The 1,140,576-nt window shown below is 44.9% G+C and overlaps 1 protein-coding gene across 2 annotated transcripts; it reads left to right on the top strand.

Annotated features, from left to right (window-relative positions):
* Nucleotides 1-171,072: 171,072 nt before the first annotated feature.
* OLFM3 (olfactomedin 3) lies at nucleotides 171,073-816,568 on the top strand. 2 transcript variants are annotated; one of them, XM_069232188.1, is made up of 6 exons: nucleotides 171,073-172,263; nucleotides 571,426-571,572; nucleotides 679,287-679,442; nucleotides 776,350-776,569; nucleotides 793,669-793,775; nucleotides 815,145-816,568. In XM_069232188.1, exons 1-6 carry the CDS (start codon nucleotides 172,201-172,203, stop codon nucleotides 815,820-815,822), a joined length of 1,371 nt encoding a protein of 456 aa, XP_069088289.1. In that variant the 5' UTR covers nucleotides 171,073-172,200; the 3' UTR covers nucleotides 815,823-816,568. The 2 variants fall into 2 exon arrangements, with proteins under 2 accessions (XP_069088289.1, XP_069088288.1); XM_069232187.1 differs by lacking the exon at nucleotides 171,073-172,263 and adding an exon at nucleotides 479,210-479,406.
* Nucleotides 816,569-1,140,576: the final 324,008 nt, after the last annotated feature.

Below are 1,140,576 nucleotides of genomic sequence, written 5' to 3'. Positions count from 1 at the left end.
CACATTACGGCATTTATCCAAGATTTGTTGTCATGAAGGTGAGAAGGGGATGGGACAGAGGTATTCTATCCCTGTCCTAGCTTTCCACAGACTTTCAACGTGAACTTTTATATTGGGAGCAGCAGGTGCATGGCACAGACCGTGGATATGGATTGCATACTGTATAACACGCTTGGAACTGTGATGCCTTTTACGCTATTTGAACAATATAAAGATTAAGTACTGTCCAGCGAAATAACTAACATTAAGGTGCATTATGGGATTTGTATTTCAGATTACGGAACCATGTGCTGATGATTGAAAAACACTGTGAGAAAGTACATCTGTTTCATATTACCTGTGATCAAGGCATTAGCCGAAACGCGTCAGGATTGAGAACTCACAATTTCTGCTGCACTGAAGTGGAAATAAAACGCTTGATTTTACTGTGGATTGGTGCTTCGGCTTTCTGTTTCAATTAATACTGGGATGCTTCGCCCTTTACCGCGGCCGCCCTGGAGGGTCTGTGGCCCCGTACGGAGCAAGTTTGGATAAGGATTGTTTAGTGAGGGGCCCGACCCGCCCTACTTCGTGCACATTACGGCATTTATCCAAGATTTGTTGTCATGAAGGTGAGAAGGGGATGGGACAGAGGTATTCTATCCCTGTCCTAGCTTTCCACAGACTTTCAACATGAACTTTTATATTGGGAGCAGCAGGTGCATGGCACAGCCCGTGGATATGGATTGCATACTGCATAACACGCTTGGAACTGTGATGCCTTTTACGCTATTTGAGCAATATAAAGATTAAGTACTGTCCAGCGAAATAACTAACATTAAGGTGCATTATGGGATTTGTATTTCAGATTACGGAACCACGTGCTGATGATTGAAAAACACTGTGAGAAAGTACATCTGTTTCATATTACCTGTGATCAAGGCATTAGCTGAAACGCGTCAGGATTGAGAACTCACAATTTCTGCTGCACTGAAGTGGAAATAAAACGCTTGATTTTACTGTGGATTGGTGCTTCGGCTTTCTGTTTCAATTAATACTGGGATGCTTCGCCCCTTACCGCGGCTGTCCTGGAGGGTCTGTGGCCCCGTACGGAGCAATTTTGGATAAGGATATATATATATATATTTATATATATATATATATATATATATATGTATATCAACACTCGGTTTGGCATTTTCCTCTCTGCTCCTGAACGCTAACGGTGCTGGAATAGGACACGCACCACCGCGTCTTACATGAAACACAATACCTTAAAAAATCATTAAGGCAACCAGCACTCCACGATTGTTAAATCAAAGGTTTATTTACACAAAAACAGGAATGCGTTTCGGCGTGACCGCCTTCATCAACCTGCAGGTCGCCATTTTGGCCCCCTTTATATATCCCATGTGTTTAACTATCCATGGTTCACTTAAAGCAACAAAATACATTTGAATATAAAATGTAACTTGAAAATACAAATGAATCACACATGAACGAATACACAACTCCCTGAATCACGGAAAAACATTGCATAACTATCATTATAAAAATAAAAATGAAAATAAATATAAAAATAAACAGTGTCTAAATGAAATATTGATCATCTACAAAACCTGGGTGATAACAACCATATAATAATCTATAACCTTGCAAATTATACAATGCAAATTATATCAAGAAAAAATATTTTTTTGATTATTTTGTGATTTTATGTGAATATTCAAATTATACAAATTGTATGGCTCCTACTATTGGACAAAGTATGCTGATTCATGAAGCAAAAGTGAGAGGGAGCTGAGGCACAACAAAGGTGAAAACAGGTGAAAGGTGGAACTGAGGCATACAGGGGTGAACAAGGATCAGAGCTGGAAAATGGATGAGAAAGGATAGCAAGGAATCAGGTGAATACGAGAGGGCGACATCTGCAATCCAAATAGGTGGAACACTGCAGCTAAGCCTGGGAAAAATTGTACAAAAGCAAACTGGACAACATAATCTATTTTTATGTGTTTTCCCTCCAGTGAAATTGAGATAAAAATGACCAATGGAAAATCTGAAAAAAGCTAGAATTCCACTGCCAAATACCTAGTCTGCCCTGCTCCAGAAATCATCTAACATCAACCAGTCTACCTATGAACAACCATTGCTGTCTAAAGAGCATCCTCTTTTTCTTATCCCCATCTCCATAATGTCCAGCTCACTTCATCTTTTCACTGTTATTCCAGATCACTATCAAAGATGAAGGCAGGTAGTATATGTGAGAAGGTGTCTTGTTAGTTGCGGTGGATTGTAGTTAACCACAAGTCATAAGACAATTCTTATTTCCAATAAAAGATTTAGAGCCTGATTTAGAGTTTCCTGGTTGGGTTACTCCGTCACAAATGTGACGGATATCCCATCTGTCGTATTACGATCTCAATAAGATAAATTAGGATTATAATATGGTGGATGAGATATCTATTCCGTTTGTGGAGGAGTACCCCCTCAGCCAAACTCTAAACCAGGCTTGTAGTAAATTAACCTGAACTCAACCCAGGTATCAATGGACCAGATTAGATAGACATGCCTAATTTAAGAAATTGTGTAAAGCATTTGGAAGTACTAAAACAGTTAAACAATATAAAAAAAAAACACAAAACATGTCACTCCAATTTATATTAATAGAGAATAATTAAACAAACAAAATTACACAAAAATGACACAAATCCAAAAGGGGGAACAGAGGTATGATATTAAAAAATAGCACTAAAAGGCACTGAGGATCAATCGCGATTATCTGGTTGCTTTTGACTGGCACCTAGGCCCAGTCAAAGGCAGACAATGATGGGGAGTGGATCAGAAACAGAAAAGTTCATCTCAGTTATAATATTTATCTTCTGACTTAGGGTTTAATTATGAGTTCGACGGATGGGAACACCATTCCACCAAACTCCTGATAGGGTGGCTGCTGGTATAGTGGCAACCACCCCACTGGACCTATTACGAGTTTCCTGTTAGGCAGACAGGCGGAAACCGAGGTTTCCACCCATCAACCTAGCGGGAAACTGGCATTAGCATTTTCTTTGGCTCAAAATCAAGCCGGCGGCAATGCTGTCACCTGCCCAGCACCTTCACAATGTTTACTGTCTGCATAGCAGACAGTGAACATTGCAAAGGTGTTGGGCAGGGGGACCCCTGCATTGTCCATGCCAAGTGCATAGACCATGCAGTGGTCCCCCTGTAACCCCCTGCACCTGTTCTTCACCAGCCTTTTCATTCTAGTAAACCGCTATAAAAAAAGTTGGCGGAGAACGAGGTGGTAATCAGCAGGGTGGCGCTGTATGCAGCACCGCCCTAGCTGATTGCAACCTCCATCCACCGTCAAATTGTTGGGATCACCAATACCAGTGGAGCCGGACCGCCAGAGTGTTAATGGGGTGGTCGGACCGCCACACCAGTGGCGGTCCTGCTGCCACCATGGAGCTGGTGGTCTCCAGACCACCAGCATCGTAATGAGGCCCATTGTTTCTAAATAGGAGGTCAAAAATCCCTAGTGGGAAGGTCAGCTGGCTGTGGGTAAGAAGGACACCACGAAACAGAATAGCCATCTGACAAGGTCCAATGTAAGCCATTAGAATTTGATAGGAAAGCTCAGAGTGGCAGACATCCAAAATTCACACCCAAGGAAGGTCCCTTGCTGGCTGGATACTTTTGGCATCTCTGCCTGGAGATGTTTTCTACACTCCTTAGTTACTTTTTCGTAAGATTGGATTCCTCCAGTGGGGCAAGAATGCAACCCGAAGCCAAACAAGGATCCACAAGACTGCAAAGCTTCTACACGTCATCCCGCTGAAACAGATTGGAGAAAAGCTCTCTGTAGAATCTTACGGCTAATTGCAACAAACATTCATTTGATTGACTTGCCAGGTTAGCCCTTTCCTCCAGAGGCTTTTGGAAGGAGTAAACTTAGGCACAACAAGTGTTCCAGGAAAGCCCTTGGGAGTCAAGATCCACTCCAGCAGAAGCCACCAGCAGAGTCCAAGGCAAGAGCAATGGTAGATGGCCAGCTGCCCTCTTCAGGAAAAGGGGTGTCTAGCAGCTTGTTGTGACCCTGTAGCTTAACAGGAGGACAGCTAACTGAACCTTTGAGTCCACTTTTTGTTTTTGGTACAACTGGGAGCAGGTCCAGCATTCTGCCTTTCATAAGTCCATCAAGTAGTATTCTGAAGAGGGTGCTCAACGATGTCACATTTGTGCCTGGCACTTGCCTATGGGTGGGAGGAACTACTGGCCCCTCTTAACCAATAATTATAAAATTCCCAAGGATCTTGCTACCTACTTTTGCAGCACTTTCTGTGTGCCTTACTGCAACCAATTCCCCAGCACCCCTCTTTACACAAATCCAAGATGGTTAAAGCCTTCTCTTCTTGTGCAGAGCCTGTGTGGCCACCCCAGATTTGTGGTCAGGGAAATGAGAAACTCTTCCACTGTTGTCACTTCAAGCCAATTCTGGGAGCAACATTTTTTCTAATGGGATAGGTGCCTACCTGACTAGGTTGACAAAAAAAGTGTCCTGCCCAAGTGTCAGCTATCATTTGCCTATGAGAGGGTAGGCCTCCTCAAAGATAATCAGGTTCATAGGCACATCCCAGATGATCACTCTGTAAGAGGTTTACACCTCATCAATGGGGCTATTGAGTTCCTGAGTGGCAGCTGGAGCTCATGTGAATGGGCTTCTTTTGGTTTTAGGCAGGGGAAAGATAACTTTCTAAAAGGACCTGTTTAAAAAATGTACTACAAATCTGATTATACCAGTGAATTGGGCTTGTAATACATATTTTAAAAAGTCTAATAAATATGTTTGTAGCTGTTACTTAGCCAGAGATAACATTATTAAGTGTAATGTTGTACCTCAGTGACTTCCTATGGGGTGGTTAACTCCGCTTCAGAGAAAATAGGATTTGAGGTCTTGTCACTGTAAAAACATGTTATGTTTAACATTAAACATTTCCATGTCCTCCTTTCAAATACCATGAACCTTGCTATGTGGCCAGTAATACCCACTTGCGGATGTCTTATTAATATTTAAAATGGTTTAGGTCTATCAAAAGGGGTTAATTTGGCTGGTTGACGTTGCAGTATTAAAACTGTATAGACAGGCTGCAGTGATAATCCTGCAGTCATGTTTGCACCGTGACAGTTGTAAGGATGCTGCAGTCAACTAGTGAAATTTAATGTACAGGTCCTGGATATAATTTGTACCATATAATAGGGACTAAAAGGTAAGTTAAATATGCCAAATATAAGTGTAGCCAATTTCAACACGTGTTTTTGGGGGAGAGCACATGCACTGGGGCCTGATTAGCTGATTCCCAAATGTAAAAAAAACGCAGCATCAATCCAAAAATGTGGGTGATCTGGTGAAAAAAGGCAATTTCTTACAGAATTTTCACCTGTCAAGGGCAATACCATGTGCAGCAGTGGCCAATCGAGTAACAGCAGAGGAGAGAGGGAAAAAGTGGCTGTGCTGTTTCATACACGTGTCAGTAGCCTTGAACAGCCCTTCAATCTTAATTAAACTAACTAACAAACACACTATTATGCGGTTATTAATCAAATAAAAAATGAATATTAAATGTTTAAGCAAGTTAGAGACAATAGAAAACTTCTAAGTGAACAACAGCAATAATGTACTCTTGAAGGACATGCAGAGAGTGGTTGCAGGTATGGGGGCCTGGATCGATGCAGTGAAATATTGGAGTTAAATGTTCTGGAACGTATAGAAGGATTGCAGTTTGTCTATGAAGACTGAGGTAAAGGTTTGAAATAGTGTATTGAGAGTCACCAGAGAGGGGCCTCCAGGAACACAGGGAGAGACTTGAAATAATCGTAGCCAGATCCTTAATAAAACCACAGAAACAGTCTTACACCTTCGAAGATGTATCTACAAGACAGTACACCGCGAACTGCATATAGGGCTCCCCCTTGTCCAAAACCATTGGTCTGCCCTCGTAGCTATCACAATGGTGCTGCCAAGGCTTGGATTCTCGATGAAGTTAATATGGATGTCAGCTGGTACTTAATCAGGAAATGTGAAAGTTTCATAATGCCCTAAGGTAACAGTGTTGGTCAAATGAACAATGTTGCCATTTTGTGATAAAAGAAAAATGATATAACTGCATGTGCCTGTACACAACTCTTCTAAGACTCAATAATATTTTGCATTGCCAGACTGAAGATTTTATGGAAATGTTTGACTGTTTGAGATATTTAAAACAATAATTTATTCATTAAAAAAATATGAACACTGCTCTATATGTTCTATTACTTGTTCGGATTACAGAAATTGCAGTAAGAAACGATCCTCTGCGTGTTAAAAACATACTCGTTTTTTGAATCCAGCACAAAATAAAATAAGTACGCATCCTATAAGCAACGTTTTAGAAACCACTGCACAGGCTTTCGAAAACACTATGGGGGTCATTACAACATTGGCGGTAAAAGCCGCTTACCGCCGTGCAGAAGACCGCCAATACACCGCGGCGGCGGCGGGAGACCTCCACAGCTATTATGACAAACATCACGGAATCCGCCGAAATTCAGACACCGCGGTATTCCATTGGCGGTACACACCGCCGCGCTCAAAATACACACACATCTACAAAACAACGCCACATTGGACAATTACAAATACACACACCTGATACACATACACACACCACTCTCACACACCCAACACCATATAAAACACACACTCACATCACCCACAAACCCCTACGACCACAAATTAGAGACAAAGGCCAGAGAGAGACAGCACAGAATAGATAACACCATCACACAGAGGCACACTACACCATCACCCACACAACATCCACTCACAAAACACCACATACCACTACACTCACCACACTCATCAACACATACACCACCCCACACATCACACACAACACCCCATGTCACGCCAAAGACACCCCCGCTTCTCCGAGGAGGAGCTCAGGGTCATGGTGGAGGAAATCATCAGGGTAGAGCCACAGCTATTTGGCTCACAGGTACAGTACGCATCCATAGCCAGGAAGATGGAGCTATGGCAAAGAATAGTCAACAGGGTCAACGCTGTGGGACAGCACCCAAGAAATAGGGAGGACATCAGGAAGAGGTGGAACGACCTACGGGGGAAGGTGCGTTCCACGGTATCCAGGCACCACATCGCGGTACAGTGGACTGGCGGCGGACCCCCACCTCCTCCCCCACAACTAACAACATGGGAGGAGCAAGTCTTGTCCATCTTGCATCCTGAGGGCCTCGCAGGAGTCGTTGGAGGAACGGACACTGGTAAGTCTAATCTTCACTATCATATCCCCCACCCTACCTGCATGCTATCACACACCCCCACCCTCACACCCCCCCATCACCCTAACTCCTCACTAATCTACCCATAACACCAACCACCCATCCCAACCCCAAGACCTGTATGACACAACTAAGCATGGACACCCATCACTAAAGCATGCCCACTGCACAGACCCACAACACCCCCCAACCCTCACCACACAAGCCCCCACACAGGAATGCCTGCACTGGGGTTCACACACACCCAACCATTGCACACCATGAAACACACACATGCAATAATCATGTACTTATACCCCCGCAGGAACTCGAAGGAACATCACCACACCAGAGGGTCCAGACAACACCACTCCACCCCCAGAAGAGGCCCACAGTGACGACAGCAGCTCTGCCCTACTGGATCTTGATGACCAGCCCAGACCATCGTGGGCCTCAGGACAGTCGGTTCCCCTTGCCCAGCCACAGCCCAACACCGAGCTTCCACCCCTGTTTACCCCAGCACAGCACCCACCCAGCGGGCCCATACCTCCCTACCCAGGACAGGTCAATCAGCGGTGTGTCCACCACTACAGGGCACCCAGGGTAACCCACCACCCCAACAACAACAGGGACCTGGGGGCAGTGGTAGTGGGCACACGGTCCAGGGGACGGAGGCACAGGAACACCGGGGAACTGGTAGGGCTACTGTGCGACAGAGGGAGGACAGGCCAAGGGAACCCACTCTCCACGAGGCCCTATCCTCCATCATGGGAGCATACCACCACTCCCAGGAGACGATGGCAACGGTCCTGGACAAGTTGCAGGAGACCCTGCGTCTGCAGGAGGAGCAGTATTTGGGGTTCAGGGAGGAGCTCAGGACCATCGGCTCCGCCCTGGGCACCATCATAGGGGTGCTGACGGACATTCAAAAGACCTTGAGGGACACCGTGGCACTCCAAGGGGCCCCTGACACTAGCCAGGATGATGAAATGCCCACCACCTCCGCCGGCACTAGCGGACAGGACGCCCCGCCACAGGACCACCACACTAGCACCCCACCCCCTGCAGACGGACAACCACCACGAAAGCGGGCCCTGAGATCCAGGAACAGGACAGAGCAAGATGGCAAGACCCCCGCCAGGAAATAAGACCACCCTGATTGTCCCCCCACTGTCCCACTTTGTTACCCTGTCCAGATTGGAACTGCCCCAGCTCCACTTCCAATGGCCAGATGTGCAATGTACCTGTGAGACTTATAGACAGGACTCTGCCATGGACAATCTTCCACCATGACCTCTCCCCATTTCACAACCCCCCTATATTTTTATGCACTTAAATAAACACCCTTGAAACCTCAATAATATTGGAGTCAGTCAATGATTGTGAATTTTGTATTGTCAATTACAGTGTTAAAAAAGGTTGGAAGGTCAACATACCAATGTCACACATCACAAGCCTTTCAAGGGTGCAAGCTGTTGACACATAGGTTACCAAATTACTGAAACTGAAATGGAAGGGGACAACTCAGTTACCAAATAGGGAGTGAAATGTAGGTAGAGGATAGAGGTAGACATGTGAAATGTAATATAATGTGAAACATGAAATTGTACTCACCTGTGTCTCATTGAAAATATTGCTGTATGACTGACTCCCTGTTATCGTTTTCATCTTCATCAGCTTCCTCCTCATCACTGTCCACAGGCTCCACAGGCTCACCCGCTGCAACAACACCGTCATCTGGATCATCCTCCTGCAGAAAAGGCACCTGGCGTCGCAATGCCAAGTTATGGAGCATGGAGCAGGCGATGATGATTTCGCACACCTTCTTCGGTGAGTAGAATAGGGACCCACCTGTCATATGGAGGCACCTGAACCTGGCCTTCAGGAGGACGAAGGTACGCTCGATCACCCTCCTAGTCCGCCCATGGGCCTCATTGTACCGTTCCTCTGCCCTGGTCCTGGGATTCCTCACTGGGGTCAGTAGGCAGAACAGGTTGGGGTAACCAGAGTCCCCCAATAGCCATACACGGTGCCTCTGGAGTTCACCCATCATATCAGGGATGCTGCTATTCCGCAGGATGTAGGCGTCATGCACTGAACCAGAGAACATTGCATTTACCTGCGAGATGTACTGGTCTGCCAAACATACCATCTGGACATTCATCGAATGATAACTCTTCCTGTTCCTGTACACCTGTTCATTCCTGCGGGGGGGACCAGAGCTACATGGGTCCCATCAATGGCACCTATGACGTTAGGGATATGTCCATGGGCATAGAAGTCACCTTTCACTGTAGGAAAATCCGCCACCTCAGGGAAAATGATGTATCTCCTTACGTGTTTCAGCAGGGCAGACAATACTCTGGACAACACGTTGGAAAACATAGGCTGGGACATCCCTGATGCCATGGCCACTGTTGTCTGAAAAGACCCACTTGCAAAGAAATGGAGCACTGACAGCACCTGCACGTCAGGGGGGATTCCAGTCGGATGGCGGATTGGTGACATCAGGTCTGGCTCCAGCTGGGTACATAGTTCCCGGATTGTGGCACGGTCAAACCGGTAGGTCACGATGACATGTCGCTCTTCCATTGTCAACAGGTCCACCAGCGGTCGGTACACCGGCGGATTCCGCCATCTTCCAATATGTCCCAACTGACGGTGCCTAAGAAGGGCAGCAGCGAAAACACTGTCAGCATTCCTCCAGGTACGTACCCACAGTCACACACAAGACTACACCAGACAATTAACCCATCCGGGAAAGGTTTTGAGTGTAGGCCTCGGTATGTGTGACGCAGTAGTAATTGAAGCCATGTGGGCCCGTGAAATGGCGGCTGCCTGACCTCTAAACTGGGACAATGGAATAGTGGGGTAACTGCGCTGGAGTTGGACACCGTCGCGGTAGGCGGTCGTAGAGCGCGGCGCAATGCTGCATTGGTTAGCATTGGACCCTATGGGTCCCAGGAGCCAATGAACAGGTGCGCTGGCGGTGATGATGCGCACCGCCGCGGACGTCACCGCCGCGGACGTCACCACCATTTTCTATCTCTTCAATCACTAGATACCTGACCTTCGATAGGAGAGGACCTACACTGCTAGTGCTGCTGTGACCTCGGTCTGGAAGCGATGATGGCTGCTGTGTCTGGGGAAAGGGCCCCTGCCTTCACTGCACAGGAGTTGGAGAAACTTGTGGATGGGGTCCTCCCCCAGTATACGCTACTCTACGGTCCTCCAGATCAACAGGTTAGTACACAGGGAGCACGTTGTATGGGCTAGGCCTGGGTGGACAGGGCTGAGTGGATGAGGGAAGGGGGCAGAGTACATAGAACAGTCATGCATGGGGATGAATGGGCCACAGGGATAGAGTTGGGAGTGGGGGTTGCCCACTGTGCCATCCTGGGGAGTGCAAAGACACATCTTCGCAAGTAGATGCAGTTCTCTACTGGTACTGGGTGGGACTGGTGCCCAGACTGGATGAGTCTCCCCGTGAAAGTACATGTCCTGTCACAGTCCCAGCTGCACATGGGAGAACGATGCCTGATGTGCCGGACTATTCATACCCACACGGTCTTTGCCCTGTTCAGCGGTGCTTTGCCATGGCAGTCTTTGCCCTGTTCAGCGGTGCTTTGCCATGGCAGTCTTGGCCTTGTTCAGCGGTGCTTTGCCATGGCTGACTATGGACTGTTCAGCAGTGCTTTGCCATGGCAGTCTTTGCCCTGTTCAGCGGTCTTCACCATGGGGGTCTTTGCCCTGTTCAGCAGTCTTCACCATGGCGGTCTTGGCCTTGTTCAGCGGTGCTTTGCCATGGCAGTCTTTGCCCTGTTCAGCGGTCTTCACCATGGCGGTCTTGGCCTTGTTCAGCGGTGCTTTGCCATGGTTGGCTATGGACTGTTCAGCAGTGCTTTGCCATGGCAGTCTTTGCCCTGTTCAGCGGTCTTCACCATGGCGGTCTTGGCCTTGTTCAGCGGTGCTTTGCCATGGCGGTTCTGGTACGGATATTGGTGTGTGGCATTACGATCTCCACAATGGACATTGGTGTGTGGCATTCCGATCTCCACAATGGACATTGGTGTGTGGCATGACGATCTCCACACTGGACATTGGTGTGTGGCATGACGATCTCCACACTTGACATTGGTGTGTGGCATGACAAACTCCAAACTGGACGTTGGTGTGTGGCTTGACGTTCCATCATTGCCCAGTGGGGCTGTGGGATTCTGGACCCTCATGGGCTGTGACTCCGGCGGTGGCGGTGGTCTCCTGACCAGTTACGATACTTGAGCCCTCCTGGGCTGTGACTCCGGTGGTGGCGATGGTCTCCTGACCAGTAACGATACTTGGGCCCTCCTGGGCTATGACTCTGGCGGTGGTCTCCTGACCAGTTACGATACTTGAGCCCTCCTGGGCTGTGACTCCGGTGGTGGTGGTGCTCTCCTGACCAGTAACGATACTTGGGCCCTCCTGGGCTGTGACTCCGGCGGTGGCGGTGGTCTCCTGACCAGTAACGATACTTGGGCCCTCCTGGGCTATGACTATGGCGGTGGTCTCCTGACCAGTAACGATACTTGGGCCCTCCTGGGCTATGACTCTGGCGGTGGTCTCCTGACCAGTTACGATACTTGAGCCCTCCTGGGCTGTGACTCTGGCGGTGGCGGTGGTCTCCTGACCAGTAACGATACTTGGGCCCTCCTGGGCTGTGACTCTGGCGGTGTTCTCCTGACCAGTAACGATACTTGGGCCCTCCTGGGCTATGACTCTGGCGGTGGTCTCTGGACCAGTGACGACGGTGCTGGCGGTTGTGTCTGGACCGCCGGAAATGATGGCGCACTTCTCCGCCGTGACACTAACAACAGGTTGTGGAGACTTCCTCGGGACCTTCCCCACCTTCTTTTGAGTTACAGATGACTCACCAATCGCCTTGGATCCCATTTCACTGTTTGTCCCACCAGGAGTCTTGACACGGTCCCGTCGTCCACTCTCCAATTTCAGAGCCTTTACAGGGGGTGGGCTGACAGTGCCTTGGCTCCGGGTCCTACTGCCTGCCCTGGTGGACGGGGCACTCCAAAAACCTGGTACACACACCACTGGTACTGGAGGCTTTTTGGCTGAGGCGCTACGACGGGACTGATGAATTGGAGAGGGGGGTGGGGGCAAAAAGGTCAATTTGACATAGGGACAGTTTCTGACGTACACTGGGATGGGTAGCTGGAGGGGCTCTGGGAGTGGAGGAAGAGGAGGTGGTTGTAGGAGGTGTCACTTTAGCTGTTTTGAGTGCAGGTGCAGGTACTGGAGGCTGTCGTGAGGTGGATGGATGTTGGGTGAGTGATTGCTGGCGTTTGTGTACTTTGGGAGGGGGCGTCACAGACACACTGGGAGAGGACACAGGGGACGTGTATATGGCAGTGGAGGTGGTGAGTGCAGGTGAGCGGCTTGTGGTGCTGGGTGTCCTGGTGCGAGACCTAGTGCCTGTAGATGTGGTGCATGCAGGTGTGTGTGTAGACAACACTGGGAGGGAGGAGGGAGAAGAGGAGGAGGGGGACACAGTGGAGACAGTGGATGTTGCTGTGTCTGTATGGGTCTGATGCTTGTGTGAGTGCCTGTGGTGTGTGTGGTGCCTATGTTTGCTTGAGCTACTTGTGTGTGTTGACTTGTGTGCCTGCTGGTCTGTAGGTGTGCTTGGGATGGGCTGGGGTACAGGGGATTGGGTCTGGGTGGAGTAAGAAGTTGAAGGGGGGAGGCTGGACACAGGGACAATGGCTGCCATCAGTGCTGAGGCCAGAGATTGCAGGGTTCGCTGAAGGACAGCCTGACCAGAATGAATGCCTTCCAGGAATGCATTACCGTGTTTCAACTCTCGTTCTACACCCGGGATGGCATTCACAATGGTAGACTGCCCAACAGTGATTGACCTGAGGAGGTCAATGGCCTCCTCACTGAGGGCAGCAGGGGTGACTGGGGCAGGGCCTGAGGTGCCTGGGGTGAAGGTGATGCCCACCCTCCTGGGTGAGCGGGCACGGGTGAACGCTGAGGGGCTGCTGGGAGGGCGGTGCTGGTAGGGGAGGTGGCGGGTGTACCTGTAGAAGTTGGGCGCACAGATGGTGCCGCCACCACAGGGGAGCTCCCATCGGTGGACGAGTCTGTGTCGCTGTTTGGTGATCCTGTGGCCGACGTGAAGCTCCCCTCGCCCTCCGTCCCACTGGTGTATTCAGAGTCTGTGGTGTGGCCCTCGTTGGCCATGTGGGATGCAGCTCCCTCGTGCTCTGGTGCCACTGTACCTCCGCCTGTTGATGCTGATGTACAGAAGGACAGGGAGAGCAGAAAAAGGGTGGAGACAGAAGAAAGAGAGTTTTAGTGCATGGCATACCGCTACTGTTGGCGGACAAGACAAACGCAGCAGCCCCCTGCATTACGCTGTGCTCCTGCCCTCTGCACATGCAATTTCTGGGATATGGCCTACATGGCAATGGTAGAAATCTGCCCACATGGATGGCAAAGGGGCAACTATACATCAATTTGCCTTTTTTTTTAGCTGGGGTAGAGTGCCACATGGCCTACATAACGGAGGGGCCTTGCCTACCTAACTCGCCCTGGCCTAGGGACAACCACAGCCCACCACCCCCACCCAGACAGCTCCAGTGCACGCAAAGTCCATAGGATGAGGTTGTACTTACCCCCTTATGTCTGCCGTGATGTCCTTAAGCGCCCATCCAACTCCGGGTAGGCCACCGCCAGGATCCGGAACATCAGGGGAGTCATGGTGCGACGGGCACCCCTCCCACGTTGGGAGGCCATCCCCAGCTGAGCCTCCGCCGTCTTCTTGCTGCAGCGGCGAATGTCCTCCCATCTCTTCCGGCAGTGGGTGCCCCCAGGGTCCGGACTTCCTTGGCGATGGCACGCCAAATGTCCCTCTTCTGGTGGGCGCTGACCTACATGACATGCACAAGGAAAGAGGAACAGTCATTACCTACAGCACCGTCGTTGTAATTGGACCATGCATTTTTGGACTGTTGGTGCACGGACATTGTTGTGTACATATCTGCACTACTTCTTGTAATGTACATTTATTTTTGACAGATTTCGTGATATATATATCCGTATATTTTTTAATGAGTAGTATATTGGCACAATACAAAGTTTGACCGCTATTCGCTTTGTCTTTGCATTCTTCCGGGGGGATTTTGGGTTGTTACTGTGATTTTTGAGAATGCATTGGTGTGCATGTTGTAATATGCAAGGGTGGGGGTGTTTGGTGGGTGTCCCCGTAACTTTTGCCTCCCCCCTCCCCCGTGTCGTAGGTGCTGTACTCACCGGTATGTTCTGCACCTACGTCGCTGTTGGTCGTAGATGAGCAGGAATGCAAGGGCAGGGAGTATTTGTAGTTCCGGATCCATGGTGTCCTCGTTCCTTGTGGGATGTGTTGAGGTGAGCGTTTTCCCATACCAAAAGCTGTTTCCGTCATGCTTTTATCCACGGTGAATCCGCCCCGGAAAAGGTGGTGGATTGGTGTGTTGTGGTAGTGTGGGCGGTACATTGTCTTCCGCCTGTCTGTTGGCGGTGACCGCCGCGCTGTTTGTCTGTACCGCCGTGGCGGGCGGTGTGTTAAAGTGGCTGTCTTAGTTGGCGGTTTCCGCCAGGGTCGTAATTCCCTTTTTTTGTCCACCGGCCTGTTTGCGGTATTACCGCAGCTTTAACACCGTCTGCCAGGGTTGTAATGACCACCTATGTCAGTAAACACAATCAAAATTGCCTTTTTTATTTCTCTCTCAAATGTTTGTTACCCTCCAAAAACCCTTGCAAGCCTCTCATGGAGCGCCCCCTCCTCTCCTAAATGTACCTTGTACAATGATTTGCTACTTCTGGGTCACTATACAGTTAATTCGGAATTAATCAATGCATCATCCAGAAAGCACTGATCTATACACTCACAAAAGATTTAAAATTGTCATGCATATGTTTATTTCAAACGAAAGCGTACCATCCTTTGTAAATATTTTACATTCTACGCACTGGCGTATCTGAGTTAAGCTTCTGCGGAATGGCCCTAAGGAAGCACAGCGCATACATTTGAATATGCAGAATGTTAAGTTTGTTTCAACATCAAAGTGCCTATGAAAATGATACAAGAGCAAATGCGAATATACAAAGGACAACGAATTGCCCTCGCATAAAAAAACATGTTCTTGCTGCCCTGTCACCTTTGAAGTTTACAGTGCTGGAGTTTCAGAACTAGTAATATTACCATATTTATTAAATGCACCAAAGCCTCCAATTTTAATAATGCTACGTCGAAATCATAATTAATTCCTTATCCATTCTGCATAGGTAATATCAAACAGAGTATTGCACAAGGTACCTTTCCTACAGTATATGTGAAGCATGAGTTATTTTTTCTCATTTGCCATCACAGCTATAGTAACTGAGTTTCTCCAATAAACAATGTGAGCAGCAACAACAGCAAGCCCAGCAAGTAAAAATGAACATAATGTCACACGACTTAGATGAAGAACGGCAACAAATGTGCATTCCACAGAGCGAACATGAAATAAATACAATAAACAACTCTCTCGAGTGCGATACCCACTAAACCTTTGTTGATTTCTTTCACTGGTACCGGGCTGTTTTACAAAAATATTGTAAATGCAGTGGCTATCTATTCATTGCTGCCTGGAGAACAATACTTCACTCAGCTATGTGATTCATGGTCTCGTTGTCCCCCACTTCTTTCTAATCAAACACCTCTGGATTTTTTCCCAATTCTTTATTCCTACGGTTGTTGCTTTACTTACATACTACGTGCAGTTCATTGTATTCCAGGTGATAGAAATGAATGTTTCAGCCTCAAACTAAAAAGAACTAATCTTCTCTATGATTGTCGTCCACTCAGTTGATTTTCCGAAACGGTTGCCCCGAGCAGGATCAACTCTCAAGTGCGCCATGTTGTTGCACTTCTCCACAACCACGATAACTTATATAGTAATGTTAATTAAAATGTGCAAGGAGAGAAACATGTTTTAAAAATGGGGAAATGGAGAATGGTATGGACACACTTTCAACAAACCTCGAATTGGACTGTTAGTCAGTCGCAATCTTTATTCGGCCAAATGAATGGCCATAAAAGCACAATAAAGAATACAAACTTCACAGTCACAACAAGGATAAAAACATAGCAACACTTAAAACTTAAAAAACACAACAGAATGAGATCTCTCAAATTATGAATGAAAACACATAATGGGTCCCCATCCTTATGGCAGCAATGATATAACTATATAAAAAATATACAATAACTAAAACTCCTGAAACACACAGTCAATTAAAGCATCACAATTTGATAGTCAAGATCGCAAAATATTTCCTTAGTTTTACAGCAGCAATACTTTAGCTAAGTACAGAAAAACTAATTTCAATTGTAGCTAAAGATTGCATATATCCCAGACCAGCTTGTGCAACAGAATTGGACGTAGAAACTGAACTCTTAGTGAGTGTTACAATTTGCCAAATAGCATAAGGTGCATTTGATTGTGAAGAGGCGGCATCGCATGGACAACGAGAGAGAAAGGCAATCCAAGAGCCGGCTAAAGGAGAGGCCACTAAATGATGAACCATATTTAATCCTAGCCTTGTCAAATAGAATCTGTGTGGGGGGATGGATTAGCCAGGAGAAATAAGATGTCATACCAGAAACATTAAAAATGTGCATGTAGTTGATAATAGTACCCTTTCTAAGGGACCTTTCAGTTTGCCCTCCTCCCTCTATGAAGCAAAGAGCCTTTTGACCCTATGTTTGTTAGGGGATCTATTGCTTCAGGATAATCAAAAAGGGTACTCAGACCTAATCTATACAAACTATTTTTAACATAAGCCAACCACGGAATGGTGGCCATATTGTCAAGATTTAAACAATCCTCCAGAACCTCCCCAAGAAAAGTCAGCCTTAGGAGTGCTCCATATCTTCAGCCATAATAGTAGGGGAGCTACCCCACCAAAATCCTCCAAAAACCCATTTCCAGTTTTAGGTGTGAAATAAAACTTGGTGTGGTTTTGGGTACCACTAAAAATCTACTGAAAAATGTATTTTCTGCTACCTTCAACTTTACTGAAACAGTGCTTCCGCGCACTCCTGCACCATATACACTAAGTGAGAAACACTTGCTTATAGAGATGGGTCATCTCCCAAATTGGTTAACTGACCCATCCTTTTGGCAAATCGGAATATCATTCCAGAGGCTGCTTCCATCTTTGCGTTCGCTGGTTGATTAGCCTCTCCCAAGACCTGTTAACATCAAGCAGAATGACTAGATAGTTAAAAAAGGGTAATTTTTCTATGGTGCCCTCCAAATGTTCAAACATTTGGACTTAGTGCATTTAGGCCTAACAAGTCATTAGAAATGATTTTTGGCGGTTCACCTTAAGATTTAGTCTTGCCATAAAATCATTGAAACTGTTTAGAAGATTCTGAAGGATGTGTGCTGTTAGTGCTAAAAGAACAGCGTTGTCTGCTTTTAAAAGTACCGGGCCTACATCGGTGCCAATTCAGGGGACATCTTTACTACATGACTTTAAAAAGGCATCTAGGGAGTTTATTTTAAATTAAAACAGAAAAGGGGCTAAAACACATCCCTGCCTAACTCCTTTGGTAACGCTTAGTGGTTTTGTACAGTCCCCAGATTGTGTATAGTGCACTTTTGTAATTGTGCCTGATGCAGGTGCCTTACCAGGTCCAACAAGGAATGATCAATAATCCCCTGACTCATTAGCTCCCACAATATCGAACTGTCCACTAAGTCAAAGCAAAAGGAGAGGTCCATAAATGCCATATGAATGGTACCTCTCCTGACCTTGACATACTTCCCCCAGATGAGGGTTAAATTAAGAGCCTGCTCTACAGTACCAACACTGGGTCTAAAACCATACTGAAATGGTGGAAAAAAAGAGGTGGACTTTGCCCAAATCTTCATTTTACTCAGAATGACCCACTCAATAACCTTTGCTGTTGAGTCCATTAATGAAATTGGGCAGTAGCATGTCAGCCAGTTCCGGTCCCCGTTTTTTATAAATTGGCACTATAGTATACTCTATCTAAGACTCAGTTAAATTACCCCTAACTGCTGCTATTAAAAAGTGAGTTAAAAGGGGAGCCAAAAGTATACATTACATATAAATAGATCTATTGGGACCCCATCAGGGCCCAGGCCTTACCACCAGCTGCACCCTGGATGACTTTGTTAACAGATATAGATCTATGAGATCTACAAATCACTCCTCATTTACTGCTAGGGAACCTGACCTAAGGCCCTTTCCACAACCATCTCCTTCACAATCTGAGTTTAAAATGAGAGTAAAATGGTTAATCCAGTCCTGTTCAGGAATATAGCACTCAATCCCGGTGAGTGGATTATCCGTGAAAAAGGCCAGTTTACTCTTTCCAGAAAAAGTCTATTGTCTTTCAAATGCGCAGCCGTTTCTAAATCCTCCCAGGCCTTACTTCTAATTTATTGCTTCCTATTCTCAAGAACTTGCTTGCAAATATTTCGAGCTCCTCTAATATTCTCTATATTGCGTTGAGTCTTATTAGCACCCTCTTTTAATGCCTAAAGTGCTGCTGTACATTCAGGTCAGAACCATGATTTAGCGGAACCCTCTCCCGATTGTTTATTTGTATATAAGTTGTGTGCCATAATTCTGCAAATTTTAGTGAAACTCTCCAGGATATTATCTGGAGCCCTATCCAATGAGCGGCAACAGATGACATCATTATTGGCCACAGTGATCAGATTGCTAAAGAAATTATTTGGTTTGACATTGCTCCAGTTCATTCAGAGCCCTTTATTTACAGAATAGCTAAAGGCAACTTTATTGTGTCTGATATTTCTGGGCATAGATGAATAGCAAGACATAAACAGATAGGGCTGTGATCATAATGCACAAGATTACGTACAAGATCGGTTGTCACAAGCACAAAGTCTATGATGCTCCCCTTGCCCTTTCCTGTAAATGTGAGGGGATTTGCCTTGGCTTGGACATTGAAATCTGATGGATAGGTCAGATTGTGTGTTAGGATTATCTGATTTAGAGCGTCTCCATAAGAGTGTATGAAGTGGCTAATAGCAGCCCCATGGACGTTAGTTAACCTGCAAATGTGATCGCCATGTGATATTAAAATTCCCTGTCCATATAACTGAAATATCATTATTCCCCTGTCTATTCACAAAATCCAAATATGTCCTCCCCAGTTCTTGAATAATTTCTACAGGCTGTGAAGAAAAAAAGTTAAAATAAAAATGTATTAAAATCACATCATACAAATTGGTTGATTGTAAGTGTAAAATTTGATCACATGGGGTAGACTCTAATATTTTATCCTTCAGGTTTCCAATGACGCATGACTAAAAGATAACAAAACCTCCCTTGTCTCTCCCACAGGTGATGGTATTGCATGGGAGCAATAAGATTTGAACCCATCTAAGGCAATAGAATCAACAGCCCAAGTTTCCTGACAGCATACAATATCCAACCTTTGGATGTGAGCCACCCAGTCTTCATTGTTGAATTTATCTCTGGGAGCCCAATGTTCCAGGAAAGAAACTGCATACCTTGCCCACAATCAACATTGGTCATAACAATATTTACTTTACATGATGACTGTGGAGATAGGGGAGAGTTAATAGAAGCCTTCGCTACGTTAGTTGGTCCAATTATACCTTCAATGAGGGGCAGTTCCAGGCGCCAATCATTTTCTGAAAGCCTTGATAAAACTTCAAATTGTTTATGATTGGCAGGTAATGATGGGGGTGACTGCCTTTGCAAAGATCTCTGTGTTCAGTTATAAAAAACATTAAAGATATAGGGCCTCATTCCGACCCTGGCGGTACAACAGGCTGGCTTTGCTTCATTGCCCATTCTGACCGCGGCGTTAAAGCCGCGGTCAGAAAAGGGAATCCCGCCGGATTTCCCCTGCTTGGGCAGAACCTCCATGGCTGCGCTGCAAGCGACCAGGATGGTGGGAACGGGTGTCGTGGGGCCCCAGGGGGCCCCTGCACTGCCCATGCCAGTGGCATTGCAGACAGTGAAAATTGCGACGGGTGCAACTGCACCCGTCGCACCCCTGCAACACCGCCGGCTCCATTCGGAGCCGGCCTCTGTGTTGCAGGGCCTTTCCCGCTGGGCCGGCGGGCGCTCTCTTAGCGGGCGCCCGCCGGCCCAGCGGGTAAGTCAGAATGGCCTCCGCGGTCTTCTGACCGCGGAGCGGCCATTTGGCGGTTCCCGCCAGGCGGGCGGCATCCGCCGCCCGCCAGGGTCAGACTGACCCTCATAATCTGGTGGAGGTGGGTGGAAATATCCTAATGGGCGTGCCTTTTAATTTGCAGAAAGTTGCACTCACAATACTTAAGCATGACAATAAAAAAGGGACACAGTCAGGATCTTTAAAATTTAGAACAACGCAATCCCCATCAATAGATTTTACTGTGTGACCAACCTAATTACTCTGCGGGCCATAATGACTTTGTCAGTAACTGCTGGATGGCAGTTTGCATTCCTCATACGCTAATGTACAGCTTTGTTTATAAGGCTTTGGCAATTCTCATATGTGCCTTAGACTAAAGGTGGAACACCCACAAGGACCATTGTGTACGGAGTACTGTCAGGAGGTAAATGCTAACTTTCAGGAGCACCTTAGGTTTGAGAAGAAAAGATGGGATGAGATTGATTGGATAAGAAATTAATCCCAAGTGGACAGTTAAGTTGCGGCTCCCGGCCTGAGTCTAGAGGGTCCATACCCCTATCTCCCTCTGCACTTTGTTTGGCAAAGGACTTGTGAATACTGATACTAGATTGATTTAGTATGAACTTGGACCCATGGAACTTGGTATGAACTCTGTAAGAGCATTAGATGAAAAGCTTATAATGCGAGCTTCATTTGTTTGTGAGCAGACAAATTCTTGATTTACCAAACCCCCATTGGGGGCTTATTTTATGCCCCTCTTTGATAGCATTAACCAAGTATACAAGCTGGTCTTCAAAATTCCCCAGGCAAATCATTATAGGTTTCAGAGCGTCTGAAATACATTTTCAATGTAGGAGTAGAGCTCCTCCGATTACGTTAAAGCCCTGCCTTCACCCACATGGTTAATCTAAATAATTTACTCCTGGATGGAACGTTTTGAGGAGCAAAGACTTGCTTTTCTGATTTTGTGGCAACCTCTACTCTTTTCCTTCCTTAGACTTTAATCTCCCTTCCTCTCCCACATTCTGAACTAAAAGTTGAGAATGACTAACAGGGTTATTCGCAGGGTTATCGAGAACAACTATATAACACTTTAGGACTGCAGATTGGGATGCCGTCCAGTCCTCCACATCTCAAGCTACTTTTTCCTGTTATGGCTTTATTTGGCAACAATGGTGAAAACAGGGACAATCTTCTCTCTGCAAGTTCAATTTATTTACTTATTGCGCCTAGTGCCATTTAAAAAACCCATCCAGGGTGATACTAGTAGTGGGTGGTGCAGGAGTTGTTTTATGTTTCCTCATAACTATCACTTTAGGAGGGTTCAACAATAAGTCACTAAGGGTTGGTGTAAACAAACAGTCACCTTTTTTTGAGCAGCTGGTGGAGCCCTCACCACAAAATTACACACTACCCTATTAAGTCCTCCAATCCTCCAGAGGATAGGGCCAAGGGGAGTGGCCTAGCACAGCCCAGCCTCATCTGGCCGTGGATGGGTGCAGATGGGCCAGCTCTTGGCCTGGTCTTTGCCTGGGTGCAAGCCCTGGCACATCTTGAGCGCATCTGGTGCTGTGGGGAATTTTTTTTTATTTAATGAGCCCCTGGGTGTGGTGGTGACAGCGGGGGCCCTTCTTGACACAGGTCAGGGTGGGGTTTGTTGGCAGAAGCCCCCGGTCTGCAACTGATACGTCCCATGCTGTGGGGAAAAGAGGGTCCTTTAAGCACCTCTGGAGATGGAGGTGATGGTGGCAGCCATTTTGCCGCAGGTCAGGCTGGGGCATGTAGGCAGAAGCCCCAGGTCTGCAACTGGTGCGTCCCTTGGGTTGGCATTTGTTCAGTGGGTGCAATTAGGAGAAGATGCACCCAGTTTGACTTCCTCTTTTTGAGCAACAGTAAGGATTAACCAGACCCCGAAGGTCTATCATGGGTAATAGGTAAAATGAAAATCTCTACAAAAGCACAGATATTGGTCCAAATTTAATAGGGCATTATGATGAACTAGTTAGGTTTGTTACAGTAAAGCATTCTCCTTGCACCAAATTATTTGATGAAATAACATTAATAACATAATTTACTATTACAAATTATTATGTAAAGAAAAACAGTATGCTGAAGGCAGTCAGGAAAAAGTACCTAAGCACTCTGAAAGGAATGCTGGGAACTGGACAGCCAATCTGATTGCTCCTTGCAAGGACTATATTATAGCCTTAGAACCCGCCGTTGTGCGCTCTACCGGCTATTAAAGGCCCGCTCCCCGCATTAAATGCCCGAGCCGAAGGCGAGGATTGTCATCCCATCACCATTCACCACTTTTCCCAAGTCAAAGGGTAGCATTTTCCCCAGCCTAATACCCGCTGAATGACTAGGCCACACACGGAGCTTTAAATCACACATTTTTATTTTGCATGTACCTGTGAACTCCAACATTCTAAAGCAAAATCTCCTACATTCTATTCTAGAGATGACGTCAAACATTCATACAGAGTGCTCGGGAAGCCATAAAGGTTCTGTTCAAATCATGCAATACACTACACAAGGGTAAATTGAGAGCACACTGGAACAAAAACTGGCTCTCATCTAAAACAAAGGAGGTAAAACATCTCACTTCTGCAGCACTCCTTCGGCACCTTCCACTCAACCGGCAGTGTCAGATACACCTGTCTGGTAGACAACAGGTATCTTATGCTGAAGTCTCATTTATCTTAGCCCCGTGCAGCATCACAACAAGCCAATTTGACTAGTACTGTTGGAGGCTTTTGTTAGAAGCCATATTAGTGTCATCATTCTCCTACATTTAATACCCATAATAATCCATTCAAATGTTACTTTCTGGTTCCCGAAGATCCATTTCACCTTTGGAGTCCCACAGAGTTCTGTACTGTCCCCCGTCATTTTCAACCTCTATGGCACAACTCACTGATGCCATCAACAAAATTCACCAATATGCCAGTACTGGAGAATTCTACTTTAAAGTCACCTCTGCTCCAGTCATCTAATGCCTCAAACATTGCCCCCACCTCATCCAGGTGTAGATGTTTGGCAGCTACACAAATCCTACCCCACCAAGATCGTTTCTGTTATCTGATAAGAACAGCAGACAAGAAATACAGACAATGACATGAACCTTGAGAGTTTAGAATTTCAACTGCCAAGTCACTTTAATTGACCATGGACACCAACTTCACATTGCCAAAAAAAAAGAAAGACAGACTGGTACCAGCTATGTTGGCTGAAATTATTCCTCTCCGGAGAGCTACTTTAGATATGCTGGTCAAGCTCTCCTTCTCTTGCAAGTGGATGATGTAAAAACTATCCTTACCTCTTACATTCTACACGGCCTGGTTTGTAGTGGGTACCTTGGGTACTTACACCTTACACCAGGTCCAGTTATCCCTTGTTAGTGAATGTAGTAGTGTTTAGGCTGATAGAGGTAGCTATAGCAGAGCAGCTTAGGCTGAACTAGGAGACATGCAAAGCTCATGCAATAGCACTTATAGTTACACAGTACTTATACACAAGTAAAGACAATACTCAGTGTTACCCTAAATAGCCCTGAGAAGGGGATTGGCTACCTTATCAGGTATGGACTTATCAAGAGGGGTCTCTGACGTCACCTGCTGGTACTGGCCACTCAGAGCCCTCCAGAGTGCCCACACACCTTGCAAAGGAAGATGGCTGAAGTCTGGGACACACTGGAGGTGCTCTAGGCACCACCCCAGGGTTGGTGATGGACAGGGGAGTGGTCACTCCCCTTTCCTTTGTCCATTTTCTCACCAGAGCAGGGGAGAAGGGGTCACTGAACCAGTGTAGACTGGTTCATGCAAGGAGGGCACCATCTGTGCCCTTCAAAGCATTTCCAGAGGCTGGGGGAGGCTACCCCTCCCCAGCATGTAACACCTATTTCAAGAGGGAGAGGGTGTAACACCCTGCTCTCAGATGAAATGCTTTGTTCTGCCTTCCCAGGCTGCTGAGACCCCAGGAGGGCAGAACCTTGTCTGTGAGGTGGCAGCAGCTGTAGCTGCAGTGCAAGTCTCAGAGAGCTGGTTTGGCAGTACTGGGGTCCATGGTGGAGCCCCCAAGATGCATGGAATTGGCTCCCCAATACCAGATTTGGAATGAGAGGTCAATTCCATGATCTCAGACATGTTACATGGCCATATTTGGAGTTACCATTGTGAAGCTATATGCTTCACAATGGTAATTCCAAATATGGCCATGTAACATGTATGCTCAGGACAGAAGAGTGGACTCCAAGGGCTAACTGGCTAGCGTCCTGTTAGGCTCCAGGAACACAGAACTGAAAGAAGTCCAAATCTCTGCTGAGACCATGTAACCAGTTCTAACTGGATTTGCCATAGATACTGGTGGTTGCCTCTGGAAGACTGAATCCAAACCGCTACGTGGTGCCCAAAAGGTCCTAGACCCTTGGCTTGTATTAAAGTGCACTCTTTTCATAGCAAAAAAGTGCAAGACTGGACATCTTGATATATTTTCGGAAACTTTTCTTTTAAAAAACTAGAGACTCCCACTGGAATGTTGTTGAGTTGCAGTCACCAACATCAACCCCTCCATGGCCTGAACCTTGAAATTCACCAACTTTGAGTTTTCCCAGTTTTGACACTGAAAGCATCAAGCTTTCCCCTGGAGCTGTGGCTCCCTCTGAAGCCCCCTTGCTTCAGCCGACCAAAGTTGACTCCCTTGTTGGATCTAGCCTGAAGCCCGACTCATCGTTGAGCAGAAGCCGTGAGCTTGGCTGCCCTGGGGGCACAGCTCATTCAAGTGAAATATAGAGCAGCTCTTTTTTAAATGCTGCTCCATGTTTCACAGTGCAGGTGGCAACATGCTTGCACTTTCAAGAGGGATTAGAGATCTCCTTGCAGGAGGATCCATTGAGTGATTGCACCCACCTGCAGGGGGAGGGCTGAGGGGGCCAGGGGAACCACTTTCACCCCACTGAAAGGCTGAACACAGGGTGTTCAGTGATAGTGCATCAATATATTGTGGCACACTTTCCATGTGCGTCCTAAGGTATTTTTTGCCCCTACGCCCACATTGGTAATGCGGTGCAAGTGCAGAGTAAAAAAAAAACCCTCTCATGATAGCCCTCTCGCTACATGTGTGCCAGTGATATCAGTATTACAGAAGGGGGGGGCATAAGCATCTGCAGCCCCTTCTGTAACACCAAAGTACACTGAGGGTGAACAAAGAGGTCACACACACACACACCTGTTGCGCCCCTGGTGCACTTTCGGTAACATGGCACAAGGAGCCTCAAAAATCCTTCATGAGAGAACTATGCATAACATCAAACACTTAGGGCCTGATATAGATCTAGGCAGTAATAGTCCCACCATTAACTTACTGACGATTTCCCATCTGTCAACTTGGCAGTCTTCCTGCCCCATTTAGATGTTGGGCCTATAGCCTAAAGACTGCCTCCAAAACCACAGTCACAGCCATGAATCACCGCCCGCGTTGACGGCGCCATAGGCAAAAATGGCTGGTTTCCTTTCCTGCCGCCATGAATCCAATCGTACAAGTTCTGCCATTGCTGCTGCTTTGGACCAATATGAAAATCAACCCTATCATCTCTGTAAAAAAAATTAAGTCGCTGTTTTACCTGTCTTCCTCAGAATTCCACCTGTACATTTGCACTGGACTCAACCATGTATAACACATACTTGCAAGCAATACTACAATGATTTGCAATGCATATGTCTGTAGTGTCATTCTTAGAAAAATGTTTTAAAATACACCTCAAGATAATAGTAACACCCACCAATCTGGAAATAATGACCTTCATGGCAATGGACACCTACACAAAAAGTCCCAGAAAACATAGATAGAAATGTGTCGTACAGGTGTGTGCAATAATTTTCCCTAAACTACCATATCATCAACATAAATGGTATACCTAATAGGAGCTACTCAAATCCATGATAAGATGGCAATTATACTACAAAATGTTACAAGTGGATGCACACAGAATGTACAAATACTCTTACCTTTAAACTGCAAACATGTCAGAGATTTATGATGGTCACATATCCCCCTGGTCTGTGCAATTAATGACAAACATTAGATGTCAGGTTCCACTTGGTTTCGTTAATCCACTCCAAGGAAATGGCTTTTTCAAGAATGATTGTCGGGTCTTGAGCCAATGGCATCTATATAGCAACATCAGATACATCTTCAATGACTTCAAATGAATAATAACTGGGGTCCATTACCAGCAAAGCTCCTCTTTTGTCTGCTGTCTGAAAAGTAACTTTCTGATTTGCTGACAAGGATCTTAATACGCCATACTCTTTCTGAGGCATGTTCCTATTCTTGCCTTCCTGAAAGTTCAAGACACAAAAGTCCTTCTTGACCAGTGCTTCAAACATGTCAAGTGTCTTATGAGATGTTGGAGCCATTAACGTACTCGTAGGCTTGAATTCCTGATATTGGGGTTCCTCTCCTATTGTCATTGGTGGTGCTATATTCTAAAAAAAAAAAATACAATTGTAGTGTTAATCTGTAGATAGCAATCTCACATGCCAACAAATTAATTTTAAGCGTTGGAACAAAAGATGTCCCCTTGTTCAAAACTGCTATTTCCTGTTAGGATAGTGTTTCTGATGAAATGTTGATCACTAAACTGCGTGACTCCTCATGTTCATGCTTCAATCCTTGTCTTTTTCCTCACTGGAAAATTTGAATTTTAGGTGACTGTTGGTGGTTGATTTACCGCTGGACTGATTGTTAAAAAAAGACTGTCCATGCTAGAAATGGGGCTAGGGTTGTTTGTGATGGCTGCTTCTTAACCATTCCAGGTCCAGTTACCCTTGGTAGACGAGATGGAAATATGTCTCTGTCAGAAACAATGCTTTCTTAAGAGGATGCATCTGCTTTCCGAACATTCCGTCTGTGCATGTACATTTCTGCCCATGTGTAGACTTCATTTATTTTATAACCAATTGTAGCACACTTACATTTCCTTAACTTTCTCTCTTGTAGTTCTTAGCCACATGCAACAAGCTTCTGTGTGAATGCTTCCAAAGTAGGTTGACAGATATCCTGTTCCATCCTTGCAGTCAGTTCTCATTGTATGATATGAATCTTCTCTTCCAGGTCTTTAAGAACTTGTGCTAATTCTTAATCAGTAAAAGTACCAAATCCAACTAGCATTTCTTCAATATAGCATACCACTTGTCCAAGAATCTTTTGTTGAATTGTAGTTTGATTAACATAGGATTAATGGCCAATCCTAAACCCCTAGGTATGTGCTTTACCTTATGATACTAGGTTAATGTAGATGCATGGGGTTTCTGACTCAATTCTTTCCTCATGAGGTATTCCAACTGTTTATGCCATTGTGTTTTAGGTCCACCTTGTTGACCCAGTACTTTTTTTTTCCTGTACTAGTGAATATATTTCTAAAGCTTGTTCTTGTGTGTAGGCTTTTGTCTCAGCTCATCATCAGTAATATTTGATCCTACAGAAATAAAATATCAGGAAAAGGGCACATAAAAAGTAGACCAATTAAAAATAGTTCTAAATATCAAGTCAAGCTTAAATAGGGTGGGCTCTGCCACCACACAATAAGCTTCACATCCTTGTATTGTCTGTGCAGCTAGCTAGGAGCCAGTGGAGGGGAGATAGGAAACTCCTGAAATTTCAAAGAACCCTTCTCAAAACTTCTCCCAAATTCTAGGAGCAGGGCACCAGAGTATAAAATAGGACTCTCAGAGCTACTCCTCAGTTCACTACTGGACTTGCGGAAGGACTCATAGACTGCCTCATGTGACCTGCTGTGTACTCTACCAGAGTGCTGCTGTATATGGAAGGGCTGCTTTGCTGCTTGGAACCTGCCTAGAACCTACAGAGGCCAGCACAGCTGTTTATCCCTGCACCCCAGACTTCAGAAGTGACTCCAAGGGTCAGTTTAGCTGGCCTCCAGTTCAGTGACACAGGTATATAACAGGCACCCACCTTCTTGAGCTCATACCTGGACCCAGCCTGAGAGAGTCTTGACCTCCAAAAGATTTCCATCCACTCGTGGACCCTTCATTGAAGCGCTAAATGTAACCAGTTGGCCGGTTTCTGAAACTGAGAACTTGCTGTTTTGAACCTTAAGCTTTAAAACTTTCTAACTCTGGGTTCTACTAAGTGGATGTTAATGGTTGTACTGTCAAATGATTTAATAAAATGCACTCTATTTTTTCTAAATTGGTTTGGGATTTTTATTGTGATGTGTTGCTGTGTGTGCTCTGCATACATACTTGTCACATTGACTATAAGTTTATCCAGACTGCTTTTTGTATCAAGCTACCCAGGGTTAAGCACAGGCTACATTAGTGACTTTTGTGGTTCAACCTGCAAGAAATTGTGACTGTTACTTGACCAAGGCTCACACTCCAGTCAACAAACCAACAAATTTGTCACATTGGTGGCAACAAAGAGATCAGGGCTTCTGTGTGTGCAGTACCATACAATGATTTATGTTACACAAAAATCAGAATTGACATCTTTTTGAATTTTTCTTTTTCTCTCAATTGTTCATTTGACTCGTGCTTCACCTTCATCAACTTGGGTCTCTTTTTTTGTTGCACCTGTGATACCTTGTCAGAATGTCCATGCATCTCAACTGCCTTGCTACATATGTTATGGGGGTTGAAGGGGTTCTGCAAGGAAATGAGCTGAATGTGGGAAGGAATGCTACCAAGGTGGACCTAAAGATAGTCCTCCAAGCCTATGAGGAAGTCAAGAGTCTGCAAGCAACTACAGACAAGGAGAATCCTGAGATGCAGGATGTCTAGGATGGGGCAGGGAAAAGTGTATCTACTAGGGGCTTCTCGCAGATATAGTTAGACATAAACAACATTGCGGGCTACAGCATGGCTGAGGAAATTGTACCGGGAGACAGGACTGAAAATCCCTAAGGTCTATTGGAATTAGCTGTATCAGATAGCCTCTAAAGCCTGGGAGGAAGTCTGCAGAATGCAAACTACACCACAGAAGTCTGAAATGGTCTGCTTTGCCACCCTATAGGACACAGAACCCTGGTTATACCTGACCTCAGAATCAGGCCCCAAGAGGGCCTTGGCTGTGAGAAGGATGAAGATGATGAAGAAAATTACTTGGCAAAGGCTCAAGAGTAGAGGGAGGAGCCTACAGAGAGGGAGTCACCTGCTTGATCCTATGGCAAAGCAGTGTCTCATCTCAAGTCCTGTCTCATGAAGAATTAAAGGACAGACAGGGTGAAAGAGACCTGAGGCTGCAGCTGGCCCAGCTGGCCCAGCTGGCTGCAGAGCAGAGAAAAGCTCAGGTGGCAAGAGCCTTGGAGGAAAAAAGACTAGCCCTGGAGGAGAAGAGGATGGTCTATGAACTCCGACTCAAGGAGCTGGATTTGAAAGCCATCAGCTGTCAGAATCCAGCAGAAATGGTGGCAGAGAATTAACAGTGTTCAATGGAGAGTTGAGAATCTATATATCTAAAGACCTGGGGCTTGACTTTGAGGTAGGGGACTGACATAGGCAGGAGGTTTGAGGTATATGTGGTCACTCTAGAAGCACACAGGATCCCTGAGAAGGATTAGCAAAATGTCCTAAGGAGGCATATACTTAGTGGTGGTAGGGAGGCCCTACCGACCCTAGAGAACGGGGACAGGCTGATGTATCCTAGCATGAAGGAGACCCTTGTCAAGAGATATGGCTTCAATCAGGTTAAGAATCAGGGGCAGTAGGAAACTATCTCACCAGTCATGGGGGGATTTTGTGGGTTACTTTTGCAAGGCACTGGATGGTTGGGTGAAGGGTAGAATAGTACACACTTTTGAGAGGCTGTACATTTTGATTGCTAGAGGGAACATGTTGAGTCAGTGTTTTCCAGAGCTACCACAACACCTGCCAGATTGTATGCTCACTGACCCCAGGGAGCTTGCAAAGGAAGCATACTTCTGGGCAAGTACTAGCATGTTTGTGGAAGCACTGGGGAGTGATACAAAGGAGGGTGTTCAGGCTCCCCCATCAGAGTGAGGGTGTGGTACTCAGTGACCCAGACAAGTCCCAGTGTAGTGTTTGGGAAAAGGGTTCCATGTACCTTTCAATGGTAGGAGAGGCGGTTCTGATGGGAATAGACCCAAGATGCCCCATTTCCAATGCCAGTGCTTGGGCTGCTCCAGATGGAGAACAAGAAAGGGGGCCTGGTCTGTACCAAGGGATCATCCACTAATGGAAGCTTCACAGTTTCAGGCGATCTGGGTGGGGTGGTACCACAGGTACCCTGCCAGTTCAGTACTACCCCACAGCAGAGGGTACAGAGATTTAGGGGGCTGGCAGGGGAGGAAGGACTCAGCCCTGGCTCTTGTCGTGCTTCAGGATACAGTCTGTAGACCCATTTCAGTATACCACCCCTGAACTCGAGGGAGTTTGGAAAAAAAAGTAGCTAATGCCTGGGGTTACTGCCCTCCGTTCTAAGGAACTCCAGAGGGGCCTGGCTCTTAGCATTGACAGCTGTCAATGGCCTATGTCGGTTGTTGTCCTTGTAGACAGAATTTTCCGTGGGTTAGGGACAGAAGTCTGATCCAAAGGGTGGAATGGGTCACAACACTTTTTTGCCATGATGGTACTGTCTGAATACTGGGACGCATACTTGACCAAATTAAGTTTAGGTGCTGGACAGATGTGGTTGACAGGTGAGGAGGAGAGTTCCCCATGGGTCCGTTCAGTGGCTCAGGAGAGGGTAGTTAGAGGGACCCAATTGAATTCAGAGAGGCAGAGAACTGACAAGAACTGCTGCAGAAGAGGGCCACTGTCCATGTTCTATCAATTAAGCAGGGAAGTTCATCAAGGTGCCCATTAGTTTACCCTGACTTTAGGCTGAGGGGGCGGTCATGTTAGAAATAACCTTCTCTACAGGGTCACCCCCAAACCTTCTGCCTTCTTCCTTCTAATTTTTGCTAGATTTTTGCTTGTTGACCTTAGGACTCTGTGCACTTTTCCACTTCTCACCAGTGCTAAAGTGCTTGTGCTCAGTCTCATAAATATAGTTTGATTGGCTTATACCTGGTCAGCATATTTAATCTACATGTATGACCCTTGTAGAGTGGTATACCATATATGCAGGGCCTGTAAATTAAAGGTTACCAGTGGACCTACATCACATATCGTGCCATCCACTTACATAGCACCTTAAAACATGTCCCTGGCCTGGCAATGGAGCCTGAAGGCAGTGTCCCACTGCCATGTCGCCTTGCCATTTAAAGCCCACTGCCAAGCCTTGAACTCCCCTTTTCACTACATATAAATCACCCCTGAGGTAGGTCCTAGTTAGCCAATAGGGCCGGGTGTTGTGTAATTAAAAGGTAGGACATGTACTTTTTAATTTTACATGTCCTAGTAGTGACAAACTCCCAAATTCATTTTTTTACTATTGTGAGGCTTACACCTCCCAAGGGATAACATTAGGGAGTCCTTATTAGATTAAATAAGTTGTAATTCCTAAACTAGTGGTGGTAAATATTGGTTAAGGTATCTATGAACGTGTACCGATAAATCCTCTTTAATGGTAAAGTCAGATTTATCATTACAAGTTTGAAAATGCCACTTTTACAAAGTTGGCATTTTCCTGCCCTTAGCCCTCTGTGCCTACGACATGCCTTAGGTGACACGACTGGGTGCAACTGACAATTGAGCCTTTGTGACTTCACCCCAGACAGTCACGCAATTACGTGATTAGCAGAGCCTGAAAGGGCCATTTACTGAATTAATGATTAGTGGACCTAAACACAGCCCCACTTGGAACTGAATGGACTCGGATCTGCTGCCACACAATAGGCTTACCAATCCTGTATTGTCAGTGCGGCCAGCTAGCTGTCAGGGCAGGGCAAGCAGCAAATTACTAAAACTTCAGAGAACCCTTCTGGAAACTTCTCACAACTTCTGGGAGCAGGGCACCAGGGTATAAATATAGAATTTTCAGACCCACTCTTCAGTTCACTACTGGACCTGCGGAAGGACTCTCAGAAGTTTGCTTGTTGCTGTGACCTGCTGTGCACTCTACCAGACTGCTGCTATACCTGGAAGGACTGCTTAGCTGCCTGGAGCATGCTTTGAACCTTCAAAGGCCAGCCCTTCTGTGAAGTTTTTCATCTTCACCTGCACCCAGGACTTCAGAAGTGACTACAAGGGCTAGTTTAGCTGGCCTCCTGTTCAAAGCCACAGGGACATAACAAGCTCACACCATCTTGAACTCGCCCACGGACCAAGCCTGAGTGAGTCCTGAACCCACAAGAGGTCTCCATCTATTCCTGAACCTTTGATTGTGGTGCCCAGGTTGACATTTTCTAAAACTGAAGACTTGCTATTTTTCATCTTAACATTTCCAGATTAATACCCCTGGCTCTACTAATTGGATTTTAATGGTTTTGGTGACAAATACTTAATTAACATTTACTCTAATATTCTAAGTTGGTTTGGGATTTTATTGTGTTGTGTTTTCGCTGCGTTGCTATTTGTGTACTGCATGAATACTTAACACATCACCTCTAAGTTTAGCCTGAGTACTTTTTGTGCCAATAGAGACTTCTTCTTGTTCACCCTGCAAGGGATTGTGGCTGTTGCTTGACAATGGCTTGCACTCCAGTCAACCAACTACTCCATTTCCACAACCACTTTATCACACTATGTTATAAAAAGGTAAGTTTACAATGACCAGTGGATTGGGAATACAGGGCCCAGGAGGAGACCCCTCAGCCTCCAATGCTCACAAAAATTGACATACCCAAGGAATTACTAGGTGCACATTTGAAGTCTATTTTGCCTGCAGTATTGGACATCATAGTGGATAAACTGTTCTCTAAGCTAGAGGGCTTGGTTCAGCATTTATCTCTGCCTGTATATGCCAGGCTGTCCAAAAACAGCCTCTTTCAATGCTGCAGAAATGACCCTTGTGCCCTCTGGCAATTTCTTACTCTATTTTCATTGTGCACCCACAGGAGCCTCCAATGACCTCTGAGCTCAGTGCTGCACAGGTTGCTTCCTCTAGGCTCACAATCGTTGTCTGGTACCAATGGCCTGCTTAAGGCCTGGGCTATAATTGGTCCATATTCAGCAATGCCTTGTCAGCAGTCTCCAGGCCTTATAGGGCCTGGTTTTTCAGGCATATCAGTGAATAGTTGAAACCTACTGGCGTCACAGTCCTCTGCAGGTGGACCACTGGGGTTCTCCAAATGTTCCATGAGCCTTCCTCCATAGGTCATTCCATTTGTTTTTGGGCCAAGGTAATGTCTTGCCACTTAAACCAGGCAGCAAAGAGAGTATTTACCAACTCAAAAATAAAGTGATCTATTGGCTTAGCTCTCCTCTAGAGGCCGGTCTCTTTCTGGTGAAAACAATCATAATGGTAAGAAGAGTGAGAGACACTGCTAATGGACTGGTTATTATAAATTTTCACCAAGTGGTTCTGGCTGTGGATTTACTGTTCAAGCTTGAAGGCCTGCAAGACTTAACTTTGGGAATGCGCGCCCTTCCATCTAGGTGTTTTTTTGTCATCGCATCTCCTTTTTGTCATCCCATCAGGGGCTGCATTTCATCACGGCCACTGAGTGATATCCCTTTTGCAACCTCTAACTGGTTTGAAGTCCTTAATTCATTAGAACGTAATGATTGGTGCTTGACTCTAGGGAATAGTTTGTTATCCCGCCATCTCACCTATTATCGAGAAGACTTTAGGTAGTCTAAACGTCCATGAAGCACCGTTTTTTCCTCCAACACACTTCTCTTACTCTGTCCCTCACATTATTGTTAACATGCACTCAATAGGCCCCGTTATTCTTTGTCACTGTCCAAGTTCCATTCTCTCAGCTCTGTTGTGGGTTATTGCTCCTGATATATCTCCAGACCCCCATACTATGTCTAAACCTTCCACTTTGACTGTTTGTTTTGTTTCCATACCCAATAGTTAATACAAACTTAGTAGTTGCCGATAGAAATTCAATGAGCACTTTGGACACCTCATGAGGAACTCCTCAGAGGTTGGGGTCAGATAGCGATTTGTTTTCTAGGCAACGCCAATGTAAGTCTTGTGGCAGAAAGAAAGAAAGCAATTTTGTTTAGAATCAGGCCTAAATTGGTTGAATTAGTAAAATGGTGAAGACATTAAGGGGCAGATTTATGGAAAGTCGTGCTGCATTTATTGCATCGCCACTTTCCCAGCACACTTTAGCACCCCCCTACCGCCACCATGTGTGTGCTGTAAAATACAGCACACCATGGCGCTGGGTAGGGGGGTAATAGCATGATATTTCTTGAGGATATTGAAATACTCTGCAGGAGTGGAGCCAAAATATTGGTAAAAATGGTTATAAGGAAATCTCAGAGATTTCCGTAAGCCATTTTTCCGACTCCCCTAATGGAGGAACGTCCCCTTTACCTACATTATGCCTGGCACAGGCATAATGTAGCGCAAAGTGTTACAGAGTGGCACAATGAATGCATAATTAAGGTGTGGGGATTTTGGCCTCGTTGGGCCACTTTAATGTAAAAAATAATGAGCTAATGTTGTGCAAGGTGGCATTAGGGCATTATACATATGCCCCTAAGGGTCTTCTTTTTGAAGAATGTATGGTAAAATCTTTAGGGAAATTTGTAGCAACATTCACAGCTTTGGATAAAGCGCAAAGCTCTATGTGTAAAACATTTCAACCAAATAATTTATATCAAAGGGCTGGAAGGAGAGGGCACCCTTCCGGCCGAGGTTATTATAAGACTCATGTTGGATTTGGGAGAACAAATTACAGAGCAAATCAAACAACATCAAATTTCTACCACAAAGGGGTAGAGGAAGCAGAGGCAGATCATCAAGAGGAAGAGGACAACTGTCTACCTCTTCAGGTGAATATGGAGATTACATCTCCTTTTTTCCATTCAAAGGTGGGAGGAAGGTTGAAATTTTTCAAGAAAGAGTGGGAAAACATAACACAAGACAGTTGGGTATTGAATACTGTTAACAGTTTCAGGGTAGACTTCGACAATATTCCTTTTTAGGACAGAGAGCCTAGGGAACTTCATTTCAAAGAGGAACAGTAAAAAAATGCAAGAGAGGAAATAAATCAAATATTGGAGAAACATGCTATAATTCAGATAAAGGAAGATGAAAGATATTTTGTAAGCATGTTATTCATAGTGAAAAAGAAGGACAAAGGTTGGAGACCAGTAATCAACCTTCATCATGTGAATCAGTATGTGACTGACTGGCAAAATGTAGGGGAGTCTCATGCTGAGAGATATTTTACAGGAGAAAGATTGGATGGTGAAACTAAATTTCAAAGATTCTTACTTCACTATCCCAATAGAAAAAGGAAGTCAAAACATTCTTTAATTCAGATGGAATGGAATTCTTTAACAGTTCAGATGTCTTCCTTTTAGTCTTTCGTCAGCCGCATGGTGTTTTACAAAAATGTAAAAAAACAAAACATTGTGGGTCTTTTGAGAGAACAAGGTATAAGAATGGTGGTTTATCTAGACGATATTCTCATCACAAATCAGGACAAGGGAATTTTAGAGAAACACTTGCAAATGTTAAGGGAGTCTTTAGCGAGACTGGGTTTCATAGTGAATCTGGAGAAATCAAATTTGGAAGCAAAGCAGCAATTGGAATTTTTGGGTTTTATTGTGGACACAGGAAAGGTGCAGCTCCGGTTACCAGACAGGATAGTAAAATTGATAGAAAGATAAATAAATCAATTGCGTATAAAACAGGAAATTTCTTTGAGGGATGTAGCTTGGGTGATAGGTCTCTTAACTTCCCCGATTCAGGCTGCATTCCCAGGGCCTTTACATTACAGGGCTCATCAGAGATTGAAGACTTCAGGTTTATGAAAAGGCTTATGGGATGGAGGCAAGGTGAAATGTCAGTAGATGCAAAGGAGGAATTTACATGGTGGTTGCAAAAACTTGGAAGCATGGAATGTGAGAGCTGTGTTTGGAACAGTCCCAGATTGTTGACCCAGTATTTTTTTCCTGTACTAGTGAATATATTTCTAAAGCTTGTTCTTGTGTGTAGGCTTTTGTCTAAGCTCGTTATAAGTAATATTTGATGCTACAGAAATAAAATACCTGGAAAAGAACACATAAAAAGTAGACCAATTAAAAATAGTTCTGAATATGAAGTCAAGCTTAAACACTAAAAATTAAAACTAAAACTCAACCTCCCCTACTAGCGCCAGGAAACAAATGTTTTAAGCACAGCTAAAACAACCTTCTTTCCCAACAGAAAAGAAGCCACCTGATCCCCATTATAACACCCCAACAGAAAACAGACACAAGAGACAGCAATTACATCAAGTACACATATGTAAGCCTGAAATAGAAAACAATTGCCATTATTGTGTTTGTACATTATTGAAATTAAAATAAATATAGAAACAAGCAAGATACATCATGTCACTGAAAGGGAAACAAGTACTCTCTCGCATGGGCTACACTTTCAGCCATGCAAGTATAAAAAGTGAAAACATTCATTGGAAATGTTCGAAATTTACAAAACATTAATCTAATTCTTCTTAAGGGAGAGCTGCTACAAAAGATAATCTTGTTCTTGAACTGTCAGAACACAACTACTCCCCCAAATGTCACTGTAATCAAAGTAGAGCATGAACTACAAGAATTAAGACAGGCAAGCTCTAGTTCCTAAAGATACAAGTAATAAAAATACTAAAAGAAGCACTCTCTAATGTACCTGAACAGATCACCTGCCGGCTACCAGCTATACCCACCTTGGAATGCTTAATAGAATGAGCTAACCACCAGTGATATTCCGCTTGCCCCTTAAAGATACTAAGATATCCAAATTCTACGCATATTGAGGTGTAGGATATGTAACAGATAGCCAATTTTCATTTGAAATAAACATACACTAGCCTATGTTCGTGTAACAGGGGTATCCAACCACTGCGACTTACTTATAGAAGGTCCATTCTACCAACAAACAAACACAAACTGAGGTCCTCATTACAAGTTTGGCGGGTTATATCTTATGGAACTTGTAATACGGCAGACGGGAAATCAGTCACATTTGTGACGGAGTAATCCCTCGCTCCAAAATTGTAATGAGGCCGTAAGTCTCAAAATGGATTACATTGAAGACACTTGGGTTGAGAGCTGCAAAGCTGTGGACACAGAAGCAAACCCAAATTCAACTTACCATAGGGGAATGTCTACGACAGCAACATGGCTCAAAAAGCCAAAACCAACAGTGCAGTAGAAGGACGGCAAAATGCCTTCCAGTCTACACTCTACAAACTTACAGAAGCCCTACAAAAAGAACAAAACTATCAACAAATAAGAATGGAGCAATCACTAACCCAAATTAAACCTAAAATTAGCAAACAAACCAACAAGATGAACAACTACAAAGTACAGTAAAACCCCTTTATTAACTACTGTGAGTACACTACTTAGAATCAATTGCAAAAATTAACTATCTGCACACTAACCAATACAATTTAACAATCAATCAATCAGGACATATAAAGCGCAGCTAATCACCTGTGAGGGTATCCAGGCGCTGGGGAACTTGCTGTGGAGGCTCATTCGAACAGCCAGTTCATGAGTCCTTTCCTGAATTCCAGCAGAGAGGGTGAGGTTTGGAGGTAAAGAGGGAGGTCATTCCATGATGTGGCTACAAGGAAGGATAAGGAATGACCTCTGCTGTAGTTTCGATGTTTGGTGGAGGTGTGAGCGAGGTGAAGGGAGGCAGATTGCAGTTGTCTGATGGGTTTGTAGAAGTTTAGGTGGTGGTTGATGTATGCTGTTCCTTGGTTGTACAGGGCCTTGTAAGTTTGGATCAGCATCTTGAAGTTACATCTCTTCTGGATGGGAAGCCAGTGGAACTTCCTAAAGTGAAGGGTGATATGGGTGCACTTGGGCTGCGGAGTTCTGTATGATATGTAGTCCTTTCAGGAGGTGCGAGGTGATTCCTGTGTAGAGTGTGTTGCCATAGTCGAGCTGGCTGGTGACTAGGGCCTGAGTAACGGTTGCCCTGGTGTTGACCACGAGACTTTTGAAGATCTTGTGGATCATGTAAGTAGTGAGGAAGCAGGTGGAGGAGACTGTGCTGATCTTGTTCTTCATAGTGAGCTTACTGTCCTGGATGACACCAAGGTTGGGGGCATGGTCTGTCAGCGTTGGTGAGGGTCCTAGTTCAGAAGACCACCAGGAGTCGTTCCAAAGGGAGGTGTTGTTCTCAAAGATAGGTACTTCCGTGTTGTCTGTATTGAGTTTTAGGCAGTTGTCTCTCATCCAGTCGGTGCTGTTCGTAATGCACCAGTGGATGCTGGCCCTTGTGATAGAGGACTCTACTGCTATCAAGAGGATAAGCTAGGTGTTATTAGCATAGGAAATTAGGTTTTAGTCCATGGGTTCTGTCGATGTTGATCAGGGGGACATAGAGGTCCTGAATACTGTGCAGCTGGGTAGTGAGCCTAGAGGAATGCCGCAGATGATTCTCTTGTGTTTGAAGATGAAGGGAGGAAGGCGGTTTCTCTGGGTTCTTCCGATCAGGAAACATGTGATCTATATGAGGGCATCTCCTCAAATTACAATGTGGTGGAGTCTCTTGATAAGGGTGTGGTGGGATACGGTGTCAAAAACTGAGAGGTCAAGTAGGATCAGGGCCACCATTTCTCCTCAGTCAAAGATGGCTCGATTGCCATTGGTGACAGTGATGATGGTGGTTTCAGTGCTGTGATTGGTGCGGAAGCCAGATTGAGAGAGGTCCAGAAGAATGCTGTTCTTCAGGTGTTCCATGAGTTGGGGCTTCATGGCTTTTTCAAAGACCTTGACATGAAAGGGGAGCAGTGAGATTGGACAGAAGTTTTTGAGTTTGCTCCGGATGGCGGATGGTTTCTTGAGAAGATGTTTGACTTCTGCATGTTTCCATTCATTGGAGAAAGTTGCCATGGAGACGGAAGTGTTAAAGATGGTGGTGAGTTTGTTACTGATAAACTTGCTCCCAGGATGAAAATGTGGTAGGTACAGGGGCCCGTAGGTTCTCCTGAGAGGACGGAGTTCATGATAGCCATGGTGCTTTGCATGTTGAGCTGGTCCCATGTGGATAGTAGGTGGTCAGGTTTGTATCTGTGGTGGCGATGAGGCTGAGGATAAAGGTGGCATTGGGTTGGACCTCAAATGTTTTGTAGATGTTGGAGATCTTGTTGTGGAAGAAGTCTGTCAGGGTGCGGCAGAGTTCCCAGGACAGAGACTGAGGGGTTTGAGATCTCTCTAAACAAAGGTGCACACCAGCATAGCTAAGATATTTTTAACTAAATATTAAACAGTCTATTTTTATACCAAACAATTTATTTTTATTCTTCAGTTAAATCAACATACAAATAAAATATAAAAAGTTATACATAAAAATAATATGTTTATTGATTAATTAAAAATTAGAAACTCATGAACAAAAAAGCTCAAAATTATAAATAAAATAGAGCAAAGTAAATGACATTAAATAAACATAAGTAATAAAATGCTTCCTGCACAGAAACCTTCCTGCCTGTTAAACAGGTACCCTTGCAAAATGGCGCACAGGTACTGCTTTGGTGTTAGGCAGCACACAGTATGCCAGAACTAAAAGGAGGTCTTCATATCTTAGTAGATGTGACACACTTCTGTTATCTCCATTTTATGACATGCAGAGCAACAACTTTGCTTGCTGCCATGCTTTTCATAAAACATTAGAAAATATCCCCCTAAGTCTCAAGATAAAACCTCTCTGCAGGCCACACCTGTCTGATGTATCATACCTGGGCTCCATCGTGGCCGGTCTCAGATTGTACCTAGCTCCCGATCTACCCCAACCAATGCCTACAATTAGTGCGTTGTGATTTTTGGTGCTTTTTTACTTAGATGTTTTGAAATTCATACATCTGGTTCCTCTTAATGCATTTTGTGCATTTTGCTCACAAATAGAGTCGGATTTTCATTGAGCTGTGTTTTTGACTTTGTAACTGTTTAGGTATACGTAAGTGCTTTACACATGTTCTCTAATTTAAGCCTGTCAACTCTGTGCCATAGGTCCTATTGATGGAGCTGATATTTAAATTACTGAAGCCTTTAACTGTACCTATCAAGCTAGTGCCTTTATTATTTGTGATGGACCTCAATCCACTCCAATTAATAAACCACTGTTGTAAATGCCCCTCTCTACAGGGTCACCACCAAACAATTTGCCTTTTTCCTCCTGTTTTTGCTGGATTTTTCGAAAGTTGGCATTTTCCTGCACTTAGCCATCTGTGCCTGCAGACTGTCTTAGGTCACATAACTGGGTGTAACTGACAATTGAAACTTTATGAATTTACCATAGAAAGTCACACAATAGTGGGAATAGCAGAGCCTGGATGGGCAATTAACAGAATTGATGAGAGGGTGGAGCTAAACACAGCCCGATTTGCACCTGAATAGGGTGGGCTCTGCCACCACACAATAAGCTTAACAACCTTGTATTGTCTGTGCACCAACAGGAGCCTCCAATGACCTCTGAGCTCAGTGCTGCACAGGTTGCTTCCTCTAGGGTCACAATCGTTGTCTGGCACCAATGGCCTGCTTAAGGCCCGGGCTATACTTGGTCCATATTCAGCAATGCCTTGTCAGCAGTCTCCAGGCCCTATAGGGCCTGGTTTTTCAGGCATATCAGTGAATAGTGGAAACCTACTTGCATCACAGACCTCTGCAGGTGGAAGTTACCCATGTGCAACTTGATCTGTTTCATTACGCAGACCACTCGGGGTCTTGAGATGTTCTATGGGCCTTCCTCCATAGGTAATTTCATTTGTTTTTGGGCCAAGGTAATGTCTTGCCACTTAAACCAGGCAGCAAAGAGAGTATTTCCGAACTCAAAAATAAATTGATCTATTGGCTCAGCTCTCCTCTAGAGGCCGGTCTCTTTCTGGTGAAAACTATCATAATGGTAAGAAGAGTGAGTTTGATAGGCACTTCACCTAAGACACTGCTAAGGGACTGGTTGTTATAAATTTTCACCAAGTGGGTCTGGCTGTGGATTTACTGTTCAAGCTTGAAGGCCTGCAGGACTTAACTTAGGGAATGCGTGCCTTTCCATTTAGGCTTTTTTTGTCATCCCATCTCCTTCTTTGTGTCATCCCATCAGGGGCTGCATTTCATCATGGTAGCAGGCCACTGCGTGCTGTCCCTTTGGCAACCTCTAACTGGTTTGAAGTCCTTAATTCATTAGAAAGTAATGATTGGTGCTTGGCTAGGGGAATATTTTTTTTATCCCGCCATCTCACCTATTATCGATAAGACATTAGGTAGTCTAAAGGTCCATGATGCACCTTTTTCTCCTCCAACACACTTCTTTTACTCTGTCCCTAACACTATTGTTACCATGCACTCAATAGGCCCTGTTATTCTTTGTCACTGCCCAAGTTCCATTCTGTCAGCTCTGTTGTGGGTTATTGCTCTTGATATATCTCCAGACCCCCGCAATACGTCTTTATCTCCCACTTTGACTGTTTGTTTTGTTTCCGTATCTAATAGTTATTATAAACGTAGTAGTTGTTGACAGAAATTCAGTGAGCACTTTGGACACCTCATGAGGAACTCCTCAGAGGTTGGGGTCAGATAGCGATTTGTTTTCTAGGAAACACCAATGTAAGCCTTGTGGCAGAAAGAAAGAAAGCAATGTTGTTTAGAATCAGCCCTAAATTGGGTGAATTAGCAAAAAATGAAAGTGGTGAAGATACTAACAATATCTTAAAGGGGCCCACCTCACATCTTGTTATGGCACTGATATTTATGCAGGGTGATATATAACTCAACATAGCAAACAAACTATGCTATGTATCAGATGGTTATAAGATAGCTGTTATACACAGAGATTTTCAAGGGGATAGGAAGTTCTTGGGGTCCTACTGAGATAGACCTGTTTGCTTCTTGCTTGACTACCCAAAAAGACGTTTATTACAGTTGGCCTCCAGATCTGGAAGCGTTGGCAGTAGATGCTTTTTCACAGGATTGGACAAACAGAAAGGGTTATGCTTTCCCACCTTTTGCTTTGATTCAGAGGGTTTTACTGTATGTGAGGAGACAGAGGGGGTCATTCTGACTCCCGCCGGGCGCGGTCACCGCGCGCCCGGCGGGAGCCGTCAAAATACCGTACCGCGGTCGGAAGACCGCGGCGGGTATTTTGAGTTTTCCCCTGGGCTGGCGGGCGGCCTTCAAAAGGCCGCCCGCCAGCCCAGGGGAAAACGACCTTCCCACCATGAAGCCGGCTCGTAATCGAGCCGGCGGAGTGGGAAGGTGCGACGGGTGCTACTGCACCCGTCGCGTATTTCACTGTCTGCTATGCAGACAGTGAAATACAAGCGGGGCCCTCTTACGGGGGCCCCTGCAGTGCCCATGCCATTGGCATGGGCACTGCAGGGGCCCCCAGGGGCCCCGCGACACCCCCTACCGCCATCCTGTTCCTGGCGGGCGAACCGCCAGGAACAGGATGGCGGTAGGGGGTGTCAGAATCCCCAAGGCGGCGCAGCATGCTGCGCCGCCTTGGAGGATTCTGACGGGCAGCGGAAAACCGGCGGGAGACCGCCGGTTTTCCTGCACTGACCGCGGCCAAAGCGCCGCGGTCAGAATGCCCTGCGGGGCACCGCTGGTCTGTCGGCGGTGCTCCCGCCGACCCTGGCCCCGGCGGTCTGAGACCGCCGGGGTCAGAATGACCCCCAGACTCATCAAATAATTCTAGTAACCCCTTTCTAGAATACTCAGATTTGGTTTCCAGCAGTTTTGGAGATGACAATGGAGATACCACTCCTAAAAAAATGTCATACAGGAATGTTGAAAGGTATATACGGAGAAGAACATTATCTTGTGGGTTCTCTCAGCCTTCTAGCTTGGAGGATATGAGGAGAACAGAAAGATTCAGAGGACTTTCAGATAAGGCTTCGGAACTCCTCAATGAGTCATGGGCTCCAGGTACAAAGAAAAAGTATAGAGGAGCACGGACAATTTGGACATGTTGGTGTTTGGAACAGAACTGGATCACATGGAGGGTTTGGCGTATAGAACTTTAAATTGTTATAGGTTAGCTATTGCAGCAGAACATTTATTGGTACGGGGTTTCTCTGTAGGCAGGAGAGCTGTGGTATGTAGAGTTATGAAGGGTATTCGGTTGAAGAGACCTCCAAAGTCTAGATTTGATATGTTATGGGATGTGAATTTGCTTCTGACTTTATTTGACAGATGGCCCTCAAACAGGTTTTTAGATCTGAGAGAATTATCATGGAAGTTGACTACTTTATTATGTTTAATTTCTTTTAGAAGAGTTTCTGATGTTCAGGCTCTAAATCTGAAGACTAGATTTTATCACCCAGAGGGAGTTTTATTTGCGATATAAAGGAGACCATAGCTCGATAGTTAAAGAATGTTATGAAAGAAGCAGGAGTGGATGTGGAAAATGTAAATCTCATTTGTTAAGAGGGGCTGTGTCCTCGAGCGTTTTTTATAAAGTGTGTAGATTAGAGAAGATTTTGAAGGCAGCAGATTGGTCTAGTTCTGAGATATTCAGAAGATTTTACTTCAGACCTCTAGCTCTGTGTTAAGGAGCTTTAAACATGCATAATGCTAGCATCCTGTTTTTCCATAAAATGTTGTTTCTGATAGTTTTAATGTATAGAGAATCATGATTTTATTAGAGACAAGGAGGCTAACATTACCCCACCCCCGTCTCTTGGAGGGAGAAAAACAAATGGAATAATTGAATGAATATTTATCACTTTGATTAAGATTACCTTGTTTATAGATATTTTAATAGTTTAATTTGATGAAAATGTTAACAGATGTTTAGGTATGTTTTACATAGTTTAATACATGTAATTTTACATTTTGCTGATGTATTTCTTATAGAAAATAAACAATACGTTTGCAGAAGTTACAGAAGATTACTTGAAGATTCAGAAGAGCACCAAAAGAGGAAGAGTGTGGAGTGTTGGGGAGATTTATGGACTGAAAGTTCTTTTAGTTTATGTTGTCATATTTGATTCTAACATGGATCTTTAAAGAGGCTGCTTAGAAGTAGTAAATAAAGGATTTATGCATAATGCCAGCCTCCTTGTATTTATAAACGCATGAATCTCTATACATTAAAACTATGAAAATCGGCATTCTACCATTAAAGGGGATTTTCAAGAATGGTTCCCTAGATATCTACTCTCAAACAAAAGTTAGCACTTATTAAATGTAATAGGGCATCCCAATGTTATTCTATAGGCGGGGTAGGCCTCACAGGTGTAAAACTTTAATTTGTAAGATTTTCACTACTAGGTCTTATATAACTTATAAATACATGTCCAACTATTTAAATACAATATACCCTGTCCTACAGGCTGTTTAGGGCTTAGCCCAGGGGTGACCTATTTGTATTAAAAAGGGAGTTTTAGGCTTGGCAAAATAATTATTTTGCCAAGTTAAATTACAAGCTGCAATAGCTGTGCCATGCTTTAAGGTACTATTTAAAATGGTGACACAGCAAGTGATGCAGCCCAACGTACAATACTTTGATTTATCAGCCCTGGGTTATTGGTATACCACTTTATTATGGATTTATAAGTAAATTAAATAGGTCAATCAGGTGCACTCCAATGTTACCATGGAAACCATGGAATATAGACTGAGCACAAGTGCTTTAGCTTGGTTAGAAGTGGCAAAGTACAGAGAGTCCTAAGGTCAGCAAAAACAGATTAAGCAAAAATAGGAGCGCAGTAGGCAATACGTTTGGGGGAAGACTACCCTCAGGCAGACAGGTCTAACAATACTCAATCACAAATGTGGATGATGTCCCATCTGCTGTATCACTGCAATATAGACTATGGCACTTGTAACATGACAGATGCAATATCCACCACAGTGTAATCTGTCCACCAAATATGATCCATAGTCTTTAAAATATTTCTAACCAATGGTCAAACATTAACTTAATGATGGTGGAATCAAATTGAGCCATCTAGAAAGCAGTAGCAAACAACTGCTTATGGCTTATATGGAACAAGACAGCACAATCTACATCACTTAAAGTAGCTGGAATTCTTCAGGTAAAATGGCAGTGAACTATTGAAGAATGTCAAGAACATTTTGACACAGTTACAGACTACTCCAAGTGAGCTGCCATTGACTGGGTACAATACCAGTAAAATCAAAACACAAGCAGCTAGCATTATAGCTATTTGTATTTGTTTTTTTTTTAAGAATATCATTAGGACAAAACATGTTCATACACTCAGGAAAATTAATAAATGTAATCATACCATTTTGTTGACATCCATATCACCCAGTTGTGATTTGTCTAAGTCATGATTTGTATTTGATCTATCTTTCTCATAGGTTTTGTCTATGTTTCATCAAAACAACTATTCTCATGAATTAGTGGCATTCCTCTGAAATGGGTTAAGGTTTATAAGTGCTGTAATGGAATTAAATGGATTTCAATTTAATGAAAGATATTTACTTTCTGTTGAAAGTCTGTGCCAAGAATAACTGATCAAAAACAAAAGGAATTCATTTTTCAAAAATAGTATCAAGTAACTTGAAAGGAATTTTACAAATTCGGAAATTGAATTTTGCAGGTGCCATTTTGAACAGCTAGGATCTTGCCGGTCAATGGTGTGTTCTAAGGCTGATCCCAGACATAGCAATTAAATAAAAATGTTTTCTCTATATGAAGCACTTTTTGTGAGATGGTCAGCTATTCATAGTCAATACAGTAATTGTGCATAACATTCTGAGTTTTAAAGTGTAAACGTTTTGACCTATGTTTTTTCTGGAAAAGATCACTCTCTACAGCTTGGAGTTCTGTTCATTAGTAAATTGTGATTTATTCAATAACATAAAGTGATACAGCAACACAGTTCTATGTGGCAAATCGAACATTCCAGCTAGTATTCTACAAATTGATTAAAATAGGGTTGTAATCGTTGATGTACTTTGAGTCTTGCTTCTGCTGAACATTGTAAGATTTATTGGGGGTTATTTCTATTGATCTAGTGTCATTCAACCAGCCTTAAACTGTTAGTTTGTTTTTTTCTTTTCAAAACCTATACCTTAAACTAGTATAATATCAATCTATTTTTCTACAATTTCACAATAAGAGCTGCATTCATTTGTATTGTTGATATTAACCTACCTTCTGCAGGTCCAAATTGGGGATAATCCTTAATCCATAAAATCTCATGAATATGGTGTGCTCTCTGCTTGATATTTTTTATGCTGAAAGAAGTTGATGATTCTGCCACTGATAACATTAAATTTGTACAGGTTCAATAGAACATAACTTCCAATGTGTGATGTCTCACTATATGAGAAGTTAGCTTTTGCTACATCAAGGAATACAGGTAATTCATCCCATGCATATTTTTCATAGCTTAATGTTTCAAATAGGCCTGGGTAAAATGTTAATTAAACCAGAACATTTACCTTATGTTTTTCATAAACTCAGATATTTTGAGTACATTTTAGATGTCTGATGCTGTTATTGTTAAATGCTTGTATTTCAGTGCCCATTCAGGAAAATCATTCAAAAAAACTATGGGTTTGATACACAAAGGTAAACTTAGGGCCTCACTTATAAGGTGTTTGCACCATCAATGCTTGATTTTTTTTCGACGCAGCAGTGGTGCCATCAGCGCTTCACACTTATCTATATTGATAAACTGAGGAATTGGTCCCAATACGTCATTTTGTAAAGGCTTGCAACACAAAATCCCTGCACAAAAAATAATGTATCCAGGGCAGGTGTACCCACATAAAAAGTCACACAGACCTGACAAAGTGAAATTTACAACTTTTCACTGTCTCATTCTGTGACTTGAATGATTCAAAATTCTTACGCCTGCTCAGACCAGGTATAAGGATTGATGCAGGGCTTTTAACATAGGGCTCTCCTCTGTGTTCTGACTCATTTCTGGAGTTGCGTCAGTTCTGCAACACAACTCCAGCAATGCATCCCTTTATTGCAAACAGCTGCATAAGAATTTCTGATGCTTCAGAGAAAACTTGCGCCATGTAGCTCTGTGTTGTAAATACAGCTCATCCATGGCATGATTAGGGCATTTGCGTCAGGGGAAAGAAATCTGAAGCATCAATTCCGATGAGTCAGGTTCTTGTGATTGAGGCCCTTAAACTTCAGTTCTAAGTTTATCTTTGTGAGTGGGCCCTTAGACTTCAAATCTAAGTTTACCTTAGTGAATCGGGCCTTTAGACTTCAGGTCTAAACATGAACTTCAGGTCTAAGTTTACCTTTGTTAGTCTGGCCCTGTGCTCCTAAAGGTGCATTCCATTGGTTTTGCTAATTATGAAAGATTTGAATTCCTACACTCCTAACATCTTTTGAATTTAATCAATGAATGCCATTGTGTTCATAAATGGTCTTTTTAATGTATTTTTTCTGGTTGTTCATGTGGTTATCTGAACTCTATACTGCCTTATTGCTGCCTTAAAGACACTGGGGCATATTTACAAGCCCATAGCGCCACATTGGTGCCATTTTTTATGCTAATGTTGAGACATTTTTGCCGCACCATATTTACAAAGTGGAGGCTAGGAGGCCCACAAAAATGGCACTGTGAAATTTACAAGATTTCAATGCGCTATTTTTGGCATAATTTTTAACACTTGCTCAAAGCAGGCATTAAAAGGACACATCCATAGTAACCTATGGGCCTCCTTGCACTTTGTTGCACTAGCTGAAACTTTTTTGATGCTAGTGCAGCAAAGCGCCACTTTAGCATGAAAAAGTCTGGCACTGTGTTGTAAATACAGCGCTACCAGGGTGTTGTTACGTGCCAGTAGAGGGAATGCAAGGAAAGTGGTGCATCATCTATGATGAACCACTTTCTTGTAAATATACCCCATTATGTGCTAGTAAAAATTTAAATGCTTTGTACATTTTGTTCACATGCACACTTTCTTGCCACTTTACTTTCTTTTTTATTGAAATTACATTAATTAGTATACCTAGCTGAGCTTCAGTATCTGTGTGATTCCCGAAGGTTGAGTATTTCCATGCAATCTTTGTATTCATTTCTTAGATGGTTTTGTGTCTCATTTTGGCTGTAACCAAACAACAATTTAAAAGGGATATAAAGAGGGGTGGAGCTAGGATGGTAGAAACGTAGGTCATGCCTGCTGTCCTTTAGGACTTACTGCAGCAATAAAGCATTGAGACGGACCCACCAATTGCAAGATGTGCCCCAAGAACAACGAGAAGCAGGTGCCAACAAAAAGGGAGTAGGACTGCCCTGGTGCTTGAAGATGTAGGGTGGCCCCTTGGAGAATCCTATCTGATGGGGAAAAGGTAGGGCCCACTGAAAAGCAATCAATGGTTGGAGGTATTGTCAGAAGCTCACTGGCAGAATGCGGACCAGGTGACTTGAAGAAAATGGTGGACTCCAGGCTGAATTTAGGCCACTCAGAAGTGGAGCTGGCCTGGCAGTTTACACTTGACTCCTCCCATTGAAACTGATTTGCATATGACTCCGTCCAAACTGAGATGGTATGGTGTGCAAAAAAACAATGGACTGGGATGCAACTGGGATTAATTAAAAGTGACTGAGAATAATTCAACCCTTACATCCATCACTTTTATGTTTGATTCAGTGCAATCCCCAAGTGGGACGGATTCCCCGGACATGGGTCCTGTGCACACTGTGCCTCTGGAATCAAGCTATACCCGGCAGGTGAGCTCTAATAAGGGCAAAACCAGGACTGGGTTACTTATGTTCCTGTTCAGGGAGGACCTAGCCTGGCAGTTCGGCCTGGATTGTTCCAACTGGACGAGGGTCAATACTGATTTGCATACATCTTTGTCTAAACTGATCTGGCATAGTGTGCAAAATAATAATGGACTGAGATTCAACCCAAATAGTTATTAGAGGCTGAGATTAATTCAAGCATTCCATAAATCACTTTATTTATGCTTCACTTACAAGAAGTTAGGAAGCAGTGGTGATGCTATTGCTGGCTTGGAGGCAAAACCAACAGAGACACAGTGGATGCCCATGCACTGTTATGCATTGAAGACCCAATGCATTAACGCTCAGCCATTGAGACCAGCTAAGGGAAGGGAGAAGAGGATCAATGTCCTCCAACCAAATAAGTGCAGGAAAGCAGGACAAGTGGCCAGACTGGTAGTTGGTGGAGCTCTCCTACTAACATTGATGAAGCTTTCAGAAAATATTAGGTGAATTGGGGAGGGACGTCTGCCACCCTCTCTGCTGGTCACCATCAGTGTTTTGACTGACGTGCCTCTGCTGAGGGACATCAAAGACATGGAAGAATGGTCTTACCACATTCCCTCAGACTTTACCCCACTGTGTGAACCATTAGAATGACAAGCGATAAATCAGTGGGTTCCTATGAAGGTGATGTTACATTTGTAGGAAGGCCTGGCGGGCCTGGTGGATGACTGCTGGGCCAAACTGACCACTTCAGGGAACCTGATCATAACAAAGGAGAGAACTTAGAACAGTGTGATTTTCAGGGCCAAGGTAGCAATAGCTGAGTCTAGAAATGAGCACTCGCTTAAGGAGATGTTTTCAAAGTCTGCTGTGTAAAAGAGTGACTCTAACCTCAGGCACAGACCCTGATGGCAACTGTCACCAACCGTAAAGATACCCCATCACAAGATATTTCTTAGAGGAGATATTCTGAAACCTGAGCGAGAACATCCCTGTCCTGAAGATTTGACCCCAAAAAGGAAGTAGAAGACCATATCCACTCTTAAGAACGTGGGGGATGCTCAGGGGGAGGAAGTGGAGGCCTTCTGGAAGGTGATATTGACAATCAAGGACCAGAACATCTACATCCAGATCCATCAAAAGTATCTAGAGAATAGTTTGTCCCACCAGAACATTCTAATAAGAGGAGTTGCTACTGGGTTGAATCTTAAACCAAAAATGTCTCATACAACAACTGTTCACCTGTATCCTAGACAACACAGAGAGACAGCTATGATCACACTGGACAGGACCAACACAGTAGGAGCTTAATCAGCTCGGTGCGCCAGCCTCCCAGATATCCTCACATGTGTTAAATGACTTTAAGCAAAAGGCGAAAATCACAGCCTAGGCCCAGAATAAAAGCATTCTTAACTCTGAAAGCAACAAAATATGGTTAATCCAAGACCTCTTGCTGATATTGCCAGAGACATTGAGGTCTTTAAGCCCAGTTGCTGTTGCTGAGGAACAAAGATATTGCCTACAGGTGGGGTCCTCTGAGTGGGAGACCCAACCCCGCCAATTAAGATCCCTAACTAAAGCCAAACACATATTAGATCTGGAAGACCCTCATCAATTACCTCATCATGACAGACCTGAAGCTGACCCTAGTCCTTGGCCCTAGACAACTGTCACAAGTACAAAAAGAGGAAACAAACACAATTTAAAAGAGATGGTACAAAGGCAGAGGGCATTGTTTCGGAGCTTGAGAGATGAACCAGATGCAAATCAGGCCTCCATGAAGAGACCAACTACTGCAGTATGCTCAAGTATACATCCCTACAGGATGAGTTCTGGGGTCCATGAGGATATTCTGACATGTAGAATTCAGGGTATTGGATGGGATACGTGGGGAGAAAAGAGAGTGAATGGTTAAGGTGAGGCACAGCTCCTAGGCCATGGTGATTGAGCATTAAAGGAAGAAAATGGTACTTCAAATAGTTGTAGGGAGGAAGGCAAAATGGTTTTATTTTACTCTAATACATGTTCATAGATGGGGGTTGCATTTAGACTTGGGATGTCAGCTTGCATATACAAAATACCTCAAATATGCGAGACAGACAGTTAACAGTGGAAATAACTGCAGAAGGGAGGAGAGGAATTCCACAGTCACACAAACAACTCAGAATTATTCCTCCTTTAAAAATAGTGAGCCTCAATGTACAAGGCCTTAACACACCAGGCAAGCAAATGTTGATACATTCCCTACTACCTGAAAAGAAGTGAGACACAGACCTGATCCAAGATACCTCTCTTTTCGGTTTAGGGAGGGACAGTTTCTGACTTCATTCGAAGTGATTCACGAGGCAATGCATTTCCTCAGGCTTTGCAGAAAAGGAGAAATATCTATTTTATTGTCCAGCTCCTTTCAGGGGAACACAGACACTTTGGGAATAACATGTAGAATTCCAGCCTTCTGTCTCTAACAAGGCTCCCTTAGATTCACCATAGACAATGTTTACATGCTGAATGATAGCCAGGAGCTTTACCTTGCCCCCATTGTCCCAAGAATTCTTCATTCCCCTGGCAAAGAGGTGGTCATAAGTGGTGATTTGAAGAACCTGGTGATGGTCAACTTCCTTGAATTACTAGCCACAACGTCTAATCAATAGGAAGCACGCTTGGGGAGAGTGATTGAACACCCTCAGATTGTATGATAAAATGAGGGCTCAGTATTGATACCTGAGAAATAACTCCTACTTCTCTGCACCTCAGACACTTAACTTCACCGTGTTTTGATTTCCTCGACAGAAGCACACAAATGTATGGGAAATAGGCACCATTGCACTCTGCGGCCATTCCCTGATTTTCATAGGCATCTCACTCCTGTAGGGTTCCCTGCCCCTAGGCACAAGGTGGTTGGGAGATTCCCTCATACACACATGACATCATGAGCTGAGCTTAGAAACACTTTGGAATGCTCTAAAGGCAGTGGACAGGTGGTCCTCTATTGCTATTGCAGCTAGGCTGAATAAAAGAAAACCAGGGGGAAAAAGGAGGAGTTATCAGCCCTACTAGAAGAATCAGTGTGAACAAGCTCCAATAAGTTGTGGCAATATTTATCAGCTCTGAGGGCACAGGTCAAAGTGTGAACAGGTCGAAATGCTTTACATCAATAGAGATTAATTTGCCCTTTGCCACCCAAAACAATTTTTTTTACCAAGGCAAATGAAACAGCCAGTCTACTGGCTTGCAAATTGAGAGCTAGTGGGAAAAGAGGGAGTGTGGCAGCCATATAAGGACCCTCACGAGTAACAAAGACAGCATGAGAATTCAGAGATTATTACGCTAGGTCATACAGAGTGGATTCCAAAGCCAGTAATGTAATATAGGACTATGTCAAACAAGCAATAGTCACCACCCTCCCCTAGTCATGCATTGAGGCCTGTGACAAACCTCTAAAGAGAGAAGAAGTCTTTCCTATTTTATCAAGCCTGAAAACAGACAATACAGCATGACTGGATGGCTTCATGCAATTATTTTACAAACGGTTCCACCAAGAGCTCACCCCAGCCCTGATCAATGTCTGCAGTAACTTTGCAATAACAGGTTCTCTAAAAGTCAATGCTAGGGGCCTACATCTCAGTTACACTGCAGAACCCATCACTCTGTGCCTTCTATGGGCCATGTTGTTGATCAACGGAGATGTAAAAATATTAACTGGGATCTTGGCATGTCATCCTATCCATCTGGTAAATTCCTACCCAGTAGGCTTTATTAATGGGTGGGATTGTAGTAACAATACAAAAAGGCTCCCCCACATACCTGACAGTGTCAATAGAGCAACCAAGAATGCCCTGCTCTGGCATCTGATTGGGTTCATTGGCCTTACCACAATAAGGTACTGATCAAATATGGATTTGGTACCAAATTCAGGGCATGGGGTAAGTATAGCTGCAAATCAAAAATAATATACACACAGTTCCAAAACACAAGAGGGTTTCTTTCAGACTAATGGTTCTGCATTGAGTGGAAATCAATATATTCGAAGCAAAAGCCCTCAATCACCTTCCGGTGACATGCTTCATCATACGGCTATGCTCCTCATCAGGCCGGCGCTGCAATGCCTGATGGTCCCCACAGGGGGGCTCTTTGCCGGAGATCTTTTGAGAATAATGCACAACCGGTCAAAAGTAATTTAAGGATTGGTATAAGGGTAGTTAAAAATGCCTAGAGGTAAAATATGCTATTTATTATGATACTAATACCTATGACATGATTAAAAACGACAAATTGGGATATGGTAAAATAATGTCTACACTCCCCAAATGGCAAAAAATTATGTAATCACTAAATCTCACAATGATACATTATTCTCAAAACCGGATGTCACCGGAAGGTGAGTGAGGGCTTTTGCTTCGAATATATTGATTTCCACTCAATGCAGAACCATTAGTCTGAAAGAAACCCTCTTGTGTTTTAGAACTGTGTGTATATTATTTTTGATTTGTTGACTATTGGGAGCCATACACACGGGACCAGGAGTCTTTCCTCCGAATCTCCCAATTATGCCCCTCCCTGGTGTTGTTGTTTGATGGTAAGTATAGCTGCACCTTCGGGACTGCAAGTGGGAGGGTAAGTCGCACATGCTTCCCCATCTTTCTATTCAGAGAGGGAGCAGGATGGAAGAGCTGTCTACTCTCTCTGCTACTCTTTGAGTTTTATGTGGAGCTGATAGTGAAGAAAGGGAGTGGAAATGAGACACACCCACACACACACACTTGCTCAACATGTACATTGATAATGTCCTGGCCACACTGATTGGCCAGTGAGTTCTCTGTCTGTACTGCTAGAGGAAAGGGTGCCTCAGGACTCAGATTGAATCCCCAATCAGTCTTACTCAGTGTTAACCTCAAAAGGGACCAACTAGATTTTTCATTCGAAGATATTACCCATTCCAATGGGCCACAGATAGATAGCATAGCTGACGTTACACATTGCACATTACTTACAATTGATAGACAAATTAAAATACGCAGACTTATTGGCCCCTATCCAAATACAAATGCAACTATATCTTAATGCAGGCATCTAAGGTTAATGCTGCACAGCAGCGATGAAGATATCCATCTTGCCCAAGATCTTATTTATATTTTCAAAATCTTTCTCTTCAGCCACCACACCTCATCTTGTATAAGCTGATAGAAGAGATAAATCAGTTTATGTGGGCTGGGAAGATACCGGGCATGGCTCAACTGTGATCTTGTAGGCATCCAGAGGAGAAAGGACTGGATAGCCCAGATATTACCAGATACTAACACAATGCACATCCCCACTAAATGATTGAGTGGCACAGGAAAGAGTCAGAGAAGCAGAAGGGCCTAATTGAACAACTGATTTGGAAAGGGCCCTCACCCTAGAAAACATCATTTCTGAAACATAAACTCCTCAACAATGGCATTATAGGACCTTGTGGCAGTGCACAATTAACAGACTTCATTCCCTGCACCCCTTGCACCCATTCAAAGCAACCCAACATTTACTCCAGCTGGAAAGGGAGAGAGCTAAGCTATGAGGTGTATAGCTGTAAATACATAGGTGATGTTTTACTGAAAATAGCATCAAGATCTTTCATCAAATCAAAGGGGAAATCGGCATCCCAAAAAGAGAAGGAATGCACTGTTACCAGATTAGATATTGCTGCGGGGAATAATTAAGCCCCTTGCTTCCAGGCAGTTGACCAGATGTGGCCTTACTAACAAGAAATCCTACCTTTCCTGCTCTGCAGGGGCACACGTTGTAGTTAGCTCATTATAGAACATTTGGTGAATTCAGTGGTTTTTCAAGTTCAAAACACAGTATTATGACCAACCTTTTCATCTAACTATGCTGTCACTTTAACCTTTGTTTTTTCAGTGAATTTCTAGAGATTTTTGAAATGTAAATGTAGATAGTATTACGATACCTAACTAAAACATCACTTTAACGTTTATATTTGTTTCAGTAAACGTCTGGGCTTTTTATGTAAAATAAAATGGTATTACCAAACCTAACAGTAACATCCTTACCTATAGTTTTTCCATGAATTTCAGAAATCTTTTAAACATACCTAAAAATATATTAACTTTAACCTTTGTTTTTTTTTAGTAGATTTCTAAGGTTTTATAATCATAGTCACCAAACCTCCTTACTGAGCATACCTTTTGACTATACACAATAGAGCATTGAATGCAGGGACTTGCCTGTGGCCTGGCCCTCCACCCAAAACTCTGTGGGTGGATAACCCCATGCCATGCATGGCCATGGGACCTCTGTGTCCCATTCTACCAAGTCAGCACAGGAAAAAAAAGCCCTTGTGACAAATCAGATCTCTCTATTTTTTTAATGTTTGGTCCCGCTGGACTCCCTGCTAGACTCCCACTGGACCAACTATGGCAAAGCTCTAGTTTTAAACCTTAATATCTTAAAAATGGCTGAACAGATTTTGTTCTGGGTAAGGATCTAGATTTCAATTTTTTCTGTATCACTATCTAAAATTCCCTATGGAAATTGAAAGTGGAAAAGTGCCCATGCTTGTCAGATCACCCCAAAACTTTCCAGTAAGGGACTGGAGTAGATGAACGTAGATGAAAGTTTTATGACGAATTGACATGGAGGTAATTTGGACCCTACAAAATTGTTGGACTATGTGCCTCGAGTGATAAAATATATCAAGAGAATCTGCATCACAAAGGAGGGAAGGTGACTTCCGAAATCTTAAGAGCTATGCTCCTTGTTTGTTTACTATATACAGTTTACCAGCATAAGGAAGTGTGACTCACCAATTGATGCTAAGTGTATCTGCTCATGTGCTCCAGTCTCTGTAGTTTCAATCCACTGGGCTGACTCTATACACCAGTTTCAATGAAAAACCCATGTGAAAGGTGCAGAGAAGACTCAGATATGAAAAAAACAAAGCATTTGTGCATAGAAGTTATGTTATAAGATTTGTAGGCCATAAATCATGAAGCCAAGAAAGTAGGCTGTATGTAGCCCCAGCCTGTCTATAATGTCCTCTTGCAAGCATGCATATTTCTTTAAAATCATACCAACATGAATTGATCCCAGTAGATGGTATATAGAATGATGATCCAAGCTGGATATGGCCCCATAGTTTCTGATTTATGTGACTAGATCTCATCACATTAAGAGTGGGAAGAGACAGCATAAGTAATCACAATGTAACCAGAGAACAGAAGGATAGCTACAAACTCACATAAAGGTGATGCCTCTATTATAATCAAGCCCATTGATTACGGTGGTAATGCTGTCATCATGGGGTTAGTTTCAAATGCCTAAGAGGTCCATGGACAACTTATGATCTCATAGCATACATAATGCTATGAGATCATAAGTTGAGACACATGCAAGGAGTCAATCTCTAAATTCCATGAATCTGTACACACATAGGTCTTATAGGTTATGAGTAATATGTTTGCAATCCTATTCACAGGACCAGAGTCAGGCGGTGGCTCATGGCACATGGGCCCTCATTGTGATCCTGATGCTCTACTGACCACCAGGGCCGCGGTGGCGGTTTACCCGCCAACAGACTGGTGGTGAATACTACCTCATTATGAGTGGGGCGGGTTGGCCTCTGCCAACCCAACACATCTTCGCTCATACTGCCAGGGCAGTCAGACTGGCTGGGCTGGACATGAGCATCTCCGACCCGGCAATCTACAGAAGACAGCTGGCGGTGTTAGGAGCCACCTTTCCACCAGGGTTTCCATAGCAGTAACACTGCCACCAAAACCCTGGTAGAAAGGCTACTGGTGACAGGAAATGACTCCCCTACTCCCCAGCAAGCACAATACCCCCTGACCCTCCTCCCCACTCCAGGTACATCACCCCACAATGCCCTCTAGGTACAGCACCCCCCTTCCACACCCGCCACCCCCCCACCGGGTATAGCGTTTCCCTCCCCACATACATGCACACGCAGACACCCACACGCACCCGCAGACACTCATTCACCAACACTGACATACATGCATTTACTCACATGCATCCGTACACGCATTCACTCAAATGCATCCATACACGCATTCACCACAACACTCATACTCGCATTCACCACAACACTCATACTTGCATTCACCACAACACTCATACTCGTATACACACATGCATAGACACACACATACACAGATGCACGTCTACATTCATACATGCATCCAACCACGCATACACACATACATGCACATACGCAGACAACACCCACTCACACAACACCACCGCCCTCCCACCCTCCTCCCCTGTCAGACGATTGACTTTCCTGGTCCGAGGAGGAGAGCGTCCGACAGGGAATGAGAACGGGCGCTTCCACCTCTGGCCATCAGGACACCGCCACGCTGTATTATTGCACATAATATGGCAGGCGGAGTCCTTTTGGTGGAGCGGGGTCAGTGGTGGAACTGCCCCAGTGCCTCCAACCACCAGCACGACTACTGCTGGATATCTGCACAAAATGTGGCAGAAATCCAGCAGTTCTTGTGATTTAGTGGGTGGGAGATCGCCAGCACTGGCGTTTTTCTGGCGCCCATGGTTTTGGCAGTGTTACAATAAGACCACCAAAGTCATAATGAGGGCCTTAGTCCAATCCTATTCAATGTGAATATGAAGCCACTAATTTCTCTAATAAAAAGTCCTAACATCTCGGTTAGAAATTACACTCAACTGATCTTGCCACTTATTCAACAAGATGAGATTTTTTTTTCTTTTCAATCCAGCATGATCAATATTGTGAAATGGGCTGATGCAAACTCTCTAAAATTAAACAGGGATAAAAAGGAATTTCGTAGTTATGACCCGAACAAGGGTCCAATTCCATTACCCCCAACTTTTTGGCCTCCACCTATGGAAATCAAGATGAGCTCCTCAGAGACTGTTCAGAATCTGGGGGTTATGTTTGACACCCATATCTCTTTGGAGAAGCATGTGTCCAAGGTCACTGGTGCCTGTTTTACCTTATTGTATGGTCTTAGAAAGTTGTTTCTGACATTACCGACACAAGCCTAGTCACTAGTCACAAGAAATGTCATACTTAGTCGGTTTGATTATTGCAATGCCATCATTCTGGGTGCACCAGACTTCCTGATTATGAGACTCCAAAGAGTCCAGTGGGCTGCTGCAAAACTGACTTTGAATAGACCCAACAGATCCTCTGCATCTAGTGCTCTTAAGGACTGCACTGGCTCCCCATAGAACAGAGGATTAATCTTAAAGCAAAGTGCATTGTGTTCAAGGCACTACAGAGGAAGGTTCCAGTACTTCTTCAATGCAAATTGCAAAGATATGTCTGATCTAGAGCTTTGCGCTCTGCTATGGCCAACTTAGTACAGCCACTCAGATATCGAAGAGCTCACTTGGGGGCCAGCCTTCCTTCTCTTTTAAAGCTGCTCAGCAGTGGAATGCACTTCCAGTCACTGTGAGTGCACATTCTGACCTGTTGAAATCTAGGAAAGCCCTGAAGACTTGGCTATTTCCCAATAAGACTTTCTCCTCGTCTTAGGGCTGCCTTATGCTCCGGTTCTTTTTCTTCCTTTCTTCATTTCCAAATAGTCATTGCAGTGTCAGGATACCAGTCATGGTCACAGGTGCACTTGACAAATATCTTAAATAAATAAATAAAAAAATATTCTTTTCTGAAAAATAACACTGCTAACATGTTGTCTAAGGTGCACAGAAATGCTTCCAAACAACCAGGCAGGTCAATGGTTTTCTCTAATGAGGGATTTCTAGGGAACATGGCTATAGACATGAACCGCTTTCTTTTCTTTCTCCATTCTCTTGTTTCAGGGACAGTACTGAATTCCTCACTAAAATATAATATGTTACATGAGATTCTACATACATCATTATAACACCAAGGTGGTCATTACAACCCTGGCGGACGGTGTTAAAGCGGCGGTAAGACCGCCAACAGCCCGGCTGTAAAAAAATGGGAATTATGACCGTGGCGGAAACCGCCAACAAAGACAGCCACTTTAACACTCCGACCGCCACGGCGGTACAGACAAACAGCGTGGCGGTCACCGCCAACAGACAAGCGGGAGACAATGTACCACCCACAGTATCACAATCTACTAATCTGCCACCTTTTCCGGGGCGGATTCACCACGGATAAAAACACGGCGGAAACAGGCATTTCAAAGGGAAAACGCTCACTTCTACACACCCCACGAGGAGGGAGGGCACCATGGAGCCGGAACTCCATATTCTTCCTGCACTAGTCTTCCTGCTCCTATACGACGATCATCAACACCGGCGGCGAAGACAACGGTGAGTACTGCACCTACGACATAGGGGATGGGGAGGCAAAAGACAGGGACACACACACGCAACACCCCCACCCCCACCCCGACCCTCACCCACTACAACACACACACCAATGCATATCCAAACATTACAGTAACAACCCCCAACCTCCCCCGGAAGAATGCAAAGACCAAAGGAAATGAGTGGAACCATTGTAATGTATCAAAATACAGTAACCAAATATATACAGATATATATATATATATATATATACACATTCAACAAAATATACATCACGATTAGTAGTGCAGGTAATGCACCATTCGTTGTCCGTGGACCACTGGGCCCAAAATGCATGGGCGAGGCCCACACCAGATGCCTGATCAAAATGGAGAGAACACTGCCGGGGCATCAGATAGAAATACAACAGGCACCTCAGGGGGAAGGGAAGGGGGGGCACCTCAGTCGGATGAATGCACCACGCCAGATCCACATGGGGGCTCCATGCCCATTGATGTATCCTGGGGAGTGCAAAGCCACAGTCTCTCAAGTCTCTACAGTGGGTGGTTTGCCCACTGTACCATCCTGGGGAGTGCAAAGCCACAGTCTCTCATGTCTCTACAGTGGGTGGTTTGCCCACTGTACCATCCTGGGGAGTGCAAAGCCACAGCCTCTCAAGTGGATAACAGTCTCCACAGGTTCTGGAGGGGGACTGGTGCCCAGAGTGCTTCATCCTGTGAAGGACAGATGGAGTGGATGCATGTCTCCACAGGTTCTGGAGGGGGACTGGTGCCCAGAGTGCTTCATCCTGTGAAGGACAGATGGAGTGGATGCATGTCTCCACTGGTTCTGAACTTGTGCCCAGAGTGCATCACTCACCCCGTGACGGTCCCAGTTGCGTCACTGCCCCTGCCGCCCATGGGCTAGCAGTGCTTGTCTTGGCGGTCTTTGCCCTATTCAGCGGTGCTTGAGTTGGCAGTTTCTGACCTGTTCAGCGGTGCTTGCCCTGTTCAGCGGTGCTTGCGTTGGCGGTCTTTGCCCTGTTCAGCGGTGCTTGCCCTGTTCAGCGGTGCTTGCCATGGCGGTCTTTGCCCAGTTCAGCGGTGCTTGAGTTGGCAGTTTCTGCCCTGTTTAGCGGTGCTTGCCCTGTTCAGCGGTGCTTGCCATGGCGGTCTTTGCCCTGTTCAGCGGTGCTTGAGTTGGCAGTTTCTGACCTGTTCAGCGGTGCTTTCCCTGTTTAGCAGTGCTTGCCATGGCGGTCTTTGTCCTGTTCAGCGGTGCTTGAGTTTGCAGTTTCTGACCTGTTCAGCGGTGCTTGCCCTGTTCAGCAGAGCTTGCCATGGCGGTCCTTCATTGCCCAGCTGGGCTGGGGCTGGCGGTCCTTCATTAGGCAGCTGGGCTGTGGCTGCCGGGGCCCTCCTGGCCAGATGGGCTGTGGCTGGCGGTGGCCTCCTGGGCACTGACTCTGGCGGTGGCCTCCTGGCCAGTGACGATCGGGCTGCCCTCCTGGGCACTGACTCTGGTGGTGGCGTCCTAGCCAGTAACGATTGGGCTGCCCTTCTGGGCACAGACTCTGGCGGTGGCCTCCTGGCCAGTGACGATCGGGCTGCCCTCCAGAGCATAGACTCTGGCAGTGGCCTCCTGGCCAGTGACGATCGGGCTGCCCTCCTGGGCACTGACTCTGGCGGTGGCCTCCTGGCCAGTGACGATTGGGCTGGCGGTGGCCTCCTGGGCAGCGGGATGATGGCGGTCTTCTCCGCCGTGCTGCTCCTCCCAGACTTTGGCAATTTATTCTGCCCCTTCCCCACCTTGGGAGGAGTCACAGCTGAGTCCACACTCCCTCTGGGACCCTTGTGAGCGGCTTTGCTGGCTGGAGTCTTCACCCTCTCCCGCCGGGCACTGTCCAACTTCTGGTGCTTCACAGGGGGGGACTGGCTGTGCTGTGGCTCTGTGTCACACTGGCTGTCCTGGTGGCCGGTGCACTCCACATACCTGTAACAACAGGCACCACTGGTTCCTGAGATTTTTTGGCTGAGGTGCTAGTACGGGACCTATGATTTGGAGGGGGGTGGGAAACAGGTCAAGCTTGGTCAGGAAATGTTTCTTAGGAACACTGGGACGGGTAGCTGCAGGGGGTTTGGGAGTGGAGGAAGAGGTAGTGGTTGTAGGAGGTGTACGTTTGGTGACTTTGGGTGAAGGTGCATGCGCTGGAGGCTGTCGTGAGGTGGATGGCTGTTGGGTGGGTATGTGCCTGCGTTTGTGTATCTTGGGAGGAGTGTCACAGACACACTGGGAGAGGACACAGGGGATGTGTAAATGGGAGTGAGGGTGGTGAGTGCACGTGAGCGTGGTGTGGGGGTGGGTGTGCTGGTGCGGGACGTAGTGGCTGTAGTGGTAGTGCATGCAGGTGAGAGTGTAGACAACACTGGGAGGGAGACGACGAGGAGGGGGACACATTGGAGGCAGTGGATGTTGCTGTGTCTGTATGTGTGTGATGCTTGCGTGAGTGCCTGTGGGTTGTGTGGTGCTTATGTTTGCCTGAGCTTCCTTTGTGTGTTGACGTGTGTGCATGCTGGTCTTATGGTGTGCTTGGGATAGGCTGGGGTACAGGGTATTGGGTCTGGGTTGAGGAAGTTGGAGGTGGGATGCTAGACACAGGGACAATGGCTGCCATCAGTGCTGAGGCCAGAGTTTGCAGTGTTCGATGAAGGGAAGCCTGACCAGAATGAATGCCCTCCAGGAATGCATTTGTGTGTTGCAATTCCCTTTCTACACCCTGGATGGCATTCAAAATGGTGACTGCCCAACAGTGAGTGACCTGAGGAGGTCAATGGCCTCCTCACTGAGGGTAGCAGAGGTGACAGGGGCAGGGGCTGAGGTGCCTGGGGCGAAGGTGATGTCCACCCTCCTGGGTGAGCGGTCACGGGGCGAAGGCTGAGCGGCTGCTGAGAGGGCGGTGCTGGTAGGGGGGTGGCGGCTGTACCTGTAGAAGTGGGGGGCACAGATTTTGCCGCCACCACAAGGGAGCTCCCATCGGAGGACGAGTCCGTGTCGCTGGTTGCTGATCCTGTGACGTGAAGCTTCCCTCGCCCTCCGTCCCACTGGTGTATTCCGAGTCCGTGGTGTGGCCCTTCATGCCATGTGGGATGCAGCTCCCTCGTGCTCCGGTGCCACTGTACCTCCGCCTGATGATGCTGATGCACACAAGAACAGGGAGACCACAAAAAGGGGGGGGGGGCGTGACAGAAGAAAGACAGGTTGAGTGCATGGCTTACCGCTACTGTTGGCGGACAATACAGACACAAAAGCCCCCTGCACTACGCCACGCTGTTGGGCTCTACAGATGCAATTCCTGGGATATATCCTACATGGCTATAGTCGACATCTGCACACATAGATGACACAGGGGCATGTATACCTGCACTTGGCACTCTACAGAGGTGGGGTGGGGTGCCACATGGCCTGCATTACAGGGGGCCTAGCCTACGGAACTCGCCCTGGCCTAGGGAAATCCACAGCCCTCCTCCCCCACCCAGACATCTTCACTGCGCGCAAAGTCCGCTGAGTGTTGTTGTACTCTCCCCCTTTTGTCTGCTGTGATGCCCTCAAGCGCCCATCCAACTCAGGGTAGGCCACCGCCAGGATCCGGAACATCAGGGGGGTCATGGTTCCACGGGCACCCCTCCCATGTTGGGAGGCCATCCCCAGCTGAGCCTCCGCCGTCTTCTTGCTCCAGTGGTGAATGTCCTCCCATCTTTTCCAGCAGTGGGTGCTCCGTCTGTGGTGGACCCCCAGGGTCCGGACGTCCTTGGCAATGGCACGCCAAATATCCTTCTTCTGGTGGGCGCTGACCTACATGAAATGTACAGGGGAAGAAGAGAAGTCATTACCAACTGCACCGTCGAAGTGAGTGGCCCACATCCCTACCCTTGCCATGTGGCACATGCATTCACAGTCCTTCATGCACGCAGAACTATGCCCCCTTCCTTCTTACAACCAGCCCTCTCCACACAGGCATAGCCCATACAACGTGCTCCTTGTGTACTTACCTGTTGGTCTGGAGGACCGTAGAGTAGCGTGTACTGGGGGAGGACCCCGTCCACGAGCTTCTCCAACTCCTCTGCAGTGAAGGCAGGGGCCCTTTCCCCAGACGCACGAGCCATTGTCTCTTCCAGACCCAGGTCACAGCAGCACTTGCAGTGTCGGTCCTCTCCTGTTGAAGATCAGGTATCGAGTGATTCAACAGCTAAAAAATGGCAGTCACGTCCGCGGCGGTCACGTCCGCGGCAGTGCATACCATCACCGCCGGCGTACATCGTCATTGCCTCCTGGGACCCATAGGGTCCAATGTTAACCAATGCAGCATTGCGCTGCGGTCTCCGACCGCCTACCGCGACGGTGTACAACGCCAGCGCAGTTACCTCACATCCCATTGTCCCACTTTAGAGGTCAGGCAGCCGCCATTTCAGGGGCCTACATGGCCTGATTCATAACTGCGTCACACAGACCTAGGCCTTGTCGCACAACACAAATACATGCCAGATTCTGTGTATGAATGGTGTTCTATGTAGACTGTGGGTACATACTTCTGAGTTGTTGTCCTTCCTAGGCACCGTCCGCTGGGACATGTGAGGAGATGGCGGAATCCTCCGGTGTGCCGACCGCTGGTGGACCTGTTGACAATGGAGGAGCGACATTTGATCATCACCTGCAGGTTTGACCGTGCCACAATCCAGGAACTGTGTACCCAGTTGGAGCCAGACCTGATGTCAGCAATCTGCCATCCCACAGGGATCCCCCTCAAGTGCAGGTGCTATCAGTGCTCCATTTCCTTGCAAGTGGGTCATTTCAAACAACAGTGGCCATGGAATCAGGGATGTCCCAGCCTATGTTTTCCAACGTGTTGACCAGAGTGTTGTCTGCCCTTCTGAAACACATGCGGAGCTACATCGTTTTCCCTCAGGTGGAGGATTTGGCTACAGTTAAAGGTGACTTCTATGCCCTTGGAGATATCCCCAACATCATAGGTGCCATTGATGGGACCCATGTAGCTCTGGTCCCCCCCACAGGAGTGAACAGGTGTACAGGAACCGGAAAAGTTATCATTCCATGAATTTACAGATGGTATGCTTGGCAGAACACTACAACTCCCAGGTAAATGCTTTGTTCCCTGGCTCTGTGCATGACGCCTACATCCTGCGGAATAGCAGCATCCCTTATGTGATGGATCAACTCCAGAGGCACCGGGTGTGGCTATTAGGGGACTCTGGTTACCCCAACCTGTCATGGCTACTGACCCCAGTGAGGAATCCCAGGACCAGGGCAGAGGAACGCTACAATGAGGCCCATTGGAGGACTAGGAGGGTGATCGAACGCACCTTCGGCTTTCTGAAGGCCAGGTTCAGGTGCCTCTATATGACAGGTGGTTCCCTATTCTACTCACCAAGGAAGGTGTGCCAGATCATCGTAGCCTGCTGTATGCTTCACAATCTGGCTTTTCTATGCCAGGTGCCTTTTCTGCAGGAGGATGGTCCAGATGACGGTGTTGTGGCAGCTGTGGAGCCTGTGGACAGTGATGAGGAGGAAGCAGAGGAAGAAGACATTGACAACAGGGACTCAGTTATCCAGCAATATTTCCAGTGACACACAGGTGAGAACACATTCCTGCCTACTACAAGTACTTTCACACTTCTACCTCTATCCTGTCTGTCGATTTCAACCAGTATATGGTAACTGAGCTGTACATTTCCATTACGGTTTCACAGGTGTAGTTATCAGCGTGTGTCATCTGCTTACGTTCCTCATGGACTTGAGATGTGTGACATAGGTAGGTTGACATTACATTTAAGAATGGATTTTGTCACTGTCATTGCTAATACACATTTTCAAAATCACAGACTGACTCCAGATTGTTTTGTGCTTCAAGGGTGTTTATTGAAGTGCTAAATATTGGAGGGGGGTGGTAAACAGGTGAGGGGTGATGGTGGAGGAATGTCCATGGCAGAGTCCAGTCTATTAGTCTCACAGGTGCACTGCCCATATGGGCATAGGAAGTGGAGCTGGGTCAGTTCCAATATGGACAGGGTTACAAAGTGGGACAGTGGGACGACAATCAGGGTCATCTTATTTCTTGGCGGGGTTCTTGGCATCGTGCTCTGTCCTGTTCCTGGATCTCAGGGACCGTTTGCGGGGTGGTTCTCCGTCTGCAGGGGGTGGGGTGCTGGTGTGGTGGTCCTGTGGCGTTGCCTCCTGTCCACTAGCGCCAGCGGAGGTGTTGGGCAGTTCTTCGTCCATGCTAGTGTCAGGGGCCCCTTGGAGTGCCACAGTGTCCCTCCTGGTGTTAAGTATCTCCTTCAGCACCCCTACGATGGCGCCCAGGGCTGTGCTGATGGTTCTGAGTTTCTCCCTGAACCCCAAATACCGTTCCTCCTGCAAGCGCTGGGTCTCCTGAAACTTGGCCAGGACTGTTGCCATTGTCTCCTGGGAGTGGTGGTATGTTTCCATGATGGAGGAGAGGGCCTTGTGGAGAGTGGGTTCCCTAGGCCTGTCTGCCCCCTGTCGCACAGCAGCCCTCCCAGTTCCCCTGTGTTCCTTGGCCTCCGTCCCCACTGCCCCCAGGTCCCTGTGGTTGTTGGGGTGGTGGGTTATCCTGGGTTCCCTGTAGTGGTGGACACACAGCTGATTGACGTGTCCTGGGTACGGAGGTATGGGCCCGCTGGGTGGGTGCTGTGCTGATGTTACCAGAGGGTGGAAGGTCTGTGGTGGCCTGTGACTTGGTGTGGGGAACCGACTGTCCCGAGGCCCACGATGGTCCGGGCTGGTCATCTGGATCCAGCTGGACAGAGCTGCTGTCATCACTGTGGGCCTCTTCTGTGGGTGGGGTAGAGATGCCTGGACCCTCCTGTCTGGTGACATTGGGTAGTGGTCCTGCAGGGGTGGAAAAGCATGATTTTTGCATCTGTGTGTGTCATGTTGTGCAATGGGTGGGTGACCGTGTACCCCAGTGCTAGCATTCCTGTGTGGGGGCTTGTGTGATGATGGTTGAGGGGGGTGTTATGGGTATGTGCAGTGGGCATGCTTTAGTGATAGGTGTCCATGCTTTGTTGTGTCATGCAGGGCTTGGTGTTGGGATGGGTGGTTTGTGTTAGTAGTACATATGTGAGGAGTTGAAGTGATAGGGGAGGGGGTGAGGGTGGGGGTCTGTGACAGCATGCAGGTAGGGTGGGGGATATGATAGTTAAGATTTGGCTTACCAGAGTCCATTCCTCCACCGACTCCTGCAAGGCCCTCAGGATGCATAATAGTCAAGACCTGCTCCTCCCATGTTGTTAGTTGTGGGGGAGGAGGTGGGGGTCCGCCGCCAGTCCGCTGTACTGCGATGTTGTGTCTTGAGACCATGGAACGCACCTTCCCCCGTAGGTCGTTCCACCTCTTCCTGATCTCGTCCTGATTTCTTGGGTGCTGTCCCACTGCATTGACCCTGTCGACTATTCTTCGCCATAGCTCCATCTTCCTAGCTATGGAGGTGTGCTGCACCTGTGATCCAAATAGCTGTGGCTCTACCCATACGATTTCCTCCACCATGACACTGAGCTCCTCCTCCGAGAACCTGGGGTGTCTTTTCCGTGCCATGGGGTGGTGTAGGTGATGTGTGGGGTGGTGTATGTGGTGATAAGTGTGGTGATATGTAGTGGTGTGTGGTGTTTTGTGCGTGGAAGTAGTGTGGGTGATGGTGTTGTGTGCCTGTGGATGCTGTTGATCTTGCTGGTGCTGTCTCTCTCTGGCCTTCTTTCAGATTTTTTGGTCGTAGGGGTTTGTGGGTGATGTGGGTGTGTGTTTTATATAGTATTGATTGTGTGGGAGTGGTGTGTGTATGTGTATCAGGTGTGTGTATTTCGAATTGTCCAATGTGGTGGTGTTTTGGAGATGTGTGTGTATTTTGAGCGCGGCGGTGTGTACCGCCAATGGAATACCGCGGTTGAAAGACCGCCGCGTGGATTCGTGGGTCGTGATAGCATGGATGTATTTCTGTTGGCGTGACGGTGGAGGTTTTGTTTTCGCCAGTTTATCACTGACCTTTGGTGTGGCGGACTTGTGTGGGTGTCTGAATTTCGTCGGATTTCGGGATGTGTGTCATAATAGCTGTGGTGGATTTCCATGGCCATGGCGGTGTGTTGGCAGTATTCTGCATGGCGGTAAGCGGCTTTTACCGCCAATGTTGTAATGACCCCCCTAAATGTTGCTTCCTTGTACACCATCATCAATAACAGTCAAGATATCTAGGCATGTGAGTACTATTTGAAAAATAGACCCATTCATTTCTATGACCATATCATAATATTCTTAAAAATAATCAAATACTGTCTCAGGAGAATATATTTCTATTTGATGTGATTCATTACAGACAACTCACTGGCCTGTGAGGGGAAACTGCTTAACCTGCCGATTTTTGTGGGCTGGTGGGAGGAGCAGATGGTTTGATCTAAAGATAATGACAACTTCATCAGGCACATAATCTGCTGGATAAGATGCATTAGTGACCTTTTGCTAATTTATACACACCACAAGTGAAAACTGATGAACGTATTCCCTTTCTCCACAACGTGTACAATTTTCAATTTAAATACAACATGAGTTACACTAATACTGCAGATTTGTATTTGAGTCTGAGCAGATTACAAAATCCCTACCAGCCTGTTAAGAATAGAAACAGTAGGTATTAGTGCATTACACTTGAGGAACGTTCATCCAAGTAATTTGATAGATAATATTCCCAATGGGGAAATGCTCAAAGCAAAATGTATCTGCAATATTGACTCAGCATTCCAGAAAAAAAGACAATATAATAAGGAGATTCAGAAGCAGAGGGTACGGCAACAAGGCACTATGGGCCTCATTATGAGTTTGGAGGTCAGACTGCCAGACCTCCATAGTGGTGGCCACCAGCCTGTCAACCAACCACAGAACCTATTATAAGTCATTATAGGTCAAACGTCACAATGACAGTTCAGCCATGGCGGTCTTCCAATGGCACACCAAATGGCAATTAGCGGTCACAACAGTAATACACAACACCACATTAGATGGTTTTGAAAACAACACAGCTAACACACATTCCCACACCCAACACACCTAGAAAGCATACCATAAAACTCACCCCTTCACACACCACATCCCTTTGCATTTTCACAGCAAGACCCTGCAAGACAGCGCAAAGTTCCTGAAACTTAAAATCCACTAGAATAGGCACTCCTCCAATTTAAATCAACCACATAACCGACATCCTCAACACACCCCTATCACATCCATCTGAACCTCCCTACTCCATCTACTCCCTATCACCTGTTCATTTTCCCAGCACCCATCCATCTATTTTAAACACCACCATGTCACAAAAGAAAAATCCCTGTTTCACTGAAGATGAGTTAAGAGTCATGGTGGATGAATTCATTAGAGTAGAGCCACATATATTTGAAGCCAAAGTCCAGCAAGCTACTATCACATGGAAAATGAAATGAGGCAAAGGATCGTCCACAGAGTGAATGCTGTAGGCCCCACCCCATGCACAAGGGACAACATCAGGAAGAGGTGGAATGACCTCAGGTGGAAGGTCCATTCCATGGCATCGAGTCACTAACTGCAGCTCCAGAAGACTGGATATGGTCCCTCACCTCCTTTCTTACTACTCACATCATGGGAGGAAAAGGTCTTGACCATCCTGAGGGCTTGAGAGGAATACCTGGGAGAGTGGAGTCTGGTGAATCACAACACAAAAATATTGCACCTAAATGTATTGGCATGCATGCTCACTGCTCACCTTTGGACACCTTCACCAGCACCCCAGTCACCAGCCCAGTCTCCATCTGTTAATGTCACCAGCTTGAGCCTTATCACATACCAGACCAGGTCTGCCAACTCTAAATACACCAGGGAACAGACACAGGGCAGAACAACATTTCCTGATCCTAGGTCTAACCTATTACAATGACCAAGCATCTGGTGGTATGATGCTAACCTGTGTCACACATTGACAGCCACATAAATGTCATACAGGATCACTGTACATACAAAGTGAATTGAGAATGCATGGATTGCACTGGGTGACATGTAGCAAGGCCACGTGGTCACCCACATGAAACAATTGGCCCATCACACCACAACTCTCAAGTTTATTGTGCACTTCAGATCTCCCCCCTACTGCCCAGGCTCCTTTAACAGAGGACCCATACACCCCAAATTTGTGACCAACATTACCTCCATCAATCCATGTCCACTTCACAGTCCGAACAGCTGCAGCAATGTCACAACTCTGAAATGGCCACATGAGGATGGCATAATGAAGATACATGGGTGAAAAATTAGAATGCAGGGAGTTAAGGCATGAAACATGAAACATCATACATATGACCCACACCACATGACAACATACTGTAGATCCACTCACACTGCAATGAGACTAACACAAACAAGGCAGATGATCTAAGTAGTTACATGTCCTAGTCTGACTTAGGCAGCAAAGCTTGGCTGTTTACTGCATAGCATGAGATGCCCTGTCTTTAATGGGAAATTACCACACTCAACACATCCTGACCCCTACATTTCACCCGACAGTCATAGAAATCACATCACATGACATACTTACATTCATGTGAAGTAGTGATTGATGAGACCTGCCCACAAGTCTCCACGTTCTTCTTCATCACTGTCATCCTCACTCGGCATATCGGGGGGCTTGCCAGTTGCACTGCTAGCTCCCCCTGATCTGGAATATATGGAATACTCCTCCGCAGGACAATGTTGTTGAGCATGCAGCAGGCCACAATGATCTTGCAAACTTTTGGGGTGAGTAGTGGAGGGCTCCACCTGTCTTGTCCAGACACCAAAATCTGGCTTTCAGGAGCCAAAAAGCCTACTCCACGCACACACAATGTTCTTCCAAGGACATCGTCGAATTTGACTTCCCGTGGCATAGTTGGGTTCCTAACTGGTGTTTGAGTATGCTGGTCCCCTGTAAGAGAATGCAACATATCTGCAACTATGAGTTCCTCTCATTATTTTCATTACAACAGACATTGCTTTAGAAAGATACATGACATATGTTACCAACCAGCCAGGCCCTCTCTGGGTACAGTCGTGACATCAGCTGTGGAATTGCGCTGTTCCACATGATAAATGAATTATGAACTGAACCCAGATAATGGGCACAGACCTGTGAAATGTAGAGGTCCACCAAACAACCTGGACATTGATGGAATGGAAATTCTTCCTGTTTCAGTAGTCTTGTTTATTGCCATGCGGGGGAACCATGGCTACATGTGTACCATCAATGGCTCCCACCACATGTGGGATGTGTGCCAAATCATAGAGGTGAGTCTTCACATGGGCAAAATCTTCAGGTTGAGGAAATTGGATTTAGCTGTCCAGGTGTTTCAACATTGCTGAGAGTACGTCCTTCAATACTACACTGAACATATGTTGGGAGATCCCACCAGATAGTGCCACTTTATTCTTGGAGGAACCTGTGACCCGGATGTGCAACACTGCCATGACTTGTGTGATGGGTGGTATGATATTTGGATTACGAGTGACAGGCATCAGATCTAGCTCCAACTGGCAACAGAGATCCATGATTGTTTGCCTATTCAGATGGTAGATCTGAATGATGTGTATGTCTTCCATGGCCTGCAGGTCTGCCAGTGGACAATACACAGGAGGATGGTTGATCCTTCCACTACTGGGTACCTATGTGGGACAAAAAAATGAGTATAGGCCCCATCAATGTGTCCCTTCCAACTTACATATATGCATGTCATTCGCAAACTGTAACAATGCATGTTAGAGGTTGAGGACATGATACACAGTACTCATCACTGTCAATCACCCAGAAGTAACATATTTTCCCATTGAATTCACACAACTGTGTACACATCATCTACCTGGACAGCAACTATTTGTGCATGAGACTTGCCACTCGGATAGTGAGTTGATGTCACATAACATGATGTGTGTAGGGGGCTGTTTCCTACTGCAAGTAGCCATATGTGCATATCCTATGCCCAAAAGGAAGTAAAACTCAAAGGACCTACATGCCAGGAAAAGGCCAGCACTCACCACTAACATTAACAACATTTTTGTACTTGTGACGCATTTTGTTTGACCACAAACCACATGTTATGCCCCTTAAATGGCAGCTGCCTGACCTACTCCACTGGACACTGTGAACCACCCTTGACCTCCAGCAGAAGTCGTCATGCTGGTAGGTGGAGGCTACTGTGGCAGACAGTGCCCTAGGCTAACGCTGTTGACAGTGGTGGTTTTGGGCCAATGGCTTAGTCCGCCTGCTGGGCCAGCCTTGTAAGTGATGGACAAGAGGGCCATGTTCTGCAAAATCCCTTACTTGACTCCTGACACTATTGCCAACATGACTTCCATGACCTGAGCTGCTGTGTACCACTTCTGGGAGCAATCTTGCCATGTCCAGCAGGTGATAGGGCCCAGCCTTCTCCCCAGAGGAGCTTGAGAAGCTAGTAGAGGAGGTCCTTCCCTTGTATGGACAGCTTTATGGTGCACCAGAGAAGCAAGTAAGTGCTTCATATACACTAATTTACTCTGTACTTCACCAAATTTCTACTCCTCACAGGCTAGATTGAGGTCATGGTGTAAAGCGTCATGGACATTGGGGTGCTGTTGGTTTAGCGTCAATGGGAGACTTATTGAGCATGTAACTTGGAACAGTGCCAGATGTTGAGGCATCTGATTTTTGTGTGTGTTTTGAGTGCACCATGTTGTTCCTTATGTGGGATGCACTAAACTAGGTGAGGGGACTCCTCAGCCATGCCCATACAACACTTGACATATGACTGTTGACCATGTGAGAGCACATGTACATCCATGACAGCCTGGACAGCATGGGCATGTTGTATGTGTGAGTTTTGTGTAAACTGAGACATGTGTATGTTGCCACTGAGCTTTAGACTGTTGAAGTTGGACTCTTGCTCCTAGGCACACAAGCAGTACCTCACCAAAACTCAGAAAGCAAAGGTGAATTGTAGCAGCCTTATGCATGGACTCTAGATAAGATAAGGGAAGTTGTGGTGGAACTGAAGTTACCATTTTCTCTCATTAGCGACAAGTCTCAGTCACACAGAGAGGCAATGAAGGAGATGTAGGAGAGTTTTCAATATATTTATTTAAAAGACCGCAATCTACGATAAAATGCATGAGCTGCAATAACTAGGATAGTGAACAGTAAAAGAAGCAGAATTGTGAAGGTGAGAGTTGTGAATATAAAACCCCCACCATCTGACAATAAACATGGAATGTACAATTTCTACAATAGAAAGCCTAAACTTTACACTAGTGAGAACCAGGTATGATTAACCTAATCTGCCAGTACCATGTCCATGAGAGCGCCCCCCCAAACCTTTTTACCTTGGAATGAGGTCTCTAGGTCAGACATTGTGATGACACAAGGGATGAGTTCTGCAGCAAGGTGACATGCAGTATAGCTGGCATCTGGAAGTAATCCCTCTAATGACTTTCCCTGTGTGAAATGTATTTATACAGATCATGTAGGACCCTTGACGCAGGTATGTTCCCAAACAAATGATAAGAAGGTAGTCTTGTGGCAGCAATTATATAAACAATCCCCAACAAGTGTACATTATGGCCCATGGTGGCCATCACATCATCCCTGCTGGGCCGACGGACGGAAACTGAGTTTCCACCCTCCGGCCCAGCGGGGATGTCGGCTGCAACATGGGAGCTGGCTCCAAATGGAGCCGGCGGTGTTGCGGCGGTGCGACAGGTGCCGTTGCACCCGTCGCGCTTTTCACTGTCTGCTATGCAGACAGTGAAAAGCTCCATGGGGCCGTGGCAGGGGGCCCCGCGACTCCCCTTTCCGCCAGCCTTTTCATGGCAGTTCCTACCGCCATGAAAAGGCTGGCGGGAGGGGGACTCGTAATCCCCTGGGCAATGCTGCAAGCAGCGCTGCCCTGGAGGATTACAACCGCCAGGACCAACGTGGCGGTAAACCGCCGGTCCTGGCAGTGCGACCGCAGCGCTTCTGCCGCAGTCGTATTACACAGGATTGCACCACCAGCCTGTTGGCGGTGCAATCCGACGAAACAGCCCTGGTGGTCTTTGACCGCCAGGGTTGTAATGAGGGCCTATATTCCTACCACACGTAAGTGAGAAAGGGATATGATAACAATACCTATGTACATCACTGATCATGACTTTAATCGTGATGCCTTCTGAGAGGGGCACTGATAATGCAAATCAAAACATAATTATAAAATATAAACAATTGCAGCCATCTTAAAAGAAATAAGAAAATAAATTGACTAAAACAGAGGAAGCTAATTAGGTTAAAAGCCACTAGGCGATGGGGCACAGGCCTGCAAGACAGAAGGCTAAGCTAAACTCCTGACTCCCAATAAGAACTAAAATGGATTTACCACAAGACCACATCTGGCTATGCTAATCTGTGATTTTTGAGGCATATGAGGACTCACTCTGCCCTTCAGGTTGCCACATACACAACACATGGTAAATTGCTGTTGGCTACGTGTTGGTTTGTTATGCATAGAATGTATGGTAATCGATTTCCATGCAGGTTCTGTCTGCTTAGTCTGCAGAGACCAGTGTCTGTCAACTGTATATCACTGTAAGGGTCGAAGTCTAGGCTTCAGTTGAATAATTTTGACTATGCAACTGGTACACTTTGTCCACTACCTGTCTCTCAGGACATCCTGTTGTGTGGACCACTCAAGTCTCTGTGCTAAGATGCAACTTTCTGGGGTTCTTTCATTGAGCAGTATGTAGATGGTATTGGATGAAGAGTGAAAGCTCTGTGATCAATGTGCACTACGCATCCCTGTCAATGTGTGTCTGACCCCTGACAGGTCCCTTACTCCCACAGCCCAGTTGTCATCATCACACAGGTCAAATATGCCCTCCGCAGGCTTATAGCATACTTGTCAGTCTCACCGTACAGACAGTATTATTAATCCGGTGAACCCATGATAAATAGCCCAATTGTTGTGTTAAATGGCCGACAATGGACAAAACATGCCTTTGTTTTTTGGATGCCATCACTGTAGTATGGACACTTATTTCCAGAAGCATTTTCTATGTCACAGGTAGATGATACATTATCCCACCCCCTGAGGTGGAATGAGTATACATCTGTGAGTCCACATATCCATACGTGGACAGGTTAGGAACCTCCTGTACCCACCATGCCAGTCCCTTCATTGTTACCTATGTGTGGGGTTAGGTCTTATGCCCTGGCACTAGGCTGGAGTAAATGTTGGGGGATAACCATCCTCACAGAGTGTGAGTGAATTGAAACCTTTGTGCCTATGGAATCCACTTCTCAGAAGCCACAGACTTGTCATGTGCCCCATAACACTTCTGAGCTCACTCTGATTGCTTAGGCATGTCCCACAAGATGTCAGTTGGTCTACCTGGTCAGTGGGGGGCCTGAGCAGGGTGGTGGGCTCATCTGCTGATTCGGAAGTGTTTTTGTCATGACCCTCTACTCAGTGTCTAGTGTTTGCCGCACCCCAGGCCCGTCTGGGCAATACATGAAGTGCTTAGCTTAGTGTACAGACGTGGATGTGACTCTGCCATTTTGGATGGGATATTTGTGACATGAGTTCCTGTCTTCTCTTTTGCATCCATACAGGTCAACGCCAATCAGAAGAAGGGGATTTGGAGAGCCATCACCAAGAAGGTGCAGACCATGGGGGTCCACTGCCAACGGAGCGCCCACTGTCGCAAGAGAGGGAGGACCTGAGATGCTGGGCCTGGAAGATCACTGTGGCCCGCTGGGGCTGTCCTCCCAATGTGTGTGGGTCTCCTGTCGGACCATGACCCCCGAATGGCTTGCATTCTTGAGGTGGTCTACATGGAGCTCGATGGGCATTTGAGGGCAGCATGGCAGCCACAAGGGGGTGAGTACACAGCAAATTCCTGCCTGTTCCATTGCCAGGTGAAAAAGTGGGGTACTGACTGCTCCCCCTGACAAGGAGGGCTGAGCCATGTGTCACACAGATGATGGGAGATTGTTTGTTTTGACCTCTGATGTGTATAAAAATAGGGTACTGTGCCTTCTGAAACTGGAACCTAACACAAACCTGTTGTGAATCCCCAAGGCACTTCCTCTGCAGGGACCACAAATGGCTGTGTGCAGTGAACAATCTTTTACTATTTGTAGTTGGGATGTGTGTGATTTCAACCCACAGATCACTTTCCCTGAATGTCACAGACAATAGGTAAGTGGGTGAGGGATCACTATCCTTTGCTATGTATATGGGCATATGTGTATGCAGATATCTGCCACCCAGAAGAAAGTTATGATGTGTGCTGGTGCCTCACTGCAGTTTGTGATGTCTTTGTGCCCAGCATAGATGTGATGTGGCTTACATGGCTAAAGGCCTGCAGATGTAGCAAACTACTTTCCATTGTTAAGTGGGGAATGTCCATTGAGAAGAATTATGTCCCATGACTGTAGCCAACATACCATTGTGCCTACATGTCAGCCTGTGTCCTTTTCTCTTAGGGATGCATTCCTTTCTGCAATGTCATGCATGTTCTACCCACGTTGATGGGATAATTTGCATAGTCACATATATATGTGCATGGAAAACAAGTAATTGATCGTCACAATTACAAAAGTGGTCCATTTCATGTTGTGCCACAGACAGGAGTGTGCCGCCTTTGGTTATCGGCTGACTGATGCATTCTTGCATCACAGTATGTCATTTGGCATATAGGACTGCAGTTACACTGAGGGACATGGCAGGTAGACCAAGATTGTGGAACAACTCTGTAGTTCCCATTCCCTTGATATGGTACCATGTTGATTAGTGCACTGCAGCTGTGTAGTGATTGGGGATTGTGCCCTGACTGTAGGCATGCATCATGGAGTGACTTGCTGTGATGTTGACATCCAGTGTGTTTGGGTTCAGGCATTTATCCACAGACAGATGCCAGTCTTGCTATTTTGGAGATGTGGGTAGTGATGTGGCTTCACATTGGACAATGGGTCGAGGTCCTTCTATTGCCCATTGTAGGTTCTGTGACTCTCTAACAAGCAAGGAATGGATGTTTGCTACAGGCACACTCTGATGATGTGATTGTGATTGGGGTCAGACATTAGTGGTGGCTATCCTGTGGCTTGCTGAATCATTGTTGTGTGTTTTCTCGAAACAGCCCTCCCTGACATACTAGACCTGATGTCAATGTTGGTCCTTTTCATGTCACATGTGAGGCTTATCTGGGTGACCTTGCTGCTACCTCCTTGACTCAGTTGGGACAGGTGTAACTTGTTGAGCTGTATATTGTTGGAATTATGTCCATTGTGAGATAGGTATTTCCATGTAACCTACTCCAGGATATTGCAGCTAGGAATCCGAGTTAGCTGGTTTTCATTGGCATCATCTCGAATTATTAGTACATCATGAAAGTGCAAGATAGATGTGTGCATTTGTTTGTGTGTGAAATATGTCAGAGTAGTTTACAGTGTGATATCACTGTTGGCTACAAGATGATTGGGGTTTGCTGCATGTGGCATATCTTGGAGGATGGAGAGGTCTCCTACTTGTAGTTTTGTTTTTGTAGTTGCTAGACCTAACCTATTCAGTTTTGTCTGAGATCCTGATTTTCTGGTGGGTAACTTTGGTAAGTCCAGCTGGCATGCATGTATATGTGATGGCACATGAATGTACCACTTAGGTAAAGGTTTTGCTGGGGGATAGTTAACATGATGGTATTGTCTGTCACTCAGAGTTGTGGTTGAAGGGTAGGCATTGGCTTGTTATGACCCTATTTCTCTTTGTATTTGCAGCATCAGCACAGGCAGGCGAAGGTGATGGGGCCAAGCTGAGTGGGGAACCATCAGTCCAAGAGACATCAGGTGAATATACAACCGTTAAAGAGGGGCCCAGTAGCCTGGAGGGTGAGAGGAATGCAACTGGGGAGACTGGGACATGTCATCATCTTTGGTTCCTCCTCCAGCGGGCACTCCCTAGTGGTGGTAGACCCATTGGGGACCCCCCTATACCAGCTTTGTCCACCTCCCCCGTTCTATCACTGCCCTTCCTGTTGCTTTCCACCCAGTTGGCCACGCCTGTTCATCCAAGAGGGTGGGGGTCTCCTTTGCTGCAGGCATCTCCGCCCCAGCCATCATGAATGCCATCCAGGGACTGGCGACACAACCCCAACAGACAAATGCGTTCCTGGAGGGCATTCATGGTGCAATTTCTGACATACAGAGATATTTTTAGGCTCTAGCCTCCACACTGATGGTAGCCAGTCAATCCCATCTGCTGTCTCCCCTCCACCTTCCTTTTCTCAGTGCTAACCCCCCTTTCCCAGCCCTACCCAAATCACACAAAAAGACCCTCAAGCATCCACCTCAACAGACAAAGGTAGCACACACAAACACAAGCACCACAAGACACACCGGCATGTACACAGACAATATCCACGCACAGACACAGCAACAGTCACACCTTCCCCTGACACCCCCACTACCTCCTAGCTTCACACACACACCCTCAAGCATACCTACAGGCACCACAACAACAGTTACAGATAGAGCCACTACACCCATCCTACCAACAGACCCCACCCCAGCAAACCCTCAGACATCCTTCTGATTCACCACACCTGCAGACACCACAACTACAGACACACCTACATCTAGTATATTTACTATAGCTGCAGTCACCATACTATCAGACAGCCGCCCACCCACCAAGGTGTCCCCCAGCATCTCCAGTCCCCATGTCCAAGACACATAAACACCCTCACTCACCCACACAACAAACACCTATCACACACAAGCATTCCTCCCAAAAGAATGCACCACCACATCCACACCCACACATAATGTGAGAACACCCTTAACTTCCAACTCCCTTCCCCCTTCTGATGACCACCTCGTGTGTCCAAGATGTTTTTCCTGTGGTACCTTGACATTACCCCTGCCCCTCCCTGCCACACGCAAATGGTCCTCTGTTTTGTCCAAGGCTGTCCCTTCCACCTCTAAGGCCTCCTCTGCTCCCCTGTAAGCACCCATACCCTTCCCTCCCACCAAAGAAGAAGCCCATCTCTTCCAAGAAGAAGCCCCCACTCCCAAGTCCTAGCCCAAAGTCCACCCTCCCAAATCCAATTCCCCCACCCCTGGATAATCCCTGAGGTGCCTACCTGCTCCCTTGATGGCCCTTCTTGTGGAGGTTACATGACAGTCAGGAATTAAGTATTTTAATTGTAATAGTATTTATATAGCGCTTACTACCCCTGACGAGTCGTCAAAGCACTTTTCAGCGAGTAGCACGCTACTCCGGAAACCAAAAAGAATTAGTGGTGGATTAGTATAGGGAAATATGAGTGCAGTTTTAGTATTATTATGAGTTAATTTGAGCAGCAGATATGAGAGTTTGTTAGTTCGATTGGCTGGAGTAATGGAGGAAGGAAGAATCCAGAAATGTTAATTGGGAGTTTATGGTAATAGGATTTAGGCTTGGGATGAATAAAGGGAGGATGGAGGAGGAAAGAGTCTGTGGAAGGGGTTAGGGAGATCATAGTAGCAGGGTGAGATAAATGACGGAGAATATAGTAGGGTTGTTTGGGAGATCATGGTAGTGAAGTGAGGTTTGGGTGAGTTAGATATGGAAGCGGAGGGTAGAGCTTAGGCAGAGTTATTTAAGAGATGAAAGTAGTAAAATGGATTTGGGATGAGTCAGAGTGGGAACGGAGGATAGATTGATAGAGACATGACATATGGTGATGGGTAGATAAGTGTGATATAAGATGAGAGCAGGGATTCATAAGTATGTAGTATAACAACTTATCTAGGAGTTATGCAATGACGTATGAACATGTTAAGCATAGAATAACATACACACATGTATTTACACACACACATGAATCCACACATATATGTACCTACATACACATATTTAAACCATGAGTAAATATACTCAGTTTTAAAGAGAGTGTGTGTAGTTTATTGTTATGACATAGTAGTGATACATATTTTATTAAGAACTATATATAACTAGAATATACACATAATCAGAAAACATATTTATCAACAAAGGCATATGCAGTCCATAGTTGTTTGAATATGGTGGTTATGAAGGAAAGAGCCAACTCTTGAGTAGTTTTCTGAAGACAAGATAGTTATCTGTGGCTCTTATATTTGGGGTTTATGAATTCCATAGTTTGGCTGCTTGATCGGAGAAGGATGTACCACCTATAGTCTTTTTCTTGTATGGTGGTGTTCTAAGGCAGGGTGCCAATCTTGAGCGGAGGTTTCTTTGTTGAATGTATTTGGTTATTTTGTTTCTGATAAAAAGCGTCCTGTTCCATGTATAGCTTTGTGGGTGATACAAAGCAGCTTGAAAGTGCATCTCTGGCAACGGGTAACCAGTGTAGTGCTCTTAAGGCTGGGGAGATGTGGGCTTGTGGCTTTATATGTAATAGTAGCCTGGCTGCGGAGTTCTGAATACGTTGTAGTTTTTTCATAATAGATAGAGATGATCCATGGTAGAGGCCTTTGGCACAATCCAGTTTGGATAGTACAAGCGAGATAGTAGCTTGCACCTTGTGTGGAAATCCAAGGTGGGGGAAGATGCGTCGTAGAGTCTTCAAGGTGACAAAGCTTGTTCATGCTAATTTGTCCACCTGGGCATTCATAGTTAAATTGGAGTCCATGGTGACTCCAAGGTTTTTAACTTCCTTGGATAATTGAGAAGGTGGTCCGAGATCGTCAGGCCAGGCGCACAGTGGGTCATAACTTTTTCAGTCACCACATATGAGTATTTCTGTTTTGGAGGCATTTAGTTTGACGTGGCTCCAGGTCATCCACTGATCAGCGGCTCTGAGGCAAGTGAAGATTTTTGAGTTTTCAATGTTTTTGGGGCATTCTAATTTAAGTAGTATCTGTGTGTCATCTGCATAGTTGTAGCATGTGAGAAGAAAATCATTGATCAGTTCTGGTAATGATATCATGTAGATTTTGAAAAGCAAAGGTGAGATGGTTGATCCTTGGGGGACCCCTGCTTTTGTGAGGTAGGGTTTGGATGAGATGGGGAGAATAGATGATATTAGATCTTTTTTGAAGGTAGGATGTAATCCAGTCGAGAGCAGTCCCTTCTATGCCAGCTTCGTGGAGTCTTTGAATTAGAGTGTCATGGTCAACCGTATCAAAGGCAGCCGAGAGGTCCAAGAGAAGTAGTGCAGCAACTCCATTGTGGTCTATTGTGTTTTTAAGATCACCCCAGATTGCTATGAGTGCCGATTCAGTGCCTCTTCCTGGGCGGAATCCAGTTTGGAAGTCTGAAAGTATAGAATTGTCTTCAATGAATTGTGACATCTGGGCGAATGCTGCTCTTTCTATCAGTTTGCCCAGGAAAGGTCCATTTGTGATTGGTGTATAGTTGTTGGGGATTTGTGGGTCTAGGTTTGTTTTCTTTAATAACGGTCATATGTATGCCTTTTTCAGGTCTTCAGGAAATGTTCCGGTAGTTAAAGAGTTTATGATGATTCTTCTTACAGGTGTGGCAGAAGAAGCAGATAAAAGAATGTTCTTGAAGATGTGTTGTGGACAAGGGTCAGAAGGGCCAACCGGAAGGTATGCTTGCTTTGAACAAATCCATAAATTCACCTTGGGATATTTGTTTGAAGGACTGTAGAAGGTGGGTTGGTTTATTCTTAGAGAGTATTTTAGGAAATGGTGCTGATGGTTTTCCTCTGTTTTAAATAAGAGTCCAATGAGTCTGCCTTGGTTGTGTAATGAGTTGCCAGTTTGTTTGTGAAATCTTGAGTAGTGGGATGACTTCCTTCCATGCATGTAGGTTTTCGAAATTCATTGAGAATTTTATAAAATTCTTTGGTTGTAGATTTAACATTTTGAATTCTGTCGGAGTAGTACCTTTTTTTTTTAGCTTTTTTGATTGATGATTTTTATATTCTGTTAAGTTTGTGTAGCAGCAGTATGTCTTGACTGTTGTTTGTTTTGAGCCAGGTCCTCTGCAACTTTCTGATTTGTTGCTTTCTCTTTTTAAATTCTGTGTTTCTCCAAGGTGTTGGTTTTCTTTTGTCGTGTTTAGTTTTTCTGAGTGGTATTAGGATATCAAAAGCTTCCTGTAGCCACTCATAAAGTTTTGGAACAGAATTAATTGTATCTAGATCTGTGTTGGCTGTTAGTTGTGTTTCGAAGTCATCAAAATTGAGTTTGCTCCAAGGTCGATAGGTGCATGTATGTAAGTAGTTGTGGGGTGTGTTGATTTGTGGAGTTTTATGTCAGAAAGTTATCAAATGGTGGGCTGACCATGTGATTGGCGTGATGCTATGAACTGTAACTAGTTCAGGCTTAGCAAAAATGACATCTAGGATGTGTCAAGTGATGTGTGTGGGATTGTGTACAATCTGATGTAGGTTCAATGCTACTAGGCTAGTGGTGATTGCTTTTGGATGGGGCATATTGGGTTTGTCAAACCAAATGTTTAGGTCCCCAAGAATGCATAGGTTTGAGTATAATGTATTAAGGTTTGAGACTGTGGGGGTCATTCCGACCCTGGCGGGCGGCTACCGCCGGCCGCCAGGCGGAGACCGCCATGCGGCCGCCAATGCAGCCATAGTCCCGCGCCCCCATTCCGACATTCCAGCTGGGCCGGCGGGCGCAAACCAAGTTTAAGCCCGCCGGCCCAGCGGGAATGAGGCCGCAACACAGGAGCCGGCTCCTAATGGAGCCGGCGGTGTTGCGGCCGTGTGACGGGTGCAGTTGCACCCGTCGCGCTTTTCACTGTCTGCTATGCAGACAGTGAAAAGCTGGCCGGGGCCCTGTTAGGGGGCCCCTGGACACCCCTTACCGCCAGCCTCTTCCTGGTGGTGAAAACCACCAGAAACAGGCTGGCGGTAAGGGGGTCATAATCCCCAGGGCAGCGCTGCTTGCAGAGCTGCCCTGGCGGATTATCACCGCTGGGGCATAAACGGCGGTAAACCGCCAGCCCCGGCGGTGCGACCGCGGCTATACCGCCGCGGTCAGAATACAGAAAAAAGGACCGCCAGGGTCAGAATGACCCCCTGTATCTAGAAAAGCATCTGGGAATGTTGAGTTGTTAGGTGATGGTCTATAAAGGAGGAGAAAGTTACAGGAGGAAGTTGGAGTAGAGTGGCATCTGGTGAGGAGGACTTCACAACCTTGTATGGAAATGTTGTCTGTGTTACGTAGATTTATTGCCTGTTTGAATATATTAGCTAGTCCACCTCATCTCTTGCCTATACGGTTTTGTGTGATGGTTTGACAATCTGGAGGAAGGGCTTTGTGCAACACTGGGGCCATGTCATCTCCCGACCATGATTCTGTTATGAATAGTAAGTCAGGGTGTATGTCTGTGAGAAGGTTGTAGATGTGGTGCTTGTTTTTTTAGAGTGACCGAACATTTATGTGCTGGCAGTTTAGAAAAAGTGTTTAGTGGCAGTGTTGTTTGAATAAATTGAGCATGAAGCAAGTGTGTCGTTAGCTGTGATAACCGTGTGAGGGTCACAATAGTCTTGTTTTTCAATATACTGTTCCTCTTCCAGCAGGTCTAGGAGGCATTTTGTTGGGTCTGTGTGTGTGGGTTGTGGACCCAGTGGCCGAGAGAGACATGAAGAGTGTACAGTTTTTTTGTAGGGTAGCCTTATTATGTAATAGACAAGGAGATACGAAGTTGTTAATAGTGGCATGTTGTTTATTTTGTTTGAGTCTGTTTAGTGTGGATGGAGTATGTGTTAGGAGTGGTGGAGGAGCATGTGGATCATGATGTAAGGCTCTAAATTGTGCAATGGAGGAGAGGCGAGTGAATGAAAGTTACTGAGTTGGGGTGCTTGTGGTAGGTGTTTGTGGAGAGTGAGAATGTAGGGGTAAAGATTGTTTTTTTTAAATCTCTTTATTTCTTTGATAAGGACACTCAGGGCAAAGCACGCCTGAGATAGCAATCCAGATACTCAGCCACAGAGACATGATTTATATCAGTCAAACAGAAATATAACTGAAACAACAACAGTTCACTGTGCCACATAACGAGAATTAGCAATACAATAAATTATGCAGGGGTGGAACGCTAGTCTCTGAACCCGAGGTGGGAGGTCATTCCAGAGTGCCAGAGCACGCTATATCGGCCTATCATGTTTGTCGAGTGGCGCTGAACATTAATATAATAAGAGCAGTTTAAACTACGCCGTGAGTGGCTGGGTCGGGAGGGGCACCCAGCACCAACACACAGCCCTCTGGTGTACGCTGTAGCTGCAGAGCGAGTCGCCCCGGTGGAACCGAGAAAATTACGTCCACAGGGCTCGAAGGTCCCAGAAGCAGTAGGAACATGTGCCCAACTAGGGTAGTGATGCTTGCAGGCGGTTTAGGGTGGGTGGGTGTCGTCCTTAGCCTCTATGTGTACAATCAAGGCATCCCAGATTTCAAAGCCTCCCTGTGGTAACCCACTGGACTGTAAGTGGCTTAGAGTCTGGGCCTCCACATGGTACCACTGCAGCAAATCGGGCAAACAAATGGTATAGCTGGGGGTATGTGGTGCCTTCCAGTGGGTTACTATTAAACATTTAAAAACTATGAAGGCCAAATCTGTGAATCTATGTAGTTGTTTGTCCCCTCTGGGGCGGCAACGCAGTCTCAGCAAGCGGGACTCCGGTGCCACCTTTAAGGCATGGTCAGTAATGTCAGATACTGTATCAGTAATACATTGCCAAGCTGTGGATAACGGAGGGCACTCCCACAAAATGTGATAGAAATCTGCTAATGGCTTTGCACAGCGGGGCACACCGGGTCCGATGCGGGAAACATGCGTTTCATGCGAGAGGGGGATAACTAGGAGTGGTGTAAATAATTAAATTGGGTGTAACGGAGTCTAGAGTTCTGAGAAACGTTCTTGACAGAGGAGAGCGCCGCTGTCCAGGCCGCCTGCGATAGAGGTGCAGGGAGTGCCACGTCCCAGCGGGATCATGCGTGCTCCTAAACCGGGTAAGCCCCGACAGTAATATGGAGTATAACCGTGATACCTCTCCTTTTGTGCCACCCATAGAGAAGATCAGCGTGAGGATCAGTGACATCGGGGGTTCATCGTCACCCGTACCCCATGTGATATGCAGTAGGTGCCGTATTGTGCAATATGACAAAAAGGCGCCAGCATGTATCCTTGTGTTCTCCATCAGTTCGCTAAATAACAGTAGTGTAGTATCTGAGTAAAAATCACCAATGTTATCGAGGCCCACTTCCCTCCATGGGGCCATATTGTGGTGTACTAGCAGGGCCTGGGCTTTGGGTAGATGTGTCAGAGGAAATAGAGGTGAGTATGGTGCGTTGGAACCCCTTCCGTGACCATATCGCAGCCAGCATGTCTTGGCAGTTTCCATTATGACGTTACCACGTGGCTTGGGGCAGGACCTATCCAATAACCAAGCCAGCATTGGCAACGGTGCAAGCGTGTCCATTAACACTGTTTTCTCTGCGTTTGCCTCACCAAGCAACTGGACATTGTAGCTGGGCGGCTGCATATTACATTTCGAAATTGGGCATACCCAAGCCCCCCTCAACCTGTGGGTATTGTGTCGTGGTCGAGGCCATTCGGCATCTGTATTTCCCCCATAAAAAATCTGTCACTATACCCTGTAGGGATTTCAAGAATGAGCGAGGTAGGACAACCGGGAGCTCTGCGAAGTAGTATAGGAGACGAGGTAAGAGCATTTTGGCGATGGCTACTATGCCCATGGGTGAAAAGGAAAGTGCCCCCCAAATGGGCAATGAGCCCCGTATGAAGCGAAGAACTCTGTCTATATTACCTTCTCTGAGGTCTTCCATTGAGTGATATACCTGTATGCCCAGGTACTTAAAGGTGGTGTGACACCACAGCAAGTGATAGTCTGGTAGTATCGATTGGAGCTCCGATGGGTCAGGAGTCAGGGGAAAAATACAGGATTTAGACCAGTTTACACGCAAGGCAGAGGTGTATGCATAGGTATCTAGTGTTTCCAGCACACTCCGCATAGACACCGCCCGGTCGTGCAAGTAAACTAAGGCATCATCTGCATACAAGGAGATAATGTGGTGTGTGTGTAGCTCCGGTATGCCCCACTGTCATGCATGTGTCCAAAGTCTGCCGGCCAATGGCTCCATATCTATGGCAAACAGTAAGGGAGACGGAGGGCACCCCTACCTGGTACGTCTGTAAATGGGGAAGGAGTCTGAGATAACTTGCCCCGTCTTGACTCTGGCTGATGGCCCAGAATATAATGTGCTAATCCATGCTATGTATCCATCGCCAAATCCCATTGCGCCAAGCGATTTAAAAAGGAAGTCCCAACTCAGCGTGTCGAACGCCTTCTCGATATCTAACGACATGGCCACACCACTGTGGTAAGGCTCTGTGTTATTGTTGTGTAGTATGCAAGCAGTCTCCTGATGTTCAGGAAAGTATTTCTGCCTGGTATAAAACCTGACTGATCCTCATGAATCAGTTGAGGAGTATATGGAAGGAGCCTATTGGCTAATATTTTCCACAGCACATTACAATCTGTGTTCAACAGTGAGAGAGGGCGGTATGAACGAACATCAAGAGGATCTGGACTAGGCTTCAGGAGCACCACTATGAGGGCCTCACACACCGATCCCGGAAGTTGCATCTGGTCATGCGCTTCATTAAACACCTGGAGCATGGGCTGCAAAAGATGAGTTGCCTGAAACGCGAAGTACACCACCGGGAGGCCATCCGAGTCTGCGTCCTTGTTTCAGGCCATTTGGGACAATGCAAATCATAACTCCTCCAGACTGATGGGGCCATCTAGTGCATCCGCCTACTCAGGTTGCTGGCGTCTCGGGGGTAAAGCCCCGGCGAAGGAGGAGGGGGCGCGTATAATTTCCGAAAGTAGGTATAAAAAGCTTTGTTAATCGCCACTTGGGTGTTTGCTATCACTCCTGAGTCTAGCTGGATCGCCCCTATGGGTGAGGTTTGAGGGTTCTCCCTCACCAACCAAGCCAACAGGTGGCCCACCCTATCCCCCTCTGCATAATGTCGTGTAATGTAATGCCTATAATCATGTTTGCCTAGTCTAGCATCAGCTTCTCTGTGGCTGGCCCGCAAGGGACTAAGGTCACCCCCTGGCATTTCGCCACTAGCCACTGCAATTTCTGCTGCACGTAGCCTAGATTCCAGTTCTGTCAGCTCCCTAACCAGGACACGTCGGACCCCAATGGAAGCAGCCATGCAATGGCCCCGTATCACTACTTTATGTGCATCTCACTCTGTCGCCCGGTGTGATGTTGTGTTGTTATTATGCAGGAAGTAAGTGGATAAGCATTGAGCAAGCTCCTCACGGAAGGGGGGATCAGCCAATGCCTTCACCTGTAAGTGCCACGTAGGTATCCATGTGTCCGGTCATCCTGGATCCAAAACCACACTCAATGGGCAGTGATCTGATGCGGTGCACACCAGATACTTAGAGGCATGGACCCTATGCACCACTGTGGGTGGAGCAAGGATCAAATCTATCCTGTGTGTAGGTCATGAACCGGGGAGTAAAAGGAGTATTCATGCTCCATTGGATGCCCCAAAATATCGCACAAGCCATTCTTCACTTTCCAGGCCTCAAACTCATGCGAGATCTGTCTGCTCGGGGAAGACGGCAGAGGGGGGAAGGACCGATCGGAATGGACATCTAGGACACAGTTAAAATCGCCCCCCCAGATGCTCTCCCCAGTAGGATCCAGGAATAGCCCGGCTGTCATTGCATGCAGAAAAAGTTTTTGATTGGAGTTGGGTGCAAAAAAAGCTACAAGAGACAATGGTGTTCCATCTAGACAGCCCTTGGACACCACATTTCGACCATCAGGGTCTATTTGTGTGTGGCCGACCAAATTGTCACACCCCGGGTGAAGGATGAGGAGGTAGTGCCAAATATTTGACCCTTCCAGCTAGAACGTGTTTTCTCTAGGGTGGCTTCAGACAAATGTGTCTCCTGCAGCATAGCGATATGTACCAGGTGGCGCCTCAGATATGCATGTATGTGCTGTCACCTTCACGGAGTAGCCATGCCCCTTACGTGCCATGTGACCACATTATAGAGTGGAATATGTGCTTGTGTCTGTGTAACAATTACTGTATAGAAATATAAGACAGTGGAGTTCAAGGACTCTGACCTACCACCTTCCAAGCAAGCCCCGCCCTCGCTCCCATGCGGGCACTGTCACATCCCAGAGCCACAAGCGCGCCCCAGGCCTCCCCCACTAGATATAATGCGTAGCAAGAACAAATCGAACCCATGGGGATATGAAAGGAGAGCCCCATGTAAGGTGAACAGTAAAACAACAACATAAGTCACTGACAGCAGAAATGAAAAAACAGAACAGAGCCTGCGAGCAGGCATGGGAGAGAACTGGTCCATACGGAATAGGCATGGGGAATGGAGATCAGGTCATGAGAGCCGCGCCACCGGCCATCTGAATAACAGCGCGGGCCCTGCTGCCACGCGCCTTAGCAGGAAGGCCCAGGAGACAGGTCCCGGACCTGGATCTGCATATTCACTAGTCCAGTGGGACACCCCATGTCCAGCCGTGAAGCGAAAGCACAGGACACTGCCACAGCATGGTTCCTATCGATGTGGAGAGTTTGGGTCATAGATCATCTGTAGAACGTGGAGTGAGCAGCATGCCCCAGGGTGAGTGTCCAGACTCAAAACAGTCTTCTTGATCCGCTTCAGTGTCAGCAAGGTCACACAATGCAGAGAAGGGGTTAGACACAAACTGTGTGGTCTCATGCAGCAGACGAGAGCGCTCCTCCCGTTTACCGTCCGTGCCAGGGTGGGTTTAGCCCCCAAGCGAGTCCGGCGCTTAAGTTTCCCCTTGGGAGATGACCATTTCTCCCTTTTGTCCTCCAGCTGCGTGGACTGGGCGAGACCTTTAGCGAGGAGCCAGGTCCATGAGTCCTCTGGGGAGGAAAAGATGTGTACTTTAGGGCCATCCTGGACACGCAGTTTCACAGGGAAGAGAAGGGCATATTTAATTTTATGTTCACAAAGGTGTTGTTTCACTGGGTAGAAGGAGCTACGCTTCTTTTGGACTTCGGCAGTGAAGTCCGGGTAGGCTGTTATTGATGCGTTCTCAAACTTCTGTGGGCCCTCCTTGCGAAACAACTGAAGCACTAGGTCTCTATCACGGTAATTGAATAGGCGGGCTATCAATGGTCAGGGATGCGCCCCCATGGGCGGGGTCTACCCGGGACCCTATGCGCTCGTTCCACTGAAAAGAATTTGGCACTCTATTCTGCAGAACAGTGTCTTTAAGCCATTTTTCTAGGAACAATTCAGCATTGGGGCCCTCAGCTCTCTCTGGAAATCCCACCAGTCGTATGTTATTCTGCCACGATCTCCCCTCTGCGTCTTCCCCCCTGCACCACAGCTCATCCACCTCTGTAAACAAATGTAGCATCTTCTCCTGGAGAGCCTTCACTTTGGGGGTTAGCACATCTACATCTCTCTCCGTATCCGTAACTCTCTCGGCCAACGCCCAGTGGTCAGTCCATAGTAAATTAACATCCAGTGTTACTGCATCAATCTTTGTCTCCAAAGTGGTTTTGGTGTCCAATATGGCCTGCGGCACCCTTTCAAATTGTGAAGTGTAGTTATGTAGGGTAACTTCCATTTGACGTAGTGCCTGGGAGGTCGTCCCCTGGCTGATGCATCCGTCCGTCCAAGGTCACCGCGGGTGTCTTGGTAGTCTTTGGTTTGCCCATCTGGCCGCATGAGCCTTGGGGAAGTCCCAGGGAGGGTCGCCAGCCCAGTCGCACGTCAACTAGGCCAGCACCAGTGGTGAGTATCCAGGGAGAGGTGGCAGGTGTCACATCGGGTGACCGCTGAACACCCGGAAGACACCACCCACGTGCAGCGCAAGCACTACTGCTTTGGGTTGTACAGTACCCATGATCGGCAGCACGATGAGGATCCGGGGTATTCTGCGTCTAGCAGACCTTGGCACAGACAAGAGATTAAATGAAATGACCCTGGCTGGAATGTCTTCACCCCAAAGTAAGTGTTGGAGAGGTGTCACCGATCAGTTCACAATTAAAGCACCATAGATTGAGGGATGCAGTCAGGGTATTCTCCCAGTATTGGCACTGTAATGGGCCCTGTATGGCAGTCCTGTGCAGGTCACCCAAGAAGGCCAGCAAGTCGCGGCGTCAGGGCACCGACACTAGGCCTCTATCTGCAGCAGGGGAGCCACAAGCATAAGAAAGATAGTCGGGTCCCCTTCGTGAGCTCCTCAGTAGTTTTACATGCAGCTGAAGCTGCGTAGGCTGCGCAGGTCTCCCGGGCACGGCTGAAAATGTGCCACCTGAGGCACCGCACCGCAGCCCCAGACCCCTCGCTCACACAAACGCGAGCCTCCACCGCTCACCCACTGCCTCCAGCGACGAGGTCCACAGCTCCCGGTCATCGGCGTCCGACATGCCCGAGTGGGACGGTGCCCACGTCCCAGCGGTGTACCAGCCTTACACACCGGGGACAGTGCCCATCTCCGCTGTAGGCCACACAGCCTCTGCACTCCATTCGCCTCGGCAGAGGTGTCACCGCAATCTTCAGTCCCCCCTGCCCATAGTGAGAGCCAGGTCTCTCCAGGGCTTCCTCGGGGCAGCAGGGTATGGGGCGATCCACCAGGGAGCCAGAGGACGCCTGGATGCAGGATGATTAATTGGCCAGGAGCGGAGCTGCGAATTATGCTGCCGCTCCCGTCGCCATCTTGGCCACGCCTCCATGTAGGGGTAAAGATAGAACGTGATTTGTATTCTTTGTGTAGTCATGAGGGTGGAGTGGGTGTAACGATAAGTATAATGAAAGTTTGTGTTGATTTGATGTTCTGATGTGTGTGGTCTGTATTGTTTTTGTGGAATAGTGAGAGGGGATATTGATGTAGTTGTTTTCGGTGAGGGATTTGTATGTGAGTGCTGGTGAGTGGAATTATAGTATTACATGGGGTGTTGATGTGTTTTGGAGATGAATGTATGAGGTGTGTAAGAGGGGATGGATGTGTGTCAGGGGAGTTTGTGTTAGTTGTGATGACTGGAAGAGGTAATATATGTGGTGGAGTGGAGTGTGAGGATTGTATGGTTGTGTGTAATTGGTGAAGAGAGGGGAAGGATGTTTTTTGATGGTGTGTTGGAGGGATGGGTTTGGGAGTTGTTAAGATGAAAGGTGGTCTTTGTGGAGCAAGCAGAGGATAGTGTTGTTGGTTTGTATGAACAGGGAGTGGGAATCTGGAAGGCTGAAAGTATTGTATGGTGTGGTTTTGTGCTATGGTGTGATGGCAGGTTGTGTTAGTGGGAGTGGACAGAGTAGTGTTTGCTGTGAGAATGCAGGGGTTTGTCTGTTGTAGTTGTGGAGGATATGAGTATATGTGTTGTATAAGGGGTATTGTGTTGGATGATGGGACATTGCAATCTGTCTGTGGTCAGTTTGTGTTGCATCATTTGGATGTCTTTGCAGATCATCTGTTTGCATGTTGATGGGTGTGTAGGGAATAAAGTCCTTTCTGGTCAATAGAGAATTGGGCAGAATATCTGGCCCTAGACCCTACCAGTCCCGAACAGGCCCAAACAGGCAACTGCCCTTGTCCTCTCCGCCCTATACCTCAACGCCCGGGTTGAGACGCCCTGAGCCCAAGACCCAACCCTATTCACCAATCATACCCCTAATCCTGACAACCAATCACAACCCCAACCCTAAAAACCAGGAACCAATCAGAATCTCAACCCTACCACCAATCACAACACCAGACCTAGAACCAGGAACCAATCAGAATCTCACCCCTACCACCAATCACAACCCCAGTCCTAGAACCAGGAATCAATCAGATTCTCAGCCCTACCATCAATCACAACCACAGCCCTAGAACCAGGAACCAATCAGATTCTCACCCCTACCACCAATCACAACCCCAGCCCTAGAGCCATGAACCAATCAGATTCACAGCCCTACCACCAATCACAACCCCAGCCCTAGAACCAGGAACCAATCAGAATCTCAACCCTACACCAATCACAACCCCAGACCTAGAACCAGGGACCAATGAGAATCTCAGCCCTACCACAAATCACAACCCCAGCCCTGGAACCAGGAACCAGTCAGATTCTCATCCCTACTACCAATCACGAGCCCAACTCTAATCCCTAAAGCAATAGAAAGGCCAGCCCTGAACAACCTATCACAACACCATATGCAACAACCAATAGGAACTTATATAAGGGGCAAGTTAACTAAAGTCCAGCCCCTGTGGGCAGGGAGGAGGCAGCTGCTGTTCTATTCAGAATCTCCATGGATACAGACAGGCTGAATCCTCACTTCCAAGCTAGTAGAGTCTACTTTCCAGGTAAGGGAGAGATTGTTTAAAAAACACTGAAATACTGCTTGTTGCGCACTCTGAAATGTGGCTTTTTTAAGGCAAAAAACAAGGGATGCAGACAGTTTCTAAACACAATTTAAATGACAGAAACAGATTAAGCAGTCTCCTTAACACACTCAGCATGATGTATGTAGCCTTTTTACTTAGAAAAGAGGGGGGGAGGCTTGTATGCAGTCTGGTGCCACAAACTAGAAGGAAAAATCACACAGTCACGGCAAAAAAAAAAAAAAACACCACTTTCAAAGGTCAAGCTGCCTAAAACACAGAGAGCCTACAGTAAACAGGCACAGATAGCAGTAAAAAACACGTTTAAATAAATATTACTATTTCCCAGAAAAGTCTGGGGCTCCTTACATAGGTCTTTTAGGAATCCTTGAACACTGGCCTGTATTAGGGCACAGGGAAAATGCTGGTCTCACAAAATGCAGGTGGCTGTCTTGGGCTTCCCTCCACAAACTTAAGAGCCCAGAGCAGGTGTGGGAGGAGGGCTCAGGTTGCCAGGGACTCAGAGAGCCAGTCATCTAAGTCCAGGCCCTGTGGGCAGGGAAGAGGCAGCTGCTGCTCTATTCAGAATCTCCTTGGATACAGACAGGTTGAATCCACACTTCCAAGTAGGGGCACAACAGTGTGCCATTTAGGTAATTCTGATAGACTGGCCTATGACTTTTGAATTTCAGAGGTTTTACATGTAATAAATACATACAGTTGGGCTTTTTTGGGTACATCTTTGCTCTGCACTTCCTTTTCTAGCTTTATGTCGGTCCTGGGTGCCTGCAGTTGTGTGTGTTTGAGCCTGTTTGCTGCTCTATATGGTGTTGTTTGCAGCATGTGAGTTTCTGTGCAGTACTGGTATTCCCCAAGAGGTGGTTATTTGTGTGTAGTTATATTTGTTTAATTGAAATGTTGGTATTGTGATTTTTGTGTAGTGTTTGTTGTGCTATGTATTTCTTATTGTGTTGAGCAATGTGAGCATGTATGGTATTGGACCTGTACCCATGATGTGGCTTCTGTACTGATGTGATGTGAATCAAATTCAATGTTGTATGTGAAGACATATAGTGGGTTCAGTTGTGCTAGCTGTCTTTGCATTTGCCTGTGCATAAGTCCATTTAGGTGTGTGTCCCTTGCAGTTGGTTGCTGTAGAGGTCTGTCCCTTGCAGGAGGAGTTGTGTTGCATTGTTGACTTGTCCTTCCACATTGTTTAGATGTGCATGGCAATTGTTTTTAGTATTGTTTGTTCCTGTGACCAATGTAGGGACATTTCCTGTGAACATGTTGATTGAGGGTCATGTTGGGAGTATGACATGTCCCATTGCAGTCTCCTTTCCTAGGTGTCTGAGTTGGCCCTATCCCAAATATATAGGTATAGTTGTGAAGTTGTTCCTGGTATTTGTCTATGTGTGTTTTGTGTATGGCATTGTGCTTCCATTGTGGTGTGATGTGTGTGTTGTGCTGTGTCCATAGTAGGGTTGTTTACTGGTGTTGTTGTTTGTGTTCTGTGCCACAGAGATCGAGATGTGTGTTGTATGTGGGGACAATCCCCCTGTCCCAATGTTAGATGTGAGTGTGTGATGTGCTTTTGTAGATGTGTTGTAGGTGTGTTTTTGTTGCTGTGTGTGCCAATGTTTTGTAGCCTTCAGTGTCTCTGTGCCTGAGCTCTATGGCTGAGTGTATTGTGTGGTGTTACTGTGCACTGCTGGTGTGCTGGGCAAAGTGTGCCTATTGTGAGTGAGCATGTTTCTGTGTTACTGTTTGTTAGTGAATGTGTATAGAATAAATCATGTAGCTGCTGCCCGTGGTGTCCCCCCATGATGTGTTTGTTGTTGCTGTCTGCAGATTTTAAGGGTTATTGACCTGTAAGTGTGTGTATTTACAATTGGTGTCACCCACGTCAACAGTAATTCCGTTGTCTCTGGGTGAGCAGGAGCAGTGGCATGACATTTGCTCCATGTGGTTCCATGGTGGCTCCGTACGTGTGAGGTTACCTGCAGGTGAATATCTGCCTTTACACTGTCTGTTTCCACCAGCGTGTACATGGTGGTTGGACCGACATGGTCACACTGGCAGTGTGCAAACTTGTAATGGATCCGGAGGAAAACACAGGCTCTCCCAGCCTGTTTGTGCTTGCTTGTAACCTTGGCGGTCGTGCTGCCTGGAGGTGGTGGCAGACCACTGGCAGTCTTCTGTGGGTACAACCGCCAAATTCATAATATGGCAGTCCACTTCGCCAGATCGTTGGCTGTCTGCCAAACTCAGCACCCATGTATAGCAAGCCACAAAGCTGATAGAGTTAAATGAAATCAGTTACTGTTCCCAACCAGAAAAGATAAAAAAGATTTTAATTTACACCAATATCAAATATAATACAAAATCTGACTGGATAAGGCTAATAATAGACAAACATTGGAAAATCCTTACAAATGACATGATTATAAGACATGATTTACTGACAAGACCATACATACCATAATCATTGTCTGACATACATACAGGTACCACTCAACGGTGGTAAAAAGTGGGTCGAATTGTTGAATTATCTCTGTGGGCTCAGGACGTGCCTGGTGTCCATGTGAAGGTGGCAGAGCTTTCTTTGCATATATACATTTCATTAAAAGAAAACAAATGTTACAGAGACGTTATAGTTAGGTTCACATTTTAAACATACAAAACCGTAAAAATTCAGTTGTTAAAGTTATTTCAAGTAACTATAACACGTGCCCTAAGGTAATTATAACTCATGCTCCTACCATGCACAATTATTCCTCAATAAATTTACTGCGAATCTTACATCGATATTATCAATGATGTTATCAAAGATGTCATGTGTGTTGTATATATGGGGTAATTAACAGTGCATGCCGTTGGCATGAGTTATAGTTACCTTAGTGCACGAGTTATAGTTACTTGGTGCAAATCTAACTATAACAGGTGCATTTCTATTGTGTTGTACTTTTAAAATGTGAACCTAATTCTAACTTTGGTTTTTTAATTCAATTTCTATATTTCTTTCAATTCTGTTTCTTAGCTATAACGTCCTTTTAACCTTTGTTTTTTTCAGTCAATTTATATTCTTTTTAACGTAAAGTAATTTTAATTGCTGTAAATTAATCCAACCATGCCATGCACTGCCTTTGGCCAAGTGCGGCGGAGGTTAGATGTAGGGCCTATCCTGCAGTCAGACCCTGTGGCCTACTCCCTTTAACCACCCTGACCTATGCCACTTACAATGACAAATGTTCTGACAAATTGAAAAAATGTGTATTTGACCAGTAAAAAGAGTGAGATCACCTTGATGTATGTGCCTTAAATATTTGAAGCTGAAAAGAATTAAAAGCTGAGAAATGAGAACTGACACACCTAGACTGAAAGCTTCAACCTTCTATGTGAGTGTCTGGGACCTTAACCACTAGGCCACACGTGACTCCTTAGTACACAGTGTCCAGATAGCTCTATGACATTCAATCCAATGATGGTGATGGGAAAAAGACATACATGTTCCATCACTAGGAATGTTTAACTTTCAAAACACAAGTAAATAAACATACCCACTGCCACCAGATACCAGGATTTGAACCTCCAACTGTTGGAAAGTGGATTATTGGTAAGGGCAGATAAGTATCTACACTTAGCAATAGGCCACCAACCCCCACTAGGTCCAGTCAGGATCTCAATAAATTAACCCCAGCTCAAACCTTAGTAGCTTGTCAAAGAGTAGTTAGGCTTAATTTAGGAGACAGGTGTGTAAAGCATATAATAATTACAAAACAGTATACATGTAAAACACAAAACACAATAAAATCCAACATCAATTTTTTAAAATAGATTATGTTTTTTTATCTTTAAAATTACACTAAAATGACAAAAATCCAGTAAAGGAATCCAGAGTTATTAATTTTTAAAGATTAAGGTGCATATATACACTCTGCTTGCACCTTTTTAGCGTCACAAATATTGACGTTAAAACAGTGCTGAGCTTTCTCCAAATTTATATTTTGATGCTAGACCCATCTAGCGTCAAAATATTGGAGTAGCAAACTACCTTGCGCTAATTAGATGCAAGGTAGGCATTTCCATCCACAATATGATGCTAACCCCCTCCCACCATATCTATACCCCAGTGCAGAAACGACACGCACAGAGTAGGAAAACCTTAATATTGGTGCTAAGCATGCTTAGCACCATTATTTAATGCCTGAGTCAGACCAGGCATTAGGGTACCTGCAGACCCATTTCCATGGCCAAACAGAGGCCCACAGAGGCCCACCACAAGCCCCAGGAACATCCCCACCCACACCAGATGGACACCATATGGCGCCCGGATGCCGCTATGGAATGGCGCTAGCAGGCACTAAGGATTTTGACGCCAGGCTCCATTAGTGCAGTTTTGCATCAAAAACCGTGAATATGCACCTAAATGTTTTTTAGTGCATTGAAACTAAACGAGCCAATCTGGACATCTGGTCGCACCGAGACACAGTCAAAATTTGAGGCTGATCACACTAGAGCCCTGCTTGGCTACAGTGAGCTGGAGGCCTCGGTTAAAGTTTTACCTTCGCACTTATTTTTTTTCTTGAACATTTTCTTGACTGGGACAAAGTCACAAGATGAATCTGATCTCCCTGGAGCCCTCTACCGATACGGGTCGCAGGAGACTTGGTCCAGGACTCTATATTCTGACTTAACTATTTTTTTGATGAAAATCTTCATCCGACACCAAGTTCAAATTGAAGCTGACCTCCCTGGAGCCTCCTCAAATCCACTGCGTGGGAAGCCTTAGTCAACTTTTTATGTTTGGACTTAGGAACTTTTTCAGAACTTTTTCTCTCCGACGTCGGACGACCCTCTAGAGCAAGCCAATTTTGATTCAACGCCATTGGATTGTGTTTCCACGAGCTCCAATGAAATCAGGAAATATGGGACTCGTGAGCTTTTCAGCAGGATGAACCTGCAAGTCAAGCCAGGTCACCGACGACGTAAGCCAGCTTGACTCACAGCGGTGGGTTGGTCCAATTATGGAGCTTTTTTCCGAGTTGCTCGAAGACTTCTCTAAACCTCTCAATCAATCAATCAATGCTTATAAAGCGCGGCTACTCACCCGTGAGGGGCTCAAGGCGATCGGGGGGACCTTAACCAAAGCCACCAGGGTTCTTGGCGCTTGGCACAGTCCAAGCGTGGATGGGCACCAACGGGTTTGCCTTTGCGGCACCTTGGGCATGGCCACGCTGCAGCCGCCATTAAGAAGAGGAAGGGGTCAGGGGGAGCATTCAGCTGAGAGGCGGGAGGGCAAGAAAGGTGCTCCGCGGGGGCAGGGCGGGCAGAGGAAGAGGGAAGAAAGGAGAAAGCACTAGGGAAAAATGAGGGGTGATAGAAGAAAAAGGCAGAAAATGCAAAAGTTAAAGAGCGGCAGAGAGAAGAAAGGAAAAGGCAAATGATAGAAGAGAAAGGCAGAAGGCAGCAGCAGCCAGAGGAGCTGGGGAGGGCAGCAGACACCAACCAGGAGGTCAGTGCAGCTGCCCTCTCACAGCACTGCGGCCACAATTAAGAAGAGGAGGGGGGGAGGGTTGCGGGGGAACTATGAGGTGGAAGGTCTTTGAAGGTCCTTTAGGAGTCCACAGCTCTCTCCAACTCCCAGAATCCATAAATGACCAGTAGCCACTTGTCAACTGGTCAATTTCTTCAAAGCTTGGTACAGGGAACTCGTGTCAGCTATTTTCTACCTGTAGAATACAGGGTGTCACGTTCTTGAAGCAGTAGAAGCCAGGCAAAGTCCTTTTAGTGGTGAAGGCCAAGTGTGCAGCTGGTGCAGTCCTTCTGAGTGCAGTGTCCAGGTACAGGCCAGGAATGCAGCAGGGCAGTGCTTCTTCTTCTTGTCTTTTTCCTGTAGGGATCTGAAGTGGGGTGCCACCCTGCCGATTTTATACTTGCTCCTGGGGTTGTAAAACAGAGGGGGATCTGTATAATCACATGCAGATCACCACCCTCTTGAGTGACCACTTCCTAGGAAGTGTGGCAAAAATGGATCCCAGGGAGAAACATTCCTCCAAAATCCAAGATGACAAAAATTCAATCTTAGATTTTAGGTCTGGCTGAGCCCACCCACTGGTGTGGCTAAGTTTCCCTTAACACACCCCTTCCTTATTTTAATCAGGGGGCACCTGGCTATCTGGGTTTGCAGGAAATGGGGGAAGTATAGTTGCTATCCCAAAGGACGTGCCTCCTTTGAAGACCAGTTTGGTTGCTCTTCCCCCATCCTGTTCTACCATCTGACGGGCTCATCTCCTCCAACCAGATGCTTCCTTTTATTAAGCCAAGGCCACTTCACTCCTCATCAAGGCAGCCAGTCTCAGGCTTTCAGAGGCTGACTAATCAGAGAATGGCACTACAGAGCTGAAGTGGGTAACTTTAGTAAGAGTTCTAAAACTGTTTCTAGGTACAGGCTATATTACATTCAACAGTGGCAAGTTACTGGATTTATTATAACTTTCAATTTGATACTACACATGCCATATTTAGCTCTTTCCTGTGTAAAATGAGACTTTGGCCCGCATTATGAACTTGGCGGTAATCAGATGACCGCCAGTGGCGGTGGACTGCACACCACCGAATAATGATGCCAAAAAGACAAACCACCAAAAATCCTGCAACCTCCACCCACCACCAGGGCCAACGACGGCAGAAAGGCAGTACACCCCACCCCACCACTGCAATGCAGTCAAATCCTCCGCCCACCAAATAATGATGCACAAATCAGCTTGGCGGACAGTGAATGCTGAATGGCCATTGGTGGTACAGACCACCACGGCCAGCAATGGGACCCACCAACAACAATTCCACAGATTGGCAATTTTGAAACACACACACCTGACACACATCCACAACACTATAAATCACTCACATACACACCCCACAATCCTTTGCAATGCCAATAGCATGACTGATATTGACAACACAACAAGCATACACTGAACTCAACATCACACACAAATACACCACCAAAACCCATGCATACCCCAAACACCATCACAAGCCACACACCCAACCACACAACAGCACCCTCACCGATACACCTACAACACACCACCCACAACTCACACCATGACACCCCCTAAGCACCCCCGCTTCACAGACAAGGAGCTAAGGACCATGGTGGACGAAATACTCAGGGTCGAGCCACAACTATTTAGTGCAGCAGACACCAGTGGCCAGGAAGATGGAGCTATGGTAGACGACAGTCAACAAGGTCAATTCAGTGGGAAACCATCCACGCACAAGGTACAACATATGGAAGAGATGGAACGACCTGTGTGGAAAGGTTCGGTCCATGGCATCCAGGCAGAAACTCGCCGTACAAAAGACCGGGTGGTGGTCCCCCACCTACTCCCCCCAAATACACCAACTGGGAGGAGAAGGTCCTGGCTATCCTGCACCCAGAGGGCCTCACTGGACTCACTGAAGAACTGGACTCGGGTAAGCCAACTACAATTTCTTCATATCCACCACACCTGTAATGCATGTACCACCCCATTCCCTTACTACCACCAGGACCCCATCCCCTACCCAGTCAACAACACCCACATCCAAGTTCCCTGCATGCCCACAAATCCACAAAAACATCTCCATCCAGCCCCCTGTGCACAGTCAACTACCTCTGCACGAATCCCAGTGGCACCACAGCACCCACAATGCACCTCCACCACCCACATGAAATGCAGGAAAATGTACACGAAGGGACCTTGCATGCCACTACAGGGGAATATAAGCATCAAATAATGCAGACCAGTTCAGTAATTGCCAAAAATGTACCTGACACCCACCTGTCTATTCCCCCACACAGAGGCACCACCACCCATGCCACCTGGACGGAGACACCAAGGAGTGCCAGCCCTCCACCTGAAGATGGATGCCCCACTCAGGAGAGAGCAGAGTGATGTCTGGGCACAGAGGAACTCCCTGACCCATCACACAGTCCTGGACTGTCACCCTCCAGAAGTCCCACCCAGGATACCACTGACTCCCCTACCACTCAGCCACCATCATCAGCTGTGGCCAAAAGACCCCACACCAGAGTCTCTCGGCCATGGACTCGCTGCCCACATGTACAGAGGCCAGAGTTTCCACCCACCAATAGGCAGGATGATGAAGGGCCAACTACAAGTGGGACTGCCAGACCTTTGCAGGGAACACAGGCACAGGGGGCTAGGGCCAGTAGGAGGACAGCAGCCCAGGAGGTGATATCTGAGGTCCTGGGAGCATATCACCATACCCAGGACTGGATGGGTCAGATCCTGGCCACCCTGGAGCAGAATCAGAAGCAACAGATAGCACACCACCAGGAGGCCATGGAGCAATGAAAACAGTTCAATGCCACCATGGCCTCCATTGCAGGGGTGCTGCAGCACCAGTACCACAGCCAGCCTGAGTCTTGCACCCACCTGCAAGCCCCTACCACTAGCCAGGACACTGCCCTGCCTTCTACATCAGTGGCAACTACTGGACTGGTGCCACTACCAGAGGACACACAGAAAACCAGTACCCCTACCCCTGCAGCCCAGCTATACCTTAGCAAACATTCCCTCAGACCTAGATATGCCACTGAAACACCAGCCAAGACAAAGCCTAGCACCAGGAAGTGACTCTGCCCTGAACTGTCTCCCTTGTGTGCCACTGAGGTACCTTGTTGACATGTCACTGCCATCTCACCATCTTCCAATGCCCACATGGACCAAACCCCAGTGCTACCAACAACTGACCATATGTACCTGAGTATGTTTTTAACCATGTGCCCACTCCTTTTCACTGTCCTAACACTTATGTATACATTGGCACTGAATAAATACACCTATGAACTCAAATCGTATGTCCTTCATCAATATGAGATATCAATTGTGATTGTGTATGCATTAGCCAGTTACTATCATAATCACACTTTTATTGCAGGAGGGGCTCCAACGCACTCTAGTGTCTGAGGTATGTCACACTGTACGTCATATTTGGTTCCCTGGCATAGGCCACTTCAGTCATCAGTTAGCACTGTCACTGACAAAAGACACTGCAGTTCTTATTACGTGAGACAGATTGTAACTATGCAGTGAAGACAGCAGCATCTTTGAAAAGTACCTTAGAGTCACTGTAAATATAGCTGGATTAGCTGGGTCCTGGAGTTGAGATCGTCCCCCTCTTCTTTCTCACCATCACTCTCATCCCCTCTCTGAGGTTGCAGGGCTGGTTGAACAGCACCCTCCTATTCCAGAAGTGGGATAGCTTTCCTCACAGCCAAGTTGTGCAGCATGCAACAGGCCACCACTATCTTACACACCTTGTCAGGGACATAGCACAGGCATCCCCGAAGGAGATGGAGACAACAAAATATTGCCTTCAGGAGTCCTATAGTGCGCTCTATCACCCTCCTAATACGTCCAGGGGCCTCATTATAATTCTTCTCTGCATCTGTCCTGGTATTCCTCACAGGTGTCAGGAGCCATTGCAAGTTGGGGTAGCCCAAATCACCTGCATAGGTGGGTAAAAGAGGACTTGAACAAATTGCCTTTGCTTGCATACAGCCTAGCTGTCAGCTATGTAACTGATCCAGTGTCATATACACTCACCTATGAGCCAACCTCTGTCCCCTTGTAGTTGTCCCATCATGTCTGGCACACTGCTGTTTCTCAGGACAAATGAATCATGGACTCACCCTGGGAACCCTGCCTTCACATGTGAAATGTACTGATCAACAGTACACACCAATTGTACATTCATGGAGTGATAGTTCTTACGATTCCTATACACCTGTTCATTCACTCTCAGGCGTATGAGAGCTATGTGGGTTCCATCAATCGCACCTATCACATGGGGGATATTAGAAAAGGCATAGAATCCAGATTTTATGGCGGCGAGTTCAGCCCTTTGGGAAAACTGTACATAAGTTTGCAAGTGTTGAACGAAGGCATCCAGGAATTTGGACAAGATGTGGCTGAACATTGGCTGTGACGCCTTGCAGCCATGCCCACTGTCACATGAAATGAGCCCGTAGCCAAGAAATGGAGCACAGATAGCACTTGCACAGTTGTAGGGATGGCATACTGATTTCGATTGGCCGGCTTCAGAACATGATCCATTAATGCACAGAGGTCATGGATTGTAGCTCTATTGGGTCGGTAGGTGATAATGATGTGATGTTCCTCCATAGTGTCCTGATCTACCAGGGATCTGTATGCAGATGGGGCCCTCCCTCGCCACATGGTCCTGTACCTATGGGGAGGAAAGAACACATTCTGAGTGTTAACATACACTTGAATCTCATGATGTCACTGTATCTTTCAAAATGCGTCACATAGGCAACGCAAACAAGCGGCCTGTTGGCGGTAATGCCGTCATCACGGCCGTGGTGGTCTTCGGAACACCAGAGTCAAAATGAGGGCCATAGCCAGCAACATACTTACCACCAGTAGGCAAATCTGCACTAAATCAGGCACTCTTTTAAAGCATGGAAGCAGTTACAGATTATTGAGCATGTTAATAGAGTAGAGTTAAAGCCGTGATACAGGAGGTGGCAACACATTGGAATTCAACCTATTATATGTTGCAACACCTGTTTAAGCAGTACTGTCAAATCAATGACTATGTCATTCAAAGAGGAGGGGATGAAATTAGGAACACTATGACCATGGATGTGAACAAATGGGGCCTAGTAAAATGCCTGACACAGATGCTGCTCCCTTTTGAGGTTTTCATGCTGGAAGTTAGCAAAGAGCACAGTGCAATGGGCCAAACTATTCCTTTGTCGCATCTGCTACAGGAGCACCTACAGAAGGTGTCTGAAAGGTTCACGCTTGGAGGTGTGAATTAAAATCCAGAAGTGCATGCCTTGGTTAAGAGCCTAAACTATCACTTGACATTTATTACAAGGCTGCAAAATTACATTATCTCATCCAAAGAGTACATCTGTGCCACACTACTTAATCCAGGCCACAAATACATTCTTCCCACTTTCATTCCTTTTTCTGATGGGATGTTTCAAAATACAAGAGGTGCATTGTTGATCAAGCTGGAGAACTGGAAGAAGAATACCTGGAACATAGATTCCCATTCCGCAGTTCTGGGCTGCCACCTTCAACTTCCAGAAAGGGCAGTCTTGTCTCACAGTATGCAAACAAAAGAAACAAGAGTAAAATCAACAACTACAACTGAAGAATTTAACCCAACCTCTGCATTGTCTTGGTTTCAAGTGACAGGTCTTAAGTCCAGTGCACAGGGGAAGGCAAAAAAGGTTGAGCAAGTGGCAGTACCAATGGCCCTTCAGAGGATGCTCCTGGATAATCTGGGTGACCCAAAAGAGGTGTATGTGGATCAAATCACATTGGTGTATTGGTATGAGAGGATACTCTAATTGCCAGAGTTCAACAGGCTGGCAATAAAGTATATTTCCTGCCCTTTAGGCAGTTTGGCTGCTGAGTGTATGTTTAGTGCAGCTGGTGCAGATGTTACAGTGAGAAGGACCAGTCTTTCACCACAAAATGTGGAGAGATTGACCATGATAAAAGTGAACCAACACTGCATACCACCTGATTACACCATTCCCAAAACACTATAGCAGGTGGAAGAGGATGATTGGTCAGAATCAAGTGTGCTAGCTTCCTAACTTCCGGGTGAACCACCTGAGTTTGAGGACAAACTCTACTTCCTTGGCTGAGTATGCCAGTGCCACCCTAGAACTTTTAATTATTTCTTGTTGAACTACGTTCTTCCTTTCTTTACAAACTTTAAAAAAAATAGCTAGTGGAATATTATGCTTGTGTCAGATTTATGCTGCCTCACCATTTCTAGTCACATATATAGCCAGATTGTCTTTTGACCCATGTGCAGTGAAAAATCCCCCACATTTCCTTCAGGACATTAGAGACAATGGCTGCCTCCCACACATGCCATTGCCTATCCTTTCTTTGCATCTCCTAGCAGGTCTGCCATAGAAGATCACTGATTAAAACACTGCCAGTGCCAATGCCAAATTCCAATGTGTTGCTACTGTCAAAGAGGAGATATACTTTTGTATCTTCCACCGTGCTTGGATTGGAAGAGGCAACTACTATTGAATCAATGAGTGATGACATATTGAGTGATTGTGAGTGATGATTGATGATGTATGTGGTGATAGACAGTGAAGGAGGTAGTTCAACATATTTGTAAACTTGCTTTCAATCATTTGCAAAGTTTGGGGGTTGATGGGTGATATTCTTTTTTCCTGAAAGTGATTGGCCTTTCAAACTTAGCAAATTATACCTGCAGGATCTACTCCTTATTTCTGGTTCTTCAGTTACCTCACCAGTCACTTTAGTTACCAAACGCAAATCTACAAAAAATACTCCAATTCTGTTTCTCTATTTGTTTTTCAACAGCAGTGCACTACACTGGTCTACCTCACTCAGTATGGGGGTGGGACGGTGTTACTCAGAATCAGGAAAAGGTGGATGGAAGGACTAAGGGTGGGACTGCCTCAACAGCTAGAAGAAGAAAGTTACCAACGTCAAAGACAAACCATGATGATGGTGAAGACTCTGAGGCCGAGTACTCACTCAGCTCTGTGGACTGGAAAAAGCTCCATTGATTTAGGAAATGCTGTTGAGAGTGTGTTTGCTGTATTGCTGGCTCAAATGTGAAACTCCTCTTTATGTTTTTGCTCTGTCTCTGAGTCTTCTTGGTACACACCTCACTCCTCTTGAAGCTTACCTTGCTTCCTTTTGTTCTTCTCCTTTACTCTATAATACAGCTACTGTTTTTCAGTATGCAGTCCTTGTTCTAGGCCTCTCCTGCATGAACACATCTTGGTGAAAGTTCAGCACTCCTATTTACCTACCAGACAGGTTCAGCCAGGCACCCGAGAGTGACAGACATTCTGGCAATACAGTATCATTGTGTGTTAACTTCTGTCCTCCATAATTTGCATGTTTCAAACCTAGAAGACAGAACATTTAGAGATACGCTATCTTGGGTCTCTCTGGGGCTAAGTGACTGTGTGTAATGCATTAAACTGAAGTGTGTCATACTCATGCCCTCGTTGTTTCGTTCTGTAACAGATTGATGATGGTGTGCTGCTCAGCACTGTGGTAAATTTTGTTGCTGTTTCTTTAGCGAAGTGTCTGTTTTTGTCACACTTTTTCCCTAATACTCTTTCCCACCCATTCATTGAGCCCCTAACTCTCTTCCCCCAGGCTGTTTGATTTATTGAGGTGTGACCTAATTTTTCACTGTAAGTGAATCACAGACTTGCTGGGGCAGATGTGGTTAAAGCAACACCAACTCATTGCAGGACCTTCTATTACCTGAGCAATATTCCACACCAGCCCATAAACATCATCATTCAGGTCTTGTGTTGTATGATGTATAAATGCTTAACCTTGTCCTACCACTCCTGACTCTGAACCTACTTCTCCTGACTCAAGGACTTCATTTCCTAAGTTTAGTGTTCATTAAATACTAGCTCGCCGTTGCTCAGAAGAGGTTGATATTGCTAATTTTTATTATTATATCAGGTCTTCTTTGTTGTGTGTCAAATACTGTATTTGTGGTAGTCTGGTCTCAGTCTTTCTAAAGTTATGATGCAATATGTAATCCACTAACTCTCTGTTTTCTTTCAATGTAGTTGACAGTGATGGATAATCCTTTGATTAATCCTTCAATTGGAGTTCGCATAGGTGGGAGTGGAACCTTGTGTCTTCCCTGTTAGCACTTCAGCCTGCTACTACTACTACCACCCACTTAAGATAAGATGTCACCTTGGGAAACCCCTGCAATAAGAAGACTGAGGTATCAGTCCTCGCTACATCTATTTAGATAAGAGAAGAACTGTGGATTTAAATGAACTTGTTTACGTGTGTATCTAGGTTTTTGTTGGCAAAATAGGCAATGGAAATACCCCTCTAGTGGTCAATCTAGTTACAGAGCATAGTAGAGCTAGGGTATAAGTAACTAACACACACTGCTTATTAGCAGAATTAAAAAACAGACTAAACTAAAAGACAACAGTGCAAACAAAAACACCAAAATAAAGATTTGAGGCATAAATGAAGTAAAATAAATTATCCTCTATTATTTTTTACAAATAGAAAACCTACCCCTTCCACCCACAACAGGCCCACCCCCTCCCCAAACAAATGCCCCCATCACCAAAAGTTCAATGAAAGTCCACAACAAAACAAAAGTCTGCAGTGAAAGTCCAAAGAAAAAGTCCAAAGTGCAAGAAAACCCAGTCCCATCTCCCTTTCCCACCCCTTCGACCCACAAGTGCCCCTCCCACCAACACAAAAATTAAAAACAGAGCCATAAGGGGGCATCCTTCATGTGGGACTGGACATCACTTGGGGTTGTTTGAATGTGTGCCACCCAGTGATCCAAGTGCGCAAAGTGTTGCAGGATGCGGCTACGGAAATTATAGTCTGAGTGTTGGGGGGAAGCAGTGATGGGATAGGAATGGGTGAATGACAGCTGGCTGCAGTGCTGACAATGCCACTGCGAGGCTGGGGGTGATGGCTGCCAGTTGGAGGAGCTAGGACCAGCGGGCATGTTGGCTGCTGTCTGGGACTCATCCTCCTCCTTCTGAAAAACCACCAACCACCTATATTCCTTGTGGATGCCCTCCAGCCTCTGCTGCCGCAGCCTAGCTGCTATCTCCTGGCAAGATACCAGGAGTAGCAATAGCAGGAGGGAGAGAGAAAAATGACAAACTATAAACAGTGCTCTGTGCAAACAATTTTTAAAAAGTTGAGTGGCACAGTAGCAGTAGATTGCTGGTCCTCTAGGGCCATTAGAATTTGATGTGGCTGATTAGACAAGCCTCATTGTAGTTGATGAATGTCAAAAGGGTAACATTTGAACTAGCATGAACCCGTTATGGAAGCCCTGAAATATTAATCACTTTTAAAGAAATGTGGTGCGTGCTAAAAGGGTTTTTCATTTCTTTTGGGTGGGTGGGACAGAACTTTGGAAAGAATAAAGAACTGAAGTACCAGGAGGTGGGAGAGTGGACATTGGGTGGGAAGGGAAACACAATCTGTTTTAAGCTTGCAATGCATTGACAACTTTGTAAATGCTGCATTCATTGAAGCAGATGCACATTGCACAGATAATGCTATTATACTGCAGAATTGAACCATGCTGCAGTTATGTCATAGTAGCATCGGCGACTAATCGGAAGGGTGGTATGATGATGGGTGGGAGGATACAAATTTGCCTTGCTTGACAACTATAGTGAGTTAACGGAGTAGACAGAAAATTGAAATTCCCCTACTTTGAACCAAAGCTTTGATAACTATGCAAACCAAACAAAGTAGGTGAACAGATGTGGCCCTCTCCACCGGAGCTCTGTTATTTCTTGATCAAAGCAAGTGTCCAATTCATCCTTTCATTTACCTATTCACCCTTTGATAGCCACCATTCAAACTTTACCCTCTCTCGTCCAGTCTTTCACCATTCCAATCCAGCCATCCATATGTTTACCCGTCCATCCAAACACTCACCCATCTAGTATCTACCTTTTTAACCACCCTTTCACCTATCTATCCATTTCCCCTGCATCATTCATTACCATTCACCCATCCCCACCCGAGCATCCTTTTACCCATCAACCCTTCACCAACTGAGGCATCCTTTCCCCTCTTTCTTCCATCCTTTCACACATGCATGCATCTCCTATCACTCACCTATGCCTCCTTTCCTTTCACCCCATATCCTTTCACTCACACACCATTTCACTCATTCTTTGTTTTAGCTGTTCATCCTTGTTTACTTTTAAATCAAGCCATCATTTGAGGTGTCCATTCATAATGAATTTTTGTCTGCTGATTTGCAGAGAGAAGAGGCCATTAAGAACTCAACCCTGCTGTAACTGCTAAACCAAGGGGTCATAAGCAATGCCCTTGCAATGAGCAAGAACAATCTGACTTATCAACACTCATCCCTGCTGCTGCCAATTTTCCCACTCTGACCGCGGCCCTGTCTGGCACACTGGTATTGATCCTGGCCCCTGTACTGGCGGTCTATGCGGCCACAAAAAAAGTAAAACATTTTAGATTTCAATGAAATACAACCCCAATAGATAACTACAGTTCTATCTTCTTATATCAGTCACTTTAGGAATGTTGTCAGTTAATTATGCTAGAAAAGCCAGGTAGAGAAATCAACTGCAACTCTTTCATAATGGAGGGGCAGAGCTAAGTCACTGAAGTGCAATTAAGGGTGGAATATTATGGTAAATCCAGAGGACCCATGGTGAGTTCTTGGTTGGCAAATGCAATGGGCATGAGCAAGGCAAAGAAAAAAACCTTTACAAACATGTATAGAAAAGCTGACTTTGGCATGCAATCTTGTTGGTAGAGTTCCTGTCCCAAACTTCTGTCCTTTTAGTATTAAAGTACCAGTCCACAAGATATATAAGAGGAGAAGGGAAAACTCAGCTTAGTAATAAAGCAAAAGAAAGATAGTACAGACAGGAGGACGTCAGGTACAATAACAAAAAGAAGATAACTGCAGGGATAACAAGAATGTAACAAGTCTTAGAATGAAAATAAATACAAAAAAGGTATACAGGCAAAACAATGTAACTGAGGAGAGGTGAAAGTTAGGGAAATGCTAATATGACAGGAAGACATATTGGGGCCAAAAGATCTACCAGCTTCTGCACTGGTGGTGGCAATGGCACCCTCGCCTCCTAATGGACCCGCCTCAGATATTGCCCTCTTCTTCCCCTTGGGTGCTGAGGCATTAAGTAAAGAAGACAAAAGAAAATTGTGGTACAGTTAATTTACTAAAACTGTTGTGACAGGCAGAGGCAAACACAGTAACATTGTACGTTTCTAAATCAGATTGCTTAGTATTGACTTAACTCGAGTTGACCTATTACTTTTACTTTCTTAATTCCTACACCTAAGCAATACTACAAATGTTCTAAACTACATTTACAACTATATACCACTAACAATAGATTCATATTGCAATTAATGATCTGCTTCTCAACCACATTTGATAAGGCAACTCAGCCTTCATTATTTTCCAATGCATAGATGCACACTATGGTGATATCATACTACACATCATCGGGAGACTGCAATTGGGGGGGACTGAATAGGCTACATAAAGGAAGGCGCAGAGAAGGGAATGCTAACTCACTAATATTACTTATTACCACTACCACAATTATATTCTTGGTGATAGGAGGAGCCTCAGTCTGCCTGGCTTCTTAAATAATCATCCCAAATGCGTGCCAATGAGTACAATTAGGAAGCACTGACTGACCAGCTGGCTAGCTCAAACTGGATCACATAATACATATTCATTGTAATGTAAACTTAACATAACTCTGAGAGTCAGCACTGCTATTAGGAAAAACGTAGCATTGTGGAACTCGCACAACAAATAAATAACTTTTACCCAACGAGCCCCGATACTTTGATGACCAGCAGGTTGATCAGGTCCTGTTCACTGACCCTTATGTCCTCCCAATGGTGTGGCAACTGCTACTGGGTGTCAGAGTGGCGATGCACCAACCGGCGCACCCTGCCCCATAGAAGTTGATGTTTCCTAAGGACATAACTGCTCAGAGGCCTGCCACTTGCGGTCAGCATAGAGGGGAGATTGTACTGCACAAAAAGACAAGTGCTGCCACCTTTGCCTCTGTGAAAATGGGGCGAGGCTGCACCCCTTGGTGGCACCAAAGTCCACAAGACAAGCATCTAGCAGCCGCACCCGTACTACCAGTCCCTCTGCCACACTCTGCCATGGCACTTGATGGAAAAAATAAATTGGAAGAACAAGAATGAAGGAAGAAAGAAAACATATAAAGAAGTAAATGGAAAAGCAAAAAAAGTATTCAAAATTCACACAAAAAAACAACAAAAAATTACAGAGATGTAAAACACACTTGCTCAAAGAAAGAAATTGATGAAATAAAGGGGAATGAGGGGTAGGTAGTTTAGAAGAAAGTGGGATTGCTTAGATTTAGGGAGGATTAAGAGTTAGGCCCCTGCTCCATGCACAGAGAAACAGAGAAAACAAAATGGCCATGCCAGTGCAAAGAGTGAGGTGCTGTTCACACCATATTTGCAACGTGAGAGCATGAATCATGCTCCTATTTGTTAAAAATGTAGCACAAACAGCAAAGCTGAGCAACTCTGCCTCGTGGCAGAATTCCACAGAGCTCATAGAGTCTTTTAACAACTTTGGGGAATTCCACGTAGTGGGACTCTGCAAACTCCACCCACCTCTATCTTTCTTAGCCAGATGAGAATGAAGTCTGACATTCTTAGTGAAGCATATACTTCAGTTGATTCCTTTGTGTTCTACTGCATCTTCCCAGAGTGTTCTAAAGAACAACTAGAGTGCTAACAGTCTTACTTATGACAAATGTGTGGCACCCCTGAAACTATCATAATTGAATCAAACTGGCAAAACGTAAGTCATTTTATTCACAAAGGAACAAAATGAAGGGGTTCATTTTGTCTCACAAATTATACTTAGTATTATAGAAAGGAAAATAAGGACATGTTTTAAGTGAGTTCTCAAATCTTTCTCTTCTATTTCATTAAATCAATCTGATATGCTGACTGAAAAGTGCACTTTCAACACCAGAAGCAGACTGCCAGTTAACTCCCTGGTGATCAACAGCTTACAGTGTTCTAATAGCACATCTGAACTCCACCTGGATGGAATTAAAATGGAAAAAGGAAAGCATTTTCCATTCAAGATGCTGTATTAAGGAAATCGGGGAGCTTCATAACAAAAGATTCTCTCAAGATGGCCACCAGAGAATAAAAGAGCCCACATGTCGCACACATCTCACCCAAATATATCCCAAATATAACCCATGGCCAGGAGCATGCAAAATGTTAAAGTTTTATGTTTTGTGCAGTTTTATATAGCACATACTTGATCTGAAGGTACCAGAGTGCTTTTGTGAGCATGAATTACATTACACAAGGACACATTCATTTTGGTACATAAAGATAGCAATAAATTTAAAAGTGCTTTTTCGTTACTGGAGAAGTCAGAAAATATATCCTCATTTTAGATTCTTAGAGCATTAACCATAATTTATATGGGAAGTAGACCCTCTCATTTTTATAGTTTCAAAAGGAAATGCTGTAGGTATTACAGTTTTGATTACATCAAGATGATGTTGGGGATGCCTCACTTTCGTAATTAATATAGAATGTTAGCAATTTAGTTGTTGATTAGAATATTGTGGGGAGATAGAGGTCAGGGGCACAGATGCAGCTAATTAGGGAGCAGGGTGCAGAGGCAACATGTTGACCACACTGGTCAGACGGGCGGGACAGTGGCAGTAGAAAGGACCATGGACGGAAGAGGAAAGGAAGGGCAGGGGGAGCAAAGCAACCATGCAGGTCAGGCAAGAGAAGCTATGGCAATATAACAGACCATTGAGGGCAAACGGCAGTACAACAACCATACATGCCAAAAGACCTGACTCATGCAGGTGACTCACAATGTTTTTAACCCCAAAAAGACATTACTTTTTCTCCTGCCTAAAATCTCCTCTTCTCAATGTAAGTCAAAAGGAAAAATCAGTCCCCCAGGTTTTTTTTCAAAATCTCCATCTTACCAAGTTCAAAATGTTGGCAAATATTGTACATTGGATCACTGAAGGCAGAAGGAAAGGGGTAGGGGGATGGACTTGAATAACAGAAGGCAGAAGGGAAAAGGACAGGTGCACCAAACCGACCTTACAAGGCAGGCGACCGGGTTGCAACAGCACAATACTAGAGGTATGAGGGGAGCTCCTCTCCGCTGGCAGAGCTAACAGAGTTTTTGGAACTCCGTGCTCCGTGTCCAGAAACTCTGCTACCCTACCAGTGGAGCAGAGCTCACCAAGTGCATGCTGCAACTCAGTATGGGCTACACGGTGTAAGCACAGACAATCTGTGCTTGCGCTGTGCAGCCCGTAACTGGGTTGCCGCATGTACTGGAGCACAGAAGGAGGCAGCAGCTGCATAGAGAGACTCGTCACCATCAGACGACAAGGAGAGGAGGACCCCTGGGAAGACCCAGGTAAGTCCTCATCTCTTTTTATCATTATTTGTGCACACTGGTGCACAAACAAGGACTGAAACTACAGCTTTCGCTGCCTATGGCCCTGGTCTGAATTCAGGGCCATAGGCAGAGAAAGAAAGCTCCCATTTCAGGCCTCTTCTGCACTGGCCTGCCCAGTGTGCACTGCACACGAGACAGGCCGGTGCACAAGAGGCCTGAAATGCCAGCTTTCACTGCCAACGCCCTCTCTTGAATGTGCCCGATCTCTGAAGCGCTCAGCAGGGTTGAGCCTGGCTGACCAGGCCCAACCCTGCTTAGCTCTTTGGAGACTGGGCGCATTCAGGACTCCACGGCTCACAGAACTTCACCTCTGAGGAATTCCACTGAGCCTTTTCTCAACTGCAAGGAATTCTGCAGAGTTGGACGCCATGAACTCTGCCCAGGCCTACACAATACACCACATAGGGCAAGCGGGATGGGAGTGCAGCACAACGAACCACGAAAGCAATAGGGAGGGAACAGGGCCATGCGCATGGACAACAGAAAGCAGGGAGAAAAGAGGCAAGGTCAGCACGTTGACCATACTGGACAAACAAGAGGGAGAGTTGCAGCATAATGGACCATGAAAGGCAGGAAGGAGGGGGCAGTGGCAGCACTTTGGAATTTTTAGGGCAGGAGGGAGGAGGCTGGTTCATGGATTCAGACAACAGAAGGTAGGAAGGTTGTGGATGTGGATGGGCAGCAAGTTAACTACTCAGGGCAAGCGTGAAGGGCAGTGGCAGAACAGCAGCCATACAGGGCAGCAATGAGCCAGCAGCGACATGGACTTGGACAATGGATGGCAAAGAGGAGGGCCAAAAGCAGCAAGCGTGGATGGGGGCAGAACAATGCAAGGCCAGGCCCTGCGTCCAACAACCCCCCCACACAGTGCATTTCGATGGGCATCTTAGTTAACACAAAAAAAAAATTGAAATTCACTGAAAATCACAAAGGTTAGAGGGGCATTATAGTTAGAATATAAAATAAAACAAACTTTCAACATTCACTAAAAAACAAAGGTTACAGGTTCAGATTTTACAAGCACAAAACCAAAGAAATGCATCTGTTATAGTTAGAGTTATTCCAAGTAATTATAACTTGTGCCCGAACGTAAATATAATGCGCACCCTTGCCACATACTGCTAATTACCCCAGTTATTACAACATTCAGGACATCGTCTTTAACATCATTGATAATATCACTATAATATTTGAAGTAAAAGTATTGATGAGAAAATTGTGCATGGAGAGGGTGCAAGTTATAGTTATCTTAGGCACAAGTTACAGTTACTTGAAATAACTTTAACAGCTGAGTTCTATGGGCTCTGGGGACTGACACCTTGTAGTGAGCTTAGTTCTGGTTGCAGTGTCCCCTCCACTTTTTGCCTGGTTTTATATGCAACTTCAATTGAAGTGCACTGTTAACCAGGTCCCAAGTGCCAGTGTTCCTTCCCTAAAACAAGACACCTGGTCACTTCATCGCCTTTTTTCAAAACTGATCTCCCCCATTGACTTGCATTGGGTGCTCAACACTGTGTTGGTACTCTGCACCCTGCCGCCCCTTTTCTGCTGAGGGTGTATGTTTGGTGTTGTCTTGTGGCCACTTTACTCACCCATGAGGAGCTCAACCCCATTCTGCATTAGTTAACATTGGGCACCGACTCCAAATTCGACGCCTGCACACGGCTGCCCCTGTGCCACTGTGGGTACATTCCTGATACTGATTTGAACCTTACCTGGTGTTGATCTAAAATCCCGAAGACTTGATTTGTAAGTGTGTACCGACCTGCAAAACTGCATTCTTGTCTTCCTCCCATAGCTTAACATTGCTGAAAAATTGCACTGTGTTGATTTTTGAAAGTGCAAAGTATTTATCTTTTATAAATTGCTTACCTTATAACAAAGTTCTTTGGTTCAAAGCATATATAACAGCAATTGTTATTTTTCTAAATTGGTCTTGGATTTATTCATTGAGTGTGTGTCTCATTTATTACCTCTGTAAGTACAACAAATGCCTAATATGACTCCTTGATAGGCCTATCTGCTTGCACACACTACTACAAATAGAGCATTCCGCACAGTGTACTTCATTTTAGTGCACTTTATAGAGAGCCGGCTTCCCACACACCTTCCTAGGACTATGAATAAAAAGTATGTTTGGGTGTGACAAGGCCCCCAACCCACGCCCCGGGGAGCACCACCTACCTGGGGCAATATTTTGAAAAATGAATGGGGGTTCCACACACCCATCTCCCTGGGCTACAAAATGAGTTTAGGAGGGGGCCCATCATGCCCCTCCCGGCCCAAGGGACCACCACCTCCCCGGGTCAGAATTGAAAAGATGGAGGGGGACCATTCATGGCCCTGGGGACTGCCACCCCCGAGGGCTGGCTCAAACTACCTCCTGAAGTTTCCACCATCTGGCAGCAGCTGTTTTCTTTTTTTTGGTGGGTGCTGACAGGTCCTGCCAATCAAAAGCAAACACTCCGCTTTCAGTAAGCAGGAGTTTAAAAATGCTTCTGCTTGCATAAAGCAAAGTTTTCATATCGTTCTCTGCCCGCCAACATACATGCAGTTCAAGAGATTAAAACAGTGCTCCCACACACAGGAGGTGGTAGCCGGTGGGACCTTGAGACTCCCCTGCGGTCCCCATCTATCACTGCTGGGTGCCCTGAGTAGGGCCAAGGCATACAGGACGACATGGCCAGGCCCCAGGGGATGGGGACTCTAGTGCCTAAATCAGCTTAGGGAGATGGGCCGTGTCCCCCCCCCCCTTTTTAATAGTGAAAATGTCCCTAAGGAGGTTCCCTGAGGCCTGGGAGGGCCATACACCCTCCTTAGTATTTTAATTTATTGCCCTATGGAGGTGATGGTCCCCGGGCCTGGGGGGATCTGTGCATCCTCCCATACATTTATTAATTGTAACCCAGGGAGATGGTAGTCCTAGGGGCCTGGGGCAGTCTGTGTGGCCTACTAAATATTTTTTGTATGTAGCCCTGGGGAAGTGGTAGTCCCCAGTACCCAGGGGACCCAGGTAGACCCCATATATTTATTAAATGTAACCTCAGGAGGTAGTGATCCCTGAGGCCCGGGGGTTCAATGTGGCTCCTTAAATATTTTTAACAGGTACCCCCCAAGGGAGGTGGTGCTTCCTGGGGCCCAGTGGGTCTCTGTGGCCCCCAACAATGTTTATTTTGCCCTGGGGATGTGGTGGTCCCTGGGAGGGTCTGTGTGGCCCTCAATATTTTGTATTAGGTAGTCCCAGGGAGGTGGTGCTCCACCTGGCCGGAAGGGCTCAGAGACCCCCCAACAATTTTTTTTAAGTAGCCCTTTGGAAGTGGTGCATGGCATGGGGTTGGCTGAACATAGGAGGTTGGCTGCAGGGCCTGGACATAGACCAGGCCCTATAGCCAGCCCCCGCCGCAAACAGTCAAAGTCCACACATGGTGCGGTTTGAGTGGTTATAGTGGTTAGCTGCAGGGCTGGGCCACCGACCAGGCTGTGCGGCCAACCCACCCTGTGCACGGCCATAGGCTGTGCATGGTGCAGGGTTGAGTGGTTATAGGGGATCAGCTGCAGGGCCTGACCGGAGGTTACAGGGAAAATATAGTTACGTTTATGTTTTACCCACATAAAACCATCGAAATTCAGCAGTTACAATTATACTTATAGTTATACTTATCTAAAGAAACTATAACTCATGCCCGGAAGCAACTTGAGGCAAAACTTCCATGCCTCCCCAGGAGAGGCATTATAAAGGGATATGTTTATTTCTCCTTGTTTTTTCCTCTTTGTATGTGTGCTGCATGATGCAGCACACATACAAAGAGTAACATACCTCAGGGAATCGTCTTTATTGTGCAAGGGTGCTTGCATTGGCCCTAGGTAGCCAAAATAGAAGCAGAGCAGAGAATACGGCCAGTGGGGTAACAAAACTTGAGGGGACCCCACTGCAAGGTTCATGGAGGGCTCCCTTCCAGACTCAGTCAGGAGCTGTTAGGCCAGGGTACTGTGCTGGTGGGGCTCCCAGTAGGTCAGGACACCTGCACCACAGGGGTTGTGGAGCCTATGTTACACCACCTAATATGGTGCATTCCTGACTTATGCCTGTCAAGCAGTGCAGCAAGGTGACTTGCTGCATTGCGCTGTGTGACTTTCTTAGAAAAATGTCCCTCAATCATTTTCTGTTGTGCTAAATTTCATTTTGAGTCTAATTGTCCCACCAGCTCCTGGGAACTGATTCCTTTGACCATACTACCCAGAGAAAATTAAGTCCTCAAAGGGAGGAGTGCAGTGTGGCCCAGGACAGCAGTGATAAACTACCTTAATTATCAGGATAAGACCAGGTAATCTTTGACAGTCCCAGAACAGGGTTCATGTAGTCCCTTTCCACTCCACTGCATATTAGACTGATTTGAATAAGATTGACCCCTTCCTGTATTGCCACAGTGAGCCAAAACAATTAAATTAAATAATATCCATATAATTACCAGTGACAGAGCTGAATTCAAGCAATCCATCCATCAATTTTGCTGTTTGTGCTCACATATATGAATGAATTGTTTCAAGAAGTCAGTGTCAGGATGTGGTTGTAATGTGTCTAAGGGCCTGATTTAGAACTTAGCGGGGGGGGAATTCTCCATCACAAACGTGACAGATATCCTGCCCACCCTATTAATATTCCATTTTATCCTATAGAGATCATAATATAGTGGACGGGATAACCATCATATTTGTCACAGACTATTCCAACCAACAAGTTCTAAATTAGGCCCCAATAATCTTGTAGGAATACTAATAATGAGAAATTTAAAGTAATTTCATACAACATAATCAATATTACCACAGGTGTAGAAGGCTGTATCCTAAGGTGTGTTTCTCTGGTGAAACTGGAAGTAAATGAGAGTGTGCAAAAAATAATTTTTCAATGTGAGTCTCTGTAAATTATGCATATCTACAGTTCTGCAGTTTCCAGCCCGAACTGTGTCACAAGCCCACGCACCCTATTGTCTTTTTTTAGTCAGTGTTTAGGGCTACACAGAATGATACTCATGTACGCATGTCATGCTTTGCATTTTATGGTAAACTCTGGCCAAAGAGAATGTTGTTAATTTACCACCCACTGGATTCAGTACAAATCTCTTCCTACATAGTTGCACATCTGGACGATTAATTGAAACCACAATCTGATTACAAGTATATTTTTTTTATCTGTACATTTCCAAATTATGTTAAAGGTCTTTATAAAGAATGTCATCCTTTTTTATTTAAATTAAACACCACTTGTAGTTCAATGGACCTCTTGAACAAACTCTATAGTATTCACCAATTAAAATCCGTACAATTTTAGAGGGTTACTGCATTATTTGAATTTATGCACCATACATACCATTACACTATACATATGTTTTAATTGCTTGAGTTCTCTCAATTCATGGCAAGCTTTCCTTGGTATGTAAGGCAATCGTGTACAGTGCAGATCTGCACTAAAATAAAATGAATTAAAGAACATCTGGTGCTCTAACCAAAAATGCCATTTAGGGGTACACAGAAAAACGGTTAAAAACTGTTAAGCTGGCACTCTGGCATTCATTACGAGTCTGGTGCTCTTAAAACGCCAGAGTCACGAGGGAAGTCAGATCGCCACGGTCATGGGGTCCAACCGATCCCAATATGACTACTGTGGAGCCGCCACGGTCCAATCGCCCAGTCCAGCAGGTTGCCACCAATTGACAGCCTGGCAGTCTCAGTGCTTGTAATCCATCAGGGTGCCACTGCATACAGCACCGAGCTGGGGATTACGACTCACCAATCTGCCAGCCTTTCCATATCGGTTGGACTGCCATTGAAAGGCAGGTGGAATGGGGGTGTCATGGGCCCCCTGGGGGCCACTGTACTGCCATTGCACTTGGCATGGGCAGTGCATGGGCCCGCATGGACAGCCCCGTCGTGCTTTCCACTGCCTGAATTACGGGCACTGGGAACTACGGTGAGTGCTGCTGCACCCTCCGCATCACCACATTGCCGCCGCCTCGATTATGAGCCGGCGTCAATGATAAGGCCCTGTTTCCCGCTGGGCTGGCAAGCAGAAACTTGTAATGAGGGCCTAAGTATTTTTTTTTAGAATTACTTTTTGTCTTGGTGTTGGTAAAAAGATTGGTTGTTAGTTGTGAGTATCCCTGTGATGGAGAGAGAAGACTCATATGTGGTTGGAATTCCTGTGACATTCCACTGTACATTACGTTGGTTCAAATACCTCAGTCTCTGTCGGTCTGTCGCACTTTCAGGGGATGTACATGTATTTCCTGTTGTCAATGAATGTTGCTGTCATTGGGGCTCATTTACAAGTCCTTAGCACTACCAGAGCGTCACTTTCAGTGACTCTCTGGTAGCGCTGTGCCCTGTTCCATATTTACAAGGTGGCACTAAGCCACTTTGCGTAAGTATGGGCCCCCCAATGTAGTTTCCTGTGGCATAAGGGCGTGCAATGGATGTTGCTGTGGATGTTTTCACGCTACACCTATTGCTTTTGACACTGCCCAGATTAACAACAAATCGTAAACCGGAGGCAGCGCCATGGGTGGCATCAGAGTGTGCAACAAAGAGAAATACTTTTATTTCTCCTTGTTTTTCAATTTCTATGGGCCTGATTCTAACTTTGGAGGACGGTGTTAAACCGTCCCAAAAGTGGCGGATATACCACCTACCGTATTACGAGTCCATTATATCCTATGGAACTCGTAATACGGTAGGTGGTATATCCGCCACTTTTATGACGGTTTAACACCGTCCTCCAAAGTTAGAATCAGGCCCTATGTGTGCTGCAGAATGCAGCACATACAGAAAGAACAAAATGCCATTAAAGATTGTTTATGTGCAGGAAGAGTCACCTTCCCGCACATAAACAATCATTAATAAAGACGATTTGATACTTCTATGTAAGGAACAAATAACCATTATTGATTGTTTATGTGCAGGAAAGGACACATTCCTACACATAAACAACCATTTGCTGCAATGCAGGCACCCTTGCACTATGTTGCAAGGGGGCCTGTCGTTGGCACTAGACAGCTGATTTTAGCTCCAGCACTAGGGAAAACACAGGGGTGCTCCATATTGTTGTAAATAAGGCACATCCATGTGTTTCTGAAATGATGCAGCATGGTGCTGCCAAATTTGGTGCTGCACTGCACCACATCTTTGTAAATTAGGCCCACTGTATCTTTAATGTTGTAGTATGCATGTTTAAATCTGTGCGCTCCATTTTTAAATTCTCAATGCCACGGTGTTCATATCTCTCACCCTTCGAATGTATCCTCTTGTACCAGTCGGAATGTTTGTGTATTCATGCCCAATGACTAACAGCTCAGGTCCCTTCTTAGTATCATTGGTTGTGTGTCTTTGACTATCTGTGTATCTTTTTCTTTTGTACTTTTGCCTTGTCTCAGTACCAACATACTTGTGTCCCTTTTCAAATGTGAGACTTTGTTTCACCAAGGCCCAGTGCAAGGTCTGCATCTTTTTGGCCAGGTGTCATAATTTACATTTTAATTGGACACTGTGGCCCTCATTCTGACCTTGGCGGGCGGCGGAGGCCGCCCGCCAAAGTCCCGCCGTCAGGTTACTGTTCCGCGGTCGAAAGACCGCGGCAGTAATTCTGACTTTCCCGCTGGGCTGGCAGGCGGTCGCCTTCAGACCGCCAGCCAGCCCAGCGGGAAAGAGGCTTCCACGATGAAGCCGGCTCGGAATCGAGCCGGCGGAGTGGAAGCTGTGCGACGGGTGCAGTTGCACCCGTCGCGTATTTCACTGTCTGCGCAGCAGACAGTGAAATACATGTAGGGGCCCTCTTACGGGGGCCCCTGCAATGCCCATGCCAGTGGCATGGGCACTGCAGGGGCCCCCAGGGGCCCCGCGACCCCCCCTACCGCCATCCGGATCTCGGCGGTCCGACCGCCGGGATCTGGATGGCGGTAGGGGGGGTCGGAATCCCCGCGGCGGTGCAGCAAGCTGCGCCGCAGCGGAGGATTCAATGGGGCCGCAGTACACTGGCGGGACCCCGCCAGTGGTGCCGGTCCGACCGCGGCTTTACCGCCGCGGTCGGAATCCCCATTGGAGCACCGCCGGCCTGTCGGCGGTGCTCCCGCTGTCCTCCGCCCTGGCGGTCAAAGACCGCCAGGGTCAGAATGACCACCTGTGTTTGTACATCTCTTCCTAGCACAACATTACCCTTGCAGACCAGTGAGCAGGCCTCCTTTTGAAGTGCAAATGTCAATGTCACGGTCTTACTGCCCAAAGGCAAGCTTCTACCTGTCCAACTGTACATGTCTCCCTATCTGAGTGCTGTGTGTGTGTTTTTATTAATTCATGTTTTGTTTTTCTTTTTTAGTGGGATACACCCCCAGCTACCTAATTTTTAAAATGTATTCCTAACCTCCCATTATCCACAACACAACCCTATGGTTACCCTGACCTCCCTTTACCACTACCCACCCCTCAACCCTAAAATTATTCTTACCTCCTTTTGCCGCTACCCACCCACAAAATCCTTAAATTACCCATACCTACTTTTATCATTCCCCACCCATAAACCCTAAAATTACCCTTACCCCCCTTTACCATTACCCACATCTAAATCCATTTTTTCGATAATGTATTAATTACATTATTTTAAAACTATTTACCTGCGTGGTAAAGGTCCATGCATATAGTTGTATGGTACTTAACTGCATAGTGAAGGCTGCGTGGTAAAGGTAGTGGGTGGCAAAGACTTTGTTGAAAAGACTGTTCATTCCCAATGTGGATACCGATTTCTCCTTCAGTAAAACATCATGCAGGAAATAGCCTACTCCAATTTAGAGTACTGTCGGATTGTGCAACTGGTAAACAACATGCACCAAGGCGTAAGGGTGTAGAAATGCAGAAGCAAAGGACAGCACTCAATGACTTTGAAGTTGTCTTGTGGGGTAATCTGAGTTCCATATAGATGGAGGAACTTCACATGGCTGTAGTGTTGAACATAGGAGGGTAGCAAGGAATTTGAATGTGAAATGGGTAAAGAAAATGGGTAAATGAAAGGGTTAGTCTTTAAGTCTGAAGGCTTGACACACTAATTAGACAAATCCCTAGAGATCAGAATTTGGATGACAATACAGCACGAAAACTAAACAAGAAAAGAAATCCAGAAAAAGAAATTACTAATGTGTCAAAAAGTGCCAAAATGTGCATTAGACTGGCCTGGTAGTGTGCACTAGAATGGATAGTTAACATGGCAGTTTTCAAGACGAATATTTGGAGGGATCAAATTACGCTTTGGAGCAGCAAGGACCAATCAAAGTCAGTCAGAATCAAAGTAATAATCACCAGAAGGGGATTTCAGGTAAGGAATTAAAATTACTAAGCAATAGGTGATTGATTCATGGATTCTTCTATCCAATTGCAAACTCTGACTCTTTGGACATCAGAAGTTATCTAATAATTACTTTGCTGTGCATCAGGATAATCTTAGCATCCTTGGATGAGAGTTGCCTTCACTTGGCAATTGTTCAAAATTTCTTTCTGCCCTTACCCAGCACTTGACTACACTCTTCTTGTCCCACCAGACCCTGTAATAAGTCTGAACACTTGGAGAGTGTATACTTCTGGTAGTTAAGGATGCTAGTTCCAGAAGTTCCAGTGATCACCTATCATGCCACATTAGACAGAGATTAGCCACATGTAAATGCGCTTTGATTCTTTTTGAATAGGAGCAGTTTAGTCTGTACTGCCAGCCCAAGTGCATTTCAGATGAGAAAAAACAAGTAATCCAGACCAATTTCGGGCTTTTTAGGTCACATCATTGTGTTATAGCTTGATTCCTGTGGCACAGTGAGCAGCCATCCCCTCTGCACATTCACTGACGCCCTTCAGTCCCTCTCCTTAGTGTAATCCCACTTGTGGATGCAATCACTGCCTTCCCACCTGAGACTGAGCTCCCACCAAGGAAGTGGGTGGGGCAGGGCAAGTTAACCCAGTCTTGCATTACTTCCTCAACAGCTGCAGCCTCACAATGCCCTATCAGCATACACAATGGTACCCGGAATTTATAACAACTTAATATATTGATTTGTGTCTGGATCAGGCTGCTGAACTGTGTCAAAGTTCAGTTACCATAAAAAAGGAGACCTTGGTCCTGAAATGTGGTCCTTAACATTGGTCTTCATTAAGAGTCTGGTGGGTGACCCCCAACCCATCCATCAGGATAGTGAGGGAAATACTTCTGCTGCCCTGACCAGAATACTGCCTACTATATTTATAGACCTTCACCAGCCCCACAGAGATCTCTGTGCTTTCAGAGAGCTGCTGCCATGGTGGATCCTCTAAAGGCACTGAAAGATTGCTGTGCAGCTGCCATGTTTCATACAACTGCTTAGCAAACTCAGATGTTTTCAAATCAAACTCCCAAATTGAAAGGTTTTTTTTTTAAACAAAAAATCAAAGACCCTGCCACCCTGGGAGTTTTCTCCCAGTGCGTGAGGTGTCACTTGTCATATTTTTCTTGACCCTGATTTGAAAAAGGTACATCTGAGCTCCTACACTGATGGCCTCAGCTTGTAGGATTTCTGCTGCAGAGCTGGTAGGAGCACTTCGGTTGCTAATATGATGGCCTGCTTGATTCAATAAAGAGCGGGGGGATTTCAGATTGGTGTACAAGGTAAGATGTTCAATTATCTTTGTTAACTATTCATACCTTGTCACAAATGGTGAAAACATAGTTTGATAATCTGTTAGACATGGCATCCTTGTTGTGGTTTCCCCCTGACTTTTTCCCTTCTGACCTCCTGTTTTACTGATTTAGCTTCTGCTGGCTTTAGGATTCTGGGCACTTTACCACTGCTGACCAGTGCTAAAGTGCATGTACTCTTTCCCTAAAACATGGTAACATTGGCTCATCCACAATTGGTATATGTAATGTACGTATAAGTCCATAGTAAACTGTGCTACTTGTGTTCAGGGCCTGTCAATTAAGTTTTTCTGGAAGGTGCAGCACTGATTGTGCCACTCACTTAAGTAGCCCTTCAACATGTCTGAGGCCTGACATTGCAGAGACTGTGTGTGCAGTTTTAAACTTCCATGCTGACCTGGCAAGTTAACCCTCTTGCCAGACCCAAACGTTCCTTTTTAACTAAGCCACCCTAAAGTAGGCCTGGACAGCCAAAGGGCAGAATGCAGTGTATTTAAAATGTACTTTTAAATTTTAAATGTCCAAGTAGTAAAAGATTCTTAAATTTGTTTTTCACTACTGCAAGGCCTATCTCTCCTATAGGCTAACATTATGGTTGCCTTATTACCTTTAATAAGTGTGATTATCAATTGGGACCAGATGGATATTTCATGTTTGGTGTCTCTGGACTCAGAATTTAAAATCACAACTTACTGTGGAGATGGATTTTAAGTTGAAGTGTAAAATGTCACTTTTAGAAAGTCACCATTTTCTTAATGTTACTATTTTGTGCCTCTGCCCGTCTCTGAAAACACATCTGAGTGGGTGGCATCTGGGCTCTTGTGCATTCCTTCCAGACAGCCACACACAAAGGGAGCTCAGGGGCGCCACTTACATGCTGATGGCCCAACGCCAGGCTGATGGGTCTTCCAAGGCTGGATGGGAGGGAGGAGCTGCACCTGAATAGGGCTGTGCCTATCTCCACACAAGGAGCTGCATAACCCCCTGCAGTTGTATGGAGCCAAGGAACAAAGGGTAGGCACCTTGTGTACTTCAAGGGCCTCTTGTAGACGTCTCCTCCACTTCAAATGCACAACTGGACCGCAAGCCCCACCAAATCACCCCAATTTCTAACCTAATTAATGTGGGTTTTGCCAGTTGGAATTCTTCCATTTGATTCTATTAATTGCTGCAGTTGGCTCTCTGCTTGTAAATGTATTTCTTTATATATATTTGACCGTAATATTTTGTTACGTTATTGGAATGCTATTCCTCTAACAATTACCATTTCGATATTTGCATTCAAAATAGGCCACAATTTCTATAGTAGTGCTGTGTAATGTTCATCCCATCTCCTTACAATGCCAGGTCTGGTTGAATAAAGTAACGGTATACTGTCTCTCTGCCCTTAAATATATTGGTATTTTCCGCTTCATTCCCAGAGCTTGTCCATGGAAATGAGAACGTGCTCTGTCGTTTTCTTTGCAATACCTCCAATATATACCTAGGCAATTTGCATGTTAAATATCCCTGCAGCAGACTGAAAATAATGCAGCATTGTTTTAAAACCTGCATTTGATGTTTTACTTTTCCTGGATCAAAGGAAGGAACGTGTTCCATGAGGTGAGCCCAGTTTTCATTCAGCTGAAGCGCATATGATGCGAACGATAGACAAATTCTTTCATCAGAATTCTTTCAACTCCAAAGAGAATAGTTTGTTTCTGCGCTTTCATGCAAGAGCCGTGCATTGAAATTAATGAGTAGCTGTATTTGAACATGTGTATAGGGAAGCAGTCAAAATATAAACAATATGTTGAAGCAGTTCAAAATGTGAACCCAAATTAGTTATTTTAAAAAATATTGAGCATAAAATGCTGAAATCCAACAAATAATGAAGCAAACGTTTTTTCTTTCTTCCAGTCGGTAAATTCCAATCTATTGCTTCCATTGTATCACATGACAATAATATCACATCCAACAACCCATCGACCTTCTCTAGATAGCGAAGAACATCTCGGTAAGCATACTACTAGCAAAGAGGAATAATTATATACTTCCCTTGACGATGTACTGGTAAGTAATGTAGTGGATGAGATCTCAGTCAGTCAAAATATCTTTACTCAATCTTTAGACAAAGATGATAAAAAAGCTAGATACAGTTCATCACAAAAGTACAACATAAAAACATATCACAAAACGTTAAACGAATGCAAGATTGATTAAAAAACATAGCTTAGAAACGGTAAGAACAGCTACAATAACGGGCGTTAACTTAGCAGTGAGCTGCCTAGCATCTGGAGAAACTTCAAGGCATCCCTACAATTCTTGATGACAAGTGGTTTAAAAATATGCTTAACACAGTGTTGAAAAAAAACAATGATAGCTTGTCAAAAAACATAAAATGCAACAAAGATTGCTCAACCAGCTCGTCACAAGGGCACGTCGGTATACTGCTATCCCAAGCCTTCGCCTCGTCGGAGAAACACAAAAGACGCCACACAGTGCCTGCCCTAAATCTAACAAAAAGGAGAGGCCTCTCCCACCGAGAGCAATCTAGAGTGAGATAAAATACAAGCTCTCCTGTTGTCATTGAAATATATTAGTTACGCACAGAGGGGCATATTTATACTCTGTTTGCATTGGATTTGCGTCATTTTATTTGACGCAAATCCGGCATAAACTTAACTCCATATTTATATTTTGACACTAGACATGTCTAGCGTCAAAATATTGGAGTTAAAGGAATTTTTTGCCTGCAGAAAACTATCTTGCATCAATGAGATGCAAGGTAGGCGTTGCCGGGCAAAAAAATTACTCATAGGCCCTAGCGCCTTATTTATCCTCCTGTGTAAAAATCACACACAGGAGGAGGGCCTTAAATAATGGCGCTAAGCCTGCTTAGCACAATTATTTAACGGCTGGATCAGGGCAGGCGTTAGGGAACCTGTGGTATTTTTTCCAGGGTCAAAGGCCATGGACACAGCCCGCAGGTGCCCTTCCCTGCCCCCAGGGACACCCCCACCCACCCGCACCCACAACTAGAGGACACCTAAGGATGAGGGGACCCATCAGGTATGTCCAGGAAAGTATTTTCTTTTTTTTTGCAAAGAGCCAATAGGTGGGCCTAACTTGTGCCTTAAGTCCCCTGGACATGGCCATTGGGCTGGGGGGCATGACTTCTGTCTTTACTTAGACATGTGCATGGGGTTTGTGCGTGGAAATAATGACCCTAATCAGGTTAGAGTCATTTTGTTCACTCTAACCTGACAAGCGTCATTCTTTCACGAACAACCTCCAGTTTCCCCTACGCTTCCCCCACCCCGTTAGCGTCAATAATTTTGACGCTAACTGGGCCTTACCGCCGGCTAACCTCATAGCTTAAATATGATGTCCGGCTGGCGTCCAGGAATGGCGCTAGCCGGCGGTATACTTTTTGACACAATCCTGCGCTAACGCAGGCTTACTTCAAAAAGTCTAAATCAGGGCCAGAGTGTGTACTAAAAACCTCCTCCATTTCTTGGGAGAAGCTGAACTCTTCATGGCAAGACTTTTATCATTTTTTTTACTTATAGTGGCTCTCACCGAGAGTGCTCCAGAGTTAGATACAATACCAGCTCTCCTGTTGCCCTTGAAATATAATAGTTACGCACTCTGCTAAAAGCCTCCTCCATTCCTTGGGAGAAGCTGAACTCTTCATGGCAAGACTTTACCAAACTGTTATCATTTTTACTTGTAGTAGCCGGAGCAGTAAACATTTTGGGGAGGCCAATGTCCGGGGGATTGAGAGACTAAGGCAGTCTAATTAATTTTCTATTGAAATTAGCTTCAGTATAAGACCACACGCTCATCCAAAGCAGTAGCAGGGGCACTTTACCTCTATATGAAACATATTTCAAGTTAAGTTCAGAATGTAGGATTTACTGCAAAGTGGCATGCTAGGTGGTTTTTTCTACTTGGGCATTATGTGGTTATTGTGACACATGACCTGTTATATGGTATATGAAAAATGAATAAAAATATATATATAAAAAAAGTTCATAATGTAGGATAAAGTGGGAGCTAGTTGGTGGAAGATTCAAAATCTGGCTGCAGGAGAAGATAAGGCCCCTTACTTCCCTCCAGACGAGCTTGAATAGGGACCAGCCACCCTATCAAGTTTCATGTGGGCTGCGTTAACCTGGGGTTACCAAGAATTGGAAAAATCAAAGGTAACACCCAGGTAACTAAAATTCTGAACAGAGCACATAGAAGTATCTTACAGATTTAAGGACAACAGATTTCACCTGCCTGGGCCACAGCCATTATGTGTAATTTCCCAAAGTCGGCTTACATATCTAAATTACCCATGAATGAGACAAAAGACTCTACCAGAATATGCAGGGTGTGGGACATCCCAGCCATTAAAGCAGCATTGCCAGCATATAATAACACTGGGACAAATGATTTGGCAGTATTTGGCACGTCACTGGTGGAACAAGACAAGTGGTTACTTAATTCAGTAATAGAGAACATAAAAAGCAGAAGAAGGCCAGGTACAGTGGGAAGTCCCAAGCAATGGTATAGTTACTCACATACAAGTTCAAGTTCAGGCACTGCTCCACTGTGCCTAATCCTGGGTGAAAGCCGTATTGACATGGAGACAAGATGTTATTGTCACTAGTCCAATTTTGCAGACAATTAAAAATCACAATTCCTAAGATCTTCACTGAGCTATCAATAAGAGATATTGGCCTGTAACATTTGGGTGACACGTGGTCCCCTTTTTTGAAAATTGGGACAACTATTGAAAGGGCCAAGGAACTTGTGACCCAATTGCACTGAGTGTTATTGAACAGATTAGTGGGTAGTGGGACCCAGACATCTAGATTACACTTAAGTAAGTCCAGGGGGATTCCATTAGGCCCTGGGGCTTTACCACTTGAGCTCTGTCTGATGGCTTCAACCACTTCCTGAAGGGAAATCTGAAAAAGGGTGGAATTATCTAAATGAGCAAGTAACCTATCATTGTACAGCTTGTCTGCAGGCAGCTGGTAAATAGAGGTAAAGTGCTTAACCCATTCTTAGCCAGAAATGTTACAGACTAGGTGTTGGATAGGAGGCACAGCCCACTGACAAAACCTGTTGAAAATGTCCCAGAATACTTTACTGTTATTCTAGGCACCAGCTAATTCCAGTTTTTCCAAATCCCTTTTGTTCAGGAAATTCTTCCTGTCCTTAACATTTTGTTTATAGTCCCTTCTAGCCTCCAGGACCTCCCCAACATCTCTAGAGTGTCCTAACAGGGCCATCCTTAAACAAAGGTTAGCGGCTGAACAGTTATCATCAAACCAGAAAGGGTGGTCTGGGATGGGATGATAGGGGTTCAGTAAGTGATTCTTAATGCAAGAGCATAGAAGTTGGTAACAGGTAGATAAAGCTTCCTTAGAATACTTTGCTAAGCACCACATAAAAAGTGGCAGATGGGATTTAAGAAGAAGACCAAGCACAGAGCTAGGATCATTCAAGCGCCAAACCAATCTAAGCACATCTCTTGAATGTTGGTTAATTTCGGGACATACTATTGGTAAATCTCATTGTAGATCAATGTCATAGACCTCAATATAGTGTCATACAACCTTCTTTCTTCCTTCTTGTGTATCCTGCTGCCCTTAACCTTTCCTCTTGTATCCTACATCCTTCATTTCCTTCCTCCTATGCCTTTCATGTCTAATGTCAAACTTTTTATTTAACCTGTTCTATTTAACTCGTTCCCTTTCATTGTTCCATTTCATCTTTCCATCCATGTTTACTTCCCTGCCTCCTCTTTCTTTCTTCTTCGGTATCACAATGTCTTTCTTATTTTCCTTCTAAACTTGTATCACAGATTCTTTCCTGGTTTTCCTCATTCCTTCTTTTCCCTTCTTTCTTACTGCCAGCCCTGTGATCCTTTTGTTCTTTCTTAAAGACATTCATTTTCCTTTCGTTCCATCCTAGCACCTTCATTTCACTTGTTCTTTCTTTAGCTGCTTATCTTCAGTTTCTCCACTCTTCCATCCAGTCCTTCATCCTTTCTTCTCTCTGTGCGATACCCATTCCTATTTTGCTTTTATAAGCTTTCCTCCTTTTTCACACCATTTTTATTGCTACTTTCAAGACTCCTCTTACTTCTATGACTTGATTGTCTCCCAGCTTTGTTGCCCATCCCCTACTTCGCTCCTCCTGTACTGTCCCTCTTAATATCTTACAATTCTAGTTTATTCTTATTTTCCCATCCCTCTCTATTCCTCATCTTCTCTTGTTCCTTCCTACTACATTGACCTCCTTAGTTTTCTTCCATAGTTCTTTCCTTGATTCAGCTCCCATGATTATGTCCTACCACATTGTCCTTCCTATCATTATCCGATCCTTCCATTGCTCTTTGCTTCTTTTCCTTCCTCCTTTCTTCCTTTCCCTTTTTCTTCCGCAATTCCTGCCCTCCTTAGCAATAGTTTTTCCTAGTGACTCCACAAAAGGGGAATACTCCAAAGTTCAATTCAGTTCTTAGCCCGTCATAAGAACATGCAAGTCAAATTATCAAATATCCAAATAACTTGTGCCCTAAGGTAATTATAACCTCCACCCTCACCATGCACTGCTGATACTTAACATATTACATCTTTCATTACATATTCTAACATATCAATGATAAAATCGGTGCAACATGTTAACATATTACATCTTTCATTACATATTCTATCATATCAATGATAAAATCGGTGCAACATTTGCAATACTATTGTTGATGAGAAAACTATGCATGGCAGAGATGCAAGTTAGGGCATGCGTTAAAATTACTTGAGATAACAATAACTGGCCAATTTCAATATTTGTTTAGATTAAAATGTTACATTGTTACTGAACATTTCACCTAACTAAGACATTGCTTTAAACTTTAGTTTTTAAGTTGAGTATATACATATATATTTAGGTTGATTCAGTGAATATCTATCTATCTATCTATCTATCTATCTATCTATCTATCTATCTATCTATCTATCTATCTATCTATCTATCTATCTATCTATATACATATATATATATATATGTATATATATATATCAATATATCTATCTACATATATATATATATATATATATATATATATATATATATAGACATATATATGTGTGTGTGTGTGTGTGTATTACCTAGTGACGGTTGCCACTAGGTAGGTACGGTTACAACCTAGTTTCTATTTTAAACAACTTTTTTACTTGCCTATATCTTTTGTGCTGCTTCACGAATCTTCACAGAACTTTCCCAAAAAATATGCCAGTTCTGTCAGCTGCTGTCAGGAAAGTTTCAGGGTGATCTGTCCTGGGGGGGGTCCAGAAAAAAGGGGGGGTCCCTAAACAAGTTTTCCCATCATTTTTCCATAGGGAGTTTGAACAGCGATAGCACAAAAACAACTGGACGGAATTAAGACAAATTTGGCAGGAAGGTAGATCCTGGTCTAGAAAGAGTGCATTTTATGTTTTGGTGTAATTCCATTCAGTAGTTTTTGAGAAATTAAGGGGGAAACAAATTTTATATCTAGGGACACGTAGGATTTGTGACCCCTAACCCCGGACTAAAAAGCATTTTTTTATTTATTTTACTAGTGGAGACGTGGTGGATCCATGAATCTGCTCGTAAAATCTTTAAAAAATGAAGCATGGTCTCCCATGCTTCTTTAGTTTAATGCCCCCAGGTACTGGGGTTTAAAAAAAAAAAAAAAAGCGGGCAGCCTCCTGCCTCCATCCAAATGCCCCGGAGACCGCCACCTCCCCGGGGCTAATTCTTTTGGATGCAGGGGTCTGTGGCCCCCCGCTGCCCTAGGGACCACCACCTCTCCAGGGTTTTATTGTAATATGCGGGGGTGCTGTCTGGCATCCCCCGGAGCACTTCCCCAGGGCAACAATTTAGTTGGAGCAGGGAGGCGCGTGGCCTCCCTGCCCAGTGGACTACCACCCCCTGGGACAAACGTTTAAAAAAATAAAGGGGGTCACATTGAGACCCTCACACTACGTTCTTGTTGAGCCCCACTTGTGGAGCCAGAGGCCAGTCCCTATTGCCAACTACCAGTGGTTCCCAAACTTTTTCGATCCCCGGCTCCTTTGACCTATTGGCCGTGTTGGCCACGGCTCCCCATTATGTTACTTTTTTTTGGCGGGTGGGGGAACGTAATCCCAGCCTGTACCTGTACCTACACTATTTACAGTTTGACTTCTTAATTCTCTCGTTCAGGTTCCTGAAAACCATTTATTTTAAACTATTTCTTTTCTTTTGTCATAGGGATATTATTAATGGTACTCTGGCGCCCTCCGCTGGTCACAATAATTAATGCAGGGGGTTTTGTTTCCAAAACCACGGTGAAAAGCTACCGATTAAAAGCACCTCCGAGTGGTTTCCAGACTGTGTGCGGCGCCCCTGGCTAATTTTGACGGCGCACCAAGGAGCCGCGGCGCACAGTTTGGGAACCACTGGCCAACTACCATTGCTATCTGTCAATGGCGTTGCGTGGGGTTGTAGGATTAACTTATAGTAATTAAAATTACTATATTTTAAAAAAACTATAGAACTTCACTGAAAAAAACCAAAAGGTTACAGGGACGCTATAGTTACAAAATGGAATTTAAAAAAAACTTAGAAATTCACTTAAAAATACAAATGTTAAAGGGAAGTTATGATTCCTGACATCCTGTGGGAGCTAGCATTGTTCTGCTTGCAGGAGCAATGTTTTCATCTGTTTCCTTGCACGCATGTTGCATGCAGGGAAACAGATGAAAATTCCTCCCTTATCTAACAAGAGTCCACGATTTGCAAACAAGTCTATCCAACTGGAGCATATTCTACTGCTTAGTAAGTGCAACCTTGTTGGGTAAATGTCCAGCCGATTTTGGCCCAGGATTCCCAGCACCAGGGGCCCACTACAATTCCATGGGGGGGGGGCATGCAAACTCCCTCCTCTGGCTGATTTCGGACCCAGAGACCCCATCCCCAGGCCCCGGCCTTATCATTTTTTTTCTTTTGGTAAGGGCTGAAGTCAAGTGCCAATGTGGCTGCCATCACTTCCTTGTTGAAGTGTTAGTAGCCAACTAGATCAAACAAGAGGGGAAAGTATGTTTCAAATTAGATTGTGGCTTAAAGACTAAGGTGGTCATTACAACCCTGGCGGATGGTGTTAAAGTGGCGGTAAAACCGCCAACATGCCGGTGGTAAAAAAATTGAAACTATGACCGTGGCGGAAACCGCCAACAAAGACAGCCACTTTAACACTCCGACCGCCACAGCGGTACAGACAAACAGCGCAGTGGTCACCGCCAACAGGCAGGCGAAGGACAATGTACCGCCCACAGTATCACAACCTACCAATCAGCCACCTTTTCCGGGGCGGATTCACCGTGATAAAAACACGGCGGAAACAGCCATTTCAAAGGGAAAACGCTCACCTCTACAGACTCCACGAGGAGGGAGGGCACCATGGAGCCGGAACTCCATTTTCTGCCAGCGCTAGTCTTCCTGCTCCTATATTAGGATCAACAACGCCGGCGGCGAAGACCACGGTGAGTACTGCGCCTACGACATAGGGGAGGGGGAGGCAAAAACACAGGGACACACACAACCAACATCCCAACCCCCACCCCCACCCTCACTCACTACAACACCCACACCAATGCATATCCAAACATTACAGTAACAACCCCCAACCCTCCCCCCCGGAAGAATGCAAAGACAAAAGGAAATGAGTTGAACCATTGTAATATATCAAAATACAGTAATCAAATATATACATATATATGCACATTAAACAAAGTATACACCACGATTAGTAGTGCAGGTATTGCACCATTCATTGTCCGTGGACCACTGGGCCCAAAATGCATGGGCGAGGCCCACACAAGATACCTGATCAAAACGGAGAGAACACTGCAGGGGCATCAGATAGAAATACAACAGGCACCTCAGGGGGAAGGGAAGGGGGGGCACCTCAGCCGGATGAGTGCACCATGCCAGATCCACGAGGGGGCTCCATGCCCACTGATGTATCCTGGGGAGTGCAAAGCCACAGTCTCTCAAGTCTCTGCAGTGGGTGGGTTGCCCACTGTACCATCCTGGGGAGTGCTAAGCCACAGTCTCTCAAGTCTCTACAGTGGCTGGGTTGCCCACTGTACCATCCTGGGGAGTGCAAAGCCACAGTCTCCCAAATCTCTAAGGTGGGTGGGTTGCCCACTGTACCATCCTGGGGAGTGCAAAGCCACAGTCTCTCAAGTCTCTGCAGTGGGTGGGTTGCCCACTGTACCATGCTGGGGAGTGCAAAGCCACAGTCTCTCAAGTCTCTGCAGTGGGTGGGTTGCCCACTGTACCATCCTGGGGAGTGCAAAGCCACAGTTTCTCAAGTCTCTGCTGTGGGTGGGTTGCCCACTGTACCATCCTGGGGAGTGCAAAGCCACAGTCTCTCAAGTCTCTGCAGTGGGTGGGTTGCCCACTGTACCATCCTGGGGAGTGCAGAGCCACACTCTCTCAAGTGGATGCAAGTCTCCACTGGTTCTGGAGGGGGACTTGTGCCCAGAGGGCAGCACACACCCCGTGACGGTCCCAGTTGCGTCACTGCCCCTGCCGCAAATGGGTTAGCGGTGCATTCCATGGCAGTCTTTGCCCTGTTCAGCGGTCCCTGGCCTGTTCAGCGGTGCTTGCGTTGCCAGTGTCAGACCTGTTCAGCGGTGCATTCCATGGCAGTCTTTGCCCTGTTCAGCGGTCCCTGGCCTGTTCATCAGTGCTTGCGTTGCCAGTGTCAGACCTGTTCAGCAATGCATTCCATGGCGGTCTTTGCCTTGTTCAGTGGTCCCTGGCCTGTTCAGCGGTGCTTTCCAAGGCGGTCCTTCATTGCCCAGCAGGGCTGTGGCTGGCGGTCCTTCATGGGTCAGCTGGGCTGTGGCTTGCGGGGCCCTCCTGGCCAGCTGGGCTGTGGCTGGCATTGGCCTCCTGGCCAGTGACGATGGGGCTGGCCTCCTGGGCAGTGACTCTGGCGGTGGCCTCCTGGCCAGTAACGATAGGGCTGGCCTCCTGGGCAGTGACTCTGGCGGAGGCCTCCTGGCCAGTGACGATGGGGCTGGCCTCCTGGGCAGTGACTCTGGCGATGGCCTCCTGGCCAGTGACAATGGGGCTGGCGGTGGCCTCCTGGGCAGCAGGGATGATGGCGGTCTTCTCTGCCGTGCTGCTCCTCCCAGACTTTGGAGATTTCTTCTGCCCCTTCCCCACCTTGGGAGGAGTCACAGCTGAGTCGACACTCCTCCCGGGACCCTTGTGAGCGGCTTTGCTGGCTGGAGTCTTCCACCTCTCCCACCGGGCACTGTCCAACTTCTGGTGCTTCACGGGGGGGACTGGCTGTGCTGTGGCTCCGTGCCACACTGGCTGTCCTGGTGGCCGGTGCACTCCACATACCTGTAACAGGCACCACTGGTCCCGGAGATTTTTTGGCTGAGGTGCTAGTACGGGACCTATGAGTTGGACGGGGGATAGTGGGAAATAGGTTAAGGGGGGCCAGGAAAAGTTTTTTGGAGACACTAGGACGGGTAGATGGAGGGGGTTTGGGAGTGGAGGAAGAGGTGGTGGTTGTAGGAGGTGTAACTTTTGTGGATTTGGGTGCAGGTGCATGGGCTGGAGGCTGTCGTGAGGTGGATGGCTGTTGGGTGGGTGTGTGCCTGCGTTTGTGTATCTTCGGAGGGGGCGTCACAGACACACTGGGAGAGGACACAGGGCACGTGTAAATGGGAGTGGGGGTGGTGAGTGCACGTGAGCGGGGTGTGGTGGTGGGTGTGCTGGTGCGGGATGTAGTGGCTATAGTGGTAGTGCATGCAGGTGTGAGTGTAGATGAGACTGGGAGGGAGGAGGGAGACTAGGAGGAGGGGGACACAGTGGAGGCAGTGGATGTTGGTGTGTCTGTATGTGTGTGATGCTTGCGTGAGTGCCTGTGGGATGTGTGGTGCTTATGTTTGCCTGAGCTTCCCTTGTGTGGTGAGGTGTGTGCAGGCTGGTCTGATGGTGTGCTTGGGATAGGTTGGGGTACAGGGGATTGGGTCTGGGTGGAGGAAGTTGGAGGGGGGAGGCTAGAGACAAGGACAATGGCTGCCATCAGTGCTGAGGCCAGAGTTTGCATGGTTCGATGAAGGGCTGCCTGACCAGAATGAATGCCCTCCAGGAATGCATTTGTGTGTTGCAATTCCCTTTCTACTCCCTGGATGGCATTCAAAATGGTAGACTGCCCAACAGTGAGGGACCTGAGGGCAGCAGAGGGCTGAGGTGCCTGGGGCGAAGGTGATGCCCACCTTCCTGGGTGAGCGGGCACGGGGCACACGCTGAGGGGCTGCTGGAAAGGCAGTGCTGGTAGGGGAGTGGCGGCTGTACCTGTAGAAGTGGGGGGCACAGATTTTGCCGCCACCACAAGGGAGCTCTCATCGGAGGACGAGTCTGTGTCGCTGGTTGCAGATCCTGCGACCGCCGTGGTGCTCCCCTCGCCCTCCTTCCCACTGGTGTATTCTGAGTCCATGGTGTGGCCCTCCATGGCCATGTGGGATGCAGCTCCCTCGTGCTCCGGTGCCACTGTAGCTCCGCCTGATGATGCTGATGCACACAAGAACAGGGAGACCACAAAAAGGGGGAGGGGCGACAGAAGAAAGACAGGTTGAGTGCATGGCTTACCGCTACCGTTGGTGGACAATACAGGCACAGCAGCCCCCTGCACTACGTCGCGCTGTTGGGCTCTACAGATGCAATTCCTGGGATATGGCCTACATGGCTATGGTCGACATCTGCACACATAGATGACACAGGGGCATGAATACCGGTACTTGCCACTCTACAGAGGTGGGGTGGGGTGCCACATGGCCTGCATTACGGAGGGGCCTAGCCTACAGAACTCGCCCTGGCCTAGGGAAACCCACAGCCCTCCTCACCCACTCAGACACCTTCACTGCGCGCAAAGTCCGCTGAATGATGTTGTACTCACCCCCTTGTGTCTGCTGTGATGCCCCCAAGCGCCCATCCAACTCAGGGTAGGCCACCGCCAGGATCTGGAACATCAGGGGGGTCATGGTTCGACGGGCACCCCTCCCACGTTGGGAGGCCATCCCCAGCTGAGCCTCCGCCGTCTTATTGCTCCAGCTGTTAATGTCCTCCCATCTTTTCTGGCAGTGGGTGCTCCGTCTGTGGTGGACCCCCAGGGTCCGGCCGTCCTTGGCGATGGCACGCCAAATATCCTTCTTCTGGTGGGCCCTGACCTACATGACATGTACAGGGGAAGAAGAGAAGTCATTACCAACTGCACCGTCTAAGTAAGTGGCCCACATCCCTACCCTTGCCATGTGGCACATGCATTCACAGTCCTTCATGCATGCAGAACTGTGCCCCCTTCATTCTTACAACCAGCCCTCTCCACACAGGCATAGCCCATACAATGTGCTCCCTGTGTACAACCTGTTGGTCTGAAGGACCGTAGAGTAGCGTGTACTGGGGGAGGACCCCGTCCACGAGCTTCTCCAACTCCTCTGCAGTGAAGGCAGGGGCCCTTTCCCCAGACCCACGAGCCATTGTCTCTTTCAGACCGAGGTCACAGCAGCACTTGCAGTGTAGGTCCTCTCCTGTCGAAGATCAGGTATCAAGCGATTGAACAGATAGAAAATGGCGGTCACGTCCGCGGCGGTCATGTCCGCGGCGGTGCGTACCATTACCGCCGGCGTACATCGTCATTGGCTCCTGGGACCCATAGGGTCCAATGTCAACCAATGCAGCATTGCGCCGTGGTCTTCGACCGCCTACCGCGACGGTGTAGAACGCCAGCGCAGTTACCTCACATCCCATTGTCCCACTTTAGAGGTCAGGCAGCCGCCATTTCAGGGGCCCACATGGCCTAATTGCCAACTGCGTCACACAGACCTAGGCCTTGTCGCACAACACAAATACAGGCCAGATTTTGTGTATGAATGGTGTTCTGTGTAGACTGTGGGTACATACCTCTGAGTTGTTTGACTCTGTGGTCGCTGTTGTCATTCCTAGGCACCGTCCGCTGGGACATGTGAGGAGATGGCGGAATCCTCCGGTGTACCAACCTCTGGTGGACCTGTCGACAATGGAGGAAAGACATTTGATCATCACCTACAGGTTTGACCGTGCCACAATCCAGGAACTGTGTGCCCAGTTGGAGCCTGACCTGATATCAGCAATCCGCCATCCCACAGGGATCCCCCCTCAAGTGCAGGTGCTATCAGTGCTCCATTTCCTTGCAAGTGGGTCATTTCAAACAACAGTGGCCTTGGCATCAGGGATGTCCCAGCCTATGTTTTCCAATGTGTTGTCCAGAGTGTTGTCTGCCCTGCTGAAACACATGCGGAGCTACATCGTTTTCCATCAGGTGGAGGATTTGCCTACAGTTAAAGGTGACTTCTATGCCCTTGGAGATATCCACAATATCATAGGTGCCATTGATGGGACCCATATAGCTCTGGTCCCCCCCCACAGGAGTGAACAGGTGTACAGGAACCGGAAGAGTTATCATTCGATGAATGTACAGATGGTATGTTTGGCAGACCAGTACATCTCCCATGTGAATGCCAAGTTCCCTGGCTCAGTGCATGACACCTACATCTTGCGGAATAGCAGCATCCCTTATGTGATGGGTCAACTACAGAGGCACCGGGTGTGGCTATTAGGGGACTCTGGTTACCCCAACCTGTCATGGCTACTGACCCCAGTGAGGAATCCCAGGACCAGGGCAGAGGAACGCTACAATGAGGCCCATGGGCGGACTAGGAGGGTGATCGAACGCACCTTCGGCCTCCTGAAGGCCAGTTCGGGTGCCTCCATATCACAGGTGGTTCCCTATTCTACTCACCAAGGAAGGTGTGCCAGATCATCGTGGCCTGCTGTATGCTTCACAACTTGGCTTTGCGATGACAGGTGCCTTTTCTGCAGGAGGATGGTCCAGATGATGGTGTTGTGGCAGCTGTGGAGCCTGTGGACAGTGATGAGGAGGAAGCAGAGGAAGAAGTCATTGACAACAGGGACTCAGTTATCCAGCAATATTTCCAGTGGCACACAGGTGAGAACACATTCCTGCCTACTACAAGTACTTTCACACTTCTACCTCTATCCTGTCTGTCGATTTCAACCAGTACATGGTAACTGAGTTGTACATTTCCCTTACGGTTTCACAGGTGTGTTTTCCAACGTGTGTCATCTGCTTAGATTCCTCATGGATTTGAGATGTGTGACATAGGTAGGTTGACATTACATTTGAAAACGCATTTTGTCACTGTCATTGCTAATACACATTTTCGAAATCACAGACTGACTCCAGATTGTTTTGTGCTTCAAGGGTGTTTATTGAAGTGCGAAATATTGGAGTTGGGTTATAAAATGGTGAGGGGTGATGGTGGAGGAATGTCCATGGCAGAGTCCAGTCTATTAGTCTCACAGGTGCATTGCCCACATGGGCATAGGAAGTGGAGCTGGCGCAGTTCCAATATAGACAGGGTTACAAAGTGGGACAGTAGGATGACAATCAGGGTGGTCTCATTTCTTGGCGGGGGTCTTGGCATTGTTCTCTGTCTTGTTCCTGGATCTCAGGGACCGTTTGCGGGGTGGTTCTCCGTCTGCAGGGGGTGGGGTGCTGGTGTGGTGGTCCTGTGGTGGGGCGTCCTGTCCACTAGCACCGGCGGAGGTGGTGGGCAGTTCATCGTCCAGGCTAGTGTCAGCGGCCCCTTGGAGTGCCACAGTGTCCCTCCTGGTGTTAAGTATTTCCTTCAGCATCCCTACGATGGTGCCCAGGGCAGAGCTGATGGTTATGAGTTCCTTCAGCACCCCTAAGATGGTACCCAGGGCGGAGCTGATGGTTCTGAGTTCCTCCCTGAACCCCAAATACTGTTCCTCCTGCATGCGCTGGGTCTCCTGAAACTTGGCCAGGACTGTTGCCATCGTCTCCTGGGAGTGGTGGTATGCTTCCATGATGGAGGAGAGGGCCTCGTGGAGAGTGGGTTCCCTAGGCTGTCTGCCCCCTGTCGCACAGCAGCCCTCCCAGTTCCCCTGTGTTCCTGGGCCTCCGTCCCCTGGACCGTGTGCCCACTACCACTGCCCCCAGGTCCCTGTTGTTGTTGGGGTGGTGGGTTATCCTGGGTTCCCTGTAGTGGTGGACACACAGCTGATTGACATGTCCTGGGGACGGAGGTATGGGCCCGCTGTGTGGGTGCTGTGCTGGTGTTACCAGAGGGTGGAAGCTCTGTGGTGGCCTGTGACTGGGTGTGGGGAACCGACTGTCCCGAGGCCCACGATGGTTGGGCTAATCATCTGGATCCAGTTGGACAGAGGTGCTGTCATCACTGTGGGCCTCTTCTGTGGGTGGGGTAGAGATGTCTGGACCCTCCTGTCTGGTGACGTTGGGTAGTGGTCCTGCAGGGGTGTAAAAGCATGATTATTGCATCTGTGTGTGTCATGGTGTGCAATGGGTGGGTGACCGTGTACCCCAGTGCTAGCATTCCTGTGTGGGGGCTTGTGTGATGATGGTTGAGGGGGGTGTTATGGGTATGTGCAGTGGGCATGCTTTAGTGATGGGTGTCCATGCTTTGTTGTGTCATGCAGGGCTTGGTGTTGGGATGGGTGGTTTGTGTTATTAGTACATTTGTGAGGAGTTGGAGTGATAGGGGAGGGGGTGAGGGTGGGGGTCTGTGATAGCATGCAGGTAGGGTGGAGGATATGGTAGTTAAGATTTGACTTACCAGAGTCCATTCCTCCACCGACTCCTGCGAGGCCTTCAGGATGCAGCATAGCCAAGACCTGCTCCTCCCATGTTGTTAGTTGTGGGGCAGAGGTGGGGGTCCGCCGCCAGTCCGCTTACCGCGATATGGTGTCTTGAGACCACGGAACGCACCTTCACCCGTAGGTCGTTCCACCTCTTCCTGATGTCGCCCCGATTTCTTGGGTGCTGTCCCACTGCATTGACCCTGTAGACTATTCTTCGGCATAGCTCCATCTTCCTAGCTATGGAGGTGTGCTGCACCTGTGCTCCGAATAGCTGTGGCTCTACCCGGATGATTTCCTCCACCATGACCCTGAGCTCCTCCTCCGAGAACCTGGGGTGTCTTTGCCGTGCCATGGGGTGGTGTAGGTGATGTGTGGGGTGGTGTATGTGGTGATAAGTGTGGTGATATGTAGTGGTGTGTGGTGTTTTGTGCGTGGAAGTAGTGTGGGTGATGGTGTTGAGTGCCTGTGGCTGCTAGTTTGTGGATGGTGGTGTCTCTCTCTGGCCTTCTTTCGGAATTTTTGGTCGTAGGGGTTTGTGGGTGATGTGGGTGTGTGTTTTATATTGTATTGGGTGTGTGGGAGTGGTGTGTGTATGTGTATCAGGTGTGTGTATTTTGAATTGTCCAATGTAGTAGTGTTTTGTAAATGTGTGTGTATTTTAAGCGCGGCGGTGTGTACCGCCAATGGAATACCGCGGTTGAAAGACCGCCGCGTGGATTCGTGGGTCATGATAGCATGGGCGTATTTCTGTTGGCGTGACGGTGGAGGTTTTGTTTTCACCAGTTTATCACTGACCTTTGGTGTGGCGGACTTGTGTGGGTGTCTGAATTTTGTCGGATTCCGAGATGTGGGTCGTAATAGCTGTGGCGGAATTCCACGGCCGCGGCGGAGTGTTGGCGGTCTTCTGCGCGGTGGTAAGCGGCTTTTACCGCCAATGTTGTAATGACTCCCAGAGTCTGTTGCAAAGAAACTGTGAAAAAGTTAAAAGATTATTTTCACAAGAGATTCTCCATCAGTGGATATCTGGCCACATGTTAAATATTTGGTATGCAGTACTGTAGACAACATGTCATGAGCTATGTAATATATGAGATCATAAACAGTGCATGATGGGGGCACTGGGTACAGTTAATTCACTGATATATTTCAGTGTTTTGGGTTGATTTTTAACATTAGCTCATGTGTCATTCCAAAACTTAACTATAGTATCGCAAAAAGTTAAAGAAGGACACTGAAATAGTTTGTTCATTTGTTGAAAGTATTGATCTAGTTAATGGTAGTTTCTGATATAGAATATAGAATATAATAGTATGAGGAATATAATATTACATTGAAGCTATGAGGCACAATACATTCTGCAAAGGTCAAAAGGGAAAAGGAAATAAAAAACACCAACCATCAGCACTTCTAAAAATCTATATATAGAACAAAGAGGATAAGTTGTGGTTTATTTTCACATTATAGGTATTTCACACCTGAAGGGAAGTTGATAAGGGGTCCATTACCAGTAGTTTGAAAAGTATCAGTTGTGTATGAACAATCAGTTTATAATCTAACTGAGAGAGGACTGTCCAACAGTGTGTCTCTTTGGAAGATAGAGCCAGCCATATTAAAGTGCAGATCCCATGGTCTTGGCATCTGGCATGAAATGCTCCACAATGTTTTGCGATGCATTTTATGTGGCACTATTCACATGTATCTATGTGATATTTGTATATTGCAAACCTAGCCAAAATGCAACAAAGTGATGTACAGGGTCAAATGTAAACAGACAGTCGATCTTAAATAGGAGAGGTAGCTAGTTTATGGATTTGTTAATGCATTGTTGTGTGGGTGTTGTTCCAGGTCTCAGGTGCATACATGGAAAAGGTCTGCTACCCTGCTCTTAATTTTTAACACTTCTTAGCTTCTATTCTGATGATGTACTGAATGAGGGTGTGCCGAAAGCAACCAGGTTTTATGAGTGTTGCTACAAGAGAAGCCGGGGTGTTGTCGTGATGGCTTTGTAAATGATGGAGCTGGTTTTGAAAATGGTGTGCACCAGCAAGGAGAGCCAATGGAGTTTACCTGAATGGGAGTGAGTAGGAAAGTACCATCTTTCTTGGCATGTTACCCCCATGTTTATCTGTACATACACTTGTATCTGTATGTTGTTTCCTGTCTCAATGGGATCCTGCTGGTCAGAACCCCAATGCTCATAGTTTATGGCCTAAGGTGTGTGTCTGAATAGTGCTATGTGTGTCACTGAGACTCTGCTAATCAGAACCTCAGTGCTTATGCTCTTTCTGCTTTTAAATTTGTCACTATAGGCTAGTGACTTCATTTACCAATTTCAATTGGCACACTGGACCCCCCCTTATAAGTTCTTTATATATGGTACCTAGGTACCCAGGGCATTGGGGTTCTAGGAGATCCTTATGGGCTGCAGCAATTCTTTTGCCACCTACAAGGAGCTCAGACAAACCCTTTCACAGGACTGCAACTGCAGCCTGCGTGAAATAACGCACATGTGATTTCACAGCCATTTTCACTGCACTTAAGTAACTTATAAGTCACCTATATGTCTAACCTTCATTTTCTGAAGGTTAGGTGCAAAGCTACTAAGTGTGAGGGCATCCTTGCACTAGCAAAGGTGCCCCCACATAGTTCAGGGCCATTTCCCGGGACTTTGTGAGTGCGGGGACGCCATTACACGTGTGCACTACATATAGGTTGATACCTATATGTAGCTTCACAATGGCAACTCCGAAAATGGACATGTAAGGTGTCTAAGATCATGAAATTGTACCCCCGTTCCAAATCTGGTATTGGGGAGCCAATTCCATGCATCCTGGGGGCTCCACTATGGACCCCCAGTACTGCAAAACCAGCTCTCTGAGGCTTGCACTGCAGCTACACAGACAGGGTTCTGCCCTCCTGGGACCTGAGCACCTCTAGGAACCTCTGTAACTGCAACAAAGTATCCACAAGGGATACTTTTCTTCTGCAACTTCAGCTCCAGCCAGCAACTGCCACAGTTTCCACGGTATGCACGCTCTGAGGACTCCCTGTCTTCACCCTGCACCAGGAGGACCGAAGAAATCTCCGGTGTGGTGACGAAGTCACTCCCCTGCTCACGCAGGCACCTTCCTTTGCAGTGGTGCACCAACCACATTTTGCACCCCTTTTGTCCCTGTGTCCTGGGACCCCCGTGGATGCTATCTGGTGCTCTGAGGGGTCTCTAAAGTGCTGAGAGCCCCCTCTTCCTCCTCACACAGAGTTGAGGCCCCCAGGCCCCTCCTGGGTCCAGATAGCACCTAGTTGATGCAAAATGCGACTTTGCCAGAACAAGGCTTGTTGGAGGAATCCAGCATCAATACTCACCTGCATCCAACTTCACAACGTGTGACATCCTTTGCATCACTCAGGAACCCACTGGCATCTTCCTAGGGTACATTTCTGCAGTCTTCATCCAACTGGGGACTCTTTTGCACCCTCTTCTGGGTTGGTAGGGGCTCCTGTACTTCCTGGAACTTCTCTCGACTTCTGGAATTGGTCTCCTTCTTTTGAAGGTCTTCAGGTCCAGAAACTCACTGTTTGTTGTTTGCAAACTTGGTTGGTTCTTGCAATAATTCCAATGACGAGGTGTAGTGTGTCCTAAGGAAAATTGCAGTACTTTACTCCTACTTTTCTGGGCTCTGGGGTGGGGTAATTTACTTACCTTTAATGTATTCTTACTCTCCTAGTGATTCTGTACACACTACACTTGTCTAGGGGGGAATTTGTGATTCACATTCCTCTTAGTATATGGTTTGTTTTGCCCCTAGACCTATTTTCTCCCATTTGCATTCTATAGCATTTCCTATTGCTTGCACTGTCCTATGACTGATTACTTGCCTTATTTTGGTGTCTAGTATATATATTGTGTATAATATTTACCTCCAGAAGGAGTATTGCCTCTAAGATATTTTTGGTACTGTGTCACCCAAATAAACTACCTTTGTTTTTGGTAACGCTGAGTATTGTCTTTACTTGCGTATAAGTAATGTGTAACTATAAGTGATATTGCATGAGCTTTGCATGTCTTCTAGTTCAGCCTAAGCTGCTCTGCTATAGCTACCTCTATCAGCCTAAGCTGCTAGAACACTACTACATTTCACTAATAAGGGATAACTGGATCTGGTATAAGGTGTAAGTACCCAAGGTACCCACTACAAACCAGGCGAGCCTCCTACATTGGTGGTGCAGTGGTGGGATAAGTACTTGCAATTGCTTTACCACTTTGTTACTGGTGCTTTTGACAAGGAAATCTTGCTCCAATACTTAGAGCATACACAGTATATACCTAGACGTAATTTTCTAACTTTCTCAAAAGTTCCTTAAACTTTGCAAAAGTTTTTACAAAATTCAGAAAAGTTTTCTTCTTTTCTCAAAAAGTTAGCTCTGTTATTTTACTAACGTTTTACTCACTTTCCGAAACTTTTTCTCTTTCAATATGTCTTCGGTAGAAGCTACCCATAGAGTTTTCAAGACTCCCTATGAGAATCTAAACTTTAAACATTTGAGGGGTCTCTGTATTGAAAGAAATTTAGGGATTGGGAAGAACCCCAATAAGGAGTTCCTCTTAAATTTTCTCCTCCAAGATGACCATGGACTCAGCACTGGTCCAGATCAGACAGGGGAAGAGGTAGAGGATGATTCCAACCAGGAAGGCTCAGAGGAGCAAACTGACAATCCTGGGGAGGGTCCTTCCACAGATTTATCTGTTAGCAAGCCCCATAGTACAGCTGGGAGTGGGAAGGTTTCACACACTAGTAGGGCTCCCTTCACCCCTAGAGGCCAGGTCACTAGGGTGGCCCCTGTTAGAGATAGATCTGCCTCTGCACCTTCCAATGTTACCTCTGTTTCAGAGGCATCCCACACATCTAACCCTGAGAACCAGTCCCTAGATAGGGAACTCCGAAAGCTGAGGTTAGAGGAGGCTAGACTGAGGCTAACACAGCAACAGTTGGCCTTAGACAGGGAATCCCTGGCTGTGGAAAAGGAAAGGCAGGGTTTGGGGTTAGTTCCCCATGGTGGCAGCAGCTGTTTCATAAATGCAAATGTTTGGGAACCTTTATTAGACTCTAGGAATCCGCATAAAGTTGTACCTCCTTACATGTATGGTGATGACATCTATAAGTGGTTTGCTGCACTTGAGAGGGCCTGTAAAGTTCAGAGGGTCCCTCATGTACAGTGGGCTGCTATCCTGTGGGTATCCTTCTTTGGTAAGGGGAGAAACAGACTCCTTATTGTCAGAGAGGATGAGGCAGATTATTACCAAATTCTTTAAAAGTGCACTCTTGGATGGTCTGGGCTTAACCACTGAGCAATACAGGATAAAGATCAGAGAGACCAGAAATGAGTCATCACAGGACTAGACAGACTTTGTAGACTGTTCTGTGAATGTCCTAGGAGGTTGGTTAAATGGCAGTAAGGTGACTGACTATGAAAGCCTATGTAACTTGATTCTGAGAGAGCATATTTTGAAAAACTGTGTGTCTGACTTGTTGCATCAGTATCTTGTGAACTCAGATCTGACCTCTCCCCAATAATAGGGAAATAAGGCAGACAAATGGGTCAGAACAAGGGTGAACAGAAAGGTTCATACAGTGGGTGACAAGGACAGCAAGAAGAAGGATGGTACGTCACATGACAAGGGTGGGGACATAGATAAAAAATCATCAGAGTCTTCATCAGGCCCACAAAACCTCTGGGGGTGGTGGGTCCAATTCCTCTTCTCACAAAGATAAGAAACCTTGGTGTTATTTGTGTACAGCCAAAGGCCATTGGGCAAGTGACCCCACTTGTCCAAAAAGAAACACCAAACCTCCCACCACCACAACCGCAACTGGATCCACTAGTGCCCCTAGTAATAGCAGTGGTGGTGGGAAGAGCACCACTAATAGCCAATCAAAGGGTGTAGCTGGGCTCACCATTGGTAATGTAGTTGGGGTTGGTCTAGTTAGGGAGATCACCGAGGCTGTTTTAGTCTCTGATGGTGGCATTGACCTAGCCACTTTAGTTGCTTGTCCCCTTTATATCGATAGGTACAAGCAGCTACCCCTGATTAATGGTTTTCAGGTTGAGGTCCACAGTGCCAGTGTCACAATGGTGATGGAAAAACTGATTGCCCCTGAACAGCACCTACTTGGTCACCAGTACCAAGTGACAGGCGCCCATAGCAACACTGTTAGCCATCCCATGGCTGTTGTGAATCTCAACTGGGGAGGGGGGTTACTGGTCCAAAGAAAGTTGTGGTAACCATTGATTTACCTGTAGAATGTTTGCTAGGCAATGATTTAGAGACTTCAGCTTGAGCTGAAGTGGAGTTGGAGGCCCATGCAGCAGTGCTGGGCATTCCATTCCAGGGCATATGTTTGCTCTCACCAGGGCTCAGGCCACGAAGCAAAGAGGACAGGGAAACGTGGATCCTGGAACAATGGACCAAGTGCTCCCAAAAACTATGGGTAGGAAAGGCAAACCCTTGTACACTATCCTTCCCTCCACGGATGATTCCCCTTTTGAGGAAGAGGAATTCTCTCCCAGTGCAGAACCTACACCAGAAGAGCTGGAAGATGATATAGTTGAGCTTTTGGGTCAGGGGGGCCTGCTAGGGAAGAGGTGAGTGAGGCACAGCAAGCCTGTCCCACATTGGACGGTCTCAGACAGCAAGCTGTCAAACAGCAGAATGGGGATATCAATGACAGTACCAGGGTTTACTAGGAGAATAATCTCCTCTATACTGAAGCAAGGGACCCTAAACCTGGTTCCACCAGGAGACTGGTCATCCCTCTACAGTACAGGGAATTCCTACTAACTCTTGCTCATGACATTCCCTTAGCTGGACATTTAGGCCAGAGTAAAACATGGGACAGACTTGTTCCACATTTTCACTGGTCCCATATGTCAGAAGACACAAAGGAGTTTTGTCGCTCCTGTGGCACCTGCCAAGCCATTGGCAAGACTGGTGGCACCCCAAAGGCACCCTTAATTCTACTGCCAGTGGTTGGGGTGCCCTTTGAAAGGGCAGGCGATTGATATTGTTGCCCCCCTTGATCCTCCAAAAGCTTCTGGGAATAGATTCATCCTTGTGGTAGTAGACCATGCCACAAGGTATCCAGAAGCTATCCCCTTAAGGACTACTACATCCTTTGCATCACTCAGGAACCCACTAGCATCTTCCTAGGGTACATTTCTGCAGTCTTCATCCAACTGGGGACTCTTTTGCACCCTCTTCTGGGTTGGTAGGGGCTCCTGCCCTTCCTGGAACTTCTTTCGACTTCTGGACTTGGACTCCTTCTTTTTCATGTCTTCAGGTCCAGGAATCCACTGTTTGTTGTTTGCAGACTTGGTTGGTTCTTGCAATAATTTCAATCACAAGGTGTAGTGTGTCCTAAGGAAACTTGCAGTACTTTACTCCTACTTTTCTGGTCTCTTGGGTGGGGTAATTTACTTACCTTTACTGTATTCATACTCTCCTAGCGATTCTGCACACACTACACTTGTCTAGAGGGAAATTTATGATTTGCATTCCACTTTCTTAGTATATGGTTTGTGTTGCCCCAAGACCTATTTTCTCCCATTGCATTCTATAGCATTTCCTATTGTTTGCACTTTCCTATGAGTAATTATTTGCCTTATTTTGGTGTCTAGTATATATATTGTGTATAATACTGACCTCCAGAAGGAGTATTGCCTCTAAGATATTTTTGGTACTGTGTCACCCAAATAAACTACCTTTATTTTTGGTAACACTGAGTATTGTCTTTACTTGTGTATAAGTACTGTGTAGCTATAAGTGGTATTGCATGAGCTTTGCATGTCTCCTAGTTCAGCCTAAGCTGCTCTGCTATTACTATGCCATGTCGTGTAGGCTCTTATTATTCTAATGCGACTACTGGATTTTGAGCAGCAAGATCGTCCACAGTGTGGGAGACTGAGTCTGGCCCACGGTGGGTGACACATGTCACTCCAAATCCGGGTTTTGCTCTGGCTAACTAGCAGTGCCTCATCTCTCCCGAAAGGTAGAGATGATTGGGCAGCTGAGCGCATGACATATCATACTTCTAAGGGAAGTCCTGGTCACTCAGGTCGCATCCGGTTCTCTCATTTCTCTTTTCTGATGAGTCCTGAAAGGAACGAGATTGGAGTGTATCAGTATATTGATATCTATCAGGCGTTTTGATATTATCTCTATTTCTGAGATTATACCTGTTCTGTGGGGTCTCCGTGCGCGGAGATTCTCCCCTTTCTTTTTTAGGCAATTGTTGCTTTTTTTCCCAGTGCTTCTTACTACCCTCAGGTTGTTTTTTGGGGTTATCTTTAGTTAATTTACCATGGAATTAAGGTTTTTGTGATCTGGCCCCTAGGCTATCTCGACTGATACTTGAATAAGTTTCTGCTATTATTTTAGGCAGCTCTCGTTCCTGATCTTGTTGCGGAACGTCATGAAGCTGCATGCGCACTGCAAGTGCAACTGCTTCCCCTTTAAGGTTACTTAAAATGATTGAGGACACTGTGGCAAAATTGTCCATCAATTGCATCCCCAAATCTAGGGCCGTGGCAGCCCCATATTCATCTTGAATTTGTTTCAGCACTTCCGGTAAATTGGCAAGTGTTGGTGTACCGTGTGCGGTAGTGTAGAGCGTAACAAATACCGTACCCCAGGTGTTACAGTTTTCTACTGTAGAGACCATCCCAAAGGGCAAGCACATCATTAATATTCTATGTTTATCCTGAGGTCCCGTATGGGGAAATACTGCCTCCAGCGTATACATTTTTTGTGCTAACCAAAAAGGGGTTTCTTCTCATTTGGCTGGTACTTTACCCATTATCGAATGTACAGTCGCAGGATTTATACCTGGCGTTACTGCATGTGGGTGTGCTGGAGCAGCACGTGCTGGGTTTGTATTTAATGTTTGCATCACGAATTGTACTAATCATCTATATATTGCTGTTAACTCAATGTATAAGCGACGAACCTCAGCTACTGATAAATTTCCAACCGCAGGATGTGGTGTATAGGTGGCCAATAAGGCCAGGTAGGACCGCCATTACTTAGTGGACCTAACCTTACTGGTAATATTGTATGGGGTAGGGTGCCATCAAGCCAATTATTATGTTCTTGATAAGATAGAGGTATCTCTAAATATGCCTACGCTGTGTATTGTCCAGGCCCGTTCGCAGGTGTATATTGGTAAAATGTATTTATGTTTCCATCAACTGCTGGAAATGTGACCCAAGAGTAAAAAAGTTCTGTTTTATAAGCTGCGTGGGCGTCCACCACAAATGTGACTGGACCCCCCTTGGCCATTAGGCCATTTGCTATTAAGTGTGCTGTGAGAGGCTGTCTCATGTTAACAGCTATTTGTACATGTTGCGGATTCGCCATTATAGTAACACTATGAGTTCAGAGAAGGCAAAATGGGGTTTCCTTTTAAAGTTCAAGCTTGAACAACTGCCAGTTGTAATAGGATTACTTACACAGCTGTGGTGGAAATCCTCAGTACCACGGACGTCTCCGCATATGGCATTGAGGTGTCATTATATATAATGAGAAAGAGATACTCCGGAGGACCCGAAAATTAGAGCCTGGCCCCACGTTGGGCGCCATGTTGCGTAGTCTCTCATTATTCTAATGAGACTACTGGATTTTGAGCAGCAAGATCGTCCACAGTGTGGGAGACTGAATCTGACCCATGGTGGGTGACACCTGTCGCTCCAAATCTGGGTTTTGCTCCAGCTAACTAGCAGTGCCTCATCTCTCCCGAAAGGTAGAGATGATTGGGCAGCCGAGCGCATGACATATCATACTTATCAGGGAAGTCGTGGTCACTCAGGTCGCATCCGGTTCTCTCATTCACAATTCGGTCTCATAAATAAATAACAATGAAAGCAGTATAAGTTTTAAAGACTGGTTTAATAAAATGAATGCATTTTAGATAGCAAAGCGTGAGCTGCAATAACCAGAACAACACAACATAACAATATTAAAATGGTGATGATGAGAGTGAAGCATAAGAATAATGCTATCATATTGCCAGTAAAGTCAATGGACTATTTTCTATCTGAATCATAATTTGAGCACAGCATGTTAAGATCTAATCCTGCCTTTCAGGTTCCCCGGGAAGACATCAACCCTCATACCTGAGCAAAGGCCTGTAGTCTTTGTTAGCATCTGCAGTGAAGCATTCAGCATACAGTTGTGGTTCCCTGGCTGGAATCTCCCTCTTAACATGTAATGGGACTAGGAGGTGTTTTTATAATAACACAGCTAATGTTCTAGGAAAATGTCCCAACGTAAGGATGTGTATTTTCTACGAATATTGGAGACTAAACTTCTACCATGTTCACCGGCAATGTACCAAACTGTAGCCTTGACTGAAGCACAAAGTGATCAAGAATGTGTTGTTTGAGAACACAGTGCTAGTCTAAGCAAAACAGATAGAAGAAATTAAAACAAGACTGTAAAACTGGTTATTGTAAAAATAACAATGTGAAGCCGAATAAAGTATATCTAGGTCAAGGTGCACAGCGGGCTAGTGTATTAAACTAACGTGCATGGAGCTATAACTAAAATGGCTACTCAACACCTCTATCAGCCTATGCTGCTAGAACACTACTACATTTCACTAATAAGGGATAACTGGACCTGGTAAAAGTTGTAAGTACCCAAGGTACCCACTACAAACCAGGCCAGCCTCCTAGATTGATGTGATCATATGCCTTCTGGTGGTAGATGAGACATAGTACAGAATGCAGGATTCTCTAAAGATGTGCCAGTATTGAGTTTGGGAAGCCACAGAGCAGGGCATTACCATCATCCATATGCAGATTAGAAGGGCTTAAGAGCACTTTTGAAGTTACTTCATGTGATAAATGGTTTTACAACTTTTGCAGGAGAGATCTGGTACTATATTGTTATTGTGTTTTGACAATATCTCCTTCAGGGTACGTCAAGGGAGCATCCAAGTGACTTTACATTCGGTAAATTTTGAGATTTCAAATCATCAAGTTTCATGTCATGTTGATCAGTTGTAGCCTATTTCTTGCTTGTTCTTCATGTCAAATAACATGAATTCTATCTTGGTTGAGTTGAGCTTCTACTAGGTGCTGAGCATGCAAGTCTAGGAATCTGCAGTTAGTGTTTGAGGTAATAGATGTCTGCAGCAGAGGAGACTTTAAAGTAGAGTTGTGAATCATTAGCATATTCATAATTTTGATGGTCTGTCTGTGAGTGGAACCCCAAGAGGCTCCATATAGAGGCTGAAGTTTGTAGGGGGAAATATGGCACCTTGGGGAATACACAGGTGATAGGGATCCTTTGTAATTGTGGGTGCCCAAGTGAACAACTGGTGTTGGTGGAAGGGTAAGAAGAAAACCAGTGAAGGACATTGCTAGTGAATCCCTTTTGAGACTCCAGGGTGTGGATGTAGTTGGAAGGTATGACGGTGTTGATGACAGCTGATAGGTCTAGTAATATCATCTTCTTCTGTGGGCACAAGGCCATTGTCTACGATGTGTAACGTGAGCAGTTTCTGTGCTGTAGCATGATATGAAGACAGACTGGTAGTTGTTCAAGTAAGGATTAACATAAATGTCATCTTGGAGTTGAGCTCAGACTGGTTTTTCCAAGATCTTGCTGATTAATGATAGGTGAGAGATGGGCTATGATTTGCGATGTCATTTGAGTCTAGTGTAAGTGTCTTTAGGTATGGGAGGATCTGGCCTGTCTTCAGACCTTCTGGGAAGATGCCTTGAGTGAGGTAGGTTTTAAAAATGGTGAGTAGGAGTGACATAAATTCCCAGGAAGGACTATTGATGAAGTACTGATGAAGGGCTAGTGTCAGAGTACCTTGATTTGATTCCCTTGGGAACAGAAGATAAATCCTCAGGCCCAACCCAGACTACTCGCAACAAAATTGAATCTACGTATTGAGCACTCTGGAAGAGGAAAGGGGAAAGGGATTCAGAGACACTGCCTCAGAGATGATGTTTCATCAAATGCTCAGTCTGCTACTTCACGTCTTGTCTGACTGGATAATGGCACCTGAAATATAACATTCACAATTACTAGGGACACAACATTATTTGTTACTATGCTTTCTTATTAATTTACAATTAATTATTTCTGACTTTCAATATTATTCTCACTTACCCTGAGCTCCCTGAGGTTTTGCTTCTCTCTGTCTATGTAAATGTTTATTATGGATATACCAATGAACTTCGTGGAATAGTTCTTTTTGTAACACAAAGAGTTGTTTGCTGCTTGACTCATATGATAAGATTTTCAGTTCTGAATACATTTTCTTAATACGTTCTTACCATTCTGTTGTGTCGCTATACATATATCTATATATATAGATATATAGTTAATTGTTATTTTATTGTTGCATTAGTCGAGGTAAAGAATTCCTCTGAACTGTCTTTAATTTAATGTTGTTGTCACAAAAGTAGCTTTCATTCTTGAAATAAACAATGCGTGTTGAACTTCCAATTGAAGTCTTCTTACGTTTGTTATTATATATCTGTGACATATATTACCGTTTGTTGTTTAAATACCTAAATGTGCTTCAAACATTTTTTGACTGTCCTTCTCAAGCAAAAATTTGTTAAAACACTCGAAGACTTTCTGAATCAGTTAATGTCTGTTCTCCATGAACTTTTAATATCTGCCGATAACTCGTTATCTGTAAAACTGCATGCGGAGTCTAGTTTTTCCTCACAAAAACGTCTACCTCAGAAGACGTGCTCTTTGCACATCTGGTTCCTGTCAAATCACAATTGAAGTGCAAAGCTCTCAAGTGGCACACATGTTTCCTAGCAACTAGCTGAATGCCACACTAGAACTACAACTTAACCGTCTGGCTTCTCATCGGCCATCTTGGATTCCTTTCTTTGGCCTTTTCTTTGTAAATAACGCAACACGACTTGGCAAACCTTCTTCCAACTAGGACATCTCTGTCTCTACTGAGGATACTTCTTTGCCTGCATTCTCAATGCTTTTCTCAGACTTTTCACTGTTACTGCGTGGCAAGTTTGAAGGGTCGAGACAGCTAGGGTAAGACATCATATTTATAAAATGTAGCTTTGAGGGAGCTCGGTACATTGCTGAGATCTGTGAGAAATAGAGCTTGAAAGGATGACGATTGTTGGATTCTATAAGAATGGATGGGTATAAGAGGAAAACCAGGATTTCTGTTGGTTATGCGCTTCTGTACTTTTTTCATTGAAGGAGAAGTTGATGGCATTGCACTTGTCTGTGGACTGTGAAATAGATGGATCAAGCAGGGAGTTGATATAGTGCTTGATGCTTGATTGTCTTGAAAAGTATTCTGCTACTGCTGGTGACTTAATTGATTGTGTCCCTATAGAACTTTGCTCTGGCTGACATGATGAACTACCTGTGTGGTTTCTAGAGGGACTTTGTCATCATGAAGTTATTGAGAGCTCTGTTTTCCTTCCATTTTCTATCCTGTTTGCAGATGGAACACTTATGGTCAATAAAGTCTTTAGAGTAAAGGTTCCTGAAGGTTTTGACTTTCTTCTTCATGTTTTATTTGGAGTATGGATATTAACATAGTTTTCCAAAAAGTGTTTTTAAAGGGTTTTATCATTGGTTATGAAGTTGGCAGTGTGAGAGATGAGTTTAAGCATTATGTTTTTGATGGGGAAGTCTTTGAAGGATCTGAATGTTTAGTCGTCTCTATTGAGTGACCTCACTTTTACACTAGGATCCTGAGCAGGGAGATGGGGATGGCAAAGTAGTCCAATCCAAGAGCATGGGTTGTTTGATTGTTAGTAAAGTTGAGAAGACAAGGTGGAGGATGTGGCATATGGAGTGTGTTGGTTGGGTAACATGCTGTATCTTGTTGAGTGTGAGCTTCTGTTATCTGAGAGGTTAAAGTTGCCCAAGAGGGTAGTGTCAGTATGAATGGTGGATGAAGTGGTGAGGAGAGCCCAGAATTAATTGTGCTACCTTGGAGGCCTGTAGATGAGATTGAAATTTGTGGCCTCAGTTACAGAGAGTAGAAAATGACAAGTCATTAGTTCCATGGTGTTCAGTGTTGCTTGCTTGCCTAGGATGCAGTGGAAGGAGGACTTATAGAAATGACATTAGCTACCTCGTTTCTTATGTGTGCAGTCCACACAATGGATGTTGTAACCTGTTGGAGGAAGGACATCTAGGATGCATGATGGTGTGGAGGTGAACCATGTTTATATTGAAGAGGGTGCAAAGCATGTGATAGGTGTTAAGGTTTGCAATGTCTGATGCATGATGTACTGCAGAGTGGAAATTAATGATTTGGAATTTTAAGTATGGCGTTTGAGGGTGTGTGAAAGTTAGTGGGCTGTGAAAAAGGTTTGGTTTTATATTGTGAGGATGATATTTGAGTGCGTTTTCTAGGTAAGGGTATGAGTGTGGGGATTGGGTAAAGTACAAGACTTTGGGCCAGATGTACGACCATTTTGTTTTACGATCTGAGCTTTTTGCGGATTGCAAACTGTGAGTTGCAAAACAAAATGTACAACAGTGTCAGCCACACTGTTTGCGAATCACAAATGGGTGGCAAGGGACCTACCTCATCAATATTCATGAGGCAGATCGCAATTTGTGACCCATTTGTGAATGGCAACAATCACAGGGATGGTGCCCTGCTGGGGTAAGCAAACGACAATGTCTGTGATTGTTTTGCCAATAAAGCAATTTTTTTTTTGCAGCCTGGTTTCCTTAAAGGAAAATGGGATGCATTTAAAAAACACCATTGAAGTTAACTTTTCATTTTTTCAGAGTAGGCAGTTGTCCGTGGGACCACCTCCTGCTCTGAAAATATGTTGCCACCCCCACTCACAAAAGGGGAAAGGGTCCCTTGGGGCTCCCTTCCAGTTTGCAAATGGGTTACCTCCAGTTTGAAATTGGTGGGAACTGCAATTATTTTGCGATCACATTCAAGGTCACAAAACAATCAGACATGGGCCTGTGAGTCTGAATTAGGAAGGGACACCCTTGGAACTCCCCTTCCAAATTGAGAGTCACAATCCCTATTTTGCAAGTCAGTAACAGGATACCGACTTTTTTGAAAATAGGGATAGTACATGCAGCAAGGCCATTTTGCGGTTACAAAAGGGGAATTTCACACTTTGTGACCATATAATAGCTTTTTACATCTGGTCCTAAATTTCTGTCTTGTAAATTTGAAGTGGAACAGGGGCTCTGGCCCTATCTGGCCTTAGCTGGCAATGCCTTGCCTGTGTCCACCTTTTATTGAGGATGCTTGGATGGTGTTAACCCTAAGCAATTTATTGAAACAGGAAGTGATAGCATTTGCTTTGGACATGAATAATGAAAAATGCAGCATTGCCTGGCTTTTTTAAAAGATGATTTTGGCAGGAAACCAGTAACATCACTTCCTGTGCAGATGGATGATGGCGAATGTGTGAAACTTAAGGTACCATGTTTTGTGTGCATGCTAATTCTGGACAATTTGCGTTATAGTCCATACTTTTTTTGAAGTAATATGTATTGCACAAAATTTGGCTGATGAAAAAGTAGCCACGGAGATATAAATAAAAATTTGTATGACAGTTGTCTGCATTCATTACAGACCATATGAGAACATATTTGCTTATATAGAAAGTTACAAAATGTAATCATGCACATGATTTAGAGTCTTTCTTTATATAGATTCATGTGACACTGTCAAACATTAGCATAAAACTCTGCTCCCATATGCTGTGGTTCGTAAATATTGGTTACTTGCATGAAGACCTGTTGTCAATCTAATGTATCAGTTCAATTCAAAGGTGCCAATGCACAATCTTTTTCTTGTATTGCTTTAGCATGTACAAGAGTACACCTGACCACATGAAAAATGTAAGTGCAAATTTGGAAGATAAATGCTTAGATTGGTTGCAAAATCATGGGATATTTGTTTACAACTATTATTAAATAACTATTTACAGACATCTCAGAATTTACAAATGTTGTACAATTGTTTTTGTAAAGAAAGGGTTAGACACTAAATAGTGTAAAACATATGAGTCATATTCAGATTACTACTATTTTGCACCTGGTTGGTACCAGAATACAGACAAATTAAATTGTGAATGTTCTGTAAAGATTGCACGTTCCATTTTAGTCATGCTCTAGAGTTATAGACAACTATTCTGATGTATTCTTGTAAGAATTTATTGGTGTAATTCTAGTAGTTATGGGTTAATATACAAACTACTTTTTGTGCAGATGTTTTTAAAAATGTATTGATCAGGATTCAAACTACAGCAGAAAAAGAGATACATTTTTTTATTAATACTATGCATAATAGTATGTCTTTGTGGTTGTGTAACTTTTCTTTTATTGCTTGATAACACAATAAATTGGAGTATGGATGTTGACATCTCTGGAGGCTGTTAGTAGTTGGTTCAGGGGTTCAGTGTATCTAAAAGGTAGGACATGTGCTGTTAAGTTTTACATGTTCTGGTAGTGAAAAACTCTTAAATTAGTTTTTCACTACTGCAAGGCCTATATCTCCCATAGGCTAACATAGGAATTGCCCTATTACATCTTCTAAGTGTAGCTTCCAAATGGGAAGAGAATATCCCTTCATGCTTGGTGTCTATAGAATCACAATGTGAAATCCTCTTTTATGGTGATGTCGGATTTTAAATTGCAATTCTGAAAATGCCACTTTTAGAAACTTGGCATTTTCTTTACTTAGCCATTTGATGTCTACAGCCTGTCTCTGCTCACGTGACTGGGCGCAGTTGGCATTTGGGCTTTGTGTATTCCTCCTAGTCAACCACACATAATGGGAGCTTAGATGTGACTTAATGTATCATCCTGGACACGATGGGAGGAGCTGGACTTAGCCTCACTTACATTTTAATAGGCTGTGTCCTGTCCATACACAAAGGGCTTAACAACCCTGTATTTTCACTTCAGCCAGCTTTGAGCCAGGACAGGGGAGAAAGGTAATTCCTTTTCACTTCAAAGTTACTGCGTAGAACCTTCCAGGGTATCAGGTTATAAATACAGAACCTCACATACCACCACTTCAGTAATCTTCTGGGCCTGTGGATATTCTGCAAGAAAGAAAGACAGCTGTGCGTCTGAAGGACTACCACTCTATTGGACCGCTACTTTGCGGAACTCCTGCATTGCTGTGCTGACCTGCTTCTTGCGGCCCTCTTGCCTGGGAGTGAGAAGGACTGGACCGGAATCTCTCCAACCCAGAACCCAAATTGAATCCAAGGACTAGTTGGCCGGCCTCGTGATCTGAAGTTGCAGGGACATAAAAGACTTCCAACCACCCTACTCCTGCACCTTAACTCTGCCATCGGTGAGTCTGCCCTGCCAAGCAGTGCCCCCCAGTCCTGGATCCTTGGAAATGGGCCAAAGGGTGTTTTCTCCAGCAGAACCAACACATCCTCTGCTTTGAGAAAAGAACTGGTGCATCACTGATTCTCTGTTTTATTGGAACCTACTCAACAGACTCCCAACACCACATCTTGGGACTATCTCATCATCTTCAGAACTGCCACCGTGAGATTCTTTCCCAAGCACATGCTCCTTGCATTCCTCATCAATGACAGCCTCGGAAATGGCACTGAACCTCCACATCGCCACTACTGTGTACACTGGTCTTCATATCACAAGCCCTGTCTACAGGATACTTGACATTCATGCATCATGGTTCCGCACCATTCCCTCGCCACACCTTGGAACCGACACCTCATTCTAGCTGTGCGACGCATGTTTGTTTTGGGCCCAAGCAACATTCTGCAACCAGAATATAAGGTACTTTCATTCAGCAGGCTCAACTGGGTCCCTTCATCTCAGTCGGCCTGGACTTTTGGCTTTGTCTTGGTCTGGTGAGTCACAGCATCCCCATTTGGTGCTTCTTGCTTCTGAGCACTATCTTGCAGTTTATTTTTTAAAAGCCCATTACTCCAGTTTTACTTATTGGATTTTTGTCATTTTTGTCTTGTTTTATTTATTAAATTAAAATAAAGTATCTATTCTAACTTGGTGTGGAGCTCTTTTTGTGTTTTTTTTCACTGTTTTACTATTTGAAGTGTTCCACAAATAGTTACTCATTGCCTCCAGGTTAAGCCTGACTGCTCTGTGCGAAGCTACAAAGGGGTTCAGCACCAGTTAATTGTTAGCTGCTTGTGCCTTACCCTGACCAGGATTGTGGTTGCTGCTTGACCTGTACTCGAGTCAATCAGTAACCCAATTTCTAAGAAGCAGCATTAGTAAATGTTGTACTATCCATAAAAAATGTAAATAGATCTTCAAAAAGGTGTAGACACTTGTCAAATAAAACTAATGCAGCCCTTCTAAGACGGGTAAAGTAGCACAGGTGTAAAGTAACTGATGCTAACCACTAAATGCATGATATTCCTCCAGAAAGGCAAGTGTTGATGGTTTTCATTAAAAGCACAGCTGCCCTTCTGAGAAAGGTGTGAACAATTCATGAAGAATTTAGCAATCTTGCAGAAAAACATGTTCTGTTCAATAAAAGTGTGTGGGATTCTTGCTAAGAAGTGTTGGAAGTGCTTCCTTCTAGCGAAAGCAGTCCTACATATGTGCTGACACTTTCTGTGAAAAGCATGATGGGGCTACTGTGAAATGTGTATTTATGTGTACATTGTTTGTTACGTTTTGCCCTTTCTGATATCAAACCATTTATTTTCATCTCCTAATAGCAGATTTATACAATGGTGTAAACCAATTTCATGAGCATTTATTAGTATAGTTTTAGTGCATAGAAGTCTAACAACTAATTTGAGTCCGTCCAAACCAGTACTGCTGCACTCTACTTGTCTTTCTACTCCCAATTCCACTCCAATGTCCCAATTGAGATCATCCAGATCTGCCTCCTCCTCCTTATCTGACATGTTCCTATACTTGGCTCATATGTATTTTCACTAATTTTTCGTCACCAGTAATATTATCATTTCACCATTCAAGCATTCCCCATCATTAACTATTCTGATTACTTCACAATTCAGTCTCTATATCAGTGTGAGTCTATATCTTCATTCTTTCGGGTCTTAAACATATCCAGATCTCTATGCTAGTATTTCTCTGGCGTTCCGGGGGTCTAGTGTCCAGGGGATCTGTCAGCAATCAGATCATGCTGGGCCAAAGCTTTAAAAGTCAGCTGGGTTATCATTTTTCCTGTTTTTTTCATGTGAACCTCCTCTGCAGTGGCCCACTCTACCATGTCTCTTACCCATATCTGTTGTTGTGGGCTGGGCTGCAATCCAATGTATTGCAATTCTCCTTATAGCTCACATTAGGCCCGGCATTATACATTTCCTGCGTACCTTCTCTTTTTTTTCTTTTCCTCTGTACAATTCATAGTAAGCACTGCCTGATTGTGAGGAGTAATATGCTGGTGCATTGCTTGGTACTTCTTTAATTTCCATACACACCCTGTGTGTGCTCCAGATGGGCATATGAAGCTCAAATGGTGAATGTTTCAAAATACTTTTGACTTTTATATCCCAGTCTCTGAAGGTCTGCTTGATAATGTACAGCATGTGTGTTGTAATCCCCTAACCCTTCACCGGTTGCCTGTCTGACGAGGTGTCCCCATGTGTTTCCCGAAACAGCCTCTTCTCATATTCATACCTGTTGGAGTTAGCCCTCTCTGCAGGGTCTTCCTCAAACTGTTTGGCTTCATCCTCCTGTTCTATGAACCTGTTTTTGTTGGCTTTTAGGACTCTGCGCACTTTACCACTGCTAACCAGTGCTAAAGTGTGTGTGCTCTCTCCCTTAACCATGGTGAAATTGGCTTACACCCAAATGGCACATTTAATGTATTTGCAAGTCTATAGTAAAGTAGTACTACATGTACCCTGGGACTGTAAATTAAATGCTACTAATGGGCCTGCAGCAGGTATTGTGGCACCCACTTAAGGAGCCCTTTTAAGCATGTCTCAGGCCTGCTATTGCAGCTTGTGTGTGCAGTTTTAAACTGCCATTTTGACCTGGCAAAATAAACCTTTTGTCACGCCTAATCCTTCCTCTTTATTATATATGTCATCCCTAGAGTAAACCCTAAACAGCCCACAGGACAAGGTGCAGTGTATTTAAAAAGTTGGACATATGCTTTCAAATTTTACATGTCCTGGTAGTGAAAAACTCCTAAATTCATTTTTCACTACTGTAAGACTTGCCTCTCACATAGAATAGCATTGGGTTGTCACATTAAATTAAAAGGTGATAACTTTCATTTGGGAGTGGGTAGGAATGCTGTGTTTGGTCGTTAAAGAATTATAATTAAAACCCTCTTTGATGGTAAAGTTGGATTTTAGGTCATATTTCTGAAAGTGAAATGTTTGAAAATCTTGTGTTTTCTTTTCCTAACCATTTGGTGCCTGTAGTCTTTATCCTGGATCACATGGGTATGGATAGCTGGTGGTTGGTAATTTTGTATGCTCCCAGACAGTGAGACAAAGTGGAAATAGGTATGGGTAGGATGGGCCATCTCTGACTTGACAGGGGTGGAGCTGTCAACTATCACACTTGCATATCACAAAGCTCTGCTTCAACACACTCACAAAGGGTTTCACACAAGTCTTTTCTGCCCCTAGACAGAGAGGCAGGAAATTCCAGACACCTCTTATACGGGGGGGGGCTCTAAAAGCTTCTTCAACTTGAGAGCAGGCACCAGGTTTAAGTAGTGGACCCTCAGACCCAACTCTTCAGATCACTTTTGGACCTGTGAACTCTACCAGGAAGGACTGCCTAGCCATGACGTCTGCCCTGCTGAACTGCTTGCTGACCAAGGACTTCTTTGCTTCCCAAGACCCTTCTGCTGCTGCACTAGGACTCTACTGCTGCTGAGAGCTGCCTGCTGGATCCATCATGCCTGTGAGGACCCAGAACTTCAAGAAATCGCCAAAGGTCAGTTAGCTGGCCCTCTGTTCAAGCCACAGAGACATAAGAGGTCGATGTAGCTCCATGCATCTCAATGCACCACGACACAGCCCGCCATTGACCCCAGCCCTGCGTGACACAGATAATCCTCAATGTCAATGGATCTCAGCACAAGTCCTAGAAAGCACAGGTGGTTTCTTTGATGCTGATTTGCCAGGTGCAATGCATCTGGTCTCCTGTGTTAATGCATCACAGCGAAAATCTCCACAAGTCCACCGGCTTCTTTGAAGATGATACAGAATTCACATGCAGCCCTTGCCCATGGGCAGTGATTCTACCACTGCACAATGTGTCTTAACACTGAACCTTGCATCAAATCTCCTCATTGATGGTTCCTAGATACCAGCCTATGCATTTCAGCACAAGGTCTTGGCATCTTGATGCCCAGGCTACAAGGTACTTTGTCAGTGGACTGAACTCAGTCCTGTATCTAGCCTATGCTCCATGGCAATCAACCTGAACTTGTGACTTGGACCCAGTATACCATCACCAGATAACAGTGGTAGGAACTGTTTGCTTCTTGGTAATTAATTTTCCCAAAACATTTAAAATTGCTTCTCTCTGGTTCTACTAATTGGATTTTTGTAATTTGGTGCCAAATCATTTATTAAATGTTTTTCTAATTTTATAAATTGGTGCAGTGTTTTTCTTCTCTTGTGTTTTTACGTCATTATTGTTTGTGTGCTGCATAAGTACTTTACTCATTGCCTCTAAGTTAAGCGGAGATTAATTTGGGATTCACTTGCATTTCACCTTGACAAAAATGGTAGTTGCTGCTTGAGAAGGGTTTCACCTCCCGCAACAAGCACCCCAAATTCCTATGGTCCCCTCCCTGTCAACCTAATTTACTGCATGCTGTAGCTGAGCCATAATACAGTATATCTCAATATCTGCTAGTTCTAGTCCACATTTTTCCCCATTCCAGTTTCAGCATGGTCCCCTTTACTCTATTTGGCTTACCCAACCATATCAGTTGTAGTAGTAATTTATTCACTATATCAAGCATTGCGCCACTTTGTAAATACGGCACTGCGTTTTTGCCCTTCCAAAGCCACATTAGCGTCCAAAAAATGATGCTAACATGGCATTGGAACAGAGCAAGGCCAGCATACATCTGCCTCTATGTATCTAAGTGGAAGGCTAAATAGTTAAGTGCATTGGACTTTATGAGTGTGTGCTACTCAAGATGGTGGTTACTTTTGTGGGGGATGCCAATGTGCATTATGCACAGTGATTAGAAAACAAATGCATCTTTTGTCTCCCTCACCACGTTCTGCTGTTTCAGATGGTGATAAGGAAGCCAACCACAACAACTGGACTTTGACATAACGCCACTGAAACCTCTACAAAACTAGGGGACACTCAGCTGGAATTGGCACTTAGCTAAACAGGCCCTCCTCCCAATATCAATAGACTCTACTGTCTCTGTTTCACACCATCCACCCCAACTATGCACAATGACCATGCATTTGGTTACCTCCTGAACACTAACCAAAAACTAAAAGACATATTTTATTTTCTTACCTTCTTTGGCCAGTGGTTCTTTAGGAACTTTTGGACATTTGTTTGGTTTAGTTCAGGTGTACAGTGCACATACTTAGAAACACTTGCATCTCTGTAACTGAACAGAAATCCCCCCAAAACTAACAGTACTGTTAATCTGGCCATTCAAGGTACTCTAGAAAATTACTATTAATGTACTATAACACTAGAATGTGTTTGAATAGACCTGAGCACAGCTGAACCTTTTCCTAAAAGATAGCATTGGCTACAGGGCTCAATGTTAAACAATTCTCCATTGTCTAGTTTAAATGAGCTAAAATAATATTTGGCTGCCAGTTTGTCACCTTAGAAGAGGCTACATGCTTCTTTTTTTGTTATGACTTTCTATGTTAAAGTAAAGAAAAATAGCTAATGTGTCATTAAAGTAGATTTATATTGTAAAGAACTGCCTAGACAGAAAATGTATTGATTATTATTGATTTAAGGTGTTTTACGTTTCTCAGTGTCTAATTTCACACCGCCGTCTGAAGTAAGCCTTGATTCTTCAACCCTCTTACTCTGAGAGAGTCAATTGGTACAAGAGAGAACTTGAGTCCAGATGTACAATGCATTTTTGTGGTCCAAATGTGACTCAGTAACTTGTTTCTGAAGTGCATGTTGCTTTTGTGATTCAGTATTTGTATGGTTTGTATTACTGTTTAAGACTGAATTACGGTTGCAAAACAGTGATACTTTACCACCAGTTTGAAACTGGTGGTAACCCATTCACAAAGAGAATGGGGCCCCAAAGGCACCCCTCCCCCTTGGAGAATGTAAATCATAATAATAGTATATTTTAAGAGCAGGCAGTGATCCCATGGACCATTGGCCAACCTTAAAAAATGAAACTGCTAAGTTTTTTTTTTCTTTCTAAATGCGTCCCTTTTTCCTTTAAGGAAAATGGGCTGCATTGAACAAAAGATTGCTTGATTTAAAAACACTCACAGACATGGTGATAAGCTGGGTCCAGCAGGCCACCATCCCTGTTGTGACTGTGATTCCTAATGGGCCTCAAATTGCTACTTACCTCATTAATATGCATAAGGTAGGTCTATTTGTGATCCACTAGGAATCACTAATGAAACTCAAAGGAGTTCCATGCATTAGGTATACTGATTTCCTAATTGTGATTTGAAGAGAATCACAATCAGGAAATTGGTATTCCTAATATAAGTATATCTAGCCCATAGTCATTCAGTGTGAGGGCAACAGTATTGAGACTCCATGAAATCAGTGACAGGGTACAATAATTGTTACAAGTATTGCCCAGTAACCTTCCACTAGTATGAGACCCCAAACCAAGGAAAAGCCTCCCAGAGTGAGGGGGAGGGGGAGAGAGAGAGAGGGGTGGAAGGGAGGGAGAGAGAGTGAGAGAGAGAGAAAGAGAAAGAGAGGAAGAAAGAGAGAGAGAGAGAGAAAGAGAGGAAGAAAGAGAAAGAGAGAGAGAGAGAGAGAGAGAGAGAGAGAGAGAGAGAGAGAGAGAGAGAGAGAGAGAGAGAGAGAGAGAGAGAGAGAGAGAGAGATTAACTCACCATTTGCTACACAGCATCACATAAACAAACCTTGCTGAAAAACTTTAGCTGATGCCTGGGTACTGAGGGCAATCTGTCCCTTCATATAAAGAATGTTGAGGACTAAGGAAAACAAACATTAGCAAAGTCAATAGGCATTAATTCTAGCCTTGGACAGTGTTCATTGTTTTGAGAACCTATTCTATATATAGAAAAAAGGCAAACATATAAGAAAATTAAAAACCTGATCTTGCACCCCAGGCACACCACTTGCACCGACAAGCACTCCTTACCCTGCAGCTGTGCACATATGATGATCTAAACGCTGCCGCTAATGGTGCACGTAAACCATTAAATGAACAATATTGATCCCATGCCCTATGCAGTATGCTGCGGCAGAGGAAGCAAAATGTGATTGACACTTAAACAGACCAGTGAATGAAAAGGGTTGAACGATAGACCCTGTAATTAGGAACATATTTATGAATTGTTATATATTGTTTTAATTTTTTTAGATTTTTGGGGAAAACATGAGGATGATTAGATAGTCAGCATTTTTTGTCATGGGTGTTGCATGGTAGCCCCTGGCATTGAAAGGAACTACTTGGTCTGTAGATGTGCTCCTTGTTAAATAAATGAATGTAATCACTCACAGTACAGTCGGTCAATAGCTAAAGTGGGATCTCCAACTGCCCCTGCAGTATGGCACATTGGGTGGAAGAAAAATGTGAATGACACTAAAACAGACCAATGGATCATTAGAACTGACTGAAAATCCGTATTAGTAAGTATATCACACATATAGGTTTAGTTTAATTAAAAGGTTTGGGATAATGCCAGACTTACAAAATTGTGCTAGTGGCAGCTGCACATGTTGTTTGGTTCTTTCGTCCTTAGAAACAGCTTGTCTAGTGCAACTTCAGTAGCACATCGTCTAGTTTTTGTATTTATTTATTCGTTATAGTGTGGAGTGCTTTCATTCTGTAGTTCACTATTACTGCTGTTAACGTGTTACCAATAGGAATAACTTTAAGTATACTCATTGATACTGTAAATATTGTATGATGTTGCTAAAAGAAAGTTTAAATAATTGAGCAATGCATCACCATAAAGTCGTAAAATAATGAAGTCAAATGCTGAACACAACATGTCAATTTTAACTATGTCTGAGTTTTCAATATTTGTGTACATATGAGATTGGCTGGGTTTTTTAACCAACAATCCAGGTAGCAGTGTAAAGTGCCCATTGGCCAGATATTCTGTTCTGCCTAGGGTGACCACCCGTCTGTAAATTTCACAGACTGCCCGTTATTTCGCCCTGCTGTCCGTTGTCCGTGATAAAAGGCTTAACGGACGGCATTTGTCCGTAGTTTTAGCCTTTCACCAAAAGGACAACAGACAGCAGGGAGAAATTACAGGCAGATTAGTTTCCCCAGCTGGATTCAAAGGCAGGGAGTCTCCTGTGATCTGAGGGAGGGACAGACAGACAGACCTTCTTGCCAGGGTGTCTCCTTCCCTAAAGAAAAGCAAATATGGGCAACTAGTAAATCTGCAAATGCAAAGGGGCTTGAAAACCTGCATTGACTTTAACCAAAGGTCACTTGAAACTTTCTGAAGGCAAAGATATTTTCTTTTAGAGAGGTACTGTAATGGTGTTCCAAGGTGAGGTGTGGAGTGTGTGGTTTTAATGGAGTGTTATAAAAAGTGTTAGTACTAGGTATAAACTGTATAGTATTCAAATCTGTATTTGAGAAGCACTTTTTTTTATTTAACCAAAATGTATTTGCGCATTTTTTAGCAGCCTATATTATGATGAAATTGTAATTATATAGCGCTTACTGTCCCAGACAAGGCTTTGAATGCATGTTTAAAATAAGGACTTACATATTCACAGTTCTTTCAGGGACCTCAGCACCTTATAGTACTAACAAACATTGGCAAAGCAAATAGGTCCTGTCTACGCAAGAGTTATTGGCTTTGCCAATATGTTTAAGCCATGTTATACACCAGAGTGGCTGCTGTTCAGCATGGCTAAAAGTTAGTGGCATAGTGGTGTGGAGTGGAGTAGAGTGGCATAGGAGCAGTGGCGTAGAGCCCAGTGGTGCAAAGTATAGTGCAGTGGGGTATAGTGCAGTTGTTTAGTGTTCATTGGCGTAGAGTGCAGTGGGTTAGAGTGCTGTGGCATGGAGTGGTGTGGGGCAGATTAGAGTGGCATAGAGTGCAGTGGAGTAGAGTGACATACAATTGAGTGGAAGGGAGTGCAGTAGTGTAGAGTGGTGCAGAGGCATAGAGTGCAGAGTAGACTCGCGTGGCAGAAAGTGCAGTGGCGTAGTGTAGAGTGGTGCAGTGCAGAATAGAGTATAGTGCTGTAGAGTGCAGTTGCATAGAGTGCAGTGGCATAGAGTGTAGTGGCGTAGAATGCAGTAGTACAGAGTATATTGGTGTACAATATAGTGGCGGAGAGTGCAATGTTCCTGAGTAGAGTGTCAGCGCAGTGATGTGGAGTACAGTGGCACAGAGGGCAGTGACATAGAGTACAGTGGTGCAGAGCAGAGGGCAGTGGCATACAGTGCAGTTGTTTAGAATGCAGTGGCATAGAGTGGCATGGGGTAGAGTAGCATAGAGTGCAGTGGAGTATAGTGGCATACAATAGAGTGGCAGAGAGTGCAGTAATGCAGAGTGATGCAGTATCATAGAGTGAAGAGTAGACTCATGTGGCATAGAATGCAGTGGCATAGAGTGGTGCAAAGTGGAGTATTGTAGAGTGGTGCAGTGCAGAGTAGAGTATAGTGCCTAGAGTGCAGTGGCTTAGAGTGCAGTGACGCACAGTGCAGTGGCATAGAATGCAGTAGTACAGAGTAGAGTGGTGTAGAGTGCAGTGTTGCAGAGTAGAGTGTCAGTGCAGTGGTGTAGAGAGGTACAGAAAACAGTGGCATAGAGTACAGTGGTGCAGAGTAAAGGGCAGTGGCATACAGTGCAGTTGTTTAGAGTGCACTGGTCTAGATTGCAGTGGCATAGAGTGGCATGGGGCAGATTAAAGTGGATAGAGTGTACTGGTGCGGAATGTAGTAGTACAGAGTAGAGTCGTGTAGAGTACAGTTGCGGCCAGTGCAGTGTTGCAAAGTAGAGTGTCAGCGTGCAGTGGTGTAGAGAGCATTGAACTAGAGTGCAGTGATCAGAGTGGCATAGAGTGCAGGGCGTAGAACAGATTGTTTCAGAGTAGCATGCAGTTGAATAGAGGGGAGAGGTGCAGGGTAGAGTGCAGTGTCATATAATGCAGTGGCACAGAGTGCAGTGGCATAAAGTAGATTGTTTCACAATAGAGTGAAGTGGCTTAGAGTAGAGAGGTGCAGGGTAGAGTGGAGTTGCATAGAGTGGCATAGAGTGTGATGGCATAGAGTAAAGTGGTGTAGAGTGCCGTGGCATATAGTGCAGAGGTGCAGAGTAGATTACAGTGACGTACAGTGTATTGAGGTAGAGTGCAGGGACATAGAGTTGAGTGTTACAGAGTAAAATGCACTATCAGAGTGTATTAACTTAGAGTGCAGTAGCATACAGTGCAGTGTTTCCGAGTGGCATAGAGTGGACTTGTGCAGACTAGAATGGTGTTGCCTAGACTGGAGTGGTATAGGGAGCAGTGCGCAGAGGTGTAGAGAGATTTAAAGTGCATTAGCATAGAGTAGAGTGGTACAGGATACAGTAGAGAGGCATAGCGTGAAGTATCATAGAGTGCATTGGCATAATGTGGAGTGGTTCAGAATGGAGAAGAGTGTAGTGCAGTGGCATGGAGTGGCGTAAAATGGAGTGGAGTAGGATGTAGGATGCAGTAGTGTGGAGTGGTGCAGAACAGAGTGGAGTGTTGTATGCATGGTGTGGTAACACACTGCCATTACAGACAGCACATTTTTTATTGAAATGGCCAGTAGATTTTCACAGATATACAGTTTTCCAAATCAAACTATACTGTGCACAGACGATGATGTGTGGAAATTGCATCACCTAATGCAATAATTTGTTTATATCATATAAAGGTATTTGTTTCCTGCACAGATCAGAATTAACAAAATGTGCTTCATTTGTACTCCTAATTCTGATATATTCTGAAGTTTATTTAAATGTTGCCATGTGATAGAAAAAAGTATTTCCTAGCCCCAGTATCCAGCAAAATTGTCTGATAAATCCTCTCACTTTGAGGTCAGAGAAAGAAAAGTTCCCGCCGAAGACAGAGCCTGAGATTTGAGTTTGTTCTTTTAATGCACAGCAAATGTGATGAGATTAGAACAAGATTTACAGGCCTGTTTACAGAAAGGGAGCACTCAGAAGGATACTGTAAATAAGGTTTTAGCAAGGGAAGGGATGAACTCAAGTTGCATAGCCTAAAACAAATAAAGCCAGCAAATTGAAAGCAACAAAATGTGAGTTACAAACCAGAAGGTCAATGGCAAGCAACAGGTGGAATACATTCACAAGGAAGCACTTTTAAAGGACTTAAAGTGACAGCCGTGGGATACTTTGTGGGGAAAGTCCAATATTTTAGTCCAGTCCATATCTTGCAGAGGTTTGGCCTCATCAATCACCCAGGTAGTATGACGAGAAGACCTGGAGCGGTTTCCATGTTGCAAGAAAGGTCTGTACACCCTTTCTATCAGTTTGCCACCAGTTCCTATGGTGTAGAGCTTCTGGCACACCTGTTGTAGGGTTAGTGCTAGATGGCAGACATGAAATAGGGCATTTAATGATTATTTGAGGTGGTTGGAAATAAGGAGTTGACGGGGTGAAGATGGTAGTCTGCCAAAGGGGTTTGGAAATTTAGTAGCTCGCCGTCCAGAAACAAATCCCCCAATTTTAAGATACCACTGATGGAGTTGCTCAGAGCACAGCCATTCTGTGCGAGTGGGAAGGCTTAGCAAAGGTAGTGCAGGAGCATAGAGTTTCTTCATGTCAGTGAGTTTACAGGTTCTAGCAAGGCAAGAGAAAGCTGTGCATGATAACCCTGGATGGTGATCCGTAGAATGGTCGGTAGGAAACAATGACCAGTGCATTAAGCCTTTCTTAAAAGTCTTTACTAGTAAACCCCATCTCATGCAGGGAGGTGGGCAGAAAGCCGGCGAGCCACCCATTGGACCTGTGCAGCTGAATAATAGCATTCTAAGTCCAGAAGACCTAATCCACCCGCAGTCATGGATAGTTTTAGAGTGGAAAGAGCTACACGATGGTGCTGCAGTGACCAAATCAGATGTGTGACATGTATGAAGAAGGAATGAAGGATGAGCAGGGGATGGTTTGCAAAATAATACTATCATTGGGGTAGCACACCATTTTCACTAGTGCCATGTGGCCCACTACAGAAAGCAGAAGAAAAGACCAAAAAACAAACTGGGCTTGGAAGGACAATGACGCTCTGCTGAGATTTTCATCCTGCAAATCAGTGGGAGAATGGGAGATGTTAATTACTAGGTATCAAAAGGTAACTGGTTCCCAGTTCAATCTGAGATCTAATTGTATATAAAGGGGAAAACAGTGCCATATGTTAATGAAACACTAATTACATTTTAAAATTCCTACATTTTGTACGTGCAATTTACATCCAAAATATTTTGAAGAGTCTATGTGTACTTGACACTTAGGGATAACCTAGATCACTAGTTTGGCTTTCGCTCAATTTCAAAACCATTTAAAGACATGGACAGAGCGGGCAATTGCCTTGCGCAACCTTGCAAGGGGTCTGGCCCCTGCTAACACTTCACAAGCACGAACAGCGGACCATTGCACCAGAAGAGTTTGCCAAAGTGGATAGGTGTGGCTTGTTCAACCACTTGACAGTGCGTCTTCTGTTTCTCTCCTGTGTACAGAGACAACTACCCAGGTACCCAATACCTTCCGTTAGTCTTGGTGGACCCATCTTGACTGATTTTAGGAATTGTCCCACCTTGTTCTTCTCTTCCTTATTTATCCAGTTCTTAGCAACAACCCTTTGAATTACTTGCCGTGGATCTCCCATTTGATCTCGATTTCATCCTCCTCTTTTATTATCTTTTATTGGTAGGCTGGGCTCCCATTTCTGAGATAAATGTAGAGTCCCAGACATACACTCTAGTACTGTGGGACTACTGACAAGCTGTGGGTACCTCACATCCTGACATTAGGTGTGAGACTGTCGCTCACACCATCTGTCCTACCTCTTTAATTTTCTTGTAGAGTGAAAGTCCATGGGCGATTGGGGTAAGCCAGATGTTTTTGTTCAATTGGTTTAAACTAGCATAAGGTTAATTACCTTAAGGTTTCCCAAACTATTTGCCAGGGGTTTTAAAATGTTCAGAAACATAATCAAAATGTTGCTGTTACTCTATCTTCAAGAAAGATTGAGTAGATTTGGGTAGGGGTGATGGACTCGTCGCAGTACTGAAGGGCATTAATTTACAACTGAACAAGGACATAATGTGATACCTGAATGTAGCATACCAGGAGGCAATCACAAAAAGACCACAATGAATAAATTGTGCTATGTTAAAAAGAGTAAATAAATGCACTGACAACATAGTGATGAATGGCCTCTCTTGTGTGTGTCTGTAGAACTGACGTTTGTTTTTGAATTTTTGTCCTGAATTTTGACCCTTTGTCCTGAATTTTTGTCCTGAATTTTGACCCTTTGTCCTGAATATTTTACAGTCCTGTCCAGAATTTGCCTCAATGCCAGGTGGTCACCCTAGTTCTGCCATGCATGTGGGTGGGTTTTAATGGTCGAGAGAATGTCGGGCAATGTGGCCCACTCGCATACGTGTTCTTGCAGGACTTCTCTATATCGTTGTGCATGCTTGCAGTTCAATGTACATTCGTGGTTTAATGCATGTCTGTTATCACGCCCATTACGAAGATTGCCCACCTATCTTTCAGTACTGCCGTGCCCACGGTTATAAGAGGGTGCAGTTGAGTTAATATCACTGACAGAATAGTTAATGTTACAATGTTCAGAAATATTGAATGCATTTGGACACAGCAGAATACACTCCTTTCTATTGTTTAATTACCTGGGGAGTGTACACTAGAAGAACGTGGTATTTATTAGAGTACGGTACCAGTATGCATGGCGGCCGACAGTTCCGGAGCTTCTGGACTGCACGGATCCTAGACGGAATTGCCTGGGTGATTTGATAGATAAATACCGATATTATACATTTTGGGCATGTTCGCGCCTATGTTTTCACTAATTACAGCTGCCGCTCTCTGCACACTTCCAAATGCGTTAAGCACGCTCGGCCTAACTATTTCACTATATGCCCCGCCCCGATACAGGTGCTCCCTTATCACGCAAAGGCTCCTTCACCCTGCTCGATGCTCCACATTCACAGCCCCTTTCCCATCAGCAGGCAAATCCTTTGTGGCACCAGCTCCTCCCCAGTAATTGTAACTGTCACTGGCTCTCTAATGCAAGGCAAGTACCAATTACGCGTGGGCACTGCGCCTCCCCCAGTCTGCGTACAGACACGAAAGGAAAACACCCTATTGACGATCATAGATGGGCAAAGAAAGCGTGTGACGCCTACCTGTTCCCTTTCTAACCAGTGGAGTAAAGCAGGCCCCTGCGGAGCATGGGGGCAGCCCTTTAGGGACCCATCAACCCTTCAGGCGGACCATTTTAGTCCAAGACTAATGGATATCTGTGAACTTCAGATGACTTAAGGAGCCCCTCTTCACACTCTGCAGGGAGACCTTTGCGTTAAGACTCTGGTTCTACAAGTATTAGTACCTCCGCCTATAGGAAAGCATCATAGTGCCAAACCACGAGGGTGCCGCGGCAGGCAACTAGGTGGTTCAAGAGGCTTAATTTGGTGCTTATTTGCAGTCACTGGAACCAGCTGTCCTTGGTTAGATCATGACGTCACGGCGTATCGAAATTATACGATCGTGGTCAAATGACGTCACGTCCCTTCGGATCTGTTCTCACATTTACTAATAGCAACAATAATTGTTTTACTCTTTGGCGTAATAACGTTTCCGTTCAGCATCCAAGTGCACAAGAGAACGCACAACATCTTCACTCTCAGATGCGTTGTCATAGAAGTGCGTGTTTATTCTAGCGGAGAAGATACATTTGGCGAAAGTTGAAAGGATATTTTTACGTGGGTAAAATACCAAGCCTTTTTTCTTGATTGAGGCGTTTCAGTCCTACATACTTACTGGGATTCCCCTCATAAACAGTTAATCGCGTTCACACTCCCACCCACGCTGTCTAGCGCTCCCAGCGCCTCGCATGGGAGACCCCACCGCCAGTCCTTGTGTGGTTAACATCCCCTGGCCCCCCGCAGCTCGCGTGTGATGTCACATCCGCTGTCCGGCCTCGGTACGTCTCCCACCACAGCCCTCCTCTCAGGTCTCTCCTCTCCGCTCCGTTTCTGGGTGAAAACTTTTCCGAGGTGAGCGTGCACGCGCGGTTCAGCACCAAGGACAACGTCCGGCCGCTCTTCCAGCCCTAGGATGCCAGCTCGGACGGGCTGCTACTGCAGTGTCCAACCTGCCCTTTCTGTCAGTAGCCCCGGAGGCAGCAGAGAGTGAAGTTCCCCGCTCCCCGCGCCGAGGGAGGAGTATGGAGTGAATGAGGATCCGCCGTAGTGTACCAGACCGGCTTCAGTATGCAGGCGACCCTCAGCGCCATCAGCCTCCTGCTGCTGCTGGCTGCCCTGGACCCTTCACAGGTAAGAACGACAGCTCCCCTGCAGTACCCTGTTTATTTATTGCCGTTACAACCCGTGCCCTTTTTTGTGTGTAACGGGGTTAATGCACTGTTTACGTTATTCTCATCGCAATGTTAAAATAAAAAATAAAATAAAAAAAACGCCTCGGCAAAGCGGATAGCTTGCCCCTGGCACCCAGCAGCCTGCGCTGCAGACACTGCGGCTCTCTATGGTCTGCTGTCAGTGTGGTCTTTTTTTATTAGATTGGCATGCAAATATGGTTACATTGCAGGGCGGACAGCGTGGCGACCGCTCTCTCCACAGCAATCAAAGGCTGGCTTTATTGCACAGACCTGTCAGACTTCGTTGATAGATACCCCGAATGCAGGTTTCCCGTGGTCAAGCTGCAGGTGAGGCTGCTGCCGGCCGCGTACGTGTGGTGTACTTAGCAAGCTACCGGAACTGAAAGGGTGGGCGAATTGTTTCCCCGTTTTAAAATCAATGAACAGCACCAACCTGTCACTGTAGGAGATCACGGCAATCAATCAGTTAAAGAAAGCGCGCCTCCCATGTAGCGCAGTTCACTGCCTAGATGAGTTGGAGAATAACTCTGAGTTGTGCCAATTGGCCACTTAAACACAAAGTAGCAAAAACACATCGCGGTGTAAATTTAAAGCCAGGCGTCTCCTAATCTCCGCCACTGGCGTTTCTGATGCCTGAGTAACATAAAACAAACAATTACAGCCTGTTGTTTGTCACTTTTATCGATGAAAAATTCAAAAACACACCCAGTTCTTTTAGGGTGTTTTATTGACGCCCTACTCTAAATTCAATACTCGGATCTGACAGTTCACGAGGAGAATAGGTGCAACGCCCATAGATGGTACGAGTGAGGAGAGATTTACAATAACCTTTTCTGCCACATTTGTTTCCATGGAGTCTTAACATTACACGTAGAGTATGTTGGATCGCATCATTCTATCATAAAAGATGTATACATTTCTTCCTGGAAAGGCTGTTAAATCTAACTGTTAAAAAACCTGTAGAGCACCATTCATTGCAAGAAACATGCTAACGTAGGCAAGAAAGATGCTAATGGAACTCTTCTCATTTGTCTTAGAGCGCGCATAATTTGGAAACACATAGGTGGTCATTCTGACCCTGGCGGTCTTTGACCGCCAGGGCGGAGGACCGCGGGAGCACCGCCGACAGGCCGGCGGTGCTCCAATGGGGATTCCGACCGCGGCGGTAAAGCCGCGGTCGGACCGGCACCACTGGCGGGGTCCCGCCAGTGTACCGCGGCCCCATTGAATCCTCCGCGGCGGCGCAGCTTGCTGCACCGCCGCGGGGATTCCGACCCCCCTACCGCCATCCAGATCCCGGCGGTCGGACCGCCGAGATCCGGATGGCGGTAGGGGGGGTCGCGGGGCCCCTGGGGGCCCCTGCAGTGCCCATGCCACTGGCATGGGCATTGCAGGGGCCCCCGTAAGAGGGCCCCTACATGTATTTCACTGTCTGCTGCGCAGACAGTGAAATACGCGACGGGTGCAACTGCACCCGTCGCACAGCTTCCACTCCGCCGGCTCGATTCCGAGCCGGCTTCATCGTGGAAGCCTCTTTCCCGCTGGGCTGGCTGGCGGTCTGAAGGCGACCGCCCGCCAGCCCAGCGGGAAAGTCAGAATTACCGCCGCGGTCTTTCGACCGCGGAACGGTAACCTGACGGCGGGACTTTGGCGGGCGGCCTCCGCCGCCCGCCAAGGTCAGAATGAGGGCCATAGTAGGGATTCAGGTAGTTTTGAGCTGCTAAAACTGAGTTGTAAAGCGCAGACACCTGTGCGCGTACTTTTTAGCATTACGTGTTCAGCTGTGTCATTTCCTGAACCATATTAATAGGTATTTTAATGCAATGCGTTAGAAATAGCCATAGGGTCATTATATCTTAAAACTCACACAGCATCTGTCAGGTATCACATGCCTTTCTTTGTGAGCCTGTTCGTGCGCACAATCACACACACGCACACACACACATGCACGCACATACACCCAACACGCGGTGTAAATGCAGGTGCACCTAGTTTATTTCAGCATTTTTATTACCATTGTTGAGGGTGGGGTGGGAATTAACCACGGGGGTAAAAGCGAGAATGGAGCATATTTACTTCCACCCTTAACAATAGTAAAATGTATCATATTCGATTCAACGTATCTGCATACATGATGTATGTTGTGTTACTTTTCAGTGTTTAGAAGTTATCAAACGTTAACGTTTTTAAACCGAACCAGGCTACGATAGGTTAAACCCAAAATTGTGATATTAACTCGTGAATTGACATTTACGCTGTGTAATAGTGCATGATAGAAAGTGCATTTGTTAGTATTCTTGCTTACTTGTTTTCATAACATTTAATTGGGCCCCATTTATTTTATTTTCAAGTATACATGTGGACACATAGACATTTAAATACATTCGGCATCTTTTTTTCTCTGAACAGTGCTCTTTCCAAGAGAATGTACATATATGATAATGCATTTCTTAGGAGGAGCCCTTTGTATATACGGTTGTTTTGGCGTAACTCTAGCTGGCACAACGTCTACCTTTTAAAATCCAAAAGCCACTGGTTTGTCTCTGACACAAGAAGGCAATAGAATCTCGGCTTTAAAAAAAATAATAGTTAAACAAAAAAAAAAAAACACTGGTCCAAGCCAAAGGAATGCTACAGACTTGCACTATCACCTGAGCGTGTGCCAATCTGCATCTGCAAAATAGTGAGGTGGAAATGAGGAGCTTGCTCTGTAGTGCATGTGGTTTTTGAAAGGACATTTGTCTGCGCAATGATAGATCAGGTGCTGTTTTAAGTCCACTTCATGGCACGTTTTTTGCTCGTAATAGAAATGCCTGGCTGCAAATAATTGGGTTTATGGTCTGTCATAATCCCCAAGTCGTTGTTCCAATAGGCAGACAACAAGTGAGTAGTTGAGTAGTGTTGTTGGAGGAGTCGCAGCTACCTACTGTCTCCAAAGAGCGCTATATTAATATCTGAAACAGTTTGTGGAGAAAGGCATTTACTCTCTCCTCTCTAGCTCAATCACTATGAACGTGATAACAGTAAAATAATAATAAAACCCAGTGCAGACTATTAAACGCCACCATTAGCTATTCCATTAGCTTCAACTCCACGGATATTGCACGAAAATTCAATCTCCACACAGTTAGGAGCAACCTTTCTGTACAATTTTTGACATTGTGTTCTTATTTCTAAATTTTAAAATGCTCTGCGTTCTTAAAATAATTGCACACCAGTTAACATTATGTGTCTTTTCACAGGAGGGAATAGTTTGTGCCTTTTGGAAGTTAAATGTAGAATATCGTCTCAGTGTAGCAAAGTCAACATAAATCCATGCACTTTCTGTGCACAAATCAGGTCTAATCGTCGCCATCCTGTGGTAAACATGATTAACAGAAAATGAGTCAGAACCTTTGTCCACTGTCAAAAATTATTCCGCTAGACTTATTATCTTCGATGTTTGTTCAGTATTCCACACTATATTGTATGCTAATAGTATAGAAAAGTAGAATCATATGATTGTGTTAATCCGTTAAATACCCTTTTCTCCACAAATTTCGAAAATGTTTAATTTATGCATTTAAAAAAAACAAAACACAAAAGCCGGTTGTTTTTGTTTAATTTTTTTTGGGCTTGTTTTTTTAACTGCATTTTATTGACACAGGCATGTCTGACCAGAAACACGTTTGCAGCTGTAGGAATATGCAGTTCTGTAAAAGATGAGGTTTAATGAACTTAACATTACAAACTCAAAATCATCTCACAAGACCGGCCATATTCCTGGATCGAGCCTCGTCTTCACAGGAGACTACTTAAACATTTGGATTTCCTTATAACCGCTGCTAGGTGGCATTACTGTGCTGTGTAACTGGTGAAACTAGGAAAGCTTTCTCATTTCCCGCCAAAAAACATAGAAGCAATGTCTACTCTAATATGTTTTTAATAAGACTGGTTTGCTCAACCTGATATATTATCGTCACACACTGCAGCCCACATTGCATCAGGCTAACAAATCAAGAGACAATTACCCTGCACAGTGAAGTTATGAGTTCAAATCATTAGAGAACATATTCCCAACATATACATGTGCAGACAAATGTACCTAGTGCATGGACGAATTCGAGTTTTACGTTGTTTTTTGCAGGGGATATGTACACATTTGAGAGATAACAGCAAACACGCCTTTTCGTGTGAAGATAAACATAAAAACAAAACCAACAACCCATATGATCACCGATTTGATCCTACCTCTATTGCCGAGTCACCTAGATACTTCTCGGTGACTCGGCATAAAGGATAAGTTGAAACCAACAGGAATCGAGTCTCTGGAGGTCAAAGAAAGGTAGACGAGCAATTAGGCCAGAGGCAAGAATTCACAGGAGTCAGCAGGCCAGTCCCTAGGAGAACTGGACATTTAGCAGGTATCTGACCTTTTTTCAGTTTTATTGTTTTCCTCGAGAAAAAAGAAGAAACCAATAAAAACACACCAACATCAGACAAGCGTTATTATCTACAGCTTCATTCAAATATATCAACTTGTCCTTGGTTCATAGCTCAGCAATGTACCATTATTGAGACATACATGATGATGCCTAATTCATTGCAACTATGTGACTAAAGAACAACAGTGCAAGGTGGGTAGAAGCGACCGAAACAATACTCAATTGAATCTAGTACGTGATATACTATAGTATCTTTTCAATTCTTAGCAATTTCTGCCTTTCTGTGGCTCTTCACCATAACCTAGCTTGAATCTTTAGGGGCAACTGTTAAGAAGTTAGGTCTGGACCCACCCACTCTACGTAGGGTACTCAAACCTACAGCACAACATTTGATGGAGATGCTAACTTCACTTATGCAGAATCAACATAGTTTAAAGTATTATGCAAGTGTTGGGCTAATGCTGCCAAATTGCTGGGAACACCTGACAATTACTATCCTGAAAATCATGATTCTTATAGGGTGGTAAAAAACCTCACCTGGCACATCCAAGCACTAATAATAGTTTAGGACACTACAGATCTAAACAGGAAAAATATAACGGTGTTAATCTTTTGCACTGTCGCAGGAAACAAAAATGTACAGTTTGTTTGCAAAACATTCACCTGTTCGATTTTCCTGTCAGTTCAAGATAGTTGTAGTAAGTGTGTCATAGAAGTTGAAATTTCATGGTGAATTCTAGATTGACAGCATGGATTATGGATGAGAATGAGGTGTTTTTTATGAATTATATTGGTTACCAAATTCATTATTAAGGCCCTCATTTGGACCTCAGCGGTCTTTTTTCAAGACCGCCGAGGTTCTGCCGGGCCGAAGACCGCCAGTGAAGGCGGTCTCCCGCCCAGCAAATTATGACTGCTGGCAGCCCTCCACCCTTTTTCGGACGGAGAGCCGCCAGCAGCCATACTGGCGGTCAGCGGTGAAGTGGAGGCTGCTCCACCTCCACCGCCACATCATCAGAACACCGCCCACCGAATCACGTCCTAGGATTCGGCGTGGCAGTGTTCGGGTGAAGGGGTGCTGGCTGCGGAGCAGCCCCCATGGATCCCGTTCCCGCCCAGAGGATCATCGGACAAGGTAAGGTGATCGTCCGTTAGGGGAGGGGGGTGGGAGGGTATTGTGTGTTGTGTACGTGCATAGGGGTGTGCGTGCGAGTGTGTAGAGGGGTTGTGTGAGTGCGTGTATGCATGCGGGGTTGTGTGTTGTGTGTATGGGAAATGGGTGTGTATATGTCTGTGTGCATGTGTGCGTGTATGTCTGCGTGTATGTGTATGAGTTGTGTGAGCGTGCATGTAGGGGGTGGTGGGTGTGTGTGAATGTTTCTGTGGGGGGTGCAGGAGTGGGGAGGAGGTCCTGCCACCCTTGGAACGAATTCCCTGGCACTGATAGTGCCTTCTGCCATGGATTTCGTGGTGGTACGAAACCCCACGAAGTCCATGGCGGTATGCGGGGTCCTGATACCGCCGGCGGTCTAGTCTCCAGCCCAGCGGTCGTTACCACCCTGGCGGTCAAAGTGTAGAAGTGGCGATTTTGCATGGTGGTAACCACCTGTTGCCTGCCTGTTGGTGGTATTACCGCCACTTCTACACCGACCGCCAGGTTTGTAACAAGGTCCTAAATGTCTTTACTGTTCTACAATTAAAGAGGAATGACCTTTAGATATGGTAGTCCAATCCAAAAGGAGTTTCCTGAGCAGAAGTACTATGTTACATCCCGTCTGCAAAAGGCTACAGACCGTTCCAGATGCCATTCTGCCTCTTCAGTGAGATTTAACTAAAATCCGTATGCACAGCAAACTAGGGCTCTAACACTAAACCATGCCCTCTCCACCTAGTGAGACACACTGCAAATAAAACAAGTAATGGCTGAGGACAGCTGACTCATTTCTTCTCGGTGTATATTGGGTGTTGATTGCATAAACTGTGCCAGACAGCTAAACGTGTCTGTAGCCAGGCATAAAGCCTGAGAAAAAGAAACCCCTGACATGTTTTAACCTTGTTAGTTGTCTTCCTCAAGATTTATCTTTTGTCTCTAGACACGTTTTAAAATATGCTTTTTATTTCTATTGCCTTGGATGGTTATTAGCGATCAGACATTCAATATATCTAGGCAAACCCTTACTTAGTATAAATTCTGTCATCTGCAGAACTTTTTTCTAATCAAATGTCAGAATCAGTGCAGAATTGGCTCAATAGCTTCTCAGAGGACATTCTATTCTAAGAGTAAAACGCTCTTTCATCATAAAATACTTATTTGTGTAGCATTTCAAAGCTTTCAATATGGTTCCAGTAACTAATTTTGAGATACTCATAAACCATTCAGTTTCGAAGAAGGGAGAAGCTTGCTTCCATTTCATGAGCGCATCATAATAGAGGCATAGCCCTGCACATGATTGCTTATATTACATTTGGGACAACAGTCATCATCTTTGTAAAGGTTCAACTCGTCCGGTTACACTGGTCTTTAGGAGTAACATTTAACTTGTAGAATATATCCTGCAACCAATGTAATGCAAATTATGAAACTCTACTTGGTTTGTTAGTAAAGATAAAAATGGCAACTGTTTATTATAAGAAAACTATGCTGTTTGCAAATGCCCCCTCAAATTTTTTCCCCCATTTGAAATAGTCAAGCTGGTTTTCAACTCTGACAGTGCACCGGAACCTGCTAACCAGGTCCCAGTGGCGGTGTTTTTCCCTAAATTGCTAAACTTGGATTTGGTAACTGCATTTGGCAACTATTTTACCCCCCTGTAAGTCCTTAGTATATGGTAACAGGGGAACCCAGGGCATAGGTGGTAAAGGGTAGGGGTAGGTGGAAAGCGTGGAGTTGTACTCCGTGGAATTACATGGGGTTAAATAAAAACTCTGCATCATTCCACTAAGTTCCTTCTACCCGCCATGTACAAGGCACCACACACACAAGCATCTAAAAAAGTGCCTTAACACTACATCACACACTTTAAAAAAACACCAGAGTTGAAGACAGTGTTAAAAGAAAGGACTCACCGTTGAGGCTGCTGGGCTGCTCCGGGGCTGCTTATGGTGCTCTGCGGCTGCAGGGCCGGCGGCGAAGACAGTGGATGTTGGGCCCAACAATCATTATCATATAGCTCAGGTGGGGGGCTAAAGACAGGCATGCGGGGGCAGAAGGGCACCAAGCAGGGTCTCCTGTTTGCTCTCTGCCACCCTCCTCTAGACTCTGCCAGCTCTCTGCCTAGTTCAGCGCTGAGTGGGAGCCAATTCTGTGGCCAATGGCGGCTGTGGCTCAAGGACTGCTGCTGGTGGGTCCTGCTCCTTTGCCACATGGGTGACATGGTGTGAGGTCCCTCATTTCCTCCATGACCCACCATGATTTCACGCATGGACGGGCCCAGGCAGTGATCAGAGTGCATGTGCACCTCTCCCTCCTTAACTTACACCCGGGTGGGTCCAGACACCCTTTCCCTAACTAGAGAGCTGTGCGCTCTTCACATTCACAACATGGCAGACATGTTTGTGGTCAATGTCCTCGAGCACATGATTGGGCAGTAATCTCTGCCATGCAGTGTGGGGGGAGTTTTTGCTGAACTCCATGCTCAAAGCGGAGCACACAGTTGCAAAATCTCCATGAACTCCACTGGTAGAACAAAGGTTACTGCCCGCCCTTAGTAAAGGGGACCCCAAGGCTATAGCACAGGTTTGTGCCACCCTACGCAACCCAAACAAACTACAGACAGCAGGCCTGCCATTGCAGACTGCAGGAGCAGTGCAAACTGCTCAAGTACAACTGTGCCCTCACCAAGAGTGACACAGACCAATGCACTGCCTTACATGCAAAGAAGACACCCCTAAGGAAGGTCTCTGCAGCCCAGGAGGCAGGTTGTATTATATTTAAGGTGTACACATGTAAGCACAAGCCTATATGTCTCTATAGTGTCTTTCTCGTTTAAGTAAACTATAAGTGCTAGCTAGTCATTAGAAACACATGGGACTTGCACCCGGGCAGACCTGGGTTTCTAGCTCCATTATGGTCATACCCAGCAATGTCGAGTTTTTGTCAAACATTGTACCTTCTCTCCACTGACATGAATCTGGTTTAGAGCGATGGCTGGCATGTACCAAGGTGGCACCTTAGACGTTACCCACCTGTTTGCCCCAACTTCTTTGTGCTCTGGCCAGTCAGCCCATGCTTTCCCACACCTGCTGCTGCCAAGACAGGGTTCTGACCTTCGGCCAGGTAGTATGGACACTCTAAGGAGTCAGAGTCAAAGGCTGAAGCAGGAAGGTCATACCTCCCACCAATGTAGTGCAAACCCCCAGCAGGCTGACCACACCTCCAGGGTGAGCAACTCGGTCTGTGCACTAAATTTTTATTTCTGCCATCTTAGGAGGGGCAGAGTAGAGAATTCTGGGTAGCTAAAGTTGACCTACCCCAATGGATGTGGTCACTTCAGGGGTGGATTAACTGCAGGAGCTAGCTGACCATTGGCCACAAACATCCACACCCTAACTCCCCTGAATTCAGGATTCAAGGTACACCCTTGATACCTGAACCTCAGATCTGATCGAATGACTTTTAAGAAGGACCAAGAGGAGCCCTGTGTCACTGACAACCAGACTTTGCCCACCTCAACAAAGAAAAAGAGGGACTCAGTCCTTGAGGCAACAGACTGGGAAATGTGTGAATGACTCTCGTCCTTGGCTCAAACTCTGCCCTCCTTAATAGTGGGACCCCTTTGTACACCAGAAGCACCCTCAGTCCCCCTTGGGCTAGGGGCAATAGATCCCTGCAAACTGCAGGTAAAAAGGCTCGCAGGATTTGAAGATTTACCGGCCATTGGTCCTGCCATGGGACATCCAAATCCAGGTGGTCCAGTGTCTTCTGGCAGTTATAGTCTCACCTGCCCCAAAGTTTGAGGCTGCGACGTCACTCTCAAGACTCAGTGAAGTTCCCAAAGCTTTTTGTCAATTTTATCGCTGCCAAGGCTTGTTGGTTGCCACCCCGTTAACTGACCCCCAAACGCAACACTGCAACAGCAGGGCACACTGTACAGCCTGCATCCGACATTGACAACCCAGCCCAAGCTGAGTTTTTGCATCTTGTTTCTTTCACTGTTGTGTAAGCAGTAAATTCAGCACCAGAGTGAGACCCACCCAGCACCATGGACAGCCAGGACAACTCTGCACCCGGACACCACAGGCCATATGAAACTGAACTGACTATCATGGCCTGGTCCTAAGAACCGCACAACCTTAACCCTGCATGGGTTCCACGTAACTCAACCTTTAATTGGTCTTTTGTCATTAGTGGCTTTTCTCCTTTGACTTTAAAAACATTTAAATGCCGTTTTTGTTGTGATTGAATTTTGCTTAAAAAATCTATAACTTTGCTTATACTTATACAATTCTGTTCATTTGGTGTATAAATTATGATAAAAATTAGCTCTATTTTTGTAAAGTGGTGTAAGATTTCCTTCGAGTTGTGTCAATTACTTATCACCCATGTTGGTACCACAAAATGCTTAATGCTAATGTTCCTCTAAATAAAACCTGGCTGCTCTTTGCCACACTACGAGGACTGAGCTAAGGATTTATTAGTGTGATTCCAAGGACCATCTTTGTGGTATTGTGTGAGTATTACATGATGAGGACTAACCTCCACACCACATAATACTCCAGTTTCTTACATTGATATATTAGGTATGTTTTTAAGAGTGCATTTTATAATAGTGTCTGTTAGAAATGGGGTCTTTGGTTGGCAGTCAGTTTACCCCCTGTCCAAGAAAGGACCGTAACTCTAGTCAGAGTTAAAAGAGAATCACCCTCAGCTAACCCCCGCTCACCCCCTTGGTAGCTTGGCACGAGCAGGCAGGTTTAAGTTCAGAATGCTAGGTGTAAAGTATTTGTACCAACACCAACATACACATAACTTAATAAAAACACTACAAAATGACACTACACAGGTTTAGAAAAATAGAAAATATTTATCTAAACAAAACAAGACCAAAACGACAAAAAAACAACATACACAAGTCAAGTTATTAATTAAAAAGCAAAAAGAGTTGAGAAAAGAATGCTAACACTGTTAGCATTGAAAAGTACCTGGGTTGCGTCAAAATGACACGCATGTGCGAGTGTGCATCGAAAAAGTTTAGTGGTATGTTGATTTCTCACCCGCAAGCGAGGCCGTGTGTCATTTCTCCTTCTCCAGTCCGATCGGCATGTGTTGTTTCTTTACCCGCAGGAGAGAGATCCGGACAAAACACCTCGGGTCCCGGCAGGCTTGCGTTGTTTTTCTGTGCCCAGCAATGTTGCGTGGGTGAAGCCTCTGTCAGCGATGCTGCGCGTCATTTTCCCACCCGCGTGCGTTTATTTTAGAGCCGTGCTGCAGGTGGAGCATTGATTTCAGCTGCAAGTCGTTTTTCAGCCACGCTCAGGAGGTTGCGTCGTAAATTTCCCTGCATGGTGGTCTGTGCGTGGATTTCCAACCTTGGTCTGCCAGCTTCACCTGTCAAGGCCCCAGGAACCAGATAGGGCACACCTGGCAGGGCAGGAATCTCATGAGAGAGTCCAGGTGCTGACAGGGGAAGTCTTTGATGGCCCTGAGACTTCAACAACAGGAGGCAAGCTCAGTTTCAAGCCCTTGGAGAATTCTTCACAAGCAGGAATGCACAACAAAGTCCAGTCTTTGTCCCCTTGCACATGCAGAAGCAGCAACTGCAGGATAGCTCCACAAAGCACAGTCACAGGCAGAGCAGCTCTTCTTCCTCAGCTCTTCAGCTCTTCTCCAGGCAAAGGTTCCTCTTGATTTCCAGAAGTGATCTAAACTCTGTGGTTTTGTGTGACCACCTTATACCCCATTTTGCCCTTTGAAGTAGGCTTACTTCAAAGAAAAGTCTCTTGTTTGTGAACTCCTACCTTGCCCAGGCCAGGCCCCAGACACACAGCAGGGGGCTGGAGACTGCATTGTGCGAGGGCAGGCACAGCCCTTTCAGGTGAGTGACCACTCCTCCCCTCTCTCCTAGCACAGATGGCTCATCAGGAAATGCAGGCTACACCCCAGCTCCCTTTGTGTTCCTGTCTAGAGAGAGGTGTAAACAGCCAAACTGTCAAACTGACCCAGACAGGGAATCTACAACCAGGCAGAGTCACAGAATGGTTTAAGCAAGAAAATGCTCACTTTCTAAAAGTGGCATTTTCAAACACACAGGCGGTCATTCTGACCGCGGCGGGCGGCGGTCGCCGCCCGCCATGCTGTTACCGCCAAATGACCGCCCCGCGGTCACAAGACCGCGGCGGCCATTCCAACTTTCCCGCTGGGCCGGTGGGCGACCGCCAAAAGGCCGCCCGCCGGCCCAGCGGGAAAGCCCCTGCAACGAGGAAGCCGGCTCCGAATGGAGCCGGCGGAGTTGCAGGGGTGCGACGGGTGCAGTGGCACCCGTCGCGATTTTCACTGTCTGCAAAGCAGACAGTGAAAATCTGTATGGGGCCCTGTTAGGGGGCCCCTGCACTGCCCATGCCAGTGGCATGGGCAGTGCAGGGGCCCCCAGGGGCCCCACGACACCCATTCCCGCCATCCTGGTTCTGGCGGTGAAAACCACCAGAAACAGGCTGGCGGGAAGGGGGTCGGAATCCCCATGGCGGCGCTGCAAGCAGCGCCGCCATGGAGGATTCCCTGGGCCAGGGGAAAACCGGCGGGAAACCGCCGGTTCCCCTTTTCTGACCGTGGCTTTACCGCCGCGGTCAGAATAGCCCAGGAAGCACCGCCAGCCTGTTGGCGGTGCTTCCGCTGCCCGCCGCCCTGGCGGTCACAGACCGCCAGGGTCGGAATGAGGCCCACAATCTTAAAATCAACTTTACTAAAAAATGTATTTTTAAATTGTGAGCTCAGAGACCCCAAACTCCATATGTCTATCCGCCCCCAAAGGGAATCCACACTGTAATCATATTTAAAGGCATCCCCCATGTTAACCTATGAGAGGGCTAGGCCTTGCAACATTAAAAACCAAATTTGGCAGTATTTCACTGTTAGGGCATATAAAACACATTAGTATATGTCCGACCTCAAACATACACTGCACCCTGCCCTTGGGGCTATCTAGGGCCTACCTTAGGGGTGTCTCACATGTAAGAAAAGGGAAGGTTTAGGCCTGGCAAGTGGATACACTTGCCAAGTCGAATTGGCATTTTAAAACTGCACACAGACACTGCAGTGGCAGGTCTGAGCCATGTTTACAGAGCTACTAATGTGTGTGGTACAACCAGTGCTGCAGGCCCACTAGTAGCATTTGATTTACAGGTACTTGGCGCCTCTAGTGCACTGTACTAGGGACTTACCAGTAAATCAAATATGCCAATCATGGATGAACCAATTACATACACTATTTGTATAGGAGCACTTGCACTTTAGCACTGGATAGCAGTGGTAAAGTGACCAGAATAGCAAGAACAGCAAAAACAGAGTCCAGCACACATCAACAACCTGGGAAACAGAGGCAAAAAGTTAGGGGAGACCACGCCAAGGATGGCAAGTCTAACAGTGTCTGATATGGTCTCCGCTGAGATAGACTCCCATCTGCAGTATATATCTTACCTTCTTCACAATAATGTTTATTATCTACAATTCCATTTCAAACTAAGTCTTTCTTCAAGTCAGGTCAATCAATCAATACATTTGTTGAGCGCGCTACTCACCTGGTAGGGTCTCAAGGTTCTGGGGTGGAGGGGTGGGTGCTACTGCTCGAAGAGCCAGGTTGGGAGGCACATTCTGAAGGACAGGAGGCCCTGGGTTTTGCGGAAGTTGGTGGGGAGGCAGTTTCAGGTTTTGGCAGCAAGGTGGGAGAAGGACCTGCCGCCGGAAGAGGTGTGGTGAATGCGAGGGACTGTTGCGAGGGTGAGGTCGGCGGAATGGAGCTGGCGTGTCGGGATGTGGAAGTTAAGTCGATCATTGAAGTAGGCTGGTCCGGTGCCGTGGAGGGCTTTGTGAGTGTGGATTAGAATTTTGAAGATGATCCTTTTGTTGACGGGTAGCCAGTGTAGGGTTTGAGGTGGATGGAGATGTGTTTGTGGTAAGGGAGGTTGAGGATGAGGTGTGCTGAGGCGTTCTGGATGCGCTGGAGGTTTCTCTAGAGCTTGATTGCTGTTTCTGCGTAGAGGGCATTGCCGTAGTCCAGTCTACGTGGGTGACCGTTCTTCTGGTTTCTATGGGAATCCACCTGAAGGTCTTGCGGAGCATACGAAGGGTGTTGAAGCATGAGGACAAGATGGTGTTGACTTGCTGGGTCATGGAGAGAGAAGAGTCTAGTATAAAGCCTAGATTGCGTGTGTGGGTGGTGGGTTTAGGGGGTGGTCCCAGGGTGGCCGGCCACCAGGAGTCATTCCATGCTGATTTGTTGGGTCCGAAGGTGAAGATCTTGGTTGTTTCTGAGTTCAGCTTGAGGTGGCTTGCTGTCATCCAATTAGCGATGGTGAGAAGTCCGGTGTGGAGGTTGTTCTTGGCGGGTGCGGAGTTTCTCGTGAGGGAGAGGATGAGCTGGGTGTCGTCAGAGTAGGAAATTATGGTGAGGCCATGGGGTCGAACGATGCTAGCGAGCGGAGCCTTGTAAATATTGAAGAGGGTGGGGCTGAGTGAGGATCCCTGGGGGACTTGGCATATGGTCTTGGTGGCCTTTGACCGGAACAGGGGGAGGCGGACTCTTTGGGTTCTTTCGGAGAGGAAGGAGGTGAGCCAGTTCAGGGCTTTGTGGCGAATTCCGGCGTCAAAGAGGCGTGTGCGAAGGGTTTGGTGGCATACGGTGTCGAAGGCTACGGAAAGGTCGAGAAGGATGAGGGCAACGGTTTCACCTTTGTCAAGCCTGGTCCTGATGTCGTCGGTGCAGGTGATGAGGGCGGTTTTGGTGCTGTGGTTTTGCAGAATCCACACTGAGAGACGTTGAGTATGCTGTTGTCCTCCAGGAAGCAGGAGAGTTGGTTATTGACTGTCTTCTCTATGACCTTCACGGGGAAGGGGAGTAGAGAGATAGGTCGGTAGTTTGTGAGGTCTTCGGGGTCGGCTTTGGGTTTTTTGAGCAAGGCGTTGACTTCGGCATGTCAGGTGTGTTTTGCACTAATAGCAACTGATGCAGTGGACTATTAAGAACTTAAAGGGCCTTATTTATGTTTTGTTAAGTGGTCTGGCATTTCTCCAGGTCTTTTGAGAGCTGCCCTCTGCTCCCCTGGTGGAGGGCTAAATGACATTTTTAGAAATTCTCTCTGACCTAGTGAGGAAGTCACTGTCATAAAGGAAGCTGCCATAAAGAGGTTAGGTATGTGGCCACCATGTTTAAAGTACTCACTTAGCCATTTTGTTTTGTTCAGGTAAAACAAACTCCCAAAGGAGGAGTTTGTTTTCTCCGAACAAAAAGTCTCAATGCACAGGGGGCCTTTCAATGGATGTGCACTATGTAACATTTTCTGTGCCCATGAAAATGAGTGAAAGTCACAGTTTAAGGTTTAAGGCAGCCCACTGGTGTAGGAAGAACTCAAACTGCTCAACAAACTTGGTAGATGAGATCATAATGTTCTGCCAAGTGGATTGGTTAGGACCTTCTCCTAAAATCACAAAAGGAGACTGTGTTGGGATCAAATTTAAAGATCCAGGCTGGTGAGGTTTCTCCTGCATCCGTTAAATTATCTACCACATAAAGGTAGCCAGATCAGTGCCCTTCCCTTGGGGATTCTTCTACCATCCAAAACCTCCTCTGGTGGCAAGTTCAACTGGCCTTCAAGCTGGTCTCCCCATCTCACTGTCCCTCCCAGCCCAGCTGTCTACTCATAATGTTTTGAACCCCTTTCAGGCTTGGCAGACAATGACTGACTGATGCCCTCCACCCCTTGCTATCAAATTATTTCTTGTGGAATGCCAGCTCCCGAGCAAACCATGGAATGACTCTTGTGAATCAGAACAAACCGAATCTCGGTGGAGGGTTTAGCCACCTTGAAATTGCTTTCAAGGAACATTGTAGGGGGGTCGTCAAATGTGTAAAATGAGGACTGGTTCCAGTATATAAAGGGTATGATGTATGTATGAGACCTGGACCCCGGACAACTTTTTTTTATTGACGGTTTTCAATTATTTGGTGTATCAGCAACCCTGTCTACTTCAGAAAGAGTGAAAGTGGGGGCTAGCAGTTTAAGTCTCTGTTAGAAATGAGGTCTCTAGTTGTCAGTGGTTTGCACCCTGTCCAATTTGGGACCCTCACTCTAGTCAGGCTAAAGGAATCACACAGCTAGGATAACCCCTGCTTCCTCCTTGGTACTTTGGCACAAGCAGTCAGGCTTATCTCAGAGGCGATGTGTAAAGTATTTGTACCCCCACATACACACACAGTAACACAGTGAAAACACTACAAATGGACACCGCACAAGTTTAGAAAACTAGCCAATATATATCTGGATAAAACAAGACCAAAACGACTAAAAATCCAGCAAAGATATCATTTTTTAAAGTTAAGAGTCTTAATCCATAGGAATCAATGGATGCATTGCTTTAGCACAAATTACCTGACATGTGTCAAGAGAGTTAATGCATCAGAAAAGTAAGCGATGCATTGATTTCTTACTCGCAAGTGAGACTGTGAGTCGATTCTTTCCTCACTGGGTAGACGATGCGTTGATTATTTCCCCAGAAGGAGATTGATGTGTCGATATCCTGACACACAAACTCAGGTCCTTGCTGTGATGTTGAAGATTTGATACCCAGGGTCGATGCATGGAAAATTCTGGCATGCTGTGCGAAGGGTCTGCGTTGAGAACCGGTGCTGCATCTAATTTTCAGTGTCTGGACAGGCGATGCATTTAATTTTCAGCCGTGGTGCAAGCCCTGTTTCAATTTTTCTGATGCGCACACAGCGGTGCATGAATTTTCCCCCGCAGGTTACCAGCTTGCACATCTAAGTGCTCAGGGACTAGATTTGACACCACTTAGCAAGTTGAAACTCTCAGCAGAAGAGCTCATGCACTGGTAGTTGAAGTCTTTGATGTCCCTTAGACTTCACAACAGGAGGCAAACTCAGTTCAATCCTTTGGACAACCTTGAAAAGCAAGATATAGATAGCAAAATCCAGCCATTTCACTCCCAGGACAGAAGTAACAGTAGCAGGCCAGCTGAGAAAAGCAACAGGCAGAGTGGCAGGTCCTCCTCAAGCATCCATCTCTTCTCCCTGGCAGAATGTCCTCAGGCCAGGAGTGTTCCCAAGTTGTGGGGTCAGCAGTCCAATATTTATACTTATTTCTCCTTTTTAAAGTATTCAAACTTCAAAGGAAAGTCTTTGTAGTGCACATGACCCTTCCTCTCCCTGTCCTGGCTCCAAAACACCAGGGGATTGGAGACTGCTTTGTGTAAGGACAGGCACAGCCATATTCAGGTGCAAGTGTCAGGTCCTTCCTCCACCCTAGCCCATCAGGATATGAAGGACCCACCACAGCTCCCTTTATGTGACTGTCTAGAGGGAATTCACAAACAGCCCAACTGTCAGTCTGACCCAGGTGTGTATTCCATAGCCAGGGAGAGGCCCAGAATGGTTTAACAAGAAAATGCTCACTTCCTAAAAGTGGTATTTCCAAACCTACAGTTTAAAAACCAACTTCAGCAAAATATGTATTTTTAAATTGTGAGGTCAGAGACCCCAACCTCCATATCTCTATCTGCTCCTAATTAGAAATTACACTTAAAGGATATTTTAAGGCAATGCTCACGTTGTCCTATGGGATAGATAGGCCTTACAATTGTGAAAAACGAATTTAGCAGTCTTTCACTATTGGGGCATGTAAAACAAACTAGTACATGTCCTACCTTTTAAATACACTGCACCCCCCCTCCATGGGGCTGCCTTAGGGTTACATTAGGGGTGACTTACATATAGTAAAAGGGAAGGTTTGGGTCTGGTAAGTGGGGGCACTTTCCAGGTCAAACTGGCAGTGTAAAACTGCACACATAGACACTGCAGTGGTAGGTCTGAGACATAGTTATAGGCCTACTCATGTGCGTGGTACAATCAGTGCTGCTATCAGGGCTCCAGGCCCACTAATAACATTTGATTTACGGGCCCCTGGCAGCTCTAGTGCACTTTACTAGGGACTTACTAGTAAATCAAATGTAGCAATCTTGGAGAAAACCAATCACAAACCCAATTTAGACAGAGAGCACGTGCACTTTATAACTGGTCAGCAGTGGTAAAGTGCCCAAAATCCTAAAGCTAGAAAAAATGAACTTCAGCACAGGATCATAACAGGAGCTCAAATGCCAAAAAGACAGGGGAAACCACGGCAAGAGCTGGAAGGTCTAGCAGTCTCCCGCAGATGTGTGGTCTTTTGTAATGAGGAACTGATGTCTACTCCTTGCAATCAGATTCTAAAATTGTCTCTGCCCAATCATGCCATTGTTTTCTTAATAATTTTTTTTCAGTGAACACCCAACTAACTGAATCCAAGAGTTAAAGTGCTATATGTCTGACTGTGCATAGATTGGGGAAGCAGGTCTTCGTTTGGTCAGGGGACTTCAACATTAGCCTGAGCCATTTCAGTGGTGAACGCCCTAAACCGAATCATCGTGTCATACAATCTCACTTTCTCCTCTGATTTATATGGAGTTGGGGTGGTCTATTCACCAACCTTTACAGGGAGGGGGCAGTGGTAGTACCATTAATTTTATGCTACTTTCTCCTGACATGGTACCTAAAATCGTAAAACGTAACATTAGTCAGACTACGAGGAGTGATCAAAATCCCATTAAAGTTGGTATTTTACTTTCCACCCCCAGGGCAACCAACTAGTGGAGCAGTTCACCCAGAGTATGGAGATTCCACTCTGGTTGCAGAGTGGAATCAAGTCTATTAATCAATTAAGTCTACATTTAGATGCCAGGTCTAAATTTAGACTTGAGGTGTAAATTTAGATCCTCAGGTATAACCTAAAGGGCATATTTACATGCACCTTTGTACTGCCAGAACGTAAAATTTAGTGACGGTCTGGTGGGTACAATGAAGGGCCATATTTACAAGACCACGTAAAGCCACCTTGCGTGGCTTTTCATGGCCTTGTAAATATGGACCTGCATTGTGCAAGTGCAAGTTGCTGCGTTGACACGCCCTGCGATAGGGAGGAGTGCCACGGGCATTACGGTGGGTGTTCTCACATAACACCGATTGCATTTGACACATTCCCACATTAACAAAATTTAGCAAACCTGGACATGTGTCAAAAGCTGACGCCTCCCCAGGGCAGGCTTAAGGGAGGCGCAGCGAGGAGCAATACCTTTATTTCTCCTCGTTTGTTCCTTTTTCTATGTGTGCGGTATCCTGCAGCACACAAAGAAAGAGGAAAATGCCTCTCATGATTGTTTTTGTACTTGAAGGTGTCCCTTCCTGCACAAAAACAATCATCCCTGCAACGCATGACATCCTTGCACCATGGTGCAAGGGTGCCGCATTGGCGAATGTCAGTCAATTAAGCACCAGCACAGGGGAAAAGGGCCGGAATGCACATATCTTATAGACACAGCACATTTCTGGACTGTTTTTTGACACAGGGCAGTACAATTAGAAGGCTTGCAGTGCTGCCCAGCATCAAAAGATTGTAAATCTGCCCCTTAGACTTCAGGTCTAAGTTTACTTTTGAGAATCAGCCCATGATATCTGGGAGCAAGACAACCCAGATATGTGATAAGTGATAAGATGGCATGCACTCATTCTAGCAGAAGCAGACTACTCCTACTTGTAACCCCTGAATGCCAAGTCTTTGGCAATTACTTTTAACACAGTCTATTAAGATTTCTCAATCGCCCATTAAATGTAATTATCCTAAGTAGGTCCAGTTTTTCTAAAAGAAGTGTACTCTTTTAAACTTCCATGTATAAAAACATAGCAATAATGAATGGTAATCTAGCTAGATCCAACAACTGACATGAAGGGGGACTGTCTGTTAGTAGGGAACTTGATTGGGGAGGTAGGAATGGCAAACCTTTGGAGAACACCCTATAAGACCGAGAAAGATTACATGTACTACTCACATGCACATAACATCTAAGCAGATCAAGATTATTTCCTTATTAACAAGAGTTTGGTCAACCTGATCACGGTCGTTCAATACGACCCATTTGGCTGTCAAACCATTCATCTTTTCTGCTCAATTACAGACTCCTCAAACCTCACAGAGAGACCACACTTGACGGTTGAATGAATTCCTTCTCCACTATACCATTACTAAAGACAGGGCAGGAAGTCCATCAAAGACTACCTAGAAGAGAGCTAGAATGGAGAGATGTACTTCCCTATGCCTTAAAAGCGGTAGTCAGAGGTATATTTATGTCCGAGGCTTCATACATTAAAAGACTCTGGCAGGTCAAAAGAGCATTCCTAGAAATGTAACTTAGTGAATTGTAAAAAGAGCACAAAAAGGCATCATCTCATGGTGCAAAATACTAGCTCTGAGAGGCCCACACTGGGCTTTTGATCTAAATAAAGCAGAACATATGCTTTTACGTACAAAGCAAAAATTCTACTCGATGAACAATAAAGCAGGTATACTATTAGCCTCTGTGGAGGGCTCCTGACAGGAGCTAGGGAGATGGATGAACAATTCTGCACTTTCTATCAGTCATTATATACCAAAGGAGAAGAGGCAACACAGCTGCTAGAGAACGATATAGAGGCTTATCTAAAGATGAATCTGTGCAGAGACTGCATTGCCAGTTTAGATGAACCTATCCATTTAGAGTAGATATCAGCAATAGCTAGATTGAAATCAAATAAAGCACCTTGACCCGAATGGCTTCGCAGCAGTCTCTTACAAAATGGTCTACCACACATTAGCCTTTATCCAGACCAAGCTATTAAACAACTTTGGATCCATAGGTCAGCTGACACCATCAGTGAAGGAGTTGACAATTGTGTCCTGTCGAAACCGAGTAAAGACACACAGCTATAAGTGTCATACAGACCCATATCCACCATGAAAATCAACCTTAAGCTTTTCACAGGCATCTTGGCCGCTCAGCTGGGGAAGATGATGCCAGATTTGGTCGAACCAAATCAATCTGGATTCATAGCAGAACGCCAGTATGGGGATAATGCATATTTTTGAACTGGCCCAAAAGAAAAGGACCATCACTTTTCTATTGCTAGACACTATCACAGCAAAGGGCCTCATATACAAGAAAGTGGTGCAGCGATGCGCCAAAGTTGACAGTGCTACGTCACTTCAGAAAAGCAGGGATGCACCCTATTTACAAATATACAGCACAACCCTGTGTTTCCCCCACTCCTGGTGTTAAAATTAGCTGGCTACCACCAACGCAGGCACCCTTGCACCACAGTGCAATAAATAATGATGATTAGTTACTGCTACGAGTGCTGAAGAATGCAGCACACATAGAAATATCAAATCGTCATTATTTCATGATTGTTTATGTGAAGGAAAGGACACCTTCCTGCACCTAAACAATCATGCATGGGATTTTTGAACTCTAAAATGAATTAAAACTTCATTAATATTCACCTTGACGGCTTGCTGGTGAATTTTATCCTAAATGTTCTCAGTAGAAAGCAATTTAGAGTGTTTTTAAAAGCTTATATTTTTGCATAACACATAATATTAAGCAATATTTTTTTTAATGTGATATGGAAATGCTGATTTATTATGATTGTAGTTGAAACATTTTTGATACAACATACAGAAATGTGTTTATTGATATGATTCCATTATGCCACGTTTTGGTGAAAACTCCATTCTGGATAAAACGGATGGTGCTTTTGTCTCTTTCATGTATTCACCATCTCATCCGGTTACCCAGCACATCTTCTCTCTGCACAGCTATGCAGGATGAAGACAAGTTGATGTAATTTTCCTGTTGTGCTCTGAATAAACTTTATAGTGTTCCTCACTTTCCAAGGCCCTTCCATTGTAATTCTGTTACGAATCCTAGTCTTGATCATCAGTGTAAAGGTTCATTTTCTGAATGCTTCATATTTTGTTTGAACATCCCTGAATGACAGTGACATGGAAAAGCACGATGTCTTCTTTGAAAAGTGATAGTGTTATCATATAATGTTGACGTGAATTATTCTGATTAGCTAAAGAACTGTTACATGGAATCATTACATACTGATCGTTGACTATTCTGCAATACCAAATTGTATCCTAACTGTTAATATTCTACATTACCTAACATCAGCTTGGTGTTCTGACATTATGTGAAATCAGTACTACAGTAGCAGGGATACCCACGGAGTCAAAGTAAATGCCACTTAAGCACTTAGGGCCTGATTCACAAAAGGCTTCTGAACATGTGGCAGGGTCCCTGCACTCGTGGCTTAGGGGCCCGCACTCATGGCAGGACATCTGCACTGCAGTTACTCATTGGCGAGGGCTGGCCATGAGGTGCAGGGCCCCTGCCACGAATGTGGGCCCCTACCATGAGTGCAGGTCTCCCCACCACGATTGCTGGCCCTTTTTAATTCTACTCCACAGTGTGCACATAGAGAGCAAAAGCTACATAGTAGCCCTCACACAAATAATGCAGTATTTTATTTTTTAGTTTTAAAGAGAACGTTTATTGACAATTAATACAATTTAAAAAAAGATATAAATACATTTGATGACAGGAATGAAATAATACAATAACAGTTCAATTTCTTGAGAAACACTTATTGAGGAACTAAGAAATATATTAATACTATAAAACAGAAGTATATCTGCATATATTTAATATATTAGGAGAGAAAGTTATAAACAATGTAAGTAAGTACAATAAAAAGGTAAAGAAAAACAATTCATGGCGGTTTTGAAACCTTCTCATTTCTAGGAGAATGATTACACGAAGAATAAGAGTTTAGGTAATTTGCAATAGGTAACCATAAAGTGTCTCTTTTAATAGCAAGGGATACAGGGAAAACAGAAGCTCTATCCAACCTATGATTATAACATACACCATACCACAAAGCTTGAAAGGATAATTGAGAAGAGTCCTTCCAAGTTTTCGTAATTTGTTGAAAAGCAACGGCCAATAGTAAATCTATGATTACGATAAAACTTTTTGGAAGACAAGACCAGTCAGCGGCAAGGCTACCTAAAAATATATATTTTCAAAGCTTAAGGTAATTTGAGTTTTAAAAATAGTATTAATTTGACTCCATACTTTAGCCCAAAATTGAAATTATATGGACATAGCATATGTTTTAAGATCTGAGACCGGCTTATTACAGGACCAACAAGAGGCCGAAAGGTTAGAATTCATTATATGTAAAGCTGAAGGTGTAATTAATATCCTAATCTATATAAAAAATAAAGTTTGAATTGTATTAGGTGCTCTGGAGGATTTTCGTATTTTAATCCACAGTTTATTCCATAAAGAAAGTGAAAGTGAAAGTGAAATATCCAAATCTTTCTCCCATTTTATTTCTATTGCTGATTTAGGTCTATCATCAGGAAGAGCAGTAATTGTTTGATAAATACAAGAGGCTGATGTCGACTGTAGTAGCAGATTCTTAATTGGGGAAGTACGAACCAAAGGTGCTTGATGAATTGGAAAAGATTGATATGAACTATTTACAACATGTATTAGAACGTCATATTTTTTTTATTAAAAGAGGTTGGAAACGAAAATAGAAGTTGTTCCTGTACAAAAGAAAGAGGGGAATCATTTTCAAATAATTGAGGCACCCATCTTAACCCCTTCAAATGGCACGATTTCCAGTAGATGGTTCTAATTTTCAACTTGTGTTTATTGTACCAAATTGACGAATTTAGAAACTGTACTCTATGTTCGTTTTATGAAGCAAAAATAGGCTGCAGAATTCGCCATGAGTTTTTCAAAATCGGGAGGGAGATAGTTGTTGGTTTATTTGACAGAGTTAATACCCCCGGAAATGTAAAATGAGCAAATAATCCAGTATGAAAAATATGGGTTACGAACAAACAGGCAAACTATAATTGAGTAATCAGTCAAAAGTTGTATCCTAGATCCTATTCAAACAAGGCTGAAAAGACACTTTTATTAAATATATCGCCTAAGCTTTTAGGCCACCCATTTCTTTAGAATAGCAAATAGTTTGAGAGTTCATCTGACATATTTTTTAAATCCTCTGGTCACCAGAGTCTACACCTATGAAATTATACTGTCATTTTAACATGGTTTCTTAACTTGAGATGCTCACTCTTTGTGAGAGAATTGTGTGCACATGGTTCGGGCAAGTTTCGTTCTACATTTTATTACCTAATGAAAATGGTTGGATCATCACTTTTTATGCTCATTTTCATTGGAAAATTGTCTATCCATATTTTTGTTGGTGTTGATTAGCCCTTTGCAACCCCTTTGTAACTTTATTGCGATGTAGAATATGAGTTGAAGCAAAAGATTGCATAGTATAAATGCACGACTTCAGTTCCTGAGACATGTCACACAGCTACCAATGAGGATTACCCACTTCAACTGTCTGTCAGAACAAGAGAAGATGTGCAATAAGCCTTTTCCACTATTTTAATTCTTGTCTTGAGACCACCCATACTCTATGGCTGTTCCCTACTACTTGTTTGGCATTGAGGAATCTGAAGAAATAACAGTTTCAGCATAGGCTGTATATAGTCATAAATGGTTTATCAAAAGAAACTCACAGTATTTTTATTTTTTATTTTCAACATTCCTTTATTTTAAGACAGCATGCACAAATAACACTGCAACACGTAGGGTCTCCCTTTGTGTGGCCCTATGTGCAAATTCCCCTCATCAGACATAGATCTTGACAATCCTCCACAGTGTGTTCACCTACCGCATATTGCCTCATACCCTTTTTAGAGTTGAGCGCGCAAGGTGCTCTGTCCCTGTTGTAATATCTCTGTGGGCTTTTAACCACACCCATCAGTTTGGTTGGTTCGTGAGCTTGCCTTTTAAAATTGATTTAATTAGTGAAAGGCATGCATACGTCATGCCTTTACCGGTGTTTAGCCCTCCTCGAGCGCACCACCCAACTACTGAAAACATATGAGGCTCCATGTTTTCCATATGGTTTCTGGACTACTTTTTCTCTTTATTTCGTAGGCAGCGTGATTTTGCTGGGCAGTAGTCGAGCGCTTTGCATCACATTGACCCTGTTACATAGATATTTGCACTTTTGCCTGTTACATGGATAATTGCACTTTTCCAGATTACATGGATGATTGCACTTTTGCCGATACATTTCACTGCGAGCGAACCTCTGTTTTCTTTTGTGTGTCTGCTATGAGCTCATGGAGGCCATTGGCTTGCGTATGTGAAACTGCTTTACTTTTCATTTTCAGTTTATATAGCAAGAAAAGTCAGAATAAGAGTTTACAACGCTAATAGCTTTAACTCAAGCAAATGAGAGACCAATTGCTTTGCAAATGCTTGTTGTATGTTGTTACTGCTATGAACAAAAAAGAACTTTACATATTTGGTCTCAGTGAATAGAAAAGTTCATTCACTGAGTGTTGGAGCCAACTGACTGAGTGACTTCCCCAAAAACCTCACAATGCAGGTGCCTACTTCTCAGTCAAACTGCATTTCACCTCTGCCATCATGCCAGACTAGTACCTCAAGAATACAGTTGAGTAGGTTCAAAAGGTGCAGCAGGTGCTGTGGCACTGGGGCACAGAGGCGTGGGGTGCCAACTGAACCCTGATTATGCTGAATCTCTTCCACCCTTTTGAAAAATCTGAGTATCCTCTTGAAAGAAATTTGGTTACTGGTTGAGGGTGTCACATAAGTTCTCATTATCCTAATGAGACTACTAGATTCAGGTGGCAGAATCACCTGGATTGCGGGTGACTGAGTCTGAACCTGCTCCAGGTGACACCTGTCAACCTGATCCGGGTTTGTTCTGGCTAACTAATAGTACCTCATCTCCACCCAGGTGCAGGGATGATTTGGGCAACCTGGCGCATGACACAAATGACTCCTCAGGGAAATCATGGTTACTCAGATCTCATCCGTTTCTCTCAGTTACATTAGTCTCACATATGCAACAATCAGAGGCAGGATAAAGTTCAATAAGTTTTTTTTTAATTAACTGCATCTTAGATAATAAGGCATGTACTGCAAGAACTAGGATGTTGAAGCACAAAAGGATTAAAAAGTTGACAAGGAGAGTGAAACACAGGAATAACGCTACCATATTGTCACTAGGATTTGTATAGATAATTTCTACCTAGGCTATGTTGGAGCACAGCATGTTAAGCTCTAATTCTGCCCTTCGGGTTGCCCCTGGGAAGACATCATCCCTCATACCTGAGCAAGAGGCCTGTAGTCTACATAAGCAGCTGCTGATCAGCATACAGTCGTGGTCATCTGGCCGGAATCTTCCTCTAATGTACATGGGTCAAAGCAATGGTTTTATAATAAAACAGCTGATGTTCCAAGAAAACAGCCCCACGAAAGAGTGTGTATGTTTCTGTGAACAGTGGAGACAAAACGTACCACTTTTAACGACAACCTATCTCACTGCAGAGTTGAGAAAGCACAAAGTGAAAGAAATGCCTCTATTTCAGAACGCGGTGCTGTCCTAGGCAAGGAGCAACTATATAGAGAAAATAAAACAAGACTGCAAATGTGGCTGTTTTCAAAATAAGATAACGAAGCTGGAATAAAACATATCTAGGCTAAAGTGCACAGCGGCAGGCATAGTCTGCTAAAATAACGTGTGTAAAGCTATGGCTAAAATGGCTACACAAGAAGGGGAGTTGAAACCCTACTCAAGCAGGGACCACAATCCTTGTCAGGTTAAAGTCACAATCAAACCCTAAATTTAACTCTGCTCAGCCCTTGGGTAGCATGGCACAGAACAGTAATGCTTAGCTCAGGGGCAATGTGAAAAGTACTTGTGCAACGCATCAAACAGTAACAAAATGAAAACACAGCACTAAAAATTATCCTAGACCAGATTAGAAAAATAGAGATTTCTTTAATAAATAAAACAAGACCACAACAACAAGAATATTCAGTAGAACCAACAATATGCAGTTGTAATGATTTAAGTGAAAATAACATGAAAACGCACAAAGTGCAGCCTGTGAATATCTGGTCATGTCAGACCGGGACAAAGTCACAAGTTCAGGCTGTGGACGATGGCGTGTGGACCAGCTACAGAGACCTAGTGAAGCCTGCTAAACAAAGGTACTTTAAATCCTGGCTGCAGGGCGTTACGAGATTTCACATTGATGTTGCGTTGTGCAGCTGATGCGGTGAGATGATTCTAAGAAGCTGTTAGGCTGCCATGCTAGATCCTGCATCATTATTGAGGAGGCATCAATGAGGGAAGCTTACAAAGCAAAGTCCTGTGTTGAAAATGTGTCACAGAGTGGCTGGTCCCAAAGAGACTGCACGGCTTGTGATGTAAATTCATGTGGTGTTGCAGAGACTGCCCATGATGAGAGCTTTGCAATGTGAGAGCCTGCATCAGGAATGTGTCACGCAGTGGTGGGTCTAATGAGGCTGTGAGTACGCACTGTCAATGCTGTGTCCTTGTGCAGGAAGGAATTCTCGCTGCAGAGGCAATGCATCAGCTCTTCTTGGGCTTGCACCGCACAGCAGAGGTGATGTGTCAGTTCCGATAGGTTCACAGATGGGCTGGCAAAGAACTTTCAGACCTTATTCCAGGGGTCCAGGACAAGACTGGGGTGGCAGCACTTGGCAGGGTAGGACTCACAGATGCAGATTCCAGGTGCTAGTTAAAAGCGAATAACCCTTGGAGTCACTCTGGTGGTCCTGGTTTAAGATTACAAGTCCAGTCTTTCTCACTGAGGTAGGAGGGCAGCAGGTCAGAACACCCAGCAGACATTCAGGGCAGCAGTTCAGCAGAGTGGCAGTCCTTTCAGCAGCACAGCAGTCCTTTTTCCAGGCAGATGCTTCCACAGGTCATGAAGAGTTGGTGTCTGAAGTAAAATATTTATACCTCCTGGCTCCTTTGATGTGAGAGAGGCTTCTAGCGGTCTCCCTTTGAAGTCCACGGGTTTCCTGCTTCCCCTGTCCAGCCTCCAGACTAACCACAGCACAGGGGGTATGCAACCCTTTGTGTGAAGGTTGGATACAGCCTATTAAGGTGTAAGTGGGGCTGTGCCTAACCCGCCCTCCCATCCGGCGAGTGATGGCCCATCCAGCCATCCCTAATCTCCTGATTGTATTTAGTTGCCTATGATGAATATACAAAGACCAACTGCCAAATACGCTCAGTTATGTGACCCAGAAACAGGCTGCAAGCACTAAATGGCTAAAGCAGCACGTCAATTTTCTAAAAGTGGCATTTTCAAAATTGTAACTAAAAATCTGAATTCACCATAAAAAGGATTTTTCATTACAGTTCCAAAGAAGCCCAAAATGAACTGTTTACCTGTGCCCATTTGGAAGTTACAGCTTATCAAGTGTTAGGGAACTCCAGTGTTATCTTATGGGAGAGGTAGGCCTTGCAATAATGAAAAACAAATGTAAGAGTTTCACTTCAAAACTTACAATTACATGTCCTGCTTTTTAAATACATTGCACCCTGTTCAGTGGGCTGTTTAGGGCCTACCTTAGAGGTGACCTCAATAAATTAAAAAGGCAGCTTTGATCCTAGAAAAAGTTTATTTTACCAGACTGAAATGGCAGTATAAAACAGCCCCACAGGCTGCAATGGCAGGCCTGAGAAAGGTTTGCAAGGCAACCTAATTTGATGGCACAACAAGTGCTGCAGGCCCACTAGTAGCAGTTAATTTAAAGGCCCTGGGTACACGTAGCACAACTTTATTAGGCGTATATGAGTAAATTAATTGTCAGTTGAGGACAAGTCAGTGTTACCATGTTTTAAGGAGTGAGCACACACACTTTAGCACTAGTTAGTAGCAGTAAAGTGCACAATGCCAACAAAAACGTAGTAACGAGTAAGGAAAAATGTTAGAGGAGGACCATTGTTAGAAAATGGGCCTCTATTTGGTAGAGTTATGCACACTGTCCAAGTAAGGGACCACAATCCTAATCAGGGTAAGTTAGATACACACTTTAAATGAACCTTTGCTCACCCTGTGGTAGCTTGGCATAGAGCAGTCATGCTTAACGTAAGAGGCAATGTGTAGACCACTTGTGTAACATACACATACACACATACACACAGAGTAACACAATGAAAACACCACAAAAAGGACTCAATATCAGTGTAGAAAAACATAGGCTATTTATCTGAGTAAACAAGACCAAAACAATAAAAATCCAATCAGGAGATGTCAAGATATAAAATTTTAAAGATTAAATGTGAAATAGTGCTTAGAAGTCATTAGTGCTCAAAAGGTTACTTGAAGTTGCGAGTGACCCATGCAAATCCAAAGTTCAGGCTGACCTCAATGGAGGCCAGGCCAGCTACAGAACCCATTCACAGACCACTGAAACAGTACATTTGATGGATCAAAGTGATGATGGCGAAGGTACGATGCATCGGTTCTGATCCACGCAATGGGGTCTGTTGAAGTGCATGGAATGTGTTGTTGTCAAGCCACAGATGCTGTGAATATGCAATCACTGAGCAGCCTCTGCATCGGCCTTAAAAGAGTGATGCGTCAACATTTCTTTTGCACTCAAGGCAATGTGTCGTTTTTTGCAGAAATCAGCTGCAGAACCTCCTTCTGAGGCCCAGGACTGGATGGGGACACGTCAGGCAAGGCTAGGACTCACATTTGGCAGAATGCATCAGCACCAGGATATTTGCATGCAGTCTTTGATGTCTCTGAGACTGCAGAAGAACTTGGAGGCAAGCCAGCAAGCCCTTGGAGATACTCTGGGTCAGCAAGATGGGTCCAGTCGTTGTCCTCAGCAGGGCAATGATCAGCAGGCAGCAGGACAGCTCAGCAATGTAGAGACACAGTTTCTTGGAAAAGTCAGTGCAGGCAGAGTGGCAATCCTAACAGCACAGCAGTCTACTCCAGCAAAGTTCTTTCCAAGTCCAGTTGTGATCTGATTTACTTGGGTGAGAGCCCCAGTACTTACACGTAGATGTACCTTTGTAGTGGGGGTGACTTCAAAGCTGCACTTGAAGTGCACAGGTCCCCCTTGCATCCCGTCCCTGGCTCCAGATTATCAGTAGGGGGTAATCTGCCCTGTGTATGGGGACATGAACTTCCCTATTGAAGTGCAAGTGTTAAATCCCCTCCAACCTCCAAGCCCAGGAAGGCCCATCAGAATGCAGATGAGCTCTTTGTCACACCCACCCTTCCTGTGTTGTGGTTGTCTGGAGGGAATGCACAAATGTAGCTATCACCCAGCCCAGTCCAGATGTGTATTGGAGACAGGCTGTCAGGCACACAGAGGAGTGAGAGCAGAGAATTGCCCACTTTCTAAAAGTGCCATTTCCATAATATTAATAAATAATCTGACTTCATCAGTAAAGAGGATTTATCATTATCATTCCAATGATATGAAACATGATACTCCTTTCTGATCAAGAATTACAGGTTAAAAAATATATTAAGGAATTCCCAATGCTGGCCTTTGGGAGGAGTAGGCCACGCAGTAATGAAAAATGACTTTGGGAGTTTTTCATTACCATGACATGTAAAACTTAAATATACATGTCCTGCATTTTGCTTTCATAGTATCCTGCCCGATGGGCTACCTAGGCCCTACCTTAGGAGTGACCTATATGTAATAAAAGGGGAGTTTAATGTTTGACAAGAGGTTTTAAATGCCAAGCCGAAAGGACAGTGAAACTGCACACACAAGGCCTGCAATGGCAGACGTGAAATATGTTTACAGGGCTACTTGAGTGAGCGGCACAATCAATGCTGCAAACCCATTAGTAGCATTTAATTTACAGGCCTTGGGTATATGGTACATCACTTTACAAAGGACTTATCAGTAAATAAAATGAAATATGCCCATTGTGGATATAGCAATGTTACCATGTTTAGTGGAGAAGTACAAGCACTTTAGTACCGGTTAGCAGTGGTAAAGTGCTTGGAGTTCTAAGGTAAAAAACAAAAAAGGTGGAGCAAAAACAGGAGTTGAAAGGAAAAACGTCTAGGTAAAACCACCCTAAGGATGTTAGGTCTAAGAACCATCCTAGGGCTGGCTGGTCTAACACTGCTTCATAAAATGTTTTCTTATAATGGTCTGATTCATGACATGATACATACCCATTAAATTTAATATCCACATGGTTGGTTCATGAGTGTAAATTAATTTGAGTATTCACAGGACAAACATACTCACAGGCCAATGGATTTATTCGCAATAATATTACAAAATGAGGGCCTGAGTGGTCAGAATGGCCGTGGTGAATGGACCTCTATATTAACCTTATAAACTACCATTGTACGTGTCTCTCATACCCTGTTAATGTCTGTGTCAACTCAATTTGCATACTGCTTATTGCTTTAAAAATCGGTACGTATTTGCATGCAGTTACTTTTAATTTGTAGTGGCATCTGGAAACCCCTCTGCCAATAGTTACCCAACATTATTTTATGATGAGTTTTGCTTTCCTCTGTGTTTACTAGTCCCTCTTCTCTTGTTTGAAGACGACTAACATTCCAGTAACTATCTTTCACTAGCAGCCTCTGTTTTGGGGAGGTGTGTCGTCTCTCTGTTGTATGTGATGTATTGGTTTGCAATGCTTATGTATTTACTTTCAGCCTACCACTACATACTAAATTGAATGGTAAATGCCTAGTTACGTTTCTTAACTCCACCTTTCCTTACCTCCTAAGGGAATATACTTACCTTACCATTTTGTAACAGGCGAATTAAAGGGTATAATTTCATAGTAGTATGATGATTTAGAAATCTGTAAACTGACTTGCACGTCACCCAAGTCACAGTACGTTCTAAGGAAAATCCCAGATATAGTTAGAGCTCTGTGGAGTGGGAACAGATGTGGCAAATTAGACTCATATCTAGAGCCAGTCTCCGACTCACTCCACTTCTCCTCAGCCTCTTTACATTAGTGGAATGATAGTGCTGCCCACAATAACCACTGTTAAGCAAACTTTCAGCCTCTGTACTTTGGTCAATTGCTGAATGTCTTTTTATTCTTGCTATAGATAGAATGGTGTATTGTGTCATGTCTCATCTTTTAGGTCATATGAGGGATTTGGTGTGGAATTATCCCTATAATGCATTTTTTATTTTTAACATTGCAATTCATTACTATTGAAGATTAACAGTTTGGGTATTTTATCATGGTGTGAATTCAGGAGTGGTGGGAGTGTGGGACTCACACCAAAGACTCTCTGATGGTGAACCGTATAGTCAGCACAGTACATGGGAGTAAACCTGGGGTGGTACCTCTAAAATATGCCCAGAATTATCTCCTAAAGAGTGGCACGGGGATTTGAGCACAGCTAACCTACTGATGTATGTGACTTCATACTAGATGGTTTAGTAAGATGTTTTTGCAATTTCTGAAATATCTCCTAACCTGTAATTTTTATTTTCGGTTTCTGTATGGATATTTCAAGTGTGCACGTAATAACCCATTGTTCCATGATATATGTTCCATGATATGTGATTGACTGAATTGTGTTCGTGCACGGGAGTTTACGTACACTATGGTGCTGTGTAGCTCAGCGAGCTCAACTTAAACGTATAATTTGTGTGAAAAAAACAATTCACTAAAGATATGTCAATGGGAAAAAAAAACTTACATTCTGTTGATTAAATATTTGTCAAGCACACGTTTTGATAAAAAAAATTAAATGCTCTCTCTGGCTTGCTCTATTGCAACTTCATGTTAATATGGCAACTCGAACTTTTTATTAAACTTTGACTAGAACAACCAAATGTTCCTTTAAGATTACTTAGAATCAGTTGTCTGCTGTAATTTCCAAGGAATATTCCGAACTGCCCATGGCTCGCGGCTTTAAAATCATAGGAGTCTGAGAACAACTACCTGAGTAATACCATTCTTCTGCGCACAATCCTGTTGCTTTTAATTTGCTGTACAGCGCTATATTTTATTTTTATGCTTCAAAATATACAATAGGATGAAACAGTTTTTTTAATGCCCTTTGTACTGCATTCTCGTGAACTTTGGTGCAGAAAAATGAATGCCTTGTCAAATCAAAGTATCGGTTCTTCAAAACGTTATGGACTCATTATATTGTTTGAAGAGGGTGTCCTAAACTCCTGGTCCCATATGCGTGGTTTGTTTGAGACTAAGGGACATTTTGGCCCTCATTCCGAGTTTGGCTGGTGGCGGTAGCCGCCAGCCTAACGGGAACCGCAACTTGGCCACTCTGCGGTCAAAAGACCGCGGAGGCCATTCTGGCTTTCCCGCTGGGCCGGCGGGCACCCGCCAAAGGAGCGCACGCCGGCCCAGCGGGAAAGGCCCTGCAACAATGAAGCCGGCTCCGAATGGAGCCGGCGGAGTTGCAGGGGTGCGACGGGTGCAGTTGCACCCGTCGCGATTTTCACTGTCTGCAATGCAGACAGTGAAAATCTTTCTGGGGCCCTGTTAGGGGGCCCCTGCACTGCCCATGCCAGTGGCATGGGCAGTGCAGGGGCCCCCAGGGGCCCCACGACACCTGTTTCCGCCATCCTGGTTCTGGTGGTGAAAACCACCAGAAACAGGCTGGCGGGAAGGGGGTTGGCAGCGCCGCCATGGAGGATTCTCCCAGCCGGGGGTAATCCGGCGGGAAACCGCCGGACCCGGCTGGGCGACCGTGGCTTCACAGCTGTGGTCGGAATACATAAGGAAGCACCGCCAGCCTGTTGGCGGTGCTTCCGTGGTCGTCGAGTGACCCCCTTTATGTTGTCCAAGCCAAAACGATGTATTCCACGGTATGCTGCTATATAGATGAATAGCGAGCCACTGTTTGAAGCCTTTAGGAAATACTCTGCACTATTAATTTGCTTGTACTGGGCCAGCGATTCATCAGAGTTTGTGTTCTTGTATTATTGATTGTCTTTTGTGTACCTCAAGTGGAAAATATGTTACTGAGTTCACAGAAAGTAGAACATAATGCAGTTCTGTATTTGTGAGAACGGATGACTGCAGTATAAATCATTCTGTTGTGAGGTGGTACTGAAGGACAAACTAGTTATGTTGTCTCTGGTACACCTGATCCTCTGTTTCAGACACACCATGTTGTCATCTGCAAATTGTCATCAATTACTTGTTGACTTATGTAGATATATCTACTAGGGGAAGGCATTTGCTGCATGTTAGTCTTCTGACATCACTGTTTTCCAGAGGAGGGTGCTGTAAAGACTTAGGGATTGTTTTAGATTTTAGCGGAGGGGTTACTCTCTCACAACGGTGATGGATATCCTGTTCGTCGAAATATAAATCCCATAGAAAATAATGCAGTTTATATTTCGGCGGATGGGATATCCGTCACTGTTGTGAAGTAACACGTCCCAAAGCAGGCCCATAGTTCTATAGATGATTTTGACATTGGGTGGTTATGAGGAGTGCAGTGATGCCAGATTCACCTTCCATTTCATACTCCTTGCCACATGAGGGTAAGTCCCCAGGTGAGTCCTCGGCTATGAAACAGGTAAAAATAATGCTCCTAACCAGCCGTGTGTAAATAAAGAATTTCCTTCCTTGAAAACCATGGGCGTGGTTCACTTTCTATCTTCCTCCTCTTGCCTCGCCTCCACGTTCTGTGACCCATGCGCTTCTGCCAGACACCACAACGTTCTGAAATCACAGCAGCCAAGGGTAGCAACATAAATGCTAGGGAATGAAACAGCAATGTTGCATGACTGTGACAAAAGAATCGCAACAGAGTAATTGAGATTAGAGGATAGTAGCTGTAGTTTTACCATCTTGTTGGGTCTTCTTCATCGCCATTAAGTTCTTACCTCTTCAGGATATCCCAAACCCAAGAGCATCTGCTGTCAGCCAATCCACAACAAGCCACAAAAGTAACATCCAACTATTCTAGTAGAAAACAAAAGCACATTTAGAATGCACAATGTCAGATTTTAGAATGTCATCACCGAAAGAACCGTGGTGATAGGACAACACATCCAGCTGTACAAATGTTACTGCAAAGTCACACATGGCTCCCTACACAATCCTAGACAGTGAAATCCCTGAATCTCTGCCCAGAAGGTTGCCACCAGCTAGTGAAATAACATAGGACATCCAAAAGAAGAACTCAACAGTCTCAGAAATGGCAAGAAAGGCATCCTGATCCAATCAGCAATAGTCATGGACGCTTTCTTGCTCTTTGTCTATCCTAAACATCACTATTTGTGGTCAAGAGATCGGGTAAATGTGAATTTGGTCAAATAGATAAAAAAAAGCCCATCCTACATTACAATGTCCACCTGGCAATCAAGGTATGCCAGTCGACCATCACAAAGAAGAACAGATCAGGAAAACACAGGAAGAACAATTTATTGCTTCAGGTTAAAACAGGAACCTAATTCAGAATGGAACCTCAGACCAAGTCATACAGTCACTTACTGTGAGAGAATCTGAGACCCCATGGCCCAAAGCTCCCCAGATTGGTGTCAGTGCAACGTGCGGTGTCACCAGGTCACGGTGCAGGCATTATCGTTGTCGTTGCTGAAGCGCTATTGTCGGTAGGCCCCCGCCAGCAGTGGGGGACAGGACGGTGCTTCGTGGACCTCACGAGCAGTGTCCACAGGCCACGGTGCAGCCAGAATGCCTGGTGATAACACTGGAGTCGATGGTGCTGGCATTGGTGGATCGGGGATGCGGTGCAGGACGGGACGGTGCTTTGTGTACCTCATGAGCGGTGTCCACGGGCCACGGTGCAGGCAACGGTGCCGTGTCAGCAGGAGCATTGTCGTCTGGGATGCCCAGGCTGCGGTGTGAGCAGGCGATGCCGGAGTGCGGGGCCCACAGGTCGCGGTGTGAGCAGCAACTCGGTGAAGTCGTCCGATGACTGCGTCAGTGAGACCAGGGTCACGGTGCAAAGTGGGGCAGTGTGGCTCTGTGCAGCATCGACAGGTTGCAGTGCAGGCCAGTGGCTTCGTTGGCAGCATCACTGTGGTTTCTCCTCTTGAACAGCACAGAACACACAGTTTCCAGTGCTGCAGGCCAAGGAAACTGAAGTCTTTGGTGTCCCTGAGACTTCCAACAGGAGGCAAGCTCTACTCCAAGCCCTTGGAGAACTCTCTTAAGCAGGACACCCAGCAAAGTTCACCCTTTGCACTCTTTTCAGGCAGAAGCAGCAACTGGAGGCCAGTCCAGCAAAGCGACACATCAAAAGGATAGAACTCCTCCTTCCGCTCTTCTCCTGGGCAGAGGTTCCTCTTGATTCCAGAAATATTGTAAAAGTCTGGGGTTTTGGGTCTTCTTCTTATATCCCTTTTTGCTTTGAAGTTGGCAAACCTCAAAGCAAAGTCTCAAGTGTTTGCAAGATCCTTCCTTGTGGAGGTCAGGCCCCAGACACACATCAGGGGGTTTGAGACTGCATTGTGTGAGGGCAGGCACAGTCCCTTCAGGTGTAAACGACAACTCCTCCCTCCACTCTAGCTCAGACGGCCCATCAGGATATGCAGGCTATGCCCCAGACCCCTTTGTGTCACTGTCTAGAGGTAATTCACAACAGCCCAAATGTCAATCTAACCCAGACGGGGAATCCACAAACAGGCAGAGTCACAGATTGGTTCAAGCAAGAAAATGCCTACTTTCTAAAAGTGGCATTTTCAAACTCACAATCTAAAAACCAACTTCACTAAAAGATGTATTTTTCAATTATGAGTTCAGCGACCCCAAACTCCATATTTTTATTTGCCCTCTAAGGGAATCTGCGCTTTACAGTTATGTGGCTTTTGATTTACACTCCCTTGGCACCTCTGGTGCACTTTACCAGGGACTTACCAGTAAATCAAATATGCAGTTATGGATAAACCATTCAACAGTACAATTTACCTAGGGAGCACTTGCACTTTAGCACTGATAAGCAGTGGTAAAGTGTGCAGAGACCATAAACTAGCAAAAACAGAGTCCAGTACACCATAAAAACAGGAGGTCAGATGGCAAAAACACAGGGGAGACACACCAAAAAGCTTCCAGGTCTAACAGTGGGGATTTATAACCCACTTTTACATCATAATGTGTCCAGTCCTGATAGAAAAGATTTAAATTGTGTTTTATATTCCATGCTTCTGCATCACAAAAGCACAGTTTGCATTATTTTCGCTAGTTTGTAGAAGCACACAGAGTGGAAATCATGATTTTCTTACTCGTTTTTTCATTTGTAGCAAACTATATGATTGCTCAGTTAGAATGTGGGCTAAAGCCAAACCCTCACTTACAAGCTTTCTCAAAATGATTACAATTTAGAATGGCGATAAGTGACTCACTGGTATTTAAATCGTTAACAGACAAGTTGCACTCTCCTTTGAATCACAACACCCTCCTTTTACGGAAGCATTTTCTATCATATTGTTCTGCCCTGCTCTTCAATTTTATTTAAAACTAAAATCTGAGTAAACCACAGGTTATGTTTTTCTTTTATCTAATTCTCTAATACACATCTCAGACCAACTAATCTACATTTTTTGACATGACCTTACCCTAGTCATCACCCTTCCCATCAATTCTATTTTCTGAGCCACTAAATATGTTTCTCAATTTTCTACTTTGTTCCAAATTCAATCCGTTTCTCTGCTGCTGAAGTGAGATTACCTAGTTTGGCTCTGAGCTATGTCACTGCATTATCTTTTTGTGAAATGGGTCATCGCCTATCATACTGAGCCTCCTCTACCCGTAACTGACTAGAGTGAAGACTAATTGCTGGTGGTCTTTATCTTCCACCGTTCCAAATAATCACGCCAGTACTTATCATCCCTGTCCCCAAAGCACCGTGTGCTGTTAGATAGCTCTGTTAGCTTCATTCCCTCTTTGCGAACAGACTGTATTAACACTTCTTTCTCTGTTTACTCTTTGATGATGAGCCATTCTTCAGCATTTATTTCCAGGGTAAATAATCTGAAAACATAAATGTACCGAGCATCTGTTTCCTTCCCTGTCTACCGCCCACCAACGTCTCTCAATTTCACACACTCATTCGCATTTGTTTTTCTGGGTGCATCCTTTGATTTTAATACCGTGATTACCAAACGAGTATAATTAAGACAGATGATTAAAGCAGTAGAGCTGGGTCATTCCCTGAGACGCCTGGTTGTTCCTAGGGCATCCATATCTACAGCTTCGGTGCCTACATCTGTAAGCAAAATCACTGTTGCTTTCTAATGTAAATGTATATAATTCATTTTTCTTAATACCAATATATATGTAGTTAGGCTGTGGTCTTGCACTGAAGCCCGCCTGGATATCCGAGTCAAGTAGAGGGCGTATTTTCTTTGTTTTTCCTATTTTGAATGCTCAAATCGACTGGGCTGAGCTACTGCCCACATTTTTGCAAAGTGCATTTACAAAATTCAGTTTAGTTATTACCGAAAAGTTTTTTTGTTTTTTTTCTTAAATGAAGCGATGCTTGAATTCTACATATTACAACAATCCATAGTCAGTCTATTACAATAATCATCACTATAAATTTTAAATACGATAATAGCTTCACAAAGTACCTCATCATTGTCATACACAGGGCATTGATATCCTAGTTGTGAGATACTTGCAGGGCTCTTGTCAAGCACTTCCACACTGACCTGCATCCTGTATTGAAATAGTCACATATTTCTTGCAATGCACCGCAGGAGTCCTCCTCTGCTGTAAGAAAATTGCTGTTGCTATATAACACATACACACATGCACACACGCACACTTTAGACTTGCGTGCCCTAGTTGGTGCATTTATATCTATTTGACAATTTATGGCCCAACTGCTCTTACATATTTTGACATTTCCTCATTTATATTATATACATTCTCTTTTCTCTGTCATGTTAACAAGTTCTGCATTTATACTTCACTGTATCAGGTAATCTAGAGCCACTGAGTAATTTTCCTTATTACTATAAAAGGTGTGTCCTTGAACAGAGTGAATCTGCTATATCTTTGTTTTTTAATGAGATCTGCCAGTGTTTCCTTTTAATATGCATGACCTGATTTTCCTGAGCACTGTAATCTTCCTATGATGTGCATGGTGTTGCTCTCTGCATTCCGTTTCTTCTTTTGAGAAATGACTAGCATCTGGATCGTGTCTTGTGTTTTGGCTCTTATGGAAGTTTTCCAGTTCCACTGTAATGGACAGCATCGGTTGATGAACTGTTATATTGTATCTTCAGCTGCCTTCCCCTGGAGTTGGCCTTTCAAACGTATCCTATGGTAAACTATGCCGTTTTTTCACGTTGTTCTCCACGTGGAGTTATATATCTACTGCGTTTTGTGATAGCTTTTCTAGGAATTCACCAGTAACCCCGACTGCCTCACTTCGATATCCTTGTCATTTAAAGAAAATGTACACATTTCATATGTGAATTGAAGGTTGAATCTTGTTCAGAATGGCAATGTTTTCTTTCAATTTTTAGAAATAGTTCATTAGTATATTTAAACCACAATATATTTATTTGTACCTGCAGCCTATTCATTAGCATGAACTACAAGGAAAAGTGATACAAACAATTCCTTAATGATTCTTAAAATATTAAAATGTTAGCAACTTATGGGTATATTTGTATGAATATGTTATTTCTACAGTGCGAACCCAGCCAAAAGGCAAGGGAACCTCACATTGTCAAAAGGGTACATCAATGACAGATTTACATGCGCACATTTTCTAGAGAAGACTGAAGCAAGTCACCCTTAGTGTCTTTTGCTCTAGTTTGCCACATATTGAAAAGTAGAATTATTTAGTTTACAGACTGTAGAGAAAGTCCTGAGAACAAGCAATTGCAGATCATACGAGGATGAAAAGAATAGGTGCAAAGCAACTTAACATTCAAGACTAGCATCTTAACCGTAAATAAAGCAAACGAAGTGCATTTTGAGTCATATGAGCACATTGTACTTAATGAGGGCACTCGTTAAACTTTAATATACATAATGCAGTGAATGTCTCATTTACTTGGAAGTAGAAAAATATGTTATTTTCGAATGCGCCTAAAAAGATCGAGTTTCCATAGAGCATTGGTCACACATATGAAATTGTATACACTTGAAAACAAGGAGGGTGGGCGTGATAAAAAGAACCATTGCAATTTCAAGAAAATCATAAATTGAGAGGTATACCTGGTTTTTATAAAAATTAGTGCCAGATGAAAAAGTGAGTGAGAGACTGGAGAAAGTAGGTTCAGACTGCGACTAGCTTTTGTTTTCTTTTTACTATTTTAATGAATGTATGTGCATTTAAATGAACTGATTTTGAATGATTGAACAAAAGTAAATAAACTGAAGTGAACTGAGAACACAAACTGAAGTGAACTGAGAACACAATCTAAATCAAAAGGTACAAAAGAAACAAAGTAGGATTGAATCATTCAAGTCTAACAGTCAAATATCTTTAAATTTCACGGCTCCACACTTGGATGAGAAGCTTGTCCTTTTATACCACTAATAGGCTAAGCTTGGGAATGCAATTTCATAAACTCACCCATATACATTATTCTCATGACTGCATTGTTGGTTAATCATTTGAAATGTTATAATTTCAAACTTGTCCTGTGAACGTATATCACATGCCAATAATCAGATAGCTCAGATCAGTCAACACATATCTGGATTTTGGGCCTGATTTAGAGTTTGGCTTACAAACTGTACTCTATAGGATAGTGGTGGACAATACCTCCACCATCCCAAGTACCTGCACCCACCAAATTTACAGTTGTTCACCAACCCTGCAAACAACTCTTTACATTGACAGGGACTGCTGTCATGGGAGTTCCTGTCAATGTAAGGAATTGATAAATTGTGCCATCAGCAATGATGGCCAGCCATCAAACTTTTCAAATGTTTAAAAAAAAATAATTAAAAAGCAGGAGTTTGTTTTTGAATATCAAAAAAATAATGGTCCCAATACTCTTGGACTCTTGGCATTTTTCACCCAATGGGCAGATGGCTTGAAGTATTTTCTTTGACAGCCTCTACTCCATCAATTAAGTATTCTGTCAATGGAGCCAAAAGGGAGATGTTGGAAAGTATATGATTGGTAAGGACAGGTAAGTACCTACACTTAGCAACAGACCACTAATCCCCACAAAGTCTAATTAGGTCTCAATAAATTAATCCCAGCTAACCCTTGGTAGCTTGGCAGTGAGCAGTTAGGCTTAACTTAAAAGACAGGCGTGTAAAGCATTTAAATGTCACAAAACAGTAAACAAGTAAACCACAAAACCCAATAAAAATCCAACCCCAATTTATAAAAATAGATTATATTTTTATCTTTAAAATGACAAAAATCGAATAAAGGGAACCGTAGAAATTAATTTTTAAAGATTAAATGTTTTTAGTGCATAGAAACTAAAAGCACCAATCTGGACATCTGGTTGCACTCCACTGGGGAAAAGTCAAAATTTGAGGCCTACCACAATGGAGCCCTGCTCGGCTACAGCAAGCGGGAAGCCTTGGTCAAAATCTTACCGTTGGACATAGTCTTTATCTTGAAGAGGTTCTTCACTGGGACAAAGTCGCAAATCGTATCCAACCTCCCTGGAGCCCTCTTCGGATAGGCTTCGCATGAGACCTCATTGAAGAATTCGACCTTTGTACTTAGACGATTTTTTGTGACAGAAGTCTTAATCTGTGCCAAACTTGAAATTGGATCCGACCTCCCTGGAGCACTCCTCAGAAGTGCTGCGTGGGAAGCCTCAGTCAACTTTTTACGTTCTGACTGAGAAACATTTTGGAGCTTTTTCTCTCCAACATCGGATGACCCTCCAAGGCAAGCTGGTTTCGACTTGATGTCACTGGATTGACTGCAGGTCAGGCCGGGTCACGGTCGACATAAGCCGGCTTGACTCACGACGTTGAGTAGGTCCACATATGGTGCTTTTTTCTTAAAGTTCTCCAATCTTCATCAAACTTCTGGATCTTCTTACCAGAAGGACTTTGAAGGTGTTTTGGGAGTCCACAACTCCAGAAGCTCTGAGTTGCTCCTTGAGGGTTACGACTCCAACTCCCAGAATGCATCTGGTTCAAATCCAAAAATGACCACTAGCCACTGGTTAGTTTCTTCAGGACTTGATGCAGGGGACTCTGATCAGCTACATTCTACCTGTAGCAAACAGTGAGTCCCTTCTTGAACCAGGTGAAGACAGGCAAAATCCTTTTTGTGATGACACCCAAGTGTGCAGCTGGTGCAGTCCTTTAGAGTGCAGTGTCCAGGTGCAGGCCAGGGGTCCAGCAGGGCAGTCCTTCTTCTTCTTGTCTTTGTTCCTGGTGGGAAGCTGAGATGGGTGTGCAGCTCTGGTAATTTTATCCTTGCTCCTGGGGTGGAAAGCGGGGGGGGGGGGCTCTTGACCAATCACGTGCAGGACACCACCCTATTGGATGACAACTTCCTGGGAGTGTGGCAAAAACCAATCCCAGGGATGCAACATTCCTCAAAAATCCAAGATGGCAGAAATTCAGTCTTAGAGGTTAGGACTGGCTGAGCCCACCCACTGGTGTGGCTAAGATCCCTTGACACACCCTTCTCCAGCCCTCTCCTAATCTAATCAGGGAGCACCTGGTTGTCTGGGAGTTCAGGAGATGGGGACAGTCCACTTGCTGGACCAATGTCCTTTCCTCCTTTGAAGCACAGTTTGGCTGCTCTCCGTCTATCCTGTTTCATCATCTGCTGAGGCAGATCACCTCTCCCTGGCACTTCCTTTGTGTTCAGCCCAGGCCACTGCACACCTCATCAAGGCAGTCTGGCCAGGCTTCCAGAGACTGGCCAGTCAGAGAAGGGCACTACAGAGCTGAAAGAGTTCTAAAACTCTTTCCCTGAGTTAGTTATATCAAATAATTCAACAATGGCAAGTTGTCACCCAGCCCAGAGGCACTTAGGGCACACCTTAGGGGTGACATATATGTACAACTAAGGTAGTTTAAGACTTTGTGGTTAACTTTAACTTAAAAGCAGCCAGCAAGGCATGCCTGCCTTTAAAATGACCCTGGGCACCACAGCAGTGCACCTATCTGTGCACTACATATGCTGGGGCCCTAAACCTACATGCCCTACCATATACTAGGGACTTATAGGTAGGTTGGCATAGCAAATTATTATTAGCCTAATTTGCATAATCATTTTAATCAGCGCACAGGCCATAGGACTGATTAGTTGTGCCCAGGTCACCATCAGAGTCAGGACAATACAAGCATAAGTGAAAAATGAGGGCAAAAATTTAGGGGGCTACTGCAAGCAGCCCACAGGAGATTTGTCATCTGAACAAGTACAGGTTAGTTCGCCTCTAAATGAGGCAAGTGGACTAAGGGTTTAGCAGACAAATGCAGGAGAGTACCCTGTCTGCCAAACTTCAGACACTGAGTTGGCATTCACAAAAGAACAACTGGGACAAGTGATGGTCATCGGTCCAAGTCCCTTTGCACCTATTGGAAATGTTTTTATAGGGTACAACACACCAAACTAATAAAACAAAAAATACTGTGACTGCAGTCACTGATTAGAGGCAATATATTGTATGGCTTAATTCAAAAGCTTTCGCCTGCAAATTTCAAAGTGTAGATGTATTTTTTCATGCAAATAAGTGTGGATATTTATTATGTATCCAAAACAGCACTATAGCACATTGTCTGATTTAGAATTATTTCAACCATGTGATTACTAATATTTCTGGTAAACGGGTTATTAGAAATGGGGTTTTTGGTTGTCAGTCAGGTTACCCCCTGTCCAAGCAAAAGCCCTCACTCTAGTCAGGGTAAGTCACACACAATCCACGATTATCCTGTGCCCACCCTCTGGTAGCTTGGCACGAGCAGTCAGGCTTAACCTAGAAGGCAATGTGTAAAGTATTTGTGCAATAAATCATACAATACTACCATATAGCACCACAAAAATACACCACACAGTGTTTAGAAAAATATATAATATTTTTCAGGATAATTGTAGGTCAAAATGAATAAAGTTGCAATGTGAATTTGTAGAGATATCACTGAAAGTGATATGAAGTGTCTTAAGTCTTTAAAAAGCAAACAAAGTCTCTTTCAAGCACAAAGTACCTGGTTTGGAGTGGAAAATCTCTTCAGAGGGCCACAGAAGAAGAGATAAGTGTAAAAATGGTGTGTGCGTCGATTTCTCCCCAGCACACACAGACTTGCGTCGTTATTTTCCACGCGGGGAAGTCGTGCGTCGTTTTCCGGCACGCGGGCAGTCTCTTTCTGTGGATCGCGGGGATTACCAGATGTCCCGGGTCTGTGCGTGGATTTTCCTGCATGTTTTCCGGCTGCGCATCGTTCTGCAGGGCTGCGCATCGAAATTTCGATCTCACGGCAGGCGTTGCGTCGATTTCTCCTCTGGAGGTCAGGCGGCGTTGTCCTTGCGAAGCCATGCGTTGAAGTTCCAGTCGTCCCGAAGGTGTCGCGTCGATCAGCGTCGGTGTGCGGCGTTTTTCTCGCTGCGGAATAAGCTGTGCGTCTAAAATTTCGGCGCACGGAGCGTCTAAGTAAAAAAGAGAAGTCTTTTTGGTCCTGAGACATCAGGGAACAGGAGGCAAGCTCTATCCAAGCCCTTGGAGAGCACTTTCACAGCCAGACAAGAGTTCAGCAAGGCAGCAGGCCAACAGCAAGGCAGCAGTCCTTTGTAGAAAGCAGACAGGTGAGTCCTTTGAGTAGCCAGGCAGTTCTTCTTGGCATGATGTAGTTTCTGGTTCAGGTTTCTTCTCCAGCAAGTGTCTGATGAGGTAGGGCAGAGGCCCTGTTTTATACCCAAATGTGCCTTTGAAGTGGGGGAGACTTCAAAGAGTGGCTAAGAAGTGCACCAGGTCCCCTTTCAGTTCAATCCTGTCTGCCAGGGTCCCAGTAGGGGGTGTGGCAGTCCTTTGTGTGAGAGCAGGCCCTCCACCCTCCCAGCCCAGGAAGACCCATTCAAAATGCAGATGTATGCAAGTGAGGCTGAGTACCCTGTGTGTGGGGTGTGTCTGAGTGAATGCACAAGGAGCTGTCAACTAAGCCCAGCCAGACGTGGATTGTAAGGCACAGAAGATTTAAGTGCAAAGAAATGCTCACTTTCTAAAAGTGACATTTCTAGAATAGTAATATTAAATCCAACTTCACCAGTCAGCAGGATTTTATATTACCATTCTGGCCATACTAAATATGACCTTCCTACTCCTTTCAGATCAGCAGCTACCACTTCAATATTGTATGAGGGCAGCCCCAATGTTAGCCTATGAAGGGAGCAGGCCTCACAGTATTGCAAAAACGAATTTAGGAGTTTTACACTACCAGGACATGTAAACTACACAGGTACATGTCCTGCCTTTCACCCACACAGCACCCTGCTCTAGGAGTTACCTAGGGCACATCTTAGAGGTGACTTATATGTGGAGAAAGGGGAGGTTTAGGCTTGGCAAGTACTTTTAAATGCCAAGTCGAGGTGACAGTGAAACTGCACACACAGGCCTTGCAGTGGCAGGCCTGAGACAAGGAAAAGGGGCTACTTAAGGGGTTGGCACAACCAGTGCTGCAGGCCCACTAGTAGCATTTAATCTACAGGCCCTAGGCACATAGAGTGCACATTACTAGGGACTTATAAGTAAATTAAATAGTCCAATCAGGTATGATTCAAGGTTACCATGTTTTAAGGGAGAGAGCATATGCACTTTAGCACTGGTTAGCAGTGGTAAAGTGTGCAGAGTCTAAAAGCCAGCAAAAACAGTGTCCAAAAAGTGGAGGGAGGCAGGCAAAAAGTTAGGGGTGACCACCCTAAGGCTGTCAGGTCTAACACGGGTGATATAGTATTTTTGTGATTTCAGGAACAACTCCATAAATGATGTGAATATAAAATTCAATGTTCCTGAAATAGATTTGTGTAGCAGTTTCCAAACCATATTTTCAAATATTTTTTAGCTTAACAGTCATCGCACATTTGGAAGCTAATTTTTCCATTCAACTTATACCAAAGATATTGCCTGTTACAATTCTGTAAAATCAAATAAATCGTTTGATATTGTTCAGCAATTTTAAAATGTTCCCTTTGGCCACTGCATTTTCTATATTTGTATTTGTATGCGGATTGTTTCTTCAAGCTTCACTGTACTTGACGTTTCTTTTCCCCAATCACAGAACACTTTGTAACACAAAAGCGTTTATATATCTCAAACATTCTCCTCCATGAAAACTGAAAGTCATCCTAATGGTTCTCTTAATCAAAGGCCTATTTGATAGGCTTGTTCTTGCACATGATTTGATTTTCTAATTGGTAAAGAGCAGTGCTGTATTATGATAGCAAAATAATAAGTTGTTATGAGAATGTAATACTATATTGTTATAGAAGAATATAGTATTTCCCCAGAGCCAAAATGATTTGTAATAATGTAAAGATCTTTCAAAGCTATATAGAGGAAATAAAAAACGTAGATAATCTTAAACACGAGGAAAGAAAGTATCCTCATTTTAAAACGAAATAAAAGGACATCAGGGAACGGTGAGCAATTCTTAGCTCAGATGAACCCTAACTAAATTTAAATATGTATTAGTCTGTAGGGAACACTAAAATGTATTATAGTCAAGAGAGAAGCCTTGTGTTCTTTTCTGGAGGGGTACGGCAGTCTGAAAGAGGGATATCATATTTACAGCCAAGCTCATTTTGAGGCCAGTTTTAGACAATGCTCAATTACTAGTTTACTTATCGAAGGAGGTGCTCAAAATGAAAAGCGAAGTGTGCGATTGATCCCTTCCGACTGACAACATTTTGTAATAAAGATCTAAAGGTCAAACAGAGCCCAGCGCAGCACAACAAAAGGATGTTGCACTTTTTCTACAAAAAAAATGAATTGGTCGGCTTCCTCTTAAACCAGGGCAGTAAAAAAAAAACTGATGGGTACCCCCTGCGAAATATATGGAGCGGGCCCCCCGCCAACCACTTGGGCCACCTGCCACAAAATGAGTAGCACTATAAAAGAAATTAAATAAATGTGAAAGGGGGTTGTGGAGAGGTGAGTGACACCATTGGAGGGTTGTTGTGAGGGACTGGGTTGAGGGGGAGGCCATGATTTTGGATTGTAGCTACTACCGAGGACGTCGTGAATCCCACACTTAAGCTCTGTGAAGGAGTGTGCCCCTGGGGATGGAGCTCTGGTGCAGGATGGATTGATGGATGCATGGATGGCAGGGATGAATCGATTGATGGCTGGAGAGATGTAAGGATGGACGGATAGAGAGACGAACGGTATTGATGGGTAAATAAGGCAAAGAATGGATAGATGTAGAGAAGGATCCATAAATGCTTAATAAATGTATTCATATAAACATACATGCATAAGCACATATGTATACACCCAAATAGATACCTATATATCCACACATGAACTACATAAACACATACACAATACATTCACACATGCATGCTCGCACTCATGCATACATATAAAGAGTTATAGCCACTCAGAGGAGAGAAAGAGAGAAGCAGATGGGAGAAGATCAAAGAAGGGAGATCCAGAGTAAGAGGGTGGCTACAAGGAGAGGAAAAGAAAGGAGAACAAGAAAAAGAGCAGCTGAGAGATCCATGCGAGAGGGAAAGGTCAAGAGACTTGGAGAGCAACAGGAACAGGGAAGACAGAAAAAGAGAGGGAGATGGGGAGCTGTAGAAATAATTGAGGCAGAGCCATGCTGACCATTTGCCTTGGTTTCAAGATGGAGGGCATGAGCAGAGGATGGAGTGACTGCTTCCCTGTGCTGTCAGGAAAGCCCGGCTTGTTTGCCTCACTCACTGCCATTCATTAGTGATATGTTCAAAAGTGGTGGTTAGATTAGTTTTCTGGCTATTGCCTTGTTAATTCTAAATCCTAAGTGCCAGATGTTACCATACAATTATTCCATTCATTGTCCCCAATTCCCATATTTCCCTGTCCCCAGTCTGTCCCTTTCCATAGTGCCCTGCATGCGGCCTATGATTAATCATCTTATCCACCATCTGGTCTTGCCATGTGTGATGTTGGCCCTATAGCCACTACAAAATGTCACTGTCGCATCTAGTCATTGTGAAATAATTAACTTCCTTCTATGAGGAAGCCAATTTGATAAACTTTCCATTTTGTGCAACGTTTTCACCCTTTTAGGTCCCTTTAAAAGAACAGTGGCAGTTTGTTCACCGAGGAAGATGTAGCCTACTGATTACACTGTCAGTTGTGGTACCAAATGACAACACTTCCAAACCCTTATTCCCTTACCTTATCAAATTGTGTGAACAGGAGCAAAGCATGTTACCTTCATGTGACTTATGTGCTAAAATTGTGAGTGTTTGAAAACAGGTTTAGTCCAGATATTAAATGGCATATATGAAAATACAAACTGAAGTGGACTGTATTAAGGTGAGTGTACCCCAAGATCTATCCCTCTGTTATTGTGACTTTTAAATGTCTGAAACAAACACAATTTTTTTTGGGGGGGGTTCAAAAGCAATAGATCTATGAGAATAACACTAACTACCTTTGCTTCTTACAAAGTAATCAAATGTAAAGTGACAAAAAAGCTACTGGGAAGTTAGCTTATTTGGTTTGAGGAAGGGTGGGGCAGAACAAAAAGCCCCATCCGGGGAGTCCACACAAGCTTGGTCAGCTCTCTCTACCTGGGAAAACGGGCCTGTCAATCCTGGCCTGCTCTCTGAAATTACCCTTAGGAGCACAAGCGTCAGGACACCTCAGTGTTGAAAATGCAATTAATTTGAGGGCCTTGATATCCCCTTTGTGTTATTGAATGATCCCAGGGCAGGAGGCCTCTTGGCGAACATTTGGCAGACCTCTACATGCTGCCTGCCCCCTAGCATGGGTCCAAGGCCTATTTATTGGGTTTGTGGTAATCCTGTGGCATTCAGTAACTGTCCAGATAAGACCATGCATGTGGAGTGCCCATTGCTGTTGATGCTTGAGGTGTACCTGGGAAGACTAGTGTCCTGCTTCAGCCTTGTCGGTAAGTACAAGTCAAGATACATTCTTCGCTTCATCTGCTTGGCCATGGCGCTTGCTGGGTGAAGCTGGTCCAGATGGGGTGCATGTGAAAGACCAGAAAGTTTGCCGTAGAAGACCCTGGGCCTGTTGTAGAAATATGCACATCCTTTCACAGCAGGCCATGAACTGGTGATGGTATAGACCAAATATGCAGATTATTTTTAATCAGATTGTATCAACGCTTACAAGTAAGCTGGCAGGGTAAAGTGCTATACAACCCTTTTCTTGCCAATCACATGTGCTTTTAATTGGCCAATCTCTTATCTAGTTATTTGGGATAAAACACTTTAATTAGGACAGTAGAGTTATTGTCCTTGAGGGCGGCCAAAACAAAATACGACATTAACAATTCACTGCCCTGCTTATAGTTCTGAGGCAAGTAATACAATTCCACTTGCAGCAGGCTGTAATTTCACTTGCAGAAGATTGTAATGTAAAAGTGCTCAATTAAAGCGAGACACCCATATTACATGTCTCCTCTGCATATCATCAAATCAACTTCTGGCGGCTGAATTCTCAGATATGATGCCTTAATTCTCAGCTCTATCATTTCCCACACTGAGTGATCCTGGGCAAATTAATTTGTCTTTTTGTGCCACAGTGATTTATATGCCCTAATATCAATTATTTTTTAGCAGTAATCTAAATGCTATTTTCTGATATACTTCTAGTGAAGATAATAAAGGTCGGTATGTAGAGCACACACTTAAAGTGAATTTCTTGATGATAAAATATTTTCTACTCACAACAAACTCAGAAGGAAGACTGGGGATTGAGTGAATAGAACTAGAGGCACGACATTTTCAAATCTACAGTCGAATTGTACAAATTTCATGATTATTCCACTGAACGAATGTTTGAACTTTTTATCCTGTTACCACTTCTGCAGAACTTTTTTTTGCTGTAAAATAGTGCAGTACACCTGAATTTCACTATTACTTCCAGTAAAGTGCAAAATCAATTCAATGGCTGTTTCCCTTGTTTTTGAGAAAAACAGAACTGCACGGCAAAATAATAATTTTCTGGGTTTCATTCCACAGAAACCCGTTACTGGGCATCACCTCCCATGACCCTTACTGCTATAGTAAGTACATAAAACATAATTGCCTGGGACTGAGAACAGTGATAGTAACTCAGTGGCTGCTATTCCCCAAAGAACATTTCTAGCAGCACTGTATGGACCCACTGAACTTCACACATGTGACCTTTAAGGTATCTGGCTGAGTCATATTACCAGCTTGCCAGAAAAGAGGAATCCTTTTAGAAACAGCAGACAGTGAGTACATCAGATTATTAGAGACCCTGATATACAGTATTTTTGGATGGTGAAACATTTAGCTGTTTTTATAAATTGCAAACCGCACATTTTCTAGTACGTGGGATGGGGCTGGACTTCAATGCACGCATTCATTTGAATATGAATAGGCATATGTCAGCACCTTTAAGTTAATCTACAATAGAAACACTTAAAGTAAATGCTTAAATAAATGTATTCATATAAACATACATGCATAAGCACATATGTATATACCCCAATAGATACCTATATATCCACACACACACACACACTAAATAAACACATACACAATACATACACACATGCATGCTCACACTCATGCATACATATAAAGAGTTATAGCAACTCAGAGGAGAGAAAGAGAGAAGCAGATGGGAGAAGAGCGAAGAAGGGAGGTCCAGAGTAACAGGGTGGCTACAAGGAGAGGAAAAGAGAAGAGAACGACAAAAAGAGCAACTGAAAGATCGAAGGGCGAGAGATAGAGCAAGAGACTTGCAGAGGAACAGGGAAGACAGCAAAAGAGAGGGAGATGGAGAGAAATTGGGAGCTGTAGAAATATTTGAGGCAGAGCCATGCTGACTATTTGCCTGGGCTTCACGACCGAGAGCATGAGCAGATGAGGGAGTGCCTGCTTCTCTGTGCTGTTAGCAAAGCTCACTGCCCCTCCTACTCAGAGACGTGTTGGGCAGTTGTGGCTTGCACTGCGCGAAAGTGGTGGGCGGCACGGGGTGCAGAGGGGGTGGTCCAGTAGGTATAAATATTAAATTATAAATAAATAAATAAACAAACACCTCCTCCGCCGCACGCCGCTCCTCTCCTCTGTCACTGCAGGCAGGCACAGGCTCCCAACCTGCCCTGCGACCAATCCTGACGCTGCTCTGAGCATCAGGATTCGCTGGGAGTGCCCAGCAGGGTGCTCCCAGGGAGACTGGGAGCCTGTGCAGGCTCTCTGCAGCCCAGCAACTGTGTTGCAAGGCTGGAGAGAGCCCTGTGCGCATGTGTGTTTGGACAGTCCGAGGTCCAAACACATGTGCTCAGAGGGGAGTGCTGAGCACTCCCCCTCACTCCTCTTCACCCCTGTGGCCCGTCCCTTTATAAGAAAACAATAATAAACATTATTATTGTTTCCTTAAAAAGGTTTGCAGCTGCCACTGCTGGCAGAGAGGCAACGCTCCTCCGCCCTAATGAAGGCGCCGCCCCTGCTGTTGGGTTGGAATAGGAGCATGCCATGGGCATCAGTGAGCATGCTCCTTAGGGAAAGTCTGGAAAGCTTGACTTTGAGAGAGCTTGACATTTGAGGGGGGAGGTCAGAAAGGTCGAAAGATAAAAGGATTAAAGATGCCACTGAGAAAACGAACAAGGCACAGAGAAGAGCGAGACTGGACAGGGACAAGACGACAAAACATGTATAAACAGAATGGGTTCGGTGCACAGCTCAGAGTTATGGTAATTTAGTGTCAGGCCTGAATGCTACTGCTGTGAGATCGATGCATACAAAGCAACGCAAAGTTTGCTTTTGGTGTGCTGTGCCGGTGTGTACCGGACCATGAACACAAAGCAGTGCACCCGAAGGCTCAGCTGCAGGATCAGTCCACCCGTGGTCCTTGCGCTCCACAGAGAAAAAGTCTCAAAACTGAGATCAACATTTGCGTTTCAGGCCACTGTGCATATGTACCATGAGCACAAGCAGACCAGCAGAAGGGTCAGCTGCGGCGTTAGTCCGGCTGGGAAAAACAGGAGTCGGGTTATGGGCAAGCCAAGCAGAGATGCTCGGCTCCACTCATGCACTGCCACTGTGCGTGAAGACAGAGCACTGCCTGTCCCCGAACCCAGAGGAGACGGTCAGGCGCAAAACATTTTTTCTATCTCAGAAACTGGGTCGAGTGCACGGCTGCGCGCGGACATGGAAGCAGCACAAAGTCACATTTAGGTGGCCTGCAAGAAGGCCCCATAGGCCAGTGCGTGGTGTGCTGCGGAGGGCCCCCCTTGAGCTTGGAGGCACGCCCGCACCTCAGTGGCTGTGGGGGCTAATGCTAAGCCACTATCTCAGACCCAAGAAACATCAGCCCCCAGCGACTAATGTGGTGAACATAGGCAATAATATTTGTATGTTATTTCAAAACAGCTAGTTTGGTTGTATTGAGGGTTTAACATTTTGTACAGCAGTAGTTAAAGAATAGTTATTCATTTGGTAAGTGAATGTGATTTTCATCAATAATTGCTTCAATAAAGCAGTAATGTGCTAGGTGAGAAAAAGTACCTTACACACCAATTAAGAAATCAATAATAATGCACCGAGGTCCCAGCAATGACGTATGTAGCAACGTAGGGTTGTGTTAAATCAGCCAATGATCGAATTAGCACTGCCATGCTAAAACGATGTGGTAGTAATTCTGCAGGCGTGATGCCGCAGATGTCATATTTACTGCTTCTACGGGACACTGGTGGATTTTACAAAGCTATAAATCTTTAAATCAAGTCCCAACAATTCAATTTACATTACGGCACTTCATGGGCATATAACATGTTAGGTAGGCTACGTTCAAACAGTAGTGTACAATATCTGGATGTAATGCGCCAGCTTGAATTGATTTGACCACCTACTTATCTACTTACGTATTTTATGATTTTGTTCTGTGTGAACCACAGCAATTTTAGTGGTTGTTATAATGTGCAAGATCATGGCATTATGTAAGATTCGTTCTTTGTTGTCTCAGAAGCTGATGATGGTGTATCCCATGTTTACACTTACATATGTAAGTAATGCAATTATTTTTCGTTTGGCAGATGCATACATCCTTAATATTCAATACATGCTACTGTGATTAACATAATGGAGGGCGCACATACTTATTGTGAGCTATCATGCCAATCATGAAATTAGCCGAATGCCAGATATAATTATATAGAATTAATTTTCATTTCAGGGTTACGAAATGTATGGAACACATTGTTACGATTTTGAACGTTATCAATCCAAAAAGCGATGGAGGTAGCTCGCATTATAACAAGTATGAAAGAAAAGCTTGTAGAAGTACTACAATTTGAATTCCGAATGAACGTATACTTTGTGACTACATTAAGTGGGATGGAATTTAATTTATACCACTGAGTGCCTCAATATGAAGCTGGGTGCAGGTCATGTGCCAAAAAATGATGGATGCCTTCCGTGCCAGCCTCGTGGTTCTGCTGTCACTTTTAAATGTGTGGGTCCACAGGGGTTCTGGCAGAGAAGCCTCAGGTGGCCTTGCTTGAAACCCTTGACCTGGGGGCCCGTGTGTCAGTGGGCTGCCGGGTCATAGTGGTGCTCGCCCCATGTTAATTAGAGCAGGTGGCTTTGCCTAAGACCCTTGACCTGAGGGCATATGTGTCCCTAGGATGCCGGGTTATTGTGGTGCTCATCCAATGTTACTTACAGCAGGAAATGTTTTATTTCTCCAACGTGCAGCAAGAAAACTCCCCCTGGGCTAGGGCCATTGATTTCCTTTTACACTTTGGGTGTTTACTTGTGTAAAACAAAAACATTTTTGAATGGTGGCTGCATGCAGTTCAGCCCTGCCTACAATGAATCTGCTGCACTGGCGATGCATTATAACACCTGAGATCCACAAAAGGCAGTTAGGGCTCTGATTATCATAAATGGAGTGAGGCCTGCATCTTTTATGACTGGTCAGGCTGGCAGGATGACCACCACCCTATAAATAACCACAAGGAATGATTGTCCTTGAAATAAAACTGTAAACGGATACAGAAATGTTATCAGTCCAACAGAAACATATCATGTCTAAAATTGATATCTAAATTCTATAAATGTACACAGATTGGTGTACGTCTATTCACTTGGATGTATTTGTGGTGTGGCTGAGACATTGTTTTCTAATCTCAAATGTGGGATGCAACTTTGTGCATTCCTGCTACTACAGGTTAAGGTCCTGCTACTGAAATATGATCAGAGTACCTCTGCCGAAGAAAGACAGAGGAGCACTCAAAAGATCCAAATTAGACTATTTTAAGCTTAGAAAATTGCACAAATATGGGCAATTCTGCTATCCTGATGTTACACTACCTAAATGTTCCACTTTCAGTTAACTCCAAATCACCTCTCAAAGCAAGGTCATTAATCAAACAAGTCAGTGATAGTGTTATTAGCATTTTCCACCTCCTCTTTTAAATTTTCAAATTCCTCCATGCTGCAGTTTACTAACTGCAACAAGATAACTACTCCAAAAACGTTTGCAGGATATACCAATGTGGATCATTATCTTCCAGAATAGTCTCAAAGATGAATGAAGAAAATACATTTCTTCCTTGATTGGATAGTGTTCATGCCGGATCTTCAAAGATTTAACTGGTGCTGTCCTGTGCTAGGACTCTCACAGTTCTTACATTATTGCTTTGTTTTTTGCTGGATTCAGTAATTCGCATTTATATATTCATTACCTATTGTGTTGTCTAATTTTCACAAGGATTAGCTTGGTATTAGGTAACAAATCAAGCTCAACCAGATTATGGTCACATGGTGGGCTTTATTCAGATGCTATGTTCCCTTGCACATGGCTTTCATATGGGAGCTGTAAGGTGACCAAATTAACAAATGTATTCTGGACCTGGAATCTAACTTATCTGAGGTAAGACAGTAACATGACAGAAAGGTTATAGTACAGCAGTGTTAGAAATGGGGTCTCTAGTTGGCAGAGGTATACACCCTTGTCCAAATAGGGACCACAATCCTAATCAGGGTAAGTCACACACAATTTAAATTATCCTGTGCCAACCATCTGGTAGCATGGCACTGAACAGTCAGGCTTAACTTAGAAGGCAATGTGTAAAGTATTTGTGCAATCAATTATACAATAACACAGTGAAAACACCACAAAAATACACCACACAGTGTGTAGAAAAATCTTAGATATTTATCTGGTTAAATTAAGGTCAAAACTATAAAGATTCAATAAGTACAAGTTGAACTATCATTTTTCCAAGATTAAAAAGAGTATTAGGTCTTAGAAATCAACAATAGTCTCTTGGATTCACAAAGCACCTGGTTTGCATAAAAAATTACATGCACAGAGACCGCAGAGGAGGAGATGCGTTGAAAAATAAGGCGTGCGTTGGATTTTCCGGCGTGACACAGGCGATGCATCGTTTCTTTCTACGCTACAAGGGGCTTGCATTGGTTTCCGCCACAAAGGCTCCGTTCCTTTCTGCGATGCGGGTTTCTCTTAAATGCCCAGGGATGATGCAGGGGAATCCTGGGCATGCGGTACAGAGTCACAGGTGTTGCATCGATCCAGTGGGCGATGCATCATATTGTCTGTCTCATGGCAGGCTGTCCTTCACTCTGGAAGTTGGGCTGCATCGTTGCGGTTCAGCTGTGCGTTGATCTGGCAGGGCTGTGCATCAAAGTTCCACCCGCAAGGCAGTCCCCTGCATTGCTTCTTCACTCAGAAGTCAGGCTGCGCCATTCTGGTTGGGCATGCAGCGATTTTCTCATCACAGGAAAGGCAGTACATCGTTTCTGGCAGGCTGTGCGTCAATTTTTAGCACACAAGGAGTTCCTTCAAGAGTTGAAGTATTTATTGGCCCTGAGACTTCAGAAAACAGGAGGCAAGTTCAAGCACTTCTCAGCAAAATCAGAGGGCAGCAGGGCAACAGCATGGCAGCAGTCCTTCACAGCAAAGCAGTCCAGATGAGTCCTTTGGGCAGCCAGGCAGTTCCTCTTGACAGGTTCAGGTTGAGGTCCAGAAGTGTCTAAGTTGGTAGGGCCAGGGACCCAGTTTATATACCCAAAAGTTCCTTTTAAGTGGGGGAGACTTCAAAGAGTGGTTTTGAAGTGCACAAGGTCCCCTTTCAGTACAATCCTGTCTGCCAGCGTCCCAGTAGGGTTTTGGCAGTCCATTGTATGAGGGCATGCCACTGTCCTTTGAAATGTAAGTGTCAGGCCCTCCACCCTTCCAGCCCAGGAAGACCCATTCAATATGCAGATGTGTGCAGGTGTGACTGAGCATCCTGTGTTTGTGGTTGTCTGGGTTAAATGCACAAGTGAGCTGTCAACCAACCCAAACCAGACGTAGATTGGAGGCAGGTTGTAAGCCACAGAAGGATTTTGAGTGTTGAGAAATGCTCACTTTCTAAAAGTGGCATTTTTAAAATAGTAATATAAAATCCAACCTCAACAGTCAGAAGGATTTTGTATTACCATTCTGGCCATACTAAATATGACCTGTCTACTCCTTTCTGATCAAAATCTACCACTCAAACAGTATACAAATGTAGCCCTAATGTTAGCCTATGAAAGAAGCAGGCCTCACACTAGTGGAAAACAAATTTAGGAGTTTTCCACTAGCGGGACAAATAAAACACACAGGTACATGTCCTGCCTTTTAACTACATAACATTGTGCCCTATGGGTAACCAAAGACCTCCCTTAGGGGTGACCTATATGTAGAAAAAGGGGAGTTGAAGGCTTGGCAAGTATTTCTAAATGCCATGTCAGAGTGGCAGTAAAACTGCACACACAGGTCTCGCAGTGGCAGGCCTGAGACATGGTTAGGGGGCTACATATGTGGGTGGCACAATCAGTGCTGCAGGCCCACTAGTAGCATTTAATTCACAGGCCCTGGTCACATGTCATGCACTGTACTAGGGACTTACAAGTAAATCAAACATGCCAATTGGGAATGAACCAATGTTACCATGTTTAAGTGAGATAGCATGTGCACTTCAGCACTGGGTAGCAGTGGTAAAGAGTGCAGAGTCCTAAAACCAGCAAAAACAGTGTCAGAAAAGTGGATGGAGGCAGGCAACAAGTTGGGGGGATGACCACCCTAACGCTACCGGTTTTAACAAGCAGTAGGAAAGAAGAAGCCAAACCTACTGAAATCCAGAAGTGGTTAAGTCAAGACCATATTCTTTCCTCTGTTCTATTCAAGAACATCATGGATGAACTTGATTTTATTTTAACAGATTTGAAAAAAAAAAGTTAATTTGTTTAGTGGGCTAGACACCAACATACTAATATCTGAAGAGGATGCTTGTCCTATAACCTGACTAATTTTAAGCTATTCAGAACTTTGAATCACGTAAACATTAATACTCAGAAATGCAAGGTAATGAAGGTAGGTAAACCACACACATAACATCTACATTCTTTGCATGTGATGGAGGTTAAAACAGTCAGCACACTTTCATTATTTAGACATACAGCTGGTTCTGGCTAAGAGTTGCGTGCTGCACATGCTTGCAGGTTCAACAAATGGACTAGATAAGATTGATCTGTTAATCTTTTGATGCTGGACTATATCAGCAGCCTTTACAATGTGTAATGTCAAGGTCTGATTATGTGCACTATAGAGCAAATAAATCATTGCATTGCATCATACATGGTATGGTATGAGTATGATGCAATGCAGTTTTCTGTGCTGACATTAGCTTTGCTCCGAGTATTTAAGGGTGCATGGTATTGATCATACTAGTGTGGCCAATTGATTACTGTAATCTAATCGGTACCAATCTTTATTGACACGTATTTTGTCATATATTACAGAGAAAGAATATGGTGGTTAATTCCTGTGAAAAATAGCTTATAATTAAATTGTCCTCACCTTTGGAGGCTCCAGAAGTCCATCATCACAAATTCTGAACAATTCCGTAAGGTTAATACATGCAAATTGGTTGCCAGCACATTATTTGAGACTTCTCAGTATGATAAATTAGTTCAAGTATACTTTCACGATAAGCAGGCTGCATTTATTGGATGCTTGCCCTGTGGCACTAATACTTCCTACTAAACAACATTCTGTTCAGTGGCTTAGGTCCATTGAAGCATATAACTTGTGCCCCTGTGATCAATGCAAAATAGAAATTAACATCCATTTATTTGTCCCACAAATTCATGTGGAGGTATTGGCTTGTTCCACCAAGAAAAAACTAATTTAGTCATTCCAAGCTGCATTTGACTGAGTGATTTCAGCAGATTCCCTTATTATGTCAGTTGCCTTATTACATTACTTAAAAACCAGCTAGGACAAAACTAAGATTTTTAATATTTAGCTTGAGTTAAAATCTTGATCTCACCTAGGTTTTTATTTTATTGTTACACAATATGGGCACGTGGTCTGTTTTAATGAACATTAATTTATAAACTAATTCAGGGGACTCAAGTGCAATCGAAATCTATGAATTACACACATTTTTTTATGAAGACATAGCTTTCCATTTATAATGTTTTGTGCTGTAAATTAACTTGTTTTAAGTTCATGTTTTTACAAGTATCATTTCTTCTATTTAGAGAAATCACTTAATTGTTTTTTGTATGGATTGTGAACTATCAGTCATTTATGGATCCTTGACAATCTGAAATAAAGTTTACTTAAGCAAATGTTTCCTTTTAAAGGCTGAGTAAAACAATCACCCCACCGAAGGGCATTATTGCCCTGCTATAATTAAAGTCAACCCGAAGCAGGAAATCACTAAACACAATTTCTTAATCCGTTACATGTTTTGAATTGTCCAGAGCACTACATTGCAGCAAAAGGTTTCAGATAAACATGACACTTATTTTAAAAAGTAATTTGTTGTATCCCATCATCCCGAATATGACTTATTTGGGATTGAACACCCAATAAAGAACTGGAGCAATAATGTTTTAAACATTACCTGAAATGTCAAGGACTAAAGTTCTCAAATACAACTGCCAGTGCTTTTTATCTCCTCATTAATATATCATTTTCTTTTTCTTTTTTTACTTCTCATTCTCTTAATCCCATGGTCCAAGGCATGTAGCAAAATAAAGCCAAGGTGGATTCCTTCTATGCTGATCAACAAATAGGACTTTCAGACCAGGGAACAGTCCATCTCTGGGCAGGTTAACCCTCTGGAACGCTAAGCATCTCGTTCCTTTGGACTCTTGAATGTGTAATCATAGGACCAATTTAACTACTTAGCAAACCAATTTATTAACAGCTTCCAGAACTCAGAACTCTTCTCACTTATTCCTCTCCCTTTTGTGTCACATACTAGGTTGTACATAAATGAGTTTATCATTCCACCATTGTTGGGGGCAACGGACTAATCCATTTCTTGCATATCTCTCTTCTAGCCAACAGTATCATATAAAATAGCAACTTGGCTCTGTCTTTTTTTATATCCTACTATCTCCCTTTATACTACCAAAAATAATCAGAGAGGGGCTTACCTTACACTTCAAGGATAGAATCTGATTAATAAATTCACCAACCTCTTTCCAAAATTGTAGGAGACGAGGGCAATCCACAAACATATGCAAGTCACCTACAGATTCAACGCCACATTTCCGGCAGCAAACCTTACTATCCGGCTTCAGTCTTGACAGTTTTTAGGGGGTCCAGAAAACCCTGTGAATTGTAAATAGATGGTTCCTTCTTAAACAAGCCGGTTTAACTGTAGAATGTCTTCCGGCTTAGAAGATTCACCGCCTATCGTATCCAGGAGTGTCCAATACCATCTCGCTAGTTCTTTTTTCCAATATTGCCCTTTTGGAGTAGTCTTTCCACCAGATTTGTCTCACCCACTCCTCCTTTGATTTCTTTCACCCAGCACCTTATTTGCCAATGCTTAAATTTAGATAGGTTTCCTGCTGTGTCCCTTAGGAAATTGCTATAGGGAATCAAGCCCTTTACAGTACACAACTGCCCCCATTGCCACAACCTGGCCTCCCTCAGAGGAACAGCCAGAACATCCTTTGTCCACTCAGGGAAACCTGGTGAGTTCCATATGGGTGCATATTTGCTATAATATGGCAAATTAGTGCCCCTTCTCATCTCATACCAAATTTTTGCTGAGTCCACCAATAATCGGAATCTCACCTTCTTGAAAATTTTGGATCCCCAAAGTTATACAAAAAGCCCTCTTCTACAACCTTCTCAGATTTCATAATTTCTTTTAAAATCAGCCCCAATTCAGAGGTTGTAGCTCCACCGCAGGCCCTCCTCATATTTTCTATAAAGGTTGCCCATGCATACAGTTGTATGTCCGATAGTGCTAGCCCACCTTTCTCTTTCCTCCGCCTCAACTTTTTCCAAGCTATTCGCACACCCTTATGACCCCATATAAAATTACTAATCTTGCCTTGAAATTTGTTCATCCATCCTTTATCAAATCTCAACTGTAGAGCATTAAAGATAAATAGCATTTTTAGCAGAAGCATCATTTTAACCAAATTGACCCTTCCTAGAATTCTAAGAGGCAGATTAGCCCACTTCTTCATCTGCTCACAAGACTCAGTCATCACTCTCCCAAAGTTTTTTCAGCTATCCCCCCCAGGATCATTTATTATTGTGATGTCCAAATATTTCAACTCTCTACTCATCTGAGCACTCCCCACGGACATATTCTGAGGCATATTCCAAGCCATGACTTCTGTTTTGCTGTTATTAACCGCATACCCCACAATTCCCCCAAATTCCATTATCAGCCCTTCCAAAACAGGCAGCGATTGCTTTAAATTACCTGTATAAACCATCAGGGAGTCTGCATATAGGGCTACTTTCCTATGCCAGTTCCCACACTCAAAATGGGAGTATCATCGGACTAGTTCTAATTTTACAAGCCAGGGGTTCTATATATAGGATTAATAATAGAGGGGATAGAGGACATCCCTGTCTTGTTCCCCTCTCAATCCTGAAGGGACGAGTTAAAGAGCCATTAACTAAAATTCTAGCCACAGGGTTATGATATATCAAACGTAATATCCTTATAAACCTACTACCCAAGTTGAGAGACTCAAAAAGTGTAGTCAAGTAAACCCAATTAACCATGTCAAAAGCCTTAGCCACATCAATCATCACCACCACTAGGGGTACCTTAAATGTACTTGCCAAATCTATAGTCCTATTAAACCATGCGTTAGCTCATGTAGATATCTACCCTTTATGAACCCCTTTTGGTCCACTTGGGTCAGTTTCCCCACCACTGTATCCAATCTTCTCGCTAGAATCTTTGCAAAATTTGTATAATTGGAGTTCAATAGGGAGATTGGTCTGTATGACTCACAGCGTGTGGGGTTTTTCCCTGGCTTTAATATAAGGATAATCACTGCCTCCCTCCAGGAGGGAGGGAGCGCTGCCCCCTCCTTATAAATACTATCACACAATCCTACAAAAACCTTAATTCTGCTATCCCATAAACTGTTATAGACTTCAAGGGGTAAGCCATCTGGACCTGGCGCCTTCCCTAATTTCCAGGAACAGATCACATCTTCCACTTCGGCCCAATTAAGTCCTTTATTCAAAATATCTCTATCCTCAACCTCATCTCCCAGGGCAATGAGATCTATACCTTGTAGCCAGGTCAGAACCGAGCCTAAATGTACCTCTAACCTCTCAGTATAAAGATTCTTAAAATAATCCCGAAACGCCTCTTCTATTTTCTTATTCCCTTTACAGGGACCCTTTGTTTTCCCCCTGAATCTCCACCACTTTATTCCTCATCTGTTATGATTTTATTTGCCAAGCTAATATTTTCCTGCAATTTTCCCTGTATTCAAAAAAGGTCATCCTATTGGCTTCACATCTTTCCTTGATTCTCTTATCTAATAGAGCTACAAGCTCATTTTGGGATTCTTGGAGTACCTTGGCTAGTTCCTTTTCTTCTTCATGGCCCTTTTTATCTATCAGCTCTTTTTCTACTGCTTGTATATGTTCTTCCAAGACACTAATCTTGTTCTCATATGTTTTCCTTTTAAAGGAGGCTACTCTCATCTGTCTACCTCTCAAAAAGGCTTTCAGAAGCATCCCAAACCACCTCTGGTGATGTTGATCTGACATTTAACTTTTCAAATCTGCCACAATATCTTCATCTAGGAGGAGAGTTCTATCTAACGTCCATCTGGTCCGTACCTTATTCCTTCTGAGCTTAAAGCTCACGCTCACTGCTGAGTGATCTGATAAGTGTGCTCCAACATGCAATATCTTTTCAACACTCTCTCTCATCCTCCTGTCAACTAATATGTAATTAATCCTAGAAGGATGTTTATACTTCTTATTATTAAAGGTATACCCCTGCCTTGTTCCCATCACCTCCCTCCAAATATCATGTAGCCCAAAATGGGACATAATCTTAATCACCTGGGATCGCATCTTCTCATTCGTTTTCACCCTACTCCCCTTCGACCTATCAAGGTCATAATCCAACACTATATTGAAATCTCCCGCCCATATTATTGGGTCTGTATGCTGTAGCAGGTGCTGATACAGCTCTCACAGGGGCTGAACATCATCCCTATTTAGACCATAATAACCCACCAAAGTAAAAGCCTGATTGAAAGCCAGCAATCTCCCTATTACCCACCTAGCAGCTTTATCCACTAGTCCTCCCTGAAAAGAGATCTCAGGATGGTTTTTAACTAATATAGCCACCCCTTTACTGCCCCCCCCCCCAGAGTAGAACATAAGATGTACTGGACTCACCCAAGTGGCTTAAACAGGTGACTGCACTCCTCACTAGAGAGGTGCATTTCTTGCAAAATGATCACCATGGCTTGGACATCCATACAATATTGGACTAACCTCGTTTGCCTACCCTTCACCATTAAACCATTAACATTCCAAGACAGAAGCCTTAATTCATTATCCTTTATTCTCTTTTCCTGCTTTCCCACACACTCTACCCACACCCCTAGAGATTGACAAAGACAACCATTTCATAACAAATACACCAAAATAAGGACAATTTTTTTTCCTTTTTTCCCCATGCTCCCCACCCTGCACACCTCCCCCTCCTCCCAACCTCTCACTCCCCTCTACGATCCCTCAACCCCATCACCATTTCCCTGAGTGAACCCATCCTGTCTCCTCACACGGCAAGATCACCGTGGGAGGCTCCTCCCAGTCCAAAATCAACTATAAGAATACTGTGCTCCTGATAATCCTTGTCAATTGTCTTAATCAGACCATCTACCTCTCTAGTATCACTAAATGTATACATTTTAATATTTGCCATTACCCTCAAGGAAGCAGGGATTTTTCAACTGGGCCGTAGCCCGTAGCCTCTTCAAAACATCAATTCTTTTCCCTAACTCCCACTGCTTGTTCAGTGTCGCAGAAGACAGATCTGATCTGATCTCAAAGCAGATACCCTCAGCTGTTAAAGTGTTTTTCTTTAGTGCAGCAACAAAAATACGCTCTTTGATGGCATAGGTATGAAAGCAGACCACAATTGTTCTAGGTTTATCCCTATTGGGGTTTTTCCTAAAAGGATCACTATGCACCAGCTGAATATCTTTTAGCAAGTCTTCTTTTTTATCTTCAACCTGAGTACCTTGTTTAATCAGGTGAACGACCAAACTCTTCAAAGCCCCAGCTTCCAATTCTTCTGGGACTTTTAAAAACCTCAAGTTATTCCTCCTCAATCTATTCTCCAACATTTCAAGTTTTACTTGTAGGTTTTCCTCCCTCAATTTCACTTGATGAATTGCCTCCCTGTTCTCTTCCGTGGCTCTCCTTAGATCAGAAACTTCGATTTCCAGGGCAGCCGTTCGTTTTGCAAGATCGTCAAATTTCTGCCCAAGAGTTTCACATAAGCCTCTTATCTCTTTCTGATTCGTATTTGAAATCTCGAAGCTTCCCCTGAACTCTACCGCTAAGTCTCGACTCATCCCTGCAATAGACTGAACAAGAGGTACATCATTTACGGCCTGCCCGTGTGGGGAAGAGACTACTTCCTGTTGTAGATCCCCTTCTCCACCATGCCTCCCCCTATCTCTGAATCCTGCCGATGAGAGATAGAAATCCCTTTAGGAACAATTGTCCCATCCTCTTGACTAGAAGTCGCACTGCTATTACTCTGGCGCAGGTTATCCACCTCTAGCAGCTGGGATCTATTAGGAGAATGCTCAATTTGTAGAACCTGGCTGTCCTCTACACTCCTTCCTGAGAAATCAGGATTCCTGTACCCTTCAACCTCCATCTCCTTTGCCTGCATACTGGGCAAAACTTTAAAATATGTTCTTAGAGAAGGGGTAATCTTCGCTTTCCTAAGAGCAGATTCTGAGTATCTTGAGTTTGGCACAGCCGCCCCGGTGTGCCTGGTGCTATCTTTATCTCTTGTTTCCTGGTCATCCACCACAGAAGACTTGCTAGTTCCCCAATTCCTTTTATGAAGGGGGGCCCAACCTGAGGGGCCGAATTCCCCTTCATACTAGGGCTCCTCTTAGCACTTCTTAATGAATACAAGGGATCTCCTTTCTTCCCGGCTCCACCTCCTCCTTTCCTCTTGCCCAGATTCAACCCCCTTGTGCTCTGCATACTAAGATTATATTTATTTCCACCATCCCAGGGGTAGAATACAAGAGGGGACTCAGAAGCAACAACCGCCCCCCCCCCCCCCGGCAGGGACCAAGTACCTCTTTTTAAGGTGCAGTTGGAGTAAGGGACTAACTTTCCCCAAGGCTTCCTCTCCAGCAAAAACAGTGTCCTCCTGTCAGCAGTGTATCTTGTGCTGTCCTGAAAATTGCAGCTGTCCCCTCCAGGGTAAGTTTTTTATTTATTTCTATGGCTCCCAATTCTGCATTTCCTTTTATTATGACAGAAAAGCCGGATCGTGACATGTACATGCAAAGCCGACCGGCACAGGAGCCCCGCCGTGGCCCGTGTTAGCCAGCTGCCATGTTCTCTCTGCGAAGATGTGTTTCTTAATGGAAGAATATCGGGCAGTTGCCCTCATTAATATATCATGTAAAAAAAAGAGAGGCTACACATGGCTGTAAGACCCACGATTAATGAAGGAGTGAAACATTCACTGAAGCTCGAGTCATGCCAGCCAAATACTGCTACTTATTTACAATACTTCACCAACTAGGAAAAAGACAAGTCATCTTTTGCAATGAATGTGAAATTAAGGTTTGTAGCTCTTGGCATGGTGGAAACATGGCTGGACCCTCAAGAAATCATTGTTTTACAATATTATAGCAAACACAGTGAAAATTCAGAGCTACAACTCTCTCAGTTCTAGCAAACATTTGTAGCTGTCCTAGCCATAAAGAACATTGAGAGATAGAGCTCTAGCAACTTGGTCAAAGAATGAGATTTCTCCACCATGGAAAAAATATTCAGCGATGTAACTTTCTCAGCCCCTGTAAAACGTTGTGTTAAACAGTTCTAATTGACTACTACTCCATCAAGATGATTTGGGCATCAGCCATAATGTGCTACATTGTACCATGAAAACACATCTTTGGCCAGTAGATGAAACCAATGAGCAGACCGATTTCTGGTTGTTTTGGTGTTTACATAATAGAACATGGAAGAAATACATTCCCTACTTTTCTCAAAATGTGAAATAAACTTCTGTTTTGAGGAAACACATTTTTGTTCCTTTCTTTATTGCATACATCACACAAAGTGGTTCAAACTTAATTACCGGGTATTTGAAGATGTAGAGGTATTTGTTAAGATACCAATGTATTAAAGTGTAAATGTGTTGCATGTAGCCACATAACTCAATTTCTCTATTTTGTTCTTGCTCAAAAGTATTTTTGTGATATGGAATAGACCAATTTTGTTTGAATCTGTTTATAAAAGCAGAAATATGCTGCACAGATCTGCTTTTTTTGCATCAATTCAACGCTTATGTGAAAAAGCCCAAAGAAAATATGCCTAGTTGATGAATATCACTTGAAACCAACAACTTGTATCATACATGTACAAAAGAAACTGATGGCATTATAATTGATTTCTAGTTACAAAATACATTTTTGGAGTTTACAGCCGGTAATCTAGTTTTTTAAAAAGGATTGGCCATGGCGGCATCACGCTGCGGGGATTCCAATCCCGCAGTTGGGAGCTCTTGTTCAGGATGAGTGGTTTGAACAAGTGGCTGTATCCTTTATATGGAATTTCGAGCAGTTTGAGTGTAAACTAATGTGATAAGGAACCAATAATTCACCCCAAAGCAAATCATACATTTTTATTTATATTTGCTTATTGGTATATAAACTTTAGAGATTAGGTGTACTTTGCCATTTAAATTAGGTTCTCATGATGTTATGGTGACTGAAAATGGACATCTGTAACACTCTTACTGTGGGTTACTTGCCAGATTTCCTGGCTATATTCTGAATATGACAGAAATATATTGCAAGAATTGATGCCTGTGACAATAATACAGAGGAGGCCATGTCTGTTTTATTTACTATGTAGGTTCTGAAATGGAGATATGCTCTCTTCTACTGAAAATAGGTATACAGTAGCTTAAGTGAGAATTTTAAGCACAGCACTGTCATACCCATTACTACATTATAAGACAATTTAAAAATGTTTTTTTTCTTTTTAGTTTGGAAATAATGCTGAGCGATGAAATAGTCATACAATCAATAAGTGCATCCTATTGTCCGAGTTAATTTTCAATTATAGCCCGTGGATCAGATTACAACTGTTAGTTGAGGCCATATACATCGTATCTCCAAAAGCATTCACTCTAGGCACGTAAGGGATGGAAGAGAAAACGAAGGAAGGTGGAATTTAGCGTTGTAAGAATGTACCTGGTCTAATAGTTGATAAATACTGGAGTAGGTTTTCAAACTCATACATTCTATGTGGAGAAGCAGCAAAGAGATGCTTTCTGTAAAGGTAGATCATAACTGAATGAAGCATGTACCATAGTCCAATTATGTAGAGTCAGAGTAACAATCACAGCAGTGGAGCTCACCATGTGGTCTGTTCGAGTCATTTACGGAACAAAGAGAGCCTTGGTCTCTATGAAGGGAAAATATTAACCAAGTGTGCCACATTGAAGATTGGACAAAGTGGAGTCTGAGAGCTTGGCAAGAATTTACAGCTTGCCTTGCAGTCTGTAGAGGCAATGACATCAAAAGTTATTAGCAGTCAATTGCAGCTTTTATTGAACCGGCATACTTAAACTAGCCACACGAAAGTAGGAGTAACCTCGTAAGAGTTGCTGAGTCCTGACAAACCCAGACAGATTCATGGGGAAGAAAGCATAGTCATGTCAAGATGCGTTCCTCATTATAGAAGCATGGTGTGTTCATGGACAGTGTCTGGGAGTGGACAGCATGAAAACAGGACAGCCATCTCTTTAAATGAGTATTCAAAATTAGTGTAAAGAAAGTCATAATCTTATTGGAAAGTCAGGAACCCATGAGTGCCTTGTCATTAAAATTGGAAATAAAAGCACATTAAGGTATAATAGAAAGTTTATTCAAAGAAAGTCATAATCATGAAAGTAAATCATGTACTCCTCATGAGCGAGGGAAGAAACATTATTAATGGTTTGGCCAGATATTGTGGCACAGAGAGTGCCCGGAACATAATTAGAAGATATGCTTATGCTTATTTTGATGTGAACCCAGCATTATGTGGAAATTATTTTCGAAGAATTATATTTGTACATCTTGATGGATTGATTTTCAGACTGAATAATATTATTTGTGCAATACAATAACATGTTTATCACTTCACTTTTCATGCTCTACTGTGCATCATGTGTGCTGTGGAACACCATTGTGAATAACAAGTCATGTTACGAATCGCCAGCAATAAAGTATATATCAAAATTGACAAAAAACGTATGTTACATTTACTCTACTCAGATTATCTCTATTATATGTTCAGTTCCAAAAAATCTCTGGACTGTGAGCCGCATGGAACGAAATAGTTGTTGCCTGTCCTGACTATGATGACTATTTGTGTAGCCAACAACAAACTTTGTGAAGAAGAATAACACAAGTGCCCCCATAATAAAGATAACCCGCTCAAAGAGAAGCTATGTTGTTGTTTATGATTTTGTGTTTTGCCCTAAATGATCAGGGTGTTAGAATTATGTATTAGAACATTGGAATGTTGGGAGTTACATTGAAAACATTGGAGAGCTCTGGGCTTCTAATGGGTAGTAGAAGCCCAGAGCTCCAACATTCCAAAGTTGGTCACAGCTGTTACTGTGAACAAAGGCCACGTGGAGGGTGAGGGGATTTTAATCTCCTCGGGCTCCGTGAGGTCTTTGTTTTATTAATTAGAACATTCTTCCCAATATTGGCAGAATGTTCTAATAACCTTATAGCCATCCTTAGCTGGGCTGCACTGGCATGAAAGTCCTGTCCCTTGTTAAAGAACACTGAAGTGAGTCTTTAATGGCCAGTATAGCCCACTACGGCATACTATAAGGCTATGATCTATGTATATACAGTACTCTTTACTGGACAGGAGGCCCTACCTGTGGTTCACAGAATGTGCACAGCACTAATAATGTATTCACGTAAGAATATGTTAGCGTGGCAAATACATCTTTAATCATAATTACCCAAGGTTATCACCTTTTCTGAATCATATGTTTGCTGGCTTAAGACTCTGTAAAGTTTACCACTTCTAAACTGCAGTAAAGTGTCTACGCTTCCCCGTTTAAACATGCTGTGCATTAACACTTCATATTTTTGCTGCTTTTCCTTCCCTGTAAATCCATTGTACATGGTACATGGTGCCTAAATTGCACCTACTGTATGGAAAGTATAGCATTTGTGGGCTGCAGTGTATATTTATGTCACTCACATTTGTGTCAAAAATATATGTCAGGAGCACTATTCTCCAGCTAAGCTGCAACTTAAATACCCTGCAGTGACACATGACAAGGAAAAACGCCTTTACTATACAGACAAAAAACTATTTTTATACATATATAAGGCACCACTAAAGTATGTCTTGTATGGCCACAGGTCCAGGTGCTAATTTATATTAATAGTGTTTTCTACTAGTGTTCACTCACAGTGAAATAAAACCCAAAGTCTATTTCACTGTCTGGCTGGACATCACCATATTAGACCTAGAAGTGGATTAAAGCCTTTATTTTCCACCTCCCTTTAGGAAGGGCTTGAAAATGCTTCAAAGTTATTTCCTGCTTAGTTTTTAAAATCTGATTTAGGAATTTTGATAACTTGAGCAGAAAATCCCCTTTGTACAAATGTACTTTAGGCTGCCTTAACTAGAATTGGCTTCAAAGTAGTTATGCCCTCATCACTGCTCCAGAGATAGAATACATATCATTGGCTGTGGAAGTAAACAACTCTGGCTCAGTGGGCATTGGTTTGGCTCTGAGGCCAAGAAAGGTCAATTGGTGTTAAATGCTGACTACTGAGCAGGGAATAACTACCAGGGAGTAGACAGAAATTGTTGGTAGAAAAAAAGGCAACTTTAGAACTACATTTTTGAATCGGAGATGCTGTTCAACCCATGAGGCCCTCCTGCACAGTCATGTTCCAGCCACATTTGAAAGGAAACCACTTTTGACGCTGTCAGGTAGGAAAGTGGCCATAAAGCTGAAGACAGGAATGCCTGATGACAGCTGGGTCCTTCCATATTAGAATAGGGGATCATGGGTAATATTAGAGTAAGACAAAGAGGGACAGCTGCAAAAAGAGGATGGCAGGAGTGCAAGAAAATTATTAGGATTGGGAGGTAGATTTTCTTCATTCAATGGCTAGTGCACAGGATACATCTGGCATGTCAAGTAGCACACATTCAGCACATTCTTAGACCTGGAAGGCCTCTGACATCCAGGGACTCAGACTGCTCTCTAGTAAAACATTTGACTCGTACAATCCAATAGGTGCTCCCAACTTCCACTCCATTGTGGTTGGCTAGAAATTGCACCTAGGTTCGGGTCCACCTCAAACTGTTATTTTTCCATAGTGCTTAACTTTTTCTAAGTGTAATACTCTAAAAAGTCATTATCTGTCTGACTTTAAACTTATTCGATTGTCTTGGTGTCTTTTTGCTCATTATTTGCTTTCTCTTTCTTTAATGGGTTGGGGAAATGTATTACTTTAAGTTCCTTAAAATTGTTGGTGTTGTTTGAAGTTAGTTTGCACCTCTACTAGGATTACTTGCTGTGTGTGCCATATCTACCTTGGATTAATCTTAGATTCTCTCAAAACTGTGTTTTAACCTAGCCATAGTGAGTTTGTCGAGTTGGTAGGTGTACTCTTCTACCAAATTAATAACCCCATTTCTGACAGAAAGGACTTACTCATTGAACTAAGAAATAGTTTTTGCATGTTGTAAGTTTACAAACATGCCTTAATTTATGGTACTATATATCAACACATTTCTATAGCATTTTGTATTTTATTTATACATGTATAATGAAGTGTTTCAAAACCCCAGCTGGTGTGGCAGAGTGATCGTCATATTGACTGAAAGAAACATGGGAAAATAACAGAAAGATATCAGCTACTAAGTAGTTAATTTATAAAAAAATGTCGATTAGGGCAAATGAAGTCTGTAAACAGCAATATATTAAAATAAATCACACAATTTAACAACAAGTTTGCTTAACGAGCTTAATAGGATATTTGACTGTAAAGCAGGGAGAAAAAAGTGGGTTCGGATTTAAAGGAGTTGAGCCACAATATAAGTGATATTAATTAGAGCTTAGTCTTATGCTTTTAGATGTCTGATTTTAACAGTTGCGGCCAGGGAGAGTATCTGATAGTATCAGAAAGAGTTCTGTATCCTGGGAGAATTACCTGAACAAGAATCTTTGATGGCCCATGCATTTGTAATTAAAACTATCTGTACGTGTCCATTATTACTAACAGATATAAATAATTAATCTCATGTTAGAGGTTTTGCAGAAGTACTTAAAGGTTACCTTAAAACAAGTGCAAAGAATTAATGCAGAGGGAATCAGTAACAACCTTAGTATTCAAGTAACAAGTATTCAAATACTTGTGTGACTGATTGCTCAGAGTTTTAGGAGTTCACAGCAGGGATTGTGGTTCATTATGGGCGAGCGCAAAGAGCTCAGTCCATTCAGTAATCTCTCTTTGGGCTTCAAACCACACCCATGTCACGTCAGTCACTTACATTGGTTTGTGGGCTTGCCTTTTAAAATCTGCTTGCTTTCATTTGTGAAAGCCATGCATACGTCATGCCTTTTCCGGTGTTTAGCCCACCTACACAGCACCAGTAAGTACCAAAAACATACGAGGCAGCATGTTTTCAGCCAACAGTCTGAACTACTTTATCTGTTTATTTTCCACGCAGCGCCATCGCGCTGCATTTTACATAGTGTGATCGTGCTGCGTTTTTTTTCTTTACACCGCTAATAGCTCTAACTCGAGCAAATGCGAGACCCGTGTATTGAAAATGCTTGTTTTTATGGGCGAGCACAAAGTGCTCCGTCCATTCTGTAATCTCTTTGGGCTTCAAACCACACCCATGCCATGTCAGTCACTTACATTGGTTCATGGGCTTGCCTTTTAAAATCCGCTTGCTTTCATTTGTGAAAGGCATCATACGTCATGCCTTTTCCGTGTTTAACCCACCTACACAGCACGGGTAAAGTACGAGGTATACGAGGCTCGATGTTTTCAGCCTGGAGTCCGGACTAGTTTATCTGTTTATTTTACACGCAGCGCGATCGGGCTGCATTCTTTTTTTTTTGCTTTACAACGCGAATAGCCCTAACTCGAACAAATTCGAGACCCGTTGCATTGAAGATGCTTGTTTGGAAGATATCTTTGAATGCAGTGGTTGAGCTAATGCAGCTACGTTGGTTTCATTCAGGTAAAATAAATATTGCAGTCTCCCGGTTACCTGTATGCCTCCTTGAAAACAGGTAGGAATCTCTCCTTAGTGACAATTTGTGGCATCCCACATTACATTACAGCACCTCTCTGCACGAATCTCTAGCTACAGCTAGATGCTGACCGCACGGTCTACCTTTTTATTATGTTAGTGATGTTGTATACTAAAGTGTGAGGCATATGTATCCCATTTTTTTCTATTATGTGGTGCATGATTTACTATCATTCATGCAGTGAAACGCTGGGTGAAAAAAGCAGCGGTGCTTTGCTCTGAGGACAGAAAACATCACAGCATCAGACTCGAATAATCCCAAGAATAAGGCTGATTTTTCTCACAATATGCAACCGATTTGTGATGTTACCTTGCAGCTGCTCCTCTAAGCATACAAGCATGGTGCACACGTGGGGGGATGGAGGAGGAATCAAAGACCGTGGATATGGCTTGGCTTGTGATCACGAGGCTGGTTCCTAGGCAAGCTCCCTCATAACCTTCTGCCCTGTGTTTGGGCTGAGCTTCGCAGCAGGAAACCATGGGAATCGTCCTACTTTTGCTGCCCAGGAAGGCTAGTGTCTTAGCTCCTTATGGTGTGGTGTGGTGTGGCGAAGGGTGACATTAAGACATCTGCACAACCATCGTTGAGTGAGGGAGCAGTTTGCCTTAGCTGAGCTCTCATACTCCCCATCCAGAACACATAGCCTGGCTGGTTTGCCTTAAGTCTTTAGACCTATAGTGTCCCTGAAGTCACTTCTTTCAGAGAATGACAGCCGGAAGCAGACTTTCAAAACTGGTCTCCTAAGCAATCGCTTTCAGTCGCCCACAGTGTCTTTTATCTGCACTTGACCATTGCACACACCAAGGGACTCCTTCATGCACTCAGTGATACAGTGAGTATGAGGCAGACCAAACACCTCAAAGGTTCCTCCTTTCTGATTCTGCACCACACAGCAGTGTAAAACACTGGCACCACGTAACTGCTTCCTATGATGACGATGTGTTACTCTTGTCTGGACCCCCTGAATCTTCATGCTTTAAACAGTCATGTTCATGATATTCTGTAGGAACTTTAAGGTGCATTTCAACTGTTGAAGTGCACACAAGAGAGTAGTTTCTGATATTTATCACATTACGTAGGCTTCAATGCTTGATTTTACTTGCAGTACAGTGTCCCTCAGAGTGTTGCACAAATGCAATGGAATGTCACATATAAGCCAAATGAAAGCATGGAAAGGACATGCATACACAACCTGAAAATCCGGAAACTATGAAAAGTGTCCCAGCAATAAATTGCACATGATATCTCAAAGTCTTGCTTTGGTTGGGTAAATGGTAGCCATACTAAACATGAAGGGGAATATTTATGACTTAAGTTGCGTTGCTCTTTCACCATGCAATGTGATTCATTCCTAACGCAAGTCAAAAAAGTGATTTATCAAGCCATGCAAGGACACCTTGCATGGCCCTGGGTGGCATGAGAAATCCAGCATATTGCAATACCGAGCAAATCACTGCGTTGCATTAATGTGCCCCACGGAGGCGTTCCTTGGGTGTTGCTTGGGTGTACCTATTCAACATCAATGGATTTTGACACATTTCCAGAATATCAAAAGTGGCAGGGAATGTGCCATAATGCTATGCCTTTCCAGGCGAGGCATAACAAGTAGAACTATCTTTATTTCTCCTCGTTCTTTCTTCATTCTATGTGTCCAAAATTTTGCAGCACACATAGAAAAAGGAAAATGTCTCAGGGGATAGTTTTATGCAGGAAGAAGCCCCCTCTGGCACACAACGAATCCTCCTTCCAATGCAGGCTCCGTTGCACCATGGTGCAACAGTGCTTGCATTGGTGCTAGGCATCAAAAACTGAGCCAGTGCCTGGGACAAAGGCAGGAATGCACCATATTCTTTTAAATACACCACATTGCTGCCCTTTCCCAGTCCCACAGTGCAGCACAGGAAGGTGAATTGCTGCAATGCCCTGCATACCTTTGACATAAATAAAGTCCAAAAAGTTTGAGGTCACATGTTGGTGCATCACTAATTACAACTATTTTTTATTGATATCCATTTCCCCTTCAGAACACTTTAGAAGCTCCTCAGGCTATCATAGACAGGGTATGGTGTAACGACTTGAGCTGCTGCCTCTGGAGCTGGGGGAACCAGGTTGAAATCTCAGTGTTCGCTCAACGTTCTGTGATTCTGGGCAAATCATGTAATCTGGCTGTAGCCACAAATCAGCGCCTTGTGGCCCTCATGGGTGGTCTGCTGTGCTTTAGGAATCCTGGATTTATTTATTTATGAAAGGGGTATATTAATTAACCTCATTAAATTGTTTTGATAGCAGATGATTTCAGCTGAAGGCTACCAAAATTGGATTGTAAGAGCAGTGAATTGGAAGAGATGGATTCATTGTTGAGTGTCAAAAATCCTTGTTTTCAAGTTGCCTTATCAATTATAGATAGGTAACATTTTTAAAGTTTGGCATATTTGTGCCAATTAAATATGGAGATTTTGATTGTTGCAGGGCTTTATAAACCCATGCTTCCAATACCGCTAATGTATTAATCAACCATATGATCACTGTTAGACCGGACAGCCTTAGGGTGGTCACCCCTAACTTTTTGCCTGCCTCCCTCCACTTTTTAGATACTGTTTTTGCTGGTTTTAAGACTCTGCACACTTTGCCTCTGCTAATCAGTGATAATGTGCATATGCTCTCTCCCTTTAAACATGGTAACATTGGATCATACTCAATTGGACTATTTAATTTACTTATAAGTCCCTAGTAGAGTGCAGGACCTGTAGATTAAATGCTACTAGTGGGCCTGCAGCACTGGTTGTGCAACCCACTTCAGTAGCTCCTTAACCTTGTCTCAGGCCTGCCATTGCAAGGCCTGCATGTGCAGTGTCACTGCCAATTCGACTTGGCATTTAAAAGTAGCAGCTGATCTGAAAGGAGTAGGAAGGTCATATTTAGGGGGTCATTCCGACCCTGGCGGTCCAAGACCGCCAGGGCCGGGGACCACGGAAGCACCGCCAACAGGCTGGCGGTGCTTCCCAGCCCATTCTGACCGCGGCGGTAAAGCCGCGGTCAGAAAAGGGGATCCGGCGGTTTCCCGCCGGATTTCCCCTGCATGGGCTGAATCTCCATGGCGGCGCCGACCCCCTTACCGCCATCCTGTTTCTGACGGTTTTTACCGCCAGGAACAGGATGGCGGGAACGGGTGTCGTGGGGCCCCTGGGGGCCCCTGCACTGCCCATGCCACTGGCATGGGCAGTGCAGGGGCCCCCTAACAGGGCCCCATAAAGATTTTCACTGTCTGCTTAGCAGACAGTGAAAATCGCGACGGGTGCAACTGCACCCGTCGCACCCTTGCAACTCCGCCGGCTCCATTCGGAGCCGGCTTCCTTGTTGCAGGGCCTTTCCCGCTGGGCTGGCGGGCGCTCTTTTGGCGGTCGCCCGCCGGCCCAGCGGGAAAGCCAGAATGGCCGCCGCGGTCTTTTGACCGCGGAGCGGCCATATGGCGTTAACCGCATGGCGGGCGGCTACCGCCGCCCGCCGCGGTCAGAATGACTGCCTTAGTATGGCCAGAATGGCGATACAAAATCCTGCTGACTGGTGAAGTTGGATTTGATATTTCTATTTTAGAAATCCCAGCGTTTCTCTCAACTTAAATCCTTCTGTGTCTTACAATCCACGTCTGGCTGGGTTTAGTTGGCAGCTCCCTTGTGCATTCACTCAGATACACCCCAAACACAGGATACTCAGCCTCACTTGCATACATCTGCATTTTGAATGGGTCTTCCTGGCCTGGGAGGGTGGAGGGCCTGACACTTACATGTCAAGGGACTGTAGCCTGGCCTCACACAAAGGACTGCCACACCCCCTACTGTGACCCTGGCAGACAGGATTGAACTGAAAGGGGACCTGGTACACTTCTAAGCCACTCTTTGAAGTCTCCCCCACTTCAAAGGCACATTTGGACATTTGGGTATTTAAACAGGGCCGCTGCCCCTACCAACTCAGACACTTCCTGGAGAAGAGAACCTGAACCAGAACCTGCATCCTGCCAAGAAGACCTGCCTGGCTTCCCTAAGGACTCACCTGTCTCCTTTCTGTGAAGGACTGCTGCCTTGCTGTTGCCCTGCTCCAAGGGATTGGATAGAGCTTGCCTCCTGTTCCCTGAAGTCTCAGGTCCAAAAGGACTTCAACTCTACAAGAAGAACTCCCTGTGCGACGAAAATCGATGCACAGCCTGCCAGAAATGACGCACAGCCTGCACCGTGGTGAAAAATTCACTGCACGCCGAACTGGAATGACGCAGCCAGACTTTGCAATGAGAAGATCGATGCAGCGCCAGCGTAGGGACCGGAAATTCGACACATGGACCTCTGGATCGACGCACAGCTGAGCCGTAACGGCTCAGCCCGACTGCCAGAGAGGAATCAACGCAGCGCATGCTGTGCAGTAGAAATTTCCATGCAACTCCCCCCGGATCGACGCAGCCCTTGTGACTTCATCCTGTCAGCACTGGAAATACACGCATCATCCCCAGGGCATCTGAAAACCCCACAACCCGAAGAGGATCCAGAACTGAGCACCGGAAATCGACGCACAGACTTTCCTGCATGAAAACTAAACAACGCATCACCGTGTGCGGCCTGAGAAACCGACGCACACACCCTTTGTTTCCACACATCACCTCTTCTGCAGTTGTTTGCAGAGATATTGCACACAAACCAGGTACTCTGAAATAGACATTTATTGTTTTTAAAAGACTAATATTGCATTTTAATCGTTTTGACCTGAATTTTACCAGATAAATATATATTTTTCTAAACACTGTGTGGTGTATTTTTGTGGTGCTATACTATGGTATTGCATGATTTAATGCTCAAATACTTTACACATTGCCTTCTAAGTTAAGCCTGACTGATCAGTGCCAAGCTACCAAAGGGTGGGCACAGGATAATGTGGATTGTGTGTGACTTACCCTGACTAGAGTGAAGGTCCTTGCTTGGACAGGGGGTAACCTGACTGCCAACCAAAGACCCCATTTCTAACAATCACCAATATTATAAGTGTTCATTATTAGAGAAAGTGGCATTATTCATTGTGTGGAATTATTATTTATCGCTTCACACTCGTAATAGAATGGATTTCAACACAGATAGCTATGATTATTAATACTATCCAAAACTTATCCCATGCCTGAATGGAAAAGGAAGGTATTTAAAATGACATCTAACTTATATTTCCTGGGTGATTTATTTTATAGAATGACAACTTCCTAATTTAGAGATAGTCCCCTCAATAATTAGCATTTTTGCAAGTCATTGTGTGACATGGCAGTGGTGTAACCACTCTGTGACATTTCGCAGAGGTAAATAGTTCCTAGTTGGCAATGTATGACCATCAACATCATGCTTTTATAGTGCTATAGTCATATGGATCCTTGAGCACAAATCCTTTTTAAGATCCCAAACCCTGCGATTTTGCAAAGTAAAAGATCTAAAAGCCTCTTATTTATGTACAAAAGTTATTTTATAAATGAAAAACATATTTCTGACTGATAAGAGGGCTTTCTCCACCATTTCAGATTTGCAGTGAAGTGGGAGAGGGGTGAACGTATCAGATTCCCATCACCGCAAATATGGCGGTATCTTATTCACAAATGGGGTAGCGTCCCTTTGAACCCCTATCCTTTGTGAATCTTCAAAAACTGTTTAGGTAGAGTTGACAGTGGTTCACTGGATCACTGCCATCTGTCAGTGAAACCTTTTTAATAAAACAAAACTTTTTTTTTTTTAAATAAATCCTTTTTCATTTATGGAAAAAGGACTGCATTCAAAAAATGTTTTCTTTATTAAAACACAATCCCAGACATGATGGTCTGCTGACCTTTACAGGCCTCAATCTCTGTGTAACCAATCAAATGGTATCACAAATTGTGACGTGCCCGATGAATATTCACTCGGCATGATGTTCTGCGGCCACCTTCAATGTGTACATAGGCCAGTTCACAAAATGAGAACTGATTCACAAAAAGTAGGTGAACAATTTGTGACCAGATTTTGTGACTCAGTTCTTAGTACATGACATCCTATGGTCAAGAGAAACAATATTTCTAGTGGATTCACTTCCAGAACGTTAGATAATATGAAGATAACAACATTAGAAAGTCTGTCTGTGTCCTCCTAGAGTCTGTTATAAACCTATCAGTACCCAAAAATCAATATAAAACAATTCTGAGAAACATAATAACACTTTCAATTCTGACTTTTGGCTGAGAACAAAATTGTATTTAAGTAAATATTTTAAAATGTTTTATAAAACAAATTATTGCTCTGAATCTGCAAATGCCCAAAAATGTGTCCAGTGACTAAAAGAACACACGTTTATACTGGCCATAAAGGTCTACTTTTATGAGTGCATAAAAAGGCAATAGAGGGCTTTTAGGGATGGCCACATTTGACTGGTATCCCCCCAGATTTTGGTCTTCTTATGTTGAACTCATTTTTGATAGGTATAAGACTCTGTGCACTTCACTAAACGTCAAGCTGATTTGATGAAGGTGGATTGCTGCTGTGCCGAAGCTCAAGGTTGCTTCTGCTACTTTTGTCTCCACAGCTGCAAATCGTATTCAGCAAGACCTCACAGAGAAGGTGTCTGGTCTGTGGAACCATCTTCGATTATAGCCTACATGCAGTATGTCCCACTGTGAGAATCTGAGCTCCAAAAATGTGACTTTGGTCCTGATTTAGAGTCTGGCAGACGGGTTACTCCATCACAAACTGACAGATATCCTGTCCGCTGTACTATGATTTCCACAGTATAAAATGGTATTGTAAATGGCGGCCGGGATATCCATCACATTTATGATCGAGTAACCCCATCAGCCAAACTTTAAATGAGGCCCAAAGTCTGAAGGGAGAAATCTTCACTGGATGAAGGCGCGAAAAGCACTGGCCAGCAAGGGACCTAATATGAGTGTAAAATTCAGATTTTTCCCTATCTAACTTTCCCAACAAAAGTCAACAGCTGTGCAGAGAACTTGTCCAGTGATGTGGAGCCTGCTTCAGCCACAACCTGCTGCCTTTCTCTGCTGAAGATTTATGACTTCCATTCCAGAGACGAAGCTCACAGGTAAAACTTTTGATGAGGATAAACCTGATCCCTGCTCCATTGTGGTCGGCCATAAAGTTTGACTTTCTCCTGGTCAAACGCAACCAGTTGATGACACTCAATGCTAAATGCTTAATGGTGCTATTTCGAACCTTAACATTTTAAAATCATAATTCCAGTTCCCCTGATTACATTTTTGCCATTTTGGTGTTTTATTTATTAAAATTGACTAAATTTTTCTAAATTGTTTTTGGATTTTTCTTGTGTTGTCACTTTATTACTGTTTACATATTGCATAAATACTTTCAGCATTGCCTTGAAGTTAGGCCTGATTGCTGGGAGCCAAGCTACCAGAGGGTTAAGCAGAGGTTTCTTTAGTGACTTTTTGTGTTTCACCCTGACAATGATTATTAATTGAGATGGGCTCTCATCCTCCTAAAATAATACTCCATTCACTTACAAGGTCTATTAAAGTGTGTTATCTGATTCTATAATAAAAAAGCACCAGACAATGAATCATTGGCAAAGCCATTATATCTTGCCTTTTGGATCTGTTTTCTTTGCCAATGCTTTTTGGTAATGTTTTACAGATTCAGCGATTGGTTGGTGAGCATGGACAAAATATTAAAAAAGCAAAAATAAGGCATGATGATGCAGCCTCAGTGACCATGTCATTTTACAATTCTTTTTTATTCACCAATCTGAGGTGGATCTTTAAAAAAATGAAAAAGAAATAGCGTAACAATGTTTTTTTTTAAGACTGAAGGATCGGCAGCACTTTTCTAATTAGTCTTCTAAAAATAAAGATGGTGGGCATGGGGAACATTAGAGGAGTGAGTGGGGGTGTGTGTGTTTGGCAGACGAAGGAACAAGCACGAGTGAAAGCAACAAGGACTGCGGCAGAGGCAAGACGTTTGGCAAGGAAGAAGTAGACAAAAAAAGTACAGAAAAGAACTTGCAACACAAGTAAGACAGCACACTGGGTGCAATTGTTATTTGGTGCATGAAGAAAGGAGCTGAAAACCATGCACTTTCATGGTAGTCAGTGGAGGAGCAAAGCAAAGGGGTGGGCATGGATGGGAGAGGAGAAAAGCAACTCATGGAGCAGAGTAGCATGGGGTGGCAGGGGAGTACCATACAAGGGAAAAAATCAACATAGCATGGCAGAGGGAAGGAATTTAGAGGGGTAGTGGCACCTGAAAGAGAGCATGCAGCATGATGGAGACCGTTACAAGGAGAGAGGGGACAGTATTTAGTGGATGACGGAGAGTGTGGCATAGAACATGCATTCTCATGTAGTACTCAAGCAAAAATTAAAAAAAAGTAGTTCCATCCAAGTAATCATTGGAAGGACTGAAGCCGCCCAGTCAGATAGACATTAAACAGGCTGTACTTAATGAGAGGGAATAACACAAGGTGGGACAAAGAGACGAGGAAAGTCAGTGGATAAGAAGCAATGAAATGAGAGTGACGATCAAGTCAACCAACGGCAGGCAATGGGAGGGCTGTAAAGCCCTCTAAGTTCTTGGTAAGGTCACAATATTTCGCTTAAAATCAGACAGTTTGCACTGACTGATAGGCTAGAACTGAAATGAGAACAAATCAGGGCCTACTTTGCTCTTAGTCTTGTGATTCAGATGCCTTCAAACATAAGTCTATACAAAATCAAAGGAATCACTAGCCCAGTTCTTTGTTGAAAATATACTTTAGTCAAGAATCCGCATAATGAAACTAGATTGATCTGATTAAATTTGTCAGAAAATAATCATTTTCAGCAGTTTTAGGTCTGGTATAAAAGACAGGAAATTCCCTCAAAGAATTAAAATAATTCTAACTTACACTCCAGAAGGAGCAAGTCAAGAGCTGGACAGCCTGTCTTGTTTATTTTATACACGGGTCAAAGGATTCACAACTACGTGGAGTTAAAAACAGCTTTAGCAGTCTTTCCAGATCGTATATAATACTCCATTGCATAAAAACAATACATAATTAGAGAAGGCCTTTGGGTCGGCCTTTTTTGCCATTGCATTGTGAAAGTGCCATTCACATTGTGGTTCTGCTACATTTAGCATTCTAAAAGTTGGACAACGGGTACATTTCCTTCAGCCACTGTTTGTTTGCTAGTGTCATTTACACTTTTGGTCTGCCCACTCGTCTATCGCCGAGTGTTTGACGTGTCATGCCTTATTAACCCCACGGGTGCCTGGGGCGAGCTGGTCTCGTCCAGGCACACGGTTCCCATGTGCCTAGGATGAGACCAGCTCACCCTGCACCGGGCCAAAGGGGGAAGCGCTAGCACTTCCCTGTGTGCCCCCCACCCACTCCCCTCCGTTAGGGATGAAAGGGGAATCGCGTGTGCCTAGGATGAGACCAGCTCGTCCTGCACCGGGCCAAAGGGGGAAGCACTAGCCCTCCCTCGTGGGCCAACCACCCACACCCCTCCATCAGGGATGAAAGGGAAATCGCTTACCCTTTCACCCTGGACCCCCACCACCCCCTAGTGACATCTGATGATGTCAGTGTGCAAATCGCACACTAACCTCATCAGAGGTCACCTCGAATCGTGCTGGAAGCTTGCTTCCAGTGCTATCCCGGAAGAGAAATGCTTTAGCATATCTCTTCTGACCGCGAGGTGGGGCGGGAGAGACAAGAAAGGAAAGGAAAAGCCTTTTGTTTCCTTTCTTGTCTCTCACAGCATTTCTGCTGTCCGATCGCAATGCGATCGGGCAGCAGAAATGCCCACTAAATACCAGGGATTATTTTTTGTGTGCATAATTTAATAAGGGGAGCGGCCCCTCGGGCAAGGGCTGCTCCCCAGGGGGGCAAATGTTTTTTAGGCCATTTTTGCCCCACCCCCGGGGGGCAGAAAAACACTAGACACCAGGGATAATTATTATTTTATTTTTTTATTTTTTTATGTTTGGGGAGCGACCCCTTAGGCAAGTGTCGCTCCTGGGGGGGCAAACTATTTTACCCACTTGACACCAGGGATTATTTATTTTATTCATGCTTGCGCATAAGGGGAGCGGCCCCTTGGGCAAGGGCCACTCCCCAGGGGGCCAAATTATTTTTAGGCCATTTCTGCCCTCCCCGGGGCCAGATCGGCCTTATATAATTAGGCCAACTGCCCCCGGGGGAGGGGGGGAGCAGAAAACCACTAGACGGCAGGGATCATTTTTTTTTGTTTACTTTTTTTTTGTGAGTGGGGATCGACCCCTAGCTCCGGGGGGGGGGCAAATTACTTTTAGGCCATTTCTGCCCCCCCCAGAGGCAAATCGGCCTAATATAATTAGGCCGATCTGCCCCCAGGAGGAACAGAATCCACCAGACACCAGTGATTTTTTTTTTTTATTCTAACGCATAAGGGGAGCGGACCCTTTGGCAAGGGCCACTCCCCAGGGGGGCAAAATATTTTTAGGCCTTTTCTGCCCCCCCCGGAGGCAGATCAGCTTAATATAATTAGTTGGATCTTCCCCCAGTGGGGTCAGAAACCTCTAGACACCAGGGAGATATGTATTATTTTATTTACTTTACGTTTTATGTATGGGGAGCGACCCCTTAGACAAGGGTTGTTCCCCTGGGAGGCAAATTGTATTTAGGCCATAGGCCTTTTTTTGTTAGGCCAATCTGCCCCCAAAGGGGGCATAAACCTCTAGACACCATGGATTGGTGTGTGTGTATGTGTGTTTTTTGTTTGGGGGGGCAGCTCATTGGGAAAGGGTTGCTCCCCATGGGGGGCACATTACTGTTGGCCATATTTGCCCCCTTTGGGGGCAGATTGGCCTATTTTTGGAAGGCCGAAAGTCCACCAGAGACCAGGGAAGAATTGTATTTCAAAATAAGAGGTTGGGGGTATGGCCATAACCCCACCCCGAATAAATGAGGCCAAAGTTGTTCTGCCCACCAGTGGGCAGATTGGGCAGTTACCCCCGATCCACACCCCAGGAGGACAGAAAGTCTACTAGATGCCAGGGAATAAAAAAAAATAAAAGAAAATAGTGGGGTGGTGGCTCCCAACCAGTATGGGCCTGGTTATGCCCGCACCCAAACTGAAGGGGCTAACAGTCTTTCAGCTCTCCCCCGCACACTAAAACATCTTATCCCATGGCAAGCAATACGACATTCGATTATTTTGGGTTTTTGTTTTACATTTGGGCCATGAGAGCTTGGTAACTCTCAAAATCGTCCCACTTGGAATGTTGAGGGATGCACCTTTTTTTTTTACTTTGGGACGCTGCCATGTAGAAAAATCCACAAGACCTAGACACATCTGAAAACGAAACATCTAGTTGATTCCAGGGTGGTGTGCTTCACATACACCCGCACCATTTTCTTACCCACAATGCCCTGCAAACCTGCAACTTTGCTGGAAAGCACACATTTTTCCACATTTTTGTGATGGAACCTTCCGGAATCTGCGGGAATCCACAAAATTCGTACCACCCAGCATTGTCTCATCTCATAAAAATTTTGCTGCACTTGTCAGCCTAAAAATGTTTTTTTTCAAACTGCCCTTGTGGACCCACTTTGGTTCCCTCTCGATTTCAACATGTTTTTGTCTCTTCCCTGTCACAAGCACTTGGCCCACCTACATAGGTGAGGGATCATTTTTACCGGGAGACTGAGGGGAACGTTTGGTGGTAGGAACTTTGTCCCGGTTCAGTGATCCCACACAGAAATGTGTGAAAAATGGGATTTGTTTTTAGCTAAATTTGAGGTTTGCTGAGGATCCTGGGTAAGAAAACATTGGGGGATCCACGTAAGTCACACCTCCCTAGACTCCCTCGGGTGTCTAGTTTTCAGAAATGTATGTGTTTGGTAGGTTTCACAGGTGGCTGCTGAGCCCAGGACTAAAAACGCAGGTGCCCCCGCAAAAACAGGTAGTTTTGTATTTGATAATTTTGATGTGTCCAGATAGTGTTTTGGGGCATTTCCTGTTGCGACCACAAGGTCTACCCACACAAGTAAGGTACCATGTTTATCGGGAGACTTCGGGGAATGCTGGGTGGAAGGAAATTTGTGGCTCCTCTCAGATTCCAGATCTTTCTATCACCGAAATGTGAGGAAAAAGTGTTTTTTAGCCACATTTTGAGGTTTGCATAGGATTCTGGGTAACAGAACCTGGTGAGAGCCCCACAAGTCACCCCGTATTGGATTCCCCTAGGTCCCTAGTTTTTAAAAATTCACAGGTTTGCTAGGTTTCCCTAGGTGCCGGCTGTGCAAGAGGCCAAAATCCACAGGTAGGCACTTTGCAATAAAACCTCTGTTTTCTTTGGAAAAAAGTGATGTGTCCACGTTATGTTTTTGGGAATTTCCTGTTGCGGGCACTAGGCCTACCCACACAAGTGAGGTATCATTTTTATCAGGAGACTTGGGGGAACGCTGGGTCGAAGGAAATTTGTGGCTTCCCTCAGATTCCAGAACTTTCTGTCACTGAAATGTGAGCAAAAAGTGTTTTTTTAGCCACATTTTTAGATTTGCAAAGGATTCTGGGTAACAGAACCTGGTGAGAACCCCACAAGTCACCCCATCTTGGATTCCCCTAGGTCTCTAGTTTTCACAAATGCACAGGTTTGGTAGGTTTCCCTAGGTGCCAGCTGAGCTAGAGGCCAAAAAAAGGTCAGCACTTTGCAAAAAACACCCCTGTTTTCTTTGGGAAAATGTGATGTGTCCACGTTGTGTTTTGGGGCATTTCCTTTCGGGGCACTAGGCCTACCCACAAAAGTGAGGTACCATTTTTATCGGGAGACTTGGGGGAACATAGAATAGCAAAACAAGTGTTATTGCCCCTTGTCTTTCTCTAAATTTTTTCCTTCCAAATATAAGACAGTGTGTAAAAAAGACGTCTATTTGAGAAATGCCCTGTAATTCACATGCTAGTATGGGCACCCCAGAATTCAGAGATGTGCAAATAACCACTGCTCCTCAACGCCTTATCTTGTGCCCATTTTGGAAATACAAATGTTTTCTTGATACCTATTTTTGCTGTATACCCGGTATAGAATGAAAACCCACTGCAAGGTGCAGCTCATTTATTGGCTCTGGGTACCTAGGGAACCTACAAGCTCTATATAGCCCGCAACCAGAAGAGTCCAGCAGACATAATGGTATATTGCTTTCAAAAATCTGACATTGCAGGAAAAAGTTACAGCGTAAAACGTAGAGAAAAATTGCTGTTTTTTTCACCTCAATTTCAATATTTTTTTATTTCAGTTGTTATTTTCTGTAGGAAACCCTTATAGGATCTACACAAATTACCCATTGCTGAATTCGGAATTTTGTCTACTTTTCAGAAATGTTTAGGTTTCTGGGATCCAGCATTGGTTTCATACCCATTTCTGTCACTGACTGGAAGGAGGCTGAAAGCACAAAAAATCATAAAAATGGGGTCTGTCCCAGTAAAATGCCAAAATTGTGTTTAGAAATTGGGCTTTCTGATTTCTCTCTTCTATTTTACGATCTTCCATTCTTCCTTGCTCCTACTTACTCTTCTATTGAAGGTCTTTTCCTTTGTGGCGGTATTTAAAAACTTATATCTGACTAGTTGGGGGGGGAGGGTGTTCAGCCCCTGAATTATTGTTTCATTTATTCCCCACAGGCACTGCGGCTTTTAAAATGTGCAGAACACAAAATGCTGCTTTTCAGTGCCTCCTGACTGTACTGCCAGGCAGTTGTCATCCTGTTACACAACTGCAGCCCTAATAGATAGGCATGGACTCATTATTGAAATTTTAGGGCAGAAAGGTTTAAACCTTGAATTTATGGCACACAGACAGCTAAATCAAAGAATAACAAAATTCAATATGTGCCGGGACCCATCATGTCAGTATTATGAATGTATTCCACAAGCAACTTCACTGTCATGTAATTGGCCCCCAGGAAGACTACTATTTGCTACACATTTGAATTCCTAGATCGTCCTAGATCAACTCGTGACAGCTGCACACAATCTTCCCAGTCCAAGGCTTTGTTTCCTGTGTGCAATACGTAAAATCAGTTCACCAGTCCTGGAATTGATGCATGAACCGTGGTGTATGCTAATCTATGGATCTAAAGAGTTAAGTGTAAGTATGCCTGGTGTAGATCTTGATGGACCCTGTTGGTCTATTTTTTTAAACATCTTAACACAAAGAGCTTTTTTTTCACCTTGACTCCAGCATTTTCAGTACTGTTGTTGTCCCTGTGCTGATGTATGATTGGCTGCTAACACTTCAACCAGGGACTGCCACCTCCCTGGGGCTAAAATAATAATATATGCAGGGGGACTGATGCCCCCTCCCGGCAGCCCCAGGAGCCACCACCTCCCCTGGACAAAGGTTTAGCTGTGTGCACCCCCTCCTGGGCTTGCTGAAGCCCCAGGTACTGTCACCTCCTCAGGGCAACTTTCAGTAATATAGGGATGGAGGTTTGGGGGGTGGCATGCACCCTGCAGCCCCAGGGACCGCCTCCTCTCCGGGGCTAAACTAATAATGCATGTGGGGGGACCTGTCTGGGACGGAGATAGTAGTAAATGCAGGAAGGGCCGTGCTGCACCTCTGCAGCCCTGGGGACCACCACACCCCAGGGCAAAGGTTTAGTTGTGTGCAGGCAGACTGTCTGGCCCCCACAACCCCATGGACTACCACCTCCCCAGAGTTGAAATAAAACAAGTAGGGTGTCCGTTTCGGACCCCTGAGACCACCATCTGCCCGGGGCAATACATATTGGAGGCGGGCCACACCTGAGGAGTCAACAATGGCCCTGGGGACCGCCATCCCCCAGGACCAGCTCCTGCTATGTCCCGGAGTGCCCACCCATGGGACATATCTGTTTGCTTTTGCTTGGTGGTAACTGACATCTCACACCAAGCAAAAGCAAACAAAGGCGGTCATTCTAATCTTGGCAGGCGGCGGGAGCCGCCCGCCAAGCGGGAACCGCCAGAAGACCGTACCGCGGTCAAAAGACCGCGGCGGTCAATCTGAGTTTCCCGCTGGGCTGGCGGGCGACCGCCAGAAGGCCGCCCGCCCGCCCAGCGGGAAACCCCCTTCCACGAGGATGCCGGCTCCGAATGGAGCCGGCGGAGTGGAAAGGGTGCGACGGGTGCAGTTGCACCCGTCGCGATTTTCAGTGTCTGCTATGCAGACACTGAAAATCTTTGTGGGGCCCAGTTAGGGGGCCCCTGCAGTGCCCATGCCATTGGCATGGGCACTGCAGGGGCCCCCAGGGGCCCCACGACACCCGTTCCCGCCAGCCAGGTTCTGGCGGTCAAAACCGCCAGAACCAGGCTGGCGGGAAGGGGGTCGGAATCCCCATGGCGGCGCTGCCTGCAGCGCTGCCATGGAGGATTCCTCAGGCCAGGGGAAAACCGGCGGGAAACCGCCGGTTTCCCTTTTCTGACCGCGGCGGTAATTGGCCTGGATGCACCGCCAGCCTGTTGGCGGTGCATCCGCGGTCCCCGGCCCTGGCGGTCTATGACCGCCAGGGTCGGAATGACCCCCAAAGTCTGTTTTCTGACAGCAGGAGCTGACAAACAGCTCCCGCTGGCAGCAAGTGTAGTTTTCATCTGTTTCCGTGCACACAAATATGTCTGCAAGAAAAGAGGTGAAAATATTGCTCCCACATGAAGGGAGATGCTATTTAAAGCAGATCCCTGCTTGCGGGAGCAATGCAGGCTCCTGCAGGATGTGGGGAGCCAGCTAGGACTGTGGGGGCTTCAGACTCCCCTGCGGTCCTGTCACTCTTTCTTTCTCTCTTCTATCCCACAATTGGATGGAAAAGAGAGAGAGAGATTGCTAATGTAATGGTATATCCATACAATGACTTCAAAGAGACAGACTAGAAAGATGTTTGGTAAGAATGTTACAGTTTAATTTTAATAGACAGCAGACTATGGTCACTTCTGGCCTAAAGGTAAAGCTCTTGGACTGTCACTCAGTAGGCTGAAGGTTCAAATTATTGTATCGCATGGCAGTGTGTCTGCTTATTTTTTCAGTGTTTTGACTATTAAAATTCCTAGTAATGTAACATTGAAGTATTTTTCCATTCAAAATCTTTGGGGTTAATGTCATAGCTAAGTCTGGACACCACATGCTGGGGAGTCACTTTTGGCGCAATGGTTAAAGGCTCAGACCTGTACACTGAAGTTTGAGGGTTCTACTCTAGGTGGGACCAGGTTTTTTTTTTCCATATTACAATTTTTTTACTTGAAATATTTAAGGTACATACTGAAAGGTAATCTCACTCTACTTATTTGACAAACGCATTTTTTTCAAATTTTCTCATTCTAAGTATATCATTCATCAAAGCCTGTAAACGCTCTCTCTCTCTCTCTTTCTCTCTCCCAATCTGAATTTTTCTCTGGGTAGGTATAGGGCTGGGCCAGGGGGTTTGGGTAGTTGTACGGGTTGGCTGCACCCCGTGGCACACAGTCTGCGGGGTTCTCGGTTGCGTTGTTGGAATAAAGTATAGTAATGAAAATTATTTTGTTAAAAACATAGAAATTCACTGAAAAAAAAGAGGTTAAAGGGATGTTTTAATTAGGAAATAGAATTGAAAAAAATATGGAAATTCACTTAAAAAATAAAGGTTACATGGAAGTTATAGTTAGGCTCACATATTAAACATACAAAACCATAGAAATTCATCTAATCTATTATAGTTAGTTATCTCAAGGAACTACAACTTGTGCCCTCGCCATGCACTGCTAGTTACCCCACAAATTACAGAACTCATGACATCCTTGATAATATCTTTGTAATTCAATTTAATTTTAATATCAATATAATTTTTGCAGCAAACTTTTTGATGGAGATACTGTGAATGACAGAAGCACTAGCAGGCATTAAATATGACAGAAAAAATGGCGCAGTGAAATCTACTAAATTTCACTGTGTGACTCTTTCAGGCCTTCTAGAGCCGGAACGCTCCCCTGGCATACATTATGCCTGGCACAGGCAAAATGTTATGCAAGGGGCACAATATTTGCATTGCGCCACTTTGTAAATATGGTGTGGGGAAATGCCACCTTAATGCCACATTTGCATTAAAATAATGACAATGTGGATCAACCTTTTTACTCATCAGTTTTAGGACGTGGTTAATTTGGACACTTCCCCAACTCCACTCCTTTATTTCTCCAGAGCCAGACTTCTGTTTTGCATCAGAGCCTGTGCCCACGTGTGCCTTTCCCTCTTATGCAAATCAACCTCTGATTTTTTTAGAGACCTGCAATAAGTCACTAGAATTGCCAGTCTGTTTCAGGTATTGCCACACCTCTGCCCTAGATGCTGCTAAGTCCTTCCAGGACGGTTTCTTCCTTATGGTTCACTGCTGTGCACCAGTCTGACAGTAGATCGGTCTGTGAATTATCCAGGAAGTTTGTATCTTTGTTCGTCCCATCTCTGCTTTCGAGCCCGCAATCTCTATAGTTTCCTTGAATGGCTGGGTAACAACTTTCTTCCCTTCCTGTGTAAAGGTTATACAAAATAAGTGACTCTTCACTGATAACAGATATTCTGTGATCACAGGAAGTCTCTGATTGTTATAAATTCCCTTCTTCAACGAAAGATGGAAGTAGACAGATCAGAGAATATATGCACTTAATGCACCTCATAAAGCCATTCTACTTTTTGCAAGCTTTGGCTTACAGTTCTTATTTTGCATAAAAATTTGAACTTCTGTGAAGCTATCTGGAGGTTACAATCCTCGCCCCCCTCTATGGCACACACTGTGAGTGACATGCAGTCATATTTGAAGTTGTGCAGTAATTCCCGTACATATCGGTGGATGTCTTTATCTTCCACTCCCCACAGTCATGCCTTATGCAGACGTTGTCCCTCCTGGACCTGTTCTTAAAAGTTTTGTGCTTCAAGAATAGTATTTCTGTCTGTTCTTGTAGGGCAAGAAAGACCGCCCCCCCTTCCCCAACATATGATTCTGTTCTACTGACCAATCAGCAACCAATTTCTCATGGTCATCCACTCTGGCTCCCATTGAGAGCATGTCATTATTCAGCACTCTAAGAGAATTGTTGAAAGTCAATATGATTTTGACAATTTTTGTTTTGATCTCTGCAAGAAACTGATATAGAAATTTTTGCGTTACACCAATTCTTTCGAGCTGTAGGATTGGTTTTCTGCCTGTGCACATGTGCCATACCAGTGGTACTTTCCACGTCATTTTTGTTGCTTTGGCTTTGAACATCCCTTTCACTGTTATGCCTGTCTTGTTCCTGCCTAATGTCCTGGCCTGTTTGGAGATCCCCTAGTAAGACCTGGCTACTTCCATTAGCACAATTATTAGATTCACTCAGTCTGTGCCATTGAGCAGAAAGATAGTCTCATTTGGTCCTAAGATTGCCACTACTCAGAGGATTCAGATACTAAAGCCTCTCGCTGGAGCCGGTAGGGTTGGTCCCCCCACTGTAGTAGATACAGTGGGTGCTCCCCATGTATATATCTTTCAGAGGACTCAGGGAACTTTCACTGCTTTTGAAGTATACTAAGTCAGTTGATGCCCCGCCTCATAGATTTCTCATCAGAGTTCAAAGACAAATAGGAGTAACCTGACAAAGGGTAATACTTTTCTGCAGTTGAACTTTGGACACTCCACACTTTGAATCCGCCCTGATGGGCCCAAGGTACTGTTGGTGGAAGCTGATGAAACAGGTTTGAGTGTAGAGTCTCGAATAGAATTCATTGTTAGCTACGCCCCCACCCAAAATTATTTACAGATTTAAAAAGAAAGCCAGACATTTTTCATTATTAATGATGATACAGCTAATATAAAAATACACTAGATGGTTCCAGAAGCTATATAAAAACCAGTAATACAAATTTTGTTTTCTTGGAGGACATTATCTTATAGTTTGATATGGGGGGTCATGGCACCTAGTGTAAATGAAAGAAGTACAGCACATCACATAGTTTTTTTAATTTAGGTCTCTAAAAAAAACCAAGAAGGTTGACTCTACTGATCTTTTGATGTCACCTCCCACTACCACTTTCCTTGACTACCTGTACTTCTCTACCTGTCTTCACCCTCTCTCTACCTCACCACGCTCTCTGCAGCCCACTGTTCTGTTACGATCTCACCTCTCATATCCCATATCTCCATTTACTTTATTGCTTACTCCTTTGCTATTCAAATCACCTTCTCCGCCTCACCTCTCTCAATCCCATCTCTCGTAGTACATGTTTACCTTTTTGCCCTTTCGCTAATGTATTAATATATGGTATAGTTGAGCAATCTTACTGTGTAATAATGACACAATTCTTTATATGGTCCATTCCAGTTCATTTGCAAAACCTTAGCTCAGTCCTGGGCAGCAGTGGCTCAGAGCAGTCACACTTTATCAAGGGAAAAAGTGCAAAGCGTTAAGAAGTACCAAAACAGTTAAATAAGAATAAAATGCATCACTGTAAGACTCCCACACTGATTTATAAAAGTAGGCTACATTTTTATTTGTAAACAGACTCCTCAATGACACAAATCCACCTGTGTGTTCCAGAGTTATGAATGTTTAAAGAACAATTAAATCATACTTTTCAGTACTTCAATAACTCACCTATTGTGACTCACAATTAAGGTTAGCCATGATAATTGCCTTGAAAATGGCTATGAAGACACTTTTGTGGATGCTAACTCCAACAAAGAGCTAGTCATAGGGACCAGTTGGGTCCTGTAGAACAGTTAATTTGCAAGGAAAGATGTCTCCAGTCCAATTCTACAAGCTATGGTAAAATCTCCATAGGAATCAATAGAGAGTTCCAGATGCAAGGGATGCTGGATGTTGAAAATGCTCAAGGATGCTAAGGATGCTGAGCAAGTGTTGACAGTCTTACTCTAGTCACCTTTTGGTCCACGAGTAGAGGGGACAATATCGGTTGATGTTCCGTGAAGACCATGTGAAGTTCACAAATCAGTTGGCAATGACCTACTGGTCTCTGGTACAGTGGTTCCTCTTAACTTGCAATAACTTCCATGGTGGGTGATCAAACTGCACTCGTACAACTCTCCCAAGTACAGCAGACTTGCTTGCAGCTTTTGAGGAATGGGACTTGGTGTCCCAGGCTGCACTTTGGCAGTCAGCCATGATCAGGTTTCCTAGCACTGGTGGGCAAAGGTTCAGACTTATTCAGCTTTTCTGGTCCTGTTGTTGTAGGGAGCCAGCCAACTGACATCTGTAGTTACCTTTTCTATCTGGAGCTCAGGAATGACTTATCCATGAGTGGAGCACCACTGGAATAATCCTTCTGTTTATCAGTCTTTGGTGCTGTCTCACTTTGCCGGATCCAGGGAATAGCAAGGCAGTCCTTCTTCAGTCTTTTCTCTAGTGCAGATGTAATCTCAGAACTGGCTGCCAGGTGTGCCACTCTTATTCCCATTTCCTACCCTCTGGGGATGTGCAAAGTGTGGCATCTGTACAGCCAGAATGCACTATTTTCCTTACTCCCAATATGTAAGAACCCTTCTGTTAGTGTGTGGAGTTCCCTAGCCAAACACAGAGATGTTTCCACCTGGGGGTGTCATTCCCCTTGAGAAAAACGGTTTGATAATGGCTCCTCCTCCTCTGCCTGAGATGACAGCCTGTCTGCCTAACAAAAGAGTACCCCTTCCTCCTCTAATTATCATTTGCTCTGCAAAGTTGGCTTCCCTTTTGAAACTTGCATTTTGAGCTCACAACCCCTCTTGGACACCTGCTAGGAGAAGGGAGGTTGCACCTCTCCCCAATGCAGATCCAAAATTTAGCTTCCTTAGATTCATCCTCATCTTCCCCCGGGAGGGTGGAAGGCTGCCTCAAGGAGATAAGCTTGTGTACAACAGTGAATGGCTACTAGAGACTTTGGGCAACAAGGTGGCAACTGTATGAAAGTTAAATTAAATTAGACTTGAGCAACCAGTTTGGTTTAATGCAAAGATGAATCTGATAATTTGAAGATCTAACTTCAGTGGTCCAATTTAGAAGTCAGCACTGTAACTGTATCCTTGCCAATCTAACAACACATGACTTTCTTTTTAATACTCAGCACCCTGCTTTAGGACTCATCTGGCCTGCCTTATGGGTGACATTTATGTTAAAAAGGAAGGTTTGGGCTTTGCCATTGGTTTGAATGGGTAAGTTGAAATAGCAAATTTAAACTGCTCTGCCAGCTTGCAATGGTGGGCTGGGAGTCATGCTTTTCTTTTTCACCCATGTGGTGGCACAAGGAGCGTTCCAGTACACAAGGAACTTAACTTACAGGTGGGATACTCCTGTTGCCATATAAATAGGGCTTACAAGTAAGTTAACATGCCAATTTTTGGTTCGGTAGTCCAGTTAAACATGTATCTTTTAAGGGTGAGAGCACATGTAGTGAGGCCTTTTTGGCAGGATGCACTACACTTTCAGAGTCCGAAAGACAGCAGCATTAGTCCAAAAGTTGGGGGGTGATCATGCAACAAAAGGCATACCTTCACAATCACTACAGCTTACTATAGCTTACTGAACTCAACCATTGGTAGCTGTAGCACAAAGCAGACAGGTTTAACACAGGAAAAATGTGTATAGCATTTATAAGTAAAAACAAACTGTTAAAATGTAAAACAAAAGCACCCTACTCCATTTCATAAAAATATAGAAATTGGTAATGACCAAATAACACCAAATACCAAACATCTGATGTAGGGAACTGGAGATATGATTTAGAAATGTGTACAATAGTGCTAGTGCTAAAATGAACAAAGCACCAGCCACTGGTATCTGGTAGCACTCAAATTGTTAAAAGTCAAAATATAAGGATTAATGTGATGGCGCACTGGTAGGATACAGGAACCAGGCTCTTCCTGGAGTAAAAAATACGTTTGTATTGAATCATTTTTCTGGAGATAAGCCCTCCTCAATGAGATCATCAGTGGGTCAGGTGCAGGCTCGGTCTGAAGAGTGGCTTGTTGATGCCTAAACCACAAGACCTCGGTGGAAGACTCAGCTTCAGCAGGACGTTCGAGGCTCTTTATGGTGAAGGCAGGAACATTTCAAGCAGGCAAAGTTGTAGTCCAGGGAAGGTATTGTCATCATTAGGATGCTGCTCTGCACTGGTCCAAGTGAAGTCCTCTACTTTAGGACTTAGACATTTTTCTGGAAGTAAGGTTCTTTTTGGTGGGATTAATCAGCAAGTTGACTCTGAACAGCAGTGTGACATTACAACTTGGTAGCAGCCCAGAGGCAGCCTCTGGTTCTTTTGGTAAAAAGTTCAGAAAAAGTTTCTGGGTGTCCAGTCGTACAGTTTTAAAGGGGGAAAAGTACATTTTACCACAAGCAAGTGGACCAGGATATTTTGGACACCATTTGATGGTTAGGTCTCAATCTCTCAGAAGCAACCAGCAGCGTCCATGGCAAATCCAGTTGGAGCTGGTCTGCTGGGCGCAGTAGAGATTTTGGCTTCTTGCAGCATTTGCATTGCTGAATCTGAACAGGAATCAAGCCAACTAGCCCTGCGGTCCACTCTACTGTCCTGGGTACAAGTGGGGAGAAGGTCCAACCTTGGAGTTTCTCTCTACCAGTTTAGCCGCAAGTGCCATCCTTTTTCTGTCTACTACAGGTCCAGAGTTGTTCTGAAGAGGGTACTTGGAGGGCCAGTTTTATGCCCAGTGCTAGTCTATGGGTTGAGAAAACTCCTAGCCACTCACTTACCAATGGAGCAAAAGTGCTTAGGGGTGCTCCTGCTCACTTATGCATCACCACCTATGTGTTTTACTGTAAACTATCCCACAGTGCCGAACTCCCTGGGCCACCCAGAGGTGTGGTTTGTATGATGAGCAAACCCTCCTTTGTGGTAAATCTAAACCTATCCTGGGGTCAACCCCTCGCCCACTGGGATTAGTGGTCAGTTGACTATTAGGATTATGAAGGGACAGACCTGGTGAGAATTAGAAATGCTACTGACATGGTAGACATGTTTTGAATTTTAATTAAGTTCCTTGGCACAGCCCAGGGGGCCATCATGTCAAAGGAAATTATCTCTCCCAAACCTATGCCTTTGTCAGACGACACTGACCACTGACTTAAAGGCACATTTGGCTCAAACTGCAAAAAGGGGAGTTTCTAAAAATGACTGTTCCAAAATAGTAAGTTAAAATCTGATGACTGTTTGATTTTATTTTAAACTACTATTAATTTGAGTCCTTGAATCATTGTTCTAGCTATTCCCAAACTGAAGTTATGCATTATAATGTGTAAATGCCATGCTACCAGACTTACGAGAATTTAGGACACAGCTAAAGGGTGACTTATAAATATTAAAAAAGAAGGTTTAGGCCTAGAAAAGGGTTGACTTTGTCAGGTTGAATTTTAAGTTTTTAAAATGAACACTCAGTATGCAGTGGCAGGCATGAAGACATGCTTTGCATTGTCACTTCTATGGCGTCACAATGGTTGCTGCAGTCCACTAGTGACATTTACATTACCGACCGTGGATACACTAAATATCATACACTGTGGACATATGAGGAAGTTAGGTTTGCTCATTAGTATTTTTGACCTAGTCCTAGTGTTTTAATCGACAAGTAAATATATTATGTTTAATTTGTTTAAATTCCCAGTCTTTCATGAGGAAAATTATGGAATTTCACTCACTCTTATTAAAAATTGTCATCATAAATTGTAATTCAGTATTGTTTTTCATTAGCTTACATAAGATGATAATTGGTGATGTATCCAAAGATTTTCCAAACAGTAATCCCTGATAAATGTTTGCTGAAAAACTCCTTATGATGGCAATACTAATATGAAACTGCAAGTGAATTCATCAAGCTCTTGAGCTGCTGGATAGGTAATATTGCTTATCAACGGGCATGATAGCCCCAGAAGTATGACCAACATAGTGAACACTAAGTCACTCATCTCTGTTGTGGTATTACATTCCTGAAGCTGTTAACTAGTCCATGTCATAGTGACAACTCTCAATCACTGCTGTATTTCAGCCACTGCTCTAAGTATGCTTAAGATTACCACACCATGGGGCTTATCTACAAGCTCCCAAGTGCCAATGGAGCATCACTTTTTTTGAACCTCTGGTGGCACACAGTGCAGACCCATATCTACAAAGCACTGCCAAGCCACCCTGCAAGTCAATGCTTTGCCTCACTGCATCAGGGAGGCGTGCCATTGGCATTGCTGTGGGTGTTCCCACTCAATATCAATGTTTTTTGACACAGCCCCAGATTTACAACATAGCATGAATCTGAGGTAGCGCCAAAAACTTACCACTCCCCAGAGAAAATATTTACATTTCTCCTCGTTTTTCCATCTTTACACGTATTCTGCATTCCGCAGCACACATAGAATGAGGAAAACACCTCTTGTGATTTTTTTTGTGCAGGAAGGTGCACCTTCCTGCACAAAAACAATCATGTCAGCAACAGAGACACACTTGCACCATGGCGCATGGGTGCCTGCATTGGCATTAGACTGCAATTTGTGCGCCAATGCTGGCTGAAAGGATATGAATGCATTATATCTTGTATATACAGTGCATTCCTGCCCTTTTGAATTGGCGTAGGGCAGAGCAGCAAAATGACACTCCCCTATTGTAAATAAGGCTTCATGTATTTGGTACACTTAGGTTTTAGAGTTTCAGTCAACAAATAAACACATCTTGGGATATGTATTTTTTTTATCAGTTTTAATGAACTAATTCAACTTCAGAACTCTGAAAACAGTGATTTGCAAAAGGAAAGGTTAGAACTAGAGAATTTGTATCCAAGTGATATTGAGTTCCCTGGGAGTCTAGGACTTGTCTTTGTCCTTAATGATTCCTTAATCATTGTGTAAGCAGAGCATGTGGTCCAAGTTTTAGCATTGCATCACAGAAAGTGAAACTTTTGTGTGTGAGATTATCTCAGTAAAATACAATAACCAGTTTAAATTGTTTAGACCAGCAGTTCTTCCTTTGTCCTCTGCAGTCCCCCAGTGCTTTGCAGAAACTACCCAAGGGATCTTCAATGGTTTAGAAAACTAAATATTAGAACGTTAATGAAGTATAAATACAAAAAAGTACAGTGCAAAATTTAACCCATTAAAACGCTCGTAAATTTGAAGTGATTTGAAATTAGAGGCTACAAAATTAGGTTGGTATCCTTAGCTTGAATCATGGGAGTAGCTCAAGTACAGCAAACAGATTCTACTATGGATGATTGGTGGCCTCTATTGGTACAATGTTTAACAGTATAAAACTATACTATAGTATTTACTCTATAATACTATACTGTAGGACTTGAGTGTAGCCAATTTCTTCAACTTTTAAATAAAAAATGAGTTGTGAAAAGCTCCAACATTTCCATTAAAATTAAAACTGATGTTTTTTTGTTTTGGTTATAAATTAAATAGTTGATAATTTATGTATTTCTTTGATATGTAGTTTTTATTTTTTATTTTTGCATATTGTTATAAACTTCAGATAATAGAAATTATTTAGGTTGTGGGTCTCTGCTTCCAATAATAATTCAGTGGGGATCTGCAGAGACAAAAGGTTAAAAACCACTGGCTTAGATGTTTTTTTCAAATTACTATTTAGTTGCTAAACCTGTTTATAAGCAATGCATTTTGCATTGCATTTTTATATTGTCATTTTTGTTGAATTACATAATAAAACATACAAAGCAGTGAAAACATGACTGTGGTACAATTCCTATTTTGTATTGTTGTGTAACACCTTAAGGTAATTTTCCTTTGATGTAGATTCCTAACTTGTGAAACAAAGCAAGTTTACAGGTTTACTATTCAGAGCATATTTTCTGATTAAGCTCAAGCATGCCATTCAGTTGCACCTACAAAGGACAGCCTTTCAGAGTTAAGCTGAACAGAGAACATAAACAATTTAAGAATTGTATTTCTTTAGCCTTAGAATCATGTTGATTAACAAAGAAGTTAAACGTATTCTTGTAGCTCTCATTTTTCCAACTTCCATGCAAAATCAAATCATCCTGTTTTTTTTTACAACAGTGTTGGTACTGACAGTGCAGTGCACATTATAGTTTGAAAATTACACCTACCCGATCGCATAGAAACAGTACTTACGCCCTGATTTATACTTTTGGGTGCAAAACTGCACTAACGCAGTTTTGCACCAAAACGTTTAGCACCAGCTTGCACCATTTCTGAGCACCAGCTGGGCACCATATTAATGAAATGGTGCAAGCCGGTGCAAAGGGTAGGCTAGCGTTAAAAAAAAAATGACATTAGCCGGGTGGAGATGGCAGAATGGAAGAATGGGGTTTTGCACCAAAAAATAACGTTAGGCAGGTTAGAGTAAAAAAAAAAGAAGACTCTAACAAGTCTAGCGTCATTTTCTGATGCAAAACCATCCATACCACATGACTCCTATCTTAGAAAAGACAGGAGTCATGCCCACCACCTCAATGGCCAGCACAGGGGACCAGTGTCCCTGGGGCATGGTCATTGCTCCCAGTGCCATGTAGTGGGGCCCACTTCAGGGCCCTCAATGGCACTTAAAAAAAATATATTTATCTGTACTTACCTATACTTACCTGGGATGGGGTCCCTCATCCTCTGTTATCCCTCTGGTGTGGGTGGGGGTGTCCCTCGGGCCTCTTCCACCATGGAAATAGGCCCACAGGTCCCCTAACGCCTGCCCTTACCCAGGCGTTAAATAATGCTGCAAAGCAAGCTTTGCACCATTATTTGACCCCCTCCTCATCCCGTGTGTGGGATAAATATGGCGCTAAATTCAAAGAGTCATTTTTTGTACGGGAACGCCTACTTTGCATCTCATTGACGCAAAGTAGGTTTCCACATCCAAACAATGACTTTAACTCCATAAATTTGGCACTAGACGGGTCTAGCGCAAAAGTATAAATATGGAGTTAGTTTTGCACCGAATTTACATTAAAAAAGAAGCAAATTTGGAGCAAAACAAGTATAAATATGCCCCTCAATTTTTAAATGCGTCTGCTGATGAGCGCCACCGGTACTTAATTGATGTGAACGGGACTCCTTTAGCATAACATTTGGGAAAAAAAAGGCAGAAGCAGTTAACAAATATGAGAGCTTGGAGTTGACGTTCTGCTGCTGACAGTTTCTATTAGAATTCATTGATCTTTGCCGCCCTCCTCTGATTATTTCAGCAAGAGCTTTTGGAAATACAAAGCAGAGGCTGAAATAAATGGGTCAGAATGATAAAGGCTACCGAAGTGTTCTATCACTGTCAGCAGCAGCGCTGTCTCTTTTAAGTGCCATCTGATCATATCACAATTCTTGCTGTGATTATCAAAAGAAGAATCCATGAAACATGTTTTCTATAATGCCAATGAATTAATTATATTCATTGTACTGATTTTTGCAGATAACCTATTCTTCCTTGAAGCACTGTCAACAACCAAGGCACACAGGACAACTATGCAAACTTTCCATAGATTTATAAAAGGTGCATCACTTACATCAGCGGTGCCAGATTCCCTAGCATACAGAATTAGTGATGTATCTGTCACTAGTGCAGCACAGACAGTAGGACCCCTACAAGGGGCATGAGTTTCCTCCTTCCCCCAACTGCGCCTGTTCTTTACGACTCTACTTTCCTAATTTAGACCATTTCTTCCAAACATTCTTCCCGAATCCCTCTTGAGGAAGGTGAGGTAGATCTCAATCATCTTTTAAGGTCATTAGCGGTACAAATAGGCAGCACCACTGGTAAAAGTGTGAAATGTCAGTGACAGACGTCGGCAGCAGCTTCATCAGTGAAAATATGTTATTTTTTTTTGTTTTTTTTTGTTTTTTTACAAATTAGGCACTGAATAGAAATAACCTGGATTAAATGACCTGCTCTCACATGTAATTTCTTATGCCACAGAAACAGAACTGGAGCTAAACTTAAACACCCTCTCAAAATAGCATAACACAGATATTGTAATGAAAAATATAGGGGGTCATTCTGACCTCGGCGGTAAAAGTCGCATACCGCCGGCCAGAAGACCGCCATAACACCGCCGCTGCCGCGGTAGACCGCCACGGTCATTCTGACCCGCAACTGGCAAACCGCCAAAAACCCGACATCCACAAAAGTCCGCCACACCAAAGGTCAGCGGGAAACTGGCGATGACCAAACCTCCACCGTCACGCCAACAGAAATACGCCCATACCATTCCGACCCACAAATCCCTGCAGCGGTCTTTCAACCGCGGTATTCCATTGGCGGTAGACACCGCCGCGGTCAAAATACACACACCTTTACAAAACACTACCACATTGGATAATTCAAAATACACACACCTGAAACACATACACACACCACTCCCACACACCCAATTAAATATAAAACACACACCCACATCACCCACAAACCCCTACGACCACAATTGCGAGTGAAGGACAGAGAGAGAGAGCACAGCATAGAGTACACCATCACACAGAGGCAAATCACAACATCACCCACACAATTTCCACACACAAAACACTATACACCACCACACCCACCACACTCTACAACACATACACCACCCCTCACCTCATCCACACCACCCCACGGCACCCCAAAGACACCCCAGGTTCTCTGACGCAGAACTCAGGGTCATGGTGGAGGAAATAGTTCGTGTAGAGCCCCAGCTCTTCGGGGCACAGGTGCAGCACACCACCATTGCCAGGAAGATGGAGCTATGGCAAAGAATAGTGGACAGGGTCAACGCTGTGGGACAGCATCCACGCAATCGGGACGACATCAGGAAGCGGTGGAACGACCTACGGGGGAAGGTGCGTTCCATGGTATCAAGGCACAACATTGCGGTGCAGAAGACTGGCGGCGGACTCCCACCTACTCCCCCAGAATTCACAGCATGGGAGGAGGAAGTCTTGCACATCCTGCATCCTGAGGGCCCCGCAGGAGTAGGCAGAGGAATGGACTCTGGTAAGTCAAATCTTCACTACTTCATTCCCCCCACCCCACCTGCATGCCAAATCATACCCCCACCCTCACCCCCACCCCATCACACCAACTCCTTGCAAATGGCTCACCATCACATCCCACCCATCCCAAAACCTAGCCCTGCGTGCGTCCCCAAAGCATGGACACCCATCCCCAAAGCATGCCCACTGCACACACCCATCACCCCCACAAACCACCGTCACAAAAGCCCCCACAAGGGAATGCCAGCACTGGGGGACACGGCCACCCACCCATTACACGAAATGCCACACACAGAAGCAATAACCAAACTCTTATACCCCTGCAGGACCCGAACGCCACCACACTGCCACGGAGGGTCCAGAGATGTCCATCCCACCCCCAGAAGAGGCCCCCAGTGATGACAGCAGCTCTGTCTCCCTGGACCCTGATGACCAGCCCGGCCCATCGGGGACCTCGGGACAGTCGGTTCCCCACAGACAGCCACAGGCTACACCAGACCTAACCCCCTCTGGGAACACCAGCACAGCTCCCACCCAGCGGGCCCATGCCTCTGTCTCCAGGACACGTCAATCAGCGGTGTGTCCACCACTACAGGGCACCCAGGTTGACCCACCACCCCAACAACAACAGGGACCTGGGGGCAGTGGTAGTGGGCACACCGTCCAGGGGACAGAGGCCCAGGGAAACAGGGCAACTGGGAGGGCTGCTGTGCGACAGGGGGGGGACAGGCCCAGGGAACCGACTCTCCAAGAGGCCCTCTCCTCCATCATGGGAGCATACCACCACTCCCAGGAGACGATGGCTACGGTACTGGCCAGGTTCCATGAGATCCAGGTCATGCAGGAGCAACAGTACATGGGGTTCAGAGAGGAACTGAGGAACATTAGTTCCACAATGGGGACCATCGTCGTGGCCCTAACCCAGATAGTCACCACATTGCGGGACCATGTGGCACCAAAAAGGGCCCCTGTCACTAGCCTGGACCAGGAACAGCCTACCACCTCCGCCGGCGCTAGTGGACAGGAGGCCCCCACACAACGACGGGCCACCAGAACCCCACCTCCTGCAGAAGAAGAACCACCCCGCAAGCGGAAGCTGAGATCTCACAAGAAGACAGAGTAGGATTGCAAGACCCCCGCCAGCAAACGATACCCCCTGATGTCATCCCACTTTCCCACATTGTCACCCTGTCCAACCTTGAACTGCCCCTGCTCCATCCTTCCACAGGCATATGGACAATGCACCTGTGCGACTGAGAACTGGACTCTGCCATGGACATTACTCCACCATCACCCATCCCCGTTTTACAATCATGTTCCTTAAATTTAGCACTTGAATTAAATCACTTCTTGCACCCAAAAAATCTGGAGTCTGCTTGTATTTTGAACAAATGTATTAGACATAACAGTGCCAAAATGTTCAGTTACATTGTGATGACAACATACCACTGTCACACAGCTGTAGTCCATGGGCAAACAAAGCAGAGGTCACGCAGTGGGGCCCACAGCTCTGAAAACGGAAGGGAAAGTCACAACTCAGTTAACAGGAACTGGGGGGGAACTCAGACAGTAGAGAGGCAGGAGACTTTAAGTAAATGTAAAATGGCGTGGTTGATTAATACCTGTGTGCTACTGAAAATACTGTTGTATCACTCTGTCCCTGTTGTCTTTGTCGTCCCCGTCGTCTTCCTCCTCTTCACTCTCCACAGGCTCCACAGCTGCTACAACACCACCATCTGGACCATCCTCCTGCAGGAAAGGCACCTGGCGTCGCAAAGCCAGGTTATGAAGCATACAGCAGGCCACGATGATATGGCACACCTTCTTTGATGAGTACATTAGGGATCCACCTGTCATATGCAGACACCTAAACCTGGCCTTCAGGAGGCTGAAGGTTCTTTCTATAACCCTCCTAGTTCACCCATGGGCCTCATTGTAGCGTTCCTCTGTCCTTGTCCTAGGATTCCTCACTGGGGTAAGTAGCCACGACAGGTTGGGGTAACCAGAGTCTCCTATTAGCCACACACGGTGTCTCTGTAGCTGTTCCATCACATAAGGGATGCTGCTATTTCGCATGATGTACGCGTCATGCACAGACCCAGGGAACTTGGCATTTACATGGGAGATGTACTGGTCAGCCAAACAGACTACCTGGACATTCATCGAATGATAACTTTGTCTGTTCCTGTACACCTGCTCACTTCCACTGGGGGGAACCAAAGCCACATGGGTCCCATCAATGGCACCAATGATGTTGGGGATATGTCCAAGGGCATAGAAATCACCCTTCACTGTAGCCAAATCGCCCACCTCAGGGAAAACAATGTAGCTCTGCATGTATTTCATCAGGGCAGACAACACTCTGGACAAAACCTTAGAAAACATAGGCTGAGACATCCCTGATGATATGGCCACTGTTGTTTGGAATGATCCACTTGCCAAAAAATTGAGTACTGACAGAACCTGCACCAGAGGGGGAATCCCTGTGGGTTGGCGAATGGGGGACATCAGGTCTGGCTCCAGCTGGGCACACAGTTCCTGTATAGTGGCTCGGTCAAGTCTGTATGTCAGTATGACATGTCGTTCTTCCATTGTCGACAGGTCCACCAGCGGTCTGTACACTGGAGGATTCCTCCATCTCCTCGCAAGTCCCAGCGGACGGTGCCTAGGAAGGACAACATGGAGCACAGAGTCAAGCAACCCACAGGTACGTAACCACAGCTTGCACAAAACACGATTCGCTATGCATTGAATGGCTTGTATGAGTGGCAATGCAAGGCCTAGGCCTGTGTGACGCAGTAGAAATTAAGCCATGTGGGCCCTTGAAATGGCGGCTGCCTGAGCTGTGAAGTGTGACAATGGGATGTGAGGTCAATGCGCTGGCGTGGCACACCGTGGCGGTAGGCGGTCGAAGACTGCGGCGCAAAGCAGCATTGGTTAACATTGAACCCTATGGGTCTCAGGAGCCAATGACGATGTGCGCCGGCGGTCGCGGTACACACCGCCGCGGTACGCACCGCCGCGGGCATGACCGCCATTTTCTAACTGCTTAATCACTCGAGACCTGATCATCCACAGGAGAGGACCTATACTGCAAGTGCTGCTGTGACCTCGGTCTGGGAGATACAATGGCTGCTGCGACTGGGGAAAGGTGCCCCTGCCTTCACATCTGAGGAATTGGAGAAACTTGTGGATGGGGTCCTCCCCCAGTATGCGCTACTCTACGGTCCTCCAGACCAACAGGTAAGTACACAGGGAGCACGTAGTATGGGCTATGCCTGTGTTGAGTGGGGTGGGTGTAAGATGGTGGGGAGGGGTGCGAATGGGGAGTGCAACGCACGACAGATGAGAGCATGTGCCACATGGCAAGGTTGGGGAGGGGGGGCCACTCACATCGACCATGCAGGAAAGTGATGATATTTCTTGTTCCATCCTGTCCATGTCACATAGGTCAGCGCCCATCAGAAGATCGACATTTGGTGTGCCATCGCCAAGGACGTCCGGGCCCTGGTGGTCCACAACAGACGGGGCACCCACTGCAGCAAGAGGTGGGAGGACATCCACCGCGGGAGCAGAAAGACCGCCGAGGCTCTGCTGGGGATGGCCTCCCAACCTAGGAGGGGTGCCACACGGCAATTGACCCCCCTGATGTCCCGGATCCTGGCGGTGGCCTACCCCGATTTGGATGGGCGCGTGAGGACATCACAGCAGACACAAGGGGGTGAGTATCAGCACATTCTGCTATATTAGCGCACAGTGGAGGTGTCTGGATGGGGGAGGAGGGCTGTGGCTATCTCTAGGCCAGGGCGGTTTCTGTAGGCTAGGCCCCTCCGTTAGGCATGGCCCTGTGCCCCCGCCCCCCACCTCTGTAGGGTGCTAAGTACAGATATCCATGGTTGGGCCGCACCTATGTGTGCATTTGTCGTCCATTGACTTGTAGGCCAAGTCACAATAATTGAGTAGTGGTCTCCCGAGTGCGCGGTGTAGTGCAGGGGGCTTCTGTGTCTGTCCTCTACGCCAACGGTGCCGCCAATGCATGCACTCAACATGTCTTTCTTTCTTCCCCCCCCTTTTTTTGGTTTTCCTTTTCATGTGTGCATTAGCATCATCAGGCGTAGGAGAAGTGGCATCGGCGCACGAGGGAGCTGCATCTCACATGGCCCCGGAGGGCCATGCAACCGACTCACAGTACACCAGTGAGACGGAGGGCGAGGGGGGCTCCACAACGGGGACCCGTGGAGACGTCAGCGACACCGACACGTCCTCGGAAGGGAGCTCCCTTGTGGTGGCGGCACCACCCATGCCCACCGCAACAACAGGTACAGCCGCCACCCAGCGCACCAGCCCCGCCCTCCCAGCAGCCCCTCAGCGTTCGCCCCGTGCCCGCTCGGCCAGGAAGCCGGCCATCTCCTTCGCCCCTGGCACCTCAGGTCCTGCCCCAGTTACCCCTGCTGCCCTCAGTGCGGAGATCATTGACCTCCTCCAGACGCTCATTGTTTGGCAGTCTACCCTTTTGAATGCCATCCAGGGGGTAGAAAGGGAGGTGCATCGGAGCAATGCATACCTGGAGGGCATTCATTCGGGTCAGGCTGCCCATCAGCGATCGTTCAACGCTCTGGTATCAGCACTGACGGCAGCAATTGTCCCTGTGTCTAGCCTCCCCCCTCCAACTTCCTCAACCCAGTCCCACTCCCCTGTTCCTCTGCCTATCCCAGACACACCTACAGACCAGCCTGCACACACCTCAACACCCAAGGGCAGCTCATCCAGACATAAGCACCACAGATCACACAAGCATTCACCCAAGCAACATCCACATGCAGACATGCCAACAGCCACTGCCTCCTCTGTGTCCCCCTCCTCCTCGTCTCCCTCCTCCCTCCCTGTGACGTCTCCACTCACACCTGCATGCACACCACCATCAGCCAGTACGTCCATCACCACCACACTTACAAGAACAGTCCGCACACGTGCAGTCACCACCCCCACTGCCATTTACACATCCCCTGTGTCCTCTCCCACTGTGTCTGTCACCCCCTCTTCCAAACCACACAAACGCAGGCAGTCACCCACCCAACAGCCATCCACCTCACGACAGCCTCCAGCACAAGCACCTGCACCCAAAGACAGCACACTTGACTCTCCTACAACCACATCCTCTCCCTCCACTCCCATACCCACTGCACCTACCCTTCCCATTGCTCCTAAAAAGTTGTTCCTCTCCAAAATTAACCTCTTTGCATCACCTGACCCACCCCCTCCATCTAGTAAGAGTCCAAACAGCACCTCAGCCACCACAAGCCCTGCACCTACTAGGACCATCGTTCAGGGCTATTGGAGTCCACCAGCTCCTAGGGCAGGAACATCGGCCAGCAGCAAGGGGACAGCCAGCCCACCCCCTGGGAAAAGAACCAAAAAAGGGAAGGGCCGGCGCGACAGGCCTGAGACGGCTGCCCCCAAGGACACCACCCTTGCACCGTCACCTGGCCCATCCACAAAGGGAGGCAAGGGCCCCAGAGATTCCGCCAAGGGGGGCAAGGGCAGCAGGGCGGACAAGTCCGGCAGCAGGCGAGCTGCCCAGGAGGGCCCCACCAGCCCCATTTGGGGTGTGACGGAGGACACCCAGGGGCCCAGGAGTCCTGCACAGGAGGGCCCCGCAAGCGATAGGTCGGATGGCGACTGAGCGGGAAGGATTGCCCAGATCTGTTTCCCTAGGAACACAAGACAAGCACCGCTGAACAGGGCCCCGCCGTGAGAAGCACCGCTGAACAGGGCCCCGCCGTGAGAAGCACTGCTGAACAGGGCCCCGCCGTGAGAAGCACCGCTGAACAGGGCCCCGCCGTGAGAAGCACCGCTGAACAGGGCCCCGCCGTCTCTGCACCGCTCCGCTGGGCCCTTCCTCTCAAGCACCGCTCCGCTGGGCCCTTCCTCTCAAGCACCGCTCCGCTGGGCCCTTCCTCTCAAGCACCGCTCCGCTGGGCCCTTCATCTCAAGCACCGCTCCGCTGGGCCCTTCATCTCAAGCACCGCTCCACTGGGCCCCGCCGTCTCTGCACCGCTCCGCTGGGCCCTTCCTCTCAAGCACCGCTCCGCTGGGCCCTGCCGTCTCTGCACCGCTCCGCTGGGCCCTTCATCTCAAGCACCGCTCCGCTGGGCCCCGCCGTCTCTGCACCGCTCCGCTGGGCCCTTCCTCTCAAGCACCGCTCCGCTGGGCCCCGCCGTCTCTGCACCGCTCTGCTGGGCCCTTCATCTCAAGCACCGCTCCGCTGGGCTCTTCATCTCAAGCACCGCTCCGCTGGGCCCCGCCGTCTCTGCACCGCTCCGCTGGGCCCTTCCTCTCAAGCACCGCTCCGCTGGGCTCCGCCGTCTCTGCACCGCTCCGCTGGGCCCTTCCTCTCAAGCACCGCTCCGCTGGGCCCCGCCGTCTCTGCACCGCTCCGCTGGGCCCTTCCTCTCAAGCACCGCTCCGCTGGGCCCTTCATCTCAAGCACTGCTCCGCTGGGCCCTTCCTCTCAAGCACCGCTCCGCTGGGCCCTTCCTCTCAAGCACCGCTCCACTGGGCCCCGCCGTCTCTGCACCGCTCCGCTGGGCCCTTCCTCTCAAGCACCGCTCCGCTGGGCCCTTCATCTCAAGCACCGCTGGCCCATTGGCAGGGCCGGATCTGTGTCGGGCAGGGCTTCACAAAGCACTCTGGGCACCATGCCTCCTCCATAACCAGTGGAGTCTGTATTCCACCAGATGGACTGTGGCTTTGCACTCCCCAGGATGGTACAGTGGGCAACCCACCCACTGTAGAGACTTGAGAGACTCTGGCTTTGCACTCCCCAGGATGGTACAGTGGGCAACCCACCCACTGTAGAGACTTGAGAGACTGTGCTTTGCACTCCCCAGGATGGTACAGTGGGCATGGAGGCCCCTCGTGGATCTGTCGTCGTGGACTCATGTGGCTGAGGTGCCCCCCCTTCCCTTCCCCCTGAGGTGCCTGTGGTTTTATTATCTGATGCCCCAGCAGTGTTCTCTCCAATGGAATCGGGTCTCGTGTGTGGGCTTTGCCCATGTGTTAATGCACATTGGCCCATGAACAATGGCATGTACCCAATATGTGCCGGACTTTTGGACTATGTATACATTGTTCATGTTGTGATTTATTTATTTTAAATATCTCATATTTCACTTCAGTTCAAATATGCTTTAATATACTTCTATTTTAATGTTAATTTTATTTTGTCTTTGAATTATTCCGGGGGGCTTGGGGGGTGTAAATCTGACTTGTTGCTCTGCTTTGGTGTGTGGGGATTTGAGGGGGGGGTGGGTGTGTCGCGTATGTGTGTGCCCGTTACCTTTTCTCCTCCCCCCTCCCCTGTGTCGTAGGTGCAGTACTCACCGTTGTCTCCTGCGGCGGCGTTCGTGCTCCTGGTAGAGGAGCAGGTAGACAAACGCTGGTAGGATGTTTAATTCGGGTTCCATGCTGTCCAGATTGCTCGTGGAGTGTATAAAGGTGAGCGTTTTCCCGTTCGTGGTCTGTTTCCGCCGTGTTTTTATCGGCAGGGCTCCCGCCCCGGAAAAGGTGGCGGATTGGTGGGTCGTGATAGGGTGGGCGGTACATTGTCTGCCGCCTGTCTGTTGGCGGTGACCGCCGCGCTGTTTGTTTGCCCCGCCGTGGCAGTCGGAGTGTTAAAGTGGCGGGCTGTGTTGGCGGTTCCCACCAGGGTCAGAATTCCATTTTTTTTACCGCCTGCCTGTTGGCGGGTTGGCCTCCGCTTTAACACCGACCGCCAGGGTCAGAATGACCCCCATAGTCACATGACATGAAATTTATGGAAATATTTGGAAGAAGTTTTCATATGCCGGTAGTAAAAAAATTAAGAGTTTTCGGGCATGATATCCTACAAAAAATGAAATAGAAAAAATATGTGATATAGTATGTTATGGTACTCACTCAAGAGTATAAATCATATAGTTCAGCTGGCAGCTGTCATGGTGAAACACAAGCAAACCGCAAGGTAACCTCTGCTTAACACTCTGGTAGCTTGGCACAAAAGCAGTCAGGCTAAACTTGGAGGCATGTATAAAGTATTTATGGATCCCCTCAAATAGTAATAAAGTGAAAACAAAATACAAGAAAAATCCCACCCTAGGGATGATTTCCATGTAATAAAAAGGGAGGTTTAGGCCTTTCAAAAGGTTTATTTTGGCAAGTCAAAATTGCACATTAAAATTGCACACATTAGTTGGAATGGGGGTCTTGCAGCATGTTTAATTAACTATTTACATGGGTGGCACAATAATTAAAGAATGGCCACTAGTCACATTTACAGGCCCTGGGTATATATGGTACAAATTTACTAGGGACATACAATTAAATTAAATGTGCCAATTGGGTGCAAGCCAATGTTACCATGTTTAAAGGACAGAGCACAATAACTTTAGCATGTTTAGCAGTGGTTAAGGGTTGCAGAGTCCTAAAGCAAGTAAAAACAAAAGGTTGGGGGAAAACCATGCCAAGGATGTTAGATCCTGCATATGTCTCACCAAGGTGGAACGCAGAGAGAGCTACCCATGGGAGTTTACATAATTAAAATGCAACAATCTGGAGAGACCATCAGCATTGGCATGGTTAGTTCTATAGTGATGCTCCATTGTCAAGTCCATTCCCTGCAGGGTGATGGACTTCAACAGTTTGAGATTCTCGCCCCTCATCTACATTAACTATATGAGGGGTCTGTGGTCTGTCTGAACCCAGAATTCAGCACCAAACAGATATGGCCTCAACTTCTTCAATGCCCAGACCACTTCAAATGCTTCCTGTTCTACTGCACTCCACCTTTGTTCATTGTGAAGTAACCTCCAGGTAATGAGGGTTACTGCTTGATCCAATCCCACTGCCATGCTCTGAGGCATCTACCTGAACAATGACGTACTGGTGTGCTCCAGGGCATCACTAAGCCAACAATCCATAGGTATGGATGGACTCACAGCTATTCTCAAAGTAGTTGAGACCCCCACCCCTTACTCAAAGGAAACCAGAAGCACTGGATAGTGACTCTCATGGGTATCAGCTAGAATAACCTGTTGGGATGCATTAGGGACTACCTGCTCTGAGGTCCCAATACGACATCCGACAGTTATCATACTGGCTCCAGTGTCTCCAAGAGCCTCCACCCCTTGGACATTGATATTGACCCACTGCCTGAACTACTGGGTATTTCGAGGCATCTCTCTGTCACCCAGGGACACTAGGGTAACCTCTGGACTACCTCTCACACTACCTGGGGCAACCTCCTGCCCAAGTGCTATCCTAGCCAACCCTGGTGTCAGTCCACAAGTGGGGGCTGTGCCCTCTTGCGACACTTGGCATTACCCTTCAAATGGCCAACCTTTTGGCACTCATGGCACCTAGGGGTGAACTTCCCTGATGATTTATTGTCAAGGAACTTACTCTTCTGTTTAGGTGAGGATTGGGAATTGTTTCCCAAGGACATTTTTTGGGGACCTTTAGAAAAGTCCTTTTCATTTTTTCATCCCTCTCTTTCCTCCATTGGAGATTCTGCACACCGTTGTGGTGATCCCCCGATACCTTCTTGTGGACTCGGGTGATGTGCCAGTGGTCCGCCTCCTTAGCAAGCTCTCTGAGGTCAGTGAGCTTGCTATCAATCAGGAGCAGGTGCAGCTCTGCAAAAACAAAGGCTGGACATGTGCTCTCTTGCTATGAAATTGTACAGCCGTTGGTAATCTTTAACTTCACTTCACTTCATCCACCCACTGAGTGAGTAGCAAAAGGAATCCAGACAGTCCACTCAGGACTGATAGGGCAGCTCCTGGCTGTCCTGAAACATTCACCTATACCCTTCTGGGATGAGGCCATTCTTCCTGACAAGGGTGTACTTCATGGTTCATCCTGTTCCTGTAATACTAGAGATTTTCATTCTCAGGGTAATATAACAAAGAACTTGGCAAAGAAGCTGAAATATGAAAAGACATCTTTATTAAACTCAAATGAGTGAGACTACGTCTCCCAGAAGCTGACCTATAGCAACTGAAAGAGGCAGTCTCCAGAAATGGTCTTAGCTCAGACCTTTTATATCATTTATTATGCCCTAGGCATGCAAGGGGGCTGTACCAGTCACATTCCTAAACAAATGAGAAAAGCTAGAGAGGCAACATGTGAGTAGCCTTTGGGGTTTTAACAGGATTACAGTTGACCATTCACATATTTTCACTACAAAGAAATAGCAGGTTTATGATGACAAGCCCATATTTCAGTTTGTCCAGCCCTCAATCAATTACCCGGCAAGGCTTAGTACTTTCATCAGATATCGACGGACCCCCAATATAAACGGGCACCTCCTCCTTGTAAAGCAAGTCATAAAGAAAGAAACAGGGACAGGTGTGTGTAAGATTAGGCATGGTTTGTGTGTGATGAAAGGTTTATGATGTGTTGTGCCTTGATACTAATCTCATTCGGCCACTGGGAAAGAAACTGGCCGAACAGGTTTGGCTTCAGGCAGTGGAGTCAGCTTGCCCAGGTCACAGAGGAGTCAGCAAAGGTGTACGTGTCCTTCAGACTTGTTTTCAGCATTAGACATTGGCCTATGTGAGGGCAATCACAAAATGGCTGTCGTTTAAATGGAACACGAGGGTTCAGGACGGAAACTCTGATATTCGGGTGATTTCGTTACCCGAATATGAATACAATGCTTGTGCATACTATTCTAATCATTCTCGGTCTGCTGATACCAAAATCGTTGTGATACGACGATGTTTATAACACGGGTCCAGAATTTTCAGTACCACAGACCCTCCTTTTGCCCTTACATAGGCAATAACCTATACTCACGCTAATCTGAGTCCAGGTCTATATTCATAAGGCCATGGAGATGTTGCTGGAGCAAAATTCTAGAACTTGGTAACTCTCTCTGGACAGGTCTCCTCGAACATGAAGTAGCACAAAAGGCCACATATGGCAGGACAAAATAAGGAATACCTCTATCTGCAGTAGGTGGCATAAGATCACACACCCAACAATTAGTGATGTTCACTACTAACTAGTGTTGATGCAGAAGCTGTACAAAAGAATTGCTTACGAATTCTGATCTTCTAACCTGCTCATGTTCAGGAAAAGGGTGAAAAGAGTGCAAAGAAACAATAGTAGGAAAAGACATAGGTTGGGAAGTGGGTGCAGAAGTCAATTGAGTAGAGAAAAACAATCCCACCCATAAATGACAACGTCATGTTTAAAAGACACTAGAAAACACGTTATTAAGAACATATAGACAACGGGAGAAAGTAGTGACCACTATTACAAATGAAATAATAATTTTTCACAACCCTAACCAAAAAGCAAATCCTAAAATTATCTAGTAACATTTTTAGGGCTCCTCTGCATTTCAGTAATTTTTGTATGTTCAGGTGGAACAGTGGTGACTCTCATCAATGCTCTAAGGTGAAAAGGGGGTACTCTTTCCACAGAAAATTGACTTTATTCTGCTTTTACTAAACAGAATAGTACTTTAAAACAATGCCAGCAAAACAATCAGTCTCCTAACACCTAGTCTATACAATCACACGGAAACCTCTTGTGAAACCAACTATGCCCAGAGTCCGTTCAAAAAGCCTCTCTGGCAGGCTTCTATTGTCCATCAAATTTTCTTTTGTTGTTTTCTTTCGCATGGGCCTCTCAATTCAGGCCTCTTCGTGAGAAAAGTACTGCTTAGTTGGATTGCCCTCCTGGCAAACACCCACAGCTCACTCGAAAGTCTCAATGACTTAAAGCAATGCACCAGTGTCTCTCCTCTGTGGCAGACACTACAAACAATGTGCTCTTCGTTGATCAAGGGCACAAATCATCTCGTGCAGACCCAAGCACCATTAATTGGGAAATAGCTCAAGCTCAGCAGCACTTTCAGACTCCAACACTCATTATTTAGTGTCAGAGGACGCTCAAGCTGCTTTTTCATGGGCACCACAATATAGTGCCTTTTTCCAAACTTGAAATCTCCGGTGCACTGCCCTTCTTCCGTTGGAGCAAAGAAAAGGGGGTGTGTGGCCAAAACTCAGGCCAAGGGGCTCAAGGGATTGCACACTGTCAGAGGTTACCAGCACATGACAGGTAGAGAAATGAAACCTCAAACCAGCTCTGCCATCAACAACAGGAATCCTTCTCTTTAGCTCTTTTACACTGAAACTTTGGTTTTGTGATGTCCAACGCCGTCTGATGGAGCAAATACGATACCATGCGCTGGCGATCGCTGTCCAGCTTTGCTACTTTCTGGGTGCTGAGACTGTAGGGCCAAAACATCCGTCTTTCATCTGTAGCTGTCACTGATGGGAATTAGGCTTAAATCAATGTCCTGCAGGTTATTATGACTTGGTACCCGCAGAATCTAGTGACGTAGGAAATGTGCCACAGTTGTTAGTTCCCTTCAATTTAGTACAAAAACAGTTCATGGTTTTTAACAAGGGGACTGCAAGCAGGTGGTCTGCAATCTTCAAAGGAGTAGCCATACACCATGGGCATAAAATACAAAGACAAAGGCAGAAGGGCAAAACAGGGTCTCTAGCATCTTTAATTGGGTTCTCTCCATTATTCTCTGCCATCTATAGCTACATGAGAATTCTATCTGAATGGATTTCCTCACACAGTGGCATTGTCTAATGGGGTAAACACATATTTTCCTCAATGATTAAGTCTAGGTGTTCCTCCTTATCTTAGAACATCTCAATAGAGAAATCACATGATACCGATTATCAGGGACATGTAGAAACCTTCCTTTAAAAACTGTGCATCAGGTGCACTATGCAATACACAGGCTAATAGTCAAATGTGCAAACAAAAAGACAAGAACTAGAGGGTCCTGACATTTGGATGATTAGGACACATCTGATCCCACCAAAAATTAAAGTAACAGGAACAGAAGGGAACCGAAAACCAAATTAAAATAGACATTGAAAATTCGTCATGTTCAAAAAGGTAAACATAAGATATCTCCTATTGAGATGGAAAACTTGTCTTACTATAATATTGAGTCAGTTAACCAGTCTATCGCTACCCTGACAGTCAGGCTGGAAAACATTGAAGCAGGCCTAAGGCAAATTCTTGAAAACCAGTCTGGTCATACCAAAGGGAATTATACATAACATGGGGGTCCCTGGTACATCACTGCAGTCTGGAAATGTGAACCTGAACAATACATCAATAATAATAAAAGGGCTGACTGGTGAAAGGAATTCGAAAAAGAGAAATGGGACTAGGACATAGCTAAAATCTCAATAACTAAGCATGATGCGACATATGGTCAGGGGAAGTAACAAAAGAAAAAATCTTTAGGAAGAACAAAAAAATTATTTGGGTGATAGTCAGGCATGTGACACAACACCGAGAGTACGGGTGATACACAAAGGCCAAAGTTACACAAATTTTAACTCTACCGTTGGCGACTACACCATATACGGTACTCCTAGCTAATGTTTCAGTTCCTTCTTCAGGAAAAAATGGAAACCTGGTTTTCTTTTAAGGAACAAAAGCCATATGCTACTTAGGAAACAGAACATCATTAACTAATGTAATATAGAAATTAGGCCACCTTGAGTCACAGATCTATAATTTCATCCTTAGGTCCAATCAAGGCTACATAAATGTAGGGCTGCCTGTTCCTTTAAGGGAAGGGGCAGTAACGTGACTAACTGCAGGTGACACACTTTGATCCTGTATATCTCTTTTTATTTTCCTTCAATACCATTATAGCCAAATAGACATGCACTGGTGAAGTGTTGTCTCTTATGTTCACAGCATGAAATATAATTATCTGTGGAATTTAGTAACCAGAACAAGTTCAACCAACTGTTGCGTAGCGATGGGCATCGTCATGACCATCCCCTCACAACACAGGGGAGCTTGTAATAGTATCAAAAGCAGCAACAAACATGCAAAAAACAAATAAAAAATAATAAAAACGCACAAAACGTCAAGCCATCAGATATACTTGCTGTGTATCAAGCACAAAAAGCATAGACAAAACAATAGCATGTGTGAATAAGCGGTGACACACAACACCATGTCATGTACTTTATGCACTGTAAACCTGCAGCCCAAAACCCAATATTTGGGCCTGTTTAATTTGTCAGGTTTAAAATCCTTACCCTCCTTTTGACAGTAGATCACCAGGCAATGGAAATCTGCTGTCAAATATAACTTTACTGTTTCTCTTCTAACATACAGGACCAGCAAGAACAATTCATGATAGGACCAAATACACGAAAATAAATTTCCATTACTTAACTGTTACCCTCTTGTCAGTTACTTCGCAACATCAAGCCACCTTAGTTTTACCTTTCTAAAAGTAAAAATTGTTACACTGACACTCCATATTAATTTGGCACCTACAATTTCCACTGTGAAAAATAAGTCTTAATTGGCAAATCGTTCTCATTAAGGCATGTAGCCTTCAAAATTTTAGAAAAGGGCTGCATCTTCTTTTCTGTCTAAGACTTAATGCAACACTTCGTTTTCTGTCAAATAAAAGCAACTAGCAGGCATCATTTTATTTTTTTAGAGCGGAGACACAAATGTATCAGTTCTGCAGAGCATTTAACATGATGTTGGGACTTTTGAAGAAACCCCTTTTTTTTATATTTTCCCTTTGGAATTAAGTTCTTTAATTGTATTGATTTTCTTCTGGAGAAACCAGAAATCCCACTTTTAGAGGCCAGTAGGGTCATTCTGCATTTCACAGAGACAAGGCCCTAATTTAAAAGGTCACAAGTGTCAACATGACAGCCTCCTCCATTGTTTATGGGAAAACTAAAGATAGCATCTCGGCAGCGTGACTTGAGCCAGCCTCTGTATCTCTCCTAGCTTCTGCCACTCTGAATCTGTCAAAGACAGTAGGCCTTCCTATTTTCCTTCTAACCTGCAATAATTCACTCTATTTAAAAAAATAATTTTTCCTTTTTAGGCGCTAAAAAAATTATCTCTATTTCCAGATTATTAAACTACATTTACTGTGAATAATTCACAAACCTTAATAACACACATACCAGTTGTTAGAATAAATGCTTGTTGCAATCCCATGCAATGGTACATATTTCATCAACCTCGAATGAATGAACGTCTCAGTAGGCCCAGCTGAAGTTAGAACCTTCAACCTTGATATTAAAACAAGCCTTTGTACTGGCACATTGACTCATTGAATCATAAGAAGGCACAACCTGCAAATATATATCAAACCTAAATGTATGCATTTACTGAAGCCTGAGACACTTTAAAAAGTACTCTGAATGAAAGAAAATGCAGTTTAAACAGTGCTTTTTCCCAAAATCGACTTTGATATTTTAGGCATTAAAAATCAATATCCTACAATTTTCTTGCATAATATGCATTACCAGAATGTCTATTACACAATCCATGAGTCAGCCATTGAAAATATTAACTTATACTTTATAGAAATGAGCTTGTTTGCTCCTGCGCCAAGGGAAAATTGCACATACAAATGTCATTTTAGCGGTGCAACATAACTTAAATTAAATTTTAATGCTAGGAGGTCATAGTATAGGTATTAAGCTTTATAAATATTAAAAAACGATTTTGAAAGGCACTTATTTTTTAAATAATTTTTCCATAATTAATAATTTTCTTTTTTTTTTTTAAAACCAATTATTCTTTTTTTTGTGATAATTCCACATATAAAAGCAAGCTGCATCCCTTGCCTATTATTTGGGATACATTAACTCACAAGCCTAAGCGCATAAGCCTAATTTGAAATGCGTCACATTTTTGCGCCACTTTCATTTAAAAGGAAGGTTATGCAAAATTCCACCCGTGTTTAACTGGGAAAGTGCTGGCTGAATTGAACATTCCTATCAAATATACTGCAGCTGAAAAGTTTGCCTGTGAACATCTAATACACTGCATCTAAGAAAAATGCTGTAAATTTATTTTTTTATTTTTTTGCAAAAATAGATAATTTCGGGTTTTTTGGGGCCCTATTTATATCTATTGAATGTGTTTTCTAATTTATTAAGCATTTAACGGCAGTTTTGTATATGTGCACAATTGCTCATTCTATAAATTAAAGAGCAACATATAGCTATGTTAGCACATCACATGGTTCATTTCTGGATTTTTTCTAAGTTTCTACTTAATATTAATTAACCAACATTTTACTTAACAAACTGAAAACATCAAGAAGACCCACAAACACACATTGAGCTCATTTCAGATATAAACAGAAAACACTCAGGACACACAATACAGCGCGCTTTAGCCATTTTTCATAAATAGCGCCGTCGCAATTTACTTACAGAACCGTTTGCAGATCCTAGTTGTAAGTCATATTTACAAGAGAAAAGAAAACTTTTCTCAATAGTGTTCCAAAAAACTGCAAAAACAGCCTCACAGACATTTATTTCCAAGAATAGCGGACCCATACTTTATTAAACGTGATGGGGCCCACGCCGTGTTTAAAATAGAACTCATAAGTTGGAGTTACGATCGGAGGTATCAGACATGAATCCTCCAATCGGGAATCCCTGTTGCCACCAAAAACCAAACCAAGTACCAAATTTGCTACAATTAGGCATCTTCGCTCACTGACCGAGCTTCAAACTTCAAGGGGCTATCTCTATCGATACACTCGCAAATGTACGAGACCCTCTGTTTTTGAAAATTGCAATCTTCAAATAAAACTAAGGACCAATACTAAGAACCAAGAACCAAAAACTAAGAACCAAAGGACCAAAGAACTAAGGACTGGGAGCGACCCACTTATACTTCAACTAAAGCAGATGGAGAAAAAGTCTCTTCATTACCTGCCTACACAAATTGCAATTCGCGTATACAAACCTATACAAACCTATCAAAGCTATACCAAACAAATAGTTGTCCAAATTCTAATTACCAAGTTCTAAATGACCTAACAGTCTTTTTTTTTTTTTTTTTTACTTACGCCAAAAAGGTTCTCAGTCAGGGGTGACATCATGTGGAGGATCAAAATCAGGAAGATCAGAAATATACTGGGCTGCATAATCAAAGAATCTCCAGAATCCATGCGCACAGAGTACCTTCTTGGTAGAATCCTGTTCTGTCCTCCTCAGTAGATTTCAGTCTCCTGACAAGATCACTCCCACAGAAAGTCACTTCTCTGATGAGCCCCGTGTTGGCTGCGCCATTTGTAATACTAGAGATTTTCATTCTCAGGGTAATATAACAAAGAACTTGCCAAAGAAGCTGAAATATGAAAAGACATCTTTATTAAACTCAAATGAGTGAGACTACGTCTCCCAGAAGCTGACCTATAGCAACTGAAAGAGGCAGTCTCCAGAAATGGTCTTAGCTCAGACCTTTTATATCATTTATTATGCCCTAGGCATGCAAGGGGGCTGTACCAGTCACATTCCTAAACAAATGAGAAAAGCTAGAGAGGCAACATGTGAGTAGCCTTTGGGGTTTTAACAGGATTACAGTTGACCATTCACATATTTTCACTACAAAGAAATAGCAGGTTTATGATGACAAGCCCATATTTCAGTTTGTCCAGCCCTCAATCAATTACCCGGCAAGGCTTAGTACTTTCATCAGATATCGACGGACCCCCAATATAAACGGGCACCTCCTCCTTGTAAAGCAGGTCATAAAGAAAGAAACAGGGACAGGTGTGTGTAAGATTAGGCATGGTTTGTGTAATGTGTTGTGCCTTGACACTAATCCCACTGGGAAAGAAACTGGCCGAACAGGTTTGGCTGCAGGCTGTGGAGTCAGCTTGCCCAGGTCACAGAGGAGTCAGCAAAGGTGTACGTGTCCTTCAGACTTGTTTTCAGCATTAGACATTGGCCTATGTGAGGGCAATCACAAAATGGCTGTCGTTTAAATGGAACACGAGGGTTCAGGACGGAAACTCTGATATTCGGGTGATTTCGTTACCCGAATATGAATACAATGCTTGTGCATACTATTCTAATCATTCTCGGTCTGCTGATACCAAAATCGTTGTGAAAAGACAATGTTTATAACACGGGTCCAGAATTTTCAGTACCACATTCCGTATTCTATGGCTAGCAGGGAGTCTCTCTCTTGTGGGTTGCATCCCTGGACCAGCACCCAGGTCCTCACCTTGCCCTACCATATCAATATCTCCTTCCGTTGCTATAGCCACTGACTGATGGACATCCATCTAGGACCTCAGTGCCTTTTGGAGCTCCTTTCTGGTGATGCTCTTGGCTGGAAATCCCCTCTCATTGCAGAACACCTTAAGCCCAGCCACAGTGTAGGCATCCATGTTGGTAAGTTCAAACTCCATCTTTGCAGGTGTGATTCCAGGCACAAATGTCAAGTTGAATGAGGGTGGATTTCGAAAAAGAAAAGGACCAATCAAGGAGAATTTTTAAGAAACTCAAAATGGTCTCATACTATTTGTCTAGGAGTTTTATGGGACACAAAATCACTTTATGGCACTACAGAAACACAAGTCCAAATCTCACAGCTGAACACCAATGTTTGAAATTGGGTTACTGGTTGAAAGGGGTGAAATCCTACTCAAGCACCAACCACAATATCTGTCAGGGTGGAACACAAGCAATCCCCAAATTAACCTGTGCTTAACATTCTGGTAGCTTGGCACGATAGTAGCTAGGCTTAACTTAGAGGCAATGTGAAAAGTATTTATGCAGCACTTCAAACGGTGATACAGTGAAAACACAACACAAGAAAAATACCTCACTAATTTTAAAAAACAGAGTACAATTTAATAAATTATTTGAGATCAAAATGACAAAAATCTAAACAGCAGAACCTAAGATGTGCAAGTTTGAAGTTTTAAGTGTAAACAGTGCTGAGAACACAAAGTGCCAAAACGCGACATTCCTAGTCAATCCCAATCAAAAGTTATCACTTATTAAATCTAATAAGTTAACTCAATGTTATCCTATGGGAGAGTCACACCTCACATTAGTGAAAAATGCATTTGACAGCTTTTGATACAACTTAAAAGTACATGTCTAACTTTTTAAGTACACTGCATCCTGTCCTGGGGCCTACCCTAGGGGTGACATATGCATTTGGGGCTTACCCCATGGGTGACCTGGCATAAAGTTTATTTTGCTGCATCAAAATGGCAGTTTAACATTGCACCCACAGGCTGCAATGACAGGCCGAGACACGTTAAATGGATGGCACAAAAAGTGAAGCAGGCCCACTAATAGTATTTAATGTTCAGATCATGGGTATGTTTAGTACCATTTTACTAGGAACTTTCAAGTAAATTAAGTGTGCCAGTTAGGTGTAAAACAATTTTACCACACCTTAGCACTGATTAGCAGTGGCAAACTATGCAGAGTTCTACAGCCAGAAAAACAAAGTCAGCAAAAACAGGATAGAAGGCAAAACGTTTGGGGAAAACCACACCAAGGATATCCAGCACTTAACTTGATAATGTAGTGGTGGGACATGTAGCCGATGTGATATCTCTGTAGGTGCATACTGTTCACCTTGATGTATATTGTCATACAGCCCTAAAGGTCTCTGTAGAGTTAGTATTGTTGCCTAAAATCAGGACTAGCTGACAGGTGTCATCAAGTCATAGAACTAGTTAACTGCTATGCATTGATGAACCAAACGCAAAGAAAAATAGTTTGATAACCTAAGAATTTTCTAGAGATTTTCCACATTAAGGGCTAGATCATATATTTTGACCGAACTGTGGTATTTTGGGTGCAACAAAGTTGAGATTTTAAGAGAATTGTGCCAGCGCTTAGCTTACAATTTTAAACAAGAAGCACCAGGGCCCAAAGTTTGGATTGGGAAGGTGCTTCCCACTTTGTGAGCCAGCGCTGCCTGTTGTTAGGGTGGGCACTGCTCACTGTCTTTGTCATTTGCACCATCACTGTTTGTAAGTCATGTTATTTTAGGAGGGTTAATGGATCATTGCTTTAATTGTTAGCATAGCCTTGAAGCACTTAAAGCAACATAAACAATTGTTTATGCAGAAATATGAAAAGGAGTCCTGCATGGGTTTGAGGCATCACCCAAAGGGCATACAGAACAAACACATTCACCATTGTGGATATCAGCCTTCTCAGAAACTGCTTGATCTTGATGCAGCGCTGGATGGTAGCATATTTTCTTGTATGAAATTAAAATAAGACTGAATGTATACCTTCCTGTCCATCATGAAGAATCAATTGAAGATTAGCCCTCTGGAGTACCTAAAACTCAAAGACTTTGCTCACACGCTCAGACCAGTCAAACATCTCTTGACTTCTCATGGATTCTTCAATGTCCTTGATTCCTCACATCAACAAAATTGTCAAAAGTGACAAATTTTTCATCCTCACCTAAAAAAAGCTAAGTCATCCTATCCAAAGATCAAGTGAAAACAGCAGATCGTGCCCTTTTAATCTTTTGTCTGGACTTTTGCAACTCTATCCTAACAGGAGTTTCGCAATCTCACATACCCCCTAAAAGTCATATTTCACTTCACAGAAGGCTAATACTATCATCGAGGAAATTTGACCAAATTTTCACTTTACAATAGGCTAGTAACATCATTGGGGAAATAATACCACATTTGGCTCATCTTACATGAATTATATTGGCTACCTTTAAGAGTTAGAATAAACATCAAACTTGGTACAATGACGTACATGCCAGAAATCCTTCTCATATTTCTGCTCTACTGTGCATGTCTGAAGGACACCAACACTTTTTTCAGTGGAAATAACCCCTGAAGTGAAATTCCTAAAGTCAAAACCTCCATTGCCCAAAACAATTATTTTGCTGGTGCTATAATATCTGCCTTGAACCCACTGCCTATGAATGTCAGATCCTGAACAACCTCCCTCGCATTCCAGAAACATCTGAAAACACATCTATTCCTCTTTTTTCATGGTAAGTCCCTTAAGAACATTTGAACTGCCACTCCCTGGAGATGAGGTTCAGACTGATTCCCCTTAACTTATCTTGCATGAGCATTCAAAATATGTGGCCATCACATTCATGATGGCTTCTACTAACCTTTTGTTCTGCATAGTCCCCCAATGCCTCGTTCTCATCTGTTTAATTACTCTAACTCAGTTGAATCATTCTATGGTAATTTAGGTCTGGTATTGTTGTGTTCCATGTTGAATGTACTGTTCCTGTTTTAATGAAAAATACCTAAATGCCCAAAGTTGCTATTGTACTAAGACTGAATACTGGATGAATAAAAAAAAAAAACAAGGTTAAGGCATCAGGAGGGGCAAGGTATGATGACAAACATAAAACATGTGAAAGAAAACATTACTCATCCACTGTTGTCCGAGCCTGTCTTCCACCGTAGTGTGGAAGTTGCTGACTTTCAGACAGTGAACAGTGAAGGAAAAAAAAGAGAATGTGATTACAAGGGTAGCTTGTTGCAGAGCTGAGGGGAGAACGTAATACAACACTTAGGCATAGTTACAGTTGTTCTATATTTTCAATTCCTAATGTTTTGGTTTTAGAGAAATACAATGCAGTATGTACATTTGTGGAGCACCATTCTTGTGGAACGCACCAAAAGAGCTATTACAGTTCAATGCCTATGGGTTCTAGTCTACCGCAACAGGGGACCCTATGTGTGGACAGAAGTTAGATGCATATTTTCAGTATGCGTGCTAGCATTGGATCTGAAAGGCATTTGAATAGCCAGAGTCATGTGTAGAAGTGCTAATCGAAAGCATAAGCTATCACTTGCTAATGTACAATCTGAACAGAGTTTAGTGCCTCTGAACACAGAAGAAGTGCTCCATGTAGCTCAATTAGAAGAAATGAAAATTATCAAATTGAGTGAATGCTATATCCCAGCAGGCGTGGGCAAGACACAATTGATTTCATAATGACTATGATAAGTTTCTCAAAATGTTCACATTTTGACTTCAAAAGGTGACATCGGTCCTTGCAAAATGCAGGTTAGTTAGAATAATGGCCTGGTGGTATCAGCCAAAGGTGACTTCATTGGCAAGACTTTTTCTTATGCTGAAGCCTAAATGATATAGGTGGCTGCAATACAGGCACAGATTTGATAACCAATCTGACGTTTACTGCATAGTTTGAAGAATAGAAAGTCTGTCAATGTTTTGATTGTCTTATTGTGTATTAAGTGTCTATGTGAATGATTTCTGTGTAGTGTTTTTTTTGTCACTTCTGGGCAGGAGATCCACTAGGTATCTGCTTTTCAGCACCTCAAAGTCTACACCGCTATTGGATCTGGCACTGTGTGCATGATAACTCCATATGTCTACCTTACACAGGTTTCCTTTTCTGAAACTGTTTTTGTAGCTTTTAGGACTCCGTGTACTTTCCCCTTGCTAATTAATGGTAAAAACTTCCTTTTTGATACCTTTAAGTCAGCCCAAGGTACCCCCTAAAGACTCCTAGGGCAGGATGCAAGGTATTTTAAAAATAGGGCATGTGTGTTTAAGTCTGTTTTCACTGTTGTAAGGCCTGTCACTCCCATAGGGAAACACTGGGTTACCTTATTTTCAATTAATACATGCTAACTTCATATTGGGAGCAATAGAGAAACAGTGTTACACCTAAATTCATTCTAATTTAGATCTGTCTGTCTTAGGGTGGTTCCCCCAAATATTTTGCATTCACATTCCTTTTTTTCTACATTGGTTTTTGCTGGCCTTAGGACTCTGTGCTATTTACCACTGCTAATCAGTGCTAAAGTGCTTGTGCTAACTCTCTAAAACATGGTAACATTAGCTTACATCTGATTGGCATCATTATTTTACTTATAAGTCCCTAGTATAGTAGTATACTGGATACTCAGGGCCTGCAAATTATATGGTGCTAGTGGGCCTGAGGCAGTTATTGTGGCATCCACTAAAGTAGCCCTTTAAAACATGTCCCAGGTCGGACATTGTAGTCTGAATACAGTTTTAAATTGCCATTTCGAACTAGTAAATTAACCACCTTGCCAATCCTTAAACTCCATTTTTTACATATGTCAACCTTGGGTAGGCCCTAGGCAATCCATGAGCAGGGTCTATTGTAATTAAACAGTTGGACATGCACTTTAATATTTTACATGTCCTGGTAGTGAAAAATCCATAAGTGTATTTTTCACTACTGTGAGGCCACAGGATAATGTTGGGTTGCCTTATTACCTTTAATAAGTGTTATCTTTTGTTTGGAGACATGTAGGGAGTTCATGTTTGGTGTCTCAGAAATTGTACTTTCAAATCCTCCTTAATGATAAAGTTGGATTTCAAGTTAGAATTTTGAAAATGAAAGTTGTCATTTTCCTGCCATAGCTATTTGGTGTCTGCAGCCTGTTCCAGGTTCACATGACTGGCTGTAGATGGCAGTTGGAGTTAATATATTCCTCCCAGACAGCTGAACAATAGAGGGATTAGATGTGCCTGGATTGGCCATCACTGGCAGAATGGGAGGTGTGGAGCTGGGCAGAGTCCCACTTAAAAGTCAATAGGTTGTGCCCTGCTTTCACACAGAGACCTTCACAATTGTCCATTGTGCCTACAGCCAGGCTGGGACCAGGGCAGGAGAGACTGGAAATTCCAAGGACTTTAAATGGAATTTCTAGAAACTTCTTCTTCAAAGAAGGCACCAGGTCATTAAAAACGCACCCTCAAACCAACTCTTCAGTTCAATTTCTGGAACTCTGGAAGGTCTCTCAGATGACTGCCTGCTGCACTGACCTGCTGTGTACTTTAGAAAACTGCTTTGCTCTGCTGCCTAAAGCCTGCTTTGAACCATCAGATGCCTGCATTGCTGCTTGAGCCCTGTTCCACTACTTCAACCCAGGACTACAAGAGTGTTTCAATGGCTAATTGACTGGCTGCCTGCTCAGAGCCTTGGGGATAGAAAAGTATCCAACCATCTTGGACCTGCACCTTGACCCAGCCTGAATGAGCCCTGATCCTCTGAGTAGTGTTTCTCTAGTCATAGCTCCTTCAAAGTGGTGCTAAAGGTGTCAAGAGAGCCACACTACAAAACTTGGGAACATGTTTAGCTAAAAAGTGCTCTGAGAGCCAAGAGGCGATCGGAAAAAACAGCTCTTCAATTGCCCGAGATTCATCACTGGTTGGTCTGAGTTAGCAGCAGCTCCTGCTACGTTTATCTCTGCAGCAGCAAATCCTGTTCAGCGGTCCTTTGCAGAAAGGATATACAGCCTTGTGGAAGCCTCATCAGCTACAGCTTTGAGCTTTATCCTTCTGGATATTTTTGACTTCCAAAAAAGAGACTAAGGGGGTCATTCTGACCCTGGCGGTAGACTACCGCCAGGCCAACGACCGCGGATGCACCGCCAACAGGCTGGCGGTGCATCCATGGGCATTCTGACCGCGGCGGTACCGCCGCGGTCAGAAACGGAAAACCGGCGGTGTCCCGCCGGTTTCCCGCTGCCCTGGGGAATCCTCCATGGCGGCGCTGCAGGCAGCGCCGCCATGGGGATTCCGACCCCCTTACCGCCAGCCTGGCTCTGGCGGTTTTGACCGCCAGAACCTGGCTGGCGGTAACGGGTGTCGCGGGGCCCCTGGGGGCCCCTGCAGTGCCCATGCCACTGGCATGGCCACTGCAGGGGCCCCCTAACAGGGCCCCACCAAGATTTTCAGTGTCTGCCAAGCAGACACTGAAAATCGCGACGGGTGCAACTGCACCCGTCGCACCCCTTCCACTCCGCCGGCTCCATTCGGAGCCGGCATCCTCATGGAAGGAGGTTTCCCGCTGGGCTGGCGGGCGGCCTTCTGGCGGTCACCCGCCAGCCCAGCGGGAAACTCAGAATTACTGCAGCGGTATTCTGACGGCGGTACTTTGGCGGGCTGCCGCGGCCGCCCACCAAAGTCAGAATGACCCCCTAAGTCTGAACATAAAAATCTTCACTGCAGCTTCATTCAGTGACTCCTCGATGATGATGCCTCCTCCTTGGACAACGCGTGCAGCCTTGCCCCTCTGAGGTTTACTTTCTCAGAAAATGTTCCCTAAAACTTCTTCTAAGTCTGAAGGTAAGCGCTGACCAGGACCAATCCACTTTTTGTATCCAACTAGTGCTCCATCCCAGTCAGACATATTCTTCGACTTTGATCTGGTCTTGCATGAATAGATGTCTGCGGGTGGCACTTAGATTTTTTAGGTGCTAGCTTTTACCTTAAACTTTGAAAATTCATAACTCTTGTTCTACTGATTTAGTTTTTGTTGTTTTAGTGTCTAATTAATTTTATAACAATTTACTCTATTTTTATAAATTGGTGTAGGATTTTTTGTGTGCTATGTTTTCACTTTGTTGTTGTTTGTGTGCTGTATAAATATTTTACACATGGCCTCTAAGTTAAACCTGACTGCTTTTGTACCAAGATACCAGAGCATTAAGCACAGATTACTTAGTGACTTTTGTGGTTCACCCTGACAGGGGTTGTGGATGTTGCTTGAACAAGTTTTCCATCCCACTCACCCAACAACCCAATTTCTCACATTCTTTAACTGTAAAGTCACATATCAAATTGCAATTTTGCAATTTTCCTGCAAAGTTTTTGAGGTCCTGCTAGATGTTTCCCGTTGCCAGGTCCTGCTAGTAGTTCCTCCATCAAGGTTGTTTATTGGGGCCAGAAAGTGAACAATGGGATCTGGGAGTAGCTGCTAGAGGGCCTTGGTGGTGGGTGGGATGACTGGGGCAGAGCCCTGATTACATTTCAAAGGACCTTGCCCACAGCACACACAAAGACATTGGACACCATACCTGACCTTCCTAGACTGTTTGGAGTCAAACCTAGGAGAAGAACTGGCCAGAACCAGTTTTTGGGCTAGGTCAGGGAACTCCTGCACATAAGAGGTGGCACCAGGTACAAAAATAAGGACTTCAGAATCACTCTTCAGAGCCCTCTTGGAATTGTGGAAGATTCGGAAGAAGGACTGATGTGCTGCAGGATGAATTGTCTTACTGCCTAAAGGACTGCCTTGTTATCTGAATAAAGCAGATTGGACTTGCTTGCCTTGATCGCAGGCTACCCAGAATGACTTTCAAGGATCAGTTGCCTGGCCTCCTGTGTGAGCTACAGCGTAACAACAAGCTTCCAGTGGCTTTGCTCCTACTGCCCAGCTGACTAGCTGCAACTGCACCTTTCCTGGATCTGCCTGAGCCCTGCTGCTGAACTCTGCTGGAGTGAGATCGGATTCCTAAGCAGTGCCTCCGAGGTCCTGGTCTATAGGATGGAATCAGTGAGAACCCCTCCTCAAGTATAAGGTGAAAATCCTGAAGTGTGGGATCTCCACATGCCAAATAGGCCTGTTAGAGTAGAAACTCTGCCTCCTGCCATGACCACCAAAGCAAAGCTCTGGTGAGACCTCCTGTTCACGCAGACAGCAGCCATTCATGATAACTGGCAACGTGAGACCAGCACTTTAAGCTACAACAAGAATAGCCCACGGAGATTGTCAACGCAAATCTCTGCCAATGACCAACTCATTTTGGTTAAGCTAAGACCATCTGCAATGCTCAATTCGATCTTCGTGCCAAACGCCTCCTTCTCCGGGCCTCCTTAAATTTGAATGGCACTCTTTTCACCACTCTTGAGTAGGCGACTCTTCAGCTAGACTAACATGGTCCCTGAATCAGACTCCAGCGCCACCATAGTCGGCCTGAACTTGCACCTTTTTCCCAGTCTAGCGTGACCAGATAACTGCAAGTGGCGTTTTCTACTCCTTAGCACTATTTTCTCTAAAAACTTAAAAATTCATTATCTCCTATTCTACTGACTGGGCTTATGGCATTCTAGTGTCATTTTACTTATTAATTTAATGTACTCTGTTTTTCTAAATGTAAGTTTTTTTTTGTGTCATGTTTCCACTTTATTACTGTTTGAGTGCTTCATAAATACATTACGTATTGCATCTAACTTAAATCTGACTAGTATTGTGCCTAGCTACCAGAGTGTTATGCACAGGTTAATTTGGGGTTCACCCGGACAGGGCTTCCACCCCTCTCAGCCACTAACCCAGAAACTCAAAAAACTCATACTGCTTTCTTCTGAGCATCTTTCTTCTTTAATCTTTCTCTTCTATTATGGAAAAATTAGGAGGAAGAGGTCACTCTTGCAAATGCTGATTTGTCTTTTCACTGTGATTTCTTACATCCCCTTGTGCTAAAACTACTTCAATCTGATTGCAGTGCGGGTTATCAAAATGTCAACTTCTCTCACCATTGACTTCTTACATGCTGCTTTCTCCCTAAATTGTAGGGACTTATTACCAGTGCCATAGGATACAATGCACTTATTATAATGAAGATGGAACATTGTCACTTTCGTGATGGAGTATCCCATCCACCAAACTCTGTCTCAGGCCCGTTTTCTCTTTCATTTAACTGTCCCTAGTCTTTATTTTCCTGGCACTTCTTCCTTGGAGAGAGCAGAGCCATTTTTATCTATGTCTCTCACAGTGAGAAAAACTAAACACGTTAGCAAATCAATTAACTAATTGCAAACTCTGCAAAATAGAACAAGCTACACATTTCTCAATTTTATTTTACTGTTTGACTGCAGAAAAACCCAGAAAAGTGATCTTGAAACAGTTATGCTGAAGAAATATTGATTTTATAGGGATTCTGTTTACATCACTCAAGAGCTGCCTAGCATTGTAGTGTTTTTACCCTTTGGGCATCTTAGATGTGATAGTGTTTTGTGATTTAGGGTGACATTTTTATGATTATATAAAAAACTATTAATGTTTAATATTCTACAGAGTGTTGCCTTTCAGCCTATAATGTCTAGAGCGGGAGCTATGAGCAATTTCCCATTAACACTGCAGAAGTGCAGAAAAAGGATTCCTTATTACACTGCAGAAGCCGACAGAAAGAGAAGAAATTTATAATTGTACATCCAAACTTCTAGTATAAACAAGTACCATGATATTATACCACTACAAATGGCAGTGCTTCTCAGATCACCAGTATTTTAATTCATACTTTTATGATGTATAATATGAATAATATTACAGGATGGAGAACCATGAGTATGCTGCAAAATTAAATAAAATACCCCATGAAGGCAGAGTGACAATGTTAACATTATTAATACTACACTTTCGTTAATGTAGGAATGCATCTACAATTAGTGTTATATCCTTGAGACTGTCAGGAAGTGTTTGATGCATTATCAATCCATGTAAAACACATCTACATTATATTGACCAACTCGCGTGGTCTCTCATATGGTAAATAATAAAAGAAACATAAATTAGGAAGTAAAAAATGCATTTCTATCTACAGAACAAATTAAGCACAGATAAGCAGTGGTAGATCTCCACCTTACAATTGCTAATCACCATGAAATAAAAGGTTTGAGTAGCTTTTTGTCTCTAATCACCAAAGGATGATGGGTAAATAGATTAACACTGAAGGCAGAACATGAACTGATAGTGTTCGAAAGGGGATTACTATTTGGAACGGGTGGTGCTAGAAATGGGGTCTCTAGTTGGCAGAGGTATACACCCTTGTCCAAGTAGGGACCACAGTCCTAGTCAGGTTAAGTCCACACAATCCAAATTATCTTGTGCCCACCCTCGGTATCTTGGCACTGAGCAGTCAGGCTTAACTTAGAAGGCACTGTGTAAAGTACTTGTGCAATAAACCATACAGTAGCATAGTAAACACAACACAAAAATACACAACACAGGTTTAGAAAAATGTAGGATATTTACCTGGTTAAATTAAGTTAAAAACTATAAAGATTCAATATGTTCAAGTTGAGATATTACTTTTGCAGGATTAGAAAGAGTCTTAAGTCTTAGAAATCAACAGTTGTCTCTTGTTTGCACAAAGTAAGTGGTTTGTGTAAAAAATAACATGCATGGAGACCGCAGAGTAGGAGATGCGTGGAAAAACAGGGTGTGCGTAGGAATTTCTGGAGCGGCAGCGGTGATGCATTGTTTGTTTCCACACTGCAAGGGGCTTTGCATCAATTTCCGGCGTGCAGTCTTGGTTCCTTACTGCGATGCAGGGATCTTTTTAATACCCAGGGACAATGCTTGGAAATCCTGGGAGAGCGGGACAAAGTCACGGGCGTTGCGTCGATCCAGTATGGCGATGCATAAACTTTTCTGTTGCCGGCAGGTGCTGTGTCAATTCTTCACTTGGCAAGTCAAGCTGCGTTGTTCTGGTTCGGCTGTGTGTTGATCCGCTAGGGCTGTGTGTCGAATTTCTGGTCGCAAGGCATGTGCTGCGCTGAATTTTCACTCGGGAATTCGGGCTGCGTCGTTCCGGTTCAGCTGTGCGGTGATTTTCTTGTCGCAGGGCAGGCTGTGCATCATTTCTGGCAAGCTGTACATCGATTTTCGGTGCACAAGGAATTCCTTGAAGAGATGAAGTCTTTTTGGCCCTGAGACTTCAGAAAATAGGAGGCAAGCTCAATCCAAACCCCATGAGAGCAATTCTCAGCAAAGTTAGAGGGCAGCTGTCCTTCTCAACAAAGCAGTCCAGATGAGTCCTTTGGGTAGCCAGGCAGTTCCTCTTGACAGGTTGCAGGTTCAGGTCCAGAAGTGTCTGATTTGGTGGGGTCAGGGACCCAGTTTATATACCCAAAAATGCCTTTGAAGTGAGAGAGACTTCAAAGAGTGGTTTTGAAGCGCACATGGTCTCCTTTCAGTACAGGCCTGTCTGTCAGGGTCCCAGTAGGGGGTTAGGCAGTCCATTGTGTGATGGCAGGCCTCTAGCCTTTGAAATGTAAGTGTCAGGCCCTCCACCCTCCTAGCCCAGGAGGACCCATTCAGTATGCAGATGAGTGCAGGTGGGACTGAATATCCTGTGTTTGGGGTTGTCTGGGTGAAATGCACAAGGGAGCTGTCAACTAGCCCAGCCCAGACGTGGCTTGAGACAGGCTGTGAGGCACAGATGGATTTTAAGTGCACAGAAATGCTAACTTTCTAATAGTGGCTTTTCTAAAATAGTACTATAAAATCCAACCTACCCAATAGGCATGATTTTCTATTACAATTCTGGCCATACTACATATGACCTGGTTACTCCTTTCTGATCAAACTCTGCCTCTCAAACTGCATATGAGAGAAGCCCTAATGCTAGCCTATGAAGGGAGCAGGACTCACAGTAGTTGAAAATGAATTTAGAAGTTTTCCACTACCAGGACATATAAAACACACAGGTACGTGTTCTGCCTTTTACCTATATAACACCCTGTCCTATGGGTAACCCAAGGCCTCCCTTAGGGGTGACTTATATGTAGAAAAAGTGGAGTTTAAGGCTTGATAATTATTTCTAAATGCCAAGTCAAAGTGGCAGTGAAACTGTACACACAGGCTTCACAGTGGCAGGCCTGAGACATGGTTAGGGGGCCACTTATGTGAGTGGCACAACCAGTGCTACAGGCCCACTAGCAGGATTTAATTTCCAGGCCCTGGGCACCTGTAGTGCACTTTACTAGGGACTTACAAGTAAATTAAATATGCCAATTGGGTATGAGCCAATGTTACCATGTTTTTAGGGAGAGAGCACATGCACTTTAGCACTGGTTAGCAGTGGTAAAGTGTCCAGAGTCCTAAAGCCAGCAAAAATTAGGTCAGAAAAAGAAGAGGAGGAAGGCAAAAAGTTTGGGGGTGACCCTGCACAGAGAGGCTGTTTCCAACGGGTGGTTACTATCCTCAAGGAAAAAACATTTGTCAGGGTGAACTTTAAAGTCATTAAAGTAACCTGAGCTCAACCTCCTTGTTAGTGGTGGCACAGAGAAGTAGGCTGAATTTAAGGCAATGTGTAAAGTATTTAAACATTACAAAACTGTTGTAAAATTAAAACACAAAACAATAAAAATCCCAGCTCAATTTAGATAAAGAAAAATGTAATAAACAAAATGTTGGGATTTGCAATTTCTGCAGGGTCATCCCCAAATACTTCGCCTTCACCGTCCTGCTTGCAGGACTTGGGCACTTTGCCCCTGCTAAGCAGTGCTAAAGTGCTTGTGCGCTCTTCTTAAAACATGGTAGAATTGCCTAACACCCAATTCACATATTTAATTTCCTTGTACGTCCCTAGTAAGATGCTAACTGTGCACAGGGCCTGGAAATTAAATGGTAATACTGTGCCTGCAGCATTGATTGTGCCACCCACTTAAGTAGAACTTTAACATGTCTCAGGACTTCAATTGCAACGTGTATGCAGTTTAAAATGCCATTTCAACCTGACAAGACAACCTTTTGCAGGGCCCAAATCCTCCTTTTAAATACATTTAAGTCGACCCTAGGGTGGGTACTGGAATACCCAGAGGGCAGGGTGCAATGCATTTAAAAAATAGGGCAAGTACCTTTATGTTTTACGTGTTTTGGTAGTAAAAAACTCTTAAATTTGATGTTCAGTACTGCAGTGCCTACCTCTCCTATACGATAACATTGGCATTACCTTATTACATTTAGTGAGCTATAATTTCCAAATGGGGGCAAGGAACAAATTCAAGTTTGGTGTCTTTGGAAGTGTTATGAAAAATCCTAACATATGGTGAAGTTAGGTTTAATTTACAATTTTGAAAATGCCACTTTTAGAAAGTTGCCATTCTCCAGCCTTGGCCATTTGGTGTCTGCAGTATGTTACTGGGTCACATGACTGTTCCTACTTGACAGTTGGACTTTGTGTATTCCACCTAGACAACTACACACAATCACAATAGGGAGCTCTGGTGTGCCTGGATGGGACATCACTGGCAGGATGAGAGGTAGAAGCGGGCCCAGCCCAACTTACACTTGAATAGGCTGTGTCCTGCCTTCACTCAAAGGGCTGCAGCCATAGCAGGGAAAGCAGGGAGTCTGTGCACTTCAAAGTCTTGCCTCGCAAAGCTCATCCCCAATTCAAAGGGACAACTGGGTATACATACTGGACCTCAGGCATCAACTCTTTAGTACACTTCAGGACTTGTGGACACTCTGGCAGGAAGAAGGCCTGTTGTGGTGCTGAACAGACTTCCACTCTGCTGAACTGCAGCTCCGAAGGACTACTGCCATGCTGTGCTGACCTCTGCCTGTTGCTCTCATGCCTGGGTGATATGGACTGGGCTTTTATCTCTTGAAACCAGAACCCCAGAATGACTTCAAGGTCTTGATGTCTGGCCTCCTGATCTGAAGCCTCTGGGACACAACAGACTTTCAACAACCTTGCACCTGCATCTGGAATCTGACATCTGTAAGTCTACCCTGCCAAGTGGTGACATCCCAGTCCTGGACTCATGAAAGTGGGTCTAAGGTGCCCTAGCACTCTCTCTGGATCCAGAGGGACCAATGAATCTCCTGTGCTGCATGGCAAAAACCTGAACAGAACCAACTCATTGCTGCTAGTGCTTGGATTGGACGGGTCACAAAAACTTGCATTGCATCATAGCACATTGGAACTGCTGCTGCGCAGACCCTCTCATCCCTTGTGGGCAGCAACCTCAACAATGGCACTGGGCTCCACAGGACAGCCGTGCAGCTTCTTGGATCCAACGCATCACCTCAACTGCGTGACACATCCTCAATGTCCAACTTTTCATAGCAAGCCCTCATTGATGAGCTACTGGATGATGAAGAAGGAACTTGCACCGAAGCCTCGTCGCATCTCAGAACCAATGCATTGCTTCGGCTGCCTCACACATCTTCAACAGGGACTCTTGCAATGATCCGCAAACCAGGATTTCAGGTACTTTGTTCAGCTGGCTTAGTTGGGTCCTGTAGTCAAACCGCTCTCCATAGTGGTCTCTCTGCAATTTTAACTTTGTCCCGGTTCATGACAACTAGATATCCATAGTTGACTTTGTGTTTTTTGGCACTATTGTCACTAAACTCTTCAAATGTGCATATCTCCTGCTCTACTGATTGGATTGTTTGTCGTTTTGGTCTTGTTTTATTAATTAAAGAATGTTCTGTTTAAATAACTTGATGTGGGTCCTTTTTGTGTGGTGTTTTATTTTTATTACTGTTTGAAGTGTCGCACAAATACTGTACACTTTGCTTCTAAGTTAAGCCTGACTGCTCTGTGCCAGGTTACCAGTGAGTTGAATGCAGGTCAAGTTTAGGGCTGGCTTGTGCCTTGCCCTGACAAGAAGTGTGGTTGATGATTGAGAAGGGCTCACACTCCAGTCAACAAGCATCTAATGTCTTACGAAAAATGACACCAACATGACAAACATCCAACAAGGAGAATTAATTTTAAAATGTTTAAGTTAAAGAAGTGCCAAAAAGCACTATGCATGAATGATAGTCACTGGAAGCAGTAGACCTGGATGGCCAACTTCAATAGAGCATAGTTAGAATGCACAAAAGCAAGTTCATCCCATATAAAGATTTTACTTTCCAATTATTCTTTTTTACGGAACTCAAATACTCTAGTGGGGCACCCCTGAAGCTATATCTGATAAGGTTACCTCAAAATCAGACACTTTTGCTATGTGTTTTCCTCAACAGCTCCACGTGCCTTGCAGGTTCAAATGTTTCTTTTCAATTTTTCAGGTTTTCTGGACAAGCTTCTGTGGGTCACATTTCAGGCTCACAGCACCTCATGGACAGCGAAAAGGGGCAAGGACTTGCTCCAATAGAAAACACCAGCAAGGTCCAGTCCATGCCCAGTTGATACTAGTCAGCCAGTCACTTCAGATTAAAGGTTTCTTACAGCTTGTTGTATCCTTGCAGCCACACAAAAGGTTAGCCAACCAGCCCCTGGAATCCACTCTTTGTCATGGGTACACAAGGGAGCAGGTCCAGCCGTCATGACTGCTCTCAGATCACAGACAGTTAACCCAGCCCTCTTCTGATGTTTCACAATTCCAGAAAGTGTTCTGAGAAGGTTGCCTTAGGATTAAACCTTTATGTTTGGCACTAGAACGTGAGTGATTGACTCCTGGGTCTTGCCTAACTAATTGAGCAACCCTATTCACATTTTGAGTAGTTGCTTTAAGATCAACTGCAAACAACCCCATATTGTCCCTCACTTCTGAAATCAATTATGGGAAACCCTTTGTCTCTAATACAGAGCTTGTGTGTCTACCCAGAGGCACTGCCAAGAAAATGAGCAGTCCTCTCTCTTGTGTGCCCTCCAAACTAGTTCTGATGGTATCTTCCCTCCCACTCGGTTAGGAGCCTCCATAGCTAGTGTGTGCCTTGGACCAAAAGCTTTTCCTTCCTCAGATCTTTTCTTACACTAACCTATGAATGGGCAGGCCTCACCTCTGTCGCTTTCAAGGTAATGATGTCCCTGGATCCAGAACAACTGTAGTCCCTGGGCTGATAGGAAAACAAATTACCCATACCCAGTCCTTCATGTAACCAGACTTAACCCATTGTTCTGCTCTGGGAGCTGTTTCAACACCTCATTAAGGTAGACACTTTCTGGGCAGCTGCTGGTAGTCTAATAAACATTAGCTTCCTGGAGCTTCTAGGAGGTAAAAAGTTAAAAAAATACTTTTACTAAATGTATATTAAACATTTAACCTCACCAATGAATTGAACTTTTAATAAAAAGGAAAAATAATCTTTGAATACGTTTATTGCCATTTCCTCTCAATGGTTAACAGTAAAGTTTATATTCTGCACTTTAATATTTTCTTGGCTCCAGCTACAGCCCTGCCAGTGGAGAACATTATTTTTGCACATGTTCCACTTTTGAATATCAGGCACCCTACTTTATTGGTAACAGGGTGTAGGTAGGGGTGACTAATATATGTTAAAAACAGGGTTCCTGCCTGTCAAAAAGGGTCATTTTGACAGACTTACCAGCAGGTTTTTAGGATTTTGCACTCAGGCTATACATTGTGGGACTAAAGCCATATTTTACAGGCTAACCTAATGGATGGCACAATAGATGGTGCAGTCCACATGTAGTAATTAACTTAAATTTCCTGGGTGCATTTTTACATTATATAATTGGGATAGATTTTTAGGCAAGTTAAATATGTAGGACAGGGATATGCCTGTTAACCCATGTTTAAAGGGGAATGATAGGCACTTTACTCCTGTTTAGCAGGGTAAAGTAGAGAAGGTTAAAATAAACTGCAAAATTCTCTACAGTAATAGTACAAAAAACCTGGGGAATGATGCAGTTAAGAATGATTTACTATGGAGGAATGAAAGGTGATGTTTTATTTAATTTAATTGGTCTAAGTGTGAATAATATATGTTTTCTGAATCTACATCACCTATAACTTGCCTAGATTACTGTAGTTCTTCTCTAAGCTGTGAAACCTTCATACACAAATGTATTTCTATACTTAAGTAAAACTCAAGGTTGTTTCCTCATTGATGACAACCCCTATTTAACAAGAATCAATGGTCATAAACATAGTCCAAGAATCAGCTGCCATTCCAATAGACCTGGGACAGCCATCATTTTGAACTGAGCTAAGAGAAATTCCTAGTACTGACTGGACACAGCCACAAACCCTTTATTAACATATTAATATTGATGAAAGTGCAAATTATGGAAAACCCTTCCAGAGCAGCATTTGCCCTTAATCCTCACCTTTCTTAACAGTAATATTTATTACTTTCTTATAATAGTCCTTATCTCTTTGAGGTGGTCCAATCGTTTGTGCTTTTATAATAAGAATTCATCTCAACACCCCCACTTCAGCTGGTCCCTTTGCCATTCAATAGGGAGGGCTCAAACCTACTTCCTCTTCTCCAAATGTGCAGGATCACAAGTTTTCTCTTCATTCTCCACAATCAAGTCAGTCCTTATTCCTTTGACAATGTACACCAGTGGCCTTCTTTTGCCCTGATCATACTGACCACAAAACATATTCCACAATAACATGTCTATTTAATACTCAATTGCTGAAAGTCAGATATTGTACCTGAAGTACTGACAAGAACAAAATGATACAAAACCTCAAAAAACCTCAGAACGTGACTGCCTACAAACATTCAGAAGAGAAGCTCCACCAACCTGTTCCAAATAAACCTCTAAAGGTCTTGTGGATATTCTTTTGGACTGTCAAATAGGACAGTCTATGCACCACCATAAAACAGAAAAATTACTGTCTTAACCCAGTTACTCAAAATGTAGAACAATCATTCCAACCTGTTCAGAGCTGCCACATAGAAGAATTACATAGATGTTGTAATTGAGTCAGTAGGCAACTGAATTATCAAAACAGGTGCCCAATGCTTTAAGGGATGGCCACAAACCAGCATGTGAGGACATTGTGTTTGACATTCGGCCAGCAATATGATCCAAAGAAGAGGAAGCATGTTACTGTAGCATTCTGATACTTTCTTTTTTACTGAAGTTGTTTCACTGAGATGTTTAATTATGATCAATAAGCAAACATTATTATTTGATTAATTTTGCTGAGCTTTTATTGCAGTTGAGATTGGTTATCTCAAAACCCCTTGAGTTAACACTAGCTTGTGGATAAAGTGGATGTTTTGCAATTATTTTGAAATATTGATTAAAAAATATATATTCACTAGAAGAGTTCAAAAGATTGGTTTGGGTCTATGGTCTGAAGATATGAATAATTTAATTTTTGCTTACCATTTCATTTAGAAGAGAATTTGACATATGTCGAGAGCAGACATTTTCTTGATGAGTTGTTACATTTTTACAGGGTGTGGACAGGTATATTGGGTGTGTACTGAGAAGTGGTTTTGAAAGGTGAATTTTGAGGATTTTTTGAGTTAGAGATGCGAGTTCACACATAACATTACTATGCACTACTTTCTCCGCTAACCTACTCCAATACCACATCTTGGGATATTTAGTTTACTTTCGTGGCATTATTTCTTTTAAACATGCACACTAACATAGTTATTTTTTGGAATAATAAAATTAAACATAAACCCAAATAGGAATGTGTCCATTTAGTTTCAAGTTTTGAAATGAGAAATCACTCTCCCTTTCTGCGAGTGCTTTCTCTTTTTGTGACCAGTGCGTTGTGAAATATATGTCAGTTTTACAGAGCAATTCAAAGCTTGTTATATTCAAAACAATTTTTATGGAAAGTATTAGGCTGGATCTCATGAAGGCCATATTTCTGTAAAACATATACTGGTGAAAAGCTGGAGCCTATTAAAACTCACTTGAAGTAAGCTCTACGATTTCAACAATAAAGGGGATAAGACACACACCTTATTAAATAGTGGAAGAAAGTACACTTGTCAATAACTTCTGTTGCAACAGTACCTTTGCTAAACTGGTGATAAAACAAGTAGTTTGCATTTTTCTCTGCTCCAACAGATGTCACAGTTCCACTAGAGTTTATTTTGTTTTGTTTTTCTCGATGTGTGCACATCCTCCTTAGAAAATACTGGATGAAGATTCATTAATTATGAGTACAGCTTCATGCAGCAAACAGGCTGCTTAGCACCCAGCATAACTTTGTGTGATGTCTAACATGCGATTTGTACCGACAACATGCCCTTCCTGCGCATTTATGTCTAAGTACATTCTAACACATTCCACTCACTGAAAGTGTGCTGTAAAGTGCAGCATGTGTGCAAAATGTGAAGTATTTGGAGAAATGTACACATTTCTTTAATTTAACATCCATGTAATTTTTTGACACAAAGCTCAGTCGCATTATAATAGATTTGGGAATTGGATTAAAGACTATGGGGCTTATTCACAAGGCCCTTCTTCCGCCACAGCATAATGTTTTTTAAACTGCAGAAGTGCAAAAACAACTCCATATCTACAAAGTGATGCTAGAGGCATCTAGTGTCACCCTTGGGCGCCAGCTACCGGCAATGATATGAAAGGTAGGTGTTCCCAGGCAAAAAGCCACGCAGAACTGGCGCAGTGAATTTACATCATTTCAATGCCTCTTTCTGTGACTTCACTGGGTCAAAAATGTAAAGCCTGCTCAGAGCATTCATTAAGCTGGCACAGGGCTGTCCCCGATGGGAGCCTTCCACGCATTGCTGGAGTAGTGTAATTCTTTAGATACTAGGCATACCAATGCTTCGGGTTAGCGCCAACAGATGCGTCAGAATTTCTGATGCATCTGTGAAAACATGTGCCATGGAGCTCTGTATTGGTAATACAGCGCATCTATGCCGTCGTTAGGGAATCGTTAGGCAGCACAAGAAATCTGACGCATTGGAGCTGATGCGTCAGTTTCTTGTAAATGAGGTTGTATGAGTGTGTGCAGTGATCTATTCATTTCACACTCATGCAATGTCTCCTTGACACAAAGTGACACACAGACATGCAAATCACTATTTACTCAGAGAAAAGGGTATCTTTCTGTGTAAAATACCTTTTATACTTGAAAGTAAATGCCCTTCCAAGACTGTGTACAGCACACATACAATGTGCAGAATGATTAATAATTTGTCTTGCCATAGGATTGTGTGCATGGATTATATGCTTCCAGTACAAATCCTTTGCACGTTCTCCATAGAGAAACCAAAATAAATCAGGTAAATAAAACACTCCTACACCACCCTCATTTTTTTTAAACATGAATCTTTGCCTCCTGTAATAGTCACGTATCATTCTCATTCTTTTGAATTTTGCATTAGAAATATTTTTATTGAAGGTGTCCATGTTTATACCTTCATGTCAGGCCGTGCTAAACTAATTATGTTTTGGTGCATTCAGTGTTTTTCAGGTTTGCAATGAATTCATATTTTTTATTGTTAACATTTAGCCTTTTCTGCACCATTTACAAGGGTGCTCTTGAATGTGGGTACTGTGAGTAATTGCTTGAACTTGTAATCTGGGAACGCAATCATGTCTCTGATACCTGATCCACAAAAAGAGTTTTCTGTGGTTAAATACAATTAGTCATGTGGCTGAAAGAATATTTTAATGTTTACTTTAAGTATCGCAGACTTTTTCAGGTGTTTGCTGTAGTGTGGATCGAGCTGTATGAGCAGAAGACCACTTTAAAGTGAATATTTTTAATAGTGGAAAAATAATTTTCCCCATGAATTGTGCTAATGTGCTGGTGGGGGAGGCTGGCGGTGACAGGAAATCGGAAAACGTAGGACCAAATTTAAGAAATGTGGTCCTGCACTGCGTGCAGTGCCAATTTTCTTGGCCCCTTAGTGCCCCCCTAATGCTGCCAGGTGTATGCCTTATCTAAGATATGGCACACCTTGGTGGTAGTTAGAGAACTAGGGTAAAAAATGTTGACGCTAGTTCAGAGCTTTACAGGATAAGCGTAAAAAATGTTGACGCTAATCCTGCGATGTCCATTGTAAACAATGGCATGCCTCCTTTTAATGCCTGCTCTGAGCAGGTGTTAAAAGTGCTGAAACAAATTATGCAAAGAAATCTCCTAGATTTCTTTGCGCCATTTGTTTTGACTCCCCCTTATTGGGGAATGCCCCCACTGAATAAGTTATGCCTGGTGCAGGCATAATGTAGCGCAAGAGGTTACAAAGTGGCGCAATGTATGCATCGTGCCAATTTGTAAAATTGGCACCGCGATTTTGGCCTCGTTTGGCCACATTAGCGTAAAAAAAAAAAAGCTAATGTGGTGCAGGTAGACGTTAGGGGCTCTTAAAGGGGGGCGCGCAAAAAAAGTATCACTGCTCTGGGCGCAGCGCCACTTTTCTTAAATCTGGCCTGAAGTATTTGAAACCAAAACTGACCCAGACGCCAGGAAATGCGCAGCAAACCTTTACTATCATGCTATTTTACCAATACTGTATGCACCAGGGCTGTTTGTCCACTGGACTGATTAAATTAAAGGTCTTGCTCTCAGCTTCAGCGTGGGAAGCAAAATTATGGCATTTGATCAATTCAATCAAGGGATTAAGATGTATATCAGATAATGAAAGGGATTACCCTGTAGGACATTACTAGAGAAAGTAAATAAAAAAGCATGAGTCTTTTGCTCCGAATCTTTTTTTTTTTAACAATAGATCTAAAGAACTGAACAGTTGTTACTGATTATCCTCTCGCTGAGGTGAGATGATGTAGTAGGGAAGTACGAAAAACGGATAAACTGATGGCAGTCGTATTAAGTATCAATTAAGAGCACACGCCAGAAATAAAATTGCTTTCTGGTGCCGTTGCAATCAATGATCTTTTACAACAATGCCACCGGAAACAAACACATAAAGTGGATTAAAAATTGTCATTCATGTTATCGGGTGGCCCGGAACTCATTTTAAATGGGTACAAATGACAGCTCTGTTGAATTAAGATCGGCACTAACGTTAAGCACTTGACTAATGTCTGAAATACGCTCCACCCACGCAACTAGGACTGGGTGGTGCAATTTGTCTTTTCTTTAGATATATTTGTTAATATTTTTTTTTCAAAATCTCCTCTTTATGTCCAAACACATTGATTGCTTGAATTGGGTTTCCAGGACAAGTTAATTACCATCCAGTTGAAGTTTCTCTCTAGCTGCTTCTTTCCAGGTTTACGTCGGACATTGCCACAACAGACTAACACTAGACACCACTAGTTTTCCATTTTTTATAGAATGAGGTAATTTATATATTGCTAGTTTCGTTTGTGGCTAGCTGCCACCCCATTCGGAAAAACAACTTCTGCTTTTATTGCAGAATATTGGCAAAGGCATACAATTTAGCAATGCGTTGACAAACTTGTCTTCAGAATTACTTTGAACGTATATAGGCCCAGGCTAATGGCATGCCATTCTACATTGTCAGTGGATGTTGTGGCCTCTGCTGAAAGTTAAAAACACGGCTTCGGTACATGGAGCTTCTCACTGTGCATCAGGACAGTCATGGTTTTCTTAGTTGTTCTCTGGCATGGAAGTCTTGTGAAGGTTGCCTGACCTATAGAGTGATGCAACCATCTCCATAACCTGGGCGTGGCAGATGGCATTGCAGACCAGCACTTTCAAATGACACAAAGATAAGCATCTGAGGGTCGGCCTGTAGAAGCTCTGCAAATCCCTGCACTTCTAAGTGAGGTAGGGAACTGCAAGTTTGGTGGGGTGTTTGAACCGTCACATTATCATAGGTCGACCACTCTTCTAAACTGTAAATGGCCACCTTCATTAATATTAAAATTATTTGTTTTTCTTGCTGATAAAACATATTGGGAATTTGACTTGTCTGTAAAATTATAATTTGGGTTCTTGGTGTAAAGTGGCCGAACTTGGGCCTGCAACAGCTCTTTAATCCAAATGTATAAATGATCTACTGATATTATTAATCAAGTGATTATACTCCATTTATCAACAGAAAAAGGATAAAAGGTTGGTCCTGCTTTGACGGATGCAACCAGTGACCTTGTATATGTAAATCACAAGTGTTCCCCTCACTGAGGTGATAATGCCAGATGTTAAACAGTGCAGTGTCAATTAAATTGCCTATAGTACATTTGATTAATTAGCTTACTTTTCATTAGCAATCATACACTTAAATTAGTTTACCTTGAGTAGTCGACGAGCCTCTATTTTAAATCGACTTTTTCAAGTGTCCTCACCACTGTGTCTCCAGTTTCACCTGTCAGGTTACTAAATAGAAAAAAAAACTATAAATATCAAAAAAGTATACTGAATTTTGGATCACAAATTCCTTTTTAAATTATACTGACTCACTGCACTTTCAAAAGTTCCACATTATGAGATTGCAGTTCACGCTTCTCAATCATTTGATTTAGACCTCCTAGTTTTTACAGCTTGTCTCCCACTTTTTCCGGATAATCCAGACAGGTCACTCACTGAACAGACCTTTTAATTAATTAATTTTATCCTGTGACGACGTTATTCATTTACTTGCAATGCAGCTCATAACCACTTTGAAGCTTTTGTTCAATCAATCAATCAATAAATACTTAATTCGCAGTACATCTGCTGCATAAAGGTGCCTAAAAACTGATCTATTACAAAGTACACAACTTACAATAAATCCTAAAAATGTTCGAAGAATTATCGCAAATAAACGGATAATAACGGCCAATATTTCCATCACAAAGGAGGAAAACCCATACACAGGTCCCACTATAGAGGGAATGCCTTTCTAATTTTTTTAATCTGCCATAAAAAGCATGCCACCACATAACCTGTCATAGAGGATTTTAGCTGCTGCAAAAACAGCAGCGCTGGCTTCCATTGCCAAAAACATCTGAGGAATGGGTGGAGCAGTGAATGCCTTGGGCTTGTATAAACAGGCAAAAAAACATAATTTGCATCAGTGATAGAGGTGATGTCCCCTCTCAGGGACAAGAACGAAGCTCAGTGCGAGAGTTGCAACCTATTGGAAAGAACACCATTTGGGGAATAAAATTAAGGTAAAATCGGGCCAGGACGAAACAGTGCTGCCGGTTCAAAACCATAATCAAATAGAGTTGTAACTCATCCTGGGAAAATATCTGTTTATACAAACACACAGAGATTTTATTATGATTGGAAGCTTCCCTCGTGGCCATACTAATCCCCAAGTATTTATTCTTCAAACTAGCTTTCGAGTAACTACTACACAGACTTGGAGAAATGAACAACTCATCTAACCCTACCTCCTCCAATATTTGTTTAACACATGCCAACCACGGAATCTCATACGCCTGAGATAGTTTCAGGCAATCTTTTATGATCAGACAATTCAATGGAGCAGACTCCCTCGCCCATAATGCCCTCCATAACAAAAGGCGTGCCCCTTATTTTTGTCTAAATATATGACATCTCAAGTTCAGCATGACACAACATGGTTGAGCATCCCCGAGGGACAATGAGGCGATTTCTAAAAAAGGCATTTTCCACTCTCTGTAACCTACTAACATCCACCATACCCCACAAACCTGCCTCTTAAGTAGCTATTGAAGCAGGCTTAGCACTATAAACTGTCAGGATTTCTTTCACAGGTTTTGCCCCCGACTTTTTACACAATGTCTCAATACCTATAATGAACTGCTCCGTAAGCGTCACTCTAATAGCTACCATTTGTTTCCATGAGGATTTCAGATCAAAAACGCACCAAGGTAAGAGAAGACCCTGGTCTCTTATACCTTAACTTCATCATTGTGGAAGGAGAGGTTTCTCTTTGGGCACTTTCTATAGCTCATAAAAAAACATTTTTCTAGGATTAACCTTCAGATCAAGCTCCTCCATTCCATGAAGGTAATATAATCTTCTATCAGGCCCTGTAAACCTTGCCCAGTTCTTGCTAGCAATTCTGAGTCATCCACTTATAGTAGGATGGGGAAGGGTCAAGAGCACACATGAGGAGTAGCTATATGCTCAAGCGTGAGGGCCGACTCTATCTTGCTAATATACAAAGAGAAAAGAAATGGGGCAAGGACGCAGTCTTGCCTCCCCCCACACTTATTATCAAATGGATCGGTGCACCCTCCCTCTCTACCATAGCATACTTACGCTTGAGCCCCAGAATAAAGCTGTCTAATAAGGGTGATTATATCTGTATCAATCCCCATCTCCAGCATAAGTGGCCACAGTTTGGAATGTGTGACGCAATCAAAGCAGCAGGAACGTAATGAACAAGGACCTCTCTTGGCCCCAGTATATTTAGAGATTAACAAAGTCAAATAAAGAGCTTGATCAATAGTTCCCATTTCCCTCTTAAACCCATATTGGGTATCAATCGAAACATTATTCCGATTAGCCCACTCTTCTAATTGTAGGAGCAGAACATGCCCATTATTTTGACCATAGAGTCTAGGGGGGATATTGGTCTGTAATTCATGGTCTGGGACCTGTCCCCCTTCTTGTAGATAGGAATAATCAGAGATGTTTTCCAAGAGGGTGGAGGACCTACCTTGGCACAAATCCTGAAACTCCAAGAATACATCTGCTGAGACGCCATCCAGACCGGTGGTTTTTCCTCCATTGCACCCCTCAGGGCCTCCACCACCTCATCTAGCTCAAACTTTAGGTCCACTGAGGGGACCAGATTAAGCAGATTACCTTTGGTAGCTACAACTGGATATTCACACAAAAACTTGTGAGAAAAATGCCTCACACCCTGGCTGTACTGCACATGAACCTCATTTGAGGGATCCGAATGCTCTGTCCAATACGAGGAATTTATTACCCCCCAAAAGGAGGCACTATCCTTTATTTCACTCACCACCCTCAAGGTCCTCCCATGCCTTGTCCATTATTTCCCTCCCTCTTGCCACTCTGCCCTGGAAGTTTTAGTCAAAACTTTAATCCTGGGTTCCCCTGCCACGGCAGCATGAAGGTTAGCTAGGGCTTTGGGTTATGCCTTATAAAACCGTTGTTGCTAGAGTTCCTGCATTCACATTATCATTTAGCATGGTCAAACTATATCTTTTACCAACAGGCGATTCAGGTCATTACCATAGTTATCATGCCTAAAATGCCCTAATCTCTCCTTGGCACTCTCTACCAGGCCACAGCCTGAATTTGCAAGCAATGAAAAATGGTGGGCATTAAAGTCCCCAACCCATAAAATTTCCAGTGGCTTCTTATGTGCCTGAATTAAACGGTTAATCTCCTCCTCTAATATATCTACCACAGTTGAGGCAGACCCATCAAATACATTATTATAAAAATGAATCAGAAGAATATCCCAGCCACAATCCAAAAGCATAATAATTCACTGAAAACATGGGGACATAACATAGCACCTTCCGCGCAAAAGCTTTAGATATAAGCATTACCAGCCCACCCTTAGCCCTGCCTGACTTTGAAGGAATGGTTGGAACTGCAACCACTTGATACCCTTCCAGCCCCCAATCATCGGTTGCCCAGGTGTCCTGAAGACAAGTAATATGATACCTTCCCAAAAGATCTAAGCACTCTGGGCTAGACATCTTTTTAGCTATCCCTGTTAAATTCCAGGGCAGAAAACATGCCCTATTTGTAGAGGGGTATTGGATGAAATCACACTAGATGGGTCTTGCTTTACACCCCTACCCACTGAAACTCTTGTGGGGAGTCAGACAGAGCACACCAATCTTCCAAGGGAGGCAAACCTATTGGTAAGGTCTGGCCCTATCCAGGCATCTCGGTTATAGGTTTCAGTTGGCATATCATGCGATTCATGAGGGGTTTCGTACAGTGATAGTGGAATGTGGGGTGGTTTATAAAAAACCTCCAAAGGATAAACCATGATGGATGAAGGACTGAACAAAAGTTCAGGCAAGTGATGTAACAACATACAACTATTCCTGGGGACCTAAAATTTACCCCAGCACAGTCCCCTGAACAGATCTTGGGAGACATGCCCACCCAATCCACAGTTCGAGCCATTAGAATTTGATCTGGCCTCACAAAGCCCCTGCCATAGACAGAGCAAAACCAATGGACCACTTTTGCGATTAGCTGGCCAGTTGTTTCAGATTGTTTGTGGCCAAGGCAAGGAATGTTAGTAGGTATTAAAACATGGGAACACAAGGCAGGAGGAAGATGTAGCCTTGAACCAGCTGCAGTGCTCCTCTGAAATAAACCTTGAGCGGGGGTGCTTCATGGTACCACAATTAATATGTGCCATGCCCCGGCCACCAAGATCTAAGACGGCTCCCTTGTTTATTGAATGGGCTAGACCAGGGGGATAGGGTATATGTTTGTTAGTACTGGTGGGTGTGGCTGTTGAAGGGTCTGGGCCTGACAACTTATTCACACTTACAGTGACTGGAGCCTTATTATCAATTAATCTGCCACACTGTACTCCTCCCCCCCATTGCTCCACTAGAGGTTGATTGTACATGATGTGATTTTGTGGGGACTAAAGTTGCATGCTCTTCCAATAAAGCAGACAGCTTAACCTCAATGCCATCCAAATGGTCCTTTTACGGTTTTAAAAGCAACCTTAATCTAGACACCACCCTCTCACAGAGTTCTTTAATAAATTAGGGGTCTACAGGGACCAGTTGGGGTGTCAATTTGTAACAGGCGCAGGACTTCTTGTTTGCCCAGTGCCTCCTGTCTTCTTTTGTTTTACCTGTGGCTCACTTGGAGCTAATGAATCAGATTGCGAGAAACCAGCCCCCAATGGACAACAATCGGAAGACCATCTATACCCCCTTCCCAGGATAACCGGCGTTCTGTCAACTCAATCTCCTTAGAAAGAACGTCCACCGCTTGGGTCAAAAAGGAGTCCTACATATTATGTTATTCCCCCGGAGTCTCCTGCAGTTTTTTTCGTTTGCCCATGATTTTGAAACCTTAAATCCAGTTCTGATCAATTGCAGGAGAAACTGATCTCAATCAAAATACTAAAATCAAAAGGGGTTGGCCCAGCCTGGCCTCGCTCAGCCACGAACCAGCACAGATGGGCCTTCTGTTGTCATGGTCTTCACCCGGGCATGCACCCACGCATGTTCCGTGCAATGGGAGAGCTCACAGGTTTAAAGTAAACAGCGCCTCCTGGTGTGCAGCTGGTCCCTGAAGTCCCTGGGCAGCTGAGAAGCCCAGTAACTGCCCCCAAACACGGTGCACAATGACCCCGTGCCATGGGAGAACTCGCAGGTTTAATCAGCGCTTCCTGGCTCACAGCTGGCAGCGGGTGTATCCACCAGGGTAGCCTGGTCCCTGAAGCTGCCGGACGGCTTAGAAGCCCAGTAACTGCCTCCAAACACCGTGCACAGTGCCCCTCCAAGCTTTAGTTACTATTTGCCGTATTAGCTACATTTGTTTGTTTCTTATTATCCATTTTTATGTTATGTTAGAATATGTTATCACCCATTTTGAGTGCACTATATGGCTGGCGGTAAAACTGAGAAAACAATCAAATTTGCATTTAGGAATGTTGGTCTCGCTATTTTTAGGAAATCAAAGTGATGCACCCAGTACATCTTCGAGGAATTTACAAGAGCCCATTAGTAAGAATGTAACTTATCTTGTTCAAAAATATAACAGACTATAAAGAAAGCAATATTATCTGTGCTATCTTTTAGTCCAAACGTCTGCCTGACATCAACAAAATCATTGTGAGCCTGGAATCTGAGGGCTTGATTACGACCTTGGCAGACAGGATTACTGCATCCCAAACGTGACGGATATTCTGCTCTCTGTATTACAAGTTCCGTTATATTCTATGTGTTTGATTTGGAGGACAGCACTTATAGCTGAATGTCTTTAGGTGTACTCATCAGTCTGTATTTTGTGTTCAGGTTTTCAATTTTTTGTTTATTTTGGCACTATTATTCGTTATTGGGTCTGAATAATTTGTTTTGTGTTGGCATATGCATTTTATGGACTTTCCACCTCCAAAATGGCATTCGGGGTGTTTGTACTTGGTTGCATGCATATAATATATGCTTCTGGTTCGTTGACATACTTTCGAGAACATTCTGCAGCTTCAGTCTTTTGACAACAGCTTGTGAGTTGTAGATTTCATTACAACTAAAGTTAGTGCATACGATTATACAGTTCATTTTTTTGTGGTAAAATGATCACATTTCTGTAAGTGGCAGTGATAATTTTTTGGGTATCTCTGTTTATTAAAGTTTTCGATACAAAGCTAGGCAGAAAAACAGTAGCCATACTTCATGCCATACCAAGCTCGGGGAGTAAGGCACACCTAATAAAATACAGTTCCATGCTTCAATCAACAATTAACAAACCTGGAAATGTGCTAAGCCTAGTAGAAGGCTAAGGCTCACAAAATCCAAAGCTGTGCTCGCCCCGACTATTCCCCTTCTCCCACAACAACAGAGAAAATTAAAAAAAGGAGACAACAAAATCCACAATGCCCCCCACACCATTCGCACCAAGAATTCAAGTACAAACAGCGTAAAATAGTTCACACACACAAACTCTATGCCAGAGGGGAATGCATTGATGAATAACTATGTTGATTTCAGCCAAAGAGCCCCAGGGATTGCCAGCGTGGCAGGAAAACAGAGGTAAGCAGGCCATCACACAGCAGCAGGTTTACCAGTTTCCATTTAGCCTCGAAACGGAGGTGTGTTCTGTATATGTTACCGAAGAGGCACAATTTGGCCATAATGGACTGGAGTTCATGGAATCCATGAGTAAGAGGAGGAGTCTCCTGCTTTCTTCCAGTTATGTGCAAGAGATCCTTTGACATGAAGTCAAGTGAAGGGAGCTCCAACCCGATAAGCAACACCTCCAGGAAAAAGGGCAGAGGAAATCCCAAAATTCCCCTCAATCTGTCTGCACCTTTTTCCCAGAATAGTCTCACCAGATGTTCAGTACATCCCAATAACCCCACTTTCTCTCCAACAGGTAGAAGTAGCTGTGGGATCATTTAGTAAAAACAAGAATAAGTGTGTGCTACACATACCAGACTTTATAGTGTATTTCTGTGCCTTGAATTGATGTATTTCTAACTGGATTTGATCTCACAGTTTAGCAGATATCGAGATTCAGCACACAGTGGCTCAGTGTAATGGCGGTACTCATTGTCAGATAGGTGAAAGTCTGCCTTGCACTGCAGAAACAATTTAGGGAAGGTGTCATTAAACATATCAAACACCATCCATAAACCACCTTTCGGCAATGCTCAAAGAGAGGACCAATCCCCTACTGGGGAGAAAGCGTTGTTGTAGTGTATGGGGTGAAGGAACTGTTACTAGTCATCTATCCACCACAAAGATTTCCCATGCCCTCAGAGTGGTGCCTACAATGTGTATTCAAATATACACTACAAGGTCTGTACCATTTTTCCAATAAAACTAGATCCCATAGTGGTCTACAGGCAGTGCATGATCCACCTTCCTCCAGTTTTTTTCTGATTCAAGCATGACCCCTTCCATCACAATCTGCAGCTGTGCAGCATCACTGTAATGGGGAATGGTAGGCATTGCCATTTCTCCAGCCTTTCTGTTAGGTTAGCAGACCACGGAGACCCTAGGTGATTCGCCTCCCAATACAAAATGCAATAGTCGTAGCTGAATTTGACGTAGATACCACACATCCAACCAAACCAGAAGCACCTGAAATAGATATACGAGACATTTAAGAATATCCATCTATTTTAATTGTTTTGATTCTACCTATCAATGACATAAAGAGATTATTTTACACTCTAAGTCCTGCTTAATAGCAGTCTTCAAGGAGCAGAGTTGGCATGAAAGAGTTCACCCAGGTTCCTGGGAATATTTGCCCAACTAAATAGAAAACTGTGGCTCAATTAAAAATTTCAATTTCACCAAGGGTCAAATTTAAGGTCATGGATTTTTCAAAGTTCATTTCATAGCACAATTCTAATTAGAACCGAAAAGAGATCTAAGATTGCAGGGCCAAATTCCATTCTTTCAAGAGCGAGTCGCAGAAAACACCAGTTCACCCAGTCAAATGATTTTTCTGCATTTAATGGGAGAAGCACAATGGGAACGTTCTTAATAGTCACTTTTTCAGCAAGGTGGAGAGCGGATCTAATTTTATCATGTGTCTCCTGACCCCCAATAAAACCACCCTGGTCAGGTGGAATCATGGTGAGAAGAACCTCATTAGGTTGAGTGGCCACGATCTTGGTGTAAAGTTTTACATCAATGTTTCGGAGATGAGTTGGTCAGTATGAGAAGCTCAAATGAGGATCCTTATCCACCCTGGGAATGACTAAACTGACGCTCTGTCTATTGAAGTTGAAATGCTTCTCCTCACCTGAACCCCTGCACATAAATTAACCAAGGACTTGAGTTTAGGCACCAGCCTTGAAATAAATGTGTTGTAAATTTTTGCCATCTAGATCCAATACCTTGTTATGTTTTGAAGATTTGATAACTAGCTTAATCTTCACAAGCTGTATTGGCTATTTCAGCTCTTCCCATTGAAAAGAATTAAGCCTAGAGAGACACACTTTATCAAAGAATGCTAGGTGACTTGTCAGTGAGCTTGTTTCCTTAGAGTAGAGGCTAACATAGAAGCGGTGCAGTTCAGCCACTTTTTATTCAGCATCCAAGGGTCGCTCACCTCTTGAGTTCAAGAGCACATGGAGCTAATATTTTTCTCAATTGTCTCAAAGTAGCTGGGCAAGCTGGATTGCCACCTTATACATGTGATATTTGAGATGAAGGAGGACAATGTAGTGAAGTCAGAACTGAACTCTAGTCACAATCAATTTGCATGTATAGGAGCAGTAGCCTATTCTTCTTTAAGTCTCATATAGCCTGGTCTAATTTTTGAATTTCTCCTTTCTGCTTATGGTGGCACTCTGCCATTATGGCAATATACCTAGACCTAATTACCATCTTGAAGGTGTCCCAAACCCTAGGAGCCAACACCTCCACTCCCTCATAAATGGATCTCCTGGATCCCAAAATAGGGATGGATGAAGATACCAACGTCTAGTGTAAAACAAGAACTCTAGAGCTAGAGTGAGGAAGACAAGTGCATGGTCAGACACTGAAATAACCCTAGTGTCGGCTGAGGGCACAAATGCCATGAGCATATTAAAAAAAAACGCAGAAGCATAGTTGGTGCAGAAATGGGTATGAAGCATATGAGAGTAAAACATCTATTCTCTGTCGGTAGGGCAAAGCTGCCTCCATGTGTTATGCAAGTCCAGTTGATAGAGAGATCTTTGTAAGTGTCTGAAAAATGCTCCTGCCTGTCCAGAGTCTCTATGAATAGTCCCAAACTGCACTAAAATCTCAGACAAGCACTATCTCACCCAGGGCATCTCTCCCCAGGTATGTGCAAAATGGAATGAGAAAGGTATCTTGTGCGGTGTTGGGCACATAGCTGTAGCAAAAGTGAGCAGGCAATCATATAGTGTGCTGACTAAAATGAGATAGCTTCTCTCCTTAATGCAGTTCTAATGGAAAAATGTCACTTGAGGACAATCACTGCTCCTGGTTGTTTAGTGGAAGCATAAGAGTGACAAATCATTGGATAGGTCCACTTTCTCATTTTTTCCTGGTCTTTACTCAAGAGATCCTTCTGCTGTAAACATACGAAGCCCGCAACGCACTTTTAAGACTCTTTCATATGACTCCCTGCCTATGTGATGAATTTAAGTCTTAGACATAAACAGTAACAAAACTAACCATCAGGAGTAACAGAGGAGAAAGTAGCCTGAGGTCCAGAGGTGAAGAGAGAATGCATGGTGACCAAAAGGGAAAACCCAACACAAATAAAAAAAGGAAAAAATAACACACAACAATTGAATGGGCAAACCCCACGAAAGAAGAGGGGCTGTTGATCCCCCCCAAAAAGTGTGAGCTGCAGGGGAGAAACTGAGAAATCCTGGTGCTGCCAAGAATGGGGCAGGGACCCTCAGTTCCGCTGGCTGTTTCCTTCCTATGTCAGCCAACCACCAGTCATGGGACTAAACCCCCATTCTGAAAATGTAGCAAGGGATTCTTCTCACCTCCTAATCAACAAATGGAAGACAACAGGCAACTCTCCTTAAAAAGTCCAACTACTAGCAGTACCAAGCAGAGGATCCTCATGAGTAGAGGATGAGACCCCTCCATGAGAGAAGTTATAGTCAATGAGTCCAGAAGGTCCTGACCAGAGCCATTCTTGATTTCCTGAACTGTGTAGTGGAAAAAGCACATCTTTTTGGGCAACTCTTAATAAAAACATCATAATCCAAAGGTCAGGGGGGCAGTCTCTAGGAGTCACTCCAAAACCATCCTCTCAAACCACAGGGAGGCACAGTTCCCTTGTGGACTTCAGCCAATGAAGTCCATCTCTGGGACTGTCCCAGGTCTGAACCAATCCACTGAAATGCCACCACGGTATTAGATGCCTAATGTCTTTTTCCCCTAAATTCAAAAGGGAGACCAAAAGGAAATGTCCTTCTGTACCACATGCTGTCTTCTTGTAATTTTTAAAAGACAGGTTGCAGCTTAGCCTGGCGCTGGGAAGTGCTTTGGTTGGCGTCCTGGTAGAACACACAGGAGCCATTTTGGGAAAAACTATCTGGTTTTCATTTGCCTTTTGGAGGACTGCCTTCTTTTCCATGTAGTAGTGAATCTTGCCCAGGATGCTGCGAGGCTGCTGCTGTGCAGCGGGTATCCTGAAGGCCATGCAGTGTGCCAAGTTGAGACCAATGTCGGTATGGTTATCCCACATCATCATAGACAAATGAACCATCACAAATGTAGTGAGTTTGGCATCTGCTATATCTCTGCTCAAACCCTAAAGTATGAGATTTTCTCATCTGGAATGATTTTATAAAATCTTCTAGTTTAACAAGGGCAGTTCTTAGTAACTGTTCCAGAATGGATTCTTCTATCTTGGCCTCTACATCCAACATAATCTGTCCAACAGAATCTATATCTGACCAACTTTTCTGAGTCTAGACCCCAGGTCGAGGCGAAGGTCCACTTTGTTCTTCCCTTGGTGAGTTTCATCTTGTAGCTTAGTCTAGAAAAATTCAGAGGCTCTTCAAAAACTCAGTTTTGGTAAGTGATACGGCCACAAGAGGAGACTGGACCACGTCGCCGATATATTCATTCATGTCTGTTGGGATGGGCCAGAGACTATCATCAAATTGACAGCGCTAAGAAAGTGGCTACAAACCAATAGTAAGTGCTATAGAAAGAAAAAGCTTACTTTGGCCACCCATTATCTTGCACTGCTATTAACCTTCTCTGCTTGCACTGCCAGTGAACTGTGCCCACCTCCACGGGTAAATTCCAACCATCAGACATCAGTATGTCTAGGTGTGCATCGGCTATCGATACTGTACTGGCAGTGGCAAGGGATCGTTGTCACTTCAAAGACTGCAGTTTACAAATGAAGAGGAGGAGAGAAGTATAGGATGCTGACCGTCCAAACCTCATGCAGAGCACTGCAAGGAGGTGACGAAAGACTGGATATCTGTAATGTTCTATCCAGGCTTGTAAGCATTGTAAAGCACAGGCGTAACTATGGAGCAATTTATGGTACCCTACTTGCAAAGTATAGAAAGTCATGATCCTGAGAACTTTGCGTGTTTTAGCGGCTGGCCTGTCAATGTACAAATAATTTTTGTCTGTATTAAACGAAAAAAGGCTGGCAGGTTTTTACTTTGCAGTGGCAGATTTGGCACTTTGTGCCAATCCTTATGTAAGAGGGGCCTATATCCAACAACAGCCACAATTCCCTACCAATAAATATATGCCTTACCTGTGGCCTTCCAATACTGCTATGCTCTCTCCTTCCCAAATATCTGTCCCATTTTGTATGTTTTTTCTGTACCTGCCTGCCTGGCTGTTCCTATGCTAATGACTTGACCAAACAAGCATTTGCAATGCAACTGGTCTCTCATTTGCTCCAGTTAGAGTGATTGGCATTGTACATTTGTGTTAGAAATGGGGTCTTTGGTTGGCAGTCAGGTTACCCCCTGTCCAAGCAAGGACCCTCACTCTAGTCAGGGTAAGTCACACACAGTCCAAATTATCCTGTGCCCACTCTCTGCTAGCTAGGCACTGAGCAGTCAGGCTTAACTTAGAAGGCAATGTGTGAAGTATTTGTGCAATAAATCACACAATAACACCATATATCACCACAAAAATACACCACACAGTGTTTAGAAAAATATATAACATTTATCTGGATAAATGCAGGTTAAAACGATCAAAGGTGCAATAAGTAAATGTAGAGACATCACTGAAAATTGATATAAAGTGTCTTAACTCTTTTAAAAGCAAACAAAGTCTCTTTCAAGCACAAAGTACCTGGTTCATGTGAAAAATCTCCGAAAGGGCCACAGAGGAGGAGAAGCGTGGAAACAAAGGGATGTGTGTTGATTTCTCGGTCCGCACACGGCGATGCGTCGTTTAGTTTCCATACAGGGATGGCGGTGCGTCGCTTTCTGGCGCTTGGTCGTGGATCCTCTTCGGGTTGTGGGGTTTTCAGATGCCCTGGGACAGTGTGTGATTTTCCTGAGCTGGCAGGATGAAGTCACAGGAGCAGCGTCGATCTGGTGGGCCTTGCATCAAATTTTCCAGTGCACGGCAGGCGCTTCTTCGATTCCTCTCTGGAAGTCGGGCTGCGTTGTTCCGGTTCAGCTATGTGTTGATCTATTGGGCCGTGCAGCAAATTTCCGGTCTCTATGCTGCCGCTGCATCGATCTTCTCGTTGCGAAGTTAGGCTGCATTGTTCCGGTTTGGCGGGTGGTGAAAATTTTCACCGCTGTGCAGGCTGTGCGTTGTTTCTTGCAGGCTGTGCGTCGAATTTCGACGCACAAGGAGTCCTTCTTGAAGAGATGAAGTCTTTTTGGTCCTGAGACTTCAGGGAACAGGAGGCAAGCTCTAGCCAAGCCCTTGAAGAGCACTTCTTCACCTCAGCCAGAGAGCAGCAAGGCAGCAGGGCAACAGCAAGGCAGCAGTCCTTCACAGAAAGCAGTCAGGTGAGTCCTTTGGACAGCCAGGCAGGATGCAGGTTCTGGTTACAATTTTCTTCTCCAGGAAATTTCTGAGTTGGTAGGGGCAGAGGCCTTGTTTATATACCCAAATGTGCCTTTGAAGTGGGGGAGACTTCAAAGAGTGGCTTAGAAGTGCACCAGGTCCCCTTTCAGTTCAATCCGGTCTGCCAGGGTCCCTGTAGGGGATGTGGCAGTCCTTTGTGTGAGAGCAGGCCCTCCACCCTCCCAGCCCAGGAAGACCCATTCAAAATCAGATGTATGCAAGAGAGGCTGAGTATCCTGTGTTTGGGGTATGTCTGAGTGAATGCACAAGTAGCTGTCAACTAATCCCAGCCAGACGTGGAATGTAAGGCACAGAAAGATTTCAGTGCAGAGAAATGCTCACTTTCTAAAAGTGACATTTCTAAAATAGTAATATTAAATCCAACTTCACCAGTCAGCAGGATTTAATATCACCATTCTGGCCATACTAAATGTGACCTTCCTACTCCTTTCAGATCAGCAGCTACCACTCAAACAATATTTAAGGGCAGCCCCAATGCTAGCCTATGAAGGGAGCAGGAGTGTAAAAACGAATTTAGGAGTTTTACACTACCAGGACATGTAAACTACTCAGGTGCATGTCCTGCCTTTTGCCTACACAACAACCTGCCCTATGAATTACCTAGGACATACCTTAGGGGTGTCTTATATGTAGAAAAAGGGGAGTTGTAGGCTTGGCAAGTACTTTTAAATGCCAAGTCGAATTGGCAGTGAAACTGCACACACAGGCCTTGCAATGGCAGGCTTGAGACAAGGTTAAGGGCCTATTTAAGTGGGTGGCACAATCAGTGCTGCAGGCCCACTAGTAGCATTTAATCTACAGTCTCTGGGTACACATAGTGCACTCTACTAGGGACTTATAAGAAAATTAAATAGTTCAATTGGGTATGATCTAATGTTACCATGTTTAAAGGGAGAGAGCATATGCACTTTAGCACTGGTTAGCAGTGGTAAAGTGTGCAGAGTCTTAAAACCAGCAAAAAAACAGTATCTAAAAAGTGGAGGGAGGCAGGCAAAAAGTTAGTGGTGACCACCCTAAGGCTATAAGGTCTAACAATTCGTAAATGGACTTTTCTTGTCACAAGGATTAAAAATGAAAAATAAAATATTAGTTGACATAAGCAAGCCGATTCAAAACGCCATGGCTGCCATGAGCATGAAGTCGAAGGAGAGAAACAAAAGAAAAAAAAAAGTTCATTTACAGTCAAATGTATTGGCAATCATGCAATTATCCATGTAACAGGATAGTCCGCAAAGCAGTAACAAAACCTCCCCAAAGAGGGACAAACTTAAAGCATTTACCAATGATAGCAAAGGATTTTAAATGGCAGGCTCACAAACGAGTGAAAGTGATGGGCGTGCAGTGGACGTGGTTAAAACCCCATGCAATGGATGAAACTCAGGTGCTTTGAAGACCTTCAGTCTGCACCTGCTGCAGCAGTCAAAACTCACCAAACTGTCTCACACAGCTACGGTAGCAGTAAATGTCAGAGCAGGAAGCAGACCGTTCGATTCTGCACACTGTGTCTTTAAAGTTTATGATAACACTGCACAAACTCGATTTCTCTGCTTTCCCTCTGCAGCCTCTACCCACCCTTTCCTACCTCATCCTGTGATGACTTGGGAAAATGCGGGTTGACATGGCAGTCCCTGGTGATGCAGAGCTTGAGCCTGACATGCCTGGGCCTTACTTTGCCTGCACATCATCAGGAGGTGGAGATTAGCCCTGGAGGCTATGCTTTGCCGGGCAGATGACATAACAGACCTCAGGCCTGGGAACTCCCCAGCACAGCAAATGATTTTGCAGATAGATATCAAGTTTGTGCATTACTAGGCTGCAGACTGGAGTAAGAAAGATGCGAGACGAATGGGGAGAGTGCAGCAGCCCCAGCCTTTGAGTAAGCACTTGTGTCTTGATTTTTAAAGGCTCACTGTTTATTTAAAATTGAGGGTGGAGCCCTGACGCACATTACTCAAAACCGCCCCCCGGCTAGGAGGGGCAAATGTTTGGGAGAAGAACGTGTAGCAAATGAAGTGAGAAAAGTAGGAGGTATAGGGGACATCCGTTGCAGGATTTAAAGAAGAACATTAAAATATAAACGGGTAGCGTCAGTAGTAGAGGAAACGGGTAGCGTCAGTAGTAGAGGAAAGAGTCCCCTGGAAAGTAGGACCATTAACAACCATGCAAAAGGAGAGCTTTCTGGTTCATCATGGCAGAAGTTTCAAATGAAAGGGGGTGCAGCAAAAAAAGAGAAAATAAAAACAGACAAACAAAAAAATATATAAAAGGAGGCACATTTAAATGTATGTAATTTTTAAACTTGATTATGGAATGAATTACTACATATGTGTATTATATATGTATATCATTGTACCTCCGAATTAAAAAAAGCAAAAAATAAAGCATGTGCAAAACGATAACATTAAATATTGTGTTTAGTTAATATAGTCAAGACAGTGTAGCATATTAAATTTGCTCTATTTTTTGTTTTCAAACTTTCACTAAAGCTCAACTGTCTGTTGCCAATTGCCTGCCTGTCCGGACTAAGCATGTCCCCACACTCAGACAAAAGTCGTGTAAATAGTTGGATAGTACAGCATTATTTCAAAATAATCAGGATCACATTTACGGGTTGGCAGAGCAGTGCTATATATCTGTTGTGCTCCCACCTCAACAGAATCGCAGTTCTCCTGCTCTGTTTTGAGTTGGGGGAAGAAATGCGTTACTCATTCTCCGTAACCGGGATCGCTATGCTATGTGTGGCAATCCTGGTTAGGGAAAATGCAACTACCGTGTGCAGTGAGAAACCTTCCTGCGTATTGGGGCCGCTCTATTGCAGAATAAACTCCCACTATGGGAGTGTGTTTCTGGAAAACAAAAAACTTTGCAGAGCGGGTACAACAAACATTACACCCACTTGTAAATCTTTAGCGCCTTTAATGAGAGCTCTACAGTGGCGACTCTGCAGACATCACTGCATTCCTTGTCTACCTTCTGGGGATCTCTAAAGCGCAGGTTGGTGGAGAAATAGTTTTTTCTTTTTTTTGTTTAACTAGTAGTAAGTGATGATGACTGTCTGCAGGGATGGGTGGCACACAAATGATAAGTATTGTGATGAAGAACAATAGGACCCAGCTTAATGAAGACTGCCAGTAGTTACTGCCTAATGAGTAGCACAAAACACCTTCTGTGTTTGCCAAGAAATGGACAATAAATGATTCTCTCCATTCTCCATCACGAGCTTGCTTTAATTTTAGTTATTGAAAAGATAGCAAAACTTCTGCTCGTATGTTTCAACCATCTCCTTGCATTAATTACCCTGCCATCACGACCTGTCTCCTTCTGATTCCCACCTTTTCTGTTAACTCATTTCTTAATCTGCTGTATTTCTCTCCGAAGTGATGCTTCATCTACCTCTTTCAGTGTCGCCATCTTATCAAGTAACATTTACCTTAGCTGGTCGGTTTCTTTGCTGTCCTTTTCTGCTCTCTCTCCGCAAAAGTGCGATATGTGCCATGCTTTCAGGGCTGGCAGTTTCACTTATTAAAATGGTTTTATGTTAAAAATAAGCCACCAGTTATGAAACAAAGAAAATGAAACCAACCCGAGAAAGAAATCTTTGAATAACAATGCTGAAGTTGACGAAAGACAATACTTTTAAACCCTTTTTGGATGTGCTTCTCTTGCTATGTTTTCATTATATCATTAATTTAACTTGATCTTTTTATGCTGCCATTTTGAATCCTTTGCTTGTTTCAGCACTGGCCATTGCCACTGAACAGGGTGGGACAGAGCGCAAAGGGACAGGGGGGTGTTAAAAAAAAAATATGTAAAAAACAAACCCTTGCCTTTGAGGGGAGACGCGTTTGTCTCCCCTACATCCTCTTCCTCTTCCCAGCTGCATAGGCTCCCAGCCAATCCTGATGCTGCTGAAAACAGTGCTGTGATTGGTCTGTGCGGCCTGCTTTGCAACTCTGAATGGGAATGGGAGCCTGTGTATGTTCTTTCCCCGGCTCTACAACGCAGCTGGGTAGAGAACATGCAAAGTGCCAATTTCTTTTTAGCCGACCGAACACAGCCCGACAAAAAGACATGCGCACTTTGTGTGCACATAGCCCTCCTCAGGCCCCCCTCCCTCCAGCCCTGCCCTACTAGGAAAAGTCAAATTAAAATAATGTAATGTACATTATTATCATTTAATTTTTCCTTTTTGGATAAACCAGTGGGGCAATGCTCCTACGCCTTAGTGGAGGAGCCACCCCTGTGTCTCAGGGGCATTCATATTGTTCTGATTGACGTGTTCTAACTTCAGAGTTATTTGCCTTGTTGTTTTACGTCCTTGCCCTACTTTTTCTTTGTTCTATAGTTTAGATCATTCTTAAAGCAGGTAAAGCATGTGGTGTACAGGAACTTACACATAACACGGGCCAGCTTCATTGAGTAGACAAGTCTTACGTTGCCTTTTTTGTTCCCTTTCTGTGCCATCTGTTTCTTTCATTAGGAATTTCCTAATCCAGTTTAAATTTCGTCACCCGTTTCCTCGTTTTCTCTTGTCTAAATTTACATTTTCTTTTTCTTTGGTGATTTTATCTCGATCCAATGTTCTTTTCTCCATTTAAAAGTTATAGGGCCTCATTTTTTTCTTGTCTTGTGTAATTTTTCTTAGACTCATATGTGTTCCATACATGTGTTTAATTTCCCTAATACAATTAATTTTCTGCCCTCTTTTCTGGACTTGCTTGCCTTGCTCTAAATAATTTTTCTGTCTGTATTTCAGTGTTCGTGACTTAGAAACGTTTGACTAGTTGATATTGTTTATTTTGAATGTCATTCTCTCAGATTAATGCTTCATTCATCTCTTTAGTTGTCCACTATATCTATAAATAAAATTCGATTTACCCAGGAAAGTCGCCCCCTCACAATTTCCTCTTTTTGGAAAATTCTACTGAAGATTTTGTGTTGCCAGGTCGGGGTGTAAAAGAAGCAGGACAACTTATTGGAATACCCACAAAAGATGTTGACGGGATAAAAAAGCCTAGAATATAAATAATGTTTTAGTTATTATCTTATTTCACTCGTCAGTGTTTGTCACCAAAGACGGGAAGCAAACGTTCACATCAAAATACAAGAGACTACCAAAGGACCTGAGCATACCAGTAGCATGAATTAGCAGTTTTAGGGGGGCAATTCGAATCTGTAATGTCCATATTAAAGTTTCGTTAATTTGCAAGACTTCAGAATAACTATCAGGACAAGAAGCAACATGACAGGCAGAAACCTAGCTGACCTCTTTCTTAAGGCACTGGAGAGAAACGACATCAACAAATTTTAGTAAGCACCAAATTTAGCAGTAAGTGTATCAATGTTGGGTGTTATTGCTCAACATACCAAAGTCATTTGTACGATGTGTGACTGTATTGTCCAGATTTTGTTTATGTGATAATCCTTAGTTGCTATATCAGGCTTAGACATCACAATGTTTATAACAGTGGCCATCCCTCCCACTTCCCTCATTGAGTGACAAAAACAACAACAATGAGTTAAACACTATCATATTTTTTTTATCTTAGAATTGTGTATAGAGCATTTGTCTGTTCTCTCAAGGTCCTCTGAACATATCTCTTGTACAACTACACGTGATGTTGTGCAGATTAAAAAAGACAGTTGGCTGATTTCAAGCCCAGATGTGTTATATCCAACTTTACCTAACAGAGAGATAAATTTGTTCTTGACAAAGTAACTAGTAACGCAGATTGAAAAAGTGCAGCTAGCCCATATAGTTCCGTCCATGGCATCTCTTCGTTAAAAATGAACCACAAATGTGTATAGAAGTCATTGTTTTTAGGTAGAGAGCAGCCATTGTAAGGAGTGAATAAATGGGCAGGAGGGATGATAAGCTTTTTTTTCAATTGCTTACACTTTTGAAATATACAGATAAAATTAGAATTAAGAAAGTCATTCTTTTAGCATGTTCCCCCCCAATGTTTTTAACTGATGCTGATGGTACTTGACCCTGGCTGTGCCCCGGGCTCTGCTAAACAGGCCCGGCCAGTGCTCTGAGTAAAAGGTATGTGGTAAAGTGGCACAATTAGAATTGGCAATGATAGACCCCTCTAAGTCCCTAGTAGATAATAGGGGATTCAAACTACCTATAAATCCGTAGCCTGTAATATGGTGGGGAAGTTTAGATGCTCAGTAGATTTCCTGCAGTGGAGTGTGCACTACTAAGTTGCCTGCTGCCATTTCCAAAGACAGCCCTACCTTGCATACTGTCTTTAAAAAGTAAAATGTGTGCAAATTCAGATTTGGAATTAAGAGTACTTCCAAAGTGATAATCTACCTTGTTTTCACATATAAGCCACTCCTATGGTTTCCCCTAGGTGCCCCAGGGGTGGTGTGACATAACTATAAACAGGGATATGCTATATGCCCTAGTAAGGGAAAAACTTTACCTTCAATTTTTCCTCATTGTAGATACTTAGCTCCATAGGCTAAGATAGGAATATTTTTTCATAAGCATAAGTATTACTAGGAAAGGGCTAAATGTGTCATGGACTGACTCAAAAGATTGGTAATGATAAATCCAACAACTTGCCACTGTTGAATTTATAATAACTAATACAGAAAATAGTTTATGAGACTTTCTTCTCTATAAGCCAAATTCCAGTGTGCCAGTAGCCTCTCCTTATTGGTCAGCCTTAAAAGGATTAGCCAGGCTGCTTTGATTAGGTGATGAAGTGGCCTGTGCTGAGCAGAGGTTATCTGATGGGGGAGGTCTACGGATGCTGAGGCCAGGCCAGGAAGGGGCTGAGTAAATCAAAGTGGGCATCAAAGGAAGCAGGACAGAAAAGAATCCCAGCCAGACCTATCCTCTCACCTTGTACCCCATGATAGTTAGCAGGCCCAGGAAAGGAATCTGCAGATGTCCAGAGGGGGAGTGTTAATGGAAATGAGCCAAACCAGTAGATTGGTTCAGCCAGGTCCTGCTCCTCTGGAGGAAAATCATCCATCTTGGAATTTTAAAGTATAGTGCTTTATGGGACAAGAAAGTGCCACACTTTGGAGGAAGCTGTCATGCTTTTGGCTGGCACCTTGCAGCTCATTGAGCAAGGCTGCCCCCCTGATTTTCCCCCAAGATGATTGAATAAAAGTGGCAGATATGCATAGCACCTCAGATCTGATGCCTGAATTCACAAGAAGAAGAAGGATTGTACTGTTGGACCTGGTCTGCAACCCCAAGGACTGCGCGCTGAAGAACTGCTCCTGTTGCACACTGGAACAACAGCCCTAAGGACTTTGCCTTGTTTCAAAAAGGACTCAGGAGTTGACTCCCTGAAAGCAACAGATTAACAAAGTTTCACTTCCACCATCTCCCTCAAGATGACCCCAGCTAGACAGCCACCAGTGACCTTTAAAGGAATTGTTCTATGCATTCTGGGAAACATAGTCCACGACCCTAGGATTAGTGTTGTGGATGCCCAAAGATCCCTGCCTGGAAACAGGATGCAGAGGAAGGACTGCCCTGCTGAACCCCTGGTCAGCACCAAGAAGGACTTCACTCACAAGGACCGCATCTGCTGCACACTCTGGTCTTCAAAAAAGAGGACTTTGCTTGGCTTTTAACGGATTCAGGGGTGGGCTCCCTGTAAGCAAAATGTATAAATGAGCTACCAAGACTCACCTGCATCAACTCCTCCAAGAAGAGCCCAGCTGGACAGTGGTGTTTGAAGGATTTAGCCAGGTGCATTGTGGGAACTGTAGTTCCAACATCCGAAGGCGAAACTCAGAGATACTGGAACCTTGGTTTGGAGTTGTGAACACCTGCATCAAAAAACACTTCTGGAATTATGTGTAAAAGTATTACATTGGGAAAGACTGGAACTCTTGACTCTTGACTGTGTCCTGGTCCAGTGCAGCATTTTTTTTAACCCTTTCAGCGCTATTTGATCTAAGCTCTAGCTTTACTTTTAAACTTTAAAAATCCATACCTCTGGTTACCTATATTGGATTTGTCCTTTTGGTGTAATTTCAAAAATGAAAAATATTTACTACCACAGGTTGAACCATGGCTAATGTTTTTACACCCTGACGGGACCTAACATTGTCGTCGGGAATTATTGCTAGTGGTAGTTGCGTATTTACCTCTACTAATGACGAGCCTCAAACACATACTATGTGCAAAAGAATCAAACACGTACCTAATCTGTTGATGACAAATTTTAAAACAACCAATTATTTAGAATTTTGTTATGAACTTTAATGCTGTAAAACACCTGTGACAAAGCAAATATATATTAGAGTACTCGAAGATCTAACATTTTGGGTTAGACCCGAGTGTTGTCCTATTACTTATTGGTAATCTTCATAAAACTTGGGAGTCGAAAATTGGCAATTATTTCAATGTGGCATTTATGGGAGTACTGCTGGTGGGTTATTCTAACGGTAACGTTTGGCACAGTAATCCATAAAAGTGATCAATAAATTGAATTCCCACTTTGCAAGATTATCCAAATACTTTTTTAGTTCCCTATGAATTTCTCTAGGTGTGAAGTATACTTACTTTTCAAAAAAGCTATAATACATCAATTAAGTTTGTTTACCAAAATGGAACAGATGTGCAAGAAAGACGTGCAAGTCTGTTCATTTTGTATCCATCACTTCTGAGCATTGTAGGCCCTTGAATTTTTATTCAAATTTGAAATGAAGGCATGCAATACAATGAGATAACTAGCCTCAAAGCAGTACAGTTAAGTGTAATCAAGCATATTGAAGCATTACCTTCCAAGATCTATTGACTCTAATTTACACCTGAAAAGATTGGAAAAAAATGATGGATTTGTAGAAAGTATTGGATGAGAAGGTGTGATACGTACATTCAAATTATTTTCAATACAAGAACAAAATATATATGTGTATGGATAACTCACACGTTATGCAGTGCACATCTTTGACTCTAGAAATATTTTAATCATCCACAAACCAATGAGGGAGTCTGCCATTAAAATTTCGCAAAGTATTAGCAATGCATCCTTCTTTGATGAACACACACTGAAATAGGACTGTCTTTCAAAAGGACAAAACTAAAAAACAGACTTTTGGTACATAATGCTGGTGATTTAGTAATGATTTAACATCATTTACAGAGGACTTGCTCCTGCAGGGTATTAAGGCGATGATATCCACCCAGCTAGAGCTTCCATGATACCTAATCCGTACTTTGCTATTAAAACAATTGTCTTTGTTTTCCTTCTCATTTCTCACTTATAGACAGTTAAGCTGTTTGTTGTTCAAAGACCTATTGTAAATAGTGCTGTATTACAATGGGCCATGGGCCAGCCAATTTGGTTATGGTTGGTTAGCTTTTTTGTCAATTTCATTTTATTTCTTCCTATTCAATGACTATCCTTCCTCTTTTTGTGTTTGTCTCACTCGTGGAGCCTAGCTACTTTACCATCCTTTTTATTGGATCATTTGTATAGTTCCACTGCTCACGTTCAGACAACTACTTTTTTCTTCTGCTTTTGACAGTTGTTTTCTTGCACACTTTCCCCCCGCATCCACATCCTTTGCTCTCCCTGCTGTCCCAAGTGAATTTCCCCAGCACCCCGCCCTATCTTGCTAAGGTTTTTCCATTTTTTTAACATCCCCCTACCTAGCTCATCCTTTTCTCCCTCCACTTTAGATCCATGATGCTTTTGTGCCTAAGTAATCTTTCATCCCTTTCCCACCCTAACCATGCATTTAATTTGTTTTGTTTTTTGTTTGTTTTTTGGAGAGATTAATAGCTGCAATTTGCTGCTATCTGTTCCTTACGTAAAACTTGGTTTATTTAATTTACTGCTTGGAAATGGGTTTCCACTATCTTGGAACAATAACAAAAAAAAAATGGAATCCATATCTTGCCATATGAATGTGCATGTGGGGAGGTGCATGCATACATGCACTTCATCACGCTGGCCTGCCACGGAATCTTGATGCATGCATGCAAATTAGTGATGATGCATACGCACATACACATCAACACCCTTTTATGCCAGTACTATTCATCATCAGTAATAACCATTTTTCTGTTTTCTGATGCTGCACATTATTGGCAAAAATGTTTGGCAAATCTAGTAGGTCTGAAATAGCCAAGTAAAAAGATGAGAACATTCCATGGTGCCAAAGCTACTTGTTCTTACTTATTTTTTTCTCAAGATCTTCTGGTTTTTCAAAGAGATAATCTTTCACAAGAAGCCAATGGCATAACTTCAAGGGAGGATTCGAGCATTAGATTTTCTTTCCCCACTATATAGTTTGGCTGGAACTATTTGGATACATTTGTGATGATAGAATTAGGGGAATATTTACAAAATCCCGATGCACCAATTTTCTTGTGTCGTCCCTGCCGCATCTAACGACACCTTAGTTGCGACGTATTTACAACACAGTGCACCGTGGCTGTTGTTAGAAAAACAGTGTAAACATTTTTTACACAGTTGTGGCGCTTTGCTGCACTATCATCAAAAATGTTGATGCTAGTGTAGCAAAGAGCACAGAGGCCCATTCATTAAAATGGGGGTTTCATTTTAACTCCTGATCTGAGCAGGCGTTAATAATGATGAAAAAAATGTCACTGTAAAATGTTGTAAATTTCATGCGCTATTTTTTCGGGCCTCCCTGTGTCAGAACGCCCCCGTGCAATCATTTGGCTCAACGGGTTTACAAAATGGTGCAACGCAAGCATTGCTCCACTTTGTAAATACATCACGGTTGAAAGACCTCCTAATGCCACCTTAGCATAAAAAAATGATGTTAGGATGGCACAAGGTGGCAGTAGGGGCTTATAAATATGCCCCTTAGAAAAGGGGGCAAGCCCTTGGAGACTCTTGGGTGCAAGGAAGTAGAGAGCAAGTCCAGTCCTTCTCACTGCAGACAAGAAACATCAGGCATCAGTACAACACAGCAAAATAAGTAGCAAAGTGGCTGTCCCTCCTTCAACAGAGCACATAGCAAGCAGTAGGCCAACAAAGCAATGAAGTTGCAGAGTGACAGTCCTTCCTGGCAGCACAGCAGTCCTTCTTCCTGGCAAAGTGTTCTTGGTTCCAGTAGAGCTCCAATTTGGTGGGGTTTAGGGTTCAGTACTTATAACCAAATTTGGCTTTGAAGTGGGGGGACTTCAAAGAGGCCTTTGAAGTTCACAAGATCTCTGCCCTTCCTTTCCTGGCTCCAGACACACTACATGGGCTTATGCAGCCCTCTGTGTGGAGAGAGGCATAGACCTATTCAGGTGTAAGTGAGGCAGAGCTAAGCTCCACAGATCCATCAAGACAGTTAATGGCCTACCAGCTTGGTGAGGCGCCATCAGAATGCAAATGTCACACCCCTGCTTCCTTTTGTTTGACTGTCTAGAAGAAATGCACAAAGCCCAGCTGTCATTAACCACAGACATGTATTCAGTGACAGGCAGAGGCACAGAATGGTTAAAGTAAGAAAATGCCAAGTTGCTAAAAGTGGCATTTTCGGACTTACCATTTAAAATCTGAAGTTGTGATTTTTAAATGTGATTCCAGAGACACCAAACTCCACATTTCTATCTTTCCCCATTTGGGAATTACACATAAAAGATGTTTAAAGGCAATTCAAATGTTTCTCTATGGGAGAGATAGGTCTTACAGTAGTGAAAAACAAATTGAACAGTTTTTTACTACCAGGACATGATAAACTTAAAGGTTAAAGAAAAAGTAAACTTAAAAGTGTATGTTCAACTTTTTAAATACTCTGCACCCTTCTGTTGGGGCAACTTATATGTTGGGGTGACTTATATGTAATTAAAGGTAAGAAGCACTTATTTTACAGGCACTGGGAACATATAGTGCACTTTACTAGGGTAAATTGAATATGCCAATTGCGCATACACAAAGGTTACCATGTTTTAAGCAGAGAGCACATGCACCTTAGAACCGGTTAGCAGTGGTAAAGTACCCAGAGTACTGAAGTCAACAAATACAAGGTCAAAAAAACAGGAGGAGGAAGGCAAAATATCTGGGAATATAACATTGAGCAAATTTATTAAGTAGTCGCACATTATGTAAAATAAAAGGTAGTGCTGTCACTCTCTCACTTAGAGCGTGCACACTTTACACTACCATGCCCCATGTACATGCACACATCTTTGCACCATAGTTGTGTGCTGGAAAGCAAATAAAAAAATACCCAGGGGCATATTTATGAGAGGCTTGCACCACCAGTGCGTCCCTTTTTCTGATGCTGCAGCTGCACAAGCCTCTCAAACATTTCTATGAGGCTACCGAAGCCACTTTGTGTAGCTTTGCATGGCCTCATAGATATGGAGTAAGACAAAGCAGTGCAAGTTGTTACATTGCCGTGCACTCTCTAGGGAGGCATTCCATGGGCACTGAAGTTTGTTTTCCCGTGCAGCACTCATGGATTTTGACGCTGTCCGAGATTTACTTAATCACGTAAACCTGGGGCAGCTCCAAATCCTTACACCCCACCAGAGCAGAAGTAACGAGGAGAAATATTTTTATTTCTTCTCATTTATTCCACTTTCCATGAGGAAGAAAGAAGAAAACATCTCTCAGAATTGATTCTGTGCAAGAAGGTGTCCCTTGCTGCACAAAAAAAATCCTGCATGCAATGAAGCACGTTTGCAAAGGTGCTTGCATTGGCGCTAGACAGCAAATTGTGCACCATTCCTTCCCTTTTCCATTAGAATAGGGCAGCGCAGCAAGAAGACTTGCGATGCTGCCCTACCGCAATTCCCTATCAATATGGGCCCCAATTTACACCAATTTGAGTGACTTTGAGTGATCTGCACCCGCACAAGGTGTAAACAAATATGGAACTTTGTCTCCAGGGCAGGGATGATGGAGGTCTGGAATCGGATGAAACAAAGGAAGTAGTGGGTGTTTATTCGCACCCCTCATATGCAATAATTCACAGTCCTTTCATTAGCCGCACTTACTCATTAGGCTATTTGTACGTTTAAGCTGAGTTTTCTACCAAAATATTTTACATGCAGCCTAGATATCCTTAGAGTCCAGTGTACGTTAACAACAGACTCACTCAAGACGAGCTTAGAAACTGGAAATGTAATAAAGAAGCCAAAATAACAGTCAAGAGATAGATCTGGTTGAAAACTACTGTTCACCTTGACTAAAATGTAACTATGGTAATGAGAGATCATAGCGGGAGTTTTGAATGGGTGTTTTCATATGTGCCAAAAAAAGGGGATGGATGCAAGCAAGCCTAGAAGGAATATTTTGACGGTCATAATGAGTTGTTTCATGAAACAGAAATACGATTGCGTAAGTATAATTGCTGTAAAATTCTGCACATCTTTCGTAAAGGAATTGCTACGGTTGCTGTGTTTATCGATATCGGACAGACGCAAATTACTGAAAGCGATTTGTGCAGCACTCGCGTGGAGCTTTTTCAGTTTTGTTCCCTGTAATATTATTGTACATTTTTGCAAAATAGACAAAACACCCATATGGTTTTTATGTAAGTAAGTTAACTAAATCTAGAAATAATCATGTTGGTTACAGTTTAAATTTGCATAGATATTGTGGCAACGTGGCATTTTTCCAGTAAAAACAGATGGTAATTTCAGTCTTCCTGTTTTGCAATATTAATGGCTGCTCTGTCTCAATACTATAAGGCGGTTGGTGAATCATTTCATTAACGAGTCTCAGTACCTTATTATTAATTTATATGTACTTTTTCACGTTTTTGTTAGTAGATTAAATCTACTCTCTTTCTCATCCTAAATGAAAAAGAGAACTCGCACCCAGGATTATGTTAATCAACTTTAGCAGGCACTGCTTACTAAAATCATGAATGGGATATAATCAGACCACGGACAAAACAAATTTCAAAATTTATCTGAAATCCGATTTTCGGCTGTCGAGCGCAGGTAAATAAGATGCTTTTATTTCTAATGATAAATGGGCTAAAATAAAAAATAAAATAAAAAATAAAAACAATATAGATTCAACGTGAAATGTTATGAAACATTCAAAATTTTCAAGACCCAGAATAGGTTCAGAAATTTCCCCAAAAATTCAGAAATGGCATTTCTCTCCAGAGGGCATATAGTTGTGGCTTGGAAATCTTCACAGGGGTTTTATATTTGACCGAGAGGTGGTGGTCCTGTGCGACCCTATCACATATATATTTCAGATTATCTTTTGTCGTTTTGTCGCTTCATCACCTCCTTATGGTTATAGTAAGAACTATTAGACTTTTTGTAGACAATGAATGCATGACATGGAATTTCTACTAAATGCCCCAGAGCGGCATTTAGATAAATATTCTGAAGTTTTTTTAAATGTTTCTTTATGATTAAATAAGAAGGGAACACTAAGTGGCCCTCACTTTCAGCTGTGAAGTCGACTGTGGGACCCTCCCTTTGTGCTAGAGCATACCTCATTCTGGTAACATAAAACCTTGTATTATATGGCATGAAAACTGATTCCTAAATAAGGGAACACATCCACCTGCTTCAAATGGGTCTTATTTGGGGTAAAAGATTTCTCACACGTCTGTGTGGTCTAAACATCATTAGTTTTTTTTTTTCTACATTGATAAATAGGCCCTTGAGTCTAAGATCTGCAAACACTTAGGTGACTTGAAAAGCAAAAGGGTGTCATGAGAAAATAATGAAGTGGCAAGGACCTATTCACAAACTGCATTTTGTTGCACTTTAATAGTTCTACAGTAGTATTACTAAAATACTACAAAATGCAATTTACAAATCAGCAAGTGTAAATCTCCACTCCTCTTGTCTTTTCTATGGGGAGATCCTCACACACTTAGGGCCTTACTATGAGGTTGGTGGAGGGATTATTCTATCACAAACGTGACAGATATCCCTTCCGCCGTAATACAAGTTCCATATGATGTAATGGAACTTGTAATACGGCGGACGGGATATCCAGCACATTTGTGATGGAGTAATCCCCTCCGCCAAACTCATAATGAGGCCCTTCGTACAAATTGTGGGAGGGTTGAGATTCCCTAATGTAAAAAAACTAAGCTTTATAACAAATTAGTAAAAATATTTGTATGTTTCATATGGATGTGAATTAATTGTAAATATACATTTTCAATGTAGAAAGAAATGCTACAGCACTAGTAACTTAATTTTGAATTAAATCTTTAGTATTTTAAATATATTAGATTAAACTAGAATTATTTTGTAAGTGAAATATATATGTGTTTATAATATGCATTAATACTTATAAGAAGCGATGCATATAAAAATTACATGTAAGTTATATTTTAATAAATAAACTAATGTGACATTCATTTGTAAATTAAAACATATTAAAATATTTTATAATTAAGAAATAAATATGTACTTCATATTTGTATTGTTATTTAATTTATGTATGTTTTTAACTATTTAAAAACATTGTAATCTAATTCAACAATATTTCCCATCGGGATTTATTTTAAGTCCCTACCTTCAGCATGTTTCAGTATCAGTGGTTAGCCATATATAGTGCGAGACTTACCACTGTTTCTTTTTTGGCAGTAGTAACTTGGACTCGTAAATTTGACTCATTCCCCTTTTGAGTAACCTTTTACACTCTGATTTTCTGAATAGACAAAAGTAGTAAAGTTACACAGAAGTATAAGAATAAATTACATGTCTAAATTACTCAAGTGTAAGTTATATTTGTGAATAGGTGACTTTGTCAATAGCTCTGGCTATCATATTTCCTTCTGAGGTAGCTGCATTTCTAGAGGAATTGCTGCCCCCCTAAACTGTCTAGTCAATGTATACTGAAAACATGATAGGGGCTAAGGAACAACCAAAATGGGCATCTTTGTTTGACATATAAGACTGTGTATGGTGAAGGCCCAGCATATTTGAAAAAAATCTCTCCTGGTATGTTCCTAGAAGAACATTGCACTTAGCAAATTCCAGGACAGTTAATGTCTTCAAAATCAGAAGAAATAGTTGGGGAGGTAGGAACGTTATCCACACTATATTTCACACATTTACCTCAGTTGGTGAGTAGGCCATCTGGGTATTTGGTATGTCTTGTGTACAACTAGATGCAATCAATCTAAGTGGCTGTTTTACTTTACTTATGACAATGTCATTGGAGCATGTTTCCTGAAACAGTGTACTCAATTTTATTATGGTAATAAGTATATTCCACTGAGCATTTCACAGTGCTTGAGGTGGACTGGAACATATAAAGAACAACAAAAAATGTGTTTATAAGATGAATGGATTCTGGCTTTCAATCAATTTAAAGGTATGTAGAATGTTGGCATTAGTGATTATAGGATTGTTACTGGTCTGGCACAAAAAAGTAAACAACGGAGAATAACATGGTGTTTAAATGATGTACACTCATGCCACAAGAAAGAGATTATTCTGTAATAGAAAAGAAAAGGCTGGTATGTGTGTGAGCTGTATGCAGGGTCATTATATATAAATGGGAATCAAAAAGTAACATTATGAACCGATGATAGAACAATCATTTACATACATGGAGGAGACAGTATAGAATTGACTAAATCTACTGGAAAGAAATGACTAAAAAGTAATTTTCAAGTTAAGCATATTGCTGGGATTTGGAACAAAGAGCTGATTTACCTAGGTTGCTGTTAGACATGTCAGCCTTAGGGTGGTCTTCTCCAAATATTTTACCTCCACCACTCATTGTTTTGCTGATCTCATTTTTGCTGGCCTTAGGACTCTGCTAGCCAGTGCTATGGTGTATGAGATCACTCCTTCAACACTGGCTAATCTCAAATATACTTGTATGTCCCCTGTTAAGTGATACTCTGTGTACCCAGGGCCTGTAAATTAAATGCTACTGGTGAACCTGCAGCGCTTTTTGTAGCACCCAAATGAGTAGCCTGTTAAACATGTCTCGAGCCTGTGTTGCAGTTTTTAAACTGGCCTTTCAATCTGTTAAAATAAACCATTTGCCATGCCTAAACCTTCCTATTTAATACATATAAGTCACCCCTATGGTAGACCCTTGACAGCCCAGAGGGCAGGGTGCTGTGTTTTAGAAACGTTAGACATCTACTCTTGGGTTTTACATGTCCTTGTAGGGAAAAACTCTTACATTCATTTTCCACTACTGCAAAGCCTAGATCACTCATAGGATAACATTAGAGTTCCCTTATTACATTTAATAAGGTGTAAATTCCAAATGGGAACAGGTAAGCAATCCATTGTTGAAACCTCCTATCTTATGCATAGATTTTACATTACAAGTTTAACAATGCCACTTTTTGAAAGATTTCTTTCCTTAGCAATGTAGTGCCTGTAGCTTGCCTCTGGGTCATATGACTGTTGCCCTCTTGTCTGGGCGAATAGGACTAGACCTGCATCAGTTGAGCCCAGGACCCCAGAGTGACTCCAAGGGCTAGTTGGCTGACCTCCTGACTAGAGCCTCAGGGACAGAAGGCTCCAGCTACTGTGAACCCATCATCTGGACTCTGCCATCCATGATTGCTGCCATGCCAAGTTGGGTCACCTCGTGTCCTGGATCCTTGAAAAGTGGGCCTGTAGTTGCTTTGTCAGCCTCTCTAAGGATCCAGTGGAACTGATGCATCTCTTTTGCTTCGTAGCACAGTCCTGAGCAGAGTCAACACTTACCTCTGCTGGGGATTGCTTTCCAAAGTCAGCACAGGATTGTGTGAGAAATATTTGTTGCACATTCGTTTTGGTGGATTATTCCTCTTACATGGAGAGAAGTACACATTTTCTGAGGATCAGTCGCTAAACTGATGATTGCATTTCTTACTCATGTATCCTCTCAAGAAGGGATGCCTAAAAGCATCATTTCAAAGCATAGTTAATTTTGCATATCAGATGGAAATGTTTTTGAATTAATTGGTATAATCTGTAAAAGGCCAAGCGTGTATCAGTATCAGGGAATGCCATGATGGAAAGAGCAGGCATATCAGTGGGAAGATAGATATTGTTGGCAGCTGCACTGGTTTGGTATTGACAGACTCTATGAGAGAGTGGTTGTGGGTGAATGTACTCTGCATACAGTGAGTGGGATTGCACCTCTAAGGCTTTGACAGGACACAAGGCCCATAACGTTGTGAAGCTGAGTTGAGTGTCCACAAAAAAATTGAGAAGAATGTCAATGAATGTTAAAAGTCAAAAGTAGAAAGAAAACTTAAATAAAAGTGTACTAGATAAAACTCAAGTTGAGATATTACAAATTGCAACCTGTTAAGGAGCAGGATGAAAAGGTTTATGATTTATTCCAAGTCAAGAGAGCAAGATATGTGAAGAAGGGGGAGTATGGCCCCAAGGAAAGAGCTGAGGAAGTTTCCTAGTCTACTGTGAAAGCAGGTTCAAGAAATTGGTGGAATAATGATAGGGGTTCGAAGGTCAAAAACCAAGGAGGTAGGTGGTGAATGGAGGTTAAACAGTTCCAAAGAAAAATATTAATCAGAATGCCAAATATTTCACATTGGGGGAATGATTTTCTGTAGACGTTAAGCCCTATTATCATTTTCCGTGTTTTATATTTTTCTCTTTGTTTTTTCTTACTTAAGAAAAAAAATTGTTGGATATTATATCATTATTGATAGTTTTCGACTGATGATTATTTTGTTTCTTTATTACATTCTAATTCAGTTGGACAGAAATTACAAGCCACTGGGTTGAAGGTGACCACTGATCCATTGCCCCTGACATGGGCTGTAATAAATGCTGCCTGTTTGCCAACCATCATACTCAACAAATTAATATTCACTTCAGTTGTTGGTGGTATTATGATTATAAGGCCAGTTCTGCTTTTCAACCTGGTAGTCACATTTGCAGTGTCTTGCAAGGTTTCTGATTGAACCCTTTTGGCTTCAAGCAGACTCTGTAGCCGTGTGATGTAATCACTAGAGTGGAATGTATTAAAAGCTTGTTTTAAAATGTTGGAGTTCATAGATACATGCAGAAGAATAAAGACGTATAATGTACAGCTCCATGTGTGGTGTAGTCATTGGTGGGTACCTAATCTGGAGACAACACTACAACTGAAGATGAGATAGGGAATAAGTAACCAGAAAAAGATTGTGCTGTCCTTGAGAGTTTAATTTGGGCCAAGCAAACTTCTTGTGCATGCTACGTGTGTTACTGCTAAAGAACAGAATTGATCCTTCATGCATGAGGAGTCAAAGCACAACTCCAGTGGATGTAAAGAATTTGAAGATAAAGAAACCTTTACTATGAAGTCTACGCAACATTGTTCTAGAAATTCAGAACAAGGTCATAGTGAAAGGTACCTCGCTGCCGCACAGAATACAATTATACATTATTCATAGTGTTAATGCTGAAGGCGGATGCAACCAGGTTTACAAAGCGCAGTTAAAGATAGTCATAACTTTGCCACTAATGCTACGAACAGAAGTGCTGCAAAGCAGAGATCAACCAGATGTGAAAAGAGAGACAGAAAACAAGATCCATCAATTACATAAAAGGGTCATCTGCTTACCTGAACCAAGTAAACAGAGTCCCCATAACGTGGCCAAGGGTGGCTCCAAAAGGGGTTTCTGAGGTTGTGTTTGCAGAACAGGCTATACCTGCAGCGGCAAATAGTTCAGTCGAAGGCTGTTCTGCCAACGGAATCTACCAAGGATGATCCTGAGGCTGGCTCATCACAGGGTCAGGGTAGAGGCATAACTGGAACAGATCATGATTTCTGGCAAGGAGAGCCAGAGGGAGCTCCAGTCGCAGCGTCAGCTAGTCCCATGAGCAGTTACAATGCTGCGCCTTCCTGAAACCACTATCACCTTTTGATACCACCAAAAAGCAAAATATTGGCAACAGATAGACTGCTTGGATAGACATTTGAAGATTTCATTGACCTCTTGAAGAGGCTGATAACAGACATATTATCAAGTATCTCAAAAATGTTGCTGGTTATGATGTGAAAGAAGTCATAAAGAAAATGCTGAGAACGGGCAAAGAAGTCACAATTTGTCAGATTAAAGAAGCATTGAAGTTCAAGTTCATTACAGTGCCAAACATTGATTACGAAAGATACAAGTTTTTGGAGAGACTTGATTCACTCATTAAACACTGTAAGTTCAAAAAAATTTACAATCAAGAAGCTATGCATATTAGAGTTATTAGTGGATGCTTATCAGATTCTTTTAAATGGCGAATGCTGAGAGAACCTCTTAGTATGGAGTGAGTTTTAGTGTCTGCCATAGCTGAAGAACTTGCTGAGAGACAATCTACTGACATGTAGGGCGGAGATTCCCAGAAAGAATCAGCCATGAGTGTGAAAAGCAAAAAAAGCAAAAGGCTGAAACACACATGATGTCTACCCATAAAAAGAAGTTATGTTTTAGATTTCGATTTCATTTCCACGCAAAGGTAAATGTCCCTCCATTGGACAGGTATGTATGGCTGTGGAGAAGAAAACCATTTTGTAATGGCGTGAAAAGCAGAGTAAAAAGTGAGTATATCAAAGTTCAAAGACAAAATGTCTGCCAGAACATTGCAGAAGCAACACTCAACGCACACCCACAAAGTTAAGTGGCAACATCAGCTGAGGCAAATTGACGCTAAACAAAGTTGATCACCATCTAAATTATCACCAAACAGTTCTTTCGCCTCAATATAAAGTGAAAGTAAAGAAAATGATTGTGCCATGTCTAGTTTTACCTCAGCGAAATGTTGGACTGGCTGCCTGTGAAGAAAAATATCAGTCAAAGAAAAGTGGATAAGCCAAAGCAACAAAATTGTACAAACACTGTCCAAAGATTACATTGGAAATAAATGGTTTTCAACGGTGGTGCATCGATAAACATAATGTCTGAAGAGAAATACAACAAAGTTTACGCCGTGTAAAACCAAAGTGTATACACGGGCTGCATCAACACCCACAAAGAGTCAAGGTTCATTCTTAGTGGCAGTGAAACATTAGAAAATCAAGGTACAAGTACCCATGCATGTGCTTCAAGGTACAGCTTCAGGTGGCTGTCTACTGAGCTTTAATTCAGCTGCTGATAAGGGACTGATTTCTGTGAATTGCACCACGAATGCTCATCATGAAATAGTAAGTACATTCCCTTTGTTGTTTCATGGTTTAAGAAAGCTTAAGACTATGAAAGTAAAACTTCATACTAATGACGGTGTTCATCTTGTTGCTCAGAGACATAGATGAATTGCTTTTCATTTACAAGAAGCTATTGAAAAAAATGTAATTATTATTTAAGCATGAAATTGATTCTTCCACTGGTCCAACACCATGGGTTTCTCCTATAGATGTAGTGCCTAAAAAGGACAGAGAGGAGCTGTACGCACCTGTTTTAACATGCGTCAGGCAAACAAGGCAATTGAAGAAGAATGACATCCTGGTCTACACATTGCTGACATGTTAATAAAATCAAATGGTGCAAAGGTCTTCTCTTGCCTTGATTAAAATAAAAGTTCCTATCAGTTGGAACTCGAAACAAATTGCAGGTACATTACAAATTTGTGTACACACATTGATATGTTTCTATACAAAAGGCTTAGTAATGGTGCGTCATTGGTTGCAGAACTTTTCTAAGACATCATTTGAATTATCATACAACCTATTGCGCATTTGTTCAATTACAGGGATGATGTATTAGTTTTTGGAGCTACACAGGTGCATGATAGAGCTCTCATATAAGTTTGTAATTTACTCAGTGATGCAGGTTTAAGTTTGAATGCAGACAAGTGTGAGCTCCACAAGACAAAACTAAAATTCTTTGGCCACATCTTTTTTGATGGAGATATGACACCTGATCCTTCAAAACTACAAGCTCTGTCAAATGCTGATCCTCCACAAGATGTTTCAATGGTACATTCATTTCTTGGCATGGTTATTTACTGTTGAAGGTGCATACAAGACTTTGCCACTGTTAGTGACCTATTATGAGAGTTGACAAATTAAAATGTTTCCTTTCAGTGGTCACAAGAATGTGAGAAAAGTTTCTACAGACTCAAACATGCCATTGAAAATGCTACTGAAATGGCATACTTCAATCGAAAACTTCCTACAGAGTTTGTCGTTGAAGCTAACTTAGTCAGGTTAGGCGCTATTCTTGCACAGCACAGTGGACACCCAAATGCTCAGAGGCATATTGTGGCCTGTGCTAGTATAAGTTTGTCCCAAACGGAATGTGCTTACTCGCAACCTGAGTGAAAAAGTTTAGCCATGGAATGGGCTTGTGAATGTTTCCTTGTATTCCTGTATGGAAAGCCTTTTATATTGATAATTGATCACCAAGATTTACTTGCCATCTTTGGCAATCCAAAAGCCAAGATGCCTCTTTGCATTGAAGGATGAGAACTGTGATTGCAAGAGTATGGTTGCATGACTGTGCATTGTCCAGGAAAAGATAACAGTCCTGCTGACTACTTTTGCAAAGTGTCTATACAAGGTCATGCTTCTCCATCCAGGATGGCTGGAGCCTACATAATTCCACCATAAAGTCAAATACACCAGCTTCTTTCTTGTTAGCCCAAATTATGACAGCCATGACAGTGACATACTGAAGTTAAATGGCAATTACACATCAGTCATGGAACTGACACACTCGACCTCTCACCAACGAGGATGATTATCAAAAATACAGAAATGTGAAAGACGACTTATCCCTAACTCAGGAAGGAGTTATACTGTGAGGGTCGAAATCCTTGATAACAGAGATTCTACCACAGAAAGTAATTGAATTGCCTCACAAAGGACATTGTGGTATTGTTGCTACAAAAAAGAGCTCTCCAAAACCAAGTTTGGTTTCCATACCTATATGAAAGAGTCGAAAAGGAACTCAAGGCCTGACATATATGCATCTGCATTTTTACCAATCTTACTCAACTTACATGTCTGAACTCTCTAAGCATGTCTGAGAGCGAAGAGCCACAAACATCTTCAGTCCGCTCGATAATTGACATCATCTAATAGTGCCTGTGGATGAATGCTCCTCTTTTTCTTCGGTTGAAGATCTGTCATCTACACATCACAAAGGAGTCATTGAAAAACTAGATGGCATCTTTGCCACACGGTGCATTCCAGCCATTGTGAAATCTGATAATAACCCCCCTTTTAACAGTCAGGAATTCAAAGAATTCCTGGAGCATCTGAACAAAAATCATCAAAAGAGTACATTTTTGTTGGTATAGGCCAATTAATTTGTTGAGAGGGTTATGAGTATGCTAAAGAAAGTAGTACAGGGTGCTACTCTTAAGAAGCTCAGTTTGAAAACTGTACTAAATTGAACTCTACGAGCTTAGATTTCAACACTCCACTCGACCCTGGGCAGTAGTCCTGGGACTTAGATGTTCCCGAGAGCACTGCCCACCAAGAGATAAAAAAACAATAACTTGATTCATGCAAGGGAGTTGGTTAACAAGCAGAAACGAAAAACTTATGCAGACATGCAAAGGTCATCACATTTAATAGTGGCGATTTGATGATAGGCCGAGAGATGCCCGAAAGAAAATCTGACTCTCCATATGATGCTTAACCTTTCCACCGATGTCTACCAATGGAAATATGGTGATTCCTCAGCACCCTGAGAAATCTGTTACTAGAGACACTTTTACATTTAGGCCTTTGATTCATTGCTCTTCAAATCGAGAAGGTGAAGGAAACATTGACCCTGAAAACTCAGGGGCATATTTACAAGAGGCTTGCACCACTGTTGGGTCATTTGTTTTGATGCAGCAGCAATGCATTCCATGCTCCATATTTAAAAAGCGACAAATCAGGCCCAATACGTCACATTCCAGTGGACTGCGTGGGAATTTTCAGCACCTGAACTGGCTGTGCCATGAAAAGTTAAACATATGCAAGGTAGGCATTCCTTTGTAAAAACTAATGCATGACTGACGTAGTTATGTTTATGAGTGTGTGGAAAAGTGACCCATCATTAGCAAGGGACACAAAGAGCCTGAAATGCATCAACATTCCTATACTTTGGCAACCCAGGATTAAGAAATGGCGCATTGGCACGGGGATATCATCAGAACATATCCAAAGTACTTTGGCAAGCTTAACTTCACCATGGGCGTACTCATTCTGCAGCTAGGAGCTGTGAGAAGTCCACCACCACCTCCACCACCACTGAGGCAGCGTAGGGGAAAAGAGAAGATATACCGCCAAAGTACTACCCTCATTGACTTCAAGAAGGAGGAGGTCATCACCTACTATAAGCAAAGAAGGGAGAACATCATCCGGCTACTAAACTTGATTGCACCAAGGATGCAGACAACATCACAGAGGTGCACCAACATCTTTCCACAGGCCAAGCTGATGGCAGTACTCCACGTGCTGCCAAAACAACCACAGTTAGAGTGGCAGGGCTCTCACAGCCATCCTTTTCGGCATTCCTGCCCTTGTCCTGGATGCCATCATCAGCCTCAACATCTAGTACATCATGTTTCCTAACACATAGCAGCAACAACTCGAAAACAAGCAAGGTTTCTATGCCATTGCTGGATTCCCACATGTTGGGGCAATGGATTGCATATGTTCAACTTGTGTCTCTTGCCGCTACATCCCACCTGTACCACAAAAGGAACCAGACATATTCCATCAATGTACAAGGAATAATGGACCATCAAGGGATGTCCATCAATGTACTGGCAAAGTACCCGGGGAGTGCTCATGATGGCTACATTTTCAGGCAGTTCGTCATCAATGAGTGCTTCCAGAATGGAAGATATCAGAATGGCCTACTGGTTGGTAAGTACAGCTGAAGTATATCAAAGACCTAATAACAGTACAAAATGTATACTAAAATAGCCAGGTCTGTGTTGGATGACTGAGACAGTGCATATGTAGGAGGGTTGTGCCTCATAAGTGCACTATACAACAAGTCACATACTGGCAGAACTGCTAAGCCACTGTGGGGGTCATTCTGACCCCGGCGGTCTCAGACCGCCGGGGCCAGGGTCGGCGGGAGCACCGCTGACAGACCGGCGGTGCCCCGCAGGGCATTCTGACCGCAGCGCTTTGGCCGCGGTCAGTGCAGGAAAACCGGCGGTCTCCCGCCGGTTTTCCGCTGCCCGTCAGAATCCTCCAAGGCGGCGCAGCATGCTGCGCCACCTTGGGGATTCTGACACCCCCTACCGCCATCCTGTTCCTGGCGGTTCGCCCGCCAGGAACAGGATGGCGGTAGGGGGTGTCGTGGGGCCCCTGGGGGCCCCTGCAGTGCCCATGCCAATGGCATGGGCACTGCAGGGGCCCCCGTAAGAGGGCCCCGCTTGTATTTCACTGTCTGCATAGCAGACAGTGAAATACGCGACGGGTGCAGTAGCACCCGTCGCACCTTCCCACTCCGCCGGCTCAATTACGAGCCGGCTTCATGGTGGTAAGGTCGTTTTCCCCTGGGCTGGCGGGCGGCCTTTTGAAGGCCGCCCGCCAGCCCAGGGGAAAACTCAAAATACCCACTGCGGTCTTCCGACCGCGGTACGGTATTTTGGCGGCTCCCGCCGGGCGCGCGGTGACCGCGCCCGGCGGGAGTCAGAATGACCCCCTGTGTGTCTTGAAATGGGGGAAAGATCCTGATCAATGCAACACTTTGAAAGTTGCTGTATAGCAACATTGTGTGGAAGGAAGGGCCTCCATGTCTGTTTTCTGTGTGCCCACATGTAACTCTCATGGTCATGAGGTGTGTCATGTATCCAATACCAGCTAATCTGAGAAATGATTCAAATAGTTGGCCCTCCCCAGGTCATGTGTAGCATGGCAAAATACATAAGTCATCATAAACAATCTTGCCATCCTATGTGTGGTGTATTTTGAGGCACACAGACCTCCTCTATTAGTCCTTCAAGGGCTCAGGCTCTGCCGCAAGGTAGCCCCTCATGCACAAAATACATTGCACCAGAAATACTGCCACATATTCACGTAGTTGCAAATGTGCCTGTCTTGGTGCTATACAGCCCATTGTGTGCCAGTGCAGCTTGATAAATAAGGACTGTGCAGTATGACCTAAAATATGTCCTACACTGTCTTACATAGTGATTCAGTGCGGTGTTGATAGTTTACTAGTTGAACTATACAGTGTAAGAGTCCCGTACATATGTCCCCTTGTATTCTGTCAACATAGTGGACACAGTACACTGCCATGTGTAGTCAATGATGTCACACATTGACATGCACTCACTAATCTATCCATGGCAGTAGCTACTGAACAACAATGACTACTACTGTCACATCAAAATCTGTGTGAATGAACGGGACCACATCATCCGCACCAAGTAACTATTGAAAATTCAGACCTGTAGTCGGTCAGAAATACTAAGAGTGGTCCCAATCCTACACAAATAAGAAGTCTGAAAGAATTGTCTCCTTAATGGCATACATACTCCATATAAGTAAAGAATCACCACGTTGATGGCATTGTTGATTGTTTTTTATTTCAAATAGTAAGTGTATCACAATGGTCTGTATACTTGTATGTATAGTGCTGTGTCAGCTATACCAAAAATGAAAGGGCATATATGCCATTGTAAGTCAGTGCAGATCCCATACTGGTAGAAGGCATGATCATTGACTGATTTTTACTTTCCTGTCTTTTCAGCTGACCAATGGTATGGTCTGCAGCCATGCTTCATGACCCCATTTGTGCATTCTGAGGTTGAGGCCCAACAGAGATACAACAATGTGCTTGGCAGGACTCGGTCCACAGTGGAGCGGACTTTTGGAGTACTTAAGTCTCCCTTCCACAGCCTCAACATATCTGGGCGAGATTGATTTTGCACACCATAAGGGGAGAATAGCATTCATGTGTGCTGTATATTGCACAGCTTACATATGGGGACAAATGTCCAATGATAAGAGACCCATGAGAATTAAGAAGGCAGAGATGAAGATGATGAGAAAGATGAGGATCAAGGCCAAAATGTACACACAATTGCCGGGACCTGGCAAAGAACACCATTGTACAGAACTTTTTTGCAGACGCATGAGTCAGATTGCTGGACACAAAATATTGTTTTTTCCCAAAGAGTGTTAAAAAATGGCAACAAATGTATGAACACTACCTTTGGGTAAACAATCTTATTTCACAGTCACTGTAAACATCAAAACACTCAAATCTCACCAAATAGTATTTGGCCCATCACAAAGGCTATGTAGCAATGTGTAGCAAACACCGCAGGAAAACATCATGTGTATCAAAATATGTGTGCATGTGTGCGTTGGGAAGACATACACCAAAGATAGCAATGTGGCACAGTGTGGACATATTGTGAGTATGTGTGCTGCTGCACTGTACTGACTGTCAGACATCCTACCACAATCCAAAGGGAGTGTAGATGTAAAGAGTGTGCAATTACTGCGTATGTGTGTTATACATCTAGGCATTTGTACAGCCTTGTACTTGTGGAGGACAATATAGTGATCTCATAGCCTGATGACTGTGAACAGAGGCACATATTATGTGCATGGGAACACAGTGAAACCCATATAGTCAAAATATACTACATCAATGTTTGCAAGCACATAGCAAAATCATTGCCTTATCCCACATGACACATATAAATGTGGATTTCTCAACTGTGCCGGTGCACGATTGGCTTCCTATGCCTAATGCTTGCACACTTGCCACACTAGGCAAGGATGCAACTGTTGCCTGCAGGGATTTATATGACCGTGTTGCTATGCCTCACTCTGATGAAAACAGTGCTGTCACTTCCACAGCTCCATCTATGTGTGTTAGTAAAAACAGGATACAAAGAGATTCCCAAAAATCTGTAGATGTGAAGGTGTGACAACCCTGCCACGGAGCATGCACTGATTTATTCCAGGTTAGAGTGACATATTGTGCCATAACATGACCAGATGAACATCTGCTATGTATTGCTACACACATTTAAAGTTCACGTAAGACCTCTTTGTTGCCAAATAAAGTGATGCATGCTAAAGATAAACTTACACTTCCTTGAAAGCCATCACAATTGATTTGGCTACACAGGCTGGTCGTGTGATAACCAAAATACAGGCTAACAATTAAGGCAAACACTATTTTGCTGTGGTAAAGTGCATGGGCCACAGATATTGTTCCTGCGACAAAGCACAAACCCCTGATGTGTGTGTTCCACAACTTCATATCGTGTTTTTGGGAATGTGTCTACGGAACATGTTGTTATGCATATATCAGCATTTGACATATAGGCCTAGCCACATACCTTATATATCTACTCAGTCAATCTATGACCAGGATGCTACATACACTATAGACTGGCTGATGCAGCCAGTGTATTTAATTCCCTGAGTGTCTATTGTGTCCACAACACATCCTATTTCAGGATTTCATACAGATATGGGAATATTCAGGAGAGGCTTGTGCCATTGAGGCCTCATTTATTTTTTGATGTTCCTACAACGCAAGCTTCTTAACCATATCTCTAAGATGATGCTAAGCCACTTCGTGTGTTTTTTCATTGCTTCATAAATATGGAGGAAGGCAAGGCAGAGCAAGTAGCTGTGTTGTCTTACTCCGCACAGGGAGGGCGTTCCATGTGCATGGCAGTGGTTTTTCTTATGCAACACCCATGGATTTGGATGCTGCTTCAGATTTACTTAATGATGTAAACCTTCTGTGGCTTCAAAAGCTTATGCCTCCCCACAGCTGCTGTAACACTGAGAAATATATATTTTTTCTCCTCTTTATTACCTCTTTGCATGTCTGCTGAATTCTGCAGCACATATAGAAAGAGGAAAACATCTCTTGGGATTATATTTTTGCAGGAAGGTTCCCCTTCCTTCACAAAAACAAACCTGAATGCAACACAGACACCCATGCACCGTGGTGCAAAGGTGATTATGTTGGCGCAAGGCAGCAAATGGTGTGCAGATGCAGGGGAAAAGTAGGAGAATCCATGCTATTTCATAAATACAGTGCATTCCTGCCCTCTCACATTGGCATAGGGCAGTTCAACTGTAAGACTTGTGGTGCAGTCAAACACATATTGCCCATGAATACTGGGCTAAAGTATGTCACACAAGTTTCTCCAGAATCACATATTTCACTGTGTATCATTCTTCATTATGTCACAGTGACTTATTGTGTGTCGCAGTGTCCGCATCATTAATGCAATGAATCAAACATATGTACACTGTTGACATACACATACAACACATTTGAAGTTGTCAAGCATGCAAGTCTGAAAGTTGGAATCAAATTACTGATTCCTATGAGTGTTTGTCTGCATTGCACAATACACTACACTGCACAAAACACTTTAGGCTATTTGTGTCAATGTAAACCAATGCATTAGCCTTATGTGTGATGCATTGCACCTGTCACATCATCAGTAAACGAAAAATCCATGCCGATGCATCAACAGTACAGCATTGTGCATTGACATGCAATGTGTGTAAATCATGCTCTGCATATTTTGTCAAGGATGCATCAGAAAAAACATGATGCATCCTGTGAGGAAATTCTGCAATGGCTGTGTCATGCTGCAAACCAGGAAGTGTGAAGTTACTTTCACTTTCCATTACAGTTTTTTTTGTCTGTGCTGGCATTTGCAGGTATTTTTTGGTTGCTGGAGACTTTGGTGCTGTTTCTTGGTCTTGTTGGTGTCTGTGCTGTCCCTGTTGTGTCCAAAACTTGCTATGTCTGTCTTGTAATTGTATTTTGTATTGTTTTGTGTAGTGTATTGTTAGTTTTTTGTTTAATTAAGGGTTTATATTTTTAGGGGTGGGGGATAGTTGTAGGTTTGGGTAGTAATGTATAATGTATTGGAGGATGAGTTTGGGGGCCTACTGTTGCTGATTGTCCACTACCTGCCCAACATGATATCCACAGAGAGTAGGATAAGCCAGGGGTACCATACCCATGAGTGGAAGGAGTGTTGGACGAAGATTCAGGTTCATCTGAACTGTTTCTTTGGTGTGGAGAGGTCCATACATCAAATAAAACACAGATGGGCAGATTTCGTCAGCCATGAGGCTGATCTAATTGATCATCTCGACATGCAAGTTGGTGAGCCTTTCAGGAAGGTACAGATATACCAAGGGCTCATAGATGCGTCTTCTTGACAAACAAATTGTCATTGATGTTACAATTTGTGTCAGATATGTTCTGGGGTTAGTATGCTATGCTGTAGACCAACTCTGATAGGTAACAACCATGCCACAGAGCAATGTTCACCTGTGGTTTAGCACTAGCCCAATCAGACTATGCAGTGCAGGAGAGGCACAAAGGTGCTTGCGGACCCATCCGGCACTGCACATGGAGTGTTGTCACCTGGCCTGCCATGTTATTACTGAGTCTGTACTGTGTGGCCCAACCTGTGTTGCATGGGAGCACACTCACATGTTATCACATCCCAAATTGGACAGGTTGTTTGTTGCACCCCTTACAGTTTTTCATACATGTTACACTGAAAATGTTTATTTTTCCCTAATCAGCCTCTACAGGGCCATGAAGGACAGTGTTTATTTACTGCACAGTGAAGCCAACAAACATATATGGCTACTGTCTGATGTGTGTAGCATAGTAAAAGACACGTATTGCTTTGAGAAAGTGCCAGCAAAATAATTAGCCTGCAGAGTGTGGTGTGTCCAATAATTCAGACCACATCGCCATCAGAGGCAGGATCCTTGCAACATGTAGCAATGTGAAATGTTTTGAAAGTTGGCATTCACTCTGTGCAGCTGAGACATCACATTCCTAGTATTACCCATAAACACTGCAGCATGGCATACCTATGTTCGACATTGAGCCATATCAACTTTGCTCTTTGCTACATGTCTAATAAGCAGATTTTAAGAGATATTTGTGATGTAAATGTATTGTGCTTCATTTGTACACAATGTACCTGTCCTAAATTCACAGAGCATTGTTCCATGTTTTGTCTGTTGTGGGTTGACCTGACTCATACACGATAGCAGAGGTGGAATCATTCTGGGATCCACTTGGATACACTTCTTAGGCCACATGTATCCTCATATGTGGGAACTGTCATCCTGCATCATGTGTACAAGAGCATCCCTCAGATTGCTGCATATCAGTGACATGTGAGAAGGGGAGGCAGAGGATGAATGTCCAACATGCCTTTGTTTTTTGATGATGTTTGATAGAACAACTATGTGAACCTGCCTACGTGCTGGTCAACTGCAATCTCCCTGTCTGTTACATGTTGCTATTCTAGTTCTAACACATGGGAATTTATAGTCATTTTCTAAGTCATGGCCACAAAGGATGTGAGGATTCCTACCTCAGTTCAGACAGATTTGATATGACTGCATAAGGCACATGTCACCAGTCCATCAAAAGTAGTGCAGTTGAAGCCCTGACTCATGTGCTACTGTGTCCAAAGATATCTAAGCAACATGTGACCATGCAATTCTAATATTTTTGGAAGTGATAGGACAATGTGTACATGAACACATGCATGTCTGCACTGTGTGGTCAGCATAAATCCCATTACATAGTCCAACTACTGGTGGTGTTGCCCATAGTGGGTCACCATGAAATATGTCAACTTTGATTAACTCTAGGAAAATACATGCAAGTTACAGCACAGGATACTCATGCATGTGAGAACTACAGCATTCATGCACACATTCGTCACATGGCTGTGGGCAGAGGTTACGTGCATCAAGTTAACAATCTAAATTGACCTGTATGTGCAGACACTAGAGAATGTATATGGCCACAGGGTTTTGCTTGTATTCCAGCATTTGGAGCCTGTTATATGGTTCCATGTATTTACATGTGTCACGATTGGAGACGTGTCCAACAGCCCAGTATGAACGGAAGGTAGGTACCACCCTCCTTCTATGTCTCAAACCTATTACATTCTGCTTGAAACATTCCAGGGAGTAGCTTGTGTTACCATGTGTGCCATTCCTTGTGTACACAATATCACATTTATAAACCTGTCTCAGTAATATTTTGTGTACAAGTATGTTTGGGCCATTTAATGTACCTACAATTTTGAAACATGAGTACCTTTGTATCATTACATTTGGATATATATTTCAGGAACCAGCAAGGCAGCCAATGTGCTCCATGGTGGGGGGGATAGATCACTTCCCGGAACCACTTCTGGCCCAACTCCAATTGCACCACAGACCTATTAGACCTGACAGCCTTTGGGTGGTCACCCCCCAACTTTTTGCCTGCCTCCCTCCACTTTTCTGACACTGTGTTTGCTGGTTTTAGGACTCTGTGCACTTTACCACTGCTAATCAGTGCTAAAGTGCATATGCTCTCTCCCTTAAACATCGTAACATTGGTTTGTACCCAATTGGCATATTTGATCTACTTGTAAGTACCTAATAAAGTGCACTATATGTGCCCTGGGCCTGTGGATTGAATGCTACTAGTGGGCATGCAGCACTGGTTGTGCCATCCACATAAGTAGCCCATTAACGATATCTCAGGCCTGCCATTGCAAGGCCTGTTTGCATAGTTTCACTGCCACTTCGACTTGGCATTGAAAAGTACTTGCCAAGCCTTAAACTCTCCTTTTTCTACAAATAAGTCACCCCTAGGGTAGGGCCTAGGTAGCCCATAGGGCAGGGTGCTGTGTAGGTAAAAGGCAGGACATATACCTGTGTGTTTTATATGTCTTGGTAGTGGAAAACTCCTAAATTCGTTTTCCACTACTGTGAGGCCTGCTCCTTTCATAAGTTAACATTAGGGCTACCCTCATATACTGTTTGAGTGGTAGATTCTGATCAGAAAGGTGTAAATAGGTCATGTTTAGTATGGCCAGAATGGTAATAGAAAATCCTGCTTATTGGTGAGGTGTGATTTTATATCACTATTTTAGGAATGCCACTTTTCGAAAGCGAGCATTTCTCTGCACTTAACATCCATCTGTGTCTTACAGTGTGTTTCCAATCGACGTCTGGGTTGGGCTGGTTGACAGTTCCCTTGTGCATTTAACCCATAAAACCACAAACACAGGATACTGCACTCCTCTGCATACTGATTGGGTCTTCCTTGGCTGGAAGGGTGGAGGGCCTGACACTTACATTTCAAAGGCTAGTGTCCTGCCCTCAAACAATGGACTGCGAAACTCTCTACTGGGACCCTGGCAGACAGGCTTGTACTGAAAGGGGACCTTGTGCACTTCAAAACCACTCTTTGAAGTCTCCCCCACATCAAAGGCATTTCTGGGTATATAAACTGGGCCCCTGACCTCACCAAATCAGACACTTCTGGACCAAATCCTGCAATCTGTCAAGAGGAGCTGCCTGGATGCCCAAATGACTCACCTGGACTGCTTTGCTGTGAAGGACTGCTGCCTTGCTGTTTCCCTGCGGCCTTGCTGGCCTCTGACTTTGCTGAGAAGTGCTCTCCAAGGGCTTGGATTGAGCTTGCCTCCTGTTCCTGAAGTCTCAGGCCCAAAAATACTTTCTCTCTTCAAGGAAATTCCTTGTGCAGTGAAAATTGACACAGCCTGCGGGAAATGACACACAGCCTGCTCAGCGATGAGAAATTTGCTGCATTGCCAAACTGGAACAACGCAGCTCAGCTCCCCAAGTGGAGATCGACACAGTGCCTGCATTGAGACCAGAACTTTGACACACAGCCATACCAGATCAATGCACAGCTGAGCTGGAATGATGCAGCCCGGCTTCCTGAGTGAAGAATCGATGCAGCGCCTACCTTGCGACAGAAACTCTGATGCATCGCCCACTGGATCGACGCATCGCCTTTGACTTCATCTCTTCAATTCTCAGTATTTCCACGCATCATCGCTGGGTGTCAAAAGACCCCGCATTGCAGTGAGGATCCAAGACTGCGCACCAGAAATCGACACAAAGCCCTCGCAGCTTGGGAAGAAACAACACATCATCTGTGCCGCGTAAGGAAATCTGACGCACATCTTCCTTTTTCCACGCATCTCCTCCTCTGCGGTCTCAAGTTTGTGTAACTTTGACGCAAACCAGCTACTTTGTGCACACAAGAGACTTGTTGATTTTTAAAAACTTAAGACTCTTCTTAATTTTGAAAATGTGATAATTCAACTTGTGTTTATCAAATCTTGATTGTTTTGACCTTAATTTCAATCAGATAAATATTTTTCTAAACCTGTGTGGTGTATTTTTGTGGTGTTTTCATGGTATTATTGCATGATTTATTGCACAAATACTTTACTCAGTGCCTTCTGAGTTAAGCCTGACTGCTCATTGCCAAGCTACCAGAGGGTGGGCACAGGATAACTTAGATTGTATGTGACTTGCCCTGAATAGGATTGCGATCCCTACTTAGAAAAGGGTGTTTCCCTTTGCCAACTAGAGACCCCATTTCTAACACCTTCTGGCCCAACCCCAATTGCACCACATGCCCAACCAACAACCAACAACCCAAGGGAGGCCATCTGTCTTTCAGCAGCAGGCTCTGAATGAACTGGCTGAATTTAAGAGATGTGTAGGGGGACTAGAGCAGCAACTAGACATTATTATGCAGAGCATAAACAGTTTGCAGCAGACGGTGAACCAGATTGGTGCACAAATGTGAGACTCTTTTTTTAATCCTGCCCGTCCTATTTTTAATGCAATTTTTAATATGTGTACAGTAGCATAGGATAGTTTAGACATTATCGTATGAATAGTTTAGTATAGTTTAATGTTATCAATTTTTAAGATTTTGTATTTTTTTATCTTGCTAGGTGGGGATATGGGTGAGTTGTTTGTTAAGGGGAACTTCCCATGTTTATTAAAGTTAGACAAAAAATAACAAAAACATATATTTAATTAGCTTTAAATGTTTAGTTAACTTGTGTATAGGTGTAGTTCATTTTGTTAATGTGTGCAAATGTGTTTTAAGTGGGTGGGCTTGATGTTTAACATGTTTATTGTCATATATGTGTAGAATAGAATATGTTAAGGTTAGGTAGATTTAGGTCGTTTTTAGATAAATTAGTGTAGGCTGGGTTAGATTAGGTGAGGTTAGGTTAGTTTAGGAATATTTAACTTGGGATAGGTAAGTTAGGTTAGACTTGCTGATGAGGTGGGTTAGGTTGTAGGTGGTTTCTCTGGCGATCCAATGACACCGTCAGTCCCCTCCCGCTCCCAGAGAAGGTGAGATAGTGTAGTTATTTTTGGATTTTCTATGTTTGAATTAGATATGAACAAAAATATGTTTTCTACTTTCACAACTGCTTTGTAATTAACTGCATAAAAGGTGACCTATATTGTTAGGTGGTGTTACACATATGGTGTGGGGTTTCCATGCAGTGTTTGTCATGTGTGACTAGGTAGAATACCTAGAGAAAAGATACTGTCAAGTTTGCAATGGATTCACATAAGGGATCCTCACACAAGATTGGACAATGTAAGTGACACTCCTCCTGTGAATTGACACATAGACCAAAACAAGTATTCCCATACTGTTAGTGCGTGTGTGTGACTAGTGCTACATGTGTTATATGGATGATAATGTCAAACAATTGTCAGCATACTGGGCTATTTTGGCTTATGCACTGATGCTAGCCACTTACACACTCACCCTTGCATCATGTTATTGTCACTACAGTGTTGTTTGCTGTCTAGTATCCATGGATGTGCTCTTCACCTGTGCTGTGACTTTATTCACCCTTACCATAGACTGAATACTGCTTGTTCCACTTTATGCTTGTTACCTTGAATAACTAACTACTTGCTAGTCTATATGAAAATAGGGTTCACCAAAACTATTCCTCATGACCTGCGTACATGTGTCCATGGCTCTATGATACACATTTCCCTTTGGGTAGTAGGTAGTTTATTTAGGGTCCCAACATCCACCATGGTCTACTTAGTCCAATCACCAACAGACATACAATGCACACGTTGAAGTCAGTGCATTTGTTTACATGTGTGAGAGGATCCTGGTTGCAGGTATTTCAGCAACAAGCCTAACATTGATTTAGGGGGTCATTCTGACCCCGGCGGGCGGCGGGAGCCGCCCGCCTGGAGGGAACCGCCGAATGACCGCACCGCGGTCAAAAGACCGCGGCGGCCATTCTGGCTTTCCCGCTGGGCCGGCGGGCGACCGCCAGAAGGCCGCCCGCCGGCCCAGCGGGAAACCCCCTTCAACAATGAAGCCGGCTCCGAATGGAGCCGGCGGAGTTGTAGGGGTGCGATGGGTGCAGTGGCACCCGTCGCGATTTTTAGTGTCTGCTTTGCAAACACTGAAAATCTTTATGGGGCCCTGTTAGGGGGCCCCTGCACTGCCCATGCCAGTGGCATGGGCAGTGCAGGGGCCCCCAGGGGCCCCACGACACCCGTTCCCGCCATCCTGTTCCTGGCGGTAAAAACCGCCAGGAACAGGGTGGCGGGAAGGGGGTCTGAATCCCCATAGTGGCGCTGCAAGCAGCGCCGCCATGGAGGATTCCTTGGGCCAGGGGTAAACCGGCGGGAAACCGCCGGTTGCCCTTTTTTGACCGCGGCTTTACCGCCGCGGTCAGAATGGCCCAGGAAGCACCGCCAGCCTGTTGCCGGTGCTTCCGCGGTCGTTGGCAATAGGATGTCCAAACATGGGACATATTGAGGAGAAGAGTATTTCAGTGAGGAGGAGGTCCAAATTGGCATTAGAGTTGGACGGCTGCATTAATAGTCCACAAATAGATAAAAGCAACAGGTGGGCAATCAAAAGCTAGACAGTGCCAGATTACAAGGGAGATGGCATTTTACTTAACACATGTCCAATAGGGAAACTGCCGAAGTGGCACAGACAAATGTTACTGGGAAGTTCTCCACCTGAAAGTTTGGAAATCCACTTCTTACTCCTCTGATGTATGGTATACCTCATCTGAGGGTGGGGGTGTTTGTGCAGGAGGCATCTGAGGCACACACACATCAGGGGCTAAAGATGCGACTCCTCTGTCCCCAGCATCATTTGCCTGTGCCAACAAGGAAGGCAGCAACGCCCTGAGAAGGGCCGGCTGGCTTTTCAGCCCAGCAAAAACATCATAGTGGAAGGCACCCATAGAAGTCCTGCTCCCACTCCATGGATTTTAGGATGTTACGTATAGCCCCACACTGGGTGGCAACCTCACTGATGTCACATTGGCAGGGTTGTTGTTGCCTCTACCTCATGACACCAGCGATGTCAGCCAGGGACTGTTCCAATCTCTGGAGCAGAAGGTAGGTGCCTCTAATTGCATCTGATGTGTCCTTATAGGGATTGAGGCACCCGTAGTTTCCCTCTAGGGTGGCTACAATGGTCTCTAGACCCACCCACACATTATACAACATCTGCTGCTGGACCCCTGCTGCTTGGCATTGAAATACAACCTGTGGGTCCTCAGAGTAAAGGGCTGGCCATGGACTTGCTGATGAGGTAGGTTGGGTTGTAGGTGGGTCCTCTGGAGACCCAATGACACTGGCAGCCCCTCCAACCCCTGGAGAAGGTGAGATAATGTAATCCAGGATATTGTGGAAGGTGTCATCATCCATGGGGGGCAGGATGGCATCATCAGGAGATTGGTCTTCCTAGATAGGCAGCTGGTCAGGAGAAGTTGTTTCTCCATCTACAATAAAATGGATATATGTCAATGTTGTTCAATGCTAAATGTTGACAGTAGTTATCTGGTTGACATACAATATTTGAATTCATTCACTTTCAAATCAGCATTGATGTGCAGTATCTATGTGACTTGTAGGTATTGAGAGGAGGTGGCAATATATTTGACTTTCAGATGGCAGGTTCTGTTCATTCTTCAGATGCTACTTTGTGACAAGGGTGTTTGTTTGTGTCATCTCACACATTACAACACAGTTACACAGCTTGCTGGCCTGACCTGCCAGTATATGTTGAGTTAAGGTACACATTCAGCTGGGTGATGGATATGTCTAACTGTTTTCATATATTCACAGCACTACTGTGCACATTGCAAAAACATTGTTCCAGATCAACAGTGTTCCTGTCATTCCCTGTGGCCACTGCTCAATCCACAGCTCCTGTAATAGTACACAATGTTTGTTGATGTATTCAATTTGATCCTGCTGTCAGCCTTACACACTCTACATTGTGGTGGTCTTCCTTGTTGTGCTGTCTGGCATGCAAGTTATGCATTCATCTTGCCAAGGAGTATAATGGTCATGCATCCAGACCACACAGCTAACAACCTGCTACACTACAGGAATGTGTAAGTGCATGTTCTTGCCTTGTGTGTGGTATCTGTCTAAATAGTCACCAGTGTGTGTGAACCCTGAGGGGATATGCACATTGAAACTAGGTAGCTAGCTAGCACTGATACTCACTCCATTCAGTTGTTTCAGAGCTGAATATCTGATAAGTATCACGCATTCCAACTCACTTGATCATGTATGTGACTCCTCTGACAATCCTCATTTGGGCTCAGTGATTCTGCTTACTGTAACAAACAGATGGGAGGCTGATCACACATGGAGTTACATACATTTACATTCACTACTACCAATTGCCAGACATTTCTGCATGTTTTTGGGAGCTATGTATCTGGTTGGACCCACACAAGCTAGTATTTTTGGTTATTCATGACAGGTACCTACCTCAGTTTGGCACACACCTTTACCCATACTTCTCAGCCTCAAAACATCTCAGGCACTGTAGCCCATCCTGTCACTTCTGGGTTCACTATTTGTCCATCCTCCTGCATCCTCCTGCTCTGACATGTATCATGGTCTGATTTTTATTCTTCCATCACGTTCCTGGTATGTGCTACATCTTCCTCCTGGTGCACCTCACATGATGGATGCAGTACACCTATGCCCTCTTTTATGCCATCCTTCCCAGCAGCAACAGATGTGTAAAAATGTCAAACACAGTAGTGCATGTGTATAGCTCAGGCTACCTTGCAGTACACAGGTCACTTCTCACCTCCTTGCAATGAAATGTGTCCCCATTAAAACACAGTAGCAGTTCAACTTCCTCATTTACACTTACATTTAGGAGCACTACAGAGGGGCATCCTGTCTCACACACCATCAATTGTTTTACAAAACACACAGGCCATTTGTTTATGCATCACTTGCTTCACCCCCCGAGATAGTTTATATCCCAGGATTGAGGGTGTTGGCTACCATGACAGGCTACACTTGTGTGCTTACACCCCTCATACTGTGGCATCTGCGTGCAATCTAATTTAATACTAGGGATAAAGGGGCATATTTACAATCTACGTGCACCGCCAGTGCAACATTTATGGTAAAATACCAGTGGCAGGAATTGCAGACACATATGTATGAGGCCACACAAAGGCTATTTGCATGCCTGTGGATGGCCTCATAGACATTGAGTAGAGCAAACCATTGTAAAATGGCTGTGTTGCCTCAGTCTGCATCAGGGAGTCATTCCATGTGTGTTGCGGTGGGTTTTCCAATGCAATTCCCATGTCTTTAGACTCATTCCCAGATTTCCTACACAGGTAAACCTGTACTTACGTAAAAACACATGGAAAAATTAACTTTCTTTCAACTCTTTTTTGCCTCTTTCCGATTGTGCTGCATTTTGCTGCACAGAAGGGAAGAGGTAAATGCCTCCATGTATTGTTACTGTGCAGGTAGGTATGCCTTCCTGCACAACGACATTCCTGCATGCAGTGCAGGCACCTTTGCAACATGTTGCATGTGTGCCAGTCTTCACACTAGGCAGCCTCTCGGGTGGCAGTGCGGGGAAGAGGAACAGGAATGTTCCATTTTATGACATACATTGCATTTGTGCGGTTTACCTGTGGTGCAGGGCAGCACAGAATGGTCCCTTGCTGTGCTGCCCTGGGCCTGTATTGTTGTACTTTTGCCCCTCTAGGCATGGCTCTCTACATGGTCCTATGCAGTGGTAGTTCACATGCCAAACACCTGACTCTCCTCTCAGGTGAGGAATTGATCCTCTGGCACCCACGTTCCTTTCCATAGCTTTGCTGTCAAGATTTTGGCTTCATGACCAGAAGGGAAGCCCACTTACCTCATGGTGCAAGGGCGCATGCATTATCCAAGTCTGGGTGGTCATGGTTCCAGTGTCCTGTTACGTTGTGGTGTTACAGTCCAGGGGTCATATTGACTAGCAATTTGCATAGAGCAGCACTGCAAGCCGTTATGCTGCGCTGCACTCCAACAATTTGAAAGGGCAGAAATGCACTATATTTACAAAATAGGGTGCATTTCTGTCCTATCCTCCTGCGCTGGTGTACAAATGGCTGCTAAGTGCCAACGCAAGCACCCTTGCACTATGGTGCAAGGGTGTCTGCGTTGTTGGCAGGATTGTTTTTGTGCAGGAAGAAACTCCATCATGCACAAAAGCAATCCAGAGAGTCATTTTCCTCCTTCAATGTGTGCTGCATTAAGATATTTCTGCTTGTTGCATCTGCCGTGTGGAGGAGTACAGTTTTGATGCATTCCCAGAATTACAGATTCTTGTGAATTTGGGGAATGAGTCAAAACCCATGGTACGCCTCCCTGACATAGTGTGAGGCAACACACTTGCACTCTGTTGCCTTACACCATATCCGCGAGGCCATGAATAGCCATGCAAAGTGGCTTTGCATGGCCTTATAGATATGAGTCTACACTATGCGCCGCTGGTGCATCACATAAAGTGATGCACTAGTGGAGTAAGCTCATTTCAAATATGCCCTCTGTTCTTTTGCTTGGTATCATGGGACTTGTAGTCCTGGACAAATAATTGATGTTCATGCTTGTCACCTCTGTTGCTGGTAATTGGTTCTCTTCCTCACTAAAATTCATCTTCCTCTTCACCTGGGAGTCTGACAGGACATCCTGGCTGGTCCTGTGGTTGATGGAGTTGTTACTCTAGCATCTGCTGCCTGCTCCTTTTTTTCCTTTGTTTGAATGTTTGTAGGGTTTTTCACGCATTCTGCACTCAAAAGTGATGCAAGGCTGATTCGCGTTACTTTTCATGCCGCAAATCAGCCCTGTGTCACTTTTGCGGCAGAAGCGTCAGATTTCCTTACAACATAATGCCCACATATGTGTTATTTTTTTGACGCAGCCTGGGACCTTATGCCACGGTGCACTGTGTTGTAAATATGTTGCATCCACGGTGCAAGATTCTGTTGTACCAAAGTTATTTTAATGCATTGCTGCCACAATGCAGCAATGTGACACTTCTTGTAAATATGCCCCTCACTTCTACACTGTCTTTAACGATCTACGTCACTGAAGATGACAGCTTCCGGCAAACCAGATTGAGTCGAATGATCAATGCATCAAGAAGACTAATAGAAGAGATATAGTTATACATCTACATATACATATAATATATATATATATATATATGTGTGTATGTGTGTATACAGACTTTTAGTAAAAGTTTTAATTTTTCATTTATCAGAGGAGGAGATACAGGGCCTAATTTCGATCTTGGCCGATGGGATACTCCGTCACAAACATGACAGATATCTCATTTGCAGTATTACAAGTTCCATTGGATATAATGAAACTTGCAATCGACAGAGGGGATAGCCCTTACGTTTGTGATGGAGTATCACATCCACCAAGATCGTAATCAGGCTCATAGGGGGTTATTACAACTTTGGAGGAGGTGTTAATCCGTCCCAAAAGTGACGGTAAAGTGACGGATATACCACCAGCCGTATTACGAGTCCATTATATCCTATGGAACTCGTAATACGGCTGGTGGTATATCCGTCACTTTACCGTCACTTTTGGGACGGATTAACACCTCCTCCAAAGTTGTAATAACCCCCATAGTGTCTTGTAAGTTTCATGATATAACCCCTTTAACTCTGAACAGACTCCGTAGCCATGTGACTAATCGCTAGAGTGGAATATAACCAAAGTTTGTTTTAGAATGTTGGTGGTCCACGCAGAAGAATAAAGATGTGTGATTGACAGCTACATGTGTGAAGTAGTCATTGGTTAGTACCTAGGCTGGGGAGGACGCTACAACATTAAGAGACTTTACATTTCCAGAACTTAAAAACTACAGTGAAAACACAAAGAGGAAACAAAGGAGTTGTGTTGCATTGTAGACACCTTATAATGACAATTCTTCAGTACGTTATCAAATGAGCTGTTAGGAGGAATGAAGAATGTGCATATGACCCGAGTCACTCCTCTTTATCATTATTTGCCTAAATAATGTCACGTGCAATTATAAAAGATCATAAAAGTGTAATTTAATCTGTGGGTATTTATGTGAAATGTTCCCAAAGACCCGCACCATACCATATTCAACTTTGCCCGTGGCATCAGATTTTAGCACTCTTTTCTAAAATGCAGTGATACTGTACAAATCATCAAATATATAGATTTGGACTAATTTTTAAACAATGTGTTCCTTTGTGATCACAAATAATGCTTCAAAATAACACCTGAAGGTTCGGTATCTCCCATGATGATAAATGCAGCGAACAATAACTATAATAATGAATTCTAAATTACGTATACATGCATTGGCTGTTCCCAATTTTCGCCATAAAATAGCCGCCTTTGGCAAGTCAATATTCTGAATTTTCCTACTGAAGATCAAAAAAGCCTCAAGGGCTGTAAATTGGGATAGCCTTATTATAGCAAATGCTATCAGTGCCAAACTGTTCTCACGAGTGTTGAGAAACGCATAAATATGTTAAGTGCATTATTTTGGCTTTACTAGGCAACCCTATGTAGGTATCAGACCGACCTACGAAGGTTTGCAATGTTTTATTTGATGGTAAATATATTTTAGGGTTTTCAAATACATAGTCTATGTACATATTAAAATGCTGGTACCTAGGCGATTAAAAGAAGACAGATAACTTTTCTGTGAACCCCATTTTGTATTTCTACACCTTTAATCACTCAGACAAGAGTAATTTTGCAAATAAAAGCACCAAATACTGGCCTACTGGTCAGTATCAGAAATGTGTTAAAGGTGGAATCCCAGTTTTTCTGAGCAAAGGGTGTTCCTGATAATGGTTTTAAGTTGAGCTGTTGTTGTGGTGGTTTTGTATGTGTTTTGATGTCCTTGGTGTGAAGAGTCAAATGTATAAAAAGACAGGTGGCGCTTGCCTTCAGTGGTGGAGATCGGCCTATCCAACCCTTAGTGCTTGGTAGTGGGTGCAAGGACCTATCACAAATTTCCCAGGTAAAAGAGTTCACTTTGTTGACGTTTCTTTCACAAGATGCTTTTTCCTCCATCTGGTATTCACAGTGTGTGATTAGCCGATGAATCTGCCAAGTGTTTCAAGCGTACAAGCTTTCATGAATGATCATTCTGTTCTTGGACTTTGATATCACTGAAGGAGCTCAGTAGAGACGGGTGTCCTGAACCTCCATTGCAGACACTTTTTTGATCATATGTTCTGTGAGTGTGACTTATCGTTCATTCTTCAAATGTCAAATAGATGCAAATATTTCATTCTTGCGAAGTGGGTTTTCAATTCATAAATCTTCCACTCCTGACCGGGGACCTAAAGATAGTCTCTGAAATAATTACTTAAGTTGTGTGCGGTTCCCCCCTCCTACATTCCGAGATGAGACTGTTGAACACTCGAGCATTGGGCATTTTCTTTTACAAAACCGAACATCAAAACTTGACATGTATCAGTAAATGGAGTGGAAGTCACTGATCCCTATCAGCAAAGATTTTGCTTGAGCTGTGAGCATGCCTTCCTTCCGTGATGAGCCTACGCAAAGAAGCTACCATTGTCTTGTGACCATTGCAGACTATATTTAATTCTTGTTTTAAGCACAAAAGATTTGTTTCTGACACTTTACCCCAGCAGTAGTGTGCTGGGACATTGAGTGAAACAAGTGCCGTGTCTTACACTTCTATCACTGAGTTTCTGGGCATTTCCAGAACAACCATACTTGCCTGACTTCAGTTGCATCCAGGACACTGAGTGAGAATTGAAAACTATATATAATTTTTGTTTCAAGTGCAAAAAGACTTTCACTTTCCATGTTACTACAGTAGTACTGTGTTCGGGTGTACAGTGGAAACGGAGCAGTGTCGTACACTTCCAGCGCTAAATGGCTTCCTATTCCCACTTCACTCCCTTCTGCCTGATTTAACCATTACGAGGATGTGGAGTGGGTGGTGAGTATTGTAGACAGTCCTTTATTCTTGTTCTAAGCACAAAAACATGCACTTAAGACTTTATGACCGCATTACTGTTAGAAGGTTCATACAAATATAGCAGGCCTGTGTACTAGACTGTAGGAAAGTACCCTCTTTCTTGGTATGGTTACCCCCTTTTCTGCCTGATGTCAGTGTGTTTGACTGTGTTCACTGGGGTCCTGCTAACCAGGACACCCGTGATTATGCTGTCTCTCCCAAAACTCTGTATTTCATCCCACAAATGGCATACTGGTGCCCCCATGTAAGCCCCTAGTATATGGTACTTATTGCTCACAATCAGGTGAAAAAGCCTTGGTGTTACATAAGTAAACAATAAGAAAGGCCATAGGCCAGGAGACAGCTCCTGTCCTAAGAAAACCACCAAGCCTCCCACCACTACACCCCCATTCCTACATCTAGTGCCCCTAGCAATAGCAACTGGTTTAGCTATGGAAACCACTGAGACTGTTTTAGTCTTTGATGGGGGCATTGACTTTGCCACCCTTGCTGCTTGTCCCTTAACATGGATAAGTACAAGCAGCATTCCTTGATCCACGGTGATCAGGCTGAGGCCTACAGGGACACATGTGCCAGTTTCACCATGGTTACCGAAAAACTGGTGTCCCCTGAGCAACAAATACTTGGTCACCAGTACCAAGTGACTGACGCCCAAAACAATACTGTGAGCCACCCATGGCAGTTGCTGATTGCAGCTGGGGGGAGGATACTGGTCCTAAAAAAGTTGTAGTGTCCACAGACCTACCTGTAGAGTTTTTACTAGGGAATGACTTGGAGACTTCACCTTGGGCTGAGGTAGAGTTGGAAGCCCATGCAGCAATGCTGGGTATTCCAGGGCACATCTTTGCTTTAACAAGGGCTCAGGCCAAAAAGCAAAGAGAACAGGGAAACTTGGATCCCGAAACTATGGACCAAGAGCTTCCTAAAAGCAAGGGTAGGAAGGGTAAGAAATGATTCTCTACCCCACCCGCCACTGAAGTTTCCCCCTTTGAGGAGGAATCTATTCCCGGGACAGAACCTTTACCTGAGGAACTCAAAGCTGATACATCAGAGCTCTTAGGTGCAGGGGGGCCTGCCAGGGAGGAATCCACAAGGTGTATTGAGAAAAAAGTCTCCTGTATTCAGAACCAAGGGAAACCAAACCTGATGCCACCAGGAGATTGGTAATACCTCTGCAATACAGAGAGTTTTTATTAAACCTAGCACATGACATTCCCCTAGCTGGTCACTTGGGGCAAAGCAAGACTTGGGACAGACTAGTCCCTCACTTCCACTGTCCCCATATGTCTCAAGACAAAGGAGTTTTGTTACTCCTGTGTCACCTCTCAAGCCAGTGGTAAGACAGGTGGCACTCCAAATGCCCCTTCGTCCCACTACCAGTGGTTGGGGTACCCTTCGAAAGGGTAGGGGTTGACGTTGTTGGCCCCCTAGACCCTTCCACAGCTTCTGGCAATAGATTTATAATGGACCATGCCACCAGGTATCCAGAAGCCATCCCTCTAAGGACCACTACAGGTCCTGCAGTGGCCAAAGCCCTCCTGGGTATTTTTTCCAGAGTGTGCTTCCCAAAAGAGGTAGTATCAGACAGAGGTAGCAACTTCATGTCTGCATACTTGAAAGCTATGTGAAAAGAGTGTGGTGTAACATATAAATTCACCACACCTTACCATCCCCAAACAAATGGGTTAGTTGAGAGGTTTAATAAAACTGTCAAAGGTATGATAATGGGACTCTCTGAAAAACTCAGGAGGAGATGGGATGTCCTATTACCATGCCTCCTTTTTGCCTATAGGTATGTCCCTCAGAAGGGAGTGGGCTACAGCCCCTTTGAGCTTCTGTTTGGGCCCCCTGTTAGGGGTCCACTTGCCTTTGTGAAGGAGGGGTGGGAGCAACCCATCAAGCCCCCTAAACATGATATTGTGGACTATGTACTTGGCCTCAGGATGCCTGAGTACATGAAAAAGGCCACTAAAACCTTCAGGCCAGCCAAGAATTGCAAAAGCAATGGCATGACCAGAAGGCTGGTCTGACTGTTTACCAGCCAGGGCAGAAAAGTGTGGGTCCTCGAGCCTGTGGCTCCAAGGGCGCCCCAGGACAAATGGAGTGGTCTCCACACTATAGTGGAAAAGAAGGGTGAGGTCACCTATTTGGTTGACCTGGGTACTCCTAGAATCCCCCTTAGGGTGCTTCATGTGAACCGCCTAAGGCCCTACTATGACAGGGCTGACTTAACCCTTCTTGTGGCCACTGACGAGGGACAGGAAAAGGAAAGTGACCCTCTCCTTGACCTCTTCTCAAATTCTGCCGTTGATGGCTCAGTTGAGGGAGTAGTCCTTGCTGACTGCCCCTCTGAGTCACAGAAGGAAGCCTGTAAAAATCTCCTAGACCACTTCTTTGATCAGATTTCCCTTACACCTGGCCAAGCCACATGGTGTGAAAACACCATTGACACAGGACAGTTTACCTGTGAGGAGTAAAATCTACAGGCAACCTGACCATGTAAGTGACTGAATCAAAGCTGAAGTGCAGAAGATGCCAGCTCTAGGAGTGATTGAGCACTCTGATAGACCCTGGGCCAGCCCAGGGGACTTAGTCCCAAAAGCACACTCTCAGAATGAGAAAAGAGAGATGCGGTTTTGTGTTGATTATATAGGGCTCAACACAGTGACCAAAACTGATGGTCATCCAATCCCTAGGGCAGATGAGCTCATAGACACACTGGCATCTGCCAAGTATCGTTGCACTTTTGATCTTACTGCTGGCTACTGGCAGATTAAGTTATCAGAAGATGCTAAACCAAAAACGGCATTTTCTACCATTGGAGGGTACTACCAATTTGCAGTAATGTGCTTTGGTTTGAAAAATGCACCTGCCACTTTTCAGAGGTTGGTGAACACAGTCCTCCAAGGTATTGGAAGCCTACAGTGCAGCATATCTAGATGATAAAGCTGTCTTTAGCTCCACCTAGATGACCATGTGGTCCACCTCTAGAATGTTTTGGAGGCTCTGCAAAAAGCAGGACTCACCCTCAAGGCTTCAAAGAGTCAGATAGGGAAGGGGAAAGTGGGACACCTGGTAGTGGGAGAACAGATTTAGCCACTACAGGGGAAAATCCAAACTATTTTGGATTGGACTCTCCCTACAACACAAACCAAGGTAAGACCCTTCTTGGGCCTCACTGGGTACTGCAGGAGATTCATTAAACACTATGGCTCCATTGTAGCCCCTCTTAATGATCTCATGTCCAAGTAAATGCCTAAAAAGGTATTATGGACTGCCAGCTGTCAAAAAGCATTTGAGGAACTCAAACAGACCATGTGCTCTGCACCTGTTCTAAAAAGCCCTAACTACTCCAAGACATTCATAGTGCAAACTGATGCTTCAGAGGTAGAGGTTGGGGCAGTTCCCTCACAACATAATACAGAGAGCCAGGATCAACCAGTAGCTTTTATAAGCAGAAAGTTGACCCCCTGAGAAAAGCGTTGGTCAGCCATAGAGATGGAGGCCGTTACTGTGGTCTGCGCCCTGAAGTAGCTAAAACCATACTTATTTGCTACTCACTTAATTGTTCACACAGACCACAAACCTCTCTTATAGCTAAAACAGATCAAAGGAGAAAACCCAAAATTGTTGCGGTGGTCCATTTCCCCACAGGGAATAGACTATACAGTGCAACATAGTCCTGGGAGTAACCACTCCAATTCAGATGAACTCTCCATATATTTCCATTTAGACATTGAAGACTTATCTGGGCAAAGTTAGCCTTCTTGTCCTTCGTTTGGGGGGGTTGAGTAGGAAAGTACACCTTTCTTGGCTTGGTTACCCCCTTTTCTGCCTGATGTCAGTGTGTTTGATTGTGTTCACTAGGATCCTGCTAAATAGGACACCAGTGATTATGCTGTCTCTCCCAGAACTCTGTAATTCATCTCACAATTGGCATACTGATGCCCCCATGTAAGCCTGTAGTATATGGTACCTGTGTACCCAGGGCACTGGGGTTCCAGGGGATCCCTATGGGCTGCAGCAGTTATTCTACCATCCATAGGGAGCCCATACAAAGGGTTCTGCAGGCCTGCCATTGCAGTCTACGTGAACCAGGTGCATGCACCTGTTTTCACTGTAGTTCACCACACCAGGTCACTATAAGTCACCCCTATGGTATGCCCTCTAGGCCCAGAGGGCAGGGTGCATGTACCTGTGTTTGAGGGCATCCCTGCACTAGCACAGGTACTCCCACAAAGTCCAGAATCAGTTAACTGGACTTTGTGAGTGTGGGGATGCCATTTTACTTGTGTACTGGACATAGGTCACTACCTATGTCCAGCTATATAATGGTAACTCCGAACCTAGGACTGTTTGGTATCAAACATGTTAGAATCATACCCCAATACTTTTTCAAATATTGGTTGTATGATTCCATGCACTCTCTGGACCCCCAGCATTGCTTCCAAAGCCTTTTGAGGTTTTCCAGGAAGCACCAGCTGCTGCCACCTCACAGACAGGTTTCTGCCCTCCTGTTGCTTGAGCAGCTCAAGCCCAGGAAGGCATAACAAAGGATTTCCTTTGGGAGAGGGTGTTACATCCTCTCCCTTTGGAAATAGGTATTATATGGCTTGGGAGGGGTAGCCTCCCCAAGCCACTGGTATGCTTTGAAGGGCACATTTGGTGCCCTCCATGCATAAACCAGACTACACAAGTTCAGGGAACTCCAGTTCGTGCTCTGGTGAGAAATTTGACAGTGGAAAGGGGGATGACCACTTCCCTGTCCATCACCACCCCAGGTGTGCTGTCTAGAGCTACTTCAAGGGGTCCTTGGGTTTTGCCATCTTGAAACCAAGGTTGGCAGGGAACTCTGGGAGCATCTGAGTGGCCAGGCTAAACAGGTGGCATCAGAGCCCCCTCCTGATAGGTGGTCACCCACCTAGGTGACCCATTCCCCTTTCGGGGCTATTTAGGGTCTCTCTTTTGGATGGTTCCTCAGATTTGGCTTGCAAGATTCCAGCAGGATTCCTCTGCATCCCTTAATTCAACTTCTAACCAAAGAAACTGCATCTGGACTCTCCAGGACCCAACAATCTGAAAACAAAGATGAAGAATTTGCCTGCAACATTGTTTCTCTGGCTCCCTCCAGCTTTTGCAACATTTCCCTGGTCGTGCATCCTCTGAGAACAGTCCATCTTCAGTCTGCACAGGATAGAAGAAGGAATCTCCCTTGGATTGAAGGAGTCACTTCCTCACATCTTAAATATTAAAATGAAGTTGGGCTTGAGAAACTAAAGAATGATTTATGGTTTGCTTCTCCAATTTAATAGTTAGGTAGACTGGTGGCCATCACACGTAATAAAGTCACTTCCCTGCCAGGTCCATTCAAAGGTTTCAATAATTTAAACCAGAACTCACCAGTGGTAACTATGATACAGAACAGGAAGGCAGGCTTAACTTTAAAATGTGTGAAGCATTTACAGAAGTTGAGAACAAAACACAATAAAAATCCCAGTAGAGAAAAATGTAATAAACAAAATGACATTAAAAGAACACAAATCTAATAGGGGAACTAGAGGTATGATTGTTTAAGATTTTAGTGAAATGAGCGCTAAAAAGTTCAAAGCACCACTGGTAGTCAAATGTGCACTAGACCGGGACCTAGGCATGATTTGAGGCTGACTGCGATGAAGCATGGGTTGGATATGCCAACCATATTGGACCTGGTAGGGCCTTGAAGTAGAGAAATTTCAAAAAGCTTTTAAGTCCCAGTCTGAAAAAGGACTTTTTTCTGTGGCATGACTATTGTCAATATGATACAAACCTAAAATTCTATCTGACACCATGAATTTGAAGTTTGGATACCCTTTGCAACCAGTCCCCTTTAAGATCTGGAGGGACAGTTCCCAAACTTTTGTTTTCCAAACAAACATGGGAGTATAGTTTCAAGGCCTCCATGACTCTAAGCAGGACACTTAAAGACTCAGAAGACGTTGGCCAAAGGGCAATAGCACAGTCCAGTCTAGGTCCAGTTGACAGTGTTCAGCTGGGATTTTTTATACAAATGTCCTCTTCTGCTTTTTTTTGTTCCTGGATCTACCCATGGGGTCATCCTTATAACTCTTGGAAGTCTTTCTGACCTTAAATTTCAAGTGGAAAGGGATTCAACCTTCTCAAGTCCATCTCACAGGTCACAGTTGCCAAGTGCAGCAGATTCAATCCAATGGGTATCTTTTTACAAGTCCAACAGTTTTCTGAAGAAGACTGGGTGAGGGGTGAGCTTTGTGGGATTCACCAGCCTTTCATGGGGGATACCCTAAGACACTTCTAGTTTCATTTTAATTTTTAATTTTCTTTGTCAGCTCGAATGATTTAAAATCATCTAAAACATACAACAAATAATAGAGCAGAATAAAACATTGTGATAATAAAAGACAACCGTACAATAAAAGGTTTGCATAAAAAGAATAACATCTCAAATTTCAAAAGTAAAATTAGCAGCAGATAAACATTTGTTGATCGCAAAGTGACCAGTGAAAAATTAGTGCATATACAAAAGAGAAGATGCAATTTCTTAAGAGATAAGCATGTAAGAGAATCAAACATTTTTTAAGAGAATAGCTAATGGAACTTTAAGAGGCAAGTAGCTACCGGTGAACATTAATCAAGCAGAAAGGTGACCAATGTAAGGTTAATACATATACAGAGGCATAGGCAAAAAGTGCCTCTTCCTAATCAATGAATAAATAATTTTCATGTCTTATACCAAGCAATTTAGTTGCATCGAACACCAGCATAGGGCTGGGGTCTGTTTGGCACTCCTAGTTTCTCGCTGACCGATAGAGTAGAGATTCCCAGGCCCTGACCACTTTTCCAGCAGTTCCTTTTTGCCACATAAAAACAAGCTTAAAATGCAAAGGGGCAGGGCAGTGCCTAGGGGGCCAAAGTCTTCAGCTACACGTAAGTTGGGCTTTGAAGGCTTGAAGAGTATGGTGGAATGGCCTATGGAGAGAACCAATGTACACCCACAGCTACAACCAAAATACAGTTTGAGGCATGCACTGTACTGACAACAAACCCAGAGACAGAGTCTAACAGGATAAAAATGAGCCCTTCAGCAACCTAAAAGGGGATATAAAGGAATTGTTCTGACATTCTATTCTCTTCTTTTCAAGTGTATCACAGTGTCACATTTTGTGAGGTTATTTTAGCATTTATGTAGGCACATTTATTTTAGCTTTGGGTTTGAGGCCTGTGTCCTCTCACCTAGTCACTTACCATTTTATTCCTCTTATTATTTTAGCAAGGCTTCCTTTAAGTTGCAATGTTTTATTATTTTTATCAGTTGCCCTCCCATGCAGAATTTGTTATTCATTTCTTGAACAACATTTCATCCTGTGCTCACTTAAAGTTAGTTTATTAGGTATTGGCGGAACAGGAAGTACAATGTCTACCTTACACAGAAAAATATGTGTTGTCACATCAGGACAGTTCTCAGAACAACAAGATGTTTTATTATAATACAACACGCTGCCCCCACCACATTAGAGTGGACATTCCAGCCAGCCTGTCATCTCATGCTGCACTTTATTGCAGATTCTGCTGAAACCCCACGCTTCCTCTTCGTTTAAGTGGAAGGATCACAGCTGACTAACAGACCTCTTTGTTACCTCTGAACACAAGTATGGTGAACACATACATTTCATCATTACACTCCATTAAATGCACCTGCACAATGTAGACCACACACATATTTAGAAATACCACTATCTTATCAAGAACACCAAAATTGGCTTAGTGGCCTACTACATGTTCCACAGCATGTTAGACTGGGTCCTTTAGGTAAAGATGGACCTACATGGCCAGAATTGACTAACTATACACTGCATACTAATATAGGTACAATGACGGTAGCAGATGTAGTCCTATACTCTAATTCAATAGAAATATGTAGACGATTAATACAAATTGTAATGCAGACTTTGAACATTGCCTCAGCAAGAGCTGCTACAGTGCAAATACATGTGGCCATAGCAGGCATTAATCCTCCTACTGTGCATTCAATTATGGGTAAACTACCCACAAACATGAAGAGAGTACGTTTTGGTTAGCATAAAACAAATTGCGTTTTGGAAGCATTGTTTCCCCATATGGGACCGCAAGATAAACATAGGATTCTGACAATGTGCTTTCCATTTGGGATGATTCCCTCAGTGGACAATTGTGACACTTGGGGTGCAGTGTTTGCTGCACTCTACACTACTGTACATAGCACACCGACACTTGCAAATCTTCTGGGAGTGTTAAAACACATTCAGGATGAAAATGGGGCTGCCCCCACGGCCCTAGATCCAGGGATACAATTAATGGGCATTTTTGACATAGTATCCTCAATAATTTTAAGTAACCCTAAAGGAGAAGCAGTAGCATTGGCAGTACTCTGGTGGCTCCGGGATGTTCCTGTACAGGATCAAGAACATGAGCTGCCAAAGGTTATCACCAAGACTTATAGCAGCATAGGTCAGGACAGTCTGGAGCCAGACCAGGTAAACCACAATTACAAGCAAATCCAATAGCACTTTAACCAAGCAAGCTGCAGAGGGTTCTAAATTATACTAGGATACAAAAAAACAAAATAAAGATAACTTAAATTAAAAAGGAGAATCTCTGCGATCTGAGTCCTCAGAGAAATATTGGAATCTTAGAAAAAGAGACACTGTTCCTGGCTGACCAAGGTCTACGTGCAATATCAGGCTGATCATGGTGGAACAGAGGTTCAATTCGCCAAACGGGTCCACCTGGTTAACAGTACTACCATCAGACTTAAAGCCTGATTTAGAGTTTGGCAGACAGGAATTTACTCCATCAGGGTGATGAATTAAAGTGCTCTGCCTCCTTATCCTCCTATTGTCATTTTTTTTAACTGCCATCACAACGGTTCTGGTGAGTGCACTGAAAGTTTGACCGACCGCTCCATCAACATGATGGCGCCATTTATCAAACTTTGAATTTTATTTATTTTCGAAAAAGTATTATTATTATTATTTTTTTTTTTAAACAATAACCTTCTTAACTATGGAAGACTTCTTCTATGGCACCAGGGTCATTTTTCAGCTTTTACTGCCAGTTACTGCCTGGTTTTGTCTTGCAGTGAAGTTCAGTGAAAACTGGCCATGTGTTTGCCCACTCTAAATAGGGTAATTGGAGGTGTTTTGAGGCGGTGGAGACAGAGTAATCTTCACCATCTACATGCGCAAGTTCTGCCCAACCCTAATCTAAATCAGACAATTAGTCATTTTTTCGGTGCTCAAAATCCTCCAACGAGGCAAGGATGAAGGCTATATCCAGCAACACCCTCTAGCAGCTGGACCGCCATTATACAGGGTCTCTATAAGGCTCTGGAAGTCATAGAAATCCCAAAATGTTACAAGAGCCAACTTTTCAGAATTTCTGGGCAGTTCTTTTAGCAGTTCTTTTAGGCCTCTACTCAAGCCCCCAGGTCCTCAAGGGCAGCTCTAAGAATCAGGACACACTGCAGCAGAGGCCGCTAATTGTCTCAGTTTCTACTGGTCACTTTCAGCTTGTTGTATCACTGTAGCCACACAGGATGTCAGCCAACAGACTCTTGGAGCCCACTTCTGAGAGCTGTGTACAAGTGGGAGCAGGTACTGCCCTTTAGGACCACACGCTGATTACAGAAATCAGATATAATCCACTTCTGTTCTTCCTCAGTTTCAGTTGTGTTCTGATGAACTGTGATTGAGGGGCCACTTTTGAAGGACTCACTAGTTACTGCATCGGGTGACACCTGGTGGCTCCCTAATCACTGAGAAAATTTTGCTCAAGGGCAAACCTTGTCACATTTGGCAGCATGCCTTGTTTTCCTTACCTCCTATTTCTCCACAGTGCACTATTCTGAGTTACATCTATGTCAGAACCTTCCTGCCTTTGGAGGTGACTGTTGTCTCGTACAAAGGTTAGACTAGGGAAATGTGCAATCAACTCTGCCTCAACCACACCAGATGAGTTCTGGGATCAGGACCTCCATTCACTAGTCTTGTACCAAGCTGGCTACAGATGGCCCTGGAATCAAATGGCTTATATTCCCCAACTCTCCCTTGACATGCAACTATGAATGGGAAAGCCTCCAATTGGGCCTTTCAAGTTAATGAAGTTCCTGAACCCTTCCCAACTGCTTTTCCTGAAATAGGAGAAGTGACATAGCCTAGACCATTATTTCTGCTATGGGAGTAGTTTTCATACATCATTAAGGGGAAAGCACCAACTGCGGCAGCTGGTGCCAGGCTAATGTTAATTGGCCAATGTGAACTCCAGGTAGAAACAGTCTAGCTTTTAAAAGTTACTTTTGCAATATGTTTATCAAAAATTATACTTCACCATTGAAATGGATTTTTAATAAATACTATGGATTTTTAATAAATACTAAAACCAGTGATATTATCACTTCTGTAGCTTATCCCAAATCAATATTAGCAAAAATAGTATTTTATTTGAACTTCATTTTTTTCATAGGATCCACCACAGCCCTTTGCAGCAAAAAGAAAGATTTTGAGGTTATTTACCACAGGAACATGCCAGCATAAGATTCTTGCATCTTCCACTTTTAAATACTTAGCACCCTTGTATATAGGGCCTCCTTAGCCGTGATTTATTTTGTATGTAAATGTAAGCTCCTTCCTGTCAAAAAGGAGCTTTTTCAGCAAGTTCTCTTGCTGTTTTAAAAGCAGCAGCAGTCATGCAACACACATAGATGTGAATCCATATTTTTACAGGCATTCTAATGGATGGCACAACATGGCTGCGTTCCACAGGTGACATTTAACTTTCCATGCCACTGGCCTATTTTCCTAAACCATATACTATGGTCTTAATGAAAAGCTAAATATGCTAACTGACCAATTGTATTATGTTTTAGGGTTAAGAGCAAATACAGAGGGAACTGAGCAGCAGTGCCCCAGTGTGCAGAGTTTAAATCTCATTAATACCACTCAGCAAAAAATTGAGGTTGATCACACACATAAAGAGGGATTTGGTCAATGTACTTTTATGGTACACATGCATTTGATGTCACCGTACAGTCATATAGATACTAATACATTTTAGAAACTGAGAGGTGTTGCATTTGGCCCAGATTATCAAAATGGGTATCAGAATGATGGACTTTACCATTGCAAGATGTACACTCAACTTTCTGATCTATTTCACATTTAAAAGATGAAAAATGTATCAATCCATCTCGTCTGTACACCAGAGCAGCTAATAATGATAAATAAGGCTGACTCCACTAAAATGACCTGTAGCGATAACTCATGATGCAACAATGGAGGAGTGTGGCATATCAGTCAATATTCTCTAATCTGTAGCCTAGAGGATCCTGACTTTTTGAAGTAGACAAATATACCAAGTCTAAAGCAGTACATTCTTCAGATTATGCAGGTTGTCCACGTGATAAATATCCCTCTGTGTAGCTGCATCTAGTCAGAGAAATACTCAGTGGTGCCCATGATAGATATTTTCTTCTTTAAACATGTTACTTTTATTTGTTACTGAACAACCACTAAAGCATACTAATACTAAAACTATTTGGAATGCTTTTTGTAGACTGTAATAAAAATTGTATATAGGAATTTATTACAGCTTACATTATTTCATTAGAAATGCTGTAATCTAATGTTGTATTAGTTAGGAAATTATTTTGTTTGTTATTGTGATCATTAATTCTTATTAATGTGGCACCAGAATGCAAATTTGCCACCAGAGTGACCACTCTATACAAAATCAGACTAATTTGCTCTGCACTAGTGTGGAGTTTTGTAAAAGACTTATACTTTAGAGACACAAGATGGAAAGATAGAAAATAGCATGTCCTCATTTAGCACTGCAATCACAAGCCATCTTATGATTATTTATGAGAAGATGGGGTGCACGTTGCATCACAGATTCCCTTTGAAATAATGACCAAACTTCGCCAGTACTGATGCATTGAAACTTATACAGCCACATATCTCAGCCAGTGACTCACTTTAGCTTGTAGAGACTTATGGTCTAATTTAGAGTTTGGGGGAGGGGTTACTCCATCACAAATGTGACGGATAGCCTGTCTGCCGTATTAACATCCCATTATAGCCTATGGAGATTGTAAAACAGTGGAAGGGATATCCTTCACATGTGTGTTGGAACAATCTGTCCACCAAACTCTAAATAAGGCCCTTAGTTCCACATGCAGTGATACCACTGACCTAGAGTAAGAGTCAAAGTTCAAAATCATAAGGCAGTAAATCAGCATTGAACACATTAACACCACATGAGCATCACTGCCCTCTACTCAGGGAGTTAACAGTGGTTAATGCTACTGGGCGATAACCACTGCTGAATGAACTCCCTAAAAATTATACGTATTAAATCTGTTGAAGGACTAATTGAAAAGCTGAAACAGCCCTACAGCCACCCACGGTCCACACATGCATACATGCTTCTCAATTCTGCGTCACCTAACAAGCCACAGAGATCTAGGACCTGTTTTACTACAATGCCCTAATCTACATTTCCTCACCTTGCTGAAGCCTGCATTGGTACAGCCCACCCTCTGGGCTACAAGATCGCCAGACAAGACAGAGTTTAGAAGCCCAGAGGTGGAGTCACCATCATGTACAAGAACGCCATCAGCTGGACCACCTCCATGAACACGTCATTCTCCAGCACTGAACACTTGTTGTTCAAGCTCTACATCACAGCCAACAACACCTTAAGTGGCACTTTCATCTACAGACCACTTGGATCGCTCACCAACTTCACCTCCCTTGACACTAGCAATTACATACCTTGACCTTTGAAGCCTGTGCCTCAACCAACAAGTAATGGGACCTACCTACATCACCAGACATCTCTTGCACCTTATTTTCACCACCTTGAACAATATTCAAGTCAATGAGCTCAAACCAGTCTCCTGGATAGACCATGCCCTGACTAATTTCAGGAACCGAATCCCATTCCAATTCACACACAGCATTGCCAGACCAGACACTAAAACTGGAACAGCATCACTGACAAAGACTGGAACACCCTTCTCAACACCCACTGACCTGAACAAAGCAACAGCCTCCCCAAAGCCATCAAGAATTTCAATAATTGAATTGCCTCCTGTGTCAATGCACTGTCTCCCTTCACACATAGCAATACAACAAGATCTGCACACAAATTCAGATGGTACATGGAGAAACATGGAGGAACTCAAACTGATGAAACACCGCTGAAAACAACTAGAGAGCAAATGGAGAATGAGTCAGGTCAGTGCAGACAGAAACACATTCAAATCTACCTGACAAGCTACTACCTAATAATGAAGACCACCAAATGTGCCACTCTGGCGGACCGTATCAATGACAGCACCAACAGAGGCAAATACATTTTAATAATTCTGAAGGATTTCATCTCACCAATGGCCTCCTCCAACTCGATCACAACCTTGCAGGACCTCTGCAATAGTTCTCTAAATTCTTCAGCAACAAAATCTCCTCACAATCTTTTCCAAAGAAACAGTGCTAGCAACATGACCCATCATCACCCCGGAACAAACTGCTGCAACCGTGGACTCTTTCCAATCTCAGGCCCTATCGGACCCCTGCCCAACCATGCCCACTCTAGAGAACCACAACCCATCAGTGCCAGGTGTACAACCTTTCTGGATACCGCCAACATCTCAGATTCTGGGAAGCAGCCAACTGTCCTCACATGGCTGAAAAACCCCTTCCAGTCCCCTCAGTGCTATACAACTAGGGACCAATCTCCCCGCTACCATTCCTGACCAAGGTCATGGAGAAAACCATCAACAGATGCCTCACAGAATACCTCAAAGACCACCAAGCCCTTGACACAAATCAATCTAGTTTCAAATCCAACCACAGCATGGAAACTGCCTGCATCACTTCCACAGAAGACATCTGCATGACTCTGGGCAAAGGAGACACTGTGGCCCTCATCCTTCTGAAGTTCTCAGCAGCATTTGACAAGGTTGTTCACCCCATCCTCATCCAATGCCTACATGACATCAGAATCCACGGACATGCACTCCAATGGATCTTCCTGTTTCTTTCTGTATGGTACGACTGATTGGTATATGGTATACTTCAGACACTTGCAACGTCTTATGCAGAGTTCCACAAGGACCCTCTTGATTGCATACATGATCCTTCTAGTCCAAATCATCTGCTCCCATGACATTAGCGTCCTCTCCTATGCTGACAACACACACCTCATGCTTTCCTTCAGGGACAAGATGCCCAGGACCCGGATCAAGCTCACTGCTGCATAACTGAAATCAACCACTGGGTGAAGACCAACTGTCTGAGCATCAACAAGACCGAATTAGTGATCTGTGGGAAGAGTACATCACTGTGGGACTCCTCATGGTGGGCAACAGTGCTAGAACCTCCACCTCCCCTCCACCAATGCAGAGAACCTCAGGATTGTTATGTACTGCAAACTCGACATGCTCACCCTAGTCAATGCTGGCCCTTCCTCATGCCACCATACATGAAGATGCTAAGGAAGATTTTGAAATAGCTCTCAATCACCACCGGGAAAACTATCATGTATGCCCTTGTCACAAACAAGCCGGACTACGGGAACACCCTCGAAGCAGGAATCAAAAACAACACTCACCAGAAGTTTGAAGACCGTTCAGAACTCTGCAGCCAGAATCACTCTCAACCTCCCATATTGCACTCACTTCACATCACACCTGAAGAAGCTCCACTGGCTCCTGAAACACAAATAAGCACATTTCAAACTCCACACCTACTCTTTCAAGGTACAACAAAACACAGGCCCAGCAAGCCTTAACAATGGTATCTGCTTCTACAATCATTCCAGTTACCTCTGCTCATCTAAACTACTTCCACACATCCCATGCATATAGGAAACCAGATCCGATAATTGAGCCTTCTCCTACATTGCTCCTAAATAATGGACTGATCTGCCACTACACATATAATACCCTCCTCCTCACTTCTTGAATTGCAGAAGAAGCTGAAGTCCTGGCCGGACTCACACCTGTCCAGCACCAGAATGCCATCCCAAGGTGAAAGAATGCTCTACAAACCTGCATAACATGACATAACATATGTGCAGCATATTTCAGAGTATTTATGATTAGTGATTGGCTGAGAGAGTTCAGAAAGATCATGTGAATAATTCATTTTGTAGGAGATATAATTGATTTGTGGCATAAAGATGAAGGTATCGAAAGAACATGTGTATGAAGTAGTACACAAAATCATTCTTTGACCACTCAGTTACTGGATAAAGGAGAATTGGCAACGTAAGGTGGATTCATATAGGCAATCTTTGAAATGTACCTAATACTGTTAGATATTCACTCATACATAACAGATTGCTGCAAATAAAATTATTCTTTCTGCCATTTTTATTGTTTCCTCCACTGCCTGATGTTTGCTAGATTAAAAATAGGCAGCAGTAGAAATATCAACATGTGTTTTGATGACTATCATCATGCCTCTGCGCAGATTAGCCTTTCTGTAGATTTGAAATAACCTTCCCCTGTAATAATAAGGCAAAATTAGACAAATTTTATTTCCATTCTAAGTTAATCTAAGAAAATGTGTTAGACGTATCAGTGAAAGTCTGCATAGTGTACCACAATTACAAAAGGAAAAGTTTGCTAATGATTCACTCACATCACCATGAACAAGTACTCCCTCCAAACAATATGAATTACAATACATCATTTTTTTATTAATTTGTGAAAGAATAAATTGGTTCATGAAGTAGAAAATATGAAATAAAGGCAATGCTTTTCTTCCTAGGAGACATAGAACTTGGCAAAGATTCAAAAACTATAATCTCAAATTATAAAAAATAAAGAATAGTGTCATGCACTCACCTGGTTCCAACCGCAGATGAGATGTTGGACCTCTTATCCCCCCAGAGAGCAGCCCACGATGAAGGAGCCCTAAACCCTTAAATCCTTCACTGCCATCGAAGGGAAGGGGGGTTGGGACAAAATGGGAAAAGACAGGTTATGCAGTACCTGTCCTGCTCTGTTGCCTTGCAACACTGCATAAGAGGTTCTACACTCCCTGGACCTTTTGAGTTGATATGGACAGTTCCCAGCAAACAAAGATTATGTAGTTAATTACAATATTGCACATTTACAGGATTCACCAAAGCACTGCATGAGAGCAGGTACAAATCAAGATTTAAGACTGGAGTTTCTGGTACTCCCAAGAATCATTTTACATTCAATTTTCTGTACAAGTTTGTCCTTTCTCATTCTTATTGCAACAATTTGTGAAGAATTACTGGTAGGCGGATTTCAGTTCTGATGGAATTCAAGTCCAGAACTCTCAGTCTGTAAAGGAGTTCAGAACACTAAAGCTGTTGAAATAAAGGTAGTGTCCTATTTCTGGAAAGTGACCTTTCTCTACTCAGAACTCAGTCTTATAGATAGGCTTAGGCTTAATCTAAGGATTAGTGTGCACTAACCTGTGAATAAATACTTAGTCTTGTCCCTCCTGGTTAAAACAGGAATGTGGAGCAAGTCTTTGTAGCAGTAGCGCATGGAGCAGAAGACAAAGAGGAATCACCACACTCGAAGCAAGGACGACGTAAGTGTTGACGTCATCAGGAGCACAGGAGCTGCAGGGAGGCTTGGGCTGAAGAAGACCAGTGCTCTGAAGGAAGATGCTTGCTCAGCACAGGAATGGGGTCAAGCACTAACTCGAGTTTCAGGTGCAGTCTAAATACTGTACAGATGTGACTGACTGCTGAAAGGCATGTGGCTCACATAGGAGACAGAAAGATAGCAATGGACCCTGGGAAAGAACACCTGTCAGCCTAATGGTTTTGCCCTTTATTTCAAGCAGGTACAATCAATTAACATTAGCAGGTGCCGTCAATATGTCATGGCAGTTGAAACAAATAAATACAAGCATGTGGAATCAACTGCAAATAGCAGGTGAAGTCAATAACTCATGGCAGTTGGAACTAATATACAGAAGAAGGTGGATTCAATTAACTTTAACAGGTGGAGTCAATAGGTCATGGCAGCTGGAACAGATTCAGAAGAAACACACGTATATTCCTTGCAAATGTGCAAACTAAAAAACGAATTGAACAACAATACCAGAATGTTCTAATGAGTTCATGTGCTTTGGGAAGAGGCTTGCCAAGGGGTTAAGTGTAGTGGGACCATGGTGCCTGAGTGATGCTTATCCTAGTGTTGCAGGATGCCATGGAGTGCCACAGGGCAAATACAACATGAGCCCTGTGTACCAAACCCACTGAACAGAGGGTGCAAGAGGGAGTTGTGACAAATAGGCAGCGTATTGGTGGGAAATGCCACCAAAAATGTCAATGAATTGCGCAAGTACCTGGCTGAATATAATTACAAGATGAACTCAATTCAAAACTTTACTGGCCACACCTCAATGGCACAGTAAATCCCACTGTAGGTGGGACAGATTTTAGAAAAATGTTGCTAAAGAGGCCGATGTTGCCCTTTTCTGGGAGATAGGGAGTGATCAAGGAAAAAATTGAGTTATTTTCTGAAGAAGAGTGAGAAATCTAAGTCAGGGTACTCCAGGGCATTCAGATGGTACTGGAATTGTGACAACTGGGGTCTACTGTTTCTAGTGCCCATACTGTGGACCCTCATACTTGGAAACAAGTACCCCTTGTAGCACTTCATTCTCAGGATAGAGAGGGAGGGCAGTTCAGAAATGACTCAGGGAGACACTGTTTGCTAACAAACTCATAATTGTGCAACACAACAAATAACATTGAATAAAGCAACTTCCAGTCCGTGTTTTTGCTTTTAAAAAATAATAGTGCATTAGTAAATGCAAAACTAAATACTACGACTAGAATTACAAATACCGACAAAATGGCAGGTAAAATAAATCAATGGAACTCATCTAAACAAGCCCACAGACTATATGGATAGCACACTGAAGGACAGTCACAATAGTCAATTAACATCGTAAATGCAGACCAAACCCCGAAGATCTGAGGCACCTTTAACAGGCTGTGCATTATAACTTGCAAATGTTAGCCTTAAAATCACATACTTCCATAAATGCTTATTAACAAATCAATATACACAACCATAAAAAGTCAAGTATGCTGGCATTGTCACAAGGTGTTCAGACTGTGATCAGTGGAAAATGGATATGTCAATATTTATGAGCACATTATGATATTACCACCACTATGCAGATGCTAGGTATTTCACTGTTGACTAGTCAGACCTAGTGCTTTTGGCCTAATTTCAATAACATACATCATGTAACAATGATGTTTTAATTGAAATCCATATTTATATTTTGAAACAAGATTGCTTGCAAACTCTCCAAACCCCAAATCCTAATGGCTTCCACACAGAGCCAAGTCACAGTCTGACTCAGCCCCAGTAACAACTGAGTCCAGGTGTAACTCCTCCTGTGGTCACTACTTTACCACTGTAGGAGAATGAAGGTAATGATCTTTTCTATTGTCCAGGGGATTGTAGGGGACTTGTAGGCATATTTATGAGACCCTAGTGCCACTGGAGTGTCATTTTACGTGACGTTCCAGTAGCGCTAACGTCTGCTCCATATTTACAAGGAGGTGTAACAATACATTTTACAAGATTTCATAAACCTGAGGCAACACCATAAACTAACGCCAACCCCAGGGGTGGCGTTAGCAAGGCACAACGAAGAGGAATACTTTTATTCCTCCTTGTTTTTTGCTTTTTCTATGCCTGATGCATTCTGCAGCATGCATAGAAAGAGCAAAATGCCAGAAATATAGTTTATGTGCAGGGAAGGTGTCCCATCCTGCACATAAACAATCATTTGAAAATTACACTTTGGCAGAAGTGCCAAAGCGCCATTAGTGATTGTTTATGTGCGGGAAAGGACACTTTCCCACACATAAGCAATCATACCCCTCAATGCAGACATCCTTGCACAATGGTGCAAGGATGCCTGTGTTGGACGTTGGCAGCTAAATTTAGCGCCAGTGCAGGGGACAACACAGGGGTGCGCCGTATTCACTGAAATACAGTGCATCCCTGCATTGTGAAAATGGCGGAGCGCAGCGCTGCCAATTTTGGAGCAGCATCAAGCTCCGTCATTTTACATAAATGTGGGCCTTAGTGAATAATTTCTGACGAATTTCTGACGCATCAGTGGAAAACGTGCACCATGGAAATCTGTATAGTAAATACCATGGTGTTGTTGGGGGGGGTGCAGGGCAGCACAAGAAATCTGACGCAGTGGAGCTGATGCGTCAGATTTTTGCAAATGAGGCCCAATGGTTTTTCCATCCTTGAAAATTTCCTGCATCAATCTTTGATACACAGTCACCACTGATGTGAAGCCAAATGGTATCCTTTTGAAGTAGAACACCTCCAATGTGAGTAATAAAAGCTTTCAAGTTCCTAGTCTTCAACTCCAAGGGTAGCTAATGGTTTGCAGATGGGAAATCAGTCAGTGAGAACCAACTATGGGTTCATACCCTTTCCTCATTGCCAGAATTTGTAGTTCTGTCTTTGAAGAGAAAGTGAGGCGAAGACAATGTGAATGGTTCCAAGGTCTTTTATTAGAACCCTGATTCCTCCCCTCATCTCATCAAGCCTTTGACAGGCCTGGGGGGGTGGCAAAGTGGAGAAGATATGGCGGCTGATTCCCCTCCTCTACTAAGAGTATGTTTAAAATAGCATGACACTCTCCTAGTCTCATAGGGTGACCTGTTGCTGTATTGCCTACCTAGAGATAAGTATTAAATCCCAGTTAGGATTTCTAGAGTGTGATTGGTGAGCCTAACCCTCAGGCATGTACTGAAGCACAGAAAAAGTCAGAGATGTATGGCGAAGTTTCCTTGTATATCTACAGCCCTCTGGGGGCACAGGAGGTAGGATTCTATGTTTGACTTCTGGTGGCATGCACACTTCACTGGAGTGGTTTTATAAGGGCCTTCTCATATACAGAAATATAAGTGGATGATTCCTTAATCCATCTTAATAGAGAAGATTTTTGACAAGCCAGAATCTACTTAACTGCGTGGCGGTAACACCAAAGATCAATGCAAAACAGTCACAAAGTGTATAACTCAATGTCCAGATGAAAGCATACTAGAACACTATTTAAAAGCAGTAAAACTAGTTTGATTACATATCACCAAACCAGTCATAACAGTTTTGACAGGGCAGGTCTATGGGGTCAAATGATAAGTGATTTCTTTGTGCATATATTGTTGTTTATTGGAAGAGAGAAATTGGAAAAAATTTAGGTGACAGTGGGAGCAATGACTCTGAGCAAACCACATGTAGGCCTTGTCACCTTGGTACAAAAATGTATGACTGTCCAGGTTGGTAAAAGTGTTATACTGACTGTAAGAACTTGGGTTATTGGTTAAGGGCTGAATACCCTTGTAAGTAATAAAGACAATCCTAAAGTAACTAAAGTAACATGACAACATAACACAATGAAAATCCCAAACCAATTTCGAAAAATAGGGGAAATTATAATAAATTCAATGACACCAAAACAAAAATATTCTAATAATAGAAACCAAGCACAAGTTTAAATTAAAGTAGATAAAAAAGCTTTAAGCCCCAACTGCGATTTGAGGCTGACCGCAATGGAACACAGACCAGATACTGCACACAGACCAGATTGAAGGTTTTACCTTGGCACATAAATGAAAGTCAAGAATATTCAGTGCAGCAAAGCAGCAGGCATTAGCCTTAGTGGGCTTCAGAAAGTTGGGTAGCCATTGTACGTGGTCCTGGTGAAGCCACTGGTATTCAAGGGGGGAGATGAGCGTGGGAGAAATTTTGGATTTTGCACCCATGAGAAGGACCCTCCCTGCATAGATACTTTTGGTACCATTGCCTGGTTAAGCTTTGTTCACTCACACTTAATCACTTTTTTAGAGCTCAGATTCTTCCAGCAGGGCAAGACTGCAGGCACAAAGGTCTCCACAAGAAGTTATACCCTCTCGGCAAGGCCCCTTTGCAGAGGATTGCCATAGTGAAAACTCAGAGTGGGAGAAACATTAATCTTCAGCCCAGTGACAACACATCTCAGGTGGAACAGCTTGACACGTTTATTGTGGTCCACTGGAGGTCTTCGAAGCTAAAAGATTTCTAATGCTCACGTTTTCAGGGATTATGTTCCTTTCCTGTCAGACAGGTATTTGTCTCTGTTCTGAGAGCATTTTCACACCACATTCAGGGCTTAAGCAGTGAGAGGACAGCAGCTGGGGGCTATTTTAAAAAGAAAAAGGTGCCCTTCTAAAAGCTATTTTTCCTTAATATTTATCAAAAATCGAAATTCACCACTAAGTTGGACTTTTTGTTAAATATTGTAATCATATATATATATATTATATATATATATATATATATATATATATATATATATATATATATTTAGCTGTTTCCTACACTGAGATGGCAGTGTTAATATTTATTATTGTTTCCCCATTTTTCTCTACGGGACAGTCAGCCTTCCTACAGCAAATATATCATTTTGGTGCTAGACACTATAAAGACCCGTTAACATTACATTTCTATTTACCTTTTTTTTTATACTATGCACCCTGCCTCACAGGCTATACAGCCCACAAAGGGGTGCCTTATTGATAGTACAACGGGAGGTGTTAACCTGTTAAAAGAGTGTATTTTGACAGGTTGAATTCCATATTTTACAGTGCTGCATCAGGCTTCAACCATAGTCTTGGTGTCAAATTTACACTGTCACTATAGTGGAAAACACAAAAGGTGTTGCAATCCACTAGTGATATTTAATGTACAGACCCTGGGTAAATTTTCTACCACCTACTATGGGCTTATAGGTAGGTTAAATATGCCAATTAGAAGTATAACAATTCTTCCATATTTAAAGGTGAAGCACAGGCAGTTTTCTACTGATTAGTAAAGGTACATGCACAGAGTTCCACAGCCAGCAATAATATGTGTGGGCAGCCTGTGAAAGATTTTCATGCCTTACCCTGACTCGAAACAGTCTTTTTAATGGATTTCACTCATGTTGGAGTTAGTCATAGACAATATGCAAAATGGGTTTATCTGCTTATGACAACCTTTAAAGTAGCTACTAATGATAATGACATGAGCTGAATAAAGAGGATCATGTGAAACAAGATACTTTTAGAGTCCAATTATAAAGCAGAAGACATGCAGTTGATTTCCCCAGGTCAGTCCCCAGGTTGGAGGCTTTCTACAGGAAAATTCACTGCAATTTGATAACATCCAACATGCTTGTCAAAATAGGAACCATGGCTCAACATTAGCTTGAGGTGTTAACAGTGAACGGACTCCAACATGAAATACCACCAAGAGGGAGCAAATGTTGATGAAAAATACCAATGTGTGACACTCAGATTAACATAGGCTTGCACAAGGAATTATTGGCCCAAACAGGATTGAAAATAGTTCACTACTAGTAAGGGTAAAACCTTGGCATTTGTTTTATATGAGTCCCTGATAAAGACTTGGCAAAAAAGAAGAGTTCCTTTAAAGTCGGTTGGATTCTGTGCAGCTGAACAGCTGATATACTTTCAAATGTGATTGTATAGATCAGAGTCAGCTCTCTGAAGCTTATGTTTTCTGCCAACTAACAAGATAGGAGTAAATTTCCAATACCCACTTTACAAATGTGCCTGATGTGGTGTGAGTACTGTTTGAGATATTCAAGTTAAGTTAAGCTTTAAGGGGAACATTGGGTGGTAGGAACTGTTTGCTGGTGCAGAGATCCCACACAGAAATGTGGAGAAGATGTCATTTTTTTAGCTAAATTTGAGGTTTGCTGAGGATTCTGGGTAAGAAAACACTAGGGGATCCACGCAAGTCACATCTCAATGGACTCCCTCAGGTTTCTAGTTTTCAGAAACGTTTGGGTTTGGTAAGTTTCCCTATATGGCTGCTGAGCCCAGGACCAAAAACGCAGGTGCCTTCCCCTCGCAAAAACAGATAGTTTTGTATTTCATCATTTTGATGTGTCCACATAGTGTTTTGGGGCATTTCCTTTCGCGGGCACTAGGCCTACCCAAACAAGTGAGGTACAATTTTTATTGGGAGACTTGGGGGAATGCTGGGTGGAAGGAAATGTGTGGCTCCTCTAAGATTACAGAACTTTCTATCACTGAAATGTGAGGAAAAGGTGTTTTTTTGCCGAATTTTGAGGTTTGCAAAGGATTGTGGGTAACAGAACCTGGTGAGAGCCCCACAAGTCATCCCAATTTGTATTTCCCTAGGTGTCTGTTTTTCAAAATTGCACAGGTTTGGGAGGTTTCCCTAGTTGTCGGCTGAGCTAGAGGCCAAAAGCCACAGCTAGGCACTTTGCAAAAAACACCTCTGTTTTCTTTGGGAAAATGTAATGTGTCCATGGTGTGTTTTGGGGCATTTCCTGTCACGGGAACTAGGTCTACCCATACAAGTGAGGTACCATTTTAATCTGGAGACCTGGGGGAACGGTGGGTGGAAGGAAATTTGTGGCTCCTCTCAGATTCTAGAACTTTCTGTCACCGAAATGTGAGGAAAAAAGTGTTTTTGGGACACATTTTGAGGTTTGCAGAGGATTCTTGGTAACAGAACCTGGTGAGAACTCCACAAGTCACCCCATCCTGGATTCCCCTAGGTGTCTAGTTTTCAAAAATACACAGGTTTGATAGATTTCCCTAGGTGCCGGCTGAGCTACAGGCCAAAATCCACAGCTCAGCACTTTGCAAAAAACACGTGAGATTTCAATGCAAAAATGTGATGTATCCATGTTGTGTTTCTTGTCGCAGGCACTAGGGCTACCCACACAAGTGGGGTACCATTTTTGTCGGGAGACTTAGGGGAACACAGAATAGAAGAACAAATGTTTTTGCCCCTTGTCTTTCTCTACAGTGTTTCCTTTCAAATGTAAGACAGTGTGTAAAAAAGACGTCTATTTGAGAAATACACTGTAATTTACATGCTAGTATGGGGGCCCCAGAATTAAGAGATGTGCAAATAATCATTGCTTCTCATCACCTTATCTTTTGCCCATTTTAGAAATTCCTAAGGTTTCATTGATACCTATTTTTCACTCTTTATATTTCAGCAAATTAATTGCTGTATACCCGGTACAGAATGAAAACCCATTGTAAGGTGCAGCTCATTTATTGGCTCTGGGTACCTAGGGTTCTTGATGTACCTACAAGCCCTATATATCTCTGCAACCAGAAGAGTCCAACAGACGTAACAGTATATGGGTGTTTTTTTCACCTCAATTTGACTTTTGTTTTTATTTTAGCTGTTATTTTCTGTAGGAAAACCTTCTAGGCTTTACACAAATGACCCCTTCTTGAATTCAGATTTTTGTCTACTTTTCAGAAATGTTTAGCTTCCCGGGATTCAGTATTGGTTTCATACCCATTTCCGCCACTAACTGGAAGGAGGCTAAAAGCACAACAAAATAGTAAAAATGCGGTATGTCCCAGTAAAATGCCAAAATTGTGTTGAAAAATTTGTTTTTCTGATTCAAGTCTGCCTGTTCCTGAAAGCTGGGAAGCCGGTGACTTTAGCACCGCAAACCCATTGTTGATGCCATTTTTGGGTGAAAAACCACAAGCCTTCTTCTACAGCCCTTTTTTCCCATTTTTGTTTTTTTAAAGCAAAATTGTTGCTGTATTTTGGCTACTTTCTTGGTCTCCTTCAGGGGAAGCCACAAACTCTGGGTACCTTTAGAATCCCTATGATGTTGGAAAAAAAAGAACGCAAATTTGGCATGGGTAGCTTATGTGGACAAAAAGTTAGGTGGGCCTAAGCGCGAACTGCCCCAAATAACTAAAAAAAGGCCTGGCAGCGTAGGGGTTATAATGTTAAAATGTATATCCCCAGCACTCTTTACAGGATTTACTAATGTTGGTGTAATTTTTCTGATTAAATGTTTCTTAGTTGTGTTATAACTTTTTGACTGTGCTGCTAAATAGTTAATACATGTTCCTAAGTTAAACCTGTCTGCTGTGTACCATAGCTACCAGAGGATATGCCCAGGTTTAAGTTATTGAAACTGTATGTTTTATCTTACAGTATTTTGGATCTTATTACTTGGGTAGGACTGACATATTTTCCAATTAATAAACCATTTTCTTACAGTCACTCAAATTCAAGCTTTACAAAATTCCCAAGGCATGGCCAAGGCACCGAGGCACAAATTCCCTACGGTATGTGTGTGGCACCCCCACCCTCTTGTTTCTCATTGGGTTGCCACCAGGGGCCCCATCTCCCTAGTGAGGAACACTGGAAGGCAGAAAAAAAGAACGAGTGCAATTGTGCTTGAGTACTCAGTTGTTTTCAGTTGGCCCTCAACTCACTGGGGGTGAAGGAGCACTTTCCTGCTCAGTGTAGGTATCTACTCCTATGGAGGAACAGAGCCCTGAGAGCATGCTAATGAGTGCCCCCCCACCACCAGTGCCCATATTTGAGGAGAAGATGAACACACTGCTGTGCAATACTGTGCACACCTTGGTGGGGATGGGAGGATAAGGGTGCCAGCACAGAACAGTGTCGGACAGGCTTGCGAGATTGATCTTCCCACAAGGGACTAGGGCATTACAGGTCCAAAATGTTCCACGGATGCTCAGGGCACCTAGGCTCATGTAAAAACAGAAATATTTTACACATGAGAGACCACTAAAAAAGTAAAAGGCCCATAGCAAAGACTCATGCATTCAGTATTTTGAAATGCGTAATTGGTATGACAAATGTAGTAGTCAATAACATGCAATAATGAATGTCTTTGTAAGATGGTATTGTTCTTAGTCATTTTAATGGTGTTGCATTCGCTTATCATGACATCCTTCCGCCTACTTTGATGACACCCTTACCTAGTCAGCAAATCTAACTTTTGATCGCTACACCCTGTTATATTGTGACTGGCATATGTGGTAGTATCATGATCTGGGGTCGCCCCAGAGACATAGGAGTTGGATTTCTAACCACCCTGAGGCAAGGACTCAGTTAAATGCACCAACAAAAATTAGAAATCCAGTTGGACAGTGGCCTATACACAACCCACTAAACAGTACTGTGCAGGTACCGTTTTCTGATCATGATTAGTCCCAATAGATGAATTCAGGGTCACAGTAGACCACCCTGCTTTCTTTAATAAATGAATAACACACTGAAAATAGCACTAAAAATGGGTGATGAACTTTAGAGTGCTTATTTCTAGAACTCAAGTCTAGTGCGTAAAATACGAACGACTACACACAATAAGAAAATAAATGTAGCAATGCATGACATGGTCAGAAATAAAATGAACATTCAGAAAATGGTTAGCAAATTCCTAGCAATTTAACACCCTATTGCTACTTGTAAGTGCTGTGCTAAATTTTTGCAGTAGCAGAAATTAGCAAGACTACATTGAATATCTTAAGATGTATAACTTAGCATACTTTCTCCGGGTGAAAATAGCTATTTAGCTGTATCACAGGTCTGGCCGAGGAATGATAAGCATGTAAGGCTGAAGGCTACTTCTCTGCACTGCTACCAGAGCAGACCCAGACGAGGCTTGTTGTCGCTGGAAACTGGAATGGCCTTGGGCTTTATAGTTCTGTCACAAAATCTTTCCAAACTATAGTGCGTTTTCTGCCTTTTTATGCAATTTGAACAATTATGTTTGTAGAACTGGAGACAATAAAGTCACAAACCAAGTATGGTAAAAATGTGTCATTTTGATTTACATGTAGATAATTTGCCCTTCCAACTAAAACAATTGAGACATCACAGCCTTGCTGGTAAGCCTCCATATTGCAAAGGGCATGATTAAAATAAAAACAACAAAAAGTGCCAGCCTAGATAGGAGGCTGACATGATAATAACACTTTTAAACATCTAAAACTTCACAATTTTTAATAGATATAGATACAAGAAACTGCAAGCAAGCACATAATAAAAGCAGGAAAGTACTCAGTGAGACTTATCACAGTGTTTATGACACCACCGATTGTTAGTTGATGTAGTAGCATTTAATATCCACGTATCTTATCATAATATAATATATAATAACTTCATAATGCTTATACATGAGCTAATGAATAAAACAGTATGAAATTGTGAATACAATGTGACTGATATAAAACATCGCATACAAGATCTGCGTAACATATTGCATATAATGACAAGACATATTGATATATGGGCGTTGACAGATCAAAAGGCAAACCAGGCAAAGCATATACTTTATACCTAATGTGGCTGGGTGCAAAGGATGAAAAAAATATTTAGGAACAAAAAACGAGTACAGACTGCACCTTGGCACATCTGTTTAATTTCTGAAAAGCTGGATCAGATTTTTCCCTTTTTTGTTGGAGAAAATCACTTGAACTTAGTTCATTTCTTTCCAATTGGTAGCAGGGGTCATGTCGTCTTCATGGTATCCAGGGATCTTTGCCACTGAAGATGAGGTGCTTGCAACAGTGTGGGTATGCTTACTACATAGCCTCATTGCCTTAGGTTTGAGAAAGTATGAGGAAGAAAAAGGGCAAACACATTGGGACAGATCCTGGAGGTCCAGAGAATCCAATGAGAAGGACATCCATTATGCATGGATTCTTGTTAGCATCATTTAAGCTCAAATGCTAGAAGAAAAGTTTGCCTATCATATTTTGCATGTTTCACAATTGGCAACTGCAGTGCCCAGCAATAGCCTTGGTGCAGTTTTATAGTAAGATCAGCTGCTTTACATTAGTTGATTCCATAGGTGGTAGTTCCAACAAAACTTCTAGAACAATTTCTTGCAAACTGTTTATGCACCAGAAGACTGTCCTCAATTGTAAAGCATCCAATTTGTGAAGATAATTGTAATACGTGTTTAGGGCCATCAGTCATTTATGCCCAAGATAGAATGCCAGGGCCTCCTGGCACTGCTTCTCTGTGGTATATCCCCATTCAAAATGCATCCTTGAGGGTGGCTTGGTTATATTTCTTAGTTAGGAGAAAGATGAGAAGTCCACAGCTGATGATCAGAAGGGTTGTTGGAAATCTGCCTAATAGACCAAAGAACAATGAATCAAAAATGAAGGAATGAATCCAAAAACATTCTTAAAACCAGCTGATAAACCAGAAATTCACTATGGCAGTTGTGTTGGGCCCATTAAAGATGGTATGCACAATATCTACAAAGTGAGTAGGATAGTAAGTTCGTGGAGTTTTAAATCTCTGACACTGATAAAGCAGTCTGTAAGTCAAATGTCATCTGCCACCAAAGTTATGCATTAATATTAGACCACTCTTGTCCCAGTTATAAAGGCACATATTTTCTATATTTATTCTGGGTCAAGGGACATTTTCAAACCGTTTTTTTGGGAGAAGTCTACAAGGTTACCTCACAGCATATTATGATATCTCATACAGTTAATAAATACAGTTGGCCCTGCACCATTCCACATCCTGTCCCATTGCTAATTATTAAATAGGAATTGGTATTCGGCATTGTGTGGTGGGCTAGGATGGATGAGACAGTTTAAGCTACCAATTTATAGCTAATCCTGGCTTCAAAGTCGCACAAACTCTGTGCAGGATGATGAAATCGCAAAGGAGTGGGTCACCTAGAGAATTTGAACATCCAACTGCATCTATGAATGCAGAATTGTCTAATCTGTAATAAAAAAAAATATTTCAAAATGTAACTTCAACATGAGATGGAGGAAATTGTTGTGCATTTTGCATACCAACCGAAGGACGTACATTTCAGGCATTCATGAAAATGAAAGGTAGCCACTGGCAGTGAAATTACTCTGTGTAGGAGCCGTGTGACATGTGACACTGCTACAGAAAATGGGACATCTTCAATTTCTCTGATACTTAAAAGGGTGTAGGTGGATTATTTTTAGTCATGATTTTTTGTGTAAAGATTAAATTATGTGGCTATTGTAGTTTTAGTCCATCACTGCCAAGACATGTGAAGATAAGTATGCAGTCATTTTCTTTAACTCCGAACACTAAGGTGTCAAAACTATAGGAAATTTCAATGAAGAAAGCTCAAACAGATCTGAGGCGCAAAGTCAGTTTCAAAGAGTGCCATGATTTCAGTGTGAGCATAACATAAAAAATAGGGAAACCCAACAAATTTTTGCAACACATGGTTTGATGCAGAGTAAATACCTAAAGGCAATTGATATATTAGGTCCCAAATGATCATGATTTGCATACGGGCCCATTTTAAATGATATATTTTGCTGTTTTGCAAGATGTTCTTTCAACGTATTTATAGTTGTGTAATATATTATTTCTTAATGTGAATTTAAATCATAATACTTGAGGTTCCCTGTTTGAGAAACAGAGCTAAATTACTGACTAATCAAAGGTGAGAGATTGAGGCCTGCAGACATAAGAGATTAAAACAGTTTATGGAGAAAATGCACTGTAATAGCTAAAGTTGTTTATTTGACTACCATACGTTATAATTCTCACAGCAGGCTCCATACTCCATAGGAAAAAATGCAGGTCTACACCATATCTAGCATTTTTAGTTTACCCAAAAACGTCCCAGGCATCAACGTTTGCACAAAGGATAATTAGGCAAAATTACAGCAACATCATGCAAGATTACACAGAATTATGATCGGGCGTCACCCAGCATTTAGTGATATTTCCTCAGTGCAAAATGCACCCTTACACGAAAATGGGTCCGAGGATGCATTTTGCACTTTAAAAAATGGGCTAAATGCAACAGAATACAAATAGCAACAGCCACACCCACTCACTAAATTTGTTGTTCCTATGCTCAGGCCAAAAGATGTTGTGCCAAATTAGTCATTCTTACATAAACGGGCTTAACTATCTAATTTTTGGTAATTTCTCAGAGAAAGAGTAACACAAAATTACCAACATTACTCTGCTGTAATTTCAATTTTGCCCAGGCCTAATGCTTTATTAATACCTGGAATTTCATAGCCCCTTTTGTGCTTGTCATTAATTTGGCACGAATACCTGTCTTACAGGCATGGCCTAATTTCTTCACCCTTCCCATCCCTCTCTAATTTTTTCCATCTCGATTCTATGAGGGTTGTGATCTATTCAGTGCCCAGCTGAGACAGTCTTAGCTTCGCTGACCTCTCCTTCCTTCCTGACTCGAAACATCATACTGCGGTTCTCTTCTGTTGGAACCTCTACCACTGGTGTAACAGTAGTCCCCGCACACCACGCAGTGTGGGAGGGGCGAGCTCCAGGGGGCCCCATCAGCACAGTACACTGTGCACAGGTGGGAGGCCTCTGGCCTGAGATCTCCTGACTTGGTGAGGGAGGGGTCTCCTCATTGTACTTTGTAATGGTGGGGCTCAAATTTCGTTAGGCCACTGTTAACCACCCTATTTTGCCTCTCCTATGGCAACTTTCTGCTATTCATGATTTACCCTTACAACAATGAAATGTACACTGTCACAATTCTAAATTGTTCTACTCATGTGCCAGCGATCCCTGCTCCAATTGATTCCACCACATCTCTTTACAAGCCTTTAGGCTGCTTGGTCACATGAGCATCAACATAGTATCATATGAACTTTTTAGTCTGTATGCCTACTGGCATTTTCCTTCGCACAGCACTTTGACACCTTATGATGTCAGGTCCCAATTCTGTAAAACTTCACAGTTTACATTTTTAGTCCCAACTTATGTTTTCAATTTAGGTCCTGCTGAGTCTCCAGCGTTCTGAAAGCTGCATGTATGTTGCATGAATGCAGATGAGAGACTTCAGATAACCATCATATGTTCCTGCTATGTGCTATCAATGTGCACCTCTATGCACACATGAATATCTGGTTTATCTGCGCGTCTCCGTGCTTAATGGTTGTCGGCGTATATTTGAACGCATTTTACAAAAGCCAACCACATTTTATTTGCTAATGCTTGTTTATTACGAAATCTACGTCCTCTCCCGTTGAGTCAGGTATTGTCTATTTCAATATAAACGCCAACCTCCCGTCTGAGTCATACAGTGGCGTTTTCTTTTCGATTAAAATACTTTTCTACAAATCTACTAATATTTTGTCATTCTTCCTAATTCCATGTTAGTTAAATTGCTGTTTTGCATATTGAAATCAAAAAAAAATGTAGGCCATAATTCAGTAATTTTACATGCATTTTACATGCAGTGCAGCAACCATGTTTGCTGCATTGTGCAAGGGGGAAGACAGTGCACGGCCATACATACGGATGCTGTCATCGCTAGGGCTGGGCCTCTAAATGGCTGCCTTACCCGACTCACAGCCTCACAGAGGTCACTGCACTGTCTAGCATAGTATTTGTACCGAAAGCATACCTTTCCAGAATGACGTCCTATGCCCAGGCAAACATAAAAGGCTCTCACACACGGGGTGTGTGCTGTGCACTTCAGCACACAAGCAATGTTGCGAAATAACATTTCCCAATTTTAGCACTTGCTTCTAGATGGCATTAGTATTTAACACAACGACCCTTCTTCCTACCTTAGCTAATCGGGCTTTACATCAAAATCTATGAGTGTTTGCGTGGATCTGCACTCAGAAAACCCCCATAACAACCCTTTGATGTGAAGCAACACAATACAATGCAAATTGCTTTTTGCACAAAGAGCACTTTTCCAGCACAAGCTCCCCTTTGCACTGTAAAGTAAACAACATGTGCCATGGTGTGTTTCCTTGGGCAGGTCCTGAGTAAATATGGGCCAAAATCTTTAGAGCTTGATCTACCATCTGTCAGCATCACCTATGATCAGAGAAAACTGAGCTCATTATATATTTAAAGACAGCTAGGGAAAGCATTGTCTGTCTAGTAAGAACTTGTACTGTCTATACCAGAGGTCTCCAAACTTTTTAATGTTGCGCCCCCCCAGTTGAAAAATAAAAATCATTGGGCCCCCCTCAGAATTTTTCACAATTATTTTATAAACATGGCAATGTTTAAATATGTCTAAACCTATTTAAACATTTCAGTTAAGTACTGTTACCTTTTTTAATCTGCAATAACATGCTTCTGCTTAAAACAAAGGCCTGTTATCAGTATAATATTTATTTTGGCCAGAGTCTGGGGCCCCCCCTGGGATCAAGGTCAGTCCAATGCTTGTAGTGTCATTCCTTAAGTGATGAGCCTACCTTCATCATTCAGCCTTTAGCTGGGTTTCAGTCCTCACATATGAAGTCTTGACACGCATATAACCTTTTCCTAAGTAGATTGCATGAATATATATATATATATATATATACATATATATATATATATATATATATATACATATATATATATATATATAGGTAGTTATATTTAGGACCTAGTTTTTAAAGAAAAAGTGTTTTTTGACTTCCCTATATCTTTGGTGCCCTTTGACAAATCTTCACAAAATGTTCCAAGAGAAATTGACAGTTACATCAACTGCTGACTGGAAAGTTTAGAGATGATCTGTCAAACGAGTGTCGAAAAAAAAGGGGGGTGGGGGGATCAAAAAAAGGTGTGTTTCCAATGTTAATTCCCATAGCGATTTTTAACAGGTCTACAGCCTGACCCAATGGGCTGAATTACACCAAATTTGGCAAAAAGGTAGCTCTTAGTCTAGAAAGTGCCATTTTTGTGATTTGCTGCAAACCTGTTCAGTAGTTTTTGAGTAATGAAAGGAAAACAAATTTGTATATATAAGGACGAGAAGGCTTCGCAAACCCTCCCAATCTCATGCTGATATCTGACAGGCTACCAACACCAAAATATGAAAAAAAGAAAAGGGGCCAGGGTAGAGGCAGCCTGACCCCTTAGCTCTGGTGGTGGGGCCCCAGAGGGACCCAGAGCAAAAAAGCAATTAAAAAAATTGTTTTAGCAGGATCTGCTGAAAATTAAACAAAAGACAAGTGTGGGCTACCATGCTTGTTTAACTGCAGCCCCTGGGTAGGCCAGGTCTTGGGGAATTACCATTATGAAATGCGGGGTGGCCACCCACATACTTTAACTCATGCCCCCGCTATGCACAGTTTTCTGATCAAAAATGTTACTGCAAATGTTATCAAAGATGTCATGAGTGGTGTAATTTGTGGAGTAATTAGCAGTGCATGACAAAGGCCTGAGTTACAGTTACCTTAGGGCACGAGTTAAGTTACTTGAGATAACTCTAAGTATAACAGGTGAATTTCTAGGGATTTGTATGTTTAAGATGTGAGCCTAAGTATAGTGTCCCTGTAACTTTTGGTTTTTACACATAGTCATTTTCATTACTATACATTAAACCAACCACTGCCGCATGCGACCTTCGGCCATGCATGGCGGTGGTTGGCCCCAGGGCCTGGCCTGAGGTCAGGCCCTGATGCCAACGCCCTATAAGCACCCAATCTTGTGCTGTGCACGCCCTTTGCCCGTGCATGGTGGAGATTGTCCGCAAGGCCTGGTCTGCAGCCAGGCCCTCTAGCCAAGCCCCCCTCAACACCCAGCACCACACTGCACACAACCATTTGGCCTGCCCAGCAAGAGTTGGCCGCAGGCTGCCTCTCTGGGTGTGAGAATAGGTGTGAGAGGGTGTATCTGGGGGTGAGAGTTGCTATTAGAGTGTCTGGGTATGAGAGTACATACATCAGTGTTGTAGTGGTGTGTCAGTGTGTGCACAGTTCTGTGAGTGGGTGCCTGAGGATTTAAGTGGGTCTGTGAGTGGGTGTGTGAGAGTCTGAGTGGGTCTGTGAGTGGGTGCACGAGGATCTGAGTGGGTCGGTGAGTGGGTGCCTTAGTGTCTGAGTGGGTATGTGAGTAGGTGGGTAAGGATCTGAGTGGGTATGTGAGTGGGTGAGTAAGGGTCTGAGTGGGTGTGTGAGTGGGAGAAAGAGATTAAAAAAGAGAAATTGAGAGAAAGAGTGTGAGAGGAAGGTAATATTATATATATGTGTATATACATGTACATATATATATATATATATATTTATATATATATAGATATAGATATATATATATGTGTGTGTGTGTGTGTATATATATATATATCTATATCTATATATATATATATATCTATATCTATCTATCTATTTATATATATATATATATATATATATATATATATATATATATATATATATATATACACATATAGCGGGAGATGAGCGTGCCACTTGTCAAGGGAGCTTGAGACAGCGGTACGGTCTCCGACACATGGATCTCTGTGTTGGGTGAGCATCTTTGCCATTGGGTGAGCCTTGACAAAGGCTGTTCCTGGCAAGCTGAGTTTTCTGTGGACTGTGGACAGTTGGTACATGATGCTCACAAACTCCACCTGCCACATCCCCACTGACTAAGTTGTAAAAGGGCCAGTTGCTGTTGCACTATCCTGATCAGGGTACAGCTTCCTGTGCACCTAGCAAATCCCAAAGCAAGCAAACTAGGCGTGGAGGAAGAGCACTGTGCTGTGAACAACTCAAAAGCAGCATCAACACCATATGCCTACCCCAGTTACTTGAAACACACATCCGGACACTTCATTCCCTCTAGAAACCTGTGCAATAAGTCATCAGTAAAGGAAAGGGTGCCTATTCCCAAAGCATAGCCTAATGTCTCCAATCTGCACGTTCGGTATTGATGGAGACTCAGGAACAAGACAAGTAGCAGCTCGAATGATGAATTAAGGACTACGAAAATATTTTTCTGTACTATTAGAAGACATTTTACCTCAGCAACTACCACAATGGCCTTTTGACTGCTAGTGTCAAACCCTACAGAAAAGACAAGTGCCACTTCCTTCTGTCAAGATGTAACAGTTCACCCTGAGTGAGTTTTATTTTCAGCCAGTAGCAGACATGTGCTACTGGGAGCTAGGCTATGTGGAGGTAAGTAAAAAAGGTGTGATTACTGTGAGGTACTGTTGTGTGTTTGTGTAACTGTGAGTGTATCCTTCTTCATGTATTTGTATTTGTGAGAGAGCGAGCGTGTGTGCGTGATGTCTAAATGCCACATAAGGTTGACGACCTAATTCGTGCCTCATTCATAACCACCTCCACACTAGATCAACGTTCAGTGTGACGGGGCACACATCTGCCTTAAGAGAGCTAATTCTTATCATATTGGTGATAATTTTGTTATGTAATACGCTAATCTTTGTCATGTTTGTCCCTATCCATATCTTATTGGTGTCAATTCTTTGCATGCTTGTCATAATGGTAAGTTCGTGTCCATCTAGTACAATAGTGGATGGGGCATAAGAGAAGTCATTATTAGTCTCGAGTTGATACCCATGAGATGAAGATGGTACACAATTCTGTATAATGCTAGCCATGGAGTAATGGTGGTAATTCTTGCATATTTTGGGAATCTATACCATAACGAGGCCCACATTTGGCAAAAGCCGGAGCTGGCTTGATGGTATCAACTCTTGGCATAATCTGGGCATGTGTTGCATGATAGTCCCCAGTGATGGATATTGCTCCCTAGAGCATAATGTTGATAATTTTGGCATGTTGTTGATATTCTTGGCATGAAAGTATTTGCCCCTGAAATGCAAACCCCAGCATCCATGGCAATATATTGCCTACCTATGAGATTATACTTGCACCGGCAGTGCTTCTGGTGTTTGTGTTTTGTATACTGTTTCAAACAAAAGTGCCTAGAACAAATTTTGATTTTGTTTTTTTATGAGACAAATGCACTCTACCTGTACATGATTTCTTTCGGCTTCAGCAATGTTATTTGCACGTGCGAGTTTTTCACCGAGATAGTGTAATATGCCACGGCCTATTCATAACGAAGGGTGGAATTCCACAACGTACATTTTCTAATTAAACAAAAAAATCGTCAGCCTTTTCTTGATTTGATTTTGTCCGCTCTGTGTTAAAGCACAATATAATTAAAGGGCTCATCTACATTCTAGTTTGACTTTAAATGTGAGCTGCGGACACGAAGCTGCGGGAGTTAATTGAAACCAAGGGCTGTATTTCACTCAGTGCAGGGCACTGCCGGCAATCTCTGATGCACCCTTTTGAATTATGTTTCCATTAGCTGCAAACTGATTTTTTCCATTATATTTGTGGTGCTTTCAAATAATTTACCTGCTTGCGTCTGTGGCATGGTAGCAATTTCCAGGCAAGATGCTGGGTAAATGTTGAGCTGCTCACATTGAGCTTCTGCTTTCATTTCTGTTTACAAAGTTGTTTTCTTAAGTGCAGACTTGTGACTGAAGCACCTTTGCAGTGCTGTCATGGGGGGGGCACCCTTCAGGATATAGTGAAGTAATTAGAATCAGCAGATTCTAAAAATTCTATCTTTAGTAACTGTCCATTTTGCCGGAAATTGTGGCAAAAATACAATTGGAGTGGGCCTTGTTAGTTTTTAGCTGAATGAAAACACCAGAGTCTACTTTAGGAACGTGTTTGAAGCTGACTGATTAAATATGTTGTTAAATGCAAAATAACGATAGCTTCGTGGGAATAAAGGTAAATACTGCCACATATAGAGTTTATCACTAGTATGGTGCGAAGCGGTGTTATACTGGCCGGTCGGGCATTCAAGCACTCTGGCACTGTCAGATGGGCGGCTTGAAAGGGCCAGTGTGGGGGGCATTTTGTATTGTCTTGTCAAGGCTCATGGCACCAAAAAAAGGCCAAATATACTGGCTGTGGCAGAGTGTGCAAAACTAGTGCAAAGCAATTTGGGCTGGTGCAAGTGCAAGCAAGGCCCAGCCGTTCAAAGGAATCCATCGACTAGCCCTGACAGAGAGCTTGCTTCAAAACAGAGGTCACACAGTAGAAGTAGGAGCTGCTTTATAAACATTTAGGTGTAGCATTTCAGAGATTATCAGATCTGACGAACTTTAAGCGTCCATTTCGTGAAATATAAAATATGAACAAGCCACAAAAAGGAAAACCCACAGCTAAATTTAATTTGCGAGTAATTGAACAACATAACATAGCTCAATAGTCGCCTTGCCAAAAGCACGGATTTTTTTATATTTTTTGTGGGGTGCACTGTTAGTTAACTAAAGATTTATATTTTGAGGGACTAATATAATATATAATGATTTCTCCTATATGATCAAACATTTCTTGGGCACCGCACTCTGCAAAAGGAACCAACTTTTACAAATATAGAGACCAAGGCACAGTGATTTGTCTAGAGTTTCACCATTTGTCTAAAAGATGAGATTTGAGTGCACTGTAGGAGCAAGACTACATGTCGTACCGCCTTCACAAACCACATACATGTACAGTTGGATTTTAGGATTTTACCTTCATAAGAAAATTAATGCAGTCTGTGCAAATTTTGCATGAATTTAAAGGTCATGTTCGTTTCCCTGAATAAAAATATTATTGAATTAGGCTTATGGGGCTCAACTATTTACTGCCTTAATGACTCCACTGAAGCCAGACAGCTATACCCAATAGGATACCTGCCAAATGCAAATACCTTTACTAATGTGTAATTGTCCATTAGAATTATGTAGTAGTAAGTCGCAGGCACGCAGTGTGGAATGGGAGAAACTAGGCATGGTGTGTCTTGTAACTAAGGGCCAGATGTATCATCACGGCCCATTGCGATTCGGTAATAGCGATTTTTAAGAAATCGCTATTACCGACTCGCAAAGGGCCATGTATCACATTTGCGAATCGGTAATAGCGATTTCTTAAAAATCGCAAATGCTATTACCGAATCGCAAATTGCGATACCGGCCCCATTCGCAGCTATGGGCCTGTTGGCCCCTAGCTGCGAATTTTTTGCATTTCCAAAATTGCGATTTCTGAACCAGAAATCGCAATTTTGGAAATGCAAAAGGCCAGGGTGCTGGGGGCCTAAGGCCCCCTCTCCTGCACCCCAATTTTTTTTTTTTCAACATGTAAGGTACACACATGCCAAAAGGGCATGTGTGCTTGACATGTTAAATTTAAAAATGCAGTTTTACTGCATTTTTACATTTTGCACCAGGTTACCACCTGGTTGCATTTCATGGTATTTTGCAAGTGCAAAATGCCATTTTTGGAAAAATCGCAATTTAGCGATTTTTCCCAGCATAGCCTTGCGACCTGGAAATTGCGAATCGCAAATTGCGACTCGCAATTTCCAGGTCGCAACACAAGAAATCGCAAATTTAGCGATTTCTTATTTGTGGTCTGCGAATGCATTTCATGCATCGCAGACCACTGTTTTGCACTCGCAAACGGACGAATTTACCGATTCGCACCGTTTGCGAGTGCAAAACTTTTTGATACATCTGGCCCCTAAGTGATCTCCCACGAACGTGTCAATTTGTGAACGTTCTCAAACTTCTGTGCTGCTCGTTTCTACTCTAGACATGTTTGCATCTTCACATCAGCAAAGGCCTAGATTAACACCGCTTTTAGGGTGGGAACGCAAATGAATAATTACCAGTCCTGCTGGGGTGCAGTGAAAGGAGTTTCTCCATGGCGAAATCTTTTTCTCCTGGAAAAAAAAAAAACATAAAACTGTGCAGTTGCACGATGAAAAAATACACATTAAGAAAATTGCAGCCTTTAAAAAAACATACATGAAATTTTAGTAGCATCCCTGGCATGGAACGTGAAGCCTCGTGTAGTTCTCAAGTACTACTTCTCCTAAATGTAGTAAATAATGAAACTCATAAATCTCTCCTGATGAATAGTACTTATACGAGTACAGAGTTACACTGCCTGCGTGCCCCATGATAGAAAACTTCTTAACGCTTCATATATTACATTCCAGAATAGCTGTACAAAACCAACGAATAGTGTCCATACTCAAAAGGCCGAGTTGTTCTGCTTTTAGCTCACTGCCCTGATTTCACTCTTGTATACTGATGATTCACTCTTGTATACTCGTTATGTTTATATATATTTGGAATAAAAACCGCACTTAAAACATAGCAACACGTAAGCTATATTGTCAGATGTGCAGGTTTTAATACATTTATCATAATTGTTAAAGGAGCGGCATCATCATGACCCATTCTTGTTTTTGCCTCTCGTGAAACATGGATCTATCTATCTATCTATCTATCTATCTATCTATCTATCTATCTATCTATCTATCTATCTATCTCTCTTTCTCTCTCTCGCTCTTTCTCTCTCTCTCTCTCTCTCTCTATATATATATATATATATATATATATATATATATATATATATATAAAACAAAGGCACAGCCTGTTGCCGGGTCCGCAACACTTTCAAAGCAATTTGTATACACCCAGTGCTGCGACTTCTTCTACGCCCGTTTTTGAGGCTGATTCTGGCAGCATAGCTGAGTACGGCATAACACTGCTCATCGGCACCGCCGGTGTTCATGAGCCCACAGGCAGTATGCTGTGAGCCTGTTCTGATATATAGAAAAAAAAAAAATATATATATATATATATATATATATATATATATATATATATATGCCCCAAGGTACCTATAACTTGTGTCCTGCTATGCGCAGCTTTCTCATCAATAAGTTTATTGCACATATTGCAGTGATATTATCAATGATGTCAGAGATGATGCCATGAGTGAAGTAATAAATGGGGTAGTTAGCAGTGGATGGTGAGGATGTGAGTTACAGTTACCTTAGGGCACAAGTTAGAGTTATTTGAGATAACTCTTACCATAACAGCTGAATTTCTATGGTTCTGTATGTTTGAAATGTGAACCAAACTATAATTTCCCTGTAACCTTTGTTTTTTTTCAGTGAATTTCTTTGTTTTTTTCAACATTAAGTCATTTTAATTACTTTACATTAATCCAACCACCACCGCACACGGCCTTCAGTCGTGCGTGGTGGGGCTGGTTGAAGGCCAGGCCCTGAGGCCAACCCCCTATAATCACCCAACCTCGTGCCACGCACGGCCTTTGGCCATGTGCAGCAGAGATTGACCATAGGGTCAGGCATACATCAGGGCCCTGTGGCCTACACCCTATAAACACCCAACCCTGATCCAGGTGACACACACCGTTTGGTCGCACATGGTGAGGTTTGGCCACAGGCCATGGGTGGTCCTTTTAGTAAGCTGTCTATAATCGTGGGAAAGTGGCGGGATGATGTTGCATACCACTAATGTATATGAGGTGGGGCCAAAAAGGGCGGGGCTTCTAGGCCATTTTACATGCTTGTAGTTTTTAAAAAGGAGAACCAGATCTCTGGTCTCAGCAGCAGATTACAAGAAGGAACCCACTGATCACACCTCCAGCAACAATTACAGATAACCTTTCAAGGTGGAAATGCAGAGAAAAAACACTTGCTTTGCCTAGAGCATGCAAAAGAAATTAGTATGATTAGTACTTTACAGAAAGAGGAGCTTCAACATGGGCACCTGCTTTGTTGATACCTGTAAGTGCTTTTTGTTGAGGTTTGATTTCTGTTAAATGAGCATTGTTAGAAATGGGGCATTTGGTTGGCAGTCAAGTTACCCCCTGTCCAAGCAAGGGCTCACACTCTAGTCAGGCTAAAGGAGATTCACCCTCAGTTAATCCCCACTCACCCCCTTAGTAGCTTGGCCTGCACAGGCAGGCTTAAGTTCAGAAGCAATGTGTAAAGTATTTGTACCAACACCCACAGTAATACAGTGAAAACACTACAAAATGACACAACTCAGGTTTAGAATAATAGGGAATATTTATCTAAACAAAACAAGATCAAAACGAAAAAAAATAACATATACAAGTCAAGATATCAATTTTTAAAAGAATAAGAGTCTTTATCCATAGATAACAGTGAGAATGCTGATGTTAAACAAAGCTGCACGGACGAGCGTGCGTTGAAAAAGGGTAGCAATGCGTTGATTCCTTACTTGCAAGTGAGGTCGTGCGTCGTTTACCTCTCCAGTCAGGTCGGCGATGAGTCGTTTTTCTCCCTCACAAGAGAGCGATGCATTGAGTTTCAAATGGGGCACCTCAGAAGTCGGGTTGATTTAGGCACCCAGGGACGATGCATGGAAAATCCGGTTGCACGGTATAAGAAAACCACAGTGCATGGGGTTTGCGTCATTATCAGCTTCCATAAGTGGGTGTTGCATGTCGTTTCTCCAGCCGCGTTGCATCGATCTCCCAGCTGCAATGCAGGTGGAGTGTCGATTTCAGCTGCGAAGCGTCATGTCGTTTATCAGCCACGTCGTGGAAGGTGCTTTGTAAATATCCCCGCACGCGTTCTGGGCATGGATTTTCAGTTCTACCTTTCAAGGGCCCTGGAACTGAATAGGGTACCACTTGGCAGGGCAGGAGTCTTAGCAGAGAGTCCAGGTGCTGGCAGGGGAAGTCATTGATTGCCCTGAGACTGCAACAACAGGAGGCAAGCTCAGTTCAAGCCCTTGGAGATTGTTCTCAAGCAGGAATGCACAACAAAGTACAGTTTTTGTCCCCTTTCACAGGCAGAAGCATCAACTTCAGGATAGCGCAACAAAGCACAGTCAGAGGCACGGGCAGCACTTCTCTTCAGCTCTTCTCCCTGGCGGAGGTTTCTCTTGATTTCTGAAGTAATCTAATTTTCAGGAGGTTTAGATCCACTACTTATACTCCTTTCTGCCTTTGAAGTAGGCAAACTTCAAAGGAAAGTCTATTGTTTGTAAGATCCTGCCTTGCCCAGGCCAGCCCCAATACACACACCAGGGTATTGGAGACCACATTGTGTGAGGGCAGGCACAGCCCTTTCAGGTGTGAGTGACCACTCCTCCCCTCTCTCCCAGCACAGATGGCTCATCAGGCTATGCAGGCTATACCCCAGCTCCCTTTGTGTCACTGTCTAGAGGAGAGGTGCAAACAGCCCAACTGTCAAACTGACCCAGACAGGGAACCCACAGCAGGCAAAGTCACATAATGGTTTAAGCAAGAAAATGCGTACTTTCTAAACGTGGCATTTTCAAACACACAATCGAAAAATAAACTTTACTAAAATATGTATTTTTTAATTGTGAGTTCAGAGACCCTAAACTACAGATTTTTATCTACTCCCAAAGGGAATCTTCACTTTAATAATGTTTAAAGGCAACCCCCATGTTAACCTATGAGAGACATAGGCCTTGCAAAGTAAGTACCGAATTTAGCAGTATTTCACTGTCAGGACATATAAAACACATTAGTATGTGTCCTACCTTAAACATACACTGCACCAAATAACAAAAAGGGTGCTTCTCTGAACCAAGAGCTACCTTTCTACCAAATTTCGTGTGATTCCATCCAGTGGTTCAGCCTGTAGTCGCATCCAAAGTTTCTATGGGAATTAACATGGGAAACACATCTTTTTGATCCCCTTATTCTTGCCCCCGCGCTTAACAGATCACCCTGAAATTTTCTGTGTATAATGAAATCCTAGAGAACACTTGTATCGAAAGTGTCTTATAGGTTTTTCAAATGGCATCAAACTAGGTCCTAACTATAACTAAGGTAGTTATTCTTAGGTCTGCTGTTCCATAGAAAGAGCATTTTTTGGTTAGCTAATAACGTTGGCCCAGTTTTGATGAATCATCACAAAACTTTCCAAATAATGGTCATCCACCTCAGCGTCTTCCTGGAATGTTTAAGGCAGATCTGCTGAGTGGTGGCTGAGAAAAATAGGGGTCCCAAAAGGCAAAATCCACATGTGTTTTCCATAGGATTGTTTAGACGAGGCAACTGCAAAAACTGCTTTACGGAATTACAGCAAATTTGGCAGAATGCTAGATCTTAGTCCGCAGATGATTTGGTGTACATCCATTCAGTAGTTTTTGAGAAATTTAGGGTTAAAAAATAATTGTATAGCTAGACAGTTGGGCTTGTGAGAGTCTTGAGGGACTATTGTGGGAACGCCAATTTAAAAACAAAGCGTTCTGATTGGAATAGGGAACTTTATTTACTTTGGTCCATCTTGCTCCAGTAGGAGTCAGATTCCTGAGAGAGTGTGGGCTCTGAATTGCTGGCAGCAACATTAGAACAATGTTGCTGACAGCCATTAAAAGACTCGGGGACTTTGTCTTCTGTCCTAAACTTAAAAAAATTAGAATAGTGGGCAGTGTAAAGATACCCTGACACACTAGGTCCCTTGGCAGTACCCAGAGGGTACCCCCAGGGCCCAAAAAGAAAAAAAACTGCAAAAAAAGCTATGATTCTGTACTACTGAAAAAACCCAAAATGGTGGCCAGACTCCATTCACTAAAAGACCCAGAGAGCCCACCCCCAGGGCTGTAGTTATGAAGGGGAAGGAAGCTGTGTGGCCCCCTCACCGAGCCTCCAGAGGCCCTGGGAAGCCCACCCCGGGACCAAAGATACTTTTTATTAGAATGGGGAGGCTGCCTCCGACTACGAGCCTCAAAAGGCAATACTTTAAGAGAAGGAGCCTCCTTCCCTGAGCCATTCCCCAGGCTGAGTCAGATGAATTGTCCTGGGGACATAGTGGTTTCCCTGCCCACAACGATGCAGGCAGGGAAACCTATATGTGCTCTCGCTTGGTTGGAGCATTTTCTGTCGCCAAGCGGCAGAAAACGTTTTGATCTGTTTCCCTGCCTGCACAGAAACAGGCAGGAAAACAGATCAAAATATTGCTCCCACTTTAGTAGGTGCTTCCTGCGGTTGGGAGCAATTCTAGCTTGTACTGGATAAGGGGGGCCTTGGGGCTCTCCCCAACAGAATGGCAAGTGCACTGGGTAGGCACCAGTACATCCACCTTTAACAATAGAGGGCTCCTGGGGCCAAAACGGGCCCAGGGAAGGGGGCTGCATGCCCCCTTACTTATTAAAATTATGCTGGACCCTAGATATGGGGTTTCTGGAGCCAAAATCAGTCTCAGGAGGGGTACACATGTGCCCTCCTCCCCTCTATTTAAAAGAGTGGCCCCAGGAGACAGGGTCCCCAGGGACTAACAAGACTCAGGAAGTGAGCCACACAGCCCTTATCCTTTAATAAAAAAACAACGCCCTGGGGTTGGTGTCCTCAGGGCCTAATAAGACTCAGGGAGGAGGGCACAGTGCCCCCTTCCTTTTTTTTTTAAAGTAGTGGCCTTGGGCGGTGAGGTCCCTATTGAAAGGTTGATAATGAGTTATGGATGCAGTGGATGATGCAGAGTAGACCAGTACCCTTGATACATATGGTGATTGGACCCCCCCATACCATATTTGCCTTTTTAGGGACCTCCTGCCCAGTTTGGGGTAGGTTTTTCAGAAATGGGAGAATTCCCACAGAATGGAGCATGATGGTAATTTAACAGGGGAATTTTCACCAGGGCACAATGTAAATTTTGGCATGCCTGTTCCAACTTTAGAGACAGCCACCCTTTGAAGAAGTCAAGGAGGGAGACCACTGACAAGTACCAGCACAGAAAGTAAGGCAGACAGGTGGGTATAGAATGCGAATGGGGATTAATATATGGGGCACAAACAGCTTGTGGTGGCTGGTGGGGCCAACAGATGTGACATGACACTCAGCTCAGGTGAGTTGGGTGGAAAGGCATCAGCAATGCTGGCTCAATAGGTCAGCAGATGGGTCCTGTAACTGGTAACATCAAAATCAATATGTGGACACTGGGCTGAAGAGAGGGAGGAGTCTAGCGTGTTCTCTCTGACCACAAAAGTGCATCAAATGTTACAAATGGATGATAGGGGATTAATTGACGGGGAAATGGTGAGTACAGGCAAGTGAAGGAGTGGTTATTTGGGTGCCTGAGAGAAATATTTGACAAGGAGTTAGATTTTGAGGAGAAAATGTCAGTAGAAAAAGGTGAGATTGTGGATGACCAAATGGAGAAGTTTGGAGGTCATGACACAGCAGGTTACACCAAGGAGGCATGGGATGGCATCTAACAAATGGCTGCGAATCAATGTTTTGCAGTTCTAAGAAAAGGAGAAGAAGGTAATGCAAGAGTTGCCGGTGATTTGGAAAGTGAGGGTTTTGCAGCAGGTCGCCACATGGACCTTTCAGCCAGCAGGGAGAGTTTCAAGGTTATCAGAAGTGGAGGACAGATGGTGAGCGAGAGGAAAATATTGGGAGTGGTTTCAGTGGATGCAGCTAACAGTCTAGACAAAGGAAAGTAATAAGCCAGTTTCACAGGTAAGGAAAGTACGGTCAAGCACTCAGATGAGCAGTTGGGAAGTTCTGCAGTGGGTAAAGAGGACAAGGAAAGAGATTAGAGATAAGGTCGGAGAGGACACAAAGGCAGAATTATGCCATAAGTAAGGATAAGGTGGGGACGAGCATAAAGAATAAGAACATGGGGATTGCAATGAATTTGGGAGTGCACTGATGCAAGTAGCAAAAGAGAACATTTTCAAGGAAGAATTTATGGATGTTTTAAAGTTCTTACACAGCAAAATGTTGGTGAAAGAAGGGTGCTGTGTCGTACTGTTCAATTATATGGATGTGGTGCTTAAGGCTCAGGCAGGCTACAGTGGTTTTGCATGGTGCTGGTATGATGAGGAGTTCGGGGCATGGTTGGTGGCAAATGCAAATAAGGAATGGGGCAAGGTTGATAATGATTTATTGATGCAGTGGATGATGCAGAGTAGATCAGTACCCTTAGAAGTACATACGGCACTTGGACTCCCAATACCATATAGGCTGTTTTCATGGACCTCCTGCAGAGTTTGGGGTAGGTTTATCAGAAATGGGACAATTTCCACAGGATGGAGCATGCTGGTAACTTAATAGAGACATTTTCACAAGGGCACAATGTACATTTTGGCATGTCTGTCCCAACTTTGTCATGCAGTGAATGGGGCAGTTGCAGTATAGATGGCAAGGGGGCCGTATAGGGGCAGAGGACAGCAGAAAGTTGTGGGTAAAGGGGCCTGCACCAGTTAAAGTGGCATTCGGTGAGTTATCGGTTGTGATTCTACCCCAATAATTCAAAAGCTAGTTCCCTTCATTAGGGCTTTAGAGTAGGTTTCAAGTTGTGTTATCAGCAGCTAGGTTGCATAGATGGACTAATGATGTGATGTCAACGGATTCACATGCAGCAGTATTGAGTGAAAAATAAATGAAATAAGTTACAGACGGTAGAATGCTTCTTCCTTTTGCTGAATAGGTTGTGGAAAATCTCACCATCTCCTCAATGGGCATGGTTCCTAAGAAACAACAAGGAGATTTCAGATTAATTATTATTCATCTTGGCCTTAGGGAGAATCCATTAATGATTTCATAGCAGGCGATAACTCTGGTGGAAAATATACTACAGTGGATAATGGCATTTTTTGGTACAAACTTATGGAAAAGAAGCAGAATTGGCCTAGTCCAATATAAACTCCACTTTCCGGCTCTTACTGCGGGATACACCAAGAAGATTTTCAACTGTTGGGGTTGCAGTTTGCAAGCAGTATTTATGTCAACAGAATGTTGTTGTTGGGCTGTTTGTTTTTCTTAAATTTATTTGAACTCCACAGTTCCTTCTTGCAGTATTTTCTTTTCTGTTAAGGAGCAGTTTTAAAAGAGTAATCCACTGTTTGGATGATATTCTGTTTGTGAGAGAGGCAACGTCTGGGGAATGTGGTGCAGTGCTAGCAGCTTTTCAAATGATTATGGCAAAAGTTGGAGTTTATTTGGCCAGAAAAAACAGTGTGACCATTGACTACAGTGAATTATCTAGGTATTGACTTTGATTCTGTGAAGATGGAGGGGTGGTTACCGTGGGAGAAAGTGCAGGAATTGTTACAGTTACTCGAGAAAGCGCTTATCAGCATTGAGCTGGCATTGAGAAGGATGAAATGTCTTTTAGGTCACTTATATTTTGCTTGTTGGGTGGTCAGCACATGGCAAGCATTTTTGCAGGAGACTAGGGGGCATATTTAAGAGCCCCTAGCGCCATTCCAATGCCACATTAGCGTCATGTTTTTACACTAATGTAGCGTTAGAAGGCGAAAAATGCTGCACGATATTTACAAAGTTGTGCAATACATACATTGCACCACTTTGCAACACTTTGTGCTACATTATGCCTACGCCGGATATAATGTATGGAAAGGGGGAGTTCCCCCATTAGGGGGGGGCAAAAAAATGATGCAAGGAAAGCTGCACTGGGTGCACCACCACTTTTCTTAAATATGCCTCTAGGTTTTTTCTTTTTCAGGTGCCATACTACCTCACTATAGAGTGTGGTTGAGGACTGGTGTGCAATAATATTTACAAGTATGAATCAGCTTTCTGAAATAATTTAATGGTGTGACCATGATGTCTTTTCAAGACAAGTGGCTATAGCAGATACAGATATGCTCTGATACAACAGGTTCCCAATATTTGAACACTTTTGGGATGGGCACTGAGATGCAGAGTCATGGTCAGAGGACTGGATGGCATAGAGAAGGAGCATTGCTTTCTTGTTTTTTTTTCCATTAGTAGTACCAATGTGCTTATGGAGGAAATTGGTACCCAACAGGAAAGTCTTGTTGAGCATAGATAATGAGACAGTTGTGGCACTGGTAAATTCTCAAAAAGCCATGGATGAGAGGGCTTTGCAGTTGTTGTAGATTTTTCTGTTAGCATGTTTGAAGTTTAAAATTTTCTTCAGGTAAGATATTTTACCATGGTGGATCATAACATTGCAGATTCATTATCTGATTCATGTGACAATGTTTACATGTCCTAGCACCAAGAGCTGAAGAAGAGAAGACCAGGATGCCTCAGGACCTCTGGGAACTGGGGAGATAAAAATCTTTAATCTGATTGAGAAGTCAGTAGCACTATCCACTAGAAAAGATTATGAACATGCCTGGCAGGAATTTCTACTGTCTGAGGCATGGAAATGGGAGAGGGATGATTACTCAATGGGGAGCAGTCAGGTTTCTTATGGTCCAAATAAAAACTGAGTTGCCTGCTATGACTATTTCAGGAAAAAGTGTTTGCATTTCATTTTACAGGAAATGTTTTTGGGGTTATGATCCTATGGTAGGGGTAGTGTGCAGGAAGTTTTTGGCAGAATGGACTAGGGACATGGAAGTGCATCAGGATAGGAGGAGACATATTTTCTTGAAGTTGCTAAGTGATATTCTGACTCATCCTGAGTGGAAGTTTACATACTCCTAAGTAAACAATCATCCCACAAAAGCACGTTTAGCAAGCCTGATTGGCTTCTTGCCTCGCTGTTTGTGTTCTGTTGCATTTAGTGATATTTCGTAGTGCAAAATACATCCCCACATCTACTTTGCATTTTGCACTTAGAAACTAATTCTAAATGTAAGGAGTAAGTGGGGGGGCATCCTAAATCTTGTGAACATTTAGTGAGTGTGACAGGCTGCTTGTACTGTGTTCTGTTATAATTATCACTAGTTCTCCGCACAAAATGCATCCTTCTATCCATTTGAGACACCAGTGGGGCTTTCTGTGAAAAGAAAGTAGTGCTAAATGCAGAAATTTACTTCTTGTATGTTGGACCTGGCCTTTTTACAGGGCCATCCCCAACCTTTTTGCCTCCTTCCTCCTATTTTTTCTGACCTGTTGTTGTTGGCTTTTGAACTCTGGGCACTTTACCACTGCTAACCAGTGCTAAAGTGCATATGCTCTCTGTGTAAATTGTACTGTTGATTGGTTTATCCATTATTGGCTATTTGATTGACTTGTAAGACCCTAGTAGAGGGCACTATATGTGCCTAGGGCCTGTAGATTAAATGCTACTAGTGGGCCTGCAGCACTGGTTGTGCCACCCACTTAAGTAGCCCCTTCACCTTGTCTCATGCCTGCCATTGCAAGGCCTGTGTGTGCAGTTTCACTGCCACTTCGACTTGCATTTAAAAGTACTTGCCAAGCCTAAAACTCCCCTTTTTCTACATATAAGTCACCCCTAATGTGTGCCCTAGGTAACCCCTAGAGCAGGGTGCTGTGTGGGTAAAAGGCAGGACATGTACCTGTGTAGTTTATATGTCCTGGTAGTGTAAAACTCCTAAATTCATTTTTACACTAATGTGAGGCCTGCTCCCTTCCTAGGCTAACATTGGGGCTGCCCTCATACATTTTTGAAGTGGTTGCTGCTGATCTGAAAGGAGTAGGAAGGTCATATTTAGTATGGCCAGAATAGTAATACAAAATCCTGCTGACTGGTGAAGTTGGATTTAATATTACTATTTTAGAAATACCACTTTTAGAAAGTGAGCATTTCTCTGCACTTAAATCTTTCTGTGCCTTACAATCCACGTCTGGCTAGGTTTAGTTGACAGCTCCTTGTGCATTCACTCAGTCACACCCCAAACACAGGGTACTCAGCCTCACATGCATACATCTGCATTTTGAATGGGTCTTCCTGGGCTGGGAGGGTGGAGGGCCTGCCCTCACACAAAGGACTGCCACACCCCCTACTGGGACCCTGGCAAACAGGATTGAACTGAAAGGGGACCTGGTGCACTTCTAGGCCCCTCTTTGAAGTCTCCCTAACTTCAAAGGCACATTTTAGTATAAAACAGGGCCTCTGCCCTACCACCTCAGACACTTGCTGGAGAAGAAACCTGAACCAGAACCTGCATCCTGCCAATAAGAACTGCCGGGCTGCTCAAAGGACTCACCTGACTGCTTTCTACAAAGGACTGCTGCCTAGCTGTTGGCCTGCTGCCTTGCTGAACTCTTGTCTTGCTGCAAAAGTGCTCTCCAAGGGCTTGTATAGAGCTTGTCTCCTGTTCCCTGAAGTCTCAGGACCAAAAAGACTTCTCTTTTTCAACTGGAATCCTTGTGTGCCATAATATTCGACACACAGCTTGCTCCGCGGTGACAAATTCACCGCACGCCAATCCGTAAAGACGCCGCTCGGCGCGATGCCTGCAGTGCGACCGTAACTTCGACGCACGGCCCGCCTGGACAACGCCGCCTGACTTCCAGAGACGAAATTGACGCGACGCCTGCCGTGAGGAAGAAAATTCCACGCACAGCCCACCGGAACGACGCGCAGCCGGATAACAAGCCTAGGATTCCACGCACAGACCCTGGGACATCTGGTAATCCCGCGACCCACAGAAGGAGACAGTCCGCGTCCCGCAAAACGACGCATGTCTTCCCCGAGTGAAACATAACGACGCAAGTCCGTGTGTGAAGGGGTGAAACCAACGCACACACCATTTTTCTTCCCGTAGAATGACACACGTCTCCCCGTGTGGAAAATAACAACGCAAGTCCGTGTGTGAAGGGGCGAAACCGATGCACACACCATTTTTCCACGCATCTCCTCCTCTGAGGCCCTCTGCGGAGATTTTCCACTCCAAATCAGGTACTTTGTGCTTGGAAGAGACTTTGGCCCTCATTCTGACCTTAGTCCCGCCGTCAGGTTACCGTTCCGCGGTCGAAAGACCGCAGCGGTAATTCTGACTTTCCCGCTGGGCTGGCGGGCGGTCGCCTTCAGACCGCCAGCCAGCCCAGCGGGAAAGAGGCTTCCACGATGAAGCCGGCTCGGAATCGAGCAGGCGGAGTGGAAGCTGTGCGACGGGTGCAGTTGCAGCAGACAGTGAAATACATGTAGGGGCCCTCTTACGGGGGCCCCTGCAATGCCCATGCCAGTGGCATGGGCACTGCAGGGGCCCCCAGGGGCCCCGCGACCCCCCCTACCGCCATCCGGATCTCGGCGGTCCGACCGCCGGGATCTGGATGGCGGTAGGGGGGGTCGGAATCCCCGCGGCGGTGCAGCAAGCTGCGCCGCCGCGGAGGATTCAATGGGGCCGCGGTACACTGGCGGGACCCCGCCAGTGGTGCCGGTCCGACCGCGGCTTTACCGCCGCGGTCGGAATCCCCATTGGAGCACCGCCGGCCTGTCGGCGGTGCTCCCGCGGTCCTCCGCCCTGGCGGTCAAAGACCGCCAGGGTCAGAATGACCACCTTTGTTTGCTTTTTAAAGACTTGAGACACTTTATATCACTTTTCAGTGATATCCCTACAATTTCATATTGCATCTTTTATCGTGTTCACCTGCAAATACCCAGATAAATATTATATATTTTTCTAAACACTGTGTGGTGTACTTTTGTGGTGCTATATTGTGTTATTGTATGATTTATTGCACAAATACTTTACACATTGCCTTCTAAGTTAAGCCTGACTGCTCAGTGCCAAGCTACCAGAGGGTGGGCACAGGATAATTTGGATTGTATGTGACTTACCCTGACTAGAGTGAGGGTTCTTGCTTGGACAGGGGGTAACCTGACTGCCAACCAAAAACCCCATTTCTAACATTGTATAACTCTGTGATTTTGCTAAATGTTTGGGCAATTCCTCGTGATTACTCTACAAAGAATTACACAAGTACGGCTCACCCCTCATTTTAAGCTGTCTGATATTTGCACATCTAATTGGGATCTCTGTTATCTAGCATAGTGAGTCTGTGCAAGAGGATAATACTCTGTTTTGGCAGGAAGGTATTCATTTATCAGTGTCAAGAAAAGAATATTACTTGTTGGAGTTGCTTTCATCTGTGGCACAGTTGTGGGATGGACACTTATGGAGTTAAAGACTTCTTTAATTCAACATAAACAGTTGCCCGAGAGACACGTTTCTGGGGGGCAGGAAAATGCCTTTGGATTTTCCTGCTTGGCAGTGTCAGTAGGACCAAAAGGTATTATGCAGAAGCTCACAAAGTGGAGGAGTAAAGCTCAATAAGGTTGGACTATCATCAGGGGAGGAAGGTGGAAGGATTCAGCAAGGGTGACAGTGGAGCGAGTGGTGACATTATTGATGCAGGAGTTGTAGGTCAGGTGTTGGTGTGTGAAGGGCGAGATGTCATAAAGAGAAACATATTGGGCATTGTATTGGGGATGTGGGTTTAATGAGCAATTACTTTTGTCAGGCTGTTTGCCTAGGGTTTGGAGTATGTTTATTATTCCAGATGTGTGCTATTAAAGCAGCTGTTTTACCCTTACATAATGATTGTTTTTTTTAGCTCCTGTTTGCTTGAGTGTAATCCTGTATGTGTAGGTTCTTAAGCACACCGGGGCAATTGACAATGAATCATCCAGATTTTTTAAGTCATTGCTTAGTGTGCTATAGCTAAAAAAATGTAAAGGTATTGCATCTGCTTAATGTTCATTTATAGAAACCCCTTTAATTGTAATGCACATGACAGTTAAATATGGTTCTTATCAGTGCAAAAGATGATGTGCAATGACCTTTGAATTACTGTAACAAGAAGACAGGATAAACACACAAGAATAACTAAACCAATAAAAAAGGATAACAACCATACGTAAAAATGCATGATAAAAGAGCATTTTTGCACGAGTCTTGCCAATAAAGTGCACTACTTTTCAAAAGTAGGTGCACATGTACGTTGTCAAAATGGAGTCCTTCACAGTGCAAGAAAGGCAAAGGTGCAAGAGGGCTGATTTATAGTCCTATGCTTTGGTGGGTAGAAACACAATGTTAATGACAGTCGATCAGCCCATTGGATGAAGAGGTCTGACATGGAGCCGCTCTTTGCAAGTATATATGTTCATAGTGTTATGTGCTGTAGAATTTTCATCCTTCTCAGGAATCACTGCTCTTCAAGGCCAATTAATCTTTGGACCCTGCGACAATGTGGTAGAACCATTAACAAAATTTCAATGTAGCCTAATTAAATTATGCACCATGGCCTATGTGACCATGGAAGAAAAATAAAGTTAAGGGTATTACAAACTCAAAGTCTTGTAGTCAGTTCGCAAAACCAAGTTATAGAGCTACATAATCACAAATGATTGGGCCAAGGTTACAAAATAAATGTAAACAATTTAACATCAGTAAAACTAACCATTCAAGAAGAACATTACATATCATCAGCAAAGATATCTGTGATACAGAAAGTAAGCATTGGCAATCATCTGTCAGTTCAATTTAGCTGAATTTAAATATAGCAGGGTGAGGGTAAAAACCCTATTGTTAACCAAATCAGGGAAATATCTGTGTGGGGTGAAACACATGTGGACAAAAGACAAAAAGAACAAAAAGGACATAAATAATTTAAATAAAGGAAATCTTGGACAAAAGAATGCCAACTTAGGTGGGCAAGAGATGGTTAAAAAGAGAAAGCGTCAGCATGTCGGAAGCTAGATTAAGAGTCCTCTGAATGGGATCAGGAAGAAACCTTTATACTTCAACTGACCATCTCAGAGGGATAAGCAGACAGGGAGAAACCTCTCCGAGAGGCTCAGCATCCATGATTCTTCATCAGCAAAGGTCTGATCACAGGACAGCTGGACATCTGCAAACATCAGGGGAATTTGAAGAGCTGCCCAAAGTCCAACTGAGCAATGGTAAATTAAAGTCCATAAAACAATCTGATTTGCTGCAAGAAGCAGTCCACATTACATTGAGGGGGCATCATCCAATAAACATTGATCACACAACTCCAGGTTGAAATATTTGCTTCCATTTGCAGGTATGGATATGGGAACATCTTCTATCTCTGTGACTACACGTAATTTTGAAACAATTGTATTCAACGACAGGCCATGTTCCACAAGGTTCTATGTTCAAGGTCAATATAATGCATTCTCTCTATGTCTAAACAATAGGGCCTATTACCAAAATCTAGCCTTCTCACAGGAACAAATTCTGAAAAAAAACTCATGTTATGAAAAAATGAATCAGCATTTCCTGCACAGTCACAAATTGCAAATTCAAGAGGCCTCACTTAAACTAACATAAGTGAATTAAAACGGTACATTTAATTAAAATATTTTTATAAACACACTTTTAATATGCAAGCTCAGGAATTCCTCATTAATAGTGCTTTAGTAATATGCATGTTACATTCATTTTAAATGGAAAAGACCTCTGTTAATACATTTCATTGAATATGATAAAGAAGTACATTTCTTTCATTTTTGCATGCAGTTTTAATTCATTAATCATTAGAAATTCAATATTGTTTTAATATAATCTGTTAGTCTCAGACCTAAATTATAACATTGCATCATTTATTTTGCAAATACTTTACTTAATGCAAATACCACCTATGTGGAATGTACAACGTAAATGAATGCACATTAATAAAACGTGTCACTGCGATTTCTACATTTAAAATCCATCAGTGCTTCGATTAACATAAGGCATAAACAGTCACATATTGATGACTTTTGTGACATGAGGGACTACACTGAAGTTGGACTACCTCATTTTCTATCAATTTTATTGAATGCATGAGACTGGGAATATGACTAAAACTGTCCCCTAGCTGGGCCTACAAAGAAATAAGCCTGGTTCTCTCACCTACTTTCAACTGCAGCACAATACATGTGGAGCGCCTTTCAGTCTTTGACATTTCTATTTAAATATTGTTTTCTGGATACATCTTCCAGAAATGTCACCTGCTCTATTCAGAACTCCTCTTTTGGTTAGGTCCTCCTACCTTTGCACACAATTTGCCCTCATACAATTCAGATAGGTTGTTCACGATGGATATAACATTTAATCCACAGCTTTTCAAATTCCTTAAAGGTCAATGCATTCGCTAAGTGCTTATTGCAAAAAAAAGCTCAGCCGCAGTGGACTCAGTGTACCATAATGTGCTTTAAGGCATCAAAATCAAGAACAGAACAGATCTGAAATACACAGAGCATATTAGGATGAAAATGTGTAAGTAAAGTAACGCTTGATTATTTCAAGGTAGGGGCTTGCCCTTTATCAGGACTTCCTTATCATTTTATTTTTAAAAAAATGAATCTGTAAACGAAACCCAAAAAATGAAGGTCGTACTGATGTTAGCCCGAGTTGACGTCAAACAGATCTGTTTTTAGAAAAATGCTTTTACAAGTTAATGTGTCTGGGTCTACATAAAAATTCAAAGTGAAAGAAAACACACATACCTAAAAGAAAAAGGTAAGCTGATAAAAGTGCCTGAAGTTCAGTGCTTAATTTGTAAATAAAAACCTACCGGTGCCCAAAACTCTCCTCTGAAACACGCAGCTGCTGCAATTAAATGTGCGAGCACGAAATACTGAGGCAGCATAATGCTGAAGACCTCTCGGGCCTCTGTAATCCATTTACAACCACTCCCTACCTCTTGCAGCTTTCAGTCGGGCTACTGCATTTTAGGATGAAACTCGATAATAAGGTTATTTAAAAATATAAAGCCAATACATTTTGAAAAATATGAAACTCTTAAAAATAAAATGAAATTCTATGCAATTCGAGTTTTTGTAATTTATTTAAAACGTTTTCATTATCTTAGATGCCCGAGAAAAGCATTTATTTTATTAATAACATTTTTCTAGCTGATAGAACTACTTGGGATTGCTCCATTATGTTCTTTGGTCACCCTTTCAGATTAGATTATAATATCTCATTGTATCTTGTATATAACTCTAGAACTTCAAGACAAGGTATGTATTTTTTCCAAGGTGTGGTACATAAAACATGAACAAAATGAAGATGCACTGGTAGTAAGATATTATACTTGAAATTCCTTGCTGTGGGTTCACTTTGTGAAGGGATTTCTTAAATTGCCCATCAACAGGGGCATGCATGTCTATCGTGATTTCCTATGCATGCTCAAATACCTGTCAACAATCAAATACAGATGTGTGCTAAGTAATTTGATCTGTGTGTTGTCCTGTCATTAAAGTCCAAATGAACATCAGAAATGCCCTCTTTACCAGAATCAGTCTGGCAAATTTCATAATATCGATTTCACCCAAACATTTTGGGTGGGGACAGTTTGTGAAAAGGATGATAGCAATATAACCTTAGTTAATTCCCTAAAATATGTATTTGATTGATAACTTTGACAAGTGTAGGATCTGGTCCCAGGTTCGACCCCAACTTATTACATTTATTAACATTCAATAACAGAGAGCCATTTGTTTATGAATAAGGCCAAGAGAAGCCCAACTGAAATATTTTGTGAGGAAAGAAGTGTTTTCAAAAGAATGATTTCACTCTGTGTAAAGAAAAAAATTGTTAATCAACAGAAATAAGGTCTTGTTGGGAAGAGGTTTTGCGCTACTGACTAAAATGATTGATAGATTAGTGGTGTCACAACCCTTGGATCTCTCTGTCGACAGCAAAATCAATCCCATCTCCTCCCCTTGTAGGTTAACCGACTTCCTGTACATAATTCAGAACAGTGGAGAGATATTATTAAAAGGGAACGTTGGGTATAAGAGAGAGATAAAAAGAAATTATGCGTCAGAGAGAGAGAGAGAGAGAGAGACCTGTCCCAGCAGTCTGCGCGTTGATAGACCTGCACTGGACTTTCGGAATTATAGCATGACAAATAGGTAAGCACAAAGGACCTAGGAAATATGGGAAAGGGAAACACAGGGGCATCAAAGGGAACAAACAAGAGATAAAACAAGGTTAAAGGATCAAAGTAAGAGTGCAAACTGCTACGAAAAGTGAAGGAGTCGAAACAACCGATATTGCCTGATAATAGCCTTTTTTGTCATGTGAACCTAAGTAGGAGCCTGCTTCATTTTACATAGAATTCAGCTACAGGCACTCTAGTGGTTGGTGCACCGTGTCTTCGACATAACCCAGGAAATCTCTGTCCTGCGTGATTGTTGTTTCTATGTGCTCGTTCTCCACCTCCTCCATCTTATGATGTTTCCTAACTCTCATCAGTGCTTAGTTTGTAAATAAATGAGTGCCAATGCGCAGAAAACTGCGGCGGGTGCAATAAAAAGCCAGTGCGCTGAATATTAAACTTTCTATTCTTCAATTCACCTCACGCCTCCTTATACCACTACCAGACACTCCCTCCCATTGTTTTCTCACCCTTGCAGGTTCCTGCTTTTTCCTTTTATCATGGCTTTTGTACTTTCTCTTTCTCTATCTTTCGCTTTGTGTTTTTCCCTCTCTTTCTACAGGTAAGTATCTAATGTGGAAAAGTGCCGGTCCCTTAAAATAAGGGTGGTGGCCACCACAGGCAACCACCGGCTCAAATTAAACACTGAGGGCCAGATGTATGAAACATTTTTTCAGTCGCAAAGGCCCATCGGGCTGTTTGTGACCAGAAAAATGCTTTTTACAATATGCCAAAGGCAAAATGAGAATGGGTGACTTGTTACCGAATCACATTTTGCTTTTGCAATTCGGTATTAGCAAGGGGTGTGTTTGGGGCACCCCTTCATAATACCAAATCCCACTGGTATGCATGAGTATTTTGTGACCGAAATGCAGTCGCAAAACATTCACATTTTACCAACTCCTTGAAGGAGGTAGTAACCCATTTGTGAATGGGGGTGCAAACATTTTTTAAGAGCAGGCAGTGATCCCATGAGCCACTGCCTACTCTTAAAAAATTAAAAGAATTTTTTTCAGTTTTAGTTTGGAAATGCATCCCATTTTCCTTTTAGGAAAATTGGCTGCATTTCAAATAGAAAAAACAGCTTTATTTAACAAGCCTTTGCAATGCAACAGGTCTCGCGATTAGTGTTGTAAACTCCTAACTGGACCTTTCTTGCCACACAAATTAAAAGAAAAAAACGCAGCGCAATTGTCCCTTGTAAAATGCAGCACCACCAGCCAGAGAACCCAACCACCTCCGCTGCATCCTCCTCAACACCCGCTCTGCTCGCAAGCACGCCATCGAACTTTGGGACCTCCTAGACTCCACCGCCCCCGACGTTGCCTTCCTGACGGAGACCTGGCTGAACGCCACCTCAGCACCAGACATCGCCATAGCCATCCCACAGGGCTACAAGATCTCCCGCAGAGACTGCACCAACGGAGTGGGAGGAGGAATCGCCATCATCCACAAAGACTCCATCAAAATCTCAACGAACACCGATGACACCCTCACCACCGCCGAGCACATGCACTTCCAGATCCACACCGACCCCAACCCCACCCTCAGAGGAACTCTCATATACAGACCTCCCGGACCCCGCCCACAGTTCAGTGACACCATCGCCGACCTCATCAGCACCCACGCCCTTGCTTCCATGGACTACTTCCTCCTCGGGGAACCGGACTTCCACCTCGAGAACAACAACGATGCCAACTCCATCGCCCTGATCGACAACCTCGGACTCAAACAGCTCGTAACGACACCCACTCACGCCGCTGGACACACGCTCGACCCCATCTTCTCCGCAAGCCCCCACGTGTCCTTCGACCACACCACCGAACCACACTGGACCGACCGCAGATGTGTCCACTTCACCTTCAGAAAACCCACCACACACCACCGCACCCAACAGCTACCACGCTGCTGCTGGGGCAAGCTCACCGAGGACCAACTGACTACCGCCCTCGCCCTGAGACCACCCAATGACCCCACCGACCCAGACACCGCCGCGACCAACCTCACACAGTGGATCAACGACTGCGCCAACACCCTCGCCCCTCTCAAGACCTTTACAACCAACCACACCAACAAGAAAGCCGCCTGGTTCACCGAGGACCTCCGGATCTCCAAGCACACCTGTCGGAAGCTGGAGAAGAAATGGCTCCATGACCGAACACCAGACAACCACACAGCCATCAAGAGCGCCATCCGCAGACATCACCAACTCATCAGGACCGCCAAGAAGACCGCCTTCAAGGACCGCCTAGACAACAACGCACACAATACCAAAGAGCTCTTCAGCATCGTGAAAGAACTCTCCAACCCCAGCTCCATCACCAATGACATCCAGCCATCTCAAGACCTGTGCGACTCCCTGGCCACCTTCTTCCACCGCAAGATCAGCGACATCCACGACAGCTTCAACCCCGACCCCCCTGCACCCACCACCGAGTCCACCACCCCTGCGACTACCACTCGCACCAGTCGCCTGACCGTCTGGTCCAGCGTCAGCGACGAAGACACCATCAAAACCATGAACTCCATCCACTCCGGATCCCCATCGGACCCCTGCCCTCACCACGTCTTCAACAAAGCCAGCGCAGCCATCGAGCCCCACCTCCGGAAAACAATCAACTGTTCCTTCGAGACAGCAACCTTCCCAGAAAGCTGGAAGCACGCCGAGATCAACGCCCTTCTGAAGAAGCCCAAGGCGGACCCCAAGGACCTCAAGAACTTCCGGCCCATCTCCCTGCTCCCTTTCCCGGCAAAAGTGACCGAGAAGATTGTCAACAAACAGCTGACCCGCTACCTTGAAGTCAACAACATCCTGGACCCTTCCCAATCCGGTTTTCGCAGTAACCACAGCACCGAGACCGCCCTCATCGCCGCCACTGACGACATCCGGACCCTGATGGACAAAGGAGAAACAGCCGCCCTCATCCTCCTGGACCTATCAGCAGCCTTTGACAGGGTCTGCCACCGCACCCTATCAGCACGCCTCCATGACGCCGGTATCCAAGAGAAGGCCCTGGCCTGGACCACATCCTTCCTCTCCGGCAGAACCCAGAGCGTCCGCCTCCCACCCTTCCGCTCCAAAACCACTGAGATCATCTGCGGCGTACCACAGGGATCCTCCCTCAGCCCGACACTGTTCAACATCTACATGGCCCCCCTCGCCCACGTCGCACGACAACACAACCTCAACATCATCTCCTACGCCGACGACACCCAGCTGATCAAATCCCTCACCGAAGATCCCCACACCGCCAAAGCTAACCTCCACCGAGGAATGAAGGCCATAGACGACTGGATGAAGGACAGCAGACTGAAGCTGAACTCAGATAAGACAGAGGTCCTCATTCTCGGACCCACCCCATCAGCCTGGGACGACTCTTGGTGGCCCACGTCACTAGGCACATCCCCGGAACCCACGGACCACGCACGCAACCTGGGGGTCATCCTCGACTCCACTCTCTCCATGACCAGGCAAGTCAACGCCGTCTCCGCATCCTGCTTCAACACCCTCTGTATGCTCCGCAGGATCTTCAAATGGATCCCCCTCGACACGAGAAAAACCGTTACCCAGGCCCTCATCACCAACAGACTCGACTACGGGAACGCCCTCTACTCAGGAACTACAAACAAGCTCCTGAGACGACTCCAACGCATCCAGAACGCCTCAGCCCGACTCATCCTCGATGTCCCCCGCCGCAGCCACATCACACTCCACCTGAGAGGCCTGCACTGGCTCCCCGTCAACAAAAGGATCACCTTCAAGCTCCTGAACCACGCACACAAAGCACTGCACAACACTGGACCCACCTACCTCAACAACCGACTCAGCTTCCACACCCCCACCCAAAGCCTCCGCTCAGCCAACCTCACCCTCGCCACAGTCCCCCACATCCGAAAAACCACAGCCGGCGGCAGATCCTTCTCCTACCTCGCCGCCAAGACCTGGAACACTCTCCCCACCATCCTACGACAGACCCAGGACCTGCTGGCCTTCAGAAGACTCCTCAAGACCTGGCTCTTCGACCAGTAGCACCCCCCCCTCCCCAGCGCCTTGAGACCCTCGCGGGTATGTAGCGCGCTTTACAAATGCAGTGATTGATTGATTGATTGACGGGTGCGCTGTGTGGAAAATAAAAAGATAAAGTAGCCCGGAAACCAGCCTGAAAACATAGAGACTCATATGTTTTCAGAAGTTTATCAGTGCTGTGTAGGTGGGCTAAACAGCAGAAAAGGCATGATGTATACATGCCTTTCACAAATGAAAGCAAGCAGATTTTAAAAGGCAAGCTAGCGAACCAATGAAAGTGACTGACGTGACATGGGTGTGGTTAGAAGCCCAAAGAGAGATTACAGCAGGGGATGGATCGCTTTGCGCTGGCCCCTAAAAAGCAGTCACAGACATGGTAGTCTGCTGTTTCCAGCACAACACTATCCCTGTGAGTGTGGCCATTCCAAATGGGGTCACAAATTGCAACCTATCTCATACATATTGATGCATTATGTAATTTGCGACCACTTTGGAGATCGCAAACTGTATACTTAACGCTGTTGTACACTCTGGTGGTCATTTTGAGTTTGGCCTGCTGCTCCGCCACACCGGCAGTGGCGGTAATACCGCCAACAGCATGGCGAAGCAAGACCGCCAAATTCTGACCACAGCGGTGAATTGGCTGCAAAGCAGCCAGTTCACCGCCTGTACCGCCAGGGCGGTGGGTCCACTGGGCCCGAAGGTGTACCACCTTCAGCCCAGCAGTCCATCTTATATCGCTGGTATTATGAGTCTCCTTTCCTCCAGGGATTTCCTGGCAGCAACCCCGCCAGAAAATCCCTGGCAGAAAGGATACTGGCGACAGGAATTTACATTCCTGTTGCCAGTATGTGACTCCCCCACCCCCCGAAACGGCTACATCCTCTTCCTGCCCCCGAACTCTGTAGACACCACCGTCCCCCGCCCCGAACCCTGTACATACACCCACCCCCATCTACGCATGCACACCACACACACAATCCACGCACACACATTCACACACATGCGTCCACGATGCCCCCACCTCCGCTGACACACATTCACACAGTTACATGCACACACACAAGCACCCTCACCTCCATTCACACACATTCACACCCCCATTTACGCACATGACACTCAACACCCACCCCGCTCCCCTCCCCTCCTCCCCTGTTGGACGATCACCTTACCTGCTTGCAATGGTCGTCCAGGAGGGAACGGGGTCCATGGGGCCTGCTCTGCCGGCTCCGCCTCGTCACCACAACACTGCTACGCCGATTACAAAGTTGGAATATGGCAGGTGGTGTTATGATGATGTGGCGGTTCTCCACCCAATTTATGGCGGAAAGCTGCCACAAGTCATAATATGGCAGTCTCAAGACCGTCATCACTGGCGGTCTCCTGGCTGGCGTGACTTCAGTAGTCAACTGTTTTGACCACCGAAGTAGTAATGAGGGCCTATCTTTTGCAACTCGCAATTTGCAACCCCCAAACGGATCGCACATTGCGAATCACAAAACAAAGGCCCATATTTATACTTTTTGACGCAAACCAGCGGCAGCGCTGGTTTGCGTCAAAATTTTTACTGCTGGCTAACGCCATTCCTACGAACCATGCAGGTGCCTTATTTAATGAATGACGTTAGCCGGCGCTGCGGACTGGTCAGAGTAAAAAAAAAATGACTCAAACCAGGCAGCGCCGGAGTAGGGGAAAATGGGGGTTGTGCGTCAAAAAATGGTGCAAGTCAGGTTTGAGGCAAAAATCGTGCCTCAAACCGGACTTGTGACATTTTTTGACGCACAACCCTCATTGAAATGACTCCTGTCCTAGCAAAGACAGGAGTCATGCCCCCTTGCCCAATGGCCATGCCCAGGGGACTCTGTCCCCTGGGCATGGCCATTGGGCACAGAGACTTGTAGGGGGGCCCGAATTAGGCCCCCCATGCCACTTAAAAAAAAACAATACTTACCTCAACTTACCTGTACTTACCTGGGTGTCCTCCAGGGGTGGGCGAGGGTGGCAGGGGGTGTCCTTGGGGGCAGGGAAGGGCACCTTTGGACTCCTTCCTTGGTCTGAGACCATGGAAGTGAGCCCACAGGTCCCTTAACACCTACCCTCACCCAGGCATAAAAAACGTCGCACATCAGGCTGTGCGCTGTTTTTTAAGGCCTGCCCCCTCCTGTGCGTCAAAATGACGCAGGAGTATAAATAAGGCGCACAGGCCTTAAAGTCATTTTTTGGGCGGGAACGCCTACCTTGCATGTCATTAACGCAAGGCAGTTTCCCGCATCCAAAAATGTATGCACACAGAGGAATTTTGACGTCCGCAGGCTCAGGCGTCAAAGTTTAAATATGGTGCACGGTTTGCTCCGAATGTGCATCAAAATTTTTGATGCACATTCGGCGCAAAAAGAGTATAAATATGCCCCAAAATGTCATACATCTGGCCCTGACTCTCTTGTGCTGTTTTTCCCAGAGAACTGACAAGTTATGCAACTCAGATTATATTGCTAGGATATTGGAAAAAAATGTTCTCAAAACGATTCAACTATGCTTCCTTCTGAACTTAGATATTAGGTTGTGCTATGAGTCTGTTTGTCAGAATTTTTATTTCATAATATCTCACTCATGGGCATTCAACAAACACCGCAAAACAAATCTTTACTTCATTGCCCTTACAAAGTTTAATTGGGGCGTATACAAACATTTTGTCTTTTGTGACTACTGACCTAGAAGCTAGAAGGGTGAGTTCGAAATTTAAAAGATGCCTCAAAAGGGTCTACCTCAAATGTTTTCAACAAAATTGCATCCATGATATGTTGACTAATGGCAGCTTAGTTAATTTCTGATTGGATACCAGTTTCACTATTTTAACTTGATTCTTCTTATTCTTGCAAATTGTACCAAACCTTCAGCACCACTTTTGAATTTTCTTTCAATGCTCATCTCCAGAATCACAAGACACTCACATTTGAAATTAAAACAATGATACTTTTAAATGAGTTGTCATAATTAATCTTAGTAAACTAAAGGCAGTACCCTGGATCTGGACACTCAAGTGAAGAGATGTGAGCATGGCACACACATACGTGAAAGAAGCTTGTGAGAAAAAGCTGTATGAAACAGATCTTCATTAGAAATATATTTGGAAAAATGTCAGATCAGGGCATTATTAGTCGAGGTGGAATGGGTTGCCCTGTGTGAAAGAGAGTAATGACATCAATTCAATAAGTTGTCCAGAAACTCTTGACCACTAATGTTCACTAGTAGACACAGATTATTCCAAGTTTAAAGACAATATTCATTTGTGGATATATAGCACTTCATTCATTAATATTTTCACAGATGTAATTTATATCTAAGACTGTAAACATAAGTGCTGAAAAATGGGTTACGCCCATTTTTAATACACCCATTTTTTTGCTTTTTGGATCACCCAGGTTTGGACTTTTTACCGTGGTGAGTCTTACTACATGCGTCTCACCCACTGTAGTCACATCGCAAATGGATTGTACGTGTTTACCACCAGTGTCTACTTATTAATATAAGGCTGCCGTACCACAGATTGGTTAAGAGGTACTTGGCTGGTTGCATATGAACATGTGTGTACACATGTCTGCACATGTATGTGGGATGCGCTGTTAGACTACTGTTGTGCTCACTCTGGTAACTGCACACAGATATTTTGGTGCAGAGAGGACTCAGAAAGGTTAAATAGTGACTTGGGATAGGCCTTATAGTCTTAGAGGGCACTCATAGGTAAAGTCAGTGTGATTTACTATTTTGTTTGTAGTGACACTTCAATATTCAATATACACATAGGGAAATCTGCCTTAGAGAGCAGGTCCGCTTCCCTTAGGTGTACAAAGTTCCCTGGGGTTTGAAACTTGAGTGGGAAAGCTGTGTCCAGTTCATATTCACAGGTCCCAAGACCATGAACATCTTATGTTTCTCTCCAGCAGAGGGAACAAAAGCTGCCCCACACAAAGGGGATATTTTACAGTGCTTTCCCCAGCTCCTGAGCAGGAAGGGGTTTGGCTGAAAATCTTCATCTTCATCTGTTAATTACCAGCCACGCTGTACCAGGCCTGGGAACAGTCAAGTCCCAAAGAGCAAAGAAGAAAACCCAGACAACTGGAGGAGGCTCCTCAATGTTCTGGTGGGAAGAGCTCTGAAAGTGATGTCAGCAAAGGCGAACCAGAGACACCATTAACTGATGTGACCCGTGACTCCTAGATGATGCCATCTTGAACTGTTGCAGCATGCTATGCAGGAAGGTTGGGACAGAGGTGGAGAGGTAATATGGCACCTTAGAACTGGGCAGGGGTGCATGACTTCTAGAACCTTACACCACCTTTAAAAACTTTTCCACAAGGAAAAGAAAGAACGTTTGTTACTGTTTGTGCTTTTAGCTGCTGGACCCTGGGACTGCAAAAGCTATGGACAACTGGAAGGACAAACCCTCTGATGACCAAAAGGACTAAATTGTGACCACAGTTGACCTCAGGACCAATTGGTCTCTTCAAGGGTGAGTGAGGCTTCTTTACACCACCTGAGGACCAGCTGAGGCAAAGATCTGGATTTCTATGCCCAGAGATTAAGACTAGGAGGAGATCTGGCTCAGGGATTCAGAGGCACCTGCACTTTGTGAATAACACTGACTTGGAGGTCTGTTAAATCTACTCCTGGTAGGTGGCTAGAGCTCGTCACCAGGAGAAAAATGAACCCAGAATTGTTCCAATTGGTCCAACGCTCATTTTAAGGTTAGTGACCGTTTATGCTCTCAGGAAGCCGAGTATGTGGTGCTCTGCTGATTTTTCTAAAATTATAGTGAGGGTGAGCTATGGGCCAGTGCAAGAGTCATACATTTAATTTTCAGGGAGGGGGCACGCATGGGACCCCCTCTCTGCATCTTTACTTGCCCCTGGGGGGGGCATCTCCCTGGGGGCTGATGCTAACAAAAGTGACTGAGTGAGGGTTAAGAAGATAATCATGGTCCTGGGGGCTGCACTCCAGTACCCCAAGACCTAGCCCTTGGTGCCCAAGTCGGGATGAGCCAGAAGAGCACTGTCGCCCCCCCAGTGGTAATGACCTCGCTCCCACTTGATATGCCCATCCTTTGGGGATGCAGGGCAGCCACCACAAACAGAGCAACCTCCCTGAGTGGAGCAGGCAGGGAAACATAACTGCCAGCTTCTGCATGGGCCTGAGAAAGAAGGCCAACCACGAGGTTTCCGGAAGGGGTTGTGGGGACTTTTCTGCTTCCCTGTGGTCCCCTCCACACCCTTCATCATCAGTGTGTTCTGGGTGGGACTGTGCACCCCCGATTGATGAAAAAAGATTGGGGGCTCCTAAACACAGCGGGAGACTTGCAGGTAAAATATGTACTGCTTCCTTGCTGGGAGCACCCCATAATGCCTCAGGAGGGGCTCATTTGAAAACATTTCCCCTACTTGTGGTGGCCCCAGGATGGTATGGACAACACCACTGTTCAAAAATTAAGTGTGGAGGGGGCTTCAAGAGTGCAGAAGTTCTCCCCACAAAGTTTTAGAAGTACAGACCCTATGTTGTTGGGGTCAAGGAATCCATGACCCCTCCACGATTTTCATGTTTTTCCAAATCAATCCCAAAGCTGGAGCTTTTTTTTTTGCTACAGATGGGCGTGCAGTGCCATCTAGAGACTGGTTCTCTGGCTGTATTTTATCTGCCCTTAAGGTCTATAAGAAAGCTATACGGAGTGACATGCCCTATAGAGGCTAAATCTATGGTTTCATTTTGTATGGTCAGAAAATGGCACCCTTTAAGGGCTGGTTTTATGACTGCATTTTATGTCTGCAGAAAATATATACAAAGCACACAGACACATGCTATGTTTTATTTAAAACATCTTTATTGGTATAAAATTGTTGACAGAAATTACTGACCACGCCTGATATGATTTATTAACTTTAATAAATGCATTTACACATAGCTATTATTGATTTTTACATTTAAGAACTAAAATGATGATTTTTTAAACATGTGGTAAACCCTTGATAAAGGCAAACGGCCTGTTTGATCTAAAGTGATCTAAAGTGACACCCCCTATATTGTGATGTGTTGTCTGGTGTAAAAGGGGGGCATTGGGAATTTGGGGTGATGACCCTTTGTCATCTAAGGTATTTTCAAACTTCTTTATGTATATATTTGTAAATTAATGTGTAGTATTTAGTACTGTGGGTGTGATAAATGAACATTTCCTTTTCTGAAAAAAACACTGACTGGACAATCTTTAACTGAGTGTTAATATTGAGTACCAGTGATTACTAACCAACACCACCTCCCCTGAGTAGGCTTTTTACTGCTCTACTTCTCTACCCTCAGGCAGTGAGGCACTACCACGGGGTGCTTGGTTCCCAGTAAGGGGAAATTGTGGACCTATTACTTGCACAGGCCTCATATCTTGCACACCTAGTGATCCATTTGACCACAGTAAGGAATTAGGGACACAAATTGCAATTACTAATTCTCAGAAATTGGGTTTGATATTTTTTCTCAGCCGAATCACAGTAAAGCTCTGACTGTTTGGTGAGATAAATAGTAACCATGTCACAAACAGAAGTTTAATATGCATGGATAGGCATCACACACCTCAAAACATTCCTTGTTTTAAAGAGGAAACCTCAGATTATGGGGTATTTACAAAGCCGATTCAATATTTTAGCTTGGCGTATCCGTATTTACCAGATTTAGATAATACCTCGCACTCCAATAGACCCCCTTGCAATCAAGTCATGAGTGTGGTGGAAAATTCACTATTACTTTTGATATATATAACATTATGGGTGCAAATAGAGGTAATAAATTTAGGATTAGAATTAGAAGTACAGGTGTTCCAGCACACTATTTTCCTGGGGAACACGAAAGGAAATAAATAAAGTAAATAAGGTTCTTCAAATTTCCATTCTACTTAGATTTTCACCAATCTCCAAAACACTCAAGATTGTCTCATACTACGGCAGTGAACTAATGACAAGTTTAAAAATGATGGTCCGCATTTACATTTGCGTGTGCATCACACTGGCCCACCTTTGTGGCAGAGACTATGACCAGATTTGAGATCTACGCCATCAGGGATCTCTGTGCCTTCAGTAGAGCTACCACAGCAAAGGCTGCACTGGGGACAGGGCTTCTTAGCCACGTTGGCAACATTTTTGTTGCACCCATTCGGAATTTTATTCAGCAACAATAAACTTCCTAAATAGAAAAGCTTCCTTTGACGAAAAAAAAAACAATGGCTTAATACGCAATGAGTTTTCTCCTTGCGTGTAGATGCTATTGTCATTTCCCTTTCCAGGGCTGCTTAGCCTCCTACTGTGTCCCGGGTAGGGAAAATGATTGAAGGTCAAAAAGCCCTAAATAGGGCGGGTGAATTCTAAAACGACCTCCACTAATGCCTAGCAGTTGCGTTGTGCATATACTGTCCGATCAAGCTTTTCCAGCAGCAGAGTAGATGGAGACACTGAAACTCACTAGTTGCTCTATCATTAAATGAGGAAGGACGTGTAACTGCAAGTTTGTCGAAAGGGCAATTTGTGGATCTGCTATGTCATGTAGGATGCATACCTCTGCTAAGTCGTAAATCTCTCCAAAGTGTGTGAACTTTGACCCATAACGATCAGAAAACTTTCTGTGTCAGATCGATTACGGCTAAAACGTACATAAACGAAACTATATTTATACAAAAACAGCATCTGATGGATTTCAGAACATGTTGATAAAGAAGAATTTAAATCGTAATTAAATTAGTCGGAAACATATTATCTAAAGTGAAATCACATCAAAAACATGAATATGTGGGCTTCATTTTGAAATCATCTAACAGTTTCAAAGTAAATTTATTAAAATGGTTGCAAGCTGAATATATTTGCCTAAGGTTCCTAGCACGATAAAGACAGTGACTGATTTCACACATCACTTGGTCGAACAACGATGATTGATACAGGCATTTATAGTTTGTGAAAATAGACCTGTCGGCCATGAAATATTTATAATGTCAGCTCTGTGTAACTTTTCTGAGAGTTGGCTAAGGTTTTCTCCCCAATGTCGTGCGTTACGAGGTCAACCTGTTTCATGAAGTCACCCAAGCACGGGGCACATTAAATTAAATTCCCGTACAAGGAGATTTTCAAATTTAATAAGGATGACTGAAATTTAAACGATATACCAAAGATTGTGTAAAACTATATCATCTCACTTCTAATTGGCTCTGCTCGCACATTGAACTATACATCAGGTTGAGTTATCAAGCAGTTGCCATTTTGGTGAAGGCAAACCTTTTAAACCTGTGAGGAACCGTAAAGAAGTCTGGTATGTTTGTAAAGTGTGCCCCGCATTAAGAATGCATAGGCTGCCCCATGCACCTTAGTAGAACTGTGCTCCACTCACATGTAGCATTGTTGGGGAACAGAGTTCAGTGTATACTGTATAAATACTGTTGAAAACTTTCTTAGCGCTGCCACTAGAATTTCATCACCAGAAAGTAGGATTAGGGCGCCAACACGGTTTGTTCATGTATTGTCCACTTTGTGCTTTACTTATTGTAAGTTATTCCACGCCCCTTTGCAGAGCTCCCCAACAATGTAGGTTAACGGAAAATAAATGTGTATTTTTTCCTATACATAGGATCGGGCTGGGACAGAAAACAGACTCAAACACCAAATTAAAAGTGGACACCATTAGTAGATTAGATAAAAGGAGGCCCATGTTTGCAAATTGGAGCACACCTACCATATGTTTTTTATTCTCCCAAAGATAACGAGGTTCAAGAAACCAGGACTACCTCCTTCTGGGCACTTTAAAACTCAAAACAAGGTTAGCTATAATTAAAGAAGTTTTTTTTTATGGCATGACTCTCATGCTGAGTAACACTCTTCCAAACACTCTAAGAACTATGTCAGAACTCGACTCTTTCGGAGAGGCACTAAAAGCTCTCTTATTTTGTATACAGTTATTCTTAAGGGGCCTGAAGGACTAATGGATTAATCCGAAATAGATAATCACTCAAATAATAGTATTTCTCACACTTCCTCATTTTATTTCATCATTTTTACCTTGATTTGTGGTGCTGCATAATTAGTCTTGTACTATTTAAATTATATTAATACCAATTGGTGACACCATAACTATAGAAAACTGCTGAAACGAATAAATTAATTCAAAGGGCTGCTGGAAATGTGTCTGATTACCATGTGCGTGTATGCTATTGTTTCTTCCCTTTCTTATCCATTTGCCTTTCACCTCCTAATTATTCTTTCTCGGAATGTAGCTATTTGGCCCACCGTTGCCCTTAAACTGGCCCTGCCTTATTGAATGAACTATTGCCAGATGTACAGCTAAAACGAGTTGCAAAGTGATCAGCTGAACTGCCCCTTCTTGCCTTTCCTGTTCCCTCTTCTTTTATATTCCTACTTTCTTTCCGTGTTAAAATAGGAGTTGTTATTTATCTTTCAGTAATGAGACTCACCTGCATGTGCAAAATCAGAATCATACATTATCAGTTTTTTTGGTTGGGCGTGGATTGGGTCAAAAGAATAGTAGGACGGGAAAAGAGTAGCTGAAAGTAGGCTGTTGCGGTTTTAAGTCATATGGTCAACAATATATGCAGTGAAACCAAGCAAATATATCCTATAAATTCAGATGTACACCTTTATCCCATTCCACGTTGACTGATTTAGGTAAAAAAGGGATCAGCTAGAGAGCCTTCTTTCAGTTCACAGATTATTTCATAACATTTAAAAAAGTGTTTTGATTCACTACTATTGACAAAGCCAGTACAGTCCCCTATGGAATTGATTATGTGTGAGAAAGTAGCCTCTTTCTAGCCTTGTTACCCCCACTTTTGGCCTGTTTGTGAGTGTATGTCAGGGTGTTTTCACTGTCTCACTGGGATCCTGCTAGCCAGGGCCCAGTGCTCATAGTGAAAACCCTATGTTTTCAGTATGTTTGTTATGTGTCACTGGGACCCTGCTAGTCAGGACCCTAGTGCTCATAAGTTTGTGACCTATAGGTATGTGTTCCCTGTGTGATGGCTAACTGTCTCACTGAGGCTCTGCTAACCAGAACCTCAGTGGTTATGCTCTCTCATTACTTCCAAATTGTCACTAACAGGCTAGTGACCAATTTTACCAATTTACATTGGCATACTGGAATACCCTTATAATTCCCTAGTATATGGTACTGAGGTACCCAGGGTATTGGGGATCCAGGAGATCCCTATGGGCTGCAGCATTTCTTTTGCCACCCATAGAGAGCTCTGACAATGCTTACACAGGCCTGCCACTGCAGCCTGAGTGAAATAACGTCCACGTTATTTCACAGCCATTTTACACTTCACTTAAGTAACTTATAAGTCACCTATATGTCTAACCTTTACCTGGTAAAGGTTGGGTGCTAAGTTACTTAGTGTGAGGGCACCCTGGCACTAGCCAAGGTGCCCCCACATTGTTCAGGGCCAATTCCCCGGACTTTGTGAGTGCGGGGACACCATTACACGCGTGCACTACATATAGGTCACTACCTATATGTAGCTTCACAATGGTAACTCCGAATATGGCCATGTAACATGTCTATGATCATGGAATTGCCCCCTCTATGCCATCCTGGCATAGTTGGCACAATCCCATGACCCCAGTGGTCTGTAGCACAGACCCTGGTACTGCCAAACTGCCTTTCCCGGGGTTTCACTGCAGCTGCTGCTGCTGCCAACCCCTCAGACAGGCTTCTGCACCCCTGGGGTCCAGCCAGGCCTGGCCCAGGATGGCAGAACAAAGGACTTCCTCTGAGAGAGGGTGTTACACCCTCTCCCTTTGGAAAATGGTGTGAAGGCAGGGGAGGAGTAGCCTCCCCCAGCCTCTGGAAATGCTTTCATGGGCACACATGGTGGCCATTTCTGCATAAGCCAGTCTACACCGGTTCAGGGACCCCTCAGTCCTGCTCTGGCGCGAAACTGGACAAAGGAAAGGGGAGTGACCACTCCCCTGACCTGCACCTCCCCTGGGAGGTGCCCAGAGCTCCTCCAGTGTGCTCCAGACCTCTGCCATCTTGGAAACAGAGGTGCTGCTGGCACACTGGACTGCTCTGAGTGGCCAGTGCCAGCAGGTGACGTCAGAGACTCCTTCTGATAGGCTCCTTCAGGTGTTGCTAGCCTATCCTCTCTCCTAGTTAGCCAAACCCTCTTTTCTGGCTATTTAGGGTCTCTGTCTTTGGGGATTCCTTAGATAACGAATGCAAGAGCTCATCCGAGTTCCTCTGCATCTCTCTCTTCACCTTCTGCCAAGGAATCGACTGCTGACCGTGCTGGAAGCCTGCAAAACTGCAAGAAAGTAGCAAAGACGACTACTGCAACTCTGTAACGCTGATCCTGCCGCCTTCTCGACTGCTTTCCTGGTGGTGCATGCTGTGGGGGTAGTCTGCCTCCTCTCTGCACTAGAAGCTCCGAAGAAATCTCCTGTGGGTCGACCGAATCGTCCCCCTGCAACCGCAGGCACCAAAGAACTGCATCACCGGTACCCTGGGTCTCCCCTCAGCACGACGAGCGAGGTCCCTTGAATCCAGAAACTCTGTCCAAGTGACTCCCACAGTCCAGTGACTCTTCAGTTCAAGTTTGGTGGAGGTAAGTCCTTGCCTCCCCACGTCAGACTGCATTGCTGGGAACCGCGACTTTTGCAGCTACTCCGGCCTCCGTGCACTTCCAGCAGAAATCCTTTGTGTACAGTCCAGCCTGGGTCCACAGCACTCTAACCTGCATTGCACGACCTCCTAAGTTGTCCTCCGGCGACGTGGGACTCCTTTGTGCGACTTCGGGTGAGCACCGTTTCTCTACTCTTTGTAGTGCCTGTTCCGGCACTTCTGTGGGTGCTGCCTGCTTCTGAGAGGGCTCCTTGTCTTGCTCGACGCCTCCTCTGTCCCCAGACGCAATTGGCGACATCCTGGTCCCTCCTGGGCCACAGCAGCATCCAAAAATCCTAACCGCACGATTTGCAGCTAGCAAGGCTTGTTGGCGGTCTTTCTTCAGGAAAACACTTCTGCACGACTCTCCACTGCGTGAGGGATCCGTCCTCCAAAGGGGAAGTTCCTAGCCCTTGTTGTTACTGCAGAATCTTCAGCTTCTACTGTCCAGTAGCAGCTTCTTTGCACCCACAGCTGGCATTTCCTGGGCATCTGCCCATCTCCGACTTGCTTGTGACTTTTGGACTTGGTCCCCTTGTTCCACAGGTACCCTCGTTTGGAAATCCACCATTGTTGCATTGCTGATTTGTGTCTATCCTGCAGAATTCCCCTATCATGACTTCTATGTCCTTTGGGGAACTTTAGTGCACTTTGCACTCACTTTTCAGGGTCTTGGGGTGGGCTATTTTTCTAACCCTTACTATTTTCTAATAGTCCCAGCGACCCTCTACAAGGTCACATAGGTTTGGGGTCCATTTGTGGTTCGCATTCCACTTTTGGAGTATATGGTTTGTGTTGCCCCTATCCCTATGTGTCCCCATTGCATCCTATTGTAACTATACATTGTTTGCACTGTTTTCTAATACTATTACTGCATATTTTGGTATTGTGTACATATATCTTGTGTATATTTGCTATCCTCATACTGAGGGTACTCACTGAGATACTTTTGGCATATTGTCATAAAAATAAAGTACCTTTATTTTTAGTATATCTGTGTATTGTGTTTTCTTATGATATTGTGCATATGACACTAGTGGTACTGTAGGAGCTTCACTCGTCTTCTAGTTCAGCCTAAGCTGCTCTGCTAAGTTACCATTATCTATCAGCCTATGCTGCTAGACACCCTATACACTAATAACGGATAACTGGGCCTGGTGCAAGGTGTAAGTACCCCTAGGTACTCACTACAAGCCAGTCCAGCCTCCTACATTATGCCATTGGATCTAAATCATATCTTGTTGCATCTTCCAGCAGTTGTGCTCTTATCTATTTAGAGATATGTGTTTGCTCCTACAGTTCATACATTGTTGTTTCTTATGAAGCCATTTATTTCCTTGACTCAGTCCTAGTAGTCGTGGCTATTTTCCAACACCCCAGTATGCATATTTTAGCCATATCTAGAAGTGTTCTAAAGTATATTGTGTACTTTTGATTCTTGAGAACTCAATCATTTTTCTAAACTATGATGCTCTTATAAACGTGTTTCCACTTATCTACTCCATCATGTACCATGCTTCTTTGCAGTTCCATATTAGTCTCTTATCGTTCCAGAGGTGGTTTAGACATGGGAGCATCTAGTTTTCCCTCATCTGCAGGGAAGATTTATTCTGTGTTTACCATGGAATTCTCCAACACAGGCCTGGTTATTTAAATGTTGGGTCAGGACTTTTTGGTTGGCCTTTCGAATGTTGTGCCATTATTCTGTTAGGAACATTTATACATTGTGAAATTGGTATTTGTTTCAATGATGCATTCGTATCTATTTTCTAAGGCCTAGAGTCACTTATGACTTCTACAAGACTTTAACTTAATTGACTTTAGAAATGAGAGCAGAATATGGGGCAGTATCACTCTGATATATGGTAGTGGCTCCTATTCCACCATAACATATTCAATAGAGGATCTTTCCTCAGTACAGAATTTTGCCTTAAATATTCATGTCCATTTTTTCCCATATGTTTCACATTAATGTCTTCACAGTTTGGGAAGTCTTAGATCTGATTGGGTTTCTGGAACATAGCTAGTTCACCTGCATCCCATCTTCCCAATTTGCTACATAAATTCTAGGTCATTAGATGCTTGTTATGAATCAGAATCCTACTCACCTTCTTCCGCTAGTCTATAAGTCATCTGGAGTACACATCTCTGAAATGTTCCAAAAAATCCCACAGCTGTTTTTATTGAAGCCGATTTCACTTTTGTTACACTGTTTCTGCATGACCTCTTGGCCTTTTACTGAAGAACTGAACATAGCACCCTGTCCTAACGCAATATTAATTTCAGAATCTTTATTTTGGTCCCATCAGCCTCTAACTTCATATGTAATATACTGTCAATGGCCAGCCACGACTATCGAGATTTTATTCAGGATATCTTGAACCTAAAGAAAGGATGATCCTTTCCAGTAACCACATTGCGACTGAGAATATTCTCCAACCAGAACATGACCAGAAGAAAAGACCACTTCTGGTGGAGGAAAGGCGATTGTTATGAAAAGCCTCCAGAAGGAATTCCAGATGGAGTGGACTCAGCAGAAAGGATCAAATAACCTAGCAGTTAAAAGCAAGGAAAAAGTAGTTAAACAATGAAAGAACCCACACTAACTAGGAGCATGCACAGATGTTGTGATGTGATTTCAGATGGTCTGCTTTCCCAATGAATACAGTAAAATGACCTGGAAGGGAAAGCTTAACCATAGGAAATGGTAACTGCAATCTTTGGAGATTACGGCCAAAACAGAATTGAGTGGGCGCCATCTAGGATTGTGAAGTATTATGGTATTCTAAGATGGGGCCCGCTACCCCAGGATACCAAGGAAGCATAAAGGACACCCCATCATGCACAATACAAGCCACAGTAACCCCACCAGCCCTGGCTCATTTGCCCACAAATGCCCCCAGAGAAGTAAGGCCTGGTTAGAATCCTTGTGCTGTTGAGAAGGGGATCAGATTGAGTCACATATGGGATGTGGCCAATCCTGCCAACTCCCACTCCGTCTAGCGTGTGGCTGTCTGGGAGGAATATACAAAGGCCAACTGCCAACTACACCGGGTCATGTGACCAAGGAACTAGTCAACAGGCACCAGATTGCTAGGACATTAAAATTCCAACTTTCTAAAACTGCGAGTTTCAGAATTGTATCTTAAGATTCAACTTTGCGATTAAAGAGGATTTTAAATTACAATTCCTTAGAAACCAAACATGACTACCTGCTTCCACACAGGCATAGGCCTCAGCTCCCTCATACCATGAACTGGTCCTACATCCAGTCTAAGGGGCCCTTTTGGACGCAGCTTGGTTTGTGCCTGTTTTGTTGCCTTGTTTTGTGCCTATTTTGTTGATTTGACTTGTTTCTGTTGACTGCTTTTTCTTCTTTTCTCCTTTCTCTCCTGCTTCTCCCCTCACTCCAGGGGCTCCCCCTGCTTCTCCACTCTCACACTTTCACACCTCCCTCCTCCCCCTCCTCTTACATGCTTCTCCAGCATCTTTGTCTTGCCGTCTCTCACCTGTGGATTCCCACCCTTCCCTAGCCCTACCCTCCTCTACCTTCTAATGCCTACTTAACTGCCTAACTGCAGCTCCTACATGACTCCATTGAGCAGGCGCCTAATCCCCAGCTCCCACTTAACTTGCGCTGGTGCTCTGACCAGTCCAGGGCCCTTTTGGACGGCCTGCTTCAAGGGCCTTCTTCAAGGCCCACCTCACTTCTCTCCTCCTCTCAGTCAGTCCATCTGCTGTCCTCTTGCTCTCACTCACTCTTCTCACACTCTCACTCTTGCATTTTCACTTGTTTGCCATTGTGTCCATTCAGTGCTTTGACCAGTTCTTTGGCTTTAGTACTTTGTCTTTTTTGCCTGTTTTGCTGCTCGGTCCATTTTTTTTGCCCGTTTTGTGCTTTTTCTGGTCTTTTGTTCCCAGCTCATCTGTTTGTACCCATGTTTTGTCCATTTTGTTGCCTTGACTCGTTTCTGTTGACAGCTTTTTCTGCTTTTCTCCTCCTTTTACCCCGCTTCTCCCCTCGCTCTAGGGACTCCCTCTGCCTCCCCCGCCTGCTCTTTAATGCTCCCTCCTCCACCCTCTCCTTACCTGTTTGTCCTGCATGTTCCTTGTGCCTTCTTCCACCTGCTGATTCGCAACCCTCCCTAGCCCTGCCCCCATGCTCCTCCTAGGCCCTGCTTAATGGTGGCCACTGTGTGACCCCATTGAGCAGATGCCTAGGCCCCAGCTGCCACATACCTATGACTAGGTCTCTGACCAATCTAGGGCCATTTTCAACCCGGTTGCCTGCCTCGCGGCCCATCTCGCTGATCTCTTCCTCTCTTCCTCTTCATCTGCTGTTTTCTTGCTCACAGTTATCCTTTTAGAGTCTTGCTATTTTGCGCTTGCTCGTTCATCATTGTGCTGATTCTGTGCTTTGACCTGCGCTTTGTCTTTTGTTCCTGTTTTTTTGCCCTTTCCAGTCTTTTGTGTTTGTTTTTGTGCTATTTCTTTCTTTTTGTGCCCATCTCGTCTCTTTGTGTCCTTATTTGTGTCCATTTTATTGCCTAGTTTTTGCCTGTTTTGTTGCCTTGGCTTGTTTCTGTTGGTTGCTTTTTCTGCTTTTCTTCCCTTTTCAGTCTCACTACTCCCCTTGCTTCAGGGACTCCCTCCACCTTCACCGTCCTGTGCGTTGCAATCTCCCGCCTCCTCTCTCTCTCCTTTCCTGTTTCTCTGTTATCTTCCTCGTGCCTTCTCTTGCCTATGGATTCCCACCCCTCCCTAGTCTTGTCCCCAGTGCCCTCCCCCTTCTGTGTGGCCCCGTTCAGCAGGTGCCTATGCCCAGCTCCCACATACCTTGGTCTGGTCCTCTTACCGTTCTAAGGCCCTTCAGACTGGGCTGTCTGCTCAAAGTCCTTCCACACTCAATTACTCCAATCTGCCCCACTGCAGTTCAAAACAATCTGCCCCACTCCAAACCAAAACAATCTGCTGTGCTCCAATCCAACATAATCCACTCCACTCCAATATGCCCGACTCAAATCCAAAGCAATCCACCCCACCCCAATCCACCTTCTCCAATCCACCAGACCAATCCAATCCAATCCACCCATTAAAATCGATTCTACCCCACTCTAATCCACTGCCACCAAATCCACCCCTCTCCAGTCCAATCCACCCACCCCATTCAATCCAATCCACCATAATCATTCCACTCCAGTCCAATCTAGTCGACCTTCATCAACCCCACTCCAAACCACCTGAATCAACCCACCCTACTCCAGTCCAATCCACTGTAATCCACCCCACTCAAAGCCAGTCTACTCAAATCCAGTCCACCCAAATCAAATCCTCCTGACTCCAACTCAATCCATTCTAATCCACCCCACCCTACCCCACTCCAATACCCCCACCCAATTCAATCTTCCTCAATCTAATCCACACCAGCCCAATCCAGTCCATCCCACCCCAATCTAATGCACCCCAATCCAATCCACTCTAATGCGATCAACTCCAATCCAACCCACTCAATCCAATCCACCTCACTTCAATCCAGTCCACCCCACTGCAACCCAATCCTCTCCAATCCACCTCACCTCATACCAATCCAGTCCACCTCACTCCATTCTACCCCACTCCAATCCACACCCTCAAGCCATTTGACCCAACTCCAATCCACCCTACTCCAGTCAAATCCACCCCACTCCAATCCCACTCCAATCCACCCTATCCCACTCCATGAGCATCTCTGGCTCTCTGGCTTATTCACCTTCCATACCATGCACCACCTTCAGAAACTTCCTCACAGACTTCAGCACTTTCAGCCATCAGATACAGCGATTATTTACTGCTCGGTGACTTCAACATTCATATCTACCACCCTCCTACAATGCTTCGAGTATAATGGACTCACACAGCTCATCCAAGGCCTAACTCACATCGCCTGGCGAACACTCAACCCAGTTTTTACACCCAGCAACAAGATTACCTTCAGCCATCACACAAAGTCAGATATCAACATCAGTTGCAGCTGGAACAACATATCAGAGGCAGACTGACCTACTCCCTCAGATCCAACCAGTCTATCCTTACAGGTGATCTACAGAATGACATAGCCACTTTCAACACTGGATCTCAAACTGCACCAACACCTGATGAAAACCTGGCAAACAAGAACTCAAACTCAAGCATGCTGGTACATAGAGGACCTAAGAGACTCCAAGTACTTTTCAAAACAACTAGAAAGAAGATGGAGATTCAGCTCAGATAACACCTCAAGAGATGCTTACAAATCCACACTTAGAAGGTGCCACACCAAGATCAAAGAAGCCAGGAAAGCTGCCCTCGCGCTAAGACTAGAATCTTGCTCCAAATTTGGCAGAGAACATTTCAACATTGTTAGAGATTTCACCAATCCAACGGCAGCCACAACACCATTACCCCCTCACAGGACCTCTGAGACTACCTTTCGGACTTCTTCCACAACAAAATACTTTGGAGCTTCAGCAACGTCACAAAACAACCCAGCGTACAAGACATCATCATGCTACCTTCCACCACCACCAGGAACATCCACTGTCTAAAGAACCGGAGCACACTCACCATAGAAGACACCTCCTGAATTACACAGACCACCCACAGATGCTCTACATCATCATCTCCAACCTGCCCTCACCACTTGTATGACCTGGAAAGAACACTGATCATCACCAACCTCACTACCATCATCAACTCCTCCATCCTTAGCAGAACCTTCTTGGATAGCTGCAAACATTCAGAAGTCACAGTTCTCCTGAAGAAATACTCACCTAACCCAAAATATCTCAGCAATTACGGACCCATCTCGCTCCTTCCTTCCCAAGTCCTGAAGAAAGAGGTCAGCAAGCAACTCACCACCCATCTAGAACAGCACCACCTCCTGGACCCGCCCCAGTCAGAGTTCTGCAGCAACCAAAGCATACAAACCACCCTCCTAGCAACAGACAACATCTGGTCCATAAGGACAGAAGTGAAACCGCTGCTGTCATCGTGCTCGACCTTTCAGTGGCCTTCAACATAATGTCCCATTGCACCATCATTACCAGACTCCGGGCCTCAGAAACTCAATGGTCCACCATGAAATGGATCACCTCCTTCCTCTCCAAAAGAACTTACTGAGTCAGACTCCCTTCATAATCCTCTGAACACAAGACACTCATCTGAGGAGTCCCTTAGGGTTCACCTTCACTCCAACTCTGTTCAATGTGTACACGGTACCCCTTGCCCGAATCATAGCAAGTCCTGAAGAAAGAGGTCAGCAAGCAACTCACCACCCATCTAGAACAGCACCACCTCCTGGACCCGCCCCAGTCAGAGTTCTGCAGCAACCAAAGCATACAAACCACCCTCCTAGCAACAGACAACATCTGGTCAATAAGGACAGAAGTGAAACCGCTGCTGTCATCGTGCTCTACCTTTCAGTGGCCTTCAACACAATGTCCCATGGCACCATCATCACCAGACTCCGGGACTCAGAAACTCAACGGTCCACCATGAAATGGATCACCTCCTTCCTCTCCAAAAGAACTTACTGAGTCAGACTCCCTTCATAATCCTCTGAACACAAGACACTCATCTGAGGAGTCCCTTAGGGTTCACCTTCACTCCAACTCTGTTCAATGTGTACACTGTACCCCTTGCCCGAATCATAGGTTGCCACAGCATCATCATTGTCTTCTACGCCACTGAGAGTCAGCTCATCCTCTCCCTCACCAATGCAATCAACACCACCAGGACTAACCTCACATTCTGCATGACCTAAATGGCCAACTGAATCAGAGAGGGCTTTCTTAAAGACAACACAGATAAAGCAGAGATCCTGATCTTTGGAAACAAGGTCTCCCCATGGGACTTCTATTAGTAGCCATCCAAACTAGGTCTCACTCCCACTCAAACACTACATGCCAGAAATCTCAGGATCATCCTAGAAGACAGACTCATGTTGAATAAACAGGTCAATGCTGTGATTGCATTCTGCTGGTTCATTCTCAGAATGCTTTGCAAGATTTTCTAATTGCTCCCCATGCACATAAGTTGCATGGCCCTGGTCCTCATAGCAAGCAGACTCGATCACAACAGCAACAGTCTCTAAGTCAGCATCTCCAACCAGCTCACGCAAAGGCTACAGCCCATCTAAAGCACTGTCACCAGACTAATCCTAGATGTCCCCAGAAATGCTCACATCACACCCTACCTCACTGAACTACAACAGCTACCCATCCGGAAACATTGCCAATTTAGGCTGCTCATCCATGCCTACAAAGCCCATCCACAACCCCGTACCAATATACCTCAAGAACATCTTCAATTCTACTAACCTTCCAGACAGCTACACTCTACCTCTCCTCACCCTCGCACGGGTCCTCCCTCATACTCAGACCTGGGTATATAGGAGCTTCACCCAGCCTTTGTTCCTGCTCCAGTGCCTGGATACCCTCAAGGATAATAAGCTGTGCTATACAAATCAGCATAGCATAACATAACACAAAGGTTATTACATTAAATATAATACTGTAACCCAATGTTAACCTTTTAAATATAAAGCACCCTTCCCTAAGGATAATTTAGGGTCTACCTTATTTGTTACTGATGTATATTACAAAAGGAGTTTTAGACCTTGCAAGGGGTTTATTTTGCCAGGTATAATTGGCAGTTTAAAACTGCACAGAGATTCAATGTCAGACCTGAGACACATTTTAAGAGGCTACTTCAGTGGGTAGCCCAAGAAGTGATGCAGACCCACCAGTAGCATTTAATTTACTGGCCTGGAAATATGTTATACCTTTTTACTAGGGACTTATAAGTAAAACAAACATGTTTTAGGGAGAGAGCACAAACAATTTAGCATTGGTTAGCAGTGATAAAATACAAAGAGTCCTAAGGCCAACAAAGATGAATTCAGGAAAACAGGAGGGGAAGAAGGCAAAAATGTTTGGGGGAAGGCCACCTTATAGATGACAATATGCTATTATTAAATGTAAATTCAGCGAATGCAAGTAATGCTACCAGTTATCTCTTGTAGTACTATAGAAACAAAAGTTGATAATGCTTAAAGGCTTGATTGTGTTTATTTGTGAGCCCATTTGTTTGAGGATTAAACCTTGAAGATAGGCCTCTAGATATTACTAGTGCAATACAAAAAGTTATCCAAAGACAGGAGAATAATTGTGGTCTTCTATCAGACACAAACCTTTCCAGGCATTCATGGAGTTGACAGTTGTCTCAGTTGAAACATAAGGTAATTTCTTTGGCATTAGGTAACTTTGGAGCCACCTTGATAAATTAATGTACCATAACCACGATGATCATTTTTTTCTTGATGGAGGTAATTCCACATTTAAATAGCTTGCCAAGGTCCAAAGTTAAGAAGCAACATCACAGATATTTGGTGAGAAGCTTTGGCTTGGCCACAGATGGGACAGTTTTTCCTATTGGCCTCTACATCACAAGCAACTTAGGTTACCAAGAACAACATTCAGGCACCAACTCCAAGATATTCTTGGTTCCTGTGTGACCACCTGATTTGAAATCATGGCAGAGCTGAATAATACCTTCTTTCATAGGCTTAGTGGGACTATACAGTGTCACTGTGGGCTTGTATAATTCTTTCTTATTATTCAAGGAGAGCCTTTTGCTCTTTCTTGATTTCAACATTTGTTGGGCACTAAAGATATCACCCAAGAAGGAGGTTAAAATAGAAACTATATGTTGATACAGTCTTAATTTATTTGACTTCCTAGGTACAAAAAATAGGGGACCTCTGGCTTGAGAGGAGAATGGATTTATGAGGCAGCTTTTCAGATTTTTATCCAGCTGTTTTCATAGGACCTTTTTTTGAGACATGGATAGGGAGTTGGTTCTACTGAATCAAATTTCAGCTTCAGGATTCAAATAGTCGGTGTTATCATAGGAGCAATAGAGTGGTAACTGGCATTTGAAGAGCTAAATATATAGATAAAGTCTTCACATTGCACTGGAACGGGGATATAGTCAACTTGTTGTCACCAAATAAGTGCTCTAGTGACTCCTCTCAAACTCCCAGATCATACTGATTGCAAAAACGGAGCTTAGTTAAATGGTTCCAGTTGTTCATTTATTGATGTACAAGTTGTGGAGGCACAATCAGGGCCATTGTCAAAACTTTATTTTCTAGACTTAGATGCAGAGTTGCAGAAAGAAAAAATATCTGATTCCCAGTTTCTGGAGGAAACCTTGGCATCAAAAGTTAAGGAAGATAACCTGCATCCAATATCTCCTTGCTCTCCAGAGTTGGACTCAAACCTTTCCTTTTGGCTTGGAAAGACTGGATGCTGAAAAGGCCCTTCTCTCCATAGTATAAACACAATCCTTTAATCTGTCATCTGTGTCTTTCACTCTCCAAAAAAGGTCCTCATATTGACCCGATTTGGATTGGCTCGTCTGCTGACTCTTTTGTTCTTCTGGCTTCAGAACAAAAAGAATCCCTGGGTGCATAATATGAGAAATTAGTCTGTTTGTCGTACTTCTCCTTCCTCTGTTCTTTTAAACTTTATCCTACTTGTAATGCTGTTTAAATGGGATTATTTAACATAACAGAAAAAGGGGCACAAACCAGTTCATCCTTAATTCCTTCTCCTAATCTGCTTTGGAAAATGGTAAGGAAAGTAATTTCAGCTAATCGTCCTAAGTGGGTTACATATGCCACTACATCTTGGGAACCCTTCTCAATGACACACAACACTTCCACTGAGCACTCTAAATTGGGCCTACATAACATCTTCTGACAAGTCTGTGAATAATTCTCCGCACAAGGATCAGACATTGACACCAAAGACATAGCCCAAGGAAGAGCGTTCCAGAAAGACAGCTAACCAGATAGCCTACCTTGGGCTTAGTTAGCGTAAATTGAGTAAGAAAGAAAGAAACTAAAATGAACAGTAATGGCATCTAGGAAGGAGTTCTCTGGTGGTATCTGATTTTCCATCAAACATCCAGCACCAGCCATCACCATGAGGAGTTCAGAAGATTTTTGAGCTAGAAGACATTCTCATAAACCAGCATTTCCATTTTCTAAGGCATCCAATTGAACATTCTATTGTTGAAGTGTCTCCTGTAAATCTTGAATTGGATCCATGACTCCAGACAAAGCTGAAACCCATTGACGTTGCAACCTGTTGATGGCCTGTTGTGACAGGTGTGTTTTTAGCAGAAGGAAATGAAATACAATCAAAACCTAATGTCTTTTTAAGCAGATTTTTGAATTGCCAAACAGCTTCAAAGCAGGTCTCTGAGTGAAGTTAGGCAGACACCTTATGCACTGGAAATTTGAATTGAGATCAGTCTCAGAATGCTGTTCTTTGGGTTTCTAGTGGTTCATCTGCAATTCCTGAAAATTATGGGACATTTGAATTAGGAAGAAATGCCTGATGGGCTACAATGAGTCTCTTTATAGTGGGTACTTAAGATGTATCAGTAATATAATTTAAAAATGTGAATCCAGATTTAAAATATTATACATCATTTTAAATACTTGAATATTATTCTGCTCCATTCAAACTCAGAATTTGGATTATGAATTGAATGCTAATCACCTACTTTGCTTATTTTGTTCTTGCAATGCAACATGCCCCTATTCAATGCTTTTCCACTTGCCTCAATGATTTGATTAAGACGCTATGTTTTATGGTTCCCTGAACATATGATTTATGCATAGCTTAAATTATTTTTACACACAGTGATTATGTTGTTGTTTATTGTGTGTTAATTGATTGTCTATAAAAGCCAATTAGGTGCTTAAAAAGACATTAGAAGTAGTGATTGATGACAAAGACTTGGGGAAATGGCCTGGATCCACTCCGTGAAGCACGGCAGCAGGGTGGTGGACAGTTTGATTAGCTATGGCAATTCTGTTAGAGCTCTGAAAGCATAATATCATACCTCTTTGATGGTTTATCATCCTACCACATTAGCAGAGCACCCTGTCCAGTATGGAGCACCACAAGCCTGTTGAATACTAGCCATGGCATACACTGCTATGCCATGATCAATACAATTTTGGGCCTTATTTAAAAGGAAATTGCACAGCGCAGTGCTGCAAGCTATATTGCTGTGTCAAGCTGCGTCATTTCCAAAATGCAGGGATGCACCATATTTACCAGAATACAGCGCATCCCCATGTTTTTTCCCCTGTGCAAGCGCTAAATCAGCTGCCTAGCTACACGCTTGAGCCATGGTGCAAGGAAGCCTGCATCATAGGGGTGATTGTTTGTATGCAGGAAGGTCCACTTTACTGCGCAAAAACAATCATTAATGGCAATTTGCTCCTTCTATGTGTGGTGCACAATACAGCACACATAGAAAGAGCAACAAATAAGGATAAAAAAGTATTTCTCCTTGTTGTGCCGTTCTACTGCCACCCGTGGGGAGGCATTACTTTTTGGCGCTACCTCAGGTTTACGTTTCATTGTAAATCTGGGGTCCTGTCAAAACGCAATGGGTGTTGCGTGGGTAATCCCACAGCAACACCCATTGCACTCCCCTTTGCTGCAGAAAACTGAGTCGGGCGGTCCATATTTACAAGACCACATTAAGCAACAAAAAGTGGCTTAACGCCACCTTGCAAATATGGAGCATGGCACAATGCCCCACGAGAGCTGCAAAAAGTGATGCTCTGGTGGCCAAGGGGCTTGTAAATGAGCCTCTTTGTATTTTAGCCTGTGTTGAAGTCAGTGTGATTGCCTGAATCAATATATATCTGTCCTGTGTTACCCTTATAAGAAATGATTCTCCCATCCTTAATGCTTACTCAATTTAAACAACAGAATAAGTGATAAACCATTTGGTCTAAATTGGGTTTTCTCTTGAGAATTCCAATTATAACTTATTTTATATGGATGTAAAGTGAATACGTTTTTAATCATATCTTCCTAAATTATGGTATGCCATAAAATATAATTCCACTGTTGTTGGCATGGCAAACAATTAGGTCTTTATTCATTACCAACATATAAAAAACATGAATAGGATAGTGCTCACATTTGTAAACTGTAAATGTGTTTTGTTTGATTCCACTGATCACACCATCTTTGTCTATTTAGTTTTGTAACTTTTAGAATTAGTTTGCATTTTCAGACACCAACACCAAGAGGCCTCAACAGTTGAATTTACATGCTTTACACTTTCAGAATAACATCATATAATATAAGATACAGTGCCCAATATCGACCAATATAGCCACATATGTAAACTGCTGAAAATGTCCATTTATTGCTGATGCACTGATATTTGATATTACAGAAGGGAATTTTTTGTAGGCACATGGTTCACTAACATGCAAATAATCGTTTTCATTTCATTTGACAATCTTTAATCGATCAACATATGATCATAAAAGAATCATAAAACCAATACAATATCTGAAAGTATTCAATATAGCATACATGTATAAAGAAAGATCATCATAATATAGCTGGTGCCCTCTGCTGTTTAGAACATTGAATATAGGTTGCAGTTAAGAAACAGATCCTTGCCATTGTCAGCTACTGCAGAAATGCTAAAGTGGCCCTAGAGTATCTAATGTTGGTCTGTTTTAAAAAAGGTAAAATGTACAACTTTTTCAATGATACATAGTATTCACAAAAAAACATAAAGTGCAACGTGCTTTGTACAGTGCAATCATCACAAAGACACTGGAGAAAATTTGCAGTGTAGGAACCCTGCCTATGATAGGCCACTGGAAAATGAACAGCATTCAATCTTTACCTCACTAGCAGGAACCTATGATGCAAATTGCTAACCCGCGTTAAGTACTGCTCAATACCATTAATAGCACTAATTTTGTCTTATGTCTGAACAGTGGGCTTACTAGCGTCCATCCACAATCTCTTGTCTATGCAATTGGCTAAAAAAATTTATCTTCAAAGTATTCAGAAAACTAGCCTTACATTTTCCTGGGGTATAAAGAGATCTTCCAAGTCTGGGCTAATACAAGTGTTGTGAATGTACCAAGTTCAGGGTATCATCAGACAAAGATCTAGCTTTAGGCAGTCAGGAAGAAACGCCCAGTTAAAAGCGGTTTGGCTCTTTGCCCAGATATTAAACCATAAAAGAAGTGGCTGCATCTTTATAAAATCACTAATAAACCATAGTCCAGTTTTGGAGTGACAAATGTAGGAGCTAGTGGATTTTGGGACAGCTAATAACTTCCTAAGAAAGCCATTCCTGTTCCTCTCCAACCCAATTTGGTTACTGAATCCACTAACACCAGCCCCACAGCTGGAGTTTGTACACCATTTTGCTATACATATAGTTGTAAAGTCTATTAAGGTTTTATTTCATAGTCTAGTAACAAAATTGAAAACTGTCTCCTCTGTTTTTGCACGAGCAGCGGCCCTCATAGACTTTAGACACAGTGTGAGTTAGCCAGGTCGCCTGTAGGCAAATGACTGCATAGCGTTCAATGAATTCGCACCAATCTAGATAGCCCAACTTGTTTGCCAAACCTGCCACATTCCAGGAGGCTATCATTGGTGATTTGATTGTACTGTTTCCCTGACCATTGCCCAGGGTAATACTTTCGTCAGAGGTAGAAGGGTTTGATGGAGCTGCTCTAGGCTTTGCAATCCCATAACCACCATATAAACAGGTTTGTCTAGAAATGGTAGCTTTGGCAAAAAGTCAATCCAGCTAGCCCAACCGCAAAATAGCCATAAATCTGTTAGTGATAGTAATAGGATGAGGCGAGTTCATCTGGACTAGTGCCATACTGCCAATTGGTGTACAAAAATATCCTAGCGGAAGTGCTTCATCTGTCGAGGGAGTAGACTTGGTGAAGTTAAGCCTAGTCAAAATATCCTTGGCCACCAGTCTATTCTTGAAATTAATAATGATACAATTGTTAATATCATACCTCAGAATATTTCTCATCCATGAAACTCTCTGGACAAGAGAATTCTAGCAATGGAATAGCCCTGAACCTCTCAGACTCCCATTAACCCAGTGTGCCACTTTATTTACCAACTGATCATAGTCCTCTCATATGTCATACCTCAAACAGGGGACACCTTTCAAGATCAAGATCAAGGGGTTTTCTTGGGGAGGGTAGTTGTAGTGTGGGGAAATTCAAGAGCAAGGGCTCTTGAATACATCCAGATCTATTGCTTATTGAGCCACAAGGCACTTTAACTTTTTCCGGAGCCCCATCTCTCCCATCGAGTCTGCCTTGTGAACTGAGACCATTCTCTGCACTTTTGCACCTGCCCCCTCTTAGTTCCTTGACCTGCCCAGTAGAAGTGCTGGTCAGATCCATTGGTACATGTGACAAGGTGGATGGGGCTGTGGTTGGAAGAAGGCCCCCGGAACTCGATGGTGGTAGCACTGCAGAGTGATATTTAGCAAATTAGCAAAAGCAAGGTTCAAGCATGTCAATGCTTCCTCACCTTTCCCAAGGTGGGCCAAATTGGACCTAACACACATGTTAAAGATGTTAACACACATTTGCAAATCTCCTCAACTAGATCAGCGGCTTTCTCCCCTGTTTTAATCATGTATTTGCTATTAAGGCCTGAACTTGGCAATAACATTGAGTGTCCAAGAAATTGTCATTTAGTCAAAACCCAGCAGCATGGAATAGACAAAATAATAAAATACCAGTACCTTTCATTGTCGGCAAAAAGGAAGCGGTCCAGCCTCTTCCAGGCAATGAATGGCCTGTGTCAGGTGAGGTGAGTGCTCTGTGTGCATTTTTGTGGCCCCTTTCTTGCAGCACCAACACCAGCAGGACCATGGGACATGAACTCCCAACTTGAAATGTGTCCAAAAGTGTCAGAGGGGTAGCCCATCCCAGCCAAACCCTGTCACCTGTGATGGCATCCAATGGGCACAAAAGCAGATGAACAGAATGCTCAAAATGTGCAATGTAGCTCCAGGGACCAATCTCCGCTTCAGCGAGTTGTAGAGCTCCTCCTCAGCCCCAATAGTATGCTGAGACAAATAGTATCCTTCATAGAGCCTAAAAATTTATTGGGGTCTATGTCCGCTGTAGTATATAGAAACAAAGAGAATTCCATGTCAAATTGTATCTGCCACTTACCTCTTCCCCTGGTCTATGATGATGGCCACCTCCTCTACCCACAAGCACAAACAAGAACAATCAAAGGAGCACTTAAAGGCATGCCAGAACACTTTAACGTCTTCCAATGTACTTGAAATCCTCAAAGCTAAATGCTCTTCTTCATGCTCCAAGTGTTTTCTTCATGAGGCGAGAAGCCTCAGAGGGCCTCACTGGCTCAGAAGACCATTGTCTAGCTCCGGTCCCCCGCAGTAGTTGAGCTCAGCCCACTAGTGCAAGACCCCTTCACACCATGCCACACACCATAACTCACTTGACTCCCCTTATGAGTAGGACACAGTGGCAGTCACAGCGACAACAGTTGGCTAATAGATAAAAAGGGGGAGCAATAACTGGAAAGTCAGGGAACCCCCCCATCATATAGAGTCAGAGGCAGACAGTCAGAAGAGCAATGGTAAATCAAAGGCAGGGGGACATAAGAGCAACAGGACCCCCGCCCCTCCAGATGCTCTTCTGTGGTCTTCTGTGGCTCCTCCGTGTGCAACACACTCTGAGATCATCTGTCCATCCTGGCCGGTGGACAGGCATGAGCACAACAACAGGAGAGGGGTGTTGGAAATGCCCCTTTTTGCAGGGTCATCCCCAGTCTTTTTGCCTCCTGCCTCCTATTTTTTCTGACCTGTTACTGTTGGCTTTTGAACTCTGAGCACTTTACCACTGCTAACCAGTGCTAAAGTGCATATGCTCTCTGTGTAAATTGTATGTAATTGGTTTATCTATGAGTGGCATATTTGATTTACTAGTAAGTCCCTAGTAAAGTGCACTAGAGTTGCCAGGGCCTGTAAATCAAATGCAGCACTGGTTGTGCCCCCCACATAAGTAGCTCTGTAATCATGTCTCAGACCTGCCATTGCAGTGTCTGTGAGTGCAGTTTTAACTGTAAATTCGACTTGGCAAGTGTACCCACTTGCCAGGCCTAAACCTTCAGTTTTCTTACATGTAAGGCACCCCTAAGGTAGGCCCTAGGTAGCCCCAAGGGCAGGGTGCAGTGTATGGTTAAGGTAGGACATATAGTAATGTGTTTTATATATCCTGACAGTGAAATATTGCTAAGTTCATTTTTCATTGTTGCAAGGCCTGTCCCTCTCATAGGTTAACATGGGGGCTACCTTTAAATCTGATTAAAGTGTAGATTCCCTTTGGGAGCGGATGGACATGTGGAGTTTGGGGTCTCTGAGCTCACAATTTAAAAATACATCTTTTAATAAAGTTGATTTTAAGATTGTGGGTTTGAAAATGCCACTTTTAGAAAGTGAGCATTTTCTTGCTTATACCACCTCACACTAGAGAGTGACACAAAAGGAGCTGGGGTGTAGTCTGCATTTCCTGATGAGCCATCTGTGCTAGGAAGGAGGGGAGGAGTGGTCACTTACACCTGAAAGGGCTGTGCCTGTCCTCACACAATGCTGTCTCCGACCCCCTGGTGAGTGTCTGGGGCCTGGCCTGGGAAGGGCAAGATTTCACATTCAAAAGAGACTTTACTTTGAAGTAGGCCTACTTCAAAGGAGAAATTGGGTATAAGAAGGGCACCCAAAACCACAGACTTTAGAACACCTCTGGAAACAATAGGAACCTCTGCCTGGAGAAGAGCTGAAGAGCTGAGGAGAAGTGCTGCCCTGTCTGTGACTGTGCTTTGTGGAGCTATCCTGCCGTTGCTGCTTCTGCCAGAGTAAGAGGGCAAAGACTGGACTTTGTGTGCCTTCCATCTTGTGAAGAAATCTCCAAGGGCTTGATTTAGAGTTTGCCTCCTGTTGTTTAAAGTCTCAGGGACAGCAAAGACTTCTTTCTGCCAGCACCTGGAGTCTCTGGAGAGACTCCTGCTCTGACATGCGGTGCCCTATCCAGTCCCTGGGGCTTTGAAAGGCAAGCTGGTGGAAATCCAAGGAAATCGACTTCGGACGACTTTGGACCGATGCCGCTGCTGAATCCGGTGACGCCGCCTGCACCCGACTCCGTGATCCCCGCTGGAAAACGACAACCTTTGCAGGCCCGATGCTGCTGCAGCCCCGATGAAGTCCGCGACTCCGTGGAAGTTGCGGCACCACGTCGTGACCGACGCCGCTCAAAGTGCACGGATTCAACATTTCGCACAGACGCCGCGATCCCCGACTTTGCGCATCGACTTGTTTTCACTCTTTACCAAAAGTATTGTACTTGGGGGTCTACTTGACTCCGTGTCCGGCGACACTGGTATCGGCTTGTTGGGAACAACTCTGTCACGCCGCTGCGTTAACACCTCATCGAAGCATTTTGGGCCTCATTACAAGTTGTGACCGCCGTGCAGCCGCCAATGTGGCCGCACTCCCCCAGTGCCCATTTTGACATCCCTGCTGGGCCGGCGGGCAGAAAAAGAGTTTCCGCCCGCCGGCCCAGCGGGGATGTGGGCCGCAACATGGGAGCCGGCTCCAAATGGAGCCGGCGGTGTTGCGGCGTGTGACGGGTGCAGTTGCACCTGTCGCGCTTTTCACTGTCTGCTTTGCAGACAGTGAAAAGCCGCATGGGGCCCTGTCAGGGCCCCACGACTCCCGCATGGGGCTCTGTCAGGGCCCCGCGACTCCCTGTCAGCCTTTTCCTGGTGGTTCAAACTCGTAATCCCCTGGGCAGCGCTGCTAGCAGCGCTGCCCTGGCGGATTACTACCGCCGGGGCCATTGTGGCGGGAAACCGCCGGCCCCGGCGGTGCGACCACTGAGCTTCCGCTGCGGTCATAATGACCCTGGAAGCAAATGTCGGATTTTTGTCGCTTTGGACTTGTTTTGTTTAGATAAATATTTCATATTTGTTGTGTCATTTTGTTGTGTTTTCATTAAGATACTGTGTGTGTTGGTACAAATAATTTAGCACTCTGAAGTTAAGTCTACTGCTCTACCAAACTACCAAGGGGGTAAGCAGGGGTTAAATGAGGGTGATTTTCTTTTACCCTGACTAGAGTGAGGGTCCTTGCTTGAACAGAGGGTAACCTGACTGTCAACCAAAGACCCCATTTCTAACAAGGGGTATCAGAGATTCCTGAGATTTAACTTTTATGCAGTACTTACTTCTACTACAGATATGCACTGTAGAAAATAAACCCGTAGAGAGGGTGAAAATATGTGCATGTAAGGGTTGCATCTCCATTGAGAGCTTTTAGTGAGTGGTCAAGAGACTTTCATGGCCTGGAACTGCGACCATGAGAGAGAAATCTGGCTCTGTTCTGTGGAAACTTTGCACTCATCTTTCAAACTCTCTCAAGGTTGGATGCATTTGGTGACTATCCCAACCACCTCACTCTTATGGCTACACACTGGCTCCCCTCTCAGGTGATAGAAGTAACATGCATACTGAGAAGCAGACCACCAATGTTTAGGACATGTACTCTATAAACACTATTTATGTGCAAATACTTTAACAAGATAACCTAATGTATTTCCCGAGAAGTAAGAGTAAAGTAACAAGCACTGATAAACAGAAATAAAATGAAATGTTATTTCCTAGATTTTCCTGAAAAGTGTCACTTTACCAGGAAAGAAAAAATCTGACAATGGGATTAAAGAGGGATTTGTCAGGTGTTGGGGTATTAAACTTAAAAGAAATGGTTAGACTAGTTAGAAGGCTAAATCCAGAGACCTACAAGATGAACGCTAAAATCCATAGAAGCATTATTGTTTACATTTTGATTGAGATGACTGCCTTAAGAAAAGTCATGATTTTTTCTATTCATGTTGGCCACAACATTGCCCCATTATAAACATCAATGGCCAGGTGAACAAAAGATGTTTTAGGTCACAAATGGTCTGATTTGAAGAATTAGGCCATTTGAGGCTGAAAAAAGGCATTTTGAAATTGTACAAAGGCCCTATTTGCGATTTGGTAACCTATTAATAGGGATTGCGATTTGCGTTAGGAAGGGGTGTCTTTAGGGTGCCCCTTCTTAATACCGACTCTCACTGGTATGTGTGAATGTTTTGTGACCTAAATGCAGTCGTAAAAAAACATTACACTTCACTGTCTACTTCAAGTAGGTGGTAACCCATTCGCAAGTGTAAAATATTTTTAAGAGCAGGCAGAAGTCCCACAGATCACTACCTACTCTTAAAAAATGAAAAGAAAACTTTAATTTTTATTTTTGAAACACATCCAGTTTGTTTTCCTTCATTGAAAAGCAATAACAGACACAGTGGTTTGCTGACTCCAGCAGGAAACCATCCCTGTGAAATTTGCCATTCCGAATGGGTCCCAAACTAAGACCTACCTCATGAATATTAATGAATTAGGCTTATTTGCGACCCACTGGTAATCACAGAAAGTGTGAAACACATTGCAATACATATGTGTTTGTGATTACCAAATCGTGTAGAAGAAAAATTCACTATTTGGTAATCACAAACACTGACTTTTGTATATCTGGCCCTCAGTGACTCACTGTCCTACAAACTGATCAAAGTTCTCATAAGTAAATGACTAAAGTTACTTCTCGGACTTGATCATTTATGCACTACAGGTAACGAAAAATCATAGTTGAATGAATTATAGTTCATAAGAAGGCATTACACAGGATATGTGGCGTTGTAATGTCACTATTGTTTTGTATTGTGAAGATGATAGAAATTAGATTAATGACATCTATCCTACCATTGGGTCATTGTTTATTCGTGGTTTGGAATGCTGCTAGTCAGTAAAGCATTCATGAGTGCAAAATCAAAATTAAAATTTCATCTAGTTTTGCATATGCCGTAAGGATCTGCTTTGAACCTCATATTTGCCCACAAAACTATGCATTTTTAGACTTTGTCTAGGTAGGAGTGAGTGTTGGTCAACCCAGCTTTAAAGAGAGAGAGAATGATTTCCTTGTAGTCTTGTTTGCTCCACCTGCTGGCCGAAAACTCTGTGTTGGTTTAGGAGCAGGTCACAAACATTTGACCTCATTCTTGTGCATGGTCAGTGGTGAAGAGGGAATTAATTCCTAACTATTCCTCCTTCTGACTTATACTGTATTCGTTTAATTAGCCTCTTTCTTGTGTATTTACTTCAATCTCCCTTTATATCATTTCCAAGCTGTTATTTACTTTCTGCTTCTGAAATATAATTTTATTTTGCATGTGCTTTTTAATTTTTTCCTGTTTCTTTCTTAGTAGCTCGGTACCTTGTTCTTTTTCTCACTCTATCAATTTTTCCTCATACTGCAAGGTATGTGTTAATGTGAATTCAATCTAATCATTATAAGTCATTTGAGATGTCATTAGTGATGTCATCAATGATGTAAGTTACAATGTCATGGATGATGTAATATGTGAGGCATGGTGGGGCACAAATTCTAGTTAGCTCAATAAATATAATTGAAACATTTATACTGTGTGCTTGTTTTTAAACATTTGTTTTATCTCATTTCAAACGTAACTATAACATTCCTTTAACCATTGTGTTTTTTAATTAATTTCTGTGTTTTTCCTTTTTTTTTAAATAGGCTAAGGTTTTATCACCATATCTAACTATAAAATCACTGTAAGGTATTGAATTATTAATTAGGGTGGGCTACAGCCCGCTTTAAGAAATATTCACAACCATTGTCAGGGTGATCAGTCTTAGTCAATAAATTACCCTGAGCTCCTCCCAGTAGCTACAGCACAGAGCAGACAGGCTTAATTTAGGGCACTATGTAAATATTTACACAGTTCCAAAACACTAATAAAGCCAAAACACCAAGTAATAAACATCCAACACTAAACAGAAAAATACAATTAAAAAAAATAAACTTTCATAAAAATGGCAAAAATCTAATAAGGAGAAACCAGATATACATTTTTTTTAATGTTTTAAACAACAATAGTACCAAAAATCACATATCTACCAATGGTAGTCAATGGTTGCAGTAGATCGAGACCATGGTGAGCTTTAAGCCAGATAGCAATGAATTCTGGCTCGGATACACCAACCAGGTTTGACTCAGTAAGAGATTTACATTGGGAATTAGACTTTTTTTCTGGAATGCAAAATCCTTCAGCGGGGCAAGGCAGTGGTCTGGTTCCTAGGAAATCTTCACAAAGTCAGACAAGCTTTGGGCAAGCTGAGACTAAAGCCACTGGTTTTGGAAGGAAAAGCTCTGAGCAGGAGAAATTCACATTTCTTGCTGGTCAGATAGTTTCAGTGCTTTTACACAGTCAAAGTTATTACCTTTGAAATTAGGATCTTTGTGGAGATCGGAATTTTTCAGCCAGGTAAGGCTACAGCTATATCTGATCAGATACCTTCTTGAAGAGGGTTTGCTGAACCAGATTTGCTACAGCGGAAGAGCTCAGAGAATACTGATGTCTTATCCCAGCAAGGATTGTTCTCGATGAAAAGGGCAGTGGCAGTTTGTTCCAGTCAACTGCAAATCTAGCAATTCCAGGTTTTCAGGGGTGGTAGGAGAAGTTCAGTTAGAATCAGCCAAGGATCCAAGGACCTCATGAACAACACTTGGGGATCGAGGCTCTCTTTGTCAGCTCAGAACCTCAGGGAAAAGCCTTGTGCAGTGCAGCATTTGTAGCCCTGGAGTCACAAAGGAGGTCAGCCATGTCTTTACCCTGACACAAGAGAGAACAAGTGTTGTTTCTAAGGGCTTCTCTCAGTTTGCAGAGAGCATGTCTAGTCCTCCTCTGATCTTACTCACTACTAAGGAGGGTGCCTTGAGATGTCACATTTTTGCCTGGCTCTAGCTAGTGGATGGTGCCAGCTCCTGACCCTTCCCTAATCGATGGGATAAAAGTGGCAAGAGGTACAACAGTTCCTGTTTGTCCTACTGCAAACACTCCCCCAGTGCCCCTCACTCCCAAAATCCAAGATGGGCAAATCATAGCCTGTGTGCTCCCCATAGGTGTGGCCAGGGCAATGGATAGTCCCTTTCTCTGTGGTCACCACAGTCCAGTTCTGGGGACAGCTTTCCCCAACTGGGCTCGGTTCCTGCCTGGCAAGGAGGCCAAAGGTTTCAGTCTTTCTAGGTGTGACCTAATGTTTAAATGAGCAAGGAGGACACCTTTGAAGAAAACAAATTTCTTGGAAACACCCCAACTGGTCTTCCTTCTGTGGAAAGGGAAAACTCCTCCCCATGCCCAAGTAATTATTTGTGCTCAAGGAGCAGTTTTCACACCTCATCAGGGTTAATCACCCACTGGGCTACTGCTGGAGAGCTAGTGCAGAGTAGCCTCCAAAAGCTTCTAACAATAGAAAAGGTAACTTTCTAAGGGTTACTTTGCCTTAACATTTATTAAAAATCTGACTTCAAAACTAAGTTGAGCTTGCAATAAATAATAAAAAGAGTGGTTTAATGATATTTCTAACTGGTCCCAATCCAGAGATAGCAGATTTAGGCCCTCATTATGACCCTGGCGTCGGTGTTAAAGCGGCGGTAATACCGCCAACAGGCAGGTGGTAAAAAAATGAGATTTTGACCCTGGCTGTAACTAACAAGACATTCAGCCAACAGGCCGGCGGTAAAAAAAAAAGGGATTTTTGACCCAGGCGGTAACCGCCAACACAGACAGCCACTTTAACACACCGACCGCCAGGGTGGTAACAGTCGCTGAGCTGGAGACTTCGGTCTCCAGCGCAGCGGGCGTCACATTCCCACCTTCGGGATTACGACCAGCCTACCGCCATGGTTTTCGTGCCAATCTTACTGCCACTAAAACCATGGCAGTAGGCACTATCAGTGCCAGGGAATCCCTTCCCTGGCAGTGATAGGGGTCTCCCCTGCCCCCCTCCCCTCCCCAGATGCCTCCCCCACCCTCCCCCTCCCTCTCCTGCCCCCCGCACATGTACACACCCACATGCGCACCCATATACACACGTGCACACACGCATACCCACGCATGCACACATACATACCCACACACTGCAACACACACCAACAATTGTCACACACACGCATTCACAACACATAACATACACTCACATTCAGTCATTCACGTACTCATTCAATGCGACTCACACCTGCATGCACACATACCAAACCATACACATACACACCCATGCAACACCCCCACACACGCACACAACACCCCCCACCCCACTATCCTGTCGGTGAACCCGACTTACTTGCTTGCAGGGGGTCCTCCGGCTGGAGACAGAATGCGGCGCTGCTGTCAGCAGCAGCGTTCACCAGCAAAACACTGCCAGCCCATATCATTGCTCATGATACGTCGGGGGTGTTTTGCTGGCGTGCCGGTGCTGCTGTCAGTAGCGCCACCTTACCGCCGTCCGCCACCATGACTGTTGGCGGTATTCCGCCAGCCTTCTGGCAGAATACCGTTGACGGTCATAATACGAGTAGACAGCTGGTAGCCACGGCGGCGGTATGTTGGAGGCCGTCACCGTGGTGGTTGGCGCCGGTTACCACCAAAGTTATAATGAGGGCCTTAATATTTTATCCTGCTTTCCATTATTCCCCTATGGACCGGCCAGAAGCTTCTTACAGTGAAAAAAGTCTTTGGTGGTAGCCACTATAAGGACATGTTAACTTTAAAATGCTATATTTCCTACTTTTAAACCCTGCCTTGTGGGCTGCAAAGCCTACACAGGCCTAAACAAGTGTTACTTATTTTGTAAAAGAAACATTGGGCCTGATTACAACTTTGGAGGAGGTGTTAATCCGTCCCAAAAGTGACGGTAAAGAGACGGATATACCACCAGCCGTATTACGAGTTCATTATATCCTATGGAACTCGTAATACAGCTGGTGGTATATCCGTCACATTTGGGACGGATTAACACCTCCTCCAAAGTTGTAATCAGGCCCATTGTCTCCTACCAAAATGTTTATTCTGACAGGCCGAGTTGCAGACTTTACACTGCAGTAGTTAAGCTACAGAAGGTAGGCCTAAAGCCTTGTTTGCCCTGCACTGTAGTTGGTGGCACAATAGGTGCTGGAGTCCACTAGTGGTACTTATTTTACAGGCCCTGGGTGCACTTCTACATCATATACTAGGAAGTTATTAGCAAGGTAAATGTGCCAATTCCTCTTAACCCAATTTCCATGTTTACATGGAGAACACAGGCACTTTACTCCTGTTAGCAGGGGTAAAGTGCACAAAGCTGTAAAGCCAGCTAAGCAGACACGGAAAACTCCTGGAAGAATATCATGCAATATTCCCTACAGTAACACACTTTTTTCCAGTAAATTACTGTAGATTTGTTTTTTTACCATATTCGAAGTAAAGTATACGCTTAACCCCTTATTTTTTATGTTATTTGGTCCCTTGGGATGGGGCCTCTGTGGCCTAATAAGGCTAAGGTCTGCATGGCCTACCTTCCCTTTTTTTGGAGATTGGCCCAGGGGATAGGGACCCTAGGGCCTAATAAGGGTTAGGGAGAGAAAGTGTGTGCCCTGCACCCAATTTCACACTGTGCATAACCAAAGGCTAGATGTGGCGTGGCGGTGGCTGGCTCTGGAGGTTGTAGGACACAGGTTCTGGCCACAGGCCAAGCACTGTGTCCAACCTCCATGGCACACAGCTGAAGGCAGTGCGCAGCATGGGGTTGGCTGCCTGCGGCCAACCCCATGTCGTCTACAAGGAAAGGCCATGCACAGCGTGGGATTGGCTGTCTCTTGGGATGGTTGGACATAGGCCTTAAAGTCAACCCTCCAATGCCCACTACGAAAAGCCAAGCATGGTGGATCATTGGCTTCACTTATCACAATTCAATATTACTTTATGTAAAAGAACCCTAAAAATGTACTCATAAAAAAACAAAGGTTAAATTGACTTTACAGTTAGGAATTGTTATTGTCTTTTACTTTACAGTAAAAAACCTTAGAAATCCCCCCCAACACAACCAAAGATTAAAGTGATGTTATTGTTAGGGAAATATGTCAGTGCCAACATAATGTTTTGAACTAAAAAAAACACAGGAATTCACCAGTTATAGTTAGAAGAGTTAACTATATTTGCACCCTCAACTAGTACAGCTTATGATCTCACATATTACATCACTTATGACATGTTCTATGATATACTTTATGACATCATTGATGACATCTCAAATGACATAATTGATGACATCAGTAGCCCCTATTAGAGTTTTTGTAAAAATCATCCTTAATCTCCTAAGGTAAGAATGGCCGCTTCTTTAGCCGCGACTAATATTGTGATTATGAGGAAAAAACATAAATCTGTTCAAGAGCTGAGATCATAAAGACCCTTACTTCTTATAAATGGTGATGCCAAACTGTATTAAAAAAATCTTGCTACAAAGCTATGCCGGGTCATCAGTAAATTAATATCGCCTAGACAATATGGATTTGTACCCAGCAGAGGTGCTACAGATCACATAAGAAAGGTTATAACTTTATTTGATGTAGCCAGTGTGACAAGAACACCCAGTCCCCTCGCAGGTTTAGACACCAAGAAGGCCTTTGATTGGGTGGCCTGGGACTATCTTTGGACACTGTTCAGATGGAACAATCTCGGGCCTGGGTTCATCAGGGCTATCCAAGCAGTCTATGTAAATGCAACAGCAAGGTTTAAAATAATGGTTTGGGAATCTACACCAGTGCAAATAAGGAGAGGCACAAGTCAAGGGAGCCCATGTTCGCCTTTATTGTCTGCCTTATCCATTGATCATTTTAGTGGAAACTTGAAGCCAATGATTTAATTAAATCAATGGAGACCCAGGGCATTCATATGAAAATACTAGCTTATGCCAATGATATTGCGGTTGTGATGCCTAATCCTAACGTGTCAATACTGGAGATAGAAAAAGAGGCCTCAAATTTTTTTAAGATCTCAGGCTATCTTTTGTCCCGGGATGCGGCCCAGATGGTTGTAAACAATTTTGGGAATGACCAGATTGTTGATCTTGCACTTTTTCTGGGAGTGGGAATCATCTCTAAGATTGATCAGATAGTAGAGCCAATCTTAGCTCCAGCAATACAAAAAAATAGTTTGAATTTTAGATGGACAATCTCCATCCTACATTAGTCTCTCGCTGTAAAGTTATTAAAATAATATTTTTTCCTAAAGTTCTTTCTTTTTTTTAGGGCCATGCCCCTCAAGATTGACAGGCACAAGGCTTTAAAGAATGAAATAAGTTACAAACAGTTTTATTTGGTATGTAAAAGTGAGGAGGGCCCTCAAGTTTATCATGCTTCCCAAGGCAAGGGGCCGGTAGGCGGTACTAATTTTAGGCTTTATCTGTGAATGTCTGCACTACAGTATGTGACCTTTTTAGTAGAGGGTCAGACAATTGATTTCCAGGTGGTGATAGTTACACCTTCTATTTATGAATGACTGCTGAAAAAGGAGGTCAAGGAACTCTTTTTGAAAATAGCAAAGCCTGGTTATTATAAAAAAGGTGAGGTTTAAGACCTTACAAGCTGCATTCAAGTTATGTGGATGGTCAGGAGGTGGATTGGTTTGGGAAGAATTAATTTTTATACCCCTATGTGAGATCCCCGTTGTTCCCTTGATATTCCATGATGCCTTTTGCTCCAAGTGGGAACTCAAATGGATTGTAAAATTAGGAGATCTCTTTGATAAAAGTCAAATGGCATCAATTGGTGAGCTACAAATGGAGTTTTATTTGGGGAAAAAAGGGACTTTTTAAAATTCCTGCAGCTTAGGTACTTTCTATTTAGGAAGTGTGGGGGCAGCACTGGGATAGATAAGATACCACTGCTTGACATACTTCATAATATTCATTGCTGTAAGATAAGATGGATCTACGATTGTCTAGAGGGGCTTTTGCCCACCAATTTGGAAAAACAGGTAGACAACTGGCGGTGAAGGGTTAGCTCCACCAATGTAACCTTTTGTGAGTCCCTACAGCATGGTCATTTTTACATTTGTCTCCTGGCTTACAGTCACAACACTTTAATTAAAACCCTCTTTAACTTATATTACACCCTGGCCAGAACAGCAAGCTGAGGGAGGGATACAAGCATCTCTTGTCCTAGGTGTCAGAGGCTGAAAGTGGACTCCGTGCACATGTTTTGCAGATGTCCTGCTTTAGATTCTTTTAAAATTGAGATATCATCTTTCTTGTGGACTTTTCTGCACACAGAAGTAGCACTATCATCTCAACTTATGCTTTTGGGGTTCATAACAAAGCAGGTGGGGAAGCTGGATATTTTTTGGTGTTTCTTGTTATGGTGCTGGCTCGCATTTCTATTGCTGCTGCCTGGCTTAGTCCAGACCCCCACGCATTCTGTCAGTGGCTGGCCACGCTCTTCTCAGTGTTCCACCTAGAGAGTAGCTTATACCTCAGAAAGGTGAAAAAAGGCCAAGAAAAGGAGGAGGAAAATTAGGGCTCCCCTTAACGAGTGGTTATGTGGGAGGATTTCCAAGCATTACAAATTGTCTGATTGTCTCCCCTTTTTCTTTTTTTATGTATATTATATGTGGCAGTTTGCAGGATATGTGAAAGGGGTATTTAAGAATTATTGGTAAAGATTTTCCTGCTCTATTACTACTAATGAGCTATGTGAAGGTAACCATCTATATATGATGAACTATTGAATCAGTAGTTTCATGCTGTGGTGTAATGATTTATGACATTTTTGTATTTTTAATCCTTGGCATAATCTGAAATGATTTTTTAATAATCTCTCTTGTGTATGAAAAACAATAAAAAAAATGTGTTTTAAATTCTGAAAAACTACGGAACCAATTTACAACAAGGCACAAAAAGCACTGTTGCCAAATTTGGTGTAATTCCCTTCAGCAGCTTTTTTGGGAACACTGCCTAAACAAGTCAGTAGAAAAAGCATTTGGAAATTTGGTTTTGGGACTCTGCTTTTTTCTCTACCCCCTTTTGAAATATCACCCCAAAGCTTTCCAGGATGGAGCTGAGGTGGTTTTTCTTTTTTAAAAAGAAAAGTTGAGTGAAAATTTGTTAAACTGCACTAATGTTATTAGTAATCCAAAAAACTCCCTGTTTGTGGAAAAGCAATCCTAACTTTACATATACATTTTTTATGTATTTTTATTTAGAAAGTTTTATATAGCACGAACATGACTCTTGTGCATACCAGAGTGCTTTACAGCTATTCAAGGAGACAAATAGGATAAATAACTTCATCATCAAGTATGGAACAAGATATGACAGAGTCACCCAAAGAGACCACCTCAAGCTCCAGAATGGACAAAAACCAAAAATAACAACATATCATGAGAGAAATAAGCATGAGTGCAGACCTTGGGACGAATTGTGTCCGGGAGTAGAGTATGTAAGTTCTGAAGAAGAAATGTGTTCATCAGTATCATTTTAATTTCTTTCTCGAATGAAACAGTGGAAGGGTTCAGTCAGATTTCAGGGGGTATAGTGTTCCAGATTCTTAACTCAGTACCTGAGAAGGCTCGGTTGTATGTTTTCTTTTTGTAGAATTTCGGTGGTTTCAGCAGTAGAATCCTAGTGCCTCTAGATGCTGTATAGCCATTTCCGTACATAACTATAAAATCACATTAACGTTTGTTTTTTTATGAATACATATATATATATTCACTAAAAAACACAATAATGTGATGTTATAGTTATGTATGGAAATAAGACAAAAACTAATGTTTACAAAAAACTCAGAAATTCACCAGTTATAGTTTAGTTTACTGACCTAACTAAAACTTGTATCCCTTGCTTGCACTGCTTATGATCTTTCATCATTGATGACATCACTGACAACATCACTGACAACACCATAATCATATACAGCACAGAGTTACTGTGTGTACACCTATGAGGACATAGCATGGGAATACTGTAAGCCCTTGTGCAAGCATAGTTGCCAGTTTTAAAAGCTATATGGTGCATCGATTACAAATCAATAAACTTTGGAATTAAAATGTTCTTTGTTATTAACAGGGTAAAAACCAGGGCTTCTGGTGTGGGTTGCTCAGGTTTGTTTGAATGTAGGTTATGGCTTAAAGCCAAAGCCTTTTCTAACAAATCAGTGAGAAAGGGCAAAGTTGCTCCTGACAATACATTAACCACCAATGGATATTTAGGCATTTGCCAATGTTAAATAGTTATAATAGAGTGGTGTACTCAAATTTTCTAAACTGCATGTTAATATCCTGAACTTTGCAGATTATTGAATACTGTATAATATAGGAGTGTCCCACTAATAGGTTTATCTCATACTACTGTTGTAAGCACAACAGTGCGGTTGAATGCCACTATGCCCATCTCAAGAATTGTGCACTACGTTTTACTAAACTTTGGAGCACTGTTCATAGAGCATAACAGGCACTGCCTTTGCAATATACACCCAGTGAAGCTTGCAAGGTGCTTTAGTATTCTTCCCACTGAAGTACTGTTGTCCCCTAGGGAAAGGCTGCGCCTAATCAGTAGAGGAGGCCGATGTTTTAAGTAATTTAGTATATGCATTTTGTACAGCTAAATGTAATACCAGTATGTAACCAAACCAAGTGGAGTTAAAGATATGTAAAATCCCTGTAGGCAGTACAGACTAGTGTATGGTTTGCGTCAGTGTTATGTTTAGGTTCAAGTTATTAAAATTATTCAACCCTTTCACTGCTAATCCCCTCCCCCCAGTGCTAATCCGTTTTCTGGCTATTTGGAGTAGTTTGCGCTTAAGCCTCCATAACGTTCTGTGCATACAAGCTATCCATGTCAAAGTTGCATCTTTTTTCCAACATCCTGGGTTTTGTAAAGGTCCCAGGGTTTGTGGATTGCCATGAAGGGGACTGAGAAAATAGCCACAATATAGCTAAAGTTTGAGGGTTTAAAAAAAAAAATTAGAAAAAAGTGCTCTGGATAAAAGTGTCTTTTTTTCATAAAAATGACGTCAACAATTGGTATGCTGTGTTAAAGTCACCAACTTCCCAGTTGTCAGTGACATGCGGAGCTGAATAAAAAAAAAAAGCACATCTTTTACCACAGTTTTGGCATTTTTCAAAGAGGCAGACCATTTTTTTTATTTTTTGTGCTCTCAACCTACTTCCAATTTGTTGTAGAAATTTTTGTGAAATCCATGGCTGATCCAGAAAAGCTATAGATATCTGAAAAGTAGACAACATTCTGCATTAATCGAGAGGTCATATCTGTAGATCCTGCAAGGTTTTCCCACAGACACTGACTGCTGAAATAAAGAAATACTACAAATCAGTAGGAAAAATGGCCACTTGTGACAACATTTTCATCTGTAACTTTGGTAACAAGGGCAGATTTTCAAAAGCAATATACCATTATGTCAGCTAGGTCTTTTTGGTTGCATTGATATACAAAGTTTGTAGGCTTTCAAAGAACCCAAGGTACCAGGGACCAGCAAGTAACCGTCACCGTATAATGGGTTTTCATTGTGTACTGAGTATAGACCAATTCATATGGTGAATATGTAGAGGGAAACCTGGGTATCAAGGAAACCTATGCATTTTTTAAATGGGGCACAAGATATGAAGTTCAGGAGCAGTGGTTATTTGTGCATTTCTAAATTTGTGAGTGTCCCTACTAGCATATGATTTAGAGAGTATTTTTTAAAAATGTCCCTTTCTTACACAGTGGCTTACTTTTGGAAGGCACAAATGCAGTGGCAATAACAACATATCTCACTTTTCTTTGCTCCCATATGTCTTCTGAAACAAAGGTGCCTCACCTAAGTGGTTAGGCCTAGTAGCATGTAGATATATGCACATATGCAGACAGATTAAATAACATATGTATTTGGAAAGCGCATGTTTACCCCCAAGAGTGTCTTGGTGCAGAATAACAGAACGTTTAATGGTACTCATTTTATCAACCTCAGAAGGATGTAATGTTGAGGGGATCTGCCAGGATTTGAACCTGTGACCATGAGGATGAACACAGAACCCTATAGTGAACACATTAGTCCACTAAGCCACCAGATGCAGGTAGAGACATAACTATCTATATAGATATATTTAGGTAGATAGATCTATATATATATATATATATATATATATATAGATATATTTAGGTAGATAGATCTATATATATATATATATATATATATATATATATATATACACACACATATATATATATGTATATAAGAGAATGGTATATGTACTGATAAATAGATAGATAGGTAGAGAGGTAGATAGAGTTTACATCTGAATTGGGCCCTTCCAGCTTGCCCCTGTGAGTTACTGCTTGTTTAAGGCCTTACCTAAATTGTGGACAGCCTGTCTGATATAATTAGTGAATGAGCAAAAACAGTAGTGTGTCACTATGGCAATCATATATTCTTGGCACAAGACATGGAAGGCTTTTCCCTTTAATGAGATTGAGTAGGAGAGGAGTCAACACTTGTGAACACCAGAATCTTTATGAGAAGGTAATATAAGCTGAAAGCAATGTTTCAGTGTTTAATAGATAGCCATCAATCTCAGAACAAACCCACAGATATGGAGAAGTGTCATGAAGCACACAAGACCAGACGGAAAGAGTCTCTCTTCTCCACATGCACAGAGGATGTGAAAGTAGCATCCAGAATTCCTCTGTAGGTGACTCTACAGAGAGGACTTATTCTGCATAGTGGTCAGCCATCCAAAACAGCTCATCTCACAAGAGCCCCTTCAGATGTATCCTGCTCCTTTCAGGGAAACAGTAGCGAAGGAAGGATGCCATGGACCCTGCTGCAAGAAAGGAAATTTGACTCTTTTATTGCAATTGAGGGGAGTAAAATAAGGCATTGTCTGGGATCATTGGCCCCTCAGGGCTCCAGGCCTCGGTGCCATTGCACTTGCTGCACCAATGGCAGCCACACCCCTGCATGGAATTTCCAGGAGGCAGTTTCCACCATAGCCCTTTTCCAACTACCTTTTATCTTTCAAACAACCCCCTCTACATCTCGATTCTCATAGTGTCCCTAAATCATTCCGTTGCAGGAGGAGACCTTTCTTGACATTGCTTTTTTTTTGCTGGAATGCTCAAAAAAGTGCATTCCCTCATACATGGTAATTAGCAAATAGACAGTAAGTCCAACACACGGCCAAATGATGAGGCACATTACATTTTACTTTTTATATTTTCCTTACAATGTCCCTTGTGAATGAAGTTGTAATCCACTAAATGGCAAGCCATATATTTTCCCAAATATTAAACAATTTTATTCAATAGGGATTGATTTCAAGAATCAAAAAATAAATCTGACTGAAATAAGGCACAATGCTTCTTTGGGTATCATGGTGCTCAGACTCCCTATTTTGGTTTATGTACTTGCACTTTATGGGGATGTCGACCGTAGCTGCTCGTCAAATGGGTGCTAGTGTTTGTACTTTACAGGCCAACATGATAGTAGGAAATTGGACTATTTTTCATGTGGCCTGCATAAGTAATAGGTCCACAAACCCCTACTGGGAACGAAGCATCCCCCTGTAGCGCTTGACTCCCTCAAGGAACAGAGGCAAAGCAGTCCAAGGCCTACTCAGGGAAGGTTGGAAGGGCTAGTAATCACCATTCATTGGGATACAATAATAACTCTCAAAAAAGGATTGTCCAGACAGTACATTTATTACACACACACTACTAAATTGTGTTCAATAATATAAGAATACGCACATTGGTATATGATAAATATCAGCATACCGCCGTAATGACAGATGTATGAAGCTGTTTGCAACCGTTAAAATGCTTTTTGCCAAGTACAAGGCAAAATGCGACTTGGTACTTGCTTCCGAATCACATTTTGTCTTTGCAATTTGCTATTAGGAAGGTGCATGTTTAGGGCGTCCCTTCCTAATACCAAATCACACTGGTATGCATGAATGTTTTGCAACTGGAATGCTGACGCAAATCATTCACTGATTACCACCACTTTCATATTCGTGGTAAGCCATTCGCAAATGGGAATGGGTCCCCAAGGGACCCCTTACTATTTGTGAATGGGAGCACCAACATATTTTCGGAGGAGTCAGTTGTCCCGCGGATCACTGCCTACTCCAAAACAATGAAAACAAAACTTTTCATTCTTTTTGTGCCTTAAGGAAAACTGGCTGTATTTAAAAAAAACACTGACTTATTTAAAAGGCAGTCACAGACATGGCGGTCTGCTGACCCCTGTAGGCCACCATCTCTGAGTGCTGCCCATTCCCAATAGGTCGCAAATTGTGATCTGCCTCATGAATATTAATGAGGCAGGCCCCTTGGGGAGGAGTGGTCACTTACACCTGAAAGGGCTGTGCCTGTCCTCACACAATGCAGTTTCCGACCCACTGGTGAGTGTCTGGGGCCTGGCCTGGGCAAGGCAGGATTTCACATTTAAAAGAGACTTTACTATGAAGTAGACCTACTTCAAAGGAGAAATTGGGTATAAGAAGGGCACCCAAAACCACAGACTTTAGATCACTTCTGGACATCAAGAGGAACCTCTGCCTGGAGAAGAGCTGAAGAGCTGAGGAGAAGTGCTGCCCTGCCTGTGACTGCACTTTGTGGAGCTATCCTGCAGTTGCTGCTTCTGCCAGAGTAAGAGGGCAAAGACTGGACTTTGTGTGCCTTCCATCTTGTGAAGAAATCTCCAAGGGCTTGATTTAGAGCTTGCCTCCCACTGTTGTAAGTCTCAGGGACAACAATGACTTCTTTCTGCCAACACCTGGAGTCTCTGGAGACAGACTCCGGCTCTGACAAGTGGTGCCCTATCCAGTCCCTGGGCCCTTGAAAGGAAAGCTGGTGGAAATCCAAGGAAATCAACTTCGGACGACTTCGGACCGACGCCGCTGCTGAGTCCGGTGACGCCACCTGCAAACGACTCCGTGATCTCCACTGGAACGTGACAACCTTCACAGGCCCGACACCGCTGCAGCCCCGCTGAAGTCCGTGACTCCGTGGAAGTCGCTGCACCACGTCATGACCAATGCCGCTCGAAGTGCGCGGATTCAACGTTTCACACAGACGCTGCGATCCCCAACTTCGCGCATTGATTTGTTTTCACTCTTCACCAAAGGTACTGTACTTGAGAGTCTACACAACTCCGTGCCCAGCGCCGCTGGTGTCGGCTTGTTGGGAACGACTCCGTCACGACGCCGTGTTAACACCTCCTCAAAGCATTTTGTGTTTATAAGCGCTATTTTTGAGTTTAATCTTTAAAAATTCATAACTTGACTTGTGTATGTCTGATTTTTGTCGTTTTGGTCTTGTTTTGTTTAGATAAATATTTCCTATTTTTCTAAACTGGTGTTGTGTCATTTTGTAGTGTTTTTACTAAGTTACTGTGTGTGTTGGTACAAATACTTTACACCTAGCACTCTGAAGTTAAGCCAACTGCTCTGCCAAGCTACCAAGGGGGTAAACAGGGTGATTCTCTTTTACCCTGACTAGAGTGAGGGTCCTTGCTTGAACGGGGGGTAACCTGACTGTAAACCAAAGACCCAATTTCTAACAGACTGTAAGCAGTAATCATTGCCATCATTATAGGGAACCATTAAAGCATTTATAATCAGTAAAACCTGTGTTTGTGTACTTGTATACATTTTCAACCATCAAACTGCAATTATAACAGCAGCCCCTAGAAAGCATCACTTTGTTATGACATTGCACAGCCACCATACACTTGGCCTCAAAGGGCACTTCCCAACATGTATTTTCTTTAACTGCCTTCTGGCTTTTCAGGCCATAACAACTGCAGCCATAATCATACCACCCAGAGGACACAGCATTCCTGGTAGTAAGGCTCACCCACAGTAAAAAGTCTAAAACCAGGTGATCCAGAAAGCCAAAAATCCAGATTGGGCAGAATCCATGTGCAGCTGTGATTGATAGGAGATTGCTGTTTTATGTGATTTTATATATTTATTGATTGTCTGTCTCAATATTGTATGGCAGAAAGGTGAAACTATAAACAATAACTGAAAATGTGTTTCAAAACCACTTTAAGTCTTGTTAAAAAATATGTCTAGTATGTACCACGTCATTGTACATCGTCAAGCAGTATAATTCTGCTATCAAGAAAGGTGACACGTTGCATTTGATTTACAGTAAGTTACCTATCCTCAGTGTACCAAGTAAGATAATAGGCTCAAATCAATTATAGCTCATACGCTTCACAAAATTGAGATAGCTGTTATTCCCAATCTTGGTGCCTGTCTTCCTGGGAACAAATCAATGCCCATTCAGTAGCTGGTAACAATCCAAGAAAATACCAGCCGCTTTACATATTTTATGTCCTGCCGGCTAATCCTATTTCTCATTTACCGAAGGTAATTAGGACATAAAGCCTTACACAGACACTCGTATTTATCCCTAACAAATTTGATTTTACATAATAGAAAACACTTGAGTGGAACTATTCAGAGAACCACGGGAATACATCACTCGGATGTCAAATTACCCTCCTGTGCAATTCCTGAAACATATAAAATTTCATTAAAAAAATGCTTACAATTACGGTACTAAAGCGGATCACTTATGCTGCGGCCAGCCTAATGTACTTTATACCAAGGAGGATGGGAGGCAGTGAGTCTGTGTATGGATGACTGAATCCGGGGAGCAGCTCTGCTCTCGTGCTGTGGACGCTTGCGTGCTGCAGTCACGCCTCCCGCCGCCAGCGCGCTAGGACGATAATCAGGCATGATAAGAAATCATTAGCTGCACAGCTATGAGTCCGCTGCTCAAGCTGGGTGCTGTCCTGAGTACCATGGCCATGATCTCCAACTGGATGTCCCAAACTCTCCCTTCACTGGTAGGACTCAACCGCACCAGGCTGTTTCCCTTCGACTCTCTTGTAAGTAAACGCTGCCATTCCTCTTCTCGCAGATTGACCCAGTTTTAGTTGTTTTTGTTAATCTGCACTGCAGGTACATCACTGCCACGCTTGCGCAAACTTTCTAATTGCACGCGCCTCTTTGTGTAAAAAATGGCCACTGTGAGGACAGATAAGTAGGCACAGGTTGTTATGGAATGTGTCGGCGACGTTTTTCTTAAGAGCCTTGTATTGTTCAGTGTCGTTTAACTTAAAGGCTGATAGAGGTGCTGCTTCTGAGAACTAGTTTTCGCTGGAATAGAGTATTCTTAATCATTGATGTGTTTTTTTTATTTCAATATTCATTAAAATTAAATGTGACGTTTGGGCGTAAAACGTAAAGTTTGAGAAAACATCAACATTTAAGTAGGCACATTAGTGGAGTATACTCAGCACGATGAACTTCTGTTTTTTTCATACAGTCGTCCACAATAGACAGGTGAAGGGTGTTTTGAATGCATGTATGAAGGCACTGGAATGAGCAAAATGCCACCTTTCTTAACTAATTCTGTTGCGGATTTCTGTCACAATTCCAGCAACTTGTAAACCTGGAGATTCATCCCATATTGTTTCTTAGAAACTGACATTGGTCGGTATAACCCTTTAATATGAACCCAAAAATATTGTTCTTTTATATTGTTCTTTAATTGGGGGCAAATTTCTAATCTTTAGTTAGCAACCATGACACACTGTTATAACTAAACAATAACTAAGCTTAGAAATGCAGACTTGATCGTGGACTTCTCGAAAAGCAATCCATGCAGCTGCGTGAGCAGAAGGTATCATCAGTCCGGTATTAATGAACAAGTGAAGCGTTTTTGGTGCTGTAGGGTAAAGAGACGAGGCGACAAGCCTCAATTTATTTGTTTTTGACAAAAAGTAGTAAAGAGGCCTGTGATTAAATTGTATCATATTCGAAGCATAAGTACAAAACACATTTGAATTGTTTGAGTATTTCTATACTTACAATAACATATGTTGCTGTATAGCTTCCATCTACTGTGAATCTGTCGTGCCTATCTATACCTACCTGCAACTCATCCATTAAGTTTTTTGGCTTTCACAGATATGAGCCTTCTCCTATTTTGCTCAGATTGTCCAATTGAATGAAACGCAACAGCATGTTTCCATAGGTGGAGTGTTTTCAGATGCCTCTTGTACACAATGAAGGTGTTGTGCATATGGTGCCATTGGCGTCTGTAGAATAGAATGTTGGTGGGGGCATACATGGAACCACAAATACAACTAATAATGGGGACTCCTACAAAAATACATCGTAAATTCTGTGTTTGTGTTTATGTATATGTGTATATATATATATATATATATATATATATATATATATATAAATATATATATATATATATGTGCTTGCTTGAAATATTTGCATCTAATTTTGTATGTATGTGTGTACATGTATTTCTAGATATACGTTTACAGAGATATGCATATATACACATATAAATACACTGTCAGATTTAAACATTTTAAGCGAAATAGCGCTGCTTTACAGTAAAATACAGTTGGACAAATGAATGTGTGTGTCAAGGTGTAGTGCCTGTTTTTTTTTCTGGATCACCTCTAGGCCTGGGTAAAATTTTATTTGCATCAGAGTAATTTAACTAATCACACATTAGATTTAGGATGCAAAAGTAACACAATTACACAATTACAACAGGTTGAGGGATTAAGAGTAATTTGGGACAAAAATCCTATGCAGAAGCATAGGAACAACAATCTAAAAAAAGAGCAAGGGGCTTATAACTACTGTTTTTAGTGTCCTGTAGGGTTTGGAGTCTAATTATCACTGCCTCATTAAATTCCGTGCAGTGCATAAACCCCTGACAAAATATATGGTATTTATCATAACATGTGGGTTTTGATAGCCTAAACACCAAAATCTGCATGTTATTCCCCATATACTCATAACAGGTATTATTTACCACTCCAGGTTCCCCGTGGTATTGTTATTTATATGGAGTGATAAATAACGCCTCGACTTGTAATCAGAACCTTAGTGCAAAATACATCCTGTGCCTATTTTGCATGCAAGGTGTCCATTTTGCATTAAGAAAATAGTGCTAAATGCTAAAATACTCTTCTCACATTATTATGCACAATAACAAGTAGTGTGCAGTAATTATGAGTAATTACGCTAGAGGCAAATACTTCAGTTGAAACAGTTATGCCCATCCACAGTCACCATCTGGCACATTCAGCAGCTATGGTTTTGGCTCCAATGGGAGAACCAAGGGCCATATGTACTAAAGCATTTTCCCATAGACACAGAATGGGTAAAACCCTTTGATACATCTGTCCCCAAGTCAATTAGAGCCGGGGCCCAATCCCCACTTTACACCCTGTACAGACACCATTCATGTTTGCTGTTTCCTCTTTCATTCGCAGTGCAAGAAAGGAATTCTGAGTTTACTAAACAGAGAAATTGTATGAACATTGCCATGTTGCCATCTTGTCTCTGAAGGCATCCACCTAAGAGTTTCTGTCAAATCAACGTGTTTCAAAAGAACCGATTTATTATTTGATCATGTTGCTTTTCATAGACTTCAGATTAAGAAATGTTTTGTAATTTATTCCTAAATAACCTGTAACATGCGGGTGCTGTAGTAAATAGCACAGCCACTTAGACGTCCTATTTGGCCACTATTTCGTTTGCGTATCATATGACTGGCACATAAAAGTATATTGAGCCAGAATTAGCCTTTTTGAAAGTTCTGTGTCCTGGAGATACTTGCACACGGCATCGACTAAAAAATAAGGGTAACCTTGCTCGCCTGCTATCACTGAGTATAGTACAGAAGAGTGAAGCCACGCTTCTATGTGTGTGTGTATGCTTGGGTAACGTTTGAGAAGCCATTTAGCAGTGTGACAACGCTGTTTTTTCTGAGAAATTTTAAAACCAGAGCATTGCGTCTAGACTGTGTTATTTTCCTTCATGATGAAGCACAGAAAGAGGTCTCGAAATAAGTAGGTTGACTGCTATGTGCCAGGTAGTAACCCGACTGCTACTCTAGAAAATTAACTATTGAATTACCTAGAGTGTTGTTTTGGTGATGAAACAACCATGATTGAGTTCTATGTGAGGCCAGTGTTAATGTATTCGATGTCGGAACCGGTAACTCCATTAAATGATAGATTACTGGCTGTGTTTCCATACTCAAAAATAGGATATTCTTATTAATTTATCCTAGTAGTCTGCCTATTAAATGCTGATTCCTTTAATTTTTAGTGCCAGGATAAGCCGTCCAAAATCAACGGAGTTTTAGCTGAATCCCATTAGTCTAGAAGAGGTACTTGCATGGGTGTCAGGCGAAATTCTTAAGTAAACGCAAGGCAAACCTACGAATTTCGGCTGCCATTCATGCAGATGACATGTGAATCCCTTTTATATGATAGTGCTAAACTGTAATATATGAGTTTCCCCTAGGGAAACAGAGATTCGCTGTAACAGTTGGAAACAGCATCTTTATAAATTTTCTCAACCGTGCTGAAGCCTCACTTCTTAGATAGGCAATAAACTGCAAGCAATGGTTGGTAGTTACTGACCTTGAACTGACAGGGAACATTAAAATCCATTTGGGTTTTCAGAAACCCAATTCACATGCACATATTTCACATTGAAATTCATTGTATGTAATTACGGCCTCAATCATATTAATTATCCGGATACTGAAAGCCTGTTTACATTTTATTATACAGTTTCTAAATTAACCAAACTCTAGTCAGTAGCATTCTAGCCCAGTGGTACCCAACCTATTAACGTCTGTGGACCCCCACTTTATCATTGTTATCACTCCCAATGAGTCATTACTGAAAGTTGAGGACCTAATCTGTTCATATTATTTAACTTTCTAAGCAGTCTGGGACCCCAGGTTGGGAACCACTGTTCTAGCCTATGATTGCGGCGAAGTGGTGGTTATTCTCGATTTAGCCCCTGAATTATAGCCGTTCTCTATATCAAACCCTTAGTTCAGAATTTGAAAAGCATGCAAGGATATTGCAAGAGTAAATCACACCAACTCACAGCAAACTTACACTGGACAGGCCTGTGTTTTTTGAGCCACAAGTGCATCTGCTGAGAGTTACTGAACAACATGTGGTTCCTACCTACAAGCTGTTTACAACTGCATTTATCAGATGGAGACTGAGCACACATCTCTGGCGAAAAGCGCTAGTGCAGCCTTTTGTTATGCAGGGAAAATATGGACAAAGTGCATTGAGAAAGTGAAGTCCGTCAAGGCTTTACATGTTCTTAAAATCAAAGGAGGTGATATTTTATGTCATCTTATTGAATTATTGGCTAATGGCCACGTTGCACAGTCTATACTATCCCTGCTGGAAAATTCCCATGAACCATAAGTAAAATTGATTTGGAAGGAAGAATGGAGAAAAAATAAGCCACCTGCTTTATATCAAAACATTTGAATTATTTCTTCATTATAAACCACATTTCTTCTTATAAAATTATCCCCAGATAGCCGTTTTCCAGTTATGGCCAGATGTGATAATTTCCTCTATAGAAACATTCAATAAGGTGGAACAGGAAAAGCTATGACTGCGTGTGGGCGAAGTATGTTCGCGAAAGAACGTCTCTTTTCATCCTGCTATGCCCTGATTACAATACGATTCACAAGAAATAGGTTCTAATAATTACAAGAGTTATCTGAATCCGAGGTTATAGATTTGACTTAGTCTACCTCATCTACTGTACCCCATGGGGAATTCTGGGTCTTCTATGAAATGTCCAATTGAAGATTGGAAGTCTCCAAAATCAGGAAGCCAGAATGTACTTGAATCTACAAACTCATAAAACTTTTAAACACCTTCAAGGAGCCCTATCAGGCCCTAGGGGATATGAGGATGAAGTTTAAAGTCCTCTGAACGTTCAATAAGACTTGCTGTAGAAAGAGACCTGGAGAGCTAGAACATGCCCAACGGAATCGTACACTTAAAAACAAACAACCTCACACAATCCATCCTTCAAGAAGCAAAATCATAAACGATGATGTTAGACCTAACAGCCTTAGGGTGGTCACCCCTAACTTTTTGCCTGCCTCCCTCCACTTTTTGGACACTGTTTTTGCTGGTTTTTAGACTCTGCGCACTTTACCACTGCTAACCAGTGCTAAAGTGCATATGCTCGCTCCCTTAAAACATGGTAACCTTGAATCATACCTGATTGGACTATTAATTTACTTATAAGTCCCTAGTAATGTGCACTCTATGTGCATAGGGCCGGTAGATTAAATGCTACTAGTGGGCCTGCAGCACTGGTTGTGCCACCCACTTAAGTAGCCCCTTTCCCTTCTCTCAGGCCAGCCATTGCAAGGCCTGTGTGTGCAGTTTCACTGTCACCTCGACTTGGCATTTAAAAGTACTTGCCAAGTCTAAACCTCCCCTTTCTCCACATATAAGTCACCTCTAATGTGTGCCCTGGGTAACCCCTAGAGCAGGGTGCTGTGTGGGTGAAAGGCAGGACATATACCTGTGTAGTTTACATGTCCTGGTAGTGTAAAAACTCCTAAATTCGTTTTTGCACTACTGTAAGGCCTGCTCCCTTCATAGGCTAACATTGGGGCTGCCCTCATACAGTATTGAAGAGGTAGCTGCTGATCTGAAAGGAGTAGGACGGTCATATTTAGTATGGCCAGAATGGTAATATAAAATCCTGCTGACTGGTGAAGTTGGATTTAATATTACTATTCTAGAAATGCCACTTTTAGAAAGTGAGCATTTCTTTGCACTTAAATCTTTCTGTGCCTTACAATCCACGTCTGGCTGGGCTTAGTCGACAGCTCCTTGTGCCTTCACTCAGACACACCCCAAACACAGGGTACTCAGCCTCACTTGCATACATCTGCATTTTGAATGGGTCTTCCTGGGCTGGGAGGGTGGAGAGCCTGCTCTCACACAAAGGACTGCCACACCCCCTACTGGGACCCTGGCAGACAGGATTGAACTGAAAGGGGACCTGGTGCACTTCTTAGCCACTCTTTGAAGTCTCCCCCACTTCAAAGGCACATTTGGGTATAAAGCAGGGCCTCTGCCCTACATCATCAGACACTTGCTGGAGAAGAAACCTGAACCAGAACCTACATCCTGCCAAGAAGAACTGCCTGGCTGCTCAAAGGACTCACCTGTCTGCTTTCTACAAAGGACTGCTGCCTTGCTGTTGGCCTGCTGCCTTGCTGAACTCTTGTCTGGCTGTGAAAGTGCTCTCCAAGGGCTTGGATAGAGCTTGCCTCCTGTTCCCTGAAGTCTCAGGACCAAAAAGACTTCTCTTTTTCACTTGGACGCTCCGTGCGACGAAAATTTCGACGCACAGCTTGTTCCGCGGCGAGGAAAACGCTGCACACCGACGCTGATCGACGCGACGCCTTCGGGACGACCGGAACTTCGACGCACGGCTTCGCAATGACAACGCCGCCCGACCTCTAGAGGAGAAATGGGCGCGACGCCTGCTGTGAGATCGTAATTTCGACGCGCAGCCCCGCAGAACGACGCGCAGCCGGAAAACAAGCAGGAAAATCCACGCACAGACCCGGGACATCTGGTAATCCCCGCGATCCACAGAAAGAGACTTTCCGCGCGCCAGAAAATGACGCACGACTTCCCCGCGTGAAAAATAACGACGCAAGTCTGTGTGTGCTGGGGAGAAATCGACGCACACACCCTTTTTCCACATATCTCTTCTTCTGTGGCCCTCTGAGGAGATTTTCCACTCCAAACCAGGTACTTTGTGCGTGAAAGAGACTTTGTTTGCTTTTTAAAGACTTAAGACACTTTGGGCCTGATTCTAACTTTGGAGGACGGTGTTAAACCGTCCCAAAAGTGGCGGATATACCACCTACCGTATTACGAGTCCATTATATCCTATGGAACTCGTAATACGGTAGGTGGTATATCCGCCACTTTTGGGACGGTTTAACACCGTCCTCCAAAGTTAGAATCAGGCCCTTTATATCACTTTCCAGTGATATCTCTACAAATCCACATTGCAACTTTATTTCATTTTGACCTACAATTATCCTGATAAATATTATATATTTTTCTAAACACTGTGTGGTGTATTTTTGTGGTGCTATATGGTGGTATTGTATGATTTATTGCACAAATACTTTACACATTGCCTTCTAAGTTAAGCCTGACTGCTCGTGCCAAGCTACCAGAGGGTGGGCACAGGATAATCTTGGATTGTGTGTGACTTACCCTGACTAGAGTGAGGGCTTTTGCTTGGACAGGGGGTAACCTGACTGCCAACCAAAAACCCCATTTCTAACAGATGACCACTGGGAATCTGGAACCCCGGCTGTAGAATGTGGTGAACCCAAGAGTGAGGGCAATACCTGATCACACGAGTTCGACAAAAGGCCTTGAAACGGTATTGATCCAGAAAACATATTCCCATGCAAGGAGGCTCACATCACTGATTGGATTTCTCATCATCACAATACTCACACCCAACTAGCATACTGAATTATTGAACAGGTGATGTACAGCACAGTATTAAAATAGAAATAATATATAAGCACATGAATAAATCCATTGTTACTATCCATTAGTGTAGCCAAGTCAAAAAGCATTACATGTGGGGACAATTGTAAGTCAGGATATGCATCCTCCGGGCTATAAGCTAGGATTTAATTGAGGGTGTACGAAAGGTGACTTGGGGTATCTCTGATCGTTATTTGTATCGTCTCCCCAGTCTTTCTTCTGGGCAGAAAAACTTGCCATAAGACTTTGGAAGTAAGGAACAGGTAAATTTAACCTTTTGAAAATAGATGACAGCATAAAAATGTTTTCCTTCATTCGGTTCTTTAGCGTTGTTAACCCACTAATTTACAAACTTAGCCCCCAAAGTCTGTCAAATTTTATCTAACTTGAATCAAGTGTGCGTTTTCATTAATCTTTGGTTTTTTGGCCCTAATAAACAAAGAAGGTACTACTGAAGAAGTCCGGGTTGGAAACTAGTTTAAGAGAGACATGTAGTGATATTGGCTGGGCCGTGAATGGAGTGGTAGTGCTGTAGTTTCAATATTAGTTGGTAGCAGAAATTCCTCTGTGTAATATTTCTTTTCATAAAGGCTGATTTGGATGAAAAATCATCTTAGAATTAGAATCAAATATTAACTTATCTAATTATAAATTCAAATCTATATCCGAATACAATCTTATTCAAACTTAATCTATGTTTCATTTGATAGAAGATGTTTTGCAACATCATGCTGATGGGAAAAGACTAGCGAAGCCGAACATCACTTAGCTATGACATTAGGGGGCATATTAAAGACAAATGGTGCTGCCAACAGTGCAGCGTTACTTTTCTTGCACCCCTAGCTCCCCCTAATACCACCAAATGTGCACCGTATTTAAAATATAGTGCACCATGGTGGTAGTTAGGGGACTAGCGTCATAATTGTTGATGCTAGCTTGGAGCTTTGCAGGATTAGCATAAAAAATGTTGATGCTAATCCTTCAACGCCCATTGAGGCCCATTATAATTAATGGTGTGCCTCCTTTTAATGCTTTCTCTGAGCAGGCGTTAAAAGTGCGGAAAAAAATGACTCAAAGAAATCTATTAGATTTCTTTGTGGCATTTTTCGACCCCCCCCTCAAACTGGAAAACACCCCCTTTGCATACAATATCCCTTGTGCAGACATAATGTAGCACAAAGGGTGACAAAGTGGCACAATGCATGCATTGCGCCACCTTGTAAATATGTCATTTGGATTTTGGCCTCTTTAGGCCACATTAGGGTAAAACAATGACACCAATGTGGCACAAGGAGGCGCTAGGGGCTCTTAAATATGCCCCTAGATGTGCTTACAGCATTTGGTTTTGCTTTTGGTGCTGGGAGTGAGAGATTTACAATGTCTTCAGCATAGTAGTGTCTGTTATTTGACAGATCTATATCCTTAGTTGATACCAATATGATTGTCTCTAAGTACAGCAAGCAAATTGCTTTGTTAAAAAGCTTCCTGGACATCTTTTCCCCTTCTTTGGTGTAGCTCAGTGGGGTTGGGAGGGGGGGATTGAGAGCTCATTCTGACCTTAGGGTCTGGGTCCTTGAACAGTAGTTACCCCTACAGAATGCATTCTACTGAGTTAGGGGATAATCACATGCACTTGAATAGAGCAGCTTGGGCCATATGTATGGAGGCTATATCCAGTGTGATGTGTTGCATATGTTGAGGGAAGAAGAAACCAGTGAAGGTGTTTTTCTGCAGCTAATTCCAGGAGTGGAGAGAGTTGTGGAAACTATGTTGCATCTGGCTACTTATTTGATGGGTCGACCAAGTTGACACTGTCAGATTATTGTAATATGGTAAGAAGTGTAAATTGTAATCCTTGAAATTCAAATAGAGATACATATTCTCATTTTCAGTTGTATTTCAAACATTTACCAATGCCCCATCAATGGAAAAGAGCTCAGAAAACAGCAATGTACATGTGTGTAGCCTAAAGAAACCAGCAGTGTTTTTTCATTGACAAGGTTGGGGCAGAACACAAGCCCTTTTTGTTCATTTGTATCAGTGTGATAGCATTGATTTAGAGATTAATGATTGCCCATCTTATTTACTTAACTTTCATGTCTCTTTATCTAATCTTTGTATGTGTCACAAGATGTTACTATTTCCTTATTCCATTCATGTAAATTTGTAGGATGGGAATTACCTCAAATGCAGGTAAAATTAGAAAATTAGTTTTGTTATGTTCAGTCTGTTTTTTTTAATGCGAGATATTGCCTTTATCGGGGAATTTGCAATTGATTTTGTAAATAAATTTTATTTTCGTGGCATTACCATTCAATGTTTTATTTAGTGTAAATGCAACATTATGGCATATGGATTGTGTTAGACTTGGCATCATTGGCATTGTCTCCCCCTCACTTTTGCCTCTACTTCCCAGGTTGTTTCTGTCACTAGTAAAGTGCACTAGAGGTGCCCAGAGCCTGTAAATCAAATGCTACTAGTGGGTCTGCAGCACTGGTTGTGTTATCCACATTAGCAGCCCTGTAAACGTGGCTCAGACCTGCCCCTGCAGTGTCTGTGTGTGCAGTTCTAGACTGCCAATTTGACTTGGAAAGTTTACCCAGTTGCCAGGCTTAAACCTTCCCTTCTTTTTATACATATAAGGCACCCCTAAGGTAGGCCCTAGGTAGCCCCATGGGTAGGGTGCAGTGTATGTTAAAGGTGGGACATGTACTTATGCGTTTTACATGTCCTGACAGTGAAATACTGCCAAATTCGATTTTCACTGTTGCAAGGCCTATCTCTCTCATAGGTTAACATGGGATCTGCCTTCTTTAAATATGATTAAAGCACAAATTCTCTTTGGGAGCAGCTAGACATGTGGAGTTTGGGATCTCTGAACTCACAATTTAAAAAACATATTTTAGTGAAGTTCATTTTTAGATGGTGTGTTTGAAAATACCACTTTTAGAAAATAGGAATTTTCTTGCTTACACCATACTATGACTCTGCTTGTTTGTGGATTCCCTGTCTGGGTCAGTTTGAAAGATGGGGTGTTTGCACCTCTACTCTAGACAGTGACACAAGGGGAGCTGGGGTTTAGCCTGCATATGCTGATGGGCCATCTGGGCTGAGGAGAGGGGAGGAGAGGTCTCTTACACCTGAAAGGGCTGTTCCTGCCCTCACACAATGCAGTCTCCACCCCCCTGGTGTGTGTCTGGGGCCTGGCCTGGGCAAGGCAGGATCTTGAAAACAACAGAGACTTCTCTTTGAAGTAGGCCTACTTCAAAGGGCAGAAAGGGGTGTAAGAAGAGCACCCAAAACCCCTGAAAATCAGATTACTTCTGGAATCAAGAGGAACCTTTGCCAAGGAGAAGAGCTGAATGAGCTGGAGGAGGAGCACTGCCCCTTTGCCTGTGACTGTGCTTTGCTGGTTGGGCCTTCAGTAGCTGCTTCTGCCTGAGAGAGGACAAAGACTGACTTTTGTGTGACTTCCCACTGGTGAAGAATCTCTAAGGGCTTGGACTGAGCTTGCCTCCTGTTGGTTAAGTCTCAGGGACAACAAAGACTTCTCTCTGCCAGCACCTGGGCTTTCTGCTGAGAGTCCTGCCTTCCAAGTGGTGCCCTAACCTGTCTTTGGGCCCTGAAAGGTGCAGCTGGTGAAAAAGGACAGAAATCCATGCAAAGACCGCCATGCGGGGAAACATTTGACACACCACCCGCCTCACAGCTGATAAACGACACGCCACCAGCATCGCAGCTAAAATTGACGCTCCACCTGCATCATAGCTGGAAGAGTGACACAGCGCGGCTGGAGAAACGATGTGCAACACCTGCAGCGGGTGCTGTTAACGACACAAGCCCCCACGCAACGTGGTTTCTTGACATTGTGTGACCGGATTTCAACACAACATCATTGGGCATGGAAAATCATCGCAAAGCCTGCCTGGACCCGAGGTGTCCCTCTGGATTAACGCATCACTCTCTTGTGGGAGAGAAGAAACGATGCATGCCGACCCGACCAAAGGAGGAACGATGCTCGTTCTCGCTTGCAGGTGAGAAATCGAGGCATCGCTGGTCTTTTTCAATGCACACTTGTCCGAGCGGCCTTATTTTGATGCTACTTAGGTACTTTTGTGAAATAACAGCATTCTCACTGTTTTCTAAGGATTAAGACTATTATTCTTTTAAAAATTCATAACTTGACTTGTGTATGTCGCATTTTTTTAATTTTGTTCTTGTTTTGTGTAGACAAATACTACCCATTATTCTAAAACTGTGTTGTGTCATTTTGTAGTGTTTTTTCTGAGTTACTGTGTGTGTTGGTACAAATATGTCACACATTGCTTCTGAAGTTAAGCCTGCCTGCTCGTGCCAAGCTACCAAGAGGGTGAGCGGGGGTTAACTGAGGGTGATTCTCCTTTACCCTGACTAGAGTGAGGGTCCTTTCTTGGACAGGGGATAACCTGACACCCAACTAAAGACCCCATTTCTAACAGATTATGGCCCTCATTACAACCCTGGCGGTCAAAGACCGCCAGGGCTGTTTTGGAGTTTGTACCGCCAACAGGCTGGCGGTACAAACTCGGTCATTACGACCGCGGCGGAAGCGCCACAGTCGCACTGCTGGGACCGGCGGTTTCCCGCCACTTTTGTCCCGGCGGTTTCCCGCCACTTTTGTCCCGGCAGTTTCCCGCCACTTTTGTCCTGGCGGTTGTAATCCCCCAGGGCAGCGCTGCTTGCAGCGCTGCCCAGGGCGCTGCCCAGGGGATTACGAGTCCCCCTCCCACCAGCCTTTTCATGGCGGTATGAACCGCCATGAAAAGGCTAGCAGAAAGGGGAGTCGCGGGGCCCCCTGCCACGGCCCCATATAGCTTTTCACTGTCTGCATAGCAGACAGTGAAAAGAGCGACGGTTGCAACTGCACCCGTCACACTGCCTCAACACCGCCGGCTCCATTTGGAGCCAGCTCCCGTGTTGTGGCTGAGATCCCTGCTGGGCCGGAGGGCAGAAACCATGTTTTTTTTGGATCTCCAAATAGACCCAGCGGGAGTGCGGCCGCCCGCCAATGTTGAAATGAGGGCCTGTATCTGTCATAACAGTCAAATTACATGTGTTGCTTTGAGATTCAGATCCCATGACTTTGACACATTGCTCAGCCTAATGCATGCCACTTGCTTACCTCTTACATGGAGATATGTGGCGGCATAACTGGGATACTAGCAGATTTGATACATGGGAGAGAGTGCATATCTTTTCTAGAGTCACTCATCTGCAGTCACTTCACATATAAGTTGCTGAATCTTTTAGCATCTAGATACCAGTTATGATGCTTTGTTCCTAATCCTTGCAGTTGCAGAAACAATGTCAAAAGTAAGATTGCAAGTATTTCCCTCTAACCAGGACACTGATTGTAGGAGGCTGGCCGGGTTTGTAGTGGGAATCTTGGGTACTTACACCTTATACCAGGTCCAGTTATCCCTTATTAGTGAAGTTGTAGTGTTCTAGCATCTAAGGCTGATAGAGGTAGCTATAGCAGAGCAGCTAATGCTGAACTAGGAGACATGCAAAGCTCATGCAATACCACTTATAGTTACACAGTGCTTATACACAAGCAAAGACAATACTCAGTGTTACCAAAAATAAAGGTATTTATTTGGGTGACACAGCACCAAAAATATCTTAGAGATGATACTCCTTCTGGAGGTAAGTTTTATACACAATATATACACTAGACACCAGAATTAGACAAGTAAATAGTCATAGAACAATGCAAACAGTAGGAAATCCTATAGAATGCAAAGGGAGAAAATAGGTCTAGGGGCAACACAAACCATAAAACAAAAGAGTGGAATGTGAATCACGAATTACCCCCTAGACAAGTGTAGTGTGTGCAGAATCACTGGGAGAGTAATAATACAGTAAAAGTAAGTAAATTACCCCACCCCTGAGCCCAGAAAAGCAGGAGTAAAGTACTGCAAGTTTCCTTAGGACACACTACACCATGTTTTTGGGATTTTTCAGCAGCCAACCAAGTCTGCAAAGAACAACTGCTGGATTATTGGATCTGAAGTCCTGCAAAGGAAGGGGACCAAGTCCAGATGTCGAAAGAATTTCCAGGAAGGACAGGAGCCCCTGCCAACCCAGAAGCAGGCGCAAAAGAAGAGTCCCTGGTTAGTCGAAGACTGCAGAAATTCACTCTAGGGAGATGTCAGTGGGTTCCTGCATGATGCAAAAGACGTTCCACGGCGTGAAGATCGTTGCAGATGAGATTTTGTGTTGGAATGCGCCAACAAGCCTTGGCTATAGCAAACGTTCATTTTTCATCAAAATGGCACTGGATGGACCCAAGAGGGACCTGGGAGCCTTAATACTGTGTGATGAGAAAGAAGGTGCTCTCAGCACTTCAAAGGAGGTGCAAAACGCAGTTAATGCAGCACAACAAAAGAAGGTCCCATGCTGCCGGAGAAGAACTCAGCAAGTTGAGCGTCGCAGGGTGGAGTGCTGGGGACCTGGGCCAGGCTGTGCACGTAGGAATTTTGCAAAGAGTGCAAAGAGGCCACAGGAGGTGAAGAAGACACAATAAACAGGGGAACCATCGTTTTCGGGGAAGACAAGGTCTTACTTCCTCTAAATTGCTTCAGCAGGACCTCAGGACAGTTTATGTCAATGATGTCCATCCTCTGTGTCCTTAGGAGCATGCTCGTTGCCGTGAAAGGAGTCCAAGGGTACCGGTCGTCGCCTTGGAAGGTGCCTCCGTCACTCCACAGGAGATTTCTTCTGGTGCAGGATGAAGACAAGGAGTCCCCAATGCATGCACACCGTGAAATCTGTTGCAGTTGCTGACTAGGAGCTGAGGTTGCTGTAGAAAAGTGTCTCTTGTTGACACTTTGTTGCAGTTACAGCATTTCTTGGAGCAGGCTGTGGTTGATCCGAGGTCAGAAGAGTCTGAAGTTGTTGCAGAGGATTCTTGAAGGAAACTTGCAAGCAGAATCTGAAGAGAACCCACAGGAGAGACCCTAAGTAGCTGTGAGAGGGGTATTGGCTACCTTATCAGGTATGAACCTATCAGGAGGGGTCTCTGACGTCACCTGCTGGCACTGGCCACTCAGAGCCCTCCAGAGTGCCCCCACACCTTGCAAAGCAAGATGGCTGAAGCCTGGGACACACCGGAGGAGCTCTGGGCACCACCCCTGGGGTGGTGATGGACAGGGGAGTGGTCACTCACCTTTCCTTTGTCCAGTTTCCTGCCAGAGCAGGGGAGATGGGTCCCCTGAACCGGTGTAGACTGGTTTATGCAAGGAAGGCACCATCTGTGCCCTTCAAAGCATTTCCAGAGGCTGAGGAGGCTACCCCTCCCCAGCCTGTAACACCTATTTCCAAAGGGAGAGGGTGTAACATCCTGCTCTGAGAGGAAATTCTTTGTTCTGCCTTCCTGGGACTGGGCTGCCCAGACCCTAGGAGGGCAGAACCCTGTCTGTGAGGTGGCAGCAGCTGTAGCTGCAGTGCAAGCCTCAGAGAGCTGGTTTGACAGTACTGGGGGTCCATGGTGGAGCCCCCAGGATGTATGGAATTGGCTCCCCAATACCAGATCTGGAATGGGGGGGAATTCCATGATCTTAGACATGTTACATGGACATATTCGAAGTTACCTTTGTGAAGCTACATATAGGTATTGACCTATATGTAGTGCACACGTGTAATGGTGTCCCCGCACTCACAAAGTCCGGGGAAATGGCCCTGAACTATGTGGGGGCACCTTTGCTAGTGCAAGTGTGCCCTCACACTTAGTAACTTTGCACCTAACCTTCAGCAAGTGACGTTTCAGACATATAGGTGACTTGTAAGTTACTTAAGTCCAGTGAAAATGGCTGTGAAATAGTGTGTGCACTATTTCACGCAGGCTGCATTGGCAGTCCTGTGTAACGGCTTGTCTGAGCTCCCTAAGGGTGGCAAAAGAAATGCTGCAGCCCATATGGATCTCCTGGAACCCCAATGGCCTGGGTACCTAAGTACCATATACTAAGGACTTATAAGGGGGTTCCAATATGCCAATTGAAATTGGTAACTGAAGTCACTGGCCTACAGTGACAAATTTAAAAGCAGAGAGAGCATAAGCAATGAGGTTCTGTTTTGCAGAGCCTCAGTGACACAGTTATGCACTACTCAGGCATACACATTAGGCCACAAACTACGAGCACTAGGGTCCTGGCTAGCAGGGTCCCAGTGAGACAGGCAAAAACATACTGACATATAGGTTTTTATCTATGGGCACTAGGGTCCTGGCTAGCAGGATCCCAGTGACACAGTAAAAGCACACTGACACACACTCACAAACAGGCCAAAAATGGGGGTAACCATGCTAGAAAGAGGCTACTTTCCTACACTGTTCACCTGGGGCCTGATTTAGATCTTGGTGGTAAACATTCAGCTATCATTTTTTTGTGTGGAAAACCAGCCTGCCTACTAGGCAGTCTGCCGGCATTATTTAGATGTTGACAGGAACATATGCTAAAGAGCACCAAGACCCGTGGCCTATGCCAAGAATCTCTAGCCATCTCAATGCCAGCATCAGGAATAGGGGCTGATGGAGGGACTCCAGCCAGCTTTACCGCCAAGCAGATTGGGATGTGTCTTATCATTAAGACCCCTGTGACATTCCAACCTCCACACCTGAGTTGACCAATTGGAGGGGGAAGGGGAACAAAACCTACCTTTTTTCACATTTCTGCTTCCATTTTGGACTGGACCTGACTGGACCTCACCTGCTGTCACTGCTGCCATTAAACCAAGGAGGACACACAACCCGCCATCGCTGTACTCGAAGGTATGGATACTGCATGTGCTGTTCACATTGTGTGGGCACTGAACATGAGCTTGGGACCTCTGCAGAAATACACATGACAAAAGTATTTTTTTTAATTCCTCTGACATGCATATGTCGAGAAAACATTTGTGTAAGTGATTAATGGGGACTCACAAGTACAAGACACATATTGCACTGATACACAATTGTTATTGTGGTGTCAGTTTTCATTGCCAAATGAATTGTGGCATCACAATAATGATGGCATCACACTTGTAACCATGTCTATGTGTGTACACTGCAGGTGAATCCGTACCTGTGATATTGTGAGTTGAGTTGTGTTTGTGAGTCTGTATGTGAATGTGTGTGTGAGATTGAATTATCTGGCTGATGTAGAGGGAGCTGCAGAGGGTGTTGTGTCTGTATGTATGCCACATGTATTATGGTCTGATATCTGTTGTGTGTCTTGGGTTTGTTTTGTGTTGCTGTGTGCAACATTCTGGTGTGTGTTGTTGTGTGGTGGGTGTTGTGATGTGTTCAATTGTGCTTTTGTGTGTTTGTGAAAATGGGTATGTCATTGTGTCAGCTGTTGTGGTCGTGTTGTATGTGTGTGTGTATGTATGTAGAATCCATGATATGTGTATGTTGTGTAATGGATGTATGACAATATGTATTTTCTATATGTGGTGTGTTGTGTGTTGTGCAGGTGGGCACATATGGCTAAGAACAGTGTCTATGTGTCACATACCTCTATGCGATAGCCACTGCCATTATACAATGCCCAAAGTCTCCCACTATGGTACCTTTTCATCAGCAATCCACCACCATTACACCGCCTGCAGTACTGTAACATGTAAATAGGGTCAGTGGGAAACCACCAGCTTGACGGCTAGGTAGAGCGCTCCGTCATGGCGTTTTGCAGCTCAGCCGCAATACATATTAATACGACAGGCGGAACACTGTTGACAGTGTTTTCAAGTCCACCTCCACAGCAGATTGGAGGTAATACCCCAAGATCTAAATCAGGCTCTTTGTTTGCGGGAGAATGCTGGCCTTCCAAGCCTCTTCATGTCTCCTGGTATCTTGGTCAAACAGTGGAGACCTAACTCAAAGAAGGTTGTGTGAAGGATGAGATTGGGTATACCAAAACCCAAATACTATGGTAAAGAGTAAATATCAATAAGATAAGATAAGATAATTTTATATGTATGTCTGTTGAACTCAACTTGAATGCAAAAAATGTGGATAAGAAATAGTAGCAAGGCATATACATCTCTTAATTGAGTGCCTGCTACATTTTAACTCTTCATATTTCTAACACACAATGGTGGTGGCAGTGTTTATATGAGTGTGCCTATTTTTACTGGGTCTTTGTCCTATCACACTCCATGAGTTGAATGTTGACTTTTAGATGTATCAATGACTTTCTAGAATTTTTTGCAGGGGATTACAGAAGTCATTGACTTGGGACATTGTTTTGTTCCTCATGTTATATTGATACCCCAGTTATTTTTCTTAGCTTCATATTTTTAAATTATTCTAGGGTGTGGTGTGAGACTGAACTCTGGCCTTTTTCGTCATTAGAGTAACAGATAAAATGTTAAGCATCCATCACAGAGCCAGATTTTTACATCAGTGTTGCATGAGCGGGTATGCAATAATAGCACCAATAAAAGAAAGAGATGAGACCTAGGTTTCCTTACATCATCTTTTGGCTGGCACAGAAATAATCATTATTAAGAATGCTCATGGAGAGTGTGCTATGCATTTGAAAAGGAATTATGTAGTTACCATACTATATCAGAATGGTAACATTCTAAACAGCTTTGATGCGTTTCTGGAACATTACGACATCAACTCCATGCTTCTGTACACATTTGATATATATGTATACATACACACATACTAAATACATACACACACACATACACACACACAGGGAGGGAGAGCAAAATAAGGAGGAGCAGGAGATCCAAACATGACTAGGGTGGTGCGTGGAGAGAGGAAATTGTGGTTAAGGGAGAGGGAATGAGAGTGGGCGGTGAAACAGAGAAAGAGAGCGAGAGGAAAGAGAAGGACATACTCTCTCATCAAGTGGTATATCACAACTCCGCAAAACAGCAAAAAGAAAAATAGTTCCCTTCTTCCATCGACAGTGGAAAGATACACTCAAAAACCAGAGTAAAACCTAAATGCTCCAGGAGCAGGACAAATACAAGAGTAGGTTGGAAAGCTTTCAAACCCAAAGTCCATTCAAAGTAAAAGTTAATATATGGTTACAGTGTTGTCTGGGAGAGATAGATGATGTTGTCTGTAGCGAGATTGGAAAATTATTTTTTCTATTTGTCTAGATTTGCAATATTTGATTCCAGTAAAATTCTACTTATTTTTTCACTGCAAAAGTGGCTCACATCATGTTCTTGGTTCTAATATATTTCTATAGTCTTATTTACAGCAAATTGGTACCTGTCAGATCTATCTCTTGTTTTAGGATGTGTTGCTAATTGGTTGGATGTCAGAATATCTTCTTCCTAAATATTGTCTGACATATTGGCGTGTCCAAAATATCATTTATAAAATGTTGCCTGACTGGGCCTAGATTTTACATTATTGACTCTATCAGTGCAATATTTTGTAGCTGACTTTTTTTTAGCTGCAATAAAAAATAACTTTGATAACTAATTAATATATGCACATTTAAAGTTTGGGTTTTTAAATTCAAGGTGAAGCCGCTGTCCTTGTTTGTAGTCACTACAATTCTGCATGTTAGTGCATAAATTATCTTTATTTTTATGCATAGTGTAGTCTCTTATCTTTGCAGATGCTAATGCCAAAATCAAACATCACAGATTAATGATTCAAGCACATGCATTGCATTGCACATCAGGAAGGTTTCAATTCGAATTTCACTGAGTAGCATAGTGTACAGTTAAATGTAATTGCAACGTTGTTCTTAATTAGACCATTACAGGAGCTGAGAAGATATTAAAACATCACAAAAGGGAAAGAGTGAATGAGTTATGAAGATGCTTTTACAAATGAAGAAGAAGGAAAATCAAAGCATGGTTGAAATTTGGTTTCTAGTTTGGACTCATAAACAGAATTGATCTAACACCTTGGAGATTTTGCTTGGTCCCCATTATTACCCTACATATAAATTGAGTCTTAGATTTGTTTTTTTGTCACGTGTTAAAGAGAATCTGCAGTCAATCATTTTTCCCAAGATATGATCAGCATGGAATGTGGAAATGACACATCACTATCCTTTCAGAAGCTAGTAATATGCAGAACAAATATCCTTTCCATCCCCTGGTATTATACTGAAGCCGTTTTGCTAGACATTGATAAATGATGTGACTGTTAGTGAGCGTTGACTAACTTCAGGTACTGAATAGCTTTTTGAAATTAGGATATTGTGACTTTAAAAAATATTGTGCTAACAAAATAAAACCTCTCCAGGGAAGACAGAGTTATAATACAGACCGGCATTCCAAATCAAGAGACCTGTAGAAAAGGGGTTATAGATGACTTGAAAGTGTGACATAGTTCCAAGGCCTCCAGTTAAATACAAAAACAACATATATGATCAAGAATGCAAAAATTATACATACATAATGTTGCACATCATGAACTATTGAGTAAATCAAAATTAAAATTTTGCAGAATATGTGTAACCCTACATTTAGCAATATGGTGAATTTCACCTGCCAAGTTTAAAATTCACTCATGACTATGTATACCATGTGGTATGTGAATATATAGGACTTTTGCTACAGATAAATGTCATAACCTTACTCTATCTGACAATTCTTAATCAGAACGTGTATTTTTTACAAGGCCATAATGTGCACATTTTGGGGCTTTTAAGTGCAATACATAGGTATAAATGAGTGTTAATTTAATGTCAATGATAGATAATCATGTTGTATTGTTGGAAAAAGCAGTGAGAGAACAATAAATATTAGTAATTCATTGTGTGCGCTAGGAAGTTATATTAAACATAATATAAAAAAGTAGTTGAAAAATAGCTTCTCTAACCAGGTTTAGCTATACGCATCCATCCAAATAATACATTATTCAATACCGTAGACAGCCCCTATCAGATCCTACCACTGCTTGATCCTGCACACTTATGAATGATCCTAGGTCTTTTTTCATTGCCTCAGACTGCCTCCTTCATCACGAGACATGAGAGGCTACCTACCTCCCTTCACCTCATATCCCAAGAACACCATCTGCGGCATACCTCAAGGTTCGTCCCTCTGCCCTACTTTGTTTAACACCCTGGGCAAATGTCATCAGAGCACATGGACTAAGCATCATATCCAATGCTGATGACACCCAGCTCATCCTCTCGCTATCAATAGACCAATTTCCGCAGGTGCATGATGAGCATTGTCAACTGGATGAAAGACAACTGTCTAAAACTCAACAGAGACATGACAGAGGTGCTGATCTGAGGGAGCAACTCCTTCCTGTGGAATGACTCCTGGTGGCCTCCTGAACTAGGACCCTCAGCCACTTCGACCGACCACTCCTGCAACCTTGGCATCATCCTGGACAGTAAGCTCACCATGAAAAGACAGATCAATGCAGTCTTATCAACCTGCTACCTCACCCTCTGCATGTTCTGCAAGATCTTCAATTTGCTCACCTCACACTTCCTCAGGAGACTGCAGACCACACATAATGCAGTGGTCAGACTCATACTAGAACTCTGAAAGCGGACCCACATCACGACCCACTTCAAGAAGATCCACTGGTTCCTCCTTCAGAAGGGATACCAGTACAAGATTTTGATCCATACCTTTAGAGTGCTACCCAACCTAAGACCAGCATACATCAAACACTGCCTGAACTTTCACTGTCCCTCCACACACGTGCACTCTGCCTCCCTCTTCCTTGCTCACACCTCCCACATTCACTGCAGCAACAATGGAGGTTGCTCCTTCTCCTACCTACACAAAGTCCTGATATGACCTCCCACTCCATCTCTGGGCCTCACACCAGGGATGCGGAATTCCTATTGCCTGACTACCGGAACATATTGTCTGGGATCAAGGGCAACAAGTTGTTATGTTTATTTTGTCCTTTGAACAAGCATGCCCAACCCCCTGCAGCACAAACCCTTTGGCTGACAGCTTACAGAGAAGAGAACTGTCTGCAGTTGTGGTAATATGTGTGTCCATAAGTTAATGCTGTTCCAACTTGTATTTATGGTTCATTAGTGAAAAGCCTTCATTATTAGGGTGAGAGCTGTAAACATAAGTTTTTAGGTCACACTGCACTACTGACAGTGGTTCAAGTAAAAAAAAAAATGCTCCAAGAATGCTCTCTGATTAGATGAAAATGTTTGCAGAAGCACGTAAGCAAGAGTGATGATTATTTGCTTTCCAAATAAAATGTTCAGAAAAGAATGTAAGTAGGAAAAAAAAGTTTTGCTACTATGACATTTTAGGTGCTATTTCTTTAAAGCGTCATTTAGTAAAATGTGTTGATGCATGCTAGTATTTCCAAAATATATTCCTAATGGACAAACAGTGTAAACATTTTCAACAAGATTATGGGAAGCATGAAAATAAACAAGCACTGTCAAAGCCACCTGATCTGACATTTTTGTGAGTATTTTGGTTTCGTCAATGTGTGTCTTGTTTTTACATGGCTTTTGTAACACTTTATAGTTGTGGGAGCTACCATGCCCTCACCATTGTAACAAACACTGGCAAAAAGAAAAAAAGTTTTGGGTCTCAAAAAAGCACACATTGCAACCAGTGGCATAACAAAGTCCTTGCAGCCCCCCCTCCAGGGTGCCCCTCAGCACAACATCTGCCCTGAGTGAGTCTTGAGATAGGGGGGCCCTCCATGTTGTTTGCAGGGGGAGGCCTCCAGTTTTGTTACTCCACTAATTGCCACAGTAGTTCTTGGTACTGAAGAAATTTACTTGGTGTGCCAATATGCTTCTTGTGGAAGAGCAAAACGCGATCACTCACAGTAAAGCCAGCCGATAGATAGAGAAACAGAAGTTTAATAAAAACAAAATGTCTTTGTTAACGCCAGACCTATTTAGGGACCCATTTCTCAAAAAAAAGTCACCAAAGTGCACCCATGGTATGTATGCAGGTGTAGATTTTCTCATGTGAAAATCTATTGAGCATTTACATGTTCACTTTCCCTCCAAACTCTGTTTTTCCCAGCCCTGGTAGAAACTCTACTTCCGCCATAGTCAGGAGTAAATTTCCAACCTTTCTCATCATGGGAAAAAAGTAAAGAGGAAGCGAAACTCCTTAAAACATGTAAGTTAGTAGGTGTGCAGACTCAAAGGCATTCCAGCCCTGTAACTACTACTCACTGCTTCCTCCAGACCCAGTATGTAGATGTGGGAAAATGGGTTATTGGTAGGGCAGGTAGGTACCTACACCTAGCAACAAGCCACTAACCTCCACATAGGTACAGTTAGGTCTCAGTAAATTAATCCCAGCTCAACCCTTGGTAGCTTGGCAACGAGCGTCAAGGCTTAACTTAGGAGACAAAGTGTAAAGCATTCAAATATCACAAAACAGTAATTAAATAAAACACAGGAAACAGTTTAAAAATCCAAAACCAATTTATAAAAATAGTTTATATTTTTATCTTTAAAATGACACAAAAACGATTAAAATCGGTTCAGGGGAACCGGAGATATGAATTTTTAAAGAATTATTACTTTTCTAGCGCTTAGAAACAAAAAGCGCCAATCGGGTCATCTGGTTGCACCTCGACCGGGGCAAAGTCAAACTTTCAGGCCGACCGCGATGGAGCCCTGCTCGGCTACAGGTCGCGGGAGGCCTCGGTTAAAAAGTTACCTTCTGACTTAGTCTTTATTTTGAAGTTTTTCTTCACCGGGACGAACCTGCCAGTTGAATCCGACCTCCTGGAGCCCTTGTCCGGATACGCGATGTGGGTTTCCTCGGTGGAGACTTTTACCTTCGGACTTAGTCGTTTTTTCGAGATGAAAATCCTTCGACCAGGGTAAACCTGGATCTTGATCCGACGTCCATGGAGCCCTTCTCGGATACGATGGCTGGGAGGTCCCGGTCAACTTTTTACGTTCGGACTTAGTCTTTTTTTTTGATGTTTTTCTTTACCGGGACGAACCACGAAGTCAGGCCGGGTCGCGGTTGAGGCAAGCCGGCTAGAATTTCCGCGGCGGGTCGGTCCCTCTCTGGAGCTTTTTTTACAAAAATTCTCAAATCTTTTCCAAACTTCTGGGGCTTCACCCAGATGTTCTTTTAAGGTTCTTTTGGGGTCCACAGCTCACCCCAAGGGTCCAGAAGTTCTGTGATGGTCCTTGGGGGGTGCGGACTTCAACTCCCAGAATGCACCTGGCTCAAACTCCTTTTTGGCCACTGGATAGTGGTCAGCTGGTCGCTTTCTTCAGGAGTTGGTGCAGGGGACTCTGGTTTAGCAATTTTTCACCTGTAGCAAACAGGGAGTCCCTCCTTGAACCAGTTGAAGCCAGGCAAAGTCATTCTTGTGGTGAAGCCCAAGTGTGCAGCTGGTGCAGTCCTTCTGAGTGCAGGGTCCAGGTGCAGGCCAGGGGTCCAGCAGGGCAGTCCTTCTTCTTCTTTAGTTCCTTTCTTGTTGAATTCTGGAGGGGATCTGAGGCGTGGGTGCAGGTCTGCCAGTTTTATCCTTGCTCCTGGGTGAAAAGCAGGGGGGCCCTGGTTCTCCAATCAGGGACAGGGTCGTCCCCCTGTGATGACCACTTCCTGGGAAGTGTGGCAAAAATCCATCCCAGAAGGCAACAGTCTCTAAAAATCCAACATGGATGAATCTGATTTTTGGAGGTTACATCTGGCTGAGCCCACCCACTGGTGTGGCTAAAAATCATAAACACACCCCTCTCCTGCCCTCTCCTAATCTAATCAAGGGGGCACCTAATTGTCTGGGGTTGCAGGATGTGGGGGTGTTGCTGGGTGCTGCAAATGTCCTTCTCTGCCTTTGAAGACCAGTTTGGCAGCCCTCCCCCTTCCTGCCTCACCAGCTGCTGAGGGGAGATTCTCTCCCCCAAGCACATTCCTTTGTGTGAAGTCAGGCCACTTCACACCTCATCAAGGTAGCCTGACAGAAGCTGCTGCAGGCTGGCCAATCAGAGCACAGCAGCAAAAACAATGCAAAGCTGAAATTGGCAACTTTTTAGGTAAAGTCTAAACTTTTTACCTGAACTAGTTATATTAAATCCAACAACTGGAAGTTGTGGGATTTATTACAACAATTAATTTGATACCAAATTCTTGGTATGTAACATTTAAGGAGACTTTAAAATTTAAAATAAAGTCTGCCCATTCTAGCCTATGAAGGCCATTTACTTCAATGAGGGAAAAACGAATTTGGCTGTTTTTACCTCACCAGGGCTTATAAATCTATTTTTATAAAGTCCCTGCTTATAGTTACATGGCACCCAGCCCTAGGGGCACATAGGGCACACCTTAGGGGTGACTTATATGTAAAAATAAGGTAGTTTAAGACTTTGGAAGTACCTTTAATTCCAAAGTCGAATTTGCATATAACTTTAATTTAAAAGCAGCCAGCAAGGCAGGCTTGCTTTTAAAATGACACTGGGCACCTCAGCAGTGCACCTAGGTGTGCACCACCTATGCTGTGGTCCCTAAACCTACATGCCCTACCATATACTAGGGACTTATAGGTAGGTTCACTTAGCCAATTATAATTAGCCTAATTTGCATATCCATTTTACACAGAGCACAGGCCCTGGGACTGGTTAGCAGTACCCAGGGCACCATCAAAGTCAGGAAAACACCAGCAAAAAGAGGAAAATGGGGGCAAAATGTTATGGGGCCTCTGCAATCAGCCCTGTTTTCTCACACAACCCCCCCCCCCAGCCCACACGCCCAGGAGACTCAGCCCAACCCTGGGAGAGTCTTCCTGGCTTGTTAGGCGAGGAAGACAGTGAAGAAAACTGGCTGTCCCTTTGCAGGGCCTACTCTGCCTTATATCCTCCTGTCAGGGTCACTCCCTATGGGTAGTGAAGCCATCCCAACAGTAAAAGGACCCAACTCAAACTGAAACTTTCCTCTAGGGGGGTCTTCCTCCTTTCTCTCTGCCAACTTGGGTAGTGAGGTGCCCACCTCCCCTACTCCAAACTTTGCTAGGGCAACACCTAGCTTACCCAAAGAGGTCACCCAACACTTGAGCAACCCCACCATGACCAATAGGGTCAGGGGGCCGACTTTGCTATTGGCCCTGGGGTCTGCCTCCCAGGCCAAGTACAGTGCTGCCAGGAAGGCTAGCACCCAGCAGAGGCTACTGACAGCTGTCAGTACCCAGAACCACACCCTAAGCTCTCCACTGACAGGTGGCTGAGCTGCTTTAGGGGCATCTTTGGGGTCCTGGCACCCCTCTTGCTGTCTAGAGTGGGGGGCTACCACCTCCTGTGGCAGACACCCTCCTTCCACTCTCCCTTCTGTCAGTGCAGGGGCAACACCTTGCATCTGGACAGCTGCCTGACTACTCAGGACTTCCTTGGGGTCAGGTGAGGCCTCACCAGTGCCAACTCTGGGCTCCCCCCCTACTGGGGCAGAAGGCCCTTGGCTCCCTGGAACTCTCTTTAAGAGTGGCCTACCCTTCCTTTTCTTCTTTCCTTTTCTTGGGGACCCCTGTCTCCTAACTGTAGGGACTGACTCCCCAGGACTTTGGGTTGGGGGGGCGCCCTGGGCGACCACCCCATCTGTGACCAGACTCACCTCTGGGAGGTCATTGCCCAGGATACAATCTAGGGGAAGGTCAGCACTGACTACCACCCTAATCCAGTCAAGGATACCCTCCCTCTCTAGGGGCACTATGGCTACAGGTTTGGAGATGACCTCCCCTGTGGCTATCCTGACTTTCTTTGTCTTTCCTGGGACATTCATGTCTGGGGTCACTAACCGGTCACTCACTATAGTGTGACTGGCACAGGTGTCTCTCAGGCCAGTGGTAGGGATCCCATTCACTTGAATGTGGTGGAAGTGCCTACTCCCACCCTCAGGGATCACCAGCTTACCATCTGGTCCTGTCTCCCAGCTCAATGCTAGGAGGACTTCATCATCTGAGGAATCCTCCTCTATGGCTACACTGGACAGCCCAGTGCTAACCACCTTCTTTGGACAGGCTGCATCTCCTCTGAAGTGACCTGTCTGCTGACAGTCAAAGCAAGCCCTACTGTCCAAGAGCTTTTTTAACCCTGGGTCTAACTGTCTCTGCTGGTCAGAGTGGGATTTACTCTCCTCCTTCTTAGGGTTCTGGGGTACAGAAGGAGTCTCTGTGGTGGGCTTACCACCTCCCTCCTTAGGTTTTTGGGGACCTGTCCCCCCCTTCTTGGAGTCTCCCCCCTGGGACTTGACAACCACCCTGGTTCTCAACCACTCATCAGCTGCCTCCCCTAGCTCTCTAGGGTTGGTCTGCTTAGAGTCCACTAGATGCTGGCGTAACCTTTCTTGGGTACAATTGGTCAAGATGTGCTCTCTCATGATCAGATTGTATAACCCCTCATAAGTATCTACTTTGTTACCAATAATCCAGCCCTCTAGTGCCTTTAGTGAAATGTCCACAAAGTCAACCCAAGACTGGGTACTGACCTTCTGGGTGTTCCTGAACTTCATTCAATATTGCTCTGGGGTCAGACCAAACTTCTTGGCTAAGCACCTCTTCATACTAGGGTATGAATCTGCCTCCTCCCCCCTTAAGGTCAGAAGCCTATCCCTCCCTGAGTTGGGGACCAACTCCCACAAAAGGGAACCCCAGTATTGAGGCCTAACCCTTCTCATTTGGAGTGCCCTCTCAAAGGCCCCCAGCCACTTATCTATGTCATCCCCCTCTACATAGGCAGGAACCACCCCTTTGGGTAATCTGGGGCAAACTCCCCCACCCATGGACACCTCAGCTTCTTTATCGCTGCTTCCATCTCTTTTCTCTTTGTATGCCCACTTTTTCTTTTCTAGGGCCAGCTTCTCTGCTTCCAAAGCTATGTATGCTAGCTGGGCTTCCAGCTCTCTTTCTCTGATGGATGGGTTCTCTCCTCCTGAAAGGACCCCCTTCCCACCACTAGCTTTGGATCTGCCACTAGTGACTGTGTTTACTGAGGACCGTTCTTCCTCATCCTCACTTGGGCTCAGATGCCTTCCCTCCCCTGAGTGGTTAGAGTTAGCATCTTCCCCTTTTTCTCCCTCCTCTGGAGCTTCTTCTGACTCTACCTCTTGGGCCTCAGCCCATGCTGTCAGGGATGTGATCAGGATTTGCTTCCTGAGATCAGTGGTTGCAGGCAACCCTCTTTCAATACACAACCCCCTAAGCTGGACTACTGTCAGTGTGGGTAGGCTAGCCAGATCAAGCTCCATGGTTCCCTAGTTTTGTGTCAAAAAACTTTTTGCAAAAATTGGAAACAAGAATTTAGAAAAATTAAAAAAATTCAATAATTGAAATTAATCCAAATTAATAATTAAAAACAATTTTTGCACTAGGACAATTTAAAGGATTTTTAATTTGTTTTACCTAAAACTGTAACGTGATATTGAACACAAGTACAGGATCCCGTCGCTGCTTCCAATTATGTTGGAAAATGGGTTATTGGTAGGGCAGGTAGGTACCTACACCTAGCAACAAGCCACTAACCTCCACATAGGTACAGTTAGGTCTCAGTAAATTAATCCCAGCTCAACCCTTGGTAGCTTGGCAACGAGCGTCAAGGCTTAACTTAGGAGACAAAGTGTAAAGCATTAAAATATCACAAAACAGTAATTAAATAAAACACAGGAAACAGTTTAAAAATCCAAAACCAATTTATTAAAATAGTTTATATTTTTATCTTTAAAATGACACAAAAACGATTAAAATCGGTTCAGGGGAACCGGAGATATGAATTTTTAAAGAATTATTACTTTTCTAGCGCTTAGAAACAAAAAGCGCCAATCGGGTCATCTGTTTGCACCTCGACCAGGGGAAAGTCAAACTTTCAGGCCGACCGCGATGGAGCCCTGCTCGGCTACAGGTCGCGGGAGGCCTCGGTTAAAAAGTTACCTTCTGACTTAGTCTTTATTTTGAAGTTTTTCTTCACCGGGACGAACCTGCCAGTTGAATCCGACCTCCTGGAGCCCTTGTCCGGATACGCGATGTGGGTTTCCTCGGTGGAGACTTTTACCTTCGGACTTAGTCGTTTTTTCGAGATGAAAATCCTTCGACCGGGGTAAACCTGGATCTTGATCCGACGTCCATGGAGCCCTTCTCGGATACGATGGCTGGGAGGTCCCGGTCAACTTTTTACGTTCGGACTTAGTCTTTTTTTTGGATGTTTTTCTTTACCGGGACGAACCACGAAGTCAGGCCGGGTCGCGGTTGAGGCAAGCCGGCTAGAATTTCCGCGGTGGGTCGGTCCCTCTCTGGAGCTTTTTTCCAAAAATTCTCAAATCGTTTCCAAACTTCTGGGGCTTCACCCAGATGTTCTTTTAAGGTTCTTTTGGGGTCCACAGCTCACCCCAAGGGTCCAGAAGTTCTGTGATGGTCCTTGGGGGGTGCAGACTTCAACTCCCAGAATGCACCTGGCGCAAACTCCTTTTTGGCCACTGGACAGTGGTCAGCTGGTCGCTTTCTTCAGGAGTTGGTGCAGGGGACTCTGGTTTAGCAATTTTTCACCTGTAGCAAACAGGGAGTCCCTCCTTGAACCAGTTGAAGCCAGGCAAAGTCATTCTTGTGGTGAAGCCCAAGTGTGCAGCTGGTGCAGTCCTTCTGAGTGCAGGGTCCAGGTGCAGGCCAGGGGTCCAGCAGGGCAGTCCTTCTTCTTCTTTAGTTCCTTTCTTGTTGAATTCTGGAGGGGATCTGAGGCGTGGGTGCAGGTCTGCCAGTTTTATCCTTGCTCCTGGGTAAAAAGCAGGGGGGCCCTGGTTCTCCAATCAGGGACAGGGTCGTCCCCCTGTGATGACCACTTCCTGGGAAGTGTGGCAAAAATCCATCCCAGAAGGCAACAGTCTCTAAAAATCCAACATGGATGAATCTGATTTTTGGAGGTTACATCTGGCTGAGCCCACCCACTGGTGTGGCTAAAAATCATAAACACACCCCTCTCCTGCCCTCTCCTAATCTAATCAAGGGGGCACCTAATTGTCTGGGGTTGCAGGATGTGGGGGTGTTGCTGGGTGCTGCAAATGTCCTTCTCTGCCTTTGAAGACCAGTTTGGCAGCCCTCCCCCTTCCTGCCTCACCATCTGCTGAGGGGAGATTCTCTCCCCCAAGCACATTCCTTTGTGTGAAGTCAGGCCACTTCACACCTCATCAAGGTAGCCTGGCAGAAGCTGCTGCAGGCTGGCCAATCAGAGCACAGCAGCAAAAACAATGCAGAGCTGAAATTGGCAACTTTTTAGGTAAAGTCTCAACTTTTTACCTGAACTAGTTATATGTTGTGGGATTTATTACAACAATTAGTTTGATACCAAATTCTTGGTATGTAACATTTAAGGAGACTTTAAAATTTAAAATAAAGTCTGCCCATTCTAGCCTATGAAGGCCATTTACTTCAATGAGGGAAAAACGAATTTGGCTGTTTTTACCTCACCAGGGCTTATAAATCTATTTTTATAAAGTCCCTGCTTATAGTTACATGGCACCCAGCCCTAGGGGCACATAGGGCACACCTTAGGGGTGACTTATATGTAAAAATAAGGTAGTTTAAGACTTTGGAAGTACCTTTAATTCCAAAGTCGAATTTGCATATAACTTTAATTTAGAAGCAGCCAGCAAGGCAGGCTTGCTTTTAAAATGACACTGGGCACCTCAGCAGTGCACCTAGGTGTGCACCACCTATGCTGTGGTCCCTAAACCTACATGCCCTACCATATACTAGGGACTTATAGGTAGGTTAACTTAGCCAATTATAATTAGCCTAATTTGCATATCTATTTTACACAGAGCACAGGCCCTGGGACTGGTTAGCAGTACCCAGGGCACCATCAAAGTCAGGAAAACACCAGCAAAAAGAGGAAAATGGGGGCAAAAAGTTATGGGGCCTCTGCAATCAGCCCTGTTTTCTCACAGTAGATCTGTGGAAAGATGGCAAAATAAGGAAATTAGGGATTGAAATTGCAAGTATTCAAGCCCTACTTTAATAGTAGCCCTGGCATGATCAGAGAGGTCAATGTCAGAGCACTTGCATATTGGGATTGCTGCCATAATTTTTACATGGCACCGAAGAGACAAGTAGTTTTTTTTTACAGGACAAGTACATTGAAGAAGCAACCTGTCCCATGGACAAGTAGATGTTTTACTAAATTCCACACCCCTCACCTTTGTTGGAATTCCGGAAGAAACTCAGGATGTAGCTGTTCAGTGGAACCCTCCTTTGCAGCAATGCTCTTAGTGCAGATTCATTTGTAGTAATAATTTATTGTACAAATAATAAAATCCAATACAAGTAAACAAGATGAAAGAAAAAAGGAAAAAGACAAACAATCAAAAACAAATACCCTCAGGAACTGAGTTCACTAAAAGCACACCGTAAATTGTGCATGCAACATGTTAAAAAACATTATGAAACAATACAATACAATACCAGACACCTAACCTGAAGCCCCAAATAAACACAAACTAGTACTCATGGGCACAGCCCTAAAGTGCATGGTGCATAAAGTAATAATTTCACTGAACATCATCAAATACCGATAGAGTTCCTCGTCCGAACCAATAACAGGCTAAATGGCAAGATTCCAACTAAGCGTGTTCATTGCTCTCAGTGGCATTAAATTTAGATCATGCAAATTTAATAAATTTAGTCAGTAACACATTTAACATTGAATTGCCTGGGTCCAGAGACTGAATAATAGCTAGTTGGCAGGAGCGGATTCCTGATTTATTCCATTTGCTCCGGAGCAAAAGTCTACGCTCCTTTAATAAAGCTGGACACAGGCAGACCACATGGTCAATGGTTTCCTACGCATTGCTACAACCTCTGCATATCACACTGTCCCCAGGGGATATCTGCAAGTGAGGCAATTCCCATATGAGCATGAGAAGAAACTGGAGGACATACCTGGTTTAAAAGAACCAATTACTGCCCAGGCATGCTTCTGATGGGCAAGAAGAGAACTGTCTGAGTGATGAGAGTACAATTGAATAATCCTTTTAATCTCTGATTTAAACAAGGAGTAGGGGGGTTGCTTTCCCAAAGATCACCGGCATCCAATCGCCGTTTACAATCAACCAAAAATTGGGAATAAGTGCACTTCGATTTTACCTCACTAATTTCTTGCCACAGGACTGCCTCCAGATGGGCAACTGAGGCCTGACGTAGTTTATAACACAACTTCAGGAAAGCACCAGCATCAACTGCCACCAAATCCGGAAGCCCAAACTCCAACCGTACCTGCACCGGTGAAGCCAGGTGCGGAACATGAAAAACTATTTTATAGATGTTAATAACCATCCTATTTGATAGGCAGTAGCCTTTGCCCAACAGAATTTCTTGACCATAGACCAACGAAGGGGCAATATTTGCTTTCATGACTTTAATTAAGGGAATGAGGGTCGGCCCCTTTAACACTTTAGCTAATTTGGAAAAGGCCACCTGCAAAGCCACAGCTTTAAGTTCAGTTGCCTTGTTATGATTAACAAAGCTGCCCCTCGAATCAAAATGTACCCCTAAATATTCGTAAGACTGGTCGGAAACAAGTTTGCGGTTCTAATAGTACCAGCTAAAGCCCAAATGTTTTTTCCTCCCAAAGGGAACCCTTTTGTTTTACACAAGTTAACTTCTAATTGATTAGCAGAAGTGTACGTTGCAAGTTGGGTAAGCAACCGTTGAAGGCCGATCTTAGTATAACTAAACCAAGGAAGATCGTCGGCATAAAGCAGGTGACTGAGCCTAAGGCCACTGATCTTAGGGGGATGAGAATTGACGGCGTCAAGAGATGTTGACATATCAGCAATAAACAAATTGAAAAGAAGAGGAGCGAGTACACAACCGTGTTTCACACCACGAGTGGTCGCAATTTTCCTAGAAAGTGAGCACCCATCACCAAGCTTAATACGGACCCAGGTGTTAGTGATGAGTTCTATAATAGCACCCAAAAGTACTGGAGGGATGCCCCAGTTTTGTAATTTGGCCCATAGAGCACTCCGGGGGATCCGATTGAATGCTGCCTTGAAGTCCACAAAACAGCAATTCAGCGTCAAGCCTGACGAAACCGCCCTATCAATCAAAATAGAAAGGGCTAATAAATTGGTTGAGGTACCTGAGCCAGCTGAAAACCCTGTTTGGACTATGGGGATTAAGGCCTTCGATTTGGCCCTAGCTCGAAGATCCTGAAACAAAAGGGTGGAATAAAACTTAGTCTCATTGTCCAGCAGGGCTATCGTCCTAAAATTGGCAGGTCTGACCTTGAACCATTTTTATATAAAGGATGGAGGATGGCTCCGCGCCAGGACTCAGGTAATGCTGAGGTTAGGAAGCCGTATTCAAACAAATGTGTGAGATGATTAGCCCAAAAGAGATGATCCTGTTTAAATAATCCCTGTGGAAGACCACTGAGAACAGGGGCTCCAAATTGCTTAGCCCTCGAGATGATGTGGGGAAGGCGTGATTAGAAGGACTTCCTTACTCCCTGCGTGGGGGTTAGAGACCCTATAGATGAAGGACATGTTTTAAACAAAGCAGGAGTAGATCTGTGAGCCCCCTCATTCAATGGTTCCCCATCCTGCTCACTATCAGAAAAATGGTTGGTCAAATAAGACACCCATGCTCCTTCTGAAATGTCAACAACGCCCATGCCCCTTTGATTACTAGTTGGGTTATTAATAAGGGACCAAAATTTTGTGGAGTTTGGATCTTTACATGTGCTTAAAAGTTTAATCCAAAACTGGCTAAAATAGGTCTAATGGTCGTCATAAACAGTCTTCCTATAATCTTTCCTTAATTGTTTATATTTAATGAATAATCCCTCAGAATCTGGACTTTTCTTGATTGCCCTTGCTAGCCTATTCCATGCTTTCTTTAAATTCTTAGTTTCCCTGGAGACAACAAAAGACCGAGGTGGAGCACAACTGCGCGCGGGTTGGTGAAACTTTAACCATAGGAGGCAAGAAATTTTAACCCATGATTCAGTAGGGAACACACAACCCAAACTCTCAGATTTAAAAAAATTGATACATTCAATCAATATTGTGCCACCAATAGAAGCATTCCATTTTATGCGCTTTAGTGATTCGAAACAATCGCCACCACCCACAGCCAGCATGACATCATGAACAGGAAATCTTGATTTAATAAATACAATTTGTGGACAATGGTCGCTCTCACTCCGAGGGGAAATCTGAAACCTTTCAATGAGAGGAAACAGTTCAATATCACAGATGGTATAATCTAAATAGGAGCGAGTTTGACCATCGGACCTTGTCCACCGTGGGGAGGCATCATCACATAAGCGACCATTCAAAACTTTAAAGCCCATACTATTAAAATGCATGACTAAGTACTCTCCCAAAGGGCAGTGCAGACAACCCTTGGGCCTTAATTGTTCTGGATTTAACTGGTGGTTAACACAGTCTGGACCCTCAAGAGCCTCCATTGTATCCTGAAACAGGTTTGTGTTAACATCACCAGTTATAAGATAACTAGCACATGGGTAAACCCCAACTAGATTGGCTACAATCTGCACCAATCGCAACAACCTACCCCTTTTTTCCTTGGTTCCAGGGGTAATGTAAACATTAATTATTATAAGGGACTGCTGCGCAATCCCATTCCTTATGACAATCCCCTGGATCAAATTATCCTTCCAAGCCAGAGGTAGTATACTCCCATCGAATTTAACGGTCGCATAAATGGCCAGGCCACCCTTGGCACGGCCATTCTTGCTCGTTCTGTCAGCAGATTTCCATATTTCTAAGTACCCTGGCAGTGGACAGCTATGCTTAGCCCAGGTTTCCTGAAGGGCAATTACATAATGACTGTTAAAAAATGTTAAAAGGTCGGCCAAGGCAAACTTATGCGAAACCCCATTAATGTTCAATGAACATAGGGACAAATGTCCAGAATTTGGAACAGAACCACCCACCCGTAGGGGTCAATGGGGGTGACCATGCAAAAGGGTGGATGGCAGCCAGTCCCAGTTAGAAGACCCCTTAAAACCAGAGCCAGTAGGGAGAATGCCATTAAAAGTAGAGGAGCCACCTAGGGCACTTTTCAAGATTGAAAATGGTTTCAAAACTGTAGGAGCTGTCAAACATTGAGATTCTGATAGTAACACTGGGTATCCAGGCTCCTTGAAGGGAGTTATTATAATACCCCATGGACAAAATAAATCTCTCCTAAGGAGAATAGACTGAGCTATTGTAGCTGAAAGTAGTGTAATCAAAGTAGAGTCACTTGGGTAAGGCCCCCTAGAGTCTAAAAATTCAATGGACACAATGTCCTTAGAACCAATGTAGTTAAGATCCAAAATGGCATTAAGAAGTCTTAAAATATTCCCCCTATTCAATTGTAATGGGGTTCCCTAGAGCGATATTCTGGAGTAAATACAAGTTTTAGAGTTTAGCGTTCCACTGGGGTCATGGAGGGGTACATGGAAACTGGAGGCTGTGGCTGTTCATCTGCATTCAATAAACCTGCAGGGACCCCCGGGACCTGATTTTCAGTGGAAGCGATCCGAGGGCTTGATGGCAGGATTGCAGGAGAAATACTTCTATTAACAGGCGGCAATTAAAAAAAGTTAGAAGAACCAAGGTCCAGAGCATCGCCATTCATATTCCCATGGCCGATTTTGGATACAGACAGTGTGGTAGCAGGGCAAGCAGAACCTCTTGTACCCCAATATGGGGCTACCGAAACCAACACACTGCCAGGATTGCCTTTCTCACGTGAAATCAAGTAATCCTTAAGGAGAGAGTCAGTCTCCTGTACAGTTGTTCCCACCAGGGGGGCATTAATAGGCACAGGCTGGAGTGAATTAGGGGGTAAAGCCTCCCTAGGTGCACCTTGAAACCGCAAAGGCAGCTGCACCTCAGGATGCGCCGACAATCGGACGTCAATCGAGGGTCTTTGAGATAGTTGTCTCTGCTTGCTGTTCCGAGTCTTTTTTTTTTCATCTTGCTCAACGGAGGATGAGCAACCGGGTCGACTCCTGAGGACATTGATTGAACTAAAGCAGGTTGTACAAAGGTGCAGGGTGGATGAGAAGAGGCAGGCACCACAAGCTCAGGTGCGGAGGATGGAGGAGACGTAGAGGCGCCCTTGGCCTTGGTGACCAGCTCCAGAGCTCCGATGACAGCTGACCGGGGAGAGTTGATCGAAGTTACACTCTTGACTGGACAAAATGTGTCTAATGTTTTCGGTTCGGTGGACCCCCGAACCAAATCAATAGGAGCGCTTAGATTCAACAGGAGTGTAGAGGGCACAGGCGGTGAAGATAGTCTTTTAATTTTACATACAACTGAACTTAAAAAGGTAGGGAGAGATAACAGACTTTTGATGATTGGGGAACAGCAACATGTTGTTTGGACACAATTGGTGCTTGTCTGTGCTCTTGAAATAAGCTGATTGAGCTTCTCAATTTTTTGATCAATTCCAGCTACATAAGAAGCCTGTGTGTTCAGCAGATCAACTTGGACGTCCAGTTTATCAGAATGGTAATTCAGAGCCAGCACAGTCGATTAAAGGGTTTGCAGAAGCTGAGGCCAGGCAGAGCTGGTTTCCGTGAGCGTAGGTAGGGCACATGATTAGACTCCTTAAAAACACCGCTCAAGGAATCAGATAAAAGACAAGAGAGGTCAAGGAGAGATTGATTGTTGAGTTCGCCTTTGATGAACTCAGTTTGGAAACTGTGGGCGGCCCCACTTGAGGATCTTAATGGTAATTCTGGATGGATACTGCCTGTTGAATTCCGGAACCATTGGGCTGCCGGGGGCTGGATAGCAGGAAGATGCCCTGGTCCTGCAGGGAATCGTGGCAGTCTGCAGTCAGCCCATCTGGCCCAGCCAACTGATGAAAAGCTGCTGGAGATGCCACTAAGAAAGACGCCCCCTTCCCTGGATTTAAGGAATGATCGCTGGAGATAATAGTTGGAGAGGGTTTGTGTTTTAGCGAAGGTGCAGCCCGCTGGTCCACAGGGGGTGGTGGATGACTCACTTCACTCTGAGGTGCTAACTGAGCGAAGACAGGTGAAGCGGGCGAAGCAGGACAGTAAACTTGTGCCACAGTTGTAGAATATCTGCGAGCAGTAGGTAAAGGATTGATGACTGCAGGCTCCATAAAAGTGCTCTGGCATAACTCTGACTTGATCTCCCCTCCATTGTCCAAGAATTCCACTTTAGGTTTTTTCTTAAAATACAACAGTAGAGAGGATTTGCGAAGATCCAGGGAGCGTGGATGAGGCGTAAGAGCAACAGAAGGATAAGTCTTGGGAATCTCAGAGCTGGATAAATCAGCAGCCGATGAAAGGGGTGCTGCTGAAGTTGCAGAGGCTGTTGCTGATGGTAAGGGTGGAGTGCCGTTGCCCGCATTGACTGAGCAATGGCATTTCTTGCACTTTTGAGGGGTTAGGTACTCCTTCCTTAGTTTACCAGACCTCATAGTACAACAGGATCCTGGCCCCTACCTTGAAGCAAGGTAAACTCCAAGGGAGGGAAATGACGCTCAGCGTAAGTGGCAAGACTTGATAAGGTGCTTGAGCTGCATTTGTTTATGATGACAACGCGACACTCAAAGATTAACAGACTAGGGCCACCGACTCTTGCAATGTTCTTGTATTGCTCCTATAATGCTCCTGTAATGCACTAAGTGCACCAATAAGGCTCCTGTGTAACTCCTACGTGACTCCACCCGGCAGACCAGGCAATCCTGAAAGTTCCAGGGAGGTCAGAATTGGCCCGGAGATCACTCAACAGCCACAAGATGAAGAACAGTGGCTAAGCCAGCAGAGCCCTGGCACAACCCCCCACTCCCCCGAGGCTCCCTAAGTAGGTGGGCCCAGGTCGGAGAGCGAGAGGCCGGCAGCAACAGCCCAAGAAGTCAAAAGCAGCCGAGTGGTAAAGGAGGAGAGGGTGGAAAAAGGCGGTCGAAACCAGCAAGGAGCCGCTGAACAGCACTACCCACTACCCAGATGGAGTGATAGAGATAAAATCTCATGCAGGTGTAAGCTCCTTACTGCCACTTGGTCCACCCGGTTAAGCTCCGACTCCAGCTCCGATTCCAGCTCCTAGTGCAGATTCATTTGATTTGCTTTAATCGGTTGCAACGCATTGTCCCATCCACATCTGGCAAAACAAAGTCTAGTGACTAAAATAGTCATAAGTGCTACTTCCCATGATTTGGATGTGACTGTTAGTTGAGGGCAACAGTCATACTGCTCTGTGAGAGTCATAATGGCATGGAAACTGTGTTGCCTACATTATCCCAGCACGCTACACTTGGCAAACATGCACTTTATCAGCATTATAAAAACCCTATTGATTCAACGTATAGTATAAACCATTAAACTTTTTATGTTTTTTTATCTTCAGTTTTGCAGTGTTAATCATTTTTTCAATATTTCTCCCTACCCCCCACTAAACTGTTCTGCCCACTTGTTTTCTGAGAGTATCATGTTTTCATGTAGGTTAGTAACAAATAAATCATGCAGATCTCTAATACTAAAAGTTTCACGTAATTGAGGTTAATAAAAATGTCAGCCTTTTGAAGATGTCATTATATTAACCATTTTTAACAAATCTCAGATCCTGCCTGGTCTATTGTTAGCATGTGAGCTGTACAGGTATTCAATAAATAAAGTGCATGTGATGAAAAAATGCATACTTCCATATTTATACCCTATATAGAGGCACGGCCAAAAGTAACAATAGGAATGGGTATATCTTCATTATATCACATGCATGACATTGAAAGAAAGTTATATTTCACCAACTACACAGTGATACCACTACATCACAAAGTATGGAAATGTAAGAATACTAGGGGTTGGGTGCTCATGGGAGATGGGTGCAAGGCCTGGTCACAGGCCAGGCCCTGCTGCTAACCTCACACTTTGCATGGACAAAGGCTATGCACATCGGGGGGATGCCTGTCATTGATGGCTTGGCACAGGGCCTAATCACAGGCCTGGCCCTGTAACCAACCCTTACTAGCACCGTCATAAGCTGCGCTCAATGAAATTGTTGTAATAATATGATTAGAAAAACATAAATTCACTGGAAAAACAGTTTGAAAAGCAGGTTGAAAATTTTGTTAAATTTAGGTATAGTGATAAGTTCTTACTTTAAAAAAAAATACACAAAATTGACTTAAAAAAACAAAGGTTGAAGTGATATTATAGTTAGGTATGTTTAAAAAAAACGAATTTTCTGGAAAAATAAACATTACAGTGACATTATACTTATGTAATTTACTAAGATTTCAGCTTACATTAAAAAAAGCCCTTCAAATGAAATGAAAATTACAAAGGTTAATATGGTGTTCTAGTTGGCCTGGTAATAATATAAACACAATTGTTTTAAAACCAAAAATAACTACTGAAACTTGCCTGTTATATGTGCGGGTGTAACATGTGAGGTCATAAGTAGTGCATTGCGGGGGTGCAACTTAAAATTAGCACAGTAAATAATTAGAGACAATTTTCAGTGTTTTTGTTTTAAACAATACATTTTATATTATTATGTGACCTAAGTATGATGCTAACTATGGTGTCACTTTAATCCATGTTTTTTCATAGAAGTTCTAGGGTTCATTTTAAAGTGTAAACTCATAACACCTTACCTAACTACCTTACCTAAATATACTGTCATGCTAACCTTTGTTTTTTCAGTAAATAAATACACAGTAAGGTTTTGGATAGGTGATGTACTGGAGGCAATATAATGGTTGATTATCATCACCATATATCCTCGCAAGGTCATCCTGTTGATATCAGTAGATATCCTTCTCTTACTGCCAGTAAACAGTATAAGAGAGATGTCCGTATCTCTATTAAGATGGAAGAAAAATTGATTGAAATAAAGTGCAAAAAACAGGTGTGACAGAGGACACCCTTTTCTGGCACCGGAGAAAACCTTAAAACAAAGCCTCATGCTAACTAATTGAGCAACCAAGTTTTTATGAGGAACACAAATAGATTAAAAAATTTTGATCAAATCACAGCTCAGCATAACTGAACCATAGACAGCATCAGGAGAGTCTGTTGACGGTACTCTTTGTGTAAATACAGTCAGCAACTACATCAAAGATACCATGTAGAGGTAGGTGACAGCATACTTAGGAAATAAGTTAAGGTATTTTCAATTACCTGATCAGCTGTAAGGCACTGTAACATATGACAATTATGCACAGTTATGCCCCTCTGTAAATTACTTAGTATTGTCATGCTCCAATAAAACACATAACGTCAAACAACTATAAGATATATGCTTTTAATACAGTGTCATCCTGTGCTTTACTTTGATTAATAAATATGATAACAGACTCACAACCTCTTGCATGATATTGTAATGAATTCCCACACATTTTCTCCTTTGTAATTTAATGCAGTAGCACCGATCTTCTTCACAACTATAAAACTGTATATTTTTTAAATAAAAGAGATATAAAGAGCTAAGTAAACAGGTGAACTCTAAATTTCAAACAGTTCCATGATTTATAAGGTGTGAGAGCTTCATAATTATTTGGTAATTTGTGACACTATAAAATGGCTGCGTCTCTCTGCCAGGTTGCCATTACAATTTCAAAGAAGAATGGTGGCTCGTTATCTTTTAGAGAAGCAGTGAGGAAAACTAATTATGGAAAGAAATTATTCATTTATATATGTGGATGTAAGAGCATAACTTAGTTTTACCTAGAGCTTGAGGCTCAGCTTTACTGTAAAGAAATTAGGAAAGTATATGTCGTAGCACTATGTAAAAGACAGAGGCCCTCATTACAACATTGGCGGTAAATCCCACTTACCGCCGTGCAGACGATCGTCAACATACCGCTGTGGCGGCGGAATTCCGCTACAGCTATTACGACCCACAGCCCGGAATCCTCCAAAATCCAGACACCCACACAAGTCTGCCACACCAGGGTCAGTGATAAACTGGTGATAACAAAACCTTCACCGTTACGCCAACAGGAATACGCCCACACTATCACGAACCACGAATCCACGCAGCAGTCTTTCAACCGCAGTATTCCATTGGCAGTATACACCGCTGCGCTCAAAATACACACACATTTACAAAACACAGCCACATTGGACAATTCAAAATACACACACCTGATACACATACACACACCACTCCCACACACCCAATCCAATATAAAACACACACCCACATCACCCACAAACCCTTACGACCAGAATTGCTAAAGGCCAGAGAGAGACACCACCATCAACAAACTAGCATCCACAGGCACACAACACCATCACTCACACGACATCCATGCACCTCACACAACACACAAAAAAACACATCCCCTCACACATCACAACACACACCACCTCACACATCACCCACACCACACCATGGCACTGCAAAGACACCCCAGGTTCTCTGAGGAGCTCAGGGTCATGGTGGAGAAAATCATCCAGGTAGGGCCACAGCTATTCGGATCATAGGTGCAGCACACCTCCATAGCTAGGAAGATGGAGCTATGGTGCAGAATCGTCGACAGGGTCAACGCAGTGGGACAGCATCCAAGAACACGGAATGACATAAGGAAGAGGTGGAGCGACCTACGGGGGAAGGTGCGTACCGTGGTCTTAAGACAACAGACTGCAGTTCAGAGGACTGGCGGTGGACCCTCACCTCCTGCCCCACAACTAACAACATGGGAGGAGCAGGTTTTGGCTATACTGCATCCTGAGGGCCTCGCAGGAGTAGCAGGAGGAATGGACTCTGGTAAGTCAACTCTATACTACTGCTACCCCCCTACCTGCATGCCATCACATACCCCCACACTCACCCTCACCTCATCTCTCCAACACCTCACATATGTCCCACTATCACAGACCACCCATCCCAACACCAAGCCCTGCATGCAACAACAAAGCATAGACACCCATCACCAAAGCATGTCCACTACAGATACCCACACAAACCCCAAAACAATTAACACTCAAGGTCCTACACAAGAATGTAAGCACTGGGGTACAGGGTCACCCACCCATTGCACATGATGGCACACACAGATGCAATAATCATGCCTTTACATCCCTGCAGGACCCCTACCCAACGTCACCGGACAGGAGGTCCCAGACATGTCCACTCCCCCCACAGAAGACGCCCACAGTGATGACAGCAGCTCTGTCCAACTGGATCTAGATGACCAGCCCGGCCCATCTGGGACCTCGGGGCAGTCGGTTCCCCACACAAGGGCACATGCCACCACAGAGCTTCCCCCCTCTGGAAACACCAGCACAGCACCCACGCAGCGGGCCCATACCTCTGTCCCCAGAACACGTCAAGCAGCAGTGTGTCCACCACTACAGGGAACCCAGGCAAACCGACAAAACCAAGAACAGCAGGGACCTGGGGGCAGTGGCAGTGGGCACACGGTTCAGGGGACAGAGGAACAGGAAAACCGGGGAACTGGGAGGACTGCTGTGCGAAAGGGGGAGGACAGGCCCATGGAACCCACTCTCCACGAGGCCCTCTCCAACATCATGGGAGCGTACCATCATTCCCAGGAGACGATGGCAACGGTACTGGCCAACTTTCAGGAGACCCAGTGGCTGCAGGAGGAACAGTATTTGGGGATCAGGGAGGAACTCAAGTCCATCAACACCACCCTGGTCACCATTGTAGGGGTGCTGAAGGACCTTGTGAACACCAGGAGGGACACTGTGGCACAACAAGGGGCCCCTGACACTAGCCTGGAAGCTGAACTGCCCACCACCTCCACCGGCGCTGGTGGACAGGAGGCACCGCCACAGGACCACGACACCAGCACCCCACCCCCTGCAGATGGAGAACCACCCCGCAAACGGCCCCTGAGATGCAGGACAAATACAGAGAACAATGCCAAGACCCCCGCCAAGAAATTAGACCTCCCTGAATGTCACCCTTCTGTCCCACTTCGTCACCCTGTCCATCCTTAAACTGCCCTAGTTCCACCTCCTATGCCCCTTTGGACAATGGACCTGTGAGACAAATAACTGGACTCTGCCATGGGCATTCCTCCACCATCACCCCTGACCATTTTCCAACCCCCTCCACGAATTTGCACTTAAATAAACACCCTTGAATCACAAAACAATCTGGAGTCAGTCTGTGCTTTCACAAATGTGTATTTGCAATAACTGAGGAAAATAGCAATGTCCATTTTATTGTCAACATACCTATGTCACACAGCTCTAGTCCATGAGGTAACATAGCAGAGGTCACACAGTGGGACCCACATCTGTGAAATGGAAATGCAAAGTGACAGGTCAGGGTCCATACACAGGGTGAAAGTGACAGACATATGATAGGTTTAACAATTGTATAAGTCAGGCACTCCTTGCTATCCTAAGATGCCACAAAAACCCCTCATTTCAGTCCAAGCCTCTTTCACAGCATGCTGGGACAAATCAAGATGGAACCGTCAATAAGTCACAGTTCACATCTCCTCTGGGGACTTCAACTTCACCCTTAGCTGACATCACTACCTTTCCCACCAAAACTTCAAAGAAGTGGCCCCTCCTATGTTGACTCTAGAGCTCTGGGGTTCATCATTTGTTCAGTTGACCTGTGCTGTCCCAACCATGGCACAGAGTGACTGCCATTTCACAGATGTTGATTATCTTCTTCCCCATCCTTCCCCATTCCTTCCTTCTCAGGAGCTGAGTGAAGCATTGTTAAAGTTTCCTTTTGTGCGGATAAGCCTTTGGTCTTTCTTCTGAGAAGCAGAGTAATTAACATGGCCCAGCATAGTGACCAAAAGCCTGGATTCCGATCCTGAGCTGAGCCAGCGAACTATGAAAATTCTGGGAGATGAATCAGAGACCTATGAACATTCTGAACAATCCATAAAGTGTACTTTCAGGATGTTGGGACCTGTGTATTCACACTTGGTACACATGATTTACCCTAGTTTCATGACTTTGTGGAACTTTCCATGCTTAAGGAAAGCAAAACTGCACTCTGAGGCAGATTTCCCCCATCTGTATAATACAGAATCACAAAACAGTAGACCATATTGACTTTACTTATGAATTCCCACTAATATTATAAGGCCTAGCCCACATCAACAACTAATCCCCCCTGCACCAGCTACCTGTGCACAGTTCCCAGGCTGTAGATGCGCAGCCCGCCCAAGTGTGCACACGTGTGTGCACATGTTTATGTGTAATCAGCCAAGTGACATTACAAAAGAGGCTCTGCTAAAAGAACTACCACAGGATGGATAGGAAAAAGGATTTTCCTGTTAGAAAAACCCTCCCCCACCCGGGTTACCCCTTGGTGGCATGCTTCATCATTGGGTTTCTTCCCGTTGAGCTACGGAGCGGGAGTGCTACGACCTACGGGATACATGGGAGCACTGATGTAGTCTTGTCAATGTGAATCACAGGAGGGATTGGAGTGGTGGGGTCTTGGGTATGTTAAAAATATCTGTCTCCTAGTAATTCCAATGATTTAATAGATCTCTTGGAGGCGGTATGATTAAAAAAGGGCTGTGGAAGTGGGGGAATGTAATGTACCTCACATACTAGTCTACATGTTTCAGAGCCTCACCCCTAGGCTCCTCTTCAGGAGCAAGGTGGAATCCCTGGTGCCACTCCTTGTTTGACTACCTCTAATGAACGCATAAGTAATACATGCTCTGTGATATGGTGTAATTCACCTTACTAATGTGGTGTCATAAGATGATACCTATCGTTCATGGTGTCCGTCATTGATACCTGTGGAAATACAAGAGAGGCATAGTTATCATAGCTCCCATTTGTAATGGGCAGCGATATAATTGTTTTTGTGGGTGTGGCGCTACCTATTTGCAAACTGCACCCTAATCGTGGGAAACGGAGCTCTTGAAAATCAGGACTGAGAGACTAAAGTACTCTCACAATCAACAGTATAAGACATACTACATTTAAAACCTTTAGACATGTAAACATGTGAAACACAGCAAACAGCACACGTGTTGCATGCGCAATCTACTCGGAAGTATTTGGATTCTCATATCATCAGCCAAGTGCTCATTAACCTAGATGTGTTTTTGGCAGCCTCATCTCAAAAGGTGGACACTAGTGGTAAACACTCAAAGTCCATTTACTGTCTGATCACTATGCATCGGTGAAGCTCAAGTAGTGAGACTCCCACACAGTAAAAAGTCCATAACTGAGTGATCAAAAAAGCAAACAATCAAGCATAATAAATGGGGGGAACCGAATTGCAACAATCAGACTTGGACATTGTATCTTAAAAGTCTTAATAGAGTCAAGTCAATTAAGAGCACATGGCCAGCTTGAAAATGGATGGTCGACCCTTTCTGTCAGATCTTATGTGTTAGAAAGTTTTCTGAAGCTCTGGATGCACTAGCTGAATAAAGTCACAACTGGTGCCTAATTACAGGTATAAGAATTCTGCTTAATTCAGTACATGACTTTGGGGAACAGTTTTGGAAGACCTTGTAAAGCTCTAAGCAGGACTAGACAATGTCACTAACTTACAATGGAAGTGTTGTCAGATAGCATTTCATGTTTTACCCTCGATTGTTCAAACTCATACATTTACTGAGCTTTTGATTTGCATAAAAAGCAAATTGTCAACAAAACAAGATTTTCAAGGGAGAACATCTCTTGTCTGTTAAGATTATTCCATGAATCATTAGCATGAGGCTCCACTCCTAATCCTTGTCTAATTAAGTTATTTTGTGAGTTCTCAACAGCAACCACATTCCCAAGAAACTTCTCAGTTATACTTTTCTGAGGATCTGGCAGCCATTAGTCAAGCTGTTGGCAACTTTATTTTGAATAGTTGCTGAGGCCAGGAAAGTGAATGCACACTAAATCTAAGAGATGTTTGAAATACCTGCAAGATTAGTGTGCAAGTAAGTCTTTGTGTAGCTTTGCAGTTTACATAAATGTTATATCCCAAGTGTACAATGTTTCTGTGAGACACTGATATACTGCTTCAATGTTTAGAAGTTTCAAATTAGGTTGCCCATATTGCAAACATCTTCCCTGCCTGCCTACCTGCCATGCCCTCCACATGTTTGCATTCTTGATCTTGTGCTCTTCAGCTGTAAAGTAGTCATGCATGAATGTGTTTCAGCCTACCACAACTTTTTAAAAAAACAAAGTGCCCACACCTATAAACATATAAAACCCCTAATTTACACCCTGAATTTCTAAACCTTATTTTTGAACTTGGTGATTGGTCAAACTGTTTGAAGTACATGTTGTGTGATTGGTTCTAGGCTTGCCAATATCTGCAATGAAAATGTGAACACGTTTCAAATGCTGATCAGGCATCTCATCAAAATACTTGTCTTGGATTTACTGATTTTGCATGTATGTTCAGAGTAGTCAAACATGCTGACATTCTTTAGTAGCCACAAGTCAGCTCAAAGATACAAAGGTCCCTGAAAATGAATCGGAGAGCCGTGTGCCACAAATGTAGACTTTTAAGTGCAGACACATGAAAGCTCCACTGCCTCCCAGGCTCTTCACTGACCTCCTCTGAATGGCATCCTACATGCCTTTTCAATGTCCTAATGAAATATGAACACATCACCCCAATACTTCACTGGTTGCCATTGCCTGTCTTCAACAACGTCTGCAATCCGACAGACAGGACATGTTCACACTGAAGACAAAGTTCAAAAAAGAAAAAACAAGGCAGCATAGAGCCTCCAGAACAGGATTTAGAATGCCCATATCAATCAGAGCTACCAAACCCTCCTCTAATTTAGGAAAAAAGCTGAAGGTAAATCGCTTTAAGGAACACTACAACATGATCCATATACAGTGCAAATTAGCTCTTAAAAGAGTATTAACTCACCAATGACAGTTGACCTTGTCTATGCCTTGGAACCTGTACAGCAAAGTGCTACCTTATAGCTAGGTTTGCACTATATAAATACCACACACAAACATCAATACCATCTCCCTGCATCTTTCCAAAAATTAAATTCAAAATTTAATTTCTGTCTATTTTTAGGAGCCTGCAACATTGATGTCTGGTTTCAGTTGATCTGTCTAAGCCGTATGACATCCATTTTGAATTCTGGGACTAAATATTATACAGTACAAGGCAGATGTAGCAGGCGGGATATCCTGAATTTCTACTGTTTCATTACAATGGAGTAGGTATTGATGTTTCAGTGCTCAAAAATATCAGCTAGAGCATCTGCAAAGTAGCCATAAGCAGCCAGATATGGCCTATACTAAAATGGGCAGCACTGGAGAATAAATGCACATCATTTAAGAAGAGGTGCCACACCTTGAGCTTAACTGGTAGACTTAGGTCCACAGAGGCCACAATTCCACAAATCTAAAAACAAAAAGAACATAAGAAATGTAGAATGCAGATGCCATATCTTACAGAAGTGGACGTGTTTCACAAATTTCTGACTTCCCATGATGAGCAGATCACCTATGCTCGCTAAAGCAGAACAATCTGGGTGTGTAAAAAAAATTACAACCATCTTTTTTTGTGCAACTTCTTCCTCTACTCTGCATGAACTTGCATGCAGTTTACTTAGTCTGAATTAAGTTTGAGGTCCTAATTATGAGTGGTTTGGTCTTTTTGGATCTGTGCTCAACATCCTTTTTGCACAAGGTTCACGATTCCAAGTTGTGTGGTATTTACCAACCCTGGTAATTAATGGATATGATAAACACCTCACACCATGTTACATTTTTTACAGGTCAAACCTCCCACAATTTAAAAGGGGGAAAATGTGAGGCCACGACCTTCTTTATCTCTGGTAATGCATGGTGCAACAGTCTTATTTGGCGCCCCCCCACGTGACCTTCTCCGTGATTCCGCTTATTACAGTGCACCTCACCTCTCAATAGCCTCTCTCTGATATACATTTTATGATCTTATAAAGCTACTCATTGTATGCTCACACTCAGTTCTGTGATCTGCATGGTACACATTCTTTGCAGGAGTCTCCTTAACTCTCCCCGCTATGTTTGAGCCAAACCTTCCACTAGTCAAAATTCTGATTTCACAGCAGTAACAACGCTACTCACCAGTGTTACCTTGACATTTGTATTGTTGCCTGGAAACTGCTGTACGCACAAAGATGTTCAGGTGCTTTTGAACCAAATGTTTTTATGTATTTTATTTTAAACACAACGTGCCCCACCAATGCGCGGTCACTACTCCCAACATCCGGTCCAGTGTGTGGTATTGTTACACTTGACATCCTTGGCGTGGTCTCCACTAACTTTTTGCCTCTGTTTCTCAGGTTGTTGATGTATGCTGGACTCTGTTTTTGCTGTTTTTGTTACTTTGGGCACTTTACCACTGCTATCCAGTGCTAAAATGCAAGTGCTCCTATATAAAAATGTTGATGTAATTTGTTTTCCATGATTGCCATATTTCATTTACTGGTAAGTCCCTAGTACAGTGCACAAGAGGTGCCCAGGGCCTGTAAATCAAATGCTACTAGTGGGTCTGCAGCACTGGTTGTGCCACTGATAACGCGTCCCTCTATGTTAATTTATGCACATTAGGACTCGTTTTAGGCCGATGAATCTTTTGACCCAGTGGTGAGACACCGTAGAACGAGATAACTGATCAATATGTCAAGCAATCTATCGATAATATTATCAATGTATAACACCACAATATACTTCACTTTAGACATTGGTTAAACTGTCGGCGCAACCATGACCTTTCAGTCATGAATAACCACACCCTTATTGAAGTTTTGTGAATTTTATTCCCTATTGATTACAATCCAGTAGCGAGAATATCAATCTCAAAACCAAGAAGCAGTAGAACATAGTCACGATATGGCAACTGTGATAAGACTTTGACAATGCGAAGATGATGAACATAAAAATACCAATATATGATATACACAAGATCAGAGTACATAGAACATCATATACGTCTCCATTCAGCATAGCACAATGTCAGTCACGTTCGTCGCGTCAGTCAAGGTGAACCCCTAATCTAACCACTAATTAGCATTAGCATGTTGGACTCCATGCAAAACAATTTAGAACGTCAATTTAGAAACATCAAACTAAGGTCTCTATCCAAAAATACAGCAGTTGGTACTTAGAAAGGAAAAGCATGTAGACAAATCACAGTAGCAATTGTCATAATTACCCTCCTCAGATTGAGTCAGCATACAGGATCAGTCTTTGTCTTCAGGACATCAGTTAGATCGCCGTCAATCTATTTCGTCTAAGGGACAGGGAACACTTCCCTCATAAGGAGGAAAGTGTAATGGGGCAGGCTATGGATGAGGATGGTTTTAAGACTCAAATCACCAAACAGAGTGACAGATGGGAATATAACTAGCATTGTTACATAAAACGAAGAAAAGAACAAGTGCTGGGTCATGGCCTTTTGCGAATCAGCACACTGGAGAAAAAGAAAAATATGCTTTAATATGCGAGTTACGCAGCTAAGTTTTCAGCTCATGCTAACTTAAGACTTATGGATTCTAATAAATGCATTCTTCGTAAATGTTAACATAGTCAATTAATCATAATGCAAGCAATTATTTTCTTAAAGTCGACATTAGTATATGTGTACAATAATAACTTCAGACTTAAAATATGTTTTAACAAATACATTCAGACGAATAATATTTAATGATTATTGTTGCGGCATTTGTTAAGTATAAGCATTTCACATCTAATGTATATAATATTTAACTACGCTCTCTCAGTCCCTCCTCTGATGACGCTCGTCATCACACAATCTTTCTTTGCTTTTATTTTTTCACCTTGCGCATAATATGCATTTCAACATCTTGCCCTTTATGAGAGCTTTCCCATATCTCATTGAACATTTTCTCTCTTTCACTTTCTTCATTTCTTCTGGCTCTTTTGGTCCAATATCTTTTTACTTTGTCATTAATTTTACATGCCCCCCATAGTCCTAATAGACAAACCAAAACGATTAGTAAACCCATGAGAATTTTTGCAAGTACCCCATTCCAAATGTTGGTAAACCAGCTTCCGACTCGGGCAATTTCCTTTCCAAATTTCTCCCAAACACCAATTTCTTTCAGATCCTTCAAATCTGTACTATCTCTAGTAAGGTTAGTAAGCATACTTCTAATTTTCTTACTGTTATCAGGTATAAATGAGCAACAATGACGCTCGTTAAGCATTTTGCAGACTCCTCCACTCTTAGCTAAAAGAATGTCTAAAGCAACCCTATTTTGAAGAGTCATAGCTCTTTCTGCAGCAAGTTCAGTATCCATCAGGAGTATGGCTCCTGTAAAATTGGTCAACATGTTATCCACTATAGTAGACAACTTTTGAATTTTCATGGAATTCAAGATAACCCCTACTGATGGGATTATTCCTCCAAATATATCACCAATGACAGCCGCCACTGATTCTCGTTTTTGTCTAGGATGTTGTAATTCAGATGTTTTAGGTATTTGCTTTAAGTCGTCAATCTGGTATATCTTTGGGAATACTATCCCCAAATAACATGTTCCATACTATCCCTTAGGGAGACGGTAATAAGCATTTAGCCCACAGATGTAAAAGATTCCAGGGATTGCTGGATCTTGTCCATTCAACATAAAGGTCCATTTACTCTGAAACAAAAACACATGCCTACACTCACTCGTGCCCACAAACAAATTGTCTTGATCAGATTTCGGCCTATATACACAGAGCCTACATACGTGTAATGCATCTATAGCTAATTTCCCTTGCATCTTGATTGCAGTATAGGCATAATCATTTGCATAGGTACGTTTCTCTAATCCTTTTTCTAACCTTTCTTTCAGTACTTTACGTCTATCATCTGTGTGATCTAAAAAGCTCTTCTCTACAGGCGACAGTAAGCAAGTCAAATTATTGCGATGTGCATAAGCAGTCCCAAATGTAAGTGTTGGCTCAAAGAATCCTCTAACTATTTTTATATCATGCTCTTTAGCTAATTTATTTAAGAATTCAATCACAGGCACAAAGGAAAACACAACATCCAAGTTCGAATAAAAGTATTGCACATGCTCTTGGTTATAAAATCTTGTTAGTAGTAGGCTGCAACTAATTCCATAAGTAAGAGGGAGACTATGATAGGTAACTCCCTCCTGCACAGATGAAGGAATTTTAGTACATACATAACAATCTTTCGCATCCATTGTTTCCACATACTCATTTAATAAGCGATAGAAGACGTTAGTAGATAGTTCTCCCTTTGCATTAGTTCCTTCATGCATATGTCTTGCATCCTGCTCAAATCTCTCCCACGGTGTTAATGCAGTAGTAGTTTCAGGTTTTGAAGTTGCGTTAATAGTTTCTTTCTCTCTCCATGGCATTCCCACAATCACTCCCAATATCATCACTGCACACACAATACCCATTATAGGACCTAACCAACCACACACCTTACTCCCTTTGCTACTATTTCTATTGTAAGCCATGTTTGTATAGAATCAGAATAGCAGATCAACAATCAACTTGAGGATAACCCCCTTTTTTTTTTTTTCTGCGTATATTACAGTGTCTTCACTCACTCCAGGACCCTTTTCGTCAATTCAGGTTAGCAGCTTGTCGTAATCAGGTTTCTTTAAAAGTCAAATTCGGTTTTCTAGTGTCTCTTCCGGTAGTTTCTAAAGTCTCACTCTTTTCAGTTTTTCAATTTTAGCCAAGCAAAATTTTCGATCTTATTCAAGTGCCGTAGTATTGGCCTGGTACTTCTCGATCAAAACAGAATGCTAGGAATTCTTGTTGCCATTCAGAGGTTGTAGCATATGCCCATTCGGGACCTGCATATCTTCTGTTTGCAATTCTTTTCCTTTTTAATCTTCGTTCACCTTGTTGCTCTCCCTCATTCAGATCGTCTGCTTGTGAAGTATCACTCTCTTCTATTATTGTGTCATTTGATACTTCTCTTATCTTAGGGTGTGGCTTGTCTGGCCAATTGTCACCTCTATGTGTCTTGGTTCGATGTTTTCCTTCAGGACGTTGGACAGCACTCTCCTCTTGTGATATGGTGTTTTCTCTTGTCGGACCTGCAACTGGTTCGGGAGACTCTGACACGTTTTGATTTGTATTTACGGTTTCTCCTTTTCTTTCTTCTTCTGGTTCTATGTTGGGTTCAGATTCTAACCTGTATTCGTCTACTTCTGGGAGAACCTCTCCTTGGCTTAGTTCTCCTGCTGCCTCTACTGAGATAGGCACTCTGTCACATCTCTCGAACTCATTGATAGTTTGAGGGACAAGGCTGTTCTCAGTGGGCTCTCCGGTAGTCTCAGTTCCTTCTTGGCTGTTCTCTGACCCTGAGACTTCTCTTCCTGAATTCGCTGTGCCGGAAACTTCAAGTTCCTCTTCAACAGGACACGTTACCCTTTTTGTATCACTGGCATGTATCCAGTTGGGAACTCCGGTACACTTCACAGCAGTAGTAGTCGTCAATATTACTTGATAAGGCCCTTTCCAATGTGGTTCTAGACACGATTTTCTCACGTGCTTCTTGACAACCACCCAATCGCCGGGTTGTAGAGAGTGGCCTGGATCGCCAATCGGTGGCAACGTGTTAGCTTCCACCTGGTGAGAAAAAGAGCGAATCACGTCAGCCAAACCTTTGCAGTAATCCAACACCATATCATCTGTAATATTCACTAGTGCATTTGTAGGTACTGCTGGTAATCTCATAGCTCTGCCCATGAGGATTTCATGGGGGGACAGTCCTGTTTTCTTGTCTGGTGTGTTTCTCATTGACATCAGCACTAGAGGTAAGGCATTTGGCCACTTCATATTAGTTGCTGCGCACATTTTTGCCATCCTTGATTTCAAAGTACCATTCATTTGCTCTACCAATCCTGATGCTTCAGGGCAATAGCTACTATGCAGCTTTTGTTCAATGTTGAGTGCGGCACACAGAAGTTTAATCACCTCATTGTCGAAGTGTCTCCCCCTATCTGATTCTATAGAAACCGGTAACCCGAATCTTGGTATCAGTTCTCTAAGTAGTAGTTTTGCAACTGTAAGACTGTCATTCCTACGTGTGGGATATGCCTCAATCCAAAGACTGAAAACACACACAATCATCAACACGTACTTCAAACCTCCACAAACAGGCATTTCAATAAAATCCATTTGCATTTTGTTGAATGGACCTCCAGCTCTCCCAATGTGGCTCAAAGTTACCACAGTTCCTTTTCTGGCATTCATCTGTTCACAGATGACGCACCTGTGGCAAGTGATTTCTGTGGCATGTCTGAATTTTGGATTGAACCAATCAATCTTAAAGGATCTGATCATGGCATCTCTTCCCAGATGTGCCTGTCCATGATAGAGCCGGGCAAATTGTGACAAAAGGCTATTTGGCAAGACCAACTTTCCCTCTTCTGAAACCCATAAATCATCAGCTCTTTGTACACATTGCATTCTTTGCCAAGAGCGTTTCTCTTCCTTGCTAGCACAACCTTGTAATGTTTTTAGTTCATCTAAGGTATCAACCACTCGTAATGCTAGATTTAAACATGTGTCATTTTTAGTTTGTGGTAACAATTCCCATTGCTCCTTAAACGATATACAGTTCAATGCACAAAATCTTGCGACTTGACCTGCATAACCGTTTCCCATAGACACAAAATCTTGTGATCTGGTGTGAGCATTGCACTTCACCACGGCAATTTCGAGAGGTAACTGAATCGCATGTAACAAATCTCTTATTTGTTCACCATTTTTCACAGGGGAACCAGAGGAAGTCATAAAACCCCTCTGTGACCAGAGTTGGCCAAAATCATGCACAATTCCAAATCCATATCTGCTGTCAGTATAGACAGTGACTTTCAAATTTACGGCTGCGTGGCATGCCTTAGTAAGGGCGATTAATTCTGCCACTTGTGCAGAAAACCCTCTCTCGAGCCAGGAGGCTTCGACAATGCCAGTAATGGTACATACCGCATAACCGGCTCTCAATGTTCCTGCAGAATCTCTTAGACAGGACCCATCGACAAACATAATACAATCATTTTCCTTTAACTGAGTATCCTGTATGTCTGGGCGAGGTTTGGTACACAGTTCAGTCACCTCAAGACAATCATGTCCAAATTCTTCCCCATCCTTGATTTCAGTACTTTCATTAGGAAGTAAAGTTGCCGGGTTCAGTACAGTGCATCTTTTAAGTGTGACATTTGGTGACCCCAGTATGATCGTCTCATACCTAGTGAGACGTGCATTTGTCATGTGTTGAGTCTTAGTTCGTGTCAACAGAATTTCAACTGAATGTGGAACCATTACTGTCAGAGGGTATCCCATGACTATGCCTTCACATTGTAAAAGGCTCTGACCAACTGCTGCAACTGCACGCAAACAGCCCGGTAAGGCTGCTGCAACAGGGTCCAAGGTAGCTGAAAAATATGCTACAGGGCGATTTGCATCTCCGTGGACCTGTGTTAAGACAGACAAAGAACAAGCATCACATTCATGACAAAACAACAGAAAAGGTTTCTCGTAGTCTGCCATTCCCAATGCTGGTGCCCTGCACATGCATTCTTTTAATTCTACAAATGATTCAAGCTCCTCTTTTGATAAAGTTATAGTATATGGCTCATCCTTTACTTCCTTTCCTGTCAATTTTATTAAAGGATGTGAGATGATTGAGAAATTGGGTATCCACTGGCGACAGTAACCCACCATTCCCAAAAACATCCTGACATCTCTTTTTGTTGTCGGGGGATTCATTTGCAAAACTGCTGTTATTCTTTCTTTTGATATTCTTCTGGATCCTTTCTCAATCAAATGTCCCAAGTATTTCACTTCCTTCTGACAATATTGTAACTTTCTGGGTGACACCTTGTGCCCATTCTTTCCCAGATGATTTAGTAATGCAATGGTATTGTATTTACAACTGTCTCTGGTTTTGGATGCAATTAGCAAATCATCGATGTACTGCACAAGAGTTGAATTAAAAGGCAGCACAAGAGGTTCCAAATCCTTTTTCAATATTTGATTGAAGATGGATGGTGACTCAGAAAACCCTTGAGGAATTCTGCACCAACTGTACACCTTATCCAGGAATTTAAAACTGAACAAAAATTGACTGTCCTCATGTAGAGGTATTGAAAAGAAGGCTTGTGATAGGTCTACTACGGTGAACCATTCAGCATCACAGGGAACTTGGAACATTATTACTGCTGGGTTAGGTACCACAGGGCAGCACTTTATCACAATTTCATTTATTTTTCGCAAATCTTGCACAATTCGAACTTTCCCACAGGGCTTCTTTAAACCCATTATGGGAGAGTTACACAGACTGCTCAAGACTTCTTTTAGGACTCCCTGTCTGAGAAAATCTGCAATTATTTGTGACTCCTCAATGAGGACGTCTTGGGTCATGTGATATTGTGACACCTGTGGGAACACTGCGTTTGGCTTTATCTGAACTTTGACTTGTTCTACTCCTTTTATCAATCCTACTTCTTTCCCGGTCAAATCCCACACCTTTTCTGTCACTGTTCCTTGCAATTCGACAGGCAGGTCAATCAAAGTATGATTTGGGAATAAAGTAATCAAAGGGTAGTCTTCATTTGTCCCTGCTTCTTCCTCTATAAATTGGCTTTCGTCTCCCTCATCATCGCTATTTGTCTGTACTTCAATTCCATCGTTGGAACAGGTAATTGAACATTTTGTCTTACAGAGTAAGTCCCTTCCCAGTAGGGATACTGGACTTGAATCACATACTACAAATCTATGTAGCCCTTGGAAGTTGCCAATTTCAACTTGTACTGGATCTGTAATCGGGTTAGTCAGGTACTGATTTGCTACTCCAACCACTCGTATGGTACGCCCTGAGAGAGGTAATCTTGGAACTTCTGCACTTCTAACTGTGGAGCGCGTAGCTCCTGTGTCAACCAAGAATGAAACCTTATAGCCCATCACCTTCCCTTCTACATATGGGCCTCTCTGACCACTTCTAAGGATGCTGCAAGCCTGCACTCCTCACTGTCTGAGCTACCATCTGACCACTCCTCATTCATGCCATTTTCACCTGATAATGGGAATTGTTGCACAGTATTGTTTTGATTTGTTACCTGACCTGTGACCTGCTGAGGAAGCATTACCTGTTGCTGTCCCATCTGAGCCATTGGTAATTGCATTTGCTGTCTAGGCACCATAGGAATCTGCTGTTGCACTGGTTGCATTGGTATTGATCGGAAACGCGCCATTTGCATCTGTTGCATGGGCTGTACCCTTTGCATTTGCACCAAATTATTCTGAAAATTCGGGCTTTGATGTCTCACCTTCGTACCTCGTGAATTCTGTAATGTACCAACATTAGTGCTCTGCTGAACTGCACCATCCTGTACCATATTCGGGCACTCCTGTTTCCAGTGCCCCACGCCCCCGCACGCGTGACATGATAACATCTTTTTTACCCCTTGAACATCATTTTGGACAACATTATTCATGTCCGAACCACGGTTCACAAACCCTCGACCTCGGCCTCTCGGTTGAGTCTGAAACACACCATTTATTTGTGGTTGAAGCTGTATCATCTGTTGAACTCCATTTCCATGTATTCCAGCCTGTGCAGCCCTTATCTGCATCACCATCACCTTTTCCTTTAACTTCTTCTGCTTCAACTCGATCTCATCACTACAGTACTTTGCATACTGCAATACCTCATCAATCGGTTTAGCTTGCCAACAAATCAAATGATTCTTAATCATTTGGCTAACCTCTGGTCTCAATCCTTCGACGAATCTAAACACAAGGTGATTCCTTCGGTTCGATAGTCTCAGTACCACTGTAATGTTTAAACGCTTTTAACAATCTCTCATAATAAGCATGTATTGACTCCTTAACCTCTTGAGAGGTCCGGTCGATTTTCTGCCAATCGGTCACCTTCGGCGACACCTTTTGTTTCAAGAACTCAATTACTTTATGATAATATTTCATCACCTCTTCTGAAGGTGCTCCAGTCACCTTATCTCTTGCCGGCTCCTTTGTCGGCCAATCTACTCCTCTCTTGCACTCGAGCCACAAATCAGGCGGAACAATGATCTCAAACAACGTATTCAAGTCTTCCCATAGACACTTTGCAAGTTTCACAAACCTGTCCGTTTGTTGATACCACTCGATCGGCTTCTCTCTTAATCTAGGATAATCATTCGTAAAAGATAAAATGTCTCCTCTAGTCCACGGCACATGTACTAAAACACCACCAGCTGTCTCTCTCATAGGCAATATTTTTACCGATTCCAAATCAGGCGAGGTCTCGGCTTGATTAGATCCTGGGCTATCACCCTTTCCCTTATCCCTTTTCTTTGCCCATCGGCCTTCCCATTTCTCTAATGCACCCCAAATCTGCGCGCTCTGTAATAATTCCCTCAGATGTGCCTTCATGCCTGCGGATCTCATATGTTCAAAATCTTTTGAGTCAAAATCTAGTCTGTAACTCCTTTTCAGATTCTTAGTGTTCCCAATATCGATATTGTATTTGTCTGCTAAATTCACTAATCTCTGATGTACTTTGCCTACTTCTTTGGTAATCTTGGGACACAAGTATCTTAGTTCTGCCTCAGTGTATGATTCCAATCTATTTACTCCCATTGTCCCTTCCACTAACTCGGCAGCTTCCGCCCCTAGTCGTACAAGATTTAGGTATTCATCTTGTTTTTCTTTCTCAGGTTCAACTGTAGCCACTGCAGTCTTTTGTGAAGTATAAGTTTTCTCTAACCATTCATTTAGTTGTTGTACTGTAAAACCCTGCAGTGAAATATTCCCTGCATGTATCATTGGAGAGTGTGAGGTATTCGTACTCATGGTTTGAGGGGTTAAAACTCCCAATCCTGCTTGACGCATCGCTTCGAAAGGTGCCCCTATCGGACTAAGGTCCATTAAGGGTCTTGGTGGTTCATTTACGTTTTATCCAGGGACCATTATCTGTGGAGTTCCCATAGACCCTCCTCTTATCGCTTCCTGTGTCATCACTCCCTGATCACACACCCCTGTTTTACCTTCTGCATACAATGGTACGGGGGGAACAACAGTAATGGGTAACGATATAGCGGCAGGTGTCTGATCTGGACCCAGACTTCTTGGAGCCTCAACACCGTAGGTCTGTTCCAATGTACCCGGAACCGGTACTAATGGTGGTCCCGCTACAGGGTTGTACCCTGGTATCAGCTGTGGTGGTGGTTGGGACACTAATTTTGGAGTTGATTCAATCTGTATTAATTTTGGCTTTGTGTATATCGGGTCTGGCGGCACTATCAAGTTTGTAGTAGTCTCAAGCACTGGAACATCAGGGTAGATTCTCTTTATCTGTGGTGGAGGCTGCAATTGCATTGGCAAGCCTGGTGCAGTGGTTACACTGACACCATTCTGTATCAAAGCTGTATCGCTAGTCTGTACTGTATCAGTAACTCCCTTTTCCTGCGTCTGGTTCCCAGGATCCAGACTAGTACTTGGAGCGCTGTCGCTCACTGCATATGGTGGTGGTCGATCATGTAACAATCTATCCATAAATTCCTCATCATCTGAATCATCTTCCTCTTCCCAGGATCTTTTATCTTCTTTAGTTTTGCCTGAATCTTTGTCGGTTTTACAGGAGGCTTTCTTTCCCTGCGTCTCTTCTCCCTGTGTTATTGCTGGGAATAACTTCAACCCGTCTACACTTCCCTGTCTCCACATTTTGCTCTCATTGTCCCATCTAGCCTCTGCATAGGATTTCTCTGACCTTCTTAGTCTTCTCTGAAACCTTTCTTGTCTATGTTTAAGAGCCATCAAGTCCCAGATCGCCAAAGCCTCATATTGTGCTGGTCTCGGAGGTGGTTTCTGCGTACTTAACATCCACCTTAGATTTTCTAGTACCTTTGGATTAAATGTCCCATGTTCTGGGAACGCTAGACACCCCTCTTTCTCTGTCAATTTGCGCCACTGTTTCATCCATAAACAAAGTGCAACACCCTTTTCTTCCATAACCGTATAAGCTGGAGTACCCTCAGGTGGTGTAGGTTCCCCATCGGTTGCAACAATATATACATCTCCCTTTAGAGCTCTCTTAAATGCTTTGACAAAATTGATTTTTGCGATTCCCTTATTTCGTATTTAATCAGAAATGGCTTAGTTCCCAGGACACTCTTCACCCGCCCTTTCTCAACCTATTGCCTCTCACGGATGGCAGCCAATCCGTGCGCGACCCCTCTCGACATCTGACCTATCTCAGCGTGGCACCACTGACATCACACACACACACTGCAGCTGACAAAGTCTTGCGGCTTGTCTGCTCCTCACTGACCCCTACAACTCACACAAACTAATGCAAATTATTGCAAGCACCTTAAAATGACAACACAAATCTGTCGGTCTACTACGGGAAAGGTAACACATTCGCTTCAGAACTTTACAGAGATTTCACTTGAAGCCTCGGCCGCTACTCTCTCCTTATCAGTTCCCGCATACGCAAGCAGAATTCGACCAGCAAATTCTACTCTCGACTTGTCAATGACTCCTTCTAGTGCACTTTAGAATTTGTCAAATCTCCATTGAAGGTTTCATACACACATTATAACTCAAACTCGACTTGTCAACCATGCCCGATTGACCTACTAAACCGCACAGATTACAACATAAACCACATTTATCTTCATACTCCGGAGTCTTAGACCTCGATAGGTCCGTACACAACAACCAACCACATGGATAATTTTGAGCAGCAAGCGCTACATTCACATGAAGTACGCCGCCTTCCCTACTCTCATACTGTGGAGTACACCCACTCCTGCTAAACAACACTTAATTTGGCCTAAATTCACACAAATTTTTACAATCACCTGCAAGATGCATAAGCTTAGGCAAGCGCAAAGACCCTAGCCACGCACACTATGGCACTGAGAACATTCCCAACTCATTTAGGCAGGCTCCGAGATCCCTGGAAAGCCATGGCGAACTTAGAAACCCATCATATCTCCGTTTTGCATTTTCACAGAAAAACACATTAAACAATTAATCTTCGTCCTAGGGCCCCCAGGGGCCAAACCGTCGCTCTGCTACCAGAACTAATAACACGTCCCTCTATGTTAATTTATACACATTAGGACTCGTTTTAGGCCGATGAATCTTTTGACCCAGTGGTGAGACACCGTAGAACGAAATAACTGATCAATATGTCAAGCAATATATCGATAATATTATCAATGTATAACACCACAATATACTTCACTTTAGACATTGGTTAAACTGTCGGCGCAATCATGACCTTTCAGTCATGAATAACCACACCCTTATTGAAGTTTTGTGAATTTTATTCCCTATTGATTACAATCCAGTAGCGGAATATCAATCTCAAAACCAAGAAGCAGAGGAACATAGTCACGATATGGCAACTGTGATAAGACTTTGACAATGCGAAGATGATGAACATAAAAACACCAATATATGATATACACAGATCAGAGTACATAGAACATCTTATACGTCTCCATTCAGCATAGCACAATGTCAGTCACGTTCGTCGCGTCAGTCAAGGTGAACCCCTAATCTAACTACTAATTAGCATTAGCATGTTGGACTCCATGCAAAACAATTTAGAACATCAATTTAGAAACATCTAACTAAGGTCTCTATCCAAAAATACAGCAGTTGGTACCTAGAAAGGAAAAACATGTAGACAAATCACAGTAGCAATTGTCATAATTACCCTCCTCAGATTGAGTCAGCATACAGGATCAGTCTTCGTCTTCAGGACATCAGTTAGATCACCGTCAATCTATTTCGTCTAAGGGACAGGGGACACTTCCCTCATAAGGAGGAAAGTGTAATGGGGCAGTCTATGGATGAGGATGGTTTTAAGTCTCAAATCACCAAACAGAGTGACAGAGTTTCTGGATGCAATCGATATCATTCCCTACCTAATTCTCTTGAGTCTTCTGTGTCATGGGTTTTTATCCCTTTTTCGCAATCCATTCCGCCAAAATTCTATTGGATAGTCACTACACCCCACTATCTTTAACCTATCAAATTATACATTAATTAATGCACTTGTCATTCCACGATAATTTATAACAGTTTGATTGGTCCTCATAATTGACGTCTTCGTAGGTGGCACATCCGGGGTTACTTCATTTTCTGGCACATTCTTCGGGTCAAAAGTTCCCTTTTCCATGGTCGAATGTCCTTGGATGTTTCAACTTGATGTTGCAAAAAAGTATAAAACTTATACTAAAGCAGCTAGCATGCGGATGGGAATATAACTAGCATTGTTACATAAAACGAAGAAAAGAACAAATGGTGGGTCATGGCCTTTTGCGAATCAGCACACTGGAGAAACAGAAAAATATGCTTTAATATGCGAGTTACGCAGCTAAGTTTTCAGCTCATGCTAACTTAAGACTTATGGATTCTAATAAATGCACTCTTCGTAAATGTTAACATATTCAATTAATCATAATGCAAGCAATTATTTTCTTAAAGTCATTAGTATATGTGTACAATAATAACTTCACACTTAAAATATGTTTTAACAAATACATTCAGACGAATAATATTTCATGATTATTGTTGCGGCATTTGTTAGGTATAAGCATTTCACATCTAATGTATATAATATTTAACTACGCTCTCTCACCACCCACAATAGTAGCCCTCTAAACATGGCTCAGACCTGCCACTGCAGTGTCTGTGTGTGCAGTTTTAAACTGCCAATTCACCCTGGCAAGTGAACCCACTTGCCAGGCCTAAACCTTCCCCTTTCTTACATGTAAGACACCTCTAACATAGGGTCTAGGTAGCCCCATGGGCAGGGTACAGTGTATGTTTAAGGTAGGACATATACTAATGTGTTTTATATGTCCTAACAGTGAAATACTGCTAATTTCGATTTTGATTGTTGCAAGGCCCACCCCTCTCATAGATTAATATGGGGGCTGCCTTTAAATATTCTTAAAGCGTATATTCCCTTTGGGAGCAGATGGACATGTAGAGTTTGGGGTCTCTGAGCTCACAATTTAAAAATACGTCTTTTAGTAAAGTTGATTTTAAGATTTTGTGTTGGAAAATGCCACTTTTAGAAAGTGAGCATTTTCTTGCTTAAACCGTTCTGTGACTCTGCCTGACTGTGGATTCCCTTTCCAGGTTAGTTTGACAGCTGGGGTGTTTGCACCTCTCACTAGACGGTGACACAAAGGGAGCTGGGGTGTAGCCTGCAAATCCTGATGAGGCACCTGTGCTAGGAGGGAGGGGATGAGTGGTCACTTACACCTGAAAGGGCTGTGCCTGCCCTCACACAATGCAGTCTCCAACCCCTTGGTGTGTGTCTGGGGCCTGGCATGGGCAAGGCATGATTTCACAAACAAGAGAGACTTTCCTTTGAAGTAAGCCTACTTCAAAGGCCTAAATGGGTATAAGAAGGGCACCCAAACCCATAGACTTTAGATCACCTCTGGACATTAAGAGGAGCCTCTACCTGGAGAAGAGCTAAAGAGCTGAGGAGAAGTGCTGCCCTGCCTGTGACTGTGCTTTGTGGAGCTATCCTGCAGTTGCTGCTTCTGCCTGTGCAAGGGGACAAAGACTGGCCTTTGTTGTGCATTCCTGCTTGTGAAGAAATCTCCAAGGACTTGTCCTGAGCTTGCCTCCTGTTGTTGAAGTCTCAGGGCTATCAAAGATTTCCCCTGCCAGCACCTGGACTCTCTGCTGAGACTCCTGCCCTGCGAAGTGGTGCCCTATCCAGTTCCTGGGGCCTTGACAGGTGAAGCTGGCAGGCCAAGATTGAAAATCCACACACAGACCGGCGTATGGGAAAATTTCCAACACAACCTCCGAGATGCGGCTCAAGAAACGATGCACCGCTGGCTCCGTGTCTGAAATCAACGCACCTCCTGCAGTGTGGCTGGAAGATCGACACACGCGGCTGGAGAAATTATGCAATGCTTCGCTAATGGAGGCTGGTAACATCACACCCCACACAGTGCGGTTTTGTTAACACCCTGTGGCAGGATTTTCGATGCAAACCTTGCTGAGCGCGGAAAAACTACACAACGCCTGCCCAGACCTGAGTGCTGCCCTAATGGACGCATCATTGTCCTGCTGAGAGAAAAAACGGCGCACGCGACCCAACCGGAGAAGGAGAAACGAAGCACGGTCTCGCTTGCGGGTGAGAAATTGACGCACCGCTTACTTTTTTCAACGCAAACTCACCTGTGTGTGTTATTTTGATGCTACCTAGGTACTTTTCAACGCTAACAGTGTTCTACCTGTTTACAGAAGGATTTAAGACTCTTTTGCTTTTATAATTAATAACTTGACTTGTGTATGTTGGATGTTTGTCATTTTGGTCTTGTTTTGTTTAGGTAAATATTTCCTATTTTTCTAAACCTGTGTTGTGTAATTTTTTAGTATTTTCACTGGGTTACTGTGTGTGATGGTACAAATACTTTACACCTAGACTCTGAAGTTAAGCCTGTCTGCCCGTGCCAAGCTACAAAGGGGGTGAGCGGGGGTTAGCTGAGGGTGATTCTCCTTTACCCTGACTAGGGTGAGGGTCCTTGCTTGGACAGGGGGTAACGTGACTGCCACCCAATGACCCCCATTTCTAATAGGTATCTACACCAACATGTGGCTTCTGATGCAGTAACACCAAAGTCCATATTATTCCCCCACTACACATAATATGCGATATTTACCCAATCAAATAAATTAAGAACACCAGGGTGTCAGACTTTTTATTAGCGGCAAAAGTGCCCTACACGGGCCACAATTAGGGCCCTATTATGAAAGCGGTGCATACCATGAGTTTGTTCAGTTTCGTTTCGTTTCGCGTTAATAGAGAAATAAAAGCGTAGCAAATTCAAAACCAATCTGTCCAGGAACCTAAAACATTTATTGAGTAATGTAAGTGCTTGTAGCCACTCCTTCTGACACATGGCAGTCATTTTTGCAGGATATGCAAGTATTTCTTTCACAAAAAATATATGATAAAATCTAGGAGGTTAAAAGGAATAGAAAGAAGATTGTGAAAAGCAGTTATCAGTGCGTAGGCTGGCATTATTGAAAACAACCTTTAGGGAAATATAACTGTTACTAGGTTCACTTTGTCATTTATTGAAACTGGGAGATATGCCAAAGTCGGATGTGCTTAATAGAATATTTATAACAGGGGAGTGAGACAAAAGTACTCAAAATGCAATTCATGACTGCTAGCGACGATCCGATTTAATGTTTTCTCAGAATCATTTTTTTTCTTTTTTCACACACGCGGTAAAAAGGGGTAAAAAGTACAGGCAACGAGTGAAGGCACTGTTAGAGTTTGGCAATGATAAGCAGGCAAAGGGATTGGGTGGAAGATCTTATAGCGCGAGGGCGGGAGAGGCCAATCAAGGGATAACATTGTAGGTACATTCATATGGAATACCATTACCGAACTCAGAACCTGTTAATGATGCTAGCCTGGATAACGCAGCCTGGTAGACCGGTAAAGTCTCTGCGAAGAGACGTTTAAGGTAGAGGGAAAGCGGGCCATTTACCGGGGCTCCTACCTTCCAAGAAACCCCCTGGGGAAGTGAACATTCTTTTTATTTAATCTCTGTTTATTCAATTTCATCCTATACCACACCCCTCTCACTGCATTCATGACCCTTTGACTCCTCTCTCCCCCCAGTGTCATGTTGAGTATTTTTCCTGTCTCGGAAAGATATATTGTAACTGTTTTTTGTCACCCTACTAAAGTTTAACATATATTTTAGTATTGTTTGGCATCATGCCGGCTTGAATTAGCAGAAACCGGTTCAGTACATTTGAATTTGTTCCATACAGGGGCCCCATACGTATGTCTGACTTGGGGCACAAAAATCATCAAATTGACACTGCTCTGATGTGTCAAAGGGGAAAGTTAGATAGACACAATGTGCCATTTGTAAAGACGTTGTAGAACTTTGTAGCTGAATCTCTGCCGTGAGAGTTTCTTTGGGTCAGTTTCATCTGCCAAATGTCTGTCCTCCGCTTTATATGCTCTGCACCACTCCCACACTGTGAGCCTGATTCAGATCTTAGAAGATGGAATACTCTGTCACAAACGTGATGAAAATCCCATCTACCGTATTACGATCTCCATAGGATATAATGGGATCGTAATATGGCGGACAGGATATCTGTCATGTTTGTGACGCAGTATTCCCTTATGGCAAGACTTAAATCAGGCCCTGAGTCTTGTTTTGTGCATGTCTGTTAATTAAAAAGTGGGAAATAATTTAGAATTGTATGTGGATATTTCCTACTTTTTGAATTATAAATGTTTGCATCATTAATTCTTTTCTTTTCAAAAACGTATTCAGGATTTTCTCTATGTCAACACGTCTTTTAATTTCCTGTTGTATGTACATTTCTGTAGATTCATTTTTGTTTTTTATGTAGTGCCCACTAAAACATACTGTTGATGGGTATTTTCCCTTAGTGCACAGATATATTACACCTCTGTCCTGGACAAGTGAACAAGATGAGTGATGATATACGGATGTATCTATGGGCAGTAATGTCCCATGGAGTTGCAGCTGGTGGAGTTTGAAAGTGGTGGGTCACCAGACTAATCCAACAATTCTGAAATCCAACAATACTGAACTACTTGCGAACTGAGTGGAATTTTGTAGGCGGTTGGGAGTGCTTCTAAACACTTTCTTTTATTTTTATCAGTTTTCTGGAAGCCATGTACACCCTCTGACCTAATTTAATAGAATCAGGATTGAAACAGTTCAGTTCTCTGCCTGCGTGTTCCCTTAATGCTCTTCCTCTCTCTTCTCTCTTCTCTTGTTCAACATCTATGTGCACCATCTTGACAGAGCTCTTAAAGCACTTCTATATACACTTATAAATGTATACAAGCAGTACCAAAACATCACTTCAAACAACCTAAATAGGTCTAATAACATCACCTCCTCTCTAGCCAAACTTCTGCTGTAAGCAGATAAGATGAATGTAACCAATACTAAGATCACTGTGTTGTCAAACTGTCTTACTAGCATTTGACAGACCCCAAAGCATTAGAAACCCTCTCATCGACACTCTTCAAGCCAGGGACATGGGAAACTAGGGAAACTAAGAATTGTTTCCCCTTGCTGCTAAATGCTTTCACCCAGCTACCACCTGGACTTATGATCAAAGTCAATGTCCTATAACCAGTCCTGAAAATCTTCTGGGAAGAAGGTCCAACATATCAGCAAATTCTAGTCACATACTGCATACTCTGTTTGTTAGATGGAAAAGTTATCTAACAGTGTCTCTGCAAATGATTGGGAAATGGGATCTATGGGAGTACAATGCCAACAATTGTAGAAAACCATAATCCCCTCTCTTTGATTAGACCCCAACCTTCATGTGCTAAAGGAAAGCCACTGAAAATGAAACTATTCTGATTTAGCTAGATTCACTTCATCCCCTGACACAGTTATCTGTGATTCCTGAACTGTAGGAATCACTGGAGTCAACGCAACAACCTTGACTAGTGAAACATATGACACACTGTGGGACTTTTTAGAGTATGCAGGGTCATCCCCAATCTTTTTGCCTCCTATTGTTTTCTGACATGTTACTTTTGGCTTTTGAACTCTGAGCACTTTACCACTGCTAACCAGTCTAAAGTGCATATGCTCTCTGTGTAAATTGTATGGTTAATTTGTTTATCCAGGATTGTCATATTTGAATTACTAGTAAGTCCCTAGTAAAGTGCACTAGAGGTGTCCTGGGCATGTAAATCAAATGCTACTAGTGGGCATGCAGCACTGGTTCTACCACCCAAATAAGTAGCCCTGCAATCATTTCTCAGACCTGCCACTGCAGTGTCTGTGTGTGCAGTTTGAACTGTAAATTCGACTTGGCAAGTGTACCCACTTGCCAGGCCTAAACCTTCCCTTTTCTTACATGTCAGACACTCCTAAGGTAGGCCCTAGGTAGACCCAAGGGCAGGGTTTAGTGTATGGTTAAGGTTGGACATATAGTAATGTGTTTTATATGTCCTGACAGTGAAATATTGTTAAATTCATTTTTCAATGTTGCAAGGCCTGTCCCTCTCATAGGTTAACATGGGGGCTACCATTAAATATGATTAAAGTGTAGATTCCATTTGGGAGCGGATAGACCTGTGGAATTTGGGGTCTCTAAGCTCACAAGTTAAAAATACATCTTTTAGCAAAGTTGGATTTAAGATTGTGTGTTTGCAAATGCCACTTTTAGAAAGTGGGCATTTTCTTGCTTAAACCATTTCTGTGACTCTGTCTGTTTGTGGATTTACTGTCTGGGTCAGTTTGACAGTTGGGCTGGTTGCACCTCTTACTAGACAGTGACACAAAGGGAGCTGGGGTGTTGTCTGCATTTCCTGAGGTGCCATCTGTGCTGGGAGGAAGGGGAGGAGTGGTCACTCACGCCTGAAAGGACTGTGCCTGCCCTCACACAATGCAGTCTCCAACCCCCTGGTGTGTGCCTGGGGCCTGGCCTGGGCAAGGCAGGATTTCACAAACAAGAGAGACTTTGCTTTGAAGTATGCCTACTTCAAAGGGCAAAATGGGCATAAAAAGGGCACCCAAAACCATAGAATTTAGAACACTTCTGGAAACCAAGAGGAACCTCTGCCTGGAGAAGAGCTGAAGAGGTGAGGAAGAAGAGGGGCCCTGCCTGTGACTGTGCTTTGTGGAGCTATCCTGCAGTTGCTGCTTCTGCCAGAGTAAGAGGGCAAAGACTGGACTTTGTGTGCCTTCCATCTTGTGAAGATCTCCAAGGGATTGATTTAGAGCTTGCCTCCTGTTGTTTGAAGTCTCAGGGACAGCAAAGACTTCTGTCTGCCAGCACCTGGAGTCTCTGCAGAGACTCCAACCCTGCCAAGTTGTGCCCATCCAATTCCTGGGACTCTGAAAGGAGAAGCTGGCAGCCTAAGAGGAAGAAATCCATGCACAGAACGCCATGCGGGTAAAAGACCGACGCAACTCTGATCTGCGGCTGGAAAATCAACGTGCCGCCAACTTCGCGGCTGAAAATCGACGCTCGTCTGCGACACGACCAGAAGATCAATGCACAGAGCTCTGGAAACGATGCGCAGCATCGCTGACGGAGGTTGGTGAGATCGCAACCCGCGCTGCGTGGTTTTTGGATCATCATGCGGCTGGATTTCCGACACAAGTACCGCTGGGCGTGTAAAAACAATACAAGGCCTGCCCGGAACTGAGAGTCCTGACCAGATCGACGCATCGCTCTACTGCAGAGAGAAGAAACAACGTGCCCAACGAAAGGAGGCACAACGCATGGTCTCACTCGTGAGTGAATCGAAGCCCTTTTTAATGCACACTTGCCCATGCAGGGTTATTTTTCAAGCTAACAGTGTTAATGTGTGATTAAAAATACATGAAGACTCTTTTTGCATTTTTATTGATAACTTGACTTGTGTATTGTGGATTTTTGTTGTTTTGGTCTTGTTTTGTTTAGATAAATATTCTCTATTTTTCTAAACCTGTGTTTTGTCATTTTGTAGTGTTTTCATTAAGTTACTGTGTGTGTTGGTACAAACACTTCACACCTAGCACTCTGAAGTTAAGCCTACTGCCCATGCCAAGCTACCAAGGGGGTAAGCAGGGATTAGCTGAGGGTGATTCTCTTTTACCGTGACTAGAGTGAGGGTCCTTGCTTGGACAGTGGGTAACCTGACTGCCAACCAAAGACCCCATTTCTAACACATACATTAGTAGTTCTGTAATTATGGGTACTCCCCTCACGTTGCAGAGACATATAATTGTGGATATGTGCTCAACAACTAATGCATAAAAAAGAGGGGCAGTTGAACACCATAGTCTTGTCTCTGAATGCAAGCGGTATAATGCTGATCAAAACACATCGCTTTTTTGTATTAGTTTCTCTATACAAGAAGCTGATCATTATGCGGATTAGGAGAAAATATTGAATGATTCTGAGGCCATGAACATAAACTTCCATCTTGCTTTGTTGAACGCCTTCACCACTTGTGGTGATGCCAATTTTGTGTAAGCCAATGTGTTCAACATCAACATGAGAGTGCAAGATATCAATTAAGTGAAAGTTTACCTCAAATCCTATTTTATCCTTATGTACCTCCATTGATATGATATGATCCAATCTGCTTACTGCATCTTGGCCAAAATATTGTCATTAAAGATTAGTCATATCAAGTTATATAACCCATGTAAGTCAATAGTTCCGTCTTGACAAACCTATTAAGGATTCATTAGCAATTCTTTAGCTTTCACTTAACAAAACATGTATGATTACCTGGCATTATTCTTCCACCAATACCAACCTCATTCAGTGCCTAGGTGGAAACAAGAAAATCATGTGATATTCTGCCTCATTTTTCGATATGCTTGAGAACTATCCCACTTCTCCTGAAGTAAGGGCCATCCTATCTGCTTTCCGTGTAAGAGGGCATAGACAACAGAATGATGGAGAGACAATTAATTTTGTGCTTGCCTGGTCATTGCAAGCTAAAGCAGTGAAAAGCAAAGCTAATTTCTATCTGTTCTTACATTGCAGCAGCGAACAACCAAGTTTCACATCCAGTATTCTGTGACATTTTTACTCACTGCAAAGTGCTTCAATACCTCCTCAGGGGTAGTTAGCGCAATATAAAAAGAAGATTATAGTTGTTCTCACTGGATGCCATAAAGATCCTTATTATGGTTGCTGTTGTAGAAATTCTTATAACTACAATATGTATTATTATTCGTTTATAGAAATAAAGACATCACTTAATTGCTCAAGGATGCCCTGACTTCCCATAAACAAAACATATTAAAGCACAATAGAGGTTATACACATATTGTTCTGTTTCTTAGTATAAACACTATTTATCCACTTATTTATCCTTTCTGTAGTGACATAAATGATTAGGATGATCAGTGATCAAGAAGCCATTGAGTGTGTTTTTATAAAACCCTTAAATGCATATTTATGACAGTAGTTCCCTTATCCTGTCAAATCTAAATCACTAGAGTGCCATTCATTAGCTTTTAAACCTTGAAAGATTATCAGCCAGTAATCATTGTACCAGAAAGAACAACGGGTTAAGACTCTAATCTACACTAATAGAAATCCAATGTTTATGAATACAAATGATATGTTTTTCCTCATTTACCATAAACTGTGCCTTTCTGCCTGCTAAAACCTGAGGTCCTATTAGACTTGTTTAATGCATGCTTCATACTTAATAAATTGTCCCAACAGGGGCTACTAATATGTAGCTTCAAAGAGATTGGTTGAGATGCTCTGTTTGAATTATATTTGACCTTACTAATGCTGTAATAATGTATTAATTATATAGGGCCAGATGTATCAAGGAGGCCTTTTGCGAGTTGGAAATAGCGATTTTTAAGAAATTGCGATTTTTGATTTGCAAAATGCAATGTATCACATTTGTGAATCGGTAATGGCGATTTCTTAAAAATCGCAAATGCAATTACCGAATCGCAAATTGCGATACCGGCCCCATTCGCACCTATGGGCCTGTAGGCCCATATCTGCGAATGTTTTGCATTTTCAAAATTGCGATTTCTAAACCAGAAATCACAGTTTTGGAAATGCAAAACCCCAGGGTGCTGTGGACCTGAGGCCCTCTCTGCTGCACCCCGCAATAATTTTTTGTAACATGTAAGGTGCACACATGCCAAAAGGGCATGTGTGCTTTACATGTTAATTTTGAAAATGCATTTTAAATGCATTTATAAAATTTGCACATGGTTACCACCAGGTTCAACCTGATGGTATATAGCGATTCCTAAATGCCCAACTCTCTAAACAAGGTTGCAATTTTAAGGAATCGCTATTTCAGCGATTCCTTAAAATTGCTTTCAGAATGCCTTTCATACATTCTGAAATGGCTTTTTGCATTCGCAAATGGGCATTCGCACCGTTTGCGAATGCAAAAAGCTTTCATACATCTGGCCCCTATTTCTTTATTGATTTTAAAAAGTCTAGGAAATAACTAATTAATTAATTTGTTAAAGACAGGGCTATTTCAGATGTCAGGGCAATCTATAGGTAGCGTGAATGTTGTTTTCGACATTATTTTATTGCATGTTATACATTAAAAATAACTACATTCATTTATTTATTTTATTGTATAGTTTCCAAATAAAAGTTCGATTTATTATGATCTTCGCAATAGAAGTAATATGCAGAGGTATATTAAAGTCATAGATTATGGAAAATAAACAACCATATTGAACTTTCATACTAAAGATCAATTTAGCTAAATGGTTTCCTAATTCTTCTATGACATAATTTGACTTAGTTGCAATGAACCTTGAAATGTTTAAATATTTGTGTCTCTGTAGTAAACAACGATGCAGAAAGTGGCTCTAATTGATGTTATAGGCTGTTTCCTATGCAGTTGCATGTTTTTTACATGCACACCGGCATGCGCAGGTCTCACTGCAGCAGCCATTCATTGGTAGCACCTCCTAGGGAATCAAAGTGGGAAGCCATAGGGTCAGTGGTGCATGTGGCATCTATTGGTGCTAATAGTTTTATTGAGGTTGAATTTCTCCACACTGATATTGGCCATACGTTTGAGCGACAGCTTCAGCATGCATGCATCCTAAGACAACTGAAGCTGCATGATGGAGAGAATTCAGAACCAGGCTTTTTCTTACGGTGATACTAGCCCATGTAGCAGGTACTAATTTACAAATAATTGCAATTCAGCCTGCATAGGTGCTTTGAGCTCAGGATTCATAACTCATATGGTGGGCAATTGCCTTACAATAGTTCCATATGTACTTATCCCTAGTGCTATAGCAGAACACTTATCCTATTACAGTTGTCTTCACTTTATCACATTATAGACAGAACACAAACATTGTCCACAATAAATTCAATCTTTTCAATTTGTTCCCCAGGTTTTTTTTTGCTTTTAGACAAGCTGTTGCTATTCCTTTGCTATAGTCCCGGGCGTACTGAATGGGCCTCATCCACTGTATGCCTTTCTAAAATCTATTCCTTTTTCAAGATGCTGTTAACATGGGACAGAACTGACTTTGTCCAAGATGGAACACCTTACCTCCCTTTACCTCTGCCCATCTACCACCCAGTGACCTTAACAAATTCCTCTCCCTTTACACTCTTTACATCTACATATCCATAGACCCTAAAATGTCCATTAACTCATCTATCTATCTATCTATCCATCTATCTATCTATCTATCTATCTATCTATCTATCTATCTATCTATCTATCTCTCTTTCTCGCTCTCTCGCCATATATATATGTATATATATATATATACATATATATATATATATATATATATATATATATATATATATATATATATATATATAAGATATACTGGTGGTCGTCAGCAGGTAGTTATAGTTAGAAAAAGCTTTTTTGCCTTGCCTATATCTGTGCACTGTTAGACAAAGCTTCATAAAATGTTCCCAAATAAGTCCCCCCATGATTCTTGTTGTGCATGGAAAGTTTTGGGGTGATCTGTTAATCAGGGCCGAGAAAAATGGTGAGTCAAAAAAGTTGCGTTTCCCATGTTAATTCCAATAGGACCTTTAGACATGACTACAGCCCGAACCACTGGACGGAATAACACAAATTGTAGCAGAAAGCCAGCTTTTGGTATGCAGAGTATGCTTTCACTTATTTGGTGTATATCTGTTCAGTGGTTTATGAGATATCAAAGGGAAAACAAATTTGTATATCTAGGAATGTGATTCTTTTGTGAGGATTTTGTAGTGATCACAGCAAATTCGCGAATTTGCGTGACAACAGGAATACTGTGATTGGCTGTCTGTAACCTGACAAGAAAGTTGCAGCTGCCATTTTAATGTCCCAGGAGACGGTGCCTGGGGCTGAGAAATAAAATTAAAAGTGGCATAAGTGGTCAGGGTGGAGGTACCCTCACCCTAGAGCTGTGAGAGTGAAATTATGCCTTACATTTTTTTTCATACTATTTGTGAATTTGTAGCGACCGTAACACTGCAACAAATTCAATAATATCGAAGAAAAAAATTGAAGAGAAAGTTTTTTCACAGACTCAATCATGCACTAAATCATTCACTCATAGAATCACTCCAATACTAATGCACCCACTCACAGACCCACTCAGAGGGTGAATACATAGCGATGCTCAGCTTGGCATGCGGCCAACCCTAGTCAACCGAATTTCTGGTCTGACCATGCTGTCAGGATGCGTCATGTTGTTTGCAGTGGTATGTTTTGTAGCTCGCAGTATGGCTTATCAAGGTGAATGTCTGCTGCTGTTAACACAGAAGTTTTGATGATATTATTAATGATTATTCATGTATCCTGAGTGTTGAAATTCATAGAAAATGTACTAACATATGGAAAAATAATGCACGCATTTGAAGGTGCGCCCACCAGTGTGGCTATCAGAATTCACGAAGTGTACTTATTAATGGCTTAATAATATGAATTGATGAGCATATGTTTGATTAATGTAGTAATATGTCATATTAAGGGTTATGCATTATGTATTAGCTTTATTAATCGTAAGGCCTTGATTTAGCGAAGTCTTGGTCTAGTAGAATGGCTTCATGTCAAGCGGCATTTCTTAATCGACTTTTAAAATGGATGCTTAGAGAATTAAATTGTGATTTTCCACTGTGCTGTCCAAATGCTCGTAGCTAAAAGTCTTTCACATGAGAACCGCTTGCTAGGAGATGATGTGTTTGCTAGTGCAACAATGATTAATGTAATATGTGTGAGACTGCCTTTCCCATGCGAGGACAATAACCATACTGACTGGAGTATAAGCTGCATTAATATTGTTACCTGATGAGCGCAAAGACAAGAACGGAAGAGATGAGAGCCAATCATCAACATGTGAACCATGTACCAGAAGAATTGTAGATTAGAGGGTTTAGTTTAATTGGATTAAATGTAAACATACTATTTTTGAACCATTAGGGACTTGGGAAGTAGTTTTAGGGAATCTAACTTAGCCAGACTGCACTGAGAGGAGGCACCCCAATCTTCCCATTCTTCCGTCTTGAGAAGAGACTACTTAACTTTATTGCTTAAAGAGACTTTTGCCTTTTCTGAACTTTGATGTGGAATCCTGATGCCTAACTGACTGAACTGATGTCCTGAGGATGAAGGCTGTCACGGCTTGCTGATCCAAAAGGAGGATAGGTATATTGACTATGATACTGTTTGTCATGTCTATTTGTTTTTGTTTCTAGGTACCTTCTGCTATTTTTATAGAGCCACAGGTAGATGTTTTTCCAAATTTGTTTTGACTAAATTGTTTTGCATGAAGCCTACACATGCTATTTTAATCTGATGTTAGTTAGGGTCCTCACTAATGAAGTTCAATACTTGAAATAACATTTGATGTATTTTCTTTGCTGAATCTAAATGTATGTAATATCGATTGCGCAGTTATTTTTACTATTAATTTGTACTGTAATTTTAGAATGTGTAGTAGCTTGAGCTTTGATTAGATTGTGATTCTTTCGCCGCTTTGGTCAGCCAGTGTTGTTTCTGTATGTTTTTCATTTGATTTTTAGAATGAGTTACGTGACATTAGCATTGCTAATACAGGGAAATAAACTTTTTAACTTTTACCTAAAAGTGTGGTTATTCATGACTGCAAGGTCATGGTGTGTGACAATTACAGACTCATATTGATTGCTAATGTTATTGATTGTTATTGATCTGCATGTGTAGGATATATGGTGGGAAAACCTCGAAGCAAGTCAAAACTTAATCGACTTATTTGCGTCACCTTGTAAGTTTACTTATAAAGGTCTGATGCGCTAACAGAGATGGTAGCAGACGGATGGTTAGTCTTGCTAAGAGCCCATCATAGAGGCCCAGTACGCGGTTTGTCTTTCAAGAGCTCATCATCATTGAGATTTGGATTTATTGTTTCAGTAATACAAATTGGAGAAAAAATATGCCCCTAAGTACTTAAAATGACTTTCCCAGAATCTTGGAGCTTGCAGATGATTGTTTGAGGATGTTCTCAGTATTCTAGTGATAGTATAAATGAAGTTAGGTTTTGCGCTTGCACAGCTTATGCAAATCGCAGGTGAATTGTGGTGTTTGTGTAGGTTTACGGAGTTTGCATACTCCAAATGAAGTTGTGGAAGGAGTGTGCGTACTCCGCAGTGTGAGAGTAGGGAAGTCGCCGAACTTCACATGTGTGGCACTTTGTGCTAAAAAATTGTCCATGTGGTTTCTGATGTATGGACCCTGCTTGGTCTAAGACTCCGTAGTATATTGAAAAGTGTATGAAACACTTGGTGTTTGTTGTAATTTGTCTGGTTTAATAGGTTGATCGGGCGTGATCAACAAGTCAGAGTGTAAGTCAAAGTGAGTGGAAGGATTTTTTTTGACTGAGATTTGGTGAGTCCAATGTGCACCAGGACAGACCCACTGATCATTTGAGAGTAAAGTTTGCGGGTTGAATTTTGCTTGCGAATCAGGGAAGCTGAGAAAGAAGGAGCAGCTGTTAGAGCGAAATGCTGTCAGTGAAAAATCCGTAAACTTTCTGAAGTGATTGTGTTACCTTACCTGTAGTAAATGGCCAAATTTGGTTTTGATTTTGGTTAGTGCTCGCAATATATTGCATTCGTTTTGTGTGAATTTGAGTTAAGGAGGACAAGCCGCAAGACTTTGTCAGCCGCAGTACATGTGAGTGTGACGTCAACGGGAGGCGTGCTGGGATAGGTTGGTTAGTGAGAAGGGTCGCGCATTGATTGGCAGCCGTCCATGAAGTGCAATTGGTTGAGAAGGTGGGTGAAGTGAATTCTGGGATTAAAAGTCACATCCTGATTTGATTTAGAATACAATACAGGACGCAAAAATGAAATTTTTCAAAGCTTTAAAGAGTGATTTAAGGGGAGTTAGGTACATTACGAGTATAGGGGATATTGCACTGCTAGAAAGTACACCATCCTACCTTGTAATCGAATAAAAGGGTGCTGTGCCATCTCTTTGGCTAAAGCAATGGTGCAAAGTGACAGAGAAAGATGGGAGTTTAGCATTTCCTATCAAAGGAACATTTAATTTAAGGGGTTAAGAGAATCTGAGGAAGGTGATGTATGATCTGAAACCCCTCTGAGACCAGCACAGTTCGAGACATTAGTGATCTGGGAGCTAGTAACCAGACAGCAACAGAAATTTGAGAGGAGAATGAGAAAGGCAGAAAAGACACTAGCGGAGGCTATATGGGACAGCGATCAGAGGTTTTGGAGAACCGAGACCTTACAGGGGATTAAGTTATTCCCAGCAATCACACAAGACAGCGACAGAGAAAGAAGGAAGGCTACCAGAAAAACAAACATGAACCCTTCTGAAAGTAGGCAGTGGAAACCAAAGGAGTCTAAGGGACCATTGACATATGAGGAAGAGTCAAATGATTATGAGTTTATATTGCAGTTGTTGAGAAATCATCCTCCACCATATGCAGCCACTCGCGGACCATGAGTCCGGTGCAGGTAAATCCTAGCCCAACACAGAGCCCAATGCAGAGCAGTCTTAATGCATCTAATGCCTCAGTAGTCAAAAATCAGGTGCCACAGTCGAATGTCCAGAGAATATACCCTGATGTGCCAATTGTGGAAACTGCCACAAACCTAATAGTGCCAACAGGACAGGCTTTCCCGAGACCGATGTTGGTTCAGACAGAGCCAACTTCTCTTTTACTGCCTCAAGCGCAGTCACAAACGACACCGAAGTACACTCCGATAACAGGGACACAGTCAGCTATGTCTTTACTGATGAACCAGAATACAGGAATTACACTCCCAACGAATCTGAATGCTAGACCAAGCCTAGGTGCTGTATCAGTACCTGTCAGCATTGGTCAGATTGTGCCTTTGTTTGCACAAGAAAAACCCAGTGCAGATGGACAGGGAGTCCTGTGTCAGAATGCAATAAGGGGAGGACTTAATGAGAATATTTGAGTAGTCTCACCAGTGCGACAGACCTTTTACGGATCGAGATCTTTGTTAGACCTTAGTCCATTCGGAGTTCCTCCAGATACTGTTATAGGATCAAATGTTAGTCAGAGACTGAAATTACTGGCACCGCAGACTCCAAATACAGTTGTGCAACATACTCCACATGCCCAGGCCAGCAACATTTTGTTGCAAGGTTTGACTGCCCAGCAGCTGACCGAACGGTTAGGCAAGCTGAATACCCTGCAGAGTGCTCCTAGGGGAGAGGAGTACTTGAACTATACGAGAATAGGTATGGAAGCGGGTGAACTCTTTGAAAGAACTATGGGCGTGAACAGGTTACAGTCCTATACAGAAGCAGAGTTGGGATACCTGTGCCCGAAAATCACAAGAGAAGTGAGCAATGTGCATCAAAAGCTAGCAGACCAGGCAGAGAAGTATGCATAGAAATAGAGAAAACAAAACATTTGAAAAGGAGTTACAGGTTTGACTTTGACAAAAAAGACGTTGAGCACATGAGATCTGCAGGGATGAAGGCACACCTTAGGGAGCTACTTCAAAGTGCCCAGACCTGGGAAGCAATAGATAGATGGGAAGGCAGATGGGTAAAGAAAAGAGATAAGAGGAAAAGGGATTCTGCAGAGCTGACTGCAAATGTGCAGCAGAATAAGGATCTGGTGAAAATACAACCAATGAGGGAGATTTCAGGAGCGAATGTTGTTCTGTCCTTTACAAATGACTATCCTAAAATGAGAGAGAAGCCAGTAGAATGGTACCAGCAGACAGACAGGTTTGTGAAACTTGCAAAATGGCTGTGGGAAGACTTGAACACTCTACTAGAAAGAGTACTTCTAGCTGATTTGTGGATGGAGTGCAAGAGGAGTATAGATTGGCCAACAAAAGAACCAGAGAAAGATCAGGTTACAGGTGCGCCATCTCCTGAGGTAATGAAATATTATTGCAAGGTGATTGAATTTTTTGAAAATGAGAATTTCACCCAAAAACCTTGACTTGCAGAGAATAGACAGGACAGCTCAGGAAGCTAAGGAGTCAATACATGTGTACTATGAGAGACTGTTGCAGGTTTCAAGCATTACAGTGATACAGAGACAATTGAGCCAAAAGACATGATTCATTTTGTGTTCAGATTTGTGAAAGGATTGAGATCTGAAATTTGCCACATGATTAAGAGTTATTTGATTTGCTGACAAGCAAAGCCAATCGATGAGATGTTGCAGTACTGTAGTGACGAGATTGAGTTGAAGCAGAGAAAGCTAAAAAAAAAAAGGCAATGGAGATGCAGATTAAAGCGGCACAGACAAGAATGCAGGGAAACTTTCCACAACAGCTACCGCAGCAGCAGGGAAATGTGGTACTTCAGAATCAAATGAGAGGTAGAGGTCACGGAGGTAATGTAAATCGTGGTTGAGACTTGGGAACTGTAGTGATTCAGAATGATGTGCAGGGAATGAAGAGATTGCTGCCTTGTCACGGTTGCGGAGCGGTCGGACAAGCAGGAATGTTAGATGTTGGTACAGGAAGGCGTCGTTCAGCAAACAAAATGGACCGAGAATGAGAGGTCATAATCCAAATTTTCAAAATAATGTGAATCAAATGCAGAATTTTCAGCCCATGTAGCTGTTACAAATACCACATTTACAAATGACACAATTGCAGCCAATGCAACAGCAGGTTCCCATGGTACCTAGACAGCAAATTCAACTATCTCAAGCCGCAATGGAACAGCATCAGGTGATACTTCCTCAACAGGTCACAGGTCAGAGGTCCAACCAAAGTACACAGTGAGATTGGAATAAACGATGATTGGGTGAGCAAGATTTTGGATGAAGAGGAATGTGTGCTCACAGCTTCTTTGGAAGTAGATCAGAAAGGTCCTTATGTGAAGAGAAAAGTTATGGGTCACAGAGTTGCATTCTTGGTTGTCACAGGAGCTACATGCTCTACAGTAAGATATGCAGAAGTTCCAAATTTGCCCCTTTCAGGAAAGACAGTCCAGATTGTAGGAGTAGCGAATCAGTATTTGATCATTCTGATTACAGAACCACTTCATGTTAAAATTGGCAACTTTCAAGGATTGCACAGATTCGTAATCTGTGATTTGAGTTCAGTATCCCTACTAGGAAGAGACTTGCTGTGTAAAACAAAGTACTCAATTTTTTGCTCAAATGATGGAATCAAGATACAGACGAATAGTGATGATGAAAATGATTCGGTACCAGAGACAGAGTGTGAAACAGTAAGCGAGGAGTACCCTCTGATTAATTTTTTTCCAGTGTTCACAGTGAAAGAGCTTCCTTCTGAATAACAGGGAACAGATAATAAAAAAGTGTGGGTTCTGACAGGAAAAGAAATAGGTCTGATAAAGGGAGTTGAGCCAGTTAAAGTTCCTGCAAAGCTGAACGTGATTTTTACTCAGATACCCCAGTACCATTTGCCACAGGCTATCCTTATAACGTTTGCCCAAATAATTGCAGAGTTTGTAAACCAAGGGGTCTTAAAAGAAGTGTTGAGCAGACAATGTAATTCACCGATAATGGGATTGAAAAAGTCCTGTGGGAAAGTTTGAATTGTTCAGGATTTTAGAAAAATATATAGGCTTGCCACAAGCCTTCTTTTCTGTGCCTCTTCACAAGGACAGACAATTTCTCTTTTGTTTCAAATTTTTGGACAGAGTTTACTGTTGGTGTAGAATTCCTCAAGTGTTTTCACAGTCACCTTCCCTATTCAATCAGATTTTGAAAAAGAATCTGGAGTTGTTGGAATTGCCTTTCCAATCAATACTGGTACAGTACATTGATGACTTGTTGATTGCATCCAAAACGAGGTACAAGTGCAAGTATGACACGATTGCCTTACTGAACCATTTGGGAAAGAATGGTCATAAAGTATCACCACTTAAATTACAATGCTGTCAGAAAGAAGTGAAATACTTGGGTTAACAGATTGAAAAGGGATGAAGGAAAATATCCAGAGACAGGGTCACGACCACATTGCAGATGAATTCCCCAGCTACACAGAGAGATGTCAGGATGTTTTAAGGGATGGTAGGGTACTGTTCCCGTTTTTTCAGTCATTTCCAAACTCTTACAAAAGCTGACTCATAAAAAAGTCATCAGTCCCATAGTGTTAGACCAGGGTGGTATGAAAGCATTTTCTGATCTGAGAAAGAGTCTGTGCAAAGCTCCTGCTTTAGGTATGCCTGACTACGTGAAGTCTTTCACATTGTTTTGTCATGAGAGAGATGCATGTTCTTTGTCTGTCTTGGCGCAGGTCCTTAGAGGTGTAAACCATCCAGTAGCATATTTTTCAGCTACTTTGGACCCAGTTGCAGCAGCTTTACCAGGCGGTCTGCGTGCAGTTGCAGCGGTTGGACAGAGCCTCACACAGTGTGAGGGCATTGTGATGGGACACCCCTTAACTATCATGGTCCCTCACTCCATTGAAATCCTACTTAAAAAAATGAAAACCCAGTATCTAACAGGTGCAAGATTGACCAAATATGAGACGAGTATTCTAGGGTCACCAAATGTGTCATTGAAAAGATGTGCATTGCTTAACCCGTCAACCTTACTCTCAAATGAAAATTATGAAAATTTAAAAATTGGAAGACATTGAGCATGATAGTCTTGAAGTAACTGGTCTGTGCACAAAACTGAGACCTGGCATTAGAGGTACCTGATTGGAAGAGAATGACCAAATTATCTTTGTTGATGGTTCTTGTCTAATAGACAATACAGGAGTACTGAGAGCAGGATATGCTGTGTGCACAATTTCTGATATACTGAAAGCATCTTGGCTTTGAGGAGTATACTCTGCGCAAATAGCGGAACTAGTAGCTCTTACTAGAGAGTGCCATGTTTCTGCTCAGCTAAAAGTTACCATCGACACAGATAGCCAGTGTGTATTTGGAATAGTCCATGATTTTGGCCAGTTGTGGTCACAGAGAGGTTTCATGACCTCTTCTGGTTCACCAGTGAGAAATAGTGAAAGAATTAAAGAATTGTTGCAAGCTATCCAAATGCCTGAAAAGATTGCCGTGGTGAAATGTAGTGCAATTCTGAAATCGCAAGATTTTGTGTAAATTTGGCAATGGATATGCGGATCAAGTATCAAGGTTTTGCGCATTGAACTGTATATCGTTCAAAGATAAGTGGGAATTGTTACCTGAAAAAGATGAAACATGTTCAAGGTTTGCATTGCATGTGATAGATACATTGGAAGAACAGAAAACACTGCAGAATAATGTTGACAGGGAGGAAAATTTTCATAGAGCAAAGTGAAATGTGACTAGCGACAAGATGAATTGTGGGTTTCAGAAGAGGGTCATTTGGTTCTGCCAAAATGTCTATTGTCTCAAATGGTTAGGTATTATTATGGTCAAGCACATGTTGGGAGGGATACAATGATTTATTTGTTCAAACGCAATTGGTTCAACCCAAGGTTTACACAGGTTGCTGAAGCAATTTGCCATTGTTGCGTCATTTGCCAGCAAATGGAAGTCGGAAAGGGGACAGTGGTGAATTTGAGCAACATTGGAAGAGCAGGAGGTCCATTCAGCAGAATGCAAATGGATTTTATTGCGATTCCTGTGGGTGGAGGTTTGAGATATGTGTTGGTGATTGTCTGCATCTTTAGTCAATGGATTGAAGCATACCCTACACGAAGAAATGACAGCCTCACAGTAGCGAAACTACTGATTAGGGAACTGATACCTTGTTTTGGGTTTCCAATCTCTTTAGAATCAGATAGGGGAAGTCACTTCAACAATGAAGTAATTAAATTACTGTGTGCAGCATTGAAGACTGAGCAGAAGTTACATTGTACTTATTGCGCTGAAGCATCAGCACTAGTGGAACAGATGAATGCTACCTTGAAATCAAGAGTGGCAAAGATGTGTGCGTCCACGAATCTGAAATGGCCTGATGCACTGCCTTTAGTTCTGATGACAATGAGAAACACACCCAACAGGAAAACCGGATTGTCACCACATGAAATCCTCATGGGTAGAGCAATGAAGTTGCCAGCGGTTCCTGCAAATGTGCTTTTAAGCATTACAGATGATATGGTGTTGGACTACTGCAAAGGTCTGGCTGATGTGGTTCGATCTTTCTCTCAGCAGGTTGAAGCCACCTCACTGCCACCGATCCATGACCCAGGGCACAACCTGACAGCCAGTGACTGGGTAGTGGTCCGGAAACACGTGAGGAAAACGTGATTGGGGCCTCAGTGGAAAGGCCCGTTCCTGGTAGTTCTGGTTGCTAACATAGCTGTGAAGTGCACTGGAGTTCTGAACTGGATCCATGCCAGCCACGTGAAAAAAGTGGCATGTCCTTTGGACACTGAAGATCAGTTGTTGAGAGTACCAACAACTACAACAAGACAAGCCTCAGAGCCGGAAGAGGTACAAAGAGGAACCGAGGCTGAATCTGAGCCAGTTGAGGATGGTTCATTCACTCCTCTGAGAGACAAAGGAGAAGACCTCCAGGAGGTTGACAGTGAGCCAATCTCAATTGAGGCAGCAAGAGAGTCTAGTCAGAGGAGGACTCTAGCAGCAGTAGATGATTTTGAGAGACAAACGGAGCGATTGCCAGTCCCCGATGGGGAAGGAGTTGAGGCAGATCAAAGCCAATGTGATCTAACACCTCCTGTACCAGTTGCAGGTCCGTCAAGAGAAAATCCTGCAGAGCAAGAAGAAGTTTCAAGTTCAATACGGAAAAGAGCATTGACCAAGGACCACTGAAAGGAGATAAGTGGCCAGGGTCACAAGGAAAGAGAAAGGAAGCAGTTAGTGTGACAACAATCGAGGAAGAAGTGGATACGATTAGGAGAGAAGATCTGAGTGAAGGAGAATTAAATGGAGATCGAAAGTTGAAAATAAAGAGAATAGCAAGTCAAAGGTATGCAGGTCCTGAATGGACATATGCAACTACAAGTGAATGGCAGAAAGAGTTTTTGTCTTTTTGTTTTGATCAAGGAATTCCAGGTCAACATTTTGGCACTTGAAAGAAACTAATGAACTGAACTATTGAGACAAATCTGAGAAAGTCCAAACAGAAAAGAGACTGTTAAAAGTAGCCAAAATAACTTTGATAACCTGATTTTGCCAAACTGCAAAACCAATTTTTGACAAGCTTACTGATTTTTGAAGCAAAGGATCCTGGAAGTGAGACTGAAAGAAGGTTTTTGTTTTTGATTTTTGCTGCATAGATTCAAATTTTTTTCCTGCTTTCTGATTCTTTACAGATCATGAGTAACATTAGCCAGCAGGGTAGGAAGAACAGGTGCTGTAAATACGTGAGTATTGGTTTGGAAATTGTGAGTGTGATATTGTTCGTGATATTGATTGTGGGTATGAGTGTTCTCGACAAGAGTAAAGCCAACCATACTTCTGCGCTTGAGGCAATTACTGCATTAACAGCGATAGAGAAGTTTAGGTTAGATGAGAAGTATTTGCACGTAGGTAATGCACAAGGGGAACTTTCTTCTAATATCTTCCATCGCTTATTAAGTGAGTATGTTGAGACGATGGATGCAAAGAAATGTTTTGTGTGTACCAGATTCCTTCATTAGTCGAAGAAGGAGTTACCTATTATTGTTTGCCTCTTACTTATGGGACAAGTTGTAGTCAGTTACAAAGAAGATTCTATAACCAGCAGTACATTCAGTATTTCTACTGCAGCCATAATGTAGTGTTTTTGTGTGTCCCCATGGTTGTATACCTGAGTAGAATAGCTAAGGATAATGACATAGTATTAATGAGGGGTTTCTTTGAACATACATTAACCTTGGGCATAGCTTATGCTCACAGGAACAACCTGACATGCTTGCTTACACCTTTAGAAAAGAGCTTTCTAGATCACACAGATTACAGGAGAAAGGCATTAATGGAGAAATTAGAAAAGGGTTTAGAGAAAAGAATGATAATGCTTATAGTGAAATAAAAATACAAGGGAAATTAGCTTTAGATGTGCAACACGTGGAGAAGCTTTGTGTGTATAGGCCTAAATCTCACACTGACACTTTATTTGTGGGAACGAGTGAATGTAGACATGTGTTTTTGTTTTAGAGTAAATGGACATTTATGTGGAATTAACAGGATCCTGCGATTTCTGGTATATATTGCATTTGTGGACCTAATGCTTATTACCGTCTTCCAAGAGGATGGTATGGGACATGCTACTTGGGGACAGTTTTCCCAAAGATTTTCCAGCTTGATTACTTAAAGAAATTTCCGAAAGTGACTTAATTACATTGCATTAGACAAAGGAGAGAGTCTCCTTCTGGTATAGTGGGAGATATGTTTGGGTCAATGATTCCTTTGGTAGGAGTTGTTCTGAATTCAATAAAGATCGGAAAGTTGTCTACTATCGTGGATAACATTCTGAAAAAAATTTCAGGAGCCATACTCCTGATAGACACTGAATAAGCTGTTGAAAGAGCTATGACTCTTTGGAACCGCCTCACGTTAGACATTCTTTTAGCAAAATGCTTAATTCTCGACATTGCTGCTTATTTATTCCTGATAATAGTAAATCAATTAGGGGCTTATTTACTAATCTGACTAATGATAGTGCTGATTTGAAGGAATTGAAAGTACCAGGTGTTTGGGAGAAAGTTGGCAAAGGATTTGCTTCAGTGGAAAATTGGCTCAGCAACATTGGGAAAGGGATAGTATTGAAAATAATACAAGGGATATTGATTGCTGTAATTTGCCTTATTGGAGCATGGGGGATATGTAAATTGTGTAAAAAGATAAAATTAAAGAAGACGAAGAATAACCAGAGGAGGGAAGAAATGAAAAGGGAAAATTTGTTTTGGGAAAATTTGTAAAGGGAATGAAAATCTGAGGGGATAGAGATGGAAGAATTTTAGCTGATGCAAAAGGTTGTGTGGGAAGGTTTCGGGTGATGACAGGAGAGATTGTTAAGGCAGAATTTTTAATGATTATTCATGTATTCTGAGTGTTGAAATTTATGGAAAATGTAATAACGTAGGGAAAAATAATGCACGCATTTGACGGTGCGTGGCATCAGTGCTCACAAAGTATACTTATTAATGGCTTATTAATTTGAATTGATGAGCATATGTTTGATTAATGTAGTAATATGTCATATTAAGGGTTATGCATTATGTATTAGCTTTGTTAATCATATGGCCTTAACTTATCGAGGTCTTGGCCTAGTAGCATGGGCTCATGTCAAGCTGCATTTCTTAATCGACTTTTAAAATGGATGCTTAGAGAATTAAATTGTGATTTTCCACTGTGCTGACTAAAAGCTTGTAGCTAAAAGTCTTTCTCGTGAGAACCGCTTATCTAGGAGATGATGTGTTTGCTAGTGCAACAATGTTTAATCTAATGTGTGTGAGACTGGCTTTCCGAGGCTAGGACAATACTGACTGGAGTATAAGCTGCAATATTGTTACCTGATATGCTCAATGACCAGAACAAAATAGATGTGACCCAATCATCGACATGTGAACCATTGTTAGAAATGGGGTCTTTGGTTCGCAGTCAGGTTACACCCAGTCCAAGAAAGGACCCTCTCTCTAGTCAGGGTATTTTACACACAATCCAAATTACCCTGTGCCCACCCTCTGTTAGCTTGGCACTGAGCAGTCAGGATTAACTTAGAAGGCAACGTGTAAAGCATTTGTGCAAGAAATCATACAATAACACCGTATAACACCACAAAAATATACCACACAGTGTTTAGAAAAATATAGAATATTTATCTAGTTAAATGCAGGTCAAAAACAATCAAGATTCAATAAGTACACGTTGAAAGATCACTTAGAAATGATATAGAAAGTCTTTAGTTCTTAAAAAGCAACAATGTCTCTTCCGCCGCACACAGACGATGCGTCTGAGTTTTCACGCTGGGCAGGCTTTGCGTCGCTTTCCTGCGCATAGACTGGGATCCTCTTCGGGTTGTGGGGTTTTTGAACCCCCTGGGGACAATGCGTTGAAATCCTGGGCATGCAGGACGAAGTCGCAGGAGCTGGGTCGATCCAGTGGCCATGCTTAGAAATTTCTGCTGCACAGCTGATTTATATCAGATTTCAAAAATTCACACTGTACTGTTATGTGCATTTTTAAGATGCACTATCACCATTGAGAACCCACTGGTGCTGAGCAGGCATGTGTGCCTAGCCCTACCTATAATAGGTAAGCTAATTGAAAAGGCAGGAATTCCACATTTGGTGAAATTCAAGAAGAGAGAAGAAGGCTCTGATATGGAGTGGGATGCCATTCAATGCTCTAGGAGTGATGTAACAGAACTCTCATTCTCCTGACCAGGTTCTGTTTATGCTTTGGATATGCACAAGTAGGAGACCTGCAGAGTGGAGGTGTCTGGGTGGATGGTGGTAAGAAATGTGTGGTAGGTAAGGCCTAAGTTATTTAGTGCCTGTCTGTGTGTTTGAGGAGTTTGGAAAGAGCACGTTTATGTATCAAGAGCCAGAGGACCTCCATGAAGTGTGGTGTGATGTGAGTTCTGTGTGGGAGGTTAAGGATGAGTATGGCTGCTGAGCTCCGAATCGTTTGTGGTCTTCTAGACAGCTGCTTGGTGATCCCGACACGAGGGTATTCTACTTGATCGGCATCAGGGCATGAGCAACAATTTGTCTTGTGTTGCATGGGTGAAATTTGAAGATCTAACTCAGCATCCTCGGGTTGTGTAAGCTGGATGCAGTGGTGGTGTTGACCTATGCAGCCATGACCAATTTGCCAATTTGCTGTACTGCGGTTCCCGACATGGGTTCTGGGTGTGGGTGTTATTCCAAGTGCAGCCGGCCACCAGTTTAAGTACTGTGGTGAGGTGTCCTTGCTGATGATCTCTACTTCTATAGTCGGTGTTGCGCTTGAGACAGCTTTCATCTAGATAGCAACTTTGGTCATGCAGGCAGTGAAACTGTTTCTTGTGTTGGAGATCTTGTCCAAGAGTATGAGTTGCATGTCTTCAGCATAGCAGATGATGTTGATATCATGTGTGCAGATGATGTTGACTAGAGGGATCGTGTATATTTTGAAGAAGCAAGGGCTGAGCGATGAACCTTGAGGCACTCCGCAGACAGGTGTGCAGGCTTCAGAAGAGTAAAATGTCAGACTGACACCCTGCATAATATCCATGAAGAAAGAACAGATTCAGTGGAGAGCAGGTTTTTGGATGCCAACTTTGTGTGGGCATCTTAGGAGAATGGGGTGTGAGACTGTGTCAAATGCTGTAAAAAGGCCCAAGAGAATAAAGGCTGCTTGTCTCCTGTCAGGGATCATGCAGCTATTGTTTGTGGCAGTGATGAGTGCTTTTTCAGTATTGTGGTTGGGTCTTAATGTAGACTGTGTGGTATCCAGGAGCTGGTGCTTTCTGCGGGGGTACATGAGGTATTGGTTGATTAGTTTCTCTAATACCTTTGCCAGGCATAGTTGGAGGAAGATGGGTCTGTAGTTGGAAGTCATGGCTGGGTCATCAGATGGTTTCTTGAGCAGGGGCATTACAGTGACATGTTTCCAGAAGTCTGGAAATATGGCTGAGTCAATGGATTGGTTGAAGCTGACTTCATTGATAGGAAGGAATCCCTTGGTTAAGGCATGGTGGGAACACAGCTCAGATGGTACTTCCGAGTGGATAACTTTGTGGTGGCAGCAAGTCTGTTCATGGTGACTGTAGGTCACACGTTCAGGGTTTGTTCTTCGGTGGTGTTTGAGCTGTCACCTTGATGGGGTCTGGTTCAGGGTCAAATGTGTGCTGCATGAAGGTGACTATTTTTAGAGTACAATTTGAGAGCTTCTTGCAAGGGTTTTGAGGGTGAGTAATATTGCTAGATGTGGCAGGTGATGTGGTGAAATCTTTGTTGATGGTGAAACTTTCCTGCTGTTAGTGCCAGCATTGGTGTGATATGCAAGAGCTGTGTGCCATATCTGCTCGTGGGAGTGCCATGGGGCTGATTTGAATATGTCTTTATTGGTGATGTCTTGGGGTGATCAGGCTCTTACCATAGGATTGCACTTGATGGGAGCAAGTGTTTTAGCCCATGCTGTGATCTATCTGTTGATGTGTTTGATGACTTTCAGCAAGTTGCTTGTGTGCTTCAACTGGTGTGTGGAGGGGGGAGCCCACTTTTCTTCTGTAATGCTTTTCCAGTTGCAGTGGGTGGTTCCAGTTGTTTTAGGTCTGTAGTGGTGTGGGATGGGTATGCTGAAACTGATGACAGCATTGTCTGTTCAGGTCATAGTTGCTGGCTTGTCAACTGTGATGTTGCTGATTGAGAACGAAATGAGGTCCAATAGGTATTCAGCAATGTAGGTGGGTTTGGTAATGTGCTAGGCAAGGCCAAGGTTTCCAAGGCTTTATGAAGAGCCATAGGGTTGGGTGGTGCGGTCTTCTAGTTAAAAGTGAAGGTCTCTGAGGAAGACAAAGGTGCTGATTATAATGAGGGTGGCAACAATGTCTGTAATGTCGCTGGCAAAAGAGATAAAGCATTCTGTTGGTCTGGATAACAGGGTTCCACCCAGGGAGACGTTGGGTGTGATGTGTATCTTGAATGTGAAGTGTTCTATGTAGCCAGTGGGGGTGTTCATGTAGGTGGTGCAGCAGATTGTATCTTTGAATATGATGGTGACTCCACCTCTGGGCTTTGCCTGGTTATCTTGCAGCCAGCAGGGCTGACTGTAGTGATTTCTATTGCAGAGGTTGGGTTTAGCCATGCTTCCATGAGGAAGAGCAGATCTGTAGCAGGGTTATGCATTCGGTCCCATCTCTCTGTGGCATATTCGGTGAGTGAGTTTGTGTTGAGGAGCTAGCACATGAGTGTGGCATATTGTATGGGTGGTGTTTAGCCTGTATGAGAGTGGGTGGCTGATTTGTGTGATTGTGGATGAATGGGGTGTTGGGTGCTGTTTGTGCAGGAGTGGTGGGTATAGAGTATAGGAGAGTGCATAAGAACTTGCAGGAGAAGCATGTAAAAGCATGTTCCATGTTGTGTGGTGTGGCAGCTGTGCAGCAAGCGGCAGCTGAGGATAAGAGCACAGAAGAGCCTGGCAGGGTAGTGGTGGGTAAAGGGAGAACCAGGGTTCCTGGCACTGGGTGCAGTCCTGGTGCAGACGGGCACAGGTGGGCTTATCTTGGGTTTGTCTTTGTTGTGCCAGTGGCATGACTGCTGTGTATCTGCATTGCAGCCACCATTGTGTAGGTACTGGGATTGGCAAGCAGCACAGGGTGCTATGGATGGGAAACCAGTGATATCTCTTCCTACGCAGATGGCTGATGCAAAAATCTGTAACAACAGGACAAATGGCTTTCACATAAATTTGACATTTAGAGAGAAGAACAGGTTCAACAAGATGAGACCTAACACTAAGAATAAACTCCATGTTTTTCTAATATTCCCAAATTTACAAGAGGTGAAAATGGAGAGCTGGAGAGAATATCTGGCATGGGAGGGCATTTTTAAGGAAGTTGATTAATTGGTTTAAGGTTCCTTTACAGATGTACTTTACAACATGGAGCTTGTCCAATTTGTGGGAAAATGTGGGGTTAATATAGTTGTAACAGCTCTCACATGAAATTGCATTGCATTTTTCCTGTTAAGGAAACACTATTTGGTTTAGCTCTCCTTTTGGCTTTGTTTTTTTATTCCCCTCAGAAAATGAGTACTAGCAAATCCAATAAATCTGGCATTGGAGAGCGTGAAGTGTGTTTTGTGAAGCACATATATTAGAAATTAAACGTTTATAAGGAAAAACGAGATAGTACATTTAAAAAATCTCAAAGAGGAATTTGGCCCACCAGTAGAAGTGAAGTGTACCACTTTTTAGGCTGCATATACAATCAAGCAAAACGTCTTTACTTGCAGTGCAAGAGAGCCCATGGCTGAAATGGGCTGACCCATTATCACAAGCTGTTGGGAGTGGCTAGAGGAAACACAATGTAAATGTCAATTTAACAGATACATGGATATGATACCTCGCCCTACACTCCATATGTAAGTATATATTTATACATTTCTAAATATTTTTTTTGCATAAGGCAGGCGAGGCAATAAAACTGCCTCTAGGCCAGACCTAAAAATGATATCCCTGTGAGCGTTTTAGTTGAAGAGTACAGAAGAAGTGGGATGATCTTCAAAACATTTATGTCAGGAATTAAAAGTAATTGGCAAATTGGACTAATACACGCAATAGAAATGTAGTGGTCTTTAAACTCTACTAGAACGAAGCGAACCAGTAGAGAGCATCGTTAGAAATAAAGGAGAAAAGAAAATATATAAAAGGACCAGCAGACTTCCCACTGCATTCCACGCATAACTAGACGTAATAAGGCTAATTAAGACCGTTTTCAGCTCGGTGACTAGTGGTTGCCAATGTTGTCCCACAACTTAACAGAAAGTAAAACGTCCCTCCATCTAGGCACCCATTCCTGTTGGATGTGCTCCAGAGTCAGGTTTACAATTTATCGAGGCCAATCAGACGATTGCCCACGGAATTAAAGGTTCAGGATGCGTTTGTGATTGTATTTCTTCTTTTTTTGGAAGTGAAAAAATAGTCGAGGAAACAGATGTAAGGTTAAACAAATTAATTGAGTAACAAGGAGATACATTTTCCACATTAGCCATTTTAAAAGAATGCTCTGGACGAAACAAACATTTTAATCAACTTGAAAGGCTCAATCATCCTGCTGCCCACTTTTTAGCACAGTGTAATTTGGAATGTCTGGATTTATATTTGAAAAGGTTTGCAGTGCTTTGTTATGCCAAGGAAAAAGTGGCTTCATTTTCTTTTATCACAACAAGTGCAAGAAGACTTTTTCCATGCAAATTCTGCGATTTGTACGGTCCTCACTATAATTGAAATTATTCAACAGTGCAAGTACTTTGTTCCTACAATAAACCTCATTAATTGGTTTTCTAAGAGCAACACCAAAAGATTTTCCTACAGGTTTTTAGCAAACTAATAACACCTGGCATTTTACTGGTTGCATGTATTTTGCTACATATTTAAAGTGCTTCATCAGATACATTCTAAAGCCTAATTAGGCACTTTCCAGTTGTTTCTAAGGAAACTGCTGCGAAGGTGTTGCAGATGGTGCTAATAAAATACGCTGTCAAAAAATCAAATATCCATACGCCCTACCACATGCCGAACATAATGAACATTTAAAACGTAGACATTTTGAGAACTTGAGCGTGATTTTTTTAATGTTATGTAACCTTGTGAGTATTAGATATAGGTTATGCACCTTCATTGTGTACTATTTGGGTCCCTAAAGTAGGGCTGTGCTTTAGGTCTGTGGACCTCCACTTTATCATTACTAGAACCTGGGGACCCCTCACTGAATCATAATTGGAATCTGGGGACCCCCGCATTGAGTCATAACTGAAAGCTGGGGACCTAATCTGTTAATATGTTTTAATTTTCTAGGCAGTCGCAGACCCCTGAGAAGGCTTCGCGGAACTCCAGGGGTCCCCGGATCACAGGTTGGGAACCACTGCTTTAGGTGCTTCTGTCTCGTTTACAAGCAGAAATTAATTTAATAAAGTTAACTGGCCCAGATAAAATTTGCCCGTCCAGCCCCCTGATAATGGGGGTCATTCCGACCCTGGCGGTTGACTACCGCCAGGGCCGGGGACCGCAGATGCACCGCCAACAGGCTGGCGGTGCATCCATGGGCATTCTGACCGCGGCGGTACAGCTGCGGTAAGAAACGGCAAACCGGCGGTGTCCCGCCGGTTTCCCGCCGGTTTCTCGCTGCCCTAGGGAATCCTCCATGGCGGCGCTGCAGGCAGCGCCGCCATGGGGATTCCGACCCCCTTACCGCCAGCCTGGTTCTGGCGGTTTTGACCGCCAGAACCTGGCTGGCGGTAATGGGTGTTGTGGGGCCCCCTAACAGGGCCCCACCAAGATTTTCAGTGTCTGCCAAGCAGACACTGAAAATCGCGACGGGTGCAACTGCACCCGTCGCACCCCTTCCACTCCGCCGGCTCCATTCGGAGCCGGCATCCTCATGGAAGGGTGTTTCCCGCTGGGCTGGCGGGCGGCCTTCTGGCGGTCGCCCGCCAGCCCAGCGGGAAACTCAGAATTACCGCAGCGGTCTTTTGACCGCGCAGAGGTATTCCGCCGCCCGCCAAAGTCAGAATGACCCCCAATATGTCTGCAGATCGACCAAAGGTAGATATGCCTTTCTGTTTATCCACTGCCTACCTGTAAATACAAAATTTGTTTTTGAATCTTTTTGGGAATGGAACGAAACTCATTTATGCCACACCAAGCACAGTCCTGACAATGATATACAGTGCTGTCCGACCATAGAGGCTTTCCTTTGGTTGGACACACCCACATTTACCATTATCATTGCGCAGACAACCGTCCCTGATACGTCCCTAAATGTACTTGGAACTTCCGTTTGGTAGTATACAGACAAGACTTCTGTAATGTGGAAGTAACATTTAAGAAGTAACAAAAATGAACAGGGATTGAATGCAGAAATGCAACACAAGGTGGAGTGCCCCTGATACCGCCGTAAATGCAATTGAAGCGTCAATCAGACATATGACTTCTGTAATGTGGGCAATAGGATTTAATAAATAACAGTAGTTATCATGGAACGAATGCAGAAAATAATACATACCATACTGGGTGTGCAGATTTAGGACATTTTTGTTTTTTCTCACACAGGCACAAGTAAGTCCAAAGGAGGGGTGGCAAGTTTACAGCTCCGCACAGGATTCGGACGGGAGATGTATTTGCACTGTTGTTGCACCAGAGCAAAATCTATGCTCTAGGGATGCCAAAAGTAAGCAGCTAAAACAACTCTTAGAGAAGGTAAGTTTGGTAATCTCGAGCTCCATTTTTGTTATATTGTGCCAACTGTATTAGTACATATACAATAGTTGTATCTTCAATCAGCCACAGTGAATTATATGTGGTTTACATTTCTATTAAGAATCCATGATACATAAGTGCCAATGTACTTGCATGAAAATGTGTCTTTTCGTAAGGGTCTGAGAAGTATTAAGGCTGGGAGAATACACCTTTTTATTCAGCGTTCTACTATTTGGGCAGTACTAAGTAAAACTCTCTCATTTAGAACCAAGTATAATATTAAATGTTTTTGTTTGATCTTTGTATATGCAGTTTAGTCATGTCTGGAGGTTTAAAATATTACATCATGCTCTTCTGCCAAGGGAACATTCTACCTTAAATGTCTTAGATAATCACCAATGGTAAAGTCAGATTTTATTGTTACAATTCTGAAAATGCTACTTTGTGAATGTTGAATTTTCCTGCTCTTCGACCTGTGTGCCTGCAGCCTGTCTCCAATATCCATCTGGGGTAGAGTGACAGTTGGCTTGTGTATTCCCTCTAGAGAGTCACACACAAAGGGAGCAAAGTTGTGAATGATGGGCTGTCAACATCCTGATGGGCATCCTTGGCAGGATGGGAAGGAGGAGTTGACCATAGCCTCATATTTACAGCTGAATAAGCTGTATCCTGACCCCACACAGAGGACTGCTGAGTCTGTAGCCAAGGCAGGCAGGGAGGACCTCTGTGGACTTCAAAGCCCTTTAATGAAGTCTTCCCCACATCAAAGGGATCACTGGGTATACAAACTAGATTTTGGATCCTACCAACTCACTCAGTACACTTCTGAACCTGCGGATGCTCTGCCAGGAAGAAGGACTGCTGTGTTACTGCAAGGACTGCTACTCTGCTGGACTGCTGTTCTGGAAGAACTGCTTTCTTGCTGTGGTGACCAGCTGCCTGCTGCCTGCTGCCCTCCTTGCCTGGGTGAGAAGGACTGGACCCACAGAACTTGAACGTAGAACCAGAGTGACTCCAAGGGCTCACTGACTTGTCTCCTGTTCTGCGGAAGTCTCAGGAACACAAAGGGCTTCCAACCCATCACCTACAACACTTGGACTCTACCATCTGTGAGTCTTGCCCTGCCAAGTGGTACCAGTCCAGTCCTGGGCTCTTGAAAGCAGGGATAAAGTGCTGTTCCAGTCCAGAATCCATTCATCAGTACGGCCGCACCTCTCAGAACCAGCGCATCTCCATTAATGATGACACATCGCCACTGATATGAGGTTCGAATGTATTGCATCGCTGTCAGTATGGTGCAGCACCTTCAGTTCCGACACATCTTTGACTGGGTGATTCAGAGCTGATGCAACACCCGTATCCCAAGGATCGATGATGATGCCTCCTTTGCTCCTCGCATCTTGTTCTTGACGTCGACGCTACCGTGAACCAAGGTACGGTTCCAGCAGGCCAAGACTAGTCCTTGTATCTGACCCACACTCCATGGCAATCAGCCTGACTTTTCAGATTTGACCCACTTCAGTGTGACCAGATAGCCTATTTGTGCTTTCCGCTTTTACGCACTACAATTCAGTTTATTTAAAAAAAAATCATATCCAAACTTCTACTTATTGGATTTTTGTAATTTTGGTCTTGTTCTGCTCCTTAAATGAAGCTCCGATTTCTAACCAGGTGTGGTATTTTTTGTGTGGTGTTTCCACGGTATTACTGTTTGAAATGTTGCACAAATACTTAGCACATTGCTTCTTGAGTTAAACTGACTGCTCTGTGCCCAGCTACCAGGGGGTAAGCACAGGTTAATTAAGCGTGTGTTGTGATTTACCATGACAAGGATTGTGCTTCCTGTTCTGATAGGGAGTGTACCTCTGTCAATTGGAAGCTGTGTTTTTAACAACCATGATCAGTGCTTTGCTCATGGAGGTACTGTTGCTAGAGCTGATGGAGCTCTAGCATCAGCTTATACTTGCAATAATTGCTGTGCTAACCCTTCAGTGTAGGTGTCATAAAATTCTACAGGGAGGCCATCTGTACTGGGAGTCCTACGCTTTGTCACTTATTTGAAGGCCAGTCCAATCTCTAGGATAGTTATTGGCGCATCCAGACCTAATTGCTGAGTTTCAGTGATGTTTGGTACTGTTATTTAGTCTATAAGGGAATGGGGACATCCTGCAGGGTCTCGTAATAAGCAAACAATACAGTATTAATTCCCTGTTGTGTGTTCACTAATGGCTCATCTGGAGCATAGATAACACTTATTGGGTTCCTTGATGTGTCCTCCATGCCAGTGATTCGTAAGGGGTTGTGATCTGACAATGTCCAGCCCATGTATTCTGCAATGTGACCTTAATTTGGGCCCTACTGAAGACTATGGCCCTCATTACAACATTGGTGGTAAATGCCGCTTACCGCCGTGCAGAAGACCACCAACACACCGCCACGGGCGTGAAAATCCGCCACAGCAATTATGACCCACAGTTTTTAATCTGCCAAAATCTAGACACCCACACAAGTCCGCCACACCAAAGGTCAGTGATAAACTGGCGAAAACAAAACCTCCACCGTCACGCCGACAGAAATACGCCCACACTATCACGACCCATGAATCCACGCGACGGTCTTTCAACCGCAGTATTCCATTGGCGGTACACACCCGCCGCGCTCAAAATACACACACATGAACAAAACAGCCACATTGGACGAATCAAAATAAACACACCTGAGACACATACACATACCACTCCCACACACCCAATACAATATAAAACACACACCCACATCACCCACAAACCCCTACGACCACAATTGAGAAAGAAGCACACAGAGAGACACCACCATCAACAATACTAGCATCCACAGGCACACAACACCATCAACCACAGAACTTCCACACACCTCACACAACACCCCACTACATATCAGCACACTTATCACCCCACACTCCACCCCACACATCACCTACACCACCCCATGGCACGGCAAAGACACCCCAGGTTCTCGGAGGAGGAGCTCAGGGTCATGGTGGAGGAAATCGTCCGGGTAGAGCCACAGCTATTCGGATCACAGGTGCAGCACACCTCAATTGCAAGGAAAATGGAGCTATGGCGAAGAATAGTGGACAGGGTCAACGCAGTGGGACAGCACCCAAGAAATCGTGAGGACATCAGGAAGAGGTGGAACGACCTACAGGGAAAGGTGCATTCCGTGGTCTCAAGACACCACCTGGCAGTTCAGCGGACTCCCACCTCCTCCCCCACAACTAACAACATGGGAGGAGCAGGTCTTGGCGATTCTGCATCCTGAGGGCCTCGCAGGAGTAGTTGGAGGAATGGACTCTGGTAAGTCAAATCTTAACTATTACATCCCCCACCCTACCTGCATGCCAGCACATACTCCCACCCTCACCCTCACCCCCAGCACTCCAACTCCTCACATATGTCCCAACATCACAAACCACCCATCCCAACACCAAGCCCTGCATGCAACAACAAAGCATGGACACCCATCACTAAAGCATTACCACTGCACATACCCATACACCCCCCTAAACCATCATCACACAAGGACCCACACAGGAATGCAAGCACTGGCGTTCACGGTCACCCACCCATTGCAGACCATGCCACACACAGATGTAATAAACATCCTTTTATACCCCTTTAGGACCCCTACCCAACGTCACCGGACAGGAGGGTCCACACATGTCCACACCACCAACAGAAGAGGCCCACAGTGATGACAGCAGCTCTGTCCAACTGGATCCTGATGACCAGCCCGGCCCATCGGGGACCTCGGGACAGTCGGTTCCCATCACACAGTCACAGGCCACTACAGAGCTTCCCCCCTCTGGAAACACCAGCACAGCTCCCACCCAGCGAGCCCATACCTCCGTCCCCAGGACACGTCAATCAGCAGTGTGTCCACCACTACAGGGAACTCAGACTACCCCACCACCACAACAACAACAGGGATCTGGGGGCAGTGGTAGTGAGCACACAGTCCAGGGGACGGAGGCCCAGGAACACAGGGGAACTGGGAGGGCTGCTGTGCGACAGGGGGTGGACAAGCCAGGGGAACCTACTCTCCACGAGGCCCTCTCCTCCATCATGGGAGCCTACCACCACTCCCAGGAGACTGGCCAAGTTTCTGGAGACCCAGCGCCTGCAGGAGGAACAGTATATGGGCTTCAGGGAGGAACTCAGAACCATCAGCTCCACCCTGGGCACCATCGTAGGGGTGCTGAAGGAAGTACTCAACACCAGGAGGGACACTGTGGCGCTACAAGGGGGCCCCTGACACTAGTATCAATGGACGACCCACCACCTCCGCCGGCGCAAGTGGACAGGACGCCCGCCACAGGACCACCACACCAGCACCCCAGCCCCTGGAGAGGGAGAACCACCCCGCAAACAGTCCTTGAGATCCAGGACAAAGACAGAGCACAATGCCAAGACCCCCGCCAAGAAATGAGACCACCCTGATTGTCATCCTACTGTCCCACTTTGTCACCCTGTCCATACTTAAACTGCCCCAGCTCCACTTCCTATGCCCATATGTGCAATGCACCTGTGAGACTAATAGACTGGACTCTGCCATGGACATTCCTCCGCCATCACCCCTCACCATTTTACTACCCCCTCCAATATTGAGCACTTAAATAAACACACTTAAAGCAGAAAACAATCTGGAGTCTGTCTGTGATTTCGAAATAGTGTATTAGCAATTAAAGTGACAAAATGTTCTTTCAATTGTAATGTCAACATACCTATGTCACACAGCTCTAGTCCATGAGGAATCTAAGCAGATGTCACACAGTGGGACCCACATCTGTGAAATCGTAAGGGAAAGTGACAACTCAGTGACCATACACTGGGTGAAAACGAGAGATAGTAGAGAGGCAGTAGTGTATAAGTACATGTAGTAGGCAGGTCTGTACTCTTACCTGTGTCTCACTGGAAATATTGCTGGATCACTGAGTCCCTGTTTTTCATGTCTTCTTCCTCTGCTTCCTCGTCTTCACTGTCCACAGGCTCCACAGCTACCACAACACCGCCATCTGGACCATCCTCCTGCAGAAAAGGCACCTGTCGTCGCAAAGCCAAGTTGTGAAGCATACAGCAGGCCACGATGATCTGGCACACCTTCTTTGGTGAGTTGAATAGGGATCCACCTGTCATATGGAGGCACCGGAACCTGGCCTTCAGGAGGCCGAAGGTCCGCTCGATCACCCTCCTAGTTCGCCCATGTGCCTCATTGTAGCATTCCTCTGCCCTTGTCCTGGGATTCCTCACTGGGGTCAGTAACTATGACAGGCTGGGGTAACCAGAGTCACCTGCAAATGGTGAGGGACAACTGTTAGACACGCACTAACCTGTAGGGATATCCCCAGACCCAGACAACCATTCCCACTGTCTTGCTTCCAGGTGCTCACCTAATAGCCACACACGGTGCCTCTGTTGCTGACCCATCACATAAGGGATGCTGCTATTCCGCAGGATGTAGGCGTCATACACTGAGCCAGGGAACATGGCATTCACATGGGAGATGTACTGGTCTGACAAACATACGATCTGTACATTCATGGAATGATAACTCTTCCAGTTTCTGTACACCTGTTCACTCCTGTGGGGGGGGTACCAAAGCCACATGGGTCCCATCAATGGCACCTATGATGTTGAGGATATGTCCCAGGGCATAGAAATCACCTTTCACTGTAGGCAAATCCTCCACCTGAGGGAAAACAATGTAGCACCGCATGTGTTTCAGAAGGGCAGACAACACTCTGGACAACACGTTGGAAAACATAGGCTGGGACATACCTGATGCTATGGCCACTGTTGTTTGAAATGACCCATTTGCAAGGAAATGGAGCACTGACAGCACCTGCACTTGAGGGGGGATTTCTGTGGGATGGCGGATTGCTGACATCAGGTCTGGCTCCAACTGGGTACACAGTTCCAGGATTGTGGCACAGTCAAGCCTGTATGTGATAATCACATGTCTTTCCTCCATTGTCGACAGGTCCACCAACGGTTGGTACACCGGAGGATGCCTCCATCTCCTCACATGTCCCAGCAGACGGTGCCTATGAAGGACAACAGCGAGCACGGAGTCAAACAACTCAGAGGTAATTACCCACAGTTTACACAGAACACCTTTAATACACAAAAAGTGGCCTGTATGTGTGTTGAGTCTAGGCCTAGGTATGTGTGGCATAGTTGTAAATGAAGCCATGTGGGCCCCTGAAATGGCGGCTGCCTGACATCTAAAGTGGGACAATGGGATGGGAGGTAACTGCGCTGGCGTTGTACACCGTTGCGGTAGGCGGTCGAAGACCGCAGCGCAATGCTGCATTGGTTAACATTGGACCCTATGGGTCCCAGGAGCCAATGACGATGTACGCCGGCAGTGACGGTATGCACCGCCGCGGACGTGACCACCATTTTCTATCTGTTGAATCACTCGATACCTGATCTTCGACAGGAGAGGACCTACACTGCAAGTGCTGCTGTGACCTCGGTCTGGAAGAGACAATGGCTCGAGTGTCTGGGGAAAGGGCCCCTGCCTTCACATCGGAGGAGTTGGAGAAACTTGCATGAAATGACGGTGAATGCATGTGCCACATGGCAAGGGTAGGGATGGGGGCCAATCACTTTGACGGTGCAGTTGGCAATAACTTACTCTTCCCCCTGTACATTTCATGTAGCACCCACCAGAAAAAAGATATTTGGCGTGCCATCGCCAAGGACGTCCGGACCCTAGGGGTCTACCACAGACGGAGCACCCACTGCCGGAAAAGATGGGAGGACATTCGCCGCTGGAGCAAGAAGACGGCGGAGGCTCAGCTGGGGATGGCCTCCCAACGTGGGAGGGGTGCCCGTCGCACCATGACCCCCCGATGTTTAAGATCCTGGTGGTGACCTACCCGGAGTTGGATGGGTGCTTGAGGGCATCACAGCAGCAACAAGGGGGTGAGTACACTCTCATTCTGCTGACTTTGCGCGCAGTGGAGGGGTCTGGGTGGGGGAGGTGGGCTGTGGGTTTCCATAGGCCAGGGCGAGTTCCGTAGGCAAGGTCCCTCCGTAAGGCAGGCCATGTGGAACCCCACCTCTGTAGAGTGCCAAGTACACCTAGTCATGCCCCTGTGTCATCTATGTGTGCAGATGTCATCTATAGCCTTGTAGGCCATTTCCCAGGAATTGAACAGTGGAGCCCAAGAGCGTGGCGTAGTGCAGGGGGCTTCTGTGTCTGTCGTGTCCGCCAGCAGTAGCGGTAATGCATGCACTGAACATGTCTTTCTTCTGTCGTCCCCCCCTTTTTGTGGTCGCCCTGTTCTTGTGTGCATTAGCATCATAAGGCGGAGGAGCAGTGTCACCGGAGCACCAGGGGGCTGCATCTCACATGGCCATGGAGGGCCACACTATGGACTCGGACTTCTCCAGTGGGACGGAGGGCGAGGGGAGCTCCGCGGCGGGGACAGGAGCTGAGACCAGTGACACAGACTCATACTCTGATGGGAGCTCCCTTGCGGTGGTGGCAACATCTGTGCCACCCCCATCTACAGGTACAGCTGCCACCACCACCCTCCCAGCAGCCCTTCAGCCTTTGCCCCGTACCCGCTCACCCGGAGGGTGGGCATCACCTTCACCCCAGGTACCTCAGGCCCTGCCCCAGTCACCCCTGCTGCCCTCAGTGAGGAGGCCATTGACCTCCTCAGGTCCCTCACTGTTGGGCAGTCTACCATTTTGAATGCCATCCAGGGTGTAGAAAGGCAGTTGCAAAAAACAAATGCATTCCTGGAGGGTGTTCATTCTGGTCAGGGGGCCCTTCAGCGAGCTTTTCAGACTCTGGCCTCAACACTGATGGCAGCCATTGTCCCTGTGTCTAGCCTCCCCCTCCAACTTCCTCCACCCGACCCAATCCCCTTTACCCCAGCCTATCCCAAGCACACCTACAGACCAGCATGCACACAAGTCAACACACAAGGGAAACTCAGGCAAACATAAGCACCACACATGCCACAGGCACTCACACAAGCATCACACACATGCAGACACACCAACATCCACTGCCTCCACTGTGTCCCCCTCCTCCTCATCTCCCTCCTCCCTCCCTGTCTCGTCTACACTCACACCTCTACAGCCACTACCTCTACAGCCACTACGTCCCTCTCCAGCACACCCACCACCACACCACCACACCCTGCTCACGTGCAGTCACCACCCCCACTACCATTCACACGTCCCCTGTGTCCTCTCCCAGTGTGTCTGTGACGCCACCTCCCAAGATGCACAAACGCAGGCACACTCCCACCCAACAACCATCCACCTCACGACAGCCTCCAGCGCATGCACCTTCATCCAAAGTCAGCAAACGAACACCTTCTACAACCACCACCTCTTCCTCCACTCCCAAACCCCCTCCAGCTACCCGTCCCAGTGTGTCAAAAAAGCTTTTCCTTTCCAACCTTGACCTCTTTCCCACACCTCCCACACCCCGTCCATCTCCTAGGTCCAGAACTAGCACCTCAGCCACAACATCTCCGGGACCAGTGGTGCCTGTAGTCACTGGAATCTGGAGTGTACCGGCCACCAGGGCAGCCAGTGTGGCACGGAGCCACAGCACAGACAGTCCCCCACCTGTGAACCATCAGAAGTTGGCCAGTGCATGGCGGGAGAGGGGGAAGACCCCAGCCACCAAAGCCGCTCCCAGTTGTCCCGGTGGGAGTGTGGAGTCAGCTGTGACGCCTTCCAAGGTGGGGAAGGGCCACAAGAAACCCGGCAAGTCTGGGAAGAGCAGCACGGCGGAGAAGACCGCCATCATTCCCGCTGCCCAGGAGGCCATCTCCAGCACCAGCCCAGCTGCCCAGGACAGGACTGCCAGAACCAGCCCACCTGCCCAGGACAGGACCGCCAGCACAAGCCCAGCTGCCCAGGACAGGACCGCCAGCACCAGCCCACCTGCCCAGGACAGGTCCGCCAGCACCAGCCCACCTGCCCAGGACAGGACCGCCAGCACCAGCCCACCTGCCCAGGACAGGCCTGCCAGCACCAGCCCAGCTGCCCAGGACAGGACCGCCAGCACCAGCCCACTTGTCCAGGACAGGACCGCCAGCACAAGCCCAGCTGCCCAGGACAGGACCGCCAGCACCAGCCCACCTGCCCAGGACAGGACCGTCAGTACAAGCCGAGCTGCCCAGGACAGGACCGCCAGCACCAGCCCACCTGCCCAGGACAGGACCGCCACACCAGCCTACCTGCCCAGGAGGCCACCGCCAGCACAAGCCCACCTGCCCAGGAGGCCACCGCCAGCACAGGCCCAGCTGCCTAGGAGGCCACCGCCAGCACAAGCCCCGCTGGGCCATGAAGGACCGCCAGAAAAAGCCCCGCTGGGCCTTGAAGGACCGCCAGCAAAAGCCCCGCTGGGCCATGAAGGACCGCCAGCAAAAGCCCTGCTGGGCCATGAAGGACAGCCAGCAAAAGCTCCGCTGGGCCATGAAGGACCGCCAGCAAAAGCCCAGCTGGGCCATGAAGGACTGCCAGCAAAAGCCCCACTGGGCTATGAAGGACCACCAGCAAAAGCCTCGCTGGGCCATGAAGGACCGCCAGCAAAAGCCCCGCTCGGCCATGAAGGACCACCAGCAGCTGAGTCCCTGCAATGGAGACCGCCACCTCAAGCACCGCTGCACAGGGCACTGCCGTCTCAAGCACCGCTGAACAGGGCACCGCCGTGTAAAGCACCGCTGAACAGGGCACCACCGTCTCAAGCACCGCTGGCCCATGAGCGACAAGGGCACTGACGTAACTGAGTGCTTCACGGGGTGAATGATGCACTCTGGGCACAAAGCCCCCTCCAGAACCAGTGGAGAAAGGCATCCACTACCGCTGTCCTTAGCAGGATGAAGCACTCGGGGCACAAAGCCCCCTCCAGAACCAGTGGAGAAAGGCATCCACTACCTCTGTCCTTGGCAGGATGAAGCACTCTGGGCACCATGCCCCCTCCAGAACCAGTGGAGTCATCCACTTGAGAGACTGTGGCTTTGCACTCCCCAGGATTGAACAGTGGGCAAACCACCCACTGTAGAGACTCGAGAGACTGTGGCTTTGCACTCCCCAGGATTGAACAGTGGGCATGTGGCCCCCCTCGTGGATTTGGCATCGTGCACTCAAGCGGCTGAGGTGCCCCCCCTTTCCCTTCCCCTGAGGTGCCTGTTTAGTTGTTCTCTGATGCCCCTGCTGTGTTCCCTCCGTCATGGTCGGGGATCTTGTGTGGGCCTCGCCCATACCGTGTGGTCCCAGTGTTCCACGGACTTTATTAGAGCACTACCTGGACTACTATGCTTGGTATATATTTTGTACATGGTGTATATATATATTTCTGCCTACTTGCTTTTAATATATTACAATGGTTACACTCATTTCTATTGTCTTTGCATTCTTCCGGTGGGTTTGGGGGTGTAACTGTGATGTATTGATAGGCATTAGTGTGTGTGTTGTAGTGGGTGACGGTGGGGGTGTTGCGTGTGTGTGTCCCTGTTCTTTCCCTCCCCCCTCCCCTGTGTCGTAGGTGCAGTATTTACCGTGGTCTTCGCCACCAGCGTTCATGCTCCTGGTAGAGGAGCAGGAAGACTATTGCAGGTAGAATTTGGAGTTCCGGATCCATGGCGTCCTCGTGGGGTGTGTGGAGTTGAGCGTTTTTCCTTCGGTATTCTTGTTTCTGCCATGTTTTTATCCACGGTGAATCCGCCCCGGAAAAGGTGGCGGAATGGCCTGTTGTGATACTATGGGCGGTACATTGTCCTCCGTCTGTCTGTTGGCGGTGACCGCCAAGCTGTTTGTTTGAACCGCCGTGGCGGTCGGAGTGTTAAAGTGGCTGTCTTTGTTGGCGGTTTCCGCCACGGTCGTAATAGCACATTTTTTCCGCCGGCCTGTTGGCGGTCTTACCACCGCCTTATCACCGTCCGCCAGGGTTGTAATGACCACCTATGTCTTTTCTACTGGGCAGCCCATTTGCACCTGAGTAGTGAGAATATACTACACAGTGCAGGTGAAATGGCGTCCATATGTCTATACACGGAGGAGCATGGCCCTTTAGGTGCATTAGCCTAGAGTTGGCAGATGCCTCCACCCCAGACAACGGCAGAATGGACCTGTTCAGTGTCAGATCAAAGACACAATTAAAATCCCCACACTAGTTGGAATCTGTGTTGTGGTGAAAAGGGCAGGTAGAGACAAGTAGAAGGGGGACTGGGAAGTGTTTATGATGTATATCACCACTAAGGTGCTTGTGATGCACGCAAGGCAGTTCTTGCAATGTTGTTGGTGGCTATTTGAAGTCCTGCACCAGGGATGAAACAAGCAGCAGTCCCGATGCAGAGTGTGGTAAGGCTATGCGTTGTGCAGCTGCTCCGAAGCAGAGTTTCTGGTCGGTGATGAATCGCTCTGCAGCTCTGATGCATTGGTTCTGCTGGGACCACAGTTGGGGCTCGTACAGCACCTGCAGGCCCACGTACAAGAGTCCAAGAGTGGTGTGGCACCAAGATGGTAGGACTCACTGCTGGCAGAGTCCAGGTGCTGGGTAGAAGATGGGAAAAGGCTCTTCTGTGTCTGAGGCTTCTGGTCAGGGGGCCACCCAATTAGCCCTTAGAATCACTCAAATTTTCCTGCGTTCAAATGCAGGTCCAGTCCTTCACTCATGCAGTAGGGTAGCAGGGAAGAACAGGATGGCAGCAGAGTGACAGTCCTCCTTGCAGCAGATCATCACAGCAGTCACTCTTTTGAGCCTTCCTCTGGTCCACATGTGAACTGAAGAGTTGGGGTCTGAGGTCCAATATTTATTCCTGGTGCTCACTAAGTAGGGTAAGCTTCTAGAAGTTTCCCACCCCCCAGAGGTCCTCTACTCTGGCCCCAATTGTTTGGGCCACAAAAGAATATTGTCAAACCCTTTTTGAGAGTGACCAGACATAGCCCTTGTGATGTGCAAGTATAGTAGGTGACAGGTCCCACCTCTCATTAGCTCAGAGTGGCTCATGCCACCAATACCGAGCTTTTCTTTGCCACTGCATATGAGCAATATACAGAATACAACTGCCAACTTCACCTAATCATGTGAAACAGGATCAGGCAGCAGACACCAAATGGTTGGAACAAGGAAATGCCAATTGCCATTTTTAGAACCGTGAGTAAAAATCAGACTTTACCCTTAAAGAGGCTTTTAATTAGGCACCAGACTTGACCTGCTCCTACTTGAAAGTTTTCACTTATGAAATGTAATAAGGTAACCCAATTTTATCCTATGAGAGAGGTAGGCCTTGCAGATGTGAAAACTAATTCAGGAGTGTTCACTAGCAAAAAGTACATGTTCAACTTTTTAAATACACTGTACCCTATTGTCTGGGCAGTGAAAGGCCTACTTTATGGGTGACTTTTTTGTATTAAAAAAAAAGGTTTAAGCCTGCAAGAGATTTATCTTCCCAAGTCAAAATGGATTTTTAAAACTGCACACGCATGTTGCAATGGCAGGCTTGGAACTGTTTAGAAGTGCTACTTAGGTGGGCCCAATAGTAGCATGTAATTTGCAGGACTTGGGTAAATGTGGTACCAGGTAGGTACAAGAAAATTAAATGTGCCTATTTTGCATAAGCCAATTCTACCATGCTCAGAGGAAAGGGCACAAGCACTTTGTGCACTTTACTACTGCTAATGAGTGCTGCTAGATACCCAAGGACAGCAAATACATAGTTAGACAAAACAGTACGAGTAAAAGCAAAAAGTTTGGGGAAGGCCACTGTTAGAAATGGGGTTCCTGGTTGGCGAGGGTAGGCACCTCAGCCAGGTAGGGCTGACCACTCTAGTCAGGACAAGAGAACTACACACCCAAGATAATGCCTGCTCACCCCTTTGGTAGCTTGGCTCGAGCAGTCAGGCTTATCCCAGAGACAATGTTTAAAGCATTTGCACAACACACACAACACATGTGACACGATAACAACACCACAAAGAAAACTCCACAATAGGTTATATAAAAATAAGCTATATTGCACAAACCACTATTAGACCAAACATAACATGTATTAGTAATTCTCTCCTACACAAGCAGTTGTCAGAACATTACAGTGGTTACTAGTATTCTGCGAAAGCAAGCAGTAGTCAGTTAAACACATAGGTTACTACTAATCTGCAATACAAGCAGTAGTCAGGTTGTCATTATCACCACAAATGCACACATTATAATAAACACATTATCCTGCATGTCAACACATCATCCTGAATGCAAATAAAGAGAGCATTTGTATCACATGTCCTCCAGAGCACACCACCTTAACGCATATAAGGCATATAAGGCAGATCCTGAAAGTACATATGTCACCCTAACGCAGCAAGCGCGACATATAGCACCATTCAAGCCGTAAAAAGGAAGGAATGCATAATACATAGTGGGGGCATGAACATATCTTGGTGATAGAAAACCAAATCATAGAGGTAACCACTCCACAGCTCCTCTTACATGAAAGTCACAGTACAGATACAGCAACCGGGACACACTGTGTCTCCTCCGGAGACCCAGCGCTTCCTATTCTCATAAATATCTTCCTGGATTTTGCAACAGTCTGTGGTACCAACTTAGGTGCAGAATGAAAATTATCTTTATTGTTGTGTTGCCTTAGGGCAGAAGGTAAGGAAGTGCTAGACAATTTGCCAGATCTTGATGTTGATGAGGCTAGGGATCTCAATGAGTTTGAAATATGCTAAACAAACTGAACATACATTTTATGCCATGAGTGAGCACAATATTAGAGCATTATTAATTTGGTAAATGAATATAGGGAGAGAATGGAAGTGTGCAGAACTATATTGCAGCACTAATTTAGCAGGGTCTTCCAAATGTGGTTGTTTAACAGATGAACGTATCAGGGATCAGTCTTTGCTAAATTGTAAGTGTACCAAGGTAAGGGAATAGCTGTGGTTCAAAGAGAGCCTCTCTTGAGAGGGGTTATGAACATTGCAAAAATGGTAGAGCATGTAAAAATGTATTGAGGTGAAATAAAGATGAATGTATAGATAAGGTCCAATGTGAATTGGGAGAAACTGTTTCAAGGCAGATGCTTCAGATGTGGGTTACTTGGTATCATGGTTAGCAACAAAATATTTACTGTCGTGAAAACAGTTTGTAACAAATGCAGGAAAATTGGTACTTTTGGAAAGTGTTGTCAAAGTAGAGGTCTGAAAACTCAGAAAAAGTCTCAGAATTGAGTGAGAAAATTGTGTTGAAGCTGACATCCAAGACAATGGTAATCCTTCTGAGATAGTGGAGAATGAGGGACACAAAATTGAGATGATATTTGCTTATTTATATAGTACCATAGTCTCTGAGGACATTTATAAGCAAGAGTTTAGGTATTTGTTAAATTTTCTGAGGTGGATATTCAGCCAGCTGTAAATGGAAGGCAACCAATTAAAATGTTTAGAGTTTTTTGAAGCTGTGTTGGGTGTGAGGTAGAGTTACAACAGGAAAAGTATATGTCTCATTTTGTGGTGATTGCATATTGGAGCGCCCACATAAAAATATATTGGGTAAATACCTTGACCCCAATGTCCACACTCGGATGCAACTACAATCAAGAGTAATGTGTGCTGAAGTAGAAGAGACTTCTAGATTTTGACAAGGAATTTCCAACTCTATTTAGTGAAAATTTGGAATGTTTTAAGACACGTGCACACAAGATAAAGCTCAAGGAAAATGCTAACCCCATTACGAGTACAGTTCAGAGGTTGTCCCTAGGTGTATTGGATGCTGTGAAGAAAGAACTGAAATGCCTGATCTGTGTGTAATAGCACCTGTTAAAGGATCAGAATAGTTGGCATGAATAGTGGCAGCAAAGGAGTCCTATGAGTGCACTTAGAAAAGTTGTGGTGGTTAACAGGTTTCCTCTTTCATCCATTGATAAATTATGGTCATCCTTGGGTAGTGTTAAATATGGTACCACGGTAGATATAGCAATGGCCTATCATCAGTTTAGATTTCATGAGCAATGTCAAGACATGACATCTTTCATCATGCTGGTAGGTAGGTGTGTTTAACTTAGTGAGAATGCCATTTGATCTACTTTATTTGGTCTCAGTGTTCAAAAGGGTAATGACATTCATTCTATGTAATCTTGAAAATGTGGATTGTTACCAGATGATGTTTTGACTTGTGGAGTTACTTGGATCTCTTGGTTAATTCCAAGTGGATTAAACTGATGAAGGAATATGTTGATGCAATATTTAAAATAGAATCAGAATGAACAAGGAGAATCATTTTTCTTTTCTAGGTATAATTACATTTTATGCTAAATTCATTAGCAACTTGTCTGATAAAACATTTGGCATGAGGCAGTTGTTAAGAAATAATGTTAAATTTGTGTGGTCTGAAGAGTATAATTCTGAGTTTTACATAGAGAGCAGTAAATTGAACACAGCTCCAAATTTATTGACTTTCACATTTTATTGGATGTTCATATTGACAACTGATGCAAATACAGAGGGTTTAGGAGTAGTGTTATCTCAAATATGTATAATGGAAGAGGTGACTGTAGCCTACATTTCAGGTGCTTTCAAAGGTGCAGAATGTAACCATTTTGTAATCAAGATAGAGACATCTGCTTTTTAATGGACAATACACTAGATCAAGACACGTTTCCAAGGTGAGCAGCTGCTGATGAGGACCGATCATAAAACCTTAAAAGAAACCTTTGATAAAAAGGGGCTTGCAAGTAATATATGCTCATATAAGTAAGTGGGTGGTAGGGCTTCAAGAGTACAAATATTAAGTCTAGGGCATTCCTAGTGTAGGGAATGCCCCACAGTGCTCCCACAGAACCCTCCACTGAATATAGTAATCTTTTGGCATCTCATTTTAATGACAAAGTCATTAAGATATACTCTGGGTTCCCTTCTCCTCCTCCCCCAGGTACAGTAGAGCACCAAATGATGGATCCCTCCCTCTCCGGAACCACATTAACTGTCTTCACACCTCTTACTGATACTGTTGCCACTAAACTTCTTCTTCAGATTAAATCGGGCTCCCCCCTGGACCCCGCTCCTCCCCCCATCCTCTCGCAAGTTTCAGATATTGTTGTACCTCCCCTCACAGAAATACTGAATCGTTTCCTATCGTTAGGTCTTCTCCCCCCTCTTTTTAAGCATGCCATTATTAAGCCTCTGTTAAAAAAACCGAAACTGGACCCATCTCTGCTGGAGAATTATAGACCCATTGCTCTTCTCCCTATTTCAACAAAAATTTTGGAGAAACACGTTAATCACCAATTAACCAGCTACTTAGAGACCCATGAACTCCTCCACCCCACCCAAATGGGTTTTAGAGCCCATCATAGCACGGAGTCAGCCCTCCTTGCAGTGACTGAGTCAGCCAGGCAGCTTTTGGACCAAGGGTCCCATGTGGCCATGATTCTGCTTGATCTCAGCGCTGCTTTTGATACAGTGGACCACAACCTTCTCTGCCGCAGGCTCTCAGAATTGGGGATAGGAGGCCTGGCATTGTCCTGGCTGTCCGCTTTTGTCAAAGACAGATCTTTTCAAGTCCTGGATCGAGCCTACTTCTCTGACATTTTTCCTTTGACTTGTGGAGTTCCTCAGGGCTCTTCTTTGAGCCCAACTCTTTTTAATGTCTATTTATCCCCGCTGGCTAAGGTGATCGCTCCCTACAATTTGTCTTTGGTCACCTACGCCGACGATACTCAACTTGTGGTGTCCCTATCCAGCTCCGGGGACTCGTCGGCAGCTAACCTCTCGTGCTGTATGAAAGACATTGGAGCTTGGATGGTCCAGTCTAAGCTCAAATTCAATGACAGAAAGTCAGAAGTCATCGTACTAGGCAATTCCCCCCCAGCTCTTTCGCTTCCGCTGTACTCTGAGGCTTTCAATAATCTTCCTCCCCCTAAGGACCAGGTAAAAAGCCTTGGTTTCTGGGTGGATTCTCGTCTGACCATGGATTATCAAGCAATAAGAGTCTCCTCTATATGCTTTGGCATCTTAAGAGTTCTTAGGAAAATCTCGATTCTTCTTCCCCCTATGGCCAGATGAATCCTCGTTCAAACTCTTATCCTCTCCCGGTTGGATTATGGGAACTCACTTTTTCTCAGCGCCCCGGCTTATGTTATAAAAAGGCTACAAACAGTCCAGAACGCAGCCGCCCGGCTTCTTGTCAATCTTCCCAGACATGTATCCGCTAAACCTGCTCTTTCCTCGCTTCATTGGCTCCCTTTCAAGCAACGTACCTATTTTAAGGCCCTATGCATTGTTCATAGAGCTCTTCAACATAAGGGCCCAATGTTCTTTAGAAAGCGGCTATGTCTTTATGTTCCTTCTCGAAGTCTGAGGTCCTCCTCCTCTCGTCTTGTGACCATCTTGAGGTCCAAGAGAGCTTGGGGGGCCAACTCCTTCCTTACCAAGGCCGCCCGTCTTTGGAATGATCTTCCTTCCGATCTACGTCAGGAACATTCAGAACTACTTTTTAGGAAAAAACTCAAGACCATTCTTTTCTGTAGGTAGTGCTCTCAACTCTCCTAGTGACAGCACCGGTCAGGTTAGGTTAGCGCTGGGATGCCTTCGGGTCACTACGCGCTTTATAAATTCTTAAACTAAACTAAACTAATGTATAAGCAGTCCCAGTTGTTTGCAGGAAAAGGTGAAGATGCTGATGTGAGTAGTGCTGAAGATGAGAAGAATTCACAAGATATCAATTGTTTTGTAACAGAGGATATTTTAAAGGATGAACAGACAAATGAGGTTGGCAATGATAACACTCTCCTGGAAGTCAAGGAGTGTATAAGAAAAAGTTGAATAGGAAAATGCAAATTAATGTCAGAGGCTAAACGTTTTTGAAATGTAAAGGTTAAACTGGCAGTTCAAAATGCATTAATTATCAGCCGTACATGACTCGTACCACCAACGTCACTATGAGGAAAAGTAATTGACTTAAGTCATCAAGGAAATGCAGGTATTGTGAAAAAAAACAAAGAAAAACTAAGAATGAATTCCTAGTGATCAGGTTTGAAGTAGACTTTGAAAGAATTGTTAGACAATGTTTGGAATATTTACAAAGAAACAAAGTTCCAAAGACATTCACTCCACCTATGGTGTGTTGTTAGTTACCAAAAATGCCCTGGAAAGATATTGCCTACATTTGGTTGGCCCACCGCAAGTTGAGACCTCCATGCCATTCATTTTGATGATAGGTGATATGTGCTCGAGATAAAGAGGTACAATGGGTAAGAGACATTTCCTCTGAAAATGTGATAACATTTCTATATGGTTTCTTTTAAAAGAAGTTATTTCAAACAAAATTGTGACTGAAAATAGTTCTCCATCTTGTTCAAGAGAGTATGGAATATTTTCTAAGGTAATTGGATAGTGCATAAGAAAGCAGCATTATATCATCCCAAATGCAACTGACTGGTGACTGGTTCAAAGATTACAGGAGAGCATTTAAGTTCCAGGAGCTGACTGTTGAGATTGGAAAGACCAAACAAAATAAAGAATAGCTGTATATAGATTAGCAACACATTAAACAACTAAAAGGCTGTCATTCGAACTTTTCAGGGAAAGAAAGGGAGTGTAATAAAAAAAATTATGACTGATTCTTCAAGTGACATCTAAAGAGAGAGGGAAATCAGTTTTCAAACAAGACATAAAGAGGACTATGATACACATAAAATTATAAAAGAGAGATAGTTCAGAGTGGGCGCTTAATAAGGATCAAAGCCCTAAAAGGCAGAAAAAGTTTTTCAAAGTTTATGTGTTTTCTTAAGGTGATTACAATTTTCACAAATCCTCTAAATACTGAAGATGACAAAACTTGGAATGCTAGTAGAGTCTCCACATGCCGGGGTAGTCCAGATTTCAATAAATACCACTTTATTGTGTAAAAGGAAGGAGAAGAAAGAGTCAGTGGTATCTCTAAATTTGTATGTCATGAAAAGGAAGTAGTAGGAAAATAGGTCTGTAAACCATTGTAATTAAAAGTCTATGTAACTTTGTTAAAAGAGACTGTTTTGCTTCTAGTTTGTGATCTCTTGCATAGTTTATCTTCAGTTTAGTCTACAGTTAGTGTTTACATTATTATTAAATAAAATTAAAGTGAATCCCTATGGGGAAATTGTTTGACTTCAGTTATTGTGAATCTCCTTCCAAGTTGTGCTAAAAATGCTGACAGAAAAGATGTGCATCACAATTGGTAGATGTAAGGAAATATATCTTGTGTACAAATTATATTTGAACATGTCTTTAATAAGATTTGTTACTAAATTAACTCAAGCCAACATGTGTTTCAAGACTTCCTAAATAAAATGTCACTTCATCAGGGCTTTACAATACAAAAGCACAAAATAAGGACATTATTATTCAAAATACAAATATGAGAATGAACTCACAGTGAATTAAATACAATACATTGTGTATGATAGTAAGACAAATATAATAAAATTTATAATGGTACAAATATGAAAATAAGTATAACTCAATTATCAATCTTTTGTTAATTCACCCACAAAATACAAAACAGAATTAATTCTGATGACATACAAAATAAGGTTTCCTTAAATTTACAAGTTACAACATACCTATTGAACCTCAAAGAGGTAATTGTAGTTTTCTTGCTATGTGAACTAAGATTTATAAAAATAAAATCTATCCGGTGTCCTAAATTAAACAAAAGCAAAAAGAAGAGCCAAAAGTAAAGGTGGGTCAAGAAGAAAAGTGGCAAGGAAAAATAGAAGGATGAAATTAGAAAATAGAAAATAGAAATATGGGCATACATCAACAAAGTTTAAAAGTGTCAAGGCAAAAGGTCAATTTTTTGCAGCATTGCTGAAAAGTACTGTGAAGACTCTTTCACACGTAAATAGATATACCTTTGTGAACGTAGGAATGATTGCATGAACATAAAAATACATTGATTGAAAACTATATGGATAAGCTTCACCCACTAGTGATCATGTGGACCCGATTTACATGTCATGAAACTAAGGTTCCAGATTATGATGCAAAATAGATATCCAGAATTAGTACTATACTTCAAGTGACAGTATAAAGGTTAACTGAAAAAAGATAGTAGTTATGATGGTAATTTTTATAAAGGTTAAATTAGTTAAATTTGAACACTGGCAATTTTGCACAATTAAAAACAATATCTGCAAAATCAAATAAAAGGAAGTTATCCAAGAGTTTTATCATGGTGTTCATGAGAATGATTCATATTAATATTATCACATTGAGTTAACATAAAGGGAAAAAATGTTTCCCTGAAGGCTTTCTAAACAAAGGCATATAGCTACTTGCTAAAGTTTAAAATACTAATTTGGTGTCTAGCAGCATGATATAAAAATGTTTGGTGGCACATGACAAAGCACAATATAAGAAATTTAAATGTCAGGATGCTCCAGGCTCACTAGAAAATTGGCTGAGTAATCAAAGGCATTTGCATTTATGAGCACAATAATATTAATATGGTGAATTATTAGCAACAGCTTAAGTTTTAGAACCACTATGTGACATTTTGGCCCTCATTACGAGTTTGGCGGTCTTTTCGGAAGACTGCTGTGGTGGCAGCTAAGAGAACGCCAGTGTTGGCAGTATCCCAACCACCATTTTATGAGTCACATACTGAAGACTGCCCAAAAACAGCAACAAATCTGACACCGCCAGTCTGGCCGAGGGTGGGAGAGAGGCGGTCCCACCACCACCACTGTCACGCTGACAACATTCCACCCTCAAACTCAAGATGATGAAGGTCCTCGTTTAGCTGGGAGCGGGCACACCATGTCAGGGGCACAGACATGGTGGCAGGGCCAGTGGGAAGGCACCTGTGGGCCAAGGGATGGGGCCCCCAAGGGAAAGCACTGCCCAGGAGGCCATCTCCCAAGTCCTGGGAGCATATCACCAATCCAGGAAAAGATGGGGCAAATACTCTCCACCTTGCAGGCGAACCAGAGACTGCAGAGGGAATACTACCAGGAGGCCATGCAGCAGTGGCAGACACACATTGTCATCATGGCCTCCATTGCAGTGGTGCTAAAGGAACTCACATCCATCCAGCGTGCATCCTCCTCCTACCAGCAGGCCCCTTCAACTAGCCACATACCATCTGTGCCATCCACGTCTGCTTCAGCTTGTGGAATGGAGGCCCTGCAAGAGGACCCACAGGTCACTAGCACCCCTTCCCCTGTAGATGAGGAACCCTCCTGCAAACAAGGTCATCCTTCCAGTCATCCTGCAGGAGCGGATGCCAAGACCAACACTACTGCCAGGAAGTGAGACTCTCCTGAACATACTACCTTGTGTGCCACTGACACACCCTGTTGACTGTCCACTGTCATCTCTCCATTTTCTACCTACAGCTGGGCCAACTGCTCTGATGATGGCATCCACCGTGACCCCACTTGCACTTGTAAATCACAACAAACACCATAGCGCACAGCTACTGCTTACGTGTCTTTATTGTAACAAGATATGAATTAACTGTTGTACAATATGTCTTACTTAAACCATTGAACAGCAAAAGCCTGTAAGATGGATAGAAGGGGAGGCATGTGCAGCAAGTTTGGTAGTAGCTCAGACTTATCCTCAAATGCTATGTCAAGGGAGCCACCAATCAAGGCAGGAACCAGAGCAGCACCACCCAAATTACCTGCAAATACACCAAGACAGGGACAATTATCACAGTAGGAGTCACTGTTGCCCAGCCAACACACATGCATTACATTGTCATCCTCCCTAGTGTGAGTATCAAACTGGCATGTGAACACAAAATACTATAGCAGATCTACATTTTCACGACATTCATTCCCAATGGTCCATCCGGCACAGCTCACAGTACCCAACTAAAGCGAAGTTCCACTTTCAATATGAGTTAGCTTCCATATCCGTCCATTGTGTACAGTGAGGATAAGTTGCTATACTGTTGACACAACCTTGGTTGCCAGTCCTTTTGCAGTTGACACTGTATTACTTGGGCCATACACCATGGCCAATCCCTTGCAGATGTGATGGCAGCCAACAACACAGTAAACATAGCACTGACATATGAACAGTAACACCTCCCCTGGTGGGCAATATGATATTGCCACAAACCCACACAGAGGGATGCCTGCACTTAACACCTCCATGGATAGCACACACTAGGATGAGCTATGTCACAAGGCAAACAGGAGTACAGTTCACATACAAAACACTTGACACTCACCTGTAGACCATTGGAAGTATTGTTGGATCAACTCTGTCCTAGAGTCAGCTACATCCTCATCTTCTGCCCCTTATCAGTGTATATGCACAATCATCAGCCACAGGTCCAGATGCCACCTCCTCAACATCCAGTAATGTCAAGTTTCAGTGTCAGATTGTGTAGCATAGCATGCAGTAGGCAACTACGATCTGGCAGACCTTCAGTGGTCTGTAGACCAGGGCACCTCCTGAGACATGTAGACACCTTTAGCAAGCCAATGGTCCTCTTGATGACACGCCTCATCCTGCCGTGGGCCTCATTGAAACTGCTTTTTTATCTGTTGTTGGATATCTCACTGGTGTCAGCAATCATGGAAGAGTAGGATAGCCAGAGTCACCTGTGTGCACAAAGGTTAGACCTATCACAATAACGGTAGAGAGACAGGGTAGAATGTGAAGAGAGGTGTCTTCACAGTTGCACACATACAATTGGATACATACCAACAAGCTAGACCCTCACTCTTTATATTTGTGCCATCATGTGTGGGACATTGCTGTTCCTCAGGATGTAGGAGTCATTCACAGATCCTGGAAACTTGGATGTGAGACTACTGGTCAGCGAGACCCACCACCTGGACATTTATGGAGCAAAATATTTTCCTGTTCCTGTTCACTTGTTCATTGACCCTGGGAGGAACCAAAGCAATGTGGGGCACATCTATGGCCCCCTATCACATGAGGGACATGTGCCATAGCATAGAAGTCAGATTTTACCATGGGCAAACCCACACTTTGGGGGAACCTGATGTAGCTGTCCATGTGTTTCAGTAAAGCACACAGTACATTGTTCAACACTATGCTGAACATAGGCTGTGACAACCCCGCTGCCAAGCTCATTGTCACCTGGAATGAGCCTAAGGCAATGGAGTGTAGTACAGATAGGACCTGTACTGTGGGAGGGATGGCATTGGGATTACGGATGGCTGGCAAGAGATCCGTTTCCAACTGGGTACACAGTTCCATGATGGTCTGAAGGTTCAGACAATAGGTCTTTCTTCCAGAGTAGCAAGGTCGACTAGGGGGAGGTACACCAGTGCATGTCTCATTCACCCCATTGCACGGTATCTAGAAATGAGAAAGAGAAAAAGCTACATGTTGATGTCGACAGTTCACATGCCACCTAACATGTAGCTTGGTAACACACACATTTGGTTAGGTTGTCTACGAGGCAGCAAGTGACTGTACATGCTGTGTGACACTTATCAGTACACTCACTTGACTATCCATGATTGTCACATGTGTGAACCTTGCTACTATGATGTGTGTATATGGTTCATCTGTACACGTCACTAACAATCATACATGACACACTTATCATTCACCTACAATACACTAGCTACTTGTAAAATGGCAGCCGTCTATCCTGCAAGTACAAGACAGATGGAAGTGACTTAATTCTGCCGGCATTAGTCATCATGGCGGTAGGCTGTCGCAAATGCAGTGCAACTCCTCAATGGATAACATTGTTGCTAATGTGAGACTGGGGCCAATGATGATCACCGCCGATGGTAGCGGTCATGTACGCGGTGGACGTGACCGACATTTTGTGTTGCATAGCTCACTTGACTTCTGACACTCATGCAGGCAAGACCTCCACTGAATGGGCTGCTGTGTTCTGTCTCTGGGAGCCATTACGCCATGTCCTGCAGGAGATAGGGCTCCTGCCCTCACCTAGGTGGCACTTGAAAAGCTCATGGATGGAGTCCTACCCTTGTATGGACACTTGCATGGGGCACTAGAGCAGCGGCTGAGTCCAATATTCCTGTCCTGTCTGATGGTGGCATGTGTGGGGTTGAAAGGCGTGGAGATGATGCACACAGAGTGGATGCATGCAGATGGCAAAGGAGTAGGTGCGGAAGTGCCATAAGGACACGTTTGTGTGATTATGAGATGTGTCTGATGTGTGAAGTCCACTGCTGTTGGTGTGATGCCACTCTACATGACCTTCTGCTTCTGTCAGTGTCACCCATGCAGGTCTGCATCCATCAGAAGAAGGGGATTTGGTGTGCCATCACCAAGTAAGTGCGGACTCTTTGGGTCAATGACCAGCAGACCACCCACTGTAGAAAGCGGTGGGAAGACCTGAAACGTTGGGCCCGGAAGACCGTGGAGGCCCAGCTGGGGATGTCCTCCCAATGAGGGGTGCCCATCGGACCCTGATCCCCTTTATTGCCTGCATTTTGGGGGTTGCCTCCCTTGAGGTGGATGGGTGCTTGAGGGCAGCACAGCAGCTGCAAGGGGTAAGTACAGGCTCACACATCCCTAACGATAGGTATGTATGGGTATGGGTAGCCTACTAGTGGGTAGATGTTGTGTAGATCATTGGTAGTTGTACATAGGCTACGGGTATGAGCCACCTGGCAGGAACTTTATCAGTTACGTGTGCCAACACCATGCAGACATTGACTCATGACGGTAGAAACTTGATTTTTGGATATTGTCTCCAGACATTTGTCATCTTGTGGGTGACCAGCTCCTTCCATCAGCATCAGTATACCTGAGGTGTGAAGGTATTGCCATCAGTAGTAGTCTGTCACTATGACAGAGGTAATTGATGGGATCTCAAATAGGCTGCATCAGACTGTAGGTGTATATGGCTGAAAGGGTCAAAATATTCCTGGCCACTTTGTTTATGGATTTATTGGCATGCTACCATGCCATGCAGGAATCAGTAGACTAAGGAGTACAGGGTAGGTCTATGTATACAACAATGGGTGTGTGCCAAGTACTGTGCTACTGTGCAATGTGTGACCCTTCATATGGTCAAAATTGCCAATGTTCCCACAGTATTTGGATTAGACTGCATAGCTTCTGTTTCCCCTCTGATTTCCCAAAGTTGAGCATTTCAATGTAAAGGCATGCAATGGCATGGCATACCAGCATATATTTTGGTTGTCAGTCTGTGTGAATGATGTGTAGGTATTGACCCATTACACGCTTTCATTCTCTTCCACCCTCCCTCCCTCTCCTCCTCTGTCTTTGTGTGCATCAGCAACATCAGGTAAAGAAGAAGGCGAGTGGGGAAGCAGCAGCCCACAAAACCCATGAGACTGATACCAGCGGAGCCGAAGGGACTAGTGGGATGGAGGGTGAGGGGAATGCTACAGGGAGGCCAGATCTACAACATCCTCTTTGGATTCCTCCTCCATTGGATGCTCCCTGGTGGTGGTGGACCCATCTGTGACAAGCTCAGCACCATCCTTGACCACCCACCTTTTACCAGCACCACCCTCCCTGTAGCTCCCCACCCAGTTGCCTGTGCTCTCTCACCCAGGAGGTTGGGCGTCTCCTTCACCGGAGGCACATCTGCCCCTGCTGCAGTCAGCCCTGCTGCCCTCAATGAGGAGGCTATTGACCTCCTGAGGTCCATCTCTGTGGCACAGTCAACCATCGTGAATGACATCCAGTGTCTGGCATCACAGATGCAGCAGACCAATGCCTTCCTGGAAAGCATTCACAGTGCCCTGACTGGCCTTCAGAGACCCTTTCAGGCTCTGGCCTCCTCGTTGATGGCAGCCAGTGTCCCTTCATCTTCCATCCCCCCTCCAGCTACCTGTGCCCAATACCACACCCACCTAGAGCACACGGTCAGACCACCTCAGCAGACACAGTTTGCAAAGACAAACACAGGCACCACAAGTCCCACCAAGGCCATGCACACAGACAACAGACACATGCAAATACAACAACATCCATTCCCTACAGACTCCCCCACGAATTCCCTCACATACACTACACCACTCGCATCTGCTTTCACCACATCAACACTCCCAGATCCATCCAAAAGTCCCCTCATGCCCACAGTCACCACAATAGCAGACCCACATACATCCACCCCATTCACTTCATGTACACACACCACTACTACCGACACCCCCAAATATAGCACATCCACCTTCCCTGCAGGCATCACCCCAACAGACAAACACATCCACCCTGTCATCTCCCTGCATCTCCTCTCCCCTCCACCCAAGACACCTAAACACCTAAATACCTGCACTCACCCACTCAACAGACACCCAGCACACACATGGCTTCCACCCGTGCACCTGCACCCAAGGCATCTGCCAAGACACACCTCTCAACCACTCCCTCTCCCTCCACTCCCACCTGTTTTTCCCATGACCAATTTTGTGTCCCTAAAAAAAGATTCCTAAGGACCCTCTTCCCAAACCCAAACCAAAGGACCCCCTCCCAAACTTATACCCCCACCTCTGCCCCCATCACCCTTGAGGGGCCTGCATGCCACCCTTGATGCCCCTGCCATGTGGAGGCTACTTTGCAGTCAGGAGTCAAGTTGGGGGCTAGAGACTCTGCCCGGTGTGCTAGTACAATTGATACTTTTGGACTGGCTAGTAGGCCTATGCTGTATATAGTCGATTTTAATGACGGAACCTTTACTTTAATATATCTACACCAGTCACCCATTGGTGGTGAGGTTTACAACCTTGTCCTGCCTTTCCTTCCACATGTATGTGTTGTATAGGTGTGATTTGGTGTGTTTCTTCTGTGTATGTGATGTGTTTGTGTAGCAGAATGAGTTGTGTGGGTGAGTTGCGCTATGGACTTGTTAAATGTTGTGTTTTTGTTGTGTGGCTTTGTGTGTCAGTGGTGTGTGTGTTGTGATGCATCTGTGATGTTCTTTGTGTGTTGGGTGGACCTGGCGTGTGATGTGAGACGTTGTTTGGTGGTGTTATTGTTTCTATTGGTTGTTTGCTGTTGTTATGTGGTGCTGGCAGTATGTGTTTTCCTGTGGAGGTGTGCATTGTGCCTCTCTGCCAATGCACTTGTGTGACTTAGTGGTATTGTGTGTGGATGAGTCGGTGGTGTGTGTGGGTGGTGTGGTGTGTGTGTGACACGTGTATGTTGGACATGCTGTGTGTTGGTTATGTGTGAGTGTGTATGTAGATGTATTTGTGTGTTGGTACGGTTGTATGTTTGTAGGTGTGTATGGGTGTGGATAGCCATGCCGGGGTTTGTGTTGTGTGTGAATGTGTACTAATGGCCTTCCCTCCAGTGTGCGCTATATGTGTGTACTTACGGGTGTTGTCTTCATCGTTGTCGCTGGTTCTGGAGTTGTATGGCCAGCAGGAGCAGTGGGAAGACTTACAGTTTGGGTTTCATGGCAGCTGAGCACGTGTCTGCGTTCCTGAAGGTGAGTGTCTACTTTCATGTTGCTCATTTCTGCCAGGCTTTTCGTGGTGGTGAGACCACCCTGGAAATGGTGGCGGTTTGCTGGGGCGTAATATGGTTGGCGAGAATATGGTCTCCACCAGCCTGGAGATGCCTACCACCGGCCGCGGTGGTCCACCCGCACTGGCGGTGTTTTGGCTGTGTGCTGTTGGGAACACCCACATGGTCATAATATGGCGGTCTTCTTCGCCGGCGGCTGTGTGACCTCCATCGCCACCATGGCGGTCCTCGGATCGTCAATCTCGTAATGAGGGTCTTTGACTTGCAAAATATTTTTTTTTTCCTTCAACTGCTTTTATGATGCCTTCAGGTACTAGAGACCGATTAGTTGCCTTAAGAAGGAAGTGCAGTATGATGCCCAGAATGAACAGAAGCACTATTAATATATTGTGGATATTTATAATGTAAACCGCTAATGCAGTTTTGCGTGAAAAAGTATACTACCGGCTAGCGCCATTCCTAGACGCCAGGCTTCATATTTAGGGAATAACGGTAGCCGGCGGTAAGGCCCAGCTAGCGTCCTCAAAAAAGACGCTAGCAGGGTGGGGGAGGTGTAGGGGGAACAGGAGGTTGTGCGTCAAAGGATGACGCTAGTATGGGCAGAGACATGAAAATGCCTCTAACTAGACTAGTGTAATTTTTTTTACGTAAAACTCCCATGGACATGACTCCTGTTTTACTAAAGACAGGAGTCATGCCCACCACTCCAGTGGCCATGGCCAGGGGCCACATGTCCCCTGGGCATGGCCATTGGGCCCAGTGCCATGTAGGGGGGTCTAAGTTAGGCCCCCCATGGCACTTAAAAAAAAAAAAAATTACCTGTACTTACCTTACTTACCTGGGACAGGTTCCCCCCATCCTCTGGCATCCCTCTAATGCCTGTAAGCTTAGTGCCATTATTTAAGGCCCCCTTCCTCTGTGCTTGATTTAAGCACGTGGGATAAATATGGCACTTAGGCCATATTATAATTTTTTACCTGTGAACGCCTACCTTGCATCTCATTGACGGCTCACATTTATAGTTGCCACTGGGACTCAGTATTAGGAAGGAACACCTTAAACATACTCCTTCCAAAGACCAAAACCTAAATCACAAATAGCAATTCAGTAACATGTTACCCAATCACAATTTGTGCTTTGTACATATGAAAATGTATTTTTGCTGTTAGTAATGGCCTGATTCTATAAAATAGGCAAATTCCGACAACAAAAATGCTTTTGCACATACGCCCCAATGTGAACTCTAGGAAAAATGGAAAGAAAATTGAAACAATCCATGACAAGTAGTCCTACAGAGAGTTTATTCCGGTCCAGGGAGGACCTGGCCAGCAGTTTGGGCTGGACTGTTCCCATGTGGAACAGGGTTAAGACTGATTTGCATATGGCTGGGTCCAAACTGGGGTGGCAGAGTGCGCAAAATAATTGATGGATTAAGCCCAGATCTGTGACTGGGGGTGAATGTTTGATTGGTTCCGCATTCCGTCCATCGTTTGTGTTTGTTTACCTCTGTCACCATAAGTGCGCCGGTATGCTCAGATGAGGGTCCCGGGCTCACTGTGCCACTGGATTCAAGCTAGCCTGGCTGATGAAGGGTGATATCCTGAAACCGGTCCCAGGATGATTGTTTCTGGTCCTGGGCCAGGATGTTTGTTTCCGGTCCAGGGAAGACCTGCCCTGGCAGTTCGGGCTGGACTGTTCCCATGGGGAACAGAGTCAAGACTGATTTGCATATGGATGGGTCCAAACTGTGGTGGCATAGTGATGGATTCAACCCAGATCTGTGACTGGGGGTGAATGTTTGATTGGTTCTCCATTCCCTCCATCATTTGTGTTTGTTTACTTTTGTCGCCATATTTATAAGGAGGCGTAATGCCACAAAAAGTGAAGCTCCAGTGGCGCTAGGGACTCCAAGGTGTCTCTGAAAGAGATTTATTGGCAGGGGATTGACAGGACAACACAGGAATCAAATGAGTTGATTCATGCCTATTATGAGGTATTGTTGCAGGGTTGCAAACATTTTGTGTTTAGATTTGTGCAAGGCTTGAAACCAGACATAAGTGAGATGATTCAGCAGCATTTGGTTTGCTGGCAGAACAAACTGATTGGTGAAAACCTGTGTTACACAATATACTGCAGTGATGAATTGGAATTGAAGCAGAAAAAAAAGTTTCAAGAAAAGGATATCTTCATGCAATTGAAAGCTGCATAGAAAGCTAGTCAGAGCCCGCAGATGATGGTGCACACTGGTGCTGTGCAAAGAGTACATTAGGGAACTAATGTCGTCCAAACTGTAGGTAGAGGACTTGGTTTTCAGGTAGATCAGACTGGTGTTGTTGATGTCTAGACTTCGAAGAGAACTAATCAGAGTTGTGTGTGGAAATTTGGGCTTTTGGCAAATGGAGTGTCCCCTTAAAAATGTGAATGACCAGGTACAGAATAATGGAGCTGCTCAAGTATAAGGTATCAATCAGGTTCAAATTCAGGGAGCTCAAAGACCCTAAGTGCAGAATATAAATGTGCCCCAAGGATGGCAGATGCAGATACCACAAGCCTGATGACTCAACAGCAAGTGGTTGTTCATAGACAAAATGTAAATCAGATTGCAGATGTGAATCAGTTAGCATCTCAGTTTTCCTTAATACATCTGAGTGATGAGGAAGTTGCCACTGTAATGGGTCACCATGTGTCATTTCTGGTTGATACTGGGGCTCCACGCTCCACTGTGAGAATAACAGAACTTCCAAATTTGCCCGTTTCAGGAAAAATAATCCAAGTTGTATGAGCTGCAAATAAACAATTCACAAACCCTTTAACTAAATCTCTCCCCATAAAAATATGTTCACTTCAAAGTGAGCACCTATTTGTGGTCTGTGATTTAAGTCCTGGTAACTTGTTTGGACACAACCTACTTTGTAAGCTATCTTGTTTTATTAGCTGTATATCTTGAGGAATTGCAATACAGAATTGCATTACAGATGATCAGGATGTGCCCTATAAAATTGTGAAGCAGTAACAGAGTGTCACATTGTACCCAATGCTGACATGTAATGATTTGCCTGAAGATTTTAAAGACACAGTGATACCCAAAGTTTGGGATTTTTCATTAAAAGAGATAGGACTCATTAAAGGAGTTGGGCCTGTAAAATTAACAGTGAAGCCAAATGCAGTGTATAAAACACTTCCTCCATATATTATGACACCAGAGACAATTGCTGGAATTACACTCCTGATAAACTGTTTAATTGAACAGGGTATCCTGAAGTAGATAATGGGAAGTCCATGTAACCCTCTTATTTTAGGACTGCAGAAGCCCAGTGGAAAGTACTGCATAATCCAAGACCTCTGAAAAGTTAATGAGATTGCTGTCCCATTTTGTCCTGGGATACCAAATCCAGCAGTGATGTTATTCCACTTCCATTTGAAGCAGAATGGTTCTCCATGATTGACCTTTGCCAAGCATTTATCTCCCTACTGTTGCATGAGGAGGTCCAGTTTCTCTTGTCTTTTCAGTTTGGTAGCCATGTTTTAGCATGGAGTTGAATTCCACAAGGGTATACCAAGAGCCCATCCATTTTTAACCAGATTTTGAAAAAGAATCTGGAATCACTTAAAATGCCCTATCATTCAATCTTAGTTCAGTATATTGATGACCTGCTTGTGTCATCAAACACATGGTAAGCATGTAGGAGAGACACAATTGCTCTTTTGAGTCATTTAGGAAAAAATGGTCATAAAGTTTCGCCGACAAAATTGCAGTATTGCATGAAAGAAATCCTGTACGTAGGTCACCACATTGAGAAAGGTATACGGAAGGTGTTGTAAGAAAGAAGCTTAGCAATTCTGAAAATGAATACCCCTACAACTCAGAAGGAAGTCCAAATTACCCTGGGAATGGTTGGCTACTGTTGTGCTGACAAATGTTACCTTTTTGCCAAGCCTTTACAGAGGCTAACACTCAGCGATATGTCTGAACAGGTACTATTGGATGACAACTGTATATGTGCTTTCACAGAGCTGAGAAAAAGCTTATGTCATGCCCCAGCTTTGGGATGCCTGATTATAACAAATGCTTTTTTATATTGCTGTGACAGGGAAGGATGTGCTCTCTCAGTTTTGACTCAGTTGCATGGAAATGCAAACAAGCCTGTGGCTTATTTCTCAGCCACACTTGATCCCATGGTGTCTACGCTGCCTGGTGGTTTGTAGATGGCTGCAGCCCTAAGCGTCAACAGTGCAAAGACATTGTTTTGAGTCACCCTCTGAATGTTTAAGTGGCCCACTCAGTGGAAATATCGATAACCGAACCAAGACACAGTATCTCACCAATGCACGTTTGACCCGTTATGAACAGGTCATCCTTGCCTCAGCATGTCAATCTCTAGAGATGTACTGTTTTGAATCCTGCTACTCTGGTACCCTTCCCCTGCTGAAATTTCAATGATTGTATGGATTAAGTTGAGCATGACTGTCTCGATGTTACCGAATTGTGCACCAAACCAAGACTTGACATGCAAGACCCTTTCTGAAAATGACTGTCATCTTTGTTGATGGCTCCTGTTTAAGAGACAGAGATGGTACACTGAGAGCAGGTTATGTAGTTTGCACAGTATAAGGCGTGATTGAAGCTTCCTATCTTTTAGAAGTCTTTTCTACCCAATTAACTGATTTGGTTGCTCTTATTAGAGCATGCTGTGTTTCTGAACAGCTGTGAGTGACATTCTTCATGGATAGTCAGTATGGTTTTAGTGTTGTTTACGACTTTGGACAGTTGTGGTTCCAGAGAGGGTTTATGACCTCCTCTAGATCACCCATCCGCAATGGCAATAACATTTACAGTTTTTTAATGAATTACAATTGCCTGCTCTCCTAAAGTTTGTTGCTCATTAAATAATTTACTTATTATGTAACTTTGAGATGTACATATGCAGATGACGTGATGACATATTGCGCTCTATAATGCACCTCCTTTAATGGGGAGTGGAACAATGATACAAATGATGAAACAAGTGAACATGTCCTGTTGATACTTGGGAGTAAGTTAAAAGATTGAAGGAAGAAGTGACAGAAGAGGAACAGCAGAGCTGGGTTACAACAGGATGTGTCAAAAGAAATAAGGATGATATTTGGTTTTCAAGTGATTGAAGAGCTGTTCTGCTAAATAGTTTGTTGTTACCCATGGTTAGACACTATCATGCACAAACACATGTACATCAAGGTGCAATGATCATAACCTTTAGACAGAGATGACTAACCCCAGATTCAGAGTGTTAGCAGATGCCATGTGTCACAGGTGTGTCACGTGCCAGCAGATGAATGTAAGAAAATGCACAGTTGCACTGAATCACATAGTCAGATCAGGAGGACCATACAACAGGATGCAGTTAAATTTTATAGAGCTACCTGTTCGGAAAGGACTGAGATATGGTTTGGTCATTGTGTGCACTTTCTCTCGTTGGGTTGAAGCTCACCCGACCAGAAGAAATGGCAAAGTTTTAGTTTTAGTTAAGGTAATTCATTTTGTGATTTGGCTTCCTTTCTTCTCTAGCGTCAGACCAAGGGACACACTTCAAAAGTGAAGTCCTGAAATTAATATGTGTGGCATTGCAAGTTGAGCAAAGATTGCATGCAGTTACAGACCTGAGGCTTCTGAATTGGTGGATCAAGTCAATGGTGCTCTGAAGTCTAGATTGGCAAAAGTATGTGCATCTAACACTTTGAAATGGCCAGATGCATTGTCTCTTGTGTTGATGAGTATGTGCACTACACCCAACAGAAAGACTGGTTTGCCCTCACATGAAATCATTATAGGGAAGGCCATGAGATTGCCAGCAGTGCCTGCAAATGTGTCTGTGAGCATTACAGATGAATTGATGCTGGATTATTGTAAAGGCGTGGCTGACACGGTTCGTTCTTTGTCTCATCAGGTTGGAGAAGCTACAGTACAGTCACAGCAGTACCTTTGCGATGTCCTTTGTCTAGGCGACTGGGTCATGGTGAAAAAGCATTATAAGGAAATCATGCTTGGAACCATGATGTAAAGAGCTCCATCAAGTAGTTTTGATCACTACCACAGCTGTGAAGTGTGCTGGTCTCCCTACCTGGGTGGATGCTAGCTACACTCACAAAGTTCCAGGTCCCCTAGATGATACAACATCTGTTCAAGAAGGGTCGGTTACAGTGAGCGAGAGGGATAAGCTTAGTCAAGCTGGTGGACTGGACAAGTGGCTCCTGCAGCACAAATACGGTCTGAGGGGATTCTGAGCGAGTCAACATCAGTGATTGGTACAGAAGGGTTGAGACAGATTCAGTTGACTCATGCACACTTGGATTCTGATGAAGGACCAGTTGCTGTAGATAAAAGAGCTGTACCAAGAGACTGTTAGCTAAGTGAACAAACAGTGCCAGCTATACAAGTGCCACCTACAATTCCTCAGGGGACGGAGGAGTCAAGTCAAAGTAACAGTGATGCTGAAGGTCGAGTGAATCCTGCTGCATTGAATCCCTTTATTAAAAGGGGCGGGGTCAAAGATTAGGTTCAGCTTTATATACATCCATTGTGACTCCATCTGAGAGGCATAATCCTCTTTGCCCTTGCCCTTTTGAAATGTCTAACAAGATTTAGAGATTTGACCCCTGACCCAGAGAGGAAGACTCTTGACTGAGCTTCTGAAATGCTGACACCTTCAGTTTTTACTTACTTTTTGCCCATTCCAGGTAGTGACTTGTTGCCCAAGATTTCCTTTTTCCAAATTCTTTTTGCCCCTTTTGCCAGCATGTATTCCACCCAGCACGTGTTAATCCCTGATTGGCTAATCTGTAGGGTTTTCCCTTGCCTAAACAATCTGAACCTTGATGACTTAAATTGCCATAATGCTTATTAGCACTGAGCAATGCTTGATTTCTGTACATCAGATAATTCTGATGTTCTGCATTGTATTTGTGGAGTGTCTAGTTCTTTTAATGTTAGTTCCGCTGAACTTATTTTGTCACCTTGATCAACCCATTGTGATTGTGTGTCCTTATAACTCTGTCTTGAGAATTGTCTACATGACTTTGAGTCTAAGCTTGTAATAAAACCCATTAACTTCATTCCCGACTGGAGTTTTCCTTGCATGGCCATATTGGTCATACTGTGTAGTTGAAATTGTTTGTATTGAAATTTAATGACTTGTTCGTCACACCTTTATTCTGGGTACAAAAATACATTGACCTTATCAGGCATTGATTACTGTGAAGGAAGAAATGCATCAATAGTGGCCTGCTGGGGCCAGCAGACCATCATGTCTCTGATTGCTTTTAAATAAAGCAATCTTTTTAAAAAAAAATACAGCCTGCTTCCCTTAAAGGAAAACAGGATACATCACAAAAAATGAAAAGTTTATGTTTCATTTTTTAAGAGTAGGCAGTGTGCCCTTAAAGAATATATGTTTTTCATTCTCAAATGGGAACAGGTCCCACAGAGACTCCTTTCCTTTTGAGAATGGCTTACCACCAACTTCGAGTTGTTGATATAAGGCAAATGTTTTGCAACTGCATTTTGGTTGCAAACCATTTGCACATACCATTGCAAATCAGTAATACAAAGCGGCGTCCTAAACACACCCCTTCCAAATACCGATTCACAATTCTAGATTGTAACTCTGTAACAGGTCACCAAACTGCCAATTGGGCTTTGTACATTTGAAAAAGCCTTTTTGTGTTCACAAACTGCCTGATTCTGTGAATCAGGCCATTTCGGAATGACAAAAAAGCTTTGTACATCTGGCCCATAGTGTCTTAGCTTTAGTGATCTCAGTTCTCACTTTATGTGATGCAGCTAAGGATCCACTTTAGAGAAGTTAAGGTAGATTGTAGTATTTTCATAAGGTGCAACATGCCTTTACTTGAAAGGCAGGGAATTTACATTCATGAATTTTCTGATACAGTAATACCACTTTTATATAAATAGAAAATAGCATCAAATACCTAGTTTCCATCTATTTGTCACTTCAAAACAACTCTATATTAGAACCAGAGTGAAATAGTTAGAAAAAATATAAACTAGTACATATGTATTATAATATAGTATACCAAATCCTACTACCTATTAAATCTGTTATTAACCGAAAACGAATGAAAATAAACTATTTTTAACTAAATTCACACCAGCTCATGTTTCTGAGAGATGTTAACTTTTTTCTTGGAAGGATCAAATGAAAATAAAATCAGTTGAAATAGATAAATTACAACGTGCAGGTCACTATTTCAAGGAGGTTTTCAAGTGAGAAAGGCAATAATTTGCACGATGCACGAGAGACAATAGTCAGCTGAAAACAAATAGAACACAAAGTAAAAGTGATTGTTTTAAATGAAATGCATTACTTATTCATGCAATATTACTAGAGCTGATTCCCCAAAGTATTAAGGCACTAGTGGTTGCTTTCCGATTATAAGTGATTTAACGTTGCAACTAATGGCAAGATTGGACGTAACGTCTCTATAAATAACTCAACAAACGTGAATAGTGCATTCCATTTAGAATTTGTAAGGGAGATTTTTACTCATACATTCTTAATTCCAAATCCCTCTTGCCAAGCCTTTATTACACTAATTGTTAAAGCTGTCACAACACAGCATTGATCTGTAGCTAATGTTACATGATTTCTCTCATTCCTTCCCTCCAGATTTCTCTCTTTCATAAATGTGAACCTTGTGCTTTCAACAAGACTGAGCCAGTCTCCCCTACTTCACAGAATTTTATATGATTTTATATGATCGGTTATCCAAGGATTCCAGATTTTAAGCCATTCACTGCCTTTGTGAGCAAGGTGCACTTAGGGGCACATTTATACTCTGTTTGCGTTGAATTAGCATCATTTTTTTTACGCTAATTCAGCACAAACGCAACTCCATATTTATATTGTGGCGCTAGATATGTCTAGCACCAAAATATTGGAGTTACAGTCATTCTTTGCCTGCGGAAAATGACCTTGTGTCAATGAGATGCAAGGTAGGCATTCCTGGGAAAAAAACTGACAATATGGCCTAAGCTCATATTTAACCCCCGTGCTAAAACCAAGCACGGGGAGATGGGGGACTTAAATATTCTTAGCGCCATTATTTAACGGCTGGGTCAAGGCAGGCGTTAGGGGACCTGTGGGCCTTTTTCCATGGTCAGAGACCATGTAAATAGCCCACAGGTTCCCTTCCCAAGCCCCTGGGACACTCCCACCCACTCTAGAGGGACAACGGAGGATGGGGGACCCCATCCCAGGAATGAATAGGTAAGTAGAGGTAAGTATTATTTTTTTATTTTCTGTAGTGCCTTGGGGGGCCTAACCTGACCTCCATACATGGCACTGGGCCCAATGGCCATGCCCAGGGGACATATGTCCCCTGGGCATGGCCATTGGGTGGTAGGCATGACGCCTGTCTTAACTAAGACAGGAGTCATGTCCATGGGGTTTTAACATCAGAAGATGATGCTAGTTTAGTTAGAGGCATTTTTATGCCTCTGCCTGTACTAGCGTTATCCTTTGACGTTAAACCCCCTTTCCCCCTACGCCTCCCCCACCCAGCTATTGTCCTTTTTTATGACACCTGCTACCGTCATACCATAAATATGATGCCCAGTTGGTGTCTTGGGATGGCCCTAGCTGGAAGTATACTTTTTGACGCCAAACTGCATTAGCACAGTTTAGCATCAAAAAGTATAAATCAGGGCCTTAGTGCTTTGTTCTAAGTGCACCCCACTGAATTTCGTGAGCCCAACAGGATGCTATTCAAAAGAAAAAAGGAACGTGTCTTGTGGAATGTGGGTATTTTGTGTGTAGTTCATATTCCTGTGATGTCTCATTGGCTTTCACATGCATGTACTACTCTTTTTATATTCCCAGCATTCCAGTCAAAACACATGCATAATTACTAAACCATTCCAAAGAGCTGGTTAACAATGTATAATTATAACATATATTTTTGTCTGTACCTTTTTATTTTATGATTTTGATTGCATTGATTTGAGAGCTGCAACTCCTCATTGCAAATTGGTTTCGGGCGAAAAGGGAGAACTATCATGTAAATGAGGAACAGCTACAGAGAATGGGAGCTCTCAGTGATTTATTACCAAAGTGCTTCACACGCTGAGTCTATCCTGAATGACATCACAGGAAGTGACGTCACATTAATGTCAATCACATAATTGGAAGTGCCATCATTCAACTGTTGATCTTGGTGAATATATAGGAAGTAACGTAATTGCAGTTGGCAAAACAACCTACAGGAAACTTATAATTATATGAAATGATAGCTTCAACATATCATTGAAATCGAGACAAGTAACCCAAACTAACTATGCTCCCCAAAGTTTCAACTGAAATTGTTTCAACACACATTGCTAGCATTTCTAGCCTGGAATTCAGTGAAATTATAAATATCAATTAAAACCTTTCAAATAGATCCCTACCAGAGCACATTAAGCAATCAATCAATCAATCAATAAAACAAGTGGATTTATATAGTGCAACTAATTACCCAAGAGGCTATGCAAGTGCTTGAGAGTCATGATGGTTCAGGTGCCTCAGTTGAACAGCCAGGTCTTGAGTGCTCTCTGGAATTCCAGTACAGAGGTGGCAGTCAATAGTTGCAGAGGGAGGTTGTTCTAGGATTTTTCCTCAAGGTAGTAGTAGGAGCATCCTCCGCTGTTATTGGTGGATGCAGGGGGTGCGGGCGAATGAGAGGGGTCCGGCATAGATGTCTGGTAGAGTGGTGAGAGTTCAGGTGCTGGTTGATGTTGACTAGTCCTTGGTAGGGCAATGGTTTGTGGGCATTGATCATCAGCTTGAATTGGCATCTCCTTTGTATGGGGAACTAGTGGAGTCTTCTGAGGTGGAGGGTGATGTGGGTCCATCTTGTGGAATCTGGCAGAGGAGTTCTGTATGGTCTGGAGTCTCTGAAGAAGGTGTGTGGTGATCCCAGTGTAGAGTGTGGTGCTGTGGTCTTATCAGCTAGTGATTGGGGCTGAGTTAGAGTACATCTTCAGTTCAGGAGGAGCAATTTGAACAATTTTCGTAACATGAGAATTGTGGGAATGCAAGCATAGGCAAATGTGTTGATCTGAGACTCCATGGTCAGTTTTTTGTCCAGGATTATGCTGAGCTTTCTGGCATGGTTGGTCTGTTAGGGTGATGGTCCTAGTCCTGAGGGCTACCAGCAGTTGTTCTTAGGGGTGGTACTGTTGCCAGAGATTAACATTTCCATTTTGTCAGTGTTGTGCTTCAGGCAGTTGTCCTTCATCCAGTTAGCGATGCTTATCATGCACCTGTGGAAGTTGGTTCTTGTGTTGGAAGCATCTAAGTGTGAGAAGATGAGCTGGGTGTCATCAGATGTTTAGTCTGTGGGATCTGACAATGTTGGCCCAGAGGGTCACATAGGTGTTGAAGAGGGTGGGGCTGGATGAGGATCCTTGAGCGACACTGCAAATGATGTCCTTGGTTTCAGAGGTGAATGGAGGTAGGAGCACCTTCTGCATTCTTTCAGTGAGGAAGGAGGTGTTCCACTCAAGGGTGTTTCCTTGGATACCAATGTGATGAAGTTTTCCGATCAGGATGTGATGAGATACAGTGTCAAAGGCTGGTGAGAGGCCTAGGAGAATCAGAGCAGCTGTTTCTCCCCTGTCGAGGTGGGCTCTGGTGTCATTGTTGGCTGAGATCAAAGCAGTCTCAGTGCTGTGGTTGACCGGTAATCCAGATTGGGAGGTGTCTAGGAGAAGGTTCTCCTCCAGATATTTTGCGAGCTGTTGCTTGATGGCTTTTTTGCAGGACTTTAGCAGAGAAAGGGAGAAGGGAGATGGGGCAGTAGTTTCTGAGCTCGCTTGGGTCAACCAATTATTACTTTCTAGCAATTCTAGCAGGTTAAGTACTGTTGTGTAACAATAAATGTGTTTTTCAGCACTAAGATGCCCCAAAGGATAAAAAGAGTGATTTACAAATATACATGTTATGTTATGTAGAAATGAGGAATGACAACCAACACAATAAGCATTTAACAAAAATTGTCAATGCTTCTATGTAGGAAATTGAGTTACTGGCTGAGGGAGGTGAAACGCTACTCCAGCAGCAACCATAATTCTTGTCACGGTCTTGACACAAGCAAATTAACATGTGAGTAACTGTCTGCTAGCTTAGCACAAACACAGTCAGGTTTAACTTAGAGGCAATGTGTAAAACATTCATGCAGCCCTTCAAAAAGTATTAAAGTGAAAACACAACACAAAACAAATCCCACACCAATCTAGAAATAAAGAGTAACATTTGAATAATTATTTGAGACAATATCCAATCACTAGAACAGAAGATCTACAATTTTAAAATTTCACATGAAAAACTGTGGTTATCTGGTCATGCCTGACCAGGCCAAAGTCACAATTTCAAGCTGACAAAGATGGAGCACAAGCTGAATACATGAACCAGGGTCAGCCAACTGAACTAAATACTTTAAATTCTTGGTTGTGGAGCGCTGCTTGAGCCTGCGTCGAGTATGCATCAGGCAGCAACAGTTCAGAGGAAGCTGTGGTGCAGCGATGCAGAGTCCTGCATCGTCATCTTGGATGCCAATGATGAGGGGGCTGTGATGCAAGGTTATTTATACCTGGTGCCCACTTTGAAATATGAGAAGATTCTGGAGGTTTCCCCCCACCAGAAGCGTTTGGAATTTCCTGCCTCCCTGCCCTGGCCCCAGATTGTTTGTGGACATAAAAGAGAAGTGTTCACCCCTTTGTGAATGTGCTCAGGCAGAGACTTTGTGATGTGCAAGTGCTTTAGGTGACAGCTCTCCCACTCATCAAGTCAGAAATGGCCCATCCTACAGGCACCTATTCTCCTTTGTCTTGCTGTCTGGGAGCAACACACAAAGACCAACTGCCAGTTACACCTAGTAAAGTGACCTAGGATACAGGCACCAAATGGTTAGCAATTTGTAAAAGTGGCACTTTCAGAATTGCAACTTAAAATCGAATGTTACCATTAAAAAGGATTTCAAATTACAATTCCTTAGACATGAAATATGGCACTCTTTTCTGTTCCCAATTGAAAGTTAGCACTTATTAAATATAATAAGTTAACCCAATATTATCCTATGGAAGAGGCAGGCCTTGCATTAGGGATAATGACATTTCACTAGGACATGTAGAACTTAAAAGTATTTGCCCAATGTTTTAAACACATTGCACCCTGCTCTAGGGGCTATTTAATAGGGGTGGGTGAAATATTCTGTTCCACTGGCGGAATTAGCAGAGTTTTGGTGACTTCATTTTACTTTTGAAGCAAAGAGTTCTGGTCAAGTTCTGCCAATTGGTGTGTGGATGATTTTTTTCCTTGCATGCAGCTCCAAAATGGTAAGTTGGCAAGTGAAATGTGGCATCCCCTAGTGAAATTTAAGGTTGGTAAGAGAAAATTATTCGAGTGCGGGTGGTCATGCCTTTTCACGGCCAGAAGGCTGCCACTTGAAAAGGAAATCTATTTGAACTGCAGCAAAAGTAACTTGAGTAGCTGTATCCTCTGATGCGCCACATGGTGACGTTTGCACTGATTTTTCAGCATGGAACACACTCCCGGCGCTAAATCACAGTTCAAGCAGCACTACTTGCCCATTTCCATCTGTTGACAGAACTCCACAGAATCTTGTGGAGTTATTATGTAACTCCATGAAATTCTGTGTAGTCAAATTTTGCGTGTCCCGTCCACCCCTTCTATTTAGGGCCTAGAGTACAGATGACTTATATGTATTAAAAAGGAAGGTTTAGACATAGCCAGGTCAAAAAAGCAGTTTAACAGTGCACGCACAGGCTGCAATGGAAGGGCTGAGAGCTACTTAAATGGCTGTCACTATAAGTGAACCAGGGCCATGGGTACATGTAATACTACTTTTCTTTGAACTCACAAGTAAATGAAATGTGTCAATTGAGTGTAATTTTTTTTTACCATGTTTAGAGGCGAGAGCACACACCCTTTGGCACTGATTAGCAGTGGCAAAGTGCACAGAGCCCTACAGCCAACAAAAACGGGATCAGCAGAAATCGTGGGGTAAGGCAAAAAGTTTGGGGGAAGAACATTCTAAGGTTGACAGGTTTAACACTGTACAATTGATAATTTAATATTTCTATTAATAATAGTTTCTTAATTCATTACTTACCCAACTATAATTAGTCCAATCAATCAGATACCCTATAACTCGTATACATATATTTTTAAAGTAAAGTCACCCTCATTCCAGTTGTAATGTACACATTCATACCTTTGACCTGAAATCCACTATTCTACAGCCGTAGAAGCATCAAACTGTTACAGTTCAATTAAAAATATGTCTTAATGTGAATTAATTATATGAATGTTCAATTTGTGATGAAGTGGGTGAGGAATTGATAATATGTGAGCAAAGTGATGGATTCAGGGCACCAATTAGTGCTCATTTTTGATCTCCAGGAAAATTATGCAGCGTGGGTGGTGGGGGTTGCAATGGTTGGGGATTCATCAAAGTATAAAAAAATGCGGTTTCAGTTACAGTACGCTAAACAATATTCATCTAGGTATAGTATGCTTTCGTGTTCTACTAGTAGAAACTTTTTTTTACATTGTATTTTCAAAATGTTCAGTGCATTTAACGACAGACTTAATTGATAACAATTATAATTGGCATAAATTCCCACACTCGGAGTTTAAAATAAAATGGCCTCTTGCAAATTGTATCTTTTTATTCATGTTGTCATTAAAATATAGGAAAGACAAAGAAAAGAGTCAGGCGAGTGCATCATGCGTTTTAAAATGTGTACATAGTTCAATCATACATGAAACACAAACTATAATATAAGAAGGAAGACAAATATAAGAATCCATTGCCATCAGCCTTTGAACGTGGCTGAGCTGCTACACCACAAATCTCTGACAGCTAATGCAATATCCTCACTCATAAGTCTGACATGATTTGGAATTGTGGGTCAGTAGCTGTGTGACCAGTAGGCTCCCTCTAGAATTCCTCTCTAGATTTTGCGTTACTGTGCCCCAGGGAAGAGTTCGATGGGTGGAATGTGAGTGTTCCCATGCATTCACCCATGGATTTTGGCGCATTCCTAGGTTTACCTGGAGTGGTAGACCTGGGAATGCATCAAGATGATACACCTTCTCAGGGAAGGCGTAACAAGGAGAAATATCTTTGTTTATACTATTTCTTTCCACAGTACATATAGAAAAGGAAAATACATCTAAGGATAGTTTTTGTGCAAGAAGGTGTTTCTTCATGCACAAAAACAATCCTGCCTGCAAAACAGGCCCCCTTGCACCTTTCCTTGTCACATAATGCAGCTCAGCAAGATTTCTTGGTGCACTGCATGACATATTGATAAATGTGCCCCTTGCTGTATAAGAAAATCACAATATATAGCTTGGGTCTGGTTTCAACTGGCAATAGGGTTTCCCTGCAAAGCCAGGTCACATTACATTGGTAAATGTGACTACAGTTATTTACGCTGTTCCCACACAGTTGTGTCTCTTTTGCATAAATTATAGAGGGCTCCTCAATCCACATATCTATTTAGGTGAAGTGTTTGTATCAAGTTAAATCACAAAAGAGTTTTTGCACCTGAAAGTTCATCTACCTTGCCATTTGCACCATAAAGAGTCCCTTTTAGAAATGAGGCTCTTTTGTGGTGTTCCCCTACATTTTTGTCATGGGATGTGGCAGAATGTTTTCTAGAGTGCGACTCCCCAACATTAATTTGGTGAGTATGAGTGAGAATTTGCATCCCCTAGCTCAATTTTGAGGTGCTAGAATGCCTCCTGGTGAGATTTCTCAACACGGGCAATCACAGCAGGTCCTACCGTTTGAGTTGAGAAAGCTGCAGTTCAAGTAGAAACATCTACTATGGAACTTTGCAGAATTCCTTTGAGTGAAGCTCTGCAATTTTTGCCCAGGGCCTACATAGAACTCTGTATACTTTCCCCCGCTAACCAGTGGAAAAGTGCCTGAGTTTCCCCTCTAAACATGATGAAATTGGTATACACCTGATTGGCCCATTTAACTTAAGTATCATCCCCTAGTATACAGTGCAAAGTGTACCCGTAACATGTGAGTTAAATGTCACCAGCGGACTGCAGTCTACATTGTGCCACCTATTGCAGTGACACAACCAACCTAACCCCAAGTCTACCATTGTAGCCTGGTAGAGCAGATTTTAACCTACCAATTTGACGTGCCAAAAGAAACCCTGTTACTAGGATGACATTATTTATTTTAAATACTGATAACACCCCTAAGGTAGGAATTAGAGATCATAAAGTCAGGGTGAATGGTACTTAAAAGTAGGATATGCAAAACGTTTAATGTACCATATGTGCTTACAGTGAGTAATCCCTCAAAGCTATTTCACTGTAGTAGGTGTTGCTGTTCCATAATGAGGCACTGGGGTGCAATGCTAACTGCTAATATTGTATCTTGAAATGAGACTACCTAAAAAAATTATGAAACAACTATTTTAATAGTTATCGAACATCCAATTGAATGGGTATGTCAGGTTTTTATTAGATAGCATTGAAAAGTAACTGGTAGAAAGTTGCCCATGCCCTTTCTGAAGTCCCTGGAAGCTAAATCTGCATTGTTCTTCCAGCTACTACCAACCAGTAATTAGCATTTTAATTGGTATGAACAAGGTATGAGCTTGTTCCCAGTAGCAAATAACTGTCTAAACTGAATGGGCTCAGAAAACCCACCTGAACCTGACAGAATATGCAGGGGAGACTGGGAGGATTCCTTTTGACATTAAAGTGCCACACCCTACTTGAATGTCACATCCTGCTTGACAGGTCTGTTGGGGATTTTCGTATGACATTTGGGGCACACTTCAAAGAGGCCTCTCCTGTCACAGGCACATTTTAGCTGTCACATGAGCAGGCCCCTCCTGTTTTGTCTCCAGCAAATCATGTCCCAATTACAGTGGGCCACTTTTGGCATTACAGTGTCACCACCTGTTTAACCAGTCTGCTAGGTCTACATGTAACTTTTGGGGTACACTTCAAAGGAGCCAAAACTATTTGTGTGTATCTACTGTCTGATTGCTGAAAATGCAATGTTGTTGTACCAGACCTCTGTGTCTTTAGTTGTTGTGAGTGCAGGGACTGCATCAAGCTGGATTTTGGTAATAGATGCGAGAGGCTTCTATGATACCTTAAGACCATATTATACACACTCCCAGCCCTTAGAGCCCATGTTTAGTACATCACAGTTTTTGGCCATCTTGAATATGCTCAAAATGGATAGGGTTAGCCCCAGTAACCGATATTGGGTGGGGCATGCTCAAGGGTTCCTCCTAGCCAGTAGCTTGTACCAGGCATTAATGTTGCAGCTCCAGGTGCCCACTTCAGAACACCCCTGGACATGTGAAAAATAAACCTGCTATCTGAGATCTCAGAAGAGTCTAGAAGACTGGGCCTGGTCACTCTCTTCTATCCAGGACAAAGAGGTGGACCCCATTTGTCATAAGTCTGGCCTCCTGTTAAAGCTACAGGGACAAACCAAGCTACCAGGGCCTTTTACTGCATCTGCCCTACTGACCAGTGGCAACTCGACTTTGGCTGGATCCTACTGTCTGGCCTCTGCCTGATGGTCTGTGAAGATCTAAATGCCTACTGTGAGGTCCTAGGGACCTTGGAAGTGTTCGGTTGCGGTGGACTGGGACTTAAAGGACTAAAGTCAGAAGTTAAAATATTTTGCTCAGGACAAACCTGGTTGGTGTATCTGATCAGTCTGCCATCCTGGTCAGCATCAAATTGCGTGTAGGTCCTGCTCTACCACAGATTTGACAATCATTGACACTTTGTATTTCTTGGTGCTATTTGAACTAAAAAGTTCATATCTTATGCTCTCCTTATTGTCTTTTTGTCATTTCAGTGTCATTTTGTTTATTAACTATTACTATTTTTCAAATGTATTTTGCATTTTGACATTTTTACTGTTTTAGTACTGCATAAATAGTTTAGACATTGGCTCTAAGTTTAGAGGAAGTTGTGGGCTTAAATCTCATTGGCAAGTTATCCACCACTTCTAACCAAGCATATAAAACCTCATTCTGTTCCTTGTGGATGTCTCTAGAAGCTATAGTGTGAACTGTCTCTCCCCCATGTATTACCTGATGGTTTTTGGATCCCTTTCTGTGATATTAATCCAACCCTAATTCACATTCTTAACAGCCAGTATTGAACTGTTTTTTATCAACCACCATCACAGAGTTTCTGCTTTTCCAGGCTGTGTGTCTTCAGCTCTCTGTAAAGTTGTCTGCTTTGAGTTTTCCCACATAACTAAGAAATGGCTTAGTTCTTGTGGAGGAGCTGTGGTTCAGTTGTTAAGGGGAGATCCTTTTGTTTACAGAGAGCTTACACTCTTTGATTGGCTTCACTTGCCTCCTGCTCTGGTCAGGTATTTTAAACTATATTTTCAGGTTAGCTGATGGATTCCTAAAGATAATGGAACACTAAGCAGATAGAGCCAGCAGACTAACTTTATTAAAATGTATTTTCTTGCTTTATCATTTTTCCTGTTTCTCAAAATAAACAATAAAAACATTCCCTAGATCACACCACCTGGTTCAGTCTGATTGTCTGTACTTATGAATCCATCCCTTTGGGTGATTAGGTCTTAGTCAAACCCCTAATGGGCAAAGTCATATTTTCAGTATTATGTACTTTCCAATGACTTTTAGTGCAATGTTTTTCCCAATGATCTCCCAAAATCACATGTGCCATTTTATCATAATCTTTGACCCTCTTTCCATTTTTCCTAATTTTTCATTTATTTTAAATAAAGTTAGTTTTACCTACACTTATGTGTATAGTAAACATGTACATTCACTTTTTCTGTGGGTGCTTGCTGATCAGACTCCCTTGTCCCCCCCCCAGGTTGTTCTACATAATGGCCAGTATTTATTTTAGTCTCCTAATTTTCGTAACAAATTTTTGAACTTCAGTCAGTTGATATACAATGGCGTTGATCTGCCTAGTGCATGACACTTGGTCACATATAATTATTTTTCAATTTTCCACCTATTTCCATACAACCATTTGCTCCCAATAAAGCCCCGACCCTCCAGCAATTCTGTGCACTTAAACAATTAACAATGATTTCTGAAGTAACTAAAACTAAAAACTGAACAATTACTGTTTCGCATACATTTAATAACGTCTTTGATTTTTATTATTTTGGTTTTGTGTTCTTCTTAATGTTTTGACCCATTTATGAAAACTTTGGGCCTGATTCACAAAGGCCCTTCACGTGGCGTTGGTCCTGCAATCGTGGCAGGGAGGGCTGCACTCCTGAGGGGGCCCACACTTCTGGTAAGAGTTACGGTATGGGAAAATGCAATATGGAGGTCCTCCCGTCATGACTGCAAAGGCCCTTTGCGAATCAGGCCCTTTGTGTCTACCTTAAGACTTTATTTCTTTAACTTGACTGCTCAGGCGAGGTTACCAAAGGTGCAGGTGGGAAATCCATCACAGCCTAAATATAAATCGTGATAACTCACTCCATGGTGCAATGAAGTAACAAGAATTGACAAACCTATTAGAGCTGGCTAGGGCAAGCTGATGCAAAGGCAAGATTTTGAAAGAAATATTGAAGGCCTATGTACAAAAGTGAAAAAAAAGAAAATATGCTGCCTTACTATGACAATGATTTGTTTGCAATAAAATCTGTGCCTTTATTTTTTGTGGTTTTCACTTTAGATTTAGCATTCATTCAATCAATCCAATTCCTTTTTTGATAGCAGACTATACTGAGGGGCATACCAATATCTTGAAATTCGTCTAAAGAAAACGTGTACCATATAAACTCTTTGATTAAAATGTATGCAATAATAAATAAAACATTTTTGTTGTTCTATCATTTTTATTTGGAAGCATAGACTTTCAAACCATGTTCCTTTCTAGCAGCATATCTCGACAAAAATATATTTCAGATTTCTCACAAAAGAAACAAACTATTGTCTCATATCAAGTGAAAGTTTACGCTCCTGACCTTGTACCGGTGTAAGTTTTATATGTTACAAAAACATTTTCCAATGGAGCTTGATGACGCAGAAATGAAGGTTTTACATTTATTAGCGCATAATCGTAGTGTTGCAATAATCAAGTGTGACTTTAACCGAACTAATAAAGATTGTACGGGGACAAATGTGCCCTCAGAGTAGTTCGCCAACATTTATAAGCGTGCTTTATATAACGTGATGTATTAGAATTGTTCTAATCTGACATAACCGTAAACGAGTGCCATGATTTGCTTGTTTGAAATGTTTTAGCTTAGCATAACTTTAGTGGAGGCTTCGGCCTAGTTGCCTTGTCTCACGGTTTAGATGCTCGTGTTTTTCTAATGTGCTAATAAACGTGTATTCTTGCTTGAAGCTGTACTTTTCCAGCGAGATCGGTTCACATGCTTATCTTTAAGGTTTCGTGCCAGCCTGGCATCTTCTTCTTTGCTCCAAGGTTAATCTGCAGGTGCAGACAATGGAAGCTCTGAAAGTGAGTTAATTGGTAAAATATGTTGCAACTTACGTTCCCGACTCCAAGGATAATGTATGCCTAGGTAGAAGCTTGTGAATTGTTGTTTTTGATTGGACAATTTGAAGCCAACCTATGAACCCTCCAATGGAAGACCCTACTGGATTTGAACTGTTGTTTATTTAAACCTGGTGCACAAGAAGAAAGCAGCCATTACCCATCGGACATTACAGCCATTTTAGCCATTTTAGATATTACCTATCAGCCCGATACCCGCCATTTTGCAGGACATTGCAGACATTATGGCCCATCTTGCCGACTTCGTCATTTTGCCATCTTCTACGATGCCAATTGATGTTCGACGCCAATTTTGAATGAGACTTTGATGCTTTCTCTAATCCAGAGAAAGAGACTTTAAGTAATTCTCGCCCTAGAGACTTTAACTTTGAACTGTCCCTTTGCATAAAGTAGTAGTTTTGTCCTTTTATCTTGCCGCCGTGAGGCAATTGCCCCGTCCACCCTGCCCCTTTGCCCCGTCCCATGCTGATCGAGAAACCGGTACCTGTGAGACGAAGACTTCCTTGAATGCTGATTGAAATTGGTAAATATGAAAGGAAAATGTACAATTGCATTGTGTTTCTTTTAGGTAACCAACTGCTGATTTTTGATAAGAGCCCTAGTTAGGAGTTTTCCAAATCAATGCTAAATTGTTTTTGCATGAAGTCCCATATGCAGATGCTAATTTGAGGTTAGATGAGGATTCATTTGTTGCACGATGCAATTTGAGACCTTGTTATGCTGACTAATGTATTCAATTAGCTCATTACAGATTATAGTTTTAGTGGTTTGCGTTGCTATTATCGAATGCATTGTTATTCAAATACTACATAGATTGCATCTTTTCCGCCGTTATGGACAGCTATTAATGTTCATTTACATATATCATTTGGTGTTGAGACACATATATATTGTGCTAGCTTTGTTAATATTGGGAAATAAATTCATTAACTTTGAATAAACTGGTGTGGTTATTCATGGCCGAAAGGTCATGGTTCGCCGAAATGTTTTCTGGATCAATTGTTAAGTGTTATGTTGATCAGGGTATTGCTTATGTTCGTTATTGATAATCGATTTGATTAAATTGATTGATCTCGGGTGAAGAGAGTCCCACTTGGTCAAAAGATTCATCGACCCGAAGAGCGTCCAAATACAGGTAAATTATTAGTACGGAACGCTCTATCAGTAGATGGTAGCAGAGGACGGTTTCGACTTTTGGGACCCCACTCGAAAGGTATATGGTGTTGAATTAGATTTTTCTTGGGTAAAACAGATTGAGAGAATGATGATGCCCTAAGTCCCCCGCGACTTTCCTGGGATCTCGGAGCTTGCGAATGGAGAGAATGGAGGTGTGAAATCGGCGTTGGCGGTACTAGTGACGGTATGAGTGAAGTCAGGGTTTTGCGCTTGCACAGCTTATTGCCGCAGATTGTTTGAAAAGGTTGCGAGGATTTTTTCTTTAGAGAATAGCGGAGGTGCGACTCCGAGTGTGAGAGTAGGGAAGTCGTCGAACTTCATGTGCATGTGGCGCTTTGTGCAGAAAAAGGTCCACGTGGTTGTTGTTGTTGAGACGGGCCCTGCGAGGTCAAGAGACTCCGGAGTATGTTGAAAAGTGTATGAGACACTTGTTTTATGTTGTGGTCTGGTCGGTTTAATAGGTTGACCGGGCGTGGTCAACGAGTCGGTACGTGTGTTAAGGGAGTGAAAGAAAACTTCGACTTCGGGCTTTGACAAATTCTAAGTGCACTAGAATAGATCATTGACAAGTTGAGAGCAGAGTCTGCGGGTCAGATTTGCTTGCGAAAGTGGGGACCGAGAAAGATGGAATAACTGCCGAGGCTATTGAAAAATCCCTAAGGTCCTGAAGCGATTGTGTTACCCTTCCTGTAGTAAACCGACAGATCTGTTTTATTATTATTATTTGGTTGCTCGCGATACATGCCAGAAGTTGTTACGAGAGGAGCTGAGTGAAGGAGGACTAGCCACGAGGCTTTGTCAGCCGCAGTGTGTGTGAGTGTGACGTCACTAGGAGCCGCGCTGGGATAGGTTGGTTGCAAAGAAGGGTCGCGCACGGATTGGACGCAGTCCGTGGGGCTCGATTGGAAGGGGAAAGGCAAGCGAAGAGTATTCCGGGAATTAAAGTCACTTATTGATTACAAACTTTGTGAAATAAAAGACGAGAAAATGACATTTTTTAAAGCATTAAAGAGTGCGATGAAGGGGGAGTCTTACATTAAAGCGAGCGTAGGAGAGGAGACGCCACCCGAAGGTACACCAGCTTACATTGTAATGGAGGAAAGGGGGGTAGCTCCGTGTCTTTGGCTAAAGCAATGGCACAAGCTGACAGAGAAACATGGGAGCGTAGCGTTCCCGATCCATGGGACATTCAATATAAGGATCCTAGAGAATATGAGATTCGCGATGTACGACATGAAGGTACCTCCAAGGCCAGCACAGTTTGAGGCCCTAGCGATTTGGGAACTAATGGCTAGACAGCAACAGCAAAATAAGTTCGAGACCAGGATAAGAAAGGTAGAAAAGACACTAGCGGACGCTAGGTGGGATAATGCACAGAAGGTGTGGAGGTCAGACATATTGCAGGGGATAAAATTGTTTCCCGCAATTACTAAGGAAGAAGAGGCGACAGGCAAGAAAGCTACCTGTAAGACAAACAGGAGGTGTTCCAAAGATAGAGAGGACGAGGAAAAGTTAAGGAGAGAAGAGGAGTTAGAGGATGAGGAGTTAATAATGCAATTGCTGAACGACCGTCCACCACCTTATGCAGAGAGTGGACAAGGTCCAAGTACCAGTTCTGCCCCTCCGGCACCGGTACAGAATAATGAAACTCCGAGTTCAGAAACGCCATCGAGATCTAAGGACCCGAATTTACTGTTCACCCCGCAGATACCGCAGGTTAGGAGAATATATCCAGATGTGCCTATATTGAAAACAGCAGAAAATTATCAGCCGCAGGTCCCAAGGTACTACAGCAGTGACAACAGTACGGGAATGACCCTAGATCCAACTGTAATGGGAGTACAGAATAGTCGCAACCCAACATTGGCACAAGCTGAATCAACCCAGTTTTTGATGCCTCAAAAGCAGATGCAGGGGGGAACCGCACATGCTCAGATGACGGGGAGTCAGATGGGCATGCCGGCAATGATGACCCATAGTGTGGGAATGAACATGCCTCAGAACATGGGGAATGGACAGAACGCAGATGCGATATCCCTACCCATTACTGTAGGTCCACCGGTACCTTTGTACATTCAGCCTAACTCAGGTATGAGCGGTCAAGGATCAATGGTGCAGAGTGGGATGGAAAGGAGGTGCATACAAAACACTCCAGAGACAACTACGATAGCGGCTCTGCCAACTGGATCTGGGTCCTTGATGGAGTTCAGTCCCATATGTGCTCAGTCAACAGTGGTGAGGTCGAGTCCCCCACTGATGATACCGCTGTCATCGAGCACTGAAAAGTTGCCGCAACCATCAATGGCAGTCGATGTGAATGCTACACTGATGGGGTTGAATGCGCAACAGCTGACACAGTGGTTCAACAGTCTGAATTCCACACAAAGCTCAGCCAGTGGGAAGGGAGAAGACTATTTGAATAGGGTCAGGTTGAACATGGAAGCAGAAGAATTGGTGGAAGGGACTATGGGTGTGAATAGGTTAGAGTCCTACTCGGAAGAAGAGCTGAGGTATCTATGTCCTAGGATTACGAGAGAAGTGAACAAGGTACATAGAAGGTTGCAAGAGATAGCTGACAAAAACGGGGTTGAGATAGACAAGACAAAACACTTGAGCAGGAACTATAGATTGGATTTCGGGACCACAGACTTTGAACACATGAGGTCAGCAGGCATGAAAACGCACCTTAGAGAATTGCTGCAGAGTGCACAAGTGTGGAGGTGCTTAGACAAATGGGAAAGCAGATGGGTAAAGAAAAAGGAAAAGAGGAAAGACAGTGTCCCAGAGCATAACGAGAAAAGACCACAGAGTAGTGATGCAATAACCATGTTACCAATGAGGGAGACAGCAGGGGGAAAATTAGTACATGTACCGTGGCACAGGAGCGACATTCAGTCTTTTACGGATGATTTTCCCAAACTGAGAGAGAAACCGATAGAATGGTATCAACAGACTGATAGGTTTGTGAAGCTTGCAAAATGTCTTTGGGAAGATCTGAACACCCTCTTTGAGATTGTGGTTCCGGCAGATTTGTGGGAGGATTGCAAAAGGGCTGTAGGTTGGCCGACAAGTGAACCAGAGAGAGACAGGGATACGGGTGCACCATCACCTATGGTGATGAGCTTGTACTATAAGGTGATTGAGCATTTGAAGACGAAAGTTGCCTCGAAAAATGTGGATTGGCAGAAGATTGATCGAACTGCCCAAGAGGCTAAAGAGTCGATTCATGGTTACTAGGAGAGGTTGTTGAAGGCGTTCAAGAACTACAGTGGCACAGAAACAATAGAGGCGAAGGACATGCTTCATTTTGTGTTTAGATTTGTGGAAGGGCTGAGACCAGAGATAAGTCAGATGATAAAGACGCATTTGATTTGTTGGCAGTCGAAACCTATTGATGAGGTGTTGAATTACGCGAAATACTGTAGCGACGAAATTGAAGTGAAACAGAAAAGGTTGAAGGAGAAAGTGATGATGATGCAACTTAAAGCAGCTCAGACAGGTCTGCAAGGGTTGCAAGGGTTCCAACAGCAGATACCGCAGCCGCAGGGAAATATGGTGTTTCAGCCACAGGCGAGAGGCAGAGGCAGAGGAGGTTTTGGGAATAATGGTCCGGATTTGAACACTGTTGTAATTCCGAATGGTGTGCAGGCAATGAAAAGGGTGATGCCGTGTCACGTGTGCGGAATCGTCGGTCATTGGAAACGCGAGTGCCCGATGGTGGTGCAGGAAGGTGCAGGTGTTGGTCAGCAAAACAATGATGTCAATGCATTCCAGACAATGAGGGGACCGAAAATGAGAGGTCCAAACCCAAATTTTCAGACCATAAATCAGCTGCAGGGATTACAGCCCATGCAGCCGCAGCAGATGCAGATGCCCCGTGTGCAGATGACGCAAATGCAGCCAATGCAACAGCAGTTTCCCATGGTACCTAATCAGCAAATGCAAATACCTTTGGCACCAGTGAGTCAGCAGCAAGTGATGGTTCCTCCACAGGTCTCGAGTCAGGTGATGAATACAAATGGCACCGTACAACAGTTCCCATTACACAGTGAGAATGGAATAAACAATGTATGGGAGAGTGAAAGTTCAGATGAGGAGGGAAATTGTGTGCTTGCAGCATCCTTGGAAGTTGATCAAAAGGGTCCATATGTGGAGGGAAGAGTTATGGGTCATAGTGTTTCATTCTTGGTTGACACAGGAGCCACACGTTCAACTGTTAGGAGCATTGAAGTACCAAATTTGCCACTCTCAGGGAGAACAGTCCAAGTGGTGGGAGTAGCAAACAGGCACCTGACGAACCCAATCACAGATCCAGTACCAGTCAGAATTGGTAACTATCAAGGGTCACATAAATTTGTGGTATGTGACTCAAGCCCGATAGCACTGCTAGGGAGAGACCTATTGTGCAAATTGGGATGTTCGATTATGTGTTCGAACGATGGAATTAGAATCCAGACGAGCAGTGATGGGGAAGAAGAGGACAGTGCAGAAGGGGATGAGATGGAAACTGTCGATGAAGAATATCCTCTGATTAACCTTTTTCCGATGATAACTGAAGAAGATATTCCAGCTGAATTACGGGAAACAGTCGGAAAGGAAGTGTGGGATATGACAGGAAAAGAGGTGGGATTGATGAAAGGAGTGGAACCAGTGAAAGTGACCATAAAACCCAATGTAATCTTTCCCCAGACCCCACAATACCACATGGCACAAGACACCCTCATGAAAGTCGCCCAACTCATTGACGAGTTTGTAAAACAGGGAGTACTGAAAGAAGTGTTAAGCAGTCCATGTAATTCACCAATCATGGGACTAATAAAGCCGAGTGGAAAGGTCCGAATCGTGCAGGACTTGAGGAAAATAAATGACATCATAATTAAATGCTGCCCTGTAGTACCAAATCCAGCTGTGATAATGTTTCAAGTCCCTTGCGATGCTGAGTGGTTCACAGTCATTGATTTGTCACAAGCATTCTTTTCGGTGCCTCTTCATGAGGACAGCCAATTTCTCTTTTGTTTCAAATTCTTAGACAGAGTTTACAGTTGGTGTCGAATTCCTCAAGGGTTTTCGGAGTCACCATCAATTTTCAATCAGATTCTAAAGAAAGACTTGGAAGCATTAGAATTGCCATTCGAGTCAACCCTAGTACAGTACATCGATGACTTACTGATTGCATCTAAGACAGAAAGTGGCTGCACAGCCGACACCATTGCTCTACTGAACCATTTGGGAAGGAATGGACACAAGGTGTCTCCTTCAAAGTTGCAGTTCTGTCAGAAGAAAGTAAAATACTTGGGTCATCAAATAGAGAAAGGGTCACGGAGAATAATGAAGGAAAGAATAACAAGTGTGCTTCAAATGAGTCCACCAAAGACGAGAAGGGAGGTGAGGAAGTTTTTGGGGATGGTGAGCTACTGTCGCCAGTGGATTCCCAACTTCTCAACTCTAGCCAAGCCTTTACTGAAACTGACCCAGAAGGATGCCTTGGATCAAATTGAGCTGAAAGGAGATGAGATGGATGCTTTTATTGAATTGAAAGAATGCATGTGCAGGGCCCCAGCTTTAGGTATGCCTGATTACACAAAGCCTTTCACATTGTTTTGTCATGAACGTAATGCATGTTCTTTGTCTGTCTTGACCCAAGCCCATGGTGGCATAAACAGACCAGTAGCGTATTTTTCAGCTACTTTGGATCCGGTCGCAGCAGCACTGCCAGGGTGTTTGCGCGCCGTGGCAGCAGTTGGTATCAGCCTCACTCAGAGTGAAGGAATAGTGATGGGACACCCATTAACAGTCATGGTCCCTCACTCAGTTGAGATACTTTTGACCCGCTCCCGGACGCAACACATGACTGGAGCAAGACTCACAAGGTATGAAACAATAATTCTGGGCTCACCGAATGTGCAGCTGAAAAGGTGCACTACGTTGAATCCAGCAACCTTGCTTCCTGGTGAAAATGCTGAAATTGAGAACGCTGAAGACGTCGAGCACGACTGTCTTCAGGTGACTGAATTTTGCACAAAACCTCGACCTGACATTAAGGATACTAAGCTTGATGAAAATGACCAAATTGTTTTTGTTGATGGGTCATGTTTAAGAGATGCATTGGGAATATTGAAAGCAGGATATGCTGTATGTACTGTAACAGGTGTCTTGGAAGCATCCTGGCTTCAAGGAGTCTATTCCGCACAAGTAGCAGAGCTTGTAGCCCTTACAAGAGCATGCCAACTGTCTACATTGATGAAGGTTACCATTTAAACTGATAGTCAGTACGGGTTTGGAATTGTGCACGACTTTGGGCAACTATGGTCACAGAGAGGTTTCCTGACCTCTTCAGGGTCCCCAGTGAAAAACGGGGAGAGAATAAGGGAATTGTTACACGCCATTCAGATGCCAGCCGAAATTGCAGTGGTAAAGTGTAGTGCTCATACAAAAGGACAGGACTATGTTTCTCTGGGAAATGCATATGCGGATCAAGTCGCAAGATTTTGTGCCTTGAACTGTATATTGCTCAGGGATGAATGGAATTTGATAAGTGAACCAGAACTCGAACCAGCTGAAGCATTTGCCTTGAAGGTCGTGGATACAATGGATGAACTAAAAGCATTACAGAATAGCGTCAGGGAGGATGAAAGAGTTTCCTGGATTAAGTCACAATGCACAAAGAGACCAGATGAGTTATGGGTTTCAAATGAGGGAAAATTTGTCTTACCAAATAGTCTCTTATCGCAGCTAGCGCGGTTCTATCATGGGCAGGCTCACCTAGGGAGAGATGCCATGATAAGATTGTTCAAAACTGATTGGTTTAACCCCAGATTCCGTCAAGTTGCAGAAGCAATTTGCCATCGTTGTGTCATTTGTCAGCAGATGAACCCAGGAAAGGGAACGGTTGTGAACGTGAGCCACATTGGCAGGGCGGGAGGCCCGTTCAGCAGAATGCAGATGGACTTTATTGAGATGCCTGTGCATGGAGGTCTGAAGTATGTGTTGGTGATTGTGTGCATTTTTAGTGACTGGATTGAAGCATACCCCACACGTAGAAATGACAGCCTTACAGTCGCAAAACTATTGTTGAGGGAGTTGATACCACGTTTCGGATTCCCGATCTCTTTAGAATCAGATAGAGGAAGTCACTTCAATAACGAGGTGATAAAGTTACTTTGCGCAGCGCTGAACATTGAGCAAAAACTGCATTGTAGCTATCGCCCAGAGGCCTCAGGACTGGTAGAACAGATGAATGGTACACTGAAATCAAGAATGGCGAAAATATGTGCATCGACAAATTTGAAATGGCCTGACGCATTGCCTTTGGTGTTAACGTCAATGAGAAACACCCCTGACAGAAAGACTGGATTGTCCCCGCACGAAATTCTCATGGGCAGGGCCATGAGACTTCCTGCAGTTCCCGCAAACGCGCTTTTGAATATTACAGATGATATGGTGTTAGACTACTGCAAAGGTCTGGCTGACGTGGTTCGCTCTTTCTCTCACCAGGTGGAAGCAACCACCTTGCCACCGATCCAAGGTCCAGGACACACACCGAAAGCAGGTGACTGGGTCGTGATAAAGAAGCACGTGAGGAAGTCGTGTCTGGAACCCCGTTGGAAAGGCCCTTTCCAAGTGATCCTGACGACCCCTACCGCTGTGAAGTGTGCGGGAGTTCCCAACTGGATTCACGCCAGTCACACAAAGAAGGTGTTGTGTCCCACAGATGAGGAAGTTGAAGTGCTGAAACTGCCAGTACCTGATAACAAAGTGCCGAGCGCTGAGACAGAGCAAAACAGAACTAGAAGCGAACAGGCAGAAATAGAAGAGAGAGAAATATTCTCTGAGGACGAAACAACCGATTCACTTGGGGAAGACCAAGGAGAAACCTCAGACAGCGACGAAGCAGCTGAGGGTGACAAAGAGCCTGAAGCAGCTGAGGGTGACAAAGAGCCTGAAGCAGCTGAGGGTGACAAAGAGCCTGAAGCAGCTGAGGGTAGCAAAGAGCCTGAAGCAGCTGAAGGTAGCAAAGAGCCCGAAGCAGCTGAAGGTAACAAAGAGCCTGGAGAAAGTAACGGTGACAAAGGGCTCGAAAGAGGTGAAGAAGCAGGAGAGCCTGATCAGAGGAGGGCTTTCCCAGAAGCAGACGGTACAGAAAAAGAAAAGAAAAACCTGATTGACTCCCCAGAAGGAGGGAACAAGGCAGAACAGAACGAAACTGTTCAAACTTCTGCAGAAGAGATCGCAGGTCCATCAAGTGGACACAGTGCAAAGAGGAGACCAAGTATATCACCAGTAAAACTAAGAACTAGAGAAAAGTTGAACGACAGTGAAAGGCCAAGAGTGAAAGAGAAAAGAAAGGAAGTGTCTGTCGTGGTACCAACAACAAGTGAAGAAAAAGACTTGGCCAAAGAGGAAAGTACCAGTGAGGCAGAATCGAAGAGAGATGCAAAATTGAAAAGGAAAAGGATACCAAACAGGAGATATTCCGGTCCAGAATGGGCATATGTAATCAATGACGATTGGACTGACGAATTTGTATCTCTTAGCCTCGAGAACGAAGAAGAAGAGATACCAATAGAAAAGAAAAGTTTTATGGACACTATTGATTGAAAGGGTGATAAATGACATTGCTTGCTATAATCTAACGTGATACAACCAGCTGAGACATTGCTAAACCGGATGAGACATTTGCTAACTTGATAAGACTTTGATAACCTGATTGACTCTTAAACCCGATTTGAGACAACGTTGCTAACTGATAAAAGACTGAGTTATTGCCGAATTGAGACAAATGCTGCTAACCAATAAGTGACTGGGCTCCTGAAGAAAACTGTGTGAACATTGCGCTCGTTCAGCTTTGTAACTAATTGCTAAATCGTTTCTTTATAGGTGCTTCCAGCTCTCTGATTCTATACAGATCATGGCTACACAAAACAGTAGAGTGAAATATTGTAAATATGCGTGTATAGGCTTGATAACTGCATGTGTACTAATAATAATGGCAATAGTGCTTGCTACACGTGGAAAGGGTGAGAATGAGAAAATTGATGCTTCTACTTTTGCTCCTGTTACTGTCACTGAACTAACCGCATTGAAAAGACTAGAATTAGATGAGAGACACTTGCATGATAAGAAGGAACTTTCGTATAATGTTTTCTATCGCCTACTAACAGAATATGTTGAGACTATGGATGCGAAAGATTGTTATGTGTGCACACAGATACCGACATCGGTAAAGGAAGGGGTGACTTATCACCACATGCCCCTTACATATGGGATTACATGTAGTATAGTAACTTCTAGATTTTATGGTCAAACTAACATACAGTATTTTTATTCAAATTATGATGTTACCTTTGCATATGTTCCTATAATAACGCAGCTAAGCCAGATTGCTAAAGATTGGGATGCTAAAATAATGAGGGAATTTTTCGAGCCAATGCAACCTTTTGAAACAGCTCACGCACATAGGGAAAACCTTACATGCTCGCTCTCTGCAGTAGAAATAAGCTTTTTAGATCGCACAGATGATAGAAGGGCACAAATGAATGCGAAATTAGAAAAAGAGCTAAGTAAGAGAACTTCAGTAGATAATTATGCTTTTGCCGCAATAAAAACACAAGGGAGAATAGCTTTAGACGCTTGGCATGTAGGGAAATTTTGTATATATCGTGGTGAATCTTATTATGACAACATTTTCGTGGGAGCGAGTGAATGTAAACATACGTTTATCTTTAAGGCCAAATGGACATTCATGCTGAACGGACTTGACCCTGTCATACCTGGTGTATATTACATTTGTGGGCATAATGCCTATTATCGTCTTCCAAAAGGGTGGTGGGGGAGATGTTATTTGGGTATAGTGTTCCCAAAGGTTTATCAACTGGATGACCTATCGGTGATTCCAAAGACGTCTGGATCTCATCGTATCCAGAAAAGAGAGACCGCAGCTGCTGTGGTAGGAGATATATTTGGAGCCATGATTCCTTCACTGGGAGTTGTGTTGAATTCCATCAAAATAAGAAAGTTGTCTACTATAGTGGATAACATGTTGACAAAGTTTTCAGGTGCTATGATCCTGATGGATGCTGAACTTGCAGCAGAAAGAGCTATGACTCTTCAAAACAGGCTTGCCCTAGACATTCTTTTAGCAAAGGATGGCGGCGTTTGCAAAATGCTTGGTGCGCGTCACTGTTGCACGTATATACCAGACAACAGTGTAAAGATTAAAACAATGCTTGCAAATCTAACAAAAGAGAGTGCAGACTTGAAGGAATTGAAAGAACCAGGAGTTTGGGAGAAGGTTGGAAAGGGAATTGCTTCAGTGGGAAATTGGCTTGGTAGCATTTGGAATGGAATATTACTAAAAATAATACAGGGAATACTAATAGTACTAATTTGCATCTTTGGGATTTGGGGAATAAAGAGAGGAATACTAATGATAATGGCAAGAATTAAGAGAAGTAAGGAAGAGAAAATGATGAAAAGAATGGCAGAAGAATACAAGGCAAGAACAAGGGGAACTAAAAGGAAAAGAGAACTGACAGAATTTTAAATGGAATAAAAATTTGTGGGAATAGTTTTGTGTGATGACAAGTAGTCATCAGAGGAGGGATTGATGACGCAGAAATGAAGGTTTTACATTTATTAGCGCATAATCGTAGTGTTGCAATAATCAAGTGTGACTTTAACCGAACTAATAAAGATTGTATGGGGACAAATGTGCCCTCAGAGTAGTTCGCCAACATTTATAAGCGTGCTTTATATAACGTGATGTATTAGAATTGTACTAATCTGACATAACCGTAAACGAGTGCCATGATTTGCTTGTTTGAAATGTTTTAGCTTAGCATAACTTTAGTGGAGGCTTCGGCCTAGTTGCCTTGTCTCACGGTTTAGATGCTCGTGTTTTTCTAATGTGCTAATAAACGTGTATTCTTGCTTGAAGCTGTACTTTTCCAGCGAGATCGGTTCACATGCTTATCTTTAAGGTTTCGTGCCAGCCTGGCATCTTCTTCTTTGCTCCAAGGTCAATCTGCAGGTGCAGACAATGGAAGCTCTGAAAGTGAGTTAATTGGTAAAATATGTTGCAACTTACGTTCCCGACTCCAAGCATAATGTATGCCTAGGTAGAAGCTTGTGAATTGTTGTTTTTGATTGGACAATTTGAAGCCAACCTATGAACCCTCCAATGGAAGACCCTACTGGATTTGAACTGTTGTTTATTTAAACCTGGTGCACAAGAAGAAAGCAGCCATTACCCATCGGACATTACAGCCATTTTAGCCATTTTAGATATTACCTATCAGCCCGATACCCGCCATTTTGCAGGACATTGCAGACATTATGGCCCATCTTGCCGACTTCGTCATTTTGCCATCTTCTACGATGCCAATTGATGTTCAACGCCAATTTTGAATGAGACTTTGATGCTTTCTCTAATCCAGAGAAAGAGACTTTAAGTAATTCTCGCCCTAGAGACTTTAACTTTGAACTGTCCCTTTGCATAAAGTAGTAGTTTTGTCCTTTTATCTTGCCGCCGTGAGGCAATTGCCCCGTCCACCCTGCCCCTTTGCCCCGTCCCATGCTGATCGAGAAACCGGTACCTGTGAGACGAAGACTTCCTTGAATGCTGATTGAAATTGGTAAATATGAAAGGAAAATGTACAATTGCATTGTGTTTCTTTTAGGTAACCAACTGCTGATTTTTGATAAGAGCCCTAGTTAGGAGTTTTCCAAATCAATGTTGCTAAATTGTTTTTGCATGAAGTCCCACATGCAGATGCTAATTTGAGGTTAGATGAGGATTCATTTGTTGCACGATGCAATTTGAGACCTTGTTATGCTGACTAATGTATTCAATTAGCTCATTACAGATTATAGTTTTAGTGGTTTGCGTTGCTATTATCGAATGCATTGTTATTCAAATACTACATAGATTGCATCTTTTCCGCCGTTATGGACAGCTATTAATGTTCATTTACATATATCATTTGGTGTTGAGACACATATATATTGTGCTAGCTTTGTTAATATAGGGAAATAAATTCATTAACTTTGAATAAACTGGTGTGGTTATTCATGGCCGAAAGGTCATGGTTCGCCGAAATATTTTCTGGATCAATTGTTAAGTGTTATGCTGATCAGGGTATTGCTTATGTTCGTTATTGATAATCGATTTGATTAAATTGATTGATCTCGGGTGAAGAGAGTCCCACTTGGTCAAAAGATTCATCGACCCGAAGAGCGTCCAAATACAGGTAAATTATTAGTACGGAACGCTCTATCAAGCTTTTTACCATTTGGACAGGTTTCTCAGAATCATCTACTCCCAAAAACAGTTTCGAACAAGGCCGTCATGCCACTTCTTTGTCAATTCTTTGTTCAATTTATTAATAATGGCACTCCAAACCCTTAGCGTGCCCCAATGCTACACGAAATCACTACATACATTCACATTCTTAAAACAATAATCATCTATAAAATTGCTGTCTCAGCTCATGACGCCCAGACCAGACGACAACCGAATTGGCTCAGTTATGTGGAAAGTGTTATATGTTGGTTGCCTTAATTGGATCAAGTTACAGTGAAATCATGTTGGGATCCTCTCACTGCAATGTGCAAGTTCTAAAAATTGCATGAAATGCAAGAGGACTGGCAAATGCTATGCTCGTTCTTTCTAAACTGACTATACGCATTTTAAAGAAACGTTTTGTTGATTATTAACCTCTTACAACGTTATCTCTTTTACTACAAATGTCGACCTTTTTTTTTATGTTTATGAATTAATTTTTTGTTTAAGTTGCCTCATTTTAGAATCAACTCTTTTTGTTAGGGTCTTCTTTGTACATTCACTTTGCCTACATCCAGCGAAGGGCAAGGAGGGTCTACATTACACTACATAATATCGATAAACAACGTATAACAATGAACAGACAAATTAATTTCCATCCCCACTCCACAACATCCAGATGTTCCCGGCATCAGAAATCAGATACAACCAGCCTATTTCTCCTCTATAGTCAATGTCTCCCTACTTGCTCTTATCTCTCCCCAGTGTTTGTGTTGTTTGCCCCAGTTAGGAAATATCTGATGGTGATATCTGACTATGCAGATCAATCTGAGATACTTGGGGCGAGTTAGCTCCCAAAACTTTGTCAACAGGTACACCAAGAGCGAGAGACGGTCTGTGTCAAATACAAACCCTCCATGCTCTACTGCCTTGGTTATCTTCTCCATCTTCCCACAAGCTAAAATGCCAATCTCCTATCTCCAGTATTAGGGGTGTTCCCCAGTTTGCAGAGCTCACTGGATTAGTAGCTCATAGTGCTAGTGCATTTGCTTCCCCCTGGTTAAATGGAGAGGCCATAGTTGTGCTTTTGAGAGACTCAATAGTGTGTAAGCAGGAATCTGGAAATACTGGTCTGGAACATTGAGTAAATGGCAAGCAATACATAAGACTAATGTGTTTGGGGAATTCTAGTGTTAGTTGTATTTGTGTACTTGTGTCCCTCAGTCCCCTCAGCGTCTGTCTGTGCTTTTTGGATCAGACCTGTGAGGTTTGGACAGTGTGTGGCACCAATAGCGTGTGAGTGCTATCACATCTTCTGTAAACCCTGAAGTTTTCAGTTGCCGTGTGTGTTCTCACAAAGACATCTTCTCACTCCCTGTTCCCTTTCCTATCTTGTCTGATTTGCAGTTTTGCATATTGGCTTAGTATGCAGTAGACATTTTTATAAGCCTGAGATAAGTTGTTTGTTTCTGTCCTTAGCTAGAAGACATTTCTTGAGGTGCTTAATTTGTCTCGAAGCATTATGGTGGATGGATAGCTGCTTAATCAAATGATTGACCTGATAATACCTATATCTCTTTGGGAGGCTAGATTCCCATTTCAGCCTTTCACATAATGTAATCCCATTGCCATTAAAAAAATCTCCAATCTTGACACATTTCTTTAGTTTCCAGGCACTCAATCCTCTTTCAATTCAGGAGTAAGATCCAGGCTTCCAAGTAGCAGAGTAGATAGGAAAGGGATTGTAGTAATAGGCCCTGCCCAGACCAGAGTGTCTAATGTAAAAACAGAACATTATGTCTGGGATGAGTAAAGACCCTAGCAAAGTGTCTTTTGCATATCCAAAGCACCTTCCAGATCTGTGAGTCAACAATGATTTGGTGAATTTGGTACAATTCCTTTTCAGTCGCATCTTTTCGCATTTCACCGTATTTCACATCTGGGCTGCTTGAAAGTACTCTGAAGTAGAATAGGAAGACGCAATCTTAGTGGGTCTTAAATAGACTTTAAGATATTGTTAGGATATGTTGAGGCCAATTTAGAGATTGACAGGGGAATACAGTACAGCAGTGTGGCTCGATAACATTACCTTTACCATCCCAATATACCCCATCCATTAAATTAGAGAAGACCACTAGCCCACAAGTCATCTCTGTACCTTGGAAAGCACTGCCATAACAGTGGTTCCCTTCAATCTGCAAACAGTTTGGTGGATGATCGGTTTTAACGGTTGTTCACTGTTGTACCTGGCTTTTTGACAGGGTCATCCCCAAACTTTTTGCCTCCTTCCTCCTATTTTTTCTGACCTGTTGTTGTTGGCTTTTGACCTCTGGGCACTTTTACCACTGCTAACCAGTGCTAAAGTACATATGCTCTCTGTGTAAATTGTACTATTGATTGGTTTATCCATGATTGGCTATTTAATTTACTTATAAGTCCCTAGTAGAGTGCACTATATGTGCCTAGGGCCTGTAGATTAAATGCTAATAGTAGGCCTGCAGCACTGGTTGTGCCACCCACTTCAGTAGCCCCTTAACCTTGTCTCAGGCCTGCGACTTGGCATTTAAAAGTACTTGCCAAGCCTAGAACTCCCCTTTTTCTACATATAAGTCACCCCTAATGTGTGCCCTAGGTAACCCCTAGAGCAGGGTGCTGTGTGGGTAAAAGGCAGGACATGTACCTGTGTAGTTATATGTTCTGGTAGTGTAAAACACCTCCATTTGTTTTTACACTACTGTGAGGCCTGCTCCCTTCATAGGCTGACATTGGGGCTGCCCTCATACACTGTTGAAGTGGAAGCTGCTGATCTGAAAGGAGCAGGAAGGTCATATTTAGTATGGCCAGAATTGTAATATGAAATCCTGCTGACCGGTGAAGTCGGATTTAATATTACTATTCTAGAAATGCCACTTTTAGAAAGTGAGCATTTCTTTGCACTAAAATCTTGTTGTGCCCTTCAATCCACATCTGGCTAGGTTTAGTTGACAGCTCGTTGTGCATTCACTCAGACACACCCCAAACACAGGGTACTCAGCCTCACTTGCATACATCTGCATTTTGAATGGGTCTTCCTGGGCTGGGAGGGTGGAGGGCCTGCCCTCACACAAAGGACTGCCACACCCCCTACTGGGACTCTGGCAGACAGGATTGAACTGAAAGGGGGCTTGGTGCATTTCTTAGACACTCTTTGAAGTCACCCCCACTTCAAAGGCACAACTTAGTATAAAATAGGGCCTCTGCCTTACCTCATCAGACACTTGCTGGAGAAGAAACCTGAACCAGAACCTACATCCTGCCAAGAAGAACTGCCTGGCTGCTCAAAAGACTCACCTGTCTGCTTTCTACAAAGGACTGCTGCCTTGCTGTTGGCCTGCTGCCTTGCTGAACTCTTGTCTGGCTGTGAAAGTGCTCTCCAAGGGCTTGGATAGAGCTTGCCTCCTGTTCCCTGAAATCTCAGGACCAAAAAGACTTCTCTCTTTCACTTGGACGCTTCGTGCGCCAACATTTTCGACGCACAGCTTGTTCCGCGGCGAGAAAAACACTGCACACCGCCGCTGATCGACGCAATGCATTCGGGACGACCGGAACTTCGACGCCCGGCCTCGCAAGGACAACGCCGCCCGACTTCCAGAGGAGAAATCGAAGCGACGCCTGCCGTGAGATCTAAACTTCGACGCACAGCCCCACGGAACGATGTGCAGCCGGAAAACAAGCAGGAGAATCCACGCACAGACCCGGGACATCTGGTAATCCCCACGAACCATAGAGGGAGAAGGTCCGCGTGCCGGAAAACGACGCACGTCTTCCCCGAGTGAAAAATAACAACGCAAGTCCGTGTGTGAAAGGGCGCAACCAACGCACACACCATTTTTCCTCCCGTAGAACGACGCACATCTCCCCGCGTGAAAAATAACGACGCAAGTCCGTGTGTGAAGGGGCGTAACCGACGCACACACCATTTTTCCACGCATCTCCTCTTCTGCGGCCCTCTGCGGAGATTTTCCACCAGAAACCAGGTTCTTTGTGCTTGAAAGCGACTTTGTTTGCAGTGATATCTTTACAAATTCATATTGCATCTTTGACCTGCAAATACCCAGATAAATATTATATATTTTTCTAAACACTGAGTGGTGTATTTTTGTGGTGTTATGTTATGGTATTGTATGGTTTATTGCACAAATGCTTTACACATTGCCTTCTAATTTAAGCCTGACTGCTCGTGCCAAGCTACCAGAGGGTGGGCACAGGCTGATTTTGGATTGTGTGTGACTTACCCTGACTAGAGTGAGGGTTCTTGCTTGGACAGAGGGCAACCTGACTACCAACCAAAAACCCCATTTCTAACATTCACCAAACGGTTAACCTTTTCTTGATTTCAGAAAACAACCTTGAAGAAGGAATTTATTTCTGAAAAAGAAAAAACTAGCAACCTCTAATTCATGGCAGTTTTCACCTAGAGTGCAGAGGTCAATGTTTTTTTGTACTTCCATGACAAGCTTTTTCTGGGGCTGGTGTACAGAAAAACAAAACCATCAGACAGCCTTTCCTAACATGAGTGGGTGGTCTCCTGGCTCTACTCCGATGGCCCTCCTCTATCTGCCAGTCAGAGTAGAATTTCTGCTGATAGAGGCAATGGAGGCCCTACTTAAAGAACACTGAGGATCCCCCATCTCTAATTAAGGCTGATGGATCAACAGTTTAGAGGACAGGGCCCACCTAAATTAAACTAGGGCCATTGGTATATTGTATTCATTTTCCCCATTTTCTCAATTTCCCCAATTATACCATCAATGTTATCATTCCTGAGGATTTGGTCTGCACGTGTTTCCACGTCAAGGCGAAAAATAGAGTGGAGAGTGGGCACCCTAAATAGTGTCTTACCGTAGCTGGAAGGCAACTGAAGAGAGGGAATTAGAGCTCTGATGAACACTGCTAATTTCCTGTAGTCCACCGTTATCCACTTCTGAACTATTGTGCTAAAACCAAATGCCCCCAGAATCTGACCGAGGAATCACCCGCTCATCCAGCTGAACACCTTATCTGTATCTAATGCAAGCATCATACTGCTTCCCGTTTCTGTGTGTGTTCGTCAATGATATGCTAGATTTTCTTTGTGTAACCAGCTATGTTTTCCTTTGAAGGTAGCCCGATAGGTTCAAATCTATTGGCCTGAGTATTATGGGATTCAATCTGGCTGCTAATATTTAATGAGAATCTTTGTGTCAATGTTTACGAATAGGGTGGGACTATAAGAATTGCAAAGTATTTGCTCCTTTTCTAGCTTGACCTTTTTTCATCAAGGGGATTTCGGGCATGTGGAGGAATAGGAATGATATCTTTATTAAAATGAGCACCACTCTACTGCAAAAGTTGTGGTAGGATCTTGAGGTAAAACTGTTTGGGCCAGAGGCCTTCTCCATCTTAATTTTCTTTATACCTAATATGACTTCTTCCACCACTATCATTTGAGCTAGGCAACCTACTCTTGAGAGTGGAGGTCTCGAGGTATTCTTTTATATGATGACAAATATAGCCCCCTGCCAAATAAAGATGTATCCTAATTTAGGATATCCCTATTGATTTTAGCTCTTAGGTTAGAGGTTAGAGGCTGCTTCACACTGTCCTCCCAGTGTAATATTTCTGCTAAGTTCTCATCTACTACACCCACCTCATCTAGCCAAACCCATTCCCATTTTGTAGTTCAGCCTATCTGTGTTAGACATGTATTTGGTTTGTCTATGAGGCTGTACACAACAAGGGTAAAATCCACACACCTTCTCTAAGATTATTGCTACTGTTATTTTAAGAATGGCTCATAGTTCACATTGGTTGTGCACAGGCTAGCAATCATGTAGACAAAATTGCTACCTGCAATGTTTGATATAGACACTCTGACATCCTTGGTGTGATTTTCCCCCAAACCTTTTCCTTCTATCCTCCTGTTTTTGCCGGCATAAGGACTCTGCACACTTTACCACTGCTAGTTTTGGAGTGCTATGCAGTGCTAGAGTACTTGTGTTCTCTCCTTTAAACATAGTGACAATGGCTTAGATCCAATTGGAACATTTAATTTGCATATACATACAAATACGCCTGTGTGCCTGCAGCACTCATTGTGCCGCCCTTTTAAGTAGTCCTTTATACATGACTCAGGCCTGCCATTTCAGTCAGTAAGTGCAGTTTTAAACTGCCATTTTAACCTGGCAAATACAGATGTCACCCCTGGGGTAGGCCCTAAACAGCTAGGAGGGCAGGATGCAGTGTAAATAAAAATTGGACATGTACTTTTACATTTTGTATTTTCTGGTGATGAAAAAGTCTTACATTTAATTTTGCACTATTGCAAGGCTTAGCTCCCCCATTGGAAAACATTGGGTTCTCTTATTACATTTAATTCCTGACAACTTTCATATAGGAGCAGGTTGGGAAGTCTAGTTTAGTCTCTATGGAACTGTAATTTAAAAGCCTCTTTAATGCTAAAGTCAGATTGCAATCCACAATACTGTAAATGCCACTTTTAGAAAGCTGACATTTACTTGACCTAACCATTTGGTGCCTGCAGCCTGTATTCTGGGTCACATGACTAGGTGCAGCTGACATTTGGTCATTGTGTATTGCTCCCAGACAGTGAGATAAAGGGGGAATAGGTGTTGCAAGGATGGATCTTGGGCCAGGACAGGGAGAAGGAGAATTCAAGACACCTCTGGGGGTGGAAACCTCCAGAACATTCTCCTACTTCAAAGTGGGCAAAATGTATAAATATTGGACCCTCAGACCCAAATCTTCAGTACACCTCCGGACCTGTGGAAGTCTCAGGACTGCTGTGCTGCTCTGCAAGAAGGGCTGATACTCTGCTGCCCTTCTGCCCTTCTGCTGTGCTGCCTTAGTGAAAAAGAATTTGTTTGCATCTTGAACCCAAGACTACCAGAGTGACTCCAAGGGCTAATTGGCTGGTCTCCTGATCAAAACCTCAGAGATAGAAAAGGCTCAAACCACCTTGAACCCAGCACCTAGACTCTCCCTGCTGTGAGTCTTTGCCCTCCAATTGGTGCCGCTGTAGTCCTGAACCCTTGGAAGTGTAGCTTGCGGTGTCAACCCAACTGTGGTCCTGTGAGCAGAACTGACACAATGCGAAGCATCTCCTAGCATCCATATCAGAACCACCACTGTGCAATTAATCCCTGCTGGAGAACCTCACAACACAGCCTGCATCCTCTTCAGAACAGCCAATGCGGACCTTGGCATCGCAAGCCTCTCCTCAATGGTGCCACAAATGACGATACAGGTTCCACATTGCAGCACCTCAGTTTCCTCAGACATGCCACTGTGTGAAGCATCTTCAATGGCGAGCCCCTCGCTGACTAAATCCTCTATAATGACCTAGGACTCTGCATTGCTGCACCTTAGCTTCTTCAAAACTTCCACTGTGTTCTGTATCCTCAATGCAGGATCTTTCAGTACTCCACAAACTAGGAATTAAGGTACTTTGTTCAGCGGACCTAATTGGGTCTCTGTATCCAGCCTGCAGTCCATCACAGTCAGCCTGAACTTGTGACTTTGTCCCGGTCCGGCATGACTAGATAACCACTGTTGGCACTTTGTGCTTGTAAGTACTGCCTTTACCTAAACCTTCAACATTGTTTATCTCTGGTTCTACTAATTGGATTTTTATTATATCGGTCTCAAATATTTTATTACATTTTACTCTGTTTTCCTACTTTTCTAAATTGTTGTGGATTTTTTTTTGTGTTGTTCTTTCACGTTATTATTGTTTGAAGTTCTGCATAACTACTTTACACATTACCTCTAGGTTACCCCTGACTGCTTTAGTGGCAACCTATCAAAGAGGTAGGCACCGGTTATGTTTGGGTTTCTTGTGTTTCACCCTGACAAGAATTGTGTTAGCTGTTTTAATAGGGTCCCCCCAAATAGTAACCAAATTAACTACAGTATCTGTCAAGTATTTTTGAATTTGGAGTAAGGAGTATGGTCACCCTGCCTGTGTTGGTGTTCCCAGAGGAGAAACATTGTTGTAGAAACTACATGAATTTGAGAAGAGCCCAGTCTTTTTAAGGAGATGTGTTTCAGTCTGGAAACATATGTTACATTTTGTTTTTTTTAGCATGTTAATAACCACCAGAGTTATATTGGAACATTGAGACCCTTCCTATTGAAGCAAACCAATTTCTGTTTTGTGGGGGTAAGCAGTGTTCAGGCAAGTCAGTGAAACATAAAAAAGTCTATAACATGGGCCTTTTCAAGCCCAGGATGTGGATGCATCTAACTATTAGTATCTAGTCCAACCAAAAGGTTAATATTACATCCATCCTTCATAGAATCATGGAACCTGTAATATAACCCAATCTCCTCCCTGCCATTAGTGGGTGTGCCCCACCTGAGCTCCACATGTGTCTCTGGTCAATCAGAGAGTTCATTGAAACACTGAATCCATGTAGTACAAATAGATGCCCCTATCTCTTGCCAGTGGGTCTAAAGCAGAGTCTCCTGAGTCATCAACATTTCTGCTTTCACCACACACATAGGACAACATGTACAGCATCTGTGGGAGAGGGTTTGCTCTTCCAGTGGTGAGGTCGGACCGTCCTCCATTGCCACCTCCATGAGCCAGATATGCTCTAGTACTCACCTCTGGTGTCACATCCATCTCCTCCCTGATGCTTGTCAGTTTCTTTGCTTCAGCAAGGTGTCTCATTATTTTAACTCCCCCCTGCCAGACAAAAATAAAACAGAACAAGTGACCCCATTGGTATATTATTTTCTAGCTCTTTAAATGCTGAATAGTGCACATGAAGTTCCTGCAGTGCTTAAGGATGGTAGGCATCAGATCATGAAACAGAAATTTCGGAAAAAGAGTTTGCAATTCATCCTTGAAGCAACTGTCACTTATGTATTTTCATTGAAAAAAACTTCTTAGAATGTCCAGGGGGGCGTCATCCCAAAGGGACCCCACACCCGGGCTCAGTGTGTTACAGCAAGGTGGCTGTTGTAATAATCCTCCCACCTTGCAGAGGAGCTCCATTCAACCTCTTATATCCTCACCCTTCAAACATCATGGTAGGCCCCTAATGTGGGTATGACTGGCTTTGAATGTTCCCTATTTTTTTTTTCATGTGTACATTTGGGTCACCGATTTTGTGATTGATGTCGCACATTAATGTTGTTCTTCAGTGTCTTTTCCAAGCAATCTATTCTGATGGGGAGAGAAGCAAGAGCGTTCCTCAATTCATTGGAACATGTCTCTCATTCTTCTCACATGGTCCCCATTGCATTTGTGATATTCTTTAGGAATTGCTGTATCTATTTGTTGGCTACAACTACATACTCTTGAAAATTGATTGACTTGATTGACTTGTTCTCAGTTATTCGCTTTGTGAGAGTAGATAAGGAGGCTTCCTATCCATCATGGCCTGCCTTTGGGTGAGAAGGGAATTTTACTGAAGTAGATAATTTTTTTCAGAAGCTTAACATCTCAGGGGATTATTAGAGATGTGGGGTTCTCCCACACCTCTGAATGTTAATGCCCCTTGTCAGCAGTGCACAACTGCTGGAGGTTCATTGTCTTCAGAAGCCCAGCTTTCTTCTCTATTCCACAGAGCTCTGACCTCATATACTCAATAGTTGGCCATCAATGAAGATCACTCCACAAAGGGAGTACACTAGACCGCACACAAACCTGCAAGCATTTTCTCAATCACTTCTGTCTCGGATAACTATTAACAACACACTGTGCACATTTTCCTTCCAAGAAGTGGGGAGTTGCTGGAACTCACCACAACACAATGGGCCCAAGGATTGCCTCCTTATGGCTGATGTCACTCCAATTCAGTTCTCTCTAGGGTGGTAGGGCTGGCTGCTCTGCAGTATGTTCCCTGTTCATTGCTCCCCTGGGACAGGAACCCACCTACAGAAGTGTCAAGAGTCCCAAGCGGGCTGTCACTTGTTCTGTGGGGTTGTGGGACGTTCTTCTTTGGCTGGCTAATCTCTACTTGGATCTGACTTTTGGTCAGTGTTGGCCTGCTAGCCTACCCCAGTACGGTTACCAACAGCCACCTACTAATTCCCTGCCTTATCCCACTGTTTTATTTTCATGCCCATACCTGTTTTCAATAAACAAAGTGTGCTATGGGACATGCTGGCTGCTTTGAGTTGCTGTGGTTTGCTACCCAAGTCAGCATTCTGTACGGTCACCTTGTCTCTCTCCTCTCCTTACATTTTCAGCTACAATACGCCTTGTAGGAAGGCATTCCCATGATCTTGGACCCTAATATCAGGTGTCAAGCTACTCCAAAGGTGTTTTTCAAGTAAAAGATGTGGGGGGAATTCAGTGCAGTTCAGGGATCCAGTGTCTACTATATTTTACGCCCCACTAATAGCTTGTTTTTATAAGACCTTCTTAGTATTGAATTGCCTATGCCTGAAAATTCAAAAATAGCAAAGGTTCTTGACTTCATGTAATTTCACCGAGCTTCAGTCAAATCCACCCAGCACCTCCTGACGCATAAGATTTATTGCTGCTAGATATCCTGTAGGTAGGACATACTGCATGAAAAAATGTAGTAATATATTCAGGGAGAACCACTTAGATGTCTTCTAGGATAATCAAGTGTAAGTCAATGAGATGGCTTAGACTTGCATATTTTAATGAAAAGAGAGAAGAGAGATGACAGCAACTACAGCAGCCTGGAAGTATCAGCAAACTGTACAATGCTGCTGTCTTTTACTGTACCTACAAAAAACAGAAACTAAATAAAGCAATATGTACTTGGGATGCAAACCTCATGTTTCTGGAAATACATTAAATATCTGAAATATCTATGATTCCCATCTCTCACTCTTTCTTCAGCCCCAACAAAATGTCAGTCATAATAGAAAGGACAGGACTCGAAACCCAAATCAGCATTGGCAAAAATGTTCAAACCAGCCCCATATATCAGGGAGATATGACTACAAATGAATCACAGGAGCACGTTTGGGTCATAGCAGCCTAGTCACCACTGAAAGTTACCATGTAGCCTACAGTCTACTAAGCAGAATGGCCATTCTGGCACTGGAGATGGATTATTCTCCTAAAGTAACTGTAGTGTCTTCACCAGCTGGGGTACCTGCCAATAACTACTCCACACGGAGCTGTGTATCACATGCATTTACTCGTCTGCATGTAAGAGCAAATTCTACATTGTAAACCTGCATTCACTTCACCACATTCTAACATTTACGTTACAGTTCTACAGAGTCCTTCAGGAGCAAAGAGGGTTTTGTCCTTCATAATTCAGAAGACACTACATCTCCCCTGTTATTAAATACAAAATTGCATTTTTTTTTACAAATATATACACAATCATAGCTCTTCAATTATCCTTTGTGGTGCTCTAATTACTTGCTTTGATTGTGTCTTCTGAAACTGGGAACCAGAAACAGGAGTGTGTATGATATGCATTGGCAAAACAGGAAAAACATCATTCTGGGGTTTTTAAATTATCCTTTCTGAGCCAGTCTCTATATTGACATTAGTATCTGATGAGTGGTGAGCCACATGTCTGAAATGCAAGGAATCTCAAGTAAAGGTTTTTCCCGGATGTTGGACAGTCACCATGCGTTCTTTGCTGGTTACGACAAGGAGTGGCTTTGCATCAAATGGGACATCAGGCTTACGTTTTCTCTGCCGATGGACATGCACTTGATCTCCCTTCATGAAACAATGTCTCTTGTGTGTCATTGCTTGTCTTAATAAGCATTCAATTTCTTGTTATGATCCAAGTCTTTGGTATGGTTTCTCCTCAGTACTTGATCATGTGTTGGTCCATTATGGTAACTTGGTTATCATTGCTCTGCTGAACATCATAGTTGCAGGGTTTTCACTTGTGGCCGAGTGAGGAGTTGAATGGCAAGCTCGTAGGGTAGAATTCAAGAGCTTTTCCAAAATGGCATGGTGAACAGCTTTCTATAATGTACTCATGAGATGTTTGACAAGGCTGTTAGCCTGTGGCCCAAGGGATGTACCTTCTTATACTTCACATTAAGATGACTGAGAAAGTCTCTGAATTTTTGACTGTTGAAAGGTGGCCCATTGTCAGATTTTAAGTTTGCAGGAATACCCCATGCCACAAAGATGCTGTCTAATCTATTGATGACTCTCTCTTGAGTGATAGATGAGAGATCTTCTACCAATGGAAAACAGGAATATTCATCAACAATCACTATCGGTGGATGTTTATTGTCAAGAGGAACAAAAAAGTCAACAGAAATTCTTTCCCATACATGCTTTGGCAACTCTCACATACTTAAGGTGTGTTGAGTGGTTAAAATGACAGGCAGTTGCATAGATGGCAGGCCTTCAACTCTCTTTAATCTCTTTCATTGAGATGACGAAACCAAACTCGGTCTTAGAGAGCTCACTTTGTAGCAACTATTCCATGATGTCCTAAGTGTGCCACTTCATTTATCTGTTGTCTCAGACTCTCTAGAATAGCAGTTCTCAAACCTCTCAGGATAATGCATTCTTGAGACATAGAAAATGAATCTTTGACATTCTTGAACTTCTGGTATTAGCTGGCACTAGCAAGAGGTTTAGTGTCCTGGTTCCAAGACTGAAGTGTAATAATGTTTCAACTGTAATATGTCACTATCTTGACTCATGGCAGTGATAATTTGCTCCAATTATATGGCAGCTGGTGTATTTAATTTCACAATGAAGTTTATGTAGGCTTCAGTTGTCTTGGAAGAGGTACCCCTACATTGTATGGGCACTCTGGAGAAGTAGTTGGCAGTGATTTGATCTGTCCCTGGACAATGCACATTTGTGTAATTGTACTCTTGTAATCATAGACCCCAACAATGAATGTAAGGAGGCATCTTGGCTTTTGGATTGCCAAAGATGGTCAACAATGGGTGATGTTCTGTCACAAGTGCAACAGGCTTTACGTATAAGAGCACATGGAAGTGTTCACAAGCCCACACCACCACTAAACTTTTTTTTTTCAGGTTGTAAATAGGCACATTCAGTTTAGGCCAAATTCTTGTTTGCTTATGCCAGAATATGCCTTTGAACATTTGGGTATCTTCTGTGCTGTGCAAGAATTGTGCCTAACCCGACTGGGCTAGCATCTACATCAACTTCTGTATGGTGCTTTAGATCGAAATACAAAATTTCAGTAGCCTTCTCAACAGCTTGTTTAATTCTCTTAAATCTTTGCTTGCATTCAGATGACCAATGAAATGAAACATTCTTATTTGTCAAGTCTCTTAATGGAGCACTCACAGTAGCAAAGCCTTGTATGTATCTATAACAGTAACTAGCCATGCTAAGGGATGAATGGAACGTGGAAACATCTTGTGGGGGTCTTGCAGTTGACAATGCTTGGCCTTTAGCGGGATCAGGTATCATACCCTCTCAGAAAAGAAATGGCCAAAGAACTTTAGCTTTGTTTTATTGAATTCACATTTCTCAGCATTCAAAGCTAACCCTGCATCAACAAGTAAACGACACACTTGGTTGGAATCTTCATCGTGCTCCTTCTGTGTAACTTTGAAGACTTACATGTCATCACTTGAGTTAAAAGCATTCATGACAGGCTGCATCACAGGTCGAATGACATCTTGAAACTTCTCTGCAGATGATGACACACCAAAACCTAGGGCCTGATTTAAATCTTGGCAGGACAACTGCTGTCCAGGGACAGTGGTGGCCCCAATTTCTCCATTAGGCTGACAGATTTCTGACTGCCGGATTTAGATCTATGGCATTTCAACCTCCATCCACATTGATGGAGAATACTCCATCACATGAGTGGTATCCTGCAGCTGACATGGTGGACTCTGATACTGGCCAATCGCACACCGTTGACGTCGCGACAGCAGGATTAAGCCAACCATATTTAGATAACTCAGTCGTGTTGGAGGTGTACCAGTCGTGATCCCCCAATGGCGGGAGTCCATTGTTGGACCTGTTCAGCATTGTACTGTGGCTGCGGCTATTCAATGGATGCTAGCAGCACACACCTAATGTATATTGGCCAATAGCAAACACCTGCAAACCACACTATAAAACACACTCCATTTCAAACCATGATCCTTTGCCATTCCACTGCAGAGCAGCATTGTGCTGCTGAATTTGCCACCGGGAAGTTATTTTTTTTTCTCTGTTTTTTCTTCCCATGTTTATTTTCCATTCCTTTGATGTTTTTGATTTTTCATAAACTTTTGGGGCACTACATAACTTTTTTAGTTACTCACTATGGCACGATGGAGGAATCTATGATTTTCAGAGGGAGAATTTTCAGTCATGGTGTACGAAATTATTAAAGTACAAAATACAACCATATCTCAAAAAAGGCAAATGTGGACCAGAATAGTTGAGAGAGTGAATGCTGTAGCACACAATCTGTGCACACGGGAGGAAATTAGGAAGACGTAGAATGACCTGCAGGGGAGCGTGTGCCCACCTGCCTCCAAGCATCACCTGGAGGCCCAGAGTACTGGTGGTTGTTCTCCCAGCCCTCCACTACAATTCTTTCCGTGGGAGAAAGGCTTACAGATCCTTCATACGGAAGGCTTGACAGGAATCTCTGGTGGAGTGGGGACTGGTAAATTAAACTTAGCAATGTCTCACTGATCACAATGTAGTATTTGTCCTTAGGTTAGCTGTTCAGAATGTTTCAAGACTCTTATCGAAACATATATATCTAAACTTGATTCACCAAAATATCTTGTTTCATTCAAATTTCTAGCATCAATCATGTATCTTCCTTTTTAGCAATGCTCAATAGGTTTTGTCAGAATGTGTGTTGAGCTCTATGGACCATCCGTTGTGTTTGCCTAGTTGCTTGCTTTATTTCAGAGTATGTGGTTGTACTTAAAAAAACAGGCCCCAAACTCCACCTCTTTGCACATGAAGGAACTGCACTTTTCAGTATTTCTGCTCCTATCCAAATCATTCACATATATATGTACATATTGTAAAGGTATGTTCATTTTCACTGTAGCTGGTTGAATAGGTATGTTTAGCTCACATCTTAACAAGTATTGTCAACGGTGTTTACAAATGACTACAACTACGGTGATACCCTGTTTTTGTCTCTAGAAAATAATAGCGCAATGTGACATTGCCTGACCTCCCTTTTCTTCAATATATGCACATATGTAAAGTGATATTCATTTGTCATTCACCATTTTCTGTTATGTATGAAAATGTAATTTGTTGTGTTGATCTAGTATTAAAAGTGTGAAAGTAGTACCTTCTTTTGACAGTATTGAATTGATGTAATGGCTTATATAATTCAAAGGGTCATATTTACAAGCCCCTTGTGCCACCTTGAGTCGCCCTAACATCATTTTTTTTTGGCACTAAGGTGGCCTTTTCCCCAAACCAGACTTACAAAGTGGCGCAATGCTTGCATTGGGCCACTTTGCAACCCCTTGCGCCACATTATGCCTGCCTCAGGCATAATGTATGCAAGGAGGCATTCCAACGCAGGGAGGCCCAAAGAAATGGCACAGTGAAATTTACCAAATTTCACTACACCATTTTTTATGTAATTTTGAATGCCTGCCAAATGATGCACCTATAGTAACCTATGGGCCTCCCAGTGCGTTGCTGCACTAGGGTAAACATTTTTGACACTGGTGCATCAAAGCACCACAATAGCATCAAAAATGTTGACACTATTGTGGTAATGACCATCATGGTGTGCTGTACTGTTAATGCATGTCATTAGGTGGTGGTAGGGGGTCGCAAGAATAGTGGCACTTCAGGACTGATGTTCCACTTCCTTGTAAATCTGCCCCATAGTTTATCGAATCAAAGATTTGCAATCATGTTCTGTGGCATGCTGAATATAGCTGGTACTGATACACAATTTACTTTGCAGCGTTCATAGGATGATCAATGCCATTAATTCTAATAAGTTGTACCATAGTCTTTTTTTTGCCTGCTAGTCCCTGTAATGGTTTAGTTCTCAATTCTCCTGACTACTATGTTGGGTTGAATCGCTGGTACTATGTTATATGTGCAGGGCTTTTCCTGTACCCTCAACCCCTGTCTACAGTCCTTAAACAGTAGGATAAAATACAGCTGCTTCAGCCACAGACAGGGATGCCCTGCCACAACAGGTGACTGCTTCCCTACCCCAGTCTGTGCAACTGTGGGTCCCTTCCCCCCAAGGAGGGGACATTCATTGGGACACCAGGAGAGGATACAAAACCTCCACCACCACCTCCAAGAAATGCTAAGCCTAATTTTCTCCAATTTGTGTCTACCATTTATTCTGCAGACTATTTCATGGACATATTTATTTATTTTGTGGACAGTTGTATTTTGTACATTGGACTTCATACAATTTTAGTTCATCAAAAATAGTTTCATCCATCATGATGGACTTTATTTCTTTTTTTCCCTTTAATTTCATGTTTCAAACAATTTTTAGTTGATTTGTGTTCATAAAATAAATTCACATAACACAAAATCAAATACCGGTGTTGTATTTACTGTCGCATTTCCTTTTGTATGTCTTCCTTCCACCATCATTGTTAAAAACTATTAATAAGAGTCAAACAAAAATAAGATGTAATAATTAGGTTATGTGTTTCCTGTTAGAAATGGGGTGTCTGGTTGGCAGTCAGTTAGCATTCTGTCAAACAGGGACCTCACTCCAGTTTGGGCAAAAGAGATACACACATAGATAACCCCTGCTCACCCCCTTAATAGCTTGGCACAGGAGGTCAGGCTTATCTCAAAGGCAATGTGTAAAGTATTTGTACCAACACACACAGTAATACAGTGAAAACACTACAAAATGGACACCACACAAAGTAAGAAAAATAGATAATATTTATCTAAATCAAACAATACCAAAACAACAAAAATTCAACATACAATCAATCAATCAATCTATTTGTAAAGCACGCTACATACCCGTGAGGGTTTCAAGGGGCTGGGGCGAGGTTGGCAGAGCGGAGATTCTGGGTGGGGGTGTGGAAGCTGAGTCTGCTGTTCAGGTAGGACGGTCCGGTGTTGTGGAGTGCTCTGTGTGTGTGGGAGAGGAGCTTGAAGGTAATCCTCTTGTCGACGGGGAGCCAGTGAAGATCTCTTAGGTGGGCGGTGATGTGGCTGTGGCGAGGAATGTTGAGGATGAGTCGGGCAGAAGCGTTTTGGATGCGTTGTATGTGTTTGGATGGGATGCCGGCGTAGAGGACGTTGCCGTAGTCGAGTCTGCTGCTGACGAGGGCCTGGGTTACTGTTTTTCTTGTTTCGTTGGGATCCATTTGTAGACTCTGCAAAGCATGCGGAGGGTGTTGTAGCAGGAGGAGAAGATGGCGTTGACCTGTTTTGACATGGAGAGGGATGAGTCGAGGATGAAGCCGAGGTTTCGTGCGCTGTCCGTGGGTGTTGGGGGGGGGACCCAACGTGGCTGGCCACCAAGAGTCGTCCCAGGCACAGGGGGTGGGCCCAAGGATGAGAACCTCTGTTTTGTCAGAGTTCAGTTTTATCCAGCTGCCTCTCATCCAACCGGCAATGGCTTTCAGTCCCTCGTGGAGGTTGGTTTTGGCGGTGCGTGGGTCCTTGGTGAGGGAGAGGATAAGTTGGGTGTCGTCGGCGTAGGAGATGATGTCGAGGTTGTGCTGACGGGCCACTTGTGCGAGGTAGGGCCATGTAGATGTTGAACAGCGTCGGGCTGAGGGATGAGACCTGGGGTACGCCGCAGATGATGTTGTAGGCCTTGGATTGGAACAGGGGAAGGCGGACACTTTGGGTTCTGCCGGCGAGGAAAGATGCGGTCCATTCGAGGGCCTGTTCTTGGATTCCTGCTTTGAGGAATCAGATTTTCAGAGTGTGGTGACAGACAGTGTCAAAGGCGGCCGATAAGTCTAGGAGGATGAGGGCTGATGTTTCTCCATTGTCGAGGTGGCTTCTAATGTCATCTGTGGCGGGGAGAAGGGCGGTTTCGGTGCTGTGGTTTCATCAGAAGCCAGACTGGGAGGGGTCGAGGGTGTTGTTGTCTTTGAGGTATCGAGTGAGCTGTGTGTTGATGATTTTCTCAATGACCTTCGCTGGGAAAGAGAGCAGGGAGATGGGCCGGAAGTTCTTCAGGTCTTTGGGGTCCACCTTTGTTTTTTTGAGAAGGGTGTTGATTTCAGCGTGTTTCCAGCTTTCCCGGAATCTTACAGTTTCGAAGGAGATGTTGATGACTTTCCGTAGGTGTGGTGCGATGGCTGTGTCTGCTTTGTTGAAAATGTGGTGTGGGCAGGGGTCTGATGGTGATCCGGAGTGGATAGAATTCATGGTCTTGCGGGTTTCGTCATTGTTGACGCTGGTCCACGAGGTCAGTTGGCTGGAGCGCGTGGAGTTCGTAGAGGGTGGAGTGGGAGTGTCCAAGGTATGAAGGGTGTTGAAGCTGTCGTGGATGTCAGTGATTTTTCAGTGGAATGCGTGGATAGGGCATCACGAAGTTCTTGGGAAGGGCTGATGTAGTTGACGGTGGAGCTTGGGCTGGAGAGTTCTTTTACGATGTTCAAAAATTATTTGCAGACGTGGGCGTTGTTTTCTAGGCGGGTTTTGAAGGAGGATCTTTTTGCTAGCCTGATGAGTTGGTGATGTTTGCGTGTAGCATCCTTGACTGCCGTGTGGTTGTTTGGAGTGCGTTCAAGAAGCCAAGTTTGCTTGAGTTTCCGGCAGAGGCGTTTGGAGGCTTGGAGGCTTGGAGGTCGGTGGTGAACCAGGTGGCTTTCCTGTTGATGTGGTTGTTAGGGGGCCTCCTGAGTGGAGCAAGGTGGTTGGCGCAGTCGTTGATCCATAGCTTGAGGTTGTGTGCGGCGGTGTCAGGATCGGTGGGGTTGGCAGGAGGTTTCTGTGCTGGGCCGTTGGTTAGTTGGTCTTCAGTGACTTTGCCCCAGCGTCGGCTGGGTGGTTCTTCAGTGAGGTGGTGTTCTGTCTGTATCTTGAAGGTGAAATGGATGCAGTGGTGGTCGGTCCAGTCGAGTTCGGTGGTATGATTGAAGGTGACGTGGTTGCTTGTGGAGAAGATGGAGTCAAGAGTGTGACCGGCTGTGTGGGTGGGTGTGACTAGCTGTATGAAGCTGAGGTTGGCGGTCAGGGTGGTGGTGTTGGTGTCATTGTTGTTTTCGAGGTGAAAGTTCAGGTCCCCGAGGAGGATGTAGTCCGTGGAGGCGAGTGAGTGGGTGCTGGCAAGGTCGCCGGTGGCATTGCTGAACGGTGCCCTGGGTCCTGGAGGTCTATAAATGAGTGTTCCTCTGAGCGTGGTGTTGGGGTCGGTGTGGACTTGAAAGTGTAGGAGTTTGGCAGAGCTGAAGGAGTTGTCCAGGAGGGTCTTGACTTTGAGGCTGGCTTTGTGGACGATTGCTATGCCTCCTCTGGTTCTGATGGTGCGGTCTCTGCGAGAGACCTTGTATCCGTCCAGGATGGCTATGGTGATGTCGGGTGCTGAGGAGTCGTTCCACCAGGTTTCGGTTAGAAAGGCCACATCCGGGGTGGTGGAGTCAAGCAGTTCCCAGAGTTCGATGGCGTGCTTGCGCGCTGAGTGGGTGTTGAGGAGTATGCAGCGGAGAAGGTTTGTTTTGGTCCTAGTAGGTTTGTGGGCTCTGGTACAGGTGAAGCTGCAGTTGTGGCAGGAGAAGGGTCCGTGCATGTGTTGAGTGTGCGGAGGGCGTCGGCGTCGTAGCGGAGGCTGGGGATGTGGTTGTTGCAAGGTCCAGGGGGTCTCACCCGGTCCAGGCATGGACTGGCACAGATGGGCTTGTCTCTGGTGCGCCTCCGGCGTGCCAGCGGTGCGCCCGCTGCGCACGACCGCCATTAAGAAGGGAGGGGGAGGGAGGAGCAGCTGGGAGGCGGGAGGTGCGGGCGAATGGGGCTGTGGGGGGGCAGGGTGAGCGGGAAAATGGAGCAGGAAACAGCCCAAAGAAGAAAAAGTGAAAGAGGCCAAAAAGGCCCAAAAGAGCGAAAAAGATAGAAAAGTATGAAATAGGCTGAGTGAAATAAGTATGAAAAGTGAGAAAGGCAGAAAAAGGCAGAGGAGACCAGAGAAGAGATTGACAGAGCAAGAGGAGCTAACCAGAGGAAAACACTCTAGCGTATCGGGGTCAGGAGGGCCTCGATCCCTAGAAGCAGCGAGGGCGGGAGGGGGAGACACAGGCACGGCTTGGTGGTGTTGTGCATGCGGGGAGTGTGCTACCTGGCCAAACTAGGTCAGGAGACACTCACACTAGCGCGCAGCGACCGCCATTAAGACACAAGTCAAGATATGAATTTTCAATAAAATAAGGGTCTTACTCCATAGAAAACAATGGAAATGTTGCCTGGTTTGCGTAAAAAATAAAGCTGCACGGGAAAGCGGGCATCAAAAAGGCAGTGATGCATCGATTCCTTACTCGCAGGTGAGGCCGTGCGTCATTTCTTCACCTGTCGGGTCGGCGATGAGTCATTTTTCTCCCCCGTAGTAGGGTGATGCGTCGATATTCGGAGGGGCACCTCGGATCTGCGCAGACTTGTGTTGATTTTTGACTCCCAGCGTTGAGGCGTGAGAAATCCGGTTGCACGTGTCAGAAAACTGCGCTGTGTATTGTTTGCATCATTATCAGCAGCTGCAAGCAGATGTTGCATTTTTTCTCCAGCCGCGATGCATCGATCTCCGAGCCGCGATGCAGGTGGAGTGTCGATTTTAGCCACTAAGCAGGTGTTGCTTTGTTTTTCATCCACACTGCAGGTGGTGCTTCAAAATGTTCCCTGCACTGTGTTCTGTGCGTGGATTACAGTGTTTGTTCTGCTAACTATGCCTCTCAAGGGTCCAGGGACTGGATAGGGCACCACTTGGCAGGGCAGGAGTCTCAGCAGAGAGTCCAGGTGTTGGCAAAGGAAGTCTTTAATTTCCCTTTGATTTCAACACAGGATGCAAGCTCAGTCCAAGCCCTTGAAGATTTTTCACAACAGGAATATACCACAAAGTCCAGTCTTTGTCCTCTCTCAGGCAGAAGCAGCAACTGCAGGCCAACCAAGCAAAGTCCAGTCACAGGCAAATGGGCAGTACTCCTCCACAAGCTCTTCAGCTCTTCTCCTTGGCAGAGGTTCCTCTTGATTCCATAAGTGATTTAAAAATCTGGGGTTTTAGGTCCACTAGTTATACTCCTTTCTGCCTTTAAAAAAAAGCAAATTTCAAAGCAAAGTCTTGTTCACAAGGTCCTACCTTGTCCAGGCCTAGCTCCAGATTCACACCAGGGGTTTGGAGACTGTATTGTTTGAGGGCAGGCACAGCACATTCAGGTGTAAGTGACCACTCCTCCCTCCACTCTAGCCCAGATGACTCATCATGATATGCAGGCTACACACCAGCTCCCTTTGTATCACTATGCAGAGGGGATTCATAAACAGCCCAACTGTCAGAATGACCCAGACAGGGAATACACGATGACGCAGAGTCACAGAATGGTTTAAGCAAGAAAAGTCGCATTTTCAAACAGACAATTTAAAAAACAACATTACCAAAAGATGTATTTTTAAATTGTGAGTTCAGAGACCCCAAACTCTATAGCTCTATCTGCTCACAACGGGAAACTCCACTTAAAAGATATTTAAAGGCAGCCCCTATGTTAACCATTGAGAGAGATAGGCCTTGCAACAGTGAAAACAGAATTTGGCAGTATTTTACTGTTAGGACATGTAAAACGCATCAGTACATGTCCCACCATTAACATACACTGCACTGTGCCCATGTGAGTACCTAGGGCCTACCTTAGGTGTGCCTTACATGTACAAAAAGGGAAGGTTTGGGCCTGGCAAGTCGGTACACTTGCTAGGTCAAATTGGCAGTTTACAACTGCACAAACAGACACTGCAGTGACAGGTTTGAGACATGTTTACAAGACTACTCATGTGGGTGGTACAACCACTGCTGCAGGCCCACTAGTAGCATTTGATTTACACGCTCTAGGCACCTCTAGTGCACTTCACTCGGGACTTACTAGTAAATCAAATATGCCAATCATGGAAAAGCCAATAACACATACAATTTACACATAGGGAACACTTGCACTTTAGCACTGGTCAGCAGTGGTAAAGTGCCAAGAGTAGCAAAAATAGCACAAACAGAGTCCAGCACACAGCAACAACCTGGGAAGCAGAGGCAAAACATTTAGGGGGACCCCACCAAGGATGCCAGGTCTAACTAACACTTTGTATTTTGTATTTTAAGGTGTGTGTATGTGTTAGAACTGGCCCTTTCTGCATTGTCATCCACAAACGTTTTGCCTACCTTTTCCCCTTTTTCTTAACCTTATTTTTTTTGGCATTAGGACTCTGGGCACTTTACCACTGCTGACCAGTGCTAAAGTGTATGTGCATGTTCCCTAAAACATGATAACATTGGCTTCTACAAAATTGCCATATTTAATGTTCTTAAAAGGCCCTGGAAAAATGGACCACCTGTGCCCAGGGCTTATAAATTAAATGCTACTAGTGGACTTGCAGCATTGATTTTGCCACCCACTGCTGTAGCCCTTCAAACATAGCTCAGGCCTGCCATTGCAGAGCCTGTATATGCAGTTTTCAACTGCCATGTCAACCTGGCAAGTTTACTCACTTGCCAGGCCCAATACATATAAGTCACCCTCAGAGTAGGCCCAGGGTGCAGTGTATCTTAAAAGTTGGCCAAATAGTTTTAAGTTTTAGGTGTCCAGGCAGTGAAAAACTCTCAAATTTGGTTTTCACTACTGCAAGGCCTGTCTCTCCATAGATTAACATTGGGATTGCCTTACTACATTTTATAAGTGTAATTCCCAATTGGGACCTGGGGGAAAACAGGGCTGATTGCAGAGGCCCCCTAACTTTTTGCCCCCATTTTCCACCTTTTGCCGGTGTTTTCCAGACTCCGATGATGTCCTGGGTACTGCTAACCAGTACCAGGGCCTGTGCTCTGTGTAAAATCAGTATGCAAATTAGGCTAATTATAATTGGCCAAGTCAACCTACCGATAAGTCCCTAGTATATGGTAGGACATGTAGGTTTAGGGACCCCAGCATAGGTAGTGCACCCATAGGTGCAATGCTGAGGTGCCCAGTGTCATTTTAAAGGCAGGCCTGCCTTGCTGGCTGCTTTTAAATTAAAGTTATATGCAAATTCGACTTTGGAATTAAAATTAGCTCCAAAGTTTTAAACTACCTTATTTTTACATATAAGTCACCCCTAAGGTGTGCCCTATATGCCCCTAGGGCTGGGTGCCATGTTACTATACGCAGGGACCTTATAAAAATAGTTTTATAAGCCCTGGTGAGATTAAAACAGCCAAATTTGCTTTTCCCTCATTGTAGTGAATGGCCTTCATAGGCTAGAATAGGGAGACTTTATTTTAATTTTTAAAGTCCCCTTAAGTAATGGATACCAAGAGTTTGGTATCAAATTAATTGTTATAATAAATCCCACAACTTCCAATTGTTAGATTTAATATAACTTGTTCAGGTAAAGAGTTTTAAACTTTACCTGAAAAGTTGCCAATTTCAGCCCTGCGTTGTTTTTGCTGCTGTGCTCTGATTGGCCTGCCTCTGGCAGCCTGGCCAGGCTGCCTTGATGCGGTGTGAAGTGGCCTGGCTTCACACAAAGAGATGTGCCTGTGGGAGGGAATCTCCTCTCAGCAGATGGTGAGGCAGGAAGGGGGAGGGCTCCCAAACTGGTCTTCAAAGGCAGAGAAGGACATTTGGATCAACCCAGCAACACCCCCACATCCTGCAACCCCAGACAACTAGGTGCCCCCTTGATTAGATTAGGAGAGGGCAGGAGAGGGGTGTGTTTATGATTTCTAGCCACACCAGTGGGTGGGCTCAGCCAGATGTAACCTTCAAAAATCAGATTCAGCCATGATGAATTTTTGAAGAATGTTGCCTCTTGGGACTGATTTTTGCCACACTTCCCATTAAGTGGTCATCACAGGGGGAAGGACTCTGAACCTGATTGGAGAATCAAGACCCCCTTGTTTTTCACCCAGTAGCAAGGATAAAACTGGCAGACCTGCACCCACACCTCAGTTCCCTACCACATCCCTACCAGGAAGAACTACAGAAGAAGAAGGACTGCCCTGCTGGACCCCAGGCCTGCACCTGGAACCTGCACTCAGAAGGACTGCACCAGCTGCACACTTGGGCTACACCACAAGAAGGACTTTTCCTGGCTTCAGCTGGTTCAAGAAGGGTCTCACTGTTTGCTACAGGTGAAAACTTGCTAACCACAGTCCTCTGCACCAACTCCTGAAGAAATCAACCAGCTGACCACTGTCCAGTGGCCAAAAAGGAGTTTGTGCCATGTGCATCCTGGGAGTTGTAGTCTGCACCCCCAAGGATCATCTCAGAGCTTCTGGACCCTTGGGGTGAGCTGTGGACCCCAAAAGAACCTTAAAAGAACATCTGGGAGAAGCCCCAGAAGTTTGGAGAAGTTTGGAGTACTTTTGAAAAAAAGCTCCCTAGACGGACCGACCCGCCACAGCAACTCTAGCCGGCTTGCCTCAACCGCGACCCGGCCTGATTTGCAGGTTCGTCTCGGTAAAGGAAATCTCCAAAAAAGAGACTAAGTCCAAAGGTAAAAAGTTGACCGGGACCTCCCAGCCAGCGTATCCGAAGAGGGCTCCAAGGACGTCGGATCAAGATCCCAGGTTTACCCCGGTCGAAGGATTTCCACCTCGAAAAAACGACTAAGTCCGAAGGTAAAAATCTCCACCGAGGGTTCCCGTGACTCGTATCTGGAAAAGAGTTCCAGGAGGTCGGATTGGAATGGCAGGCTCGTCTTGCTGAAGAAAATCTTCAGAAAAGAGACTAAGGGCCAGATGTAGGAAACGATTTGCGAGGCGCAAACGGCAAAAAATGCCGTTTGCGAGTCGCAAATGTGAGTTTCCAATGCAGAAATGCATTTTGCGAGTCGGGACCGACTCGCAAAATGCATTTCCGAATCGCAAATAGGAAGGGGTGTTCCCTTCCTATTTGCGATTCGCAGTGGTATGCAATACCATTTGCAAATGGTGTCGCAGTTACCATCCACTTGAAGTGGATGGTAACCCACTTGCAAATTGGAAGGGGTCCCCATGGGACCCCTTCCCCTTTGTGAATGGACCACAAATTATTTTTTCAGGGCAGTTAGTGGTCCAAGGGACCACTACCTGCCCTGAAAAAATACCAAAACTAAAGGTTTCGGATTTTTTTTAAAGTGCAGCTCGTTTTCCTTTAAGGAAAACGGGCTACACTTAAAAAAAAAAAACTGCTTTATTTATAAGCAGTCACGAACATGGAGGTCTGCTGACTACAGCAGGCCTCCATGTTTGCGAGTGCCCATAGTCGCTATGGGGCCGCAATTTGCGACCCACCTCATTAATTTTAATGAGGTGGGTCTTTGCGACCCCATACCGACTCGCAGACGGTGTCTGAGACACCGTTCTGCATACCAAATAGCGAGTTGCAATTTGCGAGTCGGAAGGACTCGCAAATTGCAACTCGCAATTTGGTTTTTTGCTACATCTGGCCCTTAGTCTGAAGGTAAACTTTTGACCGAGGCCTCCCGTGAGCTGTAGCCGAACAGAGCTCCATCGCGGTCGGCCTTAAACTTTGACTTTGCCCCGGTCGAGGTGCAACCAGATGACCCGATTGGCGCTTTTTGATTATAGGAGCTAAAAAAACAATAATTCTTTAAAAATTAATATCTCCGGTTCCCCTTATCTGATTTTATTCGTTTTTGTGTCATTTAAAAGATAAAAATATAATCTATTATTATAAATTGGTTTTGGATTTTTAAACTGTTTCCTGTGTTTTACTTAATTACTGTTTTGTGATATTTGAATGCTTTACACTCTGTCTCCTAAGTTAAGCCTTGTTGCTCTTTGCCAAGCTACCAAGGGTTGAGCTGGGTTTAATTTACTGAGACCTACCTGGACCTAAGTGGAGGTTTGTGGCCTATTGCTAATTGTAGGTACCTACCAGTCATTGCCAATAACCCATTTTTCAACAGGACCAGATAGATATTTTGAGTTTGATGTCTGTGGACTCACAATTTAAAATAACACCTGATGGCACAGTTGTGTTTAGGTTGGAAGCCTGAAAATGCCACTTCTAGGAAGTTGTCTTTTTTTTTTTACTTTAGCCATTCTGTGACTCAGCCTGTTTCTGAATATACCTCTGGGTGAGTGACAGCTTGCATCTTGTGTAATCCCTCTAGACAGCCACATACAAAGGGAACTTAGGTGTGCATAATAGGCCATACACATCCTGATGGGCCATTAACATCTTAATGGGTCGTCCTGGGCATGATGGGAGGGACGAGCTGATAGTTACACCAGAACAGGCTGGTGATGGCCACTCACAAAGGGCTGCATAACCCCATCCAGTGTGTCTGGAGCCAGGGAAGGGATTTTTTAGCTCTTCAGAGACCTCCCATTTAAGCCTCCTATAGTTCAAAGGCACAACTAGGCATACATACTGGACCTCAAACACCACCAAATGAGTACACTTTTGTACCTGAGGATGTTCTTCCAGGAAGAAGGACTTCTTTGATGCTAAAGAGACTGCTACTCTGCTGGAACTTTCCTAGAGTTTGCTGGACTCCTGCTTTGCTTTGTCTGCTTTGCTAATTCCTGCCATCCTTGCCTGGGAGTGAGAAGGACTGTCCCTACATCTCTACAACCCCAGAACCAAAGTGACTCCAATGGCTTGCTTGCTTGCCTTCTGTTCTGAAATCTAAGAGACATCAAAGACTTTATTCACCTCTGCTGCAGCTGCTGAGAGTCCTGTCCTGCGAAGTGGTGCCAGTTTAGTCTTGGGTCCTTGGAAGTGGGATTTGCAGCTGCAGAAATCCATGAATCCCCGTCGCTGTACCAATCAGAACCGCCCCACCATTCCTTGATGCTGACTCATCACTGCTGTCGCTGAGAACAAAGACGTTGCAGCACCCACTGTGTGGCTCAGAACCGGTGCATCGCCCTGAGCCCCAATGCATTGCCTTCTCATTGCCAGCTACAAGACTTGACAATGACTCATCACTGTCATCACAAAGGGATCCACGCCACACCTTGAGGACATCGCATCAGTGACTGCACAGCTCGACAAGGATGCATCCCCGACTGTGCGTTTCAGAATCAATGCATCGCCTTCGATTGGCCCCCCTGCTTCTCACATCGGATCTTTGACATTGATGCAACCCTTTTGCAAGGTACACTTTCAGCTGGACAAGTTTGGTCCCTGTAGCCAGCCTGCTCTCTATTGCTGTTGGCCTGAACTTTGATAATAGCCCTTTTAAAAATTAATATCTCAACTTCTATTGATTGAAGATTTGTCGTTTTGGTCTTGTTTTGCTCATTAAATTAAGATCTATTTTTCTAACATAGTGTGAATTATTTTTGTGTGGCGTTTTCACTGATTTAGGGCCCAATTTTGATACTTGTGGCTGGTTAATGTGTCAAAACGGTGATTGATATTTCGCCAAAATCAAATTCCCATTATTTCCTATAGGATTTAGATTTTGGCGGATGGGATATCCATCACTGCTATGATGGAGTAACCCATATGCCCATTTCTAAATCAAGCCTCTACTGGTTTAAGTGCTGCAAAACACTTTATACAGTGCCTCCTAAGTTAAGCCTGCCTGTTGGGTGTCAAGCTACAAGAGGGTGAACACATAATAATTTATGGTGTGTAACCTTGACTAAGATTGTGGTTCCTACTTGGACAGGGGGCCTACCTCTGTCAACAAGATCCCCAATTTCTAGGGCTCTTAGGGATTCTAGAGGTACCCAGACTTTGTGGGTTCCCATGAAGGAGACCATGAACCTAGCAAAAATACAGCGAAAATGTCTTTTTTTTAAACAAAATGTGAAAAAAAGGCTGCAGAAGAAGGCTTGTGTTTTTTTCCCCTGAAAATGGCATTAACATAGAGTTTGCCGTGGTAAAATCACCATCTTCCCAGCTTGCAAGAACAGGCAGACTTGAATTACAATTTTGACATTTTACTGGGACATACCCCATTTTTACTATTTTTTGTGCTTTCAGCCTCCTTCCAGCTAGTGACAGAAATGGGTGAGAAACCAATGCTGGATCCCAGAAAGCTAAACATTTCTGAAAAGTAGACAAAATTCTAAATTCAGCAAGGGGTCATTTGTGTAGATCCTATAGGTGTTTCCTACAGAAAAAAACAGCTGAAATGAAAGAATATTGAAATGGAGGTGAAAAAAACAGCCATTTTTCTCCACGTTTTACTCTGTAACTTTTTCCTGCGATGTCAGATTTTTGAAAGCAATATACTGTTACGTCTGCTGGACTCTTCTGGTTGTGGGGATATATAGGGCTTGTAGGTTCATCAAGAACCCTAGGTACCCAATAAATGAGCTGCACCTTGCAGTGGGTTTTCATTCTATACGGGGTATGCAGCAATTTATTTGCTGAAATATAAAAAGTAAAAAATAGATATCAAGAACAACTTTGTATTTCCAAAATGGACACAAGATAAGGTGTTGAGAAGCAGTGGTTATTTGCACATCTCCGAATTCCAGCGTGCCCATACTAGCATGTGAATTACAGGTCATTTCTCAAATAGACGTCTTTTTACACACTGTCTTACATTTGGATGGACAAAATGTAGAGAAAGACACAAGGGGCAATAACACTTGTTTTACTATTCTGTGTTCCCCTAAGTCTCCCGATAAAAATTGTACCTCACTTGCTTGGGTAGGCCTAATGCCCGCGACAGGGAACACAAAATGGACACATCACATTTTTACATTGAAATCTGACATGTTCTTTGCAAAGTGCCTAGCTGTAGATTTTGGTCTCTAGCTCAGCCGGCACCTAGGGAAACCTAGCAAACCTGTGCAGTTTTGAAAGCTAGGCACCTAGGGGAATCTGGGAATCATGGGAATCTGGAGCATGTGGGGCTCTTACCAGGTTCTGTTACTCAGAATCCTTTGCAAACCTCAACATTTGGCCAAAAAAACACTTTTTCCTCTCATTTCGGTTACAAAAAGTTCTGGAATCTGTGCGGAGCCACAAATTTCCTTCCACCCAGCGTTCCCCCAAGTCTCCCAATTAAAATGGGACCTCACTTGTGTGGGTAGGCCTAGCGCCCACGACAATAAATGCCCCAAAACACAACGTGGACACATCACATTTTCACAAAGAAAACAGAGCTGTTTTTTACAAAGTGCCTAGCTGTGGAGTTTGGCCTCTAGCTCAGCTGGCACCTGGGGAAACCTAGCAAACCTGTGCATTTTTGAAAACTAGACACCTAGGGGACTCCAAGATGAGGTGACTTGTGGGGCTCCAACCAGGTTCTGTTACCCAGAATCCTTTGCAAACCTCAAAATCTGGCAAAAAAAAAAACACTTTTTCCTCTCATTTCGGTGACAGAAAGTTCTGGAATCTGAGAGGAGCCCCACATTTTTAAGGGGATAGCACAGTGACTTGATAAGCACATATTTTTCTTTTATACATCTTTTAGGCTGACTCTGCTTTGGGGACCCACACAAGTGAGGTATCATTTTACTTGGTGGACTGAGGGGAACTCTGGGTAGTAGGAAATTTGTGCTGCAGCGGTGATCCTACAAAGAAAAGTGAGGAAAATATGTTTTTTTAAGCAAATTTTGAGGTTTGCAGAGGAGTCTGAGTAAGAAAATGTTGTGGGATCCAGGCAAGCCACACCTCCTTGGACTCCTTGGTGGGTCTATTTTTAAAACATGTCTGGGTTTGGTAGGTTTCCCTAGATGAAGGTCGCAACCAGGACCAAAATCATAGCCCTCCCCCCCCCCCCCCCCAAACAGGTAGTTTTGCAGTAGATCATTTTGGTGTGTCCACATAAATATGTGATGTTCCAAACACTAAAATTGTGAAAAAACCCACACTTGGGTTATGTTAAAAAGACCCCTCACCCACCAACCAAGTTGGTGGCATGCTTCATCATCGGGGTCCCACCCGAGACACCTAGCGTGTCACAGGTGTGCTGCAATGCCTGATTACAGTGGAGCATGTTTTGTCATTTTTACCACACATACTTGTTGGATTTGGCACGAGGGTGAGTGATGGTTCAGTGGATCAAATTTTATTAACAAGAGATTTCACAAAAATGAAGTGCACTGTTAATAACTGAAAGGCCAAAAAACTGAACCAATGACTCACAGCTCGTGAGCTGTAAAGTCACGACAAGGCACCAACCGCTTTACAGTCCATTCACTCACCTTTTATACATGACATGCACAAGACCATTCACGCCGCTGGCCATGGGCCCAGCAAATTACAACACTCACATCGACAGACAGCGCACTCATGGGCTCATCGCCTACATACGCCCACATGCCTGATACAGCAATCACACCTGCTGAGTGTGTGGGCTGGCATTTGGCTGGCAGTGTGTTGAAGTAGCCAACAGCAAGTCAATATGTACACCGTCAGCCAAGCGCCACTCCACACACAGTGCCATCACTTTTTTTTGTTTTAAAAACAAAGAAACTACTAAGTAATTATAAAGTATAAAACAGGCAGTTTACACTCATGGTAGTTCCCAGTACTTCTTCTGGGTGTGGTAATTTATGAAACAACCACCCACACACAGCCCAGGCTTTGTAGGACAATCTGGGCAGTACATTTGTGTCTCCCTCCAGATACCTGTTCGAGCACAGATTCTACATTTCTTAGCTGGAAAGTCTTTTTTTGGTGTGGGAGGAATGTGCCTAGTAAAGTGGTGATCTTTCAATCTAGCCTTATCCTCCACCACTGCTTCTCTAGGAACTCTTGCCTGTTCCACCACAATGAGGCTTTCTATCACTTACTCCTGAAATTTCACAAATGTCATCTTTGACTCTGGAGACCTGTCCTTAAACACAATAAAAGTTGCCAAGTGGAAGAGGTGAATTGCTAACTTCTTATATCAGACGTAAGACATACGAATAGCAGTATAAGGTTCCAACCTCTGATCAACTCTATCTACACCTCCCATGGGCTTATTATAATCTAAAATGTACACAGCTTTGGCACTTCAGCAATCTGGCCCCAAACAGTCACGGGGGGAGTACTCTCATCATGGATGGTACTTAGCATGTAGACATCCCTCCTGTCTGAAAATTTCAAAGCTAGCAGCTCATCATTCCGCAAGGCTCTGCACTGTCCCCTCTCAAGCTTTTTACAGACAAGCTCCCTTGGATAGCATTTCTGGTTACAACGAATTGTGCCACAAGCAACAGTGTCCACTCTAAACAATTCCTTGAACAACTGCACTCCAGTTTAGAAGTTATCTACATACAAATGGTGACCTTTGTTGAACAGTCGTCTACCAAGTTCCCACACAATTTTCTCAGTAACTCCAAAAGTGGGAGGACAACCGGGGGGGGTCAATACTGGAATCCCTACCAGTGTAGACACAGAAACTATACGCATATCCTGTACTACTTTCAGACAGCATATACAATTTAATTCCATATTGTGCCTTCTTTCTAGGAATGTACTGCCTAAAAACCAAACGACCCTTGAAGAAGACCAAAGACTCGTCCACAGCTATTTCTTTGCCTGGAACATAGACCTCTGAAAACTGATCTACAAAATGATCAAGGACAGGCATAATCTTAAAAAGACTCAGGGTGATCTTCTGGCAAGGTTAATGCATTGTCAACAAAATGCAGCATCCTAAGAAGAAGCAAATACCGATTACGACTCATGGTTGCAGGGAATATAGCTGTTGCCATCAAGGGACTAGTAGACCAATAAAAAGCCAGTGATGGCTTCCCTATAAACCCCATCAAAAGAGTCAAACCCAAAAACCTTTTCATCTCCTCCAAATTTGTGGGAATCCAGTGGGTAGCTCTTGAGTGTGGTCTAAGTCTAGCAGTGTTGTCCCTCAAATACTGCTCCACATACAAATTAGACTGCTCAACAATCACTTCCAAAAACACATCATCCATAAATAACTCAAAGAAATTGACAGGCAAAAAGTTCTCTGTATTGACTCTACACCCCGGGAGACCAGTAAAGGCAGGCAACTCTGGCTGCTCTATGTTTAGGGCAACCCAGAGTTCAGGTCTTCTAACGGGAAACCTTTCAGCCCCGGGTTGCTGCACTAATGGCACATCAGTGTCCTCCTCTGAAACAGGCCCTTCATCTGCACTAAAAGTGGCTTCCTCATCAGATTCCTTTCCGACAGAAACTTCACTGCCAGAATCTCTCACTTCCTCCTCTGCCTCAGATACAGAGTCCGTCTCATAATCATGATCAGACAATGACTCAGAAACATACCAACAACCTGCTGAGCGGTCAACCTGTGGCTAGCCATGATCATTCCTATGAAAAGTAACTGGACAAATGCGCCACCAACAACCAGCACTGTGTAAGATAAGTAAAAATGTGTAGCTTTATCTGTAAGAGTTATAAACTAAAAAACTATACCGCTCACTTGCCTGAAAAAGCTTGACTTACCAGCAACTACTCTGAACAGACACAGCAATCACCAATGATATCCCACTAAAAAGAAAGAAATACAAGTAAATTAGAAATAAGACGACACAAATATCATTGTGCACAAATCTAAGGACAATTTCACACACAATCCTGCATTTAGTACACCTCCTACAAACATGTAATTCATGCATGGCAACAATACTCCTTTGGAATAAATTGTTTTTACTTACCTAATGCATGCAACTATGCGAACCACAGGCCATCCACCACCAAAACCGCAAAGAGCCACAGCAAAGAAAGCAAAAGCTTTGAACTAGAGCAAAAAGGAGAATTTTTTTTTTTATCACAAATGCAAATACTTCGCCAGTTGACAAACACCCCACCATCAAGCATTTAAAAATTGGTGCCTAAGTGGATTCTGCCCCCCAGAGGGGCAGATGGGCCCACTAAAAAATAGGGGGGCAGAAAATACCTTTAGTAGTGTGTCCCCATGGGGAGCGAGCCTTGCCCAAGGGGCCACCCCCCAAACAAAAAAAACACACACACACTATCCCTGGTGCCTAAGTGGCTTCTGCCCCTCTTGGGGGCAATGGGCCTAAAAAAAAGCCTGATCTGCCCCCAAGAGGGGCAGAAATGGCCAACAGTTCAATGCCCCCCTTGGGGGTGTGACCCTTGCCCAAGGGACTGCCCCCCATCCACTAAACACACACACACACACACTTTATCCCTGGTGCCTAAGTGGCTTCTGCCCCCCTTGGGGCAGATGTGCCTAAACAAAATAGGCTGTACTGCCCCCAAGGGGGGCAGGAATGTCCAACAGTTCTATGCCCCCCTTGGGGGCGACCCCTTTTCCAAGGGGGCACCGCCCACACATTAATAAACAAATAAAAAAATCCTTGGCGTTCCAGTGGTTTCTGCCCCCGTTGGGGGCAGATCAGCCTAAAAATAATAGGCAGATCTGCCCCCAAGGGGGGGAAAAATGGCCATAAAACACATGTCTCCCAAAGGGGAGTGACCCTTGCCCAAGGGGCCGCCCCCATCCACTAAACACACACACACACTCTCTATCCCTGATGCCTAAGGGGCTTCTGCCCCCCTTGGCAGAAGATGGGCATAAAAAAATAGGCCGATGTGCCCCCCAGGGGGGCAGAAATGGCCAATAGTTCTATGCCCCCCTTGGGGGGGTGCCCCTTGCCCAAGGTGTGTGCCCCCTATATAAATAAACATAAATAAACATCCCACACAAAACACATGCCCTCCAACAGGGAGCGACTGTTGCCCAAGGGGCCACCCCCCAATCCACTAAACACACACACACACTATCACTGGTTCCTAAGTGGCTTCTGCCCCCCTTGGGGCAGATGGGCCTAAAGAAAATAGGCTGATTTGCCCACAAGGGGGGGGCAGAAAAAGCCAACAGTTCTATGACCCCCTTGGGGGGGTGCCCCTTGCCCAGGGGGGCACTCCCCCACATAAATTCACAAATAAAAAAACATCCCTGGCGTTCTAGTGGTTTGGGGCAGATCAACCTAAAAATATTAGGCCGTTCCAAATGGCCATAGCACACATGCCCGCAAAAGTGAGCGACCCTTGCCCAAGGGGCCGCTCCCTGACACAGAAATAAGCAAGTGAAAAAAATAAAATAAAATCCTGGCGTCTAGTGGGCATTCCTGCTGCCTGATCGCAATGCGATCGGACAGCAGGAATGCTCAAAAAGACACCGGGGGAAAGGAAAACCCTTTCCTTTCCCCGATGCTTCTTTGTTTCAAACCCCCCACCTGCCAGAGGTGAAACTTACCTGTTTCTCTGATCGCAATAATTGTTACGTCCTCGGCACAGGAGCACTGTGCCAATGGACGTAACCATTACGTTCCCGGCACAGAAGGGGTTAAAGGCTGATCTTAATGAGAGGTAACATACAGCTTTATTGAAAACTGTTCTCTATTAGTATCATGGATGATTGTTTGTCCTCTTTACCCAGTCTCATCTGGACCTACACATTAAATGGCACTCTATTGAAAATGTGAATTTTCCAGGGTCTCATCTGCTAAGTTTATCCTGCTGCTAGTTTTGGTCAATTCAATCAAAAGCCGAGATCTCATAAAATGAACACACCTGCAGGATATCTACTTCTTTGTTCTATGTATGCTCAACAGAAAAATATATAACTGCTACTCTTCTGCCAAAGAGTTTACATTTTGCACAACACTTCAGAAAAGTATTTTGCCCCTTTGTCAAGAAGAGCACTTAACCAGTAACTGCAAAGGCAGTGTGTAAGAAAGTGGGTTATTGGTTGAGAGGGTGGAAGTCTCACTCAGGCACCAACCACAATCCTTGTCAGTGTGACCACAAAAGTCACTAAATTAACCCTCTATAAGATTGGCACAAAGCAATCAGACTTAACTTAGAGGCAATGTGTAAAGTATTTATGCAGCACATAACCAGTAATAGAGTAAAAGCACAAGACAAGAAAACTCCTGCACAAATTTTAAAGTTTTTAATACCAATTAAGCCGCCAGTCTGAGCTGCAAGAGAAAGCGATGCAAGGTCCTTCATTGAGCTATGTCATGCTTTGTATGATTTGAAGAAGCCCAAAGTTTTGCAGGAAGGAGTACACTGATGCCAGCCAAGGATCCAGGGCCTGTTGGAGCACCTGTTGGGGCTCAGGACACACTCCAGACAGAAGCCAGTAGCAGAGCTTAGGCAGGTCCACTTGCCCATCCAGGCAGGTCCAGTGGTCACCTGGGCAGTTGCAGGGAGGCCTTGTTGTTTCTCTGTAGCTCACACAGGAAGTCAGTTAACTGACATTTGAAGTCACTCTGGTATGGGATGAAGTCAGGAAGATCTAGTCTTCTTTCTCAGATAGCAAGGCAGTCCTTGAAGAGCCAGGGCTGTCCCCTGACAGCAGGGCAGTACTACGTCTGTAATTTCCATAGGCCTGGAGTGTTCTGATGAGTAGCTGCGTAGGTCCAATATTTATGCTTGTTGCCAGCCATTGGGTAGAGGGAATCCTTATCTTTCCCCCACATCTGCTTCAGTAAAGTTCTTCCCCTCTCAAGGCTGTTTGGAGTGATAAAAGACAGAAAAGGCCTGCTGCCAAATTCATTTTTGTCTGCAGGAAGCAAAGCCTTTTGAACTGTAAGTGGGGCTGGTGGGATGGCTCATCCTGCCCACACCTAAGGCCCTTGGTATTACTGTCAGAAAGCAATAGGCAAACACCAACAGCAGAGTCATTCAAACGGTCATGTGACCCCGGACACTGGAAGAAGGCACAAATTTGTTAGGGCAAGAAAATGCCAGCTTTCTAAAAGTGGCATGTTCAACATTGTGACCTAAAATTCAACTTTGCCGTTAAAGAGGATTTAGATATACAATTTCTACCTCCCAATCTAAAGTTATCACTAATTAAATGTAATAAACTAACCCAGTGTTAGTCAGTTGAAGAGATAGATGTTATAACAGTCAAAAACAACTTTAGGAGTTTTTCAATGATAGGACATGTATAACTTAAGTACATTTGTTCTTCTTTTTTAATGCAATGCATCCTGCCCTATGAATCCACTTTGGGGGTGACTTACATATATGAAAAAGGAAGTTTAGGCCTGGCAAAAGGTTTATTTTACTAGGTTGAAATGACAGTTTAAAACTGTGCTCCAAGTTACGGTGGCAGGTCTGAGACATGTTTTAAAGGGCTACTTTGTTATGTGACACAATGGCCTTGGCAGGAGTTAATAATCACGCTAAGAATGGCTCAGTGAAACCCAGTAAAGTTTACTGCACCATTTTTCAGGGCCTCCCTATGTGGGAACGCCCCCTCTGCATGCATTATGCCTGGCTCAGGCATAATTTGGCGCAAGGGTTTACAAAGTGACGCATGGGAGATGCCACCTTAACGCCACATTTGCGTAAAGAAAATGATGCAAATGTGGTGCAAGATGGCACTAGGGGCATCATAAATATGCCCCAATATGTACCAGAGGCCCACTAGTAAAATGTAACACACAGGCCCTGAACAAATGTAGTACTCTTTACTGGAGGTGTGCAAGTAAATTAAATGTGCCAATTAGGTGTAGACCAATTGTATCATGCTTGAAGGAGACAACACAAACACTTAGCAGTAGTTAGCAGTGGTAATGCATACAGAATCCTAATGCCAACAAAAATGAATTCAGACAAAACAGAAAGAGTGAAGGCAAAAGGTGTGGGAGATATCTATGCCAAGGGTCTCAAGTGTAACACAGTAGAAACCACTTTTATGGATATATTGAGCATAAATTAGTGGTCTTCCAAATATTAAGAATTCTTTCCATGCTGGAAGCGAGATTAAATATTGTACTAAGTAATATAGGTAATACCGGGATGTAGCATTAAATGAAAAAGTCTGAGAGATCAGTTGGCAGTTTTATTTTTAGTACTTTTGTTTTTTCTTTATGCCTTTTTTTCTATATTTTTTGTCACTTCTTCCACACCATGAGGAGCACCACACTAAGCCCAAGTGGGTATACTCCCAGGCCCTTTGGTTTGGGCATTTGCATTCCAGTCAATGCTACAGTCTATCATCTCTCTATAGAATGCCTAATTCAAAAATAATTTCTCTCAACCTTCAAATCTTTAATCACCCAGTAAATCATAGAATAATATTGGAATATTGCACTGGTCTCAAGGAAGATATAAGTTTTATCCAAGAGACCAACATTTGTCACAAGCACACCCATTCTCTTCAATATGGTCTGGTCGCTGATCTGGCTTGCTCCCATGAGCTTTCTAAAAATAATAGTGTGATTACAAAAAGTTCAGGCCTCTCTTTAATATCAGTGGAACAAGACAACAAAAGTTACTGGTCCATAGCCAGACTCTCCCACAGTGATGGAGAACTATATGCTATTAATATGTATACCCCCAATGATGATGATCCACAATGTTGGCACACTATTAACTTCAAGCTTACCTCTTTATCACAATCAGCACACATTGTTCTAGGGAGAGACTTCAGTCTACCCATGGACATAATTCTTGATAGACAAACTGTGCTTCAATATAGACTGCTGAAGGCACATAAAGCCATGCTCAATTTATACCAAACCCACACTTTAATAAATATATGATAGTTGTAGAACCGTACCGGTAGCAATTTTTATGTTTTATATCCTCCTCACAATTCCTTTTCTATAATCGATTATAGTCTGCTCAGTGCTGGTCTATCTCAGGACACCTTCAATTCTACCATAAAGCCTACTTTAGTAGCCAACCATGCAGCTATTAACGTTTCCTTTCAATTCTCACATCACATAGAGAATCCCTAGCTAACCTAGAGTAACCCCTATCACGTACACGTACCCAGTGTAATGCTAAAAATAAAAAAATCTTTCTTTTTATTTGTGATCCTCTCCCCCTCGAGTAGTGGCATGTTTCACCCTGCCCCCTAAAAGTAAGGATGGGCACAACCATATTCCAGTGAGTTCTTTTGGTATTTTCATTACTGAGAGACCATAAAAATAGAAATACCTCACACAGGCAAAGGTGTCTCCATATTAGAGGACAGCATAGGTATGGGTTAAAATCACCTTAGTGGGGGTTTCTAGGATATAATAGTCCTATGACCCTCAGCTATGCCATCAACAAGTTTCAGCCCCTACCCTATGGCCTATATGGTCCAGGGCTTTGCAAGGATGTTATAAAATCTGTTGCCCTGATGTCAACGTGCATTCACACCTAGTCATGCAATGCTGATCCTTGCATGCAAGGCAAGTCAAAATACTCACCTTTTATTTGTAATTAGGATCATTGTTCCTGCAAAAGAAAACAAACAAAAAAGACAATGGTTCTTTTTCTGCCTAATGTAGTATTCACATCATCTGGGAACTGCGATCAGGAGAAAGAAAAAAACAGACACATTTTCTGTTATTATACAAATAAATGGTGTTGATGTCCATTGTTTTGTACAAAGCCACTTCATGCAAATGTTTGGACAAAGAAAGTGTCTGGCTCGTTTGCGACACCCCACGTACAGATAATGTCCTGTGGATGTATAGTGTTGCATATTCACAACATGCTAAGCACACTGAAATCCAATTTAATATATAACTGTCATGCATGGAAAGTGCACATTGCATCATGTGGGAATAACATATATGAGGTGAGTTAGTCCTACCATTCAGGGAGTGGGGGAAGCATGTTCCTGTAGTTACACACTGCTTATTGTACAAGTGTACAACACTAGAAAATTTGGAGTCAAGCGAAGAAAGGCTCTATGTGTATTAGGCCAAACAGTCTGTAGAGCGCTCAGCAGTAACCATGCCTCACAAAAAGCATGCCTCCCAAAAAAATACAGGATCAAGTTTTGGTAATAAATGCCTACTCACGTCATCAAGAGTTACATGCTACCACTGCACCTACTTGTGAACCCACTCTCACGACTTGTCCTGAAAGCCATGGCATGGAAGTGGTTTTATGAAACATACATCGGTCATGCGGTGGCCCAGGGGAGTGGCTGGGGTGATGCAGAAGCATAATCATATCATTGTGAGCTGTGTAATAGCATAACTTGGCCTCCCGAAAGCCAGGAATTACCAGTAGGAGGCATATTTGTGAATATCAGTCAAAGCAACAATATTTATTTCCTATTTGGTGTGTATTTAACAATGAAATAAAACAAATTAAACAAACGCGGGGGAGTCTCCAAAAAGCTCTCTATGATTCCACTGTGGACATTAAAAAAATGTAGATGTAATTCCTGAAAATTAATGCATCCAGAAATTATTATAAGTGCAAACAAAATCAAGATTTACGTGATTTATGAAAAATGCTTTATAGCAATTACATTAATGAGAGTAGCGATAGACTTCATAGGGGCATGGTCCCATAATGGGGGTTGTTTGTGTCCTCTAAGCTACTGTCAATTCAAAAGTGAGAGGAATTTGTTTTTTATACATGGAGCATGACCATAATGGCCAAGGATTCAAAGATGCCTACTCTGGGGAAAGATATGATGTAACTTCTGTGAGAAAAGGTTATTCGATCGCTAAGATTTGGGTGAGTGAACAAACTGTATTAACAAGACTAGCAGTCACTTCCATTGCCTTATTCCCATCTACATGAAGTGTCAATAGTTCGAAGGATGCCCTACAGAGTGACTCATCCCAGCACACCTGCGGATAAAGGCTAATATCTATACTTTAGTCAAAAATGTAATATCTAAGGGAACCCCTATTTGGGGCCCACTTTTTGAGTAACTACTTTATATGTGACAGAAATATGCTAGGTGGGTTACACGCTTTAAAAGGGGAAAACAAGGTGACTGGTCTACTTTTACAGAGTCCACCTTATTGGATGTAATTTAGTTGGTTCCAAGGAATTTCTTCATTGAGGCCAGTTATATGTGACTTGAGCATGTACACCCACCTTGTTCTCTTTCTAAGTGGGGCTTGGAACTTACTACTTGGGAAGGTAATTTCTCGATTACAGTCTAGAACATTTGATCTTCACTGTGTCATTTTTCAAGATAATTGGCCGTTAGCTATGTGGAGCCTTCCTACTACAGATAGTGCTCCTGTGTTCCCCAATCCTTAATATGATTTTGCATTTTTTATCATGATTACATCATAGACTACAGAGCCACTCAATCAGTTAAGCCACTTTTTCTGAGTTGCAGTTCATGTGTTCTGTTCTTCTTAAAAGATCACGTGGGTTTTTCAAAAAATAATTGATTTGAGATCAGAACCCACCAATGTTTATTCATAATTTTCTTCAGGGAATTGGAAGAGGTCTTATACATTCTAACGCAGATGATAGATTCTGTTTCCCTTCTTGTACTAGGATCAAGTAATGATTCTCATGGAATATTATGGGCTGGTTGCCTAGCTTTGATGATCACCCTCTCAGGGTATCCCCTTTCACATAATTTCTCAGTCAACACTCTTGCCTCCAACTCTGAATAATTTCTCCTAATACACAGGAACTCATCCACTAGAAGATTCTCTCTAAGTGCACACAGGTGTACAAAATTGAAGTTGAGCAAGCTGTTCCTGTTGGAAGGTTTTGTAGAAAGTGTTGTAGACAATCTTCCATTCATTGTCTTGATTGTAACATCCAAAAAGTCAGTTGTCCAAAGTCATCATGAATTTCAAATAGAGATTCCTGTGTTTCAACCATTCCAAAAAAAAAAAAATCTTCATCACTTCCATGCCATTGCACTGATATTGTCAATTTGTAGCAATACCACAGGTGTTTGGATTGTTAGAACATGTGCTTTCCTCTTCAAACCAGTGGACATAGAGACAGGTTATACTAGGCGCAAAAGTAGTTCCCATTGAAGTTCCATTCGATCAGAGATAGAATTTGTCTTCAAAGGCAATTTTCACTCTGGGCCAATCTTGTCAGTTTCATATCCAATTAATGGGCGTGACCCAGTTCCACTACTGTTTGTTCAGCAAGGTGGTAATAGCCCGTAGGCTCTCCTCTTGTGGGATACACCATATCCCACCACATCCTAATCAACAGGCTCCACCACATCAGGATTTAAGGAAATGCCTTAAAACAGATTGCGTCGTACCACACTGGCAAAACCCAAAGGATTCATCTCCAACCGTTCACCTCAGAGCCCAAGAAGATCATCTGTGGAGCCCCATCGAGGACAGTTCCTCAGCCTCACCCTCTCAAAAACCTATAAGACCCCCCTGGCCATCAGCAGCAGATCACACGGACTCAACATCATCTACGTTAATGACACACAGCTCATCCTCTCACTGTCCGAAGATCTCTCCATCACAAAAGCTAACTTCCACAGATGCATGATGAACCTAATGGACTGGATGAATGACAAATGTCTCAAACTGAACACCGAACAAAATGGAAGTCCTCATCTTTGGGAACAATACCTTGCCATGGCTGATATATGGTGTTCCGCAGAACTCTGCACCCCCGCCTAAACAGCCCATGCCTGCAACCTCAACATCATCCTAGATAGCAAGTCAACGCCGTCTCATCTGCCTGCTTCCACACCCTTCCCATGCTCTGCAAGATCTTCAGGTGGCTCCAAGTAAACACCAGAAGGATCATCATGCAGGTCATCATCACCAGCAGACTGGACTACGGAAACATGTTCTACATAGGAATCACTGCATGCCTGCTGAAGTGACTCGAGGCAATACCAAACTCAGCGGCAAGACTCATACTCAACCACCCCAAAAGGACCCACATCACACTCCATCTAAAGAAACTACACTGGCTCCTGGCTCCTGATTCTGAAGAGATGCCAGTTCACGATACTGACCAATACCTACAAGGGCCTTTACAACAAAGGACCAGCATACATCAACAAACACCTGACCTTCCACCAACCAACCAGACACCTCCGATCAGCTGCCCTCTCCCTCACAGACACCTCACAGATCTGTTGAGCCAACAGTGGAGGATGCCTCTTCTCGCACCTGCCAGCCAAGGCTTCAAACAACTTTCCCTTGCACCACAGGACCACACCATCACTCCAGCGATTCAGAAGAGAACTAAACCCATGGATGTTCGAATGATCATACCTCCAGACAGCAGCATCCAGCTTCAGTGCCCCAAGACCCTCATGGGTGATTTGACGCAATCTATGAAATGTTTGATTGATAGAGCCTCCACATCAAGGCAAATCATCTTTTCTGAGTTTGGGTCATATTCTACCCTGTTTGAGATGTAAAGCAGGTGTTTTGTATGTTTGACATAAGATCTGGTTTGCTCAACTAATGGCCTATGGAACCAGTCTGTGAATTTGGAGAGGGGTTCCTAAACAGAGCCTATACCTGACACAATAGGGTCTGCCAGGGGGTGAAAGTCAACCCTTGTGTATTTTGGGGAGGGTGTAGAAATATGACACTCTGGGATTACTGGTCACTAAGAACTCAGCTTCCTTACTGGAGATCCATTCATTATCTTTGACCTCCTCCAGCAAGGTTTTTATCTTGTTCTGCAATGTCCTGGTAGGGTCTGCTCCTAAGATCTCATACTTTCTTTCTTTCGTCTCTCAGTAAAGTCAGGCAGACCTTACGATAGTCCCTCTCATTTTAGATCACAATAGCGCCACCCTTGTCTGCTGGTTTTATAAGCAGATGAGTCTTCTTACCCAAGGTCTCCAGTATGCGTCTCTCCTTGTTGAATAGGTTCTGGAATTCTCTAATAATCTATGAGAGTCATTATCTGTCAAAGAGTAGAAGACCTCAGCTAAAAACTACTTTCCTTGTGGTCCCCAAACTTTATACTGTGGTGGGGAAGACTGAAGACCTTGAAGATTATATTTACACCACTTGTACATTTTCTGACCATGACATTTACTGTATGTCTGTCACAACATTTGCTCTCTACAATTGATAAATTTGTTTTCAGCTTTTTGTGTTCTAACAAAAAAACGTAGAATGAGTCTTCGGAAGCTCAAATTGCCACAACTGAAGAGGGGATGTAGGCATCCCAACTGGTTCAATTACCAAATGACCTTTCTTGTAGCTCGTGCTGCATGCTAGTTAGACATGCATTCCAGTATGACGGTTCTATGGCTCTTAATAGAACAGCTTCTTATCTCTCCATAATCCCTGCTTGCAGTGCTAACAATGAGTACTCTGATGCTTTCCCATTCCACCCGTATTTTTCTTGACACTATTCACACTCTCAAGATGGCGGACACATTCTCAGCTCATGTGATATCTAAATCATCACTCATCTATTTATGGAATAACCCAAACAGATAAACTTTGGTCTCAGCCGAAGTGTGCCCTGTGTGGGCTGCAAAGGGCATCAATCTGGTGTCTTTGCTTCCCTTTAGGAGAAATACTCTCAATAAAACATGGACTTTTATAGCTTTATAAAGATCAAAGCAAAACTATCTAAATTCAATACACCATTCCCATCAAGTCTCCTCTCTTTTTTTCAACAGACAAGTAAAGGTGGTCATGTTGCGTCCAAAATATATAGAATTTTACATAATGCATCAGTTCCTCCGTCCTCACCCATCAAAATCTGTTGGGCTAAGTATCTTAATTTGCTGGGTCTCTCTCTAATTTCAGAATCTAGTTGCCCACTTACCTCTAAAAAACCTCCGTAGTAACAAACTGATGCCTTCTGTGCCTCAGAAACATTTTTACACTGCACATTTCTGATACTGAACACTGTCTCAAATCTTTAAGCTAAAGCTATATGACTCTGATCTTTGTTGGTCTTGTAACAAAGATATTGATACCCCTAACCATGTGTTCTTGACTTGCAAAATATTGGATGGAGGTTCATGATCAATTTACAAGCATTTTTAAGGTTTCCTTTCCTCTAACCATTCCTCTTGTCATGCTAGGTCCATATGCATTGAATCCCTCGCTAGATTCACCTGACAAGGGTATGGCATTATTGGACTTATGTTTGATGGTGGCAATTACATTTATTTTGCTAGAGTGGAAGGAGTTCAATGATGTCTCCATTCATACATGGTGGGCATAGGGTACTTGCCGTAGAAGTACACATAACTTCTTGTCCATTTCTCCTCAAATGGCTGTTCCTTCACAGTCACTATCACACTCATTTCACAGCTCTATGTCTAAAGCATAATGGTCCCTTTTTTTCACTTGTTTCTACTGCCCACTAAAGGAGTACCTGCTCTTTTTATAATATTTTTCCCATTACGTCTTTTCCCTTTTCCCTTATCTCTTCCTTTACCCTCGGGTTTCTGTCTCTCATTTATTGTCTTCTTTTCTCTCATCTATTTTCTTTTCATCTTTTTGCACTGTAATGGAGCTCTCAGTCTGTTGGCCCATTTTCTTTCTGTACCAGGCCTTATTTGCAATGCTCTCTCCTCATTAGTTATATACCTCCTGTGTTACCATCAGGGTCTTGTATTCCCTTTTTGCAATTATATTCAACTTTGGAATATATACCTTAAAGTATATGAAGTGTTGATATTCATGTGTTCTGTTATTGGCCTTATGACACAATTTGGTTACTCTCTTACCTGTACAGTCGACCGATTACTGTTGAAATCTCTAGCTGTACTCAATATTTTCTTGGTAGTGATGGTCCTCAATATATGTATGTACAATGTGAATGTTTCTTTGTTTTCTGTATTTTCTTCATGAAAAACTTATAGAATATTTGGAAGAGAGAGATCAATTGGCAGCTATATTTTGTACTTTTAGAGTGATTGGTTAAGAAAATGATCGTAACTGGTGATTGACCCACATCCCTTTGGCTTCTTTAGACTGCTAAAGAGGTCCAGTATGGAATCCTAATAGGTATCCCTCCATGTTCATGTGTCAGTCTTAGATGCAAAGAGGATAAGTTGTGAGGCGTGCTTGCTTCACGCAGACTGGAATTAATAGTTCTCTTGGTTCTACTCTGATAAGGAACCAACCCATGGAACCTGCACTTTCCCCTGAAAATGCAAGATGAAATGTCACCATCGATGTAGTGGGTGGCCAAGCAGGAGAAGTCTGTGTTTTAATCCTAAACAATACGATTTATATAATTAAAAAAAAGAGAAATGGAATTCTGTCACACCCTCATACTAGATTATGTTTTATAGGGGGCAATACGGTTAATATATGGTTTTGAAAAGTTATGAACAAGGAAGTACACGTGTTAGGTTTTGAACCCCATATTTATGTATTGTGATGCAGGACTACTAGCGCCATTCCAGAGCGCCAGCCAGGCACCATATTAATGGAATGGTGCACAGTGGCACAAAGGACGGCTAGCGTCTACAGAAAAGATGCTAGCCGGGGGGGATGGGGCGAGGGGAAAAGGCATTAGTGGGCCAGGAATGATGCTAGGCTGGTTGGCAGCAATAAATATGCTGCTAACCAGCCTAGCGTCATTTCCTGGCACACTACCACCCAAACATGACTCCTGTGTAAGTAACGACAGGAGTCATGCCCACCACTCCCAATGGCTAGCACTGGGGACCAGTGTCCCATGAGCATGGCCATCATACCCAGTGCCAGACAGGGGGCCCCATGGAAAGGGCCCCTAATGACACTGAAACAAATAATAATATATTTACCTCCACTTACCCAGGATGGGGTCCTCTATCCTATGGCATCCCTCTGGTATGGGTAGGGGTGTTCCTGTGCATTGGGGTGGGCACCTGTGGGCCTATTCCATGGTGTTTAGCCATGAAAATGGGTCCACAGGTCCCCTAACGCCTGGTCAGACCCATGAGTTAAATAATTGTGCTAAGCTAGTCCGTGCACGTAATTTCTGCGCAGGAGTATAGATAAGGCATTAGGGGTGTAGCGTGATATTGTGGACGGGAACGCCTACCTATCATCTAATTAGCACAAGGTAGTTTGTTGCATCCTTAATATGGCGCTAAGCCCTATATAAACAAGCAAGTATAAACATGTCCCTCTATATTTACTAGTTCATCGTGGTATTGATCAAATGTTGGTCGAGATAAAATATTCTGCAATATTAGTATACCTCTTAAATGTATCATTCGAACTTTGTCTTCTTGATTATTTGTTAATGTTTGTTTTCATGTTTAAATACAAATATACTACAACTATGAAATAAAAACAGCAACTTTATCAATAGAGTGTTATTATTCCTTTTGTTAAAACGTTTTAAAACGTATATAAAGTTATGAGTTATCATTTGTGGCTTTGTCGAAATTCATGACCAAGTTGATGTGTGCGGAAAAACCTGTCTCCTTGAGCAGTTATGTTTACAAAGTGTGCACTGAAAAAGACAAGTAAATCTCAAACTGGACCTTTTCATAGAGTAAAAAAATCTAATCAAGAAATGTTTCTTTCTTCACAGGTTCAGAATATGTCTCAGTCCATTGAGGTCTTGAATCTGCGGACACAAAGAGATTTTCAGTATGTCTTAAAAATGGAAACACAAATGAAAGGGCTGAAAGCCAAGTTTCGACAGATTGAGGATGATAGAAAGAATTTAATGACAAAGCACTTTCAGGTAGGATTTTATTTCAACACTAACAGTAGATAATCGTGAACCTTCTGTACCATTCTTCTGGTCGTAAAAAGTGGTTGCAGTTTGAGACCAGTCTTTCTGCGGCTAGAACCTATTGTGGAAACTGACATATTTACTAATTGGATGGTTCGCAAAACAAGTATTCAAACTGAGTTGGAAAGATTAGGTAGACTTGAAGTTGTGACTCAAACCCATTATTTAGTATCACAGACAAAGTGGTCAGCAAGGGTCAGTAGACCACCATGTCTGTGAAAACTTTAAGCAATTTTTTTTTTTTTAAAGTAACTCCATTTCCTTAAAGGAAGTGGGACTGCTTAAAACAAAAACTTTAAAAAACATTTTGGTGACAGTTGTCAGAGGTCTCCTGGCCCACTCTCTGCTGTCCTTGAATGTTTTACCCCATTTTATAAACATGAGAGCGCCCAATGGGAACCCCTTTCATTTTGTGAACAGGCTATGACCCCGGCTTGGAAGACCATAACTTTTTAATGGATTGCAAATTGAATTCCAGTCGCAAACCATTGATATATGTGATACTAAAACGCAATTTGGAAACAACACCAACAACATGCATCTTAGATATTGTGATTCAGTAACCATATGGAGTCAGTAATGGTTTACCTCATCTTAAAATGGGGTTCGTATACAGGTACTAACTTTTTTGCTGTCACAAACACAAAATCATGATTGCAAAAAATGTTTGTACATCTGACCCTTAGTCTATAATAATATAAATGCATGCACTTTTCATGTGTCTACAGCACAAAATGTATGATTGACAATGCCCTGATATTTACACTCAGCACACTTTTCAAACCTTTATAACATCTTCTCCTTTTAACTCATTTACTTCTACATTTAGGCTGTATTGAAGCACACAGTTAAATGCCTTCCTGTTAAATTGACTTACTTTGCCAAAAGCTTAATTTCCTATCTTTATCAGTTTGTTATTGATATCTAAGACAATAAAAGTCAACCTGGTCCCTTTTCAAAAATGTAGTGACTACAATACGTGCTGTAAGGGTTTGGGCTATTGTCGAATGGAGTACTTCAATTCCACAATCAATGTTATTTTTTGTTATTTAAAATTGCTTTACTAGGTTCACGTGTTAAACATAGATGTGGAATATGAGTTTTATCATTTGTTCCTAATTCTATATTTAACTAAACCGCACTGATTATTGTCGTTGCACAAGAGCGGGTGTCAAATCCACCAACACTCACTTCCACTTTCACGCAAAGGATGACTTTAGAAGACAATGATTGCCCAAAACTATGAAAAAACTGAGGGGATTGCTGGGATGCCAGGACAGAAATGAATCATAAACATTTCAGATGTATTCTCATGGGCATTTTAGAGTACTAATAGGGGACTGGTACAGTACTTTTCTGAGTACTCTTCCATTACTTAGTTATTTATGTTTTCGGAACTCTTTTTTTTTTTAACACCTTGAGCAATTTTGGGTATATTTAAGTATCTATTGATTAACCAATTTCTACTTGAAACAGCATAAGTAATATCAAACAGAGTCAATGACACAAGTAGATAAAGACTATGGTCCTTTGGAATGCGGACAAGTCACGAGTTGCATTTGGTACAGATGGGTTGCTGAAGGGGGACTGGTGGTCCCCAATGTACGCAAGCACTACTGGGTGGCACAGTTAATAGAAGTGAATGACTGTGTAATTGGGGACTGCCAAGAACCAGAAAAGTGGAAGCAGAGTCTTTGGGAAGTTGAGGCTACCCACCGTTACTATACCAGAGGGGACTGGAGGATGACCTGCCAGCCCACACACAGGCAGCGGTATGGATATGGAGGGAAGCCACCAGATTGCTGTGATGGGATGGCAGACTGATAGACAAGACCCCGTTGTGGGACAGTGACCTTATCTGGGAAGTTGGCAGCCTAGAGGTCACTGATTGGGATTGAATACTTGGGACACATCTGGAGAGGTCAAGCATTAGTCACATTTGAACATGAATACAGGATGGGGATACTGAGAAATTTAGACATGTTCAGCTGGGGCATGCACTGAGGCACCATATCCTTCAGGAAGAACAGCTACCCGAGACAACACCATTGGAGGATCCCCTCCTTCTAGATCCGGATAATGCCATTTCTCTGATATACAGAAAATTAATGAACAACTGCATTGATCCCTAAGGAAGCTGAGGGAGCCAGGGGAGGGCGACCTTGGTCTTATTGAGGATGGTGACTGCATGGAGGCAAGACAGAACCCTCAAGAGGTGGCCATTCGGTCTTGTTTACGACTGGTCCAGCTGAAGATCCTTCATAGGTCATACTATTCTAGAATGCTTATGCGCCAACTGGATAGGTGCGACTCATGTCTGTGCCAGGGGAAGTGGTTTGATGAGCTTCTTTTTTCCTATAGTGTGGAACTGTTCTGTCAGCTAAAAGTACTGGAGGGAAGGAGTACAAATTATAGCACAGGCTACTGGCCTTCTTTCCCGATGGAGGCTCAATGGCTTCTTCGCAATATAACAAGCAAGGAGGTGTTGCCTAAATATAAGATAATCTGGCTGGTGCTGGCAGTGGATATTGCTAAGCAAAATGTAGAAAGGGCCTATGGGGTGGACAGATCCCCACGCACTGAAGATTGGTTTACTGCCAACATGCATAACACGTGGTATATCAGAGTCGGGTTGCTCTAGGAAATTGGAGAAGCTATGGAGTGATTGGGATACCTATAGAGAATGACACCTCAGAGTATATGATGTGCTCTAACCAGGGGGGCTGGACATGGGATATTGAATTATCTTGGTATGAATGTGATGTTAAATCATGTAGTTGTTGATGACTTCGTGCACCAGTTGCACTTTGTGTGAATGTATTTTGACACACTTCCTTGAGATGTCTATTCTGCAATCATTTTATCAACTGTATATACCAAATAATGGATGCCCGGGTACCTCTTGGTGATTAGTTGCCGAATATCGGTGGGAAGCTCAACGTTATATATGAAATGAGGAGTAATCAGGGAAATCTGTCAAATTCCTCTACATATTTCTCAACTTTTCCCAATCCCACCCAGGTACTCCACCTTCTTCAAACTAGGACTGAATATTTTAAGGCTCAAGGTGAAATATTGTTTACCTGTAGAGTTACTGCAGACATTGTAATCCTGGTTCAACTGGTAACTCTCACTACAAGAATAACAGAGATTTCTGGGTGCCTTCTAAGTTTTTGTGTGGGCTTATTTTTAGGATTCCTTCTGGGCTGCACTGATGATGTACTTGTGAAGAAGATATTTAAAGTAATACTTGAGGAGACTGACAGCCAATGGAAGTCTAGGAAGATGGAAACTGTAAACAGCTAAGGCTTTTTTCTTCACTGCCTACTTGGGCACAATTCACAAAGGACAGATATTTTCTGCCAAAGGATGAGGCCTAATATTGGAGCAAATGTATTTCTTTGTTGGAATTCATGTGGATATTCAGCAGAACTCATGGAAATTCGTAACAGTGACAAAGTTTCTGAGCACTTTCAAATGTAGAACATTTACATATGTAGAATATCTATCAACTCAAAATTTCTACATGTTGGAATGTGATGCAACCATTAATTTGCACATTTAACTTTTGCTTGTCTTTCTAGGGTAAATTAATTGTTCAGACACTACGTTCCATAGACTTCTATTAAATGTGCACATGCACTGACACCTTACTATTTTATTTCTATACAATAATTTTTAGCGGGGAAACAACTTTTAAGGCTTATTGAACATCTAAATTCAAGTATATCTGTCGGTATTCACCTAGAAGTCTAAGCCAGATCTCCCAGGAATGACCACAACTCTTCCCTAACCCCAAATCAAGTGGTTCTGATAACCTCACTGTTAGAAATGGAATTTCTGGTTGACTAGGGTATGCACCTAAGCCAGGCAGAACCCATCCACTCTATTCAGGGCAAGGGAACTACACGTCCAAGATAACCCATGCTCACCCCCTTGTTAGCTTGGCACGAGCAGTCATGCCTAACCCGGAGGCAATGTGTAAAGCGTTTGCACAACACACACAACACACGTGACGCAAGATGTACACCACAAAGTAATCACAACACTGAGTTATGTAAAAATAAACTGTATTGCACAAAACATAATTAGACCAACATTACACTTCAGTTATACCCTGCTACCTTATCAGTTGTTAGAATGTTACACAAGTTACTAATACTCTGCAAGAATAAGCAGTTGTCCCATTAGAACACGTAAGTACTCAGGATTCTGCAACGTAAGCAGTAGTCAGGAATAACAGTAAACAAATGTATGCATTTGTCATAAGAATATCATATATGTCCATAAAATGAACATTATAGCACATATGGCAAGACTCTGAGTAGATAACCCTGGAACATCCCACCCTCCCAGTGTCCCCAAGAGTACCTTAGTTAGTAGAGTAAGGCACTCCTAGTGCCTGGAAGGTCGTGGTGGAGGCCCCCAGCGCTCCTATGCTCTCAACAGGGGCCACTCGCAGTTCTTAGGGGAGAGGGGAAGTCAGCTCCCTTTCTGGTGTATGTAACGGGCCCCTCCTGGGGCCATCGATCTCTGTGGGGCCCACCCCAGGCTTCCACGGGCCCTGTCACCAAAGGTTGAGGTCTCCCTTCCCCATTCTTTAAAAACAATGCCTGGTTGAAAAATAGGAGCGTCCTGCTCCTATGGCAGTGACCGGGAGTAGGGGGATGTTCCCCTTTGCCTCCCCCGAGTCCTGCCCCTCAGGGGCGGCTCTGGGATACGGAGGAGACCTCTGATTACGTCTCTCTCCATCCTGGGGCCGCTACCGCACACTTGCCCACACCCGATGTGGTGCGCAAGTGTTTACTGTAGCTCCCGGGCCGCAGGGGTGATTTTGTCAACAATGGAGGGTGGCTGGTGCCCCGGGGGTGCTCTAAGGAGCCGTGCCCCAGGGGGTCCCGAAAGGAGCACGCTTGCTCCGGTGACCTTTTTCTTGTGCCCCGGGGACACTGAAGAGCGCGCGTCACTCACACTTCTTCGAAGTAGGATGCCCGGGTTGTGGTGCCGATTATCCGGCAAGCAAGGAGCGCTTGTCAAAGCGCTAGGGCCATACTAGTAGCCTGGGTTGCGGCGGTGATTATCCGGCAAGCAAGGAGCGCTTTTCAAAGTGGTAGGTCCATACTCGTAGCCCGGGTTGGGGTGGTGATCTCTTTGTAATGATGATTGTGCACAGGATGTGCCAGGGCACCAGGAAGCGCGCTTCCAGGTGCTTTCCTTATCCACAGCAGCACTCCTCGTGCTGGAGTAGTTTCACAGGGGCCAGGGGCCACAACACCCTGCCCTAGGAGACAAAAATTGAAGAAGGAGCACAGGGCTGGCGAACCCAGCTACAGGCCAGCACAAAAGTGGATGCAAGCAGTGGCAGTTCCTCCTAGTGACCAGGCAGGTCACAGGTTAGCACAGCAGCAACAGTCCTGGTGAGTCCTCTCAACAGTGTCCTGTGTCCAGTTCCAGGTAAGGTTTCTGGAGTCCCAAGAATGTCTAAATTGTGGGGAAAATTTCCCTGTACTTATACTTAGTTTGCAGTGTCTCTTACAATGAGAAGGAAAGGGGGCTCCTCCAGCACAGGCTCCAAACATCAGTGAGGGGTAAACAACCCTATTGTGCGAGGCCAGGGCACAGCCTTTACAAATGCAATTGTGCCCTGCCTCTCCCTTCTCTCAGCCCAGGAAGACTATACAATATGTAGATGCACCTCTGTGACACTTCCACCCTCCCTGTGTACAGGCTGTCTGAAAAGTATGCACAAAGCCCTAACTGTCAGTCTGCCCAGACGTGGATTGGAGGCAAGTTGCAGAAACACCAGAGTCATAAGCACAGATAAATGTGCACTTTCTAGAAGTGGCATTTCTGTAATGTTAATAAAAAACACACCTACACCAGTAAGCAGAATTTCTCATCACAACCATACAAAACATGCCTACGCTACCCCTCATGAACTAGACAATACCCCTTACACATAAGGAAGAGCATTTCTAATGCAATCCTATGAGAAGGCAGCACTCACAGCAGTAAGACACCAAGTTAGGCTGTTTGTCACTATCAGGACAGGCCATGCAACCTGGCACATGTCCTCCCTTTTACATACATGCTTGCTAGGGCGTACATTATGGATGACTTACATGTAGTAAAAGGTGAGTTCTGGGCCTGGCAAGTAAATTTAGATGGCAGGTCCATGTGGCAGAAAACTGGGCACACAGGTACTGCACTAGCCGGCCTGACATAGGTTTGAAAGACTACCTCAGTGGGTGGCACAAGCAGCGCTGCAGGCCCACTAGTAGCATTTAATTTACAGGCCCTGAGTATAGGGATACCACTTTACAAGAGAATTATAGGTAAACTAAACATACCAACTTTGTATAAGCCAATCATACCAAGTTTACAAGGGAGAGCACATGCACTTTAGCACTGGTTAGCAGTGAAAAAGTGCTCAGAGTCATAACGTCAGCCAACTAAGGTCAGAAAAATAAGGAGGCAAAAGGCAAAAAGTCTGGGGAATGACCCTGTAAAAGGGCCAGGTCCAACACTCACAAATTAATGTTTTTACAGATTTTAGTTGCACTTAAGTGCACTAAAAACTTTCATAGTCGAACAATGCTTTTCGCTGATGTATAAAGTTAAATTTTAAATATTAGTGGTGACACCTTCTCCTGAAGGACTGTAAGAAATTGGATTACTGGTTGAGGGGAGTGAAACTCTACTCAAGCAGCAACCACAATCCTTGTCAGGGTGAGGCTCAAGCAAACCCCAAATTAACTTATGCTCAACCCTTAGGTAGCTTGGCACAGAATAGTAAGACTTAATTTAAAGGCAATGTGTAAAGTATTTATGCACCACTTAAAACCTTAATAAAGTGAACACACAACACAAGAAAAATCCCACACCACTTTAGGAAAATATTGTGAATTCTAAACCTTAATTCAAGATCAAAACAACAACAATCCAATGTGAAGATCCAGAGATATGCAAGTTTACCAATTTCAGTTAAAATAGTCCCAAAAAGCACAAAACTGTGGATATCCCCTCATGCTTAGCCAGGAAAAAGTCACAAGCTGAGGTCAACCAAGATGGAGTATGGAATGTCTAAAGGGACCAAGTTAGGCCAGCTGAGCAAGAGTACCTTAGATCCTGGGTTGCTGAGTGTAGCAAGGTCCTGCTGCACCAAGGGTGCATTGCATAGCCCAAGTGATGTGTCTGTTCCGAGTAGTGGTGAAGCTGCAATGTGAGATCCTGCATCATTGTCAAGGATCCTGTCAATGAGGGCTTGAAATGTGAAAACTTGATCCGAGGATGCATTACGCAGATGAAGTGAAACATGGGTTCCAGAGTGCTGTGAGGCTGCAATATGAGAATCTTATCGTCATTGAGGCTTCTATCAACAAGTGATTTGCGATGCAAGGCCCTGCATCAGGAAAGCTTCACAGCAGTGACGGTTCCAATATAGACTGTGAGGCTGATGTGGTGGCTTTGCATTGTGGACTTGCTGTCTTTGCATTGTGGACTTGTTTTGGGAGAACCACCGAAGCAGAGGCAATGCATTGCTCCTGATCTACATATGGGCTGGCAGACCACCTTCAGGACTACTTTCAAGGCTTGAGGACTGGGGTGGCACCACTTGGCAGGGTAGGACCCACAGATGGCAGCGTCCAGGGGCTGGGTTGAAGGTTGACAGAGCCTTCTGTCCCTGAGGCTTTAGTAAGGCGGGCCAGCCGACTAGCCTTTGGAGTCACTTTCGGGTTTTGGGTTCAACAGATGCAGTCTTTCTCACCCAGGCAAGAGAACACCAGGTCAGAACAACAAGACAGCAGTCCTTCAGAACAGCAGTTTTTAGCAGCAGTCCAGCAGCATGGCAGTCCTTTCAGAAGCACAGCAGTCCTTCTTCCTGGCACAGTATCCACTGGTCCAGATGTATACTGAAGAGTTGGTGTCCTGGTTCACATATCTTACCTGGGCCTTTTTTTGAAGTGGGAGAAGCCTCTAGAGGTTTCCCTTTGAAGTCCCTTTGTCTCCTGCCTTCCCTGTCCTGGCTCCAGAGTAACTACATGGGGGTATGCAGCCCTTTCTGTGGAAGCAGAACACAACCTATTCAAATGTAAGTAAGAATGTGCCTAGCTCCACTCTACCATCCTGCCAGTGATGACCCAGCAGGTGCACCTATGGCTGTCCATGACGAATACATAAGCCCAACTGTCAGCTACACCCAGTCACATAGTATAGCGACAAGCTGCAGACACTAAATGGCTTATGCCGTAAATTGGCAACTTTTTAAAAGTAGATTTTTTTCAAAATTGTAATTTAAAATCTGCCTTCACCATCTGAGCGGATTTGTAATTACAGTTCCAAAGACACCAAACATTAACTATGTACCTGTTCCCATTTGAAAATTATCTCATATTAGATGTAATAAAGTAACCTCAATGTCAGTCTATGGGAGAGGTAGGCCTTGTAATAGTGAAAAACAAATGTAGGAGTATTTCGCTACTAAGTCATTGTTAGACCTGACAGCCTTAGGGTGGTCACCCCCAACTTTTTGCCTGCCTCCCTCCACTTTTTTACACTGTTTTTGCTGGTTTTAGTACTCTGCACACTTTACCACTGCTAACCAGTGCTAATGTGCAACATGGTAACATTGGCTCATACCCAACTGATATATTTAATTTACTTGTATGTCCCTAATAAAGTGCAATGATGTGCCCAGGGCCTGTAAATTAAATGCTACTAGTGGGCCTGCAGCACTGATTGTGCCACCCACATAAGTAGACACTTAAACCTTGTCTCAGGCCTGCCATTGCAAGGCCTGTGTGTGTAGTTCACTGCCACTTCGACTTGGCATTTAAAAGTACTTGCAAAGCCTTAAACTCCCCTTTTTCTACATATAAGTTACCCCTAAGGTAGTCCCTGGTAACCCAGAGGGCAGGGTGCTATGTGAGTAAAAGGCAGGACATATATCTGTGTGTTTTATGAGTCTTGGTAGTTGAAAATTCCTAAATTTGTTTTCCACCACTGTGAGGCCTGCTCCTTTCATAAAGCTACCCTCATAAACTATTTGGGTGCTAGATTCTAATCAGAAAGGGGTAAACAGGTCATATTTAGTATGGCCTGAATGGTAATACATAATCCTACTTATTGGTGAGGATGGATTTTATATAACTATTTTAGAAATGCTACTTTTAGAAAGTGAACATTTCTCTGCATTTAAATCCTTCTGTGCCTTACAGCCTGTTTCCAATCCATGTCTGGGCTGGGCTGGTTGACAGCTCCCTTGTGCATTTCACCTATACAACCATAAACACAGGATTCTCAGTCACACCTGCACACATCTACATACTGAATGGGTCTTCATGGGCTGGAGGGGTGGAGGGCCTGACACTGACATTTCAGAGGACCCTGACAATGGACTGCCAAACTCCCTACTAGGACCCTGGCAGACAGGGGGGAACTGAAAGGGGACTGTGTACACTTAAAAAACAATCTTTGAATTCTCTGCCACTTCAAAGGCACTTTTGGGTAGATAAACTGGGTCCCTGACCATACAAACTTAGACACTTACTGGGACAGATACCCAGAACCAGATCCTGCAACCTGCCACGAGGAGCTGCCTGGCTGCCCCAAGGACTCACCTGGACTGCTTTGCTGTGAAGGCCTGCTGCCTTGCTGTTCCCCTCCTGCATTTCCAGCCTTTGGCTCTTCTGAGAAGTGCTTTCCAAGGGCTTGGATTGAGCTTGCCTCCTGCTTCCTGAAGTCTCAGGACCAAAAAGACTTCACCTCTGCAAAGGAACTCCTTGTGCGGTGAAAATTGACGCACAGCCTACTGGAATCGACACACAGCCTGCCTAGCAGTGAAAGAATGACCACATTGCCGAACCAGAATGATGCAGCCCAGCCTCCCGAGTGGAAATCGATGCAGCACCAATGTTGCGATGGGAACTTCAGTGCACAGCCCACCAGATCAACTCATTGCCGAGCAGGAACAATGCAGCCCGATTTCATGTGAGAGGAATCAATGCAGCACCTGCTGTGAGACAGAAGCTCCGCCACATTGCCCACCAGTTCGATGCACCACCTATGACTTCATCCACCACACCCAGGATTTCCACGCATCCTCCCTGGGCGTCAAAAGACCCCGCATGGCAAAGAGGATTCAAGCCTGTGCACCGGAATTCGATGCAAAGTCCTTGCTGTGTGGAAAAGAATCGACGTATAGTCTGTGTGCACCCAGAAATCCAATGCACACTCTTCGTTTTCCACTCATCTCCTCCTCTGCGGTGTCCCTGCATGTAATTTTAATGCATACCTGGTACTTTGTTCCTGCAAGAGACATTTGCTGCTTTTTTAAAGATTTAAGAGTCTTATCATTGCAAAAGTGATCTTTCAACTTATACTTATCAGATCTTGATTGTTTTGACCTTAATTCATTCAGATAAATATCTTATATTTTTCTAAACATGTGTGGTGTATTTTTGTGGTGTTTTCACTGTGTTATTGCATGACTTATTGCACAAATACTTTACACATTGCCTTCCAAGTCAAGCCTGACTGCTCAGTGCCAAGCTACTAAAGTGTGGGCACAGGATAATTTGGATTGTTTGTGACTTACCCTGACTAGGATTGTGGTCCCTACTTGGACAGGGGTGTATACCTCTGCCAATTGGAGACCCCATTTCTAACATTGGTGAACAGCGGTGAGGATAGGACTTGTATTTGTGCAGTAACATACAATAGCTACGTGTACACTACCTACCCACAGTTAAAGGTCAATTGGATTTTTTCTCTTTTTCTGCTTGATATTTTAACCTAATCCTCAAACAACATGTCTCTGTCTGGGTCTCAAGTAGGAGCTGGAGAGATTGACAGAGCCAAGCTGGAGACATACACTGTCAGCCAGCTAAAAGAGTTCTGCAAGGGGATGGGAGTACCTACCCGGGGTGCCTCCAGGAAGGAGGCGTACCCAAAGGCGCTGAGTGCCTGGGCAGAAGCCCGTTCACAAGAGGATGTTGAGGTGGAGGAGCCAGGGAATGGCCCCTCAAAGGATTTGTCACCAACAGTGGGGAATGTTACCCCTGGAACTGCGCCCCCTACTAAACCAGGGAGCAGTGAGGAAAATAGGGAGGAGAGAGAGTAAACTTAAAAATAAGGAGTTCTCAAAAGGCCTCCAAAACATATACGAGGGGGGGTGGTGGTAACCAGTCCCAACCTGATTCTGAAAAGAAACCAGGCTTCTTTGACAAAAAGATGCTTGACAAAAAAAATGCTTAGAGTGCACCAAGTATGGTCACTTCAAGGGCGATTCCAAGTGTCCACTGAAGGCGCAGCCCTCCACCGGAGGGCAGATACCGGGGTTGGCTAACCTAGCGCTCACGGAGGTGGTAATCCCAGATAGCTTTGGGGAACAGATAGAGAAAACCCTAGTGTCCCTGGGAGACAGGGAAATGGTGCCAAAAGCCCACATGCCTGCAAATACTTCCAAGTATAGGCAGTGGGTCACCATTAATGGGCAAAGGTGGAGGCTCTGTGTGACACAGGAGCCAGCATAACTACTGTCAGGTGTCAGCTGGGGTCAGCAGAGCAGGTCATCCTCAATACATGCCACCAGGTCATAGTTGCTGACAATCGTGAGAGTCACCTACTGGTGGCTCTCGTTCCCTTTGAGTGGGGGGTCTCTAGTACTCTAAAAGTAGCTGTGAGTCCTTCCATGCCCGTAGAATGTCTGTTAGGCTACGGCCTTGAGCATACTGCCTGGAAGGAGGTAGAGCTCAGGTCTCATCTGGAGATGTTAGGTTTGCCTGAATGGGTCTGCATGACCACACGGTCCATGGCTGCCCAGGTAGGGAGTCAAGGGCATCTGGAGCCTGGAACATAGGCCCAGACAGCTGTAAAGAAGAGGGGCAAAGGGCGTGGAAAACCGTCCCAGAAGTTCCTGTGGTGGTTGACGGTGTCCCAGAAGAGGAGGCCCCTGAGCCAAGTAGGGAGGACATTGCCGGCCGGGCTAACCTGCCTGAGATTGCTGGCTGGCAAGTCGAGGTTGAGCCAACCAGGGAGGAATTCTGCAAAGCGCAGAAAGAGTGCCCCACTCTTGAGGGTTTGAGGTGACAGGCCGTGACCCAGACAGCAGGTAAAGCTTCTGGCGATCACCATATCTACTGGGAGAATGATCTCCTTTACAGTGAGCCCAAGGTGCCGGAGCTGGGGTAGCATGTATGCTGGTGGTCCCCCAGTGCTACAGGGCCTTCCTACTGGGTTTAGCTCACAATATCCCCCTTGCAGGACATTTAGGGCAAGACAAGACCTTCGCCAGACTTGAAACCCACTTTTATTTGCCCTGAATGCAGATGGCCTCAAATGCTTTGTGTAGGTCCTGCCCAACCTGCTAGGCTAGTGGGAAGACAGAGAAAAGGCTCAAGGCCCCCCTGATCCCACTCCCTGTCAGTGGCACCCCCTTTGAAAGGGTAGGCATCAACATCATTGGTCCCTTGGACCCCAAAACTTCCCTAGGCAACTGGTCTATCCTGGTTTTGGTAGACCATGCCACCCGCTATCCAGAGGCGATCCCTTTAAGACAGTGACTGCACCGGTGGTGACCAGAGCTCTGATGGGGATCTTTATCTGAGTGGAATTCCCAAAAGAGGTTGTGTCTGACAGAGGCACAAACTTCATGTCTGCATACATGAAGTCCAAGTGGGGTGCGTGTGGGGTGACCTACCGGTTCACCACCCCTCACCATCCTCAATCCAATGGGCTTGTGGAAAGGTTCAATAAGCCCCTAAATCATGATCACAGGCCTACCTGAGGCCATGAGGTGGAAGTGTGATTTCCTATTGCCATGCCTTCTCTTTGCTTATAGATAGGTGCCCCAGAAAGGGATGGGGCGCAGCGCCTTTGAACTACTCTATGGGTACCCTTTCAGGGGACCCCTAAGTATAGTGAAAGAGGGGTGGGAGTTGCTCCCAGGAAACCTCCCCAGGATGTGGTCAGTTACATGCTGGGCCTCTGCAACCAGATGCAACACTTCAGGAAACAGGCCAAGAGCAACCTCAAGGCCAGTCAAGAGGTGATGAAGCAATGATATGATCAGAAGGCCACCCTGGTAGAATTCTGACCTAGAGACAAAGTATGGGTAATGGAACCAGTAGAGCCTAGAGCTTTCCAGGACCACTGGAATGGCCCATTCAAGATCAAGGAGCGGAAGGGGGAGGCCACTTACTTAGTGGACCTCAAGTCCCCTAGAAACCCTTTAAGCGTGCTCCATCAAAACAGACTGAAGCCTCATTTTGGAAGGACTGAAGTCAATATGCTTCTGGTGACAGATGAGGGTATGGAAAAGTAGAGTATGCCTCTCCCCAACCTCCTGTCTGCCAAGGAAGGTGATGGGTCAGTGGAGGGTGTTAATTTCGCTCACTTCCTGACCCTAGAACAGAAAGGAGACTGCTACGAGTTATTGGAACATTTCTCTTCCTTGTTTTCCCTTCCCCCTACACACACACTTGTGTGTCCATGATTTTGACACAGGAGACAGTCCCCCTATAAAGAATAACATTTACAGAGTGTCAGATAAGGTGAGGTCCAGCATCAATGAGGAAGTTGCCAAGATGCTGGCCCTTTGGGTAATTGAGAAGTCCAGCAGTCCCTGGTCCAGCCCAGTGGTGTTGGTTCTTAAGGCTGCTGCTCCCAGTGCCAAGCCAGAGCTGAGGTTCTGCATGGAATTCCGGGGTCTCAACTCTGTCACAAAGACAGATGCACACCCCATCCCCAGAGCTGATGAGCTTATAGACAGGCCAACCGCTGCCAAGTTCCTCAGTACCTTTGATCTCACGTCAGGGTACTGGTAGATCGCCTAGACTGAGGAGAGCAGAGAGAGATCTGCTTTTTTTTACTCCTGAGAGTCATTACCACTTCAGAGTAATGCCCTTTGGACTGAAAAATGCCCCGCTACCTTCCAACGGTTGGTTAACAGGGTCCAAGCTGGCAAGGATGCCATCTGCGCAGCCTACCTAGACAAAATCACCATTTATTGTTCCAGCTGGGAGAAGCACCTGCTCCTCCTCAAGGAGGTGCTTCAGCCATTGCAATAGGTGGGCCTGACCATCAAGGCCAGTAAGTACCAGATTGGGCAGGGTTCCGTGGTGTACTTGCAACACCTAGTAAGTGGTGGCAAGGTGCAGCCCCTCAGGCCTGGCAACCACCTAGAACCCAGACAAAGGTGAATGCCTTAGGTCTCACCGGATATTACCATAGATTTTTTAAGGGTTATCACACCATAGCGGCCCCCTTAACAGAACTCACATCCAAAAAGCAACCTAGGTTGGTGAATTGGACAAAGGTTTATCAGAAAGCCTGTGACTCCCTGAAAAAAGCCATGTACACTGCACCCGTGCTCAAGGCACCTGACTACTCTAAAGAATTTATCGTGCAGACAGAGGTTTCAGAGCATGGCATAGGAGTGGTCCTAGCACAGCTGAATGAGGAGGGCTAGTAGTTTTTATTAGCAGAAGACTATTACCCCAGGAACAGAGGTGGAGTGCTATTGAAAGAGAAGCATTTGCTGTAGTCTTGACACTGAAGAAGCTAAGATCATACCTGTTTGGGACTCACTTCCTGGTCCAGACAGACCACAGGCCCCTTGGGTGGCTCATGTTGATAAGGGCTGAAAATCCTCAACTCTTGAGGTGGTCCTTTTGCCGACAGGGGAGGGACTTTATGGTGGAGCCCGGGGACTGACCACGCCAATGTTGATGGTCTCTCTAGATCCTTCCACCTTGGCAATGAGAGTTGCCAAGGGGTTTGGTAGCTCTCTCTACTTTCGACTGGGGGGGACACATGTTAGACCTGACAGCCTTAGGGTGGTCACCACCAACTTTTTGCCTACCTCCCTCTACACTGTTTTTGCTGGTTTTAGGACCCTGTGCACTTTGGCCCATATTTATACTTTTTTGACACAAACACTGGTTTGCGTCAAAAGTTTTACTGCCGGCTAACCCCATTCCTACACGCCATGCGGGCGCCTTATTTAAGGAATGACTCAAACCAGGCAGCGCCGGCGTAGGGGAAAATGGGGGCTGTGCGTCAAAAAATGGTGCAAGTCAGGTTTGAGGCAAAAATCATGCCTCAAACCAGACTTGCGCCATTTTTTGACGCACAACCCCCATTGAAATGACTCCTGTCTTAGCAAAGACAGGAGTCATGCCCCCTTGCCCAATGGCCATGCCCAGGGGACTTCTGTCCCCTGGTCATGGTCATTGGGCACAGTGGCATGTAGGGGGCCCCAAATTAGACCCCCCTATGCCACTTTAAAAACATTTAAAAAAATACTTTCCTCAACTTACCTGTACTTACCTGGAATGGGTCCCCTATCCATGGGTGTCCTCCAGGGGTGGGCGAGGGGGGCAGGGGTGTCCCTTGGGGCAGGGGAGGGCACCTCTGGACTCCTTCCGAGCCCACAGGTCCCTTAACGCCTGCCCTGACCCAGACATTAAAAATCAGCGCACATCAGGCTGTGCGCTGTTTTTTAAGACCCACCCCCTCCTGTGCGTCAAAATGACGCAGGAGTATAAATAAGGCGCACAGGCCTTAAAGTCATTTTTGGGGCGGGATCGCCTACCTTGCATGTCATTAACGCAAGGCAGTTTCCCGCATCCAAAAAATGACGCACACAGTGGAATGTTGACGTCCACGGGGTCAGGCGTCAGAGTTTAAATATGGGGCAAGGTTTGCGCCGAATGTCCGTCAAACATTGGGACGCACATTCGGCACAAACAGAGTATAAATATGCCCCTTTATCTCTGCTAACCAGTGCTAAAGTGCATATGCTCTCTTCCTTAAAACATAGTAACATTGGCTCATACCTAATTGGCATATTTAATTTACTTGTAATTCCCTAGTAAAGTGCAATGCACGTGCCCTGGGCCTGCAAATTTAAATGCTACTAGTGGGCCTGCAGCACTGATTGTGCCACCATATAAGTAGGCCGCAAAGCATGTCTCAGTCCTGCCATTGCAAGGCCTATGTGTGCAGTTCACTGCCACTTCGACTTGGCATTCAAAAGTACTTGCCAAGCCTAAACTCTCCTTTTTCTACATATAAGTCACCACTAAGGTAGGCCCTATGTAACCCAGAGGGAAGTGTGTTGTATAGGTAAAAGGCAGGACATATATCTATGTGTTTTATATGTACTAGTAGTGGAAAACTCCTAAATTTATTTTCCACTGCTGTGAAGCCTGCTCCTTTCATAGGCTAACATTAAGGCTACCTTCATAAACTGAGTGGTAGATTCTGATCACAAAGAGGTAAACAGGTCATATTTAGTGTGGCCAGAATGGTAATAAAAAATCCTACTTATTGGTGAGGTTCGATTTTATAATACTATTTTAGAAATGCTGTGTTTAGAAAGTGAGCATTTCTCTGCACTTAAATCCTTCTGTGCCTTACAGCCTGTCTCCAATTCATGTCTGGGCTGGGCTGGTTGACAGCACCCTTGTGCATTTCGCACCGACAACCACAAACACAGGATCCTCAGTCACACCTGCACACATCTGTATACTGAATGGGTCTTCCTGGGTTGGAAGGTAGAGGGCCTGACACTGACATTTCAAAGAACAGTGGGCTGCCCTCACACAGTGCACTGTCAAACCCTCTACTGGGACCCTGGCAGACAGGGTTGTACTGAAAGGGGACCTTGTGCCCTTCAAAAGTCTCCCCACTTCAAAGGCACTTTTGGGTGTATAAACTGGGTCCTTGACTCTACCAACTTAGACACTTCCTGGGACATGCACTCTCAACCAGATCCTGCAAACTGCCAAGAGGAGCTGCCTAGCTGCCCAAACGACTGGACTGCTTTGCTGTGAAGGACTGCTGCCTTGTTGTTGCCCTCCTGCCTGGCCAGCCTCTGGCTCTGCTGAGAAGTGCTCTCCAAGGGCTTTGATTGAGCTTGCCTCCTGTTTCCTGAAGTCTCATGATCAAAAAGACTTCACCTCTGCAAAGGAACTCCTTGTGTCGAAAATAGACGCACAGCATGCCGGAATTGCCCATAGCCTGCCAAGTGGTAAAAGAATCACTGCATCGCTGAACTGGAATGAGGCAGCCCAGCTTCCTGAGTGGAAATCCACGCAGCACCAGCTCTGTGACAAGAACTGCAACACACAGCCCACCGGATAGCCGCATCACAGAGCTGAAATGACGCAGTCCGATTTCCTGCAAGAGGAATCGATGCAGCGCCTGCTGTGTGACAGAAACTCCACCGCACCGCCCACCGAAACGACCCAGCACTTCGTCCAGCACACCTAGGATTTCCACACATCATCCCTGGGCATCAAAAGACCCCGCATCGCAAAGAGGATTCAAGCCTGCGTGCCATAATTCGACTCAAAGTCCTTGCCACGTGGAAAAAAATCGACGCATCAACTGTGTGCGCCTGGAAATCTGACGCAAACCGTTCATTTTCCACGCATCTCCTCCTCTGCGGTCTCAGTGCATGTAATTTTGATGCATACCAGGTACTTTGTTCTTGCAAGAGACATTTATTGCTTTTTAAATATTTAAGACTCTTCTTGTCATTGCCAAAGTGATATTTCAACTTGTACTTATCAGATCTTGATAGTTTTTTTACATTAATTTATTCAGATAAATATTTTATATTGTTCTAAACCTATGTGGAGTATTTTTGTGGTGTTTTGACTGTGTTATTGCATGACTTATTGCACAAATGCTTTACACATTGCCTTCTAAGTTAAGCCTGACTGCTCAGTGCCAAGCTACCAGAGGATGGGCACAGGATAATTTGGATTGTGTGTGACTTACCCTGACTAGGATTGTAGTCCTTACTTGGACAACGGTGTATACCTCTGCCAACTAGAGACCCCATTTCTAACAGTCATATGTAACTAAAAGTACTCGTCCCACTTTTTAAATACACTGCCCCCTGCCCTCTAGACTGTCCAGGGCCTACCCTAGGGGTGACTTCTAAATATTTAAAGGGAAGGTTTGGGATTAGCAGAAGATCTATTTTACCAGGTTGAAATGACAGTTTAAAACTACACACAGAGGATGCAGTGGCAGCCCTGAGATGTGTATAAAGCACTAATTAAGTGGGTGGCACAATCAGTGCTTCAGGCCCGCTTGTAGCATTTAATTTACACACAGATAGTACTAGGGTTGTTCAAGTGAGTTAAATATGCTAATTAGATGTGAATCAATTCTACCATGTTTTAGGGAGCAAGCACTTTAGCACTGGTTAGCAGTAATAAATTGTGCAGAGTCCTAAAGCCAGCAAAAATGAAGTCAGCAAACAGGAGGGTTGAAGGTAAAAAGTTAGGGGGGAAACCACGCCAAGAATTCCATGTCTAACATGTGTCTCCCAAGCTGAAAGTGGGGAGAACAACCCAACCCCTAGGGAGTTCTACTCATTAAGGTTGAAAAACCTGTGGAGAAACCATCAGCATTGGCATGGTCTGTTCCAGGATGGTGTTCCACCATATAGTACATTTCCTGTAGGGAGATGGGCCACGTTAACAGTTTAGGATTCTCACCCGTCATCTCCTTTCGCTATCTGAGGGTCTGTGGTCTGTCTGAACCCAGAAGTGATCACCAAACATGTCTGGTTGCAACTTCTTCAGTGCTCACTCCACTCTAAAAGCTTTCCTTTCCATTGCACTCCTCCTCTGTTTCCTGAAAAGTAACCTCCTTCTGATGAAGGCTACAGGCTGACCCAGACCCTCTTCATTCAGGAGGGAGAGAACGACCACTATGCAGGCACTGAGGCATCTGTACAATGAATTCCTTAGAGATGTCAGGGGCCATGAGCAAGGATGCTATGCACATGGCCTCCTTTAGGGTGTCAAAAGCATTCTGGCACGCCTCTGTCCAGATCACCTGTCCTGGTTGCTTCTTAGAAATTAAGAGAGCAACAGTGGTGCCATTCAGCTTTACAAATCCAGTATCCAGTGAGGCGCAGTAAGCCTCTAAACTCTGTCTGGGTCTTTGGGGATTTCCAAGTCAGAATAGCTTCAATCTTGGCCTGGAGGGGCTGCACCTTGCCTCCTCCTAGTTCCAAGCGCTATCTGGCACTTACTGGACTTGATATTGAGTCCTGCCCTCTGCAGAATCTGAAATACCTCCCTGGGTGGTTCAAACAATCCTTCAAGCTGGAACTGAAAACTGCAGTTTCATCTAGATAGGTGACACTGAAATTCTCTAGCCCAGCCAAGACCTGACTGACCAACCACTGTACGGTGGCAGGAGTGTTCTTCAACCTGAGTGGCATTACCTGGATCTGGAAGTTACCTTCTGGGGTAGAGAAAGCAGACCTCTCTTTGCGCCCTCGGTCAAGGTATTCTACCAGTACCCAGACATTAAGCCAAGCATGCTGAGGAACTTGGCAGCTCCCAACTGATCTATGGGCTGGTGAGCAGATGGGATCTCATCAATTTCGGTGATGGCATACAGCCCCTGGTAATCCCGACAGAACCTAAGTTCTGGGTGATACCTGGAGAAGCAGCCTTGCAGACTAACACCACTAGGCTGAATCCTAACTCCAACTACTTAGAGACTTCCACCTTTATGGTGGCTCCCACATTATCAGATAGTTTTTAGATTTTACTCTTCACAGGCATACTGTTCCCGGTATCAACATCATGGGTGCATCATGCAGTGAGTACTGGGGTCAGGAGGAAAAGAGAGGCAAACTACCCTATCAAATGGCAGCTGTCCCTCTGTTACTCTTTGGTCAGGGCAGGAGGGAGGCTGACACCCTTCACTGTCCCATCATGCTCGTTGAATGAAAAGACGTTGAGGGGAAGTGCACTCCTTCATCCATGATCAGGAGAATGGTTTCTTCTGATCACTTGAAAGGGATTTCAGGCTATTGATATGCACAACCTTTAAAGTGTTTCTGGGACTCTTGAGTTCCCTCACGCTTGCACTCATTCACCTCATAGAGCCCAGACCAGCATTCTTCCAGGGCTCTAGACTCCATAACAAACACTTTTTGGCCAGCCTGAAACTCGGCCAGAGTGGCCTTCTGGTCACATCACCGTTTTATGACCTTCCTGTCTACCTTCTAGATTCTCTTTGGCCTGTTGCCAGAAGTGCTACACCTGGGTACGGAATGCCAGCATGTAGCTGACCATATTCTGGGGGGATTTCGGGGAGCTTGCTCCCACCCCTCCTTCACCAGGATGATGGGCCCTCTCACAGGGTTCCTGTACAGAAGTTCAAAGCAGCTGAGCCCAACCCTCTGGTGCGATACCTCTCAGTAGGTAAACAACAGGCATGACAAGAGGATGTCCCACAATCATTTGAAGGGCTCCAATTGGCCCATGATTATGTCTTTTAGGGTCTTGTTGAACATTTCAACAAGTCTATTAGTTTGGGGAAGGTAGGAAGGTAGGAAGGTAGGAGAAGGTGAAAAACGTGTAGGTTACCCCACACTCCTTCCACACAGACTTCATGTACACGGACATGAAGTTGGCATCTTGGTCAGACATGACCTCCTTGGGTAAGCCCACTGGGGTAAAGATCCCTATCAGTGACCTGGCCAGTGTGACTGCAGTCACTGACCTCAGAGGTATAGCCTCTGGATCCTGGGCGACATGGTCCCTCAAGACTAGGATGAGCCTGTTGCCTGTGGCTGTCTTGTGGTCCGAGGCTCAACAATGTCAAAGCCCACCTTTTCAAAGGGAGTGCAACACAGGGAATAGCTGCAGGGGAGCCTTGAACTGCCCTCCTAACTTGCCACTGGCCTGGCAGGTAGGACATGACCTACAGAACGCATCTGAGGCTATCCTTATTCAGGGCCAATAGAAGTGGTTTTACGGCATTTTAAAGGTCTTGACTTGCCCTAGATGACCTGCCAGGGGAACATCATGAGCCAACTCCAATAGGAATGCCCTAGCACTGGAGAGCCACTAACACACATGTTGCCCCAGGCTGAGGAACCTGAGGCTCACTGTCCAGGAGACCATTTTCTCAATTGATGAGGTGATCACCAGAGGTGTAACCAGCTTTCTGTGCCTTGGTCTACTGTCATAGGCCTTCAAGAGTAGGGCACTCCACATGCTTTTGGCAGAACTCCCCCCCGGTGAGACCTAATTTATTCTGCCAGTTAGTAAGTATATGGAATTTTCCTAAGGGTGGTACCTTCATGCTCAGTGTTAGAAATGGGGTTTCTGATTGGCAGTCAGTTTGCACTCTGTCAAAGCAGGACCCTCACTCTAGTCAGGGCAATGGAGATACACACTTACAAATAACCCCTGCACACCACCTTGGTAGCTTGGCACAAGTAGTCAGGCTTATCTCAAAGGCAAAGTGTAAAGTATTTGTACCAAAACACACAGTAATACAGTGAAAACACTACAAAATAGACACCACGCCAATTAACAAAAATAGGCAATATTTATCTAAATCAAACAAGACCAAAACAACAAAAAGTCCAACATACAGAAGTCAAGATATGAATTTTTAAAATAAAAAGAGTCTTACTCTATAGGAAACAATGGAAATGTTGTTACTACACAAAGTACCTGGTTTGTGTCAAAAATAAAGCCGCCTGGGCGAGAGCGAGTCGGAAACGTCAGCAATACGTAGATTTCTCAGTCGCAAGTGAGGCTGTGTATCACTTTCCAGACGTGGCATTTCGGGTCCGCACAGGTTTACATTGACTTTTAATGCCTAGCGATGATGCAGAGAAATACAGCCACACAGTGATAGGAAACCACGCTACATGTAGTTTGCATAGTTTTCAGCAGCCTCAAGTGGGTGTTGCGTCGTTTCTCCAGCCGCAATGCAGGTGATGCATCGTTTTTATAGCTGCGTTGCAGATGGTGCATCAAAATTTCCCCTGAATGGCTTCTAGTGTGTGGAGTTCAGTCCTTGTTCTATCAGCTTCACCTTTCAAGGGCCTAGGGAATGGATAGTGCACCACTTGGCAGGAGTCTCAGAAGAGAATCTATGTGCTGGCAGAGTAAGACTTTGATGGCCCTGAGACTTCAAAACAAGAGCAAGCTCAGTCCAAGCCCTCGGAGATTCTTCACAAGCAGAAATATACCAAAAAGTCCAGTCTTTGTCCTCTTTCTGGCAGAAGCAGCAACTGCAGGCCAACCCAGGAAAGCTCAGTCACAGGCAAAGTGGCTCCTCCAGCTCTTCAGATCTTCTCCTTGGCAGAGGTTCCTCTTGAATCCAGAAGTAATCTGAAAATCTGGGGTTTTGGATTCACTCTTTATACCATTTCTGCCTTTGAAGTAGGCAAACTTCAAAGGAAAGTCTCTAGTTCGCAAGATCCTGCCTTGCTTAGGCCTTGCTCCAGACTAACATCAGTGGATTGGAGACTGCATTGTGTGAGGGCAGGCACTTCCCATTTAGGTGTATGTGACCACTCCTCCCTCCACTCTAGCCCAGATGGCCCAACAGGATATGCAGGCTACACCCCAGCTCCCTTTGTGTCATTGTCTAGTGGAGATTTACAATCAGCCCAACTGTCAGTCTCACTCAGACAGGGAATACACAAGCAGGCAGAGCCACAGAATGGTTCAAGCAACAAAATGCCCACTTTCTAAAAGTGGATTTTTCAAACTGAGAATCTAAAAAACAACTTTGCCAAAAGATGTACTTTTGAATTGTTAGTTCAGAGACTCCCAAAAGGAAACTTCACTTAAAAGATATCTAAAGGCAGCCCACATGTTAACCTGTGAGAGAGAAAGGCCTTGCAACAGTGAAAAACAAATTTGGTAGGATTTCACTGTTAGGACATGTAAAACACATCAGTACATGTCTCACCTTTAATATACAGTGCACCCTGCCCATGGAGCTACCTAGGGCCTAGCTTAGGGGTGACTTACATGTACAAAAGGGAAGGTTTGGACCAGGCAAGTGGGTACACTTTTCAGGTTGAATTAGCAGGTTACAACTGCACACACAAACACTGCAGTGACAGGTCTGAGCCATGTTTACAGGCCTACTCACGTGGGTGGCACAATCAGTGCTTGGAGGCTCACTAATAGCATTTGATTTATAGGCCCTTGGCTCCTCTAGTGCACTTTACTAGGGACTTGCTAGTACACCAAAGATGCCAATCATGGAAAAGCCAATTACACATATAGGGGGTGATTCTAACTTCGGCGGGCGGCGGAGGCCGCCCGCCAAAGTTCCCCCACCAAAATACCGCTCCGCGGTCGAAAGACCGCTGAGGGTATTTTGGGATTTGCCCTGGGCTGGCGGGCGGCCGCCAAAAGGCCGCCCGCCAGCCCAGGGCAAATCAACCTTCCCACGAGGACGCCGGCTCAGAATTGAGCCGGCGTAGTGGGAAGGTGCGACGGGTGCAGTGGCACCCGTTGCGTATTTCAGTGTCTGCATAGCAGACACTGAAATACTTTGTGGGGCCCTCTTACGGGGGCCCCTGCAGTGCCCATGCCATGGGCATGGGCACTGCAGGGGCCCCCAGGGGCCCCGCGGCACCCCCTACCGCCATCCTGTTCCTGGCGGGAGACCCGCCAGGAACAGGATGGCGGTAGGGGGTGTCAGAATCCCCATGGAGGATTCTGCAGGGCAGCGGGAAACCAGCGGGAGACCGCCGGTTTCCCGCATCTGACCGCGGCCGAACCGCCGCGGTCAGAATGCCCTGCGGGGCACCGCTGGTCTTTCGGCGGTGCTCCCGCCGACCCTGGCCCCGGCGGTCTCTGACCGCCGGGGTCAGAATGACCCCCATAATTTACACAGGGAGCACTTGCATTTTAGCACTGGTCAACAGTGATAAAGTGCCCAGAGTTCACAAACAGTAAAAATAGAGTCCAGCACACAGTCAAAACATAGGAAGCAGAGACAAAAAAGACAGGGGAGACTACGCCAAGGATGCCAGGTCTAACACTCAGCTTCTTCCAGACCGTGGGAGTTTTAGGAGCCGATTTCCTGCACCCCTTATCCTTCTCTTTTTGACAGGCACCTCAGCCATTTTTTCAGGCTGCAGGTCCTCTTGACTAACCTCTCAGATGGCCATGGACTGTGTAGTGAGGCACACCCACTCGGGCAACCCTAACTTCCCCAAGTGCAACCAGACGGCCCCTTCCTCCAGGTGGTGTGCTCTAGGTCATTGCCAAGCAGACAATCCACAGGCATGGATGGATTGACAGCTACCCCCAAGGAACATGAACACCCCCCCCACACTGAAAGAGAATCAGAGTCCTATTATTGTCAGCTGCCATAACCCAGCCGATTGCATAAGGAACTAAATGCTCTGAGGTCACAGTTGTCATGCTGGCACTAGTGTCCCTCAGAGTCCCCACCCTCTGCCCATTGATTGTGTTTCCTAGTATTTCTAGGCTTGTGAGTTCTCTTTGCCATCTCTGTCACCCAGGGACACTAGGGTAACCTCAATGCTACTCCCCACATTATCTGGGGCAAGCTCCTTCTCAAGCACTACATTAACCAACCCTAATGTCTGCCCACCAGTGGGGGACAGTGCCCACAGGGGCACTTGGCATCTCCTTTGTATTACCCAACCTGTTGGCGCTCATAGCACTTGGGGGTGCTTTCCCTGAGGACTTACTATCAGTGGTCCACATATTCCTGACATAGTCCTGACTCTAAGAACTAGTTTGAGGACCTTCAGAGAACTCCTTGTCTTTATGTTTGTCTCCACCTCCTGCTTGTAGTGGGGACCAGGCCTAGGCTTATGGTGATGTCCTCCAGATACCTGCTTGTGGACCCTGTTGCTGAGCCAGCAGTACACCTCTTTGCAAGCTCCTTTCGGCCAGTGAACTTACTAACAATAGGGTGTAGGTGCAGAACTGCAAAACAAAGACTGAACATATGCTCTGTCACAATAGAATTATATAGCCTCTTGCAGTCCTTTACTTCACTGCCCTTCATCCAACCATCCAGAACTTTGTAGGAATCCATACAATCCACCTAAGCCTGCTGAGGCAGCTCCTGGCTATCCCTAAACTTCTGCCTTTATTTCTCAGGGGTGAGGCTATATTTATGTACAGGGGTTTCCTTCATATGTGGATTCCTCATCCTGTCCCCCTCATTTAGGGCCATTAGAGCATCACCCCCCTTTCTAGGGATATGCTTCCAGAGGCTAGCCCCCCAGTACTCCTCAGAAATTCCATTCCTATGCATCTATTAGGCAACCTCATAAGCTTCAAACCACTTGTCAATGTCATCCCCTACAACAAAGTCAGACACCGACCTTTAGGAATATAAACTCACTTGTCTCCAGAGGGCATTGCAGGTACACTGCTACCAATATTGTTAGACTTTGCTTGCCTAGCCCTAATATACAGCCCTCTGAAGCTCCTCTTTTGAACTATTTTTCTTTCATCTGGCTCCATGGCCAATTTCTTCTCCTGCATTCCCAATTGGTCCATCTACAGCCTAACCTCCCTCTCTGTCTTCTTGTCTACCACCTCTTCTGGGACCAATGCTCTTTCGGCTCTGGCATGGAGCTCCAAATTGTGGGTCAAGTTATCTCCCTCAGCTGAATGCTGCTTCTCGGGAAGTTCCTCTCCTTGACTTTTCATCTCATCATCTGTAACTAATGACTGGTGGGTTTCTGCCTAGGCCCTAGGAGAGAAACACCAATAAAGGAGAAGCTTAAAACTAGAAAAAAAAATCTGAGATTTTTCATTCAACACAAAATCACTGTATGGCACTGCAAAAACAAGTTCTAATCCTCACCACTCATCACCAGTGTCAGGAATTGGAGTTATAAGTTAAGGGGGGTTGAAACCCTCCTCAAGCAGCAACCACAATCCTTGTTAAGGTGAGTCACAAGCAAACTCCTAATTAACCTGTGCTCAATCATCAGGTAGCTTGGCACAGAGCAGTCAGGCTTAACTTAGAGGCAATGTATAAAGTATTCATGCAGCACTTCAAACAGTAATAAAGTGAAAACACAAGAAACATTCCAATATTTAGAAAATGTAGAGTTGCTTTTAATAAATAAAACAAGGCCCAAATGACAAAAATCAAACCAGTAGAACTGAAGATATGCAAGTTTGAAGATTTCAGTGGAAATTGCACCAAAAACCACAAAGCACCACCTGCAGACATCTGGTTGCACCAGACCATGACAAAAACACAAGTTCAGGCCAACTGCGATGGACCAATTAGGCCCACTGAAAAAGAGGACCTTAAATCCCAGAATGCAGAGCATTGCAAGGCCCCACGTCAAGGACGTGTCATGCAGCCGAGGTGATGCATGGGTTCCGAGGAGCGGTGAAGCTGTGACGTGAGGTCCTGCGTCATCAACAAGGATCCTGTCAAGAACAATTTGCAATGTGAAGTACAGCGTTGAGAATGCATTCTACAGTTGAGGCGATGCCTTGGTTCTGAAGTTCTGGGAAGCTGCGACTTGAGAACCCGGACATTGTTGAGGGTACAGGCAACGAGGGAATTGCAATGCAAGAGCCTGTGTCAGGAAAGCTTCCTACCAACAGCGGTTCCAATACAGGCTGTGAGGTCGATGTAGAGTCCTTGGCTCTGAAGAACTCTCACAGCAGAGGCAATGCATCAGTTCTGCTCATGATTGCTTTGCTCTACGCAGGAGATACATTGGTTTCCCCAGGGTTGACAGATGTACTGGCAGAGCACTTTCAGGCCCACTTCCAAGGGTCTAGGACTGGTGTGGTACCACTTTGCCGGGTAGGACTAACAGGTGGCAGAGTCCAGGTGCTTGGTTCAAGGTTCTTGGAACCCTCTCTCGCTGAGGCTCTATTCAAGAGGCAAGCCAACTAGCCCTTGGAGTCACAATGGGGTTCTGGGTTCAACAGATGCAGGACCAGTCCTTCTCATCCAGGCACAAGGGCAGCAGCCAGCAGGTCAGCAGGGCAGAAGTCCTTCATTGCAGCAGTTTTTTAGAGCAGCAGTCTGGCAGAGTGACAGTCCTTTCAGCAGCTGAGCAGTCCTTTTTCCTGGTAGAGTATCAACAGGTCCAGCAGTGTCCTGAAGAGTTGGTGTTCAGGGTCCAATATTTCTACCTGGGCCTTCCTTTGAAGTGAAAGATTCTTCTAGAGGTTTCTCTTGCAAGTCCTTTGGCATCTTGACTTCCCTGTCCCAGTTCCAGACTAAATACAGGGGGTATGCAGCCCTTTGTGTTGAGGCAGGACACAGCCTATTCAAGTGTAAGGGCTGTCCCCAGCTCCACTTTCCTATCTTGCCAGTAATGGCCCATCCAGGCACTCCTAACTTCTCCATTGTGCGTGAATGTCTAAGGGGATAAGCAAAGCCCAAATGTCAGCTACACTCAGTCATGTGACAGGCTGCAGCACTTAAGGCCATATTTACAAGGAGTTTGTACCGCCTGTGCGTCACTTTTTTTGACTCTTCAACAGCACAGGCCAATACTTACAAGAACATGCAAAGCCACTTTGTGTGGCTTTTCATGGCCATGTAGATATGGAGTAAGGCAACACAGTGCAAGTCATTGCACTGCCTTAATGTGCGTCAAAGAGGCATACCATAGGTGTTGCAGTGAATGTTCTCATGCAACACCTAGGGATTTTGATGCATTTCCTAATTCACAATGATTTGTCAACCTTCAAAAGCGTCAAAAGTCTACGCCTTCTCAGGGGAGGAATAAGGGAGTTGCAACTAGGAGAAATACCTTTATTTATCCTTATTTGTTCCTTTTTCAAGGTGTGCTGCATTCTGCGGTTGTTTTTATGCAGGAAGGTGTCCTTTCTTGCACAAAAACAATCATTCCCGCAATGCAGACACCCTTACACCATGCTTCAACAGTGCCTGCATTGGTGCATGGCAGCTCATTGTGTATCAACACAGGAGACAAGGACAGGAGTTCACCATATCTCGTAGAGGTAGCACATTCCTGCTCTTTTCTTTTGACACATGGCAGCACAGCAAGAAGACTTGTAACGCTGTCTTGCATCACAAGATTGTAAATATGCCCCCTAATGTCTAAGGCAGGAACATTCCAACTTTCTAAAAGTGGCATTTTCAAAATTGTAATGTAATATCTGTCTTCACCATGAGAGAGGAATTTTCATTACAGTTTCAAAGACACCAAACAAGAACTGGTTTTCTGCTCCCATTTGGAAATGTTCACTTATTAGTTGTAATGAAGTATCGCCAATGTTAACGTATGGGAGAGGCAAGCCTTCTCTAATGAAAAAAAAAATGTAAGAGTTTTTCACTACTAGGGCATATAAAACTAAAATGTGCATGTCCCACTTTTTAAATACACTGCAACCAGAGCTGTCCAGGGCCTGAAAATATAACTGAGCCCTCAAAAATTACCTAAATAGTCCACTATGCTAAGATATCTACCTGAAATGCCATCTGCATTCAAACATTACCCAGGACATGCATCTTGTGTTAAACCTTATCCCCGAAATTACTCCATGTGGCATAATTGCATAATCTTTATAATTTCGCATACATTTTGTTATGCAAACTTACCAAAATTATGCATACATTATGCCAAAGTAATTATCATTTCACCCAGATCTAGTTTCTCTTTGCTTCGGCTGGCTAGTGCTTATGTTCTTGATGGTTTGTTACACTAGAGGGGCCATGGAGTTGGCGCACACAGTGATCAAGTTGTTAAAGTTCTTGATTTCTTCTGACAGATTTCTGATGGGTTTGGGTCACTGTTACAAGAGGCCAGAAGCCCAGTCCATCTCTGGGATGTTTTTCCAGCAGCTGCGGCCAGGTCCAGAGGTGGTGGGTCACCTGTGGCTCGGGACTGAAATAGCTGAAACTAATGAGGGTGTGGTCTGTGATAGGTGATGGTTTATCAACCGTGATGTTGCTGAAAGAGGAGAAAAACAGGTCAAGGAGGTGTCCAGCAGCGTTGTTGGTTCACTGATATACTGTGCAAGACCAGAGTTCCTGAGATTTTCCAGGCGGGCGATCAAGTTGGGGGTCGGTGCAAAGATTACAGGTACTAGAGTCAATGTTGAGGGGTGCAATGAAGTTTGTGATGTCCCTTGCAAAGTTGTGGTGGGGTCATTGTGATCTGTATGCAACAGTCCCGCACAAGGTAAAGCTAGCCATGATTTGTAGCTTGAAGGTGAGAAGCTTCATGTAGCTCGTTGCGGTTTCTGTGGTGTTGATGCAGCTGAATGTGTCCTTGAATAAAGTGGCATCTCCACCTCCAGGCTTGTGCTGACAGTTTTGTCTGTCAATATTGTAGCCAATGGGGATGGGATTTGCATTGTCTGTTGCTGAGGCTCAGTTCAAACATGTTTCAGTAAACTTAGAGCACTTCTGGGGCTTGATTTTGCAACAGCTCCCATATGTCAGGGTTGTGTTTGGTGAGTGAGAGGGTGGGTGTTGAAGAGCATGTACGTGAGTGTGTAGGGATGTGCGGTGGTGGCTGGTTGTTGGAGTTGTGAGTAGGTGGGCTGCTGGGTGCTGTCAGTGTAAGATTGGTGACTGTTTGGGGAAGAGATGTGCATAAGAACCTGCGGAAGGTTCCGGTGAAGGAGCCTTCCATATTGTGTGGGATGGTGTGCTGCAGCCCAGTAAGTGGCAATTGAGGCTAAGGACATTGAGGGACTTGGCGGAGTAGCAGTGGATATGTGGAGGATCAAAGGGCCTGAAGCTGAGTACAGCCCAGTCGTTGACAGGCTTGTCATTGGCAAATTTGACATGCCATCAGCCACCATTAAGTAGGTCTTGGGAAGGGGAGCACAGGGAATGGTGTGTTGGGCTGGGAGCAGTGTGGGAGGAATGAAGTGGAACAGCAGGAAACAATCAAGGAGCCAGAGGAGTGCTACAAGGAGTTAATGAGTGGTGGGGGAAAGGCAAGCAGAAAGAGTGAGAACCTGTACATAAGGCAAAAAGAAAATAGGGAGCAGAAAGAGCAGAAAACAGCACACAAGGTGAAGCAAAGTAGCAGAGAAAAGTTGAAAAATAGCAGAAAGTCAGAAATAATTGTGAGATAAATGAGGCACAGAGTAAGAGGCATGACGAGAAGCAGATGACAATAAAGTTATGAGGACAGAGAGAAGGGCATCAAATTAGATGCAATGGAATAGCAAAACACACAATGGCACAATGAGTAGTGGGAATAACAAACCATGGCAACAGCAGACAATGGCAGAACGAAACCTGAGAGAGTGAGTTAGGGAGAGAGTGAGGGAGAGGTAGAGAGAGAAAGAGAAGAGAGAGAAAGTGACAGAAAGGAGAGGAGGAACTGGGCAATTTAGGTGGAGTAGCTGAGTCCAAGAGCACCTTGCTTCGATGGAGTTCCAAGCACAGGTGAGGCCTAAAGGTAAAGACAGTTGTCTTCAAAAAGCCCAAAGGTTAAGACAGTCGTCTTCAAAAATGGCTGATCCACCCTCCGGCTACAATTAAGTAGGTCCTGGAAGGAGGGAGTAGCATAAGGTGCAAGGGGTTGGGCAGGGAGGTGCACAAAAGATGGGAAGATGCAAACAAGGAGACAGGCATGGATCTGCAGGAGGAGCACATGGAGGAGGTAGAAGCAGTAGGGTTGAGGGTTAGGAGAGAAAGTGTGAAACAGCACACATGGTAAAAGAAAATAGAAGAAAAGAGGTCAAAAATAGCATAAAGTCAAAAACAACAGTACAACAAATAAGGCAGAGAGAAAGAGAAGGAGATGACAATGAAATTGTGAGGACAGATAAAAGGGCACAAAAACAGAACAAGATGGCAGTTGAATGGCAAAAGAGACTCGCAAAAGGGAACAGTGGCAAAAACAGAGACAACAATAGACAATTAAACAGTATAACACACAATGACAGAAGGAACAAAAAACAAACAGTGACACAGAGAAACAATGAAATAGCAACACCAAGCGACTGAGAAAGAGAGCAAGAGAGAGAGATATCAAGAAAGAGAGGATCAAGGTGGGGCTGCGAGCCACAGTAGTCATGTTTGAAAGGCCCATGCTGGCATGGAGGTCCAAACACAGGTAACTCCCTGCTGGTTAGGACAGTCACTTACCAACACAAATCCCCTCTATGAAAGCATTGGGCACACAGAGGGATGAACTAGCCATTCCTACAATTTTACTTAGTAAGATGTACAACTGGCATTATAAAACTTGCAGTTTGAACCAAAAGATGCTTCTATTACTTTACCAGGCATAAACATCAGTGTTACATTAATTCAATTTTAGAAACAATAGTCATATTTTTGATCTACAAAGCATACAAAACAATCACTGCCATAGGCACTCAAAGGAAGGATAATAAGGGAGAGATAGCAAGAAAAAAAATTCAAGAGAGAGAGTAAGAAAAAAATAGATTATAGTGGATTGAGAAAACGATGGAAAGGGTAAAAGCAATAACAAGAGAGAAAGAGCATAAGGGAAAGAAAGAGAGAGAGGTCCTGCACATGATCACCATTGTGACACGTATGTACAACAACAAATGTGACACTGAATAAAAACTGCTGCCTAACACCTAGGGGTTGAGGCTAATATGTGTCTGGTAGATTCCGTCTTAGTGCCCATCTTCATCATCCCACATAAATATACTAGAACCCTCATCCACTTAAGTAGCATGCTTCATCATGCTATGGTAGGCAAGAGCTGAAATGCCTAGCAGGCCTACTACTCCAAAAAGAGGACAGGGGTGCTTTTGATGGGAAATCTTCTCACTGCTCAATGTCATATCAAGTACAACAGTGAAAGTTGTGCAGGTCAAAATTGGTTTAAGAATTTCTAGAGCCCATGTTTTATCTACAGCGATCCCAGCCAGATTAAAAATAGTTACGAGGACCAATAGAATTTAAATAGTTTGGTAGTCCCTCTATGCCAGTCTACATGCTTTATGCCCATGTCTGATTAGTGAGGTCATTTGTCAAGGGGGTATCAACTATTTCAGTTACCTTAAAAAGTGTATCTATCATTAAGAGACTCATCAGTGTCTGACTGTCCACAATACAACTCTTGTGGAGCAGGCTGATCCACCCTTATAAGTGTGGGATCAGCGCCTCTTTCTAGCCAGGCACCAAGACGCATCCCCCAGCACTGTTCCTTTGTCAATGCCTGGACACCTTAATCAAAACGTGAACATGGTATACTGTAAGAATCAATAAAATTACGATTTTCTGCCACAGTGAAATGGTTCAATTTGACATTAGGTCATGTGATTAAATCAAATCTCAACGATTTATAAACTTATGCTATAGTCATCTTTGCAGTGTTTCATCTCCACACTCGAATCCTTGGGGTGTGATTAGACATATAAATACATAAACCTAAATAAACCTATCACCAATAGCAAAGCCATGTTGAATACTTCACAAGCAGTCTCCTTTCTTCCTTGTATGACAAATAGACACGGTTGCCTTGTCCATTCAACATACAATCCACTTGGGGGTAGTCATACAAAAAGATCCCATCAATGGGCAATGATGCCCCCTCTTTGTTTCTAAAGTCCATGTGATAACATTCTTCTTTAAAACCTTTTACACTAGCTCCTCCTTTATATAGTGTTGACACATTTCTGTCAACATTTGCTTCAAAGGGCTCTTCAGGACTGAGGAAAGACTGAAGACTCTAATAATTAAATAAATAATTCAGTCATTCCCATGTTCTACATACATCTGTTACTCCCAAGTGCCACACAAATAAATTTTAGATACTGTTTGTAGAAACATCGACAAAGAAAAGACATAAAAATGGGATATAAAATTATCCAACCATGCTACTCCTGAGACATCACCTGGGGTAAAATAATCTACATATGGCACTGTGACACCTATAGCAACTATAGGGACACCACGAGATGTGCTACTCAAACTGCCAACAAACTGTCACCTTGTGGAATGGAACTAGAACCAAGAATACCTTGTAATGCTTCAAGATATTCCTTTGTTGGACCTGATAACAGGACATTTCTCCTGGACTGAACGCCTCTGCAAATAGAAAGGGCAAAAGGAAAGGTAATTAACAAATTCACGCTCAAAATACCAGAAATGCGGGTCAAACTCAACCACAAACCCGTGTATCCCTAGGTACTTACAGCTGCCAGACGAGGGAAATCTCTATCTGCAGCTGGACACAAGAGTGCTGCCACAGACAGTGCAGCTCACTGTTTATCGTCACAGGCTTACGAAGGTCAAACGCTGGTCATGTCCGCTTTTTTTAATAACCATGCAGGCATTGTCGCTGGGTGCACGTTGTGACAGCAGGAATGAGCATGTTGGGCTAGGTCACATGATCTGTGCTGATACCTGTGCCACCATCTTGCACTGCCCCTAGAGCTGGTCACTTCTGTCAGATTCTATTGATGTATAGTGTACAGCATCACTTGTTCATAGAGCACCTCACACTATATGCCAATGTGACCAATACTTCCACTATCATATGGGCCGAAGTGCTAGAATCCACACTCAGGTACTACACATCTTAGGGGGTACAATGGCTAGCAATGTGCCATTACAAACGGAACGGAATTAAAACTAAGGGTAAAGTTACTCATACCACAAATCAAATGTCAGAAACTAGAGGTGGACAAGGCATACAGTGTATCTTTGGGGGCATACTGGGGGTTAGAGATGACTCTGAGTGGCATGTGGATTCTAAATGGACTGAATGGTCTTGCTGCACCCCAATGAAATCAGATTCTTAGCTTTTAATTAAGAACAACCAGGTTGTATCAAATATAATAAACTTTAGACTTGATACTCCTTGGGACAAATAATGTGGCATACTTGCTCCTTAACCCCTTGAGTGCCCTGGACATAATGGTTACATCCTCGGGTGCAGTGTTGCTGTGCAGAAGACGAACCATTATGTCCTGCACCCGGCCCACGGTGGAGTGCTAGTGTTCCTCCCGTGGGCCTCCCACCCCCCTCCCCTGGGAAAGGACGGTAGTGGAAGAGCTTACCCTGCCACCTCCACCCCCCATTTAACCCCCCAGTGACATCTGAGGACATCAACACGTGATTGCAGGCTGACCTCGAGGAGAAACTGGTTTGTTTCTCCTTAGACGGGGAAAGGGGACAAGTCAGAGAAGCATGAAAGGAAAGGCTTTTCCTTTCCTTTCATGTGTTTCTGAGCATTCCTGTAGCATGATCGTAAAGCAGAGTTTGTTGTTTTTTTGTTTACACATGAGGGAGCGGCCCCAGGGGCATGGGTCACTCCCCTTGGGGGCAAATCGGCCCATTTCAATTAGGCCGATCCCCTAGACACCAGGGATATTTTATTATTATTTTTTTTAAACTGGGGGAGCGGCCCCTTAGGCCAGGTTCGCTCCCCAAGGGGGGGGGGGTTTATTTTATGCCCTTTCTGCCCCCTTGGGGGCAGATCAACCTATTTTTATTAGTCCAATCTGCTCCCAAGGGGGGCAGAAACCACTAGATACCGGGGATTTTTTTATTTGTATTTTACATAAGGGGAGCGATCCCTTTGGCAAGGGTCACTCCCCAGGAGTCATATTATATATTATATTAGGCCATTTATGCCCTTCGGCCTATTTCTATTAGGCCCATCTGCACCCATGTGGGGCAGAAACAACTCAGGCATCAGGGATTGTTGTGTGTGTGTTTTATTTGGGGGCAGCCCCTTGGGCAAGGGTCGCTCTCCAGGGGAGCACATTACTGTTGGCCATTTCTGCCCCCATGGGGGCAGATCAGTCTATTTTTGTTAGGCCCTTCTGCCCCCAAGGGGAGCAGAAAGCACACTGGACACCAGGGAAGATTTTTTTTCAAAAAAAGAGGGTGGGGGTATGCCCATGTCCCCACCCCAAATAAATGGGGACAAAGTTGTTCTGCCCACCGGTAAGCAAGTGGGGCAATTACTCCCAATCCACTCCCCTGGGAGCAGAAAGCCTACTAGATGCCAGGGAATTAAAAAAAAAATAGGGGGGTGGGAGCTGCCATCCAGTATGGGCATGGCTGTGCCCCCCACACCAACTGAAGGGGGTAGCAGTCTTTCATCCCCCTGCAAACTAAAAGATCTTATCCCAATGGCAAGCAAGAGAACATTTGATTATTTTGGGTTTTGATTTTACATTTGGCCCAAGGGAGCATGGCTAACTCTCAATATCGTCTCACTTGGAATGGTGAGCAGCTGCACTTTTTGGACTTTGGGGCATTGTCACCTAGAAAAATCTACCAGACCTACACACATCTGAAAAATAAACATCTGGGTGAGTCCAGGGTGGTGTGCTTCACATGCACCCCATGCAATTTTCTTACCCACAATACACTGCAAACCTCTGACTTTGCTTGAAATCATGCATTTTCCCTACATTTTTGTGATGTAACCTTCCGGAATCTGCAGGAATCCACAAAATTCCTGCCACCCAGCATAGTCTCATCTATACCGATAAAAATTCTGCCCCACTTGTCAGCCTAAAAACATTTTTTTTTCAAACTGCCCTTTATGACCCGCTTTGGTTCCCTCCCAATTTTGACGTGTTTTTGGCCATTCCCTGTCATAGTCACTTGGCCCATGTACCCAAGTGAGGTATCATTTTTATCGGGAGACTGAGAGGTATGATGCGTGGTAGGAAGTTTGTGATGGTGTGGTAATCCCACACAGAAATGTGAGGAAAATGTGATTTGTTTTGTTTCCAAGTTTGAGGTTTGTTGAGGATTCCGGGTAAGAAAACACTGGAGGATACACACAGGTCACACCTCCCTGGACTCCCTCAGGTGTCTAGTTTTCAGAAATGTCTAGGTTTGGTAAGTTTCCCTAGATGCTGCTGATCCCAGGACCAAAAACTCAGGTGCCCTCCTTACAAAAACAGGTAGTTTTGTATTAGATAATTTTTATGTGTCATTGTTGTGTTTTGGGGCATTTCCTGTCGCGGGCACTAGGCCTACCCACACAAGTGAGGTACCATTTTTATCGGGAGACTTGAGGAAATGCTGGGTGGAAGGAAGTTTGTGGCTCCTCTGAGATTCCAGAACTTTCCATCACCGAAATATAAGGAATAAGTGTTTTTTTGCCAAATTGTGAGCTTTGCAAAGGATTCTGGGTAACAGAACCTGGTGAGAGCCCCACAAGTCATCCCATCCCAGATTCCCCTAGGTGTCTAGTTTTTTTTAAATGAACAGGTTTGCTAGTTTTGCCTAGGTGCCGGCTGAGCTAGAGGGCAAAATCCACATCTAGGCACTTTCCAAAAAACAAGTCAGATTTCAATTTAAAAATATGATGTGCCCATGTTGCGTTTCCTGTCGTGGGCAAGAGGCCTACCCACACAAGTGAGGTACCATTTTTATCGGGAGACTTGGGGGAATCCAGAATAGAAGAACAAGTGTTATCACCCCTTGTCTTTCCCTATATTTTTTCCTTCCAAATGTAAGACAGTGTGTAAAAAAGAAGTCTATTTAAGAAGTGTCCTGTAATTCACATGCTAGTATGGGGACCCAGGAATTCAGAAATGTGCAAAACAGCAGGGTTTCTCAACACCTTATCTTGTGCCCATTTTGGAAATACAAAGGTTTCCTTGATACCTATTTTTTATTCTTTATATTTCACCAAATGAAGTGCTGTATGCCAGCTATACAATGATAACCCACTGCAAGGTGCAGCTCATTTTTTGGCCTTGAGTACTTAGGGTTCTTGATCACCCTACAAGTCCTATATATCCCTGCAACCAGAAGAGTCCAGCAGATGTAACAGCCATTGGCATAGATGGAAAAAGTTATAAAAGAAAATATATACTGAAATTGCTCTTTTTTCACCTCAATTTAATATTTTTTTTAATTTTAGCTGTAGGAAAACCTTGAAGGATATACACAAATGACCCCTTGCTGAATTCAGAATTTTCTCTACTTCTCAGAAATGTTTAGCAGTCCAGGATCCAGCATTGGTTTTATACACATTTCTGTCCCAGTAAAATGCCAAAATTGTATTGAAAAATGTAGTTCTCTTATTCACATCTGCCTGTTCCTGAATTCTGGGAAGATGGTGATTTTAACACCTTAAACCCTTTGTTGATGCCATTTTCAGAGGGAAAGACATGGTTTCTTCCTGAGCACTTTTTCCCATTTTTCCTGAAAAAAAAATGAAATTTTAGCTGTATTTTGGCTACTTTCATGGTCTCCTCCAGGGGAATCCACAAACTCTGGGTACCTTTGGAATCCCTAGGAAGTTGGAAGAAAAGGATGCAAATTTGGTGTGGGTAGCTTATGTGGTTAAAGAGTTGTGAGGGCCTAATTATGAACTACCCCAAATAGCCAAAAAAAAGGCTCTGCACTCGAGGGTGAAAAGGCCTGGCAGCGAAATGGCTAAATGTTGATCTGTACACATATAGTCACAATCTGTATCAACCACCAAAATACGACTTACTGCAGTTAAAAATCCATCCCTGTATTCAATGATATCATATCAAGTAAATGCCCAGATTTAATCAAGGTCATTTAGCCCTTGAGTGGCTGTGCTGAATTTCTCTATCATTCTGGCCTCATTTCTTGTTAGAACCAATGTAATTGATCCACCTCTGCAGGTCTTTTGTGGCATAAAGATAACTGTTGATACCAAATAATTTTCCGAATGGTTCATGTACCTATAATGTTCAGCTAATGGGGCCCCTTGAACACACCAGTTTACATGGACATTTAACACTGTACATTACATTTTTTATGTTACAATTTGAAAACACATTTTGTTTGTGTGTAATCCACTTATAGTGCCCTGTTACTGGAGGTAGGCTCAACATTTCTGGAAGTTCCTTCTTTTTGTCACTCAGCCGCATTGATCTCAATAGCTGTCGTTTTAGGTTAGTCCCTTTTCTGAATGAAATTAGAGGTTTAGAAACCGTCAGGTTCGACAATATCTTGTAGTTTCTTAATTATGTTTTTCGCATTGTTCGCTTCAGGATTATACACATGAAAGCAGACTCTCTTACTTTCTGTTTTTAGGAATCAATAGGGTCTCCCTTGGTGTTGCCAGGCTCTTTAGTACGCAGCTTTCATCAGTTTCCTAGGATACCCTCTTTCGATGAGCTTGTCTACGAGAATACTGGCATTTGTAAAATAATCAACGTTATTAGGAAAAATGTCTTCTAATCCGAAGGAATTGCCCAAAGGTGAACTTTCTTTCAGTGACGGGGGATGACCACTGGTAAAGTGCAGTAAGGTGTTACGGTCGGTGGGCTTGGTGTAAAGACTTACTTCTGCCTTACGATCTTTTCCTTTAACCCACAGCTCCAAAAAGTTGACTTTTATATTAATGTTTGCAAGGGTGAATTTATGGTCAGGTGTTCTATGGTTTAGTCAATCATGGAATGAACCTAACGTCTGTATGTTGACTCTCCATGTCCAGAGCAAGTCATTGATATAGTGAAACCAATGTCTAATGTTTTTTTCTAAAGGGGTTCTGGTTGCTATATACCAACTTTCTTTCGAAAAAGACATAAACAAGTTTGCTGTGTTAGGGGTGAAGCTACCTCCCATTTCAACTCCCTTTATCTGCAAATATAAGTCAACTTTAAAGGCAAAAAAGTTATTTTTCAAACAAGGGAAAGAAAGAGAGAGAGAGCCTGTACACAGTCATCATTGTGACACATATGCACAGCAAAAAAGTGAAGTTCCTGAACAAATCTGTTGCTTAAAACATAGGGGTTGAGGCTACTGTGTGTCTGGTAGTTGCTTTCTTAGTGTTCATCTTGATCATCCCAAATAAGGATACTAGAATCCTCATCCACCTAAGTGACATGCTTCATTATGGTATGCTAGGCAGGTGCTGAAATGCTTACAGGCCCCACTACTCCAAAAAAGAGGAGGAAGGGCACGTTTGATGGGAGATCTTTTCACTGTCAATTGTCATGTCAAGTACAGCAGTGACGTGATGGGTGAGTGAGTGTGAAAATATAAAATCTGTGCAGATTAAAGTTGGTTTAAGAATTCCTAGAGCTCATGCTTTATTTACAAGGATCCAAGTCAAGATTAAAAATAGTTAAGAGAACTAGTCACATATAATTCTTTTAGTAGTTCCGCTGTGTCAGCCTACATGTTAAATGTCCATGTCGAGCTAGTCAGATTATTTGGCATTTCATCAGTACTATAACCTATTTTCACCCTACCCTAAGGGTGTAGCAACTATTTCAGTTACCTTAATAAATAGCCATCAGAGAGAAGTTCACCAGTGTCTAGCCCTCCACCATACACCTCATATGGAGAAGGCTGATCCACCCTCATTTGAGTGGGATCAAAGCCTCATGAGAGCCAGGTGCCAAGACGCATCCTCTGGAACTGTTCCCCTTCAAAAATCGTCGGTCACGCGCCTTAGTCAGCTCCTCTGTCCTTACACCAGCCCCCATTAGGTTGCAAAGTTTGCCAGAGGCTTCAAAGGATTGTGAGTGACCCTGACATAAGTGAATGTCTTTTGCATAGAGTAGAAACATTCATTAAAATCAAGGTACTTTCATTCAGACAAATAATACTTGCCACAATACATCTTTGGGAAGGCCTCTATCACCAGGCCTGGGCGAACTTTCAATTATGCCTGCGTAATTTGAATGATTTCAGGAATTTCACATTACTCTTGTTAACCAAAAGTCCTGAAAATACTCTACCACTTTGTTTAATTACATGTAATTTGCTGTGAACATTTACTGAAAATGCTTCCCTGGCAGTAAAAATGTACCACAACCACAAAGGAAAAACATAACACAAGCAGCTGTTGTTTGGGGTGCTTTTACTTTTGCATTTATTGTGCGCAAACCGTGTCCTTGTGTTAAAAATTAACACAAAGACGGATTTCAAGCTAAAATATTGCGCAAAATGCTAGTTTGCATTTTTCATAATTACTCATAATTTACCCACATTTTGCGTAATCAAGCAAAAGCATAATGTGCAATTTGTGACCTGATTTGAGTAGATGAGGAGAACACCCAAATGTGGAATGTAACATCTATCTGAGTTATTGGACTAGATAGATCTGTCTGGAAGATGCATGCCAACATTCGATGTTTTCTAATGATAGCCCCTATAAAATCTCCACAAATTGGTTTAGGATATAAATGTTGACAGTAGGATGGATTGCCCAACATTGTGTTTTCTGAACCAAAATACGTATTTACACAGGATATTGCATGTATCATAGATGTACCCTGGGGCTAGTTGGGCATTTTGGTTTTTAATATTGGAATAAAGGGGTGCAAGATGGAGTTTCCATGTTCTATATCACGGCGTAGCCATTGCCTTTGGCAGCAGAAATCAGAAAAAGCTTGTAATTGGGGTCCGTTTTCCTAGTTTGAATACCAGATTAGCCTTGACTAAATTGTGGCAATACTGCAGCCATATCACGCTAGCTTTGTCTGTGGCAGGATTATTAATCAACACCTGACAAGTAACCCTGAACAGCAAGCTCAATCACACAAACCTTTGTAAAAGTCAGTTTTAGGAGAACGTTCTACAATATATGTTGTGTGTTGATTTTTGATCAAGCATTCACATGTTATTCCTATTCTGTAAACTCATGGTCTTTTACACCAGAGACATCAATAAGGATGTAATCCGAATACAAATTGTATGGCATTCCTTATAAGTGAGTTGGAGCTCATATCATAGTAATTAATTTCAGTTTTAAGTTTGCAGACATACAGTTGTGATTGTTGGTATATGCTTTCTTTGAGTTTTTTTTTTATATTTGGCCGACTTGGCCATGGGTCATAATAAAATGGGTATAATTATAATTATTATTATTATTATTATCATTATTATTATTATTATTATTATTATTATTATTATTTATATTATTGCTATATCAACATTCATATATCAATTTTGAGGTATTTATCTTGAAAAGACTGTTTTCTTCAATTTCCAGCTGATAATAGGCATGGTTAGCAAATAAAATATTAAAGTTTATCTTTCATGAATAAATCATTGACAAAAGAAAAGACAGCGGTGGGGGCCACAGAATTAATGTGATTCTGTGACACAGCATTTACCAAATTATTATGAATATAATCGTTTGCTACATAATTTTAAAATTTGCTAATTTTACAAAAACTGGTGTTAATTTATAGGTGTTAATAGTGCCCCCGGGTTTAAAATTGCACAGTTTATTGAACTTGCAGGATGAAAAGCTGAGTTGGCCCCTGCTGACATTGCAGTTGTTAAAAGGAAGTAATCTGGCAGGATCACTTAACTTGCTGTGCTATATAGGTGGTTTAAGACTGAAATACAACCACGATCTTGGTTTACAGGGGACAGGAATCCATTGCTTATAACTGTTCTAGTGAGTCTCGGGCAAGAAAGGCAAGGTCTTCATTCAAGGCATCATACTTCTATCAGTTTGTGAAGATACCATAGGTTCCCACCAACAAATTTTAAACCAGATGTTTTAAGTATCTAATGGACCCAATTAATGCTATAAAAAGTGTCCCTTTTTTATTCTGCTTATGCAAGCTATGTTGTGAAGCAGAAGCTTGGAGTTTTGTGTGACTCTTTTTTGGAAGTCAGATTTCCTCAATGAGACAGTGCTGCAGCCAGTAGCTGAAAAGGGTTTGATGCAATGAGATGTTGGTTGATGTCGGCTCTGCTGTGGAGAAGAAATTAGCATGAGCTACAACGAAGTTAGCCCACTGGTGATGCACATTCAGTGGATTAGCTTGGCAAATTGGTCCCTCTTTTCTGTCAGTTTTCTAAGCAAAAAGTTTTGAAAACATTTCCAGGTCGCAGCTTCTACACTTGGCCAGGAGAATTACATGCTGACACCAGCCAAGGTTTCCAGGACCTCAGGAACAGGATTTGTTGATCAGGACTTAGTCCATAGACACCACGAGCAGGATTCAGGAATGGTCCAGTTGAAATTGATCAGCCAAACTCTTCGAGGAAAGTTGGCTTCTTGCAGCTTTTATGCCCCTGTAGCTTAACATGTGGTCAGCCATCTGACACTTGGACTCCACCCTTTAGTCCAGAGTACAAGTAGGAGCAGATCCATCCCGTAGGGTTCTGCTCACAGGTCTTAACAACAGATGCATTATTTCTTCTTTCTTCCAAGTCAAGTAGTGTTTTGCAGAGGGTGTCCGTAATGCCACATTTATAATTAGCACTAGTCTGTGGGTGGCGGTGACTTTTAGCTCCTCCCTAATCAATAAAGAAAAAGGCCTTGGGGTAACTCTACCCATTTCTGCAGCAGTTCTGGTGTGTCTGGCAGCAAACAATCGCACACTGCACTTTTCTTTCAGAACCAACACAACAGAACCTTTCTTTCTTTGTGCAGAGCTCCCTTTGCCCACACAGAGGTGTGGCAATGGAAATGGCAAATCCACCCCTCAGGTCACTCCAAACATTTCTGGAGTAGCCCTTCCTACAACCACACCGGGGGACAGATTTATGAAAAGTGGTGCTGCATTTAGTGCAGCACCACTTTTCTTGTGCCCCTTAGTGCCCCCCTAATGTCACCATGTGTGTGCCATATTTAAAATATGGCGCACCATGGCGGTAGTCAGGGGTATTTGCATCATCATTTTGACACTAGTCTGACGCTTTGATGCTAATCCTGCAAAGCAGCTAGAGGCCCACTGAAAATAGTGGGAGCCTCCCTTTAACACCTGCTCTTAGCAGGTGTTAAAAATTCTGATAAAAAAGATGCAAAGAAATCTGTTAGATTTCTTTGCTCTGTTTGTTTGCCCCCCTCTAACATCAGAAAGCCCCCCTTGTATACATTATGCCTGGTGCAGGCATAATGTGGCGCAAGGGGTTACAAAATGGCGCATGCAAGCATTGCTCCACATTGTAAATATGGCGTTGCATTTTTGGCCTTCCAACACCACATTAGCATAACAAAATGATGCTAATGTGGCATTGGAATTGCGCTAGGCCCTCACAAATCTGGCTCAACAGAGGTCAAGGCACATGTGAAATGATAATGTGAGATCAGTAGTCCGTAACAACTGTATTGACAACTCAATATTCCAATCCGAGTAGATCATGCAGGTTAACAGAAACTCCAATTGAATCTTTGGGATGAGAAGTTCATCTTTTAATGGAACAGAAAACAGCCATAAAATCATTACGTTTGTTAGTATTCCCCGTCCATATCATGATGCAGTCATCGATATATCGACCCCAAAAGAGTATATCCGAGTTCCAAGTATTACCTTCCATGCTCCAAATCACCCTCTGTTCTAAGCACCCCATAAAGAGGTTTGCATAAGCTGGTGAAAAACGAGAACCCATGGCAACCCACCTTTTTTGACAAAACCACTCCTTTTTGAAGAGGAAAACATTATTTTCCAAAATTATTTCAACCATGTCTAGTATCATGTTGGTATGTCCATATAGGCTAGCTGATTGATTATATAAGAAGTGGCGCAAGGCAGTCATTCCTAAATCGTGATCAATACTCGTATAAAGAGAAGTCACATCAAGAGTTACTAGCATCATCCCTTGCTCCCAGGTGATGTCGGTAAGGATACTCAGAATATGTGTAGTGTCCTTGATGAAAGAAGGAAGGTTAGTCACAAAGGGTTGTAAGAAGATATCAACAAATTCAGAGAGTCTCTCAGTCGGGCCACCCATACCAGAAACTATGGGCCTGCCAGGTGGAGAGAGAGGGTTCTTATGGATTTTGGGTAGAGTATACAGACATGGATATCTGGGTCTGAGCACTCGTAAGTACATATACTCATCCTCCCTCAGTAATTGTTGGTCAAAACAAAGTCTTAAGAATTTGTTAATCTTATTGGTAAGTCCCGGTATTGGATTCAAATCTATCTTCTCATAACATAATGGATCCCCCAGTTGTCTATTGATCTCCAATTCATAGTCCTGGGTATTCATGATCACAATATTTCCACCCTTGTCAGCCTCCCTAATAGTAATGTCATTATATGTATGCAAATATTTAAGGACCTCAAGTTCCTCGTGGCTCAAATTGTTACAATGAGTATGGTGATGGGCCCTATTCTTGTATTCCAGTTTATTAAGGTCTTGCCATACCAAATTAAAGAAAGTGTCTATGCAGTTGCCACTGTTGAGAGTAGGTGTCCATTTGGATTTAGACTTAAGTCCACTCGACACTGTATCAGATGGGATATCCAGATCAGTCAGAATCTTTGAAATGGAAGTAGGATCCTGTTCACAGTCATTGATGGATAATAACGTGACTGTATCCTGTATATCCTTGATAGAGGTAAGTAAGAGGCCGTGCCCTACCCGTAGACCATCCTGCTCAAGGACTAAAGACACCTCCCCACACCCAAAGCTTTTTGTCTACTGTCTAGGAGCAATCCACACCTCACAGGATTAAGCCTGTCAAAAATGTATTTTGAGCGGACTAAATGAACATTTTAGAACTGTACCACCAGGCTGCAGTGGATGGTCTGGAGACATGTTTTAACTTGTTTCTATAGTGGCACAACAAGTGCTGGAGTCCACTAGTGACATTTAACTTACAGGCCCTGGGTACACATAGGTCCTTATACTAGGGAGTTACAAATAAATTAATTATGCAAATTAGATGTCAACCAAATGTACATGTTTTGGGGGGGTCAAGGCACATACACTGGCCATTGAACAGCAGTGTCCCAGTGTGCAGAGTCAAAAAACATAGAAAAACATGAGGGTAATTACGGAAAAAGGTGTGTTTTCCAACACGCACCTTAAAGTTTATTGAGTCCATTGAGATACAAAATGAATGGTCAAAACAAAATACTTCTTATGTATTATTGCTCTAGTCAGGGCTTCTTTGCTCTGGGACCTGCTACCCACAGTTCACCAACACAAGTTTATTTATTTGAAATGCACCACTGGGCTCTTACTTTGGATCAAGCAATATACTGTTGTTGCTGTCAATGAATTTCCAAATGTTATAATATCCCCAAGTTTTAGTTTGCTTACATAATAAGACCCTAAATGAGGAAAAACTTTGAAAAGGACTTCATTCGAATATCAATGGTCTTCCCTGATGAAATAATATTTCAATTGGCAGTTGTGCAATGAAACATTAGTCATCAAATATACCCCAAAACACCACTAATCCTAATTTGAGATATTGATGTCCCTCCTTCTGTGATGAATTACAGTGACCTTCAGGTACTGACTGTATTTTGGGAAACAGATTATTTAGGTGAAATTTCTGAACTGAATCACTGCAGTAATGATTCTGGTGATGTTTCTGCGGTGATGACTAAGGTGATATTTCTGAATTGACTCATCACAACCTGACATTATGCTGAAAGCACTGAAAAGATATATGTTTGCTGAACACTTTGACCAGCAGCACATTTAAAAAAATTGCTACAAATTGTTCCACAGAGGGGAAGTATGCTTATTTTCCAGACAGATGCAGAGAGCAGCCATTTCTGTATATAGAATAAAACAAGTGCATAGTTGGTCAGATCTAAATCAACCGGGCGTTTGAGGGAGTTGACCTTGATGACATAGGTCCATTTAATAGCACGTAATATTACCCCGTCTTCAGGCAATACGAGCCAGCAGGAAATTCCACGCAATGGGACATAGTCGGCTGTTCAAAGTATGGTTTGCTTTAAAAGTTTGTGAAAGCTCACAAAACATCAAATTTTAAGCATTAGCTACGTTCATTCCTATTCATTCTCACCATGAAAGATTTCAACGAGTCATGGGCTAAAGTAAATCTCTTCCCAGGGTGGAAGTGTAATGCAAAGTGAAGGGAGCGCCCCTCGCAGAATATGAAGAGGGGCCCTTGAACCTACCATATCTCACATATACTCACTGGACTTGGGCTGAACGGCGGCTCCTGAAGGCTCAGGACCCCATGAAGGGTTGGGGTCTCCCTGCTCCCCAGGGGCTGCAAGGGCCTGCATTGTGCCCCTGCGATGAGCATGTGCTCATTCTCCGAAAATCCAAGCAGACCTTTAATATGATGCCTGAATCTCAGCAGACCAGCAGGATCGTATTTGTAGTTGATCAGCATTTTACATCAAAACAACATTAAAAGTTAATAACACGAGTAGTGTTCATCATGTTGCCACAACGCATAAAATAGTCAGTTGGCGCTACTCTGCGAGGTAGTGCTATTGAACATCCAGGTAAACATCCTCCAGATGCATTACTTGGCTTCTATTATCTTTTTCGCAGTCACTGATGTTTTGCAGCAATAAAAAATCATCCCTGGTCTTTACAAAAACACAAGGCCACAAGTGCTCATTTTAACACCCTGAAACTTGTACTTAAGTACATATTAAAATCACGCAGGTAATTTTTGTGGGGATGCCGTCTGAAACACTTCAAGGGGGAGTCACAGAAGAACGTTTCTGAAATAGGGAAAGGGCTGATTCGTTCGGGATAATTTTACAAGATATCCTCTACACATCACAGAATAAATTGCTTAGTAGGGCATTTCATTTTTCTTTAATTTTTTTTCCATTCTCGAGCCCCATATCTTCCTTAGTTGCAATGGCAGTAGCCCAGAATGTCAAATAATTCTGCAGAGTACACTCATCACTGTGGATCTGATTCTAAAAAAAAATGTAAACTATGTTTGGAAATCTCTGCATGAACTCTATCATGGAGTGCCTGGTTTAACCCTGTGGAGGCCCCTAGGTAGTCGAACTGCCAACCTCCCCCTCCCCCCGGAAATTACCTCCTAATACGTTTTTAATTTTCCCAACCAACAATTTTAATAAACTAATTTTATCACACAAAACTAAACATTACAGTGCATAGCTTGCACTGATTATTTCTTTTTACAAGTTGACAGCTGCCAGAAGATGAGCTTTTAAGAGACAAATTGTTATGTGAATCTGATGTCTATGGTTTTTGTACTTTATTGTTAATGGGTACATTACATTAATACAGTATTTTCTCTACAGAGTCTTCAATGTAAAGTTTTCCTTTCTTTGAGTTGATTCATTTCATCTATCTTTTGGAATCAATTTAAGAAAGCTTGATTGTAATTTTTTTTTCAATATCAAATCGATATTACTTTGATCCCTTGTTGCGGCCCCCTAAAAGGAGTGGGTCCCATGGACCGGTGCCTACTTTGCATATTTGATAATCCGGCACTGTTATTATTCTTTTTGGGATCTCACAAAAGGACAAGTTTGCGCCTGAAAAGCTGCATCAGTCATTTTTCCACGCATAACTGGAGGAAAGCGGTGTGCCTATTTTTGCGATAGAATTTCTCCACTGTTGAAGTGCGCACCCAGCACAATTCCACATTTTATAAAGCAGTGCTGGTGGCTAATTGCACATTTATTTATTTTCTTTTTTAATCCGCGGGGAAAACCCCTACCTAACGCCCCTAAAGTTTAATGGGGTTCGTAACACTACAGCCCCTTGGTTCCATAACTCTATACCCTGGTGACATGGCATCTATTGGCATTACCCAGTTTAGCGACGCACCGCCTGTAACTGGTATGGAACAGGAACAAATATATGAACTGGCGGCTATCAGCTTTGACAAAGGGGTTTGAGAGTTAACCAGCTGTAATACCACGCATCCATCATGTCAGTATTCGGCGTTCTCTTTGGAATGAGACTCGCTTAAGGCCCGGAGCGGCTGGATGAGTTATAAGCACTCACGGAAGGCCTAAGGACCACAGGAAAGCACTTGCAAACACTTGGGAGTTTGTAATGCTCCATCACTCAAATGCCGGAACAGCTTGATGAATCTCAAACGCTTGCGCGTGCGCCTCAAGACATTAAGATGAGCTCGCAAACACACCAGGCTATGATTGAGTGCTCTTCATCGGAGGCATTTTTAGGGTACGGTACACTAGGGACTTCAGTGAAGTTGGCAGTATAACACTATAAAGTGGTAAGGCAGGATGTTGAGTGCCCATCCTCGAATAACGAGTAGTGAAGCAAATGCTTCTTCCGGTCACTGTTTTCCCAGGAAAATAAGCTTCATTTAATTTTATCGTCTGCCCCTTCACTATCGTCTAAACGATTTTTTTGTGAGGAGAATCTCAAAACTGATGGCCAAAAATAGGATAGCAAAGTGTTAACTGAGTGAGACATGCCTGGACCAATCAAGTTCCACACCCTTAAGTTATAGCCATAGCAAGAGTTGCATGAAAGTAGAAATAGCACTGCACTGGTGCTATCTGCCTTAGGTGTACAACTACTAGTTGGTGCAAACATGTAATGTTTACTTTTTCGGTGCCAAACGGTAGTGCAAGACTGCTTTGATCCAGTTGTGTTTTAGAATCCAGATACAGAGATCCAGGTCTGATTGTTAGAGCTGTTTTCAGTAGAGAGGGGATGTGGCACTACAGGGAGAGCAGACAAATTTGGAAATGGGGAACCAGGTTCAAGTCTGGCTTCAACTCACTATCCTGTGCTTCTGAAAAATACTCTTAATCTCCCCTTGCCTAAACAAAATAACAAAGCAAATTGTGATACAGTTCCTAGTAAGATAATAAGAATGCATATTAGGATGACAGAACTTCAGAATGTGGAGGACTAATCTGTCCACACCACCAGGAGCTGTGGGCCCAATTGCTAGCTAGCTCGTAGTGCTTCACCCAAACCCCTAACCCTGTTGGGTTGGAAGGTTTACCTTGATGGGGTGGAAGGTGAATGTGCCATCCTACACCAGACACTTTGGCTCTCTTGGAAATCCTGGAAACTGATCTCAACCTTTCCTTGTATTACTCAAGCATGCCTAGTCGAGAACACAAGCAATCTATGAAATACATTTTCAACATATATTCATTGTTACAATCACATAAAGAGAATGAGTTGTGATAATTAGGAAGATGAAACAGAGCAAAGTTACCAGCATTATGATCATTATAAAGATAATGAACAATCCAACCATTGTGAATAATTTCTAGATATTCCTACTTAAGTCTATACTGAGAGCATGGTGGGTGTACCCTCTGCCTTTGCCTGATCTAAGGGATTAGCTTAAGCCCTATACCTGGAAACTGCGCCAGGGGTCACCTTGCAGTGTGGATAGCAATCCTTTCAGGTCAGTACTCTGGAATGTTAGCGCCAGTAGAGCAGCATGTAAAACCCAGCACTCATACCAGGACAGTCGAGGCTGGAGTGCCTGTCTGCCCCTCCCGGTTCAGTGCACCAATTACATAATAAAAGTGACACTGTGCACAACTCTGATGCAATACAATGTCTGGATGTTATAAGCTGTCACCTAAATGGGCAAAGCAAGCACTAGTATATCATGTCCTATGTTCCTTGCCTTGAACATAATGTACTGATTATTTGTAAGGCTCCCAGATTTCTATTTTTACTGATTTTTACAGATAAATACAGACAGAAAACAATGTGGTCCTATCTTTATTTATTTTTAAAAGTGGAAAAATACTGAAAATTATGCTTCTTGTGAGAGACTCTCCAAGCTGTCTTTCATGAATTTCAGGCAAAATTTGAGAAGATAGCCTAAATGGGAAGTTACAAAAGAGGATGAGATTTCCTTAAGTAAAGGCATGTTAAATAAATTGGCAGTTCAATACTAATATGTACCTTTGGGTGTAGAATTGTGTATATGTGGCTGCTTGATTTGCTAAAATGTGACAGGCATCCAAGCATAAGTGCAAGTCTAAGAGTTATGTAAATGTGGACATATTCCTTTTATGACTCCATTTATTCTCTGAACACAAAATAAATATGGATAAATACCAATCACATGGCCAAAAAAATATGGAGTACAGACAGAAATGTTTAAAAAAACAAATACCATAAAAATGGGAGCCCTAATTATATGTTGAGAAAAGGCTAACTAACACTAGCAACTCGTACAATATATTACTACTATAATATCATGCAAGCAAAGTGTTTAAAATGCCACTGCTAATAAGCACTGCAGCTAAGATGTGTAAAATATGACATACAAAATGAGGCTAAAATAGTGAACCATCGTGGGTCCAAGAAGGCCCCACTACTAAATGTGTCCTTGTATAATGTAACTGGTACTCATGTAAAGCACTACAATACTTTCAGATCACGTTCACAAACTGAGTGGAAAAATAGATGTAGTACTACAGGAGTTTTAGCTTCACAAACTCTATGAAAAGCCGGATGTAGTACTGCAGGAGTTTTTTTGTACGTACTCTTGTGTTGTGAATCAGCTCCATATCTACGTATTTATTAACAGTTCTCATATCTGTATTAAAAAGTAAAGTACCAAAGGAATGTTCAAACGATCATGACCCGCTTCCTGCCCTTTCTTAGGTCTCAATACAAACATGGCTTTCATGGTTTTGTCATGGTTTGTCCTGATTTGCTATTGCTTCAATGGGATATCGGACAAGACCATGCCATTTGGAGGATGATTGTATCCTTCCATTTTATTCTCATTAGATTTTAGTAATAGGACCAAACAGACTTTTTTGCTAAATTACAGATGTAACATTACATGTAGCTTGAACCTGAGACCCAATCTTTGTTCTTTGATGTTTTCATTCTTCTGGAACAATGGCATATCAACTGCTGTTTCAGGGATTTTACTGCTGACTTTGTGAATGTCTCAGACTATCATAAAATAAAGTCACTGTGTCATTCTCTAATCGCCTTTGCACAGTCATTGGTTGGATTTACTGCTTTTATTTGTTTACAAAGTAAAGATATTTGGGCAGAATTTCTCAACTAGTAACACAAATACTGTGCCTTTGCTAGAACTATTTACTATGCCATACTTTTCTGTGTATGATGTTTTAAATATAACATTTACAACATAAACTTGTATTGTCGTGCCATTTCTCTTTTAGATCCCACACTCTGTGTGCCACCCTCCCCTATAGTTTACTTCCTGTTACATAACCACCCTGTTTGTTCAACTGTGAGTATTGTGAGGCAGACAATGTTGTTCTTTGTAGTTAGCCACAACACAATTACCTGCACATTTTGTCTCCCTATCAGTGATTTTTGTCTTGATTCCTCCTGAGTGGGGTGTGCTTCGCTGCATCCTGGAAACTAAGCTGCTCTATGGCATATACAGCCTCATGCAGCACTGTCGTAAGGGCCCTTGTATCTCTACAAGACTGCTGGATTAGGGGCAGCATCACCTCTGATTTTAGGCAACTGATTCACTCCCACAACAGTTGACAGCTGTCAGCCCAACCCTCGTGGCTCTCCTAGCAGTACCTCACCAAAACACAAATAGTAAGGGTGATTTTTCTCGCAGCCTAGTGCATGGACTCTAAAATCCTCTCAGGGATTCGCGGTGCAACAAGTCTCACCCTTTTCTCTTGTGTTTTGTAAGTTTGTGCCGATTTTGCCTCAAAAATAGATGCAAATGCAGCGCTAAAAAAGTATAAATACGGGTCTGAGTCTCTTACGCACACACACACAGGCAAAAAAGAAAATGCTGAAAAGTTTTCTATATATTTATTGAAAAGACTGTAATCTAATATAAAATGCATGAGCTGCAATGATGAGGATAATGACAAGGGACAAAATCTGGATTGTGAAAATAAACATTGTGAATGAGAACAATCCTAACACTTTGCAATAAACATGAATACACAAAGTCTCCCTAGAGCGTATTGTCTAACCTAAAGAGAGAAGGGTATTATAAAAATGATCTGCCCTAAGTCCATGAGAAGCGCCCCTGCCCTGGTTACCTTGGAATAATTTATGCCTCCAGTCCCCAAACAAGCAATGTAGAGATGTAAAGGCTGAGGTCTGCTGCAAAGTGAGGAGCAGGATAGATGGAAGATCCTGGGTGGAACACCCTCTAATGATCGTGGCCTCACAGAGTGTTTATATAAGGCCCATGTTATTGTTCATGCAGACATCCTGACATGGGTATGTACCTAAGGGTTAGACTGTGTGCACAAACTTGGATTGTCAATACCATAAAAAAAAATGCCTGACATGTTAATATTCTGTGAAACAGAGAGACAATTCATTAAGTACATTACTGATAATGATGCTTTCACTGAATAGCAACTGATTATAACATAAAAAACATTTCTTATAAAATGCAGGAACTGCAAGTACTGTTAAAATAAAAAAAGATGAAAAATAAAACAGAGCATATTCATCTAGGTAAAAGGGTATAGGCCTGCAAGCTGAGGCTAAGCTAAACTCCTGTCCCTGGGCAAACTAAAATGGATCCATGACAGGACAAGTAAAAGAGGGCAGAGCTAAGGGTGTTGGCAGGATTTATATGCTTTCAGGGTTTATGTTACTGATATGTGTATGGTTTCGCTCAGGGGATGACTTGTTTCCAACTTCTTTATCATTTCAAGTTTTATATAGCATAGGCAGAAATCATGACGCTTGCTGCTTAGAACTCCCCCTATATAGGTGCGCATGACATGCGACTTTAAAGTTACTAGTTGAAACTTTACAGTTGTAATTTCAGTTTGTGTGTCTCCACCTCTTCATATAAGGAAGTGGAGACACTTACTCTTACCATTGGGCAGAAATGTTCTCACATAGTAGATGAACTGCACAGAGGCAGTGATTTCTTCCTAGGTATAGAATTCTACTTGTTCAGAGAGCTCAACATGTAGATTTTTCTATGTGAAAATGCCCCTTTATATTTAAGTTAATTTGTGGTATGTTCTTGTGTGTTACCAGCATGGTTAGACCTTGACTTTCTATTTTTAATAGTGGTTACTACTTTGTTGGTATGTAAACGATACAGGGTTGGTCACTGCACCAGAAACGCGCACTGGCAAAGTATACAGGTCAGATCAGATCAGGAACGTCTTTATTGGGTTTAAAACCATTAAAGACACTATGAGACCATAACATAAGATAAACAGTAGGATACAAACAATCATTTAAAAACAATATGTGCAAAAGTGCAATGTGCAAATACATTAAAAACACAGAAATGTCCCAGCAACAAAGAATCATATAATTAATATACAAAAACAGCACAGGAAGGGTAGAAACATACACAGGGTGGAAAGTGCCGCAATGTAATGTGTTAGTGTATATCAATACTTACAAGTATCAAATAAAACAAAAGGCATGAGCAAATATATGCAGAAAGGGGTACACAGCAAACTCCAAAATGTTTGCATAACTTCTTCCCTGTCAGGTTTCTTAATTTCACAGCTGCGTAAATACATTTTTTAAATCATCAGACAGACATATTCTGTTTGTGAGAGCTGGTGGTGAAGCAAGGTGGGTCTACACCTTCTAATGTTCAAACATCTCAAAAAGCGTATTTCCTTCTTAAAAAAGAATACAAAATATGACATAGTCCAGTGGTTCCCAACCTTTTGACTTCAGTGGACCCCCACTTTATCATAACTGGAACTCATGACCCCCATTGAACTGTAATTTGAATCTGGGAACCCCTTACTGAGTCATTACTGAAAGCTGGAGGCCTAGGGGGTTATTCTAACTTTGGAGGAGTGTTAATCCGTCCCAAAAGTGACGGTAAAGTGACGGATATACCACCAGCCGTATTACGAGTTCCATAGGATATAATGGACTCGTAATACGGCTGGTGGTAAATCCGTCACTTTTCCGTCACTTTTGGGACGGATTAACACCTCCTCCAAAGTTAGAATAACCCCCCTAATCTGTTAATATTATTTCATTTTCTAAGCAGTGGCGTACCCCCTGAGGAGGCTTTGCAGGCACCCAGGGTTCCCCGGACCACAGGTTGGGAACCACTGACATAGACTATGCAGTACTTAAGTCACAGGGGCATTGTTAAGCACAGAGTCAGAATAAACATTACTAGGATAAGATACCAAAAAGTGAGCAATATTGAACCTGAATCTCACCAGATAATAACTTTGGTGAGGCTGGAGTTTGAATTGAAGATATGGTTCAACATAATCCATGGCCACTAATGGAAGATACCCCTCCAGCCTCCTTATACCCTTAACAGAGACCTCTGTACGTTTTTTCAGCAAGTCAAGGAAATCAGACTTCATTTGGCATCTAGGGACAGATGACATATTCTGAGGTCTATCAAAATAGTCAGATCTCCTTAGCACAGCAAATTGTTCCTTCACAAAGCTAAACCATTGGGATACTTGATGCATGTTCAAGAGACAGACAATCATTATCTCCTGGTTAAGCAAGGTCTCTTGTTTAGACCATAGTGAATGTCGTAGCATTATACGGGCAAGTCTGACATGGTCTTCCAGTGGACAAAGGCCTAGTTCCGTCTGACATAAATAGCTAGGACGGCTATTGGGTACGGACAGAAGACATTTCAAAAACACATTTTGTTTTTGTTTGTAAATTCAGAATGTCACAATAGCCCCATACTCCAGCCCTATATATCACAGTGGAGCGAAAATGTGCCTTGTAGATGGTGAGCATGACATCCAGGGGTTACGTACCTAGTTTCCCTACAAATCGAAAAAGGGTCTCAATGGTTTAGTCAATCCGTGATCTTCTAACCTTAATTAGATGCACCCAGTTGCCTTTACAGACAAATGGGACATCTAAATAGGTAAAGGACTGGACTTTGATGATTTTTTCTCCATAAACGTAATATTGCGGCACACCATGACATACATTCCCCATAACCATCAAATGGGATTTGGCCAAGTTAGTCATTAAGCCCACATCATCCATAAAGGAAACAAATGTAGTCAACAGTTTTTGAAAATACATCAAAACACAGTCATCTGTATAAAGCAGAGCCAGAAGTCTCTTGGTGCCCACCCTGAGTGTATCAGCTTTTTCACTTTAGAACCAAGCATCTAGATCATTTATGTAAAGGCAGAACAGAAATGAAGCCAACACACATCCCTGCCTCACACCACGTTTCATTCTTACTGGGTTGATGCAAGCCCCTCTCTTATTATATCTTATATGGCCAGTTACATCTTCTCGTAACTTGGCCAGAAAACAAGCCAAAACCTCATCTATACCCAATGATAGCATTTTATGCCACAGCTTCCCCCTGTTCACTCAGTCAAAAGTTGAGGTGAGGTCCATGAAGGCAAGATGGAAATGGTCCTCATTGGTCACAGAGCATTTGTTGATGACAAGTTGGAGTTTAAGGCATTGATCAATGGTGCGACGCCTTTCCTAAACCCGTATTGCACTTCAGAAAAACAACCCTTCTTGGCCACCTAGGTTTTCAACCAACAAAAATGGATCCTACCTAAAATGTATTCATTGAATTGAATCATTTAATGAGATTGGGCGGTAACAACGTGTGTCTGCCCTGTCACCTTTTTTAAATATGGGTACTATTATGGAGCTAGACCATGATTTTGGAAGGCCTGCAACCACCTCACATCCCAAAACATTTGTTTGTAACGGGGCCCATGAATCAAGGTTGTCAATTAAAGGTCAACATGGACTGAATCAGGGCTGGGTGCCTTGTCTTTAGCTCCAACTCACAAATTACCTCCTTCAGCGTAGGATGTAGAGACTCACCACTGCCCTGGGAGTGTTCAGTTAAGGGGACATTAGGAGAGCAGTCACCATTGGCATCCCTACCAAAGACCTCAACAAAGTGGTCAACACATTTAGCCAAACAGACGGTGACATCAATGGGCATATTATGGGTATTGCGATGATAAGGGTCATTAACTGTTTACCAAAAAAGCCATGGGTCATCTCTTACAGTGGCTTCATGCAACTTTATCCAGGCTTCTCTCCTGATGTAGTCCTTGCTCCGGGCAATCACATGCTTCTAATTTACTTTACATATTTATACAGCCCCTTATAACTTGTTTCTTGTCTCTGTTCTTTATGGGCCTTTAAACACTTGTTGTTGAACCACCTCGGTGGCTTGGGCTTTCGAGCCAACCTTCCATATTCAAAAGGCCAGAAACACTGTGACAATTTCCTGCAAATATCTGAAGCACAAGCTTAGGATCCAGTTCAGGGTTCTGATTTACCATCATGTCTTCCCTGCTTCTCTCTATTAATTCTCTAAGGGTAGCATCAGCATTCATGGAAGCCCATTTATGCAGTATCCCTTATTCTGATGATAAGCTATTAGAGTGCAGTGAGCAGATCACCCTATTTCTCATAAACAAAGTCAAAGAAGATGGATAAAGGTTAATGCTCACGCAGGCAATTGTGCATTATTGAGAAATCAGTAGTAGTAGTGTTTATCTTATAATGCAGGGGTATTACAATGAAATATATAATGCTACCCCTACCTCTACCAACATAAGTAACATCACAAGCAGTATTAGGCGCTACAAGGTCAATTGCAATAAAACGTGAATTATTTTTCAAAATGGAGTTAAAAATGTTGGCACATTGGCTGTGCTTGAAATGTGAATGATCTTCCATTTCAGAACCTATTTTTTTGTAGATATTTTTATTGGCATTTTCAATAGGTAAAACAATTCTTTGAGCATATCATATTATTGTAGTCGCTTAGGAGAAGGAATTTTCACCAATGTGTACACTTGCAGTTAATAATTACGTTGGCTCAATCCAAACCTCATTTACAGTACTGGGTAGTGCACAGACTCTGCTAACAGTGCTCTGGGTTTGAACCTGCGACATGCACAGATCCATCTATGAGCGCTGACGTTGGCAGTGGGGTGTTCGACTATTCAGAATACATTCATGCCCTATCATAGTATGCATCAAAACGTTATCCATGAGTATAACTACAAAACTATTCAACTGTGTCCAAGCAACATGTGATTCCCAAGGTCAAAAGGCCGTCTCAGTGACAGTGATGTGTGTTAAGAAATTGCTTGTGTAGCTAGTGAAGATGACTATAGGAAAATGCAACAGGGCGTGGACAGCGAGGAGAGTCAGGCAGTGGAAGGGCGCTTTTTCGTCTTACGTGTTGGAGTGTCCAGGAATATGGACATACATGGCTCCCCAGAATATCCAATCATGGCTACCAGCCCAATCATGACGATCGACCTCTATTCGGTGTGTGTCCCCTGACCCTATCATTGGGGCATTGCTTATCATTCACTGTACAGGTATTGGCTTCTGATGAAGCGTCATCTACTGTATCTAGGGAATCCCACTCATCCACTACTTCGGACCAGAGGTGGGCTATGGGGCAGTGTCTAAGTCCCCTGGACTTCTCTAGCAGTAACTCCCGATCTTTAGTCTGAGCCCAACGTGTAACATCACATATCCATGTTGGCAGTCGCGGTTCCTAGGGGGCCTTCCAGGTCAAAGCGACCCTTCGCCGTGCAAGTGCCAAGGCCAGGTCCACGAGTCTGTTCCCCACTTTTTTAATGTCCTGTTGAGTTGTGTGATGACCGCGTCCCAGTAGGCCATCAAAGTTTGGCATCCACAAGTCCTGTGGCCAAAATCGGCTTCTAGGGTCAAACATCTTGGGCAACCCCCGGGGTTTATCTCCATATATGGCTTGAATTCTATGGGGGGTGAGGTATGTCCTATGTGTGAAATATTAAATTGGATAAACTTAAGGCGTGTGTTCCTGGATACCTTGGATGCATACACAAGTATCCAACCCCACTTAGCACCCAACAGCTTCCTGCCCAGGTCAGCATCCCAGTGGGCTCTAAGGGAGTCCAACAGCCCACCCACCATACCATTCAGCCCCCTATACAGCCATGTCACCAAATGGGAACCTCCACCATCATAAACAAAGCTTGTAACACTGCATGGGTGTGGGGTTTCATCACACCCTCGCCCCACAGATTCCTCAGGGATCCAACTAAATCCTCATATCTCAGAAATTAGCCCCTGGTGAGATCCACCCGCTCCGCAAGATCGCAAAATGATTCAAGCCAGCCCTGTAACAGTCGCCTACTGTCTGCAAACCCTCATTAGTCCAGCGCATAAAACAGTGACGAGGGTCTCCGAGTCGAAGCTCCACCGAAGGGATCACTGGTGCATATGAGGTCAGGGTACGTGGTTGCCTAAGTGCCCTGCACTAGGCCACTAGGGCCGTGGTCAAGAGAACCCCTGTCCAGAGAGCTTGAGCTTCAGGTGAAGCACTCTTGCCAACAACATTTCTCTGCCCTATCCGCTGCGATCCCACTCCAGTTCCATCAGACGAATGTCATTAAGCCATCATGCCAGCCATTGGAGCTGTGCCGATTCATGATAAAGTTTGAAGTCTGGGACCCCCAGTCCACCCTCATCTGTGGGGAGGGGAAGAGTAGTTAGAGCGACTCTTTGATGCTCACCATCCCATATCAGTTCCTGAAGAAGCATATCTAAAGTCCTGAACCATGACACCGGGATCGTCACCGGCAAGGTGGCAAAAAAGTACAGGAGCCTTGGGAGCATAACCATTTTAGATAGTGAGATGTGTACAATAAGGGGCAGCTTAAGGGTTAGCCAAAAGCTGACACAGGAATGGATCGATCAGTAGGTTTTTCCCAGGTTGCCCTCTCTAATATTCACCACGCCACAGTAGATTTGGACACAGATGTACTGAAATGTACATTGTGCCCATGTAATGTCTGCCGAGCAGGTTAAGGGTGGGGCATACTCCACAACCACTGGGAACATGCATGTCTTTCCTCTATAAAGCATAGTACAGAACAGCGGCCGAACTCCTCCAGTGTATGTAGAGCCCAAGGAAGAGCCAGCTCCCTATCCAACACGTAAATCAGCAGATTGTTTGCGTACATCGATATGATGTGCATTATGCCTCCTTTACTTATCCTCTTGTCTTGTCCCTCCCTCTGGAACCACTCAGCTAAAGGCTCCTCTGCCATGGCAAACAGTAAAGGGGAGAGTGGGCATCCCTGTCTGGTGCTCCCGTGGATCTGTCACCCTGTCTTAACTCTCGCCATTGGGGAGGTGTAAAGCAAGCCAATCCATTTGATCCAGGCCTCACCCAGCACCATTAAAGGCATGGTAGCCTCTAAATAATCCCACCTCACTGAATCAAAGACCTTCTCAAGGTCGGCTGACACATTCACTGCCTTAGGCTCAGGTTGCTGTAAATGAACATATAACACAGTGTACAGTCTATGGAGATTATGGGAGGTGTTTCCCTTAGATATGAACCTAGATTGATCAAATCCTGCATGTCCAGCAGTAGTCTGTTAGCTAATACCTTGCTAAGAATTTTAAAATCTGTGTTGACCATAGAGAGGGGTTGGAAATCTGTAATTGCCGCATTTTGATCAGTGGTCTTAGATAGGGGGATCGGATCGCTAGGGCTTCTCTGGTCGATGCAGGCAGAAGGCCCGACTCGTATACCTCCGCATACATTTCCACCAACTTTGGGGCTAGGGTGCCTACCTACAATTTATAGAATTATATGGGGAGAGCATCCATTCCCAGAGTTTTGCCCACCTCCAGGGTTTAATAGCGGCCATTATCTTGTCCTCAGTCACCGCCACCTCCAGTGTAACTCAGTCAGCTTCTGGCAGGACCCACAGTTGTGATTCTCCTAGGATGTGGCCCCGTATGTCTGGCAGGGGTGCCTTTGGTGGGGGGGGCTACACAGTGTTAGGTTGTAGTCTCAGAACACTGCATTAATTTGCATAGGCATGTGTGCAAAAGAGCCAGCTGGCATTTTGAAACAGGTAATTGGTGTCCTCCTGGAGTGTGGACGAACCAGCCATGCCAAAAGTCTTTCCGCCCTGCCCTCTTTCTCATGCACCCTGTTCTTTTATCCTGTGTGGTTGTGGCACTGAAGCCATTCAAGAGCATGCTATACTGTTCGTGGGTCTCCAACAACCGTGGTGGGGTTTTGGGATTCATCCCCTGTTGGTTATCGAGGTTGTGCAACACATCTTCAAGGTGATAGAGATCTTGCTCCAGGTCTCGCTTGATTCCCATTGCTTGACCCATACAATGTCCCCGCACCACTACTTTGAGGGCTTCCCATTCCACCCCTCTCTGAGTAGCCGTCCTTGAGTTAAGGGAAGAGTATTCCGTTAATGTTGATGTCAACCTGACTCTGAAAACTGCATCTTCTAGCGCCGCAGATTGCAGGCACCAAGTCAGTATGGGGAGGCGTGGTTCAGTGGTTTGAAATTGGTTCAGCAGCGGGCTGTAACCCGAGTATGTGTGGCCCAGATACTCTCAGTGCCGTACCGGCCCACTGATTGACCTGGTACAAAAAAACTATCTATCCTAGTATGGACGTGATAGAGGTGTGAGTAATAGGAGTAGTCCCGAACCAGTGGGTGATGAGTGTGCCACACATCATCCATGGCCCAATGGGACAACCATGCTGATAACCCTGCGGCCACTCTATAAGTGAGATCGCCTTGTACAGGTTGGAGGGAACAGTCTAGGTCTGTGTCAAGAACACTGTTAAAGTCTCCTCCTATAAGGAACGGAGACCCAGGGAATGTAACCATACGTGCAGTCAGGGTATGTAAGAAGAAGGTCTGATCTTAATTGGGTTCATATATTATTCCCAGCACAATAGGCTTGCTACATAAGCCACATTCCACAAAGATGTACCAATCATCATTGTCCACAACAACCTTCATTACATCTAGGGGGACCCCATTCCGCATCCAGACCAACACAGAGTAAGCAGTCGCAGACAGCTCCCCCCTCCATTGCCTACGGAGGTGGTCCGCCTCTATCTGGGTAAGGTGTGTTTCCTGCAACATCAGTATATGCACCCCACGCCTCTTTAAATAGGACATTTCTATCTTTGAGTCAAGGATCCAAGTTTCCGCACAGTCCAAGACATCAGCGTGAGTGCAGACAGCACCTCAGGCATTTGTAAATAGGACTGGCATTCTCCCAGCCACTAGGCCTTCCATTCTCCCTGCATAACCCTCATGGTAACACCAGACAATCAGCATCTTTTCCTCCAAGGCTGCATAGGAGAAAGAAAACAAAATCCCATCTTCCCACCCAAGGAAAGTCTGGCTTTGGCCGGCCACCCAAACTGTGCGTAAGAGCCATAATGTTCTACACAAAGAGGAATTGGGGTGGTTCAGAGCGCAGTCTGATATGTTGTTCCACAAAGTCTTCCTCTGCCCCATCAGGATATGTTACTTTATGTGCAGGGTACAGAAAAGCTCAGCAGGTTCAATGGGGTCTGTCTAAATGATATTGGCAGAGGACTGGGTCATCACGTGCGGACAATCCTTAGGGGTGCCAGCCAGTGAATCAGAGTTAGACAGTCAAGTATCCATGTTGTGGCCAGCATCACTCCCCTACTCCCTATCTGACATGTTGGTTTCAGTCAGTGAGGCCGCTGCACGAAGCTCTGACAGTTTCCCCCCTCTGACCTGGTTGATGTGGGCTTGGTGAGTTGAGCTTGTTGGGCATGGCTCCTGGAGTGTCTTCTTTTCCTGTGATGTTGGGTTTTCACAGCTGACTGCACTTGCTGTCTGTTTGTGCCAGTTTTGTATTTTTTCCAACCATGCTCAGGCTTCCTTGGGGTCCTGACAGAAATGTGTGCTACCGTCCAACATCAATATCAGTGTAGAGGGAAAGAGCAGAGCATAAGATATCCCCTTGTTAGGGAGCGCCTTTTTCAGTGCCAGGAAGGAGGCACATTTGGCATCCACTAATGCTGTAAAGTCTGAAAACAGAGTGGCCCTTCCCACCTCTATCCCAAAGGGGTCAGCTTCATGTGGCCTCCACAGAAACAAGACCTGGTCACAGTAGTGAAGGAGTTTAGCAACAACCTGCCCAGGCAGAATACCAGGTGGCGGCAGACGTGCAGGGACACAGTTTGCCCGCTCTAGGGCAAAAAAGGGCGTGAGGTTGTCTGCATCCATATGAGTGTGCAGCCAGAGCCCCAGGAATCCCACCATATTTGTTTCCATGCCCTGTGGTAGGCCAACTATGCGGATATAGTTACGTCGTGCATTCTGCCTCTTTGGCTCGATGTTCAACCGATTTACTCTGTTCGCAAGTTGCAACACCTGGAGCTTCAGTGCTTGATGAGATGGTTGCAGGTCAGCCACTGGGTTTCCACGACCTTTACCTTGTCCAAAAGTTTCTGATGATCAGCGCATAATAGGCCCAGCTCAGGATCTACCGTGCCTATTTCTCGCTGTGGTGTGAGCTTGGAATCTTCAATGGCCCCCAGTATTTTGTTGAGGGTTTCATGCATTCCCTCAGACACTGGATTCCCATTCATCCCAGGGGACAGGTTTCCCTGTGGGACATCCAAGGCGGGCCTGAGTTGCCCTTGAGTTTTTGACCACAATTTTCCCATCGTCATTGAGAGATGCAGTCTCTCACGAAACTCTCTTCCCCACACAACATTCCAGATGCACAGTATCCACAGCATAGAGCCCCAGGCAGGTGTGCTGTGGAGTAGTGACTTTCCCACAAAGCACAAGAGCCACTGCTCAGTGGTGGACCCGCATGCGTCCGCGTATCCACTGCTCATGAGTTCACCAAGAGTCCTGGTGCCTCCCTGCTTGGTGGTAGTCCAGGAATACAGCACAGACTCCCCCAGCAAGGGTCGTGGGCATGCAGCGATAGTCAGTATTCAGCACCAAGCACCACACTTCTGCTGCACAATTCACACCTCTGACTGGTCAGCACCCAGTGAGTAAACAATGGCCTGTGGCCCCCAGTTGCAGTCAGTCCCCCACATTAATATAGAGGCAAGAGGGTGTCAGAGTCACAGTGGGGCAGGGGCCCCACATGTAGCATCCAGTGCTTGCCGCAGAGGTGGGGTCTGCTTTTCCCGCTTTGTCCCCACCTCTTCAAAGGAGAAATGGGGCACGAGCTGTGCTCCCACGACTGCTCTGCTAGGCTGCGCAGCACTTTCCTTTGTCGTCTGCCCGCACCACCCCGCACGCAGTGAGGCCTCTCCGCTGTGTGGCATTCCGCCCCACACTCATTGCTGCCTCTCAGGTCCTTCATACGGGGCTCCATGGGGCTGTTGGGCTCCCCTCTGGCTCTGAAGGCAGACAGCAATGTGCCAGCCAGGGTGTCCAGTCAGGCCTCTGCCATCCCTCATCAGCCACTGCCTCGCTCCAACACTGTGCCGCAAAGTGCAGCACAAATCCCAGAGCCCCTGTCTGTGGGTGCCAGGCACCTCCTTTGTCCATCCAGGCCTGCTCCTCATCAGTCCGGTTGGGGCAGACAATGCCAGACCAAAGGCGTCCCCTCAGTCCATGCCGACTCACCCATGCCTTTGCCTGTTCCCTGTCTCCTTGGGCCACGCAGGCCCCAGTCCACACCACAGGTCCCAGCCAACACTGCCGTCCCCTCCACCATCACACCTCCTCCAGTGGCATGAAATGGCTCCAAACAATCCTCACGGCACCCAGGAGGCAGTCAAGCATTAAAATTGCAAGTCACCCACCGCAGCCACGCAATTAGTCAGGATGCTGTGGGCTGATAAGGACCACCGAATTATGCATCCGCCATGTTGGCGCACTTGGCCACGTCCCCTCCATTTCAGAACCTATCACCCCACATACTACATTCTTGGAAATCTGGCACAATCTACAATTTAAACACCCCCCTAGATTATTGTAAAATCCATGTCAGGTGCACTAAAGTTCTTGCTCAAGAGAAGCTACTATATCACTCGTGGCAGAGATAAAATTATGTTGATAAAAGTTAATAACAACAAGCATGTCCCTGGGTTTAGGCAAAAATACAGTGGTCTGAAAGCAAGGAGAATTGAGATAAGTTTTAAGGCTGCCAGCCCTGAGGAGGTTGACATCTGCGTTAAAGGGCCCAACCCGAATCCTGACTTCATCTGGATAGAACTCTGCGGGGGCATCAATTATGCAAGTGGGCAGGCACCTCAGAGGGATGGGGTTTGGGGGGCACCTCAACTGAAGTCGGAAACAAGCCCATTGGTTCTGGAGCGGGCTCCATGCCCATTACCCTGTGCTGGGGAGTGCAAGGCCACAGTCTCCGGAGTGGGTGCCTTTCTTACTGGTTCTGGAGGGGGCTCCATGCCCATTACCCTGCGCAGGGGAGTACAAGGCCACAGTCTTTGGAATGGGTGTCTTTCCCACTGGTTCTGGAGGGGGCTCCATGCCCATAACTCTGTGCTGGGGAGTGCAAAGCCACAGTCTCTGGAGTGGGTGTCTTTCCCACTGGTTCTGGAGGGGGCTCCATGCCCATTACTCTGTGCTGGGAAGTGCAAGGCCACAGTCTCTGGAGTGGGTGTCTTTCTTACTGGTTCTGGAGGGGGCTCCATGCCCATTACCCTGCATTGGGGAGTGCAACGCCACCGTCTCTGGAGTGGGTGTCTTCCCCACTGGTTCTGGAAGGGGCTCCATGCCTCTTACCCTGCACTGGGGAGTGCAACGCCACAATCTCTCAGGTGGGGAACATGCCCACTGCTCCTGGAGGGGGCCCCTTGTACAGCAGTCCCTGGAGGGTGGCCTACATGGCTTCCACTGGTGGTGATGGCTGCATTGTGTCATCTTGAGGTGAGGGCTGCACAGTGTCAGCAGGTTGAGGTGCCTCCTGGGTATCCTCTCCTGGTGGTGAGGGCTGAAGTGTGGTGGCAGGTAGAGGTGCCTCCTGGGAAGCATCTGCTGGTGATGAGGGCTGAACTGTGGTGGCAGGTAGAGGTGCCTCCCGTACAGCCTCTGCTGGTGGTAAAGGCTGAGCTGAGGTGGCAGGTGGAGGTGGCTCCTGGGCAGCATATGCTGGTGGTGAGGGATGCATTTCATCAGCTGGCGGTGGGGGCCAATGACCACTGGTGGTGGTGAAGGTGTCACCCTGACAGCCTCCACTGGAGTTGAGGGCTTCTTCCCCTTCATGGCAGGAGGCGTGGGATCCTTAACCTTCCTGGCAGGGGTTGAGGCCTTCTTCCCCTTCATGGGAGGTTGATTGTGTTCCTTAGCCTTCCGGGCAGGAGTCAAGGGCTTCTTCCCCTTCCTGGCAGGAGGTGCAGGCTCCTTCCCCTTCGTGGCAGGAGGTGTGGAATCCTTAACCTTCCTAGCTGGTAGAGTGGGATCCTTCACTGTCTTGCCACCATGTCTAGGTGGTGCCACCTCTGTCTGCGTGGACTGTTTGGCTGAGGTACTGGGCTGGCTCTTTGGGACCCTGCTCTTACGGGCAGGATGGGGGGAGGGAAGAGGTCAAGTTGGGTAAGGAAAAGCTTCTTAGGGATGGTGGGGTGAGAGGAGGGAGGAGGGATGGGAGTGGTGGTTGAGGGAGTGGATGTAGGAAGTGTATGTCTGCTGGATTTGGGTTCAGGTGCAGGGGTAGTGTGCTGATGTGAGGTGGATGACTGTTGGGTGTGTGATTGCTTGCGTCTGTGTCCTTTAGGAGGGGGGACAGATAGGGTGGGAGAGGGCACAGGGGACGCGTGTATGGATGTTGTGGAGGTGTCTGCTAGTGAGGTGTGTGCGCAGATCCCCATTGGCCACTGTACTCCATAGAGCCCCGTATTATCCAATGAGTAATTGCATAGCACAGGCCCAACGTCGACGGAGTTACCTCACTTCCACCTTTCCCTACATACAGGGCAGGCGGTCGCCATTTCATGGTGGTGGACAACGGTCATATCAACCTTAACTGCATCACAACCTAGATTAGCACATACCTCGCCATTCCCACTGTCCTATCACATAAATGCACTATGTACACTGAAGATGTGGTTCCATTGTTCAAATTGTGACAGCCTACTCACTCTTGTGTCCCTTAGACACCTACCACTGTGGATCAATAGGAGGAGGAAACATAGCCCTTTGTACAGACTCCTTGTGGACTTGGCTACACTGGAGGACAGGCACATTATACTCACCTATGGGAAACACCCGGAAGAACGAGTCTGGAACCACAAGGTTGTGAAAAATGAAAGCAAAACAACGCTTTCATTTTCCACGACTTCCTGGTTTTGGTACCTTAACCACGCATGTCTGAACAACGTACATGCATGGTTAAGGTACTGAAGGGAGTCAGAGTGGATGAGGTGAAGGAGGAGGTAAGTTGGGCTGGGACTGGGGCTGTTTTTGGGGGGCTGGGGGTGATTAGGGTTTAGGTGGGGATCTGGGGGTCAGGGTTTAGGTTTAAGGGGTGGGGTGGGGGGCTGGGGTGGAAGCATGCTGGATCGTGCATGCTGATTGCTAATGCCCTTACCAGGAATGCGTTTACAATGGTAAAATCATTGTAAACGCATTAGTGGTAAAGGCAATAGTGGTTAGAATGAGGTTGTTGTTCCGACCTTGTTTTTGAGCCACAGGTGTTTAGGCACCCGTGGTTCCGAGATATAACCCTCACCTATAGACTGGACAGGGCCACAATCACTGAGCTATGTGACCAATTGGAGTCTGACCTGATATCAGCTATCCGTCATCCCACTGGGATTACCCCTCTTGTGCAAGTGCTATCAGTGCTCCATTTCCTGGCAACTGGTTCTTTCCAAGTGACAGTGGGCTTGGCAGCAGGAATGTCACAGCCAATGTTCTCAATCGTGCTGGAAAGAGTTTTGTCTGCCCTGGTGAAACACATGTGCAGCTACATAGCTTTCCCCCAGGTGGAAGATTTGGCCACAGTGAAGGCTGGATTATATGCAATGGGACATATGCCCAATATTATTGGGGCGATTGATGGAACACATATTGCACTTGTCCCCCCCACCAGAATGAACAGGTGTTCAGGAATCAGAAGAGTTTCCTCTCACTGAATGGCAAATGGTGTGCCTGGCGAACCAGTATATCTCCCACGTCAATGCTAAGTAACCTGGGTCATTGCATGACGCCTTTGTTCTGAGGAATAGCAGCACCCCAAATGTGATGGCCCAACTACAGAGGCACAGGGTGTGGCTAATAGGTGAGCCATGGTCCCCATCCACTGTATGTTAGTGTATGCCTTCAGGTGTCATCCATATAGCATTGTGTGATGCTTAATGTCTTACCTCAATACATGCAGGTGACTCTGGCTACCCAAACCTATTGTGGCTGCAGATCCCTGTGAGGGATGCCAGGACAGGGGCTTGAGGAAGGTTATAATGAGGCAGATGGGTGAACCAGAAGGATCATCGAGAGGACCTTCGGCCTCCTAAAGACCAGGTTCAGGTGCCTCCATCTGACAGGTGGATCCCTGTGCTACTCACCCGAGAAGGTCTTCCAGATAGTAGTGGCATGCCTCATGTTGGACAACCTGGTCCTCAGTCGGCATGTACCCTTTCTGCAGGAGGAAGAGACTGGAGGTGGCCCTGTGGCAGCAGTAGACGCTGAGGACAGTGAGGATGAGGAGGCTGAGGCAGAGAATGAGGATGAGGACAACAGAACATCCATTATCCATCAATACTTCCAATGACACACAGATGAGACAGTGCAACTGACCCTTCCTCTGACTATTGATGTATTCTGTGTGGCTGTAGCATGATGGTATTAACTTCCTTTGCATCTCAAATTTATTGTCACGTATGGCTTGTCATTTTACAGATGTTGGTCATATAACAACTTTGTACTGATGTGCTGACTACAGACAGCTACAGTTCATTATTTATATGCTCTCACAGTGTTCAGATCATTTGCACTAGATGTGACTGTTTCCATAAATGCACATTTTCAACACATAAAATACTAGTAGTCAAGTTGTGTTCAAGGGTGTTTATTGTAGCGCTATGAAATTGAGGGAAAAATGCAGTGGAATGGGGTGATGATGGCGGAAGGTCCAGGGTACTGTTCCAGTCTGTTTGTAGCACAGGTCCAGTGTCCAAGGGGCCATAGGAATGGGAGCAAAGGGAGTTCAAAGTGGACAATCAGGAGAGTCTAAATTTTCCTGGTGGTGGTCTTGGAAGGTATCTCTGGCTTCTGTTGCGGTCGCAGCGAAAGTTTGTGGGGTGGTTCACCTTCTGCAGGGGGAGGGGGGCTGGTGTCCTGTGGGTCCTATGGCGGGGCCTCCAGCCCACTAGCTGCAGTGGAGGTGAAGGGCTGGTCAATTAACTGGCTAGTGGTCGGGGCCCGCTGCTGTGCTGCTGCCTCCCTCATAATATTAGCCATGTCTGCCAGCACCCCTGCTATGGAAATGAAGGCTGGTGTTAATATCCTGCAAGTCCTTTCTGATCCCCTGATAACGGATCTCCTGGAGCCGCCTGTTCTCCTGCAAGTTGTCAAGGATCTGGCCCATGGTGTCCTGGGAATGCTGGTAGGCTCCCAGGATCTCGGTGAGTGCCTTTTGGAGTGTCGGTTCCCTGGGCCTGTCCTCCCCCTGGTGCACAGCGGTCCTCCCAGAGTCCCTGTTGGCCTGTTCCTCTGTCCCCAGAACGGTGTGCCCACTACCACTGACCCCAGGTCCCTGATTGTCTTGGGTATGAGACGTGGCCTGGGGCCCCTATACAGGTGGGTACACTGCTGATTGACGTGTCCTGGGGATAGAGGTGTGGGGACGCTAGGTGGGTGCTGTGGTGTTGGATACTGATGGGGGAGGCTCTGTGGTTGACTGGGAGTGGGCTTGGGTGACCGACTATCCAGTGGTCCCTGATGGGCCAGGTTGTTTGTCCAAATCCAGAAGTCCAGAGTTACTGTCATCACTGGGGGTATCTTCTGTTCGTGGACTGGTTTGTCGTGGCACCTCCTCTCTGCTGACATTGGCTGGGGCACCTGTGGTGATGTAATTGATGTATTATGCTTTATGTCTGTGAAATGTTGTACATCCCTGGCTTCCCCTCTATCGTTGGTGTCACCCTGCCACCTTTTGTTTGTGTCTGGTGATGTATTGTGTGAATATTAGTTTCCCTATGCTGTGCTTGCTTTGGTGATGGGTGTCCATGCAGAGCTGGGAGGGGTCTCCATGCATTGGTACGACATGCAGAATTTGGCATTTGGGTTAGTCATCTGCATTGGTGCAGTGTGTGGGGTGGAGTGGAGTGATGCAAGTGAGGGTGTATGATGGCATGTAGGTATGGGGTGATAAGTGGTAAATGTTGACTTACCAGTGTCCAGTCCTCCGGCTACTCCAGGGAGTCCCTCAGGATGCAGTAATGCCAAGACTTGCTCCTCCCATGCTGTGAGCTGGGGGGAGGAGGTGGGGATCCACCGCCAACCCTCAGTATGGTGAGCTGGTGCCTTGCTGCCACAGATCGTTCCTTCCCCCGTAGGTCGTTCCACCTCTTCCTGATGTCATACCTTATTCTTGGGTGCTGTCCCACGGCTTTCACCCTGTCCACGATTCTCTGCCAGAGCTCCATCTTCCTTGCAATGGATATCTGCTGTACCTGTCCTCCGAAACAGCGGTGGCTCTACCGTGACAATTTCTTCCACCATGACCCTTAACTCCTCATCAGTGAAATGGGGGTGCCTTTGTGGGGACATGGGTGTTGTGTGGTGTGTGTTGGTGAGAGTGTGTTGAGTAATGTGGCGGGATGTGTGATGTGGGGTGCCTGAGGGATATATGGGTGTATGTGGTGTGTGTGTCTAGTTGTCTCTGTGCTGTTTGTGGCAATCTTCTGGCAGTAATTGTTGTTCATAAAGGGTTGTGGGTAATGTGGGTGGGTGTTTTATAGTGCTGTGGGTGGGTGGGTGTGGTGTGTGTATATGAATGTCAGGTGTGTGTTTTTAATAATGGCCAATGTAGTATTGTTTTGTGTGTGGGTGTCCATTCTGAGCGTGGCGGTGTGTACCGCCAATGGTTTACTGCCATTGAATGTCCGCCGTGGTGATTCGTGGGTCATAATGTGGTGGGCATTGTTTTGTTGGTGTAACTGTATGGGTGTTGGTACCGCCACTTTAGCACTGTCCTCTGGGCTGGCAGATTTGTGTATGTGGCACTATTCTCTCGGATTGGTGTGTGTGTGTGCCATAATATGGCAAATGGATATTCACCACTGCGGCGGTATGTTGACGGCTGTCACTGCGGCAGTAAGCAGGATTTACTGCCAATGTCATAATGAGGGCCTAAGTCTCTTGAAGATACACAATACTAAATTTCTTAATTGCACCAAACCAATCTGTGTTATTCATCTTACTGGGAAGGCCAGCTATGTTCCAGAACATGAAATTAGGTTTAGAGGTAAGGGCTGGGGATTTTTAAGTGTCCCATGACGTGAAATCTACAAAGTCACTTTTAAACAGGGTAGGCAACATTAATAGTAGACTTTGACTGGCTAGTCACTCGTAGAGGCACACTTCATATATCATTATCCAGCAAGAGCTCTTTTGCCCCATCATCTGTAAAACTGCATCTGAGAGGGTGGGAAAATGAGGCCATGTGCCCCACTAGGTTCCATCCCACAGTGACAGGTTTGTCAGTTTCAACCCTTAAACACCAATTATGCAAGTGGGTTGGTGATGGCAGACCTGCATTTGCAAGTCAGTCAAAATGTTCCTGGGGTGAGAATCGATTGCGCATTGGAATTTCATGGGATCCATGGCAAACATTTTAAAGTGTTTGGGCCAGGTAGTTTATAAAAGTAACCCAATGGAACTGCCATAATACACATACACATTCTTTAGGACTATCACCCTGCTGTTTGTGGTACAGTCTGTGCTTCGGGACTGTACCACAACCACAGGACTGAAGTAAGTTTTCCCACTGCTACTCTGGGCTGTTTCGGAAGTTTGGCGCTAATGTTTTAGCCAAGAGGGATGTAAAATTGAACTCTCCTTATGCACACTGTAAGGGATTCAATTGAGATTTACCAGGCCATCACAGGTCTGGTTTGTATGAGGCCACTGTGGACCACCCTCTAATATGGCATTTGCCCAGCACAAGGGGCAACAGAATGAGATGTTTGAGATTGTGCAATGTCAGCAGCTTCTGCGTTCATGACGTAACTTTTCTCATTCCCTCGCTTGATCATAGTTTTTAGAGAAGAGTCTATCCCCCAAAGAACTTGTAACAGGGATTTAGACAGAACAACCTCAAGAGCAGCTATGAACAAGCATGACTCGGATCTTCTCCACGGCGCCCCTGATCCTGACTTCCTAAAGAGATCTTTACAGACTCAACCATATTTCCATTCTTCTTGGCAATCACAACCTTTTTTGACCGGATAACAGTTTTCCTTCCATGACATTTGTTTTTTTTGGGTGGGGGTGGATTATTTTGACTATTCTGGTCAGTCTGGGTACTAGTAGTGTCAGTTGTCAGTTCATCATTAAAAACACAATGATTTGGTACTAAAATAGTTTCATTATCTGTAATCAAGCACAGTGAAAGTAGGTCCCTGAGGTCAATAGCTATGGGGATCATTGAGAGAGCTTTTAGAAAGGCCCCCAGACTATCCTCCATACTCTCAATTTTGCGATTAATTGCCCCATAGCGTTTGTTTAAAAAATTGCATTTGAGGAAGTTAAAGCCATTCCTTGGTGGGCAGCATTGTAGGTTTCCTTTTCCCCCATCAGTTCTTACTCCTGTTAATGCACATCAATTGACAAAGATCATGCAGATTGCGGGGCGAAGAGTGGGGCCCCAGCTCAACCTAGGCCCGCTGTTGGCCCGGTCACATGCCTGTGCATGACCTTCACGCATCCCGTGAAGCGGATGTTTTAATGTGCTTTAAGAATTTCAGGGAAATATAGGGTGCCTCCACAGGCATGATGGGTGAAGTGGCAGGCTGGGGGATGAATTCCCACCCCAGCAGGCAAGTGTCTGGCATCCCACGCAGAAGGTTTTGTATCACACTTTTAGTACTACTGGCAAGTGTAGGCAGCCCCCACAGGCATCCTGGTGTGCAGAGGCAGGCTGGGGGATGAAATTTCGCCCCAGGCGGCAAGTGTCATGCATTCCACTAACAGTTCTTCTTCATATTTTTATAGAAAGGCATTCACATTTTCACACCCTTCAAAAACTGCCAAAAAACTTTCTGGATGAAGGCTGTAGTACATCTGACCATTATTAGAATTCAGTCAGTTAAGATGCTTTCTGTAGCAGTTTGCAGTACCCAAGGACCTTCCTAATGATTCCACAGACATAACTTGTTAATTTTTCACACAATTCACCACATCAAGGTAATTTATTTTGATAAGTTCTCAGTTATAGGGTAGGTAAGGTTTGTTAGCATTGTGGGGCAGTTAAATATGGTACACTAGATGTATCAGAAAGGTTAAATATGGCTAAACATGATTGTTGGTATGGCTGGGGAGGCACGGTAGGTTAGGTACAATTGGTAGGTTGCTATAATATGGAATGAAGTTCTAAGAATTACATTAGGTAGGCAAGTATAATTAGTATGATAGGTAAGGGTATATGGTAGGGTATGTATAGTGGAAAGGTTCAATACTATATGTTAGCTATGGTACAAATGTATGGAAGGTATGGTAGGCTACTTATGGTATGTATCTTAGGTTGGATAAATTAAGTATGGTTAATTATGGCAGTTGTTTTAGGTAGGTTTGGTAAGTGGGTATGGCAGGCGTGTTTGGCAGGTTGGTACTGTAGATAGGTATAGTAAGTTAGTATGGCAGTTAAGTATGTGTGGATGATAGGTTTAGTAGGTATGGCAGGCAAGCACTGTAGGGAATTTTGATTTGTGGGTATGATAGGTTAGGTATAGTAGGTATGGTATCTAGGTTAGGTATCACAGGAAAAGTGTGTTCAGTACCTTTGGTAGGTATATTAAGTTGGTATGGCAAATTAAATATAACAACTATAAGTTTATGTAAGAAATGAGGTTTCTGGTTGAGGGGGCGAAACCCTAATCAAGCAGGAACCACAATCACAATCCTTCTCAAGTTAAAGTCACAAGGAAACCTTAAATGACCCTGCACTTAACCCTTGGGTTATAACTTGAAAATACAATACACAAAACGTCCCACACAAATTTTGAAAACTGCAGTAGATTTTAATGAATAAAACAATACCAACATTAAAAACATCCAATCAATAGAACCAAAGCTACACAATTTTAAAGGTTTCATCTAATATAGCACCAAAAACCACAAAGCGCCAATAGTAGATAACCGGTCGTGCCAGACTGGGACAAAGTCATAAGTTCAGGTCGACCTCGATGGAGTGCAGGTTGGCTAAAGGGACCCAGTTAAGCCCGCGGAACAAGAATTCTATAAATCCTGGTTGCATAGCGGTGCAAGGTAATATGCCGAGGATATGTCAGGCAGAAAAGGTAATGCAAGGTCATGGGTGAAGATATGCCACACAGTGTCGGTTCTGAGAGGCTGCGATAAGAGGTTCTGCATTGTCTTTGATGAGGCTGTTGACAAGGGGCTTGCAATACAAACTTCTTAGTCGAGGATGCATTGCACACCAGCTGGTTCCAAAGAAGCTGTGCGGCTTGTGATGCGGAGTCCTGCATCGTCATTGAAGATGCAGTGGACAAGGGGCTTGCGATGTGAGGACCTGTGTTGGGGATGCATCGCACAGGAGTGGTTCTGAAGAGGCTGCCAGCTACAAGTGAAACCCTGGCACCCGGAAAATCCAAGCAGTAGAGGTCATGTGTCAATTCTACTCAGGGTTTTGCCCCACAGCAGAGGAGGAGTGTTGGTTCTGCTGCATATACAGAAAGGCTAGCAGGGCACCTTCATGTCCCCTTCCAGGGGTCCAGGACTGGGGTGGCACCACTTAGCAGAATAGGACTCAGAGTTGGAAAGTCCAGGTGCTGGTTACAAGAGACTAGCCCTTGGAATCAGTTTGGTGGCCCTTGGTGCAAGTTGCAGGTACAGTCCTTCTCACCCAGGCAAGAGGGCAGCAGTTCAGCCCAGCAAGGCAGCGGACCAGCAGAGTGGGAGTCTTTTCAGAGGCACCCACAGGTCCAGAGGTGTACTGATGAGTTGATGTCTGAGGTCCAATATTTATACCTGGTGCCTTTTTGAAGTGGGAGAGGCTTACAGAGGATTCCCTTTAAAGTGTACAGGTTTGCTACCTCCCCTGGCTCCAGACTAATTACAGGGGGTATGCAGCCCTTTGTGTGTAAGCAGGATACAGCCTCTTCAGGTGCAAGAGGGGTTTTGCCAAGCTCCGCCCTCCCATCCTGGCAGTGGCGTCTCATCCAAACATACATAAGCTCACTATTGTTGTGGCTGTCTGGGAGGAATGCACACAGACCAACTGCCAATGACACTGAGTTGTGTAACCCAGAGACAGACTGCAGAAACGGAATGAGTAAGACATAAATGAGGATTTCCAACAACACTAAACATGTACAGTTCTGTTGTTCCCATTTGGAAGTTACCCTTCCTAAATGTTATAAGGTAACCCCAATGTTATCCTATGGGAGAGGTAGGCCTTGCAATAATGAAAACTGAATTGAAGATTTTTTATGTAGCAGGACATGTAAAACTTAAAAGTACATGTCCTACATTTTAAATACATTGCATCACCCCTATGGGCTGTTTAGGACCTTCCCCTGGAGTGACATATAAGGAGGAAGGTTTAAGCCTGGTAAAAGTTTGACTTTGTCTGCTTGAAATAACACTTTTAAAAGTGCACAATGGCAGGCCTGAGACAGGTTTACAAGACTACTGAAGTGGGTGGGGCCAGTAGTAGCATTTACTTTACAGGTCATGGGGACATCTAGTACCACTTTACTATGGATGTATAAATCCATTAAATATGCCCATTGGGGCGAAACCAATGTTACCATGTATTAAGAAGTGAACACATGCACTTTAGCACTGGTTAGCAGTGGCTAAGTGCACAGAATCCTACGGCCAACAAAAAATAGCCAAGAAAAATATGGAGAAGTAAGGCAAAATGTTTCTGGAGAGACCACGCTAAGGTTGACAAGTCTAACAGGTTTCATGTAGTAGAGAGATATGAGAAGTAGGTATGATAGGTAGGTAGCTATGGTAAATTAGGTATGATTTACACTGTGGGCAGGTATGGCTGATTAGGTAGGATAGGTTATAACATTTTGGGGTGATTAGTTCAGTACCACATTTTGCCTGGAGCAGTCTGATAAAGGGGCTCATCCTTACCAGGAAGAAGAAACATCAGTGGTGTACCAAGACCACGCTCCTCCATTATCGGACAAGAAGCTGCCCCTCTATCAATAAACAGTCCTATACAAAACCAAGGCCTATAGACCTAACCCCTGTCACCTGCTCTTGTTGGCCCAAAAGATCAGTGGTCAAGGGTGAGATTTGACAGACTAACCGGTGTTCTCTCATGTGACCCCCACCAACTCACTGCACTTCACCTTAGCAGATTTCAAGCAGGCCATGAGGCAGCTGGTAGCTAGTTGAAATGCAAACTTGTGGGTGTGGAGAGGTGACGGTAGTCAAATGCCACCTAGTGGCATTGGCTAACCAGCATCGATGGGTCAGCATTCACCTTTTCTCCTAGACATCCCAAAGTTGCACATGAAGTCCCAGTGTGAAGTACATAAACCTACCTGCTGCACATGTCACTAATATCCAAATAGACATCTGTCGGAACATTTAGATTTTGTGTGACCCTAACCTACTCATCAGTGAAACAGATGCTCATTAATGGGGTGCAAGTAGTGTCTGTTGCCGGAATGTTGTTCCCTGTGGGAGAAAGGCTGAAATGCAATTGAAAGCACCTAAAACACAAGAGAAATGTGCAATGGAACCGATTTCGGGGGCAACTGTGTGACTTTTAACCAGTGCCTGTGTCATTGTGCTATACTCGTGCACGGGGCTAGTGATACATCTTAGTATCGGTTGCTAGCACCATGTTAGGAAAATGTTTAGGAAAATGTAAGCCATTTAAAGTTAGGTGTCTTTATGTAGTAGCAGTGCCTGACAATGCACAGTCCTATCTACATAAAGATCTTGAAGAAAGAAAACAATTAATTGTGACTATATTTGGTTTGCAATGAAGAATTCCTGCAGCTTGTTCCTGACTCCATCATGGCCACGACAAGGGTATAACTTGCTTTAACATCACTGTAGGATTTTTTTTTTTTTGCTTGTGAGGGATGGAAGCCCCACTCAGGTAATCACCACAATGCTTCTCAGGGTGAACTACAAAATGTTTCTATATTAACCTGTGCTTAACCCTCTGGTAGCTTGGCACAAAGCAGTCAGGCTTAACTTAGAGGCAATGTGGAAAGCATTTATATAGCACACAAACAGTAATAAAGTGAAAACACAATATAAGAAATTTCCCACAACAATTTAGAAAGATAGAGTAAATTGTACTAAATAGAATGATGCCAGAATAACAAAAATCCAATCAGTAGAACCAGAGATACAATTTTAATGTTTCTAGTGAAAATAGCATCTCAAAGCAGAAAGCGCCACTCACAGCCATCTAGTCGTACTAGACCAGCGGAAAGCCACAGGTTCAGGCTGACTATGTTGTAGCGTGTGTTGGGAACAGGGACCAAGTTAGTCCCACTGAGCCCTCTTCAGAGAGTTCCGTTTACAGTGGAAGAGACTGGAAGTGCAAGTAGAGCATTGTGGATGGTTGGCTCTGAGGCATGCAGAGCAGGCCAGGCATTACAGGCTATCATTGCTGTAGCAAGAAGAGCCAGTGGGGCATTGTGGACAGTCCTAGCTGTAGCTTCTCATTGATGGTCTTTGTGGACTGAGATTGCTGTAGAGCGAAGTGCAGTTCACGCATTGCCAGTCATTGCTGGCAGATGCTGGAGCGTGGAGAGCAGATCCCACCAGAGCTTCACTTTGTTCACATTGGCGGTTTTAGACTTGGCATCCTTGGCATGGTCTCCCTTAACCTGTTTCCAAGGTTGTTGATGTGTGCTAGACTCTGCTAGACTCTGTTTTGCTGTTTTTGACACTCTGGGCACTTTACCACTGCTATCCAATGCTAAAGTGCAAGTGCTTCTATGTAAAAAGTATTTGTGATTTGGCTTTCCATGATTGGCTTATTTGATTTCCTAGTAAGTCCCTAGTATGGTGCACTAGAGGTGCCAAGGGCCTATAAATCAGATACTACTAGTGGGACTGCAGCACTGGTTGTGCCACCCACATTAGTAGCCCTGTAAACATGACTGCAGTGTCTGTGTGTGCACCTTTTACTGGCAATTCAACTTGGCAAGTGTACCCACTTGCCAGGCCTAAACCTTCCCTTTTTATACATGGCAGGCACCCCTAAGGTAGGCCGTAGGTAGCCCCATAGGCAGGGTGTAGTGTATGTAAAAGGTCCTAACAGTGAAATACTGCAAATTTCGGTTTTCACTGTTGCAAAGCCTATCCCTCTCATATGTTAACATGGGGGCTATCTTTAAATATTATTAAAGCTCAGATCCCCTTTGGAAGCAGATAGACATATGAAGTTTGAGGTCTCTGAATTCACAATTTGAAAATACATCTTTTAGTGAAGTTGGTTTTGAGATTGTGTGTTTGAAAATGCCACTTTTAGAAAGTAGGCATTTTCTTCCTTAAACCATTTGGTGGAGGGGCGTGTCCAAGATGGCGGCGCGCTAGGACGTGCCCGTCCGAGCTCCGCTGCCCTGCCCCGAAAAATCGCTGCTTGTCCCGGTGGGGGGACGCCTGGAGGCCCTCCCAGAGGTGAGGAGCACCCCGGGGGCTTTTTGTGGCCCATCGAAGGCTCTGAGGGGAGTCGCGCTGCCTCTGGGGTGAGTGCCGGCCGGCCCCGAAACTCGATCGGGCCGCGGAGCGGCATGGGCGGCGGCCTGGGCCGTGAGGCGGGCCCTTCTCCGGCAGCCCTTTGAGCCGGGCACCGGGAGGACCGAGGGCCTGGAGGGTTTGGTCTGGGCCCCGCGAGCAGCGAGGCCGGGTTGGGGCTCTGACCCCAGGATGCACGATCTCTTTGGGCACGGGGCACCCCTGAACGCAGGACTCGATCGGGGGCTGGAGACTGTTGCCCCCCACCCTAGCACCCCTACGCGGGGCGAATTTGAAGACTGAGGCCCCAAGTGAAGACGGGGGGCTCCTCCGTTTTGCCCAAATATTGCGATATTTACCCTCCGGGAGAATAAAGAACTGTGGGCCCGTACATAAGGAGGCAGAGGCAGTAAAAGCGGATCTGCGCAGGAGGTGGCTTCCAGGTGTTAGGCCCAGATGCGGTCTCTGACACGGCGGCATCTGGGGATTTGTCTCAGACGGAGAATTTGGTGATACCTGAGGAACTGTCCCGGCAAACCGAGACTAGGCCGGTGTGCCATGGCGACGGCTAAATCCAAGTGAGAGCACACAGTGAGAGAAATGCTGACGGGGCCCGTCTGACATTGGAGTGTATGGCTGAGGACTCACCTGCAGCAAAACCTATGGAGGGTCGGGCAGAGATGGACCCAGATGAGAGTTCACCCGTTACGAAGAGCTTCTTGACCTCCCTGTTCGATTCGCTCTGGAGAGACATCCAAGAGCTGCGTAGGGACATATCCCAGGAGGTGAAGGAACTGTGGGGAGAGGTTTCATCCTTGGGAGAGCATGTCTTGCAGCTGAAAGATGGTGAGATCCCCCGTGGTGAAGAAGTGGCGGGCCTGCCACAGGAGGTAGTTCGCCTCCGAGAACAGCAGGATATCCTCCAGATAGCGGTCGAGGATTTGGAAAACCGCTCAAGGAGACAAAATATTTGCATCAGAGGGGCCCCGGTGGGCGCTGAAAAGGAGGACATTGGGGCCTACGTGGTGGGCCTGTTTCGCTCTCTGCTTGGCCCAGATGAGACACAAGAGGTTGTCCTAGATAGAGTTCACTGTGTTGGCCGTGCTGGTGGCCCTGGGGACCGCCCTCCAGACATCCTAGCCTGTCTTCATAACTTTGTTCTTAAAGAAAAGATTCTACAGCGGGCCCGCAATCTTCAGCAGGTACTTTTTCGAGGACATGAACTCCAACTATTTCACGACCTCACGGTGCGGACTCTGCAGAGGCGGAGAGAATTTAGACGGATCATCTGCGAGCGCACAATGTGTCCTATTCTTGGGGCCACCCGTTCCGCCTGGTCTTCCGCTGGGAGGAGCAGCTCCGGCAGGTGAAATCCGTCTTGGAAGCAAGCCGTATCCTGGGTCTGGAGGACATGGACCAAGAGGCGATCGATAAGGTGACCCTGCCTGTGGGGGGCCCTCCGCGCTGGCGGCGGAAGGAGAAAAGAAGGAAGTTGCAACGCCCAACGGCCTCGGAGCTGAGGTTGGAGAGGGAATCTGTTTTGAACAACGTGGCCGCCGGAACTTCAGTTTAGAGAGGGGGAGCGAGGGTGCCCCTGATTGCTTTGGACCCTGCTATAGCGGCATGCTGTCTGTCGAAGAGGGTGGGGGCGATGGACCTGGTTACTAAACATGGTTGGATATACTGCCCCGTGGAGATTTTACCTCGCGAAGATGGACGCTCGAGGACTTCTGTGTTCTATGCACCTGTTGTGCGTTTTAGTTGAATGTTGTTGGGTTTCCCTGAAATACTGGCTTTTTGTAGAGATATTCCCAGGCCCTGGTGTGATAGGTGGTCTAGATCTCAACACGGGGGTGGTCCTCTGGCGAGCCCCCCTCCGTTTCGCATGCTGCCTCACTATAGGGCATGATTATTGAATGTACAAGCTTGAATGTCCGGGGGCTCAATAACCCTACCAAGAGGCTAGCCATCCTGTCTGCCTTAGAGAGATCGGGGAGCTATATATGCCTCCTGCAGGAGACACACCTTGTTTCAAAAGACACTTTTCATATGCGCTATAAGTGGTTCCCCAGGCAGTTCTGGTCTTCGTCACCATCAAAGCATGCAGGGGTGGCAATACTTCTAGCGCGCTCATTCCCGGGGGAAGTTATATCAAAACTGCATGATGTTCAAGGGAGGCTTATAGCCATGAGATTGAGACTGGGGGGGGGGTTTCCTTCACTGTCGCATCCCTATATGTGCCTAACTCCCAGCAGGAAATCTTCCTAAAACAGGCCTTGACTCCGTTGCTGCAATCCCTTGACGGTGCGATCCTGGTGTGGGGCGATTTTAATCTGGTGATGGATGGAGATCTGGATCGTTCAGGTCACCAGTATGGGCAGACAGGGTCTATGACGGGGGCTGGTCGTCAGTGGCTGAATGAGTGTGGCCTGGTGGATGTGTGGAGGAGTGCGCATCCCACGTTAAGGGACTATTTCTTTTACTCTGCAGCGACTAAAACATATGCTAGGTTGGACCTTTCCCTGGCTTCGCAGGAGCTCCTTCTCCGGGTTCGGGAGTCAGTGATTGAGCCTCGAGCTCTGTCAGATCATGCCCCGGTCTCAGTTGAGATTCATATGATTATGGAACGTGTAGGCACATCAGGCTGGCGATTCAGGGACTCGATGCTCCAGAACGTTGCAACGCTAGAGGTGATTCGAAGGGCAATAACAGACTATCTCAGCCTTAACGATGATGGGACAACAAGCATTGTGACGCTTTGGGAGGCACTGAAAGCTGTAGTGAGGGGTGAGGGGATGTCGCTCTCAGCTAGGGATAATAAGGCAAGGAGACAACTCAGGGAGGAATTAGAACACAGAGTGAGGGTGCTGGAACGTTCACATAAGCACACCGGTGCACCGAGAATATGGCGAGAGCTTGAGAAAATGAGGAAGCAGCTGAGGAAGTTGGACTGGGATAGAGCAGAGTATGCGGTAAGTACTATGCGGGAAGTAATAAATGTGGGAAGCTATTGGCACACAGGTTGAGAGCGCAGCTTCAATGATAAAACTGGTTCGCTCTCCCTCGGGATTGGAAGCGTGTACGAGCAACCAAATAGCGGAGGCCTTTGCGGAATTCTATTGGGGATTTTATGGGGCTGAGGAGCCCGGCTACTCGACTCCGGAGTCCTTCTTAGAGTGTATAGCAAATACTCCCTTGCCTGAGAGGGAGGCGACCGCGCTAGATCAACCTATATGGGCAGAGGAAGTTTTATCAGCAATTGCACACTTACAGTCCGGGAAGTCACCTGGCCCGATGGTTTTTCCGCGCTTTTTTATAAGTCCTTCTGTATGGAACTTGTTCCCGTTTTAGTGCAACTCTTTAACTCCTTACGATACATGGGGGCTCTTACGCCGAGCATGTTAGATGCCACTATCGTGGTTATCCCGAAGCCGGGGAAAAAACCTGAGGAATGCGCCTCGTATAGGCCGATCTCCCACTTAAATATAGATGCCAAATTATTCACTGGCATCCTGGCGCATCATCTCAACTATTATATGCCGGGGCTTGTGGATCCCGACCAAGCGGGAGTGATACCGAATAGACAGTGTAGTGATAACACCAAGCGACTGCTTCATCTGTTGGATAAAACTGAACGCTCTCGTAGGAAGGCGCTCTTCCTATCTATCGATGCTGAAAGGCCTTCGATCGGGTTCATTGGCCATACCTGTTTAAGGTGTTAGAGCGCTTCGGGCTGGGCCCGGGTTTTATGGCATGGATTCGCTGCATTTATCAGGCGCCTCGGGCGGCGGTCAGAGTTAATGGAACGCTCTCTTTACCATTCTCAGTTCAAAGAGGGACCCGGCAGGGGTGGCCGCTTTCACCCCTTTTGTTCGCGCTTTATATGGAACCTATGGCACAGAGGCTCCGGGACGACCCTCGGATCACGGGGCTAAAATTTGGGGGAGATGAGCATACCATATTGTTATATGCGGACAACGTCATTCTTACTTTGGCGGAACCCGCAACCTCACTACCGGCACTAATGGGTGTACTAGAGGAATTTGGGCGGGTCTCGGGATTCCGGATAAACATGCTAAAGTCGCAGGCTATGGCCAAATTTATCAGTGCTGAGCATGAAAGGGATCTGAGGGCCCGATTCCATTTTATATGGTCTTCCTCGGGCCTTCCGTATTTGGGGATCGAGCTGGGCTCCACGGTCGCTTGTACGGTGACGCTGAACTACACAAAACTAATCTGGGAGGTGCAGCGGGACCTAGAGTCCTGGGGGAGACTTAAATTGTCTTGGCTGGGCAGGGTGGAGGCGGTGAAGATGACCATCCTACCACGAATACTGTATGTGTTTCAGGCACTTCTGGTAGAACCCCCGCCGCGAATGATAGCAACCCTCCAAACAGCGGTTTTAAGATTTATATGGGAAGGGAGAGCGGCGAGGCTACCACAAGGGGTGCTGTACCGCCCAAAGCAGGAGGGCGGTCTTGCGGTCCGCTGCCTCCTGCGATACTTTCAAGCAGCACAATTGCGTTTCCTCTTGGAATGGAGCCACCCGTCTTCTGAGAAACATTGGTGCTTCATGGACCAGGCAGTGGCTGGCTCCCACATACGGAAGGAGCCCTGGCTTAGGTGCCGTCACAGAGCGCGGGGTTGTATGTATCCCCGGTCACGGAGGTCTCGTTGAGGGTGTGGGATCGGGTGGCTAACAGGTTGGGCTTGATGACCTTTCCGTCCCCGATGACCCCCCTGGGTGCGAACCCTGATTTTGCTCCGGGTCTTCAGTCGGAGGCACTGCGTCAATGGCATGAAGGGGGCTGTAAAAGGGTAGGATACCTATTCGACGAGCAGGGAGTGATCCCCTTTGACCAATTTAGGGAGACATACGGCCTAACCGAGGCTGACGGGATGATGTATTATCAAATACGACACTGGGCCCTGATACCAGCTAATAGAACATTAATAGACAGGCCGTTAACACCGTTTGAAAAATGGATTCTAATGAAAAAGTGGATAACCATGTGATTTCGGAGCTTTACGCTCTTCTGCGGGGGGAGGCCCGCCTGCCTAAGACTAGGGGCCAGCTGAGGGGGGAGAGGGAGCTGGAGAGCGAGCTCTCAGACGTGGAGCGGGATAGCATTTTCTACAGGGCACACCACACAGCTTACAATGCAGCAGGTACAGAGACAGCCTATAAGGTGGCCTCCTCTTGGTACTACACCCCAGCAAGGATTCACGCTTGGGATCCCGCTAAATATAGCCTATGTTGGAGGGGGTGTGTGGGTTTGGGGTCACTTGTCCACTTACTATGGCACTGCCCTAAGCTTCACCGGTACTGGGAGGAAATAATAGATATAATCGACATGGCGTTTGACACTCGGATCCCTAGATTCCCTGCGTACATCTTGCTTGGCCTTCCCAACCCTCTCACTTTCCCCCTGAGATCATTGAAGGGTTGGCAGATGGCCTTAGCTTTAAATGCGGCACTACAGTTGTTGCTAACCGTGTGGGGGACTGACCAGATCCCGACGGTACTGTCATGGCTACATAAGCTCTGGTTTATCGTCGCTATGGAAAAGCTTACTTTGATCTCTCAGCAGCGGGGTGAGATCTTTAAGGAACTATGGCAACCTTTCTTTCAAATACTGTCGGGGGAGTTTTCAGAATTGACATGTCCGACCTATTTGAGAGTTCTGAACTTGAATTGAGTGAGTGGGGGCGAATCTGCATTAGAGATGTATATACAAGATCTGTACTGTACTGTAATGGGGCCTGGGATCGATTGATTTTTGTACTATCCGCTAGCCGCGGGGAAACAAAGTTGATTTTTGTATTAAGGTTTTCTGTCGCTGCGCATGGAACAAGCTTTATGCTAATGTAACTGTATCATTCTTCTGCATTGCGTCGGTGATGTTTTATAATTGAAATGCAAATAAACAGATTTGATCCATAAACCATTTGGTGGCTCTGCCTATTTGTGGATTCCCTGTCTGGGTCAGTTTGACAGTTGAGCTGTTTGCACCTCTCTCTAGGCAGTGACACAAAGGGGATTCGGGTGGTAGCCTGCATATCCGGATGAGCCATATGTGCTGGGACGGAGGGGAGGAGTGGTCACTAACACCTGAAAAAGCTGTGACTGCCCACACACAATGCAGTCTCCAACCCCCTGGTGTGTGACTAGGGTCTGGCCTGGGAAACGCAGGATCTCACAAACAAGAGCGACTTTCCTTTGAAGTAGGCCTACTTCAATGGCAGAAAGGGGTATAAGAAGAGCACTCAAAACCCCTGAAAATTAGATCACTTCTGGAATCAAGAGAAACCTCTGCCAAGGAGAAGAGCTGAGGAGAAGTGCTGCCCCTGCCTGTGACTGTGCTATCCTGCAGTTGCTGCTTTTGCCTGTGAAAGTGGACAAAGACTGGACTTTTTGGTATATTCCTGCTTGCGAAGAATCTCCAAGGGCTTGGACTGAGCTTCCTCCCAGTTCTGAAGTCTCAGAGCCATCAAAGACTTCCCCTACCAGCATCTGGACTCTCTGCTGAGACTCCTGCCCTTACAAGTGGTGTCCTATCCAGACCCTGGAAAGGAGAAGCTGGTGAAAATCCAAGAAAACCGGCTTTGGATGACTCCGGCCGAATCCCGTGACGCTGCCTGCAACCGTCTCCATGGTCCTCGCAGGCCTGACATCGCTGCAGCCCGACTGAAGTCCGCACTCCGTGGAAGTCGCTGCACCACGTCGTGACCGCCGGGTATCGACTCCGCCCAAAGTGCGCGTATTCAGCGCTTTGCTCTGACACCGCCTCACCTCCACTGCTCCACAGCAAGGACCCAACGCCTATTCGTGATGCCTCGGCTCCTTCGCCCTGCAGCACTGGAACCTCCGCCGCCTCGGAATCAGTGATGCCGCGATCCCCGACTTCACGCACCGACTTGTTCTCACAGTTTACTAAGGTACTGTACCTGGGGGTCTGTGTGACTTCGTACCCGGTACCATTGGCGTCAGATTGTTGGGAACGACTCCGCCACGATGCTGTGTTATCACCTCATCGAAGCATTTAGGGGCATATTTATACTCCGTTTGCGCTGAATGTGCGTCGTTTTTTTCGACGCAAATTCGGCGCAAAACTAACGCCATATTTACACTTTGGCGTTAGACGCGTGTAGCGCCAAAGTATGGGCAAATAGCGTCATTTTTTTGCGTGAACGCCTTCCTTGCGTTAATGAGATGCAAGGAAGGCGTTCCCGTCTAAAACAATGGCGGCGACGCAAATGCGTCGTATTTATACTCCCGGGCAAAAATCACGCCCGGGAGTGGTCGGGTCAAAAAACCCCGCATTTGCGCCACTTTTTAACACCTGGGTCAGGGTAGGCGTTAAGGGGCCTGTGGGCTCAAAATGAGCCCACAGGTGCCCTCCCCTGCCCCCAGGGACCCCCCCTGCCACCCTTGCCCACCCCAGGAGGACACCCAAGGATGGAGGGACCCATCCCAGGGACATTCAGGTAAGTTCAGGTAAGTATAAATTTTTTTTTTTTTTTTTTTTTTGGGTGGCATTATTTGTGCCCCCCTACATGCCACTATGCCCAATGACCATGCCCAGGGGACATAAGTCCCCTGGGCATGGCCATTGGGCAAGGGGGCATGACTCCTGTCTTTACTAAGACAGGAGTCATGTAAATGGCGTCTGGGCGTCGTTAAAAATGGCGCAAATCGGGTGGAGGCGATTTTTTGCGTCAACCTGACTTGCACCATTTTTAAGACGCCCTAGCGCCACTTTTCCCAACGCCGGCGCTGCCTGGTGTACGTGTTTTTTTTACACGCACACCAGGCAGCGCCGGTCTGCTTGCGCCGGCTAACGCCATTCAATAAATACGGCGCCCGCATGGCGCTTCAGAATGACGTTAGCGGCGCAAATTTTTTTGACGCTAAACTGCGTTAGCGCAGTTTAGCGTCAAAAAGTATAAATACGGCCCTTTGTGTTTCTAAGCGCTATTTTTGAGTTTAATCTTTAAAAATTCATAACTTGACTTGTGTATGTCGGATTTTTGTCGTTTTGGTCTTTTTATTGTTTAGATAAATATTCTCTATTTGTCTAAACCTGTGTTGTGTCATCTTGTAGTGTTTTCACTGAGTTACTGTATGTGGTGGTACAAATACTGTACACCTTGTCTCTGAAGTTAAGCATACCTGCTCGTGCCAAGCTACCAAGGGGGTGAGCGGCGGTTAATTGCATGAGAGGGTCCTTGCTTGGATAGGGGGTAACTTGACTGTCAACCAGAGACCCCCTTTCTAACAGGTGGTCATTGCAGGTGGTACATTCTTGGCATCAACAAGCATATTTGTGGTGTCAAGGAGCCCAAGCTCGTGAATTGTTCACCTTTTCTTCAGGGGTGAGGTCAATGGAATTGGAGGAATTTATTAATTGTGCGTTACTCATGAGTAATGCAGAGTTACTAATAACATTCTGCTGCTCTGCAAGCGGAATTAGAAATCAGCCATGCTCATATACCTTGAAACTAAGCTTAACAGTTTAAAGGAGTGCTCCCTTCTCTTTCATTCTTGTCAGTGTGCATTTCCCTGCAGTGAAATAAAAGCTGGCTTTAATGAGCCCTTGCTTACTCAGCCGGTGTGCGTGGAGTGTAAAAGGCAGCCCTGCTTGATAATTATCCACCCCTTTGACTGGCATCTTGAGACACTGAAGTTAGTCACATAATGAATGAAATGTTAAGTTAACACACCAGTGAACAACCGGTGACAGGCTGCATGACATCAACCGAAACTGGATTGGGAAGCAATGGTAAGAGATGATCTTGTGCAGCGTAAATACAGTAACTACCAGGCCAGCCTTAGAAACATTTATTGTTTGAAAATAGCAAACGAGATTACTGCCACTGTGTTATACAAGAGGGAAGCAGATTAGTTGCCTACTCGTAGTCCATTGTCAGATAATTCTGCCCCTCCTAGACCTGAGGCAGGGTTCACACTTGCACAGCATTCCCCTGAAGAACAGTAATTAAAACATCTATTTGATGTTTTCATGCATTTGATTCATTAAAAAAATCTGTAAATTACATGGGTACCTATCAAGCAGATGGGCCTCATGCCACGCCTGAGGAACTTTTCATCTGACTGCCCATGCGGCCCTACTCACAACAGCTAGCCAGAAAGGCCATCCCTCCCTTTCTCCTGTCTCCTGTACATCTGTATTTTGTAGGGAGGCAGCCGGGGCTCTGCTTGGGGGCTTGGAGACCTAACATCTAATTGCTAGCTCCTAAACCTATTTGGACCTCCTCCAAGGGTACTGTTCTTAAATCAATAATGAGTTGGCTGTCACCTCTTTCCTGAAGCTTGTCAAGTGGTAGCACCCTACCCCGGAGAGGTCAAGCATCCACCTCTAACAAGGAGAAATTTTGCAAGTTTTAAAACTCGTCTTTGCATAATAAGAGAAAGTTACTCAAATGTGCGAAGTCAATATTTTATGTGAGGTGGCCTTTTCTTAGCTCGAGTGCACATTCTTGTTTTTGGCTACTGTTTCTTTGGTGCCAGGCTAACAAGGGTAAACACTATTCTGAAGAGTGTGTGGAAGTTAATGAGATTTTTGGGGATGTGAGCACAGAGGTGGCAAGGATTTATGAGGATTGAGGGGGTCAAAAAGGCATAGACATGCAAACTATAAGACCAAGCAACAAAACCAGGGCAATTGCAGTGCTTCAGCAGTGCACATGGCTGGAGCATGCATAGAGGAAGCTTGTCCAACCAGTATAGAGGAAGCTTGTCCAACCACAAGTGCTCTAAAAAGATTATCCAATGAGAGTGCGTATAGGGTGAAGTCAGGGTTGTGTAATTTTCTGCATGCTCGTAAAATCAAACTGGTGCCAGCAGTGGAGAAGGGAGGAAAATACAGTGGCACAGGCCCCTTCAGTATCAGGCCAGAACCCACCATGATCCCCCGGGGTCGGTGTGGGCTGGAATCATTACGCTATCTTCTCCAGTGAATGACATTGTTTATTGTTGTACAAAAGAGCATACATTTGAATGCATGGGAACTGTGGAATGCATGGCCAATTGCCTCACTTTGTGGCAGACCAGCAGCATGGGAGACCTTTATTTCAGGTTTACTGTGCGGGCAGTGCAAGTCCACCACGCTGCAGGAGCGTGCATATTGTTAATGGCACTGCGTATACTGAGGTGTACCGGATTCTGTTGCTTGTCTCTGCAACCTGCTTACTCCACCCCTCAACATAATTCCGCAGAATTTTGTATGTAATTCTTCAGAATTCCACGAAATGAGACTCCGCTAATTCTGCCCAGACCTACCTTTCTTTAGGAGGATTAGACTCTGAGGACAACCAAGGGTCCAGGACCTGGAGAGGCAACTCTTGGGGATTATGGGCTCCCTCCACCAAAGGCTAGTGGGGCTCAGGCAGATCCAGTTGCAACAGGTCATTTAGCTGTAATATGGAGGCCTCTGAAGTGTGCTGTGTCCCTGTAGCTCACAATGGAGGTCATCCAGCTGGCCCTTGGAGCCACTCCATCTAGCCTGGGATGAAGGTGGTAGTCCTCTGGCAGCAGTGCATTCCTTCTTCTGTAACGTCCACTGGTACAGGAGTGTTATGTAGAGTGGCTAAGGAGGTCCTACATTTATACTTGGTGCTAGCCTTTGTGTGGAGGAATTCTCTGTCCTTCCCCCACATTTGGTTGGCGAAGTTCTTACCTTCCCCTGCCAAGGCTCAAAACTGCCTGAGGTGACAAAAGATAATGGTAGTTCTAGTGCCATGATTCTTTGTGTGTGCAGGAGACAAATCCCTTTGAAACAAGAGGGATGAGTACAGCTTCTCCCCCAACCATCCTGACAGGATGGACCATCCTGTCCACACATGAACCCTGTTTCTGTTACTGTCTGAAAGCAATAAACCCTAAACAGCCGAGCCATTCATAGTCATCTGACCCAGGACACTGAGAGAAGGCACAAATCAAATGGACACGAAAATGCCAACTTTCTAAAATAGGCATTTCCCATATTTTAACTTACAATCTGACATTACCGTTAAATGGGATTTTAAATTACAATTTGTTTGAGTGTAAACAGCATATCTCAATCTGCTCCCAATATACAGTTAGCACTTATTAAATGTACTTAAGTATCCAGTGTTAGTCAATGGGAAAGATAAGCCCTACACCAGTGAAAAATGGCTTTAGGAACTTTTCACTGCCAGGATGTGTTGAACATAAACACACATGTCCTACTTTTTAAACAGAGTGCACCCTGTCCGATCAGCCTTTAGGGCCAAACATGGGGTACCTTGTAAGTATTAAAAATTAAAATTTTGGCCTGGTTGTCACGTGCTGGTATTAGGACTCTGAACACTTTACCACTGCCAAACAATGCTTACGTGTGTGCTCTTTCCTCTGAAATCATGGTAATGTTAGTTTACCACCTTTGGCATATTTAATTTACAGATATGTCCCTAGTAAAGTGAAATACTTGTGCCTAGGGTCTGTAAATTAAATGCTAATAGTGGGTCTGCAGCACTGATTGTGCTCCCCACTTAAGTATTCCTGTCTCAGGTGTGACAGTGAACAGCCATTTTGACCTGACAAAATAACCCTTTCGCTAGGCCAAAACCTTAATTTTTTAATACATATAGGTCTTCCCGAGTGTAAACCCTTGACATCCCACAGGGCATGGTACAATGCATTAAATAAGTAGAACATGTACTTTTTAGTTTTACATTTGCTGGTGGTGAAAAACCTGTAAATTCGTTTTCCACCACTTCAAGGCCTATCTCTTCCAAATGATAACTTTGAAGTTGCCTTATTACATTTTATAAGCTCTGGTCACATGACTGAGTGTAGTAGCTAGTTAACCCCTTTGTCAAACAATCAATCAATCGGTACTGCTATAGTGTAGCTAGTCACCCATGGGGCAACCTTTGTGTATTCCTCCTAGACAGCCACACAAAATGTGAGCTTAGGTGTCACTTGAAAAGCCATCTTATGAAGAATGGGAGGAAGGAGCTGGACTCAGTCTCAATTACACCTGAATAGCCTGCATCCTGTTCCTAAACAAAGGGCTGCATACCCCCAGGACAGGAAGTGCAGAATATCTGTGCATATATTCTTTTGAGTACTACAAGAAAAATGGGGTTAAAGATATTAAATAGGAGGCAAAGGAACGAAATCCATATAGATTAGAAACCTCATTTCGACAGGTTAATATAAAGAAAAAGGTGGAGGTTTTGGCCACTGATTGAAAGAGTTTGCATCAGCCAAAGTAGAGTACCCTTTGACTTTTGTCTACTAATTGAGTTTAGAGGAGTCTGCAAAACCTTGCCTGATGGTACAACTGATTTGGCAATAATACATCATGTTGTGAATGTGTAAAAGTAATTAAATGTTGTTGAGGTGGTCCAGAGAAGCCAGATCCAAGAGAAGCAGGTATTTGAGAAGAAGGCCGGTAGAAATGGATCAAGGGAAAACAATAAATGATTACAAAATCGATGGGCCAGTTTTGTCCCAAATTTCCCAATAATGTCACAGGAATGAGATTATCACACTGATCAAACCGGACGAATGTTAGCAGTTACAAACCAACAAAATTGGGAGACCCTGCCCTCAAAAATACACATTTTGCACAACCACATCCACCAGCAAAGGTGAAGACTGCAAATGAACAATTCATAAAAATCAAAAACAACAAACATAATCTGTGCATACATTTTAAACTTCCAACTTCATAGTATGTAGTAGTGAATAGTATGTTTTACAAACCCAGCTACCAAAAAAACAAACCCATCTAGCAAGTGACAATGCAAAAAGGAAAGCAAGGAAACAAAAAAAGTTCTTATTTTGAACAGAGCACACATAAAAAAGGTTTATATTGAATAAATGAACATTGCAATAACATAAACATAAACGAAGAAAGCAGTGCAGCAACAACTGAATACACTTCCAACATCGTGACCATTGATAATGACACCCCAGACTCATGCACATTTACATCACACACATGTAGACCCCATCTCATCATTGTATTCTTTGTAGGTGCAGCAAACAGGTTGTCAGTGCTGGTGTCACCAGTGGAGCCTACTCTCATAGACCAGACCACCAATTGTATCAGTACCTGTGTGATAGATTATTGCATTGTATGTGAATGTGTTGGTACTATTAGGAAATAAATCACTGAAGTGGCATGGGTATTGGCTAGCTTTTGATATTTCTACCGTTGTTGAGCTGCAAAGATTTTAGAGTTGTTAACATTGATCAGACTGTTAACTGCCAAGAAGTGGATGAGCTTTGTACAATATGATATTGACCGTCTCAGATGCTATCCCTTTCATGGGACCATGCTACAAGTATTTTTCGTGATTTGATTTTGACCTTTTGCAGGTTTGGGTAAAACTGACCAGTGCTGGCAATGCGATGGATTTTCCTCATATTGTCCTGAGGTGTAAAATGGTTGCATAGATATACCGGGTTTATGCAGGACGCCATTCTGATTAGTTAATGGCTTGTGGCTGCACAATTGTATGGGATTAGCAGTGCATGATAAAAATATCGTTGTTATATTTAGATCAAGAGTAATATCGAGAGTGATATTAGTGCCTAGAGTATCCACAGTACCATAAATGTGCTCTATCCCTAGATATATTATTTTAACCTTTATTTCATCTCCTTGCCCTACAACAGGAAAACGTATTATTGTGCGGGTTTCCTTGCAATCCTGACTCGTAGATGTGCTGATTTGTGGTATATTCTTTCCTATAAATCAGTGGAAAATGTGCACAAACACACAACAGCATCTTGGTCATGTAGGTAGTTTTATTTACTATTCTGTCTACTATGGATATGGGTCTGGTACTGCCCCTGTTTTGTACTGCACACATGCATTTTGGTCGGCATAATTATACTTACTAGAAGTACCAATGAAATAAACTCCATCTTTTTTAAAGATGCATCCTTCAGATATAGAACTCAAGCATATACGATGCTGTATGCCCCTAAAATGTATCCGGCACTACAGATTTAATAAGACAGAATTAGATGAACTGTACATCAGGCAGCCTCTTAGATTTGTTTTGAGAGTTAGGGGAGTGTTTTATGAAAGCTCTGAGAATTATATCGTGTCAATTTCCGGAAGAGTAGTTGGACAGTTTCTTGTGATTCATTTCTATGATGAAGAAGCACTTTGTTTTGTACTTCTAAAGCGGGATGATGTAAAGGAAGGTAATAGAACACCTGAAGAAGCTGACTGATGAAGAGAAGTTAAGTATTGTATGCTGTGGTCCAGCAGATGTACAGAGAGGGAAACTCTCCAAATCTTGTCCAATTTCTCTATGATTGCTACCAAATCCAATTGCCTGCACTTCAAGGAACGTTCAAGTGTTATATCGTGAACCACTTACTGCATCTACTCTACACGCTCTTTCTGCCAATTTCTGTGCTCCTGGGTGCAAAGGTCTGCGGATATGAATAAATAGCTCCCGATCCCACAGTGATAGCAGCAATACAGAGATATTTGCCCCTTTTATTATAAAATGGCTACTTTCAAGAAATATGTAGCTGAGTACTTGAAGCATCTCGTCAGACCCATGTGACAAAGTCGTCAAAGAAGACCTACCACAGTGAAATAGTTCACAATTTTTAACGTTAAACGAAAGTAACCTCCTCATTGCTGCTCTGATGAGAAGTCAGATAACTGTTCTCATTTCTTTCCATGGGCTGCCTTTGCTATTGTTCAGGCAGTAGCAAATAAAAACCAAACATTTGCAATGCGTTAGGTCTCTCACTTGCATCAGTTAGAGCTACTGGCATTATAAATGCATAACTGGACCTTTTTTGCACATAAATTGGTCAACCCTACCGCATAATTTCGTTCTTTCTGCCACATAATTCCAGTGGCCCTGCATATAACTAAATCACTTCCATATACCTTCTTCCTCTATTTGCAGAAAAAATTGACATTATTTATTATACTTTTTTATATTATTATTTTGAGGTCCCCTCCCCAATTTAGTGTGGGGACCAAGAGATGACCTAGATGGAAAGAGCATGTTTTGCGGTGAGTTGTGGGCAAAAAATATTTTGTAAAAGGAAAGCCCTGAAAAGCATTTTGGTGCAAGTTTCTGAGTGCAGCGGATATTTTAGTATGTTGACTGTAGTGCTCAGAACAGCCCTTAGAGAACACCATAGTAAAAGTAGCATTAATAAGAAACATGGTCATGTAACCATAGTCATCCCATAGAGGCCATAATGTCATGAAAACAAAATTGCAGAAAGTAATGCAATGTAGCCATATATACAGCCCCTAGAGTGCATAGTGCTTTACATATTTTCAGACTTAAAAAACCTGCTACAATCCTATTGCAAAACAGAGCTCTTAAAACACAAATTAATCCCAGCTGCAAAACAAAAGTTCCAGCCATGAGAGAACATATAAAGACACTGAATGATGGGAGAGGTTACTCCTTTGGCCCCCACAGAACATAGTGTGGGGACCCAGAGATGACCTAGACAGAAACGCATCGTGCTGAACATTTTGACGGTGGCCCCATTGTCCTAGGAGAAGCACATGATGAGCTATGGGAAAAATGTTTTGTAAAAGGACTGCGACGCAAAGCATTATGGGGCGAGTTTCTGAGTGCAACGAATATTGTAGTATCTTGACTGTAATGCTCAGAACAGCCCCTAGAGGACACCATAATAAAAAAAAGCATTTGTAAGAAACGTGGTCATGTAACCACATAGTCAGCTCCTAGAGGGCCTAATGAGATGAAAACAATATGCCAGAAAGTAATGCAGCGTAACCATATATGCAGCCCCTAGAGGGCACAGTGCCTTACACATTTCAGGCCTAGCAGGTATACTGTATATTTTTAAACTGCTAAACTTGTACGTAAGTTGAAGTCATATAAAACTCTCATCAGAACGAGTTTGCGCTTTATGGAACTTTACTCATGTAAAGCGCTCCGCTGTTCGAGTTCGCGCTATATGAAACTTTACGTACTCATGTAAAGCACTTCTCCGATTCAGTTTGCACTACATTAACCTTTTGAAAACAAAAATATTAAGTAAATAAAAAAGAACCCCTCTTCAGCCCGAAGCCTTTGTGTGCAGACAACAAAGAAACAGCGGCATGCCCAAAACAAGGAACAAGAAGAAACAACATACGGCCATGCAGCGCAAAGTGGCGAGTCAAAAGAAAAATGTATTGCCACACTAAGCAATATGGCCTATCATGCAATAATCCATGTAACAGGTTCAGTATTCAAGGCGTTAACAAAGCAGCCTCAAGGCGAGACAAATGTAAAGCATTTACTTGCAAAATCAAGGGAATTTAGAAAGGCAGGCCAAGGATCGGATAAAGGTGATCGCGTGAGATGGGCATGGCGCAAGGCCACAGATGTACATTATAACATGTTGAGAGACAGCACATGTGCACTGCCTGGGCTCAACCTAAAAAGAGCTGCCAAAAGGGAAGGGCCTTATCAACTAGCTTGCCGCATATTTCTAACATGCAAGGGGACCATCACTGTTTCTTTTGGCTAAATCCGTGATCTACATGGCTGTCTCAGGATGTAATGAGCTGCATTCCCATCATTGCATGCATGAAACCATCTACCCAACTTGGAGAGGCTAAATACTTGGAGAGAGGATTGCGACCTGGCCCCACGTCACTGCGGACACTGCTGTCAGTCATTTGGTGTCATAGGAAAATCTAATACATCTTAAGTGTGGTGTGTAGTATTTGTATTCTTCTAGTGAAATGATCAGAATGATGCACCTGATCTGATTGACTTGTAGGGGGAAGTTCAGGATTACAAATAGTACCCGTGATGATAAGGAGGGCAGGCCCAGGGCAGCCTCAAATATTGGTTCTCATATAGCTGCCACAAGTTCTGCAGCCCTTCCACCCCATCTCTTCAGAGGGGAACACAGATTAAACTGAAGAGACCCTTTCCTGTTTGTGAATGTTGAAAAAACATTTTGTATGAGTAGTGCTACTAAAATTGTTTTGAGAAACATTTCATTTTTTTAACACATCACATTTTCCTTTAAGGAACATGAGATGCATGTTTTTTTTAAATTTTAAATAATTACTTTATCTACAAGAAGTCACAGACATAGTGGTCGTTGACCCAGGCAGGCCATCATCCCTATGATGAAAATGAATTGTAGTGAGTCATAATTCGAGACCTACTTTAATAATATTAACGTGCTTGGTTGTGTTGCAATCCACTATGAATCAGTATTTTGTGAACTGACCTACCAGTACAACAATTGGTTAGCAAAGTAGCAATATTTTGATAACAATTGGTGCGCAAATTGCAACAAATTTTACCTAATGCATGTAAAAGATCTAGGCCTACGTTCTCATAATTTTGGATTGGTTTCCTATGTCAAGGCTGCTTGAACATTGTCTACCTTTGGAGAATTTCTTCTGTGTCTATGGCACAAAAACTCCCAATACATTTACTGTCTCTTTGCAGGTTTTGTATGCATCACCGTAATTGTTTTTCTATGTTTTCTTTGATGGGCATTAATAATGTGCTTTTTGTCTAATGTGGAAGATACACTTTGGAAAATCAAAATACATGTAAGCTGTAGCCCTTGAATTATTTTTAAAATGTGACTTATCCGTTTGAAGCTTGTGTTCCACTTGGAAACCATGACTTTTCCATTTTAGATATATACAATTGTTTTTGAAAAATGCAAGCAATGTGCATTTTAAATAAAGGAATGCTTTTAATGCCCACTGAATATCAAAGAAGGCCTGCAGTGTGCATTTGAGATTATTTAAGGCAGTGAAATCAGTCTCACTGAAGCACTGCAGAGTGCAGCAGGTATTATTTTTATAGTCTAGTAGTTTTCTGAGATCACTGTGGTTCTGGCATTAGCCTTGTCCTTTTTAGAAGATATTCATGCCAATGTTAATAGGTAACTCAGTTCATTCACTGTCACAGGGCAATGTATTTATAAGCCACACTGTCCCAAAGTTTGTAAAATTCTATTGTCTCACCTTATGAACAAACAGGTGATGCCCTTGCTGTCTGTGCATCAGCTGTGAAGCAATGTCTTGGCTTTGCTCTGGTGCCACAAGTTGGAAGGCTGTATGCACCCATGTAGAAGGGATGACAGTGCCACCACTAACAGTCCATTCATGCTGAGTTCAATCTGCCTGGTTCGTGGTAGAAAAGAAGAGACTGTGTTTCCAGAAGGCCTCTGCTTTGTTCTGAGGTTCATTGGACCATTTCCTTCTACTTGTGGCTTTTCTGCCACTGGATGGGGTCCTACATTGAACTCAACTTTTCCAGGTCTAGGGCAGGAGGGCAGCAACCACCAGGTACAGGCAGTGCTGCTTTTTTTGATCAGTATGATGTGGTGCCATCTCTCCACACTTTCCCTTCATGGCATGGCAGAGTTACTGCGGCATCTTCTTCTAGTTCTGCTGTTTTTCTGTCCTTATCCTCACTGCACATCTCTTGGGGTCCTGATTGTGCAGTCACTCCTCAGAGGTCGTCTGGTACCATGCCGCAGCTGGAAAGAATGAAGCAGAGAATTGTGGGACAGCTGTTCTATATGAAGGACTCTTGTTGATTTCCTGAAGGCCCCTACAACATGGGTGTGTTCACAAATTCCATTAACCCTCATAGGGGTTGGGAGATCCCCCTGCAGAGTCTTGGGTGCTGATTCAACTTTCAGAGACACTAACATTGTGGCTCATGCTGCACTGTCAATACTTTAACAAAACAGCTGCTTTCTGCCTTAGTGTGGGAATGACCCCCCCTTCAAGAGTCCTCAAAGTCGGTGGCTATTCTTTTCTGAGAGTGGTCCTAATGACTGCCCCTCAACCAATGTGGGACATTAGATGTGCCCCACTGTGTGGCACACAGTATGCACATCTCTTACAGCCATATTGGCTGTGCACCTGCATCTGCAACATTACAAAAGTGGACAAGCAAAATGATGCTTTAGTTCACAGATCTATTGTCTTGTGCTAACATAGAAATTCCCACTTCACATTAAATAAGTGCAAAATAAAACCAATGGAATGAGTGCTATGGGTATGCTATTCAAGTGCCTGTGGCCCTTCTGTAAACAGTTATAAACTGGGGTGCTATAGGTAGATAAAATCCTTACTACACTCCTAGAATACACCCATAACAATGCACCTGGTAGCAGACTGAGGTAAATGTAGAGTCAATGGAACTGAAACTATGTATAAATGAAAGGTTGAGGAATCATGGTAGACATTACTGCTGGAAATAGTGGGAATATTTGGATTACACTGGATACAGAGACACTGTCAGTTGGCTCTAGAGATAAGGAACCTATATCTGAAACATACCTGATCCTGGTTTGCTTAGTAGTCCTATTAAAGGAAGTGCAGTCCAAATTAAGACTCTTTAAAAAAAGACCAACATTTCATAATTGTTTTATTATCTTCCTTGCCACAAGCAAGTTTGCTGGTTAGAGAGCATTTTCATTCTGCCTGGATGAATGGGTGCGATATTCAACTGTTGCAGCAATAATAAAATAAGATTAAACAACTAAAGAATGGCTTGCTCTAAAGGATATATAAAGTAAATTGTTTCAGGAGAAATGTTTTTATTTGCAAATGTTATATGTGAGTTGTCCTTCTCTTCAAAGAGTGATGTCAACGTTTTGGATAAATTGGTATGTCTACACCAGGTTACCTCACTGTGTGTATCAGTGAAAAGCAAATAAAATATCTCAGCATGGTATCAGTCTTTATTGTTGAGAAATATAAGTATTAATTGTGATCTTGCTAAAAGGCAGGGTGTACATTAATAGAATGCATTTTAGTATCCAAAAGCTAGGAACATTTGGGTGATATTTTGTGGAACTTCTTTGTTCTCTGTAGGACCTTAAGGACAAGATGGATGAACTCCTCCCATTGATCCCAGTTTTGGAGCAGTACAAAACAGATGCCAAGATAATAACCCAATTCAAAGAGGAAATACGAAACCTATCCGCAGTCCTCACTGCCATTCAGGAGGAAATTGGGGCCTACGACTACGAGGAACTCCATCAAAGGGTGCTTGGTTTGGAGACCAGATTAAGGGACTGCATGAAAAAGCTAAGTAAGAAAGCTTCCTATTAATACTGCATTGGCATTGATGCTTTGCATTGATGCTTTGCAATTAGTCTACGTACTAATTATTTTGTAATTTTTATACCATATATTGCTAAAAAAAAATGCAGGCACATACCCTACAGAAAGGAAACACTGATATTCAGCAACAAAATAAAATGCACACAGTAAAGCACAGCGATCTACTTAATGTCAAAAACGCTAGCTGTTCACTCTCCGGACAATATTTTTGCCCATTGTCCCTTTGATGTGAAGATTATATGAGATACCAGTGCTTGGTTTGGCTTTCGCATCATTTATTTTGATTGTTCAATAAATGTCCCCGGGCAGCATGACAGTATAATGCGTTCCTGGGTGTTAACAATTGATTGAGGACTGTCCTCTGGCTCTCCTTTCCTCTCTATTCTAATGCATGAGAGCAAATTTAATAAAATAGCTAAAATAGATTCAATCAAACCCATGTGATTGATGTCTTCGCCAATTATTATTTAAAATAGCTCACTTGTTCAAGTTATGATTTGTTAGCATTGTCTTAGTTTGTTTAAGACTAGTTCTTTTTTCAGCCTCCGTTTAGTTTTGATCCCAGATCCCTGCCATTATCCAGCTAGTCAGCCATTTACAAGCTGAACTTCATTTAGAACGGGATCTCTGGTTCTTACTGACCAGAGTTTGATTAGGAAATTATGAACAATTTATTAATTTTTGTCCGCAAATAAATTAATTTCTGTTGCAAATTACAGTATTTTGCCCACAAAAGTGTTTTGAAGTTGGAAGCTCTTATTTTTGATAGTTCATGTGATGAAAAATGGGTCAGAGGTGTAATTCCCTCCCCAACAATTCAGTTATCTGCAAAAATAAAAGCTAATTTATGTGCTTTCTTCTGTTTTAGTTTTAGACTTGTTTATGAACTGTGCCAGCATAGCAGAGTGCCTCTCTGTAACCTCCAACCCCCACCCCCAGGGAATCTGGGTACTTCAGAAATAAGTACAATTAGTGTTCCCACTGGGTCCTCTGTCTTAAACCGAATTTCACTGGTAAGGCTAATGGACGAACGCATCGCCAATTATTTATTTAATAATGATCTGCAGGTTTTGACAGGACTGAATGTTTCATTTTGCACAGAACATACATAACTGACAACAAGAGGTTTGGATTCAAAAATAATTTGGCATATACATGTTTGGCTGTTATAAATGATCTAGTTGGAAATTCGGGATCTGTTATATCAAACATAAATTTGAATGTAAAATGTTAAATGGTAAATTCACTAGCAATCTATAAATTATAAGTGACAAGAATAAGGTCACTTTTCTCCAGGAAAGATGTAGGGCCCAATTCACATAGGTAAACATACACTTCAGGTTATGAATCTGGCTTTTAGGTTTGCAAAGCACCAAAAACAATTAACAATATCACTATTTCTCAAATGATAATTGAGTCAAAATTCAGCTTATTTAAGAAAAAAACTACTTTTAGGGAGTCAAATAAAAGTGATGAACCTGTTTATGTAAAAGTAGCTCCTTATGGTCAGAGAACACACATTTCTTTTCCAAATTGAGGACCAACACTTAATTGGTATTCTGCCTCATTTAAATTCTCATTCATTTCTCCTTAATGTTTGTGGTTCAAATAGATATTAAAGCTTGATTTGCACTTAGTGTAATTTGAAGGCAACATTTTGGCGAAATCATTGGTTGTGCATAAATGTCATGAACGTGATGCAATTTTTGTGATTAGATCTTTCATCTGTATCACTTCATATGTAACCCAAGAAAGCGATTGGAAGTATAACTAAGAGAGTTTTTGCATAAAAACTGGATCTAATTAGAAAAATAATCAGCTCTCATATTAGAAAATTGTCCAACATACTGAATGGACATTTATTCCTTGTTCTAATATATTATTTTGTATCTTGGTAACAACTTGTTACACTCATCATTATGTTGGTATGGGACTTCTGTCACAGAACACACTCAACCTATTTGTTAATACGAGACTAGGTCACTAAACATTTGTGCTAACTGAAACCCAATATGAGCCACTAACGGTCTACAGCTGGTAAGACAATCCACTAAAGGTATTGTAAAATTGGGGTACTGTTTGAAATTTGAAGCAACATTTTACCATAGTTGTAGGGTATTTGTAAATTTAATAGCGATTTCTTGAGATATGATAAGATATGATAATAAGGAGCAGTAAAACATATATAATATAATATTTAATGGAATTAACCAGAGGCTTTGAAGAGGATTATTCTCAGACCTCAGTACGAAAGCAAACACATTAGACATAGCGTCCACCTAATTTGGAGTGTGTGAAATGTTTCTAGAACAAGAAAGTTATATAAGTAACTTGCACAATTTTCATCAGATCCTAACCAATCTTTGCCACAAATTAGAGATCTCCGTTCACTTTGTTTGATAAACTCCAATCTCCTCTCACAGTCTTAATATTCTAGCTTTTGTTGTGAATCTAGAAGCCATCAGGCTAATGTCCTACATTATTATCTAAAACTAAGTGGAGTCTGGAAGGTTAGTGATGGTTTTCCAAGATTTACCCCCAATGTTACCAAAGACCGTTGTTGTTTTCTTATGCCACACAGGTGAAGAGTGACTAATTAGTTGAGTTTTTTTGTGTATTTGCCCACCTCACCAGAACCATCATGTCTCCCCATAATCATTGTCTTAGTTCAGTGACTTGTTCTGGATTAAAAAATATAATTTTACGGTCAACAATGATGCTCATTCAGGAAAGACTACACTTACTATTTCTATTACATTTATTGCCAGCAGACACAGGAGTATTTAAGCATTGCAAAACAAAACACACATCCAAAGTAGTTATGCATTCTATGAGCTCGCAGTGCAGATGTATTGTTTATGTCTCTTTTTACCACTGATGACTCCAGCATCAATAATAATCAAAGCAATAACCCTGAGGAAACTAACACTAACACATTTTTTTTAGCTTTATATTTGTTTATGCTGTTTGGGCATAGGTTGCACTTAATTAGCTCCAGTTTAATACCCAAATATAGTAATAAATAGCAGAAAGGTGACCAGTGAAAATTTGTAAAGGTCCACCCACTGTGTGGCAACAGATGTTGCTGCATTTTTAGTAACTTTTGAACTGTTTCATCTACAAACAATGTTTTAGTTAGAATCTTTAGAGTATGCAGTAGATGATGAATTATGTGGCAAATGCAGCACATCCATAATATGCAAAAAGTGTCACTGCTGCACAATCACATAATTCCAGTTGCCCAGATTAATGCTGATCAAGTGCACACTCCCGCTTCTTAGTGCAGGATCCATTCATCTATTGTCTCTATCAGGAACAAATAGTTCATTTTATTTGAGAATTAACTTAAAAATCCCATCTCTCTATCAGAAAATGCTCAGGCTATAAATGCTGCATAAGGTCATAATTAAAGAATAACCACATGAAAGCATGTAGAGGCATATTTTTACTTCTTGATGTAAAAAGACATCTAAACAGGAATTTATCCTATTTAATTTGTTGGCAATATTTTATGATGTTGCCTATTCCTGCAAGCTAGCAAGATAGAAAGTACAGAGGTTCTGCATATCACAGGATAGCCGGCAATAGATGTACACATCCAATATGCATCAATTACATTATACTAACTAATTCAAGTTTTCATAATGCTTCATTGTACTTATGCACTTTTCTCTATTTAATTGAATTGCTTGTTCTGCCTTTTTGGTCTATATCTTTTGCTATGCAACCAACAGTTTCAGTAATAAACCTAGGCAAATTTTCTATTAAGCGTCATCAGGACATATTTACTACAAACACTAAATGACATACTTCCGAACAAATAAAGTAAATATGTAGTATGTTGCTCATGTACCAAGTTGGCAATATAACAAGCACTTCAGATGTGATTCCAATTCTGACCACGGTGTAAACAAGATTCTCCACCCTTATAATTTTTTCATGGTAGAATATAACTCTCAAAAATGTGTAATCCATACAATTAGCCTCTAAGGATGAGAGGATAATGAACGTGTGGAATAGAAATAGAGTTGAACAAATATATAGTAGAGTGTTTCCTTCACCAAGAGCTGTTCACAACCCCGAAACCGTTTATGACTGTGCAATAAATCTTTCAATAAAGCTGTTAAAAATCATTTTGTGGCCAAGGTGAACATTTTATGCCTCAAAAAGTAATTTATGGATGAAATAAAAATAATACTTGTCTGTGTCAACTAATAGAATTCATGACCAAAAGAGAGAACTTGATTGGAGGCCAAAGGAGCACTCCACAAAAGGACTAGGAATTTCCACAAGAATTAAGGTTGATATTGGTGTACCATAGACCAAGAATATCTTGCTGTAGCACAGAAAGCACATGCAGAAATGTTAAATGTGCAGCATTGGCAACATCAAGTGCCTAATTAGAATGACATTTTAACCCCCAAAGTGTAAGGACAATGATGTCTTTGAAGTATGTGTAAACCATGGAATCACCATGTTCGTTCCACTAAAATGCAAATTGTCACCTCTTTTAAAATTAAAAAAACACTTGATTTTTTTGAGTATACAGTGTAGTTTACTCCCTTTCTAGCTTATGTCTCGATGTAGTCAAGTAAAGTCAAACGGTTATAGATTGCATAAATTAAGAATTATATTATATAATGTTTATTGTAAAAAGAAAAACATTTGATTTGGCTCAACTTCAGTTTGAGGTCCAGTTTGGTACCGCTTGTGACAATATTGTGGCCAGTCAATTGATTTCTATATTACGTGTCACATACATACTCAGGTGAAGCAAAATCTGAAATTTACTCACCCTCCCAACAAATATCCATGCATTTTATTTTTCATTAATGTCCAGTGACCAAAATAATGAAATGTTGCTCAGAATTTCTCAAATGTGGAGCTCTCCAATGTGCCTTTTTGACATCAGGGCAATACAGGTTAAAGCAAAGCACTGAGCATTTGTGAGATTTAAAGAGTGCTTGGCGGCATATAAGTTGCTAAAATAGATAGCAGCTTGATGAGATAAATAAACAAGAATAACCAATTTCACATTTCCATTGCTGTTATATGGTCACACATATTGCCTGCTTCCCACTATCCAAAATGAGAGGTCTCTGGGTAACATTTTGAAAATACATTCAGCTCTCGTGGGCCACCCTAATCAGATGAATTTTGGAGAAAACATTAGAAAAGCATAGTAGTCTTAACAGGGTCTGCATCAATACAATTTTGTTGGGAAATATCCTTCAGTCTAAAAGAACGAAGCTAGATTGACACTTTGGGGGTCATTATGAATACGTCAGGAAACCCTGCTGTGTTCATGCTGGCGGTCTTTTCATATACTGCCAGCCCCCTTGAGACCCCACCGGGCCAGCAGAATGCAGGGCTGGGACATTGCCAACGGCTCCACATGGAGCAGTCGTCAATGCTGCTCTGGGGCAGGTGCAGTAGCACCCATCAGACAGATCACTGCCCGTAAATCAGGCAGTGGCCTGCGCAACAGAGAACTACACGGGGCCCCCTGCACTGCCCATGCCAAGCGCATGGGCAGTGCAGGGGCGCCCAGGGGGTCCCGGAGCACCCCTTCCGTCAGCCTTTCCCTGGTGGGGGAACCCACCAGGAAATGGCTGGAGGAGCAAGGGTTCTTTATCGGCAGGGCAGTGCTGTTTGCAGCGCTGCCCTCTCGGGTAAGGTATTCCACCATCGTCAGGCTGACTGTCGGCAGTATCCATGCCGGTGGCGGTATTTTCCACCGGCATGGCGGTCTGAACCACCATGTTCATAATGAGGGCCTTTGTTCTAGCACTGGGGCATCTGGCAATTGCAATAACAAAATTATGACAGGATCCTAGGAATCCCAATTTGCTTAGTTACATCTTAAGCTGTGTTGTGCAGAAAACATGCTACTGACATTATCTAATCCTCAGAACTCACTTCCAGCTCTGTTTGAGCTCAAATCTATATGTGTTGCTTTATCTATAAAATACACAGGAGTAAATCTTATGTTTCCCCCTTAACAAGATTCATGTTTAAGAATCAAATTCACTATTATGACATAATCTGAAAAGATGATTTTATAAGATATTTAGTGAACAACATTTGCTGAAACCTACAAAAATTCTATTCACTGAATTTTAACCAAATTAGACATTGCAAGACGGTAAAAACAGATTCTAGGTTACAGAAAAAAAAATCTCATTAATATGAAGATACTTCCAAAATGTTTATTTTTTCCTAAACGTGTCAGTGATGTCCTTAAGACCTAGGTAAAACAATTTATAAGATCCTCCTTTCATCTCCTCACAAAAGCGTCAAGGTTGTTTTTTCCTTAAAAAAAGAAAACTAGTTTCTGCCAAGGAGCTTTAGATTTCCAAACCATGAAGTCTTTCAGTGAGCATTTCCCCTACAGCAAATTAAAATTGCTATATGTTTCTCATGGTCAGAGGTGCCACAGAGCATACCTCTTAAAAGCCTGTGATAACAAATTGGATATTACTCAAACAGCATTTTCTCTAAAGATTTAAGAGGGCATCTCTAGCTCTTGACTGCAAAAGTGTGCACTGATCAGTAATTTTGCAAAGAAATTCTTAATTTACATACAGAGGAGTATGGCTGGAAGCAAATTGCTCAGTATTCTCTTATTAGTAAACCAACACTCAGCCACTTTTCAGCATTTGACTTGATTGGGAAACAGAGACAGGTGAGGAACTAAATTGCTGAGATGTAAATATAACTGGTATCCATATTAATCTAAAGTAGTTGTTTTGCAGGACATACAAATCTCCATCAAAGAAGTATAGACTACACCAACATCATACTGGTGAATGTTTGGTGTGCCATGCCCCAAAACCTATTAAAATCCAACTTCAACTACCATGTAGCTGGACAGTCTTAGAATAAAATCTCTGAAAGAACTGAATTAATAACTTGATTGATCTTGCCAACTCTGTGAATACTTATTATACTTAATGATCTTCTCATGAGCATTTGCAGACCTCAAGAAAATGAATATGAATTATACAGCAGAAAGCATGTGGGAAACTATTATGTTAAATTGGAAGAATACAAACATGATGGGCATCTCTAAGGTTAAAAGAGTGAAGTACTCTAACTTCAAGAGCAAATTTATACTTGAAGAGTAAAAACCGCAAAGAAAATTCACAAGGTTCATGTGATTTTTTTACTTTTATGAGTCAGTGTGTAATTTCCATACCCACTTCAGCTTTATACAAATGTTTTCCCTAGGATCTACTGTTAAATGCTTCTAACAAGTCCAGTACTAGTGGACAATGTGCCTCATTATTATTTCAGACCATTGCCAAGGAGCACTGTTTGATTGACTGCATTTATAAACCAAGATGTCAATTTTTAAAGATACAGCTGATAGCTTTAGAAAATCATTATTTCGGCTTCATGTACACCTTTTTATTTGAGATAAAGCTGAATTGTAATTGTGGCAAAAAATGTTATTAAATCTGAAAAAAGAAAATTACTTTTAGTAAATAATTGTGTGTGCTGTATACACAACGTCATACTTTCGATGTGGCTAAATTATTTTCAAGGAGTGATATGTGAATAATCCTGAAAAAATAGGCAGCTGGCTAGTCAGGAAAAGCCTTAAACAGAAGGCAGCTCTGATGCAATTTTTTTCGGAGCCTAGGAAAAATATTTTTTTATGACTGGGCTGTCCTACAAGGTAGTTCCAAGTCCATTTGTTCCACTAATGTGCCCTCTTATTGCCTTTAGTGGTGGGGGTATTAGGCAACTCTCTGCACATCAGGTACTGAAGCACTGGCCTTGACAGGATGTATGTCAGCAGTTTGGACTAACTGTGTCCAGGTCTTCCACCAAATAACTAATTTCTCAGTTACTTCCTCAGCTGAAACAAGCTCAGTCCATTCTATTTATGCTACTGTTATTTTATTATTTATTGGAGAATAAAGTGACAATTCATAGTTCACTCATGTCTTCTCTACAATGTACCAATTAGTGATTGGAGGCCACTCAATAGAATCTTTATCAAATTTACATCACTGTCTCCACTATCTTTATTCTTTATTTGAATAATTTAATTCTAAATGGTCACTTAATGTTGCTATTGCTGTACATTTAATGATGCTGCATGTGGTGCAGCAAGATCTACTTGATTTTGGGTACACAACGATCGACCTTCATTCTTTTGAAATTCCTAGGCCAAAATGGCACAAACTTACAAAATACAATTGTATTTTGCAAGTTTGCGCCGTTTTTGCGTCAAAAAGCGGCGCAAATGCGGCACTAAAAAAGTATAAATATGGGCCCTAGTCTTTCTGTGGAGTGCTCTCTTTGACTCTAATCACAGTCTCTCTTTTTGACATGAATCCTTTCATTTCACGCACAAATGTATTACTTTTATGTCATCAATACATTTCTTTTTGGGGCATAAAAATTCACTTTGGCCACAAACGTATTTTTAATAGCTGCATTGAAAGAAATATTTATCGACATTTTCTCAGTTGTGAGCAGCTATGGGCGAAAGAAGGACCCCACAATATGTTTTTTCAACTCTATTTTTGGTCCACTCTTTCTTTTTCCTCTCATCCTTATCTCTGTCTGACCAATAAATATCATAGCAGCAACCCAGATACTAGTCTCCAAATCTCTGTCTGCACAAAGGAAAAAAATCCTTGCTTTATTTCCACCTTTTAAAACGAAGCTGAAGTTTGCAAAACTCTTGCTATATTTTTAGGGTCGTGCCTGCGTCGCATGCGCTTGCGCATGCGTTTCGCTAGCAAGACACTTTAGGGATTAATAAGGGCTCGGAGCCCCGTCCATGTGACGTCAGTGTCTTTTATTGGTTCGTGGGCTTGCCTGTTAGAATCTACTTGATTTAATTAGTGGAAGGCACACATACGTCATGCCTTTTCCAGTGGTTAGCCTTCCTCGAGAACATCGACCAAGTACAGAAAACATGCAAGGCTCGCTGTTTTCCATTCGGTTTGTGGACTACTTTTTCTCTAATTTCACAACGGGATCTCGCTTGGCAGAAGTCGAGCGGTTTGCATAATATTGACCCTGTTACACAGTTAATTGCACTTTTTCCGGTTACGTACATGGTTTATGTCACAAGAAAAGTCCGGTTAGGAGTTTACAACGCTATTAGCTCTAACACGAGCAAACGCGAGACCCGTTGCATTACAAATGCTTGTTTAAATTCCAATTAAAAAATACGCTGTTTTGCAGGGTTGTACGACGGAATGCCGACTGACAAAACAACGGGTGCCTAAACAACGAGGTCGGAACACCGACCTCGTTGTTACTACTAATGCCTTTACCACGAATGCCTTAACAACGATATTTCATTGTAAAGGCATTCCTGGAAAAGTCATCAGTAGCAGGCACCCATTGATCCTGCATGCCTCACCCCACCCCCCCAACCCCACCCCAAAACATAAAACCCCGACCCCCCACCCCCTCCCCAAAACCTAAAACGCCCCACCCCCCCAACCCCACCCCAAAACCTAAAACCCCCGAATTCCCACCCCCTCCCCAAAACCAACAACGCCCCACCCCCCAACCCTACCCCAAAAACCTAAAACCCCCAACCCCCCACCCCCACAAACCAAAAACGCCCCACACCAAAACCTAAAACCCCGACCCCCCACCCCTCCCCAAAACCTAAAACCCCCCACTTACCTGAGTCGTCGACTCATCTGCGTCGTCCTCCTCAGCCGACTCCCTTGTTTGTACCTTAACCATGCATGTTCGTTGTTCAGGGCATGCGTGGTTAAGGCACAAAATAACGAAGTCGTGGTTAAAGAAAGCGTTGTTCCGCTTTCGTTAACCAGGACTTCGTTATAAAAAAGTCGGCATAAAGGATGTTTCCCGTTTTGTAGAACATCACTTATTACAGTTTTCACAGCCCAAGGGAACATTTTTGCAGGAACTATTGAATAACATAATTTTTTGACAACAGAGAAGGTATTTACTTAGGTTTTGAATGTAATTGAAGGTTTGCACAGCAAATGTATTTTGACATACACATGTCGATTCTTAGAGAGTTATAACACATTTGAAATGTTGTTCTGCTAAAATAAAACGACCGCACATCCCACAGGAGTGAAAAAATTCGTTTTTCAGGATTGTTAAACTAATCTAAACAGATGTATTAAGTTCACTACTTGTTCAAGGTTCTTAAGCAGTGCTTACTGTAGAAATATTTACAGATATAGGAATACTGTGACTATGGATTAGCTAACTTGGCGTTTTACGAATAACCCTGCTTTCCTTGATGTAATGGAAATCAAGTTAAAGACATACTGCTACCTCGGAAAACGTAGATTAGAATAGTCGCACTGCAACTTTGTACAGACGTTCCTTGATCATGCAGCTTGCATCTATACCAGTGCAACTTCGCCCTAGTATTTGGACAGGGAGTTCGCAATGTCAAATGGTGCAAATGTCATTTTTGCTATGTCAGGTGGTTCAAATATCGGTGCAAATTGTACTGGGTGGATACTGGAATTAGAACACAAGGTATTTAACATAAAGGTTTTCTAATGAACTCATGACTTTGCTAGCTTTGTGTCTTGCATTAGGAAAGAGCAGGCGTTCTGCACTGGCGATGGGCTGTTGTCTCTGCTGAATGTCTCACCTTCACAATTGTATTCGGCTATTTGAAACACCCCAGCTCTTAGGGACGCTTTCAGTCCATTGCTTATATGCAATGCTTATCTTCTGGACGTGTGTGTTCTTGGCTTGGAGGACGACATGTGTGCTTCATTCCATAAGTGTGCAAGTGGGACAGAGACTGAAATGCTGGTTCCTTAACATTGAACATTTCAGAATGCGTTATATCATTCTTACTGTCTCAATGTAGATGTCTTTTCGGTAATGCAGAATACTGCGTCAAAAAGATAGCCATAATTGATATCCACTGCGGTATTCTTTTTTTTTATCAAACATAACAATTAGACCTGAAGAATCAAGAACTTGGATTATGGGTTAAAACAACAGGATGGGACAGAATGTCAGGATTACTTACAGTAAACTTAATTACTCTGATTCCTTATTCATTGTTCCATTACTTACTCAATGGATTTGTGAGGAGAATCCTCATGTCAATCGCCTTAAAGAAGCCCCTCTCAGAAAATAAACCCAAAAAAGTTAACCGCCCTCACTTTATCTACTAAAGAGAACAAGACTTCCAGTCCTCCTGATTATGCCAAGCCTCCACAAGCACTTCCATATAACAAGGGAGGGAAGGAGGAAATGTAAATAATGGGTTAAGGAATAAAGAACTGTAGTACTGAAGATTACCAGCATCTCTGCCCCTGAACAGGACTTCCCCTCAGGAACCGAGACAACAACTGCTCCATCATCTTTCTCTGGACCACTGTCTTGGCATTCACCTGCCTCCGATGCCACTTTACATGCATCACCGAGACCCACACTGCCACCCCCCCCAAGCCAGAGAAACAACTACAGTGCCTACTGCTCAATGCTAGATCGCTCTGCAAACACGCCACAGAAATATGGGACACCGTAACTACTCTCAGCCCAGATCTGTTGTTATCACCGAAACCTGGCTCACACCTGCCTCAGCATGTAATCCAGATATCACCTCCTAATCCATTTGTAATTAGCTTTGACAGAATTTGTATCCATATATCTGTTTAATATGCAATACACAAAATTGAGCAAGCATGACTACCAAAGCAACCACACCTGAACAAAACCAGGACATACAACATCAGTTTTAGAATAAGAGATGAAAATTACCTCTTTTTACCAACATGACATAGTAGAAAGCAAAGATTTCTTCCCTTTATTAGCTTGATCACAATTAGTAAAAAAAAACAAAAGTAATACAGAATGTATGACACAGGTCATTCTTAAGCACTGGCCTCCATAAATAATCACAGGCCTCAGAGCTGTGAGGTGTGTACGGGAAGAGTGCACACAAAATAGAACAGGAGGACTGGAAGTATTGTTCCCCTTTAGTAGTTAAAGGGGCAGGGTTCTCTCTTTTTGTATCTCTTTATTGAGAGTTACCTGTCAAGAGTGACTGAAGTGAGAATTCTCCCCACAAATGCACTATGTAAATTATGGCCAATTTCCTCAGCTGCCTTGTGCATTTGCTTGCCTGCTCTGCTGAGTAGGGCAGGCTGCTGACTGGCCTGTTAGGCCTTTTCTTTGCTCCTTTTAAGGACCCTGCCCTTTTGGCATTTTAGGCTTGCCCTCGCTCTGCCCTGCTGCTCTCCCGCTCTCTTTTTCTCGCTGTTTCTCCCTTCCCGCCCTCCTCCCTCTTTGCCCCTGCAGACCCTAACACCTACTTATTGGTTGTTGTAGCATGACCACATTGAGCAGGTCCTACCCACTCCCCATGCTTTGGTGCCTTTGCCTGCCTACTCTGCTCAATTGGGAAGGGTCTTGACTGGCCTTTTAGACGGCCTTTTCTTTACTTCTTTTTAGGGCCTTTGCACTTCTGGTCTTTCGGGCTTGCTCCCACTCTGCCCGGTTGCCCTTCCAACCTCCTGCCATTTTTCCCACCATTTCTCTCCTCCGCACTCCTCCCACTTTGCCCCTCTCACCCATGGTAGTCGCAGCATGAACGTACTGAACAGGTGCTGCCAGCTCCCTCTGCTGCCTGGTGCGTTTGCCTGCCTACTCTGCTGAGTAGGTCAGGGTGCTGTCTGGACTGTAAGGCCTTTTCTTTGCTTCTTTATAGAGCCTTTGCCCTTCTGGCTGGACTGCGGATGGCGTTGAGATTGCATGAGTCTGTTGACTTGTTAGATGGTCATGCCTGAACCTACCAGTTCGTTTTTTGGTAGGTAACCCTGTAGACCCCTCAAATGGTGGATTGGTGTAACCTAATGTCGGTATAGCAGGAATCGGGGAGAGCACCTCCATTCCTGCATACAGTGGGGGAGGTGCATATGAGTTTCTTGCTCTCTGTGGGTTAGGTTTATCAGTCTGGGCCTCCTCAAAGGTGGCCCATAATTCTAGTAGTGCTTTCTGTCCTTCTTTTGCCCTACGTACTTGGTCCATATTTGCGTCCGCATGTGTTTGATTATGTTAGTGTCAAAGGTTTCCTCCATTGGCCAGGGAAACAGGTGTACCTTAGTGTGTGTATGCCATTTGTGGCAAAACTTGTTATGTTTTCTAGCCTGTGTGTGCAACCTGGTTTGGAGATGTTTTAGTGGCAATTCCATAAGTTGAGCAGTTTTTTACATACAGATAGACTTCTAGTTTTTCTGTTTTTTAGGGACTCTTAGGTTATATAGGTCTAGCTTTTCTCATGTTAGAAAATCTTAAGTTTTATTCTGGTAGTGGGGAAATATATACATGGGGATTTTTAATTCTACCAAGTTTACTATGAGCTGCTCAGAGTTATTTACAGATGCATCAACATGAATGTTCCATAGGCATAAATAGCAATACATATGAAGGGTCACAACCTGGAAGTAAGTGCAATCGTTAGTTCAAATATCATGGAACTTAGCATCAAATAACAAACGTTACTTTGGCATACATTTTGAGAAATAGCAATGCCTTCGTATAGCACAAGTCATTGACAAACAAAACATTCAAGACAAAACACAGTTGCATTAATTTACCAGCACCACAATATCAAAGAAACATGAAATTTCATCAATTTTCAAAAATAGAAAACAAAAAAGAAAAGTGATGGAGAAAAGATGATGACTTTGCCAAAAATACCTTAGCCCACTTCCAGCGCATGTTACTTTGTCACAGGGGGTACACAGGACTTAGTGCGTCTGATAGTCTGTCAATATCGGCTCTGGGACAAAGATAATAACAATTCTGCTGAGAAAAAGGAATAACTTGACAACCTCAGGCCATTCTTGGCCAAACACAAGCTACACCTAATCCCAAACATCTGAATCACACCCTATATCACACCAGGGGTCATGCATCCAATCTCTGTCACACCAAGCAATCCAACCTACTTTGAGATACCACAGTGTTAAGAATCTGGTAGCACTTTGAAAACACTTTTTTTAGACAAAAAAATAAGATGAAGGTGCGGGCCCTATATCACACCCAAGGCATATGTGTACCGTTTGTGTCACACCCAACGGTCCAAGCGGTGAGGCTTCAATCCCTGTATCACACCCAGGGAACAAGTGTTCCATCTATGTCATGCCCATCGGTCCAAGTGACAAAAAAAACAAAATCACACCCTATGTCACACCCAGGGGTCAGGCATACAATCTGTTTCTCACCCAGCAATCCAAGTGAACAAGTCCTGTGTCACACCAGAGGACAATCGTACCACATGTGTAACACTCAGCGGTCCAAGGAAACAAGTCTCAACCTTGTGCCACACTCAGGGGGCAGCATGCATCTGTGCCACTCCCAGTGGTCCAAGTGCCAAACCTCTACCCTGTGTCACACAAGAGGACAAGTGTATTATCTGTGTCACGCCCATCGTCCCAAGAGACAAAGCCTCAACCCTGTGTCACACCCAGGGGACAAACATACAATCTGTATCACACCCAGCGGTCCAAGTGGACAAAAAACAAACAACATTCACCTTTCCTAGCGTGCTGACTATCAAATAAAGGTGACTTCCATGGGAAAACCACTGAGGCCGCCTTGTGACTACTCAGTTTGGACACATAAAATAGGTGACATGCCAGATTTTTGTCTGTTGGGGGGCACTCACGTTAAATTTTTATGATTCTTCCGAATTTGCCATATGCCAAATGCTGGACTAGGGCTTTGATTTAGCTTCTTGCTCTTCGGGCAGTGGCTTCAGGACAGACCTCCCCCCAGCGGATTCAGCACAACTTCTAATCAACTGCTGTGTCTTCTCAACTTTCCTTCTTACGTAAATATGAATCCATGCAGGTGGGGTGCTCTTCCTTTGGCTGCAGTCAGGTCCGAGGTACCAGTCAGCTCCTATTTGGCTCACCAAAATGTTGCTTGAATGTGAATTTACCTTAAAAAACTAAAGGCAAGGGTTGTTTGGAACAGTTTGTTTAATAAAACATTCTGGCCGGGAGAACAGTTACAGAACGGGTGTCTGAGGACTGTCTCAAAGTGCAATTGTTCTGAGTGGTAGTTTATGCACTTCTCTGAGCACCATAAAACAATTTAAACATTCCTTTCTTGATCAAGAATGTGAGCAGTTGTCTTGGAGTCATAAATAAGGTATGATAACAAATGCAGGTGTGCCTCGACCTTGTGTGAACTCAATGAAGGTCAGTGGATAACGTGTTCTGATGTCCGGCCTGAGTAGCGCGGGATCACGCAATGTACTGTGCATACTGTGTTCTGATTGGCTAAGTGTTCTAACTACATGTGGCATCTGACTTTATGGTGCACAACCCTCTTGCCATGTGTGCTTTATTAGGGTCAGTCTCCTGGGACCATTGTGATCTTGCTGCACCTATCTGTGGGACTGACCTGTGTTTCCTGTTTGTATGTTTGTTTGCTTGTAACGTGCTCCCCACCTGTGACCTGTCAATCAGTAACCTCAGGCCTAGATCTCAGAGTCTGTCTGTCCATGTACTTTCGATTCGGGGTTGACGGAGAGTTCATGATGGTGAATCCGGCAATAGGGATGCAATTTCATTTTTATGTGTGAACGTATCATGGTGCATATCAAGATCGATTTTTCCAATATTAACACTTGCTTATGTAGAAAAAGTATAGAATTGTGGGTGATTTGGAATGGCAATTTGTGAATTCAATCCTAGGTGTACACAGTGGTTTAGTAAGACTTCTTCAAATTGGGGAACTACCAATTGCCCTCAATTGGCCATGTACATTGTTCCAGGCAGGCTTGTGCAGTTGTGCAAAGTTGCAGTATTTGGGCTTCCAACCACGTGCTAGTCTATGAAAACGTTTACAGCGTCACAAAGTTTGTGAACTTTCTTTCTTCACCACTTCAACATGTAAATCAAAGATTTACCAACAATTTATGTTGCACATATCCATTTTCCCACTTAACTGGGTATGATTAATGTGAAAATTATCTCGCCCTACATTGAAAATGATCTAACAATCTGATTAAAAAATGTTGTTTAAGCAAAAGTGAAGCTAAATTGGAAATCTTGGAAAAACTTGCAAAAAGATGAAAATCGGGCAGTTTGAAAAACTTTGCTTGTGAAAATAGTGCACACTCCTAGCTACGGTTGAATTCTTAATACATTCCAAACAGTACCTTATGAAGTGGAGGTCACCGGAGTCTCACTGCCTAACAGTGCTGACAGGCAATTAAAGCGAGTGTGAGATGCCACATCTGTGGCTACTAAAAATAGAGGACTGAAGATCATTGGCTAAGAGATCTCTGCCGTATTCTGGTCATTACACAGATCACTTTTAGGAATCAACTAATTAACTTGCAAATCTTATTTAAGAAATTTAAACTCACTAGTCTCATTTAATAATATCTACTTAACTTGCACATACTTATCCTTAAGAAATGATCACGCACTGTACTCCAAATTTAGGCCCTTACTCAGCCTGCCAGTGTTTACCAATGTCCCAAACTCACATGGTCAAAAAACAGGGGTGATCATCGATTTTCAGTACAGGGTCTTCAAGCTTGAAATGCTCTATACTTCGTGAATACAATCAATGAACACTCAAAGGGCTGTGAATAATATCCTTGTTGTTCTGGTGATACTCACATTGGTCCTCTGCTCTGAGCTCATTCATTCCTTGTAGGGTTATTGACTGATTATCCAATACATTGTGAAATATATGTCTGACTTACAATGATACAAATAGACTGTTCTTTCTGTTACCAATGTGTACCTAGAGGGTAGAATGCAGATGCCGATCATTTATATAGTTTCATAAATATTTGGGCAAAAATGTACGCTAAATGTTAAGTAATCTGTAACCAGATGTCTTGTGTGGGAGAATTAGCTTTCTTATGTATAGGCCTGCTTCCATTAAGCGTATTGGTTCTATTTTCCAATAAACAGATATATTAATTTGCTTACAATGGTGAGTTTCAAAATCCCAATACATAGTATAGAAAGTTAATAGTCTAAATAGTGTCAAATATCATTGGAATCGAGGTAGTTGTCAATAAATTACTTCATGCATTTTTTCTAATTTCAGCATGTGGGAAATTGATGAAAATAACAGGCCCTATTACCATCAAGACGTCTGGAACCAGATTTGGAGCCTGGATGACAGATCCTGTAGCATCCGAAAAAAATAACAGAGTATGTTTATTTACTCAATGTCTCCAACTGCATATGCTAATTTCTCTTTGTATGCACTGATTAGAAAATATGTTTTTCCAAACCAAGTTTACTAACTTAAGCAGTTAAATCCAAAACATTCTGAATATTGCAAGTGAATTTGTCCTCCAAATCATTGTGTCAGTCAAGTGTGCTAATGGGCGGATCATTCTTAAATTACTATTTCCTGGCGTCATAAGCACAAGTTGGCCATACAGAAAAAACTTTTTTTGTGTTCTGTCAACTGATTTGGTTAAGCTCCAAGTCAAAAACACTTTTTAAAATAAGTTTAATGGGATTCATTATTTTTTGGAGGTTTGTGTGAAAGTTTCCTAAAGTTGCAAGCTGAACTTGAGTCACACTCTGATTTTAAGTGAGTCCTAAAAGAGAGACTTCACACAGGTTAGAGTGGCCTGACTCCTGCTGCTAACATACAACATGCTATCATGCTCCTTTATCTCCAGGACATTATAGTCACTGGAAAGAATCGTCTTTACATCAGTGAAATTGTTGATATTACACCATAAACGTGTTACAATAATATCAAGAACATTCATTAGTGCAGTCTATAATATAGTATTAGAGCCCCCTGCTGAGGGCTATAATATTTGGTAAAGGATATGAAACTGAGCAATGACCTGAGCCACAGGCCACAGGCAAGGGTCAATAACGAGGGAGAAGGCCTTTAACAAACAGCATTGCTCAAGGAAGAAGTGCTATAGTGATACTAGAACATTCAATCCACCGAGGGTGGAATGTTCTAAATTAAAAAGAGAGAAACATAATTAAAACGATTGGGATATTTAAGCAGAATGTGCTATACCAGACATTATTGGCCTGAAAACCTCCATTGCCCTCAGTGTAGCTCTCAACATTCTAATGTTCTGATATAGCTTCATAAACCACCATAGCGGAATATACTGGCCGTTAAAGGCCCACACAAGCATTAAAGGCCAGAGCCAATAGCAAGGGCCTTTAACAAGGGAGCAAACCTTTAATGGCCAGCGTAGCCCTGCTACAGAAGGATATAAAGCTATTAAAACATTCCACCCATCAGTGCAGAATGTTTTAATTATCAAAACAAAGGCCTCTCAGAGCCTGAGTGGTTCAAATCCCCCTACGCTACAAAGCCTCTCTTCACAGCTGGTACTGTTAATGTTCTACAGTTAACAGCCACTTGCAGGGCCAGGGCTGTAAGCTGTTGAACATTCACAGCAAAAGCTGTGAAAGGGGGCTAAAGTCAGCCCCTGATTCTCTCCGACTTAGCTGAACTGCTTTTTGTACTGCAGCCAATCCTGGGAGACCTGGAGCTGAGCAGCATTCCCTTCTCCCTCCTTCCGAAGCCCTAGCAGCTCTGAGCTACAGGAGGAGGGAAGGGTGAAGGCGTGTGTGTCCTCCTGCATGCCTCTGCCTTTTGCTTTCCTCCCCCTAATTAATATGTTTTTCCAGAGGCAGGGGAAAGAGAAAGGAAGAGGCTTTGTATTAGGACATTGAAATGTTGGCAGCAGCAGGTCTATACCAGTGCATAAAGGCCACAGCTTCTTCATTGTCTTCAATAAAGCACTCAACATTCCAGTGTTCTAATAGACCAATAGTAGAGTCAAAATGTTGTTAAAGATTTTCAAATATGATGTGCTACCATGTTCAAAGGTTAAAGATGCTTCCTAAAATCTGTGTAGTGAAAGCAATGTAAAGGGCCTATATGAAGCATGAGCATCTGCTAATGTAATTGTAAGGTTCAAGAATAGAACATAGCAGAGCTTCTTAATATTTCCCCAGAATCAGAATTTGCACATTAAAAATACACTTTGAAGGATTTACAAATTATATAGTAGAAACACCTTAGAGGTTGTAAGGGGTGATGTATTATATGCATTAAGCAAAGTCTTCTGCAATGATAATGTGTTAAGGCCAACAGTTAAGTTAACATCTTGACAATGCTCATGATTATTTTAAGAGCCTCATTTTGAGCATAGGTTGTACTTCAATATCTGGAAGCTCATGCATCAGTTAATTTTAAGCCACTCCATCTTCATGATTCACACTTGCAATTTAAAGGTGATGATATTACCAGGCCTTTTAAAGGTATAGAGGGTGGAGGTATCTGTGTTCTTAACAGATGCCAAATTATTTGCCACAATGAGGAACACAAAAAAGTGATCAGTGGAATGCTTGATTTCATCTAGGCTACTGGGCTGCATTCTAGTCCAGTGTTCTGTTGCCCACTTCTTGCCATGCCACCTCATACAGGAGCTAGCCAGTACACCTACTGCACATATGGCTTTACAATGAAGAATATAAAAAAGGGTCTGGTACCTGTCTGAGGAGGCATGATGGGCAAAAAGTAATGGACTGGGATGCAGCACCAAGTAAATAGGAGTGGCTGAGATGAATCCAAGTGTTTTATCCATCATTTTGTTTGATTCTTTATTGTGGCACCCTAAGTGTAAAAGGGTATACCCATACATTGGTCCCATGCTCGTTGTACTACTGGAACCAAACTGCACCCAAGTGAGGAGGCCCAAATAGATCCGAATTGGCCTAGGGATGGTTGTGTTCCAATTTAAGAAGGAGGTTGCTTGGCAGTTTAGTCTTGACTGTTCACATTGGAACAGGATCAAAACCCATTTTCATATAGCTATGCATTATCAGAGGTTTCATGGTTACCATAACAATAGGATGGACTGGGATGCTGCCTAATGTATCATCAGTTGCTGAAATTACTTTAAGCATTCCAACCATCACTTTTTTGTATTTTTCATTGTTACGCCATAAGTGCCATGGTTACACCCTAATGTGGGTCTCTTGCTCAATGTGGAAAGTAACTGTTTTACACCCAAATTAAGAAGCCCAAATAAGCAGAAACTAGTCTTGGGTTGTTTGTGTTCGGTTTAGGTAGGACCTACCATGGCAGTTTGAGTTGGATTGTCTCTATTGGATCAGGACAAATGCTGGGTTTTTTTATGACCAGATTTAATCTGTGGTGAGGTGATGGGAAAAACATCAGTGGCTGAGATAATTTTAAGCATTCCATCTATCACTTTATATCTTTTATTATAGTTTTTTTGGTGCATGCTTCATATCAGTCAAGAATGGAGGTGGGGAGAACAACCTTGTAAAAGGTGTGATATTTATTTAAGAGAACATCATCAATAATCCCCACAAAAAGGACATGTCATCAATATTGACTGACCCATTACTCACACTTATAGCTGCTTCACTCCTGAATTCCTTTGAAGCATACCCCTTATATACTTATATGATTCTTAGAGTCTAGCTGTCTTGAGCTAAGATGTTTAGTAAGACTAAAGTAAACTTCACTTTCATTCCTTGCTCAAGACTATATTTATCAAACCACATATTTATGCACAGAAGATTACATTGTTTGGAAAAAAACATTTAATAATTTGGCCCAGTTGTGAATGCCACTTTTTCTACCCACTTAACATTAAGAATGATTTATTTTCACACACTTGAGAGGATGTGGAAAATATATTATGTCCCCCAAACAAGAGAGGCATATGAAGTTCAATTGCAACTTAACAATGATATTTGTTCAGATGACGGTCTCCTCTACACAGTACATAGGTACAGAGAATCAAATGGGCAGTGAGAGCTGCTTATAAACTTTAATTTATTCTAACTGATAGACCTGTCAGCCTTATGGTGGTCTTCCCCAAACTTTTTGCCTTCCTCCCCTTAAATTTGCTGATCTTGTTTTTGCTGGCCTTAGGACTCGGGGTACTTTACCACTGGTAACCAGTGCTAAAGTGCATGTGCTCACTTCTTACAACATGGTAACATTGGCTTATACCCAATAGGCATATTTAATTTACCTGAAAGTCCCTAGTAAAGTGGCACTTCTTCTGCCCAATACTTATGTATTAAATGCTACTAGTGGGCCTGCATCAGTGATTATGCCACCTACTTAAGTATCACTTGAAACATGTCTGAGGCCCGAAATTGCAGCATGTGTATGCAAGTTAAACAGCATTTTGACCTGGCAAGATGGACCATTTGCCAGGCCCAATCCTTACTTTTTAACACATATAGGTTGCCCTTAGGAGGCTCTGGACAGCACAGTAACAGGATGAATTATATTTAAAAGGTAGGACATGCAGGTTCAAATTTTACATGTCCTGGTTCTCGAAAACTCATATGTTTGTTTTTCACTACTATAAGGCCTACCTCTCTCATAGGATAACAATAGAGTTACCTTATTACATTTAATAAGCTGTAATTTCCAAATGGGAACAGGTGCCAGTTCATATTTATTGTCCTTGGAATTGTAATGAAAAATCCTAACTTATGGTGAAGTCAGATTTTAAATACATATTTTCTAAATTCCAGTTTTAGAAAGTAAGCTTTTCCCTGCCTCAGCCATTTAGTGCATGTTGCCCTTCTCTGGGTTACATGACTGGGAATATTTGAAAATTGGGCTCTGTGTGTTCCTGCTAGACATCTGTGCACAATAAAGAACTTTGATGTGCCTAGATGGACCATCACTGTCAGGATGGGAGGGAGGAGCTGGGCTTACTTACACTTGATGTGTCCTGCTCCACACAAAGGGCTGCATGCCATTTGCAGATAGAAGCCAGAGCAGTAGAGGCAGGGTAGCTGAGTACCTTAAAGGGGCACCTCTAAAAGCTTCTCCCCACATCAAAGTTAGAAGTGAGTATAAATGTAGGACCTCAGACACCAATTCTTGAGTACACTTCTGGACCTGTGGATACTCTGCCAGGAAGAAGGACTGCTGCACTGCTGAAAGAACTGCAGCTCAGCTTGGCTGCTGCTGTGAAGGACTGAGTCCCCGCTGTGCTGACCTGCTGCCTTTTGCCTTCTTGTCTGTCTGAGAAGGAATGGACTTGCAATCTTGAACCCAGACCCCCAGAGTGACTACAAGGGTTAGTTGGCTGGCCTGCAGATCACAAGCCTCAGGGAATCAACAGGCTTCTAATAACCTTGCACCTGCACCATATTTGAGTCTACCCTGCCAAGTGGTGCCACCCCAGTCCTGGACCTTTGGAAATGGGCTTAAGGTGCTCTGCCAGCCTCTGTGAATTCAGCAGAACCAATGCATTTCCTATGTTGCACGGTCAACCTCGAGTAGAACTGATGCATCACTGCTGCTGAGTTAGTCAGAATTGTAGCAAAGGACTGCACCGCCTCCACAGCGTCTTCAGAACCGCCACTGCATGATGCATCTTTGCAGGCTCCCACATTTCTCGTCAATGGCAGCCTCAATGACAACATTAGACTCTGCATCTCAGCTTCACAGCTCTTTGGAACCGACGCATTGCCTTGAGTGCGCAACACATCCTCAATGCTGGATTTTAATTTGCAAGCCCTCATCTGAGGGATTCTCTGCAACACAGGATGTGACACCACAACCTCGCTGCACCTAGGAACCAATACATTACAGTGTTACTTTGACGCAGATCCTTGCAATGCTCTGCAAACTAGGATTTAAGGTACTTTGTTCAGCGGGCCTAACTGGATTTCTGTAGCTGGCCCGCACTCCATTGCTGTCAACCTGAACTTATGAATTTGTCCCGGTCTGGTGTGACTAGATATCCACAATTGGCACTAATTACCCTTAAGTCTTTGACACTCCATATCTCCAGATGCACTGAATGGCTTTTTGTCATTTTGTTCTTGTTATATTTAATAAAATTACTGTATTTTCCAAATCTGGTGTGTGAACCTTTTGAAGTGTGTTTTCACTGTGTTACTTTTTGAGGTGTTCCACAAATACTTTACACCTTTCCTCTGAGTTAATCCTGTCTGCTCTGTGCCAAGCTACCATGGGATTGAGCATGGCAGAAACTGCAGGGTAGTCAGAAGATTCTCCAATAGACCTGAGTGGATTGTGTGCATTCTTTTTGCAAAGCACTGGATGACTGGGTGAAGAGGGAAGAGCAGTGAGGTAAAAGATTACCAGGGGTTGAATAATTTGTTTGCAACAGAGCACCTGGTTAGTCCTTGCTTTCCAGATCTGCACCAATACCTCATTGACAGTAAGCTCACTGACCCCAGAGAGCTTGCTAAGGAGGAGGACCACTTGGTTAAGATCCAGGTCCTTAAGAAGGTACGTGGGGGGATCACACCAGAAGTGTGGGTTGGGACCTCACCAGAAGAAGGAGGGGAGGACAAAATGAGTAAGGAGTTCTCTGATGCACCCCAGCCTAGTTCCACGGAATATGGTTCCTTTACCCCATGAAAAAAAGAAGTGGTTCCTGAGAACAAGTCTGCAGGGGAGGCTCCTGTGAAGTGCTATGAATGTCAACAGGAAGGGAACTTCAAGTGTTCCAAGTAGGCGCAGCCCCCCACTGGTAGGCAGACATCGGGGCTGGCTAGTGTAGAACTTAGGGAGGAGATGTCCCTTGATAGTGCTGGGGAGAGTGTACAGTTAACCTTAGTCTCCCTGGGTGATGGAGTGATGGTATAGAGAACCCACATGCCTGACAATACTAGAAAGTATAGTCAGTGGGTATCCATCAATAGGCACTGAGTGGAGGCTCTGCAAGGCACAGGAGCCGGCATGACACCATCAAGTGTCATCTGGTATCTTCAGAGCAGGTAGTCCATAAAACGTTCCACCAAGCTGTTGCAGCTGACAACCTTGAGAGCCACAAACCAGGGGTTATGGTTCTCCCTGAGTCATGGGGTGGTCTCAGGTCTGCTAATGGATGCAGTGTGTCATTCGTGTCTGTGGATTGTCTGCTGGTCAATGACCCAGAGCACACCATCTGGAAAGCGGCGGAGCTCAGGTCACACTTGTCGAAGACGACACAATCAAAACCATGAGCACCATCCACTCTGGATCTCAGTCAGACCCATGCCCGTACCACATCTTTATCAAAGCAAGCGCCACCATCGCACCCCACTACTGCAAAGTCATCAACATCTCCTTTGAGACCGCGACCTACCCGAGAGCTGGAAGCATGCTGAGATCAAACCCCTACTCAAAAAACCCATGGCGGACCCAAGAGACCTCAAGAACTTACGCCCCATCTCCCTGCTCCCATTCCCAGCCAAGGTCATCAAGAAGATCGTCAACAGACAACTGACCCACTACCTCAAAGAAAACAACATCCTGGACCCATCCCAGTCAGGGTTCCGCAGCAACCACAGTACCGAAACCGCCCTCATCGCCGCCACTGACGACATCAGGGCCCTGCTTCACAACGGCGAAACCGCGGCTCTCATCCTCATGGACCTCTCAGCCACCTTCGACACCGTCTGCCACTGCATCCTGCACACACGCCTCCACAATGCAGGGATCTGGGACAAAGCTCTGGAGTGGACCACCTCCTTCCTCTCGGCAGAACCCAGAGCATCCGCCTCCCCCCTTTCTGCTCCGAAGCCTCCAAGATCATCTGCAGCATTCCCCAAGGATCGTCCCTCAGCCCCACACTATTCAACATTTACAGGGCCCCCCCTCGCCCGCTTCGCCCGGCTACACAACCTCAACATCATCTCCTACACCGACACCCAACTAATCCTCTCCCTCACCAAGGACCCCCTCACCGCCAAATCCAACCTTCACGAAGGAATGAAGGCCGTCGCCGAATGGATGTGGAACAGCAAACTGAAGTTGAACTCAGATAAGATGGAGATCCTCATCCTCGGTGCTAACCCCTCAGCCTGGGGCGACTCCTGGTGGCCGACCTCTCTGGGAGCAGCCCCAACACCCACCAACCATGCACGCAACCTGGGCGTCATCCTCGATTCAACACTCTCTACGACCAAGCAAGTCAGCGCCGTCTCCTCATCCTGCTTCAACACCCTCTGCATGCTCCGCAAGATCTACAGATGGATCCCCACAGATACAAGAAGAACAGTCACCCAAACCCTCGTCAGCAGCAAACTTGACTATGGAAACACTCTCTACGCAGGAGCCCCAGCCAAACTCCTCAAATGACTGCAACGCATACAAGACACCTCCGCACGCCTGATCCTCGATGCCCACGGCCACAGCCACATCACTCCCCTTCTGAGAGACCTACACTGGCTCCCCGTCAACAAATGGATAACCTTCAAGCTCCTCACCCACGCACACAAGGCGCTCCACAACACCGGCCCAGCCTACCTCAACAGATGACTCACCTTCTACACCCCGACCCGCCAACTCGGCTCAGCCGACCTCACCCTCGCCACCGTCCCCTGCATCCGAAGAGCGACTACCGGAGGCAGATCCCTCTCACACCTCGCCTCCAAGACTTGGAACACCCTTCCCTTACCCCTACGACAGACCAAATACCTGCTGTCTTTAAGGAAGCAGCTCAAAACCTGGCTATTTGAGCAGTAGCAGCAACCCCCCTCCCCTCAGTGCCTTGAGACCCTCTTGGTGGTAGTGCGCTCTAGAAATACACTGATTGATTGATTGACTTGGAGATGAAGAGGTTACCTGAGTGGGTGTGCCTGACCACATGGTCCATGACAGCTCGAGAGGGTGGTCAGAAGGACCTGGAGCCTAGAACACTGGCCCGGGGCCCTGCCAAGGAGGGAAAGGGACAAAGAAAACCCACTCCTGAGATTCCTGCATTGTGGGACCAGGCTAGACCTGAGAGAGAGGCTGCGGTACCCACAGGGGAAGACAAAGCTCAACTCGGAAACCTTCCTGGCAGCAGCAAGGAGGGCCCACCAGAGAAGAGTTCTACAAGGTGCAGAGCGAGCGCTCTACTCTTGTGGGTCTTTGGCAGCAGGCTGAAGCCCAGGCAGCTGGTGACACCCATGGCAAGCACCTGATTTAATGGGAGAACAATTTCCTGTATAGTGAGCCCAATGATCCTTAGCCTATTGCAACAGGTGTGTTGATGGTCTCCCAGTGCTACAGATCCTTCCTACAAGGTCTGGCTCATGATTAGCTACTTTCCGTTCATTTGGGGCATGACAAAACCTTTGACCGGCTTGCCACCTACTTTTATTGGCCTCAAATGAGGCAGGCCTCCGCTGCATACTACAGGTCCTGTCAGACCTGCCAGGTGAGTGGCAAGACAGAGGGAAAGTGCAAGGCCAACCTGAAACCCTTACCTGCAATTAGCACCCTTATTGTGTGGGTTGGCACTGACATTGTGGAGCCTCTGGATCTTAAGACAGCCATGGGTAACTGATTTGTTCAGGTATGGGTGGACCATGCCACCTGGAACCCTGAGGCTAACCCTCTGAGGACAGTGATTGCACCTGTGGTGGCCAGGGGATCTAATGGGGATATTTACCCTTGTGGGTTTAACCTGGGAGGTAGCATCTGACTGTGGTGCCAACTTCATGTCCAACTACATAGAGGACATGTGGGAGTGTGGTGTGAGCTATAGGTTCACCACCTCTTACCACCCCCAACTAATGAGTCGGTTGAAAGTTTCGACTGCACCATGAAAGGCATGATTATGGGTCCACAAAAACCCATGAGAATTAAGTAGCACATCCTCCTGCCATGTCTATTGTTTGCATACAGGGAGGTACCACAGAAGGGGGTTGGCTGCAGCCCCCTTGAACTTCTTTATTAGAACACTGTGAGAGGGCCTCTCACTCTGGTGTAGGAGGGCTGGAAGCAAACTCCTGGGAAAAAACCCCAGGGTGTGGTCAGCTACACACTGGCCCTACTCAACCAGACAGGGTGCTTTCGGAAGCTTGTCCAAGAGAACCTATAAGCCAGCCAGGAGGACATGAAATACTCGTATGACCAGAATGTCACTGTGGTGGAGTTTCATCCTGACCAAAAGGTGTGAGTCATGGAGTCCGTGGAGCCCCCGCTCTGCAAAACTTCTGGTCTGGGCCATATGAGTTTAAGAAGTTGAAGAGTGATGCCACTTATCCGGTAGACATCAAAACCTCTGGGAACATCTTGAAGGTCCTACATGTGAAACACCTCAAGCCCTACTTTGAGAGATCTGAGATTCTTATGTTCTTGGTAACTGATGATGGGGTAGAAGAGGAGAGTGAACCTCTCCCTGACCTCCTGTCTTCCAAAGAGCAGGATGGGTCAGTGCAGGGTGTCAGCATCTCTCCTTCTCTGACCCTAGATCAACAGAAGGACTTCCACCAGCTCCTGGGGCAGTTTGCCTCACTATTCTCACTTACCCCTGGGCTCACTACATGATGCAACCATGATATTGACACTGAGGACAGTACACCTTTGAAGAATAACATTTAGAGGTTGTCTGACAAAGTGAGGTCTAACATTAAGAAGGAGGTCTCCAGAAGGTTGGCACACGGGGTTATTGAGCCCTTTAACAGCCATTGGTCCTGCTCGGTAGTGCTGGTCCCCAAGGATGCCCCGTAAGGTGTTACACCTGAACTGCGGTTCTGTGCAGACGATCGTGGGCTCATTGTAGTCAACAGGACTTATGCACACCCCTTCCCCAGAGCTGATGAGCCCAAAGAGCTGCTAAATTCCTCAGCATGTTTGACCTAACTTCTGGGTACTGGCAGACTGCCTGACCGATGGGGCCATAGAAAGGTCTGCATTCCCTACACCAGAAGGACACTTCCAGTTCCAGGTTATGTCTTCTGGGTTGAGGAATGCCCATGCTATCTTCCTGAGGTTGGCAAATCAAGTCCTAGTAGGCCTGGAGAACTTCAGCGCCGCCTATCGAGATGAAATTGCAGTATTCAGTTCTAGCTGGGATGACCACCTAAAGGAAGAGCTTCAGGCTCTGTAGAGGACAGGCCTGACTATAAAGGCCAGTAAGTGCCAGGTAGGGCAGGGTTCTGTTGTCTACTTGGGATACCAAGTAGGAGGTGACAAGGTTCCACCCCTGGAACTCACTATTGACACCATTCTGGCTTGGAAACACCCCAAGACCGAAGCAGAGGTGAGAGCCTTTATAGACCTCACTGGATACTACAGGAGATTCATTAAAGGGAATGGCACTATTGTTGCCCCTTTTGACAGAGCAGACTTCCAAGAAGCAGCTACATCAGGTGATCTGGACAGAGGTGTGCCAAAAAGCTTCTGACACCCTAAAAGAAGCCTTGTGCTCAAGGCTCCAAATTTCCCCAAAGAATTTGTTGTTCAGACAGGTGCCTCATAGGGACAGTGTTCTCACAGCTAAATGAACAGGCCCTGGACCAACCCTTAGCTTTCATTAATAGGAGGCTACTCTCCAGGGAATAGAAGTGAAGAGTGATTGAAAGGGAAGCCTTTGCTGTGGTCTGGGAACTGAAGAAGCTAAAGCCATACTTGTTTGGCACTCACTTTCAGGTTCAGAAAGATTACAGGCCCAATGCAGTTGAGGGGTAAGAATCCCAAACTGTTTATGTGGTACATCTCCCTACAAGGATTGGACATTATGGGGAAACACCACCCCTGAACAGACCCCACCAATGCTGATGGTCTCTACAGATTTGCCCACCTTAGTGTAGAGAACTCTCAAGGGGTTGTAGACTTATCCTAACTTTCAGCTGGTGGGAGGACATGTCTTAGACCTGGCATCCTTGGCGTGGTTCCTCTAACTTTTTGTCTTCTGACCTCCTGTTTTCTGACTAAATTTTTGCTAGCCAGTTCTAAAGTGTGGATGCTCTATACTCTAAATCATGGAACCATTGGATTAAACACAATTGGCATATTTAATCTACTCATAGGGCCCTAGTGAAGTGCACTATAGGTGCCCAGGGTCTGTAAATTATAAGCTACTAGTGGATCTGCAGCACTGATTGTGCCACCCTCTACAGTAACCCAGCAAACATCTCTCGTGCCTGCAACTGCAAATCCTGTATGTGCAGTTTTTAACTGCCATTTCGATCTGGCAAATGCACACACTTGCCAAGCAAAACCTTACTTTTTATTACAGATAAAGCACCCCTAAGGTAGGCCCCCAAGGGCAGGGTGCACTGTAATTAGAAAGTTGGACATGTACTTTTTAGCTTAATGTGTTCAGGTAGTGTTATGTGCAAGCCACTCCCGTGAATTTCAGGCGTTCGATAGGGCATTGATAACTCCCCAATCCTGGTAAGGACTAACGTGACCACGATGAAGAGTACATTGCCCTGTCACAAGTCCTCAAGGGAAAGGGGTTTTTGGGAAGAGAAAAACTGAAAATACCAGCTTCTGCTTCATAGACTGCAGAATCGTGCTGCTGGACCCTGGACTGTGTGTTGTGTTGGGCATCAGGACTTCTGATTTCTCAAAATACTGGGTTCTTGGTCTTTTAGGATTCTGGGCTGCAAAAGAATGTCTTTAATAATAAATTATATATAAGTCTGAATGTTGCAAGCAACAACATCTTACTGTAATCGTGCTCTTGGATGTGCTAGAGGTAGTGAAAAACTCTCAAATCTGTTTTTTACTGCTGCAAGTCCCATCTGTCCCATAGGTTCACATTGGGATTGCCTTAAAAACATCTAATAAGTGTAATTTCCAATTGGGAAGAGAGAGAAATGTGGAATTGGGTGAACTCACAATTTAAAATCACATCTTATTATGAAGTCCGATTTTGAATTGCAAGTCTGAAAATGCCACTTTTATAGAGTTGGCATTTTCTTACTTTAACCATTCTGTGCCTCTGCCTGTCTCCAAATACATGTCTGGGCTAGATGGCAGCTGGACTTTGTGCACTCCCACAAGATAGTCACACACAAAGGGAGCTTGGGTGTGACATTTGCATCCTGATGGGCCATCACCTGTCTGATAGGTCTTCCTGGGCTAGATGAGACGGAGGAGCTGACACATACACCTGACTGCATACACCCTTGTAAAGTGTGTACAGCCACGAAAGGAAGGGAAGGGACCTTGTGATCTTCAAAGGTCTTTGTTGAAGTCTCCCCCACTTCGAAGCAAAATTTTGGTATAAGTACTGGACCCCAAACCCCACCAAATCAGTTCATTTTTTAGGTTCTGAGGAGATTTTGTTGAGAAGAGGAGCTGTGTTGCCAGGAGGGACTGCCACTTTGCTAACTACTCTGTTCTGTTGGCCTGCTGATCACTGTGCTTCTAGGAGGGACTGCCACTTTGCAACTTGCTGTGCTGTGTTGGTCTGCTGCCTGCTGCCTCTTGCAGTGAGATTTACTATTCCTGCTCTATAATCTGAAAGGAAATTTCATGTGACTCTAAGGGCTTGTTGGATTGTCCCCTGGTACTCTGTCTCTTGTGAGTCCAGCAGCAGTGCTTTTCGATGAGGAGCGTGTGTCTGACTGTTCCGTGTGTGTAAGCGCTTCTTTGTTTACCAGCCCAGTGCGTGTCAAGCGCTTCTCAGCATTTCACCAGTCAGGAAGCGTGAGCTCTTTATTGTTTACCCACCCAGCATGTTTCAAGTGCTTTTCAGCATTCTACAAGTCAGCATGAATGAGCGCCCCTTTGTTTACCAGCTCAGCGCGTGTCGAGCAATTTGCAGCATTTCACACGTCAGTTCATGTGTATGATTCTTTGGTTTCGAGCCCAGCACGTGTTGAGTGCTTTCCCGCATTTTACAAGTTCACCCTGTGCCCATCCTAGCAGCCAAGACTGAGGGCATCTTCACACTGCAATCCAGGCACCGACAATTTCATGTGAGTGGGCAGGCGGTGCTGAGAGCTCATTCTCCATGTGTGCACATACCCTGTGTGGCCCTGTGCTGTAGCTCTGATCTGCCTGTTGTGTGCTTCTGCCCTGCATTGAATTCCTGATCCTGAGGGACTGGAGAATCTAAGATCCCTTGTAAATCATTCCAGTCGGGAGACCGCATCGGAACGATAATTGTGAGTGCTTTTCCAGCACCCCACCAAAGAGACCTTACCATAACTCCCCTAGAGGGAGTGCCCGCATTATTTTGAACATTGTGATTTTCAATGCTACGCATGAAATGTGATAACTTATGAAAATTTTATTTATCATTTTGGCCTGGTTTTAATCAGATAAATATTTTCTACTTTTCTAAATTGGGGTTGAGTCTTTTTGTGGTGTTGTTACTGTGTTACTGTTATTTATTTGTTGCACACATACTTTACACATCACCTCTCAAGTTAAGCCTAACTGCTCTGTGCCAAGCTACTAGAGGTTGAGCACAGGTTAATTTAGGGAGTGTAACTGATTTACCCTGACTAAATTTGTGGTCCTTACTTGGACAGGGTCCTTGCCTCTGCCTACTAGATGCCCAATATCTTACATTGGTGATCAGCAGTGAGGACAGGACTTGTGTTTGTGCAATACCTTCCAGTTATGCGATGTATGCTACTATCCACATTTAAACCAATTCGAAACAATATTTTTTTGGCATTTTTTCCAGATTCTGTTCAATTGGTATTTTTTATTTTTCAATTCTCCATGACTGGCATTTGTGCTTTTTATTCTAAATCATGACTCTGACTGGAGGTCCCATAACTGCTTCTGCTTCTGCTCCTGCACCTTCACCAGCAAAACTGGAGTTAGAGTTGTCCAAATTAGAGAAGAACAAGGGTTTTGAGGTTTTTACTAAAGGGTTAACCAAGAAGTTGGATAATAGCTAGCTGGACCAGGATATAGTGATGAATCTGGGACTGCCTGGAAGGAGTGATGGTTTCCCCAAAGTCTGGAAGCAGTATGTCCTCTAAAATCCTGACCCCAGAGGAGCTGGAGGACAGGAGGGAGGAGAGGAAACTACAATTGGAGCTGGCTAAGTTCAGATTGGAGAAGGAGAAGGCCTTGGAGGAGAAAAAATTGGCCGCAGAACAGAAGAAAATGATCTTGGCTCAGGAAATGACATCAGAGCTTGGCATCAAGGCCAAACAGGTAGAGTTCAGCAGTGATGGTGGAAGCATATCTTCTTTGCCCTCTGACAGGAGGGTCCACATATCCAAGGGTCCTGTGTCTGATTTTGTAGTCGAATACAACATAGACAGATACTTTGAGGCATATGAAATTGCACTGCTAATGCACAAGGTCCCTGAGACAGATTGTGGAGCTAACTTGTGGAGACATATCCCTAGTGAGGGAAAGGACACTCTACTGGCTCTTGATGGGAGTGATAGGATAAGGTATTCCCCCCATGAAGGAGGCCCTGATCAGAAAGTTTGGTTTGACAGACAATAAATAGATGCATTTTACTGGGGGTCTTACAAGTAAATTAAATTTACCAATTGGGGATAAGCCGTTGTTACTATTGTTTAGAGTACAGAGCACCTGCAATTTAGCGGACAAAAACTTAGAGGAAACCACTACAGGGATGTCAGGTCTAACAATAGTTACTTGAGTAAAGCCCAGATTTATTTAATGGTCATATACCACAGGGTGTTCTAATCACAATGGTTTTCCTATTACTAGATATCACTTGCTCTTGTGTTGCTGCTAGATTATGTAAGGACTACTCTTTCTTTACTTCAGGCTCACTCCTGAAGTGCATTGGTGATAAAGCGAGGTTACTTGAATCTTAATCTCTTGATGAAATCATTAAACGGAATCTACCACTAGTTGTACGGACTTCAGGTTGTCGACATGAAGTGAAATAAAGGAGCTAACATCAAAATTACATTGCAAATACAGGGAAACCAATATGGCTCCACAAAAACAACAGAGAGGATGGTGTTCAAACTTTACAGGCTTTATTAACACATTTATTTAGATTACATATCAAATTAATCAGGTAAATTGATAGAATATGGTAAGAATGTACATATTTATATGTCCATGAAGCGCACATTTATATATAATCAAAAAGAATCTGCAAAACAGAATAGCATAAAGTGTGCAAAATATGACCCAAGCACTTTCCATAAAGGAACTTGCCTATTCTAAAAAAAAGTATCAACAATAGCAAGGGGAAATTCTCAGAGGAATGTGTCAGCATCCAATGAACCACATTTAAGGCTCAATGTAAAGAGTATGTGTGAGAAATTGGATTGCTGTTTGAGTGGGGTGTAAGTTCAGGGCAAGCAACAGCCACAATCCATTGCAGGGTGAACCACAAAAAGCCACTAAATTAAGCTAAGCTAAACCCTGGGTAGCTTGGCAGGAAAAGGCTTAACTTAGAGGTAAAGTATTTATGAAGTATGTAGTAAACAAGTGGTAATAAAGTGAAAATATAACTCAAGAAAAATCCGACGTCAATTTAAAAGTATAAAATTTTAATAAACCTTTTGACACCAAAGTGGCAAAAATCCAATCAGTAGTGCATTACTTATACATTTTTTAGTGAAAACCTGTCCCTAAAAGATCAAAGCGCCAACCGTGGACATCTAGGGTATCAAGCAATTTTGCATTCGCAAACGGTGCGAATCGCAAAATTCGGCCGTTTGCATATGCTAATTGCGATTTTCTAAGTAGGAAATCGCAAATAGGGAATTCCTATTTGCGATTTCCAAAGCACATGTATCAAGCATTTCCTAAATGCGTATTGGGCATTCAGGAAATGCAATTACCACCAAATCCAGTTTGGTGGTAAGCATGTGCCATTTTTTAAAATGCATTTTTTTTAAATGACATATGCTTCACATGTCCACAAATATTTTTTTGAGGTGCATCAGAGGGGGACTTAGGCCCCCAGCACCTTGTGGTTTGCATTACTTAATTTGCCAATTCCTAACTGGAATTAGCAAATTGGGAAATGCAAAACCATTTGCACCTATGGGCCAGCCCATAGAATTGAATGGAGTCCCATTCTCTAATTACGATTCGGTAATAGCCATTGCGAATTTTAAGAAATTGCTATTACCGAATCGTAAATTTCATACATCCCATTTTGCATTTCTTAAATAGCGATTTCTTTAAATTTTCTATGTAAGAAATGCAAACCAGGAGCTTGATACATCTGGCCCCTGGTCACATGAGACTGGGACATAGTAAAAAAAATATGGCCGGCCGGGTTGGAGCATGATTCAGATACAAGAGGTGGCTTGGGGCCAGGCAGCTATTACCTTCAAACTTAGAAGACATTTTGAAGACATGTGTTCTAAGAAGGTAAAGTTTAGTTGGGCAAGGGTGCAGGAGGTGTCAGAGAAGGGAGCATCATCAGGGAGCCTTGGGTCAAAGCTGTGGTTAAGATTTGAGATTTCCGACTAAGTTGTTTTTACGGAAGTCAAAAATATCCAGCTGCAAGAGGCAGAGGGCTGTAGCCGAAGGCAATTCCACAAGGCTGGATACCCCTTTGGCGATGGACTTCTGAACATGATTTTCTGCTGGGAAGAAGAACATAGCAGGGGAAGCCATAAAGTCAATCTGACAAAGAATGTATCTTGAGCGGATAGGTGAGCAGATTGGTCCTAGTCCCCTCCTGGTTGTCAGAGGGTTTTTTGGCCAAAACTGTTCTCGGTTTTGGGATTTGGCTATCTGCACACATATCAGGGGAAGCCATAAAGTCAATCTGACAAAGAATGCACCTTGGGCGGACAGGTGAGCAGATTGGTCCTAGTCTCCTTCTGGTTTTCAGAGGGGTTTTTGGCCAAAACTGGGATTTGGCCATCTGGACACATTTAGCGCCACAGCCAAGGATCTAGGACTGGTGAGAAACCACTTGGGGGTTCAGGGCTCACTCAGGCTTGGTCCAAGTGCAGATTCAAAATAGTGGGAGCCTTCTGTGACCCTATAACTCTGAGCAGGAGGCCAGCAAACTAGCCCTTGGATTCACTCTGATAGTCTTGGGTTCTGGTGAAGGTGCAGGCCTCAACAGCAGGGCTGGCCTCTGAGGGTTCATGGTAGGCTCTAGGCTTCAAAGCAGTCCTTCAAGGTACAGTAAATCAGTCTGCAGAGTGCACAGCAGATCACAGCAGCAATCGGTTTCCTGGGAGTCCTTCAATAGGTCCAGGAATGAATCGAAGAATAGGTCTGAAGGTCCTAGTTTTATACCCTGGTGCCCTTTGTCTTGAAGGTGGGAGAAGCTTCTAGAAAAGTTATTTGCAGTGCATGGAATCTCTGGACTCCCCTGCCTCTGCTACAAGCTTGCTGAAGTGACTATTTTGAGGTGATAAGTCCTTTGTGTAAAGGCAAAGGAGACCCTATTTATTTCCTTGTGGGGCTGTACTCTCCTTCACTCCTCCATCTTGCCAGCAGATGGCCCACTGAAGCACACCCAATCTCGCTATTGTGTGACTGTCTGGGAGGAATTCACAAAGCCTGTCAGATATACCCAGTCATGTGAACCAAGACAGGCTCCATTACAAATCTGACTTTGCAATTAAAGAGGATTTTTCCTTATAACGTCATAGTTACCAAACATGAACTTGATACCTAGTCCCAATCAAATGTTAGCACTTAATAAATGCAGTAAGGCAACCTAATAATATGCTAAGGGGCAGTTATGCCTTACAATAATAAAAAAACAATTTAGGATTTATTTACTTCCAGAACATGAAAAACTTAAAATTACATGTCCAACCTTTTTAAGTACAACCCACCATGCCCTCCCTGTGAGCCATCTAGGGCCTACCTTAGGAGTGACATAAATGCCATAACCGGGGAGTTTAAGTGCTGGCAAATGGGTTGTATTGCTACATTGCTTTGGCAGTTTAGAACAGTATTCACTCTGCAATGGCAGGCCAGGGACATGTTTTAAAGTGGAACTTAAGTGGGTGGCACCTTAAGTGCTTCTGGCCCACTGGTAACATTTAATTTACAAGCCCCGGTTATATGATATACCACTCTAAAAGGGACCTACAAGTAAATTAAATATGCCAAATAGGAGTAAGTCAATAAAACCATATTTAGGGGGGTGACAAGAAGCACATTATCACTAGTTAGCAGTGGTAAAGTGTATAGAGTCCTAAGGTCAAGAAAAACGAACTTCAGCACCGAAAATATAGGTAGGTCCTCAGTATCCCAGCTTCAATCAAAGAAGCAATCATATAGAAGACCTTGGATACAACATCAGTCCGGTTTACCTGTTACAGGATGGTGTCTCCCACTGTTTCAGTATCCATATCTGAGGCCAAAAGTGAATTAAAGAATCAGTGGTCACTATTCTAATGCATTGAACAATGTACCTATTCTAAGCTAATGACAAAATTGATAAGACACCGGCAATAGAAAGGAAAAAGAAGAATTATCGAAAATAATTTATAAAAAGTAAGGTGCGCACTAAGGCCTGGTTACAGATTAGGCCAAGATTAGATTTCAACAGATTCTAGATTGATACAGTTAGCATAAGTGATAATATTGAATGCAATTTCAAACAAATACATTTCTTTCATGGAGATTATATTTATAAATTGGCTAAACATGTCAGTGGCTTTCATTAAAAGGAATATATAGGCACTCACTACAAAGCCTGCAGACTGCATCTGCCTTATAGTATGCTGTCCTTCACACTATGCACATCTTAACACCATTCTTCACTGAAAAGGTAAAGCTCAGTGGCGCAGGTATTGTTAACTCCAAGGAACTTCCAGTTACTGCCCTATCTAGGGCACAAATATCTGACATGTCATCCATGTCACAGAACCTCTTGGAAAATAGTTACAGCATCAAACAGGCAGCTTTACAGAAAAGCTGGATTTTCATATTTTTAAGCTAAGTACATAAGCCCAGATGTAAGAAAAGTGGTGCTTCATGTTATGAAGCACCACTTTTCTTGTGGTCCATTGTGCTGCCCTAACACCACCATGTGTGCACTGTACTTATACAGTGCACCACAGCACAGGTTAGGGACAATAGCATCAGAATTGTTTACGCTATTGTTGTGCTTTGCAGGATCAGCGCCAAAAATGTTGCTTAAAGGCTCATTAAAAGTAGTGGTGTCTCTCCTTTTAATACCTGCTCTGTGCAGAGGTTCCACTGCACCATTTTTGCAGGCCCCCTAATGGGAGAAAGCCACCCTTGCATACATTATGCCTGGCGCAGGCATAATGTGGTGCAATGGTTTACAAAGTGGCGCAATGCGTGCATTGCACCACTCTGTAAATATGGTGCAGTTTTTTTTGCCACACTATCACCACATTAGTTTCAAAGAAATAATGCTAATGTGGCGACAATTGGTGCTAGGCCCTTTTTAAATTTGGCCAATAGTTTTTTGGGGTAGCACATGCACTTCCAACAACAGCCAGTGTCTGTGCATAGCCTAAAACTGACTATTAAATGTTTGTCCTTAGAGTGAAAGACATTAAACTTGTAGCAGCTGCATTCATCTTGCACCACTCACTAGAAACATTTTTTTGTTATCGTTATTATAGAAGCTGATATTGGAATTTGATTTCTCAAAGTGAAAATTCTTAGGCTTTTGATTTGAGTCAGAAACCATCATCTAAATTAGCAATATAGAAATGCATAAATGTTAAGCCTTTCTGAAGGTGTACTTGCAATTCGAAACCCTTAAACAGCAAATAATCCAGAGACTGTGGCATTAGCACCCTCCCATTCTTCATGGCTGAAGGTTTGCTATAAGTACTTTTGAACATAATGCCTACGTCTTAAATATGTTGCTGTTATCTAATCTTGGAGTACTTCTCAATTCCTCCTGCTTAATTCTGAAAGACCAATAATCCAGTAATGAGCAAGGAGTATCCCTGCACCACTTCTGAAAATCAGGAGTTAGCTAACGGTGTTAGTAGAATAAGTCACCCCTACTCATAGTAAAATCTATAAAGCACTTCACATTCTTCATCTCCCAAAGCTTGCACTATGTACCTAAAGTTTTTCTATGAGTAGGTGCCATTCTTGTAAAAGTGATGGCTTGCTCCTGAATTCCTGGAATAAGCCAGGAGTCCCCTGACTGACTCCTAACTCACTTCTGGAGGTAAGAGTAAGTCACAGCAAAAACTTTGTGAACTGGGCCGAGTTTGTAGACATTGTCAAACACCTCCCTGGCCTCTCCCTATTCTTGAAATGGTTGGCTCTTTACTTCTGCCAGATATAGAAATAAATCTGAATCCAGGGTGTAAGAGGAAACTTAAATGGTTAGGAGTGTAGGGGGTTTCTTTATAGCATTGGGAAAATATTGTCCACATGGAAATGAAGCAAAAGAAAATGTGTGATTGCACAAACGTGATGTCATTTCATCAAGTCTAATTGCACTTTAGTACAGCTCAAGCATTTGAAATGCTGATCCACAGACTAAAGCATGAACAAAACTTTTTTTCTCGTCATGTATGCCTAAAAATCTAAGATGGCTGCAGCTTCTTTCACACTTAAGGGACATTTTATGAATTGCCAAAAGGCATAAATCAGGTCCTATGCAAGGTGTAATTCCTAAGGACACTTTTATCTAGTTGTCTGAAAGAACCAGGCCATATTGGTCTTGTTTCCTAACATTTTAATGTGATTTAAATCTATAGCACTTCTGGGTGACTTCTGGGTTCAGGAGTAAGTGATCAATACTGCAAGAGTAAGTTACAACTACTCACAGCTATATATTGTTTTAAATGTCTTAGCTGTGTTTCATTACCTTTATCCAAATATGCCTGCTATTTAACAAGTCTGATACATTTTGTACAGTCCGACTGATTTATCTCATGTTGCGTTCTGTTTCTTAGGTATGGTACATGGACAGCTATACCAACAACAAAATTGTTCGTGAATACAAATCAATGGCTGACTTTGTAAGTGGAGCTGAGTCAAGGACATACAATCTGCCTTTCAAGTGGGCTGGAACCAATCATGTTGTCTACAATGGCTCTCTTTATTTCAACAAGTATCAAAGCAACATCATTAGCAAATACAACTTTGAAACCGGGCGTGTGCTCGCTCAGCGTAGTCTCGAGAACGCTGGGTTCCATAATGTATACCCTTACACTTGGGGCGGGTTCTCAGACATAGATCTAATGGCTGATGAAATCGGCCTCTGGGCCGTCTACGCTACTAACCAAAATGCAGGCAACATCGTCATCAGTCAGCTGAAGCCAGACACACTGGAAGTAACAAAGAGCTGGACCACAGGCTACCCAAAAAGAAGTGCGGGAGAATCCTTCATGATCTGCGGCACTTTATACGTCACCAATTCACATTTAACTGGAGCCAAGGTATATTACTCCTATTCCACAAAATCTTCAACATATGAATACACAGACATTCCCTTTCATAACCAATACTTCCATATATCCATGCTTGACTACAACGCAAGAGACCACGCCCTTTATGCCTGGAACAATGGTCATCAGGTCATGTTCAATATTACACTTTTTCACATTACTAAGACTGATGATGACGCATAGGTCGCCTTTTCTAGTTCAAGAAAATCTATTGTTCTTGTGGTTTTGTTTTCTGGCACATTCGGATTTTTTTCTGATCTGTTGTCAGAAACGAGAATTTTTACAAGGTTCTCCTAATTGTAATTGATCTATCAGCCAGAGCATTTTGGGATCACAACCACAGTACCATTCCTTGACCTCCACGGACTGCCACAATCTTATCAAGAAAAAAGGAACTGTCTCGGAAAAAAAGACAAATGTCCTGCCTTATTTTACAATCTGATTTACCAAGTTCAAATGCATGCATTTCTTGTTTTTTAGCCGGTTGTCAATTTTCTGAAGAAGCAGGTTGCAGAAACTTAGCCTTATGTGCTTCATATGTATTCATTTTCATAAAAAAAGATGAGTTCAATGAGATGTATCTATATCCTACACATTACATACTTCTAAAGCACTATTATATAAGGGGGAGCAGTACAATATGTTTCTAAATCTCTAGCCCACATGTTATCAATAATATGTATTTCTACCATTGTAATCACCAGTGTGCAATTGTATCACTTCACTTTTGTGAAAGTAAACCAAGTACTATTTTTTATAAAATATATCAGAGATTAAATCTCACTCATGTTTGCGACGAGCTTTTGAAGTGGATTTATATTGGGAGTGGGAAGGTACTGTTTCACAATTCTGTGCAGGATATTCTGAAAAAATACAGTAAGCAGTGAGAAGGGGTAAAAAATAAAATCCATACTACGTTTTTTTAAGCTAGTTGTGTCATCTAAATAGTATTGTTTATGTATTGCTTAATAATAATGAACGAATGGCTCTTGACGAGTGGATGGCAGCATACTGTCAGAAGGATCATGGTGGAATTCCAATCCAAATAATGTGTGTTGACCTTGAACATTGATATCACCAGAATGTCAGGGTAGCTGAAGTGACACCTATATGTTTGACCGTTGATTGATGACATCATATGACTGACATCTTGTTCCACCCTGACTCTCATTATAGTCTATTTGTTGTTGAGGCGCTAACGGAAAGCAGAGAAGAGAAACCACAAAGAGTTAACAACGCTACTCAGACCTTGTGGAATTCTGGTTTCTGCTCCAACCACAGCCTTCAAGATCCCTGAGAACTGGGTCTGCAAGCACAGTATCAGAGCTAGTTAACGGCAAGTCAAGGATAGCAACTGCTACAGATGGTCACCCTTCATCGATGTTTACTGCATTCAAAAATATTTCTGTGAGTTAATGCTTTAGTTTCAGGCAGTACAGCTTTTAAAAAGAAGAGACAGACGTTTCTCGCTGTTTCCTAGCTGTACTATGGGAAAATAAATCCCTAATTCAGAGAAATATCGGGTTAAAAGCAGGGCCGGGCTGGGAAGTCAAAACAGCCCTGGCAATTTTGTCAGCCCAGCCCCTAGCGGGTGGGGTCAGGGGGTAGGGAGTTTGCAAAAGAGTGAAGCGCTGCTGCTTTGTTACTGGGGCAGGTATTACAACAGCCCTCTAAAACCAGTCCCCAGTAACAAAACCGGTCCTCAACACTGCAAAACTGTCCCCCACCCTTCCAGCCTCCCGGGAAAGTGCCTGATGCCCGGTACGGCCAGTCCGACCCTGGTTAAAATAGTTACGCTTATACACTGCCGGGCATATTTACAAGCCCTGTGGCACAGGGCAGAGCAGCAAGTGACTTTGCTGCACTTCCCTGAGCCACAGGAAAAGGGCAGAAATGTACTGTAATTTTAAGGTATGGTGTATTTCAGTCCTTTCCCCCCCTGTGCTGGCGCCGGATTGATTTTGTGCAGGAAGGACCACCTTCATGTACAAACACAATCCAGAGAGTCATTTTCCCCTTTCTATGTGTGCTACAGAATGCAGCGCACATAGAAAGCGGAAACAAGGGGGAGAAATAACAATATTTCTCCTTGTTGTGCCTGCCCTGGGGAGGCGTACAGTTTTGGCACAGTCCCAGGTTTACAGATTCTTGTAAATCAGGCAAGGTGTCAAAACCATGGGTGTTGCGTTGGGACATGCACCGCAACACCCATGGTATGCCTCCTTGATGAAGTGTAAGCAACGCAGCAACTTGTGCTGTGTTGCTTCACACCATATCTACAAGGCCATGCAAAGCCACTCAAAGTGGCTTTGCATGGCCTTGTAGATATAGGTCTTCACTGCATGCCACTGGTGCGATTTTGGCCCACTGATCTTTCTGACTGGAATTAGAATCCTTGATATGCACGGCAAGCACACGCTCACACATGCACACACACAGGCACACCCCACACACGCACACACACTGCCAGAGTTTACAGTTCTTAGACTGTGATTAAATCTTGTGACCCATAGATTATAAATAGATCCCTCCAGAAGATATATAACGCCACTAAGATATTACATAAGGATCAGAGCTGCCGACCCACAGGACACACATACAATTCTGCAGTAGGAATACTAATCCTATGAGATATCTCATTCAAACTTTAACCTGCAACATGGAGAATTTGTTCGTTGTCTCCTACCTTACCTGTAATTTTCTTTCTTTTTTTAAATTGTCGTTATTGGGATTTTCAAATGCAAGCAAAGACAGCATTACATAACCATGATGAAACTCATAAACTGTATTTTACCTGAATACAAGTGTTCATAAAGTAGTTACAGACATACATAGTAATGAACTGCGGGAGACAGCCACTAAAATCTCCCAGTACAGGGTGATAAGTGTAAGAACGCTAGACAGCTGTGTGCCGATGTGTCCGTCCGTCTAACTGGGGTTTACCCTTAAACTGGGGGAATAAAGTGGTGATTTGGGCCCAGTGGCTGGCAGTATCGTACCCATTAAGGGTGCTGGCATAAATCCTGTAGTATTTTGTTACGGATTAGGCAGCATTGCTGGTATAGCTGAGGGCTGGGCTACCATGCAGCGGCTGAATTGTGTGTGGGGGGATGGGGTGCGTTAAGGGCACAGATAAGTGTTGACTGGGACCAATGAAGTTCCAGTTAGGCTCACGGGGGTAATTAGTTTTGATGAGTACGCTGTTGGAATTGGCAGAGTATCGCAGGCCATGGATATAGGATGCTTAAGGAGGTGTAGACCTTCCTCATAGCGCAGGGCCTCCCCCTCAGCCCTCCCCTCTTTTACATCACTCCATGCCACTCAGCCACTGGTGGGGCCTTGCAGCTCTCCACTGCAAAGGAAGGACTCTTTTAGTGAGCAAAATAGCCATGCCTTACTACTCTTAAAGATGCATAGGGCACAGGCCTCCCATGTGTTAATGTCAGTGAGCTCAGTGACCTCCCACAGCATGTAATGGGTGGAGCGTCAATAGGAGGACAGGGCAGAGCAGTACCATAACATATGCTGTAAGTCAACTCTACCTGAGCGGGGGCAGCGAAGGTGAGCTGTAGGGAAATAGCATTTGAGCTACTCTGGTGTCAGGTATGCTTTGTGTGGAAAACTGTATTCTTTTAAAATGGGCATTTCTCTAAACTTCCTGGGTGAATTCCAAGGCTTGCTCCCATTCAGTACCATGTACTGCCCTTCCTATATCATCCTCTCATTTGCTCCGCAGAGTGGTCAGTGGAAACCCGATGGGTTTCCATATCGCCTTATAAATCCATCTTATCAGGTGTCGCCCTGTCCACATGTGGAGCAGTGTCAGTAGGATGGCTTGGGTCTGAGGTTCCTCATCATTACTGGGCCAGAGCACTTGGCCTGCCCCGGTGGTAGAGCGTGATCAGAGATAAGTTGGTCATGGTTAAGAAGCTGGTCATCTGCCAAGAGGTCGAGGATCACTCATGCCAGCTCCTCAGGTGCATGATGGAATAGGATCTGGGGAATCATGGAAGGCCCTGCAAGGGGAAGGCTGAGGAGGTGTATAGTCGACATGGCATATGAGGTAGGAAACACTGGCTATGCATTTACGGGTAACTGACACCTGCAGTGATTACGCGGATTGGGATGCAATTTTGGGGGTTAGGAAGCTTCAGAACATTGCTGGCATACGGAGACCAGACCCAGTGCATGTCTCTCCTATGTAGCACCCCACAAGCTATCGCAAAACCTAGTACAATTGTTCCTTTCAGTAGTATGTTTGGATGATGGTGCTCCGAGCCCCTCCCCACCATGCCAACTGGCAATTGCAGTTTTTTTCAGCACAGTTCAATGACGTTTATCTCCTCAGATAAGTGCTCTTAACAGAGCATCCAGGTTGTGGAAGAAACAATCCAGGGAGCTGAGGGATGTTTTTAAAATAATAGAGGAGGCGAAGTAAAATTATCATTTTGGATAGGAGACGGGGAATCCCTTCATGGCTCCCCTTCCCATGGAGAAGGGAAGCAAAATGAGCCAGCCTAGATGGATCCTGGAGGTGGGGTTAGTGTACAATATTTTAGTGTATGCGAGAAATAATTTGCCCACCCCCAGCAGGACCAGCAGCCAGAATAGATAGTTCCAAGTAAACGTATCACAATGCTTTTTTGAGATCCAATATCAAGCAGTCTGCATGTGGGAACTGCCGAGGGGCCTGCTCCTTTACAAGAAAAAGGTGTTGGATGTTTTGGGACATGCTACGACCCGGAACAAAACAATATTGAACTCGGTGATTGAGCTCAGGTAAGATCTGGGCATATTTCTCAGCCAGGATCTTTCCCAAAATCTTATAGTGGACACCAAGGAGGGCAGTCGACCTACATGAAGAAGTGTGGGTTGGGTCCCTGTCGGGCTTCAGGAGTAAAACCAAGAGAAATTCTCAGAGGGATGGGGGTAGTTTCCCAGTCTGCAGGGCTTCATTTAACATCTCTGCCAGGTGAGGTGTTAGACTCATAGCAAAGGTGCTATAGTATTCTATTGGTGGCCCATCTGGGGCCAGGGTTTTATTTCTGACCAGGTCTCTGGTGGGCTGCTTGATTTCAGTAGGCATAAAGAGGGCATCCAGGTCTTTCCTGGCAGCATCAGGGATTTGGGGAAGAGTTACTCCTGTTAGGAAAGCACCAACCAAGTCAGCAGCTGGAGGGGGCATTCCTCTTGCTGGAGGAGTAGTACATAAGAATGCAAGCAGAATATTGTGCTGTGTGCAAAGGCTATCACCAGTGAATGAAGATACTTTCAGGATTGGGCCCGAGCAGGAGTCCTGCAGGACCGGCCAAGTAAGGAGGTGATCTGATATGTCTCCTGCCCAGTACGTATTAGCCACGTGGGCACTAATATTGAAGCAGCGTAACTGCTCCAGAAGAGTGGCATTGTGAGTCTTGGCTTTGGCCAATGCAGGGCCTTTAGAGGCATTGTGTATCATGGCACTTTCTAAAGTGGGCAGGAGTAGATCAGGCAGACCCCCCTCATGATCACTTTAAAGGGATCCCACTTGAGGGCTCTAGTGGATGCAGAGTTATGGTTTTCTGTGAAGTAGTATCTAATGTGTGACTCTTGGGACTCACAAAATACTGGGTCCTCCAGAAAGTACAGGGGGAGACACCACATGGGTGTTAGGGGATCTTGGCATTCTATGCTATATTCACAATGTGTGCATTGTGACCAGAGGCCGCATGTGGAAACAGCCGAGGGGCTTGCCAGTCAGCATGCATGACTGTGTCTGATGCAGAGATGGAACAGAGAATGTGGCCCGTGGTACACATACAGGATGTGTGGCACAGAGCTAAATTATTCGATATCTGAATACAGGTGTTTGGTTCTCCAGGTATTCCCAAGTGCCCACTGATGGACCCACCTTGCAAAATGTTCTGACTATGTTTGTGGAGGGGAAGTGGAGGGTGGGAGCGATTGAGCTGCATGTCGAACATGCAGGTGTAGTCTCTGCTTAGCAGGGGCATAGCTTGATCAGTAAGATGGGGGGTAGCTTTAGATTTCCCATAACTCATTGCGGCATATAATGGTAAGATACACTATGTGGCAAGCAGGGTACATGAGAGGCACTTAATGCGCAGTGAAAAGGGAAAGGAATGCGCATTGGTAGTGGTATTAAGTGAAAGAAACACAAACGTCTATAAAATAATTAACATTTTGAGAACTTTCAAAAGAGAGCTGAGAGAGGGTGTGTGCTTTTTTCAGTGTGTGCTCGAAAAAATCCCAGGTGAAATTCGACAGACACCTCACCAAACCCGAATGAAAGCACCTGTATGCAACTATTCATCAGAAAACACTATTAAGGGGGTGTACCCCCCCACGAAGCTACACCCCTGCCACTCAGTGCCCACAGTGTTTGAGTCCTGTGCGCTAATATCCCCGAGAGTGAAAACGAGAAGGCCCCCTGGTCGGTGTTGGGACATAGATGCTCCCTAGGAGGATGCATGAGCCATCAAGCTGGCCTCCAACCAGCACATGCTGACGCTTTCTGTCTATGATGGTGTCAAGCACCTGGAAGGGGACGCTTTGGGGAATCCAGATCAGTGCTCCCCTTGCATTCGCAGAGTATGTGGTGGCATAGACCGACCCCCCTCCACAGCTGTTCATGGTGTGAGTTTCCTGAAGTTATAAGAGGTGTGCATTCTGGCACTTGAGATAGTGGTGAACCGAGTAGCTTTTTCTTGCTGTGTTCATACAGTGCTAATTGAAGGTAAGAAACCTAGAGGTTGATTTAGGACCCCCTAATACCTCCTTGCGCCATATTAGCTTCATTTGTTTTGACGCTAATGTGGCCCAACAAGGCCAAAATCACAGTGGCAAATTCAAAAAGTGGTGCAATACATGCACTTTGTAACCTTTTGAACTACATTATGCCTGCGTCAGGTATAATGTATGCAAAGGAGGCATTCCTCCATTAGGGAGGTTGAAAAAAATGGCGCAAAGAAATCTAAAGGATTTCTTTGCATCATTTAGTTCAGCACTTTTAACAACTGCTCAGAGCAGGCATTAAAAGGAGGCATACCATTGTTTTCAATGGGCCTAAATGGGCTTTGCAGGATTAGCGTCAAAATTGTTTATGCTAATCCTGCAAAGTTCCATACTAGCGTCAACATTTTTGACACTAGTTCCCCTAAACACCGCCATGGCGCACACATGATAGCATTAGGGGGTGCTAAGGGGCGCAAGAAAAGTGACGCTGCACTGGGTGCAGCACCACTTTCATAAATCTGGGCCTTAGTCTCAACTGATGGAGCCAGTTGTGAGAGCTCCAAGGTGTTAGATGCATCCTAATGAGCGCCCCTGATCGCTGTGACACAGCTACCCACTTCTCATGAAGCAAATAAAGTCTGCCTACCTGACTGAGTTGTTGGGTGGTGAAGTGCCGAACCATACAAGCAAGTGGAAACAGCAACATGGAGAGCATATCGCAAATGGCGCATGGCCAAACTGACTAGAGTGTTGAACGATTGAGTAAAGTGGGGTAGTGTTTAAGCAATAGGGGGCGATGTTTAGGTATGGGATAGCCCGTGTTGTCAAAATCGGACTGAACTGAGCTCAGTTGTAAAGAGGCAGGAAGGGTCACAACCCCCACTCTCTTGCACTGAGGATCAATAATATTACAGTCTCTGTACAGTGTGCTGTCTTTTTGATCCTGCACAACAGCTGAAGTTTAGGATCAGGTGTCCTGTGGTAACCCAGAGGTGGTGGACACTATGTTGTGCTGTCGACAGTATGTGGAGTCACCAGCGGAGGGGATTGAGAACCCTGGTAAGAGGCATCTGTCATGGTTGGGTCTTCATCTCAGAAGAAGATGTGGGGGGTCCCACTCATCATCCGAGGTGCTAGTGTTATTTCCCAGAGATCCTCTCTGGTTGGTTCGATAGCGGTCCTCAATGATTTGTTCCAGTGCAGGAGACATGGTTGGTGGGGACCTTGGGGTAGGGCCTCGCTGAGGCCAGTTACATCATTTCCACCCTTTCTGAGTGGGGCCGGGGACGCCCCCCACAGCCCCATCAGGTGCCTCACTTTGGTGTCGGTTGGTCCAGTCCCAGGCAGCCCTGAAGAAGAAGGCATTTACCCTCTGTAAAGATTTTGAGGTGGGCCAAGAATAGCAGAAAGTATTGAACACCCAGCTGCTGCAGCTCTTATTTCACTAAAAAGGAAACGTGTTTGTTAGCTTTATTTGGGTACAGATAAATACCATAAAAGCACACCACAAATCACAAATTCATAACTTTACAAAACAACAAGCTATGTATAAAAATCCTCGGAAGTAGAAATGTTGGACTACATAAAAAAGCTTTGAACATGAACATTTTCCCATTCATACCATATTATGGGATCATGCAAAAATGCAGAATTTTTCATGATAGGTATCAAGAGTCAAATACATACCTAAATAGACACAATAAATAAAATAAGAATAAAACATTTCTATTTAAAAAGTATAAAAATATATGGACATAAAAAGTTCGTTGGACAATAAACAATTGGTAAAATTGATAAATGCATATATTAAAATTCACGAGTGGGTTCGTCAGTGGCCACTCCCAACGTCTATTTTTTTAAGCTTATTCAATCTGTAATGCCAAATGGAATCTAAATATTTTGCCAAACAACAAGCCACTAAAACAGATGGATCAGATTTAAGAACACTCAGAGCCAGTATACAATTCCTAAAACCCATTTTTCTACATAATGGAATAATCCAACGAGCCCTCTGTTTATAATATTGAACATTGAAAGAGGACGTGGGTTATAGATTCTCCCCTAGCACAGCCCATCGGACACATCTTAGAAGAACAACTAGTATTGGTCCATTTGTGTGTTAGGATGCGCAAGGGAAGAGAACCTATCCTAAATCTGGTATACAATGCACGTGCACGTGGAGAAAGTACTGTGTCCATATATTGCTCAGATTCATAGTGACATTTGATTTTTAGAAAGCTGCCAGTTATAGATGATGATGAGACTGCAGGCAGTTGTGTAAGTTGGACATTAAGCCAATATGTATCTTTCAGGGTCTGTGTTGCATTTTTTGGAATAGATGACGGGTCCTTCCAGTGTGACCCCAAACCAAGTAGTGCGAGGGTCCGTTCTATGTACCCACACCACTTGATTTTTAGACTAGTGCTATTGGCCATCAAGTTAGCTAGCCCGCTTCTATAGGGAATAAGAGAATCAAGTGACCATAGGCGAATCCAAAACAACAAAGGCCTGAGAGCAGCAATCTGGCTAATTGGAGGCAAATTTAGATCCATTTGAATAGGAAGCATTGGGGTACTAGAGGGAACTCTTAACAATGACCTTAAGAAAGAGTTTTCCACCCTTGTCAAATCGTCTAAATTGCAATGGCCCCACAGTTCAGCTCCATAAAGGCCCCACCCCTTGCTTGTGATTTATAAATTTCAATAGCGGGCATCATGGCAAAGCTAGGAGATCTGGCTGCAAATCTTACGATACCACTAGCCCGTTGTTTCAAGCGGAGGTTTGCTTTCTGGAGTTGAGATTGCCACTTATGTGAATCTTCTAATTTCAGACCTAGGTAGTCGAAATCACCAACTCTTTCCAAAGCGGCACCCTCTAAGTAAATAGGTCGCCGCATCCTGCCTTTTTTGTCCCCAAACACCATACATTTAGTTTTTAGTTGATTGATTTCCAGGCCATGGTCATTACAGAAATCCATGAACCTCAAAAGCAGAGTTGAAAGGCCTGTAGCTGTTTGGGATATCAGCAAGGTGTCATCGGCAAATAGGAGGCAAGGAATCTTCTGCCCTCCTATTTTGGGGGCATCATTGGAACACTCCATAAGATAGGGAATGCATGCATTTATTAATAGAAGGAATAAGGTAGGGGCGAGTACACAGCCTTGTCTCACACCACGAGCAGTAGGAAATTCTTCAGTTAATTCACCTTGCCGACCCCATCTAATTCTGGCATAATTTCCAGTATAGAGATCTCTAATGATATTTAAGATAGAGCAGGGGACTCCCAGTTTGGTCAAGACCTCCCACAATTTGTAGCAGGGTACTAAATCGAAAGCTGATTTTAAATCAACAAATGCTACAAATAGATGACCTAAGTCCACGTCGACAACTTTCCATTTGATAGAGATAAAACAGAATATCTGGTCTATTGTACTGACTTTTTCCCTAAAGCCCGCTTGGAGGTGGCTTAGGATTTGGTTTTCCACTATCCATTTCCTCAGCCTGCTCAACAATTGGTGGCAAAATATTTTTTGAAGATTATCAAGAAGGCTGATAGGTCTATAATTTCCCAGGGAGTTCCTCTCTCCTTTCTTGTAGATGGGCACGATAATTGCCTCGTTCCATGAGTCAGGGTAGGATCTAGTAGTCAGAATGGTGTTAGAAAGCCTATTAATATACGGACTCCAGATGTTCTGATCCGCTTTAAACATATCTGAGGGGATCCCATCCGACCCTGGGGCCTTCGCTGCTTTTTGAGCAGTAATGGCCAACGCAGTTTCATTCAATGTGAAGGGAGGCAAGGAGGACATTGGCAAGTAAGATGGTAGCATCTCTCCCAAACCTGGTGCATCACAGGCCAGTGGGGATTCATACAGTTCCCTAAAATGGGAAAGCCAGGCATCAGGACTAATGTGGGACTCCAGATAAGGTGCTCGGTTCTGGTCGCTACGAGAGACCAGAAGCCAGAACCGTTTGGAGTCGTGGACCCTAGCTGCCTCAGATAGTTCGCTCCAAAGCCCCTCTTCATACTTCTGTTTGCTCTTGTTACATGTAGAGACATAATGGCGCCTAGCATTAATAATTCCTAGTCTGTCTTTTGTCCTTAACACGTTAACCAAGGTATTTTTTGCCTCTCTACACCTCTTATTGAACCATTTGCTGCAGGGTTGGGCACAAAAGTTAGTCAATGGCCTAAGGCATTTAGAAAACAGCTTTTTCAGGATTACAAAGAGGTCCAGATGTAAAAACGTAACTTCAGATGGGGCAAATACAAGGCTATCGTCACATAACATGTGGGTAGAAATTAAAACACTCAGTTTATCGCGAAGCTTATTCGATCTCTGAAAGGAGTCCCATCTTACCGTACGCCTATTGCTAGACAACTCCATGTCACCAGAAGGAGCAGAAAATAATGCAGCTCCTGCTAAAAGAGATCTCTTATACGTGATCTGGAGAGGGGCTTGGTCACTGGTATGTGGATTATCCACTTCCACATCTAATATGTGGTGCCAATCTCTTAAATCAAAGAAAATGTAATCCAGTTTATTACTGTATAAGCCCCTAAAGAAAGTTGGTCTGGCAGGAGTATCAGCTGGAGACCATGGAGTATCATAAGGTCTATTATCTGCGTAGCCCTAACACAAGGTTTATATGAATTTTGTTGTGTGGGATGGGGGGGAATATTCCATATGCTGTCCTCAGGCTGCATAACCTCTATGAGGTCTTAATTAAGTTCAAGTTGGACATTGAAATCCCCTGCTATTATGATATGGTATTTTAGACGGAGGTCCTGGATTAAAGTATTCAATAGCTCAATAATAATTGAACGTTGGTTGGAAGGGCCCGGCCTACTGTAGGTATTTATACAAAGAACAGGGGAGCCTGAGATTGGTTGGATAGCAATGGCCAAGATATCAGGGGAATCTACATATACCTCCTTAATACCTCCCACCTCTGTCGATTTAACCAAGGTACCAAAGCCCCCTATTGCCCTACCTGCTAAAGATGGCTTAGCTGGTTTAAAAAAAGAGCTAAACCCCTGTCTATACGTGCAGTGTGTTGCCCAAGTTTCCTGAAACATACAGACATTAAAGTTTTCAACATATGCCCCCCACTCAATGTCAGCAAGTTTGCCATTGATATCAGCCACGTTCCAGGACAGAAGTTTTGCTGTCACCTGAGCAGTGGAACAGCTTAATTTCCTAAGAATGTCAACTGGGGGATGGCTGTCGATAAGCTTCACCGGAGGTGAATTTCTAAAATTATTAGTAACATTGGATTGTAGTTCCAGGGATGGTACGACACCTGGACTGAAGAAATTAGATAAAAGACCTGTAGCCGGTGAATCTGGGCCAAAAATGGAAATATAAGAGTTAGGGAGACATAGTCAATCGATGTCAGAGGTAGCCCCCCGGAAGTCAAGTTCGCATGCTGTTTGGCCACTGAGAACAGAACCGGCGCTAGTCATAGGAGCTGGATCAGATGGTGTGCCTTTGGAGACCTGATGGCCTAGTGGCCTGGAATCTAGATAGTCTGTAGAACGGCTCGGAGCCAAATTGACTGTCCTGAAGGAGGGATTCAGCTGCATGTGGCCAGCAGAAGGGCGGCTACCGCTAAGAAAGATAGCAGAAGACTTCTTATTTGTGTTACATGCTTCCATATCTAGGAGACCTGTTACAAAGTGGGGATTTTTAAGATTGAGTTTTATGAAGTCCCAGCTTCCGGGTAAGCCATTTACTCGTTCGGCAGATAGAATATCATCATGGATAACTGAGCCACAGCCTCTAACGTGTCTCAACCAGTGCGAGACCTTGTTAGCGAGTGAGGCTTTGTCTTCCTGTGTATATGGAGGCAAAGATGGAACATTACACATGTATATATAGTTGTTGTTAAATAAATATGAATTCCGACAAAAAGCCTTTGTAGTGTCCCATTTTAAAAGAACATTAGAAGAAAGAGAAGTGTTACTTTCGGAAAGGGGCACATGCCTGAGACATTGCCTTTCCATAGGGCCTGCTGCACTTGCTGGCGATGGCAGGGGCCCAGTTGACAAAACGCCTTTTACAAGAAGCGGATGTTTAGTTGTCGCAGGGTTTAGCTTAGGCTCGCAAGTAAAGGGGAGATGTTTGCTTTTAAGAAGAGTGGTAATTTCAAGCAGTAAAGATTTGAGCTCGCCTACTTCGTTCTTGAGGCTAGACACCAGTGCTAAGAAGTCATCTTGCAGGGGAGCGCTCTCCGTATGTGACAAAGTCATGGGAGTTAGTCGAGGATTTTCCAGATCTTGGGGGGCCAAATGGGAAAAACGGTTAGAGCAGGGAATTGTGAAATTCGTTGTGTTGGCTTTTGATGCTTCAGATTCTAGGTGAGATGCAAAGAGAGTAGGAGAGCTGATGATTTTAGTGGAGCCTTGGGAGGCTGACATCTGGTAAGGAGAAGAAGCGGTTTGCGGATTGGGAGAAGTATGTGATTTTGAGGTTAGAAACGGAATGAGAGTAGCAGTTTTCGTCTCCTTTCGTTGAACTCTCTCCTTATTGTTTAAGATCTGTTCCACCTCTTCAATCAAGTCATCGATTTCCATAGCAACACAGTTGGTGGGGGGTAGCATAGCCCTATTGGTTTTAGGTATTTTAGATTTAGCATAACCCAGTGCAGGGCTTCCTTTTGCCTTGCGCTTCCCTATTGAAGAGTGAAGCTACAAAACAATATAAAAAGGAGATTTTTAAAATAATAACCAGCTCTAAGTAGCCTGATGCCGTACCTTAGGCAAGGGTCGTTCCCCTGGGGGGCAAATTTATTTTAGGCCATTTCTGCCCCCCTGGGGGGCAGATCAGTCTATTTTCATTAGGACGTTCTGCCCCCATGTGGGGCAGAAACCACTAGGCACTAGGGATTTTTTGGTGGTTGTTTTACAGATGGGGAGCGACCCCTTAGGCAAGGGTCGCTCCCCTGGAGTGGCAAATAGTATTTAGGCCATCGGCCAATTTTAGGTGAAACCACTAGGCGCCAGGGATCTTTTTTTTTGCGCCAATGTCACGCAAGGGGAGCGACCCCGTAGGCAAGGGTCACTCCCCAGGGGGGTGGGAGGGAAAATTTATTTTAGGCCATTTCTGCCCCCCCTGGGGCCTAGGCGCCAGGGCTATTTTTTTTTAGTTTTTTTTTTTAGAGATGGGGAGCGACCCATTAGGCAAGGGTCACTCCCCTGGGGGGCAAATTGTATTTAGACCATTTCTGCCCCCCTTGGGGGCAGATCGGTCTAGGCACAGGGATTTTTTTTTTTTGCGCCAATGTCACACAAGGGGAGCGACCCTGTAGGTAAGGGTCGCTCCCCGGGGGGTGGGGGGTTGGGGGACAGAGGGGCAAATTTATTTTAGGCCATTTCTGCCCCCCCTGGGCAAGGGTCGCTCCCCTGGGGGGCAAATTGTATTTAGACCATTTGCCGATTTTAGGTCAATCTGCCCCCAAGGTGGGCAGAAACCACTAGGCATCAGGGATCTTTTTTTTGCGCCAATGTCACGCAAGGGGAGCAACCCCGTAGGCAAGGGTCGCTAGCCCATTTCTGCCCTCCCCGAGGGCAGATCGGCCTATTGTTATTAGGCCGATCTGCCCCAAGTGGGGCAGAAGCCTCTAGGCGCCAGGGATGAAAAAAACTTTTTTTTTTTGTTTTGTTTTTTGTAGGAGGGTAGCAAATTGTATTTAGACCATTTCTGCCCCCCTTGGGGGCAGACCGGCCGATTTTTGTTACGCCAATCTGCCCCCATGGGGGCAGAAACCACTTAGGCACCAGGGATTGGTGTGTGTGTATGCGTGTGTTTTCGTAGGGTGGCAGCCCCTTGGGTAAGGGTCGCTCCCCACAGGGGCACATTACTGTTGGCCATATCTGTCCCCATTGGGGGCAGATGGGCCTATTTTTGGAAGGTCCATCTGCCCCCACGGGGGGACAGAAAGCCCACCAGAGGCCAGGGAAGTTTTTTTTTCCCAAAATAAGAGGGTGGGGGTATGGCCATACCCCCGCCCCAAATAAATGGGGCCAAAGTTGTTTGTTCTGCCCCTGATCCACATCCCGGGGGGGGGGGGCAGAAAGTCTACTAGATGCCATGGAATTTAAAAAAAACAAAAAATATTGGGGTGGTGACTACCAACCAGTATGGGCCTAGTTACGCCCCCCACCTCAACTGAAGGGGTAACAGTCTTTCAGCTCTCCCCCGTACTCTAAAACATCTTATCCCACAGCAAGCAAGAAGACATTTGAATATTTTGGGTTTTAGTTTTACATTTGGGCCATGAGAGCTTGGCTTACTCTCAAAATCGTCCCACTTGGAATGGTGAGGGCTGCACTTTATGGACTTTGGGACGCTGCCATGTAGAAAAATCCACAAGACCTAGACACATATGAAAACTAAACATCTGGGTGATTCCAGGGTGGTGTGTTTCGCATGCACCCGCACCATTTTTGTACCCACAATCTCCTGCAAACCTCCAACTTTGCTGGAAATCACACATTTTCCCCATGTTTTTGTGATGGAACCTTCCGGATCTGCAGGAATCCACAAAATTGCTACGACCCAGCATTGTCTCATCTATACCAATAAAAAATCTGCTGCACTTGTCAGCCTAAAACTGTTTTTTTGCAAACTGTCCTTTTGGACCACTTTTCCCCCTTAATATCAACATGTTTTTGGCTTTTCCCTTTCACAAGCACTTGGCCCACCTACACAAATGAGGTATCATTTTTACTGGGAGGCTGAGGGGAACATTGGGTGGTATGAAATGTGTCCCAGTGCGGTGATCCCACACAGAAATGTGGGAAAATTTGATTTTTTAGCTAAATTTGAGGTTTGCTGTGGATTCTGGCTAAGAAAACATTGGGGGTTCCACGCAAGTCAGACCTCACTGGACTCCCTCGGTGTCTAGTTTTCAGAAATGTCTGGGTTTGGTAGGTTTCCCTAGAAGGCTGCTGAGTCCAGGACCAAAAACGTAGGTGCCCCCCGGCAAAAGCAGGTAGTTTTGTATTTGATAATTTTGATGTGTCCACTTTGTGTTTTGGGCCATTTCTTTTCGCGGGCGCTAGGCCTTCCCCCCCAAGTGAGGTATCATTTTTATCGGGAGACTTGGGGGAATGCTGGGTGGATGGAAATTTGTGGCTCCTCTCATATTCCAGAACTTGCTGTCACCGGAATGAGAGGCCTGGTGCAGGCATAATGTTGCGCAAAGGGTTTCAAAGTGGTGCAATGTATACATTGCGCCACTTTGTAAATATGGCACAACGTTTTGGGCCCTTAGCATAAGTGGCGTTAGTATGGCACTAGGGGCTCTTAAATATGCCCCACTCTGTTTGGGGAAATAACCATTTGCTTCCTCTTCAACTACACCAAACTGGTTCTGAGACCTGTTCCCCCTCCCAATAGGAAGGTGCTATTTTGACTACAGATGGCCCTGTCAATAAGGGTTCCTTTCTCCATGGTCAGAACTTATAAACTGGAACCTAGACAGCAGTGCCCTAGTGTACTGAGTAGAATGTCTGGTAGTTTACAAAAATGGGTGTGCCCGTGCAAAAAGGGATACATTCTCACAGTTGACTTGTATGCTTTCATTGCTGATGTTGTTTGAATTCAGGAACCTATTGTGTTTCTTCAAATGAAAGCACTCCATGGATAGCCATGTGTCTTCCTGCTCTCTTCCCATTTTCTATTTCACCATTCACTTTGACTAGATCTTTGTGTTGCTTCGCTCAATACTGGTCCCCCAGCTGTCTGTAGCTGCTTACACTGTGAAGCCAGTATGGTTGCAGCATACATATAACCCATTTTCTTGCACTTTCTCTTTTCTAGCTATGTTAATCCAGTCTACAATCCCATGCACATAAAATGGACTGGGTAGCCCCTTCTTTCTGGTGTCCTGGAGTTCAGGCTCCTAGGAAGCAGCAGATCTGTTGTTGTCAGCCTCACATCACATGGTGTAGAAGAGAAGTTTGAATTGTGTCTCCGTCAGGTTCACAATGGGACCACCAACTAACAGAATTCTTTGTTTATTTTAGCTTGATTTCTAATGGAAGGCTTTTAACTGTTTTGCCAGCCAAAAAGTACTGACAGAAAGTTATGCAAAGTTTGTGGAAGTCATTTCTTTTTTTAACTACGATCTAGAACTATTTGTGTCTTGTAACAAAAAAGCTTTGTGTGAAATTCAGACTAAGCTGCCTATATCTCCCTCTACAGGAAATACACAGTAACAGGTGACTTGGTGAATAGTAAATGAACTGGCTTATAATATTAAAATAAGCTACATGCACGATAATAAATCAAAATGCTTATCTGAGTATGTTCACCATTCCATCATGTGCAGTCAGATATTTTTCTCCTTAATTCTCTTCCCCTTCAATGTCTCTCCTCTCCAGTATGTGTACATTTCTCTTTCTAGCCATTGCACTCTCACTTTCTTAAGTAAAATAATGGAAGTTGGCGGAGTCAGGTGTATAAAATGATAAAATTAGAGGGGCGAAGTAGATGCAGAAGGTAGGTCGTGCTAAAGACCAAATTGAGTTTTGGAAAGAAGTGAGGTGAACAGAGGTAGTTCAGGTAGCCAGAAAGAACGATCCTAGAGAGGTCCAAAGAGCAAAAGGCAGCTAGAGAGTAGGGAGAGGAATAGGTAAGATTTGAGAGTGAGGAAGAGTGAGTTAGAGATTGAGTGAAGGCAATGTTGAGAAAGGGAGATGGATGAGGTATATTGAAGGTAGAAAAGAGGGATGTTGAGTGATAATGTAGAAAGCGTGGTAAGATAAAGAAGTAGAGAGATGAGACAAGGAGAGAAGTACAGACAGATGAAGTTAGGGACAACCTTTAAGTAGATAGTAGGGCAAAATGAGATGAAGCAAATGAGACGAGGCAAATGAATACAGGCCAGGTAAAGAGGAGTGAGAGACAGCCAAAGGTAGAGATAGAGGGTTGGAGGGTACACAAATAGAAGACATATATAGAAAAATGATGGAAGTGGAGCAACAGAACTTAGGCAGAGCAAGAGAGGTAGTGTTGATCAAGATATAAAGAGATAAAGAGGGTGAGGTAAATGTGAGCTACTAGCGTGTCTGACCTTAATATGTAAACTTACAAGGGGACGCGAAATTGATCCTTTTGACTCACAATTAAGATGTTCCCACCATAATTCCAGTACATGCAGATCAATATTCAGTAACCAATACACAATATCAATAATCAACCATAATCAATACCATTAATAATCAATAGAGTCAGTAATTGTCACGCACCATAACCTTTCAGCCATGAATAACCACACCTTTTAGTAAAAGTTTAAATATTTATTTCCCTACATTACCAATGCTAAAGTCATGTGGATTAACCTCAAAATCAAATGCTACACATATGAAACAACACTGGCTGTCCAAAGCGACAGGAAAGCGTAATCTAATCAAAGCTTGGACTATTACACATTCTTAGGTTACTGTGCAACTTAATAAAAAGAATAATTTCACGATGAGATCACATGAAAGTCGATTCAGCAAAGAAACTCATCAAGCATTATTCCCTATTAGCAGATTTTCATTAGTGAGCATCCTTAACTAACAACAGATTTGCATCAGTATGTCGGGCTTAATGCTAAACAATTTAGTAACACGAATTTGGAAAAACATCTAACTATGGCTCTATCAAAACAGTGCGGTTGGTACCTAGAAAGAAAAAGCGCATATGCATAACACACACATAGGTACGATTTATACCTCTACTCAATTGGATCGACAAGACAAGATAGTCTTCATCATCAGGACATCAGTCGATCAGCAAGGCATCAGGATTCAGCATCAAAGTTCAGAAAACACAAAGGGCCTGATTACAACTTTGGCGGCGTGGGTTAGTCCGTCCCAAATGTGACGGATATCCCACCCGCCGTATTACGAGTTCCATAGGATATAATGGACTCTTAATACGGTGAGCGGGATATCCGTCACATTTGGGACGGATTAACCCCCTCCGCCAAAGTTGTAATCAGGGCCAAAGTCTTTAAGCAATAAAGTTAAGCACGTCTCTTGTCAAGACAGAAAATGGTCAAGAATGGTCTCTCCCCTCTCTGTGCAGTCTTGTTAAGTTGAATTCACTAAAACTATTTCCAAAATCCCTATTGGTCCAGGAATCGCATGTTCACACTTTGTCCAATAAAACGAAAACCCCAAATCTATGAATTCTACCATTATTCCGTTCACATGTCGCTGACTGGCTTTCCTTTCAGTTTTCTCATCATCCGGCTTGTCAGGTAACACTATTATTGCATCTTATACTCCAGTCAGTGTCTCCATTGTTCTTCTCCTGAAAAAGTCAGTCTTACACATACATTACACAGGAAACGTTACATTTAGCAAGAACAGCATCGTCTAGTAGTAGGTTCTCATGAGAAAAGATTCTCAGCTGTGAGCACATTTACACAATACAATGGAAAATCACAGTTTAACTCTCTAGGACAGCCATTTATTAAATGTTAAGAAATACAGCTTGACATGAGGCCTGGCAAGTAGGCCAAGACCTTCGCTAAGTTAAGGCCTACAACTAATAAAGGTAATACATAATGCATAACCTTTAATATGACATATTATCACATTAGTCAAACATATATTCGGTATTTCATATTATTAGACTATTAATAAGTACACTTCGTGAACATTGGCGGCCACTCATAGTAATCACATTTTCTACGTCATGATATTTTCTACACAAATCCCTTAGTCAGAATACATGAATACTCATTAATATTTTTTATTAAAACACCTGCACTAGCAATCCCTCCTCTGATGACTAAATGTTTCATCATAATAACTACCACCCACACATTTTTCAATTCAATTCCTTCATACCTTTGTTCCCTTCTTGAATTTTGCCTGTACATTTTATCCCCTTTTCTTTTCTTCCATTATTCTTTGACCTTTTCAATTTAATTATTTTGCATAATTTACACAGTCCCCATATTCCAATTAGGTAAACCACAATAATTAATATCCCCAGCCAAATTTTCAATAGTATCCCATTCCAAATGTTGCTGAGCCAATGAAGCAAAACCTTTGCCAATCTTTTCCCAAATACCTGGCTCTTTCAATTCTTTCAAATCAGCACTTTCATTAGTCAGATTAGTAGCTCAGCCTCTAACGTCTCTACTATTATTAGAAATATACGAACAAAAATGCCTAGAATTAATCATTCTACAGACTCTGCCATCCTTCACTAAAAGAATGTCTAAAGCAAGACAATTCTGAAGAGTCATAGCTCCTCCAGCAGCTAATTCAGTATCTATATTCAGTATGGCTCCTAAAAAAATCTGGCAGCATGTTATCCGCAATAGCACACAACTTTAAAATCTTTATTGAATTTAGAATGACTCCTACTGAAGGAATAATTACTTCAAATATATCTCCCACTATACCAGAAGGAGATTCCCTCCTCCGTCCCATATGATGTAATTCAGTCACTTTCGGAAATTTCTTCAAATCATCCATTTGATAAATCTTTGGGAAAGCTATGCCCAAATAACTTGTCCCATACCATACTCTTGGAAGAAGGTAATAAGCATTAAGACCACAGATGTAATACATTCCGGAAATAGCTGGGGCCTCTCCATTCAACATAAACATCCATTTACTCTGCAACAAAAACACATGCTTACATTCACCTGTTCCCACAAGTAGTTTCAGTGCCTGATTTAGGCCTATATATAAAAAGTTTTGCGCATCTAAAGTAAATTTCTCTTGTGTTTTAATCATACTATAAGCATAATCATTCCTGTAAGTCCTTTTCTCTAAGCCTTTTTGTAACTTCTTCTTTAATGCCTTTCTCCTGTCATCTGTATGATCTAAGAAGCTTTTCTCTACAGGTGTAAGAAAGCATGTCAGATTATCCCTGTGCACATAAGCTGTGCCAAACGTCAATGTAGGTTCAAATAAACCTCTAACTAATACTATGTAATTATCCTTAGCTACTCTACTCAAATGCCTAATTATAGGGACAAACGAAAACACATCATGATTCCAGTAAAAGTACGGGATGTACTTCTGGTCATAGAATCTTGTTAGTAGCAGACTAACGTATTCCATATGTTAAGAGCAAACTATGGTACGTAATTACTTCCTCAACTGATTTTGCTCCATGAACATTTTTCTGTCAGCATTATTCTGCAACATTTTCAATTCCTCCAAGGGTGTCAATAACTTTCAATGCAGAACTTGGACATGTTTCATCTTCTTCAGGTAACACTTCCCAGTTATCTTTAAACGATATATACAGTTTAATGCGCAAAACCTTGCGACTTGATCCGCATATCCATTTCCCAATGATACAAAGGCCTGCGTCTTCAGATGTGCACTACAATTCACCATGGCAATCTTTTCAGGCATTTGAATAGCATGTAACAGTTCTTTAATCCTTTCACCATTTCTCAATGATGAACCACAAGAGGTCATGAAACCCCTCAGTGACCACAACTGGCCAAAATCATGGACTATTCCAAATCCATACTGGCTATCCGTATAGATTGTGACTTTCAGCTGAGCAGAAACATGGCACGCTCTAGTAAGGGCTACCAGCATATCTCCCTCTAAACTGCGCGCCTGTGTGGGCGTGCACACCTAGGTTTCCCTCTGCGGAGACACCTACAATCAACGTGCACTCCGAAGCACTGCTACATTCATTAAATGCTTCACGGTAGCCTTTGAAGTGCCGCTGATGGTGGTGACGCTGCGCTTCCAAATGCGTTTTTAAAGACACGTTTTTGTCTTTAGAAATGCTAATGGAGGACGTGTGAATGCCTGCAGGGTGAGCATGAAACAGCTAGAGAGAATTTCCAATGCTTTTCCTATAGCCTGAATCCAGTCTCCCAAGGCCACAGCCCTGTGACTTCTACACTTTTCGTTTCTCTTTCTCTGTCTTTGCACCTCTTGGAGTCACTAATTTGGTTGTGCACACCTGCTTGTCTGAGGTGATATGTTATAAAGTTTCATTATTTGAATGAATCGATTAATGAATTAGAGTGTATACAAGTTAAAAAGTGTGTGAGTGGTAAAAGAATAGGAAATAGTTAATGTATGAGTGAATGGGCGAGTGAATGGATTTGTGGGTTTTTGAATGAGCATATGACTGTCAAAGCGAGTAAGGGAATAAACAAGTGAGTAGATAAGTGAAACAGTGATTGAATGGGTTAATGAACGAGGAGTGAGTGTCCAAGTGATTAAGCAAGTGAGTTAGTGAGCAACTGAATGTGGGAATGAGTATGTGAATGAAGCAGTAAGGGATTTATCGCAAGTGTGCAAATTAGTAAGTGAATAAGCTAACATAAAATCAATTAAAGGGTGAGCAGCAAGTACGCGAGTGGGAAAGCATGTAAAAGAGAACGGATGTCAGTAAGTGACTGTAAGGTGATGCAATTATACATGTAAGTGAGATGAATGAAGGAGTGAGCAAATGAGTAAGTGACTGAGCACATGAGTGAATTGGTGAGTGTGAGTTTACAAACGAGTGTATAAGCAAGTGAGTGAGTGAATCATGAAGTGAATGAGTGAATAAATGACAACCAAGATTTTGAGGCGGTGACTGAGAAAATGAAGGTGTCAGTGAACAAGTGAGAGAATAGGAAGCTAAGTGAATTAGTGCAGAAGTGTTTGAGTGATTAATTAAATCAGTGAGTGAAAATAAAGCTTTCTGTAGTGGGAGTCTTAGGCAGTGTAACACAGTGAATCCCTTAACCAGATGGCCTCTAGCTTTCCCCAAAACAAGACGTGTTACTCAGCATATTTTTCAGAGAGGAATGCCTGCCTCCCTAGGGCAGAGTAACACAAGCAGCGATATGTGCTGCCTTGCATTACTCCAGATTTAGCAGGCCATGTAGGGCCATGCAAGATGGCCTTACGTGGCTTGATCAATCTGACATTAGTGCTGTGTTGCCCTTGCATTCCCTTATATAGTGCAAAGGGAAGCAATACTATGATAAATATTAATCAATGTACAATGCCATTGCAGGGTGTCCACAGCTATGTACAATACCATTGCAAGGTGTCCACCTGCTTCTTTGTTTAATTTTGTTAATGGAAGCATGTCTGCTATTTTTAGGCAAAAGCATATTTTATTTTGTCTACATTTATTCTTTCAATTTATATTCCATATGTGGCTGAACTTGTGTATGTGTTGTTTTGTGGTTGTGTACATTGGTGAATGCAAGATAAATAAGTTATTTATGGATGCACAAGTGCAAGGATGAGTGACAGGGTGCACGTGTGATGATGTATTTAGTGCGTAAACCACGCAGTGAATAAGAAGCAACTTTAAATCAAAAGTAATACTTATTGCCATTGCCAATGCTTGTTATGTACCTTTAAGTGGTAGCTGGTCGACTTGCCTTGTTGCACATCTTATCACTCAGTGGCACACACAAGCAAAAAAAGTGCACCCGCCAACATTCTATTGCCGCACATGAGAAAGAAAAATAAGAGGGAACATTGGCTACCAGTTCTGCTACTTGGGCAGAATACACTCCTCGAAGCCAAGAAGCTTCCAAAATACCAGTAATTGTGTACACGGCCTAGCCTGCTCTCAGTGTCTCTGCACTGTCTCTCAGACAGGAACCATCAACAAAGATAATTTAGTCATTCTCTTCCAATCATGTATCTCTAAAGTCAGGTCTCGTTTTTGTGCACAAGTCAGTTACTTCAAGACAATCATGCTCAACATCTTCCATCTTTTCAATTTCAACATTTTCATTTGGGAGTAAGTTTGCCAGGTTCAGCACTGTACATCTTTTCAATGGCACATTTGGTGACCCTAGAATACTCATTTCATTTCTGGTCAACCTCGCACCAGGCAAATACTGGGTTTTTGTCTTTGTAAGTAGAATCTCAACAGAGTGAGGGGCCATTATAGTCAGAGGATGTCCCATTGCAATGCCTTCACACTGTGTAAGGCTTTGCCCAACCACTGCAAGTGCGCACAAACAACCTGGTAAAGCTGCTGCAACTGGGTTCAAAGTAGCTGAAACATATGCTACTGGGTGGTTTACACCTCCATGGACCTGTGTCAAGACAGACAAAGAACATGCATCATGCTCATGATAAAACAATGTGAAAGGTTTAGTGTAGTCAGGCATACCCAAAGCTGGAGCCTTGCACAGAATCTCTCTCAACTCAGTGAACGCTTTCATTCTAGACTGGTCTATCACTATAGGATAAGTGTTGAGTCAGCTTCTACAATGGTCTCGAAATGACTGAAAAATTTGGAATGCATCGGCGACAGTAGCCTACCATCCCTAAAAACATCCTGACATCTCTCTGTGTGGTCGGGGGATTTATCTCCAATATGGCTGTAATCCTTTCTCTGGATATCTTTCTTGATCTCTCAGTTTGGTGACCGAAGTATTTCACTACTTTCTGACAGTATTGCAATTTAAGCGGAGACATTTTGGGGCATATTTATACTCTGTTTGCGCCGGAATTGCGTATTTTTTTTTGACGCAATTCCGACGCAAAATTAACTCCATATTTATACTTTGGCGTTAGACGCGTCTAGCGCCAAAGTCCATGTAGTTTGCGTCATTTTTTAGCGTGGACACCTACTTTGCGTTAATGATATGCAAGGTAGGCGTTCCCGTCTAAAAAATTGACTCCGAGGCATGTGCGCCGTATTTACACTCCCGGGCAAAATTCACGCCCGGGAGTGGGCGGGTCAAAAAAAATGACGTACGGCCGATTTTGAGCCGTTTTTTAGCGCCTGGACAAGGCAGGCGTTAAGGGACCTGTTGGCTCGGAAGGAGCCCAGAGGTGCTCTCCCATGCCCCCAGGGACACCCCCTGTCACCCTTGCCCACCCCAGGAGGACACCCAAGGCTGGAGGGACCCATCCCAGGGACATTAAGGTAAGTTCAGGTAAGTATTTTTTTTAAAAAAATTTTGTGGCATAGGGGGGCCTGATTTGTGCCCCCCTACATGCCACTATGCCCAATGACCATGCCCAGGGGACAGAAGTCCCCTGGGCATGGCCATTGGGCAAGGGGGCATGACTCCTGTCTTTGCTAAGACAGGAGTCATTTCTATGGGGGTTGGGAGTTGAAAAAAATGGCGCAAATCGGGTTGAGGCGAAAAATTTGCCTCAGCCTGACTTGCCCCATTTTTTGGCGCCCAAGCTCCATATCGCCCTACGCCGGCGCTGCCTGGTGTACGTTGTTTTTTTTCACGCACACCAGGCAGCGCCGGTGGCTAACGCCGGCTAACGTCATTGATTAAATACGGCGCCCGCATGGTGCTTCAGAATGGCGTTAGCCGGCGCTAATTTTTTTGACGCAAAACTGCGTTAGCGCAGTTTTACGTCAAAAAGTATAAATATGGCCCTTTGTGACTATTCTTTCCCAAATGGATCAGTAAGGCAATCGTATCATACTTGCACTCGTCCCTTGTATTGGACGCAGTCAGCAAGTCATCAATGCACTGCACCAAGGTCGATTGGAAAGGCAGTTCCAACGACTCCAAATTCTTTTTCAAGAGCTGATTGAATATGGAAGGTGACTCTGAAAACATTTGAGGAATTCTGCACCAACAATAAACTTGATACAGAAATTTGAAACAAAAGAGAAATTGGCTATCCTCATGAAGAGGCACAGAAAAGAAGGCTTGCGATAAATCACTCAGCATCACATGGAATCTGAAACATTATCACGGCTGGATTTGGCACCATGGGGCAACATTTGACCACAATCTCATTTATTTTTCTCAAATCCTGGACAATTCAAACTTTCCCACAGGGCTTTTGCAAACCCATTATCGATAAATTACATGGGCTGCTCAATACTTCCTTCAAAACCCCTTGCTTTACAAAGACTTCAATTATTTGGGAGACCTTCATAAGGACATCTTGCGGCATGTGGTACTGCAGAAGTTGAGGAAATACTGCATTCAGCTTTACAGTAACCTTAACTGGCTCAACTCCCTTTATCAGACCTACTTCTGTACCTGTCAAATCCCTCACTTTCTCCTTAACCATTCCCTGTATATCAGTCTAAAGCTCTTTCACTGTGAACATCGGGAAAAATTCAATCAGGGGGTACTCCTCATTTGTAGTTACACCTTCTAACTCTGGAGCTTGGTCATCTTTATCATCACTATTCATCTGAATCTCAATTTCATCATTTGAACAAGTAATTGAACATTTTGTTTTACACAGCAAGTCTCTTCCCAGTAGGGATACCGGACTTAAATCACAAGCTACAAATTTGTGCAATCCCTGAAAGTTGCCAATTTTAACCTGAACTGATTCTGTAATCAGGTTGTCAAATACTGATTCGCTACTCCTACAATCTGAACTGTTTTACCTGAAAGAGGCAAGTTTGGAACTTCTGCACTTCTAATCATAGAGCGTGCAGCTCCTGTGTCAACCAAGAATCAAACTCTGTGACCCATAACCTTTCCCTTCACATAGGGACCTCTCTGATCTACTTCTAAGGAAGTCCTCTGCCAATCAATATTCTTGGACGAAATTCTCATTTTCAAACATTCAATCACCTTATAGTAATGTTTCATTACCTCAGGAGATCGTGCACTTGTATTTTTGTCTCTCTGTGGTTCGCTTGTTGGCCAATCTACAGTCCTCTTACACTTTATCCACAGATCAGCTGGAACCACTATCTGTAGTAATGTGTTCAAGTCCCCCACAGGTCCTTTGCACATTTCACAAACCTGTCTGTCTGCTGATACCACTCTACTGGCTTCTCTCTAAATTTTGAATAATCATTTGTAAATTATAGAATGTCACTTCTGCTCCAAGGTACATGAATAAAATTCCCTCCTGGAATCTTTCTCATTGGTACAATTTTCACTGGATCTTGGCCTTGCTGCACACCTGCAGTCAACTCTACAGAATTCTATTTTCTTTTGTCTCTTTTCTTTACCCTTCTTCTTTCCCACTTGTCTAATGCTCTCCATGTTTGGGCACTTTTAAGAACTTCCTTAAGGTGTTCCTTAATTCTGGCAGATCTCATGTGCTCAAAATCTTTAGTCTCAAAATCTAATGTGTAACTCCTTTTCAAATGCTTCCTTTTCTCTATTTCTATGCCGTACTTCTCTGCCAGGTCTGCTAGTTTCTGATGCACATTGCTCGCTTCCCTCGTAATCTTCGGGCACAAATATCTCAACTCTGCCTCTGTGTAGGATTCTAACCTATTCACACCCACAGTTCCCTCAATGAGTTCACCTGCTTCCATGCTTAGCCTAACATAATTCAAACACTCCTCTCCTTTAGGAACACTCTGTGGTGTATTCAGCTTGTCTAACCATTCAGTCAACTGCTGAGTTGTAAAACCTTGCAACAAAATGTTACTGGCTTGGACTGGTGGCACCTGCTGTGCAACTGCATTTGGGGTCTGCGGTGTCAGAAATTTCAAACTCTGGCTAACGTTTGACCCTAGCATAGTATCTGGACGTGCTACAAATGGACTGAGGTCTAACAATGATCTTGTTCCGTCAAAAGTCTGTCCCACAGGAGAGTCTACCAAAGCATTTTCATTATGTCCTCCCCTCATTATATTGTGGAACATGGCCCCCTGCTCACTTACAGTAGGTTTCTTCTGTACAAATAGGGATACGGCTGGACCAACAGTAATAGGTAGCGATATGGCATCTGGGGTTGGTCTGGCACTTACACTCTGTGGGAGAGTAACTCCCATGTTCTGATTCATCATTGAAGACCTATCCGACCGTGTCCCTGTTACTGGAGTGTATCTTGGCATTACCTGCGGCTGCACTTGGGGCAGTAAAAGTGGAGTTGGTTCAGTCTGAATCAACAACGGTCTTGGGTAAACCTGTTCCGTAGGCACCATTAAATTCAAAGTTGTTTCAATAATGGGCACATCAAGGTAAAGTCTCTAAACCTGTGGCAGTTGCACCTGATTTTGCACTACAGGAGTATTAGGCATATTGAGTCCACTCTGCATCGCATTCTGTGTCAGGCTCCCATTAACCTGTGTCAGGGCTGTCAGATCAGCACTGGTGCTCGGACCACTCTCAAGTGCTCCATATGGCAGTGGTTGATTTCTCAATAACTGTAAGAAAAACTCATCATCATCCGATTCTTCCTTCCCTGTTGTAGACTTTCTAGCCTCCCTACTCTCAGATGGACTTCTGTTAGTCTTTCTAGTAGTGTTCCTTCCGTCCTTCTCATCATCCTGCGTAATTGCCGGAAACAACTTCATTCCATGCAATCAATCAATCAATCAATCACTGCATTTGTAAAGCGCGCTACATACCCGCGAGGGTCTCAAGGTGCTGGGGAGGGGGGGGGGGTGCTTCTGGTCGAAGAGCCAGGTCTTGAGGAGTCTTCTGAAGGCCAGCAGGTCCTGGGTCTGTCGTAGGATGGTGGGGAGAGTGTTCCAGGTCTTGGCGGCGAGGTAGGAGAAGGATCTGCCGCCGGCAGTGGTTTTTCGGATGCGGGGGACTGTGGCGAGGGCGAGGTTGGCTGAGCGAAGGCTTCGGTTGGGGGTGTGGAAGCTGAGTCGGTTGTTGAGGTAGGTGGGTCCCGTGTTGTGCAGTGCTTTGTGTGCGTGGATCAGGAGCTTGAAGGTGATCCTTTTGTTGACGGGGAGCCAGTGCAGGCCACTCAGGTGGAGTGTGATGTGGCTGCGGCGGGGGACATCGAAGATGAGTCGGGCTGAGGCGTTCTGGATGCGTTGGAGTTGTCTCAGGAGCTTGTTTGTAATTCCTGAGTAGAGGGCGTTCCCGTAGTAGAGTCTGTTGGTGATGAGGGCCTGGGTAACGGTTTTCCCGTGTCGAGGGGGATCCATTTGAAGATCCTGCGGAGCATACGGAGGGTGTTGAAGCAGGACGCGGAGACGGCGTTGACTTGCCTGGTCATGGAGAGAGTGGAGTCGAGGATGACCCCCAGCTTGCGTGTGTGGTCCGTGGGTTCCGGGGCTGTGCCTAGTGACGTGGGCCACCAAGAGTCGTCCCAGGCTGATGGGGTGGGCCCGAGAATGAGGACCTCCGTCTTGTCTGAGTTCAGCTTCAGTCTGCTGTCCTTCATCCAGTCGCCTACGGCCTTCATTCCTCGGTGGAGGTTAGCTTTGGCGGTGTGGGGATCTTCGGTAAGGGATATGATCAGCAGGGTGTCATCGGCGTAGGAGATGATGTTGAGGTTGTGTTGTCGTGCGACGTGGGCGAGGGGGGCCATGTAGATATTGAACAGTGTCGGGCTGAGGGAGGATCCTTGTGGGACGCTGCAGATGATCTCGGTGGTTTTGGAGCGGAAGGGTGGGAGGCGGACGCTCTGGGTTTTGCCGGAGAGGAAGGATGTGGTCCAGGCCAGGGACTTCTCTTGGATACCGGCGTCATGGAGGCGTGCTGATAGGGTGCGGTGGCAGACCGTGTCAAAGGCTGCTGATAGGTCCAGGAGGATGAGGGCGGCTGTTTCTTCTTTGTCCATCAGGGTCCGGATGTCGTCAGTGGCAGCGATGAGGGCGGTCTCAGTGCTGTGGTTGCTGCGAAAACCGGATTGGGAAGGGTCCAGGATGTTGTTGACTTCGAGGTAGCGGGTCAGCTGTTTGTTGACAATCTTATCGGTCGCTTTTGCCGGGAAAAGGAGCAGGGAGATGGGCCGGAAGTTCTTGAGGTCCTTGGGGTCCGCCTTGGGCTTCTTCAGAAGGGCGTTGATCTCGGCGTGCTTCCAGCTTTCTGGGAAGGTTGCTGTCTCGAAGGAACAGTTGATTGTTTTCCGGAGGTGGGGTGCGATGGCTGCGCTGGCTTTGTTGAAGACGTGGTGAGGGCAGGGGTCCGATGGGGATCCGGAGTGGATGGAGTTCATGGTTTTGATGGTGTCTTCGTCGCTGACGCTGGACCAGACGGTCAGGCGACTGGTGCGAGTGGTAGTCGCAGGGGTGGTGGACTCGGTGGTCGGTGCGGGGGGGTCGGGGTTGAAGCTGTCTTGGATGTCGGTGATCTTGAGGTGGAAAAAGGTGGCCAGGGAGTCGCACAGGTCTTGAGATGGCGGGATGTCGTTGGTGATGGAGCTGGGGTTGGAGAGTTCTTTCACGATGCTGAAGAGCTCTTTGGTGTTGTGTGCGTTGTTGTCTAGGCGGTCCTTGAAGGCGGTCTTCTTGGCGGTCCTGATGAGTTGGTGATGTCTGCGGGTGGTGCTCTTGAGGGCTGTGTGGTTGTCTGGTGTTCGGTCGTGGAGCCATTTCTTCTCCAGTTTCCGACAGGTGTGCTTGGAGATCCGAAGGTCCTCGGTGAACCAGGCGGCTTTCTTGTTGGTGTGGTTGGTTGTAAAGGTCTTGAGAGGGGCGAGGGTGTTGGCGCAGTCGTTGATCCACTGTGTGAGGTTGGTCGCGGCGGTGTCTGGGTCGGTGGGGTCTGTGGGTGGTCTCAGGGCGAGGGCGATAGTCAGTTGGTCCTCGGTGACCTTGCCCCAGCAACGGCGTGGTAGCTGTTGGGTGCGGTGGTGGGTTTTCTGAAGGTGAAGTGGACGCATCTGTGGTCGGTCCAGTGTGGTTCGGTGGTGTGGTTGAAGGAGACGTGGGGGCTTGCGGAGAAGATGGGGTCGAGCGTGTGTCCAGCGGCGTGAGTGGGTGTCATTATGAGCTGTTTGAGTCCGAGGTTGGCGAGGTTGTCAATCAGGGTGGTGGAGTTGGCGTTGTTGTTGTTCTCGAGGTGGAAGTTCAGGTCCCCGAGGAGGATGTAGTCCATGGAAGCAAGGGCATGGGTGCTGATGAGGTCGGCGATGGTGTCACTGAACTGTGGGCGTGGTCCGGGAAGTCTGTAGATGAGAGTTCCTCTGAGGGTGGTGTTGGGGTCGGTGTGGATCTGGAAGTGCATGTGCTCGGCAGTGGTGAGGGTGTCATCGGTGTTCGTTGAGATTTTGATGGAGTCTTTGTGGATGATGGCGATTCCTCCTCCCACTCCGTTGGTGCGGTCTCTGCGGGAGATCTTGTAGCCCTGTGGGATGGCTGTGGCGATGTCTGGTGCTGAGGTGGCGTTCAGCCAGGTCTCCGTCAGGAAGGCGACGTCGGGGCGGTGGAGTGTAGGAGGTCCCAAAGTTCGATGGCGTGCTTGCGAGCGGAGCGGGTGTTGAGGAGGATGCAGCGGAGGTGGATGGGTTCTCTGGCTGGTGGTGTGGACGGTTGGATGCTGGTGAATCTGCAGTTCCGGTAGGTGAAAGGCCCCTGGGTGCGTTTCGGGGTGGCCCGGTAGCAGGGGTGGTCTCGTCTGGTGTTGAGTGCGTGGAGGGTGCTTGCGTCGTAGTGCAGTCTGGCGTTGCGGGGGTGCGGGTTCCAGGGGTTCTGGTGCTGGGTGCGGTCCAGGCGCGGACGGGCGCAGACGGGCTTGCCTTAGGCGCGCCTTTGGCGTGCCAGCGGCGCGCCCGCTACGCGGCCTCTATATGAGGGCAGAGGGAGGGAGGAGCAGCTGGGAGGTGGGAGCGGGGCGTCCAATGGAAGTGAAGGGGGCGGGGCAGCAGGGGCTCAGCAGCAAGGGAAAAACCGGGGAAAATCCCGGGGGAAAACCCGGGGAAAAAACAGCCTGAAAAGATGGCGGGAGAGGGACAGCAGAGCACAGGGGTACAGAAAGCAGAACACAGGGGCACAGAATGAAAAAACAAAGTGGCACAGAAGCCAAGCACAGGGGTACAGAAAAAAGGGAGCGAGTAGTCAGGCGGCAAAAGCGGCAACGGAGGTTCAACCCACAGGGGGCTGCGTGGCAGATGGGGGAGCGACCTGCCTGGTGACAGGGTCAAAGGCCTCCATCCTCCTGCAAAGTCTCCATCCTCCAAACTCTCTGATCACTGTCCCACCTAGAATCTATTAAAGTATTTTCTGCCTTTCTCATCCTCTTCTTGAATTTCTGTTGCTGTTGTTGTCTCACTACTAGCTCCCAAATCGCTAATGCCTCAAACTGTGCTGGTCTCGGAAGGGGCTTCAATTCATATAGCACCATCCTTAAATGTTCCAAAACCCTCAAATTGAACTTCCCATTTGTAGGAGATCATTTTCTGTCACTTTGCACCATTGCTTTAGCCAAAGACATGGCACGACACCCTTCTCTTCCATCACAATGTAAGCTGGTGTACCTTCTGGCGTGTAGCCTCGCATATACGTATCTCCCCTAAAGCACTCTTTAAAGCTTTGAAAAATGTCATCTTTTTTACCTTTTTGTTATTCAAATCAAATCAGGAAGTGAATTTTAATCCCAGAATTTCCTTCACCTACTTTCTCAACCAATTGCCTCTCACGGACGGCTGCCAATCCATGCGCGACCCTTCTCACCAACCGACCTATCCCAGCGCGGCTTCAATGACATCACACTCACACATACTGTGACTGACAAAGTCATGCGGCTTGTCCTCCCAAACTTCGATTCGCACAAACTAATGCAAAAATTGCGAGCACTAATCAAAAAATAAATCTGCTAGTTTACTACAGGAAAAATAACACAATGACTTTGGAAACTTCACGGATTTTTCACTGATGGCTCTTCCTGCACTTACAGCTACTCCTTCTTTCTCACTCTCCCAAATTCTCAAGCAAAATTCAACCCGCAAATTTTACTTTCAACTACTTAATGGGTCTGTCCTGGTGCACATATGACTCGCCAAATCTCAGTCGAAATTTTCTTTCACTCACTTTGACTCACACTCTGACTTGTCGACCACGCCCCATTGACCTACTAAACCAGACAAATTACAACATAAACCCAAGTGTCTCATACACTTTTCAATATACTCTTAGACCATGCAGGATCCGTACTTCAACAACCAAGTGGACAATTTTTTAGCACAAAGTGCCACACATGTGAAGTTCGACGACTTTCCCACTCTCACACTGCGGAGTACGCACACTCCTTCTACAACTTCATTTGGAGTACACAAACTCCTAAACCCTCACAAACCTCACAATTCACCTGCGATTTGCATAAACTGTGCAAGCGCAATCTACTTCATTCACACTGTCACTAGAATGCCAAGAACATCCTCAAACAACCTTTAGCAAGATCCGAGATTCTGGGAAAGTCATTTCTGTAGTTAGGTAAGCATTTTCTCTCCAATTAGCATAATTGAAAAATACAATCCAAATCTCAGTAATAATGAACTCTCGAAGGGCCAAATTGGCAAGCTACCACCATCTCTGGGAACACCTACAACAAGCTCTTAGGGAGACGAACCTTTACCTCTGTTACTATCTCTTGACATCTATGATGGGATCTTAAGGAGATTAACCTTCACCTCTGTTACTATCGCTGGACGTCTATGATGGGCTCTTAAGGAGACTAACCATCAGCTCGGCTATCATCACTGTAGCATGTCTGACCTTAATAAGTAAACTTACAAGGGGACGCGAACAGGTCGATGAACCTTTTGACTCACAATTAAGATATTCTCACCATAATTCCAGTACATGCAGATCAATAATCAATAACCATCACCCAATATCAATAATCAACAATAATCAATAACAGTAACAATCAATAGAGTCAGTAATTGTCACGTATCATAACCTTCAATAAATAACCACATCTTTTATTAAAGTTAAAATTGTATTTCACTATATTAACAATGCTAAAGTCATGTGGATTAACCTCAAAATCAAATGATACACATACAGAAACAACACTGGCTCTCCAAAGTGACAGGAAAACGTAATCTAATCAAAGCTTGGACTATTTCACGTTCTAAGGTTACAGTGCAGCTTTATAACAAGAACAATTTCACAACAAGATCACATAAAAGTCGATTCTTTAAAGGAACACATCAAGCATTATTCCCTATTAGCAGATTTTCACTAGTGCGGATCCATAACTAACATGATATTAGCATCAGCATGTTGGGCTTCATGCAAAACAACTTAGTAACATGAATTTGGAAAAACATTTAACTTTGGCTCTATGAAAACAGTGTAATTGGTACCTAGAAAGAAAAAGTGCATATGCATAAACACACATAGGTACGATTCATACCTCTCCTCAATTGGATTGACAAGACAAGATGGTCTTCATCATCAGGACATCAGTCGATCAGCAAGGCATCAGGATTCAGCATCAAAGTTCAGAAAACACAAAGGGGTTCATTACAACATTGGCGGTAAAAGGCGCTTACCGCCGTGCAGAAGACAGCCAATACACCGCAGTGGCGGCGGAATTCCGCCACAGCTATTATGACACACATCTCGGAATCCGCCGAAATTCAGACACCCACACAAGTCCGCCACACCAAAGCTCAGTGATAAACTGGCGAAAACAATTCCTCCACCTCCACGCCAACAGAAACACGCCCATGCTATTACGACCCACGAATCCACGCGGCGGTCTTTCAACCGCGGTATTCCATTGGCGGTACACAACGCCGCGCTCAAAATATACACACATCTTCAAAACACCGCCACATTGGACAATTACAAATACACACACCTGATACACATACAAACACCACTCCCACACACCCAACACTATATAAAACACACACCCACATCACCCACAAAGCCCTACGACCAAAAATTTAGACGAAGGCCAGAGAGAGAGCACAGCATAGACAACCCCATCATATAGAGGCACACAACACCATCACCCACACAACATCCACGCACAAAACACCACACACCACTACACATCACCACACACATCAACACTCACACCGCCCCACACACACCACCCCATGTCACGCCAAAGACACCCCCGCTTTTCCAAGGAGGAGCTCCAGGTCATGGTGGAGGAAATCCTATGGGTAGAGCCACAGCTATTTGGCTCACAGGTACAGCACACGTCCATAGCCAGGAAGATGGAGCTATGGCAAAGAATAGTCGACAGGGTCAACGCTGTGGGACAGCACCCAAGAAATAGGGAGGACATCAGGAAGAGGTGGAACGACCTACGAGGGAAGGTGCGTTCAACGGTCTCCAGGCACAACATCGTGGTTCAGCGGACTGGCGGTGGACCCCCACCTCCTCCCCCACAACTAACAACATGGGAGGAGCAAGTCTTGACCATCATGCATCCTGAGGGCCTCGGAGGAGTCGGTGGAGGAATGGACACTGGTAAGTCTAATCTTCACTATCAGATCCCCCACCCTACCTGCATGCTATCACACACCCCCACCCTCCCCCCTCCCCTATCAACCCAAATTCTCACTAATGTATTCATAATACAAACCACACATCCCAACACCAAGCCCTGCATGACACAACTAAGCATGGACACCCATCACCTAAGCATGCCCACTGCACATACCCAGAACAGCCCCCTAACCATCATCACACAAGCCCCCACACAGGAATGCTTGCACTGGGGTGCACAGACACCCACCCATTGGAGACCATCACACACACAAATGCAATAATCATGCTCTTATGCCCCTGCAGGAACACAAAGGACTGTCACCACACCAGAGGGTCCAGACAACACCACTCCACCCCCAGAAGAGGCCCACAGTGACGATAGCAGCTTTGCCCTACTGGAGCCTAATGACCAGGTCGGACCATCGTGGGCCTCGGGACAGTCGGTTCCCCTTGCACAGGCACAGCCTAACACTGACCTTCCACCCTCTGGTGACACCAGCACAGCACCCACCCAGCTGGCCCAAACCTCCGTACCCAGGACAGGTCAATCAGCGGTGTGTCCACCACTACAGGGAACCCAGGGTAACCCACCACCCCAACAACAACAACAATGCATGTGAATGAATGGGCCACATGGCTAGAGTAGGGAGGGGGCCACTCACATCGACGGTGCAGTTGTAAAGACGTTTTGTCTTCCCTTGTGCATGTCATGTAGGTCAGCGCCCACCAGAAGAGGGACATTTGGCGTGCCATCGCCAAGGAGGTCCGGACCCTGGGGGCCCACCAGAGACAGGGCACCCACTGCCGGAAAAGATGGGAGGACATTCGCCGCTGCAGCAAGAAGACGGCGGAGGCTCAGCTGGGGATGGCCTCCCAACGTGGGAGGGGTGCCCGTCGCACCATGACCCCCCTGATGTTCTGGATCCTGGCGGTGGCCTACCCTGAGTTGGATGGGCGCTTGAGGGCATCACAGCAGACACAAGGGGGTGAGTACAACCTCATTCTGTGGACTTTGCATGCAGTAGAGGGGTCTGGGTGGGGGAGGAGGCCTGTGGGTGAACCTAGGCAAGCCAGAAATACGTAGACTAGGCCCCTCTGTCATGCAGCCCATGTGGCATTCTACCCCACCTCAGTAGAGTGCCAAGTACAGGTATAGTTGCCCCTCTGGCATCCATGTGTGCAGATGTCCACCATAGCCATGTAGGCCATATCCCAGGAATTGCATTTGCAGAGGCCTGGAGCACGGCGTAATGCAGGGGGCTGCTGTGTCTGTCTTGTCCGCCAACGGTAGCGGTATGCCATGCACTCAACCTGTTCTTCTTCTGTCTCCCCCCCCCTTTTTGTGCTCTCCCTGTTCTTTTGTGTATCAGCATCATCAGGCGGAGGTACAGTAGCACCGGTGCACGAGGGAGCTGCATCCCACATTGCCATGGAGGGCCACACCACGGACTCTGAATGCACCAGTGGGATGGAGGGCGAGGGGAGCTTCACATCGGCCACCGGATCACCAACCAGCGACACGGACTCGTCCGCCGATGGGGGCTCCCTTGTGGTGGCGGCACCATCTGTGCGCCCCACTTCTACAGGTCCAGCCGCCACCTCCCCTACCAGCACTGCCCTCCCAGCAGCCCCTCAGCCTTCGCCCCGTGCCCGCTCACCCAGGAGGTGGGCATCACCTTCGCCCCAGGTACCTCAGGCGCTGCCCCAGTCACCCCTGCTGCCCTCAGTGAGGAGGCCATTGACCTCCTCAGGTCACTCACTGTTGGGCAGTCTACCATTGTGAATGCAATCCAGGGTGTAGAACGAGAGTTGCAACATGGTAATGCATTCCTGGAGGGCATTCATTCTGGTCAAGCTGTCCTTCAGCGAACCCTGCAATCTCTGGCCTCAGCACTGATGGCTGCCATTGTCCCTGTGTCTAGCCTCCCCCCTCCAACTTCCTCCACCCAGACTCAATCCCCTGTACCCCAGCCCATCCCAAGCACACCTACAGACCAGCATGCACACAAGTCAGCACACAAAAGTGGCTCAAGCAAACATAGGCACCACACAACCCACAGGCACTCACGCAAGCATCACCCACATACAGACACAGCAACATCCACTGCCTCCACTGTGTCCCCCTCCTCCTCTTTTCCCTCCTCCCTCCCAGTCTCGTCTACACACACACCTGCATGCACCACATCTACAGGCACCAGGAATCGCACCAGAACACCCAGCACCAAAAGCCGCTCACCTGCACTCACCACCTCCACTCCCATTTACACATCCTCTGTGTCCTCTCCAAGTGTGTCTGTGACGCCCCCTCCCAAAGTACACAAACGCCGGCAACCACACACCCAACATCCATCCACCTCACGACAGCCTCCAGTACCTGCACCTGCACCCAAAACACCTAAAGTGACACCTCCCACAACCACCTCATCTTCCTCCACTCCCAGATCCCCTCCAACTACCCATCCCAGTGTTCGTCAGAAACTGTCCCTCTGTAAAGTTGACCTTTTTGCCCCCACCCCCCTCCAGTTCATCAGTCCCTTCGTAGCACCTCAGCCAAAAAGCCTCCAATACCAGTGGTGCCTGTTCAAGGTATGTGGAGTGCACCGGCCACCAGGGCAGGCAGTATGACCCGGAGCCAAGGCACTGGCAGCCCACCCCCTGTAAAGGCTCTGAAATTGGAAAGTGGACGACGGGACCGTGTGAAGACTCCTGGTGGGAAAACAACTCACAGGGGTCCCAAGGGGATTGGAGAGTCAGCTGTGGCTCCACCAAAGGTGGGGAAGGGCCAGAGGAAGTCTGCCCAGCCTGTTATGAGTATCACGGCGGAGAAGGGCGGCATCATTCCCTGCGGTCGAGACGCCACCGCCAGCACCGTCGTCACTGGTCCGGAGACCACCGCCGGAGTCATAGCCCAGGAGGGCCCAAGTATCGTCACTGGTCAGGAGACCATCACCAGAGTCATAGCCCAGGAGGGCCCAAGGATCGTCACTGGTCAGGAGACCACCGCCACCGCCGGAGTCATAGCCCAGGAGGGCCCAAGTATCGTCACTGGTCAGGAGACCACCGCCACAGCCGGAGACATAGCCCAGGAGGGCCCAAGTATCGTCACTGGTCAGGAGACCGCCACCGGAGTCATAGCCCAGGAGGGCCCAAGTATCGTCACTGGTCAGGAGACCACCGCCAGAGTCATAGGAGCGACCTCTAACCTGTTTTTGGTCCAGAGCTCACCCACCACGTCCGCAGCACCACCCTGCTGTCTCTTGCCACTGACCCCGGCCCACGCTGCTGCTAGCGTGTTCGAGGCCCGAGGCTTCTGCCGCTTTTTCGCCGTTCCTGTAAGTGTTTTTCCACTTTTTCAGCGCCTGCCTCCTTGCGCTCTAGACCCCATTTGTGCCCCTTCTGATTGCCGTATTTCAATTGTATTTTGTGCCATTTAGCGTATTTTTGTGACTGTTTTGAATTGTGCCTTACTCTTGTTATTGTGCCTTGTTTTCTGGTCTTTTTCGCCCCTTGTGCGCTCCCTGCCGCTACCTCCCCGTGGCCCGCCCCCCTCGCGCCCCCATTCACCGCTCCCTCCCACCTCCCGCCTCCCGCCTCCCAGCTGCTCCTCCCTCCCCCCTCCCTTCTTAATGGCTGGCACTGCACATCGCGAGTGAGCGACCTCTGACCTGTTTTTGGTCCAGAGCTCGCCCCCCATGTCCGCAGCACCACCCTGCTGTCTCGTGCCCCTGACCCCCGCCCACGCTGCTGCTAGCGTGTTCGAGGCCCGAGGCTTCTGCCGCTTTTTCGCCGTTCCTGTAAGTGTTTTTCCACTTTTTTAGCGCCTGCCTCCTTGAGCTCTAGACCCCATTTGTGCCCCTTCTGATTGCCGTATTTCAATTGTATTTTGTGTAATTTAGCGTATTTTTGTGACTGTTTTGAATTGTGCCTTACTCTTGTTATTGTGCCTTGTTTTCTGGTCTTTTTCGCCCCTTGTGCGCTCCCTGCCGCTGCCTCCCCGCGGGCCCGCCCCCCTCGCGCCCCCGTTCGCCGCTCCCTCCCGCCTCCCACCTCCCAGCTGCTCCCCCCTCCCTTCTTAATGGCTGGCGCTGCGCGTCGCGAGTGAGCGACCTGTGAGCTGTTTTTGGTCCAGAGCTCGCCCCCCCATGTCCGCAGCACCACCCTGCTGTCTCGTGCCCCTGACCCCCACCCACGCTGCTGCTAGCGTGTTCGAGGCCCGAGGCTTCTGCCGCTTTTTCGCCGTTCCTGTAAGTGTTTTTCCACTTTTTTAGCGCCTGCCTCCTTGCGTTCTAGACCCCATTTGTGCCCCTTCTGATTCCCATATTTCAATTGTATTTTGTGCCATTTAGCGTGTTTTTGTGACTGTTTTGAATTGTGCCTTACTCTTGTTATTGTGCCTTGTTTTCTGGTCTTTTTTGCCCCTTGTGCGCTCCCTGCCGCTGTCTCCACGCGGCCCCGCCCCCCTCGCACCCCCATTCGCCACCCCCTCCCGCCTCCCAGCTGCTCCTCCCTCCCCCCTCCCTTCTTAATGGCTGGCGCTGCGCGTCGCGAAGTGAGCGACCTCTGACCTGTTTTTGGTCCAGAGCTCGCCCCCCACGTCCGCAGCACCACCCTGCTGTCTCGTGCCCCTGACCCCCGCCCACGCTGCTGCTAGCGTGTTCAAGGCCCGAGGCTTCTGTCGCTTTTTCGCCGTTCCTGTAAGTGTTTTTCCACTTTTTCAGCACCTGCCTCCTTGCGCTCTAGACCCCATTTGTGCCCCTTCTGATTGCCGTATTTCAATTGTATTTTGTGCCATTTAGCGTATTTTTGTGACTGTTTTGAATCGTGCCTTACTCTTGTTATTGTGCCTTGTTTTCTGGTCTTTTTCGCCCCTTGTGCGCTCCCTGCCGCTGCCTCCCCGCGGTCCGCCCCCTCGCGCCCCCATTCGCCACTCCCTCCTGCCTCCCGCCTCCCAGCTGCTCCTCCCTTCCCCCTCCCACCTCCCCCCTCCCTTCTTAATGGCTGGCGCTGCGCGTCCACGCAGCAGGCGCGCCGCTCCGGCGCGCCAGAGGCAAGCTCATCTGCGCCCATCCGCGCCTGGACCGCGCCCAGCGCCACATCCCCTGGCCCGCACGACCCCCGCACCACCAGACTCCGCTACTCGGCCAGCGAACTCCTCACCCTTAACCCTGGCTCCTCCACAGCCTGCTTCCAGGCCACTCCGAAGCACACCAAAGGACCCTTCTCCTGCCGCTCCTGCAACTTCACCTGCAACAGAACAAGGAAGCCTACATCAACCAACGCCAACCACCTCCACTGCATCCTCCTCAACACACGCTCCGCACGAAAGCACGCAATCGAGCTCTGGGACCTGCTCGACACCACCGTAACAGACGTAGCCTTCCTGACCGAAACCTGGTGGAACGACTCCTCGGCCCCAGACATCGCCATCCCTGATGGCTACAAGACCACCAGAAGAGATCGCACCAACGGAATCGGTGGAGGAATAGCCATCGTCCACAAATCCACCCTCAAGATCCACACACACACAGACGACACCCTCAAAACAGCTGAACACCTTCACTTCCAGATCCACACGGACCCCAACACTACCCTCAGAGGAACTCTCATATACCGACCACCAGGAACAAGAGCCCCCTTCAGTGACACCATTTCCGACCTCGCCAGCACCCACGCCCTCGCCTCAACGGACTGCATCCTCCTTGGAGACCTCAATTTCCACCTGGAGAACAACAACGACGCCAACACCGCATCACTGACCACCAACCTCTCCAACCTCGGATTCAGACAACTAGTCAACACACCCACCCACATCGCCGGTCACACCCTAGACCCACTCTTCACTGCAAGCAACCACATCTCTTTCAACCACACCACCGAACTCCACTGGACCGACCACCACTGCGTCCATTTCACATTGAAGAAAAACACCGAACATCACCGCACCCCACTACCACTACACTGCCGCTGGGGAAAAGTCACCGCAGACCAACTAACCAGCACCCTCGCCAAGAACCCGCCGACCGACCCCACCAACCCAGACTCCACCGCCATCAACCTCCAACAGTGGCTCCTCAACTGCGCCAACACCGTCGCACCACTCAAGAGGCCCACCGTCAACCAAGAAAAGAAAAAAGCAGCCTGGTTCACAGACGAACTCATCACCTCCAAACACTCCTGCCAGAAACTCAAGAAAAAATGGCTGCTCGAACGCACACCTGACAGCCTAGCAGCCCACAAGGAAGCCACCCGCAAGCACCACCAACTTATCCGACTCGCCAAACGGTCCCACTTCACAGAACGCCTTAACAACAACGCGCACGACAGCAAGGAACTCTTCCGCATCATGAAGGAGCTCTCCAACCCCAGCGCCAACGTCAACGACATCCCACCATCCCAGAAATTCTGCAACGCACTCTCTACTTTTTTTCTACCAGAAAATCGCCGCCATCCACGACAGCCTCAACTCCACCCCTCCGCCAGACCCCACCCCCGAAAACTCCTCCTACACCGGCCGCCTCACCACCTGGACCCACGTAGATGACGCCGAAACCCAAAAGACCATGAACTCCATCCACTCAGGATCCCCATCAGACCCCTGCCCACACCACGTCTACAACAAAGCCGACTCCACCATCGCCCCCAACTTCGTAAAATCATCAACCTTTCCTTCAACACCGCCACCGTCCCGGACAGCTGGAAGCACGCCGACATCCAAGCCCTCCTCAAGAAACCAAAGGCTGACCTCAACGACCTCAAAAACTTCCGCCCGATCTCCCTCCTCCCCTTCCCAGCGAAGGTCATCGAGAAGATCGTCAACGCCCAGCTCACCCACTACCTCGAAGACAACTCCATCCTAGACTCCTCCCAATCCGGATTCAGACGCAATCACAGCACCGAGACTGCACTCCTCGCCGCCACAGACGACATCAGACAGCAAATGGACAACGGCGAAACTTCAGCCCTCATCCTCCTAGACCTATCCGTCGCCTTCGATACGGTCTGCCACCGCACCCTACTAACTCGTCTCCACGAAGCCGGAATACAAGACAAAGCCCTCAACTGGATCTCCTCGTTTCTCTCCGGCAGAACCCAGAGAGTCTGACTCTCATCCTTCCGCTCTGAAGCCACCAACCTCATCTGCGGCATCCCCCAAGGCTCCTCGCTAAGCCCAACGCTATTCAACGTCTACATGGCACCCCTCGCACAACTGGCCCGTCAGCACAACCTCAGCATCCTCTCCTACGCCGACGACACCCAGCTCATCCTCTCCCTTACTAAAGATCCACACACCGCCAAAGCCAACCTCCACGAGGGACTAAAATCCATCGCCGAATGGATGAGAAACAGCCGCCTAAAGCTAAACTCAGATAAGACGGAAGTCCTCATCCTCGGACGCTCCCCCTCGGCCTGGGACGACTCCTGGTGGCCCACCGCACTGGGACCCCCACCTACTCCAGCCAACCACGCACGCAACCTTGGCTTCATCCTCGACTCCGCCCTCACCATGTCCAAACAGGTCAACGCAGTCTCCTCCTCCTGTTTCAACACCCTCCGCATGCTCCGTAGAATCTACAAGTGTATCCCGACAGAAACCAGAAAAACGGTGACCCAGGCCCTCGTCAGTAGCAGACTTGACTACGGCAACGCACTCTACACAGGCATCCCAGCAAAAGACATCCAACGACTCCAACGCATCCAGAACGCATCCGCCGGCCTGATCCTCGACATCTCCCGCCAATGCCACATCTCCCACCACCTGAAGGACCTCCACTGGCTCCCTGTGGACAAGAGGATCACCTTTAAACTTCTCACCCACGCGCACAAAGCACTACACGACGCCGGTCCCGCCTACCTGAACAACAGACTCAACTTCTACATCCCCTCCCGCCAACTCCGCTCTGCCAACCTCTCCCTCGCCATCGTCCCCCGAATTCAACGCAAGACCTCCGGAGGCAGATCCTTCTCCTACCTCGCCGCCAAGACCTGGAATTCTCTCCTGACCTCCCTGCGCCAGACCCAGGACCTCCTCACCTTCAGGAGACTCCTCAAGACATGGCTCTTCGACCGATAGCAGCTGCCCCCCCACCTCAGCGCTTTAAAACCCTAACGGGTACATAGTGCGCTTTATAAGTTTATGATTGATAGATTGATTGATAGCCCAGGAGGGCCCAAGTATCGTCACTGGTCAGGAGACCACCGCCACCGCCAGAGTCATAGCCCAGGAGGGCCCAAGTATCGTCACTGGTCAGGAGACCACCGCCACTGCCGGAGTCAGTGCCCAGGAGGGCCCCAGCTGCCACAGCCCAGGAGGGCTATGAGGGAACGTCATGCCACACACCAATGCCCAGTATAGGGAACGTCAAGCCACACACCAATGCCCGTTCCAGAACCGCCATTGCAAAGCACCGCTGAACAGTCCAGAGACTGCCATGGCAAAGCACCGCTGAACAGTCCAGAACCGCCATGGCAAAGCACCGCTGAACAGTCCAGAGACCGCCATGGCAAAGCACCGCTGAACAGTCCAGAGACCGCCATGGCAAAGCACCGCTGAACAGTCCAGAGACCGCCATGGCAAAGCACCGCTGAACAGGGCATGCACCGGGTAAGAATGAAAAGACCGCCACATCAAGCATCGTTATCCCATGTGCAGCTGGGACAGTGACAGGACAGGAACTTTCACGGGGAGACTAATCCAGTCTGGGCACCAGTCCCCCTCCAGAGCCACTGGTGGATGTTATCCACTTGCGAAATTGTGGCTTTGCACTCCCCAGGATGGCACAGTGGGCAATCCACCCACTGTAGAGACTTGAGAGACTGTGGCTTTGCACTCCCCAGGATGGCACAGTGGGCAATCCACCCACTGTAGAGACTTGAGAGACTGTGGCTTTGCACTCCCCAGGATGGCACAGTGGGCAAGCCACCCACTGTAGAGACTTGAGAGACTGTGGCTTTGCACTCCCCAGGATGGCATAGTGGGCAAGCCACCCACTTGTGGGACTTGAGAAACTGTGGCTTTGCACTCCTCAGGATGGCACAGTGGGCAACCCACCCACTGTAGAGACTTGAGAGACTGTGGCTTTGCACTCCCCAGGATACATCAATGGGCATGGAGCCCCGTCGTGGATCTGGCTTTGCAGTCATCCGGCTGAGGTGCCCCCCCCTTCCCTTCCCCCTGAGGTGCCTGTAGTATTTCTATCTGATGCCCCGGCAGTGTTCTCTCCGATTGTGGCCAGGTATCTTTTGTGGGCCTCGCCCATGCATTTTTGGACTAGTGGTGCACGGACATTGATATGTGCATATCTGCACTACTTCTCCTAATGTATATATTTCTGCCAGATTTTCTTGTATATCTGTATATATTTGAGACATGTATATTGCTACATTACAATGCTTGAACTGATTTCGCTTTGTCTTTGCATTCTTCCGGGGGGATTGTGGGTTGTTACTGTGATTTTTGTGGATGCATTGGTGTGTATGTTGTAATATGCGAGGGTGGGGGTGCTTCGTGGGTGTCCCCCTAACTTTTGCCTCCCCCATGTCGTAGGTGCAGTACTCACCGTTGTCTTCGGCCGCGCCGCTGTTGGTCTTCGTAGATGAGTAGGAATACAAGGGCGGTAGAATGTGTAATTCGGGCTCCATGGAGTCCTCGTTCCTCGTGGGATGTGTTCAGGTGAGCGTTTTCCCATTGCAGTAACTGTTTCCGCCGTGTTTTTATCCACGGTGAAACCGCCCCGGAAAAGGTGGCGGATTGGCGGGTTGTAATAGTGTGGGCGGTACATTGTCTTCCGCCTGTCTGTACCGCCGTGGTGTGTTAAAGTGGCTGTCTTTGTTGGCGGTTTCTGCCAGGGTCATAATTCCCTTTTTTTGTCCGCCGGCCTGTTTGCGGTATTGCCGCACCTTTAACACCGTCCGCCAAGGTTGTAATGACCACCAAAATCTTTAGGCAATAAAGTTAAGCATGTCTCTTGTCAAGACAGAGAATGGGCAAGAAGGGTCTCTCCCCACTCAGTGCAGTCTCGTTAAGTTGAATTCACTAAAACTATTTGCCAAATCCCGCTTGGTCGAGGGTCAAGGGATCGCATGTTCACACTTTGTTCAATAAAACTAAAACTCCAAATCTATGAATTCTACCATAACTCTGTTCACATGTTGCTAATTGGCTTTCCTTTCAGTGTCCTCATCATCCAGCTCATCAGGTAACAATATTGTTGCAGCTTCTACTCCAGTCAGTGTCTCCATTGTTCTCCTCCTGAGAATGTCAGTCTTACACACACATTACACACAAAACGTTACATTTATCAAGAACAGCATCATCTAGCAGTCAGTTCTCATGATAAAAGATTCTTAGCTGTGAGCACATTTACACAATACAATGGAAAATCACAGTTTAACTCTCTAGGACAGCCATTTATTAAACGTTAAGAAATACAGCTTGGCATGAGGCCTGGCAAGTAGGCCAAGACCTACGCTAAGTTAAGGCGTACAACTAATAAGGCTAATACATAATGGATAACCTTTAATATGACATATTACCACATTCGTCAAGCATTGATTCGGTATTTCATATTATTAGACTATTGATAAGTACAGTTCGTGAACATTGGCGGCCACTCATCGTAATCACATTTTCAAATGCATGCACAATTTATCTGCGTTTGGATATTTTCTACACAAATCCATTATTCAGAATATATGAAATACTCATTAATAATTTTTATTAAAGCACATGCACTAGCAATCCCTCCTCTGATAACTAAATAACTAAATGTGTCATCACACTAACTACCACCCACAAATGTTTGCATCAGCAAAAATTCTGTCAATTCAATCCCTCCTTTGTTCCCTTCTTGAATTTTGCCTGTACAATTTTTCCTTTTTCTTTTCTTCGCTCCTCTGATTATTCTTTGACCTTTTCAATTTAATTATTTTGCATAATTTACACAATCCTCATATTCCAATTAGGTAAACCACAATAATTAATATCCCCTGCAAGATTTTCAATAGTATCACATTCCAAATGTTGCTGAGCCAATTTCCCACTTAAGCAAAACCTTTGCCAATATTTTCCCAAATACCTGGCTCTTTTAATTCTTTCAAATCAGCACTTTCGTTAGTCAGATTAGTAATTAAGCCTCTTATTTCTCTACTATTATTAGGAATATATGAACAACAATGCCTAGAATTAATTATTCTACAGACTCTGCCATCCTTTGCCAAAAGAATGTCTAAAGCAAGATGATTCTGAAGAGTCATAGCTCTTTCAGCAGCTAATTCAGTATATATCAGGAGTATGGCACCTGAAACTTGTCAGCATGTTATCCACAATAGTAGACAACTTTCAAATCTTTATCGAATTCAGAATGACTCCTACTGAAGAAATCATTGCTCCAAATATATCTCCCACTATTCCAAAAGGGGACTCCCTCCTCTGTCTCATATGAAGTAATTCAGCCACTTTCGGAAACTTCTTCAAATCATCGATTTGATAAATCTTTGGGAAAACTATCCCCAAATAACTTCTTGGAAGACGGTAATAAGCATTAGGACCACAGATGTAATAAATTCCAGGAATAGCTGGGTCCTGTCCATTCAACATACATGTCCATTTACTCTGAAACAAAAACACATGCTTACATTCACTCATTCCCACAAATGAAGTGTCAGTGTGTGATTTAGGCCTATATATACAAAGTTTCCCTACATGTTGGGCATCTAAAGTTAATTTCCCTTGCGCTTTAATCACACTATAAGCATAATCATTCCTGTAAGACCTTTTCTCTAAGCCTTTTTCTAACTTCTCCTTCAATGCCTTTCTCCTGTCTTCTGTATGATCTGAGAAGCTTTTCTCTACAGATGTAAGCAAGCATGTCAGATTATTCCTGTGCACATAAGCAGTGCCAAATGTCAATTCAGGTTCAAAGAAACCTCTAACTGATACTATGGCCCTCATTACAACCCTGGCGGTCGGTGTTAAAGTGGCAGTAATACCGCTAACAGCCCGGCGGTTAAACAAATGTAATCACGACGATGGTGGAAACCACCAACACAGATAGCCACTTTAACACTCCGACCACCACAGCAGTAGCAACAAACACCGCGGCGGTCACTGCCAACAGACAGGCGGAAGACCGCCCACACTATTACAAGGCACCAATCCGCCAGCTTTTCCGGGGTGGTACCAACACCATCAAAAGCACGGCGGAAATAGTACACAGAAGGAAAACCACTGACCTCTCGACACTCCTCGAAGAACCACAACGCCATGGAGCACGAGTTTCAGGTCCTGCCCATGTTGCTGTATCAATTAACACACCACGAAGTGGAAAGAAGGCGGCGGCAACAACGACGGTGAGTACTGTACCAAGCACACAGGGAAGGGTAGGAAGGAAAAGAGAGTGACAAACACACGCAAAACACAACACCCCTGCCCCCCACCCACAACAACACACACACACACATATCCAAAAACATCACAGATACACCTTGTCACCCCCTGGAATAACGCAAGGACAAAACAAAATGAGGTTACCTAGTGTAATATTGGAACATTCAGATATAGCAATAGATTTTTAAAAAATCTGTACATACAAATATTTACAGCAAGTACACAAGTCTGTACACTGCCCCATGAAATGTCCGTGGACCAGTGGTCCCAACAAGCATGGGCGAAGCCCACACATGACACCTGTCTCAAAACGGAGAGAACTCTGCAGGGGCATCAGATCGAAAAAATAACAGGCACCTCTGGGGGAAGGGGAATGGGGCACCTAAGCCGGATGATGATACAACGCCACTGCTCCTCAAGGGGGCACCATGCCCACTGCTTGGTCCTGGGGAGTGCAAAACCACAGTCTCTCAAGTCTCTCAAGTGGGTGGTTTATCCACTGCTTGGTTCTGGGGAGTGCAAAGCCACAGTCTCTCAAGTCTCTCAAGTGGGTGGTTTGCCCACTGCTTGGTCCTGGGTAGTGCAAGGCCGCAGTCTTCCAAGTGGATGGCTTCTTCCACTGGTTCTGGATGGGCTTTGTGCCCAGAGTGCTTCATCCTGCCAAAGACTGTGTTAATGTATGCTTTTCTCCCCTGGTTCTGGAGGGGGCTTTGTGCCCAGTGATGCTGCACCTGGTGTGTGGCAGTTGACTTTGTCTCATCTGGGTGTCTCAGCCACGTGATGTACCTGAAACAGGTAGCATGATACTCGATGGAGGCAGACCCACACTCCATCTTGCAGCGACTTACGCTGCCAATTGCTGGTTCGTGTCACTGCTGGAGGTGGTGTCTCGAGTGGCGTGTCCAGGGTTCAGGACGTCACCTACAGACTCTGACGGCTGCACACTGGGAATGCTGCTGACGTCTGACGGAGTGGCATCGGCTGTGCACGTGGAGGTATTGATGGTGCTGCAGGCGGCGGTGGCTGCAGTGGTGGCTGTGGCGGAGATCCTGCCAGTACTGGCCATGGTGCAAGTGACTGTTGCGGTGGATGGAGTCACCATACCGTCTCCGACAGCCTCGGATGGCTGATCCTTGGGGAGGATGCTGCCGAATAACGTTGTGGCAGCGGCAGTGCAGGTGGTGGTGCAGGTGGCGGTCAGAGCGGCGGTGGTGACTGTGGTGCATGTGGCTGCCATCCCTGATGATTTGGTGTTCACCAGCCCCTCACCAAGGTCACATTGTGCGCAAAGGTGATGTGCCCTTTGGCTTGTGGCCCTTCCCCATCTTGACAGTTGCTGCAGGGACCTTGGCACTGTCAACTCGGTGTTTGTGCGAGGCCTTGCTGGGTGGGTGGTGTGACTGTCCCCTCCTGGAAGCCAGCCCCTTTTTTACTTTTGCAGGTGGTGGAATAGGGTGGTCCTTCTTTTCTGTTGGTGGCACACTGGCAGCTCTGACGGGTGCCCCCTTAGACCGTACTGGAGTAGCACGGACCACAGCGGATGCAGATGTGGTGGCTGAGGTGCTGGGCTGGGATCTACAGTAGACATCCTGGCCCTAGGGGAAGGACGGGGTGAGAGGTGTAGGGAAGAGGTAAAAGTTAACTAAGAAAAGTTTTTGAGACACACTGGGATGGGAAGATGGAGGGGGTTTGGGAGTGGGGGAAGAGGTAATGGTTGTAGGAGGTGTACATCTGATAAGTTTGGGTGAAGGTGCAGGGGTTGGAGGCTGTTGTGAGGTGGATGGCTGTTGAATGGGTGTGTGCCTGTGTTTTTGTACTTTGGGAGGAGGGCTGAGGACACAGGGGACATGTGAATGGTAGTGGGGATGGTGATTGCACGTGAGTGGTGGGTAGTGATGGGCGTGCTGGTGATGGAGGTAGTGGCGGAGGATGTAGTGCATGCAGGTGTGAGTGGAGACGAGACTGGGAGGGAGGTGGAGGATGTGGAGGAGGGGGACACAGTGGAGGCAGTGGATATTGGTGTGTCTGCATGGGTATGGTGCTTGTGTGAGTGCCTGTGGGATGTGTGGTGCTTCTGTTTTGTGTGTGTTGATGTGTGCGCATGCTGGTCTGATGGTGTGCTTGGGATAGGCTGAGGTAGAGGGGATTGGGTCTGGGTAGTGGAAGTTGGAGTGGGAAGGCTGGACACAGAGACAATGGCTGCCATCAGTGCTAGGCCAGAGCCTGAAATGCTCTCTGTTGGGCCGCCACACCAGAATGAATGCCCTCCAGGCATGCATTTGTTTGCTGCAAATGCCTCTCAACACCCTGGATGGCATTCAGAATGGTTGACTGCCCAACAGTGAGGGATCTCAGGAGGTCAATAGCCTCCTCACTAAGGGCAGCAGGGCTGAGGGGACAGGGCCTTAGGTGCCTGGGGCGAAGGAGATGCCCACCCTCCTGGGTGAGCGGGCACGGGAAACACGCTGAGGGACTGCTGGGAGGGCAGTGCTGGTAGGGGGAGTGGCGGCTGTACCTGTTGTTGCATTGGGCACAGAGGTGCCCGCCACCATAAGGGAGCTCTCATCAGAGGAGGAGTCCCTGTCGCTGGTGTTTCCTCCTGTCCCCATCATGGAGCTCCCCTCGCCCTCCATCCCACTGGTGCCTTCAGACTCCATAGATTCACCCTCCAGGGCCATGTGGGATGCAGCTCCCTCTGTCTATTGATGCCTCTGCTCCGCCGACAGATGAGCTAATGCACACAAGGACAGGGTGACAAAACAAGAAGGGGGGAAAGACAGAGGAGACACATGGTCAATGCCAGCAACACCACTACCGTTAGCGGACATAACACACAGGGAGCAGACCTATGCACTAGGCCATGCACTAGCAGTTAGTAGGAAAATCACCTGCCCATGGGGTACTATGCCTAGCCCCATTTGCTGCACACCTTGAACCCACAGGAGCCTGACTAGTTGCAGATGCCCACTAACACCTTTGGGGTTGGAGTGCCTCAGAGCCTGCCTAACAAGGGACCTACCCTACCAAGTCTGCCCTGGCCTAAGGGAACCCACAGCCCACATCCCCCACCCAGACACTTTGTAAAGTGTTCAGAGTCAGCTGAATGACACTGTACTCACCCCCTTCTGGCTGCTGTGATTCCCTCAAGCGCCCATCCAACTCCGGATATGCCACCGCAAGGATCCGGAACATCAGGGGGGTCATGGTGCGACGGCCGCCCCTTCCACGTTGGAAGGCCAGCCCCAGCTGGGCCTCCGCCGTCTTCTTGCTGCAGCGGCGCAGGTCCTCCCATCTCTTGCGGCAGTGGGTGCTCCGTCTTTGATAGACCCCAGGGTCTGCACTTCCTTGGCGATGGCACGCCAAATACCCTTCTTCTGGTGGGCGCTGACCTAGAGGAAAGTTACAGGATGAAAGGAAATTACTCTCCCGTCCGGGCCCTCATACTTATTGCCCACCAGTTCCCACCCATGCCCTGACGCACATACACTCACCATCTTCACATGCAGGCCTCAGCCCCCCCCACATGTATCTTCCATCCACACCACTCCAAACAGGCATTGCCCACGCATCATTCTCACAGTGTACTCACCTGTTTGTCTGGAGGACTGGAGGACTGTAGAGTAGCGTGCATCCACCAGTTTGTCCAACTCCTCCACGGTGAAGGCAGGGGCCCTTTCCCCAGACACATGAGCCATTGTCGCTTCCAGACGGGGGTCACAGCAGCACTTGCAGTGTAGGTCCTCTCCTGTTGAAGGTCAGGTATCAAGCGAGTAAAGAGATAGAAAATGGCGGTCACGTCCGCGGCGTACATCCTCATTGGCTCCTGTAACCCATAGGGCCCAATGATAACCAACATGACGCTGCACCTCTGTTCACCATTCTCCTCCATAAGGCACATCGGGTGGGGCAGATGATGAGATGGCGTCATCCTCTGGTGTACAAATCCCTGGTGGACCTGTCAACAATGGAAGCTGACACATCATAATCACCTACAGACTTGATCGTTCCAAGAACTGTGTGCACAATTGGAGCCAGACCTGATGTCAGCTATCAGCCCTCCCACAGGAATACCCCCTCTACTGCAGGTACGGTCAGTGATCTATTTCCTGGCAAGTGGCTCCTTTCAAACTACAGTGGCCATGGCATCAGGGATGTCTCAGCCAATTTTTTCTAACGTGTTGACCAGAGTGTTGTCAGCCCTGCTGAAACAACTGCGCAGCTACATCGTTTTCCCCCAGGTGGAGGATTTGCCCACAGTGAGGGCTGATTTTTATGCCCTGGGACATATCCCCAACATAATTTGTGCCATTGATGGTACACATGTGGCATTTGTCCCCCCCTGCAGAAATGAACATGTGTAAAGAAATCGAAAAAGCTACCATACTATGAATGTGCAGATGGTGCATTTGGCAGACCAGTACATCTCTCATGTGAATGCCAAGTATCCTGGCTCTGTGCATGACGCTTACATTTTGAGGAATAGCAGTATCAATTATGTGATGGCCCAACTCCAGAGGCACCGGGTGTGGCTAATAGGTGAGCCCAAGGTCCCCACACAGTATGAATAGGTGGCTGGGTATGGGGTAGTCCCTAAGGGTTAGTGTGTGTCTAACAGATATCCCTCGACGTTTGCAGGTGACTCTGGTTACCCTAGCCTCTCATGGCTACTGACCCCAGTGAGGAATGCCAGGACAAGGGCAGAGGAATGCTACAATGAGGCACATGGGCGAACTAGGCGTATTATTGAGAGGACGTTCGGCCTCCTGAAGGCCAGATTCCGGTGCCTACATCTAACAGGTGGCTCCCTATACTACTCACTGAAGAAGGTGTGCCAGATAATCGAGGCATGCCGCATGTTGCACAACCTGGCATTGCGACACCAGGTGCCTTTTCTGCAGGAGGATGGGCCTGATGATGGTCTTGTGGCAGCTGTCAAGACTGTGGAAAGTGAGGAAGAGGAGGCAGAGGAAGAAGATATTGACAACCAAACTAACATCATCATACAGTACTTCCAGTGACACACAGGGAAGAGACTGGCACTGCTCCTCTCATATCTGACTACTGTAGAACATTGTATAAGTCAGCCTCTTAACCTTTGTCTATGGACACTGACAGTTCAATTTGGCTTTCCATTTCACAGATCTGGGTACCTCATTCTGCCTTCTGCTATATTTACTGATGACCAACAACTGTCATACAATGGTATGAGCAAATGAACATTTGCATTGATATCAGTGGATGATGTTGTAATGATATATTTGTGAAAGAACAGACCGACTCCAGATTGGTTTGTGATTCAAGGGTTTTTATTTAGGGGCCAATGTGTACAGGGGTATGTGGAAGGGGCTGGGGTGATGGTGGAGGAAGATCTGTAGTAGAATCCAGTCTCTTGGTAGCACAGGTGCATTTTCCAAGGGGGCATAGGAAGGGGAGCAATGTCAGTTCTAGGATGGACAGGTTGACAGAGTGGGACAGGAGGGTCTTATGTCCTGGCGGGGGTCTTGGCAATGTTCTCTGTCTTCTGCCTGGATCGCAGGGGCCGTTTGCTGGGTGGTTCTCCTTCTGCAGGGGGTGGGGTGCTGGTGGCCTGTTGGTCCTGTGACGGGACCTCCTGTCCACTAGCGCCGGCGGACGTCGAAGGCTGTTCATCAGTTGGGCTGGTGTCAGGGGCCCGATGGTATGCCAATGTCTCCCTCAAGGTGTTGGCCATGTCTGCCAGCACCCCTGCAATGGTGACCAGGGGGGTATTAATGGACGTCAAGTCCTCCCTGATCCCCATGTACTGTCCCTCCTGCAGCCGCTGGGTCTCCTGAAACTTGGCCAGTACCGTGCCCATGGTCTCCTAGTAATGGTGGAATGCTCCCATGTTGTTTGAGAGTGCCTCGTGGAGAGTGGGTTCCCTGGGCCTGTCCTCCCCCTGTCACACAGCAGTCCTCCCAGCTTCCCTGTTGTCCTGTGCCTACGTCCCCTGAACTGTGTGCCCACTGCCACTGACCTCAGGTCCCTGACTGTATTGGGTTAGTCGGTTTGCCTGGGGTCCCTGTAGTGGTGGACACACTGCTGATTGCTGTGTCCTGGGGACAATGGCATGGGCCAGCTGGGTGGATGTTGTGGTGGTGTTTCCTGAGGGGGAGGTTCTGTGGTGGCTTGGGACTGTGGCAGGGGGACCGACTGTCCAGAGGTCCCTGATAGGCCAGGCTGGTCATCTTGATCCAGGCATGCAGAGCTGCAGTCATCACTGTGGGCCTCTTCTTTGGGGGGACTGGATATGGCTAGCACCTCCAGTCCGGTGACATTGGGTAGGGTTCCTGTTGGGGTGTAAATGCATTGTTATTTTATCTGTGTGTGCCATCTTGTGCAATGGGTGTGTTTCCCTCTATTACTGTGCTTGCACTATCGCCTTGGCCCTTGTGTGAGTGGTGATTGTGTGCCCTGGGTGAGTCTCTCTCTTGGACAAAGCTGTGGTGATGGGTGTCCATGCAGGTCTGTGATCGATGTCCATGCTTTGGTGTTCCATGCAGGGCCTGATATTAGGATGGGTGGGTTGTGATAGTGGGGTATATGTGAGGTGTTGGAGTGATGGGTGTGAGGGTAGAGGTAGGAGTTTGTGATGGTATGCAGGTAGGGTGGAGGATATATTAGTAAAGATTTGCCTTACCAGAGTCCAGTCCTCCTGCTACTCCGGCGAGGACCTCAGGATGCATGATCGCCAAGACTTGCTCCGCCCATGTTGTTAGTTGTGGGGGAGGAGGTGGGGGTCCACCGCGGAAAGTACCTTCCCTCGTAGGTCGTTCCACCTTTTCCTGATGTCATCCTGTGTTCTTGGATGCTATCCCACTGCGTTGACCCTGCCGACAATTCTCCGCCATAGCTCTATCTTCCTTGCAATGGACGTCTGCTGCACCTGTGTTCCGAATAGCTGGGGCTCTACCTGGATGATCTTCTCCACCACGACCCTGATCTCCTCCTCAGAAAACCTGGGGTGTCTTTGAGGTGGCATGATCTGGTGTGAGTGATGTGTTAGGTGACAGTAGATGTGATGTGTGGGGTGATGTTTTGGGGTGTGTGGTGTTTTGTGCGTGGATCGAGTATGAGTGATGGTGTTGTGTGCCTCTGGATGCTTGTGTTGTCTTTGCTCTTCTCTCTCTCTGCTTCTTCAAAAATGTTCTGTGTAAGGGGTTGTGGACAATGTGGGTGTGTGTTTTATAGTGTTGTGAGTGTGTGTGTGTGTGTGTGGTGTGTGTATGTGTGTCAGGTATGGGTAGTTTGAATTGTCCATTGTGGTGTAGTTTTGTAAGTGTGTGTGTATTTTGAGCACATCAGTGTGTACCGCCATTGGTTTACCGTGGTTGAATGACCGCCGCTTTGATTCGTGGGTCGTGATAGTGTGCGCATGTTCCTGTTGGCATGATGGTGTGGGTTTTGGTTCCGCCAATTTATCACTGACATTTGGTGTGGCGAACTTGTGTGGGTGTCTGTATTGTGGAGGATTTCTCAGTGTGGGTCATAATACCCATAGCGGATTCCCGCCGCGGACACTGTATGTTGGCGGCTGTCGGCACGGCAGTCAGTGGCATTTACTGCCAATGTTGTAATGAGGGCCTATGTCTTTATCCTTAGCTACTCTACTCAAATACCTAATTATAGGGACAAACGAAAACATGACATCATGATTCAAGTAAAAGTACTGGATGTACTCCTGGTTATAGAATCTTGTTAGTAGCAGCCAGTCCTGGATTATTAGTCACTGGCAGAAATCAAACTGGGGCCTACTCACCAATAATGTAGGGAGACTGCAAGTCCTAAAATGCTTAGGCCCATATTTATACTTTTTGACGCTAAACTGCGCTAACGCAGTTTAGCGTCAAAAAGTTTTGCGCCGTCTAACGCCATTCTGAAGCGCCATGCGGGCGCCGTATTTATGGAATGGCGTTAGACGGCGCAATCAGACCGGCGCTGCCTGGTTTGCGTGGAAAAAAACCACGTAGACCAGACAGCGCCGGCGTAGGGGGAAAATGGTGCATGGGCGTCTTAAAATGGGGCAAGTCAGGTTACGTCGAAAAAATCGTCTTAACCCGACTTGCGCCATTTTTTAACGACGCCCATCCCCCATCAACATGACTCCTATCATTGTAAAGATAGGAGTCATGCCCCCTTGCCCAATGGCCATGCCCAGGGGACTTATGTCCCCTGGGCATGGTCATTGGGCATAGTGGCATGTAGGGGGGCACAAATCAGGCCCCCCTATGCCACAAAATATTATTAAAAAAAAAAAAAAAAAAAACTTACCTGAACTTACCTGAATGTCCCTGGGGTGGGTCCCTCCAGCCTTGGGTGTCCTCCTGGGGTGGGCAAGGGTGGCAGGGGGGGTCCCTGGGGGCAGGGGAGGGCACTCTGGGCTCATTTTGAGCCCACTTGTCCCTTAACGCCATGCCTGACCCAGGCGTTAAAAAGCGGCACAAATGCGCCGTTTTTAGCCACGCCCACTCCCGGGCGTCACTTTTGCCCGGGAGTATAAATACCACGTAAAGGCCTGGGAGTCATTTTTTAGACGGGAACGCCTCCCTTGCATATCATTAACGCAAGGAAGGGGTTCACGCTAAAAAATGACGCACATTCCGGGAACTTTGGCGCTATTCGCCTCTAACGCCATAGTATAAATATGGCGTTAGTTGGCGTTAGTTTTGCGTCGAAATTGCGTCAAAAAAAACGACGCAATTTCGGCGCAAACGGAGTATAAATATGCCCCTTAGTGTAGTTGGTTAAGAAAACAGGATTGATTAAAGTCATCCTCATGGCATAGTGTCAGTGGACAGCCATGAATACTTCAAAAACAGAGGTAGGGCAGAGGGGATCTGAACACTGCTCTCATCAGTAGGGCTCAGGTGAATGCCTTCGCTTGAAGGGCAGTGGTTTTTAGTGATCAATCAAATACAGGTCAAGTCTGCTTTACAAAGCCATCTAATGAACATTGATCCAAGGCCCTATAAAATGACTGACCGATCACACTAATACAATCAGGAAGTTAGACAGGTGAGGGAACAAACATAGTTGAATACTATTCCGTATTCTCCGTCATACCAACCAGCATCTTTTACCTATTATTCAACACTTAAAAAAATAAAATCAACTTTATTGTGATCTCCTCTATCCAGACTAAGACTTGCATTCACCTGACCTGGTAGGATGAAATACAGGTTTCACTATCTTAAAAAAGTAATCAAACATTCCACTAGTTGTGTAAGATGTTTGTGTATTCGCCACATAAAAACAATGAAGATTTGATCTAATTTACCATTCACGTTTATTTTTTGTAAATGATGAGAAAAAAATTATACTTCAGATTGACAAAGTTGTGTTCTACTTCACTGTTAGGTTTGAGTTACCCATCAAATTTCCCAAATGAGACATGCTTACTCACAGAAAGCATGCTTTACTTCAGAAAATTCATATTTAATTGAGACCTAAGCACCACTACTAACCATAAATGCTTTCAAAATGGCCAGCTACGAATGCGCATGCGTCTTGATGAATGTGCAGGCCTGACTCTCGAAAAGAAAAGCTAATTTTAGATCTGCCACTTATTGGTTTTACCAATATTTGATGTCTCTTTTTTTGCTCAGTTCTTTTATAGGAGTTTCTTTGAACATGTTTTTCTCTGTTATTTTATTTTGTGTCAGTTTGCTCTTCTATTGCCTCGTTCTCCAGTAGTCGTTACCTCTGCATATACTGAAGACATCTTTCTCTGTTTACTCTTTCACTCTCATTGATTCTTTCTCTCTCCTCCTAAGTGTTCACTTGTAGTGAAGTGTGTACCATGATTACCTTTACCAAGGTAATTTGAGCTTTGAGCTTTGAGCTTTTCAAGATGTTTCTTCCCTGCTCAGTCCTTTCGTATCTCAATAAAGGCCGAGGATGGGCATGGGCAAAGTGCAAAGGACAAGTGTGCAAGTCCAAAAGAAACTTTTCATTCCCACTATTTACAATTGTGAATCTACCTATGCTTTCGACTCAAATCACTGGCATCTCTAGTGTGTGACTTACCGTGGGCTCTGCTTGGTGCCACTTGCCATCATGGTCTCTTTCATATCATGGTCTGACTTTGGTTCCAGCACACTTAGCCCTGGCCACCTCATTCGGGGTATGGTCTGGGTAAGTGTGTTTAGCATGCATGTGCAACTGGCACCCCCATTCAAGTTTTACATTTATATGGCCAATGATTGCCTGTCAGGCAGCCAGCAGCTAGAATTGCGCTATTTGCGCAGGATCCTGGCTGCCTGGGCTGAACTATACTGGGCTGAAGAAGTCACATCCCTGTGGGCGTGACCTCTTCAGCCTAGCAAAGATGCCTTGAGGCCCTCCACCTCGTAATGAGGGGGAACATCACCAATTGCTTCAGACCTGGGAGCCTCAGTTTTAAACCCTGAAATGCCCAGGTCTGAATGTAAATCAGTGACATTTTGTTACAGAATGGGGTGGGGTCGGCAGCCTCACCGATGTCATCACACTCTGTGACGATTTGGGACTGCTGCCTTTCCTTATTGGCTGACCCTAGGTTAGCCACTGAGGGAAGGCAGCAGTCCCAACCTTCCAGGAACGTCTGAGGCGGAGCTGAAGGTGTATGTGATTTTGTTTTAAAGTGAATGTTTGGTGTGTGCGTGGATGTTTGAATATTTGTGAAAGGGTTTATGTGAGAGCGTGTGTGAATGAATGAGTGTGAGTGCACATGAGTGTCCCACCCACCCCCTCTCACCTTACTAGCCACCAATGGTGAAGTGTTTTGCTTCTAGCCTCTGAGCTCCTTTTACAATATTGATAGGTGACCCCAATGGTAATCAAAACATGTTCAATGTCCATTTATTACTCATTGATCAATAATACAAAAATACATTAATACCTTAGTCAGTTCCTGTTGGACCTGGCCCTTTTTGCAGGGTCATCCTCAATCTTTTTGCCTCCTTCCTCCTATGTTTTGACCTGTTTTCAGTGGCTTTAGGACTCTTGGCACTTTAGCACTGTTAAACAGTGCTAAAGTGCATATGCTCTCTGTGTAACTTGTATTGTTGATTGTTTTTTCCATGATTGGCACATTTGATTTACTAGTAAGTCCCTAGTAAAGTGCCCTAGAGGTGCCCAGGGCCTGTAAATAAAATGCTACTAATGGACCTGCAGCACTGGTTGTGCCACCCACATGAGTAGCCCTGTAAACATGTCTCAGACCTGCGAATGCAGTGTCTGTTTGTGCAGTCTTGCACTGCCAGTTCGACCTGGCCTAAACCGTCCCTTTTTCTACATGTAAGGCACCCCTAAGGTAGTCCCTATGCAGCCCCATGGGCAGGGTGCAGTGTATGTTAGAGGCGGGGCATGTACTGGTGTGTTTTATATGTCCTGACAGTGAAATACTACCAAAATTCAGTGTCCGCTGTTGTAAGGCCTATCTTTCCCTTAGGTTAACATGAGGGCTGCCTTTAAATCATAATTAAGTGCAGATTCCCGTTGGGTGCAGATAGAACTATGGAGTTTGGTGTTTCTGAACTCACAATTTAAAAATACATTTGTTTAGTGAAGTTGATTTTTAGATTGTTAGTTTGAAAATGCTGCTTTTAGAAAGTGGGCATTTTCTTCCTTAAAACATTCTATGACTCTGTCTGTTTGTGAATTCCCTGTCTGGGTCAGACTGACAGTGGGTTGTTTGTGAATCTCCTCTAGACAGTGAGACAAAAGGTGCTGGGGTGTAGCCTGCATAACCTCATGGGCCATCTGTGTTAGAGTGGAGGGTCCTGAATGGGCTGTGTCTGCCTTCTCACTATGCAGTCTCCAGCCCCCTGGTGTGTGCCTGGGGCCAGGCCTGGGCAAGGCAGGATCTTGTGAACACCAGAGACTTTTCTTTGAAGTTTGCCAACTTCAAAGGCAGGAAGGGGGTAAAATAAGTGGACCCCAGACTTTATATTTTCTTCCAGACTACTTCTGGGATCAAGAGGAACCTCTGGCAAGGAGAAGAGCCTGAGAGCTGAAGAGAAGTACTGCCCCTGCCTGTGACTGTGCTTTGTTTGGCTATCCTGCAGTTGCTGCTTCTGCCTGTGAAAGGGGACAAATACTGGTCTTTGTTGATCAGTCCTGCAAGAGAAGAATCACCAAGGGCTTGAGTTGAGCTTGCCTCCTGTTTTGAAGTCTCAGGGCCATCAAAGACTTCCTCTGCCAGCACCTGGACTCTCTCCTGCCTTGCCAAGTGGTGTCCTATCCAGTCCCTGGGCTTTGAGAGGTGAAGTTGGCAGAACAAGGACTGAAATCCATGCACAGAACACCGCGCAGGTAAATTTTCAAAGCACTATCTGCAACATGGATGAGAAACAACGCGCCATCCTCTTCGCTGCAAAGATCGAAGCCACACCTGCATCGCAGCTATGAGATCGCCTCATTGCGACTGGAGAAACAACACAGCAACTGCTTGTGGCTGCTGATAACGACGCAAATCCCCTTCAGTGTGGTTTCCTAACACCGTGCAACCAGATTTCTCACACATTGTCCCTGGGCATCAAAGTAATTGTGAACCTTTGTGGATCCTAGGCGTCCTGTTTGAAAATTGACGCATCACTCTCTCGCAAGGGAAAAAAACAACGCATCACCAACCCGACCAGAAAAGAAATGACGCAGGGCCTCACTTGAAAGTAAGGAATTGACGTATCGCTGACTTTCCTATGCATGCTCGCCCCTGCAACTTTATTTTTGACGCTAACCAGGTACTTTGTGTAAAATCAACATTTCCATTGTTTTAAATGGAGTATGACTTGTCTATGTTGGATTTTTGTTGTTTTGGTCCTGTTTGATTTATATAAACATTACCCATTTTTCTAAACTGGTGTGGTGTCCATTTGAAGTGTTTTCACTGTCTTACTGTGTGTGCTAGTACAAATACTCTACACATTGCTCCTGGGTTAAGCCTTTATACTACCAAGGGGTTGAGTGGGGGATAACCAGGTGTGCTTCTCCTTTGTCCTGACTAGAGTGAGGGTCCTTGCTTGGACAGGGTGTAACCTGAGTGCCAACAAAAGACCCCATTTCTAACATTGGTGATCAGCAGAGTGGATTGGACTTGTATTTGTACTTGACATACAGTGATTAAGTGTTCACTACTGTTTTCAGTGCAGACCATTGTGTGACCACATACTACTTGTTTTTGCTTTTTCTCTTTTTGGTCTTTTTCCTGCTTCCATATTGTTGGAGATCTTTTTATTGATTCTTGAACTTCTAATTGGGAACTCTTTTTTCTGCCTTGGAACTTTGCACCTTTGATTTACCATCATGTCTCAATCTGGAGACGCGCCAGCTGCAGTTGTTTTTGAGTTAGGGAAACTGGCATTTTCAACAGTAACTCAGTTGAAACAGTTCCGTAAGGATCTTGCCTGTCCCATAACGAGTGCCATCAAGAAGGAGTAGCTGCAAAAGGCACTGTGGGCCTGGGTGACCGCGAAGAAGGCTGGAGGGCACACAGAAGAGGAGGAGGAGGATGGGGAGGTGCAGAGTGTTCATAATGTGGTAGTGGATGTACCTGTTATGCCTGGGGGAGGGTCTCCAGGGCAGGTAGCAGTTTGCCATCCAGAGGTCTGGGTCCTGAAGAGTTGCAGGATAGACAGGCAGAGAGGATTCACCAGTTGGAGTTAGAGAGGTTAAGGAGAGAAAGGAGGATAGAGCAGAAAGGATGCTCTTGGCTCATGAGCTAAGATTGAGGAAGCTGGAAGTCATGAGGGCTGAATCCAGTTCAGATGGTGGCATCAAAAATCTTATGTTCAGTGGTGAAGAAGTGCACATACCAGAGAGTTGGTGCCCAACTTGAAGGAGTGGGTTAACATACACCAGGAGATTCAGCTGTATGAGGTAGCTCCAGTGGTGTGCAGTGTCCCTGAGGTGGATTGGGGAATTTGTATGGGGAGTCATATTCCTTGTGGTGGAAGAGACACTCTACTGGCTCAAGGTGAGAGTTATAGGGAGAGGGGTTGCCTGCAGGTGGAGGTCCTGGTTCTGGAGTGTGGAGACACCCCATAAGAGTGTGGGTTGAGTATCAGGGAAAGTCAAGTGCTGTCTCACCAGTCTCAGGAGGGTGATGTGGGCTACGTTTTGAAGCCTGACGGTCTGGATGGTTGGGTGAAAGATAGTTTGGTTAACACATGTGAGGGACTAGGTGATGTGATTACTGGAGCGCACATTCCCAGTCCTTGTTTTCCAGAGCTATTCCAACACCAGGTGAAGTGTGAGTTCTCTGACCCCAAGGAATGTTCACTAGAGGCAGACCTCTAGGTGAGTGCCAGAGGGTCTGAAGAGGCATTTGGGGGTGCTCTTGAAGGGAGTGGCTTAGGTATTTCTCAACCAGGTAAGATGGGAAAGGCTTGCAGTGTCCCAGGTAGGTCCCTGTGTAGTGGGATGGGTGAGGTATCCCATGTCCGGTCTCAGAGGAGACAGAATGGGGGTGGGCTGAGTCCCAGAGTGCCAGAGATCCAGTCCCAGGTCCTGGAGGGTTTCATGAGTGAATGCCAGGATGGGAGCCTAGCCTGTATCATTGGGCCATCTGATGAGGGAAACCCCATAGTCTCAGGAGTACTCTGGGGGGGCGGCTGTAGCCAGCGTCCCACCAGTTCTAGTGTTTGGCAGTACCACTCCTAGTGAGAGGGTGAAGAAGTCCAGTCCGAAGGGCGAGAGGTGGTTGTGGGCCCCAGTGGAGAACCTGGAGGGTCAGGGGCCAGCTCTGAGGTCAGAGCTCTCAGGAATGACCTCAGTGATACAATTTCTTAGCTGGGGGGATCCAGGCTCTGCCAGGTTTGTAGAGGTCAGAGGACCAGCGCCAGCCAGACTTTCATGCAGCCCTTAGGGATGGTGTTTCCCTCGTGGGCGGTAGGTGTGCTTCCCAGGACATCCTGGCTTCCAGGCAGTGGTCCAGCCTGAGGGTGGTGACTCTGGGTTGGATGGTCAGGTTCAGGGGATAAGCTTTGACCTGATGGGGGGGTAGATGTGCTCTCCAAGAAGACCTGGATTGCCAGACAATGGGCCCGTCTGAGGGTACAGACCCTAGGCTGGAAGGTCAGGTGCAGGGGGTAAATTCTGACCTGATGGTAGGGGTGGTTTGCCCAATCACTCTCCCCGATGTGACTTCTAGTGATACTCTTCCTAGTAGCGGGGCAAAGCCGTAGGAGTAGTGGCAAGGGAGGGAGAGACTCACTCATGACCCCAGTTCAATCCAAGGGTACATTAGCTGAATTGAATGGCCAGGTTCAGGGTGTCCCCCTGATCTGGAGGGATGGACTACCGCTAACAGTGCCCCTACCATGTTGGATTCTGTGGGGGGCACTCCTATTGGGGGATGCAGGTCCTCAACAGGAAGGGGAGGGGGAGGAAAGCCTCACCCCTGACCCTGGTCCAACCTAAGGGTACGGACCCCAGGTTGGAAGACCAGTTGTGGGTTAACATCCCTGCATTGGTGGGAGAGTTGTGCAGGACTGCTTCCGCAAGGAGCCTGACAATCCTGGACTCTGGGGGTGCCATTCAAGCTGTCATCCCTGACTTGGTGGGAGGGAGAGTGGTCAAAGGGTACCAGGCATGTGGGGCTAATGCCCCCCATTCTCCACAGTCACAGTGGTTGGAGAGCCTTGAGAGGCCCCTGGGAGGGGGGCCGGAGTCACACCCAGGGAGTACAGTGTGCACAATCACTGTGTTGGCCATGGTGGTACTGTCTGCCCCCTGGGATACATCTGTTAGCTAAGTAAGGTTAGGTGCTGCACAGATGGTATCTGCAAATGAGAAGAAGGGTTCCCCTAGGGTTCACTTAGTGAGCCCTGAGCGTATGGAGAGAGGGATACAACTGGAGTCAGGAAGGCGTTGAGCTGGAACATGCCCCATCTGTTGTGGGCCCGTGTCCCTGTTCTATCGCCCAAATCAGGGAAGTCTATCAAGGTATTTATTGGTCTCCCTTGTGTTTAGGCTCGTAGGGGGTTGTGTTGGACCTTGCACTTTTTGTAGAGTCATCCCCAATCTTTTTGCCTCCTTCCTCCTATTTTTTTCTGACCTGTTTTGGTGACTTTAGGACTCTGGGTACTTTACCATTGCTGACCAGTGCAAAACTGCATATGCTCTCTGTGTATTGTTGATTTGTTTTTCCATGACTGGCATATTTGATTTACCAGTAAGTCCCTAGTAAAGTGCACTAGAGGTGCCCAGGGCCTGTAAATCAAATGCTACTAGTGGGCCTGCAGCATTTGTTGTGCCACCCACATGAGTAGCCCTGTAAACTTGTCTCAGACTTCCACTGCAGTGTCTGTGTGTGCAGTCTTGCACTGCTAATTTGACCTGGCAAGTCTACCTATTTGCCAGGCCTAAACCATCCTTTTTCAAAATGCAAGGCACCCCTAAGGTAGGCCTTAGGTAGCCCCAAGGGCAGGGTGCAGTGTATGTTAGAGGTGGAACATGTACTGGTGTGTTTTATAAGTCCCGAAAATGAAATACTGCCAAATATGGTTTTCACTGTTGCAAGGTCTAAGTCTCCCATAGGTTAACATGGGGGCTGCTTTTAAATCATATTTAAGTACAGATTCCCTTTGGGTGCAGATAGAAATGTGGAGTTTGGTATCTCTGAACTCACAATTTAAAAATACACCTTTTAGTGAAGTTGATTTTTAGATTGTTAGTTTGAAAATGCCACTTTTAGAAAGTGGGCATTTTCTTGCTTAAACCATTCTGTGACTCTGCCTGTTTGTGGATTCCCTTTCTTGGTCAGACTGACTGTTGGGCTGTTTGTGAATCCCCTCTAGACAGTGAGGCAAAAGGTGCTGGGGTGTAGCCTGCATATCCTGATGGGCCATCTGTGCAAGAGCGGAGGGAGGAGTGGTCACTTACACCTGAATGCGCTGTGCCTGCCCTCTCACAATGCAGTCGCCAACCCCTGGTATGTGTCTGGGGCCACGCGTGGGCAAGGTAGAATCCTGTGAACAACAGAGATTTTCCTTTGATGTTTGCCAACTTCAATGGCAGAAAGGGGAATGAGTAGTGGACCCAAAATTTTCTTCAAGATTACTTCTGGGATCAAGAGGAATCTCTGCCAAGGAGAAGAGCTGAAGAGCTGAGGAGAAGTGCTGCCCCTGCCTGTGACTGTACTTTGTTGGGCTATGCTGCAGTTGCGACTTCTGCCTGGAATGGGGGACAAAGACTGGATTCCTGCATGAGAAGAATCTCCAAGGGCTAGAGTTGAGCTTTCCTCCGGTTCTGAAGTCTCAGGGCTATTAAAGACTTCGGGGCATATTTATACTCTGTTTGCGCTGAATGTGCGTCAAAAATTGTGACGCACAATCGCCGCAAACCCTGCCCCATATTTATACTTTGACGTCCGACCCCGCGGGCGTCAAAATTCCACCATGTGCGTAATTTTTTGGAAGGGGGAAAAAGCCTTGCGTTAATTATATGCAAGGTAGGCGTTCCCTTCCAAAAAATGACTTTAAGGCCTGTGCCCCATATTTATACTCTGACGTCATTTTGATACACAGGAGGGGGTGGGCCTTAAGAAACGGCGCACAGCCTGATGGGCGCCGTTTTTTAACGCCTGGGTCAGGGCAGGCGTTAAGGGACCTGTGGGCTCGGAAGGAGCCCAGTGGTGCCCTCTCCTGCCCCCAGGGACACCCCCTGCCACCCTTGCCCACCCCAGGAGGTCACCCAAGGATGGAGGGACCCATCCCAGGGAAGTAAAGGTAAGTTCGGGTAAGTATTTTTTTCCGATTTTTTTTGTGGCATAGGGGGGCCTGATTTGGGCCCCCCTACATGCCACTATGCCCAATGACCATGCCCAAGGGATATAAGTCCCCTGGGCATGGCCATTGGGCAAGGGGGCATGACTCCTGTCTTTGCTAAGACAGGAGTCATGTCAATGGAGGTTGGGCGTCAAAAAAAATGGCGCAAATCCGGTTTGAGGCCTGAATTTTGCCTCAGACCTGACTTGCCCCATTTTTGGACGCACAACCCCCATTTTCCCATACGCCGGCGCTGCCTGGTGTGAGTCATTTTTTTTTTACGCACACCAGTCCGCAGCGCCGGCTAACGTCATTCCATAAATAAGGCACCCGCATGGCGCGCTGGAATGGCGTTAGCCGGCGGTAAAAATGTTGACGCACAACTGTGTTGGCGCAGTTGTGCGTCAAAAAGTATAAATATGGGCCTTCCTCTGCTAGCACCTGGCTTCTCTGCTGAGACTCCTGCCTTGCCAAGTGGTGTCCTATCTGGTCCCTGGGCCCTTGAGAGGTAAAGTTGGCAGAATAAGGACTGAAATGCACCCACAGAACACTGTGCGGGGAAATATTTGATGCACCACCTGCCACCCGCTTCGCAGCAGAGATCTACACTCCACCTGCATCGCAGCTGGGAGATCGATGAATCGCTGCTGGAGAAATGATGCAACACCTGCTTGAAGCTGCTGATAACGACACAAACCTTACGCAGTGCGGTTTTCTAACACAGTGCGACCGGATTTCTCATGCATTATCCTGGGGAGTCAAAGTCATTGTGAACCTGAGCGGATCCGAGGTGTCCTGTTTGGAAATTGATGCATCGCTCTCTTGCAAAAGAGAAAAATTACACATCGGCGACCCGACCAGAGAAGAAATGATGCACTGCCTCACTTGTGAGTAAGGAATCTGCGCATCGCTGACTTTTCCGACACACACTCGTCCATGCAGCTTTATTTTTGACACTAACCAGGTACTTTGTGTAAAATCAACATTTCCGTTGTTTTCTATGGAGTAAGACTCTTATTATTTTGAAAATTCATATCTTGACTTATGTATGTTAGATTTTTGTCATTTTTATCCTGTTTGATTTAGATAAATATTGCCTATTTTTCTAAACAAGTCAATTGCAGAAGTGCTTTTAGAAACAGTTTACATCTAGAAAGTATTGCCAGTATTTAATATTATTTGGAAGTTATCTTACAGGGTCCCACTACATGTGGTTGTAGCCTATGTTTTAGGGATCAAACTCAAATGTTATGCTGATGTTGATAATAGTGTAATACAATAATAACTTTTGGGTCCAACCTAAAGTAAATTTTCTGAGAAGGCATATGAACTTTACATTGAATGATTGTTGAATACATGTAATTTAAAAGGAAGTGTTGCTGTAATCACACCAGTGTAATAAGGCCAATTCTCAGCAACAACAGGCGGATGCACCAAATAATACAGCATAACTTAATTTAATGTGGCATAATGTAACATAACAACATAACATGACTCTAAGATAGTCAAGGTGGGGGATGACTACCCACCTTCAGTAATAGTCAAAGTCCTTGTCAGGGTGAACCCTCAAAGTAACTAAATTAACCTCAGCTCAACCTCGTGGTAGGTATGGCACAGAGATGTCAGGCCTAACTTACAGCAATGTGTGAAAAAAAATCCCAAATCAAATTAGAAAAGGGAGGACATTTTAATAAATAAAATTACAAAAAAACAGCCAATGGCACTTGTATTATGACGAATGGGATATCTGTCATGTTTGTGACAGAGTAACCCCTCCTCCTCTGAACTCTAAATCAGATCCTAAGTTAGACTAAGTCAGATGTTTTACCTTCAGACTTATTCTAAAAAATACAAGTCCCAAATCTTCAGCAGAGCAAGCGGGTACCCTGTAGTCATGGAGGGCTCCACGAGGTTGGATAGCTGCTGAATTCTGCCCCCAAAAAGGCATTGATTTTGGGCGGGAAAGCTCTATGGTGAATACATTATAATGTTGCACCCAGGAAAGGTCCTGACTGGGCAAATACGTTTGGCTCCTTCGCCTAATCAAGATTTCTGCATGCACACATATTTGCTTTTTCAGGGCTCAGAATTCTTCAGTGGGACAAGGCTGCAGATGAGTCAAAAATTGGCTTGAAGAAGCCAGATACCTTCTCTGTGAGGTACCACTGAATCAGATTTGCTGCTGTAAAGAAGCTCCAAGTGGTAAGACCTGAATCATAAAGCCCAGCAGCAAAGCAGCTCAGTCCCTTCAGCTTGTCAGGTTTGTCGTGGTCCTCCAGAGGCCATGAAATTGAAAAAGTGTTCATTCTCAGGTTCTCTGGAAGGGCGGAGAAGTCCAGCCAGACAGAGCCAAGTGTTCCAGAACCTCAGGAACAGCAATTGGGGTCAGGACTCACTCCAATAAACACCACAAGCAGAGTCCAGGGCAGCTCCAGCTGGTACTGGTCAGCTGGACAGTTAAGAAAAAGTCCTTTTGTGGCTTACTGTATCTCTGTATCTTAAACAGGAGGTCAGCCTTCTGACACTCAGTGTACACTTCCTTGTCCTGAGTACAAGATGGAGCAGGCCAGTCCTTCAGGACTCCTCTCAGGTCAATGATAGCATACTAGGTCCTTTTCTGATCTTCCTCGGTCCAGAAAGTGCTCTAAAGAGAGTGGCAGTGGATGACACATTTTTGATAGGCATTAGCCTGTGGATAGGCATTAGCCTGTGGTAGGGCTCACTCTTGGTAACTCCTTAGCTAATGGGGCAAAAGTTCCCAGGGAGAACCCTGCCCTCCTTTGCAGCAGTGCCTTGATGTCCTACTAAGACTAATCCCACAGTGTCCTTCTCTCCCTAAATCCAAGGTTGTAAAACCCTTCTCTCCATGTGCAGATTCTGTGAGCCCACCCAGAGATTTGGCTTGGGTAATAAAGCAAAACATCATTTTTAATGTTGCTTCTCAGAGTTTCTCTATGTGTCAGCCAGCCTTCCTATAGTGAACATAGCTTTTTGGGACTAGTCTCTCTAAGAACATGATAGCACTGGATTTCTACATGTTCTCCTTTTAAATGTTATGCATCTGCGTTTATGGGCTATAACATCTACGTAGTTGTAACATTAATATTTGAAGTAAGATTTAGGGCGTCATTCTGACCTCGGCGGTAAAAGGCGCTTACCGCCGGTCAGAAGACCGCCATAACACTGCCGCGGTCGCGGTAAACCGCCACAGTCATTCTGACCCGCAACTGGCAAACCGCCAAAAACCCGGCATCAACAAAAGTCCGCCACAGCAACGGCCAGCGAAAAACTGGCGATGACCAAACCTCCACCGTCACGCCAACAGAAATACGCCCATGCCATTCCGACCCACAAATCCCCGCAGCGGTCTTTCAACCGCGGTATTCCATTGGCGGTACACACCGCCGCGGTCAAAATACACACACCTTTACAAAACACTACCACATTGGACAATTCAAAATACACACACCTGAGACACATACACACACCACTCCCACACACCCAATTAAATATAAAACACACACCCACATCACCCACAAACCCTTACGACCACAATTGCGACTGAAGGACAGAGAGAGACAGCACAGCATAGAGTAGACCATCGCACAGAGGCAAATCACAACATCACCCACACAATATCCACGCACAAAACACCATACACCACTACACTCACCACACTCTACAACACATACACCACCCCTCACCTCATCCACACCACCCCATGGCACCCCAAAAACACCCCAGGTTCTCTGACGCCGAACTCAGGGTCATGGTGGAGGAAATAGTTCGGGTAGAGCCCCAGCTCTTTGGGGCACAGGTGCAGCACACCACCATTGCCAGGAAGATGGAGCTATGGCAAAGAATAGTGGACAGGGTCAACGTTGTGGGACAGCATCCACGAAATCGGGACGACATCAGGAAGCGGTGGAATGACCTACGGGGGAAGGTGCGTTCCATGGTATCAAGGCACAACATCGCGGTACAGCGGACTGGCGGCGGACCCCCACCTACTCCCCCAGAATTCACAGCATGGGAGGAGGAAGTCTTGCACATCCTGCATCCTGAGGGCCTCGCAGGAGTAGGCGGAGGAATGGACTCTGGTAAGTCAAATCTTCACTACTTCATTCCCCCACCCCACCTGCATGCCAAATCATACCCCCACCCTCACCCCCACCCCCATCACACCAACTGCTTGCAAATGGCTCACCATCACAACCCACCCATCCCAAAACCTAGCCCTGCATGCCTCCCCAAAGCATGGACACCCATCACCAAAGCATGCCCACTGCACATACCCATCTCCCCCACAAGCCACCGTCACAAAAGCCCCCACAAGGGAATGCCAGCACTGGGGTACACGGCCACCCACCCATTACACGAAATGGCACACACAGAAGCAATAACCATACTCTTATACCCCTGCAGGACCCGAACGCCACCACACCGCCCAGGAGGGTCCAGAGATGTCCATCCCACCCCCAGAAGAGGCCCCCAGTGATGACAGCAGCTCTGTCTCCCTGGACCCAGATGACCAGCCCGGCCCATCGGGGACCTCGGGACAGTCGGTTCCCCACAGACAGCCACAGGCTACAGCAGACCTAACTCCCTCTGGGAACACCAGCACAGCTCTCACCCAGCGGGCCCATGCCTCTGTCTCTAGGACACGTCAATCAGCGGTGTGTCCACCACTACAGGGCACCCAGGTTGACCCACCACCCCAACAACAACAGGAACCTGGGGGCAGTGGTAGTGGGCACACGGTCCATGGGACAGAGGCCCAGGGAAACAGGGGAACTGGGAGGGCTGCTGTGCGACAGGGGGGGGACAGGCCCAGGGAACCGACTCTCCAAGAGGCCCTCTCCTCCATCATGGGAGCATACCACCGCTCCCAGGAGACGATGGCTACGGTACTGGCCAGGTTCCACGAGATCCAGGTACTGCAGGAGGAACAGTACATGGGGTTCAGAGAGGAACTGAGAAACATTAGTTCCGCAATGGGGACCATCGTCGTGGCCCTTAACCAGATAGTCACCACATTGCGGGACCATGTGGCACCACAAAGGGCCCCTGTCACTAGCATGGACCCAGACCAGGCTACCACCTCCGCCGGCGCTAGTGGACAGGAGTCCCCCACACAACGACAGGCCACCAGAACCCCACCTCCTGCAGAAGAAGAACCACCCTGCAAGCGGTACCTGAGATCTCACAAGAAGACAGAGTAGGATGCCAAGACCCCCGCCAGCAAACGATACCCCCTGATGTCATCCCACTGTCCCACATTGTCACCCTGTCCAAACTTAAACTGCTCCTGCTCCATCCTTCCACAGGCATATGTACAATGCACCTGTGAGACTGAAAACTGGACTCTGCCATGGACATTACTCCACCATCACCCATCACCGTTTTACAATCATGTCCCTAAATTTAGCACTTTAATAAAATCACTTATTACACTTAAAAAATCTGGAGTATGCTTGTATTTTGAACAAATGTATTAGACATAACGGTGCCAAAATGTTCAGTTACATTATGATGACAACATACCACTGTCACACAGCTGTAGTCCATGGGCAAACAAAGCAGAGGTCACGCAGTGGGGCCCACAGCTCTGAAAACGGAAGGGAAAGTCACAACTCAGTTAACAGGAACTGGGGGGAAACACAGACAGTAGAGAGGCAGGAGACTTTAAGTAAATGTAAAATGGTGGGGTTGATTCATACCTGTGTGCTACTGAAAATACTGTTGTATCACTGTGTCCCTGTTGTCTGTGTCGTCCCCGTCGTCTTCCTCCTCTTCACTCTCCACAGGCTCCACAGCTGCTACAACACCACCATCTGGACCATCCTCCTGCAGGAAAGGCACCTGGCGTCGCAAAGCCAGGTTGTGAAGCATACAGCAGGCCACGATGATATGGCACACCTTCTTTGGTGAGTACATTAGGGATCCACCTGTCATATGCAGGCACCTAAACCTGGCCTTCAGGAGGCCGAAGGTCCGCTCAATCACCCTCCTAGTACGCCCATGGGCCTCATTGTACCGTTCCTGTGCCCTTGTCCTGGGATTCCTCACTGGGTTCAGTAGCCACGACAGGTTGGGGTAACCAGAGTCACAAATTAGCCACACACGGTGTCTCTGTAGCTGTTCCATCACATAAGGGATGCTGCTATTTCGCATGATGTACGCGTCATGCACTGACCCAGGGAGCTTGGCATTTACATGGGAGATGTACTGGTCAGCCAAACAGACCAACTGGACATTCATCGAATGATAACTTTTTCTGTTCCTGTACACCTGCTCACTTTCACTGGGGGGAACCAAAGCCACATGGGTCCCATCAATGGCACCAATGATGTTGGGGATATGGCCAAGGGCATAGAAATCACCCTTCACTGTAGCCAAATCGCCCACCTCAGGGAAAACAATGTAGCTCTGCATGTATTTCATCAGGGCAGACAACACTCTGGACAAAACCTTAGAAAACATAGGCTGAGACATCCCTGATGATATGGCCACTGTTGTTTGGAATGATCCACTTACCAAAAAATTGAGTACTGACAGAACCTGCACCAGAGGGGGAATCCCTGTGGGTTGGCGAATGGGGGACATCAGGTCTGGCTCCAGCTGGGCACACAGTTCCTGTATAGTGGCTCGGTCAAGTCTGTATGTCAGTATGACATGTCTTTCTTCCATTGTCGACAGGTCCACCAGCGGTCTGTACACGGGAACGTTCCTCCATCTCCTCGCAAGTCCCAGCGGACGGTGCCTAGGAAGGACAACATGGAGCACAGAGTCAAGCAACCCACAGGTACGTAACCACAGCTTGCACAGAACACGATTCGCTATGCATTGAATGGCTTGTATGAGTGGCAATGCAAGGCCTAGGCCTGTGTGACGCAGTAGAAATTAAGCCATGTGGGCCCTTGAAATGGCGGCTGCCTGACATGTGAAGTGTGACAATGGGATGTGAGGTCAATGCGCTGGCGTGGCACACCGTGGCGGTAGGCGGTCGAAGACCGCGGCGCAAAGCAGCATTGGTTAACATTGAACCCTATGGGTCTCAGGAGCCAATGACGATGTGCGCCGGCGGTCGCGGTACGCACCGCCGTGGTACGCACCGCCGCGGGCGTGACCGCCATCTTCTATCTGCTTAATCACTCGAGACCTGATCATCCACAGGAGAAGACCTATACTGCAAGTGCTGCTGTGACCTCGGTCTGGAAGATACAATGGCTGCATCGACTGGGGAAAGGGCCCCTGCCTTCACATCTGAGGAATTGGAGAAACTTGTTGATGGGGTCCTCCCCCAGTATGCGCTACTCTACGGTCCTCCAAACCAACAGGTAAGTACACTGGGACCATGCTTTGTGGGCAATGCCTGTGTTGAGTGGGGTGGATGAAAGATGGTGGGGAGGGGAGCGAATGAGGCATGCATCGCATGACAGATGAGAGCATGTGCCATATGGCAAGGTTGGGGAGGGGGGGCCACTCACATCGACCATGCAGAAAATGATGATATTTATTTTCCCACCCTGTCCATGTCACATAGGTCAGCGCCCATCAGAAGATCGACATTTGGCGTGCCATCGCCAAGGACGTCCGGACCCTGGGGTTCCACAACAGACGTGGCACCCACTGCCGCAAGAGGTGGGAGGACATCCGCCGCAGGAAGACCGCGGAGGCTCTGCTGGGGATGGCCTCCCAACGTAGGAGGGGTGGCTCCCGTCAATTGACCCCCCTGATGTCCCGGATCCTGGCGGTGGCCTACCCCGATTTGGATGGGCGCGTGAGCACATCACAGCAGACACAAGGGGGTGAGTACCAGCACATTCTGCTATGTTAGCGCACAGTGGATGTGTCTGGTTGGGGGAGGAGGGCTGTGGGTATCTCTAGGCCAGGGCGATTTCTGTAGGCTGGGCCCCTCCGTAAGGCATGGCCCTGTGCCCCCGCCCCCCACCTCTGTAGGGTGCTAAGTACAGCTATCCATGGCCCTGGGTCACCTATGTGTGCAGTTGTCGTCCATAGGCTTGTAGGCCAAGTCACAATAATTGAGTAGTGTACACCGAGTGCGCTGCGTAGTGCAGGGGGCTTCTGTGTCTGTCCTCTCCGCCAACGGTATCTCCAATGCATGCACTCAACATGTCATTTTTTCTCCCCCCCCCCCTTTTTTGTGGTCTTCCTGTTCATGTGTGCATTAGCATCATCAGGCGGAGGAGAAGTGGCATCGGAGCACGAGGTAGCTGCATCTCACATGGCACCGGAGGGCCATGCAACCGACTCCGAGTTCACCAGTGAGACGGAGGGCGAGGGGAGCTCCACAACGGGGACCCGTGGAGACGTCAGCGACACAGACACGTCCTCGGAAGGGAGCTCCCTTGTGGTGGCTGCAACATCCGTGCCCACCGCTACAACAGGTACAGCCGTCACCCAGCTCACCAGCTCCGCCCTCCAAGCAGCCCCTCAGCGTTCGCCCCGTGCCCGCTCGGCCAGGAAGGCGGGCATCTCCTTCGCCCCAGGCACCTCAGGCCCTGCCCCAGTTATCCCTGCTGCCCTCAGTGAGGAGATCATTGACCTCCTCCAGACGCTCATTGTTGGGCAGTCTACCCTTTTGAATGCCATCCAGGGTGTAGAAAGGGAGGTGCACCGGAGCAATGCATACCTGGAGGGCATTCATTCGGGTCAGGCTGCCCATCAGCGATCGTTCAACGCTCTGGCCTCAGTACTGACGGCAGCCATTGTCCCTGTCTCTTGCCTCCCCCCTCCAATTTGCTCATCCCAGTCCAACTCCCCTGTTCCTCTGCCTATCCCAGCCAGACCTACAGACCATCCTGCACACACATCAACACCCAAGGGCAGCTCATCCAGACATAAGCACCACAGATCACACAAGCATTCACACATGCAACATCCACATGCAGACATGCCAACAGCCACTGCCTCCTCTGTGTCCCCCTTCCTTCTCGTCTCCCTCCTCCCTCCCTGTGACGTCTCCACTCACACCTGCATGCACACCACCATCAGCCAGTATGTCCATCACCAGCACACCCACCAGAACAATCCGCACACGTGCAGTCACCACCCCCACTGCATTTACACGTCCCCTGTGTCCTCTCCCAGTGTGTCTGTCACCCCCTCTTCCAAACCACACAAACGCAGGCAGCCACCCATCCAACAGCCATCCACCTCACGACAGCCTCCGTCACAAGCACCTGCACCCAAAGACAGCACACTTGACTCTCCTACAACCACATCCTCTTCCTCCACTCCCATACCCACTGCACCTACCCTTCCCACTGCTCCTAAAAAGTTTTTCCTCTCCAAAATTAACCTCTTTGCATCACCTGACCAACCCCCTCCATCTCGTAAGAGTCCAAACAGCACCTCAGCCACCACAAGCCCTGCACCTACAAGGACCATAGTCCAGGGCTATTGGAGTCCACCAGCTTCTAGGGCAGCAACATTGGCCAGCAGCAAGGGGACAGCCAGCCCACCCCCTGGGAAAAAAAACTAAAAAAGGGAAGGGCCGGCGCGAGAGGCCAGAGACGGCAGCCCCCAAAGGCACTAACCTGGCACCGTCACCTGGCACATCCACAAAGGGAGGCAAGGGCCCCAGAGAATCGGCGAAGGAGGGCAAGGGCAGCAGGGCAGACATTTCCGGCAGCAGGCGAGCTGCCCAGGAGGGCCCCACCAGCCCCATTTTGGGTGTGAAGGAGGACACCCACGGGCCCAGGACTCCAGGACAGGAGGGCCCCGCAAGCGAAAGGTCGGATGGCGACTGAGTGGAAAATATTGGCCCGATCTGGTTCCCTGGGAACACATGTCAAGCACCGCTGAACAGGGCCCCGCCGTGACAAGCACCGCTGAACAGGGCCCGCCGTGACAAACACTGCTGAACAGGGCCCCGCCGTGACAAGCATCGCCGAAGTGGGCCCCGCCGTGACAAGCACTGCCGAACAGGGCCCCGCCGTGACAAGCACCGCTGAACAGGGCCCCGCCGTGACAAACACCGCTGAACTGGGCCCCCCCGTGACAAGCACCGCTGAACAGGGCCCCGCCGTGACAAGCACCGCTGAACAGGGCCCCGCCGTGACAAGCACCGCTGAACTGGGCCCTTCAAGACAAGTCCCGCTGAACAGGGCCCTTCCTGTCAAGCACCGCTCCGCTGGGCCCTTCATCTCAAGCACCGCTCCGCTGGGCCCTTCCTGTCAAGCACCGCTCTGCTGGGCCCTTCATCTCAAGCACCGCTCCGCTGGGCCCTTCATCTCAAGCACTGCTCCGCTGGGCCCTTCATCTCAAGCACCGCTCCGCTGGGCCCTTCCTGTCAAGCACCGCTCCGCTGGGACCTTCATCTCAAGCACCGCTCCGCTGGGCCCTTCCTGTCAAGCACCGCTCCGCTGGGCCCTTCATCTCAAGCACCGCTCCGCTGGGCCCTTCCTGTCAAGCACCGCTCCGCTGGGCCCTTCCTGTCAAGCACCGCTCCGCTGGGCCCTTCCTGTCAAGCACCGCTCCGCTGGGCCCTTCATCTCAAGCACCGCTCCGCTGGGCCCTTCATCTCAAGCACCGCTGGCCCATTGGCAGGGCCGGATCTGTGTCGGCCAGGGCTTCACAAAGCACTCTGGGCACCATGCCTCCTCCAGAACCAGTGGAGTCTGTAATCCACTTGATGGACTGTGGCTTTGCACTCCCCAGGATGGTACAGTGGGCAACCCACCCACTGTAGAGACTTGTGAGACTGTGGCTTTGCACTCCCCAGGATGGTACAGTGGGCATGGAGGCCCCTCGTGGATCTGGCGTCGTGGACTCAACTGGCTGAGGTGCCCCCCTTCCCTTCCCCCTGAGGTGCCTGTAGTTTTACTATCTGATGCCCCTGCAGTGTTCTCTCCAATGGAATCGGGTCTCGTGTGTGGGCTTTGCCCATGTGTTTAGGCCCATTGGCCCACGAACAATGGATGATAGCCAATAAGGCCCGGACTTTTGACCTATGTATATATTGTTCATGATATAATATATTTTATTTATATATTTCATATTTCACTTAACTTCAATTATGCTATAATATACTTCATTTTTAATGATCACTTTATTTTGTCTTTGCATTCTTCCGGGGGGTTGGGGGTGTCACTCTGACTTGTTGCTCTGCATTGATGTGTGTGTTGTAGTGGGTGAGGGTGGGGGTGGGTGTGTGGCGTATGTGTGCCCCGTAATTTTTTGCCTCCCCCCTCCCCTGTGTCGTAGGTGCAGTACTCACCGTTGTCTTCTGCGCCGGCGTTCGTGCTCCTGGTAGAGGAGCAGGTAGACAATAGCTGGTAGGATGTGTAGTTCGGGTTCCATGCTGTCCAGATTCCTCGTGGAGTGTGTAGAGGTGAGCGTTTTCCCGTTCGAAGTCTGTTTCCGCCGTGTTTTTATCGGTGGGGCTCCCGCCCCGGAAAAGGTGGCGGATTGGTGAGTTGTGATAGGGTGGGCGGTACATTGTCTGCCGCCTGTCTGTTGGCGGTGACCGCCGCGCTGCTTGTCTGTACCGCCGTGGCGGTCGGAGTGTTAAAGTGGCGGGCTGTGTTGGCGGTTCTCGCCAGGGTCGGAATTCCATTTTTTTGGCCGCCTGCCTGTTTGCGGGTTGGCCGCCGCTTTTACACCGACCGCCAGGGTTGGAATGACCCCCTTAATCCTGTCAAAAGTGTTTATTTAAAGATGTCAAATTGCAGTTTTACACTGCTACAGTTAGGCTGTAATTGTAGACTTGAAGTCATGCTTTCACTGCAAATGTGGTGGATGACAGAATAGGTGCTTCAGTCCACTAGAGTGTTGGACTTGGCCTTTTCTGCAGGGTCATTCCCCGAATCTTTGCATTCTACTCTTATTTGTTTTGCTGAATTTGTATTTTGGCCTTAGGACTCTGTGCACGTTACCACTGCTAACCAGTGCTAATGTGCTTGGCCCCACTTATTACAATATAGTAAGATTGGTTCATACCCAATTGGCATATGTAATTTACTTGTAAGTCCCTAGTAATGGGGCACTAACTGTGCCCAGGGCTTGTACATGAAATGCTATTAGTGGGCCTTAAGCACTGATTGTGCTACATACTTTGGTGGCACTTTAAACATGCCACAGACCTGCCTGTATGCAGATTTGGACTACAATTTTGACTTGAGAAGTCCAAACCCTCAATTTGAGTTCATATAAGTAACCCTTAGGGTAGGCACTGGACAGCTGAGAGGCAGGGTGAAAAGTATTTAAAACATTTGAAATGTAGTTTTAAATTGTACTCATCCTGTAGTGAAAATTTCTCAATTAATTTCTGACTACCTCAAGGCCTATCTCTCCCACATGATAAAATTAGAGTTGTCAAAACACATTTTATAAGTGTAATTTACCAATTGGAATGGGAAACAAGTTCATGTTTGGAGTCTATGGGATCACAATTTAAAATCCTAACTTATGGTGCAATTATACGTTAAATTTCAATTCTGAAAATGCCACTTCTATTAAGTTGGCACTTTTTTTCCTTAGCCATTTAGTGCCTGTAGCCAGTCTCTGGGTCACATGATTGAAGGTAGCTGACAGATAAGCTTTGTGTATTACATTGTTCTGATTGGTGCAGTTTTCTTTTCGTTTTTCTCTCCCATTGGCTTCTTGGTTCAAAGCCTTTTGGGAGTTGTAGTTTTCTTGACTGCTGCTATTAAAATTAAAGCAAGTTAGAGAAGCATAATACTCGCCTCCGTGTCTTTAATAAAATTAAGACTTTCCGTCATAATCTACTAGGAAAATCTACAGTATCCGTGAGATATATGAGATGTAACATCAGTGGAATATGTAATCTAGCATAAAAATAGAACTGCAGAGATTTTTATCTAGCCTAACTGCGGGATTTCCAGGATTAGGCAGGGCATGTAGCAGGATAAGAGGTGTATGGTATAGAGAATGAGTTCCTTGAGGCTGTGTGAAGAAGACAGGATCTGGGACCAGCTCCATTAAGAGCCTTTGCCATCAGCATCCTGGAAAGCATGTACTTCACCCAGTTTCCCTCATCTAGTCACTTCTTTTTAGGTTCCTCATGGTTCATACCTCCACCCTTATGCATTGAGAAGAATCTGTCAACTATTGCCACATGACCACCGCTCTACTGAGGATGAATGAAGGCAGGTCATGTGGTTTCCCAATGTGTTCAGCAACAAAGGTAACTACAATGCCTGTCTCCCTAGTGAAGTTCCTCTTGACAGATGTAGGCTGCACCATGGAGGAGGTGGCGGGTCTTTGACAGGGAGCAAAGTAATACTGTGGAAAGGGACAAGAGCAGAGTGTAAGGTGTAGACTGTATTTATATGTTTGCAGTTTAATGTTTGTCAGGTTTGCCTGATTTATATCAGGTGACTTCTGTTTTCTTATACTTTTTCATTCTGAGTTTTCCATTGCAAAGACAGTGATCATTTGCCTCTGCCATGGAGCTATCTGCATATAGCAATACATGTAAAAGGAGATTGCAAATTAACTAGTATTAAATACAATGTATCTATATGTCAGGCTGCAGAGGTTTCCCTGAGTGACAGATGTATAGATAAGTTCTGAACAAAGGGGTGGCAGCAGGCATTTCAGGCCTCGGGTACTCAGTAGCCTGTTGTGCAAACAAAATTAAAAAATACATTTGATACCCTGTCCCCCTAGGCCTGATGGAATCGTTCAAGAGGGACCCCTTTGGAGCCAAACGTTTACATTTTATTAACAGTACTGCAGATTCATGGACGATCCAACCCTTTTCGAACATAAGCCACTGTGGTGGGCAAGGGTCTAGAGGGGTTGATAGATGCATTGTTTTTGAGGAAGGGATATGATGGCCCTTCCCCAAGCAAATTCAAAGCACCGGGGACCCAAATCTCCGGGGTTGCTTTCACTTTAATAGGGAGGGGGAGGGCATGGTGCCTATTTTTAAGGCCCATCCCTTGGGCCGATTTGCCTTTTATGGGAAAGGGGAAGGTTGGCCTGCTTTCTGAGACATAATGATGCCCCAGGGACCCTATCCCCTGGGATCTACACACTTTATAGTTGCTGTGGATGCCCTAGTCCTACCTTGGACACCCACATCAAATGTAGGCATTGGAGCTATGGAGGTGTTAGAAATGGGGTCTTTGGTTGACAGTCAGGTTACCCCCTGTTCAAGCAAGGACCCTCACTCTAGTTAGGATAAAAGAGAATCACCCTCAGCTAACCCCTGCTTACCCCCTTGGTAGCTTGGCAGAGCAGTAGGCTTAACCTCAGAGTGCTGGGCGTAAAGCAAAAGTCCAACACGACCCCCTACCAGCCTAAAGCCAGGGGAGAACAATCAATACCTTGATGTACTTCCCTGATTGGGGCGATAGAACAGGGACCCAGGCCCACAACAGCAGGGGCATGTTCCAGTTCTACGCCTTCCTGACTCCAGTTGGATCCCTCTGTCCATACTCTCAGGGCCCACTAAGCTAACCCATGGGGAACCCTTCTCCACATCTACAGACACCATCTGTGCAACACCTAACTTTACTTTGCTCACAGATGTATTGCAATGGGCAGATAGTACCACCAGGGCCAACACAATGGTGTTGCCCACTCCACCCCTGGGGTGTGACTTTCGTCCTTCCCCCCCCAGGGGCAACTCTGTCCACCAGGACAGCAAGCCACAGTGGCCCCAGACAACTGTCAGGGATGAGAGCCCGACCTCAGGCCTCTCTAACCACTGTGACTGTGGAGAGTGGGGGGTGGTAGCCCCAGGTGCCTGGCACCCTTTGACCACTCTCTCTTCCACCAGGTCAGGGATGACAACCTGACCCTGGTCCTCCCCTCTGGGGCTCTGTACCCTCCCTGCAGAAGCGGCACCCCCAGAGTCAAAAACTGTCAGGGTGCTTGTAGAAGCAGTCCTGCCCAATTCTTCCATCAGTGCAGGGATGTTAACCTGCAACTGATCCTCCAACCTGGGGTCTGTACCTTCAGGTTGGACCAGGGCCAGGGGTGAGGCTTCCCTCCCCCTGCCCTCTCTTCTGGGGTCCTGAACCACCCAACTAGGAGCGGCCCCCCCAGAAGACAACATGGTAGGGGTACTGTTAGCAGTAGCCCCTTCCTCCAGGTCAGGGGGGACACCCTTAACCTGGCCTCCCAATCCAGGGTCTGTACCCACAGACTGGATCACTGCCTGGCAACCCAGGACTTCCTGGGGGGCATACCTACCCCCTACCAGGTCAGAGTTTACCCTCTGAGCCTGGTCATCCAACCCAGGGTCACCACCCTGCGGTTGAACCACTGCCTGGCACACCAGGACTTCCTTGGGAGCACATTTACCCCCCATCAGGTCAGAGTTTACCCCCTGAACCTGATCATTCAACCCAGAGTCACCACCCTGCGGTTGAACCACTGCCTGGCGCACCAGGACTTCCTGGGGAGCACACCTACCCCCTACCAGATCAGAGCTTACCCCCTGAATCTGGCAATCCAACCCAGAGTCACTACCCTGCGGTTGAATCATTGCCTGGCGCACCAGGACTTCCTGGGGGGCACACCTACCCCCCACAAGGGAAACACTTTCCCCAAGGGCCATACAAGAGTCTGGCTGGCGCAGGTCTCCTGACCTCTGCCCATCTGACAGAGTCTGGATTCCCCCCAGCCCAGAAATGGTCTCACCAAGGTCATTCCTGGGGGGCTCTGCACTCAGAGCTGACCCCTGACCCTCCAGGTTCTCCACTGGGGTCCGCAACCCCCTCTCAACCCTCTGTCTGGACTTCTGCAACCCCTCACTAGGAGTGGTACTGCCAGACACCAGAACTGGTGGGACGCTGGCTACAGCCGCCCCCCCAAGTTCTCCTGACACTGTGGGGTCTCCCTCAACAGATGGCCCTATGGTACAGGCTAGGCTCCCCTCCTGGGGTTCCCGCAGGGAACCCTCCAGGACCTGGGACCGGATCTCGGGCACCTTGGGCCTCAACCCATCCCCATTCCCTCTCCTCTGAGACTGGACATGGGGTCCCTCACCCATCCCACTACACTGGGACCTACCTGGGACACTACAATCCTTCCCTACCTCACCTGGTTGGGAACTACCTAGACCACTCCTCTCAGGAGCACCCCCAAATGCCTCTTCAGACTCTCTGGTACTCACCCAGGAGTCTGCCTCCATTGTAAGCTCCCTGGGGTCAGAGAACTCACACTCCACCTGGTGTTGGCATAGCTCTGGAAAATAAGGACTAGACATATGCTCTCCAGCAATTACATCACTCAGCCCCTCACATGAATTAACCAAAGTACCCTTCACCCAACCATCCAGTGACTCTGCTTTGACAAAGCACCCCACATCACCCTCCTGAGACTGGTGAGACAGTACCTGACTGTCCCTGACACTCAACCCACACTCTTCTGGGATGTTTTCACACTCCATAACCAGGACTTCTACCTGGGGGGAACCCCTCTCCCTGTCACTCTCAACTAGAGTCAGTAGAGTGTCCCTCCCACCAGTAGGAATATGACTCCCCATGCCAGTTCCCCAATCCACCTCAGGGACCCTGTGCATCACTGGAGCTACCTCATACCCATGAACCTCCTGGCGTGTGTTAACTCCCTCCTTCAAGAAGGGCACCACCTCTCTGGGCATGTGCACTTCTGCAGCATCACTGGATATACAATTGTTGCTGCCACCATTCCAGCTGGACTCAGCCCTCATGACTTCCAGCTCTTTCAATTTAAGCTCGTAAGCATAAATCATTTTTTTAATCTCTAAGTCCCTCCTCCTTTCTTCCAACTCCTTGAATCGGCGAGCCCTGTCTGCCCGTCTGTCCTGTAACTCTTCAGGAGTCAGACCCTTGGGTGACACCCTGCTATCCCTCTTGGGGACCCTCCCCCCAGGCGTAACAGGTACCTCCACTACACCACTGTGTATCCTCTGCACTTCCCTACCCACATTCTCCTCCTCTGTGTGCCCTCCAGCCTTCTTGATTGTCACCCCGGCCCTCTGTGCCTGTTGCAGCTCCCCCTCCCTGGTGGAGCTCTCAGTGGGACAGTCAAGATCTTTAAGGAACTGTTTCAATTGAGCAACTGAGTACTCCTTCAGTTTCTCCATTTCAAACACAGCTCCAGCTGTTGCATCTCCAGATTGAGACATAATGGTCACAAGTGCAAAGTTCCAAAGGCAGAAAAAAAATTATTTCCCAATGAAGTAAAAAGAATCAGTCAAGGGATCAGCAAAATCATGGAAGTAGAATAAAAAGAGTCCTTAAGAGAAAAATCAAAAGATCACCAAACAAGTAGTATGTGGTCACGTAGTGGTCTGAGATCAAAACAGTAGTGTACACTTAATTACTGTATGTCAAGTACAAATACAAGTCCAATCCCGACCGCTGGTCACCAATGTTAGAAATGGGGTCTTTGGTTGACAGTCAGGTTACCCCCTGTTCAAGCAAGGACCCTCACTCTAGTTAGGATAAAAGAGAATCACCCTCAGCTAACCCCTGCTTACCCCCTTGGTAGCTTGGCAGAGCAGTAGGCTTAACCTCAGAGTGCTGGGCGTAAAGTATTTGTACCAACACACACAGTAACTTAATGAAAACACTACAAAATGACACAACACCAGTTTAGAAAAATAGGAAATATTTATCTAGACAAAACAAGACCAAAACGACAAAAATCCAACATACACAAGTCAAGTTATGATTTTTAAAAGGTTTAAAATAAAAAGAGTCTTTAGGTAGTTGTAACAACACACTAGCGCTGCTAGCGTGAAAATGTACCTGGTTTGCGGCAAAAATAACCCCGCACGGGCGGTGTGCGTCGAAAATAACCCGGCACGGGTATATGCGTCGAAAACAGCTCGGCTCGGCGAGGCGCGTCGAAAAAGCCAGCCACGCGACGGTCCGAAGTCCCGCGGCGCTGGTTGCGATCTCTCAGCCTTCGTCAGCGATGCTGCGCGTCGTTTCTCCTGCTCCGGGCGTCGATTCTCCGGTCGCGTTTCCAGCGGCGTCGTTTCTCAGCTGCGGAGCCGGCGTCGCGTCGTTTTTTTCAGCCGCGATCGGATTCGCGTCGATCTTTTCCCCGCACGGTGCTCGGTGCGTGTATGTTTGTCCTTAGGCTGCCAGCCTCTCCTTTCAGGGTCCCAGGAACTGGAAGGGCACCACAGAGCAGAGTAGGGGTCTCTCCAGAGACTCCAGGTGCTGGCAGGAAGAAGTCTTTGCTATCCCTGAGACTTCAATAACAGGAGGCAAGCTCTACATCAAGCCCTTGGAGATTTCTTCTTCAAGATGGAAGGCACACAAAGTCCAGTCTTTGCCCTCTTACTCTGGCAGAAGCAGCACTGCAGGAAAGCTCCACAAAGCACAGTCACAGGCAGGGCAGCACTTGTTCCTCAGCGATCAGCTCTTCTCCAGGCAGAGGTTCCCCTTGATTCCAGAAGTGTTTCTAAAGTTTGTAAGTTTGGGTGCCCTTCTTATACCCATTTTAGTCTTTGAAGTCACCTTTCTTCAAAGGGGACTCACACCTTCTTGTGAAATCCTGCCTTGCCCAGGCAAGGCCTCAGACACACACCAGGGGGCTGGAGACAGCATTGTCAGAGGCAGGCACAGTCCTTTCAGAGGAGAGTGACCACTCCACCCCTCCCTCCTAGCAGAGATGGCTAATCAGGAATGCAGATCACACCCCAGCTCCCTTTGTGTCACTGTCTGGTGTGAGGTGAAAAACAACCCAACTGTCAAACTGACCCAGACAGGGAATCCACAAACCGGGCAGAGTCACAGAATGGTTTAAGCAAGAAAATGCTCACTTTCTAAAAGTGGCATTTCCAAACTCACAATCTCAAAATCAACTTTACTAAAAGATGCATTTTTAAATTGTGAGTTCAGGGATCCCAAACTCCACCTGTCCATCTCTTCTCTAGGGGAATCTACACTTTAATCATATTTAAAGGTAGCCCCCATATTATCCTATGAGAGAGAGACAGACCTTGCAACAGTGAAAACGAAATTGGCAGTATTTCACTGTCAGGACATATAAACCACATTACTATATGTCCTACCTTATCCATACACTGCACCCTGCCCTTGGGGCTACCTAGGGCCTACCTTAGGGGTGCCTTACAGGTAAGAAAAGGGAAGGTTTAGGCCTGGCAAGTGGGTACACTTGCCAAGTCGAATGTACAGTGTAAGAATACACACACAGACACTGCAGTGGCAGGTCTGAGACATGATTACAGAGCTACTTATGTGGGTGGCACAACCAGTGCTGCAGGCCCACTAGTAGCATTTGATTTACAGGCCCTGGCACCTCTAGTGCACCTTACTAGGGACTTACTAGTAAATCAAATATGCCAATCATGGATAAACCACTTACATACAATTTAAACAGGAGAGCATATGTACTTTAGCACTGGTTAGCAGTGGTAAAGTGCTCAGAGTTGAAAAGCCAACAGCAACATGTCAGAAAAATATAGGAGGCAGGAGGCAAAAAAGTCTGGGGATGACCCTGCAAAAGCAAAAGTCCAACAGGAGGGAACCCCAGGGACCTGTCAGCCAATGCCGGCTACCCTGCTTCCACCCATTACAGATGCAGTGGGAGCTGGCTGAGTTCATTTATTCTCATCCAGTAGGAGGTGAAATTCTCCCTGGCCACAATCTTGCAGAGAATAGCAGGGTCTCAGGAGATGTGATTCCTCAGACAACTGCTGCCATTGAGCCCCGCGGCCACTGGATGACTCTGGGAGAAGGATCCCACACCCTTACGTAAATTAAAAATGCATCAAACCCATTAGATGTTGTCCCGTGAGCCTTGAAAAGGCTCATGAAGGATTGTCACATGCTCACTTCCCCATTAAAAAAAAAAGATAATCTCCAGGGGGTGAGGATAGGGGAAGCTTTCTGCCACTGAGGATCTGTGGACCCAACAGATCAAAGGATAAGATCTGATTGGCTGCCACAACATTAACAAACATGCTGCAGCAGCCATTTTAGGACTTGGAGATTAAGGGCCTGATTTAAATCTCAGTGGGGGGTGTTACTCCATTGCAATGGTGACGAATATCCCATCCGCCAACATCTAAATGCCATTGCGTTCTATGGCATTTAGATTTCAGCAGATGGGATTTCCATCACCGTTGCGATGCAGTAACCCCCTCGCTGAGATCAAAATCGGGCTCTAGGTGCCCTGTCCTGAAAAAAGGCATATGGTGCAGGGTAGGGATACCATGATACCGTATGGGATTTGTGGGGTGGTCCCTCTGGACTCCCCGGGGCCACAAACATATTAACAGTACAGCAGAAAATAATATCGCCTCCCCTAGGTGTCCCAGATGGGTTGGCAGAAGAATAATTTTGGGAAGGGGCCATCTGCCCCACTCTCTGAGCCTTTTGTACTTCCAGTGCCCTATTACCTGAGGCTGAACTACTTTTTTTATGGAGGGGACATAGGCCCCCCTCCTCGAGCTATCAGTCGGACCTGAGGATCCCATCCCCGAGGCCAGTGTCCCAGGGCTCCCATCCTTCTGGACACTATCCTGATCCCTGCCCCAGAAAGTGCACACAGAGACAAGGAATATAAATCGTATTTCCTGGCCACACTCTCTCAAGCGCTCATGCAGCTGGCAGGGAAGCAGATAGGGCCCCCATGGGCCCTAAAATGTACATATTTGATGGGTGCTCCGGGTGGACCCAGTTAAAAAAAAAAAAAAAACGATTTTTATTTCTAAATAAAGACACAAGCAGTGCTGGGGCTGGCCTCCCGCACCACTTTTAAAAAAAACAAAAAACAAATGTAAGCTGTAGGTGCCCCAGGTGAGGCTGGGACACCCAAGTAAGTACATTCTTTACTGTTCCCTCTTCGGAATACCCTACTTGTGCTGTTTTTTTAAATTCCAGTTGTCATGGTACACCAAGAAGGGGCATTGTCTATAATTTTGAAAAGTGTTGTAGGGCACTGAAAAGAGTACAGCAGGCCCCCAGGAAAGTTTTTTTCTTCTTTTTTTAAATGAAATTGTAAGTCACCTGGGTCAATAAATGCATGACCCAAGGAGAGCTTACCATAATTTTTAAAGCACTCAGAGGTGGAGCTGCATGCTCTTCATTTGGAGTGCTGGGACCTTTTGGGGTTTGTTCTCTGGCTGCATTTTGTGGCCTGGGGAGTGTTACAGAAAGACTAATATATATTTATATTAAAGGTATTTGTAATACATATTTATTTTTCTGATATTTTTGTGACTATCATTTTTATGCATTGGGATGTGAGTATGTGTAAGGCTTACTTTGGAATATGAGTATTGATAAATGATTGTGGTTAGTTTTTGATAAAGCAAATAGGTCTGTTTTATATAGGTAGACGTCCTGATTTTATGCTAAAGACAATTGCCCAGTTTTTTTATATTTGGGTGTTCTGACTCTTTGACAAACCCAGTTGTTCTTCTTTACTTAATATACCATGTTTTTATAATGCTGCTTTCCATTAAAGAACCTCTCACATTCACTGAAAAAAATACAAGTTAAAGTGGCATTATAGTTAGGTCTGGTAATAATATCTTAATTTACATTATAAAAAAAAATTTCACTGAATAGAACAGATTGTTAAAGTGATGTTATAGTTAGGAAAATGTCTATTAAAATGTAACATTTTAAACTTGCAAGAACACTGAAATTCACCAGTCATAGTTAACTGAAGCAACTATAACTCATACCCTCATCATGCACTGCTTATGATCAAACATATTACAACACCCAAAACATGTTCTGTGTCATCGTTGATGACAGCACTGAGCACCTCACATCCTAAGTGGAATGTTTCTGGGTGATCCGTCTAAGGGGGCCAAGAAAAGGGGAGTCCTAAAACACAAATTATCCATGTAATTCTCATAGGGAGTTTTGAACAGCCTGACAGGCAAAATAGCTGAACATAATTACACTAATTTGCCAGAAAGCTAGATCTTCACCCAGAAGTTTAAGGGTAAATTTACTCTGGAGGTTTTCAAAACTTAAGGTTAAAAAATATAAATATGTTAACAGTTGTTCTTGAAATAAAACAAAATCAAGCATTCTGGTGGGTAAGGGGCCTTTTTGGAGTGAGCACTCTGATTGACTGGCTGCAAAATGAACTGAAATGTTATGGCCCCCATTACAGAACATTTAAAAAAAAAAAAAAAAAAACATAAGGTGTTAGGGTAGGGAATAATCGAACCCCTCTTCCTTTGTGGTGGGGGTGCCAGAGGAACTCCAGGACCAAAAGGAAAAACAAAATCTGCACCTCGACCCTGCCCATGCCCAGCAGAACCTCACGTAAAAAGGAGGCGTGGTCATATTTCCGGGTAAGTGATACATTGTTTTTAAAAACATGATGAAGGGGAGCATGTGTGTGTGGGTCCCATTCTGGGTCAACTATTGGCCATGGTACCCCAACCCTGGGACATGCACGGAGGCAGGTCAGTTACTTCCCTGCTGGAGACTGAATTGCTTGTGCTGTGGCCGAGAGCACACAAAAAGGCTGCTCCCACCAGGCAGGGGCACACACAACAGTGAAAGGTAGTGTCTGGAATAAACCTCCACTGTGCATGGCTAAAGGTTGAGTACAGTTATGGTGTTGGCTGTATATGATAAAAAAAAAAAAAAAAGAAATTCACTGAAAAAACAAACATTAAGGAGGCTTTAATTTAGGTATGGTAATGTGATCTTCATTTTCATTGAAAAGACTTAAATTCAATGAGAACACAAAGGATGAAATGGCATTATGGTGAGGTGTTGAAATGGGTTAAAAAACTAATGCTTCTAAACTAAAAAATGCCAAAATTCGCCAGGAACTGTAAATTGTGCCTCTGTCCTGAGATTCATACGACAACACATATTACACCACTCATGACATGTTAAATGACATTGTTAATGACACCATTGATTAAATATAAAATGACAACATTGACAAAATCACTGATGACATCATTCAATGAATATGGCAGCTATAGATGCTTTTCATATGGGAAGGTATTCAGCAAGGTACATCTAGACCCAAATGTCTATAACCTCTCTAGAGCTAAAGGGTAAAACATTTTGAAACATGCAGAACATGAAGCATATCTGTGAAATCAGCCTCATTTAGTAGACATTATCCTGTTTTTATGGGTATTCGATGTAAACATTAACAAGATCAAGAATTTATGTAACAGTAAATGTACACATGTGAATTACTCAGAAGTGTAAGTTACCTTTGTGAAATGCCACAATAAAGTCTCTGTTTTAGAAATGGGGTCATTGGTTGGCAGTCAGGTTACCCCCTCTCCAAGCAAGGACCTTCACTCTAGTCAGGGTAAAGGAGAATCACCCTCAGTTAACCCCTGCTCACCCCCTTGGTAGCTTGGCACAAGCAGGCAGGCTTAACTTCAGAATCTAGGTGTAAAGTATTTGTAACAACAAACACATTAACTCAGTGAAAACACTACAAAATGACACAACACAGGTTTAGAAAATTAAAAAATATTTATCTAAACAAAACAAGACCAAAACAACAAAAATCCAACATAAACAAGTCACGATATTAAAAACAAAAGAGTCTTAAATCCTTTATTAATCAGTATAAACAGTGTTAGCATTGAAAAGTACCTGGGTAGCGTCAAAATAACATGGAAGGGCGAGTTTGAGTCGAAAAAGGTTAGCAATGCGTCAATTTCTCACTTGCAAGTGAGACCATGCGTTGATTCTCCTTCTCCGGTCGGGTCGACGAGTATCGTTTTTCCTCTCCGCAGGAGAGCGATGCGTCGATTGGGGCAGGACTCAGGTCCGTGCAGGCATTGCATAATTTTTCTGCGGCCAGCAAGGTTTGCGTCGAAAATCCTGCTGCACGGTATCAGCAAAACCGCGCTATGTCGATTGTGACATTATCAGCCTCTGTCAGCGGTTATTGGGCACCGTTTCTCTAGCTGCATGTGTTGATCTTCCAGCCGTGATGCCAGTGGAGCGTCGATTTCTGCTGCGAAGCTGGCGGCGTGTCATTTTTCAGCCACGTCTCGGAAGGTGGGTCGATATTTTCCCCGCACAGCAGTCTGAGTGGATTTCCAATCTTGATCTGCTAGCTTCACCTGTCAAGGCCCCAGAAACTGGATTGGGCACCACTTGGCAGGGTAGGAGTCTCAGCAGAGAGTCCAGGTGCTGTCAGGAGAAGTCTTTGAAGGCCCTGAGACTTCAACAACAGGAGGCAAGCTCAGGACAAGCCCTTGGAGATTTCTTCACAAGCAGGAATGCACAACAAAGTCCAATCTTTGTTCCCTTGCACACGCAGAAGCAGCAACTGCAGGATAGCTCCACAAAGCACAGTCAGAGGCCGGGCAGCACTTCTCCACAGCTCTTCAGCTCTTTTCCAGGCAGAGGTTCCTCTTGATGTCCAGAAGTGATCTAAAATCTGTGGTTTTGGGTGCCCTCCTTACACCCATTTTGACCTTTGAAGTAGGCCTACTTCAAAAGAAAGTGTCTTTTGTTTGTGAAATCCTCCCTTGCCCAGGCCACGCCCCAGACACACACTAGGGGGTTGGAGACTGCATTGTGTGAGGGCATGCACAGCCCTTTCAGGAGTAAGTGACCACTCCTCCCCTCCCTCCCAGCATAGATGGCTCATCAGGATATGCAGGCTACACCCCAGCTCCCTTCGTGTCACTGTCTAGTGAGAGGTGCAAACAGCCCAACTGTCAAACTGACCTAGACAGGGAATCCATAAACAGGCAGAGTCACAGAATGGTTTAAGCAAGAAAATGCCCACTTTCTCAGTGACATTTTCAAACACACAATCTTAAAACCAACTTTACTAAAAGATGTGTTTTTAAATTGTGGGCTCAGAGACCCCCAAACTCCACATGTCGATCTGCTCCCAAAGGGAATCTATGATTTAATCATTTTTAAAGGTAGCTCTCATGTTAACCTATAGGAGAGATTGGCCTTGCCACAGTGAAAACTGAATTTGGCAGTATTTCACTGTCAGGACACATAAAACACATTAGTATATGTCCTACCTTAAACATAGACTACACCCTGCCGACGGGTGCTACCTAGGACCTACCTTAGGGGTGTGTTACATGTAAGACAAGGGAAGGTTTAGGCCTGGCAAGTGGGTACACTTGCCAAGTCGAATTAGCAGTTTAAAACTGCACACACAGACACTGCAGTGGCAGGTCTGACCCATGTTTACAGGGCTACTAATGTGGGTAGCACAACTAGTGCTGCAGGCCCACTAGTAGCATTTGATTTACAGGCCCTGGGCACCTCTAGTGCACTGTACTAGGGACTTACCAGTACATCAAATATGCCAATCATGGAAATTCAATTACATTCAAATTTTGTACCGGAGCACTTGCACTTTAGCACTGGATAGCAGTGGTAAAGTGACCAGAGTAACAAAAACAGCAAAAACAGAGTACAGCACTCGCTATGCGTCCGTACCGGTAGACGCAGCTTATCATTTTTTGAAAGTAGTTGACGAACTGGTGGATTGGATGTTACGTTGTCACATCACAAGTGTTGCAAGTGTATTTGGATTGAAGTAACCTATTTCATTGAGTATTTCTTGAATATTGATTATTCAGCAAGCCCTGAAGAAGTCGTAAGGGAGTTAAATAACTTCCCAAGACGAAACACGTGTTGGCTGGATTAATTTATCTTGTGGACTGTTCACTTGTGAATTTCAATCAGAGACTGGAAGGATAACATCTTGTGGACTTCAGACTGTCAAATGTTAATCAGATTTGGAATAAACTTGAAACTCATCTATCAATAAGTGGTTGACTCCTGGATCGAGGAACATTGTGTGCAACATGGACTCATGTACTTTATTAACTAATTTTTTATGATAATTTATGACTTAAAAGTATTTTCTAGGTAACAATTAGGGGACCCTCGTTGTGTCAAAGTCGAATTAGCAGTTTAAAACTGCACACACAGACACTGCAGTGGCAGGTCTGACCCATGTTTACAGGGCTACTAATGTGGGTAGCACAACTAGTGCTGCAGGCCCACTAGTAGCATTTGATTTACAGGCCCTGGGCACCTCTAGTGCACTGTACTAGGGACTTACCAGTACATCAAATATGCCAATCATGGAAATTCAATTACATTCAAATTTTGTACCGGAGCACTTGCACTTTAGCACTGGATAGCAGTGGTAAAGTGACCAGAGTAACAAAAACAGCAAAAACAGAGTACAGCACACATCAACAACCTGGGAAACCGAGGCAAAACGTTAGGGGAGACCACGCCAAGGATGAAAAGTCTAACACTCTGTATAAATAATTACAATCAGCTATGTATTACATCTTGAATATAATTAGAAAGAATAATATGTACCATTTAAATACCTCATCTACCATGGAATTTTAAGTCAACATCTTCACATTAGCCACTGGGAAGGCATGCAAAATGAAAAGGAGATACTGTGTACTACTTTCTGTAGTTTGTCAAAATAACTTACACATATTTCTGAAGGGAGCCGAATAGTGTACACCATTAGGACTATGAGGACAATAATTCTGCATCTTAAAACATTAGTGAGTCATTTATACATTATATATTCTTCAACAATTTTTAATGTATCAGAATTTTCATAGGAATTTCTGGTAATAAATATCTGCACTTTATAAATCTCCAGTTATATAAAAACAGCACTACATGACAGCTCTTTAACATCAGCAGGTGAACAGAAATACACAGGTGAATAATGTTTTGCAAAGTATTTTTGTCATATATTTTAACAACAGAACTTTGATGAAGGCCACAACCTATTTGCAATGTATGTCTTCCACCTTAAACTAGTTGCACTCAGTCTCGACCTTGCTTACATGAAGTACTGTTTGCACCTAAAAGTATACTGGTAGTTAAATTGTGCACCATATAACATTTACCATAGTGAATCAGACTTTTTTCAGTACTATACTATTTCCATTATGGACAGGCATACATGTACATATAACCAGTGTACGTTGTATATGTTGGAAACCGGGTTATTAGTAGTGATAAGTAGAGAACTGCCATTAGTAATAAGGCCAAATTCAGTATGTAAGGTTCAGTCAGGGTCTCAATAAATCAATACCTTGCTCAACCCCTATGTAGCTGGCAAAGTGCAAGCAGGCTTAACTTAGGAGACAGGCATGTAAAGCATTTAAAAACACCAATACATTAAACAAATAAGACACAACACACAATATTCATCAACTTAATAAAATAGGAACTATTGTTATCTTTAAAATTACACCAAAACAAATAGAATCCAATGTAAGGAATTGGAGATACATATCTTTAAAGAATAAATAAAACATGTTGTTTCTAGTGCTTAAAAAAACAATAGTGACAACCGGGGAAATATGGTCGCACTTCACCGGGACCAAGTCACAATTTCAAGCTGACCGTGATGGAGCTCTGCTGGGATCAACTGAGCGGGATGCCTCAGTCAAAGTTTTACCTACTTACTTAGTCTTTTTTCTGGAGCTTTTTCTCTTGTTGTCAGACGAGGCTTCTCGTCAGCCTGGGATTCGATGCAACATCATTGGCTTGGCTCAGTGCATGCTCCTGGTCAACTCCTGGAAGTCTCGGACACAGTGAAAAGCTCAGGAGCTTCAGCAGTACGAAACTGAAATTTAGGCTGGGTCATGGTTTGAAGTTGGCAGCTTGACTCTTGTCAATGGGTCAGTCACCTAATTGAGCTTTTTCCCAAAAGTTCTCCAGTCTTCTCCAACCTTCCGGATCTCCTTCCAGACGTGCTCCTTTGGGTCTCCAGTGGCCCACAACACCAATCCAAGGGTCTAGCAGACTTGAGATGGTCGTTGAGATGTTGGGACTGCGTTTCCCAGAATGCACCTGGTGAATCCTCAAAAGTCTAGCTGAAAGTGGGCAGCTGGGTCCTCCTTTTTGGGGATGTTGCAGTCTTTTAGCCTGTTGCTTTCAGGGAGTACACTTCTTCACTCTCTTGAAGCCAGGAAAAGTCCTTAGAGCTGCAGTTCCTAAGAGTGCAGAAGGTGCAGTCATGCAGAGTGCTGTCCTTAGGGGTGCAGACCAGGGTTCAAGCAGGGTAGTCCTTCATCTCCTTGTAGTTCAGGCAGTGATCTGAGTTGCTGGCCAACTCTCCCATATTTATCCAGTGTTCTTGGGCTGGCAAGCAGGGGGCACCTCTGACCAATGGAGTGCATGGTGCAATCCTCTGGAATGACCACTTCCTGTGAAGTGTGGCAAAAATCAATCTCAGGAAGCACTTTCTTTCAAGATCCAAAATGGAGGGAATCCCACTTTTCAGTTAATATCTGGATAGGCCACCACACTGGTGTGACTTATATCCCTAAACAATGCCTCTCTAGCCCATCTTCTAATCTCATTGCTGGTGGTCCCATCTGGCTGGGGTGGCAGGAAGAGGGGGCTGAGCCTGTGTCCATGTCTTATTTGTCATGTTCCCTTTTGTTCTGCAGCGTGCAGATCTTCCATCACCAGATGTCCTGTGTTGCAATGCAGGCCACTTCACACCTCTTTAAGGCAGCTTGGCTCAGCCTGGCAGAGGCTGGCCAATCAGAGAAGAGCAGCTGGAGAGCTGGATTTTGGCATAACATAAAGGCAAGTTCTATAACTTATTTTCTGTGATTGTTATAATAAATGTAACAGTGGTAAATGATTGGATTTATTCTAACTATCATTTTGAGTCCAAGAATGGAAATTGTAACCTATTTCTAGCGAAAGTTGTATTTTAATAAAGTTCACCAATGTCAGCCTAAGGAGCTACTGTATCACAATGGGAAAAATGCAATTGGCATGTTTCCCTCTCCAGGGCATATAAAATATATTTTATAATGTCCTTGCTTGTAATTGCAAGGCATTCTACCCCTGGGGCACTTAGGGGAGCCCTTAAATGTGACATATGTAAAAATAAGGTAGTTTGAGACTTTGAAAGTGCTTGTAATTCCAAAGTCAAATTTGCATATAATTTATTTTTAAAAGCAGCCTGTAAAGCAGGGCTACCTTTAAAACGACAGCAAACAATACCACAGCATATAATCCACCCTGCCCTATTATATACTAGGGACTTATAAGTAGGCTGTCATGGCCAATTATAACTACGCCTACTTTGCATATTCCTTTAACACAGACCACTGGCCCTGGGCCTGGTTAGCAGAGCCCAGGGAACAGTCAGAGTCAGTAACCACCAGTAACTGTCAAAATGTGGGGGTGGTCATGGCAAAAGGATGACTTTCACACAGTATATGTTTGTTGGGCCTTTACACTGCCTAGTTAATTTTCTAAAATGACCTAGAGATTTACAGAGAAATTAGAGGAGCACTAACTTGGATGATGTCGCAAGTGATCAATGATGTCATCACTAATGTCATATATATTCACTGAAAAGAAACAAAGATTAATGTGAGTTTATAGGTAGGTGTAGAAATAACAGTAAACAAATGGTTAAAACCCCAAAACCACTGAAATTGTTTTACCAAGAACAGTTTATTTTATTTATCTTTTAGTTTTATAGAGTCATTAATGTATTATTTCATTGCTTCAGAGCGTATATAATATGTGGCTTTGTATACAAAAAATACAAACACTTTATAAAGCACAAGGTTGCCAAATCGTAATTCTTTATGTGGTGCTACTTACCACACTTCTGTTTCAAAGTGCTGTAAATTACCCAGTTTAATGGGACTTAATTTATTGGTCTTAACTTGATACAAGTCTGACTCTGCCTTTCTGGGCTTTAAACTTGTGTCCTGTAAATCAGTGGTTCCCAACGTGTGGGCCGGGGACCCCTGGGGGTCCGCGAAGCCTCCCCAGGGGGTCTGCGACTGCTTAGAAAATGTTATAATATTAGGTTCCAACTATCAGTAATGACTCAGTGGGGGTCCCCGGATTCCAATAATGATTCAGTGGGGGTCCCCGGGCTGCAGTATTGATAAAATGGGGGTCCACAGAAGTCAAAAGGTTGGGAACCACTTCTGTAAATTATATAATTTCTATAAAGCACTGTATCTACATTTATCATTTCTATGCAGCATTGTATGTACAGGCATCCTGATAATCCATGCTCAGACCCTCTTGTACTAGTGTTGGACAACCCTTTTATTTACATACCCACAACTGAAGATATTGGGGTAGATTTTCAAATGGCTCACAATCAGCAGCCAGAAAACTGTCACGCATGTCCTTTTCACAAGCAAGTCAGACTACAAGAACACCCTCTGCAGAAGGATGCAGACCACTGAGAACTCGATGGCCAGAATAACTCTTGAACTCCCACCCAGCACTCACATCACACCAAACCTGAAAGAGCTCCACTGGCTACACAAACACAAACAAGCACATTTCAAACTACTCACTCACACTTTCAAGACACTACATCACACTGGCCCAGAATACCTCAACCATCACATCTGCTTTCACAAACCCTCAAGATACCTCTGCATAATCTCCTCCTTTGATGTAATTATCAGCCTGGAGGATATAAACAGATGTGCAGTCTTATTCTACACGCTGGAAATAAAGCCACACATCACTAGATGCCTGGGTGGTTCCATCTTCAAAGGTAATCAGTGACTCATCTAGGATCAGTCCTAATGAACCGGTCTTATATTATTAGTAGTGTTAATAAAACTTTCTTTTTTTTACAACCGCAACCGCACCCAATCTGCAGTGCAGAAAGCTTGCTCCATCCCGGAATACTTCTTAAAAGTGTATCTTCCATGAAGTTTGGAAATTGCTACACATGAGAGTCAATTTATTACAAGAATTCATAAAAACGATCACAGAACCAGATAGCCCACTCTGCAGCATGAATTGTTTAAATTAGTGTGATTATAAGTGAACGGTAGAAAGTAGGGTGGCTGCTGAAGACCCTTTGATAACCCCTCAATGAGTAATTTGATTGCATCTCTATCTTCATCAAAATACAGTGAATGTATGTGAGTATTTTCATGTGAAATGATCATTGGCTATAACTGTGGGATGTATTACCCTGCCGTGTTTTGGATGTTTGCCACTCGTGGCACTCATGATGAATGATGCCAGTTATTATAAGTTGTTCCCATAGCAGCCTTGTTTTTGCATAGGTCTTATCCAGAATGTAGAGGAAATATTTCCTCTCAAGATCAGAACTTCTACTAGTTCTGTATATTATTATTATTATACACTTTTCATTACACCTTATAAATACACTTCACAGCACTGGTGGTTATAGGCAAAGGTAACAAGGACTGGTGTCCTGACCCTGTTCAGGGAAAAACTGTTGAAAAACGTTGACTTAACTACTCAAGAGGAATGTTTACCCATATGTCTGTTTTGAACCTTACGTTTAGGAAAACCATAATAAAGTAGAGAGAGTCTATCCACGGTCGCCCATTTCAGTTAATAGAAGGTTCATCAAGATAGTGTAATATTTGCTCTTTAGTACACATACCAGTATTTAATACAGTAGACATGTCTCTATAGACCCAAAGTATTCTTGATAAGCTCCCATGGGAGAGACCTACCTAGTCTACTATAATACTGGACCAAGGAGAGGAACTGTCTCCATGATAAAACATTTCACCTCAGTGGGGGAAGGTTCAATGTCCTTTATTTAGGTACTGACATCCCCTCTTAAAACCTCAAGCGGTTTAATTCCACCATTTGTAACACAAGAGTCATAAAGTTTCTCTAAACCAAGATCTACCTTAGTGCTTGTTTTCATCAAGGTTACATGGACACATGTGACTAGGTGAAACGCAAGTGCAAATCCAGTATGGGTTTTGTTTTAAATTGCGATCTATTGTGTGTCGATTTGATGGAATGCTCACCTCGCAAATTGAATGCTTAAATGAGCTTCCTCTGTGGACCATCATTCTTCTTTTCTATGAATGACTCCGAATACTCTTCTGCAGCAGATGGAGCTTCCTCAGGTCACCAGCCCCAAACTGGGTGTGCAAGCGTGTTTCATCCCATATCACTGACTGTCAAGGTCTTTGACAAAACTGTTATACTAGCCTCTATGCACGACTGTATGCATGACCTCTTCACCATATATACACACAGCAATGGTAGCAATAGAAGCACTCCCAGATGGACCAGCACAGTTGTAGGTAAACCGAATGCTAAGTTTCAGCAAGTTTCATTAATCCCCATCTCTGAACACTCACGTTAGGACTGTGTTAGAAACGGTTTAGCTGTGTGCCATCTTCATGCAATTATAAAGAATTATGAAACTTATTACAGCATAATTCTAGACAGACAAAGGAGATTGGGCAACCCTCGTCGATTGCTTTGTTGATGTAGCATTCACCATACAGAAGAGCCCCTTGCAGCTATCGGCTACGTGACGACTGCCATTTAAAATGTGGCTAGACCACATGACTGACATTCATTACTTTCACCGTCAACCAGTGTCAGTGACAGTATTTTACCTGTTTATCTTCCTCATTGCGTTGGGGAGGGAACACACCCAGCAGTTAAAAAAGCCCTTCTCCAGGGAAAACCTGGTACGGTATACACTGTCACGCCATTAAGCTGCTGTAAATGCTGAAGTGATGAGGCTGAAGAGACAACATTATTCTCTTCACGTGGGGTGGTGGGGGGCATTTTCTGCATTATGCCCTGAGACAGGATTGGTAGAACTACTCATTGCTGAACACCACACATGCATTACAGTGACACAATGCTTCCTGTGGTACCAAGAGTGAGCTTGCTGAGATAAAGCTGTTTCCATGCCCACTGGCTCCTGCATGCTCACTGGTTCCTTCGCTATTTGTGATCAGGAGAGAGACCTCTGCGCATACCAGCAGGCCCAAAAGCCTCCCGAGCGTGTGGAATAATGGACGCGTTTATCAGCAGATGACAACCTCTCAAACTGACCGTTACAAATGGAAACCAAGCACACATACAGTAACCAGTGCTGCCTGGTGACTTTTCAAAGTGGTGGGGAGTAAAATTTTGTGACAAGTTTGACATAACAAGCGAGCTTGAATGGCATAAGGAAGGCTCGCGGGAGGGGGATCTCCCCCTGAGAAAATGTTGAAACAAAAAGGGGCAAATAATGCATTTTAAGATACTTTTGTCAGAGTTTGTTGAAAAAACAAAAGAATCTAGACCACATAAAAGGTGCACATGGCAAATAACAAATAACTTGCCTCAGTTCATTAATGGCGTTATTGTAAGGGGAGAGGATAAATGCTTCCAGTAAAGTACACCTGCACCCCAGTAAGCATTGTCTATGGACATTGTGTGGGACTAAAACTACGTTGCATTTTTATCTCTCACAAATCTATCATAAAATAAAAACATCAGTGGAGAGTGTGAGGTCCAGCACCGACCATGAAAGCTGTACTGTGAAAACAACGCTCTTTTCGTTGTAATAAGTGACAGTCCTGCCTCTGCGTCCTGGCTTTTATTAAACAAAAAACACTAGTCAGAATACACCATCTCTCAAATACTTTCCTTATATTACAAAGCAGATATAATTATCATCGAAATGTAGTTTGAAACCAGGAGAAACGTGCCAATATGACATTATCAAAAGAACTAGTAGCATATGTCATAAATATCCGCAAAGAAACTGGAAAATAGAAGAACAGAGAACCTAAAACAAAACAACAATGCCCTCAGATAATCAGCTTTGTAAGTAATGAGGGATTTTTAAAGATGTAAACTCGCAAACAATTGAATTCTACATAGAATAGACTGGTGAGTGGTGTCACGGCGTAAACAGTTTTCATTTTGTAAAGGCGGGGATGTCACCGCCTGGAGCAAAATTGCTTTCGATTTGCACTTGTTAGCTGAACATTAGGGCCCATATTTATACTTTTTGACGCTAAACTGCGCTAACGCAGTTTAGCGTCAAAAAGTTTTGCGCCGGCTAACGCCATTCTGAAGCGCCATGCGGGCGCCTTATTTATTGAATGGCGTTAGCCGGCGCAAGCAGACCGGCGCTGCCTGGTGTGCGCGAGAAAAACCACGTACACCAGGCAGCGCCGGCGTAGGGGGAAAATGGCGCATGGGCGTCTTAAAATGGGGCAAGTCAGGTTACGTCGAAAAAATCGTCGTAACCCGACTTGCGCCATTTATTTTCGACGCCCATCCCCCATCAACATGACTCCTATCATTGTAAAGATAGGAGTCATGCCCCCTTGCCCAATGGCCATGCCCAGGGGACTTCTGTCCCCTGGGCATGGTCATTGGGCATAGTGGCATGTAGGGGGGCACAAATAAGGCCCCCCTATGCCAAAAAAAATTATTAAAAAAAAATAAAAAAATACTTACCTGAATGTCCCTGGGGTGGGTCCCTCCAGCCTTGGGTGTCCTCCTGGGGTGGGCAAGGGTGGCAGGGGGGGTCCCTGGGGGCAGGGGAGGGCACTCTGGGCTCATTTTGAGCCCACTTGTCCCTTAACGCCATGCCTGACCCAGGCGTTAAAAAGCGGCGCAAATGCGCCGTTTTTAGCCACGCCCACTCCCGGGCGTCTCTTTTGCCCGGGAGTATAAATACCACGTAAAGGCCTGGGAGTCATTTTTTAGACGGGAACGCCTCCCTTGCATATCATTAACGCAAGGAAGGGGTTCACGCTAAAAAATGACGCACATTCCGGGAACTTTGGCGCTATTCGCCTCTAACGCCATAGTATAAATATGGCGTTAGTTGGCGTTAGTTTAGCGTCGAATTTGCGTCGAAAAAAACGACGCAAATTCGGCGCAAACGGAGTATAAATACGGCCCTAGATTTCCAAGCCAGGCCACGGTGAATTTATGTTCCTGGCAATGAGGAGTGTAAAAAGGCAGTATCATTCTGCTTTTCGTGTTCAACTAACTTTCCATAACACTCGAACAAGCGTGAAGTACATTGTTTGTAACCTGTAATTTCTGTGACAGGAAACAATATTCCTTCAATTTGAAGATTTCTTCGAATTTCCTCCTGATAGATAACGCGACATGAAATACAAGCATAAGTGATTAGTAACATTGGGTGGCTGGAATATGTTGAGGTCCCGGGATGTACATCAGTGTTTCGTGCTCTCCTAATTTGCACCGATTCCTGAGTGGGAACCTTTCTAATTCTCCCCACCCGTTCAGTGAGACGGGGGTATATTTGCAAACTCTCTTTCAGCTCTAGCCAGACCACCCTGATGTAAAAGTGTTTTTTCTTTGATCTCTCACTGACCTGTGTGTGAAGCCAAGTACAGATATGCACATGCATATTGCATTCATGGGATAGTCAACTGTTCTGTATTTTTCTTGTTTTTACTGATGCTGACAAATATTTGTTGATCCTTCATTTCACATGCTCTAATTGCAAGTGTGTTTAATTTGTGAAAATATGTGTTTTCCACTGTTAATCATAAACAGTTACGACTCAAACCATATCAAGTGTAAAAGCACAGAACATTCGTATTTCACTCATTTCTCTAATTAGGCTGGACGAAAACCCACTAAATAAGTGGATAATAGAGAAAAGATTAACAACGAAAGAGGCGATGTCATTATGGCCAGAGCTGAGAGCTGCCGACTTTGGTACTCGGGAACCGGTTTGAGTCTGGGCGTCCGCTCAACATCATTCTGAATAAATCACTTCTCCCCGTGCAGAAATCCACTTAAAAAATGGCCCCAGAAACACAATTCAAGTCAGACTATCATTAACATTTAGTATAATGAAATTACAAACTACCAGTTTCCCAGCTAACCAAAAACATCCGTGTGATATTCTTACTGCCTTCTAGCAAATGCCCAATGTTTCCAGATCCCCAAAGCACCACTTTGGCTTCTGAAAAAGTCCCAACACCCTAATGCTCTGAGGACGGACTTCTTAAATTCAAACAGGTCCCATCATATCATGTGACTCGAACCCACAAGGAACAGGACATGGCCAATCAACATAGGCTTAAAAATAAAGCCACACAATGATTGGCCGTGTTCTGTGCTACTCCCACCATTGTACTGCCTTCTGAGCATAGCAACTGCAGTGAACAGAAGAAGTCCATGTGTTGCTCTCATTCTATTTGAGTAGTAATCAGCATGAGAACAACACAAGGATTGGTGGGAGCAAGTGAACCTAGCACTGAAGTTAAACTATGTTTCCCCATCCATTTTAGTTCCCTGCCTGGGCACAGGAGATAGTTTAGCTTGCAGACCTGGTGCCCTCTTTTTCTAGTCCCCTTTCACGTTTTTATCATGCTCTGTTTAATTTTATTTAATTATTTCTTTTCAGCACTGCTTGCAGCTACATGCATTTCAGAGAAATGTTTTTATTTTCCTATTCAGTGTCAATCTGAAAAAGCGTCATTATCAGTAATGTACGTGGGTAATGTCATCATGCTCCTTTGTTTAATGTTGACAAGAACAGAATGCAAAAATGTAGGTATTTGTTATGTAATAGCCAACACAAGATTGCACACATAATCTAATGTTAAGGTACATACTTGTGCCATGATTCTTGCACAAACAATAACATGTGCCCTGTAAAACATCTCACAAGACCAAGGTAGTCAGAGGGGATTCCACCAAGAGACACCATTGAGACTCCACACCACTTTGCAGTGAATCACAGCCTTGTGTCTCTATGATTCCTGATCCTGAGACTGAGGGGCCGATCTCATCCCAAGGTAATGGGGTTGGAGGCATTTCTTATTGACACAGTACAGGCAGATTAGGTTTATCATGCCCAGCTCTCACTTTTGGGTAGGGTTTAGGCCTTATTCATAGGAATTGTGTATTTCATGTTTATTGCAAGATGTTGGGGTTTTTCATATTTACCGCTGTTATCCTCACCATTTTGCTCCTGTTGTTTCTCATTGTCATAATCTTTGCAGCGCTTGCATTTTATCATAGATTTCAGTCTTTTCCATAAATATATTGAAAACTGTTGTGCATCTTCATTGCCTGTGTGTGTGTTAGAGACGTATTTCTAATGAGAGAAAAAGGAGTAAGATTTGTTACACCATGACTTCCCTGAGAGTTCTTCAATGTCCATGCACTAGGCACCCAGAAATCACTCTTACTACTTAGGGTTTGGGTGAGGTACTGCTAGAGAACTGGGAGGTTTGAGTCAACAGCTCTAACTGGCATAGGAGTGACTCAGACACCAATGAGCAGAAGGGTTGCCTCCCTAATCCACCAGTCTCGCTGTGAGGCGAGAGTCATTTATGACATGGCGTCACCAACAATGGTGCTTAGGCACTAATTTGGAGATCTTCCTGAGTATCTCTGTCTCACACACAGCAGGTTCTTTAAGTACCTTTTTACAGAAACATCTGTGGTCCTAAGGACAATCCTCTTCAGTTAAATTGCACCTTTCTATCTAAACTATAGGTTGTTCAAGCTTGAACTTTTAAAATGACTACTCCCCATTTGGTGTTCCATTCTCTGTTACCTATTATTAAACATGGCTAATGTCATAAATATTCAGAAGAACTGCACCCAAGCCTTAATGCAGTATCTTCTAGCCCATTGCTTACCAGATGAGGGCAGAGAAGTAACTTTTGTTGTAGAAGCAAATAAAGCTTAACAAGCAGATACATTTTACTCTTGAGTCACCTTTCCTGAAACAAATACAAACAGCCATGCCTTTCACACATACAGAGTAGCAAATGTAACGCAGTGGTACCAAGCTTATCAACACCTAGAAATACCACTTTCTCATCAAGATCCCCAAAACTGGTCTAATGGCGCCCTACCACATGTTATAAAACCCATGAGATTAGGTCTTCTAAGTAATGATGGAGCAACATGGCCTATCCTTGCCACATGCATACCACATCCTGGTGTACAGGCTATGCAAGTAGCCTACGTATAAAGCAACATCACAAAACAAAATAAAATGATGGACGGAGTGTCGAAACTAGTCGACCTAGTAGCCTACGTATGTACATTTTATAATGAGCAGGCAATAATTTATAGATGACTAGTGCAGTTCGTTATGCAAACTTTTAACACCACCCCAGCAAGGGCTGCACCAGCGTGCACACTTAACTCAATACCTGAGTCCTGCAAATTAGCAGGTTTGGCCATGCCTTGCCCAGAAGTTAAACACATGTTTAACACAACACCAGCTGAGCTGGGTTACTCTTTATGATTAATTTAAAAGATCAATAGATTTTTTAAAATTATGATAGTGCATGAGGTGGCTTGTAGCAGGTGTGGGTGTGATGCTCCCATGCCCCAATGGAGAAACCTCTGGCTACAGTGTCAACTTAAGAATTATGGGGGCTGTGGACTGGACATACAAGAGGGGCCCCTGCTGAGACCATTGTTTTGATTTTATTAGTCTTTTTCTGCTAATTCAAGACTCATAATGCCAAACAATGTTGAACGTTAAAGACTGAGAAGGAAAAATAGAGGTGAAATATCACTTTCTCCGGGGCCTCTTGGCAGATGGGGTCCGTGGGCATTTACCCATTTGCCCATACCTTAAAATGTCTCTGTCTGGCTATAGATGGGAGAGTGTAGGAAGTTAACTCTTAGCTATTTTTTTGTAATAAAGGAAGGCATAATATCTTGATTAGAATTTTGATGAGATCTCATCTCATATTACTAAGCTAAACTGTAAACTGTCCCAATGTATTATTAAAAACATAGCACTGCACTTCACTGATAGCATAGGGCTTCATTGACAAGACGTTTTACAGATTAGCGTGACCTAATGTGTAAAACCAAAAACCAGGATATTTGCCTAACATAGAAGCAGGACTACAATTTTGGAGAGAACAAGGGACACAGAATGACTGAACTGGCAGTGCTCAGCAACATACAAAACAGACATTGGGGCATTCATTGTATTAAATGCAATTTTTACACACTGTATCACATGTGTTGAATAAATTGCTTTGTGGTAAGTGCTGCCAACTAATCCAGCATTGACATGCATGAAAACATGCCTCCCTCTTTATTCAGTAGAGCCTCTCTGAAATCCGGGATTTGGTACTAAATTTACTGAAATCTGCCCCGAAAGATGGTGAAAAAACAGCACTACCCCTGCTAATCCAGGACTCCTGGTCACCCTAATACGGAACATGGCATGACTACAGGAAAAGCTGGTCGGGGTTGAATTATTCACTTAAATTCTGCATGCCAGCCATAGCTGGCATGAATGCCATGCAGATAAAACATAGGAATCCTTTCCATTCATTAATTTAGCACCATACACTTCAGGCAATCCTAAAAAACCTGTCTCTTCAACTTGTAATATTTCCTGCTTTGCGAGGTCCCACTTACTTGTCTGCACCAAAAAGCATCTGTGTGTTCCAGACCTAAACACTACAGACTATAGAACGCCATTTGGTCATGCAATTAAAGGAAACGTTTTGCTCATTCCAAACATCTATCACCTTAAAGTTAGGCAAGCAAATTAAATTTAGAGACCTGTTTTACGTTATAAAACGAGCATATTCAAAGCAACAAATGTTTCTTTCCTACAAGCAAGAATGGGACAGGGATATGAATATCATTCTCGATAGTAACCCTGCAAAATGTATTGAACAATAGCTGTATGTGAATTATTTGACAGCTGGCCCTTTTTCAGTTGACTCTTTCTTATTAATATAAACCAATTCTGTGACATGGTTACTTCAAAACCTATTTTTACAATGCTCTTCCATCCACTGCGTGTTCACCAATAGCTGCTTGAAATGGATTTAAAGTGGTGCAAGAGTCACAAGCAAACAACATGAAAGCATCCAGGGATAGAATTACTAAAATTTGACACAAAGCAGCTCAGCAACCGAAGTTGCTCTGCTGCGTGCATCAAAGGGAGAGAGTAGAAGCACCATAACTACTGAGATATGATGCTCTTATCCCTCCCCCTGTGTTGGCCCATTTTAGGTCGCCTTGTGGCACACACACACATCTCAGCACTACAGTTCGCAGGTGTGTATGTGTGTAATGTCTGGCATACGTTTTGCACTGGTCACGTACCCTTCCAGTCCAAAATACTATTCCTAGACATATTTTGCATTTTTCCACGTTTGCATGTGTGCGCTACAGTACAGAACACATGCAAATGTGGAAAAGCTCGCAGAAAATAAAACCTTTCTTTCAGGGTACGTCTGTCTTGAGGAGGGGTCATTTCAAACCCCATGGGTGGGTGCATGGGAATGCCCATGTACCACTGATGGTGCACCCCTTTGTGCAAAGTAGCACATAGATATGCATTACTTTAAGGATACTTTTCAGTGCAAAATAAAATTAGACCTGGAAAATAAATCCTAATTTAACACTTTGCATCAGCTTGCATGCATCACTTTTGTGCTACAAAGCCCAGTTCTGAGTGTTAGTAAATGAGTCTTACACACTTTCGGCACCCTGAGATGAGGTTACTGACTTTTGGACGTGGTCACTGACACCAGGTCACTAAAACATGGGCACCAGCATGGCAATTCTGTCATTGATATGGGGATGCTGCAGCAACGGCACTGACACTAGGAAATTGACTCAAGGGCATTGGCATGGAAGCACAATACTCACATGAGGACACTGATAACACATTATCTCCTATCCTGCAACACCTTCTGGCTCTCCCTCAACTTTCATAAACACTTTTTTCACTCCACAGGAGTTCAACACCTATTTTAGACATGAAATAGTGATAGTGTCAAATTTAGTGCCTCGAAAACGTCCCAGACCTGCAGTATTGAGAGTTTGGATTTCTGTGCTTAGCAAATACAGTGCACATGCTGTAGAGCACAGTATGGGTCGACCTGGCAGCATGGATCCTCCTCCTGTGTACGAAATATGCAGTCATATGGCAAAGTTTCTTTTTATTTTCACAAAGAAAACCAAAAAAGCAATGTTAAAAAGTAATTATTGCCCCCCGCCATGAAAGTTTCCTCCCATGGCAAGAGAGTACTGAGCACTTTTCAATCTCCCTTACTGCCAGGCTTTCCCTTGGTGACGGGCATTGAAAAACAGCTGTATGTTTACTCATCTAAATTGGGTGGTGGACATACAGCAAAACATCAGTCAATCCTTACTCTGTTGGCCTGTTGGAGGGGTTTGACTGCAGTGGAGACATAGTAGTCTCTACCATCGTCAAACCTATGGTCTGCCCCCTACTCTAAATTGGGAGAGAGGACCATTAGTTTGTCAGGAAGGGAACTTTGTTGCCATTGTACTTGAGTTTCCTCTCCTCCAACATATAAATCAGACCCTTATGGGCAGATTTAAGGGAAGTGGCGCCACACCCAGTGCAGCGCCACTTTCCTTGCGCCCCTTAGTGCCCCCCTACTGCCACCAGGTGTGTGCCATAATTAAAATACAGCACACCATGGTGCAGGGTAGGGGGCAATAGCGTCATTTTTTTAAATGCTATTGATGTACTCTGCAGGAGTAGCGTCCAAATTTTACACTACTCCCGCAGAGTACATAGGGGCCCATTATAAATAATGGCATGCCCCCTTTTAACATCTGCTCTGAGCAGGCGTTAAAAGTGCTGAAGAAATGGTCCAAGGAAATCTCTTAGATTGCATTGCACCATTTTTTCACCCCCCTTTCATACATTATGCCTGGCACAGGCATAATGTGCCGCAGGGGTTTACAAAGTGGCGCAATGCATGCATTGCGCCACTTTGTAAATATGGTGCAGAGAAAATTCCACTTTAACGCCGCCTTAGCGCTGGTGGTGCTAAGGTGGCACTAGGGGCTCTTAAATGTGCCCATTAGTATCTGAAATGGAAATTAATCAGCAGGACAAGACAGCAAGCTGTGGCTGAAGAGGGCTCCACTAGGGCAGATAGCCACTGGACAAGGTCCCAGAGAAGTCTGTGACTTTTGGCAGGAAAGCTCCAAGAGGGTGAAATTCCAATTTCACACCAAGGAAAGATCCCTCAACTGCCAGTTACTTTTGGCTCCTCCATTCTCAATTATGGCCTGATTTAGGGTTTAGCAGAGGGGTTACTCTGTGACAACGGTGACAGATATCCTGTCCACCAACATGTAAATCTCATTATATCCTAAGGGGTTTATATTTCAGCAGATGGGATATCCGTCACCGTTGTGGCAGAGCAATCCCTTCACCAAACTCTAAATCAGGCCCTTTGTCACTTTTTTGACCTCATATCATTCAACCAAGTGAAAGCTGCAGGCTTTAGCTAACCATGGCTCCAGGAAGCCGGATACCATCTCCTTGATGTTCCGCCAGCTAGGATTTGCTCTCACAAGAAAGCTCAGAGCTGAGGAGACCAGTGACAAGTCCCCTTTCTCAGATTGGCTTAGACAAATTATCATAATCCTCTGGAGGTTCTTAAAGCCAAAAAGTTTCTAAGTCACTGGTTTTAGGAGGTAACAGGAGGAGTACACTTTGGTACCAGCCAAGGGTTTAAGATATTAGGGACATCATTTGGGTGTCAAGACTCACTCCAACAGAACCCAGAAGCATGTTCCCTGGCAGGTCCAGTTGGAACTGGTCAGCTCGGCAGTTGCAGGAAAGGCCTCGTACAGCTTGCTGTGTTCCTGTAGCTTGAACAAGAGGTCAACCTTATGACCATTGGAGTCCACTTGTTTGTCATTGGTATAAAAGGGAGAGCAGGTTGAGTCCTCTAGGCTCCTTTCAGATCACAGGAAGCTCGTCCAGTCCTCTTCTGTTCTTTCACAGTTCGGGAACCTATTCTGAGGAGGGCATTAGGGATGCTAAATTTGTGCCCCGACCACCCTGTGGGTGGCAGAAACTGCTGACAACTCCCTAACTGATGGATAGAGGTTACCAGGGATGACCCTACTTTTTGAAGCATTTCCTGTGTGCCTTACTGCAAAAAAAACATGGTACCCCTTTCTAAAATCAAGATGACAGAGACCTTATTCAGAGCTTATGTGCCCACCTCCTGGTGGGGAAGTGCGGCTCAATGGTTAGAGCAGCAGACCCTGGTGCAGAAATCTGTCCCGGGACCAGGGTTCAATTCCCGCCTTGGTGGGTCTTGGGCTCAATTTCCTTGGACCTGATAATTCTTGCATCAGTGCCTAATCTAATTCATGGGTCCCACTCTGTAACTCTGGGCAATAACTTGCTTAATCTCCACAACGGCTCCAACAGGGCTGGAATGCCTGGCTTCACCTTGGAGGTTGCCCAGGAGTGGCTACCTCAGAGGGAAAAGCCAGGAGGGGTTCCACAGTGGTATGCGTACAGCACCTTGAGACCCTAACGGGTGAGTAGTGCACTATACAAGTACGAAGTTTACAGTTTGGTGCAGCTCAACTCTCATTGGGATTGGTGCCTATCTGGCTAGGGGAACACGATGAGAGAGTAGACCTGGTTTCAGCTAACATTTGCTTATGGCAATTGAGGCCTCTATCAAGTGAATCAAGTTCCTGGGCACAACCCACAGGCCATCCTATTAGGAGGACACTACACCTCCCCACACCCAAGGTTTTTTGTCGCTGCACTGGAAGAAAGTTCACACCTCATCAAGGGGCTATTCATCTGGCAGGTGACAGCTGGAGTCCATGCAAGTGAGATCTAGAGGCTTTTTAGACAGGACAATGTAGCTTTCTAAAAGCTCATTTTCCGAACTAAATAAATATCCAACTTCAGCAATGAATCTGGCTTTAAATTTATATTTCTAAAAGTTCAAGAAAAACATTTTTAGGTGTTTTCTAGTTGGAGTAACATTATTAAATGTAATATTGTATCCATATGGTTTCCTATGCAGCAGTCAGCTTTGCTATAGTGAAAGTAGCTTTTTGACCATTTACACTTTTGGACATGTATAACATTAAAACTTTAAAATACCATGGACCCTGCCTTATGAACCCTAGGGCCTACATTGATGTGGCTGATTAATATTTAAAAGAAAGGGTTTGCACCATCAATAGGGGTTATTCTGTCAGGGCAAAACTGTATAGTCAGGCAGCAAATGTCAGGCTTGCAGTCACGTTTGCACTCTGATTGCAGTCAGTGTACAACTGGCATTGTGATTCACTAGTGGCATTTAACGTAAAGGCCCTGTGTACACTTTGTAACAAATGCTAGGGATTTATAGGTAAGTTAAATATGCCAATTTGGTATATGACCATCTCATTATGTTGAAAGGGAGCACACAGAAAGTTTACTCCTACTTAGCAGGGGAAGTGTGCACAGAGTTCCATAGCCAGCAAAACAGTCATTGCAAAAATCTAGTTGTGCAACATGCAATATAAGGACATTTCCAACACTACTAATAATATGATTGACCCTATCAAGGCTTTTATTACTATGCTGGCAAGATGATGGGTTCCTGGACTACATTTCTATGCTGTCTATCAACTGCTTAATGCCATTAAGCATCAATCCTTTTTTCTTCAATTGTTAGTTCACAGAATAATTATTTTAATTTTCAGCATGGATGGAAATTTAACATGATTAAAAGTGCAAATTTTTTAAGTAGCATTGGAGAGGGAACCCTCAAATCAATAATAAAGTTGCATTTAAATCATGTCCTCTTTTGACCAATGCTCTCTTCCCAAACTGCACAATTTTCGCTTCATGTTCCCAAAAATTGAAGGAGAGCCCTATATCATTCCTCACAGCACCTTATTTACCTTCCAATTCCGATTTCACATTTGCTAGAAATAATTTTGGAGGCTGTAAACCTGAAGTTTTCAAAGACTTGATTAATAGCAACAGTAGATATTAACACTAGGATCACATTTCCTCCAGAATGAAGATAAGCTCCAAAGTAAACATGAGGACCTAATTGAAATGCTTACTCAGATGTTTAGGAACTTTGTGAGTGATAAAAGAGGAAGAACATGAGATACATTCGGTAAAGCCTGTGGTTTGCTGTTAATTAATGGAAGGTAGGAAAGTGATCATTTAGCAGTTTACTAATAGATTATGAGTTACTATAATTTACATTAGTGCATAGGGTAGTGAACTTTAACATCTTAGGATCTCTGAGAAGTAACCAAAGGCTGCAAATATTGATAATTGAAGGGATGCTTCAAAAACATGAAATATGTAAATTTGTAAGTTGAGGGGCCAACTTTGGACACAATGGGTTAAAAAAGCTGAGCGATCACTTCTGGCATTCAAAACAAAAATATTATGGTAGGGAGACAATGTGGGCATTCCCCTAGCTTGTTGTCACCAACATGCTCAATTCAATACTTCCGAAATTTGCAGGGAAGACTCCAGCTGGGCCATCAGGGAACCAGATAAATAAGACACCTTTTGGGACTGTTTTTAACATCTCTACATTAGGGAAAGGGAGGGGAAGCAATCCACCATCAACTCCTATCTTTGGATCTGCCATTGGCCATCCCTAGATGCCTACTCCACCAATGACTTGGAGGAGCCATTCTTGATGGTGGAACTATGCTGGGACTTAGGGAACTTCCTAAGTGGAAGGCCCAAGGCTGGGATGGCCTAAAACCTGTTTTCTACATGGTCTTTTTCCCCCAACTGAAAGATCATCTGCTTGAACTTTATGACTCTTTCACCCATGACACCGATGATGTCCAGTGCCCAGATCACTCTCATTGCTAAACTGACAAAGATCAGACCCTCTCCTCATCCTATCGCCCAATAGCCTTATTAAATGCTGATGCAAAAATGTACTCTAATGTGCTGGCAAATCACCTTAAAACCCTTCTGCCAGGAGGGGTAGACTCTGACCAGGTCAGGTTTGTAAAACATAGACAGGCCCTGACAGCATTCAACGTCTTGCCCATCTAGAAACAAAAAGGTCCACAGGCATCACATTCCTACTCTCCTTGTATCTCTTGATGCCAGTAAGGTATTTGATAGGGTGATTTTGGCCTTCCTGTGAGCAATCCTCCAGAAAAATGGTCTAGGCCCCAACATGATCAGCAAAATTATGATCTCATACGTGATGCCCACAGCGACTTTTTGGGTAAATAGCCATCAGCCCACTCCTTCTCACTCTCCTGTGGTACTCAGCAGGGCTGTCCCCTATCCCTCTTGCTCTTTGCCCTAGACCTAGATCACCACAAGCATTCACATTTTCTATTACTTGTCCTGACTAAGCCTGGGTCATCTCTCCCCCTGGTGGTCCAAGCCCCCCAAGCGTATGAGACTGTGTCCAGATACCAGTTCAGCATGGCCAAATCACAGGCGCTCAATTTGACCATCCTCCATCAACACCTCCCACACCTGCAGACACTAGTCCCATTCCACTGGAAATGGATGCGCTACCGCAAGGCAATCCTGGAAGACCTCCAGCAGTGGAGGCCACTCCATATTTCCTGCCTAGGTCTCATAAATTTTTTGAAAATGAACATCCTTCCCAACTGCTTTACATATTCCAGTATATTCCCACCCCCTCACCTGCAGAGGGTATTAAAAGACTGCAAGACCTTAGCTTTTTTTTAAATGGAAACAGAAATTACCCCCCCATATCTATTGCCCTGCTCATGCTCCCTAGGAGTCATAGGGCCTTGCCTGAACTAACCTCCAAGACTACTACTGGGCTGCCCCCCTTTGCTTCATCTCAGAGTGGGTGGTTGGAGAAAGTGAAAAGTACTGGGTGCACATGGACTGCGTGGTGGCCCGTAGGCCACTGTGGGAATTGGTCTGACTCCTCAAGCGGCTAAGCCCCAAAAAGCGTAAATAGCTACTGTGAGTTGGACAGCTTTGGAAATATCTGATAGGCTAATAACGAAGAGGGGTCTGACCATGTCCCCCCCCAAATACTCCAATAGCACGTAATCCTGACACCTGCCCTCCCCCTGGGCTCTTTTCCAGCCTGGGTCAGCGGTGAATGCAGATGACCTAGCCCCATTGCAATGGGCCCCAAGATGTGTTTCTCACTTGGGTGTTAGGATACACCACGATCGCGTGAACCTAGTGGATGGAAATGTGGGCAGTGCCCTGTGTGCCTGAAAACTAGCAGAGCATTTTGGGCAACCCTTCCGCTATCAGCCATAGGTAGAATAGCACTGTTGAAGATGATTGCCTTTCCTCCCCCTTAATATTACTTTCGAGTTCTACCCTTGTGGATACCCCAGGCAACTTTTAGGGAGTTGGACTTGACAATTATATCATTCATATGGGGTTCCACCCTCAGACGGGTCGCACTGACTACACTACAATGTCCAGTGGGAGTGGGAGGGCTAGCTGCGTGGGATTGTGAGGGATACTATCTGGTGGCCCAGTTACAGTGCTAATGGACAGCGGGTAAATAAGGACCAGAGAGGGGGGAGGGCCTGTTTTTCCCAGGGCTGACTGACTTGACACAAATTATAATGGGTATCAGACACACTTCTGCGGCTGACACTGAAGAACTCAAAATGATCACAAGGTGTTGGGGAAGGTGCCTACGACGGGCCCAGGTTGGAATACTCTAATCGCCTGACCTGGCCTAACAATGCTGATAGCCATACCACATGGAGGGGACTGGAGAAACCTTACGGTCTGGGCAGAGGCAGGGGTTTCCACTTTGGGGGGCCTCTATAGGGATGGGAAATTGCTCCCATTTGAAGATCTTATGGCTGATTAGGATATCCCTAGGGGGCACTTCCTCCTGTACCCTGGCAATATGTCGCCATTGGAGAAATAGTACAGTTGACCTGCCATTGATGGGCAGTTGTGGATATATGGCCCTCTCCTCAGGTACTATTAAAGTGGTTTCCAGTCTGTACAAGGCCATAGGGGGAGATTGCCGCCAACCGCTTGAAAAACTGAATGCTGAGTGGGAGGAAGATTTGGGTACCCCAATATTGGAGGCAGCCTGGGGTGCCATACTCAATGGAATTCCCAAGGTGTCATGAAATGATTGTTTTAACTGATTAATTTCTATGTGCTGTAGAGAGTGTATTTGGTTCCTGAGCACAAACAGCGGTACTTTCGGGTGGAGGCGGCAGACTTCCCTTGATGTGTATAGAATGGGGCAGGGCTGCTCCACATGTTATCCAGCTACCCTCAATTGCATCAATACTGGGAAGTGATGACAGCACAGCTGGCCACTGTACTAGATGGGATTATCCCATGTACACCATGGCACTGTCTGTTGAGCTGGTTTCCTCACACTTTGAAAAACAGAGTGACCAGTAAGTTTCAGGACTTGACTTTCCTACTAGTGAAGCGGGAACAAACTCGTAATTGGAAAGCAGCAGGGGGGGCGACTGCCGGGATGGTGTAGAGAATTGGAAAAATGAGCAGCAGTAGAGGATGCAGTGTTGCTAAAAGAGGGGGATTGGGTGCATGGAGAACACATTTGCATGGTAGGCCATAGTAGCTGACTTTCGGGTGGCTACAGTAGACGAGGCCGGATCACCTTGGGAATATTTATACCTGGCAATGGCTCATACTAACTCGGGGTGACCTTTACTTTAGTCAGGCTTACAATCCTTATTATGGTTGAAACCTAATGTAACTATCATGAATGTTGCCTGGGCACCCAACACACTGTGCAGCCTGGGACCCGGATCACAACTGTTCTAAAATCTTACATTAGATACAATCGAGGGAGGGTAGAAGGTGTAATTGGGGGACTGTTGTTGATAGTTGCTGAAGGTTAACGGATGGCATCACTTGTAGTGGATGCAATAATATGATTATGTATACCTAGTACGAATTGTATACTCATGATACTGCCACCTTTCCCTGTGAATTAAATGGATGATGTAAATATGAGTCCAGCCGGGCCTTCTGCTTTATTGAAAACCAATAAAACATGTTTAAAAAAAAAGTCATCAATATTTTCAAATGCGCCATTGAGCACTGCACCATTCCAATACCCTAGCAGCCACTCGCTCCCTTACGCCTTTTAAAGCCCTAGTCCGCAATTTTGAGGGCACTTGAGGCCTTCTATCCAAGACATACAGAGTACTGAAACAATCTTTCCTCCTACCCAGCCACGGTATCAAATGAACTAGGAGCATGGCAGCACCCAGGACATCTCGCTCAAACAGTGGAAACTCCTGTTGCAGGAGATACCAAAAATGCACAGAAGTGTTCCTTAAAAAGAAATGGCATATAAAATCATGCCGCAAGGGTACTATAGTCCTGCCCATTTGCATTCTATCTACCCAGCAACTTCAGCCTCTTGTTGGAGGTACGGAGCGCAGTTAGGAGACCTTCAACAAATATAGTGGACTTATCCACCTATTGCCATGTTTTGGAAAGGAAGTCTGAGATTACTGCACAGTTATTCTGGATCAACACCCTACAACACTTTAAGATTGGAAATCCCATTCTGCCCCTCCCATAGCATCGCGGTTCACAAGGCTCTGGCACACCCTAGCAATGGAGCAATGTACCCATAAAATATCTTTCTCTGAAAACAAATTGACACAGCTCTGGCAATCCCTCATTGACTATTTGTCCTGGGTAGAGTACCTATGTTTCATAACTCCCCGGCTTCGCGCCCTCCACTTATTTGACTAGATGATTGGGAAGATTTAAGGGCAATCTCACCTTCACTGATGGGTTAGTCCAGAGGGGAACGCTCTTGGTCCTGGGAGACATCCCCTCACTCCACTCCCCTGCTCTCCACAATACAGTACTGCTTCTCTTAAATCACAGCTGGAGACCTATTTACTAAGCTTCTTTTTATTTTTATTCCCCTCTCCTTCGTTTTCAAGATTTCCTGTTGGGCTAGGTGGCCTTTTAGTTCCTAAATCAAGGCATAGCAGCGAGGGGTCCCTCAATCCTTTGGTTGTGGTCCCTCACCTACAAATCTGGCATAAGGTAGAACTGATAGGCCCATAATCCTCTACCTCCTTGGTAGTAGTTATGGCAGATGGATATCTTTCAACTCTTTTACGTGGCATACACCATGATACCCACTGACACGTTCTGGCATTGACGGTGGCCAACTGCGTCCTTCGCTCATTATGTAGCCACTACTGCCCCAGCTCTTCCTTTTTGTTGTATGTATTACCCACAACCTATGTGCCCTCGCCTCAATCTTTGTACCTTGCAAAGGTTTAAAATGTTGTTGTTGTTTTCTTGTGTGAAAGTTCAATAAAGCAGACTTTGAGTAACAAAAATATGAAATATTTACAATAGGAAAAAAGTTGGAAACTCGGAATGAGGTTGGATGACATGGACTGCAGGTAATAAAAGAATTTGCATTGAAAAAGTAGCAGAATGTATTTGTAGTTTGGGAGAGATTAATCCAGGAGATATTTTAGGGGACTTTGATACTTTTGTGCGAGATTTAAAAGACGTTTTAATTGAATAGAGTAACGATTATAGTGTCGCTCTCGACAAAGATGCTAGATCATTAGGAGAAAATTTTAATTAAATTAAATAGACAAATAAGAGAGGATGTTGGACTCAGTGAAAAATAAAGAGTTACTGTTACTGCCAAATATGGTAAGCAATATCTGAAAGTTCTAAGGAACAAAATTATGAATGATAAATTGTGGATGTCTATAATGACATCTGTTGAGTTCTGCACCACAAACTGCGCCCTGGACAAGCTTCTTCAGGAATAACCCCTGGTTTATTAGTTGAACAGAAGCTCAATGCCAAACAGCACCGTCGCTTCCCACATCCTCCTCCAACTGCCCCCTCCTCCAACATTATGTTGAAATATTCCAAAATACATAGTGAATGTTCCAACAACTGCCAAGATGCTTAGATGTCTCTGCCGTTAATACAAAAAGAAAGATACATGCCCAAACGTACAGACAAATTACATTTCACAGACAAAAATAGGAAAAAAGAAGTAACTTTACGTGCATTGTATGCCATGAGGTCCAAAAATACAAATTCAACTCATAAATGCAACGCTCATGCTCATGGAAACGTATACGATAATGCAAACTTGTACAAAAGCAACTAATGTCTAGAAGTGAAAATTACTCCTTAATGTCATCCTTCATTTTGGGAAGCAGATAAGACAAAAGGTTAAAAAAAAATGTATTCTAATGAGGAGAAATGCTTTGTACAATATGCAAAAAGACAGCAGACTTCAGGGGATGTTCAAGCTGAAAACTGCTTATTTACAATCGAATCAGAATTTTCATGTGTGGGTGAGACTGGATTATGAAATTACGAAATATTACCGGCGACTTTACATGATCAGCCTTGTCTGCACGCTTGCTGAGCCAGGTCTGCTGAAACCCCAGAAGAACCCAGTCAAGTATTATGCAAATATAAAAGAAAACATTCATGAATCTATTCATGAGCCTCATTATATTAACAAAATCACTGGCAAAGCAACTTTAAGCATATTACAATTTCACACAGCCTTGGTTTCTTTGGATCTGCATGCACCCTGTTTGGTTCTTACTACAGCTACACTTCTATTTGCATGGGCATTCGCATATGACGAAAAATGAAAATATGAAAACAGGCTACTGCGACTTCAAAGTTTTGCAAACGATTACGTGTTATATCTAACAAGGTAAGTACTTCCACATGTTCTGAAAAGGTATCTCTAAATATTTGGATCAGTTTTCAGTATGATGATAAAAATCACTCTAACTGTTATTTGTTTAGACCGTTGTGACTAGCTTCCTTGGATTTTCAGATCATGCCTATTTGTATCACCAGACCCATGTGCATATCTGTTTGAGAATCTTTCTTCAAAGGATAGGAAAACTGAGGTACAACACAGAGAACAAAGGCCTTTTATTTGAATTACCATTAACATAAGGTTTTAACATAAACATAAACCTTTGTTCCAATAAAAATACATCTTCCAAAAATGGCATGCGTTGAGATGTTAATAAATCAGTGATATTCAACTTTGTGTGTATCCCGGCTGGTAAATTCAGAGTCATCTAATGGGGTTAACAGAAGAAAAGGCAGTGGGCGCACACTGCTAGAGTTTATATTTCCGAGTTAGATTCTAGTCTCATTTCCCAGCCCCTCAAACCTAACAGCAGCACCAACCTTTACACGTCTGGTGTTCAAACAGCATAGCTGAGCCATGGGCCCCTGCTTCACCATAGCTGGCCAGGGTACCGCAATCATAATGTCACACTGCTTTTTCCTTAATTACCTGTCAGTACAAGGTCTCTGACACGCTCAGCATCATTATATTTATGTGTCAATAAGCAATGCTCTTGGTCATCTGGTGGGATGGTCATCAGGATATCAACGCCTACCATCCATTAGATCCCTTCTCGTTTTACCCCTCCTCACTGGAGACTGGACCTGGTGAGTCACACACGTTACAGCACAGACATACCAACTAAAGTTCAGTCTCATGATTAGTTATGGAGTTAGTGCCTACTAGTCTCATAGATATAGTGAGAGCACTAGCAGCTGTGCTATCGGGTTTTTTCTGAGCTCCACCGTGTTGGTCCTCCCCTTAAGTCAAAGGCACCTTAAAGTACCATAGCAAGCTCCTAGGGGCCTTCCTGCTTTTAGTCAGGGCTGTCAATCAGCAGTAAGTGCTACACTATCAGCTTTCACATGCTGGAGCTTTGCACATTCAGATGTCCCTGGCTGCTGCGCTCTACTAAATCTGCTAACTCTAATAGAATGGTTTCTGAATGCCCACTCTAAAGTATTGTTTAACCATAAAATATTGGTCAAATTATTGTGGTTGCAAAAATATGGAAATAGTTTGGGCAGGTACATTAAGGTTGGGAGAGTTGGCTGGGTGGTGTTTTGAAAGTAAATATTTCTATTGTATAAAGAATCTTTGGATATATTTTTTAAAATGTTCTTTACAGAGCTTAAACGTAATTCATATTCATTTTGTACTATTTTTGTTTCTATAACTTATGATAAATACAATTGAATGTTTATTTTTGTCGGGTTGATTTTTTTTAGGTTATTGTGAGTAGTGTAAATGTAAAGTTATGTATGCCATCGGTATTTCTTCTTTAAATAGCAATACTTTATATGTAAAATGTAGATTTGTATTTCAAAAAAGTTTTAAAATCATTGTAAAGTTTCTATAAAAACTAGTTCTCAACTGATTTAACGACTGGATGCGTAGTGTTTTCGTTTTTGATTAACAATTAAAACCAGTGGCATTTTAGGTAACATTATTTTACTAATACATGATTATTTTTTATAATTTTAGAAGTTATCATTATTGTAAAATCTTGGAGTTTTAATTTAAACTAGTCGTATTTATTTCTGTGTATTATATATTGAGTGAGTAAATGGGGGTAATATTTTTTAGGCTAATATATGTTCATGTATTTCTGTTTATGCATAAAAAGGTCCATATATATTTCTTTAAAAAAAATTATAATATATTTGTAAGACAAAACATAATTAAATTAAATTAAATTTAAAAAATGACTATTACTATAATGAAATTATATTTTAGTACATGTATTCTGAAATGCATAATCAATTTGACCATTGCTAATACATGCTTTCCTGAATACTTGCAGGAGTGGAGTTAGAATAATTGAATTGACCCCTAAAATGTGTGCTCCTTCTACAATGTTTGTTTGTGGCATTTGAGTTAGATGTTTGTGGAACTGGAGTTAAAAAAGTAAAAATGGCACCCCCCTGTATATGAACTTTCCCTAATGCTTGTAGGAAAGGAGTAAAAATAGTAAATCATAACCACTGAACTATGTGCATTTTTCCAAGTGTTTAGTGATTAAAGAGAGTGTAATGAAAGTGCCCCAACTCCCATGTATTCAGTTTATCAATGTATGTGGCATTGCAGTTAGAATTCTACCTTTTCTCTAATGTTTTTGAGGGATTTGAGTTGGAATAGTAAACATGACTCACCCTTACTTTATACACTAATGTTAGTGGCATTGGAGAAGGATTAGTAAATCAGACTTCCTGTAATACATACTCAATCCCTAATATTTTTGGGGTTGAGTTTTAATAGTAAGTATGACCACCTCTAATGTACCCAGTTTCTCCAATGTTTGTGAGATTAAGATAGAACAGTAAATAAGCCCCCTGGAGATTATGTGAAAATACCTCTATGTTTGTGGGTTTGGGGATGGAATAATAAATGTGACTGTCTCCCAATATGTATACTTCTTGTTAGACGTGTCAGCCTTACGGTGGTGTTTCCCCAATCTTTTTGCTTGTTTCCATATGTTTCTTTGCTGAAACTGCTAACCAGTGCTAATGTGCTTGTGCACACCCCACTAAACATGGTTAACTTTGTTTACACTTGAATGGCATATTTGAGTTACTTATAAGTCCCCTGTGTAGTTTGATACTATATATCAATGGCCAATAAAGAAAATACTACTAGTGACCCTGCAGCACCTATTGTGCCATCCACTTAAGTACCCCCTTAAATATTGCTTTGTGTCTGCCATTGAAGCCTGTATGCAGTCTCAGCTGCCAATTCATCTTGGTAATGTTACCCGCTTGCCGAGCCTTAAAATCACCTTATATTGCATACGTTTCACCCCTAAGATAGGCCATAGATAGTTTATAGGGCAGGTGGATTATAATTAAGGCTCACAGTTTTCTGTTTTTACTAATTTGTGCTGATAAATACAGACAGAAAACCACGTTTCCCACCTGCATTTTTAAAAGCAGAAAAATATTGAAAATTGGGCTTTTTGTGAAAAACTCTGTGTTAGACCTGACAGCCTTAGGGTGGTCACCCCTAACTTTTTGCCTGCCTCCCTCCACTTTTTGCACACTGTTTTTGCTGGTTTTTAGACTCTGCACACTTTACCACTGCTAACCAGTGCTAAAGTGCATATGCTCTCTCCCTTTAAACATGGTAACCTTGGATCACACCAAATTGGACTATTTGATTTACTTATAAGTCCCTAGTAGAGTGCACTATATGTGCCCAGGGCTGTAGATTAAATGCTACTAATGGGCCTGCAGCACTGGCTGTGCCACCCACTTTAGTAGCCCCTTTACCTTGTCTCAGGCCTGCCATTGCAAGGCCTCTGTGTGCAGTTTCACTGTCACTTCGACTTGGCATTTAAAAGTACTTGCCAAGTCTAAAACTCCCCTTTTCCTACATATAAGTCACCCCTAATGTGTGCCCTAGGTAACCCCTAGAGCAGGGTGCTGTGTGGGTAAAAGGCAGGACATGTACCAGTGTAGTTTACATGTCCTGGTAGTGTAAAACTCCTAAATTCGTTTTTACACTACTGTGAGGCCTGCTCCCTTCATAGGCTAACATTGGGGCTGCCCTCATACATTATTGAAGTGGTAGCTGCTGATCTGAAAGGAGTAGGAAGGTCATATTTAGTATGGCCAGAATGGTAATACAAAATCCTGCTGACTGGTGAAGTTGGATTTAATATTACTATTTTAGAAATGCCACTTTTAGAAAGTGAGCATTTCTCTGCATTTAAATCTTTCTGTGCCTTATAATCCACGTCAGGCTGGGTTTAGTTGACAGCTCCTTGTACATTCACTCAGACACACCCCAAACACAAGGTACTCAGCCTCACTTGCATACATCTGCATTTTGAATGGGTCTTCCTGGGGCTGGGAGGGTGGAGGCCCTGCTCTCACACAAAGGACTGCCACACCCCCTACTGGGACCCTGGAAGGCAGGATTGAACTGAAAGGGGACCTGGTGCACTTCTAAGCCACTCTTTGAAGTCTCCCCCACTTCAAAGGCACATTTGGGTATAAAACAGGGCCTTTGCCCTACCAGCTCAGACACTTCCTGGAGAAGAAACCTGAACCAGAACCTGGACCCTGACAAGAACAACTGCCTGGCTGCCTAAAGGACTCACCTGACTGCTTTCTACAGAGGACTGCTGCCTTGCTGTTGCCCTGCTGTCTTGCTGCTCTCTTGCTTTGCTGCAGAAGTGCTCTCCAAGGGCTTGAATAGAGCTTGCCTCCTGTTCCCTGAAGTCTCAGGACCAAAAAGACTTCTCTCTTGCAACTGGACTCCTTGTGCAGCGAAAAATTCGACGCACAGCTTGTTCCACTGTGAAAAATTCGCTGCACGCCAAACCAGGACGACGCTTCTTGACTTCGCAAGGAAAAGATCGACGCAGCACCTGCGGTGTGACCGGAACTTCGACGCACGGCCCACCTGGGACAACGCCACCCGACTTCCAGAGGGGAAATTAACACAGCGCCTGCCGTGAGGGAGAAATCTCCCCGCATCGCCCACCGGAACGATGCAGAGCTAGTCAACAAGCCCAGGATTCCACGCACAGACCCCGGGGCGCCTGAAAACCCCGCAACCTGAAGAGGAGACCCGTCCGCGCGCCGGAAATCGACGCAACGTCTTCCCTGCGTGGAAAATAATGACGCAAGTCCGTGTGTGAAGGGGCGAAACCGATGCACACACCATTTTCCACGCATCTCCTCCTCTGCGGCCCTTTGCAGAGATTTTTCACTCCAACCAGGTACTTTGTGCTTGAAAGAGACTTTGTTTGCTTTTAAAAGACTTAAGACACTTTGGGCCTGATTCTAACTTTGGAGGACGGTGTTAAACCGTCCCAAAAGTGGCGGATGTACCACCTACCGTATTACGAGTTCCATAGGATATAATGGACTCGTAATACGGTCGGTGGTATATCCGCCACTTTTGGGACGGTTTAACACCGTCCTCCAAAGTTAGAATCAGGCCCTTTATATCACTTTCCAGTGATACCTTTACATTTTCTTATTCCATCTTTTATCGTTTTGACCTGCAAATATCCAGATAAATATTATATATTTTTCTAAACACTGTGTGGTGTTTTTATGGTGGTGTTATATTGTGTTATTGTATGATTTATTGCACAAATACTTTACACATTGCCTTCTAAGTTAAGCCTGACTGCTCAGTGCCAAGCTACCAGAGGGTGGGCACAGGATCATTTGGATTGTGTGTGACGTACCCTGACTAGAGTGAGGGTCCTTGCTTAGACAGGGGGTAACCTGACTGCCAACCAAAGACCCCATTTCTAACATTGGTGATCAGAGGTGAGGATAGGACTTGTATTTGTGCAGTGACATACAGTAGGTAAGTATTTCACTACTTACCCACAGTTGAAGGTCAACTTGATTTTTATCTCTTTTTGCAAATTCATTTTTCCTGACAATCTTCTAAACCTAAATCCTCACTCAACATGTCTCAGGCTGGAGATTTTGACCTAGCCCTGTTGGAGACATATACTGTCAAACAGCTAAAAGGGTTCTGCAAGGAGATGAGGGTACCCACCCAAGGGGCCTCCAGAAAGGAGGACTTTCAAGTGGCGCTGAGGGCCTGGGCAGAAGCCCATTTAGGGGATGATGCTGAGGAGGAGGAGCCAGAAGATGTCCCCCCGGGGGATTTTTTGCCATCAGTCGGTGATGTTACCACTGCAATTGTTCCCCCTTCCAGACAAGGGAGCAGTGTCTCTGATCAACGCCTGACCGCAGAAGAAAGGAGAGAGGAGAGGGAGTTCCAATTGCAAATGGCAAGACTGAAAATTGAGGCTCAACAGGAGGAAAGAAGGGCAGAGAGAGAAGCACAAGCAGCTGAGAGAGCCTTGGCTGAAAATAAACTTTTGTTGGCTCATGAACTGAGTCTCAAGGAGCTGGATCTCAAGGCAAAGCAGTCTGAATCCAGCAGTAACGGTGGCAGCATACAGACAGGACCTGCTGGAGAAAAGAAGGTTTGTATACCCAAAAATGTGGTGCCCAGTTTTGTGGTGGGAGATGACATAGATAAATGGCTAGCAGCTTATGAAGTTGCACTAAGGGCTCATGATGTTCCTGGAGGGCAATGGGGTATAGCAATGTGGAGTTATGTGCCACCATTGAGGAGGGACACACTTCTCACACTGGACATAAAGGATCAAGGGCCAGATGTAGCAAATTTAAAATTTGCGAGGTGCAAAGTGCGAGTCCATGCGACTCGCACTTTGCACCTCGCAAATTGGTATGCAGTACGGTGTCTCAGACACCGACTGCAACTCGCTATGGGGTCGCAATGACCCACCTCATGAATATTCATGAGGTGGGTCGCAAATTGCGGCCCCATAGCGACTATAGGCACTCGCAAACATGGAGGCCTGCTGTCGTCAGCAGACCTCCATGTTCGTGACTGCTTTTTAAATAAAGCAGTTTTTTTTTTTTTTAAGTGTAGCCCGTTTTCCTTACAGGAAAACGAGCTGCACTTAAAAAAAAAACGAAACCTTTCGTTTCGGTATTTTTTCACGGCAGGGAGTGGTCCCTTGGACCACTCCCTGCTCAGAAAAAATATTTGTGGGTCCAGTCACAAACTGGAAGGGGTCCCATGGGGACCCCTTCCAATTTGCGAGTGGGTTACCATCCACTTGAAGTGGATGGTAACTGCGATGCCATTTGCGACCGTGTACGCGGTCGCAAATGGTATTGCATACCACTCAGACTCGCAAATAGGAAGGGAACACCCCTTCCTATTTGCGAGTCGGAAATGCATATTGCGAGTCGGTACCGACTCGCAATATGCATTTCTGCATAGCAAAGAGGCATTTGTGCCTCGCAAACGGCGATTTTCGCCGTTTGCGAGGCGCAAACACTTTGCTACATCTGGCCCCAAAACACATACCCACTTCAGAAAGCCATTTTACTTGCCAAGTTTGGACTGACCCCTGAGAAATACCATCAGAGGTTCAGGGACAACACCAAACTGTCCACACAAACATGGGTAGATTTCTTTGACTTTTTCAGTAAGGCACTGAATGGATGGGTGCAGGGCTGGCAAGTAGATGATTACACAGGATTATATAATTTAATTCTGAGACAACATATGCTCAGTAATTGTTTTACAGAGTTGCGCTAGCACCTAGTAGACAGTAAGCTGACTGATCCCAGGAAGCTTGCTGAGGAGGCGGACCTCTGGACTAGTACCAGAGTGTCCAGAAAGGTATCTGGGGGGGACACCCACAAAGGTGGTCAGGGTTCCCATCAGAAGAAAGAGGGGGGAGAACAACTTGAAAACAAGGAGTTCTCGAAAGGCCCCCAAAATAGTTCCCAAGGGAGTAGTGGTAACCAGTCCCAGTCTTATTCCCAAAGGAGAGGTTTTACTGACCATAAGACAGGGAGGTTTGTACCCCAATGTGCAGAGTGCAATAAGTATGGGCACTCTGAGGGCGACTCCAAGTGTCTAAGAGGGCACAGCCCCCCAAAGGAGGGCAGACACCTGGGTTGGCTAATGTAGCGCTCGGGGAGGAGATGGTCCCAGTCAGTTTTGGGGAACAGACAGAGGTAACCCTAGTGTCTCTGGGGGATGCAGAGATGGTGCCAAAAACCCACATGCCTGCCAATACTTCCAAGTATAGGCAGTGGGTCACCATCAATAGTCAAAGGGTGGAGGCTCTGCGTGACACAGGAGCCAGCATGACTACTGTCATGAGTCAACTGGTGTCAGCAGAGCTGGTCATCCCAAATACATTCCACCAAGTCATAGTCAGCGACAATCGTGAGAGCCACCTACTGGTAGCTCTGGTTCCCCTTGAGTGGGGGGGTCTCTGGTACTCTAAAAGTAGCTGTGAGTCCTGCCATGCCTGTAGATTGTCTGTTAGGCAACGACCTTGAGCACACTACCTGGAAAGAGGTAGAGCTAAGGTCTCACTTGGAGATGTTAGGATTGCCTGAGTGGGTCTGCATGACCACACAGTCCATTGCTGCCCGAGAGGGAAGTCAAGGGAGTCTGGAGCCTGGAACAATGGCCCAGATAACTGCCAAGAGGAGGGGAAAGGGACGCGGGAAACCGGTCCCAGAAGTTTCCGCAGTGGTTGGCGGGGTTCCTGAAGAGGAGGCCCCCGAGCCAACTGGGGAAGACATTGCCACCCTAGGTGACCTACCTGAGCTTGCTGGCTGGCAAGTTGAGGGTGGGCCCACCAGGGAGGAATTTTGCAAGGCGCAGAAAGAATGTCCCACTCTAGAGGGCATGAGGAAGCAAGCCTCAGCCCAGGCAGCAGGTAAAGCCGCTGGCGATCACCACATGTATTGGGAGAATGATCTCCTCTACAGTGAGCCTAAGGTTCTGGCCATTGGGGCAGCGTGTGCGCTGGTGGTCCCCCAGTGTTACCGGACCTTCCTACTGGGACTGGCTCACGACATTCCCCTGGCAGGACATTTGGGGCAAGACAAGACCTTTGCCAGGCTTGTCACCCACTTCTATTGGCCCAGAATGAGGACAAACTCAGATACATTCTGTAGGTCCTGTCCTACCTGCCCAGCCAGTGGTAAAACAGGAAAAAGGGTTAAGGCCCCCCTGATTCCACTTCCTGTCGTTGGCACCCCCTTTGAAAAGGTGGGCATCGACATTGTTGGTCCATTGGACCCCAAAACTGCCCTAGGCAACAGGTTCATCCTGGTTTTGGTGGACCATGCCACCTGTTACCCAGAGGCAATCCCTCTGAGGACAGTAACTGCACCGGTGGTGACCAGAACTCTGATGGGGATATTTACCCGTATGAGATTCCCGAAGGAGATAGTTTCTGGCAGAGGCACTAACTTCATGTCTGCATACATGAAGTCTATGTGGGATGCGTGTGGTGTAACCTACAAGTTCACCACACCCTATTTTCCCCAATCTAATGGTCTTGTGGAGAGATTCAACAAGACCTTGAAAGGCATGATCACAGGCCTCCCTGAGGCCCTGAGGCATAAGTGGGACGTCCTCTTACCATGCCTTCTCTTTGCTTACAGAGAGGTACCCCAGAAGGGGGTAGGGTTCAGTCCCTTTGAGCTTCTCTATGGGTACCCTGTCAGGGGACCCTTAAGCATTGTCAAGGAGGGGTTGGAGAAAGCTCCAAAGACACCCCCTCAGGATGTGGTCAGCTACATGCTGGTCCTCCGCAACCAGATGCACCGCTTCTGGAAAGTGGCCAAAAGTAACCTTGAGGCCAGTCAAGAGGTAATGAGACGCTGGTATGACCAGAAGGCCACCCTGGTAGAGTTTCAACCTGGAGACAAAGTGTGGATAATGGAGCCAGTAGAGCCTAGAGCTCTCCAGGACCGCTGGTCTGGCCCATTTCCCAGCAAAAAGGGGAGGCCACTTACCTAGTCCACCTAAGGGTGCTCCAAGTCAACCGACTGAAGCCTCATTTTGAGAGTTCTGAAGTCAACATGCTTCTGGTGACAGATGAGGGGGCGGAGGAGGAGAGTGAACCTCTCCCCGACCTACTCGCTGCCAAGGAAGGTGATGGGTCAGTGGAGGGTGTCATTCTCTCTGACTCCCTGACCCTAGACCAGAGAGGGGGCTGCTACCAGTTACTGGAACAGTACTCCTCCCTGTTTTTTCTCACCCCTGGACGTACACTCTTGTGTGTCCATGATATTGACATGGGAGACATTCCCCCTGTAAAGAACAAAATGTACAGGTTGTCAGACAAGGTGAAGGCCAGCATCAAAGAGGAAGTCTCCAAGATGTTGGCTCTTGGGGTTATTGAGAAGTCTTGCAGTCCCTGGGCCAGCCCTGCGGTGCTGGTACCCAAGGCATCTGCCCCCAGTGCCAAGCCAGAACGTAGGTTCTGCTTGGACTACCGGGTTCTCAATTCAGTCACACAGACTAACGCTCACCCCATCCCCCGAGCGGATGAGCTCGTAGACAGGCTAGGCGCTGCCAAATTACTCAGTACCTTTGATCTCACATCAGGGTACTGGCAGATCGCCTTGACTGAGGGGGCTAAAGAGAGATCAGCATTTTCCACACCTGAGGGCCACTACCAATTCCAGGTGATGCCCTTTGGGTTGACAAATGCCCCGCTACCTTCCAACGGTTGGTTAACAGGATCCTAGCTGGCAAGGATGCCGTCTGCACAGCCTACCTGGACGACATTGCTGTCTACAGTGACAGCTGGGAGGAACACCTGCTCCACCTCAAGGAGGCGCTTCAGGCCCTGCAACAGGCAGGCCTGACCATCAAGGCCAGTAAGTGCCAGATTGGGCAGGGTTCTGTGGTGTACTTTGGGCACCTAGTAAGTGGTGGCAAGGTGCAGCCACTCCATACCAAGATTAAAACTATCAAGGCCTGGCAACCACCTAGAATCCAAACAGAGGTGAGAGCCTTCTTAGGCCTCACCGGGTATTACCGCAGATTTGTCAAGGGCTATGGAACCATGGTGACACCCTTGACAGAACTCACATCCAAAAAGCAACCTAGGTTGGTGACTTGGACAGAGGCTTGTCAGAAAGCCTTTGACTCGCTGAAGGAAGCCATGTGCATGGCCCCCGTGCTCAAGGCCCCTGACTACTCCAAGGAATTTATCGTGCAGACAGACGCTTCAGAGCATGGCATAGGGGCGGTCCTAGCACAGCTAAACGAGGAGGGCCTAAACCAACCAGTAGTCTTTATTAGCAGAAGACTATTACCACGGGAACAGAGGTGGAGGGCTATTGAAAGAGAAGCCTTTGCTGTGGTCTGGGCACTGAAGAAGCTGATACCATACCTGTTTGGGACTCACTTCCGGGTTCAGACAGACCACAGGCCCTTCAGATAGCTCATGCAGATGAGGGGTGAGAATCCAAAACTCTTGAGGTGGTCCATTTCCCTACAGGGGATGGACTTTACGGTGGAGCATCGCCCAGGGGTTGACCACACCAATGTTGATGGTCTCTCCAGGTACTTCCGCCTTAGCGATGAGAGCTCCCAGGAGGTTGGGTAGCTCTCCCCACTTTCAGCTGGGGGGGACACATGTTAGACCTGACAGCCTTAGGGTGGTCACCCCTAACTTATTGCCTGCCTCCCTCCACTTTGTGGACACTGTTTTGGCTGGTTTTTAGACTCTGCACACTTTACCACTGCTAACCAGTGCTAAAGTGCATATGCTCTCTCCCTTTAAACATGGTAACCTTGGATCACACCAAATTGGACTATTTGAGTTACTTATAAGTCCCTAGTAGAGTACAGTATATGTGCCCAGGGCCTATAGATTAAATGCTACTAGTGGGCCTGCAGCACTGGTTGTGCCACCCACTTTAGTAGCCCCTTTACCTTGTCTCAGGCCTGCCATTGCAAGGCCTCTGTGTGCAGTTTCACTGTCACTTCGACTTGAAATTTAAAAGTACTTGCCAAGCCTAAAACTCCCCTTTTTCTACATGTAAGTCACCCCTAATGAGTGCCCTAGGTAAACCCTAGAGCAGGGTGCTGTGTGGGTAAAAGGCAGGACATGTACCTGTGTAGTTTACATGTCCTGGTAGTGTAAAACTCCTAAATTTGTTTTTACACTACTGTGAGGCCTGCTCCCTTCATAGGCTAACATTGGGGCTGCCCTCATACATTGTTGAAGTGGTAGCTGCTGATCTGAAAGGAGTAGGAAGGTCTTATTTAGTATGGCCAGAATGGTAATACAAAATCCTGCTGACTGGTGAAGTTGGATTTACTATTACTATTTTAGAAATGCCACTTTTAGAAAGTGAGCATTTCTCTGCACTTAAATCTTTCTCTGCCTTACAATCCACGTCAGGCTGGGTTTAGTTGACAGCTCCTTGTGCATTCACTCAGACACACCCCAAACACAGGGTACTCAGCCTCACTTGCATACATCTGCATTTTGAATGGGTCTTCCTGGGCTGGGAGGGCCTGCTCTCACACAAAGGACTGCCACACCCCCTACTGGGACCCTGACAAGCAGGATTGAACTGAAAGTGGACCTGGTGCACTTCTAAGCCACTCTTTGAAGTCTCCCCACTTCAAAGGCACATTTGGGTATAAAACAGGGCCTCTGCCCTACCACCTCAGACACTTCCTGGAGAAGAAACCTGAACCAGAACCTGCACCCTGACAAGAAGAACTGCCTGGCTGCCTAGAGGACTCACCTGACTGCTTTCTACAGAGGACTGCTGCCTTGCTGTTGCCCTGCTGTCTTGCTGCTCTCTTACTTTGCTGCAGAAGTGCTCTCCAAGGGCTTGGATAGAGCTTGCCTCCTGTTCCCTGAAGTCTCAGGACCAAAAAGACTTCTCTCTTGCAACTGGACTCCTTGTGCAGCGAAAAAATTTGACGCACAGCTTTGTTCCGCTGTGAAAAATTCACTGCACGCCGAACCGGGACGACGCTGCTCGACTTTGCAAGGGAAAGATCGACGCAGCGTCTGTGGTGCGACCGGAACTTCGACGCACGGCCCACCTGGGACAACGCCACCTGACTTCCAGAGGGGAAATCGACGCAGCACCTGCCGTGAGGGAGAAATTTCCCTGCATCACCCACCGGAACGACACGGAGCTGGTCAACAATCCCAGGATTCCATGCACAGACCCCGGGGCGTCTGAAAACCCCGCAACCCGAAGAGGAGACCCGTCCGCGCACCGCAAATCGATGCAACGTCTTCCCCGCTTGGAAAATAACGACGCAAGTCCGTGTGTGAAGGGGCGAAACCGACGCACACACCATTTTCCACGCATCTCCTCCTCTGCAGCCCTTTGCGGAGATTTTTCACTCTAACCAGATACTTTGTGCTTGAAAGAGACTTTGTTTGCTTTTAAAAGACTTACAACACTTTATATTACTTTCCAGTGATACCTTTACATTTTCTTACTGCATCTTTTATCGTTTTGACCTGCAAATATCCAGATACATATTATATATTTTTCTAAACACTGTGTGGTGTATTTTTGTGGTGCTATATTGTGTTATTGTATGATTTATTGTACAAATAATTTACACATTGCCTTCTAAGTTAAGCCTGACTGCTCAGTGCCAAGGTACCAGAGGGTGGGCACAGGATCATTTGGTTTGTGTGTGACTTACCCTGACCTGATTGAGGGTCCTTGCTTGGACAGGGGGTAACATGACTGCCAACCAAAGACCCCATTTCTAACACTCTGCATGCTGTCTTTCATGAACTTCAGGCAAAAACTGAGCAGATAGAAAGATAAGGAGTTACAAAACAGGATCGGATTTCCTTAAATACAGGCATATGTTAACATATATTTGTAATATAATTCTAATGTGCAAATTTGGGTGCAGTGTTTTGTTATGCGTGATGGCTTAATTTGCTAAAATACAGCAGGCTTCCATGTACAAGTGCACATCGAAGAATTAAATGTGGAACTACACTATTTTACTGTGCCATTGATTTTCAAAACTCAAGTAAATGGATAAATACCAATAAGATGGCCAAAAATAAATATGGATAAATACAAATGGAAATGTTTAAAAAAAAAGCCATAAACCGGGAAACCTAATTATAATTAAAAGGCTGGGCATGTACCTTCAAGTTTTACATGTCCTGATAGTGAAAAACTCCTAAATAAATTTTCACTACTGTGAGGACTACCTTTCTCATTGAATAACATTGGGTTGCCTTATCACATTCAATAATGTCCAGCTTTTGATTGGGAACTGGTAAGCTTTTTATGTTTGGTATACATTAAATTGTAATTAAAAATCCTCTTTATTGATGCAGTTGGATTTTAAATTCCAATTTTGAAAAATGCCTCATTTATAAAGTTGGCATTTTGATGCCATTTGATACTTGCAGCCTCCCCTAGGTCTCATAGTTAGACTTTGTGAAATCCTCCCAAACAGTCACAAAGTAGAGCGATTGGGTGTGGCTGAATATGTAATCTGCTAGCAGGATGAGGGGCCCAACTTACAACTGAATTGGCTGTGCTCTGCCTTCACGCAAAGGGCTTTTCACCCCCACATCGTCACTGTTGCCAGCTTGGAGCCAAGGCAGGGGAGTCAGGAAATTCTGAGAATTTCAAAGAAAAACCTCTAGAAACTTCTCCCAGATTCAAAGAGGGCACAAGGTATGAAGATAGAGCCCTCAGACCCATTCTTCAGTTCACTTTCTGGACCTGCGGAAGGGATCTCAGAAGACTGCTTATCCTGTGGCCTGTTCTGTAATCTACAAGAGTGGTTTGCTGCATCTGGAAGGACTGTTTCGGTGCATGGATCCTGCCGCGAACCCTTAGAGACCAACCCTGCTGTTTGAGCCTGCATCTTCACGTAAACCCAGGACTACTAGATTAAATCCAAGGTCTAATTTGCTGGCCATCTGTTCAGAGCCATAGGGACATGAAGGGTTCCCACCATCTTGAACCCACAACTGGATCTAGCTTGAGTGAATCTTAACCCTCCAAGTGGTGTTCCACCAGTCCTAAACCCTTAGTGGTGGTGTTAAAGGCATTCAGATAACCACAAACCCAAATTTGGCATTTAAACATTTCTGGCTAAGAACTGTTCTGAGAAAGGAGGGAAGCCTGGGGCCAACCTGCTCATGGACCCGCCCAAGGTGCATCGCCGTTTGGCCTGATTTCACAGCTGCTCTCACTATGCTTTTCTCCTCAGCAGAAAATCCTATTCAGAGGTCCTTTGCAAAAGGGGTAACCAACCTCCTGAACTGTCTTTGGCTACAGACTCCTGACTCATCCCAATGGGCATTTTTCAACTTTAAAAAAAGTGACTAAGTCTGAACGTATAGATCTCCAGCGTGACTTCATCCAGCTATCCCCTGATGGCGACGCTCCCTCCTCGAATACCACCTGCAGCCCTGCTGAACTTTACCACCTCTAGCATTTTTTTTAAATTCTTCTAAGTCTGAAGGTAAGCACTAACTGAGCCCTATCCACTTCTTTTATCCAAATCTCTTTTTACGATGGTAGGCCATATTTCTTGACTTTGACTGGTCTCACATGACTAGATGTCTAAGGTTGGAGCTTTGATCATTGATATGCTACTTTTTAATAAACGCTGGTGCTGCAGATTAAAGTTTTGTTGTTTTAATCATTTATTAAAATTGACTTTCTTGGTGTAGGACTGTTCTTTTGTTGTGTTTTCACTTTTCTTCTCTTTGTGTGCTGCATAAATACTTTACAGATTGCCTATTAGTTAAGTCTGACTACTTTTTGAGCCAAGCTACGGAGGATTAAGCACAGGTTAATTTAGAGACTTTTTGTGATTCACCCTGTCAGTGAATGTAAACTAAAAAAAAAAATACTGAAGCTCAACAGTTATAGTCAACTGAAGTAACTATGACTCATGCTCTCGCCATGCACGGTGTTCTAATCAATTATGTCATTTCAGATGTCATCAGGGGTATTATCAATGATGTCATAGAACATGTCATGAGTGATGTGATATGTGAGGTCATATGCATTGTATGGTGTTTGTTTAAAATGTTACGCTTAAACTGACTTTTTCACCTAACTATAACGTCACTTTAACCTTTGTTTTTTTCAGTGAATTTCTAAGATATTGTTAATGTAAGGTAAGATATTATTGCAATACCTAACAATATCGTCACTTTCAACTTGTTTTTTTCTGGTATTTTTAACATGAAGTAATATTTTATTACCATTCATAACTATACCACCTCCCTGACAAATTTGTGGTAATTTCGTTCAGCTGTTTTGATTGTGGCACTGTTCACAAATCCCCATAGAAATTGCATGATTTAAATCCCCATAGAAATTGCATGATTGAACTGCATTTTGGGCACCCCCTTTTACTCAACCCCTGCTTGTGAATATAACTAAACTTTTCAGTGAATTTCTATACTTTTTTTTAACATAAAGTAATATATTTTATGGTACTTAAAGCCATTGCATGGGGTCGGGTTGTCACCAGGGCTGGCGACTGGCAATAGGGGGGTGCCAAATCCCACCAAGCATGCCCTTTGGCCATGCATGTCATGGGTATGGCCCCTGGAGCAAAGCCCCATGGGCAGACCCCTGCTATGCGCAGCCTTCAGCATTCAATACATGGAGCTTGCATCATGGCCTGGCCTGTGATTAGGCCCTGCATTTACCATTCATGAGAAGTCCACCCTCCATGCAGGCCCTATGGCCAACCCCTGCAGGCAGTCAAATCCCTGCCTGCCGTGCCTGCCTTTTAATTGTGCATGGCTTGATGTGGCTATAGGGTCTGACCTACTCCCACCACACATGGCCTTTTTTCTTTATTGTTCTACCTATTCAGGTGTGCAATGAGGGCAGTACCCATGAGACCCCTGTGGGAGCCTAGTTGGCCTCACTGGCTCCTGCAGGACACAGACGGAGTCATGAAAATCCCCCAAAATGTTGCTTTACATTTGAGCACCGTAGAGATGTTTCTGGTCTCCCCACATGGTTCAGGGGGTCGGGGTACTCCTACCCTTCCCCCTTATATTTTATTTTGTTAATATTCAGGACATGAGGATTGCCTTCCCGTCACCTGAAATGGCAACCACAACATTACTGTTCATGTTGTGGCCAGCCAATAAGAGTGTTTTCTCCAGCTGCACATGCAGTAGTCTCTCATGAACTCAACCATCCAGATATACATTTTGTTAACCTTAATTTATCAAAACCTACTGAATAGATTTACACCAAATCACAAAAAACACTCATTATGGCCCAGGATCTATTTTTCTGCTAAATTTGGAGTATATTTGTTGAGTCATTTTTGCTCTAAATCATTCCAAAAAAGTCCACTGAATATGCATGGGGATTTCGTATTTTGGGGCCCTCCTTCTTTTTCTTGGCCTGAGCTTGATGGATCTAACCGGCTCACTGCAGCAAATCCTATGCTGCACATGGCCTTCAGCCATGCGTGGTGGAAGGGTGAACAAATGGTCCATGGGTTGTCCTTTGGGCAGGCCCTGCAGCCAAATCATTGTTGGGCACAGCCTTTGTCCATGCATAGTGAGGGGTTTGCAACCCACAGAGAGTTGTATACAATTCCAGAATGATTCTGTTGGTAAGATGTGTTAACACCAAAACAATTTCTTTTTTTAGAAAGCCAGATATTAACTAGGGGTCAAAGAACAGGCCTTTAGCAGGTTATATAGTGACTTACACCACCACCCCTCTTAGCTAAAAACAAAACCATATTTAACAATTCTAAGACAACAACATTATGTATAAGGATTCTCCACAGGGTGAGAGTAGTGCAGTACTTGTGACAACAAAAAACAACATTACAATATATATTACATCAATTAGAGCCCGTGAACAGCTTTATACAAAATTTGTCACATGGGGCAAGTTGTCATCTCCTTGTTTAGCCCGTAACAATCAATCTGTATCAATCTCATAACTTAATTAATTGCTGAAATGTTGACTTACTTTTGCTTTGAAATCTAGTATTCCTCAGGATATCAAGGAATAGGTATACCCTCCAAAACGACCTAATGGTGAGCGAAGGTAGTACAATAGGGCCTTACTCCTGGTAGCCATGTAAAACTCAAACAATCCTGATGCCAAGCCCACATCATGCATGGCTTTTGGCCTTGCATGGCATGGGTAGCTCTAGTTAGCCATGATAATAAAATAATGCTTTACAATAAAAACATTCTGGCAATTCACTGAAAATGCCATGCACTGTTTATTACCTCACATATTATGTCACTTATGACATGTTCTGTGAAATTATTGATAATATCAGTGTGACATCTGAAATGACATAATTGATAACAACTCTGTAGGTGGTGGGGGTAAGAGTTATAATTACTATAATGAGTGCAATGGGGTTGAAGGAACAAGAGGTATGGGAACTGTTGTAGATTTAAAAAAGGTTGCGGAATGTCGCTCCCTTCAACCACTGGGTGTCGTACTGGAGAGGCATTGAAGCAGGTTGAAAGATGAAAAACATGTTGCTTCTTTAAAAAAGAGACATCTTTGATGCCAGGAAACAAAACAGGAAAATCTTTAATAATTAAACAATAATGTAGCTAAATACCAAAGGACTTGTCTATTGTATTTGTCAGTGATTCCCCTAGTGAGTTAGTTCTGCTGCAGCTCAAGAGACACCATAACACAGAGTTCTATTTTAACAGTGTAAAAAATAGAGAATACATGGTGTGTCTCATATATTAAGTACTGCTGTCAATATTAGTGACATTGTGAAAGCCTCCTTTCCAAGAAATATGATTGCCATGTGATTTGGAGGGTTACAATGTCACAAACCTGATGGATAGCCTGTATTGCAAGTGTCCTAGGATATAATGCGCTTGTATTTGCCCAGACAGAATATCCTTTACGTTCGTGACAGAGTAACCCGGAAGCCAAACTCTAAATCAGGCCCTCAGAGTCAGCATAGGCTCATAGCCAAATGTATGTAAAACCGAGACAATGTGACTTTCTGCACTTAATTGGGAAGTGAAATCCAGCAGTGACACCATATAGAGAGCCTGCCCATAATTACTGCAATAAGATACGGTTCCATTCTATGAATTCATTAAGATCACATTTGCCTGGTGATTCTGTGAAGGATCTGCTCTGCTGTTTACAGCTTAGGAGTAATTGTTCTAACAATGTCCATTTGAATTTTATATAACCACGATGGGTTGTGTAAAATTATCAATCACGATGGTGTGTATTTTCTCGCTGCTAAGAGAGCTGATGTGCTCCTGTATGCACAATTTAACTTTTTGCATCATTAAACCATTATAAAATAAGCCACATGGAGATTGCATTCTGTAAATAATGATGGGCGAATTGCAGTTTGTAAAGATAAGTAAATATTTCTGGGTTGTCATATTGCAAACATTGTGGCACCAACATGGATAATGTCCCACTGAAGAACGCAAGTCCCACAGAGTCCTCGTGGCAGGTCCCACAGTGAGTGAGTGTGCACCTATTTATTTGCTTCGGTTCAGACGTCTAATCAATTTGAAACCAAATCCTGGTTGTAGAAACCTCTCTTGGCCCGTTTTAAAGATGTGTCTATTCTTCCGAATTAAGCCGTGTTTAAAACAGATCATAGGAAGAAACACATGTAGGCCCATATTTATACTTTTTTAGCGCCGCATTTGCGTCATTTTGTGACGCAAAAGCGGAGCAAACTTACAAAATACAATTGTATTTTATAAGTTTGCTCCGCTTTTGCGTCAAAAAGTGGCGCAAATGCCGCGCTAAAAAAGTATAAATATGGGCAGTAATGTGTTTATTTTCTACTATAGGAGGATGCTCAAGTAATGTTGCACTAGAAGTGTTGTATGCTGTCTTGAATGCGTGTCGAATAACTTTCTTTGGATTCTGTCTTTCTTCTTTTTTCGTTCCACTCGGCTAGCCGAGGACATCTTAGGACTCTGAGGACCACAGCGAAAGGTATCAAGGTTCTCCTAGTGGTCACAGTGAGGATATGAGAGCTACCACAGGAGTTATGAATATATCTAAGGTTCATCAGTGAGGGTCTTATGCTCCCTTGGGGTGGGCAATAGTCTCTTGGAATCTGTAGACATGGTCTCACTGACTGTGAATGTTGGCAGAAGGGGGCTAATGATCTGTAAGTGCTAGCTAAAGGTCTGCGAGTGCAGACACAGAAAACGTGAACGTGAGGATGAGCTAAGTTAGGGCCCTTTATTGCCCATGTAGGAACTCTCCGGGCCTCTAGGGCCAACATATGGGGGAATTATAGTGGGCATATAGTTGGTTGAGCATGTCTATGAAAAATCAAAGGACAAGTGGGGGGAGTTTGACAGACTCTGAACACCAGCAATGTGGGTTTGGTGGTGACTTGAAGTTGACTGAAGGCCAGTGATACAGAGTGCAAGCAAGGGGTTTCATTTATTCCATTTTAGTCCTGAGGATTGTCCAGAGGAAAGATGAGAGAGACTCAGGACTGACAGGGTGTCTCTAAGGGTGGCTGAGAACGACCTTATTGATGGCTCAGGTTCACTCGAAATCTCTTATGGTTGGACTAGTCTCATTATGGGCTGCCTGGTTGACAACTGAACACCTATGTGTATTGTCTGAGGTTCTGTGACAAAATCTAAATACCCCTGCCTACCAACAAACTTAAAGACGTCTTAAAAGTTAGCTTGATGATGGCATGTCCAGATAAATAAGGAGGTGGATTGCCTGCTTCTTTTGACTGTGCTATGATCTTTTACTGTTTAAGTGGTAGATTAGGGTCATGCACTACTTGATATTATGTTAGATTTGCTATTTGTGAGCTCTTACCCATCAGGTGACCGTGGCAATAAAAGAAAGATGTGCTATGTGCCCTCACTGCATTTGCTAAGCATAGTATCTGTGTTATTTATCCAGCACAACGGAAAACTGTGCCACACAGACTTTTACGGTAACAGGTGGTGAAGGGCCCTTATGCTGTGGCCATGGATACTGGGAAGATGTAACCCAGCCACTGTGATGATCGCTTTTAGGTGCAAACTCTGCTCCCCCTGAGATCGTGCAGCATCCAGTCTCCCTGTACTGGTGAAGAAAAACTCAGGGACTATTAGACCTGTCCTGCAGAAAAGGGACTCCATGGTATGAATGTGGATGTGAGCGAGCCCGTTTCCCACATAGAGCAAAGCTCTGCTGTTGCCTTGTCCCTCTACTGACTGGCAACTGCTCAAAAAGCCACCCTGCCTTTCAGAAGAAGAAAAACAATTCACCCAACAAGGAGTGGGCGTAAATAGAACTCAGAGACCCATCACTACAGCGTGCGCCATCTTTCAAGTCATTGGACACTGAATTTGACTGACACAGGGGCTTGCTATTTCTCCTCTGCTGCCTCTGGCCAAGCACTAACGCCCCAGAAGTTAAACCTGGCTGCCCAAGGAAAGAAACCTCCTGCTGTGGTTCTCCTACCTTCGGCCCTGATGCTAAACAATGAAGGACCCACTCCATCCCGCACATCAAGATGAAAAAACTGTTTTGTTATAATTTAATGGCCCACCAGTTCTGCACCCCAGCATCACTGCCCCAGCATGGGACAGGGAAGAGAAGCCACCAGCCGGGGGAGAACTCACCGCTTTACTGCACCCACCCTGCAGCATTGAATGTTTTCCAGCGGCACTCCTCATTAGGTAGATACTCCCATGCTGTGCAGATGCAGCTTGGCCTTGGCCCCGGGGCAGTCATCTTAGCTCTGTGAGAACTGTAACGATCCTTCCAGATTTAAAGAGGCAGGCACAGAAATATATAACCTACAATTGGTGACTTTGCAAAGTCCTATGAAGATATTGCAAGTTGCTTCTCAGGCCTGAGGCAGCTCAAAAAGGACAAACAGAAATCAATCAAAGTGAAAAAGAACAAAACCTGTAGACGATGGGAGAGGCCAAAAGAGCAGGCCCTGCAAACATAACACTTTACGCTTGAAAGCCAGCTCTTCGCGAGCGTGTACTCTGAGGCCCATATCACCCTGTACTGGTTACTGGTAGTCTGGCACCCTTTATGACAATAAACACACACACACAGGCACACGCGCACCCCACCACCAAATAAGCTCACCTTACTGATAAAGCCCAAACACCGAAGGCTGGCGCGAATATTCTCTATCTACAGTTTATTATCAGCAGTATTTAGGCTCCTCCCTATTAGGGAACAATGAGGAGGCAGATACTACTGCAACAAACTGGCCTCTTGTACCCTCACCTCCCCATCTGCTGATGGTATATCCCCCACCTGGATAGCACCTGGAATGCTACCTGAAGCCTGCAATGAAAGCATTTGTTGAGTCCTGGAGCAGAGGCTTTCTACCACTGTCCCACCCCACTAGCCTCTCTTCATAGTGCAGGGTGTGACCACAGAAGAAGTACTAGCCACTCACGTTACCTTCATTAATCCTGCCCCAAGTGGGCTAATTTAGGCTAAGTAAACAAGAATAAATAAAATATGCAAGTTGATTAAATGCGTAAAATGCAGAAAGTGTTTCATATGCATTCTTATGCCCCTGCACCTTGAATCAGTTGCTTGCCCATAAATATGAATTTAATTACGGAGGCTACAATCTAAACCACCTGTATTAATGTGTGTGCATCGGACTTTGTGTTTTTTTAAATTCGCCAAGTTCGAAAAACTCACGATCACTAAGTTCCTGTTGAAGTAGACTTCTAATTTTGTGGGCGTTGTAGTCAATTATTGATACAAAGTAGATGGCAGTGTTATCATCTGTGACAATATGCCACTACAATATGAATAATGCAACGTGGCCTGCATCTGTAGTTGCATATGTTTCCTTGCAGATGTCCAAGTATATTAAACCCTTCATAATTATTTCACACTGATCTAGACCGATGCTGTGATCTGATTCAATAATTGGTAATTGATGCAGCCAAGGTATTCCGGTTCAGTAGATTTGTAACAACCTCTCACCTCACAAACGTATTTGTTTTTCAATCGATCCAAATAACTTTGCCCTATTGTTATAAAACTCAATTAAAAGTTTCCATTTCTCTTGCATTCGAAAGAGCAAGTAATCAGTTCAATACATGTTAATGGCACTTCTTGTCAATGGTTTTTCCTGTAGCTATTTTCTCTGTGTTCTTTTTAGTGTGCAATTATGTGGATGGGCTCGCCAGCACACAAGTAATTTCAGATCACACATCCCAACTTCTGGCGGTATAATAGTCCTTCATTATCATGAGAGGCTGTCTGTGTTCATTGCAGAGCATTTGAGATAAATGCCTCATTACCTTTCCTTCCGATTCCTAGGTGCCAGAGAGATCATCTCCATATTGGGGAATGATGTTGTTCTTGAACAGAATAATTACAACTGCTTTCACCATATAATATTGAATCTTTGAAGAATGTGATTTATAGTTTGTGTATGTTTGCAATCAAAAAACAAAATTAGTAAATTATGTATATCTTCGGAGGCACATGACATCTCAGGGGTTGATTGCTGTAATTCCCACTTGTCTTTAGCTTCAACCTTTCTAAGACACTAGTCTCTTGAGTAGAAAGAACGCAATTAGAGTTTGGCAGAGCAGAGGAACCTTCATAAAATGTCGTTTTTCCCTCCCAGAAAAACTCGCAGTTCACTTGCCCCATTTAGAGGAGCCATACAATTTGTGATATAGAACGTTGACTGGTTGTGCCAGTGTAAACCCTTCATCGTATATCTGACAGTCAGTCCTATCATTCCCCTGCCCTTGACCTCAACGCAAAACGTGACTGTCCTAGGCAAGGAAATCAATTAATTGCCCTAAGTACATCAGGGTCCTTGATTGTTTGTATTTCAATTTAAAAACCTGTTTTGGGAGTGTGTTGTTGAAAAACAAATGGAAATTATGAAAGCCTCAAAACAACATGGCAGTTGCATAGCAGTCCCCTCATCCTCCAATGGAGCAGTCGGTACTGTGGCTGCATTGTAAGGTTCATTACTGTAATAAAGAATGGATTACAAATAGCTGGAATATGACCCACTCTAGCAGTAAGTAAAAAATGCTTTTAAATATATGCTGTGTGCGGACTTGCAGCTGACAGCGTGTATATGTGAGAGAGGTTAAATGGTATGTGATGTCAATTCCGCTACCCCTGGCATTTTGGTAAATGAATGTTCATGTCTGCATGTCACCGAATTTCACCTGAGAAAACAAAGAAATAAATGGAACATTGTACCCTGTAAGAATCAGAGGTTGCTTTCTCAGAGATCTGCAGGTACTGTGAAGTTCACAAGTTCCACTCCCAACCAGAATGTTTAATAGGTGGACACGCTACTGAAATCATAAGCAGAGTAACAGGTCACATGTTTGAATTCAATCAGAGTGACTGAGCCTTTCTTTCTTATCTGGTCTATAAAATAGGAATCTTTGTCGTGAGTCAAATTAAAGCTATTTTTTAAAATCCAGAGGTAATTCAATGTGCTGTGTGTGCCATGTAACCTTTGCACTAATGTAATGCCAGGGGTGAGTGAGGAATTACTAAAGCTTGTTTAGAACAAACCAACAGATCCTTTACTACTATATTTCATAAAGATGAAGCAATTTTGTTCTCGTGCAAGACAGCTTCAGATAATGCTGCTATTGTTAACACATTACAAATGATAAAGAACCACCTTAAAAAGTAAATATTTCCTCGAAATTGTTGATCTTTTATAGTGTTATGTTGCCTCATAGTTGCATACCACAGCTAATGCAACCAACACATTGTTGACAATTGACTACAATATTTTAATCTCTTATGCACTTTTGAAACCTTGTTTTATTTAGTTGTAGTCAAACAGTTGAACGCGTCAAACACTCTTTCAAAATATCCAGAATATTGACAACTCAAATCAGTTGAAGCAAACTTTATAATTTGAACAAACATGCTGACCATTTTTACCTCATTGTCAGTGCCCAGTTACCGGCACCATTGGGAAATAGAGGGTTTGTGGAAACACCACAGACTCGTCATGTTTCCCATGAAGCTAAAAGCAGCTGAAATCTCCAGACCGGGAGATTGAGGAATTATAGCAGAATTATGTCCTAAAGTAATTCATCAGTTTACAGGGAGTTCTCGGAGTTCAACATGTAATTCCCATTTATTCAACAGTAAATATGACCTCTGCTATTGTTCACACCTGATAACCACCCCAGACATACTGTGGTTCATGTAAAGAGGCCCATGAGCTCGTTCTGGTCTTAACATACTTGAGCAATTTGAGGAAGAAACTATCTCATGCCAATTTTTGGGAACAGATATGAGGAATGCTTACAAAAATAGTGGTATTCTCAACCCCCACTAACTCAAAATGGAGTGGGAGATTTTATCTAGTTGATGAAGTAAATATAATAAATACATTAAATAAAATGAGTTAAGAGAGCATAACGGTTTTTCCTGTGTGTCACTCACCTAGCAGCCCTCTCATTTCAGTCGACTTCTCAAGTCGTATTCTAACTCACTCAGGATACGTTACTCTCCCAATCGTTCTAAAATGCTTCAGAACTATTAAGCATACACTTCTTAGAGAAGTTCATGACACACTAGTGTGGATCGATAACCAGGATTGATGGCAATGTAAAATAAAAGTACTCCTTTTCTTTGCCCAGGTCTGATCTGCGTGGTCAGCACTAGCAAAGTAAAAGTTCAATGTCACAGGTAACTTCAAAATACTTTACGGCCACAAACTCTCTGTCTCTCTATTAACACTCATTCGAGCCTACATTATAATCTCTTTCTACATCAACAGTACAGTCCAGATTCAAGCCAACAACGACGACCTTGAAACATTTGACCAACTCTTCCTCATCCTATGTCATACTCTCAAATTATTACCTTCTCACATTCTTCTCTAAAACCTTCACCCCTAGCCCAGCTGACTACTCCTTTCTCTAGCTGATGCACGTATAAATCAACACCTATTTTGTATAGTTGACCACAACTGCCATAGAAATGCTCTTGTCTGAACTACAGATAACGACCACAGCAACGAACCCCAGGGTCTTGTAAAAAAAGTAAATGAGAAATCCACTTATCTTTCTGGAGTTGACTCATCCTAAACGACTCCAGCCCTTCTGCTCCCTTCATCTTCTACAGTACTGATGGTCCCTTTAATAATAATACTCTAACTGTGATGTCCTCTACTCCTTCTCCCTCTGACATTCCATTTCCACAGAAGCATTTTTTTTTTTGTAATTTTACCCATGGGACCGACCATCGCTCCACAACAACCTTTCCCCTCTCCTGGCCATTAGCATCTCGACCCAGTGCTTCCTCACATTTACCCCTGTGGCATCCTAACTTTGAACTACATACAAGATTCCCTGACACACAGGATGCCCTACATGTCTCCAAAAACAAGGGACACAATAGTTGCTTACAGTCCATCCACTCCACCACTGACCAGTGGTGTAGCCTGGTCAGTAAGATTGGGTGATTAGGGGGGTGAGCTTCAGATTTTCCCACAATCATGCTAATACTAGTCAAATAGAATGCCTGAGAGGAGTCTAAGGGGCAGTGGAAAGGGAAAATATTGCAGATTGACAGGAGAACTAAGAGAGAAAACACAATGGGGGTGATTCTAAGTCTGGCGGGCGGCGGAGGCAGACTTCCCCCACCAAAATACTGCTCCGCGGTCGAAAGACCGCTGAGGGTATTTTGGGATTTGCCCTGGGCTGGCGGGCGACCGCCAAAAGGCCGCCCGCCAGCCCAGGGCAAATCAACCTTCCCACGATGACCACGGCTCAGAATTGAGCCGGCGTAGTGGGAAGGTGCGACGGGTGCAGTGGCACCCGTCGCGTATTTCAGTGTCTGCAAAGCAGACACTGAAATACAAAGTGGGGCCCTCTTACAGGGGCCCCGCGGCACCCCCTACCGCCATCCTGTTCAGGATGGCGGTAGGGGGTGTCAGAATCCCCGCGCTCCGCCGCCATGGAGGATTCACAGGGGCAGCGGAAAACCGGCGGGAGACCGCCGGTTTTCCTTGTCTGACCGCGGCCGAACCGCCGCGGTCAGAATGCCCTGCGGGGCACCGCCGGTCTGTCGGCGGTGCTCCCGCCGACCCTGGCCCCGGCGGTCTCTGACCGCCGGGGTCAGAATGACCCCCAATGTTTTGTAAAATAACCAGTATTTTTTAGGACTATCAGAACAAAGCGGTAGACAGTGGGTGTGCGTTTTTGCCTGTGTGTATGTTAAAATTCCTGGTGAAATCCGATATACATCTCACAATACCCGACTGAAAGCACCTATACCCAACTTTAAGAAAATAATCCTAATAGCGAGGTGTAACACCCCAAATGGCACCCATAAAGCTACTCCCCTCCTGCTGACAATGTACTCTAGCCAAAATTTGACATTCAATTACACAAACTCAGTCTCGTCGCAGATGAGAGCCATGATGTACCTATGAGAGGCAGATATTATCGATCTCTCTGAAGACTGCAATTGCACTTCCTCAAAAACACATTCCATGGAATCATCATAATTCCCACCATCCTGGTAACAGAAAGCAGGTTCAAAATCCTAAGAAATATGGCTGTATATTTAATGACAACACAAAAATTCAAATGTGACTTCTCATTTTTTGTGGTCTTCCAGGTGTGTATTTCACACCTGCAGCAAACGTGGCCTAAAATCCTTGGTGCTGCTCCTCCCTCCCATCTCCCCTTCCTAATGGCGGTCGCTGCGCACTATGGAGAGTGACCTTTGACCTGTGTGGCCACTGGATTACTCCCCACGCGTACAGCGACACCCAGCTGTCCCCGTGTCCTCCCTTCCCCGCCTTCGCTGATCCGTGCTCCCTGCTGGCCATCCCTGGTGTCTAGTGGTAAGAGCCTACTTCATAATCTCTGTGTTTACCTTCTCTTGCCTGTGATTGCAGTGTTTACCCTATCTTGTCTATTTACCTTGTCTTGTCTGTATTTGCTGTCTTGCCTTGTTGACCATTCTTTCACTCTTTCTGCCGCTCCGTGTCTTGCCCTGTTGACCTTTCTTTCACTTTTCTACCGCTCCATGTCTTGCCCTCTTTACCGTTCATTCACTCTTTTTCTGCCACTCCGTGTCTTTCCCTCTTTACCGTTCTTTCACTCTTTCTGCCGCTGCGTGTGACCCCTTTCCCGCCGCTGCATCCCTGCAGCCCTGCCCCCCTCGAGCCCCCATTCGTTCACACCTCCCGCCTCCCGCCCCGCCCCCCCAGCTGCTCCTCCCTCTCTCCTTCCCTTCTTAATGGCGGTCGCACACAGCGGGTGCGCCGCTGGCACGCCAGAGGCAAGCCTGTCTGCGCCCGTCCGCGCCTGGACCTTGCCCAGCGCCACCCCCCCTTGTCCACGGAACCCCCGCACCCCCAGACGCCACTACACTGCCAGCGACCTCAATGCCCTCAACCCTGGCCGATCCGCAGCATGCTTCCAGTCCTCACCGAGGAACACCCACGGACCCTTCTCCTGCCACAACTGCAGATTCACCTGTGACAGAACCACCAAACCTCCAAAGACCAGAACCAACCACCTCCACTGCATACTCCTTAACACCCGTTCCGCACGCAAACACGCCATCGAGCTCTGGGACTTGCTCGACACCTCCGCCCCGGACGTAGCCTTCCTTACCGAAACCTGGTGGAACGACTCCTCGGCGCCCGACATCGCCATAGCCATCCCAGAGGGCTATAAGATCACCCGCAGGGATCGCACAAATGGAATCGGAGGAGGAATAGCCATCGCCCACAAGTCCACCCTCAAGGTCCACACCCACACGGACGACACCCTCAAGACCACCGAACATCTGCACTTCCAAATACACACTGACCCCAACACCACCCTCAGAAGAACGCTCGTCTTCAGACCCCCTGGACCACGGGCACCTTTCTGCGACTCCATCTCTGATCTCACCAGCACCCATGCACTCGCCTCTACGGACTACATCCTCCTCGGGGACCTTAACTTCCACCTCGAGAACAACAACAACGCCAACTCCTCCACCTTGTTGGACAACCTCGCCAACCTCGGCCTCAGACAACTCGTCACCACACCCACCCACGCAGCCGGTCACATGCTTGACCCCATCTTCTCCACAAGCGCCCATGTCACCTTCAACCACACCACTGAACTCCACTGGACCGACCACCACTGCATCCATTTCACCTTCCAGAAACAGGCCAAGCACCACCGCACCCTACAGCCACCCCGCCGCCACTGGAGCAAAGTCACCAAAGACCAGCTAACCAGCGCCCTCGCCCAGAACCAGCCTACCGACTCCACCGACCCAGACACCGCCACCCACAATCTCAGACATTGGATCAACGACTGCGCCAACTCCCTCGCACCACTCAAGAAGACCACCAACAACCAAGCCACCAAGAAAGCCACCTGGTTCACCGAAGAACTCCAGACCTCCAAGCGCAACTGCCGGAAACTCAAGAACAAATGGCTCACCGAACACACACCTGACAGCCTCGCGGCCCACAAGGACGCCACCTCAGACACCACCAACTAATCAGACTAGCCAAGAGATCCTCCTTCAAAGATCGCCTTGACAACAACACACACGACAGCAAAGAGCTCTTCAGCATCGTGAAAGAACTCTCCAACCCCAGCGCCAACGTCAACGACATTCCTCCCTCCCAAGAGCTCTGCGACTCACTGGCCACCTTCTTCCACCGAAAGATCACCGACATCCATGACAGCTTCAACACCACAGCCACCCCCACCACGCCAGACACCACCCCCGCAAACACCACCCACACCAGCCGCCTGACCTCCTGGGCCAACGTCAGCATCACCGAGACACGCAAGTTCATGAACTCCATCCCCTCCGGATCACCATCAGACCCATCCCCTCACCATGTGTACAACAAAGCCGATGCAGCCATCGCTCCCCAACTACGGAAGGTCATCAACATCTCCTTCGAAACAGCAACATTCCCAGAAAGCTGGAAACACGCAGAAATCAATGCCCTCCTTAAGAAGCCCAAAGCAGACCCCCAGGACCTCAAGAACGTCTGACCCATCTCCCTACTCCCGTTCCCGGCGAAGGTCATCGAGAAAATCGTCAACACACAACTGACTCGCCACCTCAAAGACAACTACATCCTGGACCCCTCCCAGTCTGGCTTAAGACAAAACCACAGCTCCAAGACCACTCTCCTCGCCACCACAGACGACATCAGATGCCAAATGGACAATGGCGAAACATCAGCCCTCATCCTCCTGGACCTTTCAGCCGCCTTCGACACGGTATGCCATCGCACTCTAAGAACACGCCTCCTCGAAATCAGAATACAAGAGAAAGCCCTCGAATGGACCACATCCTTCCTCTCCGGCAGAACCCAGAGAGTCCGCCTCCCCCCCCCCTTCTGTTCCAAAGCCACCAACATCATCTGCGGCGTACCCCAGGGCTCATCCCTCAGCCCAACATTGTTCAACATCTACATGGCCCCCCTCGCACAAATAGCCCGCCAACACAACCTGAACATCATCTCCTACGCCGACGACACCCAGCTCATCCTCTCCCTCACCAAGGACCCACAAACCACCAAAACCAACCTCCACGAGGGAATGAAGGCCGTCGCCGAATGTATGAGGAACAGCCGCCTGAAACTGAACTCGGACAAAACGGAAGTCCTCATCCTCGGACCCAACCCCTCCGCCTGGGACGACTCTTGGTGGCCAACATCTCTAGGAACCCCACCAACACCGACCGACCAAGCATGCAATCTGGGCTTCATCCTCAACTCCTCCCTCTCCATGTCAAAACAGGTCAACGCAGTCTCCTCCTCCTGCTACAACACCCTACGCATGCTCCGCAGGATCTACGAGTGGATCCCGACAGAAACAAGGAAAACAGTGACACAGGCCCTCGTCAGCAGCAGGCTGGACTACGGCAACGCACTCTACACAGGCATCCCGGCCAAACACCTATGACGCCTCCAACGCATCCAAAACACCTCCGCCCGACTGATCCTCAACGTACCTCGCCGCAGCCACGTCACACCCCACTTGAGAGACCTTCACTGGCTCCCAGTTGACAAGAGGATCACATTCAAGCTCCTTACCCACGCACACAAAGCCCTCCACAACACCGGCCCTGCCTACCTTAACAACAGACTCAGCTTCTACACCCCAACCCGACAGCTCCGCTCCGCAAACCTCGCCCTCGCCGTCGTCCCCCGCATCCATCGAAAGACATCCGGCGGCAGATCCTTCTCGCACCTCGCCGCTAAGACATGGAACACTCTCCCTACCAACCTATGTCAGACCCAGGACCTACTTTCCTTCAGAAGACTCCTCAAGACCTGCCTCTTTGACCAGTAGCAGCTACCCCCCCTACCTCAGTGCCTTGAAACCCTAACGGGTATGTAGTGCGCTTTATAAATGTACTGATTGATTGATTGATAGGACCGGGGTTTGGCTGCCTGTGAGGATTGGACATAGACTAGGCCCTTCGACCACCCCTACACCACACGCAGCCGAAAGCCCTACGTAGTTCAGACCTCTACTGATTTTCACCAGCTATAGTATCTCAAGAGATTATGGGGGTCATTCTGACCCTGGCGGTCATTGACCGCCAGGGCCAATGACCACGGAAGCACCGCCAACAGGCTGGCGGTGCTTCCTGGCCAATTCTGACTGCGGCGGTAAGGCCGCGGTCAGAAAAGGGAAACCGGCGGTTTCCTGCCGGTTTTCCCATGGCCAAAGGAATCCTCCATGGCGGCGCTGATGGGGATTCCGATCCCCTTCCCGCCAGCCTCTTCCTGGCGGTTTACACCGCCAGGAAGAGGCTGGCGGGAACGGGTGTCGTGGGGACCCTGGGGGCCCCTGCACTGCCCATGCCCATGCTTGGCAGACACTGAAAATCGCGACGGGTGCCACTGCACCCGTCGCACCTCAGCAAATCCGCCGGCTCAATTCGGAGCCGGCTTCATCTTTGCTGGGGCTTTCCCGCTGGGCCGGCGGGCGATCTTTTGCAGATCGCCCGCCGGCCCAGCGGGAAAGTCGGAATGCCCCCCGCGGTCATCTGACCGCGGGCAGTGTTTGGGTGGTTTCCGCCCGGCGGGCGGCGCCCGCCGCCCGCCGGGGTTGGAATGACCCCCAATATATCTACATAGTGCACCCCCTCCATGCACAGTTTTCTCCTCCGTATTTTTTTTGCAAATGTTACTATAACAATATAACTGATGTTATCAACCATGTCATGAGTACTGTAATTTCAGGTGTAATTAGCAGTGCATGGCGAGGGCACGACTTATAGTTACCTAACGGCACGAGTTATAGTTACTTGAAATAACTCTATCTATTACAGGTGAATTTCTATGGTTTTGTACGTTTAAAATGTGAGCCTAACTATAATGTCCCTATAATCTTTGTATTTTTATTTTAATTCCTTATTTTTTTAATTTAATTTCCTAACTATAACTTCACTGTAACCTTTGCTTTTTTCAGTGAGTTTACATTTTTTGAAATATAGATTTCATTACTATATGTTAATCCTATATGTTAATCCAACCACAACCGCACCTGGCCTTCGGCTCTCTGTGAAGGCGGTTGGACTCATGGCCTAGTCTGGGTGTGCCCAAGACCATCAGTGACTTCTCGAAGGGGGCCGCACTGCATCCCTGCAATATCAATAGCCCTGGGGAGGTGGTGGTCTTGGGCCCTTGGGGCCCACAATGGACCCTCTATCTGTTTTAAAATTTGTGCCACAGGAAGGTGGCAGTCCATCTCTTTCCCTGCTGTTTTCATCTTTTTCCCTGCCCACTGTCAGCTCACCCAAGCAAAGGTAAACAGCTACCTTCCGAGAGTGGGCACCTTGTGAGGTAGCATGAGCTTGTCCTTGGGGGTGGTGGTACCCAAGGCCATATATGGCTGAGCTGGTCCTTGGGGGTGGCGGTACCCAAGGCCATATATGGCTCCATGCGGGGAGCTGTGGGGCCCTCTCTCCTTCTGTTTTTTATTTCTATTTGGCCCCAGGGTAATTGTGGTCCCCGGGTTGGGGGTGCAATGCGGATCCCCTTGTTAATTGATATTGTAGCCAGAGAGATGGTGGTCAACAGGAACCAGAGGGTCTGTGCATACCCCCCTCCATATTGGAGCGGGCCAGGCCCTCCGGCCAACCCCCATAGTGCATGGCTAAAGGGGTTGGATGGGTATGGGGGGTTGGCTGCAGGGTGCGGCTACCATTTTATCAGCTTGGTCCTGGGAGGTGAAATACTAATGAAAAGTGATATAAGGGGTCAGGATAGAGGTAACTATCGGATTGATGGAGGCGTCTCTGAGGGAACCCTCATGGGCAAGAAATTGCCCACAGACATTTTTTGAGGGCACAAAAGGAGCTGCAGATCTTCTGCAGTGCTCAGCACAGTAAATCTGTGATGGATCTGCAGATCCTGACCCAATGAAAAAAAATACACCCACTCACGCGCTCACCAAACTCCCACCTTGCACAGCCTAAGGCGGTATGCAGTGTGGGGTTTGCTGTATGTGGGGGAATGGTTGTCTGACTGCAGTACAGGACCTGCGGCCATCGCCCTGCCGCGAACAGCCAAAGGTCATGCGTGGCAGTGGTTGGGCAACTGGATGGAAATTAAATATTATTTAACATTAAAAAAGGTAGAAATCCACTTTAAAAAAACTAAGTTTACAGGAACGTTATAGCTAGGAAGAGGATACAAAAAAAAAGTAGAAATTCACAAAAAAAACACAAAGGTTACAGGGACGTTTTAGTTAGGTTCAGATTTTAAACTGACAAAAACATAGAAATTCAGTAGTAATACTTATACTCATCTCAAAAAACTATAACTCATTTCCTAAGGTAGCTGTAACTCACTCCTTAGCCGTGCATTGCTAATTAACCCACATATTACATCAGTCCTGATATTGTTTATGACATCATTATTAATATCACTGAAACATTGGCAATAAAGTTATTAATGAGAAAACCAAAGGTTAAAGTAATGTTATAGTTAGGCGAATTTCTCAATGACAAAGTTACGGTTTTGAACTATAAAACACAGAAATTCACCAGTTATAGTTAGGAGCTCTAACTATAACTTGCCCATTATGAGACAAGTAAAGTATGCAGTTGTAATTACCTATATGCTCATTAGTATATCTTGCATAACAACTATCAAGACTATGATATTAAAACACACTACCCTTTCAGCTGAGATATCTCCACAGAGTAACATATGTACAAAATAGGCGGAGGGTAGAGACTGCTCTCCCTGCTCATGCCTTTATTTATGAGAATGAATGTTATTAGTGGAGTGTAAATGGAGTATCCTTTCTTGAAAACTGTGTCTTGGACAACCTGTGTGCATACTTGAATGTAAGTTCACACTCACCTCTCTCTCAGACACCTTCTTATGGGGACATGCATGTACAGTGTGGTATACAACGAGAGAGACCTCTGCACAAGGAAACTTCACTCAAGAGTATGATCATGTACATTAAGATATGTAAAAGAACTTTCAACTCCATCAGATGACAGCAGTGTGTGGTGTACTATAAGGATGCATTTGCCTCTGTGCCAAAAGCTCTCTTTTTTAAATAAAAATCATTACACTACAGTCGGGAAAAACACTAATCTCTCTATAGTACCTTTTGCATACATATACACCAAGCAGCATGGTTAAAATTTTTGAATATGGAACTGCCACTTTAAGTCAACATTACAATACTGTAATAATATTACATTTTTTAAAAGCTATTCATTTAAGGAAAGAAATCAGTAGTTACTTTAAGATTTGTATTACAAAAATTCAATTTAACAACATCACACACAACTACATTAGTGAACTATAACAACAACAGTAAAAAACAATACACCCAACTTTACTAATCTATAATATTTTTTCCACACTCTGGCACCAACACCTAATCCCTCTTTTGATTAATTTGCCAACTAGATTTTGATGTATGTAGAATTTATTTTCCTTTGTTTTAGCCATTTTAGCCTACCAAACAATATCTGCTTAAATAGTCTTTTTGTGGCAGGCTAGTTGTTGAAAGTGTTGCTTAAAATAAAATAAAATTTGCAAAAATGAATCCAGCTGGGAATTTAGAACCAACATTTGTTTTACATTTGTCTTGAAGGAGGTGTTGCTTTTGTTTAATCACAGGACCTTGTTTTTGTTCTATTCCCTTTTTAAAAAAAATCAAAAAGTTAAAACTGTTAAAACACAACAAAAAAAAACAGTTGTTCAAAATGTTACAGAGCTACCCTATACTTTCATTATGTATGTTGTTGCTAACATGTACCTCTTATTTTAGAAGCAACAAGTATGTTATACCATTACAGGAATCTGCACCTGTTCAAGCAGATAACAGACCTCCTTTTCTAAATAAAACAAAGTTCATAAAGTATATTTCTAATTCCCTGAACTTAGAGCAGTTTCTTATATATAGCTGAAGAAACCAGTCTGTCTCAATTGCAAATTCAGTCACTTCTGCTGAGCTCAAATCCAACAAGTTTCCTTCTCCTCCAAAACACCAAGAACAATCTAAGCTATCCCTGGTTCTGTACCCGATCACATCACAGCATTTGTTTAACCATGCAATATGAGTGGTAGCTATTGGTTGAACACACGTCCATCCAGCAAGTTTCACTCCCTGCCGATTGTGAGCTACTCTTGTGAGAGTCTTATCGAATAGCAACAAAGTTGTAAGGAAATAGTAGTATGTAGGATGCAGTTTCCTCTTCACTGTAATCTTTTACTCTTACATGACAGGTGTATGTAGTAGGGTGTGGGGAGAGACTGGCCTCTCCACACAGACCTCTGTCTTAGATGGCATGTTTATGTAGTAGTTTGTATGGAGGGACTGACCTCTACAGTCAGACCCCTCTCTTGAATGATGGGTGTGCATAGTTGAGTGTGAGGAGAGACTGGCCTCTTCCTTCAGACCTCTCTCTTACATGAAAGATGTGCATAGTAGGCTGACTGCATGGACTGCCCTCCCTTTCCACACTTCTTTATCACATAACAGGAGTGCGAAGTAAGGTTTTTACATTGACTGTCCTCTCCTTCCAGACCATTATCTCAGATGGTGGGTTTGCATAGTCGAGTGTATGGAGAGAGACTGCCTCCTGACTAAGTTCTCTCTCTCTCAGATGATGAGTGTACATATTATGGTGTGTACTTGAACTGACCTTTTCTATCACATCTCTGTCTCAGATGATGGCTGTGCGTAGTAGCCTGTGTACACAGACTACCCCTCCTTCAAGACCTCTCTCAGATTACGGGTGTGAATGATAGGCAGTATGGAGAAAGACTGGCCTCTCCAGTGAACCTCTGTCTCAGATGACAGTTGTGGTTAGTAGGGCGTATACATGGACCAGCTTCTTCTATCGGACCTGGTATCAGATAATGGCTGTGCATAGTAGGACGTGTACATGGGCTAGCCTCTCCTGTCACACTTCTCTCTCTGATGACAGGTGTGTTTAGTAGGTTGTGTGTGCATGGGATGGCCCTTTCTGTCACTACTCTGTCTCAGAAAATGGGTGTGCATGGTAGAGTGTGTTGAGAGAGACTGTCCTCTCAACTGAGACCTCTCTCTTGAGTGACAGGTGTGCACAGTATGCTCTGTCAAGGGACTGTACTCCCTTCTAACACCCCTCTCTCTGGTAATGGATGTGCTTAGTAGCGTGTGGGAAGAGACTACACCCTACACACAAGTCCTTCAAATCCTGTGGGCATAAATAGTACACTCTGACAAACATCATCTCCAGTAATACCCCTTCATCCCATAGGAAATGTGCACAATACAGTGTATACAAAGATCACCTACTCCTTTCTACTATTCACGATCTGGCTGGAGTCTAGCGAGAGCATAACTCTTTAGGAAAATAGGAATTAGCCATCTGCTCTCCCCAGTACTTATCTCTTACATACCTCTTCTCATAAACAATGACCACAAAATGCATTCCTACTAATAGAGTGTTTTGAGACCTCATCTACCCCCTTTTACTAATCACAATCCTGAAAGAGTTCTTCAAGATCGGAAAGATTAGTTTATTTTCATCACAGTAGTTATCCCTTAGACACTTCCTTTCGAAATCTAGGGCGCAGCATGCCTTTCTACTGCCCCCTTATATGGCTTTTTAATTTATTTCCACAACATCTTGAATTTTTCACACTAAACACTCATGGGCGACATTTAATTCCTAACAATTCAATAGCCAGCCAATCAGACCGTTTGCTCTCATGAGACTCACAGGAGCCTCTTGCTCCCACAAGAATGTAAAGGCTCAAGGAAAAAACAAGCCTCTCAACCAATCACAGGGCTCCATTTTGAAATTTTCGGTCTCATAGGAGGCCTGTGGGACTCTTGAGAGCCCAATCGTCAAATACACAATTATTTTTGATGCTCAATTTCTCAAACACTACTGAACGGATTTACACACTTTCATGCAAAGCTCAATCTGCGGACCCAGATCTAGCTTCCTGCCGAATTTAGAGTAATTCCGTTCAGCAGTTTTTAGTGCAGCAGTGTCTAAAAAGGTCCATGGAAAATACCTATGGATTTTATATTTTGGGACAACCATTTTTTCTCGGCTCCTGGTGGATGGATTACCCCTTAACTTTCCAAGAATGAGCCAAAGTAGATAAACTTTGTTTGAGAAAGTTTTGAGAAGATTTGTCAATTTTAGGGCAAATTTATTCGCAAACCAAAAAACGCTCCGTCTATCGAAAAGCAGAGCTAACTGTAGTTACCTACTCGTAACTGGCAGTGGGATATATATACAATTATACATGAATAAAGGTTACAGGAACGTTATAGTTAGGACAGAGAATAAAACAAAACTTAGAAATTAGCTGAAAAAACACAAAGGTTAGGATGTTATAGTTAGGTTCTGAATTTACTCATACAAAACCGTAGAAATTTAGCAGTTATAGATACTTCAGATAACTGTAACTGGCACACCTGTAATGCACTTGTTGGACTGTCTGTTTTTCTGACCTGTTGCTGTTGGCTTTTGAACTCTGAGCACTTCACCACTGCTAACCAGTGCTAAAGTGCATATGCTCTCTGTGTAAATTGTATGTAATTGGTTTATCCATGATTGGCATATTTGATTTAATAGTAAGTCCCTAGTAAAGTGTACTAGCGGTGCCATGGTCTGTAAATCAAATGCTACTAATGGGCCTGCAGCACTGGTTGTGCGACCCACATAAGTAGCTCTGTAATCATGTCTCAGACCTGCCACTGCAGTGTCTGTGTGCACAGGTTTTACTGTAAATTTGACTTGGCAAGTGTACCCACTTGCCAGGCCTATACCTTCCCTTTTCTTACATGTCAGACACCTCTAAGGTAGGCCCTAGGTAGCCCCAAAGGCAGGGTGCAGTGTATGGTTAAGGTAGGACATATAGTAATGTGTTTTATATGTCCTGACAGTGAAATATTTCAAAATTTGTTTTTCACTGTTGCAAGGCCTGTCCCTCTCATAGGTTAACATGGGGGCTACCTTTAAATCTGATTAAAGTGTAGATTCTCTTTGGGAGTGGATGGACATGTGGAGTTTGGTGTCTCTGAGCTCACAATTTAAAAATACATCTTTTAGTAAAGTTGATTTTAAGATTGTGTGTTTGAAAATGCCACTTTTCGAAAGTGAGCATTTTCTTGCTTATACCATTTCTGTGACTCTCCCTGTTTGTGGATTCCCTGTCTGGGTCAGTTTGGAAGTTGGGCTGGTTGCACCTCACACTAGACAGTGGCACAAAGGGAGCTGGGGTGTAGTCTGCATTTCCTGATGAGCCATCTGTGCTAGGAAGGAGGGGAGGAGTGGTCACTCACACCTGAAAGGGCTGTGCCTATCCTCACACAATGCAGTCTCGGACCCCCTGGTGAGTGTCTAGGGCCTGGCCTGGGCAAGGCAGGATTTCACATTCACAAGAGACTTTACTTTGAAGTAGGCCTACTTCAAATGAAAAATTGTGTATAAGAAGGGCACCCAAAACCACAGATTTTAGATCACTTCTGGACATCAAGAGGAACCTCTGCCTGGAGAAGAGTTGAAGAGCTGAGGAGAAGTGCTGCCCTGCCTGTGACTGTGCTTTGTGGAGCTATCCTGCAGTTGCTGCTTCTGCCAGAGTAAGAGGGCAAAGACTGGACTTTGTGTGCCTTCAATCTTGTGAAGAAACCTCCCAGGGCTTGATTTAGAACTTGCCTCTTGTTGTTTGAAGTCTCAGGGACATCAAAGACTTCTCTCTGGCAGCATCTGGAGTCTCTGGAGAGACTCCTGTTCTGACAAGTGGTGCCCTATCCAGTCCCTGGGCCCTTGAAAGGAAAGCTGGTGGAAATCCAAGGAAATCGACTTCGGACGACTTTGGACCGACTCCGCTGCTGAATCCGGTGACGCCGCCAGCAACCGATTCCGTGATCTTCACTGGAACGCTATGACCTTCGCAGGCCTGACGCCGCTGCAGCCCCGCTGAAGTCCGTGACTCTGTGGATTTCACCGCACCATGTCATGATCGACGCTGCTCAAAGTGCACAGACTCAACGTTTCGCACAGACGCCGCGATCCCCGACTTCATGCATCGACTTGTTTTCACTCTTCACCAAAGGTACTGTACTTGAGGGTCTACACGACTCCGTGTCCGGTGCCGCTGGTGTTGGCTTGTTGGGAACAACTCCGTCACGGTGCCATGTTAACACCTCATCAAAGCTTTTTGTGTTTCTAAGCGCTATTTTTTAGTTTAATCTTTAAAAATTCATAACTTGACTTGTGTAGGTCGGATTTTTTTCGTTTTGGTCTTGTTTTGTTTAGATAAATATTTACTATGTTTCTAAACTGCTGTTGTGTCATTTTGTAGTGTTTTCATTAAGTTACTGTGTGTGTTGGTACAAATACTTTACACCTAGCACTCTGAAGATAAGCCTACTGCTCTGCCAAGCTACCAAGGGGGTGAGCAGGGGTTAGCTGAGGGTGATTCTCTTTTACCCTGACTAGAGTGAGGGTCCTTGCTTGAATAGGGGGTAACTTGACTGTCAACCAAAGACCCCATTTCTAACAATGACCATGTTGCTCCTAACAATATTATTACATAACAAAGGAAACAAAGAAAAACAAGACTACAAACTAAACCAGGAATTAATTCACTTGAAACTATATATATAAATGTATGCAAAATATAAACATAAATAATACCCATGAAAAGTTAACATTGATAACTGTAAAATAAAATAAAGAAAACAGAATAAACTTCAAGATCTCACATAATCACCCAAATAGGCCGGTGGTCTATGAGTTCTCATACTTCTAGCAACCTTGGAACTATTCATCTCATTAACCTCTTTATTTGTGTTCAGAGGTACGTAAGTAACTTCCTTATCTCATTCTCACATAACCTTGTGCCAGACAATGTAATCTCTTTATTCCCCTTATTAGCAAACAACATCACACCAGAACATCCATCATCTTCTCTCCATCCACACTCTCTACCTCTCTGATTCAAAGCCACATTCCTCATATTCCACCTTTCACCCCCTTCCACAACCATATAAGCCCTACCAACTTTCAGTACCCAAACTGGACCCTTGAATTTAGAAATTCCTCCTCTCACCCTTCCAGATTTACTCTTGACCCAGTCACCTACTCTTAATTTGGAATCTTTCAATGGAATCATTACACTCTCTCCACCAGCCAAAACCCACTATTCAAGCAATGAAGGGACTAATTTGGTGCCTACTAATCGCCACCTCATCAATTGAAATGAACTGTTGTTGGAAGTGCTATGATCAGTGGTTAGAGAAGCCCATAACATCTCAGAAGTTTTTTTTTTTTTCACACTATAACGATTAGCTATAGCCATCTGAATGGTTCCTCTAACTAGCCTGTTGGCCCTCTCAGCAATACCATTACCCTTTGGTCTCACCCCACACAGTTTTAAAAATGTAACCGTCTCATTAGAAGTTATCAGAGTCCCATTATCCGTAATAAGTACAGAAGGTATACCCTCTTGCTCAAATATTATCTACAATTACAGCTGCAAACCTTAACTCAAATGGTAATTCTAACATTAGTCCAACACAATCAAGACAAATGGTATGCCATGGTTTCCCAGGATCTTCAACCTGACCAAGGTATCTCTTGTCACCCACTTTGAGTGTTTTCTCACTCTCCTTGCATATGTTGCATCTCTCTAACCAGTCCTTATCTTGGCCATCCAAACCTGGCCAATAGAACTCTTCTTTGAGCCTTCTGCCAGTAAATCCCTAGGCTAAATGCCCATCATGTGCTAATCTGAGAAATCTAAACCTCAAACCTGCTGGTGGAACATATTGGTCACCTCTCATTATTACATTCTCACCACAAATTGACAACTCATCCAACACATTTAAGTAAGGTATTGTAGACACAGGCAATGCACTCTCTCTCTCTTAGCTCCTTTACAAATCATCTTTATGACTTCATAAAGAACATGATCTGATCTCATTTCTTCCTCCCACACCCACTCCATGAAAGCACCCATACCATTTTCCACAACATCCTGAACTAAGGCTACTGCTTCTTCTGTATCAGCATCTTTTACTGACTGACCATATACCATTTTCCAATAAAAGGATAATCTGGAAAAACAATCGTCTTGCACATTCTTCCATCCTTGAACAAGTTCTATCTTGTATAGATACTCTTGTAATCTAGCCGCCAGTCTGGCTAATCTTGCTGACCTTTTGCCAGCTCCACTTGAAGAGATAAGTTTTGGTCAAGGGCTTGTGATCACTACATAGGACAAATTGCAACCCCCACAAGTATATTCTGAAATACTCAGTACCCCATACTGTAGCTAGAGCCTCACGCTCTATTACCAAATAGTTTATCTCAACTTGTGTCAGAGTACGAGAAGCAAACGCCACAATTTTCTCTTTTCACAAATGTATTTGGGAGAATGTAGCTCCTAATTCTGTCACACTAGCATCAACTCTTAGTTTCGATTTTAGTTTAAAATCAAAAGCAGTGAAAATCTCTGCATCACAAATCTCATTCTTAATATTGACAAAACATTCTTGGCGTTCACTTTCCCATAAAAATGTGTTTCCTTTACGCAATAATATTCTTAAGGACTCTGTTTTGTCAGCAAATGTGTCTACAAATTTAGAATAATTTCTAAGAATTATCTCAGTTGATCCTTATTAGTAGGAGAGGGTGCTAGTTTGATTGCTTCTAACAAACACTTCTTTGGTCTGATACTTCTATTGGATATGGTGTATCCCAGATATTGATTTTTTTCTTTTAAAAACATGCATTTTTCTTGATTCAAACATAAACCAGCTTTCCACAATATTTTCAGCACATTTTTCAAGATGACATTATGTTTCTGAGTTATCTCACCTATGATCAAATGTCATCCTGGAAAAATATGACATTTTCCATCCTTCGAAACATATTTGCCATCATACGCTGAAATATACACTTGCTGCTGACGTGATCCCAGATGGCATGCAAATGAATTGGAAAGTTCCCTCTAAAGTTAAAAATGCTGTCAAATCTTTAGAACTTTCATGCGACTTGATCTGATGATAAGCGCTTCTCAGATCAAGTTTCGAGAAATACCTACAAACCTTGACATATGATAAAATTTCATTATTATCATGACGAGAATATGTGTCAACTACAATGTTTTGGTTCAACAATTTTAAGCCAACACAAAATCTTTTTCCCCCATCGGATTTCCAAGTAATCACCACAGGTGATATCCAAGGAGACGCCTATATTAGTTCAATGATGCTTTCGAATAACATAACTTCTAGTACCTCCATAACCTTATCTCTCACCACAAGAGATACCCTCTGAATTTTGTGTTGTCTTGGTAATGCATCTTCTTAGAGAACAATTTTGTGTGCATACCCCTTTAGACAGCCCAAAGTCTTTCTGAACACCTTTTGGGCTCCATTCAGTATGCCTTCAAGTTGAACGTCCTCCACAAATAACACTTGATTGGGTGCCCTAGGATTGATTGCAATATTGAGATCAAACTGGTGCACCCAGGATTTTCTACCGAAACATAAACTTTACCTTCAATGCACCTTGTGTCATATTGTATGAGCCCATATATATACCCAAAAAATCAGTCTTTTCTCCCTGGCAACCACCTAGGTTAATATCCTTGGGTAACAGATTCACACCTTTCCAATGAGCTTTGAATACTTTTTCAGAAATTATGGTATAAAGTGACCCAGAACCAACCATAAGGTTTATCTCACACCCATTTATTTTAAAATTAGCTCTGGGTCTGCTTGTTCTCCTGTCACTGCCTCTTCTTGACAGACTTTCTATTTTTTCTTCTTGATCAATGACTATAATTTCTAGTAATATCATCCATTTCTTCTACAATATTTACCCTAAGCTTCAACTCTTTGCTGCTTTTACTGTTTTCCCTACACATACGCGCATAATGACCTTTACGAACACACTTGCTACACTCCTTATATACTGCAAAGCATTTTTGGGAATCTGACATACGATATATGCTTCCACAACGGGTACATTATTTCCATTTAGTCTTGGCCACTGTTGCATCTCCGCACCCCTTCCTAGATGCTACATTGAAATCCCATTTCAAGTCTTGATTTTCACTCACCATAGCTGTCACATCACTTGATTTATCCGTTTTACTCAACTCAACTTACTCAACTCTCTTATGCAGCGCTGTGACTCCTCAATAACTTTTGCCATTTCAATGGCTTCATTTCAGCGTGGGATCCTTGGATGCCTACAACCTCTCCTGAATTTTCCTTTCTCTGCACTGCACTATAATCTGGTCACCTATCAACTCATCCGTCATGGCTCCAAACCGGCATTTGACCGATAATCCCCTTAATCTTGCTACAAAATTCATCAATATATGTATATTTTTTTTTATTGTTTATTCATTTGAACACAAACCAAAGAAACATACATTAATACAGCAGATCTCTCGACGAGAGGATAGGGATAGATGAGAACCATTACAAACCATATAGCTACTGTGGTATCCCAAGTCGCAAGCGGCTCTCTGCCAGAGTCCCTCTCTACATGCTGATATCAAGGGATCCGTTGCAAAAAGGAGCCTCCACACCGGAGGAGCGTAGAAGTCCGCCGCCCCAACGTAGGACAAGGACATACACGCCAATGGTACTAATCTGACATCGTCGAGCAGGAAGAACTGCAGAAAGTAACAGTTGCAAAAACCACTAAAAAGGCAGGTGGAGCACACAGTCACATCGCGCAGGATTATCATACTACAAGGTAACTCGCATGGTCCGAGGGGGAATGAACCGCACAAATGGGAGTCATCAGTCACGCAGCACCCTCCGTCTGTGTCGCCAGATATTCATTTAGAGGGGCCCAAATATCTTTGGGGCGGGATCCCTCTGGCATAAGTTCCCAAAATACTAACAGCTGATCATGGCAAAAAGCAGCATCTCGTAACCAGTCGAACCTATGGGGAGCTCTCCCCCGACCCCAACACATAGCAACTCTACGCTTAGCCAGCAGCATGAGAAGGCCCACCAAACGTCTGTGCGGGCCCTGGACCTCATCCATATATCCCAACAGCGCTATCTTAGGGGAGAGGGGAACCTCACCTCTATCATTTCAACAATCGACTGTCTTATCTCCTCCCAAAACTTATACACTTCCGCGCACTCCCATGCCAGGTGAAAGAAGCCCGCATCCCGTGCCCCGCAGCGAGCGCAGCATGTATCCGCTAGCAACCCCATGGAATGTAGTTTCTTGGGCGTATAATATAGTCGGTGTAGAAACTTAAAATGCAGCAAGCGCAGTCTGTAATTCGGGGATAGTTCCCTCATGTGAGCACAACAGCTACGCCACATTGCCTCCGGGATAGGCTCGCCCACATCTCTCTCCCATGCAGTCCTAGAGGACACCACAAGGCCACCCCCCTGCTCCTGCATAGCATTATACAGCTTTGTTATCAGCTTAGTGGGGGATCTCGTGCTGCAAAGTACCTCCAGAGCACAAAACTCCAAGGGAAAAATCTATCTCGCAGCAAAGCGCGGACCCGGAGAGCGCAAAAACGCTGCAACGGAGTACAATCACAGTCTGAAAGTGCATCGGGAGTATCCAACAGCCGACCGTCCACTATCCAGTCTCCCAGCACCATCAAGCCAGCGTCTCGTAGAAACCGCGCACCCCTCCATCACGGAACATCTGAGCATCAGCCACTGCCATAACAGGCAGCGAAGGAGCAAAGGATGCAGATACCCCAGACCGCTGCATCAGTGCTCTCCACGCTCCCGCCGCGCAGGCGACTGTGTTAACTCCCTTAGAGCGGGGCGGAACCCGCCCACCGAGCACGCATACCAAGCCATCAGACCAGACAGAATCACTTTCAGGTGCCAGGTGTGGCATATAACGGGTCGGATTCAGCCAATAGTACGCAAAATGCGCCTGAGCACAGTGATAATATAACTCCAGGTCTGGGGCTGCCAATTCGCCCCGCTCAAATGGCAGCGTCATTTTCTCCCAGGCGATGTGCAGCTGCCGCCCCGCCCACACCAGCCGAATAAGCGCAGATCTCAGGCGCCGGAAATAACCCCTAGCAAGTGGAAGGGGAAGGTTCACGAATAAATACAGAAATTTAGGGAGTACCACCATCTTGGCAATAGCAATGCGACCAGTCAACGAAAGTGGCAAAGCGTTCCAGACCTCCACCTTTTCCTCTAGCCATGTCAGTGCTGCCCCATAATTAGCAAGACGTAGTGCTTCCGCGTCACACCACAGTGTATGCCCAAATAACGCACTGGTCCATCTGCCCAAACCAAAGGGTATCGCGAGTCAAATCTCTCCACGCTGGGAGTTAGTGGCAGGCTCATCGATTTCGACCAGTTAATAGTGACCCCAGAAAAATTCCCGAAGCGCACGATTTCATCTAGTAAGATGTCTAATTTCTGCCCCGGGTTTCGCACGTATACCGCAATATCATCTGCATAGAGAGATATCAAGACAGGGCGTTGCCGGAACTGTAAGCCGCTACTGCTATATTTCTGTCGCAGTCCCGCCGCCAGTGGCTCAATCGCAGCCGCGAAAAGAAGCGGAGACAGCGGGCAGCCCTGGCGCGTACCCCGCGAAACCGGGAATGGAGCCGATACACCCCCGTTAAGGCGCAACCTGGCAGTGGGCAGGGTATACAGCAGCCTGATCCAGTTCACAAAGCGCGCGCTGAGACCCACTCGGTTCAAAAGCGCAAACATCTATTCCCAAGCCAAGGAATCAAAGGCCTTGGCTGCATCAAGAAACACCGCAGCTACATCATCGTCCGCCTCTAATGATCCCAGCACCGCGAAGAAAGTACGCAGATTATGGCTCGTGGACCTCCTAGGGACAAAGCCTGATTGATCCGGAAGCACCAATCTAGAGAGAAGTGGCTGTAGTCGCGTCGCTATCATTTTTGCAAGAATCTTGTTATCAATGTTTATCATGGAAAGTGGGCGATACGAATCGCATTGTGTCGGGTCCTTCCCAGGCTTCAAAACATTTATTATTAAAGCCTCCCGGAGGGAGGCCGGGAGTGACGCAGCCGCCAGAGACTCCTCATACACCTCCAACAAATAGGGAGCAAGGATATTCACATATTCTTTATAAAAAGCGGGGGTCAAACCGTCAGTGCCTGGAGACTTATCTCCGGGTAGACTTCGAATCGCCGCCGCCACCTCCTCTACTGTGAACGGCATATCCAGATACATCCTGTGTGCCTCCTCAAACCATACTAGCGCGATGTTCTCAAAGTATTCCCTCATATCTGCCTCCCTAAGACCCACCGGGGGCGCATATAGCTGCGTGAAATATTCTATAAATACCTGCATCACGCCTCTCGATCCGGTCACCCTGCCGCCCTCAGTATCTATCGTCTCAGTAACGTAATTACTGGCCCAGGGGCTACGCAATAATCCCGCTAGCGTCCTCCCGGCTCTCTCACCCTCTCCATACCTGCGAGCCTATGCGTGTCTCCCAAGGAAACATACCTCTCTTAGAGAGGCCTCCTCATACAAGGACACCTCACGCCTAATTTCGGCAAGTACCTCACTTGACCATGTCGCCTCTAAGCGCTGTTCCAACTCGCCGAGCCTCCTTTCGATATCAGCCATCTCTCGCCTTAAAACTTTCACTATCCCATGCTGCTTTGCGAGACACACCCCACGGATAACCACTTTAAATGCCTCCCACACAGTGCCAGGGGATTCCACCGAACCTCGATTCTCATCAAAAAATAACCGAGCCGCCTCCCGCACCTCCTCTCGGAAGATCTCGTCTCGGAGTGCACCGCTGGGCAACCTCCACATCACCATCGGTTGTAGCTCACTAGGTATCGCCAGGTCTAATAGCACCGGTGAGTGGTCTGACAGTGTACGGGGAAGATGGTCTATCGCTCTAGTCCAAGCCTCCACATCTCTAGTGCCCAGCCATCGGTCAATACGAGACCAACTACTATGGAAGTAATTCAAGCAGGTGCCCTCTCGCACCCCTTTATGTCTCTGCCTCCACAGATCCACCAGCGCACCACTATCCATCACTGCCGCCAAAGATCTCGCCGAAGAAACATGTTGCAACCTAGCCGCACTCTCTCGGTCCAGCCTAGCATCTAGGACTACATTAAAATCACCGCCCCAGGTCACAGCTCCAGCTCCCAGCAACTCCACTAGACGCCATACCTCTAGGAAAAACTCCGGGTCATCGTCATTCGGCCCGTACACAGCCACCAGCCGGCAAGCCCTATCCAACAACATTCCACTCAGTATCACGTATCTGCCATTGGGATCAGTGATAATTTTGCGCGTACGCCACTGCAGTCCCTTACGGATAATGATTGCAACCCCACGCGTGTAGCTAGAGTATGTAGAACAGTGAGCCTCCCCGACCCAGCCAGCTTTCAGCCTGCCAACCGCAGATGCCATCAAATGCATCTCTTGTATCATACAGATGTCAATACCATGTCGCTTAACATAAGCCGTCACCAGCCGAGCCTTCCGATTATCATTAAGTCCCCGCACATTCCATGTCAAACATCTCACAGCAGAGGTAACATCATCCCCCATCCAGAACCGCAGTCGTACAACACTGCGCGTGAACACAGCTCTCCACCTGCCAAGAACTTAACAAGATGGCAACCTGAAACATTACCCAATTGGCCCAGTCCTCCCACCACCCACACAGACCCCCAATCGGACCCTCGTAGTGACCCACCCAACCAACCTCAAAGCCCACACTGCAAACATAAAACAGGTAGTAACCGGACTCATCCATGGGGCAGAAGCCTGCCAAACAGCTCTCCACCCAGATGTTCTAGGGGAGACTGGCCATGGGCCAAGCAACAGCTACACATCAGGGGCCCAATCACGGAGCGGACCCACCCGCACCCAGAGCTTCAGACGTAGTAGTATCCCACACATGTCACTTAGTCATTGTCGCTAAGAGAGGCGTCCTCAGCGCCCGCCCCCCCAACCCCCCGCCCCGACTGTTTTGGTAATCGTCTAGCCAATTTAGTCGCCTGCTTTGGGTCCGAGAAGTACAGCACCTTGCCCTCATGTCGCACCCTCAGTTTAGCCGGGTATAAGAGGGCCAACCCAACTCCAGCCTGGCTAAGCAGGCGCTTTGTCGGCAGAAAAGCCCGCCTCTGGGCCTGTACACCTGGGGTATAATCGGGAAAGAAGTTAATTTCGGAGTTCTTATATATATATATTAGAGGTCTTCTCTCCCTAGCTAACCGGAGCACAGCATCTCGGTCCCTATAATTCAATAGTCGTGCAATAATTGGACGTGGAGGCGTGCCAGGAAGAGGGCGAGGACCCAAGGAACGATGTGCCCTCTCAATCACCAACAGCCAAGAGAGCTCGCCAGCAAACAGCTCTTGTAACATATTCTCAATGAAGTCCTCCATGCGGCCCATGTCAGTTGCCTCCGGCAGCCTCACGATACGGATGTTGTTACGTCGGGACCGGGCCTCCAGGTCCTCATTTTTGTTCCGTATCACCTCCAGGAGACGCTCCATCTGCGCAATCTGTTCTCTGTCACCACTACGTGCATCCTCTACCTCAGATGTGCGGGTCTCCAGAGCCTCAAACCTGGCATCATGGTCATCAACCCGGGCTCTGATGCGGTCCAGCCGCTCCGACACATGGTCCAACTTAGCGTCTATACCTGCCAAGCTGGTCTTAAGTTCCATGAACATGGATCTCACAGACATCTCTGGAGGCTCCCCTTTGGCGTCTGCGTCCCCAGGCTGGGAGGCAGGAGGGGCACCACGTTTTTCTCCTCCAGAGAAGGAGAGTTTAGCCTGTCGCTTATCTGCCTTGCCCATCTTTCAATACTTCACGAATAATGCAGCTAGCGCCAGCTCAAGTGAACCTAGTCAAGACTGTGGGCCTTCGTCTCCAAAAAATCACCCGGCCGGCAACTCCGTTCTCCTCACCGGGCCACCAGGCAGCCCCTAGGCGCACTGAACAGTCGCTCCGTCTCCCAGGTCAAATCCGTTTCCTGTATAAGGGTTCCACAAATTCCACCAGCAGCAGGGAGTACTACACAGCACAGGAGGGGAGGGGGAGGGGAGCCAGGAAGGCACCAGGTTCCAAAACCAGGATGTTTAAGCCCCACACACCAGGGGGTATCTCAGGAGCACACTGCCGCACCAGCCCGGGCCTCCGCCCCCCGCCTCACCTCTCGACTTCCACTTGGTTCCGTGCTGCCAGGGCAGTGCAGGGCTCTTGATGCAATCCGCAGGACCTCAGCAGTGTTCGTATGGAGGCAACCAGGGGCCAAGCCGAAGTCCTCTCCACCAGGGCCCCGAACTCAGGTCTCCGCCTCCTCTAGTCTCCTCGCGATCCCAGGGCCAGGCAGTCACCACCGCAGCGCACCCTCCGAGCGCCTCTCGTCAGCTGGGCCCAGCGCGCACCAGCCGGGGGCCCGGGAATCGGGAGGCCCGGAAGAGCTCCCCAGTCGGAGGCTGGAAGGGGCCCAGAGGGCTGGCGCCCTCAGCCGCCGCGCACGCCTGAAACAAAAAAAAAGGAGGGGAGCCGCGGCCCGAAGCAGCCGCCGATCAGGCCCCCCGAAGCTCCCCTGCACTCTTGTCTCCTCTCCCTCTCGGCCAGGAGCTGGCGCAGCACCTCTCCTCCCCCATGCGCACTGCCGAAGCCAGCGCGCGCATGTGACCACCGGCGCCAGGCCCACCAACACAGACCCGGCCTCTGGGCGCTCGCAGCAGCCAAACCCGGCTCACGTTATGTCGCTGGGGTCCCCAGAGGGGTGTCTCAGGGGTCCGCTCCCGTCAATGCCACCTGTAGGATAAGTTACATCGGATGAATTGCCCGGCCCCGGCAGAGCCTCACGATGTGACGGCCATCTTGCCAATTCATCAATAATTTCATAGTCATTCTGAGATTGTGTGCAAAAGTTATATCTAGCCATTACTAGATTGACTCCTTCGCAAATCTATTCTCAAGTTGTTTGATAGTTTCCTTAAAAATGTCATCCATTGGTTGGCCATTAGGGCCAAATGTGATTGGTAAGTATTTGAGAATGCGTTGTCCTTCACAACCCAATGCACTCAACAACACAGCTTTTTTGTGGGCATGAGGAAAGTTTTGTCCATCTAAAGCTATATTATAATTTTCTAACATTTCCACCCAATCTTCCCAGCAAATAGTTGGTGGTTCTGGTTGTGGTAAAAACAAAGGTGCAGGTGTAATGTTACCTTGAGATACCGTGAATATATTATTGTAAAAAAAAATAGAACTACATAGAAAGCAAACAGCTTTAAGAAACAATGAACCACACCCTTCGAAAGTCACAACAGTTAAAAAAAATATTACGGTGTGCAGATCACTGAATTGAATCTGCAGTTGGTATACAGATCACAGAATGAACTCTTCCTAATGACTGTACCTGAGCGCAAAGTTGTTTTTTCATAAACAGGTGAAGCAGGTCCTGAAACAGTGTGAGAACAGGTGTGGAGATCACCAAACTGACTTTGCCACACTAAAAATGGTGCGCATTGACGTCCAAACCAACTTTACAACAAATAAAATGGCACTAACTGTGCGTCACACATCACTGGAGCGCATTTTCCTGAATGTGCCCCTTCCAGTAACAAGATGGCCACCAAGGAATGCATGAGCCTCACTCTCTGACAGTTACTGCGAAAAGCATATGCAAGCTTCTCACTCTGGGTGCTGTGTTCCTCCAGTGCTCCCTGTCTCATCACTGATTAATCCAAATATTGGCAGACACAGTGAACTAGGCAATGATACTGCACCACCACATGTAGGTATCAGCTAGAGGTCCAATCAGGGCTGGTAAGATGCAAAGGTAGACCCAAACCAATACCACTGTCATGCACAGTCTTGTATGTTCTGCTTGACAATCATATTTAGTTGTACTTATTTAGACTGTTGCAGGGATCAACAGTAGGCTGCTATCTTGAATCCACGCAGAAATTTCACTGGGACCACCCAGGTCGTGTACGAACTTGTTGGTACTGAAATCAATCATTGCCAAAATGTTGCAAGCACAGCCACTAACAACAAGGTAACGTTGGTAAGTTTCACTTCAAGCTTTAATCCAGTACACAATCTGGCATCGATCCACACCAGGGAGACAGCAGTAACTGACCTCCCCGGAATTTCACTCCACCTTCATTCTAAACAGAATCCTCTCATGCCAAGCTTACATAGAAGCTTCATCTGCCAGGCTTACATCATAACAGAGATGAAGTGATTTGCTCAGAAACACAGGATGTTGAGCTCACACAGAAACTTGAACCTGGTTCCCCAGTTGCAAAGTCAGAAGCTCTGGCCTTGTTGTTGGGTTATTTTAGCACTTTTCCTGGGCACACTTATTTTAGCTTGGCTTCATTTTAGCGGAGATGTTTTTATCATTTTTATGATCAGCTGCCCTTCCACACAGTATTTGTTATTAGTTCTTTTGCACAACATTTCATGTTGTGTTCTGCCCAAGGCTGACCATGCTAATTTACTGAGTATTGCCTGTCCAAAAGTATGATGTCTACCTTACACAGAAAATATGCATTATCACATCAAGGCACTTCTCAGAACAACAATATGTTTTGTTATAAAACAGCATTCTGCCACAAACCAGGACAGAAGGGACATTCGAGCCATCCATCTAGTGCTGCACCATGTCGTCGCAGCAATGCTGAACTTGGCCTTGTTGATCCATTCACTTGGGAGGACTGGCAGCAGATCACAAGCAAAACCCCTGCTATCATCCAGGTATGGGGATAGGGCTTCCTTGCAGAGACGAGGATGGGGAGGTCAGGGCTAATACTGCTAACATTCATGTGGTGCAGGTAGGGATTTTAGTGTCACTAAAGTGACAGAGTGTTGGGACTTTTTATCTGTTTCACATTCATAGTCAAAAGGATAATTGTGTTGTGTTTATTCTTCCTAATAATCACAACTCATGCCTTTTTACATAGAACGCAATTGCTTCCATAAATGTATTGAACCAAATCCTGCTTCTGTTTGTCTTTGCATGTCTGAGGCTTACGTAACTGAGAGAAAGGGGTAAGATCTGTTCCTCCGCGATTTCCTTGAGAAGTCTGAATGTCATGCTTCAGTCTGCCACAAATCACCTTTACTTTTGAGTTTGATTGAGGTGCTGCTAGCTGGCTGAAAGGGTTAGGCTGATAGCTACCAAATGTGAGGGATAGATTCAGTCCTCCACAGGCAGTGGTGCCCAAAAGCAGCAGTCTCATTCCCTTAATGAAAGTCCTATGACAGCATTTCGCCACATTCTCTCCTATTTTAATTTAAAAGTGCTTTGTTGCTATTTGAGAACTCAGAAAATATGTTCTCATTTTAGCTTAGCCGCTAGAGAAAAAAAGCACATATATAGCACAAATATCACCCAATGTAGCCCAAGAATAGGCCAATGACAGAAGTGTGTAAAACCCTTAATTTTCTTTTGCAGTTTTATATCGCGTGGACTTGACTTGAAGGTATTGGAGTGCTTTACATGTGCATCCGTTACATTGCACAAGAAAACATTCCTTTTGGGTTTCAAGAATGGGGAGATTAAGGCCCTCATTACAACCCTGGCAGTTGGTGATAAAGCGGGGGTAATACCGCCAACAGGCGAGCGGTAATAAATATGAAATTCTGACCATGGCGGAAACCGCTCAGACAGACAGCCACTTTAACACACCGACAGCCAGGGCGAAATCAACATGCACCACGGCGGGAACCGCCTACAGCCAGGAGGAAGACAATGTACTGCACACTGCATAATGACAGTCCAATCCGCCACCTTTTCCTGGGCAGTACCAACGACATCAAAAGCCTGGTGGAAACACTGCACAGAAGGGAGACAACTCACCTCTGGACACTCAAGGAAGAACCACGCCGCCATAGAGCCCCAGATGCCTGTCTTCCCCATGCTGTTCTTCTTTCTGCTCCACTACGAACACCAACGCCGGTGAAGATGACCACAGTGAGTACTGCCACCTAGCACACAGGGAAGGGGGGATGAAAAAGAGAGTGACACACACACGCAACATGCAACACCCCCACCACCAACACCATACACACAAGCAGATGCAGTAACATTACATATTCACACTGTAACCCTCAGGAATAATGCAAGGACAACTACTATAGTGTAAAAAGGCTGTAATCAGATAAATATAGGTGAAATTAATGCATCCAAATCAAAAAGTATATACGTATTTACAATGCAAGGGACACTGCCCAGTCATCAATGTCCGTGGGCCACAGGGACACATCACAAAGTCCAAGGCCCAACCTCAGTCCTGCAACAACACGGAGAGAACACTGCAGGGGCATCTGGTCGAAAATAGACAGGCATCTCAGGGGGACAGGGAATGGGGGGGCACCTCAGCCGGAAGGTGGAACTCCACTGGTCCTGGAGTGGGCAACATGCCCTGTGCTTGGTCCTGGGGAGTGCAAGGCCACAGTCTCTCAAGTGGGTGATTTGCCCACATGCTCTGGAGGGGGCAATATGCCGTGTGCTTGGTCCTGGGGAGTGCAAGGCCACAGTCTCTGAAGTGGGTGATTTGCCCACATACTGTGGAGGGGGCAACATGTCCTGTGCTTGGTCCTGGGGAGTGCAAGGCAACATGCAAGGCCACAGTCTCTTAAGTGGGTGATTTGCCCACATGCTCTGGAGGGGGGCAACATGCCCTGTGCTTGGTCCTGGGGAGTGCAAGGCCACAGTCTCTCAAGTGGGGGATTTGCCCCACGGACTTGTCCTGGGGAGTGCAAGGCCACAGTCTCTCTAGTGGGTGACTACTTCCACTGGTTCTGGAGGGGGCATTGTGCCCAGTGAGCTTCATCCTGGGAAGGATGGGGTGAGTGTATGGCTTCTCCACTGGTTCTGAAGGGGGCATTGTGCCCGGTGAGCTTCATCCTGTGGATGATGCGGTGAGTGGATGGCTTCTCCACTGGTTCTGGATGGCGCATTGTGCCCAGTGAGCTATATCCTGTGGAGGATGGGGTGAGTGGATGGCTTCTTCCACTGGTTCGGGAGGGTGCATTGTGCCCAATGAGCTTCATCCTGGGAAGGATGGGATGAGTGGATGGCTTCTCCACTGGTTCTGCAGGGGGCATTGTGCCCAGTGAACTTCGTCCTGTGGAAGATGGGGTGAGTGGATTTCTTCTTCTACTGGTTCTGGAGGGGGCATTTTGCCCTGTGATGCAAATCTTGGGGAGTGCAAGGTCACAGTCTCTCACATGGGTGTCAGACCCACAGAATTTGCAGGGGCCAGGCCGCACAATAGCCCATGGATGCAGGACTACACACTGTCTGCCGGCAGGGATGGCTGCTCAGTGGTGGCAGTGGCGGTGCTGGTGTCGGTGCTGGCAGTGGTGAGGGGAGGCTTCAGCTCTTCCCCTGCAGCCTCGGACAGCTTCCCAATGGGGCTGCTGCTGCTGGCAGTGGTGCTGGTGTTGGTGCTGGCAGTGGTGGGGGGAGGATCCAGCCCTTCCCCTGCAGCCTTGGATGGCTGCTCACTGGGGCTTTTGCTGGCAGTGGTGCTGGTGGCGGTGCTGGCAGTGGTGGGGGGAGGCTCCAGCCCTTGCTCTGCAGCCTTGGACGGCTTCCCACTGGGGCTGCTGCTGCTGGCAGTGGTGATGGAGGCGGTGCTGGTGGCTGTTCTGGCAGTGGTGGGGGGAGGCTCCATCCCCTCTCCTGCAGCCTCGGACGGCTGCCCACTAGGGCTGCTGCTGCTTGCAGTGGTGCTGGTGGTGGTGCTGGCAGTTGTGGGGGGAGGCTCCAGCCCATCCCCTGCAGCCTCGGACAGCTGCCCACTGGGGCTGCTGCTGCTGGCAGTGTAGCTGGTGACAGTGCTCGCAGTGGTGGGGGGAGGCTCCAGCCCATCCCCTGCAGCCTTGGACAGCTGCACCACCATGGTTGGTGGTGGGGGCTCTGACTGAGTCCCCGCACCAGGCCTCCTGTCCTTTTTGCCTGATGGTGCAGGCCCCTTGCCCTTCCTGCCAGCAGCTGGGGATGGCTCCTTGCTCCTTTTGGCAGCAGCCGGGGATTACTCCTTGCCCTTCCTTTTACCAGCTGGGAGTGCATCCTTGCCCTTCCTTGCAACAGCTGGGGGTGCCTTCTTGCCCTTCTTTGCAGTAGCTGGGGGTGCCACCTTGCCCTTCCTTATAGCACTTGGTGCAGGCACCCTATCAGTGTGGCTGCCTGGTGCCCGGGATCCTTTCCCACCTGGTGTAGCTGTGGACACTACTGTGCTCCTGGACTGGGTGGCTGAGGTGCTTGGCTTGGTTCTGACCACCCTGACCTGACGTGAGAGATGGGGAGAAGGGCTAGGGAAAAGGTCAAAGGTGGAGAGGAAAAGCTTCTTAGGGACATTGGTGCGGGAAGAGGGAGAAGGTTTGGAAGTGGAGGTAGAGGGAGTGATTGTAGGAGGTATCTGTCTGCTGTGTTTGGGTGCAGGTGAATGGGCAGGATGCTGTTGTGAGGTGGATGGCTGTTGGGTGTCTGAGTGCTTGCGTTTGTGTGCTTTGGGAGAAGGGGGCACAGACACAGTGGGAGAACACACAGGGGGTGTATGCATGGAAGTGGGGGTGGTGACTGCCAGTGAGGGGCATGTGCTGATAGGTGTGCTGGTGATGGGGGTAGTGTATGAGGATGTAGTTCATGCAAGTGTGAGTGTAGATGAAACTGGGAGGGAGCTTGAGGAGGAGGGGGAGGAGAGGGACACAGTAGAGGCAGTGGATGTTGGTATGTCTGCATCTGGATTATGTTTGTGTGAGTTCCTGTGGGATGAAGTGTGGTGCATGTGTTTGCCATGTCCACTCTTGTATGTTATCCTAGGTGCCTGCTCATCTGCCTGTGTGCTTGGGATAGACAGGGGTTGTGGGGAATGGGATTGGGTAGAGGAAGTTTGAGGGAGGAGGCTAGAAACAAGGACAGTGGCTGCCATCAGAAAGGAGGCCAGAGCCTAGATCGATCTATGTTGGGCTGCCATGCCAGTGTGAATGCACTCCAGGAATGCATTTGTCTGTTGCATTTGGGCTGCCAGCACCTGGATGGCTTTCACAATGGTTGACTGCCCAACAGAGATGGATCGCAGGAGGTCAATAGCGTCCTCACTCAGGGCAGCAGGGCTCACTGGGGCAGGGCCTGAGGTGCATGGGGCAAAGGAGATGCCCTCCCTCCTGGGTGAGGGGGTATGGGAAACACACTGAGGGGCTGCTGGGAAGGCGGTGCTGGTACGGGGGTGGCAGCTGTACCTGTAGCTGTGGTGGGCACAGAGGTGTCCGCCACCACCAGGGAGCTTCCATCGGAGGTAGAATTGTGTCTGAACTGTCCCCTCCAGTCTCTGCCGTGGTGGTCCCCTCGCCCTCCGTCACACTGGTACCCTCACCGTCTGTGGATTCATCCTCCTGGGCCCTGTGGGATGCACTTCCCTTTGGCGCCGGTGCCTCAGCTCCTCAGCTAGATGATGCTAATGGACAGGGTGACAAAACAAAAAGGGGGAGGGAAGGGACAAAGGATACACTTGGTCAGTGGCGGCAACAACACCACCGTTGGCGTACACCACACACATACACACAGAGAACAACCCTACGTACTAGGCAATGCACTACCAGTTACAATGCTAGTCACCAGGGTATGGATAGGGAAACCTAACGCCAATTGCAGCATACCTGAGACCCACAGACCCCTGCCAAGTAGTGGATGCCTACTAACTTGGTTGGAGGTATTTTACATCAGAACCCTGCTCAACATAGGACCTACTGTGCAATGTCAGGCCTGGCCAAGGGGCACCCGCAGGCCCACATCCCCCACCTGGATACCACCCCACCAGGTGCAAGTTGTATATTGGGGCACTGTAGTCACCACCTTGTCCCTGCTGTGATGACCCCAAGGGCCCATCCAGCTCTGGATCGGCCACTGCCAGTATGCGTCCTCGTTGGGAGGTCATCCCCAGCTGGGCCTCCGCCATCTTCCGTGCCCAGCGTCTCAGGTACTTCCACCATTTGTGTCAGTGGGTTCTCCGCCTGCCATAGACCCCCAGGGTCTGCACGTCCTTGGTGATGGCACGCCATATTTCCTTTTTCTGATGGGCGCTGACCTGCAGGGAAATGGACACAGGGAAAGGTATTAGTCTGACGGTCCTACCTGTTACTCTCAAGGGCCACCATGCCCCTTCCAATCCCCTTACGCACAGACATGGCCCACCATACATGCAGCACACTGCCCAGGGCCCATCCACCAACCCCCCTACATGAGGCCTTCACACACAGCACTCCATGCAGTCACGCCCCATGCATCGTACTCATGGTGTACCCACCTGTTGGTCTGGAGGCCCATGCAGCATTCGGTACTGGGGTAAGACCCCATCCACCAGTCGCTCAAACTCCGCCAAGGTGAAGGCAGGGGCTCTTTCCCCAGTGACACGAGCCATGGTCAGTTCCAGACACAGGTCACATCAACACTTGCAGTGTAGGTCCTCTCCTGTTGAAGGTCAGGTAGAAAGTGAGTGAACAGATAGAAAATGGGGGTGACATCCACGGCGGTGCATACCGTCACCACTGGCGTACATCACCATTGGCCACTGTACCCAATAGGGCCCAATGTTAACCTATGAGGAGTTGCACTGGGTTTTCGACCGCCCCCCATAACGGCGCACAACGTCAGTGGAATTACATCATTTCCACCTGTCCCTACACACAGGACAGGAGGACGCCAATTCAGGGGGGGTGCAGGCCATAGATCCTAACTCCGTCCCAGTACACATATACACCATTTGGACCTCTCAAAATCAATACTGTTACAATCACGGCATGCATTGAAGTGTAGTGGTTGGAAATAAGAGATACTGACCAGCTGCTCACCATTTTGCCCTATAGATTGTACAGAGCCCTGGTGAACTTGGCAACAATGGAGGACAGGCACATTATCCTCACCTATAGACTGTACAGGGCCACAATCACAGAGCTGTGTGCCCAGTTGGAGCCTGATCTAATCTCTGCTATCTGTCACCCCACTAGGATCCCCCTCTTGTGCAAGTGCTATCAGTGCTCCATTTTCTGGCAACTGGCTCCTTCCAAGTGACAGTGGGCTTGGCAGCAGGAATTCCTCAGCCAATGTTCTCAATAGGGCTGACCAGAGTGTTGTCTGCCCTGATTAAACACATGCCAGGTGGAGGATTTGGCCACAGTGAAAGCTGATTTCTATTCAATGGGACATATCCCCAACATTATTGAGGCAATTGATGGTACACATATAGCTTTTGTGCCCCCCGGCGAAATGAACAGGTGTTCAGAAATCTAAAGAGCTTTCACTCAATGAATGTGCAAATGGTGTGCCTGGCGGACCAGTACATCGCCCACGTCAATGCAAAATATCCTGGGTCTGTGGATTAGGCCTTTATCCTGTGGAATAGCAGTATCCCATATGTGACGGCTCAACTCCAGATGCACAGGGTGTGGCTAATAGGTGAGCCCTGCTTCCCACCCAGTGGATGTTGTTGTATGGGTATGGTGTGGGCCAAGAGAGTTGGGGTGTGGCTACCAATTATCCCTCGATATTTGCAGGTGACTCTGGTTACCCCAACCTTTCATGGCTACTTAACCCTGTGAGGAATCCCAGGACAAGGGCAGAGGAACGTTACAATGAGGCAAAGGGTTATAAAGAGGACCTTTGGCCTCCTGAAGGCCAGGTTTCATTGCCTCCATCTAACAGGTGGATCCTGTACAACTCGTGCCCCCGTCACCCAGTGACTTTTAACCTGCTTAGCTTGCTCTGTCTTAGTCCATTTAATTATTTATTTCCTTTAAGATGGCGGCCTTGTTTATAGTTAGGCCACTTGTTATGGGTTCTATTATCAGTGTCACTGCGCCAAGGCGTCAAGATCAAGCACGAAAGACAAACATACAGTAGGTATTCACACTTAGGGATTTTCCCTCTCTATACTTTCGAGGGACTGTTGATATTAATTGCCGTCCCAAGCATGCCTGTTATCTATTGTTATGAATAACACTTATGTCAGGGGACCTTGTAGATCTGTATAAATACAACACACTTTAGACAGATAATCAGAGGGATTCTGACCAGAGGGCATCGCCACCATCTTGACGCTGACCCAGTCTTCGTGTCCCTGCGGAGTCTGAGATAGAGACCTCATTCCAAGGTAACGAGGGTTGGGGGCTCCTCTCATGGACACGGCTTTGGCAGATTAGGTTTAACGTACCCAGCTCTCCTTTTAGGTAGGAGGTTAGACCTATTCTCCTTAGGGTATTAGGGCATATTCCATCTTATACATATACATATATTTCTTTTATATATTGCACAATGGTGGGGGTCTTTATAACAATGACTCTCTTCTTCACAATACTCCTGCTTGGTATATTCATTATCCTAATCATTGCAGTTCATGCAACTTATCACAAATTGCAGTTATGTTGAATAAAAACTATTATAATTTCACTGCATCTGTGTTATTGCCTTTGTTTGTATGAGACATAATAAATCTGTGAGAAAAGGGTAATTTCCGTTTAACCATGACAACCCTGAGATATCTTACTTTGAGTCCATGCGTAAGCGACTGCTACAAATCACCTTTTACTATTGTGTTTCTGGTGAGGTACTGCTAGTGAGCCCGTAAGGTTTGGACAACAGTTACAACTAGTTGTAGGAAGAGACTTAGTCACCTACAAACGAAAGTACTGTCATCCTGAGACCAGCAGTCTTGCTCAGAGCAAGAGTCCAAACTACGACATGGCGCCACCAACGATGGTGTTAAGGCACTGATTTACGGATACCCTGACTATCACTGTCTCACAAACAACAGGTACCCTAAGTACCATTATACGGAGACATCCGTGGTCTTTGGGAGAATCCTCCTCAGCCAAACAGGTAACACCTAATTAGGCTGTAGGTTGTTCGAGCTCGAACTCACAAAAGGAAAAACTTCCCCTATTTTGGTGTTCCGTTTCTCTAAGCAACTATGGCTAATACCATAGACATTCCTGCAAATGCTAGACATGCACTTACACAACATTTATTAGCGCATGGCCTTACAGAATAGGGCGGGGATGTTACTATGATTATAGAAGAGACTGAAGCACACCAAACAGAGACTTTTTACAGTTGGGTCACCTTTCCTGAGGCTGACCAACGAACGCACACATTTCACACTTATGACATTGCGAACGTACCCGTAAGATACGAAGCATACCAGTATCATGAAATATCGCTCACATATCAAGAGCATCAGAACTGGTTTGAAGGTGCCCTACCGCATGTACTACGACGGGTGAGGCTAGGTCCTTTAAGTAATGAAGGGCCTACATGGCCCATGTTTGCCACATATACACCTCACCCGGGCATACAGACTATGCCGATCGTAGATTTACAAATATTATATAATGAATTAGTGGCATTATATAGACGATTGGTTCAGTTCGTAATGCGAACATTGAACACTACACCAGCGTGTCCAGCACCACCAGTACCTGGTGGATATCAATTGGCTACTGAGATTAATCCACAAACAGTGCATACTATTATGGGTAAAGTGCCCACGGAACGGGAAAAAATACCGTTCTGGATTGCCCAAAAAACAAATCAGCTGGAAGCTGTGTTCCCCCATACGGGGCCACAGGAAAAACATAGACTGCTCACTATGTGCTTGCCGTTCGGGATGGTTCCCTCGGTGGATGAATGTGCCACTTGGGGTACAGTCTTCACTGCCGTTTATACTATCACACATGGTACCCCTACACTTCCCAATTTACCGGAAGTGTTAAAACAAACACAAAATGAGCATGGGGCTGCACCGGCCCTGGATCTGGGGATGAAATTGATGCGTAACTTTGACGCCGCCTCCTCGATAATACTATGTAATATTAAAGGGGAAGCGGTGGCACTGGCAATACGCCAGCGTCTCCGGGAAACTCCAAATGTGGAACAAGAGAGACAGCTACTGAAAATAATCTCCGATACCTATACTAGTATAGGACGGGATGGGTTGGGAGCCAAACCTAAAAAATTGGACATACTGAGTACCGCCCATAAGGAAGGTACAAAGCAAGCACAAGAGGGCTCTAAAAAGCGCTGGGACAAACAAAAAGATTTCAAAGACAGGAGAAATAAAAGAGCTGATTCTCCACATCCGGAGTACTCCGAAAGGAGGTATAATCTCAGAAATAGGGATAACATTAGAACTCCAGACAGATATACTGATTCACGTCCTTCTCGTTCCTTTCAGAACGCACCGGATAGACGTAGCAAGAGAGGGGGCCGTCAAGATCGACGTCCGGAATACGTGAAAGAAAAAAAAGACTCGCCACAGTCTACCATTAAATAAGAAGAAAAGACTCCTCAACAAAAGCCACAATTTAAAAAGAAGAAAGTGGCAGCACTGACCGTTAAAAATGCCAGTAGTATTGAGAACACTGTTGAGGGACAAGAGGTGGGCAGTGACTCTGTTGGACAGCGCGGCAGAGGTCACGATATGTCGCCAGAGTCTGAAAGATCATCTGGATGCGACAGCAACTAGCGATTACATCGCGGTTGGGACGGCGGATGGCCGCGTTCTCCCACCCGATCGGGTTTATGATTTAACAATTCAGATAGAGGGAGACGTGAAACGCATTATTAGTGTAATATTTTGGGATGAACTTACTAGTGATATCCTGTTGGCCGAGAGAGACTGGCCACCTGAACATGTCCGCAAGCTCCCACATGGGGAAGATGTCATTTTGCCTTCTTTCTCCGATCTTGTTCCGGAGGCAGACAAAAGAGCCTATGCTGCTGAATGGGCTTTAGCGCAGGCACCTGCATTATACCGTAATCATGTAGGTTGGGACAAGGACTCTCCTTGTCATGTTATTCCCGTTAGGTCTACTCCCCACCCGCAGCCACAATACCCTGTTAAGCATGAAGCAAAAGCTCCGGTGACGGAGATCCTGTCACAACTTGAATATCAGGGAGTGATTGAGCCTTGTACATCGGCTATGAATAATCCATTATTTCCCGTTGCGAAACCAGATCATTCATATAGAATAGTGGTTGATTATAGACATTTAAATAGTCATACTCGCACATATGCTATACAAAATTCACATAGCACAGCACTGATAAACAATATAGTGCGTAAAAAATATAAAACTACATTGGATATATCCAATGGGTTTTTCTGCCAGAATTTAGCACATGAAAGTCGGGACCTAAGTGCATTTTCATTTGGCTCTCAGAAACGCTTTTGTCGTTTACCCCAAGGCTATAAAAATAGCCCAGGACTGTTTTCAGCCCGTGTAATATCAATTTTGCACGAGCTTGATTCCGATGCATTGTCCTATGTGGATGATATCTATCTCACTGACGACGCCGTCGACATTCATCTTGCGAGGGTCGATCGGATCATTTTGGGATTTGCAGACCTCGGTTATAAATTTAATTTTAAGAAAAGCAAGATAGCCTTTCTTAGTGTATTGTTCCTGGGATATGAGCTATCAAACGAGGGGAAGAGCCTGGCCCCGCACTTCCAAGAAAAGTGTGCTCAGCTACAGCCTCCGAACACACTTAAGAAATTACAGTCATTACTGGGTTTCTTTAATTTTGGCAGAACATACATTCCAGATTATGCAGAACGCATCAAACCACTTTATGACTTAATTCAGCCCAACTTTTCCAGCAGAAGATGAACGATTGAACACACACACATTCTTAGGGACATACAACGGGACATGCTAGAAGCTAGACACTTATACACACGGGACAATAAAACAAATTTGGTCATCAGAATAATTGCTGGAGCCCTTTGGTTTACCTATGTCACCTTTAATGAGGGTGACACGGTGCCGATAGCATACAAATCACACTTATACTCCAATGCTGAGAAACGTTTTGCACCTACAGAAAAGATTCTGACAGCAGTTCAGATGGCCGTCATAAAGGAGAGGCCACTTGCCCAGGGGAAACAAATTATTGTTGTCTCCCCGGTGCCGGCCCTAGAGGCTGTCACTAAAGCGAGCGTTCCAAACGCTAAGGCATTACATCCACGTTGGATTCAATGGGCAACATCTCTGACCGCCACTGATGTTGATTATGTGTTTGACCCAAGACTTCAGACACAAGAATTTCTCCAGTATGAACAGGAGTACCCCGCTCCTCTACATATCTTGCCAATAGACAGTTATAATACCATCATTTATACTGATGGGTCGGCACAACCGGCTGTAGGTACTAGACATCAATACTCGGCGGCTTGTGCAGCCGTGTGCGGGACAATGGAAGGCGGAGTTTTCCATCCTCACAATACCTACACGCAGACCTTAGGGGACTGCACAGCCCAGTTGGCCGAACTTAAGGCTCTTCTTCTAGCGCTCGAACATACTGAGCCAGGAACCCAGACTTTGATAGTCTGTGATTCATATTACTGCGTCCAGTCATACAATGATTATCTCAATCATTGGAAACTGAACGGGTTTAGAGATTCTAAAGGGAACACCATTAAACACAAAATGTTGTGGGGAAGGGTGGCTGATCTTAAAGGAGAAGCTACCATGTGTCCATGTAGTTCATACATTAGGACACCACCGTGTAGGAATACACGTTGCCGGCAATACATTGGCTGATGAAGTGGCCAAAGCATCAGTAGCTACGGCTTCTGTGGCTGCAGTGACTCGTTCTAGGACGAGGTTGGATAATGAAATACTGATTGCCGTTAAAGCTTCAGCTGCAGGCAAGACCCTTCCGAAAGGATACCCTACGAACTATACTTATCATATCAGTGCACAGAATGTTGCTTTTGCAACAATTCCTGAGGTAGGTGATCGAGTGATCCCCAATGAAGACCAAAGATTAGAGCTGATAACAGCTGCACATGAGGGTGTCGCTTCTGCACATGCTGGTATACAGGCCACTATCACCATTCTACAACAACGGTACTGGTGGCCTGGTCTATGCAGACGGACTAAACAGTATGTCCTTTGCTGTGACATTTGTCAGCAGATTAAGGGCTCGAATCAAACGCCCTCAGCAGACATCTCTCTTAGTGTCAGACAAGCCACTCCGTTGTGTGTACCTGGACCATTGTGGTCCCTTGCAGCCTGATGGTGCATATAAATACATTTCAGTGGCTGTAGACTCCTGTTCTAGATTCCTGTGGGTATGGCCACAGCGGTCGGCTGACGCCCGGACTGTTATAAAAGATTTGCTGATCTTTATTGGTACATATGCGTTTGCAGCATTCCATTCGGACCAGGGCCCTGCATTTGCCTCTAAAGCTTTCAGGGACACCATGAGAACGATGGGTGTTGAACTCCATTACTCCTCACCATACCATCCCGAGGGAAATTCGGTCGTGGAGAGGCGGAATCGTGATCTAAAGCAGTCCTTAACAGCTCGAGAATTAGGTTCAGGCCGCAGTTGGTTACATCACCTATATGGGGTCCAGAGAGCACTGAATAATCTGCCAAGACGGTCCTTGGGGGAAAGGTCTCCATATGAGGTACTCTTTGGGAAACCTATGTATGCCCCCGATCGTGATGCCCCTGGTATGGTGGCAGCAGAAACACCATTTGACATAAAAGAACGTCTCGCTGTTTTACAGGAGCTTCCACAATTCCGTGATGATAAATCATCTACAAGTGCTGCCACCTTGGGAATAAGGGATTTGGCAAAAACTTCGACTGGCTGGATTCCTAACGTTGGGGATCTGGTTTGTGAGAAGATCGCTGTGAAAAAAGAGTTTGGTCCATCATACAGAGCACCTGTACCGGTCTTGGGGATAAAAGGCACCAGGACTGTCATCCTTCCACCATTGTCTGGTTCCAAATCAAACAGATTCATCTCCATTGATGACATCAAATTACACCATGTGGCCGATTCTTCACAGTAGACCAGGAGGTCCCTTGGGTAGTTCCCGATCCCCTCTCACTACCCAACAGGACATCCATCTACATAGTAGGATGAATATCACTACTACTGACTATGCAACTATGTCAACTGCTGTTCCGAACACTGCCTCGAACATGGGGAGGACGGAAAATTAACTTTTGTTGGTTCCAGTAACAACTTCGGAGACCACCCCGCTTCAGGATTTGGCTGTGTTTTACACGAACACTTCCACGGCGAATGACGTTGTCTATCAAGAACTTCCACGAGCAATGGATGAGAATTCAACAGGTCCTGTGTTTGCAGAGACTTCCTCTGGCTATTTTGTAGACATTGATGATTTTTCTTCGGATTCATCCTCAGCTGAGTCTGACAAACTTTCGAGATGTAGCAAATTCTATCAATGGCTTAAGGAGAACTATTTGATATATCCATGGAACTATCTCTGGTTCTGTTTGACATTTATTGCATTATTTTTATGGATTGGTTTTGTGACTGTTTTCTTTTTACTAATTAATGGTCACTATATCGCTGATCGCTCCTCTGTAGAGCCTGTTGATGAAATTTTAACACCACATCATTCTTCACATAAGGTCCGACGTGATTTGTCCCCTGTCAATATTACAGCTATACCAATTACTGATGGGATTGTGTGGGACAAAGTTCAGTTCAATATATATGGGCCAGAGATAATTCAAATACCATACGTGATTGGGATGTCCAAACAGTTGATACAATGCTAACTGAAATGAGGGACTATTCTGCTTTTGGAAGTGATGATGTATATGATTATACAATGAATTATGGGGAACTGTTCTGCTATAACAATTGGGGACATCACTACCTACACCGTGCAACTAGATATAGGCCTCTCTTGAATTATACACAATGGGAACATTGTTCGACACCACAGGTGGGGAGTCCGAAGTATTACAGCAAAAAATGTACATACTTTTCTGGGCATGATACAAGAAAATCAGAGTCGTATTATTTTAAATTACCTCCGGCACAAATTATAAAACTGCTGCTAACAGATACGAAACTGATTTATTCAGATCCCTTTGTTTCCCGGCTCTCGATTGAGGGTTACCAATATTGGAAAGATACTGTTGATTTGAAAAGTGTATGGGGGACACAAGATTGGCAGATACAGGGTAGCGAGGCTTTGTTTCGAGCTTGCCTGATTCCTGTGCAAATGATTTTCTTAAATGACACTATTGAACAGACGTCATGTCTGGGGCTAGCGAAAATCAAAGACCTGAACACGCCCAGTATCCCTACTCCGACAAAGTTTAAAGATTGGCAACAATTTCTCAATGTCTCAGAAGACAGGCTAGATGCAATGGTTAAGGCTGGTACCTATAATTCTTCACTTTTTCTGTCCCGGCGGGTGGTTGGTTTGGCCCTCCGACACTGATAAGTGTAGTAAGCGTTTTTTGAACTCTTCAGGGGGTTTTTCCATTCACAGGCCTGACCCTCGCTTTATATCAGGTCAACATACAGGTATAATTACAACATTCAGTGTGGGTAAGCTGTGCCAGCAATGGGTGCAGACAAACACGCTAACAGCGGTTAGGCAACACCTGAACACTCTTTCTGACAGTATAGACTTACAGGATTTTCTGTTAGGTCCTAGGAAACATCGCTCGAAACGATTTTTATATGCTATGTATTTTGAAATTTGGAAACTTTCCCAGATTGAGGCTGCTGCACGTTTAAGGCAACTAGATAAGGAGAATTTGGAAAAAACATTAGCTGTTGTCGATAATGGCATGAACACGCTGTCCAACAGGATTTATTCACTATCAAATATAGTGTCGTCTGCTATTGATATCACTCAGACTGACTTGTCCCGGTTATATCATGGGCAAATGCAGCTACGTTCCATCATGCAGCTGGGTTGGACATTACAGACACTGAAAAGTGGCCACATTCCATGGAAGTACATTAATGGGAGTGAACTATTCGCTGCTTTTAATTTTTCCAGGGAACAAGAGACAATGGCTAAAAGGGAGGCTCGTTTCACCCTGCTTCAAGTAGAGAAATTAGATAAGTTGCCCTTCACGGTAGCAGAGAGTCCTTCAACTATCTGGCTCTTGCACGGCATTATTAATTTACCAATTTCAACCTTTCGTTTCTTGAGCTGCCAGAAACATCTTGCGGTGGGACGATATGAGCAGCTAGGAGATAGCTTTATTAAGGAAGAGTGGGAGTTGCCCTTTGACTACAGATGTATGAACTGTGAACAGGAGGTCTTTCTTAGCGGAAGTGAATGTGAGACTGCTGTTCGTCATTCTATGATATGCAAACAGGTGTCCCTTCATGGTCTTTGCAATGCGGGGGTCGCAAATTTGGCCTGTTTTCTGAAGGGTACTCTCGTCCCCTTGAGTCGTCCAGTGTTTCATGTACTTTCCAATGGAAGTTATGTTCTACTGAATGATCAAAGCTGGTGCGGCTTGCGACCTGGAATTGCTTACGCAATTTCAGTCACGAAGGTCGTTACGTGTTGTGGACATGTTTTGTTTCCCCCCACACAAGAGATACAAGTATCTGAAATGTGGCCCCACATAGATACTATTAATATGAAATATGACAAGTTGAGTAGACTAAAGGCGCTATTGTTTCAGAAACAGGTCGCCTTGACATCCGCAAAAGAGACGTATGCTCTCCAGATTGCGAGATCATCAGCCGAGATACAATCCCTTTTAAATACCGATTTCCCCAAACACTTTGGAGAGCTGGTATCGAGAATATTCAATGCTTCAAGCACCACTGGGATTGTGCATTTCTTTAAGGCTGTCGGGTCTGGTTTCGTGTCCATCTTCCAGACTCTCTTCGGAGTCATCCCATCAGCCATCCATTCTCTCTTTTCTAGTGTGTTTGGTGGCTTTCCGATTATTTTGGCTTTAATTGGGGGACTACTACTGCTATTTCTTCTGATTCGCGGTGGTTGTTTCTTTCCAGCAACACAGAGCAATGGAGTCGCTCCCGTCAACCCCACTGTGCCGTGAACGCATGGTTCAGATCTTCGGTACACCTTTGCTGGTGGAACTGGAATTTGACTGGTCGTTGTCATTCCGGCCGCTACTCTGGTGTGTACAGCCGGTCTTCCGCTGCATATGGTGCCTCTTTGAACATCTGCCTATGGTCTGTCTTGCTGTTGCTCCGACATCTCCTGTGGACCACGAACTGCTGATGTCCCAGATGAGGGTTCATTCACGGTCATGCCCCTTGAGACTGAGGTTGCTCCGCGAGGCCACCTATGAACTTTCTGTTATTAGATCTGATATGGATGAGGGCGCTGCAGCGAGTGTCGATACACCGATGAATGTGGCTCACTTCTGCTCTGTGGGTCCGTTTGTCCGTCCAGCTCTCGATTTCACTTCAGACGATGTTGACTCGTTTTTAAGATCCTTAAATGGTGACTTCAATGACATTCTTCAAGATCCTGCATATAACACATGATTTCATGAATTTACTTACCAGTTCCCGGTTCTAAAATAAGCGATTATACTAAAAGTTTGCTATACTTGTCATGGTTGATATTAACATCTCTGTATGTTTTTTAAACAAATTTTAACACACAGCAATTATTTTGTCATTTAGTACATTTTTTAGCTTGAGTTCTTTTTTTTTTGTGGCTTTTTTAGCTTTTGGATTGCTTTACCTTCATCATACCTGTTACGGCAATGGGGAGGGTGTAGTGAATCCTAGTTTGTTTTAACGGGATAACAAGAGTTAGCTTAGCCATAGGCTTGTAAACTCGTGCCCCCGTCACCCAGTGACTTTTATCCTACTTAGCTTGCTCTGTCTTAGTCCATTTAATTATTTATTTCCTTTAAGATGGCGGCCTTGTTTATAGTTAGGCCACTTGTTATGGGTTCTATTATTAGTGTCACTGCGCCAAGGCGTCAAGATCAAGCACGAAAGACAAACATACAGTAGGTATTCAGACTTAGGGATTTTCCCTCTCTATACTTTCGAGGGACTGTTGATATTAATTGCCGTCCCAAGCATGCCTGTTATCTATTGTTATGAATAACACTTATGTCAGGGGACCTTGTAGATCTGTATAAATACTACACACTTTAGACAGATAATCAGAGGGATTCCGACCAGAGGGCATCGCCACCATCGCTGATACTGATGCTGCAGTCATCTTGACGCTGACCCAGTCTTCGTGTCCCTGCGGAGTCTGAGATAGAGAGCTCATTCCAAGGTAACGAGGGTTGGGGGCTCCTCTCATGGACACGGCTTTGGCAGATTAGGTTTAACGAACCCAGCTCTCCTTTTCGGTAGGAGTTTAGACCTATTCTCCTTAGGGTATTAGGGCATATTCCATCTTATACATATACATATATTTCTTTTATATATTGCACAATGGTGGGGTCTTTATAACAATGACTCTCTTCTTCACAATACTGTTGCTTGGTATATTCATTATCCTAATCATTGCAGTTCATGCAACTTATCACAAATTGCAGTTATGTTGAATAAAAACTATTATAATTTCACTGCATCTGTGTTATTGCCTTTGTTTGTATGAGACATAATAAATCTGTGAGAAAAGGGCAATTTCCGTTTAACCACGACAACCCTGAGATATCTTACTTTGAGTCCATGCGTAAGCGACTGCTACAAATCACCTTTTACTATTGTGTTTCTGGTGAGGTACTGCTAGTGAGCCGGTAAGGTTTGGACAACAGTTACAACTAGTTGTAGGAAGAGACTTAGTCACCTACAAACGAAAGTACTGTCATCCTGAGACCAGCAGTCTTGCTCAGAGCAAGAGTCCAAACTACGACACTACCTTTAATATACACTGCACCCTGCCCATGGGGCTACCTATGGCCTACCTGGGCGTGCCGTACATGTGAAAAAGAGAAGGGTTGGGCCTGGCAAGTGTGTACACTTGCAAGGTCGAATTGGCAGTTTAAAACGACACATACAGACACTGCAGTGGCACGTCTGAGCCATGAAGCAATGAAGAATTGAAGAATTGAGAACCCACATGACATTCAGATGAAGGAGTCCAAACTTGTGAATTATGATAGTTTGCAATATAAAGTTAACATGTTAAATTGTGATAGTGGATCCAAAAGTTGTTTATTGATGTCTATTTAAGCATGAGATCATACAGGTTTGAGCAAAGAACCAAAGCCCAAGCAGAGGGTCATACAGGTTTGGGCAAAGATCCAAAACCAACACATGTTTCGCCCCCTATGGTAAGTCTACCTGGGGCTTTTTCAAGGCTAGCAAGGTCATCAGAGTATGTCCATTTTTTTGAAACACATAATAACTGTTCAATATTTTCAGTCAGTCTAAGTCTTAGAGCACAGCAGTATCTTTTGCAGAACATATATCCAGCTAAATCCCTCGATGTAGTCTGAGCCATGTTTACAGAGCTCCTTATCTAGGTGACACAATCAGTGTTGCAGGCCCACTAGTAGCATTTGATTTCCAGGCCTTAGGTACCTCTAGTGCACTTTACTAGGGACTGACTAATAAATCAAATATGCCAATCAGGGATAAACCAATCACAAATACAATTTACACAGACAGCATATGCACTTTAGCACTGGTTAGCAGTGGTAAGGTGTCTAGAGTCCTAAAGCCAACAAAAACTGGTCAGAAGAAATAGGAGGAAGGAGGCAAACAGTTTGGGGATGACTCTGAAAAAAGCGCCAGGTCCAACACCTAGACTCCAGTTGTCTTAGTTTCTTCTCTCTATTCCCACACTTAATATAGAGTTGGTTGGCATCAATGAAAAAATACCTTAGTAGTTCTGTATTGCTCTGGTGCCTTTCTTAAAAATGCAGGGCAAAGGGAAATTAAGTGTTCCCTGTTCTAAGCGCACATAATTGCTGTAAAATTCTTTTGTGCACCGGATGTTTGGTGTTTTCGACATACTTGAGCTTGCATGGGCATTCTAGGACGTGAACTGCGTACTCAGTTTTGCAATGGTAATTACCACAAATCTTAATACTCCTCTTTGAAAATTGTGCACTAACCCACTAAGGGCATGATGGTGTGCAGTTTTTTATTACCATTATAGAAATGCCACTTTTAGAAAATGGGCATTTCTCTGTGCTTATGACTCTGGTGTTTTGCAGTTGGACTCCAATCCATGTCTAGGGCAGAGCGACAGCTGGGTTTTGTGCATACTTTTCAGATAGCCTGAACACAGGGAGGGTGGAGTTGTCACAGAGGTGCATCTGCATATTGAATGGTCTTCCTGGGATGAGGGAAGGAGAGGCGGGTCACACCTGCATTTGTTAAGGCTGTACCCTAGCCTCACACAAAGGGATAGTTTACGCCCCACTGATGTCTGGAGCCTGTGCTGGAAGAGAGAAGCAATACTCCTAGAACCAGTTAGGACTGGTTGGAACCTCTTCTCTCCCCTTTGTAAAAGTTGTGCAAAAATTAGTATAAGTACAGGGGGTTTTCCCCATGTTGGAGACACACTAATGAACTACTGAACTGGACACAGGATGCTGCTGGAGGGAATTGCTAGGAACGGCCTTGGTACTGCTGCTGTTGTGCTGACCTGTGACCTAATGGGTCACTAGGATGAACTGCTACTGATTACAACCGTTTATGCTGGACCCTTTAATTGGGCCCAACCACCCGCTGCCCCATTTTGCTCTCTCCAGGGTCTGGGTGGTGTGCCCCTGTGGATTTTGGTGCCTCACAGTGCTGGAAAGCGCTGCATTTTGGAGTCGGAGTGTGGAGAGTGCTTCCTTCTTTTCCCTTGGCTGATCGGGAGCACGACGAGGCCCTGCATCCTGCTTCTTCTACAAGCACCTGATGAGAGCAAAGTATTGTTGGCCCAAAGTGGGAGGGTGTTGTCTCCATGTTGACATGACCTGGGTGAGTCTTGAGGAACCACTGTCCTAGGGCATTGGGCATTGCTGAGGCATTCTCGCAAAGGAGCCTCCGGAGCACCAGAATGCCTATAGTAGTGCCCCCAGGGAACCATTACGAACTGCTTCCTGGAAACGTCACTGCCACGGCACAAGACAGTGGACAGCTTTGACACCTTGTCGGGTGTGTTGGACGGGAGAGTCTACCCTGGGAGGACTCCAGACCCACTGCAATGTGCCCTGAGTTGAGCACCAACAAGTAGGACCACTGCCGCGAGGACGTGTGCAGCTTCTCCGGAATGCTCTGTTTGCAAAGAGGACCCATGAGGCCCCCCGACAATTGCTGTGGTGGGTGCCCTCTGTCAATGCATCCATTTTGGGGGGTGAATTTTCCAATGGACAAGCTGACAGGATAGGGAGGAATCCTTGTCGGAGGCCCCGATCCTGTCAGTCCGAGACAATCATTGCCACATTTACTGTATTCCTGGTAGTAGGAGCACGTGAGCTCCTGCAGTGCATCTATGGGGCTGGGGTTTGCTTCCCCTTTTGTATGATGTAGGTGATGGTATTTTCATGTTAATATCCTAGCATTTTTGGGTAACATGTGCCTAATAGGTCATGTGCCTTTTTGGTAACATGTTTACCACAATGTGCGTTCTTGGTACTACTGATTACAACCTGACTACTGCTTGTGTGCAGAGCACCAGTAATATATGTACTTCACCTGACTACTGCTTAAGTTACAGGATAACCAGTAACTTATGTGTTTCATATGACTACTGCTGGCTTTTAGTAACCGAGTAACGTTCTGCCAACTGCTTGTGTAGCAGGGTATTACTGACATGTTGTGTTAGGTCTAATGATGTTTTGTGCAATACATTTTATTTTTATATAACTTGATGTTGTGTTTCCTTTGTAGTTTCCTTTGTAGTGTATTTATTGCGTCACTTGTGTTGTGTGTGTTGTACAATCGCTTTATCTCTGGGATAGGCCTGACTGCTCATGCCAAGCTACCACGGGGGTGAGTAAGTGGTTATCTTGGGTGTGTAACTCCCTCACCCTGACTAGAGTGGGTAGGTTCTGCCTGGCTTGGGTGCATACCATACCCAACCAGAAACCCCATTTCTAACAGTAAGTGAGAGGGTGAGCGGTTCTGTAATTATGTGAGTAGGTGTGTGAACACCTCTTTGGATCTGTGAGTGAATGTGTGAGTGGTTCTCTGGGTCTCTGAGTGGTTGTATCAGTGACTTAATGGGTGTGTGAGTAGGTGTGTGAATGTCGGTGTAGGTCTGAGAGTGGGTGTGTGAGTGGTTCTTTGAGTCTCTGAGTAGATGCACCAGGGACTGTACGGGTGTGTGAGTGGGTGTATCAGTGTGAGAGTGCCAGTGTGGGTTTGTGATTAAGTGTGTGAGTAGTTTTTTGGATTTCTGTGTGGATATATCAAGTACTGCATGGGTTTGTGAGTAGGTGTGTGCCTGTATTGGTGTGCGAGTGGGTGTGTTATTGGGTTTCTGGGTCACGGAATGGGTGTGTGAGTGGCTGTGTGGGTATGTAATTGGGTGTCAGGGACTGTACAGGTGTATAAGTATGTGTGTGAGCAGCTGTATGGATGTGTGACTAGGTGTGTGAGTGGCTGCATGGGTGTGTGAGTAGGTGTGTGAGTGGTTTTCTGGGTCTCAGAGTAGTTGTGTGAATGGTTATGTGGGTGTAAATTGGGTGTGTGAGTGTGTGGTGGTTGGGTGTATGAGTGAGTGTGTATGTGGTTGTTTGGGTCTCTAAGTGCTGTGTCAGTGGCTGTATGGGTGTGAGAGTGGGTGTGTCAGACACTTTGCTGTATGGGTGTGTGAGTAAGTGTGTAAATGGCTCTGTGGGTCTATGAGTGGGTGTGTAAGTCACTGTATGGGTATGTATCTAACTGTGTGAGGTTGTGAGTGAGTGTGTGAGTGCCTATATGGTCCTGTGAGTGAGTGTGTGAGTGGTTCTTTGGGTCTCTGAATGGAAGTATCAGTGGCTGTATGGGTACATGAGTGATTGTGTGAGTGGCTGTATAAATGTTTGTGTGGATGTATGGGTGTGAGTGAGTGGGTGTATGTGTTTTTTAATTGGGGTCTAGATTTGCGGATCCATCACAATTTCTACAGGAGGCTGTAATGAGCACTATGGAGTGTAGACGGATCCTCATGTACCACACAAAAATGTTTATGGGCAATATGTTGCCCATGAGAGGTCTCTCACAGGACCTCCCTTCAGTCATATGGGGTCAGGATACCTCTATCCTTACCCCTCATATCCTATTGCAATTTACTTCCCTCCCCTGGGAACGAGTGCTGATTCACAAAATGGCCACCACAACTTTTCTGTCTGGTTGCAGCCAGCCAATCACATCATTCTTGTTGGTGCATGTATTTGCATCTCTGGATATACATGAATCCTTTTTTCTTTAATAACTCCAAAAATACTGAACAAATTTACACCAAATTACAAAAAGAGATCTTTTCTGGGTTAAGAGCATGCTTTCTAACAAAATAGGTGTAATTCCATCCAGTGGTTCAGGTTGAAGCCGTGGCTAAAATGACTATGGGAAAATGCATTTTGGAACACCCACCTTTCACTCTGCCCCACTTGAAGAGTGACCCAAAAAGTTTCCAGGCAGCAGCTGATGTGAGTGGCAAATAAGGTTTGAAATTTTTTTGAAGAATCTTGTTAGAAATGGGGTCTTTGGTTGGCAGTCAGGTTACCCCCTGTCCAAGCAAGAACCCTCGCTCTAGTCAGGGTAAGTCACACACAATCATAAATTATCCTGTGCCTACCCTCTGGAAGCTTAAGTCCGGCTTAAGTCCGGCTTAACATAGAAGGCAATGTGTAAAGTATTTGTGCAATAAATCATGCAATAACACCATATAGCACCATAAAATTACACCACACTGTGTTTAGACAAATATATAATATTTATCTGGATAAAAGCAGGTCAAAACGATTAAAATGCAATACCTATATGTTGAGATATCACTAAAAAGTGATATAAAGTGTCTTAAGTCTTTTAAAAGCAAACAAAGTCTCTTTCTAGAACAAAGTACATGGTTTGTGTGAAAAGTCTCCGCAAAGAACTGCAGAGGAGGAGAAGCGTGGAAACAAAGGGGTGTGTGTTGATTTCTCAGGCCGCACACAACGATGCGTTGTTTAGTTTTCATGCAGTGACGGCTGTATGGCGATTTCCAGCACTCGGTCGTGGATCCTCTTCGGGTTGCGGGGTTTTCAGACGCCCTGGGGACGATGCGTGGATTTCTGGCACTGGCAGGACAAAGTTACAGGAGCTGCGTTGATCCAGTGGGCGTTGCATTTAATTTTCTACCGCACGGCAGGTGCTGCGTCGAATCCTCCCTGGAAGTTGGGCTGCATCGTTCCGGCTCAGCTGAGCGTTGATCCGGTGAGGCCGCGCGTCATATTTCCAGTCGCTACGCTGGCACTGCGTCGATCTTCTCATTGCGAAGTCAGGCTGCGCCATTCCAGTTCGGCGTGCAGTGAAATTTTCACCGCAGTGCAGGCTGTGCATCGTTTCTGGCAGGCTGTGCGTCAAATTTAGCTGCACCAGGAGTCCTTCTTGTAGAGATGAAGTCTTTTTGGTCCTGAGACTTCAGGGACCATAAGGCAAGCTATATAAAATCCCTTGGAAAGCACTTCTTCACCACAGCCAGAGAGCAGCAAGGCAGCAGGGCAACAGCAAGGCAGCAGTCCTGCACAGAAAGCAGACAGGTGAGTCCTTTGAGCAGCCAGGCAGGTCTTCTTGGCAGGATGCAAGTTCTGGTTCAGGGTCTCTTCTCCAGGAAGTGTCTCAGTTGGTATGGGCAGAGGCCCTGTTTAAATACCCAAATGTGCCTTTGAAGATGGGGAGACTTGAGAGAGTGGCTTAGAAGTGCACAAGGTCCCATTTCAGTTCAATCCTGTCTGCCAGGGTCCCAGTAGGAGGTGTGGCAGTCCTTTGTGTGAGGGCAGGCTACTGTCCTTTGACATGCAAGTAGCAGGCCCTCCACCCTCCCAGCCCAGGATGACCCATTTAAAATGCAGATGTATGCAAGTGAGGCTAAGTATCCTGTGTTTGGGGTGTGTCTGAGTGAATACACAAGGGAGCGGTCAACTAAGCCCAGCCAGATGTGGATTCTAAGGCACAGAAGGATTTAAGTGCAGAGAAATGCTCACTTTCTAAAAGTGGCATTTCAAAAATAGTGATATTAAATCCAACTTCACCAGTCAGCAGGATTTTGTATCACTATTCTGGCCATACTAAATATGACTTTCCTGCTCCTTTCAGATCAGCAGCTACCACTCAAACAATGTATGAGGGCAGCCCCAATGTTAGCCTATGAAGGGAGCAGGACTCACAGCAGTGTAAAAACGAATTTAGGAGTTTTACACTACCAGGACAGGTAAACTACGCAAGTACATGTCCTGCTGTTTACTTTTAAATACCAAGTCGAAGTGACAGTGAAACTGCACACACAGGCTTTGCAATGGCAGGTCTGAGGCATGGTTAAGAGACTACTTATGTGAGTGGCACAATCTGTGCTGCAGGTCCACTAATAGCATGTAATGTACAGGCCCTGGCACATGCAGTGCACTTTACTGGGGACTTATAAGTAGATTAAACAAGCCAATTGGGTGTGAACCAATGTTACCATGTTTGAAGGGAGAAAGAATGTGCACTTTAGCACTGGGTAGGAGTAATAAAGTGCGCAGAGTCCTAAAACCAGCAAAAACAGTGTCGAAAAAAGTCGAGGGAGGCAGGCAGGCAAAAAGTTAGGGGTGACCACCCTAAGGCTGTCAGGTCTAACATGTGTCCTTCTCCAGCTGAAAGTGTGGAGAGCTACCCAACCTCCTGGGAGCTCTCATCACTAAGGCAGAAATATCTGGAGGAACCATCAGCGTTGGCGTGGTCAATCCCCGGGCGATGCTCAACCGTAAAGTCCATCCCCTGTAAGGAAATGGACCACCTCAAAAGTTTAGGTTTTTCACACCTCATCTGCATGAGCCATCTCAGGGGCCTGTGGTCTGTCTGAACCGGAAGTGAGTCCCAAACAGGTATGGTCTCAGCTTCTTCAGTGCCCAGACCACAGCAAATGCTTCTCTTTCAAGAGCACTCCACCTTTGTTCCCGTAGTAATAGTCTTCTGGTAATAAAGACCACTGGTTGGTCTAGGCCCTACTCATTTAGCTGTGCTAGGACCACCCCTATGCCAAGCTCTGAAGTGTCTGTCTGCATGATAAATTCTTTGGAGTAGTCAGGAGCCTTGAGCACGGGGGCCGTGTACATGGCTTCCTTCAGGGAGAGAAAAAGGCTTATTGACAAGCCTCTGTCCAATTCATCAACCTAGGTTGCTTCTTGGAAGTAAGTTCTGTCAAGGGTGTCACCATGGTTCCATAGCCCCCGACAAATCTGTGCTAATAACCACTGAGGCCCAAGAAGGCCCTCACCTCGGTTTGTGTTCTAGGTGGTTGCCAGGCCTTGATAGTTTCAATCTTGGCCTGGAGGGGCTACACCTTGCCACCACCTACTAGGTGTCCCAAGTACACCACGGAACCCTGCCCAATCTGGCACTTACTGGCCTTGATGGTCAGGCCTTCCTGTTGCAGGGCCTGAAGTTCCTCTTTGAGGTGGAGCTGGTGTTCCTCCCAGCTGTCACTGTAGATGGCAATGTTGTCCAGGTAGGCTGCACAGACGGCATCCTTACCAGCTAGGACCCCGTTGACCAACCGTTGAAGGTGGTGGGGGCATTTTTCAACCCAAAGGGCATCACCCGGAATTGGTAATGGCCCTCAGGTGTGGAAAATGCCAATCTCTCTTTGGCCCCGTCAGTCAAGGTGATCTGCCAGTACCCTGATGTAAGATCAAAAGTACTGAGGAATTTGGCAGCGCCTACCCTCATCAGCTGGGGGATGGGGTGAGAGTCAGTTCATGTGACTGAGTTGAGAACTGGAGTTCTGGCTTGGCACCGGGTGCAGCAGCCTTGGGTTACCAGCACCACAGGGCTGTCCCAGGGACTACTAGATTTCTCAATAACCCCTAGAGCCAGCATCTTGGAGACTTCCTCCTTGATGCTGGCCTTCACCTTATTTGACAACCTGTAAATTTTGTTCTTTATAGGGGGGCTGTATCCCGTGTCAATATCATGGACACACAGGTGTGTGAGTCCAGGGGTGAGGGAAAACATGGATGTGTACTGTCCAGTAAGTGGAAGCAGTCCCCTCTCTGGTCTAGGGTCATGGAGTCAGAGAGAATGACACCCTCCACTGACCCATCACCTTCCTTGGCAGAGAGGAGGTCGGGGAGAGGTTCACTCTCTTCCTCCATGCCCTCATCTGTCACCAGAAGCATGTTGACCTCTGTCCTCTCAAGGTGAGGCTTCAGTTGGTTGACATGGAGCACCCTTAGGGAGTTCCTAGGGGATTGGAGGTCCAATAGGTAAGTAGCCTCCCCTTTCCGCTCCTTTACTTCAAATGGGCCAGACCAGCGGTCCTGGAGAGATCTAGGCTCCACTGGCTCCATTACCCACACTTTGTCTCCAGGTTTAAACTCTACCAGGGTGGCCTTCTGGTCATCCCAGCATTTCATTACCTCTTGACTGGCCTCAAGGTTACTTTTGGCCGTTTTTCAGAAGCGGTGAATCTGGTTGCAGAGGGCCAGCATGTAGCTGACCACATCCTGAGGGGGTGCCTTGGGAGCTTTCTCCCACCCCTCCTTGACAATGCTTGAGGGTCCCCTGACAGGGTACACATAGAGAAGCTCAAACAGAGTGAACCCCACCCCCTTCTGGTGTACTTCTCTGGAAGCAAAGAGATGGCATGGCACAATGATGTCCCACTTACGCCCCATGGAAGTATTGGCAGGCATGTGGGCTTTTGGCACCATCTCTGCATCCCCCAGGGACACTAGGGTTACCTCTATCTGTTCCCCCAAACTATCTGGGACCACCTCCTCCCCGAGCGCTCAACTAGCCAGCCCAGGGACACTTGCAGTCGCCCTCAGAGTGCCCATACTTACTGCACTTTGCTCATTGGGGTACAAACCTCCCTGTCTTATGGTCAATAAATCCTTTCGTTTTGGAATCAGACCGGGACTGGTTACCACTATTGCCTTGGGAACTGTTTTGGGACCCTTTTGAGAACTCCTTGTTTTTAAGTTTTTCTCCCCCCTCTTTCTTCTATGGGAACCCTGACCACCTTTTTTAGTGTCCCCCCAGATACCTTTCTGGAAACTCTGGTGCTAGTCCAGAGGTCCGCCTCCTCAGCAAGCTTCCTGGGATCAGTCAGCTTACTGTCTACTAGGTGCTGGCGCAACTCTGTAAAACAAGTACTGAGCAAATGCTCTCACAGAATCAAATTATACAATCCTGTATAATCATTTACTTTGCAGCCCCTCATCCATCCATTCAGTGCCTTACTGGAAAAGTCAAAGAAATCTACCAATGTTTGTGTGGACTGTTTGGTGCTGTCCCTGAACCTCTGACGGTATTTCCCAGAGATCAGCCCAAACTTGGCAAGTAAAATGGCTTTCGTGGGTGAGTATGTGTTTTGATCCTTTGGGTCCAATGTGAGGAGTGTGTCCCTCCCATTTGCTGGCACATACCCCCACATAGCCGTACCCCATTGCTCTTCAGGAAACCCATGAGTCCTTAGTGCAACTTCATAAGCAGCTAGCCATTTATCAATATCATCTCCCACCACAAAACTGGGCACCACATTTTTGGGTATACAAACCTTCTTTTCTCCAGCAGTTTCTACCTGTATGCTGCCACCATTACTGCTGGACTCAGACTGCTTCTTCTTAAGATCCAGCTCCTTGATACTCAGTTCATGAGCCAACAAAAGTTTCTTCTCAGCCAAGGCTCTCTCTGCCCACCTTTCTTCCTATTGACCCTCAATTTACAGCATTGCCATTTTCAATTGAAACTCTGTTTCCTCTCTCCCTTCCTCTGCCGTCAGGCCTTGATTAGAGACACTGCTCTCTGATTTGGCAGGGGGCACAATAGCAGTGGTAACATCATACACTGATGGCAAAAAATCCTTTGAGGGGCCATCCATTGCACCCTCCTCCTCAACATCCTCCTCTGAATGGGCTTCTGAACCGGCCCTCAGCGCAATTTGAAATTCCCCCTTCCTGGAGGCTTTCTGGGTAGGTACACCCATATCCCTGCAGAACGCCCTCAGCTGTTTAACAGTGTAGGTCTCCAACATAGCCAGATCAAGTCTTCATCTCCTGCTTGAGACCCAGCCAGAGACATGCTGAATGAGGATTTTAGTCAGAAATTGTCAGGAAAAACGAAATTGCAGAAAAAGAAAAAAAATCTAGTTGACCTTTAACTGTGGGTAGGTAGTGAAATACTTAGCTACGGTATGTCACTGCACAAATACAAATACTATCCTCACCGCTCATCACCAATGTTAGAAATGGGGTCTTTGGTTGGCAGTCAGGTTACCGCCTGTCCAAGCAAGAACCCTCACTCTAGTCAGGGTAAGTCACACACAATCCAAATTATCCTATGCCCACCCTCTGGTAGCTTGGCACAGAACAGTCAGGCTTAACTTAGAAGGCAAGGTGTAAAGTATTTGTGCAATAAATCATACAATAACACCAAATAGCACCATAAAAATACACCACACAGTGTTTAGAAAAATATATAATATTTATCTGGATAAATGCAGGTCAAAACAATTGAAATGCAATAAGTATGTGTTGAGATGTCACTGAAAAGTGACATAAAGGCCCTCATTTTGACATTGGGGGTAAGTCCCGCTTACCGCCATGCCGACTGCCACCAACATACCGCGACCGCAGCGGTTTACCGCTACCCATATTATGACCCACACATAGCAATCCGTCACTATACGGACACAAACACAAGTCCGCCAGCCCAAAAGTCAGTGATAAACTGATGGTAGCAAAACCCACACCGTTACCCCAACAGAACTACGCCCACAGCTTTATGACCCACAAATCACTGTGGCGGATATTCAACTGCGGTAAACCATTGGCGGTACATATTGCTGTGCTCAAAATGCACATACACATACAAAACAACACCACATTGGACAATTCAAACTATACACACCTGACACTCATACACACACCACACCCACCCACCCACACCACTATAAAACACACACCCACACTACCCACATCCCTTTACGACTCAATGAAATTGACAACTGAGAGAGAGACACACCAAGATTACCCACAGAACCAGAGCCACAGAACACCATCACCCATACACCATCCACGCACCTCACAGCACACATCCTAAAACATCACCCCAAACACCCTCACACACACCACACACACTACACCCATGGCACCACAAAGACACCCCATGTTCTCAGAGAAGGAGCTAAGGGTCATGGTGGAGGAAATAATCCAGGTAGAGCCACAGCTATTCGGATCACAGGTGCAGCAGACATCCATTGCAAGGAAGATGGAGCTATGGCGGAGGATCGTAGACATGGTCAATGCCGTGGGACAGCACCCCAGAACAAGGGATTACATCAGGAAGAGGTGGAACGACTTACGGGGGAAGGTGCGTTCCGTCGTTGCAAGACACCAGATAGCTGTGCAGAGGACTGGCAGTGGACCCCCACCTCGTCCCCCACAACTAACAACATGGGAGGAGCAAGTCTTGGCAATACTGCATCCAGGGGGCCTGGTGGGAGTAGCAGAAGGACGAGACTCTGGTAAGTCAAATCTTTACTACTTTCACCCTCCTACCTGTATGCCATCACACACCCCTACCCTCACGCTCACTCCCATCACTCCACCACCTCCCACATACCCCACCATCACAATTCACCCATCCCAGTACCCAGTACTGCATGCACCACCAATGCATGGACACCACTCACTGCCCTGCATGGACACCCATCACCACAGCATGCACACTAGAGAGAATAACCTAGCCCACAAAATAACTACTCACACAAGGCAAAGCTGACAGGGCACTCACAATCATAGAGGCCAACACACCCATGTACAAGATGTCACACGCAGAAACAATAACACTGCATTTACATCCCCACAGGTCCCCCACACAACATCACTGGAGAGGAGGTACCAGCAACATCCAGTCCCCCCCAGAAGAGGCCCACAGTGATGACAGCAGCTCTGCTCATCTGGATCTGGATGACCAACCTGGCCCATCAGGGACTTCTGGAAAGTTGGTTACCCATCCACAGTCCCATACAACCACAGAGACTCCCCCTCCGGAAACACCAGCACAGCACCCACCCAGCGGGCCCATCCCTCTGTACCCAGGACATGTCAATCATTAGTGTGTCCAACACTACTGGAACCCCAGGCAACCCCACAAACACAGAATGATCATGGACCTGGGGTCAGTGGCAGCGGGCACGCAGTTCAAGGGATAGAGGCACAGGACAACATGGAAGCTGGGAGGACTGCTGTGTGACAGGGGGAGGACAGGCCCAGGGAACCGACTCTCCATGAGGCACTCATCGCAATCCTGGGAGCATACCACCATTCCCAGGAGACAATGGGCCAGATACTGGCCAAGTTGCAGGAGACCCAGAGGCTGCAGGAGGGACAGTACCTGGGGATCAGGGAGAACCTGAGGGACATCCACACCACCCTGGTCACCATTGCAGAGTGCTGGCAGACATGGCCAACACCATGAGGTAGGCAGTGGCACACCAACGGGCCCCCGACATTAGCCACACCGATGAACAGCCCTCCACCTCCACTGACGCTAGTGGACAGGAACAATAGGCCACCAGCACCCCTCCCCCTGCAGAAGGAGAACCAGCCCGCAAACGGTTCCTGCGATCCAGGCAGAAGCCAGATAACATTGCCAAGACTCCGCCGGGAAATAAGACTCTCCTAAATGTCACCCTTGTGTCCCACTCTGTCACCCTGTCCACCTTGAACTGCCTTTCCTCCACTTCCTGTGCCCCCTTGGACAATGCACCTAGGATACAAAGAGACTGGAATCTATCCTGGACTCTCCTCCACATCACCCAAGCCCACTGGCCATCCCCATTATATTCTCAGCAATTAAATAAACACCCTTTTAAAAAATACAAGTATGTAGTATGTCAAATGATTTAAGTATGTATTCCTTTAACAATCTGTAGACATTGCAAGTAGACGATGCAATAATGTTTAGACGATGCAATAATGTATACATAGGTATGACCTGTATTGTGCTGCAGTCAATACACCAGGAGCTAGAGTAGGGCACATATATCTGTGAGTAGATATATCGAAGGGTACAGTAAGTGGCCATAGTAGTGGGAGCAGCAGCCTGCCAGTGAAAATGTACAACACAAAACTGCAATGGAAGGTGAAGTTACAGTGTTTTAACTGTGTGTCACTGAAAGTACTGTCGAATGATAGATCTTCTGTTGTCCACATCCTCATCCTCTGCCTCCTTTTCGTCACTGTCCACAGGCTCCACCGCTGCCACACGTCCATCTCCAGCCTCATCCTCCTGCAGAAAATGCACCTGGCGTCTTAAGGCAAGGTTGTGCAACATGCAACATGCCACGATGATCTGGCACACCTTCTTGGATGAGTAGCACAGGGATCCACCAGTTAGATTGAGGCACCAAAACCTGGCCTTCAAGTGGCTAAAGGTTCGCTCTATAGTTCTTCTTGTTCTCCCATGTGCCTCATTGTAACGTTCCTCTGCCCTTGTCCTGGGATTCCTCACTGGGGTCAGTATGAGAAATTGGGGTAACCGGAGTCACCTGTAAATATCGAGGGATACCTGTTAGCCAGACACTCACCCTTAGGGCCAACCCCACACCCATATACCAACATACACTGGGTGGGGAATATGGGCTCACCTATTAGCCACAACCTGTGCCTCTGGAATTGAGCCATCACATATGGAATGCTGCTATTCCTCAGGATATAGTCATCATGCACAGACCCAGGATACTTTACATTCACATGGGAGATGTACTGGTCTGCCAGGCACACTATCTGCACATTTGTCGAGTGAAAGCACTTTCGATTTCTGAACACCTGTTCATTTCTCCAGGGGGGGGGCAAAGGCAATATGTGTACCATCAATTGCCCCAACAAAGTTGGGGATATGTCCCATTAGATAGAAGTCAGCTTTCACTGTGGCCAAATCCTCCACCTGGGGGAAAACAATGTAGCTGTGCATGTGTTTCATCAGGCCAGACAACACTCTGGTCAGCACGTTTGAGAACATTGGCTGGGACATTCTTGCTGCCATGGTCACTGTCAGTTGGAAGGAGCCACTTTCCAAGAAATGGAGCACAGATAGGACTTGAATAAGAAGAGGGATCCCAGTGGGCTGACAGATAGCTGAGATCAGGTCTCGCTCCAATTGGGCACACAGCTCTTGGATTGTGGCCCTATCAAGTATGTAGGTGAGGATAATGTGCTAGTCCTCCATTGTTGCCAAGTCCACCAGGGGCCTGTACACGGGGGGATGTCTCTATCTCCTATTCATCCTCAGCGGTTGTAATCTAGGGGGCAAAACGATGAGCATCTAGTCATTTTTTAACATTTCCTTGATGAACAATGCATTGCATGTTGTGACAGAAACAGTATGTTTATGTTTATTCCTAAAATGTGCTTATGTCGGCTGTGACACAGTTAGGCGCCATGGCCTGCCCCCCCTGAAATGGTAGATGCCTGTCCTGTGTGAAGGGAGAGGTGAAAATGAGGTAATGCTGCTGATGTTGTGTGCCGTTGCAGGAGGCGGTCGAGTCCCGCCATGCCACTCCTTATTGGTTATCATTGGACCCTATGGGTTACAGTAGCCAATGGTGATGTACGCCGGCGGTGACGATACGCACCATCACGGATGTGACTGCCATTTTCTATCTGTTCACTCACTTGCTACCTGACCTTCAACGGGTAGAGGACCTACACTGCAAGTGCTGTTGTGACCTGTGTCTGGAAGCGACCATGGCTCGAGTTACTGGGGAAAGAGCCCCTGCCTTCACCACTGTGGAGTTGGAGAAACTGGTGGATGGGGACCTACCCCAGTACCAATTGCTTTATGGGCCTCCAGACCAACAGATGAGTACACTGTGAGCACGATGCATGGGGCATGAATGCATGGTGTGATGTGTGTGAAGGCCTCGTGTAAGGGGGTGGTGGAGGGGTCCTGGGCAGCGTGCAGCATATATGGTGGGCAATATATGTGCGTAAGGGGATGGGAGAGATATGGTGGGCCATGGGTGTAACAGGCCGGAGGGTATAACTGATCCCTTTTTCCATTTTGATTTTCCTGCAGGTCAGCTCCCATCAGAAAAAGGGTATATGGCGTGCCATCACCTAGGACGTGCAGAGCCGGGGTGTCTACAGCAGGCGGAGCACCCACTGTTGGAAATGGTGGGATGACCTGAGACTATAGGCAAGGAAGACTGCGGAGGCCCAGCTGGGGATGGCCTTCCAATGAGGAAGGGATGACCATAGAACCTTGACCCCCCTGATGTTCCACATACTGGCGGTGGCCAATCTGGAGCTAGATGGGCGCTTGAGGGCATCACAACAGCCACAAGGGGGTGAGTGCACTTTCAAAATCTGCAAATTGCGTGTGGTGCGGTGGTCTTTGGGTGGGGGATGTGGGCCTGTTGGTGCCCTTAGGCCAGGCCAGACATTGCAGTTTGGGTTCCATGTTGGACAGAGGGTGATGCACTCCACCCCCAAACATGCTAGTGGGCATCTACTGCTGGGCAGGGATCTGTGGGTCTCAGGTATGCTGCTATTGGTGTTAGGTATTACTGTCCGAGGCCTGGTGACTATCATTGTGAGTGGTAGTGCATCGCATAGTGTGTAGGGCTGTCCCCTGTGTGTTGTGTATGCCAATGGTGGTGTTGTTGCTGGCATTGACCAAGTGTATCCTCTGTCTCTTCCCCTCCTTTTTGTTTTGTCACCTTGTCCTTCTGTGCATTAGCATAATCTGGTGGAGGAGCAGAGGCACCGGGGACAGAGGGAGCTGCATCACACATGGCCCTGGAGGTCGAATCGACTGACCGTGAGGGCACCAGTGGGACGGAGGGCGAGGGAAGCACCACGGCGGAGACAGAAGGGGACAGTTTTGACAGTGATACCTCCTCCGATGGAAGCTCCCTGCTGGTGGCTGACAGCTCTGTGGCCACCCCAACTACAGGTACAGCCACCACCCCCGTACCAGCACCGCCCTCCCAGCAGCCCCTAAGCGAGTTTCCCATGCCCGCTCACCCAGGAAGGTGGGCATCTCCTTTGCCCCAGGCACCTCAGGCCCTGCCCCAGTTAGCCCTGCTGCCCTGAGTGAGGAGGCTATTGACCTCCTGCGATCCATCTCTGTTAGGCAGTCAACCATAGAGAATGCCATTGAGGGGCTGTCAGGGCATTTGCAACATACAAATGCATTCCTGGAGGACATTCACTCTGGCGTGGCGTCCCAACATAGATCATTCCAGGCTCTAGCCTCCTCCCTTATGGCAGCCATTGTCCCTGTCTCTAGCCTCTTGCCACCAACTTCCTCTAATCAGTCCCATTCCTCTGAACCCCAACCTATCCCAAGCACACAATCAGACCAGCATGCACCCAAGACAACACACAGGAGTGGCTCAGGCAAACACAAGAACCACATATCATCCCACAGGCACTCACACAAACACCATCCAGAAGCAGAAACTCCAACATCCACTGCCTCCGCTGTGTCCCCCTCCTCCTCCTCATCCACCTCCCTCCCAGTAGCGTCTCCAGTCACACCTGCATGCACTACATCCTCATCCACTACCTCCATCTCCATCATGCCTATCACTACATGCCTCTCACTGGCAGTCACCACCCCTTCATCTATGCACATTTCCCCTGTGTCCTCTCCCACTGTGTCTGTACCCCCTCCTCCCAAAGTACACAAACGCAAGCACTCAGACACCCAACAGCCATCCACCTCACAACATGAACCTGCACCCAAACACAGCAGACAGACATCTACAACCACTCCCTCTTGCTCCACTCCCAAACCTTCACCCTCTTCCCGCACCAGTGTCCCTAAGAAGCTTTTCCTCTCCACCCTTGACCTCTTCCCTACCCCTCCCCCCGTCCTTCACTTTGGGCCAGGGTGGGCAGAACCTAGGCCAGCACCTCAGCCACCCAGTCCACAGCCACTGTAGTTTTGGCAGCTACTGTAGGTGTGGGAGGCTCCAAGGAGAGACCCATCAGCACTGGCAGTGTGCCTGCACCAGCGGCCAAGGGCAAGAAGGAACCACCAGCTGCCAAGGCCAAGGATGCATCACCAGCTGCCAAGGGCAGGAGGCACCACCAGCTGCCAAGGGCAAGGAGGCACCACCAGCTGCCAAGGGCAAAGAGGCACCACAAGCTGCCAAGGACAAGGAGGCACCACCAGCTGCCAAGGGCAAGGACAAGGACAAGGAGGCACCACCAGCTGCCAAGGGCAAGGGAAAACGGCCTGCCCCTGCAGGCAGGAGGGCCAGGAGGCCTGGTGCTATGACAGGATCTGAGCCCCCACCACCAACCAAGGTGCTTCAGCTGTCCGAGACTGCTGGAGAAGGACTGGAGCCTCCCCACACCACTGGCAGCACCGCCACCAGCACCACCACCAGCACCACTGCCAGCAGCAGCATCCCGACTGGGCAGCCATCCAAGGCTGCAGGGGAAGAGCTGGAGCCTTCCCCCACCATTGGCAGCACAGCCACCAGCACCGCCACCAGCACCACTGCCAGCAGCAGCCTCCCGAGTGGGCAGCCGTCCGAGGCTGCAGGGGAAGGGCTGGAGCCTCCCCCACCACTGGCAGCACTGACACCAGCACTGCCACCAGCACTGCCACCGGCACCGCCACCAGCACCACTGCCAGCAGCAGTATCCCAAGTGGGCAGCTGTCCGAGGCTGCAGGGGAAGGGCTGGAGCCTCCTCCCACCACTGGCAGCACCGACACCAGCACCACCCCCAGCACCTCCACCGGAACTGCCACCAGCACCACTGCCAGCAACAGCAGCCCCAATGGGCAGCCGTCCGAGGCTGCAGGGGAAGGCCTGGAGCCTCCCCCGACCACTGGCAGCACTGACACCAGCATCGGCACTGACACCGCCGCCGGTGGATGGACTGTAGTCCTGCCTCCGTGGAGTGTCATACATCTTGCCCACAGCAAATCTTGTGGATCTGACACCCAGGTGAGAGACTGTGACCTTGCACTCCCCATGTGCTGCATCACAAGGCACAAAGCCCCCTCCAGAACCAGTGGAAAAAGGCATCAATTCACCCCCTCCTTGCCATGACGAAGCACACTGGGCACAAGGCCTCCTCCAGAACCAGTGGAGAATCTACTGGAGAGACTGTGGCTTTGCATTCCCCAGGGCCAAGCAGTGGGCAAACCTTCCACTTGCAAGACGGTGGCCTTGCACTCCCCAGGACCAAGCAGTGGGCAAAACACCCACTTGAGAGACTGTGGCTTTGCACTCCCCAGGACCAAGCAGTGGGCAAACTGCCTACTTGAGAGACTGTGGCTTTGCACTCCCCAAGACATCACAGAGGGCATGAAGCCCCCTCCAGGAGCAGTGGTGTTGTACCATCTTCCGGCTGAGATGTCCCCCCTCCCACTTCCCCCTGAGGTGCCTGTGTGTTTTCGACCTGATGCCCCAGCAGTGTTTTCTCAATATTGAGGCAGGAGTCAAGTGGGGCCTTGGCCTATGTGATATGGCCCTGTGGCCCACGGACATTATGGACTGGGCAGTGTCCCTTCATTGGTATATCTGTAAATACAGTTTTGATTTTTGAAGACGTATTTCTAGTATTTTATCTTATAACACTCACTTTCTTCAAATCATTTTGTCCTTGTATTTTTCCTGAGGGGTAGAGGGTGAATATGTAATGTTATTGTATCTGTTTGTGTGTATGGTTTGGGGGTGTTGCGTGCGTGTGTCACTCTCTTTTTCCTCCCCTGCCCCCTGTGTGCTAGGCGGCAGTACTCACTGTGGTCTTCGTCGCTGGCATTTGCATTCCTGGTGTAGGAGGAGGAAGACCAGCATGGGGAACACCTGCAGTTCGGGATCCATGGTGCTGTGGTTCTTCCTTGAGTCTCCAGAGGTGAATCCTTAGCCTTCTGTCTACTGTTTCCGCCGTGCTTTTGATGGCGTTGGTATCACCCCAGAAAAGTTGGCAGATAGGCCAGTTGTAATATTGTGGGTGGTACATTGTCTTCCACATGGCTGTTGGCAGTTACCGCTGCGGTGCTTGTTGCTACCGCCGTGGTGGTCGGTGTGTTATAGTGGCTGTATGTGTTGGCGGTTTCCGCCGTGGTCATGATTCTATTTTTTTTTACCGCTGGCCTGTTGGCGGTATTACCCCCGCTTTATCACAGACCGCCACTGTTGTAATTAGGCCCAAAGTGTCTTAAGTCTTTTTAAAAGCAGATCTCTATCAAGCACAAAGTACCTGGCTGGCGTGAAAAATCTCTGCAAAGAACCGCAGAGGAGGAGAAGCGTGGAAACAAAGCAGTGTGCGTCGATTTCTCAGGCCGCACACAGCGATGCGTCATTTCGTTTTCACGGAGGGATGGTTGTGCGTCGATTTCTGGCGCTCGGTCGTGGATCCTCTTCTGGTTGCAGGGTTTTCAGACACCCCAGGGATTTCCAGAGCTGGCAGGATGAAGTCACAGGAGCTGCGTCGATCCGGTGTGCGTTGCGTTGAAATTTGTACCACACGGCAGACGCTGCGTCGATTCCTCTCTGGAAGTCGGTCTGTGTCGTTCCGGCTCAACTGTGCGTCGATCTGGTGAAGCCCTGCATTGAATTTATGGTTGCTACGCTGGCGCTGCGTCGATCTTCTCATTGCAAAGTCGGGATGCATCGTTCCGGTATGGCGTGCGGTGACATTTTCACCGCAGTGCAGGCTGTGTGTCATTTCTGGCAGGCTGTGCGTCAAATTTCACCGCACAAGGAGTGCTTCTTGTAGAGATGAATACTTTTTGGTCCTGAGACTTCAGGGAGCAGGAGGCAAGCTCTATCCAAGCCCTCGGAGAGCACTTCTTCATGACAGCCAGAGAGCAGCAAAGCAGCAGGGCAACAGCAAGGCAGCAGTCCTTCACAGAAAGCAGACAGGTGAGTCCTTTGAGCAGCCGGGCAGGTCTTCTTGGCAGGATGCAGGTTCTGGTTCAGGTTCTCATCTCCAGGAATTGTCTCAGTTGGTAGGAGCAGAGTCCCTGTTTAAATACCCAAATGTGCCTTTGAAGTGGGGGAGTCTTCAAAGAGTGGCTTAGAAGTGCACAAGGTCCCTTTTCAGTTCAATCCTGTCTGCCAGGGTCCCAGTAGAGGGTGTGGCAGTCCTTAGTGTGAGGTCAGGCTACTGTCCTTTGACATGCAAGTGTCAGGCCTTCCACCCTCCCAGCCCAGGAAGACCCATTCAAAATGCGGATGTTTTCAAGTGATGCTGAGTATCCTGTATTTGGGGTGTGTCTGAGTGAATGCACAAGAGAGCTGTCAACTAAGCCCAGCCAGACGAGAATTGTAAGGCACAGGAGGATTTAAGTGCATAGAAATGCTCAGTTTCTGAAAGTTGCATTTCTAAAATAGTAACATTAAATCCAACTTGACCAGTCAGCAGGATTTTGTATCACCATTCTGGCCATACTGAATGTGACCTTCCCACTCCTTTCAGATCAGCAGCTACCACTCAAACAATGCATGAGGGCAGCCCCAATGTTAGCTTATGGCGGGAGCAGGCCTCACAGCAGTGTAAAAACAAATTTAGGAGTTTTACACTACCAGGACAGGTAAACTACACAGGTACATGTCCTGCCTTTTGTCTACACAGCACACTGCCCTATAGGTTACCTAGGGCATACCTTAGGGGTGACCTATAGCTAGCAAAAGGGGAGTTTAAGGCTTGGCAAGTACTTTTAAATGCCAATTCGAAGTAGCAGTGAAACTGTTCACATAAGCCTTGCAATGGCAGGCCTGAGGCGTGGTTAAGGGACTATTTATGTGGGTAGCACAATCAGTGCTGCAGGTTCACTAGTAGCATTTAATCTACAGGCCCTGCACATGTAGTGCACTTTACTGGGAACTTATAAGTAGATTACATAAACCAATTGGGTGTGAACCAATGTTACCATGTTTGAAGGGAGAGAGCATATGCACTTTAGCACTGGGTAGCAGTGGCAAAGTGTGCAGAGTCCTAAAACCAGCAAAAACGGTGTCCAAAAAGTGGAGGGAGGCAGGCAAAAAGTTAGGGGTGACCACCCTAAGACTGTCAGGTCTAACAAATCTTCAAATGGTGCCAAAGTTATTAGCAGAACAAAAAATGATTTTCCTGTGGGTCAACCAAAGGTTACAGGGATGTTACAGTTAGGTTCATATTTCACACACACAAAACCATAGAAATTCAACAGTTATAGTTATACTTATCTCAAGAAACTATAACTCATGCTGTAAGGTAACTATAACTTATGACCTCGCTGTGCACTGCCAATTACTTCACATACCCACACAGCCACTCACACACCCACTCATGCACCCATATAGTCACTCATAAACACACTCACAGACTCACAAAACCACTTGCATACTCAGTCACAGTGATCTCATTAGTGATGTCATCAGTTTGTTACGACTCAGTCGTCCCATTTCCAGGGGACGCTGTAAGGGGACTGTCAGAAGCCTGGGAATCACCTTGAACACCTATCTAGAGTCCCTTGCTGACTACTGTTTGTTTCACTTTTCTCCATGGTACACTTGTGTAGGACTACATTTGCTTCTTGGGACTGCAAATCCCATAATGCACAGCTTGGTAGTCAGGAAAACTCGGATTCTGTTTCCCATTGTTTTCAATGGGAGAAGTCCAGTTGCTCCTTTTCACTGGATCCTCTCCTCCAGGACTTGCAAGTGTCCGAAACCACACACACCTGAAACCTCTCCTGTGCAGCCCAGCTTGGAACTGCTTATAAGCAGCCATTTCCTCAAGCTCCCCGTCGTGCATCGGACTTCAATTCCTTTGTGTTACAGACCCTTTATCAGATGGTGTTCCAGTTTTGTTCCTGTTCCTGTTCTGTTCCAGCTTGATCCTGTTTCCTGTTTCTCTGCCCTGTTCCTGATTGTTCCAGCCAGAGTCTGCTCCCTACTTCTTAGCCTTGTACCTGTTTGTTTCTTCCAAAGCCTGCTCCCTGTTTCTCTGCCCTGCTCCTGCCTTGTTTAACCTGAACCTTTTCTCTGTTTCCCAGTCCTGTTTACTGCTCATTTCCTACTCCCTGTATTCCAGTCCTGTCCTTGCCTGTTCCAGCCAGAGCCTGCTCTCAGTTTCCCAGTCCTGTCTCTGTTTGTCCCAGCAAGAAGTTTGCGCCCTGTTTTCAAGTCCTAGTCCCGCCTTTGCTTCAGCCTGAGCCTGTTCCTAGTTCTTGCCTCTGCCTCTTTGTTTGTTCCCTTCTGTTTCTGTTTCTTCTTGGTTCTTTGTGTCTGGTAAGTGTTCTATCAGTCTTCACCAGTGCATACGTGTCCTCCTGTGTACTGGGGTTGGCTCCTGGTTTCCAGGAGGCAATTCCAGCCCCCATCCTTGTCCAGTGTTATACGTTGTATTTCGTGCCTAACAGTGACAGTGTGCTATTGCTGTTTTCTCAGGAATCGCCACTGTGTTTCCAGCTGGACCCACAAGAGCGTGTCCTGTGTATGTAAGTACTATCTTTGTTTGTGCTCTAGGGTCCAGAGACAGAATCACTTCTGCTGCCTCCTTTCTATGGGGCTGGCAGGGTGACTATCTGTAAGAGCAAACTGCACTGAGGCATTGAGATTCCCTGTCACTGTGGGAGGTTCTGCGCCTTACTCTGTGTACAACCCCAGCGTGTTTGTCCACTGGTAATCCGTTTCCTGTTTGTTCACACAAGGGTTGCTCTGCTTTTACTTTCCTGTTTCCTGTGCCTATCCATAGCTGTCCTTTCCGTGTATGCCTTTAGCTGCTCCTCTGCCCCAGTGTACTACCTCTTTAGGATATTCGGTGACCTCAAGGGGTGTCCCAACCAAAGTCCTGATCAGACCCGCCCGAAACCGTGACACAGTTATGTCATTTGAGATATCATCAGTGTCATAAATACATCATAGAGCATGTAATGAGTGACGTCAGATGTGAGGTCATAAACAGTGCACAACAGGGGCACAAGTTATAGTTAATGTTGCTAACTATAACTACTGAATTTCTGTATTTGTTTTCAACTAAAAAAGTCAATGTTCTCACTGAGAAATTCACTTGATTTAAGTTTTTTTTTTTTAAATAAAGCTACTTTAACCTTTGTTTTTCAAAGTGAATTTCTATGGGATTTTTCAGAATATAAATATGTTGAAAAATACATTGATACTAGGTACTCCAGCAATGCTTGCACTGTGAATGTTCAACTTCTTCATTTTTGTAACTCACATATGCAGAAACATTTCCAGCATAGTTCTCATAGTCTTTGTATGTATCTTTAAATACACTTCATATTTATATGTATATAAACTATATTGTAATTGTATTGTATTGTAATCATATTTATATAGCGCTTACTACCGCTGACGATGCGTCGAATCGCTTTTCGATGAATAGCACGCTACATTATGTATATAATATATAAATATTACATTAGATATGGTTTATATGTATGATTCTACACTAAGTCACACCACAGCATTTCATCAACCATGCAATAAGAATGAAAACTATTGGTTTAGACTTGGCTCTTTTTCCTTAATACCCCCATATGATGTTGCAAAACTCTTGTGGATTGTAAAACACCCCGTGGCAGAGCCAGTCATTTTCCATGCAGGTCTTATGAGCCTCTCACGAGATCGCACATGTCCAGGAAGCAAGCTTCACTCTCTGAAGTTTGTCAACTACTCTCATCAAACCCTTGTGGAATCACAACAAAACTATAGGGTAATAGTAGTATGTGGGATTGAGTAACTCTTCCATGGCAGGTGTGTGTAGTAGGGTGTTGAGAAATACTGACCTCTCCACAGAGAACTCTGTCTCAGATGGCACATAGTATTGTGTATGGAAGGACAAGCCTCTCCAGTGAGACCCCTCTCTTGGCTGATGGGTGTACATAGTAGATTGTGAAGAGAGACAGGCCTCTTTATTCAGACCTCATTCTCTTACATGAAATGTGTGCATAGTTGGGTGTCTGCATGGACTGCCCTCTCTTTCCACACGTCTTTCTCAGATAAAGGAAGTGCATAGTAAGGTGTTTACTTGGACTGCCGTCTCCTTCCAGACCTCTCTCTCAGATGATGGAATTTAGTAGTCAGTGTATGGAAAGAGACTGCCTCTCCACTAAGTATTCAGTGGAAGGAGCAAGTGCATGGAGGAGGACAGAGGATGGAGGAGCAGAAGAGCGAGGCGGCAAGGAGAGAGTAGCACAGTGAAAGGAGTGCAAGTTGTGAACCCCCACCCATCTAGGTTGTGGTTGTGGCTTAGTTCTATTCAGCAACCAGGCAGCCGGCAATCTGGGCAGCTGCCTCCTGGTAGCCCCAGGTAGCTGGAACCGGACACGTCTTGTGTCTTACATCTTGCTGGTCTGCAGGCGGCTGAGGCTGTGGTGATTGAGGCGGCAGCATGCAAGGATGCAGCTCCAATTTCCACTACTATCTGCTCCAGAGGCCCCAGAGCCTCCAGTGGCAGGCTGTGGACAAATATGCAGCTTCAGCCACTAGGAGAAGTACCCGAGCTGTGGGACACCAGGGGAAACCTTGCGCCGGTGGGGAGCGAGGAGCAGCTGTACCACTATTACTGCATTATTGTGTCACAGTGTGGTGGTGAGTTGCAGTGAAATGGCAGGAGGGCATGCTGAGAGTGTGATCAGGATGACTGTAAGGCCCCTACAAACCCCCCTGTGGGGGGGTCCTACTGCATAATCTGATGGTATTGATTGGAGTCTAGTCTTGTGCAAAGGATTACACTGAGGATTAAGTAAACATCTGAGCAGGAAATTAACCAGTGAGCAGGATTAACCCTATGCACGACTCCGTCTTCTCAAAAGTGACATAATACAGCAGGATCAAAGTAATGATATTTAAAGCAACTCTGCGTTCCTATTATCTGCTCTCTGCCCGCCGCTCTCCTAGTTGTCACTACAGCCAATCTTCAGTCAACTACTGAGTACTGAGCCCACCACAGAAAAGAACAAATAGAAGGGTATCTGAGGGTAGATAAAAGGGCACATTAGGTTGACATTAGGTCACCTATAACTAGGTTGAGCCCAGTTACCATGGAAGCGGCCCAACTAGGTTTGACTGCGGCTTGCGGTCCGGTGTGCTCACCCCATGTTTTCACCCTTCTCTCCCTCTTTACCCTCAGGCCTGCACGCAAAAACTTACTGAGAAACAAAGAGAAAACAAAATACAATGGGGGAACATTGAGATACCTGATAAACCCCGGAAAGCCCATCATTTTTGAGAACTCTTTAAAAATGAGAACTGGCAAAGCTTGCCCGCCAGTAGCAAATAATTTGCGCAAGAGGCCATTTTCCAAGGACTCAAAAACAACCTATAAGCGATGAAAGGCAATAGACAGTTGCCTGGTGGAGGTGGCCCACCAACTAATTCATCTCTAAAAATTGGTAAATCAATACTTTCCTTCCTGAAGGATTCAATGGCAACACCATATTCAATGCCAGACCTGGTACCGGGCTTGCCGTACCCTATCACTCTCATTAGAACGGACACCAATACAGATATCAGACTTCAAAGTCAATTTGAGCATGTGTCATTAACAAGCAGGTCTCTCCATTAGCAATTCAACCGCTGTTATTGCAGGGGAATATTCAATCAAACATAGTGCCACAAATGACAAACGGCAAGGCTATCTCGAATCTGGTGGAAGTTGTGGGCTTCCACAGTGGATGAGGGATAAGGAAATTAGTCTGCCACCAGGCTTCGACTCAGCACATGAAGCTAATGAAATGCAACCCAAACTGATTCTTAATACTATGAACAAAATTGGATTATGGTCTCACTCGCTTTCAATCTCAAATAGTGTCAGAGTGAAGGCAGGCTTTGGAAGCTAAGACACTAAGGCTCTCATCATGACATTGGTGGTAAATCCCACTTACCACCGCGGTGGCGGCTGCCAACATACCACAGCAGAGGTGAACGTCTGTTCACCAAATTATGATACACACACACCAATCCTGCCACATACACAAATCCGCCAGCCCAAAGGACAGTGCTAAAGTGGCGGTACGAACACCCATACCATTATGCCAACAAAACAACGCCCACCACATCATGACCCACGAATCACCACGGTGAACATTCAATGGCGGTAAACTGTTGGTGGTACACTCCGGTGCGCTCAAAATGGACACCCAAATACTAAACTACACAACATTGGCCAATACCAAAAACACACACCTGACACTAATACACACACCACACCCACACACTCACAGCACCATAAAACATACACCCACATTAACCACAACCCTTTATGAATACAAATCATTGCCACGAGACTGACACCAAGACCACTGTGACAACTAGACACACACCACATACACCCACACATCCCTCACGCACTGCACTTCACACACCCACCCACAGTACCCAACACCCACATACCTACACACACCACACAACACCCATGTCCCCAGAAAGGTACCCCCATTTCACAGACGAGGAGTTGCAGGCCGTGGTGGAGGAAATAATCAGGGCAGAGCCACAGTTGTTTGGAGCACAGGTACAGTAAATATCCATTGCAAGGAAGATGGAGCTAAGGCGGAGAATCGTGGACAGGGTGAACACCGTGGGACAGCATCCAAGAACAAGGGACAACAGCAGGAAGAGGAGTAATGACCTATGGGGGAAGGTACGTTCCGTGGCAGCAAGGCACCGGCTTGCCATCCAGAGGACTGGCGGTGGACCCCCACCTCCTCCCCCACAGCTCACAGCATGAGAGAAACAAGTCTTGGCAGTACTGCATCCTGAGGGACTCACTGGAGTAGCCGGAGGGCTGGACACTGGTGAGTCAACATTTAACTTATCACACCCATACCTGCATCCCATCTAACCCCCTCACTCTCACTCCCATCACTCCACTCCATCCCACAAACTGCACCTACACATGTGACTAACCCCAATGCCAAGCCCTGCATGCTATACCAGTGCTTGGACAGCCCTCCCAGCCCCACATGGCCACCCATCTCAAAAGCATGCACAGCATAGGGGAACTAACAATCCCACATTACATCACCATACACAAACAAAGGTGGCAGGGTAACAGCAACGATAGAGTGGAAGCTACGGATGTACAATATGTCACAGACATGAAGCATGATACAACCAATGTCAGGGGAGAGGAGGTGCTACGACAAACCAGGCCCCCACCAGAAGATGCCCCCAGTGATGACAGTAACTCTGGACTTATGGATCTGGATGAACTACCTGGCCCATCAGGGACCACTGGTCAGTCAATCACCCCAGCCCACTCCCAGTCAACCACAGAGCCTGACCCATTAGTATCCAATACCACAGCACCTACCCAGGGTCCCCACATTTCTGTCCCCAGAACACATCAGTCAGCAGTATGCCTACATGTAGAGGACCCCAGTCCACACCTCGCCCCCAAGACAATCAGGGACCTGGGCCCAGTGGCAGTGGGCACACCATTCAGGGGACACAGGCACAGGGCAACAGGGACACTGGGAGGACCGCTGTGTGACAGGGGGAGGACAGGCCCATGAAACTGACTTTCAAGGGGGTTAGTCATCAAGATCCTGGGGGTCTACTAACAATCCCAGGACACGATGGGTAAGATCATTGTAAACATGCAGGAGAACAAGCAGCTGCAAGAGGAACACCATCAGGAGATCAGGGAAGACTTGCAGGCTCTCAACACCACCATGATCTCCATCGCAGGGGTGCTGGCAGACATGGCCAACATCATAGGGAATCAACAGCACACCAGCGGGCCCCTACCACTAGCCAGTCTATTAACCAACCCTCCACTTCCGCTGCAGCTAGTGGGCAGGAGGCCCCGACACAGGACCCACAGGCCACCAGCACACCTCCCCATGCAGACAATGAACCACCCCGCAAAAGTTCCCTGCGACCCAGACAGAAGCCAGAGACACTTGCCAAGACCAAGACCACTGCCAGGAAATTAGACTCTCCTGATTGTCCCCCTTGTGTCCCACGCTTTCACCTTGTCCACTTTGAACTGCCTTTGCTCCCCTTCCTATGGCCCCTTGGACACTGGACCTGTGCTACAAACAGACTGGAACAATACCCTGGATTTTCTAATACCATCACCCTATTTCATTGCACTTTTCCATCAATTATTTGCACTACAATAAACACCCTTGAACACAACTTAAGTGACACTGTTTTGTGTGTTGGAAATGTGCATTTATGGGAACAGTTGCATCTAGTGCAAATGATCTGAACAGTGTGATAGCATACAAATAATGACCTGTAGCTGTCTGTAGTAAACACATCAGGACACTGTTGTCATATCACCAACATCTGTAAAGTGACAAGCCATACATGACAGTAAGTTGAGATGCAAAGGAAGTGAATGCCTTCATGCTACAGCCACACAGATATATCAATAGTCAGAGTAATGGTCAGTTGCACTGTCTCACCTGTGTGTCATTGGAAGTATTGACGTATAACTGATGTTCTGTTGTCCAAATCCTCATCCTCTGCCTCCTCAGCCTCACTGTCCTCAGGGTCCATTGCTGCCACACGATCATCTCCAGTCTCCTTCCCCGGCAGAAAAGGCACATGTTGTCTGAAGGCCAGGTTGTGCAACATCCAGCATGCCACTACTACCTGGCAGACCTTCTCGGGTGAGCAGCACAGGGATCCACCTGCCAGATGCAGGCATCTGAACCTGGCCTTCAGGAGGCCAAAGGTCCTTTCGATTACTCTCCTGGTTCCCCCATGTGCATCATCATAACGGTTCTCAGCCCCTGTCCTGGCATTCCTCACAGAGGTCAGGAGCAACAATAGATTTGGGTAGCCAGAGTCACCTGCAAGTATTGAGGGACAAACGTTAGCCTTACACAATGCTATGGGTATAACACATGAAGGCATACACTGACATACAGTGGGTGGGGACTCTGGCTCACCTATTAGCCACACCCTCTGCCTCTGTAGATGGGCCATCACATTTGGGATGCTGCTATTCATCAGAACAAAGGTGTCATGCACTGACCCAGGATACAAGGCAGTGATGTGGGAGATGTAGTGGTCCGCCAGGTACACCATTTGCACACTGAGTGAGTGGAAACTCTTCCGATTCCTGAACACCTGTTCATTCTGGCAGAGGTGGACAAACACAATATGTATACCGTCAATTGCCCCAATAATATTGGGTATATGTCCCATTGCATAGAATCCTGCCTTCACAGTAGACAAGTCTTCCACCAGGGGTAAAGCAATGTAGCTGCACATGTGTTTCACCAAGGCAGACAATACCCTTGCCAGCATGATTGAGAACATTGACTGTGACATTCCTGCTGCCAGGCCCACTGTCACTTGGAAAGAACCAGTTTCCAGGAAATGGAGCACTGATAGAGCCTGCACAAGAGGGGGGATCCCAGTGGGATGGCGGATAGCTGATATCAGGTCAGGCTCCAATTGGGCACACAGCTTTGTGATTGTGGCCCTGTCCAGTCTATAGGTGAGTATTAGGTGCCTGTCCTCCAGTGTAGCAAAGAACACAAGAGGTCTGTACACAGGGATTTGTCTCCTCCTCCTAATCATCTACAGTGGTAGATATCTCAGGGACACAAGAATGAGTAGGCTGTCACAATTTGAACAATGGAACCACTACCCCAGTGTGCATACAGCATTAATGTGATGGGACAGTGGGAATGGCAATGTATGTGCAATTTTCTGCAATTACTCAGTTATGGAAGATCTGAATGTAGTCCACTACCATGAAATGATGACCGCCTCTCCTGTATATAGGGACAGGTGGAAGTGAGGTAACTCCACCGATGTTGGGCGTTGTGGCGGAAGGCCGTCTTGCACCGCCATGCAATTCCTCATTGGATAATATGGGGCTCTATGGAGTACAGTGGCCAATGGGGATCAGCGGCGGCGGTGACAGTGTACACCGCCACGGACGTCACCACCATTTTCATTTTCTGTATATAACCTTACTTGATTCCTGACATTCCACAGGACAACTCCTACACTGCGTGTGCTGCTGTGACCTGTGTCTGGAACCTACCATGGCCAGTGTGACCGGGTAAAGGGCCCCTGCCTTCACTTTGATGGAGTTGGAGCGCTTGGTGAATGGGGTCCTACCCCAGTATGGACAGAGGTATGGGCCTCCAGACGAAGAGGTGAGAACACTTTACACACGATGCATGTGGGAAGGTTGCATGGAGATGTGTGTGCAGGCATCGTGTCACTTATGGGGGGATGTCTGGCGGTGGTGTACATGGTGTGCGCTGGGTGATGTGTGTTCCAATAGAGTTGAAAACGGGATTGCGGGCCATATGTGTGACAGGCTAGATTGCTTGTTTAATTATGTCCTCCTGTCTGTATTACCTCAGCAGGTCATCGCCCATCAAAAGAAGAGATTGTGGTATGCCATTGCCAAGGACGTGTGGACCCTGGGGGTCTACAGCAGGTAGAGCACCCTCATTAGGAAACGGTGGGTGGACCTGAGATGCTGGGCACGGAAGACCATGACCCCCCTGATGGGACGCAGACTGGCATTGGCTTACCCAGAGCTGGATGGGCGCTTGAAGGCATCACAGAAGCCACAAGGGGTGAGTACAGTGGGCAATACTACAATAGTTGGTAGGTGTCATTGTATCCGGGTGGCAGATGTGAGTTAGAGGGTGCCCCTTAATGCCAGGACAGACATTGCAGTGTTATCCAGCTCAAGGATAAGGGCAAATGCAGGTAACCTAAATCGGTTACATTCCATGTCGGTCAGGGCTCTCTGGGTCCCAGGAAGGGTGTAGTTGGCAGTGTTTGGCCCTCATCTTGCTGTGGCATATAGCCATTTGAATGCCAGTGTAATGCACAGTACTCAAGCCTGATCCTGTGTGTGACGGTGCTGTGTATGCCAACTGTGGTCTTGGTGCTGTAATTGACCCAGTGGTCCCTTTCTCTCCTTCCCCCCCTTTCTCCTTCTCTCATCCTGTTCATGTGTGCATTAGCATCATCTGGCGGAGGAGCAGGCGCCCCGGCGACAGAGGGAGCTGCATACCACAGGACCCAGGAGACAGAGTCCACCAACGCTGAGGGAACCAGTGGGACAGAGGGTGAGGGGAGCACCACAGTGTAGACAGGAGGTGAAAACACAGGCCTCCTCCGATGGAAGCTCCCTGGTGGTGACGGACACCTCTGTGACCACCCCAGCTGCAGGTACATTCACCACCCCACGCACCAGCACCTCCCTCCCAGTAGCCCCTCAGCAAGTTGCAGGTGCCTGCTCACCCAGGAGGGCGGGCATCTCCTTCACCCCAGACACCACAGGCCCTGCCCCAGTCAGCCCTGCTGCCCTGAGTAAGGAGGCTATTGACCTCCTGAGATCCATCTCAGTATGGCAGTCAACCATTGTGAATGCCATCCAGGGGCTAGCATCCCAGATGCACCAATGCAATGCATTTCTAAAGGGCATTCAAAGTGGATTGGCGGCCCAACAGAGTTCAATTCAGGCTCTGGCATCCTCTCTAATGAGAGCCATTGTCCCTGTTCCTACCGTCCCCCCCTCCAAATACCACTTCCCAGTCCCCTCAACCCCAACCCATCCCATGCACACATACAGATGATTATGCACACAAGACAACAAACAAGAGTGCACAGTCAAACATCGGCACCACACTTCAGTCCACAAGCACTCACACAAACAACAGACAGTTGCACACACATCCACTGCCTCCACTGTCTTCCCCTCCTTCTCCACCTCCCTCACAGTCACGTCAACACTCACACCTGCATGCAATGCTTCAACAGCCACCACCAGCATCACCACACCAAGCAGCACACAAACTCACTAGCAGACACCTCCACAACATCCATCCATGCGTCCCCTGTGTCCTCTCCCACCCTATCTGTCCCCCCTCTGAAAGGACACAAACTCAGGCACTCAGACACCCAACAGCCATCCACCTCACATCAGCATACTTCCCATGCACCTGCAGCCAAGTCCAGCTGATGTACTCCTCCAACAACCATTCCCTCAACCTCTACTCCCATCCCTCATCCCGCCCCACCGTCCCTAAGAAGCTTTTCCTTGCCCAACTTGACCTCTTCCCTCCCCCTCACCCCAGTCCTGCCCGTAAGACCAGGGTCCCAATGACCTGGCCCAGCACCTCAGCCAAACAGTTCACAGGACAGTGGAGGCACCTCCTAGACGTGGAGGCAAGACAGTGAAGGATCTCACTCCACCAGCCAGGAAAGGGAAGGATCCCACTCCACCAGCCAGGAAAGGGAAGGATCCCACTCCACTGGCCAGGAAAGGGCAGGGTCCCACTCCATCAGCCAGGCAAGGGAAGGATCCCACTCCACCAGCCAGGAGGGGTAAGGTTCCCACTGAACCATCAATGACAGAAGAGGTTCACACTCAACCATCAATGACAGAGGAGGTTCCCAATCAACCACCAATGACAGAAGAGGTTCCCACTCAACCACCAATGACAGTAATGGTTCCCACTCAACCACCAATAAAAGGCAAGAAGCCCTCACCTCCAGCTGAGACACAGCAGCCCTCACCTCCAGCAAAGGCTGCCCAGGAGACACCTCTCCCAGCAGAGACAATGCAGCCCTCACCTCCAGCAGAGGCTGCCCATGAGATATCTCCCCCAGGAGAGACAATGCAGCCCTCACCTTCAGCAGAGACTGCTCAGGAGACACCTCCCCCAGCAGAGACACTGCAGCCCTCACCTCCAGCTGAGTCTGCCCAGGAGACATCTCCCCCAGCAGAGACAACGCAGCCATCACCTCCAGCAGAGGGCATGTAGGCCACCCTCCAGGGACATTGTACTAGGAGCCCCCTCCAGAAGCAGTGGGCAAGTTCCCCACCTTACAGATCGTGAACTTGCACTCCCCAGCAATTTGAAATGGGCATGGAGTCCCCTCCAGAAGCAGTGGGCAATTTCCCCACCTCACAGACTGAGAGCTTGCACTTCCAGCAATTTGAAATGGGCTTGGAGCCCCCTCCAGAACCAGTGGACAAGTTCCCGAATTCAGCTGATGTACCCCATTTTCCCCTGAGGTGCCTGTCCACTTCTGAGATGTTGCCCCTGCACAGTTTTGTGCGGAGTTAGTCAGGATCAAGTTGGGGCATGGACTGTGCCCTGTGGCCATGTGGGCCTTATGTACTTTGGACTGGGCAGTGGTCCTTTCTGGACAATTGTTCATATATCTTTGTTTTCCAATTGGTTCATATGGTGGCTGTTGATGTGCAATTACAATCTCAGTACTTCCAACCTGTAGTCCTTGTATTATTATGCTGTGTGTCCTGTGCCATTGGTTTTCCTCTGCAGCCGGTTGTGTGTATGGTGTGTGTGTGAATGGTGAGTGTCGTGCGTGTGTGTGTCACTCTCCTTTTCCTCCCTAGCTCCTGTGTGTGCTAGGCGACTGTACTAACCGTTGTTGTCTTCATTGGCGTTGGTGTTCCAGGTGGAGCATGGCATAGAATAGCATTGGGAAGACTTTAAGTTCTGGTTCCATGGCAGCGTTGATCTTCTCTGTGTGTCTGTTGGTGAGACGTTGGTCTTCTGTGATGTGTTTCTGCCAGGCTTTTGATGGCGTTGGTACGACCTCAGAAATTGTGGTGGTTTGCGGTGTCATGATATGGTGGGCGGTACCTTGTCTTCCCCCGGGCTGTTAATGGCTACCGCTGTGGTGCGTGGTGTTAATGCCCTGGCGGTTGGTCTGATACATTGGTGGTCTATGGGAGTTCTCACTGCCATGGTCTTAATTTGGCAGTAACTACCGCCAGCCTGTTGGCGGTATCACTGCCACTTTAATAGCCACCTCCAATGTCATGATGACCACCTAAGTGTGGTGCAGTCACCTAATCCCTCTTCAAGTTCTGGAATTTTCACATCAGGTGGAAGGCCTTATATAGCCCCCACATCAAATGGTAGGACGGATCTGGTTCAGAACTTACCACGGAAGGAGGGAAGTAATAATATCATTACAATCAATCTTAGTTCAGGAACAGATGAGACAATGTTCCTTGTAAAGCCCTGGCAGTGTCCTTCCCAATTCAACCCCTAATAAGGCGGTCCAAGGAAGATTTGAGACACAAAAGTCTTACGACAACTCCCCCTATGTTAAGACAATTTAGTATAAGTGGCCAGGATGTCTCTGAGCAACAGCTGAATCAAGGTTGCAACACACCACACTGGTGGGCAGCTTAATAACGACATTACAGCCATCAATTAAAGTGTTACATTTTCAGTCTGACAAGCTGGAAGCCCAGATTGATATTTTGGATGTAATGGGAGTGCATATTGCTGGCATTAATAAAAAATTGGAGGCTGTAGCATCATTATTTAAAAGAGCACAAACCGCTCCTACACTATCCCTCGTACAATGTTGTTGTCACCCAATTATTGATAAACTATCCACCCTGCCAAAACTTTTATCAAGCACCATCGCAGTTAAACAGGTCACTACCAGCAAAGGAAAAAATGACTCCAACGCAAGGTCCCAAGGTCATCTAGGCAACTGAGGCATAGAAGAGGAACAGTTGGTTTTTACACATGATGTGTTAAAGCCTACTGATCAGGCAAAGTCGCTTCCCCAAAAACAAGAGGAAGAAATTCAAAAAAGATCCCTCGAACACCGCCAGCACAAGTTCTCTCTCCTTAAAACTAACAAAGAGACCTCGTAAACATAGACGGAAAGCCCAAAATAAGCAGGTGCAATCAAAGGATGCAATGGGAAAGAACATGGTTCCAATCCATATATTTAATATTCATTAAAACTAGAGCTAAGATAATCCATGCCTCTTATCCATCCCACAGTGTATTGGACTTGACAGGAACGTCCTTTGTCACCTCGACAGAGGGCATATCCCTGCAACATTTTGTTAAGTCAACAAAACGTAGGCTCATGCCGGAGGTTAACCACGGTGGAACTTAATCCCATTTTGACAAGATTTAAATCAACCACTGAATCAGAACTTTACTACTATAAAGCAATGCCAAATCCTTGATATAATGCTTGGAGTAACTTATGCCCATTCATAGGGGGTCTCAAAACACTCAACGGAACAGAAGGCAGGAATTACCCAGATTGTGACTCCAAAGGAAAAACCGTCCATTAACATAATACAAGAAATGCCCTCAGATCATCAATTAGCAGTTCAGCTCAGAATAGTTTCATCAGTCTTAGCTGTACAGGGCTCAGCTGAAGGTTCCTCTCCCTCTTGTAATGCCACTGCATCATACATCAACAGTAAGAGATCAACACCTAACCCTCGTCGCTGTAGACCATTGAAAGTGAATGCGGGTAGAGGCTCCCACACAGTGTATGTTTACTCTGATGGTAACCCGACTTCTGACCAAACAGTATCTGATGATTCATACAAGAAAGGCAGACCGGCAAAACTATTGTTCCAACTGGAATAACCTCACAAAGACGACACAAAATCCTTAATAAGGGCAATATTTTGAGGCTATCAAAGGAAGTTCTAGGCTTGAAGAAATGAACCCTGGCAGAGTTCATAGCAGTCAGCAGCGCTTAGTAGTAATGCACCAGAAATCACCTCAACTACATGGAAGTCAGAAACAATAGTTGACCAAATTTTATCTTTTTCCTCAATCTTTGAAAGCTGGGAAATAATGCTGAGCAGAGCCCAAGTATGCAGATATCCACTCCCACTGTCAATGCAAGGGAAGCATCATCAGTCTCCGGGCAATATAAAAAATTAAAGTCTTAAAGAACTGAAATGGCAGTATTGACAGTTCTCCAAAAGTACAACTTATTGAAACAACCCGCCAAATCCCCAATGAATATTAATGGGACTGGCTTCCCCAAGCCTTATGTTCTTCTCATGTAGTACGAGTAGAGAATATTAATGATGCCCACTCAGATCAAGAATTTTTTCAGCCACTATCTTGGAATACAGCACATGCAAAATCACTGCCGCTTAATGGCACTTCCCCTGAAACTGGGAATATGAATACATGGACATAATCACCCTTCAGGAAACCTGGATCCCACAAGATCTCCCAGAAGTGGGCTTCACTTCTTACCAGACTGAGGCAGTCAAGCATAAGAAGTTGGGCAGATGCAGTGGGGCCCTCGGGGTTTACATCTCCCTGCATTTGAATGTAACCACAGAAGATCTGTGGCAAATGGACATGGTTTTTCAAACCATAAAATTAAGTAATTGGATATTATCAGACAGATGTCCTCTGTTATTAATTAATCTCTACATTCATACTGGACTTTCCAGGAAAAATGTGACAATAAAATTGCTACTATCATCAATTGCCTACTATAGACAAAAAATTATTGAATGGGACATATTATTGACTGGTGATTTTATCTCAAATTTAATACAGGAAGCAGAGGATAAGGAAATTCTCAGTATTGATAATCTATGCTGGAATGTACCTCTGCAAGCAAACTTAACTACAAAATGATATGAATGCCAAGGGGAACATTTAGTAACTTCTGTCTCATCATGAACACCCTCAAACACAGCCACACCTCCGCTCTTCTGAGGGACCTGCACTGGCGCCCAATAGACAAGAGAATCACATTCAATCTTCTTACACATGCCTACAAAGCCCTCCACAACAACAGACCAGAATACCTCAACTAAATACCCCACTTCTACACTCCAACAAGACAGTTCTGCTCCGCTCCACTGACATCGCACTTGCCACTGTCCCACATGTCTGGAAGGCCACAGCCGGAGGAAGATCCTTCTTCCACCACTCCGCCAAGACCTGGAACTCCCTTCCCATCCACCTCAGAAGATCTCCCACTCTATCGCAATTCAGAAAGGACCTCAAAACTTAGCTCTTCACCTGATCCCCTCTGTTCATCGACGACCTCTTACTTACTGCCCCGCCAGTGCCTTAAGACCCTAGGGGGTGACTAGTCACGCTTTACAAGTATTATGATTGATTGATTGACTTCACTGGAATTTCAGAAAACAGAAGATTCCCAGAAGACTCCCCACCAAGCTATATGTATCATGGTTTTAAATCAAGATCTATCATTGATTGCACAGTATTGACTTTACCAATGCTTCCTTTGGTTCAGCGGTTTGCAGTAGAATACAGCACGTTATGTGACCACTCATAGCAAATATAAGTTTTGAGATCTTCACTGCCAGTGCACATTCGGGCTCCCACTCAAGTAGGAACGATCTAATCAGTGAATTTAAAATGATTAAACTGGACATCAGAAACACTAGCTGATATAGCCCAATCTGCAAAGCAGGTACTGACGGAAAGCTTAAATATCTTCCCTGACGTAATAGATGCCTGGGAACACTTTGGAAAGACTCTATTGGAGAGACACACAAAACCTTCACGCCATTGGCATAGCACCAACTTAGACACATCCGGTAGTATTTGAATCACAAAACATTGTAGACACCTCTAGAAGGAGCAGAAGAAGTTGGTGAGGCATTTGAAAGCGTGTCCAGGCAATCTCCTGCTGTGGGAACTTCTAAAGAACTCAAAACAGGAATATAAGAAACAAATCAGGAAGTACAAGCTTGAAGCAAAGCAACTTTTCTGGCCCAAAATAATTTATACAGCAAAGAAGAATAACTCAAGACACATCTGGGAAATCCTAAACCACTTAAATATTAAAGGCCTACCTATCAATAATTCAAACATCTCAGAGACCAAATGGGTGAACCATCTCAAAGAAGCTTTCTCAATAGGTCCTCAAAGAAGTGATTTTGCTATTTTTACCAAAAACACATTAATGGTAAAAGTCACTCAAGGTCTAAAGGTCAATGACTTCAGAATTACCCCAGCTAAAGTTCAGAAGATGTTGATGACCGTCAGCTGTGATGGGGCGCCTGGCCCAAATGGTTTGCCTTAAGCCATTTTTAAGGAAGAAGGAGATTTCTGGTCTGGGGTATTAAGCTTCTTATAGCAGAACATTAGGATGAGTGGTTTGATTCCAGAAAGCTGGCATTGTTCAATAATAAATCCAATTCTTAAGGATGGGGAAAGAGCAAATTCAGTTAACTACAGGCTTATAGCCCTCCTTGATTCGGAGACTAAGAACTATGCCTCAGTGCTGCTGCCTGACCTATGAGATTGGACCACTCAGAACAACATCATTCCACCAAATCAAGCGGGCCTCAAAAAGGTGCGGGCACAACCACTAATATACTAGAGGCTGCATTTCTGGTTGTGCACAATAATAAATTATATCTTGGTTTTATAGATTTCAAGGCCATGTTTGATCGTGTCAATAGACAGCTGCTCTGGAATAAGTTGAAGTCATGGGGACTGCCAGACCAATTGCTGAACTCAATATTTCCACCATATACAAATACATGAGTGCAAGTGAAAAATGGGGGATGATTCAAGGTTAACGAGGAAAATCACTACACGTTTTGGCCTGCCCCACATTTATTTAATTTGCAAATGGCTCATCTCTCCCCTTCTCTGGAATCTTCATCCACCCTGCCTGAGAGCTTTCAGACTGACCCATTTATTATACATGGATGACCTTGTCTTGTTTAGCCATTCAAAGGTGGGAGTGCAATGATCTCTAAATATATAGGCAAATTATGTAAAATCTAACCAGCAGGAGATAAACTCACCAAAATCCAAAATTATGTTGATCGCTTTCCATCGCTTGCATCCTATCAGAGTCTCCTTGAGGAACACTGTGCTGGAAACAGTGTCACACTACAAATAACTAGGCATATATTTGGATGTGTGGGGTACATTTCTACAGCAGAAAGAATACATTGGAAAAAGGTCCACAGCGTTAACATATACTTAGTCTGCGTTGGCCAAACAGCTACGTGGTCCTTCGTTTAACCCTCTGTTAATAGTGATTTCTGCCAACTTGCCACTGACAATCACATATGCCAGTGTGGTGCTGCACGACCTGAATGCAACACTTTTAGACAAAATCCAGCTCCTCATCTTTAGGCCAATCTCTCAACCACAATCAACCTTTCCAGTGCAGCTTCACCTGGAATTTGACTTGCTCCAACAAGATTTACATAGGAAAGCAACAGCAATACACATGTGGTGTCACATTAGCAGTGCCCAAGATGTTTAAAACAGTGCCCTTTGGTTGTTTCTGGAGAGAGACCAGAAGTCTGTTTATAGTAAACATTTGCAGTCATCTATCAATCAATTACATGTTCAAGAGCTGCATGAGGCTGGTCTGACGTATGACTCCTTCAAAAAGCCATCAACAGGTCTGTCAAATTACTATTGTTTACAGAGGATAAAATCATGTTTAGTGCCCGCTCTCACTCCTGGATGATTACAAAGTACTATTCTAAACTGGCTCCTACTAGTTCTCTATCTACCCCTTTTTCAATTTGAATGAAGCATAAAGTAATGATGCTGCGTATGGGTAACAAACCAACAGCTGCCAACCTCCGATCACGGAGGAATGGCACATTGGTTCTAAGCAGGCACTGTAAACAGTATAAGAAAGATCTTACCCATATACTGTAGTTTGCATCTGTCCTTGTTTGTATGATCTCCGGCGGAAGCTTTTAAAGAGAACCTTTAATGAGGGATGTAGGGCAACTACAGTAGCGTTTTTCAATCCACATGATCCACAGTTAAATGGAAAATGTTTTAGATTCTTGAAGAAAGCCTTAGTTTAACACAAGCCTGGTCCACAAAAAGAACTACTCAATCAAGATGACTAAACAGCGATGTATTTTAGAATTCTGAACGGCTCCTTCTGTTATTACAGTTTGAGCAATAAATCACAAACCGAAGAGGCAGAGAATAAAGCACTGGTGCAATTTTAATTATTGTTTATTGCATCTTTTAAGGAAGTTGTTTTTAATACTTTTGTGAAAATTTAGAAAATAGAGGGTCATGTTTTGAAATGTAAACCTTCTTAAGTCATTTTGTCGTTGGTCATTCCTGATTGCACAGGCATTTTAACTTAGCTTATGATGATTAAGTATTACCGCAAGGTGTTAGTTCCAGGGTAAATAATGGCCCTCATTACAACATTGGCAGTAAATCCTGCTTACCGCCATGGAGAAGACCGCCAACACACCACTGCGGCGGCGGAATACCGCTACAGCTATTACGACCCACAGCCCGGAATCCGCCAAAATCCAGACACCCACACAAGTCCACCATACCAAAGGTCAGTGATAAACTGGTGATGACAAAACCGACACCGTCACGCCAACAGGAATCCGACCACACTATCACGACCCACGAATCCACGCAGCGGTCTTTCAACCGCGGTAAACCATTGGCGGTACACACCGCTGTGCTTAAAATACACACACATGGACAATTCGAAATACACACACCTGATACACATACACACACCACTCCCACACACCCAATCCAATATCAAACACACACCCACATCACCCACAAACCCTTACGACCAAAATTGAGAAAGAAGCCCAGAGAGAGACACCATCAGAGACAACACTAGCATCCACAGGCACACAACACCATCACTCACACAACATCCACGCACCTCAGACAACACACACAAACACATCCCCTCACACATCACAACCAACACCACCTCACACATCACCCACACCACACCATGGCACTGCAAAGTCACCCCAGGTTCTCTGAGGAGGAGCTCAGGGTCATGGTGGAGGAAATCGTCTGGGTAGAGCCACAGCTATTCGGATCACAGGTGCAGCACACCTCCATAGCTAGGAAGATGGAGCTATGGCGCAGAAACGTCGACAGGGTCAATGCAATGGGACAGCACCCAAGAACTAGGGATGACATCAGGAAGAGATGGAACGACCTATGGGGGAAGGTGCGTTCCGTGGTCTCAAGACACCAGATTGCAGTACAGAGGACTGGCGGCGGACCCCCACCTCCTCCCCCGCAACTAACAACATGGGAGGAGGAAGTCTTGGCTATACTGCATCCTGAGGGCCTCGCAGAAGTAGCAGGAGGAATGGACTCTGGTAAGTCAAATCTTAACTATTACATACCCCACCCTACCTGCATGCTATCACATACCCCACCCTCACCCCATCACTCCAACACCTCACAAATGTCCCACTATCATAACCCACCCATCCCAACACCAAGCCCTGCATGCAACACCAAAGCAGGGACACCCATCACCAAAGCATGTCCACTACAGATACCCACACAGACCCCAAAACAATTATCACACAAGGTCCTAGACAAGAAATCAAGCACTGGAGTACAGGGTCCCCCACCCATTAAACACAATGGCACACACAGATGCAATAATCATGCCTTTATACCCCTGCAGGACCCCTACCCAACGTCACCGGACAGGAGGTTCCAGACATTCCCACTCCCCTCACGGAAGAGGCCCACAGTGATGACAGCAGCTCTGTCCAACTGGATCAAGATGACCAGCCCGGCCCATCTGGGACCTCAGGACAGTCGGTTCCCCTGACACTAGCACATGCCGCTACAGAGCCTCCCCCCTCAGGAAACAACAGCACAGCACCCACCCAGCGGGCCCATCCCTCTGTCCCCAGGACACGTCAACAGCAGTGTGTCCACCACTACTGGGAACCCAGGCAAACCCCCCACCCCAGGAAAATCAGGGACCTGGGGTAGTGGCAGTGGGCACACGGTTCAGGGGACAGAGGTACAGGAAAACAGGGGAACTGGGAGGAATGCTGTGCGACAGGGGGAGGACAGGCCCAGGGAACCCACTCTCCACGAGGCCCTCTCCAACATCATGGGAGCATACCATCATTCCCAGGAGATGATGGCAACGGTACTGGCCAACTTTCAGGATACCCAGTGGCTGCAGGAGGAACAGGATCTGCAGATCAGGGAGGAACTCAAGTCCATCAACACCACCCTGGTCACCATTGTAGGGGTGCTGAAGGACCTTGTCAATACCAGGAGGGACACTGTGGCACAACAAGGGGCCCTGACACTAACCTGGATGATGAACAGCCCACCACCTCTGCCGGCACTAGTGGACAGGAGGCACCGACACAGGACCATGACACCAGCACCCCACCCCCTGCAGATGGAGAACCACCCCGCAAACGGTCCCTGAGATCCAGAACAAAGACAGAGAATAATGCCAAGACCCCCGCCAGGAAATGAGACCCCCCTGAATATCATCCTTCTGTCCTCTTCGTCACCCTGTCCATCCATCAACTGCCCTAGTTCCACTTCCTATGCCCCTTTGGACAATGCAACTGTGAAACAAATAGACTGGACTCTGCCATGGACAATCCTCCACCATCACCCTTGCCTATTTTACAACCCCCTCCACTAATTTGCACTGAAATAAACACCCTTGAATCACAAAACAATCTGGAGCCAGTCTGTGCTTTCACAAATGTGTATTTGCAATAACTCTGGAAAATAGCAATGTCGATTGTATTGTCAACATACCGATGTAACACAGCTCTAGTCCGTGAGGTAATATAGCAGAGGTCACAAAGTGGGACCCACATCTGTGAAATGGAAAGGCAAAGTGACAAGTCAGGGTCCATACACTGGGTGAAAGTTACAGACGTATGATAGGTGTAATCATTGTATGAGATGTGTGAGGCAGTGACATCTTCTTACCTGTGTCTCACTGGAAGTATTGCTGGATAATGTTGTTTCTGTTGTCGATATCCTCTTCTTCTGCCTCCTCTCCTTCACTGTCCACAGGCTCTACAGCTGCCACAAGACATCCTTCAGGACCATCCTCCTGCAGAAAAGGCACCTGTCGTCGCAAAGCCAGGTTGTACAGCATACAGCAGGCCACGACGATCTGGCACACCTTCTTTGGTGAGTAGTAGAGAGAACCACCTGTCATATGGAGGCACCGGAACATGGTCCTAGTTCGCCCATGTGCCTCATTGTAGCGTTCCTCTGCCCTTGTCCTGGGATTTCTCACTGGGGTCAGTAGCCATGACAGGTTAGGGTACCCAGAGTCACCTGCAAATGTCGAGGGACAACTGTTAGACCCACACTAACCCTTAGGGACAACCCCAGACCCAGACATCTTTCACAGGGTATATGGTCCTTGTCCTCATCTATTAGCCACACACAGTGCCTCTGGAGTTGCCCCATCACATAAGGGATGCTGCTATTCCTCAGAATGTAAGCGTCATGCACTGAGCCAGGAAACTTGGCATTCACATGGGAGATGTACTAGTCGGCCAAACACACCATCTGCACATTCATTGAATGGTAGCTCTTCCTGTTTCTGGTCACCTGTTCACTTCTGAGGGTGGGGTACCAAGGCCACATGTGTCCCATCAATGGCACCTATGTTGTTGGGGATATGTCCCAGGGCATAGAAGACACCTTTCACTGTAGGCAAATCCTCAACCTGAGGGAAAACGATGTAGCTGCGCATGTGTTTCAGCAGGGCAGACAACACTCTGGACAACACGTTTGAGAACATAGGCTGGGACATCCCTGATGCAATGGCCACTGTAAGTTGAAAAGACCCACTTGCCAGGGAATGGAGTACTGACAGGCCCTGCACTAGAGGGGGATCCCTATGGGATGGCGGATAGCTGTCATCAGGTCTGGCTCCAACTGGGCACAGAGTTCATGGATTGTTGCACGATCAAGTCTGTAGGTGACTATTACATGTCTCTCTTCCATTGTCGACAGGTCCACCAGCGGTCTGTACACCGGAGGATGCCGCCATCTGCCCACCTGCCATAGCAGACGTGCCCTATGGACGAGAACAGCGAGCAGAGAGTCAGGCAACACTGAGATGTTTAAAAATATTTCATTTGCACACATTTGTTAATCCGCAATGTGCCTATCACTGTGTGTATGCAAGGCCTAGATAGGTGTGACGCAGTTATTATTAATACCATGTGGCCCCCTGAAATGGCGGCTGCCTGACCTGTAAGGTGGGACAAGGGGATATGAGGTAACTGCGCTGGCGTTGTACACCATCGCAGTAGGCCCCCAGTACACGCAACTCTCGGTCCTCCAGACAAATAGGTGAGTACACTGTGAGCATGCTGTATGGGCAATACCTGTTTGGAGTGGTGTGGATGGAAGATGGGGGGGACTGAGCCCTGCATGAGCGGACGGTGAGTGTATGTGTGTTAGGGCAAAGGAGGGAATGTGGGTCAATGACTGTAACTGTCCAGACGGTTAAAGATTTTCCTTTTCCTCTGTACTATTCCTGTAAGTCAGCGCCCACCAGAAGAAGGATATTTGGTGTGTCATCACCAAGGACGCCCGGACCCTGGGGGTCCACCACAGACGGAGCACCCACTGCCGTAAAAGACGGGAGGACATTCGCTGCTGGAGCAAAAAGACGGCGGAGGCCCAGCTGGGAATGGCCTCCCAACGTGGGAGGGGTGCCCCTCGCACTATGACCCCCCTGATGTTCCGGATCCTGGTGGTGGCTTATCCGGAGTTGGCTGAGCACTTGAGGGCATCACAGCAACCACAAGGGGGTGAGTACCGTCACATCCAGCTGACTCTGGGCGCATTACGAGGTGTCTGGGTGGGGCAGGTGGGCAGTGGGTTCCCCTAGGCCAGGGAGAGCATTGTAGGCAAGGTCCCTTTGTGAGGCAGGCTATGTGGCACCCCAACCCCACCAGTGGTAAGAGCCATCTAAACCTAGCAAGGCTTCTGTGACTTCCATGTGTGCAGCAATCGGGCATAGGCCTTGTACCCCATGGCCCTGTGAATAATATAGGAACTCTAAGTGCATGGTGTAGTGCAGAGCGCTGCTGTGTCTGTAGTGTCCGCCAACGGTAGTGGTATTGCATGCACTGAACATGTCTTCCCCCCCTTTTTGTGGTCTCTCTGTTCTTGTGTGCAAAAGCATCATCAGTCGGAGGAGCAGTGGCACCGGAGCAGGAGGGAGCTGCATCCCACTTGGCCCCGGAGGGCGAGACAACGGAGTCTGAAGCCACAAGTGGGACGGAGGGCAAGAGGAGCTCCATGGCGGGGACAGGAGGTGACAGCAGCGACAATGACTCATCCTCTGATGGGAGCTCCCTTGCGGTGGCGGGCCCCTCTGTGCCCCCCGCATCAACAGGTACAGCCGCCACCCCCCCACCAGCACCGCCCTCCCAGCAGCCCCTCAGCCTGTTTCCCGTGGCCGCTCACCCAGGGGGGTGGGCATCTCCTTCGTCCCAGGCACCTCAGGCCCTGCTCCAGTCAGCCCTGCTGCCCTCAGTGAGGAGGCTATTGACCTTCTGAAATCCCTAACTGTTGGGAAATCAATCATTCTGAATGCCATCCAAGGTGTTGAGAGGCTTTTGCAACAAACAAATGTATACCTAGAGGGCATTCATTCTGGCGTGGCAGTCCAACAGAGAACATTTCAGGCTCTGGCCTCAGCACTCATGGCTGCCATTGTCCCTGTGTCCAGCCTCCCCCCTCTAACCTCCTCCACCCAGACCCAATCTCCTGTACCTCAGCCTATCCCAAGCACACCATCAGACCAGCATGCACACACCTCAACACACAAAAGTGGCTCAGGCAAACATAAGCACCACACATCCCACAGGCACTCACACAAACATCATACCCATGCAGACATACCAACTTCCACTGCCTCTACTGTGTCCCCCTCCTCCACGTCGTCCTCCTCCCTCCCTGTCTCATCTCCACTCACACCTGCATGCACTACATCTTCAGCCACTACCTCCATCACCAGCACGCCCATCGCCACACACCGCTCACGTGCACTCACCATCCCCACTACCATTCACACATCCCCTGTGTCCTCTACCAGTGTATCTGTGAGCCCTCCTCCCAAAGTACACAAACGCAGGCACACACCCACCCAACAGCCATCCACCTCACAACAGCCTCCAACCCATGCACCTACACCCAAATTTAGCAAACGTACACCTCCTACAACCACTACCTCTTCCTCCACTCCCAAACCCTCTCCATCTACCCATCCCAGTGTGTCTAAAAAACTTTTCCTGGCTAATATTGACCTCTTCCCTACACCTCCCCCCCGTCCTTCCCCTAGGGCCAGGCTTTCCAGGTCCCAACCCACCACCTCAGCCACCACATCACCAGGCACAGTGGTGCCAGCAACTGCGGGCTCTTGGAGTGCGCCAACCAACAGGGCTGCCAGTGTGCCACGGAGCGATGGCAAGGACATTCCGCCACCTGCAAAAGTCAAAATGTTGCCCACATCCCAGAGGGAGAAGCAGAAAACAGCTGCCACCAAGGGCTCAGGGAACTCGAAAGGAGATGGTGGCAAGACAGGTGCGCCACCATCCAAGGTAGGGAAGGGCCAGAAAATAAAGGGAAGGTCAGGAGAGGGCATTGTGGCACCGACAATTGGACCAGTGTCACACCTTCAGTCAACGTGGATGCCAACCTGTACGGCAGAGAAGACTTCCACCTGCACCGCTGTCATTGAGTCTGCCACCAGCACTGCAGTCACTGAGCCCGCCACCAGCACCACCGCCACAGAGCCCGCCGCCAGCACCGATGCCACAGAGGCCACCGCAAGCACCGCAGCCACAGAGCCCGCCGCCAGCACCGATGCCACAGAGGCCGCAGCAAGCACCGCCGCCACAGATCCCACCACCAGCACCGATGCCACAGAGGCCGCCGCCAGCACCGATGCCACAGAGGCCCCCACAAGCACCGCCGCCACAGAGCCCGCCGTCAGCACCAATGCCACAGAGTCCGCCGCAAGCACCGCCGCCACAGAGCCCACCGGCAGCACTGATGCCACAGAGGCCACTGCAAGCACCGCCGCCACAGAGCCCGTCACCAGCACTGTTGCAACAGAGACCGCCGCAAGCAGCGCCGCCACAGAGCCCACCGCCAGAGCCGATGCCACAGAGGCCACTGCAAGCACCACCGCCACTGAGGCCACCACCAGCAACGATGCCGCAAGCACCGCCGCCACAGAGCCCGCCGTCAGTACGGATGCCACAGAGGGTGCCGCAAGCACCGCCGCCACAGAGCCCGCCACCAGCACCGATGCCTCAGAGGCCGCTGCAAGCACTGCCGCCACAGAGTCTGCTTCCAGCACCGATGCCACAGAGGCTGCTGCAAGCACCGATGCCACAGAGGCTGCCACAAGCACTGCCGCCACAGAGCCCACCACCAGCACTGATGCCTCAGAGGCCGTCGCAAGCACCGCCGCCACAGAGCCCACCGCCAGTACTGATGCCACAGAGGCCACCACAAGCACCGCCACCACAGAACCCGCTGCCAGCACTGTTGCCCCAGAGGCCGCCGCAACAGAGCCCACAGAGCCCACCGTCAGCACCGATGCCACAGAGGCCGCCGCAAGCACCGCCGCCACAGAGCCCACCACCAGCACCGATGCCACAGAGGCCGCCGCAAGAACCGCCGCCACAGAGCCTGCTGCCAGCACCGATGCCACAGAGGCTGCTGCAAGCACCGATGCCACAGAGGCCGCCGCAAGCACCGCGCCACAGAGACCGCCGCCAACACCGATACCACAGAGACTGCCGCAAGCACCGATGCCACAGAGGCCAGCACCGATGCTACAGAGGCCGCCGCAAGCACTGCCGCTACAGAGCACGCTGCCAGCACCGATGCCACAGAGGCCGCCATAAGCACCGTCGCCACAGAGCCCACCGCCAGCACTGAAACCACAGAGGCCGCCACCAGCACCGCCGCAAATGACCCTGCCGCAAGCACCGCCAGCAGCCCCGCAAAATCCTGAGCCCGTGGCACCGCTGCAGACATGGCTTCCATCCCCAGTTGTCAGTCGTCCGAGGCTGGTGGTCAGTTCCAGGAGCCTGGGCAGCTTCCATGATGCACGACTTTCTGTGGAGAAAGGCATACACTACCTCAGTCCTTGGCAGGATGAAGCACTCTGGGCACAAAACCCCCTCCAGAACCAGTGGAGAGATACATCCACTACCTCTGTCCTTGACAGGATGAAGCACTCTGGGTACAAAGCCCCCTCCAGAACCAGTGGAGAAAGGCATCCACTACCTCAGTCCTTGGCAGGATGAAGCACTCTGGGCACAAAGCCACCTCCAGAACCAGTGGAGAAAGGCATCCACTACCTCAGTCCTTGGCCGGATGAAGCACTCTGGGCACCAAGCCCCCTCCAGAACCAGTGGAGAAAGGCATCCACTACCTCAGTCCTTGGCAGGATGAAGCACTCTGGGCACAAAGCACCCTCCAGAACCAGTGGAGAAAGGCATCCACTACCTCAGTCCTTGGCAGGATGAAGCACTCTGGGCACAAAGCCCCCTCCAGAATCAGTGGAGAAAGGCATCCACTACCTCAGTCCTTGGCAGGATGAAGCACTCTGGGCACAAAGCCCCCTCCAGAACCAGTGGAGAGATACATCCACTACCTCTGTCCTTGGCAGGACGAAGCACTCTAGGCACAAAGCCCCCTCCAGAACCAGTGGAGAAAGGCATCCACTACCTCAGTCATTGGCAGGACGAAGCAATCTGTGCACAAAGCCCCCTCCAGAACCAGTAGAGAGATACATCCACTACCTCAGTCCTTGGCAGAATGAAGCACTCTGGGCACAAAGCCCCCTCCAGAACCAGTGGAGAGATACATCCACTACCTCTGTCCTTGGCAGGATGAAGCACTCTGGGCACAAAGCCCCCTTCATAACCAATGGAGAAAGGCATCCACCTGAGAGACTGTGGCTTTGCACTCCCCAGGATAAAGCAGTGGGCAAACCACCCACTGGAGGGACTTGAGAGACTGTGGCTTTGCACTACCCAGAATACAGCAGTGGGCAAACCACCCACTGTAAAGACTTGAGTGACTGGATTTGCACTTCCCAGGATAAAGCAGTGGGCAAACCACCCACTGGACAGACTTGAGAGACTGTGGCTTTGCACTCCCCAGGATACAGCAGTGGGCAAACCACCCACTGAAGAGACTTGAGAGACTTTGGCTTTGCACTCCCCAGGATAAAGCAGTGGGCAAACCACCCACTGGACAGACTTGAGAGACTGTGGCTTTGCACTCCCCAGGATACAGCAGAGGGCAAACCACCCACTGGAGAGACTTGAGAGACTGTGGCTTTGCACTCCCCAGGATAAAGCAGTGGGAAAACCACCCAATGGAGAGACTTGAGAGACTGTGGCTTTGCACTCCCCAGGATATAGCAGTGGGCAAACCACCCACTGTAAAAACTTGAGAGACTGTGGCTTTGCACTCCCCAGGACACAGCAGTGGGCAAACCACCCACTGGAAAGACTTGAGAGACTGTGGCTTTGCACTCCCCAGGATACATCAGTGGGCATGGAGCCCCCTTGTGGAGCAGTGGCGTTGTGCACTCATCCGGCTGAGGTGCCCCCCCTTATCTTCAACCTGAGGTGCCTGTTTCATTTCAGCCTGATGCCCCTGCAGTGTTCTCTCTGTTGGGAGTCTGGTATGGAGTGTGGGCCTCGCCCATGCATTTGGACACAGTGGTCCACGGACAATAATTGGTGCACTATCCGGACTTGTGTAGTTGGTGTACATAATTGTATATACTGTATTTCGAGTTTTGACTACTGGATTTTTCATGATTACAATCGTTCAACTCATTTCCTTTTGTCCTTGCGTTCTTCCAGGGGGATTGGGGGGTGTAAATGTGATGTTGCAGCATGTATTTGTGTGTATTTTGATGTGGGTGAGGGCGGGGGTGGGGGTTTTGCGTGTTGCGTGTGTGTGTCACTCTCTTTTCCCTCCCCCCTCCCCTGTGTTGTAGGTGCAGTACTCACGGTGGTCGTCGCCGCCGTCTTTGGTGCTCCTGATAGAGGAGCAGTAATACCATCGCAGGGAGTATTTGGAGTTCTGGCTCCATAGCATTCTGGTTCCTCGTGGGGTGTGGAGTGAGGAGTGTTTTCCCTTCCAAGTCCTGTTTCCGCCGTGTTTTTGTTCGCGTTGGTTCCGCCCCGGAAAAGGTAGCGGATTGGCCTCTCATAATAGTGTGGGCGGCGATCGCCGCACTGTTTGTTTGTACAGCCGTGGCGGTAGGAGTGTTAAAGTGGCTGTCTATGTTGGCGGTTTCCGTCACGGTCGTGATTCCATTTTTTCCGCCGGCCTGTTGGCGGTATTACCGCAGCTTTAACACCGACCGCCAGGGTTGTAATGAGGGCCAAAGTCTTGAATCACTTGCATATTTTTCAATTGCCGCAAAATGCATGGGCATCACCCTAGGGTCAATTTGTTATTTTGCTGCTTCTGATTAGAATGCTTTTTAACATAGTTTGCATATAGAAAAGTTTAGGCTAAACGTCATTTTTAGCTTAAGAATAGGGGTGGTTGAAGAATTCTGCTTCACCGACGGAGCTTGTAGAGTTTTCCCCAATCCGCGCAGAGTGCTGAGTTCTGAAAAAACTCAGTCAAGTGATGCAAGTGGAGTTTTTTCTCTAGCTCGCGCTCGCCAATGTTACCTTGGTGAGGGTGACTGATAAAAAAAGTCAAGTTCTCGAGTGCTAGCAAGATTTCTGAACGCAAGCGGTCGCAGTAAGCTGTGACCACTCGCGATGAGAAAGCTGCCGCTCACATTGAGGAAGCTACAGCTCGAGTAGAAAATCTACTCAAGTGGAAAAAAGAAGTTAACGCCCTTTGGTGTTTTGCGTAATGCAGTTGGACTCATTTTACAGTGCAGGGGAAACTCCTGTACTGAAAATCAATGTGAACAGCACGCTTTACCCAAACTCCACTGCTCGCTGAACTATGCGTAGCGATATGGAGTTTTTTTCAGCCCTTTGCAGAGTTCTGCATAGAAGAACTCCATGAACTCTGCCCAGGCTTAGTTAAGAAATGTTTTAATATTTAGTTTACATGCTGTATTACTTAAAACAGCTAGTGCGCTATAGATAGACAAGTTCATGCACTATCCTAGCAAAATTGTCACTCAGTAGCTTTTGATAGTACATCCACTTCAGGTCATTTATGTTGTATAGATAAATCTTGTCAGTTGCCATTAGGCTAAATTGAATAGTAGCCTGCTGTAATTATTGTAAAGCGCAGGCACTTTCTATCTTAGCAGCAGGTGTTATAGATAGAAGGTGATTTTTTAAAATTAAATCTTAAAGGATTATTATAATCAAACTGGTGGATTTTGCTGTCTATTATCCAAGTGGTCTTGAGTTTATGTTATTTTGCTGCATGAAAGTTTACAGTAACAATTGCATGTATTTCAAAGAAATAAGTACATGATATGTATGAAGGTGGTATAACTGTTTTGTGTTTAATTACCTAAAATAATAAACTTAACCTAACCTAACCTAACCACTAAGTCCTAACTCTCAGATGATGGGTGTACAAATTAGGGTGTGACCATGGACTGACCTCTTCCATCAGACCTCTGTCCCATATGATGGCTGTACGTAGTACGGTGTATACTTGTACTATCCTCTTCTTCTAAATCTCAGTCTCAGATGATGACTGTGCATAGTAGGTTATATGGAGAAAGACTGGCCTCTCCAGTAAGATCCCTGTCTCAGATGAATAGTGCGAATAGTAGGTTGTAAATATGGATTAGCCTCTTCTGTCAGACCTCTGTCTCAGATGATGGCTGTGCATAGTACTGTATGTACATGGACTAAACCCTCCTGTCAGACCTTTCTCTCAGTTGGTAGGTGTGAGTATTAGGCTGTGTACGTGGACTGGCCTCTTCTGTCACAACTCTGTCTCAAGTAATAGGTATGCATAGTAGGGTGTGTGGAAAGAGACTTGCCTCTCTGCTGACACCACTCTCTCTCTTGGGTGATAGGTGTGCATAGTATGCTCTGTTAAAGGACTGTTCTCCCTGCTAACATCCCTCTGTTTAAAAATAGATGTGCATAGTATTGTGTGGGAAGAGACTTTTCCTGTTCACAACTCTTATAAAGCCAATGGGCATAAATAGAACACTCTGACACAAATGTGCATACTACAGTCTATTGATCACCTTCTCCTTTCTACTGTTCACAATACTTCAAGAGTCTCAGGAGATTGTAACTTTGTTTGGAAAATCAGAATTAAGTTAATCATCTACTCATCACAGTATGTATCTCTTCCACACTTCCTTTAAGAGAAATGACCACAAAATGCATTCCATTAATGGAGTGTATTTAGAACTCATCTACCACTTTTTACTATTCATAATCTTACGAGAGTCCCGCAAGACTGTACAAAATTAGTTAAAAACATCATACATTTATTTTCTACACAGTAATTATCCCCAAGACACCTCCTCGCTAAATCTAAGGGGACATCATGCCTTCCTTACACAATTTTTTTATTTCATTTCTACAAGACCTTGAATTTTTATTTGCTGCCATTTCATTTCTAACATTCCAACAGCCAGCCAATCAGAGTGCTCGCTCTTGCAAGACTCCCACAAAAGCATAATGGTTCATGGGAAAAATGAACCTCTCAACCAATCTCATGCATCCCTTTTTAAATGCATGCTCCAGTGGCACTCCCACAGGACTCCGGCGGGATTCTCGTGAGACCAACCATCCAAAGATACAATTAGTTTCTATCCCTAATTTTTATTAAAACTACTGAATGGATTTATACCAAATCACAAAAAGTGCAACCTGAGGACCAAGATCTAGCTTTTAGCAGAATTTGGGATAATTCTGTTCAGGAGTTTTTGCTGTAGCCATGTCTAAAGAAGTCTATGAAAAATGCATGCAAATTTTATGTTATGAGCCCCCCTTTTTTCTCAGCCCCCTTCCGCTTGATGGATCCCCCTTAACCTTTCCAGGAAGGAACTGAGTTGGATTAACCTTTTTTTCTGAAAGTTTCACGAAGATTTGTCAAGCGGGGTCACAGTTATTAGCAAACCAAAAGCAGACCTAACTATAACTAGCTACAGTGGCCACCTGTAAGATTTATGTATTTATACATATACACACACATAATTACACAAAGTGAAGACATGTCATTATTTTAACAATTTAATGTAACAAGCATAGCACATAATTACATCGATTACACCAATGTAATGTCAATTTCATCCATGCCTAGTAGTAAGTAGCAGGAGTGTAATTTGCACTAGTTTAGTGTTGCAGCCTTCAGAATGAGGAATGCATGAAGTTTGTATATGATTTTACTTAGTGAGAAGTGCACAAACATACATTTTGCACTATTACAACTCCTCCAATTTGTAAAATGTTTTCATTGGCACACCTTGGGACTGCAAATCCATATTACAAACAGTTTGCTCCTGAGGGGCATATTTATAATTTTGTTGGTGCAGGGCAATGCAGCAGGTCACCTTCCTGTGCTTTCCTGTCTCAAGGGAAAAGGCAGGAATGCACCATACGTATACAATACAGCGCATTCCAGTCCTTTTCCCTTGCACTGGCACCATTTGGCAGCCTAACGCCTATGCAGGCACCTGTGAACCATGGTGCAAGGGTGCTTGCAGGATTTATTTTGTGCAGAAAGGGTCACCTTCCGCACAAAAACAATCCTGACATGTTTTTTCCTCTTTCTATGTAATTGTAATTGTATTTATATAGTGCTTACTACTCTTGATGAGTCATCAAAGTGCTTTTTGGTGAGTAGCACGTGACTCCAGAACTCAAAAAGCTTAGTGGTGGATTAGTATAGGGAAATATGTATCAGTATTAGTATGAGTTGATTGGAGCTGAGGATATGTGAGGTTGTTAATAAGTTTGAATAGAAAAATGGAGGGATAGAGGAGGGAAGAATCCAGAAGTGTTAATTGGGAGATTATAGTACGAGGATGAGGCTTGGGATGAGTAAAGGAGAGATGGAGGAGGAAAGAGTCTGTAGAAAGGGGTTAGGGAGATCATAGTAGTTGAAGGGTTTTGGATGAGTCAAAGGTGAGTTAAGTGAGGGAGAATTTAGCATGGTTGTTTGGGAGATCACAGTAATAAAACTGAGGTTTAGGGTGAGCCAGGAGCGGTAGAGGAGGGAAGAACTTAGCCAGGGTTATTTTGGAGATCATAGTAGTATAATGAGTCAGAGAGTGGTGACAGAGGATAGATTGATGGGGATACAGAGTAAAGCTTAAGAAAGAGATTTTTTTTATATCATTTTTTTCCTCTAGGATAGTAGGACTAAAGTAATAAATAAATAGATACATAAATACATAGTAAGGGAACTTATGTGCAAGGAATATAATAATGGATTTCATTTTTTGAGATTTAAAGTTGTGTTGTATAAACACAGACTTTCAAGATTAGCAATATTTGAAGTTAATTTATTTGTGTATTTTTCTAACATAATTTTATCTTTCCTCAATTATTAATAGTGAAAGGTTTGCTGATAAAATAGGATAACATTTACTCATTGTGATAGTTAAAATGAAAGCAGGGATTCATAAGTATATAATCTAACAAATTATCTAGGAACTATGCAAGGACCTATGAACATGTTAAGCGTAGAATAATATACACATCTATATGTATTCATACACATACACGCATACATTGTATACATACTTGTATATAAATATATCCACACATAAATACACACACAAATGCATATATACATTTAATCGTGAGTACATATACATTTTTTAAACAGGCTTAAAGAGAATGTACATATTTTATAATTATGTAATAGTAATTATATATATTTCTTAAAGAAATACATATATCTAGATATATACACAAAATTAGATCATAAATGTTTACCAATACAGGCATAAGCAGTCCATTGGTGTTTAGATATGGTGGTTACGAAGGAAAGAGCCAGCTCTTGAATAGTCTTCTGAAGACATAGTTTGCCCCCTGGAACAGAGAAATATGTACCTTCTATAGTCTTTTTTCTTGTATGATGGTGTTTTAAGGCAGGTGCCAATCTTGAGTGGAGTTTTTCTTTTTTTAATGTATTTGGTGATTTTTCTGTTCAATGTATTTCTTTGTGGGTAATACAAAGCAGCTTGGAGGTGGATCTTCTGGCAACAGGTAACCAATGTAGCACTTTCAAGGCAGGGGAGATATGGGCTTGTAGCTTTACATGTAGTAGTAGTCTGTCAGCAAGTTCTGAATGTGTTTTAGTTTTTTCATAGTAGATAGAGATGATCCATGGTAGAGGCCATTGGTGTAATCTAGTTTAAATAGTGCAAGAGAGACAGTAGCCTGGACCTTGGTGGTAATCTGAGGCGGGGAAGATGATTCACAGAATTTTCAAGGGGGTGAAGCTTGAGTGTGCTAATTTGTCCACTTAGACATTCACTGTTAACTTCATGAATGCAGCTCACATAGAAAGAGGAAAAAATGAGGAGAACTAAAGATATAATTCCTTGTCTCGCCCCTCCTGGGGAGGTGTATCTTTTTGGCACATTTATAGGTTTTCCTGGTTTGGTAAATCTGGGAATGTGCCAAAAAACTTGGGGGTTGTGTGGGAAAACCCATGCAATGCCTTTGAAATGCCTCCCTTTGCACATAGTAATGCAACACAGCAATTTGCACTACCCTGCATTACTCCAGATTTTGGAAGACATTCAGTTCACATGTCCATGCAGCAAGCTTCAATCCCTGAAGATTGTCAGCTAGTCTCACAAGACTCTCACAGCATTGCAACAAAATGACAAGGTGATAGTAGTACGTGGGTTGGAGTACCTTGTACATGACAAGTGTGTGTAGTAGGTTGTGGAGAGAAACTGGCCTCTCCACACAGAACTCTGTCTCAAACAGCACATGAACATAGTATTGTGTATGAAGGGACTGGCCTCTCCAGTAAGGACCATCTCTTGGCTGATGAGTGTGTATAGTAGGGTGTGAGGAGAGACTGGCTTCTTCCCTCACACCTCTCTCTTACATTAAATGTGTGCATAGTAGGGTGTCTGGATGGACTGCCCTCTCCACACGTCTTTCTCAGATAACGGGAGTGCATTGTAAGGTGTTTACATGGACTGTCCTCTCCTTTCATACCTCTCTCTCAAATGACAGGTTTCAGTAGTAAGGTGTATGGAAAGAGACTGCCACTCCACTATGTCCTTGCTCCCAGATCATGGTGCATGTATAAGAGGACTGACCTCTTCTAACAGACCTCTGTCTCTGATGATGGCTGTGCATGGTAGGGTATATACATAGACTATCCGCTCCTCCCAGACTTCACTCTCAGATGATGGATGTACATAGTAGGCTGTATGGAGAAAGACTAGCTTTTCTAGTGAGACCTCTGTCTCAGATGACAGGTGTGCTTAGTAGGGTGTAAACATGGACTAGCCTTTTCGGTTAGACCTCTGTCCCAGATTACGGCTGTGCATGATAGAGTATGTACATGGGCTAGACTCTCTTATCAGCTGTCTCTCTCAGGTGACAGGTGTGCATATTAGGCTGTGTACATGGACTGGCATCTTCTGTCACAACTCTGTCTCAAGTAACGGGTGTGCATAGTATGGTGTGTGGAGAGAGATTGGCCTCTCTGCAGAAAACTTTTTGTCTCTTGGATGACAGGTGTGTCAAAAATGACTGCAATATGCTTTCCTACCAATGGAGTTTATTCAGAACTCATTTACCGCATTTAACAATGCACAATCTTGAGAGAGTCCAGCAAGATTGTACAAATTAGTTAAAAACAATATACATTTATTTTCGTCATGGTAATTATCCATTAGAAACCTCCTCACTAAACCAAAGGGAACAGCATGCCCTTCTGCTGGCCTCTTATATATACATTTTTTATTTCATTACTACAACACCTTGAATTTTTCACAATAAACATTTATTGCTGCCATTTCATTTCTAACATTCCAACAGTCAGCCAATCAGAGCGCTTAGTTAACTAGACTCACTAGAGCATCTCGCTCCTTCAAGAACATTAAAGCTCATGGAAAAATGATCCTCTCAATCAAACACAGTATGTTCCTAGATTTTTTATGCCATTCAAAATCACATAAAGTGACTTCGCATGGCTTAAAAAACCTGAGTTAGAGATTTGCGCCACTCATGTACCGCGTTTGGGTAATACGTCCCTGTGTTGAAATCCCAGTTTAGGTGTGAATTGAAATTTGATCTTGAAGAGGATCAGTGGTCCAATTGTTAGCAGAGCTTAGGTGAACTACTGACATAAACACCATGATAAGTTTGAATGTGTTACAATATTAGTTATAAGGCAAAAGTAATGATGAAAGAGATAGTATAAGTAAAAGAGTGAATCTAAAGAAGTGACTCATATGAACATCTCAGAAAGTTTTAAATACAGGAAATTCCCAACACTGTAAACAGGATATATGCCAAACATTTTGAACAGGTATTTAGGCACTAGTAGGCACCACTGACATTTGTTCATGATGATTGAGAAACTTTGAATTTGTACTGTGGGAACTGGTTCAAATAAAAAAAAACTATTTAGGTGGTCTTGTAGAGAACCCAATCACTGGTCCTGGCCCGCTAGTCCACATTGGGCTTATATGCACATATGAATTCTGTTGAATTGAAAGCCCATTAACAATGCTGTGTCAATGTTCTTTTTTTTCAGAGGGACACAAGAGAAGAAAGTCAGTGAACATTGAGACAATGCCAGGCAGGTGGGCTACTGCACTGCCCATGCCAAGGGCATGGGCAGTGCAAGGGCCCCCCTGTGGTCCCCTGCACCTGCTCTCCACCAGTCTTTTCATTGCAGTGTTATTGGCATAAATAGGCTGTCCAAGAATGATGTCGTTATCCCCAGGGCAGAGGCTCTTTCAGCGCTGCCCTGGCAGATTAGGATCTTTGCCACCTCCAGACCACCGGGATCCAAGATCCTGGTGGAGCTGGCTGTTCCCTGGCGGTCTGACCACCAGGGTTTTAATGTGGCAGTCAGGCTGCCTCATTGGCGGTGGTCCAAACCTCCACCGCGAGTGTGGCGGGTCTATAGACAGCAACACTCGTGTTGACCCCCTTAGAGTCTCATGTTTTGATACAAAAAATGAAAGAGATCAGAACAGGAAGCTACTGGCCTACATCTTGCATAGAGTACGCTATTATGTGGTGAGGCCATTAAATGCTTTTGAGTAATGCAGCACAAGACCAGAGGCTGGGGCAAGACCCACGTAGTTAATTCTTATAGTGCCCTAACAGCACATGATATTGGTGAGTTTTCCACAGCACTAGAGAAAGTGGGCCTAGAGAGTTTGTGAGATGAAACAAGGCCTGTATTTATTCCTTGACTAGTTACCAGTAATGCTCATTAGTGTCCGCCCTCCTCTTCTTTGTCATAGGTATTACTTAGGAGGTGGGTCCCACCTGGGAGACAGGAGCTCTACAATGAATATCATGCATTCCCTTAAAATTGTTTTCTCATTTCACTTAATTTAACTATTAAGAGTATAGACACCTGTTTAATTTCTATTGTGACATTGTACATAGGAGTGTGTGAAATCTGATTATTTGCTTTTGAGGAATTGCACAAAACAGTGAAAATATTAGATGCAAGGATGCATTTTGCTCTAACAAAAGCACAAAGAACACAATTGCTGTGAACACCACTCGAGTTCTGGTTGTTCGCTTTGGTTCCATTCTCCTGTGTAATCATTTTGCCATGAACTGCCATGCAATTACGCAACATGGCGTAATGGTGCATTTTAATGAACTTTGTGTAACAGGAGTAATGTAAAATTCCCAAAATTACATGAATTGCTCTTATGTAATTCTATGCTTTGATCTGGCCTAGTTATATATGTGTAAGTTTATTTTTATGTGTACTAATGAAACAAAGGATGAAGCATATCTTCATGTACCAAAACCCTCAAACCCCTCTCCAGATGGGACCATGAAAATCCTGGAATATTTCATTAGTTCCCGCTTAAAGTAATCTTTACCAGCCTATAGTTTTTTTCAGTAAACACACATGAAAACTGAACTTTGAGATACACAATTGGATCCATATGTTTTCAAAATGTTGTTAGGGAGGGAAATATACTAATTGAGGAAGTCAAGCTCAATTGCTTTGTTCCTTTAACTCCAGTTTTGGGCATTGTCAATATAAGCAACAGATGGGGTGGGATGTGCCTGTAGGGGAAGTGAGTAGGGTCCTGTAAGAAACGTTTGCCCTTATTGGTATTTGTAGGAAAGTGGGTTATTAGTAGGTGTAAGTGTGGGTATTCAGCTTCAGCTAATAATATTACCACAATCACTAATATGCCCAGTCAAGTGTCAGTAAATAAATACCCTTGGTAACTTGGCAAATGAGCAGTTAGGCTTAACTTGGGAGATATGCATATTTAAAGCATTTAATACCACCAAAACAGTAAATAAGTAAAGGCATAACACAATAAAAATGCAACAACAATTCATAAAAATAGAGAGTATTTTTATCTTGAAAACAACAACAAAACTCCAATGTAGGAAACCAGAGGTATGAATTTCTAAAGATTTTGGTAAAAGTAGTGACAAAAGGTGCATAGCACCAACTAAGGGTTTCTGGTTTCCCTTGACCGGGACAAAGTCACAAGTTCAGACTGACAGAGATGGAGTACAGCCTGGACACAGAGACAAGTTAAGCCTGCTGAGAATTGTACCTTATATCTTCAGTGTGCAGTCTGAGCAATATTGATTTGCGAGGTTTCGTGCCATCCTGCATTGGCTCAAAGGAGCTGTGCAACGAGGCATTGTGAGGCTTTGCATTGACTCACAACAGTTCTGTTGAAACTGTGCAGTGAGGCTTTGCAAGGCTTTTAAGGGCTGCATGTTGACTTGTGTCTGTTCTGTTGAAGCTGGCAACTGAGCAACAAGACTTTGCGAGGCTTTGCGCCACCTCACATTGGTTTGCGTCTGTTTCAATGAGGCTGCCATCTGGTTCTTGGATCCTTTTGGGAGGTGTGTCCTCTAGCACTGGCCAAGGATTAAGAGGCTCTGTGTTGCCAATTGGGGGCTAGGACTCAATCTCCCAAAATGCACCTATGCAGCCCAGAGCAAGCTCATCTTCAACTAGTCAGCTGGAGTGTCCTCTCTTTGGCTTTGCAGGTGATTTCTTGAGCTCTTTTTACCTGTTGCTTGTCAGGGAGTCCACTTTTTTCCTTTGGAATCAGGCATAATAATTTATTTGTGGAGCCTTGTGAGTGCAGCAGGTGCAGACTTTCAGAGTATAATTGTTTCTTTGATGCAGTCCAGGGGCCCAGCAGGGCAGTCCTTCTCTTACTCTTTTCAAGGCAGTGGTCTGAGGAGCAACTGCAACTCTTACATATTTATCCTTCATTTTGGGCTGGCAGGAGGGTCCACCCTAACCAATACGGGAAAAGCTACCTTTATCTGTCATGACCACTTCCTGTGACATGTTACATATTTATGGCCCTGAATACAATATTCTCCCAAAAATCAAAATGGAGAAAATCTCTCATTGGAGTATGTGTCTTTGCTACCCAAATCAGAGGTGTGGCTAACAACTGACTACACTCCCCTTCCAGCCCCTCTCCTAATCTAATCAGGGAAAGCCCCATCTGGCCAGAGATCAAGGAAGCAGTTGTAGTCTGGATCCTGTGGCATTTGTGTTCTGAAGAGGATTCTCCCTTTGAGGTCCAGCTTATCTACCCAGCCCCTTTCCTCTCCCTGGCTTCTCCAGGAAGACAATCTCCTCCTACCAAATTGCTGTATTGTTACAGCCCCAGGCCTTATTGCACCTACTCAGGGAGCTGCTTATCTCAGGCTGTCAAAGGCTGACAAATCAGAAAAGGCTGCTGCAGGACTGCTTTAAGTAACTTCAAGATAGCACATTCTAAAACTACTTTCTTATAATAGTTATATCAAATTTGGCATTGGTTGTGTTTAATTTAGCCATTTATTTGATATTTTGAATGGTATGGCTAGCTCCAATCAAAGGTAAGATTATTCATTAAGATTAATAAAGCCTTCTACTTTTAGCCCAATGGACTAGAATCACTAAAACAACATTGGGTTATTTTCCTTGCTTAAGAATATATAAAGTATATTTTATATTGTGCCTGCTTTTTATAACTATACTGCTAGGGCAGACCTTAGTGGTGACCTAAAGTAATGAAAAGGCAGTTTTGCACTTTAGAAGTACTTTAAATACCAAATACCAATGTGATCATCCTTTTATTTTAAAACTAACCTGCAAGGCAGGCCTGGCTTTGAAATGATGTCAGAAACCACAACAATGCACACCCACTCGGGTCTCTAAACCTACCTGCCCAACCATATACTTGAGACTTATAGGTAAATTGCTTTTGCCAATTAGAATTATACTAACTGACATATAGATTTTAGAGGATAGAGCATTGGCCCTGGGTTGGGTTAGCAGAGCCTAGAGCACTTTCAAAGACAATAACCATCGGCATCACTCTGAAAATGGGAGTGATCACAGCACAATGAATGAATACCACAAGACTCAGTTCTTTCTTTGACCCACTTCGATTTATCAATCTATCCATGAAAACCTGAATAGCTCCAACATTCCCTATCCTTTTTATAACAATGACACTCATCTCTGCTTAAATGTACCCTCTCCAAAAGACATGACACTGTTGTCCTAGAGTATCACACAAGTTCAACCCTGAATGACTTGTTTCCATCCCAAACTGGACTCTTCGAAAATCTATTTGTTTCTATCTCTCTTCCTAACTCCACTACCCTGGTACAATCCTAATTAACTCTCTCAATATCCTATAATATTTTCCTGCTGTAAATGGTTGCACCACATTCATGGGATTCATGCTGGATAGTTATCTCAGCCTTCAATTCCAAACTATAACTTCTTAGCAATAGAAGTGTTATATATGAAATCAGACATCAGTGGTGAATCATACATTACCCAGCTGAAGTATTCAAACATGTATCACAGTTTCTAGTATTATCTTGACATGACTATGGAACTTTATCTTCTGGGAAACCCACTTAAAGAAGCACTACATGCTGCTGACAGACTTGTCTCTGGAACTGGGAAATCCAACTAAATCACACCTATCCTTATTTCTTTGAACCAGGCCTGGACCGACCAAGGTCAGATTCACTTTCAAACTTGCCTGTATCATTCACAAACATCTCCACTCTGTTTTCCCACACTGCCTAAGAAATAATCTGGTTGTATCAGGCGGGCAATATCACTTATGAAGGTCAGATATCCTCAGTCCTAAATATCCAATCTGCAAACAGTAAAGATCTTTCATGCAATCCTTCTCCTTCTCCAACTATCAAAACAAACCCTTCTGTTGACTTGGCCCTCCCTGCAGGGTTGCCCCTAAATGTTTTGCTTTTACCCTCCATGTTTTTCTGAATACATTTTTGTTGGCCTTAGGACTCTGTGCGCTGCTAACCGGTGCTCACGCTCTTTCCTTTAAGCATGGTAGGATTGACTTACCCCTGCTTGGCATAGTTAATTTATATATAAGTCCCTTGTAGAGTAGAAGGCCACATATCCCGGGCCTACAAATTAACTGCTACTAGTGGATATACAGAACTTCTTACGCTACCTACTTAAATAGCCCCTTGAAACATGTTCTATGTCTGCCATTGCAGCCTGAATGCAGTTTCAAATTGCAAATTGGACTTGGCAATATACCTGCCTTGCCAAGCCTTAAACTCCCCTTTTATTGCATGTGCTTTACCATATGAGGTCATTGGGCAAGATGCATTGTAATTAAAAGGTTGGGCATGCACTTTTAGTTTTTGTCATGGGAGTGAAAAACCTTTAAGTTCATTTTTCAGTACTGTGAAGCCTACCTCTCTCACATAATAACATTGGATTGCCTTATTCCATTTAATAAGTGCTAGCTTTTTATTGGGAACAGTCATGTGTGACATCTGAGAAACTGTAGTTAAAAATCATCTTTAATGGTAAAGTTGGATTTTAAGTTATAGTTTTAAAATGCCACCTTTAGAAAGTTGCCATTTTCCTGCCTTAGCTATTTCGTGACTGCAGCCTGTACATCACATGACTCACTAGGCAGTTGGATTTTATTAATTCCCTCCAGACAACCACAAAATAGAGGGATTTGGTGTGCCTGCACGAGCCATCAATTGGCACTATGGGGTAGAGCTGGGTATAGCTACATTTGAAATTAATAGTCTGTGCTCTGCCTTCACACGAAGGAAATGTCAACCCTGCAGGAGAGTCATGGCACTTTAAGCACTTCAAAAGGAATTCTATATAGACCTCTCCTACTTCAAAGAGACATGTGGTATAAAAATAGTACCCTCAGACTCACTCTTCAGTTTACTTTCTGGACCTGTGGAAGGACTCTCAGAGGACTACCTGCTGCTCTGTCCTGCTGTATATTCCCTGCGACTGCTTTGCTGCACCTGTGAGGACTGCTCTGCTGCCTGAAGACTGGCCTGAACCCCCAGAGGCCTGCCATGCTTCTTGATCTCTGTTTTATCACTTGAACCCCAACTGACTCCAAAGGCTAGTTATCTGGCCTCCTGATCAGAGGTTCAGGGACAGAAGAAGCTCGAACCATCCTGAACGCACCCCTGGACCCAGCCAGAGTGACTCCTAAACCCCCAAGTAGTGCCTCTCCAGTCCTGCACCCCTGGATGTGGTGTTAAAGGTGCCCAAAGAGCCAAAATATAAAACTTGGGAACATTTTTGGCTAAATAACTGCTGTGAGAACTGAGAGAAGAATCAGACCAACTTGCTTATCTATCCACTTAAGGTGCATCGCCAGTTGGTCTGACTTAGCAGCCACTTCCACCACGTTCTTCACCGCAACAGAAAATCCTGTTCAGCAGTCCTTCACCAAAGGGTTATCCGGCCTCATGGAACTTTTGTTGGCTGAAGTCTCCTGCTTTGTCTCACGGGAGAATTTTGACTTCGGAAAAAGAGACTATCCAGTTCACCATATTGCAAGTTCCATAGGCTATAATGGAATCTTAATACGGCGGATTGGATATTGTAATCCTCTACGCCAATCTCTAAATCAGGCCCTAAGTTCGAACAAAGAAATCTTGTCTAGTGGGTCCCCAGCGATGACACTTCCTCCTTGGGCATTGTCTGCAGCCTTATTCCACTAGACTTTACCATCTAAATACTTTTTCCTCAAAATTTCTTCTAAGTCGGAAGGTAAGCTCAGTTCGGACCCAATCCACTTATTGTAACCGAACCGCACTCCATTGTGGTCAGCCATATTATTTTAATTTTGACCTGATCTTGTGCGCCCTCAGTTGGTGCTGTGATCTTTTAGCCGCTAGTTTTTAACCTTAAATTGTGAAAATTCATAACTCTGGTTCTATTGATTTGATTTTTTTTATTTTAGTGTCAAAGAAAGAATTAAAAATTACCTAATCTTTCTAATTTGGTGTGGGATTTTTCCTGCATAGTGTTTTTACTTTTTTACTTTTTGTGTGGGTGAAGTCAGTAGATACAACTGTACAATTACTGTGTGTAGTGACTTTATAAATGTCTTTGATGTTCCACACACTTGGCAGAGAGCTCCCTGTGGTAAAGTACAAGGACAAGTATAAAAGTTTGTTGAACTTTTTCAAAGAATTAGAACAAATATTTTAGGGAAAAAATAGAACAATACAAAAACATTACTGCACAAATAACTATTACATTTTAAATGCAATTTTAATATATGCAATGAAAATGAAAATCTGTTTTTCTGAAGGATACATTATAAAAACATGCCCAACTTAAGTTTCAAAAGTATTTGTTTTGTGTTCTAATTTTTTAAAATTAGTTTGTAAAATTACTTTTTGTGTGGGTGAAGTCAGCGGATACAACTGTAAAATTACTATTTGTAGTGACTTTATAAATGTCTTTGGTGTTCTGCACACATTGTCAAGACCTCCCTGTGGTAAAGTATAAGAAAAAAGTATAAACGTTTGTTGAACTTTTAAAAAGAATTAGAAATAATATTTTAAGATAAAGCATTACAGCATAAATAACAATTACATTTTAAATAAAGTTGTGATATATTCAATGAAAAGGAAAAACTTTTTTTCTGAAAGATAAATTGTAAAAACATTCCCAACTTAAGTTACAAAAGTATTTTGTTTTGTATCCTAATTTTTTAAAAGTGATGTATATAACCACTTGACCGTGCTTCTATCATTGTTATAAAATATTGATTTACATGAAATTTATAATTTAAAAAAAGTTAGTAAAATATTTTACAATAAATTAATGATTTAAACACTTTTTTGCATTAAATACCAATCATTTATATTTTTAAATATGTTATATAATGTAATTTATTTTAACTTTAGTTCCCATGGGGTTTTATTTTAACTCTATACCTTCATTGTTTACTGTGGTGAGGTATTGCACTACAAGTTCTTGGCAATGTGTGGTACTGGACATATGCCAGCTCTGAACTGGAGACCATGTACAACTCTTTTGATTCATTTTTGTATATAGTAACTTTAGGAGAGTAGTCTGCGAATAGAGAAGGGCATACTCCTTGACTATCTGTTGTTTGAAAAGATCATGGCCCTGAATCACAAAGTGATAAGTGATAATGTGTGAGAAAATGCTGCTCTTACATTTCACAAAAGCCCAGGCAGAACAATCCACTCCCTATGAACCTAATTTATAATAGTTTTAAATCTGCCTTGTCAATTCCACAATTATTAATTAAATATTTACTACTAAGTTTTGAATGTGCTAGTATCCAAGGGTTTGAAACCAAAAATGGGGAATAGCACCTCAAAAAATGGGTGACAATGGAAAATCAAGAAGAGCAGTAGCAGGATAATGAAAATACACTGACGCTATTATCTTGAGAAAATGTAGCAGATAGGGAAGGTCATTAGAACCCTGGTATTGTGACCCGGCTTACCGCCGTGGATTTCCAACGGTAGGAACCGCCATGAAATCCATGGCGGTAAGCACTATCAGTGCCAGGGAATTCATTCCCTGGCACTGATAGGGGTCTCCACCACCCCCCACCCCCACCGCTTCCCTCCCCTACTCCACCACCACCCCGCCATCCCCCAAAGGTGGCAGGGCCCCCCTCCCCACCCGACCCCCGACATTACCTTACACATACACACCCGACACGCACGCAGGCACCACCAACACACATACACGCACACACACTGAAACACATGCCAACATCCACACACAGTCAGACACGTACACCCACATTCACGCACACATCCATACAGACATACATACAGACACGCACACATTTCAGAAACACGCAACACCCCCGAAAGCAGACACGCACTCACACCACCCCCTACATACACAGACGCACACCCCCATGCACCCACACAACACACAACACCTCCCCACCCCCCTCCCCTAATGGACGATCGACTTACCTGTTCCGTCGATCCACCGGGAGGGGACGGGAGCCATGGGGGCAGCTCCACCAACACCACACTGCCAACAGAACACCGCCGCACAGAATCACAGGACGTGATTAGCTGGGCGGTGTTCTGTTGGCGTGGCGGTGGAGGTGGAGCCACCGCCACTTCTCCGCCGCCCACAAGTATGGCTGTTGGCGGCCCTCCGTCAGAAAAACGATGGAGGGCAGCCAACGGTCATAATACGCCGAGCGGCAAACTGCCACTACTGCCAGTCTTCTGCACGGCGGTCCCTCAGCGGTCTTCTTAAAAGACCGCCGAGGTTGTAATGACCACCATAGTTTGTTATAAATAAAAAATAAGGCTTGAGTTGCATTGGCTAATCTAGAAACTTTATGAAGACCAGACCTTCTCCCAAAATACTACATACCAGTTAAGACCCAAACACCTTCTGGAGCTGTTCTGCCTTGGACCTTGGCCTTGATAGTGAATAGAATCTTTAAATGTGGCAGCCAAACACAAGATAGGTTTGGAATATTAAACAAGCATTTACAATGCAATGGGTCTCGCATTTGCTTGAGTTAGAGCTATTAGCATTGTAAATTCCTAATTGGACTTTTCTTGCCACATAAATTGAAAATGTAAAGTAAAACAGTTGACCTAAGTAAGCAGATTCAAAGTGCCACTGCCACCATGAGCATGAGCGCGAAGAAGACACAAAAAGAAAAAGGTTTTCTTGCAGTCAAACGTATTGGCAAAAGTGCAATTATCCAGGTATCAGGGCTGATGGCCAAGGAAGGTAACACAACTGCCCCAATGAGGTACAAACCTAAAGCATTTACCAATGATGACAAAGGATTTTTGAAAGACAAGCCCACGAACAAGTGAAAGTGATGGACATGAGGTGGGTGTGGTTAAAAGCAGACATAGATACCAACACGTCGAAAAAGCAGCACTTGCTCGCTACTATGCTCGACCTAAAAATGACATAAAGGCCCAAACGATTTTGGAAACAGTTTTTGTGTTGCATTTTACTCAGTCTCAAATTATGATGGAGTGAGTGCTATTTCTGCTGATCACATAACAGCTGCAGTGCCAGAAACAGGTGTAGGAATCATCTGTGCCTGTTTTAGTGTTGCATCTGATTCTACTGAAAACTCTTGATGAGTTTATATCTTAGTCCAAATACTTTACATCATGTTACCTCTTCACTATGTCTTGGAGGTTTGTCTTTAGATAAATATTTACTGCACATGAGCAAACACTAGGATAAATCAGCAACCTGAGGTAACTCGTGAAAAAGCAGCAGTGTGTTGGGATCAGTGACTCAGTTAACGATTGTCTCTAAACACAAAGGCCCTTATTTTGTAAGTTTGCGCCAATTTAGCGTCAAAAAACTATGCAAATGCGGCGCTAAAAAAATCTAAATATGGGCCAAAATATATATTTTAAATTTATTGACAACATATTTGAAAAGAGAAAATGTAATTAACTGCAAAAGTGCTCAAACTCAGTAGCAATGTCAGTCAGTAGCAGTTCAAGAAGCTGTAAGTCAATGGTGTTTCAACCCATAATGGGATGAAAGGTCAATCTCCAGCGACTTTCTGGTGCACACTACACCTTCACCTCATAGTCAGTGTGGTGCTAACTCAAAAGGTGATACTCCCCCGGCTCCTCTATTTATTTGCAGCACTACCAGTCTGGATCCCCAAGGCATGGTTTAGGGGCGTGAATACTATTATGAGGAACTTATACAGAATGGAAGGAGGCACAGAGTCTCACGTCCTCTTCTTCAAAACCCATTTAGGGATGGTGGGCTGGCTGTACCTGACTTAGAGGTTTACCATGGAGCAGCCCAACTGTAGAGGCTGGGTGATGGTTGGAGGGTGAGAGGAGATGGGATACCTACAGAATATGGGATTGAGGGGGCCTTGAAGACCTTGCTGCTGGAGAGGAGAACTTGTGCCCTGGCTCCTACAAAGATGCTTACGAATGCACGGAGGTGCTGGAGGGGGTAACGCGCAGAATCAGAGATAGGCCCACAGCACTCCTGCTGGTGGGGCTGCCTAATGCCAGGGGGAAAATGGAGGGGAGGAGCTACCTCATGGCCCAAATGATGGCAGAGTGGACAGAGGGATACTTACCATAGGAGACTGATATTCTAATGGTGTGCTACGCAGTTCTGCAGACTTGATAGAGGCAGAGAACCTGATGAGGTCCCAGTTTCTCATGTTTGACCTCACCAGGGGCTCAATCCAAGCTAGGTGGGGGTGAGGGCCACATAAATCCTCAGTTGCATGATACGCTGCAAACACACCTTAAGTATGGGGGTGGCAGGAAGCTGGTGTCCTTGCTTTATATGACTGTCCTCTCCATGTTCCTGGTACCCATAGGCAGGGCAAAAGTGTGATGGAAGTGTGAATTGCACTTAGCACTGACAGAGCTCTCCACAGGGAGAGGAATGGGGACCTGAAGCATACTCAGTGTCTTTAGAAACATTAGGTTCAAATAAACCCAAATCAACTACCTGCATGCTACCTACCTAATAAATGCTATAATGGGTACTGCAGACAAGGCATGCCCCCGATGTTCCCTGACAGATGCAGGTTACGTACACATGGTATGGGAATGCAAAACTGCTTCTGCTTACTGGTGCTAACTGATACAAGACTTAGAATAGGAGAAACACAGTCTGCACCTTATAGCACCAGAGATTTGTCTACTGGGCCTCTATCCTAGACCCCCTACCACAAAGGTTAACTCTAAATTTGTTGACCTCGGTCTAGTGTTGGCTAAGCGGGTGATTGCTATAAATTGGGGTTCACTCGCTGGCCTGCCACATAGCAGATGGAAAGAGAAATTCATACGATGGGTGGCGGCTGAGGTAGCTGCATTGCAAATGAAAGAGCAAAGGGGCTTAGGGCATCACTCCACTGCAGCTGAGAGGAAGGCCCTTGTTGCAGACTTCACTGGGTGAGGACAAGGAGACCTCTGCACCACAGTCACCCGGACTGAATGCCTCATAACCTAACAATGGGAAGCTAACCTAGACTGGACCATGGTTGAAGAACAGATGAGTGGTACGGTGCTAGTGCAGAATGCTGGGAACAGATTTTGGTCAAATGGGGAGGGGGTTGGGCATGCTGGAGTGATACCACCCCTTGGGTTATTGTTTCTTTTTTTATCATTACCAGACTTCTGCAACCATTATTGAAATGAATGCATGTATCTGACTAATGTAATACTGATGACTGACAGGGTTAATATAACCACAGAAAAAGATAATGGACAGAATGCTGAACATTGTCAAACATTCACTCCAGTCACAGACCTGGGTTTAATCCATCTTTTTTTTTGCTTACCACCCCACCCCAGTTTCGACCCACCCATATGCAAATTGTCTTGGCTCTGCTCCCCCTAGGAAGAGTCCAGCTCGAACTGCCATGCCAGGTCCTCACTGAACCAGAAACAAGCATCCTGGGACTTGTTCTAGGGTATCACCCCTCATCAGCCAGCCTATCTTGAATCCAGTGGCACAGTGAGCATGGGACCCACATCTGGGCACACCCTGTCCACTTAGGGCAACTATAGCAACATTAAAGGATAAGGGACAGAAGGTTGAACATTGTCAAACATTCACCCTGAGTTATTGATCTGGCTTTAATCTATTGTTTTTTTGCTCACAGTGCCACCCTAGTTTGGACTCAGCCATATGCACATCAGTCTTAACCCTGCTCCTATGGGAACAGTCTAGCCCAAACTGCCAAGCCAGGCCCTTTCTGGACCTGAAGCAAGCATCCCGGGACCAGTTTCAGGGTACCATCCCCCATCCGCCAGGCTAGCTTGAATCCAGTGGCACAGTGAGAACAGGACCCGTGTCTGGACATACCTTTCCCACTTAGGGCAACTATAGCAAAATAAAATGATAATGGATGGAATGCTGAACATTATTAAACATTCACTCCCAGCTACAGATTTGTGTTTAATTAATTATTTCTTTGATCACCACCCCGGTTCGGATCCAGCCACATGCAAATCAGTCTTGACCCTGTTCCCCATGTGAACAGTCAAGTCCCAATTGCCAGGCCAGATCCTCATTGAATCCAGTGGCACAGTGAACACGGGACCCATGTCTGGGTATAACTGGAGTATTTAGGGCAGCAAATGCAAAAGCAACAAGGTGATGGATGGAATGTTTGAATTAATCTCAGCCACTGAAAATTGCGTGATGCCACATCCCAATCCATTGATTTTTTTTTGCCCACCATCCTATCTCACTTTATATCCATCCATATGCAAATCAGTCTTGACCCTACTCCTCATGGAACAGCCCATCCAGAACAGCCAGGCCAGGTCCTTCCTGAACCGGAACACAAGCAACCTAGGACTGGTTTTGCCCCAGCTAGGACTATTTAGCCAGTTACAGCTTGATTCCTGTGGCACAGTGAACCCCTGGACCTATGACTGAGCACACCAGGCTCTTTTAAGGTGACAACTGCAAAAACAAAGAGGTGTTGGGTGGAATGCTCAAATGAATCTCAGTTACTCATTCCACATCCCAATCCATTGTTCCTTTTTCAGGGAGGACCTTGCTTGGCAGTTCAGGCTGGACAGCTCCCATTGCAACAGGTCTAGACTGATTTGCATATAGCTGAGTCCAAACTGAGGTGGCATGGTGTGCAAAATAACGATGGAATAGGATGCGGCCCAAATAATTACCCGTGGCTGAGATTAATTCAAACATTCCATCCATCACTGTTTGTATACTTCACTTTTCAAGATACAGCAGGAACATATGGGTCCTAAAGTATGAGGAGAATCCCATCAACAACACTAAAAGCTAGAGGGCAAAGGTGGGGAGTCTGAAATTACTTAGCAGCAAAGGCACTGGAGACAGAGGGAAAAGACCCAATTTTGATAATTAAGTTGCCAATTCCAATTCGAAAAATAAGAGAACCGTGTCCAAGAAGAATAATCACAACACTGCCGACTTGTAATCCTTTGAACCACTAAGTACTACCATTGATTGGAGCAAACTTCTGCATATTTATCTAATGCAATTTAAAATTGTGTGGCCTTACTGGAACTTTGTTTTGTACATGTACATTTTCACAGTGTTAGCACCGAGCTTGGTGATTAACACACTATTGCACGGTTTATCATATTTTCTCTTCTAAAATATGCTGTCAAAAAATTACTTTTTTTATTTTGTGGTTACAGCCAGTCACGTTTTGTTCTAACTGATTCACTGAACCTAACCTCATTACTTTTGATTTATTTTCATTCATTGTTGACATATAGATCATTTGCCTACTAACTATAAAGAAACTGCTGTGTTGCCTTATGGTTCTTTAGATAAGGATATGTCAAAGGGTGTTTTCCAAAGCACTCTACAGGTTTACAGGTTTATTGTCAATAAAGAAACTACTAAGCAGACTAAACAGAATGTAAACAAAACAACTTGGGGTGTTCCACCCAAATGCTGCATGGCTTAATGTTCACAATGCTGGCCATGGCTCATTCACTCAAGACATTGTGCCTGTACAGAAACAAAGCGGCAGCCTGTGGCTCTAGGCCGTGTAACATGAGTCTACGGCTTGTAGAAAGTTGAGAAAGGCTGCACTAGCAGATAATCAGATACAGAGATGCAAGACAATTGTTCACAATGCAGTTTACATTACAGATAGCACCATCATACACTTTTAGGCACATATATGCATTTAAATACATCATTAAACAAACACTGACAAAGTTAGTAAGTCACACTTTTAAGATGAGTGCCAAGCTATTGCCTTTTCCAATGCTTGTTTGCATTGTTGCTTCCACACTCTTTCTTTATCTTTAAGTTTATTCACTGCTGCAAAATGACTGCCAGTCATTTCAGTACAGTAAAGTAAAAATAAACAAATAAACTATACAGATGGAAGAATGCAGACACAAGCAGTCTGGTAGAACTTTACAGTTGCTGGGCCCTTGGAAAATAAAACAAGCTGATTCAAAGTGCCACAGCCGCCATGAGTGTGTGGGCAAAGGAGACACACAAAAGGAAAGAGAAGTTCACTTGCAGACAAAGTTATCGTCAAAAGTGCAAAAGTACAATTATTCATGGAACAAGGTTGATGGCCAAGGTGGTAACAAACCCCCCCCCAAGGAATGACAAACGTAAAGCATTTACCAATGATAGCAATGGCTTTCTGAAAGGCAAGCCCATGAACGAGTGATAGTGATGGACGTGTGGTGGGTGTGGTTAAAAGCCCAGATCCGTATCAACACGTCTGAAAAGCAGCGCTTGTGTGCTGCAATGCTCAACCTAAAAATGGGATCACAATACACTCCAGAGAATGAATTACATCTGAAATGACTTTCAACAGAAGGGAGGTTCTAGATTGAAATTACTTTGTATGAGTAAACAACTTCTGAAATTGGAGAAGGGATGTAGGAGCACCACCCTGAAATAAACCTGTATCTCAAAAGGTATCTCTCTCTCCATGACTTTAAGTTTCATTAATTTGTTACACCGTATCGGCATATGTAAGAAATTATCATGATGTATCATATCCAGGAGACAGCAAAATTTTTGTGATATTAAACTATGTTTAAAAATTTGCATCAGCTGTCATAGAATAATGCAATGAAAAAGAGACACCCTCCCCAGGAGCAAAAAGTTTGAGTGGTGATTTCTCAATATTGAGCCATAATGGTGAAATTGGAACAATTCTTGTTAGTCATAAAAAGTCTTGTCGCAGACAAAAGGCATATTCATATGTTACTTTGGTGCTCAAATACTTTATCTTTTTGGCATAAGGCCTTGGGACAAATCAAAGCAATATTTCATACCCAATTCCCTTTTTGTATTGTAAAACTTTGGTAGCCTAGTTGATGAGAGCAACCCAATGTGTTATAAATATATTTTGGTGGGTTTATTTATTTTTTATGATGCTTGCCAGTAAATAACTATTAATTGGAAATAGTCTTCAAATATTTCATTCGAAACCTTGTGGTTTAATGTGTGGTACCATCATAGGTAGACAGAGCTTTTATGACTTATTTCTAATGGTAATAGAAATGTATTTTGGTTGTTGTTAACAAAATGTTGTGATGAGAGTAACAAAAACGTTTCAACTACAAACTGTACATTATCAGGGAATTTTAACCCTCTGTGAATGGAGACTTCTCTGCCCTTACAACGTATAATTTAGTTTTTAGCGTTATTGTAAATGTTTTGTAATAATGTGTATTATAAGTCTAATCTTTGGTCTTCAGGTGCCCTATTTATTTTTCAGCTTTGATCTTTTCTACCTTGTTTGACTATTGTTGAACCTTATCTTGCATTCATTTTCTTGTCTTCCCCCTCCTTCCGTAGAAAAATGAAAATTATAAAAAAAAAATATTTGTAAAAGATGAGTTTTAATCTTAAAATGTTAGCTCTTTAATTTTTCTCTCCAACTATAAAGACATTTTAGTGAACTTTTTCGCATTCTGAGGAACTGATTTTTTTTACTGTTTGCCAAGAAAGCTTCTTGAAACTAGAAAATACACTGACAGACCTACAGAATGGTATGCCTAAATACAGGAAGACTAATTCACAAAAAAATGAAAAACACCAGTTTGCCAAACCTAGGTTGTTAAAAATTAGACCTACCTGATCTTGGGGCACAGAGTACTCATAAGGAACTACACTGATATGACATAAAATGCAAATAAGGAATATCTCTAAGGGGAAAATGGACATAAAGGTTCAAGTTAAAGAAAAAGTGAACAGAACAATCGTTCACACATATCTAGCTTCATCACAATACCAACACATCCACACAAAGAGGCATTAAGCTAATGAAATATGTGTAAATCAAAAAATGATTGCATGACAGAGTAACTAAAAAATATAGCAAATTCTGAATCACAACAAAAGCACAAGGAAATGGGTATATAAATATACAAATAAAATATATATATAATATTCACACTCAAGTAGGACAAGCACACACAACAATCCAAGTTAGGGTTTGCATTGAAAACAACAGCACTGATTTCCACCCCATTTGCTATTTATCACCCCAGCAACGTATCACTGAATATCCAGCAACATAGGTAAGTAAAGGGCAAGTAGGACAACCTTTCTCCGGTGGCAGCTTCAATGTTTTTGACACTGCTGTGATACTGAGGAACCTATGTCAGAGGAAGAAGGCTTTTGGAGCTGCTGCTATGCTCCACAAATGACAATGGACATAGTTGCAGAATGGGAACAGGAACTAGCTTTATGACCAGCCAACTCCTGTGCTATTCCTGGGCAGTTCAAGGTGCCTATTACAGTTTCTGGCCACTGGATCACTCCAGAGGACTAGCAGGGTTATGCTGCCATTTTTCTAGCCAAGCCAATCTACATGTGTGCAACAGGTATAAATATATTAACAATTCCATGCAGCAGTATATCACCATACAACAGTCACAGGAGGCAGACTGTCATGCTGCCGGCCCATAACAGCTCTGTGTTATTGCCTACTTCTTTCCAGTGCTTGGTGCCATTAACTGCAGTTACATGGCACTTTGGCCATCCTGGTAGGGAATGGGATCTCAATATGGAGCCAATCTATCTTCCTTCATAATTTTTGTATCATTAATATTATTAATATAGTCAGTCAATAATCTTTATTCAACCAAAATATGTGATCATAAAAGAATCATACAAACCATAAAACAAACAGAATGAAAGTTAAAACCAGGATAAAAATGAATTACAGAGCAACCAGTGCCCCCTGCTTTAGAGCATATTGAATATAAACGACAGTTACAAAAAAAATCCTTACAGATGGCAATGTCTGCAGATGCATCAAAGCTATAGTAGTAGAGAATACTTTCACAATGAGACACAAGTCTTGTAAGTAGTACTAGAACACCATATTATTGTCACACTATATTTCTGTAGATGGTTCTCCTTGGAAGACACTACATCTTTGTCACAATGATCATGTCTAGCACTGCCTACATTTACACGCACCAAGGACTCATCACATATGTTTATGTCACTTTTCCTGGAGCAACATATGACAGCCTCATTTTCATCAGGGATAGCAGATCAATTGAATGCCAAGGAGTTCGGAGACATGTGGCTACTGGGTGAGTACAGGAAGTATACACAAGATGTGCATATCCGGCTGGGACATGCCATCATACAATCATGATGACTAGCACACACAACACCTCGAAGCATGTTGAAAACGTACATACGAAAGTCATGTAAATAAATGTCAATCACAACTTTCACTAATCCATATTTCATTACTTTTCACAGGGGAGTGTGCAAATGCAATTGTTATCCCTCAAGACATCCAAGCTTTGTACCTCAATAGATGTATCACAGAGCACAAATACTGATCTGAGTCACACTTGAGGTGTTTAGACCAGGCGAGGAGGTGAATGTGAGTAGGGTTATTCAAATGAAGTAGTGTACAAGATCCATTTACATGTTGCACATTGTACAATAGCTACAATATTGCATTGAAACTGAGCAGATGAATGAACCTTGACCATGCCCTCTAGCTTAACCCAGCTTGCCAAGGTGGCCAAGTGTTCTTCACAACCAACTCACAGCTTCATACTTCACCTTTGGGTATACTAACTTGTGAATGGGTAGTGTTGAGTCAATGGTGAAATGTAGACCATTCTTCACTGACACAGACACCATACTGAGCTACCTCACCTGTTTGACACTGATAAAACAACTAGACTTGACAATGTTGTGTTCTCAAATGGCTGCAGTAATTTGACATGTAGCGTTAACCACAATTTTAGTAAACCATTGTGGGGGTTGGTTGATTTCTTCCTTTCGATTTATGTATGCAATGCCTACCACATGTCCACCTAAGTCTCTTAGAGTTGAAGTTCTGATGATGTCTCTTTTTGAATAGGGTCATCTGAGGTATCCTATTAATCCATGAATAACTAGTATGCTACTTACCGTCCTGTCTGTCACCTGTTAATAGCTTTCAGATCCCATGACCCATTACAATATGCATTGCACAATGTGATACTACATTAACTGTGTGTACCTCAAATTGAACAATGAAGAAGTGAACAGTGTGAATTAATCATGTCTGTATCCATTGAGATTTTGATTTCAGGAGCACCTCCCTGCCCCCTGCCCAGCAGTCTTGCTTGCTGATTGACCGTCTCGCTCCCTGGCATCCCTGAGCCCTCCACTCACACCTGCACTAGCCCTTTAAGTTTGTTGAGTGAACCCCAGGACAGCAACCTCCATTTTGTAATACCAGGTTCTCTATGCCCCAAACAGCACAGTGAACAAAAGACAAAGAAGGTGGTAAAAATAATTTAAATTCTTGAAATTTCAAAAATTATTTTTCCCCTACCTGTGACTGTTTAATATTACCTCTTGGTGTCTGTCAAATTTGTAATTTAAAACTGCTGTTTTGTTCTTCCTATGACTGTTTAAATTTCACTCCCAGTTGTTCCCTATGCTATAGTAATCCTCGCCCTACAAGGTAAAACAACAAAATACACCTTAGGGGCTAACCAGAGTTTGCTTAAGAGACTACTTAATCTGCTTTATGGTTTAAACTGTGTTTGAAAAGTGTATGCACTCATTTTTGGCTAGAAAAAGTGATTATCTTAAGTGTGTGAAAAGCAATATTTTAGTGGCTTCTTAATTAGGCCTTATCTGCAAAGCTGAACAGGAAGCTACAAAGTGTGGATTGAGCCTGTCTGTATCCAAGGAGATTTTGAATTCGGGAGCATCTCCTTGCCCTCTGCCCTGCAATCTGTGCTTGAGGTCACTTCCCCCTTATATAGGTTTTACTGGTTGTTGCATCTGTGCTCTGATTGGTTGTTAGAACTAGGGTTTCTATTGGACTAGGGGCTTAGAGTTTAAGTTCAGATTGGCTGTTAGGGCTAGGGTTCTGATTGGTTGCAAGGACTAAGGTTTCTATTGGATTAAGGGCTTGGGGTTTAAATTCTTAAAGGCTGTTAGGGCTAGGGTTCTGATTGGTTCCTATGGCTTGGGTTTCCTATTGGTCTAAGGGCTTAGACTTTGGGTTTTGATTAGCTAACAATACTAGAGCTATAATTGGATAATAGGGCTAGGTCTCCCATTGGCTGTAGTGTTTAGAGCTTGGGTTCTGATTGGTTAGGGTTAGGACAAGGGTTCTTACTGCCTAATGAGGCTATTTAATCCTAGTGCTTAAGATGTTTCAGCCTGGGTGTCCAGACGAAGGGCGTAGAGGACCAGAGCAGTTGCTTGTATGAGCCTCTTCAGGACAGGTGAGCCTGTAGCCAAAACTGCTGCCCATTTGGTCATTTACCAGAAACCATCTTTAGTCACTTAAATCCACACACATAGTAACACTCTCTCAGCAAATGAACACTACTCACTTACCACAAACAAACCCTATCCTCATTACAATGTCTCAATAACCACTATACAATCCCACAAATTACACCTAAACACTCTTCTAGACCAACTACTACAGTATAGCACCTTAATTCTCACACAAACACCCTCTGTCCTATACCACTAACAAATCCACACATCACCAACACAACACACAGCCACAGTATACACATCTTTAATGCATCCAGGCACACACTCCTTATTCATACAAAACACCAGCTATGTCTTCTACTTCCTACTAACAGACCCCTTTCTGTCACCATCAAACCTAGACTCAGCCTTCCATCATTTCATCCAGCAACACCCTCTTCCTCTTTTTACCAAAAACACACAACCAAACAATCCTTATGCTCCAATCTGCCTCACATATTGCCTCTTAAAGTCATCAAATCTAACACAAACACTCATAACTTTTGTCCATCCCCTCTTACACACCAAATACACCCTTTTTAAAAACACACAACCATATCCTTTACCATTCAAATTCCACTCATCTCCATTACTTTACATAACTGTGCTTCTCAGAGAGCCACTACATCAACAACTCCTCTCACTACTCCCCAACACAAAAACATAACACACACAACAGCACATCACAATCTCCCTCTCTCTCTCTCACACACACACACACACTTCCATAATACTTTCCGTCACAAATTACAAACATACACCCACTCTCACCCTTACAATTACACAATTTTTTTAATCTTAAACCATCTTTAATCCTAAATTTTCTATCTTCACCAACCACAAATACATCAACACAACAACTCTCATTTATCTGCCTATCATCCATTACAGAATTTAGGGGCAGATTTATGAAAGGTGGTGCTGCACCTACTGCAGCGCCACTTCTCTTGCATTCCTTATCATCCCCTAACACCACCATATGTGCACTGTACTTAGTATATGGTGCACAATAGCAATAGTTAGGGAATTTGCGCCAACATTTTTTACACTGGTTTGTCACTTTGCAGGATTAGCATCAAAAATGTTCACGCTAATCCTGCAAAGCACCCAGAGGCCCATTAAAAGCAATGGGAGCCTCCTTTGAATGCCTGCTCAGAGCAGGCCTTACAAATGCAGGAAATAATGATGCAAAGAAATCTCCCCCTAATGCCAGAACGTCCCCCTTCCATACAATATGCCTGGCGCAGGCACAATGTGGCACAAGGGATTACAAAGTGGCGGAACGCAAACATTGCACCACTTTATAAATCTAACACCACCTTATTGTAAAATAAATTACCGTAATGTGTTGTTAGATGGCACTAGGTCCTCTTAAATCTGGGCCACCGAGTCTTAAAAATGTGACCCACATGCTCCACCAACACCCCTAACGCATGCACCTCCCACCCTAAACAGACGCAAGCTAAATAAACAGCATGCTACTCTTCACAACCCTGCATCTCCATTTCTGTCACACAACAAGGCTACTCTACAGAAACAATACAACTCACCATCTCACTCTCAACCACCATCTCCACTGCCGACACACACAGACCCAACAAAATGTCTTCTAAGCCTGTTAGATGAGGAATACTTTATAGAAAAACAAAACTCTTGCGACCCTCATACAGTTAATACCAGCACTAATTGAACATTTGCTACAACTTCAAAATATACTGCTTATTCTTCTGGAAAACAAAGTCCCACCACCACCAAAACACAATCTCAAAACTGCCTACTAATAAATGCTTGATCACTCTCTAAAAATAAGCACCACTCGATAGGACCTACTCACTGACACACAACCTAACTTAATCTTAACTGAATTATGGATTGGAGATGACATGGTTCCAGTGTTGCATGAAGCCCTTCCTCCAGGCTGTCAAGCTATCACACAAAATCATACAGGCAAAAGAGGAGGTTGACTAGCTGCTATATTCAATCAAACAATGCATTTCACAAAAATAGACAACATTTTCATGCAAGGTTATTAGGCCCTCATCACAGTACTTCCTCCTGTAACCTCCTCCTCCTTTATAGACCGAGTCTAGCAATGCAATATTCCCAGACACATTTCTTGACACTTTTTCTAGCATTATAACACTACACTCCAACCTATGCATTCTTGGGGACCTAAACAGTTGGTCTGACAAACCCAAACACATATAGCTGAACACATCCTAGATGTCATTTTTGCAAAGTCAGAACTAGTTAGCTTACAAAGGAATACTACAGTCGCATAGTCAGACCATCATTTGGTAGCTTTCCAACATAAAACACCACAAACCAACACACCCAAGACCACCGTAAATGCAGCCACCTATTGACCATGGAACAAACTCAAATTTGTAATACTTAGAAACAAAACTAACAGCCAACACAGATCGATACACAATAAATTCCAATCAAATACTTTATAAGTGGCCACAGGAAGCTTTTGGTAGCCTAATATCACTAAGAACAGCTAAACAGAACAAGAGAAAATAAGCACCTTTAAGAAATACAGAACTAACTATGATATAACAACAAATCAGTAGGCAGCAATGAACCTGGTTCAAACAAACAGCAATAAAGACAAATGGCAACCATGCAAACAACAGAATACACAAATCAACAATCAAAAAAGCTAAAAATGTACTATTGACAGACTTCAAAAAGCTAAATGTGCAAATAAAGATTTTTTATTAAAATCTCACAAGTTTTTTTGACCCTGAATGCATGGAAGGAACTCATCCCATTACTCAAGAATTCACAGAAAAACTGGCAAATCATTACATAACCAAAGAAGACATGTTGGACTCATTCAAACAAATATCACAAAGTGAATTAATGGTTCTGATAAAAGCAAGTTGGACTTCCGGCTGACCGTCTGACCTTTGTCTACCCCACATTTTCAAGAACATTCTTTTATCTACTTCTGCTGCCACACCAGTATGAAGAATCATCAATAATTCTTTAACTAGGGGAATCATTCCAGGAGAACGAAAGAGGCATATATACATCCATTAATAAAGAAAACAAACCTGGACCTGCATTACCCCAACAACTACAGAGAGATTACAAACGGACCTTTCCTGAGCACACTGATAGAAAGAGGAGCATTTGTCCCGCTGTCACAATTCATTGCAGATGACTCCATACTTTCAGACTACCAAACTGGATTCCACCCAGGAAAAGGCATAGCATCCACCCTCATTGCTATCTGGGATTACCTTACAATGCATTAGACCACAATGGGGTTACATTGGATTGCTGAATTACATCTCTTGGACCTCTTAGCTGCCTTTGACACAGTTGACCATGAAAGCCTAATGCAAAGATTCTATGAAGCCGGTATAGAGTAGACTGCTCTCGACTGGATCACATCCTACCTTCAATACAGAACAAATGTTATCCATACTACCCCTTTCTCTTCCAAAATGTACTTTACAAAACCAGGGGTCCCACAAGGCTCAATGATCTCACCCATGCTTTACAACATCTACATGAAGACATTCCCGGCAAAGATCAATTACTTTCAGCTCACATGCTACAACTATGGAGATGACACACAAACACCTCTTTAAACTGTAAATCCCCAATGATATTGAAAACCAAAAATCTTCAGTTGTCTCAGAGCCGTTGATCAGTGGATGACATGGAACCATCTCAAATTTAATGCTTCAAAAAGTGAAATACTCACATGTAGCGATTGGAGACATAATAACCCACTCTGTGCCAGGCCTGACAATCTGGGACCACCTCCTAAAGTATCTAAGAAGAAAGAAATTTTGGAATTACTATGGGCTCGTAAGTTAACAAATTAGCAAGGTCACTCTTCATCACCATGAAACCTCTGCGATGTATCTTACCCCATCTTGGATTTCCACACAAGGTCCAGGCTACTATCTCTTTTGTACTGACTAATGTGTATTATGCCAATGGTCTGTCACACGCATGATCTCTGTCAGCTATGAAAAGATTACCATGGATTCAGAACTTTGCTGCCAGACTACTCCTACATGTAAAGCCACAAGCCCACATCTCCCATCACTTGAGGGCCCTACATTGGTGACCAGTTGCTAGAAGATCAACCTTTAAGCAGCTTTGTATCACCCACAAAGCAATACATGGAACTGGACCACTTTTCATCAGGAACAAAGGGCCAGATGTAGGTAGGTGGCAATTTGCGAGTTGCAAATTGCGAGTCCTTCCGACTCACAATTTGCAACTCGCAAATTGCTATGCAGTACGGTGTCTCAGACACCGACTGCAACTCGCTATGGGGTCGCAATGACCCACCTCATTAATATTAATGAGGTGGGTCGCAAATTGCGGCCCCATAGCGAGTATAGGCACACGCTAACATGGAGGCCTGCTGTAGTCAGCAGGCCTCTATGTTAGCGACCTGCTTTTCAATAAAGCAGTTTTTTTTTTTTTGAAATGTAGCCCGTTTTCCCTAAGGGAAAACGAGCTGCATTTCAAAAAATCTGAAACCTTTTGTTTCGGTTTTTTTAGGGCAGGGAGTGGTCCCTTGGACCACTCCCTGCCCTGCAAAAATATTTTGGGGTCCATTCACAAAGGGGAAGGGGTCCCATGGGGACCCCTTCCCGTTTGTGAATGGGTTACCATCCACTTCAAGTGGATGGTAACTGCGACTCCATTTGCGACCGCATAAGCGGTCACAAATGGAATTGCATACCATTGCGAATCGTAAATAGGAAGGGAACACCCCTTCCTATTTGCGATTCGGAAATGCATTTTGCGAGTCGGTAACGACTCGCAAAATTCATTTCTGCATAGGAAACACGCATTTGCGAGTCGCAAACGGCAAATTTTGCCGTTTGCGACTCGCAAAGTGCTTCCTACATCTGGCCTAAAGTCATCAAATACATTCAACAAAATTGGCCCCTTGCCTCAAACCCCCACCATACAAGAAAAATACAATAGGTGGTCCATCTTTCCCTGTTCAAGCAGCCAAACTATGAAATTAATTACCCCCAAATATAAGATCCACAGGCAACTATCTTATTTTCAGAAGACCACTCAAGAGTTGCTCTTTCCTACATAACCACCCTGCTCAAACTCTAATGTACAGAATATCCCTGAGTATGTAAATATTTATAATTTGATTATATGAATATATCTAGATGCATGCATTTCTATGTACAAATAAGTATACTATGTTTATTTTTAAATATATATAGATACTCTTTAGGTCTGCCAAACAAATGTGTATATTACTTAGGTTTAAATACATTCTATGCTTTTACACAACTTGCTTCTATGCTTTTATACAATACAACTGTATTCCATTGTTCTATGCTTTTATTTTATGCTTTTATACAATACTACTCAATATATTATCTTCATTATACCTACATACCCTTTCTATTTAGTCAGGTATCCACACATTTATTTACTTTACTCCTGCTGTAGAAGAGGAAACAAACCTTCACTCTATCCACTGCACTCCTCTGTCTCACTGTTAGAAATGGGGTTTCTGGTTGGCTAGGGTATGCACCTCAGCCAGGCAGAACTTACCCACTCTAGTCAGGGCAAGGGAGTTACACGTCCAAGATAACCCCTGCTCACCCCCTTGGTAGCTTGGCACGAGCAGTCAGGCTTAACCCGGAGGCAATGTGTAAAGCATTTGCACAACACACACAACACATGTGACGCAATATCCCCACCACAAAGGAAACACAACACCAGATTATATGAAAATATACTGTATTGTACACAACGAAATTATCAGACCAAACATCACATATCAGTACTATCCTGCTACCTTGGCAGTTGTCAGAACGTTACACATTAGTTACTCTGCAACCTAGCAGTAGTCACACATAACACACAGGTTACTCAATATTCTGCAACATAAGCAGTAGTCAGGAAAACATGTTATTACATCACAGCACTTGTCATAAGAATATCATAAAATGCCCATAGTAGCAACATTAGAAAACATATGGCTAGTTAGAAAAACATATTAGCAGGCATGTCCATAAAAGGAAAATTTGCATACACATATGTAAAAACATCAAACGCAGGTAGGTAATATATGAATCAAACAAAAGTCTGTAGAAAGAACTTTGGATTGCAACTATATTGGTCCTTTAAACAGTACCTGGTTGGATGAAGGCACCTTCAGTGTCTAGAAGGTGAACAATGGTGCCCCCGGCGCTCCTATGCGCAAAACGGGGGCCTCCCTTATACTCTGGGGTCAGAGGAGGGCAAAATGCACCTCCTCTCTTTTACAGACAGGCCCCTCTGGGGACCGTGATTACTGGGGGCCCACCAGGGCCTCAACCGGCCCTCACGAGGGGGGCCAAAGCCAGCAAAAACAACTTAGGGCAGAAGGGGGGCACCACGCACCCCCTCCGGTTTAATGACAGGCCTCTCCCGGGACCCGCGATCTCTGGGTGCCCCCCAGGCCTCCACTGGCCCTTCCACCAAGGGGGGGGGCCCACAATAATGCCCGTTTTACCTAACAGCAGAAAAGGAGCATCCTTCTCCTAACGCAGAGGCCAGGGGGAAGGGGGCACTCCCCGCACCTTCCCCTGGTCCTGCCATGAAGCCACAAAAAGATCGGACCCCTCCTGGGGCCCGAGCAGACACTCGCCTGCACCCGATGCGGTGCGCGAGTGTTCTTCCAGCTTCCCGGGCCGCTGCAGTGATCTTATTTAAAGGGGCACAATGCAGCCAGGAGCCTATGAGCTCCCAAGGCTCCATAAGCGCGCTGCAATCAGCGCTATGGCAGCCGCAACCACGGAGAAGCACCCCTTGTGAAGAAATGGATGCAGGGGTCAGGGGCCACAGCACCCTGCCACTGGGGAGCAGAATCTTAAGACAAGGTTCTCAGGTGGAGGGCCCAGCTACAGGCCAGCACAAGGGAAAGGCAGCAAGTGGCAAGTCCTTCACAGTGACCAGGCAGGTCACAGGTCAGCACAGCAGCAGCAGTCCATGGCGGTTCCTGGTGAGTCCTTTCAGCCTTTGGTGTCCAGTTCCAAGATGATTCCAAGAGTCTCCAAATTGTGGGGAAAATTCCCCTGTACTTATAGTCAGTTCTTACAGTGTTTACGGTGTTTACCATGGTAGGGAGAGGAGGTTCCAGCCAGTTACAACTGGTTCTGGGAGTGCCCCCTCTCTCCTTTCAGCACAGGCTCCAAACATCAGTGGGGAGTTAACGACCCTATTGTGTGAGGCCAGGGCACAGCCTTTACAAATGTAGGTGTGCCCCGCCTCTCCCTTCTCTCAGCCCAGGAAGACTATTCAGTATGCAGATGCACCTCTGTGACACCTCCACCCTCCCTGTGTACAGGCTGTCTGAAAAGTATACCCCAAGCCCCAACTGTCAATCTGCCCAGACGTGGATTGTAGTCAAGCTGCAAAACACCTGAGACAGGTTTGAAAGCCTACTTCAGTGGGTGGCGCAAGCAGCGCTGCAGGCCCACTAGTAGTATTTAATTTACAGGCCCTGGGTATAGAGATACCACTGTACAAGGGACTTATAGGTAAATTAAATATGCCAATTAGGTATAAGCCAATAATACCAACTTTAGATGGGAGAGCATCTGCACTTTAGCACTGGTCAGCAGTGATAAAGTGCTCAGAGTCCTAGAACCAACAGCGAGAGGTCAGAAAAACCAGGAGGAAGGAGGCAAAAAGACTGGGGATGACCATGCGTAAGGCCAAAAGTCCAACACTCACCTTATACCTCTATCAATCTATTCTCTCTATCTCTGCTTTCTGCCTGATCTCAAACCTTATTCTACTACTATAACATCCAAAATAACCCTTTCTAGACTCTTCCCTCCTCCATCCCTCCTGGCTCATCCCAAATCTCATTTTACTACTAGGATCTCCCAAACAACCCTTCTTAATGCTTCTCTCCTGTATCTCTCTTTATGACTCATGCCAAACCTCATTTTACTACTATGATCTGCCTAATCCCTTTCTACAGATTCTTCTCTCCGCCATCTCTCCTTTTACTCATCTCAACCCTCATTTTACTACTGTGATCCCCAATTAAGACTTTCTAGATTCTTCCCTCACCTATACCTCCATTATTCTATTCATTCCAACTAACAGACTCACATGTCAAAGGTTCAAATTAACTCATATTTCCACATACAAATCCATCACTAATCCCTTTGGGTTCTGGAGTATCGTGCTACTCACCTAAACGTGCTTTAATGCTTCATCAATGGTAGAAAGCACTATAAATACAATTACAATTGTAGCTAGTCATTTCTGAGCCATCCATTGCTCCAACAAATAGGATATCTGCTTCCCTTGTATTGCACTGTAAGGGCTAGCGCTACACAAGGTGGCTGATGAGAAGAACTGTAGGTCCCTCAGTTTAATCCAGAAAAACTGAGAGGGTATGAGAGAGGGAGAACACCAATGATGTCCTCAGATGTAATGGGGCTAGACACTCAGCTTCTGGAATACCTTACTGAGGTGGCAGTGCTATATCCAAATTGTATTCAACATACAGTAAACTGAATACTGCTCCCAAATAGGGCTACAATACGATTAATAACTCCCCAAAACTGTATCAAGTGCATCCTGCCAAAACTTTCTACGGAGCACAGGCTAAAATATTAAATCTGAAAACATTAATGGCTTGTATAGATATATTCATTTGACCTTCCACATTACATTGCTTTTTTATTATTGGTTAGAAGCGCTGTTTGAAGTGTGCAAGAATGTTGTAAGAATACCTTTTTAGGGGCGAGCGCAAAGCACTCTGACCCCTGTAGTAATCTCTCTTTGGGCTTCCAACCACACCCATGTCACGTCAGTCACTTCCATTGGTTCATGGGCTTACCTTTGAAAATGCGCCTGCTTTCAATTGTGAAAGGCATGCATACGTCATGCCTTTTCCGGTGTTTAGCCCACATACACAGCACCGGTACACTACTGAAACCATTCGAGGCTCGATGTTTTCAGCATGGTGTCCGGACTACTTGATCAGTTTTTCCGTTTTCAATTTCAGCATCATTGTGCTGCATTTTACATGGTGCAATCGTGATGCATTTTTTTTCCCTTTAATTTGTGTAGCAAGAAATGTCCGGTTAAGGGTTTACAACGCTAATAGCTCTAACTCGAACAAATGCGAGACCCGTTGCATTGAAAATGCTTCTTTTCTTAGTCATAGGCTCTGATGAAAACCAAGAAACACTTACGTGAGGAATGCAGGAGCTCAAACATGCCTGACCTCTATCTGGCAGTGGAGATTTTAAGAGAGAAGACTTAACTCTAGAACCCAATAAGCTGTTCTATACAAGGATGAGCGTGTGGTACAACGCCCAAAGCCGCTGACTAGGCTACTGGGGGCAATAGGGGGAGTCTAGGTATTAGCTAAAAATCTAGTGATTCTGGGCTAATCACTTAATCTCAGCCTGCCTAAGATTAAAAGATGAATGCGTCTTTGTGTTATGTAACTGACGCTCATGTGAAGCGCTCCAATACCGTCAAATCGAGTTTGCACAATATAAAACTGCAAAAAATGTATAGAACTGTGTAGGAACATTTCTATCAAAGCTTGGCTTCACTGATGGACCACAAAGCTACTACAGCCTTTGCTTTAATATTTTGGTTAATTTCCAAAGGAAATTAAACACATTCCAGTCGCTAGCTGAGTGCAAGTTTAGAACTCATACAAAAATCTCCAATAAAATAACTGAGCTCCCCAGTACCATCTTCTGAGAAGATTTGATGTGAGCTATGGGAGCTATTTCCTCGAACCGCTTCTCAAAGCCGGTTGTCGGAAACTGATTCTCCAAGTCGTATATGGAGATGTTCAATCACCATTGTGGTCTAGTACCAATACCAAAAACGAAATACTTCTCTCGTCAATATGTCAACATAATATTCCATACAAGAAAAAAGACGACCATGGGTTCCGTATCTTATGAAACATCAGTTAGAAATGGAATATCTGTTTAATTCACATTGTAATTTCACAAATAACATTAATGTACAATTTATCATTTTTTAAATTAGATGAGGTATTTAACACTTCCTATAATCTATCTCTTTTTGAAGGATGGAGAAGAGGTCTTTTATGGAAGAGCTTTTCCCTTGCCATATAATATTTGTTGGAAAATGGGTTATTGGTAAGGGCAGGTAGGTACCTACACTTAGCAATAGGCCACTAACCTCCACTTAGGTCCAGTTAGGTCTCAGTAAATTAAACCCAGCTCAACCCTTGGTAGCTTGGCAACGAGTGAAAAGGCTTAATTTAGGAGGCAGAGTGTAAAGCATTAAAATATCAAAAAACAGTATTTAAATAAAACACAGGAAACAGTTTAAAAACCCCAAACCAATTTATAAAGATAGATTATATTCTTATCTTTAAAATGACACAAAAATGAATAAAATCGGATTAGGGGAACCAGAGATATGAATTTTTAAAGAATTATTGTTTTCTAGTGCCTAGAAACAAAAAGCGACAATCTGGTCGCACCTCGACCGGGGAAAAGTCACAGTTTAAGGCCGACCGCGATGGGGCCCGGCTCGGCTTCAGCCCGCGGGAGGCCCCGGTCAAAAGTTTACCTTCGGACTTAGTCATTTTTCTGAAGATGCCAGTCCAATCCCACCTCCTGGAACTCTTCTCTGGATAGGCGTCGCAGGAGCACTTGGTGGAGATTTTTACCATCGGATTTAGTCGTTTTTTCAAGGTGAAAATCCTTCGATCGGGGCAAATCTGGATCTTGATCCGACGTCCTTGGAGCCCTCCTCGGATACGCTGGCTGGGAGGTCCCAGTCAACTTCCTACGTTCCGACTGAGGCCCTCATTATAACCCTGGCGGTCGGTGTTAAAGTGGCGGTAAGACCGCCATCAGGCCGGCGGTAAAAAAAATGGAATTATGACCGCAGTGGAAACCACCAACATAGACAGCCACTTTATCACACCGACCGTCACGGTGGTACAAACAAACAGCATGGCAGTCACCGCCAACAGACAGGCGGAAGACAATGTATCACCCACACCATTATGAGAGGCCAATCCGCCACCTTTTCCCGGGGCGGATTCAACACGAACAAAAACACAGCGGAAATTGGCCTTCGAAGGGAAAATTCTCACCTCAACACATCCCACGAAGAACCAGGGCGCCATGGAGCCGGAACTACAAATTCTACCTGCGATTGTCTTCCTGCTCCTCTACCAGGAGCACGACCGACGGCGGCGGCGACCACGGTGAGTACTGCACCTATGACACAGGGGAGGGGGGAGGGAAAAGAGAGTGACACACACACGCAACACCCCCACCTCCACCCTCACACACAACACACACACCAATACATGCTGAAACATTACATTTACACCCCCCAACTCCCCTGGAGGAATGCAAGGACAAAAGGAAATGAGTTGAACAATTGTAATCAGGAAAAATCCATTAGTCAAAAATATATATACACTATCAACAAATATGTACACCAAGAATTCAAGTCCATGTACAGCACCTACATAGACCGTGGACCACTGGGCCCAAAATGCATGGGCAAGGCCCACACTCAATGCCCGATCCAAACGGAGAGAACACTGCAGGGGCATCAGATCGAAATAAAACAGGCACCTCAGGGGGAAGGGAAGGGGGGGCACCTCAGCCGGATGAGTGCACGACGCCAGCTCCACGAGGCTCCGGCTCTATGCCCACTGCTTTATCCTGGGGAGTGCAAAGCCACAGTCTCTCAAGTCTCTCCAGTGGGTGGTTTGCCCACTGCTTTATCCTGGGGAGTGCAAAGCCACAGTCTCTCAAGTCTCTCCAGTGGGTGATTTGCCCACTGCTTTATCCTGGGAAGTGCAAAGCCACAGTCTCTCAAGTCTCTCCAGTGGGTGGTTTGCCCACTGCTTTATCATGGGGAGTGCAAAGCCACAGTCTCTCAAGTGGATAACAGTTTCTACTGGTTCTGGAGGGGGGCTTTGTGCCCAGAGTGCTTCATCCTGCCAGGGACAGAGGTAGTGGATGTCATTCTCCACTGGTTCTGGAGGGGGCTTTGTGCCCAGAGTGCTTCATCCTGCCAAGGACAGAGGTAGTGGATGTCCTTCTCCCCTGGTTCTGGAGGGGGCTTTGTGCCCAGAGTGCTTCATCCTGCCAAGGATAGCGGTAGTGGATGTCATTCTCCACTGGTTCTGGAGGGGGCTTTGTGCCCAGAGTGCTTCATCCTGCCAAGGACTGAGGTAGTGGATATGACACTCCACTGACGGTGGGGCAACATGGAAGCTGTCCAGGCCCCTGGAACTGACCACCAGCCTCGTACCAATTACCAGTAGGGATGGCAGCCATGTCTGCGGTGGTGCAACTGGCACAGGATGTGGCGTGGCCACTGGCGGTGCTGGCGGCTGCCTCAGTAGTGGCGGTGCTTACGGCGCTCATTGGGCAGCGGTGCTGGTGGGGTGCTCACTGAGCGTGCTGCTGGCGGCGGTGTCCTGGGCGGCGGTGCTGGTGGGGGGCTCACTGAGCGTGCTGCTGGTGGCGGTGTCCTGGGCGGCGATGCTGGTGGGGTGCTCACTGAGCTTGCTGCTGACGGCGGTGTCCTGAGCGGCAGTGCCCATGGCAACGGTGCATGTGGCGGTGCCGGTGGCGGTCTTGTCTGCTGTGCAGGTTGGCGCCGACTTCCCTTTCTTTCTCTGGCCCTTACCCACCTTGGATGGTGGCGCAGCTGTCTTGTCACTCCCAACTGTTGTCCTGGCTGAGCCCTTGGTGGCAGGCGTTTTGGCCTTCTCCCTCTGGGCTGGGGGCAACTTCTTTTGTTTTGGAGGTGGGGGAATGTCCTTGGCCTGGCTCCTAGGGACACTGGCTGCCCTGCTGCTTGGCACACTCCAGAAGCCGGTTACTGCTGGCACCACTGTTCCCGGTAATGTGGTGGTTGAGGTGCTGGGTTGGGACCTGGAAAGGCGGGCCCTAGGGGACGGAAGGGGTGGGGAGGTGAAGGAAAGAGGTCAAGGTTTGACAGGAAAAGTTTTTTAGACACACTGGGACAGCTAGATGATGGGGGTTTGGGAGTGGAGGAAGGGGTAATGGTTGTAGGAGGTGTTCGTTTGCTGACTCTGGGTGAAGGTTCATGGGCTGGAGGCTGTCGTGAGGTGGATGGCTGTTGGGTGGGTGTGTGACTTCATGTGTGTAGTTTGGGAGGAGGGCTCACAGACACACTGGGAGAGGACACAGGGGATGAGTGAATGGTAGTGGGGTGGTGAGTGCACGTGAGCGGTGTGTGGTGATGTGCATGCTGGTGATGGAGGTAGTGGCTAAAGGTGTAGTGCATGCAGGTGCGAGTGGAGACGTGACGGAGGGAGGAGGGAGACGTGGAGGAGGGGGACACAGTGGAGGCAGCGGCTGTTGGTATGTCTGCATGGGTATGATGCTTGTGTGAGTGCCTGTGGGATGTGTGGTGCTTATGTTTGCCAGAGCTACCCTTGTGTGTTGATGTGTGTGCATGCTGGTCTGATGGTGTGCTTTGGATACGCTGAGGTACTGGGGATTGGGTCTGGGTGGAGGAAGTTGGAGGAGGGAGGCTGGACACAGGGACAATGGCTGCCATCAGTGCTGAGGCCAGAGTCTGAAATGCTCGCTGTTGGGCTGCCTTACCAGAATGAATGCCCTCCAGGTATGCATTTGTCTGTTGCAACTGCCTCTCTGCACCCTGGATGGCATTCAGAATGGTAGACTGCCCAACAGTGAGGGATCTCAGGAGGTCAATGGCCTCCTCACTGAGGGTAGCAGGGCTGACTGGGGCAGGGGCTGAGGTGCCTGGGGCGAAGGAGATGCCCACCCTCCTGGGTGAGTGGCCACGGGGCACACGCTGAGGGGCTGCTGGGAGGGCGGTGCTGGTGGGGGGGAGGCGGCTGTACCTGTAGATGCGGTGGGCACAGAGGGGCCCGCCACCGCAAGGGAGCTCCCATCAGATGAGGAATCGGTGTCGCTGGTCTCAGCTCCTGTCCCCGCCGTGGAGCTCCCCTTGCCCTCCGTCCCACTGGTGAAGTCTGAGTCCGTAGTCTCGCCCTCCAGGGCCATGTGGGATGCAGCTCCCTCCTGCTCCGGTGGCACAGCTCCTCCGCCTGATGATGCTAATGCACACAAGAACAGGGAGAACACAAAAAGGGGGGGAAGAAAGTCATGTTCAGTGCATGCAATACCGCTACCGTTGGCGGACACTACAGACACAGCAGCCCTCTGCACTACGCCATGCACTTAGAGTTCCCTAATTAATCACAGGGACATGGGGTACAAGGCCTATGCCCGATTACTACACACATGGAAGTCACAGGAGCCTAACTAGGGGTAGATGGCTCTTAACACTGGTGGGGTGGGTTGCCACATAGCCTGCCTCATGAAGGGACCTTGCCTACAAAACTCAGGGGAACCCACAGCCCACCTCCCCCACCCAGACACCTCCAATGCGCGCTGAATCAGAAGGATGTGACGGTACTCACCCCCTTGTGGGTGTTGTGATGCCCTCAAGCGCCCATCCAACTCCGGATACGCCACCGCCAGGATCCAGAACATCAGGGGGGGTCATGGTGCGACGGGCACCCCTCCCACGTTGGGAGGCCATCCCCAGCTGGACCTCCACTGTCTTCTTGCTCCAGCTGCGAATGTCCTCCCATCTTTTCCGGCAGTGGGTGCTCTGTCTGTGGAGGACCCCAGGGCCTGGACCTCCTTGGTGATGGCACGCCAAATATCCTTCTTCTGGTGGGCGCTGACCTACAGGAATAGTACAGGGGAAAAGGAAAAACTATAACCGTCCGGACCGTCACAGTCATTGGCCCACGTTCCCACCCTTGCCCTGACGCACATCCACTCACCGTCGTTTCATGCACGCCTCATTCTCCCCCCCATCTTCCATCCACACCACTCCACACAGGCATTGCCCATACAGCATGTTCTCAGTGTACTCACCTGTTTGTCTGGAGGACCGTAGAGTAGAGTGTACTGGTGGAGGACCCCATCCACTAGTTTGTCCAACTCCTCCGATGTGAAGGCAGGGGCCTTTTCCCCAGACACTTGAGCCATTGTCGCTTCCAGACTGAGGTCACAGCAGCACTTGCAATGTAGGTCCTCTCCTCTCGAAGATCAGGTATCAAGTGAGTGAACAGAGAGAAAATGGCAGTCACGTCCGCGGCGGTGCGTACCGTCACCGCCGGCGTACATCGTCATTGGCTCCTGGGACCCATAGGGTCCAATGTAAACCAATGCAGGATTGCGCTGCGGTCTGCGACCGCCTACCGCGACGGTGTACAACGCCAGCACAGTTACCTAATATCCCCTTGTCCCACCTTACAGGTCAGGCAGCCGCCATTTCAGGGGGCCACATGTCATTAATTTTAAATGCATCACACATATCTAGGCCTTGCATACACACTAAGACAGGCACATAACGGATTGACAAATGTGTGCAATAAAGTTGTTTATTTTGTGCCTCAGTGTTGGCTGACCCTCTGCTCGCTGTTCTCATCCATAGAGCACATCCGCTGGGCCAGGTGAGGAGATGGCGGCGGCATCCTCCGGTGTACAGACCGCTGGTGGACCTGTCGACAGTGGAAGAGTGACATGTAATAGTCACCTACAGACTTGATCGTGCCACAATCCAGGAACTGTGTGCCCAGTTGGAGCCAGACCTGATGTCAGCTATCCGCCATTCCAGAGGAATCCCCCCTCTAGTGCAGGTCCTGTCAGTACTCCATTTCCTGGCAAGAGGGTCCTTTCAAACAACAGCGGCCATTGCATCAGGCATGTCCCTGCCAATGTTCTCTAACGTGTTGTCCAGAGTGTTGTCTGCCCTGCTGAAACACATCCGCAGCTACATCATGTTCCGTCAGGGGGAGGATTTGCCTAGAGTCAAAGGTGACTTCTATGCCATTGATGGGACACATGTGGCCTTGGTACGCCCCCGCAGGAGTGAACAGGTGTACAGAAACTGGAAGAGTTACCATTCAATGAATGTGCAGATGGTGTGTTTGGCCGACGAGTACATCTCCCATGTGAACGCCAAGTTTCCTGGCTCAGTGCATGACGCTTACATTCTAAGGAATAGCAGCATCCCTTATGTGATGGGGCAACTCCAGAGGCACTGTGTGTGGCTATTAGGTGAGGACATGGACCATATACAGTGTGAATAGTTGTCAGGGTTTGAGGTTGTCCCTAAGGGTTAGTGTGTGTCTAACAGTTGTCCCTCGACATTTGCAGGTGACTCTGGCTACCCCAAACTGTCATGGCTACTGACCCCAGTGAGGAATCCCAGGACAAGGGCAGAGGAACGCTACAATGAGGCACATGGGCGAACTAGGAGGGTTATAGAGAGGACCTTCGGCCTTCTGAAGGCCAGGTTCAGGTGCCTCCATATGACAGGTGGTTCCCTATACTACTCACCAAAGAAGGTTTGCCAGATCATCGTGTCCTGCTGTATGCTGCACAACTTGGCCTTGTGATGACAGGCTCCTTTTCTGCAGGAGGAGGGTCCTGAAGGAGGTGTTGTGGCAGCTGTGGACAGTGAAGGAGAGGAGGGAGAAGAAGAGGACATAGACAACAGAAACACTGTGATCTATCAATACTTCCAGTGAGACACAGTTAAGAAGACCTCACTGCCTCCTACATCTGATAAAATTGTTCGACCTCTCATCTGTCTGTCACTTTCACCCAGTGTATGGACCCTGATTTGTCACTTTGCCTTTCGATTTTACAGATTTGGGTCCCACTGTGTGACCACTGCTATGTTACCTCATGGACTAGAGCTGTGTGACATAGGTATGTTGACAATACAATGGACATTGCTATTTCCCTCAGTTATTACAAATACACAATTGTGAAAGCACAGACTGACTCCAGATTGTTTTGTGATTTAAGGGTGTTTATTTATATACTAAATAGTGGAGGGGCTTTGTAAAATGGTCAGGGGTGATGGTGGAGGAATGTCAATGGCAGAGTCCAGTCTATTAGTCTCACAGGTGCATTGTACAAAGGGGCATAGGAAGTGGAGCTAGGGCAGTTTAAGGATGGACAGTGTGACAAAGTGGGACAGAAGGATGACAATCAGGGTGGTCTCAGTTCTTGGTGGGGGTCTTGGCATTGTTCTCTGTCTTTGTCCTCGACCTCAGGGACCACTTGCGGAGTGGTTCTCCATCTAAAGGGGGTGGGGTGCTGGTATCGTGGTCCTGTGGCGGTGCCTCCTGTCCACTAGTTCCGGTGGAGGTGGTGGGCAGTTCATCGTCCAGGCTGGTGTCAGGGGCCCCTTGTTGTGCCACAGTGTCCCTCCTGGTGTTCACGAGGTCCTTCAGCACCCCTACAATGGTGCCCAGGGTGGTATTGATGGATTTGAGTTCCTCCCTGAACCCCAAATACTGTTCCTCCTGCAGCCGCTGGGTCTCCTGAAAGTTGGCCAGTACCGTTGGCATCGTCTCCTGGGAATGATGGTAGGCTCCCATGATGTTGGAGAGGGCCTCATGGAGAGTGGGTTCCCTGGGCCTGTCCTCCCCCTGTCGCACAGCAGCCCTCCCAGTTCCCCGGTTTTCCTGGGCCTCTCGCTCCTGAACCATGTTCACTGGGTTAGCCAGGGTTCTCTGTAGTGCTGGACACACTGCTGCTTGACGTGTCCTGGGGTCAGATGTATGGGCCTGCTGGGTGGGTGCTGTGCTGGTGTTTCCTGAGGGGGGAGGCTCTGTGGTGGCCTGTGACTGTGTGAGGGGAACCGACTTTCCCGAGGTCCCAGATGGGCCCGGCTGTTCATCTAGATCCAGCTGGACAGAGCTGCTGTCATCACTGTGGGCCTCTTCTGTGGGTGGAGTGGACATGCCTGGAACCTCCTATCCGGTGACATTGGGTAGGAGTCCTGCAGGGGTGTAAAGGCATGATTATTGCATCTATGTGTGCCATGGTTGTGCAATGGGTGGGTGCCCCTGTGCCCCAGTGCTTCCATTCCTGTGTAGGACCTTCTGTGATAATTGTTTAGGGGTCTGTGGGGGTATGTGCAGTGGACATGCATTGGTGATGGGTGTCCATGTTTTGTTGTTGCATGCAGGGTTTGGTGTTGGGATGTGTGGTTTGTGATAGTGGGACATATGTGAGGAGTTGGAGTGATGGAGGTGAGGGCAAGGGTGGGGGTATGTGATGGCATGCTGGTAGGGTGGGGGATGAAGTAGTGAAAGCTTTGACTTACCAGAGTCCATTCCTCCAGCTACGGCTGCGAGGCCCTCAGTATGCAGTATAGCCAAGACCTGCTCCTCCCATGTTGCTAGTTGTGGGGGAGGAGTTGGGGGTCTGCCGCCAGTCCTCTGAACCTCAATGTGGTGTCTTGAGACCACGGAACGTACCTTCCCCCGTAGGTCGTTCCACCTCTTCCTGATGTCATCCGGTGTTCTTGGGTTCTGTCCTACTGCGTTGTCATGCCCCCAACAATGACAACTTGGACACGTTATTCCATATGTTATTATCGCAATCGTTACTGTGCAAATGTTTATGTGTATTGGCGGCATACCACAAGGTTTCAGCCCTGGGGGATTGTTACTGCATTTGGGGTGTTTGTTAATTTGTATGCTTGTTTTAGATCGTTTTGCAATGTCTTGTTGGACAAAGAGCTGTTGCTTTACACGTGAGACACTTACACTGTGGGAGAATATTGGAGGTTTTTCTTTCTGCGAGATGGAGGAGTCAAAGGGGTCAGGGAGCAACTGGTTGCTCAATAGGTTCCTACTGCATCCACTACATTAGACATGATACCTGACACCCTACCATCGGAGTATTCTCCACAATACAGAATTATGACGTGGAACGTGTGTGGTATGGCATCCCTCACTAAACGCCATAGGGTGTTCTCGTATCTTAAACGCAGACAGGTGCATATTGCAATGCTTGAGGAGATACACCTCACGTCCACAGAACTAGATCGTTTACAGGCCAGATGGCAGGGACAAACATGTGGCACTATTGCCTCCCCCTTGTAAGGGGTGTTCTTATTTGGGTGGCTGCTTGAGTCCCCTTTGCACTGATCGCCCAGAAGATAGACACGGAAGGATGTTATGTTATAGGGGAGGATAGGATGGATGGGGCCCCTCTTAATTTAGCAGCAATATATGCACCCAATGCTAATCATACCTGCCTCCTAGCTTCTCTTACACCAGTGCTTTTGCGGGACCCACTAATTCCAGCGATATGGGGGGAGACTTTAACTGCATCCTGGATTTACAGCTGGACCGCTCCCATCCCTTTCTGCCCTCTGCCACGAGCAGCCATACCTCTTCCCATTTCAAAAGATGGAGCATGCATATGGGCCTTGTAGCACCTGAGCCACCCACAAGAACGTGGGTACTCATTCTTCTCACCCGTCCATAACCTACACACCAGGATTGACATCCTTTTGGGCACTACCCAGACTGGCACTCTCTCGAATCAGCCGGAATACTTAGCACAAACACATTCAAATTCAAAGCATAGTCCATTGGTGGCGACCCTGTCACGGGGCACACAATGACCTGTCATCTCTAACTGGCGCCTACAACCTGAGGCCCTTTTGGAACCACCATTCCAAGATGCGCTGTCATAGTACATTCAGCACTTTTTTTAAACAAATCCTGGTCCTGCTTCATCCCGTGCAGTGGAATGGGAGGCACATAAGGTGGTGATCTATGGTCACTGTATAGCGACCACCTGGGGGATAGGTGGCAACTGATGCGTAACCTCTCTATTACAGAATGTGACGCGTCAAACAGAGGTACAGGTCGCTCAGTGAACTGAATCGCCTTCCCAACCTCGCCAACACTGTCTCCGCCGCAACAAGATGGAAGCCACCTTGTGCCATCATGACCTCCATACACCGATGGCTGTACAACATGCTCAGGGTGATCGCTCGGGTAGGTTGCTTGCCTGGTTCCTACAGGGAGAACCCCGAAACACTTTGGCCATGGCGGTTCGCCTAGCTGATGGCACAATTGTTACCTCACAGATGGCTATTAATGAAGCATTCTGGGACCAATATCAAAAGCTCTATGAGAGACCTGCAGCCCGACATCTGACTTGTGTGCAGGAGTTCATAGGCAGAGTATCCCTTCCTAGGCTTTCCAGTACCCAAGAAGATACTACTGAGGAACCCATTCAAATAGATGAGGTTAAGAAAGACATTTTCCAAATTGCTTGTAACAAAACACCGGGCATGGATGGCCTCCCGATTGAATATTATGCCACTTACTCCACCGCTGTAACACAGCGACTCTTGGAGGTATTCCAAGAGGCATTTGAATGGAGTCACTTGTCGGAACCCTTCCTCAAGGCCTTGATAGTGGTATTGCCTAAGCAAGGGTGAGATCCCTTAGATGTTAAGTCATTCCAACCCCTTTCTTTATTAAATCTGAACTGCAAGATATTAGGGAAGATCCTGGCAAACCGCTTACTTCCTGTAATGAAGAAATTAGTCCATCCTGATCAGTCAGGCTTCTTATCGGGCCACAGTACTTTCCTCAATATATACCGCCTGTTGCATATCGTTCACAACACCCCAAACTGATGCCCTGGACCGTGTAGCAGTCTCCTTAGATAAAGAAGAAGCCTTTGACACCCTGGGTTGGGGTTTCCTTTTGCGAGTCTTGAGGCCATGGATTTCAGACCGCGACTTCTGAGATGGATCAGCGCATTGTATGCAGAACTGCTGGCCAGAGTAAAAATGGGATGGGTGATATACAATAGCTTTGCTATACAAAGAGGGAAACGGCAGGGATGCCCTCTATCACCGCTTCTGTTTGACTTGGCGATGGAACCCCTTGCTTGTTACTTGCGTGACCGTGATGGGATCTGGGGAATTTCAGAATGGGGGCAGCACCATGTAGTTTCTTTATATGCAGACAATGCTCTCATTTATCTTCGGGATGTATTAATCATGTATATTCCCGCTAACCCCACACTCCCCCACCAACAGAGAGATCCTGGGTAATTCACAAATGCAGTGGAACTATGACTCCTTTAAGTATTTAGGAGTCAATGTTTATCATACAGCACATGATCTTCTCAATGGTAATCTACACAAAGTGATTGCAAATATCTGTAATTCACTCACCTTCTGGCATTCTTTGCCATTGTCGCCAATTGGTTGTGTGGTGATATGTAAGATGTTAATTCTCCTCAGATTGCTTTATTTATTCTCAGCACTACCTGTAGTGGTGTCACGTGTTTTTTTTTTAAATGCTCAATGGTCTACTTCTTGAATTGATTTGGGGGGATGTACGCCACAGGGTAGCCCTATCCAAGCTCCAAAGACCAATGACAGAGGGTGCATTTGGAGCTCCAAACAATACTATGCAGCGGCTCAGTTGCAGTGGCCGATGACCTGGTTATTTCCGCAGGGATGTCTGGAGTCACCCACTGTGCGGGCTCATCTGGGGAATGTTGCTGTGTACACTTGGCTCACAGATTCCAGTGGCCCCCATAGACCTATGAGGCAACTGATGAGGGTAGCACATGCATGCTGGCACCGCTTCATACATCGTAAGGGCCCATACCTCCCATACTCACAGGAGATCTCCATTTGGGATATACCCGGGATAGCAAAAAAGACGCGTGCTATTGATTGTGACAGATGGATTGAAGCATGGATCACCCAGGTGGGAAATTTATACTCGGATGGCATACTTATGTTGTTTCAAGAAATTGCTGTCAAATATAGTATTGTCCCTGGGTAATTTCTCACTTACTAAGTTTTATTGCAAGCCATGCATGTCTTTTGGGGCATGGTGGATACAGAACCGCCCACATCACCGTCATTGCACACTATACTGTTGACCATGGGAGCACACCACGCTATTATCACTTTATATACAGCGCTCCACACACCCGGACCAAATTTCATGCAGAAGGCACGTGTGAAGTGGAATACAGTGCTGCAGCAACCACTGACTGACACAGAATGGAGTGGAGCTCTACAGACCGTAAAGGGGATATCCCAAAATGCTAGGCTTATATTCACACAATTGAACCATATACATCAAGCCTGTCTGGACCCCCATCGCACTCAACTTATGTTTCCCGTACTCAACCTGGGCTGACCACGCTGTGCCTTTCTCTCAGCAGGGTTTATCACATGGTATGAGACTGTCCAGTTTTACAAATCACATAGGGCAAAGTTACTGAATTAGTATCAGAATTGACGACGCATCCCCTACCCACCACACCTACTTCCTGCCTCTTGGGTCCTCGTCTCCGTAAGAAACATGATAAATACCTTCATAGATTTATTGATCTGGCTTTTGTGCTATATAAAAGTAGGATCGCCATGGCATAGAAATCCCTGGCCCCTCCGGACATTCCCCAGAGGTTAAAAGACCTGCTAATTTTGGCAAGAGCAGAAGCACATCATATTCGGTAGCTTTGAGCTCATGGAATTCCCTGTAAAGGTGTTGATTGCTGGGATCCTATGGTATTAAATGTGGAGGCCAAAAATGATTTACATCCCCCTTGAAAGGGAGGACACCTTTGGATGTTTGTGTTACTATATTCCTTTTTAACATCACATCTGGTCCCGCTGTATACAATCCCCAAGAACCATCGACCCGGATACTCCCTCCTACACTACCAATCACAGAGAATTCTTCCCACTACAGCACACATAGTCCCACAAGTGTTATGTTCTTCACAGGCTAGTTATGTTTACTGTTTGTAAAAGATGTTTATACACTTGTGTCACGAGACAGCCTTTGAAAGAACACTGGCTACGCACTGTCTAGTTACACTCGGCTTAGTGCCGTTTCTGATAATGATGGATTGTTCATTGAAGTGTTTCAAAGTAAAGACTCGAATTTCATTGATAAACCAATAATTAAACATTTAAAAAAACAGAGGAAGCAAAAAATTACCCAAATAAGGTACGTTCCTGCATTAAGAAAGTAGCCAGTGAGGAGAAGTCTGTTGTCAGTGGCCCCACCGGCATCAGCCCTCATACTTCTTCCAGAGATTCAACATACCTGCTGCATTCTACTCTGAGCATGTAGAGGCTTGGATGAGACTCTATCTAAGGTCAGAAGTTCCACCGGAAAAAATATACCCCATGTCTCTCATTACTGTAGAGCAGAGGTCTTCAAACTGGGGGGCGGGCCCCCCTAGGGGGGCCTCAAGTGATCTCAGGGGGGGCGCCAGACTTTGCCCAAAAGAAGCATTATACAGATAACAGGCTTTTGTTTTAAGCAGAAGCATGTTATTACATTCAAACAAATATAACAGCACTTAACTGCAATGTTTAAATAGGTCTAGACATATTTAAACATTGCCATCTTTATCAAATAATTGTGAAAAATTCTGAAGGGGGGCCCAATGATTTCTATTTTTCAACTGGGGGGCGCTGCATTAAAAAGTTTGAAGACCACTGCTGTAGAGAGACAGAAGTCATAGAGAGCAGTGAGTCTGAAATCAATTTGTCCTAACAGCAAACTGAATCTTCACAGGAAAATCAACAACCTTAACCATGACTTGCAATACCTGATCTTGTAATAGTAAGAAGAGAGCAGAACATTTAGCTTACTGAAGTTACAGTTTGTGTATGGTATTCCATTGGACACATCAGTTTTATAGTCACCAGTAAGGAAAAGAAAAGGCACCCTGCCATCTTCCCCAAGCCACCCTTCCAATGATCTTGACATCGATTGGACCCCTGCTAAGACAAGGTAAAAGGACATTTCCCAAAAGTCCTCAAAGTGAGGAAGACGATGATGAGCCATTTTTTCAATACTGCAAAAACCTGCAACAAATCACTCATACCACAGTCACAGCATGCCCTAGAGAAAGAAAATGCTTTCTAGCATCACCTCACCAGTTTATTAAAAGTTTGGCATAAAAAGAAAATTCTCCTCCCTAGTTTGGGGCTTCTTCCCACTGAGAAGAAATGAGGAGCACATCACAGAATTTGCCACAAAACTTTTTGTTGTGGTAAGCCAGGTAGACGTTATGATACCAGAGGCAAACGCGCCCATCTGAAACATCAGTATGCATTGTGTTGGAAGAATACCTCCAAAAGATAGGTGTTGGTGAGAGAGAAGAAGAAGTTGATCTAAAAGAAGGACATATTAGTGAGAAAGAGGATGTTAGTGTCACAAAAAACAGCCCTGTGATTGTCACTCATACTTTATAGTCACCTCCAGCAGCATCATCAGAATGGCACAAGGGACAGGATGATACTGTCTCCCTAAAGTGCCCAAGCAACCTACCTTCTACCCATAGATCATTAGTGGAAGGTATTACAAAGCAAATAGTCACAATATCCAACTATGGAGTCTATGTTCAGCAAGCAGTCATTGTAAGACTGAACCAATAACAATGCCCACTCATACAACGAGAAGCTAGCAAAAGGTTAGTGCCTGACTCCTCCATTTTACATTTATAGGAGAAGGGGTTCTGTCCTAGTGGAAGATTACAGGTCAGATTTATTTTTTCCAAAGTTGCTGTCTCAGTACCGCTGCATCAAGTGCTCCAATTGGCTGGCAAAGACACAGAGGTGATCGCTCACAATAGGCATGTGCACCAGTTATCAAGCAACCCACTATTGCACACTGTATCTGCTTCAAGGGAGTAATGCAAAGACCAGCCACTGGTCTTACTGTTCCTTATGATTTTCCATGAGTTTTTTGGCATGCAACAGTTGTGATGTTCGACATGAAGAAAAAGCGTAAGATGCCAACCTCTTGGTAGGATTTAACACCAAAGTCTACAAGTGGCTTAGGCCTAGAGGTCTCAGCATTGGATTTGTTACTATTGACAATAGCAGTAACAGAACCAACGCTAAGGCTGTTGGAGGATATGTCAGAATCCTATGTTTAGTGCATGGCATCAACCAAATCATGCACGACACGTTGAAAAAAAAGGTAGTAGTCAACAACATACTGGTCACCTGTTGTAGAATTTACACTCATTTCAGTTAAGTCCAGAAGCAGCTATGGATCATTCAGCATGCTAATAGAGTCATTGTAATCCTTCATGCATTGTGCCAGCACTAATTACCACCTACTAAATGCTGCATTACCTGTTTGAACAGTAACGACCTATAAATGATTACACACTACAAAGAAGAGAGGGTGCAACTGCCAAAGCTATGAAGATGCAGATTGAAAATAGGGGCCAGTGAAGCACTTGATACAAATGGTACTGCCTTTTGAGATTTTGGAATTGGAAGTCAGCAAGGAGGACAGTAGGGTGCATATTTATGGAAAGTTAGCGTCGCCTAAACGTCATTTGTTTTTACGCTAAGGCAGCGCTAACTCAACTCCATATTTATATTTTGATGCTAGACCCATCTAGCATCAAAATATTGAAGTTAGAGACATTTTTTGGAAGTGCCAACCCACCTTGCGTCTCATTGCGACAATGAGATGCAAGGTAAGCGTTCTGATTCAAAAAATGACGCTAGCCCTCTAGCGCCGTATTTACCACCCGATGCAAAATGACACATACCCAGAAATCTGACTGCAAAAATGACGCTAACTCCTATTAGCGTACAAATTTAACGCCTGGCCAGACCAGGTGCTAAAAAGAGGACCACACACCACCACTCAAGGAAAACACGCAGAAGGAGCAGTTGCAACCTCCAGGACACTGGTGTTACTGCTCCAGCTTGGCACATGCCGCAGACATCAGTAAAGACAGCAGGTCCCTCCACCACCACTGCAGCAACCCCAAACACCAGCTTAGCAGCCACAAAGGCAGCACAGAAGGTGGGGGAGGATCTTCAGACAGCAGACAACCATCCTTGGCCTCAGGGAACAAGATGTCATCAGGATGTACCAATTGAACAGGGAGTCTATTGTACGCCTGCTGCACCACATTGCGCCACACATCACAGCAAAGGTGCAAACTCTTACAATGATTCCACTCATGACAAAACTCCTCCCTGTCCTTCATATGCTGGTGTCTGGATCTTTTCAGATAATGGGCGCACAAGTTGCTGGTGTGACCCAGCGATCATTCTCAGTCTTACTATCTATGGTCTTAGACGCAATCAGATTCCTCACAATCCACCACATCTGCTTCCCAAACACCCAGCAACTGCAGATGGAGACCGAGCAAGGCTTCTTCCAAGTTGCTGGGTTCCAACATGTGGTGGGTGTAGTGGACTGCACCCAGGTCCAACTGCTGCCACCCACAGCAACTGAACATTTATATAGGAACCGCAAGCACACCCATTCGATCAATGTGCAGGCCACTGTGGACTACCGTGGGTTCTTCACTAACATCCTAGCATAATATCCCGGCAGCGTCCATGATGCCTTCATATTCTGCTATTCCACTATCAACAAGCAGTTCCAGAACGGGCCTTATGGCAATGGCCTCCTCGTAGGTAAGCCACCATACCAATCATTACACACACAACACACCAACCATGTAGGACATACAAGACATATACCACATGTAATACACATGAGTAGGGGAATTTAGATGTACAGGCAACAACACAAATGCAACATGCCACACTACACCGCAATCATTGCACATCAAAAACACATACACCCACATGTCATTAACAGCCATAACCTGACTGGCACACCACTTGTGGACAGGTGGAGCAATGCCTCTTTTTTATACAGAAGCTGCCCACAAACCACTACAAGTGTCTACTGGTTGACAACTAAATACAGATCATATACACAGTACACCAAACAAAGAACAGCTCAGCTATGTCAATGGCATAGACCATGGCCATTTAAAGAAAGTCACACATAGGCACAGCCCCATGTAAATCATGGTGTGCAAGCCTCTGGCAGCACCCATATCAAATACCACCCAGGTGGTGCATTACCAACTATATATCATCTACACATACCTGACATACCGTTAGTGTGCACATACACCTGTCTGCTGCATTGTGTTGCACACATCGGAATACAAATTCACCTGCCATGAAAGACCATGGGACAGAATCATGAGAAATGGGGCAGCACATATTACCGCACATGCGCACCTTATTGCCCCCTAACACCACCATGTCTGTTTGGTGCACTAGAAATGTTCCACAAAGGTGCAGCGTTTGTGCAAAACTGTAAAGATTATGGATGCCATAGTAGGACTCAGCTTGAGTATAGAGGACATACCGGATCTTACATGCACCATACACAGGTGAAAATTAGGTGTGCCCCCTCCAAAAGCCTGAACTGTGCATGTATTGAAAGTGTCTGTGAGAAATCATGTATTGGAAGCTAGGAGATACTACTACACCAAATTTGATCATCCTAGAAATGTGTGATACACACCCTCGTACACTGGATGGCTGCCACAACCATCACCAGCCACAAAGGTCACTAAGGCGGTCATTCTGACCTCGGCGGTAAAAGGCGCTTACCGCCGGTCAGAAGACCGGCATCACACCGCCGCGGCCGCGGCAAACCGCCACGGTCATTCTGACCCGCAACTGGCAAACCGCCAAAAACCCGACATCCACAAAAGTCCGCCACACCAAAGGTCAGCGAAAAAATGGCGATGACCAAACCTCCACCGTCACGCCAACAGAAATACGCCCATACCATTCCGACCCACAAATCCATGCGGCGGTCTTTCAAACGCGGTATTCCATTGGCGGTACACACCGCCGCGCTCAAAATACACACACACATAGAAAACTCAGCCACATTGGTCAGTTTGAAATACACACACCTGATACACATACTAACACCACTCCCACACACCCAACACAATATAAAACACACACTCACATCACCCACAAGCCCCTACGACCCGAAATCATTGACGAAGGCTAGAGAGAGAGCACAGAATAGACAATCCCACAACACAGAGGCACACAACACCATCACCCACACAACATCCACGCACAAAACACCACACACCACCACATGCACCACACACATCACCACAAACGCCACCCCACACCTCAACCACACCACCCCATGGCACCCCAAAGACACCCCAGGTTCAGTGACGCCAAACTCAGGGTCATGGTGGAGGAAATAGTCCGTGTAGAGCCCCAGCTCTTCGGGGCACAGGTGCAGCACACCACAATTGCCAGGAAGATGGAGCTATGGCAAAGGATAGTGGACAGGGTTAACGCGGTGGGACAGCATCCACGCAATCGGGAGGACATCAGGAAGAGATGGAACGACCTACGGGGGAAGGTGCGTTCCATGGTATCAAGGCTCAACATTGCGGTGCAGAAGACTAGCGGCGGACCCCCACCTACTCCCCCCGAATTTACCGCGTGGGAGGAGGAAGTCTTGCACATCCTGCATCCTGAGGGCCTCGCAGGAGTAGGCGGAGGAATGGACTCTGGTAAGGCAAATCTTCACTACTGCTTCCCACCCCCACCCCACCTGCATGCCAAATCATACCCCCACCCTCACCCCCTCCCCCATCACACCAACCCCTAGCAAAAGGCTCACCATCACAACCCACCCATCCCAACACCAAGCCCTGCATGCGACCACAAAGCATGGACACCCATCACCAAAGCATGCCCACTGCACACACACATCACCCCCACAAGCCACCCTCACAAAATCCCCCACAAGGGAATGCCTGCACTTGGGTACACAGACACCCACCCATCACACGAAATGCCACACACAGAACCAATAACCATACTATTATACCCCTGCAGGACCCGAACGCCACCACACCGCCACGGAGGGTCCAGAGATGTCCATCCCACCCCCAGAAGAGGCCCCCAGCGATGACAGCAGCTCTGTCTCCCTGGAGCCAGACGACCAGCCCGGCCCATCGGGGACCTCTGGACAGTCGGTTCCCCACAGACAGCCACAGGCTACACCAGACCCAACCCCCTCTGGGAACACCAGCACAGCTCCCACCCAGCGGGCCCATGCCTCTGTCTCCAGGACACGTAAATCAGCGGTGTGTCCACCACTACAGGGCACCCAGGTTGACCCACCACCCCAACAACAACAGGGACCTGGGGGCAGTGGTAGTGGGTACACCGTCCAGGGGACAGAGGCCCAGGAACACAGGGGAACTGGGAGGGCTGCTGTGCGACAGGGGGGGGGCAGGCCCGGGGAACCGACTCTCCAAGAGGCCCTCTCCTCCATCATGGGAGCATACCACCGCTCCCAGGAGACGATGCCGACGGTACTGGCCCGGTTCCAGGAGATCCAGGAACTGCAGGAGGAACGGTACATGGGGTTCAGGGAGGAACTGAGGAACATCGGTTCCGCAATGGGGACCATCGTCGTGGCCCTTACCCAGATCGTCACCACATTGCGGGACCATGTGGCACCCCAAAGGGCCCCTGTCACTAGCCCCGGCCAGGAACAGCCTACCACCTCCGCCGGCGCTAGTGGACAGGAGGCCCCCACACAACGACAGGCCACCAGAACCCCACCTCCTGCAGAAGAAGAACCACCCCGCAAGCGGAACCTGAGATCTCACAAGAAGACAGAGTAGGATTGCAAGACCCCCGCCAGCCTAAGATACCCCCTGATGTCATCCCACTGTCCCACATTGTCACCCTGTCCAACCTTGAACTACCCCTGCTCCATCCTTCCCCAGGCATATGGACAATGCACCTGTGCGACTGAGAACTGGACTCTGCCATGGACATTACTCCACCCCCACCCATCACCGTTTCACAATCATGTACCTATATGTAGCACTTAAAATAAATCACTGATTCCACTTAAAAAAACAGGAGTGTGCTTGTATTCTTAACAAATGTATTACACATAACGGTGCTATAATGTCCAGTTACTTTGTGATGACAACATACCAATTTCAATAAGCTTTAGTCCATGGGCAAACAAAGCTGAAGTCAGGCAGTGGGTCATACAGCTCTGAAAAGGGAAGGGAAAGTCACAAATCAGTTAACTGGAACTGGGGGGAAACACAGACAGTGGAGACGCATGAGGCCTTAAGTAAATGTAAAATGGGGTGGCTGATTCTTACCTGTTTGCTACTGAAAGTATTGTTGTATGACTGTCTCCCTGTTGTCCGTGTCATCCCCGTCGTCTTCCTCCTCTTCACTCTCCACAGGCTCCACAGCTGCTACAACACCACCATCTGGACCATCCTCCTGCAGAAAAGGCACCTGGTGTCGCAATGCAAGATTGTGAAGCATACAGCAGGCCACGATGATCTGGCACACCTTCTTTGGTGAGTACATGAGGGATCCCCCTGTCATATGCAGGCACCTAAACCTGGCCTTCAGGACCCCGAAGGTCCTTTCTATGATCCTCCTAGATCGCCCATGGGCCTCATTGTACCGTTCCTCTGCCCTGGTCCGGGGATTCCTCACTGAGGTCAGTAGCCACGACAGGTTGGGGTAACCAGAGTCACCAATTAGCCACACACAGTGTCTCTGTAGCTGTTCCATCACATAAGGAATGCTGCTATTTCGCATGACATACGCGTCATGCACTGACCCAGGGAACTTGGCATTTACATGGGAGATGTACTGGTCAGCCAAACAGACCACCTGGACATTCATCGAATGATAACTTTTTCTGTTTCGGTACACCTGCTCACTTTCTTTGGGGGGAACCAAAGCCACATGGGTCCCATCAATGGCACCAATGATGTTGGGGATATATCCAAGGGCATAGAAATCACTCTTCACTGTAGCCAACTCGCCCACCTCAGGGAAAATAATGTAGCTCCGCATGTATTTCATCAGGGCAGACAACACACAACACTCTGGACAAAACCTTAGAAAACATAGGCTGAGACATCCCAGATGATATGGCCACTGTTGTCTGAAAAGACCCACTTGCCAAAAAATGGAGTACTGACAGAACCTGCACCAGAGGGGGAATCCCTGTGGGTTGGCGGATGGGGGACAACAGGTCTGGCTCCAGCTGGGCACATAGTTCATGTACAGTTGCTCTGTCAAGCCGGTATGTAAGTATGATATGTCGTTCTTCCATTGTCTACAGGTCCACCAGCGGTCGGTACACGGGAGGATTCATCCTTCTCCTCGCAAGTCCCAGCGGACGGTGCCTAGGAAGGACAACATGGAGCACACAGTCAAGCAACCCACAGGTTCGTTCACACAGCTTGCACAGTACACGAATCGCTATGCATTGAATGGCTTGTATGAGTGGCAATGCAAGGCCTAGGCCTGTGTGACGCAGTAGAAATCATGCCATGTGGGCCCTTGAAATGGCGGCTGCCTGACCTGTGAAGTGTGACAGTGGGATGTGAGGTCACTGCGCTGGCGTGGCACACCGTGGCGGTAGGCGGTCGAAGACTGCGGCGCAAAGCAGCATTGGTTAACATTGAACCCTATGGGTCTCAGGAGCCAATGACGATGTGCGCCGGCGGTCGCGGTACGCACCGCCGCGGTACGCACCGCCGCGGGCGTGACCGCCATTTTCTATCAGATTAATCACTCGAGACCTGATCATCCACAGGAGAGGACCTATACTGCAAGTGCTGCTTTGACCTCGGTCTGGGAGATACAATGGCTGCTGCGACTGAGGAAAGGGCCCCTGCCTTCACTTCCGAAGAATTGGAGAAACTTGTTGATGGGGTCCTCCCCTAGTATGCGCTACTCTACGGTCCTCCAGACCAACAGGTTAGTACACAGGGTGCACGTTGAATGGGCTATGCCTGTGTTGAGTGGGGTGTATGTAAGATGGTGGGGAGGGGAGAGAATGAGGAGTGCAACGCACGAAAGATGAGAGCATGTGCCACATGGCAAGGTTGGGGAGGGGGGGGCCACTCACATTGACCAGGCAGAAAACTGATGCGATTTCCTTTACCACCCTGTACATGTCACATAGGTCAGCGCCCATCAGAAGATCGAGATTTGGCGTGCCATCGCCAAGGACGTCCGGGCCCTGGGGGTCCACAACAGACGGGGCACCCACTGCCGAAAGAGGTGGGAGGACATCCGCTGCGGGACTAGAAAGACCACCGAGTCTCTGCTGGGGATGGCCTCCCAACGTAGGAGGGGTGCCAGCCGCCAATTGACCACCCTGATGTCCCGGATCCTGGCGGTGGCCTACCCCGATTTGGATGGGCGCGTGAGGACATCACAGCAGACACAAGGGGGTAAGTATCAGCACATTCTGCTATCTTTGCGCGCAGTGAAGGTGTCTGGGTGGGGGAGGAGGGCTGTGGCTATCTCCAGGCCAGGGCGCATTCTGTAGGCTAGGCCCCTCCGTTAGACACGGCCCTGTGCCCCCGCCCCCCACCTCTGTAGGGTGCCAAGTACAGCTATCCATGGTCCGGCCTCACCCATGTGTGCATTTGTCGTCCATAGACCTGTAGGCCTAGTCACAATAACTGAGTAGTGTACCCCGATCGCGCGGCCTAGTTCAGAGGGCTTCTGTGTCTGTCCTCTCCGACAACGGTGTTGCCAATGCATGCACTCAACCTGTTTTCATTTCTCCCCCCCCGATTTTCTTTGACTTCCTGTTCATGTGTGCATTAGCATCATCAGGCGGAGGAGAAGTGGCATCGGCGCACGAGGGAGCTGCATCTCACATGGCCACGGAGGGCCATACAACAGACTCCGAGTACACCAGTGAGACGGAGGGCGAGTGGAGCTCCACAACGGGGACCAGTGGAGACGTCAGCGACACCGACATGTCCTCGGAAGGGAGCTCCCTAGCGGTGGCTGCAACATCCGTGCCCACCGCCACAACAGGTACAGCCGCCACCCAGCGCACCAGCCCCGCCCTCCCAGCAGCCCCTCAGCCTTCGCTCCATGGCCGCTCGCCCAGGAAGGCGGGCATCTCCTTCGCCCCAGGCACCTCAGGCCCTGCCCCAGTTACCCCTCCTGCCCTCAGTGAGGAGGTCATTGACCTCCTCAGGACACTCATTGTTGGGCAGTCTACCCTTTTGAATGCCATCCAGGGTGTAGAAAGGGAGGTGCATCCGAGCAATGCATACCTGGAGGGCATTCATTCGGGTCAGGCTGCCCATCAGCGATCGTTCAACGCTCTGGCCTCAGCATTGACGGCAGCCATTGTCCCTGTCTCCAGCCTCCCTCTTCTGACTCCCTCCACCCAGTCCCAGTCTCCTGTTCCTCTGCCTATCCCATCCACACCATCAGACCAGCCTGCACACACCTCTACACCTAAGGGCAGCTCATCCAGACATAAGCACCACAGATCACACAAGCATTCACCCAAGCAACATCCAGATGCAGACATGCCAACAGTCACTACCACCTCTGTGTCCCCCACCTCCTCATCTCCCTCCTCCCTCCCTGTGACGTCTCCACTCACACCTGCATGTACACCACCATCAGCCAGTACTTCCATCACCAGCACACCCTCCATTACAGTCCGCACACGTGCAGTCACCACCCCCACTGCCATTTACACGTCCCCTGTGTCCTCTCCCAGTGTGCCTGTCACCCCTTCTTCCAAAGCACACAAACGCAGTCAGCCACCCACCCAACAGCCATCCACCTCACGACAGCCTCCGTCACAGGCACCTCCACCCAAAGACAGCACACTTGACTCTACTACAACCACATCCTCTTCCTCCACTCCCAAACCCACTACACCTACCCGTCCCTGTCCTTCCAAAGTCCTTTTCCTTTCCAACCTTGAGCTCGTTCCAATCACTGACCCACCCCCTCCATCTGGTAAGAGTAAAAAAAAGCACCTCAGCCACCACCAACCCTGCATCTACTGTGACCAAAGTGCAGGGCTATTGGAGTCCACCAGATCCTAGGGCAGGAACATCGGCCAGCAGCAAGGGGACAGCCAGCCCACCCCCTGGGAAGAGGACAAAAAAGAAAAAGGCCCGGCACGACAAGACTGAGACGGCTGCCACAAAGGACAGTAGCCTTGCCCCGTCACCTGCCACATCATCCAAGGGAGGCAAGGGCCACAGAGCTTCAGCGAAGGAGGGCAAGGGCAGCAGGGCGGAGAAGTCAGGCAGGAGGCGAGCTGCCCAGGAGTGCCCCACCAGCCCCATTCCGGGTGTGACGGACTACACCCACGGGCCCAGGACTCCATCACAGGAGGGCGCCGCAAGTTCGGATGGAGAATGAGCGGGAAGTCTTGCCCAGGTCTGGCTCCCTAGACACACAGGACAAGCACCGCTGAACAGGGCCCCGCCGGGAGGAGCACCGCTGAACAGGGCCCCGCCGGGACAAGAACCGCTAAACGGGGCCCCGCCGGGAGGAGCACCGCTGAACAGGGCCCCGCCGGGACAAGAACCGCTGAACGGGGCCCCGCTGGGAGGAGCACCGCTGAACGGGCCCCGCCGGGAGGAGCACCGCTGAACAGGGCCCCGCCGGGACAAGAACCGCTGAACGGGGCCCCGCCGGGAGGAGCACCGCTGAACAGGGGCCCTTCCTGTCAAGCACCGCTCCGCTGGGGCCTTCATCTCAAGCACCGCTCCCCTGGCCACCGCCGTCTCAAGCACCGCTCCGCTGGGCCCTTCCTGTCATGCACCGCTCTGCTGGGGCCTTCCTGTCAAGCACTGCTCCGCTGGGGCCTTCCTGTCAAGCACCGCTCCGCTGGGCCCTTCCTGTCAAGCACCGCTCCGCTGGGCCCTTCCTGTCAAGCACCGCTCCGCTGGGGTCTTCCTGTCAAGCACCGTTCTGCTGGGCCCTTCCTGTCAAGCACCGCTCTGCTGGGCAACGCCGTCTCAAGCACCGCTGGCCCATTGACAGTGCCGGTTCTGTGTCGAGCAGGGCTTCACGAAGCACTCTGGGCACCATGCCTCCTCCATTAACAGTGGAGTCGGTAATCCATCTGATGGACTGTGGCTTGGCACTTCCCAGGATGGAACAGTGGGCAAGCCACCCACTGTAGAGACTTGTGAGACTGTGGCTTTGTACTCCCCAGGATGGCACAGTGGGCATGGAGGCCCCTCGTGGATCTGGCGTCGTGGACTCATGTGGCTGAGGTGCCCCCCTTCCCTTCCCCCTGAGGTGCCTGTAGTTGTATCATGTGATGCCCCTGCAGTGGTCTCTCCAATGGTATCTGGTCTCCTGTGTGGGCTTTGCCCATGTGTTTGTGCACATTGGCCCACGGACTATGGAACTTTGACGGAATGTGCAGGACTTTTTGCCTATGTATATATTGTAGAATATGTTCATTCCTTATTTTTGTATTTTTTATATGGCATATTTCCCATACCTTCAATGGAGCTATTTATACATATATTTTATAGATCATTTTAATTGTGTCTTTGCATTATTCCGGGGGGTTTGTGTGGTGTCACTCTGACTTGTTGCTCGGCATTGGGGTGTAGGTAGTTGTGGTGGGGGGGTGGGTGTATGGCGCATGTGTGTGCCCGTAAGCTTTCCTCCTCCCCCCTCGCCTGTGTCGTAGGTGCAGTACTCACCGTTGTCACCTGCGCCGGCGTTCGTACTCCTGGTAGATGAGCAGGTAGACAATATCTGGTAGGATGTGTAATTCGGGTCCCATGCTGTCCTCCTTCCTCGTGGAGTGTGTATAGGTGAGCGTTTTCCCGTTCGTAGTCTGTTTCCGCCGTGTTTTTATCGGCGGGGCTCCTGCCAAAGAAAAGGTGGCGGATTGGTGAGTTGTGATAGGGTGGGCGGTACATTGTCTGCTGCCTGCCTGTTGGTCGTGACCGCCGCGCTGTTTGTCTATCCCGCCATGGCGGTCGGAGTGTTAAAATGGCGGGCTGTGTTGGCGGTTCCCGCCAGGGTCAGAATTCCATTTTTTTGACCGCCTGCCTGTTGGTGGGTTGGCCGCCGCTTTATCACCGACCGCCAGGGTCAGAATGACCCCCTAAGTGTTAAACTGTATACGAAGTGCAACATGGTAGCATGGACGTCAAAGTTTGGCTTTGTAGGGCTACCAGGCTGTCTCTACATCTGACAGCATTGTGCTACAAGGAGGTGTTAGGTTCCATCCAACAATGGGAGACTGCCTCATATATGAACTACACAACACATCATTGCAATGGTTTGACCATCAGTTTGGAATCAATATGAAAATTCCCAGGTCCCTAAGCTACTACCCAAGATTGCCATGTCCATCAGCACAGACCTATGAAACCATTTCACAAAGACAGGAACATACACTATACCACAAGCAAGTCTGAGTCACCATTCCACCTACAACTAACAACTGCCATGGTATATTCCAAACCACTAACAAGCTTTACTGACACATCTTCTCTCATTCCTTTGCAGCCGATCAAGGTTACGGCATACAGACATTGGTAATGACTCCATTTGCCAATCCCACAACAGTGGAAGAGCGTGCATATAATGAAGGGCACAGAAGAACACACAATGTGGTCGAGAGGACACTTGGGCTTCTGAAGTCAAGGTTCAGGTGCTTGGCCCTGACAGGAGGAAGCCTCTTATATGCTCCACCACTGGTGTGTAAAATCATACTCACATTTGCAATCCTCCATAACATATGTATAAGAACAAATGTTCACTGGGATGAACAGATTGACATCAACAGTGAGGAGGAGGATGATGATGGAACATCAACAGAACACTGCTGCAGGAGTTCACAGGAGACCCCACATAGTACAGAACGTTTATACATAGTGACTGGAATATAAACATCACATTGTAAATAGCACAAATAAAATACTTTGCACCTGAATCTAATTGGTCTACTCATTCTCCACTACATATACCACTGGAATGTAACTCAAACCTCAGGGAGCAGGTAAGAAACACAATAGTTACAAGTATGGTAGCAACATCGTTTGTGATGTAAGAGGGTCTACTGCCTCCATTTCACAAATCAGTGACACTCAATTCACAGGCAAGTGACTCCTGAATGCCTAAATCCATGCTCCACAACATATAATGTGGCATCAAGTGGGCAAGGTGCGAATTTCTATCCCCTTCCCCACATCAAAAGCACGCCTACCAGGATGTATGCAAGGGGGGCACACATAAGGAAGGGGCTGTGATCAAATGGTGTTTAGGTAATGTAGGAACTGAACACTGTCACACCTCAGGTGATTGCTGCTTTGCCTGCACGGTGCATGTGTGACAAGGAGGGGACATCATTAATAACTATGGACCTTCAGTAATTGTTCAGGGATTGTAACCAATGTTAGAGGCAGAGCCTGTACAGTGTATCTATGGAATTATGTCCTGGTACTGCCATTGGGCACAACCCTGACACATGGGGGACTGTACCTCACTTATGGCACACACACGTTGGCTGTGGTGTGCACTATGGGTTGCCAGACAAATTAAGCAGCAATGGGTGCTGAATCACTATCCAAACACATGACCCATTGTCAGGATCTAAGAATTAAATTGGACAACACCCAACCAAATAATTGTCAGGTTGGAATGTAGGCACAGTGTGTTACACTCCCTATATACATAAGATGCACACTTTTCACACAAATCTGCTATCCTGACACATGCCCTACAGCAACACCAGATAAACATGTGAAGACTGGTGTGTGGGAGTATGTCCTAGGTAACAAAGGGTTTGTTAGTGCCAACAATGCTTAACATGTGTCAGCATGGTTACCTAGTGTGCTCTGTATAACAGCATCACACAGAAAATAGCAATACACACCACACATTGTGACTAACATGCCAGAACAAGTGCAAGATAGCAACAGTTACAAATTATCCCACACATGTTTTGGTCTCCAACATCTCAATCAAGTGTGGGATATGCAATTATGTCCAGCAATGTTAAAAAAAATGTCAGAGACCCATCAAAACAATGAATGGGAGTAGAAGTAGCCATATATGTTGCATTTGGTTCATGAAAAAAACAGCACTGAGATGATTTCACACCTCAACATCATTCAGTCATGGTAAGAGTTGACTAGGTTGTAGCATGCTGGAAGAAATGCACACTCATGTTCATTGGAGGATGTGGATGGACACCTGATAAATACTCACAGATGCTTGCAAATAGAACATGGGAGATCACTTGGAGACAACACAAGTGCTGTGGCAGGTGTAATGTCATGTGTGTGTGGGGCACTTATTACATCTCACAAATACCGGCAATGGGACGGTAACTATCATGTAGCCAATAGTAGAAGATGTGTACATCTACCATTTACACAAGTCACATGTTGCATCTTGTCCATGTATGACCAGACAATGTTGCTGTAGAAAATGTGTACAAAGTGCAAGCAGCCTAAAGAATGGGAGCAATGTAGGAGACAATATATACCTTACAAGTAATGCGGGTAAACATGGAGAAGGAACACACCTAGACCAATGCTGACTGTGCAACACATCAATGTCTACATGTGAACATCCAACATATGTACAGAGAGGGTGGCCAGGTCAGTACATAACCCAGTCATGTTTGCCACTGCCATAACCTGGTAGTTGCCCATCGCATGCCAACATGACAGGCGGGGCAGTGGCAGACTGTTGGAAAGTGGATTATTGGTAAGGGCAGGTAAGCACCTACACTTAGAATAGGCTACTAACCCCCACTCTGTTCAGCTAGGTCTCAATAAGACCAAAAGACCGTCGCCGCGGCTACCAGCCGTCCGCCATATTATGACCACAGACAGATTTCCACCACAAGAAGGGTGGAAATCCGGCTGTGGCCATCCCAGAGGATGCCGGTAAGGTGGCGCTGCTACCACCAGCAATGCCACGCCAGAAGACCGCAGCCAGCCGTATTATGACAAATAATACAGCCTGGAAGAGTACTGCTGGCGGGCACTGCTGGTGTTAGCAGCGCCCCGTCCCGTCTCCTCCTGGAAGACCTCCTGGATCCAGGTAAGTTGGGTCTCTGACAGGGGAAGGGAGTAGGGGGTGTTATGTGTGTGTGTGGGTGTGTGTGCATGTATGTGTGTGCCTGAATGCGGTTGTGTGTTGAGTGTTGATTGCGTGTGCGCATATATGGCCTGCTCCATCCTTCCCCAGGCATATGGACAATGCACCTGTGCGACTGAGAACTGGACTCTGCCATGGACATTACTCCACCCCCACCCATCACCGTTTCACAATCATGTACCTATATGTAGCACTTAAAATAAATCACTGATTCCACTTAAAAAAACAGGAGTGTGCTTGTATTCTTAACAAATGTATTACACATAACGGTGCTATAATGTCCAGTTACTTTGTGATGACAACATACCAATTTCAATAAGCTTTAGTCCATGGGCAAACAAAGCTGAAGTCAGGCAGTGGGTCATACAGCTCTGAAAAGGGAAGGGAAAGTCACAAATCAGTTAACTGGAACTGGGGGGAAACACAGACAGTGGAGACGCATGAGGCCTTAAGTAAATGTAAAATGGGGTGGCTGATTCTTACCTGTTTGCTACTGAAAGTATTGTTGTATGACTGTCTCCCTGTTGTCCGTGTCATCCCCGTCGTCTTCCTCCTCTTCACTCTCCACAGGCTCCACAGCTGCTACAACACCACCATCTGGACCATCCTCCTGCAGAAAAGGCACCTGGTGTCGCAATGCAAGATTGTGAAGCATACAGCAGGCCACGATGATCTGGCACACCTTCTTTGGTGAGTACATGAGGGATCCCCCTGTCATATGCAGGCACCTAAACCTGGCCTTCAGGACCCCGAAGGTCCTTTCTATGATCCTCCTAGATCGCCCATGGGCCTCATTGTACCGTTCCTCTGCCCTGGTCCGGGGATTCCTCACTGAGGTCAGTAGCCACGACAGGTTGGGGTAACCAGAGTCACCAATTAGCCACACACAGTGTCTCTGTAGCTGTTCCATCACATAAGGAATGCTGCTATTTCGCATGACATACGCGTCATGCACTGACCCAGGGAACTTGGCATTTACATGGGAGATGTACTGGTCAGCCAAACAGACCACCTGGACATTCATCGAATGATAACTTTTTCTGTTTCGGTACACCTGCTCACTTTCTTTGGGGGGAACCAAAGCCACATGGGTCCCATCAATGGCACCAATGATGTTGGGGATATATCCAAGGGCATAGAAATCACTCTTCACTGTAGCCAACTCGCCCACCTCAGGGAAAATAATGTAGCTCCGCATGTATTTCATCAGGGCAGACAACACACAACACTCTGGACAAAACCTTAGAAAACATAGGCTGAGACATCCCAGATGATATGGCCACTGTTGTCTGAAAAGACCCACTTGCCAAAAAATGGAGTACTGACAGAACCTGCACCAGAGGGGGAATCCCTGTGGGTTGGCGGATGGGGGACAACAGGTCTGGCTCCAGCTGGGCACATAGTTCATGTACAGTTGCTCTGTCAAGCCGGTATGTAAGTATGATATGTCGTTCTTCCATTGTCTACAGGTCCACCAGCGGTCGGTACACGGGAGGATTCATCCTTCTCCTCGCAAGTCCCAGCGGACGGTGCCTAGGAAGGACAACATGGAGCACACAGTCAAGCAACCCACAGGTTCGTTCACACAGCTTGCACAGTACACGAATCGCTATGCATTGAATGGCTTGTATGAGTGGCAATGCAAGGCCTAGGCCTGTGTGACGCAGTAGAAATCATGCCATGTGGGCCCTTGAAATGGCGGCTGCCTGACCTGTGAAGTGTGACAGTGGGATGTGAGGTCACTGCGCTGGCGTGGCACACCGTGGCGGTAGGCGGTCGAAGACTGCGGCGCAAAGCAGCATTGGTTAACATTGAACCCTATGGGTCTCAGGAGCCAATGACGATGTGCGCCGGCGGTCGCGGTACGCACCGCCGCGGTACGCACCGCCGCGGGCGTGACCGCCATTTTCTATCAGATTAATCACTCGAGACCTGATCATCCACAGGAGAGGACCTATACTGCAAGTGCTGCTTTGACCTCGGTCTGGGAGATACAATGGCTGCTGCGACTGAGGAAAGGGCCCCTGCCTTCACTTCCGAAGAATTGGAGAAACTTGTTGATGGGGTCCTCCCCTAGTATGCGCTACTCTACGGTCCTCCAGACCAACAGGTTAGTACACAGGGTGCACGTTGAATGGGCTATGCCTGTGTTGAGTGGGGTGTATGTAAGATGGTGGGGAGGGGAGAGAATGAGGAGTGCAACGCACGAAAGATGAGAGCATGTGCCACATGGCAAGGTTGGGGAGGGGGGGGCCACTCACATTGACCAGGCAGAAAACTGATGCGATTTCCTTTACCACCCTGTACATGTCACATAGGTCAGCGCCCATCAGAAGATCGAGATTTGGCGTGCCATCGCCAAGGACGTCCGGGCCCTGGGGGTCCACAACAGACGGGGCACCCACTGCCGAAAGAGGTGGGAGGACATCCGCTGCGGGACTAGAAAGACCACCGAGTCTCTGCTGGGGATGGCCTCCCAACGTAGGAGGGGTGCCAGCCGCCAATTGACCACCCTGATGTCCCGGATCCTGGCGGTGGCCTACCCCGATTTGGATGGGCGCGTGAGGACATCACAGCAGACACAAGGGGGTAAGTATCAGCACATTCTGCTATCTTTGCGCGCAGTGAAGGTGTCTGGGTGGGGGAGGAGGGCTGTGGCTATCTCCAGGCCAGGGCGCATTCTGTAGGCTAGGCCCCTCCGTTAGACACGGCCCTGTGCCCCCGCCCCCCACCTCTGTAGGGTGCCAAGTACAGCTATCCATGGTCCGGCCTCACCCATGTGTGCATTTGTCGTCCATAGACCTGTAGGCCTAGTCACAATAACTGAGTAGTGTACCCCGATCGCGCGGCCTAGTTCAGAGGGCTTCTGTGTCTGTCCTCTCCGACAACGGTGTTGCCAATGCATGCACTCAACCTGTTTTCATTTCTCCCCCCCCGATTTTCTTTGACTTCCTGTTCATGTGTGCATTAGCATCATCAGGCGGAGGAGAAGTGGCATCGGCGCACGAGGGAGCTGCATCTCACATGGCCACGGAGGGCCATACAACAGACTCCGAGTACACCAGTGAGACGGAGGGCGAGTGGAGCTCCACAACGGGGACCAGTGGAGACGTCAGCGACACCGACATGTCCTCGGAAGGGAGCTCCCTAGCGGTGGCTGCAACATCCGTGCCCACCGCCACAACAGGTACAGCCGCCACCCAGCGCACCAGCCCCGCCCTCCCAGCAGCCCCTCAGCCTTCGCTCCATGGCCGCTCGCCCAGGAAGGCGGGCATCTCCTTCGCCCCAGGCACCTCAGGCCCTGCCCCAGTTACCCCTCCTGCCCTCAGTGAGGAGGTCATTGACCTCCTCAGGACACTCATTGTTGGGCAGTCTACCCTTTTGAATGCCATCCAGGGTGTAGAAAGGGAGGTGCATCCGAGCAATGCATACCTGGAGGGCATTCATTCGGGTCAGGCTGCCCATCAGCGATCGTTCAACGCTCTGGCCTCAGCATTGACGGCAGCCATTGTCCCTGTCTCCAGCCTCCCTCTTCTGACTCCCTCCACCCAGTCCCAGTCTCCTGTTCCTCTGCCTATCCCATCCACACCATCAGACCAGCCTGCACACACCTCTACACCTAAGGGCAGCTCATCCAGACATAAGCACCACAGATCACACAAGCATTCACCCAAGCAACATCCAGATGCAGACATGCCAACAGTCACTACCACCTCTGTGTCCCCCACCTCCTCATCTCCCTCCTCCCTCCCTGTGACGTCTCCACTCACACCTGCATGTACACCACCATCAGCCAGTACTTCCATCACCAGCACACCCTCCATTACAGTCCGCACACGTGCAGTCACCACCCCCACTGCCATTTACACGTCCCCTGTGTCCTCTCCCAGTGTGCCTGTCACCCCTTCTTCCAAAGCACACAAACGCAGTCAGCCACCCACCCAACAGCCATCCACCTCACGACAGCCTCCGTCACAGGCACCTCCACCCAAAGACAGCACACTTGACTCTACTACAACCACATCCTCTTCCTCCACTCCCAAACCCACTACACCTACCCGTCCCTGTCCTTCCAAAGTCCTTTTCCTTTCCAACCTTGAGCTCGTTCCAATCACTGACCCACCCCCTCCATCTGGTAAGAGTAAAAAAAAGCACCTCAGCCACCACCAACCCTGCATCTACTGTGACCAAAGTGCAGGGCTATTGGAGTCCACCAGATCCTAGGGCAGGAACATCGGCCAGCAGCAAGGGGACAGCCAGCCCACCCCCTGGGAAGAGGACAAAAAAGAAAAAGGCCCGGCACGACAAGACTGAGACGGCTGCCACAAAGGACAGTAGCCTTGCCCCGTCACCTGCCACATCATCCAAGGGAGGCAAGGGCCACAGAGCTTCAGCGAAGGAGGGCAAGGGCAGCAGGGCGGAGAAGTCAGGCAGGAGGCGAGCTGCCCAGGAGTGCCCCACCAGCCCCATTCCGGGTGTGACGGACTACACCCACGGGCCCAGGACTCCATCACAGGAGGGCGCCGCAAGTTCGGATGGAGAATGAGCGGGAAGTCTTGCCCAGGTCTGGCTCCCTAGACACACAGGACAAGCACCGCTGAACAGGGCCCCGCCGGGAGGAGCACCGCTGAACAGGGCCCCGCCGGGACAAGAACCGCTAAACGGGGCCCCGCCGGGAGGAGCACCGCTGAACAGGGCCCCGCCGGGACAAGAACCGCTGAACGGGGCCCCGCTGGGAGGAGCACCGCTGAACGGGCCCCGCCGGGAGGAGCACCGCTGAACAGGGCCCCGCCGGGACAAGAACCGCTGAACGGGGCCCCGCCGGGAGGAGCACCGCTGAACAGGGGCCCTTCCTGTCAAGCACCGCTCCGCTGGGGCCTTCATCTCAAGCACCGCTCCCCTGGCCACCGCCGTCTCAAGCACCGCTCCGCTGGGCCCTTCCTGTCATGCACCGCTCTGCTGGGGCCTTCCTGTCAAGCACTGCTCCGCTGGGGCCTTCCTGTCAAGCACCGCTCCGCTGGGCCCTTCCTGTCAAGCACCGCTCCGCTGGGCCCTTCCTGTCAAGCACCGCTCCGCTGGGGTCTTCCTGTCAAGCACCGTTCTGCTGGGCCCTTCCTGTCAAGCACCGCTCTGCTGGGCAACGCCGTCTCAAGCACCGCTGGCCCATTGACAGTGCCGGTTCTGTGTCGAGCAGGGCTTCACGAAGCACTCTGGGCACCATGCCTCCTCCATTAACAGTGGAGTCGGTAATCCATCTGATGGACTGTGGCTTGGCACTTCCCAGGATGGAACAGTGGGCAAGCCACCCACTGTAGAGACTTGTGAGACTGTGGCTTTGTACTCCCCAGGATGGCACAGTGGGCATGGAGGCCCCTCGTGGATCTGGCGTCGTGGACTCATGTGGCTGAGGTGCCCCCCTTCCCTTCCCCCTGAGGTGCCTGTAGTTGTATCATGTGATGCCCCTGCAGTGGTCTCTCCAATGGTATCTGGTCTCCTGTGTGGGCTTTGCCCATGTGTTTGTGCACATTGGCCCACGGACTATGGAACTTTGACGGAATGTGCAGGACTTTTTGCCTATGTATATATTGTAGAATATGTTCATTCCTTATTTTTGTATTTTTTATATGGCATATTTCCCATACCTTCAATGGAGCTATTTATACATATATTTTATAGATCATTTTAATTGTGTCTTTGCATTATTCCGGGGGGTTTGTGTGGTGTCACTCTGACTTGTTGCTCGGCATTGGGGTGTAGGTAGTTGTGGTGGGGGGGTGGGTGTATGGCGCATGTGTGTGCCCGTAAGCTTTCCTCCTCCCCCCTCGCCTGTGTCGTAGGTGCAGTACTCACCGTTGTCACCTGCGCCGGCGTTCGTACTCCTGGTAGATGAGCAGGTAGACAATATCTGGTAGGATGTGTAATTCGGGTCCCATGCTGTCCTCCTTCCTCGTGGAGTGTGTATAGGTGAGCGTTTTCCCGTTCGTAGTCTGTTTCCGCCGTGTTTTTATCGGCGGGGCTCCTGCCAAAGAAAAGGTGGCGGATTGGTGAGTTGTGATAGGGTGGGCGGTACATTGTCTGCTGCCTGCCTGTTGGTCGTGACCGCCGCGCTGTTTGTCTATCCCGCCATGGCGGTCGGAGTGTTAAAATGGCGGGCTGTGTTGGCGGTTCCCGCCAGGGTCAGAATTCCATTTTTTTGACCGCCTGCCTGTTGGTGGGTTGGCCGCCGCTTTATCACCGACCGCCAGGGTCAGAATGACCCCCTAAGTGTTAAACTGTATACGAAGTGCAACATGGTAGCATGGACGTCAAAGTTTGGCTTTGTAGGGCTACCAGGCTGTCTCTACATCTGACAGCATTGTGCTACAAGGAGGTGTTAGGTTCCATCCAACAATGGGAGACTGCCTCATATATGAACTACACAACACATCATTGCAATGGTTTGACCATCAGTTTGGAATCAATATGAAAATTCCCAGGTCCCTAAGCTACTACCCAAGATTGCCATGTCCATCAGCACAGACCTATGAAACCATTTCACAAAGACAGGAACATACACTATACCACAAGCAAGTCTGAGTCACCATTCCACCTACAACTAACAACTGCCATGGTATATTCCAAACCACTAACAAGCTTTACTGACACATCTTCTCTCATTCCTTTGCAGCCGATCAAGGTTACGGCATACAGACATTGGTAATGACTCCATTTGCCAATCCCACAACAGTGGAAGAGCGTGCATATAATGAAGGGCACAGAAGAACACACAATGTGGTCGAGAGGACACTTGGGCTTCTGAAGTCAAGGTTCAGGTGCTTGGCCCTGACAGGAGGAAGCCTCTTATATGCTCCACCACTGGTGTGTAAAATCATACTCACATTTGCAATCCTCCATAACATATGTATAAGAACAAATGTTCACTGGGATGAACAGATTGACATCAACAGTGAGGAGGAGGATGATGATGGAACATCAACAGAACACTGCTGCAGGAGTTCACAGGAGACCCCACATAGTACAGAACGTTTATACATAGTGACTGGAATATAAACATCACATTGTAAATAGCACAAATAAAATACTTTGCACCTGAATCTAATTGGTCTACTCATTCTCCACTACATATACCACTGGAATGTAACTCAAACCTCAGGGAGCAGGTAAGAAACACAATAGTTACAAGTATGGTAGCAACATCGTTTGTGATGTAAGAGGGTCTACTGCCTCCATTTCACAAATCAGTGACACTCAATTCACAGGCAAGTGACTCCTGAATGCCTAAATCCATGCTCCACAACATATAATGTGGCATCAAGTGGGCAAGGTGCGAATTTCTATCCCCTTCCCCACATCAAAAGCACGCCTACCAGGATGTATGCAAGGGGGGCACACATAAGGTAGGGGCTGTGATCAAATGGTGTTTAGGTAATGTAGGAACTGAACACTGTCACACCTCAGGTGATTGCTGCTTTGCCTGCACGGTGCATGTGTGACAAGGAGGGGACATCATTAATAACTATGGACCTTCAGTAATTGTTCAGGGATTGTAACCAATGTTAGAGGCAGAGCCTGTACAGTGTATCTATGGAATTATGTCCTGGTACTGCCATTGGGCACAACCCTGACACATGGGGGACTGTACCTCACTTATGGCACACACACGTTGGCTGTGGTGTGCACTATGGGTTGCCAGACAAATTAAGCAGCAATGGGTGCTGAATCACTATCCAAACACATGACCCATTGTCAGGATCTAAGAATTAAATTGGACAACACCCAACCAAATAATTGTCAGGTTGGAATGTAGGCACAGTGTGTTACACTCCCTATATACATAAGATGCACACTTTTCACACAAATCTGCTATCCTGACACATGCCCTACAGCAACACCAGATAAACATGTGAAGACTGGTGTGTGGGAGTATGTCCTAGGTAACAAAGGGTTTGTTAGTGCCAACAATGCTTAACATGTGTCAGCATGGTTACCTAGTGTGCTCTGTATAACAGCATCACACAGAAAATAGCAATACACACCACACATTGTGACTAACATGCCAGAACAAGTGCAAGATAGCAACAGTTACAAATTATCCCACACATGTTTTGGTCTCCAACATCTCAATCAAGTGTGGGATATGCAATTATGTCCAGCAATGTTAAAAAAAATGTCAGAGACCCATCAAAACAATGAATGGGAGTAGAAGTAGCCATATATGTTGCATTTGGTTCATGAAAAAAACAGCACTGAGATGATTTCACACCTCAACATCATTCAGTCATGGTAAGAGTTGACTAGGTTGTAGCATGCTGGAAGAAATGCACACTCATGTTCATTGGAGGATGTGGATGGACACCTGATAAATACTCACAGATGCTTGCAAATAGAACATGGGAGATCACTTGGAGACAACACAAGTGCTGTGGCAGGTGTAATGTCATGTGTGTGTGGGGCACTTATTACATCTCACAAATACCGGCAATGGGACGGTAACTATCATGTAGCCAATAGTAGAAGATGTGTACATCTACCATTTACACAAGTCACATGTTGCATCTTGTCCATGTATGACCAGACAATGTTGCTGTAGAAAATGTGTACAAAGTGCAAGCAGCCTAAAGAATGGGAGCAATGTAGGAGACAATATATACCTTACAAGTAATGCGGGTAAACATGGAGAAGGAACACACCTAGACCAATGCTGACTGTGCAACACATCAATGTCTACATGTGAACATCCAACATATGTACAGAGAGGGTGGCCAGGTCAGTACATAACCCAGTCATGTTTGCCACTGCCATAACCTGGTAGTTGCCCATCGCATGCCAACATGACAGGCGGGGCAGTGGCAGACTGTTGGAAAGTGGATTATTGGTAAGGGCAGGTAAGCACCTACACTTAGAATAGGCTACTAACCCCCACTCTGTTCAGCTAGGTCTCAATAAGACCAAAAGACCGTCGCCGCGGCTACCAGCCGTCCGCCATATTATGACCACAGACAGATTTCCACCACAAGAAGGGTGGAAATCCGGCTGTGGCCATCCCAGAGGATGCCGGTAAGGTGGCGCTGCTACCACCAGCAATGCCACGCCAGAAGACCGCAGCCAGCCGTATTATGACAAATAATACAGCCTGGAAGAGTACTGCTGGTGGGCACTGCTGGTGTTAGCAGCGCCCCGTCCCGTCTCCTCCTGGAAGACCTCCTGGATCCAGGTAAGTTGGGTCTCTGACAGGGGAAGGGAGTAGGGGGTGTTATGTGTGTGTGTGGGTGTGTGTGCATGTATGTGTGTGCCTGAATGCGGTTGTGTGTTGAGTGTTGATTGCGTGTGCGCATATATGGAAGTGTGAGTGCGTGTATGTTTGAAATTGTAATGCATGTCTGCGTGTATGTTTTGAAGTGTGTGCGGATGTGTGTGTGATTGGATGTATACATGCGTGTATTTATGTGTGAATGAGTGTTTTTATGCGTGTTTGTGAAGGAGGCGTGGATGTCGGGGGGGTTTGGAGAGGTAGGGGGTGGGGTGGGGGGTCTTTGGAGAGGTTGGGGACCCCATCAATGACAGGAAAGGAATTCCCTGTCACTGATATGGTCTACCGCAATGGTTTTCATGGCATTACGAACGCCACGAAAACCATGGCGGTAGGCGGGGTGATAATCCCGCATGAAGCACAATGGCGGCCGCCGGGCTGGAGATAGTTATTTCCAGCCCAGCGGCTGCTACCGCCATGGCGGTCAGAGTAGTACATTGGCCAATGTCATAATGTGGTGGTAAGCACCACTAGCCTGTCGGCGGTACTACTGCCACATTATCGCCAACCGCCGGGGTTTATAATGACCCCCAAAGTGTGTAAATCATTCAAGTATCACAAAACAGTCATTAAATGAAACACAGGAAACCGTTTAAAAATCCAAGACCACTTTATAAAAATAGGATATATTTTTATCTTTAATTTGACACCACACAAAATAAAATCAAATAAGGGGAACCGGAGATCTGAATTTTGAAAGAATTATTCTTTTTTAGTGCATGGAAATAAATAGCGCCAATCTGGTCATCTGGTCACACCTCAAGCGGGGCATAGTCAGTTTAAGACCGAATAAAATGGAGCCCTACTCGTCTACAGCAAGCAGGAGGCCTCGTCAAAAGTTTTCCTTCGGACTTAGGCGGTCATTATGAACATGGCGGGAAAGACCGCCGACCGCTGTGGTGGCGGTGAACAGAATCCCGCCGGCTGCGGCAAATGGAAATCTGCCATATAATGAACAAAAAACCCAACCCGCCAAAAATTCTCACACCACCACTCCCCGCCAGGTCCCTGTTGGCGGGAATCCCGGCCCACCCCACCCCGCCATGCCAAGCACACCCACATCCCTCCCTCCAAATAATGATGCACAAATCACCTCAGAGGACAGTGGAGGCTGGACAACCATTGGCGGCTGTGACCGCCACGGGCGACAAGTGGGCCCAACAGCAACCAGTGCACACATTGGCTAGGCTTAGCACCCACACACCTGACACACATCCAGAACACTATAAAACACCCCCAGACACACCCCACAATCCCTTGCAAGGAAACCAGGACCAGAAGACAGAAAGCACCAGATCCAGACAGCGAACGCCAGCAGACAGGATACGCATATCGACCCACACAGGAGCACCCAAACCCGGTCCCCAGTCCAAACGCCATCCATCACCCTCACCATGTCCCCCCCCAAAAAATCCATGCTTCACCGAAAGGGAGCTAAGGACCATGGCGGACGAGATCCTAAAAGTGAAGCCAAAAATATTCGGGTCCGAGGTGCAGCGCACACCATTGCCCGGAAAATGGAGCTGTGGCAGACCATTGCCAACAGGGTGAATGCAGTGGGACACCATCCACGCACCACGGACGACATCCGCAAGAGATGGAACGACCTGCGGGGGAAGGTCAGAGCCATGGCATCCAGGCACCACGTCGCAGTGCAGAAGACTGGGGGACGACCACCACCCGACTACACAGACTGGGTGAAGAAGGTAATCGCCATCCTGCACCAAGAGGGACTCCCTGGACTCACTCGAGGAATGGACTCGGGTAAGTCGTCTACATTTACCCATATACACCATACCTGTAATGCATGCACCACCCACCCCACCCACACCCACCTGGATCCACACCCCTCCCAGCCATTAACCACCACATCCACCACCCTGCATCACCCACAACTCACTACCAGGCCCACATCACTCCCGCTGTGCACAGCCACCCTCCCCTGCACGTACCCACAATGGAATAATAACCCCCACCACAATGTAACCCCACCACTGCCACTACATGCAATGTCCACCTCACAAAGGAACCCCTGAAGGCCACTGAAAGGCACACCAGCACTAAATTGCACAGTACAGTCCACCTCAAACCCTCATGCATAGGTAACATTCATTTCTTTGTCCCCCAACAGGCACCACCACCCATGCAACCCTAATGGAGGGGACAAGGAGTCCCACTGCGTTCTAGGGAGACAGAGGCACATCACAGGACATTGGCGAAGGATCCCTGGACACTGATGAGCAGGCATGCCCTCACACAGCAGTAGCCCCACCCAGGAAACCACTGTCATCCCTAACACCCAGTCAAGACCAGCAGTCCAGGGGAGGCGTGGCCACACCAGTGGACCCAGGGCACAAACAGGTGGAACACAGCAACAGAGGCCACAGTCTCCCACCCCCAACATACAGGAAGACGAGGGCCCCAGTACTAGTGGCACATCAAGACCTGCGCAGGGGACACAGGCACAGGGGGCCAGGGCAAGGTCAAGTGCCCCAGTGAGTCAGGAGAAAGGGCACCGGATAGATGCAGCAGCCCAGGACTTCATTGCAGAGGTATTGGGGGCCTACCAACATACCCAAGACAGGTTGACACAGATTGTAACCACCCTGGAGCAAAGTCAGAGGATGCCGCTGGAACACCACCAACAGGCCATGGAGCAGTGGAAAGAACACAGTGCCACAATGGCCACCATTGCTGGAGCACTGCTGCAGTTGGTCAACAAACCCTCAGACACCCACACCGGACAAGAGGGCCCCACAACAGCCCTGGACAACCAGCAACAGTTGTCCAAAGCAGCTGAAACAGCACAGGAAATACCCTCCCAGGAATCACAAGGGCCAACCATGTCACCCCAAGTAGCTCCACAGCAGGCCCCCAAACGTTGTCTCAGGCCAAGATATGGCACTGGAAACCCAGCTAAGAACAAGCCCCCTTCCAACAATTGACACTGCTACTACTGCCAAGCAACCATCCCACCCATTCACCAACTGCACTTAGCTGAGGGCTAAATAAAGTACTAGATTACAAATAAGACCCACCTATGATATCAAACAGGCCTGCCACCAAGTCGGTTTTGAGGACACCCAACCATTACGACTTCCATCACTGTACATAGCACATTTCACTGTATACCACCAATAAACAACATATCTCACCTGTAACACTGTCCCCTGTCATGAATGTTGTACAAAGTGGAGTAATGATGCAACAAGCAGTGATAAACTTTGTTGTCAAATTGTGTATGGTGGTGGTACAGTGTGTTTCAAAATAGTCAAGAAGGGAATGCTAATATTGTCTGTCTGTACCATGCTGAAGAGGTCCATGACTCGCATATCATGAACAATTCCCCCTAGTTGACATGGTACACTTACAGTATCAGTCACTATCCACATTTACAGGTTGAATTCCCAGACAGTTATTGGAAGTAGAGTTGTATCAGTTGGTTTCTGGAATTGACATCTTCCCCTTCCTCATCCTCACCATCACTCTCCTCCCCTCTCTGAGGTAACAGATCAGGACCTATAGCACCCTCCACCTCCAAAAGGGGGACTGAATGTCTCACTGGCACGTTGTGCAGCATGCAGCACGCCACAACTATCCTACACACCTTATCAGGCCCATAGGCCAGGGAACCCCCAGAGATATGTAGGCACCGGAATCTAGCCTTCAGGAGACCTATAGTATGCTCTATCACCCTCCTAGTACGTCCATGGGCCTCATTGTATTTCCTCTCTGCATCCATCCTGGGATTCCTCACTGGTGTCAGGAGCCACCGCAAGTTTGGATAGCCCGAATCACCTAGAGAAATGGTCAATACAGAGTAGTCATTGGAATGTCCTTGGTCTGACAGGCTGTTTTCTGCAATGTGTCAGTTAGTGACAGGCACACTTACCTGTGATCCACCCTCTGTCCTCTTGGAGTTGTTCCATCTTTTGTGGCACACAACTGTTCCTCAAAACAAATGAATCGTGGACTGAACCCGGAAACATGGCATTCACATGGGATATGTAATGGTCTGCAGTACATACCAATTGGATGTTCATGGAGTGAAAGTTCTTCCTGTTTCTGTACACCTGTTCACTCACTCTTGGGAGGATAATGGGTACGTGGGTTCCATCGAAGGCACCAATAACATGGGGAATGTTTGCAAAGGCATAGAAGTCAGACTTGATGGCAGGGAGCTCAGCACTTTGGGGGAATCGCACATAAGATTGCAGATGTTGTACAAATGCATTCAGAAATCTTGTCAGTATCTGGCTGAACATTGGCTGTGAGAAACCAGCACTCATGCCCACTGTCACTTGAAAAGAGCCTGTGGCCAGGAAATGGAGTGCGGAGAGCACCTGCACCTCAGTTGGAATGGCATGCTGATTACGATTTCCGGGAGTCAGTGCAGGATCCAGTAATTCACATAGGTCCAGAATAGTTGCACGTGTGAGTCTGTAAGTGATAATGATCTGACGGTCCACCATGGTCCCCATATCCACAAGTGGTATGTACACAGATGGTGCCCTTCCTCGCCACAAGGGTTGGTACCTGTGAGGGGTAAGAACAGGGAGTCATGTGCACACATGCACTGGCATATTTGCTATAAACATTCACTGCATTCTTCATAGTAGTGTCTGTACAATAACTGCAACCTGACAGATGTACATTGACATCACTAAGAGGGAACGGAGTAAATCATGTGTGATTATGTACTCTATGGATAGAGACATATGTGCTTCATGTGACTAGTAGGCCCAGCATTGTGAGTAATAAGAATTTTAAGATGCGTGGGTGATGGCAAAATGTCTGCCCAATGTAGTTCTGCCCTTTCGTTATTGAAGTGACCCAAGATCGCTAGCGGTTGACATCACAGCGTACGGCAGTGTTTACCGCTGTTCGCACCCTCATTGGCTAATATGGATGCCAATGGGGAATCCTGGCGTATCATGATCACCCCCGGCGGTGACAGTGCATTCCGCTGCAGAACGTACGTGCGTTCTTCATCACTTGACTCCCTGATCCTGTGCGGACAAGTACTCCACTCTGTGTACTGCTGTGGCCTGCCTCTGGCTATGGATGTTCCACGTGGTGCAGGGGAAAGGGCCCCGGCCTTCACCCAGGAAGAACTGGAGAAACTGGTGGAAGGGGTCCTGCCCCTGTACGGCAGACTCTACGGCCGGCCAGACGTATAGGTGAGTCTGGGTTTGGTGGGCACTGTGTGTGTAATGGATGGAGTGGATTGCTCAGATGTGCGCTCCTGTGAGCCAGGATGGGGCTTCATGCATGGAGTGCTGCGTGCCACTGTCCTGCATGTCAGGGAGTACTGTCTGTCCTATGTTTGACAATCAGCCAGCTGTTGCCATCGTGCAGGTGCCTGACCTCTGTGTTTCTTCTGTGTCTCCCTACTAGGTCAGTGCCCACCAGAAGAGGGCACATTGGCATGCCATCACCAAGGAAGTATTGTAATTGTATTGTAATTGTATTTATATAGCGCTTACTACCCCTGACGAGGCGTCGAAGTGCTTTTCGATGAGTAGCACGCTACTCCGGAACCCAACAAGAATTAGTGATGGATTAGTATAGTTTAATAATGAGTAAATTTTTTGTATTATTATGAGTTAATTTGAGCCGCGTATATGAGAGTTTGTTAGTTAGATTGACTGGAGTAGTGGAGGGGTGGAGGAGGAAAGAAATCCAGAAGTGTTAATTGGGAGTATATCCTTCATTTACTCAACCCAAAGGCTTGGGATGAATAAAGGGGGACGGAGGGGGAAGAGTATGTGGAAGGGTTAGGGAGAGCATAGTAGCAGGGTAAGATGAATGCAGGAGAATTTAGTAGGGTTGTGTGGGAGGTCACAGAGGTAGAGTGAGGTTTGGTGAGTTAGATGTGGAGGTGGAGGGAAGAGCTTAGGCAGAGATATTTAGGAGATGAAAGTGGTAGAAGGGATGAGTCAGAGTGAGAATGGAGGATAGTTTGATAGAGACATGATATAAGAGTGATGAGTAGATAAGTGTGATAAGATGAGAGCAGGAATTCATAGATATCTAGTACAGAGGTCTTCAAACTTTTTGATGCCGGGACCCCCTCTTAAAAAATGTTATGTGTAAGGACCCCCTCCTGATAAAAATTTCTAGAACCTGGTACTCCTCATCATCAACAATAATAAACATCTCCATTTCCCACCGCAAATCATTTTTACTGTGAGGAAATAATATTAGACAGTGTTTAGCAAATCAAAGATCAGTCAGTGTGGGGGCGTGGTCAAAGGTGTGGCTAAAAACAAAGGTCCTCATTTATTAGGAATTGACATGGGGCAGAGCTGCAAGTCTTCTTGCTACACTGCTCCACGCAAATAAAAAAGGGCAAAATGGACCGTATTTATGAAATACAGTGCATTTCTGTCCTTTTCCCCTGCGCTGGCGCACAATTGCTGCCTAGTGCCAACATAGGCAGGATTGTATTTGTGCAGGAAGGGGCATCTCCCTGCACAAAAACAATCCAGAAAGGCATTGTACCTCTTTCTACATGTGTGGCAGATAGCAGCACACATGGAAAGAGAAAAAAACAAGGAGAAATTAAAACATTTCTCCTCATTATGCGTGCTCTGGGGAGACGTAAGGTTTTGGTACTGCTCCAGTTTACGTGATTTTGTAAATCTGGGGCAGCGTCAAGATCCATCTGTGTTGCATAGGAACACCCACCACTACGCCCGTGGAACGCCTCCTTGACGCAAATTAAGGCAATGTAGCGACTTGCACTGCCTTGCCTTACTCCATATCTACAAGGCCATTCAATCCACTCAGGGTGGCTTTGAATCAGCTCATAGGTACGATTGAGAGGCTTGTGATGCTGGAGCATCAAAAAAGGTGATGCTCCAGCAGCACAAGCCTCTCATAAATAAACCCAAAATATTCTTTAAATCTTTTTAAGTCTTTCACCGCCAGGTAGCTACATATAAAAGAATAGCCAGCTGAAATGAAAAATAAATAAAATAAAGTTGTTACTCATTGGGAAATGTACTGTAGTGCATTATGAAACCTCTATTAGTTAATGCACTGCAGAGGTCTGTGTTTAACCGGAGAGCAACAGAACTAAATCTTTGTTAGTACAGTTGAGAATAGTGACTTGTGTATTTTTAGTGCCATGAGGTCACAGCCTGTGACAGAAATCACTGTGAATATATAAAAAGGCTTTATTTTATACTTGCATTGCACACAGTATAAGATAGGCCACTACAAAAAGGTTTATTATAAAACTGTGCTTCCAAAATGTGGATTTAAGTAATATCAGAGCATATGCAGTACCTTTTTTTTTTAATAGCTGTCCCTTCAACACCTCCAGGTGAAGTAAGCGCTGTGTAAATACAATTACAATTAAAAGCATGCACTTCACAGCTCAGTTGTTAACTCTTCGCACTACCCCTCAAAAAGAAAATGTTTGTCTTCACAAAACTTTGATCATTTAAAGCTGCTCCCAAGCACCCTTTACATTTGCAGATCAGCTCGTAGAGCACATTTGCATTTCATTCAGGAAGCAGAAGCTCTGGGCTGAAAGTCTCCTTAGCTGTCTGTGTGGCTTTCACAGCACAGGAGACTCAAATTAAAGTTCAGCTGAGGCATTTTAAGAATCAGCTGGGGGAATGTGCGACTCCCTTTCCAGGTCTCCACAGCCCCCTGGGGGTCCTGACCCCCAGATTGAAGACCTCTGATCTAGTATAACAACCCAAAAAAAACAGGAGCCATGCAATGATCCACGAACATGCCAAGCACAGAAACAACATATACACATACATACACACATATATATATATATATATATATATATATATATATATATATACATACACACACACACACATGAATACACACACATATGCACATACAATACATAATTAGAATCATGTGTAAAAAATACTTAGTCAGACAGGTTTAAAGAGTGTCTGTGTATTTTATTGTTATGACAGTAGCAATACATATTTTCCAAAGAAACTATAAATAAATAGAAATATACAAATAATCTGAAAAAATATTTATCCATATAGACATATGCAGTTCATAGTTGTTTGAAAAAGGTGGTTATGAAGGAAAGAGCCAACTCTTGAGTAGTTTTCTGAAGACAAGAAAGTTATCTGTGGCTCTTATAGTTGGGGGTAATGAATTCCATAGTTTGGCTGCTTGGACGGAGAAGGATGTACCACCTATAGTCTTTTTCTTGTATGGTGGTGTTCTAAGGTGGGGGGCCAGTCTTGAGCGGAGGGTTCTTTGTTGGATGTATTTGGTAATTTTCTTTCTGATAAAAAGCGGTCCTGTTCCATGTATAGCTTTGTGGGTGATACAAAGCAGCTTGAAAGTGCATCGTCTGGCAACGGGTAACCAGTGTAGTGCTCTCAAGGCAGGGGAGATGTGGGCTTGCGGCTTTATATGTAGTAGTAGTCTGGCTGCGGAATTCTGGATACGTTATAGTTTTATCGTAACAGATAGAGATGATCCATGGTAGAGGCTATTGGCATAATCCAGTTTGGATAGTACAAGCGAGATAGTAGCTTGCACCTTGTGTGGAAATCCGAGGTTGGGGAAGATGCGTCGTAAAATCTTTAAGGTGATGAAGCTTGTGCGTGCTAATTTGTCTACTTGAGCATTCATAGTTAGCTTGGAATCCATGGTGATTCCTAGGTTTTTCACTTCCTTGGATATTTGAGGAGGTGGTCCGAGATCGTCAGGCCAGATGCACAGAGGGTCATAATGTTTCCAGTCACCACATATGAGTATTTCTGTTTTGGAGGTATTTAGTTTGAGATGGCTCCAGGTCATCCACTGATCAACGGCTCTGAGGCAACTGAAGATTTGTGAGTTTTCAATGTTTTTGAGGTCTTCTAATTTAAGTAGTATTTGTGTGTCATCTGCATAGTTGTAGCATGTGAGATGAAAATCATTGATCAGTTCTGGTAAAGATATCATGTAGATGTTGAAAAGCAGAGGTGAGATGATTGACCCTTGGGGGACCCCTGCTTTTGTGAGGTAGGGTTCGGACGAGAAGGGGGGCGAGTGGATGATATTCGCTCTTTTTTGGAGATAGGAAGTAATCCAGTCGAGAGCAATCCCTTGTATGCCGGCTTCGTGGAGTCTTTGAGTTAGGGTGTCATGGTCAACCGTATCAAAGGCAGCTGAGAGGTCCAAGAGAAGTAGTGCAGCAACTCCATTTCGGTCTACTGTGTTTTTAAGATCGTCCCAGATGGCCATGAGTGCTGATTCAGTGCTTCTTCCTGGGCGGAATCCAGTTTGGAAGTCTGAAAGTATAGAATTGTCTTCAATGAATTGTGACATCTGGGCGAATGCTGCTCTTTCTATCAATTTGCCCGGGAAAGGTCCATTTGTGATTGGTCTGTAGTTGTTGGGGTCTTGCGGGTCTAGGTTTTTTTTCTTTAATAATGGTCGTATGTATGCCTTTTCCAGGTCTGCAGGAAAAGTTCCTGAAGTTAAAGAGTTGTTGATGATTCTTCTTGCAGGTGTGGCAGCAGAAGTAGATAGCAGGATGTTCTTGAAGATTTGTGGTGGGCAAGGGTCAGGAGGGCGACCAGAAGGTCTGCTTGCTTTGACCAAATCCATAAATTCATCCTGGGATATTTGTTTGAAGGACTGTAGAGGTTGGGATGGTTTATTCTTAGAGGGTATTTTAGTAAAGGGGTTGGTGCTGATGGTTTTCTTCCGTTTTAAATAGGAGTCCAGTGTGTCTGCCTTGGTTGTGTAGTGAGTTGCCAATTTGTTTGTGAAATCTTGAGTGGTGGGATGACCTCCTTCCATGCATGTAGGTTTTCGAAAATCATTGAGAATTTTATAAAATTCCTCGGTTGCAGATTGAGCATTTTGAATTCTGTCTGAGTAGTATATATATATATATTTTTTTAATGATGATTTGTATATTATGTAAAGTTTGAGCAGCTGCAGTTTGTCTTGACTGTTGTTTGTTTTGAGCCAGGTCCGCTGCAACTTTCTGATTTGTTGCTTTATCTTTTTAAGTTCTGTGTTTCTCCAAGGTGTTGGTTTTCTTTTGTCGTGTTTAGTTTTTCTGAGTGGTATTAGGACATCAAAAGCTTCCTGTAGCCACTCACAAAGTTCTGGTACAGAATTAATTGTATCTAGATCTGTGTTTGCTGTTAGTTGTGTTTCTAAGTGATCCAAATTGAGTTTGCTCCATGGTCGATAGGTGTATGTATGTAAGTAGTTGTGGGGTGCGTTGATTTGTGGAGTTGTACGTCGGAAAGTTATCATATGGTGGTCTGACCAGGTAGTTGGTGTGATGCTATGAATAGTAACGAGTTCAGGCTTAGCAAAAATGACATCTAGGATGTGACCAGCGATGTGTGTGGGATTGTGTACAATCTGATGTAGGTTCAATGCGAGTAGGCCAGTGGTGATTGTTTTTGGATGGGGCATATTGGGTTTGTCAAACCAAATGTTTAGATCCCCAAGAATGCATAGATTGGAGTATAGTGTAATAAGGTTTTAGACTGTGTCAAGAAAAGCATCAGGGAAAGTGGAGTTGTTAGGTGGAGGTCTGTAAAGGAGGAGAAGGTTACAGGAGGAAGTTGGAGTAGGGTGGCATCTAGTAAGTAGGGCTTCACAACCTTGTATGGAGATGTTGTCTGTTTTACTGAGGTTTATTGCTGTTTGAATATAACAGCTAGTCCACCTCCTCTCTTGCCTATATGGTTTTGTGTGATGGTCCGGAGGAAGGGCTTCGTGCAACACTGGTGCCATGTCATCTCCCAACCAGGATTCCATAATGAATAGTATGGACCCTGGGGGTCTACAACCGGTGGAGCACCCACTGTTGTAAGAGGTGGGAGGACCTGCGGTGCTGGGTACGGAAGATCAATGAGGCCCAGCTGGGGAAGTCCTCCCAACGTGGTAGGGGTGCCCGTCGGGCACTGACCCCCGTCATGCAAAGGATCCTGGCGGTGGCGTACCCAGACCTGGATGGGCGCTTGAAGGCTGCACAGCAGTCACAAGGGGGTGAGTACTCACAGCCCATAATTCAGCCTGGAAGGATGAGTGTGTGTGCGATAGGGCTCATGGTGCTTAGAGCAGGGTTTTTGACTGATGTCCAGCTACTGTCTGCTCCCCAAAGGGTGTAGGGGTGTCCCTGTCAGGTTTCACCTACCTCAGCTTCAATGCAATGACAGGATATGGGTGTAGGTCAGTATACTGATCAGTAGTCAGGGCCATGGTCATGGGCCTAGTGCACGGTGCTGGCTGTTGGGTGTGTCTGCTGGGTAGGTGTATGTCTGGCCATTGTGTATCAGCATTCAGCTACTTACAAGTGTCTCTCCTGTTTTGTCTCCCCATCCCTGTTCTCTTTTGTGTGCCTGGTACAGCATCAACATCAGACGAGGAAGATGAGGCACCGGCTAGTGGGGAGACAGCGGCCCATGGATCCTCCGAGGCAGAGACAACGGATGCCCAGGGGACCAGTGGGTGGGAGGGCGAGGGGACTTCCACGGGGGAGGCTACTACCACAGGGGGTAGTGACTCTGAAACCTCCTCCGATGGTGGTTTTCTGGCGGTGGCGGACACTAGTGGACACATCACAATCGTGAAATCTGCTGCCACCCCCCATACCATCAGCACCCTCTCTTCTGCTCCCCACCAATTTGGCCGTGCCCACCCACCCAGAAAGGTGGGCGTCTCCTTCGCCCCAGGCACCTCCTCCCCTGCCCCAGTCAGCCCTGCTGCCCTCACAGACAAGGCTAATGACCTCCTGAGAACCATCTCTGTAGGGCAGACAACTATTGTCAATGCCATCCAGGGGCTAGCATTAGAGGTGCAGCAGACTAATGCCTATCTGGATCGCATTCACGGTGCAATGTCTGCCCTACAGAGATCTTTTCAGGCTCTGGCCTCCTCTTGGATGGCAGCCAGTTTCCCTGGCCATTCCATCCCCACTCCAACCTCCTCTACCCCTTCCAGCACCCCGCACCCTTCACATGTCCAAGGCACACATTCAGACATGCAGTCAAGCACATCAACACACAAGAAACCCACTTCCAAACACAAGCACCACACATCCCACCACAAGCATTCACACTGCCAACAGACACCTGCACACACAACAACCTCCACTTCCCCCAGTGTGCCCGCCTCTTCCGCATCCCTGTCTGTCCCCTCTACATGCACACCCTCATGCACTGCACCTTCACTCACTGTTACTGCTCCTCTTCCTGCACTCACCACAATAGCAGACAGCCATACATGCACCCCATTCACCACACCTGCACTCACTACCTCCACTGTAGTTGACACATGCAGCACACTCACCCGACTTGCAGACACCCACCCAACATACATCCACACTAGCTGTCTGTCTTCTCCTACTGTGTCCACCCCCCTCCTCCCAAAACACACAAACGCACAAAGACACCCACTCATCAGACATCCACCACACCACAGCATACTGAGCAATCACCGGCACCCACTACACGCACACCTACACCCCATACATCAACTCCCTCTGCCTTCACTCCCACACCCTCATCCAAGCCCACCCCAATTGCTCCCCAAAAACTTTTCCTTTCCTGTGTAAACCTGTTCGAACCCACTGGCCCCCCGTCTTGTCCTGAAACGTGCGCACCTCCTTGCCCTTTCCGCTCCTTCCACATCGCAGCCCACCCCGGTCCAGCCTTCCCATTCCCATGCCCCTTCGCCAGTTAAGAAGAAGGCAGGCTAAGTCTCACCCTGTCGTAAATCTCCACCCCCACCCCTCCACCCCCATTCTGTGAGGTGCCTGGATCCCCCTATGGTGCCCTGTTGAGTGGAGTACCCAGCACTTGTGGGAGTCAGGTGTGGCCAGTTGTGGCCAAGGACAATTGACTGTTTATGGACTGGCCATTGGCCCTGTTAGCATCATTTGGCTCACTGAGCTACTGAGTAAAGTTTCTGTGTGGCCTGTGTTTGGGCTGCACGCAGTTCCACCCTGGTGTTTGTTTAAATCAATTATGGCTGTGGTGCTATTGTATGTCCTATGGCCAAGTTGCAGTGGCCTTCGGTCGGGTACATCCCTCTTGGTGTGGGGTGTCTGACTATTGCTACTGGGAAAGGTTGGGGGGCTTTGCGGGGTGGGTGGAGTGGGTGGGTATGTAACTTTTCCCTTTCCTCTCTTGTTTTGTAGGTTGCGGTACTTACCATCGTCATCTTCGTTGGCGGTCTCGGTCATGTAGATATATGGCAAGGAGCAAGGCTGGCATGATCTGCAGCTCTCTGTCCATGGCTGCCGCTGCACGTTTTGTTGACCTCCGGTGAGTGTTTCCTTCTATTTGTTTCTTTTCCGCCTGGCTTTGTGTGGCGGTGGTTCCTGCCCCGGAACTGGTGGCGGAATGGTGGTTCATAATTTGATGGGCAGGTTGGGCCTTTCCGACGGCCTGTGGGCGGTGTCTGCCGTCATCAGCGGGACTCCTTTCCTGGCGGTGGGTGGTGTGCGGAATGCGTGAGTTTTGTTTGGTTAATTTTTTGGTGGTCCGGACCGCTCCTCTGTTGGTGGTTTCTACCGCCGGCGGTGCGGAACGGACCGCCATGTTCATAATGAGGGCCTAAGTCATTTTCTTCAGCGGGACGAAGTCGCCAATACGATCCAACTACCCTGGAGC

This window comes from Pleurodeles waltl, chromosome 4_2 (genome assembly GCF_031143425.1).
Source record: "Pleurodeles waltl isolate 20211129_DDA chromosome 4_2, aPleWal1.hap1.20221129, whole genome shotgun sequence".
NCBI lineage: Eukaryota > Metazoa > Chordata > Amphibia > Caudata > Salamandridae > Pleurodeles > Pleurodeles waltl.
The sequence above is the reverse complement of the archived record's forward strand: the minus strand, read 5'-3'. Positions and strand labels throughout refer to the sequence as shown.

Coding starts and splice junctions, on each gene's coding strand:
- OLFM3 (XM_069232187.1), top strand. CDS start 479,281: ATGAGTCCGCTGCTCAAGCTGGGTGCTGTCCTGAGTACCATGGCCATG. Junction 479,407..571,425: donor TGTTTCCCTTCGACTCTCTT/GTAAGTAAACGC, acceptor TTTCTCACACAG/GCACAAGTAAGTCCAAAGGA. Junction 776,570..793,668: donor GGACTGCATGAAAAAGCTAA/GTAAGAAAGCTT, acceptor TTCTAATTTCAG/CATGTGGGAAATTGATGAAA.